The sequence below is a fragment of the Canis aureus genome, chromosome 25 (assembly GCF_053574225.1).
Source record: "Canis aureus isolate CA01 chromosome 25, VMU_Caureus_v.1.0, whole genome shotgun sequence".
Lineage (NCBI taxonomy): Eukaryota > Metazoa > Chordata > Mammalia > Carnivora > Canidae > Canis > Canis aureus.
The window spans coordinates 39579241-40732673 of record NC_135635.1 but is presented as its reverse complement, the minus strand read 5'-3'; the positions used below and the strand labels follow the sequence as shown (position 1 = coordinate 40732673).

The 1153433-nt window shown below is 45.2% G+C and overlaps 11 protein-coding genes and 10 long non-coding RNA genes across 42 annotated transcripts; 10 read left to right on the top strand and 11 right to left on the bottom strand.

Annotated features, from left to right (window-relative positions):
* Nucleotides 1–32836: 32836 nt before the first annotated feature.
* LOC144297370 (uncharacterized) lies at nucleotides 32837–38875 on the bottom strand. 2 transcript variants are annotated; one of them, XR_013364395.1, is made up of 4 exons: nucleotides 38618–38875; nucleotides 38033–38254; nucleotides 35620–35753; nucleotides 32837–33716 (listed from the first exon to the last, which is right to left on the bottom strand). It is a non-coding gene; the product is annotated as an uncharacterized LOC144297370 (long non-coding RNA). The 2 variants fall into 2 exon arrangements; XR_013364396.1 differs by lacking the exon at nucleotides 38033–38254.
* A 5371-nt stretch (nucleotides 38876–44246) lies between these two features.
* LOC144297684 (uncharacterized) lies at nucleotides 44247–51745 on the bottom strand. Its single transcript, XR_013364617.1, has 3 exons — nucleotides 51497–51745; nucleotides 51189–51368; nucleotides 44247–44885 (listed from the first exon to the last, which is right to left on the bottom strand). It is a non-coding gene; the product is annotated as an uncharacterized LOC144297684 (long non-coding RNA).
* On the top strand, nucleotides 50652–53380 carry LOC144297369 (uncharacterized). The gene is made up of 2 exons (XR_013364394.1): nucleotides 50652–50871; nucleotides 53153–53380. It is a non-coding gene; the product is annotated as an uncharacterized LOC144297369 (long non-coding RNA).
* Nucleotides 53381–150754: 97374 nt separating this feature from the next.
* Nucleotides 150755–189390, bottom strand: LOC144297683 (uncharacterized). Its single transcript, XR_013364616.1, has 3 exons — nucleotides 189299–189390; nucleotides 157241–157274; nucleotides 150755–152486 (listed from the first exon to the last, which is right to left on the bottom strand). It is a non-coding gene; the product is annotated as an uncharacterized LOC144297683 (long non-coding RNA).
* Nucleotides 189391–205727: 16337 nt separating this feature from the next.
* On the bottom strand, nucleotides 205728–207668 carry LOC144297682 (uncharacterized). The gene is made up of 4 exons (XR_013364615.1): nucleotides 207354–207668; nucleotides 207126–207202; nucleotides 206671–206739; nucleotides 205728–205803 (listed from the first exon to the last, which is right to left on the bottom strand). It is a non-coding gene; the product is annotated as an uncharacterized LOC144297682 (long non-coding RNA).
* Nucleotides 207669–207992: 324 nt separating this feature from the next.
* On the top strand, nucleotides 207993–279661 carry NTF3 (neurotrophin 3). Of its 2 annotated transcripts, XM_077871889.1 has the most exons (3): nucleotides 207993–208262; nucleotides 277991–278161; nucleotides 278694–279661. In XM_077871889.1, the coding sequence occupies exons 2-3, from the start codon at nucleotides 278129–278131 to the stop codon at nucleotides 279486–279488; spliced, it is 828 nt and encodes a 275-aa protein (XP_077728015.1). In that variant the 5' UTR covers nucleotides 207993–208262; nucleotides 277991–278128; the 3' UTR covers nucleotides 279489–279661. The 2 variants fall into 2 exon arrangements, with proteins under 2 accessions (XP_077728015.1, XP_077728016.1); XM_077871890.1 differs by lacking the exon at nucleotides 277991–278161.
* Nucleotides 279662–343573: 63912 nt separating this feature from the next.
* On the bottom strand, nucleotides 343574–687093 carry ANO2 (anoctamin 2). 4 transcript variants are annotated; one of them, XM_077871350.1, is made up of 25 exons: nucleotides 686964–687093; nucleotides 663860–664026; nucleotides 662284–662610; nucleotides 604786–604884; nucleotides 585387–585538; nucleotides 582649–582703; nucleotides 579945–579996; nucleotides 567146–567201; nucleotides 565750–565791; nucleotides 558535–558599; nucleotides 514726–514860; nucleotides 507695–507855; nucleotides 502725–502807; nucleotides 496607–496717; nucleotides 420781–420855; nucleotides 409310–409505; nucleotides 391508–391619; nucleotides 389266–389323; nucleotides 389004–389104; nucleotides 380293–380438; nucleotides 359999–360151; nucleotides 359579–359631; nucleotides 357325–357506; nucleotides 346469–346574; nucleotides 343574–344488 (listed from the first exon to the last, which is right to left on the bottom strand). In XM_077871350.1, exons 1-25 carry the CDS (start codon nucleotides 686983–686985, stop codon nucleotides 344219–344221), a joined length of 2979 nt encoding a protein of 992 aa, XP_077727476.1. In that variant the 5' UTR covers nucleotides 686986–687093; the 3' UTR covers nucleotides 343574–344218. The 4 variants fall into 4 exon arrangements, with proteins under 4 accessions (XP_077727476.1, XP_077727479.1, XP_077727478.1 ...); XM_077871352.1 differs by lacking the exons at nucleotides 343574–344488; nucleotides 346469–346574 and adding an exon at nucleotides 353907–354036; XM_077871353.1 differs by lacking the exons at nucleotides 662284–662610; nucleotides 663860–664026; nucleotides 686964–687093 and adding an exon at nucleotides 628485–628508.
* On the top strand, nucleotides 498661–503046 carry LOC144297368 (uncharacterized). Its single transcript, XR_013364393.1, has 3 exons — nucleotides 498661–498812; nucleotides 501536–501811; nucleotides 502496–503046. It is a non-coding gene; the product is annotated as an uncharacterized LOC144297368 (long non-coding RNA).
* A 4081-nt stretch (nucleotides 687094–691174) lies between the features above and the next one.
* Nucleotides 691175–828898, bottom strand: VWF (von Willebrand factor). 3 transcript variants are annotated; one of them, XM_077871349.1, is made up of 52 exons: nucleotides 828717–828898; nucleotides 827475–827529; nucleotides 825825–825989; nucleotides 815701–815803; nucleotides 815206–815414; nucleotides 807846–807970; nucleotides 794839–795055; nucleotides 792821–792943; nucleotides 791838–791949; nucleotides 790986–791032; nucleotides 782286–782422; nucleotides 781672–781810; nucleotides 780498–780598; nucleotides 776569–776764; nucleotides 775676–775891; nucleotides 771671–771911; nucleotides 765786–765880; nucleotides 761827–761987; nucleotides 754454–754557; nucleotides 753054–753192; nucleotides 750575–750709; nucleotides 748342–748488; nucleotides 747091–747231; nucleotides 746762–746875; nucleotides 745153–745309; nucleotides 743956–744114; nucleotides 743141–743276; nucleotides 739654–741032; nucleotides 737378–737494; nucleotides 737139–737279; nucleotides 736731–736874; nucleotides 733754–733918; nucleotides 732762–732805; nucleotides 732057–732234; nucleotides 727363–727583; nucleotides 725973–726165; nucleotides 725464–725805; nucleotides 723262–723461; nucleotides 717347–717449; nucleotides 716840–716914; nucleotides 715488–715592; nucleotides 714281–714486; nucleotides 711910–712059; nucleotides 706315–706425; nucleotides 705217–705397; nucleotides 704458–704498; nucleotides 703758–703874; nucleotides 697499–697597; nucleotides 696702–696830; nucleotides 696152–696191; nucleotides 691957–692054; nucleotides 691175–691511 (listed from the first exon to the last, which is right to left on the bottom strand). In XM_077871349.1, the coding sequence occupies exons 2-52, from the start codon at nucleotides 827527–827529 to the stop codon at nucleotides 691323–691325; spliced, it is 8442 nt and encodes a 2813-aa protein (XP_077727475.1). In that variant the 5' UTR covers nucleotides 828717–828898; the 3' UTR covers nucleotides 691175–691322. The 3 variants fall into 3 exon arrangements, 2 of the variants coding, with proteins under 2 accessions (XP_077727475.1, XP_077727474.1); XM_077871348.1 differs by lacking the exon at nucleotides 828717–828898 and adding an exon at nucleotides 828333–828604; XR_013364392.1 differs by lacking the exons at nucleotides 691175–691511; nucleotides 691957–692054; nucleotides 696152–696191; ... (1 more) ...; nucleotides 697499–697597; nucleotides 828717–828898 and adding exons at nucleotides 704140–704234; nucleotides 828333–828633.
* A 12227-nt stretch (nucleotides 828899–841125) lies between these two features.
* LOC144297363 (uncharacterized) lies at nucleotides 841126–890674 on the bottom strand. 3 transcript variants are annotated; one of them, XR_013364387.1, is made up of 7 exons: nucleotides 890577–890674; nucleotides 870103–871491; nucleotides 866698–867680; nucleotides 848014–848061; nucleotides 847446–847510; nucleotides 842991–843059; nucleotides 841127–842346 (listed from the first exon to the last, which is right to left on the bottom strand). It is a non-coding gene; the product is annotated as an uncharacterized LOC144297363 (long non-coding RNA). The 3 variants fall into 3 exon arrangements; XR_013364389.1 differs by lacking the exon at nucleotides 842991–843059 and having other exon boundaries at nucleotides 841126–842346; nucleotides 870389–871491; XR_013364388.1 differs by lacking the exon at nucleotides 842991–843059 and having other exon boundaries at nucleotides 870350–871491.
* Nucleotides 889086–920793, top strand: CD9 (CD9 molecule). The gene is made up of 8 exons (XM_077871347.1): nucleotides 889086–889260; nucleotides 908634–908736; nucleotides 915417–915514; nucleotides 916195–916269; nucleotides 917955–918053; nucleotides 918208–918297; nucleotides 918953–919036; nucleotides 920210–920793. The coding sequence occupies exons 1-8, from the start codon at nucleotides 889195–889197 to the stop codon at nucleotides 920273–920275; spliced, it is 681 nt and encodes a 226-aa protein (XP_077727473.1). The 5' UTR covers nucleotides 889086–889194; the 3' UTR covers nucleotides 920276–920793.
* Nucleotides 897967–902062, top strand: LOC144297361 (uncharacterized). The gene is made up of 3 exons (XR_013364386.1): nucleotides 897967–898124; nucleotides 898899–898947; nucleotides 899910–902062. It is a non-coding gene; the product is annotated as an uncharacterized LOC144297361 (long non-coding RNA).
* On the bottom strand, nucleotides 916961–964739 carry LOC144297364 (uncharacterized). The gene is made up of 3 exons (XR_013364390.1): nucleotides 964637–964739; nucleotides 962826–962918; nucleotides 916961–917185 (listed from the first exon to the last, which is right to left on the bottom strand). It is a non-coding gene; the product is annotated as an uncharacterized LOC144297364 (long non-coding RNA).
* On the top strand, nucleotides 959391–963342 carry LOC144297365 (uncharacterized). Its single transcript, XR_013364391.1, has 3 exons — nucleotides 959391–959789; nucleotides 960089–960160; nucleotides 962052–963342. It is a non-coding gene; the product is annotated as an uncharacterized LOC144297365 (long non-coding RNA).
* A 27961-nt stretch (nucleotides 964740–992700) lies between the features above and the next one.
* On the top strand, nucleotides 992701–1008790 carry PLEKHG6 (pleckstrin homology and RhoGEF domain containing G6). 4 transcript variants are annotated; one of them, XM_077871333.1, is made up of 17 exons: nucleotides 992701–992800; nucleotides 993105–993269; nucleotides 993978–994183; nucleotides 995479–995634; nucleotides 996151–996315; nucleotides 996645–996740; nucleotides 997026–997076; nucleotides 997465–997614; nucleotides 998514–998624; nucleotides 998781–998930; nucleotides 999126–999263; nucleotides 999571–999690; nucleotides 1000087–1000219; nucleotides 1000336–1000451; nucleotides 1006799–1006965; nucleotides 1007655–1008347; nucleotides 1008556–1008790. In XM_077871333.1, exons 3-17 carry the CDS (start codon nucleotides 994046–994048, stop codon nucleotides 1008563–1008565), a joined length of 2394 nt encoding a protein of 797 aa, XP_077727459.1. In that variant the 5' UTR covers nucleotides 992701–992800; nucleotides 993105–993269; nucleotides 993978–994045; the 3' UTR covers nucleotides 1008566–1008790. The 4 variants fall into 4 exon arrangements, with proteins under 4 accessions (XP_077727459.1, XP_077727460.1, XP_077727458.1 ...); XM_077871334.1 differs by lacking the exon at nucleotides 993105–993269 and having other exon boundaries at nucleotides 992711–992800; XM_077871332.1 differs by lacking the exon at nucleotides 992701–992800 and having other exon boundaries at nucleotides 992894–993269.
* Nucleotides 1008791–1008977: 187 nt separating this feature from the next.
* Nucleotides 1008978–1021845, bottom strand: TNFRSF1A (TNF receptor superfamily member 1A). 3 transcript variants are annotated; one of them, XM_077871341.1, is made up of 10 exons: nucleotides 1021523–1021843; nucleotides 1013986–1014139; nucleotides 1013592–1013720; nucleotides 1013236–1013385; nucleotides 1012915–1012993; nucleotides 1010930–1011003; nucleotides 1010692–1010802; nucleotides 1010357–1010385; nucleotides 1009922–1010198; nucleotides 1008978–1009823 (listed from the first exon to the last, which is right to left on the bottom strand). In XM_077871341.1, the coding sequence occupies exons 1-10, from the start codon at nucleotides 1021559–1021561 to the stop codon at nucleotides 1009507–1009509; spliced, it is 1359 nt and encodes a 452-aa protein (XP_077727467.1). In that variant the 5' UTR covers nucleotides 1021562–1021843; the 3' UTR covers nucleotides 1008978–1009506. The 3 variants fall into 3 exon arrangements, with proteins under 3 accessions (XP_077727467.1, XP_077727468.1, XP_077727469.1); XM_077871342.1 differs by lacking the exon at nucleotides 1021523–1021843 and adding an exon at nucleotides 1021064–1021231; XM_077871343.1 differs by lacking the exon at nucleotides 1013236–1013385 and having other exon boundaries at nucleotides 1021523–1021845.
* Nucleotides 1021846–1025485: 3640 nt separating this feature from the next.
* SCNN1A (sodium channel epithelial 1 subunit alpha) lies at nucleotides 1025486–1059021 on the bottom strand. Of its 4 annotated transcripts, XM_077871339.1 has the most exons (15): nucleotides 1058674–1059021; nucleotides 1056238–1056347; nucleotides 1051308–1051469; nucleotides 1048759–1049118; nucleotides 1037994–1038261; nucleotides 1036756–1036946; nucleotides 1032646–1032749; nucleotides 1032096–1032259; nucleotides 1031571–1031669; nucleotides 1031245–1031362; nucleotides 1027885–1027963; nucleotides 1027697–1027754; nucleotides 1027467–1027522; nucleotides 1027244–1027319; nucleotides 1025486–1026902 (listed from the first exon to the last, which is right to left on the bottom strand). In XM_077871339.1, the coding sequence occupies exons 4-15, from the start codon at nucleotides 1049112–1049114 to the stop codon at nucleotides 1026522–1026524; spliced, it is 1950 nt and encodes a 649-aa protein (XP_077727465.1). In that variant the 5' UTR covers nucleotides 1049115–1049118; nucleotides 1051308–1051469; nucleotides 1056238–1056347; nucleotides 1058674–1059021; the 3' UTR covers nucleotides 1025486–1026521. The 4 variants fall into 4 exon arrangements, with proteins under 4 accessions (XP_077727465.1, XP_077727466.1, XP_077727464.1 ...); XM_077871340.1 differs by lacking the exons at nucleotides 1051308–1051469; nucleotides 1056238–1056347; nucleotides 1058674–1059021 and adding an exon at nucleotides 1050547–1050634; XM_077871338.1 differs by lacking the exons at nucleotides 1051308–1051469; nucleotides 1056238–1056347; nucleotides 1058674–1059021 and adding an exon at nucleotides 1049760–1049908.
* Nucleotides 1058034–1065149, top strand: LTBR (lymphotoxin beta receptor). 2 transcript variants are annotated; one of them, XM_077871344.1, is made up of 10 exons: nucleotides 1058034–1058395; nucleotides 1058514–1058610; nucleotides 1058832–1058957; nucleotides 1059037–1059189; nucleotides 1059560–1059656; nucleotides 1059816–1059907; nucleotides 1062802–1062909; nucleotides 1063253–1063278; nucleotides 1063837–1064065; nucleotides 1064230–1065149. In XM_077871344.1, the coding sequence occupies exons 1-10, from the start codon at nucleotides 1058279–1058281 to the stop codon at nucleotides 1064469–1064471; spliced, it is 1287 nt and encodes a 428-aa protein (XP_077727470.1). In that variant the 5' UTR covers nucleotides 1058034–1058278; the 3' UTR covers nucleotides 1064472–1065149. The 2 variants fall into 2 exon arrangements, with proteins under 2 accessions (XP_077727470.1, XP_077727471.1); XM_077871345.1 differs by having other exon boundaries at nucleotides 1058035–1058374.
* A 62601-nt stretch (nucleotides 1065150–1127750) lies between these two features.
* CD27 (CD27 molecule) lies at nucleotides 1127751–1130990 on the top strand. Of its 2 annotated transcripts, none has more exons than XM_077871328.1 (6): nucleotides 1127751–1128223; nucleotides 1128373–1128504; nucleotides 1129388–1129639; nucleotides 1129755–1129844; nucleotides 1130101–1130220; nucleotides 1130477–1130990. In XM_077871328.1, the coding sequence occupies exons 1-6, from the start codon at nucleotides 1128088–1128090 to the stop codon at nucleotides 1130599–1130601; spliced, it is 855 nt and encodes a 284-aa protein (XP_077727454.1). In that variant the 5' UTR covers nucleotides 1127751–1128087; the 3' UTR covers nucleotides 1130602–1130990. The 2 variants fall into 2 exon arrangements, with proteins under 2 accessions (XP_077727454.1, XP_077727455.1); XM_077871329.1 differs by having other exon boundaries at nucleotides 1127771–1128223; nucleotides 1129388–1129600.
* Nucleotides 1130991–1131022: 32 nt separating this feature from the next.
* TAPBPL (TAP binding protein like) lies at nucleotides 1131023–1138502 on the top strand. 2 transcript variants are annotated; one of them, XM_077871326.1, is made up of 7 exons: nucleotides 1131023–1131667; nucleotides 1132441–1132656; nucleotides 1132799–1133056; nucleotides 1135037–1135375; nucleotides 1136168–1136470; nucleotides 1137674–1137757; nucleotides 1137943–1138502. In XM_077871326.1, exons 1-6 carry the CDS (start codon nucleotides 1131163–1131165, stop codon nucleotides 1137751–1137753), a joined length of 1701 nt encoding a protein of 566 aa, XP_077727452.1. In that variant the 5' UTR covers nucleotides 1131023–1131162; the 3' UTR covers nucleotides 1137754–1137757; nucleotides 1137943–1138502. The 2 variants fall into 2 exon arrangements, with proteins under 2 accessions (XP_077727452.1, XP_077727451.1); XM_077871325.1 differs by having other exon boundaries at nucleotides 1132438–1132656.
* Nucleotides 1138503–1139112: 610 nt separating this feature from the next.
* Nucleotides 1139113–1146470, bottom strand: VAMP1 (vesicle associated membrane protein 1). 2 transcript variants are annotated; one of them, XM_077871331.1, is made up of 5 exons: nucleotides 1146110–1146470; nucleotides 1142840–1142966; nucleotides 1142476–1142634; nucleotides 1141721–1141772; nucleotides 1139113–1139859 (listed from the first exon to the last, which is right to left on the bottom strand). In XM_077871331.1, the coding sequence occupies exons 1-5, from the start codon at nucleotides 1146133–1146135 to the stop codon at nucleotides 1139627–1139629; spliced, it is 597 nt and encodes a 198-aa protein (XP_077727457.1). In that variant the 5' UTR covers nucleotides 1146136–1146470; the 3' UTR covers nucleotides 1139113–1139626. The 2 variants fall into 2 exon arrangements, with proteins under 2 accessions (XP_077727457.1, XP_077727456.1); XM_077871330.1 differs by having other exon boundaries at nucleotides 1139716–1141309; nucleotides 1146110–1146292.
* Nucleotides 1146471–1153433: the final 6963 nt, after the last annotated feature.

Sequence of the window (1153433 nt, the reverse complement as noted above, 5' to 3'; positions counted from 1 at the left end):
GTCACCTTGCTGGCCCCTCCCCCCAGAAGCAATGGAGGAGATCCTGACTGGCTGTGTCTTAAAGAAGGAGGGCAGATACCTGATGCTCTAGGGAGTTCTGGGTGGTGCAAGCCCCAGTGAGTGTGAGTCAAGGGCTGAACTGCCCATAGAACAGAGCTCTCATTTGGAGGACCTAGCGCTCTTCATAGATTTGTATCTCCCATTCACCCCCACCCCCCCGCCCTCCTCCCCTTCCACCACCCCTAGTTCGTTCCCCAGAGTTAGGAGTCTTTATGTTCTGTCTCCCTTTCTGATATTTCCTGCCCATTTCTTCTCCCTTTATTTTGTATGTTGGCAAATTGAACACCAATAAAAAATAAATTTATTATTTAAAAAAAAAGATTTGTATCTCCTTGTTTAGCACTTCAACTTAGTGGTATTTATTTTACTTTGGAGAGTCATTATCCCTGATTTGGGGGGATAGTTTTCTCTGACTCTCTGAAACTCCTCAGATCATTCCTCTGCTCTGAAACTAAAAAAATATAGTGCTTATTCAAGGAATTCATAATTGATGACTTTTTGCTAATTTGATTTTATAATCATGTGTATGGTTTTTTAGGCTATCTATTGCTATATAAAAAGCTATTCCAAATGGAGAAGCTGCTCCAAAAAGCTACTTCAAATCCAGTGGATTTAACATAATAACTAGTTTTTAAAACTATTTTGTGAGTCAAGACTTTGAGCAGAGTTTAGCTGAGCAGTTGTTCTGTTCCTTGTGGTAGTGGCTGAGTGGCTGGAGTCACTCAGTGGTATTCAGCTGAGAGCTGGGCTGGCCTGAAGCATCCGATGACTTTATCTCACACACATGGTGCTTTAGTGGGGACAACTGATGTCACCTGGCCTCTCTCCTTTTTCATGTGTTCCAGGGCATCTCCACATGATCTCTTTGTCAATGTTGTTGAACTATTCACATGACAGCTCAGGTCCCATAGACCAAGGCAGAAGCTGCCAGTCTTCACAGTAGTCTCACTTCTACCATAGTCAGTCCATTGGTGAAAGTAGTCACAAGCCATGCAGATTCAGGGGGAGGGAAAAGAGGTGCCATCACTTAAGAGAGGCATAGGGCATAATTTGCAGTCATCTTTAATATGCCACCACAGTCAATTTATTGATAGAAATAATTTACCTCTAGGGATGAGGGGAATTTGTCTTGTTCCAGTCACACTCCTAACAGAGACTTCTTTTTTCCAAGAAAACCTCCTCTAGAAGGTTTATGTTCCATAGTGATCAAGCTATAAACAAAACAAAATTAGCAGTGCCCTTAATGCACATCAGAAATAAGAGTAATACTCTGTCCTTTTCTCAAGAATCATTTAGATAAGCTTATCTCAGTTATTCCTATCAAATAATAATTTGGTTTAGTAACAATAAATGTTATTTGCTTCACATACTTAGTATGTAGGATCCCCCTCTGGAGAATGCCACATAGCCTGGCCACTGATCCATAGGCTGTTTTTCCATAAGTGGATTATCTATTGTTCTGTTCACTCACTCAGCAGATGTTGACTGAGTGTACTCTGTGTGATAGTTATAGCATGTGATTTTCCTTACACTGACTATGATGTTTCCAAGCATTAGCCTGATATCTCTTGGGGTTTTGCCTTTGGATGTCTTGTAGGTAGGCCCAGCTCATGCAGGGAGGGAACACCCTGTGGCAGAGCCCTAGGCTCTAAGCTTCAGGAATTGTTCGGTAAAAATGTGCATGTGGGCAGCTCAACTACTGGCAGATGGTAGGAGGAGATTCTACTTCATAATTCAAGCACCACTCTCTAGACCAGGTGCACCTAGAGAAGTTTCTGACAAGCATACCTGGTTTGCCACTGGAAAATAGAAGACCTTTCTCCGCAGGTTGTGAGAGTATCTCGCTGTGGGCACTTCAGCTGGTTTCAAGCTGTCAGGTGACACAGCCCATGGGTATCCTTGGCATTTCCACTCTGAGTACTTCCAAAGTTCTCTGACAAGGCTAAAAACTCCCATCCAACCAAAGATTCTTGCACATTATTTAAATAGGATGCAAATGCATGGTCTGCTCTGAGCCCTGGCAGCTTTCAATTTTTATATTTTCAGAATGGAAAGGCCTGCCATCAGTTCATTGAAGTTCAGTCCAAAATATGCCTGTCCCTGACATTTGTTCATTCTTTATGCAGGTAGCATTTTGGAGAATTTAAAAAGAAGTCATCTTTGTACTCCATTCCCTACCACCCTCCAAAACAATTTCAAAAAATATTTTAGACATTTGTTGCATGCATAATAGCTGGAACATGACTAACTTATTTCCTACTGTCTGAATTTCCAAGTTGGATTCTATAATCCCTCTCTTTGGCAACCTCTTGTCTATTTCTTTTCTGATATTTCAGTGGTAGGTATTGCCTACTTGACCTAAGGGGTTAGGCTCCTAAGTGCATAAACAGATTTTGTTATATGGTTGAGTCTGGTTGTTGTTGGGGTGAATACCCAGGAGGTCAAGACCAGCTGATGACAAAGGAAAGAGTGAGGGCAGGGGAGAGAAGGAGCTTCCCTGTGCATATACTTCCTCTCTTTGTAGTGAAGTCTAAGCCCGTTCACTTACAAGTGGAGCATGCTGCTTAGAGCTGTCAGAAGCCTCACCTTCTTTGTACCTGGGATCTGTGAGGAAGAGAGGCCTGCTAAAAAGTCAAAACCATAGGAAGGGAACCAGAACAAGATGAAACCAGGATAGTGCTGTGTGGTGGTATGCCTTTACACAGGCTGTAGGTACCTCTCAAATTCAGCCCAACCTATACGTGTGTATATATATAGAAAGAACATATATATATTCTTTCCATATATATGTATATATTTCATACACACACATACATATATGTGTAGGAAATATATGCACACACATATATGTTTGTGGATATATGTGCATATGAATATACATGGATATATGCACACATGCACTCTACACACACACACTTTGCACATTATGGCTGGTTCAGATAGAGAGGAGAAGCAGATAAGGGGAATGAGGGAAGAAGTAGAAAAGGAAAGACAGAAGAAAGAAGCACATAAAATATGTGGTAGACTGGTAATTGTCCATCCTAAACTCCAAAGTCTCTTTATTCTGTCTTCCTGGGCACAAGGCTGTCCCCCTAGAAACCACATTTCACAGATTCCGGCAGTGAGGTGGGGCCTTAGGACTAAATTCTCATCACTGGAACATGAGTGGAATTAACACGTCCAATTTCTGCCTCACCTGCCTGCACTGCAACTGCTGCCCTTGGACTCTGTCTTCTCTGCTCAGCTTTGGCCATGCAGAGCTACAAAGGGGAAAGAGCCTGAGTCCCTGAGTGAGCTTGTGGAGGAAGAGAGCTGCCTTGCTAGTTAGACAGCTACCCGAGAAAGAAACAAACGATCATATTTCAAGTCATTGTATGTTAGCATCTCTTTGTTGTAGCACATGGAGCTCCAGTCTGTAAAGAAGGCAAAGAAGAGTGAGGAAAAAACCGAGCAACTATTGATAGAAAGGATGACACTACAAATATGGTAATCAAGAAGTAGAGGAAGTGAGGTGGTAACATGGAGCCTTGGCTGACTGGGAGGGGTTGGCTTCTGGGAAGGTATTGGGGAGTTCATAACATTTCCACAAAATGTCTCTCAAGCTTTCCCTGACCACCACACTCTCCGCTACAGTGTTCTAGAGTAAATTGATTACAAGGGCGTCCATGTTTAACTGAGCATCTCAAGAGGGTAAGTAAGCTTCACCAAACTAAAGGCATAGGTGCTGGTACCAGTAAGTTTCATTCATCAGTTGGAGTGATTCTCCAGGGAAAGAGGTGGCTTACAAGGCAATAGACAGTCATCTCTGTGTGTGATCAGGAGAGGCTGAATAGCCTCTTCTCATGGACATTGGAAAGAGAATTCCTATGTGGACTGGATATTTGATGAGAAAGCATCTAATGTCTCAACTAAGATGAATATTGTCTAGAAAAGGTTTGAATCAGGAAAGTTAAGTAGCTTTTGAAGTGCTATGTGAATTGTTTTCACTTCACCCCACTAAATACTTGCACAGTGGACTTCAAATACTTACCGGCTTTCACTACCTTCTCTTTGAAAATCCCCAACAACCAGCTTCAGTTTTCTCCCTGGGTGAATCATACATTCGCCACAAATTGTTTTTCTCCTGTACACAGCAAAACATGAGTTTCATGGCTTTGTATCAGATGGAAGCTGAGGTATGTCACTTTGCAGGTTGAGGCTAGCTGCCTTGCCCACATGGCAGGATTTCAGGCTTGCTGGGAGGTCCTCATTCATGAAAATGTATTTCCTCAGTGACATAATCACAGATGCCTGAGATCTAGCTGCTGGTGTTCATTCCTTTGTATTGTCCATGGTCCTTTCTGAGCAATTCTTCCTAAAATGTGATCATCCAATGACAGGTAACAATTAAACATGTAGAAGAAGCACATGGAAGGGGAGAATTTTTACAGAGGAAATTTGCAATGAAAAAATATATACTTTATTTGTGGCTCATAATCACATAGCCCTTTTTGTATCTGCTGCTAATATATGAGAAAAGCACAAGGTGGCCCCTCTGTAGTCTTTATTCTCCTCACTCTATGCCTTCCAAGTACATTCATATTCCAGACCAGTACATGATAGAGAGCTGACAGTAGCACACAGCCAAGAGAGCCAGCTGGCTACTTGGCTAGGCCAGACCTTCCTCTCCTAACCTAGAGCAGCCCTGGGCCCTGGGATCCCACAAATAATCTTGTACCTCTCGGTGTTTGACCAGTTGGCCAGGCCAGCACTCTTGGTGCCTTTTGTGCACAGGTCATCTGAGGAGAAAGGGGACTCAGGACAGGTAGTTTTATTGGGTGGAAGAAAAGGAAGGGTTAGGCTGGGTGTGAAACCAGAGACTGTCTGGAAGGTGCAGACATAAATGGAGAGCCTGAATAACTTGCAGTGACAGAAAGTCACCACACAATTGACAGAGGGTGAGAAAGGGAAGCTGCATGGAGAATAAAAGAGGAGAAAGAAAATGAACCTCTGCACTTTGTTGTACCATGTGCCTCAACACAGATAACAGGATGCAGAGTAAGAAAATGTTCATTTATACCTTCTCTATGGCACTTTTGACTTTCTTTGAGTCTCCAAAGCTCAAGGTTCCCTGATACCAGAGGGGTGTTTGGCTTCATTCTCAGCCTCTCGAGGTAATAAGACACTGTGGTTTCATATTAAGCTGCCAGCTCCCTTGACCAGAGAAAGGTGCAGGATGTAATTCCTGAGGAAAGGGAATAGGAATTAGGAAAGCCTACCTAGAGAAGAAGAGAAGAGAGGAGAAGAGGAGTAATTAAAACAGAATCAGAACAGAACCTTGTACCCAAAAGGGAAACAATGAAGCTGAATACTTCTCAGTATCTAGGCTCACACAAGGGAAAGAAAAATCCCCCCACAGTAGTGTGCCTTACTGACTATTGCACAGCTATAGGCATTGTATCGAACAGGCTGGATTAATGCAGGGCTCCTATGAACTTGACTCTGAAAGTTGGCCCACTGTAGTGAGCTCATTACTAAGAAGATCACTGTAGCTAAGAAGCCTGGCAGCTCATCCTGCCTTATAATTTTTATGTCCATACTTAAACTTCTTATTGTCCATTTGACTATGAACTCCACGGGGGAAAAGTGGGAGTACATATTCATTTATATCATCCTCAGTGCTTAGTTCTATATCTTGAACATAGATGGTGCTTATGGCAGCATGAGTGCCACTTACCAAATATTCACTCTTAGCTTCCCACAGGCCCTGCCTCCTTGTTGGGTGGGGACAAATCTGATCCGAGCTTGGGAGCAGAAGTGATGTGAGCATAGAGTGTAGTATTGCCCCCACCTACTAACCCATATTGGAGATGTGACACATGAGCTTTTGTTGTATTTAATTATTGAGATTTCAAAGCTATTTGTCAGCAAGGCACCACCTAACTCATTGTGACCAATAGAGTATTCAATAAATTTTATTTTTATTTTTTTAATTTTATTTTTTTTAAGATTTTATTTATTTATTCATGAGAGACACACAGAGAGAGGCAGAGATGTAGAGGAAGAAGCAGGTTCCCTGTGGGGAGCCCAGTGCAGGACTTGATCCAGGACCCTAGGATCACACCCTGAGCTAAAGGCAGATGCTTAACCACTGAGCCACCCAGGCATCCCCAATAATTTTTATTTAAAAATTAATTAATGAAGGGCACCTGGGTGGCTCAGTCATTTAAGCACCTGACACTTGATTTCAGCTTAGGTCATGATCTTACGGTCAGGAGATTGAGCCCTAAGGAAGGGCTCTGTGCCAGGCATGGAGCCTGTTTAAGATTCTTTCTCTCCCTTTCCTTCTGCCCCTCCCCCATTTTCTCAAAAAAGAAAAACATTTTTAAATAAACTACAATGAATTAATGAATGAAATGGCTACGATGAATAATAATATTGGAGCTAATGATGCTATTTCTTTTTGGATTAACCTCTTCACTGTCCACAGCTTAATTTTCTTTCTTTCTTTTTTTTTTTCCTGTCACAGTCTTCATTCTTTAGTCTATGCCTATTAGAAGTTAGCAGTAATCCGTCTTCCCTAATTACACTATACAATCTTTCAAAAAAGGTGCTAAAATACTAGACATAATAAGTTACACCAAAGACATTGAGCATCCGCCCTGTTTCAGGCACTGTAGTGGCACCAGGAATAAAAACTGGATAAAACATGTCCCCTGCCCTTGGCTGTCCCCATTCTAGCAGGGAGCATAAGTAAACATGTGATTATACTACGGTAAGTATTCTGATGGGTGTCAAATCCAGATAGTTGCTACTCTAACAGTAGCACAGAGAAGGAACACCTAATTCAGGCTGAGAATTACAGGCCAAAGGAATGGCAAAGGAAAAAGTATGGAGGTAAGAGGGAGGACATGTTCATGAAACTGAAAATGGTTTAGTACAATTAGAGAACAGGTATAGGAGAAGGGTGGTAAAGATGTTTCTAGAAGGATGAGCAGAAGCCAGATCCTGAAAGCCTACTGTGCTTCACTAAGGAAATTGCCCAGCATCAGATAGATTAGGGTGTAAGGTGTATGGAGGATATGATCTCCCTACTAGTCAGAGACTAGTTACAAAACCATATAACATCCTCAAAACATTTGAATCCTGACATTTGACATGATAGGATTTCCACCCCAGAAAGTACACACTGATGGTAGGGTGGAGAGTGAGGCAGCTGTCCGTCCGCAGTCACCATGAACCATCCCTGGCCCAGCCACCTGGGGTTTTACACCAACAGGATGTTATTTGAACTCTGCTACATATTATAACAATATTTTTGAAGCTTACCTTCCCTAACAGCTATGCTGATTTACCATGATGAGATTCAGTACTACATCTGCTTCTGGTTCCCTGTTCTCAAACTCTGCAGAGTTTCTTGGGTTTTCTACATGAAATTGGCAGAGCTTTTTGGTGGGGCCTTGGAGGACCCCAAGACCTCTAGGCTTCCTGCTTCATAGCAGACACTTGTAGAAATTTGCTATTTTCCAAACTCTTTCCTCATTCCCTGCTTCTACCCTCAAGGTCAAGTTAAAACATACAACCATCTTAAAGGAAGGCAAATTTATGTCACTGATGTAATACTGAATTTTTTTGGTAAGTTTATAAAGGTTTTTAAACCAATGCCCATGGGGAAATAGGTGTGTGTAGTATTTTTGTTGTTGTTTTTATATAGGGTAAAAGTGATACAACAAACTGAGTAGCTTTCCAACTTTTCTCTATTTTTACTGCATAGTGAATACAAAAATAAATTCCAGATGGATTAAATAATTAAAAGATTGCATTCCTCAGATAAACCCACTAACTGGATTCTTCTTTTAACCTACTACATGCCCAAATTAGAGTCCTGAGAGAGCCAGCGGGTTGTCTCAAGGAACCAGTGCATTTTGAGAGTGTGTATGTTCGTGTGTGTGTGTGTGTGTGTGTGTATGTTTAAAAGTAGTATAGGGAAGAAGGTCAGGGTATGAGATCATCATACCGCTGAGGTATTTCAGGGGCAGGGAATAATAGTAGAGGTAATCGAATAAAACCAAACCAAACTCCTCAGTATGTATGCACATGGATACCTTTCTAGTGTGGCTTTGGAATGCTGGAAATGGGTTTCCCTGCTTCAAGAATCTGCTGAAGGAAAGAACTCCAAAGGAGGAAAATCTGCATTCATCCCCCACCCCTCTGATCAGCCCTGAGGCTGGGCCTAGAACAGATCTGAGATACTTTTCTTGTCTTTTCCCAAAGACGGCAAATGTGACCCGTTCCAGAGTTGAGTTTGGCAAATTCCCTCCTGTTCCCAGCATCATACTCTGGCAGCCTCACTCTGTTCTCCAGCCATTGCCACAGGGAGACATAGATCAAGTCCTTTGGAGAGGGCGGGCTGGGGGCCAAGGCATTTATGCCCCCCAGAGCTCCCTTCTGTCACCCCTCCTGTTTTTCACAGCAACAGTACTGATCGACGCCTGCTGCCTGTGGGCACAGCCCCCTGAATATGATATTGGAGCCTCTACCCGTTGGTTTTCATGAAGGCTTGAGACTGGCAGCCTGTGGTGTCCAGGGGGATGCTGATGTTACAAGGTTGGAGAGATGCAGGAGGCAGAGTGTTATTTGTGGTCTCTACCAGAAGCCCCATCAGCGGGTCTGTAGCTTGGCCAGCAGCAGCCACATGCAAGAACCAGCAGAGAGGCAGAAGGTGGATTGAGGGGGCTGAGGGGAGGCTTGCAAGTAACAGCCTCTGACATTGGTGAGCCTTTCACACTCTGCAAAACCCTTCCACGTTAGACATCTAATCATGTCCCCATAGCAACCCTGGAAGGCGGACAAGCGAGGTAGGCATAATTAATCTTACTTAGAGCTGGTGAACTTGAGGCTCAAAGAAACCTCAGCTAAATAAGAGTTGGAGCTGGAACTCAAATACTGAGATCCGACTCACATGTTCATGCTCCATTGTGCTACACTTGGTAATCATTGCTCTGTCCTGCTCCTTCCATTCTTTCCTGTGCAGCCCCTTTCTTTCCTGAAATTTACATCCCCGACCCTCAGGGTCCAGGACTCTAGTGCCTTCTCTTCCCTTCCCTCTACATGCCACTCCCAGGAGCCACTAGAAGTTCACTGCTACCAAGATATGCATGGTTTGGCACTGCTGCCCTCCTAGGAAGGATTTACATTTTAACTAGCAGAGAGAAAACTTTATGTGAAAAGAATGAAACCCTAATGAGAGGATTTCAAGCTTTAAAAATATGCTTTTGAGGGAATGAAGCCTTTTGATTCTTCCCATACCATAGCATACCCAGGTTAATTGCTTCCCTGCCAGGCCCACGGCTGAATATAAGGACAGTGGGGAGAAGCTCCCTTCCATCGTCATCAGGGATCAAAAAAAAAAGGTTGCCAAAGCAGAGCCAAAAAGTTTGGACCGGAAAAAAAGGGTCCCATTGCTACACAGTCAAACTGACCAAAATCTTAGGAGGAGCTGTAGGTTCCTCCATGGCTCCTAGGGGATTTCTGAAAGCTTCAGCTGGGGCCTGAATCCAGAAATCCAGTCCAGGAACAGGCATGCTCCATTCTGTTCCTGGCCCTGTCTCCTTGTCTCAAAAGCCAGGTTCCAGAGAGACCCTCCCCAAGGCCCACACCAGGCTTGCAGAAGTGGTCATCTCCAGGACTGAGCTCAACTCTGCCTAAGGTGTCCACCTTCCCCTCCAGCTCACTCCCTGAACATACCACTCTGCCCCTCAGTCCCTGCTCTCGGCTATCCAGCCTGAGATGGAGAGGCTGCGCCACAGACATTCCAGGGGCATTCGCATACCTTGGGTGATGATGGTGAGCTGCTTTTTTGCAAGCTGTCCCCCCTTTTATGCATGTTTTAAGATGTGCTCATCAAATGGTGCTGAACATTTAATGGAAGGCAGGGCAAATGCCTGTTAAGTGGTCAGTCTGTAGGTGATGGGCTGACTCCGGTTCCTGCCAGGCTGTGGGCTGACCTGCCTGGACTATGTCTTGTTCTGTAGAAGAGGGGAGGGAAGCAAGATACCAAATATATTCTGGGCAGCAACTTGCAAATGCCTCAGCGTTTTCCAAATGCAGGGCTCTGCAGAGGGCTTGCATTTTATGACACAAGGCTACTTATTATTATAGGCTTGTGTTACTGGTCAATCATTTCCTGCTCCCAAATAAGAGTAGGCTTGACCCAGACATCTAGAACTGAAGCCAGGAAAAGAGTAAACAAGACCATGATGGGTGACCGACCAGCAGAGGGCTTGGGATAGATATTGAGGGGTCTTCTGGGGCCACCTCCATTCTTTAGGGTTTTTTTTTAAATATTTTATTTATTTATTCATGAGAGACATGGAGAGAGAAAGAGAGGCAGAGACACAGACAGAGGGAGAAGCAGGCTCCATGCAGGGAGCCTGACATGGGACTCGATCCCCGGTCTCCAGGATCACACCCCCAGCTGCAGGCGGCGCTAAACCGCTGAGCTACCCGGGCTGCCCTTAGTTTTTATTCTTCTCAAACTTTCATCTATATGTTCATTCCTTCACTCTATCCCTCATTCTTTGATCTTCTACTTCAAAAAAAAAAAAAAAGAATAAACTGTAACCAACTTGAAAAACAACAATGATTTTCTTCTTCCATTATCCCAGGGCTAAATCTACACTTGAATATAAATAGGGCAGCAACACACATAGCTGAACTGATGGGTCCTGGCTTAGATATCACCAGGGCAATTCTTCATGGTTCTTACAAGGAATTCCACCATGTGGGTGAAAGAAACCTTAAGGGAAAGTTTAAAGATACTCACAACTGGCATTCGATGACACTTTGTAGTCTACAAATCCCCATTGTATATTTGATCTTAGAGGTATAGTCAGGACAAAGTGTTCATTACTTCCATTTATAGATGAGGAAATGGAGGCTCAGAGAGGTTGAGTTATCCTTAGTCACACAGCCAGGAGGAGCCCAGCTTTCCTCTTAGCATGTTGCACGGTGGGTGGAGGACTCCAAAATCGGGGTCTAGAGAATAGCATCAAACACTGGAGGTTAAGAAGTTGAGGCAGAGGAGAGAGGTAAGAGCTCCATGGCACAAGAGCACTTGGAGTTATCCCTGGGGCTGGTTTAGGTCATTTGCATGAGTACTAGATCTGAGTAAAGAGTCCTTTTTGTTTGTTTTCTCATCAGTAAAGATAATGTACAAGATTAAGATAGAAAAGCCCAGGAACATGGGTCAGAAAGCCTGGGTATAGTGTGAGATCTGTCAACCTTGGGTAAATCGCTAAGGGAGTCCCATTGCCTCTGGTGTGGTTAAGGAGGTCAAGGTGGGTCTCTGAGCCCTGGGCCTCTGACTATCCATGGACTCTGTGCTCCTGGTTGAGGGAAGAAGCTTTGGGGGAAGGCACAGGCTCATAACCTCTAAAAACGACAGAAAAAGCAGCCACCAGGTCTCCTCGGTTGCTTTGATACACAAGTCCTGGCAGAGAGGAGACAACCGGAGAGCTGGAAATAGCCCCGTGGGTCTCAAGGGATCAGCGGGGACTCCTCCGCAGGATCTCTAAATTGAGCAGCTGTGGGAGGTACAGACTCAGACCCTGCTGGCAGGATGAAGGCCTCCAGGGCTGGAGGTTGGGAAGGCCCTGTGTCATTCATTGAGAGGATCATAATCTCTTGCATTTTTCTACTTCCTTCTTATCACCTTCTCCCTTTTGATCTTCACATCATCAGCTCTAGAAGGGAGGAGGCTGGTGACTTACTGTAGTCCTTTTGTTTTTTAACAAGGAAAACATCGTGGATAGGAGAAACAGTAATGCTGACCCACCAACTTGGCCAGGATGCTTCACCTCCTCTCCATCATTCACCTGCACATGTCACACACCGAGAAAGGCAGAAAAAGTCAAGAGAGAGCTTATTCTCCTTCCTCTCGGATTTTGATTGGTTCTCAGGTGGGGTGTCTGTGGGAGCATTCAGACTAATGTACACCTTCCTCTCCTACATCCCAGTTGAGAAGAGAAGGAAGATACATCAGAACATTCAGTAGCAATTGCAAGTGAAAATTGACAAACACTCCTGCTTGCTGTCTCTGGACCCTACAGGAAAACCCAAAGGGGATTTAGCAAGTTCAGGACTTTTGAGGAATTTTCCAGGGGATTATGGAGGACAAACCATTCCCCAATGTTTCCTCATCAGAGCCCAGCCTTGCCCCATCCTCTAGCATGACCTGCTCCATCCTCCATAGCCCCTGGGCTTCTCCTCTGTGTTCCTCTCCTCCAGGGAATGCTGCCCTTGAATAAAACAGTTTACATGAACCTGCTTAGTCCTAAAATGAGATGAACAGTGAAGTCCCTCACAGTGTTTACTATTCTTCTGGAAGAGAAATCATGACAGAGGAAACTGATTAAGAAGCAGGGTCAATTTATTACACTTTACATCATAAGGAGTAATAAAACATGTCTTGGAAGTGTTGTAAGATGATGAAAATAATAATTACAATAACTCCTTTCAGGGAAAAATATTGTAGTCTGCAAAGAATACTTTTCTAAGCTTTTAGGGTATAGGTTCAGACCCCAAGGAGACATGTCCTAGCAACAATTACTCTTCTAAGGAGGGTTGGTCTAGTTCCTAATGTTTATTTTATCCTTTCTCATTTCATCTTCTTGCTTATCTCCCCCTGCCTGCCATTCCTGTCAACGAGAAGCCAAGGCATATAACCAACATCTCAGGGTAAACTTGTCTTGATTCATCAGGGATGTCCTGCCAGATACCAGCTTAATGATTTTTGAATAGCTAGTACCAATCAACCCAAGCAAGAAGAATGGATCACCTGCCATCAGAGTCTCTCTGGTTTTGCTGACCAGGTAGCAAGTTTGGGGCTGGAAGAGTATAGCTTATGGCACTGCAAGAGGGGAAAACCTGATGTCAGGCGTCTTCTTTCTCTGACCCCACGCCTCACAACACATAATCACTACTGTGAGTAAAGGCTGAACAAATGAACAAGAACCATGTGAAGGGCACCAAGTTATTCCTGCCCTAATGGCAACTTGCCCATGATCTCCATGTGACCTTGAGTGGGGAGGGGACTGGGAAAATAAGCACAGTATGTGAAGAAGACAGGATTGACAGAGTCTTCAGAGACTTTATGGAAGTCACAGAGTGAAAAATAGCTTCTGAGTCACTGGTCTCAAGCCTAGATACAGAGCCCCAGAGAATAGTTATTTCTCAAGGGATCATAAAGTTTCTTTGTCTCCAGGTGCTTCCCATCAGGAAGGGTGATAGGAGTGATGCAGCCAAATTTCCTAGAACCCCATTTTATGGGTCCTGTCCTTTACCAGAAACCAGATACCTGGTTGAGCTGTCTATCTTTGGAAAATTGTGTCATTCCAGGTGTCAACACTGACAGCAAGAACTCAGAGTTGAAGAGATATGAAAGTAAAGCTCCTAGAACAGAGATGAGGAGTTTCTATATTTTACAACCTTCTAGGGTTGCATCAACAGAGAAAAGCTTCTTGGAAGAATAGGCCTTCAGTCTCGATTTAAAGGATGAGCAGGACTACATGAATGCCATGAATAGTGGTTTGGAGGGTGGATTGGCAAGGTGCAGGTGGGTCCAGGGCAGTGGAGGTATGAAATAGAAGCTCAATGATGGGGAAACAGAGAGGAGATGGCAGGAAGGGGGAAGGTCTAGGGTCACGTGGCAGAGTATTATGCTCCTGGCTGCTGGCCCAGGGTAGATCCTATGAACAAAGAAATTGAAGATATGTTTCATGACAAGAAAAGGTGCTTCAAGAGCCTCTGTTTGAAAGTGGGGACCCTGAGAGAATGGCTGAGACTTTTGCTCTATGTGGTTGAGTAGAAGGTGAGATTATAATACTAGCCATTATGCCCATAGTAGTTCTTCAGACTAATCCGTTCTTCCTTGGACTATCCAGTTGGCTTCCTTTTTTTTTCCCACCTCACTGAAGTGGAGAGGACACTCCATACTTTAAAGTTCTCCCCACACCTGAAAGTCATTTTTTATTTCATTCCATATCCTCTTCTTTCAGTGAATCTAAGCAGAAATCTAAAGTCCTTGTCCAGAATCAGGTTCCTTCAACTGTCATCACCACCCTCTAGTTCTTCCCACATGGGTGAGGTTGACCAGCTGGCTTCATGTAAGTAATGAATGCTGATAATTGACAGGGAGGGACCTCCTGTTGGCTACCCCACACCTGACAGCTGGGCAGAGCTGAGTAGCACATTCAGGCCCTCCTCCCACATATGGCCTCCTGGAGAGACCCCATCTTGCCATCCTGGGCCCCCAGCTTGTTCATTGAGCCCCTTGAGACTCCTTGTTAGGCCCTTGTTAGGACATTAGGGTTTTTACCTTAGAATAAGCTCAAGAATATATTGCCAGTTTGACTATTAGGAGAGTGCTTCCTATGTATTTTAATAATCTTCCTCATATCTCTATGTACTTTGTAAGGAACCTTTCTAACACACTTTTTGAAAGTACACCTCTATCATAGGGTAGGGCAGTCCCTCCTGGTGAGCAGTAGGATCTGACATTTGAGAACCCTAATTGCCTCATTGATGTGTCAGGGATCAGAACATGAGTCCTGGTTCTCTGTCCTGGACTCCATACGTGAAACTAAGATCTCCACCGAGAGAAAAGTTGAGCCAAGCTAAGAATGGTCTTTACATCTTGGTCCACTAAGAAAAGAGTTGCACCAAACTGAGAGTGGTCTTTACATCTTGGAGAGCTGCAAACCAAGAGGCTGACATCCACTGGTTGAGCTCAGCCAACATATTCTTAAGCATGAAATCCACATTTCTCCATCTATCTGAGCAGACAAATATCTCAGCTCTTTGATGGAAGTGAGAGGGTAAAATGTGCAGGCAGACAAGAGGGGTAGAAAGCTTTCTTCCCAATGTTTATTTTATACTTTTAAGTCTTCTTGCTTATTATTCCTATTCTTTCCATCAAGACACCAAGGTATATAACTAAAATCTTAGGGCAAACTACCCCTCTGATCATCAAGGGTGTCCTGCCAGACACCAGCCTGATGATTTTTGGACAATTAGTACCAACCAACCGAAGCAGTGAAGGATGGACCAGACCTGCCAGCAGACTTTCCCCTGTCTTGCTCACTGTCCCTATCGATCAATAAGCATTGCCCCAGCCTTGGAAGTGTGCCTTTGCCAACTGCCCAGCATGAACAATCTGAGTTCCGCCCTCCTTTTGCTCCTTGAACCTCTCAACAACCACTGGCCTTGTCAGTCATGCTGAGCAGAACCTCAATAGTTGCCAAATGGATTTGGCCTTGAGCCACCAATGTTTCCTGATGCAGAGGAGATGAGATTCTCAAAAAGCACTGAATTCAAGAGAGAAAGGTTAGTCCCTTTTGTAGTTTTAACCTATCCCAATGTGGATTCACTGAATTATATTGTCATAAGGTAATTGCAAAATAGAATCTATGTTCAAATAACCCCAAGTATCCTACCCATGAGTGATTCATTTGGCTATGTAGGCAAGCCTAGTCTCATAGGGCTCCTTGGCAGGGTTTTTAAATATTGATGAGCAGGTAGCCATCACTGTCACCCGTGGGTACTGAAAATGGGCTGTTAGCTTCTGAGCAAGTCACAGTGAATTACCAATCGTGTGATGGCTGGACCCAAGATAGCTTCCCAAACTGGTTCTTCCATGTCTGAGTTGGTAGGATGGAGGAAAAGAGAAACATAGCTAAATAAGTTTGTAGATTCTCAACCACTTAGATAATGCCCCTAGCTTTATGTTTTGATCTGTCAGTGCACACATTGTTGGAATAGATTCACCCTGGCCTCTAGGTGAACACAGTATTGCTGAGAGCAGCTAGTAAAATCTACAGTTAGAAGGATAGCTGAAAGTCTTCTCCTTTTACTTTCTCTCTCCTTCCTAGCTGAAGTGGTTGTCAGTGAACTCGTTTAAGAAGGTGGGAATCAAATACATCTCAGCAATTCATAAAAAGAAAAAGCTAATGATACTTAGAATCATATGGATTAACCTCAAAAGCATTATGTTAAGGAAAAGGAACCAGACACAAAAAGTTGAGATGATTTCTTTTAGGAAAGTTCAAGAACAGACAAAATTAATCCATGATAACAGAAATCAAAACAGTGGTTATCTTTGAGGGAGCAGGGATAGTCTTGAAGGTCCAAGAAGGAACTATGCAGAGTGATAGAAATGTTCTTTATTTTGGTCTGGGTACTATTTACATGAGTGCATTGAGTTATATACTTAACAATCATACATTTTAGTGTATGTTGACTACACCTGAATAAAGTACTGTTAGCATTAAAACAAGAAGAGAGGATGGGGTCAGGAAATATAAGCGAAGCTGTCTTAGTGAATCTCCACTTTCAGGAATCCTTGACAGCTCAATACTTAGTTTCCTATTAATGCTGGGTGTCCCACCACATGGCAGGACAGAATGTTAGGCTGCTTGCTCACACACCTCTGATGCCTCCAGGAGGGCAGTAAGTTTACCAAGAGTCACTTGTGTTTGCTATAATACTGGCTTATGTGGTTCTACTTATTTTTTCCAAATAATTAACTCAATTTAATACTAGTTAAATAGAATAAGAACAAAAGTTTCTGTGAAAACTAAATTGAATGCTCTTGAATGTCTCAATAAAGATGAATTATTGGGATCCCTGGGTGGCGCAGCGGTTTGGCGCCTGCCTTTGGCCCAGGGCACGATCCTGGAGACCCAGGATCGAATCCCGCGTCGGGCTTCCGGTGCATGGAGCCTGTTTCTCCCTCTGCCTGTGTCTCTGCCTCTCTCTCTCTCTCTGTGACTATCATAAAAATAAATAAAAATTTAAAAAAAAGATGAATTATTAATGAGAATTTATATCAATTAGATTTGGGTAAAACAAATATAAAAGATCAAAACAAAAGTTATGAAAATGTAGGTTTCTGAACTCAGATTCTTCACACATGTAACCTCTTACCCTACTTTGAAGAAATTGCAAATGAAAATTGTCAAGGATGTTTTAAGAGTATGGTTTATACAAAAAAGAAAGACTAGAATGGTCATTTTCAGATCTATATCCCCAGGCATGTGGCTTTGGCTCTACATATAAAGTTTTATAATAAGTATCCAACATGTTTTGAATTAAAATGAAAGGTTTATCATATGTGTGTTCTATATGTACTGATCGCCCATTTGAACCAACTGTTTTGATTAACTGACCAACTACCTGGTCATCGAGCAGGAACAAGGAGGCTTCTATCCTGAGAAGTAGAGATTCAAAAAAGCAAACTTACAGCTTTCCCAAAAGCTAGGCACTCTCATGTTCTGTATGCATTTAGAGAACAAGCCAATGCATCAATCATGTGAATTCATCTACGTGAACAAGATGGCCCTGTAACATTTTGTACAGTTTTATTTCTGCTTAGTGTTTAAATACGATGCACACACACAGTTCTGTGTGTTTATACTGCATTTACATATTGTTGTGTGTGGTACCCTGTCTTGCCTCCTTCCCTAGGAGTCCTGTGTGCAGGGCACAGCAGGGGACAAGGATCAAGTGGAGTCATCTGGCATCCACTCAGTTCTCATGAGTGAGCAGCCTGCTTAGTTTAAGGGAGGGAGATATGCTATTGATACAAATCTGTTATTTTGAAAAAGAGAATTATTCCCATAATACCGCTAGTGCTGATACTTGCCCTCAAGGTTTTCTCAATGTTATATTTAAAAACCAGTTTATTCTGACAACCACTATTCACATATTCATTATTTAGAGTTGTAGTTGACAACTAGAATTATTTGTTTGGACCAGGGGATTAATTGATACTAAGTATTGGTAAGAATAATTATGCTTTAATTTCACAAGTTTGTGTGAATTGCAAAGAATTTCATTGGACTTACCCCCATGGTATTCCTTTTTCTCCCAAATGGCAAGCCTCAAGGAGACAGTTCACTTGCTTCAGCTTCCCTTGGGTCAGTATTATACTCCACACAGGAGAAATAGGCTTCTGATCCTAGTTTTATTTCTTTCTTTACCAGTCATACTGGATTAACCATATCCTTTATTCTGATACTTTGACATCTGGGACCTCGCTGACCCTGAAAAGGCTGCTCCTATCAGCACTAACCAGTTCCTAGAGATAGTAAACAACTTGCCTGTGAATATGATTTTTAAATACAAGCAAACTCACCCAGAGTCCCCACACCAACCACCTCCTTTATTTGGCTCCCACACTCCTAGTCACTATTCACCTGCCCTAATCATCCCAGGGCCAGGTACCAGACAACAAGGGACATCACCTCTGTCCTAGTGCTCAGTGAAATTATTCAAACAGCCAATCCTCAGCCGGCTTACCCTGCCTTGCCCATTTATTCTGGTAGAAACCACAATAAGGTTCTCATCCACAGTTTGCCCCTCTCCCTCTGCCTCCTGACTGACCCTGTGGTTCCCCAAGGACTGGGATGTCTCCTGTCCTTGGGAACTCTGACAAACTATCATTTCAATAGCAATTGTTTCCTGATCTGTTGAGCTTACCAAACCTCAAACTTTCAGTTAATACAATGTACTATAGAACACATACCCATTGCCATAGTCGGCTTTTCCTGGCTTTCCAGCTACTTCAATTATTTTGCTGACATATGCATAATACTAACAACTCTAACCTCTTTGGCATTCACAGTCATACATAAGTGTACAGTTGTCCTAAAGTGACCATTATGTCCCACTGGGCTTCATTCATCAACAAGCTACAGATAGGCCAGGGGTTTGAATCTAAAACTCCAAGGGAAAAAAAAATCATCTTTAATTTTGGTCAGATTTTTTTTTTTCAGGACCAGAACTTCTGATGGATCCTGTCAGGGCGGAAACCAATTCTAAGTTGGTTATTGTAGGTAACTGAGAGCATCTAGCCTGGGTGGAAAGTGTGAGTAGTAAGGCAGGAGGTATACACACAGCTCTGGCAGGTGGAATCCATGCAGTCCAGGTGGTGGAGGACAGGATGCTGGGAGGGGAGGGGAGGGGAGAAGGAAGGAGAAGAAGGAAGCATTCAATCCCACATGACCAGCAAGTAGAAAGGCCAATATTTGAATAGAGATCCTTGGAACACACATCTCATGTTCTTTCCACTCTATCACATGGCCCAAGAAAGTAAGTCAAACGGAAGATATACTTCAAGGGAAGAAACAAGGGGAGATAGTGGTTACTCTCGGGAGATAAGGGAAGAAGAAGAATCAAACCAAACTTTCAGGAGTGGATGAGTTGCTGGAACAAGATGAGAAGGGTGGAGGATAAAGCACCAGGTGGGCCAAGTGCAACTTTGGCAGAACCTGAGATCAGGCACAAGAGTCTTTGTTCAGGGAGTTTCTCAATTCTAGTTCTAGAGGAAGAAGTCAATTGATGTAGGCTAGCGATGCCAGGAAAAAGAAGAGAGCAGTAGCTGTAGTGCTGCCAGGCCCCTGCTAGGAGGTAAAGCTGTTAGGTAAAGGGGGCAGATTGGCTCTCTTTCAGAGGGTTTGTAATACCACCCCCCCACTGCCCCAGGAGACCTGGCTTCAGCAGCCTCCTCCCTCCCAGTCAGAGACCCCTCTACTCTCCTTTGTCCCTATCTTCCTTAATCTCTGTGTGTCCATTCCCTGTGCACCAGAGCCCCCTCCCTGCCCCTGTCCCCAGCATCTTGTATTTTGGGAAGCCAAGCTGGTCTACATGGGGTTGACTGAGGATACAGACCTCCCCTTACCTCCTCCACAAGGTTGCCACACTGTTTCTGGCCCATCCTTGTCACAATTTGAACAATGAAATTCACAGATGGGAGAGAAAAACAGTGTACTTTCCCTTAGAATGAAGGATGGAGCTGTTTGTCAGGCTAGAGATTCAGTTAGGGCATGTCATCTATGCATTTAAGAAGGGATTCTGGACCTCTGAATAACTGTTTAGTGGCTGAATCATTAAGTCATGATTTCTACAATCAAAAGACCTGGCTTCTTCCTCAATTGACCATCCCCTATAGCTCCTTCCAAGTCAATAAAACATCTTTGTGCCAAGCTCTTCTGCCTTCCTAACAACAGTGAACCCTGGACATGGATAGGGAAGACTCATCCTTGCCTAGATTCACAAATAAACTAAAACATATGGTATTGGGCACCTCTTGCATCTTGCCACACAGCCTCTGACCTGTATTACCAGCCATGGCTTTGGCAACTGGCTTCCTGCAGTTGTAAATGAATAGTCCTTCATTCAGCTACACTGTGATTCAGGTTTCTGCTCTAAAATTCTCCAACTCCAATGGCTAATATAGGACTTTCAATCCAGATTCCTAAGTTCAATGACCATGATTATGACAGACACTTCTTGTCTGTGTACCCATCCCCGCTTCTGAGTGCTTTGTTGTAAATGGCTTTCAACTGCATCCTTTTTAAGAAGACTATCCTTGTGCTACTAGAGCCCTTCATGAAAGAGCTGGAGTTGGAAAGTCCTAGAAGTTTACCACCCTCTGCTAAACTCTCATCCCACAGTGGCTTTTTTTTTAAAGTTTTTTTTTAAGATTTTATTTATTTATTCCTGAGAGAGAGAGAGAGAGAAGCAGAGACATAGGCAGAGGGAGAAACAGGCTCCATGCAGGGATCCTGATGTGGAACTCGATCCCTGCTCTCCAGGATCATGCCTTGAGCCAAAGGTAGGCTCTAAACCACTGAGCCACCCAGGGATCCCCCCACAGTGGCTTATAGCTTCCATTCTTCCAGGGAGAACAAATTCTGAGTTATAGTTCTGCAGGATCAGACTGAAGCTGGGGTTTCACCTGAAATCATATTTGCTTGGCTTTTTCTCCTTTTCTATCCTGCTTTCTCTATTTCCTTCTCAAGTATCTCTTGGGAGCACTTTTTTTAAAACACGTGCACACAAATCCTCTGCTTAGGGTCTACTTCTGTGGTACCTCACCTAAAAGGGCAGTCATTTTGCTGAGAGCTAAGGATATGGATTCTCATTGTCTGGCAGGGCATAAGTAATTATAACAAAGTCTAGTACACAATAGGATGGAAGTACACCCAGACTGTAAGAGCCCCCAGAGCATTCAGCCTGTCTCAGTGTAGCCCCAAATACCAGATCAGAATGATGTGGAATAAAAAAGGCCTGTGTTTGAATTCTGACTTGGCCTCTTACAAGTGGGATACTCTTAGGCAAAATTGGCATTTCTGATCTTCAGTTTCTTCATCTGTAAAATGGATATAATTCCAAAGTCACTGAATTGTTATGAAGATGATCTCTTTTATGGGATAATAAATATAAAGTTTTGGGGCTAGAACCAAGCATATAATGAGTATTCAATAACAGAAACTGGTTTTAGTGGCTATTGTAGACTTTCAACGTGATTTGAATGTATCAATATATAGTATTGTCCTATGACCTGTAGCTTTGCTTTCCTGGGTTTCAGTTACCCACAGTCAACCACAACCTGAAGGCAGATGATCTTTCTTCTGAGTATCATCAGAAGGTCAGTAATAACCTAACATTAAATCACAGTGCTTGTGTCATTCACCTCACTTCATCTCATCATGTAGGCATTTTATCATCTCACATCATCACAAGAAGAAGGATGAGTATACTACAGTAAGATATTTGGAAGAGAGAGAGACCACATTCACATAACTTTTATTATAATATATTATGATGAATGTTCTATCTTAGTACTAGTTATTGTTGTGAATCTCTTACTATACCTAATTTATAATTAAACTTTGTCATAAGTATACATGTATAGAAAAAAACAGTATACACACACACAGACTGCATATACATATATATGCAGGCTGTTATATAAACTATATATATATAGGGGGGGTTGATACTATCTGCAGTTTTAGGCATCCACTGGGGGGTCTTGGAACATATCCTCCATAGGCAAAGGGGACTGCTAACGTCACATAGGTCACTGATATGTTCCTACAGACCCCCCCCCCCCCACACACACACGTAGGCTTTCAGGCACAGTATTATTCCATCATTTTTCACAACTATGAAACTATCGGGAATGGCCACAATAAAGGGGTCTTTCCCCCACATCCATTTACCCTAGGTTAACCTCTAGGCTCTGCTCTTTCATTTTCTTGACCTAATAGAGTTTTCTTCTTTGGTAGAAATTTTTCTTTGTGAAAGAAAAACATTCTGGAGCTCCCCCATATCTTTGCTGCCCCAGGCTCATGAAAAGCTAAATCCGGTCTTGGCTCTCCAAAAGAGAATAAATTCCAGCCTGCCCCCAAAGAAGTTGCTGTCATAATTACATCTCCTTTTGGAAGTAATTTGATTTAATCTCATTAAAACTAGATTGCGCCATTTCCTTGGCCAAAGTTGATTCCAAATTGGCTTTGCTACTTCCCTCCTGGTCCATAGATTCCTCTCTCTCTCTCTCTCTCTCTCTCTCTCTCTTTTTTTATGACTGTTTGCAAGGAAAATATCAGGCCTTTCCAAAGGAAGATCCAATGGAATGCCACAGGGTGGCACTGATACCTTCTGCTAGAGAAGCAGGGTGCCAGAGTGAGCTCTTACCTGCTGATCCGCATTGGAGCTGTCTTCTGGCAGCACCAAGGGCTCCTGGAATGGCAGGGTTGACCTTGGCTAAGGTTTCTCTACTAATAGTACGAGAAACATCTAGGTTGATATTTCAGGTTGCATTTCTCCTCTCTCCTTCTAGCTTCTCTGCTCCCCACATCGTCTAAACTACACCACTAGAGAATCAGTGTGATTGATCAGTTAGCCATAGGTGGCATTTTTTTTAGTGAGCCTTTTGTGTTGCACAGTTGTTTCTCAGTGCTAAGCACCATGCTAGGCAAAATATAGAATATAACAAGAGGAAAATGTGGCCTCCATCAGTTAATGAGAATAAGTTATCTGTGCTGTAGAGACTTATGATAAAGAAGAATATGAGCTAAGATAGTGAGGACAGCTCCTCAGAGAAGATGGGCTAACTTCCGGCTGGACCTGAAAGAAGTGCGAAAAGAGGAGCAAAGGCGTTCAAGTGATGGGCAGTAACCCAAGGGAAGAAATGGAGACATCCTTGTATTGTCATCCTTTCCTGTGAGAGAAATGGGATCTGAGTTTAGGTAAGACAATGGCATTAGATTACAGCAGGCTTTGAATGCCAAGGGGAGGACAGATTCTGATTATGACTTGAAGTCCACTTGGGAAGAAATCCAGGGTTTTAGTAATCAGGAGTTTTGTTTCCAGATCACTTTTTTTCTGGATTCTCACACCTCATTGCTAGTGGGATGGAAAAGCTAGTAGAGCTTAGAGCCTGGATAGTAAGATAGCAACTCATATGAAGGAGAGGCTAGGACTTCCCTTCATAACCACTGGGGATTTTTGAGGAGGGAGTAACCAGATAAAGTGTCTAAACTGGCAGAACACGTAGAACAAGGGAGATTTTTTATTATTTCTGGCTCACATGCTCTGAAATGTCCCAGCAGGTCTTATTATGTCTGAAACCCTCCATGAGTGTGTAGAACCAGTCCCCTTCTGGGTCCCTCTGCTACATATTTTTATACAGGTCTTCCCACCCTTGCTAAGCAAAAGTACCAACAAGGCAGGGCCTGTACTATCATCCTTTTCTCCTTCCTCATCTCCTGCTATGGGATCTGATCCAGAGAGCAACAGACAACCCCCACCAAGCAAAATCCTTTTTCACTTCTACCTTTAATTAATTCACTCATTAATAGAGATTTATTGAAAGCTCACAGTGTGTAGGGCAGTCTTCCCCTGTCCTGTATTTTTCAGGCTACAGAATAGCAGCTCATTCCTCTGGACAGAGAATATCCCCATCACCACCAATGACTGTGGAGTCCAGCCCTGCCCTGGGAGGAAAGCCTGAGATGGAATTGCCCAGGTGGGGACTGCACGAGTTTGAAGTGGTTATTAATGGAGGACAGAGCGGTGCTCTTGTGGAAGAGGAGCTAAATGTGCTGAGACTGCCAAAATGGAAAATGCCTGTTAATAGCACAAGTGACACATCATAGATCACTCACTGACAGACTGAACCTTGTGCTGTCTTGAAGAGCGCAGGCTGCATGCTAATGATGCCCAGGAGGACTAATGCATGGCCCTGTGGAGCCCCCTCTCCTGGCTGCTGGCTTGTGCGATTCTGTAAAGATAATGGCCCTGCATTTCTCATCCATCCCACTGGTGTAGAACATGGGATTTGGAGAAAAAGGAACCTATATTTGCATCCCCTTCCTTCCACTTTCTATTGGTAAGACCGGGGATGATGAGCATGTGAGAAGGCATAAAAGAGTTTTGCAAATCTCCAAGAGCTCAGAAGCAGGGAATAGAGCAAAATTGCTGTGAAAATACTCACCTGCCTCACATCACAAAGAAATCAACTTTAGACACAGTGAGAAAGGTGAAGTATGGACCTGGGGGCAAATGGAGCGTCCTAGGCTTCCCTGCTTTGATATCTCTTGGTTTTCTTTTTAAGACTTCTGGGTCGGGGGAGAAGGGAGGAGGTTTTGAATGCATTTCAGCTTTGCAGGGGATAAAAATCCCTTTAGATCTCTTGGGACTAAGGGAAAACTAGGCCCTTAGAAAAATGTGGTCTTAACTTTTGATTGCCTTTGTTTTTCAAATTTCTCTGCCGATTGCTAAAGACTCTTACCTACTGACCTGACAGAGGGCCCTCATTCTCTTAGCATATAGTCATCCTACAAAGGATCAAGGAGTGTCAGAGTATGTGTGCTCCCAGAAAGATCAAAGTCTGAACCTGAAGACTGAGTCTTAAAAAGAAAGTCCAACCCAGGAAAATATTGAGGAGGTGTGGGAGCCTTGCTGGTTCCCCCGGGAAACCTTGTAGGTGGCCTCTATCGTCCCTGTGGAGGCCCATCAACTTCCGTAACTTCCTAATGACAGACAGTAACCACAATGATAATAGCCACAGGTCGCCCGGGCACTTCATGGTTTAAAATTAGGAAATGAGGGCAGCCCCGGTGGCGCAGCGGTTTAGCGCCGCCTGCAGCCCAGGGCGTGATCCTGGAGACCCGGGATCGAGTCCCGCGTCGGGCTCCCTGCGGGGAGCCTGCTTCTCCCTCTGCCTGTGTCTCTGCCTCTCTCTCTCTCTCTCTCTTTCTCTCTGTGTCTCTCATGAATAAATAAATAAAATCTTTAAAAAAAATAAAATAAAATTAGGAAATGAGAGAGGCTCAAGAAAACTTCCAAGATCGACCAGAGCTCAGCAGGCATCCAAGCTGGGGTTCCAGTCTGACGCAGCCTGTCTGTTCCCGCCAAGCCCCGGCTGCCCCCGCCCTAACCTCTGACACCGCACTGGAAGGTCTGCTGCTGCCTTGTTGGCTCGGTCTCTGCCAAGGCCAAGGCGGGGGAAGAGCCACAGGGGGCAATAAGCAAGATGCTGATTTGGAGTAAGCTACAAGCAGGGTTCTCAGTTGCCCAGAGACAAGACTGGAGTAAGATTCAGCTGTATCTCTCTCCCTGCAGTCTCCCATGCTTTTCAGGCTTTATTCGAGAAAACTCTGTCTCTTGATGAATGGGATTTCTGGGTTTCTAAAGAGATGGGTGCTAAGGACTGACTCTGGATCAGGAGTTTTGTGGATGCAAAGGGATGGGGCTCAGATCCAAGGACAGTCTACAAGTGGACAAGGCAGATGCCCTGTGAGGGGATTTTGTGAGCAACTGCGTAAAGAGATGAAGGAAGCAATTACAGACTTTCTGTTAGTTGTGGCTGCAATGCTATGTGCTTGATACACTTCATCTCTTTTCATCCTGATAACCATGGTGGGAAGCTGGGACTATCATGGCCATTTCTCGAAGGAGGAAACAAAGATCCAAAGAGTTTAGGTGATCTGCTAGAGGTGGCCAGCAGATTAACAGCAGAACCCTTCCAGAAATGAAGACTCCTCCTCACTCTCACTCCTGTGCTCTTTCCACTCTAACATGATTTTAGAGAGATCTTCCTGATTCCTGCTCCCCAAGATCTAGTGCATTCTATATACAGATTAGCACCTTAGATTTATTCCCTATTATGGTGTAAGCAGCCTTGTGAGAGGTAGCTGCAAAAGTTGTAGGTTAGAATAAAAGACTTCATCATATGCATTCCGGAGTGTAGTTTTGGCAGAAGGAGGAGAGAGCATGGAGGCTTTATGGGGTCAATATGTAAGGTTTTGCCAAGTTAGAATGTATTGAGACAAGAGAAGCTGGGACCCTACAGGCTAACTTTGGGGCGCCTCAGCCCAGCACTTCTGTGTTCTGCCTTCTGTGGCAAGTTGGAGGGGAGAAATCTCTCTCCCTCACTCAAGCTTTTGTTTCTATTCAGATGGAATCATCTTTGTGGGGCTGGGGTGAGTATGGTTCTTCCAGGGGTGAGACATCCCTTAAAGGCAGGACGGCATGGTGATGAACTCCTCAAACCAGTGGCCCTGCAAGACTGGGTCTCTCCCTGATAATCCCTGGCCCTCATAGTGTTCCCTGCCTAAATCATGTATGAATAAATGTAGGTCAGGTAACAGAAACTACTCTACACTCAGCTCCTGGGGAACGTCTCAGTGGCTAGGAGCAATTCCACTGCTCAGGGTCTTTTTTTTTTTTTTTTTATGATAGCCACAGAGAGAGAGAGAGAGAGAGAGAGAGAGAGAGGGAGGCAGAGACACAGGCAGAGGGAGAAGCAGGCTCCATGCACCGGGAGCCCGACGTGGGATTCGATCCCCGGTCTCCAGGATCATGCCCTGGGCCAAAGGCAGGCGCCAAACCGCTGCACCACCCAGGGATCCCCACTGCTCAGGGTCTTAAATGGACTGGTCTCCCAGGGGCCAGTGTTGACTGGATCACAAGGAAGGGCTAATGCACAGAACCAATCTCACCTTCCCTTCCAAGATGCAGCTAAGCACAGGAGGAGAGAGTCAGCTCTTCAGATCAGAGATGATGCTGACACTTTTGAGCAGATTAAAAATCTGCACCCAGGCATTAGAGGCAAGCAGCAGCATGCCTCTGGGGAAAGTGGCCCTTCCTAGGCTGGGCAGATGCCTTGTTACAACTCTTAATTCTTTCTTTAAAAAAAAAAAAAAGCAACACTTGCTAGTCAAGAGAAGGTCATGTTCCTCATTCTGCATTTGGCTAGAGGATTGCTACTTTTTAATGATAAGGCAAGAATCAAATGAGATGAAAGGAGAGTCATTTCAGTGAGGTAGGCTTTCCAGCTCCACACGTTTGGGGAGATGCAGAAACAGGGTGTGATGGTCCCTCTGCCGTGGCACACAGAGCCTAAGAGGTCCTTGGAGAATGCAGGCACCTTTGTCCAATCACAGCCATGCAGACTGTCCAGGATGCACCATGAATCCTAATGGACATCTAGCTTGGGGAGAACCCTGGACTAGAGCCGGAGTTCTCTCCCTGACTCCATGACTCCACCTGTGGCGTCTTCGCGGGGGGGGGGGGGGGGGGGGGGGCGGCGGGCAGGCCTTGAGCAGGCCCTTTGTCTAAGCCAGTTTCCTCCTTTATAATATAGAAGCAGGGAGTCATGTCCAACTCTCTCCCTGGCTGTTTGGAGGTTCTACCGGAAGTTGGAAATGTGTCTGTAACATCAAGTCTGAAGACCCAGGCTGTCTGCTCCACAGCTAGCTGGGAGCCTTTAACTGACTCTTCACACTAAGTGCTTTCCTGAGCACTTGCCCTACAGGACTCACTACCCTCACTTGATCTTCATGTCCCCATAAAAATGAAGATCTTGCCTGCCTTCTTGGTGGAAGTCAGATTGTTCCCATTCCCCCTGCTTTATTTATCTTTCACCTGAATTGTTACCTGCCTTCATATCTGTCCTCCAATTTCCTGTCCCCCTCAAACCAGTCTGCAAGGCATTCCTCAGGGACTGTGCCCCAGTGACCAGTCTTGTTACCTCAGCCCAGGGGAGCCTTGCTATCTGCAGAGATGAGTGCAAACCACACAGCATGGCCACACAAGGAGCCACTGGCCACCCTGAATATTCCCATTTGGGCCAAAAGGTACTGCTCCCCACCGCTCCGCTCCACTCCAGGCACTTATGTCCTCACATTTGCCTGAAGGGGCCCTGTCCTCCTCCCTCCACCTTGCAGACCACGTCTTCCCTTCGATCTTTGCTGCAGCTCAGGTCTTACCTCAAATATAATCACCACCCTGACACTTTTCCTTCTCAGCTTCCACCAGCATGTGATCTCTTCATTCTACCAACTTTGTTTCCACTGCTCGAATCTCTGGTAAATCTGTGCTAGTCTTCATAGAGTCCTAGGAATTCAATGAGGATCACATCCAGTAGTGGGCGGTCTGTTCCCAGGGCTTAGTGAGGTGCTTGGCCTCTGGGGTTGCCCAGTTAGTTTTGCAGAATGAGTGAATAAACGGGGTGAGGTGGGAGGGGGGCAATAGGTGTTGTGTGGCTGAAGCTTACATAAATGTGGTGCCTTCTTCAAGGAAAGGAATGCAAAATTATGGATAGAGAGCTAGATGCAGGGCACAGGAAGGCCTTGCCCAAATGAGAGGCGCTGAAAGGTAAGTTTCCTTAGGGTCACTTGCCCCCTGAGGGCTGGGGGCACAGGGGGTGGTCCCTGGCTGATGGTGCTTTCCAAGGCCAGTCACCCCCTCCACCAGCCTGCTGCACCCCACAGCATAGAGGCAGCATGGCGGGGTGTCCTCCAAGATCAGTAATGGGATGGACGGAGAATGGAGAGAAAGTAGCAAGGTGAAACAGAGGAAGAACACAGAGGCCAGATCCCCTCACCCTTTCTATTGAGGGCTTTATCTCTGCCCCCAGAGTGTTTGGACTAAGTGTCTTTATCAAAGCTTCTAAATTCCACCCTCCATTTGGCAAGTCTTCCCACCCCACCCCCTGCTCAACAACCCCTTTCCCCGCTTCCCCTCCTCCTTCCCTCACTGCCTCCAAAATCAATTTTCAGCAAGAGCAGCAGGTTCTGCGCCATCTGGGGCTGCTGGCAGCCTCGGCAGGCTGTAAGCAGCTCAGTCTGTTTCCCTTAAACCAGCCCCCAAATTTCTCTGCCATCCCCAGCCTGGTCTTCCCCCTCTTCTCCCCTGCAAGGAGGAGGGGGAGAGTTGGTTCCGGACCCACGTGCTCCTCTCCGGAGGGGTCCCCTTACCCCTGTAGCTCACCCCTGGGTGGGGTTTCAGGGTCGGAGCTGTGCTGGCCCCGGCAGCCAGACAGCAGTCACGGGCCATTTCCCCACCTGTGGGGAAGGACGGATGCGTTAATTGGCAGGAAGAGCACAGAGTGGAGGAAGCTGGAGCCATGCCAGCATCGCGGAGGCACGCTTTTCCTCACCTGAGCCACAGTGGAAGCTGTGTGACTCCGTCTTGGAGAAAGCACCATCAGGGGCGCGGTGCCACTTTCTCTTTGGTTAGGAGTGAGGAGGGGGAAAGAGAACCTCCTTTATCTTCTCTATGCTTTATGCTTCTCTATCCTTTTCAGTCCAAAGCCCCAGGAAGGCATATTCTGCAGAGCAGAGAGTAGTGCTGGAATATGTGGAGATAGGGACCAGCCCAGTTACTTGCTTAAGTTGAGGCTTCAAGCCACACCTCACGCTTATCCCCAACACCAGCTCAGATATGTTTTTAACTTCCACCAGCTTTCCCAAGCATTTCATAGCCCTTGGTCAGAAAAGAACATTTTAGGTGATTTCTGCTTGAATGAAGATCTCGCCAGAAGTCTCTCACACTGTCCCCCAATGTCCTATGCTTCCCTTGCCTTCAGTCAACCCACCGGGCTCTTTCCTCTTTCCTTCTTTCCTCCAGCCCATCAGCTTACCCAGAAAACACTCACAAGTGTAATATGATGCCAGGAAAACAGAGGTAAAGCATTATTAGGTATACAGTATTGCTTCTGGAACTTTCTCTGAATGACTGGAAGACCTAAGACCTGACCCCAGATCTTCTGATGAAAGACTGATGCTCTTCCCCTTCTGCCAGCAAGGACAGACTCCCAAAAGAAGCTGGGTAGAGCAGCAGTGTCATGACCAAGCACCGAAATGGGAGGTGGGTGATGCGGGTGCTGGGTCTGGCTCTGCCACTCTCTGTGTGATCTTGGGAAATTCACAGCCCTTCGAGGTTTGGCAGCCTCCCCTGTACAATAAAGGGTTGGCCTTGACAGTCAAAGTATCTATTTCCTCAGCATCCACCAGAATACCAACCCTAACCTAGGTAATTGATAAATGTCTGAATGAGATTCTCCTGGTCTGAGGCTCTAAGAAGGTAGTGACTCCCCCACCACAGTGCCTACCATGGGGCAGGAAGTCAATAAATATGATTTTCTGCAAGTTAAATTTAATGTGGTTATAGAAAATACGTGGGGTATGTTCTGAAGTAGTGATATATTTTATAAATCTTGATCAGCTACTTTGGGTGGTATAGGGGGATGGATTCCAGGAACAGAAGATCAAAAGTAGCCCCAGAGTAAGAATACCAAGTCCTCTTGGAGAGGGATGAACGTACTATTTCTCCTTCTACTAATCCTCTGCCCTCCACTCTCCACCCTTGTGTAAATCGCTATTATAGACACTGAGCAGAGGATACAGATTTTCACAACATGGCCCCGGGCACCAGGACTCTCAGAGCCTAGTGTGAGATGGGAGTTCCCTTTTATGGTAATAGTCATCACTCTCTGAGCAACATTGCAGAGGAACAGCTGAGTGTCCTCTGGATGCCCCCGTAGCTTGCCAGGATAGTTCAGACATTCCCGGAGTGTAAGGTGGGCTGGTTTAAGGAATCTAATCACAGTTACAGCCAAATTCCTAGGGTAACTGAAAGAACATTCATAGAGGTCAGTCCAGGAAAATTCAATGGTCTTTTGAGAAAATCTTTGAGGGAGGCAGCACTGCCCTGAGGGAAGGGATGGAAGTAGTGGGCCACATGGTCCAGGCTCAGGCTCGGTGAGAGCGGTTGAACTCACTGCCTTCCTCTTCCTCCATGAAGGCCAGATTGCTTCTGTGCCCTATAACTTCCAAGGGAATCATTAATCAAGTTGCTATTCCATTGTTTTCCCCACAGATGATCACCACATTTGCGCTTTTACCACATGTTTTGAAGGTGCTTTTCCAATGTTTGCTGTCTTCTAATTTTCCCCAAAGCTTGTGGCCAATGTAGTCACCACACTGTGGACCAAGCTGTAATGCTGTAATACTGGGGACTTGGACCACAGGGAGGGAAGAGAGATCTCAGGATGGCAAGCTATGGAGAGTGAACGGTAAAACACAGATAATCAAAAGTATATTACTTTAGTCCTAACATAGGACATTTCAGTGTCCAGAGCCTCATTTGGGTTCAAATAATTACTATCCCTTATAATTGTATAGTACTTTACGTTTCCAGAGCATTTTGACCTACCAAATGGTATTTGCTCTCAGCAAAAACTTTTCTGTGCAATCGACAAGGGAGGAACTGTTATCCCTATTTAAGTAGATAAGGGAATTGAGAAAGACAGAGGTTGCAGGACCAGTCCAAGGCTAGCTAGCCGGCTAGGCAGTGCAGAAGCAAAGATAGGGCTACAGCCTTGTCTTTCAGCTTTGAAACTTTCTTGACTATTGCTGGGTAACCTAGCCTCCTATGCTACTGTTTCTTACACACAAACACACACATACAAACTTAGTTGATTCACTTTAGGAAACTGCTAGGCCAGGAATTGTCTTTGTAACTTTTTGATCTGCTTGGATCATATTTATCTCTATACATGGCATAGGATAAAAGTGATAATAACCAGCCAGCATTTTTGAGTGCCTACAAACATTGTAACAAGCACTCATAGTCCTCCAATGGAGACAAGCTCACAGAAACTGTCTGATGTTAAAACAACCAGTCCAAGATTGTGCAATGTGTATGTGGACCAGCAGGAGTTCATGGCCAGCTTTTTCTCACACCAAATGCTACACGGCGTGGCCTCTGGAACTTGACTGGTGCAGTACACCCGTAGCACCTGTTATTTGGGGGTTCACAAAGCCTCAGCATCATGAGGCTACTGAATTCTCACCATCTATTCTGTTCCTTCATCCTAGGTTCCAACCTGGACTATGGGCCTGGAGCCTTCCTTCACTTTTATTCCATCTTGCCTCTCCTAAGGACCAGGTGGCTTTGGTAAGTGTGTTCAGAGAGCATAAAATTGCATCAGCTCAGCTCTCTCTCTGCCTTAGCAGACAGAATATTAGAATAGAAATTTGGGACTAACCCAGCATGTGGCCATTGCCTATCCAAGGGCCATCTCTGCCAGCCCAGGAATGCCATTATTAGACAGTCTTATGAGATGCTTTCTGACAATCAAGGTGGAGTGTGAGAAGAGCATCATTAGTGGGGTGCCTAGTAGATGTTCTAGCCTCAGGCAGTCCTATTCTCTGGGCTCCAGGACAACCTGCAAGTCTTCAAGGCCTGAGAACATGATCAATACACCTTCCCAAGGCAAGTTGGGTGACAAAGCACAGGTTCCTTCAGCAATCATTAGGTAAAATGTTTAATTCCCCCTTTAGAAATATTCTGCTAAGTAGGAAATAGGTCTACTTGATTAAGGAAAAACCAGGAAGCTAACCCAAGAAGTTATTTTCTATGGGGAAGCCTGCAACACTCATGAAAAATGCTACTAAAGACTATACTTTCTTGGTTTCCTTCTCACGGTATCCTTCCTGTCTCCACTAAAATAGGAAAGCCATCTTACCCACACGAGCTGAAGGAGTGACACAGGTGGTCACTGTGGGAATTTAGAACATGACCAGTCAGGGAGGGCTTAAACTTAAATCTACCATGTGGACTATACTTTTGAACCTCAAATAATGAGACCAGACTTGAATTCAGAGTCTAAGAAATTTTGGTCTTAGAGAGAATGCCTCCCATGTTCCCTTGAGCTGTTTTAAGGATTTTAATACATTAATTTTTATCTCCCTTGCTTGTTAGTAAGTTCCTTAACTGTCAGAGAATTATTCAAATTTCTTCTGTATCTCCCAGCTCCCTAGCAAAATGCAGGCCACATACACAGAAGCAGCTCACATGGAGACTTCTGAGGGTCAGAGGTGGAATAATAGCAATGACAGATATAGTCATGAGGAAGTCCCCTCGGTGCCTTCTCTGGGTCTTTGTTATCTCACTGCAAGATAGAAATCTCTTGAAGTTCCCTCAGGCTCTAGGCAGTTTGCCTCTATGAAGAAAAGACTGCATGGCATCGAAAAAGAGCACTGGACTTGGAGTCAGATGAGCCATTCTTGCAGCATCTCTCAGTAGTAAGCCTCTCTGCACCTCAGGCTCTCTGCCCATAAGAGAAGAATGACAATATCACTCTTTTTTTACTTCCTAGGGTTGTTGTGAAACACAATTCAGGCATCAACTATGAAAAAGCTGTAAATCGTAGAGCTAAACTTATAGCGAGGTAGCCACTGATAGGGGGAGGAAATAGTTGGATGGAGTCTATGTGCAGAGGATCCCAGTTAAAGAACTGCACTGAAAAAACAAAAAAGGTGGCAAGTTCTGATGGTATGGCGTGGGAACGGGCAAGAGAAGAGCAAGAAACATCTTCCATGTAAACAATGCAAGCTTTAGACTTCTTGGCTGTTAGTTACACGAAGAGACCAAGAGACTTGTAAACCCATCTGCTGCATCGTGGATGATTCCATATGGTTGAAATCTGATTCTAGATCTTGGAGAGTGGGTTAAGTGGATGCAGTCAGGCAGGAGCACTGTGAATAAAACAATGGGAAGGCGCATTTGTATCATTCTTTACCATTTTCAAAGCACTTATACATACATTACCCCATTTAATCCTTTTATACCCGTGTGAATTAGGTATTAGGTTCTTATTTTTCAAATGAAGAAACTGAGACTCAGGGAGGTTCAGTAATTTGCTCAAAGTTGCACAATTAATCAACAAAGCACCTGAACTAAGTAAGGTTTTCTGATCCCAAATTCTTTGCTTCTTCCAAGTTTAAGGGAACTCTCATGTCATACACCTAACTGATTTACTCGGTGGGGGGAGGGGGTGGTTGGATAAAATCAAGCTGTCTTATTGGCAAAGAAAGACTTTGGTCTTCATATTGTACCAGTCCACTTTATTGCCTACACAAAACCTTTGAAAGTGTTTTGAATGTTAATGCAAGTAGATTGCAACACAGATTGTGAAGATGCCTAGAATTAACCCATGAATTTAAAGTCACAGAAGCATTATTGTGTACCACTAGGACCAGCCAGCCAAGGGATATGCATTTAGTTTGACCAAAATCATGGAGTTTTAGAGGAATCTTGGAAATTATGTGTAAATGCAGTATCTATCTATTCCTCGGTATTGACATGGTCCCATAGCAGGCCCTGATCCATTTGTTTAAGGTGTCTAACTAACCAGGACACTGCCTGCTGGCATAACATGTCTCTCAACTTTGGATGTGTTTGAAGACAGGCCTTGCCTATGCTAGAAGAAGGCCCTCTGTGTTCTGGGAAACATATGGAGAAGTTAATTGGTACTTGGCTGAATGTCAAATGCAAGTCGTGAGATCAAGCCCAACCTCAGGCCTCTGCTCTCATGTGCCTCAGCACACACTTTCATACCCTTCTGAGGCTAATTCTGGGAAGAGTTGCTCATGGGTTGTCCCTTTGAGCAAGAAGAATGGCCTGAAATAGTGTTGAGACTCTGTTATACCCGTTTCTCTTTAGATATAGGGAACCCAGTTGGCATCAAGATGGATTTAGACTCTCCCTTCTAGAAACTCCAATCATATGTTTCACTTAACTGTGCTCAGTGGATTTACCTACCACATAAAAAATCCCTGCTCTGTTCCCATGAATTTTTCTTTCCCAACTGGGGGGTTCTATCACTGGCTTATTCAGTGATGCCTGGGAAATCACTCAAGCACTTTGGTCTTGATCCCAAACTCTCTTGATTTGAAAATATCTAGAGAATGACAATCATCCCTACTCTTCACTGAGCTTCAGTGAGGACTAATAAAATATTGAACAACTATTTTGAATTGGTTGTTACAATTAATGGAAAAAAATTAGTAAAGTATATAATCCAAGAAAATGTCTCATCCAGAAACAAAGAAACAAGTCAACAAGGTGTATGTGCTTATAGCATTTTCAGTTTAAGACTAGACATAGTGTGGGGCACAAAAGATGTCTAAGACATTGTTTTTGTACCAAGGAATTGATAATCAAGCTATGGAGGTGTATTCAGTCAAGTGATATCTACAAAATAATAGGAGTAACGGTATTTCATTTACTTTTTTTTTTAATTTTTTTTAAATCTTTATTTATTTATGATAGTCACAGAGAGAGAGAGAGAGAGAGGCAGAGACACAGGCAGAGGGAGAAGCAGGCTCCATGCACCGGGAGCCCGATGTGGGATTCCATCCCGGGTCTCCAGGATCGCGCCCTGGGCCAAAGGCAGGCACCAGACTGCTGCGCCATCCAGGGATCCCTTCATTTACTTTTTTAACCAAAAACTTGTACATCTAAATTATATACTACCTTGAAATAACTGTCTTGTAAAGTTATTTACTTATTCCAATGGTGCTTCTGTAGCCCCAAACATCTCTGGCATCCTCTATAGTTTGCTGACGAACAAGTTTGAAAGGGAGAGTTGGCACCCACCTCCCAGTGGAAAGAATCTCCACCCAGAGTCTTCCACTACAAAGAACATGGACTGGGGGTTAGATTAGCAAGTCCAGGTTATCAGCTTCTGGCTTCTCAAAGAAACACCTGGTTGCTTAGAGGTATCAGGTGATCTAGGAGGGAAAATACAAAATGGAAAGGATTGGTTTCAGGAGACAATAGAAGCCCAGGATCAAAGGGTCTGGGAGGCACCAGCAGGCCTGAGAGCAGGCGAAACTCAACAACACACACCCGGTGTCATTTTCTAGCGGAGATTCCCGATTAGCGGAGGGAGTCGGAAAACAATTGGTAAATGGAGAGAGTGCTCTCTTTCCGTGCCACCTCATGACCCATAAGCCTTGCAATTTGTCATTCCAGAGGGTGTGGTGCCAGACTTCTTTGCAGAAAGACAGGTTCCTGGCTAAGATCTAAAAATGAGGTGGCTACCATTTATTTTTCTGTTGACTTGAACACCTCCTCCCTCCCTTTTATTTTTCCAAGAAAGGCTGCTCTTTAAAGATTTATCTGATCAAATTTCAAGAAAGTCTAGTCAACTCTTGATTGCCACTTTGGATAATAGCCTGATTAAATTTTAATGTTAAGCTAACTCCTGCCCTGTATTCAATTCAATGGCATATACATTTATTGAGCAACTACCCTGCAAAGGCACAGACATGCATACACCATGAAGGATGTCATCATGAATATGCAGGATTCACATTCTCAAAGATCTCATTCTCTAAACATGGAGGAAAAAACAGCTCTGCAATAATTATAATATGCAGTTGAATGTGTTAAATATAAATGGGAAGTTCAAAGAGCTATGGCATTTTTAACTGGGAGAGACCTTTTATACACAGGGACAGCAAGGAGCAGGAAGGCTACAAGGCAGGGTGACAATTTGAAAGACCTACAGAAATTTTCCAATCGGAGAGGGCAGGGCCTTGGTGACCTTTCAGGAGGTGGTGGGGAGGTATGGGATATGGGTGATGTGGGAAGTTTGAAAGTATGGGAAAAGAGATTAGAGAAGGATGGGCTTGGAAAGGTAAAATGGGTACAGATTTCAGAGGCTTTGAATGCCAGGTTAAAGTTTTCCATAAGGCAGGAGGGAATCTTGGAAAGCTTCTAGGCAAAGGAGTGATATGAGCAGTGCTGGTTTTGGGGAGTGTACTCAGGTAGAAATGAAGCTGACAATATCCTGGGGAGAGGGATCTGTTTGGGGAGGCCATATACTTAGGAAGAAAATGATGGTCATGGGGAGGGTATAGCAGAAACTTCCTCTGTATATATCTTAGTGCGATCCCTGGGCTTTAATGACTCCTGATATGGTGCTTTGTGGACCCAAATAGAATGAACTCTGGAACTGTCCTCTGTTTCTGGTTTTCTGCCTCAGTGACTAAGTTAATAAATATCGCCAAATGCCTGACTCCAGGAAGCCTTATGTGCTGGGGTCCTCTCAAATCAGACTCATCTGCTTTCTAAAGGGGATATATTGAAATCATGGGGGGGGGGGGTCTTGTCTTCTGAAATATCTATTGTGCCCCTTTCTCATGACCACAGGAATAGATAATAAGAAGGCTGTCAGAGGTTCAAGCTGAGAAACTAGAAGACTATAGGTAGAGGTGGAAGGAAGAGAGGGAGAGTTTTAGAAATGTAGAAAAGGATTTCTAGAAGAAAAAAAATGTCATTGGTTCAAAAAGATGTCTAAGTCCTTCAAAAACAGGTCCTGAGCTATTCAGAAGTATGGAAACCAAGGACCCATAAAAGCCACTATAACTGGGCATGCCAATCAGTCTTCTCTGTCATATAATCTCCTGGAGATAGGCACAAATTGCAAGATTATCCCACATGGGAAAAAGAGTGTGTGCCTGCATGCACCTACAAACCCGTGGGCTATTTTATATTGTTTCCAGAGTTTGTTGCTACTTAGTTTACCATTTCTGATAGCACAGAATTCCAGGGAGCCTGTTGGGATCTGTTCCAGGAAAGATTCCCTTTGTCTACTACTCCTGGAGATGTTACATTGTTTCAGTTCTGAGGCAGTGACAGAGGGGGCCTGTCCAAGGACTCATGTACTATAACCTTTCCTCTAACCTGCAGCTCAAGGGTTATTCTGAAACATGAATCATTAGATCAAGAAAAAGATTTATTGCAGTAGGCTTTTTTTTTCCTTGTTCTTTTTTTAAAAAATTTTTATTTATTTATGATAGTCACAGAGAGAGAGAGAGGCAGAGACATAGGCAGAGGGAGAAGCAGGCTCCATGCACCGGGAGCCTGATGTGGGACTCGATCCCGGGTCTCCAGGATCGTGCCCTGGGCCAAAGGCAGGCGCCAAACCACTGCGCCACCCAGGGGTCCCTTTCCTTGTTCTTTATAAAGTTTATGCCTACTGCTGGGGCTCTAAGGGGCTTACACTGTCACATCAGATAGCCCTGACATCAATAATATGGCATTACTAAAAACACTTATTTTTGAGGTGCCTGAATGGCTCAATTAAGTGCTTGACTTCTGATTTTGGCTGACATCATGATCTTGGGTTCATGGAATCAAGCCTTGTGTCAGGCTCTATGCTCAGCATGAAGTCTGCTCGTCCTTCTTCCTCTGCTCCTGTCCCATGCTTGTGTTCTCTCCATCTCTTAAAATAGATAAATAAATAAAAATCCTTAAAACACACATTTATTCCTTGTTTATGTAATAGTCTAAAAATTGATGGGTCAAGGAGCTTCCCTATCTTCTAACTATACCTGATACATGTGGCATCTAAGGCCACCATAGAAGAGCTGGAAGATTCAAGAGCATATTTTTAAGGGCAGGCCTCAAGTGGCTTGTATCCATGCTCACATTTCTTTATCCAAAACCCAACTGGCTGAGGTGTCAACTACTACTAGGGAGGTTGTGAAACATTGAGGAGCACATAGACCTTTGATGTTACTGAGCTGTTGTTCAAGGGCTCTGTCATGGTCAAAGGGCACTCACATGATCTTCAGGTCATACTCACTAGCACTATCCCTATGTTGGTTTTGCATTCATCCAGTATTCATTTTCTGTTGTGCTCAGGAGAACAAATGTGAGTCTTCGTAAAACCCTGGATGGAGGATCTATGTGAGTCCTGGACATGGGATCAAACTTAGAATTCTCACCATGGGGTCTGTGCTCCTAACCTTGGCTGTTGGGGGAAGGGGAGGTGGAGAAAGAGAAAGAAACAATGGGAGGTAAGGAATGCAGGGGCAGCTGAAACATTGCCTCATGGTGTCCCCAGATTCCAATACGGCATCACTGGCTTCCAGAACACCAGTGTGACCTCACTGGATTCCAGTCTCTATATTTGTTCACCACCAGTGCCTAGTACTGTAAATAATTGAAAGGAATATAATAGGGTGAGAATTATTGTTGCCTCCCCCCCTTTGCCTTTCATAAAATCTTTTTATATCAGAGGGGTCTGGCCCCAGCCACTCCCAGCTCTATAATTAGTTCTGGGAGTTGTGAGGACTGAGGTTCAGCTAATGACATTTCATGGTTCAATCTTGGTGTCCCTCAGGCCTTTCAATCTTCATTGGAGCAAAGGACTAGGGTTATAGGTGGCCCTGGGTAATTTACACTAATGAGATGTGGGTCTATCACTAGGTTCTTAAATGTTGCAAATAAGAAAGTAAGGCCAGCCTGGTATGCTGATTAGAGGGCCCTTCAAAGCCTCCTAACTCTCCAAATATATCAGAATGGTCTGAGTTTCATGGGTCACAACTGATAGGTTTTCACTGTCTTCATTCCATCATTTCTGCCTTGGCCATCACTCTGCCTTCCACATTTCTTGAAGCCAAATTGTCCCTGCTGGGGGCACCACCACAGTTCTTAAAGCAGTCTGGACTGCAGGGAAACTTCATGGCCCTCATGGTGGCTTTGAAACACCTGAGTCTGAGGCATGGGCACACAGCTAGACACATTGTGGGCAATATCACCTAGTGAAAGAAGAGCAGGAAAGGCTCATAAGGATATTAACTTCAAAACGAGGGCCCAAAGACATTCAGATTCTTGCAAGTCTGCTCTTTGCTATCCATCTTCTTTGTACCCCTCCATACTATTCCCTCCCTCTCTGAGATTTACATCCTTTATCTTGGCTGCCAGGCTAGTGCATATCTCCCTGACTTTGCACTTGCTCTTCCCTTTGATGGAATGCCCTTCCCCATTTTGTCCTGCCAAATGTCTATTCATCCCTGAGAGCCAGTGCAATGATTTCTTCTCTTTGAAGTCTCCTTGACTTCTGTCTTTTCTAGAAAGAGTTAACTACTCCTTCCTTTGTAGTATTATAGCCTTTTATGCTTAGGTTAGGTACAGAGATCATCGCACTATGATACCACAATGTATTAAATGTCTTTGTCCACCAGGCTATGAGCTTGAGCAAATGAACTCTCTCTTCCTCCTTTAGTATCATCAGAGCCTCGGATGGTTTAGGTGCATGGTAGCTACTCAGTAAGTGTTTTATGAGTGAATAAATGCATTAAAAATGTTTACCCTTTCCCTAGAAACAAAGATAACCCTAAGATTGAGAAAGACAACAAATGCGGAATGCTTGGGATGCTTTAGGAAAAAAAAAGAGGGGGGCACTAATCAAATATTATTTTAAGACTTCAAGCCTCCATTTGTCCTTATCTCCCAGGAAAGATACCAAAGACAGACAATTGGAGTTCCATGCAAGGCCCTTTCTCGTCTTCTAAGGTACATGCTGAATCAGAAGAGGGGCAAGAGTCTTCTTGCTGGGGTTGCTATAAAATAATACAGTCTCCATGGCTGAGAAGTCCTGTGGCCAGGGTAAACCACACTCCACCTTGTCATTAAGCTATTGTGCTTGTATATTAATAGCCTTGGGCAGTGTTGTCTGTGTGGGCAAGTGCTGCTTTTTCTGAGCTGCGTAAGCCCCCATCTCCCAGAGACAAAGTGCTCCACAAATAACCACAGCATGTTCTGAATTCCTCTGGGCAGGGAGCCGTGGGGATAATTAATGGGGCAAGGAGAAGCAAGAACTCTGGACCTGACACCCAACCCCAACAGCTCCTAGCAGCCCAGAGCCCAGAGTCGGGGGCTGGCTAGAGGATAGATGAGAAAGAGCCTGGGTAGGTGGAGAAGGTCAGCACTCCTGGATTTATATCCTGGCTCTAAAAGTCAGATCTCTGGCTGGAGATCGCAAACAAATCACTGAAATCTCCTGAAACTGGGTTTCTTCTTTAACTGGTTAAAAGTTCTGTGTATCTAATAGCATGACATAATGAGCAAATGATACTGTGATACTGTGAAAGGCATGTATCAACTGCAAAATAACATCGATGGAAAAGTGATGATGACAGGATGATGATGTGATGATAACAAGGCCTTGTTCAGGGGAGGGTATCCCAGAATAAAGGGGGTCATCTTCATGGTGACCATCTCTGGAAATCAGCCGCAAACTTGAGCCTTTCTCTAATGCTCTGACCAGGCCAAAATCTTAGACTTCCCTAGACACGGTGAGCCCACCCACACTGGGCAGAAGCTTTACTTTCTCTAGAGATCTTTTCCTTTACCGTCCCACACATAGCTTTATTTATTTATTTATTTATTTATTTATTTATTTTTTATTTATTTATTTTTTATTTATTTTTTATTTATTTATTTGCAATCTCCTTCTTTTTCTCCAATGACTAGTTCAAATGAAACTTTTTGGAAAACATTTTTATTAAATGAATCACTCTGTGTTCCCTGCCATTCTCTCTGTGCCTACTGGTCCAGACAGACATTTTCCCCACTTTTGAGTTGTGTGACCTCTGTGAAGGGACTTCATCTCTTTGTGACTTGGTTTCGTCATCTGTGAGCTATCTGGGTAATCACAGCATTTCTATGGCAGTGAGAAGAGTACCTGGCTTGTGGTAAGAGTTTGATTAATGTTCACTCACAATGCATTGCTTCCTCCATCACCTGATTCAATAGATTCCCATGGTCTGTGAAGAGATCTGGCATTTCTTTTTGTACTGGAGTAACTGAGTGGCACAAACCTCTTGACTACTCAGGAGAATCAAAGAAACAAGAAAGAAATGGGCCCCCTGTCAACCTCTCATGACAAGAGTCTCCACTCCAGCCAAACGTAAAACATCAGGGACTCAGCTGCCCTTGGCTTGTCCTTGGTGTAGCCCATGTTCATCAGTTTTGACCCCAGGGGACAAGCCTCTAACAAGACATGCCAGTGACAAAAATACATGGGGTTCATGTGTCCCAGAAGCTTTAGGCATTGTGTTCATTTCCTGGGGCTGCCATAACACAGTACTGCAAACCACACAGCTCAAACAGCAGAAATTCATTTACTCTCAGTTCTGGAGGCTAGAAGTCCAAGATTAAGATGTGGCCAGGGTCATGCTTTCTCTGAAGATGCCAGGGAAGGATCTGTTCTAGGTCTCTCTCCTGAGTCCTAGGCATTCCTTGGCTTTTGCCCCCATAATGCCAATGTTCACATGCATTCTCCCTGTAACTATGCCTATGTCTGAATTTCCCCCTTTTTATAAGGACACCAGTCATGTTGGATTAGGATCCACCCTAAGGACCTCATTTGATTGATTACCTCTGTAAAGACCCTACTTCCAAGTGACATCACATTCTTAGGTCCTGTGGGTTAAGACTCTAGCATATCATTTTAAGAGGACACAATCCTATACCAGGAATTTTGTCACTGGGACCCTCACTCTGGCATGAAAGAACCTTACAAGAAAGGTTTACTGTCTCCGATTTTTTAAGCAAAGAAACTGAGCACAAAGAAGAGAATAAAAAAGAAAAGCAGCATGAAGTCTCAGATCTCCTGATTAGAATTTCCAGACAGAGAGACCCCCCGCCCCCCCCCTTCAGTAGTGGGCCTCTTATGTACTTCACAGAATAACTGCACCTGATCACCTGAGGAGCTGGATAAAATTTAGATTTCTCCTATTATACCGCAGTCCTAGTGAACCAGGAACACTGGGATGGGATTTAAATGCATGTTAAGCAGACTTGCCAGGTAACTTCCTGTTCACTAGAGTCTGAGAACTCTCCCTAGGTATACAACCAGTGGATCAGGGTGTATCTGTGGCACAGATTTGAAATCAAAGTGGAACTGGGAAGATTAGAGGCAGCTGTGACTCCCAGGGCAGCCTGATGGATTCCAGCATCTGGTTGCATGAGAAACTGAGTTCAGGCCTGTAGCAAAGCCCTGGATTTTTTCTACTGCCACATTTTCCTGGTGACTTAAGAATGACAACTGTGTGTGCTGATTGTGAACACAGACTTGAGCCGAAGTTGTAAGAGTGTGGGGTTTTTAGGACTAGACCCTTGGATATAATCTGTCAGCCATAGCTTTTGGGGTGCCCCAAGAGCTCCAGAGATTGTAAGGGTACTGGGGTATATCTCAAGAGCTTAGTGTTCCAATACTGGGATTTTACTCTGAAAATTACTCTTTAGATTACCACCTGTAAAATGGGCATGAAAAATTATTTACTATGTCTGCAGAAGAACTATTTAAATTAATCATTCTATAAAATATCGATAAGGATACCCACTCATGCTTACCTTTCTGTGTTAGTAGAAATAAGCAATGAGGTTGGCTATTTGTGTCCAGACAAAACAAGACAATGACTAGCTCATACTGATTCTCTAGTATCCGTAACTCTAAAACAACAAAGCAGCTTTGTGGGAGTGGGGGGACTCCTCTGTCTGATGCCTCTTATAATGAGGTTTCCTTATTTGGGGATCAAAGTAGAAGTACAGTACAGGAGAGAATGGGCTGGTGCATTTAACAGTGCTATAGTTCTCTTCTGTCATGGTAGAAGCAAACTTTCAATTCCCTACAGGGAGGTCAGCTCCATTCCCCCAAGAAGCAATCTGTACAAGGCAAATAGCAGGAAATTCTCCACTGATAGAATCAGGTACTGATGTACTCAGAACTTTAGTATTTTAACAAGTTATTTCTCAATGTGGGTAATCCAAGGCAAAGAATAAACCAAAGATAAGTTGCATCAGCTTTGGGAAGCTATATCCTTTGCTTTTTAGTGTGGCTACTTGTTTTTTTGTAGTTTTTTTTGTTTTGGGTTTTTTGGGCTGCTTGTTTTTTGGGGGGGGAGCAGTGGATATTAAAAAAAATTAACTTTAATAATGATGTACAGTTTTTCAATGAAGAATCAGCATAAAGAAATGAGGATGGGATTCAAAGCTTCTTCAGAGGAGCAACAGATGGATAACCCATGTGTGAGTGGTGAGGAGGAACTGACTGACCACATCCGTGCCATGCTAGGCTGTGGTGGGTACGGAGCAGTGCCAGCCTCTCCAGAGAAATGCCTCCTCATATCATGTCCGGATTTGACCGTTTCATGGTACCAGACATTTGCCATGTTTTCTGTTGTCAAGGGGGCAAAGGGTGACTTATTAATAACAATGGCTGCACGAGATTGCTTTTATGTTTGAAAGGGCCATGAGTTTTCTGACACACAGAGCCATAAGTGATTTCTTTAGAAATACCAAAAGAAAGCCTAAAATAATTTCTAATTTATATATACAGAGTAGCTTTCTCAAAGACCCATGTTGGATTTCCCATATAATTACCACTTTAACAAAACAAAAGAGAAGATCATAGTTTAGGCAAAGTATTATCTCTATTTTATAGGCAAGAAAATCAAGGTCCCAATTTCTGCTGTTTAGGTCCATAGAAATGGAAACAAAACTGAATTCTCTAGCATCTGTGTCCACGCTTCTAGCTCCTAGGCTCCAGTTACAGAATCCACCATAACAAGAAGGAGGTAGGATGGTCACTTGGATACAATTTCCAAATATGAGCAATTGGGACCCAGATTAAAGGAAGGGTATTTTTGTTGTTGTTGCTTTCTCAAGTATGGTCACCAGAAGAGGGGCCACTCATGTCTCTAGGTTAGGTGAGGTAGGGGAGAGAGGTGGGTGGTGGGCGAGGGTGGGATTGGATGTCCTTAGCAATCCCTGAGACTCTGTTTCTCCACCATTCAGAATACAGAATCATCCAAAACTTAGTGACCACAGCCCCTGGAGCACTGAGCATTCATGTGATTAATCCGCACTAATGCCTGTGGTCTTGTTTAGAACAAGCCCAAGAAGAGTGATGAATTGTAATCATTATCAGTCTATTTGCAATTAGTAGTAATTGCACGCTAATCTTCAGAGATCTTTCGGAGGTAATTGAATCACACCACTTAAGAATTCAGTCCCTTCTGTTCTCTTCCCTCCTTCTTTTTTCCTCCATCCTCACCCTATGCCTGGAAAGAATGGAGAAGGCAATTAATATTAATCAGGTCATTATGTTTCATTGAGATTTATGAAATGAATTGTTCAACTCCATAGTCACATGTTATTTCTTTTGCATCCTCAATATTCAGTGTTGGGCACACGTTTAACTCTTAGAGTTCCAGAGCAATTTGGGGCATTAACTCCCTTCTTCTAGGATACACTAGACATTTAACTCAGGAACAATTAACTGGAAAGACCTACAGATATCTTATCCCGGAACGGTGAAGTGGAACTCCTCTAGGGTCATATGGTGTACATGGGGACAAACCAGATCTCAAATCCTGAACTCTGGGCTCCCCAGTCAATACTCTTCCTGGAAAACCTTATTCTTTTTCTCAAATAATTTTCAAAGTCATCCATAGCACGTCAGTACAATCCTTCAATCTGTCATTCTGTAACCAACATCCCAGATATTATATATACATATATATATTAAATCACCTGTGTTAATAACTCAAGTACCTTTCCTATCAGACATGGCCTACTTTGAGGAACAATATCTGCCTTACTAATCCACCATTAACGAGTGCTTATTAAACATCTTCTTTTAGCTTCAACCTGAAAACATGTTTGGCATGCCTATGAAACAGTAGGCATTATGGTAGATCCCAAGCTATGGAGATAAAAAGACACAGCTTTGGCTCATGTCAGAATCCAAGAAGGAAACCAAGACAAGCACATAGAGATGGACAAAGGCAAGTGCTATATGAGTTCATGGATGTGCCCGAATACGAGCTACCTTTAATAGGGTAACATTGGAAGCAACTAAAAGTCCAAGTGCACACAGTTCAATCCATTAGTGTCCCAAACATTTGTGAGTTCCACCTATGTCCCAGGTGCAGTGCTAATTACTAATATGATAGCAAAGATAGTCTTCATTCTTGCCTTCACATGTTACATTCTAGGACAGGAGACAGATCCAGTGGGAGAGTGAGGGAAGTTTCATTCACACAGACAACTACAATTCATTGAGTGCCTGTTCTGGTCCCTAATCCCAGGAAGTTTATAGTCTGGTAGGAGAGGTACATAAACAAAAGATGTAATAAGAGGATAAAATAACTATAATGTGTATTGAATGCAGGAGGAAAGCAAAAGAACAGTGTGATAAATATAAAGTTTACATAGTTTCGTTTAATTCTTTACTTAAATTCAATTTAGTTAACATATACTATGTTACTAGTTTTAGGGGTAGAATTTAGTGATTCATCAGTTGCCTATAATACATGCCCTCCTTAATGCCCACCCCCCAATAACCCCATCTCCCTACCAACCTCCCTTCCAGCATGCCTCAGGTGTTTCCTAGAGTTCAAACCCTCTTATGGTTTGCCTCCCTCTCTATTTTTAGCTTACTTTTTTAAAAAGTTTACATCAGTTTTTGTTTTCAAGAGACAGAGATAGAGAGATAAAGATAGAGACTGAGAAGGAACAGGGTACAGAGTGCAATGGTTCAAAGCCCCTGTAACTAGAGCCAGATTGCCTACATCTGAATCTGATCTCTACCACTTGCCAGCTGAGTGACTTTGAGCACATTACTAAATGTCTCTGTCCCTCAGTCTCTATAAATAAGAATTACAGTTTCTTTAAGAACTAAGCGGGTTAATATTTGTGACAAGCTTAGAAGAGCACCTGTCTCAGAATAAACACTATTTAATACCAGAGTTGGTAATGCAAGGACCTGGTGAGTGAATATCTCTCCTGCCAAACTGACTCCTAAAATTTCACTTCCCTGACAAGAGATGTACCTACTTTGGGAGGCCCTGAGGTGCTGGAGTCAGCTGGCACTAGCACATGAGAGCTGGTCGTTAGCATCTTTTCCCCAAACTCTGCATTTGGTAACTTGAAATTCCTTCAGACTATGCATTCAGTGGTAGCTTGAGACTGGCCATGGTAGGAGCATTTACACCACCGAAATTGGTAAATGCTACAAATCAGGGCTTTCCCCCTGCCCCCCAAGAGTCAACTGTTAAACTTTATCAGCAGATCACTTGGCATCTACATTTAGTAGAGCATAATGGAGGGTCGGAGTTCTTCTCCATGGTCCCAAACCGATCTATGTCTAGTGTGATTATGCAAAATATGGATTTGTTAAGAAATTCTAAACATTTGGGCTGAATGGGCCCGTGATGCCAGACTTAAAGGAACCAAGCTCATTCACCTATTTACTGGCAATTCCATTAGAAGACAAGGTTTTGATGATTGCCATTAATATTGTGCCATAAAGGTAAGCTCTTCATCAGCTGAATATGCTCTCTTGACATCATGCTTGCAATTTAGATAATTGTCTAACTTGTTAGGGGGCTGCAGAAGCTAACCTCTTATAACTGATGGAAAACGAACACCACCTAATGACCCAATTACTTAAGCAGTAGCTATAAAAATAAAAACATAATGATAAACCTATTTGATAATCACTAAGCACTCAAATGTATTTTAAGTAAAGGTAAAACTATACCACATTTAAATAAATGTAAGTATCAGTGTGCAAGTTGTGTTTTTCCCACTTAATGTTATATATTGGTAACTGTTACTATTTATTAATATTATTGAATATTTATTAAGTGTCAAAGAATCCTGTGAGTGTTCTACTCCCAGGGTTAACTAATAGTAACTCATATTAACTAATATTAACTAATTTAACCCTGAAACAAACTAAAAAAGGAGTTATTGGTATTACCATTTTCAACAAGAAAACTGAGTTCCCCCAAGAGATTAAGATCCAGAGCCTTCAGCTAGTAAATGTCAGAACCAGGACACAACCCAAGATATCTGCCCCAGAGCCTTTATACCACACAGGACTACTTCTCAGATGCTTTTTCCAAAGTAGACCAGAGGTCAGATGTCATCTCTATTGTTGTGACACAACTGGTATTGGAGAAATTATATGTATGGGCAAGAGTGCTGTTTTTTTCTTCACTTATTTTTTACAGTTTTAGTGAGATGTAATTGACATGTAACACTCAATTAGTTTAAGATATACAACATAATGACTTGATATATGTATTTTACAAAATGATTACATGATTTTAGTTAACGTCCACCACATAGTTACAATTTTTTTCTTGTGATGAGAACTTTCAAAGTCTATTCTCTTAGAAACTTTCAAACATACAAAAGAATGTTAACTAGAGTCACTATGCAGTATATTATATTCCCAGGACTTATTTCTATTATAACTGGAAGTTTGACCGTTTCACCATTTCACCATTTCTTTCACTCCCTGCCTCCCCACCTCTGGCAACTAATCAGCCTGTTCCCCTTATCTATGAGTTCAGTTGTTTGTAGACTCTACCTACAAATGAGATCATACAGTATACAGCTTTATCTGTCTGACTTAATTTATCTAGCATAATGCCCTCAAGTTCCATCCTTGCTGTTGCATATGGCAGCATGTTCTTCTCCCTCATGGCTGAATAACATTCCATTATTATTCCATATTATTCCACCCCCACACACACACAGGATATCCTTCTTATCCATTCATCCATTGATGGACACTTTGTTTATTCTTGACTCCTTTGTTGTATATTAATTGGCCATATATGCATGAGTTTATTTCTGGGATATCTTTTCTATTGCTTTTAGATGTGTGCCTCTTTTACGTTGATACCATACTACGATTACTATGGCTTTGCAGTATAGTTTGAAATCAGTAAATGTGATGCCTCTGGTTATGTTCTTCTTTCTCAAGATTGCTTTGGCTATTTGCAGTCTTTTGTGGTTCCAAATAAATCTTAGGACTTTTTTCTATCTCTGTGAAAAATGTCATTGGACAGATTGTCCTTAATCATGCCCAAGAAAGAGCCTCTCTGCCCAAAAAGCCTCTCTTCCTTCTCTGCACATCAGTATTAGCATCTCCTAGCCCTAGAGTTTATTTCCTTCATCTTAGTTCCAACAGCAATTCTGTAACACTCCTTCCTGTAGACCCAAACACAGAACTATTATGTGGTCTTCTCACCCTAGGTCTTCACAATGTTTATATGGTTTCTGTAACTTTTTCTCAGTATTCCTCATTTGCCAGCCCTGTAAAGATGTCCCCTGTATGGTGAATTTGTGATAAATGAAGTAAGGACCCCTAAATGCTCAAATAGCTTTAGGAATAGGAGCCATTGACACAATGCTGGATCATATGACTTCAAATTCCACAATCCTGTCACTTAAAGAGACTGACCTCCTTCTGAATCCAAAATCTCCTTATGCCAGTTAGGAAGGAATTTTTTTTTAAAAGGAATTCTTTTTTTTTAAAGATTTTTTATTTATTTATTCATGAGAGACACAGAAAGAGAGGCAGAGACACAGGCAGAGGGAGAAGCAGGCTCCATGCAGGGAGCCCAACGTGGGACTCGATCCTGGGTCTCCAGGATCAAGCCCGGGCTGAAGGCAGTGCTAAACCGCTGAGCTACCTGAGTTGCCCTAGAAAGGAATTCTTAAGACCCACTGGGGCTTTTCTGCTTGAAAGGAGATGGTAACTGCTGCATCTCCACTGTGAAGCCAGGATCTTCCTCTTTTGCTTGGCTGGCACTTCAAAAGGAACTGAGTGAGGCACTGGTTTCTGGAAGAGCATAGTCACACAGATATGTGGAAGACACAAATGAGTATCTTCCTGGGCATATGGAATATGTATGGAAAATAAGAGATGTGGGGAGTTGGTGTCAGGCAAAGAGGAGAGATCCAGCAAGTCCATGCCAGCAAAGCCAGGGAGGAGTAATAGGGAATGAGATGTCTGAAATAATTTTTCCCACTACCAATGTGCCCTGGGCTTTTCTTAGGTCAGAAAAGGATCAAACACTGCAGGAGAATGTGTATAAGAGGTGGAAAAGGCCATGGTGCCATCCGTGGGCAGTTTTTGTTCTTTTTTTTTTTTTTTTAAGATTTTGTTTGTTTATTCATGAGAGACACACAGAGAGAGACACACAGAGACACAGGCAGAGGGAGAAGGAGGTTCCATGCAGGGAGCCCAATGTGGGACTCCAGGATCACGCCCTGGGCTGAAGGTGGCGCTAAACCGCTAAGCCACCCGGGCTACCCAGAAATTCTTGTTCTTGAATGCTATTGGAAAAGAACACCAATGCTACACAAATGTCAAAGTGACACAGGAGAATAGAATCATAGAAACCATGGTAATTAGTTGTGTGGCCTCAAGTAAGCCACCTTCCCACTCTGATCCTCAATTTCTTCTTCATCAATACAAGTACAGATGCTAATGAAGCAGAATATAAATGATCTTCAGGCTTCCCCATAACTAAAATTTGAAGATCCCTGAACATAGATAGATATTCTCTAATGCACCTTTTAACTCCAAAATCCTATAATTCTATGATTATTCTTTTCAAAAGGGCCTTAAAATAAGTCTGTGGGTCTGCAGAGACAGCCACTTCTGGAGCTTTGTATAGTCCTAGGGCACAAACAAAATGCTCTGCTTATCTGTCCACCATCACATCTGTATTAGGGATCCATATGGGACAGTGTATATGGGTGAAGCTCTATCTGCTCCCATCCATAGCAAACTATTTTCCTGCTACTACAACTTCCTCCCTTAATTGCTCCTTTCTTCCATTACTTGGCAGTCTTTAATGAATGCCTACCATGTGCAGGACACATGGGAACAGGGAACCATGGAGCAAAGAGGAATGTAGACAATAGATAAGGAAGCCAATGTGGAGAACAGCTGCTTCTCCCTACCCTACTCTTGCCCCTTGTCTTCCAAACATGAGCATTCCTCAGAAAGCCAACCCTGTCCTCCATCCTGCAAACATCCCCTGAACATGTATTATGTGCTGGCATATTATGTTGGGCACTAGGAACTCAAAGATGAGTAAGAAATCATCTTTTTCTCAATTAATCAACACTCTGTAAAGAAGGGCTTATTAAGAGCCTGTGGGGAAGACAGACAATGAAAGAAGACAGGCATGCAATCATACTTGTCAGAGTGGAATAGGAGCTCCAACGGAGGGCTGGGTAGGTATGCAGAAGGGAAAGAGGTGATGCAGAGATGAGGCAAAGGGCTCTGCTCTGCGTGGCTTAAGGAAAGTTGTTTCGAAGGGTGGGTGACATGTGAGATTGGGATGGAGAAATGTGTAGGGCCTAGCCCCATGGAGATGCTTGGCAGGGATGCTAGGAAATTGGGACTTAGCTTGCAAGCAGTGGGGAGGCTTACACAGGAACAAGCAGGTGAAATTTATGTCTTACCTCAGCATGTGTATCACTTTCCTAGGGCTACCATAGCAAATTACCACAACAAAGTGACCTAAAATAGCAGAAATTTGTTCTCTTACAGTTCTGGAGGCCAGAAATTTGAAATCAAGATGTGTGCAGTTCTTTTGGAGGTTTGAGAGAGAATCTGTTCTTTGTCTCTCTCCTAGACTTTGACTCTTCTCGACCTTGATGAGCATCCTGGGTGTTCCTAGCCCAGGGGAGAATAGCTAAGAAAAAGGGAAGGATGTTGACAATGGGACCTGGGAAAGCCAAAGACATAAGGACACATTATAGATGGACAAAACAAGAGATTCCTGTCTATTGCTCTCACCGAGAAAGAATAAAAAAAATAACAGGACTTTTTAAGATTCAGTTTGATGCACTATACCTCCTAGAGAATCCTTACTTGAGGGGCCCAAGGATTTAGAGTGTTCCCAGCATGAGAAAGCCTAACTCCACTGCTCTTCCTCTATCCTAATGATCTGCTGGACCTCTCCGTTCCCAGATCCATCCCCCTACCCCATTTCCATTATTCTTTGAGAATACTGCTACATGATGCAGGCTTCAGCAGAATCTTTGGTAGGGCAGAGATATAAGTGGGTGTCCCGCACCCTGAGCCACCTTCCCTTCCCTCTATCACCACTCTTCAACCTCTGACCAATGGGCCATGTCATAAAGCAGCCATGGGGCCTCAGTGTGAATCATAAAGGAAACTACTCCCTCCTTTGTCCTCCTCCAAGCACAGTTGGCAAAATGAGGAAAACCAGCAGATTTTCCTGAGGCAGTAATGCTTTAAGGCGACTTCTGCATGCCCTTGCCTTTACATTTTAATGGCACTCTAATGTTGAATTAAAATGGAATTCCTATGGAAATGTACAATGTCTAAATCAATACTTGCTGATTAGTGTCATGAGGATGAATATCAAAAGATATAATAGCAATGGTGGGACCCACACCAGGGTGAATAAAGCTGCCTATGTCCATTAACTGAAGCCTGACTAATGCTAAATTACAATAAAATATCTAGGAAATTCTGGCCAGAGCCACATTAAAGCCCACAAAATATAGCCTAATTAGCACTATGATGACAAATGCAGGAAGAATTCATTATACCCAAACACTCCTCATAAAGACCAATTTCTTCCTTTTTACCAACACAATGCCTACAAGGCCACTAGTGGCTTAAGTACCATTGTGCTGCTCCTTATCATGTGCTGAACCAAGTTGGGCTTCGTGTGAGTATCAGGGAATGAGTTACAAACCTCCCGCCTCCTTCTAATACTCAGCATTAATTTTTTACTCTTCCCTTTAGCATATCTATTGTATCTCTGCATCTGGCTGGCTGGCATCTACGCATTCTAGTGTCATGATTATAAGTGCAGACTTTTTTTAAAGATAGATCAATTGATTGATTGATTTGAGAGAGAGCATGTGCGCACACAAGTGGGGGAAGGGCCAGAGGGAGAGAGAGAATCTACAAGCAGACTCCCTGCTGAATGCAGAACCTGACCTGAGACTCCATGTGGGGCTCTATCCCACGACCCTGAGATCATGACCTGAGCCAAAATTAAGAACCAGATGTTCAACTGACTAAGCCACCCAGGCACCTCTGAGTGCAGGCTCTTATATCACATCTTCTGAAGGTGCTACCTCTTCCTACACACATGACTTTGGGAAGGTTACTCTGTACCTTAGTTTCCCCACATACAAAATGGGATAATAATAATAATACCCACTCATTGAGCAGGTGTATCAAATAAGTCATTACTTTTTTTTTTTTTTTTTTAGAGAGTGAGGGAGGGGCAGAGGGAAAAGGAGAGAAAGACTCTCATTCAGGCTCCATGCCCTGTGTGGAGCCCAACACGGGGCTCAATACCATAACCCTGAAATCATGACATGAGCTGAAACCAAGAGTCAGATACCTAACCTATTGAGCCACCCAGGTGCCCCAATGAGTCATTACTTTTAAAGGCCATTCAACAGTGCCTGTGCCAAGTAACACACAGCATAAGCTATCATTATTTTTCTTCTTCTTCTTTTTAAGTCTATTCCAAAGGCAGTAGAATGAAAAGAAGACATTTGGACAACTCTGTCCTATCAACACCGCTCAGAAGATCACAAAAGCATGAGGTATTACAGGGGAGAGAAACCTTTAACAGACAAAATTTAACTCAACTCATTTACAGATGAAGAAACTGGAGCCCACGCAAGGAGGGTGATATCCTAAGGTCAACCAGGTCATCCTGTTTCATTCAAACATTCATTAAGTGCCTACCGTGTCTAGATTGTGTGTTATTTCAAGGCTCCAATGATGAATTTGTTCCTGTCCTTATGGAATCTATGACATTGTAGGGAGCAAACACATCCATTAGACATGTAGATAAAATCTGGCAGGTTAGGGGATGAGAGAGAGAGATGCAGGTACCAAATGCCATGGGAGCAGGGGAGGGACATGGAGTTCAACCTACAGATTTGAAGGAGGCTTCTTAGAGGAGCTAATGCTTGACTTTGGTTCTAAAAGGGAATGAGTTACTCAGGCAGTGAAAGGAAAGAAGAAAATTCTGTGTATGAGCATAGGTGTTCAAGAAAAAGAGGAGTGTGAGGGAACCACTAGCAGTTGGTCAGTATGGAAACAGAGCACAAGAAAATGGAGTGACAGAAAATGAGATTAGATGGGCCTTTTACAACCTGGGAAAGAGATTGGAGTTATTTCTGCAGATAATGGGGAATGTTTAAAGGATTAAGCATGGTAATAACATGTTTACATTTAGATAGAATATTCTTTCCTCATATGGAGAGTGAATTTTAAGAGACTAATATGGAAGGAAGACTTTCAAAGTGGGTATGATTTCAATAAGCTGAGTAAGAGCTGATAAGGAGCTGAGCTAAGGGCAGCAGAAGTACAGAGAGGAAAGAAATTTGAAAAGTAGTTAAGAGGGAAAGTCAGCTAGACTTGGTGACTGGTCAGATATGGGGATGAGGGAGAAAAAGGAGTATAGGATGATTTCATGTTCCTCACATGGGTGATAAGGTGGATGATAGAATTATAGATAGAGAAAGTGAGAGTATGGAGAGAAGGAGAAATAGGATGAGAAAGAATAATTGGTCATAACTGGGAGGCAGTGGGAGAGCAAGTGTGACTCTCAGAGAAGAGATTAAGGCTGGATATAGGGATATGTTGTCCTTAACAGTGAGTATATAAAACAATGAGTTACTAAGACCATTTACAGGAAAAAATGGTAGTGGATCAAGGCCTTATTCCTGAGGATAGCATATTTAAGGAGGAAGCTGAAGTGTCTCCTGTGAGGCAGGCAAAGCAAGATCCCTGAAGAGGTGCAAGCTGAAACAAAAGAAATGAGCAAATACCCCAGATGCTAAGAGAGTAAGGAGTTCATGGTCACAATGTTAAATACAGAGGAAATGTCTGATAACATAAGGACTGAAAGGCACCCGGTGGTTATGATATAATGCACTTAGCTGCACAGTGACCTTGGGCAGAGCAGGGAAGTGGAACAGTGTGGGAGAAAAGTCTGAAATGGGTTGAGAAGTGATTATATTATAATATAGTAGATACAATGAGTATAGACATATATTTTAGGAGCATACAATTTTCCAGAAGAATAAAGGACATGTTGGTGGTTGGAAAAATACTGAGAGTCAAGAGAGGGAATTTATAAGGAGAGGCAAGACTTAGGCATATTTACCAACAAAGGTTAAAGAGCCAAGAAAGAATAGAGGTTGCAGATGTATCAAGGAATAAGGCAGTAGTTGCAACACAGTCCTAAGGATGCAGAAGGGGATGGCATCAAGAACTACGAGTATCAGATGACTGGAAGCTGGACAGTGACACTTAGAGGAAAGAAGCTGACCCATGAAAGAGCTGAAATTTTGAGGTTGTGTTGTTGGAGAAGGTTGGAAACTGAAGTGCTTCATTCTTGATGGTCTTATTTTTTGAGGAAGTAGAATCAAGATTGTGGTGCTGGGAGTGTGGGGTGGGGTTAAGTGATGGATTTAAGAAGAGAACATCCTAGATATAAAGGGATCATCAAGCAATACAAATAGTTCAGCTGAGGTTGGTGGCCTGGCTGGGATTCAAGCCCAAGTCTACAGATTCTTGGGACATGACAGCTCCATTGGAGCATTTATCTTCAGTCTTGGTGATGTTTTCATACCATTGGTTTCTAGTTCATATATTTCTCATCAGATTCCAAAACAAGTCATTCTGTAACTGTAAACTTAGGACAGATTCCCAGAATTACTGCTGCTTTTCTCCTTATTTGGACTTTGGTGTATGTCAAGTAAGGATATTTATAATTTTGCTAATAATATAGATATTGAGTCTGAGAGGTGGGAGACTTCTTTTGCCTCTGTGTCCAAAGCCAAAATAATCAGGTCATCCAACATGACTGCTGCTCTTAACCCCATAAAAATTCCAAACTTCTTCAAATCTCCCTTCTTTTCTTCCCTTGACGTGGAATGAACACCTCTATGGAAAATCTAGGCCTGTTTGGTTTTCAATGATCTGGAAAAGCAGTTCACTTCAGGGACTAATATTTAACAGCTGATATCTTAGAAGTAACTGCAGAGGGCAAGGACAACCCAAAATTCATCAGGAAGCAGAGAATTATCTGCATAATTGGTGACCTTTCTTAAAGCTAAGACATACTGGTGGTCTGATTCCTTCCTATAGGCTGTGATCCTGGGGATCCTGATAGTTCCCACAACACACTGTAAGCAGAAGCAAGCATCTGGATAGAGGATGATGATTAAGTCTGGTTTGGGGGTAATGGGTGAAAGCGGATGGGGGGTAGGGGAGAGTAAACATGATTTGACATTTTCCTATTGGAAGCTAGAGGAGGGTTCTAAACCTGGAAGTCTGTGGTGATACCTCCTATGCCTGTCTAAGTCTACTGTCAGCTCTAGGTCTTAGGTCATTGCATTAGTGGGATCAGAAGTGTCCCATAGTGCCACTGTGCTTTCCTGGCCTTTATGCAACTGTTTTTAACAATGAAATGGCCTAGAATCTGCTAAGAAGTTGAAATTGTGGGGTGTTTCTTAAGAATATTTAGGGAGAAAATGAAAAGTAGGCAGCACAAAATAGAAGAAAAATCACACTGTAAGAATGGGGTATGTTTCCATTTTTTCTTGTTTGTGTAACAAACTATCCCAAAACATAGTGGCTTAAAATAACACCCATTTAATTTGTTCATGATTTTGTGGATTCGTGATTGGGGCAAGTCTCAGCAGGGATGGCTTAACTCTGTCCCACCTGGTACTGACTAGGTATTGCTGGGATTAGAGGATCCAAGATGTCTTTAGGCACATATGTGAGCATTTGATGCTGGAAGTCAGCTGAGGCACCTTAGTACTCCTCCATTCAGCCTCTTTTTCCAGCTAGTTAGCCTGGACTTTCTCATACTGTGGTTTAGGGCCCCGACAGCACCAACATGAAAGCTGCCAGACCTCATAAGTTCTAAGTACAGAAGTCACACAGAATAATTTCCACCACATTCTATGACTCAAGACAATATATAAGGTCAGCTCAGATTCAGGAAAAGGGGACATAGACTTCACTTCCTGATGAAAGCTGTGGCATGTGCTTAGAGTTTTCAAAATAGATGGCCTTATGATCTCTTATGCTTATATCTCTTATGCTCTTGTGCTCATCTTATGAGCAGATACAGATGTAGATGAGAGTCCTGGAGACCTGTGAACTAGGAGGAAAGGTTATCTGCCCTCCACACTCACACGATGCCAGGATAAGGCAGGGATATTCCATTTAAAAATAGAAATATTGGGAAGCACTCAGTAATCACTGGTCCAGAGCAATTTTGATATCCAGGCAAATGTTTTCAGTTCTCCTGACCTCATTGTCAAGGATGTTTCCTTGATCAGAGTTCATGTCTGCTTTCCAGAAGTCATTCCCCAATTTATGGTTTTCCTCAGTTTTTGGCTTTGCTCTCTGGTCTTTGGCCCTTTAACCCATCTTTCATTTTCCATAAGAAATGAATTGCATTTTCACCTGAATAGATTTCTCAGTCTGTTCTCTGACCAAAGAAGATTGGAACCCAGAGGCCTGCTTATTTTTAATAATCTCTGTCCTAAAACTCAAGGTCATGATACTTTCTTTACTATACTAATCTCAAAAACTTTATAGGTTTTTAATGAACCTTGTTGGAGTTTTTTCTGTGATAGTAAGGTAATCTTTTCACTTCCATGTACATTTTTGAAATGCTACTTTGATACGTTTTCCATAAAGTTTTGGAGTATATTCCCCTTCTCATTGAACCCAGACTGGACTTTTGACTTGCTTTGGCAAATATAAGGAGGAAGTGACACTGTCACTTCTAGACCTAGGCCTTGAGAGATCTAGCAGTTTCTGCTTTTGCATGCTTAGAGCCTGGCTCCACTGTAGAACAAAGACCAGACTCTCCTGTTGGAGAAAAAGGCCAAGTGGAGGAGCACTGAGATGCCTCAGCTTCCTGGCAGCAACAAAGCCCCGGGCATAAATGAAGCCACAGGAGTGACTCCAGTGATAACATGTGTCCACATTAAGCCGGGCCAGAATAGAATTTTTGATCTATACAGTTGTGAGCAATGAAGTAGCTATCGTTTTAAGCCACTAAGTTTTGGAGTGGTTTGTTTTATAGCAATTAGATAACCAAAGAGGACAGGTTGTCTTCTAAAATGTTTCACAAGTATGCTTTAGTCTTGTAAAATTCATTAAGTTTTTCAGGCTCAAAAACTCGGTCTTGTAGAGATCCCAACATATATCATAGATAATGACTTAACACTAACCTAGCTCCCAGAGACTGACAGATAAATTACCATGTCAGTTCACTTATATAAAAAAAAAGTATGACTGTCAGGTAGTCAAGATGTCATTTACATCTTTCACCAGTGAAGTCTCTCCCTAAGGGAAAGTTATCTGGGACAACGATTGATAGTCTGAAGGTTGCTCAATGAAATGAGAGAAAACAGAATACCCAAGAGGATCCAACTTTGGTCATGCCTTCTAGAGAGATTATGACTTAATGTTTGAAGGGACTGTGAGGTACCCTGGCAAGTGTTTGGATGGGCATTTCTCAAGTTTACCCCCCTTTCTCTTTCTTCCCAAAAGTCTGTACATTTAATTAAGTTAGAATCAACACTTATAAATCCTAAAGTCCTTCTTTCTGATTTTGTGTTTCTCTCTTCTAGTGTTTCTCATCACTGGGAGGTTTTTCCCCCAAAGACTTTTGGTATTATCTAGAGATATTTTTTGTTGTCACAAATAAAGGTTGGGATGGAATAGTACTACTGTGTATTAGAGGGTAGAGGCCAGGAATGACACTCAACATCCTACAATAAGCCCCAACAACAACAACAAAAAATCTGACCCCAATGTCAATAGTGCTAAAATTGAGAAACCTGTTTTATTCTGACTCATCTGCTATATTTTTAAAAAAGATTTTATTTATTTATTCATAAGAGACCCAGAGGGAGAGAATGGCAGAGACATAGGCAGAGGGAGAAGGAGGCTCCATGCCTGATGTGGGATTCAATCCGGGGACGCCAGGATCACGCCCTAGGCAGGAGGCAGGCGCTAAACCGCTGAGCCACCCAGGTGTCTCCTGACTCATCTGCTATTGATTAATGATTGAACTCCTCGAGCACACTCTTATTTTTGATGATTTCTTTTTTAAATATTTTATTTATTTATTCATGATAGACATAGAGAGAGAGAGAGAGAGGCAGAGACACAGGCAGAGGGAGAAGCAGGCTCCATGCAGGGAGCCCGACATGGGACTCGATCCCTGGTCTCCAGGATCACGCCCTGAGTCAAAGGCAGCGCTAAACTGCTGAGCCCCACGGGCTGCCCTATATTTGATGATTTCAAGGGGTAAAGGTATCACTGCCACTATGTACTACTATTTGTAAGAAATATTTTGCTCATTGTTGGTCATTTGTGTTTCCTGAATCTTCATGATTTTTATATCACTTTTATTATTTAATCCTTTATCTTAGTATACAATAATACATTGCTTGCCCTAAATTTACATTTAAATGTTTCTTTAGCAAAATCTAAGAATTGTGTCATGCCTTTCTAAGTCCTAAACACATAGCATCCGTTTGTGCCAAATTGTGAAAATGATATCTACAATACTGCCTTCACATAAAATAGGTTTTGGATGCCAAAATGTGTTTGTATGTTTTTTTTTAATTTTTATTTATTTATGATAGTCACAGAGAGAGAGAGAGAGAGAGAGAGAGAGAGAGAGGCAGAGACATAGGCAGAGGGAGAAGCAGGCTCCATGCACCGGGAGCCCGACGTGGGATTCGATCCCGGGTCTCCAGGATCGCGCCCTGGGCCAAAGGCAGGCGCTAAACCGCTGCGCCACCCAGGGATCCCCTGTTTGTATGTTTTTAATGTAACTGTCTACTTCCACGTGAAGTACCACAGCAGCTAAGAGGTTTGTCAGACCCTTATGGTGAGCATGCCTACATTACTCCATGGTGATGGCCCATTTCTCAGGGGCCTTCATGAGATGTTGACATGAACATTCTATGTCTTTGGGAGGTAGCCTCAAAAGGTCAGGCAGCCAGGTTCCTTGATGGCAAATGACATCAGGAGGTGACTGGACATGGGTGAAAGGTGATGCCCTAGAAATTCTAAAGACAGACTACATTAGATGAGAATCTGAAACCCCATCTTACCTCTTTTCCCTTCTATCTAGGCAAGATACTAGTATAGCCATTCAAGAGACATGAATCACTGCCACTATATAAACTTTCCAAAGCACAAAACAGCACTCCTTGGCAACCAGTCCAGGCATTCAAATTTTCATTCACTTTTCATTCTCAACTCTTTCAAAACAATAAGCAGGCATTTCCTATCAGCTCCCGTTTTATCTCTGCTACTGAAAAGAAAGACTGGTACACATAATCCCAAAGAGCTAACAATCCAAAAATTATTTCTACTTGCCTCAGGAATGCACCCATGCTAGAGGGAAAGGGGCTTTTCAGAGCCAGATGACTTAGGGCTAAGCCATGGTTAGTCACCGAGCCAGCATATAACCATTGGAAAACCATTTAAATTTCTCTGGATTTAGTTTCTTCATTTGTAAAATGAGAATAATAATGTTTTGTCTCTGGGATTTCCATGGCTCAAATGAGATAACATACGAAGGTTCTTTATAAGCTATAAAACACTATTCAAATATATGAGGCTATTTTACTATCGCAAAGGTCGTGTTCAAGCACTGGACCATCTGGCAGGAGCAGAACTGAACACCTGACCTGAGGAGCCTGGGAAAACAGTGGAGCTCTTCAGTCATAGCCCCCTGATGAGCTCCTAGACCAGCCCCACCAGACAAAAAACAGAACCTGCCCCCTCGACCCTTGTCATTAACTCACTCAGGCTGGTTCATACTTCAAAACTATGTCTTAGAGGAGGTTGGGGTGTTCTAATTACGTGTTTTGGTGGAAAAGGGGGGACTTTCCTTCTCTTGCTCCCCTCTCTGGGCCACAAGCTACGGCTTAGAAGAAGAGTAAACAAGTAAATGATTGCTGCTCCCCAGCATACTGGAAAGTAAGATCTCCAGGAGATAACCTGTAAAATGAGTAATGAAAGGCCCACTGTTTTTTCCTTGGAAACAAGGGGATCACTTTGCTTTGTGCACTAGGTTGAGAAAGACCCAATCTGAGCCTTCTGGAGTTGCATCATGTAAAAATATTATATTATATTATATTATTATATCATATCATATCATATCATATCATATCATATCATATCATATCATAATTACTTTTCCTAGCAACCTATTCAGCTTATACAGTTCAGCTTTCAATGACTCATAGTCAACTAGAGATTCTAGGAAACTATGTATGCTCCTTGAGATCCTGAAGAAAGCACAGCAAGCCCCCTTGCCACCACTCCCTCCAGCCAGCCTCACATTACAACAAAATGTCCTAGGCAGCCACATTTAACGAGCAGAGATGACAAAGGAGGAGAAATGTCTTTGCCATCCCAGTTCTAGGAGAATCCAGTTATTATAGAGCTTTCTCTGGCTCCATCAGGCCTTTCACAAAGCATAAGGAAGCCTCATAAACAATTGGGTCTAAATGTGAGATGTGTGTCACCAGATGTCCAAACAGTCCAGAATGAGAAGTGGACAAGGTCAGGTTCCAGAAATGCCAATAGGACTCATCAGATCTGGGCTACAATGCCAGAAACAGAGCTGTGGACAGATGTGCCATCAGAGCTAACCAGACAAGATACCCTCTGGGAGGCTTAGCCCAGGGGTGGGCTAATGCTCTCTGCTAGGCTTAGGTGAGTTCTTTGAACACCATCTTGTTGTGCTGGCTGAGGACTGACCCTGTGGATACTCTGCAGCTGACCTGGAAGGTAGGTTCTCTGAGAAGTGGGCAAGGACTTCTCACTTGTCTTTATATCCTGAGTCCAGCCAATGGCTGGATATGGGGATTTTACTTTGGCAATGTTGAATGATTAAATGAGAGGCAATAGGAGACTTGGCTCTGCTCCTCAGCTCTCCTTTGTTTTTCTTCAAAATAGTTATTTCTCCCCAAATCTTAACACAAAGAAGCAATAATGAAACATATTGTATAATATATATAATAATCAAATAGTGAAAGTGTTTAAAGAATACTTATTTTACCTTAATCAAGTGAACATTATACCAGCATTAGAGAAAAATTCCTCCAGGGAAGAATGATATTCTCTTTCTTGTCTTCCTTTGGTATTTTTATATAACCATAAGTAAAACATTGTTCATATTTAATCATACTTAAAAATAAATATATCATCCCTGTCAGCATATGAACTATGCAATGATGGAAGCCATAGAAGCCATGACTTATCTACCTTGGTACCTCAGAACTTAACGGTGCCCCTCACATGGTCAATGGCAGTAAGTGTATGCAGGGACATGGTCCCAGCAGCAATCATGGTACACCCAGCCCTCCTTCCAGTCCACTGCTCTGAAAGTGTGAGGCTGGAGTACAGGGACAAGTCTATGGGCTCTGTGGGGGTCCTGACCCAAAAGCTCTAATCATCCACAAGCTTCTCCTGTGTTTCATTTCCATCCACAGGATTACCATCAAGAATCACATGACTTTGGCCTGGGCCCTTCTCTGTCAGGAAGCACTCATGTACTTTTAGAGAACTGAAAGTCTTCAGTCATCCCTCAGTCAACACAGAATCACAAACTGTAACTCTCAGAGCTAGAAAAAAACACGCTGCCTTTGGGAAAGCAGTTTACTCCTCTAGGTATTGCCATGTTACAAAATCCACAAATTCACACTCTTCCATAGACACCATATGTACTCTCACACATCTTAAATGTGTATGTGTGCAGGCATGTGTGTGTGCGTGCGTGTGTGTGTGTATGAGCTTGTAAGCACACAAGCAAATGTGTGTCTGGGCTACAGCTTTCCCAACTAATGTAAAGAGAGAACATATTTTTGGAAAGCCTAATCAGATGACTGAACCTGACTATTAAGATGACCTTGATGAGACTTTTACAGTTAAATCAGTATAGACACATGCCAACTGGCCCCTATTTCATGATGGATAAAAGCCAGTCAAAGCAATGGATTTGCTAATGACAACAAAATGCAGCGTGTTATCAGACAACTATACTGAATGTTTCTCAGATCTCTGCTTCTCCTTTCAAAGTGGATAAAGGCCCCCTTATATGGGGATTAGCTGAAGGGACAGATGAAGTAGAAACAGACAGGATTGGGTTCCTAGAAATACACTCCGCCATCAGGTATCTGAGTTACCTCAGGCAAGCTACTTGCCCTCTGTGGGCTTCAGTAAAATTAGGGCATAGAGCTGAATGACAGCAAAAATCTTCCTATCTTCCTCTATATGGGTCTCTTTTGCTTCACTGAAGACCACAGAAATTCTTGGAGCGTCCACCCAAACACAATGCATGCTTTGACGTAGCTCCTCCTTCAAAAGGTTAGTCCTTTATTTACTGACTCTCTCAGCTTTTCTGCCCCCTCCTCACTAACTCAAATCCTTCTTGGTTCTCAAGTCTTGAAGGATAGCAGTGGTGATCTACAGGCATGGAGTTGAACCAGGCCAGTAGAATTTCTCTGTGGCTGATGGAAGAATCTACTTTCAAGTTATTCTTTTAAGAGACTGTCAGAAATGTTTATAGTATGCAGACCTAAGAGACGAAAGAACACCAGTGGATTTTATTATTTTAGTTATAATAACAAATAGCAATGCAACTTAATATGTCAAGTAAATTGACTAAATATTATGTTCATTGATCAGATGATAGAAATACAACAATGAGATCTGTCAACCACAGAGAACTTTGAGACTTCTTAATACAACCTCACCTCCTGTCTTATGGAGAAGGGAATTTCAACTCAGAGGAAGAGAAATGATTTTCAGAGGCTGCTGAATTAAATTGGATTAGAACCCAGTGATAAGTCACAATAGGAGTTGTAAGTGTGTCTGAGAAGTTGGGTGGTAGTAAATGTTTGCTCTCCTTTCTAGATGTACTACACAGACATAGAGCTTCATAGGGAGTTTGATCAAAGGAAAAAGTAATAGTCTTGGCCTCTTGGTGCTTTTTACTCTTCTCTATGTTCTAGATGACAGAAAGCTATTGACCACTCTATCACAAATCAGAAACTGAAATGCAAAAAGACAGAAGGACAAATGCAAGGTTGGGGCAATAATATCTTCTAGTTAATATGACTATTTACAAAATTCATGAATGATCTTCCTAACCACCCTGAGGAATAAGTAGTATGGTTTTAAGTTTGCATGTGGAGAAAATCAAGATTTAGGATTTGAGGCAATAAAAGCAGGTGGTTCTGTATTACACATCTGGTAAGTGGCAAGATACAGAAAAAAGTCCAGTTCTTCTGCATGCATGAAAAGGTATTTACCCACAGAAATAGACCTAGTTCGGGTGAGCTCACCAATTGGTGAGGCCAACCACAAGACCTGGTATAAACTAGACTCTCAGTAGTTGAGGAACAAATGAAAAAAGCAGAGGGGCAGCTGGCTCAGTAGTCTTGCATATGAGGCATGTCATGTACATCTGTCTAGAGCACGGATTAATGTGGCCTTAAGTCACATAGTTGGCAACCAGTGAGTGGTGTTTACCCTACATGTTGACTGCTATTGCTTTAGTGGTTCTTGGTACCGTAAATTTCAGAATCTCTCAGGTATTCCTTTTGTCTTTTTAAAAAAATTCATCTTGACACATGCCCACATGTTTTCTATGCTCAGTCTGAACATATGCCATTCATAAACCACGAGCTTGCACATATACTTGGACATCATGGTAGATAGTGCCTGACTTCCTAGCAATTGCAGGAGACAGGCCAGAGATGGTGGACTTTGCATTAAGTTGAAAACTTAATATACAAAATCAGATCATCTGGAGGTGCTTTTCATCCTGTTGAATGTTCATTCTCCTTTTTATTCTGTAACATTTTTCTGAATACTGAGGTTATTTAATATATGTCAAGCATATATTAAAGGGTCCCATTCCCCTCTTCCAAATAAATGCCTAAAGTTTTTCTTATATCTAGGTGCTTCTGTATCATAACTTAAAAAACATGTGACTCTAACATAAGAATCAGGGGATAGGCTTGGGAACTTCACAAATTCAAGGCAAACATAATAATGTTATGTCATGTCATATATTTAAAGTGCTATAGCATTTCAAAGCACTTTTATGTATTCCTGATAATAGCTAATGGTTTTTGAGAGCCTATATATCATGTTCTGATTTAAACATTATTATTTTTTTCACTTGATTCTCACAGGATCTCTATGAAGTATGTGCTATTATAGTCCCTGTTTTAAAATATGGAAACTGAGGGATGCCTGGGTGGCTCAGTGGTTGAGTGTCTTCCTTTGGCTCGGGGCATGATCCTGGAGTCCTGGGATAGAATTCCTCATCAGGATCCCCGCATGGAGCCTGCTTCTCCCTCTGCCTATATCTCTGCCTCTTTCTGTGTCTCTCATAAAGAAATAAATAAAATCTTCTAAAAAATAAAATGTGGAAACTGAGGCATAGAGGCTATAAGTAACTTGTACAGGACCACACAGCTGGGAAATAACAAAGGCAGAATTCAAACCAAGGTCCCAGGGCATGAGTGGCATCTACAACAACTCTGGAAAATGTGCCACATTATTCCCATTCTGCAGAGAAGCAAAACAAGCTCAAGAAGGTAAAGTAACTTTACCAAGGCCACCCAGCCTGTTAGTGGTAGGACTGGAACGCAGGTGTGGCCACAAAGCAGAGTTCTTTCCATGAGGCAGGTCATGGAGGAGACACTGTGGGAGTGGCAGGTGTGACCTCTCCCTTTGTACAGGGGGTAAAAGTCTGCCAGCAGCAATGGAGTCTCCAGGAGGATTGTCCCCTCAGTCTATGGCACTGGCCTCAGGCCTTTGTTCGAGGTAGACAAAGTAGGAAACAAAAAGCAACAAAGGGGAAAATCAGGCTGCCTTTTGTCTCCAGCAGGCAGCTGGCAAAGCGCTGACCTTTAAGACTTCAAAGGAGGCGTTTGCCCAGGCACACACAGACTCTGCCTTTCCAAGCCTGGAAAATGTTGATTGCCCTGATCCTGTGTGAATGAATGCAAACCACAACCACTCATTCACTGAGTCCAGTTGTGTGCCCCTGTGCTAGTCCCCATGTGATTCTGAGCCCTCACACGCTCCTTTGAAGTAGGTAGCACTTACTAATAATATCTCCCCTTTGCTGCTGAAGGGATGGAGACTCAGAGGGACCATGACTTGCCCAGGGTCATTGAGCCTGGAAGTAGCAGAGCCAGAATCTTCTCATTGCACCATGTTGCTGCTCAGAAATCAAGCACAGGTCATCTGTTCTGCCTCCCCTAACAGTGCTCTCACAGCCTTACTAACTCGCCGATGGCAGCTGCTCAGGATAAAAACCTGGGAATCACCTTAAACCCTCTCTGTCGCATGCTCCGCATCTAATCGGACAGGAAATTCCATTGGCTCAGGCTTCAAAATAGGGGCACACTGTGACATGCCTCACTTCTTCACTGCTACCACCCTGACCAAAACTGCCATCATCTCCAGAAAACCTGAAAACCTTTTTAACTAGTCTTCTTGCTTCTACCATTACCCCCCAATCATCTATTCCCAGCACAGCTCCCAAAGTGATGCTGGTAAATCAGAAATCAGCCCCAGAGGCCACCTCCAATGACTCCTCACTTCTCTGGAGGGAAAGCCAAAGTCCTTACAGTGGTCCACACAGCCCAAGAGAGTGTGTGTCCCCCAAGACCTCTCTTGCCCCGAACCACTCCACTCTGTCCCACCAATCTTCTGACGTTCCCCAAACATGTCAGGACACTTCCCACTGGGGGGACTTGGCTCCAGCTGTCCACTCTGACCCCAGATTCTTATATAGGTCACTTCCTTACTTTCTTCAAAGTTTTTTCTTTGTATGTCACCTTTTTGGTAAGGCATACCGTGAATGCTTAATACAGCTACAATCCTCATCCCTGAGACCCTTGGTCTCCCATGTCATTAGGCACTTACCATCATGTAGTATACATTTCATTTTTTTAAAAAGATTTTATTTATTTATTCATAAGAGGCACACACAGAGAGAGAGGCAGAGACACAGGCAGAGGGAGAAGCAGGCTCCATGCCAGGGACCCCAACGTGGGACTCGATCCCGGGTCTCCAGGATCACACCCCAGGCTGAAGGTGGCGCTAAACGGCTGAGCCACCGGGGCTGTCCCCTACATATCATTATTTATTTTATTTATGTATGACACTTTTGTAGACATCATATACTCCACAGAAGACTCATCAGTGGAATGTAAACCCACAGAGGGAGAAGTTTTCATCTGTTTGATTCACTATAGTATTCCCAAAATCCAGAACAATTTCCTGTAATTTAGAGGTACTCAGGAAATAGCTACAATGAATAGTGAATGAATGGATGTACATTGAATGAATGAATGGGAAAAGATCCTTTTTATGCCCTAGGCAATGAAGGAATGAAGAAGAAGCAGAACCCAAATGTAGGCAGGTGTTCTTAGGTAGGGCTGTCCCTAACAGTGAACACACAGGCCCTGCTCCATTCATGGCACAGACTCAGCTCTGCCTTCTCAACCAACCTCTAGATCTGGGAAGCCTAAGGCAGATGAAAGCATGCTGAAGGCTCTGTGGTTTCTACATCTCAAACATGTGAAGGAATCAGGATGAGCTCACACATTGCCAAGAGAGGCCAGGTCCTGCCTTAGCTGTGAATCTTAAAACCCTTCCTTTGTCACCTGGTGGCAAGTCCAAGGGAGGGACCACTGTATAAGACAGCATAGCACTTATTCCAGAGAAAGTAGGAAAAAACATTGTGTCCCTAGGATCAGAACTTTCCTTAAGAATCTTAAATTGGGGGCAGCCCGGGTGGCTCAGCGGTTTAGCGCTGCCTTCAGCCCAGGGCATGATCCTAGAGTCCCAGGATCGAGTCCCACATCGGTTCCCTGCATGGAGCCTGTTTCTCCCCCCTCTGCCTCTCTCTGTGTCTCTCATGAATAAATAAATAAATAATCTTTAAAAAAAAAAAAAAAAAAGATTGGGGTTAGAAAATGTTGACTAAAAAAAAAAAAAAAAAGAAAATGTTGACTAAAATGGAAATATTTATAAAAAAAAAAAAAAAAAGGAATCTTAAATTGGAATGCCCCCAAAGGGTGGAAGCCAGGCCAGCCTGCCTACCTTAGCACAAATTAAGCACCTCCCAGTTACAAATTAGGATTTTAAAAATAATTTTTAAAGTTACTTTACGTTAATTCCATTACTTCTCATTTATTAATTTATTATTATATTCTAGTTATATTTTATTATATTAATTTATAATTTAATATATTGAATTGTACTAATTTATTAACATATTAAAAAACAGGGATATTTATATCGCCCCCAAAAGTATATAGAAGATTCCATATTTCGCTTTATGGTATAGCCTTCTATAAAGCTATGAGTCACCTCACTCTTCTAAGTAGATCCCAGAATTTCAGGTATGGCTTGGATGATAGCTTTTCCTTTGCTCCAAGCTATTCAGATGTTACTAAGACCCTTGGCATTTTCACTGGGGCCTCAAAAATTCCTGCCAAGAACTCTTCTTGAAGTCTCTTCTATGGAATCTGCAAATGAATTAAGAGCTGAAACTATCCAGCTCCAATCACTGTACTCCTGAGAAAACAGGAGACATCTTACTCACATAGGCAGGCTGTGGTAAGAAGGGCACATCTTACTGATGTATTCTGAGACTCCTGCCAAGAAAGGCAGCTATAGAAGAACAGAAAGAGCCTTGGACCTGGAGCCAAGAGACCTGCATCCATGTGTGAATCTGCATCTCATTTGCTGTGTGTTCTATGGTAAGTCCCATCTCCTCTCTGAGTCTGTGTTCCCTGCTCTAAGGAAGGAGGCTCAGGATACATGTCCTTTTCATGATGCCTCATTAGATGGCCCAGAAGTTCTTTGTAAGCTATAAAGTTCTGTTCAAGCACTAGGGATTCTCATGTTTCTGATAAAATATCCTGCTCCCTAGGTTATTGTGAGAGTAACATGTGGTGTTTCAGAGGTGAAGGAAGAGGAGGTAAGCCTCACCAGGCTTTCACCAAGGCCCAGCACAGGGAGGGCTGCTTGGCAGCACCTCCTCCCCTCTGGCTCTGGTATTGGCACTAGGGTGTCATGCAGCCAGTGGAGGTGGTTATGATCTCCAGTTTCTTCCATCGTAAACGTCACAAAATGGATTCACCCCTTAACAATTCATCTGGAGTCACCCAGGCACAGCCCACGGCATAGCTTGCTTTGTCTGGGTGGCGTCTCTCATTTATTCATCAGCTTCCCCAGGAAAAGAGAGCTGGTGTTGTTTGGTGCTGACAAGGAGAACAATGCAGCGAGTATTTATCACTCTGCCCTCACACCTGCAGGGGCTTAGCTTGGCACTGAGCATGGGCAGGAACAAGAGCTGGGGTTTTCCATCCTCTGCACACTGCAACAAGGAAGGTGCATTCGCTTCAATTTTACACAAAGGGTGTATAGGGAACTCTGGGTAGAGCAGGCTGCTGGGCCAACAGGAGGCAGGGCTAGCTTGGGGGTGGGAGGCAGGGGCCAAGCACTGTCCTGCCCTCAAAGAGTGAAAAAGGGGGAAAGGAGCTCACATAATCTTGGTCCAGATTATGACTTTGGCATTTGTTAGTCACATGACCTTTGGCAAGCCTTTGAAACTCCATGTCTCCCCTGAACAAGTATAATAATAGTAATGCCTAACCACAAGGGCTTCTATGAGTTTTAAATATGAAAACTATGTGATAGCACCTGGCATGCAGCAAGGAGCTACACAGTCAGTGCTCGTTGATGAGTCTTGCTGGAGCAACTAGACAGCCACATGGGAGACAGTCATATGCTACCAGGCAGCCTGTGACATGGTGCTGAATTCAGTATCAGCAGGTGCTGGCCTGGACAGCACTGAGTCGTCCTCTGCCCCTAGCAGTGTTGTAGAGCACTGACAGTGGACATTAGGGCATCTGTCTGATGCCATGGGACAGGCGGAGGGCCACCTCACCCACCGTGGAGTCATTCCACCTGGATGATGGAAAAGTCCATCTCCTCTGGTACCTGTCCGTTTCCACATCCTCCTGGCTGATTCAGAAGTTGGAGGACTATTTACCTACTATTCAAGTTTATTAAGTCCTTAGGATGTAGGCCTGCAGTAGGCTTATAGTAGAGGATATAGAAGAGGTAAAACACAAGACTGCCCTCAAAAGCAATAGGAAGACAGTATGGGCATGTAGATATAAACTCTCTTTCTCTGTGTATATATATATATATATATACACATATATGTATATATTTACACACATATATATGCATATATTTACACACACATACGCATGCACGCACATACATATATATATATACACAGAGAGAGGGAGAGAGATATTTTACATATAGATATATATGTAAAATAAGTCTTATTAACCTGGTATAAACAAAATGTTATTGGTGCATTAAAGCCATAAGAAATTTGGGAAATCAGGAAGTCTGCATGGTTAAGAGAACATTCACAAGTGGTTTCAGAAGTACCTCTGGCTTGCATGTGGGGCAGATGCAGGTTCACTCTCTGGCTGGAAGATGCAGGCTCCTCAGCTTTTCCTACAGCATGCCCAAACACAAAAAAGGAGATGCTCGTTGGGAAAAAGAAAGAAAGAATTATGTCTTGTGACAAAAGTGAATTCTGGAAATCAGTTTCCAGCATAAGAAGAGGGGGAAAAAAAAAGGAAATGTGTGAGAATAACAGAAAGCAGACCAGAAGAGAGTGACTTTGGAGGCCGGTTGGACTCGTGTTGGGGCAGGTTATTCTGGGGAATCAGGGGTAGGAAAGGCAGGTCTGGAAAGCGCTGGACATGCACAGTCAGCAGAGGCCCACTGTGGTTGAAGTGCAGGCTGGGGGAATGGTGGCAGCCATTCTGAAAGGAGGGGACAAGATCCTGAAAGGAAGTTAGGCCCAAGCATGGATAGATGAGGCACTGGGTTGAGTTTCATCTTTGACCGTGGGAGTACTAGGATCAGAAAACTGCTTGGAGCAGACCTGGAAAGAGCAAGGTGTGATGAGAAATTGAAACAGAAAAGCCTGTAGGTTGTTCTCAAAACCAGACAAAAGGTGATGGCCCCTGGAATAGAGAAGAGGGGACAATGAAACAGTGTTTTAAGCTAGACTCAACCTCATCAACAAGGGTTTGGATGTGCAGTAGCAAACACACATCACGGCTCTGGCCTCAGGGCCCTCTTACCAGCCCCCCTCCACCCTGTCCTGGCAAATTCCCCGGTGAATGGGCCACACCTGCCACCTCTGCTTCCTCCCCGCCCACTTTCTTCTTCACATCCGGCAGTGTCCCCACCCCCTCGTCTGCTCAAGAATGGTTCTCTTGAAGGTCACCAAGGCCCTCCCCAAGGCCAAATCCAAAGGCTTCTTCTTCAGTCCCATCTTCTGCACAGAATTTGATATTGTTGACCTTTTACTCTTTGGAATTCTTCCTTTTGGTCTTTGGAAGCAAGACACTGCTGGTTCATACCTACTTTCTGGCTCCTTCTCCTCCTCAGTCTCTGTGCCCTAATTTTCTTCCTTTAGGTCCCCCAGCAGAGCATTTCTCCACAGCATCTGTTTTCTCCTTCTTTATACTCTTATACTAATAACTCCAGTCTCTGACCACAACTTCAACTATTGCATTTCTCCAGACTGTGTTAAATCTACATCCTCAGCACTGGACCCACATTTCAGAAGGCCTGTGGGACTCTGTAATTGTATGTCCTGGATGCCTTCAAACCCAATATGGCTTTCCTTCAAGGTCACCTCCTCCTCCTTACTTCCTTGTTTCTGTTAATAGACCATCAGTCCCCTATGCACCTACACTCAAAATTCCAGGACATTTCAATTGCTTCTCTTCTCTTGTTGCTTCTAGCCACCATCATCATCTTTGGTCATTCTATCCTGGAATCTCACATCCACTTTTTTTTTTAAGTTTTATTTATTTGGGGGGAGGGCAGGGTAGAGGAAGAGAGAATCTCAAGCAGATTCTCAGTTGAGCATGGAGCTCAATGCAAGGCTTGATCCCATGACCCTGAGATCATGACCTGAGCCAAAATCAAGAGTTGGATGCTCAACCTACTGAGATTCCAGGCACCCCACCACAGTTTAAGCCCTACCTAAATCATTATAGGGCATGGAAGTTTGTCTCTGGGTACTCTCTATTCAGTTTTTCATTATGAGTTGTCTTGCATGTGACCACCAAATCAATCTTCCCAAATATTTTTATTGTTCATGTCATACAAACTCCTCAACACATATCAAGTCCCTGTTGCTAAAATAAATTATGGGGAAAGAAAAATTAAGGTATCCATGTACTAATTTAACAGATCTAAAATCTAATAACAGCCAAAAGGCAATGAAAGACAATAATACAAATATGAACACCTGCAGTTAGAGCATAAAGGAAGGAATTATTTACTCTGGAGATAAAGTAGAAAAAAGCTGACATTGAAACTGGTTCTTTATGACCAATAGGGATTAAAAGATAAAAGGTGGGGAAAAGTTGCACTTAAAAGAGAGGTAACTGCAAGTCTAAAGACAAAGAAGCATGGAAGTCCATGGCTACCAGGAGGAATGGCAGCTGATCAGGTGACAGTGAGATGCCTGCTATAGCTGGAGATATGCTGGAGAGGTAAATGTGATCTTGCATATTGTATTGAGAAGAAGGCTTTCTCTTACCTGCAAAAGGTATCAGGAGATTTCTCAATACAGGAAACTATGGTCATTTAGCCATGAATGAAAGGAGACCAGAAATGGACTGTGGGTTGGGTCTAGAAGAACAGCAAGATGAAGATAAAGGTGAATGCCAAATCCTATTACAAAGTTAAATGACACCAAATGTCAAAGCAAAGATAGTCAATGAGTCACTCCAGAAGGTGCCAGGTATCTTTCAGCACAGTCCTGACATAGAGACCAGGAGAAGAGATAACACCAAGAACCAAAGGCGGTAAGCATGGGCATGGAGAGGAGAAGGTGCTAATGAAATGCAGGGGAGGAGGAGCTAATTTAACTCCAGCACACACTGTTTCCTCAGCAGCAGGGCTGTTTCTGAGAGACTCATGACGTCTCAAAAGTACCAGTGTATAGTAGATTGCTCTCAGGCCCATTACTCTAGTGACAGGATAGACAAGAACATGGTGGCAGGAAAAGCCAGGAGGCTTGTTACTCAGGTTATGACAGGGACAATGGGGCCACATGGACAGAAGTGAAGAGTCTTCAGCAATCCACAAAACTTAGTGCTTTCTAGCGTTTGGGGTCAAAGAGAGGAAGGATCCAAGTCAACCATTAGCACTTTGATTATGTCATTTATTTGCTTAGAGCACTCTTAAAAATACTCATTTTCTAGAAATATTACCAAAATGTGTGACACATTTTTAGATAGCATAAGGAAATAGCACTGAATTAACATCAATTTCAACAATTTGTTGATTCAACTATCCTTTGATCTTTCTGATAAAATTAAGGATAGACTGTTGAATTCTAGTATGTATGTAGCATCTCTTTAACCCTGGATAGCGTCCTTTTCTATCAACAATACAGCAAGCTCATAACTTTCAAAATGCCATGGTATCTACCCGCAATTTAATTTAATTTTATGATGACTAATTATAAATGTATAATTTATAGAAACTAATTTAGACACTAAATGTCTAAAATATCTTTTAAATGTCTTGGACTTGTTCTTTTTACCTGTTAGAGAAGTTTTTGAAACGTTCCCTTTAAAGTTAGGAAGATGATAAGATATTTGTAGTTATGCATCCTTCAGTCAGCAGAGTTCAAACAGTCCTGGCCAACAGATAAGTGACAAGAAAAAGAAATAAGGCATAAGAATTAGAAAGAAAGAGAAAAATAATAATACATAAAATGACCATTTACACAATCCAAGAAAATCAGAAAGCTACTATAATAATACTCAGGCAAAAAAGTCTTTGAGGAGAATTATAGACCAATAGCCCTGATGAACACAGATGCAAAAATTCTCAACAAGATACTAGCCAATAGGATCCAACAGTACATTAAGAAAATTATTCACCATGACCAAGTAGGATTTATCCCTGGGACACAAGGCTGGTTCAACACTCGTAAAACAATCAATGTGATTCATCATATCAGCAAGAGAAAAACCAAGAACGATATGATCCTCTCATTAGATGCAGAGAAAGCATTTGACAAAATACAGCATCCATTCCTGATCAAAACTCTTCAGAGTGTCAGGATAGAGGGAACATTCCTCAACATCTTAAAAGCCATCTACGAAAGGCCCACAGCAAATATCATTCTCAATGGGGAAGCACTGGGAGCCTTTCCCCTAAGATCAGGAACAAGACAGGGATGTCCACTCTCACCACTGCTATTCAACATAGTACTGGAAGTCCTAGCCTCAGCAATCAGACAACAAAAAGGCATTAAAGGCGTTCAAATTGGCAAAGAAGAAGTCAAACTCTCCCTCTTCGCAGGTGACATGATACTCTACTTAGAAAACCCAAAAACCTCCACCCCAAGATTGCTAGAACTCATACAGCAATTTGGTAGCGTGGCAGGATACAAAATCAATGCCCAGAAGTCAGTGGCATTTCTATACACTAACAATGAGACTGAAGAAAGAGAAATTAAAGAGTCAATCCCATTTACACCGGGATTGCACCGAAAAGCGTAAGATACCTAGGAATAAACCTAATCAAAGAGGTAAAGGATCTATACCCTAAAAACTATAGAACACTTCTGAAAGAAATTGAGGAAGACACAAAGAGATGGAAAAATATTCCCTGCTCATGGATTGGCAGAATTAATATTGTGAAAATGTCAATGTTACGCAGGACAATTTACACGTTTAATGCAATCCCTATCAAAATACCATGGACTTTCTTCAAAGAGTTCGAACAAATTATTTTAAGATTTGTGTGGAATCAGAAAAGACCCTGAATAGCCAGGGGAATTTTAAAAAAGAAAACCATAGCTGGGGGCATCACAATGCCAGATTTCAGGTTGTACTACAAAGCTGTGGTCATCAAGACACTGTGGTACTGGCACAAATCAGACACATAGATCAATGGAACAGAATAGAGAATCCAGAAGTGGACTCTCAACTTTATGGTCAACTAATATTCGATAAAGGAGGAAAGACTATCCACTGGAAGAAAGACAGTCTCTTCAATAAATGGTGCTGGGAAAATAGGACATCCACATGCAGAAGAATGAAACTAGGCCACTCTCTTTCACCATACACAAAGATAAACTCAAAATGGATGAAAGATCTAAATGTGAGACAAGATTCCATCAAAATCCTAGAGAAGAACACATGCAACACCCTTTTTGAACTCAGCCACAGTAACTTCTTGCAAGATACATCCACGAAGGCAAAAGAAACAAAAGCAAAAATGAACTATTGGGACTTCATCAAGATAAGAAGCTTCTGCACAACAAAAGATACAGTCAACAAAACTAAAAGACAACCTACAGAATGGGAGAAGATATTTGCAAATGATGTACCAGATAAAGGGCTAGTTTCCAAGATCTATAAAGAACTTCTTAAACTCAACACCAAAGAAACAAACAATCCAATCATGAAATGGGCAAAAGACATGAACAGAAATCTCACAGAGGAAGACATAGACATGGCCAACATGCACATGAGAAAATGCTCCGCATCACTTGCCATCAGGGAAATACAAATCAAAACCACCATGAGATACCACCTCACACCAGTGAGAATGGGGAAAATTAACAAGGCAGGAAACCACAAATGTTGGAGAGGATGTGGAGAAAAAGGAACCCTCTTGCACTGTTGGTGGGAATGTGAACTGGTGCAGCCACTCTGGAAAACTGTGTGGAGGTTCCTCAAAGAGTTAAAAATAGACCTGCCCTACGACCCAGCAATTGCACTGTTGGGGATTTACCCCAAAGATACAGATGTAATGAAACACCGGGACATCTGCACCCTGATGTTTATAGCAGCAATGTCCACAATAGCCAAACTGTGGAAGGAGCCTTGGTGTTCATCGAAAGATGAATGGATAAAGAAGATGTGGTTTATGTATACAATGGACTATTACTCAGCCATTAGAAATGACAAATACCCACCATTTGCTTCAACGTGGATGGAACTGGAGGGTATTATGCTGAGTGAAATAAGTTAATCGGAGAAGGACAAACATTATATGTTCTCATTCATTTGGGAAATATAAATAATAGTGAAAGGGAATAGAAGGGAAGGGAGAAGAAATGTGTGGGAAATATCAGAAAGGGAGACAGAACATGAAGACTCCTAACTCTAGGAAATGAACTAGGGGTGGTGGAAGGGGAGGAGGACGGGGTGGGGATGAATGGGTGACGAGCACTGAGGGGGGCACTTGACGGGATGAGCACTGAGTCTTATTCTGTATGTTGGCAAATTGAACACCAATAAAAAATAAATTTATTATTAAAAAAAGTCTTTGAAAATTAAGTCATATTTATAACAAGATAATAAACCCACAAAGAATCTACAAATGAAAATACTATTTAAAATAAGAATTAAAAGTTCATAAGTAACAAGAAATTAGCAAAAATGTGTAAGATCTACATGGAAAGAAATGATAAAATAACTGACAGGGCATTAAAAAAAAAAAACTCAGTATACTGAGAACAATCCTATGGTCATAAATGAGAAAACATATAAAAATTCCAATTCTCTCCTTAAGTAGTATATAAAATTTACATAATTTCAGTGTAAATTCTATCAGGATAAGATAAAATAATACTAAAAATTTATATGGAATAATAAAGGTCTATGAAGGACTTATTTTTTAAAAAAAGAACAAAAATAGGAAGCTCTTTACCTACTATATATTAAAACTTGCTACAAAGAAAAATTAATTAAAACTAGCATGATAAAGAGATACACCAATGAAATGGAACAGAGGATTCAGAAAGAGAACTCATGCATGTAGGGGAACTTTGTTTACCACAGAAGAGACATACAAACCAATAGTGAAAGGATTAATTATTCGGTAGAATGTGATGGAGAAATTGAAAAACACGGAGAAAAGTCAAATTCAAATTCAAAGTACTTGGAAAAATAAATTGCTGCCAGATTAAAGGTTGAAATGTGACAGGTGAAATTATAAAACTATTAGAAGAAAATTTGGAAACTATCTCTGTGCTCTTCTATTGAACAAAGATTTTCTAACCAAGATGCAAAAGCATCTAGCATAAGGGGAAAAACTTTGGATTTGACCACATAAAAATGAAATATTTTGTTCTGAGAAAAACTCTCCACACAGTTGCCAGACAGGGAGAATATGTTGCAAAACACATGACTTATTATAATCCAGAATATATAAGAAACTTATGTAAATCTGCAAGAAACAGTCAGGAAACCCAAGAAAATATATAGAGAGTTTATAGAAGGTGAAAGCTGATAAAATATTGCATATGCAAATAGGTGGTCAACTTGATTACTAATCAGTACAATGCGAAACCAAGTATAATGTGAAACACCACTTTATACCTATGAAATTGGTAGAAATAGGAAAATAAAGCAAATATTGGTATAATACGAAGTACTGGGGAAAAGGAAACATTGCTTTGCATGTTAGGGTGTAAACCAGAGCAGCCATTTTAATACAAAATGTACAAGATTTGGTCAAATATGCACACACCCAATGCCCAGAAATTTTACTTCTGACAACTTTGCCCAAAGAGAGATAAAACGAGACATATACATACAAAATCTTATAGCAAAGAGTTGGGAACAACCTTTGGAAACCAGACTAGACATTTAATCTGAAAATTCAACCTGGTACAAAATGGGGAAATAATAAAACTACTTTCTAAGGCTGAGCACAAATAGCTCCCTGATTACTTTAATGACTTATTTACTAAGTTAAATTTACTAAGCTATTTACTTTATTTACTAAGTTAAATCCTCTCAGCATCTTGTGTCTCAAATGAGTAATGGTAAATTGATTTTTAAGTGGTTTTAAAACTAAGCTCCTCAAAGTGGGTGAAGAGGAGTGGGAGATACAAGCTTCTAGTTATGGAATGAATAAGTCATGGGAATAAAAGGCACAACATAAGGAATATAGTCAATGATATTGTAATGGTGTTGCATGGTGACAGATGGTAGCTACACTTGTGGTGAGCAGAGCATAATGTATAAACGTGTTGAATCACTATATTGTACACCTGAAACTAACGTAACATTGTGTGTCAACTATACTCAAAAAAATTTAAAAAACAAAACAAAGCAACAAGACTAAGCCTCTCATTTCCATGCCTATTTTGTTCCAAAAACTCTGTTTGAAAAGTATTATGGACTAAATTGCATCTCCCAAAATTCATAGGTTGAAGTCCTAATCCCCAATGTGATTTTTTTTGGACCTACTGCTTTTCAGGAGGTGATTAAGTTTAAATTAGGTCATTGGGTGGAGCCCTAATCCAGTAGAACTGGCATCCTTACTAAGAAGAGGAAGAAATACCAGGAGTGAGCATACTCAGAGGAAAGCCATGTGAGGACACAGGGAGAACACAGCCATCTGCAAGCTAAGGAAAGAGGTCTCAACAGAAACCAACCCTGCTGTCCCCTTGATCTTGGGCTTCCAGCCTGCAGAACTGTAAGAAAATAAATTTCTGTTGTTTAAACCACTGTGGTGTTTTGCTATGGCAGCCCATGCAGATTAATAAAAAGAGCATCTGTAATTGACAGGAGATTACCAACGATAGTCCCAACCAATTGTTTAATTTTTGATTCATTCTAGTGAAGACCACCATGCCAAATATATGCAGAAACAATGCAAATTAGTATTTTCATCCAAATACCCAGTGCTTTGCTGTGCCCTCCTTCACACCCTTGTAAAAAAAAAAACAGGCCTAAAACAAGCTTTCTTTCTTACAACGTATTATTGTTTGTAATTAGTCACTTTAACAGCACTCCATATAAGTGCTTATGGGTCACTGACTCTTTCTATGTGATCTTAGGTAAGACACTTTGCTTCTTTTAATGTAAAGCCTTTGACAAAGCAGTGTTTGGGGGCAAGATACAAGATGGGATTCCAAAGTACTATATGTTGGTCACTTTCCTCAAGAACTTGACAAATTAGGGTGGCAGAAAGAAGCACACACACGTGCAGACTAAGATTTTGACAAAGACTTTTTACAGAGTTGTGTAGCCTTATCTGTCCCTCCCCTTCCCACCCTCCCACTCCCTAATAGAATACAAAGATGAAGACTTGGTTGGATATATTAATATCCATACAGAAAGCTTGGATAGAAAGGTACAATTTAAAGCTCATTTAGTGTTATGAAGAGTGTATTTTTCTTCAGCATGTAAAAGGATTAACATTTTGCCCTAAAGCCAATGATTTGAATGCCTTCACCTGAGACCTTAGAAAATCAGTCACAGGAAAGAATATGTGACAGCGCGACCTGAGAGAGAGCACCGACAATTTATTGATGTGAAAATGATGTCCACAGAAGAGAAGTGTTTAAGGTCACTGTGACCACACATGGGAAATCTGGCATCCACCACAGATCAGTGCATACCACCACACCAGGACAGTGTTCCTCAGTGAAGGACATCAAGTACTTGCTGGTACTAAGGAGAAATTTTTCTGGAGAATCACAAACTCTCATTTTTGCCTCCTCCTACTACATGAAATATTACTGCTTAGGGGTACCTGGGTGGCTCATTGGTTAAGCATCTGCCTTCAGCTCTGATCATGATCTTGGGGTCCTGGGATGGAGCCCCATGTCTGGCTTCCCTGCTCAGTGGGGAGCCTGCTTCTCTCTTTCCCTCTGCCCCTCCTCACCCCCACTGTACTCTCTCTCTCTCTAAAATAAATAAAATCTAAAAAATATATATAGTACTGATTAACATATATGTAATGACTTCCAAATCTGTGAAAACCAGACAGTGAGGTGAGGAGGAGCAGAGATCAGATACAAAGCTGATTGGTGTGGTTCTTGCCCTCTGAGGAACACCCAGACTAGTCCGGAAGACAGATAGATTTGCAGATAGTACAAGGGAGTATGTAAAAGAAGAGCTAGGGGGGAAAATGAATGTAGACAGAGTGAAATTTCTGAGTTGGTGCCTTGGTGATAGTGTAGATGAGAAGCTTCAAAAGTCCCATACAATCAGTTTGTTAATTGGTAGTTTAGAATCCCCCTAGATCATCTCCAGATTACACATATAATGGCTGATCACCCACCATCAGTAAGTATACTGTATGTTTAGATGGGGAGAGGGGTTTAATGTGAGAGAAGAGCAAAGGTGATTTACTGAGTCAGAAACTGCCACTTGTTTTCAGAATGGGTAGAGTTGATACAGGACAGCTTCCTGGAGAAAGTTGACCATTTACTGAAATTTCTAAAAGAGGGATGAAGCTATTCTGTTAGCAGACATAAAGGGTACACTGTTAATTTTGTGGCTTCCAGGACTCTGACCCAGAGCCAGTGTTAAGTCGAATATGCCTCTGTATTTTTTCCTGCTCTCAAGAAAAGCTATGGACCAGGTGCAGGAGGAGCAGCCTATGTTAAGGTGGAAAATAATGACATGTTCTTCTTTCTGTGCCTGCTTCCAAGCTGTCTGGGTTTAGCTATGTTTATGGGGTGTGGAAGACAAGTAGAAGGAGACAACCCAGCCCAGGAAGGCAGGTTGGATTATAAGTCATTAGGTACAGAAGTAAGCAGTATTTGTATAAACCAGTCTGACCCATTCCTGCCAAGAGGGATTTTAAGTAATACAAATAGAAAACATTTTTTGAGGAAGGTTCCAGAGGGAGACTGAAAGGTAGGACTTGGCTGACTGGAGTTATAAAATCCTCCAACAATAGTTAGGACATGAATATAAGTCCTCTGATGGGCTGTGTGGGAGGAGGCATGTTGAGGTAAAGGACAAAGTCAGAAGGAGAAAAGGTGGTGGCTAGAAGTAAAAGGTATCCTTTTTATATTTTTTTAAATCATAACCAAGATACTTTTGGATCAGAGACTTCAGATTTCAGTTTCTTTAAAACAAAACAAAACAAAAAACTTCCTTAGATGATATTTTAGGCCATGTTCTCCATAAAACAGGTTCTAAGATAGAGATTTTTGTATAGGAGATCAATGGAAAAGCCAGAGGACCAGGGTTGGGCAGAGGCAGAGGTTGAACTGCAGGCCCCAGCCAACCCTGCAGGGTACTCAGGAGTTGAGGTGAGAATTCAGGGGTGTCCTGAAGGAGGCAAGGGGGCCAGACCTCTGTGCTTCTACATCGGTCTGTCACTAAATACAGGCTGCCCCTGAGAAGCAAGCATAATTAGGGGCAATGCAGCTTTAGGAATTACTCCCTTTGGCCAAGGCCAATCCCCAGAGAAGGATCCAGCTATGAGTCTTCAGTAGCCAGCACAACACCTGGGGAATGAGTGCCTCAATCCCAAAGGAAGCGTCTGGGATTCGGGAGATCCAGGATGGAGTCTTAATTGCCACTTAATGACCATATGGCTCTATAGGAGTCACTTCCCCTCTGAGGGCCATTACTTTCTCATCTGTAAATGAGAGTTAGACAAGGTCATGTTCAGGGTCTCCTCCAACTTTGAGGCTCTGGGATTCTAATGACAGCAGAGTATATATTGGCAGCAACAGTCATCTTTCCACTATTTCTATGTTCTTCTTCCACCATCCAAATTTCTATAAAATTTTGTCTGAAACCTTTCATGACTTCTTCATCTATCCTTTACCCACAAATTTACTTATGTGTAAGTGGAAAGCAAGGTGCTAAATATTGTGAAGTACAAATATATATATATATATATATATATATATTTATAATTTACTTGTGTATATATATATGTATATATATAGTAAGTATATATATATATCAAATTCATGGACTGTGTTCTCCAGAAACATATGCTTTCCCACGAGGGGACAAATAGAATTGCCCAAAATAATTGGTAGATGCAGGATTGGAGTTTGGGTGACAAAAATTTGGAAGTCATTTGCACAAAAACAAGAATTGAAGCCAAGGAAAAGTATGAAGTCATTGAAGAAGGAGTTTTCAGAAAGAAGGTAATTAAAATCCGAATTCTGGGGCACATACTCTTTGGTGTAGGAAAACCCTAACATTTTGGGGGCCCATGACAGGAGTACCTCTAGAGGCCCACATAATGTCTAATTATCTAAAAGTTATAAGTTAGGCTAGCAAATAGTCAAATACAATAAGTTCTATTCTCCTGCTTTAGCAAATATATCTTTGTAATGCAAAATAGAAAAATATGGTCACCCATCGTTTTTCTATGACCAAAACACCAATGACTAAATCTATTTATTCTTGAACATTCCTGAATGTTCTAATGGTGAACTGATAGTATTTAGATGAGCTATAAAATAAATAGGATAATTCACACATAAGAAAATGCATTATCATTCATATTTTTAAAATATTGTGATTCATAAGTAATTATGCTTTTGTGTTATAACATTTATTTTAAAATTTGTATTGCCTTTATTTCAGCAAAATTATTAATTATATTCTTATAATCAAAATGTGCACATATTTTTATTTCATTTATAGTACAATATTTCTTGTTATTTTAGTTATAAATAGCTTCTTTAAAAAAAGATTTTTAAAAATTTATTTGACAGAGCACTAGCAGGAGGAGCAGTAGGTAGAGGGAGATGGAAAGGGAGACGGAGTGAGAGAAGCAGGCTCCCCGCTGAGCAGGGAGCCCAAGGTGGGGCTCCATCCCAGGACTCTGGGATCATGACCTGAGCTGAAGGCTTCACCACTGAACCACCCAGGTGCCCCATTAGTTGTAAATAGCTTCTTAGGAATTCAAATTTGGAGAAACTTTGTTTTACAGAGGGACTATCACTTAAAATTTTAATAATATTCTTCAAATGGTACTTACATTTGGAAATCAACTATGAACTTTACATATCATCTTCAATATTGTAATGGGATAGCACATAATAAACTATTAAAAATATTATAAAATATTTAAAGTTTATCATTTGACTTATAGTTTCATCATCCCTATGTAGATATATACAGTAATATTAAGAATTAATGTCACATTTCACATATGTTATATCTAGGCTTACCAATACACAAACTAAAGGGTAATATGAAGGACTTGGTATTGCAGAATATCTTCAGTTGCCATGGACAATTGCTGAGTTGTGAGTATCCTGAGAACCAAGAACTGAAATACAGAGATAAGAACGTGAGTTCTTTCATTACTGGCATATAAGCACCTGTTATGCAAAAATCTACCATGTTGATGCTGAGAGGAAGGATAGATTAATCAATTTGTCTTTTTTTTTTATCCAAGAGCTTCTCCAGTCAAATCCTTCCCACTCCTAAATCAATGTTGATCTCTAACATGAACACAACCCGTGTATTTTACTCTAATCAGATATACTTGCCTTTCAGCCACAGATAGGTAAAAGTATTTTCCTGAAGCCTACACAGAATTAATTCCAGTAGAAAATGTTGGTGCAACCTCTCATGGTGAGCTGGTGCTCAAACCAAGTGACAGAGGTACCCAAGTGCTCTGTGTTTTTCTTGTGTTTATGATCCAAATTCTTCTCTCTGTTGTCATTAGAGTAAAAGTAATAGTTGGTAAAAAAAAAAAAAAAAAAAAAGTAGCTGGATGTCACAGTGATTTAAAACCTAGTGATACCTCCCTGTTATTTTGAGAAGTCCCAAACCCTTATTGTAGCCTATAAGGCAATCCATGCCCCAGTCCCTAGCTAACTTTCTAGCTTCACTTCCTAACTTCCTCTGGTCACCACTTTATGATCCAAGCATCATACTATATTTCTTTCTCCTTTTTGGCTGTTCAGTGTGTGCTCTCAGTTCTGGCTTCTAACATACAAATGATCCTTTAGCCTGGCACATTCCTCTCCCTACCCATCAGTCAATTCTCAGGATTTCTTATCCTTTGGGGCTCTTTCTTATACCCCCTCTCTCATATATATGCTCCTATAATGTTGTATTTCTTCTTTGAAAGCTTCTACCCACTTGGTTATTTATTTGTCTGTCCTCCCTATTATACTATAAGCTCTGTGAGGTCATAGAGTCACTAAAATGTCCTCAGTACTTGGTACAGGCAGATACTTAATAATGAGCCACTGAATTAATTCATTCACTGAATGAATAAGATTGGAAGTCACTGATACCTGAGAAAATTCTGTCAGAGCTCTGAGCCCCTAATCAACAGGACCCTGAGTGAAAGTTAATGCATGTTAGTCTCAAAGGTAAAGGGTTCGGTGTCTGTGTTCAAGCTCACATTAGAAAGATTCTTTGACCTTTTGAGAGTATAAGAAGACTGCAGACCTAGATACACAAGACCTGCATTGAAGTCTCAATTTGGCCAAGACATAGCCGTGTAACTCTGGTCTGAAGCTCTCTAAGTTCCCATTTTTCATCTGTGAAAAAGAATAATTAATGTTCTACTTAACTTGCAGGATTGTGGCATCAAGTAAAGAAATTTATTTGTATAAAAACCTATTGTCATTTGTAAAAGATAAATAAAATTCAGATATTATTAGACCTTTTTTATTGAATTTCAATTTGCCAACATATACTATAACACCCAGTGCTCATCCTATCAAGTGTTATTAGATTCTATCTACTTAAGAGTGATAGCATGGGCATACTTAACAGGAAGTTGAAGGTATCTGTGACTTTTAACCCATTGATCTCTAGTGATCGGTAAATTTTAGCTGCTAAGTACCTAATAGACAGGAGGTGGCTTTGAGTCATTGTTTTGTGTTAAACTCCAATTGCTAAAATGTATTTTAATCATTAGCTCATGATAATAATTAAAGCACTATACAACAATATTATATAGTATAGACAAAGCACCTTCTCCATTGTGAATTCCAAACACAAAGCATCTGTGGCCGAGGCTAGTGCCTAAATAAATCTCCAATAAGATGTCACCATAGATTATTGTTAGCAGCCACAAACTTTCCTCCACACAGGGTTGTCTTTTGGTGCTCACTGTCAGGTTGCAAAAGCTTTGATAATGCGTCTTCACATTCCTAACCCTATCTTTGCATGGACAGAAGGAGTCTGCTCTCTGGGTGGTCCTGTGGTTGGGTTCTCTTCAGGTTTAACTTTTCAGTCTATCAGACAAGAGGTTTGACTCACCCTCTAGGTTCTCTTCTAGTGCTGACATTCTATGACTATTGAAATATAATCTAAGAATGAGACATTGAATCACATTAGCTTGTATGTGGTTTCTTGTGCTTAGCTGCTTCTGAAATCCATATTACAGTCAGCACTCAGCAGGACAAAGATGCATAGCCATAGCAGAAACAGAGGAACTCAATGAAAATGCTAAGTGTGTTGTGGGATGTAGCTCTGACATGCTGCTCAGAAAAAACCTTACAGACCTGTGCTTGATCTGACCCTGTGGGAGTCACCCAGCTTATGGACCACAACTGAGGTTTCCAGAGTCAATAGGAAGAACAGAATTTTGGATTAAGATTGCCCTCATCTGCAGTCCAGTTCTACCACCTCCTGGCAATGTGAATTTGGACAAACTACTTAATCTTTCTGAGCATCAGTTTTCTTATCAATTTACATATCTTCTAAAAGCTATCTTGTAGGGTTATGATGAGGTAACATTTATACAAACAAAGTACATCCATGTCAGAATGAGAAACAAACAGATAATCAAAAAACCATACTAAGACAGCAGTAGATGCAGTCTTAATATATCGCTGGACAGCTGGGTTGGATTGGAGGGTGACACAGAATAATACAATATAGAAATCAGTCAGTCAAATTGTAGGAAATAAATGCCTTTGAGTAGAGAGAACCTCAGGAATTGTTCAGACTTCCACTAAAGTTGGAAGCTTATGCAACTCTTTCCTACCCGGTCAAGGAAAAAAGAAAGCATTCCAGATGACAAAAGTAGAGTTTCTCTAGTTGAAGGGGCTTTTCAAAATTTTGGATCATTCGGTGTGCTCTCAATTAGGAACCAATGTAGCCAAAACTAGACATATAATTGTTGAAGACTGTGCATTCAAAAATCTAATATTGGAATATGCAGAACAACAGGGGCTGAGTGTTCCTTGTGAAGTAGTTTTAAACAAGGAAGGAACCACGTTGAACAGCCCTAATATGGACTAATGTGAGATGTAGAAGGAGATTAAAGAAAGCTCAGAACTAAGCACCCAGAGAAGAAGTCATGACTGGAATCAGGATATCAACAATTGATCTAACCACACTGAAGAAGCAAATTTGATATGCATTGCCATAATTTTACTATATTTTAACCTGTACATAACTATATATAAGTATATACTCCCTTTTAAAAGTACCTTGCAAAGAAGCACATAAAATAAAAATCAGATAAATGTTTCTATCTTCTTATTTCTTTCTTTCTTAGATTAAAATTAGAAGAGGTGATAAAAAGTTCCTTTGAGGTAAAAACCAACCACTGAAGTAAGAACCGATTCAGTGATTGGCTTCAAGTTCATGACCTAGTAGTCAGTGTGTCAGTTTTTTCTCTGTAGAAATGAAGCTTGAAAGATGTGTTTAGAAAGTTCTGTGTATCTTCAAAAACCAGGGTCTGACAAATGAGTGAGCTTGAAGAATGGCTTTTATACAGAATGACTTTGCTTTGTTCTCCTTCCATGTTTTTTGTCTAATTCATCAGCCGTAACAAGGCATGCAAATGCAGACTGATGTGAACGCTAACTTATTTGCCATCATGCAGGCATGAAATGTGACTTTGAGAGTGGTTCTAAGGGAATACTACCTAGCCACTACCTCCTCAGGAAGAGATGCAGGCCATCAACACTTGCTGGGGGTCTGAGAAATGCCACACATCTCAGGCATGAGATTCCCATGTGAACTGGGAAATGTGCTTCTACAACAACAGGCTTACAAATACCAGTTTAATTTGTTATGAATTATCCCAAAGTTAATTTGTCTAACTTTGATCTGGTTTTGTTTCCCTTGTTCCACAAATTAAATTGTGGGGAAAGCTGTTTGTCAACATCACCAGAGGCTCTGTTGTAGTCAATTAATTGCTTTTTTCCATTCCAGTGTTCCAGTGTCTATAGTAAAAACCACAGTAACAACAATGACAACGATAATAGTAATATCAGCTGCAGAAACCCACAATCAGCTTGAGCCATAAACCAAGTGCCATAATTTCAGATGAAGAGAAGTAAATGATAAAGGAATGTCTGCTATAAACCAGGAACTTTCACATTTATTCTTTTCATGAATATCCCCCAAACCCAATGAAGTAGCTATCATCATTCTCATTTTATAGCAGAAGAAACAATGAAAAAGGTTAAATAAAGTGCTGAAGCCACCACAACACATAAGTGGCATACCCAAGACTCAAACCCAATCCATCACTGTTAGTCTTTTAACCTGTGTACCACTTGCTACCTTGTTCATCTGCCTCATACTTTAGCTGCCATCTACACTCAAGCTATATCTTGCATCCTCTGTCATTCCAGGAAACAGAGACATTTAGGAGTCACAAATCGAGGGCTAGGGTCTTATTTGTTGTCAGTCTCCCTCTAATGCCACTGCCAGTACTGGTTGACTTGGACATCTGAGTATCACCCACAAGAGTCTCTCTGAGTACTTTACCTATATGTAGAGATGTGGACTACTATGTCTTGTGATTTGTCAGCTACCTACTGGACTAGATTACAGTCATACTGACATATAATTGAGACTTTGGGATGTGTCTACCAATAACTTATTCTTTAAATTTTGCCTTAAACAAAAAAGTATGCATAATTCTGTTCTCTGTAATACTTTATGCAAGACTAATATCAGTTGGTAGGCACTGGCATGTACAACAGTATACAGATGTCATTTAAAGCCATAAAGCTAGATGATCCCATTCACTAGGGGAATGAAAACAGTGAATTTAGATTTTGTTGGCCTATAACTGAAGGCCCACTATGAACAAATAATGTGCAGAAATACCAAGAGGGACATAAGAAAAGGATAAAAATGTTAGGTTGAGATATTTATGCAGTGTCTCTTGGAAGAGAGTTTAGAGATAGAATGGTCAATGCCTGGGTAGGCCACCTAAAAGGTCAAAGAGAGGTGCTTAGTAGGATGAGTTCAAAGAATGAAACATGCTAGCCAAACACAGGTTCAATTTCCAATTGTTTCTCATCATAGTCCAGGTGAATGAGCTCCAGCTCTCACTTGTCAGAGCACACATGTTTTGGATAAGACTTCAGAGGCAGGGAAAATACTCTGTCTCTTATGAGACAGTCTGGGTTGCAGGTACTTTAACTGGAATGAGATTATGAAAGAAAATCCTGGAGTAGATAAAGCATGAGTGAAACCCTAGGTTCTCCTCACATAAGTATTTACCTGATAAAGTAAATGGAAATTGTTTGATCCTGAAAGTATCTTAGTATGTTTATTGACTTCAGCAATCTGTGTTTTGATTCCACTATGACTTTTGCTTATCTAAATGGAAGAATTTTCCAGTCTGAACTTTAGAGAAAGTAGAAATGGTTAAGAAGACTATAAATAAGATTTCTGTTTCCTATTAAGACATAGAAAGTGAAAAGAGATCTTATTCTAACAACGAGAACAAGTTTGATCAGCTAAAAAAAAAATGGCTTAAAAAAAGATTTTATTTATTTATTCATGAGAGACACAGAGAGAAAGAGAGAGACAGAGACACATGCAGAGGGAGAAGCAGGCTCCATGCAGGGAGCCCGACGTGGGACTCAGTCCCAGGTCTCCAGAATCAGGCCCTGGGCTGAAGGCAGCGCTAAACCACTGAGCCGCCACCAGGGCTGCCCAAAAAACATGGCTTTTTAAAACAAATCTATAAGACAGCTTAGATGAAAAAAAAAAATATATCTAAAAGAACTAAATTCCAGAGGGACGCCTGGGTGGCTCAGTGGTTGAGCACCTACCTTTGGCTCAGGTCATGAACCCAGGGTCCTGGGATCGAGTCCTACATCAGGCTCCCACAGACAGCTTGCTTCTCCCTCTACCTATATCTCTGCCTCTCTCTCTGTGTCTCTCATGAATAAATAAATAAAATCTTAAAAAAAAAAAAGAACAGAATTCCAGAAAGTGATGAACACTTCCCAGGAAACATGAGACCCATGGCTCATTTCACCCCTGGCAGAGCAACAGAAAGAGGAGAAATGTACCATTGATGGAATAAGGAGAAACAGTTAAACTTTTAATGAACTTTCAATGGTCATAAGTGGGCTAGATTGAGGGATTAAAATGTCAAGGAGCCCCAGCACAAAATAAGTCTGTTTCTACCAAACAACTCTTTCCTATATAGCCTTCATCATATGCTTTGGGGTAGTTCTCTAAAAGGCTATGGTTAAGGCAGAAGAGTTGAGATAGATCCAAGATATTCCAGACCTTCAGCAAGTACACTGCAGAGGCTTCCAAAGCCTGAGGATGGGGCATAAGAACTGAGGACCATCATCTAGTGCAAAACAGCAGTTGCCAACACTTGGAGGTAAGAGGAGATAGCTAAGAGAAATCCTGAGGCACCTTAGACCTTCACCAAATGCACTGAGGTAGTTTTCCAAAACACTGGGGACATGTCAGCAGAGTGAAAACACATATGAGGTACAATACACTAGTACTGCAACTGGAAAAGAAAGAACTTCTCACCAACCTGAAAGCTGGCAGCTGAACTCCACAATCATGCAAGTTCTCAAATACTAATACCTGCTATAGGAGAAGTTCTGGATTCCACCCCAAAATATTTTAGAGCAGTGGCTAGATGAATCTAACTAAAGATGCAATAAAGCCTAGGCCCAGTTCAAATGTAGGACAGATTGATTCATTTCCTTCCCATCCCATAATAGTGGCCTGACAGAAAAAGGGACCTACTCTTCTCTTGTTAGTTACATTTACTGAAATATTGTTCTTTTACACAAAACACTTGGCATACAGAATGACAAGGCATGTACCAATCAAGAAATAGTCCATAGAGGCAGAATGAGTAATGATTCAGATAATACAATCATCAGGCAGGGATTCTTAAATAATTATGAAACTTCTAGAAATAAAAAGTATGTCAGAAATGAAAAACTTGTTTGATCCACTTAAGAGAAAATTAAGAGTAAAGACAAAAAGATCACTCAATATAAAGTTTATTCAATAGAAATTATTCAAACTGAAACACAAAGAATAGTGAGGAGGAAAAAAATTAGGAGGGAGAAGAGCATCCAAAATGTATGTGGTCCTACCAAATGGAGAGGAGAGACAAAATGGGCAGAAGAAATCTTTGAAGACCTATTGAAAACTACATCTGAAACTAATGATGTACTGTATGTTGGCTAATTGAATTTAAATTAAAAAAAGAGAAAATGTTCTAAATTTAGGGAAAGTATTAATACACAGATCCAAGAGGCTCAGCAAACCAACCACAAGTAGTGATAAGCACAACAGTTTATACACACACACACACACACACACACACACACACTCACACGTCCCTAGGCACATCATAGAAAAAAATGGTAAAAAAAAAAACAATGGTAAAGAAGATATCTAAGAATAGTCAGAGTGAGCAAACTCATTGTATATCAAAGAACAATGAAAAGAAGGACTAACTTCTTATAAACATAGGATATGATCTAGGCCAAAAGACAATGGAATTTCATCTTTAAAGCTCTGAAAGAAGAAAAAAAAGCCCTAGAACTATATAAATGAAAATATACTTCAAATATAATAGCAAAAATGAACAATTTTACATAGACAAAAACTGGCATAATTCATTTCTAGAATACCTGAAGTTTAAGAAATGCTTAAAGAAGTGATCCAGAGTTATGAAAACTGATGATAGAAACTCTGACCACATCAGCAGGAAGAAATGAAGAATAACAGAAAGGTTTGATATAAATATAATGATGAAACAGATAAAAAGATAGATGATAGATAATATAGATAGTATAGTGCAGTATATATTTATTAAACAAAGTAAATAACAATGGATTTGGGGGTTATAATATATATAGAAGTTAGCTAAATGTCATATAACAAAATAACAAAAGGCAGGAAAGAAGTAAATGGAATTGCATGGTTATAATGAGTAGTAAAGTAGTATAATATTGGTTGTAAATTAGTATAATATTGCTTGAAGGTATACTATAATAAGTCAAAGATATATATTGTAATGTATAGAGCAGCTAGTAAAAATGATACAAAGAAATATAGCAAGAAGTTAATCGATAAGATAAAATAATATATTGAAAATAACAAATTCACACAAAAGAAATTAGAAGAACAGGAAAGACAACAAAATTCAAATAGGATAAATACAACAAATGCCAAAACTGCCTGTCATTCTATCTACAATGTTTTAAATGAGATGTCTGTCAAAAATATCTGCACCATTAGGAAAGACCTACAGATAATCAAAGCCAACTTTTACATGCTGGAGTGAAATGGCAGAGCTCAGTCTCTACATCAATAAAGTGAGGATTAAAGCCAAAGCAGTCTAGAAGCTCAGACCGGGAGCCTTAACATTAATCTGTGAACAATTTAAGCCACCCCTTGTTTATGGTACTCCACCCTGACATGTACTCCACCGGGACCTGGCTCTCCCTTTGTCCCCAGCAATTAGCACAGTTTACACTTGAGCAATCATTGTTTTGACCTGCCCTAAGTCTCGGCATCCGGACTCCATCACCCACCATCTGTGCACTTGCCAGGAGGACCTCTCAGCATCTCTCCAGCAAGCACCGGAAGTGGGTCTTGGCCACAGGCCTATACTGCGACAGGAGGCCAAGGGACAGGGGCTTCTGTCACTCATGGTCTTGAGGACCAGAGCTGATCAAAACCAGCTATGTACAGATTTCATTGTCCAGAATATGCTCTGCTTTACAATGAGAGAAGGCAGAGTAGGAGAAAAAAGAAGAAAAGGAGACACACATGAGAGAATGTAGTAAAGATCTGAGAGCACAAAAGGGGAAAAGAAAATGTGAAGAGAAGAAGATCCAAGAGAAAACAAGCAGGAAGGAGAAGAGAGGAAAAAGGAGAAGTTAGAAATGGATAGTGCATGGTCAAAGGGAAGCAACATTCCTTCTGAAAAGTGCTGGCTATTGCCAATTTGTGCACTGAACTATGCTTAAATACTTTCAGTATTAAATAAAATACACACAGTCTTGAAGGGGGTTTGTTCCTCAACTGTATCCAAATATTTATTTGTGGAAGGAGTTTTCATAGCAACTGGGAACCAACAGAAATCCCCATCAGCTCTGCAAAAGAACAGCTTCATATCGTCTTTTTGATATTCTGGGGAGCCAGGGGTCAGACTGGGACAGGGGTGACACATCAACATGCTGAGGATGTGGCCCCACACTCGGGCAGGAAAGTGCTTGGTCAGCACCAGGGCAGATGCACCAGCCTTGAGCTTTTCAGTGCCGGTGCCACTGGAGAAAGCTGTCTGGAATGAATCCTTGGGTACTGACCAGGTCAGGGAGAAGAGACTCCTCAAGCCTCCACAATGCTACAGAGTCCTTAATTCTCCCCCAACTACATGCACACTCTCACCAGCCTGGCTTATCTTGACTAGTTTGGTCATTTTTCAGATTCTGCCAAGAATGGAGAGAAGTTATACTAAAGGACCTTGTGTCTAAGCACATCCTTAATGGGAGAAGATCAGGGATTGGGTGTGAGTTGTGAAGATAACATTTAGTTACTAATGATAAAGTTGCAAAATTTTAAGTAAATTGTTTGTTTTAGGTATAAATTGGAGAAGATCCAAGATAACATCTAAAATAATGTCCTATTTCATTATTTAGTCCTGGATGGGATGAAAAAAGACAGAACACACTGGATAGGGTGAAGGTATCATGTATCTTAAATATAACCACTGTCTTTTTTCTCTGTCACTGAACTCTTAATCAGGACCTATTATTAGGAATTTACCCTACATGTGAAAGTATCTTATGCAGAAAGTAATATAATTTAAAACCCATGATGGCAGGGAGTTCTGTCTAACTGACTCACTGCTAAACCCCCTAGTGCCTAGAACAGTGCCTGGCATAAGCACTCAGTACATATTTATCAACAAATTAAATGAATAAATTACATATCTTATATGCCTGGTTGTAGAGCTGCTTTTTGGGGCCATGGCCTGGGAAGTCTTTAAAATAGAACTTGTCTAAAAGAGACTTTGCCTCAATTTCAAAGTCTTTAGATGTTCTGCCTTTTGTGACCTGTTTCTGCCCCCTTGAATGCTTATCTGAAAACCTCTCTTGACCTCTGGATGTTGCCTGACCTTGCATCCTGAGTGCTGGCTCAGATTTGATTCTTGACTCTGTCTTGACTCCATGCTTCTGTGCAGTCTATGGATCTGGACTATATCTTCTATACCCTCTCCTTTCTTCCTTAACTTTTGCCTTGGCTCAGAGATAGTCTCCCCAGTGTATAGAGGTCAACAACAGAGGCCTCAGAGGAAGAGAAGCATATATTGGGAGAAGACTCTCTGGTATCTCAAAAAGAATTAAGAGAGGAGAATTAGCTAACTTTTATTGAGGAGCCTACCCTGTGTCAAACATGTTCCAAAAACTTCATGTTCACTAATTAATGTGATCCTTACACAACACTATGAAGTAGGTTTATTATCATCCCCATTTTTAGATAAGGAAACTGAGACATAGGAAAGTTAAGTAAGTGGCCCAAGGTCTCACAGCTAATAAAAAGCAAAGCCAAGACTTAAACTCTGGTGGTTTGCTGCAGAGCTGGAACTCATAATCACTACAGTACACCAACACTTACTCTATGAGTGATTTTTGCCTACTTGAGATGTGCAGATGAACAAGAGCATGATAGGACAGGATACAGAAAGATGAAGGAGAAAGAACACAAAACTTGGCCTTTCTTTCACAATTCAAAACAGCTACTATGACTACGAATACAACATCTATTCATTGTTTACTGTATGTACACTAGATGTAGACTAGGATTCTAAATTATCTTCAGCATAAGCCCAGGAGGTGTAGAATTAGCCACCATGTTCGACCACATCCCCCAACAACAGAGCAGTCACACACATCCATGGGGGACTTCTTGGGATGTGCCTCAACCTTTACCCACATTCCTCATGGCTGACAATTGTTGTAGGGACAGGGTGCTCGGCTTTGAGTTCTGTATATTGTTTTAGCATGTGTCACAGTGAGTAAGGAATAGGATTATGTCACAGTCCAAATAGGGTTGATTTTGATCTAAGAATTTTTCTCAAATTGACCTAACAGTACAACAAAATGGGTTGAGCTCAAAATAAATCACAACATAGAATTACTGAAAGTATAAATCACAGTGCAGAACTATAATATTTTATCATTTAACTATAATACAGTACCAAATGTTGTCTTTTATGCCCATCCATTGAGATTTAGCTGTTTGACCAGATTATTCTGGATATTTCTGATTTTCCCTTTAAGGTAAGTCTTTCATACTGTGTATACTTCCCACCACTTGAGTTTTCTGACTTCTTTCCATATATTGTTGTTGATGCCATTTTATGTAAATAAAATTATATTAAGTGCCTACTGTGTGTGAGGACCAGGGCCCAAAGCCTAGCAAAGGTAGGGAGACATAAACAACAAATCTGCAGAGTGAAAAGTATTATAAAAGAGGTGTTGGGATAAGGTTTGAGGGAAAAATCTACAAGGTGATAGTTAATCTGTCCTTTGCACAGAGGTAGTTAGACCGAGGAAGACAAAAAGCATAGTTTCCTACTATACTTTTATACAAGGAGAACAAATTAGGAGGGTATAATTAAGTATGACTAGGGGTAATGGAGGGCTCCTATTTTGGGAGTTTTGATACTGGCACCTACAAACATACAATTCTGGATTGAACCATTATCTGAGCCTTTTGTTTTCCCATCCATAAAACAAAAAAGTTATATTGAATGGTCTCACAGATTCTGTACAACCTAAAATACTCTGACTATGGTCTGAAATGACACCTTTCTAAAATCAGGCCATGACCCATCCAACCCATTATTCTGTTTACAAACTTATGACATAGACTATAAAAAAATATTAAAGGAAAAAAAGAACAAAAACTTTGGAATGCAAGATTGCCCTGTGGTCTGTCTGGAGAGATTTGGCCACTGACCAAAGTCTGATAGCCATCAGCAGGCAGATTAAGTAGATTATTCCTGTGTTGCCTATTCGGTTCCTGGATTAATGTGTGGTTTCTTTAGCTCATGACCACTTCCCTTTTTAGGTTGTCTTAGCACATCCAGTTGTTAATCCTGGCCTAATAGCAGGAGTTTGCTAATGGCCAGAGTACAGACAAAACATGTAGGGTCATGGTGGCAGTGGAAAGATATGATGATTCCCTAGGATTTCCCATATATTGTAAATTCTGGGAAGGAAGGATGTCATTTCTTAAAGTGAAGTTCTGACCACTGATCAAGCCTTCAGTTGAAATCCATTAGATGAGTTTCTGCTGAGTGAGGGGCATATGTAATGAGCAGAGTCAAATAGGTAATCATTGATAACTTAGGTGTGTCAAATAAGTCCACTATAAGCCAGAGAGGATGAGTTAGAAAATATGCTCCCCTAAGCTTCCAGGCATGGTTAAGGTCTGACCCATCCCTTAGCCATTTTCTCCTCTTTGTTTCCTTCAGTCTTCTGATGTCATTAGCAGTGGCCTTTCCCTAAAAGATGCCAAATGAATCTTCCAGAGCCATGGATTTGAATTAACCAAGAGGGTGCCTTTCCCTTCAGGCCTCATGGGTCTTTGCCATGGACACATCTCTGCACTGCAAACAAATAACAGGCAGTGGGGAGAGAGAGAGAGAGAGAGAGAGAGAGAGAGAGATTGGGAGAGAGAGCTGAGCCTGCCAATGCTCGGGGCAGTGCATCCTTGGCCTTGTATCTCTGATAACATAATAGATGAATTATTAATTATGATTTATCACTAGAATAAAGGGAACTTGTAGGTGATTCTCTGCAAAGACAAGAGTACAAAAGATTATGCCTGGGGCTCAGGCTTTTATCAGTGACAGATAAGCGTTTGGAATAGAATAATAGAAACAATGTTTGATATTTTTCACCTCATCTTTTAGCCAAGCACTTAATAAGCACTAATTTATTAATTTTCAAAACAACTTCATGAGAAAGGAAATATTATTTCTACATCTTTCTCCTCACCATTTTGAAGGATGAAAAATTAAGGCATTAAAGGTCTATCCTATTGCTTTTTAAAAGCATTCCTAAATAAATGTTTGTTCTCTCAAGCAGTATCTAATTGATGTGCAGCTTCACAACTCAAACTGTTTCTTCTTCTAAATAAAGGGAAATGTTCATCATACCAGAAAATGTTTAAGAAATGGAACCATTTGTTTTGATTCTGACTGTCAGAGCAAGAATGTTTGGGCATTCTTAGGAACTCAAATAAATATTCCAGCAGCTTCTCATTCATTATTTGCCTAAAAATCCAATTTGTTAGAAACAATTTCACCATCTTTAAAGCCTCAATATTTTTGGTAAACACTACCAATTTTTTTTCTTAGTAACTACCTTCCACACTTCCTAGAATTGAAAAGTAAAGGGCATTTGAGCTCTATAGAGATAGTTAAGTTTTAAATGTTTCAGTTTAAGGTCATTCACTATCTAACTGATACATGTTGGCTGGTGTGGAGGCGTGGAAAAGATTAAGAGGAAGCAAGGAATTTGTGGCTAGGATCAAGATGGAGAAGTTCATATTTCACCTTATTGTTGTCATTATTATTGACATCATTATCACTATTAATCCTTTATGTTAGTATACTGCACCACAATTCACAAGTGTCTTCTCAAACACTGATTGATTAAATTCTGTAAGAACCCTACCAGGTAGGTTTTATGATCCTGTCAGAGAGCCTACCCCCATAAGAAACTATTTAAATACCAATAATTTATTTAGGTGCCTGAGGGGGTCAATATACAATAGTCCTCTTTTTAAAGTTTGAATTCTGAACAAACTCACACAGAAGAATAGACGTTTATTTTTTTTTTTAAGATTTATTTATTTATTTATTCATGAGAGGCACAGAGAGAGAGAGAGGTAGAGACACAGGCAGAGGCAGGAGCAGGCTCCATGCAGGGAGCCCGATGTGGGACCTGATCCTGAGTCTCCAGGGTCACACCCTGGGCGGAAGGCAGCACCAAACCACTGGGCCCAAGAATAGACATTTAGAGAATAAAATCTTTCCCTTGTTATTGATATGGTTACTAAAGAACATAGCTTAGAAGTGTGGGGAAAGTAGACTTCCTAATACTGAACCCCTAGTTAGGCAATCACCTCCCACTGGCACAAGCAGCATTGGACAATCATGGATCTACTCTACAACGGTAGAGGCATTGACGCATTTCAGAATTTTTCAGGATATGAACTCTTTGCAGTCACATCCCAAAGAAGGAAGAAATGAGCCATGGAGGTTCAATTGCTCATCCTAAACTCATCAACTAGAAAATCACCTCTTCTGTCTTGGGAGAAATGAATAAGAAGTTAGCGGGAGGCTAGGAATGTTCTGCTAATGTATATCTCTCCAAATGGAAGTTCAGGAAGAGGGAATAGTTATTTCCTCCCAACATATGACTTCCTCTATCAGAATTTTGCATCATTTTATTTTAGTGTGATGCTTGGAGACAGTTTTGTGGGGAGTTTTGTTTGGTTTTTGTTTGTTTTTCTGTCTTGTGTTATGTTGGCTGGTGGGAGAGAGTTGATCAACCCTCTAATCAGTACAGACTGCGGCAAGAGATTCTGGAAAGCAATCCTAGATTCTCAGAGGAAACATATCCCTGTCTACCTCCTGCTACTAACAGAGCTACCTTAATATGCCTCATTTTTAGAAATAGCTTATTATTTGGCCCATCTCAAAGAAGTTCTTCATCTGAAGTAGAACCAAGTTAGTTATTTATGATACAGAAGATAAAAGCTGGCTTTTTTGTTTTGGGTCTCTATACCTATACCTCCAATTTGACAACCCCTGATAGCTGAAGGGGCTCTACTCCAGAATAACTCCTCTGTTGACAAATTGTCTTTGTCTTGGTCTCAACCTGGACATTTAAGTGCTTTTTCATCCCCAGTTATTTCATTCTCAGGATCAACCTATCAAACCCCAATTTCTCAGGAACTTTTCATCTATTTCTGTGAATCTGGAACTTTTATATTCCAAAGAGGTAAGGGGAAATTGAAGTACCCCTCTAATATTAGGGATCGGAATATCCTGAAAGTCCAGGAGCCTGACCATGGAGGGTATTCTAAGTCAAATAAACATGAGACCAACTGCAAAGAGGTAGATGTCCCCTAAAAGGGACAGGTGGTATCAACAGCAATTATTGGGAAAGTGCCAGACAAGTAGGGGTCAAAGCTTAGGAGCTGGACGATCAACAGAAATGTCAAGAAGGACTCTAAATAACTCTAGACTGAAGTTGCCTATTTTCTCCCTTCATTTAGGGCTCCAGTTATCTCTGGATATATCCTCAGTTATGTAAAAGGATAAACGATCAACAGGAGCAGCTAAGTACAACTTCCAGGCAGAGAAGATTCTTTCTCTCATATTAAAAGCCAAACCTAAATTCCAAAAGCCAAGCTTGTGTTTCTCTCATTTTGTTTCTTTGAGTTAAACCCAAGCTCATGGGTTATATTTTCAAACATTGGCCTTTTGGTCATGAGAAACTCAAAATATGCATTATGAGGAAAGGAATGGGATAGTTTACCTTAGGAAAGATACAAAAGAAGAGGGGATGCTGTATGGCAGTGGTACGTTAATACCACCTGGTCAGTGGACTGGAGTAAGTCCACCAACTCTTTGTTGCTTCTTTACAGTGAAATAACTGCAGAACTTTCCATAGTGAACTGTTGGAAACTTTTTTGACATTTTGACAGTAATTTTATGACTGTTGACTCTGATAATAAAATATTTGGCTCATATTTTGTGTGACCACTTTTTTTCACTTTTCTAGCAGTTCATTTTATTGTAATTTTAAATGAAAGTATCAATCCATGAAACATTGGACATTAAGAAAATACTTTCTTTTACTGCAGATAAAGTACTCTTCTATGGCACAGTTTCCCAAACTGTGTTCTGAGGAATTTCATGAAATACTGAGAAATGTTTTGAGGGGCCAAATGATTGGGAGCACTAGCTTTTACTAAGTTAAGTTTCTTTACTTCAGGATTTTCTGAGCCTTGAGCATATTTAACACCTAGTGTTAATTACTAATCTCTAGGAGCAGACTACACTATTTTTTATTTTAGCTCTTTGAAACCTTTTTATATCATATAGTATTCTGTGAAATATAGAGAAATACTTATAGAGTATAGACCAAACTTGTAGAAGGTAAAAATAGTATTTTTCCCTTTACACTTGACTCCACCTGCTACTAGCATTAAGTATCTGACTAGTAGATTCTACTTGTTTGAAATAATCAAAACTGCCATTTTGAACTTAATATGCTCCATTATCACTCAATCTTTCTTCTTTTGCTGAAAGAGAAATAGTAGAAACTTTCCCATCAACCCTTTCCAAAAATGAGATACAATGAAACCATGCACTCAGACTCAAATGATCCCTACATAACATCCCTTGGACATCTCTAGAGCACCTAGGAAAACTGTGCTTATGCCCATGATGGGCTTCTGGGTTCCAGAGGACTGGAAAAGTCATCCAGTCAACAATATTTTGTGTAATATCTCAACTCCCTTACTCTAAAAACACTGACCTTGGAATCTAAAAGAATATCTTTAGCAAGTTCTTAACTTTGTTTTTAGTATAGGATTTATTTCCATTTCGGATTACGGAGTATTATTAATATTATACCCAGTTTATTTTGCATTTTTTGAAAATTTGAGTATAATTGATGTACAATGTTACTTTAGTTTCAGGTGTACAACATAGTGATTCAGCATCTCTATGTGTTAGGCTATACTCATTATAAGTGTAGCTACCAATTGTCACCATGCAATGCTATTACAATACCATTGACTATATTCTCCATATTGTATCTTTTATTCCCTTAACTTATTCATTCCATAGTATCCAGTTTTATGTCCTTCCTCCTGTGCAGTCTTTCTTTTTTGCCTTATGCCAACTTTAATGTAGACCTCAGTTCCTCTTCATTTTCCCACCCCCAAATCTCTAATCACACAATGACAGAGACTACCAATTACCTATCCAAATATTCATTATTTCCTTTCTTTCATTGCCCCATTTTAAGCTCAGCACAAGGCTTCCCCTAATAAAAATCTGCATTTCTTAGTCTTCCTTGTAGTAAGTAAACTCTGTTCAATGGAAGGTCTGTGTCACTTCTGAAAAAAACCCTTAAATGATTGCTTGTGTGTGCCCTTTGTTTCTTTTTTATTTAAACTTTATTCCATTCTGCCCCTGGAATACAAATGTGATAGCTGAAATTTATCAGTCATCTTGAGTTCAGAGAACATGGGCTACTCCAGATATGCTACATGGAAAGCTAGGATTAGCCTGTACTATAATGCCAGTCCTGAAATGTTTAGTTCTGTCCTCCTTTACTTAGTAGAAAAATAAACCTATTTTATTTAAGTAATTGTGGGTTTTTTCCTATTGCTTGTTTTATTTTGTTTCAATTTTCTGTCAGTTGCAGCAAAACCTAATTTTACCTGATAAATCTACCAATAAATATCCCAGTGTTTGCCAAGGGCCTCTATTTGCGTGTCTTGGGACAAACTTCAACACCCAGCTAGGCCATTTATGGTTCGGCCTGACATTCTTCACTTTTCACATGTTTCACAGTTTACAAACTTCACTTCCTGCTTGTACACAACTTCAACATCATCCAGAGATGAAAGCTTAAGGCCACTTCACATCTTTCCTGGATATGTGCGTAGCCCTATGCATCCACGTGGACTTCTAGACATTCAAGAATATGTTGGAGCTTTTCAAAGCCCTATTGACAGCTCATTTCTCAACTTTTCTTTTTATTTATTTATTTTTAAAGATTTTATTTTTTTATTCATGAGACATACAGAGAGAGAGGCAGAGACACAGGCAGAGGGGGAAGCAGGCTCCATTCAGGGAGCCCGATGTGAGACTCAGATCCCAGGACTCCAGGATCATGCCCTGAGCCGAAGGCAGATGTTCAACTGCTGAGCCGCCCAGGAGTCCCCCAATTTTTCCTTTTAAACTGTGGGTTAGTCTTTATACCAGCCATTATCCATCAGCTCATGGAGCCACCAAGTTAACACATTTGCTGTAATTATTTCAACCAATGCTCCTTCTCCTTGCCCAACGAAAAAGCTTTTCACACTGAATGAGCTTGAGTCAGCCTTGTAAGTGGGATCTTGTAAGGAATCACCTGACAGATGAAAGAATGATAATTCTTTAGAAATGAGGGGGTTTTTTTCCCAAAAAGCTCCAGTTCTGTTCTTTTCTTTTCTTTTTTTTCCCCCCCAGTTCTGTTCTGCCACAGATGGATACTATGCTGCATTGGACATGTGAGCTATTATTTTTTGAGGCTATAGTTGAGCTGGAGAGCAGAGAATGGAAGTAGAGCTAGTTAAAAAAACACAAATCTTGCTGTTCTTACTGAGATTCAGCTGTTTATCTTGAATAAATGTTTATGAGTTTACTATAAACCATAATTTCTAGAGTTCTAAAAATGTTAGTTCTGACAATTTTTGCTAATTGTTGTTTTTTTTTTTTGGAGTGATAAATTGTTGGAGGTTTTTGCTCTATTTTTGCTGATAGCATCCCATATTCCCTTTTCAAAATAAAGCAAATGAGGTCCAGTTAGTAAATGTCCAGGACAGCCAAATTTGTGTCATCTTCAGTTTTGAAGGTCTTCTCATCCCAATTCAAATTAGCCTCCTAACTCTGAATGCATTGGAGGCCCATTATGGGAATAAGGAGATGGCTACAGTAAAGAGAGTATAGGATTTGAAGAACACAAACTAGATGATTTAGGTGGAGGGTGAAAGGATCTTCTAAACTGAGGAATATCCAACTTTGGCTGGTCCTGAGCAAAGCACTCCCATTATCCTATTTCTCTTTGTATACCATTTCCATTCCTTGAACACTACCATTACCACCATACATGCTCCCTCTAGGAACCAGGTCAAAATTAGATTCCATATGAGAACAAGGGAGAAAAGAGTGAAGAGAATCATTATCTATTTGATTTCCTGTATTTTTCTGTTGCCCCTCCAATAATCCTGAGATGACACAGATTTGAGTGCTATTTCCTCATTGCATTGAATAACACACTTCTCTGCCTTGATGGTCTGATCCAGTCTATGACCTTGAATAGAATTTCAATCTGAAGATAATGACTATCTAATCTGTTTCACCAGCCATGATTCTCTCCTGAACTCAAGACTGTGCATCCAATTCATTTGGATGTTTAATGGGCAATGAAACCTTAATGTGTCCAAACTCAAACTCTTGAGTTTCACACTGAAATCTGCTGCTTCTCCATAATGTTTGTCATCTGCATAAATGGCACTATAATTCACCCTATAATAACAGTAAGAAAATGTTGCATTATCTTGGAATTTTCTCTCTCTTTTGTACCCTAAATATATCCTATTGGATTCACCTTGAAATATATATCATACTTTTCAGAGTAAGCAACGTTAGATGCCAGAATAAATACTTCATTTGTTTATTAATATTAATCAAGTGTAATTAACATATAGTGTTAGTTTCAGGTGTATAAAATAATGATTGAACAATTATGTAACTACTCAGTGCTCATCACATTAAGTGTACTTTTAATCCCTTTCACTTATTTCACTTATCCCCCCATCCACCACCTCTCTGGCAAACACCAGTTTGTTTTCTATATTTAAGAATCTGGATTTCTTCTTTATCTCTTTTTTTTCTTTGTTCAATTATTTTGTTTCTTAAATTCCATACATGAGTGAAATCATATGACATTTTTTTCTGATTTATTTCGCTTAATATTATATCCTCTAGCTCCATCCATATTGTTGCAAATGGCAAAATTTCATTCATTTTTATGACTAATATTCCACTTTATATACATATATACATATGAATGTATATATTTGGTATATATATATATGATGTGTGGAATATATATATGGTGTATGTGTATGTATGTGTGTATATATATCATATCCTTATCCATTTATCAGTCGATGGACACTTGGGTTGCTTCCATATCTTGTCTATTGTAAATAATGCTGCAATAAACATAGGGCTGCATATGTTTTTGAATTAATATTTTCATTTTCCTCTTGACAGAATTCCTTAAATCTCAGAATTTAACATGAGAAAAGTTGGTTCATTATGAGTTAGGAGACCTTCATCCATCCTTTGGCACACATGATGCCCAGATTGTTGTGATCAGGGAGGACAGAGATAGCAGAGACAGACCAGCTCTTTAAAACAAACAAAAAAATGTATTTATTCATGAGAGACAGAGAGAGAGGCAGAGACATAGGCAGAGGGAGAAGCAGGCTCCTTGCAGGGAGCTCGATGCGGGACTCAATCCCGGAATCACGCCCTGAGTTGAAGGCAGACCGCTGAGCCACCCAGGTGTCCCAAAACTGACTAGCTCTTAAGTGCCATACCTGGATGTAACACATATTCATTTTGTTCATTGGTCAGAACTAGTCATCTGGCCCTAATGTAAATGTAGAAAAGTTGAGAAAAAAGGGGGACTAAGTGAAGTATTTGCAACACTGTCTCAATCCAAACACTTTTCTTACCGCTTTCCTTGCTATCACCCTAGTCCAAGCTACTATAATCTTTACCTAAAATACTGCAGCAGTTTTCTAACAGATTTTCTTGCTCCTGATCATGCCCCAGTATGATTATTTCTTCTTCCATTCTTGCTATCTCTTACTTTCTGTCCTCTAATATCTAAAATGGTTTTGTTAAACACAAAATAGTGTCATTGCTTTGCTCCAAACTCTCAAAAATCAAACCCCTTATCATAATCTCCAGGACTATACACAATTTGGGCCATGCATACTTCTCTGATTTCCTCTTCTATCACTTCTCACCTCTCTCAGTTTGCATTAGCCACACTGCCTCCATGCTCCTCTTGAGCACACAATTTCAATTCTGCTTATGACCCTTCACACTCATTGTTCCTCCTGACAAGAATGCTTTTTCTTCAAATTTTCATAAGGCTCATCCCTTCATTAAAACCTCATGGAGAGGCAATCTTTGACATTTTATATAAAATAGTAAACTTCAAACCCCATATCATCATCCATTAACCCTTTACTCTGCTTTTTCAAAGCACTTGTCCCTTCTAACATCATTTTTACTTGTTTATTTGCTTCCTTGTCTACTGTCTGTCTCCTCTACTCAAATATAAGCTCAATAAGTATATGAACCTTGACTATCCTGTTTACTGTTGTTTATCCAGTACCAAAAGCAGTATCACTCACTCACAATAAGTATTTGTTCAATAAGTGAGTTAATTAATTATTAATTAATTAATTAAAATAAGTCAAATAATAAACTGAAAATATTTTTCGCAGTAAGAAAAGAAATTGATTTATGGCCCCAGTCCAAACCTGGCCACTCCACAAGCCTCAGGGCAGACTTTCTACACAGTCCTGCCTGTGGCTTCTGGAAGTTTCCTTAAAGCTGATCAGAATCTTTTGTCAGGAATACCTTCCTTATTGATTCAGCTCTAGTTACTTTTGTTCATCAAACCAGCCAATGCCAGCCGCAGAAGAAGTGGGGAACTAAAATAAAGCCAACACATTAATGGCAATCAAGAGAATCTATTCCAGACCTCAAGATAGACTTTGCAAAGAAAACTGTAACCTCCTTGACTGAACAGTATATCCTTGGAACAGGGCCAATGTTTGGATGAGAGATGAGTCTTGAAAATGTAAAATTCATTCTGCACTGGTAATGGAATGGTAAATTAATGGGGACACAATGAAGGGACTTTGTTCTGTTGCAGCTCCCTCAGTGAGCTTGTCCTATAAAATTTAGACCAGGTGTGAAGACCAGGCATGCTCCATTTCTTCCATTTTATACTCTAGCTGCAATATCCATTCTATTTGTCTTTACCTCCTGGATTTTCTTACTCTCACTATGCTTCCCAGAGGGGGAATTTCTTGCAGACAGATCGAAAAAGTATGTAACAGCCAGAGTTTCCTTTAATTGTCCTTACTTACAACAACAAAACAATATTATTTCATTTTTTTTTCTTTCTTAGACAATGTGCTGCTCTGTATCTGCATGAAGTATGGTCACAGAAAGAGCATAAGCTTGTGGTTCACTGTGAGTATCCAAAATACAATTATGGGACACATACTTGCTCTTTATCAGTGTCCCCAAGCTCAATCCCAAGTAAGAGTTGAGTTAATGAGAAATGGACCCATTCATCTGCAAATTCACATAATAAAGGTTTTGAGAAACCCTAAAGAAACCTATGCAACTTCACTTAACATTTCCTAAACTTGTTTGATTGCTACAACTATTTTATTTAGTTCAACAAAGTGCTACTCAACCTGGCCAATACTGCCTGTTTAGTTCTTCAAATCTGGGGGACATTTTGGTCACAATGTCTGGATGTGCTATTGGTATTTAGAAAGTGAGGAGCAGGGATGCTAAACATCATGTATTATGGGAGCTAGACCTTCCCATTTAATGAAGGATCATCCCATTCAGAATGCCAATGGTGCCCCAGTAGTGCCCCAGTGGGTAAAACATCTTATTCGCATTTTAAGAACACAACCCAGGCTACTCTTCTCGTTGCACAAATGTAGAAACACCCCCAAAGAGGAGAAATGCCTTGTGTAAGGTCACACAACTGTATCCAAGGGTAGAGTCAGTACTTTACCCCCATTCTGTGCTCATTGCTCAGCATCACTTTTTCTTTACTGTGCTTATACATATTAAAAAGAATGAAAACTAGATTATTGAAGAGCATTAAAAATAACCTTTCTTAGAGCCTCTAGAATGTCTAAATGCTTGTGGAAATATTGTCTGATGAAAGCCTGAAAAAAAAATGAAGCAACACAGGTAGAAAAAGCAGCTATTATGGGCCAGTCTCTTTGCACATATTAGCTCTTATGCCCTGTCACAATCCTATCACAAACCTATGACATATGGATCACTAACTCCATCTTGCAGATAAAAGAACTGAGGCTTGGAGAACTTCGCTGAGATCCTTTAGGTCACATCACTCACAGAAAGTAATGGAGCTGGGAATCAACCAGGTTTGCCTTTCTTCAAAATCTGAGTACTTCTCTTCAGGTCATACTGACTCCCAATCACCAACCTGGACTGTTCATCTCAAAAATAGAAGGCAAGGGGCAGCTGGGTGGCTCAGTGGTTGAGCGTCTGCCCTTGGCTCAGGTCATTATCCCAGGGTCCTGGGATCAAGTCCCACATCAGGCTCACTGCAGGGAGTCTGCTTCTCCCTCTGCCTATGTCTCTGCCTCTTTCTGTGTCTCTCATAAATAAATAAATAAAATCTTTTTTTAAAAATGGGAGGCAAAATGCGTTTCTGTATCTGTTACATTTCTTTTGTAAAAAAGTAATAGAAACCAAGTCAAGTAAGCTTAAGCAAAAATTAGCATTACTGTAATCCAAGGGCAAGTTGAACAGCTTAGTTGTGCAAGGGCGAGAGGCAGCTAAAGTGTGTGGACACACTGCCCAGTGCTTTGCTGTTGAGGACACTGATTCATTCCCAATTCTCAATTGTGGTTTCTCAGGTCCGTCCTTGAAAGAATAGCTCTGATTCAGCTTTAATCAGATACTCACTCCTGGTCCAACCAGTAATGTCTGTGGCGTTAGGGTCACAGAGCAGAAACATAGCGTCTGATATGCCACTTCTGTGGACAGGGTGAATTATCATAACCAAGGGTACATGGTCAGTCCCTTGGTCGTATTGTGAGGGACTTGAAGTTTATTTTACATCCTTCATATCCTCTTAATGAAATACCTTTTCATTGCTTTAGTGTCTATCCGACTCTTCAAAACATTATCTGCCATCTTTATATCCTTTCCCTCAACCTTCCTTTGGAGAGAATTCTTATGCCTATTGTAACACATTTTATTAATAAGGTTTAATGTTGCACTCCTCCAAGAGGTTTTACATTTTAACAGGTCATAATGAAACAATCCGGGATCCCTGGGTGGCGCAGCGGTTTGGCGCCTGCCTTTGGCCCAGGGCGCGATCCTGGAGACCCGGGATCGAATCCCACGTCGGGCTCCCGGTGCATGGAGCCTGCTTCTCTCTCTGCCTCTGTCTCTCTGTGACTATCATAAATAAATAAAAATTAAAAAAAAAAAAAAAAGAAACACAATCCAACAAATATTTATGGAACTGACTTGGGTATGAGGAGTTCTGAATGAAGAATTGTCCTTTTTTTTTAAGATTTTATTTTATTTTTTTTAAGATTTTATTTATTTATTCATGATAGACATAGAGAGAGAGAGAGAGAGAGAGGCAAAGACACAGGAGGAGGGAGAAGCAGGATCCCTGTAGGGAGCACGATGTGGGACTCAATCCAGGAACTCCAGGATCATGACCTGAGCCAAAGGCAGACGCTCAACCACTGAGCCACCCAGGCGTCCCTGTCCCTCTTTCCTTTAAAGGAACTCCAAGATGGATAAGGCTCAAATTTTGCCCTTCAAAAATGTAAAACTGATAGGGCTTTGTTAAAAGAAAAGGGAATTATAATTGTAAGAAGGGCAACTTGGGGGAAAGAAGTGGCATTGAAGGAAAGGTTCATTCCTCAAACTGCATCAGGAGGTGACCAAACGTCTTACCTGTCAGTTTCTCTAGGTTTTCCATGGTGCAGAGAGTAAGGAATTCGTATGGCCAGAGCAAACTCAAAAGACAATCTTATGAGTAGGGGCAGGGGTAGCACAAGAACATCTAGTTAGACCCTGGGAAACAAAGGAATACCATCCAACAGAATAAATCTTCTAACCAGTACCCCTTAGGAAAATATTCCCTCTGGGGCCATTGGGTCCACGTCATGGAACATTCCATGGTAAAGCCCTTGTGCCTGCCAGGATATGTTTCAGCCATTCACATCCCCCTGAGAAGCAGACAAAAGTGAAGGAGTAAATTCTCATTCTGATCAGATCTATGACATTACTTCAGTAGAGATAGGAACCAGTTTCCTGTCTTGAGTGGCCTTGCTTTTCTACTACACACGTGGTCCTAAGAAAATCACAAATAGGCCCGGGGTCTACATCTTCTTCCTGTGCTCTACCTATCCTCATCTCTTCCCATCCCCTCTTTTTTTTTTTTCTCTCCTGATAATGCTTGTTACCATGAGCTTCTTCAGGGCTTCTGCAGAAGCTTCTTTTCTGGGCTTTTTCGATGTAGGACCATGGTCTGGACACTGGTATTTTCTCATTTCCCTCGATAAAAATGTATTGGTGCCTTAATGGCCTAATTTGTTTACCTATGATAAAATAATCTATTTTAAATTGTAACTGATATATCTTTTGGGGCTCAAGTATTTTATACTTGAACTAATACTCAACTCAGCTTTAATGGTGGTCAGGATGACAGGCAGTGAAGGGAGATATTTGGGGCCGAAGGACAGGGGTATTTCATGTTCTGTTTTCTAATACACCATGGAAGCAACTGCACCTACTCTGCTTCTGTGAAAAGGAATCTCTAAATACTAGATGATGAGAGGAGGAGTCTTGAAAGGGTCTGTGGTCTTGAAGGAATTAAAAAGAATAAAAGAATCAATTATATTTTGTGCCACCTTAAAAATCAAGAAGCTCAATTCCACACTTTTGATGACTTTAAGCAAATATATTTCTAGGTTTCTCACCCATCCCCCTAATACATTTATAATTACCCTTTGAGAAATTCTTAAAATACTTTAAAATTTAATTCCATTATGATTAAAATCGTGTTTTGTATGATTTCAACCCTCTTAAAAGTATTGAGACTTGTCTTATGGACTAGAATAGGATTAATTCTGATGAATGTTTGATGTGCACCAAATGTGTATTCTACAGTTGTTGGCAGAATGTTCTATAAATGTTAATTAGGTCAAGTTGGTTGATACCGTTATATCTTCAGTATTTTTTATCTACTTGTTCTGTCAATTACTAAGAGAAGATTGTTGAGATATCTAGTTATAATTGTGGCTTTTCCTATCATTCCTTTCAATTCTCAGTTTTTGCTTCTTATAAACTCTATCATTAGATACATACAAATTTAGAATTGTTATGACTTTTAAAGGAATTGATTGATTTGTCATTATAAAATGTCCTTCTTTCACCTTGGTCGTGATCCTTTTAATGAAGTCTACTTTTTGATATTATTATATTGCCACTGTAGCTTTCTCATGGTTGATGTTTGCATGGCATACATTTTATATCCTTTTAGTTTAACTTACCTATAGTTCTATATTTAAATTGGATTACTTAAAGAATATATATTTTTTCTAACCAGCAATCTATCCTTTTTAATTGAAGTGTCTATACCTTTTATATTTAATGTATTTAATGTTTGGGTTTAGATTGATTATCTTGCTATTTCTTTTCTATTTGTGCCATCTAGTCTCTGTTTCCTTTTTCTTTTTTTTGGGGGGGGGGACTTCTTTTAGGTTTATTAAATATTTTTATTATTTCATTTCATCTACACTGTGGCATATTAGCTATACCTATGTTTTAATTTTTAAAGGTTTGCTCTAGAGTTCACAGTAATTGTCTTTAAATTATTAGATCCTGCCGTCAATTAATATTCTATCATTTAACATACAGTCTGAGTATTCTAACAGTATATTTCCAACCTCTTCTCATCCTTTCCTGCTATTGTTGTACATTTTATTTCCATATATGTTTTATACAAAATAAGCTGTCAGTTTTGATTTAAAAGTCAATTTTTAAAGAATAATTCTATATTTTAATTTAAAATTTCTTAATTTAAAATGTTATCCTCCAATTCAGAAAAATCAAAGGCAAAGTGCAAGGCCCATTTTGTACAGGTCAAACAACATGCTATTGTGGTTGTGTTGAATATATTCTTTGCAACTTTTTTTTCTTTCTTTTTTTTTTTTTTTCACTGACTAGCAGGAAGTGTAGGATTTTACACATCAATATCCTCTCATTAGCTTACTGCATAGTGTTCCCTGGATAGATATGCAATGGCTTGGTTAGCCTTTACCATGCTGATGAACATATCGACGTTTTCAGGTTTTTGTTATTATAAACGGAGCTACAATGGCTATCCTTGTCCAGGCCTTTTCATACACATGTGTACATTACCATAGGGTAGATACTGGAAATGGAATAGCTGGTCAAAAGGCAAGATCATTTGAAATTTTAATAGATGTAGTTAAATCACTCTTCAGTGTGGCTATATTTAGTTACTTCTCTGCCAGTGAGGACAAAGGTCTTTCTATAGTGCTTATGAAAGTTATGAGGCTTGGTGTCAACATTTTCATAGCTTTTAAATGTTGCCACAATGTATAAAGCATTGAATACCTCCTATGAATTTCATTTCTGAAAAAGAACCCTGTAGCCACCATTGCTGAAAAATGTCCATTTGCAGAAATTAGTGGATTACTTTCTTAAATATTCTTAGGGGAATGGGAAAAAAAATAACTTCTTCAAGCAGATCTTGGAATTTATGCTTTGCAAGATAAGATTCCAAAAAGTCTAATTCTATCTAATCAGTGGTAATTTCTCCAATTCAGTTATTTTAATAAGTACAAAATGTATATAATAAATCAGATATTTCTCCTAACAGTGATCTTAGCTATTATGTAACTCATCCTTCCCACTTTCCAAGTGGAATAAAAAGTGAAACCCAGAGAGAAATCAGTTGCCCAGGTGGTTCTTCACAAAATCATATTTGAAATCCAAATTTCTGATTTCCAGTCCAGGGGATTGATCTGGAGGAAAAACTAGCCCAAATACAAAGTCTTTGGGTTTGAAGCAGTCTTAATAAAGACCTAGAAGTCATATTTTTTAATAGGGTCTCCATGCAATACAGAAATCTACTCAATAGAATATCTAATATTTCTTACAGCTTCTCTTTCTTTGAAAGCAATTCATTAATTTGTAAGAAAAAGACATCATTATTAGACAACTTTATTAGAAAATTTTCTTTTCATTGTGTTGAAATCTGCCTTCTTATAATTTCTTGAACCTCTTGAACCTTCTCATTTCTTGAAGCATAGATGAATTGAATTCTGGGCTGCTTACCACTCCAGTTCTGGTCGGCTGCATACTCTCCTGTCAATGTGCCTGTAAGAATGTTGCTTGCAGAAGAAGACAAGGCAATAGTCCAGCTGTGGTCTGACCAGTGCAGAGTGCAGTGGGGCCATTGTCTCCTTTGATCTGTTCCCTATACTTCTATTAATAGAGTCAAATCATGTTTGGCTTTCTTGGCAGTTTCATTCCTGAGCTTATGGTCAATGGAAGCCCTAAGTTTTGTTTTGTTTTATTTTAATTGATGACTATTAAGCCAGTTCTCCTTCATTTTCTGTTTATGTAATTGATTGCATGGTTGTATGTTAAAAATTCTTTTAGCTTTTAGTTAACTAACCATTTCTATCTTTTGAGAATGTCTGAATTGTCATCTTGTTATCTAAAGTGTTTGTCTTTCTCTCTAATATACCTCACACACATCTGATAGTTCTTTTACGCTTTCGCAAAAATCACTGAAGAAGAGACAAGGAAGGCATAATGGGGAAAGACACAGGTTACAGCACAAATGACTTTCATCCAGGTTGATTAAGTACAATTGAGTCCATATGCAGTAATCAAATATAACCTTTATTTCTTTGTTTTGTTTTTGTGTGTGTTTTTTTCAATATGGCCATCATAAAACACTGTTAGATGCTTTTCTGATATAAAGATACTCTCTATAACTATGGCATTCCTCTGATTTACTGCCTCATAACCATTTTTAAAAGAGGAAATGGAGTTAGTTCCACATGGCAAATTCTCAGTGAACCCATATGGGCTTTTAGTGATCACCTCTTTGCAAATATTAATTTACAGATTGCCTGAAGGCAAATAGTTAGAGTACGAGTACCAAAAACATGATGCCAAAGTCAGAGGGAAAAAAAGGATTTTTTTTTTTTGGAAGTATAAGGACCCAATGTTCTTCTAACAACTTACTGTTTAAACCTCCATTGACAGAGAGTAACACACAGAACTGTGTTTAGGGGAGAGGGGATGGACAGAGTGTGTTAAGTCAGAGATTTTTGAAGGTCTTGGTAGGAGAGAGTTAGTGGAGTCTTTGTGAATGATGCGGACACCCTCCAGGAGAGCCCAGAACAAGCTAGGATTTGCACCAACTCTGTCCTTCCCAAACACCAAACTTTCCCTCTCTCTCCCTCTCACTTGTCACCATTCTGCCTGAAGCACTTGGAGTCAACTCTAGCCTTTTAATAAGACGGTTTGGAAGAGAGACAAGGCTTTTCAGTCTGAGAGATAAAAATAAAAATGTCAGTGATCAGAATTTCCACATATGGTCTCAAATGATAGATGAAATTTAAAGCTGGCAATAGTCCTGAGTTGGAAGGACGTAGGCAGCAGAGGCTGGAAGGAGGTTTAAGGTTTTGTTTTGTTTTTTCCCAAGTGATAATGGATTGTCCCAAAACACAGAAAGTTCTTTCCTTTTTAAGGGCAGTGAAGGTTGCCAGGCCTTGTGCATTTGCAGCTGACCTGTTCAGAGAGATTTTGCAGCCCCTCCCCCACCTCTGTGAATAGGTTTTCCCAAAATTCCAGGAGGGAGTCCTCTATGGACTGCCCATCTGTTTTCAGGCATGCAAGGAATCTGAGTAACAATTACATTTGGGAGTCACCTGTTAGTGCTCCGGAAGAGAGACCATACTTCTGCACCAAGCCACTAGAGATTTTTTTTTCTCCAAGACAGTTCTGCTTTGGGGTGTGGTTAGAGATTAGGAGGAAAGATTAGAAGGAGAAAGCTGCATCTCAGCTGAGAAAGGTCAAAGCCCAAGAGAGGCTGGTTTTTGCCCTGACACGAGAGATGAACACATTTCCAAGGCCGAAGCTCATGGGAACACTATGATCTATATATTCTTAGAGCTCTGAATATGAATGCATGAGACCCAGGCTCTGCTAGGAATGTACTGTATCTTTGGGCAAATCATATGGCCTCAATTTAATCACCTGAAAAATAGGAGGGTGAACAATATTATATTTTAAAGAACTTTCTGCTTGACAATTCCATTCCAAGTTCTCATTTGAAAAATTCTGAGACTAAATATGGTCTGAACCAGTGGTTCTCAAACTTGAATATGAATCAGCTGGAGAGCCTATTCATACACAGATTTTTGGACCTTATAATTGATTGATTTTTGATTCACTGGTCTATGGTGGCATCTGAGAATTTGTATTGTTAACAAGTTCTTGGGTGATGCAGCTGGTTGAGGGACCACACTCTGAGAACCTGTGTCTATACCATAAAACATCCAGATGAAGTCCTAGCAGGTTAATGGTCATGCTTCAGAAGTAGTTATCTACAAGTCTGACTAAAAGACCTAGTTAGTAAGAGATAGCTTCAGGGGCTGTACCCAGAATTCAGCTGTGCTCAGTGATGTGGGAGTGGGGATTGGCATCAACATTAGCAGTCAGGGGACTGAAAATGCACCTGAAAGATGTCATCAGAATTTAAGAAGATGCCACAGAGGCAATAGTAGGATCAGTGGATAGTGTCTATAACACAGTCCTGGCCTTATATAGAACCATTATTTTCAGGAAGTTCTAGTCAGAAAGACAGCATGAAGCAATAGAAACCAATCCTGGCTACTGAGAAAACACCTTCCAGCACATGCCCTATTGAAAGTAGATCAGTATTATCTTCTTTCGACATAAGGGACAGCTCATTATAGTGCCTTTTCCTGTTAAAAAACTTCTGTAGCCATTATCTTAACTCCTTGAAACAGCCCTGGGAGACAGAGCACAAGAGCAATTTTCATACTTGAAAGTGGGATGAGGAATCTTTGCCTTTGTTAATCAATCAAGGGTAAGACCTAGGAGTTGTGTTGCCAGCAAGGCATATGGGTATGTGTGGACTATTTTTAGTTTTTCATGGAAGCTTCATATACCAGGAAATGGATGAAGTTCAAGACATAGGTCTATTTCCCTATTCATTCTGACCTTGATTTCATTAATAATTGTCTAGGCAGCTAAACTAACTGGGTCACTAAAGATGTTAAGAAGTTGGTAAGAATGTACATTCTGGAGTTAGAATTAATAATTGGATGCCCCACCAGAATTACTGTATAGTCAGAAAGCAGAAACATTTAAAGAACTTGTGCATTTCAGACCATTCTGCTTCCTGGTTAAGTAGTAATTCAATACTATTAAATTCAAGTTACTGTAACATAGGCAGAAAAACAAATACAAGCATGAAATGAGGGAAGAAGTTCTGGTTGAGAAAGATCCTAAGGTCGCTTAACAAGTATGTACTGTGCTACCATATTTTGCCAAGTGCTGGGGACATAATGATAAATAAGACAGACAATCACTAATGCCTTGGTGGAGCTTACGGTTTAGGAAAGGAGACATAGTTTAAACAAGTAAGCCCATAAACTATTAATGATAGCTGTTATAACTGTTATGGCAGAGAACAAGAAATCATAGTAAAATGTGATACTATGGTTTTCAAAGTCAACCTGATTCTGGAATACAGAAATAAAAATCAAGGCTTTGACAATTATCATCCATAATCCATCCGAGGCTTGGCCCCAGTGTAAAATCCTATGCAAGGGAGAGCATAGTATGATTAAGTGTGGTAAGGTTCATGCTCCTTTTTAAAAATGGCATGTAGAAGCTTTAGGGCAATTCTTCCTTCACCTCCTGCTCTAGACAGATCTTCACCAGAGCCAAGTCTTCATGACCATTCAAGAAGAATTTGAAGTGAGGTCAGGAAGGACCTGGGGGAGGTTGAAAGAATTGGAAAGAAGGATAAGGAAACTTAAGATAGCTCAAGAAATTGAGAGTCAATTGACTTGCTCTCTCGAAGTATGTGCCTTCTATTAGGTAGGATGGTAGTTTTCCTTCCCCAACTGGACATGCACATGTGACTAAAGTATCCTAGTCTCCAATGATGGGGGATTTTGGGAACTATAACAATAGCAACACCAACACATCCACTTCCAAAGTATGGTTGTTTCTAGGGAACCTTAGTTCAATTGGAAAGAAATACTAAATCTTGAAGAATCAGGTTAAGATTTTAGAACAATCTTTATGCTTATGGATATAGAGGGATCCACTTACTTGAAAACATGACATAAGGTTGAACTGTTAGGTGGGAAGGGCAATGACAGGTTTACCTCACTGACTGACTGCCTGTTCTAGGCCAGCAATATTTGCATTATTCCAGGCAGGAAGATGATGTGATACCACCCTGCCACCTAACACACTGGAACAACTTTCAAGCAAACAGTAGTTCTAGGAAGGTCTTCACCCCAAACTAGCTACTTGGAATGTCATGAATGGAACCACAGGGTGGTTCCCTTGGCTCAAAGTTGTTTTTTTTTTTTTAATTTTTACTTATTTATGATAGTCACAGAGAGAGAGAGAGAGGCAGAGACACAAGCAGAGGGAGAAGCAGGCTCCATGCACCGGGAGCCCGACGTGGGATTTGATCCCGGGTCTCCAGGATCGCGCCCTGGGCCAAAGGCAGGTGCCAAACTGCTGCGCCGCCCAGGGATCCCGGCTCAAAGTTTTATCCAAAGTTAAAGTGCAAGTGTCATAAGAGGGGTAGCAATTATTACTTTTAATACAGTGGGAGGAAGTACTTTATTAGATCTCGTCCAATAACAGCTAGTGGTGAGCAAAAAAGAAAGGGCTCACACCTGGGAAATGGTAATGTGGAAGAGAAAGAAAAGAAAAGGCCTCGGTAGGCTGCATGAAGGAGCAGGTTTCCTGAGTGAAGGAGAGGGCAGTGAAGTGCTGTTTTGAAGCATCTCCTGTTTTCCATGAATGTAAATATTCCCACCATGCCAATGTGATATCAACTGGCTCACAAAATTCCTAGAAATTAACAATCCTACTTGCCGCTTGGTAAGCATAGACTCCAACACACTGCTGAGGGTCTCCACAAGTGAGCAGAGAGGCATTAAAAGGGAGTTAAGAAGTCACCAAATGTAGAGCTGACCATATGCTGGTCTGAAGCTCTCAAAGACAATGTTGAGATCCATCTGCGTTGAGGGTAGGAGGTGTAGTGGGGCCCGGATGGCCCAGGTAAACATGGGTGGGACTGAAACTACAGGCAGGTAAAAAGTTTGGTGGGCCCCTAATTAGACTGAATCTCTCCACCTGCCTTTTGTAACCATCACGTAGAGAGGCAATCCCAGCAACAATAGCATTAAAGAAATTATAAAATGATTGCTGCTTATATCCTGAAATCATGCTTCTTAGCATGGGGACACCCATTTAAAGACAATGCCTTGGAATCACAGAGAGAAAGTGACAATGAGAAGAAGGGAGGGTGAGGCCAGCTGTTCCCCTTTGTGGGGGAGGCAGGGACAGGCAGGGTTATTAAAAGCTCCATGACATACTTTGGCTTTGGCGGTGAGGTTATGTCTCAGCCTGTGGGATCACTCCCTTCAGAGCAGATTGGGAAGACATCGGTGCCAGCCCGGTTGAGTTATTCATGTCCACAGGGCCTAATCCTGCTACATGTGTTCTCTCTTTGATAAGAGCTTGCCTTATGTCTCCAAGCTTGACTTTTCAGTTCCAGACGTGGCAAAAAGAATGATTCCTCAGAATCGAGTCAGAATTGTGAAGTGGGTGAAAGTGCTGTCTTGCTCTTCTACGTCACTTTCAGTAGATTTCTTCAGGCAACCTGCAACCAGCATCCTCATATTGCCCAGCTGCCCAGGTCTACACACTCTGGACTAAAGTCATCAGCTGTGTCTCCCAGGAGCCTTTTGCACTGCCACCAATCATTTTATTTTATTTCTTGTAGCCTCATACTTATTTCTTTCTTAATTTCTTTGATGAATAAAATCCTTGTGCACTGTTTAACATTAAGAGGTTAATGACCAAAAAAAAAAAAGGGGGGGGGGGTTAATGACTGGTTTTGAGTTAAGGAATCATTCCTGCCCAGAGATATGTATAGTTTTATTAAGCTTTAATGCCGAAGAAAGATTCTGGTATGATAGAACTTCTGTCTCTATGGTAAATGACAAGATGTTTGGGGCAAGGTTTGTGGTGCTCCCACAAGTGATACCCTATGAGTGAACATATAATCCCTCATGTCAGTCCAGACATGATCTGCCTAACAAGGAATGCCATCTAGTCATTTACCAGTAGGTCCAAATAGGTGCATCAAGCATGGGCTATGCATGGGTATTTTAATGGGGATGAATCAAGGTCCCTAAAATGGCCCTAAGTCTTCTGTTGAGTCTGAAAACCAAGAAGAGACAGAGAGATAGAGACAGAGACTGAGAGATGCAGGGCATTTAAGAGTAAGTGTGACTGGTAAATCCTTTTCTGTGGGAACAGCCCCCTGGGCAGGATGGGAAGCAGGGTTTGCCCGAGACATGAGCATCATATGCTGCTCAGACTTATGACTCGTCTTTGTCAGAGATTCTCTTACCAGGTTTGGGACTGAGGCACACCCATGATACTATAATGTTCTCAGGATACACCTATCCCTTTTGACCAACACAAATTCAGACCCATCACCTCCCCTCTGCTCTACCCAAGCCCTATTCAAGACAGAATCACCTGAGTAAGGCTGGGCAAGGGATGATGCTCCAGAATGCACCGAGTGATAATAATTATAAGAGCTATCGCTTATCAAGTGCTTACTCTGCTCAGCTGCTGTGCCAAAGCCATCCTGTATATATAATCTCATTTAATCTTCGCAAACATCTCTTCAGTTTTGCATTATTACTATTTTCATTTAAAAAATGAAGAAACTGATGGGGCACTTAGGTCACTCAGTCAGTTAAGTATCTGACTCTTGATTTCGGCTCAGGTCCTGATCTCAGGATTCTGGGATCCATCCCCACATCTTGCTCTGCACTCAGCAGGGAGTATGCTTGAGAATTCTCTCCTTCCTTTTTCCTGAGCCCTTCCCCCTGCTCTGCCTTGCTCTCTCTCTTTCTCTAAAACAAATAAATAAAATCTTTAAAAACAAAGAAACTGAGACTCAGATGAGATAATTTGCAAAAGGACATACATCTAATAACTAGCACAGAGTAGAATCCAAAAGAAGCCTGGTTTTCCCCTAAACTCCCCTGGGAGCCAGTTCTATCTCTCCATCTCAGCTGAGCTGGGCCACACCAGTGCTCAGCTGTAGTGATCTGCAACCAGATACACAGGAGAGTCAAACAGGTCTCAAATCCAGAAGAGAAATGAAGATCATCAGATAATTTTCCTAGGCTTTACCATAATATTCCAAATGTTTTCATATCTAGAGGCAAGTGCATTTGAAATATGTGGCTGCCTCTTCACCTAAAAATTTGATTTGCAAAGGATGAAAGAAGACCTTCAAGATAGATGTGATAGGGCAATCTAAACACTTTCCAAAGGGCTCCAATGGGGTTTTTTGGTGCTAGTATTCTGTACACCAGCTATACTTCCCACTCCAGACTGGGCATCGTAGTGAAAGTGTCTCAACCAATAGTAGGAGAAACAGGAGCCCTTCCTTCCTATTTTAATGCAAAGCTTTACTTGTTTCCTAACTTATTATTGAGTGCACCTAATTTCTACTCAGGGGTCGTATGCCGGGACTGTGATTAGCCACCTAGTAAGGGCAGAGCTGAGATGACTGCTGCAGCCCTAGGTGCCTGCCTCTACCTCCCCTTCCACATGCCTGCAACCTGACTTCAACACTCAGCAAAGCCTTGGGATGAAGAATTAAAGATCATAGAGAGCAGAGGCTCCCAAAAGACTGGAGCCAGGAATGGTATCCATTCTACCTGGTCCATTTAAAACAGGTTTATTTATCATAAGAACTTGAAACTCAGCTTATTGCATTGAGTTTTGGGTGAATACCAAAACACACACAGCCCTTATCCTTAAGGGGTTTACCATCTTGTTGGGAAGATAAAAAATTTTCAAATGAAATGATGTAGACATTGGAAATATCAGCAACTAAAGCAACACAAGGCACAGTCAGGAGTGACGACGGTGTTAGGAGGTCAGAAAGATTTAGTGTTGAGAGGGGTTTCCTGGAGAAGCAGATTCAGAGCTGCACCAAAAACCAGGGTTTGGCAAAGGCAGTCTTCAGCCAAGCTCATTCCCTCATGCCAGCTGTGCTAATTCCATTGTCATCTGGCTTATACCGCAGCCTATCCTAATACCCGCCTCCCTACTTTCTGCCTTCCCTCTCTTCCTTCTCTTTTCTTCCTATCATGGGAGTTTCTGAACCCTTTTCCATACATCCATACTTAAGCTCAAGTCTAAAGTTGTTCTTGAATTCTTTTCCAACAATTCTGAACCATAGAGAATTTTCCACTTACTAATTTCTTATAATGTGTAGATCTGTACCACACCTTGGGAAAATTAATTATATGCTGCCTTGTATTGTTTGCTAATGGTATTGTTCTATGTTCCTAATGATCCTTTAAGCTTCTTATGGGCAGGGTTGTATATGGCATTTCTTGTATAGCCTGCACATTGCTAAATGCATAACAGATGCTCAGGAATGTTGCTTGAATGTCTCACCATCTAGAATGGCTGATCATCTAGTCTCATTTGAAGTTCCACAAAGGCAGAATCTGCACATTTACAGGCTATTCAGATATTTGATTTTCTGGGGAATGGCTTTTGTGTCCTTCCAGAATTCCTTCTGTTTTCATTAAAGTAACTACCCAGTATATATTTCATAAAACATTTTATGTCCTTGTAAATAGTACTAGCCCTCTCATCTCTCTGCTTAAAAACTTTGGATTTCCTTGCCCATTCTTTATGGCCCTTGGACAGCCTAAAACTTCAGTGTTTCTTTGTCAGCCATTATATAGTTTCAAATGATTGGTTAAACCTATGTTAGCCTCAGTTTTCACATTTGTCAAGATCATTAACATAATTATGACTCTGCTCTTAGGTTATTTATGATTTGCAGGACTGTTTCAAGCAAAAGAAAACACATTATTGTAGCATAAGCAAAACAATAAATGAAACAAACAATTAACAAAATAAAATTATAAGAATAAGGGGATATCCCATAGAGCTCAAGCACAAGAATGTGGCCAAAACTAAGTAGACATTCCAAAAATCATCCACCATATTTCTTTGTCTTCTACTCCTTTTCTTTTCTTCACCTCCTTTCTTTCCTTCTATCTACTCCCCTTTCACTTCCCTCACTGACGCCTTCAAGATTGGCTCAAATGATTATTGTAGGACTCCTAACTCAGGATCTGAGGAAGACATGAACAGGAAACATTTGTTCTGGAGAGGGCAGAAGCCTGGTTTGGATGAGTAGAGCGTCTTTCTGTGTACATTCTTCCACTGGCTGCAAGGTTAATCTATAGACACTGATTTCTCAACAGAGGACCTTAAAGGTAGACCTGGTATATCTATTTTTCTTTGTTTCCCTCATTGTCATCAGCACATTATCAAAACACCTCAGCCTGATATGCATCTGCAGAGCAGGAACTGGGCTGAGATCATGGCACCTGATGGGGAAAATAAAAAAATCTGATACTTTAGTCCAAAAAATAGAGGGCACAAGTGAAAGAATTGAAGAAGATTGTGCTAAAGGATCTAATGTGAAAAGGAGTTTAGGCGTTTGGCAGATTGCAATGTTTAGTTACTTGTGAATATGGTTGTCACAGAACAGATGCAAATTCATACTGATAGTAATAAATACATACTAATACAACACTAATGTACTATCCAGAAGGAAGGTGAAGTCCACGCTATTCTGCTGACTTTTTAGGACTGGTTTTAGTACTTAAAGAAGCTGGCAGTCTGGAATATGTTCAGAGAATAACCAAGATAGTGGAGCACTTGAAACCAAGCTACATGAAGAGCTTTAGATGACATGGACGGATCTAGCCTGAAGAAGCAAAGCTGTAGGTGGTGTTAGATTTTGGTCTTCAAACTTCTGTCAAGTGCAAGGTACAATGGGAGCACATAAAGGTCTCAGATGCAAGATGGTAAACTCCAACTTAATATATTGTAGACTTTTTAGGACTAGCCAACTTATACAGAGATTGGCCAACCATTTTCAAAAACATCAAGGGAAGGGAGTCTGAAAATGGAGGTCGGATCTGGTAGGGTGATGGTTAGGATTTGAAATAGACTGTGCTAGATGATTTCTAACTTCTAGGTTATAAAGTTCATTACTCTCATTATTATTATTCCCATTTTTATAGCTGAGGAAACTAAGTGACTAACCCAATGTCAGGCAGATAGTCAAGACGATGACCTAAAGAGTAGCCTAGCCTTTAGGCTTGATGTCAAGTGTTTTTTTTTTTTTTTTTTTTTTTTTAAGTTTTTTTTATTTATGATAGTCACACAGAGAGAGAGAGGCAGAGACACAACACAGGCAGAGGGAGAAGCAGGCTCCATGCACCGGGAGCCCGACGTGGGATTCGATCCCGGGTCTCCAGGATCGCGCCCTGGGCCAAAGGCAGGCGCTAAACCTCTGTGCCACCCAGGGATCCCTGATATCTAGTGTTATGCTCTATATACCACATTTCCTCCGGCTACTTACATGCCAAATGCTGCTCCTCATTGGATTGCAGGATAGTCTCTTAATCCCTAAAGCACTTTGCAGAATAGAATCAGTGTGACATTCATTGAGGAGCCAGAGATCTAGATTCTTATTCTATAGCCTCCACTTCCCCACATTATCCTATCCCTGAAGGAGATAATCAAAGAAAACCAACTTCACCCCAACCTGATACTGGAGAATATCCAACCTGAACTTGTGTCACCAGCTCACTCTACCAGATTGTGCAAGAGGGATTTGGTGTAAATTTCCTGTCAGGATTTGGTGTAAATTTCCTGTCAGGTTTGCAAACGAGGCTATGCTGCCTCTGTCCTAAATGCAATAGACGCTCCTGTTAGCAATGGCCTCAGTTTGAGAAAACCACATATTTTTAAAATATAGCATTAAAAAATACATAGATTTTGTTGGGAATGTAGAATTTACAGTAATAAAAATTAAAATTTTTGTTTTATAATAAATTCATTGTCTAGTTCCTTTAAATTGCCCCCTTTCTTCCTCTCGTGTCTTCTTTCTGCCTCTGAAGGTTTTTTTTTTAAATAAAAGCTTAATTGAGATAAAACCATAAAATTCACCTTAAAGTTGTACCTACCATTCATTGGTTTTTAGTATATTCCCAGAATTGTGCAGCCATCGTTACTATCCAGAGCATTTTTATCATCTCAAAAAGAAACCCCTTACCCATTAGCAGTCATTTCCCTTTCTCTTATTGTACTTAACCCTAGACAATCACTAACCCACTTTCTGTCACTGGATTTGCTTAACCTGGACATTTCATATAAATGGAATTATACAAAATATGGTCATCTGTGACAGACTGCCTTCACTTAGATTAACATTTTCAAGATTCATCTACATTGTATCATGTGTTAGTTACTACTTCATTACATTTTATGACCAAATAATATTTCATTGTATGGATATATGGCATTTTGTTTATCCATTCATCCATTTATGGACATTTTAATTGTTTCCATTTTGGGCTCTTATGAATGCCAAATGGCATGCAGCATTTATGATACTTTGAGCAATGTGAGAGGGTTCCAATTTCTCCACATCCTCAACAATGCTTGCAGTTTTCTATCTTCTTTTATTATAATCATCCTAGTGGATATGAAATGGTATCTCTCCATGGCTTTAATTTACATTTTCCTGCTGGCTGATGATATTAAGCATCTTCTTATGTGCTATCGGCCATTTGTATATCTTTTGGAGGGATGTCTTTCCAGTCAAATTCTTTTTTTTTAATTGGGTTATTTATCTTTTATTCCCTGCAGTGCTTTTGAAATCAAACTCAAATGAAAAACAGAAATGGGTCTACGGGATCCCTGGGTGGCGCAGCGGTTTGGCGCCTGCCTTTGGCCCAGGGCGCGATCCTGGAGACCCGGGATCGAATCCCACGTCAGGCTCCCGGTGCATGGAGCCTGCTTCTCCCTCTGCCTGTGTCTCTGCCTCTCTCTCTCTCTGTGATTATCATAAATAAATAAAAATTAAAAAAAAAAAAAAGAAATGGGTCTATTATGACAACACAAGTCTGATTCAAACATATCTGGATCATGAAGAGGATGATTTTGGGGTAAACTGTAGCCTGGCCTGGAAATAGGGGAATAGACTATATATAGGTGGCTTCTTAATTACTTTTTCAGTCCAAGAAAACAAAGAGACAAGATTTGTTTTCTTTAAGAGTAGGTGCTTATGGGAAAGGGACAGAATAAATCTAAGAAGAAAGGAAAAGCAAGGAGAACCATGGGTACTTGAGTGATGTAATTCAGGACCCTGACGAGGGCCTCTGACATGGACCCAGTGTTTTAGACCAGCACGTTATACTCTGAAGTCCTACCTACAGGGTGTAGACTTGAGAAGCCAATCCTCCATTCTAGGTTCATTTCTACAATGCCTTAGTGAATGAGCCACATCATTTGTTCTTCATAACCCCCAGCATTTGTTGTCAATAAGATTATCTTTAGTGCCAAGGTTCCATAAGTAGAAGCAAGACTATTTTATCTCTCCTGGCTCTTAAAGCAGGACACCAGAGCAGTCTCAAAATTTTTTGTCTAGAACTCTTGAAGAAAGTCAGGGAATGTCTCTTCCTGACAAGCCTCAGCTAGTCCAAAAGATAACTTCTGCAAGTCAAGTTCTACACTCAGGATATTTTGAATGTGCATGTCCTATACCGGCCACCAGGAAAGCCTGATCTCTTCCCCCAGGCAAGTTTCCACACTAAATGAATTGCATATTTTAAAGTTTTCAGTGTGTAAGCACATTCTGTTTCCTATTGTACACTGACCAACATGGAGCAATGAATGCCAGAATGGAAAAAGGAAAAAGGCTGGGTAAACCAGAAAAATAATTTGGCAGCAGTAAAACTGCTCTGAGACAAAGACAGTCATTTCCTTAGTCAGTGTCATAGGTGCAGGTGGAGAAAGAAATCCATGGCATGCAAATGAGTTCTGATCAGGTCTGTATACTCCTTCCAACCCCAAATTCTATCCTGATGAACACTCACTGGCTATGCATGTTTGAAGTGGACTTACTATGAAAAATTTTTCTTAGTGGTTTTGCTTATAACTAAAACATTAGAGAAAGGGATTGAATCCAAGTCTCAGGCATGTGTACCCCAGGCAGCCAGGCTGAAGGACAGCTTTAGAGCTGAAAAGGAAGAAGAAAGATTTTCTTTCTGAAGCCACAAGTCAAGATGTGCATCAATATCATAAAAGACTGTCCACTACTGCTCAAGCTGGGAGCTGGAAAGGAATCTGTTCAGCTTCTGGATTATGTCAAAGGTCAAAAAGAGGATGAGGTCAGATCCTCAGATATGTATGCTCTCAGACCTAGTGAATAATGGGTTTAGTAACAAACACAGAAGGTTGTAAATTGTCAATGAAATTCCAGTGGTGATTAGTCAAATCAATACCTCCTTTTAAAGATAGACTCTTTGGTCCCAAAACAAACCATTTAGAAAATTTTGCATTTTGACTGTTCCCAGAGAGGACTGGTAAAACCCCTCCTTTGAGTTAGTGGGACTTGGGAGGAGAAGAAGGATTAGGGGAAGTTCTTAATGACCAGAAGATTGTAATGACAAAGTGGGTGGTGGCAGAAGCTCCCAGTCTGGCCACAGATTAGCTAGTGTGACTTCTTCTGTTTTCTGACCTTTAAGAGAAGGTAGAATTGAATGGCTTCAAAGATCCCTTCCAGGAGTGCCATTCTAGGATAACTTTATGAAATCTGCTCTACAGGATTACTTCCTTTTCCCCTTACTGTTGGATTCAGAGGAAGGAAAATGTAAATGACCATGAAAAGGATTCAGGCTAAACCAAAGGAAGAACTTTCCAGCCTTTGGAGTCACAAATAACAGAGGCAGTGCTCCTAGGAGAGGTATAGATCTATTTCCCTGATATTTTGAAGAATAGAATCGACCCACCCAGGTTAGAATACATTTGAGGAGGCTGGAGGCTGAGAAAGCCATGTGCAGAGATGGCTTTCATCATGTCAAACACTTTTCTCTCTGGTTCAGCCCTCCACATGGCCTTTTATTCCTTCAGTTTTCTCTTTCTTTTCTTTCCAACAAATCCATATCTACCTCTTGGTATCTTCCTTCCATCATGTCACTTTTTTTTTTTTTTGCTAGCTATACTTACTATCACTTACAGTGTAATGTCTAATTCCTCTTTCTGACTTCCAACTCTCCATAATGAACCTTTACTACTTACGATCTTCTATTCTTGCAAATACTTTTCACTAGAATATAGTATGTCCTATAAATATTCCTAGGAATCTAGATCCTAGACCATTCCTACTGCCACAGCTTTGTTCATTTTTTTTACATATTCTGAAGGTGCTTAACTGTACCAATCCCATTTATCCCTCAAGGTTCAGTGGAATTACTACCTCTTTCCTGAGACCTTCTCTGACCCATCCATCTCTTCCTGAACTCTTTGTCCCTCTTCCCACACATAGCTCATCATCTTTAACCTCCAAAGATATGTGCACTTGATATTGACTTTTCCCTCATCTCTACAACTGTATTGAAACCTAGTGTTAGGCAGTAGGTAGCTCTTAATAAAGACTTGATGTATTTAAGTACTCTTGGGCCTTGGCTTTTCTGTGATAAGCCTGGAATGGGCTGTCATACCAGTTGCCTGGAAGATTGGAGCTCTGCATATATCAGCCCACATGATGTCTGGGTTGTTAATGATACTTCTGGATGGCTTAGGAAAGGAGCATTTGTCCGTCTTTTGCTTGTTTGATAGAAGGATCCTGGCAGAATGGAGTTTTTTATTATGTAAGGTCAGATGTCTGTTACAAATAAATTCATGCTAGGAAAACTACTTGAGTATGGCTTGGGTTCTGATGGGTAGAGCTTATTGAAAGTCATTCTGGGCCATTCAAATTAGCTGCAATTTCCTGTTTCAAAAAGAAAACTCTGATCCAAGGCATGGGTCTATTTTACATTATAGAAGGTTTAAATCTTCCATCACTCAAGTGGGAGTGTCAACAATGTAGGATGAAAGAGCACTAGGCTGAGCAATAAAGGGTCTGGATTCTGGTTAGCTCTGCCACTATTTCATGAACTTTTTAGGGTGATCTAGGAAAAACCACAGTATCTCTCAGAGTCTCAGTTTCTGCACATGTAAATAAGAGGTTTGCATGAGACGGTTGCTAATACCCTGCAAGATTTGACATGATACAGATCTATGAAAGAAATTGTTTGAACTCTGCTCTCCATTCTTTGAGAAGGGATATAGGAAAGAGATCTTTATCTGCCATAGGAGTAAAGATAATATTAGTCTCAAATCTCACACATCCATCTCTTCACCCAACCAACAAATATTTATTGAATACTTACTGTGTGCCAAGCTCTGTTCTAGGCACTAGGGGTTCAGTAGACAACAAAGTCTTTATCATACAGCTTATATTTTAGTGATGATACTGACAATGAATAAATAAAACAATAGATACATATGTCCTCTAAAGACAGACCACTGCATACGGTCACATGGGCTATGTACTGCACATTTCTAGGCAGTACCTTCATCTAGACTATAATTGTTCTGGGGCGGGGGGTAATGAATGCTATTAAGAAAAGAAAGTGTGTTGGGGGATAGACAGTGATGGAAGGTGTTGTTTAAAATGTAGTTTTGAAAGGCTTTTCTGCTGAACTTTTTATTTAAACGGAGTATTAGATGAAGTAAGAAAATACACCACACAGATAATCTGGAGAAAGAGCATCTGGGAAATGAAAATATTGTATTAAGACCCCGAAATGGGAGTGGGCTTGGTCTGTTTGAGTAAGATACTGTAATTTTACAACTGTCTCCCAGACAACAATGGAACTATCAGTCAGTTGGCAAAAAAATGAACTAGACCTTGTAGCCTCTGACATCTGCCACTTCCCCTGACTACCTTCTCACCTGGCCACCTAGCTCATGTTTGCTTTTTCATTTATTCATTCCAAAAATATTTACTAAGCAATAATTATAGTGTCAGGCATCATGGAGCTATCCATGGTAAGTCCCTCTCTCCTAGTGTTCCATACCAATTCCATTCTCTTCTTAAGATTGGAGAATGGAGAGGGTGCTAGAAAAATAAACAAAATGCCTGGAGCAGGGCCCAATGTACGTAACTTAAGAAGTTCATCTGTCACTTCACCTCAGCCTCTCAACTTGGAGAACATCTCTGGATGAGGTGCTGTACCAGTTTCTATCTTCGGTTTTACAACAGGGAACTTGTGCTTTCCATTTTATAAAAGGCTGCATTCACTCTCTACAGAATCCAAGGATAAGGATGGTGAGGCAGTTTCAAATGGGGAAAATCTCCATCATCACTAAGTCAACACATGGATACTAGATGCTGAGAGAGAGGAAATGATGAGCAGGGTAGGGCCCTTTCCTCAGGTAGGAAGACAAGGCATGCACAGAGTTAGCTGCAGCAAAATTAGAACATGGCAAATGCTGAATGACTGGGGCCACAAAACATGCTGAAGGGATTGAGAGGAAGGAAATCACTGTGGTATGAGGTGATTAGAAAAATATTCAGAAAACCTGGGTCTTGAGGATGGGCAGGATTTTTCCAAATAGAGTTGAGAAGATGAAAGGATGGAAATAAGACACACAGATGGGAAAATCCATGACAAGTTCAAGGGACTAGATGGGAAATAGGGAGTCCCAGAGTGAGAAAGGATTGGGAAAATGCATTGGGGCATGAATTCAGATTTAAGACATGTAGGTGTTATGATTAGGCCTGGAAAATTCTGTACACCATATCTAGAGGTTTATTGCAGGACAATGGGGGCACCACCTTCTACTCTTTCATTGACAGTCCCATGAGGTCCCATTCAAGGGCTTTTCTGTCAGCCTCTCCTATAATAATAATAGCAACAATAATACATCATAATCATATTGTCCTTTGCAAATTACAAAGTGCTATATTTGGAATTTCACAAAGGCAAGGGCCACATCTGTCTCCATTCAACTCCTTGAACCTGACATGGTGCTTACCACATGGGAGACAGTCAGTAAATTCTTGGTCAATTAATGAAAAAATAGAAGAACCAGTTGCATCATCTAATTTGAGCCTCATAATAATCCTCTGGGGCAGGGATACAAAATATTCTTATCCTGACTTCACAGATGGGAGAAATAAGATCCAGAGTAGGTATGTGGTTTGTCCAAGTTGTCTTACATACTGTATTATAGACTTTGTATTAAAAATTGTATGGACCTAGGAACTAAGAAACTGGGAACTAGTGAACTAGGGACTTAGCTTTGTCATTTAACTTCTCTGGACCTTAGTTTTTCTTGCCTGCCAGACACGGAATTAAATGTAATTGATTCCAAAATACAAGACACAAGATTCTAGGAAACACAAGCACACACATGCAAACACACACACATTTAATCATACTTTAATGTCTCTGAATTTGGGATAGGTTTTTAATCGGTGGTGTACCATTAATAAAAAATTGCTGCATTTTTCTTTCTTGGATTCTATGTGATATAGTAATCTCTGTCCTGTCTGCCTGCTGGAATATGAATGTGCAAGTGCTTTGAAAACTGTACAAACAAGTGCTATATGAATTAGCAATGACTAGTAAAACAGAGTTTGCCACTGGCCTCTTCAATCTGTGGTCCCATGCATCTTAACCACTCTGGAGAAACCAGCTGCCACGTGGGTTCTACGTAAAGTCCCTGAGCAGGCTCTGCAAGAGAGAGGATTAAGTGGCATTAACCCAACAAGCAAATCCTGGCATCTCTGAGACACCTGGTACAAATCTTCGCTATTGATTAAAGGAATTAGTGGTCTGAGAATCTATGAATAGACAAAAGGAAAGGAAATGCAATCCTTTTCCACAAGCCCAGACACAGACCAGGCATTCATTGATTTCTCTGTTCCCTGTTTGTGCATACCTGTGGGTCTATTGGGCTGAATTCCCAGAAGGAACTCCTTTAACACAGGGACCCTGCTCTCATAGAAGATCCGCTCCCTAACACAACCTCCTCCCCCATGCCATTCCACATCCTCCTTTGTCTGCAACAGCCACTGATCAGGTGGGCAATGCCCAAGGGACCCATAAGAGGGCTGGCAATGTCTGCTGAGTCTGCTGTAGGCATACAGCAATCTAGAGCCACTGAACTGCTTAAATGTCTGCATTTACCTCCATACCCACATTTGTGAAAAACAAAGAAAATAGAAATGTTGACCTCTGAGGAGAGGATGGGGAAAGATGAAATGAGTAGCAGAACTGAGACTAGGTAGGATGCCTGGGTTGCTCGGTGGCTGGGCATCTGCCTTAGGTTCAGGGCTTGATCCCAGAGTCCTGGGATCAAGTCTCCCATCAGGCTCCCCACAGGGAGTCTGCTTCTCCCTCTGCCTGTGTCTCTGCCTCTCTCTGTGTGTCTTTCATGAGTAAATAAAATCTTTAAAAAGAAAAAAAGAACTGAGACTAGGTGAGTTCAATGAGATGCCTTGGGAGCAAAATTTAAGGAGGAACATACTCTACATACTATAGAGGCTATGAGTAACCTTCTAATATTCCAAATGTCACTCTTCTAAATCTTAGACAAATCAAATCCCTGGGTTCCAGTACCTCCAGTTGATGATCAGTTTTGTGTTGAATTATAAAACTTTTTTTTTAATTTTTTTTAAATTTTTTATTTATTTATGATAGTCACAGAGAGAGAGAGAGAGAGAGAGAGAGAGGCAGAGACACAGGCAGAGGGAGAAGCAGGCTCCATGCACTGGGAGCCCGATGTGGGATTCAATCCCGGGTCTCCAGGATCGCGCCCTGGGCCAAAGGCAGGCGCCAAACCGCTGCGCCACCCAGGGATCCTGAATTATAAAACTTTTTGTAGCACTTAATTTATAAATCTCTTTCACACATACTTTGTCTTTTGCTCTGTCTTACAACTTGGGAATTTAGTATTTGTTTTTACTTTCATTACCCATATTGATATGCTAAGGCTTAAAACTAAGACAATGCTTTTGTTTTGTTACCTGTCTCTTAGAATGATAGCAATAATTGTGCAAAGTGCTAAACAGGAATTGAGTCTCCATCCCATGGTCTACTGGTTTAAGAAGACATGCTTAAGTTGAGTTTTTTAAAAAATTGAGTGGAAAATAGAATCTCCCAATATGGGAAAGGAAAACAAAGAGTACAGTTGTGTCAGAGATATTCCGATGGAAAAAATGATGAAACTGGTTTGAAAAGGGTTAAATGTTATGGGAAAGTCAGTTGCCAGCATCTATAGATCTAAGTGGGAAAATAACAGAATTCATCTTAATCTTTTGCAGTTGAGATAAGTTTAGGTAACATGTCTGGAATGTTGGACTAATAATCTCTAAAATCCCCAGCCCTCTGAGAGACCTACTAGAGAGTGTTTGTCAAGAATCAAAATAAAAATAGTCAATTATTTAACATGACTACTGTTTGAGGTGGCAATACCAGGTGAGACAAACAAGAGGTTTAGAAACAAATCTTAAAGGGAAAATGTGAGGAATACAATGTCTGTAGGGGACATTGAGAAGCTCTGACATATCCCTAGGAGTTTAGAAGCCTGTATACATGTGCAGGGCTGTGCATATGCCTGAGAACACCCTGATTTCTCACCTCTGGCTGTCATCAGGCCTCTGCAACAACAAGAAGTGAAGGCTAGGGCAATATTATAAACAACCAGGGCCCAGAATCCATACCTAGCACAAAATGAAAGCTGAGAGATTTACTGATTAAGTCATTTAAAGATATCTTTGTCCCAGGCACCTGAGTCAGTAGAGCATGTGACTCTTTATCTCAGGGTCATGAGTTCAAGCCCAATATTGACCCTAGAGCGTATTTAAAAAAAAATAAGAATAAGGGTGCCTGAGTGACTCAGTTGCTTAAACATCTAACTCTTGATTTCAGCTCAGGTCATAATCCCAGGGTTGTGAGATTGAACCTCATGTCTGGTTCTATGTTAGGCATAGAACCTACTTAAGACCCTCTCCTTCTCTCTCTCTCTGCCCCAGCCCCTCTCTAAAAATTAATTAATTAATTAATTAATTAATTGGATGCAGATAATTAATTAATTAATAATGTGGATGAATCTCAAAAAGTTTATGGGGAGCCCAACTTGTTCAGTCAATAGACCACATGACTCTTGATCTTAGGGTTGTAAGTTCAACCTTCACATTGTGTGTAGAGATTACTTAAAAATTTAAATATATATATATTTTTAAAGATGTTATTTATTTATTCATTTATTTATTAAAATATATTTTTAAAAATATTTTATTTATTTATTCATGAAAGACATAGGCAGAGGGAAGAAGCAGGCTTCCTGGGGAGCCTGATATGAAACTCAGTCCCAGGACACTGGGATCATGACCTGAGTCAAAGGCAGATGCTCAACCACTGAGCCACCCAGGTGCCCCCCCCCCCCCAAATGTAATCTTCAAAAGATATCTTTGTCCCATTACTAGCTGACCACTAAGCTAAATGGTAGAGACCTCAGTGACCACACACAACAAAGACACAAACTTTACAGAAGTAGTTCAAGAGACAGACTAAACGATTAAGACAACAAACAATAAGAACAACAAACTTTAGACAGAGGAGGACTCTGATTTCCAGAGTTACTACATGACATTATTTTTAAATGTTCAGTTTTCAACAAAAATTGCGAGACAAAGAAACAGGAAATTATGATCTATACACAGGGGAAAAAGCAGTCAATAGAAATCGTTCCTGAGGAACCCCAGATTGGACTATTAGATAAACACTTTAGATCTGGTATTATAAATATGTTCAAAGAACTAAAGGATATCATGTCTAGAGAACTAAAGGAAGATATGAGAACAGTGCCTCACCAAACAGAGAATACCAGTCAAGAGAAAGAAATATTAAAACACACACACACACACACACACCACTAAACAAAGATTCTGGAGTTGAAAAATACACTAACTGAAATGAAAATTTTACTAAAATGGTCCAATAACACATTTAAGTTGGTAAAAGAAAGAATCAGTGAAGATAGTGCATAATCTCAATTGAGATTATTTAGTCTAAGGAACAGAATGGGGAAAAAATGAGGAAAAATTAACAAAGCCTCAGAGACCTGTCAGACACCATCAACATACAGATATAGAAGTTTCAGAAGAAGATGAGAGAAAGGAAGGGGAAAGAATATGTAAAGGAATAATGGCCAAATTTCTCCAAATTTTTTGAAAAAATTAATTCACATGTTTAAAAAATCTCAACAGACTCTAATTAAGATAAACTCAAAGAGATCCACATCTAGATTTATCATAGTCCAACTATTGAAAGACAAATAAAAAGAATCTTGAGAGAAGCAAGAGAAAAGTGATTGATAATACAAGAGATCCTCAATAAGATTAACAGGTGACTCTTCATCAGAAGTCAGGGAGGCCAAAAGGTAGTGAGATGAGGAGGGTAGAGGGAAGAGGTAAAAAGGGTGAAGGAGAGTGGGAGATACAGGTTTCCAGTTATGGAATGAAAATGTCATGGGAATAAAAGGTAAGTAAGTATAAAGCATATAGTTAATAGTATTGCAATAGTGTTGTATGGTGATAGATGGTAACTATACTTACTGTGGTGAGGATAGCATGCATACAGACTTGTGGAATCACTATGCTGTATACCTGAAACTAAAGTAATGTTGTGTGTCAACTATACTCAAAAATAAGCTGAAAGAAATTAATGCAAACAAAGAAATCTATATCCAGCAAAATTCAAAAACAAGGAACAATTAAAACAATCCCAGATAAAAAAATTGAGTAAATTCATTGCTAATGCATGTGTCTTATAAGAAACACTAAAGTACGCATTCAGTTTGAAATGGAAGGACATTAGACAATTACTGAAGTCCAGATAAATAAATAAGGGGTGCTGGTAAAAGTAACTTTATAGATAAGTGTATAACAATATATGAATGTATATTTTTGTTTGGAACTACTTTTTCTCCTATCTGATTTGAAAGACAGCTGCATAAGACAATAATTATTAATCTATATTGATGGATACACTGTACACAAAGGTGTTATGGTGACATCAACAGCATAAGGGGAGCTAAAAGTATACAGAAGAGAAGTTTTTGAAAATTGTTAAAATTAAGCTGGTATTAATATAGTCTACAGTTGCATAAATTAAGATGTTGATTATAATGCATAGAGCAATCTCAAAATACTTCAAAATGATATACTAAAAGAAACAAGGGAATTTAAATTGCACACTAGAAAATATCTATTTAACACAAGAAAAGGCAGTTTGGAAGAATAAAGAAAAACCATACATAAGCTATATAGAATGTAAAGACCAGGATGCCTGGGTGGCTGAGTCAGTTAAGTGTCTGACTCTTGCTTTTGGCTCAGGTCATGATCTTGGGGTCATGAGATGGAGCCCTGCATCAGGGCCAGGCATAGAGCTTGCTTAGGATTCTCTCTCTTCCTCTGTCCTTCCACCCCAACTCACACTCACTCTCTCTCTCTCTCTCTCTCTCTCTCAGAAAGAAAAGAAAGAAAGAAAGAAGAAAGAAAGAAGAAAGAAAGAAAGAAAGAAAGAAAGAAAGAAAGAAAGAAACCAAAAGTACAGACATAAATCTTACCTTAGCAGTAATTACAGTGAATGTAAGTGGACCAAACACTGCAATTAAAGAAAAAGGGTGACAAATGAATCTTTAAAAATGATCTAACTGTATGCTGCCTATGAGGGACATGCTTTAGATTCAAAGACACAAAAGTTGAAAGTTAAAAGTTCTAGAAAAAGAAACACCATACAATCAATAGCCAAAAAAGAACTGGAATGGCTTTACTTATATCACAAAAATAGAATTTAAGCCCAAAACTATACCTAACAACAGAGCCCTAGATTGGACTATTAGATAAACATGAAGTAAAATCTGTCAGAGTTGAAGAAGAAAAAAAAAAAAAGAATTGAAAAGAGAAATAAACACTTCAACAATAGTTGAATAGCTCAATAGTCTATTCTCAATAAGGGACAGTACAGCTAGAAGAAAATAAATAAGGGAATATAACACTTAAATAACACTATAAACAAATTAGATCTAAGCGATAGCTATAAAGCATTCTACCCAACAACAGCATAATACCCATTCTTCTCAAGTGCATATGGAATATTCTCCAGGATAAATATATTTTAGGCTATAAAACAAGCCTTAACAAATGTCCAAAGAGGGCAGAAAACATTCAAAGTATATTCTTCAATCACATGTAATGAAGTTAGAAATTTAAAAAAGAAGGAAATTTCAGAAAATCACAAATATGTGGAAAGTAAATAATAGAACATAACCAGTAGATTTTTTTATGGGCTGAGTTGTGTCCCTCAAAATTTATATGTTGAAGACCTAACGCCTATTATGACTGTATTTGGAGATAGGGTCTTTAAAGATATAATTAAAGTTGAATAAGGTTATAAGGTTAGGGATAAAATCTAAGACTAATGTCTATTAGAAGAGGAAGACACACCAGAGATATCTTTATTTCCACATAGAAATAGAGGGAAATTTATGTCTGTAAGCCAGGAAGAAAGATCTCACCAGAAACTAGCTCTGGTGGTATCTTGTTGTTAGTGTTCTGGCCTGCAGAACTTGAGAAAATAAATGTTGCTTTAGCCACCTCATCTGTAGTGTTTTGTTGTGGCAGCCTTAGAAGCCTAATTAGAGCCAAAGAAAAAAAATACAAGGGAAATCCCAAAACAATTTGAGATAAATGGAAACAAAAACACTACATACCAAAATTTATAAAATGCAGCTAAAGTAGTATTTACAGGAAAATTTATAGCTACAAATTCCCATATTAGAAAAGAAGAAATGGTTCAAATCAATACCATAGTCTTCCACCCTGAAAAACTACGAAAGATAAGAGCAAACCAAATACAAAACAACCTGAAAAAAGAAAATTATATAAAGTTAGAATGTAGAAACACGAAATTAAAATAGAAAAATAATAGAGAAAATAAACAAAACCATTTTTAAAGATTTCTTTTAATTGACAATCCTTTAGCTATATTGAGAAAAGAAAGAAAGAAAAAAAGAAAAGGAACATCATAAGGAGAGAGATTAAGGAAGAAGGGAGAGAGAGAAACTCAAATTACAAAAGTCAGGAATGAGAGATGAAAGAGTGGACATTGCTACCAACCTTACAGGAAAAAAAAGTATATTATTAATAGTATGCCAAAAAGAATGTAGATGAAATAAGCAAATTCCTAGAAAGACACAAACTATCAACACTAACTCATGGAGAAAATCTGATGAAATCTAAAAGAAAAAGATTGAATTAGTAGTCAAAAAACTTCCCAGCAAAAAAAGCCCAGGCTTAGATGGATTTACTGGTGAATTCTATCAATCATTTAAGATAAATTAACATCAATCCTTCAAAAACTTTTCCCCAAGAAAAGAAAAATAAAGAAGGGACAACTTCTAATTCATCCTATGAGGGTAATATTGTCCTGATACCAAAGGCAAAGATATCACAAGAGGAGACCAATAACTTTTATGAATATAGGTGGAAAAAATCTAACAAAACAAATCCAGAAATATATAGAAGGATTATATAGCACAACCAAGTAGTATTTATTTTAGTATTAGTATTTATCAACCCTTTATGCAAGGTTGGTTTAACATGAAAATCAATCAATGTAATATGTTGATAAAGGACAAAAACCATATGTCCATCTTAAAAGATGCATAAAAAGCATTTAACAAAATCCAAACTCTTTCATGATAAAACATTCAACAATTTAGGGACAGAAGGGAAATTCCTCAATCTGATCAAGGGTACATACAAAAATCCCATAGCTAATATCATGCTTAATAGTAAGAAATAAAATATTTTCCCTAAGATTGGGAACAGAGATCGCTGGGTGGCGCAGCGGTTTAGCGCCTGCCTTTGGCCCAGGGCGCGATCCTGGAGACCCGGGATCGAATCCCACGTCGGGCTCCCGGTGCATGGAGCCTGCTTCTCCCTCTGCCTATGTCTCTGCCTCTCTGTCTCTCTCTCTCTGTGTGTGACTATCATAAATAAATAAAAATTTAAAAAAAAAAACCTCCTAAGACTGGGAACAAAACAAAGATTCTTATTCCCATAACTTCTGTTCAACTTTGTACTGAAAGTGTTAGTTAGAGAAATTAGGCAAGCAAACTAAATAAAAGGCATTCAGACTGGAAGAAAAAAACTATATTTGCACATCATATGATCTTGTATATAAAGAAATCCTAGGGAATCCACAAGAAACTAAGTATCACTAAGTGAGTTCATCAAGATTTCAGGATAAAAAATCAATATACACAAACCAATTGGATTTCTACATATTAGCAATAAAAAACCCCGGAAAATAGAAGGAAAGAAACTCTTCTTTTTATATTAACATCGAAAAGAATTAAATATCTAGGAATGAATTTAACAAAACATGAAAATTGTGTTAATTGAAAATTAAAAGAAAAACATTTTTGAAAGAAATTAAATAAACCCCAAATAAATAAGAAGAAATCCTATGTTCATGGACCAGAAAACTTAATATTCTTAAGATTGCAATACTCCTCATGATGATCTACAGATTCAACACTATCCCAATAAAACTTCCAGCAGTCTGTTTTGCATAATTTGAAAAGTAGACCCTAAAATTTCTATGACAATTCAAGGGACCTTGAGTAGCCAAAATAATCTTAGAAAAAGTTGGAAGACTTGCACTACTCAATTTCAATATTTACCTCAAAAGCAACATTGATCAAGACAGAATAGTGCTAGCACAAGGATAGACTTAGGTCAATAGAATAGAATTGAAAGCCCAGAAATAAACCTATATATGAATAGTCAACTCATTTTCAACAAAAGTGACACGATGAGTTCATAGGGAAATAATAGTCTTTTCAACATATGATGATAAGATATCTACATATCCACATGCAAAATAATGTACTTGGACCCCTTCCTTGCACCATATGCCAAAATTAACTAAGTGCATCATAGATATAAGAGCTAAAACATTAAAAGCTCTTGGAAGAAAATGAAAGAATATATCTTCATTACTTTGCATTACTGTTTGAATGGTTTCTTAGATATGACACCAAAGCACAAGCAACAACAACAACAAAAATAGATAAATCAGTCTTCATCAGAATCAAAAACTTTTGTCTTTGAAAGGACACTATCAAAAAAACATGAAAAGGTAACCCATGGATTGCAACAATATTTGTCATCCCCATATCTGATAAAGGATTTGTATCCAGAATATATAAAGAACTCTTCTTGTAAATTGTAAATCAACTATGAAAGGACAAAAAAAAAAAAACCCACAATTTTGTAAATAGGTGAAGAATTTGATAGACATTTTTCAAAAAATATATACAAATGGCCAAAAAGAACATGCAAAGATGGTCAGCATCTTTAAACATTATAGAAATGCAAATCACAACCCCAATGAGATACCATTTCATGCCTTCTAAAAGGCATGAAATAATAAAAAAGACATACAATAACAATGTTAGTGAGGACATAGAGAAACTGGAAATCTCATACATTTCTGGCAGAACAAAAATGTGTAGTCATTTTTGAAAAATGTTTGACAGTTCTTCAAAAATATAAATATAGAGGTACAATATGATCTGGAAATTCCACTCCTAAACATATTCCCAAGAGAAATGAAAATATTTTACACATGAAAACCCATATACAGATGTCCATAGCAGCATTATTCATAATAGCCAAAATGTGGAAATGGAAACAACCAAATGTCCATTAACTGAGGAATGAATAAACATGATGTGATATATCCATACAGTGGAATGTTGTCAACAATAAATAGGAGTGCAGTACTGATACCTGATACATATAGAAACCATGAAAAGTATCATGCTAAATGAAAGAACCAAACACAAAAGTCTGCAAATTGTATGAATCTGTTTATATGAAGTGGGTGGAATAAGCAAATCCATAGAAACTAAAAGTGGTTGCCAGAGTCTAGAGGGGAGTGAAATGGAGTGTGGAGAATAACTGCTAATGAATACGGAGCTTTGTTTTGAGATGGTGAAAATATACTGGAATTAGATAGTGGTGATCATTGTGCAACTCTGAACATACTAAAAACCACTTAATTGCACACATTTACTCTTGAAATATCTGAAATGTTTAGCATACCTTCATTCTATTTTGAAAGAATGGTATATCAGTAAAGTAGAATTCTTAGTTGCAAGTAGCAGAGAATCCAACATCAACTTGCCTGAGCAATAAAAAGGAAGGTGTGGGCTCACATAACAAAGGAATAGTACTGAAAAAGGGACTTATCCCAAGGGCTTGAGTGACTTTGGCAGGCTTTGTTCTGCTCCCACTGTATTGGTCTCATTCTTAAACCTTGGCAGCAGCAGTCTCAGATCATCTCAGATTCAAGTCTCTAGGGAAAATTTCCCTGCCTCTCTCAAAAATCCTAGCAAAATTCTCATTGATTGTGATTGGGCCATATGTCCATCTCTGAACCAATCACCTTGGCCAAAGAAATATATATTTGCCAGGTCTGTATCATGTGTTTCCTCCTACAGTGGAGAGGTGGCCTCTCCAGAAGTTTGGCGTATTGAAAGAGGAAATGCCCAATACTGTTGCCAAATGGGAAAAAATAGCTGAAACAGATACTAAGAAGCCACACAACAACAAATATCTACTATCAACAATTAGGAAAACTTTGCCAAAATAGACAATCTGGAGGCATCTTATAATTTTGTTTCCACAAGTGCTCCAAACACATAGATTCTCTCAATTTTTGTTCTTTATCCTTTTTAATCTAAATCCTGTTTTAGTTACAATTTACATTCAATGCTTGTATTCATTTTCTATAATATGAAGGTTAACCACACATAAACAAATGGATCAGAATAGAAAGCCCAGAAATAAATCCATGCTCATATGGTCAATTTGTCTACAATAAAAGTGGCAAAAATATACAATGGGGAAAAGACCATTTCTTCAACAAATTGTTCTGGGAAAACTAGACAGCTATATGAAGAAGAGTGAAATTAGACTACTTTCCTACACCATACACAAAAATAAACTCAAAATGAATTAAAGACCTGAATGGTGAGACTCAAAACTATAAAACTCCTAAAGGACAATATAAACAATAATTTCTTTGACATCAGCCATAGAAACATTTTTATAGGTATGTTTCATCAGCAAGGCAAACAAAAGCAAAATTAAACTATTGAGACTACCTCAAAATAAAAAGATTTCACACAACAAGGGAAACAATTAGCAAAACAAAAAGGCAACCTACTGAATGAGAGAAGATATTTGTAAATGATATATCTGATAAGGGATCAATATCAAAAATATACAAGTAACTTCTACAACTCAACACCAACAAAACAAATAATCTGATTTAAAAATAAACAGAGGATCTGAATGGACATTTTTCCAAACAAGACATACAGATGACCAACAAACACATAAAAAATGCTCAACACCACTACTTATCAGAGAAGTGCAGATCAAAACCACAATGAGATATCACTACACCTGTCAGAATGGCTAACATTAAAAACATAAGAAATAACAAGTGTTGGCAAGGATGTGGGGAAAAAAGAACTCTTATGAACTGTTGGTTGGGAATGCAAGTTGGTGAAACCACTGTGGAAAACAGTATGGAGATTCCTGAAAAATTTAAAAGTAGAATCATTCCATTCTCAGTATTTACCCAAAGAAAATGAAAACACAAATTAAAAAAGATACATGTGCCCCTATGTTTATTGAAGCATTATTTACAACAGACAAGATATAGATGCAACCCTAGTGTCCAACTATAGATGAATGGATAAAGAAAATGGATAAAGAAGTTGAGATAGATAGATAGATAGATAGATAGATAGATAGATAGATAGATAATGGATGATAGATATTTTATATATACATAATGAAATATTGCTTGGCTATAAAATAAACACAATGAAATCTTGCAACGACATGGAAGGACCCCAAGAGTATAATGCTAAATGAAATAAGTTATTTGGAGAAAGACAAATGTCATATGATTTCACTCATATGTGGAATTTAATAAACAGTACCAACAAACAAAAAAATAGTGAAATAAAAAGACAGACTCAAATACAGAGCAAATTGATGGTTACCAGAAGGGACATATGTGAAGAGACAGATGAAATAGGTGACGAGGATTAAGAGTACACTTATTTGGGGCAGCCCCGGTGGCTTAGTGCCTTAGCAAGGCCTTCAGCCCAGGGCATGATCCTGGAGACCCGGGATCAAGTCCCACATCGGGTGGGCTCCCTGCATGGAGCCTGCGTCTCCCTCTGCCTGTATTCTCTGCCTCTCTCTCTCTCTCGGTCTCTAATAAATAAAATATTTTTTAAAAAGAGTATACTTATCTTGATGAGTATGGAGAAATGTACAAAATTTTGTGCACCTAAAACTAATAGAACACTGTAGGCTAATTGTAAAAAAAAAAAAAAAAAAAAGAAGGTTAATCTTCCACCATAGCATTTTATTAGCCCATGCTCTGTGTAGTGAATAGAATGATCACCCTCAAAATGATGTGTCCACATCATGATCCTGTGAATTTTACCTTACATGAAAAAAGTGTCTTTGTAGATACGATTAAGTGGTCCTGAGGTGAGATCATCTAGGATTACCTAGGTGGGCCTTTAATCCCATGATAAGTGTTTCTATAAAAGACAGAAGAGAGAAGACAAGGAGGAGAACATCATGTGAAGACAGGGCAGAGCTTGGAGTAAGGCAGCCACAGTGAATGCCCATAGCCACCAGAGGCAGAAAGAGGTAAGGAACACGTTCTACCCTTCCACCTCTGCTGGGAGTACTGCTCCACCAACACCTTGATTTCAGATTCCTGCACTCCAGAACTGTGAAAGAATACATTTCTGTTGTTTTAAGACACCAAGTTTATGGGTAATTTGTCATGGCAGCACTAGAAAATAAATACACCCTGATATAGATACTAGATTTGGGAATAATTAGGTCTATTTCAGAAACTTCGATTTTTGAAATACTTAAATGGGCTACAAGAATGTTTTAATCAAGTATCATATAGGGATGCCTGGGTGGTTCTGTGGCTGAGCGTCTGCCTTTGTTTTTGTTTTTTTTTTTTTTTTGTATATATATATTTTTTTATTGGAGTTTGATTTGCCAACATATAGTATAACACCTAGTGCTCTGCCTTTGGCTCAGGTCATGATCCTGGAATCCTGGGATCGACTACTGCATCGGGCTGCCCACAGAGAGCTTCTCCCTCTGTCTATATCTCTGCCTCTCTCTCTGTGTGTCTCTCATGAATAAATAAAATCTTTTCAAAAAAAGTATCATATGGCTTTCAACAGGAGCAGACAGATTAAAAATTCAATTTCTTTACTCTCTTATGTCCTTTCTCAAGTCTAAAACAAAACAAAGCAAAAACCAAAATAGCAAATAAAAGGCTAGAGGGAAAAAGACTTCCAAACTTGGTTTAATGAGAAATTAAAGAAGGAAGATATACACTAATCTTTCAAGATGTTTCTGTGAGGAGGGAAGCAAACAACATCTATAGGTACAGGGATACTAAGGAATGAAAGGAAATTTTTTTTATCTTAGTTTTCAGAATGGGAAAGAAATCAAGTATATTTAACACTTAATTAAAGAGAATGAATAATTAGGGAATGGTTGCATTCCTTGCTTGCATTACAGAATCGAAAGGGTGACTAATACAAGCAGATCTGTAAGGAGGCAGGTGGAAAGGAAGTGATTGGCATGGGCAGCCATATGTACTTTGAATGGAAAGATGGAGACCTTGTCCTTAAAACTAGAGGAACAGTGATCAGTATGGCTCTAGATATTGAGATTTTAGGTAAAGCATAAATGTTAGACTAAAAACAATAGTCTTGTAAATCCTTATTTTAAGATTTTTGAGATAGAGCAGCTGAATTAAGTCTCAGTTAATCTCCCTTTGGGTGATTTTCTCATCTGACAACCCATTCCCAATATTTTATAAATCATAAAGTACAGAATTTTAGAGTTGGAAGAATTCTATCTCTTAAAAAAATAAAACCTTCTTCATTGGGAAAAAAAATCTGAGACAAAGTGGTTGTAAGTCATAACTAGACTCAGGATGAGGTCTGGATGTGCAAGGCTGAAGCAGCATGGAGACGGAAGTCATGAGAGTTAAGAGGATCCAGGCATCTTCGTGATCATGGTATCTCCCCTGCCAGGATCCAGGCATCTTTAAGATTGGGAGGCAGCATAGCATTGTTTTTTGTTTTGTTTTGTTTTGTTTTGTTTTTCATGGAATAAATTTAAGGGCACAACCCCCAAACCAGGCTTCTAGGGTTCAAATCCTAGCTCTGCCACTTAGAAGTTGCATGGTCTTAGGGATGCCTGGGTGGCTCAGCAGTTGAGCATCTGCCTTTGGCTCAGGTCGTGATCCTGGAGTCCCTAATCGAGTCCTGGATCGGGCTCCCTGCATGGAGCCTGCTTCTCCCTCTTCCTGTGTCTCTGCCTCTCTCTCTCTCTCTCTGCATGTGTGTGTGTGTGTCTCTCGTGAATAAATAAAGAGAATCTTTAATTTAAAAAAAGTTTTGCGGTCTTGGGTAAACCACTTAACATATTTATGCATCTTTATCCTCTTTCGTAACAATAACATTAATCTTTTCTGGTTGTTTCAAAGACTGAATATTTGTAAGAGCTTACTATAGGGCTTTACATTTCACTATATTACACTTCTGTAAAAATGATAAAGTGATTGATTCTGTATCTTCTGAAGGAAATTCAGTCAGCAAGGGTTATGCATTATCTTTACTCCCTCAAGTGTTATTTTCTAACAGAATGCAGAGACTTAGCTCCCAACCTAGTATTAGAACCCAACCCATTAGAAGTTCCACTGCCTATCTCCTTCCTATCCCAGTGCTTAACCAGACCCATTCCAGTTGGTCACCATCTCTCAGCACATCTAGCATTTTTCAAAATCACTGGAGGGTGAAAGAAATGTGATGTCTCTGCAGATCAGATGCTCTGGAGCTCTGCAGGCAGGAAGGGTAGGCCAAACCTGTGGGTTGTTCTGGGAGAGATTAGGAACACAGTGTCTCAGACCCCCTCTCACTCTGGGACTCTCACCAGCAGCTAACTCCTGGCATCAAGCATGTAGATTCCATGAAGGGACACCCCCTCATCTGGTCACATAGCAACATAACCGTGTTATCTTGACCCATCACTGCTGAAGGGAAACCATGTTCAGTGCTTCTCGCAGAAGCTTTCTGGGTATGCTTCCCAGAATCATCTCAAGGGCTCTTGTGGTTACATGACAGCAAGTGGTATTGCTTGGATTTCAACCTACATCTCTCTGGACTTAATAAGGTGCTTTCAGGACCCCTGGGTGGCTCCATCGGTAGTGTCTGCCTTTGGCTCAGGTCATGATCCTGGGGTCCTGGGATCAAAGCTTGTGTCAGGTTCCCTGCCTCTCCCTCTCTGCCTTTTCTTGCTCTCTCTCTCTTTGTCAAATAAAAAATAAATAAAATCTTAAAAAAGAAAGATGTCTTTCAAGCAGCTAAAACAAAACAAAACAAACAAAAAACACATAACAAGAAAGCATATGAAATAGATAAAGATCCTTTCTGGGATAATGTACAGAGCTAGGGGGAGACTAGTAAGAAATGACCAACCCCACCAGGGGAGAACCTTAGAATTTGAGACTTGTTTTGACAGTCTGGCAGCCCAGGCACCACCCCATGCTGAGCACTTTTCTTAGGTAACCCAGTGGGAAGTGAACACAATTTCCAAGATTATCAAAATGACTTTTGTGAAAGAGATGAATACCTGGCTATACATGAGAAGTTTTACTGATGAGCAGGAAAAATAGACTCAGAAAGTGGATGGCTATTCCCCCAAGAGCTGCTACCTGTTCCTCCCCCTCCCTGTCCATCTGCATACAAAGGCACCTGCAAGAGATTACCTCGAGGGCCAGGTTTACAGTCCATGGAGATTCAGGCAAAATTGTTGCAATTACTTGCAAACCTGTTCTCTGAAGCAGGATAATTTTCATGAGCCAGAATAAATCCTTCCTGTGACAATGAGTAATTTTTATGGTCTTTCTGCAGCCATCTAACTAATTGCACGTCTCACATTTTACAATTTCCCCTCCCCCATCAGTACAAGACTAGTAGTTAGCAATGACCTTGGCCTTTTCTCCTCATAACCTATTTGAAATTGTTAGAAGGAGAAAATATATATGGCTGGAGGCTACGCCACACAGTCACCCTCTGGTCCCTTCCTCCTGTTGTTCTCCAGTCCTATGTGGTTCAGTCAGCCTGTGGTGGTCAAGAGGCTGTGGAGTCTCTGTCTCTGAAATGATCAGGCCGCACTGGAGACATAGTTAGCCTTCCCCACCCTGCCCCGCCCACTAGTTACTGTCTCTAAAATTTAATTCAGAATTTTTAAAAGTTGGCTTGATTTGAAGGATATAGAAAGTCACAGACACAGGAATGGATGGAGAAGATGGATCCATACACAGATCAGTCAGTGAGGTAAGGGCATAACTCAGCAAAATCATGGGACTCAGTGGGGACTCTCCCAGTGGTCCAGGGGGGTGATATTTGAGCTGAGTCTTAAAGGTGCATAGAAATTCTTTTAAAAATTTGTTTATCTTATATTTATTAAATTCTTTAATGCATCAGCTCATGTTTGGGGTTGAAGATGGATGAGAGGCAACAATTAATATCAAGGTGCTTGCAATTCGGTAGAAGAAGAGGTCAATAGTCAGGAAATTGCAAAGCAATGTAATAACTATTACAACATATATACACATGGCACACAATAAGAGCCCACCCAGGGTTAGGCATGGTCTCTGTTATCAAGGACCAAACTGCAAGTGGATTTGACAATGGTATCTCTTGCTGAGGTAAAGTCAGACCACTCACTTTTCCCTTTACTGCTTTTCTAGAGCATGAAGAGATTTTTATGCCTCATTCTGGGTTGTTGGTTGGGAAACCAAACTGGATCATTAGAGAACTGTGAAGATAAATTGGGAGGACTACCTGAGGATGGTCTTTCTACTTGTCAAACTGATGCTGAGGGAGTGTTTCCACACAGCCAACGAGAATGCATCCTACCTCTTCTTTCTCACAGGTAGTCCTGATACATGGAGCCATGTAGCTTCAGGGTTTTTTTTTTTCAAGTTTTTCCACAGCTTTCTTCTTTCTGGACTCTTTCTACCATTCACCATGGCAACAAGAATCCTTTCCCTGGAGGATTCATCATCCTTTCCTGCTAGGAAAATGAGTGTGTTTACCTGCCACTTAGTCTTCTCAACCCTTACTGATTTGCCTCACTGTCACCAAGGAGACTGTCCTCTATAAGCCCCATTGATATACCTCCAGCCCACTTCAGCAGGGAAAGCAGTTTTATCTACTTTTCTGTTTGGCTTTAAAAAAATCTTGAAAATCAGATATATATTTTTAAATATTCATTCATTTATTCATGAGAGACACACACACACACAGAGAGAGAGAGAGAGAGAGAGAGAGGCAGAGACAGAGGCAGAGGGAGAAGTAGGCTCTATTCGAGGAGCCCAATGTGAGACTCGATCTTGTGACCACGGGCTCACCCCCCGAGGGAAAAGGCAGACGCTCAACTGCTGAGCCACCCAGGCATCCCAAAAATCGGATATTTTATATCAAGTGACAGGCAACAACTAGAAATTTGAAACCCACTCAAAAGTCCTTTTGATGAAAAATCTCTTCCATATGTTTGGGAACCAAGCCCTCATATTAATTGAATATACTGAACACACACAAAGCAAAACAATTTTTTAAGATCTTCCCTTGACAGTTCTGGGTTCAAAGGTTTTGGTTTCCAAATGTTTCTGACAAGGTTTTGACTGGGTTATTATTTATTTATTTATTTATTTATTTATTTATTTATTTATTTATTTTTGAAGATACTTTATGTGCTCTCTGCTTAAGCTGGCTCAACTTTTTAAGCCAACCAACCCAATTCTCTGATTTGCTTAATGTTCTTTTACATTTCAAATGTTTTCCACATCACCATGTCACAGGAAACTACAGAACCATTCAGGAGGGTGAATGATGTGTAGCTAAGATTTGGAATCAAAGTGGAATCACATGTTTGTAGGTAGATGCCCACACTGAAAAAAAATTGGATCTTTTATCCAGCCATGGCACTGTCCAATTGTGCAGCCCTGAGAGATATAACATATTTGATTCTCAAGGTTATTTTTTAAGATTTTATTTATTTATTCATGAGAGACACACACACATAGAGGCAGAGACACAGGCATAGGGAGAGGTAGGCTCCTCACAGGGAAACAGATGTGGGGTTTAATCCCAGACCACAGAATCATGCCCTGAGCCAAAGGCAGACTCTCAACCACTGAGCCACCAGGTGTCCCAATTTTCAGGATTCTTTTAACTTTTCACCTCTCTAACCTTCTCTGTTGGCCTACCTAAATAATGGGACATAAAGTCTTGTGTCCCTTTGTCTGCAACAAAAGAAATAAAAGGAATTGAAACATTCAAGAAGAAAAAAAAGTTCCACAAAGGTCTCATGTGCCAATAATCCAAAAAGTTTCTCTGGCTCTCTGTATGGTCAGTAGGGCAGATAAATGAATTAGTATTATATGGGTTAAAAGTAAGATTTATCTTTATGAGTTGAAACATTTTAAAAACATGCACCAAGGGAAAAATAGGGAATCATGAAACAATGAGCTTATGGTCATGATTATGAGTGCTTTCAAATCAACTTTCAGCCTTCCCAAAAAGTATGTCTGGCTGTTCCTACCTCCAGCCAGCCCCATCTCAATCTCCACCTCTCCAGCCATGCCAAATTACCTGGTGCTGTATGAACTTGGATCTTTGTACTTGAACTTGGATCCCCTCCCATGCCTGAAATGTCCAGCCCTATATACTCTACCTGATACATTCCTCATAATCCTTCTGGGTTCCGTGTAAAATCATCTACTCTGTACAACCACCTGATCAACACCATGAGTTAACAGCCTTCTCTTTATGGGCTTCCATAATCCCTGGAAGTCTTCTCGTGCCTCCACTGCACTCCAAATCTATTGTCATTATCTGTTGACTTACCTGTTTACCCGAGTGGGTTGTGAAATCCTTCGGGACAAGGATGGGTTATTCATCTCTTTATCCCAGTGCCTCACATGATGCCTGGCACTTAATTTTCCAGATATTGAAGTCAGACAGTGGTGTGATAGAGTTGATTTGTACTGACAGCTTGAATTGACTTGTGAGGTCCGATTATTAAACTTTAGGAATTTTCGCAGCCAATGTTGAAAATTATACTATATAAGCTTACAGTTTGATATAATCAAAACAAAAATTATAAATACTCAAAATTCATCACTTTCTAAATACTTTACAACATCTTCCTATGATCTGTGCACCTGAGATTGTATCTGGACAAAGTATGGTAGAAAAACTATATAATAATGTGCTGCTACACCTCTCCCAACATCACATTCAGTAAAGTCACATTGGTGGCTTGAAATTGGCTGTGGCAGGACTATAGACACAATAGAAATTGGCTAATGCTACAAATCAAGGCTTGGTTTACTGTTTTGTTGATTGTCTAGACTTAGCAAAGTGATGGGGAAAATGTTAATGCAAACTAAATTAGGAATGTCTGTAACCATTGCATGGTGAATAACACATACACACACACCTTGAGCATTTGAAAACTATTATCCAATTCAGCAAGAAGCCTCTCATGCCACTGAAGAGTCAGTGAAACTGTGACATATGTCTCTGTTGTTTCACATTATTTCACTCATTAAAGTGTCAACCAGTATTCCTGTCAGAACAATGCTTGTTTGCTAATTGCAATCATAGGTTGATTACAGATACAAAAGTTTGACAAGCATCAATGAAAACATTTTACAGAAAGCAATTCACTACAGAGAACTTACAATAAGAGTATTGTATATTTTATTGTTTGTAAATTGTGTACTGTACATTTTTTATATCATTAAATCTGTAGTGAACTCATGAGCATACATGAATGTACTTATTCCCTCAATCCCCCACCCCTAGAAAGCCTGTTGTTAAACATCTACCAGAGAGGAGAGACTTCAGAGCGGACTGGGGTAGTCAGATGGCTACATCTATGGAGAGGGTAGGGCTAGACACAGGCCCTAAGAGTCAGAGAGGGAGGCTGGGTAGAGCAAAGTGGAGCAACAGTCCCATCAGGAGGAACAGCAGAGCAAACGTGTAGAGGTGGGAAAGCCTCGAGCTGTTCAAGACACAGTGAGGAGTCCAGGCTGCTGAGATAGAAGTGGTGGCTGAGAGTTGCTGGACAGGCTGGGGAGGTCCAAATTCCGGAAGTCAACGCAAGTGAGGCAGAGAAGCCGGATTTGATTTAGCAGGCAATAGGGAACCACCTCTGACTCTTCAGAAGGGGAGTGATGAGAGGTGAGCAGTGATTTAGGAAGATTAATAGGGCCACAGTGTTCAGGATAGATTGGAAGAGGGAGAGGCTGGCCCAGTCCCTCCGGAAAGCAGAGCAGAGACTGCGAAGGATTTCGGGACTGGAGAGATGAGGTCATGCGGTGCTTTGCCTCTGTTCTCCACCCACCTCTCGCTTCCTCTCTCTCTGCCAAGTTCAGCCATGTCCCCCTCCTTCACGTTTCCCCTCCAGCAGTCCTTTTCTCTGGGGCCTATGATTAATTCTCTCTTAAAAGTATCTGGTGATAGATCCAAGGGGCATTTCATGAATTCTGCCTCATTATGTGAAGCCTAGTTTAAAAAAGTCCTTCTGCCTAGATCAATTAAGAAATATTAAAATCTGACCTGCACCTAAGCCTGCATCTTTTCTTTCTCTGAGAAAGGGATTCAACCATCTTCAAAAAGTCCTAAGAATGAGAGAATTTGACTCTGCAGTTACACAAGCCCAAGCAGGAAGTAGCTAAATCAGCATTATTAAATGCTCTTCAAAATCAAGTGCATTGATCTCTTCTCTATTCGTTCTCCACATTTGTGTGTCTTACCCTCACATATATGCACACACTCACATGCAAACACAGACTGCCAGTATTTAGCAATGCTAGTTGGCTGTCGATAGTGTTGCTATGGCTATTAGCCTGGACTATGGAGATGGAGGACTGCTCGAAAATGGTGATAAAACAAGACAAAAAAATTCACCATTTGCAGTCTTTTCAAGGATGCTGGCTGCTTTTTAGGGCCACTGGATGGCACCTAAATCATGCTCTTGTTCAGGAATCATATACATTCTGCTTGTTTAAAAGATCCAATCCCATCCATCATGCCATCTGAGGTGAGAACAATGTCCGGCTAATAATTCCCAACATGGTGCCATATTGGGCCAATCACTGATGTAATGGTCTTTGGGTCATGAGGTTGGAATGTTGGTGATGATGCCACTGTGACAGGCACAGCTCTTTGACCTGATGGTCTCCTATCTCAGTGTTGACCTGTCCCTGTTTGCCCAGGGTCATAGTTGAACAGGTGCAGAAACAATGTTCTATCTAACTGCAGTTACAGTCATATCCATATTTTTTTTCTAAAATAATCTATTGCAAAAAATTATATGCCACAGGTTTTTTTATTCTTTCCACATTTTCTTGTCTTTTTAGAAGTTACTAGCTTAGGCCCTTAAACACATTCTCGTGCACACAGACACACACAGACACACACACACACGAGGTATTTCTATCCAGCCTTCAAAATGCCAACCCCATAAACATGTCTACCCAAATTCCTATGACACTTATAACTGCTGCTTTCCTACACCATTCCTCCTAATTCCCCGATGACAACCCAAATAGCCTTGGCTCCCTAATTTTTCTCCCTACCAAGGACAAAAATAAAAAGTCATGAATACCAGAAATTTCTAGGGGCTAAGTCAGCTCCTTCCCATGGGTGATTTTTATGCTGGGCGCTGTCTGATATCTGACACTCAGTCTCACGATAAGTAAGTCTAAGGCATTCTGGTGCCTACACTTAGTAAATGAAATCTGTTGATCCATAGCAATCAGTCAACCTTTTTTTACACTGAGCTAAGCACTTGGAAGAATCAAAGAGTATAAGGGCTGTTGTCTGCTTTCAGAGGGAAAGAGCTAATGTGCAAAACCACTCAAGAATACTTCAGTGCCAAATTGGGTGGTACTGGCTACAAGAGGCAGCACGGTATTTATCAACAAGGGCAAGATCCAGAGTCATAAGTGTGGCTTTTTCAACCCTTTCCATTATCCCGTGCAACAACAGACCCTCCATACACTCTCTCATTCACAGACCTCATCCAGTTCACTCCTTGGCTCATAAGATTTCCTGAACTGGTATTTGATAAAGTTCAACATTAATGTGGAAACAAGGATATCAGAATTATATTTCATAAGTAACAGAATACAAGCTCTTCTGGGTGTCCATATTCACAATTCCATCTATTAAGGTTATACCTCTATTCTGACTAGATGAACAAATTGAGTACACAAGACCTTGACCACCACCAAGAGCCTAAAACTGAAGCATGGAAATTTGACAGGGTTGTCTTGCTTTGGGTGAAATCTTGGTTTGTTTGTCTTAATTTACTCTCACAAAGTCCTCTGCTTCTTTGAATTTGTGACACAAGTGGCTTGTGAAAACACGCTTCTCTCTGTAGTTCTTTAATATCAAAGATTCTCATTAATAAATTTTTAGAGTCTAAGGACTATATAAGAATCCAAAGTTAAATTTTTGTTCCATCTGCCTCTAGATTCATAATATTTTTTTAAAAAAGAGTTTACAGTCTCTTTCAATTCTCTTTTTTAATTAACTTTTTATTTTGATTCCAGTCTAGTTATCATACCGTGTTATATTAGTTTCAAAAGTACAATACAGTGACTAAATAATTCTATACATTACTCAGTGCTCATCATGATAAGTGATCTCTTTAATCCCCAAACACCTATTTTACCCATCCCCCCACCACCTCCCCTCTGGAAACCCTCAGTTTGCTCTCTCATTTCTCTTTTATAGTCTGTCATTGCTTGGTATAGAGAAGTAGTCCCTTGTGGCTCATCTATATTTTGCTTACTATGGATCAAGCTCATTTTCTTTGAAGATATTTTTAAAAGATGTTTTCATTCATTTGCATTCATTCAACAAAAATTTACTAAATACCAGCTCTATGCCAGCATTCTTTTAAACATATCTCCAGGCACCCTGATGTAAGTAATTCATCAAAATAGATTAAATCCCCCTGGTACCCAGGAACTGTAGATAAGATGAAGGGGAGATACAGTCCCTAGATTTCCCTATACAAGCATACAACTTAAAGAGGAAAATCACACAACTCCTTAGTTGTGGGTACATGTGCATCACACTACTCTATTAACTAGTGAATGAACACAACTACAAGAAAATAACAAAGGACTTCATTTACTGGGTCCTTACTTTTTATCAGGCAATATACCAGGTGCTCCACAAGCATTAATCCTAAACAACAAAGCTATATGGTAGGTACTATTATTATTCCACCTTACAGATGAGAAAAATCAATCTTCAAGAGGTCACAAAGACAGATGTATGTCCTTATAGACACACTTCATTCTTGTGTTCTGCTGCCTCTGTGCTTTGATCCTGGATTTTTCTACAGTAGCTGTGGTAGGCCTGATACATGGCTGTCCTGAGACTTTGAAAGATGTGATTTTTTTGGTCTAATATTTAAGAGGTCATACATACTCATGTACACTTTCGATCTTCACAGCAGTCAGTAGAGGACACTGACTATTCCAGAGGGGTCTCCATGCTCCCTCTATCCTATAAACACTGTTCATTAGTTGGAAGGGGTACCCAGGGACAGCCTACAGATGCATCAACAGCTCCAAGTGTTGGTCCAATCCATGGCCAGGCCAAGTTTAGGCATTAGGGATAGTTCATCACTTCAAAAGTTTTACTACCACAAAATATGGTAGAGAAAAATGTGAGTAGAAAATCCAGGAGTTATCATCCTAGCTATTCCAAGCATGGTAAGATGCTAGCCCTCTGCCTCAGATCACAACCCTGCCTATGGCCAGATGTGATTTTCATAAAAGGATTTGTAGAAGAAAATAAAGAAAGAAAATTTGGTAAACCAAGAGCACACCCTAATGAAGACATCTATTCCCCAGTTAGAGAACAAGTAAATTGCTGGGTCAGGCTGATGTGAAGGCAAAGGCAGCAGGCTACCCCCCACCCCCAAATAGTTACCACCTCCACATTTTGCCAAGGAGTCTTATAAACAGCACAGGAAAGTGCACACAGTAAACCATGGCCCCAAAATCACCCCTCATGCTCTACCCTTCTTCATTGAGGAATGCCCATCCTGCATGGCCTGACACCTATCTTACCTCATAATAGTCACCATTTTGAGTATGTATCACATGCCAAGCATTTCTTATTCAGCATTCCTAACAATGGAAGGAATTCTGGACTGGAGAGATGAGGTCATGTCATGCTTTGCCTCTGTTCTCCATTCACTTTTCTCTTCCCTTCCCTCTGCCAAGCTCAGCCACATCCCCCTTCCTTTGGTTTCTCCTCCAGCAGTTCTGCAAGCTAAGCATGACTGTTCCCATGACCAGAGAACAGACTGAATCTCGAGACCCTCAGGATCTCATAGCTGGTCTGATAAGCTGCAGAGACTGTTCTTTTGGCGATGTCATGCTGCCTCTAGTGATGTCTCCTGCGTTTAGACCTAGGGAGCAAATATATTAAAATTCAGCAAAAATTTACTGTGAGCTGCTAAACAAGTAACAAAATAAAACCTCAACCTAAAAACTTCAAAAGGTGAAACCAAGGATAAAAACAGGGAACTCTTAGCATCCCCTCATCCCTGAAACAGAACAACTGAGTTGACAAAATACCGAAAATCTTTCTTTAAGATTTATTTATGTATTTAAGAGAGAGAGAGAGAGAGAGCATGAGTGAGAGGGGCAGAGGAAGAGCATACCCAGAGCCCAATCCAGGGCTCGATCTCATAAACCTGAGAGAAAGCCTTGAACAGAAACCAAGAGTCAGACACTTAACAGACTGCACCACCCAGGTGCCTCACAAAATACTGAAAATCTTATTAGAAGTCTTGAATTAAGAGTGGTGGATGAAGTGGATCATCTTTATCTTTTCCACCTCCTGCTGGGTGGGAGTAAATGGGGCATGAAAGACAGGGGTGTGAAGCAGTAATAAACATATGTTGACCATCTCTGTTGGAGACTAAGCTCTTGGGACCTGCTTTGAATTTGATGGGCAGTCCTCAGGACAGGAGACAGCATGCCCACCTGGGTAGTGCATTGTGCTATAGGACATTAAACACAATGGGCATTGCCCCAGGTGACTCTCTGCCTCTAAGTTCTCAGATCCTCAGACAGAGAAGTGGATGGAATTCAATTCTTAACCTCTCAGCCTTAGATAAACAGCAAAGACACACAGTTCTCATATACAAAAGGGAAAGGAGCTGAGCCAAGATCCCGTACAGATATCAGAGCAATTGGAATCAGAACAAGCACACCAAGCATCAAGCATCGTGTGTAAGCTACAACAGGAAGCAAAATTCGGAAGACAATACCTCAACGTGAAAGAAAGATAATCCAAGGAACAGAATCAAAGTGCTTATGCTTCATACTCTAGAAAAACGTAAGAACTTGAACTGAATTTTAAAAAATAGCTTAAAGACAAGATAATAAAATAAGATGTTGGCAGATCTGAAAGAAAACTTTGAGATAAAAACAAAACATAAATAAATAAATAAATAAATAAATAAATAAATAAATAAGTAAATAAATAAATAAATAAATAAGAAACAGTGAGAAAAGGGACAGTTTTAGTTGGAAGTCAAAAGATTAACAGAAAAAGGGCTCTAGATAATCCTAGCAAATGTAGAAAAAATTATAATGTGAGTAAAATCAATTGGAATATAATAGACATAGAGGAGAGGAAAGACAATTCAACATGTGGATAACTTATGTAGCTGATTTCCCTAAAGTCAAAAACTGAACAAAAAGGACAGAGAAAGATGACATATAAAATAGGGGAGAATTTCCCTAAAATGAAAAAATGGAATATGTGATTTATTTGAACCTTCCATGGAAACTGGCATAGTGTTTTAAGTATGAAAATAATCATGAAATTAGATGAAGATTATAAGAAGATTATAAGAAGCAGTTGTGATAGCCAGGCTCCACTCAGCATGCTCAAAGCTGAAAGCCATGCTCCTCTGAGGCTCTAGGCAAGGCACTGCTTGAGGAGGCAGGCCAGAGAAGGGGACAAAACCAGGGCTTGGCATCCCCAGAACTTAGACCTGACAACGAGAGGAGATGCAGAGGATCAGAGCTATCCAGAGCTTCACAGTGCAAGGGAATTTTATCACTCAGCTACAAGCGGCAGTAAACCCAAACTGGCTACACCGAAAGTAGGAATGTATTGGCTCACACAACTAATACCCTGGGGAATGTTGGCTTTAGGTGCAGTGCTCCAGAATCTCAAACCATGTCCTTCTCTTTCTCCCAGTTCTGCTTTCTTCTGCATAATCTCCATTCTTTAGCAAATCTTCCCCTCACAGTGGAGGTGAGAAAGTTGTCTGCTCGTTGTACAGGCTTACATCTACTGTTACAAGCCCAACAGAAAGATAAACTTGTATTTCCAATGGTTTTATCAAGAATTGATTCTCTTTAGATCGGATCAGATCTTGTGTTGATTGCTGACAAAGCCCTGTGACCAGGAGGGTTTAATAGCCTGATTATCTCTCCTTGAAACAGGTAGGAACTTCTCTCCTTCTGGTATATAATGTCAGAATGGGGGAAGGGTGTTACCTAAAGAAAACTGAGCTGTTAGAAGGAGAGAAAAAAAGATGTTGAGAAAGCAAAAATAACATAAGTCAACACACTGAAGAATGGAACACACACACACAAACTCATGGATACATACCTTCTCATGCACTTAACGATAGCATGTGCACATTAATATGATACCAACCAATGACCCAAAGCATGAAGGACAAGGTAGAAAAGAACAAAAGGGCCATCCTTCAAGTGTAAGGACCATAATAACATCTGAAGTTTCCATATATACCACCATCACTGTCATTATCACTGTTCATAGAACAAGCCAAGCCTCTTTTGTCACAAGAGTGTTGTAATAGGCATAATTCTAACAGAAGGAACTAGAAACAGTTTCTTTCTTTTAAAAGCTCACCTTATATAAAATAGGCAGAATGTGGAAGATCACCCATAAGTGGATCAAGAGCAGATTTAAAGACAAGGAGCTAATATGAGAATGGACATTCCTAGAATCATGAAACACTGATGCATTCTTTCCATAGGTATGCATATTGCACCTACTGAGTGCCAGGCAGCCCTCTGTGTCCCGGGCAGGGGTATGGTTTCTGCCCTAGGTTGCTAAAGGTCAGCCTTTCCAAAACCCTATCTTACAGAGGAAGAAACGAAGCCCAAGGCAGAGAAGAAACATAACCAAGGTCACGAACCTGACGGCTAAGTTAGAATGAAAATGGCTATCCCTTGAGTGTCTATATTCCAGAGCTGTGAAAAGAATATGAGGGGATCCCTGCGTGGCTCAGCAGTTAACTAATGCCTTTGGCCCGGGGCATGATCCTGGAGTCCCGGGATCGAGTCCTGCATGGGGCTCCTGCACAGAGCCTGCTTCTCCCTCTGCCTGTGTCTCTGCCTCTCTCTGTGTATCTCTCATGAATAAATAAATAAAATCTTAAAAAAAAAAAAGAATATGAACTTATGGTTCAATAGACCTAGGTTCCAATCCTGGCTCTGTCACCAACTGGCTACACGAAGCCCACCGAAGCCCACCCTTCTTGCAGGTCACATGTTTTATGGCTGCCTCAAGGAGTGAATCAGGTGAGCCGTGTTGCCTCTGTAGACATCTGCTTTGTGAGCTCGGGAATATTTCACGGAGATGTTTCCCCAGACAGGTTTATGGCTGGTCTTGGCTCAGTGCCTTGAAAACACTCATCATGTGATGAAACAAGAATGTCATCCTGCCGACTATCAATAAACCAACATTGGCATTCCCACCCCCACTCCAACACCATCCCCCATGCAATCTCCCTCCTCTCTCCCCATATCCCGAAGATATCCAAATCATCTCATTAGGAAGTGACATCCGAGGGATTCATTGCTCCTAATCGGAAGAGTGGCCAGAGCTCGTCCTTATAGACACTTAAATATTTTTTGTTAAAAGCTGGAGTTTGGAAATGAGCAAGAGCCATTTCTAAAGGGAAAACAGAGAGCATGTGTGAGTTCAGGTCAGAACACTCAGGAAGTGGGCATCAGAAGATTATAACAGATCCTAGAACAACAAGATCTCCAAAGTTCTTGCCTGAAAAAGCACAGAAAAAAAAAAAAAAAAAACTTGAAACAGCCTGCTGTCTGGATTCCAACCCTGGTGACTCATCCTGGGCTTTCCTTACCTGGGGGAAGTGTGGGTTTCCCTGAAGATATTGCATGCAGGCCTGATTTCTAGGATGTAGGGTGAAGTGGATGCCACTGTGTTTAACTCTAATCATTGTCCTGAGGGACAAATGGGTTCAGTGAGCCTTCATAGTACTTTCTTAGCTCCTTGGTAAAAATCATACCAACCCTCCCCCACCAACTTGCCTATCCCCTGTCCAGGAAACAGGCCTTCCAGGGATGGAGAAAAATATAAGTCCCAAAGAAGTAGGGAAAGATGTAAAGAGGATAAATCAGGAAATGGGTGAAGGGAGTGAAAAGGCATAAACTTCCAATTACAAAATAAATAAATCCTATGATGTAATATATAGTATGGTAACTATAGTTAACAATATTGTACTATTTATTTAAAAGTTGCTAAGAGAGTAGATCTCAAAAGTTCTCATCATAAGAAAATAAATCATAACTGTGTGGTTATAGATGTTAACTAGACTTATTGTGGTGATCATTTCATGATATATACAAATATCAAATCATTATGTTGTACACCTGAAACTAATATATTATGCATCAATTATGCCCCATTTCAACAATGAAACCAATTAAAAATAAGATAAGGGCATCTGGGTGGCTCAGTCAGTCAAGCATTTAACTCTTGATTTCGGCTCCGGTCATGATCTCAGGGTCGTGAGATTGAGCCCTGTGTCAGGCTCTGCACTGGATGTGGAGCCTGCTTGGGATTCTCTCTTTCCCCCTCTCCCTCTGCCCTTTCCTCCCTCCCCCTTTAAAAAATAAAGAAACAAAAAAATAAAATAAAATGAAATGAAAATAAGTAAGCATGGAAAGCTTTTAGAAAATTATCACATACCAATCAATACTGCTCTTAAATTCCATGTTGTTAAATGTGAAAATTACTAGTGATTTCTATCTTCTTACTGGGTAATAGCAATAAAGAATATTACTGTCTATCTATATCTATCTCACTACCTTTTCTACACCTGCATTTATTAAGTAGAATAATCAAATGTATTCTTACCACCTCCCTTCTCTCTTCTGTTAGTAGAGACATTCTGTGAACATAAAAGCAATAAAATTACATTTCTTAAAAAAAACAAAAACAAAAACACAACAGCATAAAGCACATTTATGTCCAGGACAGAAGAAAGGCAACCATTTCTTGGGGGATCCAGTGAAATGTTAAGTGGGCAAGAGAGGTTGAGGGAATGATGAGGCAGGAGATGCCAAGATCATTAAGTCACCAATACTGTTATGAACCAAGACTCTTAAACCACACTGTTTCCTAACCGAGCAAACGGGTATCACATCTTTTGTGCCCATCCCCCCAAGAAAGCTCATGTAAGGGTGGAGTGGTATGGAATGGATTCTGAATTGAGATGAGGATGCCAGATGATCTACAACTTTGGGATGATAATACAACTTTGCATGACTACTGTTTGAAACAAATAACATAATAGATTTAAGGGAAGGCTTTCTTAATTATGAAACACTGTCCAAGTTTTGGCCATTGTTATTTCCCATCCACTTGCCATCTGCTTGCATCCTGTTGATGCACCTGTGCACCTAACGGTCTCTCCATTTGCTCTTTGAGGGAAGGGCTTTTCTTTGTATAGCTGGTGCTCAATGAAAGTTGAAGGATCGAGTGGAGAAGGAATGATGGGCAGTCATAGTTCCTGGTCTCTGCCTGCCATTCCCAGGACCAGGGAGCCCTGTTCTCTCTCTCTGTGTGTGTGTGTGTGTGTGTGTAGGTCCTCATCCATGTCAGCACAGACCTGACCACTCTGGGTCTGTCCTAAGGCTGATGCATTGGACAGGGCCATGCTGGGCTAGAATCAAACCGAATGTCTTTGCTCTGACTGCCCATCTGTTCTGCCACTAACACCAGCACAAAACTTAGCTGAAGTGACAGCCTGGGCTGTCCCAGGCCTCACAAGTCATCCCAGCAAGCTGCAGTCAATGCATCCCTCCCTCATTCTCTCCCTCTCCCCAACATCCCCGGGGGAAATGTGGCCTGGTCAGCCTTCACCAAGCTTGCTGGCCCAGTCGCTAGGATGCAAGGCTGGGATGCAGGGCTGATGAGGGCAGAAACTCCACGTAGACACTCTCCTTTCCCAATCCATGGTACCAAAACCATAGGTTCTCTTGAAAGTCATTAAGCAAATGTTCCATGGTTCCCTAGGGAATCATTTCTTCTGGGAATGGCAGTGTTGATTCTGTCATCGGGAGATGAGGGGGAGGGACAGCATCTGGAGCATGATGTCAATAGTGAGAGCTGTTCATTTGCTCTGCATTCAGTACTTCTTCTCAGTGCTATTCAGCATCTGCAAGTTTTCAAGGCAAAATCTCAAATAAAGAGAGGCCGTACTGCTTGCATTGGCAGCAGAGACCTGTAGTCACTGACTCTGCTTTGGCTATTGAGCACTGCTTTGGCATTTTAACGCACTTCATATATTTATGTGAGGCACATAAGAAAGGCAGAGAGGGTGATCTGCCCTGGGTGCAAGCACTGGGTTCTGCGCATTGTAGGCAGAAGATTTAAAAACAGTAATAAAATACGTTAAAAATCAGTCTGCTTTTTGGGACACCTGGGTGGCTCAGTCGGTTAAGTGTCTGCCTTCGGCTCAGGTCATGATCTTAGTGTCCTAAGATCAAGCCCCACAGCCAGCTCCTTGCTCAGCACAGAGTCTGCTTCTCCTTCTCCTTCTACCTGCTGCTCCCTTTTTGCTTGTGCTTTCTCTGTGTCAAATAAATAAATAAAATCTTTTTTTTTTTTAAAGTCCATCTGCTTTTTGTTATCACCATGAGCTAACAAACCTAATATGTCCATGATAAAATAATCCTTCCTGCTGGGCTGGATGGCTTCTTCCACTCACCTCCTCACCTGGAAACACTACTGAAGGACACGGCCATCAATTCCGCCTCTCATTGCTACATTCAGCCAGTCAGGTATTAACACAAGGAACAGTTTTGGAGCATCTACCGTGAGAAAGACATTGTGCTCCATGCGAAGGAATCAGAAAGGCTAGGACACAGCTCTGGCTTTCAGCAGGCTCACACACTAGGGAGAAGAACAAGGCCACCAACAATGGCTGTAGAAAACACAAATGTCCCTGTGCCTGCCAACCCTGGGAGTGGGGAGTCCCTCTTCAATGAAATATTTGACTCCCAAATTCCATCAGTTCTGAGAACACATTTCACATTTTAGCATGTCTGAAATCAGGATCCATTTTATAGCTGACAGCACCTCACAACTGTAACTGGCAGCGTTTTTGCTTTCCTAGTAGTGCAAAGCTAGGACATGTCCCAGAGTCATTGGCCTTATGGATTCACCATCACAGGGGAGCCCGGCCAAGCCTGCAAGGTGTTCGGCTGTAGGAGTCCAGTCTTTGTCAGGTCTTCTTCCCAAGGATTTCTGGGATTTCCCTTGCCTTGGGAATGGCAAGGGCAGCACGCCTGCCCTGCTTGTCACTTCTGTCTGGTTCTCTCTGGCCATCTATCAACCACTCCAGTTCACTTTCCCAGGCTGCTACCCCTCCTTCTCACTGTGTTGTCTATATTCCCCAGGAATTGGCGGTGGGCCCCACCAAGCAGGTGTGGAGGGTAGAGGGGAGCACAGAGAAACTAAGGTCCAGGAAAAGAAAATTGAATTTTAGTGGCAATGACCCTAACCAGCTTCAGCACGGCAGATACTCCCCTTCCAGGCTATGACTCCTCACATGGGGCCCTCCTCCCTGCCCTGGACCCAAACTCCCAGGGGAGACAAGAAGCCTTCATAATAGGATCATTTCTGCTTCTCTGGATAGCTCTGGACTTCTATGGACTCAGAAAAAAAAATTAAATGTATAAAATACAGAGGATTGAAAAGGATACCAACTTTATTGAGAAATGTTGTCAAAAATCATAAAAAACAAATCTGTGATACAATGATGTGCTTTCTTATTACAAACACTTTAAACAACATCATCTACATGCAAGTCTAATAATTGCTGCAGTTTGGAAGTTGTCAAGAATGTAAAGCCTATTTAGATACCTGTCAAATCTGTAATATACATAAAAAACATCCTATTGCTGATGATGTCACAGTTACTGCTGATTCTACCTTGGCTTTTTACCTATTTCATAACTGAAGGAAACACTAAATTTCAGCCAGAGTTGAGTGAGAACAAAGACGACTTTTTTTTTTACCACCCCAAGTTCGCCAGCCCCCTGACTTACGTCAAAAAAGGTTATGACCTTCTACCCCAGAGCAGCAGGCACAGAATGCTAGAGGCTTTGAGGATGCCCATGTTAGGGGAACCCCCTACAAGTGTAAGCACAGGGATGGAGATCCTCATGGGATGCCAGGTAAGCTAGGTGCCCTCTATTTGCTCCTCCAAAGCCACATTCTGCCCTTCTCTACCACATCACCCAGGGTCTCCTGCCACCCAGCTTCCTACAGGGTTCTGACAATGGAAGTCTGTGGCTGGAGACTAGAGTGCAAGAAAAAGGCTGGAGTATTCTTTCCCCAGTAGCTGAGTCTCTCCAGGGTTAAGTGGACTTCCTTGGCCCCAGTAATATCATCTACCAGAATCAACTAATGGATTTGGAAGACTCAGGGGGAGTTCCAGGTCTGACCTAGTAGCTCTGTAAACTAGGTAAGTCACCCCAACATTGAGTCTCTGGTTCCTTGTAAATAAAATGGATAAAATAACCTCTGTCCCACCTCCCACAATTTCCACAGAAGCTCAGATGTTATTTTAAGTTTGGCAAGTGTCAGCAGCAAAAACCAAGGGGAGTGCTAGCCCTTGTGTAGGAGAGGAGCCAAGAGGTCCTGAGAGCAGGGACTGCCCTCTCAGCTACCCTCCTCATCTCTCATAGAGTTTCATGTGCACTTGAGAAACTGAGTTTGGATGGGCCATCCTCCACCCTGATGTCAGGGGCCTGCTTCTGCAGAATGCACTTAACTGGCACTTTGAAAACCAGCAGGGAAGATAGCAGACCCACTGCCTCTGAGACACATCCTGCACCCATCCAAGAGGAGAGGTTATGCCGAACTCTTTACCGACTGACCAGCAAGTCACACTTAACATTGCCTTGGACTTCTGAGCAGCCAAAAGATGACACCATGGTGGTGGGTGGCAGTAGAGACACAATGTCTGTTGCTTCAGATGCCGGCGTCAAGGGCCCAGGTGCTAAGCAGGAGGCAGCCTAGCATACTGAAATAACTTCTTAGGCAAATTCCCTGCATCCAATACTTCTTCAATGCTATCCATTCTAAAGCCTTGATTACTCTTACCTAACAACCCTTCCAACATACCACTGAACTGCGCTAAGTGCCTTCTCTTTATTACCTGTCACAAGAGGCTTCTAATCCAACCTGATTCATTTTACAGATGAAGAAACAGAGGTCCCGAGAAGGGACCTGATTAAGATCGGGTGACTGGTTAGGACACATGGAGTCCCCAGACTCTTTAATCTATGGTACAAAATCCTTCCACTCATTCTCTTACCCACACTCTCTATTCTAGTCAGGCTATGTTCTTTACTATCCCAGGAGCAATGCAATTTTGTCACTTTGCAGGACTTATTGTTCATCTCTTTCTAAGATGGTGAGTTGGATCACAGTATAGCTAGTGGGGTAGACATTTGTACAACAGGAATAGAAGAATCAGCAGATGCTGCCACTCCCAGGAGTGGTCTTCCCAGTTGCCCAGTGTCATGGGAATGCCTCACCATGTTTTGTGAATGAACAGTGTCTGGCAGAAATTCAGAATGATCTTTGGGAAGAAAATGTCAAAATAAGGGGGAATAAATTCATCTGATCAGAGACCATAAGAAATCACTTGGTAACAGCCAACAACAGGTGTAGGAACAAATATTTTCTTTCCAGAGTCAAAGACAACTTTTATAGGGTACTTGGGTTCAATAACAAAAGTGTGTTACAACATGATAAGGTTGGGTTTTTTACTTTCTTAATGTTCTCCAGATGTTGTGTGTGCACACAGATGCACATATGCACACACACACGCGCATGTGCATACACACAGCTAACCAAAGCAATGGTTAAAGTTCAGGGCTGACCCCTGGATACCACTGTGGGTCTGCACACTAGGAAGCATGCAACAGCAGAAAACTCTGAATACTCGAGACTATCTGTAAGGTCATTGGCTACAGCAGCCATAGAACTATCATGATTCGAGTTTTTTTCGGGCATTGTTTGGCAGTAAGGGAGAGGAAGAGCTTGTGTAATATAGAGAAAATTTTGCCCCTGCTCTTGAAAAACTTCAAATCTAAATGAGAAGCCAATTAAAAGAGAGAAATCCTGGATCCTTTCTTTCCCAGGAAGAATCGACCTTTGCGTGCCTCGCAGGCTTGCCCCCATGTCTACCACAGTAACTGTCAATGGCATGTGTCTCTCCCACCCACCACCCTCTTGAGAGAGTGCACATGCACTTCTCCAGAGCAGACACTGATCTGACCTGTCTCTGTATCCCAAGCTCAGTACCATACCTGATGTGGCAAGCATTTTAAAAACGTTGCTTAAATGAACAAATGAAAGAGTGAATGGGAATAGACATTAGTAACTCTCTGGCTGATCATCTGGTAAGAAGACTGCCTGGACTGATGATCTTTCCCCTCTCAATTTTCTAACAATCTCTGGGATCATTTGCCTATTTAGTTGTCTCTTTGTATGGGAAATATGAACTAAGAAAACTCTAATCAGTCAACTTATATCTGTTCACAGCTCTTATGAGAAGTTACAAAAGGAAGTAAGTGCCCGTGGTCATATCACCTGACACTTAGAAGATTATTCAATGTGTCTCTTCTTCAATTACTAGCAGATAATTGTGTGTTTTCTACTGGGACACTGTCTCACACTGTACATGTGACCAGATATTCAAAGAGGTTGTAAAGTTTTTGTGTCAAAAACTCTATCTAAAAATTAGGATAAATAGAATGGTCACATAATCAGATTTTTTTCTTAGTCCTGTAAAATATAAAGGAATATTCAGAAGAATTTCAATGGGTTATAGTAAGACCTTTTAAAATCATTAAAGAAACATTTAATCATTTTGGTGCAATTTTATTATTATTATTATTATTATTAATAATAAATTTATTTTTTATTGGTGTTCAATTTGCCAACATACAGAATAACACCCAGTGCTCATCCCGTCAAGTGCCCCCCTCAGTGCCCATCACCCATTCACCCCCACCCCCCGCCCTCCTCCCCTTCCACCACCCCTGGTTCGTTTCCCAGAGTTAGGAGTCTTTATGTTCTGTCTCCCTTTCTGATATTTCCCACACATTTCTTCTCCCTTCCCTTATATTCCCTTTCACTATTATTTATATTCCCTACATGAATGAGAACATACAATGTTTGTCCTTCTCCGATTGACTTACTTCACTCAGCATAATACCCTCCAGTTCCATCCATGTCGAAGCGAATGGTGGGTGTTTGTCGTTTCTGATGGCTGAGGAATATTCCATTGTATACATAAACCACATCTTCTTTATCCACTCATCTTTCGATGGACCCCGAGGCTCCTTCCACAGTTTGGCTATTGTGGACATTGCTGCTAGAAACATCAGGATGCAGATATCCCCGTGTTTCATTACATCTGTATCTTTGGGGTAAATCCCCAACAGTGCAATTGCTGGGTTGTAGGGCAGGTCTATTTTTAACTCTTTGAGGAACCTCCACACAGTTTTCCAGAGTGGCTGCACCAGTTCACATTCCCACCAACAGTGCAAGAGGGTTCCCTTTTCTCCGCATCCTCTCCAACATTTGTGGTTTCCTGCCTTGTTAATTTTCCCCATTCTCACTGGTGTGAGGTGGTATCTCATGGTGGTTTTGATTTGTATTTCCCTGATGGCAAGTGATGCGGAGCATTTTCTCATGTGCATGTTGGCCATGTCTATGTCTTCCTCTGTGAGATTTCTGTTCATGTCTTTTGCCCATTTCATGATTGGATTGTTTGTTTCTTTGGTGTTGAGTTTAATAAGTTCTTTATAGATCTTGGAAACTAGCCCTTTATCTGATAGGACATTTGCAAATATCTTCTCCCATTCTGTAGGTTGTCTTTCAGTTTTGTTGACTGTATCCTTTGCTGTGCAGAAGCTTCTTATCTTGACGAAGTCCCAATAGTTCATTTTCGCTTTTGTTTCTTTTGCCTTCATGGATGTATCTTGCAAGAAGTTACTGTGGCTGAGTTCAAAAAGGGTGTTGCATGTGTTCTCCTCTAGGATTTTGATGGAATCTTGTCTCACATTTAGATCTTTCATCCATTTTGAGTTTATCTTTGTGTCTGGTGCAAGAGAGGGGTCTAGTTTCATTCTTCTGCATGTGGATGTCTAATTTTCCCAGCACCATTTATTGAAGAGACTGTCTTTCTTCCAGTGGATAGTCTTTCCTCCTTTATCGAATATTAGTTGACCATAAAGTTCAGGGTCCACTTCTGGGTTCTCTATTCTGTTCCATTGATCTGTGTGTCTGTTTTTGTGCCAGTACCACACTGTCTTGATGACCACAGCTTTGTAGTACAACCTGAAATCTGGCATTGTGATGTCCCCAGATATGGTTTTCTTTTTTAAAATTCCCCTGGCTATTCAGGGTCTTTTCTGATTCCACACAAATCTTAAAATAATTTGTTCTAACTCTTTGAAGAAAGTCCACGGTATTTTGATAGGGATTGCATTAAAAGTGTAAATTGCCCTGGGTAACATTGACATTTTCACAATATTAATTCTGCCAATCCATGAGCATGGAATATTTTTCCATCTCTTTGTGTAATTTTAATTACTATTATTTGCACATCCAGTCCCTTAACTAAACCATCTATTAAATGATATAATATAAATAGAGGGAACTAATATTCTGTCTTATACGTGATAGTCTAAGCAAACCATTTGAAATAAGTGGCAGCGCTTAAACTTACTAATTGGTGGCCCTCAAATTTTAGGAAGCATCAGAATCTCCCAGAGGGCTTGTTAAAACAAGTGGGATTTCTGGGTCTCCCCCTTAAAGTTTTTGGTTCAACAGGCCAAAGGTAGAGCCCAAGGTCCTGCATTTCTAACAAGTTCACAAGTGATGCTGAAGCAGCTGGTTGTTTAGTGACCCACTTTTTTGTTTTGGTGACCCACTTTTAAAACCACTGCTACTGGCTCCTCTTTCTTACATGAAACACTCTTTACCTTCGGCTTCTACGGTAAAGATTCCTACTGATTGCTTATCCATGAGTTGTTTATCTTTTTACTTACAAATAAGCTGTCATTTTAGTTGGGGCAGCAGTGCAAATAGCACATTTCCCAGCCTCACTGCTGTAAAATGCAGCTAATAATAGAGATTCAGATGTTGCCTGTTAGGACTTAGAGGTAAGGATCTACAAAGTAGTGCATAAAGGCAACACAAGCATTTTTGTCTTTCCCCCACTTCTTCCAATTATTGTAGTGTGGATGTGATGGCTGGAGCTCCTGCAGCCATTTGGACCACAAGTCTTGACCTTGACCCTTGACCACAAGGGAAACTTTAACAAGGAAGACATTTTTTACATGGCCATTTTTACAAGGCCATGGAACAGAAGCATGGAACACCAAGTTCTTGATGACATCATGAAGAAGTCATTCCAGCCTACCAATTACTTCAGATTTATTCCATGTGGAAAAAAAAATCAAATCTGTAACATTTTAAACCATTGTTATTTTGATTTTCCATTTCATACAGCAAACCTAATATTGCCTGATTCAGCTTCCAATGTACTGTAGTGATCTTTTTGCCCACCAGGCTCTCTGACTACTCCTTTTGAACACTCTTCCTCTTCTTCCTCCTTCTTCTGTTTTCTTATCTCTCCAATGTCTTTTTTTTTTAAGATTTATTTATTTTATTTATTTATGATAGAGAGAGAGAGAGAGAGAGGCAGAGACAGAAGGAGGGAGAAGCAGGTTCCATGCTGGGAGCCTGATGTGGGACTCGATCCCGGGACTCCAGGATCGTGCCCTGGGCCAAAGGCGGGGGCTAAACCGCTGAGCCACCCAGGGATTCCCCTTTTTTTTAAAAAAAAAACCTCTTTTTTTTCCTCTCTCTTTTAAACCACAGTTTATCCAAAGATTTGACCTCACCATTCCTCTCCTCTCTTCTCTGGCGTCATCTAGATGTGTTCATGACAATCTCAGCCAGTCTCTTTGCTCTAATTATAGCCTTTCTTCTGATAACACCCAACTTTGAAACTGCAACCTTGCATTTGCTGAAAAAGAGCTTATACACATCTCCATCTACACGCAAATCCCTGTGGAGTGACACAGTCAATGTTTCCAAAGCTGAATTTCTCATCTTCTCTCAAGAATCAGCTACTTTTCTTTTACTTCCCAATTCTCTCCATAGAGCACCCTGATTTGGACTTCACAATATGGAAACATTCAAGCTATCTTAAACTTTGCCTTCTCCTTCCGCTTGATAAATGGTCAATTATAAATCCCATCAATTCAACCTCTGTGATTTAACATCCTCTCCAACCCAAGCCATTGTTACAATGCAGGGCTTCATCGCCTTTCTTCTGGGCCAGTGCAATAGCCTTATAACCACTCTTCCTGCCTCAGTTTCACGCACCTGCCTGCCAGTGTGGGTGAATACCACTCTCATTATATTCCAGTCCTATGCAGCCAGCATAATCCACCAGATATAGTCCACCATCTGATACCAACATATCTTTCCAAACATAGTTTCCACTATTTTTCATCATACACTTTATCTAAACCTCACCCAACCTGTGTGATTTATCATCTTCAGCATTTAGCCCATAATTCTGTGTTGCTATCTTGTTGTTTGTGTTGGCTCACTTATCAATAATCCCTACTACTTCCCACCCACTCATACCTCAATCCTGTGTATTCCTTGGGCTCAACAAAAATGTCACCTTAGGCCTCCACTAAGCCTCCATGGTCTTTATAGCTGAAAGTTTTCTCTGAAATCCCATATTATTTTATATATATATATATATATATATATATATATATATATACTGATTTTTCCTATTACAGTAATCAGCATACATATTTTATCTTGCTAACTAGACCTGCTCATTCCCTTGGCTTCTTCTTTAGAGTACCAATATGATAGGTGATCAATAAACATGTTAGGTGAATAAAAATATTTTTATTTTTTGGATGCATGCCTAACTATATATGTGTTAAATGTTTGACTATTACTTATAGTCTCTCCTCTCATTACCATGGTCACCACCTCCTCCACACCCACCTTTCAGCCTGCACTACTTTAAATTGGCAAGATGTGAGGGAAAGAAGGAAAGAGGAAAAAAAGGGCTATGCCAATATGTTCACTTCTTTAAAAATAAATAAAACAGAAAGAAAGAGGTTAAGTTTTCATTGGGCTTTGATGGATAAGGAGAGGATTGTGATTTTTGCGGCATGAAGGATATTTTTGCTCCTTTAAAAATACGAAGGATCTCTCTGGAAGCAGTTCAGTGCACTTGTTCCACTGCGTATCAGACAACAGGGACTTTCTATTTGCAGCACACTTTACACACTTTTACTGCTCCACTGCAGCCAAACTGTCCTTCGAAGAGGTAATATGCCCTCTGAAAAGATCAGTGCCTTTCAGAGACTCTCCTGAGGCTCTTTAGAGAGCAAAGCCCCTCTCATTCCGTTCCACTGTAGCATGGAAGGGAGAAGTTAGGCGCTATGAATCACACACTGGAATTCATTAATCTCACATGGTGCGCAGATTGGGACATCACGCCCTCCCCCTTGGCTGTGCAGACAGCCGTGTCTCCTGCTGGACACCACCAGCCCCTAGGGACGATACAGGTGGGTCCATTCTCTCCTCTCAGGGGCACAGAGACATTCAGATATGGGGAAGAGCACTGTGCTCAGTGTCCTGAGCCTAAAACATGCTATTTTACCATGACGCCAATAGACCACCTTGGTCCTCAGTTTTCTTATCTGAATATAACCTGCATAGAGGACACTTGTTTAATGTCCCACAGAGACTGATGCTAATGAAGGGGAATCTTATTTACCCTTTTCCAACTGGGTCACACTCTGAGGGAAAATACTTCCTGCCACCCAATAATCCATAAAGTGATGTGGTTTATACCTATTCAATGACCACAAGGGAAGGGGGTGGGGGTGGCCAATGAAGCAGCTCCCACTGAAGGGATTTGGTCACATTTAGCCTGAGGGGAAGGGGTGAAGGATGGGAATCAGGCATCAGCCCCTGGCCTTGCTACCCATTCCTCTTGCACCACGTGCAGGTCTGTGTCCTCTTTCGTGCTTCTCTCAGACCTATGGGGTTCTCTCTCTTTAAGACCTTCGGCCTTTGGTGTCTCTTCCCCTCTCCTGGCACAGGCTGTGTCACTTTCCTGATACAGTAATGAGGTCTCCATTTCATCAGGCTTCGTATATCTGAAATCTCCCAATAAAATATCTGAAACTTAAGCCCAATAAAACAAAAGAGCATGTTCTGGCTTCCAAGAAGTGGGAAGGGGTAGAGTAGGGAGGGAGCCCTGGACTATACATGGGACAGAGGAAAAGAAATGAGGGCAACGGGGCTTTACTCTGGACTGTGCCTGTTCTTCCCCATAAAGGATCTGGAGCTGGCACATTACACCATCATGAGGATTAATGTCATTCTGAAGACTCTTCATGAGAAATTTGTATTCCTTTAATTTTATTTCTTGCAAGATAATAATCCTCACCTTATTATGCTAAAGGAATATTTGCCCCTTCCCTGCCCTGTGCTTTATTATAGTTTTATCCCATTTGCTGACAAGGAGTAGTGCTTTACCCAAACCAATTCTCTTGAACACTCAAGCTCCTTCCATGATGATGGAGGGGGAAGGGAAGCCTTGCTCAACTATGCACATATAAACATAGCTCTGGGCTTCAGGGAGGTGATGGATTTCAAACCTATAAAGTAGCTATCTGTATTCTTAATGAGGTCTGAAGATGACACAGAGATAGCTCTGCTCCCATCGTGCTCTGAGAGCAGTGATGGAATGGGCTCCTCCACCATCTGATGGGGAGCAGACCCTCAGTCTCAGAAAATGAAGCAGCGTGCGGAGGCTCTGCCACCATTCCATGTTTCAGAAAGCATGTCACCATTTCAGACTACTAATTGCAGACTCAGGACGGTTCACAGAAAGCTATTAAGCTGATCATCATTCAGACATTTTCAAGCATCTATTAAGGGCCTACCACGTACCAGACATGTTAAAGTGCTTTCCCAAACAGTGCAGGCAATAAGGGGCACTTACAGTGTGGCAGGACAGGGTGGCCAGAGTCTTTAGAGAAGTCTTCCTGATGCAGTAGGAACTGAGGTTCTGTTTAGAGGAGGGGTAAATCCATTCCCTCAATATCATCAAAGCCTCAGCCCCAAAGGCCCAAGTGTGTTTATCTCTCATCAGCTCTTGGTCCTGAGAGTTTGTTGGATGGTTTCCTGGCATCAGACTGTGGAGGAGACACAGCTGGGCCAAGACGATGACAGCTCTGGATGAAGTCTGCACCAAAGTTCTGACTCTGGCTCAGCCACTAGGAGCCGTGGACTGTGGCCCAGACCTCTACCTCTCTGTATCTCTGCTCCAGCCACGGTGTTTGTAATCCCCAAACATGTATCAAGAGTCAAATGCAAGGATGAATCGATTCCCCTCCCAAGATTTTGTCCTAGGGTATGTTTTCTCAATCTCAGCACTACTGACATTTTGGACTGGGGAGTATTTTCTTGTGGAATTATATCTTATGCATTATAGGATGCTTAACAGCAGCCCCAGCCTCTGCCCACTAGATGCCAATAGCAACTCTCACCAACAACTTGTGACAACCAAAGTCTCCAGACATGGCTGAATGTCTCTAGGGAGACTTCACCCTAGCTGAGAGGCACCATCATGGGATATCAGAGGAAATATGGCTGCATGAGAACTTAGGTTTGCAGCAGCATTACATGTAATAGTAAAAACCACAGAAACAATTTGCATCAATGTTTAGAGAGGGGTCAGGTAATTATGACACACCCTTTCGGTGGCATATAGCCATTACAGATAAAAACATGAATTTATATACATAAAATTATACTGAATATGAAAGCAGAACGTTAAATTATAAGGACATAATGCAGTTGAGTAAAAATGCTCTGAATCATAAAATCTGAGAATTAGATAAAAGTCACCTGATCAACAACCTGATTTTCTGATCCTCAGACTCCATGGAAGACATCTTTACTAAGGGAACATACATCCCCCTTGTCCACAGGAAATCACCACAAAGTAGATAGCTTAAACCAACAGGGGTTTATTGTCTCATGGCTCTAGAAGCCAGCAGTCTGAAATTGATGAGTCTGCAGGCAGGTCCATTCTCCTCTAAAGGCTCCAGAGAGAATCCTTCCTTGACTCTCCTGGCTTCTGGTGGTCTCCAGTTTTCCTTGGCTTATGGCAACACCACTCAAGTCTCTGCTTTGATCTGTATTTGGGCCTCAAATCTTACTCTCCTTCCTCTTATACAGATACCACTGGATCTAGGGCCTTCCTTCCATCCAGGTTGATCCCATCTCAAGATCCTTAATTCAATTTCATTTAAAGACCCTATTTCCCATTAAGGCACATTCACAAGTCCTGGGGGTTAGGATGTGGATGTACATTTAACTGGATGGGTGGGGATACAACTGGAATCACAATATCCTCACTTCTTCTTGACCCTGGGTCTCCCATTCTTGGACAGCTTTGAAGTAGACTATTCTTCCTCATGTTACATAAACATCCTCACACATGCATAATTATCAGCACTCTGGAGGAAAACGTAAGAAGTTGGAAGAGTTAGATGGTAAGACTCTAGGATTTGTTTTTCTTTAGCTCTCCCAATTAAAAATAAAAATCTGTTTTCTTTCTTTCCTCAAAGGATCCACTCATATAGTATATGTGAAATTGCTTTGTACATTTTGAACTACCAAACAAATATAAGGACTTTTCACGATGACTTCACTTCATTTTGCAAATGCTTGTCTATTTGGAGTGCTCTATCTGATACACAAATCCTTAACCCTATCTATGCTTGAAACATTAGCAAAGAAAGGTCATCAAAAACATACTTTTTGGAATAAGACACTATTTGCTATTTTAAAATATCATGAAATCGTATTTGTGATTTTAAAAAGTTATCATGAAAAAAATCAGTAGCCAATAAGTTTTTCTCTCCTCAAATTCTCCTTTCTCTTCCTTATATTTATCTCTTTCTGTCTTTCTCCAGTCCTTACTCCCCTACCAATCTCCCTTCCATTCTCTCCCTTCCCCCTCCTTCTTTCCTATCTCCATTCCCAGCAAACACATGTCAGACATCTGGGTCCCAACACAGGGAAGCAGATCCTCCAAGCTGAGAGGAGAGCAGGGCTGGTTTGACACCTGACTTGGGTACTGAGGGGCCTCTGAAATACTCTTAGAATCTCTGTCCTGATTCATAAAACACATTCATATTAAAGCATGCTCCTTGTTTGAACCCCCAGGCCCACTCAGTGACCACGGCTCAGGGCTTTCAGAACACCTCCTCCTCTGCAGCCATGCGGAGGGCAGCATCAGACCTCGGGGCTCAGGGCCTGTATAGGTTATTCACAAATGTAACCATTGCCATCTTTAGGGATTGGTGGTGAGCCCTGAAAGTGGTCTGCTAGAAGCAGCCTTAGGCATCCATAACCATTGTACCAGCTAGCCTGGAACATGTGAAACTGGGGAAAGGAGCCCCCCTTAGATCTCTGAAAGCCAGTGACCAGTTTTCTTATTGACCCAAGTCATTAAAACTTTTCTTCACTTTCAGCCATTGCTAAGGGTCTTTTTAGCTAACAGTCTCTACGTAGCACAGGGCACAGGCTCAAATTGTGATGATAGGAAGTTGGTCTGGACAGTCAGGAGAGGAAATGTCACTATTTCAGATAGTCTAGAACCAGGAGTTGTTCCTGTTTGTAAAGAAATCAGCCCCCTCTCTTGCCCTACTGCCAGCCAAAGGTCTAGTTCCAGCCTGACTATGAACACCCAGGATAGCTTTTCAGAGTTTGAGCCTCATCTACCCATCCACATAGAGGACACACATCATCTCTTCCTTCTCATTCCTTGGCACCAGTGTTGCTAAAAATAGAAGATGCCATACTCACACTGCTTACACTGCTGTTGATTCTGGGACTAAAAGGGGAAAAGCACATCCCAGAGCCTTCACCACACTCATGCAGTGGGTTGAGTAGTGGCCCCCAGAAGACATGTCCACCCAGAACCTGTGAGCGTGACCTTATTTGGAAAAAAAGGTCTTCACAGATGCAAGAAAGTGGAAGATCTTAGATCAAGATCATTCTGGATTAAGATGGACTCTCATTCCAATGTCAAGGGTCCTCATAAGAGATGAGAAGGAGCAGAGATACACAGGTATGGCCATGTGAAGACAGAGGCAAGAACTGGAGCAGAGTTACCCCAAGCCAAGAAATGCCTGGAGCCACCAGAAGCTGAAGGAGGCAAGGAAGCCTTTAAGGGAAAGCTTGATTTCACACTTCTGGCTTCCAGAACTGAAAGAGAATAAATTTCTGTTGCCATAAGCCTCTGAGTCTGTGGTCATTCATTTTGGCAGCCTTAGAACTAATACACTCACTAAGAAAACATGACATATTGGCAGGAAATTTCAATCTTACTAAGACACTCCAACATGTTGTCCTGAAAAGCATAGATCTGGGCATCGGATAGACCTAGATTTGAATCTCAGCTCTGCTGCTTTTCAGGACAAGGTTCTTGGGCAAGTTCTATAGCCTGTTCAGTCACAGAAAGCAGAGGTAAGACCTCCCTTCCCAGGGTTTTATGAAGAGAAGACCAGAGTGCTGGTTTTCTTCCCTGACAACTTCTTCTCTTCTCCATGCTCAGAAAGCTCCAGGGATTCTCACTGGTGATCTATAAAATCAAGTCCAAGCTCCAGAGTATACATTTAAGATCGTTCCTATTTTGTCTGCCACCCACCTACTGTCCTTCCGGAAACTCTTTTCCATAAGCTTCTCCTTAAGAGCCTCTGAATTTGGCACTTGCTTGTCCCTGAAGCAAGTTTCTATCTATGCCCTCCCAATACTGACACATACTCCCTACCCTTGTCCTTACCCTGAGCCAGCGTCACCTGTCCCCCACCTCCTTGTCACCCCTCCTGTGTCACTTGGTGTTTCTGCAGCAGGGCATAAACTTAGCTTTTGACCCAGATTCGGCCAGGGAGCACTCAGATTCAGGTGATAGGGAGACAAAAATGGTATTTCTGCATCCTGGGTCCCATCCACTCTTCCTCATGCCTCCTCTGCCTCCTCTCCTACTCCACACTTGCTTTCTCCCCACCCCAGGTGTTAGCTTGCTCCTGAAAACCTCCCCCCACACCACCACATGGCTCATTCATGCTGTAGTGTGAAACAATGACAACAATTTAAAAATATTGCTTCCCATAGGGGACTCAAAACCTTAAAGCTAAACAATAAATTCCATGCATCATCAAACATGGAGATGTGAGGTGCAAAGGGGAGACAGGACCTCTCTTAAATCGCACCAGCTGCCCCTGCCCTAGCATGCCCTGCTATCGGATGTGAGGCATCCACTGCTTCTATCCTCCCATTCCATCCCCACCTTGGTTGCCTGGTTCATCCTCCTTATTCTGAGATTGAGACACCACTGAGCCTTGTGTCTCTGTGACCCTTTTTCTCTTTCCCCATCCAGCCCTTTTCCCTGGCTTTCTTCCTGCTACTTCTTTTCTAATTGCTCCCGGGGTGGGGGGGTGGGGGCGTAGGGGGTGGGGGGGTGCTGATCATCCATCTTGTGCAGTAGATATTCAATTAGAGCAGACCTCAGCTCCCAACCCTTCCCTTCTCACTCCCTCCCTTCCTCCCACCCTGCCTGCCCCCAGATGTCAACCTTCCGCCCCCAGATGTCACCTTTCAGGAAGCAATATATAACATCCTCCATCCGAGGCAGTCTACTGGCCCCCCGCCATTCCCAACCTGAGTCCCCATTAACTACGCCAAAGCAAATGAATAAATAAATCTCTAAGGAAAGAAAGAAAGAGGAGGAAGTGCAGGTTCAGAGCTAATGGAGGTCACCTCCCAGCCAGGCCTCCCACTCCCACTTCTGTGAAATGAGCCCAGGCCTGGGGAGGTACTTCCTCCTGGAACAAGACGCCTGTGTCTGTTTGTCTGTGGTGTGTGCCCTGGGTCAGTTCCAGAGGTACAGTGTATTATCATAGTTCTGCTGTTACTGCTCGGCTTAATTTGGTCTTCACACACAGCTTAGGAGCAGAAATGCACGGTACCTCTTGTCAGGACAGGCAATGCCTGCTCAGCTGACTGATAAGACGACATGATGGGTGTATGTGGCACTTTGGAATCAGTCAACCACTGTAGGCTGAGTAGATGGACAGTATTATCAACATTCCAGGGATGGGAAAACCATCTTACCCAAAACTGATGATGATCCTGGAACCAGATCTACTAATTCCTATTCTAATTTTTATTCATTGACAATCATATTCTTCTAAAACGGGGGCACATACCCTTTAAGAATGCCGGACTTCATGCCAGGAGGTATAGGAAACCACAGTTAAATGAAATGCTTCTTCCTGAATGGCCAATGTCACTTGCTCATAAGTAATCTGAGATATAATTTAATACTAATATCATCACATCATATTTACATAGATACAAGATAAAATGTATCAATATATTTACAAATATTTCCAAAATAACATCTGTACATTTTGTGTACATATATATATATGCATATATATATTATGAAATGGAAAATTGTTTTCTCTCTAGCTTTTATGATAAAGCAGAAGACAAAGTAATTCAAAGCCTGTTTTCTCTATATCATTGGATCCCTGGGGTGCACAGTATCACTCTTTCCCATGATTTAGGGATCACACTTGAAGGTACAGTTTAAGAAGCTCTGCCCACAGCACCCCAGGCTGATCTGATGAACTGACTCTAACCCCCACAGAACCCCTCATTTATGAATTATCAATGCCTGTGTATGACATACATGTGGATCATTGGCCCAGAACAGGCCTAACCTAACTCTGTAGTCCCTTAGCTACCACACTTGTTCCAAAATCTGCACTTGGCCTATTGTATTTATCATCATCTCATCACCTAAATCTGACCCCTCTCTTCCTCTTTGCCATCTACCAACTCCCTCAACCAGAAACCTGAGAGAGCTAAGGTTACTTCACTCAGGGCTACGCCCTTCCACCATATCTAATCCAATCTATCACTCAACCCAAAACAGACCCCTAGCACACATGATCCTCTCCACCTCTGCTATCCACCTCCTGGCCTAAGAGCCCATTATTACTTCCCTGAACTACTGTAACAGCTTCTGAATCTTTCTCTTTTCCCTGTTCTTCTTTTTCCTCTCTCCATTCTCCATATGAACAAGGGGATCTTAGTACAATATAAATCAATGCCTTCACCCCTGAAAACATCTCACTGGTGCAAGATAAAAATACAACTCCTAAGCACAGCCTTCAAGGCCCTGCGTGGCCTGCCCTGAGCCTTCTGGAACATCCTAATCTCCTACTGGCTCTTCCTCACTCACTAAGCTCCAGCTAAGCTGGTCTCCTGCCTGACCAAGTTCCCTCCTGCCTGAAAGTCTTTGCAGGGCTGTTCCCTCTCCCTGGAGATTTCCGCCCCCACTCCTGTCATGCCTCCTGTCCATATTTCATAGCACAGCTGAGACATTACTTCTTCTAAGCCTTCCAGGTCACTCAGTCTAGAGTAAGCTACTGTTTTCTTCATAGCACTTCCTGCAACTTGTACTTGTGGAATTATTAGTTGTTGCTGTTCTTACATCATTAATGTCCATCCCCTTCTTTAGTTTATAAACTTCTTGCAGACAGACACCACGTCTGCTTTACTCAGTATCGAATAAGCAATGATAAGCCTAGAACCTACTACCTAGAAAGTCCTCAATACTTTATGGATGAATGAATGAATGAATGAATGAATGAACTATCTACAAATACCACTTTGGATTGCTTTTACATTAAGCGTAATTAACAGTTGAAGAACAGTAATGAGTGGATATTTTCTTAGTAGGTTCAGAGTTATTCTGGACATTAAATAAGACAACATACATAATCTACTTAGCCTAGTCTTTAGCCTTCAGTATGCACTCAATAAAGGTGCACTATTCTTATATTTCTTATTATCAGAAAGTCTCAATGAGGTACCAGATTTTTTAGCCACTGTACGAGAGACTGCTAATTGTCCCTGGTACCTACTTTTCCTTCTTTCTTCTGGTTATAGAACGATGCCTGAACACACACACACACACACACACACACACACACACACCACAATTAGCAAGATACATACCCACTTATTTACAAACTTATTTCTAAGGATTTTGCAGATGGAATTAGCCTCACGAAGTAAATCCTTACCAATAAGATAAATGGCATGAGCAAATTCCATGTGACTTGCTTAATGGCAAACTCTTGTCCACACTTCTTTTCATTCCCTTTCCAATAGCTTGGAAGAGAGATGTGGTTAAGACCCCATTTCTATTGTTCAAGGAGGACAACATCCTAGGCAATCACAAAGCCACAATACAAGGGAAATCTAAGCCCCTGTACAACCTCAAGGAGCAAAGCTACCCTGCCAGCCTGAGCCATTCATCTCAAGTTATTATGAAATAGAGGAAAGGTTCTTATTTAATGAGACTGTATTTTCAAGTTGCCTTGTTACAGCAAATGGCCAAACTTATGCAGTTCTCCTTGGGTGTTTTAGGGAGAAAACTGAGAACTTCTGTACTGAGAGTCACAATTCTCTCAATCTAATTCTCTCTCTTGAACTGTGATGCCACCAAATGTGATGTGGAAGGTAATGGTTGGCCTCACTGAGGTCAGCCTTGGAGACTAAGGAATATCCCCTCACTTCAATATCTCATCCTAAATCTGTCACCAGGCGCCTGAGTCCTCACTCAGTTATAGTAACTATAAGACCTTGGCCAAATCTCGAATTTCTGAGCCTCTGTCCATGTCTTTAAGGATGGGTATTATGTTACTCCTACCAACCTTGAAGATCTGTGAGCATCATATGAGAGAAGAATAAACTAGAGTGCACTATGGTGAGAAGTGATGAAGATGCTTATCACCCCCTACTTTGGCCCCAGCCCTCAGAGAGACTAGGAGAGCACCACTTTCACAAATGGGTCTCCGCTGAGCTAGATTGGTCCTTCTGGTTACAGGGAAGTGGATCTTTATCTTTCAGTACAATGGATTAGCCATGCTTTGCATGCTTGCCATTACTCCAACTTGGTAGGCTCTTTCTTACTGAGGATATCACCCTGGAGCACATCATATCATGAGCTTTTAAGGTGGCTCTTGGAACACATTTTCCAGGTTAAGAGACAAGGTATGGGATGTTCTGGGAAAGAACATTAGAAGGAATAGAGTGATAAGAAAAACTTAGCTCTTAGACCAGTAGTCACAAAAGCTAGAATCCAATCCCAGTCCTGACACAGAGTCACTCTGTGAGCCTTGACCAACCACTTACTGTCTTCAAACTCCATTCTGGAAAGCAACTGGGTTGCCTCTGGTAATCTAGACTTTCCTTTCCCTTTCTAGTTCTAAAAATCTGTGATTCTAGGCACTTTGGAAAAAAAGTAGGAGGACCCCAGGAAGTAAGAGTTAAAAGAGTGGAACTCTAACATGTGGGGCCCAATTCATTACTTGGCCATTGATTCATTCTTTCTTTCTTTTGCCAAGATGTCATTGAGCCCCTACAATACAGGAAGCACTGTGAGGATGAGAAGGAAGGGACTGCCTGCTTTCCTAGGTCCTGGAGGAAGGAACACTATCTGCCTGGCACCAGATGAAGCCATATCTGTCCACTGTATAGTTCATTTAGGCCAGTGCAGGTAGCCAGAAAGCAGGCTAAGAGCAGCATTCACTGACTATTCACTCATCCCTATTTTTCAATGTGTCCATCCCTCAAGCAGTAGTAGCTGAAATAAGAGTAATAAGGGGAATCCCCAATGTTTAAAAATAAACGAAGAATACAAATCTCCGTCTAGTAGATTCCAATGACCACAGAATTATTATGCCAGAATGAAACAGATAAGGCAGCAACATGACCTAGAAACCCAGGTTGTTGCTTGAGATCTGTCACCAACTACAGTATGTGTCAGATGAGCAAGGCACTTGCCTGTTCTGAGCCTTGGTTTCCTGTTCTTTAAAGTCTGGGATTGAACTGGATTGTCTCCAAGGACTCTTCTAGGTCCAATGTTACATGAGCCTCTCCCTGATATTATTCCATAAGGTAGTATTTCCTTCTAATAACACAGCATAATGAAAATTCCCTAGAGCCAAATGCGACCCCTCAGTTTCCTTTGCATGGCTGATTAAATTAGTGAAAACCAAGCAGGCCCTCACTGGAGAGCCTGGGAAATTGCTGGATAATGGAGGGAGATTTCTGAGGTTGCCTTTGGGTAGATTATGCAGTCCTCCAGAGTTTTCTCTGAGTTGTGATTAAGCATGAAGCAGAGAAATTCAGCAATGTAGAGAACTGGCCTGGGCCTCTCCTTCATAGAGAATGCTTCCCAGCTAATGGCTCTTTTACCATTTGATGCAAGGAAGTACATTGATTCTTTGAATCATTTTTTATATCTCCATAACCATATTTCATTTATTTATTTATTTATTTTTGAGAGAGAGAGAAAGAGTGGGGGCAGGGGCAGGGTGGAGGGAGTGAGAGAATCTTAAGCAGACTCCCCACTCAGTGCAGAGCCTGACATGGGGCTTGATCTCATGATTCTGAGATCATGACCTAAGCCAAAATCAAGAGTTGGATGCTCAATCAACTGAGTTACCCATGTGCCCCTCTACAACCATATTTTAATTACATAAGGCTATGGAAGCAAATCTGAAACACACCTTAAGGATGAGCGGACCCTGATCAGTTAATCACAGCATACTAGAGACTGCATAGGATCATTTGAAGAGACCCTTTGTGAACCCATCCCACGGTGAGAGAGAGAGAGAGAGAGAGAGAGTGTGTGTGTGTGTGTGTGTGTGTGTGTGTAGTGAGAGAGAGAGAGAGAGAGAGAGAGAAGGAATTAAGACAGGAATCTCTTTCTCCGAAGACCTTTGAGGTGACAAGGGTGCCAAGTGGGGCACAGGATGGGCACTGGGGACTCCTATAATTCTGCCTAAACTTCCCTTCAGGTCCACAAGGAGGGAAAAAGCTTCAGAGCTGAAAAGACAGGCATGATGCAAAGAAGGAGAAGTGAATGTGGCTTCATTCAGTTCTCAGGGTTGAAACTTGGAAGAAACAGGGGTTAATAGTTATTAAAAACTTACTCTGTGCCACATACTGTAATGAGCACTTCAAAGGCATTTTCTTTTTTTAACTCAAAACTCACATATGCACACACCACTCTTTGAGGGAGGTATAGTTATCCCTTACTTCACTGATGAAGAAAGAAGGGTTAGAGAGATGATCTAGATAATCAAATGGAAAATTGAAACACAGGTCTTTCATCCTAATTCTGAAACCTGAGCTTTTTAATAAAATCTATGGTTCTCACATTGCTGGAGTGGGAAGAGCCTCTTTACCATATCAAATCCTTGCTCCTTGCACTTCTTCACAATGCTAAATTTAAAAATTCCACTCTATACGAATGCTTGGGACAAAGATGAATTTGGAGGAATCGGAGGAATCACTGCATTAGCCATGCTAATGGGAATGCTCGTGAATAACGGAGCTTCTTGGGCCCATATAAGAAAGCAATGAGAAGGAGAAGGGGACTATTAATACCTATGTTTTATCACATATGGCATGCTCTGGCTTGGGGACTTCAAACTGGGAGCCTAAATTTTATTCTTTCTTCTTCAGCCTTTTATTTCTGAAAATAACAGATTTTGACTTTTCTGTACCTCCAAGGAGATGTCAGAGTCTCCTTGAGAAAATCAAAACAAAGCTGTTTTGTGAGTAAATATATGCTGAATGAAGGAATTACCATAAGCCATTTATTCTAGGTGCATTAATTAACACTGCCTCATTCATCAGCTGTACTGTCCAATTTACTTTAGAGGACCAGCTGTCTCCAACTCTGGAGGGCTTCTGTGGGGTTGAGATCATTAGTCTCCACACCCTGAAGGAGAAGTGGAGACACAGTCTTGCTCTCTTACAGAGTTGCACACTGAGAAACTGGAGATCAGAATAGAAATGAATATGAAATCATCAGATTGACCCATATTTAAACGTTAGAACTGCCTAGAGCTATAAGAAAACATGTTTTCCACGTAGTTGAGATGTTCCCTTTACCATATTAAAGACTGAAGTCTAATCAGGCTTCTCTCCAAACGCTTATCAAGGTAGAAATTCTGCAGCAGGCTGTCTATAGCCCCAAGGCATCAAGTAGAGCCAGCTTAAAATACAGGGAACACTTGTGGTGTAATCTAAGGAGGCCCCTTTCCTCTAAAATAATCTCTTCCCCACTGGCCTTCTGGCAATACTTGACATGCCATCATTAACTGCAATGGGCTCATCAATGTTTTCCTGGAATAGGTGCAAATGACATGACAAGAGCTGAGACTAGGCAGTTCTAATAGGATTGGTGAAGAATTAGCAGTCCAGGGCATGATGCCCCGTTTAAAGGCAACTGTGGGTCAAGACACTCTGTGAGGCAGGTGAAAGTCTGACAGCTCATTGAGGCTGGCGGGCTACCAAGGAAAGGTTATAGATCGGAGAACTATTTGTGTGCATGTGTGCTTGTAAGTGTGCATGTGTGCACGTGCGTGCGTGCGCCTCTGTGTGCATGTGTGTATACAGAAGGAAGGGGGGGTGTCTATGAGGGTCCCCAGCAAGGCTGCCAAACAGAACTTGTAAGAGGGTCAATTATTGTTGGTATCTTCCCTCTAATCCACACCACCTCTATATTTTCACTCTCCCCAACTGCATGTAGAATTTCTTGAAAGTAGATTAGATAGCTTTCAGAACCAGTGGACAAGCTGGTGAACTAGGCTTCCAAACCAAGCAGCCACAAAGGATGTCTGGGCCAGGACAGAATTAAAAGTCAAGAGGCCCTTCTATTCTGGTTCTGCCAGAATCAGGTGAATGATTTCAGTTTCTCTGTGGCTCCATCATTCAGTGTTTATTCTCTAAGTTCTCTGGGAGCATCTCAACTCACTGTTTTCCTCTATGTCTTGGAGTCACACGTCCAACTGGGTCAGCTCTCTCCAGCTGCAGGCAATAGCCAGTAAACCCACACAATTGTGTGTGTGTGTGTGTGTGTGTGTGTGTGTGTGTGTGTGTTTATGCATTAGGGTGGAGGTAGGAAGTCAAGTTTAATCTCATCTGCTCTTTCAGATAGTAGGCAACATTTGCAAAGCAAATGGGCATCAGACATAAGCCAGGCAGTCACACCTTGAAACAAAAGCTTTATGAACTTGCTTTTTTTTTTAAAATGCATGCTAACAAGTATAAATTGGAGAAGCTCACAAGACTACACAGTGAATGGGGTATGCACACAGAGGAAAAGGAACACTGCAACAGGTAGGGCAACACAGGAAAGTTAATCCCAGAAGACAATCTGGAGATGTAGTTTGAGGAGGAAGAGAAGGAAAAGGTCACTCTGGGTAAAACTTGGCTCCAACATCAATTTTCCCTCAAGTAGAGAAGTTGGCACAATAAAAAGCGGAGTCCTCACTATTCCCCTATAAATGGGCTGAGATCTTTCCCCAAAGCACTATTATGCATTCGGACATTCTCTTGCTATATTTGTATGGGAAAGAAAGAAAGCAATTCACAGCCTCCCTAGTTCTTTTTCTTGCTATTCTCCATTTGTCTTTGTTGCTGGCATGTTATTTCACTAAAGAGGAATGTCCTATTTTTAAGAGGTGGAAGACAGTATGTGGGGTGGAGGTTATACTAATAAATTTTGACATGGAAAAATGGAGACCTTCTCTTATTTCCTTATAATAAATGAAAACTAAGTCAAGAATCTTGAAACTCATTTCATCCCAAAGTGATGTGAAGGCCTTCAGGAGGGAAGAGACACCTTCAGAGGGCAGCTGAGCACGTGCCTGACTGGTTATGTGGGAGTGAAGGGCAGGGCTGAAATCCCGTAACATTTTTATTAATGCCCCAAATTCTTGCAAGTTCTCCCAATCTCTCTTGGGCTGAGTGCATCCTTTCCCTCAGAACGTGGTGCTTGCATCCAGTTCCTCTTGGAATTTCTGTCATTTGATATACATTTATTATCTTCTATTTTCCAAGAAGCTCTAAGAACTAAGAATTTAAACAATTCAAAGATGAATAAGAAAATTCTTTTTGTTACAAGCATATAAGTCGGCTGGGGCCACCATAAGAAAGCATCACATAATTGGTGGCTTAAACAACAGAAATATATTTTCTCATAGTTCTAGAAGCTTCAAGTCTAAGATGCAGGTGTAGGCGGGTTTGGTTTTTCCTGAGGCCTCACTCTTTGGCTTGCAGATCGCCACCTTCTCGCTGTGTCTTCACATGACCGTTCCTCTATATACATGTACCCCTGGTGCTTCCATGTGTGTCCAAATTTCCTCTTCTTAGAGGGACACCAATCAGACTGGATTAGAACCCACCCTAATAGCTGCGTTTTAGCTTCATCACCTCCTTAAAGGCCGTATCTCCAAATACAGTCACATTCTGAGGTACTGGGGGTTGGGGCTTCGACATATGAAATTGAGAGACACACAATTCAGCTCGCAATAGCAAGGCAGCTCCCTATACTCATAACAAATCAGGTATCTTAAGGCAACACACAAGAAAAAAAATGCTTCAATTTTTGTAAGGGAACAACAGATTGAATGGGTCTTCTGGCCGGAGTAGGTCCTTTATATAAGTTTCCTGGATTGAGCTCCCCTATGATGTGGGGAACTCCCCACAACTCCAGGCTGTCTTTCTTATTCCAGTAGAGATTGAATATGCAAAGGTAATTCTAGGCCAAGAGAACAGATGATGCAAAAGCACAATCATGGCAAGTTCCTATTGAAAGAGTTGGATGTATCAGATGGTGTCTCATAGGGAGAGGTTAGGGGATAAGACGGAAGAGGTGTAAGACAGAAAAAGCCCAGAGGGTAAAAGATCACGCATGTGTGCTTTGGATCCTGATTTATCCTGTAGGCTCAACAGTAGGGTTGTGACTTGGACAAGGCAGGATATTTTGACTTGAATCTCTGCTTTTTTGGAGATATTACTGATGTGACAGCAGGGAGACAGAGTGGGGAAATGGCAGAGAGGGAGCCCATTTAGGAGCAGACTGCAATGTTTGGGGCCATTTTCTAGGGCTTCCTCCATGAGGAAGTCACAAAGGTGGGGATTGCAAAGAAATAGACTGCCCCCAAAAGACTCTGGACAATGCGCTTTTAATCTTTCAGAAGAGGCAAATGCCAATGAGGTCAGATTTGGAGGAAGGTCACTGGCCAGAGAAGGTAAGCACCTTCTTTGTAAAGCCTCCAGGCACAGTGCCATCGGTTTACGTTGTACTTGAACCAAAGCCATGTGGAAGGAAGAAAGGAATGAGATCAGAGTCTCCCAAAAGCTATGCGGGGAGTCTCCATGGTCATGTTAGCTGTCGGATAATTAAATTACTTCTTAGAAAAGTAAGATATATTTCCTCTTTCCCAGTATAGTATTTTTGGAAAAGAAATGTGTGCCTTCTGCTGGCTGCCTGGTGTGTCCAATTCTAAATGTCAAGTTCAAGTCTTGAAAATAGTGCTGGAGACATTTTGTCTCAGAGGTGAGTCGAGGTGGGTCCCTCCCACTGGATCAAATGAGGCTTCACCATCACAGGGAATGAAAACTTGTCTTCTACTGATACAAGAGTAGCACACTTTTCTGTTTCAAGAGGGCCATATGATTCAGCTTTTTTCTTTTAGCTTTTTGTTCCTGCACTCAACATTTGTCAAGCATCTTTATCTGTCAAACAAATGATAGATACTGGTGGTACAAAGGTGAATATGACCCAGTCCAGAGAAATTTCTTCCTGTCTGATAGAGACCAGGCAGATACAAGTAGATGAATTAAAATACTATATAACATACATTTGATTGAAACTATGGATTAAGGGGACCACAGAGAAAGTGCCACACCTGCGTAATCACTTTCCTCGGGCAAAGCATACCATGATGTACATGGTGTGATGACCCACCAAGATACTGCATCCGAATATGTAGTTAATTGGCCTATATGGGTACCTGGAATTCCTACATTAATTATTCCTTGGGTTAAGGCCTATTTAAATTTAAGAATGTTTTATTCTAATCATATCCTAATATCTCAGCTCAATCACTTAAAATAACCATTCACCCAAACAATATGAAAAGGCATAGAACTGACAGGTGATCCATTAATCACCCAAATATTTATTAATGATCTCTCATCTAAAGTGTACTGGACTGGGGCACTATACAGAGAGATATAGAATGTCACATAAAGAAGAGAAAGGGAAACAAGGCAGTAGCAACCACTGATGTTGCCAAGTCTTTGACATATATCACATTACTTATTTTTGAAAGGAAGAAATTATTAAAATCTCTATTATATAGGTCAAGAAGCAGGTGATATGAATTGTTCAAGTTCACACAAACAACAAGGGGAAGGTCATTGCCACTCCAAAGCCCATAATCAATGCATCACTCCCTGGTTGTCTGACAAGAGTGCTGGGAGTACATTTTGTAAGAAAGGTAGGAGAGAGGGAAAAGCCCTGATGTGAAGTGAAGCAGTGACACGAGTATCCAAGGGGGAGGAGATACTCAGTGCAGAGCCCACCATGGCCTGAGTTTTCCGGAGCTGCAGGGGTAGAGCACACCCCCCAGCTGCATCTAAGCACACTTGAAAGTATGTCCACACACTGCTGCTTTTGCGGCCTTACTGGGTTAGCATTAAGGGCTGCTGTTGGATGCATGTATTTTGTACGTACATGTGCTACCATATTCCAGGTGGATGTATATGCTAAGATTATCAAAATAAACATCCATTTAAAAGAATCGTTGAATTTGTATCTTTCTGTGACCACGAATATTCTCAGTTAATGGATACCAGAAGGGCAGTCACTATTCTGTATAGGGCATGATGACATTTTTGTTTCTTGGCAACAGACCATGGTCCTCATTTTGGAATAGGTTGTGTGTCAAAGGTGTAGAGAAATTGTATTTTTTCTGGTTAATATCTGTCAAGGTTATTGCCCCACAAGGGGACAGACACTATGAAAAGAACGTTGTCCATAGTCTTATTTGAATTTCATGGCTATGGGTAATATTCATGGTAAGTGGGTAATATTATCATCCTTACTTAAGAGTTGAGAAACATCAAGCAACTTGCCCATGGTCACACAGCTGTTTCCAAGCTCTTTAACATATTAGCTCATTGAATACTCCCTGCACCCCTATTAAGTATGTACTATTGTCATCATCCTCTCCATTTTTCAGACAAGAAAAAAGAAGCGTGGAAAAGCTCAATGACTTGTACAAGGTCACACAGTAGTAAGTTCTGGAACTGAGATTTGGCCCTGTACCTGGATTTGACCTGCACAGCTCAACTCCTAACCATCAGCCTCTCTCATTTACTTGATAAACTCTGATTCTGCCTTGACACTATCAGACTCCAGACTACAATTCCTACAGGAACACAGCTTCATCTTGCATGTGTGAAAAAGACCCTCACACATATTCTCTGAGTGATCAAGTACTTTGCCTCCAAAAGCTCTTTTGAGCTGCTGCTAGAATGCTTTTAAAAGGAACTATTCAACAAATTGGGGAGATTTCAGGGGAGTTTATTTGTCATCCAAATAGGCTGATGCTCTGGACATGATCATGCACAAGATAAACCATCCAATGAAGAGAAAAGCATATTCCTTGCACTCAGAGCTAGAAAACACCAAGATGAAACTGCACTGGGATTCAGAAGGACAATCAACTAATCGGTTGTAAGGGACTTTGGTCCCACGGGCCTGTGGCAGTCCAACTTCCCCTATACCTGGAATGTCTGACCAGTGTCCCTGGGATTGGATCCCTTAAGGAATCTAAAGGTCATTGGATGCAGCCTAAGACTGTATTACCATTTCAGTTCTGTCCATATTCTACTGAAGCTCCTGCTCTCTTCCATATAAACTACTCTTCCAGCCAGATCCCTCATCTCCTGTCCTGCCAGAACTGCCTTTGCATCTAAATGCAGGTCTCAAATTTTCTGTCCTTTCTTTCATTTTTAAATTCATATTGCTAGTTTCTTTTTTTTTAAGATTTTATTTATTTATTCATGAGAGACACAGAGAGGCAGAGACCCAGGCAGAGGGAGAAGCAGGCTCCATGCAGGGAGCCTGACATGGGACTCAATCCCTGCACTCCAGGATCGCACACTGAGCTGAAGGCAGACACTCAACTGCTGAGCCACCGAGGCATCCCTATATTGCTAGCTTCTACCCAACATTTTAAGTTTCAAAATTCTTTTGAATATTATTTCTGCCATTCATCTAATTAACAAATATTTCCAAGATTGTAGTAACTCATAAATTTGGAAAGTTGGAACATTTTTTTTGGCTTCAGGAGTAGAATTTAGTAATTCATCGCTTATATAAAATATAAAATACTTAGTGTTCATCACAAGTGCCCTCCTTAATACCTGTTACCTGTCAGCTCATCCCTCATCCATCTCCCTCCATCAACCCTCAGTTTTTCCCCTATCATGAAGAGTGTCTTATGGTTTGCCTCCCCTCCTCCTCTTTTTTCCCCTTCCCAAACATTCATCTGTTTTGTTTCCTAAATGAGTGAAATTGTATGGTATTTGTCTTTCTCTGGCTGATTTATTTTGCTTAACTTAATCTAGCTCCATCCACATCCTTGCAAGATTTCATTCTTTTTGATAGCTGAGTGATATATTCCATTGTGTGTGTGTTTGTATGTGTACCACATCTTCTTTATCCATTCATCAGCCAATGGACATTTGGGCTCTTTCTACAGTTTGGCTGTTGTAGATAATGCTGCTATAAGCACTGGGGTGCATATACCCCCTCGAATATGTATTTTTGTATCCTTTGGGTAAATACCTACTAGTGTAATTGCTGGGTCATGGAGTAGTTCTATCTTTATGCAAAGTTTGAACTCTTATATTCTTTCAAGTCATTGATGAAAAGTATAGAACATGGACATAGCTCTGTCCATGCCTCTTGGGACTTGAGTATAGGTTGACCTTAACCCACTGAGACTGCCTGATTCCCTGGTGACTAGTCCAGCTGCTGTGGCATTTTCAGTGAATCCTTCCTAGATCCTAGACACTATCACCTTCTAGTGTAAAAACTCAAAACCATCTATTTAGTCATCTTTCCTAAACGGACCAAACACTCCAATCGAAAGACATAAGGTGGGATGCCTGGGTGACTCAGGGTTTGAGCATCTGCTTTTGGCTCAGGTCATGATCCTAGGGTCTGGCATTGAGTCACACATCAGGCTCCCTGCAAGGAGCCTACTTCTCCCTCTGCCTGTCTCTGCCTCTGTGTGTGTGTGTGTCATAAATAAATAAATAAATAAATAAATAAATAAATAAATAAATAACATATAACATAACATAACATAACATAACATAACATAACATAAGGTGTCTCTCCACATCACTTGGCACAGGGAAATACAAATCAAAACCACAATGAGGTACCACTTCATACCTGTCAGAATGGCTAAAATTAACAAGACAGGAAGCAACAAATGTTGGCAAGGATGCAGAGAAAGGGGAACCCCCTTACATTGTTGGTGGGAATGGAAGCTGGTACAGCCACTTTGGAAAACAGTGTGAAGCTTCCTCAAAGAGTTAAAAATAGAGCTACTTTATGACCCAGCAATTGGACTACTAGGTATTTACCCCAAAGATACAAATGTGGTGATCTGAAGGGGCACCTGCACCCCAACATTTATAGCACCAATGTCCATAATAGCCAAACTGTGGAAGGAGCCAAGATGTCCATCAACAGATGAATGGATAAAGATGTTACACACACACACACACACACACACACACACACACACACGGGAATATTATTCGGTCATCAGAAAGGATGAATACTTACCATTTACACTGACATGGATGGAACTGGAGGATATTATGCTAGCGAAATAAGCCAATCAGAGAAAGACAATTATCATATGGTTTCACTCATAGGTGGAATATAAGAAACAGCACAGAGGATCATAAGGGAAGGGAGGGAACTGAATGGGAAGTTATCAGAGAGGGAGAAAAACCATGAGAGACTCTTAACTTTAGGAAACAAACTAAGAGTTGCTGGAGGGGGTGAGGATGGGGTAACTCGGTGATGGGCATTAAGGAGGGCACATGACGTGATGAGCACTGATGTTATATGTAACTGATGAATTATTGAACTCTACATCTCAAACTAATGATGTACTATACATTGGCTAATTGAATTTATATTTAAAAAAAAAACAAAAGAAGGGATCCTTGGGTGGCGCAGCGGTTTGGCGCCTGCCTTTGGCCCAGGGCGCGATCCTGGAGACCCGGGATCGAATCCCACATCGGGCTTCCGGTGCATGGAGCCTGCTTCTCCCTCTGCCTATGTCTCTGCCTCTCTCTTTCTCTCTCTGTGACTATCATAAATAAATAAAAAAAAAATTAAAAAAAAAAAAGAAGGAAAAAGGGTATCAGAATGGATAAAAAAACAAGAATCATCTACATGCTGCCTACAAGACACTCATTCCAAACTGTTCAATTTAATCTATAGTGTCCTGAAGTAATTTTTGTCTCCTGTTTTGAAAACAAAAGTATCTGCCTGTTTTCAGTGTCTGATCCATTTTTCATGATATCTCAGATATTATAACAATTGTCAAAGACTGTAAATGCTAATTCATTTCATATGTTAATGTGTAGTTTAGTGAAGCCAGAGATTGGAATTTAAAAATTTACTGCGTAATCTCTTATTCTCTCTTTGCTTTTTTCTTCCATGGAGGCTGCAAATAGATTTGGGATCTATTTGTTACTCCAGCAACAGGAACACAGAAACTTTCCCCAATATCTGTTTATCAAGGAGAACAGAAAACTCCAGTTACTCACTGAAGACCACAGATGAGGAATAGGAAAGATGTCTCATGAAGTCAGTTGGCAATGTCACCTGGACAAGCATGCCCCAAACACTTCCATCAGCTCAGAGCCTGAAACAAATTGGCAAACTGAAAAAGATTGTAAAATGTTATAACTGGGAGTGTATTTAGAAATTGTCTAGTGCAGCCCCTCATCCTGCAGATAAAAAGTGAATCTCTCAGGGGGGAAGTGGCTCTATGATTATTATGTGGTATATCCATGATATAGGCAAGTTTAAAACACTCCTAATCCAGTGTTCTTTCCATTATACTGGATCATTTTTCTAAACTCTAATTGGCATATCAGATGGAGGAAACATCTTTTAATGGTGCAACTGATTTTGACAAAACAGTAATAAGACTTTAAGTCATTTTATGAAAGGTGCTGTAAATAAGGAGCCTGAAATAGAAGCAAATGACTCTTGAAGACATTCCTTAGAATGGTCTTCATACCGTGCTTCCTGTCATTCCTTCCACTCAGCCATCATTTCCATTTTAGAGAGGCAGAAACTGAGACAGAAAAATTTGGTAATTTTTCTACATTTAGAGGTGCCAAGGGACCGTAAATCCAAATACAGTGACTCTACAATTTGTGTTTTTAGCCACTAGACAAAAGTCTCTCTCTTATTCACTTATGGCTTCCACGGGATCACCAACTCAGCTGCCCCCTATAATAGGGGTAACTGCTTCTTTCCAACGGAATGTACCTTCTTGACCTGAGCCAGCTGATCTGATAAACGAATAGGTGCTAATGAGCACAAGTGAGCTGTCCTTCTCAATTGACACTTTTTTGACAGAGGCTTTCTAGAAACCATGACTTTCATGAGTTTAGTTCAACCAAAATTCTTCAAGTGCAGGCTCCATGAGGGATCTATTACAGATGGTCTCAGGAGAGTTAACCTTGCCCTTCCTCTCACATGTTAAAGTAGTCTGCCTGGTGTTTGATAAATAACACCCTGTGTCTGAGACACACAATATCTTGAGATCATTTCCTTCTCTCTTGATTCCTCTCTTGAAGCAGTTGAATGGTGAGGCAATGCAGACCCCATAACTTTGTGGGTTCTCTATTCTAGGTGCAGTACCAAGGGGCTCCCATCTATTATCCTATTTGATTGTCACAACAACTCATTTTACAGATGAAGAGACATTGGCTCAGAGTAGCCACCTTATGTTAATTATCTTGCCCCAATTCTCCAGCTAGTGCCTAAAATGTTGGAAGCAAACTAGGGGTGGTAGAAGGGGAGGAGGGCGGGGGGTGGGAGTGAATGGGTGACGGGCACTGGGGATTATTCGGTATGTTAGTAAATTGAACACCAATAAAAAATAAATTAAAAAAAATAATTATAAAAAAAATGTTGGGATTCAAAACAAGTTTGGTTCTATAGCCCTTGCTTTCCTGTCCATCTTCTTTTTCTTTTTTTCCTTCCTTTCTTTTCTTTTCTTTGAAAAGTTATCCTAGGCTCTCTCACATATATTAACCCATTTTAGGATGGAGGTCATCCAAGGGGGACTGGTAAAGGGATTTCACAGAAGTAGGATGGAGGAATATGCTAAATTTACCAAGCTTTATTGTAATTTAAGTGAAATAAAGACCACACTTGGAGACTTGAGACATGCTACATCATTTGAAACATCCCCTGTTGCTTGGTACCTTCCCCTATTACTTGGTACCCTGTTGCTTAGAGATCAGACAAGGTACTATCTAAAGTGTGACATGGCTCTACAGACGGTAGAATGGTGAAGGCTAGGAAATACCTAGAGTCAGGACAGACTTTTTTTAGACATAAAAAGCCTAATTAGACATAAAAAGATACCCCAAAAATGCAATATATAGAACATAAGTTGTTACAAGCTCAATATTTCCCAAACTTCTGTCTTTTGCCAACCACATGTTTTTCCCATGTAGACATACCAATAAAACTATTATAAACTTAATATTTTTCTTTAAATTGCTTAATTAGTTTTGCTTAATTAGATTTTTTTGCCTAATTAGATTTTTTTGCTTAATTAGATTTTTTTAAAGAAAATATTGAGGTATAATATTAGTGTAGAGAAGTTCCCTAATAATAATATATAACTTGGTAAATTTTTGAAAAGTAAACACTCATATGTAACTATCATCCTAATTGAGAAATGATCACCAATATTCTAGAATCCCTCACCCTGCCTCTTTCTTAAGCACTACATTTTCTTCTCACACGTAATCACTATCCTAACTTCAAAAACCACAACTTAGTTTGGCTTCTTTTAGCAACTTATTAAAAATGAAATTATGATATTATGTACAGCTTTTTTGTCTGCCTTTTTGTTCAATATTTTTGAAGTCAGATTTTTCTATGTTTATCACATGTGGCAATAATTCATGATTTTCATTTTCTGTAGAGTGTTCCATTGTATGAATACACTACAATTTATTTGTTCACTCTACAGTTGAGGGGCATTTCCATCATCTCAAAAATACTGCAACTACAAACATTTTGCACATGTTTTTTGGTGCAGAAGCACAATATATTTCTTTTTTTTAAATTTCTATTGAATATATATTTTGTAGTGAAATTGCTGGGTCAAAGATAAGTGTATGTTCACCTCTAATAAATAGAGATAAAACAGTTTCCTAAAGCAATTGTACCAATTTATATTCACACTAGCAGGATATAACATTTCTGGTTGCTCTACATCTTTACCAATATTTGCTATTGTCAGGGTTTTTTTTTTTTTTTAATGATGTTTAGTCACTCTGGTGTAGATGCAGTGGTATTGCATTATGTCTTTAATTTATATTCCAATTTTGACTAATGAGGTTGTACATTTTTGCATTTAGATATTCTATTTAATGAAGTGTTTTCAAGTTCAAGCCTTCATCCATTTTTCTACTGCATTGTCTTACTTATTCTAATTTATTTGTAGTAGTTATTTACATGCTCTGGACACAAGCCCTTTGTTCCTAATATGTATTGTACATATCTTCTCTAACTCTGACTTGCCCTTTTACTTTTTAATGGTACCTTTAAAGAAACATTCTTAAGTTTAACATAGTCCAATTTATGAATCTTTTCCTTTATGGTTAGTGCTTTCTTTATGTCTTAAGAAATCTTTCCTTACCTTAGGATTATGAAAAAGTTTTCATAATATGTTCTATAAACCTTATTATTTTACCTTTTACATTTAGGTTTGCAATACAACTGTAGTAATTTTTGTATCTAGTATGAAATACAGGCAATAATCATATTTTTCCAAGTGACCATCTCATTGATCCAACATAATTTATTTTAATTATCCCCATATCTTTCAGTGCCATAAGTGACCATATGAGTCTACTTCTGCATTCCTTATACTGGCCATTAACTTAGTATGTTCTTAGCAAATACCCATTGTCTTAATTGATGGAGCTTCATAATGACTCGGGATATTAGGTAGTATAAGTCACTAACTTTGATGTTTTTCAAGAATGACTTGGCTCAAATTGGTGGTTTTCAGAAAATTTAAAATATAAATTTGAGAATCAGCTCATCAATTTACACACACACACACACACACACACACTTTCCTTTTATTTGGGATTATATCAAATGAACAAACTACTTTGAGAAGAATTAACATCTTTATAATATTGAGTCTTCCAATCTATGAACATGGTATATAGTGTCATGCAAATCTTTAATTCCTCTCAATAATTTTTGTACTTTTCTATGTAAAGATGTTATACAACTTTTATTAGACTTATTTTTAGTACATGTTTTTATTCTATTGAAATGGTACTTTTTTAGAATTGAAATTATACTTTTTTTTAGATTTCAACTTATAATCATTTGCTACTAAAAAATAAAAAGTTTTTTTTTTTTTTTTTTGCAAATTACATATATTTAAGTTCAATTCTGTATTACTTTACTAGTCGTTCTGTCTTACCTACACTATGCTCTTTCTCTCTTTTCTGGCCTTTGGAACTAATATTTTCCCCAACCTCCACATTAACATCTTTAATAAACCTTCTTTTATTGTTCATTTTGTGATTGTCATAGAGACAACACGTAATTTTGAATTATTAAAATTTAATATACATTAGTACTATCACTTCCCAAAGAATGCAAGGGTCTTAGAAAATTTTGCTCATTCATAACTTACTGCTCTTTGTACTTTGTTTGTTGTGAATCAAATTCTGTAAGATACTTTATGGTTTCATACAGTTAGTATCCATTCACACTTGCCACATATTTAAACATTCTGTTGCTTTCTGTTATTTTCTTTCCTATATTTTTCATTTATATGAAATCATTTTCCTTATGTAGAAATAACTCCCTTTAATATTTCTTTCGGTACAGATCTTTCAATAACAAATGATCTCAGTTTAATTATCTGAAAATAACTTTACTTCACTTATTTTGAAGGATATGTTATTGGATGATTATTTTCTTTTTTTTTTCTTTAAAGATTTTATTTATTTGAGATAGAGGGTGCACTGAGGGGGGCACTTGATGGGATGAGCACTGGGTGTTATTCTTTATGTTGGCAAATTGAACACCAATAAAAAATAAATTTATTTTCTTCTATACTTTGAAATTTTCTTGTCTTCTTACTCCCATGGTTTCTGTTGAAAAGTCCTTGATAAGTCTTACTGCAGTTGAGGATAATGCATCTTTTTTTCTGGTACACACTTTCACATTTTTCTTTTTGTCTTTGTTTTCAGAAGATTTATTGTGATGTGCACTGTGGTTTTCTTTCTGTTTATCCTATACCAGGTATGGCAAATTTCTTGAATATGTGGTGGAGTGTCTTTAATCAACTTTTGAAAATTTTTGACCATTATATTTTCTGATATTGCTCCTGCACCAGTCTCTTTTCCTCTCCTTAGTTGGGCACCAGTTATATGTGTATTTGATCTCTCCTCTGTGTATCACATGTTCTTAAATCCTTTTAGATATTTCTTAATATTTTTTCATTCCACGCTTGTAACATATCTCTTTTGGTTTACTCATCTCCTCTTCAGTTGTATTTAAACTGCATTCTTAACTTCCTGCTGTAATCTTTCAGTTCTAGCATAACATTTATAATGTTTTATATAAATTCATTATATCTCCCATCTTGCTATTAATTTTTAATGTAATAATCACAACTGTTTTTAAAATGTATGTCTATTAACTTCAATATATTGATAACTTTGGGGTTTCTTCCTATTGTCTGATTTTTCTCTCTTGTTTCTTAAACATTTGAACACGTTTCCTGGTGTGTGTAAGGACAGTTATGCAAATAATTGAAGCACGGTGTACTCCAGTAAGGATTTTCTTTTGTTTCTGTTAGGCACTTAGGCTAAGGAAAGATTATCTTAATCCTATTTTGAGCTGATTGGAACTTGGGTTTCCGTCATTGCAAAAGTGGTTCTATTTTTGGTTCCTCTTTATCCTAAGAAGTAGACTTTTAATTATCAAAACTGAAAGCACTTCTCAGTGATTCTTGAACTCCAACTGCTATCTCTAAAGTTTAGAGAGATTACAGAAAGTTCATCTTGGTTTTTCATTTTCTAAGCTGCTACTTACAAATCAACATCTGTTTCAAGAGAAAAATGCAGCTAAAGATCAGTGTCACTTCTCTGTGCTTCCCTGTTCTCTGACAACTTGTCCCCTTGTATTCATGGTGCTGTGGTATCTTTCCAATTACTCCAAGCACATTTTTTCCTATCTCTTCCTCCAATATTTTAGTATGGGAATTTTCAGACATATAGAAAACATTAAAGTATTTTACGGTAAACAGCCACATACCCATAGACCAGATTCTATAATTTATATTTTCTTCATGATTGGCTTATTTTATCTCTCCATCCATCTATCCTTCTGCCCATCCATCAATTCAGCTTTTTATTTGATGTATTAAAAAATATATGAATGCCTTGAGGACAACTCCCTTTAAATATGTCAGGGTGCATTTCATTAACTAGGGTTCAATATTGCCTTACAGACAATTTTCTTTAGACACAAAATTTACATTAATTGAATTTTGTAAATTTTAAGTAAGCATAGATTGTGTATTGACAAATGTATACACTGTATAATCCAAACCTCTATCATTCATGGCTCTTCCCAGTTATTTCCCACTCACCACCCCAGAGACAACAGTTGTTATAATTTTTTTTGCACATTAGATTTTTTTGCCCATTGTAAAACTTCATAGATATGGAAACACATACAATATATGATTTTGTGTAAGGCTTATTACAATATAATATTTTTGAGATTCATCCATATTGTTGTGTGTATCCATAATTTGTTCTTATTTTATTGCTGAAGAGTATTCTATTATATGAATATACAACAACTTGCTTATTTCTTCTATTAAAGGATACCTAAAATATTTGTATCCTTTGCCTTGATCCTGATCTTAGGGGAAAAACGTGTTCAAATGTTCACCATTAAGTATCATGTCAGTTGTCAGTACTTTTTAGATTCTTTTTGTCAGATTAAGAAAGTTCCCTTTTGTTGATAGTTTGCTCAGTGTGTTTACATGTGTGTATTTATCACAAATAAGTACTAAATTTAATATTGTCAAATGCTTTTCCTAAGTCTATTGAAAATACACTATGATTTTTCTTCTTCATTGTATCAATGGAGTGAATTATATTGATTGGTTTTCTAGAATAAATTGCATTACTAGGATAAATCCTACTTGATGATAATATATATTGCTGGATTCTAGGTGTTCATATTTTGTTAAGAATTTTTGCATTTATGTTCATAAGAAATATTGGCCTATCATTTTATTTTTTCTTTCACTTTTTTCCTTTCTCTTCTTTTCCTTCCTTCTTTCTTTCTTACTAATTTCCTTGTCAAATTTTGGTATTAGCATTACACTGGCTACATATAACAACTTATGAAGTTGATACTATTCTTTTGTAAATTGTACATTTTGACAGAATTTATCAAACCATCTTTTTCTATTGTTTTATTGGTGAGAAGGTTTATGATAACAAAATTCAATTTTTCCAATACATAAAAGCTATTCAGATATTCTATCTGACCATCAGTTAAGCTCAAATACTTAACCCATCTCATCTAAGTTGTCAAATTTATTTCATGACAGTTTTCATGATAGTTTCTTTTTAACATTGGTAGGATTTGAGTGACGGTCCCTCTTCATTTTGGACACTGGTAATTTTCTTCTCTTCCATTTCCAATCTAGCTAGGAGGTAATCAATTTTGTTAATCTTTTCAAATTTTGGCTCTATTAGTTTCTATTTCGTTGCTTTTTTTCTTAAGAGTTCTTTCTTCTTATTTGCTTTTAGTTTACTTTGCTCTTTCTAGATTTCTAAGGTGAAATATTTGGTCATTAATTTTTAGACCTTTCTTCTTTTTAACATAAACATTTAAAGCTGTAACTTTCCCTCTAAGGGCTGTTTTATCCATACCACACAGATTTTTGAGAAGGTGGCTGTATTTTCATTACTGTAGAGATCAGAATATATTCTAATTTCCCATGTGATTTCTTCTTTGACCTACAGAATAGTTAAAAATATGTTGCTTAATTTCTAAATACTTAGAACTTTCTACATATCTAATTTTGATTGATTTTTAGTTTTATTCTATTGTAGTTGGAGAATATGCTCTACATTATTTTTATTCCTTAAATCTAATAAGGCTTGTTTTATTATGCAGCATGGGGACTATCTTTGTAAACATACCATGTGTACTTGATAAGAATGTGTATCTGCATTTATTGGATGTAGTGTTCTACAAATAGTAATTAAGTCAAGGTGATTAATTATATCATATTTGCCTTTACTGGTATTTAGATTATTATAAATTCTACTAATTGCATAGACAGGGGTATTAAAATCTCAAGCTATTACTGAGAATTGTCTGTTTCTTCCTTTAAGCTTTTGCTACTTCATGTGATACCACCTGAAGACTGCCCTCAAGTTAAAAATTTTAAAAGACTGAAAACTCACCCTATCTTGTTCTCTTCTTGAAAAGTCAACTCTCCTGGAGAGTCTGCCTACTTTTCCATTCTCTTGTCCCTAGTTTATATTTAGAAGGATTTACACAACTATATCATAAGTAGAACCTTCAGATGGCTTCTAAAAATATTTTTTCAGCTTTTTAAAGTACTTTTGGTGGAAAGATTGGTATATTATAATTTAGTTTGCAATAATCAGAAGTGAATGTCCCAAACAAACATGTTTTTAAAGGAAGTTTTGAATTGATACATTAAAACAAACTAAATATAACTATATAATTTAAAATGTTTATTAATGTACCACCAAAAAATCTTAGTATATCCAATATAATCTTAATATATACATCATGCTTTGGGAAAGTACATACTTGCTAAAGTGACCAGATCACTGAGGTGTGATAGTTCAATTACCTATCCAAATCTGAAACCCCTCCAACAACATTGTTTGAAGATGGTCCTATGCCTGAGCTTGTCCAGTGATAGGAAAACAATGCATTAGCTATGAAGTGATTGGTTCTAGTTTTTAAAATTCTCTATGTCAGAACCAACACCCTTGTCTTGACTTGACATTTGCACCCCTATAAATTCCACTCACCACTCCAAGTTCTACCCCTTGAAGTCTTGCAGAACAGTCACATTTTCATTTACAGAATATAACCTTATAGACATCTGACTCTTCAAGTCCTATTTATTAGATGCTCCTAGGCTCCTGAGATCCATAATGCCAAGGACAGATATTGGTGTCAGTTCTTTAACAAGGAAGGAATGAGGACGTAAACAAGAGAGTAAATGATATGACCCTAGGTTTTACTGTTAGCTCTATTGCAAGAAAAAAAAATGAATCTACCAAAGAAACATTCCTCTCGCAAAATAGATCCTTTGCCATTTTCAATACAAAGGAAAGAAGATAAAAAAGCAAGAACAATCTGAGGGAAAAGATTCATGTCAGTGCAAGTCTCAAAATGTTATCTAGAACAGTATGGAAAAATAAAGTTCATCTAATTAATCCTCTCTCTTCAGAAAGGACCAGCCAATAGAAGAGCATCCACCTCACTTTTAAGGTGGTCCTTTGACCTCTCCTGTAATTAAAACTCTTTTCCAATTCTTACTGAAACCTTGCCTTCTGCGTGTGATGTTAATTCTCCCTTGTTTCGCCAGTGGTGCATGATGGGAACAAAACAAAGGAAATGAAATATTAAACTAAATTGAAACAAGTAATGAAATAAAGGAAAGAAGAAAAGGTAGGGAAGGAATCACAGGGACCTGGAAAACATTTCCAGGAGGAAAACATGAGGTGTGTCTATTTCCTGGGAGTTGCATGGAGAGAGTAAAGGAAGCACCACTGGGGGAATCAGGAGTTTGAGTTACAGTGCTCTCACTGAAGAGCCTCTTAATAACTTTCTCTATAAAATGAGAGCTAGGACTAGGGGAATCTCAGGCGCCTTCCCATCCAAAAGAACGTAAGTCATTCATTCATCGATTCTACTTTGTAGCCAGTTTCTGTTTTCCAATTTGAGATATGGAGTGTGGACCAGTGATTCATGCTATGAATCTCCTGCCAATTATGAGCCCATCTTCATCTTAACCATGGACTCTCTGCTAACCCTGAAAAAAAAAAGACATAGTTTTTGGTGTATTAATTTCTATGTATAGAAGGCTATTTCCAACTATGTTGCATAAAAACCTTTGGCAACGCATCTTTTAAGCAGAGGGAGAAGAACCAGTGGAACTCTCTTATCCTCACGTCAACATGGTGAAGCAGTGAATAGAAATCTGAGGCCCCATGCTTACTATCTTGCCAGCAGCTCCAGATTCAAAGTTCATTCAAAGGCAAGTTTTGAACACTGGTTTCTCTACTCAGATTGAGCTCTAAGTGTCACTTAAGTCTATGTCTATCCTGGAAGGAGAGACATTTGCATGACTGTATGGGATTCAAATAAACATTTGTAGCAAAACATCAATTGGCCATAATGTTCTACTCTAGGGTTCTTTTTTTTTTTTTTTTTTTAAGATCTTATTTATTTATTCATGAGAAATCCAGAGAGAAAGTGAGGCAGAGACACAGGCAGAGGGAGAAGCAGGCTCCATGCAGAGATCCCAATGTGGGACTCTATCCCAGGACTCCAGGATCACGCCCTGGACTGAAGGCAGGCGCTAAACTGCTGAGCCACCCAGGTGTCCCTACTCCAGGGTTCTATAGTTAATGAGTGGGCTTTTATTACTCATGAGACACTTGAGACTCAACTTTTTTCCTGAGTATCTTGATGTTATAAACACTAGCAGTTTTGATTAGTGTTTTAATCATTGAAGCCAAAGCCAAGGGCTTACTCCCTGGGAAGAATTTCTTGGTAATCTGGCACTGTGTAGCTTTGTCCTGCTGCTTGTGGAAGTTCTTTGGCTAAGACAGTCCTGTAGTTACACAGGTACCTTTGTCAGGACAAAGGAACTTGCTGAAGAGACGGGTAAGTGCTGAAACCAGTCCTTGTTCTATGTACCAAGTCACTGTTCCAGTGTGAGTTACAGTCACCAAGAAAGGCACGCAAAGGGCCACAGATGGATGTGTTCTTACTCGACTTCATCATCCATTTCCTTGTTTCCCTGCCCACTCTGGGACAACCTTGAGGGCAGAAGAATAGACTCTATGGACACTGCAGCTTTACTACTGCTGCTCATAGCCTTGGACTACAGACAGGAAAGCTGGCTCACATCAGAGCTCCTCTGAGTGTTCTTAGGCAAGTTGTTCCTCCCTCCTAGACCTCAGTTTCCTCATCTGTTAAAACACCACCTCTCAAGGGCGGATGGTGGAGTGGTAACAGGCAGTTGAGGTTCAAACCTCTGTTTTGACCCTTATTTACTACTTATGTATACCTGGACAAGTTATATAAACTCTTTGTGGCTCAATATTTTAAATCTCTAAAGTAAAGATAATAATAGTATCTACTGGGGCACCTGGGTAGCTCAGCCAGTTGAACGTCTAACTCTTGATTTCAGCTCTGATCATGATCGGAGGGTCATGGGATCTAGCCCTTTGTGGGCTCCTCACTCAGCAGGAGGTCTGCTTAAGATTCTCTCCCCATCTCCCTCTGCTCTCCTCCCCCTTCACAGGCATGCTTTCTCTCTCTCTCTCTCTCAAATAAATAAAATCTTTTAAAAAATAATAGTGCCTACCTGTACATCATTTAATCCTTGGAAAAAACCTACAAAGTAGGTACTCTTATTATCTCTACTTTACAGATTTAAGAAATTGAGATCTAGGAGGAGACAAGTAGCTTGCCTAAGATCACACAGGAGCTCAGCCATGAACAGTCTCTAGGTCAGTGCTAAGACCAGTATACACACTTACACAGAGGTGTGTATGCATATACACATACACACAGCACTTGAAACAGGGCCTGGTATATTATGTTAAACTTATTAACAGTACCTAGCACCCAGTAAACACTCAATAACTGCTACATGTTGTGATCATGATGATGATGGTGATCTGAAAAGAAGTTCTCACCTGCTAACATTCTTTCCTGTGCCGGGCATTTATGTTTCTATCAGATCCCAGCTTGGGTACTCTTTGCTGCTTTAGCCTTTGCATTCTGAATGGGGGCCTGTGGACAGCCTGCTCTGAGGGTGAGAACAGGAGCAGAACTGTCAGTGAACTGCCTGGTAAATAGAGAAAACCATCAGATGGGTTGGCTACATGGGTATATCTATCTGACTATTCCTGTGTGTTGGGGAAAATGGGGCACATAAACTTATCTTAACTTGAATACAGCTTTCCTTGGCCTCCAAGAACTATTAATACCTCCTTTTTTTTTTTTTTTTTTTGCTGTTTTGTGAGAACCCTAGGGATAAGGTCTTTAAAGTAAAAAACCCTGTGATTAATTCCCCTTCCTTAGTTTTCCTAGGCCACTGGAATGGAGAGAATGTTTTCAAGGATACATGGATAATAGAATGAATCTTCCTTGTCCCCCACTGTATCCCATACCTATCTTGTCAGTGTGAGTGAGGACTGGTCTTGGGGTCAGGAAGATGAGTGAAGTGACATTTGCCAGCCTGAATTCTGGGGAGAGATGTGTAAGAAGAGAGTATTCACAGGATATGTTATTATATGTCATTGTCATACACATGGCTAGGCTGGGCAGGGCTCCTATTAAGGGATAAGGAGACCTGGGTCCTCATCCTACTTAGCCTAAAATCCTTGGGAAAGCTGCACATGTTTGCTTCCTAGACTTTCCTCACTCCTTAGTACGAACTAAGAGTAGTAAATGGAGGGTGTGGCCAGATATTTTTCTAATCCTCAATCCCACCACAGGTGCCCAATTAGGGCAAATCCCAAAATGCCCAATGGAAGGTATTGTGTGAGGAACACAGTGCTAGCTTTCCCATCAACTTTCCAGCCATGAACCAGCATCTTCTGTCCTTTTTCCACCAGGGCATCAAACATGCAAAACACAGGCTGCACTCAACAATGACTGTCCCAGTAGAAAAGAGCAGGAACACTTCCGGTATGGGAATCACAAGGGAAACTCACCATACTTTGCACAGAGAAATCACCTGGCTGTGGCTTGTTAGAATTTCCACCTACAGACATCAATCAATCTGGGGCTACCGGAGATGGGAAGCAGATAATACAAAATTCCCAATTATATTCAAATTAGTGTGTGGGTTTTTTTGTTTTCTTACTTATATTTCCAATTATACAAGAAAATGAGGTTAAATCCCTTTAACACATGGTAAAACCAAGACACTGAAAAGTTCAGCCATTTCCTCTAGCTCACAGAGCAGTGACAAAGCTAGTTCACATTCTCATTCTTCCAGTCTCCAGCTCATAGATCTTCTCTGGGTTTCGCTGTCTTTAAGAATTGCTCAAAATTCTTATAGCATAAATTAAAGCCTACGCTCCACTTACAATCTCCCATTTCTTCCTAAGCGTTCAAGTGTTCTTTAGCACCCAGACCCTTCCCCAGAAGGAAGCCACAGTGAAAAGACCACCAGGTGGGAGTAGGGGTTTTTGGAAATGGGACCTTGGACCCTGTCCATTCAACCCTGGGGTGCCACCTTCTCCTGAGGCTAACAGACCTGCTCCAGTGTTCCCAGAGTCTGTAAGATGGAAAGCATTTGCATATTTCGAAACATCTAGATCAATCCTATTTTCAACTCCTATTTTTCATATTCATCTCAACATTTGGTTATGTCTAAATACAACCATGGAGGCCTCAAGAAACAGCTGGCTGGTGAGTGGACACAGCTTGGCAGATGAATGTAAGGGATGGATTACTCTCACCATTTGTTAATCCGAACCTCAAATAGGAAATGCTGGCATCCCTAATGAGAGGGCTCGCCTATTGAGTATTTTACTGTCTGAAGATGGAATTAATGGCAGTGCCATATCTATGTCAAGCCCAGGCAATAAAACTTTATGAGTTCTTCCCCATGAAATATTTTGTTTATGTCACATGCGTCTAATCTAGGGTGTTTTTTTTTCCTTTTTCTTCACTTCCCTACCCCCATCTTTTCCCTGCCCTCTTTGTCTCCTGAGGCCTATTCCCTTTGGAAGTGCATTAGTTACCTAGGAAACCTTAATGTCATTTTTTTTTTTTTATGAGTGGAGTTTGGTGCAGCATAAAGTTAATTTATAGGGTGGTGAGGAATTCATGTCATGACTGGTGAAATAGGAGACTTTATTATGATTTCAATATCCACCTGTGTGGTAGGCATACATACCTTCCCTCTATCATTATGGGTAATTTCTTGAAACATAATTATGAATATGTATGCTATTTCACAAAATGAGTTGATCCATTGTTAGTCAATGTAATTCATCATATTGTTCAATGTAAGCCCTAGAACATTATTAGCAATAACAACAAACCAATAATAGACTAGGCAATCTGTTACAAGTTGAAGGACATGTTGGAATTTCCTCTTACGTGATGAGGTGGTTCTGCTTTAGAGACAAAGAATGAATAAGATGAGATGCTGAAATCCTTCAACTATGCCTTTCATGCTTTCTGGGGTCCGTGTTTGGGAAACCATATAAATTCTAAATACATCCACTACTTAAATCTGCTCATTTCTTTCTCTTTGTCCAAAGGAAAAATATATAACCATGAACATTAATGAAGTGTTTCAAGACAGTTTACAAATAACAAACATGACATTCCAGCGCGAAGCTGGGATTCCCCCACCAGCGTGATTGGCAGGGTTTCTGGTAGGAGGACTATTAGACTGGTGCTTCCATTGTGCCTGGCACTGTGCTGGGCATTTTAAATCAATTCGTTCATGTGGCCTCCATAATACTCCTATGAGGTTGGTATTGTTTCTACCAATTAGGGACAGCGTCTGAGAAGTTCAGGAACCTGTCAAAGACACAACAACCAGTAAAGGAGGGGACATGGAATGTAGGTTGATAAGATTCCAAGATCTATTCTTTCAAGGAGTTCTACTTCTTGGTCTGTTACTCCATTTTTGTTTGTTTGTTTCCCTGAGGATATTCATGGAGAAGCCAGAGCCTTGGTTTCCTTAACTATTAAATGTGTGGCAGGGACACAGAGACTGATGGAATTTGACCTGTCTCTTTGCTTTGTTTAGAGATCAGTGTTGATAGCAGCAAAGCTGGGCTTTCACAAGATGATGAACAATTCAGGGAAAACCTGGGCTCGCTGAATAAACATAAAGTCACTCAGTTTCTGCAGACATCTGCACCCACAAAAAAAGAAAAAGATAAAGAAGAATGGCTCCCAAGACTCTTCAGGGCATTTGGGTGGAGTTGCTAATTGGCAGGATAGCTCCTGTGGCTGTTGGTTAATAATGCTGTAGTTACCATGGGTGTAGTAATGGGTGGGCAGCCAGGAATGGTTTGAGTGCCAGAAGCCAAGGTAACACACAGCCTTCCTGGGCCCTTAAATTCCCAGTCCCTATGCAAACACCTTTGGCAGGCACTTTAATTGTTTCAGAAACATAGACTTTCGGGCTCCAGGAGCTCAAGCAGCTGTCTGAGTGAGTGCGGGTAGGAGTGGATGGTGTAGAGAAAAAAAAGTAGTCCTCGCTTCGGCAGCACATATACTAAAATTGGAGAAAAGAAAGTAGATGCAAGCATTCTGCAAACCTCTCCACAGTGCCCTCCAGCAGCAGAAGAGGCAACTTGCAAACACTTTAGGATCAGCTAAGGTGAGGAGGATAGCTTAGCAATCTAAGGCAGAGGGGGGAAATAGCCACAATGGAAGAGGCCATACATTCAAGGCGAGCTCTATGGTGCTGGGGAAAAGAACCTTGGCCACGTGTGGTCGTGGAGGAAAGGGTCCTTGGAGGCCACCGAGCCCAATTCTCTCATTTCTTGGGTCACCATGTCATAATGAATTAATCACACACAGCTACTGCACAGATTCCCCTCCTTTGCCACATGCGGAGCAGCAGCACCCCCACCCCCCAACACAGAGCCCATTTAACTGAAACATCCAGTAGATCAATACTGTTTTTCATAAGGTAAAGGCATAATTCACTCCATTTCCATTTTGTTTCTATTCAGTGTTTCAACCACAGAGTGGTGCTATTGCAAAAGATAAGGGTGGGCAAAAGGCACGCTCTAGAAATTTGCTTTAGGAGAGATTTTGAAAGGGTGCTTTCAATCACTGGATCTAGTTCCTGCCCTCACAAACAACTTTCAGGAGTCAGGGCCTTACATTCAGACCGGGCAGGGAGAAAAAGAAAGTTTAGTAGCCTAAAAATACAGTCAACAGATGCAAGGCCATGACCAAGGAATCAGCATGGAGAAAGGAGATTACCTGACTCATCAGGAGAGACCTTGTCTTGGATGGACTTGCACACCCAGCTCTGTCTATGGGGCATGAACTCATTGGCTTACTTCCTAGTTCTGTTCTTTGCTTGAGCTATCTACACCAGTAAGATCTTTTTCTATTTAGAAAGACGGATTTGCTTAGAAGTCCAAACGTTCTGCAGTTCCAAAATTAATTACATGATGATATACAATAATCTTTTACTCTTTAAAAAAACATACATGCTTTCTATTCCTTTTTCTGGCCGCCTTCTTTTATCACATTGCTTCTCTTAAAAGTCAATAGAGAGACCTGGGGCATTAGTCCCTAGTATTTTTGAGGCAGGAGAGGAGAATCTTTAGCTCTGAAGCAGAAAGGAAAACTGAAGGAAAAGGCAGCTTGCCTGCTCCAGGGAGAAATTGTCTGAAAAAAAGGTCTTTCACAAAAGGAAGGACCAGGAACTCTCCATTTGGAAAAAAGTGAGGAAAATGCATCTTTTACCCTCTGTTTCTGTCTGGTTCTCTTGCTCTCTTCCTCTCTCCTTTCCTCAGCCTCTCCCTCCCCACCCCCCACCCCCAAGGCACCATACATATTTGGCAAGATTAAGGTGTCACCTCTCATATTACAAGGCGTGTTGATTGCACGCAAAGACGGACCCACCAGCGCAGGACAGCCCCCCACCCCCTCACCCCCGGTGGAAAACAATACAAACTCTTCCTGTGATGGCCTAGGTCCTGGCAAACTGTGGCGGCCAGTCCGTGCACGGCATCTGCGGAACAAATCGGGTCTTAAACTCACTGCTGCCTTTCCTTCTTTTTTTTTTTTTCCTTCTGATTTTTCAAATTTAAGTTTGCCCCCCTCCTTCTCCTCCTCCCGCCAGACTGCCAGTGACCGGGGGAGCTGCAAGCGGATCAGCCCGCACATGTTTTTAACCCGTTCCTCACTGCAGCAGGAGCCAACCACCTCTTTCCCTGCAACCCTCGGGTTACCGGAGGACCCGGAGCTCCAAAAAAGAGCGCCTAGAACTTGACCAGTGGAGCTGAAACTGGGCCTGAATCTCTCGTTTGACAGCGGAGGTGGGGGTGAAGTGCGGGAAGTGGGGGAGGGCAGGGAGTGGGGGGGCCAGAGCAGAGGGAGAAAACCAGGACCCAGCAGATCACGCCCAATCCAGACCTTCCCGGTGCTGTGAGCCGAGTGGAGGGAACCCCTCGGCAGGTTCACGTGGTCCGGAGAAGGACCTCGACATTTAGGGACCAGGGAGGCACTGAAGGAGGACCCCAGTCTTCCCAGGGACCGCGGGAGCGCCGCCGCTGGGCCTCAGTGGGCGCTTCTGGCCGTTTCCGATGTAGCAGCCTCCATCTGCCAGGATAATGATGAGGCAGGGACGATCTATCTAGTACGCAGCCCCCCGACTCCTCATCCCTTCCTACCTACGCTCGGACCCGCAGCCTCTCTCTGCAGCTGCTTGGGCCTCATCTGGTAGGCGCAGTGCCGATGCTTCTCCGTGTTGGACCAAATTCTCAAACAAATAAAAGGAATTTGGATTTTTTTTGAACCTGGACCCTGGCTGAAACATAGAGTGGGTTGCTTCTTAGACACCTGGACTGGCAGGGCAGGGACCAGAAGGGATACTTACTTGCTCCCCTCCCCCAATCGCGCGAGTCAAAAGGTCCTGGCAAGAGAAGTGGCCGAGGGATGGCAGAGGCTGCAGGAAGGAAGTGGGGGGGGGGGGGAGGGGGGTGCTCAGAGATGGAGTGGGCCAAGCCACTGCCCAGAGAACTGGGCAGCAGGGGCTCAGAAGCGCAAAACTAAACTCAGAAGCTCTGGATTTTTCATTGACCCCTAAGCGACATTCCCACCCCCCAACCCCTCACTTCTCTCGAAGGCAAACGGACGAAAGAAAGATGACTTAACTCGGTAAATTTAGAGAGAACGATCTCAGAACAAGTGGGGTCTAATGGGCAGCTAAAATTATCGCGAAATAAGAGATTTTGCCCCCCTCCCGCCCATCCCTTCCTCGAATAATCTGCTGGTGGGGGAGTGAGCGTCACTACTTTCGGAGGGCTCCTTGGAGGCTTGTTTGTGGCTTGCCTTTTCTGCTTCCCCGCGCTGCCTCCTGCGTGCAGACTGGTGGGTGCTGGACGGGTGCTCAGCTGCAGGGCCCCATCCTAGTTTGGAAGGAAGGGGCTTAGAAGTAGGAGTCTGGGTCAAATGGGAGTCTCCCATCCATCCCCCTCGCCCTTCCACGTTCGCGTTCACGCTCCCGCAAACACACACACGGCCACCCCGTCCTTGGGTCCCCTGAGCCCCGTCCCCTACCTCTCTGACTCGCTGTCCTTGACCGCCTGCACAGCGTCCTGGGGACTGGTCCCTGAGTGCAGCGAGTTCGCTGGGGAGCGACTGTCCTTGGGCGTGTTCGTGCTGTGGGGTGGGGGAAGGAGTGACGGGTGGGCTTGATAGGAGGTGGGGAGAGATCTAGAGCTGGAAGGGTCTAAGGTTTGGAGGAGGAGTTTGCACATTAGACCCAAGCCGCCAGGGGGAAGGGGCAGGAAAGGCCCTTCTGCCTAGAAAGGAAAATCTTAAATAAAAAGGAAGGAAAAAGAAGATCAAAAAGAAATTTTTAAAGAAACGGAACAAACAAGACAGGCTGCAGACATGAACATGTAAAATGTAGTGAAAAGTTGGATATTTCGTTTTTTCCTGGATCTCTAAAAGGAGGGATCCTGCAGCATACTATTAATTCGGAAGTTTTTGGTGGTTTTCTTTAGGACAGGCTAGAAGAAACGACCCTGTCGCCCCACTGCCCGCCCCCAGCCCCAAGGCGCAGGGGCGCAGGGGCGCCAGCGGGCGAGGCGCGCGGCGGCGGGGCGCGGGGGCGGGCGTCGGCGCCGAAGGGGTTAAGGCGCTGAGCGCGGAGCCATCTGGCCGGGTTGGCTGGTTATAACCGCGCAGATTATGTTCACGGGACTCAGAGTTGAAGGCTCCTCTCCCTACCGAGCAGCTCCGCGCGCGGCCCCGCCAGAGAGCCCGGCGCAACTACTTTCTTCCCTTCCTTCCCTTCCCTTCCTTTCCTTTCTTTCTTTTTCTTCTTCCCCTTTTCCCCCCCTGCTGGGTAGTGGCGGCGGCGGGGTGGGGGGGACTTTGAATGACCGAGGTCGTGTCCACCTTTCTCTTCATGTCGACGTCCCTGGAAACAGTCACACGGATGCCATGGTTACTTCTGCCACGGTAAGGGGAGGCGGGCGCGTTGGGTGGCAGGTTCGGAGGTGAGGGCCTGAGTGGGGGGGTTCGCCGGTGCACCGGCGCGGGGGTCCCCAACTCTGCGCTCCGCCCCCACCCCCATCGCTCGGCGCTCGCTCACTTTCCCGGGCTCGTGCCTCCCGCGAAGTTTGCGCTGGGATCTGCCCGGGCCGAGGCGCAACCGCGGCCACCCCCTCCTCACCACAGACACACACGCACACGGACACTCCTCCCCACCTCTACTCCCGTCCCCAGGCTGCCAGAGAAACCGCCCAGAATCTGGGAAAGTGATCAGGTTTAAGGGACCTGGATTGGAAATGGGGGCGGAGGCGAGGGGAAATAGGGACGACGGAAGGGCAGAGGGACTCAGCAGAACCGCCCCCCAACCCCCAACCAACACACCCGCCTGCTCCTGCAGGAGAGAGCTCCCCGCGCATCCTGTAACAAAAGGGGGTGGCCGGCAGATCCCGCGCGGGGAACAGGCGAGCGTGCGGCCGCGGGTCCCCGGCACGCGCCCGGCGCCCCGCTCCCCGCAGCGCTGGGTTCCCCGCACGCCTCCCCAGCCCCGGGCCCGGGAGAGGGCTGGGGGAGGGGACTCGGAGCTCCCAAACTGGGAGGTCGCAACTCGCCGGGCGCGGCGGCGTACCTGTCGCGGAGCACCCTGCCTCTCCCGAAGGCTTTTCCCGGCCACTGCCACGCGCCCGGGGCCGCGATGGCCAGCGCCCACCCCGCCGCAGCCCCGCCGGGGTCTCTGCGCAGATGTTGGAGCTCCGCGCGCAGCCCGCGCATCTGGGACCCCGCGGGGGAGCGACGGGCTCGCCGACCGGCCGTCCCCGGGGAATTCCTTGCGTTTTCTCCAGGCCAGCTCTAGGAATTCGGGTCGGAGGTGTGGGGAGGCCGGGAGACTGGGGACCGGCAGAGCTAGGTGGGCGTCCAAAGGACCCCCAGTGGGCCAAATTACCGCACTGCCCAGAGCGCTGCTCACACTCCAAATGAAACCTGGGACTCTTGGGAATTGAAGGTTCGGGGAAAGGAGGGGTGAGGGTCGGAGAGGGGACTCTGCTTGTTGCTTTCGGGGGCAATTGGGTGCGCGGCGAGGTGCTGCTGCTGCCGCTTGGGGGGGAGTTTGGCTGCTGCGTTGCTCAGCTGCGCTGCCAAGGCACGGAACTGAGACCCTCGTACGGAACCGGGTTGGAGCTGCCAACTGTTAAGGGACCGCTCCCCACTTCCCCGAGTCTGGGGGCGCTCCAGGTGGAGGAAAACGCTGAACTAGACCGCCTCCTTTCGACCTCTGGCGGTGGGTGGCAGGTTTAGAGTCAGAGCGGAGGCGCCACCGGAGCGCAGGGCTCCGCGCTGGAGAGCTGGGACACCGCGCTCGCTCGCCCAGCGGGACTTGTTTATGTGTGCGAGGAGCTGGGGGCGGGAGTTGGAGGGGTGGCCCAAACGGAGGTGGGTGTCACTCCTGGAGCCTCATGTTTCAAATTCACCGATGAGAGAATATGCTGGACAACTTGCTTTTTCATAAAGAGATTCCCCCTCCCAGCCTCCAGAGCTTAGAGCAAGAAAAATATCTAAGCCCTCTGTCCTAAACATCAGGAGGGCAGAAAGTTGTAACAGAGGGCACTTTGCAATCTGCTCTGTGTTCCCTGCACTCAGAAATTCTCCAGCATATTCAGCTGGCCTCCCCCCTCCAGCCCCCAATTCCTTCCTGACCTGTTGCACAAGGAGAGTTGAGAGGTAGAACTGAGAGGACAACATCCAACCGCCTCTGCCTTGGAGAGCTCATACACTTAGACTGGGGCATGGTGTTGGGAGTTGGGGGGCGATGAAAAGAAAGCAAGCTCTGTGACCAGTGTTGGAAGAAAATAGCAAGTCTGCAGGCCTGCAGCAAGGAGTGTGTGAGATTTTGCGTTCTTGGGGACTGGATTGCAGCTGGTAGTGGAGGATTGGGTTCTGTGTGACTGGGGTCTGGTTTCCTATGGAGGGAGATCTGGGGCCCTTGGGTGCTCTGTGTGGTCAGGGAAGGAGGTTTCTGGAGAGTCTCTGCACCGGGGTGTGTATTGCAGATGGCCAGAGAGAGCCAGAACTCCACCTTCCTCTATGTGCAGTGGAGGTGTGTGTTTCTGAGGCGTCTGTTGGATGGGCATACGTGTGACTGGCAGGAGATGAGAGCATGTGGGAACATAGGTGTAGCTAATGAGAAATCTGTGCCCGTGAAGGGTGTCAGAGCAGGAGGAGAGGTACAGTGTGTTGAAGACAGATGGCTTGTGCATGCCTGCACAGACACATGGAGTGGGTGTGGCGGGGGAGGGTGGCTGTGGGTAGGAGTGAAAGGTGGACTGTCTGGAAGGTTGGGCTCCTGAGGATTACCAAAGGGATGGGGGGGGGGTGATTCTCTTTGCAGGGCAGAGTGTGAATTTTATGAGTGCGTGGGGAAATTTGGCTGGAATGGCATTGGGATATGCCGGGGATAGGAAAGTATGGGCTCAGACACTCATTGTGGAGAAACAAGGCATTTGCAGACAAGGATGCTGGGTTGGTTTTTGCCTTCTCCTCTTACCTACCCTCCCCAGAGAGGAAGTAATTGGAGAAGGCTTAGAATGAGGGGTGTACATTTAAGGAGGAAAGTCCTGTGTGTTGGCATTAGGTGAGGATCAGGGAGGATGTCTCCATAAGATTGGAGTGAGTGGGGGAAACTATTTAGCATGCTTGATGGCAGAGACGCGTGTTGTATTATGTTGGATGATAGGTTTCTCATTTAATAGAGGGATTCATTGTTACCAATTTATATTGATTATTAATTAACATTTATGGAATGCCTGCTGGATGCTGAGCACGTTGCTGGGTCCTGGGGCATAGCACAGTGCCCTGGAAAAAAATCCTCCTCAGACTCAGCTGACTGCTGCAGTTTTGCCAAGAGAAATGAAGAGAGCTCAGTGCTAGTTGAGGTTTCTTTAAGAATTATAATTCCGTTTCTAGAGATGTTTATGGATCTTAGGGGCCAAAGGGAAGCTGACTTGAAATGTATCTGTGTTGTGGAAAAGGGGCATAAAGATAGGGATGATGTATGGTTTTGTGTATTGGGGAGCCAGCTGAAGGGTGTTACTGTTTCCTGTAGGGGGTGTAGGCTGGCGATTTGGGGCGGGTGCTGCAATTCAGGTCAGAGTGCAGGTCCTGACACATTGGAGGATTCAGTTTCTGGGAATGTGCAGGACTTACTCACTAGCACGAATGAGACTTAATACATGGAGCTGGTGATGGAGAAGCTGTGATCAGGGAAGATGAGGGATGGGAGCGATTGGTAATCTTTGATGTTTTCTGGACTATGAGCATACAGCTAACCTGGTGTGCATGTATGTGCATGTGCATGTGTCCATGTGTGAGGCCAAGGTTAAGTGATTGAGAGAAAGCTAGCCAGAGGATAGAGGCATATAAGTTCTGGCCCTCATGAGGGGGTAGGGCATATGTTTTTGCAGGACTTCTGTGTGCCTGAGGAAAGATGAACTTTGTCTTGGATGCTCAGATGTATATTTTAAGTCAAAAGGGTATACATAAAAGAAGAGCTATAGGCTTCTGGAAGCATTTGGGGAGTGAGGGAAATGTGAAATTGGTGGCATTCGTACCTTAAGACAGCTAGTGTGGTAACTGCATCAGAGCAGGAAGAGGAAGGTATGCTTTAGGCTGCACATACCTGCTCACCTGGACCAAGTGATAGGGAACCTCGTTTATTGGGTTCTAGTGATGTGAGGGCGTATAACTGGGGAGACTTTGACTCCTGACATTTTAAAATTCATGACATCGAGCTGTGTCATTTTGAGGTTCTACCTTATTTTTAGGTTAAATTCATCCTTAGAAAGTTGATAAAGGCTTTGACCATTCTTGGTCAGAAGATCCCGTGCAAATATTCCTGAAGATGGCAGGAATGCCTTGATTGTAGTTCAGTTGTGCCCCTTTGGAGCAGTGTGACTTTGAGAGAGTGTCCAAATCTCAGTAATGACTCTAGGAGGAGAAAAGCTCTTTCTTCTTTTTCCCCAAAGCTCCATGTGCCTAGGAATACAAAGGTTCACTCAGAGATGAAGTCTCATTGAATACAGGCAGTGGCATGTCTGTGAACCATAGTAAAAATGGGATCTCTACCCCTTCCCAAGTTGGTAAAACAGTCTTAATAACCACTGCATGTGTACTGCTCATGTAGTGTGCATAGAACTTTCTATAACTGCCTCAGTTTACTCACCCACTAAACAAAGGCAAGCTAACCTAGATTGCAGTTGATGGGAATCTGTGCTCATTAAAGGTCCTTGAACTATTCTGAAGAAAGGTGGCCCCAAAATCAATGTTCTTAATTATCAGAGACATTCTCCTGTTCCTTAGCATGAGCTGTGTAGGTCATGACTCTAAAACGACTATGACTTTGGAAACAGAGGAGATAGGAATGGTCCTTGGCATATTTGAATAAAAGAGGACCAATGTCCAGCCATCGCAGGTGGTGATGAAGGTCTATTTCTCTCTAGACTATGGGTCCTTCGAGGCAAGAGCCTGCCCAGTAGAGGCTTGGGGTTTGTGAAATGCCTTGTGCCCAGTGCAGCACAATGTTACAGCGCCTTCCCCCAGAGACAGAAATGGAGGCCGGGAGAGGCAAGGAAATCCACTGAAGCCTCCAAGTCCTCCCAGAAGTCAGCACACGCTGTCAACTCCTGGCTCGGAGTCAGGCTCCCATCCTTGAGTTCAGTGGCCATAAATAGTCAGGAGCTAAGCTATTTCCATGAGGCACTAAACCAATTCTGTTGCTTTTCTTGGCGAGATGGGGCCAATTAAGTTGATTGGAAGAGGTCACTGCTGATGGGTCTCACATTCCCCAGGCGGGACAGGCCAGCAGAGTTTAATTACATAACATTTCCCATCCCTGCAATTCCACTCCCAGATGGATCAGATGTTCAGGCCTCTCCACTTCCCCTCCGTTCAAGACGGCTCATGAAGCAGCAGCTTCTGCTCTGGGCTTCTCCAGACCTTTTCCTGATCAGTTACAGTTCTCTGGCCCCAACTGGAGGGAATGTAAATCCTCGAGTTGGCTGAAGTGCGAGAGGAGAGTTAGGCCGACACAGAAGATCTTTAAAACCCACCACCCTGCCTGGAGACCTCACCAGCTGCTGTTTTACTCTTTAATGAGGCAGGCAGTTTCTGGCGGTGGAGATGTTGAACTAATGACCGTTGCTAGGGTTTTAGATTTAGTTTTATTTAAAATTGAGTCCATTGGAGTGGGACCAAATCTTCTACTGGAGACAGGCATAAGCCCTGTGTGGTGCTGCTAAGGGCTGTGGATGTACTTTGTGCATAGACGTGTGCAGAGTGAGAGAAGAGCATGGGATATGTGTCTGTGTGCTCGGGAATACAGAAGCTCAGGAGTGGCCCTGGGTGGGCAGGTGCCGTTTGCAGAGCTTGTGTCAGAGGTGGAAGGTATATGGCTGTCTGGCACAGATGAGATGATCATTATATTGCTTCTTGCAGAAGGGCCAGCTTGTGGGAAAAGTTGGTAGCAGATTATTTGTATATAAGGATGGAGGATGGGTGAACTTTTAAGAAGTATGAGGTCAGTATAGATGGTACCTTGCTCTTGCCTGGACATATTTCTATTAAGATCGAGGCTGGGCAAAGGTAAATCTTACAGAGAACTCACTTTAGAAACTGTGAAAGCATATGTATATGGCCCAAGATCTTTAAAGCATTTGTAGTTTTCTGTAACTCAGCCTTTCATTCTACCGAAAAATGCCAACAGGCTGGAGAGTGCATGCAGCCCTGAGTAATTAGAATGCATTGGCTGTTTCATAGCCTCATCTATGCCATGATCCTTCTCAAGCAGTCTTAGTTGGGAAATTCCAGAGGCTGTCTGTGGCTCTTGACATCCTGACAGGACAGACTTCTGAGTTTAAGTGCAGTTTAGCTAGAGAAAAACAGATTTTGGAGTGAAATTTGGTGTGGTCTGTTGTGATTGCTCACTTTTTAATAGCATTTTTAGAAAAGACCCAGATCTTTTATGGATTCATTCAGTCAGGGATTTTTTAAAATCTTAGGGTTCCTGTTCATTCAAGGCCAGAGCTGTAGGAGTAAATGGTAGCTTACTGATCTCAAAAGATCTCGGGCCAATAAGGTGATGTCATGCAGCACCCAGCAGCAGAAAGCCTCCTGACCTAGAGGTGGGGAATCACACTTGTTACTGAGCTCTGTCACTAACCAGATATTGTTATGTGACCCTCAGCGTTCTCTTCAGGCCTCGATTTACCCATCTGTAAATGAGGAACTTGATTTAGAAGATCTCAAAGTCCCATTCCAATTCCAGCATCCTAAGCTTCTACAGTGGCCCCATCCTCCTCTACAGTCCACGCCTTGCTAAGAGTGCATCTTGAACTCCTGCTTTTTATCTTTGGGGAATGGCTTAGCCAAAGGCAGAAAGGCATGCAAAGAATTTGCCATCCTGTTATGTTTTGGCTAAGAATGCTCGTGAAGTTGGCTTACCCGGTACTGTATGTACAGAGTTGAGAGAGGTTGGGTTTAGCATCAGGCCTAATCATCAAGCTTCTACATGAGTTCTTCTTAGTGTCAATGTTGTGTTGCTGACTAAGACAAGTACCTACCTTTAAGATGAATGATGATGATTGATGATGATGATAGTTACTATATGAGTACTTACCAGGTACCAGGCATTATTACAAATATTGCATGGCATTGTCTCAATGGCCAGGTTAATCTCATTTCCAGATGGGAAGGCTGAGGTTACATGAGGTTGAAGGATATGTATAAGGTACACAATTAGATGTTGATGTGCTGCTGGCTTTCTATCCTGAAGCCTATGGCCAACCCAAGTCGATCATCTACCAGTCAGATTATGTTTTCTGCATTCTGTGATGTCATCCAGATGAGAGATTGGTAGGCCTCGGCAAAGCTTGTCACCCCACAGGGTAACCTGCTCCACTGGAAGGTACATTTTCACACTCAAGACAAATGTTGAGGCTTTTTAGCCACCTGCTGGCAAGCATGTGTCAGATCTGTCTCCCATTCGGCCCTCCCCCTTCACTTCCCGTTCTGTTGACAAGGGAATCTACCCTTCCAGAATGGGGGTATTGATTTAAGCCACAATTGCCTCCTTGTAAACTATAAGATCAGAACTGGACATCTGGTTTTGATCCACACGCCCACAAGAGGTGGTAGGTCCCAGCATTCTTGAGTCCTGGGATGAGGGTTGCACAGAATCAAAGTAAAAGAGAATCTGCATGGAGAACACGAGGGCCCCTCAGAATTTGGAAGATGACTTTCCCTGATAGGCTCAGGAACTCCCTCCGTGTACGCTGGGGCCAGAGTGGATGTCGATTTTGTGCTGAAAGGTCGGGGTAGGGGTTGCTGCTAAGGACTGGGCCCCCCAGGCTGTGTTTGGCACAGAGCAGTGGAAGCCCTCCAGCCCTGGCCCTTGCCTGCCGCGTGCCCCTCCCTGAGCAGTACCAGAAGTAGGGGAACCAGAGGGGTGCTTGGGGTGCCTGCTGCCATCTCTGAGGGCCCTGACTGGAGGCTCTTATTCTTTCTTCTCCTTCTGCTGATTTCCACAGCATCCCTCTCACTACATCTTCAAGACAATTCATGAGAATGACTGTTTTGTTGCCGAAAGGTATTTGCAGGGTGCAGACATCTGTAGAACACTAACCTAGAGCCTGTGAGATTGTAGGTACTTAAAAATATGTGTCTATTTTATTTAAAATGACTTTTCACATGGAGGGTGATGCTTTTTTTTCTGTATAAGAGGACACAGCCTTTTCATTATTACCTATCTATGACAGCCAGGTCCTGGCGATGTACTGCCCCCTTCCTTCTGTTTCTAGGTCTCAGACCCTAGAATTAAAAAATATCCCCCCCACTCTGGCTCTAAATTATCCCTCAGGGAATATGTATCAAGTTTGTAGTGTGGCATTATTTCCATGCTGTGTCTAGCAGACCTGCTTCTGGTGGTACATAGGGCATGTACCTTGCCTCCCCTGGATTCTGGAGGAAAATGCAGCCCTGGGAATCACCTGATTGCCAACAAGTGTGTCCCACAGTTGAAAAGGAGCCCAGCTCTCCTGACACCTCGCTACCACCTCCAAAGGCTTGCCCCATCTCTCCTGGCAAAGAAATCAAACTGGCTGCGTGACCTTGAGCAAATCACTCCCCTTCCTTGGGTCTCTGTGTCCCCTTGTGGAAAAGAAGTGAACTGTATTCGCTAGAAGGGGGAAGGACCCTGCCAGTCGTGGCAGCTCACATACTCTGATTCTGCTGCTCCCTGAACCTCACTGCGGCCCAAGCCTGGGATTTCCAGGTATCCCTGCTGGCCTGCAGGACTTATGTGCAGAAACGTGGAGGGGGTGGAGGAGGAAATTAAGTTATGTGATGCCAGATAAGTTATTGAACATATGGATGAGTGTATGTTTATAAAGTGCTGAAGAAGCAAGCTTGCCAGATTTGTGGCAGATCTTGGATTAGAACTTGGGAGCATAGAGAGAGGTTTATATGGGAGAAAATTGTCTGTGGGTAGCAGAATTCAGTAAGCTAAATCAGAAGGCTCCTGAGCTCTGAGCAAGACCATACTCCACCCTTAACTCAGAGACTAACTGCAATTTTCGGGGATCCCTGAGTCACACCAGGTTTCCACTTTGCTCGTGTGCTAAGTGAGAGACTTGAGGTCTACTAGCTTTGCTGATCCCTAAAGTCTTTCCTGTCTCATCCTTTATTGTAGGAATCAAGGATAAGTAGAGAACCTGGATGACTGGATCCATAAGGGGATGTGGCTTAAATGTAAAGGGAAATGTCCTCTGATTACAAGATGTCACAAGTGGCGGAAACATACATCTGTTCTTGAATCTGAGATGGCCCTGGAGTATACGTTCTGTCTTTGGGATGCCCTCCCCTCCTTCCTCACCAAGAATGTGGAAGCCATCCTTCACATCTCTGCTTTACCTATCTTCTCTGGGAAGCCTCCCTGCATTCCCCCACCCCCAGAGCCCGTGACTCCCTCCCTAGCTTTCTTGTGTTATAGCACTTAGCAGCCTGAGTTTTATTTGCATTCCTACCTTTCACTACAATGTGAGCTCTGTAAAGAAAGGATCTGGACTTTTCATCTTTGTGTCCCCCAACACCTTGAGCAGGTCTGCTGCAGAAATGTGTTGGGGAATGAGTGCATGACAGGTCATCTATGAAGCCAGACCTTGGAGCACTCAGAGCCAGGCTCAGAGAGGGGACATTTCCTGCCGAGGGTCCAGAGATGTGTTCTGTGTGTCTCTTTCTGGCCTGTCCCAAGGCTAAGGCCATGAGGCTCATTGCCTTCCTGCTCACTGGGAAAGGCTGTTCCTGCTCCCCTCAGAGACTCCCCACCCCATGTCTTAGTCTGCCAAGCTCTTCTGCAAATTTGGGCTTTTGGTCACAGGTGAGTTGGGTGTCATTGCATATGAATTAGGGCAATCCATCTCCAGACTCTTGGAAAATACGTGCGTAAAGGTTATTCACTAAACATTGTGTTGGTTGCTGGTTGGTATCGGGCCATGTGCTAGATGTTGGAGAAGATGCAGGTGAATGGTGTGCCCCTGACCTTGAGGATACAGGAGCAGGTGAGGGACACGGGGGGGGGGGGGGGGGGGGCGGGGGGCATCGTTGTGTTCCAGGGAGGAGCAGTCTGAGCATTGGAAGGTCAAGTGCAGGCCCCTGATTGGAGTGTGTTTTTTTTTTTTAGTGTGAACAATGATTAGGAATCGTCTGGGTCAGGAGCTTTTTCCCTTCTGCAGGGCAGTGGCTTTCTGGTGGCCTAGTTCCCCGCTGCTCAGCCCAGGCTCTGGCGGTGGATGCTCAGAGCCCATTGGGATGCGTGCCTTGGTCAGTCATGGGGAGAGTTTGGGGAAGGTGTGTGTCATACAGGTGTTGGGGCTTGGTAGATGTGTAAGTGTGTGTACTCACAGGTGTGCTTTTCAGCAGTATCCTTGCTCTGGCTTCAGTTTGCGTGGACAGGGGTGCATCTGCCTAAAGCTCACTGCTTCTCCTGTAGCCTCTCTGTGTAGTTACTGCCTCTGTGGCCACTGTTGACACAGGGACAGACTGCCATCTACTGTCCACTTCTGTCCTGCGAGTCCCTCTTGCTCAGTGAGCTCCTCAGTACTTTTTTTTCTTCCACATCCTGTTTTTAATTGGTCCAGATACTAGGAGAACTAGAATAGGCAGCAGATCCTTGTTAATAATTTCTTTGGAATTTATAAGGGGTCTTTAAAAAAAAAACAACATAACACATCTCTTAGACATTTTTCCTAGACACTAAACAAAAGTGTAACTTGAAGAGGGCCTCCTGTCTTAACCTGATTCTTCTTAGCCACCATGGTAGGCACCACAGGGGAACCGCAAGGGGTGAAAGGCAGGGCCCTGCTTTCAAGAACCTTGCAGTCTGTGTGGGAGTCTGGGACAGAATGCAAGCAAATAGACCTGTGGGGGTGGTGAGGGGGGGCAAGATATATTGGTAAGTGGCACACAGTGGCAGGGAGCAAGGGGATCTGAGAGTTTGGAGGAAGGAGGAGTCCTTGTAGGCTGGAATGGTTAGAAAGACATGTGGAGTAGCACGTCCAGGTCTGCTTGCAGCTCTAGGGATCAGTGGGAGCTTCCCGAGGGACCTGTCTGGTGTCATGGCACAGGCTCTGAGCTGAGAGTTGGGACCTCCAGGGCTGCCTTGGGACCTGGGGCTGGTGGTCTTGCTGCCTGAGGGCTATCCCTTTCTTGACCCTGCATTACATGCCACACCTGCATGCAGAGGGAGGTGGCTCCTGCTGTCCGGCCTGTCAGGAAGCAATAGTGCCAGAGTCCTTACGGGGGGTGGGCATCTCAAGAAGTGGCCCTGCCTGCCCTGATGGCCCCACACACAGTGGGAGAGGCAGTATTTCCCAGAGGAACATTGGGGGATGTGCAAACACAAACACAAGTGGATGAGTGGCTTCGCTGGGTGTTTGCCACACTCCTCCCCTCCGTCTCTCTCCTGAACTTCCTTCTGAAGATCTATCTGCATGGTGCTTGAGTCAGAGTTAGCACCCCCCTCCCCAAAAAACTGCATTGGTACCCTAGCGTTGGTCATGGCTCAAGCATGGAGTTCCCCCACACTATAGTTCAAGGCTTTGCTATTATGATGTTGTTTTTAACTACCTGCCACTTTTTGATAGTTGTGGAAGGAAATGGTTGAAGTTGTTTTCATCACTCACCCTCATACTCTTCTCTCTCTTTCCTAGCATTTAAATGATCACCAAGGAAACATTCAGTTGATTTCATGTTCTTGTGCCTTGGGTGTGTGTTTGTGTGTGTGTGTGTGTGTGTGTGTGTGTGTGTGTGTGTTGGGGGAAAAAGAGAAAAAGATATTTTAGATTGTAGTCTATTAGCAAATCTAGGAAATCAAGTTGGATGTGGTTGGGTTACTGGCAGAGACCTCAGCTTGTCACTCTAATCCTCTGACATTCCCCTTTTACTTTTTGGCTCTTGTATGAATCGGGAATACGTGTTTACATCTGAACTCTTGGGGGCTGCCGTATAAAGTTACTGTCTGTCTGCTGTAAGTCTCCTGAGTCATTTGAAGGACCACTCGACAGAGGCACAGTCAAGGATAGAGCCATTCGAGACAGCTCTATCAATTTTTTTACTGAAATGGGAAAAAAATGTTAGGGGTTTGGAGAAGGATTCCGGTTGTTTTTCACATGTTTTCCTGGGGCACAGTGATGTCTGAAACTCTTGTCCAAAGACAAACAGCAAGTGGGGGCTACAAAAGAGATAGAAAAGAACTTGCCTCCAAGAGCAGCCGGTGTGGAGGGAGATCATCAGCTCCAAGCAATCCCAGGAACAATCCCAGGAAATAGAGGGGGACACTTTCTGACAGCCTGTGATGTGATTTGTAAGCATCTGTGAAAGCAGGAGGGGGTAAGGGGGAAGAGGGTTCCAGGTGAGGAAGTAGGTGGGAAGCGGCTGCAAGGTGAGCATACCAGGAGTCAGAAGAACTGAGAGATCCCCGGGTAGGTGGTGCGCAGAGCAATGTGGGATGATGTGTACAGAGAGGTGTGGAGTAGGCAAGAGCCAACAGGGGGCCCCCATCTTTACCAAGGGTGATGGGGCACTACTGTGCCCAGAGAGGGCACAGTCAGGCTTTGGCTTTGAAAAGGATCACTCTGGCTGCAATGTGGAGGACGGCTTTTAATTTGTAGCTGTGCAATGAAAGAATGGCTATTGAATTGGTGGAAGAATGAATGAGTGAGTGAACAAATGAATGAAATACAGAGGGGGAACATCAAGCCTGATTTGGTCTTTGGCTACTCTGACTAGTGCTGGCTAGGAAACATGATCCCAGCCCAGGAAAAAGGAGGATAGTGTGCTGATAGGAGTGGCTTTGACGTGGGGAAACAGGAAGTAAAGTAGGAATTCATAATGCTCAGAGTTTAGAGTGGTTGGCAGGTTTTCTTTTTCTGTGCATTTCCATCTGAATTTGGTTTTGTTTACAATCAAAAAGAAGGTGGCTTTTGGAGTTGCACCCCAGAAAACATGAGGCTGTGACAGTGACTTGCTCCAGAGGGGGCTGCTTGCATTGCAGACCTTTTCATAGGCACAAAATGAAATGTGAACAGATGCTAAAGTTTCTGGGTCTCAGATTCCTGAATATCAGATCCACCTATAGATTATTCTTATGGCGGGATGCCTGGGTGGCTCAGTGGTTGGGCGTCTGCCTTTGGCTCAGGTCATGATCCTGGGGTCCTGGGATCGAGTCCCACATTGGGCTCCCTGCATGGAGCCTGCTTCTCCCTCTGCCTCTGTCTCTGCCTCTCTCTGTCTCTGTGTCTCTCCTGAATAAATAAATAAAAGTCTTTCTTTTTTTTAAATTTTTTTAATTGGTGTTCAATTTACCAACATACAGAATAACCCCCAGTGCCTGTCACCCAATCACTCCCACCCCCCGCCCTCCTCCCCTTCTACCACCCCTAGTTCGTTTCCCTGAGTTAGCAGTCTTTACGTTCTGTCTCCCTTTCTGATATTTCCCACACATTTCTTCTCCCTTCCCTTCTATTCCCTTTCACTATTATTTATATTCCCCAAATGAATGAGAACATATAATGTTTGTCCTTCTCCGATTGACTTACTTCACTCAGCATAATACCCTCCAGTTCCATCCACGTTGAAGCAAATGGTGGGTATTTGTCATTTCTAATGGCTGAGTAATAGTCCATTGTATACATAAACCACATCTTCTTTATCCATTCATCTTTCGATGGACACCGAGGCTCCTTCCACAGTTTGGCTATTGTGGACATTGCTGCTAGAAACATCGGGGTGCAGGTGTCCCGGCGTTTCATTACATCTGTATCTTTGGGGTAAATCCCCAACAGTGCAATTGCTGGGTCCTAGGGCAGATCTATTTTTAACTCTTTGAGGAACCTCCACACAGTTTTCCAGAGGGGCTGCACCAGTTCACATTCCCACCAACAGTGTATGAGGGTTCCCTTTTCTCCGCATCCTCTCCAACATTTGTGGTTTCCTGCCTTGTTAATTTTCCCCATTCTCACTGGTGTGAGGTGGTATCTCATTGTGGGTTTGATTTGTATTTCCCTGATGGCAAGTGATGCGGAGCATTTTCTCATGTCCTTGTTGGCCATGTCTATGTCTTCCTCTGTGAGATTTCTGTTCATGTCTTTTACCCATTTCATGATTGGATTGTTTGTTTCTTTGGTGTTGAGTTTAATAAGTTCTTTATAGATCTTGGAAACTAGCCCTTTATCTGATATGTCATTTGCAAATCTCTTCTCCCATTCTGTAGGTTGTCTTTCAGTTTTGTTGACTGTATCCTTTGCTGTGCAGAAGCTTCTTATCTTGATGAAGTCCCAATAGTTCATTTCTGCTTTTGTTTCTTTTGCCTTCGTGGATGTATCTTGCAAGAAGTTACTATGGCCGAGTTCAAAAAGGGTGTTGTGTTCTTCTCTAGGATTTTGATGGAATCTTGTCTCACATTTAGATCTTTCATCCATTTTGAGTTTATCTTTGTGTATGGTGAAAGGGAGTGGTCTAGTTTCATTCTTCTGCATGTGGATGTCCAATTTTCCCAGCACCATTTATTGAAGAGACTGTCTTTCTTCCAGTGGATAGTCTTTCCTCCTTTATCGAATATTAGTTGACCATAAAGTTGAGGGTCCACTTCTGGGTTCTCTATTCTGTCCCATTGATCTATGTGTCTGTTTTTGTGCCAGTACCACACTGTCTTGATGACCACAGCTTTGTAGTACAACCTGAAATCTGGCATTGTGATGCCCCCAGATACGGTTTTCTTTTTTAAAATTCCCCTGGCTATTCGGGGTCTTTTCTGATTCCACACAAATCTTAAAATAATTTGTTCTAACTCTCTGAAGAAAGTCCATGGTATTTTGATAGGGATTGCATTAAACGTGTATATTGCCCTGGGTAACATTGAATAAAAGTCTTTCAAAAAATAAAGATTATTCTTCTGGGTGTGTGTGTGTGTGTGTGTGTGTGTTTCGAAGTCTCCTAAAAATACCCAAATCTGCAGAACCTCTTTGCCAGTACTGGATCTGTAAAGAGAGTTATTTACAAGGTCACATTGTTTGTAGCATATTATAAAAGGAGAGTGTGTGTGACAGTGGCCCAGACAGACACTTGGCATGCCACCCAGCAACTTGGGATATGGGAATTCCAGAACTCTGCCTAGTGAAGTCAAAGGAAACCCAGGGGAACCTCAGGTGTCCTCTCAAAGGGCTTTTCTCAACAGAGATGACTTCACTTTTGCTGTTCTGAACTCACTTTGCACTTGGAGATCTTTTACCTTTGGCTCACTGATTGCTCTGGATGATATTTAGGCCAATTGAAGTTGAATATCTAGGGTTGGAACAGAGGCCTCTGTACTTTTTAATGCTCACCAGGTGATTCCTACGTGCTACCAGGGTTGAGAACCACTGGCTCACAGCATCAGCCTGCTGTGTGCACACCATCTCTCTTGGTGTGCTTGCGAGGGCTCCTCACCTTGTTAAGGATACCTAACAAATGTGGTCTGAGCTCTCCTACTCCCTTACTACCTAGCATTTGCCTCAGAAACTGGATACCAGGAGGGCAGATCACAAGTAATCAGCGGATTATGACACACCCCCACCATCCCCCATCTACTGGAGGGGTTTTTGAGGGTGAATGGTACCGAGCAGGAGAAAGGAGAGTAGACCAGCATTCCCAGGACATTAATGCTGTGCAGGCACTTTTGTAAATGTCAACTCATTAGTTTCCCCAACAGCCCTCAGAGGCAGATACCCTACCAGGTTTCCACAGTGCATTTAAGATGCAAAATGGTTTGTGGTCTCTGAGTGATCAGATTTCTTGCACTGGTTCTTCCTGAGAGTGTGCACACCAGTCGGAGACCCTCCTCTAGGCTTAGCTGTGGAGGTCCAGCCTGAGGCCATGCCATGGGCCCTCCCTGCCCAAGAAAGTAGTTCTTCTTCCCCTTGACATTGTCTTGTTAGAAAGCCAGGGCTGACAGGAGGGCCAGGGAGCAGAGGGTCAGAGAAGGAACCTAACAATCAAGGTTTGAAAAAATTAATAAAATCTGAAAAAATTATGTTTCCAACCACATATTCCTGAAGTGCAGAGTGGACCATCTGGAAGCATTGCAGTCTCTGGCTTTCTCGTTTACAAAAAGATATTACAGTGTATGCTGTCAGGCAGGCTGGGGCTGGATGCCTAGCACCCACTGCTCAGTGTGGGCTGCTGTAAGCATTTTGGACCTGGGATGCTCCGGACGGCAGAGCAGCCTGAGGGTGGTTTAAGAACTATGATGTGGTGGAGTGAGCCACGCTCACCAGATGTGGACACTGGGAAGGTGGTTCAGGGGAGGAGGTCAGAGTTGATGTGACTGTGCTCTGTTCTGCAGCACTGGGCAGTGAGGTGGGGACAGGCCTCATCCTGCATAGGGGACTGCCAAAAGATTGCACTGTCATAGCCAGAGACAAACCCTGCAAAGAGCAGTGGAGGCAGGAAGCCCAGGGCTGTCTTTCTCTGTGTATCAAGTGGATGGAACTGAAGTCATTCTTGGCAACGTGTAGCTGCCACCATCTGCCCCTCCCCCACCACCCCAGCAATCACCTTCAACAGTGGCTTTTTTTTTTTTTTTTTAAGTCAAGGATTAATAATGTTTCAAAGGAAAGAGGAGAAAGATGAGCTGAAGCATTTATTTCTGGACTCTAGGCAATTTATTTTGTTTTCTAAAATCCAGTCTAGACTGTGTTCTGAAGGAAGGGTTCATGAACTGAGTACAAAGTGGACAGTAGTATTGAGGAATATGAAGCACTTTGGGCAGTAAGAGCATCCCTCTCTGCATAGGATCGTGCTCAGGAGCTTCAGGAGAAAATGCTCCTCAGGCTATTTCTGCCTTAGAGCGAATGGTGAAGAAATGTAAAACTTCATTACGGTGAACTATATTGAGAACTAACATTTAAGCAAGAGGATTCAATTCTTTTTTTTTTTTAAATAAATTTATTTTTTATTGGTGTTCAATTTGCCAACATATAGAATAACACCCAGTGCTCATCCCGTCAAGTGCCCCCCTCAGTGCCCGCCACCCAGTCACCCCCACCTCCCGCCTTCCTCCCCTTCCACCACCCCTAGTTCGTTTCCCAGAGTTAGGAGTCTCTCGTGTTCTGAGGAGGACTCAATTCTATTTCCACTTCTATCAATCGCTAATAGTTGCAACCTCTTAAAGCCTTAATTTCCTCTTTTGTAAACTCGGATGATAAATCTTATCTACTTAAGATAATTAATGCAGAGTTTCAGATGAGATGATGCATAGGGAAGTGTTTTCCAAGCTGTAAATTACAAATACATGTTATGGTTGAAACTGGTATATTCTTATGCTGATAGAACATCGGTCAGTTTGAAAGTTGGTTCTTCTCCAAGGCTGGCTGGAGAACTGTTCCTGATGAAGACTGCAGCACCTGGGCACTCCTGCAAACCCTAGGAGTCTGGGAGGTAGCCTTCAGGTGGCATCAGAAAAAACTGGGAAGAGGGGCACCTGGGTGGCTCAGTGGTTGAGCATCTGCCTTTGGCTCAGGGTGTGATCCTGGGGTCCTGGGATGGAGTCCTGCACCGGGCTCCCCGCAGGGAGCCTGCTTCTCCCTCTGCCTGTGTCTCTGCCTCTCTCTCTGTCTCTCATGAATTAATAAATAAAATCTTTAAAAAAAGAAAGAAAAAAATCTCCTTGAAACATCCTATTCTCATTTTGTGGATGAAGCACCTTATATTTTCGAGATGATAAAATATTCACAGTCCCCTTCTGATTGCCTTTTTTTTTGCCCATAATTCATTTTCTTGATTTAGTGTACGTACATAAAAGAGAAAAATGATATCCCAAAGAATTATACCTCTCACTTGATTTTTTTAATTTCATTTTAACTGCTTCCTTGGGTTTGAGTTTTCCTGATACCAGATTGCTGGTTTCTTTTCAGGGTGCTGGCTTTCCTTGGATAGGTGGTCAGTTATTTTCACTGCCAAATTATCTTCTGTGGCAGGTTCTCCTACATTCATCACGCCTGGCTTCTGCGCTGGGTGTCAGCTTCTCAAGTTGTCTGTGGCTTCTTAAACTTTTTTTTTTTTTTTTTTTTTTTTTACGATAGTCACAGAGAGAGAGAGAGAGAGAGAGAGGCAGAGACAGAAGCAGGCTCCATGCACCAGGGAGCCCGATGTGGGATTCGATCCCGGGTCTCCAGGATTGCGCCCTGGGCCAACGGCAGGCGCCAAACCACTGCGCCACCCAAGGATCCCTGTCTGTGGCTTCTTAAATGTTTACCTTCATGTGGATGTGTGGGGGGTGCAGGATTCCTTACAGTTTCTGGCCAGGAGAGTCCCCCTGCTTGTTTTCTTTTTTTTTTTTTTTTTATTTTTATTTTTTTTTTTTTATTTTTATTTTTATTTTTTTTTAAGATTTTATTTATTTTTTTTTTTTTATTGGTGTTCAATTTACTAACATACAGAATAATACCCAGTGCCCGTCACCCATTCACTCCCACCCCCCGCCCTCCTCCCCTTCTACCACCCCTAGTTCGTTTCCCAGAGTTAGGAGTCTTTACGTTCTGTCTCCCTTTCTGATATTTCCCACACATTTCTTCTCCCTTCCCTTATTTTCCCTTTCACTATTATTTATATTCCCCAAATGAATGAGAACATATAATGTTTGTCCTTCTCCGACTGACTTACTTCACTCAGCATAATACCCTCCAGTTCCATCCCTGCTTGTTTTCAAGCCCAGGCATTTATTTTCATGTATTTTCTGTTATGTGTCTTGATTTGATAACAGGAGGAAGAGAACTGCAGGGGGTACTTGGTCTGCCATATTGAAAGAGAGTCCCCTCAAAGTTCTCCGAATGCTCCAGCCAGCATAAACACCGAAGCCCACTGCTACGGTGACGGTCATGGTGGGAGTAGCTAGACCACTGAGCATGGTGCTTGCCCCACAGCAAGGGCTTGTGGTGCTCTGGCTGCACTGACCTGTTATCTGTATAGTATTGTCATTAAAAAGGCCATTGGCCCAAGTCTTAAATCCCAGCTTCACTTCTTAGCTATGCAATCTTGATTGGTATTGCTAAGATTCAGTGGGTTTTCTTAAATGTAAAAGGACATCATCATATTGTTGGAAGGAATAAATGAGACATAGTATGTGGCTCTCTGAGTCTGGAACATGGTCCAGATTCAATACATGTTGGTTATTACTATCATGATTTTATTTTGAATGTTCTTGATTAACCGGAGGGGGGAAAAATAACTAGACACAGGGCCATGTTGGGGACCCACGGGTAGGAACAGCAAACGATTACATAAGATGTTAACTAAGGAGCCTGAGGCCATTCTCTGCAGGGTCATGTGGCTCTGCTCTCTATGCATCTGTATCCCCCCCCCCCCATTCTGGGCCTAGCAACTGACTGTCCCAGGGCCCCCATCTCAGATTCCTCAGAGAGAGACCCTCATTCACCCAGCTAGAGTCAGAGGTTTGTGCTGGTTCATTAGCCACAGACCAGGGCACCAAGTCATGTCATGTTGTACTTAAATAATTTCAGAAGCCTAGCCTTTCAACAAAGGTGCAGCTGTTCTCAGAGCATAGGCCCATGGACTGAGCATTTACCACCACCATCCCCAAATTATCCGTTAAGATGGTCAATCAGTCACGTCAGAACTAAAAACAACGATGTGGCATGGGAGGATTCTCAGGTGAGCATAGACTGGGACAGTGTGAAGAGACCAATCTCTTCTGGGCAGGACACAGCACCTGTGCCTCTCCTTACAAGCCTCTGCACCAGGAAAGAGAGAAGCAGTTAACAAAAGGCAGGCCAGTGTGACAAAAGAAGCATCCTGTAAGGATAAGGGCCAGTTGACATGTCCCTGCAAGGCTCTTGCTGGGACTCAAGCCACACTCAGGACCGTCCCTGGTCTTCATCTTTGGGTAAACAGTTCAATCAGGGTCTTTCCCTGAGTTGACAAGCGAGAAATAAGTTCTGCTCATAGTTTAGGCAGAAGGCTTAGTGAGGTTTGGTAGGTGGGGTCTTCTCTCTCCTTCACACATGCCGGACAGCACCGGGATCCTGGAGCTTGCCTTCTAGATCAAAGGCTGGTAGTCCACTGCTCAGCTTCCCTTCCCAAGCACAGATCTTAGCCCTCTTATCTGAAGGTCCCCTGTGCTGTCCTTATAAAGTCAAAACGTGCAGCCCCTCACTGTGTACATGCAGTTCCCAATTGTGTGGCCATTTTACTTTTAATCCCCTGCATTTTTGAAGCTGAATGTGAGATTAAACAACGAAGGCCTTAGGAATATCCCAAATGGCAAAGATTCATATCCTTAAACCCTAGGCCCTTAAGATAACCAGTTTCTGATCCCTGAGGTGAGTTTTTAATGTGATAATTTTGTTCAGGATTTATTTGCCCTTGGGGTCATGGCACCAGGTATCCCCCTGTGCAATCCCAGTCCCTTCAGTGACTGGGCAAGACCCCTAGACATAAGTTCCCACATTTTACAGATGAGGAAACTAAGACTCAGAGATGTGAAGTGACTTGCCCAATGGAGCTTTGATCAGAAACTGGATCTGACTCCCAGCCTCTTGGGCTGCCCGTCACCACTGCATCACCTCTGTTCAGGATGTTCTGCTCAGACAGTTGTTGTCTGCCCAGCTTCCATTCATCCATCCTTTCAATAAAGCCACATACCTGTCTGTAAGAAATACACAATTTCACTAGTGAGATTCTTCTTTTGTTGTAGCCTTTTATCTAATTGTTAGATTAACTCTTGAGTGGGCTTCAAAAGTCTCAGCCCTTGTCTTTCCTCTCACTCTTCTCTCTGTTTCCTACATTAGCTGGGATTTTTTTGGTGATAAACAATTTTGTTGATGATGGAATAAAAGAGTGGACATACCCTGTACTGCCCAACGCTTGTACGTTTGAATAAATAAGGTGCTATAGAAGACTCTCTCCATCACACCAAATATAATCCAGGCTCCTAGAACATGACTTGCTTGTCTCTCCATAACACACTCTGCTCACCGCCGTGGGGTCTCACAATCGTACTTTTGTTTATGTTTCTCCCAACACTTAGGGTTTCTTTCCTCCTATGTTTTCCTGGCTGACCATTAGGGGTGCTCATGCAGGAAACCTTCCCTGGAGCCCAAAACAGATGGGGTTTGGGCTTACCATTTATCACATTACTACCCTGTGCCCCACTGCAAACATGGTACTCGTGTGTCTGTCTCCCCAATGCATCTGTATGCTCTTTGCTGGTACAAGCCATATTTTAATCACCTTTATGTTCACCGGGACCTGAATTCCAGTGTTCAAGAAATGTTGATTACACCGAACTGAGCCCCAGGCAGACATATCTACGGCAGTACGGTGGGTAACAGAATTTGACAAGACTCTTCAGTCCTGCAGGATCTATCTTTGTTGAGCACATCTCTGTGGGAAGGTTTGTGGTCATTTTTAAAACCTATTTTTTTTTCCATGAGAACTTTCAACTAGATAACCTTAAAAAGTAGGCTGATTGACTGGCCATGGCAATTAAATCATGGCTTTCGATTTCTGATCTCTAGGAATTTCTTTAGGTATTAAAATTGACCCAAGAAAGAGCTCTGCTGGCAAGTAATTCTTACATCAGTATCCTGAAAGATTTTTCTATCCAGAAATATTTAGTAAGTGCCTGTTGTGTGCTAGGCACCATTTCAGATGCAGTGGTAGAGAAGTGAATGGGAAAACTTAACCCTCTGCCCTCATGGAGCCTACATTCCAGTGGAGACAATCCATAAATGCAGAAACAAGCAAGCATATCAATAGATCAAAAAATGACATTTCTTCTGAGGCCCAGGGCCATGATGGACAATAAAACAAAGTGGTGTGAGGCAGTGGGAGAGGGAATTTTTTTTCTGTTCATTTTTTTTTTTTTTTATTGGAGCTCGATTTGCCAACATAGAGCATAACACCCAGGGCTCATCCAGTCCAGTGCCCCCCTCAGTGCCCATCACCTAGTCACCCCATCCCCCCGCCACCTCCCCTTCTACTACTCCTTGTTCGTTTCCCAGAATTAGGAATCTTTCATGTTTGGTCACCCTCTCTGATATTTCCCATTCATTTTCTCTCCTTTCCCCTATAATCCCTTTAACATTTCTTATATTCCCTGTATGAGTCAGACCATATAATGTTTGTCCTTCTCCGATTGACTTACTTCACTCAGCATAATACCCTCCAGGTCCATCCACATTGAAGCAAATGGTGGGTATTCATCTCTTCTAATGGCTGAGTAATATTCCATTGTATATATAGACCACATCTTTATCCATTCATCTTTCAGTGGACACCGAGGCTCCTTCCACAGTTTGGCTATTGTGGAGACATTGCTGCTATAAATATTGGGGTGCAGTGTCCCAGCATTTCACTGCATCTGTATCTTTGGGGTAAATCCCCAGGAGTGCAATTGCTGGGTCGTAGGGCAGGTCTATTTTTAACTCTTTGAGGAACCTCCACACAGTTTTCCAGAGTGGCTGCACCAGTTCACATTCCCACCAACAGTGCAAGAGGGTTCCCCTCTCTCCACATCCTCTCCAACATTTGTTATTTCCCGTCTTGTTAATTTTCCCCATTCTCACCGGTGTGAGGTGGTATCTCATTGTAGTTTTGATTTGTATTTCCCTGATGGCAAGTGATGCGGAGCATTTTCTCACGTGCTTGTTAGCCATGTGTAGGTCTTCTTTGGGGAAATTTCTGCTCATGTCTTCTGCCCATTTCAGGATTGGATTGTTTATTTCTTGGGTGTTGAGTTTGTTAAGTTCTTTATAGATCTTGGATATTAGCCCTTTATCTGATATGTCACTTGCAAATATCTTCTCCCATTCTGTAGGTTGTCTTTTAGTTTTGTTGACTGTTTCTTTTGTTGTGCAGAAGCTTTTTATCCTGATTAAGTTGGGAGAGGGAAGTTTGGATGGGTATGTTCAAGAACCAGCAAGAAGGCTTGTGTGGCTGAGACAGAGAGCACTAAGAGAGGCCGGCCAGATCGTGTAGGGCCTCAGGGGCCATTTACAGAGTTTATTTGTGTGATGAGTTGAAGCATGTAATGAGAAGCCAGGACCTCCCCATTTCCCCAGAAAATATGTCAGGAAACCAGAGTTTTCTCCCCCTTCAAGTATAACAGAAGGCCACTGGAGGGTTTGGAGCAGGGAATCATGACATCCAGTTAACCTTTTTAAAAGGTTCCTCTGCCTTGCAAGAGGCGGGCTGCAGAGTCAGTGAGACTGTCAGACACCAACACGGGGCGAGAGAGGATGGTGGCCTGGACTCGTGTGGTCATGAGTGAGGTCGAAGAAGCCAGAAGACTGGGGGATCTGTTTTGGAAGGGGACTGGAAGGATTTGCTGATGGACGAGCAGTGGAGGCTGAGGGAAAGAAAGTTGTGATGGAAGAAGGGGCAGTCAGAGACCTAGCACCATAGGTGCTTGTCCTTGTTGGGTTCTGGAAGCCTCCCGGAGAGAGCTTGCTTTTCATGCCTGAGCACTGTATGTGTGGCTCGCAGGAGCACCAGGGAAAGAAAAGCAGTCAGAATGTTCAGTATGCTTCATTTCTCTCCCCTGAAAAATGAACTCTGCTCAGTGATCTAATGGGCATAAATTTTTGTTCTAAAAAAACCACTCATTCGGCCGTGAGCTACCGAGTGCCTGATATGGTAAGGTATTGTGTCCTGTGCTGTAGGGAATACAAAAATGCGTGGTTCCTCACCTCTAGGAATGTTCAGTACATCTCGGGAAGTAAGATCTCCCCAACTAAACAAAACTTGAGAGAAAGGATTAGGGTGACGGGCATGGTGTACACAGAGGGCAGTTAGAGTTCCAAAGAGGTTTGGTAGATGGTTGAGGAGACCCCTGGATCAGGCAAGAAAGTTCTAAGGGATAGATCTAGATAGCACAGTCAGAGGCACAGAGGTAGGGAAGGGCAGGCGGTGTTTGGGGCTTGACCAGTGTGCCAGAAAGAGAGAGCTCCTGCCCAGCAGTAAGAGAAGCTGTGACTCAGGGTAGCTTCCTCCGCTCCCTGGGCATTGTGGTTTGGGGGAAAGAGCCGATTGCATCCCCTCACAGCTCCTCTCTTCCCTTTTTCTGTTTTTGGTTTGCATTATTTCCCCCTCGGAGTGCTCTTTGAACTTTCTAGAAACTCCTCTTGGGGTCTTCTCATCTGTTCCTAGTTTAACATAACGTTCTGTCTCATGGGGTTCCGCTTTGTTAGGTTGTAGCATTTTGAGATTCAGCTTTCCTGAAGTGCTTCTCCGTGTGCAGCATGGGTGCACATTGTCATCCCAGTCCCAGGAAAGGAAGGATAATAGCGTAGCAGCAGGCTTCACAGAAAATCCTAGCACTTCTCAGTCCTGAGTTAGAGCCAGAGCTCTGCCAAACCTAGCTTTACGGAGAGAAGAGGAAAAGCACTAACAGCTATCCTTTTTGATGTCAAGTGCAAACAAATCATTTAGCTCCTCTGAGGTCCACCAAAAATAAGCTACTGGTCTGTGAAACCCTGGGATAATCCATCTGATTTAAGCTCTGCATTTAGTCACTTAAAACATTCTTGTACACACGTATGCTGGCGCGTGCACATCTACAAACACACACATCTGTCTCTTTGTGCTCTTTGGGAACTTCTGATGACTCGTCTCCTCTCCCAGAGTCTAGAAGGCAAGGCTTATAAAATAGAGTTCTGGAAAGCTTTTCCTTCTGAGTAGTCAGGGCACCATTGCTTTCCTTCTTCCCCCAGAGAATCCTTGGCCATTGGCCCATGGTTGGAGCAAGGATCAGAAGTACCCTTGTATTCTGGGGGTTCATTCCTCAAATAAGTGTGGAAATCTGCACTCTGATCTCTAATCTGGCTCCACCGGGCTTTGGGAGAAGTCCCTTTGAGCCATTGACCAATCTCATGGCTCCCAAATGGCCCTGGAAATGTGGGGCCTTAGATGAGCCTCTGCCATCCTTAGAGAGAAGTGGGGAAAGAAATGATGGCAGAGCAGCAGGGGAGCAGGGGAAGTTCACTGGATCTTGTGCCTTTTGTTAAATCCTGAGCAGGGAGAAACCAAAGGGCAGATATTATGTTGATTAAATGATAATAGAAGTGATCATGGATTCCTGGGATAACTTCTGGGGTTGGATAAGCCCCAAGTGAGAAAAATTTTGCTCTTTGTCTCAGTGGATAGGAAGCTCAGTGAGTACCTACTACGGTGTTGGTGGTTTGATGGTTCCTCATTGCGGGGGATGAATCCCCTTTGCCTCTGCATTTTCTGAATGGTTGCAACCATTTCTTATAATTCCCTGTGTCATCACTCAGACAAGAGTAGATTTGGCTCCTTTAATTGCAAAATAATGGTAATTGTTAATATTTATCAAAGTGGGAATCATGCCCAGTGCCTTATGTGTGACCTCATGAATCCACACAAGTACTCGGTGAAAGAGCTGTATTTATAATTCCAATTCCATTTTGCAGACAAAGCAGCTGAGGCTTGGGCAGATTTTTCACCACTGCTCCTAAGATCATCTGAGAAACTATATGTTTTACTTGTTTTTCTAATGTATTATCTTTTTGTCTCTATTATTTTAAAGATTTTATTTATTTATTTATTTATTTATTTGAGACCGACAGAGAGAGAGCACGTGTGCACAAGATGGGGGAGGGGCAGAAGGAGGCTCCATGCCGAGCAGGGAGCCTGACCTATTGTGGGGCTCGATGCCAGGACCCCAGGATCATGACCGGAGCCGGAGGCAGACACTGAACTGACTGAGTCACCCAGATGTCCCTCTTTTTCTCTGTATTATAAATAAATTCCGTGGGGACAGCACATTTTTTGTGTTCTGGCTTCACTGCTCTATCTCTAGGACCTGGAGTAGGACATGATACATAGTAGTTGCTCAGTAAACATTTGTGAAACTACCATAAAATTCACCCGAGATTAAATGGCTAAGAAGTCGTGGCACCAAGCTTGGAATCACTCTTCTGATTCCAGAGTCCATGTTCCTAACCACTAGTTCACACTGCCTTCTTGTTTATTTATAGTTAATTTTCCTTCTTCTGTTCTGCCCACCTTTCTAGCACTTCTCACCCTCCTTGCCTCGCTGTGTAAATGACACAAATGCCATCTACTAGATGCGGTACATGACAGTACCCAGCCACAGGGTACTCTCAGCCCTACTTGGTCTCCTGAATAGGAGGTCCTTCCTTAAGTCCATATTAAGTCAGCAGATTATCATTAATATTTGAATGGTTCTTTTATCTAATTGGAAACACAAAACAGCTGTCTCCTTAATTCAAAAGTTTTGGTTTTTCTTAAATTAAGATCTGAGCCAAAGGAGTACCATAGAGCTGATTGAGGTGCTTCGAATGCCCTCTTCTTGCACCTGGTCGGTGGAAAGTAGGTGAGACACAGACAGCTAAAAATCCCAGCTGGGACCCTCCCAGAAGTACTTACAACATTGTTTTCTGATTGTGAAATACATACCTGTCCTAATGTGTGCTCACCTCAGAGAATTAGGAAAGTGTTAGGATACCCAAAGAGGAAGACAATTTCCAGAATGTTATCCCTTGCAGTTCTTCCTCTGTGTGTGTATACACGTGTGCATGTTTATGTGTCTCTGTGTGTATATTTCCTTTTCTTAGTAAGGGAGCTCATCATACTTGATAAATAATCTTTAAATGGCATTTCCCACTCTGTGTATTGCATGTATTTCCCCATGTTTTCAAGTATTCCTGTGTACGATGATTTTTTCTTTTAGTCCATTGTGCAACATATTTGAACCATTTCATGGCTGTGGTGTGTTTCCATTTTGGCCACTGTTTTTACACTAGGGTTAACCATCCTTTTAAATAGATTTTTTAATACACATATCTGATTATTTTCTTAAAACAGACTTCTACAAATTACCTTTCCGGGCTTAAAGATGTTAACATTTTTTTGAAGGTGGTGATTTTTAAAAAGTTTTTCAGTTCCTAGTGGGGAATCTGAGCTGATGGTTATCTCAGGACAGTAGAAGGGTATCTCGACATCTCTGCCCCTGGCCCCGGGAGCAGCCTTAGTGCAGACCACTGTGGGTCATGAGAAACCCTGTCCTCCCCTCCTCCTTCCCTCCATTAGTGTTCTCTTTTGGGCATATGTGCATTCTTGATCTAGTTTTTGGATTGTTCTCCTCTTATCTTCTCTCCCACCCCACCCGCCACCTTTGAGCTAAGTGCACATGTCCTGTTGCACAGTAGGAAAGAACTGGGATGTGGGAGCCAGACCAGCTCCCTCGCTCACTGGCAGAGTGGCCTTGAGCAGGTTACTTTACCTATCTGCCAGTCATCCTCAATTTCCTCTCCTGTAAAATGGGGCTAATAATCAAACTACTTCATCGTATTGCGTGAGGGCAAAACAATCAAATCCATGTAAAATGCTTCAAACTGTGCCTGGCACACAGGAAGCACTTATTAAATGGCAGTTTATTAGATACATTTTAAGATGGGCAAATCAGTAACAGACTGTCATTCTTAACCTCTGTGTCCATTTTGTTTCAACTTGCAAAGTTCTTTGCTAGTGTGTTAGCACCTGGGTGCCTGTGCACATGACTTGCCAGGGACTTTTCCTCCAGGAAGCCCTAACACCAGCTCCGCCCCCCCACTTCCAGTTGTTTCCTTTCCTTCTCCCTCAACACCCCTTAGACCCTCCCTATTTTACAGAGCATGGGCTTTTCTGGGCTTCCTGACCTGTCCCCATGTTCGTGCTACTCCTTCCCATCCCTCTTGGACTCTCCCTCCTTATCAGGTTATTTGTTCCATTGAGGGGGAATGAGCCTGGCTGGCCGCTTTTCCAGCTGGCTTCGTCTCTGTGCTGCACTGTACGACTGCTCTCCCTATTACTTACAAACCCTTTAGATCTATGTTGGCTTCATTCTCCTCGCAGATGCATGGGTAGTTGAGGGTTTTCTTTTCCCGTTTGCCTAGCCTCGTGCCCCTTCCAGCTCCCCTACTAGTTCGGGATTTTTTCCCCAGCTGACCACAGACCAGGGACATCTGTCCTGAAGCTCTTGTCTACCCAGCAATGCCAAGGTGGTGTGGTAACCAGAACTTCCTGGAGTGGCTGCTTTTGGGGGAGGGGGGGAGGTTGGGGACATCAGTTTAGGTTTCCTAGACATGTTCTAGGAGCTCTGGTAATCCACAATATCCATGACGTGGCTTGTACTTTGTGGTGCGTTGATAAAAACTCAACCTAAATCGTCTGTTGTGGACAGTGGAGTGAAGCCCTAGGGCAGGGCAGGCCACCGAGGAAGACTACCCGGGAAGTACTGTGTGAGTCTCCTAGAGCTGCTGAACAAACGAATCACAGCCTGGGTGGCTTCAAACAACAAGAGTGTATTGCCTCACCGTTCAGGAGCCCTGAGATCCAAAATGAAGGTGTTGGTGGGGCCGTGCTCCATCTGGAGATGCCAGGGAAGGAACCCTTCATGCCTTTCCCTCAGCTTCCGGTGGCTTGATGTGTCCTTTGGCTTGTAGATGCATCACTCAAATTCTTACTCTTTACATGCCATTCTCCCTGCATGTTTTCACGTTGTTTTCCCTCTGTGCCTGGCTGGCTGTGTCCCAATTTCCTGATTTTATAAGGACACCAGTTGTATTAGGACCCACTGCCATGACCCCATTGTAACTTGATTGCCTCTGTAAAGACCCTATTTCCAAATAAAGTCATATTCTGAGGTGCTGGGCGTTTAAGACTTTCCATATCTTCCTGGGGGATGCAATTCAACCTGTAAGAGGAAGGAAAGATGTTAAGGATTCACACTCCTCCACATGTTCACACTGTGCTGGGCAGGCTGTGTTCAAATACAGCCAGTTTTTCAGAATTAAGATGAAGAGGGGCAAGGCCTTTGAGCAGAGCCTCTGTCTGTCTCGGCAACAGTTGATAGCCAAGGAGGACCGTGTCTTGCCTTCCTTGTCCCAATCCAATCATTTTTCTTTTCTTTTTTAAAAAAATTTTATTTATTTATTCATGAGAGACACACAGAGAGGCAAAGACACAGGCAGACTTGCTCTCTGCAAGGAGCCCGATGTAGGACTCCATCCCAGGACCCCGGGATCACGACCTGAGCCAAAGGCAGATGCTCAACCACTGAGCCACCCAGGCACCCCACATTTTTCTTTTCTTTTTCTTTTTTTGTTTTTTTTTTTAATTTTAATTGGAGTTCAATTTGCCAACATATAGCATAACACCCAGTGCTCATCCCGCCAAGTGCCCCCCTCAGTGCCCGTCACCCAGTCACCCCAACCCCCCACCCACTTCCCCTTCTACTACCCCTTGTTCGTGTCCCAGAGTTAAGTGTCTTTCATGTTTTGTCACTCTCACTGATATTTTCACTCATTTTCTCTCCTTTACCTTTATTCCCTTTCACTAATTTTTATTTTCGATACGACTCCTGCCTTCTTCTTCCAATGATCTGGGAGTTTCCAGGAGCCACAGAGACAACAGGCAGCAGGAGGAGCCCAGCTGGGAGGGAACAGCAGGAAGTGATGGGGGTAGGGGGAAAGCAGAGGATGGAGGTAAGTGTGCAAGGAGTGGAAAAATCAGGAAAGTTCAGTAAGCGAAGCACCAGATTGGCGAGGAGGTCGCAGAAGGTTGCTTGGCAGCCACGAGTTCTTGTCCCAGCCCTGCCACTAGGCTCTGTGCCTTGGGCTGAAGCATTCAACCTTTCTGGACCTTGGTTTCTCCGTGGGTGAGATGGGAGGCGGATGGCTACTCCCCAGGGTCCCTTCTTGGCCGGAACAGAATTCTCAATTAGAGCCTAATGTGTAGAGCAAATGGGAGCTCTCGGACCCCTGCAGAGAGTCCAGCACACCTTCCTGTTGAAACAGCTTCCCGACCAGTGTGCATCTGGTGCCCGGCCTGCTCCTTCTTGAACAGCTCCCGCTTCTCTCCCCTACCAGCTGCTGTGTCTTTCCACACGTAAGCTTGCTGCTCCTTTTCATGATTCCCATTACTCCTTGACGGCACACATCTGTCTTAGATCGTTGTCAGCTCTGGGAGGCTGTGCCAAGCTTCTGGAACACAGCCTGGGACGGCCTGGGCTCCGGCCTGGGCTTTCGCCGGGAGCTGAGCAAAAGATGCCTGCACGCCGGGGTGGGGCAGGAGTGTCTGGGCCTGGCTCCAGCTCCGAATGCGGAGGGACTGCCCTCATAGGTTAAATGCATCTCGGGGCCACGATCACCTACTCAGCTCTCCTTGGCACACGCGCGCGCATACCCACACCCACACCCACACACACACACACACAAACACACTGCCTGGTACTCAGAGGAGCCCTAACCCTTCTCATGCTGTCCAATTTAGCCTGCTTGCATGCTGGGTGATGTGAGACCAAGGTCTGCACCCTGTTTATAAGGATGATGGGGAAGGAGAAGGGAGAGATGGGTCAGAGAAGTGAATGTCTTCCTTGGGGGCATCCAACAGATAAACTAAATGAGCTGCTGACACCCAGATGCTGATGCAAGAAGGTGGCTCTGCACATCCTTCTGCTGAGGCCCCTTTCGTGATTGGCAGGGATGGTGAAGGATAAGCAGAGAGAAGGATCAGGAATGAAGGTCGGTGGGAAGCATTAGATGGTCCACTGAGTCTAAGAAAAGAAAACCAGCTCTGGCACACAGAGGTCATAATTGCCCGCCCCAGACAGGATAAGTCTCAGTGCTAGGAATAGAGAAATAGGAGGGGTGTGGCCTCACGGCAGGCCAGGCCAGGTGTTTGCATGTCGATAGCTCCTTCCTCCCAGTGTCCTAAGACATCCGACATCCGACATCCGTAGTCAATGGGAGGGCTATAGGTCTGCAGTGGGCATTGGGTTTTCTTAGCAGGGATACTGTGGGCAGTTTGCACAGGACAATGCTTGGTACAGGATGCAGTGCAAGCATTAAATGCTTATAGCATCTTCCCCTCCCCTAGTCATCATGCCACCCAGACCAGAGCTCAACTGATGTCCCAGACCCAGGTTATCAAGGTGCTGGGGGTGGGGGGGGGGTGTTTTCCAAACACATTTCCAAATGCCCTTTAGGAGGGGATGTACCAGCCCTTTGAGAGAATCACATAGATCGACATTGATTAAATGAGTGAAAAACGAATGAATGATCTCCCAACTTCTGTGATTCTGCAACCTACTTCCGCTTCCTTTTCTCGCTCTAGGAATGTACTGAACACTGGGAGCTTTGGACTCTTCAGCCCCAGGTGGAGCCTTGCCAGCGTTATTTAATCCATCCCCCTGCTGCCGGGCCGGCTGCACCTAACTGCCTCAGGCAGGGCTGCCGCTTGCTCTGCAGAAAGCTGTTTGTGCAGAGGTGGTCTACATTCTGTTTCTGTCCCCCTGGCTGTGAGCCGGGGGGAGCCCACCTCCACCCCTCCCCCTCGGAGCCGTGACTCGGGGTCAGAGCTCTGGCATTAGTCTGCTAAGTGTCTGACTGTTGGAGGAGAGGTTTGTGTAAGATTCCCTCTCCACAGCTCAGCCCAGATGGGATGATGAGGACCAGATTCAGTTTCTGAGCTCTGCTATTTGCCAAGATTTTTACCAGGCTTCCTGAAATAGACAGGGAAGCAGAGCAAGCTCCCTTAGGTCAAGTGACTTGGGCCCGAGTTTATCAGAGTCCTCGAATAGCTGCTCTGTTAGTAGCAAGAGTGTGCCAAGCATCCCACGGCTGCTGGACCAGGAGAGATGGGTGCACGAGGAGGAAGGGGGCTGCTGAGCTGTCTTCCCATCTCCATCCACCCACAGGGTCATGGGGCCGAGGCAGTGTCAGCCTGGGTTTGCTCACCTGCAAAAGGAAGAGAAGGATCGTCTAGCTGCTTTTGCTACATGTATGGACTGGGAACAAAGAGAAAATATTTATGAAGTGTTTTGAATTCCAGAGAGAACAGGAACCATATAATTTCATGGCATATTAAGATTTGAGGTCAGAAGTTAGAAATTAATCTAGTCCAGTCATTGGGTGCCGTTGGCAGGAAGATCCGGGGATCTGTGAACTAGAGCCACGGGTGTCCCCCTCGCCACCACAAGATGCTCCATTCCAGTTCCTACCTGGATTCTCTCCTCTTTATACCCTGACTTCTTCAGTGGAGTTGCTGTTTCTGCAAGTTCTGTTCCATGCTCAAACCCACTGCAGTCTGAGTGTCACCACCAAAGTGCCCCAGAGCCTTCCTTGGCCCGTGGCTCTTATGTCACTAAGCCCAGTGAAGAGAGCCAACCTCATCTGGCATGGCCTTTGAGAATCTCCTTCATGCTTTCTTCTTTCTTGCAGTTCTGTCTTCCCACGATCTACTGCATTGTCCTGCTTTTCATCCTGCCTCTGGGACAGTGTCTTTATTCTTTACTTAGCTGATTTTTTCTCCTCCATCTGACCTGGGCTCTCCTCTCCCTACACACTCTCCATAGCCAATGTCAAGCATTCCAGGGGCCTCCCTTTTCTGCCCAATGCTGACTCCCAAACATATGGGTACTTCCTCTTAGGGTCCAGACCTGTACATTCAACCGCCCAGGAGATAGGCCATTCAGATGTCTTCTGGGTACCTAACACTCGGAATCCCCCAACCTCATCACGGGCTCCTCTGTGCTGCAGACCTGCTCTCCTTCCAGTGCATAGTCTGCATTGTTTCCCAGCTTAGTAAATGGGGCCACCTGCTATTGCATTTGGTCCAATCAGACACCAGTTCTCCCCAGCTTATCTCACTGTTGTTCCCGTGACTGGGCAACCTCCACATCCTCCTAATCCTGAACTCCAGAATATCTCTCAACTTTGTCCCCATCTCCTCATTTCCATTGCCATTACCCTAATCAAAACCACCATCGTCTCTTGCTGTTCTCCACACTTTACAAAGCTAATTGGCTCATTTTCCTACATGAAATTTTATAATGGTGCGCCATGACTTGAGTCCTTATCACAATTCTCAAGACTGTTCACGATCCCCCTCTTCTTTATACATCTTTCTCCTCCCCTCCCCCTGCCTTTTCTCTCTTCTTCTTTATCCATCTCCCTCTCCCTCAGCCAAACTGGATTGTGTTTTGTTTCTCAGTATACACAAATGCACCTTCTTGCCTCTGAGCCTTTATACTTGGGAAATCGAACTCGCTACCTAGAACCACTGCTCTCTATTCTGAATGCCTCTTGCCTGATTCATCAGGTGTCAGCTTGAATATCTCTTCCTTTGGGAGTTTGTCCCTAATCCCGCCTTGTGTTAGGGTCCCCTGCTGCACGTTCTCATAGCACCCTGTATTTTTCCTAACACCAGCATTTTGTATTCTGACTATTGGTTCAACACTTTTTTACTAGACTCCAGACTTCTTGCAGGCAGGAACCATCGCCACTTGTCCATAGCGTTGTTCCAAGCACACCTAACACAGTGGCTGGCTTAAAAGTAGTTGTCAAATAAATAGAGGAGTGAATGGAAGGTGTTTATCCAGCAGAAACCTGGAATTGGTTCTGAGATCTGGCCTGGGATTAAAGAACAAACTTTCTGAGGATACCATCTTGAATTCCCAGAACAGGTGACTAACCCTCACTCACTTTGGCAAACATTTACTCCATGCCACACAGCCAGGTAAAAAGTCGAATGAGATTTAATCCCTTCTTCACAAGGAGCTTAGTCTCTTAAAACAAGCTCTCAAATGATTTTGGCAGGTAGACGAACTGGTCCCTCTTTCTCTGTGACTAGTGATGTGGAAAAAGGGGGCATGCATGCACACACATGCATACACACACACACACACACACTCACGGACATCATGCTCACACATGGACGTGACCAAACCCTTCTTCTGTTTTACTAAGTGGTAACTCACTTCTCAGTTTGGGTTCTTGGCATGCCATGGAAAATCCCATCAGCCTTCCATCCGGGGAAGCTGGTTTGACTGTCACAGTGCTGTCTGTAGCTTGATCTTTGCTGATTCCCTCCCTGTCCACATTTCTCAATGGTGAGCACTCTACTTGCTCCCAAAGCAAACACCTGATTTGGCCCCTCACCCCACCCCCACCACCAAACTGGTTTTCTCCTTCTTGTGCTTAGAGTTCATCTTCTCTTCCTTTTCTGGATTCTCATATGGGATGAAGTCAGAGAATGGAGACTGACCACACCCTTCCCCCCAACCCCCATACAGTTTCTTGGAAGCTCCTGGGAGGCAGCTGGTTCTTGCCAGTGGAGGAGGAAGAGGCTTCAAGAAGCTCAAGGCTCAGTGCCTGCCGCCAGGCTGCTCAATTAAGGACATGCCTGTCCCTCACTCTCGAAGATCTTGTTGTTGTTCCCCTGCCAGAGTGACACCCGGCATTGGCTCCTGCCCTTCACACCCAGGCAAGAGGCTATTTCCCAGAGGTCTTATAAGCGATCCCATCCTCTTTGGAGCTGTTTTTGGATTTCAATTATCTTCAGGGAGGAACACACGTATTGGATCTTTGCCTGGCTGTGAAATTTCATTTCCATTTCTTTACACCTGGGGTTGCAATATAAGAAAAGACCAGAGCTCAACTGATGTCCCAGACCCAGGTTATCAAGGTGCCGGGGGTTGGGGGTGGGAGGTGGGGGGTGTTTTCCAGAAAGCACTACAGTCCTAGGACAGATCCATCAGCAGGGTCTGGGAGGAGACACCCTTCTTCAGCTGCTTTCTCTTTGGGGTGTCTGGTTCTTTCTTTTTCACAGGCATGTCTGAGCACTTGGTTCACGTCTTTACGACTGACATTGGAATATTTGACTAGTCATCCCAGATGCTCATTCTAATTTGCAATTTGTCCTAAGGGACCAGCTTATCCTCTTGAATTTCCCTTTTCCCAATCCCACTTATCAGTCCCCCCACCCTTGGGATCTCCTGGAAGCAGAATCAGTCACCACAAGGCCAACCACCCAAGGGATTTCTCCATCTTTATATGCTCCTTTCTACCTCTACTTATGCCAGCCTTGGCATATAACAGATGCACTTTTAGTGATCATTCCCACTCACAACCTAGGATACCTTCCTAGGGACAGCAGAAGAGGTCAGGGTCGATTCCAGTGCCCCCCCCCCCCCAGATTTAACCTCATTCTCTCCCTTCTTTATGCAATAGACTGGATCAGAACCAGCAGCCCTGTAGCAGTATATTTCTTTGCCTCAAAAACCAGGCCCCAGAGAGCACTTGATTCCTTGGCAGAGAGGTGGAGGCTTAATTAATTTTTCTCTTTTTTTCCTTTGAACTTCTTGGAATACATGCACATACTCACATTCATGCACAATTGGGTGTATAAGAATTTTAATGGCAGGTGGTGTTAGCAGTTCTTTTTCTCCTGATACAGACCAGGGGTTTTTCCATCTGGACTTTTTAGCAGGACCTAGGAATATTGACTTTCTAACCACTTGGATTTGGGTGGAGTGAGCAGAATGGAAATGGAGGAGAGGGTTCAAGGGGGAAATGTGCTTATATATAAATCACATGTGAAGGGGGTTTTGAAGTCATTATTGCTTCAGGATGTGTGAACTGTAATTATTTTTTAAGGCCTTGATTTACCCAATGAGCATTTCCCCGGATTGCTGCTCCAAGCATGACGTCTTTGCTGTCAGGGGGTCCAGCCTGGTCTGATACGAGTTTAATCACTTTAAAGGGGGCCCAGGGTAGGATCCGGTTTCTCCAGGATCTCAGCTGCGGTCAGTCCTGCCTGGAGCACAACGTCCACATGACTCTGATGATTAAGACACTGGAGCTAAAATGAAGAAGAGACATTTCCTCCCTCTCTTTTCCTTTTTTTTCTTTTTTTTTTTTTTTCAATTGTTGGCTGCACGAGGCAGTAAATCACTTTCAGACGGAAGGCTAGTGGTCATTAGCCTTGCTCTTCGCACTCCTCAGCTCTCTGCTCACACGGCAGAGCTGTTTTCCCTGCACTCTGAAAGTGGCTGCTTGGCCGCCTATGCTCTGCCTTTTGACCCCATGTGCTGTCCTGTCTTCTTGCCGCCCTCCTTCCTTGGCTTCACACCCCTGACTCTCCTGGACTCCATTCCTCATGCTCCATCAGCTGCAGCCCTCTGTCGGTAAGGGTCGTTCCAGGGAAAAATTGTCAAGGGACATGTAAAACATGCCACCCTCTGTGTTTTGAGAATGGTTTCCCTCCCCAAAGGGCTTTTCTGGATAATGAAGAAGGTCAAACTGGGGCAGCCTACAGGAAGAAGCCCTGAAGGGAAATCTGTGTCCACAAGCCTTACGAATCCAAGACTTGTTTTGTGTTGTTGTTGTTGTTGTTGTTGTTGTTGTTTGTTGTTGTTGTTGTTTTTGGGCTTGTGACTTTAAAAATGTGGAGAACTTGGGAAAAGAAAGTTGAGGGAATGTTGAAAATATTTGAGGGGTATGTGTATGGATAATTGTTAAAAAGATGTGGTGGGGAATCAGATTTGTATTCAAACTTTGTAATAGGGTAACCTGTTCATTAGCTGAAGTGTGCTTCGGTGCAGGGGTGACAAATACATTCATCATACATGTGGACATCTCCACTTTTGCTCATAGCAGACATGACTAATCAATCACATCACTCCCTTGCCCGCAGCAGACATCACTAATCAATCAGCACACGTGTTCCCACTGAGTTCACCAAGTCTTTTAATCCTTTATGTAGGCCTCCAGGTTGCCATATGTATCAACTAAACAGATTTGGAAGTTAGACTGAAACCCATTGAAACCTCTAGTTTAATGGAAAGAATATTAAGCTTAGAATCAGAATACCTGAATTCTAGTCCCTGACCTACTACTTATTAATAATTAATTGTTATTTTTTTTTTTTTTTTTTTTAATAATTAATTGTTAATAATGATTCTCTAACATCAGCATCCTGATAAGCATGTTTTGCTTATCATCAAGGTCTGAGGCAAGGATGCAGTAGGATAGCATATAAACTGTAAGATAGCATTATGTGGGGGTGCCTAGAACAGTGCCTGATACATTGTAACCACTCAGAAAATGGTAAGCGAATCGAATTTGAAGTGGCACAGGCATAACGTGCACCCTCCAACATGTGGAACAATGAATAGTACTTCTTTCACCCTTGCTGTTGTTTTTAATGTCCTCAGTGAAGGCAGATGGAGAACAGCTGGGCCCTCTAAATCCACCTCACTTTAACTTCACATGCTTAAGACTGTTATAAAATCCCTCTTTCGTGAACTAATATAATGCTCCCTTGTTACCCCAGGAGGACACAGTTAACACCAGCATGTTGGGACCTGACACGCTAAGTGTGTAGCCATGTGGCCACACCAGGTCTGCATTAGTACTTGGCTCTCCAGAGCAGCTCATGTGACTGAAGAAAGTTCCAGAAGAGATCTTGGTAGAGATCTTGGTACAACTGGTTGATACAGAGGGAGTAGGACAGGATATGCTGGAGGAGGTTTCACCGTAGTTTACCTCATGCCAAGGTCAGAAGACTCCAGAGTGGTGTTCAGGGCATGCTGAGAAATAAGGCGATATCAGACCAGAATCCAGCCCTGCCTCCAGATTGGGAAGGAGGTATTTGCAGAACCCAGCAGCCTCAGGGACTGTTCTTGAGGAAATTGAACCCTTAATACCATAAATGTATATATTCTGAGATATTGATGACTTTAAAATACATTCTGAGATATTGATGACTTTAAAATACCCACATGCCTGGGTGGCCCACTTGGTTGAGCATCTGACTCCTGGGTTCAACTCAGGTTGTGTTCTCTGGGTCGTGAGATCAAGCCCCTGCATCAGGCAACACACTCAGTGTAGAATCTGCTTGAGATTCTCTTTCCTTCTCCCTCTGCTCCTCTCACTTGTGGGCACACTCTCTCTCTCTCTCAAATAAATAAATCTTTAAAAAAAATACCTTCTCAAGTTTACATACATCCTATATTCTATATAGTGCATGTGTTTTACCCCCGTCCTACTGATTTGCACTGAAAAAGGCATGCTGAATAGATCTCTTCCCTACGGCTTCAAATTGTATCTGGATTATACCTTTTCTATCTTTCTATTCATGTGTGGGCACTCTGTACCCAAGGGCCTTCTGCCCTTTCTTCTGGAATGAGAGAGGCAGGACCAGATCATTGCATCAGGTCAAGATTCAGTTTAATTAAACAAATACGTATTGATCACCTAAGTGTACGTGCTAGACAATGTAAGGCCTGTTGAAAGGCATAAAAATGTAGTCCCTGTCCTACACAACTTAAAAACTATCATGAGGGATTAAGAAATAGACATAGGAAAGGCAGAATGGAAGACCTACAAAAGAGAACATCAAAATGCCTTGGGAGGCAGATCCCAAAAGACTTGGTGGAAGAATTAAGTGATTGTAGTCTTTGGAATCAGTCTGGCTGTCGGGCTCTAGATGGGTGGGCAGAGATGGTGAGGATAGGGCAGTAGGACCAGTAGGCAGAAGGATCCCCCAGAGTGACACTGTGGAGATAAAGAGCCCCAAAGGGTACAGGTTGTTATGAGGCTGGATTTGTATAAAGGGCATCACCTAAGGGACAAGATGCCTTCTTTTGCTGATGTTGGATGTTAGAGGCAGAAGCCTGATACATATTGGTACTGGAGCAAATCCAGTGTGGGATCTTGGCAGATCTGCAGAATGCCAGATAATTGGACAGCTGGCTTGGTTCTCTTCCCATTACGCCACACCATTGGGGCACTCGCTTGCTGGGAGAACTTGGTCAAGCCACTGCCTCCACTCCCTGGGTCTGTTTCCACACCTGTAGAATCAGGAGGTTGAATTAGGTTATTCTATGTCCAACACCTATGATTTTGTGATGATGACAAAAGGTGACAGGAACATGTATTTATTTATTTAGCATGCCTCTTTGAGAGGGGAACGGGAACAAAGTGGTACTTCACTCCACATGAAAGTAGAAATCAGAGGTCCAGTTCTAGGCTTGGCCTAAGCCACACTCGTCTGTTTTCTGCTTTGGCACTAGTAGACAGCTCAGCTCATCCTTCTCATCTGAGAGGTTCCAACAGTCTCTGTTTTGCCGGCCACCACCTTGGAATTTCAGCTCAATTCAGTAAGTGCTTTTTGAGCAGTTCCTGTGTGGAGTGTGGTACTGGGGTCATGTGGGGTGGAGATTCCTGCCAGTGTTGAGACAGATGGGGAGGCCTGGAAGAAGTAGTGGTTCCCAGATCTGATGTTTAATAGCATCATTGTAAGGGACTTATTTGATATGTGTTCCTAGGCCTCTTTCCTGGGTGCTGTTGATTCAGGAAGCCCGGGGTGGGGCCTGAGAATCTGTAACATTAACCTCTCCTGGATGATCAATGGTGATGCCAGGCCAAGATTAGGGAGCCTCTAACCCAAGGAAGATTCTCAATTATCATGACTCAGAAAGACTGTGTTCCACCCTCACTTACGTTTATTTGAATTCAATATTTGTTTCTTTCTTCCTGTGCACTCAATGTAGGCATCTGTGTCCAGGGTGGGGGATGAGGATGGAGGATGTAAGCTAGGATACCTGCGCTTCTGAGCGTCTGCACAGCTTACAGCCTCCAAAAGAAGGCAAGTCACTCACATGAGAAATGTTTTCACTAGCATCTGCACTCATCTCTTTAAGCCTTCATTTAAGACTCGCATTATATCTATTGAGACTGGAAAGAGCCTCCTACAGTGGACAGGTCAGGTGTCCTCTTCTCTTTTTTCCAGATGTGGAAACTAAGGCTCAGAGAGATGAATCGGTATGTGCAACCCACAGAAGTAGTAGGTGTGAGGCCTGCCACTCAGAGCAGGGCTCCTGGCCTGGGTTCAGTGCTGCTCCCTATTCCATGCTAAGCGAGAAGCATCCCCTTCCCCCTAAGAGCAGTGGACTCTGGAGCTGGGAGAGGCCACTGCGGGCTGAGGTCCTTGGGGACATGGAGAGCCGGACTCAAGGAGGCAGAGAACTGACTGGAGCCTGTGGCCCAGAGCAAGGCAGCTGACGCAGCTCTGATCTGGAATGACCCTTGCTGCTGAGAATGACAGCTTTTCACATCTGCCTTCTAAGGTGGTAGGTATCACCATGACAACGTGAGGCAAAAAGAAGGAGGAGTTCATTACTCGGAAGCTTTTCCGTGGGAAATTCGAGTCAAATGAGTACTTTTCCTGAATGAATGGCACTGGCATTACTGAATGCCTACCGTGTACCAGGCAGTGTTCACACTGGGTGCCTACCATGAAATGCCTCATTTGTTCCTCTTCACTGCTCTGTAAGGTTGGCAGTATTAGCCTGATTTTACAGCTGGGACAACTGAGGCTCCTAGGAAGTATGTGATATATGCACAGATGGCTAAGAGACGGCAGAGCAGGCCTTCAGGTGGGGTCTTTCTGACATCCCAGCCCCCACCCCCTTGCATCAGAGCCCCTAACGGCATGGCTCACGTGGTGGCACTGCATTTCCTGAGTCGGGGACCTACTAAGCTTCCCCATCAAGGGTGCCACAGCAATAGCATCTCCACGAAGGTTGGCATTCATGTCATATGAGCACCCATGCTCATCTAAGAGGCCATGCACCAGGAGGAGCTACTTAGGAGGCATTGCCACAGACACTTGTCAAGGCTCAGAGAAATGACAGGACACTCAGGACTGTCATCTTCTAAGTGGCAGAGCCGGCACTGAGAGGCAGGTCCTCCGACTCCACCATCTTCATACCATTTGGAGCTCGGCATCGCTGGAGATTGCTGGGCTTACATGGGGCCACCAGGCCAAGGAAGGTAGAAGCCAGACCTGGGAGGATTGTTAGGGCCATGCCCCACTCCCCAGGCTGAGCCGCCTCTAGGCTTCTAGGGGCACAGGTCAATACTGGAGCTTTTCACATCTTTGAAGCCAGCCCTGTGATGTCTCAGTGTCATCTTGAGCAAGTCCTGTGGCCAGTGGCGAGATGCACGGTGGTGAGGGTGGCTCTTGGTCTGTGACGGGGCTGCCCCCAGTGTGCCAGCAGAATGGGGCTGTCCCTTCTTGTGCAGTTGAGTTCTAAAACCAGCCTGCAAGGATAAGGCCAGAGGAATGTTCTGCAAGCCCCAGGGGTGTCTTTCAGGACAACTTCTTGTTCCCTCATAATTCTTCAGACAAATTCTTCTTCTTCTAATTTTCTTTTTAACAAATTCTCCTTTTGATCCAGACTTTTCTAGGCATCCAGTCATTCCAGAAGTGACACGTGTGTGCGCGCATACTCGCATTTAGGGGAGTCCAGGGAAGAGGATAAGAGAGGGGAGTGAGAACTCTGAATCTGCTCGAATGTAGCAGAGAACTGTCTATAGCCAGAAAGTACTGCCTACTCAATGAAATGCTATTTGCCGGGTTTTTCCCCCTGGGTAGAGTCTCCTGTTCGAACTTGAAAATAAAAATTCCTCCACTTTAGAATGAACAGGCAAGAAATGCTGTAGGTTGGGATTTCCCAGGGGGGCTGGCAGTCGTCTGCCCTGGGACCGACCGACTGGGGAGCCTGAACTCTCTGTTCTCGTTAGTTCTGTTCAGGGAGGGGAGGTGGAGAAGGGGGCAGCGGGAACAAACCGCCCCTGCAAGTTTTCCTCTGTGCCTTGGAGACTAGGGATTTACTAGGCTCCCTTGGGGAGCATTGGAAGGAAATGAGGAAGAGCTGCTTCTGGGGTTTGGGTTCTGTGACCTTCATCAATCCTTCTCCTCCATCCTTCCCATTACTTCAGTGACCGCGTTCAGAGGAGCAGAATTTTGTTCTCCCAAATGCACACATCCTGATGCCTGGGAGGAAGAAGCCTTTTTTTTTTTTTTTTTTTTATTTTGGAAGAAGCCTTTAGTGTGTTGCTTATTTCTGTTCTGTATTTAACTTACCTCAGTCTGAGGCCAAAGTCCCTTGAGTGTCTTCTGTGATTTAATTGATCTAATGAAGGTTACAATGTTGTCATAAAAGCGCAGAAAATTTGAAAGAAAAAAAAACACTAAAAAAGAATAGTTAGAAACTGACATGCAATTAAGAGTGCACAAAACCCGGTGTTAGCTGGATCCTTCACTGGCTGTGACCTTGGGCAGCCCACCTTGGCTCCTTGGGTCTTGGTTTCTTCAGCTGTAAAATAAGGGCTGAGGAGTTAAATCACTTTTATGGTCCCCCAAGTGCTAAAATCCTCCTCTCCTGTGATGACTGGTCTTTAAATGCCATCATCATTTCAAAGCATGTTATTTGGGAGATTTCTTCTGGGGAGTCCGACCTCGACCTCGTGTTGTGACGTCCCTGAGAGGTTGTCATTCGCTCAGGCTGTGGTCACCTGCAGCTGTGAGTGGCTTTGAATAGCCTAGAAGGTAGGAATTCTGAATTTGCCATTTTCTTCTCCAAGGGATTGGCCAAATGCCAGATTCTTCTATCTCCTGCCTCTCACTCGTCCTCAAATGGTTGCGCCTAAAAAGATTCTTTTGATTCATCTTGCTAGACCTGTCCATTAATCTTACTTCCTTCAAACCTAAACATGATGAACGTCCATCCTTGAATTCCGACAATTAGAGATGAAGTATGTTTCACTGGTTCGGTACCAAATTGGAGTGAATTTATTTCCCAGCAGAGGGATAGACAGGCAGGGTCTTACTGGCGGCCTTTCCTGTTCTCTTCCTCCCTCCCTGCCCAGATTCTCCTTTGTCCCACCATCCTGTCCCCTCATGTTTCATGCTGTAGCTCTTGTACACCCTTGTAAGTGGACAGATTGATTCTACTTTCCCAAACTCAGCCACTGAGCCGGCTCCGCCCCCTGCCTTTCCCCCTTCCCCCCCTCCTTCCCTTGCTCCCCACCCCCATGGTTCTCCTCTGATGAGATTTCCTCTCTGAGGGAATATTTTGGTCCTGTTCTCTGTTCCCAAACAAATTCCCCTGGTCCTTTAAACCTGGTTTCAATCAACATAATCACAGTCTGTTCAGTGATATCAACTCTGCCTTGATTTGTTCATATAATTCATGCTGTGTCCTCCATCTCTCAGGCTGTTTTATATATACACATTTAAATACGTGTGTGTGTGTGTGTGTGTGTTACATGTAATGTATGTATATTATAGGTTGAAAGAGAGATATATTTTCCATCATGCCTATAATTTCTTTTCATCTTTGTCCAAATCAGTGTCTTAATGCCTCTCACCTAAACTGGATTCATTTTGAGAACCCTATGGGCTCTTTTTACTTTTTAAGAAGAGCTATCTAAATCTGGCTTAATAAAAATGAGTTCTAGACTGAGGGCAGATTTCTTTTATCCCCAGTCCTAAATCTCATCCATGCAGTGGGATAGCGTAGAGTGAGGTGGGTGGTTTGCTTCTCCATGACTCCCCGCTTCTGAGGGTGCTTTCTCAGTCTTCATTCACATCCTGTCACAGGTCCTTTCTTTTGTCTGGAAGGAAGGATACGAGGGGGCCCTGGGGAAGCTCTGACACTTAGAGGGCCTAGATGACAGCATGGAGATGGACTCAGAAATGGCAGCTTAGTGGTAGATTCTTGGTGCGTGACCCACATGCCGAATTCTACTAGTCCAGTGATTACAGCCCCTGGTTATGTGGGTATAGCGAAGCAGGACAGTATTCGGAGCCATAGGGAAGCCCCCCTATCCCTGCAACCTGCAAGGTCATTAACACACCACCTCATCGTGGAGCGTGGATACCACTAGAACAGGGAAGTCAGTTGACTTGCCAAAATCGATTCTGGCAAGTCATGGCTTTAATTTCCAGAGCCAGGCACTTAAGAGAGAAAAGTGTTTTGTGAATTCTGAAAAAAAAAAATTTAATATTTTATTTATTTATTCATGAGAGACACACATAGAGAGACAGAGACCTAGGCAGAGGGAGAAGCAGGCTCCCTGCAGGGAACCTGATGTGGGACTCGATCCCAGGACCCCAGGATCATAACCTGAGCCAAAGGCAGATGCTCAACCACTGAGCCCCCCAGGTGCCCCTGAATTCTGAAAATTTAACTTTACAATATTCAGAGTGACAGTCTGGAGGACTCAGAGTATAATGAGGACAGATCCACTTTCCCAAACAGCAGGTGAGGAGAGGAGAGTTCTTTGGGAGGAGAGACAAAGCTCAGCCATGGTCTTTGGAGGGAGGCAGGGAGGGGCAAGGGTGTGTAGAGTCCTGGAGACAGGCTGAGAACTGCACGGAGAGTCACCGCCACAGTTGGGGGCACCAGACATTCCCCGGGGTGCAGTGACCATCTCAAGTGAACAGCATAAAAGGGAAGTTCCCACATCTTCACTTAACTACGGGCTATAGGTGAACCTGGAACTGGATGGGACTTTATCATTAATCCACAACTAACCCTGACCAGTAAGGCAAAATGTGGGAACACCGGCCAAGCCTTCCTTGAAGATTACAGATCTTGGCGAACATCTCTTTCACGTTCCAAAATAATATAAAAACAATTTTGAACCATGCATTTTTTAAAAAAGATTTTATTTATTTAGGAGAGAGAGAGAGCACAAGCCAGGGGAGGGGACAGCGGGAGAGGGACAAGCAGACCCCCACTGATGGGGGAGCCTGACACAGGCCTTGATCCCAGGATCCTGAGATCATGACCTGAGTCAAAGTCCGATGTTTAACCGACTGATCCACTCTGGTTCCCCTGAACCATGCATTTTTTAACACTTAATTTTTTAAACATAAGATGTGTTTATTTGAGAGAGAGAAAGAGAGAAAGTGGGGTGGAGGGGCAGTAGAAAGAGTCTTAAGCAGACTCTTAAGACTTGAGTCTTGAGTGTGGAGCCCAACTCAGGTCTGGATCTCATGACCTTGAGATCACAAGCTGAGCCAAACCAAGGGTTGGAGGCTCAACTGACCTTGCCACCCAGGCGCCCAACATTTAATTCTTACAAGATAATTTTTTATTCATGGCCTCCATTGTTTTATTAATTACCTATGTCTTTGATTTAGTGAGACACCTTTTATTTAAAATAAAAAAAAAAAAGGAGAGTTTCCTGTTTCCTGGGTGGCTCAGTCGGTTAAGCGTCAGACTCTTGATTTTGGCTCAGGTCATGATCTCAGCATCATGAGATCGAGTCCCATGTCAGGCTCTGCACTAAGCATGGAACCTGTGTAAGATTCTCTCTCTGCCCCCCTCCCACCTCCTGCTCATGTGCTCTCTCTCTTAAAAAAAAAAAAAAGAAAAGAAAAGAAACAATGAGAGGAACCGCATTTCCCTTTTGCATTGTTAGTTGTTCATGAGTTGATTTTAAGAGGGGCTTCTGGTGTACAGGTTTTCATGGGGAGGAATTATATGGTTGGGATTCTTCCCCTCCTCCGATATGGAGACAAAACCCCCTTAATAAATCCACTGAGACCAGGAAGCCGGATTAACTGCCACATGCTCCAGGAGAGAGTATCTAGCACATCCAAGTTTTGCAGCAGGAGAACACCATCTCACCCAAAAATCTATTCCTGATCCCTGTGTCATGGTCTGGATGCTGAAGTGGAAGCAGGAACATCCATGTTCCTGGGGGCATTGCATTTGGAGGTCCACTGTAACCTGAGTGAACAGTTTGTGCGGTTCCTGTTGATAAATCTCCTCCACCACCCATCCTCCCTTGGCTGGAGGGCACGGGCTATGTCCTCCTCTTTACTTCCTGTCCTGGATAAACATGCCCCTGCCTTCTCCCGGGACCTGGGGCAGTGGCGTCACAAATGGGTTCCCCTGCCTTTGCCCATCTGTACCAGCCAGCACTGCTATGAGACCCAAAGACGTGGTATTTGGCTCACCTACAGAGCCCAAGTGCATCCTCCGGGCATGCCACCCAGCCCTGAGACTTCTCTTCAAAGAAACACATACTGATTGTAAGATGAGTTTGCAGCCCAGATGACATCTGATAAAGGCTGTTATTTTGAAGTACAAAATGTGTGTGTCTCTCCACTGCTGGCATTCCCAGAAGCTGGGCATGTTGTCAACACCTGTTTTGAGCTCTTTCTCTTCCCCACCCTTCCTTTTGGCAGCCTAAGTTGCAATTCATTTCCTCCAGGATTGTCTCCTCTGTCCTACCCCCTTACTGGGTCTTGCAATAGACACTTTAAATAGTTTATTCTTCCACAGTATAATTTGTGTTGAGAAACGCAGACTCGCTGACTTTAAGGCCTTTTCTAGCACTAAAAAATTCCTCTGGCTTTTATAGACTGTTTCATGGGCTATTAATGTGGAGCAGACTGCCTTTGGACACAGCAATTCACAAGGGGTCAGCACACCTGGATTCATGCTTCGCCTTGTGTCATCAGCCAGGGGGTAACTTTAAATATGTCACTTTCCTCATCGGGCCTTAGTTTCCTCATCTGTCACACAGAAGCTCTTATGTGAGTTAGGGAAACTCTAGTGCAATAATATATCGAAATTATAAAGTAATGCTAAAATATAGAAGCAGGATCATGTTGACACTCCCGATCCTACCCAGAGCGTACTCAAAGAAAAGAGACTGGCTTTGCAGTAAAGGAGCTTTTGGGTAGACTCAGGGGCATGGATGTCTGAGAGGAACCATGGCCCTTCCAAGAGGCCTCTTAAGAGGCTCAGCTGCAGCATGGGCTGCTTATTAGGTGCATCTTTTGCTGTGTGGCCATACTCTTGGGGAGCTCTTCTTGGAGACAAAGAAGGGGGTCTGGGTGGGGGCTGCTGAAGAATGATCAGAAATCTACACAAAAAGCATTGGAGGCAGAGGCGGATCTCGGCATAGATTTGAATTTGATCACTGGGCAGAGATTTCCAGATCTCTGCAGAATTCGGGCAGAGGTAGATGCCTTTTGGCAGGGAAGTCTCTTTCCTCGTGGAAGTTAGAAAGTCGGATTTGGCATCCTGGAGGTTTTGTCTTGGTGGGTGATTGAGTCCCCCACTGCCTTGCATAATCCCTGGAAGGCTGATGCAGGAACGCATTAGGTACAAGACAGAAAACTAATCTGGGGGTCCTGAGGCCGTCCGTCTACTGTCAGTTTTCACCTGGTTTCTGATAAACGTGATACCTGTGATCCGCTCAGGAAAGCATCACCTGATAAGAAGTAGGTTACTTAGTTAACAGTAAGGTTGTCATCTATACATAATCAAGCTCTAAAGAAGTTTCAAGTTTTTATTTATTTACTAATGGGAATACTTTGAAAAATCTATACCCAGGCATTACCTTCATGAGATGGGCAAGAACACTAGGAGTGTGTCGGTGAAAGAGGGCTGGGGGCCATGTAGTGGGAAGGGAAAGCATGCTCAGGCATGTCGTGTACGTGAGTATGTGAGGTTGGGGGTGCCAGTCCTGGCTGTGTCACTTACTGGCTGTTTGCCATTGGGCGATTCATTTAACCTGCCTACGATTCATTTTGCTTAGATTTAAAATGAAAAGACTATTGGTCCTCATAGGTCATTGAACTACTATAATGATCAATTTGAAAATATACGGAACAGTATACTTATTAGGAATTATTTTGGTATCCGGGCCCCACCACTGCCACCATCCTCACTTTTTCCCTTCAGTGGTTACTTACTCTGTCCCTCCTGGTCAGTTTTGTGTTGCTATGATTTGAACCCGCCTGGGGAGGGGGTGGAGAGACACTGATGTCCTGTGATGCTGGGTGACTGGGCAGTTTTTCAAGGCTGGCATTGCCACCTTCACTGGTCTCTTCCCACATACACCTGTTCTCCTCCCCACATCCACCCCTGCGCTCCGTCCCCCCACCCCCGCCCCTGTCAGGGACCCAGGGTTCCCAGGAGGGTGATGCTAAGAGAAGTGGCAGGGTCAGAGAGGCCACCACTGCCAGGAGCTAGTCTCAGAGCTAGCCTTTTGCTTTCTGCTCTAGAAAATCAGTGACCTCAGATTGCTATATTAATGACTATTTTAATTTACTCCAAGAGCTGTTATTCAGTGAACGTCTTAAGGGTTAAAAAAAAATTCTCAAGCCTTATTTTCCTTTGGGCCAGAAGAGCACTTCTGTGAGGTTTACTTGTAAAGTATGCATATATTTTGGGGAGGTTCTAGCCGAGTTCAAAACTGCCTTCTCTCACCTAAGAGGTCTTTTTAAAGACATGAGCCCAAACCTTCTTTTTGTCACCATGAGGGATTTAAACCTTCTTTTTCTTTTTTTTTTTTTAAAGATATTTTGTTATTTTGGAAAGAGAGAGCTAGAGCAGGGGGAGGGACAGTGAGAGTGGGAGAGAATCTCAAGTGGACTCCTCACTGAACATGGAGCCCAACACAGGGCTCGATCCCATGACCCTGAGATCACAACGTGAGCTGACATCAAGAGACCCTTAACCGTCAGAGCCATCCAGTGCCCCACAGCCGCCTTTTTCTTTACCTTTTGCCTATTTGGCTCTTCCCAGATCCTTGTACAGCTCCCGTGAGTAAATCCTTTATGACCCATACAAAGATTTGGGCAGCTTATGTTGTGCCAGGTGCTGTGTTCCACACTGAGGTTTCCAAGGTGAATGTGATGGGGGTTCTGCCCTCAGGAACAATGAAGCCCAGTGTCTCCTAGAGCTGCAGGACCCCCCTGACCTGGTAGGAGGCCCTCCCTGGACCTCCCTGGACCATCACAGCAGGGGCTAAGCAGCCTTTTGGCCCAGCACTAATTTCACGTTTGCAAGTCCTTTTTTTTTTAAATAATAAATTTATTTTTATTGGTGTTCAATTTGCCAACATACAGAATAACACCCAGTGCTCATCCCGTCAAGCGCCCCCCTCAGTGCCTGTCACCCATTCACCCCCACCCCCCACCCCTCCCCTTCCACCACCCCTAGTTCGTTTCCCAGAGTTAGGAGTCTTTATGTTCTGTCTCCCCTTCTGATATTTCCTACCCATTTCTTCTCCCTTCCCTTCTATTCCCTTTCACTATTATTTATATTCCCCAAATGAATGAGAACATATAATGTTTGTCCTTCTCCGATTAACTTATTTCACTCAGCATAATACCCTCCAGTTCCATCCACGTTGAAGCAAATGGTGGGTATTTGTCATTTAACTTGCTTTTATTTGCAGGTTCTCTGGTCTTGTGCATTCTCTCCCATCCCTAGGAATCCCCTGTATAATGCGGATACTGCACTAGGACTGCAGGACCAAGAGGCCTTGCTGGAGGCATCATAGTCTAGTAGCAGGTAGAGAGTAAAGGAAGAGGAGGCTCAGGTCTAGAGGGCCTTCGGACCTCTGTGCAGGTTCCTTCCCACCTTAGTGCAAGTGTCTTTCTCTACACAATAGAGAGCCACCTTCCTCCCTGCTTCTCCTTCCTGAAGAGACACAACCCTGCTGCTTCTGGACAGTGGGCGGGGGATGCTAGAATTGAAATTTTTATTTTCCTTTTTTTTGGCAGCTGAGTCCTTTCTTGGTAGTTGCTGATACAGTTTCATTTGAGAGATCCATCACCCACATCAGCCACCATCTCTCAGGACTTCCAGAAACCCCTTCTCCCAACCCTCACATAAGCATCCTCAACTGATTCCCCTGGCCACCTTCTTGCTCTTGACTCTAAGCAAGTATTTTTATGGGATGCAGGTATTCCATATCAACAGCCTTTTGAAAAGAGTGAGCATGAAAGGGAGAACCTAATAATGACTATACCAAGGAAAAAGCATAAATGGCCATACTTTTTTTTTTTTTTAAGATTTCATTTATTCACAAGACACAGAGAGATGGGAGAAGCAGGCTCCATGCAGGGAGCCCAGTGTGGGACTCGATCCCAGGACCCCAGAATCACACCCTGAGCCAAAGGCAGATGCTCAACTGCTGAGCCGCCCAGGTGCCCCAGTGGTCATACTTCTCAAGAGGTTCATCCTTTTGCTCCAGGGACTTTGTTTCTAGAACTTGTATACAGTACCTACCATGAGCTCGGCACCATTGTAGGTGCTGAGGACATCAGACATGGAAAAAGAGCTTGCAGTCTGCTGGTGGGGACAGACAGTGAAAGCATGGTTATAAAAGAATGGGAAAGTGCTGAGGGAAGTCGACAGGGGTTTGGAATTGGAACAGACCAGATAGACAAATAGGAATCAGCCAGGAAAGTGAGGGAGGTCAGGAGAGTCCATGCAGAGGTGAGAAGACACCAGGTGCGTTTGCAGAACTGAAGCCCCTCCCTGTGGTTGGCGTGTGAAGGGTAAGGGAAGAATAGTGAGAGATGAGGTCTAGGAAGGAGACACCCAGGAGCCAGGTTGGGAAGGGCCCATGCCTGGCCAAGGGATTTGGGCTTTATCCTGAAGGTTTTAGAAAAGAACAAACTTTTGCAGTTCAGGAGTGACCCAATAAGGCTCAACCTGAGAAAGCTCATTCCATTCTGGTGTTGAGAAGAAATGCCAGGAGCCTGGGAGAGGACAAAATAGGGTCTCAGAGACCATCTCAGAGACAGTATCACCCGGAATTAAAGATCAGGGTGCTGTGGGGGACAGGGAAGGGCAAAGACTCAAGCTTGTACCATATATGGTGAATGCTGGTGCCCTTGCCTGGGAGCAAACACAGGAGGCCAGAGGACGAGCAGAATTTGGGGGAAGGTGGTGATGTTGGTTGGGGACATATCACCCTCAAAATGCCTCTGAAACATTCAAGTGGAGATGCCCAGGGGGCAATTGCATTCTCTGGCATGGAGTCTAAAAGTGAGATCTGAGCTGGAGGTGGGGGTGTGAGAGTTAGCCCACATGGACAGGTGTGTGCAGTTGTGCAGTCACAGGCACAGGTGAGAAAACAGGATTTGGGGAAACAGCATTGAATGCACTGGAAGGTCAGTTCTGATGGCAGGTGCTATCACAGCAGCTGAAGGAAGGACTGCAGGTGTCTGTCTATCTGATAGAAATGAGATGCTCAGGGGTGTCCTGGTAGTGCTGCTTCGTGAGGGGCCTGGTGCCCCAGTGATGGATCCTGTCTGTTGCAAGGGGCTGAGGAAATGGACAGAGTGACAGGTGCTCCTATGCAAAGCTCAGCTGGGCCAGGTAGTCATCCTTGGAGAAAACTACTATTTTTTTCTTTTTTTAAAGGTTGGCAGCAGGTGGACTCTATATACCAAGGAGAAGAAGTCTGTAGAGGGGCAGGCTGAGGCTAGAGCTAGGTTGGAGGCCTAGGAGGAAGGAGACTCCTGAGCAAATGGGAGGGAGTGGGACCAGTGTGTCATCCTAGGTCCGGTTAGAGAGGGCCGTGCCAGGGACAGGTGGACACTTGGAAGAAATGATGGCCAACCCAGGGCAGGCCAGTGGTGCAGCCCTTCCCCTCCGGCCACATGCTCAATAGTACCCCCTTTCACTTTCGAGAGTGCACAGGTTGGGGTTACCAGGATCTGTCCCCGCAACTGTGCATATTCAAGTGGATTCCAGTGGGTAAGGAGTTAAGGCGTTCCTATCTGAGGGGCTCTGCATAGGAGACAGGGTTTTCTGTGTTCTGAGAGACCTCAGGAGACAAGTGTCGCTTCAAAAATGCAATCCTCTGAGGCGCTGGAAATAGCAGCACCTTGTTGATCCACAGCAGGGGCTCTACTGAACCCGAGAACATGAATTTGCTGGGCAGCAAACAGTGTGTATGTGCTGTTCCTGCCTCTGATCAACCTGATAGTCAGCAGGGAGGACAGAGGCTCCAGTCCACGTGACACTGAGGTGGCTGCAGGGCAGATGGGCCCGAGGCTGGAGGATCGGCTGAGCTCATACTCGAGGCAATAACTCATAGCAACGGTCAGCTCTGCGCATGAAGACATTTACCGCAGCTTTGTTTATGAGAGCGGAGAACTGGAAATAAGAAATTTCCTACAAAGGGCTGTGATCCAGTAAATCACAACACATTCCTATGATGGAATATTATGTAGCTGTCAAAATTTTGTTTGTGTAGAATTCTAATATGATGGGTAAACGCTTCAATTATAAGATTAAGTAAGAATGTCACAGAATGATATACATTAAACATTCCCAACTCTGGAATGCGGAGAAAAACTTCGCATGTGTTTAAAAAAGGCTGGACACACAAATATTCCATAATGATACTTGTGGGAGCTGATAGATTTCTTTATATACTTTTGCATTTTTAGAATAGTCTTCAATATGCTCTTATTTTATAAAGAAAAAGACTCTCTCTAGAGAAATTTATTTAAGGAAAAAATTCTTTAAACATAAGAAAGGGTGTATGCAATCACAGTTTAATTTTGTCTCCTCAGAAAACCATTGTAGGGAGTTTTAATTCTCTCAGGACTCAACCGAGGGACACCACCAGCATGGCCTGGTGTTTGAGAACGTGGATTTTGGTGTCAGACATGCCTGGGTTTGAATCCCAGCTCTGCTGCTAATCTTCACTACCTACTTAGCTGCGTGGCTGTGGTGTGATCTCAGGCAAACCACTTTCTCTTGGGTGTGGCTTCTTTATTTATGAACTAAGGGGAATAACAAATGCCCCCAATGTCTTCTTTGTAACTCAAAAATCCAAAAAGCTCAAAAACTCAGTGTCATTTCTTGAGGTTACAGCAGATCCATTTGGCTACAGAATATGACCTGAATCGATGTGATCTCCCTCCCTCCCTTCGGTGAGTGCTTAAAATCTTGCAGCAGAAATATTAGGTCTTTTAATCATGGGGTACTGCCCAGGCCCACTGAGAGTATTAGGTAATATATGGTAATATACAGAGTTTCAGATAGGAGACTATGAACTGGAGGACCTTCCTGGGAAAGCTATTGTAGAATCAAATTGGTTATGACTCTAGAGTTCTAGCATAGTTCCTGGCATGGGGTCCTGCTCAGTGAGGTGAGCTATCATCACTATTGACATTCCAACTGTTCTTGAACCTTCAGTAAGTAGAATGTATACTTTCTGCTCACCCTCCTTTTCCCTCTGTTCCTTTCCTTATCAGGACCTTTTAAGAAAACCAAGATGTGGTTTACTGTGGGAACTTGGGCTGACATTGTTTAAGACACAAGTGTGGAAAAAATGGGAACTTCCAGTAGGAAGTTCTCCTGCCTCTTTTCTTCTTCCAGATTTCTAGTTTGGAGAATAAGCCATAAGGAATGATATACATTCACAGGGCACCCAGTTAATTGAAGAGCTCATCAAAGGATAAAGAAGTCTTCCTGACGCCTTGGTGACGAATTTAATCTCCAAGCATACGTATTCACTGTGGAATTGTAATGTATTTATAGCATAGTTGCTCTAGATTTTGCTTTAAGCTAAAACAAGTCTAATACATAAATTTTTTAAGTTGAAGTATGGCATTTTACTGCCTTCCATAGGAATCCACAATAAGATTTCTTGTCATAAGCCTTTCTAGTATTCTTCAAAATATAATTCAGCTCACAAAACTTTGATTTGCACTCAGCCTCTTCAGAAGCATGAATAGGGACAAACTGAGGTCATTACTTCTTCCTTTTCCTGGATGAGTGGCGCTTCATAAATTCTGTTAGTGTGGCATTAGCCAACTATATTATTAACATCACCAAGGGGAATTAAAATGTATCATGTTCTAGGATCAAAGATTCCACATTCTGAGTCAGTGCCAGCGTATTTCCAGACCCTTCCGTTTGACCATAGCCTGCAGGGAGCCATCCCCTCCCTCCCAACCATGTGACTCACCCACACGGGGTGGGGGTGGGGGGTGGGGGGGGTGGAAGTCACTCACTGCTCCCACACATCTCCGTGGCCCCGTTATCCTCCCTGTGGTAAAGTGTTTTGCCTTCATAACATCAACACAGAATCAGAGCCTCAGGTCTGGAAGGAGCTCTCTGCAATCGGCTCTATTAAATCCAGTTAATCGGGTCATTTAGACTGCATGCCTGGAAACTCACTACTGCATGCTTTCTAGTAAACTGCAATAGATCTCCCTGAAATAGATGGCTCTAGTGCTTTGTGGGTTGGTCCAGTGGTGGAAGAACTCGTCAGTTGGCCAGAGATGACTGCCCTACTCTGAGCCTACAACCTTTCCCACTTCAGTCCATCAGGTCCCCATTGGCCCCACTGTGGCATGCCCAGCTCGGTGTCAGGATGCATTCCTGCACATTCTTGGGTCTCAGCTTCTCCTCCAGATTAATCCACTCATTAGCACCAAATTGTAGCATGCCTCGCCAAGCCCATTGAGCATAATTGAAAGCTTCTGAAGTCGGATCCCCCAATTATGTTAGTTCAGCCGTCTCATTAGCCACCGTGCATCACCCAAACCCATTGTCAGATGTGTTTTCTTTCATTATTGTTGTCATTTTCTTAATGCAGGTATTGTGGAGAAAGATTGTTTTTAACATGCACTTGTGCTTAACCTGTTGTCTGATCTCTCTGGAATGCAGTAAATCTTCTCACACTAGAGATAGGTGGGTTGGGGGAGGGTGGGAGCAGGGGAGTAGGTGGCTTATAAAGAAGTGGGTGTAGAACTCGGGGCTGATGGCAGGCTCCATCATCTGTCTGGACAGGAGGATGGTCTCGCAGCCAGAGGTAGCCTGGCTTCGGAAATGACTCACTTCATATAACCTGGCCCATTGCAGACCCAGCGAGCCTAGAGAAAAGTGTGGTGTGCATTTTATCCCACGGGGGCTCTCCCAGAAGCCACAGAAAGATGAAGGAGCTCTGCTTCTTGGGGGATCACAGGCATGTGGTCTGCCCTATGCTCTCTTTAGGACTTTGAGAGTAGAGAGGGTTGTCTTTCAGGAAGAGTGTAGAACCAGGAGTCAGGGAGTGGGGCTTCTGGTTCTAGTCTTACCTCTAGCTGGCTGTAATAACTTTGAGCTCATCACTCACTACCTCTAAGGCCTCAATTTCTCAGCTTTAAAATAGAAATAACCTCTTTGGATTTTCCTGACTCCATCTAGACCAAAAAACCTAAAGACAGTAGGAAATAAGTTTTAAATTGCTGTCCTTGGCATACAGCAGGTGCTGAGTGTATCAACCTTCCTTCCTCTAAGAGAGTTGAAGGCTTTGCCACGTCTGCAAATGTGTTTCTCTTCCTGGGACCCATGTGCCTGTTCTGCAAGGCCCTGAACCCTCGATCAAGCCCCTGGGGCCTCGTGTTTTCTCCACTTGCCTTGGCTGTGATCTCAAGGTGGCCTCTACTTGCTCTCTAGAGCACCTATAGGGATGAAGCCTCTAAGTACAATTACACTTTTGTGGAAGAGGAGCTACACAGTCCGCAGGCTCCCTTGACCAGTCTGAGGTCTTCATCCCTTCCAACGCAAACCCTCCAGAGCCGTAGAAACCCACCTTCTGCCTTTTGGCAAACCCACCAAAAACCAGTGCAAAGCCACACATTGTATTTTTCAAGAGTCAAGCGCAATCATCCAAAGATGCGTCGGAAAGTCATAAGGGCTGGTGGGGCGAGGGGGTGGGGTGCATGGGGCAGGGGTGGGTGAGGAGGGATGGAAGGTCTGTGTGCCTCCCCATGAGGTATATTGGAAGTCACGTTGGAAAAATCCCTTCAGCCTTTATTTACCATGGTGGCTAGCCACGGGGAGGAGGGGGGCCGAGCCAGGAAGGGGAAGACAATGGAACACTGTGCTGCCCTCTCTAAAAGCGCGCTCTAAGCAAGTGATGCTGCAAGCTCAGTCCGAGCCCCGCTCAGTTAGACAGACCCAGGGCCTCAAGGAGGGCCTAAGGGCGGGCCAAAGGCGCTCAGGACGCTCAGGACGCAAACCTGCGAGAATCCTAAGAAAAGCTGACGAGCCCCCCCAGCCCACGCCCCTGCTTCCTCGGCTCTTCCAGGGAGAGGCAGTGTGGCAGCCCGCGGGTGATGGGACCAGGAAAGTGAGTGCAAGCGTCTCCTGGAGAGTGCCCGACATATGGAACGTGTTATGGGGAAGGGTTACAGGCTGGAGGAGCTCCTAGAGTTTTCCGGGGCTGGGATGGGGGAGGGGAGGCCTTCTGAAACAAGAAGGTTTCTAAACAAAAGGAATTTGAGAAGGGCTGGAGAAATAATGAGAAATGCAAACCTGACCCACAGTTTCTCTATCTCCTGGGCTTCTCCCCTGCCTGTCCTTACATGTTTCCAATTCACAGGGACCCAAGAAGGCCACCGGAGCCTTGCACCCTCCTCTTGAGCCTAGCAGAGCAGGCGCGGTGTGTGTGTGTGTGTGTGTGTGTGTGTGTGTGTGTGTGTGTAGGGGGCCAGGGGCGGAGGGAGACCCCCAGGGCCATCTCTCAGTCCTGTGTCCAGGGGGGCCAGAAGGAGAGCACTGGCCCAGAGCCCTGCCTTTGACCCCCTGTGGAGGGCACACTGAGAGCACTGGAAGGATCTTGGATGATTTATTCTGATCCCTTCGCTCTCTGGAAGAGGAAACTGAAGCCTGGAAGGTGGGGGAGAAAAGGCTTGTCCAAGGTCCCACAGACGCTACAAACTGGGGTGCACCCTGTCTTTGGAGTCCTCTTAACCCTTGGGTTTTCTTCCTGTGTCAGCAGCCCTCTCCCAGCATTCTGCACACACACAGACAGACACACACTACATGGTCACATGCACACACACACACAGGTACACACCACACACAGACACATGCTCACACAAATGTTCACAGTCACACATATGCATACCACATACTCACATGCAGACATACAGACATACACACCACACAAGATATCCACACAAACATGCACACCACACACTCAACACACACATCACACACAACAATGTTCACACAGACATGCACACATAGATACACCACACACTCACACATACACACAGCTGTTCACACAGATATGCACATACACATTACACACTCACCTGCAGATGCACACAGCACACACAGATATTCACATGGACACACAGATTTATACACAGTCACACACAGATACATAAGCCCAGATATACACACGGACACACAGATATTCACACAGAAACACATTCGTGTTTACAGACACAGTTACACACAAAGCTATTCATACACAGGCATACTCACACTCACACACAGCCTAGCCTCTTTCCCAACAGCACATGCATTAGTTGGAACCCTGCTCTTCCCCTACCCCTGAAGACCACGGGCTGCTGGCACTGCCCCAACCCACTCTGAGAACAAGTTCTAGAAGGCCTGTACGATCATGGGCCTCTACATCATTGCCAGCTCTTTTTGAACTCGAGTGTTCCTGCCTTCGTGCTTTGCTGTGGCCCCCGATCTGTGGCTACCTGCCTGTCTGCAGCACCAGCTTGATCATTTCTCTGGTGGATGGGAGGAAAGTGTAAGCTAGGGCATGGATATCAGGGGCGGGGGAGACGATGTCAGGGCGGGGTGTTTCTAACATGGATCAAAGTGCACATGGCCTCTGGGGCTACAGAGATGGTTGCTTTGGAGGGGACATTCACTCCCAGTCACCCTGTTTTTCCCTAGCCAAGAAAAATTACACCAGTCCAGGGGCCTTTGACTCAGCTGAAACCCCCCGTTTAGGAAAATTTTGTCTGCCTGTCTGTCACAGTATCTACCTCCCTCCATCCCTCCCTCCTTCCTTCTCTCTCACATACACAGGCACACGTGCGTGTGCACACACACCTTGAAGCCTCAAAGAGTAGAGGGTGGCTTCACACTGTGTTGCCACTTTGTGGTCAGGCCCATCAGGGCTGGCGCACACCTTCAGATGATTGGGGGCTCCAAGGAGCCCCTCCTCGTCACAATTCCAGCCTCAAGTCATCAGCAGTGTGCTGGCAATAGTCCTAGATGTCCATTTTAGAGCTGTCCTACAAGAATTTACTCAGACGCCCTTGGACAAATTTCATGAAAGGTCATCATTGAAACTAACAAACGACACATTTGATCTTGTATAGTTTTTGCAGCTCTGGGTGTTTGTTTGCTTTCACTATGTAGCAAACCACTCCAAACCAGTGGCATAAAATGCAACCATTTTTTCAATTCTCATCATTTTGTGGCTCAGGAATTTTGAGGACTGCTGGGCCGAGTGATTTTTGTGTGGCCTCAGCAGAGGTCACAGGTAGTATTCCGTTGGCTGATGGGCTGGTCTGGATTATTTAGGTCAGTTTTACTTGCAAGACTGGTGCCTTGGCAGGGCCAGCTAGAGGCCCATCCAGAGTAGCCTCTCCAGCATGGTGGCCTTGGGGCTGTCAGACCACTCATGTGGTAGCTCAGGGCTTGAACAGGTGGAAGCGTCATGGCCTCTTGGGGCCTAGCCTTGGAAGTCATATAGCATGACTTCTGCTATACCGTATTGGTCAAACAGCCACAGGCCACCCACATATAAGGGGAAGGCACATGGACTTCACCCCTAGACAGAGTGCCAAAAGTGGGCAGCTGCATTTTCAACTAGCAACGTGCTTGTGCATGATGTCTGCCTCCAGTATATTTTCTGGCTAGACTGTCTTGTAGATTGATCCATTTTCGGTACCTGCTATATCAAGAGAGCCTCTGTCGATGCTTAAAGCTCTCTCAAGCTTCTGAGGTTTTGTGACCACCCTGCAGTCCTCTGACCTCCAACTTTTCCTCTGAGAGCACGTGTGGCTGCACTAAATGCTTGGCATCCCTAGAATCATAACGACGGTTGGGATGTAGAGAAGCTCTTCAGAAACAATGAGGTTTTCAAACATAATGGAGGCCCTGGTCTTGGGAGCAATTGAGGAAAGGAGAGACCAGAGGGATGGAAAGCCATCAGGTTGGAGATGAGGTCATCCAGGGTGATGGGATCAGACATGGGAAGGAAAATGCACACAATCCCAAAGCCCTTGAGGAATGTGGATATCATGTGAAGGATGGTACTGGTGCTACACAAATATTTGTAAAAGGAAGAAGGAGGGAAAGATTCTGCTTCCACGGGCCACCTCTTTGGTGGAGTCAGGCATTGAGCACTCCAGCCCTCTCATGGTAGTGTTAAAAGGGCCATGTTGCTCACATGGGACCCCTCTGCCTCCTCTAGGAAGCCCTATAGGCAGTGAGCCTTGAAACACAGGTTTCCCTCCTGTGTTCTTAAATATATTGTCTTGTGTTTTTTAAATGAGCAGTGCAGGACTGGTCCTCTGGAGAGCTGGCCTTTATTTTTGGTTTTTCCACTAATTTGTTGTTTCATCTGGGGCAGGTCACTTTCCTGCCATAACCTTCCATGCTATGGATTAGGATGTTGGTGCCTGGCTCCATTACTTCAAAGTGACACAGAAAAATGGGGAGGATCAGAAAATGAGAGCAGTAATGGGGATCATTTGGTCTGGTGAAGAAATGGCTAAGAGTTGGCAGAGGGTAATAGAAAAATAGAGTATTCCAGCTTAGGAAGAACCTTTAGAACTCTTTAGCCTGGGTAGCTCAGTTGGTTAAGGCATATGACTCTCTTGATTTTGGCTGAGGTCATGATCTTATGGGTCTTGAGATCAAGCCCTATGTTGGGCTCTACGCTCAGCAGGAGTCTGTTTGGGGTTCTCTCCCTCTGCCCCTCCCCCCACTTACTCTTTCAAATGAATAAATAAATCTTTAAAAAATTCTTTAGTCTGAGAATTCCTCACTTAGGATCTATGGGCCTCTGGGTTAGACTTCAAGAAGTCTGAACTGCCTTGGAAGTTTTCTGAAAAGTTGTCCTCTGTGCACACATATGCATCTGTCACATTCTGAAAAGGGTCAGTGATCCAAAAATGGTTAAGGACCACCACTGTAGTCCACCAACGTTATGTCATATGACTCCTAACTAAGAAGGATAAAGCCTCCCCAGATGAGATGGATTCGGAGAGTATGGGTGCATTTTTCTGGTTGTCACTGTGACTGGGGTGCATGACTGGTATTAGGTGATAGGGGCCAGGGCAAGAATGAGCAACAAAGAACTACTCTGCCCAAATACCAGCAGCACCTCATGGAGAAATACCATCAGGAGTTGATACCCTAAGACAAGCAATGGTTCTCCCTTTGCTACAAAGCTCGTTAGTGGCAGAATTGGGTTTTGTTGATAAATCAGAACAGGAGATGTGCCAGGAGCCCACGTTATTTTATTACTCCTTGCCATTTGCAAATATACTACAAAGAAAACCAAAGTATCAGAAATCTGTCTTACCTTAAAAAAAAAATCCAGCAATTTTTAAAAAGAACCCCTGGGTTCTTGGTCTTCCTTCCTCAAATAAGGAGGGAGGAAAGAAGTGTTTTACGTATTGGGAAGCCAGGAGACATGTAAGTGAGTCCAATAGCCCTATGTGGCGTAGGGGATGTTTTTCAGCCACTATGAATTGGTGACACCAGGCCTAGCCTATGATATGTACTCTTTACATTTCAGAGGCTTTGTCCTGATGTCCCTTTCTGTAAAAAGGGAAAGAAGCATTAATATACTAGTGTGGTGCTCACTTCCTAGTTCACTCCAAGCAAGTGGCAGGTGCCTTAGACTCTCTGGAATGAACTGGAAGTTGTTCTGCAGTATTGGCTGCAAGTAAGGTCCTGCAGGGTCACACAGACAGGGGTTGATGTCCTGGCTCTGCCTGTCAGCCAATGTGTGATCTCAGACAACATGACTTAATCCCTCTGAGCCTCAGTTTCCTTAACTGCAAAGTGGGGATAATAATCATATCTGTGAGGCTTAATTGAGATAATCCATGTGAAGTGTCCCACAAAGTCCCTAGCATATGGCGAGGCTCAGTAAATGCTAGCTGTTATTACAAGCGATTATTATGACTGTGTCTGTGATTAAAGACAGCTTTGGGTTGGGAGTGTTGGTGCCAAAATTGCTTTCAGAGGACAAGCCCAGCTGCCCAGAAAGAGAGCCGTAGACTGTTTGGGATTGGAGTCATAATGTTTATGAAGTGCCTACTGCACACTCCAGTTTGGGTAAAAGATTGATTTCCTCTCTGTGTGCACATCCCAACATCACTTTACAAGCCGGTGAGAAGAGGCTTGGGAAGTCCCATAGATGTCTTTCCTGCCTCAGTTTCCTGGTCTGTCAGGTGCTCAGGTGAATTATGGTGGCCAGGGTGAGCAGAGGGGAGAGGTGCCCTGGAAAGTAGGAGGAAGCCGTGGCACTCGGAGCCTTCAGACCTCAAGGTTTCCAAGAGAGGGGTTCCAGAACAAAGATAGCCACGGACCACTTGCCAATCTCTCATCCTCATGAAAGGAAGTTGGCTGTGAGACCAGGGGGGAGCCTGAGGGGGGAGACAGAGGCTATATTTGACATGGCCCCGATGGCCAAGCCCGGAGGAGAAAGGCTGCCATCTGACCACACTGCAGCCAAGTCCTCGTAGGGCCAAACCATTATGGTTTGGGTTGATCCCCTTCTCGCTGCCACTGCTCTGGTTGATGCACAAAGGTTTGGGCGTTGCCAAGTCAGCTGTGGTCTTGGTTTGGAAGAGGCATCCAGAGTGTGAATGGAAGTTGTGCTTCGGGATTTCCCTTAGCTCCCAGCTCTCACAACCAAGCCAAGTTCTTCTTCTGCCATTTTGCGACCTGTTCTTGGCTGGGTGGACAAGATAAGTAATTTATTATCATCATCATAATTTATTATATTTATTAAGGATCAATTCAGCAGCCTCTACCTTGTAATTATATTGACTTACAGCTGTATAGCACTTTGCAGGTAATGCAGATGCTTGACACATAAATCCAACCCCAACACGAAGCATAAATCTAAAACAGAAGGTTGACTTGGACAGTTCTCCTCTGATGCTAAGAGTCGAATGCCAGCTGTACCCCCAACTGTCTGTATAACTGAAGCAACCTTCCCTTGTGTGTTCTCACACTTGGAAAAGGGGGTTTCCCCCAATGCAGAAAACAAAACCAAAATCAAAATGTCTTAGAATATTAAGTGATACAATAATTTAGAAATAGCCTCTGTGTGTGTGAGTGTGTGTGTTGGCACCCGTGCACACACACGAGCCCATATATGCACACCTTTTTGCACAGTGATGAATGACTGTTAGTGCCCAGAACAAAGAAAACTAAATTTATAAATACATGCCATTATGGCCAGTAGCTGGATTGACTCAGATCTTCTCTGGGGATCCTTCCTTGTCCACCCTCTGGCCATGAAATCAGAGTATGTAGTATGCAAAGGATAAAGTAAATCGGGATTTCCTGGGGCTTGTGTTGGCATACCAAGCTCCTTTCAGATGTCTTTGCCAAGACAGGTCCACGCCAGAGGATTCCTTGGCCTGAGGAATAACTGTGCTACCTTGCTCTCGGAGCTGCTGATGCACATTGTTTTGACATGCGCCATACCTTCCGTCTTTCGCTGCCTTGGGGCCGGAGGAGAGGGTGTGCTTTGAACAATGTAAAATTCCTCTTCCAACAGCTGTGCAAAAGCAAACTCACAGCTCTCAACTTCCAGCTCAGGACATTGAGTTTGGTTTTCGGATACAGGCTCCTTGTCCCTTCTGGAATCCGTCTTGCTCATTTTCCGGCCTCCGAGAAGAGACTAGTTTCAGAAATTCCTTACTGAGAGAGGCAAGGAAACCTTTTAAGTTGCTCTATTCTGTTTTGTTTCATCCTAGGATAGGCCTTCCCTGTTGACTGTGTGCCTTGTTTCCACTGGGAAGCCAGCATCCCCTCAAAGTTCAGGACCTTGTCCTCTCCCAGATCTTGGGCCAAGTGTTCTCCATGTCAGACAATTTCTGAACTCTGAGTTAATAAGGAAGTTTTAGGAGCACGTGGGTAGCTCAGTGGTTGAGCATCTGCGTTTGGCTGAGGTCATGATCCCGGGGTCCTGGGATCGAGTCCCACATCAGGCTCTCTGCAGGGAGCCTGCTTCTCTCTCTGCCTGTGTCTCTGCCTCTCTCCTTGTGACTCTCATGAACAAATAAATAAAATATTTTTAAAAAAATAAGTTTTAACAGGAGGAACAGGAGAGCAATCCACCTCCTTGCCTCTGCTCTCACCTGTTATTTTGACTGTGTAGGTGAGGGTCTGCCAGGGACCAGGGCTCTCAAACAAGATGTCACAAAGCAAAGTACAGAGAAGAGGCTCTTCCTTCTTCCTGTCACTGTTCACTTCCAGTTTGGGGGAACACAGAGCAAGCCAGTCGGCATCTTTTGGTGACAGCCATCCACTTGGCTCTGCAATCCTGGCTCTACTTCTTGCCCTCTCTGAAGCTCCGTTTGAGTATTTTTGTGCTTCATGAAACAGGGAACGTAAGAGTTGCCACCACTCCAGAGGGTGCTCAGAATGAATGGAATGGGATTTAGGAAAGAACAGAGGGCTATAGGGGAAGAAGACGAGGCCATGGAAGCCCACATAGCCCTAGTCATGTGAGTTCATTTCTCATTTACGCCTTGTAGCCATTCCAAGTCGCTCCTTCCCTTCATCCCTTTACAACCATTTCCCTCCCTTGTTGGTTTTGGAATCATCTCGCCCCCAGTGAGTTAACCTATGTGTTTCTAGTTTGAATCTCATCGTGCTATTTCCAGGCTGCCAACCCCCACGGGTGCTGGGGAATAATTGGTCTGTCCTCACCGGTGTTTGTAGCACCTTCCTTTTGAGCATCATCTGTGCGTTTTAATTAATCTGCCACTTTTTCCTCTATCCTGCTTCCGGATCATTAATAAAGAGATTAACCAAAACCAGACCAATCCCCCGTGGAGGCTCCACCAGGATCTCTCTCTCTCTCCCTGCAACCAGCCTTGTCATGGGTCAGAACATCTTCATATGGCCCGACTAATTTTCAGGCCTCAGGACCTGGTTTCAGAACAAAGCCAATTTGAATTAATTCTGCAATCAAGATATGGGTAGCAAGCTTAGCCAGCCTTCTATATGGCCTTAGTTTAATATTTCCACCACATTCCTTTCCTTTTTGTCATTCTACTTTAAATCTATCGCCTTACCACCTCTCCCCCTTTCCAGTCCCTGAACAAGATATTAGGGTTATCTGGCAGGATGTAGTCTTTTGAGCCCTTAGCATTAGTCAGAGACCATGTCATGGCTGCAGAAATTCTCCAAAGAATTAGGCCCTTCTGGATACAGCTGGACAGTGTCCTTGTTAACCTAGCCAGAGAAAGGCATTTGCCTCCAGAGGATGTGGCTGTACCGGAAACAATGAAATCTCTAGAATTTGCATATTAAAAACTTGGCAAATTAAAAAGTGCTTCCACTTTGATCTCATGCCTCTTCCCTGAGAACAGCCAGAGCACAGCCTCTGTGCCTTATTTGTAAGTCACCCCGATTTCCAGCACTGGCGCCAGAGCCAGGGCTTGAGATGGGGCATCTGGTGCTCCGTCCACCATGACACATGGCCTATGTGGGGATGGATGACCCGTGGAGAGGCTGACCTGGAAGGACATCAGGCCTAAGGGGGACAGGAGTTTGTTTCCTTGCATGGCAAACACTTGCAGAGAGAATATGGGGAGGAGGAAACAGGAGTGGTGGCCTCAAACACCGAGAACTGCTGCCCAGAGCTGAGGATTCCTGCAGAGATGCTCGACCCGCTGGGTGGAACCTGTCCTGGTTCCAGCCTTTAAACCTAAACTTCCTCTGGAAATAAACTCTCTGGAATATTCAAGAGCAGGGACAGACTGACCGCATAGCCTAATCCTTAAGGACATCAGTTGCAAAGTGGGACTGTGATCAAATCCTGGCTCTGCTGCTTGCTTGCTAGCTGGTTATTAACCATCTTGTGCCTCAGTCTCCCCATCTGAAATGGGGAATGTTAGTACATACCTCAGAGGAGCTGTTAACTGAGATTAAAGGTTTGATGAACGACAGTCCCTGGCACTTAGCATTTCTGTTCCTGATGCTCCCATTCCAGCTGGGCTAAGTATTCACTCCACACATGTGCAGCAAGTAAAGTCTCTAGGTCCAAGGTCAGGAGGAGGCGCGCCTGCTGGGAAGCCAGTCCTGGAAAGGTAGATTGGAACTCAGAGGAGAGCGCCCCCAGGTGTTTGTGTGCCAAACGACAGACACGGGGTGTGGGGAGGGATGGGGACGACACTCAGGTCCTGTCACACCCCACTCTCCAACCAGTTTTCATTTCCATTTCAGCTGCTTTACCCCAAACCCCTCTGTGTGTGTGTGTGTGTGTGTGTGTGTGTGTGTGTGTGTGTGTTGTAAACTGAGCCAGAAAGGAGAAATCAGAAATTGCTCTCTTTTGAGTATTTTGAGGGATGGTGAAACCTTGTAGGAATGTGGCTCCGGGGAACGAGAAAACACCATATGTGGGAAAGCATTTCTAAGTGAGCAAAATAGCATCTGCTAGTTGGTCAGGATCTTGGAAAACTCAGTGCAGGGGAAATGGGCACTGGGGAGAGTGTAGGAAGGGGGTTTTACTGAGGTCTTTAACAGGTCTTTTTCCAATTATAGCCAAGAAGAGCCTGGGGACCATGGCCTACTTCAGAGCCAGGGCTTGTATTTTCTTTGGGAAAAGAAGGCAGAGTTGAGTGGCTTCCAGACCAGGCTTGGCAGAAGCCCATACAGGATCTTGGGCCAGGGAGCAGTGTCTTGGGCAGGTCTTGATCCTGGTGGGCACTCATTCACTAAGTAGACATGGAGACCCTGCAGCCCCGTGTGAGGCAGCCGTCGTGGGTGGATGAAGAGGACATGGCCCCTCATGCAAGAGAAGACATGTGGCCAATGATAACACAATAGCAGGCTTAGATGGGGTCTTTATTAATAGTGACCAACAGAGGGGACACCTGGTGGCTCAGTGGTTGAGCGTCTGCCTTTGGCTCAGGGTGTGATCCTGGGGTCCTGGGATCGAGTCCCACATCGGGTTCCCTGCAGGGATCCTGCTTCTCCCTCTGCCTATGTCTCTGCCTCTCTCTCTGTGTCTCTCATGAATAAATAAATAACACCTTTTTTTAAAAAAAATAGTGACCAAAAAAGAAGAAGCATAGAGGTCCTACTAAATCGAAAAATTCACTGATGTGCCTTCCCTGGGTCAATCTGGCACCGCCATCCTTTCTTCACTCCCGACTCCAGGGAGCTAGTCTTCTGGGAAAGCCTACTCCAGAAGATGGGGTGGAAACTACAGACTCTGGTGACTAGAAGGAGCCAGAGATCAGATTTGGGATCTTTTTGCCCTCAGCTTATCCAGAAACACCACTTCACAGCCTCTCATGCGTGTTTGCTTTTGTGATTTTCCTGTGCTCTGTGCTTTCAATTTGCAACAATCTTTACTTCTGCCACAACCAGTGTGGCTGGTCTGAGATCCAAGCACTTGCTAGCAGTGGCATTTGGGAGAAAGCTCTGTGCTGATGCAGATTGCTGTGGGCTGTATGTGGAAAGGAATTCCTGACTTCAGCTGCTTGGTAGCTCGTATGTATGCAGGGAGGCATGCAGCCGCTCTGTTGCCACAGGGAACTCAAATTCATGTCCAGCTGACATTCCCAGGGTGCCACTGCAGGCCAGAGACTGTGCTAAGTGCTTTTGTATAGATTTCATGATTAAACCCTCACAATAATGTTACTTAGGCACAAGCCACATGATTTTTCTTGAACTTTAGAACCGTGTCATCTGTCACTCTCTGCCATTACTGAGGAGTCTAATCTTAGACGAAGCCCTCCATCCCCACACCAGGCCTCAGTTTCCTTACTTGTAAAAATGACAGATTTGAGACGTCTGGGTGGCTCAGTGGTTGAGCATCTGCCTTTGGCTCAGGTGGTGACCCCAGGGTCCTGAAATGGAGTCCTGCATCGGGCTCCCTGCGTGAAGCCTGCTTCTCCCTCTGCCTGTGTCTCTGCCTCTTTCTCTGTGTCTCTCGTGAAAAAAATAAAATCTTAAAAAACAAAAACAAAATGAGGGGTTTCCACAGGGCCCTTTCCAGCTTCAAACATCTGTGTTTTGGAAGTTCTAATAGCAACATTCTTGGACTTACTCTCCATGAAAAAGCTACAAGCAGATTATCAAGGTGGCAGCCACAGGCACTCCGGCTGGGTTTTAATACAGCCTTACAAGTGGGTTAGCAACACTTACCAGTCTGCAGTTGATTTATTCCCACAACTTATCTCAAGTATCGTGGTAAGGTTTTGGAATCAATGGTAAGGAATTGTGATGCTCCAGGAAGGGGTAGGACCAATGCTAAGAGGCATTTAGAAACTCTTATATTACTATTTTTTTCCTGTGTGTCTCTCCCACCCCCACCCCCACCGATGATGGCCTGATTTCTTCCGGCTGAGTTTCTGTGCTTGGGATCCGAGAGGGGTCAGAGTTGCCTGAAAGAGACCTGTGTTCTAATGTACCCAATGCCTGGGGCTCCCCGAGGCAGTGCACCACCAGGTGGGCTGCTAGGAGCAGTCAGCCCAGGTACAGCAGCTAAGTATTGTCTGGGCAGAAGCTAAAAATAATAAAATCAGTTACAAGTTATTCTGCTTTTCTTTTCTTTGTTTTTTTTTTTTTTTAAATTTTATTTGTTTATTCATGAGACAGACAGACAGACAGGGAGGCAGAGACACAGGCAGAGGGAGAAGCAGGCTCCATGCAGGGAGCCTGATGTAGGACTCGATCCTGGGTCTCCAGGATCAGGCCCTGGGCTAAAGGCGGTGCTAAATTGCTGAGCCACCGGGGCTGCCCCATATTCTGCTTTTCATGATCAGCATGCTTTGGCAGTTCTGAGCCATATCAGTGATACAGTGTTCCTTCCTGACAATTCTGACTTCTCCCACTGCCTCATTGGAACCCACAGTCCTTGGTCACCACTGCCCAGAGGAGGAAAGCAGGTGGGCATGAGGGCCTTTTCATTCTGCACATCTCCAGGCTGAAGTCACAGCTCCTGTCCCAGGCTCTGAACCTGACCCCCTCCACGCAGCACTCTGTGGGCTTTGCCCATCTCTCCCGACCTAAAATGGATGGCCACTCTCCCCTTCAAACAGTTTCACCAAAATGGAACGTTGTCGCCCTGCTGCCAAGGCTGGCTTCCTAGGTATGCATGCCCATCGTCCAAGCTCCTGCACTCAAGAAGGGGACTCTACATTCAGTTTAATGCTGTGGTTGCCATTTTGAAGTTCTTAAGAATTTTACCTTTAAGTAGGTGTTCTGTAAGTGAGATCTGATGGGACACAGGGCATGCATGCAGGGGCTTGAGAGTCTTGGCTCAAAGGCAGTCACATCTCCTGCCACCACCCTGCAGGGTCTAAATTACCTTTGCGCTAGGCCCTGCAAATGAGGTGGCTCTTCTGCCGTCAGCCACCCTCCTTTCCGTCCCTGACTCACTGCATCCAGACTTGCACCTCCACCTTGTATTCACCATGGTGTCGATATGGGGTGGGAGGGCGGGAGGCCCACAGGCGGGCAGGGGCTCCTCGGAGGGCCTTGGAGGAGAGGGAATCTAGTGAGTAAAGTACCTAGAACCCTGAGGCCTGTCAGACCTGCCACGGCAGCGAATCGGAAACCTGCTGCAGAAATGCAGAGGAAGTGGCAGTTGCGGCTTCTCAGAGGCCTTACTGCTTTTGGAGGCCCTCGTAGAAAAGTTCGCTTTCCAACCAGGCACCGAAGAATGGGTATAATTTCAACAGGAGAGGGGAGGAAAGCCTGCCAGCAGAAAGGAACAGCACGTGTACACGGCTCCTAGGCTCCTAAAGCTTGTTCGGGCAGCTTTGAAAGAGCAAATGGGCTGGGGCTGGGGCGTGTGAGCCCAGGTGTGATCTGACAGAAAAGGCCGCTAGAGGACCCCTCTTCCCTGTGCATTTCTCCTCCTCTTTCCACTGCAGATAGGGTTTCCTCACCTATGCAGTGAAGGAGCTGGATTCAGTGCTCTCTTCATATGGCTCTTCTACCCTTAAAGCCCTTTGGTTCTGTGTTCAGGCACCAGCCACGCAGATGTTTCTTTTTGCATCCCCAGCCCCACTGGCACCATCCATCCTTCTTCCTGTCGATACACCCTTATCATTACCTGGCCAATCTGTATGTACATCAACCCTCATCCTCTCTGGGACCTCCCCTCGCTGACCATACTTGATCTATTTCCTCATGAGCAGGTATCCTGCGTAATCTTAGCTTGCAGTGGCTGGGCTTTGGGAAGACTGAATAAACTTTTTTGATAGACTTTTAGTCCCAGATTGTTTTATTGCAGCTGTATTCTGTTTGGAGCGGGGAGAAAGGGCATGCAATTCTAGTTGCATGCATGCCATACGTTTTGTGTTCCAGCTTCATTTTGTTGGGTCTGTAACATTGAAGGAAATGTCAATTATATGCAGAATGGGAGGGAGAGTAGTTATCCTGTGGGAACCACTTTCCTAGGATAATAGGATTCTTAGAACAGTCTCTAGGGGTGGGCAGCAAAGCTAGCATCCTTCTCTCGGCTTTGACCCTGAGGAGTCAGTAGTCCACAAAGAGTGGTTCCCATGGAAGGAAGATGATCCCCTTATCAAAGAGGTGGGCCAAGAGCCAGGGGGAGGAAGTAGGAGCAGAATGCCTGCAGCCTTGTTGGCCTTTGGGGACAAGCGAGCAGTGCTTCAGACAAGATGGGGAAGAGTCTGCGTCTGGAAGTCTCAGGAGCCAGTTAGTGTGGGCAAGCTCAGACATGGGTACTTGGTAAGCAGGGCTGCTCTCTGATTCTTGCGTCCCTCTTGTTTATTTCCGTTCTATTTTCCCCCTGGATTTAGTGAAGTCTCTCTGCAAGTACCAAAGGTGAATGGAGGGAAGGTTTTTTATTTTCCATGCTGAGAGCTTTAAAGAGGAAACTGTGAACCCCTGGGAGGCAGTGAGGTGGTGGCAATGGTAACTAAGGTATGGATACCTCACGGGGGTGGTGTGGATCACGGGACGAGGTGGAGATCGCTCCGGCTGCCAGCCCTCCCCACCTGAAGAGCCTCCTTCCAGCGCCAGCTTTCGGAAAAGCTCTGGTGAGGGACAGACCAGCCAGAAAGGTATCTTGAGATAAGCCCTATAATTCCATAAGGACCCAATGGAAACCTTGTGTCGCGGTTCTGCTCTGGCAACCAAAGGAGAGGGCGGATAGGTTAAATAAAGTACCATTTAAACAGGGAGAAAGCAAACTGAAAATGCAACCACCAGAAGAAACATTGTGTTCTAGAAACTTAGCATGTAAAGGCCAAACAAGAAAAAAAATGCATCCACAAGGAGTCTTGCCTTTCGGGGCAAGTCCAGCGCATTAACTTGAGCTGGTTGCCTCTGTGCCTCTATCTTCTGCAAGGGAGTGTCTGGGAAGCAGTTGGGCACCCTGGTGAGGCATGTCCATTGGAGAGCTCGGCCAGGCCCTCTCAGAGTGGGGAGCAGCCCATGAGCTCATTACAAGGGCCGGAGAACAGCTCCACCAGAGGTGGCCTGGCCGGGGAAGATGCTGTGATGCTGCAGCACGCAGGCAGCAGATGGGACCCCGGCCTCAGGGTATTCCTTTGAGAGATCCAGAAGCTGCATTAGGTGTGGGGGAGGGAGGTAGAGCTCCGTTCCTTGACACAATTGCAAGTCTGCTCCTGTTGCCAGAAGAATGTAAATATACCTTTACAATTTTCAGGTTCAACTTCTTCATAATTTGCCAAGGTGGAGTGGACTGTGGTCTTCTCAGGCTCAAGTGGTATTTAAACAAGTGGCAGGACTTCATGCACACACAACAGAAGCCTGAAGATAAGTGCAGACATCAAATGCAGATGCCATGGGGGATGTCTGTCTAGGAACGAGAGCAGAGGTGGAAGTCCTAAGTGTGAACCTCCTCCTCCCTCTGTCCTAAAGGCTCCTGGGGCCCCGGGTCCTGGGGACAGCCCTAACTCCTCTATAATGTAGACCTCATGACTCATGGTTTTGGTTTATTTAATTTAAAAAAAAACAAATTTGGGGCACCTGGGTGGCTCAGTGGTTGAGCATCTATCTGCCTTTGGCTCAGGTCGTGATCCCAGGGTCCTGGGATCGAGTCCTGCATCAGGCTCCCAGCAGGGAGCTTGATTCCCTCTGCCTATGTCTCTGCCTCTCTCTGTGAATCTCTCATGAGTAAATACAATCTTAAAAAAAATAATAATAATGTAATAAAAATAAGTTTTAAAAAAATTTAAGAGGATTCCTATGGAGGCAGTGTTTCCCAAGGAAAGAAACCGACGGCCCTGGTCTCCGGACATCAGAGAGGAGCCTGAGTTCTCTTGCCTGCTCTCACGGGGCTGCTCAGCCCACAGTGACGTGGATTCAGCTGCCACTGCCCGCTCCTAACACCTGTGTTTCTTTTTCAGATCTTACAGGTGAACAAGGTGATGTCCATCTTGTTTTATGTGATATTTCTCGCGTATCTCCGTGGCATCCAAGGTAACAACATGGATCAAAGGAATTTGCCTGAAGACTCGCTAAATTCCCTGATTATTAAGCTGATCCAGGCCGATATTTTGAAAAACAAGCTCTCCAAGCAGATGGTGGACGTTAAGGAGAACTACCAGAGCACCCTGCCCAAAGCAGGGGCCCCCCGCAAGCCCGAGCGCGGGGAGCCGGCCAGGTCGGCGTTCCAGCCGGTGATGGCAATGGACACCGAAGTGCTGCGGCAGCAGAGACGCTACAGCTCGCCCCGGGTCCTGCTGAGTGACAGCACCCCCCTGGAGCCCCCTCCCTTGTATCTCATGGAGGATTACGTGGGCAACCCTGTGGCGGCCAACAGAACGTCTCGGAGGAAGAGGTACGCGGAGCATAAGAGTCACCGGGGGGAGTACTCCGTGTGCGACAGCGAGAGCCTGTGGGTGACCGACAAGTCATCGGCCATCGACATCCGCGGACACCAGGTCACGGTGCTGGGAGAGATCAAAACCGGCAACTCTCCCGTCAAACAATATTTTTATGAGACAAGATGTAAAGAAGCCAGGCCTGTCAAAAACGGTTGCAGGGGGATTGACGATAAACACTGGAACTCTCAGTGCAAAACGTCCCAAACCTACGTCCGAGCACTGACGTCAGAAAACAATAAACTGGTGGGCTGGCGGTGGATACGGATAGACACCTCCTGTGTGTGTGCCTTGTCAAGAAAAATCGGAAGAACATAGATTGGCATCTCTCCCCATATATAAATTATTACTTTAAATTATATGATATGCATGTAGCATATAAATGTTTATATTGTTTTTATATATTATAAGTTGACCTTTATTTATTAAACTTCAGCAACCCTACAGTATATAAGCTTTTTTTCTCAATAAAAATCAGTGTGCTTGCCTTCCCTCAGGCCTCTCCCATCTGTTAAACCTTATTTTGTGACCCGGCTCTCAGGAGCAGCTCTGTAAAATCTGTGTACACCAGTATTCTGCATTCAGTATTGTCAAGGCCATGACTGTCGTTTTAGTAAACTTGTTGAAATCAGATGCTGTCAGAGTTGTGTGTAGACACAGTGATGCATGCTTCATGTTTAATGAGCTAATTAAATGCACCGTTACCGCAGTCGTTGCAGCGATACCCGGGAGCCGTGAGCTCCATGCTTAATTCTGGCCAGCAAGTCCACTGCCGAGGACTTGCCCTCGTTTCTCTGCTGTCACTTTCGCCAACCAGAACTACGATTGTCCTCAATGTTATGGTCCCGGAACAGTAACAACAAACCTGGCAATTTTAGTTTGGAAGGTTTTTTTCAGCACATTGGTTGTTTTGGGGTTTGAGGTTAAGGGTTGGAATTTTTTTTTTTTTGGCTCTGATTTTTGTTTTTGCTTTCTGTAAGTGGTTTTCTTCCTTTTAGGCATATAGGAAAAAATGTTTTAACTGTTTGTAACAGAATAATTGTATGGTTACCCAGAAGCCAGCTGAAATGAATCATGAATAATCTACACACAGAAGAGAACTTCCTCATTTGAGATCCTTGGGGCTCATGGCCCCCCCAAAAGAGGGGGGGGGCTGCCTGAGAATTGGAAAATGCTTGCACTTCAGTCAGACCTGGGTTCACATCGCAGGTCCTCCCTTCCTTGTGACTGGGGGCAAGGCTTTGCAGGCTCTCAGAGCCTGGGTTTCCTAGGGTCAGAAGGCCCCATGGGGATTCTTGCTAACTCACGGGGCTATCATTAGGATGCTAAATAAATCAGCTAAATAATCACTGCAGACTTGCTGGCATAGGGCAGCCATTGGAGGTCACTCCTTCTTCCTTCCCTCTGTCTCCTTTTTTAGCTAGCACATTTCTCTGTATCACTTTTGGTGGGTTTATCATTCTGACAGGTAAAAGCTCAAAAGCTCAGATGGAAGGAAGGTGTTACAGAGTCGCAGAGGGATCCCTGTGATGATGGCTACACCCATCCGAGGAGGCAGGCCTGAGGAAGACACAGTGGCTCCCCCAAGCACTCCCCCCCCCACCCCCCCCAACCCCCCCACCCCCAACGCTGGAAAGCAGACCTTCCCCCTGGCGCTAGAGCGACTCTCCCCTCCCATCTTGTCGGAGGCATAGTTACTCACTGTCCTTCTCTGGAGCCCTGTCCTGCGCCTTCCATGCATAGCCCTCTCCTCAAAGCATGTGCTCTGTCTAGAGCAGCCCACGCCCCAAGATCTCTCTAACACATGCCTAATAAAAAATGCGTTCTTTATGGGGCTTGAACCAGCCTCAGCAAATTGAAACAGCCTCAGCAAATTGCAGTGGCGTTGGTTAAGGACATCATCATACTGCATTTGATTCTGGACGCCTCAAATACGAAGGCAGGACATGAAGAATTTCCTTTATGCCCACCTTCTGCTGGGCACTTCCAAACACTGTCCCCTTCCTTGCCACAAGTCCTTTGAGGTAGACACTATCATCTCCAGGGCACAGGAGAGGAAATTTAACTTGGCCATGGTCATTGAGCAGGCGGGTTAAGTCCGTGCTCAAATGAGGACACAGTCTGGTTTCCTCTTAACTAGCCCTCCCTGGCGCCCCCTTCTGTGTGACAGTTTGCATTTAAGAATGAACATTACAGTCTTAGGGACATGGAAAGCAAACTTGCCTGTGTGAAAACATTTGTAGCACCTGTTTCATGAACAAGAACACAATAAACCAGCAGGTAGAGTAACCGCTGTCTTACGGTTGAGCCCAAGCCATCTTCTCAGACTGGAACTAATGTTCCTCTTCTGGACTTGCTATTCCAAGTAGGTGTAGGGCCTATCTAGAGGGTCTGGCTGCCTGGGGAGATGGGCTTGGGTGACACAGCCTCCAGCCTGGGAAAGCACTGTCCCTAAACAACAGGACCTAGTGAAAGGAGTTCGCTTGCACATGGAGAGGGAGTCTGGAGCAGCGTGCTTCTGAGCTAAGTGTTGCTCTGGTAACAAAGTGAGCCTGGGGAGGAGATGAAAACCTTCCAGAAAGGAGCGCCAGCCTGCAGGCCATTGGGATGGCTCTGCCTCCCCCGTGCTGGGTGGCAGAGCAACAATGCATTACCCGGTTCCATTTGAGTAACTTTATTGGCGTAAGAGGGCATTCAAGCGCTGCCAAAGTCAACATGTCGGGCTTAGTGAGCCCAGGGCAGAGCCTTCCTCAAGATTCATAGGAGGCCTGTTGTACCAGTGTACACACCTGCCTTTGCCAGAGCCCCATGATCAAACCCTTCTCTGCAATAGAGGAGACTCGGGCTGGTGTCTGGCTCCGGGAAAACTCTACACTCGTCTTCATCTTCCCGCCCTGCCTGGTTTCCTGACAGAGCTTGAGGACACGGGCAGGTGTGCTCCAGTGTGAAGCTTCACAGGATAGAGGAACAGGTTTTGGCCCAGCTTCGTTGCCAACAGCCGCATGTCCTCGGATGACTCCCCTGTCCTGATGGGGGCTTTTGGCATCATGAGACTCTACCGCACAGAGGGGCAGTGGCCAGCCTAGACAGTCCTCACTTCTCTACAGAGGCTGTGGTGAGAGGCCCCATTGGCCACCAGCGGGGGAATCTCTCTGTCCTCCCACAAGCCTCTCGGGTGCCTCCATCTACAAGCTGTGTGAACTTGAGCACATGCTTAAACTCTCGGAGCCTTTCTTTCCTGGTCCTATACAATGAGGGTAGTGCTGACATCAGAAGATTGTTTTGCACTGTAATGAAATCATTCAGTTCTTGGCTCCTAAATCCCTCTGAGTATTACTGAGGAGGAGGAGGAGGAGGAGGAGGAGGAGGAGGAGGAGGAGGAGGAGGAAGATTAGCTATCGAGGGATTTGCACAGGTCCTTATTCAGGAATTCTGGTAGGAACTTCCAAAGTTCGAGGTGGAGGATTAATTAACCCCTTGATTAAAGTCTATCAATCACTGATCCCACAGGACACAGTCCCAAAGGAGCATTTTCCCAGTCCCTCTGGCCCCGTCTCACTGACAGGCCTTGAATCCTCAGCTGCCACACCAGCTAGGTGTGGTAGAAAGTTAGGCAGAAAGTTAGCTACCTAGTTAGAAAGGTATTTCTAACTCTCACTAGCAACCTATGTGATTTTCTGATATGTGTGCATGTGGATTTTGTTCCTTCTTGCAAATGCTTGGGACAGCCTTGTTCTTGCTGCCTCTCCCTCTCACTTGTGTCCAACAAGTCTTGCTCCAGGTTGATCTTTTAGGGTTGGTATTTTTGAGAATTTCTCTGTGGTTCACTTCCCATATGTGTGTTTGTGTGTGCTTTTTACTTTAGCTAGCCCACGTAAAAACACTCCACTGAGGCTTGGAGAAACCATCTGCATTTGTTTTATCACCTTTGAACATGTGTTCAGAAATGAAATCTGTGTAGTCAGTTTATGGCTACCCAGGGGTTTGTGTGGCTTCCAGGAAGAAGCATCCCCCAGACTTCAAGTTCTGATGGCGCTGGGGCTGCAAACCCAATGCCAGGTTCTCAATCAGGCTGGGCTTTGCCTCCCAGATTTCTGGCTCTGCTTGGCCCTGGGGAAGGTACTCTGAAGCCCAGAGAAGAGCCAACAGCCCACAGCAGCCCCTCCTCCCACTCCATCTCCACCCCACCCACCCCCAACACTGTCCGCACCCCTGACCCAAGGTCCTTAAATGTGCTCAGTTCCACAGACTCATGAAGAGCCGCAGCCACTGAAGGCTGATTCTCTCAACTGGAACCTTCTACAGCCTACCCTCCAAATCTAAGGAGATCCAAACTCCTTACACATGGCTTCTCAAGGTACACAGGGTGAGTGGATGTCTCGAAAGGCTCACATGTTCACAACAAGCTGCAAATGCAAGCACCTCTGTGTTGCCTGGAACCCCTGGGTCTTTCTTTGGTTCCAGATGGAGGCTGGCCCAGCTGGGAAGAGCAGAACCACAGAGCCGGTCGGAAGCGCTCCGAAGGGCAGTGGATTTGTTTCCTTCGGTGCTCGCCTGCATTTGGTTACAGCATACAGCAGGCCAATGAAACAAGCACAGATGTGCCTATGGCAGGGGCTGGGGGTATGGAGAAGCAAGAAGGTGGAAGGCAATGGCCCAGAGATACCAAAAGCCTTTTTAAGAAGCTGCCTACCACTGATGAGTGTGGCTTACTTGTTACAGAGTTCCTGTAATGAATTGCCTGTCAATGATAGAAGTCTCCATGGCAAGAAAACATAAAAGTTTATTGGAAAATTGGGAAACACTCTTTAGAGGTAGATGGTTTTTCACATGGAGATGTATGGAGGTGGGTGTGCATGCGTGCATGTGTGTGTGTGTGTGTGTGTGTGTGTGTAGCTGCTTTGACTACGTAACCATTGATGTATTGCATTTTTTTAAGAAAAGATAATGCTCAAAAAGAATGCTCCGGAACATTCTAAAGTTTAACCTTTAGGAGACCGAGCTGGTAGCCAGCTGGCGAGCATATGGAAAATGAACATTCTTGGGGCTAGAAAACAGACTGATCAGGGTTGAGGATTTACAGACAGAAAAGCATGAGGCAGACTCCACCAGCCAAAACAGGAGTTGGATTCGTGGGCTTTTTGATTCAGTAGGAAAGCACTGGAAGCTGGTGCTGGGCTTAAGGGGTAGAAGATAAGACCAGACCAAAGAATAAATAATAGTAATGGTGATCATTTCCTGGCTGATCCCTCCACGTAAAGCACTGTGTGCACCTGGTAGTTTTAACTCCTTCCTACAGCTGAGAATGCTGGTTAACAAAAGTTGTCACTTGCCTAAGGCTGAACAGCTAATAAGGGAAAGTGCCTGGATCAGAGCCCCAGAGGTCTCTGTGGTTTGGAGGTGCAATGCTCTTACCAGAGTGAGTGATGCAGTAATGGAGAAGATGCTGACTGTTTCAGAGGACCCTGATGGCTGAATTGCAATAGGGTGAGGGGAGCAAGGAGGGTGGCGTATACTTAACACACAGGGGAGATTGAAGAGTTAGTACAGCAGTGATTCCCAACAATTTCCAGTGGCCCTCCCACCTCACACCTTCCATCCCCCACCCAGCAGCTCAACAATCCCTGTGCTAAGGTTGTTTGTGGCTTCTTTTCGAAGTGTACAGACCAGCATTGCTGTCTTTTTTCTCTGAGGCTTTTGCAAGGAGATAGAAGGCAGGAATTTCAAATTTGGATAGAAACTTTCATCCTGCTTTACAAGGCAGAAATCTCTTATTCATTCAATCATTTTCTTTTTAATTTGTGGAACGCCTATGGGATGTCATGCACCCTGTTCAAGCATATGGTGTCAGCACAAGAGATGTCATCCCTCCCAGGAGAGCAGCGTAGAAAGGGTGAGACTTTAATGTATAGCAGCTTAAAGTGGACCTCATAATTCCCACATCTCCTCTATAAACACCTCCTCACAGGGAGCTGGCTCTATTTTAAAATGGCTCTAATTATCTGGTAGAAATCCATTCCCTATGTCAAAGCCACATCTGCAGATACAACATCTATAACTAAGCTGCCAACAAAAGGGCTATAGGAAGCTAGACAATAAACAACTAAATGCTGCTTGGGACAGTTGAGGCAGGCTTCACTGAAGAGGTGACCTCTGAGCTGGCTCTTAAGGATGAGTAGGAGGAGCTTGACAGGGAAGAATGAAAGGAAAGATATTTCAGACAGAAGGATAGCCTACAAAAGTGCATAAGAGTGAAAGGGTCTGACATACCTAGAGAAAAGTAAAAGGTTTGGGGTAACAAGAATTTTAGGACTATAGGAAGCTGGAGAGAAGCTGGGACCAAATAATTCAAAGTCATGTGTGAATGAAAGTCTATGAAATTTGTATCTGATTCTTTGAGTACCTCCCCCCCAACTTTAGCTTCAGAAAAATCACCAAGAAAATTTGCTAAAACTCATTGCTGGGCCACATCACCTGAGTTTCTGACTCCTTACATCTGGGGTAGAGCCTGAGAATGTGCATTTCTAACCAGTTCCCAGGTGATGGTGCTACACACTTTGAGATCACTGGTTTACTAAGCAATGAGGAGTCAACAGAGGTTTCAGCTCTTTTCTTTAAAAGAAGATGATTTTGGTGGCAGTGTGACAGACTGGAGATCGATTGATGGAGTGATAGCTGGAAGACCAGCAGGAAATAACAAGGGAGGGGCAGGCTAAGGAGAAGGCAATGGGGATGGGGAGAAATGTTGGGTTGGAGAAGCATTTTTTGAAATGTCATCAGTAGGGGGGCACCTGGAGGGCTCAGTGGTTGAGTGTCTGTCTTTGGCTCAGGTCATGATCCCGGGGTCATGGGATTGAGTCCTGCATCGGGCTCCCAGTAGGGAGCCTACTTCTCCTTCTGCCGTGTCTCTGCCTCTCTCTGTGTCTCTCATGAATAAGTAAAATTTAAAATCTTAAAAAAAAAATGTTATCAGTAACCAGTGGATGTGGAAGGTGAGAGAGGAAGGTGTTAAGGAAGATGACCACAACATCCTTGAGGCATATTGGTTTTAAAGCAAATTCAAGAGGACAGCAAGATGAGCGGGTTTGTAGGCAGGAACTATAGACAGTGAGTTTGAGGAGGCCATGGGACAAACTCTCTATTGGGTAGAGAGCTAGTTACCAAGATAGTTTTATGTTTGGGGTAACGAAAGACCGTTCTTCCTTATTTAGGAGTGCTCCAACAGAAATAAGCCATTTGCAAATGGGTCTATGGAAGCTCCATGGATGGGTTGAAGCTCATCAGTAAATCAGGGTGTGGAATCTGGACTCCTCTGGGGATCTATGGTCAGGCCTCCACTGCATGCAATCTATTCCACCCTCCTTCTTTATCACTTTGAAAGCTGGACAGACAGCTTAGAGATGACAGAGGAGAAGCAAATGAATATTCTGAGGCCCAGGGCAGTGTCATTCCCTGGAGATGTGCCTCAGCAGCCTGCTTGAGGACACTACTATCACAGACAACTCAGGTTACCTTTTATTTTTTTATTTTTTTTTTTTTTTTTTTATTTTTTTTATTTTTTTTTTTTATTTTTTTATTTTTTTTTTATTGGTGTTCAATTTACTAACATACAGAATAACACCCAGTGCCCGTCACCCATTCACTCCCACCCCCCGCCCTCCTCCCCTTCTACCACCCCTAGTTCGTTTCCCAGAGTTAGCAGTCTTTATGTTCTGTCTCCCTTTCTGATATTTCCCACACATTTCTTCTCCCTTCCCTTATTTTCCCTTTCACTATTATTTATATTCCCCAAATGAATGAGAACATATAATGTTTGTCCTTCTCCGACTGACTTACTTCACTCAGCATAATACCCTCCAGTTCCATCCACGTTGAAGCAAATGGTGGGTATTTGTCATTTCTAATAGCTGAGTAATATTCCATTGTATACATAAACCACATCTTCTTTATCCATTCATCTTTCGTTGGACACCGAGGCTCCTTCCACAGTTTGGCTATCGTGGCCATTGCTGCTAGAAACATCGGGGTGCAGGTGTCCCAGCGTTTCATTGCATTTGTATCTTTGGGGTAAATCCCCAACAGTGCAATTGCTGGGTCGTAGGGCAGGTATATTTTTAACTGTTTGAGGAACCTCCACACAGTTTTCCACAGTGGCTGCACCAGTTCACATTCCCACCAACAGTGTAAGAGGGTTCCCTTTTCTCCACATCCTCTCCAACATTTGTTGTTTCCTGCCTTGTTAATTTTTCCCATTCTCACTGGTGTGAGGTGGTATCTCATTGTGGTTTTGATTTGTATTTCCCTGATGGCAAGTGATGCAGAGCATTTTCTCATGTGCATGTTGGCCATGTCTATGTCTTCTTCTGTGAGATTTCTGTTCATGTCTTTTGCCCATTTCATGATTGGATTGTTTGTTTCTTTGGTGTTGAGTTTAATAAGTTCTTTATAGATCTTGGAAACTAGCCCTTTATCTGATATGTCATTTGCAAATATCTTCTCCCATTCTGTAGGTTGTCTTTGAGTTTTGTTGACTGTATCCTTTGCTGTGCAAAAGCTTCTTATCTTGATGAAGTCCCAATAGTTCATTTTTGCTTTTGTTTCTTTTGCCTTCGTGGATGTATCTTGCAAGAAGTTACTATGGCCGAGTTCAAAAAGGGTGTTGCCTGTGTTCTTCTCTAGGATTTTGATGGAATCTTGTCTCACATTTAGATCTTTCATCCATTTTGAGTTTATCTTTGTGTATGGTGAAAGAGAGTGGTCTAGTTTCATTCTTCTTCAGGTTACCTTTTAAAGGGAAAAGTCAGTTATTGGGGAGCTGAAATGTAAAGATTCTGGCAAAAAAAAAAGACTTACTGTGGTTCTATTTTCTGGGCTAGGACCTTTACCAATTATTAACATGCCTCTTTGAAAGTCCCTTGGTCAATCAGGAAAATGAAAGATTCCTCTATCGGGAAAATCCTGGAAGGAGCCAAACACCATCTGTTCTGGAGGTATACACATGCCACATCCCTCTGCCTTGAGTGTCTTTCCCTTGGTTCGGATTCACTCCTCTTCAGTCTTCAGATCTCAGTTTGCAAATTCCTTTCCCCTGGGGGGTACCTCTCCCAAAACCTCCTCCTGAGTTCATTACCCCACCATTGTGTGTTCCCAAGCACACAGAATTTTACCTCCTGCCACAAAACAAGGCCAAAATGAGCTCTGTGGTTATTTGTATGATCATTTGTTGGCTATGTTGCTCCGTTTGGCTGCCCCATTTGGTTGCAGCCACTGCAACCAATGGCTGCCCCATTTGGTAGTCAGTAACTACCAAATGGGTTTTAGAACCATATCCCAAATGCTGAGCAGCATGCTCTCAGTAGGTCTTCAATAGTATTTTATAGTACAAACGAACGAATGAGTCCCTTTAGTAAACTGAGCTTACAACAAGATGAAGAATTTGGATCAAACCTAAGGGAGAATGGATTAGTGTAGAAGATTGTATTGCTCTTCAGTTCTTTCAATGTCGATGATGAGTTGGGGGAGTATGTTTTGGAGGCAAAAAGCTCTAAATCTGCAATATCCAATATTCTACAATCATTAGTGTCCCTGTTCAGTCCTAAGCTTGGAGACTCCATTATTCCATTTGTGGAAACGTGGGAATGAGAACCTGAGTTGGAAGAAAACAACTTTTAAATATAAATTAAGGTAAACAAAGCAAAACAAGGCCATGAACCATGGCTATGGTTGCACTTCTTCTTCTTTTTTAAAAGATTTATTTATTTATTTATTTATTTATTTATTCATGAGAGACACACAGAGAGATGCAGAGACACAGGCAGAGGGTGAAACAGGCTCCCTGAGGAGAGCTCAATGTGGGACTTGATCCCAAGACCCCAGGATCATGCCCTGAGCCGAAAGAAGACACTCAACCACTGAGCCACCCAGGCATCCCTAGTTTACACTTCCTAAATAAAGCACATCGTGTACCAGTGGAGCAATCATTTGACCATTCGGGCATACATTCATTCAGCAGAGCTCCCTAGAGACTACCTATGTGCCAGCTCTCCTCCTGGGCATTGTTTAGTACAGTGACAAACAGGCATTGTTTGTCTCCTATACTGTAGTTAGTGGAGCTTCCTGTCTACAGCACACAACAAGGAGAAAAGATAAAGAAAGAAGTAAATATATATATAATATGATTTCAGGCAGGGGTAACCGCTAAGAAGAAACCTGAAACAGGCCAAGGATAGGAATGAGCAGGGAGCAGGTGGGGACAGGGGGATGGTGGTGTTACATGCCTTGTATTTTCATGATTAAAATGCTTGTTGCTGTGAAATTCAAGCCTGACACGTCAGTGTACCTAAGGGAAGCCAAACACATTTCATGTACTCTGAGCAATTAATGGCCCTAATTGAAGCATAGAATCTGCAACCAAAAGTCAAAAGTCAGGCTTTGGCAATGGAAGTTGCAAACAGGGACCCATGAATGAATCATCTCTGGGCAAAGCTTTTTATCAGAGACCTTAGGCACCCCATTCTCCCTTTTGCAAAGTGTTGCTTTTTGCCTGAGGGGCTTCTTCAGCCTTCCCTCCCTCTGAGAGACTTTTTATCCTGTCAAACCTGTTCCATTCCAGAGAAACAAGAGTTGGTCACTCCCTCCTGCCAGTAGGGAGGGCCCGCTGGTCCCCCTCCAGATGCTGAAAGCCCTGCGGTGAGGGGAACAGGTGGGGGGCAGGCCACTCCCTCTGAATTTCTGGGCCTCTGGCTCCTGCCAGCAGCTCCCCAGCCAGGTTAAGTAGAGAGGTTTGCCCCACCCGAGGCTAGGTTTCTGGCTCCGGTACCCCAAAGGAACTTTCTTTTATTCTAAGTCATATTTCAAGAAAACTATACCTGAGGCCCCATCAGGGTGACTTCTGTTGAGACTGTAGTGGAGTCATTTGTATTCTGCAACCCTCAGTTTTCCTTCCTGGAAAGTGGGTATAAAAGCTTTTCTTCTTCCATTACAAAGTATCGTGTGTGCTATACCAGCCTACCTTAAAAATGAGTGGCTGGGATAAGAGATTGAAACTGCAAGGAGAGGCAAGCAGCGTTCCAAGAAAGGTCATTAGAACTACTTCCCACCCCAACCTATAAGCCAACTAGACTCCAGAGAGTTCAGACAACCCAGCCAAGGTCACACAGCCAATATGCAGGGCAGAGCCAGGATGAGTAGGTCTTTAGTCATCCTGTGCAGAACACCCTCCACACTGCCTCAATAGGCTCCTTGACAGAGCTGCAGGGGTGAGAGACAGGAGTGGTCTAGATGCTTCTACTAGGTTAACGTAAGAGCTTTTGCAAGGGCCTTACAAATATCACCCCAGTGTCTGCCCTGCCAGCAAATGCTTCTGCTGTTTCCAGGGACTTCCCAGAGACCGGATCTTTCCACATGGAATCTTCCATCTGTGGCTCTCAGACCCTCCAGATACTGGCCCTCGGGTTTGCAGTGTGATGTAAGGACCCAAGTTCAGCTGACCTGCACTTGACCCCTGATCGCGCCATTCATAATCATGTGATCTTGGGTAAGTTGCCTGATTTCATTCAGCTTCCCTATAATGGAAATGGTGTAGGACCTGCCTCTCGGGGGGGAAAAGTAAAGATGTCTATAGCTGGAACAGGCAGTGTAGACCAGTGGATGGCCACAGGCTGGAGCAGGGTCCTGGGGGCCCCACTGGACCCTCTTTGAGTGCTGGCTTATAAGAAATTCCTGAGGACCCTAGAAGAAATGTAGTGGGATCTCCCTTGGGGGAACTTGCAGAGAGGTACACATTATTTTGCTGCCCCCTGCCACCCTCACTTCTAAGGAGGTGTCTCTTTTTCTTGCCCAGATCCATCATGCTCTAATTTTTTAGTCCAGACCAAATCTGAAAGCTTTCTGAAGTCTATAAAAATATCTTAGATTCCAAAAGCACAGTACCAACCGGGTGGGAAGGAGGTCGTAGAGCAGAGGATTCCTGATTTAGACCAATTCCTATCGCAACATCTACCTTTTCTCCTCCTCGTGTTCTAGCAGATAGTGGTTCCAGCAGAGCTCAGGTCTCCCCCTGCTGCTGGGGGAGACGTTGCCCTGTCCTGGTCCTTTCAGCTTAGCAAGAGGTAAGAGAAATATGGACAAGCAAAAGCTCATGCATCCATCAAGAACTACAGATGTGAACCCGACCATGCTGGTCGTCCCACGAGACCTCAGATGAGGCAAGTTGTCTCTAGGCCACATCATGCCCTCTTCACTCAGCTCTGGCTCTGTGTCAGGATCCTGCTTGTGATGGCAGCACACACTCCCGGAGAGGCAGACACAGATAGCCATGTGATCAATGTTTCTACAGCTTCATAACAGATTGTTATCAGGGCAGAGATAAAGGGGGAGCTTTTTGCTTCAGGCCAACCAATGGAACACAGCAATGGTGTGGCAAGGACCACACCATGGAGGCAGGTATGCCATGCTAAGGAAAGTAGACCTAGTTCTGCAGAGAAGGAGAGTCTGTGTCCTGTGGGAGCTCAGCAGAAAGACCTTTGGTAGATAGGTCACCATGGGTCCAAGAGTCTTATCTGTCAAGAAGGGCCCCAAGTTTCATCTTTACCCTCTGATCCTCTGTACCCCCTGGACCACCTGCTCCGGCTGCTTCACTGTATCTGTGCCGACTCAGGCTTGCCTGGAGTGAGAGGGACAGATGTGGCCAGCAGGTGTGGCAGCACTGTAGCCATTTGATGGCTCTGGTGTCCGAGGACGTGCTCTTACAGCCTCTCTAGAGGAAGGGCATGCTCAGAGTCAGGTTGAAGGGAAAGCCCTGGGAGGCATCCTGGTGGGTTGAAAGCCAGATTTGGAGAACAAGGTTGCAGGACTCAGCATATGGCAGGGCCACTTCATCGCTCATGATGAAGTGGGTTTTGACCCACCACTTGGCATTCCCCCTGTGCATTCCCTGGTCCCCTTGGCCTGGAGGGAGGACAAGCTCTGGTTACTGCCTTTTCTCGTCTCCTGCAGCTGGACGTCCAGATGCTGGGTCTCAGTCCCGGGACAATTGCACTGTCCATATTGCTTCCTCTCCCTCTTATCCTGTCATGCTTCCTCCTGAACTTTTGACATGAACCCTGCTTCATGTCAGCCTGACAGTCAGCCCAGTGAGTCTTGCAGCCTCGTTTTGCCTCTGAAACCCACAGGCCCTGTTCCAGGCTAGCGACCTACACGTCTCTTCTCAACTCATGGTCAGCAAGGCTGCAACTCTGTAAGAGGGCAGGAAGACAGAAAGCCTAGTTCTGGTGGTCTTCAGAGCAAGAGGCTCCTGGCGGCCCCATGGATTCCTTTGCATTGTTGTGTCCTGTAATAACCTGGACATACAGGACTCCTTTGTGTCCTGTATGCCTGATCCAAAGAGGCAGAGTCTCACACACACACACCCGCAGCAGCCCCCGAAGCAGTGCTAGCTTTCCCATCTCCTTTAAAAGAAGCTGAATGACAGCATTCCCAGACATGAGTTTTCATCAAATGTCACTCTCATTAGGTCCCACCCAAATGCTTCCAGGAGTTCCCCATTGCTAGAATCCAAGCTTTTGGGCACTTGGAGTCACCAACAGTATAGACTAGTCTCTTTTCTGGTGATTTTTCTCTCTCTCACAGACACTGAGATCAGCCTCCACTGATGTCTCCCTATTTCTCAGACCTGCCATGCACATGTCCCGCCTTGGTGTAGTGCCCCCCTCTAGGCCCTCTCCAGATCCTTCCCTGTCCACAACCTTCATCACACATGATGCCCCCCTCCCCCAGCCCCTGCACTGACTTGAAAGCGATACCAGAAAAGGAGAGGTAGCACAGGTATGAAGTCCTGACTCTTGACTTCCTTCCCTGTGGCAGATGAGGGTGCTGAGCCCCAGGGCAGCGTCGTACCTCTCCAGCAGTCACAAGAGATTAAGGAGAGTGCTGGCACTCAGTCCCACATCCTCCATCTCCAGAGCTCCGGCCTCAAGATGTTCTCCATACAGTACTGATTTCCTCTGATTTGTGGGGAGGGAGAGAGTTGAGGATTACACATGTAGCACTCCCACGCATCTTGCACACTTTGGTCCCCTTCCGGGTGCTCATCCTCCACTTTTTCTGAAAGAAAAACCCCAGCTAGCCACCAGCACTAGCTTGGCCACACCAGATGCTGCTATAATTTCCCTCCTTGGGACAGGGGACAGAATCTGCAGTGCCTGATGCTCAAGACAAGCATGGGATCTCTTATTCATAAATAATAAATAATTTCAAAGCAATGGCAACAAAACATTAGCCCCAAGCACAAGAAGGGCCCTGGGTTACTGCCTGGGTGGCACCCCATGAGGCTCACCTGCTCCTGCTCTGGGCTGCCCTCCCAGCACTCACCACTCCCGGGGACTGAGCAAGCAGGGCCCATGGCTGTCCTTGCTGGAGCTCCAGTGTGAGTACTACCCACACATAGTAGGTCTGCAATAAACATTATTGAATTGGAAAGACTTCTTGTATGCAAGGTTATACACTTCAGAATAGGAGATTCTAAAAGCAAAAGAGATACTCATATGTCCAGATTTCCTAGTGCTTGCAACTTGAAAGGAATATCTGATATCCTTTTTAAAAACAATAAAAGATTGGATATGATTATAGGCATAATTACGCACACCTCCCCTACCCCCCAAATTCACGTGTTGAAGTCTTACCCCAATACCTCAAAATGTGGCTGTATTTGGAGGTATGGTCTTCAAAGAGGTAATGAAGTTACAGGAATCATTAAGGTGGCCCTTAATCCAATCTGACTGATGTCCTTAGAAGATGAGGTTAGGATACACGCATGCGCAACACAAGCACGAAGGGAAGGCCGGCTGCGTGAAGACACAGGAAGAAGACCGCCATCTGCGAGCCAACAGATCCCTCCCTCACAGCCCTCAGAAGAAACCAACCCTGCCGACACCTTGATCTTGCACTTCCAGCCTTCGGAATTTCAAGGCAATCCATTCCCGTGGCCTAAACGGGAATGGATTGTCTGTAGTCCTTTGCTATGGCAGCCCTAACAAACCAGCACAGATACTTCAAGAAGAAAAATAAATCACCACAAATTAAATGGTAATGGTCGATAAGTTCTTTTAAAAAAACCAGAAAATATGAAAAGCCTAATGCTAATAATTTCATTAATTGCCCAACATACTTTTATGACACTTTCTTTCCCATATTTTGTGTCTGTGTATTATTCACATCTGACAATAGTTTCATTGTGTTGTTTTCTATAGAGAGAAGAGAAAGAGACCTTAGCTTAGCTTGTAGCATGGGCGATCGCATTTTGCCTTTTGTAATATTGATATTCAGGGAAAGTTGCTTCCAGGCTCACAATTTATCCTTGATAATGTCATGTGCATTTTTAGAATTGTCACCAAATTTAGAAAAAGCTCTATTAAAGACTTTCACATATTAGCTGAAAAATGTCAGGACATTTCCATTTTTTTTTTTAATGCAGTGATTAATCTCACCTGCTTTCTGAATTGCCAACATTCATTAAGCAGTCTGTCATCATCGCTCCCGCTGTGGGGTTATGTTATATATTTGTCAATGATAGCAGTTTTTGTTGCATCAGCAAAAGAAGAGAGATCTTTTTTCCATGTGAATGTATAATTTATTCCTTTCCTTTAACTGGATTATGTAACAATACTTCTATTGGAAATGTATCACTTCCACCGGAAATTTATGTCTTTCTCCTAATGAATTAATAGGTTTGTGTGATCTGAAATTTTTTTTGTTACAGCTTGTTTTTTGATATCAGAATAATCGTTTTTTTTAATGTCAAAATAATCTTAATCTTACTTCCACAAGATTTTAAAAGCCATGCCACATATGAAGACATTACAAGGGTGCCTCCCAGCCTTTGGAAGGGCTGGAGCCATGAGGGAAACTGAAGCTTCATTAGCTTCCTGGTAAATCAGCCCTGGTCAAGGTTGAAGGCTGGGACTCAGAAGAACTAAACCAACACAAGCATCCAGTGCACGGCCCTCCAGCCAGTCACCAGCACTTGCCCCAGCCAGTGACACCCATGTTCGGAGCCACGATTCAGGCTGCAGTGAATTTCTGTGAGGTTAGGACAATGCACGTTTTCTGCGTTTGCACGTAGGGAAAGAGAAACCATTTCCTGAACCCCAAATGAGGGTGACTCTGAGGGTACTGTCTCCTCTATTCTTCTGGTCGACCAAAATAAGATTTTCTCTGGTTTTGTGCGTAAGGTTTTTCTGTTTGTCTTTTTCAGCAGCACAAAAGGGTTTGGTTTTTGTTATCCACTCCACACCAAACCTCTGCATTCTCTCAGGGTGAGGGAGTTGTGAGGTGGGTCAGAGGGGTCCCTCATTGGCCCCCCAGCGTGTCCCCTCAAGGTGGCTAACTGTGCGGGCTCTGAGCCAGGTGGCTGCAGCTTTGACACAAATTCCATCCTCTACCAGCTCTGGACAGAAAGGAACCAAAGAACACAAGACAGTTGTAACCGTGAGAAGTTAGTGAGTTATTGTTGCAGGAAAAGCACTTAGTACCCAGGACCGGGCACTTCACAAGTGCTCACCACTGTATGGCTGATGTTTTTATTAAGGGTGTGATCAGGAGAATCAGAGGAGACTGGTAGTGAGGGCCAACCCTGTCTGAGCTCGAGGGGATCTCCCTGTCCCCTTCCCTCAGGCCTCATTGGCAGCTGCACCCTCTACTCCTCTACCACACGTTTGTCTCCCGTTTCCTATTAGACGGAGTGCATGAGATGGCTACACTACTGCAAAGGCCAGCCGCACACCCCGAGTGAGTATTCCAGATAGGCCCAGGCCCTAGTCCCAGCCCATCCCAGCTTGGCAAGAGGCCACTGCAAAACTTCACCCCACTGTGTGCCAAACCTCAACCACTAGAAAGGCAGGTCCCAGTGCCTCTTCCGAGAAGGCTTTCTGGATTTCACTCTCCTTCCTTAAATTCTGCTCATAGCCTATATCTGCTCTAACTCTGGGCTTAGCTTTTTCAAGAGCCATCCCGACTGTTAGGTGTAGTGTTTCTGAAACTATGCAGTACAAAAAAAAATCCGAAAGCAGATTCATAGACTTACAAGGCCAGGGTGTGTATTTTCCCAGGCATCTAGAAGAAATTGCAACATCGTGGTAACTCTTCATCCTGTTTTGTACAATTTTTGCAATAGGCTGCCCATATTTTGAACATGTTTGCTAATTTATTTCCTTTACAATCCAGCATTTGTAATGAAATGCCAATATGAATGAAATGTCAAATACCTTAGGTACCAGACCTTAGCTTAGGTATTTAGGATTAATCTTTCACGGAAGGAGGCAGACAATAGAAAGGACACATAACGAAGAAGTCCGTCTGTGAGATGGTGATTAAGGGCATGGGGAGTAGAAGGAGAAAGCAGAATGGAGCTGAGGTCCCAGAAGGCTGGGGAGGGTGGACAGGAGGGTCAGGAAGCCTCATGGATATGCCGAGCTCTGAGCAAGGACTTGGAAACTTAGAAGCAAGAGGACTGTGCAAGCCCGGGGAAGAGCATTCTGTGTAGAAGGCCTCCAGCGGGAATGCATCTGGCATCCCCTGGAACACAGTCCATCGGCTTAATCCTGGTGAGCCTGCTTGTGGCTTCTTGGTTCGTCTTGAGCATCCCTAACAATGTCAATTTTGGTCTCATTTCTGTCATGTTTATGAGACCTAGGCCTCCTACCCCTGCTCTCCGCGGTTCTGTGTTTAGAAATCAGGAAGGACAAAATTAAATGAAGTATGTAACATAACAGCACACACTCCGAGCCTGAGACGAGGGGAGGCCCGACACTGACTGGTGGGCTGGCCCGCTGCCCTCCCTGCCCCCTCCCGTGGAAGCTGGCATGGACAGTCCAGGGAGCACTTGGAAGGGAGTCTGGGGATACTGGTGTGCATGGTCCAAGCATGCATGCTGAGTGCAGGAGAAATTTATGAGAGTCCAGGACTTCTTGCTCCACTAAGGAAGAACGCAGGGCAGAGGCAGGGAGTGGGGGAGGGGAGAGGGAAGAGTGATGCGGGTGGAATGTGGGCCACACCCGCTCTCCTTTCAGAGCCAGGGAGGGCTTTCCTGTCCTTGAACCACAGAGCAGACAGTCACCCCAGGCAGCTGTGTGCGTGGGGCAGGGCGGGGTGGGGGTGGGGGTGGGGTTCTGGGAGAGGGTGTGGTGCCAAGGAGGGTGCCCCACTGGATGGCCCAGGAAGCAAAGGTGTGCTTCATGCTTCTTGGCCAAGGGCCTCCGGTTTGCTTGGATGTGCGTGTCTCTCTTCTCCCCCCGCATGTCCCAGGGCAGGGGCCTTCTGGGGCACCCATGCTGCAGTTCCCAGAGGCTTCAGGACAGGCTGTGGGACATGTGGACGTCTGGGCTGGTGAGCCTGGGAATCGGGGAGGGGGTGTCTGCGCAGGGAATCTGGCCCACCCCAGTCATAAATGCCATCCTCTTAGGGACACGCAGGAGTATTTTATTGTTTCATTGAAAACTGAGCCCTGAGTGCAGCTGTTCGGCCCAGGAATTCCAGGGGGCAGGGATGGTGCGGGAAGTGGGGAGAGGGCCCACTTGTCAAGCCCATGAGATCTGGTTACTGGGGTTGGGGGAAATTGGATGCGGTTCCAGGGCTCAAATCTTTCTTGCCCCACACACCAGGGCGCTGGCTGCACCGAGGGCGATCAAGGCGGGAGTGATGTGTGCTGCTTCCCCCGACAGGCCAGCAAATGGCTTCTGAGCCGACTCCTGACAGCCTGTTTCCAAAGAGGAAAAAGCTTCAAGGAAGAAATAAAAACTACTCTTTGTTTGGAGAGCAAAACCTGAACTGAGTTAGAGGTGACAGGACCGTCCCCTTCTGCTGTGCCGAAGGAGGGAAGGAGGTTCTCGCACCGCCGGTGGCCGGGCTGCCCCACCAGAAGGCTCTTTCCTCCCGTTTCCACCTGCCCTCTCCTTCTTGCCTTGCCCATGGCAACTTTAAAGGTCACCTCCCCAGGAAGCCTTCCCTGCTCTCCATCTCTGCTGCGGTAGCCCCTCCTGGCGGCGATGTCCCTGCCTACTGTTTTGCGCTCACCAGGGTGCAAGCACCTTGAGAACAGGGGCCGGCTCTTCTTGGCTCTTCTTTCTGCTGCAGCGTCATCAGCGCCTGCAAGGATACCCAGCACGTGGCAGGCATTCGAAACATAGATTTTATTATCTTAAGTATGCATTTAAGGGGCGCCCGGGTGGCTCAGTAGGTTAAGCACCTGACTCTTGCTTTTTGGCTCTTGCTTTTGCTTCATGATGTCAGGGTTGTGGGATTGAGCCCCAAATCAGGCTCCTGGCTCCATGCAGAGTCTGCTTCCAATCCTCTCTCCCTTGCCCTCTGCCCCTCCTACTTGTATTCTCTCTTAAGTGAGTACATCTTTAAAAAAATAAATAAGTGTTTATAAGACCTAGCATGTACATTTCTTTTTATAAGGAGATAGAGAAAATATGGTAGAGCAGAGAAGACGAGGAAAGGGACCAGAATCAGGAAAGAAAAATAATGCTGATTGTTTTCCTTCAAAGACAATCTGCTCCTTGAGATCAGATGCCCTTTTGGCTCCTGCCAGGCTGCTCAGAGGCACTGGATGGTCTCTGGACACTGAGACTTTAGTTTTTCCTTCCTTTGTCCATCACATCCTTATCCTCTAAGGTCCTGAAATTCCTTTCTCATTTCTCAAAATGCGTTCCCTACAACCTAAGAAGTTTGACTCCTTCCCTCACTTTGGAATGGATTGTCAGTTTACGTTAGGGAAGTTAAAAACAAAAACAGAAAACAAACAAAAGACCCCACTTCTTGTCCCTTGGTATACATCTGGATTTTCCTGGAGCTAGCAGTAGCTGTGTGACCTTCATCAAATCACTTCCCTCTTTGGGCCTCAGTTTTCTGTAAAGGAAGGAGAAGCTAGAAAGGGGTGAGCTTCTGATGCCCACCCCAGATAACATTCATAAAGGGGGCTGCTCCCTTGACAAAAAGGCTCACAATCTAGCATCTCTGGGAATTCTAGGAAACAGAGGACCTCGTTCCTGGTGACCAGGCCCTCAACTGCTACTCTCTGGGGCTGTCCTTCCTTTGGGATATGCCACACAATGATCATGAGGACTCTATTTGACAAGAAATGAAAAGGAGATTGCCCCCCCCAACCCCACCCTGCACAGATGGCTCCAGTTCACCCTGTATCTAAGTCCTTTGCCATGTGAATTCTCACCTGGAGGTGGAGCCTATGTCCCCATTCCTTAAATTTGAACTGGCTTTACAGCCAATTTGGCCAAAAGAATGCACTAGAGGTATTGATGAGTAAATTCAGAGCCCAGGTTTCAAGAGGCCTTGCACAATTCCTTTTTCCTTCTTGGAATCCTGAACTGCCATGTGCCAGGCTAGCTTCCTGGAGGGTGGGACACATGAATGACCCCCAGCCACAACCAGAAGAACTGCCCAGCCAAGCCCAGCCAATGTCAGCAAAGATGAGCCAAGCTCGATTCTGATCAGCAGAACTGTGCAACTGATCCATGGACCTGTGAGTGATGATGAATGGCCGTTACAGAGTGGCTCATTATATAGCAATAGCTTAGAGATGATACACTCAGAATCTTCCCCCATAGCATTCCAGCCCCTCCCCCCCCCGCCCCGTATTTTGCTCCTTGACCATCCCTGCATGTGGTCTGCTCTTCCTGCCTCTGCACTAATTTGTTTCTTAAAAATATCATTTCCCACCCAAAAGTTCAGCTTTTAGTATAAGGACATATAGACAACTGTCTATGTGATATGATTTTATTTTTCAAGGTCTCTTAAAAACTGGGTGACATAAAGTATCAGCCAGTTGCCAGTGGCATCTGAAATTATGGTCTGAAGAATCAGTCTTTTGAATTACAGTAGAGAGGACATGCATCATGTGGATGAACACACGTCCCACCTCAGTCTCAGTGGCATGAGCTATCAGGTGAAATGGAAATCAGATGTAGGGATGGCTACTTTTATGGGTGGGCTGGGCCCCGTGTGGGGGATACAGATTTGGCTGTGTTCCAGTAGAGGCCTCCATGAGGTCACATCAGTAAGAGGATGAAAAAGCAGGAGCGCTCAGGCACGTCTTAGGTTTGCTGAGGACTGACCCTGTTTTAGTACAAGCATTCCATTTCCCTTTGGGTTCAACGAACATTTGTTAGAAGTCTATCCTAAAGCAGGTAGACACTGGAAATGACAAAAATAAATAAGGCAGAGTCCTTGCCCTCAAAGAACTTACTAGTTCATAATCAGAAAAGCCCTAGGAGGGATGCTTGGGTGGCTCAGCAGTTGAGCATCTGCCTTCAGCTCAGGGCATGATCCTGGCCAGGATCGAGTCCCATATCGGGCTCTTTGCATGGAGCCTGCTTCCCCTGTCTCTGCCTGTGTCTCTGTCTCTCTCCCTGCCTCTCTCTGTGTCTCTCATGAATAAATAAATAAAATCTTAAAAAAAAAAAAAAAAAGGAAAAGCCCTAGGAGCATAAGTCAATATATCAGTACATTCAGATTTAGTTGTTCCTTCTAAATGGTGAGAAAGCCAGATTAATCAATGATCAGAAATTAGAAGAGTCAATTAGCAAGATTATATTACTTATGATTTTATAGTTCTTCAAATTTTACTCAAATTGCATCTCTCTGCGACTACTATTAATGCTCAGAAGCAAACTCTTGATTTCCAGCCATCTCCATCTCCAGTACCTTGTCTTTCCCTCCTCCCGTAGCGTTTACCCACCTCTGTAAGTGATCCCTCTGTTCACTTACTAGCTCTGGCTGAAAATAGAGGGCCATCATGTAAAAACAAAGCAAACCCATTTATATTCATCTAAAAAAAAATCTATCATGTTTTTCTCTTTTGTGCTTTATCTAACCCATTATAAATGCAATAACACCACCCTCACAATGTACACGGAAGCCAACCACTTCCCACTGAATCCACCACCACTACCCTGCCACAAGCCATCAACCCCTGTCCCCCAGACTTCTGCACACATCTAACTGATCTTCCCACTTCCATCTTTCTCCTCTATGTACTCTGTAACTAGCGGGCCAAAGATCCCATTCAAACAGAAGTCTGATTATGGTCATTCTCAACTCAAAACCCTCCAGGGACTTCCTACCTCACTTAAAATAAAATCCAAACTTATCAGAGCTTACCAGACCCCAGATGACTCTATCTCTCTCACCACATTTCCCATCACTTTCCTTCTTGTCAACCTTGCTCTAGTCAGATGGGCAATACTGCTTGTCCTTAAATCCGCCAAACATTCCTGCCTCAGGGCCTTTGCATGACCCATTCCCTCTGCCCGTGATCCTACTGACCCAGGTCTCTTCATGGACTACTTTTTTATGACCTATCATCTCTCCTCAATTCCTACCACTTTAGAAAGAACCTCTGTGACCACCAGAGCTAAAATACCCACTGTTAAATAACACAACCCTGCCCTTCCTCTGCAACCCCTTTGTCTCTCCCTCCAGCCCTTTGAATAGTGCGTACCCTCCTTATGTTGTATTGTGTACTTGTTTATTTACTGATTGGATGCTGAGTGTGGGCCACCTGGCACAGCGATCCCAGCTCTCTTGGGTCCCACTGTATGCCTAGCAAACTGAACAGTACCTTGTCTTTCCCAGCTGCAGGATAGGCATTTAGGGAAGTGATTCCTGTGTGTTCACATTGATTCTCTTAATATATCTAAATGTTTTGATTTGTAAGATAATCATTAAGTGAAGGGGCAAGTCAACAGCATAGCTCAAAAACATTACTCTTGGAATTCAGAAAGCATGAATTAAATCCCATTGTTTCTCTGTTAAAAAAGAGAGAGAAGCATTTGTTCTTCTTTCTTTGTTTTAAGATTTTATTTATTTATTCATGAGAGGCACACAGAGAGAGGCAGAGACACAGGCAGAGAGAGAAGCAGGCTCCCCACAGGAACCCCAATGTGGGACTCGATCCCAGGACCCCATGAGCCAAAGGCAGAATCTCAACCACTGAGACACCCAGATGCCCCTGTTTTCCTTTCTTTAAATCATGCCTTCCTCCCTCCCAACCAAAGAGGTACTGTGGTTACTTCCATTTTACTGGGGAGGAAACAGGCTTGGAGAAGGTTAGCCAGCTTTAGTCTTTGGTTTCTCAACAAGAGGATCAACCTCTAGAAGGCAAATTGTGTCTCAAACTGTGGCCAGAGAAAGTCCCTCTGTGGCTCCCTTCTAAGGCACTGCACTTGGTGTTCTCAGTGCCTGCAGCATGGGAGAGGCCCCCCCTTCCCAGGCACCTCCTCTCTCCAGCTGTCCCCACCCCTCATAGGGCAGGCTGGGACTTGCTAGTGACTGCAAACAGGCAAGGTGCATGTGGGTCTCTGGTTTCTAGGAGCACTGCCAGGCTTCAGGAGCCCCAAGGCTGTGCTCCCCAGGGCCTTCCTGTCAGGGGCAAATAACCAGTTGTTAATGTCTTCCTGGGCGTATGCGCTTGAGGTCATCATAACAAGGATCTCCGCAATTGGCACAGGGTGAGGTGTAGACACTGGAGGCCTTCAGGCTGACAGCTGCATGGGGTCATTTCCAATTAGAGGATGAGTTGGAAAAGAAGAAAAAATTGGACATGGAATCCTCTCTCTCCTGAAGCCTGCCCGCCCGAGGCCTGGGGACTCCCAGGTGGAGGACAAACAGCCCCAGACGGCAGTGTGCCTGGGAAGGAGATGGGGGGTGGGGGGGACCAGCTTGTGCAATCCTGCCCTTCCAGACGGGAAAAGAGAGCACAGATGTCTCAATAGGTTAGCTTTCTCCTGGACAGTCTCACTTTTCCAAGTTCTTGTTCCCACGAGAAAGGCCACACAGCACCAGGGAGTGGGCAAGAACTCTGGAGTCACACAGGATTGAATTTGAACCCTGGTTTTGCTACCTGCTAGTTATGCAACCCTGTTGTATTAGTCAGGACTCCAGCAGGAAGCAATGGTACAGTCAAATTGGATAATTGTATTAAGGGGCTGTTTACAAAAATGAGGGCATGAGGGGGTGGCAAAGCACCTGGGGACTAGGAACAGCATGGCACCATGACTTAGGGAGGGTCAGATGAAGATGAGCAAGGGAAGAGACACCGAGCAACTCAGCAGTCAAGACAAAGAATATCTTGAAGCAATATGTTTTCAAATTACAGTCAATATAAAAAACCCATAGAGAACAAAATACCGAAATCCTAAATGAAATAGAAGCTTTAACAATGCCTTGCTGAGCCATGTGGGAGCCTGAGACAAAAGGAAAATATGTGCATCCCTATAGATACATGTTTCTGTATATTCTTAATGGTTAATTTTTTTCCCAGAACATAGAGTTTTTAAAATATTGAAAATTAAAAGTAAGTGGATACAGCTCAGCGTTATTTGAAACTTAAATATTTCATTTACATCAAAACCAGACTGTATCATTACTTAAAATAAAAGCAGCTCACTTAAAATAAAAGCAGCTTCATCAATAGGGTTTTCAGAATCTACTTTGTGGTTTTTTAAAAGATTTATTTATTTATTTGAGAGAGAGAGAGGGAGAGAGAGCACTTGGGAGGGGGGAAGGGCAGAGAGAGAGGGAGAGAGAGAATCTCAAGCAGACTCCTTCCTGAGTATGGAGCCCCATCAGGGGCTGGATCTCAAGACCCTAAGATCATGACCTGAGCCGAAATCAAGAGTTGGATGGTTAACTGACTGAGCCACCCAGGTGCCCCTCTACTTGTTGATTTATGTCATTTTCAATTGAGAGAATTGCCATGTTTGACAATAGCTCTTGATTAAGTGACTATCTTAAATAATTTTTAGTTAACTTCATTCAGCTCACCAAAACTTCTCTTGCAAGACAACACTAACTGGGATGGTTAAAAAAAACAACTCATGGCTACTTTTCCAAATTTGGAAAAGACCACACTACACAAAACGTGTGAATCAGTTTTAGAAGATTCAAATGCGATGCCGATTTCACATTATCAATGATTTACATGTCTGCTAAAGCTATTTCAGAAGAAATTTCTATAATGCTCATATCAACAGTATGTTTAAGAACTAAGGCAGTGACTTTTTTTGTAAATCAGATCTTTACAAATTACTGGAAATTTGTACATGGAAAATTACTTCTTATAGTTATGAATTCAAAATCCAAAGATTTTTGTTTCCTTTTCATGTGTCCATCTGAAATGTGAGAGTTGGACATCTAAAATCTTAAGTTCTATTTGATATACGTTGTTCTCATGCCAATTGGTACTCTGATCTTTGATTCATACATTTCCAATTTCCTTAGTTTTTCATTATTTCTTCTTCTTTTAAAGGATTTATTATTTATTTATTTATTTATTTATTTATTTATTTATTTAAGAGAGAGATGGAGGGAGGGGCAGAGGATGATAGAGTAGTAAGCAGACCCTTGTTGAATGTGGTATCAGACATAGGGGCTTGATCTCAGGACCCTGAGATCATGACCTGAGCTGAAACCAAGAGTCAGAATGCTTAACCAACTGAGCCACCCACGAGCCCCTTTCATTTCTTCTTTAATTCAAAAAGTATATTGGGTGATCCCTGGGTGGCGCAGCGGTTTGGCGCCTGCCTTTGGCCCAGGGCATGATCCTGGAGACCCGCGATCGAATCCCACATCGGGCTCCCGGTGCATGGAGCCTGCTTCTCCCTCTGCCTATGTCTCTGCCTCTCTCTCTCTCTCTCTCTCTGTGACTATCATAAATAAATAAAAATTAAAAAACAAAAACAAAAACAAAAACAAAAAAACAAAAAGTATATTGGTACCTGTTGATAAGATCTTCATACATCAAACATTTTCAAAATTATTTCCTCTTACTTGTTGTAACTCAAAACTCTCAATTGAAAATAAGATTAGCCAAGAAATAGATTTTTGAAGTACTAATGATGAGTTCACTTCCATCCAAGCCTGGGAAATAAAGTTATAATACATTCAGTGTAGAGTATAAATAAAATATTTTAAAAATATAAAAAATAATGTGAGTTTTGATATACCCACTTTTCAATTTTTCAGTATTTTTTTCAGCTACTGTTCTAGAAAAAAAAAAACATTAAAAATCATATAAAAGCATGTCTAAAGGGGCCCACAGTTTTCCCATTGCCTCGGGCCACTGCCACAACCAGCTCCCCACCCCCAACCCCAACCCCCCCACCCCCACCCCCCACCCCCTGCCTGGGGGGGAAGGTTAGGAGGTGCTTCCTGGAAGCTGCATACAGAGTAGAGAGGACTGATTGGCAGGAGCTGGGACCTCTGCGAGGAAAAGCTGGGAAGCATTTCAACCTCATCCTCCTCCTCCCATCTCCTGCTGGTGTCCTGCATGGGCTGGACCCAACTTCTTGCTGGTGGGCAAGGGAGCCCCTTGTGGCCCGGTGTGGGTCAGCCCCATAGCACAGAGCAGGGAGAGAAGGATGGAGAAAAGATTTGGAGGGGCGCGTGGAAAACCTACAGGACATTCTCTCATTCTGTGTATTTGCTCCAAAATGCATGCTTTTCTCCCCTTACACTTCCCTTTGTTTGGGGAGGCAGGTGGGGGGTTGGGGTAACTGGGTGATGGGCACTGAGGAGAGCACTTGATGGGATGAGCACTGGATGTTTTACTGTATGTTGGCAAATTGAACTGTAATAAAAAAATTTTTTTTTAAATGCAAGGTTTTCATATGCGAAAAATAGGGCAAGGTATGTAAATTGCTCAAGTACTAGCAGCCCCCAAACTTGAGCCAATGTTATGGCTGAAATGGAAGTATCCACTGCCAGCAGCAGAGCAAGGGACAGAGATCAGGGAGGTACCGGCAGGGTCCTGAGGTCACATGGGACCACTGAGACAGGACACCAGTCCTGGCCCCGCGCAGGTCAGCTCTGCCTTCAGAGAAACACAGCGGTCAGATGGAAGGAACTTGAAGCACCTAGCCTCAGTTTATCTTATCTGTACAGAGTCTGACAGTGATAGAGTAATATCTCTCTCGCAGGATTTGGAGAGATAATGCGTGCGAAAGCATTTTGTAAACTATGAAACATGTTAGTTTTTCACTTGGGGTGGGAGGGCTGGTGCCTGTTTCATCCTCAAAACAGAAAACCACATAAAAGCCATGTGGACATCTTGTCTTCTTTAATATGAAATCAGATGCAGAAAAGCTTTTCCTTACCTCAGGATGCCATGTGAATTGTCCCTGTTTGACAGACTGTTACCATACTTCTTTTAATCTGGAATTAAAAGACTCTAGAACCAGCTTTCTCCTGCTTTGCTGAGATGTTTTGAATCCATGTCCCCTCATTGTCCCTCAACTTCCTTGCATCCAAGGGAAGCTGTGATGCTCAGTTAAGAGCTTTATGCTCCAGGAAAGAGGAAGGAAAGAGTCACCTTGACCATTCAAGGTTCTGTCAGCCGGAGTAACCTGTTCCAAGAGGAATATGTTTTCTATGGTAGAGTTCAAAAATATAAAAGAATGTAGGTGCATCTAAAATGTTCCAAAACTGGAATGGCACAGATTATTTTCGATGGCCTATTCTTTTGGAGGCAAAATGAGTTGGAAAGATCACATAATTGGATCCCATGGGTAGAGACCCCAGCCCCAGGCTCCCCTGACAGGATCAGAAGAGAGTGGAGGGCACGCCTGCCCCCAGTTTCCAGAAGAAAGATGGGATCCACAGCTGTGATGTGATCTCGGAGCCCAGCACCATGGCCACAGGCGTACATGTACACAGGAGGGCGGGCATGCTGCCGGCCAATAGGGATGGGATCGTGCGGTGATAGAGGACCCCCTCCAAGGGTCTGTCCATCCTGCTTCCCTTGGCTCTGACGCTGAGCCACCTCACCCCTCAACCTCATTCCTCAGCAGTGTGATGTGGGGACAGGAGCAAGCCAGGGGGGTTATAGTTTGGGTGTTTGGAAGAATAGCCTGAGAGTTTTTTTAAAATCACACTCTCTGTAATCACACTCTCTAGAGATTCTGAGTCAGTGGACTTGGAACACAAGCCCAGGATCTGTAATTTTTTAAACACCTATGGTGGTTTTGAGGAGCAGCCAAACTTGGGAGCCATGAGTCCAGGTGGTCCCTTGGATCACACCAGCCCTCCTAGTCTGTGGGTAGGAGCTGTAGGGACGGTAGGTTCGGAGCAGAATTTCATGGAAAAACAGAGGGAGAGAGATTCTCGGACATGGGGATGGGGCAGGACAACTCTAGTAGGGGGCTATATATAGTTGGCTATATAGTTGACAACTATATAGTGGCTTGGCCTGGCCTTCTCTCAGCCGATTCTGAGTCCTGGTTGTGTTTCATTGCTATCACCATGTGAAATCACTGCACTGTCTGAGCATCTGTCGGTGAAGCATCAGCCTTCAGCTCATGCCATGATCTCAGGGTTCTGGGATCGAGACTTGCATCAGGCTCCCTGCTCCATGGGGGAGTCTGCTCTCCCTCGCTGCCTCTTTCTCCCCCTGCTCATGTTCTCTCTCTCTCTCTCTCTCTCTCTGTCCAATAAATAAATAAATAAATAAATAAATAAATAAATAAATAAATAAAATCTTTAAAAAAAAAAGAAGAAGAAAAAATCATTGCACTGTCTTGACTGTTTCCATGCTTTTGATGCCATAATTTCCTGTCTCATCCCAGTAAAATCCAATCTTAATTGATTTAAAAAGGTGGTAGTAATAGCAGCCCCCCTAAATGCTATGTTTACCTTCCTTTTTTTTCTTTAAATATTTTATTTATTTATTCATGAGAGACACAGAGAGAGAAGCAGAGACACAGGCAGAGGGAGAAGCAGGCTCCATGCAGGGACCCCAGAATCATACCCTGGGCCGAAGGCAGGCACTAAACCGCTGAGCCTCCCAGGGATCCCTTATGTTTACCTTCTTAATCTCTGCTGGAGATTCCTCTGTGGTCCGAAAACTTGCAAGGCATCATCAAGTCCAGTTCTAAGTTCTTCCTCAGCTTGGCTGTTTTGTAGACAAGCAAGCATCACCAGTGGCTGCATCTTGACACGAGGAGTGGTCAGCTGGTGAAGGTACAACACAGTAAGAGACTGGTAGTGGAGGAGCCAACAGGAGATGAGGCAAAGCAACAGGTGCCACAGGAGAAAGCAGAGGTCAGGAAATGGCTCTGGGTGTTGGTGGTATGGCAATGGGGAGGGCGGGGGGAGGCCCAGACAAGGAGCTACCATCACCAGGGTTACCTTCGGCCAGCTACCGTGCCACATTCCTTCAGATCTTACAACACTCTGAAGTCATAGGATCCCCATCTTACAGGGGAGGAAACTGAGGCCCAAAGAGTTTCAGGGACATGGCTGTTCAGTGGCAGAGCTGGTATTTAACCTGGGCCGATGTGACTACGAGGCCTGTGCTCTTTGCCAGGGGGCCAAGCAGAAGCCAAGAAGAGGAGACTGAGCGCAATCAGTCCGTGGAACGTGCCCCAAGAAGAGTTGGTGTGGGAGGCAGACCACGTGGGTGCTCACTGGATCCCCACAACCTTCCAGACCCTGGGCAGCATGGCTCATACCGGAGGCCGGGAGGTTGGGTGAGGGGCAGGGCTGGTGCTGGCTCTCTATTCTCTCTCCAGCAGGTTTGGTGGGTAGGTCTGCAAGGGAATAGAGGTCAGAGCAGCGGTAAGGATAGAAGGCAATAGACTCATCAAACCCCTCCAGGTTGCAGATTAGAAGACAGGAGGCCCAAGAGTTGACCAGGACTCCACCTGCCATCCATCAACACTAACCCGGCATCTGCAGGGAATTTTACAGTAAAGACAAGTATGGTCTGGAATGAACCTAAGTAGAAGGAGGCTTCTGGAAAAGAGCAATCATGGCAATGTTGAGAGGTGATCAAAGCCTCAAAGGTGGAGAAGGACATGCCTGGCAAAGAGACAGAAGGGAGACATTTCAGGTTGGGGCACGAGTGATGTGTGGGATGGCTCAGTGCTGGGGGTGGAGGGGGTACTGTGCTGAATTCAGGCAGGGTGGTTCAAATCCTGGCTGCCATTTGACCAGCGGGGCGACCGTGGGCCAATCCATGACTTATCCAGGTCTCCGCTTGCTTACCTCTAAGGAAGGCAGTAATAACACAGACCACTCAGGATTGTGGTTTTGAGGAATAAGTTAGATCACACATGGAAAGTGTTTAGCAGAGTGCTCGGCAGGTGCCAGGGCCCCAGAAACAGAGTTCTGCCTCGGTAATTGCTGATGGTGCCGAGATTCCTGGTAGCTAAGATGGGGGGAGACAGGAGGTGCATTGATGCTGAGAGGGGTGGACGTGAGGTCACCTCAAGGCACAAGAGGGGCTTGAGGGCTCCCCACAGAACGGAGAGGGAGCAGAGCACGGGGCTGGTAGCCAGGTTTGCAGAGCTTGGTTTTAAAATCCAAGAGTACAGGGCTGGTGGTGCAGCCTGGGGTGGCGGCTGCTCGGTGCTGAGGAGATTGGGATGCCCACCTGCCTAGGCTCCTTGGACAGCTTCCAGAATGTCAGGCAGCCAGACATGAGGTCATGTGTTTACTATAGGGAGTGTGCAGCTGGGGGGGTGGGGGGAGCAGGGAGCAGAGGGAGAGGAGGGGAGGAGTGGGGGCTGTGGGGCAGAGGCTGGCCGCCCCTCGTGTTCCTGTTGAGAGGAACTGAATCAGCAAGCATTAGATTCAGGGGTGGGAGGGAAGGGTCCTGCTTCTCTGCCCTTCCCACCCCTACCCTTGTTTCCTTCTCACTGTCCCAAGCCCGGAGCTGGGTGGCAGGTGTTGGCACAGGTCTGACAGGCACCCCATGAGAGCACAGGCCACCTTTCAGTCACTGCCCTGACACCTCTGGCAATTGAAACTCCCCAGGAAATGGCCCTGCTGGGGAGAGCAATGAGCCCCCCACCTGAAAACACACCTCCCGGCGCTGAGGAGAGGCTGGTCTTTCCCGAAAACAGGCTGGGGCGCGCCACTGGATTGGGTGGTGGGGGGAGGCTAATGAAGCCAGAGCCCCAGAAGGGCTTCAGAGGCACCTTAGCCAGGCCTCACACTTCACAAATGGTGAAACTGAGGCCCAGAGAGAGGAAGTAGACTTCCCCAGCAACATAAGGAATTAGAGGTTGGAAAAGGCTTCAGAAAAGTTCCTCCCCTGGAAGATATCTATGTCCTGATAATGGCTGGGACCTGGGAACATTACCTGATACGTGGTGGGGAGAGGAGCCTTAGCAGAAGTGATCAAAGCAAAGGTGTTGAGTTGGAGAGATTCTACTGGATTCTCTGGATGGGCCCCAAATGCAATTCCATGTATCCTGATAAGAGAGAGGCAGAGGGAGACTTGACCCCCACCAAGGAGAAGGTGAACAGAGAAAGAGAGAAAAGATGCTGACCCCGAAGAGGGGAGGGATATGCCTGCAAATCACCCGGTCCTGGAAGACACAAGAACGGGCTCTCCCCCAAGGTGGCCCAGCAGACAGGTTGATTTTGGCTCCGTGGAATGATTCTGGACCTCTGGCCCCAGAACTGAGAGACAATACATTTCTGTTGTCTTAAGGCTCTGAGTTTGATTTGTCCCAGCAACCACAGGAAACCCATAAACTCAAGTAACTATGCTCCACCTCTGCTTCCAGGCTTCTCCTATCATCACCCACCACTCGGACAGAGGGAGGAGAGCTAGGTGCCGGGAAGGCAGGGGACCCAGTTTCCATCAAAAGCTCTCTCCCCAACTCTGCTGTGTCCCCAGGGATAAGGACAGAGACACATTTCTCTGGGGAAGCAGACAGGCCAGCGAGCATGTTCTTTCTGTCCCGAGTGTGAGCAGAGAGCCAGCCAGACCAGGATGGAGGCAGGGCCCAAGCCAGCTTCCTGCTGCTAACCAGGTTTTAATGCTGTCTAAACACAATTTGGGGTATTTGCAGTCGAAGCTGCTACTGTGTGGCACTGAGCATTTGGAGTGTCTCTGTCAGCATCTCCCTGCAGCCAAAGGGGAGCCCTGGGATTGATTAGGAGGAAAGCCATTTGGGGAAAGAAGTGTTAAAGCTGGTTAGCATTCTCTTCCCTGCAGGCCAAGGTGGTCCTGCTTCTGCAGAGTGGGACAGGCCAGAACGCTGGGCCCAAATTCCAGCACACAGACACAGCGCGTTCCAGTCCAGAGAAAGACAGCAACTGGTTAGACTCGGCTTCTCTGAAAATCCTGGAGAATGGATAATCCTGGAGAATGGAAAATCCTGGATGCAGAATATGGAAAATCCAACCTGCCCCAGCAACCTGCCCCAGCAACCTGCAGCCTCCTGGGGTTTGAGTTAGGTGCTGGGCCTCGGGAGGTTGTAACAGTTAAATGTGTGTCTGTGAAGGGGCTCTTGTAAGCTGTAGAGATCCAGACTCACAGGAGTTGTTATTTCTACCCCATTAGCTCTGTTGGTTTTCCTAATCGGGTCCTACCGCACCCTGGTCAAGTAGGTTGGATGAGGCAGGGGAAGGCTGTGATGCCAGAGTATACCTGACTCCTGGCTGGTCCATCCCACCACTGAAAAATAGCAAAACAAACATTGCCCCGGGGCACACACATACGCATGGCCAAGGAATTGAGGAGTGGGACAAGCTCTGTTTCTTGAAAGCCATCAGTCTGGCAGGAGACACTAAATGCATACATAGGGAATGAAGTTAATATAAAGCAACGCATCTAAAAGTGCCAAGTGACACACTCAGACAGTACAAAACTGCTGAACACCCACACAACTAGAAGACAGGAACAAGCCTGGCCTGAAGTACACCTGGCACTCCTGCAGTCTGACCCTGAGAACTTCAAGGAATGGGAGTGGGGTGGGGCTGTCTTGGAGAAGTGTCACTCTGGACAAGGAACGAGAAGGGCATCTCCCTTACTGGGGTGACAGAGGGAAAAGGAGGCTCTGGGTCAGGGACACTGTGGTCCCCTGACCCGGCAGTGGCAGGCAAGAACAGGGGCAGGAAATCTGGTGGGAGGTCCTGTGGAGCTTAGCCCGAGGCAGGTGGGATGCAGTATGGTGGGCCTTGGCGAGAAGGAGCCATGCCCCCTTGCAGTGCCACCTGGCTGTGATGCAGGTCTGTGTCACTACCATAGAGTGTCAGATGCCCAACCTCAGGCCTGAGGCCTGGACCTGACCAAAATTCCTTGCTCTAGGAATTACACAGCCAAGGGAAACCAGGGTCTCATAGAGGCAAGGCTGAGTTCTGGCCACTGCGACCTGGCCCAGGAAGGGCTCTGGCTCTGTAGGGGCAAGTGGCATGTGGAGAGATGGGCTTTTCAGGCAGTGAGTATGCAACACTAGGTAGGGAAGAGAGAGCTAATCCCCCTCCTCCAACCATGGCAAATAGTGACCATGCACAGTTCCCACTGGTGTTGTTTTATTAATCTTTTCCTCTACGGCCTCAATTCCCAGTCATCTCACCGCCCTCTCAATGTGTTTGATACAAATCCTCATAGAAATGGATTTTTTAAAAAAGCTTTATCTATTTATTTTAGAGACAGAAAGAGGGAGAGAGCTCATACACACAGGTGGAAGGAGGAGCAGGAGAGGCACTCTCTAGCAGACCCCCAAATGAGCGTGGAGCCAGGCACAGGGCTCCATCCACCTGAGCTGAAATCAAGAGTCAGGCACTCAACCGACTGAGCCACCCAGGCACCCCAATAGAAATAGTCTTTCTAAAACACATTTTAAATACATTGTGTTTGCATGTTTAATCTACATACATGGCATCCTGCTGTGGACTTTCTGTTTCTTCTCTTTTTTAACTTAAAAGTACATTTTTCAGATTTGCCCGTGATGCTCTATGTCTCTCTAAGGCTTGGTTTTGGCCGTCACTACCTAGCATTCTATGGGGCACCCATCCCTTTACACGTACCCAAGCCCCTGGGGGCATGCAGCTAGCCTGCACCTAACTCTGCTCATGTCCTCTTGTGACCAGGGCTTCAGCCATTAGGGAAAGGTATACTCACTTGTACTCACCATTCTCAGGTTTCTGTCTAGGACCTTGTTGCCAGATTGTCCTCCTGCCAGAAGTACACAAAACTGTTTCCTTTGTCCTTACCAACATCTTTGACACTCTGATGAAAGGAAAGTTGGGGTTTTGCGGTAGTTAAGACTATGAGTTCAAACCTTCACTCCATCACTTACTAGCTATATGACCTTGGATAAGACACTTCTCCATGCCTCTGTTTTGCTTCTATAAAATCAAGATAGTAATAGAACTACCTTATGGTATTAATATGAGGAATAAGTGAACTAGTAGAAATGTGATACATATGTTAAGTGTTTAGTAATTACTAATATTACTATTTAGCATCCATTTATATATTTGTTGGCCATTTGGATTTCCTCCTAGTGTAGATTGCTTATTCATAACTTTTCCACATTATTCCATTGGGAACCCACATATTTCCTGCTGATTTCTGTTTGTTGAACATCCTAGATATTAATCCCAGCTTATTTTTTGTCATAAACACCTCCCAATATGTTATTGGTTTATTCTCCTTGACAGTGATATCTTCTGTTAAATATAAATTCTGATAAAATCAAATGTATCATTTCTTTATTTCCATTAGGCTTGTGCTTTTGGAGTGTCATTTAATAAATACTTCCCTATACCAAAATTACAGATGTATTACCTCTTTCTTTTATGATGTTATAATTTTACTTTTCATATATAGATCATTAATCTTTCAAAAGCTCACATTTACATTTGTTAAGGTAGGTATGCAATTTATCTCCCTCCATTATAATTCTTTTCTTCATGATTCTGTGGTGATTCATACATATATATTAGGAAAGGAATGTATATGAATATATTGAGGGTTTGTAGCACTGAATTCTATTGCATTGATCTCTTTGCCTATCCCCATACCAAAATCACATTGCTTTTATTGATACATTACTATAGGTTTGTAATATTTTCATATTTTCTTTTTACAAATATTTTTAGGGGCAGCCCGGGTGGCTCAGCGGTTTAGTGCCACCAGGGTGTGATCCTGGAGTCCTGGGATTGAGTCCCGCGTCAGGTTCCCTGCATGAAGCCTACTTCTCCCTCTGCCTGTGTCTGTGCCTCTCTCTCTCTCTCTCTCTCTCATGAATAAATAAATAAAATCTTTTTAAAAAATTTAAAAAATATATTTTTAAATTCTTATTTGAGAGAGAGCAAGCTAGAGAGAGAGAGAGAGAGAGAGGAGAAAGACAGAGAGAGAGAACACGAGCTGGTGGGAGGGCCAGAGGGAGCAACAGACTCCTCACTTAGCAGGGAGTGGACACAGAGCATATTCCATGACTGCAAGATCATGACCTGAGGACAAATGCCTTACTGCCTGAACCACCCAGGTGCTCCTCATATTTTTTTTGAGTAAGATGACTATCTTGACTTATTTTCTCTTTACAAAGTGTTTTTTACCTTATTTTTACAAAGTTTAATTAGGTATTTGTGGGTCTATATTCTTTGATACACATTTGGAATAAATTTATGGCCCTCAAAAAGTCCTTTTGAGATTTAGCTTGGAATTACAATGGATTTATAGATTATTCTGGAGAGAACTGAAATAGTTACAATGTTAGATTGACAATTCATGAATAAAATACATTTCTTTATTTCTGTATCATTCTAATTTTATATCTTTTTTGGTTCTATGGGTTTACTCAATTGCTTTTATTTTACCTTCTTGAGTTGAAAGCTTAGCTCATTTGTTTTTGTTCTTTCTTGCTTTGTGATAAATGTATATAAAGCTGTAAATTTCTCTCAAAGAAGTGATTTAGTTGTGCCCCACATATTTGGACATATGGTGCTTTTATTCTGTTCAGTTTCAAGTACTTCATACTTTTCCCTCTGACTTCCCCTTTAGCCAAAGAGTTGTTCAGTAGCATGCGTTTTAGTTTCCAGGCATACAGAATTTTTAAAAACTATCCTTTTTAAATCAAGTCTTCATTGTATAGCATTATAATCAGAGTAGTTTGTGCAATGCTGGTTCTTTGGAATTTATTGAGGCTTCCTTTGTTACTCAAGTTTGCTGTTGACTTTCGTGAATATTCCATGTGTTCTTGTAAAGCATATGCATTCTATATTTATTAGGTGTGAAATACATATGTATTGGTTCAGGCTTATTAGTTGCACAGTTGATAGACAGTTTAGATCTATCATACTTTTTCTTTTTTGTCAATTTAATTAAATAGTTTCACAAAGGAATGTGTTAAAATCACCAGTCCAACAAATGATTTATCTATATCTCAAAAGTTAAGTCTCAGTTTTATTTTATATACTTCAAGACTTTGTTATTAGGTGCATACATGTTTACGATCACTATATTATTTTGTCTATTCATTTTACTGATGAATAGTACCTCTCCTTCTCCCTTTGAATGAAATTTACCTCAAAGTGTACTTTGTCTGAATAAACTTGGTAATGTGCTTGGTACATATTTGCTTGATACGTATTTTTCCATACATTTATTTTTATATAGTAAGTATATGCAAAGAAAACTTTTAACATAAACAAAAGGATGCCAAAATCAATAAATGTGCATATGAAGCCCCTGCTCATCTCAAGTGGTAGAACATTAGCTCCCATGAGCTTATCCCTGGTCCCATCATGCTCCCTTAACCCCCAGAGATAACCTGACTTTTGTCTATCATTTCTTCACTTTTTAAAATATTTTCACAGGGCAGCCCGGGTGGCTCAGCAGTTTAGCACCGCCTTCAGCCCGGGGGGTCAACCTGGAGACCCGGGATCAAGTCCCCCATCAGGCTCCCTGTGTGGAGCCTGCTTCTCCCTCTGCCTGTGTCTCTGCCTGTGTCTCTGCCGCTCTCTCTCTTCTCTCTCTGTCTCTCATTAATAAATAAATAAAATCTTTAAAATAAATAAATAAATAAAATATTTTCACATATTCTTGTATCCCTCCTCAGTGAATCACTCCATTGTTCATGCTCTTCATGCTTTCAAATTTTGTATGAATGAGATAGTTTTGCATGTATCTTTCTGTGACTTACCTTTTTTAAAATTCAGCATTACTTTCATGACTCATCCTTGATGATGTATAAAATAATTGTTCATTAATTTTCACTTTTTGATAGAATTCCACAGTCACAATATAATTTATATATAATATTTTTTTTTTTTTTTTATGATAGTCACAGAGAGAGAGAGAGAGAGAGGCAGAGACACAGGCAGAGGGAGAAGCAGGCTCCATGCACCGGGAGCCTGACGTGGGATTCGATCCCAGGTCTCCAGGATCGCGCCCTGGGCCAAAGGCAGGCGCTAAACCACTGCGCCACCCAGGGATCCCAATTTATATATAATATTATGTATATAAAATATAGGGCATAATTTGTATTCCTACTACTCTTTAGTTTTTGGTTTTTGATTGCTATATAAAGCATTGCTGCCATGAATGTTCTTCTCCCTCTCTCTCTCTCTCTCTCTCTCTCTCCCAATATATAAATGCAAGAGTTCTGTCTTGGTTGTGAATTGTTGGGCTGGTTAAGGTTTGGACTGGAATTGTTAGGTATGCAATTCTTCAAAGATATGCATATCCTTAAAAGTATATACATATTAGAATTTCTCACTCTAAAATCCACATATTTTGACATAAGTTTTCTAAATCTTTTTGTTTCTCTATGCTTTCTTTTGGGAAATTTCTTTGAACCTGTCTTCTGAGTCATTAGTTCTCTCTTTAGCTGTTTAATTTGCTCTTTAATCCATCCACTGCATTTGATTTTAATTATTGTATTTCTCAGTTTCTAGAAGTTACCTTTGATTCATTTTAAAATCTCACTGGTTTCTTTGACAGTCTTTGGTCCTTTACTAATTGTTTCCAAGCCTTGATTTTATCTCTTTAAGCATAGCAAAGGTATTCATTTTATTTCTATCTGATGATGCCAATATCCAAACTATTTGCAGGTGTACTTTGATGTCTTTTTTCAGAATCTATAGGTTAATAAAGGAAGAGGTAGCATTTTCCTCTATGAAATTACAGCAGAGAAACAGGCCCACTTCTGGAATGGGGCTCCAGCTATGGAGCTAAAGAGCTAATTCCAGCAGCCAGCCTTGAACAGAGACCCAGTCCCCAAGTCAGAGTTTCCTGTTCTTCTCTCTTTCCATCTACTCCCCATCTATGATGTACCTTGAAAAGCACAAAATGAGCAGGTCATTTATGCCTCATGCCACTGGGCCACGGCTCTCTTCTCTGAAGAATAACCCAGGAAGCAATGCGACTCATACAATGTGGGATTAATATCTTCTTCCATTTGTAGAGTCACATGTGAAAGAAGTTCATCACCTTCATGCTGACTGCATCCTACCAGGATCCTAAGAGCCAGCTAGAGAAATAACACATTCCTAACCTCACCTAGGCAGGCAGCAAAAGCAACCAAGGCTGTAGAGGGAAGCCCATCTGAAATGGGAATTGTGAGCAAACTTTATTACCTACCCACTTCTCCTTCATCTCTCCTGAAGGAACACTGAGAACCCTGAGATTTCTCAGGTATCCACCTCCAGAAGGGAGAGACTTCAGGGAATATTGAGTTGGTTACTTCATTCTAAATGAGAGATGGAAGAAAGAGCTACCCTGTTCTTCCAATGGACATTGTCCAGTGATATGCCTGGAACCGTCATGGCCAACTTGTGACCATGAGGGGAATTAGCCTGAAGATGAAGCCACTCTGTGGAAGAGGACAGAGCAGGAGAACCACAGGGTGAAGAGCCAGAGCCCTGACCTATGAAGCTGACTCTTCTTGTGCCTTCTCATCTAAGAAATGAACCCCCTCATTGCTTAAAACTTTTGAGCCAAGGTCATCCATAACTTGTAACCAAAACATCCTAACTGAATGAGAGGTAGGAAGGGTTACTTAAAAGCCATAGTCACAGAATGGAAATGAACTGGGAGAATGTCTAATGGCCCCAGACTTCCCATGTACAGAGATCCATCCACGCTAACTCCTACGAGAGCAGTGACTGGAATCTAAGTGTCCTGGTCCTAAATCACAGTCATTTTATCAATGATTGACTGTCCAGCCAGCATTTGCCATGGTTCCCAAGAAGTGGACACCTATCACTTTTTTTCTGTTCCAAATCCTGTCTTGACTGGGATATGCTCCTCATCCCACCTCATGTGATTCTGATTCTGATGGGACTCTCAATTGAGAGACACCATCAGAGGAGAAACACATGGCCCATGCTGACCAATAAGACTTTGTTCTTACTCTGACCAGTCTGTTTGGGGATCAATATGTGACCCAAGTCTGGCCAGTCAGAACCCTTTTCAGGCATTCTTACACATGCTAGAAAGGATGTTTTTGTATTTGGTGTGTGTGTGTGTGGGGGGAATACTCAGTAGTGCTTTTCCTAGATTGTAGGGTAGTTCTATTTTTAATTTTTTGAGGAACTACCATACTGTTTTCCACAGTGGCTGCAGCAGTTTATATTCCCACCAACAGAGCAAGAGGGTCCCCTTTTCTCCACATCCTCACCAACACTTGTCATTTCTTGTGTTTTTCATTCTATGACAGGTGTGAGGTGATATCTCATTGTAGTTTTGATTTGCATTTTCCTGATGAGTGATGTTGAACATCTTTTCACATGTCTAAAGCTATCTGTATGTCTTCTTTAGAGAAATGTCTGTTCATGTCTTCCGCATATTTTTAATTGAATTATTTGTTTTTTGAATATTGAGTAGTATCAGTTCTTTATATATTTTAGACACCAACCCTTTATCATATGTCATTTGCGAATATCTTCTCCCATTCAGTAGGTTGCCTTTTAGTTTTGTTGATTGTTTCCTTCACAGCACAAAACCTTTTTATTTTGATGTAGTCCCAACAGTTCATTTTTGCTTTTGTTTCCCTTGCCTCAGGAAACATATCTAGAAAGGTGTTGCTACAGCTGATGTCAGAGAGATTGCTGCCTATGCTCTCTTCCCTGAACTAATTTTAATTAGGTGTCTGTTACATGCAACTAAAAAAGTCCTCATTAATATACTCTGTAATCTTATTCTCTTTTCATTTATGTTTCATTTTCCCCTGCAAAGTGTGAGGAGAGACATCATCTTATCCACCATTGTATCTTCAGGGCCAAGGATAATACTTTCTCATTATGTGTCTGTGTTCTTATTACTTAGTCCTCAAACCACTCAAGAAGGATACAGAGGAGGGAACGTTCTGGCTTTCAACAGCTCCAGATTAGGAGTATTCTTGGTCAATTCTGAACACAGCACTCTGCTGTCTTTCTTATTTCCACTGACCTAACCTATCTCATTAAAATGAAAAAACAGCAAAGGTGTTTTCAAGCCAAGGAGTCTTGCCAATGTGGCTAGAGAAGCAGGGGTCAAGATAAGTGACCTGGCCACTGGAATCAGCAAAGATTCCTGGGCTCTTCTGAAGCTCCTCTCTTTATATGGGGACCTGACAATTTACTAATTTTCAGCTGATGGTACTATATTTTGTTTTTCTTAGTAGAGTGAAGTTTTTGGATCTAAAAAGAAGCTTAAACCTTCTGTGAATAACAGATGGGGAAAGATGAGAAAGCTCAGGAAGGTAATCAGTGCCAGTGTGGTCCTGGGTGGGTGGATGATGACAGGGCTGGGAGATTAGGCACAGCAATAAGGAGCCTACTGACCTAGCCAATCACCTTTGAGAGGAGACGGCTCCAGGTGACTTCACAGTGGTGTGGGGAAGACTAGTGTCAGGTAGGTAGCTATTCTCCAGGCCTGCTGACACCAGGTTTTCTGGTTTTATGACAGGAAGAAAGGATCAGAATTTGACATAACGGAGTGTTCCTGAAACTAGATTGATGGCTTATTTCTGGGTCAGGAACATGAACACATATATGTGCACACACATACATGCCCACACACAAGACCCGGCACAACATACATCTGTCTCTTCAAAATGGTTTAGAAGTTTTGAAAGAGGTGGTATAGAGAAGTTTCTGGAGCCATGGATCCCTTGGCAATTTGTTAAAGTCCATAGCCACTGCTCAGAATAATGTTTTTTTTTTTAAACCTAGAATACAATGAAATATATAGTACTATAATTGAAACACATAGTATTACAAATTAAACCAAAGGTATTGGAAAAAAAGTATTGAAATATTACAAAAACATGATAAAAATGTCTTTAACAATGCATTAAGTAATAAGATATTGCAGCAATTCTAAAAAAAACTACCATTATTTCTAAGTAGTGTTGAGAATGATGATATTTTCATGACATTTGCAACAAATAGGAAGTGATATGAAACTATCTGTGAGTTCTGTGGGTGACAACGTCACTAGTACACTATTAGTAATGTAATCTGGTGCCTATACTCAAAATAGAAGGATGTGCTACAATTCAGTTAGAGGTTAGTAAAATAAACATGTATTTTTTTTCCCATCCAAGTTCTTGGATGAATTCTATCCAAACATATCTTGGAAGTCATGGAATCTTGGATAAGAAACCTTCTTTTAGAGATAGGCCACCTGAATCCAAAGAAAAAGATGTAGCATCTTCTTGGGATCCCATCCTGCACCATCAATTCAGACCTAAACGACCCAGTTACTCAGGGTTTGACTCAAGGAGGCAAGCTGTTACCTGCTTTGTTGTTCTGGCCCATTGTGCCAGGAAACCAGACTGGGCTTTGAATATGCATGATCTGGGATAGTGCTTGTCATTTCTCCCAGATCATCACAGAAGGCCTGGTGGCACAGATGGGGCCTGCTCTGTGCCCTCCAACTCAGCAGCCTGGATCCATCCCAGTGGGAGTGGTGGCACCAATCCCCACCCTCATCCCTCTCTCCAGCCCCTGCCTAACTCTAGGTGCCCCATCGACTCATGCACCCTTGAAGCTGCCTGCCCATCTGAGGACTACCACACCCCTGAAGGGATAAGAGAAGGAAGGGTGGGGGGGAACCGACTATATAAGCCCAACATGTGTGGGGCATTATGGTAAGCACTTTGCATATCCTGTCAATATAACCCTGTGACATGGGTGATATTACCCATCTTGCACTTGGGGACACAGAGGCCCCAAGGGATTAAATGAGTTGCATCAGTTGAGGCCAAGATTGGTGGAAGCCAGATTTTCCTACAAAATGCAGAGTCCCCCAAACCAAGAGCACATCATCTCTTTGAAAGATCCCATTCCTCCCACAGGTAGCTCTGTCCCTCACAACATTTTTCCTTACTCTGAGTTTCAGCACAAATGTTGGGTGGTACTAATTATTAGTCTTATTTAATAACAGAGCGTTTGTGTATTCATTCATTTAACAGTTTCATTGAGGGCCTACTAGGTGCAGGTCCTGGAACCGCAGCAGGAAGAAAATCGAATCACCTTCCCTCTTGAAGTCCACTTTCCTGTGGAGCTATAGACAATAAAAATAAACAAGTAAACATAGGGTGTACCAGATTGCCGAGAGAACTGGAGAATGACAAGGGAAGTCCAGGTGATGGGGATGCTGGCAATCATCATGAGCTTATCTTGACACAGAAATGTAGACAGAGGTGTGCAGGAGTGAGGGAGTGAGCCTCATGCAGGGGAGCACTCCACACAGGCGTGCCTGGCACATGGCGTGGCGTTCAGCGTGGCAGGAGCAGAGTGAACAGGAAGAAAATGTAGGAGCAATGCTGATGTTCAGCCAACACGCACCTATACGGGAGTATCAATTGGGAAGATCCCAAAAACTGTCCAGACTGGACGACCTCTCTTCCAAACTCTCAAGTACCACCACAGCATTACCCTAACCACAGAGACCTGGCCTCCCCATTGGAAGTCCTCGTGTCCAGCAGCTGCAGGGGGATGCCTGGCACAGCAGGGCACCTGCACCCCGTGGTGGGCACCCGTTCACATAGGTCAGGGCCTCTGCAAGCACCCATTTTTGCGTCATTTAGCATTCTGAGTATCACCCCGTGGAGCAGGCAAAGCTGGAGAAGAAGCAGGATCCAGATCAGGTAATAAAGGAGAATAGGAGAAAAATCTTCCCTGTGGAGACCACAGAGATCTAAAACTCTTGAGAAATTTTGCTCTAAAGGAGAGCGGATAAATGGGACAGTGATTGGAGGGAGAAGTTTTTCTACTTGTATCTCAATATGGGAAATACTACAGCTTGTTCATGTTGATGGGAATGATCCCGGAGAGAGAAACAGGTGGGGCAGGAGGGGCCCAGACCCGAAAGCACTGGAGGGTGGATGGGCAGGTTCAGGGGCCCTCAGGCTGGAGGCAGAGTTCTGCCTCTAATGGCTCCTGCCTTCTCAGTGGGAGAGAGAGAGAGAGAGAGAGAGAGAGAGAGAGAGAGAAGACTACTGACAGTCTCAGGGGATAAAAAAGACAATGAAATAGTGCCCAGCAAAACGGGAGCATGAGTGGCTTGGGAGAGGCTGTCAGGCAAGCAGCACCGCTCCTCTCCATAGGCGGGCATGGGCTGAGTTGTTCCATTTCCAGCTCCTGTGGGGAGGCCATCTAGGTCTCACAGAGAAGGAACAGAGAGGGTAAAGCAGAGAATTTCCCACATGCACTCCAGAGCTCCCTGAAGACAAGGATGGGCCATGCCCCTAGCACCTCCACAGGCTGGGGGCACAGACCCTGTCGATGACTCCCCATCTGAAGTGTCTTAGCCACCGATTGCCAGTGACTGCAATCCTAATTTAAAGCTTCCTTTTTTATCTGAATATTTTAAGATTATAGTAGAGCATGCATACAATAAGATCCATAAATCTGAAGCCCATGAAACCACCATCCAAGTCAAAGGCATAGAAAGTTCCAGGCACTGAGAAGACCCCTTTGTGGCCTCAGAAGCTTCTCTCCTGCCTTCCCAGTCACTTCCAAAATAACCAGTTCTCTTTTTTCTTTTTGTAAAAATTTTTTGCTTGGTGATGCCTGGGTGGCTCATCAGTTGAGCATCTGCCTTTGGCTCAGGTTGTGATCCCGAGGTCCTGGGTTCAAGTCCTACATCAGGCTCCCCACAGAGAGCCTGCTTCTCCTTGTACCTATGTCTCTGCCCCCCCTTCTCTCTCTCTGCATCTCTCATGAATAAATAAATAAAATCTAAAAAAAATTTTTGCCTGTTTTTGAATTCCATATAAACAAAATCATCCTTTAAATATGTTTCATAGATGGCTCGTTTTATTCCGTATTATTCCTGTGAGATTCATGCTGTTGCATGTAGTAAGGCTTGTATTTTTTTTCTTTGCTGTAAGGTACTCCCTTGTATTAATTTATCACAATCAATTTATCCATGTTCTATGGATGGCATGAAGTTTGTTTCCAGTTTGGCCATTACAAATAATGTTGGTATGCACATTCTTTTATAATCTTTTTTTTTTCTCACAAATATATGACGTTGCCAGGTATATTCTTACTTGTGGATGCTGGTGGCTCCTCAGAAATGTGTATGTTAAGTTTCAGACACAACTTTCCAAAGTGGTTACACTAATTTGTGTTCTACAACTACAGCAATTTCTTCTTTTGGGCCTTAGATATTTTTCAGTCTTCAAAAGGCCCTTCTTGGGCACCAATCCCCCTTTTTTTTTTCTTCAGAAGAGAAATGATATAAGTCTGGGAAGTGGACATTATAAACATGCTTACCTGGGGCCAGGTGTAGAATATTGTGGGTTTTGGGTGACAGTGGAAGGAAGCCGGACAAGGACCTCAGGAGTGGGACTGGTTGGGATGGGGAAGTAAGAGGGCACCAGAGACAAGATTCCCCAAAGGCAAGCAGACCCTCCTGTGGGTCTGGAGGGCCTGTGGCACCCGAGGACCTGGAGCCCTAGCGCACTCCCTCTACCTCTATCCTTGTCTCACTCACTCACATGCTTTGTACCCCTTCTCCTTATGATCCACTCTGATTCATTACCAATGTTATACCTCTTTTGGGAAATGGCTCAAATGGGTTTTGGAAAGCTGCATAATGCAAATAGTGTCTTAAACTATGACACTGTATTAAATTTTTCATAATCAAGGATCTGGCAGAAAATGAAAGATTATAGAATCTCCTTCAGCGATAAGCCAGGATCTCCCATGAGCGGGTCTGTAGGAAAGCAAGGAGGGTGAGCACATGATCCCTCTAGGTTATTGTGAGTCCTAAGGGGAAGGAGAGTGGGCAGGAGCAGAGATGTTTCTCTCTTGGGCACATGGAGGAAGCAGAGTCAGAATACCCTGAGACAAACTCAGTCTCATTTCAACCTATGCTCCAACTCTCTGTAGGACTCCACGAACATCCAGCTGTGTGTCCTTAGCTCTAGAATGGAGTCCCAGAAAATGCTACTAAGGGATTGCCTGGCTGATTTTGTTACATGGGATGCCTAATGTGAAAGAGCCTAGAAAGCACCAGCTGCAGTAATAAATAAACCCCAACATATCAGTAGCTTGACATGACAGAGGTGTGCTTCTGACTCTCATTTTTTAAAAGATTTTATTTATTCATTCATGAGAGACAGAGAGAGAGAGAGGCAGAGACATAGGCAGAGGGAGAAGCAGGCTCCATGCAGGGAGCCCGATGTAGGACTCGATCCCAGGACTCCAGGATCATGTCCTGAGCCGAAGGCAGGCACTCAACCACTGAGCCACCCAGGTGTCCTTACTTCTGACTCTCATACCAGGCCAGTATAAGTGCCCTGGTATGAAAGATTCCAGCTCAGGGACTCAGAGTCCTTCTGTTTATGAATCCACACCCAGCATGTAGGTGGGGAGAGCAGTGGAGAAGGTACACTTTCCTTTGAAAAAGACTTCCAGGTCACTCACCTTAATTCATTAATGAGAATCGGTTATATAGTCACACCGGCATGCAATAGGGAGCATGCCATCTGGTCTACTGTGGCCACATCTAGGAAAGACTCAGAGCTTCCTGTCTGATTTATGCAGATTCATTTTATTATATCAAAATCTTTCTTATCCAATTATTCTATGTTTTAGTATCAGGGCCCAGATCCTGTCTTATACATTTCTGAGCCCCCAGCCCCCAGCACACTGAGAGTATTCTATAATTGCTGATTGATTAATTGATTCATTCATACTGCCTCCTAGAGTTTTACAAAAGACCAAGTCCTAATTCTTATTTTATTTGTTGTCTACCTGTACCTCCCCCTCTAGCCCTGCAGTCACAGCCCCATCTAGCAGCCCAGCTATCTACTGCCTGGACAAGCATAATCTCCCCACCTTTTGTTTTCCATCTGTAGGAAACCAGTCATGTTCCTTGGCTTAGTTCAAATGGTACCTCAACAGCTAACATGTCCTTGCTCACCAAAAATTTGTTGTTCACAAATTTGGCACTTGGCACAGCTTTCTGAAAACATTGTGTTCGCAAGTACACGTATCAAATTATCCTTCCAAATTCTAGTACCTCCATGTCTCTGAATCTCTTAACACTTTGTCCTGAACCAGGCAAAGATGAAATGCTCAGCTCAGACTTGCCAAGTAGTGGCTCAGCAAGATGAGATTCTCACACCCCCCAAAACATATCCCTTGGACCAACTGCCTTCTACCCGCCTGCATCAGCACATAACTCAATAAAAGCTGAACTTCTGAAGAATCGGGCAGTGCAGACAGCAAGATGAAAATGCAGTTTCACCTCCACCTCATTTCCCTCATCTCCTCCTTGTCATCACAAGTGAAACTCACAAAAGAACATCTGAGCTGAGAGAACATTTGGAAGAAGGGAATATATGATCCATGTGACATGAGCTCAAGCGTGTGTGAATGTGTGTGTTGGGGAAAATGGGAAAGTCCTAAGGAAAGAGCCTTCTAATCCAGTCTGCTGAGTGTCAGAGGGAACAATCTGGCCCCAGGAACAGTGGTCACTGAGGTTGGAGAGAAGGCAAAGAGCACCAGATACTCTCTCCAGGGGTCTTCTTATCTATGCAGGCTTGGGTCCTATAGTCTTCTGGCTAAGACCATGAGCCAAAGTGCTATAGACAAGAGAACACTGGATGAGGTGGTCAAGAAGACCAGCTCCCTACTCACTGTAATGAGGTAGGTCCTTGTATCGCATCTAGGAAATGGACATGATAACTCTCTGCCACCATCAGATCCACAGAGGCATAGAAGGGCAGCCTCCATGAGTCAGTGATCATTCTTGCCAACAAGGGGCTTTATACTAAGTATATCCAATAAGTATATTCCAAACAAATATACAGGAGTATTATAATCAACTCTCCCAAGACTTCAGCATCCTGGAGCCAACAGATTAAGAACCCTGGAAGGAACTTGAAAAGTTGCTCTAGAACCACCTTCTTCTAGTGCCACATTCTCATTTTCTAGATTTGTTTCATTTCTGAGCCCTCAGGTCAATTGCTGGGGTTCCAGAGGACTATTCTGCATCTCTGCCAGGGGAGTTCTGGGCTATTGGAAAAGGCCTCCAGGAATCAAGCAGATCACCTGGTAGAGATGGCAAAGCTTAGGAACCACATACCACCTTCCTGTGGGTCAGGTTAAACCCCCTGGGTCAGACCTGGCTAACAGGGTAAAACATGCCCATGGCTACAAGCAGTGGGCCAGGGTAGCCCTATTACCCAACCAGAGTTTTTCCTGGTCTTTTATGTACAGAAGTCAGGAGAGTGACTTTCTTCTGCAGTCACAAAGCTGGGATGATGTAAACCTAGAGATACTTTAGCCATATCCTTCTGATATCACCCTGTAGAGGTGAAGAGAAGGAAGGAGAGGTGAGTGGAAGGAATGGAGAGAAGGAGGAAGGAAGACCTGGTTGAGTGTCCATGGTTCCTGAGGTCAACTTTATCCTCAAACTTCCCCGTTTACACGAGAAAGATTTCTCCCACTCACAACTTAAAGTTGTATAGAATTGTCTATTGGTAAAATCTGCTAATCTTGTTTCTTGGTTTTCTGATCTTAGTTAGAGAATTAAAGGATGGATCTCTGTCTACATAGGAGCAGTGAAAAGTGACAGCTCAAGGGAAGCTGGACTTTTGAAGTTAAGACCTTCCAAGACCTGGCAAGGATTGGAGTGATGGCCGGAGCTCAGCCACTAGCTAGGGAGCAGCAGCAGCTGAGACACACTGATGCTATGAGAGCAAGAGTTCCCAGTGATTGCCAGAAATCCCTAGGAAAGAGAACCTGGTAACGTGGAGCTGGAGCCTGAGCTAGGCACCAGAGTTTCACCTGACCTGTAGGCTGCAGAGGTCTGAGTCACACTTACTCCTTCTCTCCCTCCCTTCTTTCCTCCTTCCTTCCTATCCTCCTTGTCTCTCCTATAGAATCAGGCTTCATCCATGGAGGGAGGTCAGGAGGTGTACACAGGTTTGGGGACTGCAGAGGAAAGGTGAAGTCACCATCCCAGCATCAGTACGTATTTACTGAGTTCATACCACCCAGACACATTTCCTTACTTGCCAGATCTTAGAAACATCCACCAAGTGGGGGGCATGTTGCTGAAATATACAATATGACCTCATACCATCCTTTAGATGATCCTCATGCATAATCCATGATGAGACCCTTGGAAGCACTCATGTGACCAGTTGGCTCAGATTGCCTCTGCACTGGAGGTAGGGAGCTGAGCCTTCCTGTCCTCCCCCACTCATCAGCATGGGGGTCTCCAGCACTCTTCCTGGCAGGATGATGACACTTGCCTGAGCCAGAAGGTGGAGACAGTCTCCAACCCTGACTTGTAGGCTGCATGGGCCATTACTGAGAGAAGGAGCAGGAGAGCAACTATAGGGAACTTGGGAAAGGAAAGGATTACAGAGAAAGGAAACAGGGGTGTTGATAGAAGAGAGAAGCTGAGGGTTGAAGATTCCAGGAAGCTGGGCTGTGAAGCTGCCTCTGGACACTTGGCAGACTGTTGCATGGGGGTAGGAGCAAGAGCTTTGGAATCAGATACAATAGGAAGAAAGCCAGCCTTTGACAGCCAAGATACTTGACAGCTTCCAGTTCTTCCTCTGAAAAATGGAAACCACAAAGTCCGCCTCATAGCTTGGTGATTAGGGTCCAATGAACTCATGTATATAAAAATATTGGACTTTGTGCCCTGCACAAAGCACGTGCCCTTAACACAGGCAGCTGTCACCACCTGAGACCTCATGAGCCATGCCTGGAATCCCTCCGTTACTCAAGTTGGCCTTCAAGGCCAGTTATGATCTAGCCCCTTCCTGCATGAACAGCCTCACCTCCCCCCTGGTGCTTTCGTTTCATGCAGCTTCGACTTCAAGCTAGACCTTTTCCTTCTCTATTTAAAGGTCTAGGAGAAGCATGTGGAAGGATGGGGGCAGAGAGTACTCAGTGCCCAATGCAAGTCTATTCTCCTCTTTCTCCTCACCAATGGAAACTGGACTTTGTTGGGAAACAGGGCAATGTGCCCAGCAAAGAAAACTATACTTCTCAGGCTCTCTCTTGCGGGTGGGGGAGCATGTGACTAAGTCCCAGACAATAAGGTGTCCCAGACAATAAGGAAGTTACAGAGTGGCACTTCCAGAAAGCTCCTAAGCAAAGGAGCTTTACTCCTCTTCCCCTAAATAAAGTGACAGCTGGATCAGAGGCCATCTTGCAGCTCTGAGATGGCCTTGAGGAAAGAAGCTGACATGAATCCTCTGGATTCTTCAAGGGAAGCCCTGTGTCTGTTCTGGCTCTCTGCCAGCCACACACCTCCCCATGCAGCGAGGCATACCCCCTTCTAGACTACTTCCGATATTCAAGACCCCAGAATTTTCTGACTAAATCACCCCAAACCCACTCCCAGGGCTACATGTCCTTTTCTGTGGGTCTATCCTCCAAAGAGTGGAATGTATCACCAGTCTATACAGCCCTGAGTGTCTGGATGCCTGGTGGTCAAAGAAGGCCTCTTAGAGGAAGTAAGAGTTGAGTAGTGACTTGAATAAAGTAAGGGGACAAGGGATGTGAGAATCTCAGGTGTAGGATCCCCAAGTAGAGAGGCCTTGGGTAAGAAAAGATTCATGTGTTTCATGAGGTTGTAAGACTTGAACCCCGGAAAGCAGGCACTTCCACATTCACCTTGGGATCTATGAAAGCCAGCCCATGCCACCAGTGTAATTCATGGTGGCTGTGGAGTCCCATCTCCTAAAAACAATTTTGAGTCAGATAAATTCTGAGTTTCAGTTCTACATAATTAGCCTTTTGCCCCCTGTCAGATGTTCTGTACACCATTCTCATGTTTAACGAGGCTGTAATGACAACAGCCTGAGGTTGGCCACTGCTGGTCTTGGGCAATATGGTGCCAGAGGCTGGTTTGTATTATCTGTTCCAGTGGCCATTCTCTCTTTCCTGTAACATGGTTTCCTTTCATCTCAGACTAATTGGTTTCAGGCCAGGGCTCATTTGCCCATTTGGTCTTTGACGTCCCAGTCTGGGATGAGTTTGATAAGGTTCCAGGCCCGGAAGCAAGAGGAGGAAGGAGGTGACCTCCAGAGGAATCCACAACCCATGGGAATTATCACTGTGTGTCTGAGTCATGTCACCACCAAGCAAGCCAGAGTTTGGCACATTTTAGCATCTGGGAGTCCTTTCTCAGCAGGAGGGAGAAAGGGGAAGGAAATGAATTAAGTGTAAGCAGGGAGAATGGTGTGAGCACTGTCCTCTCTCTCCCGCAAAAGATTTATTGCATGGAGAAGATAGCAGGTGTTCATTAAAATGGGTTTCTTTGTATTTAAGTCTATTATCTGGTGTTGAGAAAACATCAATTGCCTTGAATGCAGATGCATCTTAGCCACTTAGTCGCTCTCGGAAAGAATGCCAACTGGCTCTGACTACATTCACTAGGACATAATAAAGATGGAGACTCTCCAGGGCTTTGGGAAGGTGACGCCAGGCCAGCTGTGATTAATACATGTCCTCAGATCAGATTAAAAATGATAATTACCTCTTCCTTTAGGAAGAGACCAGGATTTGGGGGGGCAGATGAGGGACCTGAGGAATTGGAGACACGCAAACCTTTCTTTGCCTTTGCCCTTGCCTTAGCTACGGTCTCTTCAGGAAATCTCCAGTTTTGGGCCAACATTTCTTGATAAGATTTCTACAGTGAAGCCAACTTGATAGACGTCAAAGGTTTTCCTGTCTTGGATTTCACTTATGTCATGGAGCCAAGGCAAAGGTAGGCAGCTACCCGGCTTGTTTCCTTTGGAATGAACTCAGGCAAATTCCTCAAGGTTTGTTTATGTTGGCTGCCTTCAGGGACCTTAGAGCCTTGAGGCAAGAGGAGACAATCTGCACTCAGAGTATCTGAGCAAATTCCAAGGATTCAATGCTCCAGAAGGAGAGTTCTGGGTGGGGTAGGATGGAGGGAAAGTGGAAATCCATGAGACTTCCAGGACTAAGCACCCAGAAACTGGTACCTTTATGCAGAGATATGTAAAAATTTTGTATTTGGAACAGCCTGGACACGTACAGAGTCCCAGGTCCCCTTGGTGTGACAAGCAGCACTCCTTTATTTACTTCCAGAATCGCAGGGAGGAGCAGAGGGCCTCCAGGGAGTAACTAGGGTGGCCTGGGAGTATGCTTGGGAGGAGAACTTAGGGTGCGGGTGGGGATGGGCAGTGGCTATTTATAATCTAGAAAATTATTTGAATCTTTTAGTCCTCAATCTGGCCTTGCTGGCTGTGAAATATGGGCTTTGATTCCCTGTGACATGGCTGTGGAGAGCCAGGAGATGAGGCGTGGAAAGGGGAGCACAGTGGCGGGACATTGTTGCTTTCCAGTGAAAGCCTCATCACTGGGAGCCACTGGGTGGCTCAGTGGCGGAGGGAGTGTCTGTCTGCCTTTGGCTCAGGTCATGATCCTGGGGTCCTGGGATCAAGTCCCACATCGGGCTCCCCACAGGGAGCCTGCTTCACCCTCTGCCTCTCTCTCTGTGTCTCTCATGGATACATAAATAAAATCTTAAAAAAAAGCAAGCAAGCAAGCAAGCCTCATCACTGACCACCTTCTAAACACCTACTGTGGTGGGTACTCCAGCCACACCTTGCTCCTTACCTCTCTCCATCTGTTCCTGACCTCCTGCCTTAAAGCAACCCACCTTTACTGAGTGCAGACTCTGTGTCCAGGGACTGTGTGAGGCTCTGGATCCTAGAGATGAAAAACAAGTGCTCATTTTCCTTAAAGGAGGCCAAGCCCACAGGTGAGCCGTACACACTTTCCACGGGGTGAGTATGCTAACACCAGGCCTGCCGGTGTGCAAGCCCAGTTGCAGTGGTTTTATGATAGAAGAGTGACGAGCTGGGGATGGGAGAGACGATTGTCTGAAAAACAGCACAGAGGAAAGGCTGGCTGTTTGGTGCTCACAGCCTTGAGTGGGAACCAAAGGTCAGGTGTAAAACCATGGGTTTTCTGGCAGCACACCAGAAATGAGCATTCCAGATGTAGCAAAAGCCCAGGAAAGGAACATGGAAATATGTAAAAGATCACAACAGATGGGTTTGACCAAAGTAGAGAGTTTGTACAATTAAATAATAGGGGGAAAAGCCTGGAGAAAGAAACTGATGGCAGCATGGCAGAGAGGAAATAGCATGGCCTCTAAGACAGAGCCAGGTTTCACATGTGGCTCGAGTGTCTTAACTAGGTGTCCTTAAGCAACTCGGAGTGTCTTAGAGCACCCGGTGTTTATCCATAAAATGTGATTATTGTTAGGGGTCTTTATGAGGGTTACAAAACACGACTCTGATATTCCTGGTCCAAAATAGTCCTAATGAGTGGTTACTACATACATACACATCCATCCCCTTTCTGACCCTGACCCACAGTGTCAGCATAATTCCCCTGCAGAATAAAGGAGGCAATTGGTAAGTGTTTGTGCAAGGAGTTGGTGGAACACTAATCCTAGGCCAAGAGAGCATGATCACAGTGAACCAGGAGTCTTCTAGCCTGTCCTAAGAAGCATCGTGGAAGGGCATGCCCAGGGACAAAGGACCAGGCTGATGTGAGCTCACAGGAAGGTCCCCAGGCATGAGAACTGAGGGAAGGGCAGAGATCTCAGTCCAGTGAGGATGGCACAGGCCAGGAGAGAGGTCACCAGGGCTGGGCACCCTATGCAATCATGAGCAGGGTGGAGGGGTAGGCAGCTAGGAACCATAGACAGTCTGGAGCAGTGCTCCTGCTCAAACAGTAGGGATCAAACAGTAAATATTCGGTGAAGCTATGTAGCTTCTGTTGAAGCAATTTAATGAATTGATAAGCCTCGTGTTGCCTGTTACCTGACACATTCTGCATGTATTTGCCAACTCCTCTCTACTTTAACTCCCTTGTATATATAATCATGGCTTCAAATCTCTTTTCAGAATGAGTAATCTAAAAAAAAAAAAAAAAAAAAAAAAAGAAAGAATAGGTAATCTAGAGGCATCTGGGTGGCTCAGTTGGTTAACCGTCCGACTCTTGATTTTGGCTCAGGTCATGATCTCAGAGTCGTGAGACTGAGCCCCGAGTTGGGCTCCACACTGACATGCAAACTGCTTAAGATTCTCTGTCTCTGTCTCTGTTTCTGTCTCTCTCCCTCTGTCCCTCCCCCGCCCCTTGCACTCGCTCTCTCTCCAAAAAAAAAAAAAAAAAAAAAAGAACAAAGTGGGTAATCTATAAAGAAACAGAAATATCTTCTGTTTTAAAAAAATCTCTGACCATGTGTTTTCCAAATAACATGCCACTGCCCACCTGCATCACCTATAAGGGGTAGAGAAATGGCTACATAACATCTTTCCAATATAAATTCTCATTCTCTTCAATGGGCATTTGATTCTTTATTTCTACCCTTACTAAAAATAGATTTGAGACTGTAGACTGTTGCCAATAGACAGAAGATACTTTTCAGAAAGCCTATATTCTTGGTTGTCAGTTCTCTGAGAGGTCCTTTGGCATTTTCTGACTTTGCGATCCTGGAAAATAATTGCCTCCATGTGGCATCCTGAAAAGGCGTGAGTATAACCAGAGTCACTATCTTGGATAATACATGTGCCATGATGCTCTGAAGTACTCATCCAAAGATCAGTAGAAAAGCCTGTTTTCTTCTGAGGGGATTTCAGTCTTGATGATGAAGCATTTCAATTCAGAAGTCTACCCTGCTCCCACAATAAATTCTTTTTCCTTTGGTAGACATTTATAAAGACCACTCAAGGAAACCACGAAAACCATGAAAAATTAGTTTAGATTAATGCATTTTCTGAAAATCACGGTCTAGTGACTGAAGCTTATACTTGGGTATCACTTGATATGTTTTTAATGGAGTTGGTACAATGTTTTTAAAAAACCACGACATACTTACTCGACGTCAAAGCAAGGCATTTGTTTTAAAAGCCAAGGCACGTTAACAGAAGTGGAGAGGAAAGACAATAATTCTAGTGAATGTTGGGCAGTGACATTGCCTTTGAGGTCTTCCTCAATAGTTTACTCATCTGGAAACCCAGCCCGAGATGGAGTTTAGCAAACGTGCTGATGTCAAGAATGCTAACCAGGCCAGTGCTCTGGGTACTCTGTAGAGATCATTCTAGCATGCAAGTACTCCATTTCCTGGCATCTGTGCCACCGTCTTGGAAAGGCCATGTCCAGACTTTAGATTTACTGTTGGCAAGACTGGTCTCTAGCAGTGGATTCTATACTGGTCATACATTTGTCTTGGCCATTGATGATAATATTCGTCTTCTTAGAAATGTACATGTTTGTTATAATATCACTCCTTCATATTGGTCTCATGCTCGGTGGCCTACCGAGGACAACCCTGAGAAGGAGAGAGGGCAGGTATGGTTTCCATGCTCCGGAGGGAGAAAGAGCTCAGAGAAGTTAGAACTTGCCCACTGGGAGAGTGGGCGCTAGCACCAAGTCCAGCTCCACGACAGAGCGCATTTTCCATTACAGTACCTTTCTCAGGTGTCATATGAGACTCTGTCCCCGCAGAGGCTTTACCCAAACACACACAGCTGAGAAATGGGCCTTCTTGCTTTTTTCCAATAAATGATTAATAAGAGCACAGGCTCCGGGGGGAGGCGACTGCAGTTCATTCCACCTTGGCCACTCCATCGCTCCATCAGTTTCTCTGATCTTCAAGTTCTGCATCTGCGTGTGACAGAGCATCAGAATCCCCCGCCACGACCCCACACACCATCTCTGCCGGGTCAGATTAGAGGCTCCAGATTCAGTGACGGCTGCCACAAAGATTTCCATCTGTGTCACAAAGGAGTCTCCAGAGTGGAAGGAGATGGGGAGCTTCTGTAGCCTTAGGGAGGCAGACCCTTAGACTCAGCTGGGGCTGGCGGGAAGATTTTTCTCGACACTCTGAAACCCCCTACTGAAAATCCCAAATCAGCATTTATCAGAGTGGATCAGTCTGTCAAGAAAGACCCCAGGGGAGTGTCTGCTTTCGGCTCAGGGTGTGATCCCAGGGTCCCGGGATCGAGTCTCGCATCAGGCCCCCCGTGGGAAGACTGCTTCTCCCTCTGCCTGTGTCTCTGCCTCTCTCTTTGTGTCTCTCATGAATAAATAAATAAAATCTTTAAAAAAAAAAAAACAAAAAAACAAAGCCTCAGAGGGGATGTCCCTGTGCAGAAGGGGTGCCAGGCCAGGGAATCTGACTTACTACAAAGATCTGGCTGTTCCCGGGGAAAGGCTGAACCTAGTGCATATGCGGTAAGGCTGGAAGCCCCTCAGGCACAACAAGGTTGTACATTGGAGCCCAGCTGTGGGGCACGACTTTGCTATGTCATCAAGGGTGCCGATGTGGAATGGCAAGTATCCCCAGTGGTGTCTCCATGTTGCATTAACCAAAGAGGACGAATACTCCCCTGCCATCTCTTCCAGGGGTCCCAGAGAGCTCCCTTGAGGTGGAGGAATCAAAGGTAGGAGGCCTTAGGAAGGAGATGCCCACAGCCTCTCATTCCAACTTTGTTCAAAATTATGTAGGCACTAAAGTGATTAATACAAAAAAGAGGGATGTGCAATCCAAGCTGGTGGTGTGGCTCATCTGGTTAAGTGCAAAATGGGCAGTAGAAAGGAGGTTATGAGGATTAAGCAAGGTGACGAGTGGACAGTTCTTGGCACAGAACTGGCTCCTACTGATGTCATCACTGTCACTACTAGTACTGTCACAACTAGTACTGTCACTCCAAGGGCCTCAGGCAGAGCACCCAGGCCAATGGGCTTCTGAGGGAGGTGTCATCATTTTGGAGAAACACAGGTTGTAGTCTGCACCCCAGGGTTGAAGCCCTTGTGGCTTCAGTTCCAGTGACAATGAAAATGGGGCCAATAAGAGGAGGTAACTTTACAGGGAATCTCGTCCCCGGGGAGCCAAGGATAATCAGGAAGTGGAGGCAAAACGACTTTTGAAATGTATGGAAAATTCTTTCATGTCTTAGAGCTTATTATATATGAAAGAAACTTGAGAGAAGCTTTCCCAAAGTTGATAATAATCTTTTTTTTTTTTAAGATTTTGTTTATTTATTCATAAGAGACACAGAGACAGAGGCAGAAACAGAGGCAGAGAGAAAAGCAGCTCCTTGCGGGGAACCTGATGCAGAACTCAATCCCAGGACCCCGGGATCACGACCTGAGCCAAAGGCAGACACTCAACCATTGAGCCACCCAGGTGCCCTGACAATAGTCTTAACATTCAGATGCAATCACCGACAACAAGCTGTGGAACTGAAAAAGACTTTCTATGTCTATTTTCCATCAGAAATACAAGGCACGGACTGGAGCATATGGGCAAACTTGGGCTTCGGTACAGACACCGCCAAGTCCGAGAAGCACACCACACACAAGCAGTCAGGAAAATGGCACAGAAATGGCATCAAGATACCCCCATCACAAAGATAGGCACCTCTTAATGTGGAGGACTCAAGTTCCCAAGGAACATGCACTTTGCCAAGAAACACAAGAAGGACCTGGAGAAGATGCCTCCAACAACATAAAGGCCATGAGTGCACGTGGTGAGGCTGGTGAGGCCTCTTCAAGCCCAAGGAGGTCAATCCCAAGATCCCAAAGGGCAGCAACCACAAGCTCAACTCACTGGCCTACATCACTTGCCTACAAGCTCGGGGAACATGCTGGTGCCCACCTTGCTGAGAGTCTCAGGCTCTGCTTGGTCAAAGTTCAAGGCCAAGGCTCAAACCCAGGCCCAGGTTGCATCTGTGACTCTGCCTCCAGTTCCTGGCACAGAACCCAAAAGGTGCCCAGCCCCCCACAAAGCCTCCAGTGTAGAATCTTCTGTCTGCCTCTGTGAGGACAGAAGAACTGATGTGACCTTTGGGCTTCTGTGTGGAGCTAGTGCCCTTCTGTGCTATTTGTGCAAGTAAACCTATGGCAGGACCCATCAAAAACAGACAAAAAAGAAATAAAAAGCAAATGTTGATTAACTTTGCTGGGGGAAAGAATGAATTACCTTTCTCTTTCCTAATTGAAGACACAGTTGTGAAAAGCAAAGGGCCCATGGCTACAAGTGTGGAGGTAGCAGTACTGTAATATAAAAGGTGAGTGAGTCAGTTCATCAATAAAATAAAACTATTTGTAATGGATTCCGTGACCCGTCTAGTTTAGCCTAAAATTCATATTTGGAACTTATATTTCATGATAAATATTCACCTTTGTGTCTTTTTATTTAATAATTTTAGGTGCCTTTTCTTAAAGAGGATCCCTAAAATTATAGAAGCTTCTGGCCCTGCAAAACTGGAATCTGCCCATGTTAATAATCCTCCCTACTTTTGACAGAATGATATTGAAATGTGCTCTGCATATGCTGCCCATTGACCTGGAGAGGAGCTTCAGGGGACTTTCTGGAAGGAAGTTGGAGCCATTGAGAAGACAAGGAGAAAAAAGCCTCGCCCTGGGAAAAGACAGTGAGCAATCAAAAGTGACAGGTGGAGTATAGTGAAATCAGAGGTTGGCAGCTAAGAAAACCCAATTTGAAGTTGTTGGGCAAACACTGGCAAGAGTTTCTGAGTTGAGTCGGAATGTGGCCCATGGCAAAGGGTTGATGAAGTCTGTTTTGGGGGGCCTCATCTGTTTCTCAGCTAGCCTCATTCAGACCAAGCAGATGTGGTTCTTGATAGAAGTTGACACATACTCTCTGAAGAATTAGATGCAGGCCAACCAGAGTCCATCACGCTGGAAGAAAACTAGGAGCAGGTTATGATGTGGGATCCATGTCAAAAGTCTGCCTCCTTCCCTTAGGGCCTAAGGCTTCATTCCCCTAATTGAGGAAGACATCTTGGCTTGGGAGCCTCAGTCCTCAGCTCCTTGTTCTGTTAGGCAGACAGGAGTGAGACGAAGGTGGGTCAATAAAACATGAAGGTTCCTGAACTCATATGTAGAGCTGTCTTTTTGAATTCCCATCTGGCTTTGGCCTTGCACTTCCTTTCCACAGATAAAGCTGAAAACGCCATGGGAGGAGGAGGATAAGTGGGTGCCTCTGCCTCTGCATAAGAGTTGTGGGGAGACATGTCTTCTAGCCTGGTTCGGGAGGGGTCTAGTTCTGGGGGCACTGCCATTCTCTGCTGGACCAAACAGGGCCGCGGAGCAGGAGGCTAGCCAGATGTGCAAATAAGGCTGCATTCTGAAGAAACATCTGCTTTGTCTTCCAGAACTTGGGGCTAAGCCTTTACGGATGGGTTCTGCTCTCTGGCGCCCTCTGCTGTGGCTGAGCAGATCGGATACCTCTGGGGGTTGGGGCAAGAGTAGAAAGTCCTGCAACCCTTCTCTGCGCTGAATTGGGTTATCTGAGACACAGATGGCAAGGGCCTGGGTTGCGAAAGATGAGTAGAATGGTAACGTGGAAGATAAGACTGAACATTCTCTTCGTGTTTGCGGGGCCGTGGTGAACCTGTAGAGCCCTACGGGGCCACACAAGAGTGGATGCTAGCCTTGGTGCAGTCCAACTTCTTCATTTACTGGCAGGGAGAGTGCCTTGGAAAATATATACAGTAGGCAAAGCCAGTAGTACCACAGGAAGAAGTAGCCCAGAAGAGTAGGGTTATGGGGGCGTTAGGAGAAATCTTCACCTTATCTGTGGAGGATCATACAAGTGAGAGCTTAGGAGCTGCTCAAATAATTTATTAGCCATTATAGATGGATTGATTCCAAGGGGAGGGGGCAAAGAAGTAACATGGTACTCGGGGAAGGGCATACTCCTGATACATAGAGGATCTGGAGAAGGAGACACGTGCTCAGAAGAAACATGGTGGACATGAAGATAAAAAACTGGAAAGCTGATCTACAACTTCAGTGTTTCCTTAAAGTAATCAAAACAGTTGGGATGGCTATAGCTATACTAGACTCCACTTCTATACCGGAAGAATACCTTCCAGAGCTGAGAAAGGAGTGAATATGCAGACTGAAGGTGATTACCTCATTTCAGGCATATTAAATAAAAGAAACCCACATCAAGACCCATTCCAGTAAAATTTTTGAATTCCAAGAACACATTTTAAAATCCTATTAACACCAAGGCAGGAGGAAAAAAGAAACATACAAAGGGATATGAATCAGGCTTATTCTAGAGGTTTTTCCTCTGAACCAGTGGATGAGCCTGTATTCATTGCCACAGCCACAATGTTTGGAAACTAAGGATGGTGACTTGAGAAAGGTAAATCCAGTCATCATTCCAACAAAAGCAAATGCCCAGTGTTGTGTTTTGGGTCGGATTCTCTGGGAAGCAGACTCTGAGATGGGGAGCTGCATACCTGGCCTGCAGGGGGTTGCCTGGAAGTGTGCTCCAGAAGGACACCTGTGGGGGGAGTGAGGTAAGCAGAATGAGAATTGCTGAGTTGCAAGACATTTCAGTCAATTCCACATGGAGCTCTGGCACTGAGGGAACCTTTAGAATTATCTGGAATTGAGCCAAGGGAGGCCTTGGCCCCCTGCAGAGATGAGATGCAGCCCCCAGCGGAGGAGTGGCCCTGGTCCAGGCATCCCCCTTCCACTTTATAGCAGTTCTAAGGTGGGCTTCACACTGGCACTTGAGTCCTGAAGGGACCTTTTAACACTGCATTGTTAAAAACACTCTTCCTAAAGGCATACTCTGGCCAACTAAGGCAAAACTGTGACAATATGAAAAGACAGGAGCACTTTCCTCATTTATTTTTAATCCCAGACCCTGTTTGACTACGTATTTCAAGCAACCATGAAAGCCAAGACTGGTCCCTGGGTTTTCCCACCTCATTCCTGTCCTTGCTTCTTAGAAATGCCTTACACAGCCTGCTGGAATCTCCTACAATTTATGGCAGTTTAAAAGAGCACCTGATAAGTTACCCTCCCATCTTTCTTAATAAGAGCTAAGCTCTATACAAAGTTAGAACATTGTGCTGGGTGGATCAGCAAACCAAAAAGGCTTTCATTCATCTTTGGATATGGCAAAATAAGGGCCATTTGAGAAGGAGTTGATGATTTTCTGTGTCTTTAAAATCTTCCTGAGGCAGCCACTCTGGAAAACAGTATGGAGGTTCCTCAAAAAGTTAAAAATAGAGCTACCCTACAATCCAGCAATTGCACTACTAGGGATTTACCCAAAGGATACAAAAAGTACAGACCTGAAAGGGCACATGCAGCCCGATGTTTATAGAAGCATTATTAACAATAGCCAACTATGGAGAGAGCCCAAATGTCCATTAACTGATGAATGGATAAAGAAGAGGTGATACATGAAATATTACTCAGCCGTCAAAAAGAATGAAATCTTGCCATTTGCAACAACATGGATGGAGCCAGAGGGTATTGTGCTCAGTGAAATAAGTCAGAGAAAGACAAATACCATATAATTTCACTCATATGTGGAATTTAAGAGAGAAAACAGATGAACACATAGGAAGGGGTAAAAAGAGAGAGAAACAAACCATAAAAGATTCTTAGGGGGGATGTCTGGGTGGCTTAGTGGTTTAGCGCCTGCCTTTGGCCCAGGGCATGATCCTGGAGTCAGGGATCGAGTCCCACATCAGGCTCCCTGCTTGGAGCCTGCTTCTCCCTCTGCCTATTTCTCTGCCTCTCTATGTCTCTCATGAATAAATAAATAAAATCTTTTTTTTTTCTTTTAAAGAGAGAGATTCTTAGGGATACAGAACAAAATGAGGGTCCATGGAGTGAGGTGAGTGGGGGATGGGCTAGTAGGTGATGGGGATTAAGGAGGGCACTTTTTAAAAGATTTTATTTATTTATTCATGAGAGAGAGAGAGAGAGAGGCAGAGACATAGGCAGAGGGAGAAGCAGGTTCCCTGTGGGAAGACTGCTGTGGGACTTGATCCCAGGACCCCAGGATCATGACCCAAGCCAAGGGCAGATGCTCAACCACTGAGCCACCCAGGTGCCCCAAGGAGGGCACTTGTGATGAGCACTGCTGTTATATGTAAGTGATGAATCATTCAATTCTACTCCTGAAACCAATATTGCACTGTATGTTAACTAACTAAAATCTAAGTAAAAAATTGAAAAGAAAAAAAGTATATCTCCTGTAGACAGCAAAATAAATAAATAAATAAAATAACTTGATAGTAGAAGTCCTCTTATAATATATACATGTATAAAAACACCATGCTATGCACTTCAAATATCTTACAATTTTGTCAATTATACCTCAATATAGCTGAAAAATGTTGAAAGAACGAAAAAAAGAAGAAAGAAGAAAAGAGAAAGAAAGAAAGAAAGAAAGAAAGAAAGAAAGAAAGAAAGAAAGAAAGAAAGAAAGAAAGAAAGAAAGAAAAAGAAAAAAAGATCCTGAGAATAGCACCATGTATTTTCCCAAGCAGGATTGTTCAAGACAGGCCTGCTTTGAAGAGGCTGTGAGAGGGGAAAATGGGAAGGGAAGTCTACCTTTTATTCCACCTTCTTTTCTTTACAATGAGCACATCAAGGAAATAGCCATTAAGATTATTTATTTGAATCAACCATCAAATGGATTTCATTTCTTTTTATTCTTAATAAGGAAAAACTGATGAACCCAGTAGTAAATATGCCAAGCCCTCCACCTGGGGCTCATGACTGTTTCTCTTGGAGGGAAAAACTTAAATAATTTAAACTGTTTTATTTACATTTTATTTTTTCTGCATTTTCTACATCTTCCTCAATGAGTATATATTACTTATATGATTAAACAAAATAGATGCTATTACAGACCAATGTAGAGGGCTGAACATACACCATGAAAACACAAATGAGCTCAAAATAAATCCAAACATCAACTGTTATTATTTCTGGAGAAAGGGCATAGGAAAAGGAGGGATATTTTTTCCTTTCTTCAGGTTTCAGATGTTTGCTCACAATTATTATTATTATTATTATTATTATTATTTTGGTATTTTATAATGAAATGTCAAAATGAATTATTTCTTTTTTAAAAAAGATTTTATTTATTTATTCATGAGAGACACACAGAGAGAGGCAGAGACACAGGCAGAGGGAGAAGCAGGCTCCCTGCAGGGAGCCCTATGTGGAACTTGGTCCCAGTACCCCAGGATCACACCCTGAGCTGAAGGCAGATGCTCAACCACTGAGCCACCCAGATGACCCTATGTTATTTACTTAAAGAGCTCAGCGAAGGTTCTATTGTTTGTTTTAAATTGGGCCTGCACATACCATCTCTCTACCCAGCTTAACAAATCCTTTGGGAAGTTCTTCACGCTTAGCCTAAATACTTAGCCAGTTGCTGCTATGGTAGGCAGGCACAACTGGTGGTCATGAGGGCAGATCTCAGAATTCCTAATTCACTTCTTGTGGGAGAAGAGGAAGAAAGCAAAGTCCTTTCAGGGTGAAACCTATGGGCAGATGAACTCTCCCTTCCTCTCCATCTAGATCTGACCCAGTCCCTTGGGTGAGGTCTGGCCACCACAGGCATCCATATCCCATCTCCAATCCCTTTACAGGACGAGGTGGGGCAGGAAAAACAAAGCAAGAGGCCCACTATGCAAAGGAAATAAAATGGATCACCTACTAATCCCCTCTACCTTACTCAACTTTTTCTTTTTCCCCATACCACTTACTACCTCGTAGCATACTAATATTTTCATTATGATGTCTTCCTGACTCACCCACAAGAATGTAAGCTCCCCAGGGGCAGGAATCATTGTTTCAAGTGATGGCCTGATACAGAGCCTGACACATGGTAGGTGTCGGGTATGTAATCTTGAACAACATTCAAAACTGAAAACTGAAATTTATGAGATAACAGAATTGATGAGATATATGAAGTGGAAAAAAGATAGCAAGGCAGCATATTCTGCAGGATTGTAACCTAAAATACACATGAGTTTGAGTGGGAACGAGAGTCTGAAAGGAAATACAGCAATTGCTGATGTTGATTCTGAATTTGGGGACTGTGGGTGATTCCACTTTCTTCCTCAATGGCTTTCAGATTCTCTGACTCCTGGGGTGCAAGTGGCACCTCTGTGATCATAGAAAAAAGTTTACTTGGAAAAAATAAGGAAGAGAGGTGGGGTGCTGAGCCAGGCACTGTCGTGCAAGGCATGTGTCTTGGTGCCGGAGGCGGCCCCTGGACATCCAGTGTGGACCATCACTGCTTCCGGGAAACACCAACCCATTCACACCAGTAGGAGGGGGCCCTGAGGATAGCCTTCTTTTTATGGGCCTGGAATCTCCATGTTACTAGTGCGCCTCAAGTGAATTTTTTTTCCCCGTTGGCCACTTCTCTTCCTCCAGGTTAGCTGAAGCCTGTTGTCAGGCTTTTATTTTGTTTTGATAATATTGTGGTTTGCATCTGGGCTCACAACCTGAGTTTGAACACGAAAGTGTCATGTGGTTAAAATGTATTGTAGGACTGCTGGTACGTGAGCGCCGTGGGACAGGATTGTCTGCGGCTCCCACTAAAGCTGTATCTAGGCCCTGGTGTCCCCGTGAAAGAAAGGACCACCTTCCAGAGCAAGAGCTGGTGCAGTCCTGCACGTGGCCAGGAGGCAACAGAAGTCATGATGAGCAGCAAGGATGACCAGCCCAGCACCTGGGGGCCCGTGAATCACCAGGTGTGCTGCAACTTGAGAACACTCATCTCTCCTCTGAGGCATGGCCCCCTTTGAAGCTTCCATCCAGACACCAAGTTGGACTCTGGTCAGACTGACCTGGGAGGAACTGGGGCCAGGTCCCAAGGCCCTGGTGCAACTGGTTTCTGGACAGCAGGTGGGATTGAGGTGTGTGAAAGATGATGAATGATGTTTGGCCTTTGCTTCCAACTATACTTGAAAATCTCTCCCCCTCTCACACCTCCCCCCCAACTGATCCCCCTTCTGAGAGGAAAGATGAAAGCTCTGAAGCATCTTGGGTTTGTCATTAATTCCAATGTAGAATGACAAGCCTCTTACCTCTGGTGTTTTCACATTTCCCTTCTCCCTTATATTTCTCCTTAAACCTTATTACTAGCTGAAACCCTATATATTATCAGTCTCCCTCTCCCAGGAAACTCCAGGAAGCAGAGGTCTCATTGCTTGTACTCTGCTGCATCTCTCCTCCGAGAAAAGTATCCGAGGTATAGTAGGTGTTCAATAAATATTGGTAGGCAGTGACGGAAAGGGAGAGAACCAAAGACATGGAGACATAGCTTTATAAAGAATGTTTCAATTTATTTGATTACTTTAAATATGAACCTGCATAAAGTGATGGTTAGTTGCACAAGCTCAAAGCATCCCCACGACATGAACTGGAGACAAGCCCGGGTTTAGGCCTCTACCACTCACCATCAAGTCCAGTGGCCACAGCAATCAGCCCTGTGACTTAATTTGCACCCGGTGGGGCAGTGACAGTCCCAGCTGCAAGTGACATAGAGGGGTCTGCTCCCCGGAAGATGGAGGGAAGGGGTGAGGGATCGCTCAGGATGGGGGTTTGCTTCTCTCACAGCCTGTGCCCACCTGAGAGAGAGGACACCTGAGGGAATGCAGGGAAGGCTCATGGCGCCTGGGGGCTCTGGGGTAGAGACACCCAGTTCCTTCGCCAAGTAATTCAAAAGAGGGTACCAAGCCCCCCAAAGGATACAAAGAGGACCTAAAAGAAACTTAAGCTTGAAGTTTCTGAGAAGCAGACCCGTTTCTTTTCCTGCCTCTGCTCATTCACTCGCTCGCTCTCGCACCCCCTCTCTGCACACACACACCTTCGCGAGGGCCCCTCAGGCCAGCCCCCACGCCCACGCAGGTGCACGGGTGCTCCGCGAGGTCCCTGGCGGCCGCAGCAGCCCGCGGGGGCGGGCTCGCTCACACGTTGGTGTGCTGAGAACCAGAGGATGCGATGCTGCCCGGCTGGCTCCGGCCCGAGGGTGCCGAGCTGGGTGCTCGGCTCCTGCTGTGACGCCCCCCTCCCAGGCTCCTCTGGCCCGGCTCGTCCGACAGCTTGAGTTTCTCATGCTCCTCTTTCAGGAAGAAGTCCACCAACAAGCCCTTCTCCTTCTTGATCTGGTCGCTGATGTCCGTGGGGATGTCTGGAATCATCCAGTCCACCAGGACGCTCAGAAACATCACAAGGTTCTGCCAAAAGCAAGGGAGAGGGGTTGAGGGGCGAGGCCCGGCCCGTGGGTCCCCAGTGCACCTTGTCCACCCTTGCCCTGTCCTCCGGCAGTGGGGCTGGCCGTGTGGTGCCACGGCGGGGGCAGTGGCACACAGAGCCCCAGGAGCAGGACACCTCCGCGGTATTCTGGCTCCCTACCTAGTAGCAGGTGGTCTTCACCAATGAGCAGAAATGGCCCGCAGTGTCCCCATGTAGAAAGTGGAGCAGTAATACTACCCGCCCCCCTAAGTTGCCGTGAGGATGAAAGTCAACACCTCCCATATGGCAGGGCCTGAGAAGTGTCAGCTGGCTTTTCCCCTTCCTGTTCTTCCTGCCAGGCCTCTCAGCCTCGGGCGCCCGGCTCCAGGGCTCCCTGGGAAGTGGGCACAGGGCCTGCTGGCCCCTCCAGGCCATCACTGGGCCGGCTGCTCCCCTCTCGCTTCCAGCCTGCGCTCAGCGCTCCAGATCAGAGATGGGCCTTTGGTCTCCGCACTGAATTCTGGCCTCGGCCAACCTCACACTTACCTGATCCTGCTCCCTCTTCTGTCCAGCCATGCTAGTCACACTGGCCAGTCTCAGGCCCCTGCCTTCAGCTCCCCCATCTCCATTCTGAGCTTCTGTGCACACTTGCAATCAGCTTCCTTCCCCACCTGCTGAGCCCCATCCCCGCCTTGCAAACACAGGTAAGACAGGACTACGTTTCCCTGCAGTATTTTCCACTGAAGCGGTGAATGCATTACCACTGTGCCAGCGGGGCCCGATATATGACAGCTGCGCTTATTACCTGGTTCCCACCCAGCTCCCCAAGCCAGGCAGTTTCCCCACCCCAGTTGTGGCATTCTCTGCCTGCCAATCACACGCTCGCTTTGAGATCCAGGGACAGCGATGAACCCAGGATGAGATCCTTAGGGCATGGCTGTCTTCCAGGTTCCAAACCTATTCCTACCTTAACCTTGACCCTCGCTTGTACCTAGGGGCCCCAGGGAGGGCCAGGGGACTAGTAATAGCTCCTGGGCCAGGAGCTTCCAGACGCTCCTGGAAGCCTTTCATGCTCTAGAGCTGCTTCAAGTCACACTCTTCCCTTAAACCAACTTTCACAGTGTGAACGAGTGTTACGTGTGACGTGTGGGAAAGCCAGTGGATGCCTGCAGGGGGGTGTTGGAGCAGGTTTTCAAAAAATCGCCCCATCTTCTCAGAGGAAGAATGGCTGTCTTCTTTAGGTGAAAGACTAGCTGATGGGCTTCTCCACTTCCCGGGCTGGGGTCGGGGCAGGATATCTTAGAGCCCTCCAGAGATCTGCCTTCAGGGAATACAAAAGCCTGGGGGAGTGGAAGAGAAAAGGATCTGGGCTCGTGCTCCAGCCCTGCTTGAAAGGCGGCAGGACCCCCGAGTGGGAGCTGGGGGCCCGTGTACCCCCGGATCTGGGCCATGCAACCTGAGCTCTGGCTATTGTCAGAGATAGCAATCGCGGACTCAGGTTTGCTATTCATTCAAAGAGGCATGGCCGGATGTCTCTGGGGCCGGAGCTCACCAATAAAGGAGGGAGTTGGCCCAGAGCTAGAAGAACCGTTTGGAACCCAAGTCCTTTGGTGAACTGCAGAGACCAGGCGGGGCTGTTTGTCTGCAGTAAGGTGGGGATTCTGGGCCCCACCGCTCTTCTCGCTTCCTTTCTTGTCTTAGGTCTAAATGGGAATCTATCTCCACCCTGTAACTTATCCCACATCTGCCTTGTAAACTTACTCTGAGCGCTATTCTCTTTCTGCAAATTCATCCATTCATGGAAGTCCTCTCAAGAGTGCTTCCTGCCTCCTCTGGGGAGGTGCTCCCTCCTGCTGGCCACTTGCAGGGACCCCTATGTCACAACGCCACATGGAGAACACATGGAGAGGAGGGGCAGGCGAGGAGACATGGCTGTCTTTACCTCTGTGGCCTGGAGGCTACTCCTTATCTGGACAACTCACCTGGAAGATTATGACAAAAGCCAGACGGGCAGACAGAATGGACCAGTACTGTTTGGAAAACTCATATGGGTTTGGGGCCCACGGAGGCTCTCGGTAATCCTTAAACCTGGGCAGAGAGAAATGTAGTGTTAAGACTAGGAAGTACTGGAGGGAAGAGGGTGTTTGAGATCCTAAAGGATCAGAGCAGCCGGCAAAACCCTCGCTCCCAGACTCAGGAAATTGCAGGAAGCAAGCAGAGTGAGAGGAATCCATGGTCCCACCAACAAGCCATGGAATAACAGGACCAATGTCCAAAAAACTCCAGTGTCGGCCTGGAAATGCCTTTTTCCTACACTCTCTAACATCCCCCCTGGCTTCCTCTGGTTTCTGTATTCTTCTTTCAGAGGAGCCCAGGAATCATGAGAGGAGCCCAGGACAGTGGGTTCATGTTGGCCCCACTAGCACATGAGCTCAAGAGCCGAGGGAGATGCCCAGAAACCTTGGACAGTTCCAGCAGCCCCTGGACTCAGGAAAGACACAGGCGCCTGCAGACAACCCCAGGTTTCCTTCCTGGCCGGCTGCTTTGGGAACGGCCATAGAGGTGGCTGCACTCTTGCACCCCAGTGAAGGCTGAGTCAACCCAAGCTGAAGGCTGAGTGCATTTGGGGAACGGTGGTAATAGTGATGGTTGGTTGGTATCCTCGGTTCTGCCAATCACGTTTATAATCTGTCCATGTGGCTTAAGAAAGGATAATCATGATACAGTTTCACTCATACATGAAATATGATAGTGAAAGGGACTATAAGGGAAAAGAGGGGAACTGAGTGGGAAAAATTAGAGAGGGAGACAAACCATGAGAGACTCCTAACTCTGGGAAATGAACAAGGGGTAGTGGAAGGGGAGGTGGGCAGGGAGACGGGGTGACTGGGTGACGGGCACTGAGGAGGGATGAGCACTGGGTGTTATACTATATGTTGGGAAATCAAATTTAAATTTTAAAAATGTAAAAAAAAAAAAAAAAGAAGAAAGAAAATGTTAGTAGTGCCTGATGTGAAGTCATGCCTCTTCCTCGGGCCCACGAGAGATCTAGAGTTTTTCCTCACCATTGCTCTTCCACCTCTATCCTATGATGACTCATATTAAAAATGGCTCATTTTCAGGGTGCCTGGGTGGCTCAGTCAGTTAAGTGTCTGACTTTTGGTTTTGGCTCAGGTCATGATCTCAGGGTCGTGAGCTCGACCCCTTTGTTGGGCTTCATGCTCAGTGCAGAGTCGGCTTGAGATTCTCTCTCCCTCCCCCTTGGCCCCTACCACTCTCTAAAAAAGTCTCATTTTCTCAGACTTACTTTTTTCCAAGCCTGGAAAAGTGACAAGAGCTGGCACCAGAAGAATTATGACCCTTCATGGAACTGTTCTCTCCATGGAATTCCACAGATCTTTGATGCTTACTAAAAGCAAAATAATCCCTAGGGGAAGAAGTGGGGTGGCATCAGGCCACCAAGGGGGGTGCAAGACTGCAAGGCAGGCAGGGTGGGGACTCTATCTGAGGAGGGGCCAGGGGGAAAACAACCTATACTGAACATGCAGCATGTGCCTATCCCTGAAATCAAGAGTCAGATGCTTAATGGACTGAGCCCCCTAAGTGCCCTAGAAATGGATACTTTCTGTTCCTTCCCGACCTGGAATGAGCCAGCTGCCCTAAGATCCAGGACAAAGTATGGTAGTTTCCAACTGTCTATGGAGAGATGCAGGAAGAAGAGAAGGAAAAAAGAGGAAGAGGACAAGAGGTGCACACACACACACACACACACACACAAACACACACACAAAGGCACAGCGCCAGAGGTAGCAACAGAAAGAGACACGCAGAGGTGGACACTAAGCAGTTGACTAGGGCTGGGCAGGAGGCCAGGAGCTGCCCCTTCCCTGGCCGCCCCCCTTCCAACAGCTGATCACAGCTGTTGCAGGCTTGCTTTGACATCCAGATGAAAAGCAAAGCTGACTGCAACCCAGCAAAACGCCACAGGATTCAGCATATCCACCCGTGGCTGAGGACACAAGCTCGGCGGGCCCCAGATCACACTTGCTAGCGGGAGACAAGGGATCATGGCTAAACGGAGAGGGACAGACCTTACATGGGAAAACTCTCATGCTCACCCTCTCTCCTGCTGCCCCAGCAAGGACCCCATGGCCAAAGGGAATTCATCTTCTGTCCTCAAGACTTCAGGAGGATGGGTGCGGCATATATGTCCACTTTGTACCACAGGGACACCCTTCCCCAGGTACAGCCCCATCCCTCCTGCTACAATCAAAGTCTGCTTCTCATGTTCTCTAGCTCCATCTACAAAGGAACAGCTGCTCACTGACCTTGCTGTAGGAGCCCCTGCTCACCCCTCTTTTTCCCAGTCTGAAAAAAATCCATAAATAATCTAATTCTGGTCCCACCTCTGATACTCACTCACCCCCGTTTTGGAAATGTCACTTTGCCCTCCCTGAGTGTCCAAAATATTTTTAAAATCTAACAGACACATCCATTTCATCAGAGATCTGGGAAAAGATTAACACAGATATTTCCAGAAAGCTTTACCTGAAAACACTGCCATGCCAATAGGCTAAAGGTAGCTCTGGTAGGAGCTACAGGACAAAGTACCCACAGGAAAGAACAATGTACAATGTAATGAATTATGCATCTGTTCCTATTTCCCTTTCCAAAACTAACTTTAAAAAAATAAACTGTGACCCACAGTCGTAAGAGACACATTTTCCATTAACACACACAAAAGTATATGTCATGAAATGAAAAATCACACCCTTGCCGTGTGTGATGCACCAATATTTTCTGATTCTATCCTCTCCTGTCTGATCCTATTCTCATCTTTATAATGCTGACCATGACCCACTAAGGTGATTTTCTAAGCCCACTAATGAACAATGACTCATGGTTTGAAAAATATTATTCCCCTAAGCCTCTGTCACCAGGAAAGGAGTAGTTGTTTACATTCCAGTATAAGTTCAGATTTCATAATTTTTTTAAAGTGTCATCCTAAGAAGTCAAGCTTATCAAGTGTTTCCACTGAGTAATAAGAAGACACTACTTAAAGAGATAATTATCTTTAAGATTAGAAATGGTCACAAAAGATGGATGACCAGGATGCCTGGGTGACTCAGTTGGTTAAGCCATGACCTTTGGCTCAGGTCATGATCCTGGGGTCCTGGGATTGAGCCCTGCATTGGGCTCCCTGCTCAGTGGGAATCCTCCTTTCCCTCTCCCTCTGCCCCTCCACTGCTTCTACATGCTCTTTCTCACTCTGTCTCTATCAAATAAATGGATAAAATCTTTTTAAAAAGTGAGTGACCAATGGACTTAATTGTGCCCACCATGGTGACAGGTCTGCTGGCTTCTAAGCCCAGGGCACAGTACGCGAAAAAGCACGGGCTTTTAGAATCACCAGGTGAGGGCTTGATGTTACCTTTGCCACTTTGGTTCTATGGCCTCTAGAAGTTGCCCGATGTTCTGATGGCCAAGGTGCTGGTCTACAAAATGGCCTCAGTGTTCCATCTCATAGGGTTGTGATGAAGAGGCAATGTCAATGAAGAGTGTGCAGTACACCACCTGACCTACCAGATATGTGCCCAATAAACAATAGCTATTCTTTCTCTTTGACTGGAGGTAGCTTATGGGAAAACACCTCTCCTGTTAAGAGGCCAGACCACATAAACCCCTGCTCCCAGTTCCTCCTGGCATTCCAAGGGGATTTCAGACCATTCAGGCATAGATGCTCCAAGTTTCCCACCATACTGGTGTGAATCAGTCAGCCATTGCCACAACTGCAAGAGGCTTCTCTCGGGATCTATGCCCAGGTAAATGGCACAAAATAGGTAAGCCTCAGGCCAATGGGAAGCAGAACTTCTGCTCCATTCCCATCAGCTCAAAGGCTTTCCAAAACCAGAAGTTAATCCATGTTTGAGGGATGGTTCTCCCAAAGTCTTGCTGAGTGGCCAAGCACTGGGTGAACCCGCACATCTAGTCACTTCTTGCACCTGTTGGCTGGGATTTAAGTTTGCAGGTATGATTTTAAGAGCCATTTCTAGATCTTACAGTCTCCTCTCCAAAGCTCATCTTATTTTCTTTGAGACTTGACATTAATTTTGAGTGCCCTTGAGTCTCGTAATGATATGAGGCTTGCAATTATAAAACCACTAAACTGTCTAAAAAGCAAGTGTGCACTGGGAGTGGCTCTGTCACTTACAAGCTGTAAGACCCTTAGAAACCTGTTTCTCATCTCTGAACCTCAGCATTCTAATCTGTAAAGTGGAGCTAGTAAAATGTGTATCTCTGTGCTGAGCACACAGAAGGGCTCCAGATCTCTCCCACCAACCACAAATAAATGAACAGGTGCATGCATGTGCATGCATGCAGGTGCATTAAATGTTAAAGGGAAACACAGTGAAAGTTAAATAAGACAACACGTGTGCATGTGATTTCTGGAGGCTTCCATAAAGAAGAAGCACAATGGTTTCTTCTGGGAGAGAATGACAAAGGTGAGGATTATGAAGAACGTCTTTTCTTTTCCTTTTGTAAATATACAAATGTATGCAGAATTTCTTTTGTTATAAAAAATGATAATTTCAAGAGGACATAATTAATGGCCATCTTCAGTGGACCCAAATGCACTTTTATGTTAAGCTTTCAGGAGCAAAATCATAGTGTTAACCAAGACAGCCTCATATGCAGCAAGTGAAACTGATAAAACAATCACTATTATATTTTAGCTTTAAATTACTTTAGGATCATATCTAGATTGTTCTAGCACTATGAAAAATCACAACGAGTTGAATTTATACACTACCTAAAGAAATAAGGTTCCCATTAATTTAAAATATATTTCATTATTATAGAACACAGCCATGAAACCCCATACAGGTTCTATGAGCTTACTTGATGTTAATGCATGGAAGAAGGTTTGGGAAAGATGCACACAGATGTATTGATTACTATGAGTCCTGTTGGGGAGGTGCCTAGGATGGGACAGAGGTTAGGGTAGATGTAAGACAGTGTTAGGTTGCCCGTAATGTTTTAAGTTTTTAATATTTTACATGTGTCATGAAATATTAATTTTTTTAGAAAGAAGCAGAAAAGAATCTTTGTATATTATCCATTCCAAGTCCTCATATTTATAGATGGGGACACTGAGGTACAGAGAGGTTACAGAGACTCCTGGCTCAGATGCCCCTCCCATCCTCACTTGCAGGGGTGGCCAGCGACAGCGACAAGGGCATCTGCCACAGTTCATCATCACACAAAATCACCATGGGCAGGAAGGTGCTGACATAACAAACTGAGGAGTTAGTCATCAACAATCAGGGACTGCTTTTTCCAAAAATGAGGTTTTAGTTACATTATGAATCAGTCAATACATTTCTCAACTCCAAACAGTGGTATGTTAAAAAAATTTTTTTTAAATAGTCCCAATGGAAATTAATGTCATATTAATGCTAAACACAATTACATACAATATTTTCATACTATCCGAGCAACTTCAAACTGCCTTCTGAAATTGGCCTTTAACGAAGGAGAATAGTACAGGCAATTAGGAACTAATGAGAACCATGTTAATCCAGCGGGTGATAAAGATCAGGAAAAGTCAACACCCAGAAAAGCTGACTCTCCCTCTGGAGTCAGTGAGGAGCAGATGAGAGGCCGCCATGGACTGAAGACAGCTCGCTTCTTCAAAGACTTTTCACGTGACCTTGGGATATGAAAGAACTCAGACACTGCAGAGAACCTGGCAGGCGCCACCCAAGGATGCTCAGCACTTCCCAGCAGCCCCACTGGGTTGACCATGCCCTAGCAGGCTCCCCAGGCTCTGGGACCCCGATCCCCGGCCAGGCCCTCCCCTGCTGAACTCTATGCTCCCTCCCAGTGGAGCCAGGAGCCTGGGCCACCATTTAGCCTACATGACAGGATAGCCCTTGGACCCTTGTCAATAGCCACCGATCTGGCCTGCAGACTGATGTCACTGGGACTGTTTATGGAGCGGCCCTGCCGGAGTAGTTAGAGGACTGAAGCAAACGTTGTTCTAAAAATGCTGGGAATGCATCTCAAATGGGCAGCTGGAGACTTGTCCTAACTTTTATTGCTATTTTTAAGATACCTCTATCCCTGGCAAGGCTGGGCTGGGGCCCGAGACCTCAGTTTTATTTGACCACATTTATCTCCAGAGGTCACTGAAAGCTAAGAATAAGAAGGGTCATTGAGTTCCCAACACTATTTGCCAGAAAATCAGAACAAACTTCATTTCCCACCACGGGAGCAGTTTTAAACACTGGCTCTGGGGCTAGCCATAGAGCTACCTCCATCTCTTACAATCTCTCCTTTCCTCCCTCCCTCTCTCACCCTATCTCTTTCCCCTTCTCCCCCATCTTCTCTCTCTCTCTCGTTCATTTCTATTTCTTACAGCCACTGACGGTTCCTGACTTATGGCATCAGTAGGTTGCCGCCACTCCAAAACTCCTGAGACTTCGGTGAGCTGGGCAAGTTCATGTAGCATGCAGTAAGTAGGACCCGCTGAGGCAGGGATTTGATTCAACAGTTATTGCCCATTTAGAAATAGGCAGCCCCGAAGTACACCTATTTGATATGCTCTATCTAGATAATATGTTGACCCTACTCTCTGGATACTTCCTTATACCGCAGAGTGGAACATCTCTTTATTTTAAATATAACCCACTGGTCTTCACACTGCAGCCAGAGAGAACACCAACATAAAGTATAATTGCAGCCCTGCTCCCTGTGGCTCCCTGCTGCCCTAAGAGGGAGTGCACATGCCTCCATATGACCATCACGTTCTTGGTCTGGCTTCTGTATTTTCTTCCCGCCTCACCCCTCGGAGCTTACCCTCCAGCTCCCACCACCAAACAATGAGCCCATCTCCCTGGAATATCTTGTTCTCCCCAGGTCCCTTTCACCAGGTGATGCTCCCTTTGGGTCCCCCAGCACTCCTCCCACTCCACTCACCACCCAGGCTGGCTCAGTTGTGTGAATGAGGAGGGTCAAGAGAGCATCAGTCTGGCCGACCTTGTACTGCTCAGTCTTTAGGTTTTAGCTTCCTTGAAGCATCCTCAGAATACTTAGGTCTGGGTTAGGTGCAGGCCTCCTACTTTGGGGCTCTCAGAGCTCCTTGAAGTTACCCCATTATACATTGCTTTAATTCCTTGCTGACTTGCCTGTCTCCTCCATCTAGACTTCTTGAGGAAGGTATTGTGTCTTGTTCCTGCAACCAACAACAAGCCTCTATAGTAAGGTCTCAAAAATAGTTGCACAGTGAACTCAAAATCCTTACTGGTCCTGAGTAAGGAGAACATGACTCCAAAACTCATTTTGGTTTGATCTTGCAGATAAATTTTCTTAGCAGAAGTATAGAATGCACTTCCTACAAATGCACCCAGTAATAATTCTGCCACTTTGTTGGAAGAGGTTTATTGTTGTTTAATGGGCCACAGATAAGCCACAATCCCATCAGCTCGCATGGCAACGATGGAGAGAAGAGTTATCGGGGTGTTGCAGCTGGTTGGCGAGTCCAGTGACTCTGAAAGCAGATACAACAAAGCTTGATCTGCTCTATGTGTAGTAATAATACCTGGTATGTTGGGCATTTGTTGTTGTGTCCATTCATCGTAAGTTCTCACCACGGAACTTCCTCCTACTCTGTTCTTCAGATGAAGCTCATTCCACCTCCAACCCCCAAGTCCTCCTCTGGCTACAGTGATTAGTTCTGGGGAGAGCATGCATACTGGTCATATCTGATGAGACTTTTGCAGGATCATTAGGAAAGAGGTATGTTCCCATTTGGACTTAGATCCAATAGCTGCTGGCAGTCATATTCCATACCCCATATTTATTGACTGGAGTAGAGTTGGGAGGGAAGTGGACAAAGACTTGGTTTTTGCAGACTTGATTCAATCAAGTCTTGCCTAAAATTAGAATGACTCTCAACTTTCAATATGGAGGCCCATTAAAGTCCTTTTATGTTTAAACCAGTAGAAGCCCCTGGTATATCTGGAAAGCATATTCATAGTGTTACCAAAAGATCTAATTGTCAGGGGCAAGGTCACAGACCCTCAGTGCTCAACAGACTTGTGCTTCTAGACCAACTAAAGAAACACACATAGAATGCATGGGTGACACAGGGGGTTAAGTGTCCAACTCTTGGTTTCAGCTCAGGTCATGATCTCAGGGCCATGAGAGTGAGCCCTGCATCGGGCTCTGCATTCAGCAGAGTCTGCTTAGAGTTTCTCTCACTCCCTCTGCCCCTCCCCACCTGTGCTCTTTTTCAAATAAATAAATCTTTAACAAACCCCTCACATACAGTGTTAGCCTTGCTTCCCCACACAACCCATACTGGTGCTGCTCCCTGCTATGCCTGGACATTGAAGCTTCTGTTCTTGGATGAACTTGAGTTTTACTTCAGGATCTGTCACTGAAACCTCAGCAACTCAGAGAATTCTTCACCATTCTAAGTCTTGGTTTCTTCTTATGTAGAATGAGGAACTTCAACGAGATCATTTCTATACCTTCCAATTATAGAAATGATTCTTTAAATATTACTTCTCAGTGCATGTTTAATGTAAACCTGCTGACTGACTTCATGCACTCTGCTGGAGCACATCTAGATGCTACCAGAGAAGCCTCAAGCTGGAACACATCCTCTGTATAGTGGAACTCTGTCTTTCGGATCTGTAGGCCAAAATCCAACACCAAGGACAGACAGTCTGACATGCCAGATGTACAGAAGGGTGGCCCCAGGGCAGTGCATCAGGTAGCAGCAAATATTCCTACATCAGACCTCATCTAAGAGTTAGACCCTCTCTACCCCCAGATGTGCAAGTACTGGCTACTTGCATTCATCTAAGCTGACATGAATCCATATCTGTGAATAAATTCACTTACCTGTTCTTAGATCTGGCCCCTAGTTTTGAGTCTTGTCCTGATTGGCCAGAGTTGAACCCTACAGTTATCCCTGCTAGGACCAGAATACCTTTCTATTTAAATCACAAATTGGTAAGGTTGCATCACTCAGCCATCTGAGCTGGGAAAGCCAATTCGTTTTATCTCTTGTGAATCAGAGCCCGAGCAGCTATCTCATGAATGGTGCGCCTTGGGTACCAGGTGGGAAAGCATGACAGATGCACTCAAGGTCACCACTGCTACAACACTACTCAAGCACTGCGTCTCCCACAGAGGCATCATAAGTCCTTACATCAGATACACTTGGGGATGGCCTGGAAAAGCCCTCCATTGGTCTCTCAATACCTTTCTTAGGTTTTGGGTTTTGTTGTAGTTATTGTTCTATTTTTTAAAGATTTTATTTATTTATTTATTTATTTATTTATTTATTTATTTATGAGAGAAGAGAGCACAAGCAGGGGGAGAGGCAGAGGGAGAGGGAGAAGCAGACTCCCCACTGAGCAGGGACCCCCCCAATGCAATGCTTGATCCCCAGACTCCATGGTCATTACCTGAGCCAAAGGCAGGTACTTAACTGACTGAGTCACCCAGGAGCCCCTGTTCTATTTTTTTAATATAGGTAATGTGATCTTGGCTCAAGTATTTCCTGGGGACTATCATTTCACAAGGATACAAAATGGTTAAAGAATTTATTCCCCTGTGTTTTTTCTCTTTATTTGTCCTTCTTGTGTTAATAGTGGAGAGTTTTCTGTTTCTTGGCTTCTGTGATCCCCATGTTGGTGGTTTTCAATCAAGATTCTGACCTGGATCTCTCAGGAATTCTAGCTTAGTTGGGTCTAAGGAGTTAGGTGAAAACTTGCCCACCATTTTTTAAAACAATGTGATGGAAATCAAATTCATCATAGGTACCATGAAACTAGATTCTCTGAGCATCTTCCCCATCCCTGTCAATGGACCCACCTCTGACTTTGGCCCAATCTTGAGAGATAGCCTTGATTTGGGCTCCCTCTTAGGTCTCTTGCCACCAGCACTGTCATGTATTCCAGTAAATAGCTCATCTTCTCACTTCCTCTTCCTTCCTTCCACTGCTCTGGTCTACACTTGCCATGGGTCATGTCTGATTAATGGCAGCACCTTGGCTGCCCTCCTTGGGCTCCCCCAATTCTAGTTCATCCTTCTCTCTGAGACTAGATTACTTTTCCTAAGCCTACACTTTATTGACCATTCCTGGTACTAAAAAGCTCACGTCCTGTTGCATCACATTGCATTTCCTGCAATATTTCAAGACTTCCCATTATCTACTTCATCCTACTTGTTCAAATTCAACAATGCTTTAGCTAATATCATCCTAGGAGTTTTGATACCCTGTATTTCCCATATTATTCGTTATTATCTTCGAAGTGTTCTTCTTGCTAATTACCGAGCCACTAAATGTTCAACTAGCACCCCAAATTCATCCTCACCCCATGAGTAGCCCCTGCCAACTCCCCACCTAGCAGACTCTCTGTCTTACAACTCCTCACCGGCTCTCCAGGAAGTCTATCCTTTCCTTTCTAGTTCCTACTGATCTTCCTCTCCCCTGAACACCCACAGTGCTCATGGTCCACACTGGATAGAATTCCTGAATAGCCTGCTATGTCCTATCTGCTCTGCTGGGTTCTTCCAACCAGACTATGACCCCCTTGGTGGTAAAGACAAGTCTATATACTTCTTTGTCTGCTCTGTAGTGTCTAGCAAAGACACTCAATAAATATTCATTAACTCACTGAAATTGATTTAGCATGACTCGGGGCATTGAGGGTAGGAGAAGGAGGGGGAGGAGAGTGATATAAATCTAGATATTCCAGATAACTACTTGGGATCTACCACTTCTAGTCATCTGCTGCCCTCCTCCTCCCAATGACTTTACCTGCAGAACTGAACCTCCTGGTCAAACTGTGAGTTTTCTGGCTGCGTTCCTTCTTTTAGCTGGCTGACGTTGAAAAAGGAGAGGGTGTGGTTGACAAAGCCATGCAGGGTCCCGTTGTGACTATAGGCATACTGGTACACCAGGCGGGGGATGAAGTCAGAGGTGACGGCGATGACAAAAGCCTGGAGGACAGAAGTGCAAGTACTTGAGGGGTGGTTGAGACAGATCCGTCCAGGTGGCACAGCATCTCTCTGGGGCTGAGAGACCGGTCCCCTTGGGACTCCCCATCCAGAGGCACTGCTCTGAGAGAGAGATCCTTATCTCTGAGCTTATGCAGCTTCTCCACCTCTGACATGTGTTAAGTGAGTCTGCTAGACAGTGGCTGGTGGCTAAGGATGCTCAGCTAGTGTGGATCATTGGGTTCTGGAGGGAAGGAGCCCCTCTGAGATATCCGAGTGTTGGCCAAGCCGAGGCAAAGTAGAAGATTTTCTGAGAATATTACTGATAGTGATAAGAGTGCCATTTATACACAAGGTGCAAGGACACTGAATGACCATGGACCTCTGCCTCTGGGTGATACCGGAGAACCAGGAATACCACAGATATGCAACAATAGGTCCCTCCATTTGACCATTGTCTCTTGGCACTTTTTAGCACAGCACATAATGGAAGTTGATTTTCAACTGTTTGACTCAGGAAAACTGAGACACAGAGGGGAAGGAGTGGGTCTTGCCCGATCAAACCACACATACCCAATGTGCTGTGTGGCATATTTAAGTGTTCTATAAATGTCTACGGAGCAAACCAAACAATGAGTGAATGATTGCGTGTTTGAACATGGGGGTACTTTCTGCAAAGAAAATCTTAAATCTTTCTGGCAGGTGTTTATACTGTATTCTGCACCAACAATTAAAGCCCTTTAAAAAATGTAGTTTAGGTATTTCTAAAGGTATATGTGAGTGTGGATGGCTATAACCATATTTGAGAATGAGTAATGTACTTACTGAGCATTTGCTAGAAGTCCTTTCATCTTCCCATTTAATTTCCAGAATGATCCTTTTTGGTGGGTAATTTTATGCTCTCCCATTCTTAGAGATTGGTAACGAAGTCTTAGCAAGGCCAAGGAGGTAAGACTTCCTGTCATTGTTTCATATGTTGGAAAGTGCCGGTAGGCAAAGCCTCTTTTCAAGCAAACACAAGTCCAACATGGCTACAGATTTAGTTTCCAAATTGTACCTGATTTGTCAGTCTTAAGATGTGTGCTTCTTGTGTCAAGCATTCAAAATGCAGGGGGCTGGGACGCCTGAGTGGCTCAGCGGTTGGGCATCTGCCTTCAGTTCAGGGCATGGTCCCAGAGACCCAGGATCGAGTCCCATATTGGGTTCCCCAGAAGGAGCCTGCTTCTCCCTCTGCCTCTCTCTGTGTCTCTCATGAATAAATAAAATCTTTTTTTAAAAAATGCAGGGGGCTGATTCTCTCTGCCTCTCCCCACACCTCTCTAGTTATTTTATGTGTTCTTAATAGACAACCAAGTCACAACCAGAACCCATGTTTCTCTCCCAGGGGAAGGGGGTGGTGGCTTTCTTGGTTTGCACCGGTCTACAGGGTTTTCTTGGGAGGTAGAAGAAAAGGCCCTGGCTGGCCACCATCCATACAGAAGGCTAAAGCAAAAGCTGCTTTTGGCTTGGGCCCAGCAGGATTTCCTCTGCAATGTGGACTGGTCTGGCAAGGCCGTTAAGGAGGTCACAACAGGTAGGACCCCTCTTTTTGTATGTCCTATCTTAACCTATGTGTGCCGGAGTCCATAGGAATAATTACGGCTTTGCCTTGACAGCTTGGAGGAACTGTAATTAGGAACTGCAGTTCAGGCAACGCTCCAGGTATTGTCTAGCTCGGGAGTAGAAAAAGAAAAGAAAGCGATGGATAGATAGGCGGCATTCTTTCCTCGTTATTCTTGGCTCCGAGGAAAGATCAGATCTTGACTCTTAAGGCCAAGGTATGCGTTCTGGTGGATAATTACCTTTCTTGCGCATCGTGAAATTAACGAGAACGTTGCACAGGCCTGGCCACGGCATGGTGAGTTAGAAGGCATGTACGCACTATTAACTGGGGGCTGCCTTGAGCAACGCTCCAAGAGGAAAAGGCTGGGAGCTAACATGGGCTGGTACCCTGCTTTGAAGACCTCAGCTCCCCTGGAGTCCCCTTCTGCAGCTCCCTTCCCACAGAGCTAGGGGGTCATGAATGGAACACTTACGTTGCTGATAACGGAGAACTTGCCAATCCCGGAGAGAATGTCAAACCAAATCCCTGCAAGACAGAAAGCAGGGCGCCTGGCTCACTCCCACCCTTGGCCTGGTGATGACAAGGCTGCGCCTCAGGGTGATGCTCTGCAGGCAAGGTACTGGTGGAAGTTTGCAGGGGTCCCCCAGGGATGGCCTTCCTGGAAAGGCTTAGATACCCCCTGTCTGGAAACCGGAGGAACAGGTGGGGATGGACAAAGGCCTCCTGTAGCCCGTAGATATGAGGATGAGGAGCTCCAAGGGATGAAGAGGCAAGGGCCTCCTCCACCCCCTCTTGCATCCAGACATAGTGTGACAGCAGTAGAAGGTCACTGGGGGGCAAGGGGATGGACAGAGGTGGAGGGCCTGTCATAGTCTCTAAGCAGCGGACATACCGATATCTTTGGTTCTCACGGCATCTGGCCGTCTCAGCTCGGTCACAAACTTCTTTGCATCAAGTCGCACTTCAATGACGTTGTTGAGGAGGGCAAACACAGGTGCCAGAGGGAAGGAGGCCACAAAGAGGGTGACAAAGCCAAACTGGATGACTAAGAGAGAGAAAAGCGTAAGAAGCTTCACTGGGAAGAAGCGAGATCTAGGTAAACTCTGCCTTGCAGCCATGGCCTCTTGTCGTTTCTTACGGGGTCTCTTTCCCACCTTGTTCTCCTACACTCCTTTTTCCTCCTGCCCCGTAGTTGTGGGTCCTTCTCTCTCAGTGCCCACAGGCCCACGGGCCAAGGCGATCACCTGGAGCGAAGCTCTGGTTTCTCACAGTGAGATGTGAGAAAAGGAAGCCCGTTGCTCTCCTTTTCATCATTCTATTTTTTTAAGCTTTTATTTATTTATTAATGAGAGACACAGAGAGAGAGGCAGAGACATAGGCAGAGGGAGAAGCAGGCTCCCTGCAGGGAGCCTGATGTGGGACTCGATCCTGGAGCCCTGGGATCATGTCCTGAGCCAAAAGCAGAAGCTCAACCACTGAGCCACCCAGGTATCCCCTTTCCGTCGCTCTTTATCTTGGGTCACTAATCCTGGTCCTCTAACTCACAGGTTGACAACCTTTCTCAGTAAGTGTCCAGAGAGTAAATATTTTTGTATTTGCAGGTCATGTAATTTTGTCACAATGACTTAACTCTGCCATTGTAGAGCGAAAGCAGCTAGAGACAAATGTAGACAAATGAGCTTGGCTGTGTTCCAATAAAACTTTATTTACAAAAGTAGTATATAAAGTGGGCTGGATTTGGCCCATGGGCCAGTTTGCCAACCCCTGATATAACTTAAAAAAAGTCACCTCCCAAATTTGGCCTCTTCTTTTCATATCTGTGGTCACTGCCTTTATTTAGAAAGTGGACTCATTCATCACACATTTATTGAGAGCTCAATGAATGTCAGGCACCTTGCCAAGTATTTAAGGAGGCAAAGGTCTGGTCCTGCTTTTAGGGAGCTGGGTGTAAAGCAGAAGAGAGAAATGTACACAAAGATGTGCACCAAGATTTTATGCGTGCCAAGAGAGAAAGAGGAATGTACCAGAGATAGTGGAGACCCAGAAGAGGGGGAGCACAAGCCCATTCAGGGTGAAGACTAAGGAGAACCTCCATATCAAACACCTAACCTTAATCTTGAAAGATGGGCCTGGATTGAAGACAGCATTCCAAGCCATGGAAGCAGTTTGAGCAAAGGAGTGGAGGAAGCCTGTGCCAATCAGATGGCTGTAAGGCGTCCAGCCCCTCATCATTTCAGCCTGGGCAACTGCATGACCCCTTAACTGCTTCCTTTGTCACCAGTCTTCCCAGGCTTCTATAGTCTCTTCCCTCAAACCCCCCAGTAGTCTGATCCTGGTACTTACCTATCATAAAAAAATGACTGTTGGATCCCCTCTATTTACTTATACAGACCAAATTTCTTATCGTGGGATACAGGTCCTTTACAGTCTGCTCTCAACCTACCTCTCTAGCCCCATCTCTCAACATCCCTCCCCCCACAGCCATCACACATCTGCCTCTGGCACTGAGCTTCCCCCCTTCGGGATCTTCCCCGAACACAGCAGGTGCTCCCATTCACCCATGCACACGCACTCCTTCTCCAGCTAACAATGTCTATGCCTCCCCAAGACCATTTGACTGCCATCTCCTTGGAGAATCCCCTTCCTTCTCTCTACCCTTGTCCCCACCTTGGTACCTGCCTCTGTTACAGCCACCTCTGTGTGCTGTTGTGACGGATCTACTCACTCCACTAGACAGGCAAGGGCTCCATCTATCCGTAGGGGCTCAGTGACCACAGTCCTGAGTCCCAGGAAAGCCACAGTCTCCTAGAACTCCCCTACGTACCAAGGGCAAGATATTTAACTTCTCCAGGTCTCAGTTACTTCAATTGTAAATTGAGGATGATGATTCCCATCTAGGTTATCACAAGGGTGAATGATATTCAAGTGCTTAGATATCAGGTGCTTAGAAAATGTCTGCTACTTAATAATTGCTCAATAATGTTACCTGTTAGGTATATTTTTACTCTTATTGGAATAAATAGCAACACTTACAGGTGGCTGCAATGTATACTGCATATCTGTATGTTAGACATGAATTTAATGTGTAAGCACTGAATGAGGGGCAGGAGACCTGACCTCCAGCCCTGGATATGATTCTCTCTAGCCATATGTCCTTGGGCAATTCTCTCTGTTTCAAGGGGCTTCAGCATCCTTGTTGATCAGTTCTGAAAAGACTGGTTTAAATTCCTCTTGGGTCTGATTTGTAATGATGCTGTGATCCTCATTCTCTTGGGCAAGCTTCAAGATTCTAGGATATGTAAATAAAGAATGAAAAACCAGGATCCAAACTAAAAACATAATAATAAAATAAAAAACGTCCACAGAGGGATATGCCTAGCCACAGTAGAAGTTTTGAGAAAGAGAATATGTGTGGAACTGCTTTTGATTTGGCCATCTGCTTGGGCCCATAGGTGTGGGTTATTGCCCTTGCTGATGCAAGTCTGTCACTGCCATGGTTCCTGATGCCCAGCAGACTCTCAGCTGGCCCTAGGAGACTGGCAGGTGCCAGTTGGTGGCAAGATGCACCAGAAGGCACATATTTGTCAAGGTTGGGACCTTGGAATGATGCCTGCCAAGCTGGCCGAAGGAGTTGGGGTGGTGGGGAGGGGGAGGAGAAATCTTCAAAAACAAGCTCTGGGAGCCTGTTCAAAATGCAAGGTCTACGACATCTTTTAAATCAGGCTTTTCTGAGGAATTCATTTTAGAGTCAGGGGTGGGGTGGGGGCAAAGGGGGTGGAGGGGATGGAATTAACAAGGAAAGCAAAACAGATGTTAGACTAGTTATCTAAAACCTGTAAAATGCATGTCTGTATTTAAGTATATATATGAACATGTCTTTTATTTATGAACTTCTCAATTGTCCTTCTTGATTCAAATGAGCTCAGTTCTACGGGGCAAATGTTCTTTTTCTTGTAAGTGACCTCCTCTAGCAAAACACTGTAAACTCTCCAAAGCCCCCAGAAGGGCCTGGCAAGGAGACTGATGGGGGAAGGAAGGGTCAGGTTACTTCTGAGTGGCTATAAAGGGAGACAGCTTGCCCTCTCCATGCTTGAGCAAATGGCACTCAGACACCTCGTCTCTTTCAGGATATAGGAAAATAGGACTGTCCACTCACTCTCCTTTCCTTCACGTGATCTCCAGAGGCAGATAGGAGCCCTCTACCTGGGGTTACCCTGATGGTTTGCTGTTCAACCTTCATAAACTCTCCAGATACACAGGCTCCCTTTGGTCTTTGTTATGTCAACACAAACGTTGTTCAGTGGTGGCTCAATCCTAATTGAGTGCATGAATTACCCTAAAGCCATGACATGGTTCTTATTTTCCTCCTTGCCACGTAAGCTTGTGTGTCTAGCACTGGATGACCTCAAGGGGGTGGGCTCAGCCAAGGCCATGGTGCTGGGCTTGCAGTGACAGGACACACCCCATCCCTGCTCTGATGTTACTCAGGGTACCCAAGGTCATGAGAAGCCACTCTCTGCAGATGTTCCCAGCTGCCGGTGCTGCCTACCTGCTTGGATGAGGTGCATTGCCCATTTCCAGGAATCAACCCAAAAGAGGCAGAAACAAATAGGAAGCTTCGTCTTATCTTGGGGAGAAAAAAATATATATGAAACTATAACCCTCTGGCATACAAATGCCAAATCCAGGATTTTTCCTTTTTAGTCAAAGGCCTAAATGTTGTATCAGATGGGTGTCCTTCTGGGTTCACTTCAGAGGACACAATGATACCGGCCTTCACCAACACTGAGATTTGCTTCTAAAAACAGCCAGCCTCCATTAGGATAAGAATAACACCCCAACCCTCAGCACGCTGCATAATAGAAGCCAGCTTGGCTTGACCAATAACAGATTAAACCTGGCCAAGGCAATTAGAGAGGAATCTGTAGGTTGATTTCAACTAAATCTTTACAAAGCCTGCTGTCAAGTGCTCCAGAAAGGCTAAGCTGGAAGCACAAAGACTGGAAACACTCCGAGGCCCAAACTCCTTTGCTGTTTTCATCTCTCTCTCCAGAACCTTCTAAAGTCAACACCAGCCCAAGCTGCCTGATGCTAGAGACAATTAAAATCTTGGCCTTCATTATCTGGGCTTAGGTTAAAATAACAAGGAGAAGTGGATTAAACTAAACAAGATGGCTTCCAGCAAGGACATTCCAGGACAATCTGCTTAAAGAAGAAAAATAGTACATTAGGTAGAAAAGATTGGCGGAAAAGCTTTTGATGGAACACAGTTTTTACTCATTTATCTAAAATTCTTGGGGCAGCCCCAGTGGCTTGGCGGTTTAGTGCTGCCTTCGGCCTGGGATGTGATCCTAGAGACCAGGGATTGAGTCCCACGTTGGGCTCCCTGCATGGAGCCTGCTTCTCCTTCTGCCTGTGTCTCTGCCTCTTTCTCTCTGTGTGTCTCTCATGAATAAATAAATAAGTAAATCTTAAAAAAATAAAATTCTTCAGTGAAAATATCCACCCACCCAACAGACGTGCTTATGGGTGTGCGCACGAGCATGCATACATACATGCATGCATGCATACACACACACACACACACACACACACACACACACACACACACACACACACTCTAAAGCCCAGATCCTTGTCATGGCATTTAAGACCCTTTGTGATCTAACTCCAATATATCTTTTCAGATACATCTCCTCCCCACCCATGCTTTGAGCTCAGCGCTAATATTTAGCTGTTGTGCTTGGAGATCAACTCTGCTTACTTTCCAACCATTTCAAAATCCATTTGTACTTCTTCGAACTCACCGTGTTTTCCATATTCCTGAACCTTCATTTGTACCACTACTATCTGTGCTGCACTAATTTTTCTTCTCTTCTTGTATACTGACTGAATTACTGTCAACATTTCAGGTCCAACTCAAACCTAACCTTCTCTATGAAGACCCTCTAACCGAGTCCCACCACCTCACCCAGGAAGAAGTGAGTACCATGGGCATCAAACCTCTTCACTCCCATAATGCCTTGCACATGTCACTCTGTCTATCTGACTTGCTCCCAAGGTGGGGAATCCCTTGAGATCATGGACATATCTGATTCTTTATTGAATCCTCACAATTTTGTGTGATGCCTATCCCAGAGCAGGTGTTCAGAGGCTATTTGTTTCACCAATACAGACTTATTTTTTCACCAGCTGTAAACTCAAAACAGATACAAAAAGAGGCAGACTAAACTGTGTGAATGGAAATCATTATACTTAGTGATGGTGACATGAGATGGGGCATGAAAAGCTGACACCTCCACACAGCAGTTCATAGTGCTGTAACTTGTACAGAAGACTTTGAAGAAAGTGGTATAAATTAGGAGAGTCTAAATCTAATGAAAATTGTTTCGGTATTTTTTCCCTTAACTTTCTATAGCTTAGGAAAAACAACACAGTCTGCTCAAGGAGATTAAAAACTGGGGGCTTAAAAATCCTCCCTTTCTTGAATCACTAAAAAACAGTGCAAGTCACACTCATCAATGTGAGTTTGTCTTCTCACTCAGGAAGCAATTGCTGAAAAGATTCAGCTAGAAACAGTCCATTAATATAAATGCTTATGTGAACATATATTAAGGGAAGGTCACACTGTTTATTTCATCAGCCCATATTTCAAGGCTGTACTCAGTGATGCCCTTCCTCTGAGGGCAAGGGAAGCCAATGGAGCTCAGCACTGAGAGTATCTGGTATAAAAAGGAATCACAAGAGTTGGTTGATCATTAAATGGGAAGAGATGAGGGCATGAGCATGGGGCTCTACTGCTTAGGAAAACAGTTAAAAGCCCTGAAAGAGTATAAGAAGGTTCTCACCATTCATTCATTTGTCCATCCAACAATCATTTATTGAGCACATTCTACATACTAGGCACCATATCTGTTGCTAGGAAACAAGGATGAACAGATTACTGTGCCATCCTCCCAAGAACTCATAGTATATAATGGAGAAGTTGGACATGTAAACAAACCCTGCTGGTGTCATAGAGTTAGAACTCTAACAGAAGCATTAAAAGAGCACTGGGGCAGGAATAATTCACAGCAGATCCCTAAGGTTTCACAACCATTGGGCTTGACTTGAAGAACAAAGTAAAGGAGGCATTTGAAGGCTGGCTATATGGCTGGTAGTTAGATCTTTCCTGAAAACCAGTGATCCAAATATCCAAACTTACTTAGGAAATAAAGACAGTACGTGGAATTCCTTTTCAATATGTAGAGAATCACCTGGGTTTTATACAACAGATCAGATTAAATTCAGAAACTCTGGAAGTCATAATAGGAAGGAACAGGCTTAAAGGAATATTACGAGTTTACTGCATACAAATCAGTGCAACACTGGGACAAGATCAGCAAGGCATATTCTTTGTGATTAAAGGAGACCCAGCCCCCCACTATTTCCTCACTGCCACATGAACTGTGAAATACTAGTTTCTTCAGATGGAGAAAGAAGATCCAGTGACTTTTGAGAGTTCCGCTAGTCATCAATTCAGAGTCTAGTTATAACAGCAGAACACAGGTTGATAGTACAATGGAGACCAACCCGTAAGCAGCCCTCTTCTCTACCTTGGGAACAGAAGCTGGAGCCTTCTGGGATGAACCCTGCTGATGACCTTAGCAAAGGGCAGGAGAATGTGGCTCTCAGCCACAGGGTGCTTAAAGGCCTGGACAGTATAGTCTGGAAAACTCTGCCCATTGCTCGTCTTCCACAGCCTCTAAGCAAAACTCCAAATGCTCAGACTTCATGGACCTTCAACCAACATTTCCTACACATCTATCATGTGTAGATAGCATGCTCTCTGGTTTGTAAAATAATCTTCGGTGTCAAGTGTTATTATTTCCATTTTTCAAGTAAGAAAGCTGAGTCTCAGAGAGGTGAAATAATCTTCCCAGGGCCACGTACCTAGCAATTGATGAAGCTGGGGAAAAAAGATAGTTTCTGCTGCCAACCAAATTCAGTGTCCTTTCACCACACAAAAATGTAAATATTCTACCCCGATGCAACAGTGTCCTTCCCCCTCCCTAGCTGTTCTCACATCTCCTAGGTTTCCTTATTGGATCTTCTCTGATCTGATTTCTAATCTTCTTGTCAGACAATGAACCAGCAATGTGTACCCATATCTTCAATCTCCAAAGATTATTCACTCACATGTCTTCTACAGCTGGTGCATTGGAGCTGTCCCTGCTGTTTTCTGTGTCCTTGCTTTGGTCTGGCCTGCATTTGTGCCACCTCAAAACATTATATCAATGCACCTAGTTCAGCTTCGTAAAACTAGACCAAATTGAGTTGGTGGGACATACTGGTTTATTTCTGAATTTCAGAGAACAGCCTGATGAATTTCCAGTAAATGTTTATTGGGGGCAAATGAATGACTTGGCTTACTCATTCTTGTTTACTTTATCCACCTGCAAAATGGAAATGTGAAGGCCAGTTATTCATTCCTTCCCCTCATCTACCCATCCATCCATCCTCCCGTCTACTCATTTGGGCTGTGGTAACACATTCAGTGAGGTGGAAGGGCAATGAAACCAGGCATGATTGGAAACAAGTTCCCAAGCAACAAATCATGACTTCATTTCATTTATTCCTTTGCCCTTTCAGCTCCCCAAAGGGCTGTGAAAAAGTCAACAAAAAGAACTCATAATTAGGCTTATGGAATTTTAGGGAGGAAAAATAAATAACAAAGAAAGGAGGGAGAAACAAATATGCAAACTCTAAGTACCCATTCAGGGGCTATGGCTGAGCAACAAAGTGTACTCTGAGTTTCCTGGCTGCCACAGCAAGAAGAGAAATGGGAAAGTGATGGAGTGCTCAGTAAGTTTTAACCTTAAAGACTACCTTCCATTCACTCATTCACTCATTTTGCAAGCACTGACTGGGCATCTCCTGGATGTCAGGAGGCTTCAGTAGTACACTGAGAGGTATGGTATCTAGATACACTCTTGCCTTTTCTCTTAAGTATGTATGCGGAGAGGGACTCCTAGCACAAAAAATGACAAGCAATGTATGCCTCAAAAGCAAAAGAGAGAGACAGACAGAGAGACAGAGAGACAGAGATATGACCTGTGACTCACCGTACTTCCCAGAAATACTAGAATGAGACCCTGGATACTGCCTACACTGTATTTAAATGTGATTTGGAGAAGATGGCAGGTGCCTGATTATCTAGTGAGATGACTCAGTTTGTATAAACAGGATGGCTCAGGGAAAGGAATTTCCCGGCTACTTAAGACATTACCTTGTAGCAGACAATCTTGGAGTAATGAAAGGATATTCGGGCTTCAGTGCTAATGATTGTACAGATACTCTGGAATATTTAATCATTTACAGCTAAGGCACCCTTGGGACTAGATTTACTCCTCCTGTCTGTTGGAAACTTGGAAGTTATCCAGTGCAGTCCTTGCCATCCATGACCAAAGGACATCAGAATATGGAAGGGATCTTGGGTGTCACCTAAGTTATTGCTCTATCTGGACTTTTCTACTCTTTCTTTAATAAGAAAGAGTAAAAAAAAAAAAAAGCCACTTAGCTTCCTTTGCTTGATCATTACCAGGGAAGGATACTCAGTGATGTCTGGAGCCAGCTCTTTCCATTGTCCTTTATTCTCTGTCTCACTTGCAAGTCACTAAGACTTTGGGCTATTTGTTATAAAGTTTTATCATAGCAGTAGCTGACTACTACATAGGATATTTTGCCTTAACTACCCAGATTGGACAAGTCTACCAATTTGCATTGCTGCAAGAGACCTGCCTTTGGGAGGATAGCATTCCCTCATTATAAGTACCTGAAAATAAAGCATCTTGGCTCCTGTTTGGGGGACTTCGGGGGGTGTCCCAACTGAATCAACACAGCCAAGGGGTCTGGAGAGCTCTGGTGAACAGTGATACCTGGAGAGTCCAATTGCCACTTCGTCTTCAAGGTCCTCACTATAGAACCACCTCTTTCACTCTTTATTCCTTTCTTTCTCCTTCAGACATTTATTAAGCACCTACTGTGTGCCAGGACCCACGGTTAGGTGCTATGAATAAGACACAAATTCTGCCCTCAAGAAGTTCCCTTCACAATTCCGTGAATATGAACATAGGCCATTGGTCTTCAATTATATCACTTATTTATCTGATCAAATGGTAATAAAACTTGATCAAGAGAGTCTTTTGGAACTTGTAGAATTAAATTCAGGCCTATATTCTTATACCAAATTCCATTCTGTAAGAGCCAAACTGCCATAAGCTTCACAGAACCATGCTTGCAGCCCTTAAAGCAACAGAAGAATTTCCTGCCATCAGGTCCTGTGTTAAACTCCACGATGGGGCTGTGAGGGGCCTGTGGCCAAAAAGCTTTGAAGCCTCATTCTGGGGTTGGGGACAGTGATGATTAATGTTAGCCTGCTCCTGGGCTGGCATTCCTTCCTCCCCTCAGAGTGGTGGGGGTGGGGAGGACGACTACCCTTGAAGTCCCCCTCACAGTAAACTCTTCAGGAAAAGGGTTTGATATTGGAGATTCCCTCGAAAGCTTGCTGCCTCCCTCACAGGTTTCTCCCGCTTAATCCCCCACTCTCAGGTTTCTCTTTGGGGCCAGCCCATCCCCACCACCTAGGCCTGCCCAGAGGTAGCTCCTTGCAGCCAGGGCCCCCTCCACAGGCCAACTCCCAGCCTCACTCCCACTCCCAGCTTCCCCTTCACCTAGTGGCCCCTCCCCCATGCCTCCTGGACCCTGGGCCCTGGTTCCAGCTCAATTGAGAAAAATGTAAATATAATACATCTCTCCCTGCTGCCTTCCTCAACTGATGACCAGCCTCACCATTACAACTGACAGGCTCAGAGTGGGCTCAGCACACTTCCTGTCTGCACGGGTGGTCCTGGGGATCACGGAGAAGGAAGCTGACAGCTGAGAGCAGAGCCAAGGATCACCATGTCAGGCACACCAGAGGGAGTGGGCAGCTTTGGTTTCACTGCTCTCATTTTTGTTCAAAGCCCAAGACAAAGGTCTTTCTGGAATTGGGAGGTCTAGCCTGTTGGGAAGGAAGGAGGAAAGCTCACTCTACCCCTATCCCTCCACTAAAGCCCAAGTTCCCATGGGTCCTAATGAAAGTCTCCTGTGAAATGATCTGGAAAGAGGCTCTAGCCTCAGTTCCACTAATGGATCTGCAGGGTGATCTTAGGCAACTCGCATCACTCGCTGGGCCTCCTGACTTCCAGGTGTATTATCTAGCTGGATGTATGAAATGGAATGCCAACATTGGAAGAGACCCTAGACGTTACCAGGGTTTGAAACTCTATTCTTGTCAAGGCACTCAGTGAAAAATGATTATGTTCATTCACTTCTAAATTGGTGGGTGGAGGGGGCGGATGGCAGGTTTTGTGCATGCTGAAACCTGCCTTGCTCTCTCACTCAAAAATAATCTGGAAATGTGAGAAAGTGAGGGTGACATTGACTCCGCTCCACCTTATATTTTTAAATGATATGATCAGTAGCACCCAACTTGTGACATATTACACAATTGGTTTTGATCACAGACCAGTGAGTCACATCTCTGCGGAAACTCGTCATCTGGTCTAATTCCCTATAATGTCAAGGAGGAAAGTGAGGTCCAGAGAGATGATGTGCTCAAGGTCACACTTCCAGATAAAGGCAGAGCTGGAGTCACACCGGCTTCTCACCTGACAGACACCCTGTGAAGACTGGAAGCAGAGATTGTTTGCTCTGCCTTACCTTGATCATCCGAAGAGAAAAGGGGCTCGGCTTTGAAAACAGAGATGCAGAGAAGTCAGAAGCAGTGATAGGCTTACTACCACCAACCTGTAGTCATTCCACAGGATTGGCAGAAACTATTGCCTCTGACAAGGTTGTGATATTTGTGGACCTCAGTCTTCTCTTCCCCCCAGCAAGCTATTTCCCAGGGCTGCTACCTATAAGCAGCGTGGAAGGGCTCATATTACGCCTTCTCTTATTTCCTTGGCTTAGGCCCTGGAAAGGAGTACATAATAGGCCTGAGCTGGGGGAGGGGAGAAGGCAGAAGCAAAGGGGAGGCGGGGGAGGGGGAAACAGTAAAGGACGGGGAGAAACATGGGTAACTCCCATTCTTGGTAACCTACCCACTGGTTTCTCAGCCCATTACTACATGAGAAAGGACTGCACTATTGCAGGAAGGGAGATGTTTCAGCCTAGAGAGAGAAAGGCGGAGCCGGATAAGGGCTACCCTCCTGTATTCAGTCACTCCTTACCAGGGCTTTTTGGTGTGTGTGTGTTTTAGTATTTTATTTAAATTCAATTTGCCAACATATAGTATAACACCCAGTGCTCATCCCATCAAGTGGCCCCCTCAGTGCCCGTCACCCAGTCACCCCGTCTCCCCCCCCACCTCCCCTTCCACTACCCCTTGTTCATTTCCCAGAGTTAGGAGTCTCTCATGCTTTGTCACCCTCCCTGATATTTCCCACTCATTTTCTCTCCTTTCCCCTTTAATCCCCTTCACTATTTTTTATATTCCCCGTATGAATGAAACCATATAATGTTGGTCCTTCTACGATTGACTTACTTCACTCAGCACAATACCCTCCAGTTCCATCCACGTGGAAGCAAATGGTGGGTATTCATCGTTTCTGATGGCTGAGTAATATTCCATTGTATATATAGACCACATCTTCTTTAAACAAACCTTTGTTTGTTTCCCAGAGTTAGGAGTCTCTTCAATGTTAGTGTAGTGGTGGGGCCTGCACTAGGCCTTGTGGTTCCAGGAATCTGCCCCCAGGAATTTAGTTACCAAGAGCTATCAGAGGCATTGCTGGCTTAGGAAGCAGCCTGTCTGAAATCCTTTGGGGGGGGGGAGCGGCAGTGAGGGCAGCTAAAATCCTGAGGAATGGGGGAGGGCAGGAAAGGAAAGGAGGGTAAGGGAGGGAAGGGGCTTTGGGGAGGAGGTGACCCCAGAATGAGAAGGCACCAGGAGTTCCAGGGCAAGGTGGCTAGGGAAGGTCAGAGACGAAAGGAGTGAAATGGAAGCTGTGGGTGAGAAATTGCCTGCTGGGATCCATTTTGGCTGGACCAAGGATGCGTAAAGGGGCCTAGGGTTAAATGCATTGAAAGGACGTCCCACAAAGGCCCTGGTAAAGAATTGGAACCCTGGAAGTCTTTGAATAATGGATGACAAGACCAATGCTAATGTTGGAAAATGTAACAGAGCAGTAGGAAGATAGTGGTTGGTGGTTGCAAAGGATGTGTTGAGATTGTGCCAGGAAAAGCACCAGGTATAGGAGGTTAAGTGGCTGAGCAGAAGAAGTGGCTTCCAGAGATATTCCAGAGGAAAGACCAAACCGCCCAGATGGAAGGGATGTGGACACAGAAAAGTGGAAGCAAAGCGATGTTGAGATTTGTCAGCTGGGGGCCCAGAAGGCAGTGAAACCATCCATGTGATCGAACAGGGACAAAGGAATAGTCACAGCAGTAAAGTCTCCAGGCAGAGGAGCTGAGAAATGTCTTCCCAGGGATTGATTCTCCACCTGGCCTGGTCTAATGCCCCCAAATAAGCCTGAGACGCTGGGAGAGAAGTCTCTAGTTGCAGGCCAGAGTTAGTGCTGCCTTGATACATGGGTTCCAAAGCCCAAGGAAGTTTGGTGAGCTGGCAACAACAGGACAAAACAAAGAAGAGAATGGATCATTGTAACACACCTCTGCTCAGTCAAATGGAACCTTTAGAGGTCTAGCCTCTCTGAGGAAAACACAGTTAGCTGCATTTTGTTTTATTTTGTTCTTGTTTTGTGACAAGGCCCTTTCCTGTACCTGTCTGCCCCTCTCTCTCTGCCACTAGCCCTTGAGATCCTGACCCAGCAATGCCCTCGGGGATGGCCAGGATGGCGGCACTGCAGAGGGAAGACATGAAATCGTAGTTGAGCTTAAATCTGAGTCTGAGGGGGAGCGTCCCACTCTGTCCACTTCTGCTAACAACTTGACCCCCAGAGGCAAAGGAGCAAATTAAAGCCAGAAGTGACTTTTCTTTGAGGGAAGCCCTGATAATAAACATGGTTCACCTTGGTCTTGGGAGATGGAAATTGCTGCACATAAGAAATATAGAGAAATATGTGCACTGTGAACAGGGAAGCCGGCCCAAGTATCACGGGCTAGAGAGACGTGAGGTCTCTATTTCTCTGCCACTGAAGGAAGGGAACTAAAGTGCCACTCATTTAAGAAACATTTTATTGAAGGGCACCTGGGCAGCTCAGGTAAGTTTCCAACTCTTGGTTTCAGTTCAGGTCGCAAGCTAGGGGTCCTGGGACAGACCCCTGCGTCTGGTCCATGCACAGTGGGGAGTCTGTTGGGGGATTCTCTCCCTCCTCTGCTGCCTCTCTTGCCCCTGCTCTCTTGAAGAAAAATAAATCCATCTTTAAAAAAAAATTTATCTTATTGGGGTCTTACTCCATTCCAGGAATTGTGCCTAGTGGTGACATTAGGCGGGGGGAAAAAGAGGTGTCTCTTCCTCAACCACATTTTTTTCTCTACCAAAGCAGGTGTAGGGGATGAGAGGAATTGTTGATGGAAGAACCCAAAACTGCTTTCAAGAGACATGTTTGGGCCTAAGCAGTTCAGCAAGAACTTGCTGTAAGCAGACAGACCAGCACAGGTCACCCAACCCCAGAAGCAGGAGACTAGCAGGTGTACATTTGCAGAGCCAGCGTGTGGATGCCCTTGCCAGCTGCACCATGTAGGGCACTTGAACTTTAATGTAAGGGAAGTCAGTAATGTGGAAGGATTTTACATAGAAAATATAACATGCTCTGGACTGCATTTTGGAAAAGCCATTTTCAAAAGTGAGAAGGAAATGGGAAAGGGGGAAAGGAAGCAGGGGACAAGTTAGGATGCATCTGTAGTCACACGAAGGTAAACACTTCCAGTTATAAAACAAATAAAAAAAAAAACAGATCGTGGAGATGAAAAGTTCAGCATGGGGAACACAGTTAATAATAATAAAAAAAAGAAGATGTGCCTGGGCGCCGGGGTGGCTCAGTCAGTTACGTGTCTGCCTTGGGCTCAGGTCCTGATCCCAGGGTCCTGGGATGGAGCCCTGCGGGGGGGGGGGGTTCCCTGCTCGGCAGGGAGTCTGCTCCTCCCTCTCCTTCTGCCCTTCCCCTTGCTCATGCTCTCCTTCTCTCTCTCTCTCTCTCTCTCTCTCTCTCAAATAAATAAATAAAATCTTCTTAAAAAAATAAATAAAAATAAAAAAGAAGAGGAAGAAGAAGAAAAAGGAGGAACAGTGAGGGCTGGAGTGGGAATGCAAAATTCTTAGTAGATGCAAAGCCAGTGAAGTAAGGAGCCATGAATAAAAAAGGTTCTGGACCATACTGAGCAGGCCCTTCCTCAGCTGCAGCTGATGCAAAGTCAGAGAGGAATGTTGGAGAAGAAGGCAGGGTCTACGCCAATTCCAGGATGTCCTTCCTGAAAAAAGAGGTTTGAATCGGCCATTTCAGGAGAGTAGTACAACCCTGGTCTCTGAGGAGGATCAGCTATGCATTTCTAGCCACTGGGTGATACTCACAGGTCTTGGTGGACATATCTAGACAAGGAGGGGATGGTCAGCTCTTGGCCCTCCAAAGTCATGATCTGGCCTTCACTTCAAATGAATGAATATGTACATTTGCAAGCATAAGGCACCTCCCTTTCAAAGATGTATTTATTTTTATTTATGATAGACACAGAGAGAAAGAGAGAGGCAGAGACACAGGAGGAGGGAGAAGCAGGCTCCATGCTGGGAGCCCGACGTGGGACTCGATCCCAGGACTCGATCCCGGGACTCCAGGATCGTGCCCTGGGCCAAAGGCAGGCTCCAAACTGCTGAGCCACCCAGGGATCCCCGGCACCTCCCTTTCTATTAAAGTTTGATAGGATGTAAACTCAGGACCAAGAAAAATGAGATCTCCCCTAATGACTAGGTGAAATGACAGAAGAAATTCATCCTATCACCCGCATTAAGGGCCTCAAAACCTGGGCTGCATTTAAGAAGCTGGAGGAAGGCTCTAAGGGGGATAATTGAATTCCTGAGTCAGGAAGACAATGGTGATTATTTTTTGGATGACTAAAGGAACAAAGTTTGTGGGTTTTAGATAAACAGATGACAAAAAGAGCCCATTTGGGATGCCAGGCTTGACAAGTAGAGCCCTTAGGGCTTAGAGTTCTCTGAAAAGGCAAACATCTTGGAGTGTTTACATCTAGGGCTTCTGAATGGGATGCCTTTGAATCAGTACCCTCATTCCATCAAAAGGCTACCCAACCCTACACTCAAGAGTAGAGCCTACCTCCAGGGCTCACTACATTAAGGGCTTCAGACTGTTTATTTCTTTTAAGAGTTTATTTTCTTTTTCCTTTCTCTTTTCTTTCTCTTTCCTTTCCCCTTTTTTTCTTTCTCCTTTCTTTCTTTCTTTCTTTCTTTCTTTCTTTCTTTCTTTCTTTCTTTCTTTCTTCTTTCTTCTTTTTTTCTTTCTTTCTTTCTTCTTTCTTTCTTCCCTTCCTTTGAGAGGGAGAGAGAGAGAGGAAGAGAGAGAGAGAGTGCATGCATAAGAGTGAGTGGGGGGTGGGCATGCAGGGGCAAGGGGAGAGGGAGGGAATCTCAAGCAGACTCCCTGCTGAGCATGGAACCTGACTCAGGGCTCAATCTTACAACCCTGACATCATAACCTGTGCAGAAATTACGAGTCAGTCACTTAACTGACTGAGCCCCCCAGGCACCCCTGGGCTTCAAAATTTTTTTAGTTCTAAAATTTAATTCCTAAATTAAAGGTAAAGAAATTGGACTCTTGACAAAAACAGTGGCAGTTAGTATTCATGAGAACCTACTTGTACCAAGCCCTGGTTTTTAACTACTGTCTATCCATGACCCACTTCTCAGAACCATCCTATAAGGTAGGCGCTACTATCATCAAATCTACTCTCTGGACAAGAAAACTGAGCCTGGCTGACCTTATGTGTCAAGCCCAGAGTCATGTAGCTGCCATAACAGGCTTGGGACCAGGAACCTGGTGGTTTGGCTCCAGAGCCCACCCCTACCCTCACTCAGCCTACACTGCCAGATGGAATAATGTTTGGTAAAGTTTAGTCTGCAGCCCTGACTTTGATTGTACATGGGAGCAAATGCTCCCTTCAAGGGGGAAGAGGATATTCCAGAGACAAAAGGAATCAAAGGAATCTAACTCAGAAACACAGGACTTGTACTTATATAAATACAAAATAAAATCGTCATGTCTCTAAAATGACTGATACCTTAGTAAAATGGCCTAAAGAATTCTGGGAGTGAGTTTTTGTGGAACCCAGCTGGGAAAGCCCAAGTGTGATCCAGGCTTCTTCGTCCACAGAAGACTCAACCAGAATCAGTGGAATTGTTGACTGAATCACTATCCTTCTGAACTGTTGAGGACTCTGTCCTGGTCTCCAAACTTGTTCTTATGCTCAGTAAGTGTTTGACAAATACAAGAATGAGTAAACAAGTACACCTCTGTTTCTTCTTCCTTCCTCTGTCTTACCACTTCCCCTCTGCACTTGCTGCCTATTTCCTCAAGGGAAACACAATCACAGCACTGGTCAAGATTTTACAACTCCTCTCTATGGCCTGATGTGAAACACAAACTTGTCTGATCTTCAGGGTTCACCATTCACATACAAGATCTTCTTCTAAACTCTCCCTACCCCAAAACCACCATTTGCTTTGTTAACACTTATCAGAAGACTCTTTGACCTTGTGAATCCTTTTTCTTGGAATGCTCTCCCTTACTCTTATTGTTAATTTGTAGACTGTCAGAACCAAAAGGGACCTTGGGGATCAAGTCCAATATCCTATCTATAGCTGGAAATCTCTTTTCAAAACATGCTTGACCCACCATCAACCAAGCCCCACTTTGAAAATGATCCTTCATTTGCCTCTTTAAGTTGTTAAACACTTACTTCTGTTAAGAAACCTTCCCTCATTAATTAATAAATCATTCATTCATTTATTTATCTTTGTTTATCAGACACAGTATCTATTATGTGCCAGGAAATGTGCTGGGTTGTGGAGGGCATGAGGATGAATAAGCCATGATTCCTACACACTGTTCTTTAGAATCCAATAGACTGGGTCTGTAGAAGAACAGATATGTGAGCAATATTGCCATAATCCTGTTAGATACACTATCAGTGTATATACCATATGTAACATTGGGACAGAAATGCAAATAATTAATTATTAATAAAATTAATGAATTAAATAATTAATGCAAATAATAATTCCTCATGCAGGGGGAACGGGGCTTGGTCTAGGAGGACTCTACAGAGAAAACACTGTGGAAAGCTGTCTTAAAGGATGAGTTTGGAATATTCAGATCAACAAGGTAGAACAAGGTGGCCACACGCTGAGAATCTCAAGCTTACTGTACACTGATAATTCCTTCATATCACATTACCTCAAGATACTAAATAATTTGTATTCACCAGAAGAGTATTTCATATATTGCCTGTGGCTCTGTGAATTGGTCTAACCCTTTTAAAAAGCAATTTGGGGGGCACCTGGGTGGCTCAGTGGTTGAACCTCTGCCTTTGGCTCAGGTCCTGATCCTGGGATCCTGGGATCAAGTCCCATATCAGGCTCCTTGCAGGAAGCCTGCTTCTCCCTCTGTCTATGTCTCTGTCTCTCTGTGTCTCTCATGAATGAATAATAAAATATTTTTTAAAAAAGCAATTTGGTAAAATAAATCAAGAACTATACAATGGCTATACCCTCAATCTAGTAATCACATCTGTGGGAATCTACCTTGAGGAATCATTAGTAAATATGGAAAAGATTATAGGCAGGAGGATAATATATATTAGATCATTAAAACAGGGGAAGAATTGGAAAATGGGTCTCCAATGTGCTTCACTGGAAAATCGGCAAATACACTATGGTACATTTATTAGAGGGATCATTTATCATGCAGCTCTTAGTTTTGAATAATATATGACAACTTGGAAATATTTATTCATCTAACACTAAGTGAAAAAAGAGCAACAAATGTGTGCTTATGATTACAACTTTATTTAAAAATCATATGCCTAATAAAAAGGGTCTAAGAAGAAATGGTACCAAAATGCTAAAAAAAAATTGGGCTGATTCAAGGTAAGTTTGGGAGATCTATTCCCTTCTTTTCTGTATTTTCAAACTTTCTGTTATATGGTTGTTTTGTTCCCTTATAGCCTACAAGGAGGTGTGTGTGTGTGTTTTAATCTATAGAATGAATTTCACTCTACAAAATCGGAGTATGAACTTTTTTCAGAGGTCATTAAGTCTAGTTCTTGGTTTTTTCCCTCTTCTTTTACTTTGCAAAGTGCCCAAGTCTGAACACATACTGGGTGTCCATTCAGCAACATGGTGGCAGACAAAGTGCACATATATTCCTACACTCTCCTTTCCTAGGGCCTCAAGACCATTATGAGAAATAGCAATACTTGATGACACATGGCTTTTAGATGTGCCAGATACTCTTCTAAGCACTTCACAGATACTAATGCATTAAGTACAACAATCTCATGCAGTAGATATTATAATTATTATTAATTATTATTTCATGTATTTATTTATTTTTACAGCTAGAGCAAATTGAGACACATATAGGTAGCCACTTACCCAAAGCTGTCCAGATAAGTTGGTCACAGAGCCAGGGTTTGAATCCAGGGAATAGAGCTCAAGTGTCTCTGCTCTCAAGGACTCAAAAGAAGAAGCTCTGAAATAGCCAGCTACCCAGACAGATAGATAGGCAGGCCAGGAAAACCTACATGGACAGCTCTGTGAGGGGTTGGAGGGCTGGGGTTGGAGGGTAGGGGTTGGGTGGGAGACAGAGCCCAATAGAAGCCTCACCCTGTGGCAGCAATTTCTGTCTGATAGGATGGTAGACATAGAGAGGTGGCATCTGCCATAGAAGTGATTGCCTTGGCATGAATACCCGGTTCACTGTTGGAGAAGGATCGGCAGCAGCACTTAGATAAAGGTAAAGAGCATAAGGGAACTCCATGCTTACCTAAACTAGGTCCTAGCCTCTTGTTCCTGCAATAGATATAATGATTGTTCTTTCTCTGGTGAGTTTATTTAGATTACAAGGTGAAGATTTTGCTTGGAATTTTAGAACCACAGAACTTTCATACCCACCTAACCTAGACCCTATCCATCCCTCCACCCTTAACATACATACACACATTCTTATAAACAGAAGAGGAGAAATATCCATTAGAAATAACAAGTGAAGGACCTGGTACACAGAGAGGCATGGGGGTCCCCTATTACACATGATGAACCACAGGAGGCAAGAGCCATTATGCAAACACAACACTGGGCCAATGATAGAGTACTGAGAGATTCTTCCAATGGATCTCCACACATTCTAACTTGAGTAAATGTTGAGGTGATGCGGCTGACCTCTTGGTCCAATGTTTTTAATTCATTAGTTCCAAGTCAGGGGAAGAGGCTTCTCAAATATCCACCCCAATAAAAGGTCAGGATTATTCACATGAAACCAAGAGTTTGAAGGCAGCTAATCTAAAATGGAGAACTCATGGCTAAAAACCACCTCTGAAATGACTGTGTTCTACCAGCCTATATACCACATGCACTCTTGCTTTCAAGCTTTATATAAGAATAGCAAGAGGCTCTGTAATGAGAAATCTACCTCTCATCCCCTACACAAACATCCCAACTTTTTAAGAGAAAAGTTAACATTTTACCCAGCCCCACTTGAGTACAGTGGTGGACTCTCCTATATTCTCCATGTCAAAGACGTATGTATCCTTGCCCTGAGTGTCATAGGATTACTTTACTCTTCCTTAATGGAAATTTCAATAAACCCTTTCAGGTTTATCAATGACAGAAACCAGGGGAAGAGACCTGAGAGACCAAACTTCTCATTTCATAGATGAGAAGAAGCCCAAGAATAAGAATGTATCACCCTAGTGTCAAGGTGGTAAGAAGAGTTGCTCCTGGTTCTCATTCCAGGATTCCTTCTACTCTACCCTCCCCACTTCCATGTGGCACTGAAGGTGACACTGTGTAGGATGAAGCTCAAGAAGATGCAGAGACTGCCTCTATCATTCCCCTAATCCCCCTCCTTGCCCTTCATGCAGACACCCTGTGTAAACCTCTCCCCAGTAGAAGGAAAGATCATAGGATCTTACTCATCTCCATGTACTCTGGAGTCAGTCCAGTATATGGCTCCAAGCTGTAGTCTAGGTCCCACTGCTCTGGATGCTTCGAGTGGGCAGAGTCAGTTTCTCGAGGTTCTGTCTCATCTTTCAGCTTCCGAAATAGTTTCTTTAGCTTCCTGGGAAAGAAATGGACCAGTCATCAAAAGCCTCTGGAACTCTTACAGGTTAAATTGAATTCCCCCATGAGTCGTCTGTTGAAGTGCTAACCCTAGATGTGACTACATTTGAGGATAACCGGGTATTTAGGAGGTAATTAAGTGAGGTCATAAAGCTGGGGTCCTAGTCCAATAGGATTGGTAGCCTTATAAGAAAAGGAGAAGACACTGATCTTTCTCTCTACAGTATGTGAGGGAGGACACAGTAAGAAGATAGTTTTCTGAAACCCAGGAAGGGGGCCCTCATAGACAGCAAACTGCCAGTCATTGATCTTGGATTTTCCAGTCTCCAGAACCGTGAGAAATAAATTTCTGTTGTTTATGCCAACCAGTCTATGATATTTTGTTATGACAGCCCAAGTAGACTAAATCAACCAAAATAATAATAGCCTAACCTCTGAAGATTAAGTGAAACAATGTTTTGTATGATCCTTAGCATAATAACTGGATATAGTAAGCAATCAATAAATAACTTTATTATTTTCAATACTAGATGCTAAAATATGCCTGAGGGGTATAGTCTTTTCATACTTTCCGTTGATATACAATCACAGAGAATGAAATTAGGTAAAGGAATAAGGTGCCAGTTCTGTTAATTGATCTAAGAGAAAGTTTCTAGGAGATAGCTGGGAGGAGAATTAATAGCAGAGTGGTCAGAATCATAGCCTTGGAGAGTTAAAGGGGTTTTAAAGTCCATACTCCATATAATGCAGGCATTCCCCCCACATTCCCCACATGGAATCATCTAACTTCTATGTAGCTATTTCCAGAAGAGTATTCTCAGTATCATTTAGGTATGGCTTCCATTCTTAGAAAGGGCTTCTGACAGTTAGTGGAAATCTAATAGTTCAAAATAATGTTTTTTTTTTCTTTTTTTTAATTTTTATTTATTTACTTATGATAGTCAGAGAGAGAGAGAGAGAGAGGCAGAGACACAGGCAGAGGGAGAAGCAGGCTCCATGCATCGGGAGCCTGATATGGGATTCGATCCCGGGTCTCCAGGATCACGCCCTGGGCCAAAGGCAGGCGCCAAACCGCTGCGCCACCCAGGGATCCCCCAAAATAATGTTTTGATTAGTGTCCTGTGTAATACCATTTACCATCAAGAAGACATAGTATGGTGATGTAGTGTAGTGGGTAAAATTCTGATCTTTGATGGCAGAAAATAATTGCTTAAAACCCAGTTTCACAACTCACCAGCTATATTTTCCTTGGACAGGCTATTAAAACTCCATAAGCTTTAAATTTCCTATCTATGAGAAAATATTAACTAGTCCAGGGTCAGTTAAGGGAGCTAATCTATGTAGCATACTTAACTTAGGGCTTGGTACATGCTAAGAGCTCAATAAATGTATTTATCCTAGTCCCTGTCATCACCATCATCATCATCAAAGAAGGATTTAAAGAATGAGTTGAGATCCATAGAAGCAGGAGTAAAATACAGTATTTCATAATCAAAGAGCAAGCAATAATTATCTGATAATAAGAAATAAAGAAAAACCTAGGTGGAACCTAAATATTCTGAAGCCAAATCATGTGGACTGGATAGACCTTTTCTGTAGGCCAAGACAGGAGAGATGAAGAAAAAATTGATAGTGTAAAAAGAAGACAGAGAAAATGGGGAGAAAAGTACAAGGAAATACAAGAAAATGTCCCAGAGCTGAAAGATACACATTTTCTGATTGAGAGGACCTACTGAGCATAATGATAAGAAAAAGGACTTCCACCAGATCCATCACCATGAGATTTCACCACTCTAGGAATAATGAATAGGATTCTAAAAGCTTCCATGTCCAGAGAGAAAGATTCTCTAAAAATTATTTGGAATAAAAACATAGAATTCTCCCCATCAGCCCTTGACCCTAGAAAAGGCTAGAAAAAAATATTGAGAAGGCAAATGAATTTTAGCAAGAGATTTTATGCCCAGCCAATTTAGACACCAAGTGCAAAGACAGAATAAAGAAATGTAAACCACGCAGGGTTTTAAAAAAGATATCCTTCCAGGCATTTACTCTCGTGAAGTTCCTAGAGGATGATTTTCACCAACCAAGGATATAAAACAAGAAAGGAAACAATGGAATCTAGCAAACAAGAAATCTATCAGAAAAAGGAAGTAGTGGATCTAACTGGGATTAGTGGCTATATAAAAAGTTCAGTGAACAATTTTGGTTTGAACAGGAGGATGGTCTCCAGGAAAAAAAAAAAGACATCTTATGTGTTTAATGACCTAGCTGGAAAAGTGGACATTTAAATAAGTGCTACTGGGCAGCCTGAGTGGCTCAGCGGTTTAGCGCCGCCTTCAGCCCAGGGCATGCATGATCCTGGAGACCCGGGATCAAGTCCCACATTGGGCTCCCTGCAGGGAGCCTGCTTCTCCCTCTGCCTGTGTCTCTGCCTCTGTGCATGCGTGTGTGTGTGTGTGTGTGTGTGTGTGTGTGTGTGTGTGTGTCTCATGAATAAATAATAAGATCTTTAAAAGAATAAATAAATAAATAAATAAATGCGTGCGTGTGTGCTACCAATAATGTGTAGTGAGTCTTATGAAGGGAGATATTTAGGTAATTATGAGAATGGAAAACGAAGAAAATGAACCTGACCTAAATCAGGGGATGTTTTCCCTGAGGAAGAGATGTGTAAACCAACTAAATGATGAAAGATGAAAGAAGTGTGGGGAAGAGGGAGAAGGTGTGTTCTAGGTAATGGCCCAAGGCAAATGTGAAAATGGCTCAGAGAAGGGACTGAAGGAGTTCCAAATGCTCTGAGCACAGAGTAGGGGAGAAAAAGTGAGGAAAGAGCAAGTTCACAGCATGGAAGGCCTTGTTGGCCATCTTAGGTAGCAGCTCAGGTGAGAGATCATGTCCACAGAGTCCAGGATGACTGCAGTAGACAGGAGGACAGACAGAGACAGACTCAGGAAGCAGAGTTAAGAAGCTGGGGGTGACCTGGATATGGGAAGGGAAGCAGAATGAGGAACCAAGGACTATCCTGAGTTTCTTGGCCATGTGTGTAGGTGGTGGTAGTTTCCTTGGACAGGAACACTAGAGAAGAAGCCATTTTGATAAAGGGGAGAAGGACCATTGAGGCAGAGGACCCCATATGATAACTAAGTAGAAATCCAGGAAGCGTTCTATACATGGGCAGAGAGCCCTTCAAATAGGTCCAGGTGGAAGCTAACAATATTAAGAACCATCCTGGAGAGAAGAACCGAAACTAGCAATGAGCCCACATGTGGGTGGAGTGCGGAAAAGGAATACCAACAGTCAAGGGATGCAGAGAGGGCGTAGGGTCTTCCAAGGGCAAGAAAGCAGCAGTTGAGGAACAGAAGGCCAACTGCAAGTCCATGTGGTAGAGAGGGAAGAGGGGGTAGGGGAGCTTTGGGAAAGAGTGCAGTCACAGTGTTACACATTGTGGGAGGTCAAAGACGCTGTGGTAGGAAAAAATCCACAAACAATTTTTAGGCACTCCTCCTTCCCAGAAGTTCTCCTGGAGATCTCAGTGACCATTAAAAAAAATTAATAAAGAAAGTCCCTCAAGAACAGGATTTAACAGGAATCCTGCAAACTGTATAACATACAGATGGGCCCTTTGGAAAACTTTAGATTATGATTCCGACCGTATGATGCACTCGCTCGTTAAAATAACTCCTTTGATGTTACCTCTTGTCTTTTTCATCTACTCTGCAATATTTCCATCCCCTTTTTAATGACAGGTCTGAGAAAGTGTCCGGAAGGCTCAGAGCCTTTCCTTCACTTGCACTCCACAGGCTCACCCCAAGACCAGGGTGATTGTCACACCTGAGGCCTTCTTGCCACAGGACTCTGGGCCCCAGGCAGCTCTCCATAGACCCAGGCTTCACAGGCCTCAAGTCTCATTAGGGAAAACAGAACCAAGCCCTACATAAGCCAAAGAAGAGGAACACGGCACTGTCTGAGCTATGTATCCCTTTCCTTGACACCCGACAAGGTTCAAATTTGTTCCTTAAACTTCTGATTCATGGCCAGATTCCTCTGTCTTGGAGAACACAGACCTCCTTCACCTGTAATGGCTTTAAAGAGAGACTGTTTTATGTCTTGAAATGTAATATTTATCACATTTATTGAGAAAGAAAAAGCAGAGAGTTTATAAAATCTTACTGGCCGTGTCCAGGGTACATTACAGCTATTCTGGGATGTGATCTGGTGTTTTTAGTAAGAATAGGGATGGGGGACACTTCGCTAGTGGAAGTATTCATACATTTGCTCTGTCTGTCTCAGACTTCATCCAGGAGAGAATCTGGCATTTGAAAAAGACTGCATTTTACCTTTTATCAAAAAAAAAATTCCATCTTTCTTAATGATAAAAGAAAGGACCATTTTCAATTTTGCTTCAAGGATAACTGGAGCTGAGTTTCAGATAAAATTATACTGAGAAGTTGGGATGTGGGGGCCATATTTCAGGGGCACCATACAATCTGGATCCAAAGTCTATCTTGCACAAACACATGTGGGAAAGGCGGGGTGTGTGGGGCAGCAGCAGGAGGCGGGTATGGAAACCCCCATCAGGGGACTTGGGCAGTATAGCACGAGATCCGATTCTGCCCGCCATGTCTGAAGTCATCTCAGATGGAGCTGCCGATGAGCATTGTTCTGGGGCCTGTAATGTTTAAAACCATCCAGCTCCTCTCTGGAAAGCATCTGTCACAACTGTGTCAGGCCCCAGGAGCCTGGGGTTGCTGAGTAGGGAGAGTCCAAGGCCAGATCACGCAATGCAGTTTTATTTATTATCATGTCCTCAATTAGTCGCAGAGCTGCCTTTAAAGAGCCTATTGCCCCCAGTTTTACTGCCTCCCTTGGAAGCACATTGCCTTTCCATCTCCAGGCCCTGAATCAAGCCTAGCCAAGATGGGACTGCTGCTGCCTGGTGGAAGGTGCCTGGACAAAGCTGGGCTTCTGCATGGCCCTATAGATTTTGAGGCCTATCTGGCACCAACCAGATTTAGGGGTAGCAATGGAGATTCTGAGCAAGCTGGTAAAGCTCATCCAGGTCCCACAGGGCATCTGTACAGTATCCATGGACATGGCCCACATTGTACCAGCCTTCTGGAAACCTGTGGGATGAACAGGTGATAATATTGCTCTAAAGCAACATTTCTTGAGCAACAGACACATTCCAATAGCAGTTCTTTTGACACTTTGGAGGGCTCTATACTTGGTCTTCATCTCATTAGATCATCTGGGAGAGTTCTTTCCTTTCCTGCTCTCATTCAGTCCCTTTGATGGCAGTCAAGGAAAAACCCCCAGTCTGCTGCTGGCATGTCTTTAACAACTCCCCAGCGCCTGTGCGGCTTCCTCTATAACAAGGAGAATGCAGATCCTAGGCTGATGTTATCATTTGTCTAATAATGTTTACTTTTTATCGTGTTGCTTTCTACTGCAATTTGCTATTCATGGTCACTGGCAGTGTTTGTTTTCCATTTTCAAAAATGTTATGAATTTAAACAAAAAGTGAGTTGGTTTAGAGGAAATTAATATGCAAACAGCTGTTTAGGTAGGTATGGAGAAAACAACTTCAAAAGTTGGCTCACAAATCACTGAAGATTGGGAAACAATGTTCTACGAGAAGCCTACTGGACTGTTAAGATTCTCAAGGGCAACAAAATTGTGGTTATCGTACTTTCTGCAAGACACACACACACACACACACAGAATCTAAGAAGAATATTTTGTCCTTGTGAAGAGGAATAAATCACAGCTGATTACCTGGCTTACTGATAAAAGTCAATTGGTCTTTAACATTTCAAAATTTTCTTTGGAAGAATCTTAGAAAATTCCTTTCAGAAGTAGAGGATAAACAACTTCTAGCTGTATAATCTTATATTTTTACCCTGAGTATGATCACCTATCTAACTCCTCAGACTTGCCTCTGTTTTTAAAAATCAAATCTGGCCTCTAAGACTAATATTTATCTCCCCTGAGGGGAAAGCATCTGAAGGCATGTAAGCCAAAGGCCATTAGGCCCCGAACAGAAGAGAAAAACAGTGTTCCTGACTTGGTCTTTTCAATCTCATTCTTGGACTTGCAACACTCACAAAGCATCACTTACAAACAAAAAGGTAATGACGCTTAGTCACCTAGGCTGCCTAGAAACTCTAAGAATGGTTCTTCCTTTTTTGGAGTCCATATTTTCTATTTTCCAGACAGCTGGGCATTCATCCAACCTTTATTTTTACATAAGCCACGTTGCATGAGAATCCTTTTAGAGCAACTTTAACAAGTCACACAGTGAGTATATTATAATGCCTCAATTTAAACCCAGATCTGTTGGACAGTCCCTGACCTACTGAGATATGCTACCTCCATCAAAGAATTCAAGACCACTAAATCTGATTTTTATAATACTTCTCCTTCTTCACTGTCAGGTTCAACTGTCATTTCTCTTTTGACTATGAAGGACTCCTTTTGATTTTCTTGCTTATTTCATGTTTCTCAATGGTGTCACACAAAAAGATATCACCAGGTGCTTGAACTCTGGATTGGATGTGGTCTAATTTACTGAGAATGGGCTCTGAGTTGAGAGTGGAAAATCCAATAATCACCATCGTTGTGATTTCATATGACTGAACTCAGAATAGAACCCATATAATTATAAAGAGCTTTAGAGATAAAAGACACTGAGGCTTGATAGAAGAATTTTTGCTCTACATCTTTAGGGACTAAATACATATTTATTACTATAATTAACTACATATCTTATGTAGCATATGTATATGTGTGTATGTGTGTGTATATACATACATATATATACGTGTGTGTGTGTGTATATATATATATATATCATAATTATGTCGTATGTGTCCTTTGGCAGACTAGAAACTGAAATGAGGAAGTCTTTTGAAACAGAAGTGACCTGCAATTGGAACCAGTAGGGCCAGCTTCAATGAATAAAGGAGAGGCTCCCTGAATGTCAGAGCTGAAATAAGAACACCTTAGAGATTAGTCTAATGCCATCATTTTCATTAAGAGAGGGGGACAGCAAGACTTAGAGAAGTGACTTGCCCACAGCTTTATGAGTCACTGTGCAATTGCCATCAATTAAAGTGTGGCACATTAAACATGCATCAAGCATAAACAAGAAAATTTAGCCTTCAAGGCAAACAGCCATGTGTTAATTTCATCTGCTCTGGAGCTGATGGAGTTGATGGGTGGGGGACATGCCAATACACTGTCCAAACATATGCCTGAGCTCTTGTCTCTCTTATACTCTATAAAAGGCCTCTGGATCCAGAGTGAATGGACTAAGTGGTAGAGCAGATGTCCAGGGATGAATAAATCTCATGTTTGCAAGCTGTATACAATTCCACCCAGAGCAGAATAACAATGTTCTGGAAGGACAGGTGTCTTCCCCAGATGTCTGAAGGAGAACGGAGACTTTCCTTTGTAGCAGTAGTGGAGGGGCTGGTCTTGTGGCTTCAAAGGAGCCACATGTGGCTTTGGTACATCTTTTCCTGGCCTGTATATTTTCTGGATGTTTATCCATAACAAATGTGGTCTCTTTCTGAGATGGTAAGCTCCTAGAGAACGGTGACCATGTGTTTCACCAGCTTTGCTTGACTATCACCGAATGACTTTCAATCAGAAAGCAGGGAACATGACACACTTTCAGAGGGTGAAGTTTCTCAAAAGTGATGATTTCCTGACCGATGATGAGAGGCTAGATTAAACAAGGAGGTGCAACAAGATGCCCAGGCATCAACATGCTTGCCAATCCTCTTCCAAGAAAAGCATACACCTTGGGCTACCCCTGAGGCTCTCAGAGTGAAGGCGGAAAAACACTCTAAGGACTGAGCCTAAGGAATGGTACATGAGCACCAAAAAGCAATAGAAATGCAAGATGGTGATGGCGGGGAGAGGGGGTTACATTTTTCTTTGACCTGAAGGTAGATTTTCATTATTGAGTTTTCATTTCTTTTCAATCCTGTGCCTATGACTAAGTGTTTATTTTCATGACTATCTCAAGGCAACATCTAACTGAAAGGAGTCATTCTATGAAATTGGTATAAAACCATGTGGGAGAGGAGAGAAGATCCACATGAAGACCCAGCCTGAGCTTTACCAGCTCCATGTCCTTCCCCCTCTAAGATCACATATTCCACAGTTTCTTAGAGATTTCTCTAAATTATTATGTAATATTCCCAACTTTTGTATTCATTTATATCCACCACAATGCATCTTTTTTACTTATTCAATGGGAGGACAGAGAGCACTTTGAGGTCCAAGATACCTGATTCCTAGCTCTGCCACTTTGTCATTAAGTTCCTGAAGCAAGTGCTTATTAATCTTTCTGAGCCTTAAAACTCTTGAATTAGATTAGCAAGCAAGCCTCGTGGGAGGTGCCCTGCCTCAAGGGGAAAATTATTGGCAAGTGGACAGAGGAGTAAATAACCAGCTGTCTGAGAGGAGGAGGCCAGGAGCACCCTGCTGAAAGTGGGGTCCTGCTGGACTAGGCCCCGGACAGCAAACGGAGAAGGAAGAGGAGTTCATTACTTACGGGACTCCGATCTCAAAGATGTTGTTCTGGATCAACTGTTTTCCCAACATAATGATGCTGAGCTGAATGCAGAGCTCCATTAGGCAGCCCCCTGGAGCACACTGCCCAGAAGAGAAGATAACAGAAGATGTGGTTAGACCAAGTAGAGCTCAGAGAGGCACAGGCAAGAAGAAAGGCTCGGGCCAGGGCTCAGGCTGGGGCTGGGGCCAGGGGTACACCTATAAACCACCAGCTGGACGTGTAACACCCAGGCTGTACTTGCCTCTTCCATGCGGTAACCATCAAACACGTAAACGTAGCTTCCAGGCCTGCCCACAAACCTGAAATCCAGAAGTGTGGGAGAGTTAGGGAAGAAGAAATGTAGGGCTGCTTGAAGGCATGCCTTCTGAGTGGAACAGGCACTGTCCAACACTCTCCCTGAAAGTGCTGGCCAGGGCAGGGAGCTGAATCACCCAGTGGTAGGACTTTACATCTTGTTAAGGGCTAGCCATCACCTGTTCCACCTACAGTTCACCTCTTAACCCAAGTTCCAGGGGACAGGGGCTGAGGCTGGGGCCGGTGTGGGGTTGGGAATGTCCCATGTATGTGCACATGTGATAGTTTCTGGGCCTAAACACCACAAGGTCTGGATTAACTAGAAGTGTACTATCTGTGCACCTTCTTCCCTCATCTAATGTCAAGAATTGAGTTCTGATTGTAGCTCCTCAGTAAGAGTTTCTGTTTTCCCAGGAAATGGAGGAGGAGATAGGCTAAAGTTGCAAGTAGAGATTTCTGGGATCAGAAAAGAAAAATGCAGACTTCTTACTGAAAATATTCAAAGGCATGGAAGTAGCCTGCTCCTTCTTTTTCCAAGTAGGGTTTATTTTATTGAGGACAAGAAGGTGGGGCAGGTGGGGAGAAGTGGAGTGGAAAAGCCCATCATGGAACCAGCCAGGTAATGAGAAAACTCCTTCTTACTTGAAATATTAGCCCCTCATCCACCCGTGGAAAGCCTACCCATCTATTTAAGGCTCCGCTCCAATCTTTCCTCTATGAAGTCTTCTCACTGTCTCTGTTCACAATTAAGTATTTCGCCAACACTTTCTCTTTATACTTCTATTATAGCACTTATTGCAATGTGCTGTTGACAAGACCATCTCTTTCAGTATACCACAAATTTATCTAAGAGTCACCTAAGAGTCAGGACCCTATTTTTTGGCCTGGAATATTGATGTATGAAACTTGCTATTGATATCAAATTTAGAGAGAAAGCACCAGTGGAAAGCACCCATTAATAAGGACAGTCTCTCTACTACTCTAATTTTGTAAGAGTCAAGGGCAACCATCCCAACAAGGGGGTTGTGGTTTTGGTCACAAATATATTTGTAAGAAACTATCAAATATATGCAATAATAGCTCTTGCTATGGAATGCTTGCTTGATGAGAATTTAGTGCTAGGGAAGCTTTCCTGACAAAATTAATGCCTACTGGGAAATCTCCTTATAGGTAACCAACTGACCTACCCTGAGAAATAGTTATCAGAAGTGATTTTACATCTAGATGTATTACATAATAAAGAATCTGACTGGCCTTTGTCGCTGGTTCTTGGAGAAGCCTCTAAATCCTTAGTTTCCAAGTAGGAGTCTCTTTGTTATTCAAGCTGGGCATTTAGGACTATATTTAAATTTATGCTAATTTATGCACATTAAACATCTCAGGATGGGGTGGGGGTGGCCAGAAAAACCAACCATCTGACTGGAGGGTTGGGCCTTTGATTTAGGTAGTAGCAGCCTGACCTCAGGAGGGGAAGGGGCTGAGGCAAAGCTCAGTCATGGGGCAAGTGATTCAAGCAATTATACCTATGTGATGCAACCTTACCAATTGTGGGCACTGAGGTCTGGAGCTTCCTGGTTGGTGAGATGCATTGATGTGCCAGGAGCTAATGCGTACTGAGGACATGGACACTTCCCTTTAGGACCTTCTTAAACCTCACCCATTGTGCCTCTCCCATTTGCTAGTTTGGATTGTATCCCTTTATAATAAAACTGTAATTTTAAGTGTAGAACATTCTTAAGTTCTGTGAGTCATTCTAGAGAATTATCAAACCTGAGGAGTTAGTGGCCATAGCCAGTGAGTCTGAATCTGGAGTGGCAGAGGAACCCCAGAGCCGGCAGCTAGTGTCTGGAGTGAGGGCAGTCTCCTGGAAGACTGTGCCCTTAACCTGTGAAGTCTGCATTGCAAGACCTAGAAGCCACGCGCTAGACCTGAAATTCCTTCCTATCCCGTCCTTAACATTGGGAGGCCCAGGGTCAAATCCCTGTACAGTTTCCCTGGTTGTCAGAACCTGAAGATTCTAACCCCAAATGCTACCATGCTAATGCCATTGCTTCACCAGCAGTGTGATACAGATGGAAGAGGGGAATGGGACTAACAGTGTGAATTGACAGTGGGGACAGGCTGACTCTAGTGGGGGGCCCTGTCTTAGTGACAAGTTGCCCTTCCATGTGTGATCCCATTGTACTCACCTCCCCTTGAAAAAGGCCACATAGAAGATGGGTGAGTAGGCATTGACAAACTTTAGCAAGAAAGCTTTGAGTATCAGCCGTTCTTCAAAAGTCTGTTCTGTTTTTGGAACCTCTGAAAGATAAAAGCAAAGCTGATAAGTCTGAGAGACAGATTTTTCACCCCGTCAGTTTTAACTCCGACTACGTGAACTGTTGTCTTTCAGCTCTCATTCCTTCAAGGTCTCTCTGGCACATTAGAATTGAATTCATCTGGGAGGCCCCAAATAGATAACCAGGTACAATGGAACTACAGAAAGCAAAGGGTACATATAATCATCATCTTTCTTCTTCCACCGTCCTCCCCACTCCAGCAATGGTTTCACACTGTGCTTTTCTATGGGGGATCTGAGCAGGAGAGCTTCCTCGAAGCACTCTCACTTCATCAAGAGGAATTTGGCTTTTACCTGTGTGATTGCCAATTCAGAAAGATTTTATTTGAACAAAGGTTCCTGATGAAAAAGGCTTTTGTTAACCAATGAACTACTCAATAAGCAGCAGAGACTTGTCTTAGGCACCGTGACATTATTCCTCTTTCTCTCCTCCTTCATTTCTAGAAGGAAACCCTGCATCTGTATGCTCTCTGGATAGAATGAGACACCTTGCATTTCTTTACTCAAAGGATGCACAATGCAGGATCATCAGATAAGTGAAACAAACATAAGACTAATGCCTCAGATTTGGGGGTCACAGCAAGTCCAGTGAGTCCTAAGAAGTTCAAGCAGAGGAGTCAGCACAGAATCCCCCAAGGATCCTGAGAAACACTGGGCAGAAACCTCACGATGCCTTCAGAAGACTCAAGTTCCATGGGATATTCTGGTGAACAATGGGGCAGAGTGTTTGCTGAGGATTCACAGGTCTTGGCAACTGGCTTGGCAAAGACAGAAGGTTATAGGGCCACACTTCAGGGGCAGAAGGAAAGCCCTAGCCCTGCAGCACATGCACTAATACAGTATCGCCTTAAAGGGTGCTGAGCATAAAGCCAAACAACCAAGACCATGCCAGCCAGGAGGTGGTGTGTCCAGATGAGGTTGACGCACGGGTCCATGTGACTTGTTTGCCCACCTGACTCACAGACAGCTTTAGTAGGAATCTTTGGAAGAATGGATACAACACTGTTTTCTGCCCTGAAAGTCCCTTCCCAGGCCCATCCCCTCCTGTACAAATCCTTCTCAACCCTTAGCATTCAGATCAAATGTGGTCTGTAATTTCCTTCCTGAAGCTTTCCTAGATGACTTCAGACGGTGGTATTTTCTTCTATGGTATTTTATGTCTCCCTGCATTCATTACCTATATCCATGCCCTCTGAAAATCACAATAGGAGCTTTCACTGATCTTCTGTCTTAGTTGGTGTTGCCTGCTGTCAAGAAATAAGCAGTTTGGGAATAAGTGGTTTATTTGGGAAGTGCTCCCAGCAAACGTGGCGAGGGAATGAGCCAGAGAAGGGAGGGAAGGCAGCATGGATGTGTTCATGAGCAATTTCATGCTGCAGGCTACTGGAGCTCAGTCCCCCTGGGACCTTCTAAGAGACTGTGAAACACCCCTTGTAATTATTACACTAAGGAGCGTGAAAGTGGAGTCCCTCACTGGTTGAAGGTTACCGCTGGAGTGAGGTTACCCCTGGACATGACTCCCTAGCGTTTCTGCCTTCTCCTGTGCATGGGCTGAGCATGCTTACAACCAGAGAACACCTGCAGGCAGAGAGCTGCAGTGACCTCCACGGTGGTCAGTGGAGATGTGTGTGCTGTACAGGGGTGTCTGCTCCAAGCTGCTCCACAGGTGGCATCACACCCAGGTGCACACACTTGCTACCCTGTTTCATCCTTACCTACCTATGTGAGGGAGGTATCACATCTCACTTTTACAAATAAAGACAGCTGAGGTCCAGAGAGGTGAGAGCCTTGCTCTAGATCACAGAGCCAGTAAGTCTGGATTACATAAGAGTTAAGGTCTGAACCCAGATCTGCCTGTCTCCAAAGATAATTTTTACTACACCACACTATGAAATCAGGACTTTTGGCTGCTGTTTACACCACACATCTTCTTTCACCTCCCCACCCTCCACCCTCAGCCCACTTGATATGTACCTAAGAAATATTTGTGACTGGTCAGTTCACACTCATTGAGTACCACCTGCATGCTGCCAGGATGAATATGACTCCACACTTCCTACAAGGAGCTTCATTTGCCAAGGTCTCTGGGAAAGCCTTTTGCAAACTGCCAAGTCTTTTCCAGATTTAATCTCTGACTGGCAAGGAATCCTTTCCCCTCTAGTCATGGCAGAAGGGGATCTTAGGGAGAAGAATGCTATGTATCCATGATCTGTCTTCCCACACAGCTCAGTGAGCCCCTCATTCATTTGCAATCTTAGAACACAGTCCTGAGTATAACAGATGATGCATCAGTGTTGGTCCAAGCATGAACAGTGACCTACCGAGGAGACTGTCATAGGCAGACATGAGCCTCTAGGGACCCATGGCCCTGGGAGGGGCCTTGAGACCTAGGAAAGCTTAGAGATGCCATAAAACTACTATCATAATTGAGATCTTGGCCTCCACTTCTCCCTAAGGCCTGGGGAAATGAGAGCTACCCAATTGTCTAGTCCTGACCTAGCCCCCATGAACCCTAAGAAACATGGCGTCGCCCCTGGGCAGCCAGCAACTCTGAAAACTGGTTCATTCTCAAAAGCCCCATCATCCTGAAGCCCACTTTAGTTTGCTTATGCTCACGAACAGTCCTAGAGGTCCTGGCAGGCCATCCTGAACCTACAGAGCACCCACTCATGCTATTCTGGGCTCAGTGAAGTTGAGGGGAGTGACTATTTGCTTATTTTGCTCCAAAGATGGCCATAGGGACAGAGAGTTGCATCAGACACACCCAACTTCAAATACGGAGCGTAGAGGACTGAACTTACATAAAGAGCATACTGACATCTGCCTCCCAGGTCGTCCTGAAGACAAGATAAGATGCTTATAAAGCCCTCAGCCTAGTGCTTGGCAAGTGCCAGATCTCAATAAACAATAGTTTCTATTGTCCTGAATAGTGTCCTCCCACTCCATCACCTCCTCCAAGCCAGCAGCCCTGCTTTCTGCAGCCGGGTTGGGCCATCTGCGGCCAGGTGTTTGTGCACCTGTCTAGCCCCTAAAGTTCTGGGAATCGTTTCCATGTTGATTAATGGGCACTTACTACCAATCAGCAGTGAGGATAGCTAGTAGGTGACCCTGCTGACACATGGCTGGGAAGGTCTAATTGAAAAGCCCCAGTCCCCACCTCCACAGAACTCCTAGGCCAAGCTTCCTGACATCCTCCAGACAACTCTGGAAATAAACACAGTCTGCTAGGGAATCTGGGACATCGCCATCATTTTATAGGAGATGAAGTTGGAAAAGTCTACATGATAACACGCAGCTGGTAGACACCTTTGTGCTTTTCTCCTTGCCACACTCTGAGGAACATGGATGCAGTCCCATGAGCTAGAAGTCCAGGCCGATCCCACACTGCCTTACCCAGCAAGCATTTGGACCATGGTCTGTACTCACCTTCACAGTGAACACTGCCTCGTCTGCTACTTCTTCTTCAGTTTATATGCATTAGCAAAGCCCTTCAGATATTTAACCTGTAAGGGCTTTTTCAAAACTCCCTGCTACGAATTCTGCCAAAGTGGCCAGTGCCTCCCTGTTTGATTTATGTTTATCAAGTCTTGCCTGGGCTCAAGGTCCAAATCCCTATCTTCAGTCTGATTCTTATTCTCTTTGACAAAAGGAAACAAGGCTGAGGCCAAGGAATTGTCTGCCCACAGTTTCTAAGGCCACTTGCCATTTGAAGATCTCCTAACTCTGTACCCCCATGTCGCTGTTAACCCTCATTTTCCCTAGCCCCGTGTCACCCAGCCCTGCCATGCACAGTTTGGATGGCTTTTCCACAATGAACACAGTCAGATTCACCTTCTGATGGGTCATAGCTGTCACTAGATGTACCCTACTAAGCATATTTACTGAATGAATGAATGGATGAATGAATGAATGAATGAATGAATGAATGAGTGACATGAAAAAAAATATGATTTGGAATAGTGAAAACATTCCAAAAATTTCCTAAAAATCGCCGGTCGTGTTCCAAGGAAGGACCAATGCCTATGGGTATGAAGTCACAAGAAAGCAACAGCAAAAGAGAGTTAAATCTCCTTAATTTCCATTTCAGATTCATTTAATTAATTTAACTTTCCCTACCTTACCCACAAGATAAGAGATGGGGGTGTTGGAGTTAGATGCAGGACCCAGAAAGGCTACAGCCTGTGCCTTGTGAGGTACGGACAGAGACAGGAGGTCAGAGCCCAGGCCAAAGAAGAAAAAGGGAGTGATGGGGCGGGAGGCAGATGTGCCCAGCAGAAATGCTCCTTAACTGTCCTGTCATTTGCAGTGGGGACCCTCATTAGCCTTTCCATGGAATCTTCAATAAAGATGCATTAAAATCTGCTTTCCTCACCAGTGTTCAGAGAATCCTGGATTTGTTCTTGGGGGAGGGATACACCAAAGGACTAAGTCCTGTATCAAGATGGGCACAGGGTCATGAACAGAGACTGTCCATGTGCCCTGTTGTGCTGGGCTACAGAGGAGAGAGAAAGAAAGAGGAGGAAGGAAGAGCAAGAAGGGAAGGACAAAAGGAAGGGATGGCAGGGGAAAGGGTAAGGAAAGGAGGGAGGAGGAGAGGGAGAGGGGAAGGTAGAAGGGAAGGAAGGAGGGAAGGGTAGGGAAGGGAAGGGAAGTAGGGAAGGAGGGAGGGAAGAAAGGGGGAAGGAAGGGGGAGAGGCAAGAAGGGAGGGAGGGAGGGGGAAGGAAGGAGGGAGGGGGAGAGAGTGAAGGAAGAAGGGAAGGGAGGGAGGGAGAAGGAAGGAGGGAGAGAGGGAAGGAGGAGGGAGTGGGAAGGAGTGGGAGGGAAGAAAGGGAGAGGAAGGAGCGAGAGAGGAAAGGAGGGAGAGGGGGAGGGAAGAGGAGGGAGGGAGTGGAAAGGAAAAGGTTTTCAGTAGGATTTTGATCCTTAGACCAGTCACCAAAGCAGCCAATTCAACAGTAACAACCACTTCTTGTCTCTCATTTTAAAATAGTTTGGGGCTAAGACAATTAAAACTTCTGTCACCCCAAAATAAGTAATCAGATCTAATGAGCTGAAAATTTGGGAAACTTGTCAATGTGGCTAGAAGGAGATTAAGGATGAGGTGCAGAGAGGCACGTGTCTTTGATTTTCTTTTATAATCTCCTTTGAACTCTTTGTTCTCAGATCTCCCAATCCCTGCAGGAATTTCCTCCAAGTTCTTGGGAGAGAGAATCTGATCCTTCCAGGACGCTTTGCTCCAACTGGAAATGAGGGGCTCCCTTCCTCCATACTGATAAATCATGGACCTAGTTATTATTTATTAGTTTTATTTCTAAAAACAGCCTTTGCCTGTGCTTTGAGGGCCATGAGCCACCATAAATAATGGGCATTTCCAATAAACAATCCAAATCCACTTGATAGGCCACTAAATCAGCTGGGTGCCCCCACCTCAGAGAAGCTCTATAGCCATGTTCTGTGCTTTGCTGAGCCTTCCAGGGAAGGAGGCCTTCAGGGGACACCTCCCCCCAGGGATGGAGATAACTGGGGTGGGGGTAGGGAGTGTCAAAGCCCTGAAGCTCCAGGTGGACTGCGGGATCTCTCTCAGCCAGCACCAGGAGTCTCATCTGTCCAGGATGCAGACTACGTGACTCAAGAAATACAACAAGTTTTCCCAGAGTCCACTTGGGATGGAATGATGTCTTCAGGCCAAGAAGGACCATCTGCACTTCAGGCCACTGGCAGGTTACCCTCATAAGACACAGACCTCTGGAGTGGCCCAAATCTGAGCCCATGAGAGAACAGCCCAGAGCCTTGTGCTTCATAAAACTCCAAACACAGTGCCTTTAGGTCACGATCACCACAGGGGAGTCAACACAGAGCACGTGAGTGGGCAGAAAGCAAACCCCCTCTATCATTATTGGCTTCTGAAATCCCACGTCCCCCAGAAAGTCACCCCACATCGACTGGAGGCCTTCTGAGGGTTTTGCCTGCTTCCAACCTGCCGAGGTAGATCTCCAACAGGGGGCAGGCTCCATCCAGGACCAGAAGGGCAATCCGATAGAATATCCATGCAGAGCCTTTACCCAGCCTCCTTTTCTCTTAAGTGTTAAACCTCTGGAGCATCATGTCATGAAAAAATATGACTACAAATGACCCAGCTGTAAACTGCCTTGGAAAATAATTAGTATGAAAGCCCAAGTTAGTCCTAGGGGGCCGCTCAGAATTCAAAGTCCCCAGAGCTCCATCCTAATCATATAGAAACAGTATGACCAGCAAGAGGATGCCGCTGAATTGTTGAGAAGCAGCTCAGTGTAGCCGGAGCCCCCAACAAGCCAGCCAGCACAGCTAGGGCCATGGCAACAAAAAGGCATGAGGGGATGTCCAAGTGTGTATGTCAAGTAGTAGCAGCCCTGGCACTGCTCTGGGCGAAGGAAGGAGGGCCTGAACCTCTGTGGCTGAGTCAGAAGGCAAAGGCGCCAGCTCTCCCTGCCTCTCCCCCAGGGCAGATCAAGCCTTTGCAAACAGCAATGTTTTCTGACAGCCCTACCATCTGGCCTTCCCTCCGTGTGTGTGTGTGTGTGTGTGTGTGTGTGTGTGTGTGTGTGTGTTTGTGGGGGCGGGGGCAGGGCAGGTGTGTCTTGGCCTCCTATGTGATGTTGTTGCCTTGTTTGTGCCATTAGGAGGGAATCACCATAGGAAAAGCCAGCCAGCTGGGTAATTAAGCAGCCAGTGCATTGCCTAAGGGAGCAGAGAGCTCCAGAACTGGAGATTAAGGATGGGTGCTCCTGAGATACTCCTGTAGCCCTAGAGAGTGTCTTTAGTGCAAGGGATTCCTCCCTTAGAGTCAGGAAGATGATTCTGGCTCCTAGATAAAGGGCTGGGAGACCTACCATGCTGTCTAGCAGCCTAGCCCCCAAGGTGACAGCACCCCAGGGCACCTCATTGTAAGAAAGAAGGAGACTAAGTAGGAAGGGAGCACTTGAGAAGGGGGGGGGGGTGGGGAGAGAGAGAGAGAGAGAGAGAGGAGACATTGACTGGTCCCATTATGGGCCAATCAGTAGTACCCTAAGCCTGGTGCCCACTGTGTACCAGGTACTATACGGGTACTTGAACGTGGATTCCCCATTTGATTGTTAAAATTGCCCTATGAGGACTGTCTCCCCTTGGCAATGATAGGAGCAGGGATAGAATAGGTAGGTGTGCCCAGTTTGTGACCACAGTGGGGCATCTGGAAACCAAACCCAGTGAAGGAAGGGACCCATACCACCTTAGCTCATCTCACGTCTTCCCACAGAAGATAGCTCAGAGGGAATGTTTTATCTTTCTCTTCTTTTTTTTGTTCCACAAATATTTCTCAAGTGGCTACTATGTGCCAGGCATCAGGCACTGAGAATACAGCGGTGGCTGAACCAATATACTCCCCGCCATGTGGAGCTTACAGTCAGAAGAGGGGCACAGACAAATGTACAACTCTGGAGAGCCATGAGGATAAAAGGCAGGGAGAAGACTGCTTTAGTCAGAGTGGTCAAGAGAGGCCTCTGGGAAGCTGACCTCTCTGCTGAGGCCCCAGGGATGCTGTGGAGCTCCTGTGGTCCCGGGAGGAGCCAGGGGCAAGAGCTATAGGTATAGAGGGAATGGAAAGACCCAAGGGTCTGAGGCATTCTGAGCAAGGAGAAACCATTTATTTAGGCAATGGAGCTGGAGGGGAAGGCAGGGGCGGGTCAACCAGAAGGATCTCAGATCTCACAGGAAGCACAATGGGAAGTTGCCTTGGCGTTTTGCACAAGGAAGGGATAGAGTGAGATTAAATTTTAAAAGGATCACAGAAAACAAGCTGTGTGTGTGTGTGTGTGTGTGTGTGTGTGTGTGTGTGTGGAGTGGCAGGGACAGTCACAGAAGCAGAGAGACAAATGAGAAGTGTACAGTGGTCCAGGCAAGAGATGACCAATGTTAGGATGGGAACTTGTGAACAGTGGTCAGATCTGGGGTATGGATGAAGGTGAAAGAGGCAATACTTCACAGACTGGAATCAAGATGTGGGGGGGAAAAGGGACACAGAGAGAGAGGTCCAAGGTGACAATTGGGTTTTAGTAGGAGCATTTGAGTGGGTGGTGGTTCCACCTCCTGAGAGGGGAAAACAAATGGGTGAGAAGTAACGGGTATGGAGGAAAACTTAAGAGCTCAATGTTGGGTGCACAGAGTCCTTGGATCTCTGTGCTTTTGTGCCTCCTGGGCCATGCCCCTGGTGGGGAGGAGCACTGCACCAGCTGGAAAGCATCCAGTTGGCTGGTATACCCGGCCAGCTCCCAGCTTCGAGGAACCGGAGCCTTGAGCAAGCCATGGCCGCAGGTGGCAGGTACACCGAGTGATAACCCAAGTGCTTCCAGCTTCTGGTCTTCTGTGTTCTGTGACACAAGTCACAGGGCTGTACCAGAAGCAGAGAGGAAGATCTTGGACTGGAAGGACGTTTTGGTCCCACACTGTCCCCAGACAAATGATTTACTTTTCCAAGCCTCGCTGTCCTGACTCCTCAGAGGGAACCATCCTTAAACATTTCGTGTATAGACTGAGGGAAATAAAGATCTACTGCGCTTTTCAAGTTTAAGGAGATAAGCTGAATGCTCCTCGGGTGGATTTCCAGGAGGAGAAAGGAGTCCTTGGTTCTGGGTCCGTGGGAGGACGGCATCCTGGAGATGGGGTGGAGTGGCATACGAATCCCTGCAAGCAGGAGACCCTGCCAGCTGCAGCCCTTCAGCTGAGCTTGCTCTGGACAGGAGGACTATCTTCCCTGAAGAACAATGGCCCACCGGGGACCTGCAGTGCAGAGGGACCCTCTCAGCAATGGCCCAGCCTCTTCCGTCAGAGGGGACAGGGCTGGCGTCGAACAGCAATGGTGTGTAGCAATGAGAGCCAGGAGCATGAAAGGCCAGATGTACTGCAGGTACTTTCCGGTTCAAACATGGACTCTGGCCGGACCCCCGCTATTAGTCAAGACCCCAGCAGGACACAGAATTCACCTCCAAGGAGGGCAGTGTAACAAAGGTACTACTCAGAGCGGCGAAGGGGTGAGAAGAAGAAAGGGAGTCACGGGAGCCCAAGGACCACTGCGAGGGAGGACTCCTCTGTAGGAGCTGTGCTCAGGACAGGATGCGGTTCTGCCAAAGATGAGGGAGAAGCAGGGAAGAACCAGCCCCGATTCCCTCTCTGGCCTGCTGAGTTTCCTCCTGCTCTTCCACGGCTTCCTATCGGCAGAACCCAACTGGAGGTCAGAGCTGGGGAGCCCCTGTGATGCCACCTGCAGGGGCTTTGAGGCACAGGACCTGGTGGCGAAGGGGTCTGGAGAGAAAACATGGCAAATGGAGAGTGCCCAGCATACTCCTTGCTCTCCTCATGCTTCAAGTCTTGAGCCGGGGTTCTTAGAAAACTCAAACAAAGGAGAGGAATAGACTGGACTTCTGCTAACAGGAGAGAGGAGTGCTCCCCTGATTAACCGGAAACATAAAGGAGTCGTGTTCATAGTCATGGCTCAAGTTTGGGAAGGAATTCTTGCCAGCTGTATTAAACTATTATAAGTAGCATGTTTCTAATAATAGTTTCCTCTAACTGGAAAGAATTGCTCCCTGAACTGGGGCTTTAACCATGATCAGGTCTTTTTTATTATTAGCAGCAGCCTCCTGTGGTCCCTGTCCCTCCCAGACAACGTTTACAAGACTTCATGCCCACAGCACAGAGGGGGCCCACAGACAATGGCAGGATCCCCCCGTGCCACACCCTTCCCCTGGCCTCACAGATGGGCAGGCAGGAGGTGCTGCCTCCCCAGTTGCTGGAGGCCACCCAGAGAGTCAGGCGGGGGTGGGGGCGGTGTGAATGCAAGAGTGTGAATGCAACCCGGGTAGACCTGACTCTCAGGCTGGTTTTGAAATGACCAGCACTAGGGTCTCTGCACCTCTGTCCCCCACCCTCCAGCCCTGAGAAAGCACAGGTCCTGGTCCACACACATCTACATGTGTCCACATGCATCTACACGCGTCCACACATGTCTACATGCGAACCTGCTGTGAAATTACGCTCCTGGGCAGGCTTAGGCTGCAGTGAAGCCGAGTCCCCTTGTCTCAGTACTCAGAGCCAACAAAGCCAGCATGTCCCCCTGACTCTGAAAACACACGTTGTCCACATTTGATGGAAAATTAGATCCATCCGTGTATGTCCAAAACTTTCTTTAAATATTTTTTTGATGTCCTAGTAGCATTTGGTACTGAGCTTCCTCTCCTTTTTTTCCTTCCCTCTCTTTTCTCCTTAGTAGTAATAGATTGGCTTTCCTTGGGGATGGCTTAGAACTGGATACAACATTTTAGACTGAGGCACTTCAATTCTTCGGAAAAAAAAAATTGTTTTCAATTTAATGAAGCACGTGGGACCCCAGAGTCTGTGAACCTAAGCAGCAGGTGTTCTCATGCGTGCAGAGTTTGCTCTGAGGTTCCAAGCCCCTCCCGAGACCCCTACCACCTGTCATTCATATGGATTGGGGGCATTGCCCTTTAAACCTTCTGAGCCGTGGGTGGTGTTTTCTTCTGCTTTCGCAAACACCTCTAAAATCTCCTGAGGACAAGAACAGCTACATATTACCAGACAGCAGAGCATCATGGTCTCAGCGGTGAGGTCTCACTCATCCCCTACCAGCCCCATGAACTCGGGCTTGTTATTCATCTCTCTGTGGCTCAGTCTTCTGACTCTAAAATGGTCATGTTAAGACTCCCAACACCTGGGCACCTGGGTGGCTCAGTGGTTGAGCATCTGCCTTTGGCTCAGGTTGTGATCCTGGGGTCCTGGGATTGAATCCCACCTTGGGCTGTCCACAGGGAGCCTGCTTCTCCCTCTGCCTGTGTCTCTGCTCCTCTCTGTGTGTCTTTCATGAATAAACCAATAAAATCCATAAAAAAAAATAAAGACTCCTGATGCCCTTGAGGGCTGTTCTGAGGATTAAATATACTGATAAATAGAAAGTGCTTGGAGCAGTGTTTGGTGTGTGCATGCACACATGTGTACATACATACCCCACAACCATGGGCTCATGTGTCAAGTTCCTAAACTTCTCAGGCTTCCCAGAAGTAATATGAAAGCAATGAACAATTTCCTGGCACTACAGTGAAAAGTCTGTGGCATGATCTATGTATAGTGCCCACCAGTGCCCAGTACATGATGCGTACTCCATTAAAACCTGGCTGCACTTCAGTGGCCTCCGGGGCAGCAAAACTGCAAGACATTGGCTACATTTAAACAGCTCACAAACAAAGCCATGTTCAAGAGAATTGGAGACTCTGACTTGACACAGTCACCATTCCTTGAGTACCTGCAAGAAGCTCAACCCTGTAACTCGCAGAGGCCTGCCGGAGAGTGAAATATCAACTGCACAGCTCCACACACTACCAGCACTGTGCACATGGTCTTGGAAGAGGAAGAGGAGGCATGGCAGCAGAGCTAGAGATAAAGAATGATAGAAACAAGCTGCTGGTGGCGTCTTGGTTACTCAGTCTAGAAACGTCCTGTGAGCGCTGCCTCCCCACTCTGTCTCCAGCTAGATTTCCTTACAACTGGAGTGTGGACAGGCTTCCCTTCCAGGCCAAGTCCAACCCATGCCTACATGGGTCAGGATAAGAACCTACAGTTTTCAGGAGCACTAGAATCCTGCTCCCTCTGTGTGGGCTCAGAAGCTTGCTGCCTCAAAGGCATGGTATATCCCTGTGTCCAAAGGAGGAAGCTGCTTTGCTATGCGAGTGTGTGTCCCCCCGATATTCATACATCGGAAACCTAATCCCCAAGGTTATGGTATTAGAAGGTGGGGCCTTTGGGAAAGGCTCAGGCCATGAGAGTGGAGCCATCATGAGTGACAGGAGTGCCCTTGTAAAAGAGGCTCCAGAAAGGCCCCTAGTCTCTCTGCCATGTGAGGACACAGACAGATGTCTGTGAACTGGGAGAGGACCCTTCCTCAACCCTGTTGGTGTCTTGATCTCAGACTTTTAGCCTCCAGAGGATGAGAAACACATTTCTGCCATCTATACCCACCCTGAGGTATTCTGTGATAGCAGATGAACAGACTAGGGCCAAAGCATACCTTGAGCTCGTCTACATGGTGACTCTTGTCACCTTGCCCCGTACCTAGCCTCCCAGGACATCTGAGCTCTGTCTGATTTGCCTGGGAATCTGAGGTCCTGATGTCCTTCCCAGCTCTTGTTTGTTTCCCATCCCAGGAACCAGACCCTTTCCTATGACCACGACCTAAAACTCCTTCAAGAATGAACAGATAGATCACTGGGGCCCATCCTGTCCCTGCCTCCCCCCATTCACTGGGATTCTCACAAACTAGTCCTGATGCTGCTGGACCGGGCTGCACAACTTATATAGAGGGCCTTGGCTGTCAAGGCCCCAAGCTTCATTCACTTTTCCCTAGCGACCCCATACCACCACTGCAGGGTTTAGCTCAGTCCCTGTCTCTGGGCTCCAGATCACGGTGTGTCTTGCACCCAAGCCCGTGATCATTGTTATGTGGTAGCCAGGAAGACAATTACCCCCTTTATCTACCACTGCGGAGCCAACTTCTAACAAATTCTGTTTCTTGTCACAAATATTTGTGGCAAGAATGGCCCTCAGATCGGCCTGATGTCTGGGTCTGTTGGAGGATGCTCCCAAGGAATCGGTCTTCACCACCCAGCCTTGCAGGAAACACTTGGGAACTTGTTGGGGTTGTTTACACCAGCTGTTTGCACCTGGTGAGCAAGGCAGTGGTCACAGCCTCCTCATCAATCAGGAGATCTGAGGCACGAAGCCAGATGGGTCTTAAAGCCAGCGTGAGAATGGCAAAGGAAGCCCCCAATTCTGGTAGAATCCTCACTCCATTAGGTGGCATTCTTCACAGCTCTATGTCCCCATGAAGGCCTGGAGTCTGCAGCCACCCCTTGGCCGGCAGGTGTGCTGGGCACCCCGTGGTACACGGTCACTGCCATCGGTGGGCAAGCGTGCACGCACTGCCGTAAGGGCGCTTCCAACCTTTCAATCCCTCCGTTGTGTCTGTCAAGTCACTGTCCCATCACAACAACTTTACATTCACCTTTCTCATCTCAAAATCTCCTCGGGTCCTTTAGTAAGTAGGAGATAAAGAACGTGTAACTGTCCGCTGTAGCTTCTGCTGCGGCTTGCCGGATGCCCAGCCTAAGGGCATTCCTTGGGGGAAAAAAAAGCCTTTTTGAATGGACGAAGGAAGACAGAGATGCATTTAACCAATAACTGCATTCAGAAACTTGTGCTAAGGTCTACTGTGAGGCAGGCACCACATGGGGGAGGAAGAGAAAGGGAAGACCGAGCAGCTGTCCTCCAGAAGCCCCTCCAAGGCGCTACGGCCTGGCTGGAGCAAGCAGCAGGGACCTTTCCCGCTCATGGAATGTCCATGCACTTCTACACATTTTCCGGCCTCTTCTCAATTAGGCTGCTTCCAGCCAGCATGCTGTGAGCGGAAGTGAGGGACGGTGCCCCAGACCTGTGTGGCTCACAGCTGATGTGGCCGTGTGGCCTCCATCCGTCTGCGCCCTAGAGCGGCTGTGTGAGCCGAGCCCCCCACCCTCACACACTGGATGTGGAGCATGAGTGAGAACAGATAAATGACTTTGCACTATGCACCAGAGATTTTAAGGTTAATTTTTTACCCTGGCAGAGCCTCATCTCTTCCAAGACCAGGAAACACACACACACAAGTCCAGCAATGAGAGAAGACAGTACGTGATGAACTCCAGTGAGTGGAGCAGACAATACAGCCCAAGTGTCCTCGCACCTGCTGCTTTACAGGCCACCAGTCTGTGGTGCGGTGTCCCCTCTGCTGTTCTGCACCCTCCCCTCTGCCTCTGCTACTGCCTCTTCCTAGAGCCCTTCCTCCAGGTCTCCGTGTTCCAGGGCCTTCCTGTCGCCCTGGTCTCAGCCACCATGGTACCACCTCGACAGGCCTTTCCTGACCACTTGACCAGAGTGCACAACCCCAAACCACAGTCACGTGACTGTTTTTGCTTTCTCACCCTCCATAAATATTCCCACTCACTGTTGATCTTTCCAGTATTACAGCGTAAACATAGTGAGAGTAGGGGCCATGTCTTCCTTGTTTCCAACTATATTCCCAGAATCGTGCCTGGCACCCAGCAGGCACGCCACATCTGAGTGATGAACAAGTGAAAGCATGATCTGTGTCCGAGGAGTTCAGAAGTTGGCTGAGTGTCCAGAAAAGGATGGGGGAGGCAGGCCTCTGGAAGTCCCTTAAAAGAAGGGTCGCTGAGGGCCGTGAGAGCACTTACAGCAGCCTAAACACAGCACAGAGGTGGGAACATACAGGGTGATGTCAGGTGGGTCACCCAGGGCGGAGGAGGACACTGGGAAGAAGGTGGCCAAAAGCCTCAAATCTTAGTTTATATTTGATCTGAGACCAAAAGGAAAACTTTCTGTGGGGGCTGATGGGAGTGGTGCTCCCCTCCCCCAGCCAGGGAGAAAGTCTGAGAAAGACTGACTGGGTGGGATTTCCAAGCCAGAGGTCCACAGTCCTTAGGCTGTGATGACAGCCCTCTCAGAGGTGATGATCGTGGACAGGAGGGAGGAAATGATGAAGGAAGGATCCATAAAATTCGTTCCAGAAAAGCTCCCTGTTTTGCCCAATGCCACACATCTGGGGAAGGGAGGGAGAAGGAGCCAGGTCCAGACCTCAAAGCTTCCTTCCATTGGGCTCCCTAACTCAGTGGCTCTTCCACTATACAAAAACACCTCTCTGAGCCTTCTGGGAGCACCCGGTTGCAGGCTGACAAGGGCAGCACCGACGAGGCCCAGACAGGTTCCTGCACGGGGCCCTAATACACCATTTCAGTCCCGTCAGTAAGAAACTCGCATCAGCATCTCACAGAAGGTATCTGCGTTTCAGAGGGAGACTCTGAGTGTGAACTTCAGTAAAATGAGGAGATGACACTTCCCTTGCCGACTGCACAGTTTCTGTGAGAATGAAATGGGATAATGGAATTCTTTTAAGTCTAAAGTCGCTTTAGGAGGATCACTATCAGAAACAACAAATTGTAGTTACTAGAATTTCATCTCCTTTCCAGGGCACAGATGTCCTCACCGGCCCCTGGTTTCACAGCCAGAAGGAGCACCAACTTCCTGGGTGAGGGAAGGGGTGCTATTAAAAACACTGGACATAGCTTCACAGTGTGGATGGTGTTTTCTGGCCTGATGCAAAGAGAATCTGCCCAGCCTGGTAATGGGAGGTGCTCACTAAATACTTGTTAATGAGGTTTTGATCCTGGGCCACACTCTAGCTAGAATTCTAGCCCTCCTACTCTCCAGAGTTGTGGAAGACAAGTGAGATAGAGTAATGCAGATGGCAACAGGGAGATATTTCTGCACCACTGCTGGCTTCCTGCTCCTCTCTTCCCTCCTTCCTGCCAAACACACTCAATAATCTCCTTTATAGTAGGCCTCCCTGCCTCTCTCTTCTCTGTGGCATCCTAGGTTCCTGCCAGGGTAGTTTTACAAGCATATAGCTCCATTCGTGTTGCCCTCTTCAAAAAAATCACCAGTGGTGTGAGGTCAGAGCCCTTGAGGGGGATGGGGAATGCTTCTCTCCACTTCTGATGTCTCCCCAATGTGGAGAGAGTGCGCTTAGTAGTAATGCCCTGCCTAATCTCCTCGAACTCACTCCTTTCCCCTCTCAGGGTACAGAAACTTATTTCATTCGTCTGTCTAGAAGGTGACACTGGCATTTGCCATCTACCCACTTCCTCTGCACTTCCTCTCAGGAGCCAAGGGCCTGCAAGAAGCAGGTGTTCTTCTGGGCCTCCCTCCCCACCATGTCCTGAGACTTGCCAGGCTTCCCTGTCCTCTGCCTCTGGGCCACTGGCAGGAAAGTCTGTCTGTAATCTGGTATTAGGAAACCTCTCTGGCTCTCTGCTAAGCTCCTTCCTCCCATGTAGCCTTCTTTTTAACCTTAAAAGTGAAATCTTTGCCTTTGCCTACATCTGCCTTTGCCTTCCTTCTCAGCTAGTTCAGTGATCAGGCCAGAAAGACGGGTACTTTTTATTGCGTGGCCCTTGAACTCTGGCAAACGCTTTCTCCTTGCCTGTGAAAAGAAGCAGAGCTCTCGGCCTGGCATTCAAGGTCTTCCACTGAAAGATCAGGTCTCAGTCAATGCTCTGGGCCCAGATCCCCCTGTCTGCTGTGCCCTGGGCAATCCAATAGGAACTGCCATGCTGGGCTCCTCTCACACCCTGGACATGCTCTGTTTTCCTTCTTTTGCAGGCGGAGCTCTCTGCTCCTCACTTGGCACCAAAATTCTACCCAGACTTCAAAGAAGTGTATAAGCCCAGCCACATGCACGCCTCCATGGGCCTTTCTTAACCCCAAGGGATCTGATCTCTCTCTTCAGTGTGTACCTCTCATTCTCATTCCTCTGCTAGGAACTCTTGTCCTCCTGCCTATCCTAATACCACTTATCTGTGGGCAAAGCAACTTGATGCCCTTGTCTCAGAGGCCTCCCCTGGGCCCTTAGGAGTGTTGGATGCTCCCCCTAAGTGCTTCCATAGAGTCCTACATGCCACTAGACACACTGAAGCAACATCCTCTGCTGACTCTCCTCAAGAAATTTATATCACTTTGATGAACGTGCACATGCCTCCACTCTAGAAGGTACCCTGCCTACATCCACATAGAAACCAAAAGTCAACATCCACCGTGTGTAGAGCCTGGGCTAGAGAAAGGCACTGAAAGAATCCCTTTAATCAGAATTAGTGAGACCTTTCTGGAATTTTCTGATCCTCTAGGGAAGGTTCTCTTGAAGACCTAACCTATCAAGTGTCTAGCTTCTCACTGGTCAGTGACTTCAAAGTATCATATCATTAATTCAACTTTTCTGAGGCCAGTGAGCAGCGGACAGTCCAGGTCCTCAGATTCAACCAGGAAGAGAGGTGCATGCACGCAGGCCACCCAGGGTAAGTACCATGAGGAAAGGGTCTCAGCTCTCAGCCCTCCCCCCATCTAATAAGCACAAATGCCAAAAAAGTGGCGCTTAGGCAACAGCAGGTTGCGGCTCAAATGACACGTCTGAATACTGAGGCCACCACATTTTTCTCACTGGCTTGAAGCTTGGGAAGTCTGAGATGCCTCTTTGAAGTCTGCTCAGTGCGTGGGGAATGTATGGATTTTCTGGGGCCTCGGCAAGATGGGGATAGATAAGACCCTCCAGGGCTCAAGTATCAAGAGCTTTCTTGACTCTGTAAACACTCCTGGGAAAGTGCGGAGATCTAAAACTTGGTGACTTGTAACCAGAAGTGTTGAACCTGTCTCGTCTTTAGATTAGGCTAAAAAGAAGAGACCCTGTGTGTGATGCTTAGGGGACGGTGAGGCACTCAACTTGGTTGGGCTGGAAGACAACTGATAGATAATGTCCTAGGGAGGATCTTTGCCTGAGGGGAGGCCCCTGGCAGGCCCTGCAAGTACAGAAACACTGTACTTCCTTATTTCTCTGGTTAAAATGTCCCGTGCAAAGCATTTGGTCCCTATCCCTTTTTTCAGTCACCACCACCAAGACCCCTGTGTGCTTTGAGCTGACTGTGTTCAGGGGGCCTTGGGGAAACATGGGATTTTGTGACACAGTACCGATTTTGGTGAGCCATGTGGCCACGGCACCATAGATCTCATCCAGGATGAGGATGACCACGAGGTTGATGATGACCGCTGTTGCTGTCACTGTCACCCGGACATTGGAGCGTGTGGTCTTGTTGAGAGACAGAGCTGCTGCAGTCGTGATGCGGTACACAATGACCCCAAAGACAATGGAGAACGTCAGGGCGATCTGTTTGGGAGACAGGGAGAGTCAGAGCTCAGCAGGCAAGTGCTGAGCAACTACTACTGGCTCAGCCAACTGTCCTATTTGCTACGTCAGGAACTCTATGAACCTGGAGTCCACTCGTGGGTAACAGGGGGCTGCACACCCTCTGGACTCATGTGCAAATTCTGAGGACAGGGGTGCTGTCCATGAGAGAGCACCTTCCATTTTTACCAGATACCAAATGGTCAACAACACACACAAAACCCCAAGAATGCAAACACCAGAGAAGGTGTGTGCAGCACATGCAACATGGTTTCTTTCACTAGGGGACATCCGATCGACTATGGAGGTAAGCTGAACTCTTATTAAACCACAGTGAGTAATACCAGAGAAGGTACCACGTGCTCAATGAAGGGGCTGCGTACAGAGGGGCAAGCTAAATCAGATGGAATAATGGGATAGAAACTGGGATCTCAATGGAAGGAAACAGGGAGCCACTGAAGGTATTTGAGCTGAGAAGCAGTGAATTAGAGCCTCTTGCACTGCATACGGGAGGGCTCCCCAAAGAAGAATAAAGGGAGAGAAACTAGGAGTGAGACTGGTAGACCCTCGATCCTCAGGTAAACAAAACATCACTCAAAGATTTCTCTACCAGGCACCAGGAATGAGGACTCAGATTTCTCATTCAGTGCTGAAATCTCTGGCTGTTTTGTTAAAAGGAAAGTTTACCAGCCACTTGACCTCTAAGGGTTCCCCACTTCTTCTTTCTAGAACCAAGGAATAATAAACTGTGCTCCCAGACCAGCCCATCTCCTCTCCCATCACAGCCCAGGAAGGGCCGTTCCCATGAAGTCCAAGGACATTGGGGGAAAAAAGTGCCCTGAGTGAGCCCTTGGAGAGGGCAGAGGGAGGACATGAGACAGGCCAGGTGGATAACCTGCTCAGAGCAAAATTCTAATTTGTTTCAATCATTTGAAGTCTTCTTTCTTAGAATCCTTTCTGCAGAGGAGGCTGTTTAGGTAGTATTTCCTCTGGGGTCAGGGGAAGGGGGGCTGGCACTGGGTCTGGAGAGCTACTTGGAAACATGGGAAGAAAAGAGTTTCCTTCTGAAACTCTAAACTGTCCTGGATGACATGTTCCCTCCCTAGGAAGAAGAGGAGGAGAAGGCGGTGTGGAGAGGAAAGGAGGGGAGGAGGAGACGGGGCCCTGGCTCAGGCAATGCTTTGCAAGCAGTACTTAGGACCCTGGTGGACCAATGAGGGTCCTCTTTTCCCCCAAAATGAGGACTGGGGACTAGGTTGCAGATGTGTCAAGGTATGAATGTCTTCAGACCTCTGGGGGCTGCCTGGGGATGCTGCGGCCTGGAGGTGCTGGTGGCAGCCTTAGCTAGTTATCCCTGTATGCTGTACAAATATTACTATTTGTCGTATGGGCCACAGTGTGCAAAAGAAGGCCTACCTATGGCGGGCAGGATGGCAGTGTTCTCTGGGTAGAGAGTGTGTGCGTGTGCATGCACGCACACATGTGCACACACATGCATGTATGTCAGGGTGGAGGAGAGGCAAGATGGGAAGGACACTGTGTGGGAGTCTTCTGATGCGGGTGGAGGGTGGGAGCAGCAGAAGCCCCAGCCCCCAGGACGAGGGAAGAATGACGACCATGTGAGTGGGAAAACCTGGACATGACATCACCGTTTTCCAACAATTTAGACATTTTCACTTCCTGTTCCCCTGGGATTGTCACTGCCAGACAGAAAGGGCCTGGAAAACACAGTGTGAGATTCTTTTCCCCCAAAATCACTTTTGCAGTGAAGGCTGGCGATGGTGGTATTGATGAGGCAGGGGGAGGCCAGGGCATCAGAGAGTGTACTTTTGTGGGTGGGTCTGGGGGAAAACAACAATGGCAAAAACAGCTTTGGCTTTGGGGTCTTGGGGGTGGGGCATGGAGGAATGAGTGGGAAGGAGATCAGCTTCAATTCTTCTCCAAGAGGCCCCTGCTGCTAAACTAGGGGAGGAAGAGAACTCTTCACTGCTACCCAGAGTGTGATCTGTGGACCTGCTGCATCGTCTGGGAGCCTCGGAGCATGCAGAATCTCAAGCACAGCACCAGACACACTGGTTCAGAATCTGCACTTGAACCAGATTCCTATTCAAGTTCTAGAGGCACTGCTCTAACTCACTTAGGGAAGTTAAGGGTTTCCACCCTCCCTGCCTCCTCGGCCCTGCCTCTGACACACCCCTCCCCAACCCTCTGCTGCTGCTCTGTGCCATCCTCATCTCTCTGCCCCTGATTTCGCAGGCCACTAGAGAAACCAGGCTCTGACCTGTCCTTCGAGGTTGCCTACTAGCCCCTCAGTAATCACAGTTCTCAAGTTAGAAGAGCACGGAGAAGACCAGCCCAGTCCCATGACCACTTTGCAGATGAGGAAACAGGCATGGAAGGTGCAGTGGCTTGCTCAAGGTCACAAGGCACGGACTACAACCCTCGTCTCCAGGATTCTGGTAGGAGTAAAGGATTTTAGCATTCATGGATCAGCCACATCCTGCCTCCAATCTCATATATAAGGAAACTGAGGCCCAAAAAGCAGCAATGTGATGGGTCTAAGGTCTGGGCAGTTCCTGGCAAAGCTGGGATGCTAACAGTGATAACATCATCATTAACTAGTCCATTTGTGTCCTCTTGATTTTGTTATTGGATGCACATCTTCATGAACACTAATCCTTATAGCAGTAATATAAAATAAGCCTTTTGTGGATGTGATTTAATGACTGTCCAGGATTTGAACCCTGCTCTGTGGCTCCCACATCTACAACCCCAACTCAACATTAGAATATAGCTCATCTAGTACTAAATATAGCTCTGTTTTCACCACCATGGCTGCAATGTTGATTTTGTTTATTAAATTCAGCAAATGTACACTGAGTATATTTTATGTCTGTGATCAGTGTCCCCTCAAATAGACCAAAAGTGGGGGTTGGTCTTGTACTGCATTCTATGCCTCATGCTATTTCATAGCGTTGCCTCACTGTGGAACCTGCCAAAGATTTGCTGGTCTCTGGCTCTAAGAATCTAGTTCCCCAGCACATGAGAACATCATCATGCTCCCCATTGCCTTTGGTATTCTGATCCCATAGCTTTACTTGTGGATATAACCAAACGGCAACAAAAGCCAGGCAACAGAGTCCAGAATCCTATTTAACGCTACGAGGAAGGAGAACAGGTCTGGTCCCTGCCCTCCAGATCTGGCATTCTGAATCAAAGTTGAAAAAATCATTGCACATATACAAGGATGAGCCTTGTAGCAGCTGGACAGAGTACAGGCTCAGTTCATGTGCTTCAAACACTCTGAGTAGAGAGCGGGGGGATTAGAGAAAATCCCACGGAAGTAGTTTTAGGTCAGTTTCCTATGAGAAAGGTTTGGGGAAAGGAATTTTTAAAAAGCAAGCAGAAATGGACAAGTCAGAAGCAACCTGTGCTGAAACCAGGGGGAACATACCCAGTCTAGAACAGGGCATAGAAATAGTAGCTCAATTTTAAACCAGAAACACACTAACGACTTTGACATAATAAGGTGTCCCTGGCAACTTATTAATCTGATTAACTAATTCATTTCTTCATTCAGCCATTCACAAAATATGTCTTGAGTGCCTTCTATATGCCAGTCACCATTCTAAGTGTCAGGGATATAGTAGTGAACAAATCACACAGGATCTTCTAGTGGGGAAAGTCAGACAACCAACTACTAAAACACATCAATTAGTATATCTGGTGTGGTAAATACTATAGAAACAAATACAGCAAAATAGGAGTATAGGGATTTAAAATTTAAAATAGGGTGGTCAGGAAAGATGTAGGTGAGGCATAGGTGAGGAGGTGACATGTCAGCAAGGCTCTAACAGAGGACGTCTGAGGGAAGGGGCTATCAGGCAGAGGGTAGCTAAAGGAGAAAGAAAGGGAGGGGTGGGGGTGGAGAGGAGGATGTAGTGCAAGGATGTACAAGGTTATATAGACAAGGATGTAGTATAAGGATGGTGGCTTCTATATCTCATGAGATGTAGAGCCTTAAGAGAGTTTTGAGCAGAGAAGTGACATGATTTGATCTAGATTTTAAAAAGATGAGTAGGCTGATGATCTATAAAGGCACAGTTAGGAGGCCCCTGTAATAAGTCAGGTTAAGGAGGAGGGTTTCTGATGGCTGGTTCCCAATACACAAGTAGAAGTAAATGACTGTCTTGGGCATGGGAAGGAAGCTCAGGCACCAAGCTCTAGTATAGGGACACTGCTTCTGATAATCCCCTCCCACATAAAAAGAAAACAAAAGAAGTTTAATTCAAAAAGGGAAGAAAGGGGCACCTGGGGGGCTCAGTCAGTGGAGCATCCAACTCTTGCTTTCAGCTCAGGTCATGATCTCAGCCCTCCAATGGGGGCTCAATGCTCAAAGGAAGTCTGCTTGGGATTCTCTCTCCCTCTCCTTTGGCCCCATCCTCACCCCCCATTCATGCTCTCTCTCAACTAATTAAATGCATCTTTGAAAAATTTTTTAAAAAGGAAAGAAATTGAGTTCAACATGTTGGGTTGGAAAAGAAAGAGAAAATTCATCTTTGCCCATGCTGCCCTCTATCACAGGTGGGGAAGAGGAACAGAGCACTGGGACATTGCTTCGTGCTCACCATTCCACAAAAAATAACCCCAGTTAATGTGACAGATTGGCATCCCTAAAACCCTCCCCATGGCCATGGCCTTGGCATCTTCTGCCAAGATTTAGTTACAGGGGGTGGAGGAGGGAAGTATATCAGTAGTCATGTGTGTTGTAGTAGGTGCCTTTGGCTTATCCTAATTCCATAACCAAATCCCAATTTTTTATAAATACTATCATGACCTCTTTATCTCCCACTCCACACCTTGTTCTAGGGCAGTGCCAGGCCCTTTTCTTTAGAATATTTAGACATCTTTTAAAATGAAAAAAAGAAAAAATGAGAACAAGTTAGCACAAAATAAAGATTTTTAAAAATCTAATAGGTAGGAGACTATATAATTTATTGCCCAACCTGGAATATTTTTGAAAGTAAGATGGAGTGCTATTAATCCTTATCTCAGTGAACCCAAGAGAACCTGACTATAAAGGGGTGACCTTTTTTAAGATTTTATTTATTTAATTTGACAGAGAGAGAGAACACAAGCAGGGGGAGTGGGAGAGAGAGAGAAGCAGACTCTCTGCTGAGCAAGGAGCCTGACATGGGGTCAATCCCAGGACCCTAGAATCATGACCTGAGCCAAAGGCAGACACTTAACACACTGAGCCACCAGGTGCCCCTAAAGGGGTGATCTTTAAAGGGGTTCCACCGCATCCCTACCACTCTCTTCTCAGCTTCTGCTCACACAGTCCAGTGCTCAGCACTGGCTGATTACAAGACCCCAGGCATCAGAGAGATATAGCAATTAGTTCTTGGTTCTGATACAGAATCTCCCATTTGTATGAAGATGTAGAGGTAGGTAGGGTTAGAAAAGGGAAGATGGAGAAATAATCATATAATATTTCTAAATAACAACAATAAATTACTGCACCCTCCAGTGTAGTTAGGAGGCCTCTATGGAACTTTTAAAAATATAGAACTTTGGGCAGATGACCCACCACTGACCCAGTTTTCAGTACAGGCAGACCTCAAGAGTATTGTGGGTTTGGTTCCAGACCAGCACAATAAAGCAAATATTGCAATGAAGAAAATCAAATGAATTTTGTGGTCATCCAGTACATATAAAGGTTATGTTTACACTCTACTGTAGTCTATTAAGGGTACAGTAGCATAATGCCTTAAAAAAATCAATGTACATACCTTAATTAAAAAACACTTTATTGCTAAAAAATGCTAACCACCATCATCTGAGCTTCCAGTCAGTTGTAATCACTGATCACAGATCACCATAACAAATGTAATAATAATGAAAAAGTTTGAAATAATGTAAGGATTGCCAACTAGGGGTTTGTGGGTGACTGACTCAGTTAAGGGTCTGACTCTTGGTTTTGACTCAGGTCACATTTCAGGGTTGTGGGATTGAGTTTTGCATCAGGCTCCCTGCTCAGTGGGGAGTCTGCTTGAGATTCTCTTCCTCTCTCTCTGCCCCTCCCCACTTGCATGTTCACTCATGCACATGCATGCTCTCTATAATAAATAAATCAATCTTTTTTTAAAAAAAATTGTTAAATTATGATACAGAGGCAAGAAATAAGCCAAACCCTTTAGAAAAATGGCACAAATAGATTTGTTCAATACAGGGTTACCACAAACCTTCAATTTGTAAAAAATGTTAAAACCTGCAAAGTGTAATAAGATAAAATACAATAAGACAAAGGTATGCCTGTATTTGTCAGTGGTGATGCAGTAACCTATTTGTTGTTGACAGTGATGATGACGAATCCAGGTCCTCTCTTGGACAGCAGACAAGCTTATCTTTTCAGTTCTCTTCTTGCCTGACCTATCACTGGCATCTGACATCATTGATTGCCCTCCCCTTGCAATAGTTTCTTGGCTTCCAGGACTGTTCACACTCTGCCAGCTGTTACTTTTGATCTTGTTTTTTGGATCCTCCTCATGTGCCCAAATTTGAACATGGCAGTGTCTTGGGACTCAACTCTTAGACTTTCCTCTAGCTACCCTCACTCTCCTGGTGATTGTGTACAATCTCATGGCTTTTAATAACACCTATACCATCTTATCAGGTTTCCTCTGAACTGCAGATTTATATTCAACATGAAGGCAATTTCAGAATTCTTCCCTATCCAGGAAGCTTACCTCTAGCTTTTGATTATTCAAGATAACAACCTTAGAGTAATTCTGAACTTCTGTTTTGCACCCTGTAATGAAATTTTTATGGATCCACCTTTTCTCCAAGTATAAGCAGTGCTATTTGCATGGATCTGACTCTTGGCTTTCTGTTTTGTTCCACCAGCCTAATTATATTCCTGCAACAATATCACACTGTCATACTTATTACTGTTTTATAGTAAGTTTCTATTTGGTAGAGTACCTTAGCCCTCTTTACTCCTCTTCAGGAGTGTCTTGACAATATTCTTTTTTTTTTTAATTGATTTATTTATTTTAGGGAGAGAGTGTGTGCAGAGGGAGAGGGAGAGAGAGAATCCTCAAGCAGATTCCCCACTGAGTGCAGAATCTGCCACAGCCTGATCCCAGGACCCAGAGATCATGACCTGAGCCAAAATACTTAGGTGACTGAACTACCTGGGCTCTCCAAGAATGTCTTGACCATTCTTAGCCTTTGTGCTTCCATATAAATTGTCATGGAGAAAATATAAAGATCTTACAATGTTTTTGTTTCATTATTGCCCACTCAACTTATATGCTATTATTATTGTATGCACTGTAATTCTACCTAATTTTTTTCTACCTTATATTTTTTAAGATTTTATTGATTTATTTGAGAGAGAGAGAGAGAGTGAGAGTGCATAAACAGAGGGAGAGTCAGAGGAAGATGGAGAAGCCGACTCCCGGCTGAGCAAGGAGCCCGACATGGGGGCTCAGTCCCAGGACCTGGAGATCATGACCTAAGCCAAAGGCAGATACTTAACCAAACTGAGCCACCCAGACACCCCGATTCCACCTTATCTTTAAATTTTTTTTAAATTATTTAATTTTAAGTAGGCTCCACACCCAATGTGAGTCTTGAACAAATGATCTCAAGAGTCTCACCTAAGCCAGCCAGGTGGCCCTCTTCCATATTTTTAACTCTATGAGAAATCATCATCATTGTTTACAACCAAAGTTTATATAGATTTTCCCACATATTTACCACTTTGTTCTTCATTCCTTCTTAAAACTATGGTTTTTCCATATGAGATCACATCTGAAGTACATTCTTAGGACTTCCTTTAGTGAAAGATTCAGTTGGTGGCAAATCCTCAATATTTGTTTGGCTATAAATACCTTTACTTTATTCTAATACTTCTACATTAGAATTCTAGGTATAGAATTTTAGGTTAGCAATTGTTTTATTTTCAGTACATGAAGATAACACATCACTGTATTCTGGCTTCCAAAAGCTATGCAAAAATCAGTGGCCGATGGAACAATCTCTTGAAGGTCATTTGTCTTTTGATTTCTGACTGCACTTAAGATTTTTCTTGTGTCTTTTTAAAAAAGATTTATTTATTTATTTGAGAAAAAGAAGGAGGAGGGGGTGCATGTGGGAGTGAGGGGCGATGGGCAGAGGGAAAGGGAGAGAGAGAATCCTCAAGCAGACTCCAATTTGTACATGGAGCCCAATGTAGGACTTGATCCCAGGATCCTGAGATCATTACTTGAGCTGAAATCAAGAGTCAGATGCTCATCCAACTGAGCCACCCAGGTGCCCCTTCTTGTGTCTTATATATTCTACGATTTCACTGTCATGAATCTACATGTAGATTTCTTTTTCTTTTTCCTGCTTGAATTTCACTGGGATTCTTCAATCTCTGAGTTGGAATTCTGTTGGCAGAACTACCCAATCAGGAGACCAACAGTCACTGTATCTTGTCCATTACTATTCTCACCTCTTTTTCCAGTAGTGCAATTAAAGACATGTGAAATGTTCTCACTCTATTTCCAAATCTTTAATTTCTCTTTTGAATTTTCAATTTTTTGCCTCCCTATGCTGCACTATGGATACTTTCTTCTAACCTGTACTGCAGCTCACAAATTATCTCTTCAGCTATGTCTAATTTGTTGTTAAACCCACCCACGGGGCAGGGGGAGGAGGATGTATATACAAAATATTATATATATATTAATATGTTCATATTTATGTATATATTCATTATTATATAGTACACATCTCATTGATATATATTCAGTTCTAGAAGATTTATTGGGTGGTTTTCAAATCCTTAAGTCATTTTAAACATAATTTCTTTTTTTTTGCAGATATTTTCAAATGGGGTGTTTTAACCTGTGACTGATATTTCTAGTATCTTTAGTTCTTGCTCTCTCTCCACACTGGTTCTCTTCCATTTGTGCTTTAGCTTCTTATATAATTGATTATTTTTAACTGTATTCTCTTCTTTGCCCTTGAAAAATTATTTTGGGGCATTTTTTGAGGACTGGCGGGATGTGCCTTCCTACAGAGAGAACTTGTGCTTGCTTCTGCTGGGCACCTGGAAACATGACTTGTCCTGAACCAAGTTTATAGCCTGAGGTTCCCTGGTCCTCCCAAGTGACAAATCAGGCCAGCATTCCATGATAGGGATCACCTGTGGCCACTTCTCAGGGTTTTGTTTCCCTTTTTCTTCCTGTTCTCCTTATAATGTTCTTGCAGTCCCATGGATGGGGAAGGGATGTGTTTAGTTCTACTTCATCTTTATTTGGAGAGTGTAGCTCTTTTGTGGTGTTCCATTTTAACGTGGTGAGAACTTCCTGTTAGCATCTCCACTTTGAGCCAGCCACACCCCAATTTTTCTCCCCCTTGCCCCATAAAACCACTCAAAACCAAAGCCCAAGTTCACCTAGATGAGAAGATGCTCTCAAGGCTAAAGCACTTTTAGGGCCCAGGTATTTGTTTCCTTGGTTCCATTTCCCTTAGATGGATCTGTATTAGGAAGAGTCTCATATTCTTTACTAACCTATCATCCCCTCAAGGCTTTAAGAAGAATGAAAAATATATTTATCCAATATTTCTTCTTTTCAGCAAGAGGGGATGCTACAAAGAGCCTCACCTACCACTACTGGAGATAGAAGTCTATTTTACTGATCAGTTTCCTTATTTAGGCACATATTTGCTATCTGGAAACTCCTTAAGGAGAGATTATTTTATTTTCTATTCTATCCCCAATGCCTAAGAATAGTGTCAAGCATACAGTTGGCACCTGTTAGATATATTTTTAAAAAATTTTTTTAAGATTTTAAGTAATGTCTGCACCCAACATGGTCTTCAAACTCACAATCCTGGAGATTAAGAGTTGCACACTCCAGAAACTGAGCCTGCCAGGTGCCCTCTGTTAAATATTTCCTGAATGAATGAATAAACTCTTTGACAATAATATGTATATTGTGGGAGGCTTTGATATGCTAATTAAACTTCATATCACTTCAGTTTAACACATTGCGATTCACCACATATTCCTGAATAAATTCTGCATGCTTTGCTCTTGTTAAGCAATGAGAAGGTAACGAATGCAGATGTCTCAGTTTTGGCAAGGCATCCATCACCTCTGTACTTCATCTGTGAAATGAGGTGCTGAAATAGATGGTGCCTAGGATTCCTTCTAATTTCTGTGATTAAGACATGGCTCCTGTCCTGTTGTCCTGGTCACAACAACTATAATAACCTTGGGTCAGGGCCAGAGGTAATGTTGATAAGGAGGTCCAGAAAATTATGATTTCAGTCCCAGAATAAGCAACTATAACCCCACAACTAATGTGTAGTCCTGCTCAGAAATGATGGAAGGACACAACCTTCCTTTTTAAAACACAAGTTCCATCCTTGAATACTAGAAGGAATCTACCATAAAGGGGGGTGGGGAGGGCAAGGGGTCTCAGTGATCTGAGCTTAGTTCTCTGAGTTTCACCTTCCTGAAGTCTTCTCGATCCACTCACTGTGGTCTCAACCATCCTGGCTCCCAAGAATGATGTGCTACCACCTCACTGATCTGACTCGAACGTGAACCACAGACCCATTCTTCATCTTCCCTGATACACCTGAGATTCATCTGGGTCTTTTGAAAAGGTTCTTCCAAACTCTAACGGAGCACACAGGGAAATAAACACAGTAAGTACAGGGAAGCTACAAAACTGGGCTCACACAGAGCCCAAGCTGGCTGTCTTCTGTGGTTTCCAGGCTCTGTTCTCTTCCACAAACCATCAGGGAGAGCCAGCCTGAAGCCCGAACAGGATGCCACGATTCTGCCTGGAATTACTTCTTACCTGGGTTACTTCTTCCAAGGTCTTGATCTGTCTCAATGCAGAAGGCATTCCTGGAAGTTCCAACTTCAAAACCCTGTGCTCAAGCCTGGCAAGATAGAACCTTGCTACCATCTTCTATCTGGGAAGATAAAACCTCCTTCTGGAGCCATTCAAGGCCACTGACCTCCATTCTGGGTCTGAAGGAATCACCTTTCCCTCTCCAGGTGACTGATACCCACAGTGGCCTCACTATCAGAAAGATCCTTGCTGTTTAGACAAGGAAGACTGTGGCTTCATCCTTACTAGCTCCTCATTATCCCCACAGCATTCTAGAATAACATACCCACAGCATTTGCTCTACAGGATCTACATGCATAAGTCATAAGCAGGTGTTCCATCAAGAAAATTACCATAAATAAGATGGAGGCGAAGTTCACCAAGTAACCCGGGAAACGATCTTTCCAGGTCAGCTTATCTTCATCATCCTAGGGAAACAGGAGAGTACAATCAGATGGCACAAACAACAGAAATATCGATATTCTCTCAAATTTGCACATTGCATATCCTTAATCATTCATTACTCTTCTATTCTCCTAGTCTCTGATGCTTTACCCTCCATATCCACAACAGCCCTCCAAACTTTGTGATTTCTAAATAGCCTGGAAAAACTATGGTGGAAAGAGGAGAAGATTTGATTCCAGCCTCATACCGAGATGAAATTTCAGCGATCAAACGTGTGATCATTTCTGACCCTCTATTTCTTCATCTGTAGAATGGGCACAGCCATGACACCCATCCCACCTACCACACAGAATGGTTTTCTTTGCTTTGTATCATTTTAATGAGAAACATGTAAACATAATGAAGCAATGGACAAATGACATTTAGAAACCGGTTGATTGAGGGATGCCTGGGTGGCTCGGTGGTTGAGCGTCTGCCTTTGGCTCAGGGCCTGATCCCGGATTCCTAGGATCGAGTCCCACATCAGGCTCTTTGCATGGAGCCTGCTTCTCCCTTTGCCTGTGTTTCTGCCTCTCTTTCTGTGTCTCTCATGAATAAATAAATAAAGTCTTTTTTTAAAAAAGAACATTGAGCAGCATCTTAAAATAAGTCATTCTTTAAATGAAACAATAACCATTCACCTTCAATCCTAGTAAGCGTACAAATCACCTACAGTTGCCTTTCTTCAAAGAACCTATATGTGTTATCATTTGTTTCCTCCAAAATGACTGTATTTTCCCCTGGTCAAAAAAGCACACATATTGAGGCAGAGATGAGGCTGGTACCTTGCAGTCAATCTGTTTGCTAACCCTACCTTTTCCCCTCAGACTGGGTCCAGTTCACCCAAGTGACTGTCCTGGGACAGCCATGCCACCAACCACAGTCCTCCTCAGGCAAACTCCAGGAGTTTTGCCCTGGCAGAGCAATGCCAACAAGGCATGGATGGCAGAAATCTCTGCTGATTCGCTGCCATTTAACTGGAGCCCAGGCATTGATTTCTCTGAGCTGCTTTTCTACAAAGTTAGAATTGGTGCAGTGTCCTGTCTCTACCAAGGTTGTGGTGAAGCCTCACTGGGGCCATGTGGGTAAAGGGCTGTGAAGTAGCAAAACCCTCTGTGCTGGAGGAGTCCTCACGCATCTCTGTAACAAGTCCGAGTCAAACTCAGCAAGTCCACAGTCCAGGGCTTCCTGCTCTATTTTCTCTTCCCTTCTCCCCCTTATTTCAGAATACACCGGACTTGGCTCTAGCAACAGTGCCATCTAGCCTTTGAGAGCTTGTACTGTAAGTTAAGGGCCCTCCTGGCCTGAAAGACATCTTTCTAAAAGCCAGTGGGTGACCACTGAGTTCAGACCTTGGCATCCAGGCATGGTGGGGAGACAGAAGAAAGTGGATATGATTGCTACCCTGGGGGGCTCACAGTCTAATGAGACGAAAGGGACAGCCATACCAAAAAGCTTTAGGGATCACTTGCTGTTTGGAAAAGAAGGTTATCTGGAGGGTGAGCCTTTGGGCAACTTGAGAAAAAAATGTGTCTTTCTCACTGCATGCTGGAATTCAGCACAGGGCTGAACTGGCTCGATAATGGAAGCAGGAGTGAGTGTTAGGGCAGAAGCCATTCAGCGACTAGCACTGTCATTTCCAGATGACATAAGCAAGTGATACTCAGCTTTCATAGACAGCTTGACCAAATCCAGGCTCTAGACTTTGAGCCTAGCAGACTTTCCATCATTCAGTGAGAATGGGTAACTATAGGTCAAACTATTCTGAATACATGGGAGCATATAAACGTATTTCTATTAGGACTGAAAGAAGGCTCATTCATATTTTAAGTTAGGCCAACATTAAGAGGGAATAGAGCTTTCTTTTATTTACCTCCTTCAGTGTTAATTCTTAGTTTCACTCACACTAGTAATGTTTTCCTGTAAGATTTTGATGAGGAACACTGGCAATGTGCGGTGGATGATAACACTCAATAGGGATTCTGAATGGAAATATGGCGGAGTGTGGTGGGCTCTTTGTGAGGCCCCTCAGGGCTAGGAAGGTTTTGATGATTCTCTCTTTTCCTGTTCTCTGACCTAGAGAGGAGAGGTTCTGCCTTAAACCCCAGCGAACGAGGAATATCCGTGAAATATCAGGAATACCATTGCTCTGAAATATCAGTGGTGATCCAGGAAAACTCTAGTTAGAGGTTCCTTTGGTCACCAGTTCCTCCCTAGTGGGGCTTCTGAGTGAGGAGCAGAGAAGGAGGGGTAGAAAAACCTATGCTCGGTCCGTAACATGAGGGAAGGGGGCGAGAAAAACCAGTCAGTGAGGCTGAGATGAGGCTTGGAGTGGCCCTCAGGGCAGAGTTGGATAGTGTCTGGTGGACACTAGACAGCATAGGTGGTTAGAAATGGTGGAAGTGGAAGTAAAAGTCAAGGAGCAGGAAATGTGGCCAAGGACAAATGGGCTCAAAGAAAGAAGTACAGTTGTACGGAATGACTAATAAACCTGTGGGCAAAGTCAGGCAACTGAGATAGTTTTGGCTAAGGCTTCCTGCCAGTGGTTGTCCACGTTCTTCAGGCCAGAGATCAAGGGGGATGAGATGTCTGTGGACTGTCCTCCACCCTGCAGTGACAACCCTGTCCCAGACAATGAGTTTTAGTTCAGTTCCACTCAACAGACACAGTCTGAGCCCCCTGGAGGGCCATACTCTGGTCTAGATACCTGAGGACGTGGAGGGCAGAAGGCTCAGCTCTGCCCAGAAGGAACTCAGAGACCGCTAAGGAGTCAGAGGAAAGGCTTCTCAGAGCTAGTCCTGGTAAGGAACATGGTGTTTTTATTTTGCATAAAAATGAGACATAAGTAGAAAGCAACTGAATTGGGTATCCTCTCAAAGCAGTTATCTGAAAGAAAAATTCTCATTCTGATATAGATATTCTGGTGTTTGTTGAAAAATCACCTTCCCTCTCATGTTTACCCTGATGAGTTGTTTTTTTTTTTTTTTCTGGAAGTCACAGTTTCCAACATACACACAGTTCTCATATATGCAGACACTATCCAAACACAGAGCTGAGAGGAACACAAAGAATGCAGACTGCTTCCAGGCTCCCAAAGTTACTAGTAAAGATGACAGTGAGTAAAGCTGCCTTTATGTGTTACAACTGACTCCGATAGTGGAAGCTAACTGGAACTCTCCACTCACTGGCACATTAAAGAGGTGAAGATTCATGGCAAAATGCCATTAATTTAAATACACTATGCAGCAAAGTCCCATTGCCAACATACAGGATAAGAGAAAGAGAAGCAGGCTTGGAAGCCGAACATCTGAGCTTAACTCTTGCCACTAATGCTTACTAGCCAAGTGACCTCAGAAAATTCCTAGAACCTCAGTTTCATCATCTATAAAGTAATTATATTCTTTATTTGTCAACTACATAAGATAGTCATACCACACCAAGTTACCATGTGTCTTATGTTGATTACCAACCTATGGAGAGCTCTGAGCCACACACAGAGGTAAGTGAGAACTCTCAGAACCTCCCTCTCCCATTTTTAAAAAATTTTCTTCTTTCTTTCTTTCTTTCTTTCTTTCTTTCTTTCTTTCTTTCTTTCTTTCTTTCTTCTTTTTTCTTTCTTTCTCTTCTTTCTTTCTCTCTCTTTCTTTCTTTCTGAGAGTATGTGTGTGCAAGTGGAGGGTGGGGGTAGGGAGGCAGGCAGAGGGAGAAAGAGAGAGAGAGAATCTTAAGCAGACTCTGCTCTGAGTGTGAAGCCCAATGCAGGGCTCAAACCCATGATGCTGAGATCATAACCTGAGCCAAAACGAAGAGTCAGGTGCTCAAGAGACTGAATCACCCAAGTATGCCCCCTCTGTCTCCTTTTAACAAGGAAGGTGACAACTTATATCCCATCTCAGTGGGAGAAGCATTATGTAGATCATGGGGGAATGCCTGTGAGAGCTCTGTAAGCTATAAGATGTCGTACAAAAGTAAGATCTCATCAGCTTCATGATTATATCAAAAGCAGGTGATTAGGAGGCACTTTCCTCATTTCCCCATTGTTCAAATATAAGCCTAGCTGTCATCTCTTTGTCTTTGCTTTGGGTCTTTGTTCCTGGACTGTGGCTCCCCTTCTGAGTCTCCAAACAGCACACAGCATAGTTATATTCACTTAAAACCACCAAAATGCCCTTTTGGCAGACCCAACAGTTGGAAATAGGAGCACTGAAAGTGCAACAGGTGAAAATACTATTTAAACAAATCCCTTGGAGAATGGTTTTAAAAAGTGGCCAATAGGGATACCTGGGTGGCGCAGCGGTTTGGCGCCTGCCTTTGGCCCAGGGCACGATCCTGGAGACCCAGGATCGAATCCCACATCGGGCTCCCGGTGCATGGGGCCTGCTTCTCCCTCTGCCTATGTCTCTGCCTCTCTCTCTCTGTGACTATCATAAATTAAAAAAATAAATAAATAAATAAAAAGTGGCCAATAATCCCTCAGTTGTTTTATTTTTTCACTTTTAAGATGAAATTTAAACAGCAAAATTCACTTTATTAGTGTGCATTTCTGTGTGCTGTGAACATATACTGTTTTGTAGCCACAACCACAATCAGGATGAGGAACAATTCCAATCCACTCAATATTCCCTCTACCTTGTCCTTTTGGAGTCCAGCTTCCCAATCTCCAGCTCCTGGCATGAGTGCCTTTAGTTTTGCCTTTTCCAGAATGCCATCTAAGTAAACTCAGACAGTGTGGAGCCTTTTGAGGCTAACTTCCTTCACTTATCATGACACAGCTGAGATTCAGCCATGTGGCATTCTCAGGGGCTTGATCTTTCTCATTGCTAAGTAGTGTCTCAGTGTAGGGATGTGCCACGGTCCATTTACCTAGCAGTAGCTGAGAGATGTCTGGGCTGTTTCCAGTTTCTTGTGATTACAAATAAAGCCATTATAAGTCTTCGTGTACTGGCTTCAATGTGAGCATAGGTTTTGGTTTCACTTAAGTAAATACTAAGTTGTGGAACTGCTAAGTCATAGGGTAAGTCTATGTTTGATTTTATAAGCAACTGTAAGACTGCCAAAATGGCTGCGCCATTCTGCATTTGTACCAGTGATGATGAGAATTTCTTCCTCTACTTTCTTTCCTTTCAATAAACCCTTTACTTTAGAAGAGTTTTCAATATACAGAAAAGTTTCAAAGATGGTACCGACAGTATAGGTGTATACACTTAGTTTCCCCTATTACATGAATGTGGGTATAATTTTCACCACCAATGAACCCACACTGTACATTATTATTATTACCTAAAGCTTATACTTTATTTAGATTTTCTTAGTGGTTGGTTACCTAATATCCTTTTTCTGTTCCAGGGTCCCATCCAAGAGGCCACATTATATTTAATGATCACATCTCCTTAGGCTCCTCTAGACTATGGTGGTTTCTCAGACTTTCCTTGTCTTGATGACCTTGTTTTGAGGGGTACTGGTCAAGGATCCTATAGAATGTTCCTCAATGTAGGCTCAGCTTAAGTTTTCCTCATAATTAGACTAAAGTTATGGGTTTGGGGGAGGGAACTCAAGGGCATGGGCTCAGTGGAATGTCCCAAGCTCAAAATGTCCCAGAGGAATGAATCTTCTTTCTCCATAAACCTTCTTACCCTTCTTCTTCACCCCCTGGCTCAGTGAACTGAACCACAACCCTTTGAGCCTGAGAGAAAGCCTGAAACTGAGGCATTTTCTTGGGCTATTTCCTCCCCCACACTCACCTGCAGCTGCCCCAAGTCCTACAGAATCTAGCTCCATAACCACTTTCCTTGTCTGCTTTTCCTTTCCTTTCCACCACTGGCACCCCAGTTCAGGCCCTGAGCATCCTTGGTCTCGTTACCTTCTGCTGTAACTGCTGATGTCCTTGTCTCTCCTCATGGACTATCAGCTCCAGGAGAGCAGAGACCATGTCTTATTTGTCTGCAACTACCTGGTGTTTAAGCACTGCAGCAGGCACATAATGTAAGCTAAATAAATAAATAAATGTGCAGCCAGCGTGTCTCCTATCAGGTTTGTGGACCTGAACTCTGGACATATCTAACCAACCTCACCTGGGTCCCTCTCTGTGCAAGGAGGCAAGGAGGGCATGGCTGGCACTTAGAATTCAGTGAGGCCAATGCTAGGTAGGAGAAGAATTGCCGCTTCCTTAGCCCTGCCTTTAGGGACACTTTGCCTTAGTTTCCTGAGACAAGGGATCCAACTACAATAGAGGGAGAACTGCGAGGATGAAGAGGGTTGGTAGTGCTTAGATGGGGCTTCTGAGTGAAATCATTTGGGGGAACTACCTATTTCCAATGACAAGGCTGAACCAGGACTGGTTAAATCTCATGACCAATAGGAGCCAGTCCCAGGCTGGGGCCCCATGCAAGAGCAGGACTGGGAGCTTGACTTAAAAGGGGGGTTAGGTGGAACACTAAAGAAAAGTCTTAATCCAGGTTCAACTGTGTCTGAATAAGGGTCAAACAGCAATAGCTTGTTTTAGTGTCATTGTCAAGAACGTAAGCCCTCCAAGTAGATCAAGTGCCATTCCTGAGGTCCTTGTGCTAATGCCTCTGATGTACCACGATTGGACACAGCTGGTCACAGGAGACACAAATACATGGGAGACTCAGAGGATGGTGGGTTGAGTAGAGGTGAAACACTAGGCAGAGAGGGGAAATGAGAAGAAGTGCGAGATACTTTTCCATTGGAGCATCCCTGGGGCACTGTCAGAGGTGAGGACCCAAGAAAACCTAGGGACGCCTGGGCTCTGGGAGAGGAGGGGTGACCGCCTGTCTTGTATGGCGGCAGGTCTCAGGGTTAAGGAGCTTCATTTACTTTCATAGGCTGACCCATTGGTGCACCACTGTCAGGGGACCCCCGAGCCCATTCGAGCCCATTTTCAGATGGAGGTTAATATCTGAGGCAGCCTACATCCTAAATTCCGCCACTCACAGGACAGCGTGTATGTTAGAGGCAGAGATGGGATTCAGTGCCCTTTTACTGCATAAATGAGAGCCATAGACTGAGAGGAGTTACGTTGTGAATTTCTGGAGCCCTCTACATAAAATACTAAGGAAAAAGACAGTGAGGCCAGGGCTGGAGGCCCGCAATCTGTAAAATGGGGCCATAAAGTTGCATTTAAAAGAAGAAGAAAAAAAAAACTACATTCTTTGCTCGTTTATCTTCTTTCGTCTCCTTTTGCTTCCTCCTTGTGAGAGCTGGACATCCCACCAGCCTGGTTGGGAGAGCCAGCCAAGTGCCCCAAGAACCATGCAAGGCAGTTGAGTCTGGAGGCAGCTGCCTGGGTCTGATTCCCAATTTGCATACCTACTATGTGGCTGCAGGCATGTGACTAACTTCTCTACACCTCAATGCCCTCATCCTTAAGAATGAGACTGAAAGTAGTGGCAATTGTGCAAGACAGCCTCTGTGAAAATGAAATGAGGTAACATGTGGGAATCTGCATGGGTCTGTGCTTGGCACACAGTACACAGTACCTGCTACCTAATATCATTACCAGCATTACTATGGCTTCATCTACCAGGGGCCTTGGTGCTGGCTGGAACACATTAGGTGAAGTGCCCTTGTCAAAGTAAAACAAACCCCAGTTCACTTTGGGCAATGCTTCCTACAGCACAGACCCAAGGGCCACTCTTCCTGTTCCAAAGCTACATAACTATCCTGTGTGGCCTCCTTCTGCCATTCTGGTGCCACTCTGCCCTCAGACATGGCTGCTCAGTGCTTCCTCTGCTGGGTGAACCCTCAAGAACTCTCAAAAACCTCTACTCTAGGAACAGAGATGCCACCAACTTTATCATCTTCTCTCTCTCTTTAGTTCTCCCTCCTAAAATAGCTCCTCCTCCAGAAAGCCTTCATGGCCTGTCCAGAAGAGTAAGGCCAGCTTTTGAGTGCATGTTCCTCCCTTCACTGAGCCTGAGGCCCTGCAGACTGGTCATGGTCTCTACAGTCCAAGCACACACAGCCTCTTTAGCTAAGCCCACCAATCCTGCTCCTCAGCCCTGTGGACCTACCCATGACTAATGCCCAGAGCCAGCTAGAGAGTCTAGAGATAGAGAAAGACTTTTAGAGACAGAGTCTCAATGGAGGAGGAAAGTCTTGGCAAAGGAGCATGAGGGAGTCACGTGGCACAGCACCTAAGTCTACATGCCTGAAGCCCAGGGCTGAAAACAGTATAATTTGTGGCTAAAATGGAAAACATTCTTTAATCCTCCCACTGTTTGGTTTTCCCAGCAGACATAGAAAAACAGACTCTGGCTCCCTGTCTCCCGTCCTGAGGTCCAGCCTGCTTACTTTGACCCCTGAGGCTCCCCAGATAGCTTCCTGCTTCACTTTCCTGACCTTGGCCTTCCTGGGTTCCAGTACTGGGCTGAGCTCCTCTCCCTCCCTGACCCCAGTCCCCACTGTTCCACCAGGTGCCCTGCCTGGTTTCAAACTGGAGACAGCCCCTCCCTACTCACTCTCTCGAGGGGACACCCTTCTACACTGTCCCTCTACAGGACTCCATGTCTTTAAAAGGACTGGTCTGGGCTAAAGTCATCAGTGCCCTCCACTAGTACTACACATGAATCCTTAACATGCCACCTCATCTAGAACATCACACAAAGGCCTTAAGCCAAATGACTTTGGACTAAGAATGCATCTAAACCCCGTGCCAGACTCCAAGGCTGACATGATCTGGGCTCTGGCTCCTCTCAAATTTTATTTCTCACCTTCAATCCCTTGCTTACGCCACCTCTGTCCATTGGCTTCCTTCCTGTTCATTGAACATGCCAGCTGGTTTCCACCCCAAGACCTTTGTCAGACTCCTCTTCCACCTCTTTACCCAGCTGGGCACTCTCAGGTCTGTCCCCATGCCCCATGGGGTCTGTCCCAATGCCCCAGTCCCTCCCCCCTGGCCCTTACCAATCTCGATCACAGCCCTCTTCACTGCCAAAGTTATCTTGTTTATTTGTCTCCTGTTTCTTTTAGGAAAACATTAAGCTCCGTGGGGCAGGCAGCCTCTGTGTCTAATTCCATGCTGAATCTCCAGCACTGAGGTCAGCCTAGCCCATGGGGTTGACATGCAAGTATGACCCAGCAGGTGAACATTAGCTTGCCAGCAACAGCCTAGCTCGTTTTGGTAGTGCTCAGCACTCATAAGGTTGAGCTTGTGTATTTAGTCTCTGAGTGCAGCAAATCTAGTTTCACACAAGAGGAGCCCACAAAACAATGTTGTAGTGCTGTGTTGCATTTTGCACCAGTGCCAAGACCTATGGAGAAGATGCAAAAGGTTCATGGTAACTTTTCAATGTATTAAGAAAAACAGTCAAGTGCAGGTCCCACTGGCATGTGCCAACGGGGACAGCTTTTCTATGGAAAATGCTGCAGGGAAGTGTTCCAGGCTGTGACGGATACCCAGCTGTGTTCTGATCCACCCCCCTGCCTCCAGGCAAGGAGGCTATAAGCCATCCTGGGCAATCAGGAAGATTCCTGTGACAGAGGCCCTACAGCCACACTTAGGTCACATATTATCTCTTAGTCTAACCCACAAACCTCTAGCGTCAGTCTGGATCCTTTCATTACGTTCTAGCCCACAGAACAGAGAACTGATCTGCAGATGATTTGTTTACAAATGGGAAGTTCCTCATGAAATCCCTCCTTATTCTTGCTTTCTTCAGCCTCCATACTCTTTTTCTTTTTTTCTACCAAACATATATGGCTCTACATTCCTGTCTGTATCTATTACCTCCGTACCATGGTGATCCTCTCAGAGGGTATCCAGGCCTTATCCTGCTGGGGCAGGCACGAGCCTGGCCCTGGAGGCTGGACAGGAGAGAACTGGGGGCTAAACCCCCAGCAGATGCTCAGGCCAAAGAGAAGATGGGGGCCACTGTTGTGTGTGGGGGGGGTTAGGCTGGAATGGGACACCCAGGCCAGTGTCATTGTCTCCCACATCAGCTAATCATCACAATCACTCAGGGAACTTTCTAAACTACACCAGTTTCTGGCCTTGCCCCAGATCTACTCAGTCAGAATCTTGGGGGTGAAAGAATCTGGTTTTGAAAATATTTCTGGGGAAATGCCATAGATCAGCCCAATTTGGGCACTTCTGTTCGTTAAGACTCACCCCTCCCTCGCTGTTTCTGCTCCAGGGCCTGTATTCCTGTGGCTTGCCCCTCTGTGAACAGAGCTTTGGAGAGGAGCTCACAATGTGGAAGCAGGCTTGGGGACAATGCCTTTAGGAGCAGAGTGTCCACACAGAATCTGTCATGTCAGCTGCCCTGCTGGCCCAGCCCCATTGCCAACTGGCTCCTATCCACACACCCCCACCCCGCCCTCCCACAAGCTGACTACAGGGACAGAGCTGGCACCAATTAGATGGAGTGCGGGGGTAAATTTCAGATCTACTATGCTGTGTCGGCAGCTCACGGAGGGCCAGAACGAGAGGTGAGAGTACCCCCTGGCCTCAGTCATGCTTGGAAGGTGAGCAGCGGAGGCCTGGTCTGGCCTTCGAACCACTTGTGTGACATTTCAAAGAAGACCTGCCTAGAACAGCAGCTGATGACCTGACTTCATTTGTAAAGTTTACATTGCATTTTGTGAATTTGTTGAGCTTTGAAATCTCCCACTGTGTGCAGAAGCAGCATCAGAGGCACCATAATAGGTGGTAGCTGCCCTCCATTCAAAAGCAGAGGGACAGGCTTCTCAGTCTGATATATATATATATATATATATATATATATATATATATATATATATATATATATATATGACATTTGGAAATATGTTGGTAACTTTTAAAGAGTGAGACCTCTGAATGATTCCACGTGCAAATGAAGAAATAATGAACTTTTCCCAGGGAGAGCACTCTGTTCATTGTTTTAGTAAGAACAGTCAATTTGTCCTGCCCTCAGCCCAGGGACAGAGCTGTTACTCTGACACCACAGTTAGATTGTTATGTTGTGCACATCTAAACCAGCGACAGTTTGTAACTAGGACTGCATGAGAAACAATTGCTCAGGAACTTGCAGCAACAGTAAACTGGCAAAAAGGCACTGTAATTAGCTCTCATCATGGTGTTCTGTGACAACTAAACTTAAGCCTGCAATGTTTGTTGGTTTGGTTTCAGATTTTGTTAACTAGTAGACAACAGTGGTTAGTTGCTATTCCTCTTCATTAAAAACCGGAGTCAGAACAAATGGAAAGGAATTCCAGCAAGGAAGACTGGGTAAGACATGCAGAAGGACTCCCTAGATCTTCCTCAAACCTGGGGTCCCTGATCAAGGAGGTGTCCTCCATTACTTTTCAGGAGAACAGTAATCTCCAATGCCAGCCCTAGCACCTCCTGCTAGAGACACACCCCCAACCACTAGAACACGTACTCTTCAGCAACCCATTCTGAAATTCAAAAGTGAAATAATCCACACAAGATGTCTCCTTCCACATGTATGGCAGGTGAAGGGACATCCTGCCCCATACACGCATGCCTCTCCTTTGGGTTCTGTGCCCTCTGTGACCAAGAGTCAGCTCTGTCCGGCTAGGTGGAGGATATCCCAGACAGAGCCACAGAACCAGAATAGAAGTCAGTGTCCTTGGCATGCCTCACCAGGCTCTGGCAGAGACAGGGAGAGTGGGGCAAAAGAGAGGAAGAAAAATTTAGAAGGGGGAAGAAATGGAGGAGTAAAGAGGAGGATGGTTGCTGTTGTTGAATGCATGGGTAGTCTTTGCCTAGCTTTTTCTGTTGCCACTGCCCCACAGGGCTCAAGATGAGGTTCGGCCCATAGACGGTTACTGAGTATATGCAGATCCCAGCATGGAAGGGCAAACTTGGCTGCCATGAATCCAAGCTGACCCATAGCACCTGCTGCACATGACTAGCACCAGGCCAACTGGTGAAGAAGGGAAGGATCTGAGGCCTGATGCTATCAGCGGGACCTACTTCACTGCTGCACCACCCGGCCCTCCTTTGGTCCATATACAGACCTTGTCATCAGCATCTCTGACTCCTCAGCGAGTACTGAGTTCAGAGAATCCATTTTTTGACATGGTTACAATATGTTAAAAGGCTGGTGGGATCAGGCCTCTCAGATGCCACTAGTGCTCTACTTGCCAGACTATTGAGAAGAGGTGCTGACAAGTCCTTTTACAGTGATATTGTGAGTGTCTACTGTGCACATGGACTGTGCTGTCCTCTAAGACTCTCAATATCATGACACAGACAGATGGGTAAACAGTTACAGTGCAGTGGAATACTTTCTGGGATGTGGCCATGTCCAGAACACTGTGGAAGAATGGTGGAAGAACTCCTAACTTTTATGTTCAGAAAAGACTAAGGGGAATGCATGAATGAGTGCTTGCATACACATGTGTGCATACATACACATTCACACACACATAATCATGTTTTGTGGTCTGTGAGTGCCCCAGGACAGTGATTCTGCTTAGCTAACGTAGTGGTCCAAGACTGACTATTCTATCTATCCATCTACTCACCTGTCCACCCACCACCTATCCATCCACCCATTCATCCATCCATCCATTCACCCATTGATATATCCACTCATCCATCCATCCACCCATCCACCACCCATCCATCTACCCACTCATCCATCCATTCATCCACCCAGCCACCCTCTCACACACCCATCTATACACCCACTCTTCCATCCATACATCCACCCACCCATTCATCAACCCATCTATACACCCACTCATCCATCCACCCACCCATCTACCCTTCTATCTACCCATTCACTCATCCACCCACCCATCCATTCACTCACCCTCCACCCATCTATCTACCCATTCATCTATCCATCCACCTATCTATCCGCCTATCCATCCATCCATCCATCCATCCATCCATCCATCCATCCATCCATCTTTTATTATGTGCTTACTATGTTATAGGCACTTTTTAGGATTCTTTATGTATCAGATCCCATTTATTCTTCACAATAACTTTGTGAGAGAGGAATTATTAGACCTATTTTACATCTGGGGAAATTAGGACCCAGAAAGATTAGTTACTTGACCAGGGTTACACCAGTACATTAATAAGTCATTGAGCTGGAGTTTTAATCCAAATCTGAATAATTCCAAATCTTTGTTCTTTTTATCCTTCCTGCATTCCTTACACTGTGTCCTTCAGAACACTGGATTTTCCAGGTATTCACAGATGTTCCACATGCACAACCTCTCTCTCCTTTAGGAAATATATTAGGCCAATGCATCCCAGAGGCTCTGAGAAGACTAGAAGTATCTCCATGTAATCCAACAATCACAGACCCAGCTGGCCATAGGACTGTTGGCTTCTTTGGCAGCCAACTACCTGTCCCATAGCAGTTTGGCAAGAGTTGCTCTATCTCCTTAACTGACCTAGGATCACAGATCAGGACTTCTGCCCTCCAGCAAGGTATTTTTTTCTTCAACCAGCAAATAATGATTTGACCTTATGCTAATCAACAACCCATCCCCTTGCACCTTGGAGATGTTCTCCTCCCATTGGCCCTTTACTTCTGTTCTCTCCCCTGAGCTGCAGGGATTCTCCATGAAGCAAACACAAAAGGTAAAGGGAATATCAGACCTCATGGAAGTGAGAGATTTGATCTGCGAGTTGGGGTTGCACATACACTGGAACCTTCTCATCCTCTCTCCTGACTCTGAGTCTTAAACTGTTACTGGCCTAGGGCAAGAACCCATATTCCTGGTTACTCTAGCTTCATACCACTCACTGCAGATGCTACTGCTGGGCTGCCAGGACAATGGCCTTGTTTTCAATGCTCAGCCTCTCAACCCTCAGCTTTAGCATTAAGGAGAAGATCTATCTGCATTTGCTTCTCAAGTTTCTCTTTCCATCCTGCTCATAGCTTTCTTCCTGAAAAACAGACAGACTGGCGGGACCAAGCCAGACATGCACACCTTGTGCCCAAAAGAGATTTTACTCACTGCCTCACAAAGTAAGGCTGGGCCCTGCCTCTCCCCAACCTGCAGCCAAGAATCAGAAACCAAGGGTGACCCAATGCTGTGTCTATCTGGGGGAACCCCCTCCACTCTGCAGCCTCTCCCATATCCCTGTCCCCCCAGCCCCCACCCAGGGAGTCAACACACGTCACCTCCTTGCACTCCAGGCCCTGACTCACTGCATTGTTGGGCAATGACTGCCTGGAAATCTGCAGCCTCAGCTGCTCCAACCAGGCTCCCTGCTCTGTACCACAGGGTACAGCCATCTCCCTGTATCATAGGCTAAGGGTTTGCTGTTTTGTTTTTTTTTTTTTTTTCCAATGAGCTCAAGTCATCTCTCGAATGCTTAACCCCCAGGAGTGGCTGGAGTTGGGTCCCAGGTCATGCACAAGCATCCCTTTACTTGGGAACAAAAGGCACAGCCTAACTTGAGAGCTTGGCCTCTCCTGACCTCAGCACCACTCACCCCTCTAACTCCAGACTCTGACAAAGGGCAGCCAGGGCTTCCTAGGATCATGCATGAGCCAGATCAGAATTTATGCATGATGTATTGTTTTATTTCTAATACAAAAAACAATGAAGATTGAGGCAGAAGAGGGGAGGGAAATCTACCCCCTTGAAAATGGCAGGTAACCTAAAAGAAAGGTACCAGGGCACCAAATGCCTGATAGAAATAAGGAGTTTCCTTCTTAACTCTTGCTTTCTCTCCTTCTTTCCATCCGAGTCATCATGATGTCAAGAAAAACTGCTAGGACAGAAGGGAAGGAAAGAGATTCAAATTCTCCTGTCTATGGGCACCCCTGTTGACTTCTTCTCTCTCTCCTTCTTGAGTGTGGGGAGGAAAGCATCAGGCAGCTACCCCAGGGCTGCCCTGGAGTTGAGGGTTCACCGTCCCCACTGGGCTGTGGTGAAGAAGCACTCCTAAAGGCAGGTTCTAGCCCTGGCTCTGTGATTGATTTGCTGGGTGACCATTCAGGAGCCAAAGGAAAAAAAAAAGCTTAAATTCCCCACTACCAGATTTTACCTTAAAAAAAAAAAAACGATTTTCAGAACTATGCTCATTACTATGCCCAACTCGTTTCTTCTCTCAAAGCTTCCAGCTCCCCTACAAAGCTGGCCTCTCGATCTTTTTGCAGACGAAGACTCTTGGGTGGCTGGGTAGTCAGCAATTAACCTTAACCAAAAAGAGGCCCCTGGCTACTTCAAATACCATGCCTGATGGGAGCATCTTTGTCTGTCTGGGGGATCTGGCCACAAGACAGTAAAACATGTGATTTACGATGGGGTCTTTGGGCCACATGGCATCAGTTCTACCCCCAGACGGGCTAGAGACTAAAGGTCAGCCATGCAGGTGGTATATGATCAAGGTCCAAGAAAAACTTTAGATACCAAAGCTCTGGGCAATTGTCCTGACTGGCAACACTTTGTGAGTGCTGTCACACATTGATGCTAAGAAAGTGCACTCTCCTGACCATATGGGGAGGGGATGCTGGATGTTCTGTATTTGGTACTTGGACTCCACCCTATGTACTTCATCCCTTGGCTGATTTCAATCTATGTTCCTTCCTGAAATAAACTGTGCTAGCTTTCAGCAAATTCTGCGAGTCCTTCCAGCAAGTTAGCAAATGTAAGGGAGTCCTGGGGACCCCAGACTTGCGATCTGTATCAGAGGTGAGGGTGGTCTGTGCAGACCAGTCCTCCTAACTCTGCAGTTAGCTAACTCTCCATAGCTGGCCTTAACTTTCATGGTGGATAATACTGAATAACAGAGTACTAGATGGTTCTTCCACTGGAGGAGCATGCTTCCCCTAGTGGTCTGTGAAACTGGCCTAATAAGGACTCTTAGTTCATGAAAAGATTACAGGGATAGCCTTAAATCTAGCAGTCAGTTTTCAAAATTGTATAAACGCAAGCACAAATTGCCAGAGTGCCAGGGTTGCAATTTTTGGTAGGATGGGTAATCCTTCATAGAGACAGTGCTAGAGTTCCACAGTATCCTCATGGCACCCTTGGCGCTTGGTCCACGCTGCCGACATATGCTGCTTTCTGTGCTGCTTGGTTATCTGCGTGTCTCTGAGCACATGAGACTGTGAGCTCCCTGAGAACAGCGATCCTCTCTTACCCATCTCCCACTTTCCGGAGATTGAGGCAAAAGGTAACACACTAAGCATTTGATGAAGTGAACTGGGATTGTCAATCCTTCCAAGACAGTAAGAAGTTGTGTCCATGGATGTGTGGTTAGCTAGCCCCGTAAACAGGTTCTCTTTAAACTGTGAGCCCACAAAATAATGTACAAGTCTGTTCCTCTCCAAAAAGATAGCCAAAAGGAAAAATCAATGCAGAAGTGGCAGCATGGGTGCAGGAACACAATTGGGATGTGGGAGACCAGGGTCCTGGTAACAGCCTCATAATCCTTGGTGGCTTCTGGACCTTAGACAAATCACTTGACCTACAATTAGGTCTTCTCACCTTGAGACAGGAAGAAATAGTGTGGCATCTACCAACGTTTCCGCCCACCCCCATACCACCTAGAGGTGCTAGAAGGTAATAATTCTAAAACTCATACTATCACATTTCAGATTCCACAGACATTTTTGAAGCATCTACTACCTGTTAGGGACTCTAGAAGGCACTTCCACACCATTGTTTCTTTCCCTTACATCCTCACGTTCTGGTGTTGGGGGCTAATAGTGAGGCAGAAGCCATGAGTGGGGGTATAGATGACACAAGCTGGCCGTGAGCTGTCATTACTGAAGCTGGGTAAGAGGATCTGAAGGTTCACTCTACGGTCTACTCCGTCTCTGTGCATGTTTGAAACACTCCAGTAACAAACGCGCTTAAAATAATCCTCTTGGCCACAATGTGAGGCAGGCCTTCCTAGTCCCACTTTAACCATGGGGAACCACGGCAGAGCCAAGGAAACGTGGAGGTTCTGCACAGTGCTGGGGAGAGCTGGGTCTGGAACCAGAGGTTCCTATTTCCATGTGATCTCCCCCAGCCCCAGCTCCCTAGCTCCCCAGCTCCGGGGAGGTGACTGTCCCACACAACTGGTACCTGCTCGCTCAGAACCATGCCTGACCTCAGACTAGGGTTCTTTGAAGGTACAGGTTTGCTTCCAGGAGAAGCCTACCACTGCAAAAGGTTGAAGAGATGAGGAAAAACATCTTTCCACCTTCCTTTCCTCTGCCAGGGGCCCCTTTCCACCTTTCACTTGAGAAATAAGGAATATAGGGCCTCCTCAAAGTCACAATCATTAGCTGGAAACATTTGCTGAGTCCCCAAGAGCATTGGGTAGGCATTGTTAGAGGCTCTAACACTGTGTAGCACACAGACCTGCCCCCTCAGCAACTTTAAGTCTGCTCACAGTGATATTTTTTAAATTTACTCACAAACTGTACAAAGAGACAAAAATATCACCAGAATAGTCTTCATCTTCAAATGAGTTTGCTCTAGAATGGAGAGGGGACTGCCCATCTCTTCTGCAAGGAAGGAATTCTGTGTTAGTGTGTGCATGTGCATGCATGCACGTGTGTGTGTGTGCAAGCACTTGTATGCATGTGCACTGATTCTGTGTGTGTGTGTGTGTGTGTGTGTGTGTGTGAGGGCAGAGGGGATAGATGGAGCTAAGCAAAAAGAAACACACTTCTCAAAAGCCACGCCAGGAACCCAGCCATCTGCAGTGCTAGAGCTGGCTGCAGCTTGCGTTTGTTTGGAAGTTCAACCTTGGGATCTATAAAATTTTCCCCAAATAGCCCCTTGAAGGGAAAAACAACACAGCACAAGTAACAACAACAGTACTTGAAAGCATGGAGACATGTTCAACCATTTCCGTTACCCTGACTATATTTTGCCAAGGCCCATGTTCTAGAAATCTCTTCCCCTCCATGACAGGAATTTCACCAGCGGGGTCACGTTTTCTCACACCACATTTTAACTTTTTCTCAACACTCCTGCAGAAACACATTGGTTGGCCAACCAGCAAACACCAAAGAGCGTGAGAAACATCGTCCAGTCACCTCTGCCATTCGAACCGCCCACGGTGCCTGCTGTGGGACATGCATTTGCACACACGTCACTGGGCATGGCACTGCCCAGGTGTCTCCTCCTGGCTGGAGGCTGGACGGGCTCAGCCTCTGAAGGCTTCCTCCACACCTTCTCTCTAAGTCAGGCAACACTTCAAGCCATGGCTGGATTCCCGACACACTGGATTCTCTGTGGCCATCTCCTAGATTTTCATAGAACCACGAGGTAGTCAGTGGAACAACAGCTTAAACTCATGATCAGGCTGTCCGCCAATTTGAGGATGTGTAAAAATGTATCAACTCTATGACACTGGGGAAAGAAGTCAAACCCCACTCTATAATTGTGGTCCATTCACATGGTGTGCTGTGCTGTTGGTGCATTCTCAGGGAGGCTGTTCATGCTTCACATAGGCAGGGGCTGTGAATGATAACAGAGGGCTAGTGAGGTTCCGTACTCTGTGCCCTTCTGAATGCTCTTGTATTAAAAAGCACGGTCCTTGGGTTGAAGAATCAAGTTCTTCAAATAAATGCTGCTCAGCTCATTTTCTTTCAGGTTAGGTTTGGGCCTAGTGTGGATGATCTTTGGATGTCAGCTCCCTGGTGTAAAGGAGTTTGCTTTCTAAGGTGTGTGTGGGAGAGGGTGTGCGTGTGGTGCACATGCATGTGCCTGCTGCGGAAGTAGAGAAAGTAGTGGAGACCCAATGCAGTTAAAATCTCTTCCAAATGATCTGGTGATGAAGAATAACATCTGTCTTGGGTAAGAGTCTAAAAATGAACAATTTCAGGGATCCCTGGGTGGCACAGCGGTTTGGCGCCTGCCTTTGGCCCAGGGTGCGATCCTGGAGACCCAGGATCGAATCCCACGTCAGGCTCCCGGTGCATGGAGCCTGCTTCTCCCTCTGCCTGTGTCTCTGCCTCTCTCTCCCTCTCTCTCTGTATGACTATCATAAATAAATTTAAAAAAAATAAATAAATAAAAATGAACAATTTCAAAGGTAATTTCATAGCACTTAGTGTCAACATTGGTGTCTTAGGGCAGATAATGCCCTAACTTCCCTTTTGTTTGGAAGTTCTATATAATATTATTTCTGGATTTCAGAAGGCTTTTTTATGAATTTATTTTGTAGACAGGTAATGTGTTCCAGTGGCTCCCAAAATCCAGTGTATCCATGGTGAGGAATCTTCTTCCCACTTGTGTCTACACCTGTGTAGTTCTCACTCCTACCTCTCATGGCTACTCATTTCCTGACCAGCCTACACAATGTCACGAGTACAGAAGTACAGATGTGTGGGTGCATTTATTCGCATTTTCTCCCTCTCTTACACAAAAGGAGGCACACCATGCACCCTGCTCAGTACTTTTGGTGAGGCTTGAGAAAGACTATCCTGTCTTTGTGGACAAGCTGGAGAAATGGGGACCTGATGTGGCACAGAACCAGAAATGGAAGCTAGTTCATTGACTTTCTGTCCTGGGCCCTCCCACAGTGCTGTTTCCTGGATCTGCTCTTTGCCTGCTGATAAAGAGAAAACAGGACCCAGAGTCTCTTGTGCTAAGCCCATGTCACCAAACCCAGACTTAATAACTAACCCAACTGCAGATTCAGCCTCTCCCAGGAATGTGATCTTAACCAGTCAGTTTGGACTTTCCCCGATCAGTACCAGTGAGGTCATCCACCCCATAGACCCCTGCCTTCACTTCAAATATGGTGATCTCACTTTAAACAATCTGCTCCTTGCTAAGCAAAAATCCTTGTTCCACCCCCTCCTGCCAATAAAAGTCTCTTATTTTGCATAGCTCTTTGGAGCTCCTTTCTGCCTGGTGGGTTGAATGCTGCCCGATTCATCAATCATTGAATAAAGCCAACAGGATTTTAAAAATTTACTCAATTGAACTGTGTTTTTTTATACCACGTAAGGGAGTATCTCAGAAGCCCTGGCGGGCTTCTCGGAAGCAGTTTGTCCTCTTACTTAAGAAGTCTAAAATCGCCCCTGGCAATCTTGCACACACCACTCATTCTCTTAGTAAACCTTTTACTCATAGATCATGCAAAGATAAATTCTGAGTCCTTCTCTCTTCAAATGACTAAATGACCTAACTATGTGAAAGCCTCAGCCTGGTACTTGGCACATAGTAGCCACTTCATAAAATAAATATTAGTAGAATCTGATTGATTACTAAATTCTGATTTAATGGAACCTGGAATAAGCATGAAGAGACAGAGAACCGGCTCCTTTCAACACCAGACTGGCGATGGTTTACTTTGGTAACACAAGCCTCTCCTGAGCCAGTGCTCACTTCCTACCCTCCCGCCAGTGAAGCAGAAATGATGGTTTTCTTCATATTTAGTATTCATTTTAGGAATCTTGTGGATTCTAATGGTTCCTTGCTGGCAATATTTGGACCTGCCCCTTGACAGCACTGAGTTGGAAGGGCGGGCAAGTCCAGTAGGGGTGAAGTGGCAGCACCAGGTTTGGGGAAGGGATGAGAAACCCTCTTGTGGGGCTACCATTATTGCCCCTCCTGGCTCCCCAAGGACACCCATCCTCCCCCACTTCACCTCTGACCTGCCCTCACCAACCATACCAACTCCAGTCTTGGATTGGATAGATGATCTTGGGAAGTCACATTTCTTTAGTGCTGGCTTCAGTCACGGGCAAGAGAGGGTGAACCCCTGGAGGAAACATTTACACAGGGACTCCACACACAAAAGAGTACTCTCTGGCAATCAGTCATTGCTTTAGATGTAGACTGCTACCACTTTCTACTCTCCAGTATAAATAATTATAAATTTGTGGTAGCTCACAAGCAAAGAAAAGGAGAGCAAAGTACAACTACCATGGGCTGGTAACTTTCTGACTTCATCTGCAAGGTACGCAACTTTTCCAGGCCACCAGGGAATCTCATGTCAAGTCCCAAGACTGTGCACTGGGCTCTCATCCCAATCTTTTCTTAGGGAGCCAACACAGTCACCACCTCCACATAAACATGTCACCCCTCCCCAAACACAACCCTGGGAAATCGCTCTCAGCCAGCCACAGCTGAAGGTACTTTGCAGCTCTGATAAGTAGCACTGTCTCAAACAGAGAAGATGGCAACCACAAGGCTCCTTCCACGGTCGTGGCCTCCTGTTGGCGTTGGTGGCCACCTCTTCCTAGAAGCCACCTCTTCCTAGAAGCCACCTCTTCCTAGAAGTGTTCTGTGGGAGAGGTACAGAGCTCTGCTGAGTCCGGCTGCTAGCCACTTCCACCACACTTCAGGAAGGCCATTCCAAGTACAGTGGTTACAAGGCCTGGGTTTGAATCTTACCTCTAATGCTTGGTCCTGGGCCATTATTTTACTCCCCTGAACCTGTTTCCCCATCTTAAACCTCTGCTTCCTGGGGGAGTTACAAAGAATAAGTGCATGTATCCTTGCAAAATGTTTAGCAGAGCATCCAGTAGGCTGGTAGTACAGGATATATGTGACTTATATTCTTACCATGGCTGTGGCCTTCAGGAACCCCTGGCCCCTTATCAGAGCAGAACACTACTACCACCCCCATTGCTTACTGGATTGGGCTTCAACTCTGCTCCCTGGCTTTCAATTTTCTCCCTCCAAGGCTTTCTCCCAATTCTTTTTCCCATCCTCATATCTTCCTTTTCCCCGTCAGGCAACTTCTTCTCTCAGACACTGGGGGAGTATCTTCCTACCAGCTCTTTGTCCCAAATAATAATAAATTATAATACTGTCATCCCGGTAACAACAGTGACGATCTGCAGGTGATTTGCATGGGCTGGGTGCTGAGAAGGGCTTTGTGTAGGTCCCCCCACTCTAGCCTCATAGTACCACCTCACTCACTCACAACAGCCCTGCTAGGTGGGGTCCGCATAACAGCTTTAAAGCTCAGGGCTGGAAGGCTGAGCTGCCCAAGGTCACTCTGCAACCTTACTAGAATGTAAGCTGCATGAGAGCAGGGGTGTCTATTCCCATATTCCTAAAACCTACAAGAGCTCCTGGCCCCCAATAAATATTAGTTGAATAAATGAATGAGTGAATAAATGGATGGATGGATGGATGGATGGATGGATAGATGCATGGATGGATGGATGGATGAGTGAATGAATGGATAGATGGATGGATTATGAATGAATGAATGTAATGAGAAGTCTGGAATCTGAGTCTTGGTCAGTGTGACTCCACAGCCAGATGTGACACTCTTCCTTCTACCTTTCTATGTATGTATACATCCTATTCATCTCTGTGACACTGGCTTCTTCCAAAAGCTTTCTGCCAGTGGCAACCCATTACTATCTTTTTCTCGGGTCAGTAACATCCAAAGTCTCCACTAGTCAATGAAGTGCTTCATAAACACTCTGAGGGCAGAGACCACTGAGTCACTGGATTTCTTGGTCTCAGTGGTAGCCTAAATCAGGCACTTAAGAAACACCTCCTGGTTGAATGGCTTCTTTTCAGGTAAGGGCTGCCAGTCATCACCTCCCCTAGATCCCTACATCCTCAAACCCTGGCCTTTCTTATAGAAAAGAAGAAATGAACTGAGCCTTACTCCTGACATTTTTCAAGTAGGAGCTTCATTTGCCCTTGGCCTCCTAATTCAGTATGTCACCACCAGTCTAGTCAGTCCTTAGAGATGCTCTATCACTGGGCTGAGGTGGTAATTCTGTACTGGGAGTCAGAGGCCCCAGGGCCAAGTCCATTCTTTGCTGTTACTTGCTGTAGGAACTTTTCCATTCTGGAGCCAAGTTTCCTCGTCTGTAAAAAAGAGATGTCCATGATTTCTACATTCTCGTCTGCTTGGCGATTCATGCAACTCATGTGCTCACCCTATCCTTGGGGCCCTGGAGAGCAGGACAGATCTACTTCTAGTTGAACAACCCTTCTAAGACAGGATATCTCTCTGATTTCCCTCTGGACCTCTCCTCAACAGAGGGCTCCTGGATCTAGAGCCATATCATTTCTTCCAGGATGTCACTCTATACAACCACTCTGCTCCCCTTCCTCCTCAGGGCCTCTCTTTTCACTAGGAACTAAACATGGGGCAAGAGAGGACAAGGAGAAAGCGGGGTTCTTATCAAGAGCTGCCTCTCTTGCAGGCGAAGAAGCTCTCTGAGCACCATGGTAAGAAATACACTCTGGACAGGCATCAGTCATTGAAAGAGGATCTCACAGATATATAGAAAGAATTGGAAAGAAAGCTCAGTCACGGCTTAGCCAAGAAACAAACATGCTGGGCAACTGTCTTGTACTGACAAAGGATGAACAACAAAAGGATGCCACTGTTTACTTTTAGAAGCATCAAGCCAACAAACAAGATGAAATGTGGCTCCCTATTCACGATAATTATTGGGTAAAAAGCTCAGGCCACAAAGTGTACAGCATAAACCATCTTATTTACACACAGAGACACACAGATGCACACAAAGATTCAAAGGAAAGATGCCAAAATGTTAACAGTGATCACATTAGGAAGGATGCTTCTTATTTGTAGTTTCTAATTTACCTGCAGTAAACAAGGACTGTTTTATAAAGAGAAAAAATATAATACATTACTTCAAATGCCACCTTATCCTAAGATTTTAAAAATAAAGATGTTAAGGAACACCTGGGTGGCTTCATCAGTTAAGTGTTTAAGTCTTGATTTCAGCTCAGGTCATGATCTCAGGGTTGTGAGATCAAGCCCCATGTTGGCTCCATGCTCAGTGTGGAGTCTGTGTGAGATTCTCTCTCTCCCTCTGTCCCTCCGTACCACCCCCCCCCCACTCACGCTATCTAAATAGATAAAATATTTTTTAAAAAATCAAAATGCCTTAAAAAAAGGGTTCTTTCCTTTAAAAATGTACTACAAAGCTGACACCAAATTGAAAAGAAAGAAACACATGGGCTACAGGCACTAGAAGAGACAGTGGTTTTTAGGACTCAGGAGGGGTGTGAGGCAGGGGAGGAAAAGGCTTCAGGAGACATTCAGGATTGGGGTAAGGTGTGGCAGTGTGTGGTGCTGGGAAGGCCCTCAGAACCCACTGGAAAGGAGAATAAAGCACGGAAGACAAATTCCTGTTCATACAGACGTCAGACTTACAGGAGATAAATGAGAAAGGCAAACCAATATGCCCCAGAAGGCAATGGGGTCAAGCCACTCCCTGTTGCAAAATATAAGCAAAGACAACTTTATTCTACTTCTTGATGTCTGGAGTTTCAAGAAGGCACTAACCTTTCCATAAGCATTTATCCTTTTATTAGTTATTACTTATTGTCCTTTTATTAGCTATTATCCTATAAGCATCCATTATCCCTTGCCATCCTACCTCCTCCCCCTTTAGCACAAGGGGACTTTGCAGATAGAGGGACAATGGATGTTTCAGTTCTGCCCAGGCCCTGATTGGGTCCCCTGGGAATGCTGGGGAACATCTCTGCACTGTCCTCCCTTCTCCAGAGTAGACGCCATCAGTCCCACCCAACATCATCCCCCCCCCCCCCCCCCCCCGCCACCACACCACCACCACCACCCGCATGACCCTACCCTTGGTCCTCTCCTGGCAGAAGAGGAAGGTCTGGCTCTCCTAACCAAAGGCCATGGCTGCCAGTGAGGATTTACACCTTTCAAAAGGTATCTCCTTTCTGGGAAAGAGAAAAGGAACACTCATCCCATCTTTTCTTCCATGGAAAACAGGGTCCTCTTCCCTAGAGCACCCCCTTCTGGGAAAGCAGCCATATCCCTGGATGGCCTCTTTTCTCCCTCAGCCCACATTCTCCTAGAATGTGGGGGAGGGTATGAGCAGTGTGAAAGCTGGAGTACTCCTGAGTGCATGAAATGTTAAGAAGACAAATACCCACCATTTGCTTCAACGTGGATGGAACTGGAGGGTATTATGCTGAGTGAAGTAAGTCAGTCGGAGAAGGACAAACATTATATGTTCTCATTCATTTGGGGAATATAAATAATAGTGAAAGGGAATATAAGGGAAGGGAGAAGAAATGTGTGGGAAATATCAGAAAGGGAGACAGAACGTAAAGACTGCTAACTCTGGGAAACGAACTAGGGGTGGTAGAAGGGGAAGAGGGCGGGGGGTGGGAGTGAATGGGTGACGGGCACTGGGGGTTATTCTGTATGTTAGTAAATTGAACACCAATAAAAAATAAATTAAAAAAAAAAAAAGAAAACAAATAAACATGTTTTGCTGAACCTAAGCGGGAGACAAAGATCTGCTGGAGGTAGGGAAGAAAACCACCCCAGAGAAAAGAATGAGACTATGGATACATTGCTTTCTTCCCTGAAGCAATCAAAGGCCTTGGGCCCTGATCCCTTGCTGAGAAGTTCCACTCCCTGGGACGCCTGGGCGGTGCAATGGTTGAGTGTCTGCCTTTGGCTCAGGTTGTGATTCTGGGGTATTGGGATCGAATCCTCTATCAGGCTTCCCGCAGGGAGCTGCTTCTCCCTCTGCCTATGTCTCTGCCTCTCTCTCTGTGTCTCTCATGAATAAATAAATAAAATCTTAAAAAAAAAAAGTTCCACTCTTGAGGCTCAGTTTGGAAACCGTGGCCCCTGGGTAATTGAAGCTGGCAGATTTTGACATGTATTTCTTGGGGGTGACCCTGAAGATGTTCTGATGCTAATTTAGAAAGACTCTCAGTTTGGAACACTAGCTGCATAGCTGGATCCCTATACCTCCACCCTCCACCAGATGTGCCAGTATCATTTATGTTAGGAATTCTAAAGGGCTGTCCAACCAGCGCCTTGGACCAGTGCCTCAAGTCTGCTCCAAGTCCACCCATGCTTAAAGCCAAAATCTTCAGGGCACCAACTAGGTGGTGAGGGTATCTCTGGGCTCTGGGTTAGGAAGCCAAATTGCCAGCCGTCTCTCTGCCAAAAGAAAGACTGACTTGTCTGGGACCACAGTCTCTGTGTAAAGAGACATATCAAGGCAAACACTAGGGACTGAGGTACAATACTTTTCCAAGGGAAAGTGCTGACCTGGAGTAAACATCATCTTTTTTTCTCTATTATGCAGAATTAGATGGACTTGTAATTAGTTGAGTAAAAATACTCAAGGGGTGTTAACAAGTGAAATAATGAAGGAAAGTCCTTAATAGGGTGCCACCGTCTTTTCCTTTTTCCTGGTCAATATGGTCATTGAGGATTTGAATGAAGGCAGACAGTAAAGCTTAAAATGTGCAAATATCACCAAGCCGGAAAGAGCAGATTAACACACTGGCTGGCAGCAGGAGTACCCATGAAGGTCTCAGTTGCCTAGCAAGAGGAGCTGAAATTCACAAGTTGGGTTTGAATCTGACAATTGTCAGACCTACATTTAGGTTTAGAAAAGCATATGGGTGAGTATAGCCCATGCCAATGTCAGCTCATCCCAATGAGACTTGGGGAGGGGGGATGTCTATAGAATCTGAGCTCAGCATAAGCCAAAAGTGTGAGGCAGCCTCTAAAACTCAGATTATGTTGACAGATGTACAATATTTGAAACAAATTGAATAAGTTCAACTCTGCCCACTTTTGGAGTTCTTCTCTGGCACCAATTAAAAGGGACACTGACAAATAGGAGAAGGTGACCAGAATAGTAAAAAGTCTAGAAACAGCATCAAGTTAGGAATGGGTGAATACATGGAATGTTTTGCTGGGAATGGAAAACACTCAAGCAAGGCAGGACAGTGCCTTCAAACATCAGAAGAACTGCCTTAATGAGGATGGCTCTGCCTCTGCTGTGTGGGCTCAGAGAGCAGCACTAGGACCCATGGGTGGAAACTGTGGGGTTCCCAATCAAAAGGTGAAACAGGCTGTATGATGAAGTAGCAAGTCTCCATCCCCAGAAGCATTCAAGCAGAGACTAAATGAGCAACTATCAGAGACATGGTAGGACTTCCTGGAACCCGTAGGTTGTCCCTCCTAACTCTGGGGCTCTATGAACGCAGAGCCATGTAATGATGAAAGAAAAGATCCCAAGGAACGGTGAGAAGCACACAGGGGATATGTCGTGGCTAGCCACCTGCTGGTGCTCTGGTCATGTGGATTGATGGGAGGTGACTTGCAGGTGGTCTCCGGGTAAAGGACACAGACAAGGTTAAGCTCTTATAAGGGACAAGGGACTAGCCTCTGGATGGCAGAACTGCTCCGCAGGGAAGAATGGAAAAGCTTTCTGCCCCAGAATCAAATTGAGACACACCCTGAGTGGAGGAGGCACGCGTGACTTGTCTGAAGGCCCCAGTGCCACTGCCACCAGCCACAGGACCAGCGCAAAGGACTCTGCACCAGGGCACTACCTTGTGCTCTTGTGCATGGAAAGGCAATCCCTAAGCAGGGAAGAGACCTCAGATAAACCCAGAACAGTAGCATCCCTATCAAGAGACCTGGGATGGAATCACAGCTGGGCAGCCAGGTGACCTCCAGAAGTCACTTCTCCTGTCTGCCCTTCGTGTTCTCTTCTGTGAAGGGAGTGAAGGGCTGCAGATACATGAGGCTGGTCATTTCCATGTCTCACATTTGCTAGGACTCTCATGGATTTTGTGACTTTTGGTTCAGTGACATCAAGGTCATGGCACAAAAGGGAGGGGCCGAGAGCCAAGGTGTGATCCATTTTCCCACAAGGATGAGGCCAAAGCAGGGGGTCCCTGGGGACAAGCTCCAATGAAGACAGCGTTCAGAGTTGTGGCTGACCCCGCCTGTCTTCCTACTCCCCTCCCTGGGAATAATGCTAAAAGTGCAAGTCCCACCAAAAGTTAATGAACCAATTCCCTACTGCTCTTGGGGCCACTTCCACCCGGGGGGAAATTTACTCTTTCCCTCTAACCTTTTCCTTCCTTATTCAGCTTCATATCCTCTTGTCACTCCCTAGAGCCCATTACTGCTTATGGCCCCTGTGGCTATTTTTTGAGTCAAAAGGCTATTTATTAAGTTCTTACATCTCCTCCTTGACAGCCCTACTTTTCCCTCGTTTCCCGTTCAAGCCACAAACCTACACTTCCTTTGACTAACCCCCAGGAACACAGCCTTGGAAAGTTTCCTTCGTGGATCGAGAGGAGAAGCATAGACTTTGCTGGAAAACAGAGGGGCAGAGGGAGGCATTATGGAAGAACAGGTCCATTGCTTCACTTAAATTATTTTTAAAATGATGTCAATTCCTTCTCTTTAACAGATTTTCCTGTTTTCCAAGGAAAAAGGGAGGAAAGAGATGGGTAGAGATAAGTTTAGGTCAATGGTTCTTGAACTCTTTCTCCTAAGACCTGTGCCTTTCTTTCTAGGCTTCCTATCTTACAGCTTGGGATTCTTAAATTTTCCCAACTCCTATATTCATCAAAATAAAAAAGTAGGCTTGGAATTCCGGTCTTTTGAGGTTTAAGAGATAAATGAAAAATCTACAAGAGAAATCGTTATGCTCTTGATTGAATTATAGGCTGCATTTCCCTACCCCCCTCGGTGGGACTGGGCAAAGCTAAGGAATATGGAAGGTCAGTGATAACAGTGAGGGATGGAGGCCTGGGTAGTGGTGGGTTTCTCTTAGCCAGGGCTGTTCATGCAGTTCATGCTGTTCAGCTCCAATGCCCTGGAACTTTCTGTGTCTAGCTCAGGTCATGCCCTAGGCCAAAAAACACAAAAGAGCCTGTGTTTGTGAAGGCAGTTAGGCATGAAAGTAGGCAACACATAAGGACTGGCCATCTCCTGCCTTGTGTTGGATTTATTGAATTCTGCTATGTGGCTACTGCCATGCCAAACATGGTGGGAAACAAAATGATGAACTATGGTTCTCTGACTTCAGGGAGCTAACCATATGGTTGGTACCATATCTGAATACCTAATAAAGATCACTCACTTGAGTAGAATGGTGAAATTTGGTCTTATTTGGAGGCAGATGGAGAGACAAGAAAACACTGATTTTTTCTTTTCCACACTGAGATGTCTGTATTTATCAGGGGAAAGCAGGGAGGAATAGTGACTTCTAGGACCTTGTGAGCACTGAGGGCTGAGATGAGGTCACCACTGTCCCCTGGGGCCACTTCCTTTCTGCAGTGCTCTTGGACCTGTCTCTACTCTGTACATTCTAAAGCATATCCTGAGCCTGGACTGTGAGACACACTACCTCTAGCCCTCTGCCTTAACATCACCATAAGCCTTCTCATGGCCTTCTCTCCAAGTAAGCTGACAATTAAAGATAGAAAACACAGCTTAGGCAAGAGCCTGGATTATCTTATTTTGGAAAAAAAGAGAATCAAGACACAGAGGAAAGATTCAGATGTCTCTCCCACTCTCAAAAACATAGATGAACTGTCAGAGATCTGTAAAAAAATTCAAAAATCTCAAGGGAATGCAATGTATACTATCGTCCCTTCAACAGACTTTAATCTGGTTGAGGAGACAAGTCTCAGACAAATGAGAACTTTAAAACTAAACAAATAGGGGCACCTGAGTGCTCAGGCAGGTAAGTGTTTGCCTTCAGCTCAGGTCATGATTCCAGGGTCCTGGGACCGAGCCCCGCATCAGGCTCCCTGTTGTTGGGGAGCCTGCTTCTCCCTCTCCATCTGCCATTCCCCTGCTTGTTCTCTCTGGCTCTTTCTGTCAAAATAAATAAATAAAATCTTAAAAAGAAACCTAAACAAATAACTGATTTGGGGGTATCTGGGTAGCTCAGTCAGCTAAGCATCTGACTCTTGATTTCAGCTCAGATCATGATCTCAGGGTTGCGAGATTGAGCCCTTCATCAGGCTCCACGTCAGGCTCCGCAATGGGTATGGAGTCTGCTTAAGATTCTCTCTTTCCTTCTCCTTCTGCCCCTCTTCCACATCTATTTACACCTCTCTCCCTCTAAAAAAAAAAAAGAAAGAAAAAGAAAACCTAAATAAATAACAACAGATTTAAATAGGCAAGTCAAGGTGAGGAGGACCACAGAGCCAATTTTGTGTTGGCCACATACAGTGGATTTTTCTGGACAACCTCAATTTTAACAATCAGATTCATTGTTAGGTAACATGTCTTGGTTTTTCAGTTCAGAAAACAGAGTCACCATACTCGTATGTCGAAAAGTCAAAAAGATGATATGTGTAAGAGAACTTTAGGGGAGGGAGGAAAAAGTGGTCAGTGCAGGTAGGGGAGATCAGAGAGGGCTTCATGGAGGAGGCCATGATAGAGACTTGAGATGGTCCCCATCCTCCAAGTGAGCACACCCACTAATCAGGTCCTTCCAAGGTTTGGCCTCTCAGCTGTCTTGCCTCCACTCCTACTTTGATCTCTCTTGAATCTGCTCCACTTGGGTCCTCCCTCTGCCTCTGTGTGGCACAGTGTTCCACCATCTATAATTTAGATGTGTGGCAGATGTGAGCAGTGACTGGAAGGCATGTAGAGAGGAGACTGTAAACAGCCCTCCCCACTCCCACCCTGGTCACACGCAAAGCTCAGGCAGGCCCAGCATCCGCCCTGGGGCCCATCATGCCAGGTGTCCTTCCCACATACCTACCAGACCCTAGGGCTTCTCGGCTCACAACGTGGCACCAAGATCTGGCAACAAGCAGCCACACCAGAAACACCAGCTGCTCTGGGGTTTTCAGCCCCTGGGTCACTGCCGACCCACTGCCCAGGGAACTATTGCTCCTCTGTGGGATCAGAGCACCAAATCACAAATATTCACTGAGTTTGAGCTGTGAGCTAGACATAGACAATATGATAATGAAATAGAGAAAGTCTTTGCCATTGAGTTGATAATCCAACAGCTGAGTAAGAAGAAATTAGTTTATATACACTGGACACTGCACAGGGAGCTGTCCCTCTCTGGAGGCCATAGGAGGGCTAGTGGTCATGGTTGAAAGTGGGCCGGCTTCCACCTGGGAATACTGTTACTCCAACAGAGTACAACTTCTTCCCAACCACTCTAGTGGCCTTGGATCTAGCCTTCAGCCTTGCTCAAAACTTCACTTCCTCTAGGAAACCCTCCCCTACTAACCATATTTCATCATAAATCTCTATACCCTAGGAAGATAGAATACATGGCAGGACACATGCATCTGCAGATATCTTGGGTGCCTCCTCCCCATGAAGTTACCCTGGTTCCCATTCTAACCATTACTCAAGAATAAAGTCCACATCGCTCACTCCTTTTCATCTTCCTTCTGGAGGTCCTAGAGAGGCTGGTGCTAAAATTGGGTTTCCAAGCACAGGCTCTGGAGTCATGGACCCTTCCTGCAGATGTTGACTTCAGTGCTTACTATCCTAGGAGATCAGGCACATTGTCTGTTTTGGTGAGCCTCCATTTTCCCCTTTATACATTGTATCAAATTATTCTACTCCAAGAGGTGATGTAATGGGAACTAAATAAGCTAATATAGGGACAAGGTCTAGTTCTGTGTCAGGTACACGGCACGTGCTCAAGAAGTCAAGGTTCTTTGGTGCCAGATCTGCATACAGTGCAAGCAGGTGTGACCTGGACAAACCTTGGCTTGGTTATGAGGAATAAGCCCTTTCTACTTCTAGGATGGCCAGTGGGAGAAAAGGCAAAGATGGCCCCTTACATCTGCTAAGCCACCCTGGATAGGGACCTGGCCTCAGAGTGAGGCATGTGGGGCCATCTGAACTTAGCCAATTAGAAGAGCACTGGGAAATCTGGGGGTTTACAGGGTACCAACAATACTCTCGGCATGTCCCCAGCAGGCTCTGTGAACATAGAAAGGATGACAGGAGCAAAGGGCTGATGACAGTCCATCCCTCCTGGTCAGGTCAACTTCTTTCCTTCATCACCATTCCCTCCATCACCACTCACCTCCACCCATCCAGGACAGAGAAGGAGAGCAGAGGGCCAGACAGGATGACTGACGGGGGCAGCCTTCTTATGCCAGCCTGGCTTCTAGAAATAGCTCTGCCCACAGAGGAACTGGCCACTTCCCCAATCCTTCCTCTGGAGCAGCACTTCCCTCAAGTGGCAGAAGAGATAATTCTACCGAGACTGGCTTCTTCTCATTGAGAAAGGGAACAGTCTGGTAGCTGGCAGAGAGGTAGGGCAGTCTCTCAGATGATGTAGGGCAATCTCTACATAGCAAGCAAGAGGGCAGACTCCCTCAGGATCAGGTCTGGGAAGGGTTTCACTTGCCCTCCCCGGCAGAGCCCTACACTGCCTGCCCACTGCACCCTAAGAAATGAAAAGCATGTGTGTGCTCTCACAAGTCGTCGGCCAAATCTGTTGACCCCTACAGAACTACTACCTATACTTTCTGTATTAACAAAACAAAACAAAACAAAACAAAAGTTTCTTAAATACTTATCAACTTTTGGTGCTAAATAAGTACCATGAATAGGTATTTTCAGAGCTCTCCTTGTGGATTTCTTTTTTTTTTAATAAGATTTAATTTATTTATTTGAGAGAGAGTATGAGCAGGGGGAGGGGCAGAGGGAGAAGGAGGAGCAAATCCCCCTCTGTGCAGGGAGCCTGACATTGGGGGCTTGATCCCAGGATGCTGGGATTATGACCCGAGCCAAAGTTAGCCATTTAACCGACTGAGCCACCCAGGCACCCCTCCTTATAGATTTTGATATAAAATGTCTACATTCCTTCTTTCTTTCCCAAATATTTATTATGCACTTACTATGTGCTGTATTAATGAAGAGACAAAGACAAATTAGATGCAGTCCATCCCCCCCAAGGAGCACAGAGTCTAGAAGGGGAAACAGATCTATACCATTAAACCGTGCCACAAAAGCAGTCAACTGTTATTACTAATAAAATAGAAATCCATTTAAACCCTGTGGAACCACAAAGGGGGAGCAGTTCATTCTCTTGAAGGTCTAGGGGCATATTAAGGGAGTGCTGGGGCCCTTGGGTCCTCTGGAAAGCTAGTGTGAATCACCAAAACCTGGCAGCAAGCAGCTCACCCAAGGATGCCAGCACCTCTGATGTCCAGCACGGTCAATATCCCTGGTAGGAACAGTCTTCTGATTGTCTAGCAATGCCAATTCAATAAGTATCTTTTAGTTCCTTCCTTGTGCAGACAGTGAAAATACAAGGATCCCACCCTGTTTTCTTGCCTCATCTGCACTTACTATGTCCCACTCATTGTTTCTGGAAATCTGGGTGTTTTGCAAATATATTCATGAAAGCCAGGATGAAAGATCCAAATTTGAGTAGAGGAGGCTCACAGAAAGTTTGGGTGTACATGGATTCACCCAAACATATCTGGAGCGGGGTGAGGGGGTTAAGGATGATGTGTACATGGGGTATAGAGAAGAAACTCCTTGAAACGGATGCAAAACATCTTAAGTGACTGAGTTAAGCACTTGGCATGTCTTAGGCTGAGAATAGTTGACAAATGGTGTTTTAACCAAATGAGTTAAGCTATGTTATGAAGGACTGAGCAAGGCACTGTTTCCACCTTTTCAATTATGCACAATTTGTGTCACAGACTTTTTAATGATCTGCCTTTTGCACTGGACCCCGAGCTCAATGGGCCAGTCCTGTTCACCTCCTAATTCTGTGGGTAGCTGAGAACAGTCACTAAATAAAAATGAATGAATGACCTTCACTGAATATAGAATGAAAGGAAGTGAGAGTCAGCACAGCCCCATGCTGGGAAGACTGCCTTAAAGGGGGGATTTCTGAAACCCTGGGATATACTTCCAATGAAGCATGTGCAATTGCCTTGATACAGAAACTCTTCAGAAGGGGTTAGCATTGGTACGTCTGGGCTGGTCAGGTGGGGCTCTGCATGGAGGCTAGGGCACATCCAGTCCCCGTTGCATGTTATGGATGCTGGGGCTTGATGCCAAGTGTTAGCAGCATTCAAGGTGTCCCCCACACAAGGCTGTGTTTTCTGAGAACTTGGAGTGCTGCACAAATACCCAACATCTGTGAATTTCCACAGTATCTTTCTCCAAGGAATTCCACACACTTACAGACATGATCTCATTCATCCTCTCATTCCCTCTGAGGCAGGGAGGGGATGAGCATGATTACCTCTGTTACATGTGTGGGGCAACAGACACAGAGAAGGAGAGAAACTTCCCCAAGGTTACACAGCAAATATTGGACTGCTGAAAAGGATAGTAGGTGGTCTGGCCTCCTGTCCTGCACTAGTTCCTTCTCCTGCCTTTGCCTTGACATTATGCTGTTAAGAGTTAAAGGCATTAAGGAAATGTATATATTATGAGGACTGTGGTATGATCATCATGAATGTCTGGTGAAATCCAATAAGACCACTAAGAAATAGTATTAGTCATTGCCCCAAGCCCTCTTCTTCTTCTTCCAGGTTTCTACTTCAATGATTAAGGGGAGCAGAAATAAAGAATAAAACAATAGTGGTGGGGAAGAGGTCATAACTCTACTGCTGAATTGGGGCCTGAGCAGTGCACTGGGCCCATCAGCTCCGGTGGGGGGCTGAGGGGGAGGTTGGGGTGGCTTTGGAACATTCAGTGCTTTGGGAAATTGTGAAAGGAAGGAAGCCTGTCCTTCTTGGGAGCCAGAGAAGCAAAGACCAGCTGAGTGCTACAAGAGGCCCAGGTCAAGGATAGTCCTTCACAGAGAGAACCAGTCACCCCTCTCTGCTTTAATCAGAGGGCTCTTTTAATTAACACAAAGCCCTGGTGACACCATCAACAATGATTTTCTTAGTCAATTCCTAAAGCCCAACTGCCCCCAAACAAAGTCTTGACTCCTCTGCTCCCTTTTGAAGGAGTCTTAAAGTACTGACTAATCTAATCCCATCTGCAGCTTCTCAAATCCTTGGGAACCTAGATATAAAGGGCTGAGACCAAAAAGGTGAAAATTTCAATTAGGCATGCTGTTTTATCCAAAGCCGGGGGACAATGGCACACAGCTTAATCTGGATTTGCAAATTTACTCTGCAAATAGGTCAAAGGGTATTGGAGCCTGGGTGGTGCCTAGTTCATCCAAGGCTGGCATTCTTCTGCACAATCCCTGGTCCTTCCCTTTGCTAAAGAGAAAATCCTGGCCCATGAGAGAGTGCCCCTCCCTCATTAGAGCTCTTCAAGCACCAGGAATACCCCCAAGTCTCCACACACCTCCTAAGCCCTGACCCTGTTGTCCAGCACAGGAAATGCAAATCTTAAAGGGCCGTGGCCTCAAATCGGTGATTCGCCCTCTCCATGAAGAGAGTGAAGATGAAGTGAAAGCCACAGAGTGTACTGATTAGGAAGGAAACTAATGATCTCTAGAGAGACCCATTTCAGAAGACCTGGGGAAGGAAAAAGATGGCAAAGTTACGGAAGGGCAAATGGGATGTAAGGAGGCCAAGGTGGGAAGTTCCAGAAGAAGAGCAGTAAGAGGAAGACAGCTACTGGCATCAAGAACAGCATACTTGGGAGGTACAGATTGAAGGGGGCGTTTGTAAGACAGCAGGACTTTGACCCAGTTTTAGGGCAAGAACTGGAGATAAGGAGGGGTTAAAGATTATAAATGTTGAAGAAAAAATATCAATTTTGAGTAAAAGCCCAGGAGTAGACAGGGAGAGGTAGGGTCATGAGCCCAGAGACAAGTTTTTTGCAGGAGGTAGAAATTGGCTTCATTCCAATACTTTCTTGGTGGAACCTGGAATCCATGGTTCTAACTTCATGCCTGGTGTCTCAGGTCCTCACTAGGTATGACCTTCAAGGCCAGGCCCCAACTCACCCATGGTGACTGAGGTCCTACTCCTGAACTCTCACGGACTCTGCCCCACTCTTGTGACTGGTTCTTACCTTTCCTACAAGCCCACTTGGGATTTCTGAGTTTGGCAGTCCTGCTGCTCGAGACCTGCTGCCTTGCAAGCCAGATGTGACACACAAACAGGTGGGCTGAGACTCCCACAAGGGTGCCCGTGGCGATGGGCAGGTCTAAGGACAGCTGCCAGGCCTGCTGTGGTCTTTGTCTTTCTCGTGGCCTCGCTTAGGATGTGACCCTGCTGAGTCGCCCGCCCCATGTCTGGCACATAGTAAACACTCAAGAAATAATTGTTGAACTTAAGCCTGCTTTGTATTCTTCCTCCCTTCTTGGAGACTTCTGATGGAAAATGATTTTTCCTAAGCAAGGCAGCTAAAATGTTGCTTGTGTAAGATGCTGACATAAGACAGACTCCCAACGTGGGCAGTGTGTGAGCTTCGTTGTGACATGTTTAAGTCTCAGACCGCTTGCAGAAAGCAGCTCTCCATATGCCCTGCACAAGCAGACACAGCAGGGCAAAGTCAATTCTAAAATTACCCCGGCAGATTTTTGCTCTGAGAATCGACGAGCTGGCTGGACCTAGCGATGAAATCACTCCTTAACACAGGCACTTGCAACAGAGCTAACTTATGAGAGTCATGGAGACATGGAGGGGAAGGTGACAAGGGTCTCAAACCACCTTGAATCGGGTCCCAAAGCTGCCGGGATTGAAACCCACAGCTTTGGAACTGCCTGCCTCCCAGCCTCACTATTTTCTCACTCAGGATTCCCTGAAACAACACACTTAGAAAAAAAAGCCAAATAAGAGTGAGTGCTCTGAAATGAGGGAATCCACAGTTGCTACTGACTTTGGATCTCCAGGAGGAAAACGAAGCAGCCAAATCTCTTGGCCAGCTTCATGTTAACATAACTTGGCCAGCTCTGCGGATTCCTGAAAGTCTCCTTCCTCCGCGGGGTGAAATTCTCCTTTGCTCTGTGCCTGGTCTGTCCTAGCACAAGCTGGGGCATCAGCCAAGTTACCTCTGGGGTGAGAGTTTCAAAGGTGGCCACTTGAGGTTTCCTCCCATCCCCATGTCACCTTTTTGTGTGGCACTGCTTGGTGAGAAGAGGGACTGGGAGCTGAGGTGGGTGGGCCCCACGACTCCTACCATGGGGAAGAGGGTCCTTGGCCCCTCACTCTAGGCCTCAATTGACTCAAAGATTCAGGAAGAATTACCAATGTTCATTATACTTGGAACAAGTTATCCTGTTCTGGATATACAAAAAAGCCAGAAGCCTCGTGAAAATCAGAAATTAGACCTAAAATAATTTTGTAAGTTCTGGTTGTCGATGATCAGTCAGCAGGCATTTACTAAGTTATGTAGTTGAATAAACACCTCCTAAGTCTCTGCACTACTCCAGAGACAGAGTACCTGGCAGTAAGGAGTCTGACAGGCTCCCCATCTTTGTGCTCGTTTCTGGGCATATATGCTAAAATTGGAATGACAGACTCCCCATCTTCAAGGAGCTGACATAAAGAGGGGAGAGGCAGTCAGCAAACAAGGAAGAAATAAATGAGTAAGACCATCTGGGGCACTGTCGGGTGCTATGGGGAAAACCACACAGGGGAAGGCAGGAGGACCACTAGAGCTAGGGCTGGCAAAGGTCTCTCTGAAGGAGTAATAAGCTGACAGCGGACTACAGAGAGCAGATGGCCAAAGAGGACACTGAGAAAGAACCTTCCAGAAGAACAAACAGCAAACCAAAGACCCCAGGATGGATATATTTCAAGGACAGAAAAGAGCAAATCCAGTTTGCATAGTGAACAAGGTGAAGTGTGGAAGGAGAGAGGGAGATGGGGGCCAGATCTTGTGGGGTCTTACAGACACAATGGAGGAGGCCTCTGGTAGGTTTTATGGGGGTGATATATACTGTCTGATCTATACTTCGGAAAGCTCATCTCAGCTAACATATGAAACTGGACTACAAGGGAATGAGGCCTCCAGACAGAGCAGGCAGGTAGTTCTCACAATAACCCAGGCAGGTGATGGGGGTCTGGACAAGGTTTGCAGGGAAGAGGAAGGAGGGTGAGAGGTGTACAGAGAGGGATATATTTCAGTAGTAGAGCCAAAGGTACTTATTGTGGATTAGCTACACAGGGTACAAGGGAACAAGAAGAATCAAGGATGATTTCTAAGTTTTTGCCCTTATTTCTTTTTTATGTAAACTATTCAAAAAAGATATATGCTCAAGCTGGAGATTTGTCATCTACAGTAAAATTCTTATCTTCTTTAGCCACTAACTCGGTAGTTGGTTGACATCAGGTTGGTACCGAATGCTGAATTCAAGGATATGCATAGACTCCTGGATTTACGTTGCCACTATGGTTCACTTAAGCCCCTCCTCTACGACAGGGGCTCAGATCCTTGGCACAGGCCAAGATCGGGTTTTGATAATTGCCATCACATAAGTTCAGGTCCTAGGGGCGGTTCGTAACACTCAGGTGTAGGGTGCGGCGTTCCCGCTGTGCAGTCTTACCGCAGAACCCCAGCCTCCCGAGCTAGCCTGGGTCCCAAGCTAGCAAGATGTCCATAGCCTTGGCGGTCTGCAAGTGATGACGAGAGGCCCTCTGCCCAGTGCCCATTCACAGACCAGGAGGTTACGAGGCAGACTGTGTGAGAGAAGAGTTGTCCAGGGAAGAGGGAGGTAACCTCAGAAAGCAGCAGAATGAAAACTGGCACTGCTGAGCTCCAGTCACAGTCACATAGCCATGTCCTTCTGAGTCCTTGTCTCCACCTGACCCTCTGGGACTCCTCCTCCTACGTGACCTGCCAGGGCTCAGCGACTCTGGCTGTGCCTCCTAATCGCAGCCTCTAAACTTCAGACAGGCCCAGTCTCAGTTCTTGGGCACCTCTCTTCTCTATCTACACTCACCCACTTAGTGCGCTCAGAGAATCTCACGGCTGAGAAAGACTCTAAATGCCGCTGACTCTCCAGCCTGAGTCTGTATCTGGCACAGAGCATGGCATCAATCAGCATATGTTGTTCCCAAGTACCAGGCGTGTTACAAGTATACTTCGGCTTAGTCCTCTCAGGATCCTACAAGGTTGGTATTATGACACCCCTCTTTATAGATGAGGACAACGTGGCCCCAAACATATCCAAGTGACTTCTCTTCAACTCTACGTGGATCTGTAACAGCTCTCACCATGTCACATGTGCACCACTAAATTCCAGACTTCCTCCCTAACCAATATCTTTCCAGGTGTGCAGGCCAAAATCTTAGAGTCATCCTTGATTTCTTTCCCTCATATCTTGAACTCACTCCATCAGCAAATCCTAAGGGATTTGCCTTCAGAATAGAGCCAGAACAGGGACGTTTATCACCGGCTCTATGGCTAGCCCCCTTGTTCAGGCCACGGTTTTCTCCCCAGGACCACTGCAATAGCCTCCTATTGATCCCCTGCTCTGTCCTTGCCCCCAACAGTCTGGTTGGCACAAAGCAACCAGGGTGACCATTCAAACATGTTAGTGACCATGTCAGTCACTGCTCAGAGTGCCCATGACTTCTCATTTCATCCAGAGGAAATCCAGAGGCCTCCAAGGTCTATAGGCTCTGCACATCTGACCCCAACCACCCGCCCTCACTCCCGCCTTTCCCTCTGGCTACTTCTTCCTCTCTCAAGAACTCTCTGGTCTGGTTGCACTGGCCTCCTCTTCCTCACTGCTCTTTGAGCACAACACACCTGCTCTATCAGGGCCTTTGCACTCGCTGCTCCCTCTGCCTGTAACCCCTCACTCTCCCCATTGCTTGCCTTGCTCCTTCACTCATTTCTGCTCAATCGTCACTGTGCCAGAGAGGCCACTCCTGACCACCCTATCTGCCTCTTCAGTCTATCCCCTTGCTCTGCTTTATCTTCACAGTACATATTGCTACTGAACACATGATATATCTACTTGTTCACTTGTTTAATGTGTCCAGACTACTAGACTGCAAATCCCTTGAGGGTAGAGACTTTAATCCTTTCCCTCATGGCTGCATCCCTAGGGCCTGGATCTGTGTCTGGCATAGAGTGAGGCCTCTTAATATGTGCTCTTGTTCTCCTGTACCAGGCACTTTACAAGTATGCTCCTACTTAGCCCTCTCAAGATCCTGTAAGGTTGGTCATATGATGCCCCTCTATAAAGATGAGGAAGCTGAGAGGACAGTAAGCCAAACTGGCCAATATGACAAAGTCAAAGAGGGGCAGATCTGGGACTTGAATCAGCCCCATTTGGTTCTAAAGCTCTCTCTCCACTATAAAATAATGTTCCCCAAGGCTCACACCAGCCCCCAAAGCTTCCAGGATCTCTGCTTCAATTCTAAGGAGATGGAGCATCAGTCAGACAGAGAGAGACAGAGATACAGGAACAGGAAGAGAAAGAGAAATAAAGAATGATGGAAAGTCCTGGGGCGCTTGGGGGGGGGGGCTCAGCTGGTTAAGCATCTTCCTTCAGCTCAGGTCATGATCCTAGCTCTTGGGCTCCCAGCTCAGTGAGGAGTCTGTATCTCTCTCTCTCTCCCTCTGCCATTCCCCCTACCTGTGGGCTGGCTCTCTTTCTGTCAAATAAATAAAATCTTTAAAAAGGACAGAAAGTCAGATGGAGGCAGTCTCCATGAATTCTTTTGGTGAAAGTCTGAGCTGTTCAGATCCACAAGCAGAATGGTGAGCCTGGCTTTCTAGGGCAATGTCAGGATCACTGAACTCCCCAGCATCCTCACAGAGCTTCAGAGGGACAAGCCTCAGGGGATCAGATTTTTCCTTCACTTGCCATTAACTAGTAGGCAAATCCCTTCCTCCCTTCTAGCCCCAATTTCCCATCTGTCAAATGAAAGGAATGACCTGATGGTGGTCCAAAGCCTGGCTTTGGATATCAGAATCAACCTGGAGACATGGGAAGCACATGGCTTTCAATGCTTTATTCCTAGAAACAAACCGAGAAACAGACTCTTAACTATAGAGAATTGATGGTTACCGAAGGGAGGGGAGGCAGGTGAATGGGGTGAAATATGTGATGGAGAGTAGGAGATCACTTGTTGTGATGAGCACCTGGTGATGTATGGAGGTGTTGAGTCACTATTCTGTATACCTGAAACTAATATGACACTGTATGTTAACTCTGCTGGAATTAAAATTTAAATACTTAATTAAAAAATAAGCTTTAGAAACAAAACAAAACAAAAACAAATCCCTAGAAGGATTTGATACTGGAAGTCTTTGGTAGGCAAGGAAATATGTATTTAACAAAAGTCAAACATCAAATCTGTGTGGGAGGTGGCATCATGGAACCATTGAGAGCATGGTCCCTGGGATCAGAGGTTGCCTGAATCTAATCCTGACCATAAGACTTTAGGACTTAATCTCTCTGAGGCCCAGTCTCCTCATCAGAAAACTGGGGATGATAATATGAATACTGTCAAGGCCTGGTATGAAGATTAAGAGCACTGGTATTAATGGGGAGAACAGTTGGTATTTGTAAAGTCCATACTTAAGTGCTGTGTTAATTATCTGTTGAATAATTACTCATAGTTACGCAGCTAGGTTGCTGCCAGCAATGGACAACTTCTAATGGGTTTTTCTGGTTTCAATATTCCTAATTCCCTGCCCCACTACTTCTGAAAAGGAAAAGGAGACTGGCCCTCATTAAACTCTTGTCTTACAGTGGAGAGCACTCAAGCACCACTCCTGACTCACTACTGAATCAGCCTCAATGCGAATTAGGTCCTTTTAACTACAACTTCGAACAGCATGTCAAATCAGGCAGAGTTATTGATGTTGACATAGAACCACTGAATTGCCAAGTTGAAAAGGACCTTAAGATCATTGGTTAGCATTCTTTCTGAGAAGACATGGAAGTTTTACAAGATAACAACAACAACAAATTACAGGTCACAAAGCAAATCTCACAAGTATCCCCAAAATTAATATCATACATGCCACATTTTCTCGACAAAACTCAAGTCAATTAGAAATAGCCAAGACAACAACCTCCTCACCCCTATATCACTAGGGATGTAAAACATACTTCTAAATAACTCACAAGATAAAGAAATCAAAATAGAATTTTTAAATTATAAGGGCAGGGCTTTTGGTTGTTTTGTCCACTGATGAATTCACAGAACCTAGAATAGTGACTGGCATATAGATGTTTATTGAATTGAGGAAGGAATGAATAAATGAACAAGACAAGTGATAATAAATATACATGCTTTTATCATAAAGGAAAGAAGACTAGAAATTGGTAAGTTAGACATTCAACAACAAAGAACAGAGTAAGCCCAAAGAAAGCAGAAAGGGGGGTGGTGCCTGGGTGGGTCAGTGGGTTAAGGATCCGACTCTTGATTTCAGCTCAGGTCATGATTTCAGGGTCATGAGATCAAGCCCCACACTGGGCTCCATGCTCAGCATGGAATCTGCTTGAGATTCTCTCTCTCCCTCTCCTTCTGCCCCTCCTTCTGCTCATGCTCTCTCTCTCTCTCTCTCTCTCACTCTTTCTCAAATAAATAAATAAATAAAATCTTAAAAAAAAAGAAAAAGGAGAAAGAAGTAATAGAAGATGGGAATAAATGAAATAGAATACAAACAACAGAAAGGGTAAATTAAGCCAAAATCTGTTTTTTTTTAAGACTAATAAGCATCTGCCACACTGATCATATTTTTAAAAAGAAAGAAGACACAAACAATATTTGGAATCACAAAGGCAATAACACAGTTGCAGATGCAACAAAGATTAGGAACTTCAAAAGACAATTCTATGAAAAAATGCATACCAGTAAATTTGCAAATATGTACAAAATGGACAACTTCCTAGGAAAATAAAATTTAACAACACAGAATCAAGAAGATAAAAACCTTAATAGAATAGCACCAGTAAAAAGAATTCCAAAATTAAAAACCACCGACAAAAACCCAGCAGGTGGCCCAGACATTTTTAAAATGAATTTTATCAGACTTTGGAGAAACAAATAAGCTTGCCCTTTGAGAATATATTTCAGAAAATAAAAAAGAAGGAACAGTCTGAACTAATGACATGCAGCTTTTATAATCTTGGCACTACAACCAGACACAGTACAAGAAAAAGAAAACCTCTGGTCCAATGTCACTAATAAATATAGATATAAATATCCTAATAAAATATAAGCAAACTGAATATGGCAATAGGCTAAAATAAGTACATAATGACCGTCTTGGTTTTTACCAGTTATGTATGTGCAGTTTAATGTCAGAGGTCTATCACTGAAGATCCTTGTATTCAAAGGTTAAAGGAGAAAAGCCACATGATTATTTGAGTCTACTCAATAAAAAACTCAAGAAAAAGTATCTGAAATTTTAATTTTAAGTATCATAGCAAAATAGGAACAGAAGGGAATTTCTTTTTACCTGATAAATGGTCTCGACAAAAAACAAAAACAAACCAGCAAATTTCCTATTTATGGATAAAATATTAAAAGCATTCCATTTAAAATCAAATAAAATTAACTACAAGCCTGCATTTTTAGTGAACATGGTACTAAAGACACTGGCTATACAGTAGGACAAGAAAACAAATACGAAAATTAAAACAGAAAAAGGCAAAATTATCATTGCAGAAAATGTGACTGTCTACTACACAGAAAATGAAAGACATATTCCCATTTCTGGCAGTATGGTACACAAAATGTGGAGCAAACTCCTTCCAAGTATGGAAAACATACTAATTCTAGGAAAAATATATGAAATAGCATCTTCTTTAAGTATGCCTAAGCTGGTGCTACAATAAGGAAAGACTCAGTTCCAAATAAATGTACTAATCTACCAGTTCTAAATGACCAGGCAACTACTAACAATCGAAACTTAGACCTACATGAGTAGGTTATCAATTTCTCATGTAGAAGAAATTGATAAATTCAATATTTAACTGTCATCATTGAAGTCCAATCCTTTTCTCATTGCTTTTCAACACATAAGGTTTTTGGAGGACATTCTTTCAACTTTAAAAATATGGTGGTAGTTTTTATCACCCTTTGAAATAATTTCTAAATTAACTGACTCGTGTTCAGGAAATATGATTTTCATAATACAAATTCTATAAGATATGTTCAGTCCTGCCTCCTGCTTGAGACATTGTTGATTTTCATAAATGTCCCATCATAAAAGAGATTTCAATATAGTACAGTCAGTAACTGATAATGCAAGAAGGCAAAATTTTAGCAGGTTACAGAAAATATGAAAACCACAACTAGCACACTTAATGTAATAGACTGATAAAGAACACTGCAGCACTTCTACAGGATACATATCAGGGCCATGTTTCACAAGTTCTATCGAACAACCAAAACAGTGCCAATGTTCATCTAAGAATGCCATAGTCGTAAAAAAAAAAAAAAAAAAAAAAAAAAAAAAGCCACAGACTGGAAGAAGATGTTTGCAATGCATATGACTCACAAATATAGTGTCCACAATACATAAAGAATTCCTGTAAATCAGCAGACAAACAATTCAACAGGAAAATGAGAAAATTAAAAAAAAGAAAATTAGAAAATTAGAACAATCAATTCACATGGATGATAAACATAGGAAGAGATGTTCATTTTTATTAGTGACCCAGAAGATGTAAAATAAAATCATTATACAGAAAACCATGAAAATTGGTCCCTGCTGCACTCTATATGTGAAAATAAATTTTAGGTAGTTTCAAGATTTATGTAGAAAAGTAATCATGAAAAAAATTAGGAAAAATGGACTATCTTTATGATCTTACAGGGTAGAGAAAGATTTCTTATACAAAACACAAAGAGGCACAAATCCAAAAAAACAAAAAGCACACAAAAAAACAGACTAAATTTAAAGGCTGATGAAACACCATATACTTATTATCAATTGGCAAAATTTAAATTCTGCTATCGGCAGGAAATGGTAGGGATATACAATTAGTGGGAGCATAAATTACTTCAGTCATTTTAGAGAACAATTTGATTATATCCTGTAAAGTTGTGTATCCTCAAAGAGTAAGTAATTCTATTCCTAGAGAAATTCCTACATAAATGCTCCCAGACACGTGTTTAAGAGGATTCATAAGTGCATCACTGGCAGTAGAAAATAAGGAATCAACCTCAGTGGATAGTTAAATGCCAGTAGATTAATCTAAGGAATATGGTAATTCAGTTTTAGTGAATGTACTAGAGGTACATATATCAACATGATCTATCTGAAAAACAATGCTGAGCAAAAAAGCAAACAACAAAATCATAGCCCGATACTATTTAGATCAAGTTTGCAAATGTGCAAAAAATACTGTAGAGTATTTGTGTGCATGTACATTAAATAAAAGCACACAAATATCCTGAAAATAGTAAACACAAACTTCACAATATTAGTACAGAATATTAGTAAGCTCTAGGAAGAGAAGGAGCAAGAAGGTAAGAGGAAGGGCTTCATTTATATTTGTAATGACATTTACCAAAAAAGAGATCTGAAGCAGAGACGACAAAACAAAGATGACGAAACTGTGTCTTGGTTACATAGGTACTCATTAATTTACTTTTTAAATTCTTCAGTGTGTTCAAAACATTTCACAACTTTAAAAGCATATTATCAGTTTCCTCCAGCCACACAAAGCAGAAATTCTCATTTACTGTTTCTCGCAATTATCCATATTACCTTCTATTTGATCACTTCCAGAAATGGGGAGCTCACTACAATAGAATACCTGGAATAAGGATCTGACCTGACAAGGATGTGTGTGCTATTTTTGGAATTTTTCAGTCTTAGATCCAAAAGAGCAAAAGGATTGGAAAAGAAAGGTGGGGGAGGGAGGGGGACTATTGCTTATAATACATTTGCAGAATTGCAATTAAATATTTCAGAGTATTAGCTTCTTGCCAGAATACATAAATGTCTGAAATCCCTCGTGACTCCTGCATTATCAAGATTGCTATCATCGATCACAATCTATATCCGCCCCTGTCCATGGGCTTTCTGTGACATCACCAACCAGTCGTTTCCAGTTCAGCAGGCCACACTCACCATGTGCCATGACAGCAGCTCCTTCTCTACTTGTTATAAGGCATGGTTTTTAAACGGGCAGGCATAAAATAATGCTCTTTTTAGAACAGTCCTGTCATTGGAAGCTTCTGGTATTTACAAAGTTCTCAAAAAAAACCCCAGCCTTTTGCTGAACTTTGTGATGCAGCCAATTCTGTTGGTGGGCAGATTTGACGGTTAAAAAAGTTCTTCCCTGAGGAATCTGAAATCTGTCTTCCCTGAAACTTTTACCACTTGGACTTGATTCTGCCCTTGGAAACCCCCCGAGTGAGCAAGAATATGAGTGTGTATGTGTGTGTGTGTGTGTTAAATATCCTATACATATTTCATATACACATTTTCAATTGTACCCCATTGTTTTCTATGCTTTTAGAGGAAATCTATTTCTGAGTTTACCAAGATTCAGATATGAGGGAACTATAGGCAAAGAAACCTTAGATTATAACAAGTGTTATTTGAAAAATACATAGACATTAAGGTAGTTATGTTTTTAAAACTTGCCTACTTAAAGTAATTGAAATTGGAATATCAATTGCCTGTCACTTCTGGGAAAATCATACCTTCGGTTAAGAAACATAATTTTGCTAACAGATTGTTCATCATTATGGCTTTTATACAGTTGGAATCCAACAAAATTTCATTGAAAAAAATTATGACACTTTATTTTCCTAAGAGCTGGTGATTTATGAGGACCACTTAGCAGGCATATAGGGCATATTTTATTGGGAATGGAGATTCTGTGATGATATATTCTTGTAGGGGGTGGACTCTCTGGGTGTGTGATATGTAGATAGTTGTCCTATGAACTATTAGAACTTTAATAGAGGGAAAATCAAATGTTGGTGAATGTCTTCTGTCTATGATGGAGGGAGGGAGAGAAAAAAAAGGAAAGAGAGGCAGATAAAGAGGAGAACAGAGAGAGAGAGAGAGAGAGAAACCCATCTTAAACAAACGGAGAAGATACAAGGGTTCCAGACCTCCAATCCCAGCCAAGAACCCCAGTGTGCCTTCCCCTTGTCACCCTCCAGCATTGTATCAATCTGCCCACACAAAGGGAGGGCCAGTTAGAGCCCTCGGCCAGATGTGGCCATCTATAGAGTTGGTCTGTGGAAGACAGGGGTAGACGATATAAGGTCACCTCTGGATACCCCAATTCACGTACTATTACATCTGCTTAATCCATGCCTAATACTATATAAACAACAATAAATTCTTACAAATTCGGATTCTATTGTTTTTGGCCACTCTGTGGCTTCTTAAGCAGATAGTAAAGGAATTCTCCAAAACCTATCATAACTGTTGGTTTTTCCTCTTAAGTCCTGGTGTTTTAGCTTCTCTAGTCCAGCCCCAAGCGGAGGTCTGTGTTTAATTTAAGACAATCTCTTCTGCCCAAGCCCCAACTTCCTTGGATGGTTCCAGCTCCCTTATTGCTATCCATTTAAGATCACAATCCCCTATAGCTCCTTCCAAGAGTCAAATGCTGCCAGGTCACTGAGGTTCCCAAAGCCCTTTGGCTTGGGAAGAAGAGAGTGCCTTGGCCCTTGCTCAAGGGTTTGGCCTGGTTCTACACTGACACTGAACCCCACGCTTTCTGAGGGAGACCCAGAGTGCCATGGAAAGAGGGGTGGCTTGGGAATCAGGGACACTGTGTTCTATTCTGGCTCTGTTACTGCCTGGCCAGTTAAAGACCCTGGAAATATTCATGAACCTAACTTTCCGATTCATGAAGCAATTTTATATGCATTACCTACCTCATCTGCTCCATGCATTACCTACCTCATCTGCTCCTCACAAAAACTCTACCAATAGGACAAATATTATCCGTTATGCCTCGTTGAAAAAGCTGTAGTGGCTGCTCATCTCACAGCGAATAAAGTCCTTGCTGTGGCCAACAAAGCCCTACAAGATCCTATCACCGACCGCCTCCCAGACCTCATTTCCTCCCACCCTCCCTTTGCTCTGTTACTGTCACTCTGGCCTTCTGACTGTTCTTCAAACACATCAAGAGGATTCCTGCCATGGGACCTTTGTGTTTACTATTTGCTTTGCCTGTTTGCTCTCTTCCCAGGTCTCCATACTGTTTGCTTTCTTACTTCATGATGATGTCTGCTCAAACATACTTTATCAGAGAGATCTTCCCTGTCCACCTCTCCCTCCACCTCCTGACACTCCTCCCATTTCCTTTTGTCTCCGTCCTCTGCTTTATCTTTCTTCAGAGCACTCATCATGCTCCAACACACAACATGTTCACCATGTTTACAGACAACTCTGTTGTCTGTCCTCCTACCACCAAAATGGAAGCTCCTTGAAAGCAGGTACTTTGCTTCACTCACTGCTGTAATCCCATAATCTAGAACATGCTTGGCACATAGTAAACATTCAAAAAATATTTTACATTTGACTTGATGGTGTTACCTCCTCAGTTGCATGTGAGGCAGATGAGAGTCAGAGAAGGTACAGAATCTGTTCAAAGGTGTGAAGCTAGTAACCACTACAATGCTCATTCTTCTCTCTGAAAGTTGGAAGATCAGAGCTCCAAGGCCAACTTCCCACACTCACCAGCCAGATGACCTTGTTCACTCTGGACCTGGAATTTCACTTAACAATACAGCTTTTCAAATCCTTATGGCTTTACAATGTACATAATTCATTTAGGTTTAGATCCTGTCACACCAGCCTGTGTGTCAGATATGATGGGTGTCAATACTAGTAGTTCAGGGAAGTCAAATGCGTCCCCAAGGTGAGGCAATTAGGAAGAGGCAGAAGTAAGTCTCTGACCCAGTTCAGGGCTCTGAGGCCTTCTGCAACCTAATGTGTTCCCAGATATCTCCCCCAGAGGATGCTCAATCAAGTTTCTAGCACATGAGTCTGATGATCCATATATCTTCGGGGCTTATCTTTGAAATGCTATCCACCACTGTCAGCCTTCCCAGCTTCCCATTGGTTTCTCCTTCCTTTAAACAGATGGCATATATGAAATTCACACCATGCGGTGTGATGCTGCTAAACTGTCTTGTGTTCATTTTATTCTAAATGATATATTCTAAATAGCAAGATATTTATCGACAAAGACATCCCTATTTTGTCTATGTCTATGTCTCAAATACCATCTAAATGTCAAATTTATATCTCTGGCCCAGACTTCTCTTCTGAGCTCTGGATCCAACTGCCAAAATGACCTCTCCACATGGACATTCTATAAACACTTTGATTCAGTATGTACAAAACTGAACTCATCATCTTTCTCCAATTGCTTCTCCTCCTGTCTTCCCCCACCTTAGTAAAGAAAATCACCACCTCCCAGCTATTTAAATGAGACACTTTTGTGTGGTTCTTACCTGTCTCCCTAACCAAACCCGGTGAATACTACCTGCTATATATCTAGAGTTGTATCTATTCCTACTTCCCTGGCCTAAAAGATATTGTCATCACTGATGTCCCTGGACCTGGTGTTACATCCCCAGCACTCCATACAGCAGCCAGAGCATTGTAAAATACAAATCTGATCAGAGTGTCCCTTCTTTTAAAATCTTTCAGTGACTTCCCATTGGTCTTAAGAAAAAGGCCAAACCCTTAGCCAGACTTTCAAAGTTTCTTCGGCCCCATCTGGGCCCCTGCTCTCCATAGGACATCCCACAGTACATCCTTTTCCTTGACTGCTAAGCAGGTCCCTTAATATTTAGTTACACAGTGGTTCAGGGAATGTGCCCTGGTGTCAGGCTGCCTGGGGGGCCAGGGTTCCCTGAGTCACCCAACACCCTGTGACTTTAGATTCCTCACCTAAGCTCTATCTCAATTTCCTGATCTATGGAGATCACCAGCTTGAAAGCTCCATGCTGTAAAAATTAAAGGTATTTCAAACAGGGCCTGGCACCTCGTAATGCATGTACGGCACATTGGCTCCTCTCTTCCCCCTTTCCCCCAACTTCTACTCAGCTTTTCAGTCTTCATTAAATACCAGTTCATCAGCAAAGGTTCTTTGACTCTTCAGAGTAGGCCACTCTTCAGTTTCTCCTGTTACACAGTCCCATACCAGTTGTGTCACTGAATGAAATTATGAGGTAAGTAATTATCTCCTTGTCCAAAGTCTATCTTCTGGGGATCCCCGGGTGGCTCAGCGGTTTAGCCCCTGCCTTTGGCCCAGGGTGTGATCCTGGAGACCCGGCATTGAGTCCTTCATCAGGCTCCCTGCATGGAGCCCGCTTCTCCCTCCGCCTGTGTCTCTTCCTCTCTCTCTCTCTCTCTCTCTCTCTCTCTGTGTGTGTGTCTCTCATGAATAAATAAATAAAATCTTTTTTAAAAATGCTAAAAAAAGTCTATCTTCTTCATAAACTGGAAGCTTCACAAAGATAGAGATCAACTGCATCTCATTCACTTTTCCATCCATAGCTTCTAGCATAGTGTCTGTCACAGGGCAGGTGCTCAACAAATAATCGCTGATAAGTGATTCTGTAAACCTCACTTGGGATCATTTGCAAATCTCCTCTAGTTTGGCTCTTCCACAAGCCTCCACTTAGGTATGGTACTTAGTACGATTAACTGAATATATTGACACCCCCCAGGCAAGGTTGCTGGTGTTCCCCAAATCCATTTCCTTTCTCACAGTGTTGTAGCTTCTTATTGTAGCTGAGTCTGTAGATGTCCAGAAGAAAAGCTACACTCCCCAGCCTCTCTTTCCACGAGGAGTGGCCATTGCCTAAATTCTGGCTCATGAAATAAGAGTAGATGTCACATGTATAGCTTCTGGATAATGCCTTTAAAAGGAAGAAGAGTGTCCTCCCCTGTGACAGTCCCCCTTGTCCAAAGCATAGTCTTGATCAAAATATTTTTAACTTCAACTCTTTCCAAATATTTAAACCTCTCTGCTACTAAACCTTGAGCCCAGAAGGGATCAATATTGAGCACACTTAGGTTCCATTTGAGTGAGGGTTTGGCAACCAACCAGAGGCCTACAGGAAAGCTATGAGAGGGCTTGAAACTCCTCCCCAGCATCCCCCATCCACTGATCTTACCTCAGCTTCTTTACTCATATACATTGTTCTACATTCATATATAATTTGACCATCTCTTTGAGAATCTATATTTTCTGAAAGCAACATATTTAGGGCAAATGAGTAACCCACCACCATCATCACGTCCCTCCTTCTTTGTCCTCTCTGCACTCAGGGTGATCTGACTGTGAAAAACTCTACGGGTGCCCAAACCTCAAAAGAGAGGTGGGGGTACAGTTCTAGTGCCTTTAGCTGGTAGCCAGAACTCATGTCCCAGCCAAACTGTTCTGTAAGGACAAGAAGCATGATAGGCCAGCAGGTTTGGGCCATGGAAGAAAATGCAGAGTAAAAGGAGTGGGGTGGGTGCGGGTCCAGCAGTCCAGGATAGTTGCAGGAACTGAAAAAGTCACACAGTAAGAGTAAGAATGTGTTGGACGGCAGGGCCTTGAACATCTGCCACGTTGCATGAGCTGAGCTTGGTAGCTGGGCTGAGGATTCAGTGGTGGAACAGAAATAATGGCCCAGGGGCTGGCAGTGAGATGGTGAATGAAGAAAGGTGTTGAGAAGAGGTGAAAAGTTGAAAGTGAGACCAGTGTGATTAGAAGCTTTCCCTGAAGATGGGAAGCCCTTCATTAAAGCCCAGATTACAGAGGCTTTGATTCTCGAACACTGGGCCAATCTGTAACAGGTGGTTGATGTGGAAAGCAAGGACATGTCCCAGCTGCTGTAAGAGCTCCTCAGAGATGTGAATGGTATAGTCAGCTCTGCACGAAGAAGAGGGCCTGGCACTCAGGACTTTTCCCTGTCCGTGACACGGGGCAGAGATGACCGAGAACACTTAAGCCTTTCGTAAATAGTTTACACAGCACTGAGAATTAGCTGCATTCTCCCTTTTCCAAAAGAACAGTTTGATTTTATAGGTTCTTTCACATAAACAGTCTTGTTAATGTGGGTTGGGAAGGGAGACCTCAAAGAGAGAAGGCAGTGGTTAAACAGGAGCTAGGAGCATCTTGCCAATTTTTTTTCATGTTTGTCTCCCATAACCAAGGATGAAAACCCCCTGAACAGTGGAAGCTTCATGTCTTCCACAGAGTGATCTTATTTATCCAGGCATATGGATAAGTATATGGCACATAGTAGGGCCACACTACTCATCTGTAGACTGATTTGATAGATGAGATTTTGGACTCCTAGGGCAAATTTTAACCACAAGTGGATAAAGAAAATCAAGAAGCTGGGAGTTATGTTCTTATCAGTTGTTTAAAGAAAAAATAAATAAACTGAGGCCCAGAGAATAACAGTTGCAGGTCTCACAAATGTAGCACACTGTAATTTACTGACCAATACCCCAAGACTACTAGCTCCTCCCTCAAAAACCAGACTCTCATTTGAAATGGAGGGAATCCAGGTAATGCCTATACATGTTTAAAAACAGTGCTTCCTCTCAGCCACTTGGTAACCTTAAAAAAATGTTCACATTGTCATCATACACCAGAAAATACACATTAGAATGTAGATGAGCTTGTTTGGGCTCTCTCTGTGATTTGGGACATTCCCAAGGTCCTCCTCTGGATATTCCTTGAAATAAATTAGCCTAAAAATACACTTCTGATCCAAACAAAACTGCAGAAACCGGTTCCTCGAGCTGGATGGTTCCTCAAACTCTTTGCAGAGGTGATACTGTCCAAGTTGCTGCTTCTAAGCCTGCCTCCACCAGTCTGGGCTAAAGATAAGGACCTACAGACAGCCTTAGGTAGTTGTCTTTTCTTTTCTTTTTAAAGATTTTATTTATTCATTCATGAGAGACACAGATAGAGAGAGAGAGAGAGAGGCAGAGACACAGGCAGAGGGAGAAGCAGGCTCCCTGCAGTGAGCCTGATGTGGCACTCGATCCCAGGACCCCAGGATCATGACCTGAATCAAAAGCAGACACTCAACCCCTGAGCCACCCAAGTGCCCAGGTAGTTGTTTCTTAAATGTAACAAAAATGTCACACTGAGATGCAGCCAGGGCCTGAGCCAGAAGCCAAAGACGCAAGGTCAAACAGAAGACCTGCCCTCAAAGAGATTTAATTCTTGGGGAGTAGGAATATCAATTGATGCTTGAAAAGTCTACAGAAAAGTCCCTCCTAAAAGGAATACATAGGGTCCTAGAAGGACTGGGGTGGGTTGAAGTGTGACTCCCCAAACTGTACATCTAAGTCCCAACCCCTGGAACCTGTGAATGTGACTTTATTTGGGAGAAGGGCTTTGCAGATGTAACTTAACTAAAGGTCTTAAGATGAGACAATCCTGGACCTAGTGTGGGGGGCCTATATCCAATGACCAGAGTCCTTGTGTGAGACGAGGGGAGAAGACACACAGGTGAGGAGGCCAAATGAAGACAGAGGCAGACACTGGAGTGAGGCAACCACAAGCCAAGGAATGCCTGGAGCCACCAGAAGCTGGACAAGGCAAGAAAGGGTTCTCAGAGCCTTCAGAGGGAGTGTCACCTGGCCAGAACCTCTATGTTGGACTTCTGACCTCTAGAACTGTGGGAGAATGCATTTCTGTTGTTTTAAGCCACCCAGGTTGCTGTAATTTGTTACAATAGCCCTGGAACATAAATACAAAGGCCAACAGCTACATCTGCCAGGGGAGTGAGAGATGGCCTCCCAGTGGAGATGACATTAGCCCTGTTTCCTAGACAAGAAGGAGTAGTGCTGGATAGAAACAGGGAAAGCATCTTCCAAGCAAAGAGACTTGCATGCCCAAAGTCACTGAGCCATGATTCAGCAAGAGGTACTCAGAGAACTGCAAGTAGTTGGGAAATGTTTGGCCGACTGGCTTCATGTGGGGGAGTGGGAGATGCAGTTGGGGAATGGTGGGTCATATAGGGGCTCCTGGGTAAAGCCAAGGAGCTTGAAAATAATCCTGCACACTCTGGAGAGCATTAGAGGATTTGAGGCAAGGGAGTGTCATAATCAGATTTGCATTCTGGACAGATCCCTCTGACACAGCTGGAAGGGGGCCTGACAAGAGGCAGGAGACCAGTCAGGGTGCTGAGGGAAGGGGGTCACTGAAGAGGTCTGGGCGAGATGCGATGAGGGCCTGAAGTCAGAGGATAAAGAAGAAAGGATAAATTCAGGACATGAAGCACACCTCAGCAAACGGGTTCATCAGATGTGCAGATGAGGGGAAGAGTCACCAAGGACGGCTCCCACGTTTCTGGCTTATACAACGAAATCTTTCAAAATCGGTGTAATCTAACAAGCATGCGACACATGAAATTATTCTCGTTTTAGTTTCTTACTTATTTTTGAAACGAAGGATACAGATATCAGATAAACTTCAGTGTTTGAAGATTCATTTGTGTCTCAAACTACTTTAAACATTTTCTTCCAGAAAGCAGCCACACTTTCCATTTGGGGAAACTCGGGCAGGTGACTGAGTAGAATGCTAAATGCCCCCTGACCCCAGATGCCAACATTATAATCAGCATTGTGACAACACATGAATTAAATCACCAAGAGGGGTCAGGGCGAGGAGGCAAGGTTTACGGAGCTTCCTGGAAGAAAGATGGAAGGTGACACATGGTGGGCTCTAGGGAACTAGGAACTCCTGGCTTGTTTATGGAACAGTTGTTAACCAAGTCCCCTCTGGCATGACTCACCCTGGCAACCTCACCACCTTCCAGATTTCAAGTGGCCAGACTCCCCTGCTAGTTCCCAAACAAGAAAACTCAGATTGAATCCTTCATCCACCATCTACCATCCATGATATTGGCTAAAAAAGCCTGGGGGCCAGGGGGTGTTCCCAGCTACACCCTTCCCCTCAGGGCTTAGTTGGCCCAGAGACACTAGTCTCATTTTCTTGGGGAGCCACCTCAGGCTTTCCTTCTGTCTGCCAGCTCCCAGCTTCTGCCAAAGAAAGGAGACAGAGGGAGGGATGCTAAAGCCGGAAGAAACAAGATCTAGTATCAGGTTCTGGCCCAGAGCCTGCGGACTTTGAGCAACCTCCCTGCTTTGCTTAGGCCTGCCAAAATTCTGGCCCATTCCTTCTACTTTCCCACATGTGGATTATCTGCCACTCTATCAGATCACTCTGAAGTGACCTTTGTTTGGCAAAAGTTCAAAGGACACGCTCATTTTAGCCAAATCCACATTAGTCCTCCATCTCTGCTCTTAGTCCACGTCTCTGAGTCCAAACAAAGGTCAAGAAGGAATCTCAGATAAGGACTCATTCCACTTCCTACCACCCAAACAAGGAGTAAACAAGGACTGAGAAGGCAGGGAGGCTGGCTCTGGGACTTCCAGTGGAGCTGAGGCCATGGCAGGTTGTACACCATGCCCAAGAAACATTAGCCAGCCCCCAGGTCTGAGAAGCTTGGTGTTACTGCCAGCTTTGTTTTCTGTTCAGGCCTCCAGCAAGCTAGAAATAGCCTTGAAACACTCCATTTATGGGAAAAGACTAAAAAAATATGGAGAATGGGTTTCTAATGTGGTGCTCGTTGTTATCCACAAATAGTAGTAGCTTCAGCCATTCCTTGGCTCCTCCTCCCTTTATTCTCTTCCTCCTCCTCCTTCTTCTTCCTTTTAATGAGGTCTACTTATTTTAACTCTGATTAAGAATTTACATTTTTAGAATTTCAAAGGTGCCCAGTTTAGAATCACAGCATGAACTAGTTAGGAGCCTCTATTCTAAATTATGTATGATTGGAAAAGCAAAGACAGGGAAAAGTTCAAAATGCATTCCAAATTCAGAGCCCCATTAGATCAGTTTTAGGGCTATACAGCATTTTCCTGATTTATCAAAGAGTGTGAAGGTATGCCTAGGTACTACAGGGAAATAAAGTGACTATCAATGGAAAGTTCAAGTCAAATGAAAAATGGTACTAAAGAAAGAATATCATATTAAAGTATTTATCAAGGGCTCTTCTGTGAATTAATAATATTTTCCATAGGTCAACAGTGTTTGTGTATACATGTTGTAAAGCTGGGGAAAAAATCAGCATCTCAACAACAAGAAAATCTTTCCCTTTCTCGGAAGTCGGAGTGACCCTACTTGCCCTCTAAATTATTTCCAGAGGTTTAAGTTATCATTTCATACTTTTTTGGTTGATCATTCACCAACCGGGACACATTTCCTCTTGGAGCAAAAAACCATAGCTCACAATTTGTCCCACTGATTTCCCTGCCAAAAATCAGCCTGAGTTCAAATGATAAAATATCTTCATTGGAGAAGCATTCTTGATCCATCCATTGCCCCACAAGCATTTTTCCACATTAATGATGGAGTCAGAAGATGTAGACAGTTCTAGGATTTGATACAAGTTACCCACCCATTCCCAGGATGTGATAAATGGCTCCCTGGCCAAAACTGAAGCCCAGAGTCTATGATAATGACCCACCTATGCTCCAGAACATCTGCTCTCCCCATCACACATGCAGATAGAACAAAGGGCTCCTGCTTTCCCAGAAGGGGTACCCAAGTCAATGGGAAAGTTCTAGGACATGGATAGATTCATGGATTCAGTGACCTGACCCACTTCGCTCACAGTGAACAACTGAGCAGTGGCAAGAAGGATAATTACACTCATGCAGCCTCCACATACCAGTCACATGTCAGGGCTGTATCTATGTAGTTCCTTCAACAAGCACCAAAGTGTGTGCAATTAGGAAACCGGTAACCAAATAAAGACCTTAAGCTTCTAGTAATCTCTCCTATTAATATAATCCTCCTGAAAGAATCCAAACCATCCTCCCACTAAAATAAGAAGTACAAATATATTCAACCACAGGATAGGGACTAAGAAAACTATAATATGTTCATATGATTATTAATCCAACTAACCTAAAATTCATGGAAAGAAATGAATGTGTTCATCATATGTTAACTAAAGGGTAAGGGCTAAGAAAAATCCAATATATCCACATGATGACATATTATGCAATTATTGAAATGATGCTCATGAGTTGTATTTAACAAGACTGGGAACTCCTCATGTTCTGAAACTAAGTAAAGAAATCGTGACAGAAAATTAAATATGTAGAATGATTTTTTTAACCATGTGACAATATAACATTAAAATGGGGCTTACAAGAGTTTTTCTGGGAGATGAAATAATGAATGATTTACTTTCCTTCTTTATATATAACTTCTCTTTTTAGATTTTCTACACTTAGCACATTTTACTTTTATATACTGGAAAAATAAAAGTTATTTAGTTTGACAAAGCCATGGTTTTAGGGGGCTGGTGATGAGGATGCTGAAGAAGGATGTGCTGAGCTGGAAGGTAGCCAGGCATTACCAGGACTATTGTGCTGATTGCTGACTCCCCCCATCCTGACACTCCAAGAAGTGGGGGTGGAAGGACCCAGAGTGGTCCTTGGCTCCACCCAGCATCCTGCAGTCCAAACCCCCTGGTTATGAGCAAGTTCTTTCATGACTCACTATAGGCCCCTGGACTGGTCACTTCCCTTAAAATAATCCAGCTGGCAAAGAGCACACAGTGGTGTTGGGAGGATTAATTCATTCATGTTTATAGACAAGCTCTCTGAGATTCTTGGATAGGAGTCACTTCATGCTAAGGAGTGCGAATATTCGGCTGAGTACATTTCCAGGGCAAACTTCCTGCTGCAATTCTCTAAACTCAATGCAGATGCCCAAATTCAGAACAAAATTTATGTAAGTTGGCTGGCAGATCCTGTAAAAATGAATTGGATGTCAAATATCTACAGCCAACTGAACACCACCCTTCTGTCCTTCCTGAGGAATCATGAGGCTAGGTCCAACTCCAGGCCATTGATGAGCAGGACTGTGTGGCCCTGAGTGGGTGGCAACCCTTCTAAAGTTATGTGTATCTCCACCACGGGGATGTAAGTGGTCAAAAGGTGCCATGAAAATTGGTACAGGCCCATGTGCCCTAGACCAAGCAAAAAGAAAGCTGCTGTACAGAAAATCCTGCATGTGGCATCATAATGTTGGGAAAGCATAGTATTTTGAAGAAATGCAACAGCAGTAGCTCTCCAGATGAGGAACTGACTCTGGAAAATCTGGATGAAGAATGACTCACAAAGCAGGCTACCCCTTTGCCTAGCTGTGCCCCAGCCAGCTTCAGCTGGTAGCAAACCCTGGTATGACGGCAATATGGGAACCATGCAGAAGCCTCCAGCACTCCTCAAGGCCCAGGATAATGTCTGTCCTTCTGTCATCTCCCACCAGTTGGAAGACAAAGCATGCTCATTTGTCAGAGAAAATGGAATGCCCAAATAAGCCCAGAAGATTCAGAATTGCATTTCAAGGTTGTCTTATTACTACATCTCATCTTAAGCTGAGAGTCAAGATAATAGAAATAAGAAAGACCCCACAGGAGTTGGTTTTGGACATCTTCTTCAAAGAAGTGTGATTTACAGAGATGACAGGAAGAGAAGGTGAGTTAAATCAAGGATCGCCTCACTTCCCGTTACCACCTTGCTCCAGTTTCCGAAACCCAAAGACATAACTAAATTAACATCCTCTGCTTACCTTTCCCATAAATGGATCCAACTCCTTTTTGACTCTGGGTCTCTGGGGATGGTACCTCTAAGGACCCAATTCCAATGTGTATTTTGCCTTGAACTATCTGGCCTGCTTGGGATAGCAGGATGTCATTCTCTTAGAATGTCATTTTCCTAGTAGCCTATGAATATTAAATACACTTACTGATCTGGTCTTATATATTAAAAAAAAATAGAAACATGGGTTACTGCATTCTTAGGCATATTACAGATTAAGTTGGCTTTTAAGTAAACCCAACTCAGAAGTGGTAACCAAGGGAACTGGAGACTGGCAATGGCTTGCTCTAGAGTTGGTACACATGAGTCATGAAAACCTCACTTAGGCTGCCCCATCTGAAAGAACAAGAGACTACGCAGACATACTTCTTTCCAGGAAGGTTGGGAGAACAAATGAAGTAACCATTGGAGGCATGAGGAGTCCCGGTGGGGAGGCAAGTTAGCATGACTTCAAATAGCTATTTCTAGCAAATAGAATGTTGACATTTGGTTTTATTGAACAGATAAAAGCCAACATGTCTACAGGTAATGATTTGAGAGACAGAAAGAATGAAACCAGTATGCTCCAGGTTTTGAAAAGAAGGAAACCTGCCTCACTGAAACAGAGCAAAAATCAAACCTTGGCAAGCCTGGGTATAGGAGACACAGGAAAAAAGGCTGTATTTAAGATATGATGTTTCTTCAATGACCCCCATGATGGAGGCAGGATATCCAGAACAAAAGGCACAGGGACAACCCTAAGACACCTCAGAACAGAGGGGAGCAAGGGTATGGAGTATATTCCTCATCCTATCACCTACCCTTTCCCAAAATGGCAGCCATCCAAATTTCTTAAAAATTCCCAGAGTCTGCTTTGGGGATGATAAACCCAATAGTCATGTAGCAAAAAAGAGCTGAGAAATGGAAGGTGGAGGCATGTGTTTATGTCAGATAAAGGGTTATGACCAGGCCAGTGCTTTTCGTGCTTCCTCTTAAATCTGCCCATTCTTTGCTCTAATATGTAATGTACCAGTAGTGGTTCCTGAAGTGTCATTTCCCAGACTCCCTCACCAACTGGCTTTAGGCTAAACTCAACCAATTCAAGTAATGGCAGCGGATTGGCAGGTGGATGGAAAGAAGAATCCTGAGTATTGCTCCCCTCCATCTATCTGCTTCATGCAGTGGCTGCAGCCCCACGACAATTCCAGGACCCGCTGGCCTGCCCTTCCCCTAATGGCCCCATCTCCCACCATGCAGCTTCCACCATGGTTCTAGCACCCAGGCAGCCTGGCCCTGAGCTCTGGTTAACAGCCCCTTATACCCTGGTTCCCCAACCTCCTGTTGCTCCTTACCTCTGAGCTCCAACCTCCTGTTGCTTCACCATCCCTGTTTAGCTTGTCAGTGATTCAGACACCTTTCATTTTTTTTTTTTTTTATTGGTGTTCAATTTACTAACATACAGAATAACACCCAGTGCCCGTCACCCATTCACTCCCACCCCCCGCCCTCCTCCCCTTCTACCACCCCTAGTTCGTTTCCCAGAGTTAGCAGTCTTTATGTTCTGTCTCCCTTTCTGATATTTCCCACACATTTCTTCTCCCTTCCCTTATTTTCCCTTTCACTATTATTTATATTCCCCAAATGAATGAGAACATATAATGTTTGTCCTTCTCCGACTGACTTACTTCACTCAGCATAATACCCTCCAGTTCCATCCACGTTGAAGCAAATGGTGGGTATTTGTCATTTCTAATAGCTGAGTAATATTCCATTGTATACATAAACCACATCTTCTTTATCCATTCATCTTTCGTTGGACACCGAGGCTCCTTCCACAGTTTGGCTATCGTGGCCATTGCTGCTAGAAACATCGGGGTGCAGGTGTCCCAGCGTTTCATTGCATTTGTATCTTTGGGGTAAATCCCCAACAGTGCAATTGCTGGGTCGTAGGGCAGGTATATTTTTAACTGTTTGAGGAACCTCCACACAGTTTTCCACAGTGGCTGCACCAGTTCACATTCCCACCAACAGTGTAAGAGGGTTCCCTTTTCTCCGCATCCTCTCCAACATTTGTTGTTTCCTGCCTTGTTAATTTTTCCCATTCTCACTGGTGTGAGGTGGTATCTCATTGTGGTTTTGATTTGTATTTCCCTGATGGCAAGTGATGCAGAGCATTTTCTCATGTGCATGTTGGCCATGTCTATGTCAGACACCTTTCAAACTAACTTTCCCTGTATTAAGTTCCCTCTGCCCAATTCCTGGGATTTCAATTTTCTGAATGGATCTTGACTGATGCATTTTAGGGCTTAGAACCTCTATGCTGTTGGTGTCTTACGCTAAATCTCCATGTGCCTTCCCATAGAGTGGGAAGGTCCAAATTTCAACTGCCAGCCCCTGTATGTCTTTGCCTGAACACTTGTTTTGGTAGCCTAAGTCTTTTTTGCTCATGTGCATGTTCAAGGCAGGCCAGAAGTAGAGGAGAGTTCACACACACACACACACACACCTTCCCTCAATGGTGACCAATGGGAACTCTTCTCCACTCAGGCAGTAAAACTATGAAGTGCCTGTTCTAGCTCAGCTCCCAGAATTTCTCAGCAGAAGCAGCTCCAATTGAACCTGACTAACAAGGCACCCTTCAGTAGCTCCCTTCTCTCCTCTGTCACTTTCCTATTCCACTACAAGGGTTTCCACCTCTTGAATAAATTTTGCACTTGAATCCTTGGCTCAGCATCTGCATCTGGGGGAACCTTAAGTAGGGACCCTGTCTTTTCTTCTACCTAGTTCCTTATTATTTGTGGGAGTGAAGGAAGTCATATCCAGGAAGAACTCTGTGCACTCAGTGATGGGGCCACAGATGCTCTGAGTAAAAACCCTGGGCTAACCAGGTGGAGTCTGGCTGAGCTCAGCAGGCCCCAGTGCTGTTGGAAGAAAGAAGGTTCCTAAAACTGCCCCTAGTCTGTGTAATGACTGGTAGGAGAGCATCATCTTGAGGACTCTTGCTTTCTCTGTCCACAAGAGAGCCATCCCACCTGTTTTCTTTGAGAGCTTTCTTTGAGAGCTTTCTTTGAGATCATCCCGTCAAAGGAATCACAGGGAGCCGGAACACCTCCCGACCCTGCAGGAATTTTTTAAACCAACACTTGATTTTCTGGCACATGATGGAGAAGAGAGCAAAGGAACCTGAAGGGCTTATGTGTGCTTCCAGTGAATTCTAGGGAAGTGAAATAATGACCTTGGCCCAGACAGCAAAAGACAAACTTAATTTACATGCTTCAGGCCGTATATGGAAAAATCATTTAGACCGAAAAAAGCAAAGTCCAAACTGCAAGTCAATAGTGGCAAACATCACACACCCTGATGGTATGTGCTGGCCTTCGCTTGCTACTCTACTGTTCCAACATTCTCCATTACTGCACATATTTGGGCCTTGTGTTTTCCATGAAGGTCTAGGCTGAAATACCATCTTGAACATGCCCAGCCTTCGCTCCAAGGCTAGAGCCACCGCTTCTCGTCCCCCACCATGCTCTCATTTCAAGGGCTGCCTCATCTCCCCAGCTTCTCCTCCATAACACAGTCTTCTGGACTCTCCTTATTTGTAACTTCTTAATTTAGACCTGGGCCAGGAGAAATGTATACAATGAGAGCATAGGGAAGGTCTTATTTTAGCCAGCACTTCTGATGCTGAGAGTGGGCTGTCAGTTGAAGAGGGCCAGAGCCCCCCATCTGATGGCCTGGGCCACCCGAGGAGTCTCTCCTTGGGATGAGTAATTCCCATGCTCCACAACGGGATATGTTTATGGACACATTCTGTGCTTCTCTGGCATCCCTCCCCATGAAGCCCAAACCACCCGGGAGACTGTAAGTAAAGCAAAGTCTTCTGGATAAGAAGATGCCGGGTTTATTTTTAGACCCAAGGATTTAAAGTGATGCCCATAATCAGAAACCCTCAGTGCCCCCCCCCCACACACACACACAGGCACACAGAGAGACACAGAGAGAAAGAGGCAGACAGAGGCAGAGACACAGAGAGACTGTCCTGGGGCAGATGTACTGCAAGGCCTAAGAGCATAGTCAGAGCAAGTGTAGAAGAAGCCAGTCCACTTGGCACTTTCCCAGCACACACTTTGCCACACAATGCTGCCACCCCCACACAAATTCCTGCAACTTTAAAACTCACTATTTATTTCTTTAAACTTCTCTGCTCCTGGCTGTATACTTTACTCTGAAATCGGTACAGGACTTAGGAAGTTTTTAACGTGGCAGTTCCCAAACTTTCTTGGCTCCTGGCACCCTTGACGTCTCCATCATTTTTACACAATGCCCTAGGCTAGAAGAAATACTTAACGGTGTCATTTAAAGAGTAGTTGAGTCCAAATAACTTAGTATTTCCTTACTATGCCCTAACAACTTCAGTAGCCATTTGGGAACAAAATACACATAACTTGAAGGAAAACATATTTTAGTTCATTCTTAGCCTTAACTACTTACTTAAAGCATGTGCTCACCTGCTGGACAGTATCCCACTTTACCAACCTTGGAATCAGCCCAGACATGACCACGATCATCTCCTATTCTATGATGGCTCTGTGCAGAACTGGTAATATAAGCAACCTCATTAAGACAGGATGACATCAGAAGGCATATCATGTGTGTTCACCCTGACACAGTCAAGGCGGTCATTCATTTCATGTCTGACAGACATCACATATTATTGGGCTTCCCTCATAAATGTTTACAAATTCCACAACACCTCTATGAGTTCACTGTGGCACTCTGGGGGTGTCTTGTGGCATTGTTTGAAAAATGCGGCCTTCCTACCTTAAAAAACATTCTCAACATAATGAAACAGTTTGTCCATGACTCTTTCCTGAATGTATGTGTGTACATGTGTGTGTGCGAATAAGCCCATAACCAAAACAGATAAAGGTCACCCATTAATCAAAGGACCCAAGAAAAGGTCTGGAAGTACACAGACCAAACTGTAACTATGGCTACCTCTAGGGAGACAAATAACATTTGGAGGAGATGAGAGTGAGAAAGCCCTTCATTTTATCTGTACTGTGGAACTTCTCCTGTATGACAACTATAAACAAAACCCCCACAATTTTAATGTATTCATACATAAAAAACGTTACCTGCAACACCACTTCAGATAGGGCTAAATTCTGTGCAGAGAGGGTCAGTCCCAAACTCCAGTGGAGGGACTTACTCACTAAAAGACCCAGCCAGGCTCTGCAGTACACCGAGAGGGAGACGCATCTCACTTACTGCTCCTCATGACATTTCCCTCTTCAGGAAACCTCCATCTGTCTCACTTCCCACAACAGTGACTCTGAAGGAGGTAGTCAGAATCACCTGTGGGCTGTTCCATAACACTTACTCCTCCAGTAGCCTTCCTGGAGTCAACTGCTCACACACTACTCACATCTTGATGCCATGGCAGAGAAGGCCACTGTCCTCTGGTAGTCTGGGGCTGTGGCCTGCAGGCTGCTGGCAAGGACCATATATCCTAGCCTGCCCTTCCTCTAGGTGGAGCAGAATCCCACCAATAATGGAAAGGGATGCAGAACCCCAAAATGCCAAATTTAAGTCCTTAACTACGACTCCTAAGAAAACATCTCCATTCTATGGTCAAATAGGATTGACTCCCTAGTCATCCATTTCTCTGCTCCTTCGCCTACTCATTTCCCTTGACAAGACTGCCTCCAGGAGGAGGGGACCACAGGTGAGAAACAGAAACCTCTCCTGAAAGATGGAAGACAGGGAGAGCCAGAGAGTGGGAAGGGGATGGAGAGTAAGAGAACGAGAAACAGATGACCCAGAGCTGGAAACAAGGAATTTTTTTAAAAAATGACAATTGGTAAAAACATAAAATAAAATGAATAAAATAAGATGAAATAAAATAAAATAAATAAAAGTACATGAAGTTGTCAGGGGGTGGCCTTCAAGCAACAATTCGACTTTGTAAGTTGTGTTTTGCTGCGGAGCTACATCGTACACAATGACCTGTCTGTCCCCTTGCCCTTATCATCAAACCTGAGGAATTCCAGGGGAACAGGGATGAATGACATGGCACCACAGGATCTGAGAGGGGACTAGCCCTGGTCAGCCGGTCCTCATCAGTTCAAGTCAGTGGCTGATCTGTGAGCCAAGGGGCTTGACTCTTCTGGGAGGTCCTGCAGCATGGGACATAATCTGCCTCCTTCCAGATGTGACAGCTAGTCTTCAGTTCATGCAGAAGCACAGGACAGAATGAAGGCACAGAGTGGCCCCTGTCTCCAGAAATTCAGCCTTAATAGTGTGAGGCCATGAGACACCCCAAAAATATAGCAGACCAGGGACCTTGGCTTTTTGCAATGGCCCCGGCCTCAAGCCTCAACTCAGCTCTTCACGATGTGCTTCTCTGGCAAATAGAGTCATTTCCTGCTCCCCTCCCACTGCTTCCCTGTGCTAATGGGGAACCTTCTTTAACCTCTTAAGGAGGGTCTAAGACAATTACTTAGATTCTTTTTTTTTTACCCTCAAATGGTCAAGGCATTTAGTGCCTTCAAAGAGGGCCCAAGGGAACTTGAGTCTGCTCCCCAGGAACATCCCCCATAGACTACCAGGGCCTTCATGGAAAGCCAAAGCCAGAGCCCATTGGCCCAGAGTGAGGGTCCAGGCAGATCCTTCCCCCCGACCCCCTCTTCTCCCCAGACTCTCTGAAGGTCCCTGGCTTCCTGCTGCTGCCCCACGGCCTCCTTGTCAAAGGCCCTGCAATGATGCATAATTTACTCCACATGTTTGTTTTTTGCGCCTGCCAGAGGCATCTGTCGTAAATGTTTCAATACTTTGACTTTAGATGAGTTTTCTTTTGAAATAATTGTCCCCACGGTGGTGCACGGTACAGTAAATTAACACCCATCTCTCCCCAGGCCTTGTCTTGGCACATGTTCCAGCTTCGACGCTCCCTATAAAACATTCATTAAGTGCAGCATCGCAGGCCGCGCCTGGCTGCACCGGGACGACAGGTGCTGCAGCCGCGCTGGATAAACAGTTGGGGGGCGAGTCTCAGGAGGTAAACCCCCAGGACCAGTTAAAGAGGAGTTTGTTTTAGAGTCCTTTTAGTGAGACTCTTCACAGGAGAACATGCGTTGAAGACTCACATTTGCCACCCCCCCCCCCACCTTGCTACATACTCCTTGTCCCTTGACACAAAAATACATTTCTGGGACATCTGGGTGGCTCAGTGGTTGAGGGCCTGCCTTTGGCTCAGGTCATGATCCCGGGGTCCTGGGATCAAGTTCTGCATTGGGCTCCCCAAAGGGAGCCTGCTTCTCCCTCTGCCTATGTCTCTGCCTCTCTCTCTCTCTCTCTCTCTCTCTCTCTCTGTGTGTCTCTCATGAATAAGTGAATAAAATCTCTAAAAAAAAAAAAAATCTCTCCTCCTCTTTGAAGCCATCAGTTATCTGAATCTACCTCTGTCACTCCAATTACCCCCATCACACCCGTGCTCTGTCTCTCCAACACACACATGCTAACAAACACTCACACATGCTCACACAAATACAACTCAGGAGCAGTCTGAATGACTGAGCATTATGTCAGTGGCAGGCATTCTTATGCTTTTTGCCAAATTTTTATTTCTCTGCCCCGAAAGTTTCTCAGCTCCCCACAAAAAGGGCCAGGCTAGTGATGATCTGTGTCTTGCCAGCTACAATGAGTAAGAGGAATACTCTGGCTTACTGATTGAACACTTGTGCATTTGCCACTTGCTCTCAGATCTACTCTCTGCCGTTCTCTTCCTCTGTTTGGCTGTGGCAGGGTACTGACCCTTGAAAATGATGTTCCCTCGACAAAGCCAACAGTTGCCTTTCAGTTAGGTTTGGCCAATGGGGAAAGGAGGCACTGGTGGGAAACAGGAGGGCAGGAGGGGGGAGATTCGTGTTCTTTCCCTCCACTCTCTCCATCTACTTCAGAAGGCATCTCCAGAAATGGCTGCACTTTCTGCAGGGTTCCAGCCCCCACTGCGTGGTCCCAGCACCTGGCTTCTGGTAATCCCACCTCCCTCCTTATCTTTCCAGTTCTAAGAATGGCAGTAATTCCCTGTGGCTGCCTCTCTGGTCCCCATTTCCCCCTACTTGCCCAGTTCAAACACCTCGGCAATTAGGTCCTCGTATTGTTTTCCCTCAACTGGCATGTGCTCTGCTTTCGGAGTGTACCCTAGCTAATACAAAGTTTATTAGGAAAAAAAAAAGGAGGCATGGGTTGGAATCAAAAGGGACTGAGTGAAAAGTCAAAGAAATGAGAGGAAAGATTGGGACTTCCCTCACCCCACTCCCCACTATCCATAGCACCTTGCCATTTGTACTCAGCTTAGAGCTTTATCATCCTGTAAAAACAGAAAAATCTTGCCCCAGAGGGAAACTTGAGAAAAGCTCCAAATCTGTCCAGGACAGACTAGTCCAGAAAAGATTTAAGCTGATCCAGGAAAAAAAAAAGAGCTTATTCTTTTATTAAAAGTCTCAGACTCTATATTCTTCCTTGGAAACACAACATATATATATCTGTGTTTATGTTCCTGAGTTTTCCCTACTGTCTGTCGAACCTGCTGCTGCAAATTGAGCTAATTCTACTTACTATTATCCTCAGTGGAAATAGAACATCACCCCATGAGCAATTAACACAAAAAGAAACAGTGGGGTAGCAAGTTTGTCTTATACTCATCTTTCCAATGAATACTGCTATTCTTCTTGCCTTTAGTATAAGGAAGAAGAAACAAGCATGACTTTTTAGTAGTATTTGAGGATATGTTGAGGGAAAACATTTGAAAGACAGAGGAGCACAGTGGTCAATAGCATTGCTCTTGAGTCAGACCATCTGGCTCACATGTCAGCACCAAGCAAGTTGTTTATTTCTTGAATCCTGAGCCTACTCTTATATAAATTGGAGATATTAATGGTTTTGAGACTAAATGAAATAAAACATGTAAAGCCTTACACACAGTAAGCAGCCCATAAATACCACTCATAATTTTATCATTACTCCTATCCTCACTATGCCCATACCCTTGAAAATCATGAAAATCATAAGAATAGATGTAAAAAGCCTATGAAGAGACCTATTTTGGACCTAAAGACACCTGCAGATTGGAAGTGAAGAGATGGAGAAACATTTATCATACAAATGCACATCAAAAGAAAGCTGGAGTAGCAATACTTATATCAGACAAACTGGATTTCAAAACAAAGACTGTAATAAGAGACAAGAAGGACACTATATAATCATAAAGGGAACAGTTCAACAAGAAGATCTAACAATTGAAAATATTAATGCGCCCAACATGGAAGCACCAATATAAAAAGGTTAATAACAAACATAAAGAAACTAATTAACAATAATAGAATAACAGGAAGGGAATTTAAAAGCCCCTTTACATCAATGGACAGATCATCTAAGCAGAAAATCAACAAAGAAACAATGGCTTTGAATGATACAAAGGACCAAATGGACTTAACAGATATACTACAGAACATTTAATCCTAAAATAGAAGAATACATATTCTTTACAAGTGTACATGGAACATTTCCAGAATATATCACATTTTAGGTCACAAAACAAGTCTCAACAAATACAAAAAGACTGTAATCATACTATGCACTTTTTCTGATCACAATGCTATGAAACTAGAAGTCAACCACAAGAAAAAATTTGGAAAAACACAAATACATGGAGGCTAGGCAACATGTCTATAAACAAAGAATGGGTCAATCAGGAAATCAAAAGGAAATTTTAAAAAATACATGGACACAAGTGAAAATGAAAACACAACAGTCCAAAATCTCTGGAATGCAGCAAAAGTGACAGTAAAAGGTTCATGTTGCAAGAAAAATCCCAAATAAACAACCTAACTTTACACCTAAAGGAGTCAGAAAAAGAAATACGAATACAGTCTAAGATTAGCAGAGGAAGGAAATAAAAAGATTAGACCAGAAATAAATGATAAAGAAACTTAAAAAACCTCAGCAGAATAGATCAATGAAACCAGGAGATGGTTCATTGAAAAAATTAATAAAATTGGTAAGCCCCCCCCAAAAAAATTGGTAAGCCCATAGCCAGATTTATCAAAAAGGAAAAGAGAAAGGACATAAATAAATAAAATCACAAATGAGAGAGGAAAAATCACAACCAACACCACAGAAATACAATTATCAGAGATTATGAAAATATATATACCAAAAAAATCAGACAACCAGGAAGAAATAGATAAATTTCTAAAAAGACATAAGTACCAAAACTGAAACAGGAAGAAATGGAAAACTAACAAACTGATAACAAGCAAAGAAATGGAATCAGTAATCAGGAAACTCCGAACAAGCAATAGTCCAGGGCCAGATGGATTCACAGGTGAATTCTATCAGAAATTTAAAGAAGGGTTAATACCTATTCTTTTCAAACTATTCAAAAAAAATAGAAAAGGAAGGATAACTACCAAATTCATACTATGAGGTCAATATTACCCTGATACCAAAACCAGACAAAGGCTCTACCAAAAAGGAGAAGTAAGGCTAATATCCCTGATGAACATGGGTGCAAAAATTCTCAATAAAATACTAGCAAAATGAATCCAACAGTACATTTAAAAAAATCATTTACCACAATCAAGTGGGATTTATTCCTGGGTTGCACGAGTGGTTCAACATTCACAAATCAATCAACATGACACACCACATTAATAAAAGAAAGGATAAGAACCATATGATCATTTCAAGAGATGCAGAAAAAAGCATTTGACAAAATACAACACCCATTCATGATAAAAACCCACAACAAAGTAGGTTTAGAGGGAACATACCTCAACATAATAAAGGCCATATATGAAAAACCAACAGCTGACATCATACTCAATGAGGAAAAGCTGAGAGGTTTTCCTCTATGGTCAGGAACAAGACAGGGATGTCCACTCTCACCACTGTTATTTAACATAGCACTGAAAGTCTTAGCCACAGCAATCAGACAACAAAAAGAAATACAAAGTCCTCCAAATCAGCAAGGAAGAAGTAAAACTTTCATTATTTGTGGGTGACATGATACCCTATATAGAAAACCCAAAAGACTCCACCAAAAAACTGACAGAACTGATGAACAAATTCGGTAGAGCCACAAGATACAGAATCAGAAATCTGTTGCAATAATGAAACAGCAAAAAGAGAAATTAAGGTATCAAGTCCATTTACAATTGCACCAAAAACCATAAGATACCTGGGAATAAATCTAACCAAAGAAGTAAAAGACCTGTACTCTGAAAACTATAAAACAGTGATGGAAGAAATTGAAGATGACACAAAGAAATGGAAAAATATTCCATGCTCACGTATAGGAAGAACAAATATTGTTAAAATGTCTATATTACCCAAAGCAATCTACACATTTAATGCAATCCCTATCAAAATACCAGTGGCATTTGTATGGAACCACATGAGACCCCAAATAGCCAAAGCAACCTTGAAAAAGAAAAGCAAATCTGGAGGCATCACAATTCCAGACTTCAAGTTATATTACAAGGCTGTAGCAATCAAGACAGTATGTTACTGGCACAAAAACAGACACAGCCATCAACAGAGCAGAATAGAAAATCCAGCAATGAACTCACAACTACATGGTCAATTAATCTTTGACAAAGCATAAAAGAATACCCAATGGAAAAAAAGACAATCTCTTCAAAAATGGTATTGGCAAAACTGGACAGCAACATGCAAAAAAATGAAACTGGACCAATTTCTTACACCATACACAAAAATAGGTGCAAAATGGATTAAAGATCTAAAAGTAAGACCTGAAACCATAAAAATCCTAGAAGAAAACACAGGCAATAACCTCTTTGATATCAGCTGTAGCAACTTCCTTCTAGATAGGTCTACCTGAGACAAGTGAAACAAAAGCAAAAATAAGCTATTAGGACTTCATCAAAATAAAAAGCTTCTGCAGTGAAAGAAACAATCAACAAAATTAAAAGGGAACCTGTGGAATGGGAGAAGATATCTGCAAATTACATATTCAATAAAGGGTTAGTATCCAAAATGTATAAAGAATGTATAAAAAGTCAACACCCCAAAAATGAATAATTCAATTAAAAATAGGTAAAAGACATGAATAAACATTTGTCCAAAGAAGACACACAAATGGTCAACAGATATGAAAAGATGTCAACATCACTGATCCCCAGTGAAATACAAATGAAAACTACAATGAGATATCACTTCATACCTGTCAGAATGGCTAAAATAAAAATGCAAAAACAAGTGTTGGCAAAGATGTGGAGAAAAATGAACCCTCTTGTACTGTTGCTAGGAGTGCAAACTGGTACAGCCACTCCAAAAAACAGTATGGAGTTTCTTCAAAAAGTTAAAAAGAGAACTACCCTATGATCTAGCAACTGCAGTACTAAGAATTTACCCAAATGATACAAAAATACTAATTCAAAGGTATACATGCACTCTGATGTTTATAGCAGCATTATCTACAATAGCCAAATTATGAAAACAGCCCAAGTATTCACCAACTGATCAATGGATAATGAAGAAATGGTGTGTGTGTGTGTGTGTGTATAATGGAATATTACTCAGCCATCAAAAAGAATGAAATTTTGCCATTTGCAATGACATGGATGGAGCCACAGAGTATAATGCTAAGCAAAATGAGTCAGTCAGAGAAAGACAAATACCATATAATTTCATTTATATGTGGAATTTAAGAAACAAAATAAATGAGCAAAGAGGTAAAGAGAGAGAGAGAGAGAGAGAGGTGCAAACCAAGTAACAGACTCTTTTTTTTAAGATTTTACTTTTTTATTCATTAGAGACACACACAGAGAGGCAGAAACATAGGCAGGGGGAGAAACAGGCTCCCCGCCAGGAGCCTGATGCAGGACTCCATCTCCGGACCCAGGATCATGCCCTTCTGCCCTGAGCCAAAGGCAGACACGCAACTGCTGAGCTACCTAGGTGTCCCCAGATTCTTAAATGTAGAGAACTGATGGGAAGGTGGGTGGGGGGATGGTGAAGTAAATCATGAATATTGAGTGTTCTATGGAAGTATTGAATCACTATATTGTACACCTGAAACCAATATTATACTGTATGTTAACTAACTGGAATTTAAGTAAGAACTTTTAAAAAGGCAAATGTAAAAAAAAAAAAAACAGATATAGGAATATCTAAATTAACAACATCTAAGACAAATAAGGAACAGTCTATGCCCCAAAGTTATGGGCTAATGACCAACATCATCTATCATATAAACAAAGAAAGCTACCAACTCTTAGAACTGCAGAAGCTATAATTCAATCTCCCCATGTGACAGCTGAAGCAGAAGAGGCCCAGAGAAAAGTTTATCTACCTGATGAGAGTACCATGACCCTGCCAACCATCAGTCATACCACATTGTACCTCCACAATGTGGAGATGGTAGTCATCACCTCATTACAGTATAGAATGTTTCATTTCAGATCAACATCATGATGATGTGATATAAATTGTTCTCTGGGAAATCTTATAAAGATGGAACAAAAAAGCAATGGGCTACAGTGAACATCATACTTAAAGGTGAAAGACTGATTTTTTTTCCTTCTAAAATCAAGAAAAAGACAAGGAAGTCTGCTCTCACCACTTCTGTTCAACATTGTACAAAAAATTCTAGTCAGGGCAATCAGCTGGGTAAAATAGAAAGAGAGAGATAGGGAGAGAAAGAAATAAAATGCATCCAGATTGAGGAAGGAAGAAGTAAAACTATCTATTCACAGATGACATGATTTTATAAATAGAAAATCCTAAGGAATTCACTAAAAACAAAAAATGAGTTCAGCAGTTGTGGGATATAAAATCAATATACAAAAAAATCAAGGGGTCCCTGGGTGGCACAGTCAGTTGAGCATCCAACTCTTGGTTTCAGCTCAGGTCATGATCTCAGGGTTGTGAGATCAAGCCCCATGTGAACCTCTGAGCTCAAATAGGAGTCTGCTGGAGTTTCTCTCACCCTTGCCCTCTGCCCCTCCCTATGCTCACTCACAGGCTCTCTCTCTCTCTCTAAAATAAATAAATATTTTTTAAAAATCAATTATATTTTTATATGCTAGTAATGAACAATGCAAAATTGAAATTAAGAAAACAATTACATTTTTAATTAAATCAAAAAGAATAAAATAATCATAAACAAATTTAACAAAACACGTACAAGACTTGTACACTGAAAATATAAAACACTGTTGCAAGAAACTAAAGAAGATCTAAATAAAAAGATATACCATGTTCATAGATTATAAGACTTTACTATGATAAGATGGCAATAGTTCCTAAATTAATCTGCAGATTCAACGCAATCCCTACCAAAAATCCTAGCTTGGGTTTTTTGCAGAAACTGACAATCTGGTCATGAAATTCATATAGAAATGCAAGGCACTCAGAATCATCAAAATAATTGAAACAGAAGCACAAAGTCAAAATCACATCCTCAATTTCAACACTTATTAAATAGGTATAGTAATTAAAACAATGTGGCACTGGTATAAGGACAGATTCTCTACCTCTCCTGCCCTCCCTCTCCCCCTGTAAATGCATGCTTGTGCTCTCACTCTCTCTTTAAAATAAATAAATCTTTAAAACAATGTAAAATGGCATGGTTAGTCTGAGAAATAGTATGGTAGTTCTTCAAAGTGTTATATATGCAGCTACCATGAGACCCAGTAATTCCACTCTTACTTATGTATCCAAGATATATGAAAACATACATCCACACAAAAATTTATACACAAATATTCATAGCATCATTATTCATAATACCCAATAATTGGGTCCAGATGTCCATCAACTGATAAATGAGGTATATACAAAATATGGAACATTATTTGGCAATAAAAAAGAGTTAAGTACTGATGTAGCTAAAACATGGATGAATCATGAGAATGCTTTGCCAAGTGAAAGAAGCTACAGACACATTTTGCATGATTCCACTGACATGAAAGTCCAGAATAGGCAATTCCATAGAACACAAAGTAGATTAGTTGTTTCCCAGAGCTTAGTAACTACTAGGGAAAGGGTTTCTTTTTGGGGTAATAAAAATATTTTAATCTTAGACAATGGAAATGGCTACACAAATCTGCAAATGCACTAAAAACTAATGAATTATAGATTTTAAATGGGTGAATTTTATAGTGTGAGGACTAAATCTCAATAAAGATATTTTTAACAATGGGCTCGGTATCTACAAACTTAAAAAAAAAGAGCAGTGGGCCTTGGGGATTAGGTGAAGCTAGCGGAGTTTGACTATCAGCTTCCCTACAAGTTATGTGGTCTTCAGCAAATTCCCATACCACTCTGAGTCTCAATAAATGGTAGCTAATCATCCAAAAAGAGGGAAAGTAAGGAGATATGCAGCCTCAGGGTCACAGTGAAGGCAGAGACAAGATGATCCTCTGGGATGAAAGGCACATATCCAAGACGACCAGCTATACTTTGGGTCTTAGTCTCTGTCTATTCCCCAGCAGAAGGTGCCTTTCCTAAATATCCCACAGATGAGGGTGCCCCAGAGCCATATTATGCCATGAACATTGACCTTGACTCTTCCTGCAAGTATGAACAGCATCTGTCCCATCAGACAGCAACATGTTTTCCTCCCGTCATTTCCCACCTTTGGCTAGATTTATAGCAAGAACAGAATATTTACAATATTAACAGAATGGAGGGAACATGAGGAGGATGCTGACAATCCAACTCCAGGCCATTTTCATCTTGCCCTGCTCATCTGGGAAGGTCATTTTCTCCCCAGTGCCCATAAGACATTAGATGCTTTGAGCTTTGCATTGTCAACAGTGTAATGGAAATAGATGTTGAATGCTAAAACATAAACATATGTATCATTTATAATGCATTCAGATGTTTTTCAATTATTCATGGTTCCTGAAAGTTATGCAACCTATCATGCATATATATCCAAGCAAAGTTTATATTAGAACCACAGCCTCAATGTACGCAATTCCAGCTCCTTGGCATTCCCGTCTATGGAATTAAAATTAAATGAGTCAGTGGTCAATAAAAGTTACATGTGATTTCCATAAAATTATCCATTGTATATTGCTCTGGTGTGGAGAAAGAAGGTTGCCTGGAGTTGCTGAAGCTGACAGAACACAAAATGTATGCTTTCTGATGAGGGTGGTGGTGATGATTAGGCTTTCCTAAGAATGAATTCATTATTTCCCTGAATAATTGGTGGTCTTGGACTTACTTCTCGTCTAGGAAAAAAAAAATAACTCAGAGGGCCACCCTCTTTCTCTTCTGTTTAAGTCTTGTTTTCTCAAGAAAGAGAGAGAGAGAGAAAGAGAAAGAAGGAAAAAAGCCAGTGTTCTGGGCTCAAAAACACCACATTCTTCTGTTTTGGTGCTTGAATAAATTTGCATGTTAACATGAATGGTTCCAACTTTAAGAATGTAAAATTAAATGAAATTTGAATTCAAATCCAAGATGGAGAAAAGACACATGCAAAAACAACAGATTTCCAATCTTGTTGATTTTTTTCAGGAGCCAGATTAGGAAAGACATAAACACACACACACACACACACACACACACACACACACTCTCTCTCTCTCTCTCTCTCTCTCACTCACTCTTGCTTTCAAAGAAGGGTGGAACTCAGAGCAGACAGGCACTGCCAAAGAGGAGCCCCCTACACCGTACCCTCAGCTCACACACACTATGAGTATTTAGAGATCACAGCACAGATTCTGAAGCTCTGTTTTAATGTCTTAATGCCATCCTAAAATTCCGAAATAGGACTCAGAAGACAGGTTCACCATCATCTACTTGTGAAAGCCCACCTAGATAAAATGAAATATAAGGAACACTGTATGAGTAGCTCAAGTGAGCACAGGCATAAATTTGCCTCTGCCAGCCCTAAGAGAGTCATTTCTTGCTTGGACCTCTTCATTGCATTTGAAAGGCAGGTTTACATAGTGGTTAGATGCACTAGACTGTCAGAGATGAACCAGGATTGGAATCCCAGATCCACTCACCATTTCCTGGCTGGGTGACCTCTGACAACTGACTTAAGCTATGAACATAACTGTTTTTCATTAGTTTCCATCTACCTAACCAGAGTGACAGCCTCACAAATTTATTGTGAGAATAAAATATATAATGCACTGAGACTGACACCTAGCCTAGAGCAAGCATTCGACAAGGGTTAGCTACCATTATGCTAGTTAGTATGGTGGTAGTTATCATTATTAGATATTGAGGTGATGGATTCCAGAGGAACCAGGCCTGAAACTGTTTCTTTCTTCTCTAATGTGCTTTCCCATTTTGCCTAAACACTGCCACCCAGGAAAGAGAGACAAACCAAGTCATGGCAAAGGCCCACTCCCCATGAGCTCTGAGCGCAGGTCAACAAGAAGGGTCATGAATCATTCCCCCCTGTCCCATTCCCATCAACCCCTTCCCTTAGTCTAGTCTCTGTCCATGAAGGCATTCCAAATGGAATGACAACAGGATCTTAAGAAATAAAAAAGACAGAGAACAGCAGGTGAACATCTTACCTCATCTTCATTCTCAGTCATATTGGTACCCAATTTCTGGACAACTGACTTGCCGCTGGCCTTCAACATTTTCTCTCGAACTTTGGTTTCATACTCAGGCCGGGAATGTTCCTAAAACCCAAGAGTCAATGTGTAGTTAGTAAACAGGCAGAGAGTGACTCTGTGGTTATAACCTGTGGGTTATAGCCTGTGGGTTATAACCAGACACCAAAGTACAGTAAAGTCAGGTTAGGATCAAATGCTATTGGACATGAACCATTACACCACACACGATCACAAGGAGTCTAGACCAGGAACACAATGTGGGGGGAGAGAGAAGGGACACACAACAGTTGTTACCACACTGAAAACCAAACCTGGGCACGTTCCTGGGGATGGCACCAGTGAGAAAGGAGAGAGGAAATGTTAACTGGGTAACTGATATGAACAGAAGCATCTGGTCATCCTACTAACTATCCTCATACCTCAAACTTTAAGTTTCAATGAGCCAAATCCCAGCTAGAGAAACAGATGTACCCCACAGCTGGGAGTTAGGACAATGACACAACTTCTTCCTGCTCCATTATTCTGCAAACTAAAATGGCGACCAATAAACATCAAAGTTAAAGATGGCCACAGGGAATCTTAAAACTCACTTGCCTGAACCTGTTTCCTGTACAGCCTAGGTGAGTAACTCATTGGCAAGTACACCAATGCTCAAGAGATATCACTGAGCCATTCAGCAATACAAACCTGAATAGTGAGTCACCAGGCATGGGAAAGAGCACCTAACTAATCAAGAGGACTACAGTCAAATCAATGCAGATGCTGAAGCAGGAAGATGCATGACTTACTTCAAAGAGAATTTAACAGTGTACACCTGGCTTCATTGGCAGGTCTTCCCTGCAGCGTCCAAGGACGAATATCTTACAGGTGTGAGGGCTTCATGTTCCTGCATCATTTATCGATAACTCCTAGGCAAGGATTCAGGCTTTGGCTCACAGTTGACTCAGAGAACACACATTTCATTACCACTGCTTCACACGTTAGAGACTCCAAAAACCAACAAGCTAGTCTCCTGACCAGTCTTTGGCTTTCCCAGGACATGCCATGACATTGGAGAGGAGAAACCATGCATGTGGCTTATAAACATGACCAATACAACATGACAAATTCAAGGGTATTAAGGCATCCTATCATTACTGATCTCCAAACATGCATCAGCCCCATCCCTTCCAAGACGTCTCTGCTACAGCATACCTGGGGGAGTCTCCTGCCTCTCAAGTGGCCTAGAGTTTTATAGCTGCTACCACACGCAATTCTTAGTTATGTATTTTTCTTCTATTATTTCCTAGATGCTTTGGATGTGAGAGTCTTTTTATACTAATATGAGGATCTGCAATCTAATCTATCTTATTTTGTATTTCTCATAGTAATGAGCACCATGCAGAGCACCCAGAAATCTCTAAATGATTGTGAAGTTCATTGATTTTGTCTCTCACCTTTATCTGTTCTCCACCATATCATTTCCTAATGTGTATGCTAAAAGATTTGTAGTTTTTAAAAAGGGATTCCAGGGTCTAAGAGATTGGAAAAGGCCACACAATATACCACTTGAGAGAGGTATATTAGAGCATATGAGAAGCTCTGAAAAGTTCTACTGTGAAGACACTTGCCTAATGTTTTTAAACCCATCATTTCTTGCAAAAATCCTTTTGGCCCCATCAGTTAACATCCCACAGGAATAGTTTGAGAACTTTGTTTTGAAGTTGGCCTCCATGCCCCTGAAATCTGGTACTTTTCATTTTTATTATTTCCATACAAGATTTTCATTAAAAAAGCTATGGCAATATCTTTTCGGTGAGTATGATTATGTGGATTCTAAACCCCCTCTAGCTAGAGTTGTTTCTACCTTTCATACCCGGCAAAGGGGCTAAGAACTTCCCCTACTGACTAGGAGGGCTGCTCTTGACCTGCCTCTGACTTTCCAAAGATAGTCCGTGACATCACAGAGAGGCATGTCCTCACATCCCTCTAGTTGTGGCTATGGCCCACCTCATCCCATGCGAGACCCCCACTCAAAATCCCTCATCTGTCTGGAACAAGCTGAGCATTCTCAGCATATAAACAGGAGTCCAAGACTCTCAAAGCAGAGTCTTAAGCTGTTCTGCATTCCAACTAAAGCAGGTCAGACAAGGATCTCTCTATCTGTGGCCAAGAAGATCAGGTGAGGTTACAGAATTCCTCAAAGGCAGGGAGCTGGACAACTGAGCTCCTGACCAGAGCAGAATCTAGCCCCTGTAGGGCCAACGCACCCAGCCATGGGAGGGTCCTCCTTATTCCTAATGTTCCTCATACACTCTGGTCTCTCTGGGTTGGTAGTCTGATGCAAAATCATCAGAAATACATAACTCCTCCCACTAAAATCCTGGGAAATATTCCCAAAGTGGCTTCCACCTGGTTGGTCTCCTCAGGAGCTGTCTGAAGGACAGCTCAGGACCAGCCTTCTTTGATCTAAAGAGGTAAATCCAGAGACACAGTCAACAAATGTCTTCATCAAAGAGTTTTCAAGCTCCTGCTGCACTCTGCACTTCTTTCCAGGCTCTGAGGCCACAGTGGAGCCTATCTTCAAGTAAAGGAAGGTGACAATAAGCAAACGAACACACAAATAAGAAGCCAGCAGCTAGGGATAAGAAGAGTAGAAGAAATAAAACAAGATGGCTGCTTTAGAATCGGGATTCAGGGAAGGCCCTGAGTCTGAGGAGGGTAACATTTAGGATGGGATGGAAAAGCCAAGAAAGGACAGGCCATGTAGAGACTAGAGCATTCTAGGCAGAGGGAACAGCCAGTGCAAAGACTGGCATAAACCTGGGAGAGAATGAAGGTCTATGTGGCTAGAAGGTCTGAGCAAGGAGGAGAATAATATGTACTGAGGTCAGAAAAGGTAGGTAGAGAATTTGGCTTCCTTTGTGCTAGGAAGCCATGTAGGATACCTAAAATTTGATATGACAGATGAGGGATGGTAGAGACAGAGGGGAGGACATCTGTGTCAAGATAAGACCACAGTCTCTCAGAGGAACACATGGGGCCTGATAGAAGCTAACTGGGTCAGGGAAGGAGGCCCACTGAGCTGAAGATTAGCCCATGTCAGAGCGAAAAACTCTTGAAGTCTGGCAGGCCTTCCTTCGGCAAGAACAGGATCCAAAGAGTCTTTCAGTAAGTCCCTCGAGGTGTCCCTGCTGGTTCCAAATGGAGGAACCCTTAGGCAGGGGCCACACCGACCCAGGAAGCTGGTCTTGGGTTTGGTTGTTCATGTTCTTCCCTACCCTGAGAGAAAGCAGTCTCCACCCTCCTTCCACTTCTCCGTGATTTGCCACCTGGACTTGAGTCACACCACTTGTTCAACTCTTCCGGGTGTGGCCCACATAGTATCTCCTAATGCAGACCATAAAGAAGCATGATGTCTTAGGGTTACAGAAAGCTGGCCCAGAGAATATTCCTGACACCTGGAGACAGTGTCTGGTTAAAATAGAAAAAACTCCTAATCATGACCTCCAAGGGCTCCTGTCTCCCTCTCACCAGTGTCCAAGTCATACCTGCCATGGTATGCTCCTGCTCCTCACCTGAATGCACGTTAAACCTGCTCACACTTCAGATAAGTCCTAGGACTCTTGCAAAGTCATAAATATAATTCTATCCTGCCCTCTATGCCTTCCCATGACCTACAAGAGACACAGACCAGCTGTCAATAAGCCCCCTGTCCTGGCTACATGCCTGTATTTATTGCTTCGGCCATCCCCAAATCCGTTCCTGCATCCAACTGCACTGCACTTTCTGGACATCTTGCTTTTTCTGATCTACACCTCAATTTTCCCAGATCAAGGCTTCTGCTTGCTGTTTCTCCTTGTGGGCACCCTCTCCCCTCTTTGCTACCCAGTGAAATTTGACCAGTCTTCAAAACTCAGGTTAAAAAAAATGCACTCCTCTTCTGGCTACATTAGCCAGAAGAAATTTCTCTTACATATTCACCATCGCATTCTAAATATTCAGAGGCCAGAAAGCACCCTAGCTGAATGTAAGCCTTTGGAGCTACTCAGAGACTGTTTGACATAGTTCCATACTCCATACTAAAAACTGGTACATAGTAGGTGCTTAATGCGTATGTTCAGACTATACTGAATTTAAAGCATGTTTGATATTCTAGTCTGAAATATAAACACGTTTAAGGAAAAGACAAGGCTGTCCTCCCTCTCAACCATGCCTGGCCCAGGGCTTGCACACTCAGGGCACAAACCATGCTGTAGAACCAAGCCACTTCGCAGTAAGTTCACCCAGCAGAAGTGACCAGAGCCCATGAGGAACATCTCCTTGTGCCACAGGCAAACCAGTCTTGGCCAGACCCCTCTCAGCCTGCCTAAGAGTTCCTGAGATCATGTACCTCCCATGAGGTTACCACTGCTCTCTGGGTTCATCAGAAAGCAGGAAACCTGGCTACAGAAAGAAAATTGATTATATTTCCAACCCTTCCAAGAGCCTGTGACTAAGATTTCTGAAGGCATCGAATCATAACCTATGGCTTTCTCTGTGTGTGTTTACACCTCCTAGCAGAGACTGGCTGGCTTCCACAGCTCTACTTAGCAGACACACCAAGCTTGTCTCTGGACCCATTTAGGCCTGGATGCCAGGATGTTTCTTCTTCTCTTCTTGGGAGACATGATAGGCCCTGCATTAGGAGAACAGAGCTCCCACTTCCCCACACGTGGCCAAAACTCCCTTGTCAATCTCTCTGCTGAAGCAGATGGAACCCGCATGATTAGAATGTCCCAACCAGACCACCCCCACAGTCCCACTTTTACTGGAAGCACTCATTTGGCCATTATTCCCCCAAGAAATGCAATTGCTTTCATTATTCCCTGATGCTTATCTTCCTAATTTGTATCCTCTCTGAAGGTAGAATCCAAGTGTATATTCTCTGATCTGCCACAGAACCCATGATGGTCGCCAAGCATATGCTGAATGCACCAGGCTGGAATACAGTGAACACACATACTCTCGTGCATGGTAATGGAAATGCCCACCTGCTCCATTAGAGCATCAAGGAGAAGAGATGACATCATGCTATAGACATATGGAGCCATGCAGGCTTGAGAACAAGACTAAATTGGGGATTTCACTTGTTTGGTCATAAGACAACAGGGCCACAAAGCCAGCAATCCCAAGCCTAAGGTGAGGCACATCCATTACTGTGGGAGAAAGCAGAAAAGGCCTGCTCTCCATGCAGCTGCCATAATGCCTGTGGCCAGGATTTGCAAGTAACTACTCAGGCAAATGCCAGTGTCTTCTGGTCTTTCCAGACACTGTCCTCAGCACCTCAACAACAATGTCCACAATATCAGGAGCCTCTATACAATATTCACATCTGTTCAGTCAATGGGAACATGCAGGAATAGATAAGAACTGTGAGCAACTGTGCACACGTTACTCATTGCCAGCTTCCTGACATCAGGAATGGGGCCCTAGTTCTCATAGGAGCCAGAGGGAAGGCTGATTTGTTTTCAGTCATTAAGTATTATCTGTCCATAAAACTAGACTCTAAAAGAACCTACCCTTTGCCCTTAGCTCATCCGCCAGTTTGACCATACTTTACTGGCTTACACTGTAGTAGTTCATTGCTTCTTTCGCCTTCCATAGGCATCAAAGGCAATCAGCCTCTGGCACCCACACCTCTCCCTTGGTCCTCAGTAGGCTTACAGAGGCATTCTGACATATGCATGTTCTGGGTTACATGATAGCGATTCCTGCTCTCTGGCTTCATGCACACTAGCACCCAGGAGATGGGAGGTAGAGGAATGTCAAGTTAAATCTCAAAGCTACCATAAGGCTTTTCTCTCGTGCCATTTCTTTTTCCAGTGAGGTTCACCAGGACATCTGACTACCCATCAGGTCCAATGTCTTGCTGCTCAAGAGAAGAGCAGGGATTTGAACTTTTGACTTCAGTGCATATCAACCATGGTTAAGACCATGGAGCCAGTGACTAGCTGATGTGACTCCAAATGTTAAGTGGTCATCTCACTCCAAAAAAATCTATTTCCAGAATGAAATCAAGCAAGGGCCCAGAGAAGTATGCAAAGGAACTCACTTCTTCCTCTTCTATACCAGTCAGGTCCCAGAAGTAGCCCAGCCGCATCTGTAATCTCTTCCAGTTTTCAAGAAACATGGTAGCTTAAAAAGAAAGAAGAAATCCTATTAAAGAATGGATTTTGAGTACCCTTTGGGTTCACCAATGGGGGTGGAGGATAAACTTAGAGGTTTCAAATTTTTGGACTCTCTTTAAAGCACTTACTCCCTTCCTCCTACTTCTAGCTGGAACTGCTCAAAACATTCCCCATCCCTGAGAGCCTGATAGATGTAACGGGAGATACACCCACACACACATCTAGGTTATGAGAAGAGGGTGAACAGTGACCTCTAGAAATGAAAGAAAGATGGAAGGATGAGGAAAATGAGAATGGAAGGGTCTGTAGTCTTTTTTGACAATGTTCATCTTCCCTACACATACTTTCTTTCTTCCTGCCCCTTCCTCAGAGCCCTCACTCTTTTTCCCATCTTTGTGTCTCTAGCACCACTTCCCTTCTCTGGACCCCAAGAATCCCATCCTGAGACTATGTAACAGTCTCCTAATGGTTCCATTGACTCCAGTGTCTCAGCCTTCCAAGGCAGCCTGCATGCCGCTGACAGAGTCCTCTCCCTGAAGGGGCATTCTCCCAGCCCTCCATCTGTTTAGCAAGTAGCTGCTGAGGGCCTCCCTACACTCTCATACCCACATGCCAGTCAGTCTGCCTGCCACCTGCAGCCCCTTGAAGGGCCAGCCCAACATGGTCCAGGGAAAACCAACCCCTCCACTCTACAGCCGTGGCTTCTCATACCAGGTCTGAACACCTAATCCAGAGCCTGCTGAGGGACCATGCAGATTCTCTCTTTTGAAAACTGAAACCAAGAGACACAAAAGGAAGCAGGAATGGGATGAGCTACACAGCCAATACCCAAAAGGAAAAAGGGCCAGGATTTCTGACAGCACCTCCAGCTCCAGTTCCCAGAAGCCTGGCTCCCTTCCATTACCTGCACCCATGAGCTTGCTTCTTGCTTTCTTATAACACAGCTCTTGTTCTTTGAGCAAGCTGGAATAAATTTCCAATCCTGCACAAAGAACTGGGCCTGCCTGAGGTATCTATAATACACAAAACACTGTCTTAGACACCACGAGGGAGATCAGGTGAATCTTATGTGGATGTTGCTCTCAAACTGTTTATAGTCTATAGGGAATGGCTGTAAACAACTACAATAAAAGGCACAAAGTGATCAGGGCCTTAAGAAAGGCACAGTAAAAGGCTGTGGGCAGGCAGCAGAGGGAGTTCTGATTGCCAGAGAAGCCATGTGGGCCGAGTCTTGAAGAACAATGACACCTGGGCAGTGAAGAAGGGGCGAGGAGAGGGAAGATGCCAACACTCCCCCATCTAGACTTTCAATGGCTCCCTATTGTCTTAAGTTCTTTTCTCTTGATGGGGGGATCCTTTGTATGTGGCCTGACCCATGTGTCTACTAAATCCATTCCTTTGTTCTGTCAACACACAACCTCACAGCTGCATCACTGCTACGGTCACCTCCTCATTGCCCTCCCCATCTCCAACTCATGCAAACTGTCCTGCCTCCCTATGCTGCCCTCCACTGCCTACCACCATCCTTTCCTGATCCATTCTGCTTGGGGCACCCTCTTTTCTACACTTCTACTATACTTAGAGTCCAGTGCCCTGGAAAGGAAGGGAAGTGATACTCTTTGAGGCCACCCACACACCTCGACACCACCCACCAGGAAAACCCCCGGTGCCCTTCACTGTGTGCAGCACTGCACTGTTGGTTGCCATTCAGGTCTGCAGCATAGTAACTGGACTGTGAAATTCCTCAGCTCTTAGCTGGCTGTTTACCTCAGGCACGGCACAGAACTAAGCAGAACAAACACCCACAGATTGGTTGAATGCACAGTTGCTAACAGCTACATTTGTTTTACATGGTGCTGTGTTACAGTGCACAGATTCATGTGGTTTCTCCCTTGGATTTGAGGCTTTTTCACATAAGTGCATCCTGACCTCCCAACACTGGAATGGGGCTGGGGATGCTCTGAGAGCAAGGTGGGGAGGAGGGCGTCTCTCCTTTTTCTATCCTTGTCTCAGTGCCTGAGGAGGGCTCTGCATACAGCAGGGCTCAGAATGCTTCCTGACTGCAGGCTCTATAAAGAGAAGCCAGACCATGGGAACAGATGAGAGGGAGCAAAGAAGTCACTGAAGAGGAGTCATGAGGACAAGGGAGGATTGTCATAATGGCAAAGAACAGCTCACACCTCCTGTGTGCACTGTATGCCAGGCACTATGCTAAGTGCTCTACACACATATCTCATTCACCCGACACAAGAACCCTATGAGGTAGGTATTCCTTAACCATTCTTAAGGATGAGCATGATGATATCCAAAGGTTAAGAATCTTGCCCCAGGTATATGGTACCTGGGTTAAGAGTGCTGACTTTTATGACACAGAGCTAGATCTGCACTGTCTTGTGATGGACCCCAGCTGGTAAGGAGTAGGACTGTGAGACACACATCTAGGACCGCCTGGCCCCTAGGTCAATGTTCTTAACTTCTATTCAGAACAGAGTTCAGAAACCCTGTCCCTTTACTTTCCTTTTCAGTAAGGCTTCATTCACTTTCTGAAGCTCCCTAGAGTCCGAAGCCGAACCACAGAGGAGCTGGGAGCTAGGCCTGAAGGCTCCACAGACCCAGTCCATACTGACCAGCACCCTCCATGCGCCCGGGCTCAGTAGCCTCTACTATGGTTCCACTGACAGAGAGTCTCTCTGCAGAGAACCACTTCTCCCCAGTCTTCCTTCTGGCAGATTGGGCCTCAGGCCAGACCCACCACGCACAGCACCACTGATCATAATAATCATTGTAATGAGAGGCAGTACTATTATTTTTAATTGTAATTTGCAGGCAATCATGCCCAGCGGCTCTTGGCTGCTGCAACCAAATACACAATCACATAAAACACAGCAAAGCTGTTAAAAAAAACACAACTGAAGCCCACGCTATGCCAGGAAGCTCTGACGCATCCCACCCTTTATGCTTTTCCTGTGTTGCCACATGAGAGGGAGCAAGAGGGGCAGGGGCAGCGGCAGTAAATTACCACAGATCCCAGGGGGGTAGGAGACATCTGTTAATTACAGCTATTGAGGAAAGAGATGAGGTTGTTGTTGGGGCTTGAGAGTGGCAAAGTACAACTGAAAACCAAGTTTCTCTACAACAAGGAATTACATCCCAGGGAAGTCTGTAAGGGATCATGGACTCAGTATTATGATACTATAGCCACTCAAGTCATCGGAATCCCTTAAGACAAATAAATGGGAATTAGGATTGCAATGTATCAAACATTGAATGTGCATTCCAGGTTCCAAATCAGTTCTGATGGATCTGGGGTAATCACGAGATGTCCTGCTTAACAAGCAGACACAGAGCTGCTACCTAAGGCTCCCTAGGCCATAAGCTTCAGCTTCAGCTGGTTCTATTGAGTTCCTCCTGGAAACACTTCCAGAGCCACATGGTGATAAGTGTCACTTCCTCCTACTCTCTGCCCCTACTTCTGTGGGCTGACTACTGCCTGTGTGCCCCTAGGCAGTGCATTTCCACCTGAGAACAGAGAATAAAGTGTCCCCTGGAAATGTTCCTTGGTGGCCTAGTAATATGGTAATCTTTCCAGTCTGGTTCTATCTCCACCCAAGGAGAGGTCCCTACAGGGAACAGAAAAAGCTTGTGTTAGTACTCCTAGCACTACTGAAAACAGACCTCTCCCTCTCTCCTCTTCACACTTTCAGGAATGTGTGACTCATGGTCCCATCCTGGCATGTCCTCCAGGCCCCATGGAGTCAGAGATAATCAAGCATCCTCTGCAGTGGGATCACAGCCCTGCCATTCTGTGATCTAATGGAGAAACTAAGGACCTGCATATCTAATGATGAGTAAAAAGTGAAAATCAGGTGGCTACTCAAGATGGGCTGAACCATGTTGACTTTGTTCCTTGTATGATACATGTGGGTGTATCTTCTTGGAAATGTCCAGTTATCACAGTGTTATTATTTTGGGTTATTCCATTCCAGTTTGTGAACAGAAGTGTCTCCGTGTGTGTGTGTGTGTGTGTGTGTGTGTGTGTGTGTGTGTGTGTTTATGGTCAGATGGCTATGGCCCAGAGAAAGTTTATTACCCTAATGCTCTGGGGAGACAAAGGGAGGAGGAAGAAAATGATGGAACTATCTGTTCTTTCCTTCACAAATCCCTTTGGTGGAAATACTGAAAACACTACTCTGGCATTGAGTAAAATCTCTACTGTCTGCACTCATGGTGTCCGGAAATTGCACAGAATCTAGAGTCAGGAGATCAAGTTTGGGCCAACCTTCCCCACCAGCTAACTCTGTGGCCATGGCAGTCACCCCACACTCTGAGTGTTATTATAGTGGACATTGATGACTTCCCCTATCTTAGTAGATATATCTGGAGCTCCTCATGTGTGTGCTAGGGATTTTCTTTTTTTTTTATGTATATTTTTTACTGTAGCTCGATTTGCCAACATATAGTATAACACCCAGTGCTCATCCCGTCAAGTGCCCCCCTCAGTGCCTGTCACCCAGTCCCCCCACCCACCTCCCCTTCCACTACCCCTTGTTCGTTTCCCAGAGTTAGGAGTCTTTCATGTTTTGTCACCCTCTCTGATTTTTCCCGTTCATTTTCAAACATGCGTTGGGTTCAAATTCCGAATAATTTCTACATGAGATTAATACAAGATGAATGTCTCATATCTTTTAAAAAAATACATAAAACCATGGAGGAATTCCTAGTACTACTCACATATAAAAGTAAAAGAGAGAAATCTATTGTCCCTAAAATACTTCTTAAGGTATAAAGACTAAATACTAAAGAACATAAATCAAAGGATATGGGCTTTAGAGCATGGTCACTGTACCCATTTAAGGTATTACCAAAATAAGCAAGGTTTATGATAACCACTTACCCCACAGAGCCATGAAGATAGAGAAGAAGACGGTGGCAGGGTTGTCAAACAGGTGGCTTGCCTTTGCCGTGCCACAGGCTGAGCTGAGGTTCCAGTAATCACAGGACTTGTCACACAGGGGACACATGGTGAAGGCATTCTGCTGGTCACACATCTCTTTGCTGCGGAAGAGAGAGGTTGCTGGGTCAATGAGAGCTAAGGCAGGACCCACCACAAGCAAGTTGCCCTAAAGACATCTCCCACTCCAAATCCATGGCCAAGTTTATTTGCTCCAAAAGCGAGGTGTGTTAAAGACATTGGAATTGGATTCTTTGCCATGAGAGCATTATTCCTATATTTTTTCAAAGAAACGGGTGGGCCCCTTCTGCGGTACGGACCCGTCATTAGAGGTATTCTAGCAGAAAATTCATGAGCATCTGCCAGAAATGTTGTACACTGCAGGATGATCCATAAAGTCCCTTCAAAATGTGCTGAGTCTAAGAGATTGGTGGGGAGCACCAACAACTATGAATCCGTCACCTGTCTGAAATTGGATTTCACCATCATCATGCAAGCACAGACCGTCTCCTTAAACCCTACTGGCTGCCTCACAGATGTGTGAGACCTGGTCATGGGGAGAAGCAAACACAAGAGTATGGCTGGATCCACACAAGCTCTAATTTCTCAAGGAGAAGCCACGTGAAGAAGACTGGAGTCAGAACTGGGTTAGAGGCCCTTTCCAAGTGCACCAGCTGCATGAACATTTGTAGAATGGGATCTAACTTCAGCCTAATAAGAATGATCAAAACCATGAAATGGGACTAGGGGGAATGAAAGAATAGGGTAATTTCTTCCAAAGTCTAGATTCTATGATACTTATAGAGAGAAGCATGAGTCAAATAACCGTTAGCTATATTCTAACCTAGTCTCAGTATATTTCTATTTAGTGGACTAATGAATATAGTTGAAATTCCATTCACTCTTTCGGTGGTTAGCTATCCAATAAATTCAGGCTTATATGAATGCTTGCGAATAAGAACCAAAGTACTACCAGCCCTAATTGGCTTCCCTAGCGTCCCTCCACACTACATATTGGTAGGAAAATGAGTGAACTCATCACTCTGGTGTGTAATGCTTCCCCTGGGGAATGGGTAGGTGGTTATGTTCATTGTTTGGGGCAGCAGGGTGGAGAACTCAAGATTTCATGAAAATGAAGCATTGGCTGTTCTCATGGAGCAGCTGGAGACACAGTTATGGGGAGGTAGGGGGTCCTACACTGAAAACCACTGCTGTGTTCCCTCTGGAAAGAGGCTGCAGAGGGTACTACAGAGCATGGCTGATGAGTGGGAGGCCATCACCAGGGTGAGCTGGCTGGTACCCTATGTGCTAATGCAAGTGCTTATATGAAACCCAGAAGTCAAGGGGTGCCTGGGTCCAGTTCCCCTTCATTAGGAAGATGAAGGGCTTTCCTGAGGACTGTCCCTGGCTGTCAAGTCCCAGCTTTCAGGTTTGTTTTTAATGAGCTATTAAGCCCACAGCAAGAAAAGGCCTTCTGTGTGAGAGAATGGAAACTCTAGGTCTCTAAGAATAAATCCTCGTTCCTCCACTTGACTTGCTGCTAAGCTCTCCATTGGCAAGTGTCAATAGCAGTGACTCATTCACAATGACAATATTAAATAATAACATCTTAATAGTAAGTTCAGCCATGCTGGTTTCACTTGGGCACATTCTTATGGGTAACTAGAGAGCAAGGTTTATTCTGTCTTCTGGGTCAGACAAGTGTCTGGTGTATCATTGAGAAGGAGTTTCTACTTTCAGAGAGGAGAGTCCCCTCCTAGAAAACAGATTCACACAGAAAACTGTTGGTCCATATAAATTTTAGTAAGGGGCTGTGCGTTTAAGCCATGTCTGAGAACATAAGAGGTTCCTCAATGCTGCCCTTCAGGTATATGTGTGTGTCAGGGATGTCACTTTGCTTTTTGGGGCTTTTATTTTATTTTTTACACAGAGACTTGGGGGAGGGATACTCCTAGCCTAATCCTAATCAAAAGCAGTCGATGCCAAAAGGTCAGGAATGAAAAATGTGCTAGCAACTAGTTAACAAAGTACAAAGCACTTTGAAACATAAGTGCTGTGTCTGTTTTTGGGAGGACAGTCAACTGCTGATCATTTGTACAAAAGGGCAGCCACCATCGCATGGCTATTCCCTAGATCATTTAAATTTGAAGTCAGAATGCTTTATATGTATTGGGTCGTATTGTTTGCTTGTTTGTCTGTTTGAATGCAAGCAATTTGAACAGAATTCTGGAGAAATTCTGCCCCAGGATGATATTAAAATGACTTTGCATTCTCTGAGAGAGGCTGCCTGCCTAGGCAAGGCTGAAAAGAGAAGTGGAAAGATGAGAGGAACTTGGCTAGAATTGAAATCCTATCTGGGTTATTCATGAACTGCATAATCCATGGATTTCTAGTTGGAAGCAACTGTGCCTATAAATCGAATGCTGTATTTCTCCAGTCTATCGTTTTCTCTAGAAAGCACAAGAAGGTTGATAAATGGCCCAGCAATCAGTTGAACCAGAACCCCAAAGTGAGTGGTGTTCTTAATCAGTAACTCATTGCTCACAAGTTAGATGATGCAAGGCTGTGCTGGTGTGAAGGGAGAAGGTGCAACATGGCAATTATTCCAGAAATTCAGACACAGTGTCTGCTGTTAAGGTCTCAGACCTGAAGTGACCTTTTTGTTTTTTAATAAGATGGTTTAGATCAATCAGCCTTTTTTTTTTTTTTTTTAAATGCTCCAGTCTTCCCTACCCATATAAGCAAGTACCTAATAAATGGAACCAACCCTTTGGTATAAGTAAAGTTCTATAGATATTTCATTCACATGTGGAATTATTTCTCATAAGTCATATTTGTATCTCATATATCAAAGTTGCTGAAGATAAAAGGTACCATTTAAAGTTCCACATAATGTAAATTTTCTGCTTTTGATATCGTCCTAAAGTTATATGAGACATAACCACTGGGGAGAACTGGATGAAGGCCACATTTTTTTTAAAAAAAATGATACATAGATAGTAGACTCCAGGCTTAATGTCAAAATTAGAAACCCTGTAAAGTAACCACAGGAATAGTACAAGTTTTTAATCATGCTTAGGCGTTGGTGACAGACACAGATCCCGGAAGAGTATGAATTTGTTTAGATTCAGTATTAGGATTTAAAGACTATCCTTTTGTTGATAGGGAGTGCTATTTTATGAATTTTCATCAAGTCCATTGAGCCTAGATTTTTGATGGGTATATAATTATGATTAAAGAGCAGTCCTTTTAAAAAAATTATTCATAATACACTTATTTTTTTCTATTATTTACATATTCATTTATCACATCCCACCTGAATCTGAACAACCAACAACCAAAATTTCAGCTTTACAACATCAATTTCAAACTTTTTTTGACTGTGATCTACAGTTTAAAAGCGATCTTTTATATCAGATTCCAGTATGCAAATATATATATATATATTCCCCCTCTCCTCTATAAACATACTTATATAGCTAACTAAAATTTCATGAAGCAATACCCATACTTCCTTCTTGTGATGAGTACTAACATTATATTTCATTCTACTCTTTGCTATCTTATTCTCATTCATTTAAAAAAATAACCATTACACTGATTCTACCATCCACTAATGGGTTGCTATATATAGTTTATGAAATATTATACATTCTGACAGGTAATAAGATACATCTGCAGTGATAATGATCACATTTTACATGCATATATACTATATATGAGTGCATGTGTATAGATACATATTTTTCAGTATGTGTAGACCATGGTCATTTCCAGCTATAATGGTCACCGTCGGATGTATTCCCAGATGGGGAACCAAGGCATACGTCCTAAATCCTGATGTAAACCGGCACTCCGATGGCCCACCCTCTACATTGGCCCTGGCTCTCCATGCACAGTGTAGAGTTTTCTAGTTTGAATCAACCTGAGCCCCAGCTCTCTAGGGATCAAACTGGGCAAGAGAAATGTGGGAGCCATGTTTTCTAAGAAATCACCAAGCAAAGCCAGTTGGCTGCCAAGGAGGATATGAGCCTTCTGGGAGACTTTACATCTTTTTCTTTTTAAGATTTTATTTATTTATTTATTTATTTATTTATTTATTTATTTATGAAAGAGAGAGAGAGAATACAAGCATGAGCAGGAGGGAGAGGGAGAAGGAGAGGGAGAAGCAGATTCCCGATGAGCAGGGAGCCCAGTGCAGGACTCATCCCAGGGCCCTGAGATCATGACCTCAGCCTAAGGCAGATGCTTAATCCACTGAGCCAGCCAGGTGCCCAAGACTTCACATCTTATGGGAAAAGTAAAGACTTTGGAGTAGGAGACAATTGAGGTCAAATCAGGATTGTAACAATTATTAGTTGATGTAGTCGGACCAGTTATATGACTGCACTAGCATCAATTTCTCCATCTCTGTTAGGTTAAAATAAAACCAATATAACAGTTTACAACCATGATCTCTACAGGATCAAAGAAACTAGTACATGAGAAACACCCAGCACCATACCTGGCACAAGGCAAGCATTTGGTAAGTATTAGTTTTTCCCTCATGCTAGTTGGCCTGAGGGAGGCAGAACCTCCACCCTATATGTTATGTGATATAAGTCATAGAATTCCCATTCAAAACACTGAGCAGCTGGTACTGGAGTGTTATACACAAAAATATCCAAATCCTTGTCTCTTATACCGTTATTTAGCTTTGTTCTAACTATTGGAAACACCAACCCTAGTTTCTAATTTATAGACCATTTCTGTAGATTATATAGATGGTAACAAGAAGAGATAACTGGTAACTCCTTTCCCCAAAGGAGCCCAGCTCTTGGCCCTTTCTTCAGAATGGCCATTACTTCCTCCAACTACAGTGGACACCCACAGTCTGCCCAGTGTCCTCATTCACCTGGCTGCTGAGGGAACATCCTATTGGTACAATGTGATCCTGCCCCATAGCCACGACTATTGGCCCAGGGCCTATACCCTAATCCAAAGTGAGCCAATAGGACTTTTTCATATGGAACCACTCAAAGAGAAAGCTCTAAGAAACAATACCTATGAGCTATTGGTAGGAATGTTTATATCCAATGGGGAAAATCTGTAGTGAAACAAATACAGGAAAGAACCAGAGATGGGAAATAAACAAGAGTCCCTATTTCCATTGGCCCTTATGCTAGCCACATGCCTGCCACTGTGTTCCCTGATACACCCCAGAATCCTCATAATAGATTCCCCTTCTTTTCTTTTTTCTTTTTCTTTTTCTTCAGCAGTTCATGTTGCATTTCTATCACTTGAAACTGAAAAAGTATTAAAATACATTAACCATGCTTTGGTTTTCAAGGACGGTGCTGAATATGTCAAGAGATTTAAATTCTAAATATAAGTTAAGTGTCTCTCTTGCGACTTGTACTTTATTTCCACATATGTTGATTCTTTCAACAATTATTTATTAATATTCTACTGTGTGCCAAACATTGTCTCCTTGAATCCTCACAACAACATCACTAGGCACATGTTATTATCCCTGTTTACAGCCAAGGGAAGGAAGGTTCAGGGAATGAAGCTATTCACTCTTACAGCTACTATGTAATGCTGTCCACCCTAAAGGATGCTATTTTTTTTAAGAGAGAGACAGAGAGAGGAGACAGAGTGTGAGCAGGGTGGAGGGGCACTGACCAAGGAAGGGAGAGAATCTGAAGCAGGCTCCACACCCAGCACCAGCCCTGTCAGGACAGAAAATTCTAAGGGATATAGAGAAATGACAGAAGCTGTTGAGACTAATGAGCCAAAAGGATCTTCAGAAGATGAGGATATCTCTGATAGAAGAGCAAGTCCAGAGTTGGCCTCCAGCACCACTCAGTTTCCTCAGGCCAGGCGACCTCAGTTTCTTGAGCCAGTCCCACCATCTAGCACTGCATTCTTATCTCCTCTGGAGACTCCTCTGGAGTCTTAACTCCTCTGGAGCCTCTGTCGACCAGGCTTCCTCCCAGAGCCCAAGCCCCCTGGCTTCAGGCCCCGTCAAGATCCCCACAAGACTGGACTGAGCCACTATGTGAAATTCTTTAGCTTTTGTGCTAAGATGCCCATGGAGAAGAAGGCTGTTGAGATGGTGGAGAAATGCCTGGACAGGTATTTCCAGCATCTTTTTGATGACTTGGAGGCATTTGCTGCTCATGCTGGCCGTAAGACTGTGAGGCCAGAGGACCTAGAACTGCTGATGCCACGGCAGGGCCTGGTCAACGACCAAGTCTCTCTGCATGTGCTTGTGGAGCGGCACCTGCCCCTGGGGGCTCAATCTCATGACTATAAGACAATGACCTGAGTCAAAATCAAGAGTTGGATGCTTAACTGACTGAGCCACCCCACACCCTAAGTAGGCTATTTTTAAGTGCTACTATTCTTAGAAGACTCTCTTTTCACCATAAGGACCAGCCTTTGTTCCTTCTCTTGGCTCTCCAAGGGCCCCACTCTGGGGCCTGTCCCCTGAAGTTTCTGACTTCTGAACCAGAGGGTGGGCCCTTCTCACTTCCAGAGCTGCCTGCCTCTATGGACAGCCTCACAGAATTTTACCCCATTAGTGTTTGACCATATAGACATGTGATTGCTACCCAATGCCACTCAGCATTTCCCACCTTGGGTCTTATGAGAATCCAGAGAAAAAAGTCATAAAGTGGAGGGGAAAACACATTTCTCAGGCATGGATTTTTTCCACCAGGTAGAATCCAGTTGCCCACATCATACCCTGGCCCTGGAGAAGAGCTTAACTAGGAAAGGGAGGGAGCCGCCCCCAGCAGGCTCTGAAGCCATTCCCAGGCTCTGGAGTTCCCAGATCTGTCTCTGGAGGGAGATTACGTGTGTGGTAAGGGGAGGAGAGAGTAGAGGGTGAGGACTTTGGAAGGAAGCATGTGAACTGTACTTTCAACTGCAATGAAACTCTAAACTACTGCCATGTGGGAACTGAGGCTTTTTCTTTAAAGTCATCTCACCTGGGAATATCTTCTTCGATTGTTGCACATCCATAAAGAAACACGATCACTCCAATTACAGAAGAAGGAATAAGGAATGACGTATATAATCCCAGCCAGGCAAAATACAGTCCAATTTTTTCTCCAAAATACTTTCTGAAAAAGAAAGAAAATCACAACACATATGACAAACACCATCCATCTCTCCCATTTCAGTTTGTTCTAAACCTGACAACGGGTCAGTGTAAACAAAGAGATGAAAGTTAGGTGGTGCATGAAGGACCTCAGCACAAAGAACCAGTCTCTTCAGTTATGAATTATATTCCCTGGGAATCTCTCTCTCTCTCTCTCTCTCTCTCACACACACACACACACACACACCAGGGAATCCTGGCTATTCACATGAAATAGCCCCTAGAAGGAATCCAGCCCTAACAGCAAACTGAAAATAGGCCATACTATTTTGTCATCTTTACCAGACAAACATGAGGAACACATCATTATCTCATGAGTACCACAGCCCACAGAAAAACACACCTTTTCAGAACTAGCTTATGTGAACAAAACATGCAAATTATCTAGGTGGGCATGTGGACTTACATACACCAACCTTAAATTCATAGAAAAAAGACTAGAAGCATTTTGGTAAAAGATTAGCAATGGTTTCTTTAGCTGATGGGATTACAGGTGGTGTTTATTTCTTTTTTTATCTTTCTGCATTCTGAAACTAATAATATAATAAAAAGATTATTTTAAAAAGAAAATTAATAATCCATTATCTTTTTGATCCCTAGGTGCAGGAAGGTAGTAAATTATCACACAAGGTCTCTAAAACTAAATTTTTCCTTTAAATAAATATTGGTGATGGACACCTGATGAAAAAAATACAAACAACAGAGAAACAGTATATTTTATTTCCAAAGAGGCTCTGACACAAAATACAGTAGGGAGATGGGAGTGCAGCCCACTCTTTGATGTGAGGACAAAAGAATAAGTAGAGTGAGTACAATCTATTTATCTACTACCAGAGGTGCTGCTCCCACCTCAGATATAGACAGTGGTAAGAAAATGTGACTTCCACCTAACAACCAGGGAAATCTGGATAATCTGTGACATCAAACTTTCATTGAACCCATCAGAGAGTGGAGGCTGCAGGGTAATCATATGAACCGAATTAAAAAAAAAAAAATGACAGGCCCCTCCAAGGAAAGATAGGACATGCAAACAGTTTCAGATTTGGCAGAGCATGGGAGAAAAAGGCCATCGTTATTAAAATGAGTACAAAGAAAAAAAGATATAATCTTGTAAACTCTGAAAGGCTGAGTATAGTTTAGCAGGACAGATTAGAATCACTTGGGAACTCCAGATACAAGAGAGGTTTACACTCATTCACAAGATCCCAGCCAATGACCGCCATCTGGTACTCATGAAGAGGGTAATGGTCAAGGTAGGAAACTGGGAAGGGCCTCTTTAGTTGCAGAGAGGCATAGAAGTACACCCACCTCCCAGCATCATCTCTCATTCAATCACTGAGTGACAACGATCAACAGTCTGCTTTGGGGGAGGGGTAAGAGAGAGGATAACATCCTAGGGTCTATCATACATGTAACCGAAGTCCCAGGAAGATTAAGGGAAGGAGGACAGAAGAAATATTTGAATGGATTATGTCTAAAAAACTTCTCCAAATTAATAAAAAACAACCCAACATAGATCTAAGAACTCCAGAGGATCCCAAGCAGAATAAATATTAAAACCAAAACAGAAACCTACACACCTACACATATCTTAATCAAATCTAAAAAACAAAGATAGAAAATCTTTAATTAAGCTGAAGTGGGGGTGAAGGTGGTGCTGGGGAAGGGAAGATGAGAAAGAGAGGATATTATATGCAAAGGAACAAAGGTTAGATTTATAGTCAATTTCTTGGCAGAAACTATGTAAGCCAGAAGATAATAGAGTGACACCCTTAAAGTATGGAAAGAAAAAAAAAAAAACTCAACCCAGAATACTACATGAAATAGTGCTCTCATAGGGATAAAACTAGTTCTTTGGAGGCCAAAATCTATATTACATATTACAGTGTTTTTTAGGGCCACAGAACATAGACAGATATACTGTGTGTGTGTGTGTGTGTGTGTGTGTGTGTGTGTGTGTGTGTAGTGTCAAAACTTCATGGAGGAAGGCAATAATACATAAAAGGCAGAGAAATATTGGTAACAAGCAAAAATAGTGATGGAATATGGTAAGTTAAAGATGGATTCTGTAAACCCTAGAGCAACCACTGAATTTTAAAAATAAGTATAATTAATAGACCAATGTTGGAGATGAAATGGACCATAAAATATACATATTTGCAAAGAAGTCATGAAAAGAGGAAAAACAGAAACAAACTACAGACAAAACAAATAGAAAACAAATAGCAAGATGGTGGTTTTATAATATAAATACATTAATGTTAACAAATGTAAATGTACAAATCCATTTTTATTATAAAGGCATATACACGTTGAAGCAAATGGTGGGTATTTGTCATTTCTAATAGCTGAGTAATATTGCATTGTATACATAAACCACATCTTCTTTATCCATTCATCTTTCGATGGACACCGAGGCTCCTTCCACAGTTTGGCTATCGTGGCCATTGCTGCTATAAACATCGGGTTGCAGGTGTCCCGGCGTTTCATTGCATTTGTATCTTTGGGGTAAATCCCCAACAGTGCAATTGCTGGGTCGTAGGGCAGGTATATTTTTAACTGATTGAGGAACCTCCACACAGTTTTCCAGAGTGGCTGCACCAGTTCACATTCAAAATGGATGAAAGATCTAAATGTGAGACAAGATTCCATCAAAATCCTAGAGAAGAACACAGGCAACACCCTTTTTGAACTCGGCCATAGTAACTTCTTGCAAGATACATCCACGAAGGCAAAAGAAACAAAAGCAAAAATGAACTATTGGTACTTCATCAAGATAAGAAGCTTTTGCACAGCAAAGGATACAGTCAACAAAACTCAAAGACAACCTACAGAATGGGAGAAGATATTTGCAAAGGACATATCAGATAAAGGGCTAGTTTCCAAGATCTATAAAGAACTTATTAAACTCAACACCAAAGAAACAAACAATCCAATCATGAAATGGGCAAAAGACATGAACAGAAATCTCACAGAGGAAGACATAGACATGGCCAACATGCACATGAGAAAATGCTCTGCATCACTTGCCATCAGGGAAATACAAATCAAAACCACAATGAGATACCACCTCACACCAGTGAGAATGGGGAAAATTAACAAGGCAGGAAACAACAAATGTTGGTGAGGATGCGGAGAAAAGGGAACCCTCATACACTGTTGGTGGGAATGTGAACTGGTGCAGCCATGCTGAGTGAAGTAAGCCAGTCGGAGAAGGACAAACATTATATGTTCTCATTCATTTGGGGAATATAAATAATAGTGAAAGGGAATATAAGGGAAGGGGGAAGAAATGTGTGGGAAATATCAGAAAGGGAGACAGAACGTAAAGACTGCTAACTCTGGGAAACGAACTAGGGGTGGTGGAAGGGGAGGAGGGCGGGGGGTGGGAGTGAATGGGTGACGGGCACTGGGGGTTATTCTGTATGTTAGTAAATTGAACACCAATAAAAAAAAATTAAAAAAATTAAAAAAAGGCATATACAGAAAAAAAGTGAAGAAATGAAAAAAGATATACCATGCAAACATGAATCAAAAGGAAACTGGGACATACAGAGGAGGCTTCAGAACAAAGAATATCACCTGGGATAAAGAGGGGCATCAATGAATGACAACATTATCATTCATTTCATTAGAGAGGCCTTATAATCCTGAATGCATGCAGTAAAATGCATAGATCATCTACATACGTCAAAATGCATAGAATAAAAACCAACTGAACTAAAAGGATGATTAGACAAAATCTCAAGTATAAATTGGAGACACCAACACTTCTCTTTCAAGTAATGGAGAGAACAAAGAGATGTAAAATCAGTTAAGGACACAGAAGTCACCACAAACCAACTTGACCTAACTGATATTTATAGAACAATCCACTGAACAGTAGAAAATACATTCTTTTCAGCAAGAGAGTCCATTTTCTAAGTCATAAAGATTTTTTAAATTTATTTATTCATGAGAAACACAGAGAGGAGAGAGAGAGAGGCAGAGACACAGGCAGAGGGAGAAGCAGGCTCCATGCAGGGAGCCCGACCTGGGACTCGATCCCGGGTCCCCGAAGGCGGCGCTAAACCGCTAAGCCACCCAGGCTGCCCCATTTTCTGAGTCATAAAGTCAATCTAACAAATTTAAAAGGATTGAAGTAATGAAAATTTTATTCCCTGACCACAATTAAGTTAAACTAAAAATCAACAGCACAGGGGATCCCTGGGTGGCCCAGCAGTTTGGCACCTGCCTTTGCCCAGGGCGTGATCCTGGAGTCCTGGGATCGAGTCCCGCGTCGGGCTCCTGGCATGGAGCCTGCTTCTCCCTCTGCCTGTCTCTGCCTCTCTCTCTCTCTCTCTCTCTCTCCCTCTGTGTGTGTGTGTGTCTATCATGAATAAATAAATAAAATCTTAAAAAAAATAAAAATCAACAGCAGAAAGATATCTGAAAATTTCTACAAATATTTCAAAAGTAAACAACGCCCTTCCAAATAACCCAAGGAAATGTCTAAAAAGAAATAATAAAGGAAATTAGAAAGTATTTTCAATTGTGTTAAAAGGAAAACACAACTCTTCAAAAGTTGTGGGATGCCATTAAAGCAACACTTAGAAATGTATAACATTGAATACTTGTACTAACATAAGAGAGCTCTGAATCAATAAGCTTGCACTTCTACTAGAAAAAGAATAAATTCAATCCAAAGCAAGCAGAAGGAAAGAAATAATAAAGTAGGGAGCACAGATCAGTGAGAGTGAAAAACAATAAAGTCAATGAGGGATGCTTGGATGGCTCAGTGGCTGAGCATCTGTCTTTGGCTCAGGTTGTGATCCTGGGGTCCTGGGATGGAATGCCACTTCGGGTTCCCCACAGGGAGCCTGTTTCTCCCTCTGCCTATGTCTCTGCCTCCCTCTCTGTGTTTCTCATGAATAAATAAATAAAATCTTAAAATAAAAAAAGAAAGTCAATGAAACCAAAAACAGATTGATAGGATCCATAAATTGAGAAATGTTTAGTCAGACTAATCAAGACGATGAATGATAAAACATAAATTACCAATATGGGGAATGAAAGAAGGGACATCACTACAGTTCCTATTTCCATGCCCATGTGATACTGTGAGCTGCCTCCTCATAGGTGCTCATCTTGCCTTCCCTTCTAGTCCACATCCCTTCTGGAAGAAAAGTAGGAAAATGAGAAGGCAGGAGAGACATAAGATATAACAAACACAAACTGCCCTAGCACTCCAGTCTTGATTGTCTTATTTGGCTCCACTTTTAATTCTCATTACATCTTTTTCAAATGAGAAAACTGAAGCTCTCTGGATAAAGAGACTTGTCCAAGGTCACATGCCTAGTGCCTGGCAAAGCAAGCATCTGACCCCTTGTCATCAGACCCTGCCATATCTAGTGCTCTTGCCAGGATAACAACAGGAGCCATGATGACTGAAATTTATTGAGAGCTAATTCTTTGCCAAGCTCTGCTTTTAGAAGATTCTAAATAGTCTCAATTTTTAGTCCTCACAACTCTATGAGGTAGTGTGTTATTATCTTCCAATTATAGATGAGAAAGTGATGTAGAAGATTAACCCAAGGTCACCTGGCTGGTAAGAAAGCAGAGACAAGACTCAAATTCAGTGAGGCTAACTTGAGATTGCAGCTCTTAACCTCCACAGTACACTGACTTTTAGGAAGGACTTAGAGACATGGGGACATGCCCAGGGAAAATCTGCTGAGTTGGAGAAAGCACAAACCTACCTATCCCCATCCCCCATCCTCTGCCATCTTCTCCTGTTCTCTTCCAGCTCTGAAGCCAGATCACCACAGAATCACATCTGAGGCATTCAATCATGCAGAGACATAGATTTCTCTGACCACCCTCTTAACCCATATAATCTACAAATCTTTTCTCCCATTGCTTTCCAGACTTACGCTTAAGGAGCTGATCTGATAAATTAAATCTTACAGGGGTACTTTGTCGCTTCTTCCAGGAAATAAATGACATTTCAAACTTCATGAAAACACAATACCTTCACCCATTAAAAGGAAGAGATAGGGTATTTTGAGGGACTCTTCTAACTATTCCACATAAGCAATTTACTCCTCTTTTTTACCATAAAAGTACTGCTGGCCAGAAAGGTAGACAGGAAGCCCATACACAGAGCCTAGATACCTTGCAAAGGAAGGTAGCGAGGTCAAAATGTATTAGGATTAATAATAGATGGAACAAAGAAGAAAAAAGAATCATTTATATCATTTAAGGGCAACAGTTTAGTAGTGAAAAATTCAGATGTCTTCAGGAGCCAAGCAGAAAACATAAATGACTGAAGCAGACCAAACACTACCAATAATAGCACCACCAGTAGGACACTAGAAGGCTTAGTACTATCTACAGGGACTAGTAATTAGTCAGCTCTAGCAGTCCAGGGTGACATGTGAAAAAATGGGGAAATATTGCCAGATCCTACAATTTTCCAAGAAAAGCTGGAAATCTGTATTTCTCCTAACTTTTCAATGTTGGCAACTAATTCAACTGGAAAAAATATGTGGAGGCCAAACAAAAACATCCAAGGACTGGACAATGTCTATGGGATATCAGCTGGTGCCCTCTCTGGTATAGCAGAGCTCACAGAACAGGGGCTCTGAAGTGAGGAGAGCTAGCATGAACATGCCCTCTGCTGTTCCCTAACTTGGGAAAGTCTTTCCACTTCTCTAGGTTTCATTTTCTTTTCACTTAAAAATATGTTAATGTAGGGGATCCCTGGGTGGCTCAGCAGTTTAGCGCCTGCCTTTGGCCCAGGGCACGATCCTGGAGTCCCGGGATCGAGTCCCACGTCGGGCTCCCGGCATGGAGCCTGCTTCTCCCTCCCTGTGTCTCTGCCTCTCTCTCTCTCTCTCTCTCTCTCTCTCTCTCCTCTCTCTCTCTCTCTATGTCTATCATAAATAAATAAATCTTTTTAAAAAAATATGTTAATGAAAGTGCAATGAGCAAGGTAGAGGAGGACATAGTAAGCAAGTAATAAATGTTAACTAATAAATGTTATGAATGACATTTATTCTAAAAGTCCATGTGATCTACTACATTAAAATGAAAATTTTCTGTTCAAATGGTATTCTTAAGTGAGTAAAAAGACAGGCCAAGGAATAGGGGAAAAAATATGTGTATATGTGGACTTGTATCTGGAATACATAAAGAACTTCCATAGATCAATAAGAATTATGAATCCAACAGAAAAAAATCTTTTCATTAAAAAGATATCCATTTGGGGTGCCTGAGTGGCTCAGTCATTTAAGCACCAAACTCTTGATTTCAGCCCAGGCTATGATCTCAAGGTCATGAGATCAAGCCCTGGCTTGGGCTCCACATGCTTAAGTTTCTCTCTCCTTTCCCTCTGTCCCACTCCCACTAAAAAAAAAAGATGCCCAATTGACCAATAAACATATGAAAAGGTACTCAACCTTTCTAATCATCAGATCATCAGGGAAAAACAAATGAAACCACAACACTATACCTCTACATAGTCAAGAGAATGGTAAAAATGAAAAAGAGGGGAAATACCAAGTCTTGGCCAAACGTGGAGAAACCAGAATGCTTACACAGTGCCAGTGGGATGTATATAGGTAGATCCACTTTGGAAAAACTGCTGGGCAGTATCTACTACAGCTGAGCAAGGGCCCCAGTGATGCAACAACTCTCTTCCTAAGTATATGCCCAACAGAAAAGCACACATGTGCACTAAGAGATACATACAGGAACATTCACAGCAGCACTATTTATAATAGCCCCAAACTGGAAACCCCCCAGATGCCTATAAGCAATAAAATGAATAAATACGTTGTGCTATACTTGCCCAATGGAATGGGAGTTAACACATTACAAGAACATGCAACTATATGGATAAATTCCATCAACACAACATGGAGCAAAAGAAGCCACACACTAAAATATATATTTAATTATTCTATTAATATAAAGTTGAAAAACAAAATAACTGTGCTAGGAGTCCAGATAGTAGGGCCAATCATATTCTTCCTTGATCTGCACACTAGTTGTATGGGTATGTTCAGGTTGCAAGAATTCAGTGAGCTGTATATTTATTGCATATACAGCTTTATATAAGTATATTATGTTTTGATTTTAAACTGGTTTTATTTTTAAATTTTTATTGATTTTTTTTTAGTGTAGTTGATATACCATGCTACACTAGTTTCAGGTATAAAACAGTGATTTAACAACTTTCAGCATTACGCTATGCTCACCACAGTGTAGCTACCATCTGTCACTGCACCATGCTATTACAATATCATTTACTATATTCCTTATGCTATGCCTTTTATTCCTGTGACTTACTCATTCCATAACCGGAAGCCTGTTCTCCCACTCACCTTCACCCATTTTGCCCACGCTCCCACTGGCAATCATGAGTTTGGTCTCTGTGTTTACAGGTCTGATTCTTCTGCTCTTTGTTTATTCATTTGGTGTGCTTTTGTTCTTTTGGTTCCACATATGAGTGAAATCATATGGCATCTGTCTTTCTCAATCTGACTTATTTTGCTTAGTATAATACCCTTTAGGTCCATCCATGTTGTTGCAAATATCAAAATCTCATCCCTTTTAATGGCTGTGTGATATTCACACACACATACACACACACATATACACACGCCACATCTTCCTATCCATTTATCAGTGGACTCTTCGGTTGCTTCCATAGCTTGGCTATTGTAAATAATGCTGCAAAGGCAAGAGGTACATATATGCTTTTGAATGAGTGTTTTCATTTTCTTTGGGTGAATACTCAGTAGTGGAATTATCAGATCATTTGGTATTTGTTTTTAATTTCTTGAGGAAACTCCATACTGTTGTTAACCCACAGTACAGTGGCACCATTTGCATTTCCACCAACGGTGCACAAGGATTCCTTTTGCTCCACATCCTTGCCAACACTGGCTATTTCTTGTTTTTTAATTTTAGCCATTCTCACAGGTGTGAAGTGATATCTCATTGTGGTTTTGATTTGCATTTCCCTGATGATTAGAGATGTTGAACTCTTTATGTGTCTTTTGGCCATTTGTATGCCTTCTTTGGGAAAAGGTCTGTTCAGGTCCTCCACTCATTTTTTAATTGGTTATTTTTTTTTTTTGGTGTTGTCTTTGGTCTTAATATGTTTTGGATATTAACCCCTTGTCAGATATATCATTTGTAACTATCTTCTCCCATTCAGTAGGTTGTCTTTTAGTTTTATCATTTCCTTCACTTTACAGAAGCTTTTAATTTTGATGTAGTTTATTACTGCTTTTGTTTCCCTTGCCTTAGGAGACATGTCTGGAAAAATCTTGGTATGGCCAAGGTCAGAGATGTTACTGCCTGTGCTCTCTTCTAGAATTTTTATGGTTTCAGGCCTCACACTTAGGTCTTTAATCCATTTTGAGTTTATTTTTGTGTATGGTGTTAGAAAGTAGTCTAGTTTCATTCTTTACATATAGCTGTCCAGTTTTCCCAACATCATTTACTAAAGATCCTCTTTTTCTCCATTGCATAAATTCTTGCTTCTTTGCCATAGGTTAACTGACCATATAATCATGGGTTTAGGGATGCCTGGGTGGCTCAGCAGTTGAGCATCTGCCTTTGGCTCAGGACATGATCCTTGTCCCGGGATCGAGTACCACATTGGGCTCCCACATTGGGCTCCCTGTGGGGAGCCTGTCTCTGCCTCTCTCTCTGTGTGTCTCTTGTGAATAAATAAATAAAATCTTTTTTAAAAATCATGGGTTTATTTCTGGGCTCTCTATTCTGTTCTATTGATCTATGTGTCTATTTTTGTGCCTGTACCATACTGTTTTGATTACTACTGCCTTGTAGCATATATTGAGATCTGGAAATGTGATACCTCTAACTTTGTTTTTCTTTCTCAAGACTGGAAGGACTATTCACCACAATCAAATGGGATTTATTATGAGGATGCAAGAATGGTTCAATACTCACAAATCAATCAACCTGATACATCTCATCAACAAAATGAAGGATGATAATCATATGATCTTATCACTAGATGCAGAAAAAGCATTTGACAAAATATCAACATCAATTCATGATAAAAAAAAACTTCAACAATGTAGAGTTAGAAGGAACATATCTCAAAACCCACAGCTAACATCTTAATACAGAAAAACAGAAATTTTCTTCTAAGATGAAGAACAAGACAAGGATGTTTATTCTCACCACTTTTAAACACAATACTGGAAGTCCTGGCCACAGCAATCAGGTATGAAAAAGAAATTAGAAGTATCCGTATTAGCAAAGATGTTGTTAACCTGTCACTATTCGCAGATGACATGATAGTATATATAGAAAACCAAAAAAAAATTAGAAATAATAAATGAATTCAGTGAAGCTTTAGAATACTAAATTAATACCCCAAATCAGTAGCACTTCTATAATTAATAACAAAGTAGCAAAAAGAGAAGTTAAGAAAAAAATTCCATTTACAACTGCACCAAAAAAAAAAAAAAAAAACTCCATAAACTTAACTGAAGAGGTAAAACACCTATACTCCAAAAACTATAAAACACCAATGAAGGGAAATTGACCTAACTCTGGGAAACGAACTAGGGGTGTTAGAAAGGGAGGTGGGCGGGGTTGGGGGTGACTGGGTGACGGGCACTGAGGGGGGCACTTGATGGGATGAGCACTGGGTTTTATTCTATATGTTGGCAAATTGAACACCAATAAAAAATAAATTTAAAAAAATAAAATAAAACTGATCTTAGTAGTTCTACTTTAAAAAAAAAAGAAAAGAAATTGAAGATGTTGCAAACAAACAGAAAGCTATTCCATGTTCATGGATTAAGTGAATTAATATTGTTACAATGTCCATATTACCAAGCAATCTATAGATTTAATGTAATTCCTATAAAAATGCCAACAGCATTTTTCACAAAACTACAATAAGTGATACTAAAACTTGTATGGAGCCACAAAAGACCCCAAATAGACAAAACAATCTTAAAAAGATTTTTAAAAGACACCGTATGTCTTCTAATCTACAGGCCAGCAGATTCCCTGAAGATCATCTCATCCATTCTCTTGCCTTCAAGCCAAGTGGCATATAGTCCACATCATGTGTACATGTCATTCGGGCCCAGTCTGTCACCAGACCTGAACAGTGAGTTTTTACCTTAATGAGGCACAGAAAGCCATGCTAACAAAAGACAAGACTTCCAGAACTAGATTGCCAACCCTGAAGTGCAAGGTTGGCATTTGGCTGGGTAGCTCAAGCAGCGATGGAGGTTGAATGTTGCTTGCACCATTCCCAAGCAATCAGATCAGAAGCAGAGCAGACATGCCAGCAGGGTGTGTTCCAGGGGAGCTGGCCCTGTCAGCCAGAGGGGGGCAACTTCTGCTCTCAACTCCTGCCAAGCCTGCATCAGCCTGACAGGATGGCAAGCACATCACCTTCCTTCCTAGTCTTATGAAAAGCTCAGGCTTTCCCAGCCCCTCAGGAGACAGACTGTGGGCAGCTGCAGGGGTGCCAAAGAAAAAGTTCGAAGACTTTAATTAGAGTTCATAATTGTTGGTTCTCTGGAAGACAGCCTGGAAATTCTCAGGAACAGAAGAAGCTAGGCAAGCTAGCAAAGGCCTCTCCTTGGTGATACCATGAGATGGGGCCAATGAGGTTTCTTACCAATGTTTCTTTTCTGTCCCCTCAACTCTTGAAAATAATGTAAGTGGACTATGGTTGTATAAGGGGTCAGCACTGGAGAGCAAGAGAAGAAATGCAACATTTATTCAGCATGCACCATATGCCAAGCTCTGGGTTAAGTGCTTTCTACACAATATGTAATTTAATGCTTGCAAAACGTTACAAGGCAAGTTAAAAATTAGTGTTGGAATTAAAGTTATATTCAGATGAGCAAAACAGTTAAAGGTGAGGTTTTTAAAAAATTATTTATTTATTTGAGAGAATATGCACAACAGAGGGCACAGCAGGACAGTCAGAAGGGAGAAGGAAAAGCAGACTCCCCACTGAACAAGGAGCCCAACACAGGGCTCCATCCCAAGATCCCAGGATCATGACCTGAGCTGAAGGTAGATGCTTAACTGACTGAGCCACCCAGGCGCCCCAAAGGTGACTTGGTTTTGTCAGGTTTTTTAAAAGTCTCCTTAGGATAAATATACAGTCAATTTGAGGTTCAAGCTCCCTGTTGGAACTGTCTTGCCCCGCTCAAGGAGATACCCCACACCATCCCCTTCACAAGATAGAATTTAGGTGAGGAGGAAGTGTGTGCATCCTTCAGATGGAAGAGCAGAGGGGGGCTTCTGGGAATTTCCTGGTCTAGACCTTAGAGCCTTGTGCTGGTCCCTGCTACTCAGTAGCTGAGCTGGGCTGGCCTGGCCCCCAGTATGGTGCAGGCATCCACCAGGGCATAGGCAGGCTAGCAGGGTCCTACTGGGGAATCCAGCTGGCACCTCCAAGCATGTGCTACCTCTTCCTTGTCCCAGTCATAGCCTCTTCAAGTCAGTGGGTTTCATGAAAACCTCTGGATCATCCAAACTGCATCTATGGTCTGTAGGATTTAGGAGGCGCTGTTTCAGGCTCAGCTATTCCTAGTCAGCTGCCTGCGCAGCATCATGAACACTCGCACCATGCTGGATGATGGGCTTCTCTAAAGAACTTGTCATTTCCACAGGCTGCATTCTAAGATACTAGGTGCAAACCCTGGGCACTAGGATTCACCCCCAAAATATTAGGTGCTTCCACTCCCCTTACTTCCACCCCCTACTCCTACTCCAGAACCATTTGACCCCAAAGCAGGGAAAGCACCAGAATAATGACCTCTCAAATCTTACCCTTCTACATATTTCTATTTCTCTCTTACAACAATCTTCCTTCATTGGAAAAGTTTATATTCCCTTTCTGCCTGATGGGAATCTCCCCATGTCTTATCCCCACCCCTAAGGAGTGGGGGATTCCTAAGGAGTACTGCTCCCTCTTATCTTCCCTGGGGCTAGGAATGGTGAGGGTGGGTAGCAGAAAGGTTTTTGGACAAGAAATCCAAGAAGAGAATCTGTATCAAAAGACATTTCAAACATTCTCTGTACAGATATGTGTTATAGTCATTAAAGATTGGTGCTTATTGGGATGCCTGGGTGGCTCAGTGGTTGAGCGTCTGCCTTCGGCTCAGGTCATAATCCTGGGATCCAGGGATTGAGTCCCTCACCAGGCTCCCCAAGGAGCCTGCTTCTCCTTCTGACCATGTCTCTGCATCTCTCTCTGTGTCTCTTATGAATAAATAAATAAAATTTTTTAAAAAAAGAATGGTGCTTATCAGTTTCTTTTCTTAGGACTCATAATCCCAATACAGACATGCTCATGAGAAAGGACTCATGGTCACAGAACATCAGATTCTCCAGACCTCCCCTTATCCCACCTCCCAGCTTCTGCCTTCTGATCACTGGCCTGGCAATCCAGGGCCTGAACCCATCTCTGTGTGGGGGTCCCACTAGTTGAGGAGTAACAGCTGGATTGTCATCCTTCTGCCAAAGCTGACTGCAGGAGCCAGGCTGCCTCCCCCTCTCCTGGGCACAGGCCAGCAGACATAGTAGCTGGCTCTTCCAATCAATAATGATGGGCACTGAGGGGGGCACTTGATGGGATGAGCACTGGGTGTTATACTATATGTTGGCAAATCAAACTCCAATAAAAAAAATATACAAAAAAATAAAAATTAAAAAAAAAATAATGGAGGACCAGAAGGCTTTTGGTTCTTAGCCCTCCCAGAAAGGCCAAGAGAAGGCCTCCTTCTGAAAAGAGCATTTTGTAAATATGAGACAAATTCAGAAAGTAGACTGAAAAAAGGGCTAGGCTTCAGGGCTGTGAAAACCCGGCTTGGCTCAAGTCCTGACATTAAGAGACAACACAGATGCCAGTTAATGGCATGAGAATGCTTCAGAAGTTCCAGAGGGGAAAAAAACACTCCTTGGAATTAGAGCACACTATGTCCATGACACTCTCCTGAGCCACTTCTGTCAAGTGTCTCCCTCTCCCCTACCAAGTCCTCTATTTTAAAAGGTTTCCAAATAAAGAACTATTGTATGAAGCCAGGGAAGCTGCAGGCCTAGGCCCAGGAGTCAGAATTGGCTGGGCTGGTGTGGCCCATCACTGGCCCTGCAAGCAGCAGATGTGTCTGGACAATGCAAATAAGATAGAAGATGGGGTAGGGCCAGGGACCAGAAGTTCCAGATGCCATGCTCAGGGTCAAACAGAGAAGAGAGGTGCAGGCGACAGGTAGGTAAATTAGGCAGACAAAAAAATCAGGGCTAGGAAAGTGAGTTAAAGTGGAAAAAACAAGGCAGGGGTAAAAAACAAGCTCCAGAAGCCAGAACCAAGATTCTGTCAACCAAGCTTTGGCAGGATTCTCTCCAGAGCCCAGGAGAAATATTCAAGACAAGTGCTGAACCTGGGTCTTTCCACTTGTCTGTGGATTTCTTTCAGCAGTTGGGTGGACCTCTGAAAGAAAACACAGACCACAAAATAAAAGAAATGAAACTATCTCTATCTCTGATTGTCTACTTCATTCCAGGTACGCTGGGAAATGCTCTCATGCATTCTCTCCTATGATCCTCACAAGAATCCTGTGAGTGAATGAATGCCGAGCTTGGCAAAAATGGTGTCCTTGTGTAAATGAAAAGGCTCCTTCCTCTGGGAATACACAATACCACATCAAGGCACAAGGCTTGGAGAGAGAGTGTGATGTGGATTCCCATCCCCACTTGCCCCGTCAGCTGGAGACCTATGGGTAAGGCACAAAATTCACAAGTCTGTGTGTAGCCCTAGAAGTAGGCTTTATATCCCCATTTAATAGATGAAAGGATGGGAACTCAAAAGTCTAACACCTTATCCAAGAGGATGAAGCCATTTGGCTGTGGATGCAATATTCCAACTCTAATCCACTGAGGACCAAAAGCCCCTGCTCTCAATTACCACACCATATCACAAAGCAGAGAGGAGTGCCTTTCAGGAAGCCCTTCCAAGAGTTATCAGCAATGGCAGTAGATTCCCAACAACCCTAAAATAGTCAAAAAGCCTCATTCCCCAGCTGTGTGATCTATCTCCAGTTCATGAGATGAAACCAGAGAAAAAAGCAAAATGATTGGTATTTTTCTAGTTTGTTGGTTTTCAAACTCACGACTCCACCAGCTGAACTGACACTTCCTTTATGGGTGGCTAAGAGTTTCGAGGTCAACACAGCCAAAGTGCAACTCTTGGTTTCTCTACCTCTCTGCCACTCTTCAACTGTCCTCCCCAGTCTTCCACATTTCAGGACACAGAACCATGTGCTTTTGACAAAAACATGGAAGACCATCAACTGTTTATCACATTCCACATTCAGTCCATCAGCAAATTTCTGTACACTCCACTTTCAAAAATATACCAAATCCAACCACATCTCACCATCTCCACCACTCACATCCTGGCCCTACTGCTCTAATCCCTCTCCTGGAGTCACTTTTCCCTTTTCCCTACAATCTCTGCACTACACAGAAGACAAGAATCTTTTAAAACATCTCTCAGACTCATTAATCCTCTGCTCCAGGTAATTGTATGACTTTATATAACATGCACAATAATAGCTGAAAATGTTTTCATAACCTACAGCTCTGACTCCAAGCCCCTTATCCCCTTGAAATAAGTCCAATTCCATTTTCTCCTGCTGCTCCCCATTCCCCTTTGGCTTTGCTCCAGCTCACTTGGCCCTCTTGTTCCTCAAGCACACCACATCTGCTCCCACCTCAAGGCCTTTGCTATGGCTGGGCCTTGGTCAGGGAAGCCCCTTCCCTCAGACCTTCTCATGCTACTTCCTTAGAAAGGCCTTCCATGATCTCCCCCAACCCAAATGTCACCCAATATCTGGCCTTGCTTCATTCTTCTTCATAACACTTCTCATTACCTAACATTGTTTCCTAAGCCTATTGGTGTTTGGGTCCATCTCTGCTGCTAGAGTATAGGTTTCACGAGAGCAGAGACATTTTCTATCCTGCTCACAATTGCATCCTTGGTGTCTGGAATGTGTCTGACACACAGAAGTGACCTCATAAGCATTTGTTTAGTGGATGATGAACTCCTCACAATCACCCTGTGTGGTGATTATCAGGCCTATCCCTCTTCACTGCATGAGCTGAGAACAACTCTGAGAAACTGAGTCACTTGTATCATCACGCAGCTAACAAGAGAAGAATCTGCACTCCATCTCAGGGCTGGCTGATTTCCAACCTACAGTCATCCCACAGGCATGTCTGTAACCCCTGACATGCCTCTCTTTGATAACAGAGTAGATGATAAGGCAGGCTGGAGCTTCCTGGTTTACTAAGTATTATGATTTGTTTTCTATTTTAATTTAAAAAAAAAAACTAAAAAAGAACTCTAAGCCTCATCTAAAATAGAATTCACAGGATGCTTGGGTGGCTCAGTGTTTGAGTGTCTGCCTTCACCCCAGGTCATGATCCTGGGGTCCTGGAATCGAGTTCCACATCAGGCTCCCCATAGGGAGTCTACTTCTCTCTCTGCTTATGTCTCTGCCTCTCTCTGTGTGTCTCTCATGAATAAATAAATAAAATCTTAACAATAAATAAACAAACAGAATTCGCTGCTCAGCGGTTTAGAATACCCTATGACCCAGAAGCACACTCTCATTGGAGAAGCCAGGATGGCATCTGTTTCAATTTCTATTTGCAAAAAAAAGTATATAAAATGATTATGCAGACATTTTCTGTTTATTAATGAGCAGCAAGCAGACCTCCAGGACCCATCAGAGGGGGATTTCAGACACATACTTGATGCCTAGTCCCCCGATCACTTATCACTTAGTGGTTTTGACCATTTAAAATTGTTTCCATTTTCAGTCTTAAATATTTATTTTTTTTACCCACAACCAATATTTAAATAAAGATGGAAACAGAAGGAATACTGATGTTGAAATATAACATGTTAATGGAGAACATTAAAATGGCAAGAAAGAAATCAATAAATTTACCTTTAGGTGATATTCACACAGATCCATAAACTGCATACCACTGATCAAAATTATGACATATAATTTCAAAATATGACATATAAAGATATTCTCATTGCCAAAACTCAATGTTAAAAGGTGGGAGGAGCTAGTATATCCAATTATATCCAATTGACTTTTCATGTATTGAGAGTTAAGGGTTGTCCCCAATTACTACATTCATCTGCAGAGAAGTCCTTGCAAAAGTAACCTAAAACTTTCTCTTTTAGCTCTTAAATTGGGAATGAAGAATAATATTAAATTTTGAACTCAAACTACAACATACTAAATTTCAAGTCACAAGAGTGTTTTTCTATTTGGAAAATGTAACATGATAATAAAATCTAACCTTTTAATATACATCATTACCCAAACCAAGATGACACACTCTGCTACTTAAAAATGTATTTGTTGGGACATGTTTTTCTTTTCTTGCATAATTTAATGTGATAACATAAACATTGTGTACTATGTTTATCAAAAAAGAATAAACTTATCTTTATGTATGAGTATTATAAAAGATTATATGCAATGAATTTTATAGTATAATATCCATTAATATTCATTTAAAATAAAATACTTTTACTTAGAATCATTTCTTCATCATATTCCATAAAATACTGACTTAAAAACAGTTCTTAAGCAGGTTTAGGATATTGGAGATCCACTGCCGTGAAGGTAGTCTGTGTAGAGCTACACACCTACCCTCCACCCACCCAGCTCCACATGGTCTGTGCCCCATGAGGGTGGCCTCAGTGGAGAGAGTCAACCAGGTCTCCTGTTTCTCTGGCTTCTGGGTTGGCCAATGGAAGGCATCAGCAGGAAATCAAAGGATAGGGGAATAAAGACAGTGGGGCACTTTTTCCCCCCAACCATCTGGCCACAAAGCCCTGGGCTGGCAGTGGGGCCACAGTGCCCATCAGGAGCCTCTCCTGCACAGTGGCTCCAGCCACAGCCCTCTTTGAGTTCTATAACCACAAATTCCTCTTGCCCTTTTGGCCCTGGAGGTACTAACAGCTCCCCACTGTTGCTGATACCTAGAGTGCCTTCCCATCCTCTCTAGATTTCCCTTAATCAATTACCCATTTGAATGTGTCACCTATTTCCTAAATAATACAAGGTTCAAAAGTCAAAAAAGAATGTGAGGAGAGTTAGAAGTTGCTGATCTGTTACAATCCTCTCATTTTACAGATTAGGGAACTGAGGACATTATCAGACTTGTCCAAAACTCCCACCAAAAACAAGGAATAGCCACCATGAGAGAACAGAATTTGATGCAGGGACAATAGAGACTCATATGAGTTAATACACATGAATTGCTTGAAACATCACTTGGTACATAGTAAATGCTCAGAAATGTTAGGTAGCTAGCATGATTATCACCATCGTCGTCGTCATGTGCTAATTCCCAGTCTAGTTAGGAAAAGGGGGACATGGTCTTAAAAATACATAATCCTTCTGGCATAAGGATTCTAAAATTAATTCTATTTGGTAGGTGGGGAAACCAAAGCCCAGAAAGGCCCTGCTCAAGGCAGGACCACTGCCACCTTCAGCATGAATGAGAAAGAAGTGCCAAGGCTCATGACTTGGTGACAACATGGAGTGAATTCCAGCCCCCTAATACTCCCTCGGCCAGATGCCCTGTTCAGCTCTGCACAACTGTCACAGAATGGTCCTGCTTCAAGGTCTCCCAGCAACTAGTTGTCACTGTTAAATGCAAGTGACCTTCATCTCATTGAGCAGTCACAAATATCCACTGAGACAGCATATGAGAAGTGCTTTAAGAATTTTAAAGCAGAAGGTTCCAGCAAAAATTGCTGTGGCTTCCTTACTCCACATTCCTTCAAAAAGAAAAGAGGCCAGAGATTAGAATAAGAAGAGGTTGGAGAACTGTTTTGACTTCACTATTCCATAATGTGTGTGGGTGGCAGAAAAAAATAAGCCTTTTTTTCCCGTATGACAAAAAAAAAAAAAAGAAAAGAAATCATTCTTCAGTGTTCTTCAATATTCTCAGGGGGAAAGAAAGACCAGCACTAGGATGTGTAACAATCATGCCAACAAACCTGTTATATTTCATGTTGAAAGGTTGAAGAAAAGAACATCTTTATACAAAGCACAGCTTTTACTATAAGCTCATGGACAATGTTGGTATTGATGTTTTTGAAGAACACCTGACATCATGGTGGAACCTCTAGAAGAGCTCAATCGGATCCCAGCCCTGCCAAACCACGTCTGCTCATTACCAAGACATAGGCCATGGCTGTCGTGAGCTTCTGCAGCTCACACTCATGGGTTCATCCATGTGAAAACTTAACTGAAGCCTGGTTATTTTTCTTTCTGATTCAAGGTACACTTCTTAGCTTAAAAATAACCCTGTTTGTTCTGCCATTGGGCACTGCACCTCTTCTTGAGGACTTCTTTTTTCCCTGAATTTGTTCCCCTCTCATCCACCAAGAAGGGAAGAAAAGAACCTATAATAAGCACCTACCCTGCTTTTTACATACATAGAGAAGTTAATCCCTACCCTCTGAGTTAGAAATTATCCTCCCATTTGCAGATAAGGAAAACAAGTATGGGAGAATCCCATGCCCCAGATCCACACCCATTAGCTACACACCTGAATTTCCACCAGATGTCTATTTTGAGAGTCTTTGATCTTTTCCACTGCCCCACTGTACCAACTCCAAATCCCTTCTTTCCTCCACTAACTTTAGAATATGATTCTCTAATGAGAATCTAATGCTAGAATATGATTAATGCTAGAATATGATTAATGGCTAAGAGAACTGGAATAATTCTCCCTGTCTCTCTCTCTCTCTCTCTCTCTCTCTCTCTCTCTCTCTCTCTCTCTCTCCCCTCCCTCCCTCCCTCCCTCCCTCCCTCCCTCTCTTTTATACACACACATAAAAAAATTGACCCTACAAAACAGGAAGAATCTCCACTGTCTTATCTTGACCCAGAAGATGACCATGTGCCCATGAGTCATGTTAAAAATTATGGAAGAATAAAAATTAAAAACCTCCTAATTGCTTTTCCAATGATTGAGATGCACTGTCCTGAGCACCATAAATCATTTCTCCAGGGCTTCGTCAAAATAGTTTTCTACTTCTCATCTCTCCGTGGTGCACCTTCCTGGTCTCTGACAACATACACTCCTTTGGCTCAGAAACCCTTCCCAGCCGGTGCCCTGCCCAGCACCCACTGCATCCTTTGGTGTTGTAAACAGCAAATGATAGTCATGAATGGAGCTGCACAGTTTATGTCGACACTTTGACATAAACCAACATCTAAATCCCATCCTCACGTATCATGGTTGGGGGTAAAGATGCTTAGGTATGCCAAGGCCACAAGGGAGACAATCAAAATATCCCCCTCAATCCACTTATTCTTTCCTCAGATCATGCACAGGTCATAAACACTCTTGGCAGACATATGTCTTCATACCTCACCTACATTCTAAAAACTAGTTTCTCTGCATTGCACAGCAGCTTTCTTATTAAAATCAACAGTACTGAAAATTTGCACTGCATGTTATATTGCACAAAGTACATTCACATACTCTATCACATGTAATCCCCCCAAATACTCCTTAGAAAAGAAAGTAAAGGTCACAAATTGAAACAATCAGACCAAAGACAAGGAGCTATGACAGGGGATGCTGGGACTGAGACCATATCTTCTGCCTCCTTTGCCTGAACTCTTGCAGCTCTACTACTTTCTTACCATTTAAGTGGTTGTATCTTATCTCCCCAGCCATACTGTAACACCTCAAGGATTATACATATTTTTCTCCTCACCTGGACATTATACAAAGCTCTGCTGTTTCCCAGCATTTGGTAAATCCCCGCTGAATGCATGAATGATGAACATGTGAAGTAAGCTCCTCTGTGGGTCAAGTAATGGCAAGTAGAAGAAAGCAAGCTTCAAGTGATTCACTATTTGGGTGAATGGCTTTTAGGACTGAAGCCATGCAGGGGCAGTACCAGTCTCTGGTGACCAGGCTCCTGATTCCCTGGAATAATCTACCTTTGAGCAGCTCTTATCATACACCCTCCCCCAAGAGCTTTCTCCCTGCAACTTTGACCTAAGGACCAGGGATGAGGAGTTCCTTCAGGCTTAGATGCAACCTCAGTCCTAGTGTCTTCTTCCCATCAGTATACAAATGTGAAGTCTAGTAGAATGCAAAGTTTAAGTCAAAAGTCACATGCTTACATATCCTTGGCATGGCTCCTGGGGTATGTGAGTGCAGAGCAATGCCATAACTGGGAGGACCACGCCAGAATGTCAGAGAATGAGCTCCTGAGCACGGCCGGCCCTGAAGAACTCAGCTTCCAGATCTTAGAGGAAGGTCATGAATCCCTTATCCAAACATCCTCCAAAGTACTTCTGGAATCCTGGACACATTATAGCAGATGCATGAAATATGCAGAAAGGGATAGGGTGAAAGAAAGGGAATAATCAGATATGGAAACTGGCATGAGTTTGAAGGAAGTATATAGATAGTTGGCGAGAAGGAGGTCCAGCATCACTTTAAGCTGTGGCTTGCAGCACCAGCATCAACCAAGGATCCTCAGCACTGTGGATGAGAAAAGGAATGGTCTTTCTACCAGGCAGTGAGGTTAGTAGTAGTCAGCATCAGCTATGGCCTCAGTGAGGCTCCAGAAAGAAGGGAAGGTCTTTCACCATATGTTGAGGATATAGAGAAGACAAGGTCTTAGGGACAAGGCAGCAAGAAAAGGGAAGGGAAGGGAAGGGAAGGGAAGGGAAGGGAAGGGAAGGGAAGGGAAGGGAAAGGAAGGGGGCAGTGTCCCCATGTGAATGTGCTTCTCAAAGCCTGGCAAGCAGCAGCGTGGGATGAGTTGCTGCAGAGGCTGCATGGGGCTTGTCAAAGTGGCTCCTAAGGCATCCAAAGGCTCTTCCCAGCAATGTTGTCTTATTATTTCGGGGCAAATGCATCACAAACATATGGATTTGATTGTATCTCCCCACCCCCATCTTCCTCTCCTCATGCCAGAAACACACACACACACAGATTTCAAAATGAAAAGGAAAAAACAAAAGAACGGCCAGGGACCAGAATGCATAGTATGGTTTTAAGCAAGCTTGGAACATGCTGGGGAAATAATTGTCGCTGGTCAACAAATCCAAAGAGCAGTGGCACCCAGCCCTGTCATTAACACTGACAGCAGGGAAAGTAACTGCAATTCAGCCAGAGCAGACATGTGGACTGCCAGAGGGAACTAGAAATAAATGGCCCCCAAATCCTTGACACTTAGATGGGTAAGGTGACGCATCATTTCCCTACAGTCTCAAGACCAATGTATACAGGGGAGTCTACTTCTGTCCTCAGACTTTATCAAGGGGTTGGTGTCCAGCTGTTCTCCATCTCCACTGGAAATGGAACAAAATGGCTTCCATTAGAGCAGAGGGAACACAGTTGAGACATCAAAAGGAATGACCAGTTGTAATGCACTCATAACAGAGCATATTAATCACACACCTATAAATCAATCTATTTACAAATATTTGTTGAATGCTTACCCTAATAAGCTTGCACCATGTGTCAGACACAAAGTAGATGACTTTCAAATATTATTACCAGTCGTCACAACAGCACTACAAGACTGAGTATTATTAACCTCATTTTGTAGATAAGGACTGAGACACAAAGAGGTTAAATGAGCTTCCCAAGATCATAAAGCTAGGAAATGGTAGAACAAGGATCACTTTAAGTTTGTCCAAATCTAATTTTTTTCCTCTATTTTCTTGAATTTCAGCTAAGTGCTGAAGGGAATTCTTTGTACCTCCCTACAAAAACTGGCACATCATTTTATGGTGAATAGATGTTGAATGAATAAATGAACAAGTACAAATGATAGGTTCTACCACCAATATTCTTATACCATGTTTCATCAATTTAAATGTTTACCTTTAAGTATTACATAAAATAATGTATATCTTACAATCAGCAGACTCTTTGAATCAATGAGAAATAATCATCTCAAACTAAGACCAGTTCGACATAAAAGTGTACTGAACAATAATGGACACTTGAGTGTGAAGTGTCAAAGTAAGTGTAGTCCAGACTGAACAGTCCAAAAACAGTGGGATCAATTATAGATTTAAAGGCCAAAAATAATAACAATAATAAAGTCCAAAAGAACTTTGATGGCAGTGGGGAATGGTCACTGGAAGCATCTCAAGAATATAGAGATTTCTTAAAAATGGGGACCTCAACTGATCTTTTTTGTTCTCCAAGTTCCAGTTCTATGTTATGTAAGAAAGAATGGTGGTATCTTCCCTCTGAAGTATCAAAAAGTAAAGGAAAGCCCAACCCATCCAACATTTCCAGTGATTCCTACCCAGAGGCAGAGAGTTGAATCAGATGTCCTCTGGAGAACCCTCCTAGATCCAGGATTCCATATCTAAAATGGGAAACCTGATTGGCTGCTGCTCACCTGATTAACTAGAGAAACTTACTATGCATTGACATTATTGAATCAAGAACTCATTCAACAGTAGTTTGCTTACTTCCTTCTCTAGCCAAGCTTCCTTCTCCTGTTTCCCCATTTTTTGTCACTTCCCCTCTCCCCAAATATACTCACACATGTGCATACATGCAGTCATTTAAAGGTAAATTAATCTCTCTTCTCTATTCTCAAGTTAAGTAATCTAAAAATCTACTTCCTCCAGGAAATGCTACATGTCTGCTAGGGAACAGGGACAGAGAATAATCATACACCAAGCAGAACCTTTAATAAGGACCTTCTCCTTGACTTCTTCCTTCAAAATGCTGTCCCAAGAGGTAAAATAACCCAAAAACAATTCTAGTTTGCTGCAAGTAATGGGTGAAAATCTGACGAGGATCAGGATATTTGCAGGGTCTCAAAGACTGTCCTCACAAATTTCTTATTAATTACAGAAGAAAACCAATAACCACTCAGTGGAAGAATCTAGCAAACACCACCATAACCCAGTGATCAAAGCTAATTTCACCATGAAAGGAACACACAGACACCATGGGCCTCCTGTTGTGATATATTGAAAAGGATACACATTGCTTAGGTAGGATTCCTACTAAAAATACATAATCTTGATCCAGTCATGAGGAAACATCAGACTAACCCAAACTGAGAGACCTTCAACAAAATGATCCTTTATTCTTCAAATACGCCAAAGTCATGAAAGACTTAAGAAAAGATTACAAATCAAAAGAGCCTAAAGATATATAACAACCCTAAATTGTAACACAAGACTTATTGGAACCACTGAAATTCCAATATGGATTCTAGAATAGATAATGGCAGTACTAAATTTCCCAGTTTTGAAAATCACACTGTAGGAAAAATCCTTGTTTTTGGAAAACACACACTCAGGTATATAAAGATAAAAAGCATGATGCCTGCCACATTTTCCTAAATGGTTCAATAATAATAATATATTTGTGTATGTGGGGAGAGAGAGAGAGAGAGAGAGAAAATGACAGAGCATATGCAGTAAAATGTGAACAACCAATGAATCTCAGTCCCAACAATATGGGAGTCCTTTGAATTACTTTCACAGTTCTCCTGTAAGTTTGAAATGACATCAAAATAAAAAGTAAAAAATATGTAAAACTAATTTCTCCTCATTTCACAGGCATCATTTATCCCAGGCCCTGGCCTCTAAGTAGCAATGTCCGATTTTTTCATTTCCACAAGCCATCATGTTAGAAAACAGAAAAACATCCACCCCTTGTCTCTCAACACATGCAGCCTTTCCTTTGATTTCAGGATAGAAACTACAAGTGAGCAAAGTAATCACTGAAAGTAATTATCTGAGCATAAAACAATTAGTATGACAACCACAGAGAGAAAGTTAATAGCCATTTACGTGACTACTCACTTGTAAACACACTAGCAGGGAAACTCAGCCAACTCCGCTCTCTGCTCTCAGTAATTACGAGTCTTAAATCAAAGTTACAAGGCAGGGCAAGCAGTAGGGGCTATGTATATTTTGAGGGAGGCTCCAAAAACAAGCATAAAGATGTTCCTGGAAGCTGTTCTGGAAGGAGCAAAGGAAACCTTGATCACTTCTCGAGGTATTGGAATAGGTTGGAAGGGAAGGGGAAACGGGCATTCTTTCCTGGCCATCGTTGAAAGAAGGGGAAACCATCTAGGAAAATATTACACTGTGTAGAATTTACTTCAAAATACATCATCATATAAAGTGTGAGAGGATGTGTCTCACTCGACTGAACCTCTAATGCAGGTGCTAGCCAGGACAGCCCAGGTGTTCAGCTGGCACTCTATTCAGAAAGCCCGTGCTCACAGGTGGCATCTCTGCTTTGCTTATCTCTGTCGACAAGCACAGCTTGGTTAATTAGCATAGAGTGTCAGAAATGGATTTTCATGGGTAAAAATAATGGCCTGTTGACTAGCATAGCAAATGCTAGAAAAGGGCTCTCATTTGGCAAAATTAGAGGCATTCAAATAATGTAGATTGGCTTGACCTATTTCAGACATACTCCTATCCTGGCTTATAAATATCCAAGGAGGCCTGTACCCCTTGTCCTAGGGATGACGCCTCAGGCTAAACCCCTAAACGGCCCCATGTCTAGCTGAGTCTCTGGATTCTATCTCTCTGACACTGTTTATAAAGGTGACAACAAAGTTTTGCCTCTAGAATTGAGGGTTTTGCCTGGAGTGAATCTTTCATGCATGGAGATGGTCAGAGACTACAAAAGAACAAGTTGGGACACTTGGAACACATAGTATGAACCATTATTTTTCACACTTGTTAATAAATGTCACTTACTTCAAAACCTCAGAGGCTATCGAAAAGAACTGTGCATGGCTGAATTGGCTTAGGTCATCATGCAACAGATGAATGAGGTATATGGTCCTGCACAAACACAGGGGCAGAGGAACACGGGCCTTTTTGTTAATGATCTCTACCTTAACGCCACTGCAGTCTGACGATATATGCCATGTGACCTCAATGCCTAAAAATCACTGGAGCTTGTTTTAAGGGCTAGAATATGGTCTAGCTCAGTAAATGGCCCATGTGCACATGAAAAGAATGTGTTAAAAAAAAAAAGAAAAGAAAAGAATGTGTTTGCTGCAGTTTGGGTGCAGTGTTCTTTGAATATCAATATCAAATATTCATAATGTTCAAGGCTACTATATCCTTAACTGATCAGCTACTCATCCTGTCCATTATTGAGAGTTGAGATCCCTAGATATTGTGATTTTGTCTATTTCTCCTTTCTGTTTTGTTCATTTCTGCTCCATGTGTTTTTTCAGGTACACACAATCATAAATAGGGTCGTTGCATCTTCTTGAGGAGCTGGCTCCTTTATCAATACAAATATCCATACCTCTGATAATATTCCTTACTCTAAAGTCTATTTTGTCTGATATGGACATAGCCACTTCAGCTTCCTTTGGATTAGTGTTTGCCATATCTCTTTTCATCCTTCTACTTTTAACCTATCTGTGCCTTTATATTTGAAGGATGTTTGTAGTAGGCAGAACATAGTTACATATTGCTTTTTTATACAATCTCACAATCTCTACCTCTTAACTTTGATGTTTCGCCCATTTATGCTTGATGTAATTACCAATATGCTTGGATTGAAGTATGCCATCTTGCTATTTTATTTTGTACTTGTTCAGAGTAACAATAGGGCTAACCTTTTTTCAGGGATTACTTGTCTGCTGTCTGATGTCTAGGAACAGTTATTAACATAAATTTTAATGCGGCCTGTATTTGTTTATGGCAGAAAAGCTAGTCTTATAGCAGGTACTCCATCATGGCCAGATGTAGAAGTAGGGCATCTGTGCTCTAAAGGTTTCTCAGGTGATTCTGGTGGTTGGAGAGGATAGGGATAGGCATTCCAAGCAGGGAGAATAGCATGGATTGAGGCATGCAGGGGTGAAAAAGCATAGTAATTCAGGGGTTTACAGGGAGCTGCGTGTGGCTGGAGTGAAGAGTATATGTGTGGGGGGGAGGTGTAGAATTGGGAATCTCTAATTCAAGGGTCATGGTTTAAATGGATAGTATAAAGGCACACAGAAGAAATGTGAGCTACTGGTTATTAGACAGTAGAGAATGCTGGGAGGTATGGGGAGCCAGAAAGCATAGGTTCCAATTGGAAACATTCATGTGTAATGTTTTTAAAACCTCTTCTGGCCCAAATTTTTTGAAATGTCTCCTGGCTGAAATCTCCTCCAGAGCCACCAATTTGCAACACCTGTGACTCTTCCTTAGCATGAAATGCCCAGATTTGAGCACCAGCTTCCATGGAGGACTGATGGCTCAAGGTCAGTGACACCATAATTACTCCCTATCCATACCCCGTGAGTTCATTAGTTCAGTTAAGACAAGCTCACATTTGAAAACCAATTGAGAGCTCATGTTTAGCTGTGTTCAACTCACTACCACCCCCTATTTCATTCACACAAATCCCTCCCACATCAGGTTTTCCTACTCCTGCACTGTATTTACATTCCTGACTTTACATTTATCACTATTAAATTTCACCTTGTTGGTTTGGGATCAGGGTTCTTCTTGTCAAGAACATTTTTTTTTTTTTGTGAACGAAGTTTTTATTTACATACTGTATCTAGAAGCAGATACATAAATTCTTATACAATTAATTTCCAAAAATGTGCAAGAAATTACTATAATTTGTTTACTAACCAAAACACATAGTAAAATCAATGGACTTTGGATAATTCATTCTGTGGTGTTCTCAGTACAAATGGTACACACCTGATTTGAAACATACAGAAAAAGTGTAAACTACAGCAATCTGGATTGTAAGTATTAATTTCATGGCACTCCAACGACTATAAAATTTCTTTAACCCAACATGTATACTTATTACAAAATTCTATAAGAATTTTTCATTTCTGGATGTAGAGTTTGGATCACTTTTCAGAAACAGTAACTACACAGTCACCATGTTATGACTAATAAAAAGAATGTTTATTTAAAAAAAAAATCCTTGAATCTCGACTCTGTTATCTTTCAAGGTAACTACTTTTTCCAGATGTGTGCCGATGGAAAAGATGGTAAGTATGCCTCCTATTCTCAAGGACTGAGAGCTTAATGACTAGACAGCATGACACAACTCCACCTGGACTGATGCTGGCCAACAAGTGCTATCTCTGTTCTTCATAATCTCTACCCCCCGGGAGAACAGAGAACAGAGGAGAGGAAGCATAAACCAGTAAACCAGCTCTTAGAAAGTATCTTGGCAAAACTCCACGGTTGATGGTAAATTTGCAATCTGCTCATGGATTTTGCACAAATGTTCCCACGAATACTCTTGCTGCTCATTTCCACAGGTAACAGTGCTGAAAACGGAGAAGCTAGGGCCACCACAGAGCAGGACCGTGGGATCACTATTCACATCTGGCTTCCACTCAGCAGTCCTGCTGCAAATTAGCTGCGCGGCCTTGGGCTACTGAGCTGTCTTTCTTAAGCTTCTGATTACTCCTGTGAGATCTCCCTCTACAGCTTTGCCCTTTCTCCCACCCTGGCACCATCTCTCCCGCCAGAGACTCACCTATGCCCCATTTCCACAAGGCCTGGCATTGCCGTTGCTGTGACAGACTGACTTCTGGGAAAGGCAGTTAGGGGAACTTTATCCCTCAAATAACATTCTGCAGTGCAATCTTACCAGCTTCCTATTCAAACTCCTTCCCCATCACTTGAGCTGAGTATTTCATGCTGGCTTTATGATCTGATGCCTGCCTAATTTTCTTGCCTTACACCCCTCCTCCCCACACACGTAAACTCTTCACTCCAGCCACATGCAGCTCCCTGTAAACCCCTGAATTACTATGCTTTCTCACCTCTGCATGCCTCAATCCATGCTGTTCTCCCTGCCGGGAATGCCTATCCCCATCCTCTCCAACCAGCTTCCATCATGATTTGGAACTCAGCTCAGTCATGCATATTACCAGCATCCTCTAGTTTGGGAGCCCTCTGAGTTCCACTGCACATATCCTGTCTGGGCATCCATCACACATCCTTATATACTAGCTGACTCATCTTCTCACCAAGTTGACTAGAAGCTCCTCGAAGGCCAGGATTTTTCATTATTACTGTCGTCATTATTTATTCCTATTACAGTGTAGGTGTTAGAACCACTGAGTGTTTTGAACAATGAGGAAATCGATAGCAAGCCAAGTGCCAGCACATGGTTCAGTTGCCTACCTCCCCCACAGGCCAGGCCAGGCCTACAAGCTCAGCCCTTGTCACGGTGCCCTGAACTCAGACCTAGGCTCCTGGGACTGCATCACAACTAGATTTTAAATGTCTGACCATGCAGTGTGACTCTGCAGGCATTCACTCAATTCTCCAGCCTCTGTCTAAACCTTCTCTCTAAGCAGGACAAGTTAAATGGAAGAAATCTCCGCTCACAACTGCCTCACAACCAAGGAGGAGCCACACTCCCAGATGTGCTGCCCAAGAGAGATCCTCTGGTGCCCGGAATCCAAGAAGTCAGGGAAGCCTCTGGAAAAACACCAGTTGGAAAGTCCATCCCCAGCCAGCCCTCTCCAGGCCACTCTCCTGCAGAGTTTGAAGTCTACAACCCACTGGTTGTTTACTTTCCTACCCCTGAGTTAGGGGCATCTGCAATTTAATTTGAGCCATGGACAGAAATGACTGTTCTCTGTTAGAGTTGCAAGAGCATAAGTGACTTTCTAGGCTGAGCTCTGTGTGGCATTCCCCAACAGCACCCCTGCCCTGAGCCAATGAATACCTTCTATCAACCTTCCAAAATCCCCTCTGGCAGGCCACGATGGGGGTCACTCGTCTCCAAGTCTGGAAGATGTCACTAGGGGTGAATGGGTACAGAGCAGCTGGGATGGACTGGTAAGGAAAGTAGATGGAAGAAAGAAGAAAGCCTGATGGTTACTGGAGGAGGGAGAAGGGGAAAGTGCAGGGGGACCAGAGAACTTTAGAGGGAGATACCCACAGCCATGAAGGCTGAAGATCACTAACTCAAGCCCTGGGAGGGGGTGGGAAGGACTCAGGAGGGCACTGATGGGTTCTGAAACATCTTGCCAGGAGTCAGGCTCTAAATGAGTGGTAAACAGATCTGCCTGGGCACACCCACTCCTCCTCACTACCCATGAAAAGAATAAAGTAGGGCAAGGGTGACTTGGGTCCTTCAGAATCACTCTCACACAATCTGTCTGCTTCTACCACCACCATTCTTCTTAGAGATACTTCCTGAAAGTATCTTCACCTCCACATAAACACACCAACTGCCTCCTGCCCACGACTGGGCCCCTGAGGACGAAAGGCCAACACCGAGGGAGGGGATAATGGACAGCAGAGAATCCTGGTCAGGGGACTGGGCATGTTCCCAGCCCATTCACCACGGGGGGCCCCACTGCACATCTCATCTATCCTCACTGCTCACTGGTCCTGCCCAGGGGTTCACTGGCAATTACTATCATCTTTCACAGACCGAGCATGGCTGCCTCTTTGCCCCATGTTCATATTCATCACCCATCGTACCGATAAACACACACACACACACACACCACTGCTTTATGTTATTCGATGTGCATACACGCAGATAAGAGCCAGAGTTACCATGGAGAGCAAAGCTTTGAAGGGCGGTGTCCCTTGGCAACAAGGTAGAGGGCCTTCCATTCTTCTTCCACACTCATGTGTGGCCACACACACACACCTAATTCCCATGCACCAACCCCACTAAAATAACTCAACGCCATTTGGAGCAGTGGTCTGGCCTTCCCAGAGTCAGCCAGCCCCCATGCCAGGTCTCCTGCCATGCAGCTGCCATCCACTCCCCAGGCCAGCAGCCTCTGAGATGCCACGCAGACTTTTCCACCCGTCCAAAGCTTCTTAAGTGCCTCTGATATACACCATGTGTCCCAACAGGAAAACACACACTCATCAACTCCACAAAATGCTCCAGATGTGATCAAAGCTGGAGAGGCAAAATAAAACAGAGATGGGGGTGTTTGGGAAAATGGAGAGGAAGAGAGAAATCCAAGGGTGTGGTAACAGGGGTTCCCTAGGTGGTGGTGAGTGAATGGGTGGAGTTTAGAACTGGGATCCAGACTCCTGGGCTCCAATCTCTACTTCAAATTGCCTCCTTGTGAGACCTGGGGGGCCCTGCCCCCAGACCAGCTTCAGACTTGAGATTCTATCTACAGAGCCTAGAAAGTTGGCCCTGGAAGTGATACTATAGGTCACCTGGCCCAACCCCCCTACTATTAGGTGAGGAAGGTAGCAGTAAGTCAACCTGCCTAGAGGATTCACCACTATCTCTAACCCCACACACCCTTTTACCTCCCAGGTCACCACTGTCCATATTAAATGTCAGCAGGTGACAAAAGCACAAATTAATGATTCCTTATCTAAAAGTAGCCTCAGACATGATACCTCTGTCCCTCTGCCCCATTAAATCTGTTAGAGGATTTGGGTTCCTTTTTTATAAAGTGAGAGAATGGCTTTCAAAGACCTCCCCAAATCTAAAATTGTCCTCATGATCTTCAGCATACTCCCTTAATGAACCAGATTTGTTTTATTCCAAAAGATCTAGAGTCCCTTCATCATCCCATCTAACATCTGAACACATTGGTCCACTGTTCCCCACCATCGCCTCGAGGGCCCTTTCAGGAGGCAGCCCCTGTGTCTCACCAACATCTTCCTTCCTCAGGGTGTAACAAAAACAGTTAAGATAAATGGGCTCTAAAGTTTTACTGCCTGAGATCTGGAGCAAGTGACTTATCCACCGTGTTGCAGTATCCTCCTCTTGACAACAGGGATGATGACTGTCCAAACTTTACAGGGTTACCATGAAGATTCAAGCAGATCATACATACAACAGACATGGTAAAACAGGTGCACAGTGAGCATGGGGATTGATGCTGTTAGTAATGGTCATCACCATGCCCACTGACACAGCTACCATTGGGGAACAGGGACACTACAAGTAGTAAAATCTGTGAGTTAGTTAGGACATGGAGGGAGGGAACAGAAAAGAGACTCTGAACTTGGCATCAAACCACCCAGAGCATCATGTCCTCTTAGAAGGACAGAAGATACCCAGGAGCAGAAGCTGCTTTTCTCCCAGATATCCTCTACCCTGCCCCCAGGCCCTCCAACCTGTCTGGCACAAAACAAGAAAGCTCTTTCTAGTGCCCCACAAGGAAGAATATCAAGTCCTTTAAAAGTAAAAGCCAACTGGATCATGTAAGTGCCACCCACACAAGTGCACCCATATAAGCCAAACCCTTCCAGGATGTACTTTTTTCCTTAGGATAAATTCCAAAATCCTCAACCAGCCTACAAGATCCTCTAGCCCCTGACACCTGCCACTGTCACTCCCCTCAGTGCAGACCTAATGCTCCTGCACCCCAGGCACCCTCTCCCAACAGTGCAGCAGTATACCCAGTGGCGAAGAGACCTGACTCTGGAGCCAGACTTGGGAACCCAATGCTTACCTCTGACTTACTAGCTGTGTGAGCTTGGGTGACTCAACAATCCTTTGTGTTTTGGTATCTTCTCTATAAAGTGACTATAATAGTATCTATCTCCAAAGGTTGTTGTAAGCCAGCAAATGCAAAGAGCTGAAGCAGTCCCTACCAGCACAGGAAGTGCCATATAATATTAGCTACTGTCATTACTCCATTCACCTTTGTCTGGCTTATCTTTGGTTTTACTCATGTATCAAATCTGAGTTCAAACTTACTTCCTTAGGGATTCCTTCTCCAACTACATTGGATTATCCTGTATCTTTGTCCCCATTATATTCCACGCTCCTATACTGTAAACCATGTCACCCTTAAAATTAACTATGCATTATCAGTGCTCCCTGCTAGATCGCAAGCTCCATGACATCAAACTAGCATGGACCACAGGTTCAGATATTCCTGGGACAGTCCTGGTTTACATTGCTGTCTCTGTGTGGTAGGTTAAATTGGCGTTCAGCAAATATGAACTCCTCTTTCCTTAAGTAAGAGTGTACTTCCCAGAAACATGGATTTGTCCTTGGCCATGTGACTTCTCTGGTCAGTGGAACACTAGAGAATGTGATGTCAGTGATACTCTAAGAGGTACTGTTTGTTTCCATTCCTTTGCTTGTGCTCTTATGATGCATCATGAGAGGAACATGTTCCAACTAGCTTCTGATCTAAGGATAATGTACAGACTTATGAAGACCTGAACACAGTCTGGAGCCTAGAGCCAAGCCCAGCCAACCCTTATCCTGAAGCAGAGCTTTTCCACTCAGCCTAAAGACACATGTCTTATTTGTCTAGCTAAATAAATGACTGCTGTTGTAAGCTACTGACTCTGGGATAGTTTGTTATGCAGCATTATTATGACAATAGCTGACTAGTACAGTCAGCATAATTATTAATTGTACTCATCATCACTGTCAAAAGTGTTCCAGGTTAGATAATAAATTATCTCATCACCCAAAGTCAGTTCATATCTATTTTTATCACTTTAACTCCAGTGCCTAAAACAGTGCCTGGCACAATGAACATGCTGTATAAAACTAAACTGAATTACACGGTCTCTGAAATCTCTTTCCCAAAACATGGAGTCTTCTTTCCAACTGCACGGTTAGATGCTAAACCTTCAGAGAAGGGCTAATATAGCCAAAGGAAGATATGGTCTCACAAGATTTGATAGAAAGATGTCAAGCCTTCAGAGAAGTGCTAGTATCCCCAAGGGAGATATGATGTCACAGGACTTGAGAAAGAGGGGAAACAGACCATGGAATAAGCATGGGGAATGACCAAAGTGAAAGGACATTCTTGGGGAATAATGTACATCAGATTTATCAGGTGGGGTTTCCAGGTGGTGGGAGTGCTCACGAGTGGGGCAAAGAGACACCCTTGGCATGGTTCTTCTCTCAACTGAGCAGCTTACCTTCCTAATTAAAGGTTGAGGAGTACACAGAGTATCAACCCAAGGAAATACAGTCATTTTGTTATTGCTAACGGCTGGAAATCAGTAATTGTCCCTACCTTCGTCCAGATTAAAATGCCCAAATACAAAGCTGAAACTCCAATCCTCCAATCCCCTTTCTGTCTCTTTGTGTTCAATTGAACATGGATTCTACGAAAGAAACTGATGAGGCCGACCCAACAACCCTGGGGCCTGTGCCCTCAAGGAGGGTTCTCCTGAGTCCCTTCAATGGGCTGGGTGAGCCAGGCTAAGTACCACATCTTCCACAGCCTGAGTCAACCACTGCACCAGGGGCAGACAGCAGTCCTTGGCTGTTAGCCAACTACTCATATCTCTGAATACCTTGCCATAATCCCAAAGGTACTGGAGGACAGCAATCTCCCAGGCAGGGATCTTGAAGTTTTTTGTTTTGTTTTGTTTTGTTTTTGTTTCTTGCTTATGTCTGTGACTTCCAGACCCACAAAATGCTGTGGTTTTCCGTTTCTAAAACAGAGGCATGTCCCTCTGCGAAAAGCCCAGGCGTGTCAGGCTAATTAAATTTAGCTATCTTGTGGTTGTTGTTGTAACGTGTGATCCGCCAATGTTATTCAACGTGTTAAGACGTTTTCTGTTTATGTTGGTTACATACCCATGTGGTGTGGGTGGAGAACATCACTCAAGGGAATATCATTAGCAGGAACGGGGAGCTCAAGGGTTCCAGAGACACGTGGTGAGACAGTGGCTCCCGGGATCAAACAGTTGGGCCGTGTCCATGGTAACTTATCCACATGCTAGTCCTCTCACTCTTTCTAAGGCAAGATCAATCCCTTAGATCTACCTGAGGTCCTTGACTCCCACAGACAGGCTTGCACCTGCCACAGCCAGCCGAGAGGCTTTGTCGGGGAGGACAGATTCCCCTTTCTCTGTCAGGCAGAGAGATCACACCAGGTCCAAAAAGGCTGAATGACTTGCCCAAAGTTTCCCAAGAGAGTAGGCGAGAAGCCGTCTGCTCTCACCTCATAGCTAGGAGCACACAAGTTCCCAAACCACTATAAGCTGTTTTGCCACCTGCCTAAATTCCAGAGAAATCGCTTGACAGTTGGTTGTCCCCTGTCCTGACCCCTTTGCCTGGGCTCTCTTTCCTCACTGTTTCAAATGTCTCCTCCAACCACTGCCTATAACCCTCTGCTTGCTTCTCAGCCCCTCCTCGGCCCCAGCCACACTTGGGTCTCTACCAGTCAGCCTCTCTTGACCAAGAATGCTTTCACCCAGGTCCCGTAAATCTCCCAACCACAATTCTTTTCTCTTTCAAATCTCTGCTTTCTACTCCAAACTCACCTGTCCCATAAGTTGCCTTTTTCTCTCACAAACCATACTAAATCAAGTTACTACCCCTTTGAAACCTTCTACAACGTGGCCCTGGCACACTGACAGATCGCTGTGAGTGTCAGCCACCCGCTTATAAGTATACTACTTAGAGCTCTGTGACCTCCATCAGCAGCGTTCTACTGGAAGCACCTTGTGTCCCGCCATGACACTTCGAGCTTCCTGTTCCCTGCCTTCTTTTAGCTTTGACACCAATCCCAGGACAAAGCTCTTCATCCAGTAAACCCGTGAAGATCCATTCTCATGTTGTTAACAGACTCTCAGTTCTGTTTTAAGAAAAACCTTCGAGAGTCTGGGTTTCTGTGATCTGATGGTGTCATACTTACTCTGCTCCCATGTCTGAGGCCCCTAGAGCTTCAGAAACCCCACTTCACTCTCACTGGAAAACAAGAAGACATTCCCATGACAGAGGCAGAGCCTCCACAAAATCCCACATTGGACAGGAGCCAGACACTGGGACAGGCCACGGAAGAGTCTCCCCCAGAGCCCAGTGCAAACCAATGGGGGTGTCTGTTGTGAAACCTACAACTGAGACCCCGCAATACAGTAGTGCCATGGAGAGAGCTACTAAGTTGACAAAAACAAGAAGTGACAGCTGACAACATGGAAGATGTCACAACAAAAAAACTATAAAAAGTGGAATTGAGAAATCAAAAACATGGCATTCTCTGCCTAACAGAGGCACAAATGATTCTATCCAGCTCAACAAGCTAAGAGTGGCCCATCATTCCTGCTATGCACAGGGGAATGCTCATGACAACAACCCCACTGTAAGGCAGAGGCTGACTATGGCCAGTGAGCTCCACTGACCAGAGTGGTACTGACCCCACACCAGTTTTCCCTCAGAGCTTAACATCAGATAGCTGGAAACCTAGCTTGCTCTGTGTAACCTTCAGCCACATGTTACAAGGGAAAAAAACAAAACAAAAAAACAATCATTTCTGGAGTCAGGTAGGCCTTGGTTTGAACCCCAGACGGGCTGGCTCTGTGGCTTATGGAAGCTCCTTGTCTCACCGAATTCAGTATCCTCATCTGTAAAATGGAGGTAAGAATACCCACTTTGCAGGATCATTGGGAGCCCACACACAAAGGTACATGGTTAAAATGCATTGATTTACTGTAAAAACAAAACAAACATAGTCTTATGATTATACAGTATTTGTCAAAACTCCTGAGCTGGAGAGCTATGCAAAATCCTGCCAGCTTAGGGAATATTATTGTTTTCCTCTAGGGAGTGGATAAATAATGCCTTTATTTAACCAAGACTATGTCCATCATCACAGTATTTGTGTGATACTTTATCACAGTCTTCAAAATAACATCGTGGGCCATGTGGAACAGGTCGTATAGTCCCTATTTCATAGCCAAGAAAACTGAGGTTCAGGAGAAAATGGCTTGTCCAGACATTACATCAACTGGAAACAAAGCTGGAGCTAAAAGAAAGTTCTTTTCATTCTTAACCCACTGCTCCTAGTCTACAGGAATGTCCCTAAGCCAGGACTCAATGCATGCTCTATCCATCCTCTAACTTTGTAAGTGGCAGCCTCGCTCCCTCTCCATTTTCTTCCTGGATAGGGAGCTCTTATTTGTTTAAGATTGTCTTCAGATGCATCCTCTCCAAATCTCTGATCACATTCGCTTTTTCTTCCCTGAACTATTTCTAGTCTAGCTGAGTTCTTTCCTTGGGTGTGATGACCTTAGACACACGTGAGGCTTTGCCATGATTTGGTAAGTGATGTGATCCTAAAAGTGGGCCTTGACAATTTCCAGGGTCTTCGAGTGCCATAACACATCACATGGATATTCCCAGAAATAGTTATGGTCACCCCCAATAATCTTTGCCTTAGGCATAGCCAATTCACCTGAGCCCATCACCGTAGATAACTAGTTTGGGGGTCCCAGTTTCCTAGTTTCCCCTCATGATCTCTTCCATGTGCTATTTTTTACAGCCTCACAGTTGCTTTTTGCAAATTTCTCCACCAGCTTGTCCCTTCATTTCCCAGAAAAACTAGGGGTCATCTACAGGCTTAGAGGTCTGACCCTGACCTCGAGTTCATTTCCATGTGCCCGGCACTAGCATCCGATATATGGTCAATGGAAAATATGTGTTGGTTCCCCTACACCAGGTAAGGTGTGTAGAAGGACCCTGCTCTAAGTTTCCCAGGCCACTGAGCCCAGAAAAGAAGCATTGGGACGATGCTGCTGCTGAGCATCCCGTGTCACATGAGGACATGCAGAAAGGCCTGGGAGTGTTATATATGTACAGAAAAAAAAAAAAAAAAAAACACCTCAGGTACGTGAGAGCCATTAGGGACACAAGAGTTCTTTTCCATTTTTTAAAGGACTGAGCTCCTGGAAGCTGAACTGGAATCAAAAGGAGGGAAACCAGCAAAGTTACTTCTCTGGTTCATGACCTCCTAGTGGCTAGAAACGTCCAGCAGAGAAACAAGCTTCCCCTGAGGCAATGTGCTCTCTACTACAAGAAAAATCAAGCCAAGGCTGGGCATTTGCTAGATGAATATGCTGTGAGAGAGCAAGTCTCCATCCCTTCGCTCCAGGCCAGGCCTCAAGATGATGACCCCTAAGTGCCATCCACCTCTCTGTGCCACGGTTTGGTACCGGTGGTTGTGGGTAACTGAGAGTTCGTTGCTCATGAGGGACCAAAGGGACGTGCAGTATATAGCTTGCCATATATCTTTAGAATAATAGCAGCCTCTCTTCCTCCCCAGGATGTTGGATAGAAAAGAATCAAGGAGGCAATGAGCTGTGAGCTGTACAGCCTGGTCCTACCTCAGTGCTGCCCATGGAATTCCGGGTGGGCCTGGGAAGTGTGTGTGTGTGTGTGTGTGTGTGTGTGTAGCTTCCTGGTGCTGGGGATCCACCATTTGTACCATAAGGCTGACATTCCAGGCAGAATGAAGAGTTTGATCTGAAACAGGAGCCACCATCCATGGAAGGCTGTTCTGAAACTTGAGAGGCTGCCCTACTATGACCAAGCCAGCCTCTGGGTACAGCCTAGAGTGGAGAACACTTTATTCCAACTCCTTATAGGTCACAGGCCACAGGCTTTCCCCCAGGAGGAGACGCTAGACTTAATAAACAGCCTAACTTATTTCCTCATCTGTAAAATGGGCCAGAATATAATAGCACAGAACATTACCATCCTTGTTTTGGCCCTGCCTTAATCTGCTACAGCCTGTTGTTCCATGTCTACTCTACCTCTCGACCTCTGGAAGGAAAAGGAACATTCTTCAGGCCCACAAGATGCTAATTCTTTCCAGCCTGCAAAATGCTTCCCAGCTAAATCCAATACTTCAAATGTTGGGACCCATGCAAACACCAGGGTCTAGTCCTATATTGCACCTCTCCTTGGCCTCCCCTCCCTTGGATCTAGCCTCACCAACTTCAACACTGGATTCTCTAACTCACAGGGCAGAATGAGGGACGTGGGCCAGATTGGCACAGAATCTACACAAGTCAACTTTTGACCTAAACCACTCATAATCAATAGTTGTGAAGGATCTGACTTTGGGTCAGTGGGATTTCTGGCCATTGATAGCGGGCTAAACAGTAAATCCATATATGGAGTAGCCCAAGCTGGCTATGAAGACACATTCATGGCCTTTAACCTCAGCTTTTCAGAAAGGAGCATTTCTAATTCAAGGGCCACCTCTTCCAGGAAGCCTTCCCTTATTCTGCTAGTAGCAATTACTCTTCATCTGTTGCCCTGCAGTATTAGGTTTGTACTTATGTTATAATCCTTATAAGCCCTCACTTCATCCTGCCTTGCATATGCCTACCTCCCTACATAACTGCTGGATTCACTTCACCTCCTCATGCTGCCTAGCACAAAGACTTGCTCACCGTAAGCATCAGTAAATGCTTATACTGCATTGGACTGAACTGCCTTTATACATCCCAGAGAAGGATCAAGGAGGAGGCAGCAGGGCTCAGGAAATAATTAATCACAGGTTGATCAACATTTTTTTACTCTCCATTCCCTCCCCCAAACCAGCTGCAGCTGGTCCTCCCTGAGCCTGGCCTGCTGAGAAGCCTCCTAAGAAAGAATGTGGCTTCCTCTGTCTTCCTTCTGGAGGGATTTAGATGGGTCACATTTCAGGAGGGTAGAAGTGGGGCCCAGAGACCAAGAGGGAATGGATCAAATCACACAGCCTTCTAGAGGCTGTCCTGGAGAACTCTGGGGAGGACAAGGCCCTCTGTCTTATGTAGGAGGAGGGAAAGGCAGCTCCTGTGATGCCAAGGCTCCAGACAGGCTCCCCACGGACTAGGATAGAAAGATCTGGGATTCTAAGGTGACAAAGATGTGTATGTAGCAAGGTGGGGACACAGGGCCACCCGTCTCATCAGATGAGGCCCAAAGGCTCCTGAGATGGTACAACCCCATAGAAATCACTCTCAAGCCACTGTGGAAGTGTTCATAACTGAAGGCTTCAAGCCAGGACATTTCTAAGAGAACTCCAGAGCTGCCACATGGATGGGTTTCATGCCCAGGGCCTGATTTTTAGGAAGCCTCCCTCATGAAGTGGGCATTCCTGAAAGGGAATCACTCCTCTCCAGACTGTATTCCTGATTCCGTACAGCAAACGCTATGGTGCCCTCGTGTTATCCCCTGGGTGAATTCCCCAAAGCCAATGTGCTGCCATCATGCTAAGCTTAGGAGACTTCTGGACCTCCTCTCTTTCTCACACCATCATATGCAGCCCGTGGCCAGGGTTAAAAACAAAAATTTTGTAGATCAGCTTCAACACAGGAGCTAATCAGACTCAGATTTAAAACCTTTGTCTCATCCATATTAAAACCTTCCTGCTAAGAAAATCAGCCTGTGAGCAGACATTAATCTTAGTGAAAAGACAGGTCATGGCCCTGACTAATAGTGGGTCACATCTGTACAAATCCAAGAGGCCCCAAGTCCCCCGATTCCCCAGAAAATAAGACTGATTCCCTCCTAGGATATTAGGGAGTAAACCCAGAGCAGTATATAGGCAAAAAAAAATCTACTTTTCTGGCTGTGAGGACCCTCTCATGGCTCCTAAGGGACCAGAGGAGTCATTTACTTGCAGCTAAGGCATCATTTCATCCATTGTCTTGGTCATAAGCTGTGTTCCTGCCAGGGCACAAGTGCTGCTGGCTAGAAGTTGCCAGAGAGAACTACTGTGAGTGGCATCCTTGCTGGATACCTCCCTGGAGAACTTTCCAGGCAACGTTTACACACACACACACACACACACACACACACACACTCAGCTCACACCCCACCCAAGCTTTCTAGAGCAAAGATAGGATCCAGGGTTGGAGAGCCCTGTTGGGCTGGGAACCAGTCATCAGCAGACTCACAGTGCAGCCTGCTGGGCATGAATGAAGGTGCAGCAGCAGGAGGCAGGGGTGAAAGGTACAGGGAAGGGTGCCTTGCCTCCCCTCTGTCCACTTGCAACACCTAGGAAAGGAGCCTCAAACCCCAAACTGCAAGTTTAGGCTTGAAGGCCTGTGGAAGGGGAAAGACAGTTCTGGGGCTTTCAAAACGCAAACAGTTCTCCCCGCCCTCCCCACACTGCTCCACTGAGTTCCCAACTGCTCAATGCTTTAGAATGTTCCAAATGGTTGGCATAAGGGAGGAGCACTGGGAATCCACAGGAGGAACAGAAGCTCTGCACTGAAAATAAGGAGCTGAGTGTCCAAGGAAATAGGCGGGAATACCTCCTAGTAAGCTTTGTATCAATTATCATTTCTAACTTCTGTAAGACTCCCCTGCTTCTGCCAATCTTTCAACACAAACATATGGGTGCAATTTCTACATGCAGCACAAAGAGAGTATAGTCCACGTTAGTAAAGTAGCAACAGAACAGCACTGACCCGGTGTGGGGGCCGGTGACGGCTCAGGGAAGGCAGCCACCGGCTGGACTCCATGGGCCAGGTGGGTCCCGACAGGTGGCGGCAGGAAAGATGGAGAAGCCGCTGGAGAGAATGGGCAGTGAGAAGCACCCACAGGACCTGGCGTCAGGGCAGGCCGTGGGAAAGGAGAAAGGACAGCCGACAAAGAGGAGGAAGGAGGTGGCCTTGACAGAATCAGAAAAAGTGAGTTGGGCCATTTGGAAGGCAATTGTAACATGAGTTTCGGGTGGCACCTGCTGAGTGCGGGTAGCCGTGGCCCACACCCTGCACCCTGTTTTCTCCCTGTTCATGAACCCTCTAGCAATGTGTTCTTGCTTGCCACCTCGCTTACCCACCTATTACTCGGCTTGCCCCTAATGCCCCAGCCCTTCCCTCCCACCCACCCCCCAATTACTGTCACTTTTTCCTTCCAGCGGCTCCAGGTCAGAGTTTCTTATACCACTGGGTAGACAGCAGCCCCCCCGGGACCCCCCCCCCCCGGCATACTATCCAGCCTCCCCTTCCCTTCCCCTCCAGCCAGCCTTCCAGAGATGCCTGAGGCTCCAGCCTTCCTCCCTTTTGGCCAAACCAGCCAGGCTGCTGGCCTCGCCCAGGGGCTATGGGAGCTCCCTGAGCCATCTGATGTGTGAGGAGCAGTGGACAGCCTCCAATTCTGCAGCACACCATGCCCCGTCTAGACAGATTTGAGCTCTGTGTCCTCAGGAACCGCCAGGCCCCAGAGCAGGGCTTTGCTCCAAAGGCAATTCTTCCACTGCAGGTGAGGCTGCTTTGGTGGCCAAAACTGAGTGCACATTGGAGCCATTTCCCACTTAGCTGGCAGCCAGTCACCTGAGGTCTCTGGGGGGGGACAGACAAGGCTCTCTGGTAGGGAGAGTTCTTATTTTTTAATCATATTTTTAAAAAACGAATGAGTAGTTGGAGAAAACAGGCGACAGAGTGGGTGGCCACTTGGGATGCAGAGAGGAAGATCAAAGCCCACCAAGCATGGAGGAAACAGCCTTGGTGTGGCCCAGAGAACAGTCTAGGTGGCCCATGCTTCATACAAGGCGGCCCAGGAATGGGAGGTGCAGGGTGAGGAAGCCTCAGTCACAGGCACCCCGTGGCCCTGCTCTGGACCCCAGCACTTCAGTTAACGGTCTTCAGCTGTAACAAACACCTGCCGTCAAGAGACGTCCAAACCGAGCTCCCAGTTCCCTGGGAGGGCCATCATATCTCTGGGTGGGAGGTGAACCTACCCAAACTGCGGCCCCCAGGCTGCTTTCTTCTTCCAAGAAGAAGCTGGAATTCCTCCCTCTGGACACAGTCCTTCTGGCTGCTGCCCCTCTCACAATCCCAGCCCAGGGCAATTAGCCAGGAACACTCTCTGTGTTTACCGGCTGATTAATTAGCTCATTATAAGAGCCACAAGTGACCGTGTGGCAGTGAGTCCATCATGTCAGTCATGGGCCAAAAGTCCCCATCTTTTCCAAATGAATATGGGCTACCAGGTTTCTTCACTGATCCCTTAGGTCAGTCTCCCATTTTTCCCCAAATTTGTGATAAGCAGGATCCTGAAGACCAGAGAGGGAATGTGGCTTTCCCAAAGAAGCAATAGCCCCTAGGTGGGCTCAGCCTCCGCTCTCAGCCCATGCTTTCCCACTGCACAGTGGTGCCTCCCAACATTCCAGCTGGGAAAGATGCTGGGCTCCAAGGGCCCACTGAGTTTCTGAAGCCCTCGACCCATTTAGACTAGTCAGACCTATAGCACTCTAGTAAGTTCTCTCAAAGGACTTTCATTAATCTTCTGTAGAAGCTAGGAAAACTCCCAAGGTACCAGGAGGGTGGCACTGAAGGGAGGGATCCCAAGACTCTGTTTCTTCTCCCTTCTAATGTGGAGAAACCAGAAAAAGCTGACATTCACTCTTAGACCAGCCAGCTTAGTCCTCATGTGATTTGCCAGGTCTTCCCTTCTCTTGGTCAACACCGTGGCATAACTTGGGCATAACCCAAGGATCTGCTTTACCCCATCCTCCAGGACAAATGTGAAGGACAATAGACGAGTGATAACTGCATACACACACACACACACACACACACACACACACACACATACACACGAGCAGGCAAGGAAAGAGACCATAGGCTGAAGACTTCAAGACAGAAGTCATGATATGTCAATTACATTATCTGCTGCCCCAAAACAGACCCTATTACCCACCCTCTGTCCTTGTGCTGCTTCCCCAGGCATCAGACATACAGCAGGATTATCACAGACCAGAAAAGCAGGTGCCTCTGCTTGGTCAGTAGACTGAATGCCAAGGGTTAAGAGGGTTGATGGGTATCTTTCAGGATTTGCAACTCTAGGGTCCTCCCAAGAGTGCCCCCCCACATCTTACCTGATGAGGTCAATAGGTTGAAACTTATAAAACACTCCATAGCGTGCCCATTCTTGATACAGCAACTAAACAAGAAAAAGAGGGAAACAGATTAGAGGTCGAGGGGACCATTTTTTCAGTCCACCTTAGCTAGTCAAACTTTTATACTCAAAGCCCAGCTTCTAGGAAAATTCTCACAAGACATCCAGGAGGAAGGTATCCAAAGGCAGGAGGCCACACAGGCTGACTTCCCTTCCCCACATAATAAAGGTGACCTTCACCACACTCCGGGGCAGTGCCTGCTACACCTGCCAGTTATAACCCCACATTTCACTCCCTCGCCTGGCTTAGTCCAGCAAAGCAGAGCCTGGCATTCCTTCATTCACTCCTTAAACAAGTACTTATTGAGCACCTACTACGTGCCAGACGCTGGAGACAGCTGTAAACCAAACAAAGTCATTGCTACCATAGATCTTATGCCCTGATGTATGGGGACAAACAGAAACACATCAACATACAAGATTTATAAATGCCATGAGGAAAACTAAATCAAGGCAAGGGAGCAGAACACCAAGGGCAGGGCAGTAGGGTAGGGTGCTATTTCAGGCAGATGGCAAAGGAAGGCCTCTCCAAGGTGACATTTGAGCTGAGACCTGAAGGAAGTGAAGGAACATGCCTGGCAGAAGCATGCTCTTCCTGTGCAAAGGCCCTGAGGAAGGCATGTGTGGTATGTCCTGGGGAAATAGGGAAGCCAGGTGGCTGGGGCAGCGTGAGCATGAGGAGAATAATCAGAGATAACATCAGAAGGTACCAAGGTGGCAGATCACTCAGGGGCATGCAGGCCATGCTAAAACCTTTGTACTGTGAAGGAAGCCAGGGAGAGATATGCAGCCATGAGGAGGAATGATCTGGTGTGGACTGGAGATCGCTCATGCCAGCTGCTGTATGGGGAAGAGACTGAGAGCTAGCACAGGAGCAGGGGTCTCTGTACTGGTCCAGGGGAGGTGAAAGCGGCCTTCAGCACCGAGGCAGCAGGTGATCATGATTATGTTTTAATGGTAGAGTAAGACTTAGTGTCAGATTGGATGTGGGGTGAGATGGAGGACTGGTCCTGAGGCACTGCGTAAATGGTGACACCATGTGCTGTGGAAAAGCCGGAGAGAAAGGATAGGACCAGGAGCTCAGTCTGGGTGCCCTGTAGGCATTCCAATGGGGCTACTGAGTAAGCAACTGGGTGTAAGCCTCTGGATTTCAAAGGAGTGTTTACCTCCTAACTTTACAAAGAAGATGTAAATTTGGGAGATGTCTGACAGGAAATGACTTGTAAGGTCATTAAACTATGGAGGCAATCGCCAAGGGAGAGGAAGTGGGTAAAGAAGAGGATGACAGTGGGGCCCCGGTGTGGCAACATTAAGAGACCAAGGAGATGATGAGCAGCAAAGGAGACAGAAGCGCAGCCAACGATGTGGAGAGCTAGCAGTGTGTGGTGTCCCAGAAGCCCCAGGACAACTGGTTTCAAAAAGAAGAAAATGACCAGCTGAGTCAAACACGGCTGATGGGTCAGGTCAGGTGAGAATGGAGAAGTGACCTCCAGATTCGGTGACTTTAAGGTCACTCATGACCTTGACAAGAGTGGTTTCTGTGCTGGTGTGGGGGCAACACCCCCACATTAAGCCATGTCATCTTGTGATGTTTGCACAGCAACTTTAGCAGAGCCAGCCCATGGACAAAACCTACGTGTCACTCTTGAACTAACCGCATTTCAGTTTCAAACACCTGGCCAGCGAGCTTCACAGATTATCCAAAGGTAAATGAAATAATTAGGCACCATCGGGGATCCCTGGGTGGCGCAGCGGTTTGGCGCCTGCCTTTGGCCCAGGGCGCGATCCTGGAGACCCGGGATCGAGTCCCACATCGGGCTCCCGGTGCATGGAGCCTGCTTCTCCCTCTGCCTGTGTCTCTGCCTCTCTCTCTCTCTCTCTCTCTGTGACTATCATAAATAAATAAAAATTAAAATATATATATATATAAAATAATTAGGCACCATCAAGATACCCACATGAAAAAGGCATTAGCATGTAATAAATTCTCTGTCTAGAATTGACAGGTTTGCAATACACTGGCTATCCTGTTATGTTCTCTGTTCTCCTTACACACCACACGTCCTTACACATCACAGAGAATTCACAAGGAATTCTGTCCAGGAGAAGCAGCTCTAACTGGATATTTTGGATATCCAGTTGAACACCAGGAAGCCATCCTTTTCACTGAAGACCCTTTAAAGACATGATTTTTTCACAAACTGACATAGGAACTAGCATTCCTACTTCATGGGTGTAGACTCTTAATTGTGATACTATCTCCAGGTTCTCGGCAAAGCAGAACCTGAAACTGCACGGACCCTGAGAGAGCAAACTGCAGCCACACGTGGCACCCCCTGCAAAGGAGGAAACCCAGACACAAAAGGGGGTTGTGTGACTGGCAGAGGAAGATGTGAATCCATGAGTTTGGATGCTGCTCCCTCCAGACAGGTGGCTCCTAACCGAATTCCAGCATGATCATTAAATCTCCTCCTCCCTTACACCTCAGGTGCTTCTGCTGCCCTGGGTCTCTATTCCCTCTCCTAGTGCAATCCCTGCACTCACCAGCACCCAGCTGTCACAGTGACATCATCCGTGGCCCACAGGGAGGCCCGTGTGCGTCAGGAGGTACGGGCAAGGACTCCCCTGAGGGCTGTGGGTCGTCACTGCCTGCCTCATAGGCTCTAACCTCCAGCTCCAGAATGGATTCCTCTCTGAGTCACATATCAAGCCAAAACCTGAACCTGAGAGCACCTATCTGCCACTGCCTGGGAGGGAAAAACTAAAAATGCTCTGAGAACCAGTAGGGTACAGTTGGCTCCGGCCCACACTGAGAGCTGTAAGGACATCTGGAGGTCCCGTTTTCAATATAGTGCCCTCCAAGCACAAAGCTAGATTCTGTTTGTGGATACAGATGAGGCTGAGCCAAGAGAGCTGCGTGAGCTCAGTGAAGACAGGCTGTATGGGCACAGAGGATGTGACGGGGCAGCCCCTGTGAGGGAGCTGCCACTACAGAGCACCAAACCTGGGAAGGGACACGGCAGTTAGGGCCAAATGCTCTGCCCAAGCTGGCTCATGCCTCCCTGCAGGGGAGGCAAGGAAACAGGCGGGGAGCACTGTAGACCCTTCCCCATTCCTATAAATGTTCACTCACACATACTTAGAGACCAAGTGGGTCATGCTACTACAGCCCAGGCTGCAGTGTCCCAGAACAGACTAGCCATCAGGGTGGAGGGATGTATGCTCTGGAGCCTCTGCCCCACGGGGATTAGCGTGGTGGAGTAAAGTACAGGAAGACATCCACAGTATCTTGTAACAATCCCTTTAAATATGCAGTGTCTAGATACTGCTAATGCAGGTTTTAGCAAATCTACTTTCTCCCTCAGAGCCACACCATGTCCTCTTCACGACCGGCCAAGCCTGCGAATAGATTAGGGAAAGTCTGCAGCTCCCTCTCAATGGACAGTGCCTCATATCAGAGGCCCTGGATGGAATTCCAGACATGTCGGCCTGACCCCAAACCTTTAGGTAGCAATGACCCACAGGGACTCACCCCCCTGCCTGATGCATTGGGGCATTCAAGCAACCAGTTGGCTCCCTGGTGCTCACACTTGACAGTGGGTCAGTTGGTTTTAGTATTTTGTGAAACCATAAAAGAACCCAACTGTTGGGGCATCTGAGTGGCTCAGTGGTTGAGCACCTGCCTTTGGCTCAGAGTGTGGTCCTGGGATCGAGTCCCACACTGGGCTCCCCGAAGAGAGCCTGCTTCTCCCTCTGCTTATGTCTCTGTCTCTCTCTATCTCTCATGAATAAATAAATAAAACCTTTTTTAAAAATTATTTTTTTAAAAAAAAGAACCCAACTGTTAAAACCACTTGCAATGCCAGAAAACGGCAAGATGTTTGAGACTCCTGGCTCTCTCGAAGGCCTCAGGCTTCTCAGAGGGCTGGACCTGCACCAGGAACAAAGATGCCAGCTGCAGCCAACTGTGAGGTGGCGATGGGGCAGGGTGAAGTGAATGGAAGAGAAGGGAAGGCTACTCCCAGATCTTGCAATGAACTGTTTGAATTTTTGGCAAGTTGCTTTGACTCCCTAGGCCTTCTCCACTAGCAAAATTAGTGCAGAAGGAGAAAAAATCAATCCTCAAGTGAAATCCAGAACCAAAGTACCTTTCTGGTCATAAAAACAGACCTGACTCTCTTTGTACACCTTTTAGTGGGGTCACTTTATAACCATCCACTAGAGAAGAAAATCACCTGCCAAAAAAGCTGGAAAATCCAAGAGTCAGGGTTTAAAGATTGCTAAAGAGAATCACAGTCCAGTGATGTGCTGCAGGCTCCCCTGTAGGTGGGTGAGGATGCTGTAGGGAGCCCTCAGATGCTTACGGTCACTTCCCTGGGTGCTTGAGAAAAGCAGGCAGGTCTTGGCTAACATGGAACTAGGTGGCTACTGGCAGTGGCTGGAGGGAGGGGACCATCCACACCCAAGCTGCTCCTCTTCCTGCTGCCCTGCTTTCTAGAAAGGCGGAAACCCCCTGTTCTCCCGAGGCAGGGTGCGTCTTGTTAATTACCCTCCAGGAACCGGAGAGAGAGACTTCCAGCCCCTGGCCAGGGCTGAGTCATCGAGACGCACAACTACACGAGGCAAGCTGGAAGGGAAGAAGAGTGCATTCTCAGGGGCCTCTGGGCTTTCCTGGGATCTGCCCACAAGGAGCCTGGGCCTCAGGGAGATCAGGGAACAGGCACAAGTGGCAGGGTAGAGTAAAGGAGAACATCCAGGAACTGGCAGGACCAGCAGCTTGCAATGCCCTTGCAAGTCACCTCTGGAGGCCCCCAGAGGGGGATCCCCCTGCAGCTCCCAACCCTTCTCCACGTCCTCCAGCAACAGATGCAAGGATTCTCCCTGGCACCCAACCAAAATCCTTCCTGCAGCCCTCTCCAAGAACACTAGGCTATTATAATACAATTAAAACAAATCAATATGCTGCATTTATTCAGAGGTTTAGACTCTTTCTTCTTGAGGATCCTTCTCGGCCCCAGCCATACACCATGACACTGCGGGAAGGAGGGAAGCCAGCACAATGCTGAGAATTCCCCTTGCCATACACAGGGTGCGGAGTACCCGCCTGCAGGGTGCTGGCTGCGCTGTGCACAGGGTTTTAGCCCTGACTTGACAATCATTTCAGGCCATTGGAACCATCTCCTCACCTTGCCAGGAATCAGTTTTCCAACCCAAATGGACAGGGGGCAAAAAAAAAAAAAAAAAAAAAAAAAGAGCTTTCCCTCTCTCAAGGATTCTCTTACCCCCACCCCAGCAAAGCCTATTTCCATAATCAGGACTCCAGCAGGCAGAGGAGAATAAGGACTGGTCAGCAAACCCACAGCAAAGCCACAAGAAAGGGGCTTCTTGTCTTTCAAAGACAGCTGGCTGCCTTTTGACATCAGCTCTGGGAATTAACCTCCAAGACACAGCTCCATCCGAGCTGGTCTCTCCCTGCCTCCCAGACTACTCATTCTGCCGGTCTGGCCGTGCACTGGGGACCATTCTACTGGCCTATGCAAAATATATCCTGAAAAGAAAAAATCTGTGCTACGAGGCTGTATCACTAATAATAACATAACAGCATCCCGAAGACAAGTAAACATATACTTCAGATGGTCTACAATTCGCTTCCCTCTGCCTCTGTGCAGATAACAGAGGTCTGGATGATCCCTCCCAGGAGTTACTGTGTGTTCCTAGTCCCTGGAATGTTCCTGTAAAGTGCTCCACCTTGACGGCTGGGGTCACCACCCACTCAGCAGGAGGAATCTTAGGTGGGCAGTGGTGGCGATCACTCTTTAAAGGGGAGGAACATGAAATGAGAGAGTGGGAGGACAGAAAACGGTTGGGTGAGCTAGGTGAGATGTGAGGAGAAACGCTTCCTCCTTTTCCTTTAACTGATCCGGGACTTTTCAGGAAATTAAACACCGAGACTATTAGCATCAGATAGAAAACAGATGAGGTTAAGACATCGCAATACTACAGCAGATTCCCTGGGCAGGCAGAGAGGGGACATGTGTAAGCAATCACAGCAGTATTTCTGGAAAAGACCTTTTATGTTTTTAATACTTAACACTTCATAACAGGGACTAATAGGCAGGATAAAAAGAAGGCTGCTCAAAAGGCAACTTGGGGGATGAATAATTTTCCAGACAACAGAGCTGGTGGGGGGGACTCCTCAGGCTTCAATTCTTCAGCCCTCCTGCCCCTGCCCTCCCTCCTCCACTCGCCAGAGTGGCTGATGGCTGGGGAGCTGGTGAGAGGATGGCATGAGGGGGTTGACAGCCAGATGGGGAAGTCCCCACTAAAGAGGCGAGTGATCCTTAGAGCGCCATGTCATGGTGGGGGGGCACACCCACGCAGAAGAACCAGGATCTGGGCAGGAAGGCCTGGAGAGCATGGTAGGGGCGGGTGCTGTGGTTGCCACAGGAGGGGTCCTTCCAAAGGGGCCTTTCCCTCTCCTGTCACCTCTGATTCCCAGCTGCCCAGAGCATCACCATGACTGAGACTCCTGCGCCCTCAGATTTCTCATCTTTAACTTGGGCATGGTTATACCCCACTTGTCTGCCTTGAGGGCAAGAAGAATAAGCTAAAGATGACCCCTCCCCCCCAAAAATAAAGCCACGGTGGCATGGATAATAATACATTTTTAGCAGGGCCACTGGCTTTGGGAGTGAGAGGTCTTCCAAGCCTCCTCTCTGTTCACCATGACAGTGTTATCATGGGCAAGGTGCCCACTCTTACTGTGCCTCAGTCTCCCCACCTATAAATTAAGGAATTGGGGCTCTCGGTGTTTCTCAGTTGAAGCCCTCTGGTCACCAGGGGTGGGATGATGTTTCTGGGCGGGACTGTAGAACAGACCTCAGGATAGTAGCCCTGCTGGCCCCTCCAGGCGCGAAAAGCCAGTAGCACCCGCGTGCACACACACACACACAGTCATGTCAATGGCCAGAAATGGCCCCCATATTTCCAATGCCTGGAGGGCAGGGAACTGTGGAAGAACTGCTGAAGAGTACTCAAGCAGGTAAAAAGAACCTTCAGGACGTCTGGGGCTAGTTCCACACCCACCCACAGTCTCCCGTGCCCCAGCATTCCCGGCAGCCCAGGGCCCGCTCACCTTTCTGTCATTCATGTCATCCCCGGGGCTGTCGTATTCACCCTGTAAGAGAGAAAGCACTGCTGCATAAAGCCAAGGGAATTAGCAAAACCAGAGAAAGGGTTTTCTTTTCTATTCTCCGGCGTCATCTCTATCATTCCCCTTTTGGGGAAAGTCAAAAGCACAACATAGTAAGGAGCCAATATTCCATTTTGTTGGGCAGTGACACTTGCAGTGTCTCCTGGACAGCTTCTCACACAAAGATGCTCCCCTCCTATGCACCTGCGACCCGCCTGTGCCTCCTCAGTGCAAAGGCAGTGCCAGAGCCCGTGCCCAGCACACCATCCGAGATCACCCTGTGCCACAGCACACACCCCCGTCCACAAGTGGCTGAACCTAACGTCATATGTGCCCACAGCAACAGTATCACTGGAGACAGACTGTCATCTGGAAGTTCCTTAGGGACTCAGGGAGCCCCACTCCACAGCCTCATTCGGCATACACGTGGAACACATGAGAAAGAAGTGACCAGTCCGTGAGGAGAGCAGCTGTGAGGACATTTAGTTCATGGGCCAGTTAAGTTCTTCACGAAGCGTCTTGAAGCACATCGCTGCACCTTGTTACAGGATGTCTATAACACTACTTCCCATCAAGGAAAGCTCTATTTACAGTCTGTTTTCTCTGCTTAACCAAACAATAGTGTAAGGAATTTTGAGAGATTTTCTTCAAAACATATTAAAATCTATTTAAAAAAATTGAATTGGGGCGCCTGGGTGTCTCAGTGGGTTAAGCATCAGCCTTCGGCTCAGGTCATGATCTTGGGGGTCCTGAGATCCAGCCTCACATCGTTGGGCTCGCTGTTCTGCAGGAAGTCTGCTTCTCCCTCTCCCTCTGCCCGTTCCCCCACTCGTGGTCTCCCACTCTCTCTCTCAAATAAATAAATAAAATCTAAAAAAAAAAAGATCTGATACTTAATATGTATTTATTTGCCTATTAAGGACGAGGAATTTCACACCCACACAAAACGATCATGTACAAAATGCCGTTCTTCGGTCATTTTAGGGTCTGACCATCCAGGATTGAGTGACCTGGGCCCTAGACCTTCCTTCCACCACCACCCACCCACCTTCGCCACCACCTCCTCCCTTCTAACACTTGCATGCCACATCTGCCTTCTCACATGGCCTCCCAAAACCAGTGCACAGAGTGTGGGGTACACTTACACCAAAACCAGCTTGCCATCAGGGCAATACCCAGATAGTTGTGGGAATAACTGTCCACCCCGAGAAAGCCAGAAACAGCCCAGGTTTCTGAGCTGCAGCATGACTCCCCTCTGCCCTGCTTGGTATACACTGTGTCGCCTGTGGGCACAACCATCTGAAGACCACCGGGAGCAGGTGGCAGAAAAGATACTTACATCATGAAGAGGGTAGGCAGCCTCGTAGATATTGTTTGCTATCAGAGAGTTAATGCCTGTGGAAGGAGGGAAGATGAAAGTGGTTAACTGTAGGGCAGAGGTTTCTCGACTTAACCTCTGTCTATGGGTAAGTATTAACCCCCACCACTTCCCAGCTGAGCTTCACTGTGTGCTCCTCTGGCACCCCCATCTAGAAGTTTCTGTGGAGCTTTAGTTCTTAACTTGAGAACAATATTTGTATTTCCCCAATACAAAGTTATATCCCAAGGTCAAATGAGCTCTCTCAAACCTCACTTGCCCCATCCTCAGGCCCCCACACTGCCGCAGACTCTCCGGCACCACCACCTCTACCACCACCAGGTGATGCTCCCTGTGTTCAGTGACAGCGCAGGAATCACTCTACAGATTACTGTCATTATGACCAATAAAAGGGTGTGTCAGAGCATCCCACAGCTCAGTATCGGAACTCATTTCTGGTGCCTTCCTGTTCTTTCCCAGAGCAGTGTTCATCCCTCCCCAACCCTGGTCTGCCTGGACCATTAGCTAGCTCCTTGAGGTAGGTGACTGTAGGGCAGTGATTCTCAAAGTGTCTCAATGTGTCCTGAAGAACACTGAGAGTCCCCATGACCCCTTCAGGAGGTTCACAAGGTCAAAACTAATTTTATTAATAGCACTAGGACATTATTTACTTTTTCCCTCCTATTCTCTTATGAGTATAGAGTGGGGTTTTGTGAATGGGATGTCATCACCCCCCTGACAGCTAATAGAATGGGTGCTTGTGTATCCTTGTGCTTTAAAACTTTCTCAGTTTTAACTCCTAATACAGTAAGTATCAACTAACCCACCTAAACAAAAGTTCTTTCGATGCTCTCAAAAATTTTTTAAAGTGTAAAGGGTTTTTGAGGTCACAAAGTTTGAAAACCACACAAGAGATTCATTTTTAATCCTAACAGTATTTCACATCACATGCACAAAGCAGACTCTACTAAACATATGCTAAATGAGTAAATGACTCTGTCCCTATAACTCCAGTATAGTCACAACAGAAAACTTTCTGCACAGAGGCGGTGCTGTTTATTTGTTTCATTCACAGTTTTATTCAGAGACTATAAAATGGCCTGAATGTTCTGACTCAGGATAGTCTGTCCTGGGTCACTGGCTCCCATATGGGATACATTATATCCCACTAACCTCCAGCAGCAGTACCAAGGACCCTACTATGCAAGGATGCACATGTAATCCTGGATAGGGAGGAGGGTCGGTGAGCTCTGGAACATGGTCATTTCCCCTGTCTCAAACACACTTTCGGTCCTGAACCATTCTTTCCAGAGAGACTGTAGACAGTCATGAGATGAGAAGAAAGTGGTTTTAGAGGAAAACATGTATCATGTACTAATGCTAAGTAATCTGCATTTGCATGGCTCTGGATAAACGGCAAGGATGGATAACAAATCTAGACATTTTCCACCTCCCCCTTCCCAAGCAATACCCCACCCACATACTCAGAGACCACAGAGGCTCTCAAACAATCCTCTCTCCTCAAGGGCCTCCCCCTACCCCTATTCGCCTCATTACTAGGGCTCTGGATGCCAGGAAGACCAGCCATGAGCCCCACGTGGAAGCAGAGGCCCTTGGGAGACTGCAGGGGGCGCTCTCAGAAGTGACTGCTCTTCCAGTGAGTTGAGAGCTGCAGCATCACCAAAGGGTGGGTCAGTCTTTTCTTGATGTTAAGCTTTCTCTTTGGCATGAACATAAACCATCTGAAATAACTTGGCAGAAGGGGGGGACAGAGGGTGGGTAAAGGGAGTGTGGATGGGGGAGGAGTGCCCAGGGGCTGAATGAGCTGCAGATCTGTCTTACTCACAAGACTAAAATTTCACTCTGAGCATCATTAATCAGTTCAAGAGCCATAACCACAGCAATGCAAAGCCACCCTACAATAATCAAGAGGAAGAGTTCCGAGTCAGGAGAGGGGGTAGGGGTGGCTCAAAGCTACAAAAAGGCTATCGATGCAGAAAGACGCTGAAGCAGCCCAGGCACGGCAAGCTCTAAAGTAGACCGTACCTGCACACTACCCACCACCCCCAATCCCTGCACTCACACCCGTGGTGGCCGCAGCAACAGCAGTAGCATACACCCTGAGGACAGTCCCCAGACTGCATGGAGAAAGTGAAACAGGTGTGGAACTCTTGGCTTTGCCGGGCACTGAGCACAGCAGCCGAATGTCTGACAGCAATAAGCTGACAACCTGAATTCACAGGTCCTGCTGCCAGATCCTCATAAGGATCTCAAATCACTGGAGGTCTAAAGCTGTGTACCCTACCTCCCATCTCAAATAAAGCCTGCTGTGCACCACGTGCCTAACGCAGGTAGCTCACTTCACTTGTAGGGTGTTGTCAGCCCACTGTTTTGTGTTCCCTGGAGGTTTACAAGGTACCCAAGGTCAGAGAGCCCTCCCCCCTCATCTATATCTCTCACGGCACCTAGTTCACTGCTGGGAACACGGAAGAGATAATGGCTGGTGAGAGTAACCAGCCCCATGGCTAAATTCACTGCAGTATCTCTTCCCATTTATCACAGGCACCCATCTTCCTCACTCCACCAGTGTTCTATGGCAATCTCTGCCGATGAAGAACCTTTAAACTCTGGTTGATTAGTCTATTTCCTAGAGAAGAAGCCCAACTAATGGTTCTTTGTCTTGGGGCCAATACATTTCAGGTCATCAAACCTGAGTTGTCCCAACCCAGATAAGCAGAACCTCAAAATGCTGTAACAGAACGTGCCTCTGTCCTTCATGGTTGTGTACCTCCTCTTTTCCAGATGGCGTGATGTGGGCCATCCCAATCAGTGGCTGCCATAAAGGGAGGGAACAGCACATAAAAGGAGGAGTGGTGGGGAGAGTGGTAGGGGGAGGGGGGAGGCAAGTTGAAATAACTATTCATCCACAATTTCACCCAAGAATGGGAATTGCTTTGGCCTCTTGTGTCACCCACAGACTTCAGAAACCAAGATCCTACCCCCAAACTAGCATGGAAATCAGTTTGAAAGAAGAAAATAATCAAACGTTTTTGTTTTTTGGGTTTTTTCAAAAAAGAGTCTCTGCTTTGAAAACTGAAATTCTGAATTTTTTTCTTTCTTTTCAGCAAAAATGAGCTAATTGGTTCCATCATGTCCCATCCATCTGGCCATAATGGCAAAGCTTTTCTCTTCAGGATCACATCTAGTATTTCCTCTCTGTTCTAGACCCAGGGAGAGGGGGAGAGATAGAAAAAGAGAGAGAGAGAGAGACCCCCAACCTCTCATCCCACTGTCCCCAGAAAGGCAGCCAGGAAGGAGAAGGCACAGAGGACACTTCTTTTCACCTCTCTCCACAAAGAGGAATAGTGCCTCGGCTCAAACACAGCACTGCCCACTGAGGACCTCCTCACTGATCTCTACAGTCCCTTTAAGTCACTAGGTTCTTCCTATCTCTAGCCGTTAGAACTATAATCCCTAAAGGAAAAGGCTCATGCTTCTCCTCTGCCCAGCACCAACCACAGCTCTACACAGCCTGACCCAGCCAGGCCTGGCAAGGCTGTCGCTTGGCATCCAGAGGGCCAGGGTCAGGCACCAGGATCAGTATCTGAAAACACACACTCAGAACACAAATCCTGAGGCCTAGCATTTAGCTTCCAAGACATCTCTGGTTTCCCGGACACAAAGGATCAACTAAAGCACAGTTTATGGTCAGCCTCCCAAAGAGAGCCTCATTAAATCTACAAGTGCCGCTGGGTGACAGGGACTGCAGCTCTTTTCCCTCCAGGCCAAACTCAAAGGAAACTTATCCAGCGGGACAGGTACTTAGAGGAATGGTGAACTCTTGAAAACCCATTTGGTTTTGATTCCCCCCCAGAACAGGGCCCAGTCCGCCCGGCGTTCTGCTTTCATCCACGTACTCCAGCCGGACGTAAATCTAAACCAGAGGCCCCAGACGGTGCATTTAACAGAGACTATATTTACCCATCACCAAATTGTCTTGACGTGTGCTTAATTACTTAAATGCCTTTAATCCCGAGCCTTTTCTTCTAACAAAATATAAACCAGTTCAGCTGGATGAATGATAAAACAGATGTTTACAATGCACAACATGGTCTGGCTTCGGTCAAAATAATTAAGACATCGTCTCCTGAGCGGGGAGGAGAGATGCCCAAAGCGTACATTTGTTGAAATGCTCTGACACCAAAATGTCTATGAAAATGTAGTTCCATCAATCTGTAATTTTCTGTCCACAAAAAGGCAGCAATAACTTCCATACAAAAGAAAAAGGTGTCTCTCTCCCTCTGACATGGCCAAGGGGGCTTGGGTTTCTCTCCACAGAAAGGTGTGCTTTAAAGGCATCCAGTCAATGATACTGCAGTAATGTTGTATGGTGCCAGATGGCAACTACACTTATCGTGGTGAGCACTGAATAATGTACAAAATCGCTGAATCACGGTGTTGGACACCTGAAACTAATATAACACCCTATGGTAATTATGCTTCAGTGTTTAAAAAGGCATTCCATGACAGGGTGAATCTGCAGGGCCCTGACAGTTGACCTGACATCATGTCAATGAAGGAGGCATCGTGGGGCTAGACTGAGTTTCACTGGGCCAAGCTTGCTCAAGTGTTATCACCACCTTGCAGAACCCAAACTCACAAATATATTTGGACTGTGTGTGTGTGTGTGTGTGTGTGTGTGTGTGTGTGTGTGTTGGTCCATCATACCTCACTTCTAGGGGTAAATAAGAGAGAAAAGCTGGGTCACAGAAGAAACCCTCACAATCAAAAGACCATCGGCAAATGCCAATCCACCCATACTTTTCCAAGACAGTAACCCTTTCATTGCCTTCTTATGCTTATTTTTACCCTCCTGCCCATTCTTCCACCAAAGGAAAGAAAAAAAGAAGAAGATGAGATAGAAAGTCCAAGAGGCCCTACTGCTGGCTCAGACAAAAGGGATTGAATGCTAAATGTCCATATGACAAATGACAGAAAAGTATTAGCAACAATAAGGCCCTTCATAGAGATGACTTGGTTATCTTTGGGTACCTCAAAAAAACAATGACCAACCCCCCAGAGGACAGAGCAGTCTGCATCATTCTTTCCATTCTCAGATGTGAGCAGGTCAAGAAGCCTGTGGCTGCTAGCCCATAGTCCTCTTTATCTAACCTTAGAGTTCCTAACAATCACCTGGGTAGCTTGTTAAAAATGCAGCCTCTGGGGCCCTGCCCCTGCAGATTCTGACTCAGCAAATCGAGTGTGGAATCTAGAGAACTAGGGCCTTCAGAAGTGCACCGGGGGATTCAGATGCCAATAGAGTGGGACCACACCTGAGCAATGTCACTCATGGCATGTGCAAAGGATCGATGCAGGAGTGCAGTCTTTTCTCCCGATCACCTTGGCCAGTGGTCCTGAATCCTCCCTGCCCTCACCTTCCCTTTCACTGTCTACTCCCATGCTCTTTGAGTGCAACTTCAAGTCCTGGCTATGCCCTGGGACCTGCCCATTGTGAATTTATAGGAAAGCCAGCCCCCTCCCTGAGCCTAGCTGGCTCTTAAGGAAAGGAGACCATGTTGTTCCTTTGAATCTAAGTCTAGGAATCTAAGTCTAGGAATCTAAATCTAGGAGATATAATTAGAAGCTTCAAGCACGCTGAGGGGGTCCCTTGTTATGTTACAAGAAAAGAAAGAAATGGACCCATAAAGGGAATGTGACTTGACCTAAGGTTCTCAACTTGTTCATCCCAGAGCTGAAATGTCACCTGCTTCTCCAGCCTTGTTGGGTGTGCACCTATCTTCCTTTTGCTCCTTCTAGATACACTCTCTCCCCTTCTCTATCTGACATGAATAGTCTCCCTTGCTCTCTGCCTTTCTACTGGGTTTGGCAGGTCTGAGGAAGATGGGACCACCTGACCTCCTCCCTGAATAGCAACCTGTTTCTCCCCATGGGTCTCCTCTACCCAGCCCTGTCCACCTATGTTCTAGCAATCTTTTTCTCACCTCTTGAATCCAGAGCTAGGAACAGCTTTACTGCTGCTAATTCTAAGCATCCCCAACTACCTGTCCACACCTTTGTAAATGGTCTCTCAATATTCTCACCTTAAATTATCCTACTTTGAGTGTGTCATTTGTTCCCGTTGGGACCCTGATTCTCTGAAGTGGCTCCCATCATGTCTTCTGTATTATTTGCTCTTCTTGCATATATCTCTCTTATATCATGTATCTCACACAGCCACGTGGCACCTTACTACTTCCTCTCCTCAAATGTTACCTTGTATGTAAGCCCCATAAGAGCAGGGGTTTGTGTCTGTTGTGTCTGGTTGATTCGTTACTCTATTCCTTAATTCTAGAATATGAATGACATATAGTAGGCGCTCAGTAAATATCCACTGAGTAAATGAATGGATGTTAAACTGGGAAGGCCTCAGCTTCCACCTCTCTGAGAAACCTTCCCCCAAAACCTCATCCACTTATTAATTTATTTTATTTTATTAATTAATTTAAAGAGCATGAAGAGAAGCCAGGGTACCTGGGTTCTAAATATGGCTTTAAGTCTCTGACCTCAGGCACCCTGTTAATCTCTCCAACCTGAAACTGGTTAACATCTGCTGACCCTACTCTGTGTGGTGGCTTCAAGGATCACATGAGAAATGAGCACAAATGTGCACGTGTGTAAGGAATCATCATTATCCTGGTTACAGTAATACCTTATTTGTTCAGAGATCTCTTATCTGCTTATCTCAGTTTTCACAACAGAGAGCCCAGAAGAAAAGATACCTAGATCTTACAAAACCCATTCCCTAATGTTGTGTACTGTAACCACAGCAGAATCCTGCAATCCCTCCCTCCAAGAATTTTCTCTCTTCACCCAAAATTCTAATAAGCTTGTTTTTCCGTCTCCCAGACAGCAAAGCAAAACTGAAAGAACAGAATTCAGAGAGAGAGGTTACCAGAGTCCAAAATTCAAGATATCAGAGAGTGTAAGCAAACAACCCTAAGGATTCTTGGAAGATCCTTAAGGAAATATTTTCAAAATTTATGTTCCTAGTGATGATCCTGATTCATCCAGAAAAGGTTACATATGCATCTATACAGAGGATATACCTTGATCTATTCTATATAAGGAAGCAGAGTACAAGAGATTCTAGAAAAATTTCTGTACCAAAAGATGTTGCTGAGGACTTTGAGGGCTAAACCACTGATCATATTCCCCTTCCACTTTGGTTCAAGGTCAAATTTGCAGCCCAACTGTAGGAACTACAGGGCCTTATGGTTTGAATATTTGTATTCTATTTTTTCCCTGTTTTGACATTCTATTTTAATTTGTGCTTTTCCTGGTTCTTATTTCTTAATTTATTTATATTATGTTGTTTTATTGTTTTTCTTGTGAGCCACCTCAGAAATTTTGTGGAGCAAGACAGGAATATAAATAATGCCATACAGGCAACTTGTATACAGCTTCATGCTTTGCAAAAGTCAGCCTCAAATAAATGTATTTCCACAAGGAAAAAAAAGTGATAGTACTAAAAAAGTGATAGTACAGTGATAGTACTGATAGGGAATGTTTTTTAATTATTATTATCTTTTGTATATTTTCCATCTTTGATTCTAACCTTTCTTATTTTCTCTATCTCCTGATTCCCTTTGTAACCGGCTACACCAACAAAGGGAATAAAGCTTTGTAAACTGGCTGCAGTAATGACCATCCATACTAAAGGGGAAGAATCAACACAAATACCTTGGAAAACAGTGCCAAGCATTGTCCTGTTTTCCCTTTTTCTCTTCTTTCTATGAGGCAACAATCCTCTGGAGGAATCTAAGTCAATTCCAGCCATTTGTGCTTCTCTATAAATCCAGAGAGAAGGGCAATAAAATCAAAATTTACCCCATAGCTCAAAAGGCCATGTTATCGTGAGGCCTCTGAGTGTCATCACATTTCTCAGTTTTTCTGCCTTTCTAAGTAAGATGGTACATTGGCCAAAGAGCTTAGGAGGAGCTTGACTTTCCCAGCTGGAAGACAACTTGAAAATCAGCCTCAGGGTTCTCTTCTGCTAGGAAGCAGAGAAGTTCAGTCGTATGACCCTTGTTACAAACCCAGGAAATCACTGACAGCTACTGCTGAACTAACAGACTTTTGGGTGGGGGGTTAGGGCTTCAACATATGGATTTGGGGGTGGGGGGCCTGGGGACACAAACATCAGGCCCATAACAATATGTAACTATGAAGTAGTTTGGATTTCATCTAAGGGAAATGTGATCTATTTTACCATTTCAAGCAGACCAGTGAAAGAATCAGATTTGCATTTTAGAAAGCTCATACAGCCTATATCTTATGGCATAGGTTAGAAATGGACAAAATGGGATCTAAGAAGACCCCTTATTGTTTGGGATAGTAAATTCAGGGTTAAAAAAAAAAACCATTTAACATAGAGCAGGATAATGGCTGTAAAGAGTCAAACTGTACCTATTTCAGACATGTTCACATGGTCAACTCAACAGCACTTTGTTATAGTTTCTGGCTTGAGAAATTAAGAACTAGGGTTCACTGAAGTTTGGGGTATATAAATGGGAGTTGGGTTGTCTCCCCCAAAGAGAAATCTGTATTTTGGGAGGTTTAAATCGTGGTTGAGATTTTTTCAGAGCATCTGCATGAAGATAGATGTCAAGTGCATAGTCGGATATTTAGTCCTGAGAATCTAAAGAAAAAAAAAATCATTCATCACTTGTTATATAATGCCCATGCTTAGAGCACAGAAATCAATAATGGAATTTCAAAATTTACTGTGTAGTGAGTTGCTTACCTAAGATTTAATTTACATTAGAATGGCACTAAAGAAGAGGCTTTATGATACCTTACCTTCTGTTTTCATTTTCATCATTTTATAAGTGCACGAAAACTGAGGCTAATGGACACAACACAGCCTACTAAAATCTAGGCAAATTTAATGTAGACAGAATTCACTTCTCCATGTCTCCCTGCCAAGGTTCCTGCCAAGATCCTGCTTTGGTGTTTAGGAACTCAGGTTCAATGTATGTCAAAAGAAGGTAGGCTTCTCTTCCACTTCAAGTGCTTATAGATTGGTGGCCAGATAACGACTGCTTCTGTAGTAACAGACTTTAAAGACTTAACCTAATTCCACCCCTAGATTACAGTGTTTCAAAAGTAGCGGAAATAGGATTTGGAGCAAAGAAACCCAAGTTCTAGACCCAATTCTGACAGTGATTCAGTATGTGACCCTGGACAAGTCACATGTCCTCTCCGTCCCCATTTGTAGAATTACTAACATGCCAACTTTCCCCTAAGCTACAAAGTGAATATTAGATAGTGTATCTTGATACTTAGACACATACATGAAGGTAACTGCTTCCACTTCTGTGTTCCCTCTGCACTCTGGACATGTCTCTATAGCTGTACCTAGCAGATTATTTCATAGTTATTTATTTATATGTCTGTCTAAATGTCTATATGGCTAAACTAAGAGCTTCTCAAGGCTAGAAATGAGGTCAAATTCATCTTGGCATCTCTGAGTTTCTATACCATCATTTGACACATAGTAGGTGCTTAATAAACGTTTTCTGAATGTCAAAAAAGAAAGAAATTTTTGAAAGCTACTCACCAACAACAAAATCTTTAGGATGTTTAATGTGAGACATCACCAAAAAACTCAGATGCTCAAAGGGGAAAAAAAAGGGGGGACATTTGATATTAAAGCAGAAGGTCTCTAATGGCCTTTCAACAACCGAGAGACTATCTCTCAAAATAAACTTCAGTTTTTAAGGACTTTCCAGTTCGTAAAACAAACTAACAGCTCTACACTTCATCTTCTCAAAAACTCTGCAAGATAGATGTTATTATCTCCACTCGACATCAAAGGAAACTGAGTTGCAGAGAAGTTAAGCCATTTGTCCATGGACACAATTACCAGCAACTGGTGTGGGTTAACAGACTAAACATGTTTAATTAATTCACTGAAACAAACTGACAGAGTAGAATGTACAAGGCAGGTAGCTCGGTGTCCTGAGGCATAAAAGATGACTCAGATACACCTCTAGGACTCTCTGGGAGTCCAAGCCATGGACCTAATGATCAGCAAGAAAGAGACTGAGTCTGGTGGGAGCTCCAAGAAGAGGGCACTGGGAGAACCTGTGAGACAATCATGGTTGGTCTGGGGATGGGCATGAGGATAATGGGAGTAGGATGTTCAAGTAAAGGGAAATGTGTGAGCAAAAACAGAAGACAGTGGGCACGTCAACAGGAAGAGAAGTGGGAGAGAAAGGGAATTAAATACAATGGACATTTCATATATTGATTTTAAGGTTCTGAAGAATATCTCAGGGGAGGTATCCATCTGGCAGTTGGAAATGTTTGCTGGAACTGGTCAGAAAAGTGAGAAATAGAAATACATGGTTGCCAGGGGCGCCTGGATAGCTCAGTCAGTTAGGTGTTCGACTCTTGGTTTCAGCTCAAATCATGATCTCAGGATCATGGGATAGAGCCAATAGCAGGCTCCACACTCAGCAAGGAGTCTGCTTGAGATTCTCTCTCTCTCCCTCTCTGTGTGCCCCTCCCCTCACTCATGCATATTCTCTCTCTCTCAAATAAATAAATAAATTTTTTGGATTATTTATTTGAGAGAGAGAGAAAGCAAAAGACAGTGCATGAATGGAGGGGAAGGTGCAGAGGGAGAAGCATGCTCCCCACTGAGTAGAGAGCCTAATGTGGGGCTTGGTCCCATGACCTGAGCCAAAGACGCCTAACTGATTGAGTCACCCAGGTGTCCCAATAAACAAATCCTGAAAAAAAAAAAAAAGAAATACATGGTTGCTAGTCATCTGTATAGAGAGAAAGTAAGGAGGCCATGGGAATATGGAGAAGAAAACATCTAAAATCTAAGAGAAGGAAGAAGAATCAAACAAAGAAAGTGTGGCCCACAAGGCAGAAACAGAACGGCAACAGATTAGTAGAGCAGTAGCACCTTTCTAGATATCAACTCTCAGAAGACGGAGATTGGTAAAGAAGGTTTGGGAGGATGTAGGAGGTTAAAAAAGATGAACTAAGAAAAAGGCTACAAAATGTGGCAAGTAGGAAGTTTCCCAAGACACCTGAGGGAGCAGGTTTGGTCCAGTTGGGGATGGTGTAACATGATAAAAGGCAGATTAATGGAATGGAGGGGTAAACTGGTCAAGAAGAGAGGCAAATTTAAGAATTCTGATAGAAGCCACAAGAAATACAAATACATTTTAAGATCTCTCGATTCCTCTGGTAGTCCTTGTAACCAAGGACAAATGGCTGCTCCAAGCAAGGGCCTCAGTCTGTTCCATGGAATCAGGCTGGGCTAATTAATTACCTCCCTTATTCACATCCTGGCCTCATCAGCACCATGGTCCAGACAAATAACATTATGTAGAAGACTTGACTTTTAAAAATTAGAGTGTTATTTTTAATTCTGTAGCAAGAGGAGTACATCAAAGCAGTCACACATAAATCGCCCCCTTGAGAAGTTCTGTGCTATACTAAAAGCACTATCACTATATAAAACCTGTTCTGGTTCCTTCTTCAGTACCATTCTCCTGGTCCTGGTAGTGAGGTAGCTTAGGAGTCCCTCTCAAAACTCTCCAAAATTAGCCATTATTATCATTAGCTTGAGTGACTGCATTGGCCTGAGTGACCACATTACTCACTACTTGTCTCTAAATGACTCTAGACTCTTTTTAACTCAAAGCTGACTCAAAAGTGAGAGATTTGCCACCCCAGAGTGTTTTCTGAAGGAATTTCTCTCAAAGGTTTTAAAAGCCATTCTGAGTGATGGCTGAACCACTGGGAAGAGCTCAGCCTGCAGAGTGACTCCTGTGGAAAGGATACGTGCTCATATTCACAAGCTCCCATGTTTACCTCAACCATTATGTATGTCTTCTGCAAAGTCCACCAACATCAGTTGGCCTGCCTTATGGGTCCCCAAATGCTGACATTCCTGTTGCAAAGACTAATATCCTCAAATTTCAAAAACAAGCCACAAGGGGAACAGATTCAGCCACATTTGGTGACAGGAATGCTGAACTCCAGAGCCGCATGTTCAGACTAACATGTGGCCTCTCAGACAAGTCACTCACCCTGTGGGCGGCCAGCTCCTTCACACGTAATGGAGGAGGCTGCACTACAGGGCCTCTGAGATGCCTTCCTTCTTTTTTTTTTTTTTTTTTAACTCAACCGAGAGGTTTTTCTTTTTTTTAAGATTTTATTTATTTATTAATGAGAGACACACACACAGAGAGAGAGAGAGAGAGAGAGAGGCAGAGACACAGGCAGAGGGAGAAGCAGGCTCCATGCAGGGAGCCCGACATGGGACTCGATCCTGGGACCCCAGGATCACGCCCTGGGCCAAGACAGGCGCTAAACTGCTGAGCCACCAAGGGATCCCCTGAGATGCCTTCCTTCTTAAAAAAAGAAGTAAATAAACAACTTGGGTTTGGGTGATTATTAAAAACTTTCAGAGACTGTGGAGACAGGGATGAAGGTCTGGGAGAAGTTACAGCAATCCGGGGAGCACTCCGCCCCCCCCCAAAAAAAATGGGGCACTGCTGCTCCTGGAGACCAAGCAGGACTTCTGGCCCTGAGTGAAAACAGCCTTCCCTCTTCTGGGCAGAGTGGGGAGGAGCGAGGGGTATTTGTTTTGTTCTTTGCTGCCCGCCCCCCACAGGGAGCCACTGAAAGGACAGCTCTGGCCCCCTGGGCAGCCCATCAGCAGTGGGGGCCCACGGGCAGGCAAGGGGGTCCTTACCCATTGTGTTGTTGGCTCGAGAACAGGCCGTGCGCTTCAGGATCTCGTGCACCTAAAACAGACAACAGTAGGGCTGTGAGCACTGTGACCATGTGTGTCACTGCACCAGGGGGCATGAAGTGGACCAGGCAGCTGAACCCACTTCCGGGGAGGGGGAAGCCCAGCATGTGCCAAGCTCGTGCCCTGCCTGTCAAACCCATTCAAACTTAAGTGCTTTGAGGAAACAAAGAATCTAAGCCCCTCACACACACCCTTCTTCCCCCCGCCCTGAAAAGAATACAGGAAGGCTATAAATTGACTGCAGTTATTGGAGGTAAGGAAAACACAGCAGGGAGCCCAGACCCTGTGCCTCTGAGGCTAGGGAGGAAGTGCCCAGGCCAGACTGTCCTCTCCACCAGCCCTGAGTCGTGCCACGCTGGGGAAAGCACAGGACAAGGAGGCCACCGAATCTGGCTCCAGGGCTGGCTCCTAGCCAAGGGGTCCTGAAGAAGCCGTCCACAGACCCTGACAGTCCATGGTCTTCTCTGCAATGGAGCTAACTCTCAGAGCTGCTTCAAGAAACCATGAAAGTGCTTTGTAAACTAAAAAACAGGTAACTAGGTGGTGGGCATTAAAGAGGGCACGTGATGTATTGAGCACTGGGTGGTGTATGCAACTGATGAATCACTGAACTCTACCTGTGAAACTGATAACACACTATATACTAATTAATTGAATTTAAATAAAATTTTTAAAAAGTAACTTTTCAAGTTAAAAAAAAAGAAAAGGGCCACCTACATCTTGCTCAATATTACTATTATTTCTCTCTTTTTTTCCTGAGTCCTCATCTTGTCTCCCCGGTTGGATGCTTCCTCCAGACTCCACGTCTCAGAGAACTTCGGGGCACACGACAGACTGCCAGCTCAACGGCCACTGCATGCCCAAGCCGATGAAGGCCTGGACATGGGGCTTGCAGGGGAATATCCCTCACCTGCAAAGGAGGGCTGCTGAGTCCTCCCTGCAGAGGGAACAGGGACTCAGGTAAACCTGTAGGCCACCTAGTGCCCTCCAGTGCCCTAGTGGGTCCCAAGCTTGCACTAGGCTCTAAAGAGGTGCCCAGCAAGGCAGTCTGCTCTGGGACAAATACTCAGGGTATTTAGACACCCACAAAGAAAGGGTACAAGGATGATGTTTACAAGATGTGAACAAGGTCCTCAGACAAAAGTCCAGGGCAGAGTAACCCCAAGACAAAACCCTAGGGCTCCTTTCTCCTCCTTTTCACTATGTGAGATGGACTGGGGAAAGGGAGAAGCTTCCAGAATGAGAACTGAATGAGATAAATGTGTTCCTCCAGCATCATTCACACCCCCACCTTCCAGCCACAGACCTAGACGGAGTGGGAAATAAATAACTTCCAGCGGTATCAGGCCCAAGAATGCTTAATTCATTTATAATACTGTGCAGTAATTCAACAGCAATAATAATTAGGAACAGCATTTATATGGCATTGTACTATTTTACAAGTACTTTCGAATTATTCGGTAATCTTCACAACACTCTATAACTCCCCCATAGACATGAGACCCAAGCCACAGCGATATTTAAATGGCTTGTAATAGCATCAACCAAAAAAATGGAAGTTAATGCTTTTTTCCATAGGATAAAAGAAATCATGTGCCCATTTTAAACCTTCCTAAAAGACTAGGCTAAGAGACCTGCAGTGTTTTCCTGCCCAAGCTGCAAGCAAAAGGTCAAGGCCATGTTTTCAGTGTGCCCTGGACATGTTCTACAGCTTCCTCTAATCATCTGTCCCTTCTTATTCCTATCACCCTACTGATTTGGAAGTCCTTCTAGAGATCTAACCCTCCCTCACTCCTCCTCTGTGGAAACAAAGTCCTCCCTGGGCATCAATGGAAACACACTGCCATGTTCCCACTGTGGCGTGAGTAAGCATGCAGCATTCCTTGCGCCCTTCTTTTTCTTCTCTGTCCTTAGGCTGAATGTCTCTAGGTGGAGAGAGAATAATCAGATCAGGGAATAGGGACATGCTATAGCTCAGATGAGGACCATATGGCCATATACAGATTTTCATTAGTATCAATCATCCTACAAAATTTAAAAATTTGATTTCAAAGGGAAAAAATGTAGAGAAACAGCTAAAGTCATGAATTTTGAATGGGCTGGTAATTTTAGTTTGGGACAAACTGGCTAGTCCTAGCTAGCATTCCCTGGAATGTAAATGCACAAGACTCCTCTGAAGTTACCAGAAACATGGTAGCCCAGCAATGAGTCCTCATTCAGACACTAATGATCTGTATGAATTTTTTTTAATCTATTGCTTCTCAGAGCCTCAGCTTCCCCAACTGCAAAGCAAGGTCACCCCACCAGCTCTCGCATTTCCTGTTTCTGTGAAAATGGCAGGCCTGGGTGGAGGCAGGCCTGGGTGGAGGCCTGGGTGGAGAATCCTAAAGAAAATCCAAGGCAGGCCTGGGTGGAGAATCCTAAAGAAAAGGCACTCCTCTCAACCTGAGTGTGGACAGTTGTTTGCTCTGCCTTTTGCAATGAAGATTAGGAAGCTCCTGTACACTTCTTTCAGTTGCTAGGCAACTCCAAGCAAATGACAATGGAAGGTAGCAGGGAGAGCGAGAGAAGGCCTGCCACATTGGGTACTCAGCCTTCCCCTCACTTCCATAGCCCACCACCGCTGGTGGACCTGTGTACTTACAATGCGGCTACGGGTGGCATTATCAAAGAAGGTGTCCTTGTCTTGGATGTTATACCTGGAGATACCAAGAAAACAGAAGGTTGATTCATTTCATGACCCTTGTCCTGATGCCACCGTCATCCCAAACTCAGAGCAAACCTTCAGAAGGCAACACAGCAAGATGTATAAGACACACATACTCGCACCTGCTCAGGCACACAATGTTTATAATTTTTCTTTGACCCAGTAATTCTGAGAGCTTACCATGAAAATGTAGCCTAGGAAATACAAATTCAATAGAAGAAAAAAGTCCCATACAAAGTTACTTATAATAAGGGTTATGGACATAAATTGGAATTCCAAAATCTATAGGATGGATTATCATGCAGTCATTGACAATTAGAATTATGAGAAATTCATAAATAGAAAATTTCAGACTCATAGGAAAATGTTAATACTATGATAAGTTTTAAACATAAAAGTATGGGGATCCCTGGGTGGCGCAGCGGTTTGGCGCCTGCCTTTGGCTCAGGGCGCGATCCTAGAGACCCGGGATCGAATCCCACATTGGGCTCCCGGTGCATGGAGTCTGCTTCTCCCTCTGCCTGTGTCTCTGCCTCTCTCTCTCTCTCTGTGACTATCATAAATTAAAAAAAAAAAAACATAAAAGTATGTAGAAAGGATTCCTATGCACAAACAAAGACAGTAAAAAATATAATCAGCACCAAAAAGAGTATAGTTTCCAGGTGCTGGGTTGGGAACTCTTTGTTTTTCAAACTTTCATTCAATGTTGTCATGACTGTGACATCAATTAGCTACCAACCTTCTAATTATGCAAGTTCTGTGTCTGCTCTAATATTCAAATTGTGACCTTTCACTAAAAAGAACACTCGTCTAGAGCTGACTGTGCTCCAGGCATGGGGCTAGAGGACACCCAGATGCCAGGAATATGCTCCCAGCACCCCCAGGGGCCCCATCACATGGGGTGGGGGAGTCTCCTAGTAACAGATGAAGAACAGAACATGGTAGTGCCCAGACCACTGCTATGAAAACTCAGAGGATGGAGAGCATCTTTTGGGGTGGGAAGAACAGAAGATTCTTCCAGATGGAAGTCCCAGGACCCTGGATGTGAAGGGTCCCAGGCACTGAATGAATGGGAGATGCATGGGAGATGGCAGTTCAGATGCCAGCACTGGCTGGCATGAAGGAAGGCCCAGAGAAGGGGAAGCATAGAAGTAGCACAGTGCACAAAAAGAACGGCAAGCTAGGCGATCAGCGTGCCCGTCCCAGTTCAGCCACCTGATACTGTGCAACCACAGACAGACCCTGGGCCTTGGTTTCCTCTCCATAAGAGAAAGACGTTTGTATGTAAATAGCCATCTCATGAGGGGAGAGGATATTGTGACTTACAATGAATACACCCTGGGCTCCTGACCCTAGCGCCCCAAACCCTTGGAATTTCCTGAGTAACAAGAGGAATGGGAGCATCTTTGTCATAATATTTGATCTCCTGTCCTCAGTTCCTGAAAGCCTGAAATCACTTAAGGCTGAGATGGGTGTCTTGTCTCCCCCCTTCCACCACAACTGGAGTGGCACAATGGCAGTGAGGTGACTTTAGGAAATCCCCTAATGATGGAGAGGGGAGCAGCTGGATGCCAGGGGAACCAACCATGAATAGAGACTTGGAACTTTAAATCTCACCCCTGATTCCCAGGGAGGGGAGAGGGGCTGAAGGTTGAATCAATCTCCAATGGCCCATGATTTAATCAACCATGCCTTTGTAATGAAGCCTCTATAAAAACCCAAAAGGAGGGACACCTGGGTGGCTCAGTGGCTGAGTATCTGCCTTTGGCTCAGGTCATGATCTCAGGGCCCTGGGATTGAGTCACACATGGAGCTCCCCATGGGGAGCCTGATTCTCCCTCTGCCTATGTCTCTCTGACTCTCTGTCTCTCATGTATAAATAAAAACAAAAGCTTTAAAATAAAACAAAAGGAAAGGATTTGCAGAGTTTCCAGGTTGGGGAACCAGAACACTTCCATGTGCCACCCTGCTGACCCCAACCTCCACAAGGACACCAGCACCTTCCTGCAGAACCTCCCTTTCTCTATCTCTTCATCTGGCTGTGGCTTTGTATCCTTTGTCATAAATCAGTAACCTGGTGAGTAAACTAGTTTTCTGAGTTCTATGAGCTTTTCTAGCAAAGTAATCAAACTCAAAGAGGAGGTCATGGAAACCTCTGAGCTACAGCCAGCGAGTCAGAAGCACTGGGAATAATGTGGACTTGCAATTGGCATCTGAGGTAAGTACGTGAGTAGGCAGCTGGGGATACAAGAATCCCGAAGCTTTGTCCTCCATCTCTCCGGGTGACTGCAGTATGTTGAAACCCTATTATTAGACTAGGAACTGAGCGCAACCATTTCCCCATAGAAGGGGAACAGGTCTCTGACCATTTTCTCACAGAGCCCTGAAGTGTATGGTGATGTGCTCCATGATTCACCATCCATCATGCAAAAGGACTGAAATGGCAGGTGTCTCCTCAAGCCATTGGGCAAATATTGGGGAGCTCTTTGGGATAATTTCACTTAGGGAAGGGGATTCAGAAAGCAGAGCCAAGGAACAATTGGCCAGGAGAGCAAGTCCCACCCCTCCCATCTCCCAGGCTCTGGGGCATTCGCTATGGGAGCCAAGGCACTGAGTGGTGTTTGATTTCTCTTCCCGCCCCCTCTCATGTCCCTACCCACAGCTCCCATACTCACAGGTACATTTTCTCCCTGGAGAACGGGTAGGAGAGGTTTTTCATCTTGTTGCTACTGTGCTCTGGAACTCTGGGCTTCAAGGGTGAGCTCAGCTTCTGCAGAAGCTCGTTGAACTTCTTTGCAATGCTGCCTTCTGATTTGATCTCGTACATCTAGGAAAGGCAAAGCCCCAAGCCTAAAAAAGAGGCCATATCCAACTGCAAGAAGAATGACTCACAACCACAGTGGCACGGGACACACACCCCCAGTGGGGCACACTGTGGAAAGAGGAGGAGTTTGGGAGAAGCGAGCAGAGCCCTGTCCTTCCCCTCAGCCCCCCACCGCCCAGGGCTTTCACAAGGGTGTGGGCCCTGGATCTTTCTGAGCCTTAATTTCCCCATCATAGAAAATTGTGATGCATCAAGAAAGGTCATACAGATAGTAACTGAGTGACAGCGTGGATCTAACTTATGTCAACCAAATCGAAAAGTCTGTACTTTACAGCTGCACCATGCCCCTATGTGATCATCCACATCCATTTTTTTGTGTTCCTCCTAGGAAATATCTGATAAATGAGTCTGCCTTCAAAGCATTAAACCTCCAACAAGTACGTGCCTTGAGCGAGGCATCGAGTTAGTACCAAGACAATTACTGATATTTATAGTCCATACAGCTTTTTTTATAATGCACAGGGTGCTTTTGCATACACTGTACCTCTTGGTCTTCCTTGTTTATAGATGTAGTCATTGAGACATGGAGGTTGTACTTCTCATAGCAAAGCTGTGATGGATTAAAGATGGCCACAAACTTTTTATACAAATTTTCCTTTTAAGAGGTGCTGTTCTGTTCCTACCCCCTTAAATCTGAGCAGACTCTGTAGCTCCTTAACTGGTACAGCAGAAGTGACACTATGCCAGCTGCATCCTTAGAAGATGGGCAGTTCTGTTTTGGTCTGCCTTGGTCTCCGGAAGCCCAGGTCCACTAGGAGGAAGTCCATGGCCACCAAGTAGGAAGAGAAAGAACTTAGGCTAGGTCCAGCCTTTCAGCTATTGGGCCATGCATCAGGCATGTGAGCAAAGTTTTCCTGAACCCTCCTGTCCAGCTCAAAACCCAGGTAATTCTACCAAGTGATCCAACTCAATACCCCCATGGAACAAAAGAACCATCCAGCCCAGCTCTGCTCAACTTCCTGACCAAAACCACATGAGAAAGAAAAAAAAAAAGAGACTGTGTTTTTTAGCTATTAAGTTTGGGCTAATTTGTCATACTGCAAGAGAAAATCAGAGCAAGAGCCAACATCCAGATCTTCTAGCTTGAAAGCTGATTTTCTTCTATCACGATATCCCTCCAGTGGCTTAAATCTAGAGAGGCAATAAAATAGGCATGAAATACAAGATAGAGAGAAATGCCACGAAAGTCACAAAAAGTATTTGGTGGTTCAAAAAAAGGAGACAGTACATCCAGTTGACACATCAGAAAAATGTTTCGACCAGGGAGTAGGATTTCTGTTGGGCTTTCACAGAAAGGTAACTTCGTTATCATTTGGTTCTTTAATAAAATAATAAGTTAGGGGGAGGGGAAGAACATTCCCAATCTAACAACTGAAACATAACCATGGTTTGTTTATTCTAACAAAATTTCTAATGAAATATTATTTCAACTAGTTAACAAACCAAAACCATAAATGTATATGTTAACTACGTGTGAGCAGTTCCCTTTTACTTTCAACCCAATCCCTCCCTCCTTTCCAGAGGAAATCTCTATTAACAATTTAAAGTACATTTCATCCCTTTCTCCACACACATTCCTTTCTAAACACAACTATGATCATATTCCATGTATTACTCTACCATTTGCCTGTTTCACTTAGGAATATATCACAGATATATTATCTTTCCAGGTCAGTTCATATACAACTACCTTAATTACACAGCAGATGTAAATGCTAATTTGTTTAGTCATTTCCCTGGTGATGGGCATTTGTTTTATTTTTTATACATGTTTTATCTTGTTTGATCATACTTCTACTAACATTACTTTATAAATAGCTTGAATGAATAAGGCTCGAAGAGATGCAGGAAAAGATATTCTGGGCAAAAAAAAGGTAGAAAAGTTCAAGCTGCATTGAAGGGTTTAAATGGCCTGGTTACCTTACAGCACATAGACCGTCTAAACCAGCTAGCAACTGCTGGAACAGCTAAACCCCCGGGCAGTCTGTGTTCTTGAGTGCTCTGCTCCACTGCTTCATCTGCTACATGAGTTGCCGTGGGGGGGAAACAGTGTGTAACTTACAATCGTGCCTCTATTGTCCTTAGGTTCTTGGCCATTCTGACAAATCTCTCCTTCACACACTGCTCAGCGCGATGCAGTGCTCACCCCTCAGGAATCCTTGGGCCTAGAAGGATGTGGGCAACAAGACGACCCCCTCATGGGTTCCCAGCACACACCTCACAGGTCATCCCCAGAGGGCAGGTACTGACCAGGCAGGTGCCCTGCACCGAGACTGCAAGGTGCTCATTATACCCTTCACCATGTGTCTTTCAACGGCACTTGCATGGAAATCGAAGTTTCAAACAGGACGGAAGCTGATGGACTCTGTCTTCCAGATGCCTTGGGATGACAGACTTAGATCCACCAGGGTACTTCTTGGTCCACTTCCCTCAATGTCTACCTCGCTTTCCTAGTCTGGATAGCCTGCCTTCAACTACTACAGGAACTGGTCTCTCCACATCCTGTGCTTAAGGTTACCAGGTTTATCAAAGAAAAATTCAAGATGTCCAGTTAAACTTGAATCTCAGATAAACAGTGAGCCATTTTTTAGTGGATGTACGGTTCCATGCAGCATTTGGGAAACACTTAGACAAAAAAAGTAGTCATCGTTTATCTGAAATTTCAATTTAACCAGGCATCCTGTATTTCATCTGGCAACCCTCCTCTTGTCCACCTTTAATTTACTCTCTGCACTGGGGACACTGTGATGTTTCTGAAGCAAAAAATCTGATCATATCACTTCCCTGGAAAGAAGCCTTCAACAGTTACATTGCAAAGTTCTTTTTTTTTAAGATTTTATTTATTTATTCATAGGGACAGAAAGAGAGAGAGAGAGAGAGGCAGAGGGAGAAGCAGGCTCCATGCAGGGAGCCTGACGTGGGACTTGATCCCGGGACTCAGGATCACACCCTGGGCCAAAGGCAGGAGCTAAACCGCTGAGCCACCCGGGCTGCCCCAACAGCAAAGTTCTTAACACAGCCCATGGATTAACAGAAAGATCTTAATGCAAACCCTGTAAGAGTCTCCATGTTTCCCTTCCTCACTTCACCCAACTGCTGGCCCTCTTTCAGTTTTCCCAACATGCTCAGAGCTCGACATATTCTTCATCTTCTCCCTGCCCCCACCCCAATTCTGTCCACATTTAATGCCTCACTCAATCATCACTTCCTTGGGAAAGTCCTTCTTGGCTTCCAGACAAGGTCAAGTCCCACCTTCACGGTATTTCATGGGCTCAAATTCCTCTCCTGTATTTGAGAATTTATTTGAAAGATTATTGGATTAATATCCAGCTGTCCTACCAAACCATGATCTCCATGAAGGCAGGATACTGTCCAAACTTTTCCCTATCTTTGAATGACTGACTGACTGCCTGAATGAATGATAAATTTTGAGGAAATTAGCATTGATGATGGCAGTTGTTGCCACTGAAGCAGCCCAGGCTGGGGACAGAAGAGCCAGAAGTTAACAGGCCTGGAAGAAATAAACCAGACTGAAGAATAAAGTCAAAAGCCCAAAGACTCTGACTCTCTTCCTGTCCTCACCAAGTACAAAGGTACTTGGGAGCCCAGCCCCAGCAGAGGCCAGGAATGCCTGTATTCAACTGGTACAGATTAATAACCCAGCAACTATCTCGAGGCTTTGTTCTGGCAGATTAGCTGAGAACCTCCCTGCAGTTCTTGACTCTCACTGTGGCAGTGGATCTAGTGGAGCTCACTTAGAGAAACACTTAAGAGGAGTAGGCACCTATATTGTGTCTTTAGAGGGACCAGGCATAGGCCAGGGTAAGTTTTGACTGTTTACTGATGGGGAGAGGATGGGTACTCAAAATCATTGAAAGCAATATCATATGCCTCCAGGAAAAATGTAAAAGCTGGAGAAGGCGAGTCTCACCAGAAATATCAAGGTAACATCCATAGCCCTGACCAAGCCCCTATAAAAACATACCCAGGCTGAAAGATCTGATTGACTTATGCTGGAAAGAGACTTCCCAGACTTCAGGGACTCTTGGAGGATGAAGCCAGACACATACCGACAATAAAACATAGGTGGGTGGCCCCGTGGTATCCGTGGTGTCCACAATATCATGGACACTAAGCTTATAAGACAAAGAACCACTCCCTACCTCCGTGCCTGAGCATGCAGTGGATCTATTCCTGAAACTTTTTCCCTCCCTTTTCACTTGGACTATTCCTACTTCTCCTTCACTACTAGGCTTCAATATCAACTTTCCCAGAAAAACTTCTTGGCCACTCACTTCTTGTCATGCTTCTTTAGTACCCTGTGAATGAATACCTGTGTCATACAATTTATCATGTTCTTCTCTAATTCTTGGCTCACTTTTCTGTCTCCCCAGCAGACTGTAAACTTCTGGAGAGCAGGGACCACACCCTGTGGGCCTGGTTCACAACAGGAACACAAGAATGTCTACTAAGTGAAGGACCGGGGTCCTGGTCCTTGCTGACGCCACAGAGCAGTAGAACTTTAGGCAAGTCACTCTCCCTCTCAAGTTCTTCATCTCTAAAGGGAGAACCAGGGAACACCCACTTCCCACCATGTGAGTAACAGGAAGTAACAGGGACCAGATTTACTCCCTGAAACAACCAAAACACCCAGACAAAAAACATGAAATAATGGGTGCTGTAGTCTGAACATTTGTGTTTCCCCAAAATTCCCATTTTGAAATATTTAATGCTCAATGTGATGGGACAGAAGATGGGGCCTTTGGGAGCTGAACTGGTCATCAGAGTGGAGCCCCTCCCACCAGGTGAAGACACACGAGGAAGGACCAGCTATGACTAAGGAAAAGTACCCTCACCCAACCATGCAGGCACCCTGGCTTTAGACTTCTGGCCTCCAGAATTGTGAGAAAGAAATTCCTCATTTATAAGCCACACTGCCCATAGTATTTCATTACAGCACCTCCAATGGACCAAGACCTTTATTTTCAGGACACTGGCCATTGGGCAACAAAGTTTCTGGGAGCCAGGAAACAAGCAAGATGGTTCCTGGGTAGCTCCAGCTCACTGCCTTGGGATAGGTTCTCAGCCATGGGACAGGAAGGGGAGACAAGTGGAGCCCATCAAACCCCCTGGACTGAGAAGACAGAGCTGTAATTCTGGGGAGGACAAGGCAACTGGAGTTCACAGGACAGAGGAGCCCCAAGGACAGAGCTTCACAGGTAGCCCCAGAAGTCTGCAAAGGTCCCCATGAGTATTTGGCCACATGGATACAAGGGAACTAGTTGAGCCTGGACAAAGAACCATCTAAAAGGACTTAAAATAGCACCTCTTCCCATCAGGCAGAATGGAAAATCTCATCATCCACAGGGCACTGGCTAGAGTGCTCAGGTCAACTCAGCAGTGTTGATAATTAGCCCTAGACTGTGCACTGCTCCAGATCCACTTAACAAATCATAAAAGAAAGAACTAGACTAAGTGCCTTATAAAGTACTGTCCAAGTCTAACATTCTACAGCTTTAAACATTTAATGAAAAAGAAACACTCATGATGTGTCTATGTTTCAACATTGTACGCATCTCCTAGATGCCAGGTGCTGAGCTTGGTGGTTGATCTGCCAAGTGCTGGAGAAGCACAAAGATAGTGATGACCCTTCCAACACAGAATGCCTTGCCATGTGTCTGGCACTTCCGCAAGCCCCATTTCATTGGGCTCCATGAAAACTCTGTAACCGTGCCTGCCAAGAAGTATTAGCATCGCTATTTTATAGGTGGGAAAACTGAGACTCAGAGGTGCAAGGAATTGCCAGAGTCAGTGGTGAAACCAGGCCTGAAACCTGGGTTTTCAGACTTCCCCATCCAGGCTCTTTCCTTCAACCTTTGATCCTTGGAAGGGTTCCATGATCCGCCAGGGACATAGGCTGGAGCTCCCTCTCAGTCCCACCAAACCCAGCAGCCCAGGCTCTTCTCTTGTGTCCAGCAGGATCCATGAAAGGCACCCCGATCCTCTTTATTATCATTAATATGCTCAGCGGCGGCATCGTTATTACTGTTATTCTTGGACATCAGAGAATTATGAACATCCTCAGAAATGGCAAGACACATGTTAGCCAGCTGTTCCCCATTATGCCCTCCCTGGGTACACGATATGCCTTTCATGTGCTTAAAATCATAAATAATTTTTAAAGTATGTTGCTCTTATTTTTTATTCCAGGGCTCAAATGTGGTTCTCATAAAAGCTCACTTTGGCCTCATTGTCACAGTCTAAGAGGTTTACCGATATTCCTTCTTTTCTTACTTCTTTTTCCCCCCTTGTCTCCCTTTGCCTCTCCCCTCTGGAGGGACACAGCACTGTAGTCTGAGGGCTGATTTGTTTCCTTCCTGAATGGGAATCATGTTCCCTCCTTGATGCAAAGAACCAAGGTTATGGTGATATCTATCATGAACAGATACATAGTACTGTCCCCACTTTACAGATAAAGAAACAAGGCACAGAAAGTTTTATTAATATGCCCCATGTCACAGGAACATGCAGAGGTCCAATGACCCCAAAGATCAAGGAGAAGGTGTAACAATATAAGCTATAAATAACATAATCTTGATTATCTATGAGTCCCTTATCAGTAGTGACCTAAGAAGGCCTCTCCTTACAACTTGTAGGAAAAGTCAGTGGGATGAGCAGAGACCAGGCATAAACATGGAGAGTGAGCCCAGCTGTAAGCATGCGTGTCTGCTTACACACCCCATGACCCAAAAGCTAGTATTTCTGATTACCTGTGTCTTTTCATCTATTTATGCTTTCCTCTGCTTCTCTGGTCACTGGAGGGCCAACTGTTATTATTTACGATAGCTCACTCATCATGGGAGGGAGGGCTGGGCTGAAGATTATCATCACACCCACTTACTGACATTTAATTGCAAAAGACACAGGCTCACTGAGAGGTCAGTGTGGAGCATGGCATCACAAGCCACCAGCTGGAGGAGTGTAGAAGCCTCTGGACTAAAGAAGTCATGAGGAAATAAAGCTAAAATGCAGCAGAATTTGTCCCCCTGTCCTCATGTTGGTACCTGAGGGCAGAGGGTGGGTCACATGTGCATACACACTCTGCACTGGACCTGAGGAGCATTTACCCTTGCATGTGAGTGTTAAGCTATTCACAAAAGTGCAAACAGCAGTAGGAGCCCCAAAGGTCAGCTGTATCCTAGATCCCACAGCGAGACTTTGTGTGACACCAACAGTAGAAATGAAGTGGTCTCTTCGTCCCTACTGGTGCCTACAGGTCAACTTCCTGTCTGAAGCACTAGTGAGCATGGAAAGTGACATGTACAAAATACACATTCTCCCATTGCCTAACCTAACTCTATATTCATTCATGGTTCTTCTGTTTTGGTATGCCCTCCACACATGAATGAACGTTTGCTGACTTTAAAAATATGGTCTACTGACATGGCTGACAAAGCCTTGTGAGCCGTGCCTCCTGCCTCCCACTGCACGCACATTGGTGTGCGATCATCCTCTCGTTTTCCCCGCACTGGCTGGGGTTTTCTTACCTTGGGGACTGGATGACATGTACTTCCCTCTTCTGGGAAGGTTCTCAGGTACCCTCTCTACCTGACCAACCGCAACTCAGCCCTCAGGTCTAAGCTCAAATGGCACCTTCCTTCACCCTGCCCCCCACCTAAATTAATTTCCACTGGTTGGCTCTCTGTCCACCCTGCTTTTTCCTCTGTGGGTGCCTCCCAGTTCATATAGCTATCGTCTGAATCTTCACCATCCCAAAGCCACATGGTGCCAGGACCAGTTGTAGTCACCACTGCATCACCCACTCTCAGCTGGGTTATCTCATACATAGTGATACTCAACAGGTATTCACTAGGTGGATGGATGGATGGATGGATGGATGGATGGATGGATGGATGGATGTGTGGATCGGTGGATGGATGGGTCGGTAGTTGAGTGAAAAATACGTCCTTCCAAAAAGGCTATGACCCCCCTCTACACAACCTAGCACCATTCAAGGTACAGTGAGACTCTTCCCAAACATTTCTTGGCAACTGAAGGAGCAGCTGAAAACCCAGATCAGGGATGGCCATCAGGGTACATGTGCTGCCAGCCCCACCCCTACAGACAGCCCTAAGGGATGGCAGTGGTCCTCCCTAATGCCCTTATATGGGCCTCAAGAGCCCATTCAGCACCAGTCTGCAGTCCCCTGCCATGACAGATTAGGTGTGCTATGTGTTTCATTATTCATCATTCATTCATTCATTCATTCACACATACTGGTTTCGTGCCTGCTCTATACTAGGCCCCTTCTAGGTGCTGCCTGCACCACAAAACCAAATCCCTGTCCTCATGGAGTTTCCAATGTAGTGGGGAGACAATCAAACAAGAAGACAAATACATGACTCAGGAGTAGGCAGTGCCAAGTGTTAGAAAGGAAAAATAAGAGAAGGGGGTGAAAAGTGGCAGGGGGCCTACCTCACATAGGGTGGTCGGGAAGGCCTGTCTGAGGAGGGGACATATGGCTCTGCTCATATGTCCCCAGTGAAGTAAGAGAGTTCTGGGGGTAGTTACAGAAGATCTTCCAGGCAGACAGAAGAGCAAACCGAAACACCCTGAGATGGAAACGGGCTTGGCATTCTGGAGGAGCAGCAAGGAGGCCATTGTGGCTAGAGAAGAGTGAGCAAGTAGCGAGTGGCAGGAAATCCGTTTCTGAACCAGAGGTGGCAGATATGGCATCCACTTAGAGTCCCTGGCAGAAACATTGTCTCATTCCTGGCCCTTCTCTGACTAACAGCCCTTCCTGCCCACAGCAGGAATCACAGAACACCCTCAGGTTGGACCTAGCCCCGGCCATGGGACACATCACTGGTCCCGCTCTGCCATTCCACCCAGTGCCCATCCTTGGGCTTTTATCCGCCCAATGCTGGTAAACACTTACCAACTAACTGGAACAAGGTGCTGGGGGTTGCTGATGTGTAACATTTGTGGATTTGTATGGTATAAATAATGCCTACCCTGGTCATTTTCAAGCTACCAATGCTGTAACAATCAGCTTGCAAAATTTCTGAAAATGTAACATCAGATCTCAAGAGGTGTTAAGAGTCAACATGTTACCAACCCCAGCTCTTAATGGGTAAGAAGAGCTCTCCATCCATGAGCCCTAAGAGCCAGAAGCTCTTGCCCCTACTTGCGTCTCTGCCTCTCCTCTCCCCAAACACCCTCAGGAGCCCCTACTTGCCTCTCCTCTCCCCAAACACCCTCAGGAGCAGTCATGGCCGAGCTGAAGAGCACCCACATGGGCCAGTTACTCGGGACAGTCCTGGCATACTCAAAATCTAGTACTGTGTCCTGGCATGATCATTAATAAATCTTCCACCCTCAAAGGGTACCTTGGGATGATAAATTAAATGGTCTGTCCACTGGCCTCCAGCACTGGGTCTGGTGTCTGGGTCCCAGCTGACCCCAGGCTGGCACGTACTACCCCAGTTCAGAAGGACAAGACTTGAGAGCCTAAAGAAAGAAAAGCCACCACCTCTATCTCCATTTTTTAGCTCCGAGTCTTTAAAACAACTTAATACAACCATTCAAATTCACTTCCCATTACATTTACATATTTTCAGCTTCACTGTTTTTAAGCCCTGCAACAGACTTATCCACTGATGGAGCCAGGTGGGCCAGACCTCTGCGGTCTCACCAGGCCCATATGCATATCTAGAACATGGCCGTGTGCCATGTCAGGTTCCTTGCTCAAACTACAACACGTAGGTGGCATCAATTATTTTGTTTTTATTTTTGAAAAATGAGAAGCATTACTGAAAACAAAAAAGGAATAAAAAGTCAAAGTATTCTGCACTCTTTCCAGCCTATTTAAATAGCAAAGAGTGTGCACCAAAAGCCCATAAAGATATCAAATACAAACTCTACCCTCTCAGCTACGCCTCTATTAAAAACAAATGTCTGGGAACAGACAATGACAACATGGGGCAAGGCCCCATCTACAACCAACCCTACGTAAACACCAACAGTTCTGCTTCATTTAAAAAATTACTGCCAGTAATAATAAAAAGAGTCTGCCCTAAAAGGCATCTTGAAGGCTGAGCAGACAGAGACCCTCTCCCTGTGACCAGAGGCCCACAGGTTCTCTATCCTTGACAAAGCTCATCGAGTTTCTCCTCCTTCTTATTTTCTGATCACCAGAGAGGATTCAATGAACTATCGAAACAGCCCCCAAAGAGTAATTAGCTCACCACCCGATGAAGGGAAGAGCTGGCCGAGTGAGGAGGGAAAAGAATGTGCCTCCTGTTCTGGAAGACTGCATGAACTGTACACAGCTGCGAGCTGAAAGCCCTGCTATTACACTGTGGATCACAACTACCAGAAGGTCCTGGGGCTGGGGGAGCAAGCTCGATCTGGCATCCATCAGCTGATCAATCTCATATTTACTGTTCATCTATTATTTAGGTAACACCATACTAGAATTTTCAGGGAATACAGAGAAAACACAAACTATAGTTCCTACTTTTGGGAGAGGGGCGAGAGTGCTAATGGCACCTTTGGAGACATAAGAGTAAGGCACCCAAAGTAGTTAAGGAAAAAGTACTGGATGAAAAAATCCTGACTGTAGGTTGCCTAAAAAATCCATGTAAGGAATGAAGGAGGTTCTATGAGGAAAGTGAGATTTGGGCTGGGTCACTAAGAAGGAATTTCTTTATTGTTTATTGTGTATTTAGAGAAGATGGGGAGATCATTCCAGGACCAGAGGCAAATACTGGAAGCATCTTAAAAGGCTCCAGCCCCTGGAAGAGAGGGTAAAGTACTCCCTCTTGACAAGAGTCTAAAACCAGGGAGCTCAGAGTAGGCTCCACAGAGAGGCATGGGCAGGGGAACTGAGAGAAAATCCAGTGATATTACTGGGCTCAGGGACAAAGGGCAGCCCCATATATGGACTAGGGATCCACAGGCTAAGTGTACTACCTCATTTAACACACAGCTTGAAGAAGCGGCAGATGTAGGACACTTTTAAGTATTTGGGCACAATCAGACTGTGAATGTCAATGGATCATTGACTTGCTTCCTGCCCAGAGGGAGAGTGTACTCGTTTCCGAGGGCTGCCATAACAAACTACCACACACTGGGTGTCTTGAAACAGCAGAAATACATGCCCTCACAGTTGTGAAAGCCACAGGTCTGGAATTAGGGTGCCAGCAGGGCTGCATCCTCTCCAAAGGTGAGTATCTGTGAGTATCTGTCCTCAGGTCCCTCTGCTAACATCAACAATAGCAGAGAGAATGAACAAATTTACTGTCATTTGGCTGGCATGTGGACCCCGGCATTTTAAAGCTATGACAGAGAAGTCAAGGTCCAACCTCCGAACCTTACAAGTGAGAAAGCTATTATATTCCAGGACTGCTAAGTAACTCACCATGCCAGTCCAAAGCAATGACAAAGGAAAAATGCAGATGTGTTACCTCCCAGCCCAGGAATATTTATCTAGGATGGAGTTTCCCAGAGTATGTTCTACAGATGACTGGTTCCCTAGGATACCTAGGAATACACCCGCAAATAACTTACAAGTATTCAGCAGGAAGAGCTGGATAAAATGGAACCATGTTCTTCACTACAAGTTTTCTCAGAACTTTTAATTTCTCAGATTCACTATAATAATTAGTGTTTCTAGACTTTGTTAGACTATGAATTATTTTTTTTAAATGGAAGCCCAGGGGTGTTTGGGTGGCTTAGTCAGTTAAGCACTGCCTTTGGCTCAGGTCATGATCTCAGGGTCCTGGGATCAAGTCCCGTGTTGGGCTGCCAGCTCAGTGGGAAGTCTGCTTTTCCCTCTCACTCTCCCTCTATGTGCTCTTTCTCTCTCTCAAATAAATAAGTACAATCTTAAAAAAAAAAAAAAAAAAAGGAATGGAAGACCACCACCATTCTATGCTATATGCTGAGAAATGCTATTCTAGACCATGCTAGCTCAAGCCTCATTTTGGACTCCTTGGTAAGGTCAGGTAGTAGCTCGGCTTTGCAGTCAGACAGAAATGAGTCCTAGATCTAACCCCTTCATGCCATGTGACCTAAGATACGCTTATTAACTTCTCTGAGTTGGTTCTCTCATCTATAAAATGGGGCTAAAGCTAGCACCTACCTCATATTGTCTTGAGGATAAAAATGAAAAGCTTGTAACACTCCTATCAAAGAAAACAGCACATCAGAAGCATAAGCTGTATTTTAAATTCAGTTTAATTATTTCCCAATTTATATCTACAGTTTTAAGTCCTTTTATTTTCAGATATTTTGTTTTTAACTGACAGCATTGAGAGTGGTTTTATTACCTCCCTTTCTCTTGAAGTCAATTATGAATTATGAAATGCAGGGAAGCTAACATCCTTATTTACATATATCCCTTACCAAGGCAGAAGCTTTCACCTCATCAAACCCACAGTTACCTTTGAAGCAGAACTACAAGTGGGAAAACAACTGCTGAACTGAATATACACAGTACTTTGCAGCCACACTGGGTCTCCTTACAGCATGTATGCTAAGGTGAGCCACTTTCAGACTCAGATCTCATCAAAGCAGAAATCTGGAACGTGAAATAGGCATAAACATGGAAAGATCATGCAAGAGGATGCTTGCACAAAGTCTTCTTTAGACAAGCCCAAAGCCCAGTGCTGAGGAATGAACAGAGAAGATGCAAAGTGGATTCCTGGGATGCAGAGCAAGCCCACAAGCCTACCTGACACCTGGGTCTTGGATCATTGACTTGCTTCCTGCCCAGAGGGAGAGTGTACTCGTTTCCGAGGGCTGTCATAACAAACTACCACACACTGGGTGTCTTGAAACAGCAGAAATACATGCCCTCACAGTTGTGAAAGCCACAGGTCTGGAATTAGGGTACCAGCAGGGCTGCATCCTCTCAAAAGGTTCTAAGGGAAAAACCTTCCCAGGAGGGCTCCAGTAAGACTCCAACAGGGTCTTACTTTGAATTCCACCTTGTTTTCTACCCTACATGTCTGTGGATCTCAATTCTCTTTCAGCCTGTCCTTGGATTTGGGCCTATCCTACATCCAGGATGATCTTATCTTGAGATCTTTACCAAATTATATCTGCAAAGAGTCTTTTTTCCAAATAAGATCACATTCACAAGTTCCAGGGTTAGGGCTTGGGCATATATTTTTGGACACCTCTATTTGAACCACTACAAAAAGCATTATGGACCTTAAAAGCACAAGTGCTTATGATGGTTAATTTCATGTGTCAACTTGACTGCCCATGGGGTGCCCAGATATTTAGCCAAATATTATTCTGAGAGTGTCTGTGAAGGTGTTTTTGGATGAGATTAACATTTGAATGGGTAGACTGAGTAAAGCAGCTTGCCCTTCTCTTGCAGGTGGGCCTCATCCAATCAGTTGAAAGTCTGAATAGAACAAAAAGGCTGAGTAAGAAGGAACTCCTCCTGCCTGATTGTTTGAGCTGAGACATTGATCTTTTCCTTCCCTCAGACCTGAACTGAAATAGGCTCTTTTTGGGTCTTGAGCCTGATTGGGGATTTGACTGGAACTTACACCATTAGCTCTCGTGGGTCTCCAGGTTGCCACCTGCCTATCTTGGGACTTCTCAGCCTCCATAATCACTTGGAACAATCCAAGTGATAATATATATATTATATAACATAGTGCTCGCTTCGGCAGCACATATACTAAAAATATATTATATAACATATATAATATACCCACTACCCAAACACACACACACACACACACACACACACACACACATCCAATGGGTTCTGTTTCTCTGGAGAGTCCTGATTAATACAAGGATCAACTCTGGATAACTAAGAAGAGGTGCTCTGGTCCTGACTGGGCAAGTCCCTGAAGCTGGCTGGATACCATTAGCTGGAGGGAGGGTCTTACTGTGGAGCTTTTTTGCAAAAGCCATGGTTACCAAATCAGAAACTCTTGGGATGCAGTAGCAGGTACCCAAGAACAACTTCCAATAATTGCAATATTTACAATAATAGAATTAATATTTTCCTCTACGGGGCCACTCAGGCTAACCAAAATGCCAAGTGGCTTTGCTTTTTAGCTGGAATTATATTCGTTCAGTGTGGTAACACCAATTATCTCACAGTGATCAGAAATTTCTTCTTTTTCTTCTTCTTCTGGTAGTTATATATTTTTTTCAGTTAATGAAAATGATAAGATGAATTATTCTTTAATAAGTGCTGTTTAGTAGATAAAAGATATTTCAAACCATGGATTCCATGGAGAGACTTAAAGAATAAATGACATTTCTGGACTTGTGTTTTTGCATCATTGGCTCATCAGAAATTTACATACATTACTTTGTACTAGAATCCACCCTGCACAACAGTTTAACATGACATTCTCAGTTTTTATACAGAAGCAGGTCAAGAAATGGCTATACAAAGAACATTCTAGTACCTCATACAAACTCATTATTGAAAATCTGCCCTTATATTGTTGGTGTCCTTTACATAACAATTATGCTTTAACAACAGCAAAGTTTGCCTCCTCTGCCAAAGCAGATGCTCATTTCCACAGATTATGTAAGCCACAGTCCCCTGTGCCCCGGCTACCAGGAAGCTCAAAGTGACATCTGTCACATGTGCATGAATCACTTTTATTCTTCATTTTTACTATCATTTTCCCTGCACTAACTTACTTTCCTCCAATTACAGAGTTCTTTTTTATGTGTCTTTTCTAAAAGTGATCCATATGTACTTATGATTTTGGTCGTAATCCATCACAAGTCCTGTTTTGGGAAATAGGCTAACATGTGAATGAATGCCAGGTTCATGGGGGCAGAGCCAGTAGTAAAACTCACATCTCCATTTGCCACGTCTGTTTGAAAAGGGTGCCTTCCAGCCCTCCCTCCTGCACTTCAGGGCTCCTCCAGTGATTTGCATCACAGACCTCATACATGTAGCCATTATGCTAGGGATGCCCCAAGGAGCCACACTCTAGGAAACAGAAATTCCCCAGCACACAGTTCAGAGGCCATCTGTTCCTGCCTCCCCACAGATTCCAAGCCTGGGTTTCTGGCTGCCTTGGCAGGTTGAAGGAACTGGGTCCAATTCCCCCCAATACTGCTAATAGGAAATAGCAGGAAAGAGCCACTCGATTTGTTGCCAACCATGTTGCCCTCTGTACATCACATATAAACAATAGTGATAAAAGTCATAGTACCAGCTACCATGTGTTACGTGTGCCTCTGTGTTAGGCATCCCACCTCAGTACCACTCCTTACAATAGCCCACCATGACATTTGTTATTCCTATTTTGGAGATAAGAGAGATTTGCTCTAAGCTTGCTTTCCTCAAAAGGTACAACTTGCTGGAAGTTAACAGCATCTACTTGCATGCAAAGGGCTCACTTGCATGCTACTTGCATGCTAAAGTCCTCACAGGCTCCTGGGAACAACAAATATGGCCCCTGCAATATCAGTCTCTCTCTTCAGGACAGCCACGGAAATTCTGACAGACTGGGCAAAAGTGATGTTCACCCACTCCAGGCATGTCATTTCTTCCAAATTCAGTGGTCTCTGGCTAGATTAAAATGATTTCAAGGATAGACTCCGTTACCTCCCCCTTGTCTGTTCCCAGCCTTGTCTCTGCTGTAGAAAGCACTTAGAGAATAAATGAAATAAGGGGTGAAAGGGTGGGAGGATGTTCATTCATGTGGATCAAAAGTGAATAAGAGAGAAACATAAATGCTGGTAAGGAGCAAAACTGAGAAAGCACCCATTTCAAACCTTCTCAGGCTGCCCGGGGCCAAAGGCCAGGACTATCCGCCCCTTTCCTGTGCATGGATATGGAGTGTCCTCACAAAATGCTGGCTCTCATGTTGTTGTTTTTGGAAAACAAATGCTTCCTTCCAAGATTCCCCCTCCCAGTTAATATCTGTGTTCAGGACTCCGAGTCCCTGGACGCATTACTATGGGTTTGTCCAGGTTTGAGATCTCAATTTTGTGATTTCCTCTCCATCTTCCTGGTCTCCAGACCCTGCTGAGTCACAATTCAAATGTCCACTGAAGGATACTCAATTGATCCCGCGCCATGCCTCAGTCTCCCTCCGCTTTACCCTGACCACCAGGATGTGGCTCTCTGCACATGTGGTTTATTCTCATTGTGGTCACTTTCCAAACCCACTAAGACAGGACAAAAATGCCACTGGTCCCAATGCTAGCCTTCTGCAGATCGCCCAGTCTTGTCCTCCTGGTCCATCTCACAAACTGGGTGTACTCCACACCTTCACCCTTGTAATCAGGTTCCCAGATTGATTTTGAAAAACATACTCATCCTACCCTGCCTCCAGAATTATATCCACCCTCTCCTTGTTATGACATCCCCTGTGAGGTCAGCCACTGCGTTCTGTGAATACAAAGAAGAACGGGGCCATGTGGCTGAACCCGCAGAACTATGCCACAACAGTCCACCTGTGTCAAGTCTGGGACCCAGAAACTTCAGAGAAAAGCTCCGCCTGTTGTATCTGTAACATTCTAGGAGCCACCACCTGGCTTTCCGGTCTCCAGATTCCGTGGTCCACCCTATTTGCATAGAGAGCTGTGCTGTGCTAACAAGCCACCATTTGAGACAATATTTAATTCCCGCTTTGATGTCTGGTATGTGCATTCCTCCTGTTGTGCTCTCTGACTCTAAGCTGTTGGAGAGCCTGGATTATTTCCATGCCCAGTAGTGTCTCTCCAAAGACCCTCTACAGTGGGACGTCCAGTGGTGCTAGCTGCAGGGAAGTGGACTGGGGCACTAGGAATTGAGAATGCACATAAAAATATTCCAGCACATGGACACAGTGATAAACTTCCATACTTCCATAGCACTGGTTAGTAGTTAGAGTCTTACAACAGCCTTCTGTTGTAAGCCTTCCCAGTTCACCGGGAACTGGGACTCTGAAAAAAGAAGTGACATCCCCACGTCACCCAGCAAATACATGAAGAACAAAGTCTGGGCTTCTGAGGACTCGTCTAGCACAGTGTCTGCCACCCTATGCCTTCAAAAGGAAGGAGGACCAGGGACAGCCTAATTGTCCATCAACAAATGAATGGATAAAGAAGATGTGGTATGTGTGCACGATGGAATCTCACTCAGCCGTGAGAAACAAGAACATCCACCATTTGCAACATGGAGGAACTCTGAGCATATGATGCTAAGTGATATTAAGTCAGGAAAAAAATGTACTAAGTACTATCACTTATATGTGGGCTCTAAGAAGCCAAACCTGTAAAAACAGAGAGTAAAAGGGTGGTTACCAGGGAATGGAGAAGGCAGAGGGATAGGAGAGATATAGTGTAATGATACATATTTGCAACGAGTAGGAAATAAGCGCTAGAGAGCTAATGCACAATACAGTGAATACAGACAATATTGTATTATAGCCATCAAACTCACTAAGAGACTAGAACTTAATTATTCCAACCACTAAAAAGAAAGAATAATTATGTAACAGTAACAGAGGTGTTAATTATTGCTATAATGGTAACCATATTACAATACAAAAATGTATCAAATTTACATGTTGTAGACCTTAAGTTTACACAAAGGTATGTCAAATATATCTGAATTATTTTTAAAATGCAAAAAGATAAAGACAAAGAAGGAGGGAAACTCAGAGATGGTTGCATTGTAATATGTCCTTACCTTCATTATCTCTTCCTCAAGTTCAAGTACAGGCATTACCTAAACTATAGGTGGCAGTTCCAGTAGGCTAAGAGTATGGCAAGCACATAACTCTAGGGGAAGATGGGTCATTTAAGCAGATCTATGCTCTCAAAGATATGAGCCTGTGAAAGAATGAGTAGAGACCAGGGGCAGGCATTATGTGGGGGCTGAGTCTAGGAATGAGGAGGAGAAGGTGATAGAGAAATAAGAGGTATGGCAGGATGTCCTAAGAACAGAGAAGGAGGCAAGGAAAAGGCATCAGGAGAGGGATGTGGAAGGGGGAAGGAAGAAGGATGGGAAGGAGAGCAACGAAGAAAGAGGCATAAGAGAGAACAGAAGGATACACACTTTTTCTATGTCTCTAGCTTTCCTGCTATAAGGAGCATCCTGGGAGAGAGAAGCCATAGCATGGCCATTAGAGTTTTGCTCACCTTCTTTCCAAGGATCAGCCAGCAGAGAAAAAACACAAGAAGCAAGATACAAATAGAATGAGATTAAGAGAACACTGGATACTTACATAAACCAGAGAAAGGATAAGAAATATATTGAGGTTAGTTAGAAGCAGAAGAAAGAGAAGTGAAAGGGTTGGCCAGGTTAGGTCACTACTATAGAGAAGCAGAAGCCTCCATCTAAAACTAATACTTGAGGCGAGTTGGGGAGAACATCAGTGGACAAGGAGTGGAGGGCCATGAGTGGCACCTGCATTTGAGGACAATGGGATTAGGAGCAAGATATCCAAAACTAGGAGACAATACAGCAGTGCAACTGAAGGGGGAAAGACCCTGGTGTCGTCCTTGGGAAAACAAGATACTCAGGTATGTGACCCCAAAACATTTACTTCTTATTGGCAGAATGTTTGTAGCTGATATTCATGTCTGTGGTTGTTCACTGTTGACAATCATTTTTAAAACATTCCCCAAATGATTTTTTCCCAAATGTTTTTTTTTTAAATCAACTCTTTTGATTAAGAACATTCTATTTTACAGAAGAGATGAGTGAAAGCCACCACCACATAGTACTCTGTGGCAGAGTCACAGCCAGAACAAGGATCTTCACAGCAAGTTTAGTGCTATTCTCCCTACATGCTGCTGACCCAATCAGCAAGGCTTGCTGTCTGCTCTCCTTGCTGTTTTCCCTTTAAAAAGGGGAAGAAAAAAAAAAAAAAAGCCTGCCAGTGTTGGGACATCAAGAAGAGGGAGAAAGGAAGTATAACAAAGGGGCCAAGAAACTGGACCAGGCCATGGCTGACTTCTCACGAAGCATATTCCAAGGGAGCTCTGTGGTAAAGGGATCTCCCAAACCCTGCCCCTCTCTGTACCCCAACTTTCTTCCGACCCTATCCACATCACTGCCCCATACTTAGGATCCCTGGGGAGGCAACTGCCATTTCAACTCCACACCCCTCATCTCCCAAACCCTGGCCTTGTCCCCACACTATTCCCAGCCAGCCCTCAGGAGGCCCCCAAACCCAGAAGAAACATCCTCATACTTTCTTGGTGGGGACTTTGATCTTCAAGAACTCCGCCTCTCTGGCCAGCACCTGCCATGGGGCGTGGATCCGGACAAAGATGGATCCCTGGCTTTTATTCTGTAAGATACAAAGAAAGAAAAAATGGAAACACTTAGAAGGACATAGTTTAAATTCCTGTCTCCCCAACTTTCCCAAACCAGAAGCCTGGTGTTTCTTCAGTTTCTGGTGTTTGTTCTCTTTTAACTTCACCAGGACCCAGTCCCCTCCTGCCCATATCCCATTCACCAGTTCTGTTCCAGAAAGGCTCTCATCAAAAATCACAGAGTACTGTTCCCAAAGTGTGGTCCCTGGAGGTTTGGTGGTTTCAGAGGAAAAGAAGAATTAAAATGAGTATGGCCCCAGATTTGAAATGTAAGCAACTCTGAGTTTCACAGAAATCCTATCACACTCTGTAGCAGTTACAGGACTTTTGCTGGCATTTGGTGAACAGCCTGCCACTCATCCCATTCACAGAGTTTCATTGTTTACTGTTAAGTTTGTATCTGTGTTCCTACTGTGCTGTGTCAGAGCCCCAAATGGCAAAAGTAGTTCACCTAAGTCCAAAACTAATGATAATAAATAATAATGTAAACAATGCAATGAAAAATGACATCATAAACATAAATCATGAACAGAGATCTAATGTGAATATAGAATATGAATCTATGTCACAGGACAAGTGATTCTGTGAGTGTAGTAATTTCACCCAAAAATTAAAAGGAAAGAAAATGCAGAAATGAGTATTTGAAAATTAGGTCTTCATGAGTCAGTAATCCTGGTCACAGTGTCTGTGACAAAAATTGGTCTGTGATTTAAAAAAATGACATGAAGCTGTCAGTTTTTCCCCACCTTCACATAAAACCTCAAACTTTTCAAAATAAGCATACAAAGAAAGCAACTACTTCAGACATTTTCAATTTAGTTTTGTCACTGAAGAATGAAAGGAAACCAAAACAAGTCAGAAAAAATAGGCAAAAGCCCCATTATTGGTAAGAAGCTTCTTAAACCACCTGCAGAATTCATTACAAACATGGTGTTTGTTCACAGAGAAAGGAGAACAAGTCGACAGCACCCCTTCTCAGATGACTGCTAGAAATCACGTAGAACCCATGCACCATGGTGGGAAGATGCTGGTATACCAGCCAGCCAGCCACTGACATCAGGGCGCAGCCAAGGGTCAGTGAGGGAAGTGAGTGTGCTCTACAGAGAGAATGCTCATAGCTTTTTGTTCCACTGACCCCCTACACTCCTTGAGGTTCCTACTGAATTACTGTGTATTTTGTGAAGCAGGAAGCACAGAGCCCAGGACTGAGAAGATACCAACTCTGCGTGCAGCAAAAGTGTTACAGCTTATGTAAAAATGGATATCCCCTTTGGAACATTTTCCAGCTTCATTCACAAAGACCAGTTGGTATTCAACAGTCCACCCTCTGGTCTTGGTTTTGTGTTAAAGATAATAGTAGAAGCAGCCTCTGACCATCTGCTTTTGTGCTGGGCAGAAAAATAGGTGGCAACCAGAGGACTGCTTTCCCCACAGAAGTATACAAGCCATGACAATGCTCACATGACAATGAATACGATAAAGAGATTCTTGATGATGTTCATAAGGCAATTGAAGACTCTCTCTATGATTCTGTATGGCAGTCCCACGATATATTCAGTAATTCACACATCCAAAACCAACCCCCCACTTCGGAGATGAAAGCTTATGATTTGTAAGGCAGAATAAAAAAGAAGAAACTAAGATTTTGTACAAACACTCAACTGTGGTATGAGTCTTGGAGAGTCTAGAGTTTGCAAACACCTGAAAAAAAAACCAACAGTAACCATGATGTGTATTTAGCTGAGTATATATCATGTGCCAGGACAGAACCAGATAGTCATGTACTTTGGCACAAAAAATATTCACAGCCATGCTGTCAGTAGGTACCATGACCTACTCCATTTTACAGTTGAAGAAATCAAGGTAGGGAATTTAATAAATTTAAATAGTTGGTCCAAAGTTACATAGATAGTGTGATTTTAAAAAGTATTCAGATCCAAGCAGTCTATGCTCTACCTGGTGATCTTCTTGTCCACTGGGGACAGACATGGCATGTTACCAGGCAGAGTTACAAACCACCGCCAAGGGCTGTAACAGAACATTAAGACATGCTTTTTGGACTAAAATCAAAATCAAAAGATGGATTAGGAACCAATGAGGCAGTCCTAAGATGAAACACTCAACCTTCCAGCTTCCAAGGATGACATCGTTCTGACAAAACACTGGAAGTAGCTTTCAGCAAGGAATCTCCTCAATTTCCATGTCTATCTATGGTTACAATATCCAGGATTACTAGGCTGAGTCATCCATCACTTGCTGCTACTCCTAACTGTAATTTAAGCTCTTCTAATTTAGTGAAAATGAAGGGTAAGAAAGGAAACCATCTGGGAAGCTGACCTGTAGCCCCAGCCCTCCGCTATGGCCCCAGGAAAGATGTTTTTGGTGAAAGACGGCAAACGGTACCATCCTTCTCACTGAAATGAAATCATGACTATTACTGATTTTAATATATGATGTTTTGTCCTTACTTTTAAGTTGTGATGAATGCCTTTTTTTTTAACTTTATCTATAATGGGTAGTGGAAGTGTGTAGTGAATATTTGTTAAGTGGCTGCAGATGTTCAAAGTTTGAGGAAGGGTTGAGAAGGCAAGAGTCAAAACCCATGGCGTTGGTGACAAATTGCTAGCTCTCCCCTGATGGTCATTCTCATCTCCTTCATCCACTTGCAAACTAAGAGTATGGCCATCCAGAAACAAGTCTATATCTCCCCTGCAGTCATAACACTAATTTTTAAGCAACGTGGTGTATGTAAGTAGAAGTGGCATGAAGCAGCTGCTGGCAACCCTCTTCAAAGACAGCAAATAGGTGCCCTTTGGCCCTCCATCACCCTCCTCCCCCCCGATCTGCTGCCTGGAACATAGAGACAAGCACATCAGACCTTGCAGTCAAAGTCAAGGCCAGAAACAGCAAAGTATTGAGAGAAAAGTTGGGTCCTATCCTCGCAGAGTGTCATAACAGCCCTGGGCTATCGCCGGGATTTTTTTTTCTAAATTTTATTTATTTATTCATGACACAGAAAGAGAGAGAGAGAGGCAGAGACACAGGCAGAGGGAGAAGAAAGCCCTATGCAGGGAGCCCAACGTGGGACTCGACCCCGGGACCCCAGGATCACGCCCTGGGCCAAAGGCAGGCGCCGAACCTCTGAGCCACCCAGGGATCCCCTGTCCCTGGGATTTTTATGTGAAAGGTAAAATTGTTTAGCCATTGTGATTTTAGAGGGTCTATTCATTGCAGCCTGACCTCTTTGCTAGTTTTCCCTCCAGCAAAACATAATTTTCCTCTATTCTCCTCAAATGAGATTTGTTTCAAAAGAAGATAAAAGCTGGAATGTAATCGTGTGGTACCAACATCCAGTCATGTCCCTTTCAATCCATGCAGTATTGTTACCTTCTCATAAAAAGAAAATCATACAAGCTGATGTGAAATGTTAGCTGGCGTGACTGGCTGTGTCTCCTGGAGAAAAACAAATATTTGAAAACCCCTGAGCAGAACCATCACCAAGTGCAGAAGCTCTTTTTACTAACCAAGGCATCTAAAATTGGAGGTAAACACAAACTGAGCTGTAAAGAAAAAAAATGGCTTCCTTCTTCTCTGGGACCAACTGATCCATTCTCCCCCAATTTGGATTCTCTCTGGTACAGCAGGGGAGTGGAAAGAGCTTGAGCTCCAAATAAAAACAGATTAAGATGTAAATCCTGGATTTTACAGCTGTAGGATGTTGGGCAGGGCACTGAACCAAGTGAACCTCAGTTTCTTTATCTGAATAAAGGTGAGAAACACTACTGGTCTGTTGTGAGGATTGGAGATAAGGTTTCTGCGAAGTCTCTGCCACAGGGCCTGAAATGTGGGCCATTTGAGATGTCAGCCTTGACCCTAGTGATTTGCTCCACCTGACTTAAATGACTGATGAGACAGTATCTGTTGGTTCTTTTGTGTTCCTCCAGCACCCCAGCACATAGCTGGACAAACAGGAGATTTTCCCTAAATCCCGGCAGTCAACAGAAAGATTCAGGGAATACCAGTTCCTGTTACATTATGATTGTGATTAAGTAATCCTTGTTGACTTCCCTTGAACTTTTAAAAGTCTCTACAGGATTTTCAAAATGTCCCATGTGTTCTACAAGAATTCACAGGTTCAAAACATAGCACATCTCCAGACTTTGAGGGCAAAGTTAGGAAACATGACTTTTTGACACAACATGAAATTCAACATAAAATATATAATAGATTGTGTATCAGAGCATATAGACCATCTCTAGAAAAGATTTTATAAATATGTAATTAATGTGACTGGAAGGGCTCCCAAATCTCATCAAGCAACTAAAACTCAAGTTCATAGAAAAGGAACTGTAACATGTCATTTGATTCTGGTCATCAGACAGAGGAGAACCAGTGCCCAAAGATTTCTGCAAGCAAGCACAAGCCCATCCATCTTGAGGACAACTATCTCAGCTGCAAGAAATATGAAATAGACAACAGAGACAGAAAAATCTCTCCAGCTCAGTTGAAATGTCTCACAAAATTGCCCTACTGCTTTCACCATGATTCTATTTTCATAAAACCCTACAAATTCTGTTTCTCCATCTCCTGGATGTCAGGAAAAGGTACCCAAGAAGAGGATGCAGGCATTCTGGTCAAAGGAAATGAATAGCATGTAGAGGGGGAAAAACAGCAACAGTGTATGTAGGGTTCAGTACCATTCATACTTCCAGGCATCCACTGGGGGACTTTGGAAAGTATCCACACAGATAAGGGGGCCTCCTGTACTCCTCAGTCATAATCTGACTTTTGGTTCTCTCAGTCTCTTTTAAGTTGTGTTGTCAGTTGGTTTCCTTGCCCTGTTCACCACTAACTAAATCAATGGAACATGGAGTTCCCAAAGCAAAGTCAGGTCTCTATCTAGAACCTGTGCCCTGCCTAATCAGCCAGTGCATCCCCCCCCTTCCCCTCTAAAGTCACCTCAAGAGCAGGCCTGATCATAGGTACCTTCTCTAAGACACCAGCACCTCTGCCCCCTCCCTAGACTATAGCCACACTCTTCCCATTTGTTTCCAACTGCTCCAGCCAGCTTCCCACCATGGTACCTCCCCACCCAGCCAGTGTCCCACTTCAGAACCTCCTCACACTCTGTCCCCTCCCCTGCAAGGTCCTCCCCTACCCTCAGACCCAGCCAACTCCTAACTGGCTCTCAGGTGAAAGATGACTTCCTCCAGGAGGCCTTTTCTAAACCCCGGATTGTGGGTGGTCCCCCCTCTTGCCTATATGGCTCCCATCCTCCTCCTTCATAGCACTGACCATTAGCACAATCATTATGAGTAGGTGTCTAATGCTTGTCTTCCTGGTTAGACCTTAAGCTCTGTGAGGACAAAGAACGTGTCTATCTTGTTGACTGCTTTGTCCTCAGCAGCCAACACAGTACTGGCACAGAGTACATACTCGGTAAGTATGTATCGTAACTTTACTATGCACCAATACCTAGTTAGTTCTTCTTGGATCCTGTGATTTATTTCTAAAAATTGGCTACAATAGCCCAGAAGTAATTGGTGACCTTTGGCCAATCACATTTAAATCTAGTTCTATTTCAAGAGAATGATTCAATTACTCTTAAGTGTCATTTCTGGGGGCACCTGGGTGGCTCAGTGGTTGATCATCTGCCTTTGGCTCAGGTCATGATCCCTTGTTGCTGGGACTGAGTCCTGCTTCAGGCTCCCCATGGGGAGCCTGCCTCTCTGTAGGTCTTTCATTAATAAAAAAATAAAAAGTGTCATTTCTGAATCATTTTCTCAGGTCAACAACTAACGTTATTCAAGATTCCACCTGACAAGGAATCTTATGAAGACCTTGTAGGAGGGCATCTCCATTACTATCAGTAGGCCCTGGTCCTCATTGCATTTGCAGATCACTTCTCTCTTTCTGGAGGCCTAACCCATCTGCACACATTCATTCTGGTGCTCACAAACCATAATCTGAACTGAGCTGGGACTGCATATACCTAGAACCCCTCTGCCTTGTGGTCTTATAAGGTGTTGTAGCATTAAGGAAAAGATTGGGTAGGAAATATCAGAAAGGGAGACAGAACATAAAGACTCCTAACTCTGGGAAATGAACTAGGGGTGGTGGAAGGGGAGGAGGGCGGGGGGTGGGGGTGAATGGGTGACGGGCACTGAGGGGGGCACTTGACGGGATGAGCACTGGGTGTTATTCTGTATGTTGGAAAATTGAACACCAATAAAAAATAAATTTATTATTAAAAAATAAGGAAAAGAATCAGGGATACTTTGGAAAATAAAAAACATTTCAAATGTAAAAGTCTCTGGTATCTTTACTTGCCAAGACTTCCATGATACCATTCAACATCCCTGTGTGGACAGCTCAAAGCAGGGCCAGTTGATGGGCATGGAGAATTTCAAAAGAATAAATTGATTTGACCAAAGAACTCTGGAGATAAAGAGGCCTCTAAAAATAGTTAACATATCTTTCCCAAATAACAAATGAAGACCTAGAACAGAGGAGGCTCAGTTGCTTGGACATGGACATACAGCTAGTTAGTAACAGTCAGGAATGAAACCCAGGGCTCCTGACACCAGGGTCTGTCCCATAGCCCGTGAGCAGGATGGCACCACACGTCCCCAAGGGCTCCCAATCCATCTGAGGGCAATCCCACAGCCTCTCCCTCCACAAGAGAGGAGGTAAATGAGGGATGCAGGAAGAGCAGCGTTGGGAGAGGGAACTGCACCCCCAGCCACCTCTCCCCAGTGTTCCAGCCACTTCTCAAGGCCCTTGGCAGGGACAAGAGGCCAAGCACTCCTGGTGAGATTATCTGTATTGTTTATGTCTTGCTGTTGTTATCCAAGACTGCATGTGGCTTTGCAAGACCACGTCCTCCCTCTAGAGAAACAAGAATGAATGGAAGGCAGCCCTGGCCAAACACTGGAAACCGATACTCCACAAGCCTCCTTCCCACACAGGCCTGCCAAGCCACCTCGATGCTGACCCCAGACGCTTGAGTGTACTCTGGTCCCGGGCCCCGCTGTGCACTGAGAACATCTGCTGTAGCACATCATGGCCCAGGAACAGGGCTGCCAGAGGGAGGGCGGGGAGATGAACGTGTAGAAGATGGAGACGGACAAAGCAGGGCCACACTCGTCTGAGATATCAGCAGCCTAGCTCACCTTGGATGGGCAGGGACCACAGGCGTACGGCCCCACAGCGAGGTTGAGAGAAGCCCCTGGTGACTCCCCATGTTCTTAGATCCCCATGCTGACAGTGCACAGTCAGAGGAGTTCTACTGTGTGCTGCTGAGACTGTGGCCAGGACAGCCATCGTCACAGACTAAAGGGGAGGGCGGGGTGTGGCCCTGACACTTTTGAAATGAGAACAGGAAATGAGAGGTTCTTTGAACCGCTCTGTCTGAGGAACACCCTGGTCTCCTATGTCACTGTTAAGACCAAAGTTTAACCTCCCTTCAGCTATCGGGACCTTCCAATCTATGGTCAGGGAGCAGGCTCTGCCTGGACTTCCTGGAGACCCAGAGACTTAGAATTCAGCACAGGGAAGAGTGTCCTGACTGGAGGAGGAGAGATGAAAGCTTGCTTTCCTGGGAGGCTCCAGCTCAGAGCAATAGAACCTCCTCTTGAACCCCGGCCTCTCCAGGCCAAGGTGGGAATGGGTCAGCAGAGGCAGAGGGCAGGACCAAATGCCCACTGTGCCCTGTCCCAGATACCGCCGCCCCAAAAAATACCCACAGCATGTCCTTTCTTACAGGAAAGGCTTCACCTAGTCCCCAACCAAAGACTCGGGACAACATAGCCAAGGTCCTATAGAAATGAAAATTCAGCCAATCTTTTTTCATCCTTTTTTCAAAGCAAATAGCTATCACCAAAGTTCCTGGAAGGGGAAGACACCCAAGGCTGAAAGGGGACCCCTTGGGATCAGCTACCAAAATGGACAGGTGCCCAGAAGGGAGATGATCTCTAGACCCATACCATAGTGTCTATCTACTCTGTGTATCATCTATCACTGTGCTCCAGACAGGAGCCCTCCAGAAAACCCCCACTCAAAGCTCAGGAGTAGATAAAGTCATGAGGGTGAATCCAGGAAAACTGAAGAGTCAGACCCTCTTTCATACCAAGGGCTGAGAGAACCTGCTGCCCCACAAAATCCCTGAGCAGAGGCCCCCAAGGGCAGCATGGCACCCTGGGAGGAGTGCCACACGAACAGAGTGGGATTAAGTGTTCTCTGGGCTTCATTCTACTTCAAAAATCCTGCAGAAGAAATGAAAGAAAATCTTCACCATATATGACATGCTGTGGGAAGGTCGTGGGTACTTGGGTCTGAGGACCCAGTCTGGGAGCCCAGCTCTGTCACTTACCAGCTGCACCACTTAGGACAAGTCACCAAAGCCCTTGAAACTCAGAGACCATGTTAAAATAATTGTAATAACTAATACTACCTGGAGGACAAAAGGATAAATGGTACAAAGACACGCACAGACTCTCTTGGGGATAAATATATTCATTACCTCAATTCTGATAGTAGTTTCACTGGTGTGGCCATACGTCAGAACTGAACAGATTCAATGCTTTAAATATTTGGAGTTTACCACATATCAGTTACACCCCAGTAAAGTTAGAGGAAAAATGTAAAACAATGCCACACTTTTCACATTTTTTTGTTTGGGAAAATATCATTAATTTTCATTAAAATATGTTAAATCAATATGTTATTTATTTAACAGTACGCCATATGTTAGTTTTTAGTAAATAAATATTCAGAGTTTAATACTGATCCAATGGTATCTCAGAGCAAATGAGATCACATAAAGTATTCTGCAAACTATAACATATATATAAAAAGGATTTTCTTAAGCATGAACTCAGGGGAAGTCACTGCCAAATCTCTGCTTTCAGTATCAAAATACAGAGCATGGCCCTACCTTTAGACAGATAACATATGACTTTGACCTCCACAGGAATCCTACTAAACTTCTTGGGTCCTACCTGAGAGAAATCATAGCTGAGCCCACCAGGGCAATAGTTTCTGGCACGTATCTCAACAACACCAAATGAAGTCAAAGATAAAAGAGAAAGTTTCTCTTGGGAATTTGCACTGTATCCAGTAAAGAGCTAAACAGAACCCATGAGCCAGGGACCAAATTTCTATAAAAAGAGAGGATAAGAATCCATAAGCTGTTAAGACGTTGACAGAAAGGCCAGGGCCTCTCCCCAAACTAAGGCAGGCCAAGGGCGCTGAGGACCAGGCTTCAGGCACACAGGCCAAGCCCCAGACAGGGCAGGAAAAGGTCATGGATGAACCATGAGGAAAGACCAGAGGAAAACGCTGCCCTTTCCTATTTGTCACAGTGAAAGTATTTTGGACAGTCGACATCCTGCAAGTGGAATCAGATGCTGCAAAAGGCTAGCCCTCAGCCGTGTGTGGGCTTCCCACTCGCCCCCAGCAGGATGCTGTGAGCCTTTCAATGCCCAGGGGAAGGGAGGTGGGCAGAGGGCCCCCAGTTGGGTGGCTGACACAGACCCAGACCAAGGACTATCGATAGGTCCTGGGTGGGCTGGGACCATCCCTGTCTACTTTCCTTGCCTCATCATCCCATCCCATATAGCACCGTAGCATTACAAAAACACCCCGAATTGGATGATAAATCCTAGGGTCACCCTGCAGATCAGCAATGAGTACCACTGCATTCAACTGCCATCAAACCTTTGGGCAGCAGTGCCCAGTACCTCCTTCCTCACCTTCCTTCCTTTAGCCCCTGGGATAAATGTCCCACTCAGAGAGAAACATTTCTAGGCATTTAAAAGCCCATTGTATTACCTGTACAAGTACACTATTGTTAATATTCCTCCTAACTCAAAACTTATGTGATTCTTTGATTTTGATACTTTTCTTCCCTCCTGGAGACCCCTGCATAAAACCTTCAGGCTATCATTAATTAACTCCTCTCCCTCCCAAAGATATGCCCTTGTCTTTTCTTAGCCGTGACTCACCTCTCCCCTAGGAAATAGCCCCACTATTTCCTATGATTAAATCATTTCGACATATTTCAACTCAGCAAGTATTTATTGGGCAACAACTGTGTGTTCAGCAATGTGTTAAGAGCTAAAGGCATACAGAAGAAATGTAAGCTATTATATACCATCACGTGGCTTTCAGGGTCTTTGGAAACTGGATGAATGATATCTAACACATGAAACAGATGAATAATATCATGATGAGGAGGTAATTAATGTCCAAATGGACAAGACAACTAGTGATTATTCATAGGATTCTTGCCTTTACCTCATCAATAATTGCCAGATTTTGCTTGGAGAGAAATAGTCCTCCTAGATCTCAGCCAATGTTTTCAGTGGAACTGACTCTATCACCACCTCCAGGAATGACCCCAATTAGCCTGAGCCAATCAGTATATCCCTCCTCTCGGCCAAAACAATTGGTTCTGGAATCTGTTTGTAATGCAGTCAGAACCAATAAGACGTTGAAGAAATTTTGGCCAGGGATTCTAAGAGAGCAGCTTTCCCTTTCTGTTAGAACTCTGGGGAGAATAGTGGCAGTCAACTTGCTCCATAAAGGGAAGACCTGGGTCAGCCAAGGGACCACTGAGTAAATAGAAGTAGAACCTTCAGAAGCTTAAGCAAAATGATGGAGAAATAGCGAGTCCTTGGGGACATCATTTGAGCTGCTGGATCAAACTTCATCAAATTTACTTAGGGACTTTCTGATCACATGAGCTCATAAATTCTCTTTGTTGTTTAAGCCAGTTTGAGTTGGATTTTCTGTCCATGCAACCAAGAGTTCTCGCTGATACAAGAAACCAGTGGAAGAGCTGAGTCTGGGCTAGGGGAGCCAGAAAGGATGCCATGGGAGGACAGGGAATGTGAGTTTTACTCTGAACACTGTATGATGGGATTGACAGATACAAAAGGGTTGTGGGTGGCCTGAAGAGAAGGGACAGGCAGACAAAGATGCAAGGAGGAATGCATGCAGGGTGCGGAGCCCAGCCCACCTGAAGTAGGGTGGAAGCCAGGGAGCCAGAGGGCTGAGATGTGGCCTGTGCTGATCACACTGCCCACTCTGTGTTACTGCTGTCCATGAACTTCACAACAGCAACCTGGATGGATCAACCCCGTACGGTCACCTACGTTCATTAGATCTTCAGTAGGACAAAGAATAACAAGAGTACCCCTGAGAAAATGCCTTCCTCTTCTGAGCAGAGCTCAAGTTGGGAAGTTCTTCCCATTTGCCAGTGAGTCCAAGAAATACAATAGATGGGCAGGGACTGTCCATCTGCTCCACAGCTAGTCTAGGCTGTGGTCAACAGAATAAGGTGCAAACTTCCCATGTGCCACTGTGACCTTCTGCAGGTCAAAGGAAGATTGCTTAAAGGCAGGGCTCTGGCTCTTTATTCTAAGGGCCATTCATCCTTTATAACAGATCTCTTATATAGAGAGGCAGGTAGACTTTAAACACGTACAAAGAAGCTATAAAGCCTTCTACAACACTAGTCATATGCTTTATTCAGCTAAAGAGCCCTTTCCTCAAGCCAAATATTTCAAGGGGCAGTCCTATTGAGCTCTGGAGGACCAGAACTTCACCTGCTCAGCCATCTTTGGTCCTGAGACAGTCTCTGTGTCACCTTTATGCAAACTACAAGAGTTGTACCATTCGCCCCGGAAATGGGTGAAAGCTTCTGATTGTCACAATGACTGGGGAGCACCATGGTCGTTTTGTGGATGGAGGAAGGGATGCCAAATATGCTTCCATGTTTTGGAAAGTCCCACACAAGGAAAATTCTCTTTCCTAAAATATACAGTGCTCTAGCGAGAATTGCTACCCTAGAGCTTAGAGACCTACAGTTGAAAACCAGGGTGCTGCCCATAGATCTATCACACCAGTTTCCTGCCCACACCCAACAAGATCCAGACTTGAGAGGCATTAAGGGAGATCTTGAAAAGATTAACTTATGAATAAAGGCTATTAAAATAGCTAAGATCTAGATCTTGGATCTAATAGTGAGCTGATCAAAGATTGTCAGAAAAGACCCATCACTATCATGATTAAAAAGAATAGAAGAGTTGATTATTTGTGGGGCTTCCAAAAATATCCAGAATTAGCCCACCTTCCAAGAGTGCTATGAAAATAATTCATTAGCCTAGAGTGGTTTGGGGGCCAGAGAATAAAGTAGATGTGGTCTTGGAGAAGCAGGGTACATTTAAGGAAGAGTTCAGAGAGCCTAACATCTCAGCTTTTCCCTACAGCCCTGTGTGACCATGGATATGGTATGTAGTTTCTCTGGGACACATTTTTCTTATTGGTAAAACAGAAAAATAATAATCCAAAAAAGCAGTGACCTCACAGAGCACTTATGAAGACCAGCAGTGATACAAGAAAGGAATCTAGCACCATGCCTAGCACATAATAGGTGTTCAATGCTAACAGTAATTGGATTCTGCAGATGGTGTCTGAGGGCCAGAGGAATTCAAATAGAGGGGGTCTGTGCAATCCAGTTTCCAGCATCCTCCCTTTTTTCCCAGAAAAACCTGGCTCCTGGGGCATTTTTTTCCCCTATATGAAGCGAGAGCCCAGTTTGGAATATGTCCTCTCCGTGCAGCCAAAATTGGCTTTTCCACAGCCATAACCCTGCGTGTGCATGCACACACACTGCCATCAAGCTGGCCCTGCCTAAGACCACCTGTCCCTCCCCGTAGCCTCTGGTCGGGAAGAGAAGGGGTCATCAGCCCTGCTAACTAAATCTACAGATAACAAAGTGGGCGGCACTACAAACAGCACCAGAGAGGATGGGGAAATAAATGAGAAGGGACCTGGGGAGTTTAGAAAATATGGGACAGGAAATAACGAAATGAGATTCAATGCAGAAGAATGCAAGTAACCAACTGGGGGGAGTAATCAGAAACAGCGAGGAGAGAGGAGCTGGGAAAAGCTGGGAGAGGAGATGAGGACTTAGGGGCAGTGGTGACAGGTGGCAAGTGGGAGAATGGGCAGCAAGAGGTAAGTGACAAGGGACTGATGGAAGCCTCATGGTGAGGGCCACATGGAGAAGGTGCTGATGCCGGCTGAGCTGGTGCCCTGCATCCCACCACCTGGCTGGGCCATGAGGCATTCTGTGAGGCTCATTTCCTTTTTCTTTTCTTTTTTTTTTTTTTTTTTTGTATATTTTTTTATTGGAGTTCAATTTGCCAACATATATAACACCCAGGGCTCATCCCATCAAGTGCCTCCCTCAGTGCCCAGAGGCTTACTTCCAAAGGCAAGCCTCTCACTGGAGTCACACCTTCTCCAAGAAGTCCTTCCGGACTCCTAAAGCAAGTGAGACCAGTGTCCTCACTTGTCACTCATCTGTGGCATGCAGCACCGGGTCTGATTGTGGACATCTCTGATTCCCTTACCTTCAGGGTGACCAAAACCCAGCTCTGAGGCTCACTGGTTCCTCCTGGCGTTGCCTTGAGCTAAGCCCATAGTAGGTTTTCAACAAAAAGAGGGAGAGGGGAGTGACATTATCCCAAACAACACAAGGAAGAGAAGACTTGCACTCCTTAACCCTTTACGGGTCAAGATGATTTCTGAGGCTCCTCTGTCTCTATCTCCAGACACCTCTACATTGGTGCAATTAGTCTAGTGCATCGTGTCCAGAATCAAACACACATTGTCTGTTTCACCCTTATTCAGGCCAAAACACAAACCAGAGGTCACTCAGGGTCAGGGAAAAGAGGACGAAAAATGGTCTGGGGAACACAATTAAGTGGACACCTACCCCTACCTCTCCACCTCAGTTGACGATGACTCTTCTGATTTGGCTGTAACAAGGCAGTGGCTTCTCAAAACTACAGGGGTTTCCCTGAGCTATTTGCCCCCTTTTCGCTCAAAACTTCATAATTCATCATCCCACTCAACACCGATCAGGAGAATAAGGTACAGCTCATTCTCTGGGCGCTTGAATGAGGCGCTGCAGAGAAGTCAAACTGCTGCCGGGGGCCTTTGGCAAGTGAGGCTCTTAGAAGAAAGGCAGGAGCCCTCATTAAATCCAAGAATATCACAGTTTTCACTAAACACGTGTGTTTTAAGGGATAAAAGAAGCAAATGTTGAACTTGCTTTGAGGCTTGGCTTACTTTGGCATCGGGGAACAACAGGAGGGGCAAGTTAAAAGCCCAAAGTGCTGAACAATCTCCCTCTGAGAAGCGGGTGGGACGGAGGTGTTTCTCTGCATAGCAGGTTCATTACATTCTGAGCCAACAGGATTCGCCACTATTGTGGGTCTGTGCAGAAAGCGAGCCCACGGTCTTTCCCGCTCATGTGAACCCACAGTATTCCAACACTGCTCACTCCCGGGGGTGAGCAGTGGGAGAGACAAGGCATGAGCTGGTGATGCAGAGCCCCAGGTCCCGATGCCAGCACTTCCCATCTCTGGTACCGTAGGGGTGTCACACCTGAGCCTCCCTGGGCCTCTGCTTTCAATGATAAGATTGAACTCAGAAGGTCCCCTCACACTGAAAGATCTCTTACTTCATGAAAGCTAGGAGTTTTCTTAGCAATTCATCCCAAAGCACTGGCCTTTCAGTCATTCTACCACAAAAGTAATTTGATGGGCTGCAAAGCCCCATTCCTCCCAGGAGTGAGCGCCAGCACAGAGTCACAGAAACTATCACCACCTAAACAGTACTATATTTCTTCTGTCTTCTTTCCCCAAGGCTCCCATCCCTGTTCTCATATTCTAAAGCTTGAAAGGATCAAAGATCCAACTCAGGATGAGGCAGCCTTCTCCAGGATGAAAAATGCAGCAGTCCTCAGCCAGCAAGAATACTTATTCAACTCTAGTACTTATCCTAACCAAGCTGATCCTGTGCAGTTGTGCAGGTCACGTACTGCACAAAGCTGGTCTCATTAAGGGGGTCCCAACCATAGAGAGGTTATCTTAGAGTTCATAGTTTGATGACACATGGCAGTCAGATGTCTTGATCTAACAAAATCATCATATTAAAACAATTTTTTAAATGGAAATAAAGCACCTTGAGGAAGGGAGACCTTTTTCTAATTGGCACAAAGATGCCAGATGGACTAGCTGTGGCCTCAGTCTTAACTCTGGATGCTGACCCATAGGAAAATAACCAGAGAGAGGACAGGAGCACTTAGTGTCTTTTCCAGTGCCCCAAAGGAAACCGGCTCTTGAGAATAGAATCGAGAAAACTCATCTACACAAGTTGTCGGTGACTAGCAAGCCAAAGCAGAATGCCTCCTGGGAATATCTGTATTTGTTAAAGGATCAAACAAAGTGACAATTTCTTAAAACTGGGTCCATGCCTTGCTCAAGCATGAAGATACCTAGTTTGGTGCCTATGGTAGAGTCAGCTCTCCAAACAGTTCACTCCACACAGACCAATGAAGGAATGCAGAACCTACTAGTGGATAGTGAAAGAACCCAGAACTCCTAAGTCTTAGCCTACAAAGAGGTCATGGCAGGCTGGAAAGCCCAACACATCCCACTCGAGTCCTTCATAAGCTTTGCACACAGGCCACACTCAGGAAGCTTCATGGATGTTCTGGAAACCAGAGAAAGCTGGAGATATACAATTTTCTAAGCTCCTTTTATTTATCCTGCAACCAAGAACATCAGAGAAGCAGTCCAGAGACTAGTCTCAGAATGTCCACCAGCTTTCACAAGGTCCAGGTTAAGGAAGTCGGAATAAGATAGGTCTGCAGTTGTCCCTCTCTTGATGTACAGCCATTTCAGAGAGCACTCCATGGGACCCTCCACCTGCTTCTGTGTTGCTCGGAAAGTTCCCTCATTCTGGCTCACCTGTCACTTCACCCACAACTTTTCCAGCTAAGGCAGGTCCAGGATGTCCTGAAGAAGCTCATAATCTAATGTCGTGTTCCCGCACTGTGAGACAACCAAAAGACTATGTTCATCAGTTGATGACGAGGCAACTCGTTGAGGTGCTAAAGGCTGAGGAAGATCCAGTCCCACACAGCAGAACTGTGACAGGGGCTTGAACGCTTCCTCCCACCCAGGACTCACAGCAGATGCCAAGGCCCATGAGGAGGGTGATGGGGGAGAGGATGGACATCTAAGGGTATCTCTGAAAAGGCTCAAATCCTTCCACCCACCTGGTGATTACACATTTTTGCGAATATAGTAAAAACAACTGGATTGTACACTTTAAAAGGGAAGCTTTTCTGGTATGAGAATTCTCTCAGTTCTTTAAAAATCATGCTGCCTACATCTCCATTTTTGCCCACAGGGAGGGCCAGCCCTGTCAGGACCCTGGAAATGCTTCCTAAAGAGTGCTTCCCCAGGAAAAGCATGCTGGTCCCGGGAGGAGACATGAAGAGATACTGACAGTCCTACTGTTCCTTCTGAATGACTTTAGCGGATCATCTAACTACTCAGAGCCCTGGCTCACAGAATGGAAGAAATGGCATCCTTCATTCTTCAGGTGAAGAGCTGATGGGGGGAGCTGTGGGAAACCCCAGCCAAGGGCGCACACGAGGCAGATGCACATCTTTGTCATCTCCTTCAGTGACAGAGTACTATTTGCATTTAGCTCTTTTCTTTCTCTCAATATTTGATGACTTGGGCATGGCTACTATGTGTGACCAGCATCTACATTGCTGGAAATAAATAAGACCAGCAAAGGGGGCTGAAAGAGAGGGGGTGAGGACTGAATTGGGTAGAGACCCTGCCAGGGTCAGAACTGTGGAGGTGTTGCCTGTAAGCGCCTAAAGCAGTTTTCTTTGTCTCTCTCATGACACCTGGTGTCCCCAGGCTCCTGAAATCTGGCCTGTGTTCTCCAGCTCTATCCCAGCTGAGCCTCTGACTCTGGACAACAATTCCATTGCTATACGGATGACAAATCTGGGACTATGTGGGCAAACACTGTCCAACTCACTCTGCGCCACATGCCTGCTGTGCTCAGTTCCCCACCCACATCCCTGACCCACCAGGGCCTCGCTGGAGGGACTGTGGCTGGCGCCCATCCAGCAAGCTAGGGGAGCCAAGGGGAGTCTGCTCAAAGACTGAAAGGAGGCTGGGAGGAGCAGGTCCCATTGATTAGGGGCAGACCGAGCTGGAGCCTCATCTCTGGCTGTGTTTCCAGCCACTCCGTCAACACATTGGGACAGATGAGGTGTTTCTGTCAATCACCGAAGATTCATGGCATCCCAACTACATCCTCCCAGGGCTGATGAGACTTCTTGGGAGACAGTCAGTGTTTCAAGAAGCTCCTTGTTCAGGGGTGGCAAAGTGATCTGGAGGAAAGGTGGCCAGAGCACGTGTGAAAAGGCGAGGGGAGCTAGAAAGCCGGTCAGGCCTCAGCGACAGCCTCACAGCCTTCTTGAGAGCCCTCTCAGCCCCAGTGACACCAGCTACAGCTGTGAAGTAGGAGGTAACATGGCCCAGCTCCCATCCCAACCAAGAGATGCCCCCAGAAACCCGGACTTTGCCCCACCTGTGGGAAGATGGGGATAAAGGCCTTGAGGCTCCTTGTTTTCGCACACATCCATGGAGACCCCAGTCTGAACCAGAGGGGCTCACAGAGAGAAGCCCTGCCCAGACTCTGCCTTCGAGCAGCTTACAGACTGGGTAACCTCCCAAGAGGCTAGGACAGAGGACTGGAAGTCTGAGAGCTACAGAAAAGTTGAGAGAGAGGGGCTTCTGGGGGAAAACCTTGCGTTTCCTAGACCTTTCTCAGAAAGAGCCAGGTCACAGGGTGAGTGTCCAGGGGCTCAAATCACAACTGGCAGAGAAAGACAAGACTTCCAACTGACCTGCTGTTCACTAGCTAGGTGAGCTTACAGGAGCCACCTCTGTTCCCTTCGCTTCTCTTCCCTTGTGCAATGAATGCAATGAATGGTGGGGGTAGATGATGTGTTAGGACCCACCCAGGGTCATGTGCTGCTTTGGTGCTTTACACTGAGTCACCTTTGTCACTACAGCATGTCCTTAGGTCCATGCAATCCTCTATTGTTGCAGCCTCCTGTCTTTGCCTGGCTCTGGGGTGCACCTGTGCACACACAGCCACCTCCCAACCCTTCAGGCCTTCTGCACACCTGCCCTGCTTTCTGACCACTTGCTTCCCAGTCAAAAACCTCACTCCTGGCTCCCGGGCTCTCCCCCAGCCAGCTGCTCCAGTTCACCTTCCTCTGAATTCTGTGTGAGATGCATAGACAAAAACTCCAGAAATATCTTGAGAATAGGGTCCATGTCTTTTTCTTTTTCTTTTCTTTTTCTTTTTTTTTTTTTTTTTTGAACTCTCGCCTGATGACCTGTCATCTAGGATGGGAGCAGCAAACATTTTCTGTAAAAGAGTAGACAGTCAATATTTTAACACTCTGCAGGCCATATGGTCTTTGTCGTAACTACTCAACTCTGCTGCTGACCTGCAAAAGCAGTCATAGACAATACACAAATAAATGAGTATAGCCAAATGCCAGTACAATTATATTCACAAAAGTAACTGGTGCAGTAAACTATGCAGGTATAGTACAGTTACAGGTTTGGTCTGCTGATCAGCCTGCCAACCGCTAATCTAGGATAGGATTTACTGATAGATACACCTCCACCTTGGTCCTTCTCTAATTACAGTGATTGTCTACTTGAAGGCTGGCTTTGTGTCTTTCAACTATTGAATCCCAGTCTAATACTGTGCCTTATATATACTACATACATATATCCAATAAACGCTTGTCCCATTACTGTTCTGATATGATGGCACAGGTTGCACATCTCATGACCTAGGGAGATCATCACTAGGACAGACCCCTGAGATATCAAGAGGTAGATGAGCCCCAATGGGAGGGTGGCCCAGAGCCGAAACCCTGCCACACAAGTTTGTACCGTGCCTGCCAGGGAACACAGGGGGAAGGCAATTGGCCTGCTGGCCTCAGCACAGCTCTTGGAGGGAACTCTTTTCTGCTACATCAAAGGGCGCACCTCCTGATCAAAAGTTTGGACCAGACACTCTGCCTCCTGGATCCATTCCTCCACCCCCTCCTACGCTTCCAACTGCTAGCTCTCCAGGGACTGGGATCAACCATAGAAGGCAGACATCTGTGGAAGTCTCCAGTGCCTTTCATCTGAACCTGTAGCACAGGCCCAATATCCACCACTACTACATTCCTTATGCTGCACAGGTAAGAAATACCATCCAGACCCATCAAGCCACTTGACTCAGGATATCCTTGCAATAGAGTATAATGTCCCCCATTCTATGAAAGATCAGCCTGAGCTCAGAGAGGCTCTGACTTGCTCCAAATCACAGCAGTAATCAGAACCGGTCCCAGGGCTTCAACATGATGAGGGCGCCACAAAAAGTTCATATGACAGAGGCCACATACAGAATGACAGAGAAGACTCTATTCTCACTGATGCATCTCAAGGGGGCAGAGGGACAGACAAATCAGAGATCATTCGGAGGAGAAACATGAGAAAAATAGAGAAACTCAAGGCCACAGCCAATGAGAAATGGATGAAGGGGTTTGATTACAGAGAAGGCCAGGGCAAGAGTATGGGTGAGGGATCATGGTATTTGGCTTGGGCAGGGCCATGGCCACCTGAGGAAGAAGTAAATATCCTTCTTAGTTCGCTGTCTGTCCGTGTGCCCCCCAAAAGAGAGCAGGGGGTGGAAAACCAAGAAACAGACCCTTAACTATAAAGAATAAACTGGGGGGGGGGGTTCCCAGAGGGGAGGTGATGGGGATTAGGGATGAGCATCAGGTGTTATATACAAGTGCTGAGTCACTATACTGTATCCCTGAAGCTAATACGACACTGTATGTTAACTAACTATAACTTAAATATTAAAAAAAAAAAAGAATCATGGTCTAAAATACAATCAGGTTCTCAGAGCATCGTTTGAATTCTTTTGCCTGCCTTTTGGAATAAGGTAGTAAATAAACATTCCTTTGTCACTTCCCATTTTAAAGAGAAAATGGTTATTACAGTGAGTTGAATAGTAACATCTAAATATTCACATCCACCTTGAACCCCAGAAAGAGGCCACTGCAGATATAATCAGTGAAGATGATGTCCTACTGGGTTAGGGCAGGCCCTAAATCCACTGACTGGTGGCCTTAGAAGAAAAGAAAGGGACACCGAGAGAAAAAAGCCACACGAAGACAGGGGCAGGGACTGGAGTGATGTGGCCACGAGCCAAGGATAGCCGCGAATTGCTGGCAACCACCAGAAGCCAGGGGAGGGCCATGGGCCAAGTCTCCTTCAGGGCCTCCAGAAGCTACCAATCCTGCTGACACCTTGACTGTCTGTGGACTCTGGCCTCTGGAACTGTGAGCAAAAACTCCTGTTGTCGTCAGCCAAGAAGTTCAGGGTAATTTATGATGGCAGCCTGAACAAACAAATACAGTTACTAACTTGGAAATACTGACTTGGAAATACTATGAGACTAATAAGCACTTCATGGAGAGGCAGTAAAATATGGAGCTTAGGAGCATACAAGATAGAGGGCACCTGGGTGGCTCAGTCGGTTAAGCATCTGCCTTCAGCTCAGGTTGTGATCCCAGGGTCCTGGGATCAAGCCCCATGTCAGGCTCCTTGCTCAGCGGGGAGCCTGCTTCTCCCTCTCCTCCCCACTCATGTTCTCTTTCTCTATCTCTGTTGCTATCCTTATATCTCTCAAATAAATAAATAAAATCTTTAAAAAGAGAAGAAGAAGAAGAAGAAGAAGAAGAAGAAGAAGAAGAAGAAGACGACGACGACACAATATGAAGCCAGACAGCCTGGGTCAGAGTCTGCCAGCAACCATTCACCAGCTATGTGACCTTGGACAGGTTATTTAACTTCCCTGTGCCTCAGTCTCCCCTCCGACAAAATAAAAAGTATCATAAAGATTTAGTGCATTAATACATGGACAGCCCTGAGAACAGAGTCTGTGTTAGGGGACAAACCTTATAAATTTTAGCTATTATGATCAACTAAAGCAGACCAGAGAATCTGAGTTTTATATTTTACTATAATCACTACTGTAACAGTGGACAGTCATTATGAGTCTCTCTTAAGTGGAAAGCACTGTACCTACCAAAGAATGTCTGATGTACATTCTAATACTTACAACAAGACCATAAAGGAGGTAGAATAATCCTCAATTTATAAGTAAAGAAACCCCGAAGCTCAAAAAGGTTGAGTAACTTGTTCAGGACCACATAGTAAGAAGTGGTGTAATCAAGATTTACACTCAGATCCACGTAACTTTAATGTCTTTCCATCATATGACACTGCCCTGCTGGGCAGGGACCAGTTCTGCTCCCCACTGTATTACCAGCCCCAGCACAACACTCAGATACTAGTAAGTGTGTCCCAAACACTCAACTGCCCTGAATATTAACATAATGGACTTCCTCTTAAGCTCAGTCCACGCAGCATAGAAAGAAGTACCCAACAGCAACGGAGCTAGACAACAATCCCCAAATGAACTGACAGATTGATGGGAACATCAGATTCCCACTGACTTATATAGCATCCTATACGGACACACAACCTTGGTGAAAATGTGTATTCTGTTACTTAGAGAAGCCAGGGCAGGTGACATTGAGACTCAGAACTCCTCTGGAGGAACTCACTACCCATTAACTTCATTAAGATTTCAGTTTTCTATGGGAAGTGGAGCAGGGAGCAAAGGTGTACCTTCTAAGATTTCATCTTGAAGCAGATTGCTAATCCTGTTCTACTCAGGTCAGGCTTAACATCTGATTGGAGGGAAGAAAGTGGATAATAAAAGCTGACTGTACCCAACATGAGAAACAAAACTAACTTCAGAAGTTCTCATGGCTTCTGGTGGATTTTCGACATGGTAAGACAGAAAAAGTCTAACCAGACAAGTGATGAGATATCTGTTGCTCAGATATAGATCAGAAGAAGAAAAATAATCTTAGGGGCATAAATATCTAATGAGCTCTCTCAGGGTACAAGACTTGTATGAATCACCAGGGTTACAGGACTAAGGCCATCCCTACACTTGTGGAGCTCTGTGTCTGGTGGGGAAACAGACATGAAAATAAATCATTATGCAAGCTGGAATAGAAGAGGGAGGGAAGAAACGTAGGGGGTCAAGGTTGGCCTCACAGAAGAGAACAGGCATGACCTGAGACCCATTTCTCAGGGGACGAAAGGTCACACCAGGAGGATGGAAGAGCATGGACAAACTGTGGAGGCAAGAAGCCACACAGCAAGTGGTTTGGGGTGACTGGAGCCTCAGGTGTGTGTCTGGGGTCAAGTAAGTTGAAGAGACCTTCCTGGGCAAGAGGCTAATCACAGCAACCTGCTACAGCACGCATAAGGAGTGTGAATATGATCTCAGGTGCTTGGAAGCCACTGCAAGATTTTAAATAAGGGACTGACTTGATCTGATTTGCATGGAGAGAGGCCATCCGAATACAGTATGAAGATGGTTAGGAGGGCACAATCTAGGGGCCAGTTAAGAGATACTGTAATAATGGAAGGGGGGATACTGAGTGCTGGAATTGGGGTGGTGGCTTTGGAGAAGGACAGGTGGAAACAGAGGAAAAAAGACTGACATGACTTGGTCTCCACATCAATGAAATCGGAAGGGAGACATTGATGGCTCCCAGATTCTGGCATGGTTGAGAAGGAGAATGGTTAAGACAACCCTCAAGATACAGAATCAAGAAGATATGAGATTGACAGAGAAGATGCTGAGTTCAACTATGAACATGCTGAGTTTGAGATCTTCCTGGACATCCAGGTATGTGTGGCCAAGAGACAGGCAGAGGAGCCTGAAGCACATGGCAGAGGTCATATACGAACATCTGAGAGTTGGGACGCCTGGGTGGCTCAGCGAATGAGCATCCACCTTCGGCTCAGGGCGTGATTCCGGGGTCCTGGGATGGAGTCCTGCATTGGGCTCCCTGTGAGGAGCCTGCTTCTCCCCCTATATCTCTGCTTCTCTCTGTGTGTTTTTCATGAATAAATAAATAAATAAATACTTTTTTTAAAAAAAAAGCATCTGAGAGTCATCATATGCATGTAAATAGTAACCCGGCCATGGTGCCATCAGCAAAACTGTCCAGAGAGTTTGAAGAGAAGGGTAAAGGGATGAGCACTGGGTGTTATTCTGTATGTTGGTAAATTAAACACCAATAAAAGATAAATTCATTATAAAAAAAGAGAGAAGGGTAAAGGGAAAAGGAGGAAAGGAGCTGAAGATAGAACCTGAGAACACTGCTGCACAGACGGAATATAAGGGGGAGGGAGCACATGAGAAGGAATAAGGATGCCCAGAGAAGCACAGCAAATGTAGGGACAAATCAGGTTACGACCCTGGAAACCTTCGGAAGAGAAAAACACCAAGTCAGAAGTGGTCAACTGTGTCAAATGCAAAAAAAGATCAAGTAAAAACAGTTGAAACTATCTCTGATTTCACTGAATAGAAATATTAAACAAAGTTAAATAATATAGAGCACATTACCATAGTTCCCAAAATTCAGCAGACATTTGGTAAATGGTGGGTGGATGGATGGATAGAAGGAAGCACTTCATACTGACCACTGCCCAACCTCCCCAACTAAACTCACTGTCTGCATCATGGGTTGTATTTGTGATGGTTTTTTCCAGACCAGAGAGACAAAGGTGACCTCAGGGCATCCATTCCAGGCTGTCATATAGTCCATCTACCTACATCTACAGAAATAAAAAGAAATGTCCAGCCCATAGAATAACAAGAAAAAAATTCATAGCTATTTTACCAAGAAGGGTCTTCCAAAGGTCATTCCATCTATCCCCCTGCGTCTGGCAGTATGTCAAGAGTAATATTTAACGCACGCCATCAGTAACATAAAGAAACCCACATATGCATGCATCCAAATCAGACTTGCCAGAAGGAAGGGAGGAGTAGTTTTGCGTCTTACCCTACCACCTCTTGCATCTGGCGGGGGGAACGGAAAAACTCGTCATCAGCCTAGCTGCTGCCCCTGGAGCCAACAGCATAACCACAGAGCCAAGTCTCTGTGAAATGCATCAGATCAAACTCAATGATCAATAATAAAATCAACAGCCTTCTCAAAGCCAAAGGGGTTGAAATTCAGAAAGGGCAATCCTGTAATTTCTCCTGGGGCCATACAGCACACTCATTTTTGTGAGATTTACAGCTTTAACCAATTCTCCGGGTGCAGGACAATGTTACAGAAGTCAAACCTTTTGACAAGGTAAGAGGCCAGGGCCAGGGGAATAATGATATAATAATTAGAGGGGCTCATGGACCCCTCAGTCCCCTACCCCCATGAACTCTAACAAGAGAAATCCAAACTGCTTACGAGGGTAACCAATCAAACCAGAAAATCCAACAGCCATACAGTTCAGCTGGAAGAATGTTCCTTTATTAAACAAACAATGTGTCTGGAACACTTTGGGTCTCATTGTTCCATTCCAGGCTGGAGACCGAAGCTATAGAAATAAATTAGCAATTTCAATAATGCTCATCCTGGGCTGACTCTGCTGGCAAATTGAGACTTCCTGGCAGTGGCCAAGAATCGAATTAACTCTTTCTGGCTATAGTTAGAGGTGGGTGGCTGGGGAGGCCCAGAAAGAGATTTCAAAATGTAAACCACTAGTGAAAGAGGAAGGCTGGATGGCACTAAGTACAAACGTGCTGCCTTTTCTTCAGGGGTCTTTAAGAGTGGGAAGGAAAGGAATAGGCAAAAACATCTCTAGGCTGAGACAGAGACTTTATGACAGCAATCCCAGTAGACCCTGACCTGCATCTCCTCAGTCAGTATAATCTATCACTTCTCCTTTGGTCTGAAAGAAATAATGCCTCTCCCCAACTCAAGCTTCCATCAGGGACCCAGGTTCACTAGAAGGAGGTGGATGGACCCCACGAGGCTGTGGTCTGCATTTTACAAATGGGAAACTCAAATTTGGAGTTATTTCCTGGGACCACTTGACTTGAGAAACCTACTGTGCTAGATCTTCTCCACTTCTTATGGAAGGGCATTTGAAGAGCCATGGCCCTTAATCATACCTTCAAATGGCAAGGCCAGGATCTGCACTCCTCCCCACAGGCATGGAGCAGGGACCATGCCAGCTTCGGGACCTGGCCCGCTGGCTGGACAGAGGACAGAGGACATTCACAGCTTGGTCAGACATCAGAGGGACTGGTGGCCAGAGCTAGCCTAGCCATGTGACAGGTCTTCTTTTCCAAGCTTCAGAGGAAACCAACATCAAAGCTAAGAGAGGCATTAGCTGGGTGGTCTAAGAGAACAATTAGAGAACAGGAAGGAGAAAGGAGAGCGCCTGGTCGCCCACATCCCCAAACAGAGCCGTCTTTGTTTTCCTGACGCAAAGTCCAGCAGCAAACGCAGGTCCCAAGGAAAAGGCCATGACTTTGCTTCCACTGGGGTCAGGGGCTATAGTACTGCGATCTTCAGAGCCACTCAGGGCTGTCCACCAGAGAGACAATAGGCAAAAGGAAAATTCTCTAGAAGATGGTGAGGTTAAGAGCTGGAAGGGGAGGCAGGAGAGCACAGGGAGGGTGCACATGGGCAGAGGCATCTCCTTGTGGCTTCCCTGCTAGAGGTCCACAGGATCCCCTTATTACCAAGGAGTGTCAGGTCCCTAGCACACACCCTGCTGAAAACCACGGAGGCCACCGCCTGTGCGTCGACCTCCAATCTCAGAGCGGCTGGCTTCCCCCTTCCCTGGCTTCCTGTCAGCAGCTGGGTGCTGAAAATGGAGATCAGCTAAATATCTGAGGCTCATACACAGCCCACTCTGACTCCAGCGCAGTCCACCCCAGGAAGAAGACGCACACACCCCAGGGGTAGGTCCACCTACTGTATGGATGAGCCAGACCTGGGGAAGCCCTCTGCCCCAGAGCTTACTCATAAACTTACAGCCACTCTGCACACTCATGGAAACGTCACTTAGCAGTTCGTTTCACGTGCATCCTGAGTAATTTCTCTTGCTCAGTCATCAACACTGTCAACTGGAAATAGCACAAAGACTTGAGTAGCCTTGTATGTGCAGATGTCTGCTTAGCTGTTGGATCTCTGGCTGTTCTGCAGGACTCTCTTTGAATTTGGAGAAGACAGCCCTGCGGAGAAGCAGTGCGAGCCCTGGGCTGGGAGCTCAGGTCCTCACTTCAAGCTCCTGCTTTCCTACTGCCCGAATCAGGGCCTTGGCAAGACACATCACCTTGCCCCATAGAAGCAGGAGGCTGGATACAGTGACTAATATCACAGGTCATTTCTAGCTCTGATATCTTTTTTTTATTATTGCACTTTAAATGATGCCAAGTATTTATAATAAATAATTATAATGGCAAACATTGATTGACCACGGCCTTTTACCTAGGCAAAATGTTTGAGCTCTGTAACCCTGTGCCTACATGGGGAAATTTGGTTGAGGCTGTAAATCTTATAAACGTGAGTGCACCACATCGGCCCAGGAAAAAAATCACAAGATTCCTCTCTCTGAATGTCAACCCATGAGTGGCAGACACTTCTCTAAACCCTGCGCTGACTTATACTTCTCACAGCCCTGGTGAGGTTATATTACGACCACCATTTGTCAGAGAAAGAAAAAGAGGCACAGAACAGTTTAAAATGCGGCCCAAGGTCACACAGCTGGTAAAAAATGGAGCTAATAAACCCTAGTCATCTATATCCAGACCCTAAACACTGAACTTGACAATCTATGGCCTAACCGACAGTCAATAAAGGGAAGGGTGAAGGGTGTTCTGGCTTGGGGGGGGAGGGTGTATGTGTGTGTGTATGTGTGTTTATTTATGTGTTTATTTTATTTTATTTTATTTAGAGAGTGAGTGAGGAAGTGTGTGAGTGGGGTGAGGGGCAAGAAGAAGAATCCCAACTGAGCATAGAGCTCGATGCAGGGCTCGATCTCACGCCTGAGATCACGCCCTGAGTCGAATCAAGAGACGCTCAACCAACTGAGCCATCCAAGAGCCCCTAGGGAAGGGCATTCTGAATCCAGGCCTCTCACCAGTCAGGGTGCCCAGCAACACTTGCTCACAGCCAAGATGGACAGTGATTCTGTAGCTGCCACCACAAGGACATTGTAAAATTCATGAGAGCAGAGGATGAAATCACTGGCATCTGTTCTGAACATGAGAGAAGCTCCAGTTTCACAAGTGTCATCTTCACCTTGTCTCCCTGAGCAGCCTCGTGTGCAGACAATATGAATGCCAGCCAGATGCATACCTGAGAACCTGTCCTGCCCAACCCAACCCACCCTACCCCTCCTTCCTGCTGCTCTAATTGCAAATACCTCCTGATGAAAAGCAATCACAGCTTGGTGGCAAGGTGGGGTCACTGAGACCCGGAGGCCATCTCTATCCTCACCCAGGGCAGCCCACACTTTCTGCACCATTCCAGAGGTGGTGAACAGGCAATATCAACACACAAGCCAGGAAACTTCCTGAGAGCCAGGTGAGGGTGTCCAGCCTGCTTTGGGAGGGTGCTTCCACCTCGCCGAATAGTCTCCATTGGAGGGAAACAGCAATCACTCATAGCCCTTCTCTCCAATCCATGATCTAGGACAACACACTGGGCCTGCAGATTGCTCTAGAACATCTGGACAGAACATGGACCAAACAAAAGTGAAAGGAAGCCAGCAGGCAGCCCCGCAAACCCACCCTCTCCCCCCAGCACAGTGAAGGACAAACAACCCCAAGGCAGGGCCATGGATGAAGAGCAGAAAGGACCCAAAGAAGAAACAATACCTTCCCATCCACCACCATCAGAACCATGTTCAAAAATCTGGTTCCGATTTGCTGCAGCCAGCCATTGCCTTGATTCTACCAGAAAGCACTACATTCTTGCTCTACTATTTCATCTCCCTCTGGTCCAGTCTGCTCTGGCCCCATGTCAGATTAATATTCCTATTCCATGGAAGCCGGACGAAATTTCCTCTGGTGGGGTTGACCTCTCCAGTTGGCCCCAGCTGCCTGGAAGCTTACAAAGCCAGTGGCAGCCACCACCCCTTCCCCAGTGCTGGGGTCCGGAAGTGTAAACACTCTGGGCGGCCTCTGACTCACACAGAACATTATTAGGGAAGAGCGAGGCTTTACAAGGTGTCAGAGCTTTCACCAAGCCTTCAGGTTGGGTGAGCTGATGTCAGGCTTTTGCAGAGAGAGAACAACTGAAGGGAAAATGCACTAAAGAAACCATGCTATGTCTGAGGTTCATGCTTACTGACTAATGACCAGGGCTGAGTAAAGGGAAATGGCCGTAAGCAAATATAATACCTAGTATTTATAGGGCAACTTACCATATGTCAGGCACTGTGCTAAAGATTTTATTTATTTCTTAAAATATTTTATTTATTTGACAGAGAAGAGAGAGAGAGAGAGAGAGAGAGAGAGAGAGAACAAGCAGGGAGAGTTGCAGAGGGAGAGGAAAAAGCAGGCTCCCCACCAAGCAGGGAGCCCAAGACCCTGAGATCACAACCTGAGCCAAAGGCAGATGCTCAACTGACTGAGCCACTCAGGTGCCCCTGTGCTAAAGATTTTAAATGCATTATCTCATTTGATTCTCTCAATAAATGCAGAAAGTAGACTCAATTTTTTCCCCACTTCACAGGTGAAAAAAAGTGATCCCATGAAAGGTTTGATAATGTGCTCAGGGGGTCGGTAAGTGGCAGAGCTGAGGCTTGAACCCAAGCAGTCTAAATCCAGAGTTCAAGCCCTTAACCACTGAGCACATTACCAGCATGGTCTATGTTCTTTGGAACATCCCTTTCAACCATGCAGTCCTTAATGAGCAACACTGGGGATGACTGTAAGGGTTGTGCAGTGGCTAATTAAGACCCTGAGCCAGTACAGTCCTGCCTCCATCTGACTTACAGACCCCAACTGAGAATCAACACATAAGAAATGGGCAGCAGTCTGTCAAGGCTGACTCCATCCAAAGCCAGAGCAAACTTTCCTGTGTCTTTCTGGAGACATATGCCATTGCCCCCTCCATGAACAGGAACTGCCAGTAGAAACTACAGACCCTATCATCTGGTAGATGCCTACCTGGGACTCAGGACCTGCATTTTAGGAGGAGAGGCCCTTCCCAGCCTACAAACCTAAGCCACCCTGATCCTTCCATGCAAGTTGAAAAGCAAAAAGGAAAAGTAGGTGTTCAAATATCTGTACACCCATGTTCTTAGCAGTATTAGTATGGAAGCAACCCAAATGTCTGTTGACAGATGAATAAGTAAACAAAAATGTAGTCTCTACATACAATGGACTACTAGTCAGCCTTAAAAAGGAAAGGAATCTGGGGCACCTGGCTCGCTCAGCAGCTGAAGCATGCTTGATCTCAGGGTCATGAGTCTAAGCTCATATTGGGTGTGGACATTGCTTAAAAATAAAATCTTTATTTAAAAAAATGAAAAGGAAGGGAATTCTTACACCTGCTACAACATAGATTAACCATAATTACATTATGCTAAGTGAAATAAAAGGACACAAAAGGACAAATTCTGTATGATTCCACATATATGAAGTCCCTGGAGTAGTAAAGTTCGTTGAGTCAGAAAGTGGAATTGTGGTTGTCTGGGGGTGGGGGTGGGGAGATGGGCAGGTAGTGTTTAATAAAACAGAGCTTCTGTTTGGGAAAATGAGAAAGTTCAGAAGATGGATGGTGGTGATGGCTATACAACAATGTGAATGCATTTTATGCCACAAAACTGTACACTTAAAAATGGCTAGCATGGTACATTTTATGTTATGGAAAACTGTATGGATAGTCCTATGTACATTTCACCACAGTTACAAAAAATTATGTGATGTCTCCTGCTGACTCTAACAGCAATTAAAGGGGGAGCCTGGGTAGCTCAGCTGGTTAAGCAACTGCCTTTGGCTCAGGTCGTGATCCCAGGTTCCTAATATTCACAAAATCCACAGATGGTAAGGAGCTATGTTCACTAGCCTCAAACCCCAATAAAATGTAATGATGGATTCACAGAAATCCAGGACAGTGAAAGTTAAATCTTCCAATATTCAATTATTTAGGTAAGTAACCCTAACCTGATACAGCAGCACCCTCAGTAAAAATGTATGATTCCAAGCAGAGCATGCACAGAGGGCTGAGACCAACCAGAGAACCCACTACTTCCCCAACGCCTCCCCACAGCCCTGCAGCAGCCCATTCCCACCAGTGTCCAGGGACATGCAGGCAACCGTCCCCAGGAGGCCCAACAAGCCATACTGCTGAGTCATAATTCGTTTGCTCTCTTTAGACATTTTCTTAGTCATTCAACCAATGATTATGCACACCTTCTCTATGCCAAACACTATGTGAAGCTCTGGAAACAAGGAAGGAGGTGGAACAGAATGAAGGAGGAGGAGCAGGGGACCTAAGGTCTTTTGAACATTGCAATTCGCCCAGGACAGCTCTAAGCTCTTCACAAGCATTATCTTCTGTATACCTCACATAAACCCTGGGAGGTGCATACTACAGATAAGGCTCTTTTTCTTTTTTTTTTTTCTTTTTTTTTTCTTTTTTTTTTAAGATTTATCTTAGACGGAGGAGAGGGGCAGAGAAGGAGGAGAAACAGTCTGAAGCAGACTCCGTGCTGAGCACAAGCCCCACATGAAGCTCAATCTCATGACCTGAGCCAAAACCAAGCATCAGATGCTTAACCAACTGAGCTACCCAGATGACCCCCTCCTTTTTTAAAAAAATGTAAATGCAAACTCCTAATGAAGGAGATAAAGCTTCGACACTTACACAGGGATTTAGATCTAGACTTGCCTGGCCCCTAAGCAGGAGTCCTTAACCACTCTTCTATACTGCTCATGCCCAGAAATGCAGAAATTAATGCCACATGACCCCTGACCTCAAGAAGTGCACATGCTTCTGGGAAGAGCAGGACAGGAGCAATCATACTCCAAGAAGAAATGTGCTAAACTGCAGGCCAGCGTACGGATTGAGCCCCCAGGAGTCATGACAGAAGTCAAGATCACTACACAAGGATGGGACTCTTAGACTCTAAATGTCTTGTGTCTTTTTCTCCTTCCCCCACCTGTGGCTTTCTTGGGAACCAGGACCATGTGTCCTCTTCTCCACAGTCCTTCCCTTGTCATGCCACACTGACGGTGCCGGAGTTGGGATGTGCTGGCCACCAGACAGATAACTCAGGAATGACAAAGTGGGGTTCCCAAGCAAAGGGAAAATGAAGCCTTTTTAGATCAGGGCCTAATGAGAAGTAAAGCCTTCTTAAAGGGGGACAGTGACTCTTCATGGTTTGCAGAGTTTCACTTAGCCAAGCAGCCCTCCATGGCCCTTCTCTGCCTCCTGGTGGCCTGGAGGACTCCGGGGGCAATTGTGTAAATAATGCCCTGGGACTAAGAGTTGAGACGACAGAGGACAGAGGCTCAGAGGCCGTGTGTCTGTGGACAAGCAAAAGCAGGTGCACAGACGGAAAATAGGACTCATTAAGTCTGTGCCTTCTCTGGTCGGTGGCCCTGGGGGCTTAAAATTCCATTCTTTTTTTTTTTTTTTTTTTTTGGTGTTTTGTTTTTTTAATTTTCTGCCTAGACCTGCAACTTGGGAAAAACAAATCTGCCCAGAGGTGGTAATTCTCAACAGTACTGAGTCCTTAGCAGCATGGAAAATCTCCCTCAGAGGTCTGGAGAGAGTGGCAAGGCCTCTTGTGGTTGCAGAGCTCATTTCCCTATCATGACAGCTGCTCTAGATACTCGCAGCCTCAATGCTGGTGCACAGGCCAGAGGAGAATGTGCTTCCAGCTGGTCACACTGGAATAGCATCAGGCAACAGAACAAGCCCTGCCTTAGACCTGCCTGGGAATCCCTCAGGGGAGAGCCTTCCACCCAGAGCCCAAGGCAGAGGTGTGCATGTCAGAACAGATTGATGGAATGCTCTGTATTTATAAATACCTAATCTGAAGTTAATGATTTTTGAGTGGCTCTAACTTCTAGGATTTTCCCCAAGACACACATTAGTGTGGAAGATAGAAAGACCTCAACCCAGCAACCACTTCTCAAGCCCTGTGTTAAAGACCAGGGAGCAAAACTGGACTTCTTTTTTCTAAAATTCTGATTCTTGTGATATACATTCAAGCAATATCTACCTTTTCTTTGATTTAAGATATATGTACATGAAAAGCCTGGTAGCTATATCTGATCACACCCTACATTCTGTACTTTCATCATTGGCAAGATGGCATGGCCAAGTGGGGTTCTTCCTTTGCCAAACAGCTTTTCCTTGTTATTTGGAAATGAGATGAAAACTTAGTTCCTCTTACTGTCTTTCCTATGGTCAAAGGGATAGCCCACAAACAAAGAAATTCAAGAGTTACTAGATATTCCATGATATTCTGCTTTAAAAATTTATACCTAGAGCAGACATCTCAATAATAGAAATTCTCCATTATAACATTTCCACAAGTTTTAAGTTCTATAAACTTGTGAAGTTCTATAAACTTATAAAGCATCAACCATAATTCCTATTTGGCCATCTAATAGATAATAAACTCCATATTTTATTTCCTTTAATCTCATCTGCTCAACCAAGGGATTTCCACTGTCCTTTCTCTCTCTGTTTATTAAATAATAAACCACTGGGTACTTAAAATTACTAAAATGAAGTAATTTGACTTATATTCTACTCTGGACAAAAAGTTTTCCCATGTTTATTTGAGGATAGACTAGATCAGTGGTTCTCAAAATGTGGTTCTGGAACAAGCTGCATCAGCAGCATCTGGGAATTCATTAGGAATACAAATTTTCAGGCCCTGAGACTAACTGAATCAGAAACCCTCAGGGTGAGGGATGAAAAGCTGTGTTCTCAACAAGTCTTCCAAAAGTCTCAATTTCAGGTAAGATGACATAAGCACACTCTCTGCTTCTCTTCTTCTGAATAAAACCCAAAGAGAAGGTATGGAGCAGCTACCTGAGAATTCTGCAAAGTGAACAGTAGTAGGCAGACTGAGGAAGAAGAAGGGAGTTTAAATGAGTACCAAACTGGTGTCTTTCTCCATCAGTATCCTCCCAGCTTAGACTCAAAGTGGTCCAAAAGCCAGATGTGGGGGTCATCAGCATCACAAAGAGCCCCAAGAGAAGCCCTCTAGTTTTGACTGGAGAAATAAAAAAGGAGTCTCTTAACACTCAGAGAGAATGGAAGAAAACTCTATTTATTTTCTTCATTCTTTTTTTTAATATTTTTTAATTTTTTATTTATTTATGATAGTCACAGAGAGAGAGAGAGAGAGAGAGAGAGAGGCAGAGACATAGGCAGAGGGAGAAGCAGGCTCCATGCACTGGGAGCCTGACGTGGGACTCAATCCTGGGTCTCCAGGATCGCGCCCTGAGCCAAAGGCAGGCGCTAAACCGCTGCGCCACCCAGGGATCCCCTTTCTTCATTCTTTTGCACCCTATCCTATGGGCCCATAGAAGTCTAAGAGAAAGGAATGTTCAAAAAAAAAAAAAAGAGAGAGAGAGAGAAAGGAATGTTCTCCTCTGAATACAGGAGATAGGCCTCCAAAAGGGGGGAACAAACTCTTGTTGCTGCCTCTCTCTGTGTCCTCCCACCACTTGGTCCCAGATACAGGTGCAATTGTAGGAAGTATGTGGCAAAGGAGGGAAAGCAGATTCCAAGGTTTCTGGGGGGAAAAGGTGACAAAGGGATCCTGGCAAACTAGAAGACACAGAAAGATCATGGAGAGAGAGGAGCACAGCAAAGTGACCCCATAAGGCTGTTCATGAATTCCTTCACTTACCCCTGGGCTCCATATGCACACATCTAAATAGCATGCTACATACTTTAAAGACTAAATTGTGTGGTAGACCACTGCCCGTTTCCCAAACTGGCCACTTGGTAGCATCTGCAGGACAGATCCAAATAGCACAAGGCTTTGAAAATGAAACTGATATTGAAACCACGGCCCACAGAGTTCTGGTCAGAACTTGTAGCCAAAGCCAATTAGATCAATTGCTTGCTAAAACACAAATAGGATTTAAACAAGACCCAGAGTCTCGTAATAATGAAAATGTCCAGGATACAATCAGAAATTACTAAGCATATAAGAAACCAGGAAATGTCTTTATGGAAAAAGACAACAGATGTCAAGTTCACAAAGATACTAAATATCTGACAAACACTTTAAAGTAGCTATTATAAAAAATGCCTCAAGACAGGACACTCTTGAAATACATTGATAGAAAATTTCAGCAAAAAAGCAGAAGACATAAAAATGAACTCAACAGAAATTTCAGGAAAAAATACACTAACTGCAATCAAAAGCTCACTGATAGGCTCAATAACAGAATGCGGGTGACAAAATGAAGAAAGTCCTTCAAAAAATCAATAGAAATCATCCAATCTGAACAACAGAGAAAAAAAATGATTGAAAACACAAACGGAACCTCAGAGACCTATGGGAAATTGCCAAAAAAGATCTAACATTAATGCCACCAAACCTCCAGAAAGACAAGACTGAGTTCAGTGCAGGAAAAAAAAAAAATTTTAACTGAAAACTTTCTCCTACATTTGGTGAAAGATATAAACATACAGATTCAGGAAGCCCAGTAAATCCCAAACACAATAAACCCAAAGAAATCCATACCCAGACAGATCATAATCAAACTGTTGACAAAACTAAAAATAAAGGGAAAAAACCACCAGAGATAAACAGGGAACAATTATGTGAATGAGTACAGATTTCTCATCAGGAAACACAAAGGCCCAGAAGATGGTAGAATAACATTTTGCAAAGGCAAAAAGAAAAGAATCATCAACCCGGAATTCTATAACCTGTAAAAATATCATTTGTAAATAAAATCTTCTCAGATGAAGGGAAAACTAAGATAATTTATTGCCAAAACACTTGCTCTAAAAGGAAATTTTTCTAAAGGAAATTCTTCAGACAGAAGAGAAATGACACCAAAAGGAAACTTAGAACATCAGGAATGAAGAAAGAGCCACAAGAATGGTAAATAGCTGTGTGAATGAAATATACAATTCTTCTCTTCTTATTTTTTAAAAATAAGTCTAGAGGCACCTGGCAGACTCAGTTGGTTAAGTGTCTGCCAACTGACACTTAAGTTCAGGTCATGATCCTGGGGTCCTAGGATGGAGCCCCCCCATCAGGCTCCCTGCTCAGCAAGGAATCTGCTTCTCCCTCCCCCTCTGTGTTCTCTCTCTCTCTCTCTCTCTGTCTGTCTCTCATAAATAAATCTTTTTTAAAAATATGTTTAGTAGTTAAAAATAAAAATTATAGCATTTCTGACAGATTTTTCAATGTATATAACTGTAATACATAAGAAAACAACAAAACAAAGGAGGAAGGGTAAAAGGACTTATGAGATGGTAAAGGTTCTACTCCTTTGAAGTAGTAAGTGAAGTGGTAAAACAATGAGTCAGAATAGACAGTGAAAAAATAAGCATATCTACCATAATCCCTAGGGCCAATAAAGCCATACAAAGAAATACATTCTCACTCTTCAGGTAATCCTGATCATGCTACAATTTGAGAACAAATGGAACACACACACACACACACACACACACACACACAAGGAACTTTCAATCTAATTGAAATCCTGATTAGTAATCACTATGATAGTAAAATTCCAGCTTTGACTGAAACAGGGGATGATTCTGTCCTAAAAATGTTCTAAACAGTGATTATAGTGAGGAATCATAGGGCCTAAGCAATGAACAAATAAACAGGCTTGTTTGTCAATTCCCCAGCAGAGTGAAAGGCAGCTCTTTTCCTTCCCTGAACCAATAATCAAGGCTGGACATCAGATCTCCAGTTTCTGAGAATCACCAGTGTTTTTTATGAGGCGACTCTGATGGGACAAACTGAGAGCATTCTTGATCACCAGTTGTGGTGGGAGGAATCCACTTGATATGTCTGGGTCTTCATTTTCCCTCCCTTTGAAGCTCTATCATTCTAGATGGTCAAAATGTAGATGAAAATGAGGAAGCGTGTTTCGTAGAAATCTAAGAGGGTTGACAACATTTTATAGAGATATTATTTGTCTCTTAAGAGAACAAAGAAATTTGACAGAAATAAATCAGGTAATTCTCTTATCTTCCTTGTAAGAAGGAGAGAAATGTTTCACCCCAGTTAATGATCTGGGGCAACTGAATATTTTTTTTTAAGATTTTATTTATTTATTCATGAGAGACACAGATAGAGAGAGAGAGGTTGAGACACAGACAGAGGAGAAGCAGGCTCCACACAGGGAGCCCGACACGGGACTCAATCCCGGGACTCCAGGATGATGCCCTGTGCCGAAGGCAGGCACCAAACCACTGAGCCACCCAGGGATCCCCGGGAAACTGAGTCTTAAAGAGATTAAACCCCTTGTCTGAAGCCCCAGCTGGAGGGTATCTGGGTACACAGAGAAGGACAGGAAGGTAAAAATAATTCTGGGTTGGGGTGCCAGGGTGGCTAAGGTGGTTAAGCATCTAACTCTTGGTTTCAGCTCAGGTCATGATCTCATGGCCATGAAATAAAAATGCCAAAAAACCCCATGTCAGGTTCTAAACTCAGTGGGGAGTCTGCTTGAGACCCTCTCTCTCCCTCTTCCTCTGCCCCTCTTCTCTTTCTCTCTCTCTCTCTCAAAGAATAAATCTTTTTTTTTAATTCTGGGTAAAAAAAATAATTCAGTAAGAGAACCACTGAGAAAAAATTCTGATTGAGATGATTCATGATTTCAAGCTCTGAAGAAAATTCTACATGGAGATATAAATTTAGGAGCTCTTTTACCATGAAGATGGCAGCAGAAATGTTGTAAATAAATCATCTTGAGAATAACTGTAAAATGAGAAGAGGGTGCCTAGAAATGAGATTCAAAGCAACCCAACATTTAAAATAATAACCCAGCCAGGAAGACTTAGAGGAAGTGGCCAGAGAAGTAGGAGAGAAATTAGGAAAGCATGGCATCAGGTTAGATAGTGTTTCAAACAGGAAAGAATGGTCAGCTGTGCTGGATGCTGCTGTAAGAACAGGGAAGCTGAAAACTAAAATACCAACTAAAATAAAACCAACCAACTAAAATACCAACTAAAAACTAAAATACTGTTAGGTTAGCACCAACCAGATGGCAATGGTCATTTATACAAGGGTATTTGGGGCAGAGTGGAGGGAATGGAAGGCAGACTAAAGGAGCTTGTCTAAGATAAAAAAAATGGAAATATTAAGTAAAAAAAATTTGAAAGTCTATGAAATATTTAATATAAAATGCCGTGATCAAGATGAGATATTAAAAAAATAAAAATAAAAGATAATGAGATATTAGTGCATACATGGTCAAACGAACCCATAGAATAAAATAGAGAATCCAGAAGCAGCCCCCTATACATGTTTGATGTATACATGTTTGAGCCACAGGAAAGGATGGTTCTCTCAATAAATGCTGTTGGGTCAATCAGACCTCCACATGGGGGAAAATATTAATCACAACTCACACCATACCACACATGCAAGAAAAAAGTAAATTCTATGTGGATTGTACTCTAAATGTGAAGTGTTAACCAATAAAGTTCTGGGAGATATCAACAAAGAATATATTCATGACTTGTACTACAGAGGTGGTGATCTCTTAAACAGAGCATAAAAAGTACTAATCATAAGAAAAAGATTAATAAATTGAACTAGAATAAAATTAAGAACCTCTATCCACCAAAAGATACAAAGAATGAAAGGAAAACCACAGAGCAGAAAAAAAGATATTTGGAAAGCAGATAGCACAAGACTTGTACCAAGAATATAGGAAAAACTCCTTCAAATCAATGAGGAAAGGATAGACAACTCAACTTTTAAAAAGGTCAAAAGAGGTATCCCTGGGTGGTTCAGTGGTTTAGCACCTGCCTTTGGCCCAGGGCATGATCCTGGGGTCCCACATCGGGCTCCTTGCATGGAGCCTGCTTCTCCCTCTGCTTCTCTCTCTCTCTCTCTCTCTCTCTCTCTCTCTCTCTGTGTGTGTGTGTGTGTGTGTATCTCTCATGAATAAATAAATAAAATCTTCTTCAAAATAAAATAAAATAAAATAAAAAGGGCAAAAGACATGAACAAGCACTTCACAAAAGAGGATCTCCAAATGGCTGGGGGAAAAACAATACATATGAAAAGGTTTTCATCTCATTAGCCATCAGAGAATGAAGATTAAAACCACACTGAGATACCACTTACATATGTAACCAGAATGGCTAAAATTAAAATGACTGACAAGATCAAGTGTTGTCAAGTGTGTAGAGAGACTGGAACTCTCAGACACTGATAATGGAAGGTATAAATTGGGGTGCCTGGGTGGCTCAGTGGTTGAGTGTCTGCCTTTAGCTCAGGTCATGATCCCTGGGTCCTGGGATCAAGTCCCGCATCAGGATCCTCACAGGGAGTCTGCTTCTCCCTCTGCCTGTGTCTGTCTTCCTCTGTGTGTCTCTCATGAATAAATAAATAAAATCTTTCAAAAAAAGAGAAAGTATAAATTGATACAAAAACTTTGGAAGCTGGTCAGTCATGTCTACTAAAGCTAAACAAACATATATATACCATATGACCTGGCACTTGACCCTCCAAAGTGTATACCCATCAGAAGTGCACTCACCAAAAGGCTTGCAAAAGAACAGTCAAAGTAACACTATTCATAGTCTAAAGCAAAAAACAACCCTAACATCCACTGATGGTAGAATGAAAAAGTAAATGGTAGTACACCCAAACAACAAAATAAATACCCTTGAAGTAATGAATAAACCACCACTATACACAATATAAATGACTCTCACACACTTAATGTTGAGAAGGAAAAAAAAAGGCCAGGCATTGAATAATTCCATTTATATAAAATACAAAAATAGACAATATTCACACATGAAGCGTGAAGGATATTATGACCTTTGGACAGGGGCACATGACGCTCTGGCCTAAGGGGGCCAGAGGAGGCTAGAAATGTTCTATTTTTTCATCTGGGTGGCAGCTACACACATGTATCCACTTGGTTGCACACTTACATTTGTACACTCATATTTTTCTGATATATGTTACCCTTCAACAGAAAGGTTAAGCCTGGCGTGAAGAGGCAGACTGAGGAGATCATAACTGAGGGGTAACAGAGTTGAAAGAGAGGTTCCTAAAGACAGGAAAAAAAGGGGAGCATGGGCATGTAAAACCAAGCTATAGCCAAAAAGCTGCAAAATCTCATTAAGGTGCGAGAGACTCTCCCTGCCCTGAGCTGGGACTCTGAGTTCCGCCCAGCAAATACCCAAGCATGCTAGATGCACAGTAGATGAGTTAAAACGACCCCTCTGTACAGTGCTTCCAGCTTAGAGGCCAGCAAATATCTCTTTAGTAGTCATTCCTGATCACAGCTCAGAGGACCACAGACTTCATGTTATTAGGAATTCTAACAACCCAGCCAAACAGCCAAATCGCATGAGTTCCATCTTCAGAGGAGGAAACAGATGCATATAGTGGGTTAGCAGCTATCCCACAAAATCAAATGGTCCCTTAAAGACTAGGGATTCTAAGATCCTTAGGTAGGTCCACAGAACCCAGGGGAATATGCTGGCAGCACAGTGTCATGGAAAGTGCATGGCTCTCAAATGGAGCTTCATCTCTAAAAACCTCAGCTTCTATAAAATTGGAATAATTTCACAATAGCTTGAAGAGAATACAAGTCTGGCATATACTCAGGTGACTACAAATGCTTGTTCCTTTCCTCCTTCCTCCTTCCCCTTCCCTAGGAGAGTAGAAGGTTTTCAGAAAAGAGAAACACCTCTGTCTTGCAAGGAGTTCCCACAAACCAGGGACGCGATGGTCTCTAGGAGTCCAAACGCATGTTCTTAAGACCACACCATCTCCTGGCACGATATATGCCCATCTGCAGGACAGCTCCTCCCTTGCCCTTTGCAGCACTCGTTCAGCCCATCCATGTGGGTTTCTGTGTTTCTATGTGGTTTGGATATGTTGGCTTTTCCTAGATGGCCTGGAGGGTGGGGGTGGGGCGCACAGACACAGCAGTACAAATGCGTGTGTTTGTGTTCCAAGATGCAGCTGTTTATTTCCCCAGGTGAATTTTAAAATCACTCCAAATTCATCAGCATCTTCTTAGGAAATCTCCTAAATAGCAACGTGTTCAAAACTCAGAAGCTGTGCCTGGGTCGAGAGAAAGAGAACTGGGGCAGGGAGCAAGATGCATGAGTTCTGTCTTTAACGGCTTCCCCCTGCCACTGGAGTTGTGACACTCTCCCGGGAGCAGCATCTGACTCTCCCACATGCATGCCCCTGGACCTGGATCCAATCATGGCAAATCAGAGCCCTGGGAGGCTGGAAAGGTACCATGGTACCCAACATCGCCCTCTAGTTCAAGGTGAAGAGTGAGGAAAGCCACAGCAGGAGGGAAGGCTTGTTTGGAAAGACTTCCATTTCTGAGCCCCTCCTCCTCACGACAGATTTTAACTCTTTCCACGCCTAATGCTAAGTACCCATCTAGAGGGCAGAGGACAATTTATCACGCTTCTGGGAATTGAAGAAAGTTAGCAAACTTCCATGGGCCTCCATCTGTAAAATGAGATGCGCATTAAAGACTCTCAAAGGTCCCTTGTAACTCTTGACGTTCTGAGTCATAGGGGCTTACAATAAAATAAAAGAGGAAAAACTAAAATGAAATCAACTCTACCTTTAAAAAAAAAAAAAAGGCAGGGGGAATCATTCACTCTCCCCCTGCGTTTAACTTGTATGGCCTCTGCCATCCTGGCCCAGCCACCTCCCCAGCAGGAAATGGCCCCAACTGCCTCATCTGGCACTGGGGGGGCTTCATCTGCTGAGTATTTAATTAGAACTGGTGATGGCTGTTCAGATAGAGCTAAGGCCAACAGGGCAGGAAGGCGTCCCCTTGTTCTCCGCTCAGGAGACTCAGGGAAAGCCCAACAGCTGGGACAGGTCTCCATGTAGGTCGTCCCCCTGCTGGCAGCAGTTGATGGCTTTCTGTGTTCATCAGTTCAGATGTCCTCCTGGGGAGGGACTTGACTTCAGAGGGGTGGGGCCCTTCTCAGCAGGGGAACAGGCTCTCCCCAACCGCTCCATTCAGTCTGCACACCGCCCAGCAAGCAGAGGCTGCAAAAGGGACCTGGAGATGTGAGCAAACCCAGGCAGGAAGTAACAAAGAGCAGATTCAACCTGGAAAAATGTGGCCATTGCATCTGGGGATAAATAATCAGAAACACAAATACTCAGGTGGGAGGGAGATGCCTGGAACAGGATGCGGCCAGACAGCATTTGGACAGGAGCTTGCAATGTGATCTAGTGACAAAGAAATTGCTGGGGGATTCACGAGCTGGATGCATGGAGGTGACACCCCAACAAGAACAAGGAAGGAACAGGGGCAGGGCCAAGCAGCTGTTCCTTGCCTCTCTAGAGGCCGGATTAGGTAGACCATGGTATTAAGATGGCAGCAAGGGAGATTCAAGTCAGACTCTAGGAAGAACCCTGTCACTACAAAGAACAGGGACATATTATCTGAAGTGATGAAGAAGTCTCTGGGGAGATGTTTGAAGGACACAGACCCAGGAAGCCTGCTGCAGACACAGGGATGCAGACAAGATGACCCACAGACATCTCACGCAGCCCACCAAGGACAATGTGATTCTGCAGGTAATGGCAGGCTGGCCTGTTTACCAATGCCACAGGGAACAGATGACACAGGAACCCAAACCAGCCACAAACACAGAAATGCAAGATCTGGGAAAAGTCACATGACTGTCCCAAGTCTGAGACAAAGCTGGGAAGAGAGAGCTCCAATCTGCAGATCACCAGACTTCTTCCTCCTTGGGCCCACAAAGAAGGTATTTCCCAATCCTCCCACTGGCTCCATTGCCTAGGACATGGGAGCTTCAAAACAAGGCTCTGGGGACAAATCCCCACGTACATGAGACCCAGCGGGGCCAATCAAATACATGCCATCTGATCTGTTCCTTCACCAACAGACAGTTGCTCTGGAGGGAGTTGGGTTAGACCTAGACCCCAAGAAGAGCCTCCCTCTTGAGTTTTACGATACTGCACAAGCGAGCAAAAGAACTGGTTTATATTCCCCCTTCTTCCCATAGGTTGATAGGCTAGACTGTGCTTAGAGCTGTACAGTGTATGCCATTTCTCACCAAAGCACATGAGAAAGGTACAGGAGTGCCTCCCTTGAAGGAGGAAGGGAAGTTTGAGATTTGAAAGTCCGGGTTTAGAAAGCAGATAAATGACACTGACTATTCACTTCAAAAAAGGACTACTATATAAACACTTCAAGTTGGATGAGGATTTTAAAATCAGGTATTCAGTGTAATAAGTGACACTGTCAGCTCAACCCAGAGCATAGATTGAAGACCTAGTCACAGGCCCAGGAAGACAAAAGTCTCTATGATTCCAGGTGAGGCTTCCAGGAGACCAGTCAGCCTGCTGGTAAGGTATTGGACATTGGGTCTTAGCTCTTGAGAGAGCTTTCCAGAGACTCTAGAAAGATGAAGGCGGGGGGGGGCTTTTAAAGAAGGGCTCTCCAGAGCATGTGGACAGCAGGCAGGTGTTAGAGTCTGCCACTGGTCCGTGAAGCCAGACCAGAAGAGGGCTGGGCCTCATTTGGATGGAAGACTGCATCTCATTTATAGACAGGTTGGCCTAGAGGCCAGAAAAAGACAAAAGTTCTTTAGAGATCTCTGGACCAGAGATTAAGGAACTAGAATAGCAACCAAAGCTGAACCTCTGGCAAATGCCAGGCACTGCTCATAGTGCTTTAGGGGTGTCATCTCCCTGAATCTCATTTCCTTGACCAATATTTTTTTTAACATTCTACCTAATTATTCATGAAAGACACACAGAGAGAGGCAGAGATGGGCAGTGGGAGAAGCAGGCTTCCTGAGGGGAGCCCGATATGGGACTTGATCCCAGGACCCCAGGATCACACCCTGAGCCAAAGGCAGATGCTCAACCACTGAGTCACCCAGGTGCCCCTTCCTGACCAATATTATGTGTCCACCATGTGTCAGATGTTTCCTCGAAACCACTCAAAGAGATCCAGTGAGAAAACCAAAGGGACAGGAGATGTCATACAGTTTGCCCAAGCTTATCCATTGCTTGGTGGCTGAGCTGGGATTCAGATTCAGCCTGGCATTCCAACTTTGCTTACATGAGAACTTTCTCCTTCAGGAAACCTTCCAGCCCTGTTCCCCTTGGTCCGAGTCACTACTGCAGGACAGTTAGGATGTGTACCTACGTATACCCAGATGAGGTCTGGGCAGTTTGCCATTACCCAAACTAGTGAAGGTGGGAGCAGCTGGATCAACCACAGCCCTTTGGTCCTGGAGAGTATTACACTCTGCGTCTGAGGGAGGAAGATCCAAGTGTCTCTGTCCGATTCAGCGTGGCTTAGGCTAAGATTAATGACTGAATTAGCTTCCATTTCCTGAGCATCCTAACAGTGGGAGGGAATGACCCAGAATGCAGGAGGCTGTGAGCAGATTAACCACTCACCCTCTGTAAGTAGCCACACATGGAAGAAACCTGTGCATTTACAGGGGTCATCCCACATGACCCTGAAAAACCGTCTGCCTCCTGTTTCCTTCATTAAACACTGACCTCCCCAGATGTACTGACCGCGTCCTCCTCCCTCATCCCAGATCAGCAGAGAGGCCTCTGCACTTAAGGGCATTCCATCCCAAATGTTGCCTGGCTGTTAGGGCATTAGGCTCTAAGGTAAGCGGCTTATGACAGCTGGGGGCAAAGGAAGGAGGGAGGCCCGTCTGGGGCCAAAGCTCTTGGAAATAGAGCCAGCAGGGTGTGATTTCCAGAGCCCCGCTCCACTTGCTGGTGCCCAAAAGCCTGAGGCTTTGATCCCCCATTAGGGTGCAGCTACTAAAAGCAGGGTTACATGAAGGATCTGAAGGAAAGACCTGAGAGTATATGCAGAGGATGTTGAGTGATGGCAAAACCAGGCAGGGAGAAACCACAAGGAAGGAAGGCTGAGCATGCTCAAGACCGATGTCTCCTGGTCACCCCAGACCCACTCCGAAGCCTGAAGGCAGGAAAGGGCAGTACACATACCTAGAGGTCGTCCCCGCCCTGCTTCCCGTGGAAGCTGACCTGCAACCTGGGTTCACTGTCCTCCCTGCTGGGGCCTCAAGAAGCTTGGGACCCTGTGCTCCCCAGTTCTTGCTGTTTCCCCAGCCCCCTCCAGCCTCACCCTCCTGGGCAACGTGCTGCCTCTCATCCCTGCCTGCTGGCTCCACGCCATGTAATGGACTCAGGGCCAGTCCTGAGCAGATAGATTCTTGCAACAGACGCAAATTACAAACCTTGTAATTAAAAGGTATCTGTGGGGTGCAACTCTTCCCCAATTCATGACTCCCCCCCCCACCATGCAGACAGGAGGGAAGACAGGTGTGTATACCACAGGGAGCAAGAAGGTGAGCAGAGACGACTGTCCAGTTCAGAGGCTGCCTTCTCCAATCCTGACCCTGCTTTACTGCTAGCAACCCCAATGGCAAGAATAAGGCCATCCCTCCCCCACCTATGCCCAGGTGACAGAAGCATCCTGGAGAGGCCGGACATCACAGGGACTGAGAGCTCAGACCCAGGGTCTGTCTGCATCCCTATCTGACACCAGCTGTTTGACCTTGACCAAGACAGGTAATCTCACCGTTCTCTTCTACAAGAGAGGGATAGTCATGGTAAATACTCCAGAGGGTTGTTAAAGGGATTAAATTAGTTCCTTGATGGACCGAGCACAGTGGAAGTAATGGTGGTCATTACTAATAACTTAGCAGCAGCAAGATGTTCAGGGAGGGAAGGGTCCAGACTCCCACCGTGGGAGGGAGAGAACAGATACCACTGCCCCCATCCCTGGCAACACTGGGACTACTAGAAACTGGATGACAGTCGGGTCCCAATGCCAGAGGGGCCTTCAGGGCAGAGCCATGGGTCATGCAGGCAGCTACTGACACAGTGTCCACAGCCAATGGTGCCTGTGTCTTTTCCTAGATGACTGTATAATCACATCACAGATAAGCACAACCACCACTAAGTTCTTCACTGCAGTGGTCTTCAGGGCTGTGGGATCCACCCACAGGTGCAGGGCTAGAGGCTGCTGACAAAAAGAAGAAAGGGAAGCAGCTAGAGAGCAAGGAGGATGGAATGAGAGAAGAGGATAGCCTACAACCCCCAGGGCTCAGCTTCTGCCCTGGGAAGGGCACCAGACTCCCCTTAATGCTGGACCTGAGGGCAGCCTGTAAGGGCTCAGGCTTAGCCCACAGGTCTCCTGACATGCCCCCACCATCCCCCTTCCACCCTGGCCCCCCTCCATCCCCCAACCTCCCTCCTCCCACTCCTCCACCCCTGTCTTGGCTCCCCTCAGCCTTCTCTTTGGGGGGGTGGCTCTGAGGGGGAAGCAGGTTGCTGTGGTATTTTCTTCCCTGGTTGGAGAAGGAGGTAAGAAAACCAAGGAGGAAAAGGGCTCATGAGGGAGCAATGAAGGGACAGGTTCCAAGTGGCTGTGAGAGGGGCCCATCTCTGGAAAGCCTCCCTTGCCAAGCCCAACTCTTATGGATCCATCCCTCCCCTCAGTGCTACAGTGTACTTACTGTCTATGCTAACACATTATGCTTTGAATCAATTCAACAAACACTGTTTAGTATTTACTATGTGCCAGACACTGTACAAAGAAATAAAGAAAGCAGAACATTACAAAGTCTTCAGTCTATCTAGGGACAAGTGAAGCTCAGAGGGTATGCTAAGTGCTTCGGTGATGTTGCCCAACCATGGAACATGGAACAAGGAGCATCATGTAATAGACACAACAGAGTATTAAATAGCATTTTTAGGAGTGCCGAGTGGCTTGGTGGGTAAAGCCAAGTCCAACTCTTGGTTTCAGCTCAGGTCATGATCTCAGGGTCTTGGGACCAAGCTTCACATTAGGCTCTGCCCTCAGTGGGGAGTCTGCTTGAGGATTCTCTCCCTCTGCCTCTCTGCCACTCATGCATACATATGTGTGTGCTCTCTCCCCCTCCCTCTCTCTAAAATAAATAAATATTTTTTAAAAGACCATTTTTAAATAGTGAAAAAGCCCCTTTCCAATCACTCTGCAAAGATAAAGTCTTGGTTAGATGCCAATATACCTTCAATATCTCCGACATTAGTGAAGCTTCCTTTCTCAAGGAAGATGGAGCAGGTCCCCCAGCCTGAGATCTTCAGCCAGCTGCATCCAGCCAGGAATTAATAAGCTTATTTTATCACTGGTGTGGTTTATTTTTGCAGTATTGTCTATTTGTTGGTCAGTGATATTGGTTCTCCAATTATAACAACATAATATTTCCTTTTAAAATAAATTTAAGCTTTAAAAGTGAGCCATTTTAGCAAAAACATTCAACAACTAACAGTATAGATAGTAAATGCCTATCCTGAAAATCTTGAAACTGGTAAGCAATGGTATCCAAAATTACAATCATGGTATTCAGAAAACTGAAATTGTAAGACTTTCTGACCCAGAAAAGCCTCAGTCAGCACATGTGCCCTCATGAGTCTCTCGTCTCCTGGCTAGACAGTAAACTCCCTGCACCCCCTCCTCTCTTTGGGGGTGCCAAATCCACACAACAGGCATTTTCATTCATTTGGAACATGGGGAAGAAATTCAACTCACCTCATAGGGGGGTTAAAAAAATTAAAAATTAAAGCAAAGCATGGACAGGTGGGAGAGCCAACTCAAGCCCATTGGCAGATGGAAAACCCAAGGCAAAGAGGAATATGAAGTATTTTCACCTGGGGAAGGTGCCGGCTACAGGTCTCAAATAAGAAAACCGACGCAGCATGGCTGACAAACTTGCCCCAAAGCACATGCCAGTGAATCCTACTTGTTGCCCTCCACACACCAAATTCTTCCCACTACATTCTGCTGCTGGGCAGGTCCACGTAACTCACAGGAAGTAACTCCTACAGAAAGCCACTGGTTTTCTAAAACATTCCACTAGCAGAGCTGGGGCTCCCAGGCCCTGCTCATAGACCATGGCATGAACTGGTCTGAATGCCCCCACCCCCAACCCCATGGTGCACAGTGAGAACAGTACATAGCAACACACACAGCTCTGTAACCAGGGATGGGTGGGGTGTGTAGGGAGCCAGCAGCAAACCCACGCAAAACCTTAGGGCCTCGGGGCTTCAGCTCCAAAGCCTTTGGGGTTCCTATGTCTGCACTTGACCAAGAAAACACAACAGAACAGCATACCCATCAAATTCCACTCCTTCTGACTTCCTGTTCCTAAAAAGGTGCTAAAACGCCACAGGCCCTCTCTGCAGCCTGGGAAGCCTCTACCCTCCCAGGGCCTGTGGATGAGCTAAGTGTAAGTTCCCTGGGCTGGACAATTTCAGAGAGAAGGGAGAAACAGCTTTAGCTAAAACATTCACAGCCAGACATACTCCACCCTTCGACACCTGACAGCCATGGATGGATTCCTGACTGGAAACTCAAGAAGACAGTTAGGAGAATGCCAGGGGTCACCCAGCCCCTTAGACTGCTGAGCTGGACACGGCATCTGGTGGTTATCCCCGGTGGGCTGGTATGCAGCAGATGAGACCCCCAAACCGCGATGCTCACCGGATGGTGAACACATTGTGGAAGACATAAGAATCCACCCAGGGCTTCTTCGGAGCCATCACACCATAAATGGCAATCTTCATGACTCTTGCTGGGGAGATTCACAGCGCTCTTGCCTTAGCTGAGCTCCATGTCAACAGGGGTGGAGGGTCAAGGAAGGTGGGGTCTCCACAGTGCACTGTCTGCTTCAGAAGATGGTGACATGGCTAACAACCCTGCCAGCTCTTCTTCCTTTACTTCCAAAGTACTGTTGGTTTGTCCTCCTCATAGTCAGGGCACACAGAACAGGGAAGGCTGGGAATGTATCAGGGCACTATTGCTTTGGTTTGTGGTGTGAAGTAAACATGAACATTATCTCCCCTGAAGAAGAGCAATCACCCCGCTCAGACTCACCAATCCACTAACCGTTTGCTCATCCAGAACAAAGGTCAGCCTTCTTAGCAGAATGCATCTCCAGGTGCCATATGTTCACAAATGCTCAACCAGGCAGGGGCCCTGGAGCCCCACAGGAGCTGTTCAGATACCTCCAGGCCACAGTGCAGAACCCTTTACAAAGGTCCTTCCAATACCAACATGCTTAATCCCAACATTCAAACAAAGACAAACTTTAGTGGAAAAACTCACAAGATAGGCAACAAAAAACTATAACCGAAACGAAGTTGCAAAACCAAACATGACTGGCCAATCCTAAGTTTTCCCATTAATATCCTTGTACTTCTCATCCATTTCCTTTGCCCTCAGCAAGTACTTCAGGGCAGGCAGCCTCCAAAGGTTTAAGGGGGAAAAAAATTGGGGTGGGGGAGGAAGAAGTGGGGCAGAGGGAGAGAAAGAGAATCTTAAGCAGTCTTCACAGCCAGGAAAGAGCCCAACGTGGGGCTCGATCTCACAACCCTGAGATCAAGACCTGAGTCAAAATCAAGAGTTGGACGCTCAACCAACTGAACCACCCAGACACCCCTAAGAATAATTTTAAATTGAGAATTACCTTTATCGCTGCAATTTTCCAGTTAAATGAGAAGACAGTATCAGTTTAGCACCGACTACATCAGTGTAAGTCACAGGAAGCTAGTATGCTCAAACACACAGTCTGAGAATCCCTGATGGTGCCCAACCTTCTCCTTTTCCAGATGAGGAAGTCAAGGTCCAAAAAGAAGCCAGTTGGTGGCAGAACAGCACCTAGAACCCAGGTCTTCTGGCACTCAGCTCAGCCCTCTTTCCTCTCCATGTCCTTGGGTTCAAGCACATCATGGACTAAAGCACATGCTTCCAAATGCAATTAGCCATGCAGGCCCCAAATAGCAGGGGCAGTATGTAAGGTTCAGCTGATGTCACAAGTGTGCTCAGCTGACATGCCCCTCAAATTAGGCCCCTGCCTCAGGACTCCTCAGGAATCTTCTCTGGGCCAGCCGTCTCCAGAGAGTAGCCAGTGTGTGTCTGCATGTGCTCTCCTCCCTTCCCACAGCAGCCAGGTGAGACCACCACTCAATGCCTGGTTTCTCCTAAGTCTTAGGGATTATGTTCAGGGGTTCATAATCTTATTTGGGCCTTGGAGCCCTAAGACAGCTAAAATCTAGAGACCCCTTCTCAGAATATTTTTAGATGTGTAAAATATAAGGAAGGACTATGCATATACAAATATAATCACTAAAACATTTAAATGTAAAATATAGTCATATACTTGCTTCCTTATCAACACGTTAGATAGCAAGACCTAGCAGCGTATCTCAAAACTGTCATAATTTCAAAGCAATGATGAGTAACATGCTATTGGAGATTTGTGCAACAACTCTTCAATGCAATACAAGTCTGTGTGATTTCTATCCACGACAAACTCTCAGGAACTCATAGTAATGTAGGTTTGTGCCTATATCCTTTTTTTTTTTTAAGATTTATTTATTTTAGAGAGACAGAGAGCCAGAGACAACCAGCATGAGAAGGAGAGGCAGAGAAAGAAGGAGAGAGAACTTCAAGCAGACCCTGTGCTAAGCATGGAGCCCACCATGGGGCTCAATCCCAGGACCTCAAGATCATGACCTGAGCTGACACCAAGAGCTGGACACCCAACTGATTGCACCACCCAGGTGCCCCTGTGCCTATATCCTTAATTGAAGTAAATGCTAAGTTCTAGTTAAGTGTTGGTGAAAATAAAGCCAAGTTTATTAATTCTGCCCCTGAATTCTATTCTCAGAAACCCCAAGGTTTAAGAGGTCCTGACGCTGCCTCATAGCCCCAGGGTCATCAGATATGAGGTATCGAGGCACCCTTATGAGTTGACCTGGGGGGCAGAGAGACCTTGTCTTCGGTGAGGAGACATATCAGGCTAGAAGCAGCCCCAGAACCATCCTCATCGCCTACCAAGCATCAGATATGACTCCTGGATGTCTCTGGACCTCAATAGCAGGACACACAGCTGGCTGGGGTGATGCTCTGGCTAGGAGAAGGGGAGGGCCTCGGCCAGGCCAGACACTGGTCCTCATCCTCTGTTCTGTAGGGTGGGACTGGCAAGTCAACGCCCCAACATTCCTTCCAGCCCCTTTTGAGGAATCCTAGAGAGCTCTGGACCTGAATGGAAGCCACACCCCAGCCACCTCCATCCCCTGCAGAAACTCTCAGCCTGCCTTCCACTAGACCCCCACTGCCTGACCTCTTTCACAACCCTGACACTGCTCATCTCCGGGTAGGGGACCATGTAGACAAAATGCCGCCCTTGGACAGTCATTTTAAGAGAACAGGGGGAGCAGTTGCAAGGCACAGCCCGGCTCTTCACCAGCTTAACAAGGCATTTTATGTTTCTCATGATGAGGGGACGTGAGCTGCTCCAACCACCTCCATGGGATTGCTATTAGCATCAAGTGAGAATACTGTTAATTTTTTAAACTCCTTGGAAAAGGAAATCCGTACCCAGTTTTGGGGGGCTTGCCTTCCCCTACCCCGACTTCTCTCTGTAACACACCCCAGGCTGCCAAGAGCCCCCAGCTCCCCGGGAGATGAGATCCAGCCAGCCCTGCGGAGGCTCCGCTCTGCTCAGCTGTGCAGTCCCAGGGGCAGGGGTTGCTGGGGTTGTCTCTGTTGTGTCCTCTGGAGGGCCCCTGGGGGTAGCAAAGAGAGGCAGGTGAGGACCACATGTGGCCTCCAGGTGGGGCACACGGGAGAGGAACACAGGCAAAGCCTGGGGGAAATCACCACATTGTCCTCAGTCATTAGCACAAGTCGACAGCAGCACCAAGTGCTCCCCACCTGCACTTGTGAGAGCACAGCAGCCATCACCAAGAAACGGCGTGGACTGGGGCATCATTAAATCCACATTTGAATTTGCCCTGTGTTGGCCAGAGCCTCTCCTAAGAATTCTGGGAAAGGAAGACTAGGACAGTGTTATCAAGGGCTTGGCAGTCACCCCTGGAATGACAAAGACCCCAAAAGCTCATATGAAGCTCAAATCCCAGCTGGATCACTTAGTAGATGTCCCCGGGACAGAGCACTAGCCTCTCTGAGTCTGTTTCCTCACCTCCTTCAAGAGATGAGGATAACAGCCACTTGGCAGGGTATTCACCAGGACTAAATGAGGGAGCTCAAGTGGAAGCAAGATCCACATTAGCAGGCACACTGAAGGCATTCAGGAAAGTTGGTTTCCTCCCCTAAAACCACAGATTAATGATAAAGGACAATTTCCTCAAGTCCCCCCAGCTCCGTTCAAACACTGTTTCATCAGATGTATAAAAACTCTTCTGTAAAGGAAGTGGGAACAGGCGGTAATGACAGGTCAAGAAACAGTGGCCTCTGGTTTTAAGAAAGTGAGAAGACATTCTAATTTTCTCGGCCCACGTTTTTTCCCCTAAATGAGCCCTCGTGGGAGATCCCGATGGCCTATATCTCAGATGTCCCCTAGCCTATTTCTCTGGCTCAGTGCAGTAATTCAGGTTGAGATGTCAGATGTCCAGGGCTACAGGTGAACAGTCAGGGGTCAGGGCCATCCTACGGCTTGGGGGGAGGGGTCTCCTCTGCAGAAAGGGAAGGGATTTGGTCAGTTCCAGGATCCCACCCAAGACCAGGCCAGAGAGGAGAGCACTGCCTCCTGAATGAAACTGTGGGCCCCTGGCGCCTCCCAGCTGGCACTCTGCCTCTCCATGCCTGCCGCTGCCAACAGCAGCCCAGGGACCTGGCAGAGATGCCAGCTCCTCCTGAATAAAGGCAGCTTCTGCTGTCCGTTCTCTGGTGCCTCAAGCCCGGGAAAGCTAGTCCAGAGCAAGGGGACCCCTGGCCTCCCTGTCAATGCCCTCCTCACCATTCCCACTTCAGAAGGTCCAGCTGCCCACACAGATGAAGCTGTGGGCCATGCCTACTGGAATTCCAGCACCCGCCAGGGGGGAGGGCTTTATACCCTAAGTCCACAAATGCCCCCAGGGCCGACCACATGCATGGCACTGAGCCTCGCTCTGGGATCTCCTGGTGCCCGTTCTTTTTTTTTTTTTTTTTTTTTTAATTTATTTATGATAGGCACACAGTGAGAGAGACAGGCAGAGACACAGGCAGAGGAAGAAGCAGGCTCCATGCACCGGGAGCCTGACGTGGGATTCGATCCCGGGTCTCCAGGATCGCGCCCTGGGCCAAAGGCAGGCGCTAAACCGCTGCGCCACCCAGGGATCCCCCGTTCTTAATCTGCGTCTCTGCCTCTGTCCTTCTGACTGTCTGGGTCAGGGCAAGAGGTTGGGAGGAGGTGTGTCACAGAAGGGTCTATTCAGCCCACCCACTCCACAACCCCGTCTGAAGGCTCGAGATGGCTGAGTCCCTCAAATGCTCATATTAGCTTCCCACTTGGCGGTGATGGCTATCTCCAGACAGGTTGCTCTCCTGTATCCAAATTGGCAGCGAGGATGCAGGTGTCTCTGCCACCTGTAGGCACCTCCAGTGATGTATTTAAATGAAATTTTAATCAAATGGCTACACATAAGAAAGCATATATGCAAACTGTCATTTCGTCATCTGATAAATACTAAATGAGTGGGAAATATCAGAGAGGGTGACAGAACATGAGAGACTCCTAACTCTGGGAAACGAACAAGGGGTGGTGGAAAGGGAGGTGGGTGGGGGGTGGGGGTGACTGGGTGATGGGCACTGAGGGGGGCACTTGATGGGATGAGCACTGGGTGTTATGCTATATGTTGGCAAATTGAACTCCAATAAATAAATAAATAAATAAGCCTTTAAAATATGAACATAGACAATGCCAATACATGGAACTTTGCCCACGGAATGAAAAAGTAAAACACCAAATGGAAGGTATGCACCAATCAACATCCTGAGTCAAGACACACAGAGAGCAACCAGGGTCAGAAATGGCTCCTATGATATTTCAATTAGGGTTTGATGAATGCAAAGTTCTTTTGATCTGTAAGGCTAAACAAATAATTTCTAATGGGTCTCTGATAGAAACCCATTTCCTCTCCATTTATCTTAAAATCAAATTGAAACCTGACCTAAAAGGCAGTGTAACCCAGAAGGGCAGGGACAGCTGAGCAGGTAGGGCCACAACACCTGCTTTGGACGCGGCCACCAGGTGCAGCCAGGCAGCAGCCCCGCTCCCGTGAGGTGTCAGCTGCAGGCTGCTGCTCTGGGCAGACAGGGCATCCTGACAAAGGGAAGAGTTTTGAAGACCCCAACAGGTCCCTAGAAGAGCTGCTCAGGCCCTCAGAGGCTCCAGCTTATAAATCTCCAGCCAGGGTTTAGCCCCAACAGGGTGGCATGGACAGGGAGACAGGAGAAGGGCCAGAGAAGATCAAGTAGTGCTGGCCCAGAAGGAGGTGACAGTTTCTACTCAATCTTGTGGGGGTGGCACACAGCTGGAGGCAACATGTGTGCCTGTTATCCTTAGGGAAGTGACCAGGTGACTGTAGTGACTGCAAAGTGCTCATCCATTAGAAAAAATGGATTAGATGCACATGCAGAACATGAGTGGTCTTAAAATACAGGGTGAGAGGAAAAGTCAGAAACAGAATGAGTTGTAAAACAGAGTGCCTCCTAGGTAAATTAAAAATGTGTACAGTTTTGGGAAACTGCCATAGCCAGTGGAACCCAAGGAGGCAGGACAACTAAATGGAATGTGGTATCTGGGGTGGAATCCTGGAACAGAAAAAGGACAAATGGTAAAAACTAAATCTGAAGAAAGTAGAGATTTTAGTTAATGGTGGCATATCAATACTGGTTCATTAATTGTGACAAAAGAACCCTATTAACATAGGTGTTGGCAGTAGAGGAAACTGGGTATGGAGTATATGGGAACACTATTTAGTTTCTCTGTAAATCTGAAACTGCTCTAAACAATAAAGCCTATTTTTTAAATGAAAAACTTGCACAGAGACACCTGGCTCAGTGGTTGAGTGTCTGCCTTTGGCTCAGGTCGTGATCCTGGGGTCCTGGGATTGAGTCCTGCATCCCCTGCTTCTCCCTCTGCCTATGTCTCTGCCTCTCTCTGTGTGTCTCTCATGAATAAATAAAATCTTAAAAAGAAGAAGAAAAGAAAGGAAAGAAAGGAAAGAGAAAGAAAGAAAGAAAGAAAGAAAGAAAGAAAGAAAGAAAGAAAGGAAGGAAGGAAGGAAGGAAGGAAGGAAGGAAGGAAGGAAGGAAGGGAAAAAGGAAGGAAGGAAGGAAGGAAGGAAGGAAGGAAGGAAGGAAGGAAGGAAGGAAGGAAGGAAGGAAGAAAAAGTGAGATGCCTGAGTGGTTCAGCATCTGCCTTCGGTTCAGGGCGTGATCCTGGAGTCCCAGGATCGAGTCCCACGTCGGGCTCCCTGCATGGAGCCTGCTTCTCCCTCTCCCTATGCCTTTACCTCTCTCTCTCTCTCATGAATAAATAAATAAAATCTTTTTTTTAAATAAATAAATAATAATAAAAAGAAAAACTTGCACAAAGCAAACACACCACCATACATGCCCTAGAAACATACCACACAGGCAGGACACCCTGCAGAGAGAGCAGACAATGAAGAACAAGGCATGTATTTAGGAAAGTAAGGAGAGAGTCCTCCTGCAGACCCATTATAATGATGATGCATCCTGTTAAGTTAATCGTACACTGCATCAGAGGTCCCAAAATTAACAATAATTAATTTTTAGAAGAGAGAGAGAGAGGCAACACTGCAGGATTATAGGTTATGAAGGCCACATAAGTGGTGGGGGCTCTGATGACAGAAGGGGGCTCTGAGGAGCTGAGTAACCTGGAAGGGTCTCATGATGGAGAAGAGTTACATAGGGCTTTGAAGCAGGGGGAGGGGATGAGGGAGGGGAGAGGCTGGGAGGGAGGTGCTTCCAGCTGGTTACAAACCAGGGAAATATCAGAAAGGGAGACAGAACATGAGAGACTCCTAACTCTGGGAAACGAACTAGGGGTGGTGGAAGGGGAGGTGGGCAGAGGGTGGGGGTGACTGGGTGACGGGCACTGAGGGGGGCACTTGACGGGATGAGCACTGGGTGTTATTCTATATGTTGGCAAATTGAACACCAATAAAAAATAAATTTATATTAATTAAATAAATAAACAAACAAACAAACCAGGGACAGCCATCCAGGACCTGCTCCATGCCCCAATCAAACACTGGTCAGTCCCAAGAGCTATTTCTGGGCCTTCGTAATTCCGAGCCAAAGCCAGGAAAATCCCAGAGCAACCAAAATGGAATCTGCTGATGGGTAGCAAAGCTGGTTAGTGATACTGACAGTAGTAGTAGTTAAGAGTTGATCAGCAACAACTAATTTTCTTCAGTATACAAGTATGTCCCAAGTACTTCCTGGGACATACTTATGCTAAAAATTTACTTGCTGTTAAACTGAAATTCAAATGTAGCTAGGCATCTTGACTTTGTTAAATCTGGCAACTCTAAATAATAATAATAGCAGTGACATGCAACTGTTGCTGTTCTAAGAACTTAATTCACTTGTCTTGTTTTCATCTTTAAACAACTCAATAAAGAATGTATTGCAACCCCCTTTACACAGACATGGAAACTGACTACAAAGGAGCAAGCCATTCACCTAAGGCTGTGAGGCTTGTTGGTGCCAGAGCAGGATGCTGTTTCCCAACTGAGAAGCTGAACAAGGCCTGGGCCTCCATTCCCTGACACCCAGAGATAGGTGTGGGGACTGAGCCTCCCACAAGTGGTCGTACCAAGAGCTCCTTGTATGATCCTCAAAGAGAATTACCTCGAGAAGCCTCCCCACCAGACTCCAATTTGAGGCATCAAGCGAGCTCTGGGTTTCAAAAACTGACAAATCAAGAGAGTAAGGGAGCCCCAGTTAGTCCTCAAAGAACACAATGTCCCTACATCAGTGGAAAGAATGAGAGAAGCAGCTTCTAGTTGAAAGGTCTAGATAAGCAGCACAGGTCAGCAGGACAAGGGTCTGAGCCAGGCCACGTGCCATCCTTCCTGAGGCCAGAGAAATGGATAAATGACATTCCAGTTTGGCGGCGTGGGGGGGGGGGGGGTGGATAGTATTTGGAGATAGTATTAACTTGAATCTTATAAAACAGATGAGAATGTCACCACACCCCTCAGCGTGACTCTATTTAAAATAATCCTAATGAGCATTTATTGAGCACCTACTACATACTACACATGGAGCTAAATGTTTTCATTGCCCCATCTATGGATGGGACCTCTAAAACTACAGCCCAGTAGGGCATTTAACAATTTTGCAGATGAGGAACCTAAGATTCAGGGAAATCACTTATTCATTCAACTAACTAAAGCACCTACTACACTTTGTTCTTCAGACTCTGTCGTAGGTACTGAGAATACAGGAATGAACCAAACAAGACCCCTGCCTTCATGAAGCTGGTTGGGGCACAGATAAAAAACAAAAATCCATCATGTTGTTTCAGGTAGTAATGCTAAGTGTGATGAAGCAAACTAAAGCACAGTCAAGGAATGGAGGGATAGGGTGGAAGGATCTTAGTTAGGATGGTCAGGAAGATGTCTGGAAAGAGGTGACATTTACACAGAAGTCTGAAGTGAGAGACTGAACATGCATGGGTTTGGGGAAGGGTACCCAAGGCAGAAAGGACAACCAGTGCAAAGGCCCTGAGGTAAGGGTAACCAACACACAACCAAGATAAGGCCAATGGGCTGGAGCAGGTGCGAGAGGGTAGGATGGGTAGAAGATGAGTCTGGAGAGGATGTTTAGGGCAGGTCATCTCTAAAAGATCACTGTGATATGAAGAAATGGATCGATGGATAAATGAATGTATGGAAAGATGGACAGATGAATATGTAGATAAATGGATTTCCATAGATTCCCTTAGGCTGCTACTGACCAGAGGTGAGGACATATGTAGCTCACAAGTTGATAAAAACATGTCCAATGTTCAGATGCCAATTAACCACCTCCCTCAGAGGGCCCCAGGCAAGCACATTCCTTAGTGTATCTCCTATAGAGGAATGTGATCCAAAGTTCAACAGGCAATCTGGGTCTTCATCCAAAGGAAACCATTTGAAGAAGTCCACAGGACGGGGTCTTTGAACACCAGGAAGAAATGTCTTGCCTCCAATCTCTAACTAGGCCAGCGCCCACAGAACAAACTGGCACATCCCTACCACCACCACCACCTGGGATCAGAGGCACCAGCTATACTCTTTCTCAAGTTTTCGAATCTGTTTTGCCCAGCAGATAAAAAAATGTCACCTTCCAGAACAAAGCCAACACTCCCTGCAGGTGACACCAAACACCAAAAGCCCAGCCCCGCAGGGCCAACCCATCCCACAGTCCTTTACCACCTGCTGGACCTTACCTCCAAGTCCTTCTCGAGCTCCAGCCCGGCCTCCATCAGGTTGTGCTCAAACTCCTCCCGCTGCTCCTTCCTCTCCTCCTCCAGGGCATCGAGCGGCCCCAGCTCAATGTCACCGTGGCCCCCAGCACGAGGTTCCTTGCCTGTCTCCCCATTGGAGACAATCGCCAGTGAATGGCCAGGGGAACCCTGGCCAGGGTGCACCCCACGTTTCCGGTAATGGTAAGCAAGCACATAGTCGACCTTCCTCTGGTTGTCGTGGAAGTGCATGCGGCTCAGACGGGCCTCTGAGGACACTGGCTCGCTGGCATCCAGGTAGTTGTTGATGACCTGGTCAGAGAGAACAGGACAGGGACTGAGTTCTGGTGAGGAAGAATGAGAGACAGAGGAGGCTAACCTCTGGGTCAGGGAAGCGAACTAGGAAGCCAACCCCTCAGGCCCAGAGGCCCTGACTCTCCCAGTGAAAGGACAGAGTGACCTAAGTTCCTCTGCCACCCCCCAGCCCACACCGCCCTCCACGCACCTGTCCACAGCCTGGACACCATTGCCTTCATCCCCCCTCTGGCAACCACACACATACGGATGCTCGCATGCACGGTCTATACACACAGCAGCAAAGCCCTGTGCATCCACACGTGCCTGCACCCCAGAGCCCCATGACACTTCTGCACACACACACAGCCCACCTACACACAGCACCTCGCATCAGCTCTCCTGCGCACACATCTGTGCATGCACACGCCAGCCCAGGGCACCCTGACACACATAGCCCGCTGCATGCACTGTGACACAGCCACCCATACCCATCTCCCTGCAGATCTGCTGGCCAGCCTGCAAACACATGCATGCTTACACACATAGGTTACTCACCGGCAAGTTCTCTGGATCCATTGGAACAAAGGCCAATTTCTTGTCACCTGGCCCACCCCAGCCCCACCCCACAGGGATTCACTCTACACTATGCCCCTCTCAGCCCCACATCCTCCTCCTCCCCTTCCTCTGCAGCCACCAGTAGGGACCCTGCCAGAGACCACAGCAGGGGGACCGACTTCTGCTCTCAGCCAGCCTGGAGGTGGGAGGTTGAGAGGAGAGGAGGGAAAAGAACAAGGCGGAGCAGGAGAGGGACTTGCCTCCCTCCCTTTGGGTGTTTCCCTGTTTATTACTGGTTTGATACCCAGCTGCCTCTGCAGCCACCTGAGAGGTCACCTGGGCAACCAGATGAAGCACCAGGCACAGGGGAGAGCTTCCCAGCAGCCACAGCAGAGGTCTGGTTCCTCAGACGTGTGAGGGGAGCCAGGGAGTCTGCAGACCAACAGGTGGGATCACGTGGCCTCTCACACCTCCCCTTCCCTGTCCTTTGACCACAAGACTCCAGGGTGGCTGAGACTTGGAGAAAGAGGGAAGAAAAGGCCCTCACAAAAACCCTGGGCCTCTTTCTCTCTCCTCTCTCTTTCACACACACACACACACACACACACACACACACACACAAACCTGCCCCCCAGGTGGAGAGTGCCCCAGCCCAGAGGCTCCCTTCTGGCCCCCAAAGGGCCAGCCTTGACCAGACGCCAGCACTCACCGAGCCGCTGCAGGAGCTCCCTCCACCGGAGGGCAGGCCTGAGTCCTGGCCAGGGGCTTGGGAACCAGGCACCCTGAGGTACTGCTGTCCATGATTGGGATCCTGGCCCCCTCTGACCACTGCCCGAGGGCTCAGCCGGCGTGGGGAGCCAGGGAGCAGGGGGATATCTGTGAGAAGGAAAGACAAAGGAGGCAAAGCTGCTTCAGGTGACAGGAAACCCAGGACATGAAGAAACTGGGGCACGGAGGGAGGGACACTGGGATATCCCTAAGAAGAAGGCCACACCTCCTCATGGCCTTGGTTAGCCAGGGTCACACTGGCCACAGGGTAGGGGAGAGTGTAGAAGGAAGCAGTGGGATGAGGAAGAGGGTCTCACTCACTACACACACACACAGAAACACACACACAAGCACGCACACACACACGTGCACACACAGAGCAGGAGCCACCAGCAGGAGCTCCGTCAGATGATGGCTGTCATAATCACTTATAATTCCCAGACAAGAGGAGAAGGTGGCTCAGGTGAGCCAGGGTGGGTGAGCACTCCCTGGAGAGACACCCTGAATTAATGCCAAAGGCTTAAGTTTTAGGGTCTTTCCGAGCGCAGCCAGGCCAGACACCCCTCCTGTCGGAGAGAACAAGGACAGACAGACCAGCTGTGAGTCCCCCAAGGGCAGGGGCCTCCTCTGACAAAAGTGCTGCCTCCAATGCCAGTGAGAGGTTTCCCCACACCTGCTGCCTCCACCAGGGCCTGGGAATGCCACAGCCCCTGCTCAGCCCTCCCCAGAGCAGCCCCCTAACACCTGCGGCAGCAGCCAGTGCTATCTCAGAGAACTTCCAGCTTCACCCCTGGAGGGAAGGGCCTCAGGCTGATGACAGAATTGCAGAATGTCAGACCCGGAGGGGACGGAAGCATGAAATACTCTGCTTTGCTCCCAAACGCCCCAGACCAGGCCCCCGGGCTGCCAGGATTTCGAGGCTGACCACACTCCATCTGTCCCCACTTCCAAGAAATACTCCTTCCAGTCAAGAAGCACAGCACAGGGCTCCTGGGCTTAGCCCTCAGCTCCACCACTTGCTCTGAGACCTCTCTGGGCCTGTTTCTCCACCTATAACCTAAGAATCCCAAACTTGCAGGGTAGTAGTGGGAAATCCAGGAAAAGAAGCATCTGCAAAACACCCAGGGCAGTCATTAGCCCAAGGGGGTGCAAGAAAAGGCAATTATGATAATTATTATCATTTTCATTTTGAGCTCTGTATTAAGAAGAAACCACACCATGGATATCCAGCTCAACCCCCAGCACCTGCTATAAGAAGGGATGAACAAAAAGTAGCTTGAAACAGAGCTTTCAGTCAGTCACCAGGCCTTGGAGCAGCCCCTTCCGTGCCCAGCTCTCTGCTGGGCAGTTCAGGAGCCCTAGAACATTTGGTCCCTCTACTGGAAAACCTTAGCACCTCTTTTGTTTTTCTTAAGATTTTATTTATTTATTTATTCATGAGAGAGAGAGAGAGAGAGAGAGAGAGAATGGCAGAGACACAGGCAGAGGGAGAAGCAGGCTCCATGTGGGACTCGAACCCCGGGACTCCAGGATCACACCCTGGGCCAAAGGCAGGCACTTAGCACCTCTTCATGAAGGCAGAGCTGGCAGGCAGGAAGCACAATGAAGGCCAGCAGAGCAAAGCTCTCCTATCTGACTTTTTTTTTTTACACTGCGGGCTCTCATCCCTACTGTGGAAGGCCAGCAAGGCCAGAAGGCTTCCAGGGGAACTGATCCTAATGCTGGTCTTGAAGGGTGGACAACTTCTAAAAAGCAGGGGAAAGAACACAGAAGGGCAGTAGTAGGTGTGTGTGCTGGTGGCGTGATGGAGGGCCTCCAGCTCCGGACATCAAGGAAGGGGCTTCCTTCTTTGGTCCCCAGTCTTGCCTTGTCTCTCCCGCCTTATGCCTTTCTGCATGCTTGCCCACCATCTGGCCCAGAGCAGACTGAGAACAGAGCTCTACAGCCCAGGGAAGGCTTAAAAACCTCCAGATACATGTCTGAGGAGCCCAAGACCACTCTGCTGTATACCTGAGCTGATGACAAAGGGGATGCTCACTCAAGCGTCCTGGACAGCTACATTCACATTCACAACGGTGACTCAAGGTAGGTCAGATTCAGGTCAGCCGCAAACTTTAGGCAAACCACTATCCAGGAGCCACAAGCTCCTGAAGATACAAGTTGGGGTTTGAGGCTGGCCTCCAGAGCCCCACCAGCCATCCCAGGAGCTCTCTTTTCTTGCCTCTGACACATGGACCACAGCTGCCGGAGGCTCTGCTTTCATACCCACCTTCCTCCCCAACCCAACAATGAGAACACAGTATATGGCTGACTTGTGCCAAGTCCAGAAAGACATACCAGGCAGTAACGACACAGAAGTGGAGAGACCCAAGACAGTTGGCCTATACCAGGAAATGAAGGCAGGGGGTGGGGGGTGGGGGTCGTTGTGCATCTTGAGTGAAGCCTGGGCATCAAGAAGAATGGGGTAGGTGAACATAAGGACTCCTCTAAGAAGCTGAAAAACGGTGAATTGAGTTCGATCGGTAAAAACCATCATACATAGCCTATGGAACATGAAACGCATTTGAAAATGATCTTTCTTTAGTTGACCTTTCACTTGGCTCTTGGCACAGGCTGCCTTGCATAACAGATCCCTAGGTGCTCAGGACTTAGCTGCCTCCCTGGGCTGTGGATGCCAGGGGGGCATGGCTCACCCCACTCTGGATCAATAGAATGGATTTTCACAAGGCTTAGACCTAAGGCCTCTTCTCTACACTCTCACCCTTTCCCTGGATATTTTCATTCACTCCTATGGCTTTAATTATTACCTATGTGATCATGACCCTCAACATTTTATCTTTAACTCTTATTTTCTTCCAGCCCCTGGATCAAAACATCCTCTTGCCTATTTGGCATCTCCACTTGGATTCTTCAGAGTCCCTTCAAAACATACACATCAAAACCAAACTTACAATCTGCTCTGCAAGAGGACTCTCTTCCAGGATTCCCCATCCCTATGAATGCCCCCGCTATACTCAGCATACAAACCAAAAATCCACAGGCAGCCTTGAGAGCCTTCTTCCCCCATGCCCCATAGCCAATGTGTCACCAAGCCTAGGAATTTTCCCTGAAATATCTCCCAAATCGATCTGTTTTTCACCACCCTCTATGACTGCCATCGTGATCCAAACTACCGTGCACATCCAGCTGCATTACTCCAATAGCCTCCCAAAAGACACCCCCCTGCTTCCACCATAACTTCCCTTCACTATTCCCCAAAAGGCAGCCATGGGGGTCCTTTCAAAATGTTGAGCTATGACACCCACATGTGTGGAGATTTCTAGTGCTTTCCACCACTCTCAAGCTGCGAGACCCTGCATAACCTGGCCTGCTCACGTCTCCACCTCGCCTCTCCCCGTGTCCTGCTGTATCTCTGAGTTCCAGCCATGCTGCTCTGTCTGCAGTGTCTGGGATACACCACACCGTCTCCCAGCCCAGGGTCTTACACGTGTTCCTCCTTCCGGCTAGAACAAGATTCTTTGTCCAGCTGCTATTTTGATCATTAGGGACCCAGAAAATCAAAAGTAACATATCCCTGTTTCAAAAAGCAGCTGAAGCGACAGAAATATTCAGATACTACAGGCAGAGCTAATTTGCTTCCTCTGCAGACAAGACTGAACTTCCACCACCTGAAGTAGAACAAGGAGGGCCTGGGGGACACACAGACACATGTAAAGTCAGCACAGGAATGCCTCCAAGTTTTAGCCAGTGGACTCTACTGGTCAGCAGGGAACCGTGGAGAGTGGGGTGCTTACTGTCTGGGGTCACCAAATAAAGGCAACCCATTGGTGGCAGCGCGTTGACTGTCCAGTCAAAGGAACCCCTCTGCTCCAAACTTTTGCCCAGATCTGACACCCTGACTGACTCCCCCAGATGGGACTGGCCCACCTTTCAGCCAGCCAAACTGTCATAAGCCTCCTAGAGGATTGCGCTGGGGGGAAAGGTAGGCCCTCTTCACCTAGTCAAAGGGCAACCAGTTGAAAATGACCAGGGGTCTCCTGCTAAGCGCGGACAGAGGACGGCCCGAGCCTGGCTGCAGCCCTGCCCACCTCCACTGCTGCCTTCATTCACTTTCCTCCACCACCTTCAGAGGGACCTCTCTAAATCACATTGCCCCCCTCTCCCACTGAAAGCCCTTCAATGGCTCTCCATTGCCAGAGCAGAAAAGCTCTACCGGGAACAGAAAGATGCTCCATGTGTTCTCCAACCCTGTTCCCTCCCTCCTTCCCATTCCTCTCTTTGGAGCTAGTCTTTCTGAATATTCTTCTTTGCTCCATCTGCTAAGACACTGAAGTACAGTGGGACCACAGGGGTGTGTGATGAGGGGAAGGAGCACTTTTTGAGGAAGGCCATATTCTGGTCTTAGGCTGCTGTTTGGAGGAGCTGCCACCTAAGTGGCTCAAGACCACAGCTGACAGTCTTTTTCAGGCCAGGAATAAGAAATTCAATAAACATCAGGCCGTGATTTGGGACTACATGGGTGTTGCACAGGGGTGTGTGTGTGTGTGTTTGTGTGTGTGTGTGTGTGTGTGTGCGCTCTACAGACAACTGAGAAGTGCTAGATCGACAACCACACTGCTCTCCATCATGCTCCACAACCCTGCTAGGACTCGCCATCATCACTCTGCCACGTGGTGAGCCCCACACTGAGCGGGGGGGACCCTCAGCGCTCCATTCTGGCATTGCCACAATTTCAGAAAAATAATGTATTTTCTCCAACATCAGTTTTTGCTTCCACAATTGAGAGGAGGGTGTCATTACTGTATCTTCTCCCCAGAGGGAGAAGGGTGATGATTCAGCAAGAGGAAATATTACAACCCGTTGGAGGTACATGAGCTACAGAAAATGGGAGGGATTGTTACCCAATCCTACTGCAGGGGCCTCAGGCCCCACCCTGACTTCTCTGCTTCACCCTAGTCACTCTGCCCCAAGTCCCCAGAATTCCCATTCTCTGCTACCCACCAGCCTGCTGACTATTCACCTCCTTCTGGAAGCTCTCCTAAATGAGGCAGGAGAAGCACTAGCTGTGTACCCCCCCCCCCACCCACCCATTACTATAATTTCCTCCCTCTTCAGGGACCATCACACACTTTCTTATCCTTTAGAACTTGCTATTTCAAAGGTGAACTCTGTCCCTTCTAGATGAATCCAACCTCCACCACCCAGAGGCTGCATTAGAGAGGCAGACAAAGGAGACACAGGATCAGAGATCTGAGGGGAAATGAACAGAGACCAAAGGCAGGGAGAGCCCCAAATCTAAATGAACAAGCAGGCAAGGTTTGTTCCAAGGTCCTTCCATTGTCTACCCTTTCACACTGTCCCCTCCCCCAGCCCACTCATGGCCTCCCCCCAACTGTGGTCCTCGTTCCATGCTATGCTTTCCCATCTACCATCAGGGGTTCCTGACACCCACTCCCCCATTTAGCTGTTGGCTGTCTTGTCTTAGAAACCAGTACACTCCAAAGTACAGATAGCCCATGTTGGCATCGTGAGACAACATAAGTAAAAGCATTCTGGAAACCCTAAAGGGCTCTGGAGATGTCCCTAGCACTGCATATATACAGGGGCCAGGGTCCGGTTTTACTGGGAGGAATATTCTCCAATGGTGGGCACTGCAGTACCATGCTAGGTGAGGGGAGAGAGGTTGCAGGGCAAGGATTCTCTCTGGACCTTTCAAATCATGTCATGGCTCCTGGACAGTTAAGTGAGAATCTTCAGGGTCACACTTCAGAGTGAGGAGCGAGCCCAGCTCTTCTGAGTAGGGGAGCCCAGCACATACAGGCTGTGGAGACTCAGGAGGGTACAGAGAGTTCAGGCAGGAGGGGATGGCAGGAAAACTGGAGCAAAGGGACCAAGAGGCACAGTCAAGAGCAAGGCAGCAGCAGGCTGAACAGACTGGGAGCCAGAAGTGGGTTCACCAGGCAGGGAGGAGGGGGAGGTGAGTCATCAGGGCCCTGGGAGGTTTTCAGAGTCTCCAAGAAAGAACAGCAGGATTCAGTGTCCTGTGGGAGCTGGACCTCCAGGCAGCAGGGCTCTTCCTCAAAGCTTCCCTCATGGTGTAATTACTGCTTCATTTACTAACCATGGGCAGGAAAGTGTGAAGTGAAAGGCAGGGCCACCTCTCTCACCAGCCTTTCAAGGCCACTGCTTCCAGCAAAGCCAGACAGTCCAGGGCTACCTTATGGGGGACAGTGCATCCACACTCTCGCAGGCCAGGAACAAGACTCCAGGTGGGCCTCAGAGAGACCAGGGCACTTTCAGATTTTGAGGAAGCTAACCTGGTCCCTCCCCAAGCATCCTGGGACGGATGGATTGTATTCTGTTATGGTTAACTTATGCTGGAGTCTTACTCTGCTTTCTTACATGCATTTGACAGTTAAAACTTGAGGCTCCAAGCTTAAAATTTAGACCCAAAGGCCCTGCCCAACATTTCCTATTGAACAGCATCTTTCTCAGACTCTGCTTGTGGCCAGAGTAACAGAAGAATGGTCTTCCAGTCCCCTCCACACAAAAGAACCATTAGCCAATCTGCCTCTTGGGCTCTGCTTATCTTGACTCAAAAATAGCCCTCTCTCCATTGATGCTCAAACATCCTCTTTAAAAAAAAAAAAAAAAAGATTTTATTTATTTATTCATGAGAGACACACAGAGAGAGGCAGAGACATAGGCAAAGGGAGAAGCAGGCCCCCTGTGGGGAGCCTAATGCAGGACTCAAACCCAGGACCCACGATCATGACTTGAGCCAAAGGCAGACACACTCAACCACTGAGACACCCAGATGCCCCAAACATCCCCTTCCTAATGGTGATATGGCCACAGTGTACATCCTTATCTTGAGCCTGGATTAGGAAAAGCTTACTGTCCTCCCTGCCACTAAGCTTGCTTCCCTCTGATACTTGGGTCACAACCTGACCAAGTTACTCCCATTCAGTGGTTTCCACTCTTCTTAGATGAAAATGAAAACCAGACTAGACTGTCTGATACGAACACAGAGTCTTTCATGATCTGGGCCATGCCCACCTGTCTGATATTCCTTCATCTCCAAACATGCATCCCTGGCCTGCTTACCCCTTCCACCACACCCCCACCACGCACATGCCATCTGGCCATGCTCTAAGCACAACTGTCCGTCTTTGGGGCATGGAAGTATGTGGAAGTATGTGTCATCTTTCACATCTCTATTCATTTCAGAATGATTTTACTTCCTGGCACTATGCAATATATTGGAAATATTAGACTTGCCCTAGGTTCTCACAAGGAAGGCACACTCATGAGGAAAAGAGACTAATAAGGAGATAATTTCAGGAACAAGAGAAAAGCTAGAGCTGGAGTATGAACAAGGGCCTATAGAAGCAGGAGCCCACAGCTCTGCTTAGAGCTAGCAGGAAAGGCCTCCCAGAGTACATGGCTTTTGAGAAGCATCTACAAAAGGTAAGCAGGCATATTCCAATGGGTGAGGGAAGAAAAGAGATTGTGGGGAGAAAGGCAATCATTTGTATGTGCTTTGCAATCATCTGCTGGGCCTGGCTGTTTCATATCATCAACCTTCTGAGAGCAGGGCATGCCTTCTCCTCCTCATGTTCCTTTCCCACCCACATGGTCCCAGCAGGTGGCCAGCTATGTGGTGGGATTGAAGGAGCAAAAGAAAAAGGACCTTTTTGGTTTATAATACACACTTTCTACCATGGCTTATGAGGCCCCTTACTATCTTTTCTGTTGACCTGACAGTATCAATCATCTCCTGCTGGCCACTCCTCCCTCCCTCTGTCTCTATCTCTGTCTCCCTGTCTCCCTGTCTCCCTGTCTCTCTGTCTCTCTGTCTCTGTCTCTCTCTCTCTCTCTCTCTCACACACACACACTCACATATACCAGACACACTGAACTATCAGCAGCTTCTAGAAAGCGACCTGCTTTTTCTTATCTTTGGTCTTTGATCTTTGGCATTATTCTCCCTTCTGCCCTTAAACAGCTCTTCTTAACCAAGACTACTTGACAAGTCCCTTCCTGGTAACATTCTTAACACCTCTCATCCTTTTAAAAAAGCCTTTTAACAAAGACCACTTGCGGTCGATGCTCAGACCAAAGACCCTAAAAGTGCAAACCCAGGTCAAGAAAAGAATAAGCATTTCAGGACATGCTTCCCTTAGTAACAAAACCCACAGACTGGGATCTGGATGAGTTTCCCAAATGAAACCTACTCATGGGTAGCCCATCCTACACTGCGGTTTGGAGAGTGGCTGATGAGATTAAGGTATAAATGTCCCTTCCCCTCTGTAGGAGGAAGTGGCCAGTCTACAGCATAATTGATCAAAACTGTTCTGTTAGCTAATCATAACCTGTTGTGCAAGTTCAACATGAAAAGAGCAAAATGATGCAATGGTGAGCAACACGTAACCCTTCCTCCACCCCCTCTAATACATACCACACACACATGCTTGCACACACGCACGCAAACACACTTTATGAGGGTGACTGACTCCTCTCCTGGACATACTTGGTGAGTCCCCACAATGTCCCCCATCTTCCTCCATCACCCACAAACATCTCCCACCTCTTATCTCCTCCCCCTGGTATAACCAATATTGATGATCTCTGTCTTATTCCCAGCTCTCCAAAGAAGGTGGAACAGATTTCTGTTGCCCAAAATGGACTGGGTCCGAGGCTAAAGCTCCTGTAATCATAGCTTCCTGCCCAGGCTCCATAGGCTTTTGGATCTGGATGAGATACGAGGAATTCAGCAGACAGGAGGAACATGGATGAACCTCAGAATTTTATAAAATATCCCAAATACATGTATAATCTATAGGAAATTGCTCAAAAGTTTTCTCTATGCTACAGACATGGTTAACTGATATGAGTAAAGTTCGTATCATACAGACAATAAGCTACATCTGTCAGTTGTGCTCTCCTTGAGGACAGGAAGAGTGCCTATCTTGGTATGTTTAAACCAGGTATGTTTAGCCCCAAGCATGAGGACTTGCACATAACTGGCTTTGGGAGCAGGACAAGTATTTTCCCACAGCTTGGGAAAAGGGAATTCTCAATATCAAGCACCAACTAAGATGGCTAACACCGCGTAGAAGCTTGAAGAATTGTTCACAAACACACTGGAGACACTTCAAGGGACTCCCATAATTGCCATAATTGCTGGGTCAAACTTTTTAAAAGGACTGGAGATCCCATAATAACTAGTGAGGGGGGGGGGAGCTTGAGAGACACATTTTTAAATTTCTCATAATTCCATTTCTATTAGGCTGCTGTGGCCTAGCCAAATACAAATTGTTCTTACTTAAAACCAGATGTGTCCTCATTTGACTATCAGTGATATGATATCACCACATTCCAAAGGACAAAATCAAGAGAAGTAGTTCTGGAGAAGGAGAAACAGAAGCACACAACAGCCACTCTATGGGGAGGCAGAGATGGCTGTGGGAAGCCAGACTTAAAATATTAGCATTCAGCAATTGGGAAAAGTGAGGACCAGTGGAGAACTGGCTGGTTCTCAACCCTAGACACATAATTAGAATCATCTAAGAAAGTTAAAATATTGATGTCTGGGCTCCACCTCAAGATTTGGACTTAATTTGTCTGAGGTGCTCTATTGTGCCTCCAGGGGTGAGGTCCCTGGTCTACAGAATCAAAAATATGAGCAGAGATATAGTCACAAGGTCTTGGCATATGAAAGAAAGGAGTATCACTTAGAACTTGAATAAAGTAAAAAAAAAAAAAAAGAACTTGAATAAAGTAAGCTTAGGACAAAACTCAGTGCCACTTAGCACAGCCAAAATAAACATTTTGAGCTAAAGACCTGCCTTGGCCTAGGTGTTATAAAAAAAAAAAAAATGGGTGCTGCATGAACCCAGAAGCAAGGGAAGCCTGTCACTGGAGAAGGAAAAGAAAGCTACCATGCTTGGCACCCCACGAGCAGCCCTTGGTCCACTGGCTATAGAAGCGGTGTGTTGCGGGGAGCCCTGGGTAGCTCAGCAGTTTAGGGCCTGCCTTCTTTGGTCCAGGGTGTGATCCTGGAGTCCTGGGATCGAGTCTCACATCAGGCTCCCTGCATGGAGCCTGCGTCTCCCTTTGCCTGTGTCTCTGTCTCTCTCTGTGTGTCTCTCATGAATAAATAAATAAAATCTTTAAAGAAGAAGAAGAAGAAGAAGAAGAAGCAGAAGCAGTAGCAGTGTGTGCTTTAACCGGGGTTAAGACCCTCCACTTCTGCAGCTTTGGTTCAGCTTATTGACTTCTAAGGCATACTGGAGAGCTTGGATAATAATACAAGCTTGAGACTCAGAGGGGGTAGGAATGAGTTCTACACAGTCCAAGTAAATTCAAACACTAAATGTCATTAAATGTAGTTAACTGGTACCTGAATAATTTGATATAGTTAATAGATGAACTGGAGGCTCACCTACCTGCCATAACGAATAGAAAGGCAAGTATCTTCCTCTAAATTGAAACCATAAATATGTGCCATTCCAGGAAAAACCTCAAGATCAACATATAGGACCATCACAATATGGTATGCAGTTAAAAAGCAACTTTTTAAAAAGGTGACCCTCAGGCAGAATTTTATCACTTCACCTCACTTCAGAGGAGCAGGGATAGCCAAGTCCCATAACTAGGGCCTTGGTTGAATCCTTCATAATGAGATTTTTATTGAAAAAAATGTTTTTAAATATGCAACTGTATCTCCAGTTCATACATTATTTTCATAATTTCTCCCTCTCTTCCCTCTAATCCAATCTGAAAACCATTGAGTTCCAAAGAAGAAATCAAATTCAAGTGTAGCCTCTCAAAGAATTGTGTGGGTTTCAAGCACAAATAAAATATGTATTTCACATTTAAAACAACACTCACAATGCCTTCATCTGCTTCCTCCAGCTCGCACTAGTCAGTTAATCACTTTAAATTTTTTTAAAGTTTTTTAATATTTTAAAGAAGAAACTGAATCTGTTGGCCAACTAATATCATACCAATTCACTATAAATTAATTCCTTCATTCACAGAAGTTGAACAAACAATCCCAAAATTCGTAAGGAACTGCAAAAGACCCCAAATAGCCAAAGCAATCTTGAAAAAAAAAAACAAATGCAGGCATCACACTTCCAGATTTCAAGTTATATTACAAAGTGATAGATTAAAACAGCATGGTACTAGCATAAAAATAGACACATAGCTCAATGGGTCAGACAGAAAACCCAGAAGTGGACCCACAAGTATATGGTCAATCAATCTTTGACAAAGGAGGAATGAATATCCAATTGGAAAAAGACAGTCTCTTTAACAAGTGGTGTTGGAGAAACTGGACAGCAATATGCAAAAGAATGAGATTGGTCCACTTCTTAAATCATACACATAAATAAACACAAAATGAATTAAAGATCTCAATGTGAGACCTGAAACCATAGAAATCCCTGAAGAGAACACAGTAATCTCTCTGACATGGCTATAGCAACATCTTTCTAGATACTGAGGCAAGGGAAATAAGTAAAAATAAACTGTTGGGACTGCATCAAAATTAAAAGTTTCTTCACAGTGAAGGAAATGATCAACAAGACTAAAAGGCAACCTATGGAATAGGAGAAAATTTTTTTTTAAATTTTTTATTTATTTATGATAGTCACACAGAGAGAGAGAGAGAGAGAGAGGCAGAGACATAGGTAGAGGGAGAAGCAGGCTCCATGCCGGGAGCCTGACGTGGGATTTGATCCTGGTCTCCAGGATCGCGCCCTGGTCCAAAGGCAGGCGCTAAACTGCTGCGCCACCCAGGGATCCCGGAGAAAATATTTATAAATGACATATCTGATAAAGAGTTATTATCCAAAATATATAAGAACTGATAGAACTCAATACCTAAAAAACAAATAAATTTTAAAACGGTCAGAAGATATAAACAGACATCTCTCCCAAAGACACATAGGTGGCCAATAGACACATGAAAAGATGCTCAACATCACTCATCATCAGGGAAATACAAATCAAAACAACAATGAGATATGACTTCACACCTGTCAGAACAGCTAAAATCAACGACACAAGCAACAAATGCTGATGAGAATGTAGAGAAAAAGGACCCAACATGCACTGCTGGTAGGAATGTAAACTGATGCAGCCATTGTGGAAAAATGGTATGGAAATTCCTCAAAAAGTTAAAAGTAGAACTGCTGTATGATACAGGAATCACATTACTATTTACCAAAAAAATGCAAAAACACTAATTCGAAGGGATACATGCACCACTATGTCTACAGTAGCATTATCTACAAGAGCCCAATGGATAAAGAACATGTGATACACACACACACACACACACACACACACACACACACACAAATGGAATACTATTTGGCCATAAAAAAGAATGAAATCTTGCCATTTGCAACAATATGGATAGAGCTAGTGAATGCCAAGTGAAATAACTCAGTCCGGGAAAGACAAATACCATATGATCTCACTCATATGTGGAATTTTAAAAACAAAACAAATAACCAAAGAAAAAAGAAAGAGAGAGAGACAAACCAAGAAATAGACTCTTAACTATAGAGAACAAACTAAAGGTTACCAGAGGAGAGATGAGTGGGGGACTGGGGAAATAGGGGATGGGGATTAAACAGTCATTTATCAATAATATAAATAAAATAAATAAAATAAAATAAAATAAAATGAAATAAAATGAAACAAAAAGAAATGAGATCATGCTTGCAAAGCTTAGTGCTCAGTAGATGCTCAATAAATAGCAGTTCTTATTATCAATATCATCATCATTTGGGGACTTTGGTAACAGACAGATAAAACTATACTAAAAAAAACTCATTCCTTCATTCAGAAACCATTTAATAAGCATTTACCACTCCCTGTCCTGCCCTGTCCTGCTGAAACTTGAAGACTTCAGAGCCTTACTTGGAGAGACAGGTGTGTAAATCTGCAACTTTAATACAGGAAAATAAGTGTGACCATGCCACACCAAAATTATCATTTTTTGAGAAACCCCTAAGACAGAGACTTCTAGCTGCTTACCAAAAAAATCTATGCTCTCCTCTTCTTTCTGGGCACACAGCTAGACCCTATTTCCTGGCCTCTCTTGCAATTAAATGTAGCTACAAGACCAAATTCCAGCCAGAGGGATGTGAACAGAGAGGCATGTCCTACTTCCAGACCTGGCCCATAGAAACTTTCTGTGCATGCTCCTTCATGCCCTTCCATGTTTTTCTCCCCTTTCAGATAACTGGGAGGACAACCCTGAGGGCCACCTTGGCAGTCATAGTTGAAATTGGCTAAGCCATCATGCTAGCTCCCTGAAAAGCTATATGGCTAAGAGCCACCTAGCTCTAACAAGCCAACTTGTTTACTCACCTGGATTATTGCTTTAGCAAGAGGTAAACTGTCAGGTTTTACTCATTTATTTTTTGATCTATTCCTTAGCAGCTACCTGAGTGTTAGCCTAACTAATATAGCACCCTTCCTTCACTAGCAATGCAGACAATAATAACTCTACCTACAAGATCAGTAATTAGCCCACTGAGATACCATCAGAGTCAAACATCCACATGCCAGAGCCCTGCTCAACAGACCCCTTCCCAAACTTCTCCCAACCCCATGGATTTAACAGCCCCCTCATAATTTCTGCAAACCACAAATGGGGAGAGATTCTCAAAAGTAAGGCCTATATATCATCTTTGACCTTCACTGCAGCCTGGCACACAGCAGGTGCTCAATGAAAGAGTGGATTAAAAAATCGAAATGCTGAAAAGATTAGCAGAAGGATTTCTCTCCTATGCTTTGTGCAAAATAACCACCCCTTCCCCTCATGCTTTGTGCTATAGAATTCCAGAACTGTGGTTATGTTGAGTTTAAGTACTGCTAAGCAGTAACAAAGCTGATTTTAAAGAAAAGTGTGGCCTTGCCTGTAGGCACCTCCATAGTCCAACTCTCCCTTAAGACAAAAATTAAGGCTGGGATCTTAGCTTCTCATTAAAATTAAATAAACACAACAATTTCACTCTTTTCTAAATCATGAAGATCACTTTTGAATTAATATTAGAAAGTCCTGTGATTTCTGGCCTTTGCCAATGACCTACATCTGAAAATATTTGTCAACAAAATACTTTTTGACTAAAAACCTGCTGACAAAAACTAGTTTCCAGTACCGATAAAATCACTGATCCTGGCTGGAAATTCTTCTATAAACAGCTACAAAACAGAACAAATGACACAAGCCAACCATTTCAAGCACTGAACAATCATCAGCATGGAACTGCAATTCCTGAGAACAGAAAGTCACAAATGTAACTCCATGAAAACACATTATTGACTGGAGTTCAGGGAGCAGGAATCCAAGCAAGCAAAATCCCATGGAACTGAGGAGGCAGAAGTCAAGGCTTGGAGCAGCTACAATGGCTGAAAATTATGGGGCAGAGCACAAGAGAGGAGGAATCTATGCAAAGAAAATTCTCCAGAGAGACCTCTGGGGACCTTCATGAGTCCTTGGCTGAGAGCAAGACTCCACATGCATAAGGGTGAAATGTATGAGGCTGACCAGAGAGAGGCTACCACACACTGAGATCAGAACAAGATGCTGGAGGTCAAACAGTCCTGGAAGACGCTGAAGTTCCATCCCAGGCAGAGCAGCAAGACCTCATTAACATGTCCTAACATTTCGGACATCCAGCTGAGACACAAGACCCCATTCTAGAGTGAGAACCACACACTAGAAAAATATTTATAGTAGACTATCCCTAAAAAAGAAGCTTCTAAGGCCAATCCCTGAACATATCAATAGGGGAGACAGACTTGAGAGGTTAAGTCTTACCGAGTTAGAGAATCATGAAAAATACCTTGCATTTTCCACATTATATACCTTAATGAAGCAGAAAACCAAACCTAAATATTAAACTCAAAGGGATCGGCCAGTAGTTGAACTGCATGCCAGAAAACTTTTCTTAAAATAAATTTTTAACTCTTCTGAAAGAAAGATAATGTCATATCAAGCACAATGTCTATTTCACCATCAAAACTTACTAGACACACAAGAAACAGGAATAAGTGGCCCATGAAAGGCACAAAACAAGTAATAAAAACTCATCTCAGTCCTCTGGCCTTTTTCACTAGGTCCAGAGGGATCTGGAGCCAATTTACTCTACCCCCAACATCATGAAAGATTCACACCTCCATTGTTCTCACTGGAAAAGGCTGGTCAAGGCTGCTGGGCCAGCCTTGGTCATACACAGAGACACAGCCTGGGCTGGATCTGGCCCTGTCAAAGGGACTGGTGTTTTGTTCTCATCACTCCTTTCCAACTCTGATGTTTATGCTTCTAAAATAAACAGGACTTAATCACCAAAAGCAAACAACACACACACACACACACACACACACACACACACACACACCTGATCTCAAGAGAGCCCAAATATTGGGTTTAACAAGAAAAGACTTAAAGCAGAAAACATAAATATGTTCTAATAAATAAAAATAAGTATGGCCTTAATAAATAGATGATATGGAAACTGCAAAACTGCAGAGAAATAGAAAATATAAACAAAAATCAATATAATTGGTTTCACACTTTCTGATTTCAAAACTTACTACAAGCACAGCAGTTAGGCAAGGACAAGAAATAAAGACAGCCAAATTGGAAAGAAAGAATTAAAACTGTCACTATTTTCAGATGACATAATATTACATATAGAAAACCCTAAGACTATCAAAGAACTGTTAGGACTAATTCAGTAAAGTTGCAGTATACAAAATCAAGTACAAAAAAAAAAAAAAAAAAAAAACCTTACTACAAAGCTACTGTGGTACTGGCATAAGGATAGAAAAATTGGTCAGTCCCTAGAATCAAGACTGCAGAAATAAAACCTTAAATTTCAACAAAGGCACTAAGAGGCGGGGAAAGAAATGGGGAAATAGTACCGGGACAACTGGATATCCTCACAAAAAAGAAGGAAGTTGAACTCTTTCCTCGCACCATACATAAATATTAACATTTTCAAAAATAGATACCAGACCTAAATGCAATAGCTGAAGCTATAAAACATTTGGAAGATAACACAGGAGTAAATCTTTATTACCTTAAGTTAAGCAATGGTTTCTTAGCTATTATACCAAAAAGCACAAGTTATCAAAGACAGACAAATTGTCTTTCAACAAAATTAAAAATGTTTCAAAAGACACCATGAATGGGGTACCCGGGTGGTTCAGTCAGTTGAACATCTGACTCTTGATTTCAGCTCAGGTCATGATCTCAGGGTCGTGAGATGAAGCCCCACTTCAGGGTCCATGCTGAGTCTGATTAAGACTCTCTCTCTCTCTCCCCCTCTCCCTCTACTCCTCCCCCTGCTCCTGCTCCCTCCCTAAATAAATAAATAAAATCTTTTTTAAAAAAACAGATACCATTAATAAAGTGAATATGCAACCTAGAGAATGGGAGGAAATATTTCTAAGTCATATATCACAATAAGGACTTGTATCCAAAATATATATAGGACTTTGCAACTCAACAATTAAAAACCAAACAACTTAATTTGAAAATGAGCAAAGTATATGAAGGGACACTTCTCCAAAGAAGATAAGCAAGAAATATTCAATAGCACATGAAAAGACATTTAGCATCATTAGTCATTAAGGAAACGCAAATCAAAACTACAGTGACATACCACTTTACGCGACTAGGATAGCTATGATTTTGAAAAAGACAAACAATAACAAGTGTTGGTGAGGATGTGGAGAAATTAGAACCTTCAGATGTTGGTGGTGGGAATGTCAAATAGTATGGCCATTTTGTAAAACAGCCTAGTAGTTCCTGAAAAAGTTAAACACAGAGCTTCTATAAGACCCAGCCATTCTACTCTAGGTATGTACCCAAGAGAAATACAAACATACACATACACACACACACACACACACACACACACAAACTTATACTTGAACATTCATATCAGCATTATTCATAGTAACCAGAAAGTGGAAATCCAAATGTCTATCAAATGATAAATGAACAAATGTGGTATATCCACAGAAGGGAATATTATTCAGCTATAAAAAGAACTGAGCTATTGACCCATGTTATGATACAACTGAACACTGAAAACATGCTCAGTGAAAGAGCAGTTTCAGACACAAAACACTATATAGTGTGTGATTCCACTTATATTAAATATCCAGAATAAGCAAATCCATGGAGACAGGGAATACATTAGCAGTTGCCAGGAGTTAGAGGGAGGGAGGAAAGGTGAACAGCTGTCAATGAGTATGAGGTTTCTTTTTGGATGATGAAAATATTCTAAAATTAGAGAACAGTGATGGATGCACAATTCTATGAATAAAAATTACTAAACTGCACATTTTTAAAGGGTGGATTTATGGTATGTGATTATATCTTAATAAATCTGGCTGGTGGTCAAAATAAAAATTCCTAGAATTGAAAAGTACAGGGGCACCTGGGTGGCTCAGTGGTTGAGTGTCTGCCTTTGACTCAGGTCATGATCCCAGGGTCCTGGGATCAAGTTCTGCATTGGGCTCCCCACGGGGAGCCTGCTTCTCCCTCTGCCTATGTCTCGCCTCTGTCTCTGTGTCTCTCACGAATAAATAAATAAATAAAATCTTTTTTAAAATTCCTATAACTGAAAAGTACAATAATGCAAAAGAAAAACTTCATTCGATGAGCCTGACAGCAAACTGGAGAAGGCAGAGAAAAGATCAGTGAAGTTAAAGATGGACTGATAGAAAAAAAAAAAAGATGGACTGATAGAAACAATCTGATCTAGAGAACAGAGGACTGAAGAATGAAAAAATTCAACACAGTCTCAGGACCTGGTGGGATCATGTGGGTCTAATATACATGTTAGAAAAAGAAGAGAATAAAAATGGAGCAGAAAAATAATTGAAGAGTGAGTGAAATTATCCCAAAAGTTGATAAAATACAGTAACGTCCACATTCAAGAAGGTCAACAAACTCAAGGAGGAAAAATACAAAGAGAATCACTCCTGGACACACCATAGGCTGACTGTCGAACACCAAAAATAAAAATAAAATATGGAGAGCTACCAGAGGGAGGTATTACATACAAGGAAAACAAAAATCTGGACTAAGGCTGACTTCTCATCAAAACCATGGAGACCGAAAGAGAACACCTGGAGTCTTGAAGGGAAAAACCTGTCAACCTATTAATTTTGCATCTGATGCAAGTATTCTTCCAAATGAGAATGAAATAAAAACACAAGCTGAGAGGGGCGCCTAGGTGGCTCAGTCAGTCGAGTCCGAGCTCTTAGTTTCAGCTCAGGTCCTGATCTCAGGGTCATGGGATCAAGCCCTGTGTGGGCCTCCATGCTCAGTGGCAAGTCTGCTTGAGGTTCTCTCCCTCCCTCTCCCTCTGCCCCTCCCCCTGCTTGCACTCTCTCTCTCTCTCTCACTCTCTCTAATAAATAAACAGAATCTTAAAAAAAAATAGAAGCTGAGAGAATTTGTCACCAGCATATCTGCACTTCAAGACATTCTGCAGAAGGTTCTTCAGGCTGAACAGAAATGATACCAGATGGAACTTGGGGAACTGTTCCGTGGAGCTTTTTATATGCTATAAGCCACCACTTTTCAAATTAGAAGTTTTAACCCAATGGCTTGGGATCTACAGGTTCGCAAACAGCAATTTTTAAAAACATAATAGAGTGGAGTGGGCCAGGGAAGAATAAAACACAAGCACCACCTGAAAAAAAAATCAGAAACAATAAATGCTCACGTGATGAATAATACTCTTTCCAAAAATCTATTAATGAAACTACAGCTCATTAGGTTGGGCAATGTCTCATATAAATAGCACAAATATCACTGTGACATTCTTCTTAAAGTTTAATGTGGATGAACTAGAACTAGTCTCCTTCTATTAGACGATGAAACCCATGTAACTTGCTGGCTGTTTTCTGACCTGTCAGAAAGTTCACAGATAAATTTTTGTTCAACTGCAGTACCTATTCTTAGTCTAGGTTTTATGATATAATACTGTGCTCCCAAGTCTTCATTATTTGGCATTTGTTCATTTAAGGATTATTGTTACCTAGGTTTTCCTCTTCTGCAAACTGTTTGAAGATTAATAAAAAGCAGAAATAGTTATTTGATACAGGCAAAAATAAAAACAGATTAAAAAGGAATTTGAGTGAAGAATAATTACCAAAAATATTTAAAAACAGGGAACTTTTTTATTTTATCTGTATTTAAATGTTTTTCACGTTGGAAGTATAGTATTGCTTTTTTTAAGCTATTTTTATTTAGCTAGTGATGAATATCAGGCACCAAGGACTGCTAGAAAGTGTGGATTATCCCTGTGTCAGTGAAGAAGTTGTAGGATACAAGGTATTAAAAGAGAAACAGGCCCCAAATGGAGTCATTTGCACAGGTGCGGGTGCAGACACACACAGATACACAGACACCCAGCAAACCAGCAGGTCTAACCTATCCCAGGAATGTGACCTTTTATCCTGGGAATGTGACCTTTGAAAGGTTTGTCTGAAATTCCCTGATCAGCACTGGTTAAGTAATAAACTGTACAATAAAAGCACTTTCATCCCTTTCCCCCTTTTCATCCCTTTCCCCAATCAAAAGATGATTTCCCAGCCTGAAACATTCCTTTTTCTTTTGCTAATAACTTTTTGCCTCACCCTCCTTCCTATGAAAACCTTCCATTTTGTAGGACTCCTCAGAGCTCCCCTCTACTTGCTAGATGGGATGCTGCCCAATTCATGTGTCATTTAATAAAACCAATTAGATCTCCAAATTTACTTGGTTGAAATTTGTTTTTTAACAAATTGTGTTTGCTCAACAGAGGGAGGAGTGACACCAGCTCATTGTGAGAACTGCAATCCTTCAGTAGTTTCATTTCAGAGAAAGTCACCTAGATGGAGAGTTGTCAGACAGACAGACTTAAAAGGCACTTCCTTGAAATTTCTGGAGGAAAAGCAAGGTTGTCAGTAGGAGTACAAGAAAGACATTTAGTACATATTGAAATAACTATAGTGTGGTCAGGCTAATGTCATTGGTGTGGTCTGAACAGGTCAAAGTTTGACTCTATCCCCTCCTTCCCATGACCATCAACAGTGGATAAGGATGCTAAAGTACTGAGATCATCATAGGGTACCAAGAGTCTAGAATGTAAGGTCTTGACAGGCAGGTGCCTATTGATCTTTGTAACTCCAACAGTGAGCATAGTATCTGGCATACAGTACAGCTCAGAGGTGTCCTCTAAACTGATCTGAGCTGCACTTACAAGTGGAATATATTGAGTCAGATTTGCTAGAGCCCATCAGGACACTAAGTACATCTTCTTCCCCCTGTGGTCACAAGATCAGCTTCCCATGCCTCTAGAAACCCTAATGTGGAACTCAGGTAACCACGCTGGTGAAAACATGTCTCCAATGTAGAGCACAGTGGCACATTTCCTTACAAGTTTGGTTATGACAACCAGCCTTCTTGGGCTTGGTCTCGCTAGATAAACTAACCATGATTCCAGACTGGAAATACAGCTGACTCAAACAACACAGAGTTAGGGGTGCCAATCTCATTGTGCAGTTAAATATCTGCATGTAACTTTTGACTCCCCCCAAAACTTAACTACTAATAGACTACTGCTCATTGGAAACCTTACCAGTAACATAAACAATTAGTGCATGTTTTATATACGTATTAGATACTACATTATTAGAATCTAGAGAAAAGAAAATGTTAAGAAAATTATAAGGAGAACATATACACCTCTAGTACTATACTATAAAAAAAATCTGCATATTACTGAACCCACGCAGTTCAAAGCCATGTAATTCAAGGGTCAACTATAGCATATAGGCACAGCCCTGCCTGGACTGTGACCACGGCACTTCCCTAACAGCCTTGCAAAATCAGTATCTCCCTTAAAGCCCCAGGTCTCCCCACATTTCCCACCACCCCTCGTGCTGGTACCTACATACACTTCCTTTTAATGACTTCTTATAAACAGAACAAAAGCCACAAGGTGAGGTGCTGGGGAAAACAAGTTTGAATTCCAGCCTTACCCCTCTGTGATTATTCGGTGGTTAACACAATATAACTGGCATATTTCTTAACCTCTCAGAATTTCAGGCTCTTCTTCAATGAAATGGACTGAACACTAACAACAAAGCTGTTGTGAGGCAAAGCACCTAGCACAGTGTCTGGATATAGTAGATGCTTGATGACTATTAGTATTCCTTTTCTCTGAATGCCAACAACAGATGGCCTGAGCTACAAGACTCTGTGTGATCTGGCTCACTCTGGCCATTCTCGCTCTTCATCTCTCTGCTCCAGGCACTTGGCTTCCCCACTATTTTTTGGACAGCTCAAGTACATTCCTGCCGCAGGGTCTTTCACCTATATTTGCCTTTGTGAGATCATTCTCCAGATATCTGCATGGCTTGTTCTTTCACTGAGCGCAATCTCTGTTCAAACTCATCTCCGCAAAGAGGCCTTACCTAACCACTGATCACAAGTAGAGACCGATTCTGTTTTGCAACAAGAGGCAAGATCCTTGTGTCTAGTAGTCAAATTTCTGTTCTCTACGAGCTCTAAGAACACCACAAATAGAGTGGGACAAGTGTCTCTCAGCCAGCAGAAAGAGTTCACAGATGGGTGGATTTCCAGAAAATCGGGTCCTCATTTCATTAAGTCAAAGACAAGCTTCATGCTAGGTCTTATGCCACTGGTCCTCAAGCCTTGTGCCGCAATGGACGATGGCAGAGAAGGCACAAGTAGAAACAAGACCAGGACCCAAGGTAGGTCTTTTAAACCTACCCCGACCTACCCCTCACACATCCACTTCAATGGGCCATCAAAGCGGCCCAGGTTCCCACATACAGGCAAGTCAGAGAGCATTCCAGGCTGCTGGAAAGGACCATCCTATTAGGTCTTTGCCTCCCAAAAGGACAGGCGTCTAGCAAGACACAGTGAGAGGAGCAAATGGGTCCTGGATGCCCAGCAGCCAGGGCAGGGTGACAGCTAGATGGGCCAGGGCTCTGAGGTCAGGTCCCGAGAACAAAGTCCAGGCAAACAGAGAGACCCAGAGTACCACAGTCCTCTAGAAGAGCCCCCACCTTGTCTGAGATCCTCCCTCCACCTGCCACTTGCCCTTTGGCTTAGATCTAACCTTGTTCAATGGAGCCTTCTGTCCAGAAGCAGGGTCCACATGGTTCCCGGAGATATCTCTCCACACCAGCTCACAAGATCTCAGGACTAGGACTTACATCTACCTTCCCGTTCCTTTGGTTCTCTGTGCCAATGCAGTGGGCACCTCCCCGCTTCCTGCCTCACGCAAGAACCACCAGAAGAAAGACACTCAACATATTCCCTTTCCAGGCCACATCAACCCTGCCCAGGTGCATGTGTCTGCTCAGTAGAACTTGAGAGATGCAGCCGAATAATGTCCCGCCCCCGCCCCCCCCCAAAAGTCCACCTCCACTAACTTCTCCCCTAAAAGAAAAGTCCCCAGGAAAGGCGTGCCTGTTCCCCTGCACCCTCTGGAACGCGGATTCAGTTCGGGTTAGGTCGGGGTGGGCAGAGAGTCCCTGAAATCCGGAGGACACTCCAGAGAGGCCAACGTCAAAGCAGCTGGGGACGAAGCAGAACCTCTGTCCTCAGCGGACGGCTTGAGAAGTAAACCCCAGCTGCCTGCCTGCCCAGACACGCTGAGCTCCAGGGCCAAGGACCAGTAGTGGGTCGAGGCCAAAACGCACAGGTAAGACTTGACCGTCCATCACCCAGGAGCCGCGGCTCCTATCCTCCGCCTCTCGCCCTACTTCTCCCTCCCTGATAAAAGTAAGTAAATGAAAGAAGTGAGGGGGACACTGCCCCGGCGCCCGCCGGCTGCCCTGGCCCGGCGCCTCCCTCCCAGGTTCACGTGGGGTCACCAGCCGCAAAGGCGAGGAGTCGGGGTGCCGCTCCGGGACCGCCCGCCCCTCCCCCGGACAGGCCGACGCGAGGGACCCGGGCCGGGCCCTGGGAGACTCACCGCGCAGCCCGGGGGTGGCCATGGCGCGGGCACCGGGACGCGACACCCGGACTGGCCCGGCCGCGCCGGCGAACGCTCGGGCTTAGGCGGCCGCCGCGGGGCTAATTCCACGGCGCTCGGCGGCGCCCGGACGTGCCCGCCCCCCGCCCGCCGCCCGCCGCCCCTCCCCGCCTCCCGCCCCTCCCCGCCCTCCCGCCGCCCCGCGCGAGGGGTCCCGGGGCCGCCCCGGCTGGCTCGGGCGCTGCGATCGCCCGCGGGCGGCTCGCGTCCAGGGCGCGCGGAGGTCGGCGAGGCCGAGGCCCAGCCGGGGCGGCCCCCCTGCTCCCGGGGACGCGCCTGCCCAGCCGGGCCGGTGCGCACCTTCAGCCGGATTAGCTCCCGCCCCGTCTGGCCGAGCGGGTCCAGTGCCCGCCCGCCCCCGCCGCGCCCGCGCTCCGCCGTCCCCACCTCGCCCGAGGCCCCCGGGGGCGGGGGGCGGGGGCGAGGAAGGACCCGAGGGCCGCAAGAGGCAGGAGGAGGCCAGGTCTTCAGGGACCGTCCCTCTGCGGCGCCGGGGACCGACGGGCTGCAGGAGGCAACAGGAGCAGCGCCGTCTCCGTCTCCGTCTCCGGTCTCCGCGCCTGGGTCAGGTGATGTAGTACGGGCTTAGGGCAGCTGGGGCTACACAGGGAAAGGCCCAGAGTCAGGCCCCCCGGGGAGCCAGTGGGCTCCCACAGACCCCAACGACACCAAAAGGCCCACAGTCAGGCTCCTACCCATCCCAAGAAGACAGTTAAGATAGTAAAAACAGAGAAAAGAAAGCTGGCTCCTAGCTCCAAAATGTAAGGGAGTATCTCCCTTTAACGGCTACTAAGTAATCACAGACCACAAAGAAATAGGTCATTAAGGTGTTATCAATAGTCGGTGCTCAAACCAGGACTGCACAAGAATCTCAAGGCCGCAGGCTCCCTGCCTAGGTTCTCAATAAAAGACGGCCACTAAAAGCCCTCGGTGGCAGCCCTGTCGGGACCCTTCTCACTTCTGAGAGCTTTCTCTGAATGTCTGCTTAATAGAGCTTTATCACTTTGCTCGCTCTCCGTTGTCCGCAAGATTCATTCTCTGACTCCATGAGACAAGGAAGCTTGGTTCGTCCATGAGATGAACCAAGCTTTCCCATATGACAGGTGACCCGGTTCAGGTGCCTTGTGGTGATGAGTGGACAAATGGAAGGCTGTCTGAGGGGGCTGTTGCTGGATGATGGAATCTGCAACTGCAACATGCCCTGAAGCTCAACACGTTCATTCATGCCAGAGACCCAAAAAGTGAAAGGGCATTATGTTAAGGTCAAGAATGCTATTTATCCTTCACTGGGAAGAATGATGTCTCCTCCACCGATGAGGTAGGCTGGTGGTGATATCTTGCCACTTGCTTGAGGACAAAGAAGAATAGACAACACAGAATGAGTCAGGGGCAGCACAGAAGGAAAACCAAAGGGATTATGTCCTTGTCCAGAGCTTTCTTCTGGCCACTGGGAGTAATCAGGGCTTGCGTCTATACAGGACTTCCTCTTCCTGGGGTACCCTTCTCAGAGCTTTCCCCGTGGTAATTCTTTGATTCTGACACAACCCCATGAGGAGTTACTGCTAGTGTGCCCATCTGACGGAGGAGACTACAGTGTAGAAAGTCAAGCAACTCGCCTCTAGGAGATATGCAGGAATCCCCAAGCAGCCAGCCCGCTCAGAGTCCACGCTCCAACACTTTGCTACTAGACTTCTTTCTCTTCCAAGCAATGCCCTTCACCCCCATTCACTCCCAGGGACCCTTCTCTGTGTCTTTTCAATGCCGAGAGCACTGGAAAGCTGCCATGGTTCCTTAATCCATTCCATTTCATCTTCTGCACTTTCTTAGTCCGTGAGCTCTCTCCATGAGATTCCCCCTAAAACACTCACCTTGGGAGCCTCTGTCTCACCTGGTCTGGGGGCAAGCAGGAAGGGAGTCCCTGAGACCAGAGGCAGGCTCTGCCCCATTATCCCTGCAAAGTAAGAGGAAGTGGCTGAGACACTCCTCCATTTCCACCTTCTCTTTTTGCAGCCTCCTTACCCTACTCCCTGCCATTTTTAAAAAATCAAAACATACAGGTTTTCTGATTTGGCTTGATTCTGGACAGTGAATTGTCCTATCAGTAAATATGAGGAGAAATTCAGGCAATGGAGGCAGAGGCAGTTGGAAAATTGACACCTTCTGCTGGAGAGGGAGGCTACCTCTCTGAGTTTCTCTGTGGCTGAGTTTCTACTGTGCCTCCAGTAACCGCTCATCCCCAGGTAGAGTGTTAGGCGATCAGTAAGAAGAGAGAGAGGTAATTCCATGGGGATCTGGTTTCCTACGGAGACCTCGGAGACTACTCGAAGTTGGAGGCAGGGTGACGGACAGGTGACAACCTTTGCATTATTGAGCAGTTATATTAAACTTCTATCCATTCTTCCTTTGCTCTACTTAAATAACCTCCCCCACCAAAACTGCTCAACACAATCCATGCCATTGGTAATGTATCTCCCCTCCAGGTGATTCCCCACAGAATTGGAAGTGGGTGAATCCTAGATATGCAGTAGCGGTTGGTTCATGTGCCAGCAAGGACCAAAACTGTAAAGCAACAGGGATGGGGTGGCTCTGGTGGAGTGGCCCGGCCCGGGAGGGCTCACCCAGGTGTCAAAGCACCTGGCTTCTGAACCTGCCCTGCCACCCAGCAGCTGTGTGACCTTTGACAAGTCTGAGTTCTCTGAGCTGCTTTTATTCTCTGTAAGGGGGGGGAGGGGCAGTAGATTGGATGGTATCCAAATCCCTTCCACCTCCACCATCCAGCACTTTCAGTGGCTAGAGTCTCTCCTGTGTTAAAAGGACGTGGAATGAAAAATCAATTCTCCCATCAAATTCCTGTCACAAACACAGGGCATTCCCTTTATCCTCATGGGTATTCTCTCGCCAGATAGGGTCTCCACCATTTTACCAGCATATACATGTAAACTCTTCACATAAATTTTGAGGAAGGACCATCTCTCCTTGGGACTGACATTACCGGTTAGTGATTTGGGGACTGGGTGAAGTTTGGTGTTATTTCTACCCTTCACCAAAGATGTCTGGAGTGGGCGGGGCCCCGGGCATGCAGCATGCAACTCTAAAGAAACTCAGCTCTTTGACCCTACAGGATAAAGTCAATCCCTAGGGCAGTGCCACTGACAATAGAGGCACTTATTCCCCCACTTTGAGTCTCGATTTCCTCTCATTTTCATTCTTGCCACTCCTTATGTTATTAAAGAACAATTTAGGGATGCCTGGGTGGCTCAGCAGTTGAGTGTCTGCCTTTGACTCAGGGAGTGATCCCGAGTCCCAGGATTGAGTCCCATGTCGGGCTCCCTGCATGGAGCCTGCTTCTCCCTCTGCCTGTGTCTCTGCCTCTTTCTCTCTCTCTCTCTCTCTCTGTCTCATGAGTAAATAAAATCCTAAAAAAAAAAAAAAAAAGAAAGAAAGAAAAATTTACAGTTACCCCCAGACTTCCAGCCATATTTTACCCTCTCAACCCCCTGAGTGAGACTAATTCCTATTCCCCAGATGAGGAAACTAAGTCTAAGAACCACTAATGGTCTTATTTGGGGCCACACAATAGGACAAGGGCCATGTGGAGAACCCAGGCCCACAAATGTAGGGCTCATCCCCCATGGCCAAACCTGCTGGATGGGATGCTGGTCCTGCACCTGCCAGCACCTCATTTCCAGTTCCCTCAGTCCTCGGTACCTTACTTTCCCGTAGGGGCCACCAAGAGTACAGAGGAACTTAGGGAGCCCACGGCTCAGAGAAACCCTTGCACACCTGCTCAAGGTCACCACAAGGTCAGTCATGCTGGCAATAACCATGTCTGTCTTGGCAGGAGCCTGGCTCCAGGACCCACCCCTCTGCTCTGTTCAGAAGCCCCTCAATCCAGAGCTTGGAGAACCTTGTGTTCCTGAGCAAATCCCTTTCACTTTAGGAACTTGGGCTGACTTCAGAGGAGGCCTGCCCCACACAATGTGCTCCTCACCCCACGGAGGCAGACACCACTATTTCCCAGAGGTTGGCCATGTCTGGGGCTGGAGTTCTTTCAGAAAGAGCCTGTGCCTACTCCCTCAGAATCAGGTTTGGAACTCAGGCCCAAACTACCACTGTCACCTCGGCCTAGAAGACACAGAGAACCATCAGCCTTTTGCAAGGTGAAAGATTGACCTTTATTGTGGGATCAGGAAGCACAAGAGCAGAGCAGGAGGAGGACTGAGGAGGACTGAGCAGCACTCTGGCCAGTCCAGTGAGGTCGGGTAAGGCAGGCGACAGTAGGCATCCAGGGCAGTGGCCTCACTTGCTGCACTTCCTGGGGGAACACCTGCATTGCATGGCATTGAGGATCTCATGGTAGATGAGGGAGCCATTGGTGCAGCGCAGGGGCACCTGCATGGGCTCCGTCTGAGTGGGCGAGCAGCAGGAGCACTGGTCCTGCACATCCTCCATGTGGATGGAGTACACGGCTTTGCTGGCACATTTACCCTGTGACAGAGCATAGAGAGGTGGGGCATTGCCATGCTGAAGAATCCTGCTTGACAATTTGTAAAGCTAGATCTTAGGAAAGTCTGACTTATCCACTATCCTTATGGTCCTATTACACCCAAATCATGCTAGCTGCAATTTCTATGCATGTTTGATCAGGAAACATAGTTCCCATCTTCCATTAAACGCTCTCCATTCTCTTTAAATGACTTGAATCTTTCTATGTTTTTTTCTTCTGCAGTCAAAAGGTCCCAGCACCTCACCCTCCCATAGGGTATTTTTTATATTAAAATTTTTTTTATTTGCTTAAAAAAATATGCTTCAAGTTCCTATCACTTCTCTCTGTGAATTTTCCAGGTGCTTCTAACATGTAACTAGAGGTGTGTCCAAGCAAGGAGACTCACCCGTCCCCACCCAGACCTCACTGAAGCCAGGGCCCCCTTACCTCACAGTAATGAATGTCCACCTCCTCTTCAGACTTACAGTCTCCCACTTTGACACGCTGCAGCTTGGCAATGATATCCTTGCATTCTGGCTCCTCACCTACAGGACAGGTGAGAGATGGGAACTGGGGCCTGGGTGAGATGCTATAGAATCCTCTCTGGCCCATTTCCCTCATTTTACTGGAAAAAGGTCAGTTTCGCAGTAACCAAATCACCAAAGCCAGCTTCGAGGAGGGGAGTTATCTTGGTTCACCTCAGATCCAGAGATACAGTTATAGCTGGATTTAACTCACTTAATGATACAGTTTTAATTGCAGGAGGAGCCTAGATCCGCTGTGCTTTGGTGATGGAGATCGATGAGACTTGCTTTTATGTAATTGTAGATTCTAAAGACCATAATGACTGGAGCAATCTCCTTAGACTTATAACTATATCCGGAAGCTAATGGACAATGAGGTAGCCAATAAATATAATTAATATCTATCTATCTTTGCCTTTGGAAAAGAGGAAAGGCAAATGTCATGGCCACACAAAGGGCTAAAAGGATCCCTAAAAGCCCTTATGGGGTTCTTCCTTTGGGAATAGTGGCCTCCAGACTCTGGCATGGCAGGGATTAGTGGCATTCAGATCTGAACCTCGACTTGGGCCACTGATAATTCTAAGATTTAATGCCAGCTCACCATTCGCCATCTGAACACTGGAAGTTTTCCATTTTTGAATGGCTCCCAGACTAAATCAACTCTAACTGCATATTAGCCTGCCTCCCAACTTTCAAATAACTTCATTTTACAGTGAAAGCCTGCCAACCACAAGAATGAATAAGGAAAACATATTTAGGCCAACATACTATATTCTTCTGCTGTAGGTTTAAATCCCTGAGCCTGGCTTCCTCTCCTTAGGAAGGGTCTCCACCTCCCAAAAGTACTGACCAACAAAGGCCCCTGGTTGCTTCCCTGCCAGTTTTGCAGATAACAGTCTCTTGACCAAATTCTGTGTGCAAAGTGCGCCCAGAGAGCATTCATCTCCTCTGACAGTTTCCTGACGTCACATTCTTAAACTTATGCAGACAGGAATCACAGAAAGAGTAGCCTTGGGAGCACGTCTCCTTAATCTGCCACCTGGTTACAGCAATTGCAAGGATTCTCAGATTGAGCCATCAGGAAAAGAATGAATGTCTGAGCACCAAAGGTATTCACGCTTTCACTCTTCCTTTCTTTATCCAATACCAAACATGGGCCCATGAACCCAAAATAAAGCAAGAACCAAAACACTAGACTCAAAACAAAACAAACAAAAAAAAAAAATATTAGCCCAGGCAAGTAATTCTAGATCTAGAGAACACAGCACAAACACTAGAAATCTGCAAGTTACTTGCACTCATGAACTCAAGAATGTGGGGTCAGACTGTTGTCAAATGGGCAGCCTTGTAGAGCTCTGGCCCCAAAAACACTGCTGTGAGCTCCCAGGGCCAACCAGCATAACATAATTGCAAGGCCACAAGGGGCCAAGACTGAAGAAGGGGAAGTTAATCAATGTAGATCAGTCTTCTGAACCCTTGAGAAGACTGTGTGTTCTCTGCATCTACAGCCCTCATGGCCCACGGGGGGAGCTGAAGTTAGCCAGCTGGTGGCTTCTCTTTCTCTGGAAGGTGGCTGTCTGACCATCAAAGAATACATGTATTCTTTGTGTATTGAGTGCCTGCTCTGTCAAGATTATCGATCAAGTGTGCCTTTTTTTCAAGGAGCTCTGGTTGGAAAAAGAAGATATTCTTTCACAGGACCATGAGCCACCCTCGCCTCTAGAAGGGGAGAAACAAGAGTTTGGAAAAAGCGAAGAGACTGCTTCATGGGGATTTGAATGGCAATTTGAGTAGAGGGCAGTCTAAGAACATTCAGGAAGGATGGCAGTCCCCTGCAGAGCTAAACTTAGTGACTGGTCAATGGTTAAGAACTATCTTTCCAGATCTATACTCTAAAAACTACAGAACACTTCTGAAAGAAATTGAGGAAGACAAAGAGATGGAAAAATATTCCATGCTCATGGATTGGAAGAATTAATATTGTAAAAATGTCTGTGCTACCCAGGGCAATTTACACGTTCAATGCAATCCCTATCAAAATACCATGGACTTTCTTCAGAGAGTTGGAACAAATAAGATTTGTATGGAATCAGAAAAGACCCCGAATAGCCAGGGGAATATTGAAAAAGAAAACCAGAGCCGGGGGCATCACAATGCCGGATTTCAAGTTGTACTACAAAGCTGTGATCATCAAGACAGTGTGGTACTGGCACAAGAACAGACACATAGATCAATGGAACAGAATAAAGAATCCAGAAATGGGCCCTCAACTCTATGGTCAACTAGTATTCGACAAAGCAGGGAAGACTATCCACTAGAAAAAGGACAGTCTCTTCAATAAATGGTGCTGGGAAAATTGGACAGCCACATGCAGAAGAATGAAACTGGACAATTCTCTTACACCAGACACAAAGATAAACTCAAAACGGTTGAAAGATCTAAACGTGAGACAAGAATCCATCATAATCCTAGAGGAGAACACAGGCAACACCCTTTTTGAACTTGGCCACAGCAACTTCTTGCAAGATACATCCATGAAGGCAAGGGAAACAAAAGCAAAAATGAACTATTGGGACTTAATCAGGATAAAAAGCTTCTGCACAGCACAGGAAGCAGTCAACAAAACTAAAAGACAACCTACAGAATGGGAGAAGATATTTGGAAATGACATATCAGATAAAGGGCTAGTATCCAAGATCTATAAAGAACTTATTATTGGGATCCCTGGGTAGCTCCATGGTTTAGCTCCTGCCTTCAGCCCAGGGCCTGATCCTGGAGTCCCGGGATCAAGTCCCACATCGGGCTCCCTGCATGGAGCCTGCTTCTCCCTCTGCCTGTGTCTGCCTCTCTCTGTGTGTCTCTCATGAATAAATAAATAAAATCTTTTTTAAAAAAAAAAGAACTTATTAATCTCAACAGCAAAGAAACAATCCAATCATGAAATGAGCAAAAGACATGAACAGAAAGTTCCCCAAAGAAGATATACACATGGCCAACAAGCACATGAGAAAATGTTCCGCATCACTTGCTATCAGGGAAATACAAATCAAAACCACCATGAGATACCACCTCACACCAGTGAGAATGGGGAAAATTAACAAGACAGGAAACAACAAATGTTGGAGTGTATGTGGAGAAGGGGGAACCCTCTTGCACTGTTGGTGGGAATGTGAATTGGTGCAGCCACTCTGGAAAAGTGTGTGGAGGTTCCTCAAAGAGTTAAAAATAGAGCTACCTTATGACCCAGCAATTGCACTGCTGTAGATTTACCCCAAAGATACAGATGCAGTGAAACACCAGGACACTGCACCCCAGTGTTTATAGCAGCAGTGTCCCCAGTAGCCAAACTGTGGAAGGAGCCTCAGTGTCCATAACAGATGAATGGATAAAGAAGATGTGGTCTATATATACGATGGAATATGACTCAGCCATCAGAAAAGACGAATACCCACCATTTGCTTCGACGTGGATGGAACCGGAGGGTATTACGCTGAGTGAAGTAAGTCAATCAGAAAAGGACAAACATATGGTTTCACTCATACGGGGGAATATAAAAAATAGTGAAAAGGATTAAAGGGGAAAGGAGAGAAAATGAGTGGGAAATATCAGAGAGGGTGACAAAACATGAGAGACTCCTAACTCTGGGAAATGAACAAGGGGTAGTGGAAGGGGAGGTGGACAGGAGGATGGGGTGACTGGGTGACAGACACTGAGCAGGGCACTTGATGGGATGAGTACTGGGTGTTATACTGTATCTTGGCAAATCGAACTCCAATAAAAAAATATACAGGGATCCCTGGATGGCTCAGCAGTTTAGTGCCTGCCTTCGACCCAGGGTGCAATCCTGGAGACCTGGAATCGAGTCCCACGTCAGGCTCCTTTCATGGAGCCTGCTTCTCCCTCTGCCTGTGTCTCTGCCTCTCTCTCTCTCTCTCTCTCTCTCTCTCTGTGTGTGTGTGTGTGTGTGTGTCTCATGAATACATAAATAAAATCTTTTTTAAAGATAACAAAATAAAAGAAAGATAGAACTATCTTTCCAGAACAAGCTTCCTCCAAAGGATAGTTCCTGGACTTGATCTGATGGATTTCAAAGGACAAGCTATTGGTAATATACTTACATGTGTCACAGCAGGTGCCTGGAATTTTCATGATTTTCCCCTAAGAAAACAGCAAAGTCCCAGATTAGTCACAGAAAAATATACAGCAGACAGCTTTTGGGTCACTCCAGGCTATTTCCTGGCTCTGGACTCACAGCGCCGAGCTTTGGTCCCCAGACATAAACTGTGGATTGCCATCACAGATGTGAACAGGCTGACCACCCTACCTGACCAAGCTGGAACAATTCTGATTATTCTGGATTCTCTCTCAGTTGTGTCACCAGGAGACTAGAAATCATTTGATCTCTCACCTTCCCATTCGAGGATCACAGATTCAGTCTCCCCCAAGGAAAGGTTTATCCATTGAAAACATCACATAGCACAGGGTTTTTGTCTCTCCAACAAGCTTTGATTTTGAAACCTCATTGATTTTTAAACTAGGTCAGGGGGCTCCCTTCGACACTGGAACATCATGTCAGAGAAGACTGCCTGCTGTTTCAGAGGACTCTGTTCTTAAAGTCAAAGATGAAGCTGTGAAGAGGAAAGTAGGACCTGAGCTCCAACTACTCACTCCCTCAGCCAGACACTTGTGTTCATCGAAAGGTGGGCAACCCGTGACTCTCTTCTCCCAGATGTACTCTCCTCTTTCATTGACCTTGCAGAAGTGACTGTCACAGCCATCCTGGATAGTCTCATCACGCTGAAAACAAAGAGGGGGAATGGGTAGAGCAAATCTGAAGGCATTTTTTGGGTTGCAAAGACACTTCAAGCCACGACCCTGACTCCTTGAAGTTATTGAAACAATCTGGAGGACTACGAAACACAAATGAGACTGTATCTATAGTCTCCACAACCAGAGCACACAATGGAAGTGGAGTCTCCGTTTTACAACTTATTTTCTGTGAATAGGGCTGCATAAATGCAGAGAATCCCCCAAACTCTTCTGACCACCTAGAATCTTAAAAAATTAAGACATACTGAGGGTAAACTAGCACATCAATAACTGAACCAGAGATGAACCAGGGAGCCACCACCCAGCTAACAACTAATTTTCATTCTCATAGATCAGACTCAGTTTCACCCCGATTGCCCTTACAGTCTTATAGACAGTTGAGGCTGGAAAAAATCCTAAAAATCAATCAACTCCAAATCATGGACCTTATACCCACTCCACTCTTGTCAAGAAGAGTGAAAAAAAATAATAAATCAAAGAGAAAATTCTGTATCTTCTATAGGCTATCCATCTCTTGTCTGTAAAATCAGAAATAGGAGAGAATCTAATATTGACCCAAACTCGGTTCCTCTTTCTTGAAGAAGAGATGCCAATATAGGAAATCAGGTGGTGACATGAGTTCAACTTGCTCCCACCTTCAGTGTCATGATCTGTCCTCCTCTTAGCTGAATGGTGCAAGCTATAGGCAGACATCTCCCACAGCATTCACCTTGGTTCTTCTCTTCCTTATAACCCTGTATCCAGGAGAAAAATCAGCCTTGGTTAACCCCCCTGCCCAGAACACCCCAATCATACGTAGGCTTACTTTCCCAGCTTCTCATCTTTCCATCCAGCAGTTTTACCCAAAATTCACAAAGTTAACATTCAACTCTTGGCTAACCTTTGTCAGTTCTCAGTTCCCTAGATGGCATTCCTTCCCTCCACACATGTACATCTTGCTTATGTTCTAGTAATCAGAACTATTAAATTAGACCTCTCCCTTGAGCTCCAGACTTACAAATTCAATTGTTTGCTTGACAATTATCTTATCTATCCAAGACTTATACACAAAATGCAACTTGATTTTTGTCCCAAATTTCATCCTTCTCCTGTCCTGCCTTATCTTAGTAAATGGCTTCATTACCCAGTTGCTCAAAACCAGAAATCTGGGAGTCATCCTTGACTTCTTTCTTTTTCTCTTTCCCCCACCCCCATCATCAAATCATGCCAAAAATGTCTCTTTAACTCATCTTCTGCTTGTCATGACCAATGTCCTCTGTCATCATCATATCTATCATCATATACCACTAGACTCTGGTAATAGTCTTAATTTGTCTTCCTCCCTCCATTCTTGCCCTTGTACTGTTGGTCTCCACACATCTTCTAGAGTGACTTTCATATGAGTCTAGTCATGTCACTCCCTTGCTTAAAAACCATCCATGGAATTCTGGTTCCAGTAATGGCAGAGTAGCTTATATTGGACTGACCCTCTGTAGACAGAGATGATAAATTCTTGACAAAATATTTTAAACAATTGTGGAAAGGCACTGGATGACAAAAATAACATGAGTTTATCTCTCATGTAGAAGTAAACTATTTGACAACAGTAGCACAAATTATTGGGGGAGAGTATATCCTACATGAAATGTATATTATCAAACCAAGGTAGATTATGATAAATCAAGGATGTATATTGCAATCTCTAGAGTAACTTCTATTATCTCTGGCAAAATATTTTCTATCTTCATCTGTGATTTCTTCTTTGATTCACGGATTATTTTAATATATTTTATTTAAGTTCCAAATCAGATGGAGGGAATGTTTCTAAATACCTTCTTGTTACTAATTTCAATCAAATTTCATTGTGGGGGGCAGCCCGGGTGGCTCAGCAGTTTAGTGCCGCCTTCAGCCCAGGACGTGATCCTGGAGACCCAGGATGGAGTCCCACGTCGGGCTCCCTGCATGGAGCCTGCTTCTCCCTCTGCCTGTGTCTCTGCCTCTCTCTCTCTCTTCTCTGTGTATTCTCATGAATAAATAAAAATAAAATCTTTAAAAAAATTTCATTGTGGTCTATAGAACATACTCTAAATGATTTCAAAATTTTTACATTTATTGATCTTTTTATGGCCCAGAATTTGGTACAGATAAGTGAAAATTCCATATGCATTTGAGAAGAATGTGTGCTCTGCACTTTAGGAGCATAGTAGTTTATTAATTTCAATTAGGTCAAGTTGGTGTATACAGTTTTCCAAATCTTTTCTATCTATACTGATTTTTTTCTATTTGTCCTATCAATTACTGAGAAAAATCACATTAAAATTATGAAATAAGGTTATAGATAAGCTTATTTCTCCCTCTAGTTCTGTCAATTTGTGTTTCATATATTGGAAACTCTGGTACCAGATGCAAACATATTTAGGATTCTTGTGTCTTCATGATGAATCTACTCTTTTATAATTGTGAAATAACCTTCTTTATTTTTGGTAACATTCCTCATCTTACAGTCTATTTTGTTTGGTATTAATATATTCATCTTAGCATTCCTATTCTTAGCATCGACTGGTGTATCTTTTTCCACCCTTTTATTTTTAATCTCTCCATCTCTTTAAATTGAAAATGTATCTTGGGGGACTTGGCTGGCACAGTGGGTGGAGCATGTGATTCTTGATCTGAGGGTCATGAGTTCAAGCCCCATGCTGGGGGTAGAGCTTACTTTAAAAAATAACAATAATAAATAAATAAAATTAAAAGCACACTTCTTGTAAACAGCATACTAATTGGATCTTGTTTTTTTATCTAAGCCTGACAATCTCCATTTTTTATTGGGATTTTGTTTTGCTCATTTACATTTAATGTAATTATCGATATGGTTGGGTTTAAATCTACCATTTTGCTATTCATTTCACTTGTCTTCTCTGTTATTCATCCTTTTGTTGATTAATTTCTATATTATTTTGGGTTGTTTGTTTAAAATTTCATTTTCTCTCCCCTATTGGCCTTTTAGCTGCATTTTTTCATATTACTATTTTAGTGGTTACATAGGCTTATCCATTTGTCAAACTTCATCAAACTATATACTTAACATCCGTCCATTTTATTACAGGTAATCTATCCCCATTTTAAGAAATAATAATTTTACAAAAATTTTAAAAATAAAGTCACCAACTTGTTAACTCGTCATACTATAAAGGGGCAGCTGGGAGGGGGGACCAGCTCTCTATGGCATCCCACTGCATTTAGGATAAAATCCAATCTTCTTAGCATGTTCTACAATGCCCTGTATGTATGATTCTTTCCTAATTTTATGACCTTATCTTCTACCACCATACCCTGGCTTTTGACAATCTACCCGTGTGCACCTTCTAGGACCATGAACATGCCAACCTCCTCAACTGAGAGTCTTTGTGTATGTTATCCCTCCATCTGGAATGCTCTTCCCCATGCTTCATATAGCTAGTTCTTTCTCATTCTTCAGTAATCATTTCAAATACCATTCCTCAAAGAGGTCTTGCAAGATACCACACACACACACACACACACACACACACACACAACATTCTTCATAACACTTAACACAATCTGAAATTTTCATTTGTTCTCCCTGAGAAGCATGTAAATTCAAACTAAATCTATGCTGTTGTCATTGTAGCCCCACACCTGGCTCTAAGTAGGCCTCCTACACTCACTGAGATGAGTTGAGCTGGGAACTCCTTGACTATGGCTTTAAGTGACAGCCCTTCATTTACATCTACACTGGAAAAAGCAACAGCTTCCAGACAATAAGATTTCACTGTCTTGCAAAAATGTCCCCAAAGAGACAACCGAGGGTGACCAACTTTTATCTTGCAAAGTAAGAGTATTTTCAACAATGTTAATAAAATAAAAACCAAAAAGCTACCATCAGCTGCTTCATCACTGCAGCTAAATTAAAGCTCTTTTAATGCAACCCAGCACTTTGGGAAAAAAAAAAAAAAAAAAAAGAACATAATCTCACAACATTTTTAAAAAATAAGTTGAATTATATGAGAAACCAACTACAATGTCATTGTTTTTCTCATTTTGCCACATTTAGTAATAACCACTTAGAGACTCATTCATTCGGGTCCTGAGGTTTTCCTAACATGAATCTCTAGTCAGTCAGTTTGAAGCCTTCAGACAGAAAATGTGGGCTTCTCCGCCTTGCTCCTATGTTCATTGCACATGGGCTGAACACTCCTAACTCCTAATTGGCAGACAAGGTTAGGAGTCAGCTTGCTCAGAATGAATTTAAACAACTGGCTGCTCATAAACCAAGCTTCTGAACTCAATATATCGTCAGGCAGTAGGCTGTGTAGAAAGCACATGAGTGCAGAATCAGCACAGAATCAGGGATCCTGGGTCCCCACCACAGGTTCAATCTGGGAAGGACACTGCTGGAGTTTGAGGCCATCAGGTTGTTTTCACTGATGAGCTTTAAACTGTGTTTTCAAAAATGTACGATTCATGAAAGGTGTGGGGCTGAAGTAAAGGGGACAAAAAGAAAGGGATGGAATAACAGTATGAGTGAGTGTGGGTGGTTACAGTCAGGAGGAGGAAATTAAACAGGGCTTAAATCAGGCAGGATTTTTGTGGGAATGGAGATCTGGGTGTTTTTCTTTTCAGGGAAGTGTCAGAAGAAGAGACCTGGAAACACCCTTTGCTCAGCAGGCCCAAGGGGAGGGAAGTGGACAAAATCTTTACAAGGAGAAGCAAGTGGGCAGGGGACAAAGGGAGGAACAGGCTGCTAAGTGAAGCAGTGGAGACAAAACCCACATGCCAGAGAGGCAGAGCGCACAATTAAGCCATGAAAAAGGAAAGGCAGAGGGTGTTGTGGAGGGAGAAAGAACAGAAGAAAAAGAAGAGAGGGTGGAAGGTAATAGAGAGGGGCGATGATTTTGGAGTTGGGAACAAGGGAGGGGAGCATGGCAGGACCCACTTGCTGGAGTAAACAAAGAAAACAGACCCTCTGCACATCCACTGCCCTACAAGGCCAGAATGCAGCTGCACCAGGTAAGAGGGCTTGTCTGAGCCACTGGTGGCCTAGTAAGATGCTGCTTAATGGGCTTTCCTCAGAACATCCAATCAGGAGCAGCCACTTCCTCTGCCTGCCAGTCAAGTTCCCTGCCTCACCTGTGTAGGTCTGAGCAGCCCAGTCAGTCTTGCTCATGTCCCATCCCACCCCTAACACTGCCCTGCCTGTGTCTCATAGCCCTTTTAGGTATAAGCACGGTCTCCCCTGGGAGGAAATGGGGACTCACCTGTCTAGTGACACTAACACTTTAGTCTGATGAGGCAGTTCAAGCAGACCTACCTAAGCTCAATTCACCACAGCTCCTCACCTGCAGGAGACCCCTCTGACCATCACAGCAGAGGAGCGTGGCAAGACCAGTTAAGGGTGCTGATCTAGAATGGAGACAACTGAGGCAGTTTTCAGCAAAAGTTGGGAGATACATGGAAGGAGGACGAATCTAGCAGTTCTCAAGAGGTAGGAAGTGGAGACACTGCCATGGGGGATATCATAATTTTTGGAGGAAAGGAGGGAGAATACCAAAAAGGGCCATGGATTTAAAAATACTGAAACCTAGATGTAGACTGGATTGATTCTAAGGCTGGATTTCTATGGTTGCAAGAGGAGCTTACGGTGCTACCTTCTGGGCACTAGAGGGCACTGTTAGAGAGGTAGCAGCCTGCCCTCCAGAAAGCGTTCCTTCCAGAGGCTGCTGGTGGGGACTTTTTCCTGCACTGATTGTAGTTCAGTGGGCATCCAAGGTGAAAAAGATGCCACAAACTCCACACAGCATTATTTCATTCTGTATTCAAGCCTAGATGTATTCTAGGGGAGCTGTTACATGCACATACACCATCCAAAACCCTAAAGCACCAACTGGGATTTAAAAAAATAAAAAAGCATGTATTGGCTTCTTTCTAATTGAGGCAGGAATGTTCTCTTGGAATCATTCTGTAAGAAATCGCTGTGTCTCCCATAGACCCATTCACTCCATATATATTTTATTAAGCCCCTACTTTGAGAGTGACTCTGCCAAGTGCCAGAAAGAACACACATGTAGAACACTCCATACGAAGGACCTGCTCAAGTGTTCTTCATCACAATCCTCCTGAAGTCCCCTCCTGCTCTGATTGACTTTGCTCCTACTCATATGAAGGACTCTTCCCAGACTCCGCCCCAGAGCCGACCTGCTCTCTGGCAAAGTTGAGGGGGAAAGCCTTCCATTTGCACCATCTAAAAGAGCTATTACTGTATTCTGTGCCTCTAGCTCCCGAGAAGCTCATCTGACCAATTGTGTTTTCAAGAAAAGCAGGAGCCCCCAACAAAGATGGGGATTTGAGGAAGAAGCATTGGTCCAGCTCTGTGGGGTGGGGCTGAGTCAGAATTTAAAACAGTGAAATGCAGTTTTAATCTATCCAACTAGAAATGACGATTCCACTTCTCAGAATCCACCCTCAGGAGGCTTTCAGAGTGAACATAGTCATTGTGGCCTGGCAGAAACAGGGTGAAAGATTTTAAGCCACCTCCATGCCCAATAATGAAAGTATAGGTTGAGGTACATCTGTCCCAAGGAATATTGCATAGAATTTTACACATAATAAGTGTCTGATAAATATTTGTTAACTAATTAATTTTTAAAGTTATCACAGAATGTAGTGATGCTTCTTAAAATGTAGTATAAAAAAATAAAGATCTATAAAAATGGTACTATAAGCCTTGTGTTTATTCTTTGAATTTACAAAGTAAGACTCTTCATGATAGTTGTTAAATATTGTCCACAATCAGAAAATAACAAAAGCTTTATTGATAGATCCTAGTGAGGTCCCAGTGCTTGGATCCCCCAAGTATCCTGGTACCTAGGGATCCTAGGTCCCTGACAACCCTCTTACCAGGGGGCATGCCTCACAGGTGGTCTTCCTGCACTCCAGCTTGAATCCAGAGATGACTCCCACCTGGACGGTGCAGCGGCAGGTTGTACACACATCAATCATCAGACTTTTCCCCGGCTGAAACCAGAGGCACCAGGGTCAGGCCTCCCAGAACCCTGACCCCCTGACCCTCCCACTCACCTCAGCAGTATACCTGAGGAGAAAGGAGGCCTGGCTGCCCACAGCCAAGATGAGCTACCACCCTGAAGCTCCTCCTGTGTCCAGTGGCCCACTCCCTTCCTGCCCTCCCACCTCAAGTATGGCAATAGTAAGTCAGAGCTTTTATGCCAGCAAGGGAGCCTGAGCAGGGGGAGAAGAGGATGGATTGAAGGGTGTGTCACACCATCAGAGTGCTCTTCTGCACACAGAAGAGATGCCGATGAGCCCGAGTAGGAGGCAGAAGGTGAGTCCCTAGAGAGTCAGCAAGACAGCAGGAGCCTGGGCACCAGGATGCCAGGGAAGCCAGGAGCCAATGGAAAGTGGAAAACATAATAATAAAAAAAAAATAAGTAAATAAATAAATAATAAAAAAATAAAAAGGAAAATGGAGGGTAGGGCTCCCTGTTTCCTTTCCTTTCCACTTCAGAATGACTGAGCTGCCTGCCCTTCCCACAATGCCCCGAGGCCTCCCCCACAACTCGCCCAGTAGAAGAAGGCTTACCCCAATGATGGTACCATTGAGCAAGCAGGCCTCCAGGGGCTCTAGGGGAGAGACAAAAGTGCAGGGCTGATCCCTCAGGGTCTCCTCCTCCCCACCTGGGCCCCTCTCCTACATCTGCAGTCCCTCACCCCGCCCCACCCCCAGGAGCCGTGGGTCCTACTGCCAGGGCTACAGTGGCCATGCTTCCCCAGGCCTGCCAAGCAAGGGCAGACTGCCTGTGTCCTGCCACCCAGCCCACACTGAGACCTTTCTCCCCTGGTCCTCAAGGCAACAGCCTTGTTTCATGGTCCACACTTCAGGAGTGATGGGGAGGGCACTTGGGCTTCTGAAAGAGTGAACTCTGCTCTGGAAACTTCAAGTCCCAGAATCAAATCACACTAAGAACTCACAGCAGGTGGTAGAGAGAGTCGCTATTTTGTTGGTTGATTTGTTGGCAGGGTTGAGGTGGAAAGTTGGGAGTACCCCTTCCCAGTAGAGGCAATACAGTGAATGATCAAGAAGTCTGGAGTTGGTGAGTCTGCTACTCACTAACTCGCAGGAGCAAATGGAAGTAAAATGGTAGACAGTCACTGAGCACAGTGATGACCTTCAGGAGCCTGTGATTTTCTCTCATCTTATTTGCTTTCCCACAAAACCATTAGGAGCAGAAAGGAGAATTTGGATCCTGCCCATTTCCCTAGTTGCTTAAAAGGCAAAGAATTCAGGAGCCCTTGGTGGACAGATAGGCTTAGATGTAGGGCCCCTGGACACACGCCTTACCGCAGTGACAGGTGGGACAACACTCTGAGGTCTTACAGCTCAGCTGGAAGCCCGTGGGGCAGGTGGGGACATTCAGCTGGGGGCAGGAGACATTCCTCTGTTGCACAAAGACCTCTTCCTTCACTCGGACACACTCATTGATGAGGCAGGGGTTGTCAGGGGAGGCCCAGTGAGAGCCAACCTGTGGTTAGAGCACTGGAGTTGAGTAAGGCTGGGGCCGAGGGCCCAATGGGAGTGTGCTGTTCTCTCAGGGAGCCAATCTGGGCTCTGGGGATGAGCCCCAGCTTAACATCTAAGTACCACACATAGGGTAAGACCCACAGAGGGAATGAATGGGGCACATCCCAAGTCCTTCAGTGAGTCTGGGTCAAAGTCACCCTGACCACGATCCTAGCTCAGAGCCATGAGTTCTACAGACACTGTCTTCACAACTTTAGGGAAGCCTGGGGACACTCCCCTCCATCCTGGGCACTGGCTGTGAACTGAGTTCAGAGGCTCTAGGGCACTCTGACCAAGAAGCAGCAGCATGGGCTAACATAGAAGAGGTGTGGAAGGGAAACTCCACCCATTTCCCAGCCAGGGGCTACTTCCCACCTACTCTTCAAGGGGCTAGGGATGATGCCATCTGACCCCTACAGCCCAGCAATCTGTCCCTGGGGCTTCTGGGCCTGTGGATGAGTGGCCCAACACAGGGCACAACTGTACTTAGAGCCCATGGAGCTTTGGAACAGTGGTAGGCCTACAATGCCTGCAGGATGGTGAGGCCACCACCCCACACCAACCACTCAGGGAAACCAGACCTCAGATTCGAAGGTAAACAGGAGGACACAAATCCCCCAGGAGTTCAGAGAACTCTTAGAGCAGGAACTGGACCTCTCCCCACATCTACCAAATGGGAAGTCTGAGACAATCTCAACTGTTCCTAAGGGGCAAAGTAATCCCAGGGGACATCTGGATAGTACCACAGCCAGATGCACTCCCTGTGGGGAAACCAAAAGGTGGGGAAAACGGTCAAAGCCAACACTGGACCACAGAATGGACAGCCACCCTGGTAAGGTCACTACCTTTCTTCCCACCCTGCCTGGGTCCCAGACGTACATTCTTCCAGTGAGACTGGGCGTCGCCCCGTGGTGAACCGATGACCACCTCACAGGCAGATGGCAGACACCTTCCACAGCACTCGCCTTCATGAAGGACATAAGTGAAGCCCTGAAAAATAAAAGGGACAAAGAGGAAGGACAGCCCAGCAACAAAGGCACAGGTGTTCTTATCTGCTCCATATGTGTCCTGAGCCTTGGGGCTTTGCAGACTGTTTGGAGTCAACACTTTCATCCCTGTCATCCACCAGTTTCAGGATCATGCTAAGAAGTGGTCAGGAGGCACCAACCCCTAAGTCTTATGCTAGCTGAAGAGACATAACCCTACTCTCTGAGAGCTTCCACTCTCAGACCAAGATCTAGCCCATGGGAGTATTAAAGACAGCCCAGAACTCACTCAGAAGCAGCTAGCTGGCATGATGTTTATCATGACAAATCTAGGGCTCCTCGCTGACTGGGGAAGAACAATCAGGATGCCTAGGATCTAGTCTCTGCTCTAATAGGGATAAACACCTATACAAGTTGAGCTTCTTGACCTCTCACCAATGTGCAGAGCTGGGTTTGCCCTGACTATTGCTTGATATTACCTAGTGGTTTATGGGGCATAGTAAGATAAGAAAGTACACAGATGGATATTTCCCAGAAATCCTGCCAGGGAGACCAGCATCCTATAAATAGGCCAGCCCCTCTTGCCTCTTGGAGGTTCCTCCCATCTGGCCAAAGCATTAGGCACTTGGACTGAAATCCTCCACAGAAACTCCGAAGCAATATACAAAGAACAGCCAAAACACTGCTGTGTGCATTCGTCCCAGGAGCCACAGAAAGAGAACCCAGAATCATGCTTCATCTTGGAGCTCTATCCTTGAGAGAGAAGGAATGACAGCAGCTGTTCAGGATGGGCGTGGATGCCAAGCCTGCTCTGTTCCACAGGAACACTCAAGAGCAGGGCCGAGTCAGGAGATGCACACAACGCTGGTGCCTCTCTCTGGGGAGAATGCAAGCACTCCAGAGACTTGGCTCAACTTTGCACCATCTACATGGGACCTACTTATATCCCCACCTGCGTCACAGCAGTGCCCACTGAGCCATCCCCAGTCTTTTATCAGCTGAGATTCTAGTCGTTTATTGTGCATCTATGATGTACTGGGGTACTTTGGAGGAGCCAACAAATTAGAAAAATACAATCTAGACACCCTCCACTACAAGCAGAATATACAAAGTGCCATAAAAGAAGCAATGTTTCAAGGGATCACAGAAGTGAGTCATTAATCCCTTTAAGGACCTAGTCAGTCTTGTGTGTCTCTCTCAGAGTGCTGGGTCATCTGGATTCGCATAATCTTCCTGTTTGCTGCTGCCTCCCTCCCCCATCACAGGCAAACATGTCCGTATGTTGCCTGACTCCCAGACCAGAGGCCTTGTTCCCAAAACCCCACCAACTTTGCATGCTCAAGTACTCTTAGCCATGCCTCCACTCCAAATTTCCTGGCTGCCATCTTTCTAAGATTACTTCCACACTTCCAATATCCCATCTTCTTGCTGTGCAACCAAGGTTCATCCTGTATGTCATCTCTCCTTCTTTTCCCATACTCCTCCAAATCCTCTAGCTTATACCTGTTCAAAGTCTACATCTCACACCTTCTCCTTACTCTTCTCCAACCTGTTTCCTCTGGTTCTGCAATTTAAAACAGAACTAAGTAGGGGCAACTGGGTGGAACAGTCAGTTGAGCATCCACCTCTTGGTTTTGGTTTTGGTTTTGGCTCAGGTTGTGATCTCAGGGTTGTGGGATAAAGCCCCATGTCAGGCTCCATGCTCAGTGAGGAGTCTGCTTGGGATTCTCTCTCCTTCTCCCTCTGCCTCCCCTGCTCATTCTCTCTCTCTCTCTTAAATAAATAAATAAATAAATATTTGCAAAAAAGAATGGAACTAAGTACATCTAATATACACCTAATCTGAAGGCAGATGCCCCTGAGAATAAATTCCTGATGTGCCTAGTAACATAATCCTTGAAGCAATTGTCATAGCTGAAATGGAGGTAGGAGGCATAGGACTCTGGTCCCTTGTCTCTCGGCTGGATCAGACTGGTCCTTGCAATGCTGGTGTTGCCAGTATACTAGCCTATCAGAATGGGCACGGGGCCAGTAGTCAGGACACTCCCTGTCTACTGACTTCAAATGAGCTGTCATCCACCAGCTTGATCTCAAGCTTCATTGCCTGTGCTAGTCCTCTGCATCCTTTCTGGCAAGTGGGAAGACCAGCCCTACTTCCTCTTCCTTCTGGAAGAGAATCATGAAGATAAATGAAATGAAATGCATTTTATTCAGTCCCTCAGAACACAGTTCCTAAAATTCCATGAAGTAGTCTGATTCTGGAGTCTAAGAGTAGAGAATCTGGTGGTCATAAGCCTTCAAAGAAAAACTCCTCCAAGATTTATACAAAGGAGTGGGAATTTCTCGTTGTCAACATGAAAGCAAGGCCATATGCACAAAAGTCCACCTATAAAACTCCATGGGAAGCCAGCATTGCCCCTCTCTAGCTTTACATTTTTCTGACATGAAAAGCTGAGAACCACGGAGTTGGTTGGGGAAAGTCTATTTCTGCAGACTATGGCTTCAGAAAAGAAGAATCATAGGGCTGTGGTAATGTTATTCTTTTGGGGTAATGCTGTCCTATGTTTGCTTGATGTCACAACCTAGACAGTAAATGAATTCAGACATTGGGTAAGTGAGCCCAAATGTCTCTGGAGTCGGACCAGAGCTGATACTACCCTCTCTGAAGAATGAAGTCTGAAGCCATCTCTTCACTTCTCTTCAGCTTCACTGAAGCTCCCACCTCAACTCAACACATCATGGTACAGCCTCCCACATCCCTTCAGCTTTTATTAAAGCACTAGGCCCCCTTCTTCCCAGAAGGTGTAAATATTCAGTCTCTAAGATCAGCATGTCTCTAAAATAATTCCCTGGAGCAATCATGTAGTCAAGAGATCTAGACATGGTGCCACCTCCATCCATTCCCCTGACCTCCATACCCATAGTTTTTGTGAAATTGTCTCCAGCACCACCTCTAGACAGGTAGGTTTATAGCACAAGACCTGCACCCTCCCTAATAGTTGACTGGGACAGATGAGGACTGGACAGAGGACCCAATCCAGAGGCTGAGCTGAGCCCATCAATTTTCTTCCTGAGAAGTTACTCTATGGAATACAAAGATTGAGGAAGTCAGATTATACAGGGATGAACCCTGATCTGCAAAGCCATATTGAGTGGAAGCCAGATTCAATAAAGCCATGTGCAAATGAAATTTACGAGAAAACAAGACTTCCTCCCACCAGCAGTTGGCCTGTAGAGAAGCTGGAACAGATGGGCAGAGAGAAGCAGAGACAGGGGCTCATGGGATAAATGAAAAGAAATGTTCTATGATTGTGGTGCCCATTCACATCTCCTGCATTTCATTTCTGAGACATTCTCTTTTTCATAAATCCCCTTTTGATTTTAGTTAGCTTGAGTGGAGTCTGTTCTTTGCAATCAAAACTTCCTACTGATACACAAAATATATTGGGTGCTGGGGCACCTGGTTGGTTCAGTTGGTTAAGTGTCCAACTTTTAATTTTGACTCAGGTCATGATCTCAAGGTTGTGAGATCGAGTCATGTGTCAGGCTCCGCACTCAACATGGTATCTGCTTGAGATTCTTTCCTTTTCCATCTGCCCCTCCACCCATTTGCTCTCATGCTCTCTCTCTCTCTCTCTCTCTCAAATAAATAAATAAATAAATAAAATCTTGGGGCGCCTGGGTGGCTCAGCTAGTTAAGCATCTGCCTTCGGCTCAGGTCATGATCCCAGGGTCCTGGGATCAAGCTCCATATTAGGTTCCCAGCTCAGTGGGGAGCCTGCTTCTCCCTCTCCTCCCTATTCTTGCTCTCTCTCACTATCTCTGTCTGTCTCTCTCTCAAATAAATAAATAAAATCTTTAAAAATAAATAAATAGATAAATAAAATATTTAAAAATATAGAGAGAGGGGGCTAGTTTTACAAAAATGACCTCTAAGCAGCACTCCCTTGCTTGATAGCAAGTTATTTCCATCACCTTCCATGGCCTGTGGGAGGAGATGCAGACCAACGGGTTTCCAAAACTTAGTGTTCCCAGTGGACATACCTGGATACCACTGCATCATCCTCTCCCAAGGGTGCCTCACAATTCCACTCCTCCTCAGTCACAGCAAGGCAGGTAGAGAGCAGATGAATTAAGCAGAGGCTCCCACTTCAAGATTCATAATTGGGCCCCCACTTCCATCAACAAACCACCCACTTCCAAACCAGCATCAAGAGCATTAGCTCCACTACTGTTATGAAGACAAGCACAAGATATATGTACTTGTCTGTCCTGGCTACTCCTCTTTTATCTTTTATCATCCTGATAACACTGAAGGAATAATAATAATAATAATAATAATAATAATAGTACTAAACCAGAATCTGACCCCAATTCTCCCTGTACATCATCACGCCCTTTTTTCTAGGATCCAATTATTTTATTTTATTTTATTTTATTTTATTTTATTTATATTTTATTTTATTTTATTTTATTTATTTTATTTTTTTATTTTATTTTTTTTATTATTTTATTTTATTTTATTTTATTTTATTTTATTTTTTTATTTTATTTTATTTTATGAGAAACAGCATGAGCCAGGAGGAGGAGCAGAAGCAGAGGGAGAAGCAGATACCCCGCTGAGCCGGGAGCTGGACTCCAACTCTAGCTCAATCCCAGGACTCTGGGATTGTGAACTTAGCCGAAGGCAGACACTTAACCGACAGAGGCACCCAAGCACCCCAAGGGTCTGATCAGTCTTAAATGTGCAAGAATAGGGACGGTTGGGTGGCTCAGCGGTTGAGCATCTGCCTTTGGTTCAGGGTGTGATCCTGGAGTTCCAGGATTGAGTCCCACATCAGTCTCCCTGCATGGAGCCTGCTTCTCCCTCTGCCTGTGTCTCTGCCTCTCTCTGTGTGTGTCTCTCATGAATAAATAAATAAAATCTTTTTTAAAAAATGTGCAAGAATAGAATGCCCCAGAACACACAGGGGCCTTAGGGGCAGGTACCACAAGAATTAGAGTTGAATTGAGCTATAGCAGTGATCATGTTTCCTGTCCCGCAAATTATTAATGTGGTCTGAAAAATCACCAATTTGTGTAGATACATTATAGGACATTGAAACTGGGGGAACCTCAGAAAAGTAAAAACATGTGTCTGTTCTAGGGGCAGGTTGAGGTGATATCTGAGGAGGAAGATATGGGGAAAAATCAGGTCCTCCTTTCTAGGTGTTATATCCAATTTCTGCTCAAACCAACTCCACAGCCCTCTGGACTCAAGACCATACAACAGACATGGCCATTGGCCAAGGACAGACTCACAGAAAGATAGAACAGCAATCCTCCCCTAATGCTGCCTTTCACCCAACCTCAGTCCTCTCCTTCCCCTCATCTCTGGCCCTGAACCAGAAATTACTCAAGGGGTCTCTTGCCCCTTCCCAGAACCCCCACTCCCCCACTCTCTCCCTTGCCTGCTCCAGGCAGTGCCCAGCCCCTCTGCTCCCCTTACCGACAGGCAGTTGTCCTCACAGGGCTTCTGGGAGCACTGGGCCACACGCAGGCCCATCACAGAGTCCTCCAAGTCCGTGCAGGTGCACACGTCACAGGCCTCCTCCCAGAACTGGCCCACAGGGTAGATGGTGCCTCGGTGGACACACACCTACAAACACAAGATTTCCATGAGCAAACTTATTCCAGTCATTGAAACAATAAGTAAGTGCCTACTATGTGTGGAACTTGCTTTAGGTGCTGAGAATACAGCAGTACATAAAACTAACATGGTCTCTGCCCACCTGGAGGGATGCTTATGAAGGAGATTTTGCCCTCTTCCCTTCCTTGCCCACCAGCCTTAGAGAGCCATTGCTGGTGTGTGCTGGTGAGTCCTTCTTGGACCACAGGCTCAGGAATAACTCACTTGGTGGCCTTAATCCAGGCTCATCGCTGTCTTAATTGCATTTAACTCCCTCCCATATCACACAGAAAACTGTTCCCTAGTCTTTAGACCCAGTAAAGTTCCTGGACTTAGCACCCATCCACACATAATGGGCTGAAGGTGAGTGGGGTCTATGAATAGGAGCCCCCCAGAAGCCTGCAGATGACAGGGAGCATAACAAGGAAAGACTCTGGGGCACAGAGAATGGGATATGTTTAAGAGACAAGGGGTCCTACTTGGAAGAACTGTAGGCTATAGAAGGGATATGGGAAATGGAGCTACAAAGGTTGATTGGGATCAGAATATGTAAAGCCTGGTATGCACATGGTACACAATACTCAGACTTTATTCTGTAGGAATGAGGCAGTAAGGAAGCTGTTTGATCAGGACACTTAATGACAGTTTTGACATTAATCCTGAATCTGCCCTCTGAAGCTGTGAACAGGTCTCCACTCTCATTCACATCATAGGAGTATAAGTATTTATAAGCCATTATCTTTTATCTGTTGGGTCTTCCAGCTGCTATATAATGACCTTACTAAATGAGACCCCTTGTTCTTCTATTAAGAAGACTGCTAGAAAAAAAAAAAAGAAGAAGAAGAAGAAGCCTGCTAGAAAATGTTACCAACCAGAATCTTACTTCTAGGAATCTATCTCAAAAGACAAATTTCCCAAACTACAAAATGACAGATGTATGAGGCTATTTGTTACAGCATTATTAGTAACTATATTACTATGCCACGATATGTTTCATGTACAAAAATAGTAAATTAAAAAGGAAGTAAAAGCAATCCCTAAAAATGTAAAACAAACCAAAATATCTGATTAACTAGATCAAAGCAGTGGCAAAATAACACAAGAAAAATAGTTATTTCAAATAACTTTAAAACTCAGGATTTTGGCCATATATCCCTAATGGGTTATATTTCTACACTAAAGAACTGCAAATAAATCTTAAACCTCTCTCAGTTGCCTTAAATTGTTGGCAATAATATTGGCATTGTTATTTTTGAGACTACTCTAGGCATGTTGTAATATAAAACAAATAACTAATTGTGTCAATTATGTTAAGAAACCAGTATTTACAACTTAGAAAAATAGTAGAAGTATAAGTCAAAGAAGTTAAGTAAAACCTTATAATTGAATTTGAATCCAAAATATTACTATGAGTGCATGAGCTTTGTTCTCTCTAAAAATATATTTCCAAGCTCTATTCACCAAAAAGGTCTGGAGGCAATGATAGCCTGCAAGCAGCAAGCATCCAGGGAAAGATAACCATGGCTCCTCCCTGTCATTCATTCCAGGGCTCACCATCAATCATGCCCAGGTCTTCCTGCTGCAATTCTGGCTCACGATAGGTCATCTTGGTGGATCTCTCCCCCAGAAGACTGCTATTTGCACATACCAGCTGTACTATCCCTTGACACTTTATTGTATTCTATTTATAGGCAATTGTCTTCCATATACTATCAAGATCATAAGTAGTCTGCACCTTACATTTCTCCCATAACACCTAACAAAGTCCCAGCTCTGCTAGAATATAGTTGTTACTCAGTAAACATTGGATGGATGGATGGATGGATGAAAGGATGGATAGATGGATGGTTACATCGATGAGTTGATAGCAATAAACAAATGAATAAACTATTAACCAGTTGCTAAATAATTCATGCAATCTCATTAGTTCCTCAACTAACCTACAAAATAAGCTCTTTAATGGTAGGGCCCAGGTCTCATAGCTTGCTTGTAACCCTAGCACCTAGCCATGCCAAGAACATAGTATGTTCTCTCTAAATACCTCCCAAGCTAATTAGGCTGTGGTGAATGCTGACTGCTCAGCCACCATTAAAGTATTCGGGTTGGGCAGGAGGGGAAGGTTAGGTAGGCAAATATTTCATGAGAAGCAAATGTTTGGCCATCTTCCCAACCAGAACTAAGCAGCCCCTACCTTGTCAGGGAAGCAGGTTGTTGTGGTGCAGCCACAGTCGTTGGTGACAGCCGAGGCCAGGTACCCCAGCGGGCAGCTCACCGTGGAGTTGACACAGTTGCATGCACACTCATACTCATCACAGCACTGAGTCTTCCGAAGGGCCGGCGTCCGGTGCGGGGGACAAGAGGGCGGGGACTCCCGTCTGCATTCATCCTTCCTGCAGGCTGAGGGGCAGCACCAGGTGATGCCTCAGTCCAGCCACACTGGGCAGTGCATTCAGCCAGGGTTCATAAGTATTCAGCTATGATAATAAGATCCCAGGGAACTCCAGACCCAGAATATTAAATCAGAAATGCCCAAGAGCTGAGCTCAAGGACTATGGGATTTTCAATCATACCAAAAAGCAATTCGTCTGCAGAAAAAATAAGAACATCCATCAAAAGGAAAAATGTGAAGCTAGGACTTCTAATAGAGGAGAAGTGAAGGCTGCTTGGTCTTCGCTCTATGAAGAAGGAAAGTCCTTCCAGCTGTGGATTCTCAGAGACCTCAAACAGAATCTCTAAGATCCAGATAAGCCTGGGCATGTGTGGGCAAGTATGCTTACAAGCTGGTAGCTTTTGTGATCCTATCCCCAGCTCAGTACCTAGAACAATACCCTATAGTTTTAGGTCCTCCAACAATGTTGAATGAAAGAATGCTAGCAACTCTGTCAAATCCACAGTATCATTTTACAAATGGCAATCCCATTCCTGTGTCCTTTCCCTCTTCCCAACTTCCTTCAAATACAAAGAGATCTCCTCTTACCCTCTAGGCCTTATATCTAGGAGCTCAAGTGAGACTCTAAATCAATAGGATAGGAACTCCACTTGATGTAAGGTGGGTATTCTCAAAGGCTGCATATGCAATTCTGTTCCTTGCCATTGTCTTACTTTTAGTCCAACTTATGCTGGCACTATACCCTTTGGTGGCTCGATAGTTAAACATAACGGAGGCAGGGGGCACCTACAGATTTGTATCCACTGATACAAATCAAGTAATCCGCACCTGGTACGCCTGCAGCAACATGTGGCTAGGAGGGCTCAATCCAGGTGTAATCTTACCACCCCCACCCCTGAATTCCAGATGTATGCAAAACCTAGACTTCAATGAATTATAATACAAGACACCTTCCCCAGGCTAGGAGAGAATGGTCGCGCCACCCTCTCCGCATCCACAGAGGCTTTACCACAGGTGAAGTTGGGTCTGCACTCGCCAGGATTGGTCAGGGTCATCTGGAGGCCATCTTCGCAGGGAGGCACCGGGGGCAGGTCACAGCTCACCAGGTCACACACTGAGGCCAGGAAAGAGAGATGCCCACTCAGAGGTCAGCAAGGGTACTATTGTGACCCAACATTCCTATTCCTATTCCTATTCCTATTCCTCCAGACTTCTACTGTTTTAGGTACATGGTAGGGATGAGATGAAGTTAGAGGTGGAGGTAGAGAAGGGGAGGAGTGATAGGTAGGTAGATAGACAGACAGATAGAAAGATAGATCCGATTCCTATGATAAGCTCGTGTTGATTACTCTTGTCACTGCTGGGATTTTCAGATCTCAGCCAAATCACTTGAACTCTCTGGGCCTCGGTCTCATCTTCTGCAAGGTGGGAAGGTCTACCTTCCAGGCTCAGTCTCAGGGTGTCATGAAATAATGGAGGCAAAGTGTCTGGCACATTGTAGAAGTTTAATCCCTTCTATAAAATGAGGGGCCTGAGGTAAATAATGCCCCCAGTTCTCTCTATTGTTAGCATGCTAAGACCTATTTTCCACAAGTTTTTCTCAAGCCACATCTCCTTCTATGTGGGACTTTATTCATGCCTTATAAATTTCATCAGCATACATAAATTTCTAGATGATTTCATTCTTTTTTAGACCCTGTAGACTATCCCTTGATCTATTTGCTCTCCCTCAAAGATTTGCATCACTGCCAACTTGACACGCCTGTGCTTTATGTCTCCATCCGTACAATTAATAAACACATTAGACAGGACAGCAACGGGGCACTGGAGATTTCCTCTCCTGTTAACCATAATTCCATCAGCTCTGGATTCATCTCATTACACTATTTATTCAGCCCATTACTCACCATGGAGTTTGCAAGCCTATAATGAAACCTTTTGACGAATAACTTGCTGAAATCAAGGTGCCCTGTGTGTGGCCTTCTCTATATCTAGTCTACTCTGAATTTATTGAAAAGGCACATGGGTTACTTTGGCATGGCTTTTTCTTCAGTAAATCTCTGCACTACTGCCCACCAGAGATTACCCCCATTCTTTTTGTTTGTTTGTTTGTTTAATGCTCTCAAACCTTACATTTAATAATTCACTGCAGAAGTTTCCTAGGAAGCAAATCCTACTTTCCAAAGGTGACTCTTGCTATTTGGTGGGGTAGGGCGGGGAGAGAGAGTCAGCCCTTACCCACCTCCTTTTGAGCACCCTGTGCCTGAGCCCACCCACACCTTTCTGCACCTGCCGCATGGGTCACCTGGGGCCAGGGCCAGGGTCAGGACCCTGGAGAAATGCCCAGGGCGGGACACATACCACACTCGTACTCCGGGCAGCACTGCTCTGCGTTCTGGCGGAGGCGGGCCACTTCACACGGGCCACAGGTGGGAGCTGACGGAGAATGCCACAGAAGGCAGAGAGATCAATAATGCTGCAGCATGCAGCCTGTAAAATGTTGCAGAATACCAGCACATGCCCTGCATGGGAGGCCTGCCAAGAATCAGGCCCAGGGGCCTCTGACAAATGAGTCTCCTTGGTGTGTCCCGGTGGCCCCTCAAATGTGCCCTCCAGAAGACTCTGAGTCTGAAGGCCAAGCTGGGGTTGGAGAGGGGGGCAGGATGAACCTCTAATAGTGTCTACCCCCCAGGTACAGAAAAGGGGACCCCAAGTCCAGTAGGAAGGCTGGGGCAGCAGTGATGGAGGAAAAGATGTTTGTATCTGGCCCACCAGGTATGCAGACAGGATGGCCAGGGCCTCAAGGGATCCTTCTTCCTCCAAGAGCAGCAGGGAGAGGGGGTGAGGGGTGGGGGTTGGGGGGCTCACCTCTGGCTGTGGGGCAGGGCTGCAACGTACAGTTGACCTTCCGCCCACTGAGGCACGTGCAGATCTGGCAAGGCTGGTGGGCTGGGACCCAGGTTTCCAGGAACTGAAGGAAAACAAGGCTCAGGGAGGGCCCATGCCACCAGGGACACAAAGCCTAAGAGGTCATGGGGGTCATGCCCCCCATCTCTGGCTCGGTCTCCCCTCAGGGGACACAAACCCCAATCCAGGCCTCCATCAGTCTCACATACAGGCTGAACACATACAGGCTGAAAGCAGTGTGAGGCTCTGAGAGCAAAGAGTCAGAGAAGCATCAGGGGTGCCCAGAGAGGTGGCCCCACTGCTTTGTAACCTCGGGGAATGACAAGCTATAGGCTGTAGAGGACCCTCCCTGCAGGAGGGCCATGAAGTCAGGGAGACCTGAACTCCAGTGTGGGGCGTCACTCCCCCTGGGACCAGTTTCCTCACCCACAAAGGGAGTGCACTGGGACCTGCCTTGCCCTGTAGACTGTGACCAGCACAGATGTGGGCTGCAGAGCCAGGACCCGGGATCCCTCTACACTCGGTGAGTCAAACGCAGAGTTAAAATTAAATTCACATTTAAATTGCCTGTCTCTGAATAAATGCATTCTTGTCCAGTAGCTCAAAGGCTTCTAAAATGTTCCCAGGTCAAAAGAGTCTTATTTATTCCGTCTGTTTCCACGGTCAGCAGTCAGCTGAGAAGAAAGGAGGTCAGAGGTCTCCAAGGAAATCACCCTTCCCCCACGCTGCTGGTCCTCCTCTGACCTCTCCCCCTTGACACCTTCCCAGCGCTCAGTGTATAATACCAGCCAATCTCTAAAGAGCATAGGCTATGTACCACTGTTCTATGAGGGTTTTTTTTTCAAGATTTTATTTATTTGAGAGAGAGAGAGAGCAGAAGCTGGAGGGTATGGGGGCCATGGGGCAGAAGGAGAGGGAGAAGCAGGCTCCTCGCTGAACAGGGAGCAGGATGCAGACTTGATCCCAGTATCCCAGGATCACAACCTGAGCTGAAGGTACCCCCTTAATTGACTGAGCCACCGGGTGCCCCTGTTCTATGGGTTTTATACAAATGACTTGTTTAATTCTCATTGCAGCCCTCTGGTAAGGATATCTGTATTACTCCCACTTGTCAAATGAGAATGCTGAGGCCTCTGTTTAGGTCTCACCATCACAGCGGCAGAGCCACCATACAAACACACAATCCATCTTTTTGACACCATGCTCCACTGCCTCCCAGCAATAACTGGCATTAAATATGTTCAAGATATCTTTCTAAGGGCTTTGCATTTATTCACTTTCTACCCCTTACAATAACCATACCGGGGAGATATGGTGTCATTATCTATGCTTACAAATGCTGAATAGAGATACAGACAAGGAACGTGGTGACCAGGCAGTAAGTACATCCCAGGATTTGGACCTGGCATCCTGGCTCCAGACACCACGTGTTCTCGGTATGACAGCTGCCTCTTGTGGGTAATCACAGCATCTGCCATGGGCAGGTCACACTGCCAGTGCTGCGGGGGGTGTGTGTGTGTGGGGGGGGTTGTTCAGAATACTCAGTCCCAGCCCTCAACAGCTGCTGTTCATTGAGGAAATAAGACTCCTCGATGAAAAGTGGAATGAGACAAATGAATTGTGATCCATTTGCAGCAGGGCATATTACTCAGCCATGAAAACAAACTATGAAAACATGCAACATGGGGGAATCTCAAAAGCATTATGCAGAGTGAAAGAAGACAGGCAAAAATGGAGTACACACAGCCTGATCCCATTTATAGAAGACTCTAAAAAATGTAATACATCTCTAGTGTCAGGAAGCAGAGCAGCAGTTGCCTGGGGGTGGGAGATGGGGGCTAGGGATGCATTAAAAAGAGGCAACCTTGGGGGTTGCCAAGGAAATATTTGTTATCTCGATTGTGATGACAGCTTTATGGGTATGTGCATATGTCAAAATACATCAAATCTTACCCTTAAAAAGGTGCTGTTTACTGTATGGAAACTAGAGCTCAATAAAGCATTTTTTAAAAATGAAAAATACAAGAGCCACAGCAGGCGCACAAGAAATGTTCACAGGGGCTGGAGTGCTCCAAAAAGGCCTCACCAAGGTGCACCTGTGCTGGAAGGGAAGGACTCAGGCAGAAGAAAAAAGAAATGGGAACAGAGGATGAAAAGTCCTTGTGGACATCTAGATGATTCTAGAGGCCTTCTCTGTCAGCTTCGGGAGCTGGCGTTTAATATGGTAGGCAAAGAGCAGCCCTGAAGCTTTGTAAGCAGTACCCTGCCTCAAAGAGAGGAGTGTTGGATTAGGACATCCCTGGTGAGAGTGAGCAGGCTGGAGAAGACAGGAGCCAGCACCGGGAGATCAGTGCCCTCCTAGGGGCTGGGAAGGCCAGGGAGGGCACAGGGCGCAGGCCTCAGAGGAAGAAGAAGGGGGACACCTCACATCTCCGTAGGCCTCTCTCTGTCCTGCCTCTCTCCTGCTTTCTGCAAGGATGGTGATGCCAAGAAAATGGCAAATCAAGGTTTCTATATTTAGACCTTTAAATGGCAAACGTGATGGGATGTCAAAGGAGAGGATCATATTCTTTATATATTTTGGGGGGATTTTGTGTCTTTTTAAATGTGAACTTTAGATATCTAAATTCAAGAAAAAATAATACAACTTTCCCACCATCCTGAGAGTGGACAATATCACAATAAATGACCAAAATTAGGTATTAAGCCTCCCTTTCCTAGGGATTTTCATTTTTTTAGGAAGCTTTAAGGAGGCATGCCTGAGGCAAGGGACAGAATCTATGGTCCCTGTAAAGGCCCTTTTGGCCTAATGCTAAGCTACAAGCACCAGCGGCCAGCTCTGCAGCCGCATCACCTGTCTAGTTATGCAGCAAGCACACCAGCAGGTGGCACCCCTGCACCAGGACAGGCCAACTCCAGCCAGTCCTGAATGGCCCACTGGGCTCCCGGCCAGCAGGGAGTATTTCCAGGGCAGAACAGGTATGAGACCTGGCGGGAGTTCTAAATTAAATGAAGACGACAAAGTAACAGCCTACAGAGAATCTGATAAGGGAAAACTGAAGTCTTCAAAGCCCCAGGTCAGAGAAGGGACACAGCAAACGACCAAGCACCACCCACCACAGCCAAGGATCTGAGGGCAGATGCAGGAAAATGTAATTCCTGGGCCGCCACGGAACAGCAGAGACCAGGGAGGAAGCTCAGGCTCCAGGTGCTCCGTCCTGGGTGATGGAGGCGGTCCCTGCTGCCCACACAAGCCCCCAACCCAGAGAGGGACAGCCAGCCCGCAGCCCTGGATCCCCCCTGAGCCGGCCACAGAGGCTCATATGTTTACACTGCATTCTGTAAAGTAAACAAGGGCTATGGAAACCAGTAAATATTTTGCCCTTCCAAAGTTACCACCAGAGATTTATACTCTGGATTATTTCCCTGAAGAAAAGTTGTCTCAGCTTTATTTTTCAGTTAAGGAAATTTCATTTAATGGAAATGTTCTTCATGTTAGATTTTTATTCCTTTTCTGCTGTGAATGGGAAAGCTGAAATTGCAGGTGGCTGATAAGATGTCTATTTTCATCCATTTAAACCATATTTTCTGAAGTAAACTAAAACTGTGTTTGTTCCCTTCACAGTTTTTTATTAATTTTACTGTCACTTGGTTCTGAAATACATTTATAAGACTGTCTCTATGTCCAAAATATTGCACTACTCAGAAGCACTCTCCACACAACTCAAATGCATATTCCAATGGGTTGGATGGAAGGTGAGGGGAGTGGGGAAGGAAAGTCGAGTTAGAGGGGGCAGGTGGAGACACGAAGATAAAATTCACAAGCTTCCAACTCTCAGCACCCTGCAGCCAAATGATACTCCTGGAGCCAGAAACATTTTACAAGCTCAAGCTTTCTTCTCATCGCAGAATGCCAAAGAAGAGGGCAGAGACCATTTCTGCCTCCCTCTGAGAGCACCTAGCACTACCAGCAAATGCAGGCTGAAATCACCACTGGGTGCTGGCACCACACATAAATAGTACCTACCCTTCAAGCCTATAGGAAGGGACCCCAAGAGCTGTGCAGATCAGAGAGAGTGATGTATGGTTTTATGGACTGGTTTTTGGAGATTATTACAGTACAGGCAGTTACTTCATTTGGCAATTGAAATACAGCAGTACAGTGTGACTAGTCTTCCCTCCTAATTCATCTACTCCACAGTGAGAACAAATGGGGTCCACTGGGATAAAGCCCAATAACAAAACAGAGCAGATGAGAACCATCCAGTAATAACTGGATGAACGCCCATGCTTCCATGAATACACAGCTCAAAGTTTAGCTCACAGTTCCATTGGGATTGAAGGCAGGGCTAGGACACTGTGGGATGCCCTGGTGTCATGGATAGGAACCACAGTTTTATCACCTCCTGCCATTCGAGCCTCAGTTTCCACTCAATGGCACATGTAATAACGACCCCACAGAGTTTGAGGGAGAATCAAAGGAAACAGTCCATTGCATGGCCTACGTTGTTCAGGACAGAATAGTGTAGTTACGGGAATAACTGTTTCCATCATTATCTAGATTGGTTAGCTAGCTTTACCTTGAGTCCTGCCAGTGTGATTAAATATAATGAGTCACTTCACCTGGTTCGCTTAGTGACAAAAGTCCTCCCTGGTGATAATGGAGATGTTAGGTCTGGGGTGTAGCCCCTGATCATAGAATACACTCACTCTCTTTTGCTAGAAGCCAAATCTGTTCTCCCTCTATCAGGTTCTGTAGCGTCACTGTCAAAGAGGAAGGACAGGAGCACTGCACACATTCACGTGTGCACACACACTGCCCAGCTACTACAAATGTACATGTTGTCAACTTTGAAGCTATGATTGCCATCTTAGGCCAAGATGGGGGAGAGTCTGGTAAATATCCTTTCAAAATGTACTCAAAAACCTGTAAAGGGCTACAAAAATTGTTGACTCCACGATTCCCATGAAAATCAGCTCAAAGAACACCTAGCAAAAAGGCATTTTCACACATCAGAAAGAGCACATTCCAAAAAAAGAGAGAAAAAGAAAGAAAGAAAGAACGAACGAACACGTTCTTTGGAGTTAGAGCCTTAAATATTGAGTCCAATTCGCAATTCTATCACTTAACAAACCATGTCCATGGGCAAAGTAAGCTGTCTAAGCTTTGGTTTTGTCTTAAAGATTTTTTTAAGTATTTATTAAAATGACATAAAACATCCTACTCTGTTCTGTAGAACCCTAGTCCAAGGGCATGCTACATATACATTCATTCACTCCACCACACATACAAGTCCCATGGTTAGATAAGTTTGAGAAGCAAAAACCCTCTTACACACTTGCACCACACATTAGCGCATTAAAAGCTCTAAAGAATCCTGCAATAAAGGAACTTGTCTAGCTAATGTTCTTTAACCTTTCTTGACCACAGGTAACTGTCAATATCCTGCAAAACAAACTTCCAAAAAATGTTGAGATAATGAATATATAATGCTTAGTACAATGCAAGGTACATAATATATTGTAATAATACTAGACACCACTATTAATATATTCTTTTCCTATCCCCTTCTGGGTTCCTGCAGCCTTCTATTTACATGAATATAATGATGGTAATAGAAGTAGTGGTAGTCATAATGTGTTATTAATACTTTGGTGTTTGCTTACATAGCTAATATATGACAGACCCAGGATTTGAACCAAGATGTGTCTGGCTCCAGAGTCATTATGCCTTATGCTTCCCTATTCTTCAGTGATCTCCTTAAGAGTTAACCCTGGCTGCCACAGTTGGAGGGGGCCAATCACTGGTGAACACTTCACCCTACTGACCTGAGAGAGAAGCAGCTCCATAGCAGGTGAAAGGCCAAGGCTCCTACCTGGTGCCGGACTCCATCCTCGCTGATGCACTGGGTACAGGCCTCCTCGGGGACACAGCTACCTTCCAGCATGACTTGGTTTGGGGGGCAGAAGCAGCCTTCCGAGGGTTGGTCCCCGCAGGAGCTTGTATTGCCTTCACAGAGCCGAGGGCAGCCATGCTCACAGTGGTTGTACACCAGGGATGGTGGGCATGACATAGCTACAGACAGAGAACAAGGTCACACTCAGCTCACACCAACCAGAGAGAAACAGAGGCATAGCTGCTTCAATGAGGTTAATCATTGAACAAACTTGCTCGGGCAGAAATGGCCAATTTCTTAAAACAATTTTTAATTTTTTATTTATTTATGATAGTCACAGAGAGAGAGAGAGAGAGAGAGAGAGGGGCAGAGACACAGGCAGAGGGAGAAGCAGGCTCCATGCACTGGGAGCCTGACGTGGGATTCGATCCCGGGTCTCCAGGATCGCGCCCTGGGCCAAAGGCAGGCGCCAAACCACTGCGCCACCCAGGGATCCCAGAAATGGCCAATTTCTACTAAATTTTATTCCTTCCATTTTCCATGGAAATAGACCTTTAAGCTAGGCACCTGACCACAAACTACAGACTACATTTCCCAACTTCCCCTGCAGCTAACTATAGTCACATGACTATAGTTCTGACCAAATAACTGTAGGTGCAAATGTAGACTCCAATAGCAGTTTCCAGAATTCTTTTTTTCAAGGACAGCTGTGCATGTCCTTTGTCCCTTCCCCTTTTTCCTCCATGCTGCCGTTTGGAACCTGGATGTAAGGATGAGAGCTCCATCTTAAACCATGAGAAAAAAAGCACACCCAAGTGAGAATGAGCAAAAACCTAGAATCCAGTTTGAAACCCAGACACAGCTGGAGCCACCTCCCTCTGACCAACTGTGTAACAGAGAATTTTACTTCTCTCTTACTTGAGTCAAATTTAATCCTAACTGATAATGTGATCCTGTGTGTCCTTAGGAAGTTTTATGGGTCTTTCTTTTGAATACAGGTGTATTAAATCCTTTAAAAATCGTCTTAAATTAAATAAGAAATCCACAGCTATGAAGAGTTGCATGAAGAAAAGCTACAAGATAATTCTCTTGTCCCACTCTGCCCACTCATGGTGCCAAGGCAGCCGGCAAGAACGTCTAAGGATTTAAAGCACCAAGCATTTCCCTGTAAGCACAGTAAGTGGCCAGGGATAGACAAAAGATGGGAGTATCTAAGGATTTAAAGCACCAAGCATTTCCCGTAAATGCACAATAAGTAGCCAGGGGTAGACAAAGAAATTACTAAGTATAGAAGGACTGTGGGTAATTCAGGAAATTATCATTTGCCCCTTGATCAGTAGGCAGGTTGAAAAGGAGGTACTTCCATCTAATGGACTCAGAACACCAGAGCTGGAAGGAACCTAGGAGCTATCTAGTCCAACGATCTCATTCTGAGATGCAGAAAGCAAGGTCCAGATAGAAAATAGCTGATCAGACCCTAAGCTGAGACCAGAGTGCCCAAGTCCTCCAGCCATAAGTTAGAGCTGTGACAGCTGTATGATAATAAATTTTGAGACTCCAAGAGCTTGGAATTATTGACTTTCCTCCAGAGAACATCAGGGGTTATATTCAGTAATTGGGGGTGCTGAAGTTCAGTGCTCTTTTCGTGCCAGTGCCCTCTGAGGCAGGCATCACATCTGATTCACTGTGGTATCCCCTATACGTTGAATGATAAATAAATGCCAAGTCCAAATAGGGGAGCTGACCTTGGGCAGGTACCCCCACTAGTGATCCTATGGTATTTGTCATTAAGATGCTGCTTGGTATGTCAGAGGAAAATCCCACTCACACTTCAAAATCCTTCTCAGGCATGGCTTACTCTGAGCCTTTGCTAAACTTGGGGGAATGTCAAATTCAGAAATGTGACTGGTCATTCCATACTTTGCTGATGCCTATGTGTGTACAATACATTAAAATAACATTTGTCTGAACTATTGAAATGCTCTCGTTTACACAGAAATTCCACACTCAAGTCACTGAGACATCTACCATCTTATTTTATCTTAACTGGGATCCTAGGTAATAGGGAAAGCAGGGATTTTATGCTTTATCACCCAGAAAAAGAATATGAGGCCCAAGAGGTTGAGCAAGCCCAATACTTTGTTGGTCTTCACACTGTAAGGGATGCATATGGAGACTCACCACAGAAATTGGCCCTCCTCCAGTCCACACAGACCCCTTTGGTCCGACAGAGGTGGGCATACAAGGCAATCGCCTCACACACTTTCTTCGGGTGGCAACTGTCGGGCTGGCACATGGCATAAAAGGTGGCTGGAGCGAGGACCTTGTGGCACTCGGCAAACAATTCTGAGAGGAGGACCTGGCAGTGGGAACTGCTGGAGACAGGACACTGCTCCTCAGGGACAGGCTGGCATGTCTTCCCAAGCTGCTGTACGGTCCATTCCTGGATGAGTGCCTTCCAGTCTGTGGTGACTGTCCCATCCCTCAGAATGAAGTCATTGGCTCCGTTCTCATCACAGATCCCTAGACAAATGAGGAAAGGCAAGATCAGTAGCCCCGGGTGCCTTCATATTGATGCAGGAGACCTGGCCAGTCTCCATCCCCACCAGTGTCTGAACCTTACAACCAACCGGACCCAGGAATATAAGCTGCCAAGAGTCCTGAGACTAGAGGAAAGGAGAATTTCTCACCACAGAGACCATATGTCTTCGAAGCAAAGGTCCTGGGGCTGAGCTGCAGCTGGAACTCATTGTTTTGGGGGGTGAATGTGAAGATGTGGCCAAGATGGTTGAATCTGACCTCATACATGATGGTCCCATAAACATTGACTTCCATGTCTCCACCCACATATGGGATGGAGACTAGTCTCCCATTCACTGTCATCTGCCCAAAGAAGAAAATGCCTCATCAGTAGTCATAGCAATAAGGAATCCTAGAATTTCACTCTTAGCTTCTCCCTGAGGTTACTGAAAGTCCCTCCACTTCTGCCACACTCAACTCCAGTGTCATCCACAAACTCTGATATTTGGCAGGAGCTCTTCTAAGATAAAGGGCTTTGCAGAGCTTGACAGAACAGATTATCAGAATCCTAAACAGATGGCCATGCTCCTGGAACCTGAAAGCCAAGGGGTTAAAGCTAGCCCTGAGTCTGTGTGCATTCAACAGGGAAGGACAACCCCTCCCGGAGAGGCTGTGAAAGCTGCTTTTTGCCAACTCAGGGCAATGTCTCCTGGTGCATCTCGTGGGACTATATTAAGTCCATTTATGGATGGATGGATGAATGGATGGATGGATGGATGGATGGATGGATTTTTGGTCACTAGCTCTTTGGTGGGCCTACTATACATCATATCAAACATATTAAAAGATAATCATGTACCACAAGGAATATAATTTTTAATATTAAAAATTTTAGAAGGTTTTTTATTATTATTTTGAAGTTTTTGATTATGAGTTGCTCATTTAATATAGGCCTAGCTATGATTTTTTAGGAATTAGTGTGCATATATTCAGGAATTCTGATAAAATGAGAAGAGCTAACCTACAAGTTCTTTTCACATAATGAAATACTTAAGATTTCTAAACAAATAAAGAAGTTGGCATAATGTAACCTTTTGTAAACATTTAGTCAAACATTTATTTTTACCAGTTTTGCAGTTTTCTTTTTGAATTCTGGAGCCATACATCTCATTTAGGCCCTAAATATTTTCAAAAGCCCTAATTTAGGCCTAAAAATTTCTCCTTTGGAAAGTTCACATGCCTTAGGCACGGGGCTCAAAATGCCTGCTGGGTAAACAGCACTGGTGCCAAGCCTAATTTTCTTCCAGCATCAGAAACCAGCACTATGTCTGTGATTTGATGCTACCTAAAATTGATCCTTTCTTCCAAGTCTGGGCCCAGGACAACAAGAAATTGTGCCACGGGGGAGATGGAAATAAGTACTTCCTAAGAAAATTGGTACTCTGCTAATGAGGCAGAAGGCAGAGTCCCTAACAGACACATCTAAAACCAACTGCCAGTAGAGGCTTCTTCGAGGTCCTGGTCCTGCTATGCATGGGACCTATAGAAAGTACTTCTCACCTGCATGTCACTGTGGAGCTCAACTGAGAGGCCGTCATGCTTCACCTCAATGGATTTCATGCAGGTCTCCTTCGCCCCAGGGCTGCAGGCACCATTATGGAGAATCACCTCCAGGTCCTGCTCCTTGTTTTGAAATAGGACATACGAACAGCTGCCAGTCAGCTTGAAATTCTGCCCATCAAAGGTCACGATGTGCCGGGTAGAGCTGCCCATGCACACACCTGGACAGGAGAGAGCAAAGCTTGGATGTGATGTGATCCAAACTCCCATACATGCAAAGAGGCCAATGTTATCAAGCTACCCGCAGAAAAATAGAGCTGAGAGCTGAATGGGCCTTTTGAGATCATGTAGTCTAACTTCCTCCTTTTTACACATTAGGAAACAAATTCCAAGAGATAGAGAGAGTAGCTTAGGTAATAACACTTGGCCAGTAAATATTTTTCTACAGAAGGTTTAGAAGGACAAGTATCACACAAAAACATGCAAAATTATAGAACCATACTTCTAAAAAATTTTAGTGTGCAAAGTGAATGATCTCCTCTACAGGGATGCCTTGGCCCAGGAAACAAAGTTAAGTTTCAGGGTTGTTATAACTTGATGAAATCATGAGGAGCTAAGCATATCATGAGCTTATGAGCTCATTGTAAAGAAAGTTCACCTAAAGACACATGTGTCCTCTTGGCTGCCAAGTTTCTAACGGTACAAGAGGCCATGTTGACTTGATCCTTTAAGAGATCACACAAGAGAAATATTTCTGACGCCAAAACAAATGATTGGGTCTCAGCACTTTCTTATTTGCCACTCATTCTTTCACATGATCAGCAAATTCTCGAGGTTCCTATTAAAACAGCACTTGGGAATACTAATCATCTTGCATCTGCATAAGATGATTCTGTAAAAATCCCCCCATGGAAGGTAGCACCACCATGTGTGATTTGAAAGCTAATCTTGGACCAAAATGAAGTTGGAGATAAGCTTTCTAGAGCAATCATGACCACAGCTGCGGTGGTAGGTAAATAAAAGCCCAAGAGGGCAGACTCAGTGGGTCAGTGGGAACACAAAAATGTCCCTCATTCATACCATGTCTAGACATCCTCCACCTACACGAGTGACCTGTAGGTCAGGCAGCATGGCCACTAACAAATGAAGGGGGCTGGAGGCACCAGTTTTCAGAGCTGAACCGCCTGCCAGGAGCTCGTCCCCTCAAAATCCTGAGTCCTGGAATAGTCAGTCACTTCCAAGTGGCAATACTGAACCCATGCAGCAAGTGGCCCCAACAATCCAGCTGTATAGAGCGTCAGGTCTTAAGGAGATCAGCCCCAACTGCTGTGAGGGTGTAACAAGTCACAGGCAAAGAAATGGGGTTAGCTCATGTGTGCAAGCCAGCAAGAGCAGCTCTGCCCACCATCGCATTGCCTTCCACAGGTAGTGAAGAGGCTACTTCAGAGCCAGGGAAACTCCAGATTGCATTCTGCTCAACCCCTTGCTGGTACTGTGATCTTGGATAAATGACTTCACTTCTGTGATCCTCTCCAATCTCCCCTGCTGTCTTTGAACTAACAGAAAGGATTTCTGGGCTACGTTTTTAAGCAAAAAAAGGCAAAGCTCATTTGTGAAGAAGGAGAAGCCTGAAATGAATGAGACTGGTTGCCTGCATGAACATAGGTGGAAATGAGTAGAAAGGATGGAGGAAAGGGGACACTGGAGTGATATCTGAGTAAACCTTTCTGTACATTCTCACATTTGGATCCATGTTAGACATTCACATACTGAAAACAAACAAATGAATAAAATCAGCAAGGATGGGAATGAGGGAAACCCAAAACAGGATACAGACAGAAACAAATTAAACTCATAGTAAAGAAGAACATAACTGCACTGTAGGGAGGGGAGAAACTATCTTAAATAACTTTGGGGAGAAATGTATTATGTACTCAAAGACACATGTCAAAAAGAATTGTATCTGAATATCCCACTCTAGTTAGTGGATTTGTTTTCCATCCAAGCATTGGTTAGCAATTCTGAAACTACTTTATGTATATTCTGGGATTAAGCCAACAGAGAAATACATTGTGGATAATGAGAGCCAGGCTCTCCACTGTGTGAAAGATGGAGCTGAGGATGTCAAAAGAACCCTAGTCAAATTGAAAGGAATCCTAGTAGCCAAATCCAGGACCATCTGACCAAGATAACAAATAATGCCAGTAATTGATCACACTCCATAAAATAAAATAACCGATGAGTCTATTCATTGATACAAATAATTAACTGAATTAATAAATGACAGAAAAGGAAAAAGCTCTTCCTTTCAGTAGAATTCTAACTAGCAAATGTGGAGGAAAAGAAGGAAATAAAAAATCACTACTTGGCAAACACCACAATAAATATTGTTTCTGGTAGGGATCATCAATGCATGGTAAACTTAATGGGTAAAAGCATATTTCCATAGCTCCAAAATATCTCTGTACATAATCATTATTCACTGCAAGGAGGAAAATAGTAACTTTACAGTGGGAAAATCTGGTAAATACCACCTAAACCAAGTCATCAAACTTAATATTACCTGTAATGAGGCAAATTGATACCATGTACCTGCTCTCGATAAACCAAAAAAGACAAGGTATGTCTTCTGGGGTATTCTTGGAAACATATATAACCTGAATCTAACCCAAATTGAGGGCTGTTCTACAAAATTACTAGCCAGAACTCTTCAAAAAAGGTCAAGGTCATAAAAATCAAAGAAATACTAAGGATCTGTTGCAGGTTTAAGGAGAATACAGAGACAAGAAAACATAATGTCACGTGTGATTCTGGGTTGAATCCTACCTCTGAACAAAGGACATTAGTGGGACAACTGAAAAAAAACTAAATAAGATTGTTATGGATGTATTTTATGGATGTTAATTCCTGATTTTAGTCATTACACTGTGATTATGTAAAATACCACAATCTGGGTAAAGATATACAGGAATTCTTGGTGCTATCTGTGCAACTTTTTTTGCAAATCTGAAATTATTCCAAATAAAAAGTTTTAAATGTTTTTAAATTTTTCAATCCTTAAAAATAGTCTAAATCTCATCCTCTGCTTCTGATAGAAGAGAATATAGAGAGTCAAGGGTATAAAAGGAGTCAAGAAGCATATTGAGGGACTGGATTTAAGAAGAAATTTGTTTGCATAGAGCTCCTATTGTGTTGTGAGTTTCACACCTCTAGTGCCCCACTGGGGACAAATGGGACACCCAAGCTTTATGAACATGACTTTCAAGAGGCCACTCCCAGAGATGGGTTTGCATCCCGTTTAGTTACAGAGAACCCTGGACCAGTGTCTGAAACATATCTGAAGAATGTAAAATAAAGAAGCTATTGCCATTGCCCAGAAGTGGCCAGACAGCAGGAGAGCAACTGCTGCAGTTTGGGGAAGCAGGTGCACTCTACTCCCAAGGTGGGGCTAAAGTGCCTGAGTCCTGGGGGTGGGGGTTGGGGGGAGAGATAGCACCTATGGAAGGAATTATGACCTGCCATTGTTCTAAAAGTGACCCTAAGAGACCTTCTACCTTAGGGTCAGGAGGACCCCAAAAGAGAGAGAGAGAGCCTAAGAGGGATCGGATACAAAAAAACAGAAGCATGGCTAGAAGAAGGAGCACCCCAAGGATACATACTCCTTCTGCACCCCAAGAGTGAGTATCAGAGGAATATAGCAGGGGAACCTGTGAGACCTGCAAGGTAAAGCAGTTGCTCTAAATACCTGCCAGGCAAGGGGCACAGAGCTCTCTCACAGAAGCCCCAGTCCCACGAGAACCTTCGAAACGCCCTTCCATCCTCCCTGCTCATGCCCAAAACTGAAAGAGAAGCAGAACTCACCCCTGTCCTGGTGGCAGGCAGCCCAAATGGGGATTAGAGAGCTGTTTTGACCCTAACTGAAACTTTAGACTTTGATTATTACACAGGAGTAGGCACCTAATTAACAAGTTGAGACTTTGTTTTATAACTTACAGTAACCATAGAACTCTTTATGAATAAACAAAAATGACATGAGGTCTGGTAGCATTCTCATCCAGTCCAGGGAGATAATTTCTCCCATGAAATAAACTGTCAAGGGAGGGTGGGGCATAAAATACAGCTCTGCTTTTATCTCACTGGTTGTGTCCTTTCAACACAGTAATAATGCTGAGTAGGTATTGCCCGACGCAGCTATTTCTCCCAACCATAGGCAGAGAACTAACCTGCCCCCATGGATGAATGCCCTCCACACATCTGCACAAGATGGAGTTGACTACATCCTTCTCTTAAACCAGGCCACTGTGTTGATGTACCATGGCACCCAACTCCTATACAGCTCTAGGTATGAGAGGAGAGTTTTCTGGGGGTGTCACTCTCACTGCTATACTTTTCTAGCATAGACTCCTAAAGGCTGACTTGCTAACAGCCAGGCTGAGCACTGACCTCAGAAAATCAATTTTTCCTTCTGGTTATGTATTATCTGGGGAAGTGCTTTCCAAAGACACAGGAGGAGACAGCGATCCCTGGGACTAAATGAAAATACATCCAAGGACACAAGAGGGAGGGAAAATGGATGAAGTAGCACTTTGCAGCTAGTGAGGAGAGAAAGGACCTCTTGGTCTACCACTCTGCACAGCCATGCTAAAAGCACTGCCCCTGCAACACCAACCAGGCTGGTGAAGCAATGGACTCACAGGGACAGGTCCAGCGGCAGCCACAGGTCTCCTCTACCCTGAGAGGGGGCTGGCCATTGGGGCACGAAGGCCTTGGCCCCCGGTCACAGTTGACCCGATGACTCTTCAGCAAGGTCTGGCCATCTGGCAGGCAAGTCACTGTGTGGCACTGGTCTGGCAAGGTCCAGACATCCCCGGGCTGCAAAAGAAAGAAGCAGATTCAGGCAGGCAGAGGCTGAGCCAGGCCAGCCTGAAGCCCATCAACTGGGCAACTGATCCCCTCCGAGGACACAGAGACTAGGATTTGGACATGGGCCCAAGCAGCAAGGATGCAGAGCACAAGATTTACAGGTGGAAACCATGCCCCCCTGGGCCCCCTCATACACAAAAGCACGATATAGTGGTAAGAGGGAGAACTGAACCAAGACCAAAAGAGGAACAAGGGGGAACAAGCACCCCAAATACTCATTTCTGATCTTTCCTTCAAAGTCAGCTGAGGGGTGCATGGGTGGTTCAGTCAGTTAAGCCTGAGCCTTCGGCTCAGGTCATGATCCCAGGGCCCTGGGATCAAGCCCTATATCGGGCCCCCTCTTCAGTGGGGAGCCTACTTCTCCCCCTCCTCCCCCAATCATGCTCTCTCGCTGTCTCTGTCTCTCTCTCTAATAAATAAATAAAATATTTTTAAAAATTATTTTATAAAAACAAACTCAGCCAAAAGGAACTCACCCTCTTCTCATTCCCATCCTCATCCACGCAAACTCTATCAAACCCTGAAAGAGACACATATAAGATCTGAGGTCCCACCCATTAGGCAGAAGCTCCAAGCCCTTCACAATGTCTGCCTCAGGCTCATCCGTGAAGTGGACTTCACTCTGCAAAGGCTCTGTGGGAATTTAACCATGTGGATGCAGGTCCACCAGGTTAAGAGGTGGCCATTCTGTGGTTCTCCCCACATGTGCTTTGTGGTTCTTAAAAATTATGGTAATAACAACAATAAGAACACAGAAATCTCTCCAGTGCATGAAGCCTCTCATGGTCAGTATTTCCTTTTCCCATTTCATACATTGAATAGTGCCTAATGAGGGGAAGGGGGAGGAAATGAGGCAAGATCCCCCAAATTTGAAAGAGATCTTTAAGAGTCCCACCAGGAGAGCTATCTTCCAGCAGAAAAGGGCAATACCTCTGTAGTAGGTTTTGACTCACAGCTAGTTACTTTAGGAAAATAAATAAAAACAGATTAAAAAAAAATCCTATGTGGTAAAAAAAAAAAAATTTCTCACTAAGTCAATTTAAACTCTGGTACTCTGATATCAGATTCTATGTTACTGGCTTTCTAAGGCCCTGTATCTGCATGCTAAGGGTGAATATATGACACAGGGAAGAAGACCATGGTCTGCAGCATGCTGGGGTTCCCTACTGCTGTCTTCCACTTCTTCATCCCAGATCACTCTGCAGGAGTAAGCATGGGTGCCTCTGCTAAAGTCTTGATGGACAGACAGGATGGAAGGAGAGCTATACACAAAGAACTTTCTGGTAGTCCCTTGAATGTTTGTAGTACAAATTTTCCATGAGCAGAAACCCGAAGGTCCTAGTCTATGTAACAATCTTCATCAAGGTCATAGTTTGTGCATGGCCACCCTCCAGTCTCTAGAATGAGTTTTGTTCTTGGGTTTTGTTTTTGTTTTTGGAGAGGGTAAGAAAGACATTATGAGACTCACCAGAGCACAGCTTGTGGAAGAAGGAATTTCCCAGGGTGGCCACGGTGGGGAGGTCTTCAATTCGCTGCAGCCTTACCATATTGGAGCCAGCCTTTGGGCCTGCCAAGCTGCTCAGCTGGGCCTCACTGTACCGATCCCCGATTCCAATGGGGAACACTGTCACTCCTAGAGTTAGCAGAGGAATGAGAAAGGGTCTGTGTCAGCCTGCTTTGGTCAGGTAGGCCCTCAATGGACAGGCCTGAAGCTGTACCCAGCATCTGCATAGAGCCTCATGTTTTCCAGATGGGTCTCATAAACCGACCCTGTGAGCAAGATATTAGTCAACCAATGTTAATGACACTGCTCTGTGTCAGATACTATTCTAAGCAACGGGGATACAGTGAGCTGAGCAGATGAAATCCTGTCTTTATGGACTTCGCATGGGCAGAGACAGACAAAAAACATAGAAATAAGTAAATGTCTAGTATTTCAAATGTGCATGAGGGCTTAGGAAAAAACAAAATGGGCTATGAGGATGGGAGTGCCCAGGGGTAGGAGTGGGAGTTACTGTTTCATGCAAGGGGACTGGAGAAGCATTTGATGAAGAGATGGTATCTGAGCAGAGGCCTGCAGTAAGGATTGAAGGAGCCATAAGGATATCCCAAGCAGAGGAAACAGTCTTGAGCACAAGCGCCCAAGCAAAAGTATCAGTGCTTGCTCCAGGGTGGTGGGAGCAGAGCAAACAAGAGAGGAGGGGGACACAGACCATGCAAAGCTTCATAGGCCATATAAAGACATAAAATGTATTCTGAATGAAGTGGGAAGCCAGCTAAGACTATAGAGCAGAAGAGTGACATGGGCTAATTTTTTTAAAGCTTTGTTTATTTATTTTAGTGGGGAAGGGACAGAGAGAGGGAGAGAGAATCCTCAAGCAGACTCTGCACTGGGCATGGAACCTGACACAGGGCTCTATCCCACGACCCTGAGATCATGACCTGAGCTGAAATTAAGAGTCAGGTCCTTAAACTAAGCCAACCACGTGCCCCTGGGCTGATCAATTTTTAAAGGGTCACTATAGCTGCCATGTTGATTATGAACTACAGGGGACAAAGGTGGCAGCTGGTCTACCTGGTTCCATCAGAAAGCTATTACAATGGTCCAGGTGGGAGACAAGTGTGGCCCTGGTGGACATGGTATGGCATGGTGGGATTCTCAATATATTCTGAAGATGGAGCAGTAGTCTGTTGATAGTTTGGACAGAGGCCTGAGAAAGAAAGAGGAATCACAGATGCCTTTGGCCTGAGCAACTGGAAGGATGGAACTGCCATTGTCTAAGATGGGAACAATTACGGAAGGAGATTCAGGTGTGAATTTGATTTACATTGAATTTATCTTTAGAACATCGAGGTGGAGCAGAAGCGAGAGATCCAGGCTGGAGAATTGGAATATTGTCAGTGGTGTATGAATGGATTTAGACCCATGACACTGAATGAGACCATCCAGGGGGTGAGTGTAAGTAGAGAAGAGAAAATGTCATAGGCCTGAGCCCAGAGAATGTACGTGCCCATTAGTAGATGAGAAACTGAGGCTTTGAACCATCAAATGACTTGCCCTAGGGCACATCTGTTTCCCCCAGACTGCAACTACTTCCCTTCCAGATGAAAGTCTTTCTTTGAACTCATGATACTGAAGAAGCATCTCCATCCTGAAATCCCACAATTCAGTTCTCTGGAAAGTTCTAGGAATGTGCAATTTGCCTAAGGTTAGAGCTGATTTTCTACCAGCAACTTTTCAGTTCTTGTAAGCTCATTGTATCATCCAAATGTATGTCTTTTCCCTTTTAGGGTCCTTTTCCCTAAAATAATCGATTTCATATACATGTCTCCTTCATTCATTCAGCAAATATTAGATGGCCACCTCTTTCATGCATCATGCACAGATGACATGAAAATAAGCAAGATGTTGCCCCTGCTCTCAAAGATCCCCAAGTTCTGCAAGATACTGCAAGATACAGAAACGTAACAAATAAATACAAGGGGACTTGCACATTTGGAGTTGTTCAGACATGATACAGAAAAGGGAGTGAATAACTCTCTTAGGAAGACATCACAGCAAAGACAACTCCAGAGCAGAGTTCTGAAGGATGAACAAGTCTCCAGGCGGCCATGCAGGGACTTAACATTGTTAAGCCCTCCCTGGGCATAATGCCACCTGCCCTCCCTGGGCATGATGCCACCCCCCCCAGTTCACATTCTGTTGCTATTCACAGAACATGGGGTGCCATGTTTATTGGCATGCTTGGTCATGCCCACACTCATTCCTTTCCTAAAGCTGCATCCTTTCTCTTGTCCAATCTGCACCCCTCACCCATTAGGCCAATACCGGGAGAGGGCTCTGCACATGTGGAGGTCTGATGGTTCCCACAACCCTATACTGAGTCACTCTGTCCTCAGACGTGGTGAGAGCAGGGACAGAGCAAGAAAACCACCTCAGAAAGGAAAGGTGTAGGGATCCCTGGGTGGCGCAGCGGTTTGGCGCCTGCCTTTGGCCCAGGGTGCGATCCTGGAGACCCAGGATCGAATCCCACATCGGGCTCCCGGTGCATGGAGCCTGCTTCTCCCTCTGCCTGTGTCTCTGCATCTCTCTCTCTCTCTGTGACTATCATGAATAAATAAATAAAATCTTTAAAAAAAAAAAAAAAAAAGAAAGAAAGGAAAGGTGTAGAGGTCTGACCCACCCAGAACACAAAGGGAAAATGGGGAGAGATTACAGGCGACAGTTGAAAGCATGCAGACAAATGAAGGACAAACGCGTTTGGTTTGGTTTGGTTTCTAAGTAACACATGATTAGGCCACTCCCTGCTGTTTGAAACCAGGCCACAGGGGACTCTGAGGCATTCACTGCCATCCAAGCCACCCAAAAGCACCCCCCCCCACCCTCCCACTTTCAGTCCTCCAGTGGTTACAGAGAGTCTCGGGATCATATACTGCACACTTACGGTTGGATCTGGCGGCCTCGGCTGCAGCATCCACTGAATCCACGGAGACATCTGTGACTAGGATAACCACCGCTTTCGAGGCTCCGGGCCTGGCACCATGGACTTCTGAGGTGACATATCGCACGGCAAAGCTCAAAGCATCCCCTGAGAATGGAGAACAGACCACACCAAGTCAGTCCTAACTGCAGGAATGTTGGGCAGCCCGTCTCAGAAGAGATCCTTAGGTCATCTAAATGTAATGATTCAGAGACAGAGATACACACAGGTGAGATCCAGATGGAGCGTCTGGGCCCACACTTTACAGGAAAGGAAAGCAGCCCAAGGAACAAAGTGACTGGCCGAGGTTACTCAGTCAAGCATGCCAATAATTAAGACCTGACAAGTCTCCCGCTCATAGCACCAGGTTACCAATTTGGCTGGGGCCTCCCGCCTGCTGCATGAGGTCCACAAGGCTCAGTAAATGGACTTTCTCATAGGCTACATTCCAAGGCACATCGATAGTGGTGATGCTTCCATATTGCAGCACCGACACTTGAGTGAGCCGGGGCCCTAATGGGGGAGAAAGAACATGAGAATCCCACTCTGGATCAAGTGGAGCCCCCAGAAAGCATTCCTTCTCAACTTGCTCCTTCAAGTATATCACTCACCTATATTAGCTCTTGAAATGAAAGCCTTGGTGAAGCTCTTCATTTCATCAAAGTAAGAAGCTGGAATGCTGGAAGAGCCATCCAGGAGGAGGACCACATCCAGGGGCTGGCTGCAATCTGCAAATAGACCAGGAGAGTGAGCACACAGGTGCTGGCAGGGGGGCTGACCGCCAGGCCCACTGCAGCAGACACTGCATCCGAGGGTGAGCAGGAGGCTGCCGCAAAGGGGAGGATGTCTCCACTGGTCCTGCCTGGTGGTGACATGGGCCAGGGAGGAGCGACAGGGGCCCATGAGTGCCCCAGGTTTGGAGACATTGGGAAGACTCAGAATCCATCCAAAGGCTGCTTAAATGCCTACAGATGAAAGCAAGAGGCACCTGCTCCCTCAGTAACTGGAGGCTGCAACTCTTCTAGAATTGAACAAAATATCAGAGTGACACAGCAGAGAGATAGGTGGCTAAAGGAGATGGAGTGGCAGCCGAGGGCTGGAGGACGAGCTCATGTGCTCTCACATCTTAGGGTGCTTAACGTGCCATGCATGATGGGTACTCATGGTAATGTTTGGGCAGAGTCCTGATCACAGCACAGAAACAACCTCTGGCCCAAAGACCATTCTGAGATTTGATAAGATGATGCTATTACTGCTGTCCTCAGCAGAAGCATCACAAAAATGTAAATCTGTGGCTCTGGTTAAAACAAAAACAAAGAAACAAATGCACTTACAACAAGTGTGAGAATCAGGAGACATTAACAGAAAGTTAGTTATTCTGGTGTGTTAGTGTTTCATTTTCTCTGGGTAAGTATCTACTAGTGGAATAACTGGATTATATGGCAATTCTATTTTTAATTTTTTGAGTAACCTCCAATAGTCTTTTCCACCAGGTTGCCTTCCTGCCAACAGTACACAATGGTTCCTTTCTTCCTACGTCCTCTAAAAGATATATGCACTCCTATGTTTATTGCAGCATTATTTACAATAGCCAAGACATGGAAGCAGCCCAAGCGTCCATCCATAGATGAATGGATAAAGAAGAGGTGGTGTGTATATATACATACACAGACACACACAATGTACTATTACTCAGCCATAAAAAACAATGAAGTATTGCCATTTGCAACAACATGGATAGAGCTGAAGGGCAGACCTAATGCTAAGTGAAATAAGTCAGAGAAAGACAAATACCATGTGATTTTACTCATAAGTGGAATTTAAGAAACAAAAAATGAACAAAGAGAAAAGACACAAATGAAAAGAACAGACTCTTAACTATAAAGAGCACACTGGTGGTTGCCAAAGGAGAAGTGGGAGGGATGGGTGAAATAGGTGAAGAGGATTAAGAGAACACTTACCGTGATAAGCACTGAGAAATGTATATACAATTATTGAATCTCTATGTTGTACACCTGAAACTAATGTAACACTGTGTATTAATTACACTTTAGTGAAAAAAAAAATACAGCTCTTTGGGGAAAAGAAAAGTTATTCTGGGATGGTCCCAAACACACCAAGGAATTTCTTGAACAGGCCTATGCTCAAGAACTAAGACCTGATTGGACATTAGGATCAGTTAAGAAGGCAGTCACAGGAGCACTGGTGACAACCAGTTTTCGAGCACTTGGCTATGTGCTGAGTACTGTTCTAAACATTTTACAAGTACTACTGTTATCTCCATTTGGCAGAGGAGCAGAGATCTACACAGAAGTACTCACTCAAAATCACCCCAAAATTATTACCAAAAATAAATTGCTCCAAATTACCCAGGTAGTATGTGGCAGAGTTGAATTTCAAACTAAGGCAGTCCGGCTCCAGAATCTGAAGACTAACTCCGCTACCTGTCACCTAACTTCCTGGCCTTGCCCCAAAGATCAACAGCTACTTAGAGTGATTTTATCTGCCCAGCATGGTCAGAGCTGAGAGTCACCAAATTTAACAGACTACCTCCAAAGCAAGGAGTGGGACTGGGTGGGGACGAGGCTGTGTGATAAAGCAGGACTTGTACTTTTCACTCTATATCCTTGGTATTGTTTACATTTTAACAATAGTCTTGCATAACCTTTGAATTTACAAGCCCATTCAATAAGAAAAGATCCTTTCCCTCATCTCCCACTCCTGCAAAGGATCATGGATGCATCTCCCTGGCTAGGAGGTGAGAAAACAAGGCACTCTAAAGACCGGGGTTTGACTAAAGGCAGAGCAGGGAAGCAGGATTAGAATCCAAGAACTGGATCTCTGCCAGCCACCAGCAGCCCTCACATCCGGCCAGGTGCCTGCATACCTGGGGTGGGGGAGAGGGTGGGGATCTGCAGCCCCTCTCCAGAGCAGCACCTCTGTAGCACCAGATCAGGAGCCTCTCGAGGGAGCATCTCAAAGTCATGGATGAGGATGGGGGCATTGGGCCAGCCAATCTTCTCCAGCTCCTGCACATTGGCATGTGGACCCACCCCGATGGGCACCACCTGGATGTCTCCAGGCATCCGCTTGATCTCATCAGAAGCGGGGTTTCCTGTGACCATGTAGACCAGGTTAGGTACCTGCTCCCGGTCCCCCTGGCTGACCGAGAAGCTGTGTTCGGACAGGTATTGCAGGGCCAGTCCAGTGTTGGTCCTGTTGCCACCCCGGTATCGGATATCCCGCACCTGCTGTAGGACCTCGCCCTTGGACTGCGCCTCACTGAAGGTGTACTCCACAGTCACCATGTACGAGTACTGCAGCACTGTGACGTGGATCCTGTCCTGGCCCACGTCCATCCGCTGAATCACCTCCTCCATGAACTCCCTGCTTTTGTTAAAGTTGGCCTCACCAATTTTGTCTGACCCTTCCAGGACAAACACCACATCCAGGACCATGGAGTTCCTTTTGGGTCCTGGAGATGAAACCCCCAACAGCTCCGAACCCACCGTGACCTGGGCCATTGGGGGGTGCTGAGTAGGGGCAGGTGCTTCGGGGGCAAGGTCACAGAGGTAGTTGATAATCTCATCCCTTCGCTGCTCCAACTCATCCACACCACTGAACACAAAGGCCTTGTTCTCAGGGGCCTGCTTCTCTATGAGGTGGATCTGCTTAAGGCTGGCGTGGGGCCCGATGCCCACAGGGATGACAATGACTTTCTTCTTCTTCAGGCCCTGCACATAGCGGACCAAATTCCGGGCCAGCCTCAGGGGCTCCTGGCTAGCCATCAGGAGCAGGGCAATGCGGGACGCTTCCGGGCGGTCGATCTTGCCAAAGATCTGGAACAGCGTGTACTTTAAGACCTCACTGGTGGAGGCCACCTCGCTGCCCGCGTACTTCACCTGGCTGGTGATGCGCCGCAGCTCTGAGGGTCGCTTCCGGTCCTTGAGCTCGATGTAGGCGTGGGAGCCGTCGTGGTACTCCACCACAGCCACGCGGATCCGCTTCTGGGAGATGTGCAGATGCTCCATCATGCCCACCACAAAGACCTTCAGCACTTCAAACTCATCCTCAGACAGCTTGGAGGAGCCATCCAGCAGGAAAACCAGGTCCAGAAGCCTGCTGCAGTGGAAGTCATGGAGGGGCGGCTCCGGCGTGTCCTCCACATACAAGGTGGTAGAGCCAATGGGGCCTTCTGTGGGGGGCACCACAAGACTTCCGGGTTCTCTGCAGGCCTGACAGGTGAAGTTGACACCATCACAATGACTGCAGTAGAGAGAGAAAACCAGAAATAGTTCAGAAAGAACCTCTGGGTGCATCTTGGCCTTATCTAGAACCATTCCACAGATTCCCATAGAACTGCCTGCCAGGTCTACCTAAACTGAGCTCTCATGGGTTACTTCCCACCCAAGGGACACATCATTTTTTAGCATATGTCCCCAGTTAGCACCCCTACTCATGCAGCAAAGGTCTCCCTTTATTCTAGAAGTCATAGCTCTAACCCATCGCAACACCTGAGGAGAATCTCTCTTGCTTCTAAGCCCTCCACATAGCCTTTCAAAGTCAATGTCTTTTCAACCTACATCTCAGCAGCACACATATTTAATTATAATCCAAACTTTCTCCCAAGTGTCTCCAAAAATAAATATTGCTCTAAAATGTTGATGCTGACCAAGGCATTTGAATGTCCTATTGAAGATAAATGCTTTACCATATTTATTATACCAGAATTGAAGCTGAATACATTTTATATCATGTTTAATACATTGGGCCTTAAGGAAAGGAGAAAAAAAGTGGAGTGGAAACATTTTGTAAAGATGAACAAAGATTCAAAATCCCAATTTTATCCCAGAACAGAGTTGGAAACAGTATTCAGGAGGGTGCAAGATGTTAGGGCAAAAGACACTGGCTTGTTCATTCATTCCTCCAACAACCATGTGGTAAACACCTGTCTTCTGCCAGAGAGAGTCTAGGCCCTACACCCAACCCCAAGCACACACCCCAAGTCTGTAGCAGAGCCCCTGCCCTCCTACAAATTCTGGCACTACCAGGCCAAGTTTCCAGTCCCTTCTGGTCACTCCACACCAGTGTCCTGGAAATGACAAAGTATGTCAGACCAGAGGTGAAATCAACTTGCCCTATGGTAGAGAGCCATAGAGCCTGGGACCTTCTCCTATTCGTATGCTCTGCCTTTGAAGCAACTTGCCTTCAGCACCCCCAGTAAAGCCAGGAAGCCATAGTGCCCTAAGGCCTGAGAAGTGTCCTCTGTGGCTTGCCTCCCAATCAACGTCCCCAGCCTGCCTTGGAGTTACTGCCACAGCTATCTGAAGCCATGGTATATACCCTGGTAGGTGCCCCTCCCCATGTGCCAGCAGGGGGAGATTGGGAGAGGGCTCTAAGCTCTCATGCCTGTGTGGCTCAGAATCCCAAGCCAGTGTTGGATTCACCTCTCTTAATTCCTTACAGTCTCTGTTTCAACATAGGGTAGGCAGGCAGGATCTTACTGGGAAGTTAATTTCTACTTCCCCATAGTCCACACGATTTATTGCTTCAATCCTTGGTTAACAATGCGTGAGTGACATACTTTCTAGTTTCCTGTGTTTGCTAGAAAATTTACCCCAGGCAGTGTTCCCCTTGTTTGTACAGATGGTGGCGGTGGGATCTGATGCTGGCAGCTGTGGCCACAGCCCTTCCCCAGAAAATTTAAGTTCTCAAGTTCAAGTTCCCATAAGGCTTGATCAGTGTCAGGGTGTGGTGTTAAACACGTCAACGTCTGAATATATGTTCCTTATTTGGGAGCAGAGCTTCAGAAAGCTCAGAGCTCACCCTTAGGACTCCTTCTCACCTCCTCAAAGGTCACCTCCCCAAAGGCCAGCTCCCAGATGCAATCCAGGGGAGAGCCCAGGGATGCAGCGGTGAGTGTCTTCCCTCCCAATTATGAAAGTCCTGTCCTGGGACCTCAGTTGCGGCCTCAAGGTGTCTATGTCACACTGAGGAGTCAGAGTTCTGAGCAAAAAGGAAATTTGACTTCCAGAGGTACCTGTCCTAGACTAGATGCCATCTCCAGGGACAGTAAGAGATCACCTCCTTCCTTAAGTGAGAAAAGGCTAAAAACCTTGACCTCAAAAAAAAAAAAAAAAAAAAAAAAAAAAAAAAAAAAAAAAAACCTGACCTCTTAAGAGGTGTTTTCTGAGGAAGCAATATAGTCTGTCCTTAAAGAGAAGAAAACTCTTCTCTGAAAGAGAAGAAATAAAACAAACCCAACACTCAACCTCTCAATTCACATAGCAAAGCTCTTCCCCAGATCTACACCTCTGAGCAGGACCCAGAGAAGATAGGATTTATCACTTTAAACACCAGGGGGCCTGTTTTACCAAATTTGGCAGTGCTCAGGGTCACTGGGGTTCAAGATGATTTTCTTTCCTGGGGCCAAGCGACGACCAGCCACCTCACACACAGGACAGTCTTCAGGGTCGATGCAGGTCTGCAAAAGCTCATCCAGGATTTTCCCTGCATGATAAATCCTCGTTAGGAAGCAAAACTCTCACCTTTGACACAAGGAAGGCTCGGTTTTAACTAACGGGACCTATCCCAGAATCTAGTCTGCCAGCCTCTCTCAAGGACCACCTCACCACTAAGGGAGCAATGTTCCTTCTTTGGGCTTGACTTATCCCTCAGCAAGACCGAGAGGGGGCTTTCCTTCACCCTACTTCACCACACCTGAGCCTCAGGACAGAGGAAATCTTATCTCCAGGGGTCTTTTCACGTTGCCCCAAGAATATATTTGATTACTCTCTATCTGTGCTATCCCACAGAGTAGCCAGTAACCACAGGTGACTAGTTAAATTTAAATGTGAACAGACACAAAACAAAATTGAAAATTCAATTCCTCAGACACGTGAACCACATTTCAGCAGAACGTTCCCATCCCTGTAGAAAGTTCTATCAGAAAGTGTTCCCAGTGATAAGCCCAAAATAGGCGAACACAAGCATCGTCCAGGAGCTCAACTTGACAAAATCACAGCTGGCCTGGCTTGGATGAAAGGGCACCTTGAAGCAGAGCCCAGGGTGGCAGAGATGGGAACAGAGCACCGCAGGGCAAGGCTGAAGTGGAGCACCAGAGGGAAGAACCCTTCCTGACACCCAGCCTAGCCCCCAGCCTGTCCTGCCCCAGGGGCAGGTGCCTTACCTGGAGGGCAGTGCGCATGGCAACCTTCAACACACTGTACAGGACATGCCAGTGGCTCGGGGTGCTGGCACGTGATGGGACAGGCAGGGGCACAGCTGTTATAGCGCCACTCACACTCATACCCATTCTCGTGGAGATTCCGCTCCTCGCAATTCTGGGCTGTGTAGACAGAACACAACCAAGCTGTGCAACCCGAGAAGCCAGGACTGCACCAAAGTCCCCCCAAAGAGATGGTGGTGAGCTCCTTGGTGGTGATGGCCCTGGGGGAGGTGACGGTGATGGCAGGGAACTAAAGAGCTATGGGAATCACCAGTATTCGAGGCTGCCAGGGTTTTAAAGCACCTCACCAGGAACTGAATGGTTCTGAATCAGTTTTCCATATAAAAACAATCAGCTGGGGTGTCTGGGTGGCTCAGTTGGTTAAGCATCTGCCTTGAGACCAGTCGTGATCTCGGGGTCCTGGAATTGAGCCCTGCATCGGGCTCCCTGCTCAGTGGGGAGACTGCTTCTCCCTCTGCCCCTGCCCCCGCTCATGCTCTCTCGCTTGCTCTCTCTCTCTCTCAAATAAATAAATAAAACTTTTTAAAAATAAATAAATTGGGATGCCTGGGTAGGTCAGCGGTTGAGCATCTGCCTTTGGCTCAGGGCATGATCCCGGGATCCGGGATGGAGTCCCACATCGGGCTCCCTGCGAGGAGCCTGCTTCTCCCTCTGCCTGTGTCTCTGCCTCTCTCTCTCTGTGTCTCTCATGAATAGATAAATAAAATCTTTAAAAAATAAATTAATTTAATTAATTAACTAATTTTTAAAAAAACAATCATCTGCTCACAGCCAAGGAAGAAAGACTCCATAGAAAGGTATGCATTGCTCACTCACATTGGCAAATATAATAGTATCTAATTAAAGATACTGAATTTAATGAATATATTGACTTCCTTCTTCTCTTCATCACTGTTCTATCTTCTCCCTCTTCTGGAACTTCTCTACATATCAATGTCTTTAATCGCTGTCCCCTGTCCTTCCTCATTCATATCAATGTCCTAACTCCTTTCAGCTCTCGGCCATCCATCCCCACATAGAAGCTTTGCCTTCTTTCCCATGAAGGAATCCTCCTGCACTTCACTTTGAGGTCTTTAGGTCTAACTTCATGAAGGATGAGGGAGGGTGTCTGAGACCATGAGGGACATCAGGACTCACGACAGAATGTGGCTGTCCTCCAGGCTACCACCTTGCCATGCTGGGCACAGACATGGGCGTAAGCAGCAATGGTGTCACAGAAGCAGGTGCAGTCCCCAATGGACTCACAGGAGCAAGTGTCGTAGATGCAAATGTCCAGGAATGGCTCAGGGTCCACCTGCAAGGGAACCTCAGGGTGGCCTAGGCCTGGGCAGAACTTAGGAACTCCGGCTTTTGATCTGAGTGAAAATATTCTGGTGGTCAAAGTAGGGCAATGGGGGCCCCAGCATGGGAGGGGAAATGCTGGTCAGCAGCCCAAACAGGGAGTGGATACAAAGGCATAATTTCTAGGTTCTAATTTGGATTCCAATAAGAAAAGTTTAATAAAGGAGTGCCGCCGGCCTTTCACAGAAAGTAATGTGTCTTAGAATTTTCCAGAACCTTCTCTTTTATCCATCTTTCCACATACCTGCTCAGCCAGCCAGCCATCCCCATAACCCACTCCCAACCTCATGGGTGTTTCAATGTTTCTACATAAAGCAAACAGACATACATGCTGGTCACTTTCCTCCCTTGCCTCAATTCAGCAAAACAGAGGAGGAAAGGCATCAGGACTGCTCCTATTGCCTCACTGAAGGGCTGTGGGGCTATTCCACTGGCCAGCCTGGCCAGCCTGGGCCCTGCCCCTCAAGCTGACCCACCCACCACCCACATTCAACTATAGTAACCACTGCCCACCTTCCCCACCCTGACACATGCTGCTGCCCCCACTGGCCATTTCCAAGGTGGTTGTGGTAGGAATGAATCCAGACGTTAGGCAGATCATTGTTCCCAAGACATTCCAACAATCCTGATTTCCCTGGCTGCCTTGCTATCTGCATTCCTCCAACTCAGATGCCCAGGGTTTCCACCAAACCAGGCAATCCTGTGTAGTCTTCTGGACTAACCTCAGGGATTAAAAGTCATTGCATGGAGAGAAGGAGCCCTGAGGTACAGGAATTCATCCAGTCTCTTCCACATGTGGTGCTACAGAGCAGCGCATGTGTGTAGGTGGCTGGGTGCATGTACGTATAGAAATATATACATGTTGCCACACACACCCATACGTGTATATATATTCATACAGAGACAGACAGAAAATGAATTGAACGTTGGGGAACTTTCTGTCACCATTTGAGATAAAGACCCAAAAAGAAGTCCCACAATGAGGATTCAAAATCCCTATAGAGTATAGGCTGAAAAAGAGTATCTGTCAGACAAGAACCTGGAGTTGAAGGGTTTTGTGAGAGCAGAGGGTGCTCAGGTCAGCATGCGGCAGTAACTGGAAGATGAGATCTCTGGCTCTGGTGTGGGAGGTGAGATAATCTGCGGGGGAAAGAGCCCTAATACTGAGGCCCAAAGAGAAGTGCTGGCAGATGGCCAGAAGAGCTACACCTTGCATAGAAGAAAAAATGATTCACCAGGCACTGCTCTCCTCATACCCTGTCCATTATGCTTTCTGTTTCCCGGCCCGAAGCCAAGGAAGGGAGTAAAGGGGTGACTTGATATAGATTCTTTCCCAGCCTCCAAGGTAGTATCCATTGGGCCAGCCCTTAGCACTCTTCTGCCCCGTCTGCCCCACAGCCCTCACCAGCCTGTTGCAGTCCTGGAAAATATCACTGGTGAGGATCCTGCAGGAGGAATCCACCATCGTCTGCTTCATGAGGTTGTTGTGGCAGACGGCAGGAGAGGAGTCCAGTGGTACCTGGGGAACAGAGCAAGAGGACACAGAAGGACCCCCCGACCAGTCAACCCAGAAGAATCCAAGAGACCCTCCTCGAGAGCCCTGCCACCACTGCAGTTCATACCACCTGACATCCCACACCGCACCCCACCCCTCCAGCCCCCATGAGACTGGTAGGGATGTTCCAGGAAGCAGACCTCCTGCTGGTTTGGGCTACATGGAGACCCCAGACATACTTTCTTGGTGTCGGCACACTGCGGGTTCACTTTCCAGGAATTCCCAAAGTCCACAGGGTCTTCTTCTATTTGGAGGCTGCTGCTGGTGAAATCATTGTTCTGGATGCCATCAAAATTCCCACACAGGCCACACACCTGCTCCTGACAGACAAGATGAGATCATGAGCATTGTAAACCTAGGGCCAAACTCTCTGATTCAGGGAAAGGAAGGTTCTGGGCGGCTGAGGATGCAGGCTCGTCACAGGAAGGGGAGGCCAGGAAAGGGATGAAGATGGAGACCCAGAAACAGACCAGGGTCCCTGCCAAATTTTCTCCCAGGCTTCCTCACACATCCATCTTAAAGTTAAACAGAGGGCACTCACAAAGACAGGCAACCTGCCCATGTCCCACAATCCACCAAGGGCAGAGGTGGCAATCAGGCAGCCTTGGCCCTAGTAGCTCCAGAGCTCTATCTACCCAGTGACAAGCTGAGCAGAGAGAGGAGCTGCTTCAACATGACATCAGTAAGACTGTACAGGTCCAAAGAGAGAATGTTCTGATCCTACTTTACTGTGGACAGGCAAGCCCATTATCTGAACAAATGCAGCCTGTCCAGAACAGGCTGGCCAGCATTCTGCTGGATACTGAATGCCACCAAAGTTGACATAATATCCTATTTGTCCCTGTGTTCACTTACCACACATTCAACAAGCACTCATGTGCAGCTACAGGTCCTGAACACTGGCCTCCTTGCTCAAATACTCCAAACACCATCCACCAGAGGGCCTTTGCACATGCTCTGCCACCTGCCTAAATTCTCTTGTCTGGATATTTACATGCCTCCCTCTCTCCCTTCCCTGAAGACTCTGTTCATGCCCACTTTCCCGATGTGAGATTCATCGGACCAACCAATCTAAAATAACAGCCCCACTAGAATATGATCTCCACAGGGTTGCGGTGGGCAACACCACAGCTCCCCCAAAGATGTCCATGCCTTGATCCACACATGGCAAAGGGAACTGTTTGCAGGGTTGGGAGTGGGCCCCTGCCACCATCCTTCCTACATGCAGCTACTTTCAGGAAACCACCAAAGCTGACTCCATGCCTTGAATCCATAGTCTTATTTGTGTGGAGAGGGAGACCAGACTGGGACCACTCACTTTCCTCTGCAACTGTGGGCACAAGGGCAGTGGGCTGTTTCTCAGGGAGCTGAAGAAGGTGGAAACAGCAAGTCACAGGCAAGATGAAGAGGAGACAGAGAAAACCACTTACCTGGTATGTCCGCTTCAGGGTCACAGAGATGCTCAGGCGGTGGTCCCAGACCACAGAGAGTGCCTTGCCCAGCAGCAGAATGACGTACTGACCAGACTCTACCACCTCAAAGTGAGTCTCATCCTTCATGGGTTTCTTCACATTCACCTGAAGGATGACAAAGCACAAGAAGAGGGAGAGTGCAGGGCAGGCATGCGTGATCAGCTCCTCCCTCTACCCCAAACCCCTGCCTGCCACCACAGCCTTCCGGAACCACAGGTTATTTGCTTCCCCTGGTCAGAGCATGTCCCTTCGGGGCCAGGACCCTGTCTGGACATTTCTGGGTCCATCTTGCCTATCACTGGCCAAGAATCCTATGAGTAAGGGATGACCGCAGAGATGGCAGCAAAATCATAATTGTGAGATTCGAAGTACAGTGAGGCCAACTAGCCGAAGATAGCCATCACCTTACAAAAAGGATTTTTTGATACTTAATCATTAAATGCATGTGGTCCCCTAAATAATTTTAACATGAATACGATTTAAAGCCTACTATCTCTAGGCAATTCATTTAAAATCTGTTTATATAAATGAGTACTCTTCCCTTTCCTTCCCCCATCCCCTGCTCTCCAGAGTCCCTGTCATCAGGCGTCACAACTGACAGAACAGGAAGACTGAGGAACTTGGCCCTGGTGGCAGGAATCACGGATTTCAATTTCTAGAAAGACTCTGACCTGAGCCCTTGAATTGTCACCAGCACCTAACACTCGGAGCCCCCTTCTGCATGTTTGGCTGACTAATTTGTAAAATTGAAGTTGCTAAGAGCCTGTCATCCCCTCATAAAGATTCTCTCCTTAGTGACATACCACATGTAGAGCCAATCATAAGTGCACACCTCCTATTCGACATCACTACTGTCATCTGTCCTTTGAAATAGAGTTGACACTGCTGACTGACAGTCAGTAATGGGGAATTCGCCCCATTATTCGCCTCATGCGGGCTGAGACCATGAGACAAAATGAAGATACCAGAACAGGTTTGAGCCCAGACCCTGGTCTCCCTAGTACAAGATGCTCAGACCAGCAGAAGCGAAACTATGGTGTCCAGACTATGTGATCCTCCAGATGCAGATTCTGGGGTCCCAGCCAGACCTGTGAGTCAGAATCCCAAGGTGGACCCCAGGATCAGAATCTTTTTTTTTCCAGGATCAGAATCTTAAACAAGAGGCTAAGTGGTTCTCCTGTACCCTTCTGAGAACACTTCATAAACTCTTAGCATATAAGGACTAAATCTGTTTACTTTTCTTTTGAGCTCTTTTAAAAAGATTTTATCTGAAAAGAACTGAAAAACATAGAGTAAAAATCTCCCAAAACACCCTTACTTCCCAAAATAAATGTTTTTGTGTTACATATAATGTATATGTATGTATTTGTGTATATATTATATATGTATATATGTGTGTGTATAGATGATGGATATGTGTATATGTATATTTATTACATGTATATAACACATGTACATATGTATATATGTATACATGTACATATATATTTGTATATGATAGATAAGTATACATGTATATATGATATATGTGTGTACATATGTTTATATTATGTGTATATGTATGTGGTGTATGATATATACATGCTTTTATCTATTATATATGTTGTACACATACATATGGATATATGTATATCTGGTATATATCTGTATATTACATGTATATGTGATATATGCACATGCATGTATAAACGTGTGTATATGTCTATATTATATGTGTATGTGTATATAGAGAGATATATTATGCTGTGGTACATACACATATATGTATGTATGATACGTGTGTATCATATATGTACATGTGTGCTGATGTGTGCATATATGTATATTTATATATGTATTGGATATAGATATAGACATAGATATATGAAAGGGAAAGGCCTCCTGCCCTCCAATCCCCACTCCACCCTCCAGAGGTAAGCACTACGCTTTTACAGATAGTTACACACTTTTCTCCACATACCTCTCTGCACTTTATTTCACTAAAATGGGAATCCATCATCCATAGCCATCTGCAACTTGTTCTTCTCATAGAACATGTCAAGGTCAGATGATACAGCTGTACCTCATGCTCTTTAATGGCTGTACAATATTCCATCACACAAGTTCTAAACAACACTCAATGCCTGCTCTTAATCAGCTGACAGAAGAACAAAGGAGGTATGAGGGTGGAGGGAATAAGGCTGGCACTCACCTCCCCATCAAACAGTTCAATCTCTCCTCCTTCCACCAGGATGGTGACCCGCTTCTTGCATTTCACTGAGGAGTAGCTGCACCCCTCGTTCCCCACCAGGATCCGGAAGGTCCCAGGGTTACTGCCACAGTAATCCTGCGGAAAGGGGGTGCCAGAAGAGAAATATTATCCCTGCTACCTCTCCCCAGATCAGAAGATAAGCATCTCATCATCTCAGACCATTGAAGGATATGCGTTAAAGGATGTTACCATGTCCAGGCACATGTGTATACATGTGCATGTGTCTGTGTGAGACAGAGAGAATGAAATTGAGAGAGAAAGAGAATGAGATGAGGGTGGGGGGAGAAAGGACAGGTGTGTCATCTTCAGCCATTACATATGAACCATTGTCAGTGAGCACGAGGTAGAGAAGGAGGGAGAGAGGCAAAAGGGGAAAGGCCTGTGGTATGCTTTGCTAAACACAGCAGCCTAAAGACCCCCACCCAGACCTGTTAGTGCTCAGTCTTACCCAGCTAAGGACAGTCTGACCACATGGCACTCTGTGGCTCTCAATTCTGGTTGAATCCTTCTGGACTGCTGGCCCAGAAATATAACCAGAAGTCATTCAACACAGCTCTATGGGTGCTGAGCTGTTTGGGAATAGAGGATGAGGGAGTTCTGGTCCGTCTTGGTCAATTGCATGGAAAATTAAGGTAAAGGGGACACATTTCTAGCAAATATCTCTCCATGGTGGCTATCGCTGTGGTATGATAGGAGAAAAAAAAGACACTCAAAAAAAAAAGTGTGAGCCTTGGCTCTGCCATTTATTGGCTACATTGAGGAAGTCACTGACACCCCCCCCCCACACACACACACACATACAATCTGCCCCTCTAAAAGACAGGATCAGCCAACTTAGTGGGATTTAGAGGTTAAATGGGTCTGTATTGAGTTAATGGGATTGTGAAGGATAAATGAGGGAACAAAGGTATAGGAGCTTTATAAATGGTTCTTGTCATCAACTGAGATTTGGCTAAAAAAGATTCAAATCTTGATAATATCTCCTAAAGGAAGAAGGGAGAAAGGGGAGGATCCAGGGAAAAGTATCAGTAGGGGACAACAGGACTGGCTGTGAAGGAAAACGAGCAACCACAAAGAAGCACAATTTGAAAGGGACTCTAAAACTGGCCCACTTGGGAAAGCGTTGGCTGGGCAGGGGGAAAGCTGGAGAGCAGCAGATCTGACCAGCTCCTTTTCATTGCACTAAATCAGTCTAGTCATGTTTTCTGGGTGCTCACATTTAAAATTGGCTGGATGATTGGGCCCCAGGACTGGTGTCACCTCATCTTTTGCTACCAAGATTGGGAGGCAGATAATCAAAAGACGGGCTGCCACACATAATACGTAGGAAAGCTCTAAAAGGGGGTACACACCACGTTCATAAGTGTCAGTAAAACCATGTCATGATGTGCATGACTTGTCTGTCTCCCCAGAATGCTGCATGCCTCTCTGGGGCCACACTGGGATATGGGAGATAGAGGCTTGGTTAGTGCCGATGCTCACTCCCAGCATGCTCTGTGCACAGCTGTTCAGTGCTGTCACTGATCCTGCCCCACTCCCAGCATGCTCTGCATACATGCATGCTCAGACACTCTCACTGCCTGACTCATGGAGCCCCTCAGCTCTGTCTCTGGGGCTGAGGCTTCTATGGGTTTGCGGTCCTCCCTTCAGACCATGCCAAGCCCCTGCCCCTCCTCCCGAGAATGGAGACAGAGAGACCACATTTGTTTTAAAGCTTCACAGAGTCAAGTTGTCTCACCCCCATAAGAAAAGCACTCATACCTCCTTGCTTACTCACTTTGGTGTCAACGAGCAAGAAAAGTTTACAGGAATCCACACAGTGGGGAGAGGAAGGCAGAGGGACTGGGGTCCTCACTCAACGGTTAGGATTTCCTGGGCAGTATGACTCCTCCCCCGCCCCGCCTTCTGAATTGTACTAGGTTAGGAATGGAAATGGTGGACGACAGGATCATAGGGCGGGAAGCCAACTCCAGGGACTATTCCCAGTGTCCCTTCGTCCTGGGCCACACACCAGGGCACTAGCAGGGAGGGTGAGGGGGCTCAGTCCAGTCCAGCCCTGGCTCCCCTCCCCACTGTGCATCCTGACTGATGCTGTGTCTGCCAAAAGCAACCAGTGTGTTTATCTAAGTCCATGTCAGTGCTAACTTGGGCTGATGATAGCCGGGCCCCTACACACGGCCCGGTCAACAAATGAGCTTCCACCCTGTAAGTCTCCATGTCAGCTGAAGGAAGACAGACCATCGCTCTGAGTTTCAGGCACCTCTTTTAGGAGCTGGAAAATTGCTCCAGTAGAAATGAGCTCCAGAGCTGTTTCTACAGAAGGAATAGTAGAATCTGACCCAGAAACCCCCAAAGGGCAGTCAGCACCTCCCAGTCCCACGGAGAGACAAACAGCACCCCCACCCTCCATCCCTCTCACCTGCACCAGAACATACTGGCACTCCCCAGGGAACAGGTACTTGAGCCCGTCGAAGGTGAGGTAGTGCGCCATGCCGATGGCAGAGCAAGTGGCATCACACACATGGTCTGTGCAGTTCCACTTCCGGTCCCGACAGACACTAGGAACAGTAATGGCCAGGATGGCCAGATGGGTAACATGAGGTGAGGGCTCTTCTGGGCATGGGGGAACGAGAGACAATGAAGGAATGCAGACCACTCTGGGGTGCCACCAGAGTGGCACCCTTCAGGAAGCCTCTAGAAGTGTAGGATGCCACCGCCTATAGGGTGTGGACGGCGGGGGGGGGGGGCAGTTTGCAGTCATAAACTGTCACATTTTTAGAGCATAGGGTGAAGAAGGAGAGAGGGAAGCCACACCGCTCTCCTGTTCCAAGGGGGGAAGGGAGGCAATGAAGCAAACAGGTCACCCAAGGGGATCGGGCAGCCAGGAGAAGAGGTCCAGATCCTCTGAAGACCACCCACTATGGATTTGCTAAAGTTCAGCCTCCCTGGAAATTGCCTGAGTGGCCATGGGGTCTCTACAGAACAGAGACACTGAGGCTGAGAGCCTTCTAAGGTTAATGGGGAGAACAAGACACAACACCAGCAAAGTTCTGAGCTGGAAAAATAGTGATTAACCAGCAACTTCTGCCAGGAGAGATTTTGTGTGTACACAGCTATGTTTATTTTTTTTTCACAGCTATGTTTAAATCTACAGTGATTTGCCCACTACCACAGCACCCCACCCCACCCCCACCAGTCTGTAACCAGAGCTGACATCAGGAAGCCCACTCTGTGCGTCAGAAGTGGTAAGCTCAGACCTCAGGCCTGAGAGACAGCGAAGCCCCTTCCAGTTCCCAGCCCTTCCTGCCTCTGTCCACGTGCGCCTCTCCCTAAAGCTGTGCGCAACCCAGAAGTCACAGCATGGTGCGTGAGCAGAGCAAAAGGCCAATGAAGAGTAGCCACGGAGAAGGAAGGAGAAAACCAACCACCTGCAGAAGGTCCTTTTCAAACCATGCTGTGACAAGCACACTTGCAGTATGCTTAGGGGGCAGCAGAAGGCCAGAGAGGGACCCTTCAAAGCCTGTGCCTCTTGGCAGCTTGGCCGCATGTGTATTGATCAATACGGGCCAAGGTCCTTCTTGGAAACACTACTCTCCGGGAGAGTGTCTATGCAGGGTGAGCACAGGTGAGAACAAAGATTCTCCCCACTTTACAGATAGAGAAACAGAGGCACAGAGAAAAGGAAAGAATAACCACATTCCCACAGGGTGCTGGAGGCAAGTGTCAGAGGTCCTGTGGCCATGTTGGCCCCCGCATCCCCACTCCGGCTCACTCCACCCCAACGGCTCGGTCCCCAGGAAAGCCTCTCTCAGGCCTCACCAAGTGTTGCAGTCAATTTTCACGGTTTCTCCTGGGGCGTACTCTTGGCCTTGGTGGAAGCAGGGACATCTTTCCAGCGCCACACACCTGTTTTCATGCCGGACCTAAAGGAAAGGAATCCAAATGTCCTGGGGGCCACAGTGAGTGATCTGAAGCCCTGCTGGGAAGACAGCAGGTCATGATCCTGGGATCCCGGGATCAAGTTCCACATCAGGCTCCTCCCCACACAGAGCCTGCTTCTCTCTCTGCCTATGTCTCTTCCTCTCTCTGTGCATCTCTCATGAATAAATAAAATATTTTTTTAAATGCTGTGAGAAATACTGACCCTGTTTACAACAGGGAACTGTATATACATATGGTCCCAATTATAGAACTATATATGTATCAAAACTATATACATATATATACATATATGTCAAAAAAAGACTAGAAGGAAATACAGAAGTTCCAACCAACTGGAAGGGTGAAATAGAAGAAAAAGAGAATGTTAGTTTCTTCTTTGGTTTTTAAAATTGTTTTCCAAATGCTCATCAATGAGCATGTGTTGTTTACAATAAAAAAGATGGACAATATATTTTGTAAAATTTAAGTGCATTTAGTACAGTGGAGGTAAAGGTCGCATACTGGCCATAGGTAGGGATAGACCAAAGGGGAGTCTGGGGCATAGTCAACCCCACAAGCCCACTCCTCACCCCATCCCCTGAGATTCTGACACCCCCTCCACTGGGGTATGCTCTGCTTCCCTGCCCTCCACCCACGAAGGACGTGAGCATGTCACATTCCTCAGGTCTGTAAGGGCCAGGGGAAAAAAGAACTAAGACCCACCAGCCCTAGTAGGCTCAGCAAGAGCTATCCAAACCCACTCTGACCCTAGCGTGTAGATATGCTTCTGTCCCAACTTCAGAAGGCAGCCCTGGAAGTCCGCTCTGGGGATGGCCTGATGGTGGTGATCTAAAAGAGCTCTGGGTCACCTTCACGTGAACAGACCTTGGTTCCAGAGCTATCCAAGGAGTGAGAAGCTCCTGGTCTGTATGTCAGGATCTGTGTGCTCCAGTCACTCCCCAGACAAGTGTGAGTTCCCAGGGCTTGGAACTGGATAGAGCCCTGGGAACAGGGCAGGGACCAAAGGCAAAAGTCGTGTGTGTATGTGTGTGTGTGTGTGTGTGTGTGTGTGTGTGTTGGAAGGGGATGGGAAGAATAACCTCCGCTATGGTAACCACCACCTTCAGTCAACCCTAAGTCCTCAACTCCTAAGTGAAGGGGGAGGGTAGGAGACAGAATGAGGAAGAGGGGCAGGTCAGCCGGGCCCTGTTCTTCCAAGAAGGACCCAGTAGGGAAGATGGCAGCTTGGGAGGAACAGGGAGGGGGCGGCGAAGGTCTCCCTACCACAGCCTTCAGCAGCTGTTACAACTGGGGTTCATTTCCACATATCCACCCCCCATGCCAAGCTTCATCAGCTCTGACATGAGTCCAAGGCCTGCCACCTAGTGGCTAAGTAGTAAGAATGATGGATGCATCCGCTAGGGAAGCTTGTGCTCTCCAATGCCCACACCTCCAGCTGATGGAGACCAGGCTAGAAGTCTCCTTACTGGAAACATTATGTGAGACAAAAGTGATGCATGGGGATGGATTCCAGGAAACAGAGCCTTGCTAACCTCACCTGTCCTTAGCAGAACATGCACCACCCCTCCCCTCCGGGCAGCCTGGTTGGAGGCTCCCACACCTCTTGGTCTGCACGCTGGATGTTTTTATACCTCTCTTTAGGATATTCAGCCTATTGACAAAAAGTCCTGCACACCCATAGCTCACGTAGCCCTTCCCCTGGCCCAGAGGTGCGTCCCAGCTCTCCTCCAATGGACATAAATTTAAATCCCAGCATGATCGTGAGATAATGCCACCACTGCCACAGCTGCCACTTGCTATTTCTGCGCTCTCACTGATAAACTACATGGCTCCTCTCTGCCCTGACTTACTGATGGATTACAGTATTAAATTAGGACCTTGGTTCTGGATGAGGACTGCTATAAAGACAGGAGGGGTGTAGAGTTAAATCCATAAGCCAGAACTGGAGAGGGGACAAACATAACCTTTAAATGAAAAAAGAAGGTTTCCAGGCCATACCTTATTACCAGCTCTGACTTGGGAGAGAAGATCAAATAACACCAGCCCAGCCAAAAACACCCAGAGAGTCCTCAAGCATTAAAAAAAATCCCTGGAGATAAAAAGGATAAAGGTACAACACAGGGCATGAACAGGATCTAGATGAAGACTGGTCAGACACATAGGGTAAGCCAGGATAGCAGTCCCTACCTGGAGTTTGTGGAAAATCACTTAAACATCATGTTTAAAATGAAGAGAACCATCTCTGCCTAATGTTTGTCCCTTTGAGACATGAGAAGGATAAGATAAAGTTGATGAATGCCTTTCTAAGACTTCAGAAGAAAACAGGCAGAAAGCATTGTCACTATTCATCAACTAGGGACATCTTGAGTTCATGTCAAGAACATGGTACTAGGTCTTGGGGCAGCCCCAAGAAAAATTATGAAACAGAAAAAAAATTTACTTTGTTACTCTTCTCTGAAAAGGCCCCATCCTCCCCCACCGCCCCCATACACGAACACCATACTGCCCCATTCTCCAAAATCTTTTTTGCCTTCCAACTATCATTTGTTCTCTCTACCCATCAATACTTCCAGCTCAATACAGCTGATTTCAACTAGATGTTTGCTAAGGTAGAAAGACACTGATTAAATAACTCATACTAAGCTGTGAATGACTTGCTATGAGGATTTATAAGGACTGGATAATTTATAAGTCTTCTCTAAAACTCCTGCTTGTTAACCAAAATGAATTTGTGCTCATTATATGTCAGTAAGCCTGAGTAGGTGACAAATATTTATTATACTTTTGAGACAGAATGGCTTTTTGGGCCTTTTAAAATTACATCTCTTGGGATTTACAGTGCCCACATGGGAGGCCCACCCTGGATGGGCCCTGGAGCCCCGAACTCTACATTTCAAAAAGCAGTGCCAGAGTCTTTTTAGTCTTCATACTGGGCCAGTGAGAAAACTAGGCATCAAAGTACCAGAGAAAGGAACAGGTTTCCCAGTTGCCAAAGGCTTCCTAATAGTAACAGAACTGGATACCAGCTAGGAAAGTGTCACTACAAGATTTCAGAGGGTAAGTGAGCATCTCCCAGACAGGGGTACCACATTTTCCAAGACCACCTCAAGGAAGGGAGGGAGGCAAATAGGGATGAAGGAGCCCAGTCTGGGACTCAGGAAACCAGGGTTTCCACTATATCACTATGCAGCCTTGAGTGGTTCTGGTTCCTATCTTTCCTCAGACTCTTGTGTGAATAGAAGGGGTTGAAATCATGAGCCTTGGGGCACCAGGGTGGCTCAGTGGTTGAGCGTCTGCCTTTGGCTCAGTTCGTGATCCCAGGGTCCTGGGATCAAGTCCCACATCAGGCTCCCCGGAGAGAGCCTGCTTTTCCCTCTGCCTATGTCTCTGCCTCTCCTGAATAAATAAGTAAAATCTTTTAAAAAGAGAGAGAGAAATCATGAGTCTTTAGGGCTCTTACTCCACCACTGGATGATGCTCCTTCAGAATTAACACGGTGGCTGGATGAGCAAGCTGGGCAGTGGGTTGTGCTTTGCTGTCACCTTGTGGTGAAAGTGGGTAATATTCCAACAAAGGCAAATCCACTCCAGAATTTTTGTATTGAAGAAAAAGTCGGAAATTTTTCCGAAGCAACTCCCTTATTTTATTGGTCTCCTGGGCCTCTGAATGTGGACACTGAGGTCTTAAAATTGCTCCCAGCATGTGCTAATTTCCTATAGCATCTCTCCTTTCACAATATGATTCATGGTTTTCCTCCACAAGCTTCTAACAGCAGTCATCAAAGTACCACTTACTAAGCAACTCCCATGACCCTGCCACTGTCATCTCCCGTCCTCCCAACCACCCTTCTAACCCAGTTTTACAGATCAGAAAAGTCAGAGTCAAAGATTTTAAGCAACTTGCCACTCTGTTAAGTAAATGTCAGGAGCCAGGAGTCATACCTGAAAGGATGGGACTCCAACTCAATGCCTTTTCCATGCAGCTTCTTTTCCTGATAAACCAACCATTTATCAGGGCATCAACCCCTTATCAAACGCATTCCCCTACTGTGTTTCATGCAAGGAGACCTTTGCACCAGTGGTAGGAGCAGATGACGTGGCCAGAAAACCCCAGCTCTAAGCAGGTGCCAAGCCTAGCATAAACTGCAGAGAGGGGGGGACTCCCAATCTATTCCCAATGCTTTCAGGCAGATGCTGCTGTTGGCCTTGCAGTGGATGCCCAGAGATGCCTTGTACGGAGAGAGGCGATCCTCAACCAAGAGCAGCGCTGCTCAAAGCGTGGTCCACTACACCAGTGCCGATCTGTGATGATGTGAGGACACAAATGGAATAAGGCCTGGGAAAATCATACGGCAATTCGCCTGAGTCATACATCACATCTGTTAAATCTAATAAAAATAGGGCGGAGGTGAGCTCATATTTTGTATGTCTTTGCTTTTTTATTTCTTTTTTCTGATCATTCATTTCTATTGTATTTATAAAAGCTTTGGCTAAGACAGATTGAAATTTTAAGAAAACAGGCCCTGCACAGATCTCTCCTGGGGACCAGAGGAGAAGGAGGAGGTCAGCAGAGTCTCTGAGACTGAGCTTCGATTACTGATGAAAAGAATCAAAGCTATCCCTAAGATACTGTAAGCACTTTCACCTACAACCCCTTTGGGCCCACAGCCAACGCTGCAGGAATTATGAACAGGAATTATCCACCCATGACACAGATAAGGCAATCAAGGCTCAGAGAAAGAAGGTACGCTCACCCAAGGGCAAGTGAAGCCTGAACAGAGAGTGTAGCCCTGCCCTGTTCCTACTCAGGTGCTCTTTCTGCTCTCCTAGATCTGCCCCCAGCAAGAGCTCCTGCCCCACCCCACACCCACACCCACCCCGGCCCCCTTTCAAGTCCCCAGAATGCAGAATCCCCAACCTCTTCCCCCAAACCCTCAGGCCCGTGCCACGTCCTCACACCTCCCACAGGGGACAGGCTACACGGAGAAACACCCCTGGGTAGGATGTCTACAGCATCACACAGGCCCACACAGCTCCTTTGTCTTTGCATTGCGGCCAGGAACACGTGTCCGGTGCAGCAGCCAGCACACTGCGCACTTCATAAATCACCAACTTTTCTGCTCTGCCGAATTTGGCCTCAACGATCAGCATCGTCATGAAGCAGTTGTGAAAATAATCCAATCTCTTAGACTCCAAGCTCTTGAGTTTAGAATCCCCTGCAGTTGAGGTTAGAGTCAGCTCATTGTGTGACAGATACCCAAAGACTGTCCTCAGAGTGTGTGCCAGAGGCTTCGGGATGCCAGTGAGCTCCCGACAGTGTGTCCACATCCTATGCATGGGGTTTCTCTCTCCACTGGGGATTTGGGACCGTGATGCAACTGTTGTGGTTATTGTCTAAGATGATCTGTACTGTTTGCTTCACTGGGGGGAAGAAAAAGGTTTATTTAAAAGAGTCTCTGATGTTGACATAATTCCCTGAGTGAAGCCCCTTTTCTTACCAGAGACTTGTCTGATGTCTGGAGAATTTCTCCTCCAGGTACAGTGAAAGGACAGTCAAATAAGAGCAATATAGAAGCTTCCTCTCCCCTATCTTATTTCTTGCCTCTCCCCAGCTCTGAGTCTCCCCTCCTTCTTTAGCATCCTTGAATAGCCACCTTCTGCAAACGCACCAAACAAGACCTTCCAGGTTGGGGGTGCTCCATGGCCAATCTCTAGTTCTCCCAGTAGAAAAGACAGTTCAGAATCATCAGAGGCAAAGGCAGAGGAGAACACCTCAGGGAAAGTGAACAGCTGGTCTCTCTATCCTTGAGGAAGGGTGGAAGAAAGGAGATAAATCACCTGCCCTGCACATACTCCAATGCACAGCCTGCCTGAGGGCCACCAGTGATAGGTCCCAGTTCCCCACAGAGGATACGGGCAGCACCCACGGCCCAGGACCCCGCCCCCCAAGCCAAGGCCTGGACATCACTGACACCCTATATGGTTGTGTGAGAGCCATCCTACTCCCTCCCATTTTGACCTCTACAACTCCTGCCCCAGCCCCACCCTACTCATTTTGGGTATGGGAAATCACAGGGAAAGCAAGAAGACATGATGCTTTTGAAAGATAAAAACCCAGAAGTTATAACCTGCAGTATAACAAGAATAACAACATGTATGCAGCAGTCGCAGAGTACCGAGCCCCCACATATACTGTTTCATCCCCTATATGCACACACCTATGATAAAGTTTAATTTACAAATCAGGCACAGTAAGAGATGAAGAGCAATAACTAAAAATAAAACAATTATAGGACTATAATAAAAGTTATATGACTGTGGTCTAAGTAGCTTACTGTATGGTACCCACTCACGCTTCTTCTGGTGCTGATGTGAGATGATAACATGCCTTTGTGATGAGATGATGTGAGAATAAGATGCCTTCGTTATGAGACAACAGAAGATGACTGAGACAAAGCGTTAGGCTATGACAGGTGTCTGCCTCTGGACCACAGTTGACGGTAGGTAGCTAGCCACGGGTAGGGGGACTGCTGTAATGTATTTAAACATAACCAGCCTACAAGCAGACTTGGGAGGGAGGCTAGGAGCCTGGGCACACTCAGATCACTGCCACCAGCAGCAATCCATAGCCGGGTGGTGGCAAACCGGCCTGTCTTGAACAATGCAAGGCACTCGGGGAGCTGCTGGCCACAGGCTGCATGTCAGCAGCCCCAGCCCCAGAATCACTGGATGTTAAGAGCTGGCCAAGACCTCTTGACTCACTTTATGGTTGAGGAAAAGAAGTCTCAAGAAGAGGAAGGGGAAAAAAAAAAAAAAGAAGAGGAAGGGACTTGGGGCTGGCCTTTATATGCAAATAATATGCAAATATGTGCATGTGCCCTCTCCTCTTCCTGCATGTTCTTGGGAAAATCCCAGGGGAAATGCCTGTCTCCAGTTGTAAGTATTTTCTGGAAATAACACACTTTGCTTCCTATGGCACCTCTGTGCACTAAGTTCCTGTGTTTTTGTCAGACCACATCAGGTGGACTCCAGACACCTTCCCACCACCTCCCTTTCCAGCTCTGTCAGCTGAGTCAGCCCCAGGAGACTCCCCCCAACCCCTGCCCCCATCACCACCTCCACCAGCCACCACCCCCACCCCCTTACCATTCCTGGTTTTTCCTCTCTCTGCTCCAGAACCACCATATCCAAGTTGTGCCCGCAGGAAAATGCAAAGCTGCCCACCCCCACCCCGTGGCAGGGATGGCTTACCATGCCCTGCGGGCAGAGGCAGCCGGAGACACAGCCTGTGCTCATGCACTGCAGGTCATAGTTCTGGCAGGTTTTGGCACACTCCAGTCCTTCAGCCCTCGGGTTATCAGCGGGACACACCAACTTGACCATGGGGGGCCGACAGGACAGGCTCCTTTTGCCTTGTGGGTAGGAAAAAGTAAAGGAGTGAATGGATCTCCCTTCCACTCTCCTAGGTACCCCCACACCCACCCCATTGCAGTCAATCACTTCCAGAGACCCAGCTTCCCCCTTCCCTGGGATTAGGTGCTCCCCACCTCCCCGTGAGGCTGGATGGCCACCTCATCTACTCAACTGAGCCCCTGACCTTTGCCAATATTGAAGGCGCCTCTCCTGCTCTCCGCATCCCTATGTCAGCCCACGCTCCTCATGCCCCTTGAACCCACCGTAGCAGGTTGCATGAAATCAGGATGCACTGTGGGAATGTCCAGGCCTAGGCTTTAAAGGACCTGCATTGGGTGCTCAAAAGGAACCTCTGTGGCCCCAAATGGACTATTCATAAAATGGTCACAACTAATTTAGCCACAAAATCTTTAAGGGGGACTTTGCTCCCATGGCTCCCATCCTCTGTCCAGCCTCTAGCCACCCATCACTCTTTTTAAATTTGCTATACTCTGTCCCTTGGCACTCCTCCTTGCCCTCCCTGCTTTGTCATCCTCCATCTGATCTCCTCTATCGCCACTCTCTGATATGCTATCTATTTTACTTACTTGTTGATTGCCCGCACCCCTCTTCCCCCACACTAGAATATCAGAATATCTGTTCCATGAAAACAGAGGTTCTATCTCCTTTGTTCACAGACATATCATATTTCCTGACAATCAGGTATTGACAGCTGATTGAGTAAATGATGACAGCAGATGACTGATACAATACTTTCCTTTCAAAAACTTGGATTTAGAGAAATAAATGCACCTCACGGTATTTATATCTTAGCATATAGAGCACTTATTATCTCCTGTGGACAAGCTCTAGCCTTATTTTTATACAGAAACTTTTGTTAGGAAAACGAAACCCTAAAAGACTAAGTGGATCTTCCAAATTGCACAAAAATTTTGGAGCTTCCTGACTTCAAATATCAGCACCTTCCAGAGACCACAGGCTAGAAAACACCCAAAAGGATGGGGACACGAGCAACCACCAGGGAGAGGAGCAGAGGGACTAGGTGACCCTTGTGCCTGCTATGGACTGAATGTCCCTCCCCCAAAAATCATACTCTGACCCCAAAAGTAGTGGTGATAGGAAGTGAGCCCTTTGGGAAGTAAGAGGGCCATAAGGGTAGAGCTTTCACAGATGGGGCTAGGGCCCTAATGAAGACAGTCCCCCACAAGCTCATCAGCCCCTCTTGCCCTCTGAGGACACAGGAGAAGCCTGCAACCTACACCTGATCTTGCCGGCACCCTGAGCTTAGACTTCCAGCCTCTACAACTGCAAGACATTTACACTAAGAACACAGAAATACATTTCTGTATTTCTCACAGTGAAGCCACCTAGTCTGTGGTGTCTTGCTACGGCAGCCTGAATAGAAAAAGACAAGATTTTAAGTTCTGATTTCAATGTCTGAGCCACCCATGTGCTTGGGATCTCACCCCGGCTCAAGGCTGAGAGATGCTCCCCAATCAGTCACATAAGCAGCCTGACTTCTTACCTGGGCCAAACTGGAGAACGAATGTATAGCACACATATGGGTCACTGGGAGAGGTGGGGTGTTGAGAGAAGTGAAAGGCAGAGAGAAGTGGTCAAGCTGGAGGTTGAAATTGGCCCATTTATCTGCCTAAAGTCATCCCTCTCCTTCTGGGACAGTCCTTTCGAGGCACGGATCCCTCTGGAAGCCAATTAGTTCTCTCTGATTCATAAGCATGAATATGGTCCCATCAGTGCCAGGTCAGCCCCTTCTCCCTTCTGTGCCTTGTCCTTAACCAGTGTAGCTACTATTAGGACCTTAAACTGAGAACCAAGAGTCTCAACTCCCTTCTTTCAAATCCATCTGAAAAGCTTTCTAACCAGGTGTCCTTCTTGAAAGGAGTGGTCAATAAATTGATTCCAGACAGTGTCAGAAAAGATCTAGAAAAGACTTGTCAGTCTATTTACCCACTCCATGATATCTTTGTTAGAAAAGCAAAAATGTTGAAGAAGCCCAAGTTTGAATTGGGAAAGCTCCTAGAGCTTCATGGTGAAGGTAGTAGTTTTTCTGGAAAAACTACTGGGAATGAGACCGGTGCTAAAGTTGAATGAGCTGATGGATATAGCCACCAGTCCAAGAATCGGTTTAAAATTAAGACAGTTAATGGTGACAAATAAAAAATCTTATTTGTGATGTTTAAAAATAAATCATCAAATAAATAAATAAAAATCAACAGGTGTCCTTATCATTAAAGACCTAAATATGAGACCTGAAAGCATAAAAATACTTGAAGAGAGCACAGGCAGTGATCTCTCTGACATTGGCTGTAGTCACTTTTTTCTAGATATGTCCCCTGAGGCAAGAGAAACAAAAGTCAAAATAAACTATTGGGACTACATCAAAATAAAAAGCTCCTGCACAGTGAAGTAAACAATCAGCAAAAGTAAAAGGCAACCTATGGAATAGGAGAAGATATTTGCAAATGGCATATCTGATGAAGGGTTCGTATCCAAAATATATAAAGAGCTGACATAACTCAACACCCCAAAAAAACAAATAATCCAATTAAAATATGGACAGAAGACTTTTCTCCAAAAAAGACATCCAAATGCCCAACACACACATGAAAAGGTGCTCAACATCACTCATCGCCAGGGATATACAAATCAAAACTCCAATGAGATATCACCTCCGCACACCAGTCAGAGTGGCTAAAATCAACAACATAAGAAACAACAAGTGTTGGTGGGGATGTGGAGAGAAAGGAACCCTCGTGCACTGTTGGTGGGAATTCAAACTGGTGAAGCCACTCTGGAAAACAGTATGGAAGTTCTTCAAAAAATTAAAAATAGAATTCCCATACAATCCAATAATTCCACTACATGGTATTTACCCAATGAATATGAAAGTGCTATTTCAAAAGGATACATGCACCCCTACATTTACTGCAGCATTATTTACAGTAGACTATGGTAACAGCCCACATGTCCATCCATAGATGAATGGATAAAGAAGCGGTGGTATATATGTACAATGGAATATTAGTCAGTCATAAAAAGAATGAAATCTAGCCATTTGCAACAACTCAGATGGAGCTAGAGAGTATAATGCCAAGCAAAATATGTTAGAGAAAGACAAATACCATATGATCTCACTCATATGTGAAATTTAAGAAAAAAAGGCAAAGGAGAAAAGAGAGAGACAAACCAAGAAACAGGCTCTTAACTATAGAGAACAAACAGCTGGTTACCAGAGGGGAAGGGGTGGGGATACAGGGAAAATAGTGGATGGGGATTAAAGAGTACATTTATCATGATGAAGAAAAAAACATAAATTAAAATGATTAGATAGGTAAGTAGGTAGATGATAGATAGATAGACAGATAGATAGATGTCCTTATCAGCATGTCCCTGAGTAAAAAAGAGGCCAGTGAAGGAGGTGGTCTTCTCCACAATCAAGGAGACCAACTTACAGCTGCTCATTAGGTTAAGGTCACCATGGGCAAAACAGGAGTCTCACTGAGTCCATCTTGCAGATAACTTGATCTTTCTGCCTAAAATTCCTCCTTGCCTCAGTAATTTGGATATACACATGCCAAGGCATGTCAAGGCCTGAAAGTCACTCACACAAACACAAAAGTTGTGTCAATCCTGACCCAAGCCCAAATGCACGTGCACATCAGACAGAGCAGCTCCCCCCAACCCCCCCAAAAAAAAAGACAAGAGCAACCCAGCTGGGAGATGAAGAAGAGTCCTTGCAGGGGGCGGGGGTGGGGGGGAGGGCGGGTAGTACTCACTGCGGTGAGACCGGGGGCTGCTGAGCACCGGGTTGGGCAGCAGGCTTCCCAGGCCTCCACTTGTGGTACAGTGCATGAAGCCATCCTCACAGTAGCTGCAGAGAGGAGGTCAGAGCCCAGCTTTGCAAGAGCAGTGACACTTGCCAGCTCTTTTTCCTCACCTCCCACTAACTCTCTGCCCCCTCCAACTTGGGGAAGTCCCATAACTCATTGAAAACACTGCCTGCTAAGGTTGCCAATGACCTCCATGTTACCGAACCTAATGGAATTTCTTCAGTTCTTTTCTCACCTGATCCCTTCCCACAGTATTCATCACTGTGACTCTTCTGTTCTTCTAGGGAAAGAAAAAAATCTTTCCTGGTTTTCTCCTACGTTCCTAGTTGTTCCTTCAAGCCCACCCCTCTGCTGGCTCCACACTCGGCTCTCTTTTGTCACTCCGTGCTGTCATCCACATCCCCAGCTGCTTTGACAGAGACGACTTGCACATTCACATTAGCAGCTGGGATCTCTCCCTTGAACCTGAGATCCATATATTCAAGCACTTACATGACAGCCATCTTGGTGTCTCAAAGACTCCAAACCCCGTATGTCCAAAACTGAAGTCATGACCACCCCACCACCACCACCAAAGCCAGTGCTCCTTCAGGGTCTGATACACTGCATAATACCACCATACATCCGGTTTCACAAACCAGCAAACGAGGGGTCAGCCTGATACCGCCTTCTCCCCACCCGCTATATCTGCCCATCACCCAGCCCTTGGACTTCATCTCCAAAATATCTCTATCTCCACTGCCATGAGCCACTCCACCTCTGACCTGGACAAGGCAAAAACTCCTAATGGATGATGTCCCTGCAACTATTATTGTACAAAACACACTTCTCTTGGAAGCCCAAATATCTTTTCAAAACCTAAAGCTGATTATGTCACATCCCTGCTCAGATTCCTTCAATAGCTTCCCCTCAGGAGGCCTTAGGATAGAGACCAAATCCCTAAGATGGCCTTCCAGGCCCCATGCACTCAAGCCCCTGCCTACTCTTCCTCTAGCCCATTTCAAGCACTCATAGACCATGTACTTCTCTCTTCCTCCCACCCTTGTGACTTTGCATGTATTAGAATTAATATTTAGTTAAGACCTTTTTCTGTCACTGGACTATAAAATCTAAGAGGGTAGAAGCCATGACTGGTCTTGCTCATTTTCTCCTCAGCAGACAGCTGCAAAAGGCTTTGCATAAAGTATTCAATATATTGCTAATCCCTATCCCCTTCCCTAACATGAGCAACTATTTTTATGATATCTGATCTCCTAAATGGCCCCCAGTGACCTCCTGGTGTTCACACTCTTGTGTCAACTATTGCACCAAGGTTGGTCTGTGTGACCAACAGTATGTGGCAACAGTGACATACCATATGTCACTTAAGATTAGGTTATGAAAGACTACAGCTTCTGTCTTGGTGCTCTCTCTTGGATTATTCAGTCTAGGAAAACCAGTTCATGAGCAGCCCAATGGAGAGGTCCATGGGGCAAGAAACTGAATTAAGCCTTCTGCCGAGAGCCGTAAGAATGATCTGGGAATGCACCTTCCAGCACCAGTCAAGTCTCCAGATGACTGCAGCCCTAGCCAACAGTTTGACTACAACCTTATGAGCCAACCTGAGCTGAACCACCTGGCCACACTGCTCCTGGAGTCCTGACCTTTAGAAACTGGGTGAGATTATACATGTTCATTGTTTTAAGCTGCTAAATTTGGGGTTAATTTTTTATGCAGCAATAAATAAAGAAAACTAATATAATTTTATTCTGTTTCATGTATCTCTGCCTGAATATATTCTTATAAAATATGTGTTTATTTTGCACATGTGTATGTTTAAATTCTATAAGCAGTATTGTCTATCACACTCTGTTCTTCTGTTTTCTTTAGCAGCGTGTTTTAATATTCAGTCCTGCTGGGGCATTTGGGTGGCCCAGTCAGCTAAGCATCTGACTCTAGATTTCAGCTCAGGTGATGTCTCAGGGTCATGAGATTGAGCCCTGTGTTAGGCTCTGTGCTGAGCATGAAGTCTGCTTAAGATTCTCTCTCTCTCTCTCCCTCTGCCTCTCTACCTCCCATTCTCTCTCTCTCTCAAAAAAAAAAAAAAATTTCAATCCTGCGAATACATACCTACTTGCCTGGTGCTTCTAAGGCTGGATAACCCTCTATAGTATGCATCCATTACATTTTACATACATACCCTCCCAGGGATGGGCACGGATTGTCACCTGCTCCTCACCACTACAAACAAAACTGTGATTAACATCTTCAAACGTTGGGACTCCTGGGTGGCTCAGCGCTTGAGCATCTGTCTTTGGCTCAGGGCATAATCCCAGAGTTCCAGGATCAAGTCCCACATCAGGCTCCCTGCAAGGCACCTGCTTCTCCCTCTCCCTATGTCTCTGCCTTCTCTCTGTCTCTCATGAATAAGTTAATAAAATCTTTTTTAAAAAATCTTCAAACATGTGCTCTTAAGAGTCTGTGTGAGCATTTTTAAAAAACATTTTAGTTCTTTATTTGAGAGAGAGACCATGAGTGGAGTGGAGGGGCACAGGGAGAGGGAGAAGCTCAGCAGGGAACCTAATGCAGGGCTCTATTCCAGAACCCTGGAATCATGACCTGAGTAGATGCTTAATGACTGAGCCACTCAGGCGCCCCAGAGAATTTCTTTAGTATACATGCCCCAGAGCAAAGCTGTGGGAATAGCAAGTATGGATATCTAATTTAGTTTATACTGTGCCAATTGCTCTCTGGGGTGCAACTGACCTTCCCTTGAAGGAAGAGATGTCCCTTCCACATGAAAGAAAGCCAGGGGACTGGAGAGGGGAGAGGTAGACAGGGGCTTGAGTGCATGGGGCCTGGAAGGCCATCTTAGGGATTTGGTCTCTATCCTAAAGCTTCCTGAAGGGAAGGATATTAAGGATTCCAAGCAGGGGTATGTTATGTCATCATATGTGATTATGATCAGATTTAGGTTTTGGAAAGATACTGAGTTATCTGAACAAATATCTGTCCTACCAGCAGCAGACTGGGGGCCTCATATTCTGCAGCCCTGTCAACACTTGGCATTATCCAGATTTCAAATTTTTCCACTCTAATAGATATGAAGTAACACGCATAGTTTTAATTTGTATTTCTCTGATATAACGATTTTGAATATTTTTAATGTGGCTGCTGCTCAATCAAAATTTATTGAATGAGCAAGAGAATCAGCCCTTCCCTCTCTGGACACATGTAGAAGTTGTGCCCTCTGGTTTCTAATTAATACATGATTTAAAGATATCCTCCCCCAAATGTCACAGTCTGTCTGTCATTTGGGCATAACCCAAAAGCTTGATTTTATTTTTAGAAAGAAAAAAAAGAAAATCCTTGCAGGTAGGTGTATAATCAACTTCTGACCCAGACCTTGGCTTGCAATAAAGCAGGCACTCTACTGTGATGCCTGTTTGATGACCAGACAACTGGCCTGAAGACACCTCATCTCCAACCTTTCCTGTGCCTCTGATATGCCTCCTGCCCTCCAAGTCACCCCAGCCTCGTATCCTCTGGCTTCCTTCCTCACCATACTACTTCAACATGAGGTCCACCATGACCATCTGATCACCAAATTCAACAGCCTCCTCTCCATGTAATGTGAAGAGTTCAAGAATCCCTGGGTTCACTTGCTAGGTGATTTAGGAAAGTGGTCATCTCTCTAAGCTTCAAATTCTTTACTAAAAAAGCAATGCTTGCCTCCTAACAGTGTTGTTTTAAGATCCCAGAAAGAAACACCCCAAAAATCACAGCTGGACAACTGCAGTAAAATGACCACTGGGCTGAGGCCCAACGCTCAAACCAAATGATGTTATTAATCCCCTGCTTCCTTCACTTCGACCATATGGCTCTGCCCTAGTTATGCCTTTTTGCTGGCCTTTTTCCTTTGGCCTCTCTCATAGGATCCTCTTTCTCTTCTCCTGGCCCTCTGATCATCCCCCAAGCTCTGGACTCAGTCTCCTTTTCTGCTCCTCGGCCCACACCCTTGGAGAGCTCTCTACTCTCATGACTATACCCACAAATCTTGTCCAGCATCAAGTTCCAACTGCACCCATCATTCTAGCAACCGTTTCCGTTGCTCACCAATATGCCCTCTTGGTAACTCAGTCATCTCAGCTAAGACCAAACTCATTATCTTCCCTCTACCAACAAGCAAGCAAGAGCCCTCTTGCTTTTCTGGTCCTCCCTTGCATACCAGTTCAGAGCCTCAGGGCCATCTTCAGCAACCTTCATTTCCCCCTGCCCCTCTCCCCCCACACACACATGCCTCCAGACTGTTTACTTTCTCTCTGTTTAAAACCTCTCAAGTCCTCACCCTATCTTTCAAGGACCCTCAACATCCCTCCAGGCTTCTCTTCTCTTCCCACAACACACGCTCCCCCAGAGGACTTACCATGGGGACGAGTGAGGGAAGACTCTCTGTGTGCTTTAGCTCTGGGGCCTCAGCTCCACCCCAAAGCCCCCATCCCATGGGACTACCCCACACCCACTGCTAGAATCTTCCTCAAATCCCAAGCTACCTCCTGCACTGTCTTCTCCAGTTCCTTCCAATTGGAAGCAATCTGCCCACTTCAAATGAGTAGAGATTTTTAGGTCTACAAAATGGAAAATCTACCAAACAATAGTTATTTCATCTCAGCAAACATTAATTGTACTTATTTTCTGCCAGAAGAGTGTCAGGTGCTGGGAACCAGGGCCTAAGATATGGTTTCTACTCTTAGGGGAGGCCACAGTCCAGATGGGAGATAAAACACATTTTGCCAACATCCAAGTCCAATGACAACCACTATTTTACTCCAGGTGTCATCAACTCGCTTTGGGTACCAGAGATTGGGAAGGACTACAAATTCATCTCACTAAGTGAGGAGGAAAAGCTTCATGCCAAATGTGCAGACCTTGTTGGGACTTTGATTTGAACAAACCAATTATATATAAAAAGACATTTTGAGACAGTCAGGGAAAAGTGGAGATGGATGGAATATTAGGTGTTATCAGGAATTGTTGTAAATACTTAGCTTAATAATGATATTACTGTTAGGTTTGGTTTTTTTCAGTGCTTATCTGTTAGAAATACATAATGAAATATTTTCAAAGAAATGACATAATATCTGAGATTTTCTTTATTCCAGCCAAAGAGGGGAGAAGGGGATAAATAAGCATGGAAGAGTGTTAATAATCACTGAAGCTGGGGATGGATGCCTTAGGGCTTGTCACACTATTCTCTCTACTTTTATGACTGAAATAGTCCATAATCAGGTCTCCCTAATAGACTATCATCTTCCTTGGGACCCACACTGTGTCTTGTTCACCTTTAGATCACCACCCTCTAGGCTAGCACCCAGGGCAGAGCACATGCCAAGGAAGCATTTGCCCAACAAAACATGTTACCCATTTCTCCTGTGACCGTGACAGACCGTGAAACCAACTTGACCGGCAAAGGACCACACGAAGCATGTGGGATTGGAGCTGTTTTTCAGGGAAGTGCACGAAGCAGGTCAGGATAGCAATGCACCAGTAAGGCAAACCTGCTGTGGTCTGTTTTCACTGCCAGGAAGCCAAAGGGGAGGGGACAGGGAGCCCTCCCATTTACTGTTCTGGAAAGGGAAACTGAGACCTAGCACAGGCAAATGGCAAATCCTACTGGCAGTCTGCTCTAGTTTCCAGCGATGTAAGGAAATCATTCGAGCTGTGCAACTCAGGGCAAGTCACTTCCCTTCCTGGGCCTCAGTTTCCCAACCGTGAAATGAAGGACCCAGAAGACCATTTTCCTTACAAGCTCCGCCATTCCTGAGGTCCCTGGTCATGCTGCTCGCACTTACCACATGGTGTGATGGTCTGAGAAGATGTCTTCGGGCTGAAAGATCTCACCATCATAGTAACAGGGACACTGAGCCTTGGGCACACAATCTCCCCTCTCATCCAGGTACAGCCCTGGGGGGCAGAAGCAGCCTTCCAAGCAGACCTCATTGCAGTCCTCCTCCGGGTAAGAGAGGGAGCGACAGGTCATGTTGCAGGGGGTCCCACACTGCAGGTACACCTGGCCCTGGGGGCAGCTCAGCGCTAGAAGAGAGGGTAGAGGAAGGAGGGCTTCAGTGGAAGCATGGAAACACGCCAATGCCAAGGACTGTGGTTCTAGGATTCGGGCTGCCACCCCCTGCAGCTGTGACCCCAATTATATCTCTATGATCACCACCTTTCTTTCCCACTATGAGCAAAACTGGATTTCATGCTCGCGGATGTCTATGATAATAATGGATGCACACAGTTTCCCCTCTGCTGAGCCAGAGGGCTCCTGCCTTAGCCATCTCTGAATCCTTAAAGCCTGGGATATGTAGAAATAGGGAGGATTTTGACACTATGAGTATTAAAAAGAACTGAGAGTGGCAGGCAAGGGCACTTCTCCCAGGATGAAGATAATTAATTTAGCACCTGCTGTATACCCTGCTCTTCACACAGCTTGTATACCTTTTATGCCTTTCATTGAGCTAGATCTCATAGCCCCCTTCCTAGAGGGAAGAAAATGCAAACATAAACTAAGTGACTGTCAAGATCATGCCTCCCAGGCAGAAGCAGAGGCAGGATGTGAACCCAGTTTTCCATGACCCAAAAGCTCATGCTCTCCACCATTATGCTCTAAAAAGGAAACCACCCCTTAGGAGCCATGCTTTCAAGGACAGCCACAGAGAGCAGAGCCACCCTTGTACCTGAGCTAGCAAAGTAGGCCACCCCGCCTCCCCACTAACCTCCCTCTCCCCCCTCCCCTCCTCTGGTGTCCCACAGAGAAATAGCACAGCACACACCAGCCAAGAGGATGGGTGGCAAACAGCAACACAGGGAAGCCAATGGGCTCTGTCTCCCAAATTCCTGGGTCCAAGCCCCAGTTCTGCCATTAGTTACAAAGTGACCTAGAGCAGTTTCCTTGCTGGACCAGACTAAAACCCACCCGGGGTTGTTGTGAAGGTTCAGTGCACCAACCAGGTCTGAGTAATGCCCAGCATGTGGCAAATCCTCCCTGCTACTTTATCGTGATGATGACTGGGGAAATAGTCCCAGCTCAGTGGGCTCCAGAAGGGAGGGATGGGCCAGAGACTGGGTCTTCCAGTGCCTACGAAGACCTGGCACTCCTGGATCCTGGTCTATTCCCATAGGCACCCCAATGATGAAATTCCTTACGGGGGAGGTGGGGTGCAGGAAGCACTTTGCCCTTTCTGAAGGCTTTCCCATCGCTAATCAGCTGCTGTCCGAGAAGTGAGAACCTCACTCTGAGGACACTGTTCCTAAGACCACTGGAATCCTTCTGCTCTCTATTGGAATCCAGTTTTACAGTAGAAACCCAATGGCAGCACGTGTCATGGAAGCTGTAAAAGGAAGCTCAGGCCAGGAACCCCGGACACAGGGGTGGGAACATCTGGGAAGCCCCTGCAGCTCCCGGCCTCCTGCAACTGGTTCTGTGTTTGAGGGCAGCTGAGAAGAGAGCTGTGTTTGAGGGCAGCTCTGTAGCCATATTAGACATGGATTTTTCTCTGAACCAGCAGAGAGGTTGGGCGCAGTGAATGGGTATTCAGAGCAGGGTGGATTAAGATGGGGTGTGCTGGGCAATAAAGATGCAACTCACTTTTGATCCATCAAACCTATGAGAATAAGGTCACATTTAACCCATTAAGGAGCAGCTGGAGCTGAGAGATTTTTTTCTCTGACAGACTGTCGTCCCTAGAGCTGGCTTAGAGCCATACTGGATTTCTCCTTTGGCCTTCTTCCCCAGAAGCAGCGGTGCACACCTCAGTTTAACAGGTGTTTATTGTGTGCCCACTGAGTCCTAGGGGCTGTGCTAGGCTCACAGATGCAGCAATGGTAAGACTTGGTGCCAGCCTGCAAGGAGCCCATGGTCTCGTCATGTTACAAGAAAAAAAATGTGTGTGCCTCTGCCTCATCGCCTCACAGCATCCCACAAAGTAGCTGCATGATCAGCCTTCACTCTGTGAGCATCCCCAGTTGGTATGACCTCTCCTTAAGGATGGAGTTAGTGGGTTAGGGAGCTCTGTTCATTTTTAAAGAGGAAAATGCCCACCTTCCTCGGGTTCAGGCAACTGGGGCCATCTGGGCAGCCTTTCTCTAGTTCACCTCCACAGAAGCCCATAGAGACAAAAATGCCTTCCCAGGATCCCCACAGTTTCTGCCTCCCTAACCAACTCCCAGTCCCTGTTCTCTCTTGTTCTGCTCCCAGTGGAGGTGAAGGAGGGCGGCTCTTTTGAGATTACAGAATATGTCAGTAAGCCCTCAGCTTCTGGGGGACAATGTCCTAAATTAGGAAACCCTTCAGATGCCCTAGCACACTGATAATGAAGATTCCCTAATACCGGTGGACAACCACCATAATATGGCAGACGACCATATTCATGAACAGTGTGCCATTCCTCCTCATTACTTTGCCCAATTTCTAAACAGCAAACCCCAATGAGGAAGCTAAATTGTGGAGGGCGAGATGAAGAATTCAAGGCCATAGAGCTGGGAAGTCACAGTTCCAGCAAGGCCTCAGACTCCACTCCTCCAGCTGCTGGCCATGACACTGTGGCGTCCTGGACCCAGAGGGACAGGGAGGCACAACTGCATGCGTGCATAGACATGGTATGGACACTTTTGTCCTTACTTCTGCCTCTGCTCCTCTTGTTTATGACATTGTTTAGACTCCAAACATGAGTTGGCTCATTGGGCCCCAACAGTGACACTTCTAGAGCCCTCGTCCTTTCTTTTCAAATACATGATATATTATAGACTTTCACCATTTCTCATAGCTCCTATTTTCCTGCTTCTGCTGGGATCACTAACATTTTCATTTCTGACCACATCTACTTCACCCTAAAAATCAGAGTATTTGTGATACCTCATCCCAGAATATCCTAATTTCCATCACTACCATTGTCTCACCATAGAACAGCTCTTTTCTGCCAAGATGGTGCCTTTTTAAAGCCCGGTCAAGTACACTGCCTCCAGAAAGCCTTCCTTGGTTGCCCCTGCATTGATCTAATTATCCTTTTATTGGGTGTGACAGCACCTAGTAGAGAAGCAGTTTCTACCTATGCCTCAAAATGGTAGAGGGTTCAGGCTCTACACCACTGGCTTTGCCTGACCATACTGGGCCACCCAGCACATGTTCCCAGAGCAGCAGCACCAACATCAAAGTGAGTGCCATGTAGCCGCTCAAGGGGCCAGAATGTTGAGCAGATACCAGCTCTGGTGGCAGAAATCTAACATGGCAGAGTGAGACTCCAAAGTCGGCTGTGGACAATGATGTCATCCAACTTGACATAACTTCATCAATGCCAGAGATTTGGGCCGGAAGTCCTCTGATGGTTGGCCTGGAGTTACAAGCGAAGGATTGGTAAGTGCGTTCCCCCACTGCCTTGGTGAGACCCTCCTGCGTGCAGAGGCCCTTGGGGATCTGGGACCCATTCACCCTGCAACCGGGCCAGACACGTATCGAACGCTAGGTGGCAGCAGCCACAGGCAATCTCTGCTTGCAGCGGCTGCTAGGTCCTTGGCGTCCAGGTAGGGGGGTGCTACTCGCGCTGCCAGAACAAGCCAGAAGAATCACACTGTCCTGTAGGGGAGCCAGTCCCCACCACCGTGTCCTGCTGGAGATGGGAGGGGAAAGTGGCTGCACATGGACAGTCCTCGTGACCCAGGCGCTCGGGCCCGGTTCCGAATGCACTAATGCAGAGACAGTGCTTAGAAAAGGACGAGCCGTGTGCAAGGGACCCGAGGAGGGCTCGGCTGGGCCGGGGCGGGGGGGGGGGGGGGTGCTGGCGGCCAGGGAGGGCACCCACCACAGAAGCCGGGCTCCCGCCACGCGATGTGCACGCCCCTCCGGGCACAGGCTGCGGCGTAGTTGGCCACGGCGCTGCAAAGACAGTCTCTGCCGTCGGAGCAGGAGCAGACGTCGTAGCGGCAGTTCTGCACGTAGGGCTGAGGACCCACCGCTCGGTGGCAGGGCTCGAACTTCGAGGACGTCAGCAGCGCGCACGCCTCCTCCGCAAACCTGGCTGTGGCGGGACAGAGCAGTGCGCAGGCGTGGCGGGGCGCACGCCCCGAGCCCCGCCCTCGCCCCCACCTGCCCCCGAGGGCCCCACGCGCCCCGCAGTGCCCCCACCGGCTCCTGCCTGGGCTGCGCTCCCTGCCAATCTGCCTGCCCCGTGCCTCTGGAAATCACCATGATTTTTCTTCTGCAGCCAATAAACTTTTCTAATTACGTTTGGCTTAAATGCAAAGAAACTGCATTTCCAGAGCACCACAACGGCTGACAGAAAGGAGACCTAGTTCCAGGATGGGCTGAGTAAGGGGAGGAAATTAATGCGGAACTGAAATGCTGCCCCCGATACATCTGCAAATGGCCCCCCCAGTGCATTTGTCTAACGATAATTTAATTCTGGGGCTGTGTGGCTGCTGCTCCAACAGACTGAGAAGATCCAGGGACAGGAAACACGGATCATTCTCCTTTCCCAGGGTTCAGCCCCCGGGGGGGGGGGGGGGGGCGGGATGCGCAGTCGAGGGACTTTGAAGCATAAATGATCCAGAGGCAGATCATCAAATGCTGACGGTAAAAGCGAAGTGCCCCTGTGCCCCCAACGTCGGTGCACCGTGCCTTGGGTCGCGCTGGAAGCCGGGAGACCTCGGGACGGAGGGGGCTCGGCGAGGTCCCCCTCCCCCCGGGCTTACGTACCCTGGCGCGGGTTGAGGCTGCAGGGATCGCGGTGCTGCTTCTGCAGGTTCTCGCAGGCCCCGAGCAGCTTCCAGGCGTTCCCGAAGTCCTCCACCAGGGGCTCCGCCAGGCCTGCGGGCGTCACGAAGTCGTCCCCCCGGTTGCCGTTGTAGTTCCCGCACAGGCCGCACGTCTTCCCCGCGTAGGCCGGGGACAGCTGCGGGGAGAGGCAGACCACCGTGGGGCCGCCGCCGAGGCAGCCGCAGCTTCCTGTCGCTAATGAGATGGTTTTAATAATAATAATAAAAAAAAACCTCCCTGGGTGAAAAATAAAGACGAATTTAATAAACCGCAGCTAAGCCCAAGGCTGCAGGGCAGAGGGAGCTTACTGGGGTGTAAGCTTAGCATTAGAAACATGAGGCTCTTGTCATTAATTAAGAGTCAGAGAGCAGGGGCGTCTGGGTGGCTCGGTGGTTGAGCCTCTGCCCTCAGCTCAGGTCGTGATCCTGGGGACCTGGGATGGAGTCCCACATCCAGCTCCCCAGGGAACCGCTTCTCCCTCTGCCTGTGTCTCTCTGCCTCTCCCTGTGTCTCTGCCTCTCTGTGTCTCTTAGGAGTAAATAAATAAAATCTTAAAAAAAATAAATCAAAGAGCAGTCCTGCCAGAAGGGTGTGAGAGATCATGTAGCCTCTTACAGATAGGGACACAGATGGGGACACTGAGTCCCAGAGAGGGAAAGTGCCTGGCCTACGGTCACAGAGCAGGTGGCAGAGCTGGGACCAGCAGCCAGGTTGAGTCTCAGCCCAGCATGCTCTGTACCACCCTCACCTGTCAGGGAGATGCTGGAGCCTACCAGCTTTGCCACCCATGAGAATCAAGTGTGATGTCAGCACCTCTTGACCCCTTTACTGAACACTTGTATCTGTCACACATGCGGTTGTGTAGCAGCCTAAGTCCATGATAGTCCAAGTCTCAGAGCTCACATTTGGAGACAAAGGACAACACTTTCCCAGCTGGAGTTGACTCAGCCACTATAAGTCATTGGAGAGAAAAGACCATGAGCCAAGGAGGACTCTAGAGGGTGTGATCGTGATCGGAGGAGCCAGGGTCAGCAAGGTGTCTGGGGCAGCCTCCTGTGGGTGACCAAGACGGTTCCGAGGATCCAACTCCAGGCCACCAGCATCTGGTTTGTTCTCCATCATTCTGATCCCAAAGTGCACACTCACGGACAGCTTGGGGCATCAAACCTGCCTTTCACACTCTACAGCTGGGCCCCTCCACCTGTTTCTATTGAGAGGGCCCTGATCCAAAGATGGAGTCAGGGCTGGGACCCCAGAGTCCTAACTCCTGCTCTGCCGGTGATGAACATGGCCGGATGGCCTCCCGGGCTTGACACCATTGTGCACTAGGACTGGGCTCCGCATGGTCATCTCTAGGAGCCCCTTCCAGCTTCCAGCTATGACTTCACAGGATGCAGGATGAACCATCTAGTGGAAGGTTCTGGATCCATATAAAAATGCACCCAAGGAAATACCAATAAAAGAAAGAGAATAGGGCAGCCCAGGTGGCTCAGTGGTTTAGCGCCTGCCTTGGGCCCAGGGCGTGATCCTGGAGACCCAGGATCGAGTCCCACGTCGGGCTCCCGGCATGGAGCCTGCTTCCCCCTCTGCCTGTATCTCTGCCTCTCTCTATATATATATATCTGTGTGTGTGTGTGTGTGTGTGTGTGTGTGTCTCATGAATAAGTAAATAAAAATCTTTTTAAAAAAGAGAGAATAATGTTTCCTTGTTTGCTTTACAAATTTCAGGTGTTGCCACACTAGGCCCTGAGGCCTTCCCTGCTGTCACTGTTTAAAATGTAAAAATGGGTGGCTCAGTGGTTGAGCACCTGATCAAGTCCCACATCAGGCTCCCCAGGCGCCCCACAGGGAGCCTACTTCTCCCTCTGCCTATGTCTCTGCCTCTCTCTCTCTGTGTCTCTCATGAATAAATAAAATCTTTAAAATAAATAAAATAAAATGTAAATCCTCTGACCCTGACACTTCTTATCGCTTTCGCTGCTTTATTTATCTCCTCAGGATTTATTACCTTCTAATATATGATATAATTTACTGGTTGGTTTTGCTTACTGTCTGTCTCCCCCAAGGGGAATGTAAGTGAAGCGAGGCAGGGATTCTTATCTGTTTTGTTTCACAGTTGTAACCTAGGCCTCTCAAATGGTGCCTGCAGACGTTCGCTAGATGTATGTTGAGTGAATGACTGAACGAATGATTAAGTTCATGAATGAATGACGTTCTCCTGAGGACACAGGCTGAAAGGTAATGCCAGAGGTCAAGGTCAGGCCCCAGCTGAGCAGTGAAATCCATGATGTCTTCCCTCTCCTCATCCATGCCTCAGCGCCCTCTTTTCTGCCCTCATTCCCAGACTGTGAGTGACCTCATGGCCCCCAAAGTCCCTCTGGTCACCCCTGGGGCCTGCTGTCACACTATCCTCCACTAAGATGTATCTTCCCCCATCCCTTCAGTCCCCTTGGCTTGACTCAAGAGCAACCTCAGCCTTCAGATCAAGAGCACCCTTTCTGTGATATGGGAAGTTACAGAGAAGGTGGAATGGATGATGGCAGGGTAGGGGGCACCCTCCCTGAAGACCAGGGCACAGCAGGTGAGGGAGTCAGAAGACCTAGTTCTGGTCCCCACTCTGTAAGCAAATGACCATGAGACCCAGGGTGAGTTCTTTCTTGCTTCAGAAAGGGATTTTATTTCTAATTGCAAATGAGGGGCTAACAAGAAACTCTCCCAAAATCTTCCTGCTGTGTGGTCTGTGGTCATAAGGTTGATTTTTTTCAGATAAGAGAGGAAAGTCACTAATATGGAACTCTCTCCAGGACTCTATGACAAGGGAAAGAATATGGTGTCATGAGGCAGAAGAAACCAGGATCTCATCAGGAATGCCCAGATGCCCACCACAGGATTATACCAAGGACTTATGGCACACAGGACCTGGGGCACCAGAGGGGATTCCCCAGAGATCCTAGGAATGATCTAGGGCAGCAGTTCTCCAAGTGTGGACTTGGGACCCATTGGGGTAGAGGGTGGACACCTTCTCAAGGTGTCCATGAGGCCAAAACTATTTTCCTAATCACACAACAACGTTATTTGACTTTTCCCCTCTCATTCTCTTATAAGTGTGCAGTGGAATTTTTGAGAGGCTACATGACACATGATGTTGCAAAGGATTGAACGCAGAAGTAGATGTGAGACTCCAGCTGTCTTCTATTAAGCCAGCCATTAAAGAAATTGGCAGACATGTAAAACAATGGTATTCTTCTCACTACTTGTTTTTGTTTCGGAAAACACGGCTATTTTTCAAGAAAAAATTCTGTTTATATTAACATGTAGTGGGTTTTTTATTGTCATTTTTTGCTTAGGGTTTTTTATTGCAGTGTCATTGACATATATTATTATATTAGTTTCAGGTGCAATAGGTTATCATTGTAATTTTAAGTGAATTCATAAAATTCATATATTAAGTCTCTGATTTAATTTCTAATATGATAAATACTGACAGCTATAACCTTCGTAAAAGATTGGGGTCTTCAGTAATTTTTAAGCATACCACGGCGTCTGAAGACCAAAACATGAGAGGCACTGGTCTAGCAGGAAAGGCCCTGCCCAGAGAGCTGGCCCGGCTCTGCTGCTCTGTCCACCCAGCCTGGAAGCCCCTGAGGTCTCGGAGCCCCAGAAGCCAGAAGCCCCGGGGCAAACCAGGGTCCTAGAGACAACAAACACCAGTCTTTCCGAAACAAGAGAGGCCTGTTCCTCCCTCTGGGGGCGCAGGGCCCAGGGAGGGAGGAATTCTTCTCCCACCACATAAAGCCACTCTGCCAGAGCACAAGAGGCACTTTGTAAGGCCCAGGCGGCAGGGAGGCAGTGTTTGGGAGGGCACCTACCGTCACCAGCAGCCTGCCCCGGCCGTCCCAATCCATCTGCAGGTCCTCCCCGTAGCTGAGGCGCACGGAGGCCATCACGGTGTGCTGGATGCGGAGGTCACCTGGAACAGGGCAGGGACAGGGTGTAGGCCCCGAAGCGAGAGGGCACGGTGGTGACAGGCCCATGTATCGTGGGGAGAGACGGAGTCTCTCACAAAGGACTGTAACAATGAAATCAAGGAGCTGGGGACAGATAGGGATGTCCATGAGACATAAGGGGGTTTCAGAAGGAAGGATAACCCAGGTGAGTTTAGTACAAACAGCCTTCCCTAGAAAGGAGCCCCGGTATCCCAGCTGTGCCTTGCCATTCACTCTACTGGCACAAGAGGGCGGCAGAGGCTCCTCTGCATCCTTGGTTTAGGAGCTGGCCCCCCACTGAAGCCCATTCCCCACCCCTGCCGCCCTTGCACACCACTTCTAGGCTGCACATGCTGCATGCAGAGCTGAATGCAGCAGTTCTCACTGGAGACGAGGTAGGAGACATACCTCTTGCCCTGGAGGAAGGTACCTCATGGGGAGACACACACAGCATTAAACACAAGTGGACCTGCTATGTGTAATGCCAGGATAATGGGCCACACGGTCCACGGAGGTCACAGGCAAGAAGGCAGAGGGCTCTGAGAGCCACTTTGAAGGTGAAGGTGGCAATTATGCTACCAAAAGGGTGTGGGGCTACCCAGCAAATTCACTGGATAGGTTTTTCCCACAGGTCACAGGGGTCGCCTGGCTTTGCCCCATGACAGGCTCTGGTCTGACCCACCACCAGCCACCCTCTAACTTCCCCGCATCAGCTTCTGCTCCTCTCCCACCTCAAAGCAGAACCAGAACTGTTGTGCCCAACCCTCAACTCATCCCTTTGGCTCAAACCAAATCTTCTTGGTCCCCTTTGCCCCTCTACCCTCTCTCCCTGGCCTGGAGCAAAGCTCCCTTGCCTCCAGACAGTTCCTCCACTCCCCCTCCTCCTTCAGGAAGCTTTCCTTCTTTGCAAGGATGCATGTTGAGAATAACCATCCCTCCACAGATAGCTCTCCTCACAGAAGAGGTGGGCAGTTAGCATGGCTGAGGGGCAGGGGCGGGGGCTCTGTGGGATGAGTTTGACCAGCCCCAGGCCCCAGTGGCGGAGGAGGGAACGCACCTTGCAGGAGAGGAATCTGGATATCCTGGCCATCCATGGAGACTCCTCCCCCATGCTTCAGCTTCACAAGGCTGTTGTGATGTCCAGGCAGGCGGACGGTGACCGAGCGGGTGCAGACAGCATCCAGGTCATCGGCACACTGCCAAGAGGGGCGCCCAGGGTGATGTTACCACAAACCCCCTGCCCAGCGCCCCAGCCTGGGACCCACTTACTCAGAGAAAGAACACAAGCCCAGACAGCCCGAGGCCTCATTAGGAGAAACAATTCTATTCTCCCAGAATGGTCTCAGTGAGTAGGCCCCCCTGGAGGCATCCCACGACAAAGCCCTAAGCCCCACATCCCCAAGCCCCGCAGCTCCCCACACCCTTTCCCTAGCCAGGCCTGGTCTTTATTCTAGGCCTCTGGCTATCTTCCTGTTGCTTGGGCCAGTGGTTCCAAAGCAACACTAGGACTTCAATCCTCAAGGGGAGCCGTGTGCACCCTAGATTTCTCCCTCCTCGCTCCAGTCTCTGGAGGAGCGAGGTCTAGCACATAGCACAGCAGCTCATAAAGGAGCTAGGACCACCTTGCCCCCACCCCATCCCCACCTCCTGACTGGTGGCAGTCAAGCTCACCTGGACAGTCTCTATGACAACAGAGAAGGTGTGGTCCTGGCAGTCCTGGGCCAGCAGGTAGTGGCAGACCCCACTGAAGGTGAAGTACCTGTTGTCGAAGCTCTTGAAGTGGGACTGTCCTGTGACCAGACACTCGCCTGGAGGGACACAGAGGAAGGCGGTAAGCACAGGAGGAGGGGAAGGGCTCCCCTTGGGGTGGCAAAGGAGGGATGCATGGGCACACCGGGCACCTCCTGTGGAACGCCACAGGCATCCTTCCCCACACCAGTCTGAAAACAAGTTCGACGGGAGGACTCTAACTCAGGTCCCAGACCTCACACCACAAGAGCCCAGAGGTGGATCTTCAGCTCAATGCCTCACTTACCAAAAGGACAACCAAGAGAAGTGACAGCCACACACACAAGCCGCAGCTTGAGCTCCCAGTTCAGGGTGGCTCCCAGTCCTTCCCCACCGCCACCCCACAGGTTCTGGCTCTGGGGGGGAGGCCTTTCTCTGCACTGCTGTTGTGGGGGGCTCTGGGGCATGGCCTGACCCAGGAGAGGCCTCTGAGGCAAGCAGGCAGAAAGGCCAGCCCAGATGGAGAACGGGGGAGGGGGGGGGGGGCGGTGAGACAGGCATTCTCCAGGCTCAGCAGGGCAGGGGCCAGGGCGCCATCCTCGCCCCGCAGCCGAGGGGCGGCTCTAAGGCTTTCTCATGGGCAAGTCAATGTTGTGACTTCAGTTGGGGCCAATGGGGGGCCAGGAGGCCATCTGCCCATGATCTCACCACCACCCAAGCCAGTTCCCTAGCTCAGGCTGACACATCTGTGGGTGGGTACGAGGACTCCCCTTCATCATTCCCCATTGCAGAGCCCTCAGCTCACCCTCCACCTGACCCTGTTCCGTCCTCCCCCAGACCACAACCCAGCCGTGCGGCTGGCCCTGTGCACTTCCAACCAGTGACCACACATCCTGGAGAGTGTCCATGTGGGGTGGGGTGGGGGACCTCTGCCAAGGTCTCCAGGGATCCCCTATAGGCCCCACCCCAGCTCAGGGCAATCCCATCTCCAGAGACTACAATAGGCCCATTGAAGCTGAAGCGGGCATCTGGATCCCTTCCCAAACTCCTTCTATGTATTTCCTCCCATCTGGGCCTTCTACGTTTTAGAAAAATAAATATAGACACACACCATGGCCATTCTGTAAAAGTAGGGGGCCCTCCTTCCCACCCAGTCACCCTTGACCTCCAAACTGCAAACACCTGTTCTCCACAGCACTAATCCCGTCTAAACCTCAAGTTCCGCCTAAGAGGGTATTATAGCCAGTGCCACCTGGGCCCACCCCCCAGGGCTGATGCTGGCTCCGTCACATGATCAGGGGGTTCTCAGAGGCAGCAGAGAGATTCCAGCCGCTCATCTATCAAAGATAAGCTCCACAGGCCCCCTCCACCTGCCGCCTCAGGCCCACACTAGCACTGAAGGGCATGGCAGGCATAGCTTTGCATCCAGGTGTGGTCCTGCCTTCGGTGTGTGCTGGAAGGCAGGGCCAGGGAGAGGAGCCTCAGCGTACTATGAGTGTCCTCTGACTGTCCCCCCAGGGCAGCTGACCTCTTCCTGGGACAGGAAGCTACACTCAGCCCAGAAGAAATTAGGAGAAATTAGGGAGGCCCCAGATCATTGTCAGCATCACCCTCTGTGATAATAAAAAATATAGTCTTTATTCCTGGTTCCTGACACAGAGCTCCTAAAACCCTTGGAATATCCTGGGTGATAGGAGCATCTTTTGCTCTAATGAAACCACTCTTGGTGGGCCCCTGGGTAGTAGCTTCAGGGGGGCTTGCTCACCAGAAAGACCCAGGCAAGATGAGAGTTGGAACTTTCAGCACCCCGCGCCCCTCCCCCCAGCCTCCAGGGACAGGAGAGAGGCTGAGGATTGATGATCCATCATGCCTGTGTAATAAAACCTCCATTAAAACCCCTAAAGAAGAGGACTTGGCAAGCTTCTGGGTTTGTCAATGTATCCACAAGCAGGAGGGTGGCCACACCCCAGTTCCACAGGGACAGAAGCTCCTGTGCTCAGGACACTTCTGGTCTTTGCCCCATGCATCTCTTCATCTGGCTTTTGATTTGTATCCCTTATAATATCCTTCATAGCAAACCAGTAATAATAAGTAAAATGCCTGAGTTTTGTGAGCCACTCTCACAAATTACTGACCCTGAATCAGGCATTGTGGGAACCCCCAACTGGTAGCCAAGCCAGACAGATGGGGGCACCCTGAGAACCCTGTACTTATGATCAGCATCTGAAGTCAGGCTGTCTGAGGGGATCGAGCCCTTAACCTGCTGGGTCTGCACTGATTCCTGGTCGTTAGTGTCAGAATTGAACCATAGGACACCCAGTTGGTTTCCAGAAAGTCGAAGATTTGGTTAGCTTGGGGAAAAACCACACACATTTGGTGTCAGAAGTGTTGAAGTAGGAACAGCTTGTGTCTTCCCACTGTGTTGCCCCCAAAGGGGAGCAAGAGTGAGGAGTCACCATCCATGGAAGGCAGAGTAGCACAGGCAGGAAGGTGGGGGCAAGGGTCATCCCAGCTGATTGTAAATGTGCTGAAATTCCAAATCCATGGGGTCACAGGAAAGCCTTTCTAAAACAGCGACTTCTCAGAACCCACCATCATCCTGCAAACAGAGTGGGGTGGCACTTTGTGTCTAATGTCTTGACCCGATGGCAATAAAGTGGGTGGGAATTCTTCCCCTGACCTTTCTCTGTTTTCTCAGGAGCGCTCTTATCTGAGTATGAAAGTGGACCTGCATCAGTTCTGACAAGGCCTAGGAAAAGATGGGTCAATGTACAAACATGTACAAACAAACATTCACAAGCAAAACTTTCAGAGCTAGAATCTAATTGTCCGATCTGATTTCTTGCTCTGACCCCCACTGACCTGTGTTCTGAAGTGCCTCAGGAATCAAGTCTAAATACTACATTTAGCTTATTGACTTGGTATAACTAAGGACGAAACTGAGAGCACAGGAAACCCAAGAACACAAATGGGGAAGTTGCTGGGCTAGGAGTTGGCCCTAGGAGCTAGAATTGACCAGAATAAAAGCTACAGGGCAAGTCACGCAGCCTCTGCCCGGAGCACGACAGTCAGGACATTCCCAGTTGGATAGTTGGTCAACCAGCAAAAGGCAGCTCCCCACAAACAGCTGGCCCACCACCCGATGGAGAAGGTGGGCAATGGAAGTGTGGTGAATCACTGAAGAGGTGATTCTTAAAATAGCATAAAAAGCAGAACAGGGGCAACTGGGTGTGTGGCTTAGTGGTTGAGGGTCTGCCTTTGGCTCAGGTCATGATCCCAGAGTCCTAGGATCAAGCCCCTCCTTCTTGCAGAGAGCCTGCTTCTCCCTCTGCCTATGTCTCTGCGTCTCTCTGTGTCTCTCATGAATAAATAAATAAAATCTTTAAAAATAAATAAATAAAAATAAAAGCAGAACAGCTAGAAATTAAAGCAGACCCAATAAGTGAATAAAGATCCGTCGTCTTGAAGAAAATGGAAAGAAATCTCTCATCTGATGGAAACACACTACCTCTTCTAAAATAAACCCTTTTGTTTGCAGTAAGTGAGTCCTCCACGGAGCTTCTCTGTTCAGCCCATCTGCTTCCATCCTGTTCTGGCAGCCTACAGAAATGCCAACCCCCAGGCCCTTAGCAAAGCAACACAGACTCCCCCAACGTAAGTTTGCACCAAAGCCTGCCTCTAAATCACAATAACATGATCTCCACCAAATGTGCAAGACTTTTTTTTTAAGATTGTATTTATTTATTGGACAGAGAGAAAGAGAGTCAGAGAACACGAGAGGGAGACGGGCAGAGGAAGAGGGAGAAGCAGGCTCCCTGCTGAGTAGGGAGTCTGATGTGGGACTCCTTCACGAGTCCCTAAGATCATGACCTGAGCCAAAGTCAGACGCTTAACTGACTGAGCCATGCAGGTGCTTGCAAGGTGCATTTCTAAGTGCTCCATGAGTACATCTTGTTTACTGCTTCCATGAAGCAGTCATCATTACCCTTAGTTCACAGATGAGGAAAGTAAAACACAGAGGAAAACTCACCCAAAGGCTCAAGGTCCTCAGATAGGGATTTGCATGTGGGCATTCTGTCTGGCTTCAGAGCCCAAAGCACTTGAGACCACCCAACACTGCCTCATGGGTTGGCTCCTGCAGTTTCTCATAAGCCTGATTTTGTGAGGGCCCAGCCTGAGTCATTCTGAGCCTTGGCATACACAGGCCTATTGCAAGGGGCATCTGTACAGCTGAGTCTGGATATAGAGACTGAGTGGAGAAAAGCCCTGGCTTCCTCTACTTCTATTTTTTTTTTTTTTAAGATTCATTTATTTATTTGAAAGAGAAATGGGGAGAGGGGCAAAGAGAGGGAGAGAGAATCTCAAGCAGACACCCTCCTGAGTGCAGAGCCTGGCACGGAGCTTGATCTCATGACTGTGAGATCATAACCGAGCCAAAACCAAGAGTCAGACTCGCAACCAACTGAGCCACCCAGATGCCTTTAAAAAATAATAATAATAAATTTATTTATTGAAGAGCTCTGGCTTCTAAAGGTGGTACACTGGCTTGTCCTGAAGGAGGACTGGTGTGACTCCAAAAAACCCAGTACTGGCTGGGGCAGGCCCCAGGAGAGTTTCCATGAACTTGGGCACTCAGATTCCCCAGGTGAGCCCAGCTACCTAGGAGTGCCTGCTCTCACTGGACAGGCATTGGCCCTGCTCACTGTCTCTGTTATAGCCAGTGTGCAAGTCTGTCTTCCCGAAGGCTTCAGAACAGACAGCTTAAATCCTAAAGGTGAATCACAGGGCTGGGTTAGAATGCATCAGAAGTTATCCAGAACCAGATGAGTAATAAGTTACACCAAGGCTCTCCCCTGCCCCACGGCCAAGCCTAAGGCAGGCCCAGACTCTGACTCTCCTGCCTGCCCCGATAGCCCCAGCCACACCACGTGCCCCACCAGCCCTCCCCATGCCAGACTCTTTTGGGTGCCTGCCTGTGTCTCAGTCTTTCCCTGATCCTGCTGAATGAGGCTGCAGGGGCTGCGGGGATGAAGACGGCTAATGTTTATTGAGTGCTTACTTTGTGTCAGGTAACAGCTTCCTCCAGATGAAGCCGTTGTTATCACCCCTGTGTTACAGATTAGGAAACTGAGGCTGCAAATGATCAGACGGTTTGCTAGAAGTCACTTAGCTGGGCAATGGGACTGGAATTCCAGCCAGGCTGAGCAAGTCCACCGCCCAGGCCCCCAGGCCTCTGCTACGCCACCTGTCCATGTGCATAAGATGGGCAAACGAGAAACCCTCCACTCACACCTTTCCAGCTGCAGAAGAGAACCTTCCACACTCTTCCATCAGGAGTTTGAAATACTAACCAGGGCTTTATTTATTCGAGGAATAGTCCCTGTGGATAAGCATGATCCTCCCTCGTTGACCCTGCCCAAACATTTACAGTTCGATGGGAACCAAATTGGCAGAACTTTTCTGGGAAGTATGTGTTGCAGAGGAAAGGAAGAGGAAGAGAAGCTTGGGGTTACAGAAAGGGAAGTTTGGGGTAAACCACGGCTTTGCTTGGAGCTGCCCTAACTCCTAACAGGAACAGAGGAATACAGAGGGCAGTGAAGGCCTAAGGAGTATTTAAGCTCTAGCCCTCCCCATATATGCTCCATATCCTCCCCCTGATGCTCTTTTGGGCAATTTCTCTTCCCTCCCACTCCCCATCCACCACACTCCCTGAGCCAGGAAGCCTCTAAGATGCTCCCCACCATGGTCCCACCTCTTGTATTCATGACGTCGTGTGATCCCCTCACCTTGAACATGGACTGGATACTTTGACTTATTTCTAGTAGATATAATACAGCAGAAGTGAAGGATGTCATTTCAGAGATTGGGTTTTTAAAAGACCATGGCTTCTGTCTTGGCTGCTCTCCCTCACTCTCTCTGAGGTCACTCACGCTAGAAGAAGCTAGCTATCATGTCACGAGGCATCCCTTCACAAGAGGTCCACAAGGTGAGGCACCAGGGCCTGCCAACCATCACATGACTGAGCTTCAAAGTCGCAACAGAGCCTTCAGATAAGACCACAGTGCAAGCCAAAGACTTGACTGCAACTTCATGAGAAATCTTGGGCCAGACTCAGCCATACCCAGGTTCCTGACATACAGAAACTGTAAGATAATGAATGTTTGCTGTTTGCTAAGTTTGAGGTAATTTGTTCCACAACAATAGACGACCAGTACACTCTCATCTTACCCCAGAATAGAGAATCAAAACCCCTCTCTATTTCTAAGATTCACAATATCAGCTCTTGCAGGGATTGTGGGCAAACCATAGCTTGCTCTTTGCTATGCTAGCAGAGTCAAGCATATCCCCTTCTAGAACCTTCCCATCAGAAGCTCTACCAGCAATTGTCACACTGGGGGCATAAGACAACCCCCCTTACAACTGAATCACGGCAAGGTATGGAAATATGTCTATGTGCTACACATAGAAATGGAGTGGGAGATGACCAACTAAACTCCAGAACTAGAAAAAGAGGGTCAGAGCTGAGGCTTTGAATATACAGAGGAAGAGCTTAGTGATTGTGTTGGCAAAATATCAAACCACTCAGTAGACTGCAGTAGAGTTGGAACTGGTTATATTTCCATCAAGGCATCGAGAAAATTTCTTACATCCTCGGCAAAACTATCTTCTAGGTTTTGAACTGAATACCAGAGGATTGTATTGTCTGCCCCAGACCAAGCATTACATCATATGCATAGTGAGTGTTCAAATCATTGTTGGATGGATGGTTAGAAGAGCAATGGATGGTTGAATGGATGGACAGATAGAGGTTTGCATGGATGGCTGGTTGGTTGGTTGGTTGGTTGGTTGGACAGATAGATGGATAGGTAGAAGATACTCCATATAGAAAGTAGTTATTAAGAATTCCTAATCTGGGAGTGCCTTAGTTGTTTGAGTGCCTTAGTTGGTTGAACATTGGACTCATGATTTTGGCTCAGATCATGATCTCATGGGTTGTGGGATCATGCCCCAAACAGGGATCTGTGCTTGGTGGGGAGTCTGCTTGAGATTCTCTCTCTCCCTCTCCCTCTGCCTTTTCCCTACTCTCTCTCTGTCTCTCAAATAAATAAATATCTTAAAAAAAAAAAGAAAAGAAAAGAAAAGAAAGAATTCCTAATCTGGTAGTCTAACAAAAGACAATAAACAAATTCCTAATTCCATCCATTGTGGCTCACAGATCTTATACAATGAATGCTTATTATTTAGACATTAACTTTTTTTTAAGTCATTGGCAGCAACTTCATGTCTTTCGAAGGGTTGCTTAGGTTTTTCACAGGGTGGGATGATGTTAAATTGGAACATTAATATCCCTTGGAAGAACAATCTTTTGTTCTTCATGCTTCCTTTAAGAATTGCATAGAAGGTAAACTGGCTGGTAGACTAATTGACCTAGCCCTAATGCCCACTTTCCATCTAGTTCCAGGATTTTCCCAATGTGGTGAGCACTACGCAAGGTCCTAAGTGACCCTCCAGCCAACAGGCCCCAAATATGATCCCAGTACCCATGTTCAAGCCCCATCAGCCCACCAAAGCCAAATGGCCTCTTGGGGCTAAAGGGAGGGGAGCTCTTTAGCCGGCTGTTTGCCTTGCAGCTTTTTTATTGCACTCTATAACCCATGGGAACTCAAAAAATAGTATCCTGCATAAGAGCTGAGGCTGAGCTGGCCTTTAACTAAACATGGGACCTCTCCAGAGCCCATGAAGGATGGCAAAGACATACCTACAAAGGAATAGATCAAGGAAAGAGAGTAAACATAAGGGCAAAAGCAGCAATCAGATAGTTGTGAGTTTGAGTCCTGTCATTGTCTCTTACCAGCTGTGTGACATTGAGCAAGTTATGTAATCTCTGGCTCTGCTTCTTCTTTTGTAAACCTAGAATAAATTGTACCTGCCTCATAGGCCATGTGTAAAGTGTTTCCACAGAGCCTAACACATAGCAAACACCGTGTGAGTGATCACAAAGAGGAAAATTATCAGGAGAAGAGCCAGGGTTATTGGAGGGTGAGGCAGAAGGGAGCCTCAAATGGGCAAAGTTTGCAGCAAACAGAATAGATTTGGGGCCAAACAGAAGACCAAGTAAAGGGCAGAGATTATAAAGCAACTTTTCCTAAGAGATTTCCGGGGAGGGAGGGAGGTAGAAGAAATCATTTGGAGGTCTGATTTTCTTAGCTCGTAGGCCATTCTAAGATCTTCCTGTCAGACATTCCAGAAACTTCTCACTTTGAACATAAAGAATCACCTGGCCCTTCTTCCTCTTAATTTCCAAAGGATTTGCATCATCTTTGTTTAGTAGACTGTGACCCTCTGGTTCTTACAGCTCACTGAACCATAATCCTTTGAGCAAACAGGTGAGAAGAAAAGGACAATAAAACCTGAGCCCAGGTGCATTCTCGCCTTTCAGCTATGCAGGGTGTCCCTCTGCTGGCCCGTGAGGCGGGTAGCAGAGCTGGGATCCAAAGCCAGAGCTGTGGTCAGGGGGTTGTATCCAGCCTGTGCAGAGGCCGCCTTCTCTTTGCCTTGAGATTCGGCCCACCCAGTCTAGCAAGGGCAACATACCGTTAGTTCCCTTCCGAGAAGGGAGGAGAAGAGCGGAAGGTGGCCTACCTGGGCATTCTTCATTGCTGCAGATCCACAGGCTATTTCGGCAAATGCTATTGGGGAGAGAAGCACAGGTCATGGGTCATCGTGCAAACACAAGGGCACATGAACAGATCTAGAGCCCATCACAGATCCTACAGCCCCCAAAGGGAGAGATCTGGGGAAAAAAAGGAGCTGGTACTAGGGGGATCTTTATGAGGCTGAAGGTGAAGAGCACAGGGCTGTGGCCAGAGGGGTCTTGGAGCTAAGGCCAAGGGGAGAAACCCTGATGGAGAGATGAGAGGAAAACCTAGAGGACCCAATGTTCCTGAAAATCCACCCAGCCCCTGAGCAATGAAATTCCTACCCACCCCCCCAGCTGCCCTCCCCACCTCCAACCCCCCACCTCACCCCCTATACAGCTAGGAGAAGAGAGGACTGCTGAAAGGTGTACCATGCAGACCCCCCACTGGGCAGCCCATGGAGGCTCCTGGAAGACAGCCCAGCAGGAAAAGACAGCAAAGGGAAGAGGCCTGGAGATGGAACAAGAGCACTTATGTCTTCAAGGAGAGAACGGCCTGTGGTGTGGTGGCTGTCATATAGCCCTTCTTCAGAAAGACGCATTAATTAAAGCGTAGTTTGGAGGGAAGCTAGAGACAATGTTTGCATGTAAATGGTCCTTTCCTCCCCGCCCCCTCCTCTCAGCTCATCCTTCCTCCTCCTCATTGATTGCCCCACCCTGGCATCTCAAACTCTTCTCCCTCCTGTCCCTCTGCCCAGACTGATCCTGTTGCACCTGCACCTGCCTCTCCTGCCATCCTCTTCTTATCCGCCCCCCACCGCAGTCCCTCCCAGACCACACAGCGCAGCCCCAGGTACCAGGTGTGGCAGTCCTGTAAGAGGGAGGCGCCCGGAGGGTACCGTTGCCCAGCATGCACACAGGAACACTCAGCACTTCCCACGCAGTGGCCTTCATCCAGGAGCTGGCCCTCTGGGTTCAAGGGCATCAAGACAAAGACTCAACTTATCATCATTACTCATCTCACAGCTACAGAATCCCTGTGGGTGATCACAGCTTTGGGCTTCTGCAGGAAGCTCAAAGAACCTGTTCTGTGATGTAGCTCCTTCCCATTAGTGGGGGAGGGGGATTATTCATCTCTCTTTTGGCAAAGAACTGGGGGAAAGAGCCTTGCCCAAGGTCCACCAGTGATGAAGGCATGAGCCTAGGCCGAGAGCTTCTCCCAGCACGCTTGAAGAACTTGTTGTATGACTCTTACCTTTCACATTAATGCAATGAAAAAGACAGCATTATTAATCTCCTGGCACAGATGACGAAAGGAGGCAAGAGTTGTGTTCAAGATCTTCCAGTGGGGAAGCCATTAGTCAAAACACACAGGCCTCACTCTCAGTAATTAAACAGCATTTTCCACCAAAGCCCACATGGCCCCTCCTGAGAAAAACTTTCTAGTGCAAAGTTCTTTTTCAGCTGAGGTCACATGGCAAACCCAGGAGACATTTTAAAATATCTTTCGCCCAGACCGGTTCCCTGACACTCAACTGAGGATTTGTTTCTGCTCAGATCAGGTCACGTGCTCCCCAAACAAAGTCACTGTCGGAGCCCAGCCTGTCCTTCTGTTTCCTAGACACATGCGCTTTCATGGATATAGTACAACGGGAAAACAGAAATTAAAAATAAACACCAGCTCCATCCCGATCAGTCGGTACAAAGACTTCTTAAAAATAAATAAAAGGCTTCTGATTTCAGCAATGGGCAACAAACACAAGTGGCCTTCATCTGGCTTCCCCAAGCCAAGGGCACTGAAAAGGTCTCGGATTTGTGAATAAAGTGAGAAGTTTGTTACCGGGGCAGCTGCAGCCATCTACACATTGCTCCTGACACACTTCTTTGACATGAAGGCTCTGGCAAGTTCTGGTGCAAGGGGACACGCACTCCTTGTACTCCATGCCAGCAGGGCATGCTGGTCCTGAAACGAAAGACCCAAGAATCTCCCAAGAGCAGCTCCTTCCCAGAGAGCACCTCATAAGCCACACCATACTCAGACCCTCTATGCTCTTTCGTCTAACCCCTTCTGTCTTCAGGGCTCCAGGGACCATCTCCACCCCAATGGCAACCCAATGGCCGACGTGCCCTCCAAGACCACAGTGCAACCACCCCTCCCCTGAAGGAACATCTTCCTTCTTGTAGGGCTAAGACTCAGCAGGGTCACCTGGGACCACCCCTTCCCCCAGGTCATCTGTTTTCCACTAACGGCTTGGTATTTTGTTGTTGTTGTTCCCCTATGCTCTGTCCTTTCACCTAAAACCCCCTCGAGGTAATACCAAACTCCTCTGGGTTAAAATAAATGTCCTCTTGGGGCCAAGCAAAGGGTAAGTGGTATCTTCCATCACATCCCTCCTCTGAAGGCTCCCCTTCCTCATAAAATTGGCCTCAGTCAAAGGCCCCGCCCAGCACAGGGTACACACCATCCATGCCCACTTTCCCTGCATGGGTGACATGTTCCATATTTATTTTCTACTGTGCTGCAGGACTATCTTCAGAACCTTATCACCTAGGTGTCTGTCCTCCCACCGCTGGACCCAGCACCTCCTGGGCAAGAACTGGTTCCCCTCCTTTGTGTCTCAACCCTATGGCTGATTGATGCTTAGAGCAGCTCATGAACCGCAACATACCGATGATCTTTCCTGAGCTTCACAACATCAAACCATTGCTCTAAACCTCTTCTTCTCCAGGATGCCACCAGGCATCTCCCCCCACCCTATCTTCAAAGACCTAGAAAAACAGCCACTCCATCTTACAGAGGAGAAACCAGCTGCTAATAGCCACCTTCTCACACCCCCACAGCAAAGATAAAAGCTCTAATTTATAAGCTGAAAAAACACACACTGAAAAACATGTGTGTGGTGTAAATATTTGGCTGGCTGTTCTGTCTCCATCAGCCAGAATGACCTGTGTAATTATTCCAGATTGTCCCTCTGCATGGCTTGTGATCCATGGAAAGTTTGGGGAGAGAGGAGTGTCCTTACAAGATAACCACCGAAGATCCTACATAATTACGATAATTTGGGTATGGTGACAGTGACTAGGGACCTAGGAAGATTGGGAGATCCAAACCACAGGTGTCACGAGGTCAGGTGGAGGTAAAGGAGAGCACTGCACTACCAGGAGGAGAAAAGGCTGGTTTAATAAAAGGGAAGGGCTCATATACTGAGAGCCCGCCAAGCTCTGCAAGATCACGCCGCCAGGGACAGTGTGGACAACTCCCTGCTCCTCATCAATTCAGACTAGCAGGCGGTGAAGACGTGACTTGAAATCAGGACAATTGAGATCTCCCCCAAAGGCAGGGAAAGGTTTTCCGAGTCCAGGGAATAGATTTCTGGAGGGAGTCACAGATGCTGAGGGAGGCTTGGCTTAGAACAGAGGCTAGTGGGGACACCTGGGTAGCTCAGCAGTGAGCATCTGCCTTCTGCCCAGGGCGTGATCCCCAGGGGCCTGGGATTGAGTCCCACACCAGGCTCCCTGCTGGGGAGCCTGCTTCTCCCTCTGCCTGTGTCTCTGCCTCTCTCTGTGGGTCTCTCATGAATAAATAAATAAAAATGAAATAAATAAAATTAAAAAAAGAACAGAGGCTGTTGGACAGGCCCAGGAAGGCCTTCCCAGCCATAGCCTTTAAGGGAAGGGATGCCCCCTGTGGGCCAGCCGTCCGTGATCAGGTGGCCCAGGCACAATCGGCCCTGTAGGCACTGGCCAGTTGGGGTGTGGCAAAGGTCCAGGATGGTGACACAGCCCAAGGGCTTCCCTGGGGACACCCCAGGACAGACAGCACTCAGCCCCAGCTGGGAGCGTGGGCCACTGACTTACGGCAGACGCTGTGGTCGGTCCAGCCGTACAAGACAATCCCCTGCTGGGCACAGGCCCGGGCGTACTCCAGGAGGACCGCACAAGGGCACTCCATCCCCTGGACACAGGTGCACAGAGTCCTTTCACACAGGGCGACAAAAGGCTCAGGGTCCACCAGCGGGTGGCAGCGGGCAAACACCGAGGCACTCTTCAGGAGCTGGCACTGCTCCCACAGGACCTGCAGGAACGAGAAGCCAGGCAGTGAGGACAGCACCCATGCAGCCCTGGCTCGACAGTGCGTTGGATTAGTGCCCTCCTGAATGTGGCTCCGTGGAGAGCCAGCCCCGCCAGGAAAACCAGGGAAGCTCCATCACATAGGCACCGGGTAGGTGCTTGTCAACATTTGTCAAATTAAACAGCTGTATCCATCAAAGCACAGATGTTGAACTCATGCTACAAGAAGTGGCTGGAGACTAAAGTTACTTCCCAGACTGAGCCCTGAACATGCAGAGCCCAGGGTCTCTGGACAGCAGCAGCAGGGGGGATCCTAGGCAAGCACAGAGCAGAAAGGTGCTGGGCACCGACCCAGGCCATCAAGGAATGGCCATCGGTGTCTGCTTCCCACTGACCTAGCCTCCTCTTCTCCCCGACTGGGTCTTCCCCACCATACAGGAGGAAATGGTACAAGGAGTTTCATAAAGCAAACACTGCTGAAATTCAAATTCAGTGTATCTGGGGTGGAGTTCAGGGATAGGTTTTCCAAATGTTCATTAGGTGATTCCTGGTGGCAGACAGGATCAGTTCTCATCAGCAAACACAAGCTAGGATTCTCAGAAATGTCCTGGAGATCCTCTGCCAGGTAAACACTCCTACATATTGTACTTGTAAACATCTCTGCATTCTGTGTTTTAATGATTCTAAATGCACATTTACTTTTTCTTTTTTTGCAATTTAAAATCTCTGAAGTTGGGAGTCACAGTTTTGGAAGTCATTCCCTGTGATCTCCTTATTTGCTGCAAATAAAAGTTTCTTTACGTAACAAAATAAATCTCTGAAGTTGGAGTGCATCTTCCAACTGATATTACACTTCAATTGGCAGCAGCTGTTTTTCTTCTAGACTTGAGAATGGATTCTGGAATCCCCTCCTACAGATTTTTATTCAGCCACTTTAATAACCTGTAAGCCATCTAGCTGCTATAATAAATCCTTTTTATTCCAATTGTCTAAAGTGGAATCTCTTCTCTGCATCAGAATATTGACCAATACAAAACCCCAAAGAGAATCTATAGAATGCATAAAAGGATTAGTTTTTAATTTGTTTACTATATTTTTACAGGAAATCAGGTCACTGAGTTGAATAATCACTGACCCTGATAATAGGCCTCCTGCTGTGATTTCTCTCCCTCTCTCTCCATTATTTTCTGCTTTCTTCTCTCTGTTCCTCAGCTTTTCTTAGTGGCAGATGGAACAATGACATGTCTGGGACTTGACACAGTACAGTATTGTCACCACAGGTCCCCCCCCCCCACTGGGGCATCAGCCCTTTTATGCATAGACATGCTCCCTGAGCAGAGAGGTAGTGAACAGACTTCAAACCTTCAGTTAAGGGGGTGCCTGGCTGACTCAGTCCATAGAGCACGTGACTCTTGATCTCAGGGTCGTGAGTTTGAGCCGCACGATGGACATGGAGCCTACTTTTAAAAGTAAGTAAGTAAATAATAAAAACTTAAAAAAAAAAAAAAAAAAAAAACCTTCAGCCAAAAAGAAAGAAGTAGAAAGAAGTGCAAGAGCATTTAAATGGAAGGCTGAAAAAAATAAATAAAATAAAATAAAATTTAAAAATAAAATAAAATAAATGGAAGGCTGAGCCTTGAAGGATAAATCAGAGTAAATCAGTGTGAGTAAAGGGGACAGTAAAAAGGAGGGAAGAAACGATCTGTTTCGAAGGGAAGGAAATCGATCTGCTCAAACCGTACAGAAGGATGGCCAGAGCAACCAAGAGCCAGGGGTCAGGACTGAGGGGCTCTTTTGCATGGAGGGACCATGGAAAGCCCAGAGGGACAGCGGTCTGCTCCAGTGCGGCTCACCACCCACAAGAAGCGCCCTGGCCACACCAGGGATAAGCTGCGTCCTCGGGAAAATCCACGCCCTGCCCACAGGGACTCGGAGTCTGGCATCAGCACTAGGAAGCAGGCAGAATGTCACAGCTGCCCCAGTCCACAGCAGGCCTGGGTGTGGGGGCCTCAGAAGGAGGCCCAGGGCCCCGCGGGGTGCCCAAGCAGTCAGGTGTGGCTGCACCTGTCAGAAAAGCCACAGCCGCCTGGGCTGGGGGATTACAGACCTGCGGGCAAAGACCGCGGCGAGCAGCTCCTCATCTCGGAAGCCAGCAGCTGAGAGCGGCTGCTCCCTCCACGACTCCACCTTTCTGGCTTACCTGCCATCAGGTTGGACACTCCACAGCCACCGCAGGCTGAAGCCCGGCCTGCCACCTCCTGGCGATGGGGACTGAGGCAAATCTCCGCACCTCGCTGGAGAGGGGTGTCCTTGAGTAACATGGGAATGATCCCAACAGGCACTTCGTGCCCTGAGCAAGCCATTCGATGAATGAAGACCCACTGTAGTGGACCAGGGGACCCTGGCCACCGAGGTCTTGCCGTTTGCCACCCCGGGTATTTTACACAGGCGAACCCGAGGTTTCTGAAGAGCGTGCCAGGAAGAGTCCTGCCCTGGACTTATTATAACTTCACGGCTCCAGATCTGAGTTTTGCCTCTTCCACCTGTGTGACCTTGGGCTATTTTCTTAAGCCCTGCTCCTCTGTCAAATAGGGATGACAGTTCCTACATGATGAGATGGTAGAGTGGAGATTGAATGAAATCATACGGATAAAGGTTTCACCAAAAAAATGATGACTCCGTATCATATCATCACCGAGGATCTCCTGGCCACCAGAGAGGTCCCTCCCACTGTCCCTTCTGCAGTAGGCTTGTCCTCCAGAATGGCAGGCAGCTCAGCAGCAGGACAGAGGGCATCTTTGTCCCTGTCCCCCTGTATCCGCCTGGGGGAGACTGGGCTAAATAGGGACAAATGGTTGCCATGATAACATGATCACTTTACTAGTATCTTAAGGACATTGCAGTGAACAGAGGGGCTGCTCTCATTAATCTTCTATTTGAGAGGCTCACACTGCTCCCAACCAAAGTGGGTTTCTTTCCAGCGGGGGGATGGAGGAGGGACCCACTCTTCTTTGCGATAGGCAGGTCTCAGACTCTCCTAAGGCTCAGAGGAGGACGCTGAGGCCTATGTCCAGTTCTTTCCATTCTGCTACATTGCCTACCCCATGAGATATGCCCCTTAGAAAGTGATGTTCCTGGACTCTGAAAGGGCATCCAAGAGTGTCCCCGGAGAGGGCCAGATGCTCAGGCCCTTGCCTACCTTTCTCTTTACTCACAACTTGGAACAAAAAAAAAAACAAAAACAAAAACAAAAAGCCAAAAAGGCAACACATGAGTTTTTTCTAGTGATGCTGCCATCACCTGGGCTGTAGGACAGTGGTCTGGCCATATCACAGGACACTCCCACAGGGACAGGGACCAGGCATCTAGGGTTCTCACCAGCACAGCACACCGTCAACCAGAGAAAAGAAGAGACCCAGGAATCCAGGCATCCCCTTCCACTTTGAGAGCACTATGGGGCAGAGTCCAGCATGGCCCATCTCCAGCTGGCCCAAATCTGTCTGTTCCCTGCTCAGAGGAAAAGTGGGACCAGTGCTCCAGCACATTTCCTGGGAGGTCCCTTGAGATATTAAATGGTTTACAGAAAGCTATAGCAAGAAGGGTGTTTTCTGCTTATTCGCCTGCAGGATGGGAGTGGATTTCTGCAGAAACAGCCACCTCCCTCCTTAGAACAATGCCTTTGGCCTTTATTTGTGCACCTGATAATCTGGCTAGGATTTCTTTCTCAACAGAGACAAACGGAAAAGTCTGTCTTCCCGTCTTGCTCTCTGGTCTTCCTCTGCTCTGCTCTGGCCTGAAATTGGCTTGTTGGGGTAACCACAGTCTGAGGGCCTCACGGTGGAGCATGGTGGCACATCTAGCTTGCTACCTCTGCCTCCCGGCCTTCCCTGCTCCACCGCAGGTAGCCCCGCAAGGCCAGGCCAGGTCCTGAGACAAATAAGTCTGAGATGGGGCCCACATCATGTCCTCTCAGACCCTGGGGAGAGATGTTGGCAGGTAGGAGGCAACCAAACCTTCACTCAACAAACACTGGACATGTGGCCTCAAGGTCTCTAGCATGTGCCCAAGTTAGTAAATAAGGCAAATCTGACTGTTCCCACCTCAGCTTAAAGGGCAAACTTCTAGCTCCTTAGATAGGCTGCAGGGCCAGGTCTTCCAGGATCTGATCCTGCTACTCTCCAGCTCATCCCTCCACCCCTGCTCCCCATCTCACACATCATCAATGTCCCCAGAGCAAATGAAGTTGTTTCAGAACCACCTCGGCACCCGCTCCCACACACTGGCCCTGCATAAGCCTGCAACACCTTCAGAGAACATACAGCTCCTCAGAGAAAGGCAAGATAAACAGTCTTTCAGATTGGGAAACTGAGGCATGGAGAGAGGAAAGCATTCCTAGATCAGTAGTTCACAAAGCGTGGTTGGTCCAGAAAACCCCTATAGACTCCCAAAATCCTTCCAGGGCTCCAGAAGATCAAAACTATTTTTATAATAATACTAAGATGTTATTTGGCCTTTGGGCTCTCACTCTTTCATGAGTACACAGTGGAATTATCCAGAGGCTCCATGATGATAAGTGATCACACCACAGACTGACTACAGACACTGATGTGGGACTCCAGCTGATGTCTCTTAAGCAAGATAGCAAAGATATTTGCAAAACTGTGAAACAATGCCATTCTTCTCTCTACCCAATTTTCTGTTTGGAATTTTTACTTGCTTTTATTTAAAAGATACCATCTTGTTAAATATAATGTGTTCATTATTTTTAAATGAGTATGTTGTAAATGTCTCAGTTTTATGATCTAATATAGTACATATCAGAAGATAATCCAAATCCATCATCAATAGGTAATCCATAGAGAAATCTCTTTCACATCTTCTATTATTTTTAAGAGTGTCAGGGGGTCATCAGACTACGTAGTTCACAAACTACTGTAGAGAGCAGGGTTCGAAGCCTGATTCCAACCCACACGCCAGTCACCTGTCACCAGACCACAATTTACATGGTTTTCCTCCCTGCCCCCATCCTCCCCATCTGTTTGCTCACACCAGATTAGACAACTGTAATACAGCAGATAGAGCACAGGTTTTAGAAGCGTGGTTGTACTACAGTCCCAACCCCATCACTTCCAAGTGTGTGTCTGCATTTCTGTTTCCTCCCCTATAAAGAAGCCAGCTGGGAGTAGCCACAACTAAGTTTTGCCCAGTAGGATATAAGCAGAAGGATCATGGGGTACGTTCCAGGCCACATCCCCTAAAGGACAGGGTACTTCTTTTTCAGCCCCTTCTCTTCCCACTGTTGGGATACGGTTGTGATGCCTGGGGCATGAGCTGCCATCTTGGACCATGAAGTGGAAGCTCCATGCCAACAACAACAACAACAGAGAAACAAGACCAAAGGACCCTGGATCTGACACCAAGGCTTCCTGTGCTGGCCCTGGATGTCCCACCCGAGCTTCTTTACACCAAGAGAGAAATGAACTTCTATGTCACGTAAGCCGTTGTTACTGTAGGTGGCCGGTCACTCACAGCAGGACCTAACCCTAACACAGACAGTGATACCTACAGAAGCTGGTTGCTGCAAAATAAAACTAAATGACCTGATACAAGAAAGGCAATCTAGGGCTTATAGTGATTGTCATTGGCCTGTTGTCAACAGCAGCCACACAGCTCGAGAATGGCTTCTCCTCAGTTCTCTGCTATACTGTTTGTGCAGGGACACGAGCGCCAGTCAGCTCATGTGCACCCTTCCAGCATGTCCCTGACTCCAGGGCCCAGCATCAGCTGCTTCTATCTTCCTTCATCTCTGTCTGTGCTGCCAGAGGCTGGCAGGAGGGTCCAGCCCCAGCTCCGTCACCCCATGACTTCACCCTGCCTGGGTGGCTGTGCAGACCCAACTGCAGCCCAACTTAATCACATTTGCAGTTCATTAAAGAAGTCCAGGCCTCTCCCCTGGAGATGCTGAGCTGGTTCGAAGGGGGTGGGAAGAGAAAAGCAGCACATATCCCCAGCCGCAGAGGGGCCAGGGGCAGGGGAGGAGAAAAAGCAGTGGCAGGAGATCTAAAGCTTAGCTATTGTGTTTGTTCCCAAACAGCTGACAAAGGAGAAGGGAGGGGCATTCCTAGAACTGAAGTGAACAAAGGAAGGAGAAGCTAATATATAAAGTGCAAGATTGTTCATCCAAGCCCTGATCTTTCCAGCCCTGGGGTGGGTGCCCTGCTACTGCTACTGGAGGAGGTCTGGAGGCGCCTGGCGCCCGAACAGGTCCAGAGTGGTGGGTTTAAGAATTCATCCTCGTGGCAGGGCAAAGTTTGTCATTGGTCAGCCAGCAAAGGATGGATGGGGGAGGGCTGCTGATTCTATTTATATCTTCTGGCTGGCCTGGGACTCCCACCCACATTCCAAGATCTGGCTTACAAAGCCCCTGTGAAACTGGTCGATAGATTTCCACCAAATGGGTGTGGGGGTTTTTTTGGCAGAGTTAGACATTCCTCTATCTGAGATGATTGGGGTACAGCCCTCATGAGAAGTAGGGTAATAGTAGATGTGTCACAGAAGTCAGTCCCCATATCCCAAAGGAATTTCCTTACCCTCTACCCGGTCTCCTGGGAGCTATCTGAGCAATTGTCAGGGATCAGGGCAGGTCTCAGCAGGCTGGCAAGACAAGGGCCAAGCACCATCCCCAGACACTCTGGGCTCTGTCCAAGCCCTGAGATGGAACCACTCCACTCATCCTGTTCCCAGGAAGGAAAGATCCATCAGCTCCATGCTAGTAGCTGATCCCTTGAGCCACTATACCACTCACCATTCTTTTGGCAATTCTACTGACCCAGGATGGCATTTATGTTGTTCTTTTTCATGGCTGTTTAGCTTCCCATAGGTGTTTGTCCCTTGAACAAGACTGCAGGTCCAACCTGTGCAGTTTAGTGTCACCCAAGCCCCACAGAATGTCTCAATAAACACGTACGAATGGGCACTATTGGATTCTTGCCTCACCAGGGGGAAGGAAAAGGGAAAGAGAGCCACTTAAGGAATATTTTGTTAAAGGATTGTGAAATTGTTATGTTAGGAAGGCATTTGAACTGAAAGCTTGAGTACTAGGACCTCATCTGATCCTCCTCAAGGGTTTGTCAGATAAGTACTACTTGATGGGAGGGAGGGGGCAGGGGGAGATCTCTGAAACCCTGTGGCAGCCCCTGATCTCTGCTATAAGGCTAGATCCTGAAAGCACACTGGTCAAGGTCACCCCCATCCCACCACAAGCACACAGGCTCACTGCCCCTCTGAGTTATTATAAGCCTATGATTCCTGACATCGATGAATCATAGATGCAGACACCTGCCTGAGGCTGTTGCTGCCACTGGGCAATTGACCACTGGACGGCCGAATGATCAGTGGCATCCTCAGTCTTCTTAAGAAAGACTGGTCATCTTGAGGACCAACTCTGGGGAGGCATACAGAGACAATTCTTGGGCCTAGAGGCCTAAAAGTGGCCTCACATTCAGATGGCAACAGCAAAAGCAGGAGATGACCTTCCCAGTCAGGGTGGGAGCGGGGAGGTGATCCTGGCGGGGAGGATGGCTGCAGCAGTAGCATTTCCCAGTGGAAGCGAAGTCAAGGTCCTGGCCACTGAGAATAGGTCTGCAGGGGATCCCTGGGTGGCTCAGCTGTTTAGCACCTGCCTTCGGCCCAGGGTGTGATCTTGGAGTCCTGGGATCGAGTCCCAGGTCGGGCCCCTTGCATGGAGCCTGCTTCTCCCTCTGCCTGTGTCTCTGCCTCTCTCTCTGTGTCTATCATGAATAAATAAATAAAATCTTAAAAAAAAAAAAAAGAGTAGGTCTGCAGGTCACTCCAGTGCATGGTGGCAACATGTGGAGAGGTTATCCTTCCCACTGTAGACACCACACACGTATATGTACACTCTATGCACATGTCTAATGTTTATTATGGTAATTTTCCAACAGGCAGTGGTAAAGTGCCTTGAGGAAGAGGCATCTTTTTCTAATTAGCAAGAGCATTGGATGGACTAGCTGCAGCCTTGGGCTTCCTGTTGTAGTGAAGACTGAGGACAAGGACAGGATCCAGGATCCCTTTATAAAGTTCAGTCAGTATCCAGACCAACAGAATGGGAATTTAAAAAGAAAAAATATATAAGGCAACCTAAGAATCTTCTTAAAATGTTCATTGTGTAGTAGAGTTACTTGCAAATTAACATCAATTATCTGAGCATTTGGAGCTTGGGGCTTTTTATTACTAGGTCTGCACCCTGAGGTCCAGACTCCAGCAGTCCTGCCCTCTGTTTCAAAAGCTGGGGGGAAAAAAACCCCTGTAAATCTGCGTGCAATCAAACAAGCCATTATTTAGTCCCAGGAGAGAGGCTCAGGGGAGTTTTGTTGGCATAACAAGGAAACATTCATCCCCTAGGTATAAGTAATATGACCTGGATCAGAATAAGCTGACTCCTTGCTACCAGCTTGGAAAGAAGGGAAAGCACCAGAGAGTGGGGGCATAGATTTCTCTCAAGAAAGTTCTTAGGTCAATGTCATCTTCCCCCCAGAACCCTCTGCCACTGCAAATGGTCCTTCGAGCCACAAGGACAAGCACTTGTGAGTGCTGCCCATTTGCCAGACCTGACTTCTGAACCCTGGGGGAGCCCTGGGGACCCAGCAGGCCTCTGAACAGTTCCGAAGCCAGCACTAATCACCTCCCAGGAGATGAGTCCTTGTGCTTCCTGGCCAATGAGCGCCGCTCCGGGCTTGGGTGAACACAACCCGATTGGCTGAGACAAAGCCAGGTCTGTCTGCTGAGGTAAACAACCTGACACTAGTTCTGAGCTTAAAGAAGCCCATGCCTTGGGAGGTCTGGGGTGCTGGCGGGTGTCAGCCCAGGCACTAAGAACTTGGTAACCAGTTTCTCAGGTTGCTCCCAGGACACTGGTTAGTTAGGACTTCATCGCACCCAGGAGACAAAGTGAGTAGCAAGCCTGCAGCTGGAGCCTCCTGCAAGTGCCCCTGGAGACAAACCAGGCTTCTCTCATGGATTCTTAGCCCCCACCCTGTTGTCTCCCTCCCCAAATGGGCCAGCCTGTATCAGGTTCTCCTTTGAAAATCCCCTCTTCCCCTCCCACGTCTTACAGATAAGTGAGGGGAGCCCTTTGTACTCCGAGGGCGGGGAGAATACTTGTCCAGCACTTACCCTGCGTGGTCTGCGTTTGCAAAATACAGTGAGACAAAGCCCAGGCCCTCAGAAAGTCGATTCAGTATGAGAGGGCCTGGTGTGACCCGCAACCCCACCTCACCGTGGAGGCACCCCTGTCTTGAACCCTGCTCCTGCCTGAGAACACTGGAGGCCAGGACAGGGTGAACCACCTGCCAGCTGCAAAACAGTGAGTTAGGAAATAAAGACAGAAATGATCAAAATCTCTCTTCCTGCCCCTCACTGCATGTGATTCCTGGAGGACACTCAGTCTGAAATTCGCTTGGGTTACCAAGCAGCTCCAGAAGAAAATTTGGCTTCCCTCACCCACCCCTCAGCGTGGATGTGAGTAGGAACTTTCTCTCCTGGGATGCCTGGGGAGCTCAGTGGTTGAGTGTCTGCCTTTGGCTCAGGGCATGATCCTGGGGTCCGGGGACCGAGTCCCACATTGGGCTCCCTGCACAGAGCCTGCTTCTCCCTCTGCCTGTGTGTGTGTGTGTGTGTCTCATGAATAAATAAATAAAAGCTAAAAAAAAAACTTCTCTCCTTCTAACTTCATGCATGTGTCACTATCATGACAGCAGGAGGATGCCAGGAGTCAATAAATAATAATAATAATTAATAATAACAAGAACAGCTTATGCAATTGAGCCCGACCGCACCAAACACTCTACACATACTCTCCTTCTCTGATCCTTACAGTGACTCTGCATAGCAGTTACTCTCCCTATGTCTGTTGTGCGTATGGAGAAACTGAGCCTTAGACAAGATAAGTGTCTCGCCCAGAGTTACAAAGCCAGGAAATGGCCTGATCCCAAACCCATATCCTTAGCATAATGCCAAGGCCCACAGATGAGAAAAAATCAAGGGGCAAGCACCAGATATTTCAAAAGTTTTCCTGGAAAGAAGAGTAAACTCCTCTTCCACACAACAACACCCTCCTCCCGGGTGTTAGAACTTGGTCGGCCTTAGCCGGTTGCCAGTACCGGGCTACATTCCAGGTGACACAGATGTTTACAGACAAGCCAGAAACCTAGTACCACTAAAATCTTGGAAACCCAAGAAAAAGAGGCATTTGGAATGTGCTTGTTTATGAACTGGAAATTGTGTTTACCATCTAGGCAGCTGGACTAAACATCAAGCTAGAATATTTTCCAATGCCTAACAAAGCCCTTGGTTTAGAAGATCAGATTGTTCCACGAAAATGGAAAACACGGCACAAATAACCAGCTAGTAAAGGTCTCTTGTGCTAAGGTAGGAGAGTGTGTGTGTGTGTGTGTGTGTGTGTGTACACTTGTGTGTGTTATTTTGCTCCTGGAGGAGGAGAGGGCTAGAGTTTCTCTACTTCCCTGCAGAGCTGGGTAAATCAGACTTCTGCAAGCGGCTGATGGGGGATGGATACCATGGGGATAGTCCTAACCCCCAGACACATAACACCACTGACTCGGCATTTATCCATCCACTGAACGCTTATTAAGACTTACTGGAAACTGTCTCTCTAGCCCAATCCACTGAAACACACAGAGTTCTAGAGCTGAAAGGAACCCTAAGAATCCTGGAAACCATCTCCTGAGGGAAAACTCAAGGACCACAGGCAAAGATAATGAGTAGTCCGAGGCAAGGTGGCCAGAACAGCAGATAAGGGGGAGCCAGAGACGGAATTGATTCTGCTGCTTCTTAGCTGGTGACTCTGGGCAGGTACTTAGCCTCCTATGGTTTGGTTTTGCCATCTCTCTGCAGAACTGTAGAGGCCCACTGTGGCCTGTAGACGCCCATCAGGGCTGACACCCGTGGGCTGACCAGTGTGCTTGCTCCCTGGGTGGGGGCTGGGAGGTAGAGCTGCTCAGAAGCTGCTGGCTCGCAGGGGATATCTGAGCGGAATGGATGCCCTTCTAAGCCAAGGACTCACCCCCTCATGGTGAAGAGCGCTGGCTGGCAGGGGCTCGCAGCTGAGTCACTCTGCAGGCATTGCCCTCAGTCCAAGAGAACTGTCCCACTTCCCTACCCAAGGGAAGCCTACATCCAACGTCTAACTGGTCAACCATTCAGGCTTGCCTAGCAGGGCCACTCTGACTTTCAGAGCTCCCTGAAGGATTGGCTGAGACCTCAGTTGTAAGTACATGGCCATTCATCTTCTCCACTGCCCAGCACTGCCTCTCTCACTCCCTTACAGACACTGCTCCTGATAGGTCCCCAGTTACTCCCTGCACAAGGGTGCTGACTTATAACACCTCCAAGAAACCTTGTCCCCCAGGCAGTGAGTCACTACACATTGCCTCAGTAGGGCAATCCCTATGCTGACAGGGACCTAACTTCACCCTGGAGCCATGCTGCTTCTCCTCTCTCAGCCCCAACAGCCAGATCCCAAGGGGGAGAGGGGTCATCCACTGAGTGAGGTCTTTCCCCACCTAAAGCATCATCCTCTCAACACCCCACCCACCATGGCACAAGGCCTCTCCTACAGAAGATAGAGGTGGTGGGCAGTCCTGCCCCCTCCTCTCCAAGGGGAAGGTTCTGGTAGTGGGATGGTAAGGGGCAACTCTGTAGGGGAAGAAGCTGCTCATGAGCCACCGTGTGGTTAGAAATAGGGACCATGGGGTACCTGGGTGGCTCAGTGGTTGAGCATCTGCCATCAGCCCAGGTCATGATCCCAAGGTCCTGGAATCCAGTCCCACATTGGGCTCCCTGCAAGGAGCTTGCTTCTCCCTCTGCCTGTGTCTCTGCCTCTCCCTCTGTGTCTCTCATGAATAAATCAATAAAATCTTTTTTAAAGAAAGAAAGAGTCTCAGGACAGAGGCACACGCAGATGAGAAGGAGGCTATGTGACCACAGAGGTAGCAACTGGATTGATGTGGCCACAAGCCAAGGTATGACACAGTCACTAGGAGCTGGAAAAGGAAAGATTTTCCCCTAGAGCCTCCGGAGGGAGAGCAGCCCTACTGACATTTTGATTGTGGTACAGGGAAACTAAATTCAGACTTCTGGCCCCAGAACCATGAAAGAATATGTTTCCATTGTTGTAAGCCACTTACTTGAGACAAAGTGCCACCACAGCCTTGGGAAAGTGTTACCATGCCTGAGTTGAACACCTCAGGTCCACCCTGCCCATTTTTCCTCCTCAGCTTCTCCGACTATAAAGCAACCTTCTTCCTGCTGACATGCTGGTAAGACCTTGGGGCCTCGCCCTCCTATTTACACTTTATAACAACCCCTTCTTGAACTCCTTAAAAGTAATAGTTTCCTACTACAGAATTTCAGACAGCTAGCAGGAGATGATGGAGATATTTGGAGACTAGAGAGGGCACTAGAGTGTAAAACAGAAAAGTCTAGTCGCTCACTATACCAACTCATTAGACAGACCCACTTTCAGAGTTCCAGGCCCAGAACAGCATTAGATTAGAGCCAACCAGACTCTGGCCATACTTGGTTTTCAGGAGAAAAGGGGCATGTGGGAACCCTTCTTTGAAGAACCAGAGGGACCCACAGAAAGTAGGCCCACTCTGTGCCTTGATGGAGGATTTGAGACCAGATGACATTCTATCTCTTGATCCTAGAAATCCCACTCCATTCAGACCACACCCAGCCTAGGCCCTACCCACCTGCTGCACTTCATCAGAGGAGACATTGCATGGGCTGCTGGGAGGGGACACCCGTTTGCACCGTTGTTCCCCACTGCTCAGGGCCCAGGAGTTGGCAAAGTCATAGGGGTCCGAAGTCAACGTCCCTGTGGAGAAAGTTTCAGGAATGAAATTAAGCCTGACCCAGGGTTTCTGAGTGAAAACTCTAGGTCTATCATCACCCAAATCAACCTTCCATTAGATTGGTACCTAGGTGTCTGGGGTGGGGAGTACCTTTCATGCAACCCTCAGCATAATACCACAGGACACAGGCATCAGAGCTCAGCCAGTGTGTGGCAAGGGGCAGCTGGATGGGTGGGCAGAGCGAGGAGACAACATGAAAGACAATGAGGAGCATGCCCATCCATGTGGTCTCCATGTCCTTGCATATCTTTCCCATCTAGACAGAATGTTCTCCACCACCTATTACCTTGACTATTTCCACTCATCTCATTCTTTGAGGTGCAGCTCCAGAGCTGCCGCTTCCAGGAAGCCCTCCTGAACTAGTCCTGAACTAGTTCTATTCCCTTCCCACTTCCCCAACCTGTGTTCCCTCAGCAACACCCCCCTATCTTTCCATCAAGACTCTTATTGTGTTAGTATTCTTTTTGTTTATATTCGTACTCCCTTCAACAGTGAGCTCCCTAATTCAGGCTGCAGGCTGTGTCTCTTATCTGTGACTTCTTATCTGGTGCTTTGTGGACACTCAAAATGTTTTTATAAGAATGGAAGCCGAGCCCCCAGTCACTGCATCCCACACCCCCACCTCCCATCCCCAACCCTGTGCTCTCACAACATCTGTGCCTTAGGCCTATACCCTTCATGCCACTGTCAGCTCCCATAACAAAGGGAGGGCCTGCAGGCTTACATGCCAAAGGAGATTCTTTTTTTTTTTTTTTGCAAAGGAAATTCCTTTTTTTTTTTTTTTTTTAAGATTTTATTTATTTATTCATGAGAGACAGAGAGAGAGAGAGGCAGAGACACAGGCATAGGGAGAAACCATGCAAAGGAAATTCCTAATACCACTTTCTGAGTCTTCACTGCAAAGGGACTCATGGAGCATTCAGGCATATATATAGTCCTTTTGCATAACCAGGTCTAGAAGAGTGAAGCATGTTTCAAGGTCACATAATGTACTTGAGAATAGAAAACCAACTATCCTTGGGGAATATTTTGGATTACCTAAGTGGGCCTTCGATGCAATCACACATATCCTTATAAGAGGGAAGCAGGGGGAGGAGAGACAGAGACACACACAGAAAAGATGATGTGGTAACAGGCAGAGATGGGGATGATGCAACCATAAACCAAGGACTGTTTGCAGTAGTTGGAAAAGGCAAGGAACAGGTTCTCTCGTAGGGCCTCAGGAGGGGGTGCAGCCCTACCAACACCTCAATTTTAGACTTTTGGCCATGGGAGAAGCCAAAAGGAATTTAAATGTATGGAGTTTCTACTGTGTGCCAGGCATTATAATAAGTGCTCTCCGGGTTCTTAGTCACCATGCCACACAGGCTTGTCCACTTTCTAATATACCATGAGAACTCCAAAAACTTCAGATAATACCATCTTTGTATAGAGGCCATAAAACAAATATACTTAAAACTATTGTTAAAAAGAAGAAATTGAAACCTGATAAAAGGACAAGAAAATAAGAAAAAAAACAATAGAGTTGAAGAAGGACCAGATTTACATTCTAAAGTTACAAATATAGTCAAGGAAATAGAAAATTCAATTGATGGGTTAGACATCATCTGGAGATTAGAGAGAGTTGAGGGAATTAGGGAGCTAGAAGATAGATCTAAGTAATGATATGCTGATGAGCCAGCTGCTGGAAAAAAGCAAAGTCCTGATTTTTAGGATTTGCTGATTTCAAACTACCAACAGGACAGTACTCGAATGTAGACATGGAAAAGACACACATAATCAGTTCTCACCAGCCAGCATGAACACACCACCCGAAAAGCAACAAACAGGAGTAGAGAGAAAAACATAAGTAAGGTAATGAGGAGGGAAAAGGGGATGGAATAAAAATATCCAACATATGTCTAACAGAAGGAGAGAAAATGACTGAAATTTTTCTAAATCTGATGGAAGATAGGAGTCCTCAGATTCAGGAATCACAGTCTCAGGCAAGATACTGAAATTAAAACCAGGGCACCTGGGTGGCTCAGTTGGTTGAGCATCTGCCTTCTACTTTAAGGTTTAAGTCATGATCCAAAGGTCCTGGAATCGAGCCCCTCATTGGGCCCCCTGCTCAGTGGGGTGTTTGCTTCTCCCTCCCCCCTGCCCTCCCCACTTGTGCTCTCTCTCTCTCTTCTCTCAAATACATAAGTAAAGTATTTTAAAAATATATAATAAAAATAAAACCAGGGCACCTAAGTGGCTCAGTGGTTGAGCATCTGCCTTTGGCTCAGGTCATGATCCCAGGATCCTGGGATCAAGTCCCAGCATTGGGCTCCCTCTAGGGAGCCGATTCTCCCTCTACCTATGTCTCTGCCTCTCTCTCCATGTCTCTCATGAATAAATAAATAAAATCTTTTTAAAAAGATATTTAAATAAAAATAAAACCTACATATAGATACAACATAGTAAAATTTCAGACTATCAAGAACAAAGAGGTGACTTGTATACAAAGCTAAAAGATATTATCTGCAATGAAATAACAACTGGACTGACAACCTACTTCTCAAGAGCAACAAGTACATCCTCAAAGTATGGTGAGAAATAACTGATGTCCTGGAATTCCATACCTAGCTAAAGTATCATATAAGAATGAGGGGGTATTTGTTCCAGTTATCACTATTACCACTACCAGACCCTGAATGAAGGGAGTACTGAGGGATGTTTTTTAGGAAAACAGAAATTGAACCTAGAAAAAAGAATAAGATACAAGGAAAAATCATGGGCAAAGAACCTATAAACATGAAGATGTATCTAAAGAAGCACTGATTGTGTAAAGCTATAATAAAAATGCTAAATTTAGTGGTATTCAAAGTGGAGGGGTCAGTGAGGTCCTGAGGAAAGAAGTAACATTTTAGGGACAACTGGGTGGCTCAGTTGGTTGGGCATCTATCTGCCTTTGGCTCAGGTCATGATTACAGGCTCCTGGGTTCGAGCCCCAAATCAGGCTCCCTGGTTGGTGGGAAGTCTGCCTCTCTCACTGCCTCTGCCCACCACTCTCCGTACTCATGCTCGCTCTCTCTCCCTCTGTCAAATACATAAATAAAATCTTAAAAAAAAAAAAAAAGGAACACTTTAAAAGGGAGTAATAGTAAAAAGCACAAAATAAGATGGGTAATAGAAATCCAAATATATCAACACCACAACTGAATATAAAATGAATGAAAAGAGGCAAAACTTCCCAGTAAGAGGACAGGAAAGATTAGGTTACATTAAAATAACAAGGATGAGATATAGTGAGCTACTACTACACATCTATTAAAATCACTAAGACAAATGGTGTCAATGAATCAGAGCAACTGGAACTCATACATTGCTGGAAGAAATGCAGATGACACAGCCAACTTGAGAAACAATTGGGAAGTTTATTACAAAATTAAACATATGCTTGGCATACCACCCACTAATACCACTCCTAACTATTTATCAGAGAAATTAAAGTATATGTCTACACAAAAGGCTGTACACAAATACCACCTCATATTTATTTACTATGATGGCAACTATTAACAAAAAACAAAAACAAAAAACAGAAAATAACAAATACTGATGAGGTTGTGAGAAACTGGAACCCTTGTGCCCTGTAGGTAGAATGTGAAATGGCAGAGCCACCATGGAAAGCAGTATGGGAGCTCCTCAAAGAACTAAGAATAGAATTGCCACATGATCCAGCAATTCCTCCTCTGGGTATCTACCCAAAAGAAGGCAAGGTCTTGAAAAAATATCTGTAACCCTCAGTTTGTTGCATTATTATTCACTCTGCCTAACATGAAAACAACTCAAGTGTCCATTACAATACAAATGGATAAGCAAAACATGATAGACACGTACAGCATACACTCGGGCTTAAAAATGAAGGAAATTCTGAGCTAAATGGGAGTAAGAGGTATGAACTAACGTTAAAAATAAATCAATCACAGAGATGAAAAGTACAGCATGGAGAAGAGTATAGTTAATAAGATTATAAAAGGTGGTTAGGTGACAGATGGGGACTACACTTATCTTTTTTTTTTTTTAAGATTTTATTTATTTATTCATGAGAGACACAGAAACAGAAGTAGAGACACAGGCAGAGGGAGCAGGTTCCATGCAGGAAGCCCCATGTGGGACTCTATCCCGGGTCTCCAGGATCACGCCCTGGGCCGAAGGCGGTGCTAAACTGCTGAGCCACCCGGGCTGCCCTACACTTATCTTGATGAGCACTGAGTAATTAATGTAAGGAAGTGTTGAATCACTATGTTGTCCCCCTGAAACTAATATAATGCTGGATGTTAATTGTACTGCAATAAAAAAGAGACTTTCTTCCTAAGAGTTTATTGTTAATAATAGTGATAGTACTTCAGAATACCCCACTTACATGTACAATGTAAATAGGTAATATTTTACTTTCCAAGCAAATTTGTGAGCGTATGACCATTTACTTTGTGCCCCTTTGTGACTGGCACATCTGTGCCTCTGAAACAAAAGGCCTTAAGCACTTTTGTTAAATTGTTGACAAATAATCCCTTTATGCTGTTGTTCTCAAACCTGTTCTCTAGATGCTGGCATGTGTTATAAAATAAGGTGCAAATTTAAAACAATGCCTGTGTTGAAAGAAATGATTTAAACACCAAAAGAAAAAGGAAATTCTGACATATGCCATAACATAAGGATGGATTGTAAAGACATTATGCTAAGTGAGATAAGCCAGGCCCTTAAAGACAAATCCTCTATGATTCCACTAACATGAGGTACTTGGAGTTGTCAGAAGCATAGAGAAAGAACATAGAATGGTGGTGGCCAGGGGCTGGGGAAGAGGAGGGAAAAGGGGAAGTTATTGCTTAATGGGTATAGAGTTTCAGTTTTGCAAAAGAAAAAGAGTTCTGGAGACAGACACCGAAATTGGTTGCACCGTGGCATGAATATACTTAATGCCACTCAAGTGTGCGCCGAAAAATGAGTAAGATAGTAAATATTATTTTATGTGTGTTTACCACAATTTTTAAATTGGAGGGGGGAAAATGATTTTTTTTAGAGGGAGGGAAGGGCAGAGGGAGAAGGAGAGAGAGAATCTAAAGCAGGCTGCCCCCAGCTCTCACAACCCTGAGATCATGACCTGAGCTAAAAATCAAGAGTTGGACTCTTAACCGACTAAGCCACCTAGGCACCCCCTACATGCATGTTTATAGCAGCTTTATCCTTAATTGCCAAAGACTAGACACGACAAAACGTCCTTCAGCCAGTGAGTGGGTAAACACGTTTTTGTAGTTCTCCTCAACAACAAACAGGAACAATCTCCTGATACCTGCAACAACACAGATGTTGCCTGGTGGGTGATGTTCAATGAAAGAAGTCAGACCTAGAAGGCAAAATACTCTAAGTATGGCATGAATACAGTTACATGAATTTGGTGGAAAAAGAAAAAAAAAGAAAGCTATAGGAAAAGAGAAAAGGTCACTGGCTACCAAGACTAGAGGCTTGGGGAAAATTCACCTACAAAGGAGCACAAAACTCTCGAAAGAGGACACTGCCCCATAGTCTGTGGTGGTTACATGGCTCTCCACTTTTGTGGAGGCTCTTAGACCTGGAAGGGTGGCCTTTACTGTATGTAAATTACACCTCGATAAATCTGACTTTTAAAAATAATCATAATGAAAGCCAGCTATGTGCTTCTTTCATGCAGTATATCTGAAACAAACCCAACACGGACCGGTTGAGAATGTGAAAGAAGATACAATGAGCAAACACTAACCTGAAAACGGTGAGGTGCCTAAATATTAATGTCAGATTTTAAGGCATAAGGCATTGTTAAAAATGACCAGTCATTACCTAAAAGGAACAGTTCACTAAGATTCAACATTTCTAAAATCTAATTGCAACGGCTCAAAATAAAGCAAAACTGGATAGCTTTACATGAAGAAATTAACAAATTCATCCCCACTATAGAAAAATGTAATACAATTCTCTTAGTAATGGGTAGTTGAAGCCGACAAAAAGAAGTAAGTATATAGAATATTTGCATAGCACAATTAACGAACTTTTGAATTAAGTGTATATAGAACCCTGTACCAATCAGAGAATATATTATTTTGGAGCCTATGTAGAATTGCAAAACAGATCATGTAGGAGGCCAGAAACAAATCTCCCCAAATTTCTAAATTGGAAATCAAGGGGCACCTGGGTGGCTCAGTGGTTGAACGTCTGCCTTTGGCTCAAGGTGTGATCCTGGGGTCCTGGGATCGAGTCCCGCATCAGACTCCCCGCAGACAGCCTGCTTCTCCCTCTGCCTGTGTCTCTGCCTCCCTTTCTGTGTCTCTCATGAATAAATAAATAAAATCTTTAAACAAATAAGTAAATTGGAAATCAATGTAGTTACAAAAGATAACCAGAAATTCTAAACATCTGGAAATTTTGAACACACTTTGATAGGTTAAGAAAGAATTCCATGGAAAGTAGAAAATCCAAAGAACTAAATGAAAATGAAAATATCAAAATTGGTGTGGCTAAGACAGCATTTAGAGGAAAATTATGGCTTCAAAAATGTACATATCAGTCAATAAAAAGTTTGAGAAATCAGTGCTGGCGAAGACAAAAACAAATGATCTTACTATTTCTCAACTTATACAGGGAAATGAAAGGAATGGCCAACCATTTCTCTAGATGCTTTGCCCCTTAATCAGAGGGTCTATTCGGTCATAAGGAAGAAGAATACCTCATGTACAGATGTTCAGCGTTGGTAAGGGAGCCTTGTTAACTAAATGTTTATGTAATTGAAATTATCCAAAGAAAATTAAAGATGAGTCGTGGTTTCACATTGTCCATATTACCTTCATGAGTACACACATAAACTGGCCTTTTTGGACAGTGTACCACCCTGTATAGGCTTCATCCATGAAGTTCTCTTGTACTCAAGCAGGATGATCTGTTCAAACCATCCACCATCTACCAACCATCTACCCTGCCTAAGCTGCTAGGGTGAATTCAAAATTGAACCAAGTCAGCTTTGAGGGGCTCTAAAGTGTGGTTTGCCAGGGGGTCTAGGCAGTAGGGTGAAGTGCTAAGAGTTAAGGTTGGCAGGATAAACGTGACATGCCAGGGGGAGGAATGTCAGCAAAGGTTTGTAAGCAGTGAAATTATTAGCATAACCACAACTTTAGGGCAACGGCATCCCAGAACAGCCTACCTTCTTGAGTCCTGAAGTCATCCTCAGCAAAGATATTAAAGTTGCCACACAGCCCACAGGTCTTGTTGAAGTATCTGTCTGACAGCAGGACTTGAAAGTTGCCATTGCCATCAATTCTGGCCACAAAGCCGTAGGCCTCACTGGACAGCTTGTAGTAGCCAGCCTCGGCCTCTAGATACAGCCCATTGGAGGCGTAGGGCATGGAGATGCTGGAGGGACAAGGAGGAGCTCAGGAAGCGTGCTTCTCATGCATTTCCTCCATGTCCCTCCACCTTCCAACCCCAACCCCATGCTCCAGGGCTGGGACCTTGGTGCAAAGTCTCCTTGACCAGGAGTCGGGATATGGGGCTTTCACCCAGTCCTGCCACTCACTTTCCCTGGGCACATTTACTTCCTGTCTCTGGGCCCCGGCTCCCTCATCTGAAAAAACAAGGGGGGTTGCAAAGTGATCCCCAGGGTCCATATTAACCTGAACATTCTGGGCTTCTGACTTACCTTTGGGTCCCCTGCAGCATGGTACCATTGACAAACAAATGAATGTCGAAAAATTCTCCGAGATACACGGAGAGGCTCACTCTCTTGCCATTTTGGAAGCCCCCTGAAAGAGAAAAGAGTCAGTAACTATGATTATTACCAAAAAAGCCGGGATATTTACCTCTAATCATCTGATGTACATCATTAATCCCATCTCATGGAGAACTCTCCCCAAGGACGTAACAAATGAACAACAACAAAAAAATCTTCCCCAAAATATAATTTACTCACTCATTTTTCCCTTCATCTAAAAATACTTATTGCACGCCTTCTGGATACATAGTCCACTAATAGTCTCTTCTATTTCTCAAAAGAAAACTGTAATAGCATGATCCCTGGGACGCTCAGTAGTTGAGCATCTGCCTTTGGATCAGGTCATGATTCTGGGGTCCTGGGATCGAGTCCCACATCAGGCTCCCCACAGGGACCCTGCTTCAACCTCTGCTTATGTCTCTGCCTCTCTCTCTGTCTTTCATGAATAAATAAATAAAATCTTAAAAAAAAAAAAGCATGACCCCTTCTTCTGGGAGCTTACCATCTAAGAGAAGGAGGCAGCAATTGACCATACTGTAAGGCAGTGAATAAAAGCAACATTGTGAATTAGCGGTAACAGGTACCCTAGGATAGAGTTATGTAATATGTCCTCTTAGGACAACCCAAATCAGAATCCCTGGGCTCTTGTTTAAAATGGAGACTCGTGAGTTCTGTCTCAGTTTACTGAATTTGATTCTCTAGGAGACGGTTAGAGATCCTGCGGGCAAAGTGCCTTGATCCACATGGGAAACTCAGGAAGGAGGCAATAAATGATTGATATTGCCATGAGATATGTGTGAATAGGCGAACACAAGAGAAAATCGTCTCTGAACAAGGGTTCAGCTGTGAGAGGCAAACCCAGAGGCCTGCAGAGGCCAGGGTGGGAGCAGTGACCTAAAAGCAGGGAAGCAAGCAGGAGCCCCATTTGGCACAGCACCATGGAGATTCATCCCACTGCGGGGCCCTGAGAACTGGAATCTCTAAAGATAACCGACTGGCCACAGAGAGTGAAGGAGCCAGAGGGAACAATGTAGAGTCTGAGTCTTAAGCCTCAGAGCTGGGAAGTTGCTAAAAATGAGAAAGAAAGATGAGGGGCAGCAGCAGACACAGAGATGGAAGATGCTGGAGAAGAGGGAGTCAAATATGGAGTTCGACGCCTGAGGGTCCTGCAGAAACGGGGCAAAGAACCCAGGCAAAAAGATTAGGCTTGAAAATGAGGAAATATTCCCTCTCCTAGAAGAGTGTAGGCTCCAGTGGCTCAGCAAAAGAAGAGGCAAGAATGTCTGTGGAACTGGGGGCACCTCGGTGGCTCAGGTCATGATCCCAAGGTCCTGGGATTAAGCCCCACATCGGGCTCCCTGCTTGGCAAAGAGACTCCTTCTCCTTTTGCCCCCCTTCCTCGTGTGCTCTCTCTCTCTCTCTGAAATAAATTAAGTAATAATAATAATAATAATAATAATAATGGAATGTGGAACTAAGTGCAGGAGGTGGGAAGGTATGTTTGCATTAGATGGGCTGCTGCCATGGCTTGGGCCACTGACCAAATCAGAGAGAAAGAGTTCCCCAGCTGAGGCTTGAGTTGGACAGAGCTGCCGGAGGACAGCGATGAGCTATTGTAATGCACACGTGCACACACGCACACACACGTGCACATGCACCCATGCACTCACATATACACATGCACGCACGCACACACACATACACAAGCACGCACGCATACATGCGCACACACATACACATACACATGCACGCACGCACGCATGTACACATACACGTGCACGCAAGCACACACGCACGCACACACCAACCAGAAAATACAGTCGCTTCTGCTGAGATCTCGGTGAGGGAGTCACGGGTAAATAACTGGCCCATTCTAAGAGTAGATTCCTGAATGATCCACAGCCGCTCAGGGGCCCCCAGAGAAGGCCCCCAGACCACCTGCAGCCCACAAACCACGGTCTGCAGAGCTCCAGGCCACATTAAAGAGGGTGTTGTCCTGTTTCCCCGACGAGCTTGCCGGCTCTGCATTTTCACTTAGAACAGTTTTGCAGCAAGCAAATCTTTGAATAGTTAAGCAAACTTTCTGACGGCAAGAAATTAGCCAAAGATAAACAAACACAACCACCCAGAGAGGTGATCCGACAAAGGGAGCAAAGCACTAATGGCAGAATCTGAGCGGTGGGCATATGGATGGATGGTCGCCGTCTCAGTCTTTCAACGTTTCTACATGTTTGGACATTTCCAAGGTAAAATCTCGAGAAAACAAGCAAATGGGACAGCCTGGTGACAACCCTCCCCAGAGCCTTCCATGCCCCTGGGCCTTCGCAGTGGACCGAAGACCAGCTCCCTTCCCGGCCTCCTCTGGAGCCGAGCCTACCCGACAGGGCACGGCTCCGTCTACCTCCTGCCTGCAGGAGAGGGTGCATGATGAGCCCAGGAAGCTGGAGGCTCTGGGTCCCTTATGACCATAGAACCTGTCTCCTTATCAATGTGATTTTCCTTGCCCTCCATGGCCAGTGTCACAGAGCAGATGGACAGGCAGTCCTGTCCCTGCTTCACCGGGTTAACTTCAGCCAATATGTTGCCTCTGAGCCAAAGGCATCTCCTTCCTAGAAATGAGAGGAATCCCCATGTGCCTCTCCTGCAGGCTCTCCCATCCTCTCACGAGGATTCCAAAAGGCTCTGGAGAGCAAGTCAGCCAGGGAGCATGTAGCTGGAGGGTGGGTAGGAGACGCTCTAGATGCAACCAGGCAGCTTGGGGTGAGCCACCACCCTGCAGCTGTCAGAGCTTTCGAGGGTGTAGAATCACCCAAATAGTCGCTTGCTCCATGGAGGGCAGGTGCCCTAGGAAAGCCGAGCTCACTATCCCTGTAAGGGTGAAAGGCTCCCACTGTGTGGGGGTGCATGGGAGCCCCCACTCTTTGCAAATAAATAATAAAGGCAGCCTGTCCCCACTGATAGTGGGACTTGGATCCACCCAGGTGGCTACCCTCGGGATAACTAGCCCATCGTCACAGAGCCAGTGAATGGTGAGACAGTTGGGACTCTCAGACCAGGCGCTGGTTTAAGTATTTGAAGAGCTGGCTCTATGTGCCCAGGAAAGATCAACATTGGGAAGCCAGGGAGCATTGCTGAACAGAGACTGTGTGAGGCTGCGCCTGTCAGGGGAAGGGGGTGGCTGGCTGCCCAGGATCATCACTTGTCCAGGGGACAGTGCGAAGGGGGCGGGCACTACACTGTGAAGAGCCTGCAGGATTCCTGACACTGGACATCAGAGGGAGGCCCTAAGAGCAGTCACTCCACACCCAAAGCAGGTGGGCAGCAAGGAGATTTTTGGAAATGTGACCTGGAGAAGACTTCAATACAGAAAAACACACCATGGGGGTACCTGGCTGGCTCAGTTGGTAGAGCATGCAACTCCGGATCTGAGGGTCATGGGTTCAAGCTCCATGCTGGGTGTAGAGTTTACTTAAACATAAAAATCTTTAAGAGAGAGAGAGAGAGAAACAGTATGGCAGCAGGAAAACTCTTGGGGGATGGTCTAAACAGGTGGCTTTAAAAACCTTCTTGCTTATTCTCCCCTGGGTGGCTCAGTTGGTTAAGCAACCACTGAGGACAGGGTCCCAAGATCGACTCCTGCATCGGGCTGCCTGCTCAATGGGGAGCCTATTTCTCCTTCTTCCTCTGCCAACCCCCTGCTTGCGCTCTCCTACTCTCTCTGTCAAATAAAAGCTTTTAAAAAAATAAAAAGACAAAACGTTTTTGCCCAGGAAGCAAAGTAAAAACGCAGTTTACTTCATGACCCAATATGCACACACCCATATGTTTCACATCCCTTACCCTTTCATGTGCCGTGCCCTCTGACACCTAAGGTTTTCTATTCTATTCCATTTAATTTCTTTAAATGCTGGTTACATCCATTAATTTTAAATCCATATGTTATGACTCACTTTGAAAAACACTGATGTAAAAAAAAAAAAAAAAAAAAAAAAGAAAAACACTGATGTAGAGATAGAGAAACTGAAGCCTAAATTGACAACATGGTTTGTCCACCCCAGCAAGAGTGACATTTGTGGCCAGGCACCTCTGTGTGGTGGGGCCTTCTGGTGTATGGCAGGCTAATTAGCAGGAACACCGACCTCCAGCCACTCAATGACAATAGCATCCACCCCCAAATTGTGACAATCCAAAATGTCTCCAGATCCTGCCAAATGTCCTCTAGGAGAAAAATCAACCAGGTTGAGAACCATTGGTTTATGCTGTTAACACGAGGCAGAGCCCATCCCCAGGTTTCCTGACTCCAAGTCTAAATCTCCTTTCGAAACACAAAGCTGCCTAACGGGGCCTCTGAGTGCTCTGGATTGAGTTAACCACTAATACAGGAGGGAACTCCGGATTAGCCTTATATTTTATTTGCTTCCTTCCCTCCCTGCAGAACGCAGGGGAGGATCTGATGATGTACAGCCATCAGGACAACGAGCTTATAAATTGCCAGTGAGCCCAGGAGGGACTCTGTAGACAAACAGGTTAGCGCTTCCTATAACCATTGAGAGAAATGGGCTGGGTGTCCCCCACAAGAGGCCAGAGCAAACCAGGGAAGTTCTCCCCATGGTGCTGTCTCTCGTCTGGCCTCATGAACTCAGTGACCGAGGGGACTAAGTGAGGGAGCAAGGCTTTCCCCCACATGTTGGATGGGACATGTACTGGGTAGCGAGCTGGCAGCTAGAACCAGGGTCAGATCTGGTGCTTTCCTGGACTTTAGAACGCGAAAATCACTAATGTGCATTTCTAACAAACACTCTACCTCCACGCCTGTGATTCTAATGCAGGTGATCATGTTACAAATGCCAAAAAACAGGGATCTGGTGTAACAGCGTCATTTACTAATATGGAAACTAAGGGTCCTCTGGGTAAGTGACTCAACACGGGTTGGTTGTTCTACGGCTCTCTCTGGGCTGGCTTGGAACCAGATCCTACAACTTGCCTTGGGAAGAGCAGTCTCTGAGCAGTGGGCATCAGGACTCCAGTGGTCCCTGTGCCTGGTTCCTGGACCTGTGGGCCGCGGGACCTGTGGCCGTGGCCTGCCTGGACCTGCCCCGACCAAGAGCCAGGATCAAGGAAAGGCTCTTTCCCTTTGCACCAGGTGGTCCTTCATGCTTAGACATAAACACTTTACCCAGGATGTGAACAAGGTCCACAAGCCCTCTAGAGGAATGGAAATCTGTGATTTGGAAGCAAGGAAACAGGATGTCATTGGAGAACAATGGGGCAGAGGTGTATGTGAGGACAGACATGCACGTGTAAATTGGAAGTGTCATGTTAAGCGTGCCTGACCCTGGTGCCTGGTGCCTCGGGCCCTGGAAGCAGAAGTGCCAACCCACCCTCCCCAGCCCCAGCCTCCTCAGATTACTCCTCTCTTCCCAACACTCTCACCACCAGCAGCACCAAAAATACAAAAGTAACCACCCATTCTCTCTGATGTTAGCAGCATGAATTTTGGTGGGAATTAAATGAATCTGCGTTAAAGTGTGATTAACCCAGGACTGCCTGGGTGGCTTAGTCTGCTAAGTGGCTGCCTTTGGCTCAGGTCATGATCCCTGGGTCCTGGGATCGAGGCCCACATCAGACTCTCTGCTCCGTGGGGACTCTGTTTCTCCCTCTCCCTCTGCCCCTCTCCCTCACTCATGCTCTCTTGAACCATCTCTTTCTCAAATAGATAAATAAAATCTTTGAAGATTTGAAGCCTGCTTTAGGCCAATTACCTGCCAGAAAACTGACAGCTGACAAGTTGTTTTAAGAACAACACAGGGGCTCCTGGGTGGCTCAGAGGGTGAAGTGTCCACCTTCAGCTCAGGTCAGGACCCCAGGATCCTGGGATCGAGCCCTGCAGCTGGCTCCCTGCTCAGCAGAGGGTCTGCTTCTCCCTCTGCCTCTCCCCCTGCTTGTGCTCTCTCTCTCTCTGAAACCCCAAAAAGGATGGGCAGAAACGCCAGGCCTCAGACACAAACCCAAGCTAATGTCCCCCTGACCTTGACAGACACAGCCTCCAGGGCCCCGTGGCCCCATGGCCCACCATGTTCACGTCCAACAATTGGACACCCAATGTTAAGGTGGCTACTTTCAATCACTAATATTGGGGTAACACTTCACACTTTCTCTCCCTTGATTCTCACAGTATCTCCATCTTAAAGATGAGGTGGTGGGAGCTAGGATGCATGCCCACTTCCCTAAGGACTCAGTGAACAGGGGGAGCCAAGACCAGTGCATGGTTTTCTGACTGTAACTGTGGCTCTTTCTAAGCTTCCTTTTCCACTGGGGGCAGAGCCACCACCTGCTAGGGGATGGAAAACAATCGGTCCCCACGAGTGGTTGAGCCCAGAGCTGGACTGAGCCAGAGTGGTCAGGGGGCTTCCTGGAGGAGGTGACAGTGACAGCCTAAGTTTCCCTGCCTGTGAGGCGTACCCTGAATGGGGAGGGGTCCGGAGTGGGGTTTTAGATTTCATTACACCTTGTTTCAAATCCACCTCCAGGATAAGGAGTCCGCCGCTGGAGTCAAGACAGCAACCCCTAGTGTCTCCATATAGTCCCCCTTCCCAGAAAGTCTCCTGAAGCCAGAAGCCGCACAGTGGAGAGGGTGTCACTTGTCCTTCAAAATCTTTTCTCCTGTCACTCCTAATCCTCTATTCCCACTGATATCCCAGACTCAGAGAAGGGGTCTTATGTAAGAGGCCTGTATGGAACCCCCCTATGATTTTTTTAAGATGTGTGGAACTAAGAACACATAGAAAGATCAGAAGATGGTTTCAATGTCAATTTCCTAGTTGTGATATTTGAGTATAGTTTTGCACAATGTTACCAATGAAGGGTAAACTGTTGTTGTGTTTTGTTTTTATAACTGCATTGAATCCACAATTAGCTGAAAATAAAAATGTTAATTTTTTAAAAATAAATTAATCTTAGATATTATCTCCAGGACCTTTTGGATATTTTATGGAGATACAAGAAGCCACTCTGGGTTGTGGGTTGTGGTTTTTTTTTTTTAATTGGGAAATTAAAAAGGAAGAAATGATGTTTGCCTTGTGATGAGAACTTTTAAGACTTGCTCTCTTAGGAGCTTTGTACACCACATGGCAGTGTTAGCCCTGGTCATCATGTTGTACATCCCATCTCCAGGACTTATCTTAAAAATGGAGGGTTGTATTTTTTGACCACCTGTATCCAATCCCCCTTCACCCATTACCTGCCTCTGATAACCACAAATCTGATGTCTTCTTCTAAGAGTTTGGGTTTTGTTTTTCTTTTCTTTTCTAGATGCCACATAGAAGTGAGATCATACAGTATTTTTCTCTTATTTCATTTAGCATCATGCCCTGAAGATCATGTTGCTGTAACTACACTATGATTTTGAAGGTACAGAAATCCACTTAAAATAAACATTGGGGCCACCTGAGGCAGGAGGGGCTTGGTCCTGAGCCTCCCAGGGAAAGTGAGGGGTTGCTTTTTCTCCACAATTGCTCTCTTGAGTCACTACCCAGTTGCTGCCTCTAAAGCAAGGGGTGGGTGGAGGGTAAGTTCAGTATTCTGAATGACTTTCTCCATTTGTCGTGCGCTAAGGATATCTGTGGTCCTTTTCACATTCCTTGCCTGGTTATCATGGCCAAGACCACCCTACCTATTGCCTTTCTCACTTTCTGGACCATATTTGGCAAAGTAGCCTTTCCCTCTTCACTAGACTAGCTCCTCACTGCTGCTGAATCGAGGAACAAACTCCCTATCAGGCCGTCAGTCTCACCCCCTGACCCAGCCTTTCTTCCTGCTATTCCCCAGCCCCATGCTTCTCAAAGTCTCGTCCCCAAATCAGCAGCAGCAGCAGCAGGCAACTGGGAACTTATTGGAAATAAGCATTTCAGGGGCACCTGGGCAGCTCAGTGGTTGAGCGTCTGCCTTTGGCTCAGGTCATGATCCCAGAGTCCTGAGATTGGGTCCGGCATCAGGCTCCCCATAGGGAGCCTGCTTCTCCCTCTGCCTATGTCTCTGCCTCTCTCTCTGAATAAATAAATAAAATCTTAAAAAAGAAAGAAATGAACATTTCAGTCCCTACTCCAGATCCACTGACTCAAAAACTCTGGTGATGGAGCCCAGCAACCTGTTTCTCACCAGCTCTTGCAGCGATCCTGACACAGGTTGTTTGAGAACCTGGTGCAAGCCACACTCACCTCCCCGTGGGGCTGCCGGGCTGCTGCCGGGCTGCCGTGAGAGGTCATCCACCCCTCCAGCCTCCGCCCTGCACTCAGGCTGTCACCCCTGCATGCAGCACACACACACACACCCTGCTCTGTCCTTTCTGCCCAACAGAACCCCTCCCCCAAGGCTCCTCCCATGCCATGCTTTTCATGAAATCAGGGAGGCTCTTCAATACAACACGGCACCGGGCTTTGTGAACCCCCATGGTCAGGGCTGCCAGAGACCCCAGTGAGCCAAGCACCAGGAAACAAAGATGAGTGGGACATGGTCCTTCCTCCTCCTCATGGTGGAGGAGGAACAATTGCAGCCTAGTGAATTTGGGGCCACTGAATTCACACTGAGACAGAGTTTCTAGCAGAGGTAGGGCAGGTGGTGAAGGCATAAGGAGCAGCCAGAGAAGCAGGGGAGCCTCCTAGTTACAGCAGCTGTCAGACCACGCAGCAACCAGACAGCCCACCGTGCACTGAGCACCGAGGGCTGCATCCAGCCTGGGAGACCAGTGCAGTGACCGCCCCTAGAGCCCTCCTGCCTGCATCTGGGTAAGGGTCTGAGTGTTGACAAAAACATACCTTGACCAAACCTGAATTGGGCTCCTCTGAGCCCACCTCTCAGTTAGGTCCCCACCTTAGGCTTTGTCCTTGGTCTGATTAGTTCAGTTTAGCAAGAATCTTGCTGGGTCAGTTTATCAAAAATCCCTCATCCTTAATATCTGACCAGTTCCTCACACCCCTCCTCAATATCTTATCACCCCAGCCCGCCTTCAGCAAGAACCCTATCAGGCGGGCTTATCCAGATGTTTTCCCCGATGTGTTCCCCTTTGATTTCCCATCCACTGACACCACCACCACCACCACCCCGCCGCACCCAGCTCCTTGGCTGTAAGTCCCCACGTGGTCTTGTTATATTTGGAGTGGAGCCCTCATGTCTCTCCCCTACTGCACCCCCCTCATGGCAATGGCCCCTCCTGAATAAAGCCTTCCTGACTCTCTTTACCAACAGTCATGAAAAACTGCTTTAACAACATGGGTCTTCCATTGCCACATCATCTCCCCGAGGCTGCAGACTCTGTCTTTGCTAGGTTCTGCAGCATCCTCACTCACACGTCACACACATCTGATCCATTCCCAGTGTGAAGATCACTAAACCACAATCTTCCACCACCACCTCCAGCCCCACTCCTAGCCCTGGAGAGCACCCTCTCTCCTTAGTGCAGAAGAACATTGATGCATCCTGACAAGTGCAGGTCAAAATCCAGCTCTTGCTTTTATTAACTGTCAACCCTTGGCAGGATCATGCCACCTCCTCAGGCTGGACTTTTCATTTGTAAAACAGGGGGCTGCACCCATATGCACATCTCAGAACCACCGTGGGGTGCAGAGGTAATGCAGACACCATACCAGCACTCCTCCAGGAGCACATGAGGTGCTCAATCAACATTGCTAGGTACCCTGAATTCCACCAAGAATGTGGCAATGACCCCTCCCAAGTGCCAGGAACTCTGTGTGTTATGGAGCATCTTCTGGTTCATCGTTTTTCTTGATGTTTTACAGCTCCCAGAGCACCAGCTGGACACAAAGCAATGGACACAACCACTGGAAAGACATGAAGACTCTCTCCACCCCACCAGGCTCCCAAGAGAGAGACCTGGAGGGAAGCTCTAGGTTATAGAAAGGCCATTCCCGTCTGTGCTTCTGCAGGAATCTGCAAGCTCAGGCCCTGTCATCAGAATACCCCCACAGCCCTCGCCCTAGGGTTGAGCTTAGCTGACACCTGCTCTGGATCCCCCCACTTCAGTGCCCCGGACTCACCGATAAGTGAGACGGAGTGTTCCTGGCAGTCCCCAGCCAGGAGGTAACTGCAATCTCCCGCAAAGCTGTACATGCTCTCATCAAAGGTGTTGATGAAGTCACCTCCGAAGAGGCTACATCGGGCCATCGATGACCTTCCAACAGTCCCTTTTGTACAAAGTTTCCCTGGAGGGAGAGACTGCAGGTGAGCACATCTGGGATCATCAGCCCAACCCACTCCCGCCTTATAGAAATCAGGCTGTGTCGGATAAAAATTGGGCTGTAGGGAAGTACTTTCCATCCTAAACAAGACTAAAGTTGTTGCTTTAGGCCCTCAAAAATCACCGAGGAATCATAGCAATAATAAAGTAACAGCTCTACAGGATATCTATTTATTTTAAGACATTTAGTTACTGATTTAAAATGTTAATACATGCTTATCAGAGAAAACTTGAAGAATACAGAAGAAAAATACAAATAGGATAAAGTTATGTTACCAACATTCAGCAATAACTAGAGGTAACATATTAGTTTTCTCTTTCTATCTCACAGCATATATACAATTACAGATTTTTTACTTATTTGTAATTATCCCATACAAACTGTATAACCCGTCTGTTTCTCAATGGATTGTAAAGAATTTGTCATACCATTTTTGTATACTTGCAAAACATGATTTGTAGTGACTATAGTATATTTTGCATCTAAATATATACAGTGTGACTTCCTACTGTTAGCATTTTTCCAAATTTTTTTAACATAAGTAGATTGTAATGAGCATCCTTATACATAAATCTTCTAGTATATCTTGAAGAGTTTATATTCAAATAAATTAGTATGTGTGTTCAACTCATAGAATCTATGAAGTGTTATCTCCCTTAGGGCCACATGCTAACTCCTAGGAGTTAGCCACTCCTCCTGCCACTTCCCCACCGGCTGTGTGTGTGTGTGTGTGTGTGTGTGTGTGTTGTCATCAGGTATGGCACCAAAGAATAAATTTCTAAGTTTTCTGGATCCACTGGCAGAGGACTCCCCTAGTCAGAAGATGTAGAAGTTATGAAAAATGTACATTTTTCTCCACTCTACATTGTGAGCAGCAGGCTGGATGTTGCTGGCCCTGAGTGGTCTAAGTGGGGACAGAGAAGGGTCCCTCTTGCCATTCATAGACTCAGTATCTCAGCAGGGGAAATAAGGCAGTGTAGTCCAGTGAAAGAGTAGTGGCCTGGGACCAAGGAGAACTGACCTCTTAACTTTGCTTTATGTGACTTTGGAGCATTTGTTTTTCCTCTCTGACCCTCAGTCTCTTTGTCTGTACTCTGAGAGGTTCAACTAGATGACCTCAGCAATCTCTATCCCAGTCTTAGATTCCTTCTTTCCCAGCCTGCAGCCCCATCATAGAGGACTGTTCTTGTGTGGCCCTTGTGCTTCTTAATTGTCCAATCAGAGTAGGCATTTGCAGGGACCTGCTCCTTGGGGAAAACAAGCCAGGGGCAGGGGGCTCTGAAGAAGCTTCAAGAGAGGAGTTAACCAGTGACTCTGGCAGGCCCAACACAAGCCTAACCCAGGGTGGCCACACAGGTGAGCTCCAGACACACCTGCTGATTGCTGAAAGGGAGTTATTCCAAATGGCCCTGAGGCAGGAGTAAAGAATGGAAGCAATTTGGTACCTACCTGGCAAGATGAGGGCCAGAGCCAGCAGCACCCTCACAAGTCTGGTAGGACTCATCTGCCACGAAGCAGGAGAAATGATTAGTGATCACTGTCCTCGCAGAGAGCTACTGGTATGTACTACTGTCCGTGTGCAAAGTGGGAAGAATTTTTTTTTTTTTTAAAGCAAGAAAAAAGATTGATCCTCACTGGCCCCTGTTTGCCCTTGAACATGGAGTGCTGGTCCCAAAAAAAAGCTCCCAGCCAGGACCAGGCCCAAGAATAAGAATCACTGTGAGCCAGATCCCAGATGCCTTTCCCCAAACCGTAGTCCCAGAGCCCAGACAGAGGAGGAAATCTCTGCCTCTCCTCTCTATGCCTCCAGGCCAGCCTGGCCCCTCATTACCCCGCACTCCTGCACCAGCTAGGAGCTGACACGCACCTAATTCCCTCCTGCCTCTTCATCCTTCCACGCCTGGCAGCAAACTGGAGAGAAGGAGCTATCTCATGCGTCTGCTCCCACCACAGGCACCCACACATGGAGAACGCTCAACAACCAGATTTGCGGGTCAGTCCCCAGCGCTATACCATGAGCACGTGGCCTAGTGCCAGCCCGGAGGAGCGGCTCAGGCAATGAGCTGATGAATGAACAGGAGTCTGGTAGCCCCAGGCCCAGGCAAGGCCCCCCATAGCGTGCCCCTCTCCGGAGAGAGACCGTTGACCCTGGCTGCAGAGCACACTCCAACCCCTTAGCGCCCCTGCCACAGCCCTCTCCTCTTGAAAACGTTGTTAAATGGGTACAGAATCTATCACCTGAGATTTGCTGGGCCGGGGTTCCTTTCCTACCCAATTCCTCATCCAACCAACCAAAAAGAGACAAACCCGATCCGTCATTCGCCTGTGAGAGGAACACTTCAACGTCAGGGATAGTCACGTCGTGGCCTCAGAGCAGGTGACCCTCTACAACCTCCCAACACACAGGTAGATCAAGCTGCTCCCAGAAGACACCCAGACGTGAGAGCAAAACCCATTCCAGGCTTGCCACATCAAGTATCACAAGCGGTAAGCCGGGCATGCACGGAAGCAGCCACAGGACACCCAATGACAAGTGAAGAGCCGGCCTAAGGGTGGTCCCTGGCTTTGGATCACCCTCCAAACAAGCCCTTCCAGCCCCGGGACAGAGGACACCCCCTCTTCCCCAGGGGCTGAGACCAGTCCTGATCTTCCTCCCCCAACTCAGCCAGTCCTGCTCCCAAAAGACCAGACCTTTCCCTGCAAGCGGGGCCAACAGGTATCTCGAAGGTCCGCTGGGAAGGTGGCCGCACGACAGCGCCACCGGCCTAGGCCATGCTCCCAGCAGCTGAGGCCGACCCGGACGCTGCGCCTCTGGCCTGTCCCGCTGCTAAGTGACCCAGGGGCTGCACGCCCGCGGCCAGGGGAAATAAAGCCCAGTGGTGACGTCCACCAACCCCCTCCTTCCCCACCACAATAGCCCTGGGCCGCCCCGCAGGGATTGGCCTCCTGCTAATTACTAACAGGAAACAATGAACGGAAACGCTATTAGGATACCTCCAAGCCGATAAGGCTTTGAAAAGTTTGGTGGGAGACCTCGGACAGCTGCCATAATGAGGGGCCTCGGCCTCCCCACGCCCCCCCGCACCCCAACCCTGGTCCTCCCCACGCAGAGACGTCCACACGCAGGGGATGACCGGGAAGGCTGGCTGTCCCCGGGGCAGGGGGAGAACCCGGACCCCCTCCAACGGCTCCTGGATCCGGCTTCCAAGGCCAGACACCGGGGAAGTTTGGAAAAACACCTCAACCTGAGCCAAATTAGCCGCTGTGTTTGCAGAGAGAAGAGAAATAATGCTTCCTGCCCATGCTGAGGTATGAATGATGCAGTCCTGGCCCTGACGAAAACAGGCCCTCCGCGTCCTGGTGGCCATTCGCCGCCGACTCCGTGAGGGGCCTGCTCCCAAGCCCAGGCCTTTGGAAAACGATGGCCCGGCGGGCTTCGTTCTCGTCCTCCCCGCAGACGCTTCCTCCCGCTGCTGGTGCCTGACCTCTCCTGGCCTCCCGCACACACCCCCCACACACCGCCTCCCCACGCGCACGTGCACACACCAGACAGCCACCACACCCCACATGCACGTACACATATGTGCATACCGCATATACACATATCACGTGCACGTATTTACACGCACCACACCGCACGTGACACACCACATGCATAGCCACACATCACATACATACCACGTACACTACCTACACCACACACACATCACACACTCACACCATGTACACCACACGTGCACACACACCACATACATGCCTATCACACACATACCACATATATGCACATGCCACATACTACGCACTACATGCACATACCACATGTACCACACATACCACATATGCCACCCATACACATAGAGCATACACACAACACATACACCACACCCATACCCACATGACAGCACATACACACTGCATACATACACTACCCACACCACACAAACACACATACCACCATATGCATATACACACTGCACACATACAACAAACATACACACATCATACACATACACCACATTACCACATACATACACGCACCCCACAGAATGCACACATAGCACATGCACATACACATACCATCCATACATATCACACACGCCATACACATATATACCACACACGCACACGCCACGCACACACACGCTATATGCACACATATATCATACATACCACACCACACATACCAGACATAGCACACCCACATGTACCACACACTACATACATTACCCATACTTCACAAACACCCACACAACACCACACACAACACCACATGCACATATATACACATACCACATACATACATGTGCCACATACATACCACACACACATATACACCAATCTCCCATTTGTAAGAGCCTAATCTGCTAAACTCATTCCTGCTAAAAGAGGTAGCTGATAAAATAGAGGAGGAAGGTGACTCTCTCAGGGTGGGGATCCAGGCACTGTGACAGGCCGACTCAGAAACACTCAACAAAGGAGGCCCACCTCACTGCTTCTCATGTGTGGTTACCACTTACCCTAAGACTCTGGGGACCACCCATCCCCAAACACCCCCCTCCCCACACACGTGCCTCACACTCCACCACTCCCTCTACCACCCAGAAGAGGAGGATGAATGTTCCTGAGGAAGAAAATGGTGGTAGAGGTAGAATTCGTATGATAGAGTGGAAAAGATACTGAAGGATTTCCACTTCCAGCTGGGTTTTTTTTTTTTTTTTTTTTTTGCTAGATAAACCTGGAAATCTGCCCACTGTGAAATATCTTTAAACATTGTGTTACATATGACAAATACTTTTTTAAAAATATTTTATTTACTCATGAGAAACACAGAGGGGGGGCAGATACAGGAGAAGTAGGCTCCACACAAGGACCCTGATGCAGGACTTGATCCCAGAACCCCAGATCACACCCTGAACCAAAGGCAGATGCTGAACCACTGAGCCACCCAGACATCCAGAAAAATACTTTTTAAAAAAATATTTATTTATTTATTCATGAGAGACACACAGAGAGAGGCAGAGACACAGGCAGAGGGAGAAGCAGGCTCCATGCAGGGAGCCTGATGTAGAACTCGATCCCAGGACCCCAGGATCATGAGCCGAAGGCAGGTGCTCAACCACTGAGCCACCCAGGCGCCTCCAAATACTTTTTAAACACACAGCTAACCTGGGAGCAGAATAATGGATATCTCCAAAGATCAAGGATCCCCATGAGCAGGAAATAGTACCAGTCTACAAGGTTAGTGAGTCCAGGTACCATCCAGGCTTGAGGCTAAGCTCTGCAAGAATACAAAATGAGGGATCCCTGGGTGGCACAGCGGTTTAGCGCCTGCCTTTGGCCCAGGGCGCGATCCTGGAGACCCGGGATCGAATCCCACGTCGGGCCCCCAGGGCATGGCTGTTTCTCCCTCTGCCTGTGTCTCTGCCTCTCTCTCTCTCTCTCTCTCTCTCTCTGTGACTATCATAAATAAATAAAAAATTAAAAAAAAAAAAAAAAAGAATACAAAATGAGGCTCTGGGCCTGACCCAGGTAGAGCTCTGGACAAGACCCCGGCATAAAACTGATATTTGAAAGGGAATCTTCCAAAGGATGGATCAGGAAAAGTCCCTGCCACCAACATGGAAAAGGATCTTGTCTATCTCCATTGGTTTTAGTGATGGGAAAATAAAGTCTTTCTCCAGAATCTGTAGCCATGGGCCCACACTCATGGAGTTTTTGGGTTCAAATTGTCATCACCACACAGTCCTGGAACTCCCGAGTTGAGAAGTTGACACAGAAGTAAGTCTTGGACCAATACCAGGGGCTCCCAGCAGAAACAAATAAATTAAATCTATCTAAAAATATAATCCTTTTCCCAGGTCCCATACGATATCCAGAGATAAAGCTCTCCAGAGGATTAACTCAAAATCACAACTGTTAAAACACTTGAGAAAACAATCCACCATGAGCAAGAATAGACAGTCACAACCAAAAGCAGGATTAGATCCACCAAGAACCTCAGATAATAAAATGATCAAACAGAGATGGAAAAAATCAAAGTGGTTAAAACTGTCATAGGCTAAAGATCAGGAATTGAACACATAAAGGAATCAAATTTGATATGAAGACAAAAGGAAGATTTGAGAAAGAACTTTTAGAAATGAGAATACATAGTAGATTCACTGAAAAATCAAAATACATTTCTGAAGAAAAAAACTGATGGAAGATAGAGCTGAGAAAATTATTCAAAAAGACAAATAGATGAACAAATGAGAGATGGGTTAAGAAACATAATAGAAAAAAAAAAAGAAGCATAATAGAATAAGAAAATCCAGAGAAGTGCTGAGAAACTGTCCTTTGGTATAGATGTCTATATGTCACGCCTTAGCTTGAATGCACCGCAGAAGCCAGTCCTGAGAGTGTTAGTGCAGATAATGTATCTGGGGAAAAAGAAACACCAGCAGGGAAGTGGGGACGTGACATGAGGAAGGGAGGCCAGGCAATAAAAGATATTTATTGAACAGCCATCATGTGGGCCATTTAACTTAATCCTGTGATAAAAGTATGGAGAAAGGGTGAGTCTCATGCTCAGAATTATCCCACTCCTGGATCAAGAGAGCAGGGGTATTTGTACACCTACCCACATCACTAATTGTCAGGGGCTGCTCCTGGATGGCATTAACCCCCCAGATTTGTGGCCCTCAGGCACAGTGGTGCAGACACTGGTGGGCTAGAAGAATCACACAAAGTTCAGGAGAGGCACTGCAGCATCTGTCCTGCCTAATTAAATTATCATTCAGAGTTAGCGGAAAGTAGAAACATTTTTCAGAAAAATGACAGTGTGTTTAACATTAGGTGACCTTTCTGAGAGAACTACTAAAGAAAGTGCTTCAGGAGGAAGGAAATTAAACCCAGAAAGAAAATGTCAGAAAAAAAAAAAAGAAAGAAAGAAAAAGAAAATGTCAGAAAAAAGGCAAATCAAGAAACTGGTAATACAGAGGTATATCTGAGCAGGCAGTGATTGCATAAAACATTAACAATAACAACGATTACTTAAAGAGTTAAAAAAAAAAAAAAAACGATAGAACCAAACTACCAGATAGCAATAGCACCTAAGACAAGGAGTGGGTGATGGGAGTGAAAGCATATCAAGATCCTTGAATTGCTCAGGAGACAGAAAGGGATAATAACTGTAGGCTTGGTTAAGGCTACCATGCATACTGGAATTTTAAGAGAGGCTACTAAAAATAGAATTAAATGTAAGTTTTCCAAACCAAGGAGGAAAAAACAGGAAATAAAACTAGATTGACCGGGGTGGGGGGGTGGGGGGACACATGAAAAGGGCAGGGCAAACAGCATGAATTAAGATAGCACAAAACATCCAAACATGGTTAATTAGCAGTAAAGAGAAGGATTATCATATTGGATTTTTTTTTAAAGGTTCACAACTCAGCAACATTCAAAAGACCTAAACCATAAAGACACAAAGACAGCAAGAAAAAAAGGCAAAAGATCATTGGTAACCAAGAGAAAGCTGGCTATACTACCATCAGGCAAAATTGACCTAGGATAAAAGTCATCTTTAGACATAAAGAGTATAAAAAGTTGGTAAAAAGTTGGTAAAAAGTTGAACTCATCAGGAAGAGATAATAATTATAGATTCACGTGCACTTCATAATATAAGCTCCAAATGCATTTTTTTAAATTATTGAATTATAAGGCAAAGTGAAAAAAAGCTTCAGGTAAAAGTAAACAATATTCACTTATACAAAACAAGTAATCAAAAACATCTTAGTAAGGGGCACCTGGATGGCTCAGTAAGTTAAGTGTCTGACCTTTGGTTTCAGCTCAGGTCATGATTTCAGGGTCATATCAGCCCCACATCTGGCTCTGTGCTCAGTGCAGAATCTGCTTATGATTCTCTGTCTCTCTGTCTCTCTCCCCTGCCCCGCACTGTCTGCCTCTCCTGCTCGTGTTCTCTCACATGTGCACTCTAAAATACATAAATTTTTTTAAATTCTTAGTAAACTGCTAAAAGAAGGGAATATTCTTGACCTAAGAAAGATAGTAAACTTCACAATTATGATACATTATAAGCCACTTTCCCTTTAACAACTGGAATATAAAGATGCCCAGTATCATTATTGCTTTCAACATTGGATCAGACGTTCAGGCCAGTACACTAAAAGAACTCAAGGATATATATGACTTTGAAGGGAAGAAGCAAAATAGTTATTATTTGAAGACATCACTGTCTGCATAGAAAAATTCCAAAGAGGACACCTGGGTGGCTCAGTGTTTGAGCATCTGCCTTCAGCTAAGGTCGTGATACTGGGGTCCTGGGATCGAGTTCTGCATCAGGCTCCCTGCATTTTCTCCCTCTGCCTATGTCTCTACCTCTCTCTGTGTGTCTCTCATGAATAAATAAAATCTAAAAAAAAAAAAAGAATTCAGCAGTTTGCTGAAACAAGATGAATTTTCAAAACCTATTATGTTCCAATATAATTATAAAATGGAATTTTTAAAATGACTCTATCAGGAAAACAAACACTGTAAGGCACTTAAGAATGAATTCCAGGAAAAAAAATGAATGAATTCCAGGGGCACTTGGCCAATTGGTGGAGGATGCTACTCTCATGCAACTCTTAAACCCTAGGTCATGAGGTGAAGCCCCACGTTGGGTGTAGAGATTACTAAAAAAAAAAAATAAACTTTTTAAAAAAAAAAAGAAAAACTAAAAAAAAAACTTTGAAAGAAAATAAAAGTAAACAATATAAGAAATAGATTGTTATTTTAAAAAAAGAAATTCCATAAAATATGTACCTTTATGCAGAAAATCATAAACTGTGTTACAAGACATAAAAGAAAAGGCAACAGGGAGACACACTGTGTTCATACTTATTAAGTCACAATAATGTAAAGATACCAGTTATCCTCAAATGAGTCTGTAAATTAAATGCAATTCCAATCAAAATGCAGCAAGATTTTTCATGAAATTGTACAAGCTGATCAAAATCCATATGGAAAGGAAAGATTAAGAATAATTCAGACAACTTCAAATTTAAAATTGTCAATAGTAAAAGAATAGGCTGGTATCAAAAAGATAAGATATAACAGGAGTTGGCGAGAATGAGGAGAGAGGAGACCCCTCCTGTGCTGTTGGTGGGAATGTAAATTGGTGCAACCACTATGGAAAACAGCAGAGAAGTTCTTCAAAAACCTATTAAAAAGGGGGGGGGGGGAAGAAATACCATATGATCCAGCAATCTCACTTGTAGGCATTTATTTGAAGGAAATGAAAACACAAATTCAAAAATAGATATGCGTATTCATTGCATCATTATTTACAATAGTCAAACCATGGAAGCAATCTAGTGTCCACTGATGAATGAATGGATAAAGAAGATGTGATATATATACACAAAGGAATATTTCTCATCCATGAGAGAGAAGGAAACCCTGTCTGTGACAGGGCATTATGCCAAGTGACATAAATCAGAGAAAGACAAATACTTTATGATCTCACATATGGATTCTAAAAGAAAACCTAATTTAAAAAGCAAGCTCAGGGGCACCTATGTGGCTCAGTCAGTTAAATGTCTGCCTTCGGCTCAGGTCATGATCCCAGGGTCCTGGGATCTAGCCCCACGTTTGGGCTCCCTGCTCAGCAGGGAGTCTGCTTCCCCCTCTCGGTCTGCTCCTCTCCCTGATCATGCTCACATGCTCTCTCTCTTTTTCTCTCTCTCTCTCTTAAATAAATAAATAAAATCTTAAAAAAAAAAAAAAAGGCAATCTGATAGATACAGAGAACAGACTGGTGATAGCCAGGTACAAAAGATGGGGGTGGGCAAAATGGGTGAAAGAGATCAAAAGATTTGAGTTTCCAGTTATTAAAAAATCATTAAGTCAAGGGGTATAATGTACAACATGGTGATTATAGTTAAGAATAGTGTATTGGGGGGACACCTGGGTGGCTCAATGGTTTAGCACCTGCCTTCAGCTCAGGGCATGATCCTGGAGTCCCAGGATCAAGTCCCACATCAGGCTCCCTGCATGGAGCCTGCTTCTCCCTCTGCCTGTGTCTCTGCCTCTCTCTCTCTCTCTCTGTCTCTCATGAATAAATAAATAAAATCAAAAAAAAAAAAAAAAAGGAATACTGTATTGGATATTTGAAAGTTGCTGAAAGGGTAGATCTTAAAAGTTCTCATCACCAGAAAAAAAAAAAATTGTAACTATGGGCAATGTCAGATGTTAACTAGACTTATTGTGGTGATCATGTCATAATATATACAAATATCAAATCATTATATTGCATACTAGAACTAATATAATTGTATATGTCAATTATTTCTCAATTCTTTTTTTTTTTTTCTCAATTCTTTTAAAGTAAAAAAAAAAAAAGAAATAGACAAACGACCCAGGGGCACTCAGCAAGTAATACAGAAAGACAATTCACAGGAAAGGAAGAAACCCATTTGGCCAGTAAACAGATGAAAAATCATTCAACACCGCTGGTCATCAGGAAAATCCAAAATAATACCACAATTAGTTATCTACCCATCAGATTGGCAAGGATGTGAGGCTACTGGAACTCCTATTTGCTGTTGTTAGGACAAATGGTGTATCACTTTGGAGAGAAATGTGGAAATAGCTATTATATTTAAAGATGCTCTCCCCTGTGACCCAGCAATTATACTCCTAAGCATATCCCCCGGAGAAACTTTCATCCAAGTGCACAAAGCAACTTGCACAGAATGCTTCCCTGCATCACTGAATGTAATCACAAAAATGTGTAAACAACCTAAACACACTTTAACAGCATGAATAAATAAACTGTGGTACATTCATCCTATGAAATGCCAAACAGCAGTCAACATCTTGATCTCAGGGATTCCTGGGTGGCGCAGCAGTTTAGCGCCTGCCTTCGGCCCGGGGCGTGATCCTGGCATCCCAGGATTGAGTCTCATGTCGGGCTCCCTGCATGGAGCCTGCTTCTCCCTCTGCCTGTGTCTCTGCCTCTGTGTGTCTCTCATGAATAAAAAAATAAAATCTTTAAAAAAAAAAAAAGAAAGAAAGAAAACAAAAATCTTGATCTCAGCTTAAGTCTTGACCTCAAGGTTGTGAGTTCAGCCCCATATCGGGGTCCACGCTGGGTGTGGAGCCTACTTTAAAAAAAATTATCTAGGCTGCGTGTACCAACATGTATAAATTCCAAAATAATGGTGAGCAAGAAATAAAAGCAGATATCCAAGGATCTCTACAGGATGATGACATATATGTAAAACTAAAGACCATGTAAAATAAAACTGTATACTATTGCTTATAAATATGTTTAATCACCAGTAAAGTACACATACATATTTATGGTGTGTTAACCAGTAAATTCAGGGTAGTGGCTGCGTCTAGGGAGAACAAAGATGGGATCCAGAGAGCAATACGTAAAGGGCTGTCCCTCTTTGTATATGTTTTATTTATTTAATCATTTCAAAAATATGAGACAAGTATGGAGCCATGTAGAGATCAAACCAAGCTGGCTGTATTATCAATGTATCCATTCTACTATATTATCCTTTCCAGTTTTCTGTATGGTTGAAATTTGCATTTCAAAGATAAAGCCCTGGGAGCCTGGGTGGCTCAGTCAGTTAAGAATCTGCCTTGGGGCAGCCCGTGTGGCCCAGCGGTTTAGCGCCGCCTGCAGCCCAGGGCGTGATCCTGGAGACCCGGAATCGAGTCCCGTGTCGGACTCCCTGCATGGAGCCTGCTTCTCCCTCTGCCTGTGTCTCCGCCTCTCTCTCTCTCTGTGTGTGTCTCTATGAATAAATAAATAAAATCTTAAAAAAAAAAAAAAAGAATCTGCCTTCAGCTCAGGTCAGGGGTAATCAGGCTACCTTATCAGGCTACCTGCTCAGTGGCGAGTCTGCTTCTCCCTCTCCCTTTGCCTCTCCCCCTGCTTGTGTGCTCTCTCTCTCTCAAATAAATAAATAACTTTTAAAAAAAATTCTTTTAAAAAAATAAAATAAAAAGATAAAGCCCTGAAGCCAGGAACCTTGGCATGTGGCTTTGCCCTTACAAGCAGCACAGTGACTGGCATCCTTGTACACACATTTTTGCACATGTGGCCTATTACCTTAAAAAAAATTCATAGCAGTAAAAAAAAAAAAATTGCTGGGTCAAAAGGCACAAAAATTGTTAAGATTTTTATGTATTCTGCCAAAAATTATACTAATTTACCCTTTCAAAACATCTTATTATTATTATTATGATCTGAATATATGTCCCCCAATATTCATATGTTGAAGCCCTCCCTACCACTGTGATGATATTGGGAGGTGGGCCCTTCAGTAGTTAGGGTTAAATGAGACCATGAAGTTGGGGCCCTTGATGACATTAGTGCTTAGAAGAAGAAGAGACACCTGAGTTTTCTCTCTCTGACATGTAAGGACACAGTGAGAAGGCAACTGCAAGACAGGATGCAGACCCTCACCAAGAACTGAATCCACTGGCAGCCTGATCTTGGACTTTCAGCCTCCAGAACCATGAGAAATAAGTATCTGTTGTTAAGGCCACCCACTCTGTTGGATTTTGTTATATCAAAGTACCATTAAAGAGTCAGGAGCCCGGGGCACCTAGGTGGCTCAGTTGATTAAGCGTCACACTCTTGATTTCAGCTCAGGTCACCGTCTCAAGATTGTGAGATCGAGCCCCTCATCAGGCTCTGCACTCAGCAAGGAGTCTGCTTGGGGTTCTCTCTCTCCCTCTTCCTCTGCCCCTCCCACCACTCTAAAAAAATAAATAAAATCTTTTTTAAAAAAGTCAGTAACCTGAGCTAAGGCAATTCTTTTTTATTATTTGGTCATTTAACTGGCAAAAATTGGTATAAGATTATTGTTTTAACATTATTCCTTCATTTTGGGGAAATATTCTTTCTTTTTTAAAAAGATTTTATTTATTTGAGAGAGAGAGAGAGCATGAGCAGAGGGTGAGGGGCAGAGGGAAAGAGAGAAGCAGACTCCCTGCTAAGTGCCATGCAGGGCTTGATTCCAGGACCCCAGGATCATGACCTGAGCAAGGCAGACAATGCTTAACCAGCCTTCTCAGGTACCCCAGGAAATATTTTCTAATATTCCTCATTTGTATTTCCTCCTTTGTGAATTTCTTGCTTGTGTCTTCAGCTCATTTTCAACTGAGTTGTTTGTCTTCTTGCTGATTTATTTAAGCTCTTTGTAGATTAAGAATATTATTCTTGTTCTCATTAAATAGTATGTTTAATGGTTTTTTGGTGGGGGAAGGGGGTGCTAGGTAACATAGTTCCAAAGTAAAAGTACAAAACAAAGTGTTGGAAAGGCTGCACCGTGAAAAGTCAAACCTCCCTTCTTGCCAGTTGGATGATAATTGTCACTCTTTGCTGTGAACTGAGGGACTTTAGGACATGGGATTTTCGTTACTTAAAACCGGGACAGTTCTCACCAAACTGGGACAGTTGGTCACCTTACCAGCCCCATAGTTTCCTTCTCTGAGGCATTACTGCTACCAGTGACTTCGGTAGCCAAGAAATTCCAAAAATAGGACAAAGTTGTAAACATCTATCTTCTGGGGCACCTGGGTGGCTCAGTGGTTGAGCATTACCTTTGGCTCAGGTCATGATCCCAAGGTCTTGGAATCAAGTCCCACATTGGGAGCCTGCTTCTTCCTCTGCCTATATCTCTGCCTCTCCCTCTGTATCTCTCATGAATAAACAAATAAATGAAATCTAGGGAAAAAAAACAATTTATCTTCCAATCTTTCATGGGGACTATAATCTTAGTCTGCAAATGTGCATTCACAAGATATGCCACATCATTTTATTTTCTATAAATCAAGTTAAATGCAATGTTCTTTACAGGCAGGGTGATGTGAGAATCCAGGGGGTGCCATATGCTCAGAAAGCAAAGTCAAGGTTCTCAGATCTTAGCCCATCCCCTTGCACTTCCTCCTTCCCAAGCCCACACAATCCCTTTAAAGACTAGCAGCCCAGCAACTTCCAGGCACTGTTAGCATGACCTCTGGCTCCCCTGGCTACTGCTTAGCTCCGTCCTGAACCCCAAGTGTAGGCAAGGCAGGAGCAGCCATAGTGCAGGGACAGCAGCAGGGGAAGGTGGCAGGGTGAGCTCTAAAGCCCCTCCCTCCTCCCTTTCTGGAGGACACTCCTTCTGGGGCCTCATGCCCCCAGTCCGGCACACTTAACTGCCTCCTGAGCGCCCTCACTGTGCACCTGCCCACACTGGCGTCACTCCTAGACACCTCCTGTGCTCAGCTCACTCAGTCCCACTGACCGAAAGACCTTCCTCTCATCCCACTCCTCTTGCCTGCTATAGTCCTTCCACATCCCTCCCCTGGGGAGAAAGGATTTGTCATTTGGTGAACACCTCCCTAGTGCGGGCACTCTGCTTGGTGCTTCATACACACTCTTATACTTAATCCTCCTGTATTGGTTTCCTGGGGCTGCGGTGACAAATTGCCACAAACTGCATGGCCTAAAAACAACAGAAATGAATTCTTTCATGGTTCTGTAGAAGTCTGAAGTCAAGGTGTCAGCAGGGCCACACTCCCTCTGAAGGCTCCCAGAGAGAGAACTTCCTTGCGTCTCAAAGCTTCTGGTGGTTCCAGACGTTTCTTCACTTGTGGCTGCCCCACATGGCCTTTGACTCTTCTTTCTGCCTGCCTCCCCTCTGTGTCTCTTGCCAGGACTCTTGTCATCACATCTAGGGCCCACATAAGTAACCTAGAATTATCTCATCTTGGGAACCCTAACCTAATTACATCTGCAAAGATATCTTTCTCTTTTTTTTTCTTTTCTTTTTTTTTTTAAGATTTTTATTTTTAAGCTATCGCTACACACAGTGTGGGGCTTGAACCCACAACCCCGAGATCAAGAGTCACATTCTCTATCGACTGAGCCAGCCTGGAGCTCTGACCCTTTTCCCAAATAAGGTCGCATTCACAGGTTCAAGGAGTGAGAATGTGGACATACCTTTTGGGGAGCACCATACACTCCTATAAACCACTCCTCCTACCAAAGAGGATGCTAAGTAACTTGCAAAGGATCACGCTGCTTGGGGCATCTGAACCCACTTCCAGCTGATGCAAAGTCCTTGTTTCTTTGGCTACACCTGTAACTCTTCCAGGAACTGATTTACCTTTCCTCACTCCCTCATCCCCCACTTTCCCAACTAGAAACCACTTTCCTGCCTTTGAGCCCCTTGACATTTCCAGTGGGACTCATCTTGTCGTGCACGTTCATCTTCAAGCCTTATCTTCTCCAGTCTTCGCTCTCCTAGAACAAGGACCATGCCTAACTCATCCTGGTGTCTCCTAGAGTGCTAGGCACGGAGCATGGCACATAGTAAGCACTCCATAAATGTTTGTTGAACTCCCATGGTGTTTAATTTGCATATAATATTAAAAAGTAGCTTCAGAGCTGAAACTGCAGAGCGTTACTCAGTATCTGAGGAAGTTCTGAGCTGCTCTCCCATTTGTTAGCACAGAGGTTAAAAAAGAAAGCACTCACCACTCTGGCCAAAGGAAATTACACAAGGAAAGTCACAGGATTGCTCTGCAACAGGACAGTCACATCAGACCAGGGTCATGCACTCATCTGGCATTCTGTGGCCATAACTGATAGGACACTCAGCACCGCCTATTTCTAAAATGACACTGGAATGTCTATTTTATGACACTCTCGACTGGAACACTAAAGACTATTTTCTCCAACCCAGGGGGAGCATAGTTGAATGCAGCAGGGACTCCTGATCTGCCCCACGGAGGGCTGTATAAACCGCCCTGGCATGGGGGGAGAGGCCGCCAGAGCGAGGAGAACACTGGGGGCTGCCCCCCAACCCCTGACTCCACATAGCATCCCTAGAATTGGGCCATTCACTACAAGGACCATTACCTAAGGAAATCCCAAGTCAGAGGCCATGCCACCAAGTTTTACATGTGACAGTACAAGCCCTATGATTTTACTAGGTATTTTACATATTAAATGCAATTGATCAGTTAATAAATTTAAAAATTGTCTGGCTTTTCTGAGTTAATATTTCCAATGAGGCTGTGGATTTTCCTGGGATCCTATAAATTCGATAAATTGTGCTTTTATACACAAGGATTCTAAAAATTCCTCCTGTATAAAAGTACACTATTTGAAATGAAAGGGATGCCTGGGTGACTCTGTGGTTGAGCGTCTGCCTTCGGCTCAGGGCGTAATCCTGGAGTCTTGGGACCAAGTCCTATATTGGGCTCCTTGCATAGAGACTTCTCCTGTCTCTGCTTCTCTCTATGTCTCTCATGAATAAGTAAATAAAATCTAAAAAAAAAAGAAAGAAAAATTAAATGAGAGCTTTAGACCTAAGCCGACAGTCCTCAGTTATATGTTTGAGATACCTTCATATACAGTCCAGGGTTCTAACCACATTGGCCTAATGTTTCCACAGCCCAGAGCATGTCTCTCTGCCATGACTGTGTGACCTCTCCTTCCTCTGCCCTCATACTGTTCACGAGATATCTGTTGGCAATTTTTGTATTTTTTTTTTATAAAGTGTGATTTGTTGGTGCCTTATCTCGCTAATCAGACCATCAGTTCCATGAGAACAGGAATGGAATTTGGAAAGCAGCCTGCCTTCCAAGACTCCACCCTACCTCCAAACACAGGAGCATAACCCTTAACAAAAGTGACCCTCCAAATCACTAGCTCCAGTCACCCTGCCTCGCGTCATGGCTGTGTGCGAGGGGGTGTGGTATATGGGATGCACGAGTATCCCTCTCCGGGAGTGCTCTCTCTCCAGCAGTGCTCCCTAGGACAAAGAGCAGCCCTGAGGCTTTATACCACAGCAATAGAATTTATACCACAACTCCCAGAGGTTGCCCTGTAGCAATTTCTTAAATAAAAATATAGGAAGTGTGCTAAGAGCTTAGAAACCATGCTGGAGAGCCAAAGGAAAGAGCACTCACCTTATCCAGGATGATGGCCAAGGGAGACCAACACCTTCCCTAGCAGGAAGGGATGGAGTTTGAACTGACCTGGGTAGGGTAGGTAGAGATATTTTAACAACTTTAATCACTTTCTTATTATTATAAAAGTAGCATGTGGCTAAGGTAGAAAAAAAACAATGGACAAATAAAGATAAAATAAAAATTGTCCATAATCCTTTGCAATGATGCGGATGGAACTAGAGGGTATTATGTTAACCAAAATGAGTCAGAGAAAGGTAAATACCATAGAATTTCACTCATATGTGGAATTTAAGAAACAAAACAGATGAACATAGGGGAAAGGAAGGAAAAATAAAATAAGATGAAAACAGAGAGGGAGACAAACCATAAGAGACTTTTAACTATAAGAAACAAACGGAGGGTCACTGGAGGGGCGGGGGTGGAGGGATGGGGCAGCGGGGTGACGGGCATTAAGAAGGGCATGTAATGAGCACTAGGTGCCATATGCAAGTGATGAATCACTAAACTCTACCTCAGAAACTAATAATACACTATATAATAATTAAAAGGAATTTAAATTTAATTTTTTTTTAAATCGTCCATTATCCTACTACACAGAATCATCATCAAGAGTTTAGCCTGTTGGGACTCTGGATGGTTCAGCAGTTGAGCATCCACCTTCAGCTCAGGCCGTGATCATCAGTTGTGGGGATCAGGGATCGAGTCCCTCAAGGAACTGCCTATAGGGGATCTGCTTCTCCCTCTGCCTATGTCTGTGCCTCTCTCTCTGTGTCTCTCATGAACAAACAAATAAAATCTTTAAGAAAAAAAAAAAGAGTTTAGCATGTTACTTTCCTTTTTGAAAAATATATACATATAATTGTTAAATAAAATCTCTTCATACAGATAGTTTTGTAATCTGGTTTTTTGTTTTTGAATATCTCACGAATATTCAACTCATTAACATTTTGGGGTGTTTTGTTTTTGTTTTTGTTCCCTGAATAGTGTTTCACTTCACTTCCACAATTTATGTAACCAATTCCATATTGTTGGATATCTATTTAGGTTGGTTCAGCTTTTTCTTTTTATTAACAATGCTGCAGTGAGCAACTTTGAACCTGTATCTATGCATAAGCCTCAGGACTATTTCCATTGTATGAGATTCCCATGGAATTTCTGGTCAGTGGTCATCTACATTTTAAGGTCTTTGATGATAAGGCCAAACAAGACGTTGATAGATGGAAATGAGGTAAATGGGGATTTCAGATGCACAGGAAGAAATAAAAGCACAGAAGCAGGAAAGTTCTGTGCATGTTAAAATAAATAAATTGCTAAATAGGCTGGTAATTCGAGCAAGTAAAGGAGACTAGGAGGAGATAAGCCAAGAAAAAGTGGGAAGACAATCTGTCGAGAACCTTGAGCCAGGGTCAGAGGTTTGTGTTTATCCAGTAACCTCTGGGTGAGACACAGGAGCTGCAGTGGACATGGATTTTAGAGAAGCCAGATAAACAGACCTGTAAGGTGGCCAATGGACTCTTCCAGAAGATCCACAGTGAGAGCCAAAAGGGGGCCACAGGGCTTGAGCAGATACAGCCAGAGCAGTAGAGTAATGGCCCAAAGGTGTCCTCATCCTAATCCCCCAAACCTGTGAATGTCACCTTACATGGCAAAAAGGACTTTGCAGATGTGATTAAGTTTATGGTTTTGAGATGGGGAGATTATCCCGGATTGCCTGGTGAGCCCAATCTAATGGAAAAGGTTCTTACTCGAGAACCCAATAGGGTCAGAGTCAGGGAAGGAGATGTGATCACAGAAAGAGTTTGGAGTGGTAGGGGGATGCAAGCCAAGGAAAGTAGGTAGACTCTGGAAGCCAGACAAGGCAAGGAACAGATTCTCCCCTAGAAACTATAGAAAGAACACAGCTCTGCTGTCTCCTTGAGTTTGACCCACCTCAGACTTCTGACTTCCAGAACTATTTAAAAAAAAAAAAAGTGTTATTTTAAGCCACTAAGTTTGTGACGATTTGTTACAACAGCAATATGAAACTTGGGCAGAGACCACAGGCTGTACAGCCCTGCTCTCATGAGATGTGTCTCAAGGCAGCCTTGCCCAATTAGTGTTGAGAGGACAACAAGGGCTATGAGGCTCCAGGAAGAGTAATCCCTGAAAGATGAACCAATGCAAATAGAGAATAGCACACATGAGGGACGCCTGGGTGGCTCAGTGGTTGAGCATCTGCCTTTGGCTCAGGTCGTGATCCTGGGGTCCTGGGATCGAGTCCTGTATCAGGCTCCCCACAGGAAGCCTAACTCTCCCTCTGCCTATGTCTCTGCCTCTCTCTCTCTCTGTGTGTCTCTCATAAATAAATAAAATCTTAAAAGAGAGAGAGAGAGAGAATAACACATGGGAAGCTGTGGCTGTTGGAGGAACTTCAGGCAATGCTATCCAGAGGTGGGGGGATACATGAGTCTACCTCTGCCTGCTTGCAAAGTAAATTCTCTAGAGTGTAACTGATACAAATGCAAAAGAACCTCAAGAGAGGAAAGACTTCCTATCAGGGCTCATATTCACCTTTTCTTTGATATTTGGAGCATCTCTTCTGCCATGCAAACTCCTCAGGTAAGAGAACTTTCTCAGCAGTCCACTCCAAACAAACAAACACACCAGATTTTTCAAGCCAGGCTCCCAGCTCTCAGCATAAACTGCCAGCACCTGAAGGGAAGGCATCCTCCTCTACTTCCTTTTTCCTAGGGTTTCTGTGGGCAAAATAGTATGCTCACTTCCTTCCTCCATAGACATTGTGATGGTGATGACGTGCTTACAGCACAAGGTCAAAAAAATGGCATCAATTCAGACTAATCTTCTTGTGTTCTTGGTAACTATGACATGACATTATTATTTCCATAGAGTTTCAGAGTCTTGAAGCACTGCATCCGGTGGAGTTTCTGGTTCTAGCAGTACAGGAGGATTCTTGAACCCAGAACCACTATCCCAGGCCCTGAAGTTCTCACTTGACAGGCAGAAAATTATACCAATTCTAAACCTGTATGCATCTTATAAAATATCTTCAAAAATACATAAGTCACTATGTCAAGCTCAGAGTCTTTCTCAATTATCTACAGGTCAAGTAGATCAAACTGGTAAAATGGAAAAAATTTTTTAAACAGATGTTAAACACACTAATTGCCCTCTTAGGCATTTATGCAGGAGAAATGGAAACAGGTTCACACTAAGTTCTAGACATGAATGTTCCAACAGCTTTATTTATAATAGACAAAAACTGGAAACAATCCAGATGTCCTTCATTGGGTTAATAAACACATGGTGGTCCATCCATACATGAAACACTGCTCAGCAATAAGGAAGAACAAACTATTGATATATACACAACATGTAAGTGAAAAAAGTCAACCCCAAAAGTTGACACACTATGTAATTCCATTTATATGAATAACAGAAACAGAGGATTAGGGGCAGAAGAGAAGTGTGGAAGGGGGTACATAAGGGAGGTGCCTGTGGTTCAAAGAGCAATGAGACAGATTTTTGTTGTGATGGCCTTACAATGACATGATGGTGGAGACACAAACCTACACATAATATAACTATACAGAACTAAATACACACATACACACACACACACACACACACACACACACAAATGAATACAAGTAAAATTAGTAAAGTCTGAAAAAAATGGGCGAATCATATCCACTTCAGTTTCCTGGAGCTAATATTCTACTATAGTTTTGCAAGATGTTACCACCAAGGGAAATTGCAAAGGATACAATGGATCTCTCCATATTATTCCTTACAATTACATACGAATCTATAATCTTCTCAAAATAAAAGTTAAAAATTAAAATTGTTTTTTAAAAAACACTACATAAGTTTGATCTAGGGGCATCAGGGTAGCTCAATTGGTCAAGAATCCAACTCTTGATTTCAGCTCAGGTCATGGTCTCAGGGTCGTGAGTTCAAGCCCCACATTGGCCTCCACACTGGGCATAGAGCCTACTTAAGAAAAGAATAAGAGAGAGAAAGAGACATTTTTAAATACTTAAAACCAAACAATATGAAGATACTCCGTATTAAGCAATATTCAAAGTGGATGCAGATGCAATGAAATGTGTTCTTTCATGCTTTCAGCTTGTAAAGCTAGTAGGAGTGTAGAAATGGCAACTTGGCAACACATGATGTACCAGACTCCTGTAACATGTTCATACTCCTGATCCAGTTAACTCCACTTCTAGGAATTAATTTAAGGAAACTACCTACAATGAGGAAAGAGATCTCCATCTCAGATAGTCACTGCAGCATTGTTTCTAATTGTCAAAATAAAATTGTAATCATCCTACATGTCCCAGTTTAGGAGATTAGTTGAATAACTTTTGGCACACACATGGGATGAATTATCACGTAGCCAGGAAAAACAGTATTGAAGAATAGTTATAAATGACATAGCAAGATACTTACAGACTAAAGTCAAGTGAAAGGAGATATGAATGTGCATATTCCGTATAATCTCAACCATGTAAAATCTATGGAGAAGAAAACACTGTAAAGAAATATCCTAACATGGAGCCCCTGACTGGCTTAGTCAGTAGAGCAACTGATCTACTGAAACTCTTGACCTTGGGTTCATGAGTTTGAGCCCCACATTGGGTGTGGAGATTGCTTAGGGATAAAGTCTTTTTTAAAAAATATGCTAATACATTTGCAGTTATCTCTGGGTGGCAAGAGGTTGTCATTTTCTTATTTAAATTTCTCCATATTGGAGCACCTAGGTGGCTCAGTGGTTCAGCATCTGCCTTCAGATCAGGGCGTGATCCCAGGATCCTGAGATCAAGTCCCACATCGGGCTCCCCACAGGGAGTTTGCTTCTCCCTCTGCCTGTGTCTCTGCCTCTCTCTGTATGTCTCTCATGAATAAATACATAAAATCTATAAATACATAAATACATACAATGATCTTTACTTTTTTAGTGTTAAAAAAGGGAGCAAGGGAAAAGAAAACACAGAAAGTTAGTGAGAATTCAGCTTACCAAGTAACGTTGCAGATGAGAGGAGGAAGGCGAAGTCATCTGTGAATTCTGAGGAAAAAGGATAGGGCTCTTTATTCACCTAGATTCTCACTTCCCTAAAAAAAATGATTTTGGAAAAAAAAAAAACTAAAAAATAAAGCACAGTGAAAAATTGCTTGATTTACTTTTTAATACCTCTTTACAACAAATCAAACCTATCAATGCTTCTGTTGGTAATAACCCCAAACTGGAAACAACCCAGATGTCCATCAACAGTAGAACAGATAAATACATTGTGTTTTGTTCACACAAGGGGTTATTATATAGCAGTGAAAATGATTTCCAACCACACCCTACAGTGTAGATGAATTTCACAACTCTAATGTTGAATGAAAAGACCCAGGTTCAATAAAGTACTCACTGGATATTCCATTTACATAGAATACAAACACTGGCAGAACTAGTCTAGGCTGTCAGAAGTTAGGAGAGTGGTTCCCCTTGGAGGAGCGGGTAGTGACTGGAAGGCAGGATGAGGGGACTTTCTGGAGGGCTGGTGATGTTCAATTTCTTAACCTAGATGCTGATGATGACACAAAGTGTCTAGTTTGTGATAAAGTACTGAACTGTGTACTTATAATCTGTGGATTTTCTTTATGAATATTGTACATCAATATGAGGTTTTCAAAATGAAAAAAAAAGTTATGGTGCTTGAAAGCATACTTGGAATTAATCTTCCCTTAATTGGATAAAAGTTCCTGAAAAGCTAGCAGGCTTCCTAGAATTTTTATTAATAATTCAAGTCTCCCGAGCAGTGTTCCAGACAGAGCAGCATCTTGGGCTCCTTGTTCCGAAACCCACTTCTTGCTCTGGCTGGCTGTTCTGTGGACCCAGATCTACTTACCTCTCCTGATGGACACAGAGGCATCCTCTACCTTATCGTTAATAAATTAGTTGCCATAATTTGATGTATAGAATATATATGGACATCAATAGGACATCACAAAGTGAGGCACAGCTTGGCTCAAAGGGAGGGGAAGAAAAGGTGCAAACATAGAGCTTATTCAGGCTGTTAAGAGGAAACAGCCCTTACTACTGGTTTCTCCTTGTTTGAGGATCCTAACCCTGGCACCTAAACCCAAAATCCCTGCTAACCTACCCTCCTGAACCCTACTCCACAATCACTAATATTTATTTGGTTTCTGGGTGAGGCTCTGTGAAGACAAAGATGAGCAAAAACATGTCATTCTCTGACCTCATGGACCTTATGGTCTAGGAAAAAGATTGACATGAATCTAAACAAATTAGGACTATAAACAGTGGTAAGAGTTGTGTTGGTAAGATAGTGGTGATGGAGGCACACCTGTAATAGAGAATCCCAACCTAAACTGATGGGGGCAGAGGGTAGAGTGTTTGCAAATTGAGCTGAGCTGTAGGTTGAGTAGGAGTAAAACCAAGCAAAGGAGCTCTTTGGGCCATGGAACCAGAATGTGCAAAGGCCCAGTGACAGGGGGGAGCTTCCTACAAAGAAACTGAAAGACAGTTTGCATGGCTGGAACACAGAACACAAGGGGAAACATGGTAGGCAAAAGGTCTGGAGGGGTACAAATGTGCTGGATGTAATGTGAATCCTTTCTGTGGTCCTTTTTGGTTTTCAGAGCACTTTCACAGCATGACCTCCTCAGAGCCTTATACCACCACCACGAGTTAGAAAACAGGCAATACTGTTCCCAATTTGCAGATGAGGAAGTAAATTCTCAGTAAAGTGACTTGCCACCAGCTACACGGTGAGGAAGTGGAAAAGCCCATGTCCACTCCTTTCCCTCTGACTCTTGGTCCAGTGCTCTCTGCCCTACACCATCACTGCCTTCCCCTCTGCTTAGTCCAAGCTGAGACTTCTTCATGGCTCAGCCCTCAAATCCAAAAGCAAAGGCATCAGGTAAGGATGAGGATCTCAGGGATGGGCATTTTCGCTCAGACTCTCCCAACTGGCGCTGGCATCTGGACAGAGCTGAAGGGACCCAGAATGTCTGGCTGAGCCCTCCCTGGTTTATTGTGAAACAGGCTGGAATCCTCTCAGCTCAGACTTCATTGATGGGAAAGAGCTTTGGGATGAGATGATTTGACCGGACCAAGCAATTCCTGCTTTTAATTCATTTAGTCTACATGTCCTAGCATTCTCTTGGAGACACAGAACATGCCTCTCCAGACCAGGCCATGCCCTCTCATAGGAGGCTTTTACCCACACATTCCTGAACCCTGGGAACTTGCCTTTGAGGTTTCCTGGAACACAATCATTACCTATACAAAGGGCTTCTCCCATACTACAAAGCATTTGTTGATTTAGAGAGAGAGAAAAAAAAAAAAAAAAACAGGTCTCTTTTTACTTCCTCAAACTCTTCCTTCTGTCCTAAGTTTTTGACTTCTCTCTTTCTGTGAAACTAAATTACCTGCTATATTTGTGTAAACAACTTGATGTATCCTCAACTGTGGGCCTTGAACAAGCTGCAACCTCCCCCGCCCCCACCACACACACAAACACCCAAGTCATTCAAGGAGGATGGAGCCTCTTGCTCAAAGCAAAGACCACAGACATTTAGGATACTGCCCTTGTAGCAAGCAGACAGTGGGATCAAACCACATCCTTGATTTGAATGAATAACTGCTTATACTTAATCACAGAATTTCTGAAATGAAAGAAGCCACAGAGTCTCCACCTGCTCAGTACCCAGCCCTGAGAAAGTGATTAACCTTCTTGGCCCTAACTTTTCCCAAAGTAGTCAGACACGTGTGCATATGATTCTGTGTGTTTCATTTCCATGTGTGTTTCTAAATTTTTGGCCAATGTTAAAAATTCAGGATCTTTTACACTAAAATGTGGATTTCTAGTGTCAGTTGGAATGGAAGACTGGCAGGTTTTACATCACCGGGCCACATTCTCATAAGGGAAAAATCAGCTGGAAAGGAGCAATTTTTCCAAGTGAGCTTGGAAAAATTTAAGCACACTACCAACTCATGGATCAAAGAAGAAATCATCATGAAAAAAGTAAAGTTCAGTCTGTTATGATGCAATCCATGTTAATCCATTTATTAGTTATTATTATTACTATTAGTTTAATACAAAAGTTGCATCAGTTTCAGGCCAGGTCATGATATCAAGGTTGTGAGATCGAGGCCTCCATCAAGGTCTGTACCGGGCATGGAGCCTGTTTAAGATTCTCTCTTTCCCTCTGCCCCTAACCCCCATGCTCTCTTTCTCTCGGGGGGGTGGGGGGGGTGCTGAGTTTCAATAAAACAAGAGACCATATTTTTTTGGATGCTGAGAAATATTTCTTTGCATTCAGCTAGCTTCTCTCAGGGGTTCTAGCTCAGGGTCTCTCAGATGCTGGAGAGTCTGCTTTCCAGATGGCTCACCCACAAGGCTAGTAAGTTGAATACTGTTTGTTGTCTGAAGGTCCCAGTGTCTTGTTGTGTTAACCTCTCCATAGGGATGATGAAATGTCCTCATGATATGATGATTGGCTTTCTCCAGTGCAAGTGATCCAAGAGAAAGCAAAATGAAAGACACATTGTCTTTTATGGCCTAACATTGACAGTCAAACTTTGTTATTTCCATAATATCTTATCAGTTACACAGGTCAGCCCCATTCAGTGGAGTAGACTATACAAGGGATGTGAACAGTGGGGGACAAGACTCATAAGAGGTCTATCTTGGAAGCTGGATACCATATAATTCTATGATGTTTATGAGAGACATACCTAAAACTATGGACATGGAAATATTTGAGGTTGGGGTGGCTGTATTAATATCAGACAAAATGAACTTTTGAAAAAAAAAAGCATTATTACAGATAGAGAATGAGATTAAATAATTATAAAAAGCTCAATTTATTAAGAAGATATGATTATTATTAACCTAGTAAAATAAACCATTAAATAGGCCCAAAATATATAAAATACAAAATTAATAGAACTCAGGGAGAGATTGACAAATTCTTTATCATGGAGAGATGTCAACATACCTCTCTCTGTTTCTGTTAGATCAAAAAGACAAAAAATTAGGAAAAAAAAGAAATTTGAACAATACAATCAATAAGTTTGATTTATCAGATGTATACTGAATTCTATACCCAACAATTAGGGATGACACATTTAGAACATTAACAACAATTGACCAAGTACTAAACTACAAAACAAGTCTCAACAAATTTTGAAGAATCAATATCAAGGTGTTTCTCAGCATAATACAATTAATTGGAAGTAAATAACAAAATATAATTATTTTTAAATTTCCATATGCTTGGAAAAATTTAAGCACACTACCAACTCATGGATCAAAGAAGAAATCATCATGAAAAAAGTAAAGTTCAGTCTGTTATGATGCAATCCATGTTAATCCATTTATTAGTTATTATTATTACTATTAGTTTAATACAAAAGTTGCATCAGTTCATATATTTAGAAGCAAACTTTCTTGCCGTCAAAGAAAAAGTCTTGAAAGATATCTGTAAAAGCTGAAAAAAAATGTTTCATAATTGACATCCTTTCATGTGAATAGTTGCTAGTTTAGTGACTTCAAAACCTGATATTTTTTTCCCACTATGTTAATGTATCTAGGGAAGCTGCAAATGTAACTCAAGAAGCAATGAAGACATTTCTCTAATCCTACCCCAATGTAGAAAAATACACATTAAGAAGTCTATATGCCATATCACATTTTTAGTTTTAATGAAACTAGTCACTATTAGAAACAAATGCCCTCAAGGACCTATTTCTCAACGCAGGACACAAATCCCAGTGGTCGACGCTATAGAGAAGTGACTTACTATGGTGTCAATAAAAGAGATAGTGCCAAAATTTAATCATATACGGGACTATAAGGGAAGCTAGGAAATAAAATATTTAGTTATGTGGCCAACTAAAAGTTGGTGCTCTGTTCAAGAAAGACTCAATCACTATTAGAGAATCATCAGTCAACTCCTCCATGAGGACCATAATAATATGACTCAATCACTGTTAGAGAATCATCAGTCAACTCCTCCATGAGGACCTCCATAATATGACCTTGATACCAACACCAGACATGAGAAATGAAAAATGAGAAAAGAAAATCACTGGCCAGATTACTCATGAACATAGAGTAAAAAGTAAATGTAAAAAGTCCTAAACAAAACATTAGCAACTGAATCCAATAGTATATAAAAAAGATAATATAGTATGACCAAGTTTTACTTATTCCAGAAATTTAGGGGTGGTTTAGTATTTTAAAAATCCATTATTATGACACACAACACTAGCAAACTAAAGGATGAAAATAATAAAAATTCTGTAATTATGTATGGTGACAGATGTTAACTAGGCTTATTGTGGTAATCATTTCACAACATATATATATATATATATATGTATATATATATATTAAATCATTTATTTTGTATACCTGAAACAATACATAACGTTGTATGTTAATTATATCTCAATATAAAATAATGAATTAATTAAGATGAGCATCTCCATTGATGCAGAAAAAGCATTTGGCAAATTTACTCAGCAATCTGGAAATAGAAGGAAATACCTTAAATGAAGAGTAACAGAAACCTCATCATTCTGATAAAAATATATAAGAATTATAAAATCATCCCCTTGAAAATAACAAACAAGATAGAATGCCCATTCTTAACTGCTTCTGTTTAAACTACACTGGGGAAATGCCTGGGTGGCTCAGTGGTTGGGCATCTGCCTTCGGCTCAGGTCGCGATCCCTGGGTCCTGGGATTGAGTCCAGCACTGGGCTCCCCGCAGGGAGCCTGCTTCTCCCTCTGTCTATGTCTCTGCCTCTCTCTCTATGTCTCTCATGAATAAAAAAAAATAAATAAATAAGTATTTTAAATAAATAAATAAACTATACTGGAAATCCTGGCCAATGCAACAAAACAAGCAAAGTAAATTCAAGTCATCAAAAGCAAAAATAAAGAAACAATCCTATCATTAATCACATACGATGTAATTGTCTCAAAAGTATCTACAGACAAAATATTACAAATCCTTTGCAAGGCAACCAAATATGAGATCAATATTTGAAAATCTACTGCATTTATATACACTAGCAACAGAAAACACAGTTGTAAAAAAAGAAACTCATTTAACATAATTCAGGACTATAAAAACATAGTAACCGATTAAACAAAAGATATTTGATACATGTAGGGAAAAATAACTAAATATTACTAGAAGACATTAATTAAGACTTAAATAATTTGAGTTCTATCATGAATATTTAGATTCAATATCACAACAATATTAGTTCTCCCCAGTTGAGATGTAGACCCAATACAATGCCAGTCAAAATCTCAATAAGCTTTTTGAGAACCTGAACATGCGGATCTATCTATTGATTGATCAATAGACTGCAATGGGCCAAAAATAATCAACATACTCCTTAAGAAAAAGAATGGAATGAGAGAGCTTACACTACATGATATAAAGACTCGTTATAAATCAATAGCATGTTAGACTGAATGGTGTTAATGTGGGTACAGACAAATTGATCAGAATACTTCTGTCAAGAGCCAAGAAACAGACTCACAGATATATAGAAATTTCATATTTGACAAAGGTTACATCCTAGATCAATTGGATGAAGTTGGACCTTTCAATGAGTATTGAAATAATCAGTTATGGATATGGAAGAGAAAATGAAATTGGATTCCTATCTCACACCATACTTAATAATCAATTCCCAATAGATTAAATATGAAAGATGAAACTTTAAATTTTTCAGAGTAGATCTATTAAGCATGTAAAAATACTAATCATAAGACAATTGATGTATTTAGCTATATTAAAATTCAAAAATTTTGTTTATCAAAAAACGAGATAGAAACTAGGAGAAAATATCTGTAAAGCGTATAACCAATATAGATCCAGTACCCAGAATATAAAGACCTTCTAAAATCATTAAGATAAATAACCCAGTTGCACAATGGCCAAAAGATAAAAATTAGGTGTTCCAAGGAAAAGAAAACCCAACTGATGAATGGAAAAGATGCTCAGCTTTATTGATAATTAAAGAAATGAGCTAATAAAATCCCCTTTTACATTAACTAGTTTGACAAAAATTTAAGTCTGCTATTACTAAGTGGTTGTTATAATGTAGACCAATGTGGACTTGTATATACTGCTTGTAGGATTGTAAATTGGCATAATCACTCCAAACACCATTTTCTTTTATGAACAACAATATTATTTATAACACAAAACTATGTACATACATTATGACTCCATTTTCAAAAGGTTTGAAAATAAGGAAAAGTAAATATTAAGTTTGTGGATACACACATATTGATAAAGCTACTCTTAAAGACAAGGCAATAATAAACACAAAATTCAGGATAGTGGGAGGTAGGCAGATGCAACCATATTAATCATGTTCTAATTCTTGGGTGAGGCAGTGTGTTCAAAGATGTTCCTTTTGTTAATATGTTTCATAATATATTTTTTACATTTACTTTTTATACATAAAATTCTAAAAAAAAACAAACAAATATCCTTTAAAGAGAACACCACTTTGTTAAGGAACAGATAAGGCCTTGTTACAAAAGGTAAAAGACTTAAGTTCTTTTTTTTTTTTTTTTTAAGATTTTATTTATTTATTCATGAGAGACACAGAGAGAGAGAGAGGCAGAGGGAGAAACAGACTCCATGTAGGGAGGATCACACCCTGGGCCGAAGGCAGCACTAAACCCCGGAGCCCCCAGGGCTGCCCCAAGACTTAAGTTCTTGAAGCAAAAATTTCAAAATTTGACTTGGGCTGTTAGAATGCGCTGGGAGCCTGGGCTGGCAAGACATGAAAGTGACTCAAGCCAGTGGGTGGAGGGTCATTCTGTACCCTGGGAAGTAGCAAAAGCTGGAGCTATCCTGGTGCCACATGGCTCACTGATGGAGTCTCAGGACTCAGGCACCCACTGGCAAAGTGTGAGGAACTGAGGGGGGAAGACGTGACAAGTGATGTGTAGACCGAGCTGTCCAGCCAGGCGAGGCTTGGGGTTGTAGCCAGCTCTGGACTGCATCCCAGAACTGATCACAGCCTGATTCCTGCTACAGCAAAGGAACAGGAACTAGCCAGAGCCACTGCACAGGCCTGAGCCTCAGGCAGGAACCAACTAGAATGTCCATCATTTTTGGATCAGGCTTCCTAGAAATACAGGAGCCCGGGACTAGACCAGGAGAAAAAAAAAGGATGGAGGAAAAAAATCTCACGGCAGGCTGGACATGACGGTTGCATGCCCTGCACCAGTTTAAAAGCACTCCCTGGCCGCTGGCGCTCTCTTCTCACTCACTCTATAAGCCTAAGGCTGACAGTACCATCTCATGTGTCTTACGATGCTATTTGAGGGCCCTGGACAAACGAACACTTCCCCACTTGTTGGTCAGTGCCTCTAATGCCATCAGTTTCTTAATTAAGATTTTCTCCCTCTATGTTCTTACAGCACCAAAGCTGCTTGTAACTGTCCTGTCTCCAACACATGTGATGATATAGTGATATAATTAAAAATATGTATTTCATCTTCATCTCAATTCCAGACAAGATCCTAAAATGCTTCTAATTTCGTGAGCGAGAGGATGATAGGAACACCTTTTGTTTTAATATTTGGTCTTAGTCCTTGGTTCCTGACACAAGAGCTTCTAAGACCCTTGGATTCTCCAGGGTGATAGCAATGCCTTTTGTATGCTAATGAGATTATTGTGGCTGGGGTCCCTACCTAGCTTTAGGACAGGGTGGAGGGAGTGGGGTTGGGAATGCTGGTTATAGAAAGACCCAGACCCTGGCATGACTGGAGGGTTAGAACTTTCGATCCCTGCCCCTAGGGAGGAGAGAGGGGTCAGAGGCTGAGTTAACTACCAGTGGCTGATGATTTAACCAGTCATGTCTGTGTAACGGAATTCCCATAAGAACTCTTAACAGTAGAGGTGAGAGAACCTACAGGTTGGCAAACAAACATGTCAAGCTGTGGGAGTGGCATACCCAGAGGGCATGGAAGCTTCCCCATACCTACCCTATGCATCTCTTCCATCTGGCTGTTCCTGAGTTATATCCTTTATAATAAATTGATAAATGCAAGTAAAGTGTTTTCCTGGATTCTGTGAAGCATGATAGCAAATTATCAAGCCAGAGGACAGGATTGGTCATGGGAACCTCCAATTTATAGCCTTTTGGTGAGAAGTACAGAAAGCCTGCAACTTGCAATTGACATCTAATGCAGGGTCATTTTTGTGAGGTTGAGTCCTTTAACTTGTGTGATCTCTTGCTAACTCTGTGTCACAGTGTAGTTAAATTGTAGGACACTCAAAAAAAGAAAAATTGTAAGACATTCAGTTGGTGTCAGAGAATTAGTTAATGTGGGGGGAAGAAATCCACCTACTTGGTATCAGAAGTGTTCTGTGGGTAGAAATAATCATAGTATATGTTCTACCTCATTTTAGGACTATATGTCTATAGATTACATTCCATTTTCTAAGCCATCAGCATTTTAAGATTGAGCTATATCTGACTTCTTCATATTCCCTGTTAGCTTCCTTACAAACTTATGTGTGAATATCTCAAGAAATATTGATAAATTTTAACTAAGCTTTTAAAATCTGATAAAGAAGGAAGATACTTGCAACTATTATTTTCAGCTTCTAACCCTTTAGTATAAATTAGTTTTCAGGATTTTTTTTATTAAGGTAGATTTTGATGAAGAAATTGAGACAAAGTTAAGCGGAAAAGATTTAATGAAGAGGTTTCTTGAAGCAAAAGGGAAAAACAATATGTGTACCCTCAGAGCCTCAGAGAGATAATTTTTTTAAAGATTTTATTTATTTATTCATGAGAGACACACAGAGAGAGAAAGGCAGAGATACATGCAGAGGGAGAAGCAGGCTCCCTGCAGGGAAGCTGATATGTGACTAGATCCCAGGACCCTGGGATCACAACTTGAGCAGAAGGCAGACCCTCAACCACTGAGCCACTCAGGCAAAAATCATCTCTCGATGATTTAAAAAAAAAAAAAAACATGATTCATTCAGGCCCTAAAATATTGTGGAGAGCTTAAAAATAACTAGCTCTCTATAGACTGATGTGGAAAGTTAACAGATATATTAAGTGGGAAAAAAACTTGCAAAAACACTTACATTGTGACTCTTATTTTTATTCAAACACAAAACAAAATAATTATATGCATCTGTTTGGAGCAATGAAACTATTCTTTATGATGCTGCAATGGTAGATACACGTTATAAACTTGTCAAAACCCATCAAGAAGGTATACACCAAGAATGAACCCTAATGTAAATTATGGACGCTGGGTGATAAGATTGTGTCTGCATAGGCTTATCATTCATAGCAAATGTACTATTCTTGGGGGATGTTGATACTGGGGAAGGCTATATATATATATATATATATATATATATATATATATATAGACAGGGAATCTATGGGAAATCTCTGTACCTTCTGCTCAATTTTGCTGTGAACTTAAAACTGCTCTAAAAAATAATGTCTGTTTTAAAAATGTTTAAAGAAAGAGCCAGAAAAACATCATAGAAAATTATATGCATCTTTGTTGTGAAAAAGGTTCTAAAAGATACAAAATCCTAAACAGTGATTATCTCTATGGCCACATTTCTCAACTCTAAGACCCAGATGACTCGAGGACATTGTCAAAAGTGTTAAAATTCCTACTGCGATGCAGTAGATTTGGTGTGACCTCTAAGATTTGGCATCTCAGACAAGCTCCCAGGCGGTGATAAGCTGGCTTGCGAGAGCTGATTGTTACATTTTCGGGAATTTTGCGACTCAATTATTAAATACAATCATTATTCAAAATTAAATTATAAAAGCTTATAATTAAATTATATTTCACAGAGACAGTAACTACTCACAACTCACTCCCTAATCATATTTTGTGTTTTACTCTTATCTATGCTCTTGAGGTTATACAGACAGACAGACTGCTGTATCTGCATGGCAGACATGCTTTACAATCTACTCTGGGCTACTCTGCCCAATTTTGCATTCAGTGACATCACAGTGGCAACATGAAAATGTAGCCATGTGTAGCCATGTGAGAGTATTTACACCACCATTAATCAGGTACAGATCAGGGCTATTTTTCCCAGAGAGTCAAATACTAACCATTTACCAGCATACCATTGCTGTCAGGCATACGGCACCAGTCTAGGGCATGGAACTGATGTGGAAGAGAAGTTTCAAGAGCAAGAGGAGGAAAAGGTACAGAACAAGGAGACCATGAACATTGTACACAAATTTTGGCACACTAAGGTTTCTTGTATTCCCAGCTTGTTCCTGGCATGTGGTGCTCAACCAGGCTTTGCCAGCTATAGGAACGAATGAACACCATGAACAAGAGTTTCTCCTGGGAAACACGGGATGACCCACTTCACTTCTCACAGGGCTGGGGATGAATGAGCTGGGTGTGTGCTCGTGGGGGCCTCTAGCAGGGGAAGCCCACAACTGGTCCTCCCACTACCTCCCACCTCAACATTTCCTGTATGATGTTAGTTCCCCGATCTGGTAGCCAGTATTTACTTAACTCTGCCTCTGGAGTTTAGCAATAACCATTCAGCAAGGAAAGGCCGAGGCTGCCCAAAGTACTGGCCAAGTGAACACCCAGCCAGGCCTGGGAGTGGACAGTGGGCGCCACAGGGGACTCCAGCAGCCATGGTCTGGAAGAGGCTGGTCCCACACGTGCATCCCTTCAGTCTGCCCTCCCACCACCACCCATGCCTCCCGGCCCTCCCCTGCCACCAGAACCCTCTCTCTAATCCCAGCTATCCCTCCTGCCCCTACCCCACCCTCTGACCACCCTGGACAAAGCTCCTGAGTAATGGAACCATCTATCCCTCCAACTCCTGCCTGACAGCTCCCTCCTCCCCAAACCAACTCTCCAGAACAGAGGGCAGAGCAGTGGCATGGCTACCCTGGTGTACCATCTGAGCAGACTGAGGCCAAGCACTCCGTCCTGGTCATCCTCCAAGTCCCAGGTCCAGTTACGTTCTCTGGACCCCTGGAGGAGGCAGCTCTGCCTCTGTGCTCTGTTAGAGCAACCCGTCCCGCACTCCCACTCCCCACCCAGTGAACATGCCAAGCCCCAGCTGTGCACTGGCATTGTTGTAGGCGACAGAGATCCAGAGTGCCAGACAGTCCTCCCAAAGAGCTTATACCTAGTGGCAGGAGGAAGTCAACGAGCAAGTGCCATGGACTGAATGTATGCTCCTAACACTCATAGGTTGAAACCCTAACCCCCAGGGTGATGGCATTTGGAGGTGGAGCCTTTGAAAGTAATTAGGCTTAAGATGGATCATAGAGTGGGGCCCTCAAGGTCAGACAGCACCTTTAGGAGCAGAGGAGGAGACACAAGATCTCCACGTCTGTGTGATACCAAGGAGCCCAAGGGAGGCTACAGAGAAGGCAAACCAGGAAGACAGCCCTCTCCATGAACTCAACCTACTGGCACCTAAAACAAATATAAATTGGTAATAAATGTCAGGAGGCAAACAAAGTAGGATAAGGCAGGTAGCAAGTGATGAGGCAAGTGATAGTTGTGGAGGGTAGTCAGGAGGTGCTCTCAGAGAAGGTGATGTGGGAGCAGAGAGCTGTGTGAGGGACAAGCCGTGGAAAAAGTTCAGGAAAAAGTAGTCAAGGCCAAGAGAGCTACACACAAATGCCCTGAGGTGGAAGATGCCAGCTTTGCTGATGGCAGCCCCATGTGACCTGAGCAAGGGGCAGCGTGGTAGGAGCTGAGGCCAGAGACTTGAGGGCCCAGTCATATAGGGTTTTAGGGACCAATGAAAGGAACATAAGGTTTACTCTGAAAGAGATGAGGAACTTCTGGAAACTTTCGAGCAGAGAAATGACACGATCTGATTTATGGCCTCAGAAGGCCCTTCTGGGTGCTCCACTGAGAACAGACTATGGGTAAGAGGGTGAGGGTAAAAGCATACAAACTAGCTAGGAACTTTGGGTGGTGGCTTAGACCAGGAGACTAGGAATGCAAGGGTGGATTCTGGGTCTATTTTGAAAGTAGGTCTGACCAGTCGTGCTGATGAATTCTTTATAGGGTGTGAGAGAGGGGTTGAGGATGACTCCTGAGGCTTGTGACTTAAGTGGATTAAGTCTGCATTATATCATGCCTTGATATAGGGAACTGTCTTTTTCTTCCTCACTGTGTTCTCAGAGATATAGAGTGGGAGTGGATACAGTGCCTGGCCAGTTGATAAGGGAGAGAGGAAGGGAGGCAGGAAGAGAAGGGGATGTGAGGGAACGGGTAGACGCAGGAAGAGTATGTGTGCCATTAAGATCTCTAACGTCCTGCCTGGTAGTCAACAGTTCCCAGAATGACCCAAAGATGTCTGGCAACTTGCTGGGCCCTTCTCAAAGGTATTCTTTTTTTTTTTTTTTTTTTTTTTAACTCTCCGCCCTCTGTTCTTCATGTATTTATTTCATACACACACACACACACACACACACACACACACAAAACACAAGAAGGGGGAGCAGGAGAGGGAGAAGCAGGCTGCCTGCTGAGCAGGGAGCCAGACATGGGACTCCATCCCAGGACCCTGGGATCATGACCTGAGCCCAAAGCAGACACTTAACTGACTGAGCCATCCCTCAAGTGTATTCTTATAGCCACCTGCCCTCCCAAATTCCCAGCCCAACCCCTATCCTTAAATAAAAGCAATGCATTGGCAACTAGCCTGTTGAGACCTGCTTTTACTTCACCTTCGAGTTCACCTTCACATGGTTAAGCAGCAGATCTGACTGCTGTAACAGGCAATCCAAACAACCATGCTGCAAAGGAGATAAAAAGCATTTCTCCCTCATGCATTACTCTCTACATAGTAGTTCAGGCTGCTACAGCAGCTCTGCACGGTGGAGACCCGGCACCATCCATGTTTGCTCTGCCAACCCGGGGGAATGGGACAGGGTTTGGAGGGGAGGTTACTGGCCATATCTCATGGTCTCAGACAGCTTGTCACCACATCCGGGCTCTGGAAGGAAGAGGAAGGAGTGGGGAGAGGAGGGGGCCAGAGAAGAGAGTGCTACCCTTTAAGAACATGAAGTTACACCCAACACTTCTTTTTTTCTTCTTATTTTTTCATTTTTTAAATAAAGATTTATTTATTTATTTAAGAGAGAATGAGAGTGTGGGCAGGAAGAGGGGCAGAGGGAGAGGGAGAGAGAGAATCTTTAAGCAGACACCCTGCTGAGCATGGAGCCCCACGTAGGGCTCAATCCCAGGACCTTGAGATCATGACCTGAGCCAAAACCAAGAGCTGGTTGCTCAACCAACTGAGCCACCCAAGTGCCCAACTCCCATCACTTCTGCTCATACACCATTGGCCAGAATTTGGCTGAGTGGCTAAAAGGAGTCTGGGAAATAAAGACTTTATTCTGGGAAGTCATGTTTCCAAATAAAACCCAATGACTATGAAAGAAGGGAAGGAGAATGTGGGGCCAAGTAGCACTTCTGCTTTGTAGGTCTCCAAAGCAGTTCCATCTGACCTAAATATCAAGCTCCTGCTCCCTGCGTAAGCCTCTTGGGATAGGACCCAGGTCAACTCTTTTCATTTTTTTGTGCGGAATTTTTCAACATATGACCCATGCCCACCTGTAAAGCTGTACTCCATCTTTACAACACCCAGTGAGGTGGACATATAAAAGAACTGGAGGTAGACAAGCAGGAGTACTTGCACCAGGTCATGGGCTGATGAACATCTGGGGTCCGAGGTCAGACCATCTCTCCAGATTCCATCTCTCACGTCTCACTAACAGGGCACTTACTGGATAATTACTGTGATGTGAGGGAGAGGTGAGCCCTACCACTAATCCCATCACTACTGGAATAGTCCAGGAAAGGCACCTGCTAAAGATTTGTGTGACTTGATAGAACACAGACAAGGGTACCATTTTTGCTGAAGAAGAAAAATCCACGCACCTCTGTGCATCTGGGTATGTGACAAGAGACAGAGGAGGTAGAGCTAAGCAGCCAGGACAGATCCTGGGACTAGGCAGGATTCAGCCAACATCCCCAGTGTGGACAATCTCCTTGTCTACAACATCTGGGGTGATTGGTTAGTGGCTGAGCCACATAATCATTGACTATGTTTAATATCATTCCTCACGAGATCTGTTCTTGGTCAGTCCCAAAGTGTCATGTCACCTTGGAGAGCTCTCTCTGCCTCAAGTTACAGTTCTGCAAAAGAGAATGAGCCTATCATACTCCCACCAGCCACCCCCAGTCAGCTCTGAGGACACTGCTACAGCAGGAGAGGTGACAGCCCAGATTCTCCCCAGGCTCCTCTGGGACACCACCCAAGCCCACAGCATCTTCCACCCCAGCATGCTCCCTCCCATGCCCACAGCTCCTGCACCCCAATTTCCACTCCTGAAGCTACAACTCCCCACCCACTGGCCCACAGACCCAGATCACTACTACAATGCAGAGCAAGCTCAGAAGAACTGAGGGAAAATCACAGGCCTTAGAATAGTCTAAGAGACCTTCAGATGGTCTCTCAAGGCCTTTCTGCCACAATGGCGCTGGGTGGCAGAGCCTTGATGAGCACACAATGTGTGGAGCACTGCCTAAGTCTCTCAGCACGTCACTTAACCTAACTCAGAAGTCACTGGCTGGCCTTGGTGTCCCCTAGAGCTGTATGGCTTCAGCCAATCTCTGTGTCTCCATGTTCTCATCAGCAAAATGATGATAATTTTAGCCCTAATAGATTGGTTGTGATGATGAAATGAGTTACTACAGTTGATTCTTGGTATTCAAGGTAGTGATGTTCTGTGAAGTTGCTGAACATCAAATTGGCAAATATTCAACCGCTGCCCCTCGGGAAGTACAGGAAGGATTAGGAGCCCGTGAGCAGTCGCATTTCTATCAGCCCTTCAGTACATAACCTGGCTTTATGGGTTTCCGTTTGAAAATACATGATTTGACATCTGTTGTAGATTCTTTCCCGTGACCTCATAGCCGACAACACTACTACTCATGCCCAGATGAAGCTTCTCTAACACGCCTACTTCCTCGTCAGGCAGGTTATAGCCTTTTGGAGCTTACCAGCCCTAGACAGCGCTTCAGCACTACACTTGGCAGACGTTTTTGTTGTTCTTTTTTTCATTTATTGAACTGTAATTGGTGTGCACTGTTATACTAGTTTCAGGTGCACTACGTGCTGATTCCATAAAATTCTGTACATTACTCAGGGCGTACTGCGAGAAGTGCAGCCACCATATGTCACCGTACATTATTGCAATATTGTTGACTCTATTCCCAATGCTGGACTTTTCATCTCCATGACATTTATTTTGTAACTGGAAGTTTGTACCTCTTAATCCCTCTTCTCTGTGTCACCCATCCCCACTCACCCAGCTCCTCTCTGCAAACACCACTTTGTATTTAAGAGTCTGTTTGGTTTGTTTATTCATTTGTTTTGTTTTTAGATTCCACATATAAGTGAAATCATGTAATATTTGTCTTTCTCTGTCTGACTTATTTTACTTAGCCTACTACCCTCTAGATCCATCCATGTTGTTGCAAATGACAAAGTCTCATTTTTGGGTATATGGTATATTCCATTGTATGTATACACCACCTCTTCTTTATCCATTCAGCTACCAATGGATACTTGGGCTGCTTCCATACTTGGCAATTGTAAATAATGCTTCAGTGAACGTAGACTGTACATATCCTTTGGAATTAGTGTTTTCATTTTCTTTGGGCAAATATTCAGTAGTGGAATCACTGGCTCATATGGTAATCCTATTTTTATTTTTTTTATGAAACTCCATACTGTCTTTCACAGTGGCTGCTCTAGTTCACATTCCCACCAACAGTGCATGAGAGTTTCCCTTTCTCTACATCCTCTCCAACACTGTTATTTCTGGTCTTTTTTATTCCAGACATTCTGACAAGTGTGAAGTGATATCTCATTGTGGTTTTGATTTTCATTTCCCTGATGATGAGTGATGTTGAACATCTTTTCATATATCTGTTGGCCAGCTGGATTTCTTCTTTGGAAAAACGTCTATTTAGGTCCTTTGTCCATTTTTAAATCAAATTGTTTGTTTGTTTTTTTAATATTGAGTTGTATAGGGTCTTTCTATATTGTGGATTTTAACCCCTTTATTGGCTATATCATTTACAAATATATTCTCCCATTCAGCAGGTTGCCTTTTTATTTTGCTGATGTTTTCCTTCTCTGTCCAAAGGCTTTTTATTTTAGTGTAGACTCAGTAGTTTGTGTTTTTGTTTCCTCTGCCTGCAGAGATATATCTAGGAAAATGTTGCTAAGGCTAAGCTAATGCCAAACAGATTACTGCCTATGTTTTCTTTTAAGAGTTTTATGGTTTCAGGTCTCACATTCAGATTTTTTTTTCACATTCAGATTTTTAATTCCTTTTGAGTTTGTTCTGGTGTATGGTGTAAGACAGTGGTCAGTTTCATTCTTTTGCATGTAGCTGTCCAGTTTTCCCAACATTGAGGAGCATGTTAAACCATGAAATCACCAACAAAAAGCACAAAAACAAGAACAACATGGCACCATATAGGCCATGAAAAGGACAATAGGACCTGAAACAAGAGGGGAGAGCATTGCCTTGTTCAACCTCAGCTAGCAGCTCAAATGTCTCACTGCTAGGACTGTGAAATGACTGAAAACATCACTGAGTGTTGATTTGGGGGCTACACATAAATGTTAGTAAGTAGGTGAATTTGCAAAGATGGAATCCACAAGTAGTGAGGATAAACTATATAGAGAAAGTCTTTAGTATAGTGCCTGGTGTGTAGGAAGCATTTCATGAACAGTGTTACTTTCTACACTTTACAATGCCTGCTGAGACAAATATTGCTACTCTTATTTTATAGATGAGGAGAGAGAGTGTCTGAGAGTTTGAAGGACTGACCCAAGCCACAGAGTTGGCAGTGATGGTGTCAGAACTTGAACCCAGGTGTATGCCCAGCCTAACTATTTTCTATGCTGCCTAGAACCGGGGACCCCTGCTCCTTCCAGCCAGCCTCTGCACCAGCATACAGGCACTGGCTGAATATGATACACATGCAAGGCAGGCCCCTCCCACACAAACAGAATGCCTCATGTTTACACAAGAGCTTCCTTTCCCAAACCTCCTTAACTTTGAGATGCCTTAGGAACAAAGAGGTTGCTAAGCTTCCTGCCCTTCTGGCTGTGGCTCTCCCATGCCTTTTCTCCTCCCTGCCTCAGCACCTCCCACCTCACGCCAGCCACCAAGGCAGCCTGGCAGAAAAGCTTAGGGATGGGTAACTGGTTAAAGATCTTACCTGACCAAGAGCAGAAGTCCCAGGAGAAAGGAAAGCAAGAGAAGAAGATGATGTGGAGGTTGAGAGGCCTGGGCTCAGTGACCACCACAAGGCTCTCCACGGAATAGGGAGCAGAGTGGAGGCGGGGCAGGCAGAGGGGCAGGTGTGAGGGGCGTGACGGCCCAGCAGAACAGGCAATGAGAAAGGCCCCAGAGCCCACATCCCAGTGGGTCTTCAGCGAACCAGCACCCATCTGGACCAGTCAGATAACCCTGCCACCCTCCTGGGCCCAGGATTCTCTGAGTGGGCTTCAGATTCCCTCTGAAACCTGGAAGGGCATACCATCCTGCATTTCCATTTACCTGTTATGAGGGGTCGGGAAGCCATGGCCTGTCAGCCAAATCCAGCCTGTTTATGTTCCACTCATGAGCTAAGAATGGTTTTGACATTCTTCAAAGTTTAAAGAGAGGGAGGAGGAAGAGGACAGGACATCATATGGCACCCACAAAGCCTAAAATATTTACTTTTTTGTAGGAAAAGTTTGCCAGCCCCGAACCAGATTGACCTAGCCATGGGGGGCCCTACACCCACCCCTCCCTAGCAGGTGGCATTGGGTATGTCATCTGAGCTCTATAAAGCTCAGCTTCCCCAACTGTAAAGTGGAGTCAGTAACCCTATGTCCCAGGGCTGTGAGAATTCAATCAGGCATAATCTGTGCTGTGCCCTCAGCCCAGAGCTCCTGAGCTCATAGTGTATGAGAGCTGATGGTGGCCATGGCAACAGTGGTGTGTGACACAGTGTGTGGTGGGAAAATGGGGGAAAGTGTCTCCCCCTGACCGACCTGGATTGTCCCCATGTCACAGACAAGTGGAGAAACTAGAACATGGGACAGTGATTCATCTGAGACCAAACAGCCATAAATAGGATGTCACCAGGACAGCTTTCCACAGACTCATGAATGCTCTTGCGGCCTCCCTTCCACTGTCCCTCCTCGTGCCTCCCACACCTTGTGCTTTGCAGCCCTGCCTGCCACCTTTCTCCAGTCTTCTGCCCTGGGTCCCTCTCTCGCAGGACTCCACTCTTCTCACTCTTCTCCACTCTCCCTTTCATTTAACAGGTAACTCCAGACCCCCAAGTATCCACAGATATTTATCTCTAATTGTGTAATGTCGGCACAGTGACAGGCATTGGGAGTTATGCTGAAAATCACAGATGGCCACTTCTGTCCAAAGCATCCTTTTATTTTCTCACGTTCCTCCCAACGTTGGGACCACAGTGTGGCAAGCCAGGGCCTTGGCTCTCAGATCAACTATGTAAATCCAGTCTCACATGCTCAGCTCATGACCTGGAACAGACAGATGAGTGTAAGTAAGCACATGACATGCTCACAGAATTCAGAGAAGCTCTGATCCAGCTGGCCCTCCAAGTCCTCTGAGTGTGGGGTTCACCTTTTCCCAGCCCCTGATGCCAAAAGAGGTCTGGTCTGTCAGGGTTCCCATAAGGGGGCCCAGGCCAATGCCATCTTTTATGACTACCAGTACCTATATTTTATAAAATGAGAAAGTGTCCAAACAAGGTTATGAAACTTGTGATCTATTTTAAATATTTACGCTGCAAAATTTACACTTTCATCTGAATAATGCAATCTTGTGGTGCTAATGTACAAAATAATTTCAGGATTTATAACAAATATTTACTTATCCTGAACTCTTAACACCAAATTGTCCAATGGCAAGATAGATAGCAGTTGTTTTTTTTTTAAGATTTTATTTATTTATTTATTTATTTATTTATTTATTTATTCATAGAGACACACAGAGAGAGACAGAGAGGCAGAGACACAGGCAGAGGGAGAAGCAGGCTCCATGCAGGGAGCCTGACATGGGACTAGATCCAGGGTCCCCAGGATCACACCCCAGGCTTGCAGGTGGCACCAAACCGCTGCACCACCGGGGCTGCCCTAGATAGCAGTTTAAAGCTGAACAGCATGTACCTTTTTTGTTGTTCTGTCACCGTGTCTCTGTGTCTGCATCACTTATTGAGAGAGGAGGTCCTTGAAAATGAGAGCCAAGCCACCCAAGCTCTTGCCTGTTTCTCTGGGAAATGCCTAGGTGGCTCTCCTACCACTGGGCCATGCTGAGTGGCTGCTCCAGTCCCAGTCCTGAACCTCTATTCTTCTCTTGCATCAAGCCTGCCTCAAAGGCTGTCGGCTTCCCCTTCTGGCCACATGCAAGTTCTTTTTCTGATGTAGGAGACCTGCCCCCACTCTGTTCTGCCCTCCTTCTCCTCCTCTTGCTTGTAGGAGAGTCGGCAGCTTCATCTCCTCTTAGTGCTCAAAAAATAACTCTTAAGTACAGTATTGGAAAGGGAGATTAAGTCTACAACAGAAAACAGTACCTCAGCCAGGTGATCAAGGTCAACACCAACAGTCACAGGTCATGTTGATAGTATATACCCTTCATATGTAGTAAACCAACAGTGACAGGTCATGTTGATAGCATGTATTCTTGCTACATAATGCAAAGGGCACTTTACCTCTGTGATCGTCCTCTCTAAAAGCCATAACCCCAGCCTAATCATGAGAAAAATATCAGATAAATTCTAATTTAGGAACATTCTACAAAATTCCTGACCGTACTCCTCAAAACTGTCATGGTCATCAAAAACAAGAAAAGTCTGAGAAACTGTCACAGCCAAAAGCAGCCTAAGGAGACATGACAGCTGAATGTAATGTGGCATCCTGGAGCAGAAAAGGGACATTAGGAAAAAAAAAAAAAAGAAAGAAAGAAAGAAAGAAAGAAGAAAGAAAGAAAGAAAGAAAGAAAGAAAGAAAAAAATCTGAATAGACTATGAAATTTACTTAATGATAATGTATGGATATTGGTTTTTTGATAGTGATGTATGTGCCCTACTAATACAGGAGGTCTGTAACAGAACAGGAGAGTACACAGGAATTCTCTGTACTACCTCTGCACAACAATTCTATAAATCTAGAAATGTTCTAAAATAAAAAGCTTTTTTAATAATAAAAAGGGGCACCTAGGCGGCTAAGTGGTTGAGCATCTGCCTTCTACGCGGAATGATCCCGGGGTCCTGGGACCAAGTCTTGCATTGGGCTCCCAGCAGGGAGCCTGCTTCTCCCTCTGCCTATGTCTCTGCTCTCTCTCTCTCTCTCTCTGTCTCTCATGAATAAATAAAATGAAATATTTTAAAATAAAAAATAATAATAATAAAAGACTTCTATGTTTCAGTTGCCTTCTTAACAGGAAAGGGGCGATAACCATATCTATCTCATGGAACTATTGACAAAATTAGTATGTAAAGCTCTTAAGCAGAGCCTGAATTAGAAAATGTTTGCTATGACATTATTTTGTGGGGCCAAGAGATAATTTCTGGAAGGAGGGCTGCCCAACATGGGGAGAACTGCATGGTCAGAGGCCCTCCCACACGCCCCAGGTCACACCATGGAGATGGCCATCGCGTCCTCAAGAGGATGGAGTCCAGGAGAGGAAGGGGAAGCCGGCGTCTGGGAGACCTCCCATAAGTGACCAGGCTGGGGAGCCTCCTTGGAATGCGGGGCGGGAAGTACAGGGTGTTGCTGTGACTGCTACAAAGGCATCCGGGTCTCTGTGTTCATGACCCGGGGCACCTGTGAGCACAATGTCCGGAAGAGCTATTCCCGGCCCAGCCAACACACAGTGCCGCCTCCCTCGCCACCCACGTCACCCATGAGAGCTGCGCAACCGAACCCTGCTGAAGCACCCCACCTCCACCAGGAATGGTGGACTCAGCGAGGCCCCCAGATAAACCACTGGGTAACCTGGGCCTCCAGCGCCCCCACCAGCCAGGCCGCAGCAAGGCCCTCTCACGGGGCCAGAGCAGCAGGCCCTTCCTCTGAGCATTTATGGAGCACCCGCGGAGCAAGTCCCCAGGGGCACTGGCTTTCCCGACAGGTGGCGCAGAGCCCTGTGCAGGGCCTGAACTGGAAGTCGCAAGAGCTGGATGTGAATTCACCCTCATCTCAGATTAGCTGGAGGGCCTTCAGCGAGTCACCTCACTTCTCAGTGCCTTGGCTTCTTCTCTGTCGCTGGAAGAAATACCACCTGCCAGGAATGTTTCCGAGCCTGGGAGAAGCGCAGGAAATCGTGTGGAGGGAGGCGCTCCGTTAGCCCCAAAGCATGTGGCACTTTTGCCGACGCTGCACCTGCACCTGCAGAGCAGGACCTGCAGCTCTTGAGTGTCTGCACTGGGAGCAGGAAGTGAGCAAGGTGTTTTGTACTTCCGAGGACTTGCACCTAGGGGGCGCACGGAGGGCTCAGGCCGTAGAACACGTGACTCTTGATCTCAGCGTGGAGGGCTGAGCCCTATGCTAGATGTGGAGGTTGCTTAAAAATAAAATCTTTAGGGCAGCCTGGTGGCTCAGAGGTTTAGTGCCTGCCTTCAGCCTAGGGCGTGATCCTGGAGACCCAGGGTCGAGTCCTGCATCGGGCTCCCTGCGTGGAGCCTGCTTCTCCCTCTGCCTATCTCTCTATGTGTCTCATGAATAAATAAATAAAACCTTAAAAAAAAATAAGATAAAATCTTTAAAAACAAACAAAAACAGGAGCCCCTGAGTGGCTCATTCGGTTAAGCATCTGCCCTTGGATTCAGGTCATGAATTTGGGGTCCTGCATCCTGCTCCCTGCACAGCAGGGAGTCTGCTTCTCCCTTTCTCTCTCTCTCTCTCTCTCTCTCTCTCAGATGAATAAATAGAATCTTTAAACAAACAAAAACACAAAAACAAAAGAATTTGCACCTAGAAACCACTGGGGCTTACATGTGAGGACTGCCCTATTTGAATGATGACAAAACACAGGCCCAGAGTGCTAACGTGATTCACCCAAAGTCACAGGCTAGTGACACAGCAGCCATGGGATCCACTTTTCTTCTGATGTCGCCTCATCTCAGAGAGATAGGGTTTTGCTGTTGGCCTCCACTGCGCTCAGAGACAGGTTTCCTGAGTCTGCTCCTGGCATGTGGCTTGCTCGTTTGTCTCTCTGTGACTCCCGTTTTCCTCACCCGTAGTCTGGAGAGAATGAGCAAGAAGAACATTCGGTTCCACTGGAACAAAGCTCTATGGACCACCTGCTTTGTGTGTGAGGCACACCAATCAGTCTCTGCGGTACATACAAAAACAGAAAACACCTTAATGCCTGCCCACAAGGAGGGCAATAATTAAATAGCAGTAATTAGTTATAGCAGTAGTTAAAACTTGGAAAACACCTTAGAGTTGTTTTTTCTTTTTCTCATTTTGCCTTCAAAATAGGCAGGTGTCACTGGCAGTGTTTCACAAACATGGACCTGAGATGGAAGGAGCTAGTTCAAGTGAGACATTTTAATGTTCTCACCAAATCCCATTATACTTACCAAGAGGCACTATCTCTACATTTTTTTTGGAGGTTCCACGCCCAGTGTTCAAGCCCTCACATCCCTAAGATCAAGACCTGAGCTGAGATCAAAAGTCAGATGCTTCAGCTTCATCGTCTGAGCCACCCAGGTACCCCAGAGGCACTATCTCTAAAAAACTAGGATCTAAAACAAAATTTGATGAGGGCTATTGTTTCATCTAGGACTTTCTCAGCTGCAAAGGACCAAAAAAGATAAAGAAAAAGTCAGAAACCCAATATGAGCTCACAAACTGAAACGCACAAGAGCAGGACTGGGCTGTTGGCAGTGTAGTCTGACTGGGGTTTATGTGACCACAAAACCCTGGTTTCTCTCCCTGTTTCAGCTCTGCTTTGATCTCCTCCCTGAGCTGGTGTCTTCTCAGGCCACCTACCAGGACAAAATGAAGACTGCAGACAGCAGTTGTAGTTGATGCTTCCAGGCTTAAGCCTGTGGGGGAGGAGCCCCCACTTTCTTCCAGACAGTCTCATTGGCTCCATTTGGAGTCCAGGCCCCTCCCACTCATAGCTAAGGCCTTGAAGACTGATGGTGCTTTGGCCAAGCCCACACAAAGCTTAAGTGCCAGGATAGGGAGAGGGTAGTTCTTAAAGCACAAGGGAGGTGCACAAAAGGATGAATGAACGGATGCTTAGTGGCCTATCGATGCACACATTAAAAGTGCATGAAACCCTGTCACCGACCTTAACTTGATTCAATGTCTTTGTCTCTGGTTCTTCCAACTGCCTCTGGTTGGATAACAGTTTTGCCCTCTTGGTATCTAAACAACAGCCTCCAAGATACTTACGTGTTTTCAAGATAGGAGAGGGTAAGCAAACACTCTAGAGTCCTGAATTTGGATTGGAAATAGCAGATTTTATGGCTTATTGTGCAGCAACTGTAGACCGAGATTTCCTATCTTCCAAGCAGGTCTCGGGACTCCATCCTTCCCTTCTGCTCACCTCCCCCATCTACCCAGGAAGTCACCAAAACTTGACTGTTCCGATTCAGAAATGCCTCCCAGTTCTGGCCTCTTCTCTCCATCCCACAGCCAGTGCCTCAATATCTGCCCAGCATCTCTCCCCTGGACTTGAAGTGTCTTAACCAGAAGCACTTGGGTAGCTCAGTCAGTGGAGTGTCTTTTTAAAAAAATAAAATAAAATAAAGATTTATTTATGATAGAGAGAGAGAGAGGCAGAGACACAGGCAGAGGGAGAAGCAGACTCCATGCCGGGAGCTCGATGCGGGACTCTATCCCAGGACTCCAGGATCGCGCCCGGGCCAAAGGCAGGCACCAAACCACTGAGCCACCCAGGGATCCCCAGTCAGTGGAGTGTCTTGATTTGGGCTCTTGATTTGGGCTCAGGTCATGATCTCAGAGTATTCCCCACACCCACTCAGGCACATGCACATTCTCTCTCTCTCTCAAAAAAAAAAAAAAAAAAAGTGTCTTAACCAGCGCCCTTGACTCCATCTCTCCCCACCCTGGTCTTCACCATCACCAGGGCTATTTCCCCATCAAATGCTAGCTAACCCAAACCCCTACTGCATCAGGTAGGCTGCTGGACAGAAGCAGAAGGAACACCCAAAGGGGTTTCTTTTCTTTTTTTTTTTTTTTAAGATTTTACTTATTTATTCATTTGAGACATAGAGAGAGAGAGAGAGAGAGGCAGACACAGGCAGACGGACAAGCAGGCTCCATGCAGGGAGCCCGACGTGGAACTCGATCCCAGGTCTCCAGGATCAGGCCCTGAGCAGAAGGCGGCGCTAAACCGCTGAGCCACCCAGGCTGCCCCCAAAGGGGTTTCTAAAGAGAGTTTAATGCAGGGTGAAGTGAACTGATCAGGGTAGAGATGCACCTGGGGACTAGCTGCCATGGGAAGCTTCCACTTTCTGGGCCTGAGGGGCAAAGAGAGGAAAGCCATGTACCAGAGCCAAGGAAAGCCAGAGCTATGGCCACTGCCTGAAATGTGACAAGGCGACGGGGGCGGGGAGGGGGGGTTAGGGGAAATAAGTACCCCAACCTATCACTCTTCCTGTCTTCCAACCACAGGGCCAGGGAGCCTAGGTGAAGCAGTGTATGGAGGAGAACAGGGTAGAGGATGACTGGACTAACAGGAAGTGGGGAAGAGAAGATAGCCAGCACACACACCTGCAACCTAGATCCACTCCTTCTCCGTCTCAGGAGCAAGCCCAAGTTCGTGAGTCCTGTACACCAGGCACTCTGGCCACACTCTCTCCCTACAACAGCGGTTCCCATTAGTGCCTCCCACCACCCCCACGCCCAAGCTTATTACCCCAGACCTACAGTCCTTTCATGACTTCCCACCTTGCCAGGTGCTATTCCCTCTGCTCATCTTACACCTTCCCCACTTCCTACCCTCTCCCCTTTTTTACATGTCAAACTCCCATTCATCCTTCAAGACCTTTCTCTGATGGCACCTCCTTCATGCAGCCTTTACCAAGTCCCACACTCAGAGTATCTCCTCAGCTCCCACATAGACTCCATCAGGGCAGTCATGGCCTTGTTCTGGGACAGTTTGCTTGTCTATCTCCTTGTTCAGGCCATGAGCTCCTTGAGGTTGGGGATTGAGTCTACTCATCTCTCCATCCTTGACTTAAACACAGCCCATAAATATTCATCGAATCTATGAATAAAAGATGAGGAGAGGCCTTCTGTTTCCTTCTAATTCTCACCCCCACCCCTCTTATTTTGCTCCCACAGCAGAGAGGCAGAGCAGGGCAGGAGTAAGAAAGAGAAAAGGAAATGTTTACTCCAATATCCACCCAGGGGTTTTCTCTCCCAATCGGGCTCCAGGCTCGGCCTGACATAATATGGGAAGTCTTTCTCCTTGGCCTTTCTATTACTGGACAAGTGCTAGGTTTGAGTTGAGTGGACCTAAGGGAACAGCTCTGTCTACCAGGCCCCTGCCTTACCCCCAGGACATTCTGTGGTAGCATCCACCCCACCAGGAGAGGCCCAACCATCCACTGTGGTCACAAAAGGGACTCTACTGCCCCTGTTCATTATAAGCACAGACATTTTGTCAAAGCATGTCTGACTGGGCCCAGGAGGTAGCAGGGTGGTGAAGCAACAAGGCTCATTCCTTCCCATTCTACAGAATTCATTCATTTACAATGTGTACTGAGTGCTCCAAAGAGCCAGGCACTGAGGACACAGCCCTGAATGAACACAAAAGGTCCCTGCCTCCTGGACCTACAGTCTAGTAGGGGGGGAGAAGATGGGGGAGAAGATGTTGAACAAGTAACTGTTGAGACATTGTGTGGGGACTATAGAGCAGGGGAGGAGGCAGCAGAGGAAAGGAGCAACCAAGAGAATAAATAGAATGAAAAAAAGCCAGAACCAGAAGAATCCTCACAAACCAGCTCCTCTTCTCCCTTCTCCCTAAATTCCAGAACTCAAGGGACGTGGAGAGGAAGCATTACTGGCCAGGAGTGGTATTGTATCCGTTTCCTGGGGCTGCCAGAACCTACCACAGAGGGGGGTGTGGGGTTGAGGAGGGTGCTAAACAGCAGGAACATATTGTGTCATGGCCCCAGGGGCCAGAAGTCTGAGATGAAGATGTGAGCAGGGCTGGTTCTTATGGACATTGTGAGGGACAGCGTCTCAGCCTCTCCCCCAGCCTCTGGTGGTCTGTGGGCCATCACTGCTGCTCCTTGGTCTGTAGGTGGTGTTCTCCCTGTGTCTTCACAATGTCTTCCCTTTGTCCGTGTCTCTTTCTCTTCACAGGGCCTTCATGAGTGTGTGTGTGTGTGTGTGTGTGTGTGTGTGTGAGAGAGAGAGAGAGAGAAATATATGCTAAAAAAATTTACCATTTCAAGATGCCTGGGTAGCTCAGTGGTTGAGCATCTGCCTTCGGCTTAGGTCATGATCCCAGGGTCCTGAGATCAAGTCCCACGTGGGGCTCCCGGCAGGGAGACTATCTCTCCCTCTGCCTGTGTCCCTGCCTCTCTCTGTGTCTTTCATAAATTAAAAAAAAAAAAATCTTAAAAAAAAAAATTTACCATTTCAACCATTTTGAAGCATAGAGTTCAGTGGCATTAGGCACATTCACAATGTTGGGCAACCATCACTATCATCCATCCCAGAACTTTTGCATCTTCCCAAACTGAAACTGTCTGCATTAAACACTAACTCCCCATTCCCCACTCCCCTGGCCCCTGGGAGCCCCACTCTGTGGGCTGTCTCTATGGGTCTGACTGTTCTAGGTGCCTCATAAGTGGAATCATATGTTTGTCCTTTTGTGTCTGGCTGATTGCACTTAGCATGACATCTTTCAAATTCATCCATATCAGGACACCTGGGTGGCTCAGCAATTGAGCAGCTGCCTTGGGCTCAGGTCATGATCCCAGGGTCCTGGAATCAAATGCTGCATTGGACTCCCTGCAGGGAGCCTGCTTTTCCCTCTGCCTATGTCTCTGCCTCTCTGTGTGTGTCTCTCATGAATAAATAAAATCATAAAAAAAAAAGATTCATCCAAATCTGCATGGCATTCTTTTTAGGACAACACAATCATAGTGGATTAGACCACACTCTGCTCTAGTATCATCTTATTTTAACTTGACTGATTAATTGGCCTTATTGCCAATTGCAGTCACATTCTGAGGTACCTCAACATATGACTTGAAGGGGGGTGGGGGACAATCAACCCATAGTAGGTATGCACTGACCAAGACAGAGATGGGGAATACAGAACAGGCATCTCTGACGGGCAGAGTGGGAGGGGTGGATGAGCAAGGTCTTTGTTTTGTTGACCTCTAACCCTCTATACTCCCTACTGGGGCCAGTTCCCTGGCTCATTTCCCCAGGCTGGCTGACTCACTACACAGGAAGGGATGGGCAGGAACAGCTGGCTGGTGAGCCAGGGACCTCTCACCTCTGGCCAGGCCTAGCAGGGCCTCCTGGGGAGTCCCACACACCAGCCCTCCCCACTCTGGGTCCCACCTGGATGGCGGGTGACCACTTAACCCTCAGAGGGAGGCCAAGGAGGCCCCTTTCTCCCTTGACAATGTCCTTATCCAGGGGCCCAGCTGTCCTAGCCCAGAGGCTTCTGCTGCAAGTCACATGCATCCACACATATTAAGCACTCCCTTCCTTTTCAACAAATATGTATTAAAACTCACTGAAGGCCTGGTATAGGCCCTAGAGATAGAATGGCAAATAAAAGGAACAGCTATTTTCCCTGTGAAGTTTACATTCAAGTGGAAGGAGACAAAGACAACAAATCAACCGTAGACTGAGGCAGGTGGTGAGGAGGGTGATGGAGGTAACAAAGCAGGGGAGGAGGGAACAGGTGGGCTGGGCTGGGCTGAGTCATTTGTAAAGTTGAGAAGCCATCCACTAGCAGAGATCCAAAAGAAGGAGGGATCCTGGGCATGAGATCCAGGCCCAGGCCTAGGGAAGAGCAAGTGCCCTTCCAGGCCCCAGGAGGAGTGCACCTGTTGACTCTTGAAACAGCCCAGAGTCTGGGGAGTGGGGACCTAGGGTGTTGGGAGAAGTACTCCATAGTCTGTGGGCCTTCAGGAATTGGGTTTTACCCTGAGGATGTAGGGATGAAAAAGCAATAAGAACAAACTGTCCCATGCCTTCAGGGAACTTCCAGTCTAGGTTTGGAAGTGGAGCATTCCCCAGACTTGAAGCTTGCCTTGAGAGGCTGGAATGCGGTCTGCCCAGTGGGTGCGGGGGGTGGGGGTGGAGTATGGGAAACACCGCAGGTCTCAATTTAGAAGCCTGGTTTTCTGTGTCATTGTTGGTTTAAGACTCTGTTCAGAAGGGGGTTGTTTGTTCATTTTAAATTTAAATTGGGAGGGAAAGTGCAGTAATCTCTGGGTTAACCACTTTGGCCTCTCCAGCCACAGCTAACCCTATGCCATGCAAGGCAGGACACAGCATGTGTGTCTGTGTGTGCGTGCATGCACACGCACGCATGCACGGGGGCAGCATACAACACCCTCCCCAGCCAGCCCCTTGGGCCAAAAAGGAGATGGTATCTTCCTCTCATCATCTTCCCTTGTCCCCTCCAGCTTTAGTTTCCTGGGACTCTTCCTTTCTGCTGGAGGGAGAGACAGGGCAGGTACATGAGATGGAGGAAGGAGCTGGGGAGACACTTTTGGGCGTGTGTGTGCCAAAAACAGATGTGTACAAGCAAACAAGGTGATTGGGAGAGAGGAGTGTGGGCAGAGTCCTGGCAATGCTGTATGACCAGAGCACATTCCTGCGACGCCACAAATTTGGGAAAACAACTCGCAGATCTGGACAAGTTCACTTGGAGGGGGGAGCTGTGGCATGGCCCAGGGCCAGAGCTAAAAATAAGGAAGTATTTCCATGCTGAGTAAAAGCATTAGCATCTGTGGGTTCGTGTGGCATGGAGAGGAGTTTTGTCTGCCACCAGGCACTGTGAGGCCAGAGAAGAGGGGAGGGCTGGGCCCAGGGGGTGGGGGGGCTGCAACAGTGAGCAGGACAGTGCTTCCCCTAAGGAGAAAGAGAGTGCTCCCACTGAGAAGATTCTGGAGGCTGGCCCTAGGTCAGCACCCTGTACTCCCCAGTAGCCAGAGGGAGTGCAACAGTTAAGGAACCCAGAAGGTGTGGCCTGGAGCAGGAGAGAAGGGAGGCAGAATTTCTTGGACTTTACTATGTGTGGGATATTTTCTGTAGGGTTCCACAGTGATCCCAAAATGTAGGTGAGGGGGTGAGCTCACACAGGCTGACTCCTGGGTCATCAAGAGGGATCCCCAAAGTCCCCATCCCTCAGAGAAGCCACGCCGCATGCAAGTGAAATGGGAACCCACCAGGGTCCCATCATGCCCTCAACCCACCTTTCATGCAGGAAGCAGGGAACCTCAACTTTGGAAAAAGTGGGAGAGCAGTGGTGGGCACCACTCCCCTGGAGTACCCAGGGAAAGATCCTTGTTATAAATATTTATGTTAATAGTATAATTTTTTATATGTATTTTTTTTTTTTTGGAGTTCGTTTTGCCAACATATCGTATATCACCCAGTGCTTATTAACAACTGTCCTTTTTTTGTGTAGGTTTACTGTTGCCAGGCACTGGGCTCAATGTTTTACATGTGCTATTGATTTAACCCTCAGAGCAACCCTATGAGATTAAGTGCTCTCATTACTTCCTTTTTACAGATAAGGAGACAGGCTCAGAGAGGCAATGGAACTTGCCCAAAATTGCACAGCGTGTATGTGGCAGAGCCAGGACTCCAGCCAGATCTGTCAGACTTCAGAGCCAGTGTGTAATGTGAGAAACTAATGCTGTTACGACCTGTCCTGATACAGAAATATCTCCGAGATATACAGTAGTAGTTTTCCATTGTTGCTGTAACAAATTACTACAGATTTAAACACACAGTTATTCTTTTGCATTTTCTAGAGGTCAGAAGTCTGACACATGGGTTTCACTGGGCTGAAAATCAAGGAGCCAGCAGGGCAGCATTCCTATTTCTGGGAGCTTTCAGGGAAAATTTGTTCCTTTGCTTTTTCCAGCTGCTAGAGGCCACCCTCATTCCTTGGCTGGTGGTTCCTTTCCTTCAGCATTAAAGCCAGCACTGTCCGGTCTTCCTGACATTTTGTCACATCTCCCTCAGACCACAGCCAGGACCACAGCTCTGATTTTAAGGATCCACGTGATGAGATGGGGTGCACTTGTATAATTGAAGATAAGCTCCCCATCTCAAAGCTCTTAACCTTAATCACACCTACAAAGTCCCTTTTGCCATGTAAAGTCACACATGCATGGGTTCTGGGGATTAGGACGTGGACATTTGAGGGAGGAGGCATTATTCTGCCTACTGCATATGATAAAGATGGAAAAAGGCAGGGATGCCTAGGTGGCTCAGCAGTTGAGCACCTGCCTTCGGGTCAGGGCCTGGTCCCGCATCAGGCTCCCTGTGAGGAGTCTGCTTCTCCCTCTTTCTGTGTCTCTGCCTCTCTCTGTGTCTCTCATGAATAAATAAATAAATAAATAAATAAATAGATAATCTAAAAAAAAAAAAAGATGGGAAAAGGCAAATGCTCCAATAGCAAGGTGCCAAAAAATGGTGGGGAAAGGGAGTGAGTAATAATACATATCACTATTTGCATTAAAAAAAAAAGCCATAAAAACCAGTAGTGGTTATTGGGGAAGGACTAGAATGGAAGGGGATGGAGTGGTCAGATGGAGATGTATTTTGTCATTATGGAAGTGTTCAAACATACACTAGAGTATGGAGAGAACTATAATGAACCCATATGCCCATCACCGTCCATTAACAATTACCACCATTTTCCCATTCTTACATCATTTGCTTTCCCTCACTTTTGGGGAAGGGGCTGCTGAGGTGTTTAAAGCAAGCCCTAGACACCAGATTATTCTAGCCTTAAAATTTTTCAGGATGAATCTCTAATAAGAGAGAGGATTTTTCAAAAATATACTGCAACACCATCATCCTCCTAAAAAAATTAACAATATTTCCTTAATACCAATATTTCCTTAGTCAATAAATATCCCCAATCGTCTACAAATTATTTTCTTTTTCTTTTTTTTTCTTTTTTTTCTTTTTTTTTTTTTTAGTAATTGATCTGATTGAAGGAGGATTCCAACCAGGTCCACATGTTGCCCTTGGTTGATATGACTCCTTAATCTTTTTCTTTTTAATCAAAGGATTTGTTTTTTAGATTTTTATTTATTTATTCATGAGAGACACAGAAAGAGAGGCAGAGACATAGGCCCAGGGAGAAGCAGGCTCCCTGCGGGGAGCCCAACACCAGACTCATCGATTCCAGGACCCCGGGATCATGACCTGGGCCGAAGGCAGACACTCAACCGCTGAATCCACCGAGGTGTCCCAGTATGACTCCTTAATCTTAATCTAGAACAATTTCCAGCAGGGACACTTCTCCCTCTCTACTCTTTTGTATTTTTATTTTTTTCAATCATGTAAATGTTAAATTTTAGATGTTAAATCATCTAAAGTAAAATTTAGAGGGAAATACCAACCTAGTGCTCTGTGGAGTTAGCTCAAGCAGTGGGGACACAAGGGTAAAGGAGATGGTTGGGGGCGGCAAAGGACCCCCAAAGTTCCAGGTGGTAGATGGAGTCAGGGAACCCAGGAGTCTGGCGTTCTGGTGGGTTTCCTTCCTTGCTCGGTAGAGGTGGGGGTGGAGGGACACCAACTACACTCTAGCCTGGAGTAACCTGAGGAAAGCCCCTGAAGCCAAAGATGATACAATCATTCTAAATATGCATGGTGGTGAGAAACCACAGGAAGTCCACCATCCACCAAACTCAGCCAAGTGTTGTACCAAAGCATACCCAGACTGGGCAACTGTGGAGACAGGCAAAGCATGAAACATAGACACAGCCAAATGAAACTGGAACTCAGATAAATGAGTTCAGGTCCTCCCTGGCCACCAGCCACCTGCACTGTCCTATGAAACTTGCCTGTGGACTTTGAGGAACCACAGCTGGGGGGGGCAGGAGAGTGGGTAGTAATATATTTTAGCATTTGTGTGCATTTACATAAAGGACCCATAAAATCCAACTGAGAGTCAAATGAGATCCTGGATGTGGAAGGAAGAGTGGCAATTTCCCCAGTTAATATTGCTCAACAGCCAGATCTCCAAATCCCACTCCTCCCCAGTTCCCCACATTATTTCTGACTCAACAGAGGGATTGCTGCAGGATGAATAAGAGTTTGCCATGAATAGGAAAGTTATTGGAGACAAAGGAAATGAATGACAGGGTCAAAGGCAACTGGACAGGAAGGAGGCAAGCAAATTCAGAGAATTAAAAGGAATGCAAAACACTAAATCATTGTGGGATCTTGGACTGGATACTGGAACAGGAAATGGACATTAGTGGAAAAATTGGTGAGATCAGAATAAAATCTGCAGTTCAGTTAATAGTGCTATACTCATATTAAGGTCTTCGTTTTGACAAATATACCATGGTCATGTAAGAGGTTAACATTAGGGGGAAGCTGTACTATTTTGGCAAATTATCTGTAAACTCAAAGACACTCTGGAATTTAAAAAAAAAAAAAGCTATTAAGAAAGAGAAAGGAAAAAAAGAAAAGTAGGGCAAAATGGCTAGAGCGTATAAGGTACTGGAAGTAGGGAAATGGGTGAGAGACATCAACACAGCCAGATTGCTGGGGGGCCTCCTATATCATGCAGTGGTATCCAGACTTTACAGTCTGCAGGCAGTGGCTCTGTGGCAACATTCTCCCGCTCTGAACCCTTCCCAGGTGGACACTTGTGAAAGCTTCTTACTGCCAGGTTCACCTTAACTATAATTCACCTGTCCATACCTGCCTGAACCCATGTACTAAGGTCCCATGTCTTACACACACACACACACACACACACACACACACATACACTGCCACTCCAGGAAGAGCCTGTGTCCAGCCTCTGATCCTCCTCCTGAATCTAGAACTACCACTCAGAACAGAAGTCAGCAGCCATCCCCGCTCAGTATGGTAGAGAAAAAGCAGTAAGTCTCCTAGCTCCACAGCTGTGGCAAGGGAGGTTCAGAAAGACAGGCCAAGGTGCAAATACCACCTGTGGTCATCCCCTAAGATGCAGAGAGTCAGCTTGCTCTGAGGCATGAGGCACGTTCAAGATGAGGCCACCATGAGGCATCACATGCAGCCCCTTCACCCTCCTCTCCTGTGGAGAGGCAGGTTAGCACATGTACCCTGGAGCTGGGCTGCCTGAGTTCAAATCCTGCCTCTGCTGCTTCCTAGCAAGTTAATTAACCAACTCGTGCCTCAGTTTACCTGTTTGTAAAATAAAAATCGTAAGACTATCAACCTTATGATAGCTCATCTGTGAGCTAAATGAGTTTATATAGCAGGTAGAAGAACCCCTGGCACATCATATGTGCCCACCCAGGTGTTATTCTTTGGACTATTTTTTCACTGAGTATCCCTGGAATACCTACAGTGGGTACCACAGGAGCTGATAATCTCGTTGGGGAGATTTTTATTTTTTTAAGATGCACGAAGTGTGATATGATCATGCAGGACAATGTTTGAATAGTCTAGTGGATGATTCAGAAAGAAATCTCTTTTTTTTTAAGATTTTATTTATTTATTCATAGAGACAGAGAGAGAGAGAGGCAGAGACACAGGCAGAGGGAGAAGCAGGCATCATACAGAGAGCCTGACGTGGGACTCGATCCAGGGTCTCCAGGATCACGCCCTGGGCTGCAGGCGGCGCTAAACCACTGCGCCACCAGGGCTGCCCCAGAAAGAAATCTCTACAAGAGTACGGGAAGGGGGGAGAGCAGACTGAGGTGACCAAGGGTACCAGGGAATGGGGGGGCCCCACTGTCCTCAAAGCCCAATCAGCAGCATCCAGGGGAGGAGAGGAAGATGGGCCTGGGCCTGGAGCTGGGAGCTGGGGCTAAGGATGGTGGAAGTGGGAAATTAGACATAGATGCGTAGATGCAGGAGCACACACAGTACCCCAGATGTGTAAATATCCATCAGTTAAGACAAGAGGGCTTTTGTGATGATTTTAGAACTGGAGCATTAGCTTTGCATACGTTCAATCGATACATATTTATCAAGCACCTACTGTGTGTCAGGCACTGTTCAAGTAACGTGGGACACATCTGCAAACAGGGCAGTCCAAACCACCCACTCCAGTAGAGTTTAAATTCCAGCAGGAGGAAGCAGACCATAGATGGGAAAAGTCTCCCCTGTGTTAGAAGATGAAAGTGCTAAGGAAAATGGTGTAAATGCAAAGGGAGTTGGGAGGTTTGGGAGCAGGAAACATGAGCAGGAAAGAAGAAAGCAAAGCTTTAGGAGTAAGACAAAAATATATTAAATATTCATTACCTCCAACTCCTTCCCACTCCCTAGTCTCTAAACAGGACAGATCCTGAGAAATACTTGACGCTTTACTGAGCTGCGGGAGTGGAATTAGAGTATACAAACTGGAAATGCCAAGTGAGGGCTCCACCATTCCATAGGGACAGAAGGCTTGGACACAAAGGGAGGAAGAAGCTGGGGCAGGGGACAAAGGCAGGGGTGGCTGTCACAGAAAGGGAGCTTGCAGAAAGATTCATTCAGAAAGGGTTTTTAATATTTATTTATTTATTTATTTATTTATGATTTTATTTATTTATTTGAGAGAGAGCATGCACACAAGCAGGGTGGAGGGGCAGTGAGAGAGGGAGAAGCAGACTCCCTGCTGAGCAGGGATTCCCAAAGCAGGGCTCGATCCCAGGACCCTAATAAGATCACGCACAACCAGAGCCAACTGAACCACCCAGGCGCTCCCACAAAGGGTTTTTAGAATGGCGTGCTCTGGCCTGCAACCTCTCTCTTCTCATCCAGCGCCCCATGGCATCCTCATGAACTGCCCACTATACGTGGGTGATGCCACGTTGACTATTCGTGTTTAATGCAGTGGAAAGGTACGGCTGGAGTAGAGCAACCCAGGGCAGCCCAAGCCCAGAGACAGTGCAAGGCAATGGGTGGAGCGATGTGTGCAGAGTGGACAAGTGAAGACAGGGGGTCAGGACAAGGGTAGGACAGTTGTTTGGGCTTAGGAAGAGTTCTGAGGGCCTGGCCTACAGGGGGGAGGAATGAAGCCTGAGAAACCCACTGGGAGCTGGAAGCAGAAGACCTGAAGCCTTGATCTTTGGCTGTAAGTCACTATCTCCTGCCTTATGCTTGTTTCCTTATCTCTAAATTGGACAACTCTGCAGTCACGGCCAGGAGTGGTACAAGAGATACTTCACATTCGTGAAGCAGGTATGGGATTGGAGGGAGAAGCGGTCACAGGTGATGTGAATTTTGGAGCTAGTGGGTGAAAAGCATGGCTTCTGGAGCAGAGAGGCCCTCAAAGTCATGAACTCTGATCTGGATATTTATTTTGAAATTCCAATTGCTTCTGTAACAAGTTACCACACATTTAGTGGCTTAACATAACACATTATTTTACAGTCCTGAAGGCCTGAAGTATAAAATGAGTTGTTCTGGGGCACCTGGGGGCTCAGCCAGTTAAGCATCTGCCTTCAGCTCAGGTCATGATCCCCAGGTCCTGGGATTGAGCCCCACTTTGGGCTCCCTGCTTGGAGGGAGCCTGCTTCTCCCTCTCCCTCTGCTGCTCCCTCTGCTTGTGCTAGTTTTCATACTCTCTCTCTCTCTTTCTCTCTCTCTCTAGTCAAATAAATAAAATCTTTAAATGAGTTGTTCTTTCAGGTAGCTTTAGGAGAAAATCAGGTTCCTTGTTGCTGCCAGCTTCTGGAAGCAGCTGCCTGCATTCCTTGGCACATGGCCGCATATCACTCAGACCTCCGCTTCTACCTTCACATTTCCTTCTCTACCTCTGACCTACCTGTCTCTTCTCATAAGGACTCCCAGGATCACACCTGCCCCACCTGCATAATCCAGGATAACCCCTCTATCTCACAATCCTTAACTTGATCACATGCATGAAATGCCCTCTGGTGTACAAGGTGACATCCTCACACATTTGGGGGATTGGGATGTGAAGGGCCATTAAAGGAGAACTGCCTAATAGGCCCTCGGATAACACGATGAGTTTAGAGAGAGGCAGCTCCAAAGAGAAATGATGAGAGGGAGGGAGCGCTCACGGAGAGCTGAGAGGAGAGCACATGGCAGGGAGCAAAGCTTGAGGAAGGCCCACTCCTCCAGTTTTTCCACACAGGTTTTGGGGAGCGGGTCGGGGGGCGCTGACCCGCCAGCAAGGGATTGGCTGCTTCGGAGAACACAGAAGTTCATCAGGTGAAGTATACCTTAGAGGAGCTCACCACCAAAAGGAGAACACACAAGAGAACATGAGGAAAGTCAAGAGTCACACGTGAGGGAGATGCAAACAAGGTAATCCACGGAGGAAAAGACCGGGGCGTTCAAGGAAGGCTTCATAAGGGACGGCATTTGAACTTAGTAAGAGAAGCAGGGAAGAAGTTTCTAGAAGTGAAGGGAGTGAACCAACATGGTACAGCACTGGGAAGGCGGAGGGAGAACTGTCTAGAAAGAAGGGATGGTCGGCAGGGTAAAATGCTGCAGCAGCAGGAGCAGGGAGAAAGCGAACCCCCAGAATGACCCCTGGTGGGGTGGCCAGGAGGGCGTTGGGGGCCAGTGAGAGTGCGGGTCCTGCGGTTGCCTCCCGCGGCTAGAGGGATGAGCACTCCCGGGGAGATGGGTGTGGCATTAGCCCGCCTGGCCCCCGACGGTTCAAATCTTACCACCAGGGGGCGCACAAAAGCCAAAGTGGACCCGCAGCCTGAATCCGGGTTTTTCCAGAAACAGGATGCCCTGAGGGAAGGGAGGGACCGTTCCCCACTCCCAGCACCACAAAGTCTGGAAGCCCTCTCTGCCTCCATGTGATCTCTGACTCAGGGGCTTACCCAGATTTTCCCCTTCCAGCTAAAGCAAACCATATTTTTTCCATCTCTCCCCTTCCTGGTTGTCTGTAGAACTAACTGCCTGTAATAAACACACTTTGGCTCAGAGGCACCATAGATCGTCAGAATGGAGGGGACCCTGCCATCTCCTAATCCAAAATGCTCGTTCTACAGGTGAGGAGCTTGATGCCCAGAGAGAGGAAGCGACTTGTCCAAAATAAACCCATGGGTCGGATCAAGAATTCAGATCTCCACACTCACATTATAGGGACTCCCTTGATTGCTTGTAATTTGGAATTTAACTATAGCCCCCTCCATTATTTCTGGAGTATAAATAGGAACAGTAATAGTAACAATAGCTAACATTTCTAGCACAGTTGTGTGTCAGGCACTGTACTAAGCCGTCTCAGTGGATTACCTCATTCAATATGCACATTACCCTAAGAAGTAGTTTCTATCATAAGCTTAAATATTTACTGAACTCCTCTCACCTATGTTGGTGAAAGGGCAGGGTGGGAGGAGTAGAGGAGAGAAGAATATAAAAAGATAAAATCCTCTTTCCTTAGATTCTAGATAGGCGGCCTCTGCCTGAGAGCAGCACAATGGGACATTGTCTGATTTTTCTACCACTCCCACACGCTGCCTGCCCCCACCATCCTCAGTGGACACTAGATTAGGGTGAGTGACAAAGCACTACCAAAATTCCTCCACTTGGCCACTCTTGGTATTATGCAACACGGAGGGGAACCCTGGTCTCTCTGCTTCTCCTTACTCATCACAGTAGGCTCCCAAGAAGCATTAGAACACGTGAATGGAGTTCCCCAGAATCCAGTTCCTGCTGTTCTGGCTGGGATCTCTCCTCCCCACCAACCCCTGCCCACACACACACACACACACACACACACACACTGTCCTCTCTTCTGGTTTGGCTGCACTCTCTAGCCTACACCCCTTCACCCCATCCTCTTCACTTTGTCTCTCACCTGACCCATTTTAGAGCCTCCTAACTACTCTCCACATGTCCTCACCTCACCTTTTGTGTCCCATGCTCCCCTCACACTACTCAGTTGTAGGGCCCCTGACATCACGTGACACCTGTCACCTTCCATGTAATCCCTCAAAGCTCTGGGCCAAGGTCTCAACAGACAAACAATCATCCTTATCCAAGGGGCTTGCCGCCTGTACCTCCTGCCCTCCCCCCACGCAACTACCTAAAATACAGGTAGCCATCAACCTAAATCACACAGCAGATGGAACTCGCTCCCTACCTGAACCCCTCAGGGGCCCCAGACCTCAGAGTGCAAAGTGTGCGAGGGGAGGCTCCCCGTCATGTCATCAGCTGGGTCTCCACCTCTACTTCCCACGGATCTCCCCCAACTATGAGCTCCAGCCCCAAGCTTTGCCCAAGATTCTCCTGTGAAGCGACTTTTCCTTTGGCTCAGCAGCATCACTTCCCAACCTGTGCCAGAGGCCCCTCCTTTGAGCTCCCTCAGCCCCAGCTCTATCTCTGTGACCCCGAACAGTACTCTCTCCCATTGTCTGGCTGCCTGAATCCCTCCACCAGTGGACACCCAGCTCCTGCCCCTAATGATGCCCCTTATGAACAGATGCTGAACAATGTTTTTGAATGAATCAATGAGACAACTGAGAGTGGTCATAAGCATTAATATAAGAGCCACAAAGTGCGACACCCTCCATTTCTGGTGGGTGAAATTTGAGTTATGTTCTTTTTTTGCTTCTTGGTATTTTCTGATGTTTCTTGCTTTTGTAAAGGAAACTTCATTTTGAAAAAAAAAGATACAAAGGGGCTTGGGGACTTCAAAAGAAGAGGGAATCGTTTCATCCTTTGGTGAGAAACAGGAAAGGAATGTTTGAGGAGCCTCATAGTTTCTACAACTGAAGAGGGTAGGGCCAGGCAGCCAGAGGGCACACACCACATGCCACAGCGAGGACTAGGCCACGCACAGTCGGGGAGCTGAGGAGGGCGGCGTGGTCCAGGTAGAGCGGTGCTGGGCACGGACACAAGACAAAGGACAGAATGCAAGATGGGCAGTTTCGCCTTGGGTCATTGAACACTGGGGAGTTACAGAAAGTTGTTGAGCTGAGGAGAGCCGAGCTCAGAACTCAGCATCCAGAGGTGTAGAGCTCAGGATCGGAGGCCAAGGGGCAAGAGGGAGGGTGCTATGGAGTAGAGGCAAGAGCAGGAGCCGGAGCCCGGCTACAAACGCTCTCTCCCCTCCGGGCACGCACACCCCAAGGCCCCGGAGCTCTCCAGGACCCCCCGACACTCCCAGCCCTGTTACTGTTGGGTAATCACATTTGAAAAATTACTCCTACAAGCCTCCAACCCCTCTTCCCGCCTGGACTGCCAGCTTCTGATTCCTGCTCCCCCGCACGACGTGCGAGCAAGGGTGGGCTCCGCCAAGCAAGTTTGCAAGGAGCCGCCTCAGGGAGGGACAAGGCCAGGCGGCGTCCCTTCACGGGCAGCTCGGAGCACGGGGTCCCCATCCCGCGGCCAGCCTGCCTTGAGTGGGGGGACTGGACCCCAGTGACCCCGAGGGAGGGCTCCCAACGTGGGGGGCTCGGGCGGGAAGCCCAGAATCCGCAGGGCCCGCACCGAAGGGCGAGGCGCCCCAGAGCTCTTAGGTGAAGGCGGGGGGAGGGGAGCCCGGAGCGATCCCGGGGCGGCTGGGAGGAGGGGTCGGGCCGGCGGGGGGGGTGGGGGGCGGAGGGGGGGGGGGCCGGGCCGGCGGGGCGGGGGGGGGCCGGGCGGGAGTCGGGAGCCCCGGAAGCCGGGCGGGAGCGGCCTGGGGGCCGGGGCGGGGCAGGTGGGGCCGGGCCGGGCCGGCCGGGGGCGGGGTCCGCGGCACATGCGCACCGCGGCGGGCGCGCGCAGCGAGGAGGGCACTTTTTAAAAGTGCAGCCCCGAGGCCCGCCCGCAGCCGCCGCCGCCGCCGCCGCCGCCTCGGCCCCGAGTGGTGCCGCTCGTCCCGGCCGCGCGTCCCGGTCCCACGCCAGCCCGGCCCAGCCCGCCCGCCCGCGCCATGCCGGTCAAAGGAGGCACCAAGTGCATCAAATACCTGCTCTTCGGCTTTAACTTCGTCTTCTGGGTGAGTGAGGGCGAGCGGCCGGCGCGCTCCTCGGCGCCACCTGTCCGTCGGGGACCTGGCCGCGCCGGGGGGCGCCGAGCGGGGGACACGGGGCGCCGCGGCCGCAGCTGCGCCCTCCCCGGGGCCGGGCCGGGCCGGGCGGGGCGGGCGGGGGCGCGGGGCGCGGGCGGGGGCGGGGGCGCGGACCCGGTCTCGCTGAGGCTCTGCGCGGCGGCCCGCGGCTGCCCCTCGCCTCCCAGCCCCTCCGAGTGCAGGCGGGGGAAGGCGGCGGGAGAAGCGGAGCCCCTCGGGGGGGGGGGGGGGGCAGGACGGCTCGAGACCTGGTGGGGTCCCGCGAGGGGGCGATGCGGGCGCTGGCGGGGAGGGTTCAGCCCAGAGCTGATGGCACGTCTGCAGGACCGAGGCCTGGGACCCCGACCTGAGTGAGAGTCGGGGACCCCCTCGACGGTCGAGGAGGTGCTTGCAGGCCGGGTTCTGAGCCGCCGTGGGAAAGTCGGAACTCCCTCGAAACTACCTGAAAGACTAGCTTGTCTGGATTTTTTTTTTTTTCCCCCAAAGGCGATAAGTATCTGAAGCGGAGAGAGCTCAGAGTTGGGGAGAGGCGAGGCAGCTGCCCGTTGGCGCTTTCAGTCCTGTGTTTCTCCATTTCCGGGGGGAAGATCAGGTGCCCTCGGCCCCCTGGCAGCCCGGGCCCTCCCGCCTCGCGGACACCCCCAGGCCAGCCCACCCAGTGGCTAGGCGCGGCCCGGGAGAGTGGCGGTTCCCCCGGAGAGGACGCCAGGCCAGGCCGGGAGCTGCCCGACTCCCACTGCTGGCCGTGCTCACCCCTCTCTGCAAATGCAAAGTCTGATGGAGGCAGTGCCAAAGGGGATGCCCCCTCGGCGCCTTCTCTTGGGGGGATTAAGAGACCACCCTGAGACAGAAAGAAGCAAGGAACAGGGGACCTGTGTGTCCTCAGTCTGAGGGCCACATCCCCTGCACACAGATGGACAGTGTTTGTTCCTCTGCAGTCAGGGAGTTTGGAATGGCAGCCCAGCCCCTATGCCACCAGGGAGATGGCTCTAGAAACGGGCATGCCACCAGAGCCTTGTAACAAAAACTATACGGTACTTGCTCCCCTGGCGCTGGTCACTGGGGTCCCCAGGAACCTCGGAGCAAACCTCTTGAGATTTTAATTCTCTCTCAGGAGCTGCCAGTAAGAGACTGACCTGCCCTTGCAAGAGTCACCATACACAACACGTGTTCTAGTGAGGATGGCACATAGACGTGCCCCTGCCCAACACTTGGCCTGTTTTAAGGAACCCACCCACCCCTACCTTGCCTCAGCGGTGGGCATTCTTTCCTCCTGGTGTTCCCACAAGCAGCCAGCCAGCTCACTCCCAGGCTTGGCTTCCTCCCCTCACCAACCTCTGGCACCAGAAAAGAATGTGAGAAGGCGGATAAGCCCCACCCCACCCCTGTCCTTTGGGGAGTCTTCTTCCTCTCTCCTCCCCAGCACAATCTCACCCACCAGTCTGTTGCATCGTCCTCATCTATCTGCCTAGGCTGCATCAGGCTTTCAGGCGGGGAAGGAACCACAGACTCCCATAGGCCCTCATACCCAACCCTCCACCCCCATCTGCCCTGTGGCACAGGCAACAGTCTGTTGGGAAGTTCCAGGGCTCCTCTGGTGTCTGCTCAGTCTTTTATTGTCTCCAGCCTACCACCCCACCCATTCTCAAAGCTACCCCTGCCTGGGCTAGGCGCTGCTGGTCAGCTATGTCATCTAAAACGGACATGACTGAATCTGGAAATGTTTGGGTCCAGAATTAGGAATGACTTTAGTGATCATCCAGTCCGCCCCTCGTATCCACAGTGAGGAAACGGAGAACCAAAGAGGGGCCCAGAATCACAGAGACCGAACCACACTTGAGTCCTGCCCTCTTCGGTCTCCATCATGAAATCAACAAGGGGACCTGGTAATGGGCTGGTGTTGGGAAGGAAGCTACGTTTTTCTGAAGTAACGATTGTTCAGTAGTCCTGTGTCAAGGTCCTTGTAGAAATGGTAGAATAAAGGAGATAAGGATCCACTTGTGCAGCGTTTTACAGTCTGCAAAGGCCTTTTCCAAGTCCCATGATACAAGCCAGAGCTAGAAGCATTATCCCCATGGTACTGATGACCAGGAAACTAGTCGCCAGAGAGGTAAAGTGACTTATCCAGGGACATGTGGCAGGATAGCATCAGAAGTTTGAAGGGAGGTCTTACTAGCTTAAAGTCCAGTGTACTTCCCCTCCAGCCTGCTGCCATGGTCAGCTGGGTAGAAACAAGCTCTCAAAAATATCTTTAAAGGGAACCTGGTTGGATTGTTATGATGGCACCAGTTACCTTTTTCTCCCAAGACCAGGAATTTATACACTTGGCATTTGGGATCTGATGTGGGCCTTGAAAAACAGGAGTTGTGAGGCCAGTGGCTCATGAACAAAGGATGCTGAGATGGGTGGCCTAGCAGGACCCAGAGAGAAGAAGCCTACCTCAGTGGTAGTGGGATGATCAGGATGGAAAGATGGTATACCTCTGCCCCAGCCCTGGCCTCAGCCCTATGGGACCCTGGGTGACAGCTAAACCTACCCTCTCTGGCCTCCCCAAGTAGGGCCTCTGATGCTCACAGCCAGACCAGCAACCAGTCTATTCATCCAACATCCCCACAACTCTAACTTCCTGGCTCTCCGTTGTTTCTGTATTTTCTTCTAGACTGCCCTACCTACTCCACTGCCCACGCCCCCGCTCCCAAAAAACACAGTGGAAATCTGGACAAGAACCTGAGTATTGGTCTACCTCTGTCCTCTTGTCACTTGAACACCTTGGGGAGGTGGTTTGTGTGCTCCAGACCTCAGTTTGCTGATCTGTAAAACCAACGGGTTGAAACAAATGGTCGCAAACCGTCCCTTTCGGGACTTTGCCACACAATCCAAAATCTGAGTCAGGAGATGGGAATGCACAGGGGTTGTTACCAAGACTTGTCCTCAGAGCCTGGCATCATTGGGCCTTTACCTCCGGGGCCTGATTCTTGGTCTCTCTCCTGTGAACTTCACATTTCCCTCTGTCGCCCTGGGTGGGGCTGCTCTGGATGCAGCCTCCCCATCACCAGGCTGGAGCTGGTGTCTACCCCATGGAGCTGCTGTGGGTTAAATGACAGAGTGTGTGTGATGCCCTTGGCACAGTAGCCTCGCCCCAGACACCATAAACTTCCAGCTGTGGCCGATGTTACTCCACAGCTGGAAGTACATTTAGGCAGTGGGGAGGGTGGGAGCACTTCCCAGAGGAGGGTAGAAATTGAAACCAGGGATGTAGGCAGGAATCCACACTCCACACACATCCTCCTACCCCTTCCTTTGCTCCTCTTCCTGAATCGCTGCCAGCCTCATGATCCCCACCCTACCTCCGGGATTCCCACTTCAGGACACCCTCTCCATTTTATGTGTGGTACCACGTTTTGACAGTGGGGCAGCCCCACTTATGAAAATAAGCCACAGCGCAGAGAGACCCCAAGACCTCAGGCTCTGGGGTCAGGGCAGAGGATGTCCCCAGGGAAGTGGCAGGGGCTGCTTTCTCCAGAAGCTCTTGGCCTTGGTGGTTGGGCTGAGCCAGCAGTTGGGACTGTCGCCTAAAATGGCTCTCCACCTTTAGCACACAGACAGCAGGAGCCCTGGTAAAGCTGGCCGTGTTTGTACTGAGGCCGGCAGGTCTGGGGACAGGTGGGGTGAGGCGAGGCCAGGTGTCTACATCTGCTAAGGAAAATAGGACTGCTCCCCTCCCCAGAATCTTGATGGCTTGCCCCTCACTTTGTTCTGTAATGGTTGTCAACAACAAAGCTCTGACTCCTGATTTTGTGGGGAGTGGGGTTCCTCACTCTACCCCTTTCCTTTCAGAGTGGCCCATGGCACCATTCAGGACCTTACTCTTCTGTACTCAAAGGAAGAGGCCCTGGCATTTGAACCACTTTAGTAAGCAGCCCCACGGAGGGCCTTCCTTGCCAGAGCACCCAACTCAGCTAAATGAGTCGGTCTGTGGCTTCAGACCTCAGTCGGCCTCCGCACACCCTTCTGTATTAGATGTGAATCTTCTCTGTTAGACACAGAGCTGTGTGTCCCATGTTTGACTTGTGTGTTTGTTTTCCGGTACGATTCAATTTTATAAGGAGGTGTGGCTTTGGGTCGCACCGTTTGGAATTTCATAGTTACACTATGAACCTGCAAAAGCACCTTTTCTTCTAGAAAACAGGAGCCTTAACTGTTCTTTCCTGGGTATGGGTGCACCTGGCTGTGGGTCAGGATAAGGGACCTGAGGCCATGGGTTATCGTGACTTCTGTGGCCTGTTGTCCCGTTGGTAGACAAGGAGGATTCTCAACAGACCTGTGTCCGTTCAGCCAGGAAAAGAGTGATGTTTGAGGAGGTGCGTGCTTTTGTTCTGCGTTCCCCACTCTCCAGGTGGGGGGGGGTCAGTGGGACTGCTGTCCCCCCCCCCCCCCCCCCCCCGCAGGTCTTTTCCACCACAGAGGTGCAGAAGCAGTCTTTTCCATCTCTTCCATACTTCCTTGTTCCAGGGTTTTGAAACTCTGGGTAAGAGCCTGTTGGCCCCATGTTCTCAACTCCTCGGAAATGTCCTCTGCAATGGACAGATGGAAATCAGGAGACCAGAAGGGCTAATCTCAACAATACTTTTTTTTTTTTTTTTTTAATTTATGGTTTTGAAGTCTGACTGCAGATCACTTGCCTGTTGCATTCTGTGGAAAAAGTAATGCTGGTCCCGGGACATTTTCATTTTCCATCAAGTGATGGCATGCAGCTGTGGAAAGCAGTATCCTGTCTCCAGATGAGATAATTTTATAATAATTACATCTATCCGGTAATTCCAGCTCCCCTCCTCTACTGCCCCAACCACCTCCACCACCCCGAAAAAGTACTTAGTTCTGAATAGGTTTTTAAGTACTGTGTGCCATCGTCCTAGACTCATGGACCTTAACTTACTTTTTAAGGGAATTCTACAAAATCAGTAAGACCTGCCTCCAGAAAAATGATATGCCTTTTTTTTTTTTTTTTTGGCTTTTTTCTGAAGGCCAATGAACACCTCATATTAGTTTTTCTCTCTTGGTCTCCAGGCAGCCTCTTCTCTGTTCTGAATCCCATGTTTCAGCCATGAGCAGTGGGTTGCCTCGCCACTACCCAGAGACTGGGGGTGATTTGAGAAAAGCTAAGTTCCCTGATGATCAAGAGCAGCCTAGCCTGGAGAGCTAGCCTCCCCACCCATACTTGCTCTGACTCTCAGCTTAATCATTGCCCAAGGAGTGGCTTTGACTCTCGATTAATTTAATGAGTGTTCTGTATTTCCAGTCCACATGAAGAATCTGACTTTATGAGCTTCTAGCTAAGTTTTGCTTCTTGGGTTAGGGTTTTCCCATAGCTTGGGTGATTTGTTTTTGTTTAGGAAGAACTGAGTTTTGACTTTCCCTCCGCCTCTTTCCCTACCAAATAGAGGCTAAAATCAGCCAACCTCTCCTGGCCTTCCCCTTGAGAACTTTAGAAAGGGAGGGGGGAGGTGTGGATTGTTTAGGGATTTGGGCTCCTGAGGAGATGATATTCAGTTTGATTGAGTAGCAGGGGTAGGTGAAGCCCTCTGATGGAGAGGGGCCTGGATTCATTTGATCCTAGCAAAGATCCCTGGGTAGAGAGGTATGAGGACTATTGATTTGGAGAAAAATCAGATATCTGGGTTTTTTGGTTTTTGTTTTTGAAGATCTGAATTTATTTATTTGAGAGAGAGGGAGAGCCAGTGAGAGAGCTCTGGGAGGGATAAGCAGGATCCCTACTGGGAGCCAGATGCAGTCCTCTTAACAGACTAAGCCACCCAGGTGCCCCAGAAATCTGGGTTTTAAAGGTCCTTCTTGTTCAGTCCACATGCCGGGCATTGTACAGGGATGCTGAAACAGTGACTTTTGCTGGCTCTGTTAGGAAAGTCAGCCTTCAAAGCTTAATCATGTTACTATTATGTTCAGTGTGTATTCCAGGCTCCAGTGAACACCTCTCAGGCCATCTTCTGGTCCTACTTTCCCCACTCCCACCATATTATAGCTCTGACTCCCTAAGACAGATAATCCCTAAGAGACCTAGAAAGCTTATTTCAAACAAATTAGCTCCTCTCCTAGTGCTGAGGAGGGCCCACCTGTTAGTATGAGAAGCTGGCATTATCCTCTGGGGGCAGGTAGCTACCAGGACTCCATAGCCGGGGCTCTAACACAGGCTTATGGTCATGCCCTTCACTGGCAGAATGGTGCTATGGGGAAAGGGCAGAGGTTCTGGCCTTCCCCTTGGGGCCATTCCTACAGGGGACACGAGGACGGTGGCCATTGGGCAGCCAGACTTGCACCAGTAGCTAAGATGGGATGAGAAGAAGATATGTTAAGTTACTCTGGGGAATCTGTTTCCCAGAGCAGTGCTTGTGTCCACACTGACTTTCTGGCCAATGCAGCAAGGGTGTGGATGAGGTTCTTGGGCCAGAGGCCAGCAGGAAGAAATGCATTTTCAGTCTATCTCTGTCTGTCTGTCTCTCTCTCAACTCTCTCAACTCTGTCTGTCATGCAGCTGGGCTCAGAGAGAGACCAGGGTCAGGTTACACCTCCAGGCCAGGTGGCCATTGCAGGTGCCTTCCCAACCTGAGAAGGTAGAGCCCTCTGCTATTCCAGGTGGGCTCTCCTGGGACCTTTAAGAATAGAAGGTACAGTTTTGAAATGAGATCAGATATGGCCGGAAAGGAGACAGGACAAAAGTACAAAATTCTGACTCTGAAATTAACGACACTGATCAAAAAGACAGTTTAGCAGAGAGAAACTGGGCTTTGCAATCATACTGTCCGGGGTTCAAGTTCTTGCTCAGCTGTTTATTTGCTACGTGATCTCAGATGAGCTGCTGCTGTGTCCAAGTCTTCCCATCTAAAAGATGGAAGTAAATATTGCCTACTTGGTGGGTCTATTGTGAAAAAGAGTACAAGTGAAATGCTGCAGGCAGGGTGTGGGACATAGCAAGTATCAAAGTGCTGGCTGCCCAGGAGCACACAGTTAACCCTCGAACAGTGCACCAATCCCCACTCACTCAAAAATCTCTTTAGAACTTCTGACTTCCCAAAAACTTAACTACTGATAGCCTACTGTTGACCAGAAGCCTTACCAATAACATAAACTGTCAATTAACACATACTCTGTATACTGTATTATATGCTACATTTTTACAATAAAGCAATCCAGAGAAATAAAAATGTTATTAAGAAAATCATAAGAGAAAACACATTTACAGGACTGTACTAAATTTATCCCCAAAATCTGCATATAAGTTGAAACCCGCCTTGTGCAAATGGCAGCTATAATTAAGAGACCTGAAATGAAGACAGAGATCATGGCAAAGGGATACGATAGATTATAGGTTGGACACAGCAGTTGGGAGACCTCAGCTCTTGCCCCTCCCCTGGCTTTGTGCTCAGAACACCCCATGATGGGGAAGGAGGGCCATTGAACTGAGCCGTGTTGGCTGTGCCTATTGCGAATACTGCCAATCCACACACCACATGGCATTGCTTAAAAGATATAAACAAAGGGGCATCTCCCACCACTCAGGGCCATGCAAGCAAGTGGTAACCAATCCCACAGATGGAATGAAAGCTAGCTGGTCCACATGGCTAAAGTGTATAAACAAAAGAGATAGAGAAAGTGTGTGTGTGTGTGTGTGTGTGTGTGTGTGTGTGTGTGTGTGTGTTTGTAATCGCCAGGCATCTTAGGCATACACAATGGAAAACAAATGTGTGGTATTCTGGAATTTAAAGGAAAACATCCCCAAAACAATCCCCCACATCAGATGATTTTGGTTAAGATCAGAATGCCTGTTTTCAGCAGAAAACAGATTTATGGGCTGGCTGATGTGTGCTCCATGTCTGGCAAGCAGGCCATGGAAACTTGCAATGAGTTTTCTTGTTTAGAAAGAGGTTATCTTGGGCAGAGGCCCTCCCTCTGGATCCTTCATCCCCAAACTACTTAATTCTAACATACCATATTAGCTAAAACTTTTCTCCTCTCTTGGTCAGAATAAGGGCTCTGGTTTTTAAATGATGCTGACTTTGTCTTTGGAAGGGAGGATTTCTCAACTCTTGAACTTGTTCAGACCAGGTCGCGGCCTCATTACCATAAAGGTGTGCTGAAAAAAAGCTTACAAGGCCCTTCATCCCTTGCCACACCCCAGAGAGGGGACCTCGCTAGCTCCCTTCCACCAAGAATGTGACAGGCAGTCAAATAACTGACCTCTGTGTGGCCAGTGCTATGCATGTGACAGAAGGAGAGAGCTGATGGCTAAGTTGCTCCATACCTGCTCTGTGACCTTGGGTAAGTTATTTTACCTCTCTGAGACCATTTCCTCATCTCCAACTGGGATGATCATAACTATTTCAAGAGATGATCATAACTATTTCAGTTCAGCCAGCCTTCTTAGATTCAGAAGGGGCAGCAGGACCTTACCATAGAAATCTAGCTCAAAAAAAAAAAAAAAAAAGAAATCTAGCTCCCTCATATTCCTCTTCTCCCTGGGAAATCCCACTGTTGCTCCTATAGAGCAGGTTCCCCTCTTAGCCGTACACCAGCCTGAGGCCAGGCTGGAATACATGTTGGCCCCAAAGAGCCACGCTTAGCAAACTGATGGCACTCATATGCTATAGCTGTTGAACCCCTCCACCCTGGAGCCCCTCCCCCGACACCCCCCCCCCCCAAGTACACAGAATCCCCAGAAAGTGAATCTCTGCAAGGTCAGCAGGCAACCTAAGCAGGTGCTCAGGACATTAGCAATGCAGGTATGCCCAAGCTTCATGGGAAAGACCAGCACTTTTTTTAACTTCTTCATATTTATTTTATGATTCTGATTTTTTTTTAATATTGAATTGTATAGGGGATGGGATAGGTGTCATCATTTTCTCAGTATTGAAGGCAGTAAGTGGTCGCAGGAGGCAGAAGTGTGCCTGCCCAGGGGCCTGGCTTCTCAGGGATGGTTGGGTTTGCTGTTGACCTCCTGGAGGGTCCACCCTGACGTATGGTAGAAGAGCAGCACATGGTGGCAGGGCGCTTTATGATGACCCAGGTGGTGGTTGGGGATGGGAGGAGTTGACTTGTCCTAAATGCAGATTCCTGGGGGAGGCAGCAAATGTTGACTCTGCTTATGCCTCACTTTCCTTATCTGATCAGTGAAGGTAATACCACCAAAGTCATTGGGTTGTTAAAAATTATGGCATTTTTTAAGATTATTCATGAGAAAGAGAGCATGTGGGGTGGGGAAGCAGGCTCCCCACTGAGCAGGGATCCCAGTGCCGGGTTCAATCCCAGGACCCTGAGATCATGACCTGAGCCTAAGGCAGAGGCTTAACTGACTGAGCCCCCCAGGTGCCCCAATGATGGCATATTTAATATCAAGCATATCACAGTGCCTGGCTCAGAGCAAGAGCTCAGACGTTCCTTTCGGCGGTTATGGCTGTTAGTTACTGTTACTACTGCCTCTCAGAACATTTCAGGGATTGAAGTGTCCTAAACACTCACATTCCCCCATGTCTCCTTGCTTCTGTTGCATCACACAGGATTGTTCCTGGCTGAAATGTTACCATGAAGCTCCATCCCTTTCAGAAGGTGAATTAGAGAACTCATCTTTCCACCTGTCCACAAAATGCCCATTTCAGAGATTCCTGCTGTGTGGGAGAGGTGGGTGAGGAGGGGGACCAGCTTTGCCCTTAGCTGCATGTGGCCCCAGCCTTGGTGCCATTTGGCAGAGGCCTCCCCTTCGTGGAGTTGAACTGGGAGTTTAACAGTAGCCATGGGAGAAGAAATCTCTGCCTCTAAACCAGGAAGGGTGGCCTCAACACCTCTCCTGTTCACTGTCCATGCTTCCCAAAAAGAGGTAGATCAAGAACTTTCTTGATACCTCGAGTGGGGCTGAGCCCAAGTCACCGTGGCTTCTGTGTAGACACTGTGCAGGAAGGAAAAAAGAAGGCAGAGCTGTCCCTGAAGGGAGCATTTTCCCTGTTACCTGGTGATGGGGGGGCTTGAAACCACCACCTCTCCCACCCTCAACAGAGGGGGAGGGGAAGGAGAGAGAGAGAGAGAAGGAACCCCAAGGAGAAGTGAGTGGCAGTGTGCTCCATCCCCCTTCACCTTCCCCTAGACTGGAGCTAGTGCCCTGGGTCTAGAATCACATCACTGCAGCAGGCAGGTTAAGGTTTCAGGCAGAGCATCTTGCCAAATTCAGCACGTCTAGAGGCCCTTCTTATGCCCCAAGGAAAGTTCTCAGGGGTTTCCAGTCTTCCCATTCACCAGCTGGGCAGGGAGGGAGCACAGTGTCAGGAGGGATAGTAGCTCTGAGATATCTTATGTGGTCTGACTCAGTGTGAGCGCTGCCTCTTGCTGGCTGTGTCTTTCTGAGAGAGTTGTTACTTAACCTCCTGGAACCTGTTTCATCTATAAAATAAAGGTGACGAGGGGATTAAATGAGATGGTGTAGGCCAGTCACTTCCTGTAATGTGGGACATGCATGGATTGATTCTCATGGGGAACAACAGCTCCTGGGATTACATTATTGATTATCCTTTCTCTAGCCTCTGAAGGAGTTGCTCACGGACAGAAAAGCCTGCCAGAGGTCAACCCAACACTCACCTAAAATGCCATTACCCATCAGCCTCTGCATGTATTCTTTTAAAAAAATTCTTCCCCCTAAAATTTAGGGTTGGCTGAGGAGAAGAATCCGCTTGTACATAATGGCAGCCCAGCCTAGAGAAAACGCAGGTTGCAGAAATCTGGAGGAAGTTTTTACCAAGAGTTCCCTGCTGCAGAGGCTGTGGAAGGCATTTGGGCTTCTTGGGGAGGAGAGTTCACAGGGCTGAGCCTGTGCGAAAACTTACTTGGAAGCCAAACACAGGTTCTAACTTGACCCGTTTACTATGCCTTCCCAGGCTGACAGGGTTCAACTTGGAGTTGTCCAGCCATGATCTCTTTCATACCTGTTGCTTCCTTCCGTGGACCTGTCCTGTATCTTCCCCCTTAGCTGTCCTTTTGTAGCAGTCTGGGGGTGGTCCTGTGGCTCTACAGCACCAGGGGGGACTCTGAGCCCACACTCTAAATTGCGGTGTAAATTGGAATGGAGAAATTCTTCCCTGTGGGGAGCTGAGCCCAGCCAGATCGCTACCCCCACCCCACCCTCCCTCCATGGCTTCCTGCCCTTTAGCCCTGGCGTTTAGAAAGCTAGCCTCTGGGTTCAGAACTCCCCACCAGAGAAAGGTTCTCTATGCCTTCTCGATAGTTCAGTGTTTACATCAAGGCCTAGAGCATTGGTTCTCAAAACGTGAGCAGGCATTAGAATCATCTGGGGAGGATTGCTGGGCCGCACCCCACTCGTTCCTAGTTCAGTTAAGTCTAGGACAGGGATTGTAAATTTTTATGTCCAATGAATTCTCAGGTGCTACTGCAGCAGCTGGCCCGGGACCACATGGTGTGATCTGCTGGTCTAGAAACAAGTTTCCCAGCGGCCCAGCTTCTGGAGATCTGAGCACTGTCCCCAGATGGGTGGCTTGGTAAAAGCCTCAGAGCAGAAGCTGTCAAGAGGGCTGAGATGACTTCTAGGATGATCCTACTCCTGGAGAGACTTAGTCTCCAGGACTGTCGGTCTCCTCTGGGGTTTTTCTACTTGCCTCTAATAAAACTAAAGTTAATAACAAACCCTTGCTGATATCTTTAAATTCTGCTGGGAAGTAACATTTTACTAGTGATCCTTAGTGAAAGCAAAGTCATGGCAGTATTTCCTGCTCAGCAGAGCAGGGTTTGGCTTTTGTGGTGTCTCCGCACAGTGGGCCTGGGTGCAGGAGGACTCTAGCCGCTGCTCACTGATGGGTGCCTTCGTCCTTCCAAAGATGACAGCGTCTGCCTTCATTTGGAGGTGGCAGAGGAGCGTGCCAGGAGAGGATCAGAAGAGGTGGTAGGGACTGGGTTCCTGTTTGTGCTTGCAGTGAGTGCCTGGCCCAGCCTCCTGACAGTGAATCAGCCTGTCCAAGGCTTGGCAGTCAGCGGTGAGCCAGGGTTACCATGGAGATGGGTGAGGCCCAAGCCCACAGGTCTGGGTGGCCTGACTTGTTTTTAAATGTTGAAGCCTGCGTGAACATAGAGGCCCTTATCTCCACTTCTGAGGCTTTCTTAAAACGTGACTGGTATTTTGGGGCCCAGAAAATGTTGGTAGGGGAAACTCACATCCTTGCTATTGGGTCTGTTACTGACTTCTGGGTGCCACCTGGGTGCCTACAGGTCTCCCAAGCTTGGTACCTTTTACAAAAGATAAAATAAGGGACTTCTGGGTGGTTCCATCAGTGAAGCTTTTGCCTTCGGCTCAGGTCATGATCCCAGGGTTCTGGGATCGAGCCCCGCATCTGGCTTCCTGCTGAAGGGGGAATCTGCTACTTCCTTTCTCTCTGCCCACTGTTCCCCTGTTTGTGTGCTCTCTCTCTCTCTCTCTCTCTGTCAAATAAATAAATAAAATCTTAAAAAACTTAAAATATCCTTCTGAAGACTTATTTTCTGGCATATCTTTCTGAAGGAAGTAAAGAGGTAAAATCCCCTTCCTCTCTGGTCTGCTCCATGAATACCTCCTTCCCGTGGAGGTAATTCAAATTACCATTCCTGCCTCATCCTAGCAGAGCTCTGGGAGGCATGTATGGGTGTGGGGAAGGTAAATTTATCCATCGTCCCTCCACTACAGGGCACTCTCACAGACCCACAGAAACCAGAACCTGTGTCCTTAAATTGCCCTGCTCCCTCCTGCCCAGCCACCTCCTCAGATCTTAAAGGGACACAACAGACAGCCACCAAGTGCCAGGAATCGCCCTTCTTTTGTCTTTCTCAAGGTTTATTGTTGTCCTTTTCCTTACAGAATCTGGCTGGCTATGCCACATCGTGGTTTTCAGAGGGCTGTACATGCATTACCTCATTTAATCCTCCCCTTTCAACCCTGGTTCGGGGAAGCCAAGGAAAGTGCTTAGTGTCAAACAGCACCTAGGTGGCAGACCAGAGTTAGATCCAGAGTCCACTGCCTGCCACTAATCCAGGACTTCTCGGCAGAAGTGTGCCAGAGACTCTCCTGGCAGGATGGGGGACTGAGACAGATGCACACATATAGAATTCCCTCCGGGGACTCCGACACCCACCGCATGTAGACCAGGCCCTGAGTGGCACAGGTGGCAGAGCCAGGGCCTCCTACTCCTTGCTCTGTCATTCTTTCTGTAATGCCACCTGCCCCTTCCGGAAGAAAGTTGTAGCATCTCCTTGAGCACAGGTTCACCAAAGTAACAAAAACGGGCATTGTTTTCCAGAGGGACAATGAAAAGGAAGCAGGAGAGCAAGTACCCCTCCTTCCCCTGCCCCTGTTGTCCTACTGCTGCCTACCTCCAACCCCACCAAAGTGCAGGTGTGACTACTGAAAGTCTGAGGCCAGCCTCAGAAACCAGGTGTGGAGAATGATCCACTCTGCCTCTTCTGGGCTTCCTAAGGCAGTTGGTTAGAGAAATCATAATGAGTATTTTGTCCTTGAAAAAAAGTTTGACCAGTCAGGTCATATTACAGAAGGAAAGAGGGGGCCTCGCCAAGACCACCCAGTTTGTTTGCCATGAGAAGATTTTTTCTTTGAAGTGGGATCTGTCCAAGGCAAACAGGGCCCTTTCCACCTGAGGGGTGGGATGCAGTGCTACCTGCACGTGCGCACACACGTACACACACGCACTGTTCCTTATTGTCATATCTTTGTGCAGGTTTTGTTCAAGCGTTTCCGATAGTGGAGCTGAATATATGTAAATACTTCCTCAGTTTCTAACTAGAACTAGTTTTGCAAACTTGGCATAGGGTCCAGAGCAACCAGGTGCCCCTAAGTGGCATTACGTTTTGATTTGTTTTCAATCCTCCTTTGGGATTAAAAGACATTTCCCATAACTCCAGGTGTGTTTTAGTGTAAGATTTCTGGGCCTGAAGAAAAAAAAAAAAAAAGATTTCTGGGCCTAGCCCTCCAGTCAGGTTTATGGTGTGACTCACTGGAGTGTTCATCTTGGCGTGGGTGCCCTTAGCAAGTCATGCTTTCGGTGGTGGTCGAGGAGATGACCAGGGCCCAAGTGGGGGCCCTGCCAGGTGTTCATGTTCCCTGAAACTGGCATAAGCCGTGGGGGACTGGGTTACCTGTGCGCTCAGCAAAGATGGGAGTGTCAAACTGGATTTTTTTTGTGGGGCAAGGACAGTGACTCATGGCTTTTTCATAAACTCTCATTTTCAAAAGACTTCACATGGATTTGTCCTCAGTCTCACTGCAGTATTCATCACATGCCCTCATGGGTCTTTCTCAGCATTTTCTCTGGACAAGTTACTGTTCTTGGCAGTTTCTGCCTATGGTGGTGAGACAGTAGAAGTTGGATCTGAATGAAAAGCCAGATGGGAGAGGAGGCTTGTTGAAGTAAAGAGGACCGGAGAGAGAGAGAGAGAGGATTTTCGTGGGAGTTTGAGATTCTGTCCCATTGAAGTAATCCTCTCATTTATTGGATAAATATTTGTTGATTGATTGATTGATGCTTTGTTCACCGATTTATCATTACTCACTATCGTGACCGAGATGTGGATAGAGCAGGGGACTAGAAGGACTGAGAAGCAGCCAGGCACTGAAGGAGCTTGTGGTCTAGTGAGACCTGACCCCAGCACACCTATGAGAGGGAAGGGCACTGGAGAGAACACCTTCAAAGCTCATGGGATTGTGTTCCCTTAGGGGGAGACTGAGGACATCTTGATGGGGAAGCAGCAGGCCTAGGTGGCCAAGACTGTCTTCCAGGAGGGAGGGCTGGCGTGAGCAGAGGTGAGAACACATGAGACTTATTTGGGAACCTGAGTGATACCATCTAAGGGGCAGCTGAGGAAGATGTGGGGCCAGGGTTCAGCAGAGTCATGCTGCTGAGACCTCAGGAAACCTGAAGACACAGTTAATGCCTTAAAACTTAAAACTGAGTGACTGACCTAAGCCACGTAAGACTCTTGGGCAATGGCTGCGCTCCCACATGGAGGGCGGGAGGCAGGCTTGGTGTGTCATACGGTGACTACTTTCTGGGGACCTGGAGGCTGTAAGCCACCAGCTAAGGTGCAGGTATCAGAACATTCAGCAACCAGGAGCAGTAAGCCTAGAGGAAGAGAAAGTTTCTGTTTGGAATTTTGGATAGAAAGACCTGGAAGCTTCGGAGAAGTCCCAAATACACACACTCACACACACACACACACACACACACACACATACACGTATGTATATGTAAATATTCTTAGTTTTAGAACAGTTTCAGATCTACAGAAAAGTTGCAAAGAGAGTATAGAGAGCCTCTTTATCCCCCACCATTCCCCCTATGGTTAATACCTCTACTACCGCACTCCATGTGTCATGACTAAGAAACCAACGTGGTACATTACTGTTAACTAGGCTCATTCGGCTCTCACTTGTTTATCAGTCAGGTCCTCTTTCTGTGCCAGGGTCCCATCCACGAGACCCATGTGACAATTACTATGTCTTCATCGCTGATCTGGGACACTTGTCTTTCCTGGTGTCTCAGAGATGACCTTAGCAGTTCTGAGAAGTGCTGGCCAAGTATTTTGTAGAATATGCTCAATTTAGGTTTTTCTCATGGTTATCTTCTAAGAAAAAAACCAACACATGTGAAGAATTTAAGAATTCCCAATAGAACAATGAGGGGTAGCTATCCTTTTTCTCTGCACTCTGTCGGATGGATAGGACACCATTTTTGGCCTGAAGGCAAAGGAGCTTTTCTCAGCAAAACCAAGATTTTCTCTTTGGCTTCCTTTGGGAAAGGAGGTCACCAGATAGACTCCATCGTGCCTCAGGCGGGGAATAGAGGCTCTGGACTTTGCACTTCCATCCCCACCACACAGGTTGTGGTCTTGAGCAGATCACTCTTTTTCGGGGGTGGGGGAGGAGTGAGCTAGAGTTGGCCAACAGACCTGCTCCATCAGACCTGCTCAGATCCCTGCATTGTTGCACGAGCAAGATGGCAGCTGTGGTAACTGTACAGGCCAGTGTTCTGGCCACATGTCAGCTCATTAACCTGGGAGGAAACCGGTACCCTCTTGGCCTTCCAGACCCCTGTTTTCTTGTTTTATGGAGTCCCTTCGTAATGGACTCAGTGCCCCTTTTTTCCAGAGTTATGGCTCTCTCTGGTTCTTGTCATTTATTTTCTCCCGGTATTCCAAGTTCCTAGGGGTGAGAGCCAGGTGGGGGTGGGCTGGGCACCCCTCCATGCCACACCAAAAAGCGAATTCTTGGAGGATAGATAGTGCCCCCTGTACAACCATGAGCCATTATTAGGTGGTGCCAGTTCTGTGTGGCCCTGTGACCCCGGGCCATCCATGGAGACCCAGCCAACCGATGCAATTTCTCCAATAGTGTTAGAAAAAAAATAGGGCAGCTCATGACTTACGTATCTTCCTCTCAGGCCAATTAACTCAGTAATTCAATCCAGAAAGGCAGCAGGGCTCGCTCTGATTTTTGTAAGCCATGTGCTCCCCGGCCTGCCCGAGCCTTCTACTTTGGTGTCTTGATCCTTCCTCCCCCACCTCCCTTTGGTGAGTTTATAGGCATAAGAAACTGAGGTCAATGACTGCTTTTTCCATTTCTCCAGAGCCAGCTGCTGCTTCTTCATTTTAGTGAAGTTCTGTGGCTTTGATGCTAAGATGATGCTAGGTTTTGGGTGGGATCCAAACGTGTGGGACCTCCCCACCCCAAGGGAGACCTGAAGTCTTTCTTCTGATTCCAGTTCTCCAGCACAATGTTCTGCTTGCCACCACCTTGCCTAGACCAGATAATTGGCTGGACTTCTACACATTGGCCTAGGCTCCTTAAAATTATAAAATGGAAGAGGCCAAACCATGGTGGGTTTTATTTGGGTACCCCATTGTTATCCATGGAATCATTCCCAGAGAGAAATGATTGAGTCTAACTAAGAAAGCATAGAGCTAGAGGCCTCTCTTAGGCCCCAGGTATTCTCAGCAAGATGAGGGCAGGAGGGAGGACCAAGGACAAGGTTTGTGGCCAAGTGCTGACTGAAACTGAGACCTCCCTCCAGTGCACGTGAAGCCCCTGCCTATGGTATTCTCAGGTTAACACCATCACATCCACAATGAGGCCAGCGGCCACAGTCTCCTTGCCCAGGGGTCTCACTGGGCTTCCATATGGTGTAGGGAGAGGAGAAAGTATTGCCTTTTTCTGTTAACTCTCCAGGACCCCAGGGGAGCTAGGCAGGGCCTGCCTACCACTGTCAAGTCTCACTTAATGCGGGCTTGTCCTGAACTCAGCATACGGGGATGTCCCACATATGGGCCCAACTGGGCCCAACGGTGGCACTCCCAAGTCTCAAACACACAGTCCGAACTGGGTACCCAGGCTAGAAATGAGAGAGAGACCCTACTTCTCCCCTAAAGGGCCATGTCTGCTGTCTTTGATGAGGCCAGGAGACCCTCATTCACCAGCAAGTCTTGTGTGAATCAGAAGAAAAGCCTGGCATCTAGGAGTTTTTCCTTTCCTCACTGTGTAGAAACGAGGCATCTGGTGTCACATACTTCTTACCGGACGTTTGGTGTTGCCTTCCACCAGATGGGAGCTAAGAGGTCTCGGGAGATAGTGAATGACTGTCCTCCGTGGGGAGGAGAGTGACACTGGTGACCTGAGGGCTGATCAAGTTATTCTCACAATGCCCACTTGGTACCTCCTTCAGAAATACTTCTCACATCACCTCCTTTATTTTGAGCCATACTTAAAAAGCAAGCAAGGCCGCATCTCACCATTCCTGTTGTACAGATTGGAAAACTGAGGCAGTGGAACTCTGAGCCAGGAATTCCAGAGCCTGGCTGTGGAATCGCATCGCTGGAGGTGTGAGCAAGGATTTGACCCTACTATAAACAGAGGCCCTGTCGCCACAGTCGCTACCTCCACCTGACACACTACACCCACCGCCAAGCCCCCAGCAAAACGAAAGGAGCAAACAATTAGAGAGAGACCTAGCCACCCCATGGGCTGTCCCAGCTCCCAGGGCAGAGGACCAGGCCCCCTGAGGAGCAGTGCTCTGACATATGGTGCCTCTGGCAAGAAGGGGGGTCCCAGAGCCACTCACTCACTCACTTGTCCCACGTGTGAGTCACACGTGCACTGCAGCCTGAGTCCACCTCAAGCAAGTCCTGGTCCCAGTGAGAGGCAGTAGGGGTGGACAACTCGGTAGGGGTCTGCCTGCACAGGCTCCTAGATCAACAATGCCGGGCCAGGATTTGTCCCATTGGTTCTGTTCCTTAGCGGCCAAGTCTGCCCTAGGGTCTAGTATCAACTTGCCCACCTACGAAATGGAATTTTTGGAAGATTGGGGGATCACTCAGACGTGTGGTGTCTGGATGTGTACAGGGATCGCTTGTACAGAAGCGCGTGCCTCAAACCTGGACCAGGGCAGCTCAGCCTGTGAGGTTTGCTTTTGTGAAAGGGAAAGGACAGGTGGGAGCCACTCAAGGGAGACCCTGCTGTCTCACTTACTGAGCCTGGTGATTTCGTGAGGATTCACAGCTGCCCTCATTGGTGCTTAACTGCCCACTGAACAAACAACTTGTCTCCTTTGTCATCATAGGGCACATACACAGAGTAGTGCATGAAACCCAAACAGTTTAACGAATAATTAGGAAATAAATATCCACAGCTCAGCACCCAAGTCCAAAGCTAGACCATCGCCAGTGCCCTAGACACTCCCCTTGCAAGTGCTATATTCCCTTACCAGAAATCCCTCCCTCCCTCCCTCCCCCTACAGGGCACCCCACACTTGGCTTTATGACAATTGCTTTCTTTTTCTTTTCTTTTCCTTTGTCATTTACATATACCCCTAAACAGTAGGGCAGTTTTTAACTATAAGAAAACACGTTGTACATGTTTTTGTGTCTCTTGCTTTAGTTTGGCATCGTGAGGTGCACGCATTGTGCGCATGGCTACTGTGATCCACTGCTGGATGTGTTTCCACTGCTGTATAGTATTCTAGCATCCATGAAGTATCCACTCTACCGCTGGACTGCTAGTAGTGAATTGTTCCCAGCCTGCTGATATTTTTAACAAATGGATCTCAAACCCCTGGCTACTGCCACTACCAGGTGGACAGCGAGAGACAGAGGCAGAGGCCAAGGGTGGTCCCAGAGCCCTTTGCAAGTCTCCCCTCCCGTGCTGTGGCACTGTGCTCCCCCTGGCAGCCAGGACTAATGCCCACGTCTGGTCTGTCTTACAGCTTGCTGGGATTGCAGTCCTTGCCGTTGGACTATGGCTCCGGTTCGACTCTCAGACCAAGAGCATCTTTGAGCAAGACACCCAGCCTTCTAGCTTCTACACAGGTGAGGTGGTTGGGGGGTGGGGGTACTTGGTACTTCCTCTAACTGTAGACATTCTGTATTGATCCAGGGATTGGCCTTGGGAAAGACTTTTGCTCTCGCCACATTGGCCTGTCATGTCCCTTTCAAGCTTTGCTTTGTGTAGTCGCGCCCAGGAATTTGCATTTGACTGATGTGGTTTCTTTGATCATGCTGACTAAGTCTGGCATTCTGACCGTCCCCCCAATAGGAAGTTGGCTCTGCCAAAGTTGCTGCCACTCTTGAGGGTTTAAGAACCTCTGTGCTTGTCCCTGACTCTGTCTTAATGTATATAGTCTTCTTAAACTTGCTCGTTTTCCTTAATTCAAAAAAGTTTGTCCTGGGGATCCAGAGTGCCAGGACTAGGAGAGGCAAATCCTCCCCACTGTGCAGATAGGGGTGCTGAGACCCAAAACACCTGCCTCCTGGATAAAACCGTCAAAAGGAAGAAGAGACTGGCAGAGATGCCAGCCCAGCAGACCCCTGGGCTGGTAACTGCCTTGGGTATTTGGTCTTATTTGTTTGTTTTCCAGGGTGCTTTTGCTTTAGGGCAAATGTTTCCAACTTAAATACAAATAGATTTAGCAGCTTACAAGTGGCTCCTGGGCATCTTTTTATCTTTTCTAGAATTATTCTGTCCTTTCCACTCTCCTCCAAGGCTCACCAAATGCAATTCCTCAGTTTCTAGTCAACTCACAAAATCCGTAGCTGTCTTTTCTGTTTTGGGGACAGGAAACATTTCATTTACGAGAAACGAGCAGACCCCTATTTTTAGGATGATGTTGCCTTGTCATCAGCTCAAAGTGTAAGTTTGGTTACTTCCTTCCTACGCACCAAAGAAGTTATTTAAAAAAAAAAAAGAAAAGGAAAGGAAAAGTTGGAGCGTACAGTCTAGAGAGAGTCCTCCCCCAGGCCTTCTGGAAGGACACAGTGGCTGGCAGGCGCACAGACCCCCTACCCGCCTCCCAGAGGCCACTTAAGCCAGGCCTGCGGGCCTGCGTTAGCCCTCTTGGCTGCCTTGGCTGCATGCGCCTAGGCCCTGTGGAAGTTTCCCTGCTTGTGCTGCCTGTTGCTATTGTTTTGGGGTGTTTTTTTAGGGTGTGTCCCTCTATTTCCAGAAAGAAAGTGAGGGGAAAAAAACACAAGCATGTTTTTTGAAAAAAACAGACACACACACACACACACACACGCGCACACACACACACACAAGCATGCACGCATGAAGTTTTTAGAGAGCAGGTTTCCAGCGTGCCCTGACTTGTTTTAGCAACAGCATTTTTGCAGGGCTGTAGCAACGAGGGCCTGGAATGCTGCCCTATACACAGGGAGCAGCATAAGGGTGCTGTGCTGAGGGGGAGCTGTGAACCATCTGGAGGAGAGAGGAGAGTAGATCTGTGCAGGAGTGTGGACTCGAGTGGCAGTGGTCAGGGCCGGGTGCCCTGGGAAGAGCCAGGCCTCCTGCTCCACCTGCCATAGTTCTCCACAAGGTGCCTGGCTGCACCCATGCCAACAGACCAGCTTCTATCTTTTGTTTTCTAGGACCCTGGCCAATTCCCCATGTTTTTAGATGTAGGAGGCAAGAACCTCATTGGCGAGTGGAGGAATCATGAGGAAGGGTCTTCTTTGTGTGTAACTCACTGTCTCACACATATTGTTATGTGATATAATCCTCATAATTCTTTAGGGTATATGGAATGATTCCCATCTTATATTCGAAGAAATGAAGGCTTAAAAGTTAAAGAACTTGCCCGATTTCATACCTGGCAAGAGACAGGGCTGGGATTTGAACCCAGGCCTATGAAAGCTGCTTCTCGGATTATCCATGCTAGATTGTGGGGAGGACTCCACTCCCCACGTAGGAAGAGAAAGTATCTCCGCTGACTGGATGTTCCCCATTGGGGGTTGGGGGTGGGCAGGGTCAGGGAGGAGGCTCCTTTGGCCTTTGACCTCACCCAAATTGTAGTTAGGGGAAGGAGCCCCCAGCACTGGTGGCCCTAGCTGGCCGATGACAGGTGGGGAAGTCCTGCAAGGTGGCAGGAAAGTGATGAGCACGGTGGTTAAAGAGCCACAGCCTGCCTCTGGGAATCACAGGATGCACAATGGCCAGTGGTCCCACCCAAAGTGACCAGTGGCCACTGTCCCCTTAGCTCTAACAGAGGAACATTGACACTCCACTTCCCTAGGAAAGGGCTTAGCTTTGGAGACTGTTCTGCTTGCAGAAGCCCCAGCAAAGTAGGGCAATGCAAGTGACACTAGAGCATCAGTCAACAAGTGACCACTTGGGTGTGGCTGGGCCATGCACTTCACTGAGTGCGCTGGGAAAGTGAATCATCGTCATTCATGGGCAAAGGGCCAAGGAGGCTTCATTCTCTGTATCCCCTTCCCCCTTGAGCTGTGACACCAGCCTTTGTACTGGCCTGTGGCCCCTCCTCTGGCAGGGTTCCAGCCCCGCCCCTGCTGATACTCTGGGTATCATGGGGTGACCGTACCTTGCACTGGGGCCCTAACCACCTGCAGGGCAGCCCACAGGCCAGCCTGACCACACAACTGACCCTTCAGAAAACTTGAAAGACCCAGGGGTGTCTTTTCTCCAGAGGGGGTGATGGCTTTTAAAATAGAGAAAGAATGCATAACCAGGCAGAAGAAGCAAGTGAAAAAAAAGAAACTTTTCCAACATTCAGAACAGTCGCTAGTGAATCCAGAACAGCTGACAGCCTTATATGGGCCTTCTCCAATTCAGGCCCTGGGAGATTCAGCCCATCAGCAGTATCCATAATCCCAGGCCACAAACATGTTGGGGAACTTCATTTTCTTGGTCCCAGGCCAGCAGCCCTTCTTAACTCCTTGGTGTCCTTCCAGAACCATAGCCACCGAGTGAGGGCATCTGGGGGCTCCAGCCAGAAGTCAGGCATGTCCACCCCTCCCTAGGACTATCCCTCTTTTTATGACAAGGTGCCTGGTAATTTCTAGGATACATGGCTTTTGCCCTCAGCGAGCTTGTGGCCTAGGGCAGCCTGTTTATTTGCTCAGTGCCCGGTTCTCCCCATCCTGACACTGACAGAGCTTACACACTTACACCTCTCTGAGACAGAAGAGTACCATGCTAGGCAAACTCGAGTCCACCCGTGGTGCTTGTTAGTGGGAACAGCCATCGATGGGAGGGAGCCGGACCAAGAGAGAGCCACAGGAGAACGGCGCAGGGTTCCTCTGAGCCCTTGATTGAGTATTTTGGAGACAATAAATTCTTGTAAGTTGCAAGATGGGGCTGAGATGGTGACACGAGGCGGATGTATCACTCTGGAGCTGAAGCCCAAAGCCCTGCCTGATGCACCAGTGAAAAGAATGCTCAGTTTTGTGTATAAAGGACACCCTGGCATATGCTTCTGCTCCACCAAAGGCTTTTCTTCTCTGCCTAGGCCTATAATGTCAGCCTGAAAAAAGAATAAACAGGCCCTTAAGCAAATTAATACAGTAATCCCAGAGAAGGCTCCGTGACGAATAACTTTTTCCATGAGTCAGACAGAAAGCTAACATTCACTTGTTTTATAAAGGGGAACGCTTTGTCATTTATCATTGCCAGCCTTTGCTAACAAGCTCAGGATGTAGGCTGGAGGAGCCTTTCCAGAGGGAAGGCCTGCATGACCCTGCTAAGATGCAGTCAGGCCCGCCAGTGCTTCCATGGCTTCCAGAGGGGCTGCTTGCAGATGAGCTGCCCTCTGGCTTGATGGCCACTGCTCAGATCCCTGTAAACAGCTGCCAGGGAATAGCTTACCTTCATCTCCAACTGGAAAGAGTGAAGCCAAGACACCCCAGATCTGCAGCTACCTGAGCAAGATTTATTTTATTTTATTTTTTTTAAGATTGTATTCATTTATTTGACAGAGCAAGAGAAAACAAGCAGGGGGAGCAGCAGAGGGAGAAGGAGAAACAGACTCCCCACTGAGCAAGGAGCTCCATGTGGGGCTCGTTCCCAGGCCCTCAGGATCATGACCTGAGCCAAAGGGGGTCATGCTTTGCTTAACCGTCTGAGCCACCCAGGCGCCCTACTGAAGCAAGATTTAAAACCAACAACCATTGTCCTACAATCTTCATCTGCTGAGCCCAAGAATGAATAATTACCATTAATCAAGATGTCCATAAGGAGGAGAATCTCTCTGTCTCTCTCTCTCTCTCTCTCTCTCTCTCTCTCTGCATGGGAAATGTTTTTTCCTTTAGTAGCTTACTACTGCTGCTGACCCAGCTCCCCTGCCTTCTGCTAGGGCTGTCCTGGCTTATGAGCCGAGGTCTGGACTTACAGAAAACATGTCTGTCTGTTCATTCCTACTCGACTCAATTCCATGTGTTTGTAAATCCTTTTGATCTCTTAATACCTCCTATTTATTTAGCGCCTGCTATGGAGCTCAAAGGAGTGACCTCATCCTTCGTTGTCTTGCCCCGATGAGATGGGGAGAAACCGGGGCCACCTGACTGCCGCGGCTGGCCAGCGTCCCTGTGGCAGAACCTGGAGCCAAGTGGGGCTGCCCCTCCGGCACCTGTGCAGTGCATAGGGCTGCACTGCCCACCCGAGTCCCACCTGAGGCCCTGCAGTATTGGACGGCCCCGGAGGATAGGACTTGACTTGGGGACAACCTCCATTTGTCCCCTTGCCCAATCTGGGCCAGGCATGCACGAGAACAATACCCATATTCATACAGCATAGGGGTTTGCCAGAAAGCCCACGTGACTTGACATCACGACAGATGTGGGGGGAAAGGAGAGAGACACAAATGCTCCCTTGTGTGCGCTCTGCTCGGGCTGCCCGTGAGCCTCAGCTGCAGGCGGGCCACAGAGTTTGTTGCCTGCAAAGCCCCGGCTCTGGACTGGGGGTGCAGATGTGGCACAGTGAAGTCACTGTAGCACCTGCCAAGGTTCTCACTGCACACTATCCTGTTGTGCATTGTGTGGAAACATCACAGACACTCCCCATTTCAGCTTGCACTTCAGGGAAGTCTCCCCAGGCCCAGTTGATAGGGGAAGGGATCAGCAAGTATATAAAAATGCATCACTGTGGCTCTGAATGCTTGTCATCCATCCTCCGTATTATTCAGATTAACAGCAGCTAGCATTTGTTGTGCACGTTTGGGTCCTATCCCTTAGTCTTCACGACGATGCCTAAGGCAGACGCCTAAGGCAGGCATCGTCACCATCCCCATTATGCAGATAGAAAATTATCACACAGAGAGATGAAGTGTCTTTCCCAGGGTCACAGAGCTGCTCTCAGACCAGGACATGCTCTCAGCCATGTGACAGGGACATGCTCTCCGACAAATGACAGGAGCCCCCCTTCCCAGGGTTGAACAGAACACGCCTGCAACATAGGGAGGCTCAGGGCTTCTCTGCCAGGTTCCCCACGGGGCTTGAGTGCTGGGGAGCAGGACAGCTGTGGCTTCTCAAGAATACAACCACAAGGCGGGCCCCTCTGGGTATTCCCTGGGGGGTGATGATGGAATGACGAGGGCCAGGCTCTACGCGTTCCCCTCCAGGGTTTGACATCGAGTTGGGCCTAGGCAGCAGTCACTGCCCTTCTCACCACCACCTCCCCCTCAGTCACTCAGATTGAGGATTTCGGAACAGTGTACTCACCCTCCCTTTAAAGGCAGAGCCTTTTCACCCTCCCTCCTGGAGTAAACTAATCAAAATGAATCGCAACTTTAAGATCCCTTCAGTGCCCTTTATGGGATACTTTAAAATTTCTAGCCACCAAGCTCCCATTTTACTGATAAAGAGACCACCAAGGCCCAGAGGGGGAAAGCCATCTTACCAGGATCACACAGCTCTTAGTCACAGAGTTGAGATCAAAGCAATGGTCTTCTGACACCAGGCTTGAGTTCTCTGCACTGGAGCAAGTACTCACTCACCTACTCACTCACTGCAAGCGGGGCAGGGAAGCATCCCTCCCGGGAGTGAGACAGAGCTGGCCCATCCTGAGCATGGTGTACTACCCCTTCCTACTGAAAACTTGCTCTGACAGAGTCATCTTCTTCTTCTTTTTTTTTTTTTTTTAAGTTTTATTTATTTACTTATTCATGAGAGACACAGAGAGAGAGGCAGAGACACAGGCAGAGGGAGAAGTAGGCCCCCCTCAGGGAGCCCGATGTGGGACTCAATCCCAGAAGCCCTGAGCCAAAGGCAAGACTGTTCAACCACAGAGCCACCCAGGTGCCCCTGACAGAGTCTTCTGTTGAGTAGAGGCCAGCAGGAGGCTCATCAGTGTCCCAGGAAGTTAGCCCCAGTTTGGAGGGTCTATTTTAATTAGTGTCAGTGGATTCGTGTTGCTGGAAACATCTGACAGACTGGATCAGTTTGTGTCCTGCATGAGATCTGGGGATTTGCGTGGATCTCTTTTTCCTGGACAGGGGGTCATGAGCACCTTCTAGGAAGGCGTGGGTAAAATAGGAATGAGGGCTTGATGCGGTGGGGTCCTAGAAGAGAGATCGTTGGGAAGGAGACCTAAGAGCAGATGTGGAGGAGGCTGTTTGTCGGGATAAGACACTTTTTCCCTGAGAGAGGGGCAATAAGGATGGGGGTGCGACACAGGTTCTCACAGAAGGGGAAAAGGAATTCCAGGTCCTATCCGGGCTTCCACACAATGACTCCATGCCTTGCCCTCTGTCCTCTCCCCTCAGGAGTTTATATTCTGATTGGAGCCGGTGCCCTCATGATGCTGGTGGGTTTCCTGGGCTGCTGTGGGGCCGTGCAAGAGTCCCAGTGCATGCTGGGGTTGGTGAGTACCCCTTCCACCCCCCGCAGCCACTCTGACCCCAGGCCTCAGGCCCGAGATCTCACAGAACAGGAGGGGTGGGGTGGGGTGGGGTGGGGTGAAGGAGGGTACCCTGAGGGCTTGAGCTCTCCTCAGCTTCTCCCCTGCAGTGAGGCCTTGCTCCTCTTCCTTTCTGGAGCTGCCTCTGTCTTATCCCTTCCGTAGGCGACTAAATGCCAGGACTTTATTTTCCCCTCTTTCGAGGACCACATTTGCTTTATTTCCCTGAATCCACAGGTACCTTTGCCTTCTCTTATTTTAAAATTTGCTGTGATTTTCTTTGAATTCCAAAGTGTATTCCCTTTGTTTCCTCAGCTCCCTATGGCTTTTGTGAGTGAGCAATGGCATTTTGTCACTGACTCGTAATTAACACCCAAGATATAGCAATTTTGGGGTCGGCCATGCCCTTTTCTTTCCTCCTGAGGAATCTCTTCCTATTACCGCTATCACTCCTCACCTTGGCGTAATGCTCACAGTCCTGTGAACATCTTCCTCGTCCCTGCCAGGCTGCTCATTTGTGTCACCAGATGCCATACCCCCCCGCCCCGCCCCGAGACTTGTTCTTTGCTCTCCAGAATACCATGTGGTTGCTCTCATTGGCTGACTGGGATTTCTCTTCATCCCACCCCTTCTTTGCCTTCTAGTTCTTTGGCTTCCTCTTGGTGATATTTGCGATCGAGATAGCTGCAGCCATCTGGGGATATTCCCACAAAGATGAGGTAGGTTTCTCCCATGAGATCTCTTGGGAGTGATCAACAGTTTTGGGAATTGGGGAGGTGGGAGTGATGAGGGTGGTAGGGTGTCCCAGCTGGCCACTCTGGGCCACTCAGCTTGCATCCATCAAACGTTCCTCTTACTTCACCACATTCCCACATGAGCTCCCCCAGGGACAGGGGAGGTGGGTGTTGTGCCGAGCACTGCTTCCGGTTTCCTGAGTGGTGCTGGTGCATAGTAGGTGTTCAGGAAACATTCACTGGGCCTGTCTCACACCTCAGCAGCTCTGCCCCCATCTCCTCTGGAAGGATGGCTTAGTGTGGGCTGGACCCTGTTGCTTCACCTCGTCTATGAGTATAAGCCACCGCAAGCTGAGTGCTGGCCAGACCCCCATGTAGGTCCACAGATGGGCAAGCTGTGATCCCTGCTTTAAAAACTGCCACCTACCTGTGGGAGAAAGATATGCTTTTGATGAGTGTCATAAAAGTCCTTTATTAAAAAAAAAAAAGTCCTTTATATCCAGAAATTCCATGAGGTCTAAGAAGGTGGCATGCTAAAGGGAAATCTCTTCTGGCCTCCTAGAGAAGCGGGCATTGACCTACACCATGGATAGCAGATAGGATTTCAGGAGGAAAGTTGGTGGGAGACTGAATACTTTATTTATTTATTTATTTATTTTTTAAGATTTTACTTATTTGAGAGAGCATGTGAGCATGAGCAGGGGGCAGGTGGCAAAGGGAAAAGGAGAAGTAGTTCCCCACTGAGCAGGGAGTGCGTACTTTAAAGACAGCTGAATGTGGGCTGCCACAGGGAGCCACTGAAGAGTTGTGGGCCAGGATGGGCCGTCAGAAGAGTGTTTTAGGAAGGGCTATCTTGGCATGTTCGGCAGTAGGGAGTGCAGGGAGTCTAGATTCAGGAACCCTGTTGAGAAAGAAAGAGATTTTTAACTATTCAGATATAAATGCTGGAGCTGTAGACATAGGAATAGATGCTAGTGGAAGCCTGCTGAAAGAGAGATTATGGATGTTGGTCAGTTAATTGGGGGCAGGGGACAGGAGTTTGTTAAACCAGGTTGCACACAGGTACCCAAATGCAGAACAATTGTCCGTCATATTTTGGTAGCTAATACTTATTCCAAATTTACTCTGTACCAGGCACTGTGCTAAGAGCTTAACATGCAATATTTCCTGTAAATCCTTACAGTCACCTGTGAGGCACAGACTGCTGTAATTTCCAGTTTACATATGCAGAAACAGAAGTACAGAGAGGTCTGGTAATTTGCCAAAAGTCACACAGCCTCTAAGTGAAGAAGAGAGGATGGAACCCTGAGAAACTAGCTGGGTCAGAAATAGGATTTTAGTGGTGGTGGTGGTGGTGGTGTTACTACTGCTTAGATGGAGGAGAGTCCATTTTGTTCACAAGTAGATGGGAAGGAGCCATGTTGGGTGGAAGAGACCAGCCAGAGGTGTAAAGGAAGGGAATATGGTCAGAGTGGTTCCTAGGGATGTGGGTGGAGACGAGAAAGTCCCGGGGGCGCTGGGAGGGGCCTGACCAGTCTGGTGGCTTCAGTCTGCTCCATGATGTTTTTTGAGCACAGGAATCTGTTGGCTGAGTACGTACCAGATGGAACAGGTGACATTTATTTGTTTAAGAAAATCACATCTGCCCCTCTCTTGTCTGTCCATCATAGGTGATTAAGGAAGTCCAGGAGTTTTACAAGGACACCTACAGCAAGCTGAAGTCCAAGGACGAGCCCCAACGGGACACCCTGAAGGCCATCCACTACGCGGTATGTCACCCTCCCAAACACTCCCACCCTGCTGGCCTTCCTTTGGGACCCGCGGGCACACAGGTTATACTTGGTGTGCCAGGCATGTCCATGTCTGTCCCAGTCATCTGTTTTATTCATTTGTTTCCTCCCATCCCTGCCCTTCCCTCTGCAGTTGAACTGCTGTGGTTTGGTTGGTGGAGTGGAACAGTTTATCTCCGACATCTGCCCCCAAAAGGATGTACTGTCATCCATCACAGTGAAGGTAAACTCTCGTGCCCCTGCCCACTTGCTCTGGACAAGTCCCACAAGAGTTGAGGTGAAATCTTGCCCTCTTGTTCTGGGACGACAGGCTTCTGAGGGCTTCAGAAGTACTTTGCTTACCTATGAACAGGCCCCACGGTAGCCATCTCTTTGCTTCCCAGCCCGGAGGCCTCTGTTTCCCCAAGGGCAGCAAAACAAGGACCAGACCAGGGAAATAACAAAGTGCTTGGGCTGCCTTCAGTGCCCACTGCTTCCTTCTGTTCCATGTCCCCCAGCCCTCAAGCCATCAGGACGGGTGTGCTCTGAATTCTGGAGTCTCACTTTTTAGACGTACAAATAGCTCATGATTGTAAGCTAGAGCTAATGTCCAGACTCCAGAATAATAGGAAATAACCCAATGGCCTGATAAGAGCTAGACCCCAAAGCAGGGGCTTACTCTCCTTGCTTCCCTTATTTCTTACCCAGACTTTAGATACCCACTTCCGTGTCCCTCACTTCTCCTTTCCATCCCCCAGCCAGCACGCTTGGGCACTCCTGTCCCTAGCCCTTTCTCTGGGACTCCTGGTGCTCCTTATGTGAAACAGGTACTATGGGAGGGAGGAGATGTGCCGGAGCAGGGACTGTATATGACCTAAGTCTTGGTTTGCCCCCCTCAGCCCTGCCCTGAGGCCATAAAAGAGGTCTTTCAAAACAAATTCCACATCATTGGTGCGGTGGGCATCGGGATTGCTGTAGTGATGGTGAGTATTGAGGATGTTGGGAGGGAATGATTGTCTTAGCAGTTAACATCTATTAAGCACACGCTCTGGCCAGGCACTGTTTTAATTAATCAGTTCATTTATCAACTAATTTAATCCTCCTCATACCTATAAGGTGGGAGCTATTGGTATTCCTCATTTACAGGGTAGGGAGTCAAGAGATGGAGAGGTTGAGTTGATCAGGGCCTCTGAGCTCATGGGTGAAGCATCTGGGATTTGAGCTCTGTGCATCTCCAGAACACATTGTCTTAACTGTTAAGGTTCAGGGGTAAATATCAGGTGATGCTGGTGCTGCTGGTCCACGGACCATGCTTTGAGTAGCGAGGGTATAGATCCCCCAGACCTGTTATTATCCTGGGATAATCTTCAGGACATGTATTCCTTATGTGCCTGCTTTTCTTTTCCAGAGAAAGTAGTTCAGTAAAAGTTACATGGGTGGGAGTTGTTTCTCACACATAAACACACACACACACACACACACACACACATATACCCATAGTCTGAAAGGCATCCAAAGGTAGATGGCCAGAAGGAAGATTCCAGGCTTCAGATGATTTAATGTCCTGCTAATCAGCCCCTCAAAACCATTAAGGGCAAACAAGGTTCCCTGGGGTCACCACCCCCACCTCCTTGCCCCAAGAGGGAGTGATAAGAACCCTGTGAGGGACTTGGCCCTCTGCCCAGGTAAGACTATCCCAAAAGTGAAAATTGCTTCCTTTCTGAGTGATTATTTACACCTAAGAAAAGCTTGAGGCCGCTTACAGTAAAAGACCTAACGGTACCTTTTAAAATAGAATATAAAACACAGACGCACACAAAGATGCAAAGGACAAGCCTGTGTGGATCATTGGAATATCTAGCATGTGAGCATTAAATTTAGCTCTGAGCTTATTTGTCACACTCTGGATATGTCTTCAGGGAGGTGGCTTGTGCAGTTTACATGAGCAAGTGACCACAGACCCACCGTATCCCACCAGTCAGTGACTCTTCCCATTACCCAGCCTCCATCTTTCCTACTTGGGCACCCTTCAACGTGCCTGGCTGCATGGTCACTATTCTTTCTGTTTGTCTTGGCCGGAATGACTCACATTGTTCCTCCCTCAACCTTCCCTCAGCAAAACTGCCCTGTTCCTCATGTCCCTTTCTGTCTTCTAGATATTTGGCATGATCTTCAGTATGATCCTGTGCTGTGCTATCCGCAGGAGCCGAGAGATGGTCTAGAGTCAGCTTGCACCCCTGAGCAGGAAAGTCCACCCCTAAAGATTGTTGGTTATTTTCTTGGGGTTTTGGTTTTTTGTGTGTTTTTGGATATTTTTTTTGGGGGGGTTGGGTTTTTTTGTTTTGTTTTGTTTTTTTGGTGTGTTGTTTTTGTTTGTTGATTTTTTTTTTTTTTTTTTTTGCCACTAACCTTAGTATTCATTCTGCATTTCTAAACAAAAAGGTTATTCCATGTTTGTCTTTTTAATGCTTTATTCAATATTGGTATTTTTAGTTGAGAGATTTGGGGATTTGGTTGGCTTTAGTTTATATTTTTTTGGTTGTTTGTTTTTGCTGATTATGTTAAGCAGAAATCCTGCAATGAAAGGTACTATATTTGCTAGACTCTAGACAAGAGATATTGTACATAAAGAGAATTTTTTTTTTGTCTTTAAATAGATAAAAAAAATGTCTATCAAATTTAATCAGGTTGTAACTTATGTTGAAGACAATTTGATACATAATAAATGATGATGACAATATCCTGGACTGGTTTTTGGTTTTTGCTTCCTTTATTTTTTTAGAGCTATTTATTTTTCAGATGTCTTCCAACTGCTATTTGCTCTAACTGCATTTATATGAGAAATAGATTGGAAAGCTGGTCTCCCTACTAGATTAATGAAGAAAGCGAGAGATGAAGGGATTTTGATCCAAGGTCACACAATTTGTTAATAGAGAATACACACCAGATCCAGCCCTTGACTTTTTCTTGTAGCATTGGGTTGTATCTTGGGAAGACAATAGTAAAGGCAAGCTCCCTGATGGCAGGGACTTTGTTTTATTCATTGCTGAACCCCCAGCACCTGGAACCTTATGTCTAGCGCATCAAAAGTGCTTAATAAGTATTTGTCATCAATTAATATTTGTTGGTTGAATAAATGGCGGTGTACCTATCAGCATTTGATCAGGGAAGCAGAATATTACGTGTTAAATATTGTATATATTATAATTTACATTTTATATATGTGTGTGTGTATGTATGTGTATATGTGTAATTTGCTGCAGGGGTTTGACGTTGTACAATCATTAGAGTGGTAACGCAGTCTCTTTAAGACAATTGTCTTTGCGTCTGACCATGGAACTTGAAGCCCACAGGAAAGACATTGGGAAAGACAGAAGGATATAGTTTGAGACAGCAATAGGCCAGAACTCAAGCACGGAACTAGCACCCATGAAGACAGACAAATCTGTGTCAATTCTTGTTCCTCTGATGGTCATGTGGGTCCTGCAGAAGCCAGAACCCTATGGAGTGGAGTTAAACACACACTGGCCAGGAGCTGAAGAAGCTGACATGAGCCCGCAAAAGAGCAACAGTTTTGTGTGAGCTGCAAAATGCTGCTTCCATTGCCTTTCCAGGCTGAGGAAGGGGGAAAACCAAGGTTAACATGCTTGCATCACATTGCTATTCTGTGGCCCCAAGAGCCTTATTAATCTGAGCATTTAAGGGCTAATTGTACTGTTTTAATATGGAAATAACAGATCAACTGTTCTTTTTATGAAAGTATGAATGAGCCTATCTTAAGTCAGGCATCACAGTCCCTGATTAGTTCTAATATCTGCCCTGTTCATGACTGCTAGCTCCCTCTAGGAAAAGCAGGTCCCATCTACATGCTTTTCCACTCTGCCTCTTTGCCAAAGAGTGGATGGGGTCAGAGTATAACAGATTGCTACTATTAAATCAAGGAATACCTCGGGTTTGTACCCTGTCTAAACAGTTTTCATAAATAATGGGCCAATTGGCTGGCTGAAGTGACAACTTAAGAACACAAGTGGTATCTCCTGGAACCCAAGAGTGAAAACACAGTTGAGCCATAGGAAGTTGTTAGAACCATGGACCAGGAACCCCTGCAGCTCTGCACTTCTGAGTGCTGTGTTTTATTCTCCAAAGAGACCACTTATCTCTGCTACTCACATGGCTTGGAAAAAGGGCTGGTCTTCAACCCCCAAGTTTACACAGACAACCTCCAGTAGCCTCACTTGAATTTTCAGGAGAAATCTGTCCCAATTTTCAGTACAATATCTATACCTGACTCCTCAGTGGGAAGGTGAGTGGAGGGGTGCCTGTCATAAACACTTAGCCACCCTCTGACCTATGGACTACCTGAGACCAGAAGAGGAGGGATCATTGTAAAACTAGAGCCAGGGATCCTTGGGTGGCGCAGCGGTTTGGCGCCTGCCTTTGGCCCAGGGCGCGATCCTGGAGACCCGGGATCGAATCCCACATCAGGCTCCCGGTGCATGGAGCCTGCTTCTCCCTCTGCCTGTGTCTCTGCCCCTCTCTCTCTCTCTCTCTCTCTCTCTCTCTCTCTGTGACTATCATAAATAAATAAAAATTACAAAAGAAAAGAAAACTAGAGCCAGTTGGCCCATGCTGTTCTCCGTCTAGCCCAATGAGCTCACCCTGACTCATGGTAGATGAGTCTAGTTGAAGCTCTGCATCTAAGGCAAAACCAAAGTAGGCCACAGCTCTCAGGGCCTGAAGGGCTTTTGGAACAAAGGCCTTAGGAAGTTCTAGGTCACAAAAAGGCAGTAATAGATTGCCAATACCAATAATAGCTGCGGGTCCAGAAAGCACCTCCTTGGGCAGAAGAATGGATACATAGCTGGGTGTATTGGCTTCTTGGTTCAACAATAAAAGGCAGTGCTGAGGCAATAAATTTGAACCTAAACAAGTGGATAGTAAGAGTGATTAAAGATTGTTACTTTACCTGGTGCCCTTCAAGGACTGCCTAGGGTGGAGCTGAGAGGTACAAGGGTAGAGGCAAGACCCCAGGCATCCCAGCATTCCTTCCATGCTGCTGCCATTTCCCTGGGGAAGGGGTTTTAACTAGTGCATTAGGACACTCCCAAAGGGCACTGTATTTTTCTTTCACTGAAAATAAGAGCATCTCATGAGCTGCTTGGGCACAGGATGGGTTAGTATGGGTGGTCTTATAGCATGATCAGACAGATCTATAACTGGGTGAGCACTCCCATATAAGAAGAGAGATCCATTGCTGGGTGGGTGGCCCTGCTTTGCCCTATCCAGTCAGTGTTATAAATAGTTTGGAATATGGGGCACCTGGGTGGCTCAGTGGTTGAGTGCCTTTGGCTCAGGTCATGATCCCGCAGTCCTGGGATCAAGGTCTGCATCAAGCTCATCTTGGGGAATCTGCTTCTCCCTTTGCCTGTGTCTCTGCCTCTGCCTCTGTGTGTCTCTCATGAACAAATAAATATTTAAATAAATAAGTATTATTTTTAGTATAGGAATAGTATAGGTTTCACAAAGCTCTGAAGAATACCCAGTAATCTGAGTAACAGAATTATAGTTCAAAGAGATCACAGGATCTGGAATAATGGATTATGACACCCAAAGGATGTATCTTACCAGAAATAAATAAATAAAATCAAGCAGTCTACATAATATGTTTTTTTTAATTTTTATTTATTTATGATAGTCACAGAGAGAGAAAGAGAGAGAGACAGAGAAATAGGCAGAGGGAGAAGCAGGCTCCATGCACCGGGAGCCCGACGTGGGATTCGATCCCGGGTCTCCAGGATCGCGCCCTGGGCCAAAGGCAGGCGCCAAACCGCTGCGCCACCCAGGGATCCCTACATAATATGTTTTAACACAGCTCCTCATCCTTACACTTGTAGCTGAGTAATAAGTCAACCACATGTTTGGCTGGCTAGATAATAGGGTTTTTTCCTTTATACATGAAGTCTGGAAGCAATCACAGGTGTTGATTTAGCAGCTAGGCCCTCGCAAAGATGACATCTGTGATTCTCTTGGCTTCTCCCCCTGTCACAAGGTAGCTGCCACAGCTCCAATCATCTCTACATTCACAGCAGGAAATAGGGGACAAGGTAAAATGCTCACTACAAGTATCCCTTTTATCTAAAATGTAAAAGCTTCCCCCAAAAGACTGGAAGGTGACTTAGATTTGTACATCATGGACCAAAATCTGTCACAAGAGTACTCAGTTACAAAGATGGTGAGAGCATGAGTATTAATTATTCCAATCTATGAAGAAGATGGGAAGGGACAAATGAGTTGTGTTTTACTCCATTTTAAAGTTGGAGGACTTGAAGTTTGAAGTATTTGCCCCCAAATTGTACAGTTAACATATTGGATACAGATTTGAACCCAGTTCCATCTTCAGTTTTATTGCACATTTCCCAAGTGGTGCCTCCAGGATTAATATCATAGGAAGAAATTTAACAGGAACATACTGTTTGATTAGAAGAACTCCTTACATAAATGCAGGATGGAGAAAGAATTTCATTTGAAAAAGAGACCAGGGGGACACCTGGGTGGCTCAGCAGTTGAGCGTCTGCCTTTGCCTCAGGGCGTAATCCCTGTCCTGGGATCAAGTCCCATCAGGCTCCCTGCGAGGAGCCTGCCTCTCCCTCTGTCTATGTCTCTGCCTCTCTATGTCTCTCACAAATAAATAAAATCTTAAAAATATATATATATATATATTGGCAGCTCGAGTGGCTCAGCGGTTTAGCGCTGCCTTCAGCCCGGGGCCTGATCCTGGAGACCTGGGATTGAGTCCCACGTCGGACTCCCTGCATGGAGCCTGCTTCTCCCTCTACCTGTGTCTCTGCCTCTCTCTCTCTGTGTGTGTCTCTCATAAATAAAACCTTAAAAAGAATGAAAATGAAAAAGAGACAAGGAAATGTAGCTCACCACAAATTTAAAAGAAGCCAAAACTGTGAGATGAGGTTGTCATGGGTTCCATCCAGAGAGGCAGGTAGGGAGGGAGATAATAAAACCACAACAGGGGCAGCAGTCAGGCCCCAGGGCAATATGATGCTCTAATCTGAGGCATCTCCTCAAAAAGTAAGGGAGCCAACTACAAAGACCTGGAGGTAAGGGAGACCTTATTGGGGAGGGGCCTAAAACCATGCCATCCAAGAGAAGAGTGAAGGACCAAGGGATTCTAACCTGGGTAGGATGGAGGGAACCAGCAACACAACACTCTTAGTTTTCAAATATCTAAAGGGATGTAAGGTGGACCAGGGACATAATGTCCCAGAGGCCACAATGAGAACTCAGGATAGAATTCACAGAGAAGAAATGTTGGCTTAATACAAAGAAAACTCCGTAGAACCTGGGGTTGTTGAACAGAGTAGTGGGCTCCAAAGTGTGAAGGAGGCTCCAGGAGAAGCTGGAGATGGGGTGTGCCAAATCCTGCAACAATGGGGCCTTGAGGAACTCCTACATCCCTCCCATCTCTAAGATAGTATACAGAATGTAAGTCTCCAAGCAAATAGAGTTGGGGCAGAAGAATTTCCTTTGCCCTTCAAGGTCCTTCCAGCTGGACTAAGAATTAAATTGACATGAGACAGATGAATAGGAGAAAGCCACATTTAATAGCAGACATACAGGGAATCCACACAGACATGGACATGCCATCAGACAACATGATACTTGTATGAGCTAAGGAGAGGGGTAAGGGTCTGAGGATCCAAAGGGGAGAAAGACCAGGAAGGTGAAAGATGTTTGGAAAACAAAGGTTGCCCTATGTAGATAAGTGTCTTAGGTAAAGAGGACTCTGTTTAATAGCTCACTTCATGGTATAAGCAGTCAGTTGAGGGGGAGGGGGAGAGCTTTTCCTGAATCTGCTGGGTTTTGATTGCTTTTAACTCAAAATATTGTTCATGCCAAAGTAGCCCATCTTGGTGCTGCCAGCCCTCGGCCCCTCCATCAGGAAACCAGTGTTCTCTATGTAGGTGTTTTTCTTTTCGTTATTCGCGGGGAGGGGGAAAAGGGGGACTGGTGGACCTCTCATAAAGATTATAGTAATAGAACCGTGAATATTTTCATGGGCAACCTGCAAATATTTCAAAATAGCATTTGATATCTGAAACTGTTGCATTTTTTCCATACTCAGTGCCATTGTTGGGCTCTTCAAGATGCAAGGAAAAGAGCACCTCATTCCTTAAATAATAGGGTTTGTTAAAAGGATATTCAACAGCTCAGCAGCCAAACCACAACTTCTGCATTTCTGCACTTCTAGCCTGGATAGTGCAACAGACCTAGCAGAGACCTGAGATGGGCTCATCATGGCTCTGCATATGCATCTCTGCTTCTCCCTGCATCTCACATTCAAGCTTCCAGAAAGAAGCATCATCATTGGCATCTCTTGTCAAGACACCCATCCCTGGTTCTATGGTTGTGGCCAAGGGAGTAGTGTTAATGTTCAGGATGCCCTTTGGATGGCCTTCCAAGCACAGGCTATTAGGCAGAAAAGACTCCCAGGGACAACTTTTCTGATCAGAGCTAACTGGCTCAAGGATACCTAGGTCAGCCACCCTGGATGAGCCCTGCTCGTCCTCTTTACCCCAAGGGGATCTGCAATGGAATTCTCAGAGTCAAATGCCTATTGAGGATGTTCTCCTTAAGCAAGTGTGACCACGCTCCAAGAGAAATAGGATTATATGTGTGGGTCTCTGAAAAAGGGAAGTTACAGAGAGGGTCTGTGAACATGGAAAGTTAATGGCAGAAGTAGCTACAGGTTCGTTAGTCCCAAGCCAGAGATCATCAGAAGGTAAGGACTTCTACCCCACCAAGCTAAGTTCTCTCCTCTTCCCCTCAGCCCACCCCACCCGCCCTCAGTTTTAATGCTGGCTTGGAGAGGCCTGAAAAGCTAATGTAATAGTTTTTACTCAAGCATTGGCCAGCAGACCCCTGGAGAGCTAATTCAATTTCTTCACTTTTAAATTAGATTTCACCAAACCATCTGCTTCCCCGTAGCAATGCAGACAGGATCAGATCTTATCCCAGTGTAGAATCTCTACTATGCTGCAGGGCTCTAGGAGCCAGAGCTGCCCTGGCCAAGCAAGGCAGTGAGGGACCCAGGGGGCTATTCCAACACACCCTGCAAGGATAGTCACTGGTACCTACAGAGCTCATAGCAGACTTTGGGTGGTCCAACTGATCCTTAGCACTGCCCTGGGAGTTAGGGAAACATGAGGTATATTCTCTATTCTTAACACATAGGCCAAAGAAATGTTAACAAATTCTATATTCTTAACATTGAGGGCCAAAGAAAAGAGGCAGTGACTTGCCCAGGACCACAAAGCTCAGTCAAGCCTAGAGAAGCCCTTTGGCTATGGGGGAAGTTCAGAGGGAGACACTGAAACAGATCTATGGTGTAGCATTCAACTAGCATGGTCTTGAGCCTTGGTTTCTTCATGCTTAAGTAGCAGCTGATAAAGCATATCTCACAAGGATGTTTTGAAAATTGAAAGTGTTAAAAAAAAGTGAGCTACCAAGCTGTGAAAAGACATAGAGGAACCTTAAATGCATATTGCTAAGTGAAAGAAGCTAATCTGAAAAGGCTACATTCTATGTGATTCCAACTATATGACATTCTGGAAAAGGCAAAACTAAGGAGACAATAAAAAGATCGGTGATTGCCAAGGGTTAGGAAGGGGGAGAGGATGAATAGGTGGAGCACAGTGGATTTTTAGGATTTTTAGGGCAGTGAAGGATAGTGTATGTAGATACATGGCATAATACATTTGTCAAAACCCATGGAATGTACAATGTCAAGGTGAGCTACAGTAACCCAAGGTAAACTATGGCCTTTGGGTGATGACGATATGTCAGCATTGGTTCATCCGTTGTGACAAATGTACCACATTGATGCCAATGTTAAAGGTTATATGTGTTCATGGTGTGGGAGGTTATATTGTATGTATTGGGGAGGAGGAGGTATTTGGGAACTTTGTATTTTCCAGTCAATGTTACTGTGAACCTAAAACTGCTCTTACAAAGTCTATTAATTTAAAACAATTTTTAAATGTTAATGTGTATGTAACAGGATAATAACATGGAGGTTTCAACTCAGGCATCAAGATACATTAGATGTAAGATTCCACAGTGCAGTGCCAGGTAAACATTTTCTATGGATCCATCTACTTCTACTTGTTGTTTCTTGTGTTTTTTATTTTAGCTACTCTGACAAGCGTGAAGTGATATCTCATTGTAATTTTGACTTGCATTTCCCTGATGGGGAGTGATGTTGAGCACCTTTTCATGAGTCTGTTGGCCATCTGGATGTCTTCTTTGGAGATGCCTGTTCATATCTTCTGCCCATTTTTAAATTGGATTATTTGGATTTTGGCTGTTGTAACAGTTCTTTATATATTTTGGGTACTAACCCTGTACTGGATATGTCATTTGCAAGTCTCTTCCCCCATTCCATTAGTTGCTTTTTAGTTTTGTTGATTGCTTCCCTCACTGCATAGAAGCTTTTTATTTTGATGTAGTCCCAATAATTTATTTTTGCTTTTATTTCCCTTGCCTCAGAAGACATATCTAGAAAAATGTTGCTACAGCCAACATCAGAGAGATTACTGCCTGTGCTCTCTTCTAGATTTTTTATGGTTTCAGGTGTCACATTTAAGTCTTTAATCCATTTTGAATTTATTTTTGTGTAAGGTGAAAAAAAGTGGTCCAGTTTCATTCTTTTGCATGTAGCTATCCAATTTTCCCAAAACCATTTGTCTTTTTCCCATTGTAAATTCATTCCTCCTTTGTCATAGATTAATTGGCCATATAATTGTGGGTTTATTTCTGTGTTTTCTGTCCTATTCTATTGATCTACGTGTTTATTTTTATGCCAGTACCATCCTGTTATAATTATTACCATTTTGTAATATAACTTGAACCTGGATTTGTGATACCTGAAGTTTCGTCTTTCTTTTTCAAATTGCTTTGGCTATTCAAGGTCTTTTGTGGTTTCATACAAATTTTAGGATTGTTTGTTCTAGCTCTGTGAAAAATACTGTTGATGTTTTGATAAGGATCCCATTAAGTCTGTATGTAGATTGCTTTGGGTAGTAAAGACATTTTGACAATATTTGTTCTTCCAACCCATGAACATGGTATGTCTTTCCCTTTCTTTGCATCGTCTTGAAATTCTTTCATGAATGTTTTATAGCTTTCAGAGTACAAGTCTTTCACTTCTTTGGTTAAGTTTATTCCTACCTATTTTATTGGTTTTGGTGCAATCGTAAATGGGATTGTTTTCTTAATTTCACTTCCTGCTGCTGCTTTATTATTAGAAATGCAACAGATTTCTGTACATTATTTTGTATCCTACAACTTTACTGAATTAATTTATCAGTTCTAGTAGTTTTTTGGTGGAATCTTTAGGGTTTTCTATATACAGTATCATATCTTTTTCCTTGCCAATTTGGATACCTTCAGAGTAATGATTCTTTTTTTTTTTTTCTTTTTTTTTTATTCATGAGAGATACAGAGAGAGGCAGAGACACAGGCAGAGGCAGAAGCAGGCTCCTTGCGGGGAATCTGATGCAGGACTCGATCCTAGACCCTGGGATCACGACCTGAGCCGAAGACAGACAGATGCTCAACCACCCAGGCACACCCAGAGTACCGATTTTGACATATGGGATGAGACAGCTTTGATCAAGGTTGATAGTAAAGTTATAGCTTTGTTTACAGTGCAGTAAAGGTGGTGTAATTTTTGAAGCTTCTGGCCAAAAGTGTGGAACACATGAAACAAAGTCTGTTAAAAAGCATTAGAGAAAAGAAGGTGGAGAAGGAGGAGGTCAATGGGAGAAAGGGGGAGGAGGAAGTAAAGGGAAAAGGAGGAGGTGGGGAGGAAAGAAGAAGGGAAGAAAAAAGGAAGGGAGAGTGGAGGGGAGGGGAAGGAAGAGGAAGAGAGAGAGAGAAAGAGGAGAAAGGATGGGAGTAAGAGAAGGGAGAAGGAGCAAGAGTACATGACTCCAGTGAAACAGTGAGGAGTGGAGTCAACAACAGACAACTGTTCTAACATTTGGACAGAAGCCAGAGCATTTACCTAGCTACCTTGCTTTGGTTTGGAAATAAAGAGGAGCAACCTCTCTTTGGTCCACTTCTCTTCCTCTTTAAAGAAGTTATCAGTAATTAAATGAACCAGAGAATGAAGATGAAATGTAAAGATGATATTCAACAAATTGAAGTTAGGAATCTTCTGAATCTCTTGAAAATAAACCCAACCCCATGATGTCAAGAGGGACCCAGGGAGAATATCTTCTCAACTCTTCCGCCATGTCTCCTGCCCCCACTGGCCCTAGAAAAATCTAGACTCAAATTCAGTGGCCGCCACCCGTTGTATCAGGCTGCCTCTCCTCATTTCCTTCTGGACCAGAGTGGAGTCCCTCATCTCCTCCTCACTTCCAGATCCTATTGATGATGCTGATGTGATGAAAGGTGTATTCATAGTTTGGTCCATGAATGATTTATTAGGTGCCCTCTGGATTTAAAGCAGAGGCAGAGAAGGAAGGTCATAGTACTCAGCTAAGTACAAATCTCTTCCAGGGAGACCAGTACCTTATTAAACCCTGCCTTACATAAGCATATGTTATATTCTTTTCTCCATATAATTGACCATAATATTTAATATAATTTAAATTTTTTTTAATTATGGCTGGTTGGGTATCATTAAATAACAAATGTATAATCAAAATCTGACCAAGAAGACAGAATTTTAATAGGTAATTCATCAGAAAGAATTGAATACAGAGAGTTGGTTAGACACATCTTTTCTGAAAAAAAGAAAAAGGGAACACAGAAGTAAGGGGTGGGGGAACAGAGGGAGGAGGTAAGGCTATAGACTCTAGAAGCTCAGAGGAGAGGCCATGTCCCCACTGCTGTTGGCACCCCAAGGGCTACGGGGAGACTGATTCTATGCCTCTGATAATTGGCCTGGGATATCTAAAACCTTCTCCAACTGGGAGCTCAGAAAATGCAGTTAGGTGAGCAGAGGTGAGCAAGTAAGAAAGGAAATGCTGGCCACACTCCTTTCCAACACAAGGAAAGCAGCCATAACTTTAATTGGAAGCTTTGACTATCACCTGTGACTAAACCTTATAATTCTGGAATGAAGATTGTGTTTTGCAACTCAAAGTCACTTTAAGACTTTACCCCGAAAGTCATCAGGATAGTCACAAGACTGCCACACATCCATCCTGGACAAAGATGAACGCTTCCACTGAACACAATTTAAGGACAGGGCAAAACATGGGGTGCCTGTGTGGCTCAGTCAGTTAAGCATCTTCCTTTGGCTCAGGTCATGATCCCAAGGTCCTGGGATTGAGCCCTGTATCAGGCTCCCTGCTCAGCGGGGAGCCTGCTTCTCCCTCTCCCTCTGTGTGCTCTCTCTCTCTCTCTCTCTCTCTCCATTTATTTTAAATAAATAAAATACTAATAAAAAAAGAACAGAGTGAGACAAAAGAGAGTGGCTGTAAGGTTACATGGGCCCTGCTTGTTGGACCTTTTTTTTTTTTTTAAGATTTTATTTATTTATTCATGAGAGAGACACAGAGAGAGGCAGAGACACAGGCAGAGGGAGAAGCAGGCTCCATGCCGGGAGCCCAACGTGGGACTCGATCCAGGGACTCCAGGATCACGCCCTGAGCCAAAGGCAGATGCTTAACCACTGAGCCACCTGGGCGTCCCCTTGTTGGACCTATTAAGTGCAAAATATAAAGTATCTAGCATGTAGTAGCTGCATAATGAGTGGCCTTGTTATTACTGAATCCAAGGGCTCTGACTCCTCCCACAATGTTACTCAAGAATGTTAGATCCTCACCTCAATGAAAGACTACAAAACCCTCAGATACCAACTGTGCTAGGACCAGGGCCTTCTGAAAGTGGCCCTGCGAGCCCACTCTGGGTAGCATGGACACAGCTCATTGGGATCTGCTTCTCTGAGTTGGAGGGATTGCCCCAGACTCAGCTTTCCACAACTTAACATCCCATGGATCTAAGATCAGCAGGTGCCAGGTCACCCCCTATTGCCAACAGTGAGCACCCAAATCTAGACTGGCTGGCCCCAAGCGGCCTGTGGGTGTTTCCACTGACAAGGTTGCTTTTTTTGTATCTGCCCCATAAAAAGGGCCAGGGTCTCTTCATTAGAACATGACAACTTGGTGTTGCTGACCCTGGGCTTGTAAATTTTCTTTTTCCCCACCCCTCAATAAATAAAGCCCGTTGGTCCTTTATCCATGTTATGGAATATTGTGGGATTCATCCTAAATCCCAATGCTTAAAAGGCAGGGACTCAGATAGAGCCTACCTGCATGACAGTGCAACTCCACTCTGGGGAACACAAAACAAATCCGGCACAGACAGGTGAGGCTCCTTGTATTCTGGTCTCATTCTCTCTACTAAATGCAGGGCTTACCCCAACTGGGTCCCCTTTGAATTAGCTTTTTTACCTTAATACACACTGTGCCGACCTCCACCCTAAAGGCCCCTCTCTCCCTCCTTCACCAGGTCCCTCCCTCCTGGAGGGCCAGCCCAGACCCTCATTAACCCCATCATCCTAGCTTCAGGCAGAGAGGGCCCGCTGATTGTCGATGTCCATACTCCCCTCTTGGAGGATGCAGTTGTTCCTGGAAGGGGCTGCCCTTGTCTCCTTGTACCCACTTCTAGCCAGTGAAATAAAAATACAAGTGATGAGTATAACTTCCAGCCTCCAGCATTTAAGAAGCAAGTGTGCCTTCCCCACCCCCACCTACCAGCTAAACTCCAAGGACAGAGAGGAAGGAAGAAAGGATCTTGGGTCCCTGAACCACCACACAAAAGGCCACCTTGTTGGGTTGATACACTGCCAGTAACACAGGGAAAAATAATTTGTATTGCATTAAACCCAAATTTCCAGGTTTACCTGCAATAGCCTCTAGCTTACAGCTTTGGCTGCCATGGACCTTCCACAGCCCTCAGAACCAAGGCCACCTGATGCCAAACTCTACCTTAACTGGTTAAGCCGCTTTGGGATGCAAATTTCAGGAAACTGAACTCAAAAATCTTAACCAAGAAGGAATTTACACACAAGGAATTCAGAGGTAGAACAGCTCCATGGTTGACCATCCTCAACACAGAGGCTTTCACCCTAGAGTTTATCCCTTCATGGTCACAAGGTGGCTGTAACCAACCTAAGGCTTCATCCCCTTCCACAACATCTATATTTAAAGGATAGAAAAGAAAATATTTTGTCAGCATGTCTTTTTCTTTTTTTTTTTTTTTTAAGATTTAATTTATTTATCCATGAGAGACACACAGAGAGAGAGAGAGGCAGAGACACAAGCAGATTGAGAAGCAGGCTCTGTGCAGGGAGCCCGATATGGAACTCGATCCCCAGACTCCAGGATCACGTCCTGGGCCAAAGGCAGGCGCCAAACCGCTAAGCCACCCAGGGATCCCCAGCATGTCTTTTTTTCTTTTTAAGAACATGACAATTATTCCCTAAATTCCCTCAGAAGACATCCTCTCACATCTCATTGGCCAAAATTGATTACACTCATTCTTTTTTTTTTCCAATACTTCTACTTTTTAAATTTTTTCTTAATTTTTAAAAAATATTTTATATATTAATTCATGAGAGACACAGAGAGAGAGAGGCAGAGACATATGCAGAGAGAGAAGCAGGCTCCTTGCAGGGAGCCTGATGTGGGACTCGATCCCAGGACCCGGGATCACGACCTGAGCCGCAGGCAGACACTCAACCACTGAGCCACCCAGGCATCCCTCTAAAAAATGTTTATTTTTATTTATTTATTTATTTATTTTTTTATGATAGTCACACACACAGAGAGAGAGGCAGAGACACAGGCAGAGGGAGAAGCAGGCTCCATGCACCGGGAGCCCGACGTGGGATTCGATCCCGGGTCTCCAGGATCGCGCCCTGGGCCAAAGGCAGGCGCTAAACCACTGCGCTACCCAGGGATCCCTAAAAAATGTTTAATTTAAGTACAGTTGACACACAATGTCACATTAGTTTCAAGTGTACCACATAGTGGTTCAACAAGTCTCTATGTCACACAATGCTCACCATGAGAGTAGCTACCATCTGTCACCATAAAAGGCTAGGACAATACCATTGACTATGTTCCCTACACTGTGCCTTTCCTCCTTGTGACTTACTCACTCCCTAACTGGAAGCCTGTACTTCTCGCTCACCTTCACTCATTTTATTCCTCCTCCCACCTCTCTCTTTGATTACATACTCATTGTTTTTTTTTTTTTTTTTAAGATTGTATTTATTTATTCATAGAGACACAGAGAGAGAGAGAGACAGGCAGACAGAGGGAGAAGCAGGCTCCATGCAGGGAGCCCGACGTGGGACTCCATCCCGGGTCTCCAGGATTACGACCCGGACTGAGGGCGGCGCCAAATCGGTGAGCCACCCGGGCTGCCCAACACACTCATTGTTAAATCAAGGCAAGTGGAGTGGAATTACAGTAAGTGGGTCAGAGGAAGCAAGACTCATTTCCCAGGGCCTAGGCTGGGAGGGATGGCAGCCTCATCTGGGGCACATGGCCTCTGGACACCTGGAGTAGGGTAGGATCTGGTGATTAGGTAGGCCCTAACACTGTGAGCCAGATTCATATATGTCCCATACTGTCCTTTTATTATCTCAACCTGGACGGGAGACCTGGATTCTGAAGCTACCAAGATCTTATAGGGATAGTGCTAGAGACACTTTTCACCAGATACTAAAAACTTCAAGAAATGATGAGGAGTGACCAAAGAGTTTATAAATGACTACAGTGAGGTGATCCTTAATCCTTGCTCTAATTCTTTCCTGCATTATGACCCAAGCCTCAGTTTTGTCATTTGTTAAATGTGGAGAATCTCTAAGGTCTCAAGTCCCCATGATTATAACTTCTTGAGGCCAAAGCCCAGCATTCATTCTTTCCCTATAATCCCAATATAGCTCTGGGTACAAGGGTGGCATTCAGTGGAAACAGTAGCCATTCAAGAATTTTGATATTGGGGCATATGGATGGCTCCTTAGTCAGCTAAGCCTCTGACTCTAGATCTCAGCTCAAGTCATGATCTCAGGGTCATAAGTTCAAGCCCCATGCTGGGCTCTGCACTGGGTGTGGAGCCTACTTTTAAAAACTAATTAATTCAAGGGATGCCTGGGTGGCTCAGTGGTTGAGCATTTGCCTTCTGCTCAGGGCGTGATCCCAGGGTCCTGGGATCAAGTCCCACAATAAGCTCCTCAAGGGGAAACTGCTTCTCCCTCTGCCTGTCTCTGCCTCTCTCTTTGTATCTCTCATGAATAAATAAATAAAATATTTTTTTTAAAAAAATAAATAAAAATAAATAATTTTCAATTAATTAAAAAATAAAAATCAAAGAATGTTGATGTTTACATTTCAACTCTATGAAAGAACCTGCGGATTGAGTTATCATAAGAAATATATATTTGGGGGGCATCTGGGTGGTTCAGTTAGTTGAGTGCCTGCCTTCTGCTCTGGTCATGATCTCAGGGTCCTGGGATTAAGCCCTACATCAGGCTCCCTGCTTAGCAGGGAGTCTGCTGCTCCCTCCGCCTCTGCCCTTCACCAGCCCCCACCCTGTTTGTGCTCTCTCTCCCTCTCTCTCTCTCTCTCTCTCAAATAAATAAATAATCTTAAAAAAAGAAAAAGAGGGATCCCTGGGTGGCGCAGCGGTTTGGCGCCTGCCTTTGGCCCAGGGCACAATCCTGGAGACCCGGGATCCAATCCCACGTCGGGCTCCCGGTGCATGGAGCCTGCTTCTCCCTCTGCCTGTGTCTCTGCCTCTCTCTCTCTGTGTGACTATCATAAATAAATAAAAATTTTAAAAAAAATTTAAAAAAAAAGAAAAAGAAATATATATTTGGCATTCTTTCCATTTCTGGCATTGACCTCCCTCAGGAACCTCCTTGGAATTTCTTTAGTGATAAGAACAATAATGATGTCTTGATATTCATAGTAAACTCCTTTCAACCACACCTGCAGTTATATTAATGAGGTTACTTTTGGAACAGCATGCAAGGGTGGGAGCTGGGTGTTAGGAGAGTCAACCATGTGATTGGAGGGTTGGAACTTTCAGTACCACCCCCTTGACAATGGGGGAGAGCAGAAGGGCTAGAGGTTGAATTCATCTCCAGTGGCCAATGATTTCATCAATTTACCTATGTAATGAAGCTTCCATTAAAAACCTGAAGGATAGGGTTCAGAGGGCTTCCACATTGGTAGAAAAGACCATTTCCATTGGCTACTGTGTCAGGCAGGCCCTAAACTCCATGGGGACAGAAGTCCCATGTATCTCTTCAACTGGCTGATTCCTATCCTTTAACATCCTTTGTAATAGCCAGTCATCTAGGACATAAAGTGATTTCCTAAGTTCTGTAAGGGTACCTCCCACTTATAACCAGTCAGTCAGAGGTACAAATAACAATCTGGGCTTGTGATTGGGGTCTGAAGCAAAGAGAGGCAGTCTTGCAGGACTGAGGCCTCAGCCTGTGGCACCTGATGCTGTCTCTGGATAATGTCAGAATTGAATGGAATTGTAGGACACCCCACTGGTGTCAGAGAATTACTTGGTGTAGGGGAAAAAAACCACACATCAGCATTGGTGTCAGAATAGTAGAATCCAACCTCCATGAAATGTAGTGATACATACTTGCACTGAAGCATGAAATCTGAATTTCATGCTGTGAGGATGGTCTGTAAGAGTGAATAAATCAACTGTTGAGGGTGGCCACAGGGTTGCATTGCAAAGCCTTCACTGGGAAAACAGACCTGAATTCAAATTCTAGCTCTGCCACTGAGTGATCTTGGCCAAGTCATTTAACCTCTGAACTCCCAGCTCTCTTCCTTAAAACGAGGCAGAATTTGTACCTTGCAGGATTACTATAGAGCACGGAGAGGGGCTCAGGAAATGATGGCTAACCTTGATGGTGTATTGCTGTTATCACTAATGAGCATGCTCAGAGGGATGAGTGAGGAATCTGGCCCCTGGAGTTGTGACCCAGGAGTTAGGAGCAGATTGCTAGGACTACTGAGGCAGGTTGGAATGTGCTGGTGGGGAAAAAAGAGCCAGCAGGCTCTGGGCTGGGAAAGCACAGATAAGGATTAGAACTAGAAGTCTTACAGAAAGGAGCAAGCACCACTCAATTACAATCATCTACAGACTCCCAGGACATTTCTTGAAGAGTTTGGACCCTGGTAAAGTATCTTTCTAGTACTACCTCTATAAAGTCTTCGTGATTTCAGGACTCACAATAAAATCCGCCCAACTATCTTGACTGTCAGTTGTCTGACCTCCTCACCCACTCTCATGGCCTTCAAACTTATTTGTCCATGACCCAACCATACATGTGACTCAGTATAACACCCATCATACATAAAAACCCACATCCACATATACACAAATGAAATAAAGTTTTATAATATGATACTTAGCCTTGCTACATGCATGGTCCTCTGCTATTTCCTATTCTGTTCTACTTCATTTTTGTAGATGGGCTAACTTAATTTTATGATTCTCTAATGGGCAATGTCTCTCAGTTTGAAAAACACTGCCCTAGAACATTCATTACTTCACTCCGAGTTTTGGAAATCAAAAGGCTGAAGAGAAACCAACAAAGGAGATTGAGGTGAAGTAACTAATGAGGCAAAAGAACAGAAAACCTTCATCCACTCAATCCAGGTATCACACTCTTTAATCTCTCTCCATCACTGAAACTCATTGTCTCTCATAGTCCAGAAGCAATAAATTCCCAACACCACCCAGAGCCTCCTAAGCATTGATCATACCGCCTTCTCCCTGACTCTCACCCCTCATGATGTAGAGTTCTGTAACTTACTCTTTATCTGGTTTAGATTACACAGCTCCTGATAATAATAATCTATGAGTTGCTTTTATTCAAGAATTAGCTGTCCACCCTGTACCAAGTACTGTTCTAGGTGCTAGAAACACAGCAGTAAAGAAAACAAAGGCCCTGCCAGGAAAGAGCTTTTTATTGGGAGGAGGCAGACGATAAGCAAAGGCACTGAAGCTATTTCAGTATAACAGCCAGGATGCCCACAGGTCCCAGGGTTAGCACAGAGGCCAGTAAGGCTGGAGCAGAGTGAGCAAAGGAGTAACAGAAGGGGAGGTCAGAAGGAAGCAAGAGGCCAGGTGGTCTCATAGGCCATTCCAAGGATGGCAGGTTTTCCTCTGAATGAGATGGGTAGTCGCTGCAGGATTTGAGTAGAGCAGAGGGAGTGCTTTGATCTGATTCATGTCTTAAAGATTTCTCTCTGGTTGGAGAATGGATGGTAGGAAAACCAAGGAGGAGGATGCAGGTTAGGATAGTATTGGATTAATCCAGGTCAGAGCTGATGGTGGCTCTTCCACCAAGGAAGTAGGAAAGGAGACAGTGAGAAGTGGGTATCATTTGGAAGGGGAACCTAGTGGAATTTGCTGATGGGATAAAGTCAAAGATAACTCCAAGGTTTTGGGCCTGAGAAGTCTTAAATATGGAGCTGTCTTCTACCAATACGGGAAGACCTTAGGAGGAAGTCTAGGGAATGAAGGATTCAGGAGTTGAATTTTAGATACAAGAGTTAGAAATCCAAATAGAGAAAGACAGTCAGAAGTTCAATACCTGAAGTTTGGGAGGGGGATCTGGGAAGCAGCCAAACTGGGAGACATTAGCATATACTTGATATGAAAGCCAAGAGCCTGCATGAGAGGACCTACGAATAAGTGACAATAGGAAAGAGAAGAGATCCAAGGACAGGGCCAGGAGGTCAGGCAGGCAAGGAGAAAGGGGCCAAGGAAACCAGGAAGAAGCAGCCAGTGAGAGGAGGGGAGAAATAAGAGTGTAGGATCCAGGAATGCCAGCAGAGAAACTGCTCCCAAAAGGAAGAAATGATGACTCTGGTCCAAGGCTGCTGGTGGGTCTGGTTAAATGAGGATGGAGAGGCTCAGCTTCATCAGTAATCAGGGCAGTGAAAATGAAGGCCACAGGAAGTACCATTGATATCATTCAACTTTCATTCTCTGAATGAAAGCCAGTCTTCAGAAGGACCTGCAAACTCTGGTGTACAGCTGAGATCCTCATCATTTTCCTTCTGGCTCAGGACAAGCAGGTGCACAGGTGCGTGCCTCCACTTCCTGTCCCTTCTACCTGGAGAGCTCGTCCCCCAATATATACAGGCACCTTCCCCATTGTTCTTCACATGCCAGCTCCTCAGTCAGGACTTCCCAGACAGTCCTCCTTACTGTGATCTATCTCCCTTAACCTGTCTGCTGTCTTTCCATAGCCCCTATCACCCTGATTTTCCTCCCCTGACGAGAATAAAAGCTCCTGGGAGGTGGAATGTTGTTTTGTTCTAGTGCCTGGCAAGGTGCCCGGCACTGAGGCCACCTCCAGTATAGGCAAGGCAAGGCAGTCCTGGGCAAAGATTCCTTTTCTGGGCCACTGTCTAGATAAACAGTTTGAGTCACATAAAATCAACATGTTGGCACCATTCCGGCAACTCAATCTTCTGTGATCCCACACCTGTCAACAGAAGCGAGCTGACTCTAGGCTGTTCTCCTGGAACTGAGGTCTGGCTATAGAGCCCCCCAAGGGCCCCTGGGCATGAGTCCCAGAGCTCCTTGGGTCAAGTTCATGTGTAGGGTAGAGAGGGTCAGAGGGCACACTGGAGTGGGAAGCAGGGCAGTGGAGACTGGGCCCGGGTCTAAACGTGGTACTGCCCAGTGAACAGAATGTATCACTAAAAATTATTCAGTGAATACCCTGAACTTGATTTTTTCCATCCCTCTTCTTCTGTCCAAACACTGGCTCCCCACCCCAGAGTACAGGTTACCAGCTCACATAGAGAGGTAGACACAGAGAACAGCAGAAGGGCCCCTGTCCATGCCCAGGGCTGGGTCATTTGGAGGTGTCATTCAGGGAAGCAGAGCATCTCAGCATCCACGTATGAGCTTTCTGGCCTCCAGGGCTCAGGCTATCAACCTATAGCACTCACATAGGTGATGCAGTCACTCTGCCTTCGTTAGGGACCTTAGCTGGAAGCACAGATCAAATCTCCCAATGGTGTCTAGTGAGGAAGCCAGGTTGGAGGATGGGTGGGGGCACCCAGTGAGGCCCCACTCCTCTTAGGGGCCAGAGGCTCTAGAGGGCAGGGCCAGCCTCTCTGCTCCCTGGACCTTGACCTGAACCTGGGGATCTCTTGCAAAGTGCATGTCATATCTTACCTTCCTAGTCCTCTGAGCAGCCCCCATGACGAAAGGGTTGTGATCCCTCTTTGTACAAATGGAGAAACTAAGATTCAGAAATTTTAAGTCATTGGCCCAAATTGACACAGTAAATGATGGAGATGGAGTCAGGACTTAGGCATGTCCGTTTGCCTCCCAAACTCACAGCACCAGCATCCCATACCCCACATTTTTCAGGAATACAAAGCCCACCAGAGCCTGGAAATCTGACCTCTATAGAGCTTCACGTGTAGACTTCAAAGCCCATAGCAGGGAACAGGGCAAGATTCCTAGGAGGCATCGAAGGGGCTCTGAATACATGAGCCCCAGACGGAGAGGGACACTGTGGACTTCAAGGTGGGTGTGCACCTGAGCAGAGTCTGTCAGGTGCCGTTTCAGACCAAACCCTCCTGCCCTCTGGTCAGGGTGCTTACTCACTGTGGACAAGTCACAGGGGATGACAAAACGCAGAGTTCTATGGGATCAGAGCCTGGAGCCTTCTGCCATGGTAGACTGGGGACCTGTCCTCACAGCAGAGTTTCACCTGCTACAAGCTAGACAGGTAGAGGTGACCTTCTCAGCTGGCCAGTCCTGGAAAGGGCAGTGCCAGGGTTGGCCTCAGACACTGTCTCATCCCAGCTCCTGTGGGAGAAAGAGCCAGACCCCAACCAGCACAAGAGCACAAGGCAGCGCTGACTCTCAGAGAATTCTCAGAAAGCATTTGCCCGCTCCCAGGACCCCCTGAGCCAGGCCTGGAGCCAAAATGAACACTCACGGTGAAAGACGGTGGAATTCCCCTGTGAAAGAAAATGTGGGGGCACCTGGGTGGCTTGGTGGATTAAGTGTCTGACTTCAGCTCAGGTCATGATTTTAGGGTGCTGGGATCGAGTCCCACGTCAGGTCCCTACTCAGTGGAGAGTCGGCTTCTCCCTCTCCCTCTGCCCTTCCCTGCCCTCTCCCTGCTCCTGTGTGCTCTCTCTCTCAAATAAATAAATAAAATCTTAAAAAGAAAGAAAGAGAAATGTGAGGGAGTTAATTTTATTTCTGAGAGGAAGAGGATAGTGACAACAGAGGGCAGAGGAAGGAAGACGAGGAAGGGGGAATGCCCAACAACAGAGCTGGAGCCGGGCCTATAGAAATGGCCACACGAGGCCTGTAGGAGAACACGTGGTCTAAGACCCAATTTGTAGTCCTCCCTGCTGCCCTGTAAATTCTCTCCATCTCCCCAGGCCATCAGGGAAACCTGCCACACAGACACTTCACGGTCATGTGGGGAGGTGAAGAGGTGAGTTTTGAAAAAAAAAAAAGAAAAAAAAAAAGAAAAAAGTTGCAAGGTTGACAAACAGGATCTGCCCAGGCAGTCGTGATAAGATCGCTGCCTGCCAGGACCCAGGGCCAAATGACAGAGAAAGGATTCCCGCCTCCACCCCCTGCAATCCGAGAAATCTTGAGGAAGACGCTGGACTTTCCACAATGGGGATGAGAGAACAAGCCAATCTGATCCTGGTATTGAGAGGTTGGATGACTCAGCTGCCCCGCTGCCACCTTTCTGGTAAAAGTGTGTTCATACTTTCCATCTGGGTCGAACGTGACTACACACATATCTCTGCTCTGGTCACCAGGGTACTGGTTTTCAAAGTATCTCACCCAGAAAGCATTCTTGGGTCCAGTTGTGTAGGAGATGACTCCTTGATGACTGCAGGCCACCACAGCTCTGTGGCCCTGAGTTAACCTTGTTACTTCTCTGAGTCTTCATTCTCTCATCATCAATTAGGGATCCCAATAACTACCTCCCAGGTCATAGGGATTAGAGAGAAAGGCTCTGTGATGGTTAGTTCTATGTACCAACTTGGCTTGACCGCAGCCCCCGATATTTGATTAAAGATTATTCTGGGTGTTTCTGTGATGCTATTTTTGGGTGAGATTTACATTAAAATTGCTGGCCTTTGAGTAAAGCGGATTGCCCTCCTTTATATGGGTGGGCCTCATCCAATCAATTGAAGGCCTGAATAGAATAAGACTGACCTCCTTGAGCAAGAAGAATTTCAGCAGATGGCCCAACCTTTGCTCTTTCCTGGCTCTTTACCCTGAGAACCCACTGTGCATGTTTTGGACTTGTCAGCCTCCATAATCACATGAGCCAATTTCCTAAAACAAATTACTTTCTCTTGGTAGATGATAGATAGATAAATAGATAGATAGATAGATAGATAGATAGATAGATAGATAGATGATAGATCTAGATAGATATACATATGTATATATGTATATGAAGAGCCCTAAACACCCTCCCCATACCCAGCGTGCTATAAGAGTGTGGTCAGAGTCTCTGCCCCCAGGGCTGCTGTGAAACTGAAAGGAGACCAGCATTGCACAAAAGTTGGGGCTTATCAGCTCTGGGTCTTATCACTTCTTCTTGCCTCCCTGCTGGTGAGATGCAGAGTTCATGTGATTCTGAAGCAGCTTTAAAGAGACCATGGTAGGGAGGTACCTAGTGGCTCAGGGGTTGAGCATCTGTCTTTGCCTCAGGGTCCTGGGATCAAGTCCCACATCGGGCTCCCTCAGAGAGCCTGCTTCTCCCTCTACCTATGTCTCTGCCTCTCTCTGTGTGTCTCTTATGAATAAATAAATAAAATCTTAAAAAAAAAAAAAAAAAAAAGACCGTTGTAGACTGTCATGAAGGCTGTTTCATCTGCATAAACTTCCCTAATTGCTCCTCTGGTGAGCAGGGGCATGCTTTCTCATGGGGATAGGATTGCTGGATGTAGGAAGATCACCATCTTTTTCCTCTGAGAGAGATGCTCCCTGCTGTGTTAAATGTGTACAATCTGAGAGGTATACCTCAAGCTAAAGAGGCTTAAATATGGAAGTACCTGGGATGCCTGGGTGGCTCAGTGGTTGAGCATCTGCCTTGGGCTCAGGTCATGATCCTGGGATCTGGGATCGAGTCCTGCATGGGGCTCCTGCATGGAGCCTGCTTCTCCCTCTGCCTGTGTCTCTGCCTCTCTAAAGAGAGGCTTTACCTCTCTCACGAATAAATAATAAAAACTTTTAAAAATATATGGAAGTGCCTTTGGAAACACCCTGGCCACTGCTCTTCTTTTGCAAATGGAGAACAGAGGCACAGAAGGAGAGGCTATTTGCATAGGACAGCTAGGGACAGAACCAGGGGCAGAGCCCTGGCCCACTGGCATCATGCTGAGTGGTTTCAGGTAACTTGTGTCACTGAGAAACAGATCAAGGAACTTTCTCCAGATCACAGTGCAGTAAGTAGTGCAGCTGAGATTTGAACCCAGGTCCACTACATTTTGAAACCCACTTGCCCCCAGGACAGCAAACTGAGATTAACTGCAGTTTCAATTTCTCCAGGAGTGGAATTTTAAATCAGTCAATCTGGGATTTTCCAGTCAGCTCCAATGGGGTCATCTATCACAAGGGCCCTCTCCATCCCTGAAAAGAAGAGGAGGAAATCCACCTAATGAGACCCCCTGCCCTTCCCCCTACAGGAAGACGACCTGGGGGTGCCTGGCTGGCTCAGTCAGTAGAGCAGGCGACTTTTCTTTCTTTTTTTTTTTTTTAAGATTATTCATGAGAGACACAGGCAGAGGGAGAAGCAGGCTCCCTGCAGGGAGCCCTATGTGGGACTGGATCCCCAAACCCAGGATCATGCCCTGAACCAAAGGGAGATGCTCAACCGCTGAGTCACCTAGGTGTCCCGAGTAGGCGACTCTTGATCCCTTGTGAGTTCCAGCCCCATGTTGGTGGCTCTATTTATTTAAAAAATAAATAAAGGAAGGAAGATGACCTGGCCTGAAACAATCTTTACTTTTGCTAGTAACATTCTTGCCCCACCCTCCTTTCTAATTAAAAACCCTGCATTTTGTACAACTCCTGGGAGCTCCCCTCTGCTTGCTAGATGGGACACTGCCAAATTCCTAAAACACTTCATAAAGCCAATTAGACCTTCAAATTTACTTGGTTGGATTTTGTTTTTTAGCAGAGGTCACTGACCTTGCACAAATCAGTTTACTAGACCATTTCCCACAGGAGGCAGGTAGTGACATGGCTAAGCACACATGCTCTGAAGGCCATCGGCCTGGCTTTGAAACCAGAATTACTTACTTGCTATGAGGGGATCGCACACGGTGTGATCACACTTAACCTCTCCAAGTCTCAGTTTCCTTGTCTGTAAAATGGGCAAGTAGTAGTACCTACCTCTTTGGATCATTATGAGGATTCAAAAGATCAGTACATGAAAGTGTTTAGAACAGCACCTGACACATAGAGCTCCATAAATATTCAATCAAGAAACTCGAGGGCAGAGGAGAGAGAATGGATCTGGGGGTAGGGGGAGGTACCAAGTGTAAGCTAATCTTTCAAAAAGTTTGGACTCTGAAGTGGCAGAGCAAAACAGTGGAAGGTGATGAGGGATTAAGGTAGGGTTTACTTTTTTAAGACAAGAAGAATCTGAACATGTTTAAGAGCTGATTGGAAGGAGCCAGAGGAGAGAGAGTTTGAAGATTTGAGGAGTACAGAGGAGCCAGGTTCAGGTGCCCAAGAGAGGGTGGGAGGGAAGTGCCTATAAATGAGTAGGTGGGTGAGGATGGAAGGCCCAAGAGGCCTCCTGTTTACTCCCTGAAGCAGAGATGACACCACCAATTCAAAATGAGGAGGTGCGTGGGAGGGAAGCAGAGAAGATCCAACCACTTCCAACTCAATCAGGCTAAGGATAACCCCTCACCTCATAGGACTTGACAATTTACAGGACTGTTTCTCACCTTCTCCTGGGTCTACCCCACGACAACCCCAAGAAATATTCCTGTTATCCCTTTGCAGGAAGGAATCAGCCTGAGAGGGGCTAAGGCCCCAGCTTGGTAGTAGGACACTAGGCCTAAAGCCAGGTTTTCTGAGTGGGGCCCCTGCACTCTGTCCTTCAGGTCTTGGTGGTGGTGCATGCACACACACACACACACACACACACATAAAAACCCCCCACAACCCCCACCCCTACCCTGGCAGAGCATGCAAATGAGCCAGGACCACCTTGTTTACTCTAATGAGGGGAGAAGCTAGTTAACCATTCACAAAAAAACAAGGTGCAGGACAATGGGAATAGGATGCTAACATTTATGTCATAAGAGGGGGAGAAAGAATCTGTATGTGACTGTGTTTGCTTATATGTGCATAAAGCACTTCTGGAAGGAGGCCAAAAATTCTACAACAGTTACCTCAGGGGAGGGAGCCGCCAGACTGGAAGGAGGGAGAATTTTCCTTAGATCCCCTTCTGTGCCTTTTGAATTCTAAAATAGTTAAATAGGGACACCTGGGTGGCTCAGAGGTTGAGTGGCTGACTTGGTTCAGGGCATGATCCTGGAGCCCCCTGCAGGGATCTCCTCCTTCTGTCTGTCTCTGCCTCTCTCTCTCTTTCTCTCTGTCTTTCATGAATAAACAAAATATTTTTAAAAAACAAAATAAAATAGGTAAATAAGTAAATCTATGCTTTAAAATACAAACCATACTTTGACTATGATGAGTAACATACCACTCAAAACACACCCCACCACTAAGCTATGCCACCATGTCACAACTAGAAATTCACTCTCCCGCCTCATGGTCCTTCAGGCCTGGCCCTTCCTTTCCCTCTTGGCTTCTGGTCCAAATCTTACCCCTGCATCAGGCTCTGGCCCTGAGGCCTCCCTATGAACTGCAGGAACCAGTGACTCAAGTGTGGGTGGCCACAGGCCACAGGCGCAGGCTTTGTGAATGTGACAGGGCAGCCCACTTGGGGCTCTGCCATCAGGGACTGTCCTCGTGCACCTCTTCTGGTTGCCACAATCACTCTCACTCAGTAGATCTAACACCGAGGGAATTCTCGTAAGAAACGGACAGCAAGAAGGGTCTGAGGATTTCAGAACAGCCATACCATGGGCCTTCTAATTCAGGAAGGGGAACAGTGCTCAGAACCCAGGGCACTTCAGAGCCCAGATCACCTCTCCAGTGAGCCGCCACTTTACTCCTTCTAGGCATTTTCCTGCTTATGTCCCCTTTCTGGCAGCCCATCACCAGCGCTCCCAGGTGGGCACAGCCCTGACCCTAAAGCCCCATCCCAGGCCCCTGGTTCAGCATGGTTTCTCCCAGAAGGCCTGAGGGCACGGTGGTCACATGGTACATCCAGAAGTCTCCAGGACACCTCCAGGCTGGCCTGGCCTCACCTGACCCCCAGCCCTGCCTCTCTTGGATGTGCTCCTGTGAACAGTGGCATGGATACCTTCCCGAGTCTAAGCGCCAGGAGAAATAGCTCCAATATTTGCTACAAGAGAAAAGGTCCAGATTTATAAATACTTGACTACAAAGAGCCCACACATGCATACCCTTGCCTCTACTCTCCTCCACCACAGCCTCTGGTGGCCACCCCCACTTGCCACCTTTGCCAGGCCTCAGCAGTCAGGAAAATATCTGGAGATTTTGGACACTCCCTGCACATAAAAATAAAGAAAAATAAATCACAGAAGCAGCATGGGATTTTACATCAGAAAGATCTCAATGTTACATCTCTGTCACTTCCTAGCTATCTGATCTGTGGTCACTTAACCTCACTGAGCCTCAGTCTCTTCATCTGCGAAGAGGAAGCAACAAAATCGAATTCACAGGATTGACAGGAGAGTTAAAATAAAGGACAGGTGTGACAAAACACATGGTAGATGCTCCATTAGTGACTCTTACTCCTCCTTTGCATGCACGTTTCCTCTTCCGTCCACTCTGCAATAAATGGGCTTGGCTTAGGTTGACCAGAGTCCATTTCTTTTGGCTGCTGCTGAGAACACAGACTCAGAGAGCCTGTGACCCCTTCTTGCTCTCACTTCCCAGCCCCTACATAGCTCTATACTGGGGGGACGTTTGTCATGTTTTCTCGCTACGCAACAATTTGAATACCCTCCCTGGGTTGAGGAATTCCCCTTTTCCCAAGGTATAAGTCAGAAAACTTGCTTTACCAGCCTCCTTTGCAGCTAGGTACAAAGGCATGTGACCCATGTCCCACCAACCAGAGGTAAGTAGATGAATTTAACTTGTAGGTGAAAATAGAGCAGAAGGACACAGCTACCACAGGGATGCATGGCCTGGTGATGGAGGAGGTGGAGGCTCGGCATTTGGGGGCTGCTGGAGAGTGTCAGGGGAGCCAGCACAAACAGGATGAGATGTACTACCTGTGACCAGGGAGGGTGGCAGGCCTTCCTGATGTAGTCATAGAGTCTGGGTAGCCTACAAACTAGTTTCCCTGGTCTTCCCCAAGGTTCCCCAGGAATCAAATATCCCAAAACAAATGTCTCTTCCGACCACAACAGGAATGACTTCTATATTTGCTACTAGATATGCAACTAAGGACACTGATTGTTTTTTTTTTTTCCAGCCTTATCAAGGTGTAATTGACATATAAAGTTGTGAGATAGTTAAAGTGTAGATCATCGTGGTGATTCGATATACATATGCACTGTGGTTCGATATACATACGCATTCTAGTTCACTAACACCTCCACCCCACATACTCACATATTTATCCTTCCTTCCATTCTATCTTCTTTACTTTTTTTTTTTAAGATTTCATTTATTTATTCATGAGAGACACAGAGAGAGAGAGAGAGAGACAGAGACATAGGCAGAGAGAGAAGCAGACTTCCTGCAAGGAGCCTGTTGCAGGACTTGATCCCAGGACCCCGAGATCACAATCTGAGCCGAAAGCAGACACTCAACCACTGAGTTACCCACTGAGTCCCCCCTCTTCTTTTCTTTTCTTGGTGAGAACATTTCAGTTCTACTCCTAACAATTTCAGTTATACAACATATTATAGTTACTTATAGTCACCATGCTATACATTACATCCTCAGACCTTATCCATGTCATAGCTGAAAGTTTATGTCTTTCTAACCTCTCCTTTTACCTCTCTTTTTACTAACTTCTCCCTATATCCCCCAGCCTCCAGCTCCTGGCAACCACTTTTCTACATTGTCTCTGTGAGTTTGACTTCGTTTTCTTTTTAAGATTCCACATATATCATGTAGTATTTGTCTGTCTTTGTCTAGCTTATTTCACTTAGTATAATGCCCTTAAGATCCATCCATGCTGTTACAAACAGTAGGACTTCCCTCTTTCTCATGACTGAATAATATTCCTCTGTGTATATCTACACAAGCACACACACACACACACACACACACATCCCATCTTCTTTATCCATTCATACAGGGATGGACATTTAGGTGGCTACCATACCTTGGCTGTTATAAATAATGCTACAATGAACATGGGAGTGCAGATATCTCTTCAATATCTTGTTTTCCTTTCCTTTAGATGAATACTCAGAAATGGGATTTCTAGATCATAAGGTAATTCTATTTTTAAGTTTTGAGGAACCTCCATACTGTTTTCCACAGTAGCTGCACCAATATATTCCCAGCAACAGGGCACAAGGATTCTCTTTCTCCACATCTTCATTGACACTTATTCTTGTTTTTGGTTTTGTTTTGTTTTGTTTTGATGAAAGCCATTCTTATAGGTGTGATGTGACATCTCATTATGGTTTTGCGTGGCATTTCCTTGATAACTGGTGATGTTGAGCACCTTTTCATGTACTTGCTGGCCATCGATATGCCTTTTTTAGAAAAATACTGAATAGTTTCTCTGGCCATTTTTAATCCAATTAGGAGTTTTTTGTGTGTGGGTTTTGTTTGTTTGTTTGCTATTGAATTGTATGAGTTCTTTATATATTTTACATACTAACCTCTTAGCAGGTATGATTTGCAAATATTTTCTCCCATTCCATAGATTAACTTTTTATTTTATTGATGGCTTCCTTTGCTGTGCAGAAGCTTTTGCATTTGATGCAATTCCTCTTGTTTATTTTTGCTTTTGTTGCCTTTGCTTTGGTGTCAAATAAAAAAAAAAAATCATTGCCAAGGATGATATCAAGGAGCTTACCTGCTATATGTTTTTTCTGGAAATTTTATGGTTTCAGGTCTAAATTACATCCAAATGTATTTGAAGATACATTCAAATCTTGAAGTTATTTTTAGTTGCTTTTTGTGTATGATGTGAGTTAGGGATCCAGTTTCATTCTTTTGCATGTGGCTGTCCAGTTTTCCCAGCACCATTTACTGAAGAAACTATCTTTTCCTCAATGCGTATTCTTGGCTTCTTTGCCATAAATTAATTGACTAAATATGTGTGGATTTATTTCTGGGTTCTTTATTCTTTTTTTTTTGGCTCTTTATTCTGTTTGATTGATCTGTGTGCCCATTTTATGCCAATACCAAACTGTTCTGATTACTGGGGCTCTGCAATATAGTTTGAAATTAGGAAACATGATGCTTAGAGCTTCATTTTTCCTTCTCAAGATTGCTTTGGTTATGCAGGGTCTTTTGTGGCTCCATACAAATTTTAGGATTGTTTTTTCTATTTCTGTAAAAAATTCATTAGAATTTTGATAAGGATTGCTTTAGGTAGTATGAACATTTTAACAATATTAATTCTTCCATACATGAACATGAACTATCCTTCCATTTACTGGTGGCTTCTTTAATGTCTTTGATCAACATCTTAAAATTTTCAATGTACAGATCTTTCACTCCTTGATCAAATTTATCCCTTGGCATTTTATCCTTTTTGATGTGATTGTAAATGAGAGTGTTTTCTTTTCTTTTGGGGTAGGTGGGCAGAGGAAGAGAAAGAGAATCTTAAGCAGACTCCACACCCAGCATGGAACCCAACACAAGGCTTGATCACAACCCGTAGATTATGACCTGAGCAAAAATCAAGATTTGGATGCTTAACCAACTGACCTACCCATGCAAATCACAAATAGAAGTGTTCTCTTAATTTCTCTTTCTGGTAGTTCTTTATTAGCATATAGAAACTTAACTGATTTTTGTACAATTGACCCTTGAGTTAGAGGTGTTAACCCTCCACGCAGTTGAAAATCCTTGTATAATTTTTAACTCCGCCAAAACTTGACTCCTCATAGCCTAGTGTTGATCAGAAGCCTCACCAATAACATAAATAATTAACACATAATTTGTATATGTATTATTTTCTGTATTCTTATAATAAAGTAGGATAGAGAAAAGAAAATGCTATTAAGAAAATCATAGAGAAAAAAAAGAAAATCATAGAGAAGAGAAAATACATTTATAGTACATTAGAAAGTACATTTACAGTATTTATTTAGGGGGAAAAAAACCCACATATAAGCAGATCCGTACAGTTCAAACCCATGTTGTTCAAGGGTCAGTGGTATATTGATTTTGTATCCTACAACTTTACTGAATTTGTTTATTAGTTCTAACTGTTTTTTGGTGGCGTGGAGTCTTTAGGATTTTCTATATATAATATCATGTCATCTGCAGTTAAGACAGTTTTACTTCTTCCTTTCTAATTTGAATACCTTTTATTTTGTTTTCTTGCCTAGCTGCTCTGCTAGGAATTCTAGCACTGCATTGAATAAATGTGTTATGAGTGAGCACTCTTGTCTCATTTGTGATCTCAGAGAGAAAACCTTTCAGTTTTCACTGTTGAGTATGATGTTAGTTGTGGGCTTGTCATACATGGCCTATATTGTTTTGAAGTTTGTTCCCTCTATACCTAGTTCATTAAGAGTTTTTATCATAAATGGATGCAGAATTTTGTCAAATGCCTTTTCTGCATTTATTGAGATAATCATAATGATTTTATTTTTCATTTTGTTAATGTGGAATATCACATTGATTTTCAGATGTTGAATCCTCTTTGCATCTCTGGAATACATCACACTTGATCACTGTGTATGATCCTTTTAATGTATTGCTCAGTTTAGTTTGCTAATATTTTGTTGAGCACTTTTGTATCTATGTTCATCAGGGATATTGACTTGCAATTTTCTTTTCTTATAGTGTACTTATCTGATTTTGATATAAAAGTAATGCTGCCTTACAAAATGAATTTGGAAGTGCTCCTTTTCTTCTATGTTTTGGAAGAATTTGAGAAGGATTGGCATTAATTCTTCTCTAAATGTTTGTTACAATTCACCAGTGATGCCATCTGATCCTGGATTTTTCTTTGTTGGGAGGTCTTTGATTATCAGTTCAATCATCTTCCTAGTATTTGGTCTGTTCAGATTGTCTGTTTTGGAGCACCTGGGTGGCTCGGTTGGGCATCCAACTCTTGATTTCAGCTCAGGTCATTATCTCAGGATTGTGGGATCGAGCCTGCTTGAGATTCTCTTTCTCCCTCTCCCTCTGCCCCTCTCTCAAAAAAATAATCTTTAAAATAAATATTGTCAAAACAAATGGTGGGTATTTGTCATTTCTAATGGCTGAGTAATATTCCATTGTACCCACCATTTGCTTCAACGTGGATGGAACTGGAGGGTATTATGCTGAGTGAAAAAAGTCAATCGGAGAAGGACAAACATTATATGGTCTCATTCATTTGGGGAATATAAATAATAGTGAAAGGGAATAGAAGGAAAGGGAGAAGAAATGGGTAGGAAATATCAGAAAGGGAGACAGAACATGAAGACTCCTAACTCTAGGAAACGAACTAGGGGTGGTGGAAGGGGAGGAGGGCAGGAGGTGGGGGTGAAAGGGTGATGGGCACTGAGGGGGGCGCTTGACGGGATGAGCACTGGGTGTTATTCTGTATGTTGGTAAATTGAACACCAATAAAAAATAAATTTATTATTAAAAATTTTAAATACAAAATGTATTTAAAAAGCCAAAAAATAAAATATTTACATGAATGTATAAATAATAAAATAATAAAATAAAATAAAATAAAATAAAATAAAATAAAATAAAGATTGTCCATTTCTTCATGATTCAGTCTTGGTAGGTTGTATGTTTCTAGGAATTTAGCCATTTCTTCTAGGTTGTCCAATTCATTGGCATATAATTGTTCATAGTAGTGTCTTATGGTCTTCTGTATTTGTATGATCATTTGTTTTAGTTGTAATGTCTCCTCTTCCATTTATAATTTTATTTTATTTGAGTCCTCTCTCTTTTTTGTGGAGTGTTTTTGATATTCATGTATTTGTGAATTTTCCAATTTTCTTCTTTTAATTCATTCTAATATCATACTATTGTGGTTAGAAAAGATGCTTGAGGTTATTTTAATCTTCTAAAATTTATGAAAACCTGTTTTGTGCCCTAGCATGTAATCTATCCTGGAGAATGTTTCACATGCACTTGAGAAGAATGTGTATTCTGTTGCTACTGGATAGAATGATGTAAATGTCTGTGGGGTCTATCTGGTCTAACATGTAATTTAGGTGCTATGCTTCCGTATTGATTTTTTGTCTGGATGTTTTGTCCATTGTTGAAAATGAGGTAGTGAAGTCCCCTATTTTTATGATATTGCTGTCTATTTCTCCCTTTGGGTCTGTTAATATTTGCTTTATATACTTGGGTACTTCCAGTGACCCCCTTTATTATTATATAATGGCCCTCTTTGGCTTAATGTCTATTTTTGTCTATGCCTGCTTTCTTTTGGTTCCCATTTGCATGGGATATCTTTTTCCATCCCTTCACTTTCAGTTTAAGTGTGATCACTTGATCACACTTAAACCTAAGGTGAGTCTCTTGGAGGCAGCATGTAGCTAGATCTTATTTTTTTTATTACTCCACTCTATCTCTTTTGATTAGAAAATTTTTCCCATTTACATTTAAAGTAATTATTGATAAGTAAGAACTTATTGTCATTTTGTTAATTGCTTTCTAGCTATAATTGTAATTGTTTTGCCTCTTTCTTCTTCTCTTGCTCACTTTCTTTGTGATTTGGTGATATTTTATAGTGGTATGCTTAGAGACCTTTCTCTTTGTCTTTTGTGTATTTTACTATAGAGTTTTGCTTTGTGATTACCATGAAGCTTACATTAAACATCTTATAACACTCTATTTTAAGCTGATAGCAACTTAAGTAAGGTTAGGCACATATTAAAGCTCTACACTTTTTTTCTCCCTTCACACACATTTTATGTTTTTAATGTTACAATTTACATCTTTTTGCTTTGTGTACCCATTCACAAGTTGTTGTTATAGTTTTTAATACTTTTACCTTTTAAGCTTCATACTACATTTATAAGTGATTAACCCACCATCATTACATTAGAGTATCCTGAATTTAACTATATGCTTACCTGTACCAGTAAGATTTATACTTTCTTATGTTTTCCTGTTGCTAATTGGAATCCTTTCATTTTAGCTGTGTTTTTTTTTTTAAGATTTTATTTATTGAGAGAGATAGGTATAGCATGAGCTGGGGGGTGCAGAGGGAGAGGGAAAAAGAAGATCTCAAGTAGACTCTGCAGTGAGCACAGAGCCTGACATGGGGCTTGATCCATACCAAAATCAAGAGTCAGATGCACAGCCAACCTAGCCATCCAGGTACCCTCTTTCATTTCAGCTTTAAAAAATCCCTTTAACATTTCTTGTAAAGTTAGCCTAGTGGTGATGGGGAGCTTTCGTTTGTCTGGAAAACTCTCTCCTTCAATTCTAAAGGACATTGTTGCTGGGTACAGTATTCTTGGTTGGCAGGTTGTTTTTTTTTTTTTTTTTTCTTTCAGGACTTTGAATATACATGCCACTTTTTTTTTTTAAGATTTTATTTATTTATTCACGAGAGACACGGAGAAAGAGAGAGGCAGAGACACAGGCAGAGAGAGAAGCAGGCTCTATACAGGGAGCCTGATGTGGGACTCGATCCCGGGACTCCAGGATCATGCCCTGGGCTGAAGGCAGACAGACGTTCAACCGCTGAGCCACCCAGGCATTCCTACATGCCACTTTATTTTGGCATGAAAATTTTCTGCTGAAAGATCTTCTCATAGTCCTATGGGGTTCCCTATGTAACAGTTTTTTTTTTTTCTTCTTTTGCTGCTTTTAAGAGTCTCCTCTTGTTTTTAACTTTTGATGACTCAATTATAATGTATCTTATTGTGGGTCTCTTTGGAATCTTCTTGTTTGGAACTCTCTGGACTTCCTGGATCTGAATGTCTGTTTCTCTCCCTAGGTTAGGGAATTTTTCAGCCATTATTTCTTTGAATATTTCTACCCCTTTCTCTTTGTCTTTTCCTCCTGGGGCTTCTTTTTTAAGGTTTATTTATTTTTATTTGAGAGAGAGAGTGGGGGGCAAGGGGCAGAGGGAGAGAGAGAGCATCTTTTTTTTTTTTCATTTTTATTTGAATTCAATTTAGATAACATATACTGTATTGTTAGTTTCGGGGGTAGAATTTAGTGATTCATCAGTTGCATATAACACCCAATGCTCATTATATCAAGGGCCCTCCTTTGTGCCCATCACCTAAGTATCCCATCCTCTCACCCACCTCCCCTCCAGCAACTCTCAGTTTGTTGCCTACAGTTAAGAGTCTCTTATGGTGTGCCTCCCTTTCTGTTTTCATCTTATTTTTCCTCTCTTCTCCTTGGTTCATCTGTTTTGTTTCTTAAATTCCAAATATAAGGGGCACTATGTCTCTGCCTCTCTGTCTCTCTCATGAATAAATAAAATCTTTTTTTTAATTCCAAATATGAGTGAAATCATATGGTGTTTGTCTTTCTCTGACTGACTTGTTTTGCTTAGCATAATACCCTCTGGTTATATCCACATCATTGCAAATGGCAAGATTTCATTCTTTTTGATAGTTGAATAATGTCCCATCATATAAATGTATATACATGTGTGTGTGTGTGTGTGTATCCCATTATATATGTATATATGTATACATATAGCCAAAATATGAAAAGAGCCCAGATGTCCATCAACAGATGAATGGATAAATAAGATGTGATATATCACATATTTTGGCTATTGTGCACATTGCTGCTATAAACATTGGGGTGCATATGCCCCTCCAAATCACTATATTTGTATCCTTTTGATAAATACCTAATAGTGCAATTGCTGGGTTATAGGGTAGTTCTATTTTTAACTTTTTGAGAAAACTCCATACTGTTTTCCAGAATGCCTGCACAATTTTGCATTCCCACCAAGAGTATAAGAGGGTTCCCCTTGAGAATCTTTTAAGGAGATTCCACAGAGCCCAACATGGGGCTTGATTTCACTACCCTGATATCACGACCTGAGTGGAAATCAGGAGTTAAATGCTCAACTGATTGTGCAACCAGGTCCTGCCTCCTTCCTGGGACTTCTATAATGGTATCCCATAAGTCTCTTCAGCTATCTTTACTTTTTCATTCTTTTCTTTTCTGATTAAATGAATTTCACTGTCTCTCAGTTTGCTTATCCTTTCTTTCACTTGATCTAGTCTGCTACTGAACCTCTCCTCAATTTTAGTTCAGTAATTGTATTCTCAGTTCTATGATTTATGTTTGGTGCTTCCATATATTTCCTATATCTTTGTTAAAATTCTCACTTTGTTCATGCATTGTTCTCCTGACCTTAGTGAACAACACCTTTATGGCTATTTTTTGGACTCTTTATACAAAAAAATCTCTTATCTCTATTTTATTAAGTTCTATTTCTGGAGTTTTACCTTGTTTTTCTGTTCACAACATATTCCTCTGTTTCTCCACTTTTCTTGACTCTTTTTTTTTTTTTTTAGTTTTTCTTTTTAATTTATTCATGAGAGACATAGAGAAAGAGGCAGAGACATAAGTAGAGGGAGAAGTAGGCTCCCTGAATGGAGCCTGATATAGGACTGGAGCCCAGGACCCTGAAATCATGACCTGAGCCAAAGGTAGACGCTCAACTACTGAGCCACCCAAGCACCCCTTTTCTTGACTCTTTGCATTGGTTTCTACACATTAGATAAAACAGCCTTCACTTCTAGTCTTGAAGGATTGGTATCATGTAGGAGGAGATGAACCTTATTGTTCAGTCCATCCTGAGCCCTTAGTTGTCTCTCAAAACTACGTGATTGTTAAGCCACCTTTTTTGTTCTTAGTGGCTCCCAGCAGTTTAGCATGTACCAAGACCTGTCAGTGTCCCAGAGGGGAGGATCTTATCACTTAAATGCAAGCTTATTAGAAGCTGGACCCTTAGGCAGTAGCTTTTAAAGTAGGCAAATAGATCTCCTTCAGAGAAAGACTGAGAAATGAATATTTTTATCTGCTCCCTCTGAGCCCTAGGACAATAGCTGGTTAAGAACTGTTTCTTTTTGGGACGCCTGGGTGGCTCAGTTGGTTTAGCATCCAACTCTTGATTTTGGCTTAGATCATGATCTTGGGGGTCCTCGAATTGAATCCCACATCACGCTCCATGCTCAGCAGGGAGTCTGCTTGAGGATTCTCTCCCTCTCCCTCCACCCCTCTTCTCTCTCCAAAATTAATATATTTTTTTAAAATAACAATTTTCTTTCTTTCTTTCTTTCTTTCTTTCTTTCTTTCTTTCTTTCTTTTTTCTTTTCTTTTCTTTTCTTTACTTTACTTTTCTTTTCTTTTCTTTTCTTTCTTTTCTTTTCTTTTGCCACAATCCTGTGAGATCCACAAACACAAGCTTTGCTAGCCACCAGAGCCAAGTGATCAAGGGCTGCATCCTCTAACTAGCAGCTGCAAAAGCCAGAGCACCAAACAGGTGCACAAGCTCTCCCAAGGAGATATAGGTTACCTGGAGTAGGCCAGAAGGTGAACATGGAGAAAACTCTGCCAGCCTCCCCACATCTGCTTTCTGGGAGGATCACAAGTTAGCCCCTAGATGTGTGTTAAATTAGAAGGCTGCCCCTTAGGCAGCAAATTTTAAAGTATGCAAACATGCCTCTTTCTGGGAAATACAGAGGTAGACATTTCTGTCTGCTCTCTCTACTCTGAGTCCTGGAGGGCATCTCATTAAGAACCATTTCTTTGTTTGCTATACCCTTGTGGGTCCTGTAGATACAAGCCCCATTGTTTTTCCTAGCTAGGTATTTGGGGACCCTGGCCCTCAAGTGGAAATCTTAAAAGTTAGGGCATAAGATACTGGGTCCATGCCTTTGCTCCTCAAGAGAAATTGGGAGTTGTGAATTCTCTCCCAACTGTATGTTGCTATGCCATGGTAGGGGTAAGGGTTATGGCAAGATTGTGTCCCAGACTTTCCTACCCATTTTGAGGTGGGTATTTTCTCATCCATCCAATGTATAGAAGTCACTGATTTGATTCCTGGATTTCTTTCAGAGGAAACTGCTCCAAGTGTAGCTATAGATTAGGTGAGTCCATGGGAGGAGGTGAATTTGGGAGCCTCCTATGTTGCCATCTTGGACCAGACAATACCTGGTTGTTTTTAATACAGTCTGTTACACTGCATTAAATTTCACCAGTGTGGAATTGATTCTAAAATATCCACTTTAAAGACTCTTAGGAGAGGGGCCACTGGGTGGCTCAGTGGTTGAGCATCTGCCTTTGGGCTCAAGTCATGATCCCAGGGTCCTGAGATTAAGTCCTGCATCAGACTCCCCACAGGGAGCCTGCTTCTCCCTCTGCCTGAGTCTCTGCCTCTCTGTGTATGTCTTTCATGATTTTTTTTTTTTAAAGACTCCTAGGAGCAACATTTGTTGCATTTATTAGGAGTTTTTGTTTTCCTTATCAACAGTCCATGAGATCAGATATACTAAGGAAACAGGAGGAGATTTGGCTACTTTGAGCAAGGGGAACAGAGGAAGTCTGTACTGGGTTAGAGGGTTCAGTGGGGTTCAGTGGGGCCTAAAAGCTGGTGTGAGAGACCCTAAAATGTAGGTCAGACACAGGAAAGGAAGCAAGAAGAGCAAGAAGACGTCATGGCAAACCACTTCCCCCTTGCTCACTCTGCTCCAAACACACTGTTGTGTCTTATAGGTGCCAGGCAGAGTCCAGATATAGAGCCCTTGCTCTGGCTCTTCCTTTTATGTATATCACTCCCTCCTTCCAGTAGCTGCCTAGATCCTCACCACTCCTTCAGGTCTGCTCAAATATCAACTTCTGTCTCACTCTCTTTTTTTAAAGATTTTTAATTTTTTATTTATTTTTAAAAAGATTTTATTTATTTATGAGAGACACACAGAGACAGACAGAGACATAGGCAGAGGGAGAACCAGGCTCCCTTTGGAAAGCTTGATATGGGACTCAATCCCAGGACTCTGGGATCACGCCTGAGCCAAAGGCAGATGCTCAACCACTGAGCCACCCAGGCATCCCTAAGATTTTTTGTTATTTATTTGACAGACAGAGTAAGAGACAGAGAGATCATGAGCAGGTGGGAAGGGTAGAGGGAGAAGCAGACTCCTTGCTGAGTAGAAAACCCAATGGGAAGGCTCAATCCTAGGACCCTAGGATCATGACCTGAGCCAAAGGCAGACACTTAACTGACTGAGCCACCCAGGTGCCCAAATGTCAACTTCTCAGTAACGCTCACCCCAAATACCCTACATAAAATTTCAATAACACCTGCCCCAGCACCTTTTATCTCCTTTATCCTGCTCCCTCTTTTTTAAAAAGATTTATTCATTTATTTGAGAGAGAGATGGGGGATGGGGAGGGCAGAGGGAGAAGGAGAGAGAAATCCAAGCAGACTCTGTGCTGAGTGTGGACCCTGAGTTGGGGTTCAATCCCACATCCTTGAGATCAGATCTGAGCTGAAACCAAGAATCAGATGCTTAACCAACTGTGCCACCCAGGCACCTCTCCTTATCCTGCTCTTTTTATTTTTCTATGGCATTCATCATCTTCAACATTATACATACATATAATTTATTGTCTGTCTCTCTGCCTGAGGGGGATCTTTGTCTATTTCATTCATTAATATATCCCAAGCACCTAGAATTGTGCCTGGAACACAGTAGGCACTCAGGAAACAATCACTAGGGGCACCTGGGGGCTCAGTCAATTAAGCATCTGCCTTTGGCTCAGGTCATGTCCCAGAGTCCTGGGATGGAGCCCTGCATTGAGCCCCACATCAGGTTCCCTGCTCAGCAGGGAGCATGCTTCTCCCTCTTCCTCTGCCCCTCCCCCTACTAGGGCTCTCTCTCTCTCTCTCTCTGTAAAATAAATAAAATCTTAAAAAAAAAAAAAGGAAACATTCACTGAATGGTGAACAAATTTATACACCAGATATTTAGATATTTAAGACACCAGACCCTATGCCACCCATGTTTACACAATGAAGACAGACACAGTCCTTGAATTTATGAAAATTACTGTAAAGCGTGTTATCTGATGAAACTAAGACACGTAGAGAAATGAATGACTAGATAACGTGCTCACCTTGCTAGAAAGTGTGGCCTCTTTACAGATAGACATTTTAATCCAGAGGAATGGCCCTCTGATTTAAGGATTTTAGCCTGGCTATTTCTGAGCAAGACAGTCATCTGGGTATGTCTCAAATTACACAGAGGAGACTACCACACCCACACAGCCACCCTGCCAGAGCCCTGACCACAAAGGAGTCCTGAGACTACCACCTACCTTCCTCATTGTTGAGACATTCTCTGTATCTGCCAAGATCTCAGCAAACCAGAAATGCATCCAAAGAGGGTAACTGTGAAGAGTTTAATGCAGGGGCTAACCATAGAGGGCCAGGCAGGGTTGAAGGAAACCATTGAGGGATGGTAAAGCACTCTGGGGCTGGCAAGAGCTGGAAGCCACTGCCCCTCCGAGGTATGGAGAAGCACGGGGAAGGGAGCAGGAGCCAGCCAGGCCTGGAGCTTCAGAGGAGGGCTACCTAATAGGAACTGGGGCATTCAGGAGAGGAATAAAGCCACTGCCCATCAGCAGCCCAGTGGTAAGTGAGCCAGGGGGATGAGTGCCCATCCCATTCTCCTCTCATCCTCCAGGTCCTGAGGCGCCTCCCATGGGCTGACGAGAAGCCAGAGGGCAGAGGAACCCACTAGAGGAGATCCACAGTGGTAAAGCTTCTGGGGTGCAGAGCAAGTGGAGAAGGGTGGGGAGCAGGTATGGAGGGGCAAACGGAATATCTATCATACTCTCTTTGTCTTCCTTTGGTCAGGCTGGGAAACTGAAGCACAAGCAGCTAAACCTGGGGAATCTGTACTCCATATGAGGCACGGGCTTGAGGCTTTAGAGTAGTGAGGAAAAGGCACAACACACATTATTCAGTCCTGAGAAGAAAGCAAACAGCTGTGTGCTTTTCTGAGCATCACCACAGCAACCACTGCACTGCCTTCCAGACCTAAGCCCTGGGAATGGCTGGAAGTCACTTTTTCCATCACCCACCCATTCCATTCCTGTCCCTCTTTCCTTCCTCCTCAGTTCCAGAGTAACTTCCCTTGTTGCATCCATTCCCAAAGAGAGTTTTTAAGAGAACAATGGATGGCAGCTCTGGGAGGGATGGGGGGCACTGGGGGGGGGGGACTTTGGGTTGGGACAAATGATGTTATGTTGGGAGGAAATAACAATGAGGTGGCACAGGGGGTGACAGAGAACCCAGTGTGAAGGAGAGCTGGTTATGGGGGAGTTATCTATGAGGGGTGACCTGGCAACCTAACATGTTTAAACTGTTGTCAATAAGCAACTTTTACTGTGTTGGCAACATAAACACGTATCAAACTGTGGCTGCCCTGCCTCTGCACCCTGCCGGTGAGATGGGAGGAAGGAGGCTTTCATTCATCCTTCCTTGTCAGTGCACCGAAAATGATTACCAGTGAGCAGCAGGTTCTAGAGGGGCATGGCAACAGGTCTCCCTTCAGAGACTACTAGAAGAAGGATGTGCCTTTTTGCTTAAAAAAAGGAAGGGAAGGAACCATAGCCTTGTCTGACAACTGCTTATGACACCCTTTTGTGACGCTGGTGCCTAAGAGGCCTCCATGTCTAGGTCAATCCTGCTGAGCTTCGTTACTATAGAAATCAGGGCAACAAGGGGTGGCCTGTAAATGCAATACTTCTCCCTCAGGCCTCTCCTCATCCCAGCTCTGCATCTCTCACAGCATATTTCCCTGCATCCTCCCCTCCCTCCATCCAATTCCAACCTGTCCTTCTAGACTTGGCTGGTTGTAATTCTTTATCTACATCAAGGATTTAAGCTCTGGTCATTAATGCTACACTCTCTCTGAAATTCCAAAGCATGCAGTGGTTATAGTACTGAGTTTTCACCCACCATTACCCACTTCTTTTTTGATGTGGATTGCCTGACTTGCTAACAAAAAGTCTAGAACCCTTTCACATCTAATTCCATTCCTGGTACACAGGGTAGGCTCTCAGTCAGTGCACTCCAATTCAATGAGGACAAGAGGCAAACTTCTAGGATATACCATTAATATCAGCTGCTGACAACATGAGTATCCCCTATGAAAGGGTATATATTACCCCTTACTCTGCCAACCAGGTATGAGAAAGCTCAGTTTATCCAACTCAATGAATACAGATGACATTGGCATCATGATTGACTTGTAGTTACCAAAGCACACCTTTGTAGACTATCTCATTTGAACCACACAGAAACTTTGTGACCATTTGACAGATACAGAATTTGAGGGTTGGAGAGGTTAAGTAATATGACTCAGGACACATAATTAGTTCAACACACAGGTCCCTAGTCTCCTAGCCTAACACCTACTATAGTATGTGCACCTAGGATCCAGTTTAACACTTAGTATCCAGGGGCGTCTGAGTGGCTCAGTCAGTTAAGTGTCTGACTCTCAATCTCAGCTCAGGTCATGATCTCAGGGTTGTGAGATGGAGCCCCACATCAGGCTCTGCACTGGGAGTCGAGCCTGCTTAAGATTCTCTCTCTCTCTCTCTGCCCCTTCTCACCCTCTGTTTCTCTCAAAAACAAAAAAGGCAGAGATGGACAATATTACACCCAGTATCCAAAGACAAGCAAAAAAAGGCTCTCAAGCTGGGAGCTGACAGATACAACTCTACTCCAGATTGGAATACAACACTGAAAGAGAGAGATAAACAATGTGACCCAGGAGGAGGGAAAGTCATCACTCTGCCCAACTCACATGTCTTGATAACACAATCTACTGGAAATTGGGGGAAAGAAGACAAATATGAAGATTCACTAAGGTCTTTGGGCTGCCAGCATGTTGGTCTGAGCTCTCAGAGCCCAAGGGTCCCAACCCCAGCTGAGAAGCTCAGAGGCATGACCGCCCTGCCCAGGACCTGCAAGAAGTGAACCCCACTATGTGGGTGAAAAGGCTGGTGCCTGGTAAAGAAACAAATCCTATAAACCGAGGCAGAGGCCCAGAGAGGTTGAGAAGGGACATGACTCCAAAGGAGTGATACAGATGCTTCCATTGAAAGAATCTGGGACACTGCTCAAAGTCAGTTGCAAAAAAAATGGGTTTGGAAGATGAGGGAATGGGGTCACTGGGCATTAAGGAGGGCACGTGATGTGATGGGCACTGGGTATGATATGCAACTGATGAACTGCTGAGCTCTACATGGGAAACTAATGATATATTGGCTAATTGAGTTTAAATTTTAAATTTTTCTTAAAGAAAAATGAAAATAAAAAAGAAGAAATTGGGCAAACAGGGCTACACAAGAAAATTGTAGGAGCCGTCTCGTAAAATTACAGGTTCCTAGCGCCACCTTGACACTACTCACTCGGTCCTTGGAGCCGTGGTTTTCGACCTCAGCTGCACACCAGAATCGTCCCTATTGCCCAGGCTGACTCCTGGGTGTATCCAGTGGGAGTCCCTAGAGGGAAGAACCCAGGCTTTCTTCAAGTCCTGAAGGATACTCATGGAGCAGCAGCGTACGACCAAGTTTGAGAATCTCTGCTCTCCCGTGGGTGAGGGGTCTGTGTGCTTATCATGCTCCCTAACTGATTCTAATGGGCCTTGAGTCCACCTCACTCTGCTGGCAAGTATTTGGGAAACTCTGCTAAAGGTAACTTCGCTTAAAGCCACAGCGTGGCCTACGAAACCAGCAGGGCTAATGGTGGCGGCCAGAGGCCAGGTCCTGGGACAACACGGATGATCAGCAGTGGGACAGGAGAGCCCCGCGCCCCGCCCCGCCTCCTGCGCTCGCTCTCCCGGCGCCGTCCTCCACCTGCGGCCGGGACCCAGGGGCGCCTATTCCCTCCCGCTTCCTGGGAGCAGAGCTGCGCGGGGCTGTCCCGGGGAGCAGGGCAGGCTCTGGGCAGGCGCCGGGACCCCGGGCGGCCCGGGCCGGGCCCCCTTCGTGGAGCAGGTGCCCCCGGGGGCCGAGGACCCCGCGCCGCAGGGCCCAGGCGAGCACCCGCGCCTCCCTCCCGAAGCTCTGGCCCCGGCCCCACCCCGGAGCCCCGGGCCGCACCCCGCGGGAGCCCCGAGAGCGCCGGGCCGAGCACAGGGAGCACCGGCCGGGGGCGGCCGCTGACTCCTCCTCCCACCGCCGCGGTGAGTCACCCGCGGGAGCCGCCGCCCCCCGCCGCGGGCTCTGGTCCCGGAGGCCGGCCCGGGGCGCCCCCTCGCGGCCACACGGGGAGGTGCCGCCCGCGTCTCGCCCCTGCCACGCTCCCGCCGCCCGCCCCGCCCGCGCGCGCTCTCTCTCTCTCTCTCTCTCTCTCTCTCTCTCTCTCGCCCTCTCTTTTTCTCTCTCCTTCTTGCCGCTGGGCAGGGACCTCTCTCCTCCCCTGTCTCTTCTTCCTCTCATTTTCTCTCTCTCCTCTTTCTCTCTCTCTCATCTCTCGTTCTCTCACAGTGCATTGTCCTTTCAAAAGATGAGTTTGGGGCCCCCGGGGGGCTCAGCGGTTGAGCATCCACCTTCTGTCAGGGCGTGACCCGGGGTCCCGGCATCGAGTCCCACATCAGCTCCCCCATGGAGCCCGCTTCTCCCTCTGCCTGTGTCTCTGCCTCTCTCTCTGCATCTCTCTGTGTCTCTCATGAATAAATAAATAAAATCTTAAAAAAAAAAAAAAAAAAGATGAATTTCTGCACCCTCTCGGGGACCCCAAGCCAATGCCACATTGGAGCAGGAAGCGGAGAGGTCCTCCCCACCCACCCCAACCTCCAAGAGGAAAGACCAGACCCTTAGCTTCCAGGGAGAAGACCAATGACCTAGGCTACCACCTACCAGTCCTATTCACCTCTGTCCCCACATGGGATGTGGGCCCAGAGAACAGTGAGCCTGTCTGTCTGGCTAACCCCCACCCCCACCCCCCCACTCCCCCACTCTGCCAATGCAAATCGCAGGATTTTCACCCAGTAGGCCCTCCATGAAAATGTACCAAATGAATGAATGGGTGAGGGAGTTTGGAGGTCAGGGGAAGGGGCAGGCAAAAGAAAGCAGGGGTCCCCACCCACTCCTCCAGCTACACTTATTCCTAGAAATCTCACAAGACTTCCTCATCAATGGGCCGCCTCCTCCTGCTTCATCCCCAAGGAACTGAAGCACTACCGGGAGCAGCCCCCCTCCCCCAATTGCCCACTCACCATGTCAAGCCCAGGGGGATCCCACGCCTGGCCCCCAGGGTCCTGAGCTCCAGCCCTCAGCCTGACACAACTACCCATTTCCCCTTCCTGATGGAGTCTGGTCATCAAACAGCAAAGAATTCTCTGGAGATGAACAGGGGACTGATGATAGAGGCCAGCCTTTACTCATTACATGTACCAAACATCTTGCTAAGCCTTTTACGTGCTTTATTTTATTTACATTTTAAATAAATAAATTTTATTAAAGCCACCTGGTGGAAGTAGGTGCTCTTATGTGTCCATCCTCAAAGAAAGAGATAAAGAGTTAATAGCATAATGACAATTTGTAGAGAACTTAATTATTTAGGCAACACTTTCATTTAATTCCACAACAATCCAAGGAATGAGGGATCATTCCCCTGCTTTACAGATCAGCCAACAGGACAGGTCTTTAAAAAAGTAAATGATTTATTCAAGGTCACACAGCTCCAGCCCTCGGACACTGAGCCTTGGTGCTTTTTCCATCACTTCTTCCTACCTCCAAGCAACAAAAGTGACTCACTCTCTTAATGCACTCCACATCCAGATTCCAGCACCCATGAGTAATGTACTCTGCTGGTAGCTTTTGCATAAAAAACAAACCTAAACAGGGGCACCTGGGTGTCTCAGTCTATTAAGGGGCTGACTTGATTTGGGCCCAGGTCATGTTCTCAGGGTCATGAGATCCAGCCCCACATCCAACTCCCTGCTCAGCGTGAAGTCTGCTTGTCCCTCTTCCTTTCCCCCTGAGTCCCCATTCATTCTCTCTCTCTCTCTCTCTCTCTCTCTCTCTGTCTCAAGTAAATAAATAAATAAAATATTTGGGGGTGGGGGCGGGAAACTAAACAAATCGTCCTGCTAAGGACCCAGTTCCTGGGGACCAGGATTTCTTTTTCTCTGTTATATTCCCTGTCACCTCTGCAATGCCTAGAACAGTCTACATATCTGAGGCTCTGTAGAATTATGTGGAATGAATTAAGTCTCTACACCAGATGAGGCCAAACAGCCCCTAGCAGACTTCAAAAAAATTGGAAGATAGCAAAATGAAGCATTGGGAAGTGGGGGACAATTCTGCTCCCAAACGTCTCCAGGAAGAAAGGACACTTTCTAGGGCTCTGTCAGCTGCCAGTCTTCATGCCTCATGCCCTGTCAAGGTCAGAATTTTCTTCTTCAGATCTAGCCTTGAACATGCTCTCGCTCACATTCCCCACATATTTTAGGGGCCAGAAGTGAGGTTGGTGGCCTTCTGGCTTTTCATGGCTGCTTCCAGAAGTTATGTCCCAACAACCACCCCTGACATCCCTTATAAACATCCTTGAAGAATTTGGGCATCCAGCTCTAGTACCCTGTCCTCCCTCTTGCTGTCATCTGGCCTCCTGGCCACTCCCCTCCCTTCCTTGAAGACTTAGCTCCTGGTCCGCATCTAGTTCTCCACCCATCTCCTCCAGTTCCTTCAGGCAGCCTCAACATCCACACATATGACCTGTTATCCTGGGCCTCTTCCTTCCTGATGACAATCCTCCCCCTTCAACTTCCCATTACTGAGCCATACCTTGGATCTTATCATGTACCTGAAACTGCCACGCCTCCCCAGGCACCTGTCCCATCATCCCAGTTCCGGTCACCTGCTCAAGGACTTCCTGTAAACCAGTCCTTTGGTGTCATAGAGATTTCCAGCCTGTCGCCCCTCCTCTGGCTTTTCTTCCCTCCCCACCAGCAGACGGTTAATGGATCGTCATTGGTCACTCCCTTGCACAAATCCTCAATCCCCTTTCCTCCCTCACATCATAATCACCTAACAAAATCTCAGCCCCAGATGAACTTCTCCAGGCCACACAGTCAAGCTTTGCTGGAGAGCACACATCAATCAGGCAGATGACATTGCTATGATCTCTTGCTTACCACCCTCCAGTGGACCCCAGTGGCAGCCAGCGATCCTAAGACATTTCTTTCTTTTTTCTTTTTTTTAAGATTTTATTTATTTATTCATGAGAGACACACAGAGAGAGAGAGAGAGGCAGAGACACAGGAAGAGGGAGAAGCAGGCTCCATGTAGGGAGCCCGATGCGGGACTCGATCCTGGGTCTCCAGGATCACACCCCAGGCTGCAGGCGGCGCTAAACCGCTGCGCCACCGGGGCTGCCCCCTAAGACATTTCTGAAGCAAGCTTTCTCTCCCACTCTCCTTGTCCCACAAAACTGTTCTTGGCCCCCTGTCCCTCCCAAATTTCACCTGACAGCTTTCTTCTCACTTCTCCAGAACACAGAGCCATCACACAAGAGCTTTCCCAACTTTCTATGACCAAATTCACCCACCTACACCAGACCCCATCTCCTTTCCTCTCCTGACACCCCAGAGAATGGGTCCCTTCTCCCAGAGACCAACAGTCCACAGGAGCCCTGGATCGCATCCTCTCGACTTCTCCTCTTACCCCACTCTGCCACCCCCATCATTCCCTCCAACACTGACTGAGCCCCAATTTTCTTTATTTTTTACTTTTATTGAAGTACAGTTGACACACATTATATTAGTTTCAGGTGTACAACATGTAATCCTACATTTCTATACATTATGAAATGCTCACTACCATAAGCATAGTTACCATCTATCACCATACAAAGTTATAATATTATTGCTTATGTTCCCTATGCTGTTCACCCCCATGATTTATTTATTTTATAATTAGAAGTTTGTACCTCTTAATCCCCTTCATATGCTCCACCCATTCTCCACATCTTCCCCTCTGGCAACCACCAGTTTGCCCTCTGTATTTATGAGTCTGTTTCTCCTTTTTTGTTTATTTGTTTTGTTTTTAAGATTCCATATATCGGGGGCACCTGGGTGGCTCAGTTAGTTAAGTGTCTGCCTTTTGGCTCCGGGTCCTGAGATCAAGCCCCACACTGGGCACTGTGCTCAACAGGGAGACTTATTCTCCCTCTCCTTCTCCCTTTGTTCTCTCTCTCTCTCTCTCTCTCACATGTGCATGTGCGACATGCTCAAATAAACAAATAAAATCTTAAAAAAGAAAGATTCCACATGTAAGTGAGATCATATGGTACTTGCCTTTCTGTCTGATTTATTTCACTTAGCATAACACCCTCTAGGCCCATGCCAATGTCATTGCAAATGGCAAGATATCATTCTTTTTTATGGCTGAGTAATATCCCATTGTCTATCTACCACACCTTTATCCAGTTCATCTTTCAATGGACACTTAGGTTGTTTCCTTATCTTGGCCATTGTAAATAATGCTGCAGTAGACATGGGATGCCTATATATCTTTTTGAATTAGTGTTTTCATTTTCTTTGAGTAAATACCCAACAGTGGAATTATGGGATCATAATGCTATTTCTATTTTTAAACTTTTAAGGAACTTTCATACTGTTTTCCATAGTGGAATGCATTTTAAAAGCCAAAACAACTACCAAAAACTCTGTTCTTTTTCCATATCCCTCTTGCTCAGGACTGCCCATTTCTCTGTCCATCTTTAGAGCCTAACTTCTCTTTTTTTTTTTTTTTTTTCTTAAAGGTTTTATTTATTTATTCATGAGACAGACAGAGAGAGAGAGAGAGAGAGAGAGAGGCAGAGACACAGGCAGGGGGAGAAGCAGGCTCCATGCAGGGAGCCTGACGTGGGACTGGATCCCGGGTCTCCAGGATCATGCCCTGGGCCAAAGACGGCGCCAAACTGCGGAGCCACCCGGGCTGCCCTAGAGCCTAAACTCTTTTTTTTTTTTTTTTAGATTTTATTTATTTATTCTTGAGAGACACAGAGAAAGAGAGGCAGAGACAATGGCAGAGGGAGAAGCAGGCTCCATGCAGGGATCCTGATGTGGGATTCGATCCCAGGCCTCCAGGATCATGCCCTGGGCCGAAGGCGGTGCCAAACCGCTGAGCCACCCAAGGATCCCAGAACCTAACTTCTTGATAGCACTGTCTGCATGCTCGCACACCTGTTCTCCCTTCTGCTGGCCTCTGCCCCTAGCTTGGGCTGGAACTGCTCTAGTCCATGTGACCAACAGATCCATGTGGCCCAGGCCAGGGGGACACTGCTTCTCTGCCTTCTCACTGTTGTCAGGTTTAATCTAATCAATCGAGAGGCCAGGCAAAAGTTGGTCTAGACAGGCTTTTAATGGGATGCACTCTGGGGCAGGGTTCCCTGGCTCGCAGGGGGCGGGGAGGGGGGGGCGGGGGGGGGTTCAGGGGGGTAAGGAGTTGTGTGTCTGCAGGGGATGATTGGTATTAGGTGGATTACTGGTGAAATCGGCCTGGGGCAATAACTGCCCATGCCCTTATATGGGGTCTGGGTAAGTATGGTTCAGGTTTCCTGCATAGGTCCAGTCTCCCCCTGATTACGTGTCCTTGGGCAGTCTGCTGGTGATGAGAAAGTTCTGAGGTGGGGGCAACAAGCAGGAAGGTCTGCCACCATTTTGTTGGTGCCTCCCGATCCCCCTTGATCCCCCCGGCCCAAAAACTGTCACGGCAGCGACCACCCCGTAATGGATCACTCCCTCCTCCTGGCCCCTAGGCCCCATACTTCCTCCTTCTCCTTCTAGTCCTCAGCTTTTGCCTCCTCCAGCCAACTGTAAACATCAAAGTCTGGTCCTAGGCCCCCAATGTCTCCAATTTGCTCTGCCCTGGCCATCTTTACCATCCCCATGCCCTCCGATACTATCTATGTCACAGAGACTCCCAGAGTTTATTTCCTGCCCACAAGGCTCATACCCAACTGTCTACTTGACGTGGCCCCTTGTAGGACTCCCAGGACTTTAAAAATGGAACAACACAGTCCACTATTCCCCATCAGCAGGCCTGCCCTCTCAGGACCGGCTACCCGGTTGCTGACTGGGACCACATAACATCCTTACACTTTTGACGGTCTCCAGTGCTTCTCCATCCCAGACATAGTAAAATTACTCTTTTGAAATTTGTGTCAGACTCATGTATTATCATTTCTAAAACATGAATTAGAAAGAAAAGTAAAACAATTGAAAGCAGGGTATTGCAGAGATATTTGTACACTCACGCTCACAGCAGCTTGACTCACATAGCCAAAAGGTGGAAACAACGAAGTGTCCATGGACAGATGACTTAGGTAAACAAAATGCGGCATACATACAATGGAATAGTATTCAGCCTCAAAAAGGAAGGAGATTCTGACACATGCTACAACATGGATGAATCTTGAGGACATAATGCTAAGTGAAATGAGCCAGTCACCCAAAAATACAGTATACTTGTGTACCGTATGATTCCACTTACATGGCAATCCCTGGAGTAGTCAAATTCGCAGAAAGAAAATAGAGTGGTGAGTCTGAGAAGTGGGAGCAGGGGGAGAGTGGTTATTTAATGGGTGGAGAGTCTTAGTTTTGGGAAATGAAAAGACTTCTAGAATTGCACAGTATGAATGTACTTAAGCTACTTGAGCTGTAAACTTACAAAGCAGTTAAGATGGTAAATTTTATGTGTTTATTTTTACAATTAAAAATAAAATAAGAAAAATATAAATTAGCTGGCCTTTCTCCCCTGTTTTAAATCCTACAATGGCTTCTCATTTCCCTGAGAATATTGAGGTAGTTTGTTTTTTGGAGTAGCATTGGTGAGGTCCAGAGGCAACAGCAAAGAAAGAATTCTTGAGACGTCTGGTGTAAAAATAGGTGGTTTTATTAATGCATGGGGAAAGGACCCACGGACAGAAAGAGCTGCTTCCTCCAGGGGCTGTGAGGGGTGGCTGATTATAGACTTGGGAGTTGGGGAAGGTATGGAGAAGGGAAGCTTTTGAAAGAATTTTCTTTTTTTAAGATTTTATTAATTTATTCATAAAAGACAGAGAGAGAGAGAGGCAGAGACATAGGCAGAGGGAGAAGCAGGCTCCATGCAGGGAGCCCCTTGTGGGACTTAATCCGGGGACCCTAGGATCACGTCCTGGGCCAAAGGCAGACGCTTAACCACTGAGCCACCCAGGCATCCCGAGTATTTTATTTTATTTAATTTTAATTTAATTTTATTTTATTTACTTATTCATAAGAGACACAGAGAGGCAGATTCATAGGCAGAGGAAGATGCAGACTCCATCCAGGGAGCCGAATGTGGGACTCGATCCTGGGACTCCAGGATCACGACCGAGAGGAAGGCAGACGCTCAACTGCTGAGCCACCCAGGCGTCTCTCTCTCCCTCTCTTTTTAAGATCGTATTTGCTTATTCGCGAGAGAGGCAGAGACACGGGCAGAGGGAGAAGCAGGCTCCCCGCAAGGAGGCCGATGCGGACCCATCCCGGGACCCGGGTCACGCCTGGGACGGACGGCAGACGCTCGGCCGCTGAGCCGCCCAAGGATCCTTTGAAAGAATATTCATATGCTAAAGAGGACCTCCAGGCCAGTGGAGGCCTTGCCATTGTCAAGTTAAGGCTGTTTTTCCCTCTAGGGAGGCAAGAGAGTAGGGAGCTTCCTGAAGGAGTGTCGCACAGGGCCCACCCAGGAGTGGGGGGCGGGGGTTGCAGGCAGCTTCTGCTTTGTCCTCAGCTCGCCTTCTGCTCCGTCAACAGAGAGAGAGAGAGAGAGAGAGAGAGAGAACTTGGGGGGGGGGGCGGAGCGCGTGTGCTGGGGGAGGGCATGAGCTGGGGAGGGTACGCGCAGGAGGAGGGGCAAGCAGACGCCCCGCTGAGCAGGGAGCCCGAGGGCGGGGTGTGGCGGGGCTGGATCCCAGGACCCCGAGCAGGACTTGAGCCTAAGGCAGATGCTTAACCCACTGAACTGCCCCCTTCTATCCTTTACTCTTAGCTGATCGCTGTTTCCACAGGCCTCCCCTAGCCATCCTACCTGAAGATTCCCCCCCCCCTTTTTTTTAAGATTTTATTTATCCATGAGACACACAGAGAGAGGCAGAGACACAGGCAGCGGGAGAAGCAGGCTCCATGCGGGGAGCCGGATACTCGATCCCAGGACCCCGGGATCACGCCCTGAGCCAAAGGCAGATGCTCAACCACCCAGATGTCTCTCCCCCTTTCTATGTAGCTGTCCCCTTCTGAAGCGTTTCCTTCAGAGCACTTTTCTTATTTTGCAATTGCCTGCATGTATGTTGACTCTTTCCCTGCTAACGTGACCACCACTACCAGCACCTCCTCCAGGCACTAAGCTTCAGGAAAGCAGGGAGCAAGTCTGTCCCGTTTCCCCCTCTACCCTCGACACCCAGCACACCACTGGACACATGCCAGTATTCCTGTATGTTTGTTTGCTGGTGAGCAAGTCTCTCTTGCTTTTTTTTTTTTTTTTTTTTTCTGGGAATAGCAACATCGCAGTGAGAGTCAACCACTCCTGGAATTAAATCCCCGCTTCCCCACTAGGTAGCCGTGTGGTCTGGAGCAAAGTACTTTCACGTCTTTGAACTTCAGGTTCTTTATGTGGCAAGGTGGTTCTGAGGATTATGTTAAATAACATGTATTAAATGCTTGCCCCTGGTAGATGTCAACAGATTAGTACCTAACATCATGCATTCTATACCGTCAGGGGGATGCATTACATTCTATGCCTTCAACGGGATAGTATTGCTTTTGGGGTTGGTGGGGGTGGGAGGGAAAATGTCACAAGTCCTTTCGAAAGTTTTATTAACACTATAAAACTTTCCTCTAACCAAAATATACAGCTCATCCCAGGCACACATATTTTATATATAAATTCTAGATGTTCACCGACCATCAGAGGCCTGACCACAGTCACCAGGTGAAGAACCTTTACTATATAGGGGCGCCTGGGTGGCTCAGCCGCTCAGTGGGTTAAGCCTCTGCCTTTGGCTCAGGTCATGGTGGGAGGCTTGGGATCTAATCCTGCATGGGCTCTCTGCTGTGCACCCTCCCTCTGTGTGTCACTCCCCCTGCTTGTGCACTCTCTCTGTCAAATAAATGAATAAAATCTTTAAAAAAGGAAAACTTTACTATGAAGGAGGAAGACCAAATGAATACGATTAAATTGCTGAAGCTTGGATAGCGCTCAGGAATGCCTGGAGCAAACGATTCTAAACGGACTCGCGGAACAAGGCTGGCGTCCCTAGGTGTCCAGCGCCCCCTCGTGGTGGGCTGTACCGCCGGCGGGGGACTCCCGGGCCCGCCGAGGAAGGCAGGGTTCCTTGGGATTATGCTCCACCCTGGGAGTCTACCCTCAACACTTCACGTGGCCTCTGTCTCCCTATTTATCCTTCAATCACCTCCCTCGCAGCTCATCTAATAGGAATTAAAAATCTCTTGGAGGGGCACCTGGGTGGCTCAGTAGTTGAGCATCTGCCTTTGGCTCAGGGTGTGATCCTGGGGTCCTGGGATTGAGTCCCATATAGGGCTCCCTGCAAAGACAGCCTGCTTCTCCCTCTGCTTATATGTATCTCTGCCTTTCTCTGTGTCTCAAATAAATAAATAAATAAACAAACAAACAAATAAATTCTCTTAAAAATATAAAAATAAAGTAAAAATAAAAATCTCTTGGAGCAGTAGAATGTTTCCAACGACAGTTTTATCAACTGTAAATTGGTAGGTTCAGGGGAGAACAGTGATAAATGATTTTGTTCCTTCTGTTTCACAGATTTGAAACATGACATTACTTATGGCTGTCATAGACATCTCATTATGTTTTTTTTTTTTTTTTTTTTTTTTTAATTTATGATAGTCACACAGAAAGAGAGAGAGAGAGAGGCAGAGACATAGGCAGAGGGAGAAGCAGGCTCCATGCACCGGGAGCCCAACGTGGGATTCGATCCCGGGTCTCCGGGATCGCGCCCTGGGCCAAAGGCAGGCGCCAAACCGCTGCGCCACCCAGGGATCCCATCTCATTATGTTAATAATTATTACACTCCTGAAGATTTCAGGACTGCTGTAACTAAAGGGACCAGCTTATGCATGTTTTTGTTTATGTTTTAAAATATACTCTCTGTATTCATACTGTTGTGCTATGTTATATCCCCAAATTATAAAAAGTCATTAATGGTTCAAAAGTGCTTTATGGAGTCATAAAAGCAGCAATGATGATAGCAACATAAATCTGACAACTCAGAACAATGTCATCCATGCTCAGTGAGCAGGATTTCAGTGGGCATATAATATGTGTGCATATATTGAGACAAAGGAAAATGTTAAGAGTGATTATTTTGCACATCAAGCAAAAAAAAAACTTCCAGAGAGCAGCTACCTGGAAACTATGTTTTACTGACTGTACACTCCTTGTCCCCAATGCATTATCATCTATGAAATGTCAAATAGTGGCTCAAAGTCATTAAAATTTGTCATGGCCAGAGCCTACAGATTTTTCTTTTTCAAAATAAGCACAAAATAGCATTTCCCAGATAAAAATTTAATTTTGCTCTAAAGACAAAAGAACGCGTCAGAAATATGGCACATCACTCAAAGTTGTCCTCCCCCCTCAGAGTGAATACAGGTCCAAGTCCCACAACAATAGACAAAGCAGTGTGAGATGAATGACCTAAATACTTAGAGAGCAGCTTTATCAAAGGCCACGGATGCAGATCATGTAGCTGGCAGACAGGGTGCTACACAGACTGTAAAATCGCTGTTGGAATGGGGACAACATTGATGATGGCAAAATAGCGAAGTTTTGTTCTGTTTCTTTCTAAAAATCTCTCCTACAAGAGAAAAATAGTTTGTGTTATTAGAGATTGTTTTGTGAATGAAAGGGACGCATTGGCATCAGTACAGATGGAGCACTGGTTTGGGGAGCAAGAAGGCAGGAGGTTGAAGATGTAATGAAAGAAGCTTTACCTTCCTGTGCTTTAGTTTTTTTTCCCTCTAAATAATTGGAAATGGGGGGCTCCTGGGGGGCTCAGTTGGTTAAGCATCTGCCTTCGGCTCAGGTCGTGACCCCGGGGTCCTGGGGTGGAGCCCTGCACTGGGCTCCCTCCTCAGTGGGGAACCTGCTTCTCCCTCTCCCTCTGCCCCTCCCTGTTTGTGCTCTCTCTTTCTCTCGCTCTCTCTCTCTCTGAAATAAACAACAAAAAAAATAACTAGAATCCTTAAAAAATAAACATTGGAAATGATGATGATCAGTAGTAGTAATAATAATAATACCTATTTCATACAGTTGGGGTAAGGATTAGTGGAGAAATACATAGGAAGGGCTTACTTCGTACAATGATTGGCAGATATGGAGTGCTCAGTAAAGATTAGTTTTGTTGGTCACTAGTATTGAAGGTCAGTTTGAAACATTTTAATTCACAGAGAACCTCTGAGAGTCTTCAGTATGCCTCCTGAATGCAATTCAGTGTTGAAGGAAATAGAAACATTTCCCGGTGATTCATAATGCAGTCACCAAGGATACATTCTTTCCAATGTGTTCAGGTAGAAATGAGCAGCACAGAAGAGAAACTGCTTCCTTCTCCCAAAGCCTAGAAAGTACTCTGACTCTGTGGGGCAAAGGTGCTCACATGAATTAGTTTTGTTCTAGTTTAACTTCTTTATTGAGATGTAATTCACAGAACATAAAATTCGCCATTTTAAAGTGTACCCTCCAAAGGTTTTAGTATATGTACTATGTTGTGCAAACATCACTACTAATTTCAGAACACCTCTATCACCGCACAAAGAAACCCCACACCTATTAGCAGTTAGTCCAAATTCCTTGCCTTCACCAACCCCCTGGCAACTGCTAATCTACTTTGTGCCTCTATGGATTTGCCTACTCTGGACATTTTTTTATCAATGGAATCATACAGTATTTGGTCTTTTGGGGTTGGCTTCTTTCAATTAGCATACTGTTTTCAAAGTTCTCCCATGTTGTAGCATGTATCAATATTTCATTCCTTTCTATAGCTGAATAATATCCCATTATATGGCTATATCACATTTTGCTTCTCCATTAGTAACTTGACAAACTTTGTGTTGGTTCTATTTTTGGCTATTGTAACACTGTGATGAATATTCATAAAGTTTTTGTGTGAATGTGTAATCAGTTTCTTAGGCATATACACCTAGGAATGGAATCGCTGGGTCATATGATAATTCTATAACCTTTTCAGGCATCCCATTAGTTCTTTTTTTTATTTATTTTTATTTTTTTTAATTTTTATTTATGATAGGCACACAGTGAGAGAGAGAGAGGCAGAGACACAGGCAGAGGGAGAAGCAGGCTCCACGCACCGGGAGCCCGACGTGGGATTCGATCCCGGGTCTCCAGGATCGCGCCCTGGGCCAAAGGCAGGCGCCAAACCGCTGCGCCACCCAGGGATTCCCCCCATTAGTTCTTTTATTTAGATCTTTGATTCATTTTGAGTTAAGATTTGTGTATGATATGAGATAGAAGTCCAAATTCATGGGACACTTGGGTGGCTCAGCAATTGAGTGTCTGCCTTCAGCTCAGGTCGTGATCCTGGGGTCCAGGGATTGAGTCCCACATTGGGCTCCTTTCAGGGAGCCTGCTTCTCCCTCTGCCTCTGTCTCTGCCTCTCTCTCTGTCTCTCATGAATAAATAAAATCTTAAAAAAAAAAAAAAAAGAAAGAAATCCTTCTTCCACATTCTTTTGCATGTGGATATCCACATATCCCAGCATCATTTGTTGAAAAAGTTTTTCCCTGCTGAATGGTCTTCCTATCTTTGTCAAAAATCAATTAACTGTAAATATCTGAGTTTGTTTCTGGACCCTTAATTCTATTCAATTGGTCTATATGTCTATCCTTACACCAGTACCACACTGTCATGATTATTATTAGTTTTGAAATTGGGAAGTGTGAGTCTTTCAATTTTTTTTTTTCAAGATTGTTTCAGTTATTCTTGGTCCCTTGTGACTCTATATGAAATTTAGGATCAGCTTGCCCATTTCTGGGGGAAAAAAAAGCAGTTTTGACAGAGATTGCTTTGAATCTGGAGACCAATTTGGCAAGTATTGCCATCTTAATGATGTTAAATTTTTCAGGCAGTGAACACAAGATGTTCTTAGATTTGCATAGACGATCTTTAATTTCTTTTAACAGTATTTCAGAATGTACAAGTCTTGACTTTTTTTGTTAAATTTATCCCTAAGTGTTTTATTATTTTTGATGCTATTATAATGAAAATTGTTTTCTTAATTTCCCTTTCAGATTGTTCATTGCTACTGTATTGAAACGCAACTGGTTTTTGTATATTGATCCTGTATCCTGTAACTTTGCTGAATTTATTTATGAGCTGTATGTAATTGGTGTTTTGTAAATTCTTTAGGGTCTTCTATATATAGGATCATTTCATCTGCCAATAAAGATAGTTTACTGCTTCCTTTTCATTACATGAGTTTTTGAAATGCAAGGTGACACTTCATGACATTGATAATGCCAACAAAGAATATTTCTCCAATTGCAAATGGCCTACTCACATAATGTACTTTAGTGATATGTCAGAACCTATCACTCAAGACCAAAATCTCACCATGTTGGGGATACAATATCAGGATGTCTCAAAACTAGAACTCTGGCACAGTAGCAGCATCAAAGTTTTACTATTTCCCAATATTTGCTTTACTTGAGAAAGAAATAAAAAATATGCTATTGGGTGTATTTAAAACCACTTTGATAAAATGGAAAACTTTATGTGTGTGTGTGTGTGTTTTAAAAGATTTTACTAAAAAAATAAAAAATAAAAAAAATAAAAGATTTTACTTATTTATTCATGAGAGACACAGAGAGAGAGGCAGAGACATAGGCAGAAGGAGAAGAAGGCTCCCAGTGGGGAGCCTGATGCGGGACTTGATCTCCTCCCCCCCACCCCATCATGTGCTGAGCCAAAGGCAGACCCTCAACCACTGAGCCACCCAGGTGCCTTGGAAAGCTTTATGTTATGTATATTACCACACACACACATACACACACACACACACAGTCTTGAGATTGTACATCATGATAAGAAGTTGCTTTCCAATGCTGAACAAAGCCAAGAATTAGATAAGGAATCCATTTGCCCCCAACTTCTAGGTTAAAACAGTCAATATTCCAACTTTTGTACATAATGTGCTTACAGACCTAGGTCCTGGTAGTTTGACCAACGATTTTCATTGAAAATGTTCTCCACAGTTCTGAGTCTGAGTTTAATCTGCTTACCAAGGACTGTCTGATGAAGCACTTGATGCCATTCCTTCCATTTTTCTAACTTGGTAGAAATGGTTATAAAAAAAAAAAAAACAAACAGGGGCGCCTAGGTAGCTCAGTCAGTTAAGCATCTGCCTTCGGCTCAGGTCATGATCCCAGGGTCCTGGGATCAAGCCCCACATTGGGTTCTCTGCTTGGCAGAGAGCCTATTTCTCCCTCTCCTTCTGCCTGCCACTCCTTCTGCTTGTTCTCTCTCTGTCAAATGAGTAAATGAAATCTTTTTTTTTTTTTAAAGATTTTATTTATTTATTCATGATAGTCACACAGAGAGAGAGACAGAGAGGCAGAGACACAGGCAGAGGGAGAAGCAGGCTCCATGCAGGGAGCCTGACGTGGGATTCGATCCCGGGTCTCCAGGATCGCGCCCCGGGCCAAAGGCAGGCGCCAAACCGCTGCGCCACCCAGGGATCCCAGTAAATGAAATCTTAAAAACAAACAAACAAACAAACAAACAAACAAACAAAAAAACCCATACTGGATACAAGATCTGAGCCATGGCTCAAAAAATATACTGGATACCGGATACCAAGCTGAATATAGATACTTTAGTGAAGATCACGAATATATCTCTTTCATTGAGTTAAAACAAAGCCATTGATGTTACTTTGTAAGTGCTTTATTACATTATTTTAAAATTTGTGATGATTTTTTAAGTGTATAAAAAATTTAGGTACTTGTGTGTACCAGACATCCATTAATGGATGCCAAAGTTTGAGAAACACTGATTAAGTAAAAAGAACATTGGGCTGGGAGCCAAGAGGGCTAGATTCTAGTCCTAGTTTTGACCTTGGCTTTGTTAATTAGCTTCTGTTAGCCCTAGTCTCCCCGTTTTAGAATAGACTGGTATTCTTTGTTGTCCTGGCTTCCTCCCAGGAGTTCTGTGAAAAGCAAATTAACAATGGATAAACAAGCGCTTTGTAACCTGTAAGACTATGCAAATGTATGAGATGAGATAATCTTTTAAAATCTATATTTTGGTTTTCCCTTCTTTCGGTTCCTTTGTGTACATCTCCAGCAGTTGTCAAATAGACCATTCCTCTTGGCTTTGCATTTGTAAATCTGGCCTATCCACCACAATAGGGAATGAACCCTGCTTGTCCCTGGTGAAGGTTGCCCAAGGTCTCCCAAATCCTGCTCTGACTCTTCTGTGTCCCAAGATTCCTTGTCTCTCCATTTCCTGAGTCCTCCCATAAGTATTTGGAGAAGACAGGAGCTGCACAGTTCTCTGTCACACACTGTATGTACCCCCACACCTGACTACAGAGATCTGTTCCTAACCCCTAGCTCCATACCCCAGCCTCTCTTTCATTTTCTCCCAAGGAAACTGAGATTCTGTAGACACACATTCTCCCCACCAATCACCTCTGCTATATCCTGGACAAAGCTGCTGCGGTGCTGAGCCAGACAAGCGAGAGAATAGCCCCACCTGCACTCCCCACTCTCCAGGACTAGATTTATGCTTTATTGTTGGTGGCAACCATGGAAACCACAGATGACTGTGAGTCAGAGGGTAATAAACAGGATTCTTTACTAACAGAAGTTGCCTGGAACAACCCTGGGAGGGCAGGGCCCTAGATTTCTGGTTTGGACTCTGAGAACTTCCTAGAACAGCAGAGCTCCCATCGGATATTCGGGAAGGCTAACAAGCACAGATAAATCATTTGAAATTCTTCTGGAGTTTCTTCTCAAGACCCCCAATATCCCCTTGAACTTTGCGTTTCCCCATCCTGAGCTTCTTCTTCTTCTTCTTTTTTTTTTTTAAGATTTTATTTATTTATGAGAAACACAGAGAGGCAGAGACATACACAAGAGGGAGAAGCAGGCTCCCTGCCAGGAGCCTGATGTGGGACTCCATCCCAGGAACCCAGAATCACATCCTGAGCCAAAGGCAGATGCTTAACCACTGAGCCACCCAGGTGTCTCTCCAACTTGAGCTTCTTTCCATTCCTCAAACTCATCATGCTGTCTCTTGGCTCCTGACTTTCCTACCTGAGCTTCCTGCTGCTGGAAATGCTCTTCTTTTTACTCAGAAAGCACCTATTCATCCTTTAGGTATCAGGTCCCTTAAATGTCAGGGCCTTCCCAGAACCCCAGAAAACATGGAATCTTATTTCTCACTCACTTGAATAAGGTCTGGAGATACAGGGTGCTCTCCATGGAATCCTCGAGGTTTCAGGCTCCTTCCCACTCTGCCAGCCCTACAGGCGAGTCCCTCAGCCTCATGATCCAGGATGGCAGTATCTGCTCCAGACAGCAGAAGGGAGACAGGAACAAGGGCTTGTGCTGGCTGCCGTGTAAAACAGGTCATTAAATCTGCCAACAGGTACTCAGCACCATTGGAAGGCAATTGCTTTCCACCAGCTCAAATTCCCTGTCCCTCCTTCCTAAGACACTCCTGCCTGCAGCCCAGGCCTCTGCCAATTCTTTTGTCCCACCTGCCTATTGGCATGCACCACTGTCTTGCCACTTTAGAAAAGAAAGGTAGACCTCTCACCAGCTGTGGTCTCACCACCAACAGCAGGCTATGGGGCGCGTTGTGGAGAATTTTAAAACAGTGATCAACCAAAAGCCAGCTGCTCTTTATCACCTCAACCAGCAATTCTAAATATCAGTGGAAAAACATTCCTTTCCTGAGAAAACATTTTGTTGGTCTAAGTTCTAAATCTAAACTAGTGCTGTAGTTATCACTGGCTTTCAACAATAGATTAGCAAGTTAGCATTTTTTTAATGTGTTTTTTAGGAAACATTATATTCTACAGAGAATTTCAATTCTGGAAATTCCAGTTATACAACCCCCCTCCCCCACCGACTCCTGATTCAGGCCCAGTGGGCCCCTTTTGGATCATACGGCCCCTTCATGCTAGGTCAGCACATCCATCTGGGCAAACTACTTATCTCTGCGTTTAAACAGGAGATTCAAAGGAAGGAATGACAGCACTGAGGATGTAAAGACAAAAGAAGTAAATTGAGTTATTTTGCACCTGTCTACTTAGACTTCTTATTTGTGTTTGAAATTTAAACAGTGAAAAGAAGGACAGATTCCAAGTGGGAATTTTTTTGTTTAGTAAGAGTAGGCATGAAATGGAATCATTTCATTTCACAATTACTGCAGAAAATAATTTTGTCTAAAAGAGGAGAAAGGTGTTTAAAAATAATCCATGCCATTGTCAAACACCTCAGCCTCAGCCTCTCATCCCTCCCGATTTTTATTAAGATATAGTGCTTAGAGTGGAAAAGCTTGGTGCCCGCCCCCCCCCCCCCCTGCAAAAAACGGATGCCAAAATATGGGTTTTGGTGAATCTCTTTGTAATCAACACAAACCTATGATAGGTCTTCATGCCTTCTCTATTATCATGTGTATATTTTTGTTACAGGCACAGTGCAAAATTAAAAGGAAGATATCATGGCCTACGTTTAGATGTTCTGGATTCAGTTATAGTATCATGCAGGGCAGCAGGGTGGCAGTATTAATTTCTATGTGCCCCGAGTTGTCCCAGAATGCCTAAGTGCTGAAGGAGAATCCTTTGAGCACAAAGCAATGAAATACTAAAGGCATTTAGTCATGCAGACGCCAAACTCATAGCAGAGCTCCATGCCCGATCTATCCATCTTAACTATGCATGATTCCTAAGGGTGCCTAGCTGGCTCAGTCGGTAGAGCCTGGGCCTCTTGATCTCAGGGTTGTGAGTTCCAGCCCCACGCTGGGTGTAGAGAGTACTTAAAAATCTAATGATGGGGCGCCTGGGGGACTCAGTTCGTTGCCCAATTATTGATTTCCACTCAGGTCATGATCTCAGGCTCCTGGGATCAAGCCCCACTTTGCAACAGGTTCCTCAGTCAAGCAGGGAGTCTACTTGAGGATTCTCTCCCTCTTGCCCCTCCTCTCTTTCTCTCTCTCTCTCTCTCAAATAAATACATCTTAAAAAAAAAATCTATTTGTGATTCCTAAAAAAAAGGATCTGGTCAATGCTGACCTGCTATGAAGCGCACTCCGTGCCTTCACTGAGCCACCAGCGGTTAAAGAGTGGCCAGCCAGCTCTGTCAGTCATCTGATCTGGGTCGCTTCTCCTTTGCACATTCCTTCAAGGAGGAGGAAGTGAAAAGTTTCAGATTTACTTTCAACAGCTGAACACAACATCTTTATTTATTTATTTATTTATTTATTTTTACATCTTTAAATAAAAAGCATATATCAAAGGCACTTCAGTGTTTTATATTTTTGTAAACATTTATTGACTTCTAGAAAAAATTTTCAGTAACTTTTGCCCCCAAATTATTGGATGATGGTAAGTCATGATCTTTTCTTTTTTTTAATTTGGGCAGGAGTCTCCCACTTGCTGTCAATTATCAGTCACTTCTCAGCTCATTTGTTTATCCCAACCATGTTTCTATTAGATTAATTTAATAACATCTGTGATGTGATCTCCTATAAATAATGCATTCAACAACAATCATTAATACATCTCTCATAAGTGTCCAATTTACTGGTAAGCCATATTGTCTTGTTAATTTGCTCAGAATCTTCATTATTTCAGCAATAAATAATTATGTGTCCATTGATGCATTCTATTTACATTATACACATAAATTGCATTTAAAATACATCAGGTAAAGTTCTAAGTACCTTATAATATTAACTCATTGGGTCCTCATCACAACCTATATGTGACAGATATTATTATCTATAATAATATATAACATATATTATTATATATTGAGGTACAGAGAAATAACTTGCCCAAGGCCAGACAGCTAATAAGTAGCAGAACCAGGCTTCCAATACAGGCTGCCTGATTCCATTCATGAGCTAAACAACTGCACTATGCTGCCTCTATAAAAAAATTTAAGTCGGGGGAAGCTCTGTCCATCTTACTTAGGAAGGAAAGTACAATCCCAATAAACTTTTAAGTTTAATGTGAATTTGAAACATATTTCTATTTGATCAATTTTATACTATAATTCTGATGTGAAGAGTATGAGAGAGAGCAAACAGGGCAAAATATTCATAACTGATAAATCTAAGGAAAGTGTATATAAGAAGTCATTGTATTATTTTGCAACTTTAAAAAGATGTTTTAAAATAAGTTAAAATAAAAGTGAATTTTTTTTATGTTAATAATACACTAAAAGTTGCATTTAAAACTATAAGGAAAAATTTTAAGCTTAAAAATATGCAAGGGGGTATATAGTTTTCCAAAATTCTTTTGGTAGTGGGAACAAGCACAAAGTTTGAAGACAATAGTCTTAACAAGGAACATTTCAGGAAACTGCCATGTGATTCTTCCCCTTCCACCTCATTGGCCATAACTCACCACATGGTCATTTGCGGCCCCTCCCACGGGTGAGTTCTGGGAAATCAGACTGTAAGATAAAGATATGAAATGGAAGAGGTTTATTGGAGGCACTCTTGGCCTCAACTCCTGTGGAGGACAAATGAAACAGGCCTAGGCTGGGGAAGAAGTAGGGAGACAACACAGTTGCAAGAAAAGCCTTAGTTGATCCCACAGGCAGCTCTGGAGCAACGATGACCCTGCAGAGTTGGCCCAAATTGGAACAAGAGGGCTGGAACTTTATACTTCCACATCAGCCAGTCACGATATAGGCTGTCCCAGAGGAGAGGGCAGAAACTTGAGTAAGGCAGCTCTTCAGCTGAAACAAACCATGAAAGGGGAAACTCAGCTGCGAGCTGTCAACAGTGTCCACTGCATCCCCATTTTACAGATAAGGAAGTTGAAGTACATGGAGACTAAATAGCTTGCCCAAGGTCACAGAGCTGGTAAATGGTTGTATCAATTCTCTATTGTCATGTTAATGCTGCGTAACAAATGTCCACAAAACCTCTAATAACAGGCTAATAGTAATTAGTTTTGTGCATGAGTCTATCGGTAGGCTAAGAGACTCTGCTGATTTGGGCCAGACTAGACTCACTTCTGGGCTCACTCAGGCATTTGCAGTCATGGATCAGGGGACTCATGGTGTAAAGCAGCCTCAGCTGGGATGACTCGACTCTACTCTGTATGGTCTCTCATCCTCCAGGAGGCTACCCCGGGCTTATTCTCATGATGGTGGGAAGGTTCCCAGAGAGAATGAAAGTGCACAAAGCCTTTTGAGGCCTATGCCTGGAACTAGTGCATCGTTATTTCTGTCACTCTATTGGCCAAAGCAAATCACCAGGCTGAGCCCAGAGGGAGTGTGGGAGGGTGCTCTTGGATGGCAGAGAGCCACAGAGGCATGAAAACCCTGGGGCTGATCTGCCAGAGTGATGGAGCAAGGAGGCAAACTTCAGAGACCTCTCTTAACCTTATTTCCCAGCAACCTCCCTATCCAATATTTTGTAGTATCTATTTTAAGTTCCTTCATTTCATGTACCCAGCATGTTGGTAGGCACTATGGAGAGACAAGGTCTTACTTTCAAGGAGCCTACGGTCTCGTTAAGGAGATGAGACACCACCCTGGAAGGCTTGGTGACAGTAAAGGCAAGACAAATGGTACAGGGACGTACGGGGATGAAACAACGGGAATCAAAGGTAGGCAAGGGCACTGTGCACTGGAAACATGAGGAAGGCCGGATGGAGGTTTATTTGAGTCTTGCACAATGTTCAGCACTGAGTCAGCCGGTGAATAAGAAGGCACAAATAACTCCACTTCCTCCTCCCTCTGCCAGGTACCAAAGGAGGGGGAGAATAAGAGACGGAATTGGGGCTCCATCCCAGGACCCTGGGATCAGGACTTGAGTTGTAGACAGACAGCAGACACTTAACCAACTGAGCCACCCAGGCATGGGAAAGTCAGTTTCTAACTCCCCTCTCCATTGTGTCATCAACTCATTAAGGTTTCCTTCCACCTCCCTCGGGCATGCATTCAGTGCTCAGCATGCCAAGGACAATCCTATTCAACTCATATGGGTTTACTGCCCCCCTTTAGAGAATGGTAGGCTCTGAAAAATCATTGGTTTTACTGAGCAGAAGGGTGGACAGAGTTGCAGATGGCAAGATGAGAATGAATGGCTTTGTAAAGGGAATGAAGTGGAGCTAGGGAGGGAAGGGCAGGCAGAGGGGTTGGAAGGAGACAAAAGAAGATGAGAGAGGTTTGAAAAGATACCATGAGGAGGGTTCTTTTGGGGACAGGGAATAACTGTGCAAAGATGCTTCTTTTTAGGAAATGTTGCTGCGTGGTAAGCCACAAGACCCTGTGCTCCAAGTCAGCAGCCTTTAGCAAGGGCCAATGTTACTTCTCAAGGCTTTGGGAGTTAGATTTCTGTTTCTTTGAATGCTGAGATGACCTTGAGGATTGAAACAAGACAGTGGGTTTTCCTTGGTTTTCTTGCAATGTGGCAAGCTACACAGAACAACCCATTTATTTTCTCAAAGGAGAGTGGTAAAAGGTGCAGGCTTTGGAGAGAGACAAATGTGAATTCAAATCCTGGTCATCTGAAGCATGTTACGTAATCTCTCTGAGCCTGTTTCTTTATTTGTTCCAGGAGGGTAATATCTAACTCAAGAATTTTTGCAAGGATTACATAAAATGAAACATGTCAAGTGCTTAATTATGCCTGCACCTATAATTGCTTTTTAAAACATTAGCTGTTATTATTAATAATTATCCTAAAATTTAGTATCATTATCTTCATTTACATATAAGGATGAAGATATAAAGAAGTCAAGTCCTCTTGCCCCAGAAACTCTGGTGAAGGGCTTGCCTTTGAACAAAGACGCTGACATTGAACAAAGAGCAGGAAGGAATGCATGAGGCTATGACAGAAGGTCGTTCAAGCAGAAAGAGAGGATTAATGCAAAATTAGGGTGGAGACCAAAGTAAAGTGGGGGTAAAGTCAGAGGAAGACATCTTTCCTAAATGCACACAGAGGTCTCTTGCTTGGAGGCTAGTGGTTGAACCAACCCCCAGCTCTAAAGCCTTGTTAGATGTGGGGATAAGATCCCAGTCATTCCACATGCTGGCTTTGTGACCTTAGCCAAGTTACTTGACCTCCGAGATTCAGCCTTGCATCTATCAAATGGGACTATCCCAGTCATACCTGTTTCATTGGGTTGTAGTAAGGGAATGTTGATTAATCTACACTGGGGCATCCAGCACAGTACCTGGCACACAGACCTAGGTGCCTATCCACATAAACCACCTAAACTGAGAGAACTAGTGTCTCTGAAGGATAGTCTCTAAAATGACCCAAATTCAATTATCTGAAAAGGGATTCATGCAGAAGGACAGTTCTGGGAGTAGGAGGAAATTATCTTAAGTTTGAGCAGGAGGTATTTGGGTCAGAGATGAGAAGGAACTTCCTGAAAATCTGGGTTGTCAAATGAAATTAGAAATAATGATCTAGGACTGGGATCCCTGGGTGGCGCAGCGGTTTGGTGCCTGCCCTTGGCCCGGGGCGTGATCCTGGAGACCCGAGATCGAATCCCACATTGGGCTCCCGGTGCATGGAGCCTGCTTCTTCCTCTGCCTGTGTCTCTGCCTCTCTCTCTCTCTGTGACTATCATATATTTAAAAAAATAAAAATTAAAAAAAATGATCTAGGACTGTGGTGCTGGCATCTACTCAAAGAGTAAAATATCTGCCCGTGCTTCTGATCTGCACAAGATGTATCATAATGAGATGGGACGAAACAGCCAACCATCCTGGGCACATGAGCCTCAAAATACATGTGCTATGAGCAAGGCCTTTCCGTAATCCGAGACTAAGTAATGAGGGCCACAGAGCTAGAAGTTGAGCATGGCAGGGAGCGAAGCTGTACTAACTTGGAGAACATTTACAAAGACCAACTGGAGCCTTATGCTTCACAATTACAAGTACTTTTGAGTTAACCTCAGGCTGAAGAGGTGGAAACCCATTGTCAGTATGGACCCTAAGGAGGAAATCAAATGACTCCACTAATCAAAACCACTTGAACAAAGGCACAGACATTGGGAGCAGCATTGCTGGAGGTTATCAGGTAGCAGCAGGGGCCATCTGCCAAAGTCATTAGCCGGTGTTCTTGCCTGAAGAGGCATGTTGGGTTGCAAGAACACATGGGTCCCATTCAAGTGGGAAGGGCAAGGCTTGGGAGTGTGTCCACTCCTGGTCGCAGAAACCAAGTCATAGGGTTTCCAGGGAACGCCACTAGGGGAGACCATGGCCCCCAGGTGCAATGGAGCAAAGATAGGAAGCTGGGAAATAACTCTCTAGATAGTATCTAGAGATTATTCTCTAGATATAATCTCTAGATATTATTCACTTTTTTAAAAAAGATTTTATTTATTTATTCATGAGAAACAGAGAGACAGAGAGGTAGAGACACAGGCAGAGGGAGAAGCAGGCTCCATGCAGGGAGCCCGATGTGGGACTCCCTCCTGGGTCTCCAGAATCATGCCCTGGGCCGAGGGTGGCACTAAACCACTGAGCCACCCAGGTTGCCCTAGATATTATTCACTTTTGATACATTCTTATCATTCTTTTAAAACTTTTTTAAAAGATTTTATTTTTATTTTACTTGAGAGAGAGAGAGTTCGCACACACTCAAAAGGCAGAGAGGTGGAGAGAGAGGAACAAGCAGACTCTGCACTAAGCATAGAGCCCATCACAGAGCTAGATCTCAAGACTCTGACCTGAGCCAAAATCAAGAGTTGGACGCTTTACTGACTGAGCCATTCTGGAGGAGCCTTGGCTGCCTAGGAAGACAGAGGAATCAGGGACATGCCCACAGGTGGAGAGCCCCGTGTTATCGCCTTCGCTTTACCTGCTAAGGAATCTGCTGGGGATCTTGAACCACGAAGCCCTATTGGTCTGGCTGAGTCTACAGCCACCTCTGGGGACTGATCATGTCAAGATCAGGAGGAGGCACAGTAAGAACATAGACCCAGACATTCAGACACTTGACTCCAAGGTTTGCTCTAGGAAATCTCAAGAGGGTAAATCTACCTTTGGAGACCTCAGCTCCTCTTCTGCTCACTCTCCTCCTTCAGCTTCCACCAAAGGCAAAAGCCCCACCCAGGCTCTCACAATGCCCCAGTCTTGGCTTTATGTGAGAAAAGTATCTGATGAACCAACAGAAGGCAGAGGGAGCGCTGCCTCCTCACATGGCACATGTTGCTAAACCATCTTGGGGTTCTTTCTCCTGAGCCCCCATCATCCACAGGATCCTTCTTGGCATAATATTCTAGGGAGACCACTACTAATCTATCAGCAGTGATGTGCAAGGTAAAACTTACACGGTGTATTCGTCCTAACGGGGCTGAAACTTTTAGCGGGAGCATCAAGGAAGTGCTGAAGCTACGGTGAAAGAGCAGGAATGCCAAACTGAAGTTATGGAAGAGTCCTGGATATTTATTTATTTATTTATTTATTTATTTATTTATTTATTTTTATTTATGATAGTCACAGAGAGAGAGAGAGAAGCAGAGACATAGGCAGAGGGAGAAGCAGGCTCCATGCACCGGGAGCCTGATGTGGGATTCGATCTTGGGTCTCCAGGATCACGCCCTGAGCCAAAGGCAGGCGCCAAACCGCTGCGCCACCCAGGGATCCCGAGTCCTGGATATTTAAAAAAAAAAAAAAAAGGTGGCTCCTTTGATCAGGGATGGAGAGATTACAGACTAGGCAAGTCCACCCACAAGTCTATTTTTTTTAAAGATTTTATTTATTTATTCATGAGAGACACACAGAGAGAGGCAGAGATCCAGGCAGAGGGAAAAGCAGGCTCCCCACAGGGAGCTTGATGCAGGACTCGACCCAGGACCGTGGGATCATGACCTGAGCTGAAGGTAGACACTCAGCCGCTGAGCCACCCAGGTGCCCCCTATAAGTTGAATCTATTTGGATCCTCTAGCGAATCAATGCAGTTCAATCCCACAGACACTGGCTACCAGTCCTCTCCCAGGTCTTGCCCTCAAGGAGCTTGGTGTCTAGTGAGGGACATGGGCATATGGATTAACAACAGTACTGGGATCCCTGGGTGGCGCAGCGGTTTGGCGCCTGCCTTTGGCCCAGGGCGCGATCCTGGAGACCCGGGATCGAATCCCACATCAGGCTCCCGGTGCATGGAGCCTGCTTCTCCCTCTGCCTGTGTCTCTGCCTCTCTCTCTCTCTCTCTCTGTGACTATCATAAATAAATAAAAATTAAAAAAAAAAGAAAAAAAAAACAGTACTGGGCAGGGTATGAGTGGTGTGTTTTTAAGAAACACAGTGGCCAAGGCCATTGAAAGCAGGAAGGAAAGTGATCCCTCTGGTTGGGAGACTAGCAGGAAATGGTTCATGAAGGAAGCAGCCCCCTGGGAAGGTCCCTGAAAGGGGCAGAAATGGAGATGGGGGAATGGGGGGCAAGAACATGCCAGCTGAGGAGAAGGGCTCATGCCCTTGAACAAAGTCATGGAATCCGGGCCACTGAGGCAGACTCAGAGACTGGGCACACTTCCTGGGATGGAGTAGGGAAGAAGGAAGTGGAAGGCAGGGAATGTAATTGGGGTCATATTGAAGAGGTCCTTGAATGCCAGAAAGAGGGTTTGTCCTCCTTAGCCACCACCCAAAGATCAGCTGCTTGGAGGGTAGGATATCCCCAGGCAGCCACCACAGCTGACTTTCAGGACACCTTTGGGAAAGCCTGCCCTTCTCCCTGCCTTTTTTTAAAGATTATTTTATTTTGTTGAGAGAGAGAGAGCACGTGTGTGCAAGCACAAGTGGGGGGGGGGGACGGAGGAAGAAGCAGACTCCCCACTGAGCACAGGGCCTCACATGATGCAGGGCTCAATCCCAGGACCCTGGGATCATGACCTGAGCCAAAGACAGATGCTTAACCGACTGAGCCACTCAGGCACCACCACCACTCCACCCCCCCCCCATTTCTTTTTAAACATGCTCCTCCACATGCCAGTGTCTTTGTTCACACCGTTCCCTCCTCTAGCAATGCCCTTTCCTCTTCTCTGGGGATCAAACTCCTACTCAGCCTTCAAGACCCATACAAAGTTCGTCTCCTCTGTGAAGATTCCCTGGCTCCTCCATGCAGCTGCTAGTCCATCCACAGTGCTCCTGGAGCTCCTGGCTCATTCCTTGTATGTATGACTCGCAGATCAGTGTTCTCTTCACCGTCCGTCTCTCTCTCCACTGGTCTGTAGCCTCCTGGAAGCCAGGGACTGTCTCTTACACTAGGAAGGGGACAATATATTCCTCATACTGGGAATATGTGTTCTATACACTCCTAGTACCTTCTTGTACAGACAAAGCCTGTCAGTAAGTGTGGAAGGAAGGCGGGGGCGGGGGGGGGGTGGGAGAGCGGGGTGGAGAAGGGAAATAGGGCAACAGTTCTGGTCAGAGGCACTGGCAGGTGCCCAGTGGCTGGGCCTCCTGGTGATTAGCTGCCTCAGGTGCCCTGGTGCCTCCCAGCTCAAGGCCTCAGGCTCCCTTCCTCTCCTTGACCCTGGGCCAAGGAGGATGCCCCTGTGAGCACTTCATTAACCCAGATGGCCCCAGAGACAGACACCTTCTCATCAACTGTGGGGTGGAGCCGGGAAATACCCTGGTGAAGGGCACCCACACTAAAGGAGAAACTAACTCAGGCTCGGAGGACGGAGAGGACTCAGGCTAGAGCTGCAAGGAAAGTCTGGGCTGGCCAGTAGGACAGACACGCATCCAGGTGCCCCTCTCAGGGCCAAGGACAAGGTGCTCCCCAGGGCCCCACAGTAGAGGCCACCCTTCAAGCCCCTGGCTCTCTGGGCTTCATTCAGCTCCCTGAGCTGTGTTCCGCCTCAGCCTGTCAGAAGCTGGGGCTCCCTGAGGGGAGGCTTGTGAGGGCAAGGATCTGACAAGGCTAGATCCCAGGAGTCCCGCCTCCTGCCCACCCACAGCGTGTGCCCAGCCACACCTCCAGCTTTCAGACTCCAGCTTTCCCTGGGAACCTCTCCTCCCAGAGAGGCTGAAGACAGGCCCCCGGGGAAGTGGTGGGTGGAGATTGGATCTCAGACTGGAGGGAAGTGAAAGGGTTAACTCTCCCTGCATCCCCTGGGCCAGTCCAGCCGGCTCACCCCAGAGCGCTGTAAGTCCAGGCCTGTCACTGGTGTTCTCTCAACTTCCATTTTGCTCTTACTCCTCCTTCCACCTCCTTCTGGGAGATTCTGGGAGGAGAAGCCAGGGGCCCCTTGGCACCAGCTCTCTCTGGGGTGTCATTTAATGTTGCCGGTAATCACCATCTTCTGGTTTATCAGCTCCCTCTCCCTCCTGGCTACTCTTGTCACCCCTGAATCTCTATTCCCGCCCCCCCTCAATCTCTCTCTCTCTTACACACACACACACACACACACACACACAGGCTGTGAATGGAAGACAAAAAGGCTTTTCTTCACTAGGGCTCCTGCTCCATTCGACTCCTCTCCCTAAAATCCATGCTGATCCACTGGAGGCAGAAAGCAGGAGGTAGGATGCAGGATGCTGGAGGCACTCTTCTGAAACAACCGAGCAATCACATAACAGCAAGCTCAGAAAAGAGAGAATTTTGGAGGGAAAATATGAGGAGGGCAGACAAAATTAGAAACCATTCAATGATAAAGATTTCTCTGCCAAACAAAATGGAGTCATCAGAGTCCAAGTGAGGATTCAAACATGTGCAATCCCTAATGCGCATAATGTGGTAGATGGGAGGGACGCCTGGTGGCTCAGCGGTTGAGCGTCCGCCTTTGGCTCCAGGCGGGATCCCGGGGTCCTGTACCAGGTTCCCCGCAGGGAGCCCGCTTCTCCCTCTGCCTGTGTCTCTGTGTGTCTCTCATGAATAAGTAAATAAAATCTTAAATAAAGAAGTGTGGCAGACAGGAGAGGTGGCTGGAGACCCTTTTCCCTAGGACTAATAATGAGATTATGCATTTGAAAGTGTTTCATAAATTCCAGAGTGCTCTACAAACGGAAGGAGTCAAATCAATCACTGCGCAGCTGATTAGTGGGAGGAAGACCACAGCCGGGGGGAGGGAAGGAGGCACCCAGGCCTGCCCAGCCCACACCACTACTGACTTTGGCTTTGGGACCCTGAGATTACAACGATGCCCCGTCCGTGGACACTCCTGATTACCAATATCCAGCGCTTCTGTCAGGTGATGTGTCAAGATTTAGGGATGAGAAAACGTGGTCCATTCATGTCATGCGCGGAAAGGGCCCTTCCAGTGTCTATGTCAGCAGCCGCTGTAGGTCCTGGGATGGCACTTTGGAGAAGCCTAAACCGTGCCTGTCTTGCAGGGAAGTGTGAGGACGCCCCCATCTGATACCCTCGTCCCTCTCACCCCTAGTCTTCAGGAGCGGGCGAAGTGTTGGGTCAGGCCTCAGCCTGGCACCCGGCGCCATCCCTGGAGCAAAGGCAAAGTCCAGAGATAGCCTTCCACCCGGTGGCCAGGGCGGGCATGTGAGAGATAAGGGCCACACTTTGGACTCGGCCAGAGATTCGGCGTTGAGGGCCCCCAGGGTCCCGTGGCCCGTGCCCTCCTCTGCTGGCAGGGGAGGAGCGGGGAGCCGGCCACCCACCGCACCTGCAGACAAGGCGGACACCACAGGTCCCCGGCTCGTCAGCCTCACCTCCTCCCGCGACGCCCAGCCTCCCACTTGTGCCTCAGTACTCGGGCGCCGGCAAGGGTCTGGCCCCAGGGAGGACGCGAGGGGCGCGCGGTTCGGGCCTTGCGCACAGGCCAGGCGGCGGGCGAGTTCGGCGGCGAAGGCGGGAGGGGAACGGGGCCCTGCGCAGCGAGCTCTCCCGGTCGGGCGGCGGGGAGGCGGCGGCTGCGCCCCGGGCACCGGGCCCGGGTCCCCCAGGGCCGCAGCGGCGCCGGCGGGGAGCGGCCGGGTCCCCGGCCCGCGGCGAGGGGGCGGGGCCGCCGGCTGGCCCCGCCCCTCTCCCGCCACCTGCCCTCCCGGCCCGGCCCTTCGCTGCCCGGGTCCCGCGGGCCTCTCGGTCCCAGACCCAGGCCGCGCCGCGGGGCGGGCATCGCGGGGGAGCCGGCGGCGACCGGGAGCCCCGCGGGCGGGGGGCGGCAGCGCGGGCGGCGGGCGCCGGGACACCTGCGGGCCCAGGTGAGCGGCTGCGGGGGCCGGGCTGGCGGGGCGGGGCGGGCGGGCGGGGCGGGGGCGAGAGCGAAGGGAAGCCGCGGTCCCAGGGGAGGGAGACGCAGAGGGAGGCAGCCAGCCCTCGGAGGGAGAATTATCGGGAGGGGGTCAGGGAGACCATGAACGTTTTCCTCTTTGGTTCCTAAATCAGAGAAACGTAAGGAAAGGGCTGAGCAGGGTCCCCAGGCCCCTCCAAAGGGGGACAAGCACCTGCTCAGGAGGCCTCTGCTCTCCAAGCCCTGCCCACTCAAAGGGCGGGTCCTCTACCCAGGTTTAGGGCGAAGGGATGGAGCCCCCCACCTGGCTCCCAGCTCCGTGGAGTGTTCCCAAAGCCTGGGGAAGACCAAACAGCCTGCTGTCACTTGGCTCGTCGCTAAGCCCCGCGGCCTCATAGCTGTCCTCCCTCTCCTCCCTGTCTGTGGCCAGGAGGGTCCAGGTAAGGGGTGGGCAAACTTTCGGTAAAGGGCCAGATAGTGGATATTTTAGACTTGAAGTCTACAGGAACAATCTCTGTCACCACTAGGAAGAGAACAGTGGTAGACAGTTGGAAAGGAGTAAATGTGGCTGTGTTCCAGGAAAACTCTATTTATCATCCCCAAAATTTGAATTTTATATACTTTCCATGCGTTATGGGATATTCTTCTTTTGATGTTTTCCAATTATTTAAACACATAAAAAACATTCTTAGCTTCGGAGCTGTACAAAAATAGTGGGCAGGTGGTGCTGTCTCCAGATGCCCCCCACCCCATGGCCTCCCTGCAGCTTTACTCTAGGCTTCAGGGAGGGTGTGGCTAGGTACCAAGGGAATACCCCTGTGGGAAGAGGGGACATCCAGGAAGCCCGGGGACCTGCCTGTGACCTTTGCTCCCAGCTACTCTTAGGACTGCAGCATCCTTTGAGGCTCATGAGGGAGCTTGTACCCCAAATGTGCATACATGGGAGGAAGAATGCATAGCTCCCAGGGGCTTTCTACCCAGCGTGCGGGGTCATACCCTACCCCCATTAAGTCACAGATAGGCAGCTCTGCTCCCAGATAAGTGACAAGGCCTTGGCTCTTCCTCCCCATCCCCCACCCCATCATCCTTCCCTTCTCCCTCCCCCTGATCAAGGCTGGCCCTTCCATTCCTTTATTTTCTCTTTGCAGCCTCAGGGGATCCTTTTCTCCTGGACATTGAAGCTATGACCCTTCAGAGGTGACCTGGGAGAGAAGAGATGCAGACCTTTGCTCCTTCAGATGAGAGTCCCTTTCGAGGACTTGTGGCCTCCCGCATTGAGACCTATGGGGGCCGGCATCAGGCCTCCAACCAGAGTTTTCCTGGCGGTCCCTATTTCCGAGGAGGTCCTGGGCTGGTGAGTCCAGATTGCCCCAAAAGTGACCTGGTTGGAGCAGAAGGGAGGATATGGGGTCTCTGGAAGCCCTGCTCTGTTCCTATCCCTCACCCCTGCTTTTTTTCCTGGGTTTCAAGGGAGAGGAGGGCAGTGTTGGGCCAGGCTCCCAGGACTCCACACCCATCCCTGGCAGATGGAGCAGGTGAGGCAGAGAGCCAGGAGAAGCCAGGCCCTCCCTCAGAGGAGGTGCTGTTAGACAGGTCTGAGGCCTGGAGCTGGGCAGAATGGGGGGGGGGGTGCTGAGGGGGAAGCGAACCACTCTGCTGGGGTGGGCACCTCCCAGATTCCCGCCTCTACATGGGAGGAGCCTGTGAGCTCCCAGAGACCTGCTCCCTCTGAGTCAACACTGAAGGAAGAGCAAAGGTTAGGGTGTCCCTATTCTACAAGTGGGGAGGAGTGGAGGGGCCTGCCTTGGCTTCTCTGTGGCTCCACCCTCCTGGCTCACCTCAAATACTGACCAAGGAAAGAAGTGTGGAGGCCACATAGTCTTTCCCTCTGCCTCCAAGCTTCCTCTCCACCTTGGGGACTGTTCTGCTTCCAGCTGGGGGTATCCCCTGCCTTCCTAGAAGAGGATTTGGCCCTGGGAGATGGGCAGGACAGTTGGGGACTCTCCCAGGATGAGGGCAGGAAGGGAGACTAGGAAGTATGTGGTGTTAGTCAGGCCACAGGCAGATCAAGGAATGTGACCAGGCCTGCCCAGGAGACTTGTGGCCGTGGTCTGTCTCTCATGCAGAAGCGCAGCCACTCCCAACTGGAAAGGACAGGGCTCCATGCCCCCCGGGGAGGAGGCCACACAGGTGTGTGCCCTTATCCCCACATGAGAGGGAAGCCACTCCCAGTGGGGGGAAGCTGTGAGGGACTCAGAACGCAGTGTGCACTGTGTGTTGTGTGTGCAAGCCTACAGTACGAGGAGCACATGTGTGAGGGGGCGGATGCTGGAGGATTATCCACAGCAGGGCTCAGGTGTGTAAGTGCCCATGCCCCTGGTCTAGGGGCCCCCACTTCCAGCCCCGGGCCCACTGGGGGAGCCAAGATGGTGCTCCCCTGCCCAGCTCAGTGTGGCCTCCCTGGCAGCAGCTGCTGTGACTCAGGGCAGGAGTGGCTCAGCCCAAACTGGTTTGAGGTGAGAAGTGAGCCAGCCCCACTTGCAGCGGTAGGGGACACCATCTGGAGTCGAGCCTGGCCCTCACTACCTCTCTGAGACTTCTGGAGGAAGGGAGGTGCCCCAAGAGCTTACCCCGCTCTCCGTCCTCCAGGATCCCAGTGGTCGACGCCTCCAGGGCTACGTCCCCTTTGCCAAGGGTTCTGGCCACGTCCGAAGCGTGTCTCCCCTGAAGTTGCGAGAACCAGAGCCCGAGAAGAAGCATGGAGGCCATTTTGGGGCTGGCCCACCACACTCCCCCAAAGTCAAGGTAAGGGGTCCCTCTTCTCCCATCCTCATGCTCACAGCCTGAGCTGTAGTGTCCTCCACAGATGATCAGGGTGGAGAGAATGGCCAGCCCTTCCAAGAAGCTGGATTCGGTTCTGTGTAGAGATCCTCTCAGGGATGCATCTCTAAGCCATGCTGCCTCATAAAAGTGTCCATTTTATAGGCAAATGTCAAAACGTTGCCTGAGACCACTGGTTCCCTAGCCCTCTCTAGTCTCTACCTGAAGATCCCTCTGAAGGGGTCTATCTCAGAAGAGCCCTGGAAAGTATCTCTCTGGTCAGGGAGCCTAGGTCAGACTCCTCTGCCAGACCAAGGTGCCTCTCTATTCATGTTCCAGCAACACCCTTTCCCCTATACCCCAGGCTTCCGTGTCCCCACTCACAGTGCTACTTGCCACCTCCCATTCCCAGACACACATGTGCGTGGACAGCCATCCCCAGGCCAGGGGTCTGAATGCCCAGGAAACGGCCAGGACTGATCCCCTTTTCGGCTCCCCCAGGAAGTCACCAATGCCCACCAGCTGGAGATGAGGCTGCATACATTCAGCATGTTTGGGATGCCCCGCCTGCCCCCTGAGGACCGGCGATACTGGGAGATAGGAGAGGGCAGCGACAATGGCCTGGTCATTGAGAAGTCCTGGAAGGAGCTGGTTCCTGGGCACAAGGTGGGCCTGGAACACAGTGTCTGTCCCTGTGGTGTTGTAGATGCACGTATACCTCAGGCCCGGAAGAAGGAAAGGCCTGAAGAAATGGGTTGGAGACATCTTGCTCTAGGTTCAGCTCCTGGTTCTGCTGCTTACTAGTGACACCTGGATGGAGACAGGAAACCTCTCTCTGGGCCTCAGTTGCTTCATCTGTAAAATGGGGATAACACCACCTACACACTTGAGGATTAAAAGGTCATCTATGAAGTAGATTCTAGTAGCATTTGACAGGTGGTAGCTGCCATTCTTTTTATCACACCCTTACTGAACCAGCACTATCCCCACCCCAGGAGATGAGCCGGGAGCTTTGCCACCAACAGGAAGCCATTTGGGAACTGCTGACCACCGAGCTGACCTACGTGCGGAAGCTCAAGATCATGACCGATGTGAGCTTCCCTCAGCTCCAGACCAGGCCCCTGCTTCAGCCATCCACCCACCTCCTTTGCTTTGTCCCCCACTCCCCCAGGGCAGGAAGGGAGGGCCACGGAGGAGTGTGGGGAGAAGGGGGGAGACAGGCAACCAAGAGATCCCCCTATTTGAGACCTGCTGGGGATCTTTGGGAAGCTGGTTAGCAGTGGTCAAGCCAGAGGTGGGGACACATAGAAGGGCTAGGTTAGGGTCCCAAGAGGAGGAGGTCAAGCACTGAAACCCTTATCTTTCCCTGCCTCCAGCTCCTTGTCTCCGGCCTGCTGAACTTGCAGCGAGTGGAACTGCTAACCGAGGTAAGTGGGTGCTCAGGAGAATCCAGCACATCCCAAGCTCTGAGGCCATGGAGGGGAGTGGGATCCCAGAGAGCCCCACAGGCTGCTCTGTCCAAATTCCCATGGCCCCGTTTTCTAGGACACCCAGTGCCCTCCTACTCCCCTTCCTGCTCTAGACCCCAAGCAGGCTGGCCTCTGCTATTTTCCAGGACTCAGCAAGAGCTCAGCTGAAGTGCCAGAGGAGTAGAAGGGAAAGCCCCAGCCCCTTAGATCTCTCAGCTCCCTTGCAGGCTTCATCCCTGACCCCACCCTCTGCCAGCCAAGTTTATGGGTCCTCACCTGTCCATAGCCAGGGCTGCCTGACAGTGACCTCCCAAGGCTTGTGGCTAAGTTCTGCTCCCTCCTCCAGGTGTCAGCTGAGACCTTGTTTGGAAATATCCCCAGCCTGATTCGAGTCCACAAGAGCTTTTGGGAGGAGGTGCTGGGGCCCACCCTGGAGGAAACTCGAACCTCAGGCCGGCCTCTGGACCCTGTCAGCCTGCAAAATGGCTTCTTGACGGTGAGACCTGACAAAGGGCCATATCTGGCTGGGGCAGGCCTGGGAGATCCCAGAGAAGTCCTGTCTACAGGGCATGCCTATTCCATTTGACTTGAGGGAGTCTGAGGGCATAGCCCCCATCCCAGAATATCGTCTCACCTCCTGCCCTTCTTTCCATAGATATGACCTCTGTCCCAAAGGTTCTTTGGTCTTTTAGTGACTCTTTTGAAATGAAATGCAGCTATCTCAGGGAAGGGTTATACCTAATCTCTTAACTACAAAATCTTACTTCTTAGCCAGAGGTCCATTGCCAAACAGCTGGGAGAAGACTGGAGCCTAAGCAAGGCATCCCCTGGGTGACTAGGGGAGGGGGATGCAAAAGGTTATAGGGCACCCAGAGCATGGAGAAATGTGGTAAGAGGCCTAGAATCAGACTTTCTTCCACAACTTTACCCAGCTGGGAAACTATGGGCCTTGCAGAGCTGGAATGGGGTACAGAGGTGGAAGGGATAGTCTCCTGGAGCCACAGGCAGTCCTTTTCCACAGGATCAGGGCTTCTGGGCAAACCTCAGGTCACTACCCACCACCTGTGTGAAATGGGACCTGCAGTGTCCAGCTCTGAAAACATTCCAGCTGAATTATTGATGATGAGAGAGTATGTCCAGAGCGGCAGGGCACAGCAGGGGCTATGCATGGGGGCTCAGAGGGTGGCAGGGCCTGCCACCCTGGGACCTCAGTTTCTCCCTGGAATCCAGAGAGAGGAACTGGCAGTCCCAGGGGATAGCGTCATGGGGGGTAGGGATTGGTGCGAGCTGAACTAAGTGTCAGTGAGAGGCTCTCTCCGCCCTGCTCCCTCTGTTCTGTAACTGGAGGCTGGATTTCATGATCTTCTTCCCCTGCCTGCCATATCTGTCCCTCAGTTCAGCCAGCGGTTCCAGCCCTATGTCCAATACTGCCTACAAGTGAAGCGGACCATGGCATACGCCCGGAAGCAGCAAGACAATAATCCTCTCTTCCATGCCTTTGTGCAGGTGGGAAAGAGGGAGCCTGGGAAAGGGGCTGGGGTGGATCCTAGACAACCAGGTCATCCCTGATCTCCAGCTGGGTCCAAGGCTGAGTCCATCACTAGAATGGGGGAGCAGGGGGACTTGCAGACCCCTTACCCCCCTGCCCTCCCCTGCTGGCAGTGGTGTGAGAAGCACAAGCGCTCCGGAAGGCAGATGCTGGGTGACCTGCTCATCAAGCCCCACCAGCGCATCACCAAGTACCCCCTGCTGCTCCAGGCTGTGCTTAAGAGGAGTCCTGAGGCACATGCCCGAGAGGCCCTGAACACCATGGTAGGTGGCCTGGCAGGGCCATGCCCTTGGGAGCTGGGGACTGATGTGTGGGAACTGATTTCCAGGAAGTCTTAAAGGTCTCTTTCTTCATATGCACGTGGCACTGGCTAGCCGCCTGTGTTGTCATTGATTGGGTTACATGTACAGGGTAAGGAGCTGAGCTCTTCCTCCTTTCGTACCCCGCCTGTCACATAGATTGCTGCTGTGGAGTCATTCCTGCGACACATCAATCAACAGGTTCGCCAGGGCGAAGAGCAGGAGAGCCTGGTGGCCGCAGCCCAGCGCATCGGACCCTATGAAGTGCTGGAGCCGTCCAGTGAGGAGGTGGAGAAGGTGAGGGAGGGCAGAGGGAAGGAGGCTCAGAAAAAGCAAGACCCGCAGGGAAACAGATTAGCAGAGGCCTGGAGGGTTCGGGACAGAGGTGCCACAGAAGGGCCTTGCCCAGCATTCTTTCCCCATGAGGAGAGCCTAAGAGGTGAAGTTCCAAAGAGTGAGAAGGAAGTACTGGATGTTTCCTCTCCCTCCAAGAGGGCTAGGATGAGAGGAGGAGTTTCTGGTGACAGAACATAGAACCACTGTGGCTGGGAGAGGGAGGCAACCCTACCCAGCCCCACGATCCACCCTACCCCATGTCCCTCAGAACCTGCGTCCATTCTGCACCCTGGACCTGATGTCACCCATGCTAGGAGTTGCTTCTGAGCACATCAGGCAGCTGCTGCTGGAGGGACCCGTGCGAGTGAAGGAGGGGCGAGAAGGGAAGGTAAGGGGTGTGAGGAAGGTTGGAGAAGATGAGAGGTAGATTGAAGAGAAGGGAGGGATGCTGGGAGACAGAAGAAGAGTTAGAAATGCTGGGAGTGGGCAAAGAGCTGTGTTTGTATGTCTGTGTGTGTGTCTGTGTCTATGTGTGTTGGGAAGACAACATGGCATAGCTGAGCTCTGGTTGTTTGTATGTCCCTGAATCAGCCATGTTCCCTGCTTACAAAGGGAGAGGTGGGACCAAAGTGCCACCCCTTCCAGCTATTAGCATTCCACGGTTCTGAACTTGTCCCTTGTGCACGTGCAGACCCATGCATGCACACCACACAGGAGCCTGATCTGTGTCCCACCCTTCCACTGCTCCAGCTGACCCTTTCTCTCTCCTGCACATGCTTCCCAGCTGGACGTGTACCTCTTCCTCTTCTCTGATGTGCTCCTGGTGACCAAACCCCAGCGCAAGGCAGACAGAGCCAAGGTTATTCGCCCCCCACTCATGCTGGAGAAGCTTGTGTGCCAACCACTACGAGACCCTAGTATGTCTCTCCTATGGGGAACTTTCCTTCTCCTTTCCCCTTGGCAAGGGGAAGGAGCAGTCAGGATGGGCATCAAATAAGGTCTAGCCCTTGAGCAGACCTTCTCCTCCACCCAGACAGCTTCCTGGTGATCCATCTCACTGACTTCCAGTGTGTCTCCAGTGCCTTCATTGTGCACTGCCCCAGTGCTACAGACTGTGCCCAATGGCTAAAGAAGACCCAGCAGGCCCAGGTATGTGAAAACCAGAGGTGGGAAGGGGTGGAGGGGTCCTCAGAGGTCAGAAATGGGAGCACTAGAGGGAAAGAGGAAGAGAAAGAGGCTGGGGTGGATGCAGGTTCAGCCTGGCCCAGCCTCTCAGGAGGGAGACACAGCCTTAACCATCCACAAGGGGATGAAGGAAAGCCTTTGGCCAGCTACTGTGCCAGTCACTGGGAGAGCCCAAGATGGCATCCCCTAAAGGTTTTAATGCCCTGAAACAATGATCTTCTGAATGTCATCTTCCATTCAACATTCATGGAGTGCTAGGGAATCAGGAAATAATAAAGCACCATTCTTCCCCCTCAGGGAACATGCACTGCAGCCAAGCTAGACAAATTAGGATACAAATATTAGAAACATGTACACAGAATGGAACGATGACCAAGAAGAGAGTAATTCATTCTGTCTAGTGGGTTGGTTGGGAAAGGGACAGTGCTGAGGGAAGTATGCTGAGACACCTTCACAGAGAGGCTATCGTCTGAGCATCATTTGTGGGAACAATGTAGGAGTTCATTAGGGGAACAAGGATGGGAAAGAAGGGTATTCCAAATGGAGAAGCAGAACGTTCAAATGCAAGAAACATGAAACATCGTGTGTATTGAGAGAACTGTTGGCCTAGTAGTTCATATTACCAGGATATAAAGTCCAAAGGCAGGCATAGTGGCAGAGAGGCTGGGAGGTAGGTACTCTCAGATCATGCCTGCTACTGGATGCTTTGCTAAGGAACTTGAACTTTGTCCTATAGATGACAAGGAGCAAGTGAAGGTATTTAACCGGGCAGATTTATATGATAAAGGCTAGAAGAATTCAAAAGATCCAAATGGAGCTGTACTAGTTACCACAAACTTAATGGCTTAAAGCAACAGAAACTTATTCTCTCACAGTTCTGGAAGCCAGAAGTTGGAAATCAGAGTGTTAGCAAGCCCACATTTCCTCTCCAAGACTCTAGAGGAGAATCCATCTTTGCCTCTTCCAGCTTCTGGTGGCTTCCTTACCTTGTGATTGTGTCACTGCAGTCTCTGCCTCTGTCTTCATGTGGCCTTCCTCTCATATGTCTCTGTGTCCAAATCTCCCACTCAGTCTCTTGTGCAGACACCAGTCATTAGATATAGAGTCCACCCTAAATCCAGGATGATCTCATCTTGAGATCCTTAACTGACGAAGTTTGCACATCTGCAAAGACCCAAATAAGGTCACATTCACAGGTTCTGGAGGTAAGTACCTAGACATATCTTTCTGAGGCTTCTGTTCAACCCATCATGGAGCAGAATGGTCAAAGATTAAAGATTTGGATTGGCCTTTCAAGGACAGGGAAGACTCTGAGCAGAAAAATCAAGGGAGCAATTGGGTTGGATTATTTTGGGGACAATGACCACATCTGTCTAAGTCTGAAGCAAAGGGTTTGTGTGAGCAAATGATGAGAGGGCAGGTTCTACAGGACCCCCAGGAGCTACAGAAGAGTGTGGACAGGAAGGCTGAATTGAACGGATTGACAAGAAAGAGCCACCATTGATTCTTGAGCAAGGGAATACCATGATTAAATCAGTGTGTTCTTGAATTGAGAGCTGGCAGGGTGATAGGTGGGCTGGGGGAGGGAGAGACTGGTGGCAGGAGATTTACTATACCAGTTTGGGTGTGAAATATTGAGGTTTAGTGCCGTATTCTTAGGTACATGTTGCAAAAAGGGGGGAACATGTAGGGGGTGGGTGTAGAGAAAAGAATTAAAGAGGAAGAGACAGGTGAGCCCTTGGGAAGCTGTGATTAAAAGCCTATATTGAAAGCAGGAAAAGCCAGGTTCAGACATCAGGTCTACCTCTTCCTAGCCAGATGACCTTGGGTGAGTTATGTGGCCTCTCTAAGCTTCCATTTCTTCATCTGCAGTGGACACAAATGATAACAGTCCTTGCCTCATAGAGAAGAGTCAAAGAAGTCATTCTGATAAAGCAGGCAGCATACTGCCACTCTAGGTAAATACTCCCTGATACAGGTCACAGGTTAGAGAGAACAGAGGATAATCTCCTTCCCAGAGTTCCCATTTGAAAGATTGCTTTGGCAATGGAACCCCTGAGTAAAGTGAAATTACAAAGAGAGAAACCTTTTGGATTAGTTGTGGCTTCCTGGGAGGGGTGGGTCTAGGGTAATGATGTAGTGGGAGATAGCCAAGTGGAGGTATCTTAGGGGCTTTGGGAAGTATAGAAACAGCCCTGGGGTTCAGGTGGAGACAAAAGATGAATTATGAAAGTTGCTAAGAGAATAGATCTTAAAAGTTCTCAGCCAGGAGAAAAAAAAAATTATAAAATGTAGGGTGACAGATGTTACCTGGACTTACCGAAGTGATTATTTTGTAATATATACAAATATTGGATCATTAATGTGTACATCTGAAACTAATAAAATGTCAATTATACCTCAATTACAAAAAAGAAGGTATTTTTTTTTTTTAATTTTTATTTATGATAGTCACAGAGAGAGAGAGAGGCAGAGACACAGACAGAGGGAGAAGCAGGCTCCATGCACCGGGAGCCTGACGTGGGATTCGATCCCGGGTCTCCAGGATCGCGCCCTGGGCCAAAGGCAGGCGCCAAACCGCTGCGCCACCCAGGGATCCCCAAAAAAGAAGGTATTGTGAACAAGGAAAGAAATCTTAATTAAGATTAATCTTAATCTAATCTAAATCTTAGAGTACTTCTAAAGAATGCAACTTCATTATTATTTTAACAGTTTATTTTTTAAAGATTTTATTTATTTATTCATAACAGACGTGGAGAGAGAGAGGCAGAGACACAGGCAGAGGGAGAAGCAGGCTCCACGCAGGGAGCCCGATGTGGGACTCGATCCAGGCATTCTGGGATCATGCCCTGAGCTGAAGGCAGATGCTCAGTCACTGATCCACCCAGGTGTCCCTTATTTTAACAATTTAAATCAAATTAGTGGTTCTCGTGGGGCTTGCTTTAATGAATAGATAATAATAATTTGTCATTGGCACATTAGAAGCCCTAATGCTTCTGAACCTTGTGAAAATAGTTTTGATCTTTAAATGATCTAAAGCATTCTTCCTGCAATCTTATCTATAATATCATATCATAATGTGGAGAGCCTGTTTAAGAAAAGGAAATCCAGAGTTTAGTCTCTGTTTAAATAGTGTAGGAAAGGGGCTCTAGTAAGGCCCCCTCTGCTGCCCTGGGGAGCCTTGTGGCTTGTTTAGTTATTCAAGGAAGTGGCAATCCTGCAGGGCTGAAAGACACAAGATCTTGAGGTTCTATCTTTTGTTCCTCTTTCTTTCTTTTTTTTATGGCAAAATCCTCATATTTATTTTTTACTCTCCAAATTTATAGTTTTTAATACATTTAGAGCTCCCAGGATACCACTACAAACTTAGGATTTTATTCAAACTAATTTACCTCCAGAAGTCTCACTCCTACTTAACAGGTGAAAAGAGGTCACTTCTGATACATAACCAAGCAGTACACAAGCTCCCTGTCCTCATTTAGCAAAACAAAGAACAAAGAAACTGAAATTAGTGTATCCTGCTATTGTCTCACACCAAATTCTTATAGAAAACTGTTCTCTATTGTCATCAGTCTTTGTAAATTGATAAGGGCAATAGAATATCTGTTGGTCCCCTTGATAGAGCAACCGCCCAGGAGTGGGACTATTTCTTTCTCCCCCTCACAGAAATGTAGGTGTAGATTTATTCCCCACAGGTCTAACCTGGGCAGCTTAAACTTTCAGAAAAAAAAAAAAAAAATTAGCTTCTCTAGGGAAAACAGACTAAATCCTGGGAAATTTAGTCTGTTTAGGAACTGGGAAGAGGAAAAAGGAACGAGTGATGGGAATAGAAAAAGCTGTCAGAGATGGAGGTAAAAAAAAAAAAAATGACCAGAGGGAGGCTGAAGCAGGCAGCTGAGGGAATATCCAGAGCCCAGCTCTTATGTGTTATCTGTGATTCTTACAGGAGTTATGTCACCTCTCCAACCCCAGTCCCCATCTGGGGAATTGCAGTGATAGTGGCACTACCATGCAGAAGAGATGGGATAATTATTGATGCTGCTTGGCGTGAGGCCCAGCACTTAATAGGCGCTCCATAAATGTTTGTTATGGTCATCATTAAAAGAAAGTGGTGGTCAGTGGCACCTAGGCAGGGTTGGGTACTGCCTGGGAAAAGGCCTCACAGCTGCTGTTCAGAGTCTGTAGACACCTTGAGAGATCCATATTAGTCTTCTTAGGAGCTTTGGGAGGAGCAGATGAATCTAGGAGCAACCTCAGAGGCAGAAGTGGGAAGAAGAGGCATTTCCTGTCAAGACTTATGTTCTCCACCAGGGCAAAGGAAGAAGAATCCTTCTGGAGGATTCCTTCTGGGGGAACCCTCCCTTCCTCTTCTTGGCTTTGTGGAGGGGTCACATTTTGGCTCAGGCACCAATTTCCTCTTCCCTTCCCAACTTGTCTCTCTTCTTACCCAAGCTGAGAACATCCTCCCAGGGTTGCTAGAGAGGCTTTGAGGTGTCTGGGAGGACCCAGCCCCATTACCTGGTTCCTGAGGTCCCCTTCCTCCCTTCTTTTTCCTTCAGTTGGACCAGGGGTAAGTTTAATGGAGATACGTGTATTATCCCACCCCTTCCTTCCAGCTCTTTCCCTCCACACACCATCCCTATCCTGGACTTCCCAAACACTCAGTTGAACTTGGGTCATGTGGGGCCAAGGGCATGGCATCTGAGCCAGACAAGCAGGCTGCTCCAGCTCCACCCTGGCCCCAAGAACAACTCCACCCACTGTCCTTACTAATTGTTCTATCCCACATTGGAGACAAGGGAGGAGGTCACAGGACCTGGCCTCGCAGTGTGCTGGTTTCCTATACTCAGGCCCCATCACCCCTTGCTCCTGCCAAATCACTAGTCTTCTGAGACTGCTAAGAATTTTTGCACTGCTTTGTCACTCACAACAGTGAGGGCCTGGAGACCCAGAGAAAGGAAACTTGCAATATAAACTTGATGTCATTTTCCTGTCCCTGTTTATCCATTTCTCCAACATGTCTCCTATCCTGCCCCAGCTACCTCTTGTGTTTCTGGAGAGGCTTTGGGAAAGTCCAAATGTCTAGTATTTGCTGGTTCGTATACCTCAAGCTGGGGAGATCATCAAAATATATAGCAACAAGTATGGCATGGTCATCATCCAATCAGAGTGGAGCATCTTAGGGGTAGGCAGGTGTCCTAGAGGTCCCCTGCTGTGCCACATATTATCCCTGTAGCTGCTGGATCTTGAGGAATCAGGTAGTCCTAGAGAAGGGAGGTAGGAGGCTCAGATAGCAGCCCTTTGCTTACCAGTTGTGGAAGTACTCCAATATTTTAACAGTGATACGGCCATACCAGTGAGTACTGATATCAGAGCTGCCCATAGCTGCCACCAGTACCTCGATTTTGCTCAGCCTCTGCCTTCAACCTCTTTGCAGGTTCTGCTGCCTTCCCTACCCCCTCCCAAGCAAATGTCATCCTTTAGCAACACTTTGCCCTTTAAGGCTGCCCTTCAGAAAACAGTGCAGTTGGTGAACCAGGACTCAAAGAGAAGGCCCAGTGCCAGTTCCACTTCTCTTCCCATGGGACCTTGAGCAAAAGCCTTTGTTTCTCTAAGTCTTGTTTTCTCATCTGTAAAATGGGCCAATATCTATGCTGTCCACCCTGCAGGGTGATGGTGTGTATCAAATGTCCACATGCATGTGGAGGTGCCCTGTAAGCCACTTCTCAGATGTCACTACTTTATTCTGAGGGCACCTGTGTGAAAATGTTGAGGGAAGAAGATAAAAATATGGTGTATCCTCTCTCCATTCCTCTTGCAATGGTCTTGCTTTCATCTCTGAAGGATAGCAGAGGAGAAAGCCTGGCCCCACCCTCCCTGGTGGCAGGAGGAGTAACTTGAGGCCCAGAACCATTCAGAACACTTCCATCACCATCATCAGGGAGGGCTTCCTGAAGGAGGGGACAGACTGGATGGAGGGCTTGCAGAGGGGGCATGAGAAGCAGGAAGAACTGTACAAGCAGGAGAAGGGGCCTTCTGTTCACCCCAGCCACCCCCAGGGCCAGGTCACTGTCTTTTGCTCCATTCCCCCTGTCTTTGGCTTCATTGACCTTGGCAGTTACTTATTCCGAGTCTCCATTTTTCTGTGGTAAAGAAGGAGTAACAAATTCTGTCTGCCTCATAGGCTTCATGGTATATTCATATCTGTGAAGATCAAATGAAATGATGTATGTAAAGCACTTAGCACCTGTCTGGTACACAGCAAGTCTCAAACAAATGAGAGCTGTTAATGAAAGTATGCCCCCTCCCAGGCCACGCTGCAAAAGCTGAAGGCAGAGGAGTATGTCCAACAGAAGAGGGAGCTCCTGGCTCTCTATCGGGACCAGGACCAGGACCAGGACCAGGAGTCCTCAGGCACCAGGCCCTCCTCGCCTTCCCCGCCTTCCCCGGAGGGCTCTCAGAGCAGCGCAGAGGGGAGGTAAGACCCATGGGGACCACAAGTCTCTCAAAGTAGGGGAGCTGAGGGCAGGAAGAGAAGAGGAACCCACAGGCAGAGAAGTGTCATCACACCTTTGGGGGGCATTGGGAATAGATTGAGGAACCTAGGTTATGGGTTGGAGTAGAACAGGTTGGCCCCAGGCACACGAAAGGCCTATGGGACAGCCTAGGGGGTTAGCCAGTCTGCCGTTGTCTGGGTGAGGGACACAGACACAAGAGACGTGAGCTCCCTGAGAAGAGCAGGCTCTCCAGGCCAGGAATGGAGAGGGAAAGCCAGTATGGATTTGCAGAATACTTCACTGCAGGGCCCCAGGAGGTCCAAATCCCTGGAGTCAGAGGTTCGTTCACAGGAACACAGATATGCAGCAGCACGGTTAAGTAGAAAAAAGATCCATCACTTGGGGATAACCTGAAGGGAGCTCAGGAACCTCTCAGCAAATACCTGAGCACCGGCTTGATACAAGGTCCTAGCCCAAGTGCTGTGGCTAAAACGCCTTAGAGGGGCTCACGGTCTAGCCAGCAAGATGAGAAAATAATCATGCAGTGTGAAGGTGATGCCAAAGTTAAGTTTGGAGGAGGGGCCATTTCTGGATGGGATGAGACTTCCTAGACTTGAAGTTGATCCCTCAGCACCAGACTCTGACCATTTACTCTTACTATTACTTGTAGGACTCCTGAGTTTTCAACCATCATCCCCCAACTGGTGGTGACAGAAGACACAGATGAAGACTCTCCCTCGGTCCCAGATGATACCTCAGACTCTGGCTACGGCACCCTGATCTCAGGCTCCCCCAAGGGGCCCCACTATGTGAGCCGTCTACGCCCACAGGCCCTTCGGCGTGACCCTCGCCTCACCTTCTCCACCCTGGACCTCCGAGATGTTCCTTTGCGCCCTCGGCCTGCCAACCCCCAAGCTCCCCAACGCCGAAGCGCCCCTGAACTGCCAAGGCAAGTTATCCGAAGAGGAAGCAGCCTTCCCAGGGGAGATACACCAACCTGGTCTGAAGAAGAAGATGGGACCTCAGTGGGCGGGAATGTGGTAGTGGAAACCTTGCATAGGGCGCAACTCTGGGGACAGCACCCTCCATCCCCAACCCACACTGACTCTGCTGGGGAAAGCCCCTGGGAGTCCTCAGGGGATGAGGAAGAAGTGTCCCACTTTGTGGGACCTGACTGCACCCCCTCCCCCCGCCCTCTCCGGGCTGAGGATATGCTCAGAGAGATCCGGGAAGAACTGGCCAGCCAAAGGATTGAGGGCCTCCAGGAGCCTGGGAACAGCAGGCCTCGGAAGCTGACCCGAGGCCAACTGCAGAGGATGCGTGGGCCCTACATCATACAACTGGACACCCCCCTGTCCACATCGTAAGTGCTGAAAGGAAGGTGGCCTGGGAGGGAGCAAAGAGGGCTGGTATGGAGTGGGAAGGGGTGTCAGAGTAGGATGTTGGTGGGGACTGAGTCAGGATAGGAGGGCACTACCAGCACGGGGGGGATGGCAAGGAAGGGCGCTTAGCCTCACTCTTCACCCCACATCTGACTTGACCTAACACCCACATAATACCTTTCTTTTCAGAGAGGTGTGAGGAACGCTCAGGACCTCTGGCATTTCTCCCCAGAGGAAATCTCTGCCCCCAAGAGTGCTGGTCACCACCCCACCCCTGGACTCTACCTCAAGGACCACACTCCCCACTAAGAAGCCTGGCTCAGGCTCTCCGCCTCTTCTGCTCTGAGAGCTTTGGGGTCAAGTGCTGTACATTTTTGTACCACAGACCGGCCAGAGCTCCCCATAAAGTTGTGCATAAAAATGACTGCCTGGTCATAGCTGGACGAGGGTGGGAAGAAAGAGAACCTGGTGGAGAGGGGGGGTCACAGAGTGAGCACAGGCTCCTCCTCGGTCAGCTGGCATCGTGGTGGCGGGGTGTCTGGCTCAAGCTCAGGGCTTCTCCCATCCCACGCCATCAGGAGCCTCCCACACCCACCACTCAGAAGCAGCCCTTCCAGGAGCACTTTAATTCCAAAGTTTTAGTGTATTTACAAAAGTCCACTGCTCCAGCTGGCGGCCCCATTGTTCTGTGCTTGCCCCTGCCTTGGAACCGTTCAGCTTCCTCTGTGCTTGTCCAAGCAGTGGCAGAAGGGCAATCAGTTTCCATTAGTGTAACATCATTGATACAAAGATTGCTTATGTACTGTGAAAAAGGCCCAGGTGCCCCCCAGAGGCCCCTCAGCCGCCTCTCTGGGTTCTCTAAGCCCAAAATGGGTGGGGGGTCAGGGCGCCTCCTATCTCTGCAGCCACAAGCTTGGGCTCCTGGCACACTCAACCTCTCTCGGGATCACACGCGCGCGCACACGCACACACACACACCTGCCACGCACACAAGGCTGAGCCTCCGGAAGGGCTCCAGCTGCTGAGAAAACCTATGTACACTCAAAGAGTAGCACCAAGTAGGTGGCTGCCCAGCACGCCTGCCCCGCCACGGCCGGGTCCAGAAGAAGGGGCCTTGCCCGGAGGCCGCGGTCCTCGGCCTCATCGAGGGAGGCGGGGCGCCGGCGAGAGGGCGGCGGGGGCACACAGCGCCTCCTCGATGTCCTCCAGGCAGCCGAGCAGCTCCATCTCGCGGAGCACGCGGCCCAGCAGCTCCAGCGTGGCCTCGCGCCGCGGGGTGCGCCGCCGCCAGGCCGCCAGCATGCTGTAGTGCGCCTCCCGCAGGCAGCGCCCGTTCTGCAGCTCCAGCCGCTCGATCTCGTGCTCGCTCAGCCCCAGCCGCCGCACGAACTCCTTCCAGCGCGACGGGGGCACGCCGTCCACCACCGCATACAGCGTCGCGGGGTCCGCGGGGTCCGCTGCGGGCGGGCGGGCGGTGAGCCTCCCGCGCCCGCGCCCCTCCCCTCCCGTCCTCGCCCTCCAGGCGCCCGGCCCTCTGCACCTGCTAGGAGCTCACCTTCTGTGCGCGGAGCGGCGGTGCCGTCCTCCCACTTCTGAACAGGGGTGGGGATGGGGGTGGAGGCTGGAGCCGAGGTGAGGATGGGGCCAGCCCCCTGGCACGGTGGGGCCATCTCTCTGGAGACTGGTGCAGCCCTGCCGTTAGGCCAGTCAGTAGGGGTGAAGGTGGGACTGGGGGTGAGGATGGACCTGGGGGTGCAGGTGGGGTTGGGGACGGGACTGAAGCCCGTGGTGGGACTGAAGCCCGGAACTGAGGCCCGGGACTCAGGCTCCCCCTAAAAGAGAGAAGGCACAGCATTAGCGGAGAAGAGGAACCCTCCATTCTGGAGAGGGGTTGGGGCTACAGGCAGGTAGGGGTGGCCGAGGGCCATTTGGGTATGATTATAATGGACAACCGGGGAAGATTGGGGCTACGGTCCGAGTTTCATCTTACCTCTTTCGTCGGTGTTGGTTTCCCACAAACTAAGAAAAAAGAAACAAAGCGTCACAAATTTCACTTCCTCTCTCAGCCCTGCGCCCATCCTGGGGCTGGCGGCGAGGACTTGTGGTGACATGCTTCAGGGCCAAAGCGGCCCCAGGGACCAGAGAAGCACTGATGCAGTGTGACCTCTCACAAGCCATCAGGGCTACCTCCTGCCAACAGGGTTCTTGGCAGAGAACTGAGGGGACACTCCTCATTTCCCTCTGTGCTGGTCCATCATGCCACCCCACCTCTTCCCACGTCCCCACCAGCACGCTGGGCCCCCCTCCCCCCCAACCACCACTCACCAATGGAGAAGAGCCTGGGCTTCTGCCGTTGGTAGCGACACATTAAACCGATGGAGAAGGATAAAACGCAAATACCAAAGAGGATCACCAGGGGCAACAGCACCGTGGAGCCTACAGACAAGGCAGGCTGTGGTCAGAAGGCAGCCGCGGCAGGAGGCAGTGGGGTTGGCTGGCTGAGTAGAGGGGCAGGGATGAGGACAGGGCAGGTGAGCCTGGGAACCGGGTTATTTCTCCTCACCTGGGTCCTGGGGGACCTTGACTGTTTCCACGGGGGGTAGGCACAACTTCCCGCACTCTGTGTTTTTCTTACAGCTAAAAGAAGAGATGGCATAGGTGGATAGGAGCCCTCCCATAAGAGGAAGACAGGGTGGAAAGACAAAGAAAAAAGAAAAAAAAAAACCTCCACATTGTTGGAAATTCCTTGCTCTGCAAATATTTTTAGGTATCTCTTGGTATAATAGAAATTAAACCTCTCCTGGGAAATGAAACCTGTCCTGATGCAGGGGAATGAAACACAAGTTAATCACAAAATCATTTAACTTTAGAACTGGAAATGATCTTGAGGAGGCTGTGTAGAAAAAAATCAAAGCAATCAGAGGCAGAGCATGCATTCCAGCCCATTCATTGGCTGGCAGTATGACTCCAAACAAGTCATTTACCTGTGGAGGCTTCAGTTTGCTCATCAGTAAAATAAGGTTCCTACCCACCTGTCAGAATAGAGGAGTAGGTGAGATCAGTCTGCCTGACATACAGTATGTGCTCAGAAAATGGTAACTATCACTGAATTGTTTCACTGATGAGAATCCCATGGTAGAGAGAGGTTGGAGAGCTTTTTCTTGAGATAACGGTACTAGTGGGATGCTTGGGTGGCTCAGTGGTTGAGCCTTTGTCTCAGGTCGTGATCCCCAGGTCCTGGGATTGAGTCCCGCATCTGTCTATGGCTATGTCTCTGCCTCTCTCTGTGTCTCTCATGAATAAATAAATATATTTTTTAAAAAGATAACACTGCTAGTGACAATCCCTGACTTTGAGAGAAGGGTCAAACATGTGTGTGAAAAATTTTGAAATACATATTGTTGGGGGGCAGCCAAAGAGCATTCTAGAACAAGCACATCTTCCCCTGTTAGGAGTTGTCACTGGGCAACATGGAGTGATGAGAATTCTTGGGGGGTTAGAAGGAACTCAGGAAAGTGAACTCTCAGGAGGAATCTGAAACAGGAAGAGGCACTTTTGCCTATCTTACAAGTTCTTGGTGAGAACCACATGGAGGGGCAGCCCTGGTGGCTCAGCGGTTTAGCGCCACCTTCAGCTTGGGGTGTGATCCTGGAGACCTGGGATCAAGTCCCACATGGGGCTCCCTGCATGGGGAGGGATGTCTCTGCCTCTCTCTCCCTCTGGGTCTCTCATGAATAAATAAGTAAAATCTTAAAAAAAAAAAAAAAGAGAGAGAGAGAGAGAACCACATGGAATCAGTGTAAAAGCTCTTTGAAGTAACAGAGAGGACTTAGTAGAAAAAGAAAACAAATAGTTTGGTGTCAGGCACTTTGTAGCTATACAGCTTGCCAAGTGGGTGTCATTATCCTTATTTTAAAGGTGAGAAAACTAAGGCTCAGAGATGTTAAGTAACTTGCCCAAGGTCACACAGCCAATAAGTGGCCCAGCTGAGTTTTAAACCCAGGTCACTTGAATGTTAGAGCCCTGAAAGTTCCTTCTTTGCAAGTATGTGTGCAAGAACAAGCTCTGTAGAGCCAAAAGAGGTGAGGAGGCCTGAACAGAGACTGGGGGAGAAATACCATATCACAGCAAAGATGCCATCAGTAATAAGAAGCACCATTATTTACATGCCACTACACACACACACACACACACACACACACACACAGAGTTGCTAGCTAAACCATGACACATCAATTGTTAGAAGCAGTCTGATTTCAGAAATGTGAAAATGTGCATCCTAGAATCATCAAACTATAGCATACCCTGTCATCCCCAAATCCAAATCTCTAAAAGAACTGGAAGTCCATGAGCCTCTCTCCCCAAAGACTTCTTCAGATTTTAGGAGCAAGTCAGAGGTGGAGGGAACTCTGCTGTTTTGTCACTAAGAGCCGGAGCATCCTAGGGTGTCTCCCTTGCCCTGCTGGTGGCTCTCACCTGCAGCCACCCCATCCCACCCAAGCCCCCTCCCACTCAATCCAGTGCCCAGCAGCTGGCAGAGATACTCACTTCACACAAGAGACGCATTCATGCTCTCTTAGAAAGAACCCCGCGTGGCAGGTGCATATGGTGTTCTGCTTCTCTTGGCCTGTGGGGAGAGATTACAGCACAGCTAAGGGAGGACTGCCCTGCACCCCAAGGATGACGGGGAAAACCAGGAAGGGCAGAGGGTGGATGGCCAGAGTGGAGGTGGTCCCACAGACTTCAGGGGAGTGGGAAGGAGGGGAAGAGTTGCGTCAGGGGGCTGGGGCACAGAGGTGGAGAGCTTCTTCCTGAGATGGGGACACCCTAGGGCAGAGAGGGGGCTGGGGTTGGGAGAGCCATGCTCACAGGAGATCTGCACCGTGCCATTGAGGCAGAGGCTGCAGTTACTGCACTGGAAAAGGGTTTCACTCCAATAAAACCGGTACTGGTTCTTCCTGCAGCCACACACCGTGTCCTGGTACACAGTACAAGGAGAAATCTCCACCTGGTTCATTTCTGGAGTGGGGAGGAGATGGGGTATGAGCCCTTGACCCACTGCAGCGTGTGTGCCTTTCTCTGTACACACATCCCCACCCATGCACTCATGCATGCACACGCAGTCCCACTCACACCCACCAGCAGAGCTCTGTCTGCCCACACACAGAGACAGGCACGCAAGCTGCCGTAACAGTTTAGAGCCCTTGCAACCTCCTGAGACTCACCTTTTCGGCATTTGGAGCAGCTAAGACATTGTCTGAGGTGGTTCTCTGAAGCTGTAAAAGTTCCGTTTTCACATTCCCTGCAGTCTGTGTCCAGCCCTGGGCCTGGACAGTCATTGTACAGGTAGGTCCCTGTGATGGGGGGGGCAGGGTTAGGTGGCAGTGAGAGCTCAAGGAAGGAGCCCCAGGCTAGAAAGAACAGTTGGGGCCATCTTCCACCCAAGTCTCTAAGAGGAAAGATGGGAGGAAATCCCAGCCCAAGAGAGGCAGCAAAGTTAGGAGACTGGAGGTGAAAGACACCGCCCCCCCCCCCCCAGGTTCTAGAACTTCTGGAAAAGGCAAAGGAAGAAGCAGGACCCCATAACTGAGCAGATTCACTGTTACCGCTTTCTCCTACCTTTGTGGCACTTCGTACAGCAAATGGAATCGTTTTGAGGGTGAATATATTTTCCCTGGGGACACAGAATAGCTCTCTTCACCCTGTTCCGGGGGTGAGGAACAAGTGCAGTAACGCTTATGGGGTATATTTCCAACAACAGAGCCAGGAGCACCTGGGGAAAGAATCAGAGGAGATCCCATCAGGAGAGGGAGGGTGGGAGCCTTAGAGGTGGCAAGTCCAAAGCCTTCCCAGCTCAAGTCCCTTCTCAGTGAAACATTCTCCCCAGGCCACTCCTGCTCACTCTTGATGTTCCTCCTCTGAGCTTAGCTGGCTGGCCCCATGGAATCTGGTGCTTAATCCTTCCCTCCTACGAATTTTTGTTCCTCCAAGTCAAGGCTAGTAGACCCCAGGCCTGGGCTATATTTTATCCTTATTTCCCCATATCGGCTAATAGTGCTAGACACGGGGCAGGTGTTTAAGGAATGTTTTTGTTTTGTGTTTTTGGGAACTGGCTGTTTACCTCAATTATGGCCCTTCTTTCCAACAGGAGCCCTAAGGCTTCAGGTGGTGTTTCTCCATCGGGGTGCTATGTTGACAGTGTATTCACTTTGTGAACATTCACAGGTGAACAGTTAGGAGTTAGGATCTGTCTACTTTCCTGGATTGTGTTATACCAGTTAAAAGGTTTTTTTATAAAATCAGATTGGTGTGGAAGTAAGTGATGTCTCTGTGGGCACCATTCCTGGGGAGTGGGTAGAAAGGAAGGATTTCTTTTTTTTAAAGATTTTATTTATTTATTCATGAGAGACATACAGAGAGAGGCAGAGACACAGGCAGAGGCAGAAGCAGGCTCCATGTAGGGAGCCCAATGCTGAACTTGACCCCAGGACCCTGGGGATCATAACCTGAGCCAAAGGTAGATGCTCAACCACTGAGCCACTCAGGTGTCCTGAAGGGTTTCTTTATAAATCTCTATCAGAACCTCATTTAGGATTATGCCCTCAGGCTCCATGCCTTATCCCCTTCCACCAGGAAATCTGCACAAAGGCCCCAGGTTGGCCAGGGGCAAAAGGGGAGGGGGTAAAAGGGAAAGTTCTGGACCAGGAATGAGGTAGATGATAAAGTTTTTCGGGCAGGCAGGAGTGGACAAAGGCATATGTAGTTTATACCAACTAAAGCTGGCCAGGGGGCACTGGTCCTGCTCAGAGGACTATCGAGTCAAGAGCTGAGGGTGGATCAGGGAGCCCTGTGGCCCTCTGCACGGGCATTCTGGGAGGCACACTTTATACCGTTGGGGCAACCCCACCAGCAACTGAACCACCTGCTCTGTTCTGGCTTCTGAGCCCCAGACAGCAAAGCCAGGAGTCAGTGTCTAGCTCCAACCCAGACTTTGCCCCTTGGGCTCCTGTCAGCCTCTTTCTGGCTTTCCCTGGGTCCTGATTTGTTTTGCCCTCTGCTATGAGAGCCACTTTATGTAAAGATAAGAGGATGTCCTCGAAGTGTGTTCAACCCTGGGGAGCAGCATGCTAATCTGATCACAGAAACCCCAGCATGGGACAGGAGGGCATGGCAGCCCACAGCCCAGTAGGCAGGGTGGGCAGGTGGGTCCCACTCTGAGGCACTCTCTGGGGGATGCTGCCGCCTGGAAGCTGGAGCCTCAGCCACAAACAGAAGCCACCCTGGGAAACAGCAGCAAACCGCCTCCCCTACCCAGATGGCAGCATCATCCTTGGCCCACTCCAGCACTGTCACCTCCCGCCCAACAAGACTGAGGTGTCCAAGGCAACAGGAAGAGTTTGGGGTGGTAATGGGAAGAGCTTCTCAATCCTGAAAGTGTGGTTCCTATGCCTGAAGAAGGGCTCTCTGCGCCTAAGTTTGCTGGCACTTGGAATTCCACGCAGCCCCCACCACCACCACCTCGGGGGCAAAGTGGACCAGCGGAGAAGGTCGAAGGTCGGGAAGTAAAACTGGAGGCTCCAGTTCTGGGACAGCCTTGGTGGGAGGGGGCAGCTTTTCAGGGACCCCTGGCCTGTGAGGAGTAAATGTCCCAGGAGGGAGGGAGGCTTTCTCAATCCTTGTGTCTCCCTCCCTCTCCAGCACTTTGGGGGTTAAGTCGGATCCGGGAAAGGGAAAAAGCTTTTCCCGGCAGCTCCGCCCAGTGACTCAGGCCAGGGAGGGAGGGCAGCTAGGGGAAGGGAGAGAGAACCAGCAGCTTCCCCAGCTCCTCAAGGGTCATGAGTCAGCAGAACGACTGAGGGGACCAGCCAGCCATTAAGACCCCATCTGAGCCCTCTGTCCTGGGGGCCACGCTCTCCCTCCAATCCCCACTCAGAGCATACTTCCTCCCCCGCCCCTCCTCCTCAAGAGAGCCAGGCAAGAGACCCCTGTTCCACTTGGCACACATGTTTTGGGAAACGGCTCCCTCTCCCATTCCATCCCAAAGGGAAATCTCCTCAACCCTTGGCTTCTTCCTATCAGGTCACTACCCACCCCTCCCTGAGGGGCCTCTCAGCTCCTTCCCGCCCCTCAGCATCCTTCCTTTAAGACCAGGCCCTGCCCTCGCTCCTCCTCTGGGTTTAACCAGCCCCCCTGACACTCCCCATTTCCAAAAGAAGGCAAACCAAGGCTGCCCTCCCACTCGGGGTTCACTGCATTCCCACAGCCTGGCTGGTTCTGGCCAGTTGGGGTGGGTTTGGGGACCTCCCTGGGGTCCCCCAACAACCCTTAGGAAATAAGGCCAGTTCTGGGCTTCCACAGCCCTACCCCCACCAAGTCCACTGGCAGTACAGGAGAAATTCCAGAGCCCTGAAAGGCCCACTTTCCAGGAGTGAGGAAACAGGCCAAGAAGGGATGGAGGACAGCATTTCCCAGATCCCTCATAGCCCTTAGCAGTGCTCCAGCCAGCCCTCTCTGACTCCTAGTAGCCAGGGCCTCAGGCCCCCACCAGCTGGCTCTAGGGGGCGGGTCCTCAGCAGCTGCGTCTTCCAGCTAAATTAGGAGGTGAGCTCTGAGCCCAAAGACACTAGCCAGCCTGCACCTGCCATCTGGAGCAGGGGAAAGGCAGGAAACTGGGAGGTGCCTGTGGAGACACAGTTGAGGGGGTGGCCTGGCACCCCTCCGACTCCCCCACAACTTCCGCCTGGGGAGACTTTCAAGTGTGACTTCCTGTGTTGAGGCTGCAGAGGGGGCGGAGAAGCAGAGAGCAGAGAGCGACCCTGTGGTCTAACCCTGACCCGGCACCTCAAGACCTTAGCTGTGCCCTTCCCCTGCATTAATTTGTTCATTAAATTAAGATGTGTTTGTTCTTTTAATGTCAAAATCTTTGGGGAGCTCAGGATAGCTTCTCCTCCAAGAGCTCAGCTGAGACCCCACCTCCCTGCCCCGAAGCCCTCCATTATTAACACCACTTCCTCCGCACAAGCTCATTAGCTGCTCAGCCTCCTGTGAACTTCAATAACGTGAATTAACTGTATCTACTTTCAGCTTTCACTATAATATAATTATCCTGGGTGAGTAGATATGATTTCCCACAAATGACCATAGACTCTATGAGATGAGCAATCTGAGAGACTGTGTGGTCAGAGATAGTGTCTTATCCTCCTGGGTATCTTCTCAGCCTCTAGAACGAGAGGAGCCAAATAAATACAGATTGATTGGCCAATCTGATGACTTATCTATGTTCCACTCCAGTTAAAGCTAATGATTCCCAGAGGGAAGTAGTTAGCGCCCCCTTATAGGAACAAACTTATCTCCTCTCCCTCCCCATTAGAGGGGGTGGAGGAAGAGTTCTCAAATCATACCCACTCCTTCCCACCCACACACACATACACACACTCCCCCACTGGAGAGTCTGACCAGTGTTCCTCTCCTTTTGAGCATCACTGGTGACTGCATGCAGCAGATATGAATGATATGAAGGCAGATTAGAGTTTGAAAAGCCCTGCTCTAGCCTGTTAGGTGTGCACTTCATCTGGCTCTGACCCTTAACATGCCCCCAAACTCAACTGGTCAATCTCCTGGTCTAGACAAATATCATAGTTCCGGTACTGAGAACTTTGCCACCCTTCTCGTCTCAAGGCCCCATCCCAGTCCTGAGGCCATCGGGTCTGTCAGTTCACCTCATCAGTCCTTCTTCGGAGGACAGGATCTCTTGGTCCTGTCCGTATCCATGGGCTGCCTCACTCTTAGATTATTGCAACTGTCTCCCCGCTGACTGCCCAGCTGCCAGCCTCTTTCCTGCTCCAATCCATCCTACACACTTTCTTATCTGTGTTCATGCTTCAACTTGCACCCACAGGTTGGATGGGAATCTTCCTCTCCAGAGCCTGACCTCAAACATCATTTCCACAGGTCACTCCTTCCCTGAATGAGTACTTGCAGAGGCACCTCACTACTATTCTGAACATGTTCCCAGATGCCATGGGCCCTCAGAAAACTGTGTCTGAATGAATGAATGAATGAATGAATGAATGAATGAATGAATGAATTCCTCTACCTGGGACCACACTCAAGATTCTCCTTCATCCCCTCCCCAACACCCTTCAATTTTCTCATTTCTTCTTGTTCTTCAACATGCTCCTTCCACTTCCAGCAACAACGTTCAGCTTCCTGCCACCACCAACCCCAACACAAAACCCCACCTCTCCATTCCCCTACTCTCCCTCAGACCAGTCTCCCTTTTTTCTAGGCATTTTTCCAATGAGTGACTTCGAATCTCAGCTCCAAATCCACTTATCTGTGAGGTTTTTCTCTTCCTCATTCATCTGACCAATGCCTGTTCCTTGATTCATTCAACAAAGAGTTAGGAAGCACCATCTAGGCACCAGGTCCCATATGGCTTCTAGGGGTTTAGAGCGAATACACAGCCCACGCTGTCAAGTTCTCAGCTGGGTCAGAGACAATCCACTGTAGGCTCTGCACTCTAGGCAGAGGGTGCTCCTGGAGCCCCGACACCACGGTTGAGGTCTGCTAAGCAAGAAAAGGCAGCTCATTCCCTTCCCTGGTCTGTCTCCCATTGGTGTTCCAGGGCACCGCATCAAAACACTTTTGTGGGTCTTCCCCTCCAGACTGTTCTGAAATCTTTTTTTTTTTTTTTTTTTTTTTTTGCTGTAAGATGTCTTACAGACCATAAGCTCTTTGAGGCACAACAAAACCCTATAAGCTTTACTACCCTCTCTCCAGTATTCTTCCCCCTATCCACCCACACACGGTATACTAGAGTGCTCAGTATTAATGGTGAACAATTGAAAAGCTCAGACTTTGCATATCTTCTGTTTCCCCTCCAGCTCCAGGCTTAGCTTGGGTCCCTTCACAGTCACACTCCCACATGGGCTGGAGCCTCCTCCCCAGCCCCCAGACGCTTTCCTTTATCAATTCAGACTACCCATACCCTATGTTTTCCAAACACAGTAGCCACCAAGTAATTACTACTAATACTAACAATACAAATCTAACATTTATTGTTTTCTATTTGCTATACCTTATTCGTCTACTAGACTGTAGACTCCATGGGGGCAGAGATTTTGCTTGCTACTGTAATCCCACTTAAAATAATGTCTAGCACAGACCCAGCATTTAATAAGTTGAATACTTAATACATAGTTGACCCTTGAACAATGCAGGTGTTAGGAGCACCAGCCCGCCCCACTTAGTGAAAAGTCTACATATAATTTTTGACTCCTCTAAAACATAACTACAAATACCCTACTGTTGACTGGATGTCTTACCAATAGCATAAACAATGGATTAGCACACATTTTGCATGTTATGTGTATCGTATGCTGTATTCTTACAATAAAGAAGGCTGGAGAAATGAAAATGTTATTAAGAAAATCAGGGATCCCTGGGTGGCGCAGCGGTTTGGTGCCTGCCTTTGGCCCAGGGCGCGATCCTGGAGACCCGGGATCGAATCCCACATCAGGCTCCCTGCATGGAGCCTGCTTCTCCCTCTGCCTGTGTCTCTGCCTCTCTCTCTCTCTCTGTATGACTATCATAAATAAATAATAATAAAAAATGTTTAAAAAAAAAAGAAAATCATAAAAATAAAATATACTTATAATACTGTATGTAGTGGGAAAAAACCTGCATATAAGTGGAACGGCATGGTTCAAACCCATGTTGTTCAAAGGTCAACTGTCTCTCAATCTATTTCATCTTCGAAATGACATTATGAGGTTGTGATTATTACCTACATTCTAGAAATAAAGAAGCTAAGACGTGGAAGCCACCCAGGTTCAGGTGGCTAGTCTGTGAGGGAGCTAGGATTTGAATCCAAGGGATCTACCCCCAAAAGAGAGAAGAGAAGTAAAGTAAGCCCAGGCCACTGGATGGGGGCAGAGGGAGCCTGGGAGAAGTACAGTCTTGAGAGAAGTCAAGAGACAGGGGGCTGGGGAGACAGGAGGTGGGACAGTGAAAAGAACAGTGAGACCCAGATGGAGACAGGTGCTGCCTGGGGAATCAGAGTCTAGAAATGTGGACTCAGCAGAGAAGAGAGGGAGGAACCAGGGAAAAAAGTCTCAAAAGAGACTCATGGAGAAACCGACAGAAAAGGAGTGAATGCTTAGGAGAGACAGGACAAGATCCAGAGGAGAGGAGAGTGCGGGGAGGACGTGGGCCAGGGAAGGGCAAGGACCCCGAAGAAACGGGCCAGTGCAGGCCAGGAACATCCACCCAGGTAGGGGGAGAGAGGAACCCAGGGTATGGCACAGGAGATCAAGGAAGCATTGAAACAAGGCTGAGGCATAAGAAAGGGACATTTTCCAGTGACGAAAACAACTTTCTACTAACTTCCCTAAACCCAGCTGTAAAAGAAGAAACCAAGAGATTGTTGTCCAGGCCTGAGGGGAGGGGGCTGGAAGGGCCAGGACCCAGGGGGCACAGGGCCAGGACCAGGTGGAGGTGGTGCTGGCTGCTAGAGAGGGTCCCCAGTCCAACACAGGCCACCCATCTAAAAGCTGAGCCAGAGGCACAGTGTGGGGAGCGCCTCCAGGTGGGCGTCCTGGCTCTCCACGGGGTTGCCCTGCCCCTGTCCAGTTCCCACCGGACACCCAAATACCCGCCTCCACACAGACACACAGACGCAGCATCCCAAACTTACCCACCAATCCATCTCTGCTCCCGGCCTCAGTTTCCCCCTTCCCTAGCATCCAGCTCCTCCCCTCCGCCGGGGTCCGCGCTGGCCAGCGGATGGAGGACACCACTCGGAACCATCTGGCCTCCGAGAGGCAGAGGGCTGGCCGGCCTTCCCGCACTCCTTCCCTCACTCTCCCGAATCGGCCCCACCCCTCCCTCAGCGAGCACCTGCCCCCACATTCCCAGCCAATCCCTAGCCCCAGCTGACTTCCTTGGCTGGCCTCGGCTGGCCTTTCACCCTCTCCCTTGCCTCCGACTCAGGGCCGCCGGCCGACTGGGGAACCCCAGCTCCCGGCCGCGCTGGAAGTGGGGCCACGCCGGCCCGAGGTCCGGACGGGCGGCGAGGGCCCACTCCTGCGGGGCGGCGCCCTCTCCACCCGCCCCTACCCCGCACCCCCGGCCCTCGTCCCGTCCCGGGGCTCACCAGTGGCAGCAGCAGGCCAGGCACGGTGGGGAGGCCCATGTCCGGCCAGCCGTGGCCTCTCACTCCCCCATCGGGGCTCAGGCAGGGGCGGCGGCGGGGTCCGGGATGCGCGGGCCCGGCGGGTCCCAAGAGGAGCCCGGGCGGCGGGCAGGGGAGCCCGGGTGCGGACTGGAGAGACGGTCCCGGGACCTCCAACCCCAAAGGCCAGAGCTGGAGGCTGAGTCCCGAGAACTGGGAGAAAATTAAAGCGGAGAGCAGAGAGAAGGTGGGAGGGAAGGGAGAGAGTGGCAGATGGGGTGTCGCAACTGCGGGACAGGAAGAGCCTGGGGGAGGAGGAGGGAGGAGGCGGGGGAGGGGGGGCGAAGGGCTGTAACCCTTTGGAGCTCAGTCGGAGGCGCCTGCAGCCCTGGCTCTGGCGGCAGCCTGGGGCCCCCAGCCCAGCAATCCGACCCCTCCAGCCCCGACCGGAGGAGCGAACAGCCCCCCACCCCACCCACCCAAGACCTTTCCCACGTGACCAGCAGTAGACTGGCTCAGGGCTTTGGAATCTAATTCACTGGGTTCCAGTTCAGAATCCTCTACTTTTTTAGCTGTCTGGTCCTGGACCAACGACCTACAGACAGCCTGTGAGTCTGTTTTTCAGTTTCCCAGTTGGAGAGAACCTAGCTCGTGGGGTGGCTGTGAAGATTTCCTGAGACAGGTGTCTGACCTGTGACAGGCACTCAGCGGTCCGTAGTAAGTCCTCCCTTTGCTCCAGAGTTCTCCACTGACACCCTAATCTCCCACTCTCTTGGGTATTTATCCCTCCAACCCAGACTCAAAGTAAACGCTAACCCTGGCTTTCTGCCCTGACTGGGGCCCTGACACCCTCCCACCAGTCTGGTGCTCATCTACTCTGCCTGGCCAGGGCCCCCAGCTGCTGATGCTGGCTCTGCCACAAAAAGTTGAGGGACTTTCGGCAAAACCTCCACCAAGCCTCATTTATTTATTTATTTTTAAGATTTTATTTATTTATTCATGAGAGACACAGAGAGAGAGGCAGAGGGAGAAGCAGGCTCTCTACCTGGAGCCTGATGTGGGACTCGATCCCAGGACCCCAGGATCACGACCTGAACCAAAGGCAGAAGTTCAACGACTGCGTCACCCAGGTGCCCCACCAAGCCTCATTTATTTATTTATTTATTTTTTTTTCCAAGCCTCATTTATTAGGTGAGGGTAACATTGCCTGGCCCACCTACATGGGGAAGATGATGTCATAAGGATTAATGAGATCATATCTGTGAAAATGCTTTGGAAATTACAGCTATCTGGATCACGTTACTAGTACATTCTGTGCCCCTTTACCAGATATTCCGATATATCAATCCAAATTGACCTTAGATGTAATCTACCACAACCCTTTGTTTTATAAGAAAATTGAGCCCTGAAATCCCCAAACCCTAACTTCAGTTGAGTGCCCGTTTTGCCACTTTTCTGTCTGTCCCCTTGAGTCAGATACCATACTCTGGGTATTTCATGCCACCCCCATTTGTGCAGAATATCTCCCAGATGAGTCCTACAATAAGGGTACAACAAGGGTACAAGGGTGCCCAAATATCCTCTGGGCACAATGACTTTCACAATACCCAGCCCAGGCCTGAGGTCCCCCAGCCACTGAGGTTGCTAGAGATGCAGGGAGAGGTCTTTGTAACTTGGAATCAGAGCACCTGGTCCCTTCTCCCCTTGATCTACCAGCTGACCCCACATATTGGACTCCACCCTCCCTGGCCTCCCCTCTTGGATCCCAAAGGCAGGGCATCTGTAGATAAGAATGGAGCTCGGATGCCCTCCATCCCTGGCTGACTTCAGCCCATCCTCCAGCTTCTGAAAATAGAAGTGTTTACCATATATTAAGCATTCAATAAGCGGTAGTAATGTTAGGAGTTGCACAATTAATAGTATTCACAATTAATAACAACTTTAATATCCTGTTTTTAATGTTACGAGGAATTTTTAATAGTCTGTGCCAACTGTCAAAGCCATTACATACGTAGCCTGGCACAAAAAGAGAGTTTCTTTCATTGTTTAGGATAAATGTGCACGTACTTTAAATTTTGAAAAATGTGGCATTAAATTGTTCAATAAAATTCTGTCTTAGGGACACCTGGGTGGCTCAGAAATTAAGTGTCTTCCTTTGGCTCAGGTCGTGATCCTGGGGTCCTGGGATCAAGTCCTGCAGTGGGCCTTCCACAGGGAGCCTGCTTCTCCTTCTGCCTTATGTCTCTGCCTCTCTGTGTGTCTCTCATGAATAAAATCTTTCTTAAAAATTAAGTCTTAAAAAAATGGTGAGAGGTAGGTGTTTGTAGGAATATGAAAGGCTAACTAGTCTCATGGAGGAGGTGAAAAGGTGGCCATGACCCCTTCCAGGGAAGCAGAAATAATGGGAGGGAATTGCAGAGATGGAGACATAAGAGAGGGGTGAACTAGGAGGTGAAGGAATGACTGTTAGGGCTTGTGGAGCAACAGGTGACGAGAACAGAGCACAGGTTCCCCTCTTCCTCCATCACGTGTCACATCACACACACACACACACACACACACGTAGCAGCAGATAGAAAGGACTCTGGACTCCAAGTCTGGGTGCCAGGGGTTCTAGCCCCAGCCCTGTCATCTGATTCCATGTCTCACAGGGAGGCAGGATGTGTCATAAGTAGCAGGACACCTGGCTCCAGGCTAGTTCTGTAAGAATTATGAGCTTGGGCAAGTTACTTCAATCAGATAAGAAAAAAAGGCAACCTGAAGCCTTTCTTCTCAGACTCACATTCTGACTCCTAATCCTGGGGTCCAGGGGTATGTAGAGATAAAAGATTAAGAAAGATAAAGATATATAGGGAAAAGATGAAGAGACAGCACAGAATGGAAATGCAGTGGGCCGGAAGAAACTCGAGTGGGCCTGGGGTTGTGAGGGTGGAGAGCAGACAGCTGTCATTCATAACAGAGCCAGCTTCGTCCTGCTGAGGATGGGGAGGGACAAGGCCCAGACTGGGCCGCGGCAGAGAGCAGACCAGGACAGGCTGGACACAAGGGCTCGGACAGGGGAGTCTGTTGTGACACCACCATTTCCCCTCATGGGCTCAAATCAGAAGTCCTCATGTCAGTTTCTGGTTACAACTTTTTCTACTTCTCCACTCCCTTCAGCACCTCCCCCTTTCTCACCAGGATTCCCATCGCCCCTCTCTCCCGACAAGAAGATTGTAATGAAGAGGGGATGAGACCAAGGCAGCAGGGAGGTGTCCTCAAAGATGAGGAGGAAGAGTGACTTCCGGGTTGCAGGTCTGAGGCTAGCATGGAGGAAGGAACCAGGATTCCAAAAAACTGGGGTTCCACTCACACGTCTCCGTTTCTCCTTTAATAAAAGCAGGAGGGTTGGTGCTGTTGTCCTCTCTGCAATGATGAGAGAATCAGAATATACCAGGTTTTGAGGTTCTAGAAGAAACTGGCCCTAGTCTCCTCCTCCTCTCCCCCCACCCCCAACTGTGGGTCAGTTGGTAGGGAGGTGGGCAGGTGAGGGCGTTATCTTGCAACTGGGTGTAGAGTGGCACTTAGCAATTGAAGAGGTGGATGTCTGGTGATGGTAAGTAAAGTTAGGGAGGGAAAGAAAGTTCAAACAGTAGACAGGGGTGAGTCATCGCAAGCGCTCCCCAGTAGGTGTCCTGAGGGGAGCAGCACCATGGCATCGCCCTCCTACCCGAGCATGGTGATGAACATCTAGCAGATGCTCAGTAATGCCCATGGGGGAGCCGGCAGTACAGTTCATCTCTGCCAACACCCCTGAAGAATGGTTGCTTCCATAGTGAAGCCAAGGGTATGAAAGTCTGTTGCCCTCTCCCCACTGTGGGACCTCCAAGGAGCTTGGGCGGTGACCCAGAGGCTTGCATCCATTCCCTACCCCCTGGACAGTATCCCCGTACAGCTCTCCAGACATTCTTTATGCAGCAAACATTTATTGAGCACCTGCCTACTTGCTCTAAGAGGGACACTGGGCTAGTCCCTGAGGATATATAAACAAACAAGACTCTGTCCCTGACCACAAGGAGCGTACAGTCTAGTTGGGGAGGGAGACACAAATGAACAAGAAAGCATAATGAAACATCCGCACTCCAATAGATGTTATGCCGTGCAGTGGAAGTCCAGGGGAGTGGGAAGTGATCAAATCTGGGGAAGATAAAGAGGAGCAGAAGTCTTCACACAGAAGTAGTGGTGTCTGAGCAGGGTCCTAAGGGATGCACAAGAATTCTCCAGATGGTGTGCAAAGCTTCCAGGCTGAGGAAATAACTTAAGCAAATACGCAGAGGTATGAAGGACACAGAGACACTGGGGTATGGCTCTGTGGGGGCACAGAGTAGAGGAGGCTGGAAGAGTCCTGGAGCCAACTAGGAATGGCCAAGCCTTCACTAGACTGGTCTGCTCCAGGCCCTGCCCTGGGAAGGGGAATTGCCCAAGTACTAGCAGAGGGGGCTTTTGGGTGGGGTTCCCCACTCAAGTTCAAGAAGAGGAGCAATCGTGTCATGGAAAACAGCATGGCCAGGCCTGGGACTGGCTTTAGTCATCTTTGGGTAGGAAACCTGCACGTGCCTTTGTGCACACCTGCTTGTGCTTTGTTTCAGTCACCAGTGGTTTCCTAGGAAGGTTCCTTGTCCAACCTCCGAGTCTGGCTTGGCTGATCCAAGGGAAAAGCAGATTTGTTTGCACTGGGGAAGGGGAATCAGAGTCTTCTAGAGGCAGGACCAGAGGGTACAGGGCAGAAGGGTACGGAGCAATTCTGGGCAGGTTCCTTGGCCCCTGTTCGCCAGACAATTTCTGCAGCCCCTTATCCATCCTGCCTCCCTCCCCTCACACCAAAGGCAGTTGGGCAGCTCTGAGAGGAAGTCCCCAAACTTTCTTTAATTCTGCCAAGCCTGGTCCCCTCCCACCAGGGGAAGCGCCTGCCTTGGGTGGAGAGGGACAGTCTCTTTCCTGCTCAGGGCTTCCCCAGAGTATAGGCAGAGGAGTGGGCCCCCGCCAAGCTGGATGGAGATGGGCAGGGGCCCAGAGTGGCATAGGCAGGGGGAGGGGCTGTCAAGGCTGGGGAAATAGCAGGGCCTGGCAGGGATGAGGACAGGGATGTGGAGTGGGGGCAGAAATGGGAGGGGAAGGAGGAAGCTGGAGTGGAGGCCACCTCCTGGGCACCCCTGCCCCCTCGGCCTGGAGACCAGTATCGGCTTCGGAACCTCCGGAGCAGCATGAGGAATGTGATGACCAGGAGATCAAAGATGAGCTCAGCCATCTCCACCACAGACAGCACCGAGGAGCCGAACCACAGGCTCCACTGGCTGCCCAGGTTGGACAGGAGGGTGACCATCTGTGAGGAGGAAGGGCACAGTGACCCCTAGGGCAGAGGCTCTGGGTGGGCTCTGGAAGAGGAGCCCCATCCCTCCTTCCATGAGGCCCTTACTACACCCCCATCATCTTCTGTCTAAGTCATACCCATCGGGCACACCTTTCCCTCCCAACATGCTCAGAGAGACTTCATCACCCAGCCAAGCTCCCCTTCTTTCGACCTTCTCAACCTCCCCTGTGCCCCCCTCATCTTTCCTTGTTCCCCCTACCTTCCAGGCCCAGACCTCCGCAGTCCCACAGAGGGACCCCCTTGTCTTCCCTGACAGCCACCCGCTAAGACCTTCAAGAGAATTGCAGACATACCGTGACAGAGGGAGACTCCGAATTGGTTTTGTATTTCAGCTCCTTGAAGAAGATGTTGAGTTTGGCGACTCCGTTTCTTGGAGTCGAAACGAGGGGAGGAAGAAATGTTGATAGATTAATTTCTCAGACCCTCACAAACACCCTTCTCCAATCACATCCTCTGCCTAGATTGGTTTTCCCTCCCAAGGATTCCCCTCCCTGGCCAGATCAGGGTAGGATGTACCTTTTGTTGTTGATGGTGTAATTGTTCTGTCGGGATAGCATCTGGAAGATCCAGTCCTGGCACAGAATGGGTGTGTCAATAGGGTCACCCCATATTCTTCGGGCTTATGGGGTTGGGTGTGGGATTAAACACAACCCTACACATACCCAGAGAAGACCATGGTGTTACACACACACACACACACACACACACACACACACGTCCCCTATCCCGCCCCTTCCCCACTTTACCTGGGATGTCACTGAGGGCCATCGTGAATAACCGGCAGAGAGCTGGTAGCTGGTCACACTGGGGATGGAGAAAGGAGCAAGAGTGGGAGTGAGGTTCTCCCACTCAAAGGTTTAGCCAAGGACCCTGTCTTCTACCCAGCCAAGTAGCCAGCTGCCCAATCTGTACCTCAGGGGAAGGAGACACTCACCTACATGGTTTCCTGCACTTGGTGAAACAGCCCAGGTGGTCTGAGGAAAAGGCATCCTGGAGCTTATAGTAACAGTAACCTGTGGGTGCAGAGAGGTGCCCATTTTCCTGGGGCACCTCAACTTTCTCCACCCTAGACCCAAGAGATCTCCCAAGATATGTAGGTTCCCACGTCACAAGTAGCATTATAGTGATGCTTCCTGAGTGGCAGCACCAAAAAAAAAACCAAACCAAAAAATGACCTAGGACACATCTATGTAAAGATGAGTAGGATATGGACAAAAATCTAAAATCGAAAAGAAAACTGGGAACAGTTGTCATGTAAGAAAAATGAGCTTAGGGGCACCTGGGTGGCTCGGTCAGTTAAGTATCTGCCTTTGGCTCAGGTCATGATCTCAGGGTCTGAGATCAAGCCCTGTGTCAGGCTTCCCTGCTCTGTGAAGAGTCTGCTTCTCCCTCTCCCTCTACTGTTCCCTCTGCTTGCGCTCTCTGTCAAATAAATAAATAAAATCTTAAAAAAAAAAAAAAAAGAAAAATGAGCTTAAACCACAAGATGCCATCTCACACCCACCAGGATGGCCACTAAAAAGATAAATAAGTAAGTACTGGTGAGGATGTGAAGCAACTAGAACCCTCCCACATTGCTGCTGGGACTGTGAAATGGTCTGGCCACTTTGGAAAAGAGGTGGGCAGTTCCTCAAAATGTCGAACACGGAGTTACGATATGACCCAGAAACACCCCTCGTAGGTATATACCCAAGAGAACTGAAAACACATGTTCACACACAAAATAGAAACAGGAAATAGAAACAACCCAAATGTCTATCAACTGATGAATGTGTAAACACAAGAGGTGGATCTGTACACTGGAATATTACTCAGCCATGAAAAGGAACAGAGTACTGACAGATGCCACAAGGTGGACGACTCTTGAAAATGCTGTGCTAAACACAAGAAGCCAGTCACAAAGGACCACACAGTATAGGGTTCCATCCATATGAAATGTCCAGAATAGGCAAACGTGTGGAGACACAAAGTTAATTAGTGGTTTCCAGGGGTGAGGCAAGGGGCTGTGGGTGCAGGGCATGGGGAGCTCAGAGACTGCTAATGGGTAATAAGTTTCTTTGGGGAGCGATGGAAATGTTTAAAGGTTGACTGTGGCTGCTGCACAGCTCCATGATTACACTGAAAACTAAAACTATACTAAAATCAAATTGTGCACTTTAAGTGGGTGAATTACCTGAAATAGAAATTACCCCAATAAAATCGTTACCTAAAAAAGAGGGGCGATGACTCTATGAATCCCCCCTCTCCCCTATTTGTCAAGTTCTTTTTTTTTTATTTTACATATTTTATTTATTTATTCATGAGAGACACACAGAGAGAGAGAGAGAGGCATAGACACAGGCAGAGGGAGAAGCAGGCTCCATGCAGGGAACCTGATGTGGGACTTGATCCCAGGACTCCAGGATCACATCCTGGGCTGAAGGCAGGGGCTAAACGGCTGAGCCACCCAGGGATCCTCTATTTGTCAAGTTCTAAGTAAGGGTACAGTGTCATTCTTGCTACTTTTAGTTGTCCAGTCTAGAAGTCCTCCATTTCTGACCCAAATCCCTCTACCTGCCAGGACTGGGTGTCTGGAATGGTAAAGCCTGGGGGAGCAGCTGGGCCCTTTCCCCTGGGGACTCAGGAGTCCTTAGGAAGCAGCAGACTGTGTCCCCCAGACACTCTCCCCCATCCTCAAGGCCTCTCAGCAACGAGCATTGTTATTTTTCTCTCACAGATCCTCAAACTTGCAGCCACTTAGAAATCATTGTTTGAGGGCAGCGAGGAACAGCAGTGGGTGGGGAGTCCCTGCTCTGCAAGCCCGAGGGGGTACATCACATCATGGCTTCCCCCTGGGCCTCAGCTTGTTCATCTGAGAAAGGAGATGGGGAAGCCAGATGGCCCCTGACTTCTCCCCACCTCCGATGAGCTCTGACCTAGGGTAGGAGAGATGAGAACAGGAGGCTGGGTGTACCAAGTGCTGGCAGGGGAGAGATGCACACGGAGCAGATCCTGGGAAGGGAGGAGCAGAAAGATCCACAGGGACAGAACCCAGAGGGCAGACACAAATCCCCGGGGTCTGCCCTGCCCCCTTGTATACGTGGAGGCTCCTCTCCTCCAGCAGTGGCCACCAGCCTGGGCCCAGGGGGATCCCAGAAGAAGGACCTTGGGAGGAATGGTCAGCTGCACCAGGTAAGAGCATGTGTGCCATGACTGCCAAGACTCTACTTTCTAGTTTCTTCTTTTTAAAAATATTTTATTTATACATGAGAGACACAGAGAGAGGCAGAAACAGGCTCCCTAAGGGGGAGCCTGATGTGGGACTCGATCCCAGGACTCTGGGATCACGACCTGAGCCAAAGGCAGATGCTCAAGCACTGAGCCACCCAGGCATCCCTACTTTCTAGTTTCTTGTTTGGGATTATCTTTCTCCCTCAGCCTCCTAGTACAGAGTTTTCATGCAGCATAACTCAGCTATAGCGGGAAGGAAGAGGGATGTGTCCACTCCTAAACCAGGATTTCAGTACTCTCTAAATTTTTTTGATTGTGCCTTCCTGTAGGTAAAAAAAAATTCTTAAACTGGCGGCACCTGGGTTGCTCAGTCAGTTAAGCGTCTGACACTTGGTTTCAGCTCAGGTGGCGATCTCACTGTTGTGAGACTGAGCCCCAGGTTGGGCTCTGCACTCAGCATGGAGTCTGCTTGGGTTCCTCTCTCCCTCTCCCTCTGCCCCTCTCCCCATGCTCTCTTTCACTCTCTCTCTCTCAAATAAATAAATAAATCTTAATTTTAAAAGTCCTAAATTATTATCTCTGACATATGTATTTGATTCATAAATGTCATACTTGCTACTATAGAATTGATCCATTAGGTCCATTATAAAATATATATAAAATAGAAGAGGTTAGGGAATTAGATAGCTACATAGAACTTCTAGGATTTTCTTCTGCTGCCCAGTGAGCTGTCTCGTGCCTTGCCCAGCGCCTGGTGAGACAAGGAAGCTACAGGCAGAGTGTGGAGTGAACAAGGGAGATTTTCCTCACATGCTTTTCCTTCCTTATGCTGCAAGTTATTTTTAAATAGGGTCATTCTTTATAAACACAGAAGCCAAAACACAGAGAGAAGCTGGGAGGGAGGAACAGGGATAGAGGAGAGAGAGAGAGAGAGAGAGAGTGAAAGGAAACTGAGCGGTGAGTCTAATGGCTGGAACACAGGAGAGAGAGACAATTAGCATCCCAGGAGTCCCAGAGAGGAGCACTCCAGCTCTAAGAAAGTCCTGGGGCCCAGGTGTGGGCCAGGGGCTCCCTGCGGTCTCACCCCAGGAATTATGCTTCCTGTAGTCACAGAACTCCGCATTCTTGGGCAATGGGTAGAAGATGTAGGCACAGCCACACTGTTTGATCATGTTCTCCTGGAAGCAGGAGCGGATACACACCTGGAGGAGAGGGAAATGACGGGAAAGGCGGTTCAGGCCCACCCTCCCTCCTGCATTGCCCAGAAGACACAGGGGAGGGAAGGACAAACAATTCTCCGCACCCCTCTCTCCACCTGCCTCTCTCTCTCACACACACACACCTCTAACTTTTGACTGTCCAACAGTGCTGGCCCGGGAAACAGCTGCCGCAGAAACAGGCCAGTCTCACCTGCTGTGTGTACTTGGAACGATAGAGGTTCTCCACAGGGACTTCGCTGCCATTCTTGGTGCAGTCACCATAGTTGCCTCCAAGTCTGTCCAGGGCTTCCTGAGAACCCATGTGCACAAGGAAGTCAGAGATCAGAGGTCAGAGCATGTGGCCAGGGCCCCTTTCTGAACTGTCTACCCTCAGCCCAGGGGGTTTATATCTCCTACCCCCCAACCTCTCCTGTCTGCCTTGCCATGTCAAAACACCCTCCAAGGGCCCCCCAATGTGCCTATCCCAGTGCTACTCCCAAGGACACGGGCTCCAGGGCAGCCCTGGAACCCTAGACATGTCCTGGAAACTTCTCAACACTCCCATCCCAGGTCCCTCCTAAGGTCCCTAATGCTGCCAGCCCCCTACCACCGATTCTACTCCTGAAGACCTGCCCCAGACACACCCTACATGATCTCCCTCTATAGTCTTCAGGCTGTCATGTCACCTCCCCTGGCCTCTCCAACCAGCAGCTCTCCTCCCAGGCAGCACCCTTGCCTTCCTCATGCTGATGGAGGTCTCCACGCCAGGCCGCAAGTTAAAGCCGCCATCGTCCATGAAGGCAGGCTCATCCTGCCCATGCACCATTACCCTGGCCCCAGTCACCGTGGACAGCAGCGGGATGAAGTCATTCTGCTCTGTGCGCAGTGTCAGGGACAGGCCTGGGGGTGCAGAGGGAGCAGAGCAGGGAAAGTCTGGGACAAGTGTTCGGGGACAGACATCCCCTCTCCCACCTGCCTATTCTCTACGGCCCCAGGAGAGGGCAAGACCAGGAAGACCCAAATAGGGGTTTGGCAACCCCTGAGCTGGATTCGGGGTTGGGTAGGCAGAACTGGGACAGGATTCCTCTCACATGTGAAGTGGGCTCTGCGGTGCCTGCGGGGAACAAAGACCAGAGAGGATTGCAATTCTGGGATCGAGTGAGGCATGTTGCGGGGAGGACCAGAGGCACATGGCATCTCTAGGACGTGAGCACGAAGTAGGGGAGCAGGGCATGGGGAAGCACTGAGGAAGAGGTCAGGGACCTTGGGAATGAGGAGTTGCTCACCATTTTTGATCCCAGGCATAGAAGACATCCAGAGGTTAGAGTTGTTCTTGCCATTGAAAGTGTAGCAGTTCCCATACATTGGGTGGTGAAAGTGAGAGTAATTCCTATCCAGGAGAAAGTAGGGTCACAAAGGAAAGCATAGGGGGTCAGAGAGAGCAGGAGTTTCAGTGACCTTTGTTTCCTGATCACTTACAATGTGCCAACATAGCCCCGGGGAGCTTTATCCACCTCCCTCAGCCACTCCAACCAACAGCCTGTGAAGGTATCATCCCCATATTCTAAAAGAGAAAGCCAGGGCTCAGAGAGGTCAAGGAACAACCTAAAGTCACACAAACAGTGATGACCAACTTGGGACACAAACACAGGCCATCTACCTTCTAGCCCAGTCTCCTCCCACCAGGCCACCTGACCTCACTGGCCTTGTGACCTCTCTTGAGTCCCTGTGTTGCATTATGAAGACTTCGACAGTGTCCCTAGCTTCTCACATGTCTAAATCTTAGTTCCCCATTTGGACTGTGATCTCCTTGAGGACAGGGGTCACATCTTATTCATCTCTGTATCATCTCTGGGTTGACTGCATAGTTCCTGGCATACAGGCAATACAGGAGGTAGTTAATAAATAGTGGTTGAACAAATGAAGCAGAGAAATGGGAGAGAACAGAGTTAGAGGAGACAGTGAGACCAGTAGTGAACATGGAGCTGAGAGGAGGAAGGTCAGATCTCAGGGTGGGGTGATGAGAGGGGTCTGCTGAGATGGCCTTGAGCAAGTCATTTTCTGTATGCTTATTCTCTTCATCTGTCAAATGAGGAGAATGGAAGTAGGTGATTTGGAATATTCCACTGGCCTTAAAGAACAAAGGCCCAGAGATGTGGAGTGCTGGTGCCCATTCTGGGAAGTTCCAGGAAGCCAGCATTTCCAGAGCAAAGGCTGGATTCAGGGAGGGATGGAAGAGAAGTCTCCAAAAGCAAACAGAGGCCCATCCTGAAGGGCCCGTGAGCCCTGTTCAGGGGACAGACAGGTACAATGTGATGGATGCACACCATGGTCTCCATGTAGGAGGTGGAATCAACAGATTAGATGGAACAACATGGATGGACCTTAAAAACAGAGCTTAGTAAAAAAAAAAAAAAGAAAAAAGAAAAGAAAAGAAAAAAAGAGGTGAAATGAGACACCACCACTTGTCACACACACATTTTGCTAAAACACATATAAAGAGATACACATTCAGTATAATGGGAGAATATATGGGAAGCAATACAATGTGATGGTTAAGAGCACAGACTCCAGGGGCTCCTGGGTGGCTCAGTCAGTTAAGCATCTGCCTTCGGCTCGGGTCATGGTTCCAGGCCCTGTGTCGGGCTCCCTGCTCTGCAAGGAGTCTGTTTCTCCCTCTCCCTCAGCCTGCGACTCCTCCTGCTTGTGTTCTCTCTCTCTGTCAAGTAAATAAATAAAATCTTAAAAAAAGGTGGGGGGGGGCACAGACTCCCAAACTACCCACACTTGAACCCTAGCTTTAACAAGCATTAGCTGTGGGACCAACCAAGTTACTTAATCTCTCTGTACTACAGTTTCCTCTTCTGCAAAATGGGGAGGATAACAGTATTTACCTCACAGGTGTGTTGTAACAATAAAATCGCACTTTGAACAGGGCTTAGCACTTAGAGCTACGTAAGTTTGCTATTAAGATTATAAGCATCCATTAAGCTGACTAAAGTCAAAAAGACAAGAGCAAGTGAAGGATGGGGAGAATTTAGAACCCTCATACACTGAAGGGGGGAATGTAAAAATGGGACGACAGTCACTTGGAAAACAGTCTGACAGTTCCTCAAAATGTTAAATACAGAATTACCCTATGACCCAGAATTCCACTCCCAGGTGTATGTGTCAGAGAAGTAAAAACATACATCCCTCCAAAAATTTGTACAGGAATGTTCATAATAACATTATTCATAATAGTCAAGAAGAAGTGGAAACAACCCATATGTCTATCAACTGAGGAACAGATACATCAGATGTGGGCTAGCCATACAATGGAATGGAATATTATCCAGCCATAAAAAGAATAAGTGCTGGGGCGCCTGGGTGACTCAGTGTCTGGCTCTTGACTTCAGCTCAAGTTGTGATCTCATGGGTTGTGGGATCAAGCCCCATGTCAGCCTCCACACTTAGTAGGGAATCTGCCTGAAGATTCTCTCTCCCTCTCCCTCTGCCCCTCCCCCATCTCTCTCAAATAGATAATCTTAAAAAAAGAGAGAGAGAGAGAGGGAAAGAATAAAGTGCTGATGCATGCTACAACATGGATGGGTCTTAAAAACATTGTGCTGGGTGAAAGAAGCCAGAGACAAAAGGCCACATAGAGGATGATTCCATTTATATGAAATGTCCATGATAGGCAATCGGTAATAGACAGAAAGTAGACTTCCGGTTTCCAGCGCTTGGGCAGGGTTGAGGGGTTAGAATATGAAGTGACTGCTAGTAGGTGCAGGACTTCTTTTTGGGGTGAGGAAAATGTTCTAAAATTAGATAGCGCTTGCACAATTCTGTGAATATACTAAAAATCACTGAATGGTATACATTTAAAGGATGGATTTTATGGTGTGTTGTATCTCAATCAAGCTGTTATTAGAGAAAAGATTCCAGAGAGAAGCCATTATTGTGAGTTTCAGCTCGATTCCAAAGGCCATGAGAGACCACGGAGTATTTTAAGCTAATTGGGAGAATTGAAGAATAAAGACAGGATTTGGAGTCAGAAAGACAATGGGAGGTAAGGAGATTATAATAAGCCAGGTGAGAAATGACGAGGCTCTGAGCCAAGGAAGTGATTTAACCGTCAAGACAGCCATGAACTATGGACTTTCCGTTGATGGGGAGGTAGGAGCACAGGGCTGGCAGAGGGGAAGGATCGTTGGGAAGGTGACATTTAGAGATACTTGAGGCAGGTGTGAGCTTCCCAGCAGGTAGCTCCGGTCTTCAAACAAACAGGAAGACTAGAGACAGAAACAAAACCGTGTGCTGGCCTGAGTGTGTGTGTGTGAGGTGAGGGTGGAGGCAGAAGCAGGTGACACCTGGCCCTGCTGCCATTCCGTAGTGACATGAGAGGGAAGGGCCCCTAGAGAGTGGAGATGCTGCCTTAGTACCCTTTCTCAGCCAGGCAGAGGCAGAGAGATGGTGCCTGAAAACGTGAACATCAAGGAACAGAAAGGGAAGGCAGGGGTAGGAGGGGCCGGAGGCTACGGCCTTAGAGAGCTGCCAGCTGCCACAACTTCTTTGCAAGGAGATTATGACGAGTTCTATCAGAGGGAATGCCTGGTGGGCGGTGCAACGCAGTGGGAAGGATCCTTAGCCAGGGCTGGCCTGGTGGTCTAGGGGAAGCCACATTCACTTGTTTGAATTTGTTTGAGTTCAAGAACAATGAGACCCACTTCTCACTACAGTTTACAAAATGCCCTCACACTTATCACATGAACTTGGAGACAGGTGTAATCAATATCTTCTTCCCTTGAGTAAAAGTGCCAAAAGGCACTTATTATACATTTTTCCCTTATAATGTATCCCAAATGCCTAGAACAGTGACTGGCACATAGCCGAGACAGTAAACAGTATTTGTTGAATGAATTCAACATTCATTGAATGAATCTCATTTTCTTCCCATTTTGCAAAGAAACAGGCTATGAAGAGTGATGTGAAATGCCCGGAGTAACCTGGCTGGGAAGTTATAGAGCCAGAGCAGGAACTCAGATTCACTCCCTCATTCAATCCATGTTATTTCCACCAAACCATTATTCATCTGAGAGAATGACCTTCCAGGCACTTTGGAGTTTGGTGCTAGTGACAAAGAGGCCTTAGAAAGATAGAGATGCAGGCTTCCAGCCATTGGAGTCTCAAAGCCAGACTTCAATTCCAGCCTTCCCAGGGCATCCATATATTAGGCTGCCTCACTCAGACCCAGCCCTGCAGGATAACCCATGGGACAGAGGTCTGGACCTGAAGTAGATGCTTCCCCCTGCTCCCTGCACTGAGCATTTCCTGGGTGCTGCCCATAAGAGCCTCAGGCTGGCTTTGGGAAGGAGACCCCGTGGGGAGCACACCACCAGGCGGGAGGGACTCACGCTTGATTGCAGGAGGCCTGGTTGAAGCGGCAGGCAAAGATGAAGTTGTCCAGCATGTCCTCCCCCGAGGATAGAGAAGTGTCTGGCAGTCTTGAAAGAATGTTGATGTAGTGGAAGCGGTACCACTCCCTGACCGCATCCACCCCTGACGAATAAGTCTGGTAAAAGCAGTCCGATTTGTTCTGGTTGCACTAGACACAGAAACCACAGAGTGTCAGGGGGCCAGGAGCAGGGGACAGGCTGCAGGGCAGGCTGAGGTCAAAGAAGGAGTGGTCTGGGGTCCTGAGGACTGATACACAGGGGTGGGTGCCAGAAGTGGGGCAGAACAGGAGGCACAGAGAAGTTGGAACCCAGAGGAGAGAGGACCAGGAAAGCATGGGCTTGAGGGGGGGGGGGTCTGCCAAGGAGACCCAGAGCTGTACACACCTTGTGGGTCATTTATACAGCCTCTGCAAGAGGGTGGGGCAACCCTCCATCTCCCCCATTTTACTGATGGGAAGACAGAGGAATCAAGAGGTTTGCCCCAGCAACTGAGCTAGGACAGCACCCCGGTCTCCTGGTTGTATAGTCCACTCTCCCCAAAGAGGGTCTCTCTTCTTTCCTCTGGTATGCTCCCACTTCCGCTTATTCTCCCCTATTTTTTTATTAAAACTGTTTTTTTAAAGTCTCTCTTTCTCGGGGCACCTGGATGGCTCAGGGGTGGGGCATCTATCTGCCTTTGGCTCAGGGCGTGATCCCGGGGTCCCTGGATCGAGTCCCACATCGGACTCCCTGCATGGAGCCTGCTTCTCCCACTGCCTCTGTGTGTGTCTCACGACTAAATAAAGTCTTTAAAAAAAAATAAAGTATCTCTTTTTCCTGTCTCCTTATTCTCTTAGGCCGGCAGAGCCCCAGTTCCCTACCGGTGGTCCCCACGGGGTCCCACCAGTGGAGGCTGACGATTCGGAAACGTGCTTTCTCCACAGCGGATGTGACTTGGGCCCCTGGGAGGCTCCCACAGAGGCCCTGGCCAGGAGGCCCCACGTGCCCGCGCACACAGAGCTGATATTTCGTTCTGTAACTACTGTATTTTGCCAGCGGGGCGAGGAGGTCCCGCCCCCCGTTGCTAGGCAGCAGAGGCGGAGTCCGGAAAGGGAGCGCAGTCCCGGGCGCGGGCGGAACTGCAGGGCCCGGACGCCGAGGCGGGGCTCGGGGGCGGGGCCGGGGGCTCGGGGGCGGGGCCGGGGGCGGGGCCTCACCAGCTGGAAGCCGATCTTCCAGTCCTTCCTGTTCACTTGGGGGTTATTGTCCTGCACGCTGGAGGCGGCGCTGCGGGCTCGGCGGGCCCGGGAGGGCGGGGCCGGGACCCGCAGGCGCTGCAGGGGGTGCGGCCAGGGCTCCCGGAGGTCGCGACGGCCGCGGGGGTGGGCCCCCAGGGTATTGGAGGAGTTGTATTTGTACAGGTCGTAGAGCGTCTGCTCGGTGATGCGGTCCAGCTCCTCCAGCTCCTCTTTAACCTGCGTGTACCTGGAAGCGGCGATGGAAGACGCTCGGGCTGGGGGTCGGCCTCGCGCGAGTCCCCGGCCCCTCAGGGCCTCAGTTTCCTCGCCTGAAGCCGGTGAGGTCGGCTCATCGTGGAGAAGCCCGCGAGGAATAGCTCTGGTGTCTGCAGGGCCTCTCGGAGGGCGGGGGGGCGTGGGAGTATAGACAAGGTGATCCGCGGGGGCAGGGGAGGCGACGGTGAGCCCCGGCGGTGACGGCATTTATTGCGGCCTGTTTATCCGAAACGAGAGGCGAGAGGCGCCCTCCTCCCGCCCCCCACCCCGCCCAGGCCGGGAAGGGAACCCGGAACTCGCCTGCCCCTGCCCAAGGCGGGAGAGGGTGTGGCCTGGTCCTGCGCCGCCGTCGGGTCATCCCGCCCGGGGCTCCTCAGCCTCCCCCGGGTAGGCTTTTGGGCCCGCCTGCCACCTGGCTGACACCTTCTAAATTAGAGGTGCCTCGCTGCACTTCTAGAATTTAGCCTGGAACTCTGAAACTATAGATGCTGCACGGCCCCTCCCCATCGAAGACTCAGTTTTAATAAGTGATGGGTGGAGCCCAAACACCAGAAGTTAAACACTGTCCAGTGTAAATCATCACATTCCTTCTCGGTGCAGGCCCTATTACCATCTCCATCGTGAAAATCCGTCGTAGCAGTGCCTTATGGCTGGAATCTACCAAAACGAAACAAACAACCACACCTAGAACTCTTAAATCCATCAAGGTGGTAGGATACAAAAACCAATGCACAAAAATTAACAGTATTTCTACAAAACAGCAACAAAAAGATGGAAAATTGAGATCACAGAACAATACCATAAACAACATCAAGAACTAGGAATAAATTTAATGAAAGACTGGCAAGAACTTTATCCCGAAAATCATGCTGAGAGAACTCAAAGACCAGAACAAATGGAGAGTTACATGAGTTCATGAGTCAGAAATTCTGTGTAGTTCTCATGTCTTCCAAATTGGTCTGGAGATTCAACACAATCCCTATCAACTTTTCAGCAGACATTTTGAAGAAACTGACAGGCTGATTCTAAGATGTATGTGGAAATGGAAAGAATGTAGAGTGGACGAAACAATTTTGTTTTTATTTATTTTTAAGTGATCTCTACACCCAAGATGGGGCTCAAACCCAGAACCCTGAAATCAAGAGTCACATACTCTTCTTCTAACTGAGCCAGCCATGCACCCCTCAAAACAATTTTGGAAAAGAACACAGTTGGAGTACTTTACCTCACTTCAAGACTCACTGTGAAGCCACAGTCATCAAAACAGTGTAATGCTTATGTAATGCTTATGCAAGGGTAGGCGATAGATTCGTGGAACACAATAAAGTCCAGAAATAAACTTACAGTATGCAGTCAACTGAGTTTTGACCAAAACACCAATTCAATGGGGAAAATAATTTTTTCAAACAGATGGTGCTGGAACAACCATCTGCTGTATTGAGAAGATTTTTTAAAAAGGAAACTCAACTTCTACCTCAGTTTATACACAAATATTAAGTCAGTTTGGATCATAGACCTAAACATAAATTTCAGAACCAGAAATATTCAAGAAGAAAACATGAGGAAAACAAAAAAAAGAAGAAGAAGAAGAAGAAAACATCAGGGATACCTGGGTAGCTTAGTGGTTTAGCATCTGCCTTCAGCTCAGGTCATGATCCTGGTGTCCTGGGATCAGGTCCTGCATTGGGACCCTTGCGGGAACCTGCTTCTCCCTCTGCCTATGTCTCCACCTCTCTCTCTCTGTGTCTCTCAAGGATAAATAAGTAAAATCTTAAAAAAAAAAAAAAAAGATTCAGGAAGAAAACATCGAAGATATCTTCATGACCTTGAGGTAAGAAAATATTTTTGGAATAAAAAATATCTAAGGAAGCAACTGATGAATGACTAAACTCTCTCTGAAACTAGTAATATATTTTATGTTAATTAATTGAATTTAAATAAAATAAAACCTTAGGAAGAACTTATCCTGAAATATAGACCTCTTAGAAATCAGCAAAAAGACAAATTGTTTTTAAATGAACCAAAAATAAAACAAAACAAAAAAATAATAAAAGTAAAAAGGCACCAAAAGATATATATAAATAATCACTAAACACAAGAAAAGGTGCTCAATGTAATTAGTTCTGGGGAAATGTAAATTAAAACCATAATGGTTGATTCACTATGGTATATACCTGAAACTGACAGAATATTGTCCATCAACTAAACTTCAATGAAAAATACAAATTTTTAAAAAGGCAGACTTATGAAAAAAAAAAAAAAAAAGAATGAGGTACCACTTAACATCCATTAGAAAAGCTAAACCTAGGGGTGCCTGAGTGGTTCAGTCCATTAGGCATAAGACTTGGTTTTCAGCTCACCTCTTGATCTCAGGTCCTGAGTTCAAGCTTTGCATTGGGCTCCATGCTGGGCATGGAGCCTACTTTAAAAAAATACAAAACCAAAAAACCGGCTAAACCTAAAAGATTGACAAGGTCGAATGCTGGTGGGAATGGAGAGCAGCTGGAGTTGCAGCTGGTGAGAATGGCGAGCAGCTGGAGTTACAGCTGGTGGGAGCCTAAAATGGCACAGCCAAGGGACATTTGGTAGCTTCTTATAAAGTTAAACATGTTTCTACCTTATGACCCAGCAATTTCACTTCTGGATATTTTACTCGAGTCCACTCCTAGCTGTTTATTCAAGCATAATGAAAACATAAAGACTTGTACTTGAACGTTCATAGCACCTTTATTCATAATAACCAAAAGGTTTGAAAGGCCTTTATTCATAATAGCCAAAAGGCTTCAAGCCAAAGGCTTGAAATAGCCAAAGGCTTGATGGAGTGGTCCATCAGTACCACTCAGCAAAAAAGGAGGCTGATACAGGCAAAAAGCATGAGAGAATTATAGAAACATTAAGTTCAGTGAAATGAGTGAGTTGAGCCAGACACATGCAGAAAAACACCAAAATTCACATTGTGTGATATCCTTCATAGGAAGCCTGAGAACAGGTCAAACTAATTGATGATGATGAAAGTCAGAGAATGACCATGGGAGATGGAGAATGGACTTCAGAATGGACTTCCATTACCTGGGCCACCACGTAATGGAAATGTTCAGGATCTTGATTGGCAAACCTCAGTGAGGACTTAAGATTTGTGCGCGGTATTATTTGTCAATCATACCTCAATTAAAGAAAAAGTCCAGGGGTGCCTGGGTGGCTCAGTTGGTTGAGTGACTCTTGATTTCAGTTCAGGTCATGATGGTGGTGAGATCAAGCCCCCCCCCCCCCCATATCAGGCTCTGTGCTAGGCATGGAACCTGCTTTAGATTCTCTCTTCCTCTGCCCCTCCCCTCACTCACACTTTCTCTTTCTGTCTCTCAAAAAAAGAAAGAACGAAAGAAAGAGAGAGGGGAAGGGAGGGAGGGAAGGAGGGAGGAAGAAGAAAAGAAAAAAGAAAAGAAAGAAAAGAAAAGAAAAAAAGAAAAGAAAAGAAAGAAAAGAAAAGAAAAGAAGAAAAGAAAAAAGTCAAATACCTGTGTGTGGCAGGCACTGCCAGAGATTCAGGTTTCGTGGGAAAGGGCGGGCCCCAAATAAGGTTGTTTTACAAGAACCCCAGGGGCCCTAATGTGCAGCTACATTAACCAGTCTCTAGGCCATACCCTCACTGTCTCCTCCACTTGGCTCTGTTTCTCTCTCCTTCATAAAGTCTAGCTGGCAAGGGCCCAGGTATCAGCTCCGGCTACCCCTGCATCCCCTCAGAAAAAGTAGCTCAGGACAAAGGTATGTGTTTGACATTCCCAGATACTTGCTTATGATTGGTAATTAAAAGGACGGCAGAGAGATGCCGGGGTGGCTTAGAGGTTGAGCGTCTGCCTTCGGCTCAGGGTGCGATCCTCCCTGCATTGGGCTCCCACAAGGAGCCTGCTTCTCTGCCTGTGTCTCTGCCTCTCTCCCTGTGTCTCTCATGAATAAATAAATAAAATCTTTTAAAATAAAATAAGAGGGTGGCAGAAAACGGCTGGTCTTTATTGAGCACTTACTCTGAGCCAGGCACTGTGGTATCAGAATTCAAATGATTTCATGTAATCTTCAGTGTAATTCAGCAAACTATTAGCCACTGTAAGCGAATACTATTGTCCTTCCTTTTTACTGGTGAAAAACCTTAGGCAGGTGACTAGTTCAAGGTTACAGAGCCAGGAACCATGTCAGAAAGCACTCGATCCATCACGCTGCCTTCCACTCTGTTCCTGCTGGCTCTGGCTATTTCAAGAGGTTGGCAAGTTGCCCCAGAAGGAGCACTGGAGCCAGAATTAACTGGGTGTGGGTCCTGGTATTCCAGCTACATACTTCTAGCTGGGCAATGTTGGTGAGTAACTCACCCTTTCTGAATCCCGCCTCAGTTTCCCCATCTGTGAAATGGGCATAACACTAGATCTGCATACCACCTGAAACTCTCAGGAGGTTCAGTGAGAAACACAAAATGAAGAGGCCATTGAATATCAGGAAGACGCGGACAGAAGCCTGAATGAAGCCCAGGAAACTCAACTTCTTTCTCCTGGTCACATAGGAAGAATCCAGGTGTCCCACACTGGCTGGAGTTGTTTTCACATGAGCCACCACATGTCTAGCTGAGCATTCCCTTTCCACATCACCCTCAGCTGCCTCGGGCTCCTCTGTGCACCTCCCTCATCCTCATCACCGACTCAGAGTTGGTCCATCACCTTCTCTAGCTACATTGCTCCTCCCTACAGACCAACCTCACAGGCTGTCCCTATGCCAGTTTTCCCCTCACTGGCCCCCTCCTATTCAGCTCCTGCCTACCTCTTCCTGATAGGCCTCTGAGGGGACTCCACCTCCCACCTCCCACCTCCCACCTCCAGAAGAGGCCAGGCTCCATACAAAACAGGCTCACCTCACCCAAGGTCAGCTTCTCCCCTTCTGGTGGGGGAGCCTTAAGGAAGGGAGCATTCCCATATCACCCCTCCAGAAAACAAATCTCTCCCTGCCCCTTTCGGTTGACACCTAGAACTAAGAAAAGTGCCACCGGGTAAAACCCACTAATGATAACAGATCTTCTGCAAACAGCAGGGCCCTGGTAAGAGACCTAGGGCTGGAGAGGTGAGAAAGAATGCAAACATGGGGCTTCAGCAAGACAGTGCAGTCCTTCTTATCTTGACCTCCTACCCTGTCATGGCCACTACCCCCACTCCCATGTGCGCTGGCAGACAGCCCTACGCTGGAGGGTGGGCCAACCCTCACACGATTCAGTCAGGCAGGCATTAGTATCTCCATTTGACGATTGAGGGAACTAAGAACCATCCATCAACGGGGCAACTTCTCCAGGGCCACTTAGCAAGGAAGTATCTGAACCAAGATTTGAACCCAGGCCTGTCTGACTTCCTGCTCCCTGCTTTTCCCACTACTCCCACTCCGGACTCAGAACCACCCGAGAATGGGCAGCACCATCTCCTCTCCCTGCCACTGGTCACCTCCCCTCCAGCCTCTCTCCTCTGCTTGGGACAGACTAGCAGAAGCAGGGAGATGGAGAGACTTAGGGGTCTGTACCCCAGCCACCTCCCTGTGTGCATCTCCTCCCTCCCCCATTCCCCTCAGTAGCCCTCACAGGAAAGCCCTTCTTACCGGGCAGCCTTGGATTTGCCCAGCCTTGGATTTGCCCTTGGATTTGTCCATCCCACCCGCCAGGAGGACCCTTGTAAAGCATTCTCAGCCAGCAGTCCGAAGCACTAGGCAGGATGAGCCCTGGAAACTCAGTAGCTTCCTCTCCAGCCAGGGTGCCTCTGAGGCCCTACTCCCCTCCCTCCCTCCTCCAGAGACCACCAAGAAGCCCTGACTTCCCTTTCTTTGGCACCTTCCTCAGCCTCATTCTCCCCCATGTCTCAGCACCTCCAGCCTGCCTCCCAGGGGGCTATGGACAAATAGCCCTTAGGGACCCACACTCACAGCCTCTGGGAGCTCAGCCTTCACCACACTGTGTTCACAGGCAGGTGCCCTTGGGCAACCTCTCAGCTGTGAGCCTCCCTGAAGACAGAGTCAGCCCCTCCAGAGTCAACTCCAAGCTCTCAGATTGCAGGTTCAATTCAGTCCCGGCTGCAACGTTTTAGGAGCAATCGATGTTCACAAACTAATGCTTGTTCCGAGGATGGACAGCCTGGATGGTGAAAGCTCTAGAAACCATTTCATCCAAGGAACTAAGCTCTAATCAGCTCTCCAGGCATAGTCTGAGCCTTGCCCATTGTTTTGATGCCTTGGAGAAGCTACTTCTCCTCTCTGCCTCTGCTTCATCCCCTGTAAAATGGGACTATTCATAGTTGTTATGGGGAGTGAATGAGCAAATACATGAAAAGTCCCGAGGACAAATATCTGGCAGAGGAGGCACTGTACAACCACTGCTGTTTTATTATCATTACTCTTGATGGAGAAGAGCAGGCCACAGAGACACAGGAGCACTGCCTGCCACTTACCCACCATGTAACTCTGTGGCCTTAAAAAAAGTAGAGCCTAGGGGCGCCTGCGTGGCTCAGTGGTTGAATGTTTGCCTTTGGCTCAGCCCCATGATCCTGGGGTCCTGGGATTGAGTCCTGCATTGGGGTTCCGCAGGGAGCCTGCTTCTCCCTCTGCCTTGCCTATGTCTCTGCCTCTCTCTATGTGTCTCTCACGAAAAATAAATAAAATCTTTTAAAAAATAAATAAAAAATAAAAATAAATTTAAAAGCAGAGCCTACCAGCAGATTCCAATTCTGGCTCCTCCACATAACAGTGGGGCAACCTGCAAAGCCTACAGGCTTTCTACGTTCTCATCTTTCTGCAGGGGAAGGGTGGGGAGAGGAATCACCTTCCTTATCTAACAAGCTTGTTAAAAGGATCAGACTCCAATAGTGGGTTTTGCAAGCTCCTCGGCAGGTGCTGCTGCCCTAGGCATACCTGAACTCTAGGCCATTGGATGAAGGAGATGGTTTTAGGGTTTCTTCAAAGAGACAGAACCAGGGTCAGAGGCTAGACATCCTAACAGGGTCAATAGTAGCTCTACCTAAGGAAGAACTTTCTAAGGACAGCTGCTACGGAGGTGAGGAGGGGCCTGACTTGAGAAGGAGTGCATCCTTCTCGTGCTGGGCAGAGGCGGGCCTGCCAGCCCTGCCACCGCAGAGCCTGCTCTCCAGACCTCGAGGGGTTAGGGACAGAGGGTCCAGCTCAGAGCCCTCCCCACCCCACTCCTGCACCATGCCTCTGCTTTGCCATCTTAGGAAGGGAATTCTGTGACCTCCTTTGCTGTCTGAGAATCTCGAAATCTTCCTGAGGTCTCGCCTCAGTCTCTCCCAGAATTGGATGAAAAATATGTTCTCAGGCTCAGTTTTCCTCAGATGTGGATATGAAAAAAACCCTTCACTGGCGAAAAAAGAAATGGATTGCACTGGCCGACCCTTCACATTGACTTTTTTGAACTTCCCTTTTTAGTGTGGAAGGCCCTTGCCCCCTCTCCCAGAAATTCCAAAGCAGCCCAGAAGGGCTCCATCTCTGCTGGCCGTGGACCACCTACTGCCAGCTGTGGGCATCCCTACTCTGACTTTGCGTCTTTCCTGTTATTGCAGCAGCTCTCCTATCCTATCCACTGATTTCCACCTCTTCCCTGCTGCTTCCCTGTAGGGATCACTCATCTAGCCCATCTCCTGCACCTGCTGCCAGCCCGCAGCAGTGATTCACACCCAGGTCACCACTCACCAGGCTGCATTAACCTGTCCACCCCCCCATCTCCCTCCCTGAGCAGGAGCCAAGCACCCTGGATCCCTCTCTCCAGCACTCCTGAGTATCCCTCATCTCACTGCTGCTCTTTCCTACACCCCCACCCAGCATGCCCCACCAGCAGCCTGAACCCCCGTGGCACCTTCACCCAGCCCCTCCTTAAAGTGCAGAGGAAGAAAGAGCTTTGAAATCAAACACATTCAGCTTGTGACTCAGCTGCTAACCTGAGATGCAGTGGCTGCTAGGTGGGGTGGCTGGGTGATTGTTCACCTGTGTGAGCTTGGGCAGGTGACCTAATCTCTCTGGGCCTCAGTCTCCTCATATATAAAACAGGACTAATACTAGTACCTACTTCAGATGTCTCTTGTGATAATTAAATAACTTCATATAAAATGTAACCTATCCGGTGCACATTTAGTGCCATGAAGTGTTAGCTATCATTGTTGTTATTTCTTTATTATTTGCTATGTGACCTTGCTCAAATTATTTCACCTCCCTTTCCAAATGGAAATAATAATCATTTCTTATTCATGGAATTGGCAGGATTCAATGAGACAGTGCTTATAAAGCAGTAGGGGCAGCATGTGGTGTTCAACATCGTTCCTGTGCTAGGGGACATTCCCTGACTCCCCTCCTGTCCTGAGTGTGCGCTCCTCTGCTAAGCCCTGCAGCTGCCAGTCATGCAGGTGAGATTCTTTCTGTGTGGACACCTCCCTCCCAGCCTGTAGCTCTGGTCTCATTCCCTGGGGCCTTTTCCTGGACTGCCCATGACCCTGGACCCTGCAGGACCTCAGTTTATCTACAGGCAGGTGTCAACAGATGGAGCCCTGCCCTCTCTGTCTCCCACTCATGTCTCCCAAGCACAAATATTTATGGAGAGCCTGCTACCCAGCCTGTAGTCCCTCCCACCTGCCTGCCTTCCCCTCCCTGCTGGCTCAGGGTGGTCCCAGTGTCCCACCCCTCCACCATGGTCCAAAGGGGTGAAGAGGAATAAGTGGAGGAAAGATCAGGGCAGGGAAGCAGCAGAGTGTCAAGAGGAAGAGAAGCAAAGGCCCAGGGCACCAGGAAAGAAAAATGAGCGGGGGTTGGGGGAGAGAAAGGAGAGCCTGGAAATGAGATGTAAATATTTGACTACAAACTTCATATATTCCATGTCCCGCACCTGGGGTATTAAGAAGAGGCAAGGGTCTGTAATCAGACAGAGGGTGAGCCGCAACTCAGTCCCTATCTCGGTGACCTTGTGACTTGACTGTCTTTGCCTTGGTTTCCTCCAATGTAAAATAGAGATAATAGTCCCTGCCTCTTGGGGCTGCTGAGAGAGTTAGGGGTGCTACAGAGTACTTAGCAGCATCTGGTGCATGAAGCAGCTTCTCAGAAAGTGGGTCTTTGGCCAGGAGGGCATATGGAGGCCAATCCCTGAAATGGCCAGCAGTGTTTTCTCTGCAGCACAGGACGTCCTAACCCTTATTAGGCCCATGACACACCCCTGGACACAATAGAATGCATGGGGGGCCTCCGCCCCTGGTATGTGACCAATCTCCATCATCCGTAATCGCACATATACCTAGTGTTTGCTCACACACACACACACACACACACACACACACATACGGTCACACCCGCAGGCACTCATAAATCTTACACTCCCTGAAGGCAGAGACTGTGCCTCTCACAGTCTTTATTATACTGACCACCCTGTCCTCCTGCTGCTTTGGTTTTTTCGTTTGTTTTGTGTTTTGGTCCTCCTGTTATTTGTGCCGCCTGTCTCTACTTTATTTTATCTTCCAGCCCCCAGAACCTAGCGAAGTACCTGGCCTTCAGTGAAGAAGGAATGAACGATGAATGATCTCATTTGCCGAGTGCCTAGCACCGTGTCAGGCATGCTTCAAGTGCCCCAAAGGTGTTGCATGACCGAGTGAATACAAATCAAAAGGATATATGAACACCTAACCCTGCCCTCCTTTCTTCTCCATGGTTACCGTCCCCTCTGGCTTCCAAGAGAAAAGTTGGCAAAGGGCACTGATGAAACCCAAAACTGTTGGACACACCTGAGCACTTAAAGGTCAGGCACCCAGGCAGGTTAGCTGTACAGCCCAGCAGGAGTCAACTGGGGCTTTGGGAGGAACCACTGGAATGGGGGGGGGCAGGGTCTGCTTTCTATCCTATCCTGGTCTCCTTCTGGCTCTACCCCCAGCCTTAGTGCTCTCAGACTGCTTTGCCACCACCCCCACCTTGTTTTCTCTGAAACAAACTCCCCTTCTACACCAAGACCAACACACTTGGGAGGGGGGCAGTCCCTGCCAGCTCCCACCCCCCACCCACCACCACAGCACCTGCAACCCCTTCACCTCTTCATCACATTCTTCTCTCAGGGTGGAGGAGGCCTGTTTTCGCCCTCCTTTTGCTTCGGGGAAGGGATGGGAATGATCTCTATCCTGCCCTTTGGAGTTTATCGGCATCTCCCTTCATCAGCACTCCTTCCCACTTGTGAGAGGCAGAAGGGAAGGGAGAAGGGAAGAGGAGGGCTACGTTGGCCCAACAACCAACCACACTCTGAATAAGCCATGCGAGGAGGGCCCCCCACCCCCACCCCCGCTGGCCAGAGTCCAGCCAGCCCGGTCCCCATCTCGCCACCTCCTACCCCTCTCCAGGTCTGCGGGTCTACAGGTCTGCCTCCTGTGTCCCAGGTGCCCTGGGAGGTGGCAGAGAGATTGGTGGATGGACTGACCTGTAGGGGTTGAGGGTGCAGATGGTGACAGCAGGGAAGACAAGCTTGTCGGAGTTGAGGTTGATGTTGAGGCTGACGGGGTAGCTGAAGTACTCCCCGAACAGCTGGCCGAACTGCCAGTACATCATGATGAAGGCGCAGAGCCACAGCACGGCCCAGAAGGCCGTCTTCATGCGGTTGTGCTTGGAGCACACCAGGCGGATTGCACCATGGATGGTGGTGTTGTTGCAGAAGAACTGGAAGAGGTCCCGGTAGGAGCGGTGGAACTCGATCAGGGCCTCCTCCTCCTCTGTGGGCTGCTGGGGGGCCGCGGGTTTGGGGCCCAGCCCCTCCTCCTCTCGACACTCTCCTTTCATGAGCCTTGGGGAGCAGGGGTCATGGAGGGTCGGGGTCAGTGCTGCATTCTGAGCTCTGGTGCCTCTCCCATTATCACCTCGACCCAGAGGGAGGCTACTGGCCAGGCCCCCATCCCGCCTGGAGCCCACCCTTCTCCGCCCCTCCCTCGCTCCCTCCACCTTCCCAGAGCTGGCTGACCTGCTGGAGTCCGGGCAGAAGAGCTGCTGCTGGGCTTCCCTGGGAAGCCACCCTTTGGGGTTCTGTCCCAGCACCTCCCTGTCTGTCTCCTCAGCTGTCAGTCTCCTTCCTGCAAGACCTGTGTCCCAGCTCAGGTTCTCTCTCTCTCTCTCTCTGTTTTCTGCTTTTCTTTGGGTCTCTTTCTCAGCTCTCTTCTTCCTGGCCTGTCTCCTGTCTGTGTGCCAGGCTCTCTGATCCTGCCTCTCTTCCTCTTTCTCCCTGAGTCACCCCCTTTCAGTCTAGGTGGGCTCTTCTCCTGCGTCCCTGGCCCTCGCCTTCAGCTGTGTCCTGACTCCCTCTCTGTCCCAGGGACAGAAGGGCTCCAGGAGGTCTGGGCTGCCTCCTGCTCCCAGCTCCCAGGTTGTGGCTGGACTGGGACTGGTTCCTTTCCAGTTGAATCTGGCAGCCGAGCCTCTCCTCCCCCTCACCTGACAGGTGCAGCGGGCAGTCTGGGGAGCCCGCCCGCCAGGCTGGGATGGAAGCGACAGAAGCCTCATTAGCATCTCAATTAAAGGTGAGCAGGGCAGGAGGAGGGGCCAAGGAGGAGTCAGAGCTGAGAGTTCTCCAAGGGGAGGAGAACTCCTGAGGGCAGATGCCCAGGGAGTTCAGGGCTGGAGGGGGCGAGAGGCCTCCCCCCAACCAAAAGTAATGGCAAGGGGCTGACAGACCAGGAGGCCAGAGACAGTCTGACAGGGCAGGGCCAGAGATCTTGGACAAGAAGAGGAATCCTAAACACCAAGCTGGGAGCCTAAAACAAAGAAACAGAGCCCAAATGAGAGGGACTAAGATTGGGGGGAGACCAGGAGAACAGGGAAGGCAGATAAAGGGAGACCCACAGAGGAGGACAGGATGGAGGCCTGGGAGGGGAGGGCAGAGTTGCTGGAGGGGCAGAGGGGTGGGGACCAGGCCTTTGAAGTGGAGGGAGCCAGCCTTGAAGGGACTCTCCCCTCCCTGGCAGGAGATCAAGGGGGAAGAAGCCCCAAGTGGGCTTCCAGGAGCTGGGGCCCCTCCCTGAGGACTCCTTCCAAAGGCACCCGAGGGTCAGCCTCACCCCCAGGTCTTGTAGAAGAAGAAGGGGTATCTGCAAGCCTCCTCCCTGCTCAATAAACTGGGAACACCTCCTGGCCCCACTGGGCTCTGGAGTACAGAGCGCCCCTCAGCCCACCCTCCCTGCTCCATCCTCTGCCCTCCTGACTCCCCACTCCCACCCTCTACCTTGTCCAGGCCAGGGAGGGACGCAGGTGCAGGTGAAGCTGAAGCTTGGGCGGGGCCCTGGGACATTCTGTTCTTTTTTATACCACACCATAGGCTGCCAGGCCAGGAATGTGTAATGTCCCCTATTGTGGTCACGGGGTTGCAGGAATGTGGTCACTGAGAGGCAGCACAGGGGCCAGGCAGGGCACTTGGGCACAGACCTGGATGGAGCCCAAGGAGCATTAGGGACAGCAGGCCCTGAGGGAACAGGGAGGGATGTGGGCAGCATGGGTGTCAGGGAGGGAGAAGGTGGGCACAGTTCAAGGCTACACCAGCCCTGGAAGGAAGGAAAAAGCTCACTGGTAGGGGCTGTGTTTCTCCTCCAAAATCTCTGCTCCAGACTTAATCCAGCAAGAGGATAAAGAGTGAAGTGTAAGCAGTGAGGACACAGAAAGGGAAGGGTCAGGGAGAAAGCCCAGAGACATATCCCAAGGAGGCACAGCCATACAACCCAGGCCCTGAGCCTCAGGGGAGAGAGGTGGTGTCCGCCACGGTGCCCCCCACGCACCCACCCACCACAGGCCGCTTCCTGGCTTCCAGCTTCCAGTGCCTCCTGGGAGGAACAGTCCTGGGACATGCAGATACAGGCCCTGCCAGAGCACTGATGAAGACTCAGTGGAAGAAGATAGGCAGGCAACATGAGATTAGGACTCTAGTGGCAGAGATAAGAACTAAGTACTGAGAGAACCCCTGGTTGGCCGGGAGAGGGGGGAGGCACTCACCCTGAGACTCAGAAAGACTTCCTGGAGGAGGTAACATCGCAGCTGCCTCTTGAGGAACACCAAAGAGTGTGCCAGGCAAATAAGAAGGAAGCAGGGTACTTCCAAATTGGGGGTGCAGCCAGGTTATGGAGCTTCCTCTTGAGGCCAGAGGTCTCTTGTGGCCTCTTAAAGTGAGAGCTGCTGTCAACCAGGATTCCAAATTGGGTCCCCTCCCTTCCTTTGATCCCTGCTGCGGACACCCCTCCTAGAAAGGGAAAGCCTGGGTTTTCCTTCATTTTCTAGATGAAGAAACTGACCTTCCACAAAAGAAACCAGTTTTCAAACAAAATAGAAGCTAAGTGAAACACAAAATCATAGTTCTTCTCTTTTGGGGTTGTCTACTGAGGGCATTTGCCATTTATTTCCTATGATGTACCAGCCAGAGACTCATGGGGAGTTGGAGCCCCCTTGCACCTCGTTTTGAAAGCTAGGGAGGTTCACACACAGAGTCCATGGGCTCATTAGCAATCTGGGTCCTGGGTTATCTCCCTGACTCTGAAAATCTCTCGACACCGTCCCCTCACATTCCCACGGGACCCAGACACTCCTAGAACCTCCATTCTCCCTGGAACCAGGTCCCTAAACAAGGAACCATCCTACCTACAAATAGGGTATATGACACCCTGCTCCTTTCATCTGAAAGGTTCACAGAGGCACTGCCCTGTCTTCTGTATTAGGTAGCTGGTGTCTGAAATCCAACCATAGCTTAAAGCAGCACAGCACACAGTCTTAATCTCAAAGGCTCTGTAAGAAGAATTGCAAGGCCTGGTCTGGGCTGAGCTCGAGCGTGTGGTGTCCCTATAACTGCTGTCAGGGTACAGGATGGCAGCACATGCTTACAGGAAGTGTCCTTCTAGATCTGGAATGGGCCAGATCGAGTTTGTTGTGAGGAACATAGAAATCTAAGACCTGCTCTTCTGCTTCAGTCATGGCTGCATTTTATTTATTTTATTTTATTTTATTTATTTATTTTTTTTTTCATGGCTCCATTTTAAATAGTATCTTTGAAAGTGCAGAAATCATGCCCAAATACATTGTTGTCACAACGTAACTTTCCAACAATACAGAAATATACAGACCAACAAAAGCTCCCCTTTGTCCCATTTCTTACCCACCCCTCGGCCCAAGGAGAGCCGTCATAATCTGTATGTCCATCTGGATCTTTTGTGTGCTTTTATAGACCTATATGTATTTCTTTAAACTTACACTTTTTTTCATAAATGGGACCATGTCATAGGTATTCTGTGACTCCCATTTTTGCCTTTAAATTATGAGACTTTGTTGTGGTTTTCTTCTTTTAAAGATTTTATGGGGCAGCCCCGGTGGCGCAGCGGTTTAGCGCCGCCTGCAGCCCGGGGTGTGATCCTGGAGACCCGGGATCGAGTCCCACATCGGGCTCGCTGCATGGAGCCTGCTTCTCCCTCTGCCTGTGTCTCTGCCTCTCTCTCTCTCTCTCTGTGTCTCTATGAATAAATAAATAAATAAAATCTTTAAAAAAAAAATAAAGATTTTATGTATTTATTTGACAGAGAGAGAGCACAAGCAGGGGGAGTGGCAGGGAGAGCATAAAGCAGGATCCCAGGACCCTAGGATCATGACCTGAGCTGAAGGCAGATGCTTAACATACTGAGTCACCCAGGCACCCCTAAACTATGTGACTTTGAAAAAGCAACTTTATCTCTCAGGGCCCCCATATTCTCATCTAAAAAGTGAAATGGCAGCAGGGAGGAAAGGTGAGCCAGCCCAGATGGTCCTACAGGCCCCTTCCAGTTGACTTAACACAGGAGGGAGCCAAGGCCTGGAGAAGCAAAGTGACTTGCCCACAGACAACAAGGAGTTAGTAGTGAGGCCCAATGAAGAGCTGAGCCTCTTCTTTTTCCACGCTCAGTGCTGCTCCCCTGACTTCCAGAGAAACGGAGTCTTGTTCCTTGGGGGACCTAGGGCCTTGCTGTACTTGTTTTGGAAGTTCCCGTAGCCTCTCCCTGTTTCTTCTCTCCTAGCACTAGCCATCCCCTGACCCTGTGGGGTTGCCATAAAATGTGCAAAGGCAACAGGGAGAGAAGAAAAACAGAGGGTCTGCAAAGGGATGAGCGTTGTAAGTTGGAAGGGTCTTCCTGCTCCTTGCTCTCTGGGGAATAGGACATGATGGAAATAATGCCCTTCCACTCCCAGAAAGCCTTGTTGAGAATTCTATGGTGGCACTTATCACCGTATACTATTATTATCCTGGCATGTGTGTGTGTGTGTGTGTGTGTGTGTACCTGTGTGTATCCATGTGCGTGCATATGCACAGGCCATACTATGAGTTCTCTGAGAACAGGTGCTAGTCTTATTCATCTTGGTGGCCCACTGTCCAGTGGTCACTGTTTGTTGACCTACTCTGCAGAAGACAGCAAAATTAACATCTTCAGACTCAAAGTTTATCTTTGGCAGAGAATGATGTGGCTATGAGAAAGCATCTCCATCCAACATCCTGATTTCTGCTGACAACTCATTAATTTGTAATCTATTAATTTATCTACATTTCCTTCACTTTTTCCATTTCAGCCTCTATTCTTTCTAGCATAAAAAAATGAGTCACTCAATTAAATGCAACTCTTTATTCTCACTACTTAGAGCTAATTAGCCTTTCAACACTGGACTGCCCACCGTGGAAAACAGGGATCCTTCTATCTAGACTTAATATGGTGTCCTTAACCTAAAAGGATGCACCAGAAAATTCCTCCTTGCCACTCCTACTCCAGTCTCCTGGCAGGAGACTTAGAAGTTCACCATTAGAAGTTTATTCCTTGGGACACCTGGCTGGCTCAGCAGTTGAGCATCTGCCTTTGGCTCAGGGCACGATCCTGGAGTCCCAGGATCAAGTCCCACATCAGGCTTCCTGCGTGGAACCTGCTTCTCCCTCTACCTATGTCCCTGCCTCTCTCTCTGTGTCTCTCATGAATAAATAATAAAATCTTAAAAAAAATCTCATGAATAAATAAATAAAATCTTAAAAAAAAAAAAAAAGAAGTTTATTCCTTTGGGTCAAGACCCGATTTCTCTACCAATAATTCTTGGGATTATTGGAAAGGATGGTCACCAGTGAAAATGCCAACACACTGGGGAAGGAAGGCCCTCACCCATGATAAGTCTCTCAGTGTTTCCCAAGCCCTTTTTAAGGATACCAGTTGGCTAAGAGCAGTGTGGGGAAGAGGAAACCGAGAGAGTATCTAAAAGAATCCATTCCCACCAACCCCCTTTTGGGATTCTTCCTGGACCTCTGGGAAGAAAAATCTCTCACCAGTAACCTTGAAAGTAGGCCTGGGAGAAGAGCCCCACTCCCAAACATTCTGGGAATCTATGGGGTACACTAGTCCACACCTGGTACTGCCCAATGGAAATCAGTAAAACTTGAAGGAAGCTGGCAAAGAACACAAAGGAAAGAAACCAAGACAATGACCTGCCCATAAAGAATTCATGGATCCGCCTGTGAGTTTCCTTTATCCTCTGGAGGAGATTGGGTAGGCATAATAACTACTTATTGGTAAGTTTTGTCAATCATGGTCCAGCTTAGAAACAAGAAACACTCCAAGTCTTTCAAATGGAAGAAATTTAGCCCAGGGAATTGGTACACGGGTGATGAAGAAGATAAGAAGCCAACGGGGGACAGCAAGACAACCCAGAAAGCTACAAAGCAGGAGGCCAGTCCATTCTATCTCTAGGGCTGGAAAGCCAGCAGGGTCATGTAGCCTTATAGACCCAGAGGCCTCCTGAGCCATTCAAAGGGAAGTCAATAGTGGGGGCTCCCTGAGAGGAGACAGGATTATGAAAGGAAAGAAGGAAGAAGCACAACCAACCACAGGTGATGTCCCATGTCCCACAGCAAAGAGAAAGGGGAGAAAGAACCTAGGTCTTCCTATTGGCTGAACCTACCCAGAAGCTGGAGGAAAAGGGAATCCGGGAAATGTAGTTCCCAATAGTGATCCAGAACACAGCAAACTAGAGAACAGATGTGCAAGCAAACCAGTAGGTGACTGTCAAAGAAGAAGAAGAAAGGAGAAGGAGAAGGAGAAGGAGAAGGAGAAGGAGAAGGAGAAGGAGAAGGAGAAGGAGAAGGAGAAGGAGAAGGAGAAGGAGAAGGAGGGATCCCTGGGTGGCGCAGTGGTTTAGCGCCTGCCTTTGGCCCAGGGCACGATCCTGGAGACCCAGGATCGAATCCCACATCGGGCTCCCGGTGCATGGAGCCTGCTTCTCCCTCTGCCTATGTCTCTGCCTCTCTCTCTCTCTCTCTCTCTCTCTCTCTGTGTGACTATCATAAATAAATAAATAAAATAAATTAAAATAAATTAAAAAAAAAAAAAGAAGGAGAAGGAGAAGGAGAAGAGGCCCAGAGAGGGGATTAAAGTCCACATCTTAAGACTCTTCTTTAGGATCCAGAGAGTCCTTGAAGGTGAACTGACAGCATAAGACTGGCAGCAGGAAGGAGTTCAGCCACCTGGGCTTAAAAAAGACCTGAGATAGTGCTTACCTGTGAAGCAGGAACCTTTTGAAATGCAAGAAGTGTTCTAGGGAGATACGCAAGAACATACAAAAGTGAAAATTCACCAATCTGTGTATATAAGATTAGCATACTTTATGCATTTCATTGTTTGTAAGTTATACCTCAATTAAAAAAAATGGAATTCCTAGCATTTTAATAAAATCCTGCAATATTTTCAAATGAAAATGATACATGCTGGGGTCTCCTTCCAAAGAATTAAAGAAAGATTAGAAGAACAGAGGAGGGCTGTATGGAAGAGAGAAGACTGGCCATGAGCCGAAGCTACAGTTCACGATGTTATTTTCTTCCCTTCTGTATAGGTATATGTTACGTGAAAATTTCCATAATAAAAAGTAAAAAGAGGGGCACCTGGGTGACTCAGGGACTGAGCATCTGCCTTTGGCTCAGGTCGTGATCCCAGGGTTCTGGATCGAGTTCCTCATCAGGCTCTCCTCAGGGAGTGCCCTGTGTCTCTGCCTCTGTCATGAATAAATAAATAAAATCTTTTAAAAATAAAAAATAATAGAAAGAGAAAAGAGGTTCTAGGGACCCTACACACACACATACACCTTCATGCACTGAAGGGCTCAGTGGTGAGTCCAATCCCAGCCCCCAATTCCCTTGACCCAGAAAGAGCAGGAGCCCTGAGTGGTGCATGCGGCTCTGAAATTTCGTCCCTTTCTGGGCAGCCCTGGACCACTCTTATAAACACTGGCCCGCAGACTACAGATCTGAGTACAGTACAGTACAGATCTGTACCAGGGGAGGACAGCAAAAGGCCTAAACTCAGGCAGGCCCTTCACTCTGTTGTGAGCCTCCTCCCCAGACACACTCCTACACTAGGACTTCCCAGCTCCTCCACCAAGAGGCTGTCCAGCTAGTCAGACCAACCAACTCCTGAAAGGATGAGTACAGAAGAGGAGGCAGCATGATTGCCGGAATGAGCTCAGGACCCGGGAATCAGGAACTCTGGAGTCTAGGCTGGTTCCACATACATTGACTATGTGACGTGGACAAGGCATCACCATTTACTCCATAACTATGTACTGGACACTTGGAATGGGCCAGACTGGGCTAAGCACAGGGACCCAGACTTAAGGATTCAGTCCAGGTCATTGCAGAGCTCCCAGCCTGGTGGGGTGGGAGGCAAAAAGCAATAGGTCACAGACTGCATTGGGGGTGGGGGGGGTGGCTGTGTGGCCTGGGGTGGGGGTGCTTCTCGGAGCCCTGGTGGACCTCCAGCACAGATGGGAGCTAGCCAAGAGCACAGAATCTTGAGGACTGGAGAGCCTGGCATAAGGGGACACGGGGGGTGCTGTTCATGGGTCGCAGGGAAATGATGGGAAGAAAGGGGGCAGGGACGAGGCCAAGTCCCCCTGGAATCCTGTTCTCCTCTATGTGGTCCCCTCAGCCTCTGTCTTCTCATCCTTGAGGGGAGGGGGCTGGATAGGAGGGATCTCAGCCTCCTCCAGTTCAGAGGGATTCAGAGGCTCCTGGGTGAGGAAGCTGGGAAGGAGGGCTGTGGCTGCCCAGCTCCCCGCAGCCACCCCTACTGGTCTTTGGGAACTGGGTCTACCCTTCCTCCCTGTCATCTAAGCACTGGGGATCAGGGGCCACTGCCCTCTCTGCAATGTCTTGTAGGTGACTTGTGCCCCCTTATGTGTGTACCAGGATGGGTCAAGGATGGGGAGGGCCGGCTGACTTGTTATTCCTTTGTAGCTTATCTTTAAAAAGCACACAACAGGGCAGGAACCCCCAGGAGTCCAGACGGATGCCAGCTTGGGACTTCTGTTTCCTAGAAGCTGCGTGGCTGACTGGCTGTGGTCCTCTGCGGGTCCCGCACTCTCTGTGTCCGTGGGTCACAGGCCCTTCCACTTTCAGATCTGGCACCCAGCTGGACACAGCTTTGTCCGTCTGTCTCTGTTCCAAGTCAGCTCTGACCTGCTCTCCAGGGCTCATCTGAGCCTTGCCCACTGGCTCCGCTGCCCCCTCCCCACCTAGCCTGGCTCCGTGGTCCTCCCCTCCAGGCCAGACTTCCGAAGAAGGGAGGAGGCCCGGTTCCGGCCCTGCTGCCCTCACGTGCTTTCCCGGCCGCCCCCTCCCGCCCTGCATCGGGGCAGCCAAGCCTGTTCCTCTTCCCCGATTGCGACAGCTGCCTCTGCTCCCAGAGCTCCCTGTCCCCGCCCCGAAGGCCGGCTCGCTCCACTCCCACTTCCTGAGCCTGGCGCTGGAGCCCTGGAGGCCAGGCCAGGCCCGGCCGCTGGGCCCCCAGGGCACGTCAGCCCGAGCCCTGTCCCAGGCCCTGGGCTCAGGAGGTTGCTGCCACCGCTGCCCAGGACTTGCAGGCCTCCCAGCTTCCTCCCAGGCCTCCACCCGTCTGGCCGACTGGCCGACTGGCCGACTGGCCGCCATGCGCCTGCCATGGGCCGCCTCCCCCTGCGGCCTGGCCTGGGGGCCACTCATCGTGGGCCTCTGCGGTCTCCTGGCAGCATCCCAGGCCCGACCGGTAAGGGAGGGGCCCATGCAGGTGGGTGGCGGCCGGCTGGGGAGGGGCAGAGGGGTCTGGGCAGCCCTCCCTCTAGTCCCTCTGCCCTCCCTAGCTGACTCCTGAATAATTCACCCCTGCTCCCCATCTCCCCTCGAAGGAGCTCCCCTACCACACGGAGAACCAAACCTGCCAGGACCGGGAGAAGGAATACTACGAGCCCAAGCATCAGGTCTGCTGCTCCCGCTGCCCCCCAGGTGAGAGGCAAGGGCCAGAGGAAGCCAGGGATGGGAGATGAGTTGCAGGGGACTCCGGCCCACCTCTCTGCCTTGGAGGGAAGGCAGACACCATCTCCCAGGAAAACCAGCTGGCCATCCTTCATGTGCGGTTGTCGAGAGGACAGGGTACCCCAGCAAGCAGCAGAGGCAAGGGGGGACCCTGCTCCCCTGACACTCCAGCTGCCCCACTCACGTTCTAGGCACACATGTCTCAGTGGAATGCAGCCGCAGCCAGGACACAGTGTGTGCCATGTGCCCCGAAAATTCCTACAACGAGCACTGGAACCATCTCTCCATCTGCCAGCTGTGCCGCCCCTGTGACCAGAGTGAGTGGCATTGTGCCTGGGGAGGCTGGGATCTCCTGGCATGCAGCCTCTCCGCTGAGCTCTTCTGTCTCCCCACCAGTGCTGGGCTTTGAGGAGACCGTGCCTTGCACCAGCAGACAGAAAACCCAGTGCCGCTGCCAGCCGGGAATGTTCTGCGTACACTGGGACACTGAGTGTGTACACTGCGAGCCACTCTCTGACTGCCCGCCTGGCACCGAAGCTGAGCTGACAGGTCAGAGGTCACTGTGGCCAGGGGGCAGGGAGGATGCTGGGTCCCCGTGATCCTGAAGGGGGCAGGGCGCATAGTGCTGGGTCTGTGGGGTGCCCCAAGGTAGTTCTCGTTGGTATATAGAGCCCCCCTCTCACCGCCCCCTCCCGTGAAAGGCTCACAGCAGGGGTGTGCAGAGACTTGGAACTGGGAACAGATGCCTCAGGAGCTATTCTATTATTATCTCTCAGCTCTGGGGAGGCCCCTTGGGCAAGAGGGAGACCAGAATGAGGTAGGCGGGCAGGAAGGGGCCCTCCAGTGGGAGCAAAGGAAACTCATGGAGAGACTCCCCTTAGCCACTCACCCTGGCTGGCCCTTGTTTTTCTCTTGCCAGATGAAGTCGGGGTGGCTAACAGTAACTGTGTTCCCTGCAAAGCAGGGCATTTCCAGAATACCTCCTCCCCCAGGGCCCGCTGCCAGCCCCACACAAGGTGAGTGCGCCCCCGCCCCATACCCCTACCACCCCAGAAGTCCCAGATGCTGACCCCCCACCCCACCCCACCCACCCCAGCTATGCTCACCGTCCAAGGGCTCGCCTTGCCACTTCCAGCCCTGTGTGCACCTGAGTCGGGCCTCTCTATCCTCCACAGGTGTGAAGAGCAGGGTCTGGTGGAGGCAGTTCCAGGCACTGCCAAGTCTGACACCAGCTGCAGAAATCCACTAGAGCACTCTGAGACGCCAGGTGAGGGGCCTGGGCCTGAGGAGCACATGGAGGGGGTGGGTGGGAGGACTGTGGGAAGATGCCTTAATTCCTCCCATCTAAGAAAATGGGGAAAAGATGAATCCTTCTCCCTCAGAATTGGGGCAAGCAGAGAAGTTCCCTAAAGAAAACTCGGAGTATCCCTAGGCCAGCTTAATATACACAAATACATATACTCTTTTTAAGTTATGTATTATAACTTGTAAGTTGCATATAATATCATGCCAAGGACCACTCCTACACTGATATGTGATTGTAACTGACATCATTGTCATCATTTTGGACATGCCCTCATCATATAATCTACTTTACTAGACTGAAAATCTCTCCCTCTCTCTCTCCCTTTTTTAAAGATTTTATTTATTTATTCATGAGTGATAGAGAGCCAGAGACATAGGCAGAGGGAGAAGCAGGCTCCCCACGGGGAGCCCGATGTGAGACTCAATCCCCAGACTCAGAATCACGCCCTTAGCTGAAGGCAGACGCTCAACCACTGAGCTACCCAGGTGTCCCTGAAAATCTCTTTATTAGATTACACACTTTCATTATGAGAGAGTTCATCCCACATTTGACTCTTGTTTTGTTTTGTTTTTTTCTTTCTGTGAAGTTACTGGTTTCCTAGCCTAACAGATGATTAAGGGATATTTCTAATGACTGTGAACATTATTCGTTGGGAGAAAGTTTATTACCTTTTTTAAATTACCAAATATTTATAATAATAGCTTTCATGTAGTGAGAGTTAGTGTGTCAGGCACTCTGCCAGCACTTGACAATCACTAACTCATTTAATCTTGCTTAATGACCCTAGAAAGTACAACTGACCCTTGGACAATACTGGCTTTAACTGCGTGGGCCCACTTACATGTGGCTTTTTTTTCAATAAATACAGCACAGTTCTATAAATATATTTTCTCTTATGATTTTCTTAATAACATTTTCTTTGCTCTCACTTTAACACAGTATACAAATACATGACATACAAAATATGTGCTACTCAACCATGTTACTGGTAGGGCTTCTGGCCAACAGTAGACTATTTGTTGTTAAGACTTTTTGGGAATCAATAGTTATACATGGATTTTCAACTGCACACGGGTCAGTGCTCCTAACCCCCATGTTGTTCAAGGGTCAACTGTAGTTCTATTATTATCCTCACTGAGGGGAGGAGGCTCAGCAGAGTTTATGTGACTTGCCCCAGATCACCCACGTGGTAATTGGTATTATGAAGATCTCTTCTCGGTTCTTTCTTATTCCAGACCCCATGCCAGAATGCACGCACACCTCTAGAAAATTAGAAAATTCATGGGGAGCCTGGGTGGCTCAGCTGGTTAATCGTCTGCCTTTGGCTTAGGCTCAGGTCAGGATCCTGGAATCCTGGGATCCAGCCCCAAGCTCAGTGGGGAGCCTGCTTCTCCCTCTGCACACGCCCCCCCGCCCCGCCCCCATGCTCATGCTCTCTCTGTCTCTTGCTGGCACTCGCTCACTCTCTCTCTCTCTCTCATAATAATAAAGATCTTTAAAAGAGAAAAAAAAAGAAAAAAGAAAAAAGAAAACTCAGAGAAACAAAACTAAAAATCATCCACAAGATCATCACTTAGCATTATCCAACTCTTAATATTTTTTAATATATCCTCCAGACATTTTTCTATGTATGTCTACACATCTAATTGTTTTTCCAGAAGTAGAGTCATTTGAATATTTTGTAACTTGATTTTTCATTCAAGTATATCAAATCTTTTTCCATGTCCTTTTGTTACTTTTTAATGATGTATCAAATACAATTGGCACTCTAGAGCTGGAATTTTAGATCATATGTACCTCACCCCTTCATTTTATTTTTGAATAAATTGATGCTCCAAGAGGTAGAATGACTTACATAGTCATCTACTTGGGCCAGGACCCAGACGTCTCTGACCCCAGGTCCAGTTTTTTCCCATGCCTCCCACTCTGCCCTCCCTCAGGCCCCAGATTTAGGTGGATCAGAAAGGACAAGCTCCCAGTATGCACATGTCCAAGTGTTCCTGACTTTGCCTAGGCACACTTAATGGGTGCTGTAGACTCTGCTATGAAAGACAGGAATTAGGGCTTCAGGGTGGCTCCGTGGTTGAGCGTCTGCTTTTGGTTCAGGTCGTGATCCCAAGGGCCCTGGGATGGAGTCCCACATCAGGCTCCCTTCGGGGAGCCTGCTTCTCCCTCTGCCTATGTCTCTGCCTCTCTCTGTGTCTCTTATGAATAAATAAATTAAATCTTTAAAAGAAAGACAGACAGACAGGAATTATCCACTGCTACATACCAGAACCTGAGAACCCCAACTCCCAGCCTCCCTTCCGACTCCCTGCCCCGGAACCTGCCCTGAGCAAGGGGGTGGAGACCTTGCAGTCCCTCCTCTCCCACCCCCATAAACACCCCCACAGAGACAGAGGGGCAATCCCAGCTCCTACAGTGGCCTCTCTCTAAGATGGTCATGTCCACAGAAACATGTCCCTATGCTGAGTCTGCTTACAAACCCAAGGCCCAGCGTTCCTGCCCCGCCACCCACCCCAGCAAACCTCTTCCAGCCCTGGAAAGCCACCTGTGCACACTCCTGTTCTCACCCACAGGCCACCAGAACCACCCCCAAAAAACCTCCATCCATGACAGAGTTTCTGCTGGCTGCCAGGAGGTCCTCCCCAAGTCCAACTTGGCTCCTCTTCTCTGTAACCCAAGGACAGCTTCTCTAACTGCCTTTAGGAACCACAGTGGGTCTAGATGGGAAAAGCTGTGCTCCCCTTTTCTCTGGGTCACCCAGAGAACTAGAAAGCCGGTCCTTAGCTTCCCTCCTGCCTCTGCCCCTCCCACCCCATGTCACCACGGCTCTCTGTCTGCTATCCCCCCAGGAACTGTGATGGTGCTGGCTATCCTGCTGCCACTGGCCTCTTTCCTCTTCCTCACCACGGTCCTGGCCTGCACCTGGAAGAACCACCCCTCTCTCTGCAGGAAGCTGGGTAGGAAGGAGCTGGGTGCCAGCAGGGCAGTGGGCCTGGCCAGCTGGCTGTCCCCACCTGAATGAGGGAGGGAGTTTGGGGTGGGAGGAACAGTCAGCTTCCCCAGTGCCAACCCTTCGGCCCATCCACACCCTGAAGACTCGAGATGCTCGCCCCCAGCACGGACATTCTGTCCACCCTGTCCTTCTTTTGTAGGCTGGAAATAAGGACAATGATAGCTCGTTCCTTCTGGGAACCCAGGTGGGGGGCAAACGCCACAGCAGGGTGTGAAGGGTGAAAGCCCCAGCAGCGGCCCAGGCATACTATACTGGGGGCCTGACCCTCATTTCATTTTCTATTACAGGATCCCTGCTCAAAAGGCGTCCAGAGGTAACGGGGAAGGCTGAGGAGGCATAAGGAGGGGCGGGCAGGCATAAGTGAACAGGGTGGGGTAGGGAGGATAAGAGTGTGCAGGCTTCAGCATCCATTCAACTAATAACTGATTGAGCCTACCATGTGCCAGGCACCATTCTGGGCACCATGGATATAGCAGTGAGTGAAACAAAGTACCTGCCCTCTCAGAGTTATAGGCCAGGGGAGCAAGAATAAAGTTAAATAAATCAGGGGGTGATAGTGGCTAATAAAACACGGTAGGGGGACAGTGGCAAAGGGTGGGGGTATATTTTTCTTAGAGTGGGCAGAGAGGGCCTCTCTGATGAACTAATATTTGAGCAGAGAGCTGAAGAAATAAGGGAGCCAACCATCACAATATCTAGGGGAAAGTGTCGGGAGGAGGGACATCGAGTGCAAAGGCCCTGTGGCAGGGAGCATAAAGTGGAATAGAGGAGAACAGTGAGCTGCCTAAGCATGGAGTGGGGTGTGGGGATTAAAGAAAGATGGGGGTCTGAGGCCCACATCATTGGTTGGTTCTCTGCCTTTCTCCTACAGGGAGAGGAATCAAATACTGCTGACGGAAGCTGGGAGCCTCCTAGGGTCAACCCACATTTCCCGGACCTGGTAAAGCCTCTTCTACCCTTCTCTGGAGACTTGGCCTCAGCCTCAGCCAGACTCCCAGCACCCCCAAGTCTGGAGGAAGAGATGCTACAGCAGCAGAGTCCTCTCAGCCAGGCCAGAGAGCTGGAGCCTGAGCTCCCAGAACAAGGCCAGGTGGCCCACGGTAAGCCTAGGGCAGGTGGCAGGGAGAAGAGGGGGCAGGGAAGGAAAGGTGGGAAGGGAGGGACAGTGGGCAGGAGAAGAATGTGAGCCAGACAGAAATGAGAAGACTAAAAGAGAGTAAGACTAAACACCATCAGCCCCTCTCACTCTGCCTCCCTCCCACAGGTACCAATGGCATTCACGTCACCGGCGGGTCTGTGACTGTGACTGGCAACATCTACATCTACAATGGGCCAGTACTGGGGGGAGCACGAGGCCCTGGAGACCCCCCTGCTTCCCCAGAGCCTCCATACCCCACCCCTGAAGAGGGTGCCCCTGGCCCTCCTGGGCTCTCTACACCCTACCAGGAGGATGGCAAAGCTTGGCACCTGGCTGAAACAGAGACCCTGGGGTGCCATGCCCTCTAACAGGAACAAGGACCCAACTTGACACCCATGCCTCTTAGTGTCTGGGAAAAGCCAGGAGAAGGCAGGTGCGAGAACACCTTACCCCTGAGGCTGCCCTACCCACATGGGATTGACAGAGGGCCTGGGCAGGGCCCCTGAGAGGCAGACCCCAAGGGGCCAGGTCTCAGACGCGTCTCCGAGAGCAGGGCTGGCCACTAGCTGGGCATGTACCTGCTACCAGACTCTTGCCACCATCTGAGCAGGCCTGAGACTTCATTGCAGACCCTTCTGCCCGCTGGGGCTGCGGCAGCTCAGCTTCCAGCACGGACAGGACATATGATGCTAACTGCTGCCCATCATGACACTCTGAACTCTCAGTGTGGCGCAGAAGGATGCCAGCCACGTGGTCACTTGCAAGGACATCAGTGGGACCTCCAGCAGACTCGTGATGTTCATCCCCCAGCTTCAGAGGCCCTTTGAGAGCCCACACTTCACATGGACTGAAGTAGACCCTTGCATGAAGACAGAGTTACGTGGAGGACCACCCCTCCCCTCTCCTCCCAGACAAGAAAAGGAGTCATTAAACACTGGGGATTTGGATACAGTTACTAGGGAGAAGGGAGAGTTTTGGAGGGGAGGAAAACAGCAAGTGTATTTATAAATTGTAACCACATGCAAATAAAGAGGAGATAAGACCTAGATCACTTATTTTCTACGGATTCACATAAAAACACTATTCCAGGGCTGACAAGGTAACAGCCAGTGTTCTAAAGCCTTTGCAATATTAACCTAGGCGATCTTTACCACATCTCCCTGGGATAGAGACTTTTACTATTCTTGTTGAACAAATGGGGAAACTGAGCCACAGAGAGGGCAAGTCACTTGCCCAGTTCAGCTGCCAATGGCAAAGCTGGATTGGCACCCAGTCCGTCAGGCCCCAGAGCCTCTTAGATAAAAACTTCACACACCACACCCTTACAGAACTCTGAACAGGTAAAAACAACAGCAACAACAAAAAGGGCTGGTTTTTTCAAATAATCAGACTTCTTCATGTCCTGTGGGCATTCAGTCGTGGCCAACTCTCACACCGCCAACCACAATGCAAAGTGAAAGCATGCTCTTTCCACAAGGCTGATCAAAGGGAAAGATGTGCACTTTAGACATAAAATATGAGAGATCACACTCACATTCAGACAGTGAAGAGATCCAGGCCGATCTTCAACTAAGAAGGGGCACCTATGATTTTTACTTGTTTATTATTCTTTTTTGTCTTATTTTTTTTTCTCCAGAAAAAGAACTTTAAATCTTCTCAAGCTCTTTGATTAGGATTAGGAAATGTTTGGGCCTCAGAATTTATCAGCCTCGCCGCCTGGTAGAGACAACCTGAACGTGAAGGATTGTGAGGAAAGCCACAGGCAGCCGCCTTCTCCTTCCATAAAAGGCCACCATCTGGGTCTGATGTTAAGAACTCTGTCACTGGGGCTCATCAAGATGGTGTGGCTATAAAACACATGCTGCAGGAGCCGTCCGATCCATCTGAGTGGTTGGGTTATTTAAGGCTGACCATGAGAGTATTAGATCCAAACTCCTTTATTAAGAAGTAAGCCTTGGGTTGTCTGGGTGGCTCAGTCATTTAAGCATCTGCCTTTGCTCAGGTCAGGATCCCAGGGTCCTGGGATGGAGCTGCAGTCCTGCGATTGAGTCGGGGTCCTGAGATCGAGCCCCTCGTCAGTCTCTCTGCTCAGTGGGGCGTCTGCTTTTCCCTCTGCCCCTCCTCCTGTTCATTTTCTCTCTCTCTCAAAAAAAAAAAAAAAATCCTAAAAATATTGCTTTAAAAAAAAGAAGTTATAGTGAACTGTATCTTTAGAGTTAATCCCTCCACTCTTCCAGTATGCCAGACCGAGACCACATGAATCCTTAATCATTGTTCCAATGCATTTAGATAAAAAAAAATTTCTACAATTTTCCGCAAAATAAAAGGAGGAAACCTTTTTTTTTTAAGGAAATGGTGCCAAGGCCCAGTCCCAGGTGACACCTTCACATCTAGGATGATACCAGCCTGTGGTAATTTGTTAGGGCTGCCCTCACAAAGCACTGCAAGCTGGAAGGCTTCAAGAACAGAAAATTATTTTCTCACAGTTCTGGAGGCCAGTAGTCCAAGATCAAGGTGTCAGCAGGTTGGTTTCTTCTGAGGCCTCTCTCCTTGGTTTGCCAATAGCTGTCTTCCCCCTGTGTCTTCAGATGGTCTTATCTCCTATATGTCAGTGTCCTAATCTTTTTTTTTTTTTTTTTTTTTATAAGAGAGGAAGAGAGAGCAGAGGAAGAGGGACAAGCAGACTCTGCACTGAGCACCAGCCCAATGCTGGGCTCCATCTCAGATCATGACCTGAACTGAACCCAAGAGTCAGATGCTAAACCGACTAAGCCACCCAGGCACTCCCTTGATTGTTGTCTTCAAAAGAAACGGGATACCTGAGTGGCTCAGTGGTTTAGCGCCTGCGTTCCACCCAGGGCGTGATCCTGGGGACCCAGGATTGAGTCCCACATCAGACTCCCTGCATGGAGCCTGCTTCTCCCTCTGCCTGTGTGTGTGTCTCTCTCTCTCTTTGTATCTCTCATGAATAAATAAATAAAATCTTGAAAGAAAGAAAGAACCAGATACAAGAGTAGCTGATAATGGGACAATTAAGTCGAATCCAGCTAACCCCCCATATGTTATCTTTGAGAACGCCACTCCTATATCACATGGAGGACAAAGCCAACACTGAGTCCAACCAATGACAGCATAGGTGCAGAGAGGCCAGTAAGGAAGCTAAGAAATGATGCTTGAGCTGTGGCAGCCATCTTGCTATCATGAGAAGGGGCCACAGAGATAAAAAGCCAATCCTCTGAGGATGGAAGAAAAAAGAGAATATGGTTCATGAGACATTCTTTTTTTTGTGTAAATCAGTGTAAGTTTTCTTTTTCTTTTTTAGTTTTAACTTCATTTTCTTTCTTTGGGTGGGTAATTTATTCATATAGCTCAAAATTCAGAAAATATCAAACAGTAAATGGTGAAATGTTTCTCTTCCACTCCTGACACTCAACCACCAAAGTACCCTCCCTGGAAGCAATCAATGTTACTGTTTCTGATGCTTTTCCAGAAGTCATTGACAAATATATACAAATACTACAAATATATATATATATATATATATATATATATATATATATATATCCTCCTTTTTTTCCACAAATGGCAGCACATTCTCTGTATATCCTTCCCCTTGCCTTTTTCATTTATCAAAATACCTTGGCCATAATCAGTATCAAAAAGCTCCCTCCTTAATTTGTGTATCTGAGTCTGTATAGTATCCCATTACATGGCTGCCCCATTTAACTAGATCTCTTTGAGGCTTTTTAATTAATTTCCAGCCTTTACCACTAAAACCAATTCCAGGGGTGACTGGGTGGTTCAGTTGGTTGAGTGTCCAACTCTTGTTTCAGCTCAAGTTATGATCTCAGGATTGTGAGATACAACCTTGAGTTGGGCTCTATGCTCAGCAGAGAGTCTGCTTGAGATTCTCTTTCTCCCTCTTCCTCTGCCCCTCCCCAACTTGCATGCATTCTCTCTCTCAAATAAATAAATAAATAAATAAATAAATAAATAAATAAATCTCTTTTAAAAAAAGGTTCCACAATAATACTATATGTCATTTTGTACATGTGGGAGTATTGCTATCAAAAAAATTGCTAGAGGGACGCCTGGGTGGCTGGTTTGGCGCCTGCCTTCAGCCCAGGGTGTGATCCTGGAGACCCAGGATTGAGACCCACAACGTCAGGCTCCCTGCATGGAGCCTACCTCTCTCTCTCTGCCTCTCTCTCTGACTGTGTCTCTGCCTCTCTCTCTCTGTATCTCTCATGAATAAATAAACAAAATCTTAAAAAAAAAATTTGCTAGAGAGGCGCCTGGGTGGGTCAGTCAATGAAGTGTCTGCTTTCAGCTCAGGTCATGATCTCCAGGTCCTGGGATTGAGCCCCACTTTGGTGGCAGACACCCTGCTCAGCAGGGAATCTGCTTCTCTTTCTCCCTCTACCCCTCCCCCTGGCTCATTCTCTCTCTCTCTCAAATAAATACATAAAAATCTTTTTTAAAATTGCTAGAAAGAAAATTGGGAGTCAATGGGACACCTGGGTGGCTCAGCAGTTGAGCATCTGCCTTCAGCTCAGGATGTGATCCAGGGTTCTGGGATAGAGTCCCGCATCGGGCTCCCTGCATGGAGCCTGCTTCTCCTCCCTTTGCCTGTGTCTCTGCCTCTCTCTCTGTGTGTCTCTCATGAATAAATAAAAAATATCATAAAATAAAATAAAATAAAATAAAACAAAATAAAGGGTCAAAATGTAGGTATATTTTGTTTTGGTAAATATTGCCAAATTGCCCTCCATAGAGACTGAACATTAGCTATTTTTTTAAAAACTTTTTTTTAAAATTTTATTTACTTATTCATGAGAGACATAGAGAGTGAGAGAGAGAGGCAGAAACACAGGCAGAGGGAGAAGCATGCTCCATGCAGGGAGCCCGACGTGGGACTCGATCCTGGGTCTCCAGGATCACACCCTGGGCTGAAGGCAGGCGCTAAACCACTGAGCCACTCGGGGATCCCTATTTTTTAAGAGTGTCCATTTCCATATGCAAACACCAACTTTGGTGTGTTATCAAACATTTTGAGTTTTGCTAATCGGAAAGGTGAAAAAGGTTATATCAGTGTAATTTTTATTTGCATTTCTTATTGTGACTGAACTTTTTCATCTTATTACGAGTAAATATTTTCATTATGTTAAAGAGTCATTTGTAGTTTAATCTCCACTGTCTGTTCATCTCCCTTATCATTTTTTTAAAGATTTTATTTATTTATTCATGAGAGACACAGATTGAGAGAGAGGTAGAGACAGCAGGCAGAGGGAGAAGCAGGCTCCATGCAGGGAGCCTGACATGGGACTCGATTCCGGGTCTCCAGGATCACACCCCGGGCTGCAGGCGGCACCAAACCGCTGTGCCACTGGGGCTGCCCTCCTTATCATTTTTCTTTTTTTTTTTTTTTTAATTTTTTTTAATTTTATTTATGATAGTCACAGAGAGAGAGAGAGAGAGAGAGAGAGAGGCAGAGACACAGGCAGAGGGAGAAGCAGGCTCCATGCACCGGGAGCCTGATGTGGGATTCGATCCCGGGTCTCCAGGATCGCGCCCTGGGCCAAAGGCAGGCGCCAAACCGCTGCGCCACCCAGGGATCCCCCCTCCTTACCATTTTTCTATTGGATAATTTCCACATGTTATCTTGCTACCCCTGAAATCACCTATTAAACAATGGGGTTTTTTCTTCATTAATTGGAAACACTGCCATTTTCATAAACCAAATATGTGTAACTTGAATTTACTTCTGGATTTTCAGGTCTCCTCTTATGATCTGTCTTTTTTACCTGCCAGCACCCACAGTTTTTCAATTAATTTAGCTTTATATTTTAATATCTATTAGAGGTCCTTTTTCAGAATGTTTCCAGAATTTCTTTTTTTTTAGTTCAATTTGCCAGCATATAGTACATCATTAATTTCAAATGTAGTTTTCAATAATTCATCAGTTGCATATAGCACCCAGTGCTCACCACATCACATGCCCTCCTTAGTGCCCATCGCCCAATTACCTCATTCTCCCATTCATCTCTATGTTTTCTTATTTCTTTTTCCAAATGAACTTTAAGATCAGCATCTTTAGTACCTTTCCCCCCAAAAAAACTTCTATTGGTATTCATATTGAGATTGCACCAGATTTATAGATTATTCAGAGAGAGCTAACATCTTCCTCATGCTAGCCTTCCTTTCAAGAACATGATGACTTTCTGTGTATTGATTCCTTGTGTGTCTCAGTAGTGTTTTAATGTTTAATTTAAAAAATATGTATAGATCTTGAGTATTTCTTGTTAAGCTCATTCTTAGGTGTTTTATCTTTGTAAATGCTACAGAAACAGGATCTTTTCTGACTTAATTTTTTTTACCTGGCTATCTACTGAATTCTCTTATCATCTTTAATAGTTGATTATTTTAGATTATCATCTTTAAATCCTATGAAATTAATCTCTACTGCCTAGTTTTTATATATCTAATACATTTTAATCTTGTCTAAATACATTGCCTAGTACCTTCTGAACAATGTTAAATGGTCATAGCATTAATGAACATTACTGTCTTGATCCTGATTTTAATGGGAATACTTTTAGTATTTCCCCATTCAGCAAGGATTGTAATATATATGTTTATTTTATTATGCTAAGAAAATATCCATCACTTACTGTTTCACCGAGGTTTTAAATTAACAACGGATATTGAATTTTTATGAGAAGTAAACAAATGTCATTTAAGCCTTTGCAGAGTTGATTGCACTACTTTTCTCCTTAAATCTACCAACCTGATGAATTATCTAAATCAGTTTCCTAATACTAAACTATCTTTACTTTTCTGGAAAAACCTACACTTTATCTTGTTGTATTTTTCTTTTAATGTACCTCTGGGATCCTGTTTGCTAATATTTTATCTCAGATTCTCATTAATAAACTGGGCCCTAATATTGGTCTGTTTTATGTTCCTCATAACCTTATAATTATATTTAAATTTCTGACATAACAGTTCACCTTTTTTTTTTTTTAATTTTTATTTATTTATGATAGTCACAGAGAGAGAGAGGCAGAGACTCAGGCAGAGGGAGAAGCAGGCTCCATGCACCGGGAGCCCGATGTGGGATTCGATCCCGGGTCTCCAGGATCGCGCCCTGGGCCAAAGGCAGGCGCCAAACCGCTGTGCCACCCAGGGATCCCTAACAGTTCACCTTAAAGGAATTATACCTTAGAGTTAATTTAGTGTAATATCTAGAACTACAAACCTTTCACCTCCACCAACCCAGTATCAACACATCCCCCATCCATGCTTCTGCTCAGCACAGAGTTATATAGTTCCGTGTTAGATCTTCTTCTAGGTATCTGTTCACTTTTTAAAAATATTTTTATTTATTTATTCATGAGAGACACACAGAGAGAGAGAGGCAGAGACACAGGCAGAGGGAGAAGTAGGCCCCATGCAGGGAGCCTGACATGGGACTCGATCCCAGGTCTTCAGGATCAGGCCCTGGGCTGAAGGCTGCACTAAACTGCTGAGCCACCTGGGCTGCCCTCTGTTCATTTTTATGTACTTACCATGAAAAGCTTTATTTGTTCCAAGTAGTATACTTCTGAGATCCTCAAATTATGAACTGACCTGGAAACACCTGTTTGATAAAGAAACTTATCATAAATAAAATTAAAAAAAAAAAAAAAGGGGATCCCTGGGTGGCGCAGCGGTTTGGCGCCTGCCTTTGGCCCAGGGCGCGATCCTGGAGACCCGGGATCGAATCCCACATCGGGCTCCCGGTGCATGGAGCCTGCTTCTCCCTCTGCCTACGTCTCTGCCTCTCTCTCTCTCTGTGTGTGTGACTATCATAAATAAAATTAAAAAAAAAAAAAAAAAAAAGAAACTTGTCCAGTCAAATAGGGCAATTTGTGCAGAAGCCTTTCTGGAGCAACAAGACTTCAAAAGGCAATTATTGTTATACTCAAGGCTTAAAGGCTCCCTTTGGGACTAGTCCATTTGTAAAAGCTCTATCAGCATTGTCCAACAAGAACTTCCTGTAATGATAAAAATTATTATCTGTGCTGTCCAGTATGATGGCTGCTAGCCCCCATGTGGCTAGTGAGCACTTGACATGTGATTAGGGCAATGGAGGAACAGAATTTTATTTTTTAAATATTTATTTGAGAGAGAGAGAGACACAGAGCAGGAGGGGGACAGAGCAAGAGGGAGAGAGTCTCAAGCAGACGCCACTCAGCCCAGAACCGGGATGCAGGGCTCTATCCTGGGACCCTGAGATCATGACCTGAACAGAAACCAAGAGTTGGTTGCTCAACCAACTGCATTACCCAGGTGCCCCTGGAGAAACTGAATTTTAAATTTAACTTAATTTTATATTTAAATAGCTACATGTGGCTAGTGGCTACTGTACAGGACAGCACAGTTCTAAGTGATCTGTGGAGAAACATGATTCAGTGAGCCTGTGGTTACCAACAGCTGGAAAGGTATAAAGAGCTCAGGCATTGAGGTATCATGCATTCATCAAATTTCCAATATTTACCTGCTATGCACCTACTATGTACTAAACATTGCTCTAGGTATCAAAGATACAAAGCTAAACAAACAATAAAGGCACACTCCTGCTCTCAATAGATGAGTCAGATGATCAAAATAAATCAGCAAGAATAAGTATTATGCTGAAAACTGAAACAGGGAAAGTGAGAGTCACTATGTAGCTACTTTAGATTGAGTGGTCATGGAAGTCATTTTGAGGAGGTAACATCTGAGCTGAATACGCAGAAGGAACCAATCATAGGAAGATCAAGAGGAAGTTCCAGAGGGATCAGCTAGTGTAAAAGTCCCTAGGACTTTGGGACATTAGAGGAGTTAAGAGATTACAGTGCAATCTCTTTTCATGTTAGAAAGGATCAATTTGGCTGCTATATGGAGAATAGAAAAATAGAGCATTATTATCTGTAATAATCCAGTGGATAATGAATAAACAATGGGAGCAGAAAGACCAGATAGAAGGCTCCTGCAAGACAGATGGAGAAAGTACACAGTTTAGAGATATCCCTTGGAGATACAGAGTCAACAGGATTTGTTGATGATCTTGGGTTTATTAAACTAATCCAAGCCTCACTTTCAAAATTAGCATTCAGTAAACATTAGATGAATATAAACTACATACTGGACATCTGAAGATACAACAACAAACAAGATGAATCTGGTATCTAGCCTTCTGAAACTTGAAAAATAATTACAGTGAAGTAAGTGCTATAAAGGAGAAACACACCATGTAATCAGAGACCTAATCTAAGCTTGAGGATCAGGATATGATTCCCTAAGGAAATTCAAGATGTGACCTGCAGAATAATTAAGGTTAGCTAAGGGAAGTGGGGAGGAGAGAATTCTCCTGATGGAAGAATGGTGCATGCAAAGGCTCCATGATAGGAAGAATAGTTTGGCTGGAGCTTGGGAACAAAGAGATGAAGCTGGAGAAGTAGTAGGAAGCAGATCGCTTTGACTTATAAACTATAATAAGGATTTTGGACTTTATTTTTTTAATTTATTTATTTATTCATGAGAGACACCAAGAGAGAAAGAGAGACAGAGAGAGAGGCAGAGACACAGGCAGAGGGAGAAGCAAGCTCCATGCAGGAAGCCCGATGTGGGACTCAATCCCGGGACTCCAAGATCACGCCCTGAGCCAAAGGCAGATGCTCAACCACTGAGCCACCCAGGCGTCTCAAGGATTTTGGACTTTAAAGGCAATAGCAAACCACTTAAGTTTTTTTCACTATAGTTTTTATTCTTCTTTATTTCACATTTTATTAAGTCATAAGATACAGGGGGCACCTGGGTGGCTCAGTCAGTTTAGTGTCTGCCTTCAACTCAGGCCATGATCTCAGGGTCCTGGGATTGAGCCCAGCATCAGGCTCCCTGCTGAGCAGAGAGTCTGCTTCTCCTTCCTCTGCCCCTCTCCCTGCTTGTGCTCTCTCTCTCTCTCTCTCTTTCTCTCTCAAAAAAATAAGCAAAATCTTTTTTTTTTAAGTCATAAGATATGTATGGTAAAGTATGTAAAGTGTACTGATCTTAAGTACAGCCTGGAGAAGTGTTACACATGGATAGACTTGTGTTGCCATTCCAGAAGATAAAGTACATTCTCAGTACCCTTAGAAGACTTCATGCCCCTCCCCTCTCAGTAATCCTTACTGCTTATGTCTCAGTTAACATTCTGGGAGATATGTAACATATCTGAGATACAGGATATCTCCAGAGATATTCACTATTTAATTTATGACTTATGCTCATCAATTATTCTAGTAAGCTGCCTATACTTGAACTACATATAAACGGAATCATACTGTATTTGCCTTTTTGTGTCTGACTTCTTTTAATCAATATCATGTTTTTGAGATGTATCCTTGTTATTGCTAGCGTTAATAGTTTGGTTTCTCTTTAAAATTTTGCCATGCAGGGGCACCTCAGTGGCTCAGTTAGTTAAGCATCAAACTCTTGATTTCAGCTCAGGTCATGATCTCAGAGTCTTGAGATCAAGCCTCAAATTGGGCTCTATGCAATAGAGCCTATTTGGGATTCTCTCTCTTTCCCTTGCCCCTGCTCACACTTTGTCATTCTCTCTCTCTTAAAAAAAAAAAAAAAATGCCATGTGGTATTCTACTATACGAATACACCTAAATTTGTCCATGCTCTTGCTTCTTTTTTTTTTTTTTAAGATTTTATTTATTTATTTGAGAGAAAGAGAGTGCAAGCAGGCAGAGGGGCAGAGGAGGAGCAAGAGAAGCAGACTTCCCACTGAGCAGGGAGCCCAAGGCAAGGCAAGAGGAGGCTCGATCCCAGGACCCTGAGATTATAACCTGAGCCGAAGTCAGATGCTCAACTGACCAAGCCACACACACCCCTCTCTTGGTTCTTTCTAATTTAAGGGTTGTTTCAAATTTTTAGCAATTCCGAATAAAATTACCACAAATATTTATTTTACAGACATATGCACTCATTTCTCTTAAGTACGTACCTAGAAATAGAACTGGTAAATCATAAGATGGAAATATGTATAGTTTTATTTAATACTGCTAAAACATTTCTAAAATGATGGAAGTAATTTACAATCCCACCTGCAATGCATGAGGGTTCCATTGTTTCACATATTTACCAAAACTTGAGATTGTCAGTTAATATTAGCCACTTGAATGAGTGCATTTCTCCCTGTGGGATTTCTTTCCTCATTAAATTATTTACTTTGGAATAATTTTAGAATTACAGAAAAGTTGCAAAGACAGTACACAAAGTTTTGATATCCTTCATCCAGCCTCTCTTATTTTAATATCGTATACTCATGATTCGTTAGTTAAAATTAAGAAATTAACTCTGTTGAAATACTAATTAAGCTATGGACTATATTCAGATTGCACCAATTTTCCCCTAATGTCCTTTTTACTTGTCCAGGATCCAATCCAAAATACTACATTGACTTTAGTGGTCATGACCCTTTAGTCTTCTCTGATCTGTGACAATTTCTTTCCTTATTTTTCCCTTGGTAGTTTTGAAGGGTGCTAATCAATTGCTCTACAAAATGTCCTTCAGTTTGCATTTGTCTGTTTTCTCATGATTAGAAACTGCCTAACTGTCCTCCAAAGTGACAATAGTATATCCTTTTGTATCTCCACCTGCAATGAGAGTTCCTTTTGCTCAATTACATTTGGTGGTGGTGGTAGTGATTTTTAGCAATTCTGGGAGGTGAACAGTGGTACCTAATTGTGATTTTATTTTATTTTATTTTATTTATTTTATTTTTTTAAAGATTTTATTTATTCATTCATGAGAAACACACACAGAGAGAAGCAGAGACACAGGCAGAGGGAGAAGCAGGCCCCATGCAGGGAGCCTGATGTGGGACTCCATCCGGGATCTCCAGGGTCACGCCCTGGGCCTAAGGCAGGTGCTAAACCGCTGAGCCACCCGGGCTGCCCCCTTAATTGTGATTTTAATTTGCATTTCTCTAATGACATATGTTGACCATCTTTTCACATGCTTATTTGCCATCTGTATATCTTATGTGCTGAAGTGTCTTTTTAAATCTTTCACACATTTTTAAATTGGGTCATTTGTCTTCTCATCCAGTTTTAAGAATTCTTTATGTATTCTGGAAAAAGTCCATCATCATCAGATAATCGATCTGCATATATTTTCTCCTGGCCTGTGATTTGGCTATTTATTCTCTTAACATATCTGTCACAGAGCAAGGTTTTAAAATTTTGATATGGCCCACTTTATCAATTTTTTTCTTTTATGGATTGCATTTTTAAATAATCTCTACCCCCAAAGTGGGGCTCAAACCCACAACCCCAAGATCAAAAATGGAGTAGTTCACCAACTGAGCCAGCTAGGCACCCTGTGGGTTGCATTTTTGATGTAGTACCTGAAATCTTATCACCAAACCCAAGGTTCACATAGATTTTTTCCTGTGTTTTTTACTAGATATTTTGTCATTTCATTTTTAAAATCTAAGCTTATGAGCCATTACTTTTTGTGTACATATGAGGTATGTGTTGAAGTTTGTTTTTTGTTTTTGCATACAAATGTCTAGTTGTTCCAGCAACATTTGTTGAAAAGATTGTTCTCTCTGTCTTGAATTTCCTTTGTATCTTTGTCAAAACTTAATTGGTAATATTTGTGTGGGTTTATTTCTGGGCTCTCTATTGGTACTGCAGGCCTACGTGTCTACCCTTTTGCTAATACCACATTATCTTGATGACTGTAGTTTCCTAACAAGTCTTGACATTCAATAGTGTAATTTCTCCTGCAACTGTTTTTTTTTTTTTTTAGTTCTTTTCAGTTCCTTTTCTTTTCCAAATAAATTTTAGAATCCATTTGCCAATTTCTATCAAAAAATAAAAAAGTCCTGCTGTGATTTTGATTGAGGATACACTGAGTCTATAAATCAAACTGGGGAGAAGTGACATCCATACAATATTGAATTTTCCAATCCACGAGCACAGTATATCTCATCATTTATTTACATCTTTGTTGATTTATTTTATTAGTGTTTTGTAGTTTTCAGTATACATATCCTGCCCATACTTTGTTATGTGTATATATATATATATATATATATGTATATATATATATATTCTAAAGATTTTATTTATTTATTCATCAGAGACACAAGGGGAGAGAGAGAGAGAGAGAGAGAGAGAGAGAGAGGTAGAGACGCAGGCAGAGGGAGAAGCAGGCTCCATGCTGGGAGCCTGCCAGGGGACTTGATCCCTGGTCCCCAGGATCACACCCTGGGCTGAAGGCAGTGCTAAACCTCTGAGCCACTCAGACTGCCCCATACTTTGTTATATTTATGCTTAAATATTTAAGTGGGGTTAGGAGGTGAGGGGACTATTATAAATTGTATTTTTTAATTCAAATTTCAGTTGTCTATTGCTAATACATGGAAATATGATTGACTTTTGTATATTGGACTTATATCCTACAAACTTGCTAAACTTACTTATTAGTTCTAGGAGTATTTTTGTAGATCCTTTGGGACTTTTACACAGACAATTATGTCATGTCAAACAAAGACAGTTTTATTTCTTCTTTTCCAATCTGTAAAACTTTTATTTTCTTGCCTTATTACACTGGCCAGGACTTCCAGTATATTGAATAGGTGTTCTGGTCACAGATTCCTTACAGCAAAATGATCCTACCTGTCAGAGCATTTATATTTATAGAACAAACACAGCAATAGTACCAACAAAATATGCCTAACATTTGGACAAGCCACTACAGAATAGGGATAGAAGAAAAGAACACATTTTAAAGAGCCATTATATACATCTTACTTTCTTGTACTAATTTGATTACTCTTTTTTCCCCCCTTAATCTACTGCAATTTGTACTTCAGGGTAAGTTTTTTTTTTTTAATTTATTTATTTATGATAGTCACACAGAGAGAGAGAGAGGGGGGCAGAGACACAGGCAGAGGGAGAAGCAGGCTCCATGCACCGGGATCCCGATGTGGGATTCGATCCCGGGTCTCCAGGATCGCGCCCTGGGCCAAAGGCAGGCGCCAAACCGCTGCGCCACCCAGGGATCAGGGTAAGTTTTATGGGACTCTTTCACATAGAAATTTAGCTAATAGTTAGCTAAATCCAGTTCTTCTTCAGGCCAGTCATTTTCCATAGGTATTATATCCTGAGGAGGCTTTAATTCAATCCCCAAATACATTTGATCATCAGTATCAGTATGACCACAAGACTTATTTGCATGATAGTTGAATTTTACCAACATCACTATGTCACAGTATGATCATATTACAATTTGCTTTCATTACAGAACAAATCAGTAAGAATTACAGAGGTATTTGCTTTGCCTTCCCAACAGTAACTACTTTTGCCCATATACCAGATATTATTAAGAACAGACATTGCCTCAATTGGCTATTAGGTTATTTCTGGGTTCCAAGTTAAATGGGGACAAAGCCAGTCATCCCACCTCATCTCACAGGCTTTCTGAGACTGGTTTCCATTCCACAAGTGGTATTTAAAATGGTTTCTAGGGATCCCTGGGTGGCGCAGCTGTTTGGCGCCTGCCTTTGGCCCGGGGCGCGATCCTGGAGACCCGGGATCGAATCCCACGTCGGGCTCCTGGTGCATGGAGCCTGCTTCTCCCTCTGCCTGTGTCTCTGCCTCTCTCTCTCTCTCTCTCTGTGACTATCATAAATAAATTTTAAAAAATTTAAAAAAATGGTTTCTATCTCTACCACCTATACTACAAGATACAATTTATTTCTGCCTATTTTGAGGTAGACAAGTGCTTCCAAGGAACTTCCCTAAGTTTGCCATAAGATTCCATAATCTTCCATAAGATTCCCATAGGTGTGCCCCTTTAGCCTCCCTCAAAGCTAGGACTGAAGGCCATTACCTCACAACCACTTTAACCTCCTTTAGCCTGTGTTAAAATAGTCAGGGGACTCTATTGGGCCAGGGTGCAAGTCTTTCTATTGCTGTGTTCTAGCATTATCCAGCATTATTTATTAAGTCAGCCTGACTCACTTTGCTAAAGCCTTGTTATCCTTCCAGGCTGACTCCCATCATTTGCCTTCCTCCTCAAGAAAGCTCCCTGTAAACTGCTTTCAGATTAGTCTAATTAATAAATCTTTCTCTCTATCACTCCTTATGAAAAACAAATTCCAGGGGGTGCCTAGGTGGCTCAGTTGGTTAAGCTCTGCCTTTGGCTCAGGTCATGATCCCAGGCTCCTGAGATGGAGCCCCATGTCAGGGCTCTCTGCTCAGCAGGGAGTTTGCTTCTCTCTCTCCCTCTGCCTGCCACTCCCCCTGCTTCTGTGCTCTCTCTCTCTCTCTGCATCAAATAAATAAATAAAATCTAAAAACAAAAAAAAATTCCATTTGCCACAAGATATGTAGACTGGCACTTAGTTCCTTTTCTGTCTATAGTGCCATTTAATCCACCATTTGTGTTGTTGTCATTGTATGCTAATGGTACAAGTGCAGTTAGGAAACAAGCTTTATACCCAAAAACGTTAGGTCTCCTATGCTGTAGTTAGATGAGTGGTAGTCACACCTAGATGTAATTTAGTCTGACTATGCCACAAGGCCTCCCACAGCCTTCCTTGTCTCAGGGTGGGGCCGTTCTCCAAGGGAGCTAGAACCCATCACATGATGCCCCACTACTTGAATCCCTTCCGGGCCCATTATATTTCCCTACTTTGCTTAATAGCTTTCTATCCACAAAAACTAGGGTGATAAAGGGGCGTCTAGGTGGCTCAGTCAGTTAGGCATCTGCCTTCAGCTCAGGTCACTGACCTTGGAGTCCTGGGATCAAGCCCCATGTCTGGCTCCCTGTTCGGTGGGGAGTTTGCTTCTCCCTCTGCCTCTTCTCCCACTTGGGCTTTCTCTCTCTCTCTCAATCTTTCTCTCTCAGAAGTAAATAAAATCTTTTTAAAAAAGGGTGGTAAGTATTTATGTATGCAATCATTATATATTGTCAATTATAACCAGGACCTAAGAATTTGATCATCAAGATCTAGTTATACAACCATCTGTCTGTTGGGAGCCATATACCACACAGTCCAAAAGGAAGTAGTTCTCAGAAATTTCTTCCCAAGCAATATTCTTTGTAATAGATGTAGCCTGAAAGATAGGACTTAAAAGATAGTGGCACATCATTAGAGTCCGATTTATTTATTAACAATTGGTCTAGCTCACCATCATATCATATGAGCAGAATGTCTCCGGAACAATACCCACTCAGGTTTGTAGTCTACCATTTGCCCTTGCTGGTGTCAACCTAAATAAAAGAGGTAAAATAAATCAAGTTCAAATTACCAGAAATTGAGTTTATTCAGGAATAGCAGATGAATTGCAATTTGGGAAACATATGTTGTAGCAAGCTATAGGCAGGTCCACTGACTGCTTGGGGTGGGCTGTATTTTTGGGCAAGGAGTACAAAGAGGGGGAAGCCCAGCCGGAGTCTAAGCAGAAAATTCATTGGCTTGAATATGGGGAGAGAGGGATGCCTGGGTGGCTCAGCGGTTGGGTGTCTGCCTTCGGCTAGGGGCATGATCCTGGGGTCCCAGGATCGAGTCAGGCTCCCTGCAGGGAGCCTGCTTCTCCCTCTGCGTATGTCTCTGCCTCTCTCTCTCTGATGAATAAATAAATAAAATCTTTTTTAAAAAAAAATATGGGGAGAGATTCTTTATTCATTGGATGTTCATTGGTCAGGAGATAAGTCTCAGTCTTCCGTAAATCAGGCATTTAATCAAAATCAGACTCTTGGTTCTGTTCTGAGGGCACATGTGTGAGGATCTATCTCCATTTCATATCCTCTGGTTCCATTTTATTTTATTTTATTTTATTTTTTATTTATTTATTTATTTTTATGATAGTCACAGAGAGAGAGAGAGAGGCAGAGACACAGGCAGAGGGAGAAGCAGGCTCCAGGCACCATGAGCCGGATGTGGGATTCGATCCTGGGTCTCCAGGATCACGCCCTGGGCCAAAGGCAGGCGCCAAACCGCGGCGCCACCCAGGGATCCCTGGTTCCATTTTAGACTAAAGTCCTTTCACATCAGGTTATAAAAGCAGGGGTTCTCTCAGCAAACATATAGCTTTACCCTTTCCAGGCATCTGGTATAATTGTGCTGAAAGATAATAGTATTCTCTTGCTCTGAGCCTCTCTCAAGGTATGACTACTATATTAGATTCCTCTTTTGCATAAACCACTTATTCATTCCCTTACCCTCAACCATTATTTCTCCTTCTTTCCATTTATGTTTACTCAAACATTTTTATCTTTGGGAAGGACACTGGGTTTGGCCACTTCACTGGTCCAGATTGCTTGTCAGCAATAGTAGTTTAGCAAGCTCCTCTGTCAGTCCATTCCCATTCCTATAGAGAAGGGTGATACAAGTGCAGAGATAGTGGGCTGTCTTGACCACTAGGCAACACATCAGTATCCACCGTTAACCCAGCTTTGCCAGATGTGGTCAAGGCACAGTCCACCCTATCGGGCCCTTAAGAATTCTGGCATAAAGGTTTAAAGGTATAGTTAATCCCTGCTCCTGGTTTCTACAGCTGCATCCCTGGTCCTGGTACTACTGCATCAGGCAGGAAAAAAGAAACTATGGTGATATGGGGAACTATATAGTCACACCAACATCCTCCCCACCCCCTTTTCCACAGGTCACCAAGAGAATTAGAGGATCTATCCAAGGGGACTGCCCATAGCTCCCCCTCACATTAAGCGTGAGTACACACTCAGGAAGGCAGGTAAACCAGCCCCTTATGCCTTTATCTCCCCTGCTTTCAAGCAGCAAATGTTTCAACATTTCTCTACTGGACAGTTACCCTGAGAATGATATGTGACGTGATTTACTTATTTGATGTGATATCTTTTTGCTTTCCATTGGACCCTAAGGGCCATAAAGTGTATCCCTTGGTCTAAAGAAATGTCTCTCAGTGGCACAAATTGGCAGTGTCTTCTGTGCCAATCCTTTAAGAGTATTTTTAATGTTTGGGTCTACTATCAAGTATGCAAAGCCTAGTCCAGCATAGCTATTCCTGTTAGGACCTATTTATAATCCCCTGGGGCTACCAGCATTGGTCCAATGTAGTCCACACACCAACTATGTGCAGGGCTTCCCCACTGCCCCTGGGGCACCTCTCCCAGAGCCATCTGCAGTCTCTCTCTTGTTGGTATTTTGTGCCTTAGAGAGTGCAAGAGGAAGATGTCTAGATTCAGCCCACTTATGTACTGCTGCAGGATCTACATGTCCAATCATCTCATAAAGCTAGGTGGCCACCTCAAGGGAGTGCTCTAAAAGGTCTACTTCATGGTGTCAATCACCTTCTAAATCTGGAAGGGAGTTCTCCAGGTGGGCATCAGCATGCCCTGCTTCAATGTGCCCTTTAAATTCCCAGAGTGATTTCCACATGGCCACATCCTTTTCAGACATCCCCTTAATAGTCCAGTTTTCCTTTGCCCTTCTACCATGAGCATATGGCCAGGCCACCGGCTACTGCCCATGAGTCTGTAAAAACCCAAACACAGGGGCTTTTAACCAATGTTCAGTTCTTTCATCACTACTAGGAAACAGCATGCAGTTGAGCCCGTTGAGAGATGACCCTCTTTTATCAGTCTCTCCATCTGATCGTCTTAACACAGCAGCTTTTCAAGCAGAATATGGGCCATTCATCTCAAACCCATCATCAATTTCCATCGCAACTTTCATTTCATTCCATCAACTGCCGTATCTGCATATCCTCCTAATCTCATCCTAAGCCCTGTTAAGACTCCACCACCAGGTTTTGGATTCCCAGTACACTGGGCTCCTGCATTAAGGAGCATCTTGTTATATGTCAAGGGTAATGGGCAAGTGGATATCCTGGTCATCACAAAGCCACAAAGCTAGTCCTATATGGCTTGTATGTGAACCACAGCAGCTGCTTCATCTGGGGTGTTCCACTTGGTATTTTTAAGGGAAGTTGGGTAGACCATCTTCTCAGGGTAAACATACTTTCCAGTGTTTTTTATCCAGTCCCACACTGGCCATTCCATCTAATATCCTGTGCATTTCTGGATCGTGTTTCATCCATCTGTGATTGTTCCACAGTGAACTGCAGGTCCTGTTTCAACCCAAACATGCTCTGCCAATCTGCAGCATTCAAAACAAAAGATGCAGCCCCCAAATTAATTACTCTCACAATCCATTCAGGTAAAAATTCTTCAGGGAGCCAATGATACGCATATCCAAAATAAGACAACTCCTTCACACTACACTCCTGGTTTTAGTCGTTTCTTAGTTTTGTCCTCCCATCTCAACAGCCTTCATGGTAAGTGGAGGCCTTAGAGTATAATTTCCCTCTTTACAGGCAGCTCTGAGGCTAGTAGCTGAAGCTAATGGTCCAGCATCAAAGTCTGACCTACCACTTTCTTTTACTTAACTTCAGCTATTACAGATAATAACCAAGGGAGTGTATATTTAGCATGCTTCTCATTATTTTGCATTTCTTTATATATCTAATGAGCCAACTCCTTGAGAATCAGGTCTACCACCATTTCTAAATTCTATCAGTGACTAATTTCAGCACAGCTGCAGTTTCAGACAATGAGAGACTAGGTGGCTGTCCAGGGATCAAAGGTTCCTTATTCCCTCCCCTTTCTCTTGCCAAGCCATAAGTTTCTGTGAGCTCTGGATGTTTTACCAAATCCCACTTCTCTGAAGCCAATTAATAGGATCTGTTTCTACTCACAACACATGTGACACCGAATGTATGGGTTTTCCACAGCAAGAAATTCTCCAATTCTCTGCAGATACCAACTTAGTGTCCTACAATTTAGCTCAATTTTGACACTAGCTACACAGAGCTAGTAGGTTACCTACACTTCCATCCAACTTGCCTACACATCAGCGGTTCCCAAGACCTCTTCTTCAACTACAATAATTTGCTGTAACATCTTAATGGAACTCAAGGGTGAATACTTTACTAACTAGTAACAGGTTTATTACAAAGGATATTATAAAGAATACAAATGAGCAGCCAGAGAAAGAGGTACCTAGGGCAAGTTTTGTAACAGTCCAGAGCACTGTCCAGGAACTTCTGCCCCATGGAGCATGGGGTGCACCAGGATCCCAGCTCATGAATGCATTCACCAATCTGGAAGCTCTCTGAATCCCATAGTTTAGGGATTTTTACTGCAGCTTCATCACTTAAACAGAATTGATTACTAACTCAATCTCCAGCCTCCTTCCCTTCCTGAAGGGTGGGTGGATAGGGCTGAAAGTTCCAAACTTCTAATCATGGCTTCATCCTTCTGGTGACCGGCTCCCATCCTGAAGCTATCCAGGAGCCCACCGAGAGTCGCCACATGAAAACAAAACACCCTTGAGAGGTGCTGCCAGTAGGAGGAGGGCCACAGCTTGCTCCAGATCCGGTCGGGTGTGCACACCGGCAGCAGGCACTGTGACCTGTGACTCCTGCCCGGGGCGGGGTCTGTCTGGAGCAGGATCCCCACGCTGTTTCCTGTTCTCTACCCTGCAGGGCTGCAGCTCCCTCATGCCCTGCAGAGCCAGCCTGACCCAGACTCCAGCTTTGGAAGAGCTATGGAAAAATCAAGAAGTGAAGGTGCTGCCGGAAAAGGCCACAAGAAAAAGAGTACATGGTGTCCTTACAGCTGAAAAATCCAAGATTGAGGCAGAAATCAAGAACAAGATGCAGCAGAAATCACAAAGAACAGCAGAACTTCCTGACAATGAAAATCCAGCTGCCTGTGGCTGCTCCCATGACAATGGGATATACAGTGAAAATCGGTAATTACAAATGGGATCAGCAGATAAATTTGTGAAAATCTACATTACCTTAAATGGAGTTCATCACGTTCCCACTGAGAATGTGCAAGTGCATTTCACAGAGAGGTCATTTGATCTTTTGGTGAAGAATCTAAATAGGAAGGGATGCCTGGGTGGTTCAGTGGTTGAGTGTCTGCCTTGGCTCATCCTGGGGTCCTGGAATCAAGTCCCACAGCAGGCTCCTCACAAGGAGCTTGCTTCTCCCTCCACCTATGTCTCTGCCTTTCTATCTGTGTCTCTCATGAATAAATAAATAAAATAGAAAGAAAGAAAAAGAAAGAAAGAAAGAAAGAAAGAAAGAAAGAAAGAAAGAAAGAAAGAAAGAAAGAATAATCTTGCACTCTTGTGTGAAATGTAAAATAGCAAGTCTTACTTAATGATAATGCCACATTGTGTTTTTGTTTGTTCAGCTAAGAGGTAGAAAACACAAGTTATTGTTTGCCTGTAAGTTTCTGACATCAACTCTGACCAATATAAGTAAAAATAAAACCAGAATTTTTGCATAAATAAATAAATAAAAATAAAACAAAAGACATTCCTATCACTCAAGAAATTACAAGGGTTTTAGAAGCTATGTGTCAGGAACTGAGAGCAGAAACCAAATACATATTTTTTATTATGTCACAGGAATGGTAAGAGAAGACATCTTTGCTTTATTCCCAATCTTCACTCAATCTGTCACTATTAGATTTAGTGTTTTCTGCACATTATTAGGTTAAAGAAGTCCCCCTCTGTTCTTTGTTTGCTGAAAGTTTTTATCATGAACGAATATTGAATTTTGTCAAATGCTTTTTTAGCATCTATTGAGATGATCACATGGTTTTTCCTATTTTGTCTGTTAATATGATGTATTACATTGATTTTTGAATGTTGAATCAAACTTGCATTCATTTGGTCATGAAGAATTATCCTATTTAAAAACAAAAAAAAGAGGGTGATCCCTGGGTGGTTCAGCGGTTTAGCGCCTGCCTTTGGCCCAGGGCGCCGTCCTGGAATCCCAGGATCAAGTCCCAGGATCGAGTCCCGCATTGGGCTCCCGGCATGGAGCCTGCTTCTCCCTGCCTGTGTCTCTACCTCTCTCTCTCTCTCTCTATCATGAATAAATAAATAAAATCTTAAAAAAAAAAAAAAGGTTGTTTTATTTATTTGAGAGAGAGAGCACGAGCAGGGGAAGGGTCCAAGGGAGAGGGAGAAACGGACTCCCTACTGAGCAGGGAACCCAACACGGGCTCCATCCCAGGACCCTGAGATCATGACCTGAGCCAAAGTTAGATACTTAATCAACTGAGCCATGCAGGTGCCGCTCTTATCTTTTTTATGTTACTGAATTTGATTTGCTAATATTTTGTTGAGGAATTTTGCATCTATGTTCATGAAGAATATTGATATTAGTAGTTTTATGTTCCCATAACATCTTTGTCTGATTTTGGTATTATGGCAATGCTAGTTTTATAAAATTAGCTAGGAAGTGTTTCCTCTTCTATTTCCTGGAATAGACTATTTCTTCCTTAAGTGCTTGTTATAATTTATCAGGGAGTTAATCTCGGCCTGGAGTTCTATTCATTAGAAAATTTTTAACTACAAATTCAATGTCTTTCAGGTTATCTATTTTCCCTCAAGTAAGTTTTGGAAGTTTGTGTCTTTCAAGGATTCAGTTCATTAAATTTGTGGCTATAAAGCCATCCCTGGTTTTCTTTTATTACATTTGTGAGTTCAGTACGGATGATCCCTCTTTCATTGCTGTTATTGGTAATTTGTGCCCTCTCTCTCCTCTTTTTTTCCCCTTTACTCAGTCCAGTTAGTTATCATGTTTATTGATCTTTTCAGAGAACCAGTTTTTTGGTTGGATCAGTTTTTCCCCCATTTTTTTTTTTATGACATTGATTTCTACCCTAATCTTTAATTCTTTCCTTCTGTTTGCTTTTGGTTTAATTTGCTCTTTATTCTTTACGGTTAGAGTTTACGTTATTCCTTTTAGATATTTCTTCTTTTATAATATATATGTTTCATGCTATAAATTTCCCTCAAAACACAGCTTTAGCATCATTCCACAAATTTCAATATGTTGTGTTTTAATTTTCATTTTGCTCAAAGACTTCTTCTTTGACCTGTAGGTGATTCCATAGAGTGTGGTTTAGTTTCCTATTATCTGCAGACTTTCCAGATACTGTTCTGTGATTCCATTATGATTTGAGAAGATGTTTTGTATGATTTACATTATTTTAAATGTGATAAAAGTTCATTTTGTGGCACAGAATATATTCTATCTTGGCTAATGGTCCATGTGCATCTGAGAAAAATTTATATTCTGCTGCTGTGGAGCAGAGTGTTCGATAAATGTCAATTCAGTTAGGCCAAGTTGATTGATAGTGCTATTCAGGTATCTATATCCTTACAGATTTTCTGCTTATTCTAACAATTACTGAGAGAGAAGTGTTGAAATTTTCATTAAAATTGTAAATTTTTCTATTTCTCCCTTAGATCTTTTAGTTTTACTTCATATATTTTGAAGCTCTACTGTTAGGTGCATATACATTTAAGATTCTATGTCTTCTTGGAGAAATGACTGCTTCATCAATATATTATGTCCCTCTTTATCCCTGATAAAGGATATCCCTGAGCTGGTCTTATTTTGAAGTCTACTCTATGTAAAATTAATATAAACATCCCAGTTTTCTTTTGATTAGTGTTTTTATGGTAAATCTTTCTCTATTCTTTTACTTTTAACCTATTGAGCACTCTCTATTTAAAGTGAATTTGTAGGGACACCTGGGGGGCTCAGCAGTTGCGCATCTGCCTTCCGCTCAGGTCGTGATCCTGGGGTCTAGTGATTGAGTCCTGCATCGGGCTCCCTGCCAGGCGCCTGCTTCTCCCTCTGCCTGTGTCTCTGTCTCTCTTCTTTATCTCTCACGAATAAATAACTAGAATATTTTTTTTAATAAAATAAAATAAAGTGAATTTCTAGTACAGCACATAGTTGGGTCTTGCTTTCTAACCTCTTTTAAGTGATATGTTTAGAGTATCTAAAGTGATTATTCACATCTAAAGTGATTATTGATAGAGTTAGGTTAAGATATGCCATCTTGTTTGCTGTTTTTCTTTTGTTTGTTTTTGTTTTGGGGGGTTGAGTTTTTCTGTTTGCTTTATCTATTTGTTAATAAATTTGATTATATTAAAATGTAAAAATTCTGTCCACTGAAAGACAGTATAAACACAGGATACAATGGGTGAAGATATTTACAATTCATATGACTGACAAAGAATTTTAAAAAATATATATATATTTCAGTAAAAAAAAGACACATGATCTGACAGAAAAATAGGCCAAGAATAAGAACAGGCAAGTCATTAATGAAGAAAACCACCCCCCCAAAAAAAATTAAATAAATAAATAAATATAAATTAATAAAAATAAAAAGATGTCCAGCCACAGACTCTTAACTACAGAGAACAGTCATCAGTCAGGAGATGGGTGGAAAGATGTGTTAAATAGGTGATGGGGATTAAAGAATGTGTTTGTAGTGATGAGCACCAGGTGTTGTTTGAAGTATTGGCTCACTGTATTTTATACCTGAAACTAATATTATACTGTATGTTAGCTAACTGGAATTTAAATTAGAACTTAAAAAAAAAAAAAAGATGCTCAACCTCACCAGTAGCCATGAAAATACATATTAAAATAGCAAGGTACTATTTCACACATAGAGATTTTTTTTTTAAGATTTCATTTATTTCTTCATGAGAGACACAGAGAGAGAGGCAGGCTCCATGCAGGGAGCCCGATGTGGGACTCAATCCGGGGACCCCAGGATCACACCCTGGGCCTAAGGTGCTTAAGGTGCTTAACCCCTGAGCCACCTAGGCATCCCTCACACATAGAGATTTAGCAAAAATTTAAAAATCTGATGAAATCAAGAATTGGTGAGGATTTGAAGCAAGCAGCACTTTCATGCATAACTAATGGAAAAATAAATTGAAATCATTTTGAAGAGGAATTTGGCCATATCTTGCTAAGCAGAAGATATATATTCTGACATATGGTTCACATTTCACATCTAAGTATATTATCTAGAGAAACTCTTGTTCACATGTGCAAAGAAACATATAAAAGAAAGTTGACTTGGGCTTTGTTTTCTAATAGCTGAAAAAGTGAGGTGCACCTGGCTGTCTCGTCGGAAAATTGCACAACTCTTGATCTCAGGGTCGTGAGTTCAAGCACCACATTGAGTGTAGAAAGAGAGGTGTCAAAATAAAACTAGTTGCTAAAAAGATACATAGAATTTAATACCATTTATATGAAATTAAGAAATAAGCAAAATATCATATAAGTACATTGTAGAAAAATTATTAAAATGTGCAAGGAAATGATGAAACCAAATTCAAAATATTAACTTCTTCTAGGGAAAAATAATATCAAAGGGCCTTAATTTTACATGCAATGTTTCACTTTTTAAGCAGAACCATGGTTATATGTATGATTATATTATTCCTTATACTTTTTTCTTTCTTTTTTTTTTTAGAGAAAGAGAGAGAGAGCATGGTTAGGGAGGGGCAGAGGGAGAGGGAAAGAGAGAATCTTTTTTTAAAATTTAAATTCAATTAATTAACATATAATGTATTATTGGTTTTAGAGGTAGAGCTCAGTGCCCTCCTTAATGCCTATCACCCAATTACCCCATGTCCCCACTCTACATCCCCTCCAGTGACCCTCTCCAGTTTCTTTCCTATGATTAAGAGTCTCCTGGAGTGTGGGGGGGGTGGGGGGCAGACACCTGGGTGACTCAGTCAGTTAAGCGTCTGCCTTCAACTCAGGTCATGATCCCAGGGTCCTGGAATGGAACCCTGGGTCAGGCTCCCTGCTCAGGGGGAAGTCTGCTTCTCCTTCTCCTCCCTGCTCACGCTCTCTATCTCTGTGTCTCTCTCTCAAATAAATAAATAAAATCTTAAAAAAAAAATAAGAGTCTCATACAGTTTGTCTCCCTCTCTGATTCCATCTTGTCTTATTTTTTCCTCTCTTCCCCTAAGATCCAGAAAGAGGGAATCTTAACCAGGCTTCATTCTCAGTGTAGAGCTCAATATGAGGCTCCATCTCACAACCCTGAAACCAGGACCTGGAAGCCAAAATCAAGAGTCAGATACTTAACCAGCTGAGACATCCAAGCACCCCAATTACCTATGCTTTTATATGCCAGAAATATTTCATTAAAAATAAATTTTAATGAAAAATATTTCATTAAAAAATAATTTTTAAGAAAAAAATTTTTTAAGGAAACCAGTAGAGAACTTCCAGTTCCCAGTATTTACAGACTAGCTTTTTCAGTTCAGACCTCTGGCTGAAAGCAACCAAAAATAATGGATACTTTTTATAAATCATGGTAAAAGCACCACAGAGATGACAGGATCATAAGGAATTACCCAGAAGGGACAGTAAGAATCCAGACCTTGAGATAGCAAAAGCTTAAACCTCACTTCACCAAAAAGGAAATCCAAATGGCTAATCAATGCATAAAAAGGTGCTCAGTTTCTTTAGACACCAGAGAAATACAAATAAAACCACACCCACTAGATTGGCAAAAATTCAAAACTCTGAAAGTACATTGTATGAAATATTGATAAGTGTGTGGAGCAACCAGAACTCCCATATACTGTCCAAGAAGAATAAATTGGTTCAATTGCTTTTGAAATCAGTTTGGGGGGATCCCTGGCTGGCTCAGCGGTTTGGCGCCTGCCTTTGGCCCAGGGCGCGATCCTGGAGTCCCGGGATCGAGTCCCACGTCAGGCTCCTGGCATGGAGCCTGCTTCTCCCTCCTCCTGTGTCTCTGCCTCTTTCTCTCTCTCTGTCTATCACAAATAAAAATAAATAAATAAATCTTAAAAAAAAAAAAGAAATCAGTTTGGCATTATCTAGCAAAGCTGACAATAATCTGTGGCCCACCAATTCCACTCTCAGGTATATACTAAGAGAGATGCATGCATATTATTACAAAGATTCCTATACAGTGGGGTCGACAGAAGCAATGTTTTAATCCTAGTTCCAAAAACTGGCAATAAATCCAATGTCATCATCATAAACAATTCATAATCATAAACATTGTGTGTTTAGTCACACAATGGAACATTATATAGTAGTGAAAATGGATGCACTAGAGTGAAACATGGCAATAAGCATGAATGTCATAAACATCCTATTGAGAAAAAGAAGCAAGACAGAAAAGAAAACATACAGTGTGATTCCATTCATTTTTCCATTTAAAAAATTGAACTACAGGGGCGGCCCTGGTGGCTCAGCAGTTTAGCGCTGCCTTCGGCCCAGGGCCTGATCCTGGAGACCCACCCAGGATTGAGTCCCGTGTCAGGCTTCCTGCATGGAGCCTGCTTCTCCCTCTGCCTGTGTCTCTGCCTCTCTCTCTCTCTTTGTGTCTCATGAATAAATAAGTAAAATCTTTTTTAAAAATTGAACTACATTGTTTAGGGATATATACATAAGTGGTGAAATTAATGTAACTAAAAGCAAAGAAATGATCATCACCAAAGACCATGTAAGTGATTGCTCTAGGAAGGAGAAGGTTGATTATGATTGGAGAGGGGCACAGAGATGACTTCTGAGCTTTCAATGATGCTCCATCTTTTGATGTAGATGGTAATTACATAGTCATTTCACTTCGTAAGTATTCACTAAACTATACATACACATTTATGCAATTTTAGGCTGGGATGTATATTTCAAACATAAAGTAAAATAAAGGAGGATGGGGCTGGATTAAGTATGGCAAAGGATCTGAAAGATTCTATTTTGAGCATTTTGAGTGTAAGATATCTGTAAGACAATCAAATGTTAGTCCCAGATAGGTTGGAGACATAAATTTTAGAGTCCTAGATATATAGATGACAAATGAAGAATAAGAGTAGACTGCCTACAAGGTGTATGAGGGTAACAAGAGAAGGGGTCCTAGACAAGAACCTGCAGAACTCCCACATTTAATGCCAGGTAGAGGCAGAAGAGCTGGCAAAGGAGACTGAAAAAGAACAGCCAAAGAAGGAGGAAGAAACCAAGGAAAAAAATGTTTCAAAAAGAAAAGAGTGGTCAATTGTTGCTGAGGGGATAAATAAGATAGAAAAGTGTCTGCTGGATGTATTAAAGTGTAGTCATTGACCTTAGCAAAAGTAGATCCAGTAAAGAGATGGGGATGAAGGATGGATGGGAGGTAAGCACGGCTACCACATGGTAGACCTATGGAAGGCATCTTTCAAATTATGCCCCAGGAGCCACCATTTACACAGACTATAGAATAATGGTGTCCTTGGAGCTGTGCAATGCCTGCCAAGACCCTGGAGAAAAAAATGGAGCCCATGAGTAGAGTGATTTAAGAGCATTACCCTTAAGGTCCAGCAGCTGTGCTCAAACACTGGTTTCAACACTTATTAACAATTTGAAGTTGGTCAATGACTCAAACTTTTTACACACCAGGATCCAAATCTATAAAAATAATACCAATGCAATAGGACTATTGTAAGAAGTGAGTACAATAATCTACATAGAATGTTCAACACATTAATAAGCATTCAATCAATGTAAATTCTTATTTTCTGTAGTACTTAGACAAACTCTTTCAAGAAGTATGTCCATCATGGGAAGAGAAAAATGACAATAACTGCAGGGGGAGATGGAATTGAAGGGAGGTACTGTTGGGTTGGGTTGGGTTTAATTGAACTTAATTTCATTAATTAACTTTGTTTCTTAAAGCTTAGGTTTACAGAAAAATTGCACAGGAAGTACAGAGAGTGTCCATATATTCTTTCTCCCCCTCCACATACAGCTTCCCCTACTACTAACATCTTGTATTAGTGTGGTACACTTGTTACAGCTAATGATTCAAACTGATACATTGTTAATAACTAAAGTTTATAGCTTACATTAGAGTTCACTCTGTGTTGTGCTGTTCTGTGGGTTTGAGGTATAAGGTCATGTATCCATCATTAAAGTATCATACAAAGTAGTTTCACTGCCCTAAAAATCCCCTATGATTCACCTCTTCATCCCTCCCTCCCCCAAAACCACTGACAACACTTGATCTTTTTACTATCTCTATAGTTTTGCTTTTTCTAGAATGTCATGGTTGGAATCACACAATTGATAATCTTCTTAAACTGGCTTCTTTCCCTTAACAATATGCATTAAGGTTAGTCCCTGTTCTTTTGTGGCTCAGTGGCTTATTTCTCTTTTTGTAGAATATTTCATGATCTAGGTGTACCACAATTTTTAATCCACTTACCTATAGAAGAATGTCTTGGTTACCTCTAAGCTTTGGCAATAATGAATAAAGCTGCTAAAACATACATGTGCAAGTTTTTGTGGAGACCTAAGTTTTCAACTCATTTGGACAAATACTGAAGTTGACAATTGCCAGATCTTATGATAAGACTATGTTTAGCTTTGTAAGAAATTGCCAAACTGGGATCTCTGGGAGGCTCAGCGGTTTGGCGCCTATCTTTTGCCCAGGACATGATCCTGGAGTCCCGGGACCGAGTCCCACTTTGGGCTCCCTGCATGGAGCCTGCTTCTCGCTCTGCCTGTGTCTCTGCCTCTCTCTCTCTGTGTGTCTCTCATCAATAAATAAATAAAATCTTTGAAAAAAAAAAAAGAAATTGCCAAACTGTCCTCCACATTGGTTATGCCATTTTGTATTCCCATCAGCAATGAATGAGAATTCCTGTTGTTCCCTTTACTCACTGGAGATTGGTGTTTGGGATTTTAGCCATTCAAATAGGTGTGCAATAATATTTTGTTTTCATTTGCAATTCCTTAATGACATGAGATTTAGTATCTTTTAATATGCTTATTTGCCATCTGTACATCTTCTTTGGCGAGTTGTCTGTTCAGATCTTTTTGCCCATTTGGGGGTCCCATTTTTATTTTTTTAAAGATTGAGTGATTGATTGATTGATTTAACAGAGAGAGAGAGAGACAGCACAAGCAGAGGGAGCGGCAGAGAGAAAGTGGGGAGGCTCCTGGCTGAGCAAGGAGCCCAAAGTGGGGCTCCATCCCAAGATCCTAGAATCATGACCTGAGCCAAAAAGCAAGACCCCCAACAGACTGAACCACCCAGGCGCCCCTTAGGGGCCCATTCTTAAATTGAGTGGCTTATTTTCATATTGTTGAGTTTAAAGAGTTCTTTGTATATTTTTAACACAAGTTCTTTATTAGATTTGTGTCTTGCCTATGTTTTCTCAGTCTGTGGCTTATCTTTTTGTTCTTTTAACAGCATCTTTCATAGAGTAGAAGCTTTTCATTTTAATGGAGTCTAATTTACCATTTTTTTCTTTCACAAATACTACTTTTGCTATTGTATTTAAAAAGTCATTGCCAGGGGCTCCTGGGTGGCTTACTGGTTGAGCATCTGCCTGTGGCTCAGGTCATGATTCTGGGGTCCTGGAATCGAGTCCTGCATCAGGCTCCCCACAAGGAGTCTGCTTCTCCTTCTGCCTATGTCCCTGCCTCTCGCTGTATGTCTCTCATGAATGAATAAATAAATAAATATTTTTAAAAATAAAATTAAATAAAAAATAAAAAGTCATTACCAAGTTCAAGGATTCCTAAATTTTTCTCCTATATTATCTTCTAGTGGTTTTATAGTTTTGCATTTTACTTTTTTTTTTTTTTTTTTTTTTTGCATCTTACATTTAGGTCTATGATCCATTTTGAGTTAATTTTTGTGAAAAGTATAAGGTCTATTCTAGACTCTTTTTTTTTTTTTTTTTTTGTAGGTCTGGTTGTTCCAGCACCATTTGTTGAAAAGACTATCTTTTCTCCACTGACTGTCTTTGGTCTTTTCCCAAAGATCAGTTGATTATATTTCTGTGCACCTACTTCTGGGCTATTTTGTATCTATTCCTTTTGCCCATCCCATAACTATCTTGATTACTGTAGCTTTATAGTAAGCCTTGAAACAGGTAGTTTCAGTCTTCTTCCACCTTATTGTTCTCCTTCAATACTAAATTGGCTATTCTGGGTCTTTTTTTTTTTTTTTTTTTTTTTAGTAAAAAACACCCAACACAAATCACAACCATGAAATCAAGAGTCACATGCTCTTCTAACTGAGCCAGCCAGATTTTATTTATTTATTCATGAGAGACACAGAGAGAGGGAGAGAAAGGCAGAGACACAGGCAGAGGGAGAAGCAGGCTCCATGCCAGAAGCCCGACATGGGACTAGATCCTGGGAGTCCGGGATCACGCCCTGGGCCAAAGGCAGACACCAAACCACCAAGCCACCCAGGTGTCCCAAGTCTTTTTAAACTTTAGATTGGTTTGTAAATATACATAAAATAACTTGCTGGGATTTGGGTTAGATAATGTTGAATCTACAGATCAAGTTGAGAAGAACTGTTATCTTGACAATATTGAATGGAAGGTATTTTTTTAAGGTGAGGAGAAACTTGAGCATATTTAAAAGTTTTGGGGAAGGAGCCAGTAGAGAAGAGGTTGAAACCTCAAAACGGAGGGAATCATCAATATATGATTTTTGAGCAGGCTGCAAAAAGTGGGGTTCGGGGTGCATATGGAGGAAATGATAGGAGGAGGGACCTATGTCCATTGTAAAGGAGGACAGGGAGTGAGGATATGCGTAAATGCAGGTGTGTATGTATATTTGGTAGTGTTTAGTTTTTTGGTAAAGATGGATGCTAAGTCAGCTGTTGAGAGCAAGAGGATGAGGTAGGAGTTGGAAGTTTGAATGGAGGAAGTGCGAGTAGTCATTGCATGGAGGGAAAGAGCATGATAGCCAGAAGGATGGAGCTGGATCACCAGCAGGTAGTGTTGAGAGCTCAGTTGGTGACCATAAACTTGAAGTACCCATATATGCTGACATGTGAGACTGCTCAGTGGTACTCAGAGACCCAGTCGTATGCATAGAGAAGGAAATAGTTCAGTCCATCTAGGGCTAGAGTGTTTCTGCAAAAGTGTGATTAAAGCTCAGAGAGACAAAGGATTTTATAAAATCCACAAAAGAGTGACAGAAGTAATGGTGGACTATTGGATCTAAGATGGACAGGGAAGTGAAAATGGAAGGAGCAAATGCCTGAAAATCAAGTGGAGAGGCAGTGGACTGGTTGTCCTGAATGTAGACCAGGCGCTGTGGGAGTAGTTGAGCAAGAATTGGAGGTTATGGTCAAAGAGTTTCCTTCTCTGCAAAGTGGGGGAAATAAGAGTTGTAGTGACAATTAAATGTGACAGAATCAGGATCTCTGGGTGGCTCAGCAGTTTGGCACCTGTCTTCAGCCCAGGGCTTGATCCTGGAGTCCTGGGATCGGGTCCCACGTCGGGCTCCTTGTGTGGAGCCTACTTCTCCCTCTGCCTCTCTGTGTCTCTCATGAATAAATAAATTTTTTTAAAAATAATAATAATAAATAAAATAAATGTGACAGAATGTGTGCTTTCTAAACACTTAAACACTACACCGATGTTTGTTTGTTCTTATGCTAGATGATAAACTTGAAGATAGGAACCATGTCTCAGACATTTCTCTTGCTAGTGTAGTGCCTAATGTCAAATACATGCTTAATGAACCTATGAGTGTTAGAAGGATGAGCAAGTGAGCTGAGTTTCCTTTAAGATTTAGGCCCTGCCAGAATTTTGGACTTTCTAGTCCAGAAAACAGCTGGTCCTTCAATATTCTTGTACACAGACTAGTCAAAGTCTAACACTGAGGTTAAAAGATCACACTGTTCTGATAACGGCAAAGTAGCTGGTATTGAAATACAGTAGTCTCCTCTTATCTGAGGTTTCACTTTCTGTGGTTTCAGTTACCTCTGCTCAACCACAGACCAGAAACAGATGATCCTTCATCTGACATATCCTCAGAAGGTAGCCTAACGCTGTATCACAATGCCAACATCATTCACTTCACCTCATCTCATCACAGAGGCATTTTATCATCTTACACTATCACAAGGAGAGTGAGAAGAATACAAGATGTGTTGTGTTGTGTGTGTGTGTGTACATGTGAAAGAGACTACAGTCATATAACTTTCATTATAATATGTTGTCGTTACATTTGTTCTATTTTATTATTGTTATTAACCTCTGTGCTTAATTCATAAATTAAACTTTATCATAGCTATGTACATGTAGGAAAAAGCAAAGCATATATAGGTTTAATACTATCTGTGCTTTCATATATCCCCCACAGATAAGGGGGGGCTACTGTATATATTTATAAACTCTGAATAAAATATAAAAAATAATTGTTTGAAGACATTGGAGAGTGACCAAAAGGGTACAAACTGGAAGATAGTTAGTGATTTTAAAAAGGACAATATGCTGAGTGGGCTCTATATTTATCTGGCTTTTACAGGTTTTCATGATGTGCATGGTGGGGGGAGGAGGGTGGATAGAGCTCAAGAAGAAACTGGCACTCTTATTAATGTGTCCACAGCAACAAGAAGAAAATACAACATGGGTAAAGCAAGAAAATATTATGCTAAGTCAAAGAAGTTAGTCTCATAGAGGACTTTATATTGTAAGATTTCATCTATATGAAATGTTGAGAATAAGCAAATCCATAGAAACAGGAAGGAGAGGGACACCTGGGTGGCTCAGTCAATTAAGCATCTGCCTCTAGCTCTGATCATGATCCCAGGGTTCTAAGATTGAGCCCGCCATCAGGCTCCCTGCTCCTCCCCCTGCTGCTTAAATGCTCTCTCACTCGTTCTCTGTCAAATAAATAAATAAATTCTTTAAAAGAAAGAAAGAGGAAGTAGCTTAGCTATTGCTTAGGGCTGGAAGGGTTTGCGGGAAAATGAGGGATGATGGCTCAGGAGTATGGGCATTCTTTTGGGGGTAATAATGGAAATGTTCTAAAATTGACTGTAGTGGGGATCCCTGGGTAGCTCAGTGGTTTGGCGCCTGCCTTCAGCCCAGGGCATGATCCTGGAGTCCCGGGATCGAGTCCTATCGGGCTCCCCGCATGGAGCCTGCTTTTCCCTCTGCCTGTGTCTCTGCCTCTCTCTCTCTCTCTCTCTCTCTCTCTGTCTCTCATGAATAAATGAATAAAATCTTTAAAAACTAAACAATTTTTTAAATTTAAATAAAATAAAATTGACTGTAGCAATGGGTGCATATTCCTCAAGAATGACAAGAGGGGTGCCTGGGTGGCTCAGTCAGTTAAACGTCCAGCTCTTGGTTTGGGCTCAGGTACTGATCTCATGGTGCTGAGATTGAATCCTGTATCAGGTTCCATGCTCAGTGCAGAGTCTGCTTGAGATTCTCTCTCTCCTTCTGCCCTTCCCACTTGTGCTGTCTCTGAAATAAGTAAATAAGTCTTTTTTAAAAAATATATGGGTATAGTCATACAATGGGATATTATTTGGCAATGAAAAGGAATGAAGTACTAATAGATGGTATAACACAGATAAATCCCAGAAGCATTACATTAAGTGAATGAAGCCAATCACAAAGGACCACATATCATATGATTCTATTTATACGAAATGTGCACAGTAGGCAAATCCATAAAGTAATTAGTGGTTGCCTAGACCTGCGTTAATGGGGGAAATAGGGAGTGACTGCTAATGGCCACATGGTTTCTTTTGGGGGATGATGAAAATGCTCTAAAATTGTAGGCATGGCTGCACAACTCTGTGAATATGCTAAACACCATCAACTTGCACACTTCAAATAGGTGAACTGTATGATATGTGAATTATATCACCAAAAGGGTTAAAAAAAAAAAAGGCTGAGCAAATCACACATCACATCAACTGCAGACAAGGGAGGACCCATAGTTCAGAGCCTGCAGAAGAGTTGGGTTGACTTCTTCTGCAGAATGGGGGGTTGACTAGGGTAGGAGGCCTGCTAATGCCTCTCCCAAAGGGGGTACTACAGAGCAGAAGCAGCACCATGGTACTCAACCCCAAGGGTTGGCAATAGCCATATTAATATCCCAGAGCCCTGAATGTGTCCAACTTGAGAGTCACCCCAAATCAGTGTATCAGCACCATTCTGGTAGCAGGGATCCATACAGGACCATGTCTGGTCTAACGGCACCTTGCCCAGATGGCACTGCCAGGCTCACTGGTCCAAGGCATTGCAGCAGAACTTAAAATTCTTGAGAAAGGCACTCCAAAGCACAAGGCCCCCTAAGTACTGTGGGACCCTGGACAGTCTTGTTTCTGTCTAAGGGCAGTACTGCAAAACTTAAACTCAACCATATTATAAGTGCATTAAATGTAAATCAATTAAACACTCCATGTAAAAGATTATCAGACTGGATTTTAAAAACTAATCCCAAATTATATCCTTTTTATAAGAGACACACTCAAAATAGACACAGACTGGTTGACAATAAAGGATGGAAAAAAATATATACCATGCACACACTGAAGGTAAGAAAGCCAGTCTCAATATAAGTATTACAGAGATTTTTTCAAACTAATTTCATAACTATAAAAAAGTCAATTCACTAAAAAGAATTAAGTATGAATACTTAAGAATTAATAAAACTAAATGTGTATACATCTTAAAACAGAACTTCAAAATAAATGAAACAAAAATATTACAGGAAGAAGTAGACAATCCTAGTTGAAGATTTAAAAATTCTTCTCTCAGTAACTGATAGACTGTGTAGACAAAAAAATCAGGAAAGATGTAGGAGATTTGAACACTAGCAACCAACCTGACCTAACTTAAATTCATCACACACTCCACCCAATAACAAAAGACTATGCATTCTTCTTCTTCTTCTTCTTCTTTTTTCTGTTTTGGAAAGATTTTATTTATTCATTTGAGAGACAGAGAGAGAGAGAGTGAGAGAGAGTGAGTGGGGTGAGGGGCAGAGAGAGAAGCAGATGCCCCGCTGAGCAGGGAGCCCGAAATGGGGCCCAATCCCAGGACCCTGCAACCATGACCTGAGCCAAAGGCAGATGCTTAACTGACTGAGTCACCCAGGTGTCCCTGCATTCTTTTCAAGTACACATGCAACTTTCACTAAAATATACCACAGGCTTGTCTTTAAGCAAATCTCAACCATTTTAAAAGATTATCTTTTGGGGTACCTGGGTTATCAACTTGTAATTTCAGCTTTGGTCATGATCTCATGGGTTGTGAGATTGAGCAGGGAGTCTGCTTGAGATTATCTCTCTCCCCCTCCGTCTCCCCCTCCTCCCCCACCTCATTCTCTCTCCCTCTAAAATAAATGAAAATAAGAGATTGTTATCCAACTTTAACAGAATAAAATTAGAAATAATAATATCAAAAAAATCCCCTAATAATTGAAAAGCGAAACACTTCTAAATAATCCAAAGGTATTTATGAGATACCATTATACACCCAGCGGTGTATACAGAATTGTGGGTGGGGTTTTTTGTTTTGTTTTTGATGAGGTTTTATCATTCACATATTTACTCCGTAATCAAAAGAAATCATAATTTAAAGCCATACATTTTTTAAAGGCAAACGAGAATTTGTATCACTGCTACATTAATAAAACACAAGGCTAATAACACAGCCTGGCTAAAATTTTAAAAGCTGACAACCACAAATACTAGCAAGTAGGTAGAAGAACTGGAATGTTCATGAAATTGCTAACGCAAGTCTGAAATGTTACAACTACTTTGGAAAACTCTTTTGGAGTTTCTTAGAAGGCTAAATATACACCTACCCTATGACCAAAAAATTCCACTACTAAGTATTTATTTAAGAAAAATAATAACATATATCCAAAACACTTGTATAAGAATGTTCACAGGAGCTTTGACACTATTAGCCAAAAACTGGAAACAACACACATTTCCACCAAGAAGTGAGTGCATAAAAAAAAAAAAAAAAAAGAAGTGAGTGCATAAACAAATTGTCATATATTCACATGATGGAATACACTCAACAGTAAAAGGATATTATGGGTACAGGAGCAACACAGATGAATCTCAGAATCATTCCATTGGGCAAAAAAGTTAGATAAAAACAATGATTCCATTTACATGAAATTCTAGAACAGGCGGAACTAATCTGTGATGATAAAAATTAGAACAATCATTGTATTTGGTGGAGTGGGGGAGACACATTGGAAATGGGCACACAGGAACCTCCTAGGGTAATGGCAATATTCCATAACTTGATTAGAATGGTGTAACACGTGCATACGCAATTGCCAAGATTTATCAAACTGTACATTTAATATCTGTTTTATTACACATACATTACACTTCAAAACAAATGTCACTACTTGCTACTTCTTTAAAACAAAACAAAACAAAAAAAAGCTCTTTTCAAATACCCCTGCATCCTGCCACATTGCACATCTTCTCAGAAAATGCTATCAGAGACAAAGAATGTACATTTATCATTGGGGCATCATGAGTTAGGGATCTTACAAATTAATTAGCCAGAAGTAGTTGGATTTAGCTGGCATAGGCTAAGATGCCATGGGTAGTCCAATACCTCCTAGTGGGAGACCATTTTTGAAGAGGAAGATAGTCCAGAGAGCACCAAACTGCTGCAAACTTGGGAAGCAGCGATAAGACTGAATAAGGTCTGGGGTGCCTGGGTGGCTCAGTGGGTTAAATGTCTGCCTTCAGCTCAGGTCATGATCTCAGGGTCCTGGGATCGAGCCTTGCATCAGGCTCCCTGTTCAGCAGGGAGTCTGCTTCTGCCTCTCCCTCTGCTTCCCAACACCCATGTTGATTCTCATTCTCTCTCTTTCTCAAATAAATAAATAAAATCTTAAAAATAAAATAAGAAAAGATTGGATAAGGTCTGGCTTTGGAAAGAGAACCTGGGTAAGAGCTTGGAGAGAGGTGATACAAAGGGTCAAGGAGGATCTGTTTTGGTGGGCAAGACCTCCACGGGGGTAGACTCAAGAAAGGGGGAGCAGGATTCTTAGTTGGTATGGGTTCAGATGGAATATGGACAAAGGCAAACATGACTGGGCCTTCATGGCAATCATAGGCCTAGGGAGGCTCTCTGAGTAGTGTTCAGCTTCTGCAGCCTCCATTCATGCCTTGGCCCTCACCTGACACTTGCAGTTCCAACCCAGCACCCTGGCACTGAACCCAACATCACCAAGGCCAGAAGCTGGCCTGAGAACAGAGTCTCTACTTCATTTTCTAATCTCTGACTCTGCCTCCCACCCAAAACTTGCTACTGAGGCAAAGCCTCTTACTTGGACTGTGTCCTGAAAACCAAAATCACAGCCCCAGTCCTTCTTCCAAGGCCTGACCCTGGACCAGAGCCAGTAGCCAGTAGCCAGTAGTGATAGTTGTGGTTTGGGATAGTACTGTTGTTATAATAGACCTAGTAATTAGAGTAGCAGTGATTATTAATGCTGTCATTGTTATTATGGTAGCATTAGTAGCTAACATTTAATGATGCTTAACTATATGCCAACTTCTGTGCTGTTTAAATGTTTTATCTTATTTAATCCTAACAGATGCCCCCATCTTACACCAGGGAGGAGATAGAAACTGTAAAATACTCTACCGTAACTTTATTTGTTGTTGCATAAGTAAGACCTATTCATTATAGGAAAAAATTGGAAGATTCAGGTTAGCAAAAAATTTATAAAATAGAAGTCAACCAGCATCACATTTTTCTGTTAATCACTACTAGGGCACCTGGGTAGCTCAGTGGTTAAGCATCTGCCTTTGGCTCAGGTTGTGATCCTGGGGGTCCTGGGATCTAGTGCTGCATCAGGCTCCCTGCAGAGAGCCTGCTTCTCCCTCTGCCTGTCTCTCCCTCTCTCTGTGTGTCTCTCATGAATTAAAAAAAAAAAAAAAGTTAATCACTACCATACCCTACCAGATATAAATTCTTTAATATCTTTATAAAGACAGTATTATGCAGTATGTAGCTTAATCTGCTCATTTCATTCAATAATGAACTGACCTTTCCCCCTATTAATAAATATACATTTAAAACATATTATGGCTCAGTGGTTGAGTATCTGCCTTTGGCCCAGGTTGTGATCCTGGGATCCTGGGATCAAGTCTCACATCAGGCTCCCCATGGGGAGCCTGCTTCTCCTTCTGCTTGTGTCTCTGCCTCTCTCTCTCTGTGTCTCTCATGAATAAATAAATGAAATCTTTTTAAAAAAACATTATTTTAGGGGGGCACCTGGGTGGCACATTCAGTTGAGAGTCCGACTCTTGATTTGGGCTCAGATCATGATCTCAGGGAGCTGGGATCAAGCAAGCCCCCCATCGGGCTCTGTGCTCAGTGTAGAGTTTGTTTGAGATTCTCTTTTCCTTCTGCCCCTCCCTCCCACGCTCTCTCTGTCTCTGTCTCTCTCTAAAATAAATGAATAAAATCTTTTTTAAAAATGAAACATCTTTTTAATGCCTACCTTATATTCCATCATTTTTAATACACTAACCCAATCTCTTATTGTTGGACATTTAGATTATTTCCCTTTTTTTTGGTCAATGTTTAATGTTTTGCATTGCTTTGTTTTTATGTTACTTCCTTTTGTTTTTAATGTTTAATGTTTTAATTTTTTAATGTTTTAATGTTACAAAATATTTTTCACAGACCATCCTTATAGTTTTGAAAGTATCTTCAGTTATTTCCTTAGGATTGGTTCTTAGAACTGGAGCTGTTGAGTTAGAGTGTGGGCATTTTTAAGGCTTTGGAGTCAGACAGCTTTGACCTTGAATTCTGTTCACTGGCCTGCCCCTTGGTCTGTGGCAAAGCACTCCTGGGTGCTGAACTTATGCCCTGTGCTCCTTCTCCTCCTGTTTGCTCCTAATCACATTTTGCTGTTCTTATTCTCCATCTGTAGGTCTTGTGTTCTTCCCTGATTGCAAACCCTGACACCAAGGCCTGTGCATATTCCTGTGTGCTGCCCAGCACCCAGCACAGAGCTCAGTGTCTACCCAGACACAGTTCAGTGTTGTAGAAAGATCAGTGGTCTGGAAGGAAGGCACTCAGGTCCCATTCCCAGCATGACCACTACTAGCTATGGTGAGGGACAAAGCCCTTGAGTACCTTGATACTCACCTGTTGGGACTCATCACCTCTCATCTATACTTTTACACTAGTAATTCTGAACTAATGCTTCTCAGAGCTGATAGTTCTCAGAACATACCTTGTTCTCCTATATGTCCGTGCCTTTGCCCACATCTTAGGACTGGAGACCCATATTGTGCCTCTGTGCAAAATAGGAAAAGGCACCTCTTCCTCACAGTGGAGTACAGGCTAGATTTTAGGCCCCACTCATCCCTTGGTCTGGTGCCATATTGCATTGACCAATCTGGTTACTATGTCTGAAGCCTGTAACAAACACAGCTAGCCTACCTAGCAACCCCCCATTCATCCATCAAGTTGCAAGCTCAAGCGCTACCTCCTCTGTAAAGTCATCTTACTCTTAGCAGATATAATTGATTTGGGTGTTTTTTTGTTTTGTTTTGTTTTTGTTAAGCTTCCTCTGTTTTTTTTTAATAGCCTCTATTAAAATAATTAACTTAAATAATTATGGCCATTTGTCTATATACTTCTCTATCTCATTAGATTATTCTCAGCGTTTTCCTCTTTTATTCCTCCTACAAAGCCCAGTCCCTGACACATAAGAAATGACTGGTAAGCTTGAATGACGAATAAATGAAAGAGTGACATTTTACCTCTCTGGTCCTGGTGTTGCTTGTCTGAGAAAAAAAGGAATCAAAATAACAGATGCCAGAAGTTCCTACCAACTCTAAACTTCTCTTTACCAATATACATTAAGTAAATATCTGTTGAGCAAATGAATAGCACCAAACCAAAAGAAAATGGCTTTAAGGATGAATTTAAAGAATCATGGATGAATATGTTTTAGTTTTATTCTAGAATCAGGCCACTGTGAGTTTTTTTTTTTTTTAAGATTTTATTTACTTACTCATGAGAGACACACAGAGAGAGAGGCAGAGACATGGGCAGAGGGAGAAGTAGGCTCCATACAGGGAGCCCAATGTGGGACTCGATCCAGTGTCTCCTGGATCACGCCCTGGGCTGAAGGCAGGCGCTAAACCGCTGAGCCACCTGGGCTGCCCCACTGTGAGTTTTTGAATGTCTTAAATATTTTGCCTTGCCTCCAGAAGACTTTCAGAGACTTTCAGACGTCTGAAATAGAGTTAAGACTTGTTTTAGGAAACCCTTCTAGAGAGTGGCTTGCCTTCCGCTCATTATGTGAGTCATTTATTTTTGTTATTTCTCTTTCTCAGATACTTTCACAAAAGGAACGTCTGCTTCTCAACACAAGGAAGCTCCTTGTACATCTTGAGGCTAGTGATGTTACTTCTCTCATGAGAAGAAGTTTTACCATGTCCTTTCTCCATCTCTAGATGTCTTGTCCTTATGCGGACATTGTCAATCTCCACAGAATGATAGCAAATCTATTTGAAGGCATCAAGCCTCCAAAACACTGACAGAATTAGCAATCTAGAATAGAGGTTTTTACAAACTATAGGCATCCCTGGATCCCTGAAGAGTTCATTAGCTCCCCAAAATCCTACTCGCATATGCTTGTACATTTTCTAAAGGAAAATCCACATCTTTCTTTGGGTCCTCAGAGGAGCCCCTTGACCCCAAAAGAGCTAAGTAAAAGCCATGGTCTACAGCCTGGGCTAAAATAGGCTGGAAAGTACAGGGGCTTCTAAGATCAGATAATGTTCTGGCACATTCTTCGGAGTTATATTAAAGACAAAATCCTCAACAGCTACAGACTGGAATCTTTGGTACTAAGTCCCTCCCTTCATATCAGTTGACTTCATTTGGTGGCTTCCCCAAACCTCTAGGATTCACTGAAGCCCAGCCTGCTCTGCAGACACAGGAAAGCTTTGGGGAGATATTGGATGACTGGCACCTGTGTCCTTATGTTGTAATAGTAACGGCCTTGGAGACAGAAGATTGGGTTCCTTCCTGTGAGGGCATGGGACTCTCAGAAGACCAGAATCACTGTTCCACCACAAGGTGGCACCCAAAGCCCAGACAGATGGGACAACAATCATCCTGCATTTGCTCAAATTTGACTGTGGTACTCAAGAGCAGAGTTTCTCAGGCACCAAGCCAAAGCTTGAGCTCTTGTTATACAATCGGTCCACAAAGCCTTTTACCCACACCCAGTATCCCACAAGGGGCCTCATTGCTCTTTTTCAAAAGTTTGTGTGTGGTTCTTGCTGGCTTCAGTCCTTTTCCTAGAGGTGACCCTGAACCCTACATTCCTCCCTGGGGTCTACCATGGATGTGTAATATAGATGATGAAGATCCTGATCCTGGGTGTACACAGTGCACATGCTTCTATCTCCATGCCCTGGAGGACTCCTGAGGCTTTGCAGGGTCCTAATCCAGTGCTCAGAATAGGCCTTAATGTGATTTCCAGGTTGTGAGCACAGCCTTGTAAGGAATGCAGGTAGGATGTCATTAAAACATCTCCACAGTTGTGATCCACTCGGACAAGAATAAGGAAAGGAGTAATATTTATTCAGGCCAAAGTGAAGAGTCACCAAGAGTAGCTTCAGCTTGAAGGGGGATCCCAGACTGCCATATACTCCAGTGAAGATACAACTTGGATACAGAAAGCAGGATGCAAATCTAAATCCATCAGAAGACTATGAACTTAAAAAAAAAAAAAAAAAAAAGAAGACTATGAACTTAGAGGAAATCAAAATATCAAATTTATAAATGGAGTTTAAAACATTTACTTCGTGTACTCAGTCAAGGAGACTGACCTAGATGTTTGTGGGCACCAGGTCTGGCATCCTAACCACAAATTTCTGGCAAATAGACAACTTTAACCTTCTTGAGATACTAATCACAGATCATGGTCATACATTGTACAGATGAGATAGGAAAACTGCTCCCTTAAGTGGAGATATGTCCTTTGAACTCCAAGAAGGTTTGGAATGAACATGGTGGCTTTGTACAACATCAGCTTAGCGAAGATGAAGCCACATTTTTCTAATGGTTCGAGGTTAGGGTTGGCCACAAGAGATTGGGAAGGTGGAAAGGCAGAATCAAAGCAGCAGCCATGGGCAGCCCCGGTGGCCCAGGGGTTTAGCGCCGCATTCAGCCCGGGGGTGTGATCCTGGAGACCCGGGATTGAGTCCTGCGTTGGGCTCCCTGCATAGGGCCTGTTCTCCCTCTGCCTGTGTCTCTGCCTCTCTCTCTCTCTCTCTCTCTCTGTCGTGAATAAATAAATATTAAACAACAAACAAAGCAGCAGCCATGATGCTGTAAAGGTCAGCTTGGGGTGCTAGGATGGCTGCAGCTCTACACATCATTGCAGCTCTGCTGGTTCACTTTGTGGGCATGGGGAGCAGCCAGTCCTGCAGGGCCTCCAGGTCCTGTCAGATCTCTTCCTTCAGACTCTAACTCCTGGCCAGGCATCACCAGGTCCCTCTGCAGACAGCCCAGATCATCAAGGTTGGGGGTAATGAAGGACAGATAGATTCCACTTCATCCTTACTGTCCTCACTTCACATCCAGCATGGCTTCCCCACTGACCTATGCTGATCTCAGGCCTACCACAGATGCAGAGGCAACAGACCTCCATAGACCCCTTCACCAGTTCCTTATTCCATATCACTCGTAGTGGTTTTTCTTCTCTAGTTAGACTAAACCAAAAGTGATGGAGCAAATCAAACTCATGCTAAGTTGTAAATAAGTTAATCATTGGGAAAAATCTGTGTAATTTTGGTATTTAAAGCTTTTGTAGTGCTTAAAAGAATTTAACATAGTAGAATAATAAGATTAGCTTCATTGTTCTATTAAAAAATGTATAATTGATATGTGGAATCCAAAAAAACAAAACAAAACTCTGGTTCTTTGTTACAGAGAATGGATTGGTGGTTGCCAGAGGGAAGGGGGTTCGGGGGACGGCAAAATAAGTGAAGGGGATCAAGAAGTACAAACTTTCAGCTTTAAAATAAGTCATGGGGATGTGATATACAGCATAAGAAATACAGCAATAATACTGTATTAATTTTGTATGGTGACAAATGGTAACTCGATTCCACTGTTTATACAAAGGCTGAATACTATGTTGTACACCTGAAACTAATAATATTATATGTCAGTTATACTTCAATATAAATAAATAAAATAATTATATGGAAAAATCAGAGGAGAAAATATAATTTGTAAGTGATAACAATAAAATTTTTAAATAAAAAATGTGTAACTGATTTTCAGTTAGTAATTCTAAATTGAAGCATGTAAAAGGTGTTGATAGAAAACAATTATAATGTGTGAGGGAACTTATAATTCACTATATCTAAACATTGATAAGTCTTCCAAAAATATTTAAGCATTTAAGGAAGTTTTTCCTTGTTAGGGTCAATAAGTTTGTCCAGTCATGCATCTAAGTACTCAAAAAGAAAATCAAATATTTGATATTTAGATATACAATTTAAAATATTTAAAAGGATTCAGTGGGCTATAGTTGTAAGTGGAATTGATTGTTATTGGAATTTAGATTGTTAAACTCAAGTTAATCAAATGTTAATTTTAAAAAGTGAAGATATTGGGGGGACTCGGGGAAGATGGCAGAGTAGGAAGCACCAGGAATCTGATTCCTCTCCTACACAACAACACCACTGGGAGAATTAGTCTGATATAACCGTTTTAGAGTCTGTTGAAGGCCTAGAACTTCCAGGGAGAGATTGGGATGGTAAATTATGATGAATTTTGCTTGATTTCAGCTATTATTACAGTAGCAATCACCCATTCCCTATCGTTAGGCACATGTCAGACAGCTGTGCTCATGTTCCTGGAGAAGCTTGCACACAGCCTGGGAGAGCCAGGCTGGGCAGAAAGGATACTGTCTTCTAAATATCAGCAATCTATGCTCTGATGGCTGATTGCTGCTTCTGATCACAGAGGTACAGATAAAGAGGCAGGAGGCTATTGTTTTTGCACCTCCCCCAGTTGTTGCTGGGTCCACCCTCTGTGGCTGAAATGATTTTGAGGGCCAGTGTCTTTTCCCCCCTCTTTATTTTTTACTTTTTCCCCTTTCAGGAGTGAGACACTAAGAAATAGGACATTCAAAAACAACTGCATATATGGGGAAAACTAGAAAGTGACAATGTATGCCCAGGGAAACACCCAAAAAAGACCTGAGAAGACTTTAAGTTTATACTTCAGGCTGATATTCAGTTCAGAGAGAGCTAGCAACAATCAAAAAACAAAAACAATAACAACAATAAAACAGATCTTGAGGAAGGGGGAGAATCTGATTTCCAGAATTACCACATTATTAGATTCAAATGTCCAGTGTTCAACAACAACAACAAAAAATCACAAGGCATATAAAGGCACAGGAAAGTATAGCTCATTCAAATAAAAAAAAAAAAAAAAAAACAAAGAAATCAACAGAAACTATCCATGAAAAAACCTAATGGCAGATATACTAGACAAAGACTTTAAAACAAATGTCTTTTAAAATGCTTAAAGAGGGATCTCTGGGTGGCGCAGCGGTTTGGCGCCTGCCTTTGGCCCAGGGCGCGATCCTGGAGACCCGGGATCGAATCCCACGTCGGGCTCCCGGTGCATGAAGCCTGCTTCTCCCTCTGCCTCTCTCTCTCTCTCTCTGTGTGTGTGACTATCATAAATTTAAAAAATAATAATAATAAATAAAATAAAATAAAATGCTTAAAGAACTAAAGATGTGGAGAAAGTCAAGAAAATACAGTGTTGAATAAAATGGAAATCTGTGTTTCTGTGTTATTTAAACTGCTACAGGTTCAAACTAAAGTGTTATGACTTTGGGATGTTAAATGTAAACACCATTATTTCACTACAATATTTCATTATTTCACTACAAAAAATCAACTAAGCACAAAAGAAGAAATGCAGGAAATGAGGGACAAAAAGCTATAAGGCATATGGAACATATAGCACAATGACCAAAGTACACCCTCTTATCAGTAATTATTTTAAAAGTAAATGGATTAAAGTCTCTAATCAAAAAACAGATTGGTGGGCAGCTCCGGTGGCTCAGCAGTTTAGCGCCGCCTTCAGTCCGGGTCTCTGGTATCCAGTCCCGGCCAGGCTCCCTGCATGGAGCCTGCTTCTCCCTCTGCCTGTCTCTGCCTCTCTCTCTCTCTCTCTCAATCTCTCAATCTCTCTCTCTCTCATGAATAAATAAATAAATAATATTTAAAAAAACAGATTGGTAGAATGACTAAAAACACATGATCCAACTATATGCTGTGTATAACAGAATCACTTGATATCCAAAGATACAAACAGATTGAAAGTGAGAGAACAGAAAAAGATATTCCATGGAAATAGTAACCAAAAGAGAACAAGGATGGCTACACTAATATCAGACAAAATAGACTTTAAATCAGAAAAGGTTACAAAAGATAAAGGACCCTACATGTTAATAAAAAGTTCAATACTGCAAGAAGATGGGGCATGTGAATGGCTCAGTCAGTTGAGCATCTGACTTCTGATCTCAGCTCAGGTCTCAATCTCAGGATTGTGAGTTCAAGCCCCAAATTAGGCTCCATGCCCAGCCTAATATATATATATATATATATATATATATATATATATATATATATTTAATATTTATATATTAAGAAGTATATATTAAGAAGTATATCAAGAAGTATATATCAAGTATAAATCACTTAAATATATATAAATATATATTTATATATATTTCTTAATATTTATATATTAAGAAGTATATATCGAGAAGATATAACAATTAAAAACATTTACATACCTAACAACAGACCATCAAAATATAAGAAGCAAAAACTGGCAGAATTGAAGGGAGAAATAGTTCTACAATGATAGTTGGAGATTTCAATAGCTCATTCACAATAATGTGTAGAAAAAACAGACAGAAAAGTAAAGAAACAGAAGATTGACACAACACAATAAACCAACTAGAACTAACAGACATGTATAGAACACCCTGCCCAACAATAATAGCATACACGTTCTTTGAAAATGTGCATGGAACATTTTCCAGAATAGACTGACTATATGTTAGGCTGCAAACTAAGTCTCAATAGATTTTAAAAGGCAAATATCATACTGGGGTACCTGGGTAACTCAGTTGGTTAAGCAACTGACTCTAGGTTTCAGCTGAGGTCATGATCTCAGGGTCATGAGATCCAGCCCCTGAGATGGGCTCCATCTTTAGTATGGAGTCTGCTTAGGACTCTTTCTCCCTCTCCTTTTGCCCCTCCCCACTACTCTCTCTCTCTCTCTCTCTCAAATAAATAAATAAATCTTAAGAAAAAATGGTAGATATCATATAAATTATCTTCTCTGACTACAATAGGATGAAAACTGGCAAATTCACAAAATTATGGAAATTAAGCTGTGACCCCAAGGGTGCCAGACACCAGGCGTTTCCCTCTCTCTCTTTTGTGGGGCTGGAGCCTTAAGACTTCAGGCTCTGGAGGGGGGTGGACAGATGTGGGTTCTTTTTTTTTTAAGATTTTATTTATTTATTCATGAGAGACAGAGAGAGAGGCAGAGACATAGGCTCCATGCAGGGAGCCCAACGTGGGACTTGATCCTGGGTCTCCAGGATCACACCCTGGGCCAAAGTCAGCGCTAAACCGCTGAGCCACCCGGGCTGCCCTAAACAACACACTTAAAAAAAAAAAAAAAAAAAAAAAACACTTTTAAACAATCAAATTATCAAAGAAGAAACCACAAGGGCAATCAGAAACTATTTAGAGGGGCACCTGGGTGGCTCAGTTAGTTAAGCATCAACTCTTAGTTTCACTCAGGTCATGATCTCAGGGTCCTGGGATCAAGTCCAGCATCAAGCTCTGTGCTCAATGGGGAGTTTGCTTGAGGCTTTCTCTCCCTTTCCCTCTGCCCCTCCTCCTTTCAAAAAAAGAAAATACTTAGAGATAAATGCAAATAAAAACCCAGGATACCAAAACTTTTTTTTTCTTTTTGGCTTTAAATATTTATTTAGGGGAGAAAACATCCACACTTCTACTTAATTAAGAGAAATAGTTTTAGAGACTAGACTAGAGGTATTTTTTTTAACGCTTATCATGCCATGAATTCATAGGGAATAGGTTCCAGCTGCTCAGACTCCTTTCCATCAGTTCTCACAAAGTGTGCTTTTCTGGGTGTAGCAGGCTGGCATTTCAGTTAAACCCAAGTACCTTTCTCTTTGACATCCTTCTTTTTCTGATCATTTTCCTTCACATGCTTCAGGAAGCTATCTTGGCTCTTAGAGCACTTAGTATACTCAACATGTACATTCATTTTCATAGAAGGAATCATACCCTTAATGTGTTTGTTTTAGTTTTGCCATAGTAACATTTGTGGGGCATTAATTTTTCAACAGTGCCCATTCCCTTGATGTCTACAATATCACACTTCTTGCAGATTCACATGTATGTGACCAAAGGACCAACTCCATGTTTTCCAAAACGCCTGGAGAACATACAGTGGATATCTCTCATCTTTCCCTTTACATTGGTCATTCAGGCAAACTACCAGAAGATGGTGGTTCTAGCCAAAAGGATCACACCAAAACTTCTGGGATGCAATGAATGTGATATAAAAGGGTAAATTTATAGCTGTTAACACTCATATTAAAAAGAAAGTAAGGAAAATCTCAAATCAACAACCCAACTTACAACTTAAGTAACTAGAAAAAGAAAACAAAACTAAACCCAAAGCTAGCAGAAGAGAGGAAATAACAAAGATTAGAGCAGAGATAAACTAAATGAAAATATAAAAATAATAGAGAAAATCAATGAAACCAAAATGCAGTTCTCAAAAAGCCCCCCAATGGACAAACCTTTAGTTAGATGGACTAAGGGAGAAAACTCAAATTACTAAAATCCGAAATGAAAGTGGAGTATTACTACCTATTCAACAGAAATAAAAAGAATTACAAGAGAGTACTATGAACAAGTGTATACCAACAAGTTGGATTACCCAGATGAAAAAAATAAATTCTTAGAAACACAAGACTTGTCAAAACTAAATCACAGAGAACTAGAATATCTGAATATAACTAGTAAGAAGATTGAATCTGTAATAAAAATCTCCCCTCCCCCCCACAAAAAAATCTCCCAACAAAGAAAAGGCCTGGACCCAATGACTTCATTGATGAATTTTACCAAACATTTAAAGAATAATTAATACCAATCTTTTTCAAATTTTGTTTTAAATATTTAAGAGGAAGAAACACTTCTTAACTCATTCTATGATGCTAACATTACCCTGACACCAAAGCCAGACAAAGACATTATAAGAAAAAATAACTATGGAGCAATATCCTTTGTGAACACTGATGCAAAAATAATTCTCAACAAATAAAATTCAACAGCATAATAAAAGGAGTATACATCATGACCAGGTGGGATTTATTCCTGGGATGCAGAGATGATTCAACATATGAAAAGCAATCAATGTGATATGCCACGTCAACAGAATAAGGGAGAAAAACATGATCATCTCGATGCAGAGGAAGTACTTGACAAAAAACAACCCCCTTTTATGATAAAAACTAGAAATAGAAGGGAACTACCTCAACATAATACAATCCATATATGAAAAACCCACACAAATACAATACTCAATGGCAAAAGATTGAAAGCTTTTCTTCTAAGATAAGGGATTACCTTAAAAATGCCCACTTTGGGGGATCTCTGGGTAGCTCAGGGGTTTAGCTCCTGACTTCAGCCCAGGGCGTGATCCTAGAGTCCTGAGATCAAGTCCCACATCGGGCTCTCTGTCTGGAGCCTGCTTCTCCCTCTGCCTGTGTCTCTGCCTCTCTCTCTCTCTCTCTCTCTCTTTCTCTCTCATGAATAAATAAATAAAATATTTTTTTAAAAATGCTCACTTTTACCACTTCTATTCAACATAATACTGGAAGTTTTAGCCAGAGCAATTAGACAAGAAAAAAAATAAAAGGCATCTAAACTGGAAAAAAAGAAGTAAAGTAATCTGTTTGCAGATGACATGATCTTACATGTAGACAACCCTAAAAACTACACAGACACAAAACTGTTAGAACTAATTAATTCAGTAAAATAGCAGGATTCAAAGTCAACACACAAAAATAAACTGGAGAATTCACACTTGCTGATTTCAAACCTTATTACAAAGCTACAGTAAATAAAACAGTGTAGTACTGGCATAAAGACAAACATATTGACCAATGGAACAGAATAGATAGCCCAGATAAATCTTTGTGCATTTATATATATTTATATTTATATGTCAAATGATTTTGACAAGGGTACCAAGACTATTCAATGGGGAAAGAACAGTCTTTTCTACAAATGGTACTGGGATAACTGATATCCACACGCTCGGCAATAATTTCTTAGGTATGACATCAAAAGCACAGATAATAAAAGAAATAAACACATTGAACTTCATACAGTCACAAAAAGATAAATATGTATGATTCCACTTACAAAGGTACTTAGAATGGTCAAAATCATAAAGACAAAAAGTAGAATGGTGGTTGCCAGGGGTTGGAAGAAGGGAAGAATAGAGAGCTTTTGTTTAATGGGTATAGAGTTCCAGTTTTACAAGATGAAAAAGATTAGAAGGGAGGATAATGGATGGTAATAGTTGTACAACAATGTGAACGTCTTTTTTTTTTAAAGATTTTATTTATTCATGAGAGACACAGAGAGAGAGGCAGAGACAGGCAGAGGGAGAAGCAGGCTCCATGCAGGGAGCCCTATGTGGGACCCCATCCCAGGATTCCGGGATCAAACCCTGAACCAAAGGCAGACTCTGCTCAATAGCTGAGCCACTCAGGCATCCCTGTGAATGTCTTTAATACCATCAAACTGCATACTTAACAGGATCATAAATTTTGTTACGTGTTCTTTACCCCAAAACAACACATGCTCCCCAAAAGTGAAGATCATTGTCTTTGTTTTACTGTAATAAAACAAAAAAAAAACTATAGACTGAAATTAAAGAAAAGCAATAAGTAAGATTTTCAAATTTATTAGATTCAAAATAGAATAACAAAAATTATAATTTGAACTTAAAAACCATAAGAAAAAAGAAAAAAGCATAAGAAAAATTATATTTTGAAATTAATTATTTTTTTAATTTTTATTTATTTATGATAGTCACCCACAGAGAGAGAGAGAGGCAGAGACACAGGCAGAGAGAGAAGCAGGCTCCATGCACCGGGAGCCTGACGTGGGATTCGATCCCGGGTCTCCAGGATCGCGCCCTGGGCCAAAGGCAGGCGCCAAACCGCTGCGCCACTCAGGGATCCCGAAATTAATTACTTTAATAAACTAATATTTGTTTAAAATTCTAGTAACTATGCTTAGCCTTTTTTCTGTGCCTTCAAATATAAAAATATACAAACTTGCAATGACTTACTTCTTGCAACTGTCCCTAGCCAGCCTGTCCCATTTCTTTGGCATGAAATGTGATGGAGTTTCCTCCCCAGAAACTTCCACATTGCCTGTCTTCAAGCTCACATTGCTACCTCTGAGCTCTAGTAAAGGAAAGATTTGTCCCATATGCCTTCCATATACCTCTCCTGAAGGATTTCTCTATCCTTTCCCTTCCATTATGAGCTCTTCCTCAGGAATCCTGAGCTCTCCCACTGCTCCAACCCCAAGAAGGAAAGGAACTTGATAATCAACTCATACTCCAAGGAACATTTACTAACACCTTCTGCATCAAACCCTGTACGAGGTGTGCCCCCAAGTTACCACAATTAACTGCTCACATCCACCCTGTGAGGCAAACATCGGCATCCTCATGTTACAGTGGAAACAGACTCATAGCTTAAGTAACTGGCCCAGCTAGCAAGTGATCAAGCAGAGAGATGGCCTTGGACATAGTCTAGACAGCACAGATCTACCCTGACTGATCCTCCACTTCTCAGATTTTCACCATCTGGTTGATGCTTATACACCTTACCCAAAAGATTCCTCTGACAGCCTCCCCACTGCAAGTGTTCAGGATCCTGCCTGCACTTATCACCCTCAACATTCCTCTATGGGCAAGGTGCTCACCAAAGGAGAGAAGATTCTGGCCCAATTTGCAGGTAAGAGAGAAGGCTACCAAAATCCCTGCTCTTCAAGAATAACTGCAGTAGGGCCCCTAAAAACCATGAAGGAGAGAAGGGTCAAGAGAAGCATCTGTGAGAGAGGCGGAAGCCTCTGCCACTAACCCACTCTCTTCTTCTCCAGTCAAGGAAGCCTTCAGAAGCAAAAGGGGAATGGGAAAGATGAGTCAGATATATTTCCCTTTGCATCACAGAATCTAACTCTCCATCTGTGACTTCAGATAAGTTCCAAGTAAGCCCAAGCCACAGCCCACAGGGTGTGATAGCAACACACCTACACTACAAGGCATCCCCTTCCAAATCTGGAGAAAACAACTGCCTCTTTCAAAAGTCAACATGTTACATGAACAATGAACAATTAAAAAATGAAACTAAGAAAATTATTTCATTTATAACATCATGAAAAAGGAAAGATACTTGGGAATAAATTTAAAGAAGAAAGTGGGGCAGCCCGGGTGGCTCAGAGGTTTAACGCCGCCTTTAGCCCAGGGCATGATCCTGGAGACCCTGGATCGAGTCCCACATCAGGCTCCCTGCATGGAGTCTGTTTCTCCCTCTGCCCCTGTCTCTGCCTCTCTCTCTCTCTCTCTGTCTCTCATGAATAAATAAATAAATAATCTTAAAAAAATAATAAAGAAGAAAGTGTAAGACTTGTACACCGAAAACCACAAAATGTTGAAAGACGTTAATGGAGACCTAAATAAGTGAAAAGTATTCTTTGTTCATGGATTGAAGGACTTACTATTATTGTTAAAATGACGGTACTCCCCCAAACTAATATACAGTTCCAATCCATTACTGATCAAAATTCCAACTGCCTTGTTCTGCAGCAGTAGACAAGCTAATTCTAAATTCCTATGGAAATGCAAGAGACACAGAATAGCCAAAATAATCTTGAACAATAAGGAAAAGTTGGAGGACTCACATTTCCTGATTTCAAAACTTACTACAAAGATACAATGGTTAGGATTGCCTGGGTAGCTCAGTCTGTCAATTGTCTGCCTTCGGCTAGGGTCGTGATCCCAGGATCCTGGGATCAAGCCCCACATCGGGCTCCTTATCCGCTTCTCCCTCTCCCACTCCTGCATGTGCTCTCTCTCTCTCCCCCTGTCAAGTAGATAAATAAAATCTTTAAAAAAAAAAAGCTACAATGGTTAGATCAATGTGGTACTGACATAAAGACAAATATTTAGATCAATACAATAAATTCAAGAGTCCAGAAATCAATCTATATACCTATAGTCAATTGATTTTAACAAAGATGCCAATGCCATTCAATGTGAAAATAATAGTCTTTTTAACAAATGGTGCTAGAACAATGTATATTCACAGGCAAATGAAGGAACTTGGCCCCCTACCTCAAATCACACACAAAAATTAATTCAAAATTGGGATCCCTGGGTGGCGCAGCGGTTTGGCACCTGCCTTTGGCCCAGGGCGCGATTCTGGAGACCCAGGATCGAATCCCACATCGGGCTCCCGGTGCATGGAGCCTGCTTCTCCCTCTGCCTGTGTCTCTGCCTCTCTCTCTCTCTCTCTGTGACTATCATAAATAAATAAATAATTTTAAAAAAATTAATTCAAAATTGAGAAAAAATAAAGTAAGAGCTAAAAATCATAAAAATGTTAGAAAAAAACAGATAAAAATCTGTGTGATCTTGGCTTAGACAACAAATTTCAGATAACACCAAAATCAAAAGAAAAATATGGCAACAAAAGAAATTGTACTTTATTAAAATTTAAAACATTATTTTATGTATCAAGGATACTATCATGAAAATGAAAAAAACCCATAGAATAGAGAAAATATTTACAAAGCATATGCCAAATAAAAGTCTAGTATCCAGAATATTTACTCTTTTTTAAAATATTTTTTAAAAATTTATTTATTCATGAGAGACACAGAGAGAGGCAGAGACACAGGTAGAGGGAGAAACAGGCTCCTTGCAGGGAGCCTGATGTGAGACTGGATCCCAGACCACAGGATCATGTCCTGAGCCAAAAGCAGACACTCAACCGCTGAGCTACCCACGTACCCCTGAAGAACTCTTACAACTTGGGGTGAATGGGTAGCTCAGTCAGTTGAGCAGTTGAGGGACCAAGTCTTGGTTTTTGGCTCAAGTCACGATCTCATGGTCAAGGGATGGTGCCCTGCCTCAGGCCCTGCACTCAGCTAGAGATTCTCTCCCCTTCTGCCCCTCCCCAAACTCATGCATGTGCTTTCTCTCTCAATTAAACAAATCTTTAAAAATAGAACTCTTAGGGACGCCTGGATGGCTCAGCCGTTAAGCTCTGCTTTCAGCTCAGGGAGTGATTCTGGAGTTCAGGGATTGAGTCCCACATTGGGATCCCTGAGGGGAGCCTGCTCCTCCTCCCTCTGCCTATGTCTCTGCGTCTCTCATGAATAAATAAATAAAATCTTTAATCTTTATGAATAAATAAATAAATAAATAGAACTCTTACAACAAAACAAAAAAAGACAAATAACCTAATTTAAACATGGACAAAGGAATAAACATTTCTCAAAGAAGATATACAAATGGCCAGTAAGCACATGAAAAAAATGTCTAGCACCATTAGTGTTAGGGAAATGCATATCAAAACCATAATGAGATTCCCCTCCAGTCTAACTATGATGGCTATAATTTTTTAATGGAAATTAACATGTGTTGGTAAGCATGCAGAGAAACTGGAATTTTCATGTACCATTGATGGGAATGTAAAATAGTTCAGTTTCTGTGGGAAACAGTCTATCAGTTCCTCAAGAAGTTAGAGTTACCATATGACCCAGCAACTTCACTCATAGTTGTATACTGTATGTGTAAGGTTCAAATTTTGATAGCAGCATTATTCGTAATAGTCAAAAAGTGTAAACAACCCAAAAGTCCATCAACTGATAAATGGATAAACAAAATGTGGTATATCTATCAACGGATTATTCAGCCATAAAAAGGAATGAAGGGCAGCCCGGGTGGCGCAGCGGTTTAGCGCCGCCTGCAGCCCAGGGCGTGATCCTGGAGACCCTGGATCGCGTCCCACATCAGGCTCTCTGTATGATGCCTGCTTCTCCCTCTGCCTGTGTCTCTGTCTCTCTCTCTCTCTCTCTGTCTCTATGAATAAATAAATAAAATCTTAAAAAGAAAAAGAAAAAGAATGAAGTACTGATGATATATGCTACAACATGGATAAACCTTGAAGATATTATGCTATAGTAAAAGAAACCAGATACAAATGGTCATGTCTTATATGACTCCATTTACATGAAATATTGAGAATAGGCAAATCTATAGAGACAGGAAACAGTGTAAGTAGGGGTGGGGGAAGGCAGCTAGGGGAGGGAAAAAGTGAAACTGCCAATGGGTGTGAAGTTTCCTTTAATTCAAGAGATAGGAATGTTCTCGAATTAGATACTGGTGATATTTGCTCAACTTTGTGAATATGCTAAAAAACACTGAATTGTACGTTATAAAACTGGTTAAAATGTTGAATTTTAGTTCAACTTTAAAAGAATCAACATGCACCAAGGAGCCCTTCAGTTTGGGCTTGGGGTCACTGTAGGGTTTTAGGGAGGAATCTAGTACTGAAGCAAAGGAAACTAAGGGTCAGACATGTCTCAACTTCCATCTCACAAATGAGCTAAGGAATACCACCCATGAGCAGGTCTGCAGTCTCCTAAAGCTTATTAAGGGACAGGACAGGAATGACCAGCCTTGCCACAAGGAGGCTATTCTCAGCCCTAGGCAAACATCTGAAGGGTTCCACAGGATTGGCAGAGGCCCTGCAGGTGGGGTCACACAGCCAAGGATTCTGTAAAGAGCCAAGAGTGGACTTTAGAACACTGGTGGTGACACAAGGATAAAGATGTCACAAAAGAGGAGATCCACGCCACCAATGATGTGGCTCACTGGCTTTCAAAAGAACATACACTGAAACAACAATGAGACAGCATTTTCCCCCAATTAGATTGTCTAAAATGATTTGCTAATATGAAATTTGGCAGGATGTGAGGAAATGTGTCCTCATTCCACTGCTGGTCGGCGTGAGTTGGTAGAGCCGCTTTGGAGAGCAACTTGCCAGTATCAAAGTGAATAGGATGCATACTCTGTGACTCAGTGGTCCCAATGCCCAGTGTTTATTCTAAAGGCACACTCCCATATGTACGAGGAGGTAGGAAATGTCTATGCAACACCACTTGTAATAATGAAATGTTGGGGGAAAAAAACAGAAGTATGGTAAACAGGAGAATGGCTAAAAAGCCTATGTACATCCATTGTCTATTTAACAAAATGAGTAGTTCCATAAGTATAACATAAAATGCGGGATCCCTGGGTGGCTCAGCGGTTCAGCACCTGATTTTGGCCCAGAGTGTGATCCTGGAGTCCTGGGATTGAGTCCCGCATCGGGCTCCCTGCATGGAGCCTGCTTCTCTGCCTGTCTCTCTCTCTCTCTCTCTCTCTCTCTCTCCCTCTCTCTCTTTCTCTCTTTCTGTGTGTGTTTATCATGAATAAATAAATAAATATTATTTAAAAAACATAAAATGATCTCCAAGGTATGTTACTGGATTTAAAAAGCAAAAAGCAAATTCTAGAAGGTTATATATCTTTATGAAAAAAAATATATATTTTGGGCTGAGGCCTTTGGAGATTTCTTAGGAGCAGACTGAGATGAACTCTTTATCTGGACAAAGGCCTTAAAAAGTAATTGCAGGAAGAACATGGAATTGCCAGGCTTGGGGCTGTTTGATTCCAAGAAATAATTTTCTTTTTTTAAGATTTTATTGATTTTCTTAAGATGTTTTTATTTTTTGAAAGATTTTATTTATTTAAGAGAGAGACAGAGAGAGTGAGAGACAGAGCACGAACAAGGTGAGGGATAGAGGGAGAATCAGACTCCCCACTGAGCAGGGAGCTTGATGCGGGACTGGATCCCAGAACCCTGGAATCATGACCTGAGTCGAAGGCAGACTCTTAACCTACTGAGGCACCCAAGCACCCCTGACAGTTAATTCTCTAATGACTGAGAGAACCAACGCATGATTTGTTCCTTTGGCTTAATCTCTTATTCTGCGTTAGGAGAATTACTATAGGCTTGTGTAATATTTTCTTTAGAGAACAGATATAATGTGCCATGCCCTAGATACGAAAGGAAAAGTTAAAATTAGATGTCCTCACTGTCAATGACCTCAGGTATAAAAGAGGGGGATAAGCCCTTGCCAGGGAGAAGTCGTGACCACATGCTGCACATGGGGATTTTCATCCCCTTCCCGGGAGACAGGTGGTCTTCCCTGCTCTGACAAATTCAAGCAGAGGGTTCTCACGGTAGGAGAGGGGCTGAGATCATAGTAAGAAACACCTGATTATTGCTCAATAATATTTTAGGTAGAAAATAAAAGAGACTGAAAAAAAGAGAAAAAAGAAAAGAGACTTTGCTGGAAAGATCCGCTTGATTCTTTGCTGACAGATGTCTGTCTCTGGAGGTTCTGCTCTTCCATTCTCTCCTATATAAAAAGAACCTGTTTGTTACCATACAGCCTAACAAAGGAAGGGGATCGTTCCTCATTTGTGGTCATGAACATCCCTAAACTAATGAAACATACAACATATAATTTATTTGTTTGTTTAGAAAAAGTTCTGGAAGGGTCTCTGGGTGGCTCCGCTGATTAAGCGATTGCCTTCAGCTCAGGTCATGGTCTCAGAGTCCTGGGATCAAGTCCCACATCCAGCTCCATGATCAGCAGGGACCCTACTTCTCCTTCTCCCTCTCCTCATCCCCCTGCTTGTGCTCTCTTGCTCATGCTGTCTTTCAAATAAATAAATAAAATCTTTAAAAAAAAAAAGTTCTGGAAGAATACTCACTAATCTGCAACAGTGATTACCTCTGAGGAAGCAGAGAAAGGACCGGGACTGGGAGAGAAGACTGATCAAAGGGACTTTGAATCCTATCTAGAATTGTTCAATTTTTTTTTCCATTTTCACTTCTAACTTTTTAAATAAAAAAAGATGAGATAAAGTTGAGGAAAACAATATTATTTATTTATTTATTTATTTATTTATTTATTTATTTATTCATTCATTTATTTATTTATTTATTTTTAAGGATTTTATTTATTTATTCATGAGACACACAGAGAGAGAGGCAGAGACACAGGCAGAGGGAGAAGCAGGCTCCATGCAGGGAGCCCGACGTGGGACTTGATCCCAGGACCCTGGGATCACGCTGTGAGTCAAAAGCAGATGCTCAACCACTGAGCCACCCAGGAGTCCCAAGGAAAACAATAAAGATAATGTTATTTTTACTTGTTTATAACATAAAGATCTTTTTGCTCCCACTAAAATATTAATCTATAACAAAATTTTATACAACATAACAATATTTAGTAATAATATATTTTCACAAAATCTTGCTTCAGCATAGCCAAAACAGTTCTTAGAGGGAAATTTATAGTCTTAAATGCATGCATTATAAAAGATAAATTTAAATGAATCAACTAAGCACCAAATTCAAGAAGTTAGTAAAAGAAGGCACCTGGTTCACTCAATTAGGAGAGCATACAACTCTTGACCTTGGGGTCATAAGTTTGAGCCCCTCATTGGGTATACGGATCACTTAAATAAATAAAACTTGTAAAAAAAAAAAAAGAAGTTAGAAAAAGAATGGCAGAATGTACCCAAAGAAAGAAAAAGAAAAAAAATCTTTTTGCTCCTCAAAGGAGATAATTTTAAAATTACTCCAGAGAGTAAAATGAAACAGAAAACAAAGAAATAATGGGAAAACACAGTGAAATAAAAAACTAGTTCTTTGATGTAAGTCATAATTAGATGTATTTCATGAAAATATATCAGAAAAAGTGAGGAAATTATAAACAATATTAGAAATGAAAAAGGGAAAATAACTATAGATCTAGTGGTGATTTAAACATTTACACCCATAAATGTGAAGCAGATTAAATAGTCTCCCAGAAAAATATGATCTACCAAACTGACTCTAGAAGAAACTGAAAACCTGAATGAAATCATCAGTGTAAAGCCTATACTCAAAATACACATAAATTCTCCCAAGCTTTCAAGGAACAGATTACCTCTATTTTATATCATCTCTATATAAGAAAAACTATTAAGGCTCAAGAAGAGAAGTGGCCAAGGAAAAAAAATAGAGTGACATCTAGAAACCTAAACCAAAGGAAGAAACAATTCTCCAGTAGGTGGAGAGCTGTCATCCCACACAGCTCAGCAAAACTTCCTGGCTGAAGCACTTCACCCCTTAGGGGACAGGCATCATTATTGCACTCTGTCTCTGCCCTTCTTGGTGCTGCAGTAATGACCATTCTAATAACTTTACGTTTGTCTTTGAGATTAGTTGATCCATTTCTGATTCTCTCACTGATGTACTGATTCCACGAGGGCAGAAACCACATGTTTATTTTTTTTCACCTTTGTGACCCATTACTTAGCTGGTATCCGGCACAGAATAGATATGCGACAAATTCTTATTGAATGAGGAGTGGAATTTAGGAGGTCAGTGTGGCTTTGGGTCCCCTGAAATGTCAAACTTATAATTGTGGTTGGAACTATTAAGGAATAAGGCTGAGGACAGACCACCCAGTATTTAGTGAGTACCTTAAAGTGCTAGGCAATATTAGGAGCTGGAGTTGAGATACTGAAAAGTAGTCAAAGTTTGAAAGAAATGTCCACTGGGGCGCCTGGGTGGCTCAGTCCAGTAAGTGTCTGCCTTCAGCTCAGGTCATGATGTTAGGGTCCGGGGATAGAGCCTTGCATCAGGCTCCTTGCTTAGCGGGAAGCCTGCTTCTTCTTCTGCCTCTCCCCACTTCTAGTGCTCTCTTGCTCTCTCTCGCTCTCATTCTATCATAAATAAATAAATAAATAAATAAATAAATAAATAAATAAATAAATAAAATCAGAAATAAAGAAAGAAATGCCCATGAAAACTCAGTCCTCTGTGAGATCCGGCCAGGAGTCCCATGAATGCAAATTACAGAACTGGGAAGTGAGCTCACCCTACTGTCCTGCCCACTTGGTCTCTTAAAGACTCGCTGGGAAGGAGGACCTAGGGGTAGGGAATGGAGTGGGAGGGACAGAGAAGGCTAGAAAAACTGAGGGATTTGTTGATCAAGAACAGTGATTTTTTTTATTTATTTTATTTTTTTAAGATTTGTGTGTGTGTGTGTGTGTGTGTGCGTGTGTATTTCGAGTGTAAGCAGAGCGGGGAGCCCAATGTAGGGCTCGATTCCAGGACCCTGAGATCATGACCTGAGCCAAAGATGGATGCCTAACCTACTGAGCCACCCAGGTGCCCCAGGAACAGTGATGTCTGACATCTGTTTTATGTAACAGAACTTCCTTCTAAGGAAGGATCTTGGAGAGAGTCCTGTTCCACTCAATACTTTGACTGGTTATAGTTTTCTTTTTTTTTTTTTTTTTTTAAGATTTTACTTATTTATTCATGAGAGACACAGAAAGAGTGGCAGAGACACAGAGGGAGAAGCAGGCTCCTCGCAGGAAGCCCGATGCAGGACTTGATCCCTGGACCCTGGACCCAGGATTGCGCCCTGAGCCAAAGGCAGACTCAATTGCAGAGCCACCCAGGCACCCAGAAATCCCATAGATTTCTGAAGAGCCAAGACCAATTCCGGGACGAGGGGCTGAAGACAGATGGGGTATGCTGCCTGACAGTCTGTGACAGGAAAGGGTGGGGTTGGGGCAGTGCCAGCGAGACTCAGTGCCTTTGCTGCCTTATGAGGTAGCGAGACCACCCATAAATCTCTGGGGCAGGAAGGACGGTTGAAAACAAGAATACCTAAAATTCAATTTTAAGTTGTAACCTTTTGATATGTAAACGTTTCTTAAGCAAAAGTTTAGCCACACCTAACAGCCTTCTGTTTACTATTGGTTTGGAGGAAAATTCAAGAAAGCCTGTATAGGGCAGGAACCTGTGTCAGGGCAGAGGTAAGGGAAGAGCCAGGAGCACAAAGGCAAGAACTGGACTTGAGCTGAGTGGGAACAAGAGATGGCCATAACAGCTGGACCACCAGAGTTGGTGCCAGTTGACAGCTCTGCCTCCTCCTCACTCTGTCCAGGGCCTGTCCTGCTTGAAAGGTGAGGAGTGTCTTACCTAGATATCAAGAAGTAGGGTGGCCCCAGCTGCCATCTGGGCTATGGTCACTGTTCCAGTTTGAGGGTTTAGTCAGGCCCTCAGAAATAAAGAAAATCATCAAAAGAGATGTGCTTCCGTGGGCCTGTCTCTGGAGATGCAGGAGGAGGAGGGAGGAGTTGAGAAGAAAAGATCTCTGTGCCAGCAGGTGTGGAGAGAAACTGCACCCCAAAAGAGAATGTGGTAAAGGAAGATTCCGAGGGAGAGGTCAGCAGGTTGCACTCGCAGACCTGTAGACAAGATGAAGGCACTACCCAGGGAGCCAGTCCAGGTTCCATTCACCTAGAGCAAAGTGAGGTCCAGAAAGCTGGGTTTCCTCCTCTGGGCCACAGTACTCCAGGAGAGCCAGACAGACCCTGCTCCTGCCCTTTCCCCCACGAAGAGGGATGATGGGCCCTAGCATAGAGCACCGAAGCCTCCCTCGCATGGGTGAGTAGCCGTGAGATTGTGAAAGTTGCCAGTCCTCTCTGGGTCCTCCAGTTCCCCCTTCTGCAAGTTCTCCCTAAAGGTCCCAACTCCTCCTTGCTCTTGTGTGGTGTCCTCCAACCCCACAGGCCCCCACTTCCCATGCCCAGGTTTAAGACTCATAGTGAAGGGGCACCTGGGGGCCTCAGTCAGTTAAGTGTCCACAACCCATAGGTTTCAGCTCAGTTCATGATCTCAGGGGTTGTGGGATGGAGCCCCTCATGGGGCTCCACACTCAGTGGGGAGTCTGCTTGAAGATTCTCTCCCTTTGTGCTTCTCCCTCTCTCTCAAATAAATAAATCCTTTTTTAGACTTTTGTTTTTAATTTATTCATAAGAGACACAGAGAGGCAGAGATATAGGCAGAGGGAGAAGCAGGCTCCCTGTGGGGACCCAATGAGGGACTCGATTCCAGGACCCCAGGATCACGACCTGAGCCAAAGGCAGTTGCTCAACCACTGAGCCACCCAGGTGCCTCAATAACTAAATTAAAAAAAAAAAAAAAAAAAGTTTCACAGTGAAAAGAATGACCATATCTGGGGATGGGACAGGACTGTTAGTGACAGCACAATCCTCAGATGACAAGGTTGTCTCTCTGAGGTTGGAATTCAGGCACCCTGCCTGCAAGGGAGAAGAGGTTGTGTAGAAATAATTCTTCAGATCACACTCACATGTGGTTTCCCACGTGTGAGGACCCTCTTGAAGAGAAGAGGGGCCTGGAGGAAAGCAGGGGGATGGAAAATATGAAGAGAAAGGAAACCAGAGTGAGTGAGAGAACAGAGCTAACAGGTGAGGTCACAGGAGTGTGACATTTTATGAGCAGTGTGGAAACAACGCCAAAGCCCCCGAATGAAAAGGGGCCTGGAGAAATAAACTGTGGGTTCAAAGAGAGAAAAGTCCAACAAGTTCCAATATCCCCAGATCAGCCTTCCCAGGAGAACAGCAGAAACAGGCAAGCAATTACCCGGGGAATCTCATCCCAAGTGCCAAGGCTGGGAAGAATGAAATCGGTAGTGAGGTGACAAGGGAAGGCCCAGAGGGACAGTGATACCCACCCCATGGGCTGGCAGGAGGATGAAATGAGATTGCATGTGATCTCCTAGCTGAGAGGAGGACACGGGTGTAAGTCCCTTGTATGCAATTCTGAACAATTATGTAGCAAAGTCTTTTGGCCATAAAACCAGACCTCATTCGATGCAAGGGTTAGTTACGGTCCTTATGAAACCCACTTAGCTTCAATGGTTCATTCTTTTTTAAAAATTAAAAAATATATATATTGGGCAGCCCGGGGGGCTCAGCGGTTTAGCGCCACCCTCAGCCCAGGATGTGATCCTGGAGAACCAGGATCAAGTTCCACGTCAGGCTCCTTGCAGGGAACCTGCTTCTTCCCTCGGCCTGCCTCTCTCTCTCTCTTTGTGTCTTTCATGAATAAATAAATAAAATCTTAAAATATATTTTTTTTTTGAGAGAGAGAGAGCATGAGCTGGGGGGAGGAGCAGAGGGAACCTGACCCAGTACTCTAATCCCAGGACACCAGGGTCATGAGCTGAGCTAAAGGCAGATGCTTAACTGACTGAGCCACCCAGGTGCCCCAATATTCTTTTGCTGCAGAAATGTTGTGCTTGATTGTGAGTGCTATGCCAGCCCCGTGAGGGCATTTTGCAGGGCTAGTTTCTTCCCCAAATCTGAAAAATCCTGAATTCTAAAACCTATCTGACCCCAAGAGTTTCAGATAAAAGTTGGTAGACCTGTACTGAGGTCCCCCTCCTTCTCTAAACTCTTATTAGTTTGTAAACTGTGAACAGGGGGCAACGTGGGCATCTCTGTGCACAAGCGTGTGAAGGGGAGAGGTAGTGACCCATGCAACCAACATTCTGTAAAAGAGACGGGCATGAGTGGGTTATGTTCTTAGTGAGCACAAGAGCCAGATGGAGGGCAGCCCGGGTGGCTCAGTGGCTTGGTGCCACCTTCAGCCCGGGGTGTGATCCTGAGGTCCCGGGATCAAGTCCCACGTTGGGCTCCCTGCATGGAGCCTGCTTCTCACTCTGCCTGTGTCTCTGCCTCTCTCTCTCTGTCTCATGAATAAATAAATAAAATCTTTAAAAAAAAAAAAAAAAGAGCCAGATGGAAACCGGGAGAGGCCGGCATGTTGGAGGTGATGGATGCCTTTGAAGAGCAGCAGATCTTCTGACAAAGCTTGCCCTTTAATACTCTTGCTGGCACCCAGCACACGGAAAAGGGGGAGGGGGTGGAAGTCGCTGTTCTGAGAAAAAAAAAAAAAACAGGCACAATAGAGCTTCAGCTGCCATCAAAGGTCGCCTTACCACCTGAAGCCAACTTCTGAAGAGGGCCTGCAGCTGCTGCCCAGGAGGTACAGAGAGTAGGTACCAGCACCCAGCTGGACGTGCCAGCTCCACCAAGGCCAGCAGTCTGCAACTGGGGTGCAAAAAGAGCTCCCCTGAGTGAGAACCATGGCCCGGCCACCTCCCTGCTGGCTGTGGATTCTGGGGACCCTGGCGGGGCTCTCAGCCACCCCAGCCCCCAAGCGCTGTCCAGAGAAACACTACCAGGTCCAGGGAGAACGGTGCTGCCAGATGTGTAAGCCAGGTAAGAGAGGAGGTCTCGCCAGGAGTTTGGGGGCAGGGGGGGAGCAGAGAGTGTGTCTGAGCTCAAGCAAGGAGAGGAATCCTGTCCTGCCCTGAAGACGGCAGAGAAGTGGCCTTCCTTGCCCCTTGACCCTAGACCTCTGCTCACAGGAACTTTCCTCGTGAAAGACTGTGAAAGGCATGGAGAGGCTGCTCAGTGTGATCCCTGCATACCGGGGGCCTCCTTCTCACCAGACCACCACGCCCGGCGCCACTGTGAGAGCTGTCGGCATTGTAACTCTGGTGAGATGGGCAAGCCTCCGGGGGAGCAAGGTGGCAGAGCTGGGTGTGGAGAAGCAAAGAGGAGGGGGTCAGAGCTTGTCACTTCGAGGCTACTGCAAGTGGAGGCAATGCTGGGAAATGGGGTGACCTGGGCATATGCCCTGGGGAGAACTCTAGTGTTACAGCGAAGGGGAAAGCAGAATTTGTGGGGCTGCTGGAATGGGTGTATAACTCAGATCCTGACAAGGAGGGGTAAGTGAAAAAAACAGGAGGGGAAGTGGCCCTAGGTCCCTAGATTTCAGATAAGCGACCCCTTATTGATGAACTGGCTGCATCTGAAGCATGCATTTGTTTGGACCCCGGAGTACATCTTTCTTAGGATATAACAATACCAGCCGGTGGGAAGTATCTTTCTTCTTTTCACACAAAAGCCAGTTTAGGAAAATGAGTATGTGTGTGTGGCCCATGTTTTTGTTTATTTTAGAATTTTATCTCTTATAAAATGAAGAAGTGCAATGTCTGCAGCTGTGTTATGGATTCTTTTATTATTTCTCCAGCTTAGCTAGAATTTCAGAAACCATGTGCCAGCCTACATAGAGTAGCAGACTTTCAAGTGGCCCCTTTGCACAAATGTTCCCCCTCAGGACCCTTATGAGGACTCTGTAACTGAACTACTACACTGCTTACCTATGAATGAATTTTCTAAAAGGTCTCAGTGTTCCCTTTAATGACCCTAGTAATAGAGGCAGAGGCACTAGGTGACAGGGAGCGAGGGGCAGGAGTCCCTCACTGTGGGTCTGGGTTGGGAGCTCAGGGCAGGATTTAGCAAGTGCACTTTGCAGGTCTCTGAGGCCTGAGCTGCTTGTGTGTCCCCTGTCCCCCCCACCCCGCCCTCTGTCACCAGGTCTTCTTATTCGAAACTGCACTCTCACGGCAAATGCGGAGTGTGACTGCCCCAAGGGCTGGAAGTGCAGGGACAAGCAGTGTACGGAATGTGATCCTCCTTCAAACCCCTTACTGATACCTCATCCGTCTCCAGCCCGGGGCCCACACTTGCAACCCACCCACTTACCTTACGCCAAAATTAAGTTCCAGGCAACGCTTTGTCCAGTGACAGGTATAGTAAGGCTCTCGCCACAATCACCACCCTCCCCAAGTAAGTTGCCTGGCCAGCCAGTCAGCCCTCCCATCTCATTGTGCGTCTTAGGCCTCAGGCCTTCCTTAGGCCTAGGAGATTCCCCAGCTCCTGCTCAGTCTGTTTCTTTTTCCAGAGATGCAGGAGACCAGCACAGTCCGGCAGGTGCAGACCCTGGCTGACTTCAGGTGGCTGCCTGCCCCAGCTCTCTCCACCCACTGGCCACGTGAGTTTTCTCTCCCTGTTCTCTACCCCCAGAGAGACTGCATACAGGAGAGGGAAGCCAGCCAGAAAGCTCCTAGGAGGAGAGTTTAGAAGGGGGAGAAGCAGAGTCTACGGGTTAGGAAAGAACTGAGTCCAGTGGTAGCAGTAGGGGAGGGGATGGGCGACAGTTGGGAGGGGAGGTGACAATGGGCCTAGGCTGAGGGGAGTCAAGGCCTAGGCTCTCTCCAAAAACCCTGTGTGGCCTCTGCCTGTCACAGCCCAAAGGTCTCTGTGCAGCTCAGATTGCATCCGCATCTTTGTGATCCTCTCTGGAATGTTTCTTGCTTTCACCATGATCGGAGCTCTGTTCTTCCACCAACAAAGAAAATACAGGCTAAGTAAGAGACAACATACAGGTTTCCAGTCCTGTCCCTGTTCCCTACCCTACCATCCCAGGCCCCCTGCCCATGCCTGGAACCTCAGGGAAGCTTTCCTTACTCCATCTTTCCCAACGCTGGCTCCCACCTTCTCTGTCTTCCCTCTTAGCTGGCAACCCCCTGACAGCTAAGCTGACCCTCCTTGGCTCATCTCCACTCCTGTCACCACCCCCCACCCTCACTGCCAGTGAAGGTTCATCTGATTCTCCTCCCGCAGACAAAGAAGAATACCCAGTGGTGCCTGTGGAGCCTTGTCCTTACAGCTGCCCCAGGGAGGAAGAGGGTGGCGCCATCCCCATTCAGGAAGATTACCGAAAACCAGAACCCGCTTCCTACTGCTGAGCTTGTGCACCACGGAGAGGGGTGGGCAGGTCATCAGTACAATAAAACCTCAGCCTCTATCCCACCCCAGTGGCCATCCAGGGGGAACAAGACTGCCCCACCACCCCCGTCCCCAGTTTCAGTACCATCCTGTTATCAGAACCCTTTCCTATGTGCAGACTTGAGAAAGTGCCTTTTGGAGATTGGCAGTGAAAAGGACACATGGGGATGAGGTGGAAGGTGGGACACAGGGACTCAAGTGTGTCTTGGCCCACCCACTTTCACTCCTGCCCTGCACCAGAGGGCTATGGCCTTAGCTGGAGAACACAGTTTCCCCTACGAAACACCATGTGCTGTATCACTGACCTAGAAACTCCGCAAAATAAAGTGACAGCCAGCCACACACAGAAGCTCTCCCAGCGGTGCTCTCTCTGAAATCCATTCTCCAGGTGCAGGCCACTCCCGGCCTCCTCCTCCAGATCAGAGATCTGAAGGAGGAGCTTTCTCCAGTGCAGACTAGTGGTGAGGGCCCCGCCCAAGTCAGGGAATGGGAACTGCAAGTGGGTGTGGCACCCACAGAAAATGAAGAGTCCCCAGGCTACTGGGGATCCTGCATCTGGCTTCAGTCTCCCCCTTATTTCAGCTCCACTTTCTTGGGTGGGGAGCAAAAGGGTATATGCCGTCAAGTCAGGTCTTAAGCAGAAGGGGGAGGAGGGTGGGAGCCATGGGGCGGTAGGGCGGGGTGAGGCGACAAAAAGGAGAACAATGAAGAGGACTCTGGAACGAGCACCTAATGGCTTCACTGACAGGCAAGGCAGCCAAGATGATAGCCAAAGTGAAAGCGAAAGTGGGCTGAGGACTGAAGAGAAAGCAACAGGCCGGCAGGGGTGGTTTGGAGAGACTCCTCTTCCGCAGCTCAGAGGCACCAGTCAGCAGGAGCTGGTGCAAAAAGGCGGTTGGGGAGAGGGGCAGGAGCAGAGTGGTGGCTGCTGCTCTGCTTGGCTGTCCAGGGCGGCCCCCATGGGCCCAGAGAAGGGGTGGTACCTGCTGCTCTGCTTGGCTCTGTCCAGTGCGGCTGCAGACCCAGGTGAGTGCGGGGTGCTGGCTGGGGAGGGGAAATGTTGGGCCCAGGGCAGATGTGATAGCCACCCACCCCAAGATTCCTGAGATGCCAGAAGGGGAGAAGGTTGTGGGGAAGGGCCGGGGATGGCCTCCAATTGCCTCCTAAGCCCAACTGGAAAAAAGGCTGGCAAAGTAAGGCACCAGTAGGGAGAAGGAAGACTGTGGGAAAGGCCAGATGAAGAAAAAGTGTGTTCTCCTGGGTGGATGTGGTGGTGGGCCTACTGAAGAGGACAATGCCTGGGAGCAGACACCCAAGAAGGAAGGGTTCCTGGCTAGGAAATCCCTGGAGGAGGTGAGCCCTGAACGTGGAAGAGAGGAAGGCCACCTTAATGGCAAAAAGCAGAGGAGACTCAGTGGGCTGGCTGGGAAATGGAGAAGATGGCTGCCAATGCCCCTTGCCACACAAGTGTCCTGTCTCCCCTCCCAGTGGCAATTCTTTATTTGCTTTTGCTGAGAATGCCTTTGCCCAAAGAGAGTTTTTCCTGTGACAGTTGTAGTAAAATAAAAACAAACTCTTCTGAGCAAGGCAAATCCAGGATTTTCAATAATTCATACCAAGTATGTACCTAGAGTAGCAGGTGCTTCCCAGAAGGCTGGTTTGGAGGTGACAAGAGTGGGACACAGAGCCAGCTAAGACCCTAGAAGACTCCATGACTCCACAGTTGGGGTGGGTGACGACGAGCACAGGAGCAACTCTCTGGGCAAGAGGGTGCTCACCCCATCTTTAACCTGCAGCAGAAAGGCAGTGGCAAGCAGTGGATGTGGTCCTAGACTGCTTCCTGGTGGAGGAAGGTAGGAACCCTGGAGGTTTTGCCGGCAGTAGGAATATGGTGAAGGCCTTGCTCGTGCTGAGGCAGGTACCAGTGCTGGATGATGGCTCCCTGGAAGGCTTCACCGATTTCCAAGGGGGCACACTGGCTAAAGACAACCCATCCATTACCTTCGAGGCCTCAGGTAAGAGCCCCCCACCCTGTGTCCCAATCTTTCTGGGCTCCCTCTGCGAGACAGCCCAGTTCCCAAGTACACTCGCTGCACCTGCTTTCCATGGGCCCAAGTGTCCTCAATCCAACCAAATCTGTGTCCTCTCCTCCCCCAGTGAACTTGGTACAGATTCCCCAGGCTGAGGCCTTGCTCCATGCTGACTGCAACGGGAAGGAGGTGACGTGTGAGATCTCCTACTATTTTCTCCAGGCCACTGAGAAGGCAGCTTGGTTCATCACCAACGTGCAGGTATCCAGAGAGGGACCTGATATCTCCATGGTGATGAAGACTCCCAGGGATGCTGAAAATGGGGCTGTCTTGCACCCCACACTGAACCTGCCCTTGAGCCCCCGTGGGACAGTACAGACTGCCGGTGAGAAGATTAAAAGTAGCAGAAAGGAAATTTTGGGTTTTTTCAATAGTCAGCTATGGGGGAATAGGAGGAAAAGGAAGGGAACAAGTACACCTCTGTCCATATCAGTCATTTCAAGGTGTCCCCTAGCCTTGGCCCCTTCTCTGAAAGACCCAAATAATTGGATTTGGATGATTTTCACCTCCCTCATCTGAGGAAATGACATGTGATGCTCTATTCACATATGCTGTCCCTAGCAGTCTTATTAAGCCATGCACAGTTGTATCCCAGTGAAAGCCAGCCTGGTCTGGTGTTTCAGGATGGTTAGAGCAAGGCACAGGGATACAAGTTTGTTCATTATCTCTTGTTAGTAAAATCTGGCCCTTACACTCTTCCACCCAGCACATACCAGAGGGTATAGGAAATTGAGATCATGATGATAGGTTTCTCTAGAATTGATCAAATCCAGTATTTTGCCTCCAAAAAGAGACAACCAAGTCCAGCGATTAGGGGGCTACCCTCCTGTCCATAGAAAGCCCCAGAACACTCGAAGCTTTCTGTGGTACAACCTAAATTTATCCTGCCACATCAGGAAAGAGGGGTTCTCATGTCTGTCCAGTATCAACCATAATGAATACTTGTATACCATTCACCTAGATTAACCAGTTATTAATATTTTGCCACATCCACTCTCTTGATAGATGAAAGGATAGAATAACCCCCACCCCGAACTAACAGAAAGTTGCAGATATCTCAACACTTCACCCCAAAAGTTTCCATGTATGGCATGTATTTGTTTAAAACACAACATTTAAAAAAAGAAAACGTTTATAACCAAAGACAAGGATGTTTCCTTCATAATCACAAAACCATCACCCCAGCAGCAAACCAAAGTGGGGAGCAATCTACAATGGTGCAGACAATAAGGGGCTACAGTGTGTAAAGAATTCAAGAACATATTTTCACCATTACACTATCACCATATTGGCCATTTTGAATATTACCAGTGATAAAATATTCCTCCCTGCCAAGGAGGGTATGCCACCAAGCATCAGACTGAAGAAATTTTCAAATTGATACAGTAGTACTGTCAAAATTGAGACTTCTCCAGTTGCCCTAATAATGTTCTTTGTAGCTTTCTGGGTTGCTTTGGTTTTTTTTTTTTTTTTTTAAGGCCAGGATTCAAACAAGGATCATGCATTATATTTAGCTGTCCTGTGCCTTTAGCTTCCTTAAGTCCAGAACATTCTTTTCCTGGCAAGGACACTTTGAGGGTGCATGCCCACTGTCTCATAAAATATCCCACTATTTGGATGTGTCTGATTGTCTTCCTCATTAGATTCAAATCAGCACATTTGGCACAAATACTGCTACTGTGTGTTTTTTAAAACTCTTACTCCTGGGGCACCTGGGTAGCTCAATGGTTGAGCATCTGCCTTTGGCTCAGGTCGTGACCCCAGGGTCCTGGGATCGAGCCCCACATAAGGCCACAAGGAGCCTGCTTCTCTGTCTCTGTGTGTCTTTCATGAATTAATAAATAAAATATATTTTTTAAAAAACCCTCTTACTCCTAGTCTTCACAGCAGCCTTGCCTTAAGCAGATGACCTTGGCAACCCTTAGTGACTTGCCCAAGGTCACAGAGCTAATAAGTGGAAGAAACAGGGTTCCAAAGTTTTTTCTGCTATTCCAGTGGTCTGACCTGAGAGTCAACAGTAACTCATAATTTTGCATATGTACTTTTTTGGTGAGAAGTCCATAGCTTTTGTCAGATTGTCCAGGGGTAAGTGACTCCAGAATTCTCAGGATTATCATGTGTGCCAGGCTGCCTTCCCAGAGCACTATTTCTTTGTGTTCCATTTAGTGGGAATTGAACTCAACTGGCCTCATTGTCCAGAGGAGGAGGCAGGGGCAGGTGTATGCCTACAACATGTCCATAGCTAGGGATCAGGGGGACTCAAGGAGGAAGTAGCCCACAATCACCCTTCTTTTTCTCACTACAGTGGAGCTCCAAGTGACAACACAGACCCCATCCCTGAGTTTGCTGCTGGGGTCCTCAGCCTCCCTGCACTGTGGCTTCTCCATGGCACCGGGCTTGGTCCTGACCAGTGTGGAATGGCGGCGGCAACATAAGGGCAGCGGCCAGATGGTGTACAGGTGGACCAAAGGGCAGCAGCACGCCAAGCGGGAGGGCGCCACCCTGGAGCCTGAGCAGCTACTCCTGGCCGGGGACGCCTCCCTCACCCTCCCTAGCCTCACTCTGAAGGACGAGGGGACCTACATTTGTCAGATCACCACCTCTCTGTACCAAGCTCAACAAAACATCCACTTCCACATCCAAGGTGAGGCCATACTCAGTTCTCCAGGGAGAGGGTAAGGGATATGCCTATGAGAGTGGTTTTCAGGACAGAGTCCAACACAAGGGCAATTTCTTGAGAGGCAGAATGCATTGCCACGACCTAACTGCCACCTCCATTCTAGAAGCACAGACTGTTCCCTGTCAGACTCCAGGATAATTCCACCAAGCAGTCTACCAATCCAGGATTCTGCTGCCCTGTCCTGGCTGGCTGGCTCCCAAGTACCCCAGTCCTCTGGACCACATCCTGGGGAGGAGCAGCAGCAAACCGAGGGGCCATGGGGGCCGTCAGATTGGCAGGAGTATTCCATTACTGATGTCCTTGAAAATCACCAGCTAATAGTGATTTTTTTTTAGAGATTTTATTTATTTATTCATGAGAGACACAGAGAGAGAAGCAGAGACATAGGCAGAGGCAGAAGCAAGCTCCTTGCAGGGAGCCCGATGTAGGACTCGATCCCCAGACACCAGGATCATGCCCCATGCCAAAGGCAGATGCTCAACCATTGAGCTACCCAGGCATCCCAAGCTAATAGTGATGTTAAGAAGCTAACTTTTACTTGGTTTTACTAAGTTTTACTATTGTTTTTCAATTACCTGTGGAAGACGTGCCCCCTTCTGGCCTGCAACCAGGGTGGACCCCTTCCACCCCCTCCTTGGCTCTCCACTAAAGGGTTAATTCCAGCTTCCACACTAGCAAGAAAAGAAAGCAGGCTTTGGGCAACTCTGCTATCAGGTTAGATCCCTCTGGAAACTCACTCCTCATTCTTTCTTCCAGCTTCCCCCAAAGTACGACTGAGCTTGGCGAACAAAGCTGTGCCAGCCACCCTCGTCTGCAACATCGCTGGCTATTATCCTCTGGACATGACTGTGAAGTGGACCCGAGAGGAGCTAGGTGGAGCCCCAGTTCCGGTCTCTGGTGCCTCCTTCTCTGGCCTCCGGCAAAGCTCAGACGGCACCTACAGCATCTCCTCCTTCCTGACCGCAGAACCAGGCCCTGAGGGCACCACTTACACCTGTCAGATCACCCACATCTCCCTGGAACAGCCCCTCAGTGTCAGCACCTGGATTGCCCCACCAGGTACTAGGAGTGCCGTCCTTTCTCAACTTCTATACTTGGGGCTCCTGGCTCTCCTGCCCCCAGCTCGTCTCTGGCCTTGTTCTGCTTCCCACAGCACTCTGTTCCGTTTCTACTTCTTATTTCCTGAGATGACAGCCCCCATAGCTGCCACTACATCCTGAGACTCCATTACACCCCAGGTTCCAGGGTGCCAGGCAATATACTGAGAGCTGGAGACCAAGGGTGAATTGTTCCTGCCCTCAAGGAGCTTAGTCAGCTTGGAGGGATGGACTAGGCAGTCAGGGAGGATGGCCTGGAGGAGACACGCCAGCTGAGCAAGCTGAATGTGAAGGCCAAATTATAGTCTCAGGAACATTTGGGGAACTGCACAGCTAGAGCCAAGGGTGTGTGGGAAAAGAAGCAGCTCTGAAACTTGAATAATTACATTTATTGGGCATTTACATGAATCAAGTGCTTTACTGAGCACTTAGCTGTATGACTGCATGTATTATTATCACGACCCCCATTTTATTGATGAGCAAACTGGCACTTACAGATGTTAGGGAATTTGCCCAAGGTCACCTGCCTAGCAAATGGTAAGAGAGAAAATATGAAATATGGGCAGCTTGACTCCCCTACAGCCTTACATCCTTTACTGCTTTTAGTGGGCAGATCACAATGGGCCTGCAAGCTGGAATTTCATCCTGAAGTCACAGAATATCATTGAAAGGTTTTAAACAAGACCCGCAAACATCCAGGAGCATTGGGCATTATTTGGCGGCTTGCCAGCCTGCAAGCTTCCCAAAATCTGGGGTTTTGTCTCAGCTTACATCATTCCCCAGCTAGCTGCAAAATTCCAGTTTACCTGTCAACAACTAATCTAACCTAAGTCTCTCTTGCAAAGCAATTAAAAATGTTCCAAGCAAAAAAAAAAAAAAAAAAAAAAAATGTTCCAAGCAGGGGAAGAGGCAGGAAATTCTGTGTGGAGGAACACACAAACATCTGACAACTTTTAACAAGTACGAATACTAGTGTGTGTAGTTCCTGGGTGAAAGCAGAACATTTGTTGCTATGAGCTCCTTAACCAGGGATAGGGACACTTGCACATTCCCTCTCTTCCTCTCTCAGCTTTGTCCCTCTTGCTGGGGCAGGTGTGGGCTCGGGCTTGGGCTCAGACATAATTCCCACCTACTGATCTCTGCCCACACTGATCTCAACCTAAAGAGCAGGAAACAACCTTTGGAGTCCTATTTGCCAGCGGCCTCTTCCTTCTTGCACTGTTGTTCCTGGGACTTCAAAGATGACAAGGTAAACACCTGCTTGCCCTCAGCCCTGCCCCTACCCCTCCTCAGTTGTGAATCAGCCAGCTCTAGCCACCTCCCCACCTAGATGAGGATGAAGCCCAAGTGTCCTGAGTTCCAGCAGTCCCCACAGCCCTACTTTGGGAATTACCCCAACTGAAACCAACCTCCTTCTCTCTTGTCTTCTCCTAGCTACCTCACCAAGATCTGCCAATACTCTTAAGTGGTAACCACTCTCCTGCCTCAGGATAAAAGAAGAGTAGTCACGTTCTCCCAGAAGGACTCTAGCCAAGTCTCAGAGCTCAAAAAGACTCCAAGAAAGGCATGAAGAAGGCACAGATCATGGGTACTCTGTCTCTGTGTAGGTCTCTGCCTTTTTTCATTGTGTCCCTGGGCTGAACACAATGTGAAGGGGTGAGAGGGTGGTAGGAAAGCAGAATGTCTGGGTGGAGGTTAAAAATGAGCCTGTGGTAGGAAAAGAAAATGAGACGAGATTAAGGAGTAAGCGGGTAAGTCATGAGCTCATGGTTCATGAGATAGAGCCCCGCAGTGGGTTCCACGCTTAGCAGTGAGTCTGCTTGAAGATTCTCTCTCCCTCTGCCCCTTCCCCAACTCATGCTCCTGCTCTCTTTCTAAATTTTTTTTTTAAAGGAACAAGTAAGGGACAGTGGGGCAAAGGTAGGGATTGGGCCATAACACATAAGCATTTGAACCCTAGTCAAGTAAAAGTCCCTTGTGTCCTCAGAAACAAAGCTTTTCTACTTTCCTGTCTTTTCCCCACACTGGACCCAACTAAGCCCTGTACCCAGGCCTACTCCCACCAACTTGCAGTGTTCAAGGCATGAAATGAAGGTGCTCAGAGGAAGCCCTGGGGCACCATGCTGTGCTCTGTGTAACCTTGAGCTGCAATTAAGGTCATGCCCTTTTGGACAGCTACTGAGTATTTCAGGATACCTACAGGGTCCTCACTCCCTCAACTGCAGGTAAGGCTGCTGGGGAGCTGGGTGTGTTGGTGGAGGCCTCATCTGGGTACCCCCTAGGTCAGGCTGGGCAGCCTGAGGACCCGTGAAGGAGGTACATGGGTGGTGTCTGAGAAATCCTGTAGCGGTTTGTGATGTGATGTTTCAGACATGCACTCAGCTTCCTGTCATCACTTCCTCTCGCTAGCACCTGGGAGAGCTGGGCTGTGCCAGGTACGAAGACAGGGCAGAGACCACTTCCTCTGCCAACACAGATCTTTCATCTTGAGTACCATGCGGCACATGTGAGCCTTCCGGCCTTGAGCAACATCACACTGTAGAAGGAAAACCACCCCTCCCCCACCCGCCTCAGTTACTCCAACCCAAACAACAACCAAGTCAGTTTAGTGGTAGGAATTTATATTTTTTGCCTTTGTGCAGAATACATGAAATTGGTAAATATGCCACATGCCTTTGATGGAAGTACAACTGTTCTTATTCTATACAAGTATGAGGTCGGGGGTAGGAAAAAACACGGAGGTGATGACAGACACACAGTGGAAACCCCACATTGCCTCATGGCAAACCAAGGAAGAAGGGGATGTAGGAAGCTCAGCTTCATTTGACTGCAAAGTCCCGGAGTTTGGGTACACGTCTGCTCATGCACATGGGTGGCAGGAGGGAAGAGGGACACAGCAAAGACACAGAAGAGGGCACGGGGTGGGGTAAGAAAGAAAGTAGAAGGGTGAGCATCCCCAAGAGAACAAAGCCAACTACATCTGGGGAGCCACAGAGGGACAGAGACCCAGGAAAAAATTCCCATGTTGGGGCTGGGTGGGCCAAGAGGGTGAATTTGCTCCAGGCTTGGGACACATCGAGGACAGTGGTGGTTCTTCTCCAGCGGTGACCCCCCTGCATTAGGCAAGGAGGAGCCCAGAGGAGAGTGGAGACCTTCGAGGGGGGCCGTTGGGAGGGTATACTGATTGCTTTCTTCCAGCTCTTCGGCCCTGCCCTGGGGCAGGACGAAGGGAATGTGGGAAGCAGGGGCGAAGGGAGAGGAAGCATGGTTCTGCGCAATGAAATGCTGCTGCATGGAAAGTGAACATCCAGACCCAGCCTGGCCTGGCCTCAGCCTCTTTTTGCTTGTGGGCTAGAAGACAAGAGGACTAAGGGGTGATGGATGTTCCCCCTTCCTGCTCCCAGCCACCTTCCTCCCCTCAAATTTGGGTCTCTCCCACTCCACAACCTATCCTGAAGCCCAGCTGTGTCTCCCATCCTCAGGTCCCACTGTCTGCCCCCACAAACCATGCAGAGAGGAAAGGCAAGGAGGCAAAGTGGAAATCAGAATGTGGTGGTTTAGAAGGGGAACACAATGCAGGAAGAATAGACAGGTGGCTCTAGATGCCCCATGACAGCACAGCAGTGCACAAACACACCTGTCCACAGACCATCCCGCCTCCCTGCCAAGACCAGGGTGGCAGGGATCCTAGACTTCTCTGAATACTCAGATTCGGCCAGCCTCAGGAAGGACCTCCTGCCTCAACCCTGTCTTTGGTGAGTACATGGGAACAGTATAGAGGAGAGGAATCCCTGAGAGCCCAAGGATCCTCAATTCTAACACCTCACACTTTATCAACGGGAAGGGAGGAGCAGGACCGTCCCCAATGAGCTGGCAAGAAGTGGCTTCCTCCAACCTTGTTTTTTCAAATTAGGCCCTTGACTCGTTGTCTGTCTATAGTTAACGTTCGTTCTCTATCTATGCCAACAACTAAAACTAACTGAGAGCCCCCAGTTATGGCCATTTGAAATTATCTAATGCTCTCCTGAACAATACAGAATGCCACAGAAAATGTAGACGAGAGATAGCCCCTTGTAGTTATGAGATTATGGGGCTGCTTCCAGGATGGGAATGAAGCCAGTACTTTTGCAATTAACGTGTTCTATAGGTCTCCAGAAAACAAAGCAAAAGGCTGTAAGATCCCCAACAGACATAGAAATTCTTGGACTAACAGATTAGAAATAACTGCAAAAACAGGTTTAACTTTCTTAAAGGGCAATGCCCAGAACCAAGTTGGACTTTGAGCCCACTCCAGGATCCTCTTCCAGCCTGGCCTAGGAGAAGAGCCCCAAGTGACCAGGGCAGCCCTGGGCTGCTGTTCCAGCTGTCCCTAGCCACCTCCTGCCAGTGCCCTGGCCTTTCCTGGTGACACCATGGGCATCAACACCCTTGTTCTCCCCCGATCTTGGCACCTTCTTGGGCATGTCACCCCCGCTATACCCCCTCCTCTTCTCTTGGCCTCCAGCTCTTTTTGGCCCTGGGGAACTTAAAAGCATATAAGAAGGGGGTAGGGAGGTACCAGCTAATGCTCTTTGGGAAGTTACTTCAAGACTGTGCCATGAGCAGCAACTCTAGCATTGAGGGACACAGTGCAAATGAAAGCAACAGAAAAGGAAGACTGGGCAATGGAGAAGCCAGGACAGGGTGGAGGAAGGTATATGGGGACGTTTGTTGAGAGAGCAAACAGAAGGAGATGGACGTAAGTCTGGATGGCGATGGAGAACAGGGAAGGGGGTGGCACATTCTCAAGTAAAAAAGTAGACTGGACACAGGAATCAGGAAGTCCCAGATGGAGAAGAGAAAGAGACAGGAGAGAACAAGACGGCAAATTACATCAAGTTACTAGACATCTGGGCCTTTCCGTTGCAGGTGTCCCATCCCCGTGGTCTCCCTCTGACCCAAGCCAGTGACAAACAGCACAGCCCCGCTTCCTCAGAACAGGAGGGGCCATCTTCCCATGGCATCTTGCAGGGGAGCAGGCTAGTCCATCAAAGAAGTCCCTGTCTTTGCCCGTCCTCCCTCCCGAACCAGGTGATGGTTCCACAGCAGCGATCTCCATACCTCAGTCAGAGCAGCCCCACTCCCCAGGCAGGCAGGCAGGCAGGCAGGGCTGGGAGAAGACTCCAGGACCTTCCCACCTGTTCACCCCACCAGCAACCTCAGCGATACTTACTTACAATGACTACCACGATGATGGCACAGATAGCTCCCAGCATGATCATCATCTGAGGAAACATTGACCAAAAAATGGGCCCTTGGATTCGGGGAAGAGGAGAGAGATGTTCCCACTAGGGGTGTGGTAAAAGAACCTCCTCTGTCCTTGGGACAGTGGAAGAAGCCACAAATCACCCAGGATACATGCAGGTCTCTTGGGGAGGGCTCAACCCTCCTGTTCCCCATGGAACAGCCACCCTTGCACCAGAGCTGAGGCTTCCCAAAAACATGACAGCATCTGCAGCTTGCTCCATTTTGCTTCTCTCCTATTGCCTGAAGGCTCTGAAAGGAATGTCAGCAGAGATGCAGACTTGGGATCTTTAGTCAGTTGCTTCATTTTTCTTCGTGAAGCATTCAGCTCATTCCTAAAAGCTGCAGGTATTTAAATAGATACCTCCCTACCCTAGCCATTGTGTCCATGTTGGCTGTGTGTGGGGAAGGGCTATGCGAGATCTTCCCATGGTCTTTGGGAAAAAGCAGCCTAAATGACCACTGTTCAGGGTATGGCTGGCACCCAGTTAGTGGTTCTGAATACTCTAGCCTACCCTGGTGGGCAATTCCGGGTAATGCATGTCAAGAAGACTCAGATTTCCTCTCCAGGGTTCTGCAGGGCCTGAGATCCTGTGCCACCTTGGGTTAGGAAGGTAGAACTTGAGGATTTTCTTGCCTTCTTTAGGCCCAAGAAAGGAAGCCAGAGAGGACAAGAGAACTCACCTTGCAGTTTTTCCACCAATACTTCCTCTTTAGCTTGGCAGCACTACTCTCAAATTGTGATGCTCCCACCTGCAAGGCATCCGCTCGGTCATCTAGCTGTGACAGTATCTCATCCCTCTTCAGGACCTTGTCCACATTGACACGCATGATGTCCACCACCTGGGGGTGAGGGATGCAGAAACAAAGCTAGTAAGCTTCCTGGCTCGAGACAGGGGTAAATACAACGGAATCTCAAGTCTGGCCCTGTGTAACTCAGGGACACCTTGCTTCTCAGAGATTTCCCCCTGTATTTATTAAATAAATAAATAAATAAGTTTCTAAACTTCTACTATCTGGAAACTCAGAGAAAAAGTTCTCCACTTACTTCCTCCACTTGTGCCTGGGTTTGCTGTAGTCGTCTGTTACTGGTTGTATTAGGAGGAGGGCCAGGGGGACCACCTCCAGGGGCAGTCCCTTCTGCCCCTTCAGTGGGTGGCTGAGCTGGGGCAGACCTGTGGAGAGAAGTGGACCAAGTACACAAAGTAACTAAGACAAGAAAGGAACCACATGCATTCTCGCCCCGTATCACAAATGTACTGGTAATTAGGCTATATGCAACTAGAAGGGATTCTAACTTCTTGGTGACACCAAGTAGGGAGATGCAGCATAGACGAAGAAGCAAAAGGTGAAAGATCTTGTAATAACATTTAGATGGGGTTCAGGAACATCCTGGGTGGCTTCATGAGATCCTGTTTGGAGCTATCCTTTGACCAAATTCAAACATCCTCTGGCACAATGGCTACAGGGACAAATATGCCAGCCTTGAACTAAATGGCACTTTCCTGACTCTGAAAAAGAAGCCTTTCACATGAAGTCAAACTGGAAAACTCCTATCCAGATTAGGAGAAATCCATACAAAAGACTAAAGCCTACAGACAGAACATCTCTTTTATGCAAGCCTAAAGACAAGCAAGTTGACAGACTCTGTTTAAAGGAAACCGGTTATTAGTTGTTTCCCACAGTGATTAGTATATTGGGGCTACTGTAAGAACAACTTGGAGAATCACCAAAGGCAAGGCTTCTAAAGGTAGAGTAGAGACAGAACTATTTGCTTGCTTTGTTTTTGGCAGAGAAGAGTGTTTCACTTAGACAGAATTGGGGCCTAAAGTAATTGTGTTAGTTATGAAACTGTTCCAAGAGCATAGACAGGATGCAAGAATATAGATAATGGTCCTCAATGTACAGCATCATAGACATCCTGTCCTTTCCTTTTCTAGATTTGGTATCAAGTCTCAGGAGGCTCCCCTAGTTCTTTATATCCCAGAGAGAAATCTTGGTTTACACTACTACACACAGAGATTGTTCTTTTTTCTTTTTTTTTAAGATTTTATTTATTTATTCAAGATACAGAGACACAGAGAGAGAGGCAGAGACATGGGCAGAGGGAAAAGCAGGCTCCCTGTGCGGTGCCTGATGTGGGACTCAATTCCAGGACCCCGGGATCACAACCTGAGCCGAAGGCAGCCGCTCAACCACTGAACCACCCAGGCACCTCTGTTCTTTCTTTCCCTTACACTTAGATGGCATTAATCTAGTATGGGGTCTTCAAGATAAACTCCTTTCCGTGTCCCAACACACGGAGGCTAAATTCATCTCTTAAAGAATTCCCAGAAGTCTAACCTAAGGCATGAGATTTTTCTCTACCAAGAAAGAACCTACCGACAGAGGAAGATCTCTCAAACTTAATGGAGAATAGAAGTTACAGTAAGAACTCTTCAAATAGAAGCAAAATCTTACAAAACATACCTCATAGGAGAAGTCCAAGAGTAAATGCATTAGGAATTAATCACAAGTCACCAAAAAGGAAATGCCTTGACTACTCACAATAGAAGTAATACCCAGAAAATTCTCCCTCCCTAAGTGAATTTCTTTTGGTCTAAAATGATAGGGAATGGGCAGCCCAGGTGGCTCAGTGGTTTAGTACCACCTTCGGCCCAGGGCCTGATCCTGGAGACCTGGGATTGAGTCTCACGTCAGGCTCCCTGCATGGAGCCTGCTTCTCCCTCTGCCTGTGTCTCTGCCTCTGTGTGTGTGTGTGTGTGTGTGTGTGTGTGTGTCTTGTGAATAAATAAATAAAAATCTTTAAATAAAATAATACTAATAATAAAAATGATGGGGAATAACTCCTCAAAGAGGCTTTCCTAGCAGATTATAACCAACCCACCCTCATTCAAAAAATCACTTTCTTATTTCCTTCTAAAGCACTGGAGGAAGCAAAGGAAAGAAAGATACAGAGCCATGGAAGCCACAAGACTCTTGTGTTACCACTGAACTAAGCAATGTAGTTCTCTGAAGGTGGAAACGTCAGTGAGTAGGTAGCAGCCAGTATTTGGTCTTGGAAGCAGTCCAAGATGGTGGCCCCAATGACAAGATTAAGGTCAGAGATCTCGTGATGCCCTGCTAGTCACCATGCTTTCTCCATTTCCTTCAGTTCATCCCACATGCCAGCTCCCTGCTGTTGGGAACCTGTCTGTCCCCCTCTTCCCCAAAATGTGTGTGGCAGGGGAATGGAATCTTAGGGCTTGGCCAAAATGCATAGACTATCACATACAGTTAAAACTGTAGAAACCAAATAGAGAAAAAGTGAAATGGTTATAAAGCATTCGAAGGGACCATTTCACTTATTATTTGTTGGGAGTTGGGAACACTCAGCAATAAAATATCCAGGGGTAATCATAACCCATGTGTCACATAAGTAAATCTTCCCCCTTTTTTGTCACTATGAGAAGCAACACAAATATTTCTAGAACCAAGACAGGACTCCAGGCAGTAAGAAGAAAGAAAACTCTCTATTAAATATTTGGTGGTCCTGACAGGGAAATCCTTCCTTTGTCCGGCCACCGTTCTCCCCTCAGGATCTCCGGATGCGGGTTGTGTTGAAAACTAAAACTGAATTGTTGGGGGAAGGCAGAGTTCCTCAGTTCGATTTCTCTTCCAGGTACTTGGCTAAGACCCGATGACAGGGAAAACACCTCCTATACAGGTGGCCTGGAGATGAATGGCTGCTTGGGATCACATGCCACTGCCCTGGAGTCTCTCAGAGCTGCTCACCTGGCGCCAAAGGGCTGTCAGCTAAGTTTCTGGATCTTTGCTCACCGCCGAGAGGGGTGGGGGAGTAGGGAACGCGGCACCGTTGGGGCGAGGGGCACACACAAATCCGGAGAGGGCAGCGCAGCTCAAGTTACTAAGTGGTATGCGCACCCACTACAGCTCCCAGAGGCCCTACAGATTCGATCAGACAACAAGAAAGGGTCTCGAACCCCCCCTCCCCCCATACCTCGCCCTGCCCCGGGCTTCGGTGCTACCCAGACCCGAACGGGACGCCCCGCGGGCGAGAGGAGAGCGTGGCACGAAGGTGGGACCCCCGCGCCCCCGCCCCGCCCCGCCCCGCCCGTGGGGTGCCGGCCGTGGCTGCGGCAGGAATGGGGCGCTGCCCCCGCTGCCCAGGGGCGGCGCGGTCTGGGGGCGGCGCGCGGCGGTGGCTCCCGCATGGCCGCAGCTGCTGCAATGCGCCATTTTCCGTCCCGCAGCGGCCGGCGCCAGGGGCGGGAGCTGGCGAGGAGGCGCCGAGCCCCCCGCACCCGAGTCCACTCACATTTCTGTGACAGAGGACGGGTCCATCTTGTGTCCTGAGGCTGCGGCCAGATGCCTGGCCGGGAAAACGCTGCGGCTGAAGCCCGCGGAGCCGCCGAGTCCCGCGCCCAGCGGACCACCCGGAGCTCTAGCCGCGGTGCAAGGGGGCGCAGCGGCCGCGCGGGTCCCGCTCTTTATCAGCGTCGGCCACGCCCCCCGGTAACGTGGACGATCCCGCCGCCCAATCGACGCACAGGACAGGTGCGCGTCCAGAAGCCCAGTCCGACCGAGGCCGCGCCCGCCCGGCCCCTGCAAGTTGGCCAATCCCCGCTCTCCTCCCACAGCCGACCCCCGAAAGCAGCGGTTTACGGGGGGATCGTTCCGTGACCACAACTATAGTTGGCTTGGCTTCCAGTCTAACTAGGCGGCGGGGCTGGCTGGAAACAGGCGCCAGCCTCCTGGAGGGGCGGTGCCAACAGTTTGATTTAGGGCTCTGGGTACCTGCCAGCCAATCACTGAGCAGGTCCTGAAGCCCAGGCCCGCCCACCGCCCCCGGCGCCCGCAGCTCCGGCCAATCACAGCCGGGGCCGGCCCCTGCTCATCTTCGCGCAGACCCCGAAGCGCTAGGTGGAGAGCGGGTCCCGCGGTCTGCCCGCAGCCCCGCGCGCAGACCCGGCTGGCGGCCCGTCCTGCCTTCCCGCTTCTCACAAACAGCTCGGGGGTGCAGAATCCATCCTGGCAGAGCCGCTGGCTCTCGCGACCCAGTACCGGGCGCTGGGTTCGGTCCCTCCAGAGCAATCCACGAAGGCTTCATTCATCCTTTTCCTTCGACACAGCCGGCTCCTCACGCAGTGTATTCTAAATCGAACTCCCCCTGCAAGCCCGCGCCTCCTCTTCCCCCCACGAGGTCACCGCAACGACTCAGCTACCCAAACCAAAGACCTGGAAATCATTCCAGATTTCCTTACCCGTTCATCTCTACGCCTCCTCTGATAATTCACCAAGTCGAGCCGATTTTTCCTTCTTAGTTTTTCAAGGATTTGCTCTCCTGGTATCACTGTCCTACTCTCACTTTAGACTATATCATCCCTTGCCTGGACACCATCAGTTGTAAAACTTAACCATTACGTTAGCTCCTGCTAAGGAAAAAAAGGTGGCAAATAAACTGACACCATGCTTTCTTGTCTCTTTGGATTTTTATTTTACATTTATTGAAAGTGTAGATTTATATAGATACAGATTTTTATAATTCTTCACTCTTGTGCGTACATAAAAAGGAAATTTTTTAAAGGGTAACATGGTAATGGTATTTTCAAAACTTCATATTCAGAGCCTGAGTCTTAGGATTTTTTTTTTTTTTTTTTACTCAGTCTTAGATGTCCATGATTTTTCACAATGAAGTCCTCTGTGCATGCCATCAAAGGCGTTGGTGATGCAGCATTTCTTAAAAGAGTGTTCCTCTTCTGTCTCTGGAATCTTCTTCTTCTAAGCCTTAGACAACCATTTGGCAAGTTTTGATTCTTCTGAGTGGGTATGACAAATATAGTTTGACTACTGTCTAATAGTTATAGTGAAACATCCCAATTTAAATGTTAAAATGATTTTTTAAATGCCTCCTAGAATCAATGAAATATATCTTTTTGCTTCTAGTTTTACCATCCCTCACATCCATCCTCTAAGAAACTACCAGAAAGATCTATCCAAATGTCACAACCCTGTTTAAACCCTTAAACACTACCAAATCTCGCCAGAAAAAAAAAAAAAAAACCTTAAAATCAGTGACTTTTGTAAAAATTAAGATGTTTTTAAACTTGAAATAAAAGTAATTATAGATTCACATGAGGTGGGCCAAAAAAGGTACAGAGAGGTTTCCCTGTCTCTCTTCCACTAGTTTCCTACCATGGAAACAGTACAATATTAAAATCAGGAAATTAACGTTGGTACAATCCACAGAGTTTATTCATGTTTCACCAGTTTTACGTGCATTCATGTGTGTGTGTGGTTTTATGCAATATGTGTGTAGAATCCTGTAACCACGACCACAATCACCCTATAGAACTAGGACATTACTACAAGGTTCCCTTGTGCTATCCTTTTATAGCCAAAACCACCCCAATCCCTAACCCTTGTCAGCCACTAATTTGTTCTCCATCTTTATAACTTTATTTCAATAATGTTATATAAATGGAATCATACAGGGATGCCTGGGTGGCTCAGTGGTTGAGCATCAGCCTTCAGCTCAGAGTATGACCCCCAGAGCCCTGGGATTGAGTCCCACATTGGGCTCCCCACAAGGGGCCTTCTTCTCTCTCTGCCTATGTCTCTGCCTCTCTCTGTGTGTCTTTCATGAATAAATAAATAAAATCTTAAAATAAACAAATAGATAAATGGAATCATACAGTGCGAAACTTTTTAAGATTGGCTTTTTTCCCCCTATTTTGGCTTATGGATGTCCAATTGCTCCAGGACCATTTGTTGAAAAAGCAGCCTTTCCTCCATAACGTCCTTGAAATCCAACCAACTTGCGTGTATCAATAGTTTTCATTGCTGAGTAGTATTCTGTGGAATGGATATGCCATAATTTGTTTATCCATCTATCTGATTAAAGGATATTTGGGCTGATTTCAGGTTGGGGATGTTATGAGCAGTCGGGTACAGGTTTACATGGACATGAATTTTTATTTCCCTGGGGTAAAAGCCCAAGAGTGCAATTACTGGGTAGGAAGGTAATTGCCTGTTTAGTTTTAGAAGAAACTGCCAAATTGCTTTCAAGTCACTTTACCGCTTAAATTCCCACCAGCAATGTATGCAGAATCCAGTTTCTCCACATCTTCACCAGCATTTGGTGTTGTCACCGATTTTTTTTTTATTCTAGCCATTTGATAGGTCTGTAGCAATATATCATTGTAGTTTTAATTCTCAGTTTTCTGATGGCTGATGATGTTGCACATGTTTTAATGTGTGTGTGGTTTTTTGTTGTTGTTGTTTTTGTTGTTGTTGTTGTTGTTTTTACCATCTATATATCCTCTTTGGTGAAGGGTCTGCCCATGTCTTTTGCCCATTTTCTAATTGGGTTGGTTTTTTTGTTTTGTTTTGTTTTGTTTTTGTTTGTTTGTTTGTTTTACTATTGAGTTTTGGGGATTATTTAAATATTCTAGGTAAAGTACTCTGTCTGATAAATGGTTTCTCCTGGTCTGTCATTTCTTTTTAAAGGAATCTTTCAAAGAGCAAAGGTTTTCAGTTCTGTTAAAATCCAATTTATCGACTTGTCCTTCTATGGATTATACTTTCAGCATGAAGTCTAAGAACCCTTGCCTAGCCCTAGACTCTGATGATTTATTTTATTTTACTTTCTAAAAGTTGTATATTTTTATGTTTCACATGTAAGTCTCTGATCTATTTTGAGTTCATTGTTGTATAAGGTGTAAAGTTTAGGTCAGAGTTCATTTTATTGCCAATTGCTCCAGGACCATTTGTTGAGAAAGCAAACCTTCCTCTGTTGAATTGCTTTTGCACCTTTGTCAAAAACCAGTTTGGTAACACAACCTAACCACACACCTAAAGGAATAGGAAAAAGAACAGCAAATAAAGCCTAAAGCCAGCAGAAGGAGGGCAGCCTGGGTGGCTCAGCGGTTTAGCACTGCCTTCAGCCCAGGGCCTGATCCTGGAGACCCTGGGCTCGAGTCTCACGTCAGGTTCCCTGCATGGAGCCTGCTTCTCCCTCTGCCCATGTCTCTGCCTCTTTCTCTGTGTCTCTCATGAATAAATAAATAAAATCTTTAAAATAAAAAATTTTAAATAAAAAATAAAAATAAATAAATAAAGCCAGCAGAAGGGAAATAATAAAGATTAGAGCAGAAATAAGTGATATAGGAATAAAAAAAAAACAGTAAAACAGATCAATGAAACTAGGAGCTGGTTCTTTAAAAGATTTAACAAAATTGATAAACCCCTAGCCAGACTTATCAAAAGAAAAGAGAAAGTACTCAAAATAAATAAAATCATGAATGAAAGAGGAGAGATCACAACAAACACTGAAAAAATACAAACAATTATAAGAGAATATTATGAGCAATTATATGCCAACAAGTTGGGCAACCTGGAAGAAATGGATAAATCCCTAGAAACATGTAAACTACCAAAACTGAAGCAGAAAGAAAAATTCAATAGACCAATAACCAGCAAAGAAATTTTAACATTGATCAAAAATCTCCCAAGAGGGACGCCCAGGTGGCTCAGCGGTTAAGCGCCTGCCTTTGGCTCAGGGCGCGATCCTGGAGTCCCCGGATCAAGTCCCACATCGGGCTCCCTGCATGGAGCCTGCTTCTCCCTCTGCCTGTGTCTCTGCCTCTCTCTCTCTCTCTCTCTCTCTCTCCCTCTCTCTCTCTCTCTCATGAATAAATAAATAAAATCTTTAAAGAAAGTAAAAGAAGAGTTAATGTCTATGCTTGTGAAACAGAAGAATGAAAAAAAACAGAAATGGAAAACAGAAATGAAAAGAAAACTTCCGGGATTCCTGGGTGGCGCAGCGGTTTGGCGCCTGCCTTTGGCCCACGGCGCGATCCTGGAGACTCGGGATCGAATCCCACGTCAGGCTACCAGTGCTTCTCCGTCTGCCTATGTCTCTGCCTCTCTCTCTCTGTATGACTATCATAAATAAAAAAAAAGAAAAGAAAACTTCCAAATTCATTCTATGAGGCCAGCATTACCTTGATTCTAAAACCAAAGACCCACTAAAAAGGAGAGTTACAGACCAATAACTGTGATGAACACAGATGCAAAAATTTTCAACAAGACACTAGCAAATTGAATCCAACAGTACATTAAAAGAATTATTCACCACTGTCAAGTGGGATTTATTCCTCGACTGCAGTTCAATAGTAGTTCAATAACGGCAAATCAATCAACATGATATACCACATTAATAAAAGAAAGAATAAGAACCATAGGATGCTCTCAATGGACGCAGAAAAAGCATTTAACAGAATACAACATCCTTCCTTGATGAAACCCCCCAAGAAACTACGAATCAGGACACCTGGATGGCTCAGTGGTTGCTTGAGCATCTGCCTTTAGCTCAGGGCATGATCCTGGAGTCCTGGGATCAAGTCCCAAATCGGCCTTCCTGCATGGAGCCTGCTTCTCCCTCTGCCTATGTCTCTGCCTCTCTCTGTGTGTCTCTCATGAATGAATGAATAAACTCTTAAAAAAAAAAAAAAAGAAAGAAACTAGGGATAGAAGGAACATACCTCCACATCATAAAGGCCATATATGAAAGACCCATACTTAATATCATCATCATTGGGGAAAAACTGAGAGCTTTTCCTCTAAGGTCAGGAACAAGACAGGGATTTCTACTCTCACCACTGTTGTTCAACATCATACTGGAAGTCCTAGCCTCAGCAATCAGACAATGAAAGAAATAAAAAGCATCCAAATCAGCAAGGAAGAATTCAAACTTTCACTATTTGCAGATGACATGATACTCTATGTAGGAAACCTGAAAGACTCCACCAAAAAATTGCTAGAACTGATACACGAATTCAGCAAAGTTGCAGGATATAAAATCAACATACAGAAATCTGTTGCATTTCTATACACCAATAACAAAGCAGCAGAAAGAAAAATCAGGGAATTGATCCCATTTACAATTGCACCAAAAACTGGAAGATACTTAGGAATAAATCTAACCAAAGAGATGAAAGATCTGTACTCTGAAAACTATAGAAAGCTAATGAAAGAAATTGAAGACACAAAGAAATGGGGAAACATTCTGTGCACATGGGTTAGAGCAAATATTGTTAAAATGTCTGCACTACCCAAAGCAATCTGCACGTTCAATGCACCCCCTATCAAAATAACATCAGCATTTTTCACAGAATTAGAACAAACAATTCTAAAATTTGTATGGAACCAGAAAAGACCCTGAATAGCCAAAGTAATATTCAAAAAGAAAAGAAAAGCAGAAAGCATCACAATTCCAGACTTCAAGCTGTATTACAAAGCTGTAATCCTCAAGACAGTATGGTACCGGCACAAAAACAGACACATAGATCAATAGAACAGAATAGAGAACCCAGAAATGGATCTCAACTCTATTGCCAACTAATCTCCAACAAAGCAGGAAGGAATATCCAATGGAAGGAGACAGTCTCTTCAACAAATGGTGTTGAGAAACCTAGAGAGCCGCATGCAGAAGAATGAAACTGGGCCACTTTCTTACACCATACACAAAAATAAATTAAAAATGGATGGAAGTCCTAAATGTGAGACAGGAAACCATCAAGATCCTAGAGGAGAACACACGCAGCAACCTCTTTGACCTCAGCTGCAGCAAACTTCTTACTAGACACGTCTCTGGAGGCAAGGGAAACAAAAGCAAAAATGAACTATTGGGACTTCATCAAGATAAAAAGCTCCTGCACAGCAATGGAAACAATCAATAAAACTAAAAAACAACATACTGAATGGGAGAAGATATTTACAAATGACATATTAGATAAAGGATTAGTATTAAAATTTTTTTTATTTTTATTTAAAAAATAAAAAAATCTATAAAGAACTTGTCAAATTCGACACTACAAAAATAAATAATCCAGTTAAGAAATGGCAGAAGACCCATGAAAAGGGCTAACAGACACATGAAAAAATGCTCAACATCACTAATCATCAGGAAAATACAAATCAAAACCACAATGAGATACCACCTAACACCTGTCAGAATGGCTACAATTAACCACTCAGGAAATAACAGATGTTGGGGAAAATGGGGAAAAAGGTCGGAATGCAAACTGGTGCCACCACTCTGGAAAACAATACGGAGTTTCCTCAAAAAGTTAAAAATAAAACTACCCTATGACCCAGCAATTGCACTACTAGGTATTTATCCAAAATATATAAAAATATTGATTCAAAGATGCACATGCACTCCATTGTGTATAGCAGCAATGTCCACAATAGCCAAATGATGAAAAGAGCCAAAATGTCCAGACATCAAAAAGAATGAAATCTTGCCATTTGCAACAATGTGGATGGAACTAGAGGGTATTATCTAAGTGAATAAATCAGAGAGAGACAAATACCATTTGATTTGACTCATATGTGGAATTTAAGAAAAAAAACAGTTGAACATAAAAGGGAAGGAAAAAATAAAATAAGATAAAAACAGAGAGCAAGGTAAAACATAAGAGAATCTTCACTATAGAGAACAAACAGGGTTGCTGGAGGGGTGGTGGTGGGTAGGGGAATAGGCTAAATGGGTGATGGACATTAAGGAGGACACTTGTTGGGGTACCTACCTGGCTCAGTTGGTTAAGCAGCTGCTTTCAGCTCAGGTCATGATCTCA

What these genes read in the sequence shown, in the direction of transcription:
- PLEKHG6 (XM_077871333.1), top strand. Translation starts at nt 994,046, where the DNA reads ATGCAGACCTTTGCTCCTTCAGATGAGAGTCCCTTTCGAGGACTTGTG. An exon ending in TCTTCCATGCCTTTGTGCAG is followed by an intron (nt 998,625 to 998,780) that starts GTGGGAAAGAGG and finishes CCCTGCTGGCAG; the next exon opens with TGGTGTGAGAAGCACAAGCG. An exon ending in AGAAGACCCAGCAGGCCCAG is followed by an intron (nt 1,000,452 to 1,006,798) that starts GTATGTGAAAAC and finishes GCCCCCTCCCAG; the next exon opens with GCCACGCTGCAAAAGCTGAA.
- NTF3 (XM_077871889.1), top strand. Translation starts at nt 278,129, where the DNA reads ATGGGGGATGTCTGTCTAGGAACGAGAGCAGAG. An exon ending in GTCTAGGAACGAGAGCAGAG is followed by an intron (nt 278,162 to 278,693) that starts GTGGAAGTCCTA and finishes TTTCTTTTTCAG; the next exon opens with ATCTTACAGGTGAACAAGGT.
- TAPBPL (XM_077871325.1), top strand. Translation starts at nt 1,131,163, where the DNA reads ATGAAGAGTCCCCAGGCTACTGGGGATCCTGCATCTGGCTTCAGTCTC. An exon ending in CAGTGCGGCTGCAGACCCAG is followed by an intron (nt 1,131,668 to 1,132,437) that starts GTGAGTGCGGGG and finishes TTTAACCTGCAG; the next exon opens with CAGAAAGGCAGTGGCAAGCA. An exon ending in TGGGACAGTACAGACTGCCG is followed by an intron (nt 1,133,057 to 1,135,036) that starts GTGAGAAGATTA and finishes TTCTCACTACAG; the next exon opens with TGGAGCTCCAAGTGACAACA.
- ANO2 (XM_077871350.1), bottom strand. Translation starts at nt 686,985, where the DNA reads ATGGCCACCCCCGGGCTGCGCG. An exon ending in ATGCCACCCGTAGCCGCATT is followed by an intron (nt 579,997 to 582,648) that starts GTAAGTACACAG and finishes TGTCTGTTTTAG; the next exon opens with GTGCACGAGATCCTGAAGCG. An exon ending in CTTTTGTCATAATCTTCCAG is followed by an intron (nt 344,489 to 346,468) that starts GTGAGTTGTCCA and finishes TGCTTTTGGCAG; the next exon opens with AACCTTGTGATGTTTCTGAG.
- TNFRSF1A (XM_077871341.1), bottom strand. Translation starts at nt 1,021,561, where the DNA reads ATGGGCCTCCCCACCGTGCCTGGCCTGCTGCTGCCACTG. An exon ending in TGGCACGGTGCAGATCTCCT is followed by an intron (nt 1,012,994 to 1,013,235) that starts GTGAGCATGGCT and finishes CTCTCCCCACAG; the next exon opens with GCCAAGAGAAGCAGAACACC. An exon ending in AACCAACACCGACGAAAGAG is followed by an intron (nt 1,010,199 to 1,010,356) that starts GTAAGATGAAAC and finishes TCTCTCTTTTAG; the next exon opens with GGGGAGCCTGAGTCCCGGGC.
- CD9 (XM_077871347.1), top strand. Translation starts at nt 889,195, where the DNA reads ATGCCGGTCAAAGGAGGCACCAAGTGCATCAAATACCTGCTCTTCGGC. An exon ending in TGAAGGCCATCCACTACGCG is followed by an intron (nt 918,054 to 918,207) that starts GTATGTCACCCT and finishes TTCCCTCTGCAG; the next exon opens with TTGAACTGCTGTGGTTTGGT. An exon ending in TCGGGATTGCTGTAGTGATG is followed by an intron (nt 919,037 to 920,209) that starts GTGAGTATTGAG and finishes TCTGTCTTCTAG; the next exon opens with ATATTTGGCATGATCTTCAG.
- LTBR (XM_077871344.1), top strand. Translation starts at nt 1,058,279, where the DNA reads ATGCGCCTGCCATGGGCCGCCTCCCCCTGCGGCCTGGCCTGGGGGCCA. An exon ending in TAAGGGAGGGGCCCATGCAG is followed by an intron (nt 1,058,396 to 1,058,513) that starts GTGGGTGGCGGC and finishes CTCCCCTCGAAG; the next exon opens with GAGCTCCCCTACCACACGGA. An exon ending in AGAGCACTCTGAGACGCCAG is followed by an intron (nt 1,059,908 to 1,062,801) that starts GTGAGGGGCCTG and finishes CTATCCCCCCAG; the next exon opens with GAACTGTGATGGTGCTGGCT.
- VWF (XM_077871348.1), bottom strand. An exon ending in CCTCTGATGAAGTGCAGCAG is followed by an intron (nt 795,056 to 807,845) that starts GTGGGTAGGGCC and finishes TCGTTCCTGCAG; the next exon opens with GTCCTGTGGGAGCAGTGCCA. An exon ending in CCCTGAAGCGGACATACCAG is followed by an intron (nt 747,232 to 748,341) that starts GTAAGTGGTTTT and finishes CTTGTCTGTCAG; the next exon opens with GAGCAGGTGTGTGGCCTGTG.
- VAMP1 (XM_077871331.1), bottom strand. Translation starts at nt 1,146,135, where the DNA reads ATGGACCCGTCCTCTGTCACAGAAAT. An exon ending in CCCAGGCACAAGTGGAGGAA is followed by an intron (nt 1,142,635 to 1,142,839) that starts GTAAGTGGAGAA and finishes CCTCACCCCCAG; the next exon opens with GTGGTGGACATCATGCGTGT. An exon ending in ATTGGTGGAAAAACTGCAAG is followed by an intron (nt 1,141,773 to 1,142,475) that starts GTGAGTTCTCTT and finishes ATGTTTCCTCAG; the next exon opens with ATGATGATCATGCTGGGAGC.
- SCNN1A (XM_077871339.1), bottom strand. Translation starts at nt 1,049,114, where the DNA reads ATGAAAGGAGAGTGTCGAGAGGAGGAGGGGCTGGGCCCCAAACCCGCG. An exon ending in TACACCATCAACAACAAAAG is followed by an intron (nt 1,027,320 to 1,027,466) that starts GTACATCCTACC and finishes TTCGACTCCAAG; the next exon opens with AAACGGAGTCGCCAAACTCA. An exon ending in CGGAGTCTCCCTCTGTCACG is followed by an intron (nt 1,026,903 to 1,027,243) that starts GTATGTCTGCAA and finishes TCCTCCTCACAG; the next exon opens with ATGGTCACCCTCCTGTCCAA.
- CD27 (XM_077871328.1), top strand. Translation starts at nt 1,128,088, where the DNA reads ATGGCCCGGCCACCTCCCTGCTGGCTGTGGATTCTGGGGACCCTGGCG. An exon ending in CTGCCAGATGTGTAAGCCAG is followed by an intron (nt 1,128,224 to 1,128,372) that starts GTAAGAGAGGAG and finishes CTCTGCTCACAG; the next exon opens with GAACTTTCCTCGTGAAAGAC. An exon ending in TCTCTCCACCCACTGGCCAC is followed by an intron (nt 1,129,845 to 1,130,100) that starts GTGAGTTTTCTC and finishes TGCCTGTCACAG; the next exon opens with CCCAAAGGTCTCTGTGCAGC.